This window comes from Vulpes vulpes, chromosome 12 (genome assembly GCF_048418805.1).
Source record: "Vulpes vulpes isolate BD-2025 chromosome 12, VulVul3, whole genome shotgun sequence".
Lineage (NCBI taxonomy): Eukaryota > Metazoa > Chordata > Mammalia > Carnivora > Canidae > Vulpes > Vulpes vulpes.
In genome coordinates this window covers 177,588,413-178,735,374 of record NC_132791.1, presented here as the reverse complement: position 1 = coordinate 178,735,374, position 1,146,962 = coordinate 177,588,413, and the positions used below count along the sequence as shown (strand labels likewise).

Genomic DNA, 1,146,962 nt, shown 5'->3' with positions numbered 1-1,146,962 from the left:
CTAAATGTGAATAAATTAATTATGTGAGCTGCATTATTTGAATCTTACCTGCTTTTACTAATGTATCTTACTGATGTGTTCCATAACTTATTTCTCAGTAATTGTTATAATATTCCTTAAGAATGTCTATTAACATATTTACCTGAATTTTAAAATTCAGGCAGAAATTAATGCTGATTTAGTTTATTGGTTTGAAAATGAGGATCAGAGTTGACAATTGGGTAATATGGTGAGTGTTTTTCATAAGTGAAATGAGACATACTTCCAAGACTTTTAACAAAAGTATATTTACTTATTTTTTAAGATTTTATTTATTTATTCATGGGTGACACAGAAAGAGAGGCAGAGACATAAACAGAGGGAGAAGTGGGCTCCTTGAAGGGAACCTGATGTGGGGCTTGATCCAAGTACTCCAGGATCATGCCCAGAGCCAAAGGCAGATGCTCAACCACTGAGCCACCCAGGTGCCCAACAAAAGTATATTTAAAATGTGGGATTAGGAAATTAATTTTATTGAAAAATATTGAATTAGCTATGATGCATTAGAATTAATATTTGGTTTTTCCAATATTTCTGAATATATCATATTAAACAAGATGTCTCTTACAGGAAAGAGTAATAGGCAGGGGTGCCTGTTTGGCTTAGTGATTGAGCATCTCACTCTTGTTTTTGGCTCAGGTCGTGATCTCATGGGTTATGGGGTCGAGCCCACCTCAGGCTCCACACTCAGCAAGGAGTCGGCTTGAAGATTCTCTCCCTCTACCCCTCCCCCAACCCACATGAGTACCCTCTCTCTCTGATAAATAAATAAATCTTAAAAAAAAAAGAGGTAACAGACATAACTATAGTTATATAATTCTCAATATTAATAAGTGTATAATCTGATAATTAATAATTCTTGAAGTTATTTGAGTATACGACTTTTCAGAAATTAAGAAGGTGTGGGACGCCTGGGTGGCTCAGTGGTTAAGCATCTGCTTTTGGCTCAGGGCATGATTCTGGGGTCCTCGGATTGAGTCCCACATCAGACTCCCCACAGGGAGCCTGCTTCCCCCTCTGTCTGTATCTCTGCCTCTCTGTGTCTCTCATGAATAAATAAATAAAATCTTTTTAAAAAATAAATTAATAAAGTGAATGACTAATGATTAGGGAACAGATTATTGTCTGGGGTCCCAATTATTTATGTTCATTGAAACTGAAGGAAAAATATGTAATGAAATGATGGATCTAAGTAGTGATCACTAATGGCTGCTAAACTATCAGATGAAAAGCTGATGGGGCTGGTAATGAGTGGATACAGCCTATAACACTGAACCCACTGATACAGTCTATCACAAAAAAAAGACACCTAGACTTCAGGTACCTCCAATGAAATAAAGACTACATACACACCAGCTATAAAGGAGTCTTGCTAAAGAATCATATCTGAATCTATTCAAGACTCAAGATCTAAATATCAATTTTCAGGAAATACAGAGGTCAAGGAGATATAATCAGCAAAATCCAGAACATGGAAAATATATCTACAGGACAAATGACCCAGTTTTTCAATAAATCAGTTGTAAGAGGAAAGAAAAACAAGGAAAAAATCTCTTGATTTTAAAAAAAGATTTAAGAGGTGCCTCTATAGCTCAATCAGTTAAGTGTCTGCCTTCTGCTAGGGTCCTGGTCTTGGGATCCTGGGATCAAGCCTGTGTTGGGCTCCCTGCTTGGCAGAGTCTGTTTCTCCCTCCCCCTCTCCCTCTGCCTTTCCCCCCTGCTCATGCTCTCTCTGTCTCTCTCAAATAAATAAATACAATGTTTTTAAAAATTTACAATAAAAGACTTAAGAAGAATGCCTGGGTGGTTCAGTCAGCTAAATATCTGACTTTTTTTTTAAAGATTTTATTTATTCATTCATGAGAGACAGAGACAGAGAAAGAGAGAGAGAAAGGCAGAGACACAGGAGGCAGAGGGAGAAGCAGGCTCCATGGAGGGAGCCTGATATGGGACTCCATCCTGGAACTCCGGCGAGGATCACACCCTGAGCCAAAGGCAGACCCTCAACTGCTGAGCCACCAGGTGTCCCATATTATTATTTCTTTTTAGAGAGAGGAGAGGGAGAGGGAGAGACAGAACCTCAAGCAGGCTTCATGCTCAATGCAGAACCTGACCTGGGGCTCAATCTCACAACCCAGAGATCACAAACTGAGCCAAAATCAGGAGTTGAATGCTTAACCAACTGAGTCACCCAGGTGTGCCAATTGTTTATATTGTTTATCAAAGTTTGTTATATTTATGTTGTTTTGATCAATTGTATATTAATACCAACTATAACAACTCAATCCAGAATAAATTTTTAATATTTGGAGACTTTGGAATCAGGGAAATAAAAACTTTAAAAATTACACAAAGAGGGGTGCCTGCGTGGCTCAGTTGGTTAAGCACCAACTCTTGATCTCAGTTTGGGTCATGACCTCAGGATTGTGAGATTGAGCCACATGTTGGAATCCACACTCAGTTGGGAGCCTGCTTGGGATTCCCTCTTTCTCTCTCCCTCTGCCCCTCCCCTACAAAATAAATAAATAAATCTTAAAAAAATAAAAATTACACAAAGATAAAAATCTGAGAGGAAATGTAATGGAAATATAATTTCAAGGAGAAAAAGGAATAAGATAACTGCTTTTTTTCTTCTTCTATAATTTAGAAGATGTTGTTCATTACTTTTAAAAATAGGTGATGGGGTTGGGGAGCCTGGCTGGCTCAGTCAGGAGACCCTTGATCTTGGGTCATTAATTCAAGGCCCATGCAGGTGGTAGAGGTTACTTTAAAAAAAAAAAAAAAGGCAACGGGGTATCAAATTAGAGCATTTAGATGGATATATTTAAAAGAACAATGTAACAGTTTTATTTTGAGGGATGCCGGGGTGGCTCAGTGGTTGAGCCTTCCAGGTCAGGGTGTGACCCCTGGGGTCCTGGTATCGAGCCCCACTTTGGGCTCCCTGCTCAGTGGAGAGCCTGCTTCTTCCTCTCCTCCCCACTCGTGCTCTCACTATCTCTGTCTCTCTTTCAGATAAATAAATAAAATCTTTTTTAAAAAAGTTAAATATTAACTGAAAACGTATAGGGAGACTACTTAGGTTTTTTTCTTTTATGGATTTTTTTGAGTAAAATTCACATAACATAAAATTAACCATTAACCACATTGAAGCATACAATTCGGTGGCATTTAGTATGTTTATAATATTGTGCAAACACTACCTCTATTTCAAGACATATGCATCATCTCAAAAGGAAACCCTGTACTCATTAAACAATAACTCCCATCACGCCCTGCCTGTTTCCTGGCACCCACTAATCTGTTTTCTGTCTTTATGGATTTACCTATTCTGGATGTTTCCTATAAATGAAATCATGCAATATTTGACCTTTTGTGTCTGATTTCTTTTATTTAGCATGCTGTTTTTGAGGTGTATTCAAGTGGTAGTGTGTACCAGTACTTCATTCCCTTTTATGGTTGAAAAGCATTCCATCGTCTGTGTATACCACATTGTACTTAATTGTTCATCAGCTAATGGACATTTGTCTTGTTTCTACCTTTTGGCTATTATGCATAGTGTTGCTGTGAGGATGAGTGTACAAGTATTTGTTTGAATACTCCTTTCCAATTCTTTTGGAATTCTTTCCAATTCTCTACCTAGGAGCAAAATTGCTGATAATTCTGTTTAACTTTTTGAGGAACTGCCAAACTTTTCCACAGCCACTGTACCATTGTACATTTGCAGCTACCACGGGTTCCAATTTCTCTGCTTCTTTGATAACTCTTGTTATTCCATTAAAAAAATAATTAACCTAGTAGGTATAGAGTGGTATCTCCTTTTTTTTTTTTTTTTACAAGATTTATTTATTTATTTATTTATTTGAGAAAGAGTAGGAGAAAGATATCATGAGCAGGGGGAGGGAGTAGAAAGAGAAGCAGTCCCTGCACTGCTTTTTTTCTTTTTTTTCTAGCCAATCAACACTTTATTTTTCCAGTCAACACTTGCACAGATGTTACTGTCCACGTCCTGACCCTAGTAGGGGGGGGTCCCACCACACTGGGAACATCCATGGCCCCTAGAGAGCAGTCTCTTTAAACCTTCCTAGGATAGTAAGAAAGCCCTTCATCCCAACAGGATGGAGCTGCTGCTCACTAATGCAGTGCTGGTGCACGTGCTGTGGGATTCCCGCTCTCCTCCCTTCTCAGGGAAGGTTGGGATGAAGTAGGGCAAGGGTGCAGTGGAGTTTTTGTGAGCTACAGTGACCTAAGCGCATAACCACTGGCCTGACCTACCACTCCAGGTTTAGTCTGTACCCCCAGACAAGAGCCTCCTTGAAGCTTAGCCACAGCCTGCTGGGAAGGAGGAGCTGGCAAAGAGTGCAGAGTGAGCTGCAAAGGACAGGAAATAAAGCAGAGAGGGACATGGGACAGGAGAGGAAAAGGATAAAGTGCCCAAACTAAACCACCAGTGGGACACGAGGACAGAGCAGCACAGGTCCCTGAGGATAGGAGGAAAATAGAAAGGGCCAGACCACCAGGGCTTGAGGCATAGTGGAATGAGAAGAGAGATGAGGCAGGGAGGCAAGTGCAGGGAACCTGAAGCAGGACTCAGTCCCAGGACCCTGGGATCATGACCTGAGCCAAAGGCAGATGCTTAACCGACTGAGCCACTCAGGCACCTCTCACTGTGGTTTTAATTTGCATTTCCTTAATGATGTTGAACATCTATCTATTCATATGCTTGTTGGCCATGACTATCTCACTTTTGCAAAATTATTTTAGGAGGTGTGCAAGCAAAAATGTTATGGTCTACAGCTGTAGATGTAAGCCACTGTGTTTCTGTAGATCTTGTCTAGTACCCTTCTGTTCTTCAGCAGCATCATGCTATTGCCTCAAAGCTTTCTGACAATTTGTCTGAGTGACCCTTCTCCCATCTAGAGGTGTAGTACTAAAAAAAAAAAAAAAAAAAAAAAAAAAAAAAATCCCTTCTCAGTGGGGTGGCTTTAAGGTCTGTGCAGACTGAAACTACAATTTATAGTACCAAATTTTCTTTCTCTGCTACCTGCTAAATTAGCTCTCCTGTGTTTTGAAGACTTTAACTTTGAATGCCAATGTTAGCTAGCCCCTTGCACATATTGAGCTTTTTACATCCTTATTTGTTGATTTGACATGAAGTCAGAAGGGACCTTTGGCTGTGCAAACTGAGAAGGAGTGCTCTGGGGAAGACATTTCTGTGTCAGGCTGGAGGAGAGTGAGGAAGTGAGGGCATGTCTGCACAAGGTTGTGCCTAGGCAGGGGCCTATGAAAGTAACAGGAGATTCTTGGGACCCACATGTCTGCCCCAGGACAGCAGGGACCTCCCCCAGGACGGGAGGGAACTTGAAGACTAGCAGTCTCCCCTGGATAGGTTGCTAGTTCATTGAAGACAAGAACAGCATCTTAGTCCTGTATCCATCTATGTTCCCTAACCCAGAACCTGGAGTATAGTAGGTACCCAGGATGTTTCCTGGATTGGATGCTACACTAGTGGTACTCTGTCCCCTGGTAACTATGGAGCCCTCTTGCCTCCTCAATGGGAATTAGGAAGAAGACATCCTGGTTGCTGCTCCTGATTCTCACTCATTCTGGTCCATCTCAGACTGACATCCTCCAACAGCTCCCCGTTACCCCCAACACTGTGTTCTAGGATTCCCAGTTGTAACATAAAAAATCCCCCATATCCTTGAACATTATTTCTAAAGGATTCCCTCCACTTCCTTTATATTTCAATCACATTCAAGGTACCCTTAGGCATGGGCTAGGGGCCATGTTTGGGACCTTGGAATCACATCCAATCTTCTATGGTAAAAGAAAAATTCTAGAGACTTTCAAATTTTTTGAATATGAAAATCATTTCATTAAATTTTTTTATATTATATATGTAATATAAATATACATATTATTATATACCTCTTTGGTTAAGTTTATTCCTAGGTATCTTATGCTTTTGGGTGCAATTATAAATGGGATTGGTTCCTTAATTTCTCTTTCTTCAATTTCATTGTTAGTGTATAGAAATGCCACTGATTTCTGGGCATTAATTTTGTATCCTGCCACATTGCTGAATTGCTGTATGAGTTCTAGAGATTTTGGGGTGGAGTCTTTAGGGTTCTTTATATACAGTATCACGTCATCTGCAAAGAGGGAGAGTTTGGTTTCTTCTTTGCCAATTTGAATGCCTTTTATTTCTTTTTGTTGTCTGATTGCTATGGCTAGAACTCCTAGTACTATACTGAACAACAGCAGTGAGAGTGGGCATCCCTGTCGTGTTCCTGATCTTAGGGGAAAACTCTCAGTTTTTCCCCATTGAGAATGATATTTGCCATGGGCTTTTCAGAGATGGCTTTTATGATATTGAGATGTGTTTCCTCGATCCCTACACTTTGAAGAGTTCTAATCAGGAATGGATGCTGTATTTTGTCAAATGATTTCTCTGCATCTATTGAGAGGATCATATGATTCTTGTCTTTTCTTTTCTTGATGTAATCAATCACATTGTTTTATAAATGTTGAACCACCCTTGCATTCCCAGGGATAAATCCCACTTGACCATGGTGAGTAATCCTCTTAATGTACTGTTTGATCCTATTGCCTAGTATCTTGGTGAAAATTTTTGTGTCCATGTTCATCAGGAATGTAATTGGTCTGTAATTCTCCTTTTTGGTGAAGTCTTTGTTTGGTTTTGGGATCAAGGTAATGTTAGCCTCATAGAATGAGTTTGGAAGTATTCCCTCCATTTCTATCCTTTGAAACACCTTTAGTAGAACATTTAATTTCTTCTTTAAATGTTTGATAGAGGGCAGTCTGGGTGGCTCGGCGGTTTAGCACTGCCTTCAGCTCAGGGCATGGTCCTAGCGACCCGGGATCAAGTCCCACATCGGGCTCCCTGCATGGAGCCTGCTTCTCCCTCTGCCTGTGTCTCTACCTCTCTGTCTCTCTGTTTCTCATGAGTAAATATATAAAATATTTTTAAAAAATGTTTGGTAGAATTCTCCTGGACTTTCGTTTCTGGGAAGGTTTTTAATGGCTGCTTCAATTTCCTTGCTGGTTATGGGTCTGTTCAGGTATTCTATTTCTTCCTGTTTCAGTTTTGGTAATTTGTAGGTTTTGAGGAATGCATCCATTTCTTCCAGGCTGCCTAATTTGTTGGCGTATAGTTGCTCATAATACATTTTAAAAAATTGTTTGTATTTCTTTGGTATCGGTTGTGATCACTCCTCTTTCATTCATTATTTTATTAATTTGAATATTTTCTCTTTTCTTTTTAATAAATCTGGCTAGGGGTTTATCCATCTTATTAATCCTTTCAAAGAACCAGCTCCTGGTTTTGTTGATCTGTTCTTCTGGTCTCTATTTCATTGAGTTCTGCTCTAATCTTTATTATTTCTTTTCTTCTGCTTGGTTTAGGCTTTATTTGCTGTTCTCTCTCCAGTTCCTTACATATAAGGTTAGCTTATATATTTGAGATTTTTCCAATTTTTTGAAGGAGTCTTGTATTGAGATATATTTCCTTCTTAGGAGTGTCTTTGCTGTATCCCAAAGATTTTGAACAGTTGTGCTTTCATTTTTGTTAGTTTCCATGAATCTTTTGAATTCTTCTCTAATTCCCTGGTTGACATCTTTTAGTAGGATGGTCTTTAACCTCCGATTGTTTGAGTACTTTCCAAATTTCTTCTTGTGATTGAGTTCTAGTTTCAAAGCATTGTGGTCTGAAAATATGCAGGAGATAATCACATTTTTTGGTATTGGTTGAGACCTGATTTGTGACAGTATGTGGTCTATTCTAGAGAAAGTTCCATGTGTGTTTGAGAAGAATGTGCATTCTGTTACATTAGGATGAAATGTTCTGTATATACCTGTGAAATCCATTTGGTCCAGTGTGTCATTCAAAGCCCTTGTTTCTTTGGTGATCTTTTGCTTAGAATATCTATCCTTTGCTGAGAGCACTGGGTTGAAGTCTACTATTACTGTATTATTACCTATGAGTCTCTTTACTTTGGTTATTAATTGGTTGATATAATTGGTTGCTCCCACATTAGGGGCATAAATATTCATAATTCTTAGGTCTTATAGTTGGATAGACCCTTTAAATATGATGTAGTGTCCCTCTTCATCTCTTATTACAGTCTTTGGTTTAAAATCTAATTTATCTGATATAAGGATTGCTACCCCAGCCTTCTTTTGAGGACCATTTGCATGGTAAATTCTTCCCCACTCCCTCATTTTCAGTCTGAAGGTGTCCTTAGGTCTAAAATGAGTCTCTTGTAGACAGCATATAGATGGGTCTTGCTTTTTTGCCCAGTGTGATACCTTGTGTCTTTTGGCTGCATCATTTAGCCCATTCATGTTCAGAATAACTATTAAAAGATACGAATTTAGTGTCATAGTATTACCTATACAGTCCCTGAATGCCTGTTTCCTTCCCCAGAGTAGGGAAGTTCTCAGCTGTGATTTGTTCAAACATAGTTTCTGGTCCTCTCTCTCTCTCTCCATACCCTCTGGAATTCCAATAAGATGAATATTATTCTTTCTCAAACTATCAAGTAATTCCTTTCCATCAACTTGTCTTCTTTGTCACTCTGTCTTCTGCCTCATTAACCCTAGCTGTTAGAGGATCCAGTTTAGATTTCATCTCAGTTAAAGTATTTTTAATTTAAGCCTGATTAGATCTCAATTATGCAGTAAGAGAATCTCTAAAGTCTTTTATGCTTTTTTTTTTTAAGAGCCACCAGTAATTTTATCATTGTAATCCTGAATTGTATCTCTGACATCTTACTTAAATCCATATCTATTAGATCTGTGGCAGAGAGTATTACTTCTGGTTCTTTCTTTTGTGGCGAATTCTTCTAGTCATTTTGTCCAGTGCAGAATGGCTCTATGAGTGAGCAGAGTCAAAACTATCAACCACGACCTAAGTAAAATACACTCCAGACAATTCTGAAGAGGTCAAGGACCTGAAAATAAAAGAAAAAGAAAAAAAAGATCATGGAACTGAAAAATGAATTAAAAAATAGTAAAAATTTTTAAAAGTTAGGGGAGAGGAAGTAGTAAGGGACAGAGAATATAGTCTCACAGAGTAGAACAAGATGGTGATCCTCTTGGTTCTGAGTATATTTGGCCTGTATATTAGAAGGTGATAAATTCAAAATTTATATAAACAAGCAAAACTTATAAGGAGAAACAACAGCAACAACAAAAACAAAAACAAGACGACAAAAAGTGGGGTGCAGAATGGGAAAGAAGAGAGAATATAATCTCAGTGTGGACCAACATGGTGCTCCACTTGGTTCTGATTGTATTTTAGTCTTTACGTTAGAAGGTACTAAATTCCAAAATTATAAAGCAAAACAAAACTTACATATCTACAAAAATTAAGTTGAATATGGTGAAAGGAAGCCAAAAATGAAAAATATATCTATGACATGTAATCGTAAAAATATGAAAGTCAAAAAGGAAAAAACTTAAAAATGAAGAGTTGATAAAACATGGTAGTTAAGAAAAGAGAAAGAATATTGGAAATTTTTAACCTGAAAGATAAATGAATCATAAGGAAAAAACCCTCAAGTTCTATATATTGTTTCCCCTCAGTCCTGGAGTTTTCCATTGCTGCTTGGTCAGTAAACTTGCTGTTCCCTTGTTCTTCCAGGTGTTCTTCTGGGGGAGGGGCCTGCTGTGATGATTCTCAGGTGTCTGTGCCTGGGTGAGGATGTTCCACCCCTTGCCAGGTGGCTGGGCTCCATGGAAGCTGTTTGCCCTGTGAATCCTTTGTTCCCTGGAGGCAACACCTCTCCCAGGTGAAAGGAGAAAAAAAAATGGTAGTGGCCAGATCTCCAGCCTTGGAGCCAGGAGCTCCCAGCATGTACCAAACTACAGTCTCTCAGTGCACACTGGCTCACATCCTCCTGGGGTAGGTGCGGGGGGCACTGACTGGTACAGTTTGAAAGGTGCTTGGCAGTGGGAGAGCTTTCACCCTCTTGTGGCTCACTGGCTCCATCTCTCCCAGAGAGAATAGAGGATAGCCTGCCTCTGTCCGCTGCCTGGCCCTGAGGTACAGAGCATTCACCCGCTCCAGTGTGCACCTGTTCCACCTCTCCCAGATGCCTGCAGAGGGTTGCTGCATTCTAGTCCTTTGCCAGGACCTAGGATGGCATTGGTCCCCCCACCTAACCTTGGTTTGCAGTTTATGGCACAAGTTGAACTTTCTCCCAGATACCTCTGTTCGTTCTGTGTCTCGGAAATATTGAGACTTCACTGCCCCTCCTCTAATTCTTCCCCAATAAGCACTTTTCAGTCAGGGAAGACTCTCTCAGGAGCAAATTTCTAAAGGTCTCTATTATGAGCTGAGTTGCTATCCTGCAGCCAGTTTACAAAGGCTCGCTGGGTTTGAGTTTATCTTCCCATATATCCCTTCCATTTCTCTTCTCCACACTCCTCCCTTGTAAGAAGTGATCACTTTTCTCTCTGTTGTGTTCCAGCTGTTCTTTCTTTACATCTCAGGTTGAATTCATAGATATTCAGGATGGTTTGAAAGTTATCTAGCTAAATTTGGGGGACCAGATGAAATGAGGACCTCTACTCTTCTGCCATCTTGCCTCCTCCTCCCCAACAGCGATTTCTTTTAAGATTTTATTTATTTATTCATGAGACACACACACACACACACACACACACACAGAGGCAGAGACATAGGCAGAGGGAGAAGCAGGCTCCATGCAGCGAGCCCGACGTGGGACTGGATCCCGGGACTCCAGGATCATGCCCTGTGCCAAAGGCAGACGCTAAACCACTGAGCCACCCAGGGATCCCCCCAAGAGCAATTATTAAGAAAATTAAAAGGCAAGTTACAAACTAGAAAAAAAAAAAAAACCAACAAAAACAAATTTCTTGGCCCTGTAGGAAACCTAAGAGAAAGGGAGGCACCAAGAAATCTGTTTCTTTAAATTTTAAGTAAATTGCAGAGCTAGCTAGTGTTCCAACCAACACTAGATGTCACCATCGTGCTGTGACATGTAGCTGGCACTCAGGAGTGCTATTTAATATTTAGGACAGGGTGAGGCTTTTCAAGTGTTTGAAGATTGTTCATTTTTTTGACTCCCGTTTGATGCCAGAATATGATTGCTATGGCTTTACCAAAACTCCTCGAACCTTGATTTTCTCTTGTTTATTTATGATTCATTCTACATGTCTTATACTTGGTACTTCTTGGGGCCAAGCTCTAAGGAACACCAAAGGAGGGTACCTGCCTTAGTGCTTCCTGTGAAGGGCGGCCATGTGCAGGGTTCCTGTGTGTCTCTGCCTTGAACCATGCTGGCTGCTCCCTGAGGCCTCACCAGTGCAAGCCCCATTACTGGAGTTGGAAAGAGAGCAACCCCGGGTTCAGGAGACCATGTCCTAAAGAGCTAGATGCACATGTTAACTGAGGAGACTTTCTGGCCCTGGGAAACTCAACAGCCTTCTGGGTTCTATCAACCAAAGGCTGAAGCTTTAACCAAGGCTGTTGTAGTGTCCAGTTATTTTGGAACATCCAAATCTACCAGTTTGGTACAAAAATTACATGTAACACACAGAAGTTATTGTTCCCAGTCTTAATGATTCTTGGACTTTGGCAAGAAATGTCAGGAAAGAATGTATTGTATGTGAACTATAACAGGATAACTAGTAAGAAGAGAGCTCACTTATATTTAATTTGTTGCATTAGTAATTAGGAATTTAGGAATTTCTGTTTAGGAGAGTATATTTCACGTGTACATGGGGTCTTGTCCTGAGTGAAAAGAACAAAGGTTCTCCAATTAGAAACACAAAATTTGGGCAGCCTGGGTGACTCAGTGGTTTAGTGCCGCCTTTGGCCCAGGGTGTGATCCTGGAGTCCCAGGATCGAGTCCCGTGTTGGGCTTCCTGCATGGAGCCTGCTTCTCCCTCTGCCTGTGTCTCTGCCTCTCTCTCTCTCTCTCTGTGTCTCTCATAAATAAATAAAATCTTAAAAAATATATAGAGAAAGTGTGCAAAAATCTTTGGATTTAACTCCCAACTTAGCACCAGAAAAGTCCACAGAAGAGTTTTGAATTGAATCTGTATCAATGTAAGGAATGTGGGAGAACATTAAATATGAGGCAAAACTAAATTGGCATTAAGCCACACCGTGGAGAAACCCTTCAAATATATAGCATGTGGAAAAGATTTCAAGTATAGTTCTTTCTATATTAGACATCAAAGAATCTAACTGGAGAGAAGCCTTATGCATGTAATGAATGTGGGGAAAGCTTTCAATGTCAATGCAAATCCAATTAAAGAAACCATAATAATGATAAACCTTATTTGTATATGGTATATTGGGATGGTCTCAGCTGTAATTCTATCTTCAACATCAATAGAATCCACACTGGGAAGAGTCTATGAATATAATGAAGGTGGGAGAGCCTTCGGATGTGGCTCCCGGTGTGGAAGGCATCAGCTTATTTATACTGAGAGAAGCCCTTTCAAGGTAAGGTGTGTGGAGAAGGCTTCAGCATCAGCGGAAAACTAATTCAGCATCAAAAAATCTACAGCCGAGGGCAGCCCGAGTGGCTCAGCGGTTTAGCTCCGCCTTCCGCCCAGGGCGTGATCCTGGAGACCCGGGATCGAGTCCCACATCAGGCTCCCTGCATGGAGCCTGCTTCTCCCTATGCCTGTGTCTCTGCCTCTCTCTCTCTCATTAATAAATAAATAAATAAAATCTTAAAAAAAAAATCTACAGCCAAGAGAAGCCATGACTTTATTAGGTCTGAGAAAGCTCTTAAACCTGTAACTTCAGACTTTGTTGGCATCAGAAAATCCACACTGGGGAGACATCTTATGAGTGAAGTGATTGCAAGAAAGCCTTTAGGTATGCCTCCCAAGTGAGTTAATAGGAGAATACCTACATTAGAGAAGAGATTCCCCCCACATTGTTAATGCAAAATTAATCAGGGATTCAGGTTTGCCATGGGAATAAACAACAAATGCATGTTATGTGAGAGGGGATTTAATTGTAGTTCTGAAAGTACCTCCCAATTTGATATGCATCAGAGTATCTGGAGAAAAACTCTACCAGTGTGAGTGCTATGGGAAAGTCTTCTATTTGTTAAAGCAAAATTAAATGGGCATCATGATAGGAAGAAACTCTGTATGTATAAAGTGTGAGAGAGGTTTCAGCTATGGTTCTATCGATACTATGCATTCGACGTGAGAAATTCAGTGACTGTACAGGAAGAGTTATTCCCAATTTACAGGCCCCTGGGTGGCTGGTGTTTGAGCGTCTGCCTTCAGCTCAGGTCATGATCCTCAGGTCATGATCCCGGAGTCTGGGGATTGAGTCCCACATCGGGCTCCCCTCAAGTAGCCTGCTTCTTCCTCTGCCTGTGTCTCTGCCTCTCTCTGTGTCTCTTATGAAAAAATCAATAAAATCTTAAAGAAAAAAAAAAAGAGTTACTCCGAATTTAGACAGCCTAGGATTTACCCTGTGGAAACAAGTTCTAATAATACATCTGGAAGGCTTCAGTGTTAAAACAGAACTAATATATCACCTGACAGTCCATTCCAAGGTAAAAGTCTAATAATAATGAATGTGATAAAAGCATTAGTTCTACTTTTAAATCTTTATTTTTCATGTGAAATAACTGACATAGAAAAGTAGTAAAAGTAATCAATTCTCTTGCACACCCCCCCCACCCAGGTTAAGCAAATACTGGGATTTTTTTCCAACATTTCAAAAATATTTTCATAGCTAAAGCCCCACTTCCCCTGTGTCTCCTCCTTCTTTCTCCTTCCCTTCTGCCTTCTCTTAGTGTAAGCACCTATTCTGGGGTTATTGTGTATCATGAACTATGCATGTTTTTCTTTTGAGCTTTTACTATATATGTAAGTTCTAAAAATTATCCATAAATACTATATATATTTATAATTTAAGTATTTTTAAAATGTAAAAATATTTTGCACTGTGTCCTTTTGTCACAAGATTTAAACTCAGCATGATTTTTATGAGATTTTATTTTGAAGCTTGTAGCTCCAGTTCATTTTAACTAATGAATAGGATTCTCTACAGCCTGCTTATCTACTCGTACTATTTCATGGAGTGCCATAGTGAATATCCTTGTAAAGACGCAAACTCAAAGAGGTCTATAGGGAGAAAGCCAAAGCAAAGGGGTCTCCATATTTAATAGCTGTTAAGTTCATGCTACTTATATAATAGGGGAGTTATAGAATGAGGGTAATGAATCACAGTAGAGGTAATATGCTTTTTACACATTAAGTGAATAAACTCAATTTCCTACAACAAGCATACACTTAACAAGTGTCTTTTTTTTTTCAGCAAGTAGAGCATGCCCAAACAGTTTCCCACAATACATATGTATAAAAGTTTGAAGTAATCATAATCTTGCCATTTAGAGTAGGTTCCCTAGGAGGTGAATATAAAACTTTTGTAGTCAGTGATCATACTTTCTCTTTGTTAATGGATGCAATTAAACAGAAATTCAAATTCATTATAATAAGACACAGTGTGTATTTGTCAGAGTTTAGTTTAAGTAAACCGGATTTATTACAAGATTTTTAAAAAAGATTTTTAAAAAATTCATTTATGAGAGACAGAAAGGCAGAGACATAGGCAGAAGGAGAAGCAGGCTCCCTACAGGGAGCCCAATGGGGGACTCAATCCCAGAACCCTGGGATCATGCCCTGAGCCAAAGACAGATGCTCAACTGCTGAGCCACCCAGGTGTCCGTATTACAAGATTTTAGAAACTTATAAAATCACTGGGAAGTTTGAAGAAATAGATTCTGGCTAAATTTCTGGGAATGACTCCCACAGCAACACTACAGGACTGTACAATCAAAGGGACTCTAATTCCTGCAATAGATTTGAAACTTTCTTCTATATTACAGTTGGTGGCTTCTGAACAATGCTGCCTCTGTGGTGAATCACACAAGTTAACCCTGCATGGATACATCAGTGGAGCCTACTCAGAAGCCCACTCGCAGGGAATATGGGACATTTGGTATTTAGCTTTCCATCTTGTGTACAGAAAGGTGCACCAGAGGCTCCTGGATGGCTCGGTGGTTGAATGTCTGACTTCAGCTCAGGGTGTGATCCTGGGGTCCTGGATCGAGTCCTCCATCCGGTTCCCTGCAGTGAGCCTGTTTCTCCCTCTGCCTATGTCTCTGTCTCTCTCTCTCTGTGTCTCTCATGAATAAACAAAATCTTAAAAAAAAAAAAAAAAGGTACACCAGAAGAAGGCTGGAAAACATGTTGAGTGAACCACTCCACAGCATCTACCACATAAAGTATGCATTGGTTGGACTCAAACTACACTGGTGTCCCATCTGGCTTATGCTCTTTTTAATGAATTTAGGCAACTGGTATGTATTTCAAAATACTTCTTTAAAGAAACATAGGCATTGATTTTTCAAAAGCATGTAGAAGAATATTATCGCTTTCAAGGTTTCTTCTTTTTTTGTATATTTTTTATTGGAGTTTGATTTGCCAACATATAGTATAACACCTAGTGCTCATCCCATCAAGTGTCCCCCTCAGTGCCCGTCACCCAGTCACCCCATCGCCCTGCCCACCTCCCCTTCCACTACCCCTTGTTCGTTTCCCAGAGTTAGGAGTCTCTCACGCTCTGTCACCCTCTTTGATATTTCCCACTCATTTTCTCTCTTTTCCCCTTTAATCCCTTTCACCATTTTTATATTCCGAAATGATTGAAACCATATATTGTTTGTCCTTCTCCAAATGACTTACTTCACTGAGCATAATACCCTTCAGTTCTATCCATGTTGAAGCAAAGGGTGAGTATTCATCATTTCTAATGGCTGAGTAATATTCCATTGTATATAGTGTCTGCCTGTCTTGGAAGCTCTTTATCTCTCCTTCTATTCTGAATGAGAGCCTTGCTGGATATGGTATTCTTGGCTGGATGTTCTTCTCATTTAGGACCCTGAATATATCCTGCCAGTCCTTTCTGGCCTGCCAGGTCTTTGGAGAGGTCTGCTGTTAATCTGCTGTTAATCTAATATTTCTCCCCATATAAATTAGGGATTTCTTGTTTCTTGTTGCTTTAAGGATTTTCTCTTTATGTTTGGAATTTGCAAGTTTCACTATTAAATGTCGAGCTGTTGAACAGTTTTTATTGATTTTTTTTTTTTTTGCGGGGTTGTGGGGGGGGGAACCTCTCTATCTCCTGGATCTGAATACCTGTTTCCCTCTCCAAGTTAGGGAAGTTCTCAGCTATGATTTGTTCAAATATGCTTTCTGGCCCTCTGTCCCTCTCGGTGCTCTCTGGAACCCCAATTATACGTAGGTTTTTCCTTCTGAGGCTATCATTTATTTCCCTTAACCTTTCCTCATGGTCTTTTGTTCTTCTCTTTTTTCCTCAGCTTCCTTCCTTACCATCAACTTGTCTTCTGTCACTCACTCTTTCTTCTACCTCATTAACCCTCATCATTAGGACCTCCAGTTTGGATTGCATCTCATTTAATTGATTTTGAATTTTGGCTTGATTAGATCTAAATTCTGCAGTCATGGATGTTGGGGCCAGGTGGGAAGAGAAACTCCTCAAGATGGCGGATACCCCAAAATGGCTGAGGTTCCTGTCACCACCTCCACCTGGGATGTCAATGGATCAATGACCTGCTGACAGCTTGAGGCAGACCCTTAGACCTCTCCTTTGGACTTCCCCAACCGGACCCAATGCCCTTCAAACCCCAGAGGAGGAAGTCACCTTTGACTGACCGAATTGCAATCCTTCCTTTGCATAGTGACGGTCACTCTGACTGGTTGGATTGCAATCCTTCCTTTGCATATGAGCCAACCAATAGGAAACCGTTCTGCCTTACAACGTTATGTAAACCCCCTGCCACCTTGTCTTGGTGCGACTTCCCCGACTCACTCTTTCCCTCCGTGAGTAGTGGAACCTCGCCCGAGGGTGCCTGCAATAAAATCTGTTCTTGGACCCTCGCTTGCCTTGGCGGTCTCATTTCCATTTAGTTACTAAAAAACCTAACAATGGAGTCTCTTGATTCCTTTATGCTTTTTTCCAGAGCCACCAGTAGGTTTATAATTGTGCTTCTGAATTGGCTTTCTGACATCGAATTGTAATCTAATTCTGTAACTCTGTGGCAGAGAGTACTGTTTCTGATTCTTTTGTGGTGAGTTCTTCTTTCTAGTCATTTTGCTCAGTGCAGAGTGGCTGTATGAGTGGGCTGAGTCAAGAATATCAACCACGATCCAGGGTAAATTTCACCCTAGATGATTCTGCCAAGGTCAGAGACCAGAAATTGAAAACCAAGGTCAGAATGAAATAAAACAAAAGGACCACTAAAGTGAAAAACAAATTTAAAAACAAAGTAGTGGGGATCCCTGGGTGGTTCAGCGGCTCAGTGCCTGCCTTTGGCCCAGGGTGTGATCCTGGAGACCCAGGAACAAGACCCGCTCCCTGCATGGAGCCTGCTTCTCTGTCTGCCTGTGTCTCTGCCTCTCTCTCTCCCTGTGTCTCTCATGAATAAATAAATAAAAATTAAAAAAAATTAATTTTACCATTTTCTTTTTACTTTTTTAATGTGGCTCCCAGGAAAACAAAATTAAATATATAGATTGTATTTATGACTCACATTATATTTCTTTTGAACAGCCCTGCTTTACTACAGAGCATGCCCTTGAGCCCTTTTACTTAGCCAACCATGCATAAACATCATTGGTGTGTACAGAAAACCTAGAGCACAGAGGTTATGTCAGACCAGAAGACTTGTCCCCTATGTCCTAAGGAACATAACTGCATAGGAATAGGAAATGAGAGAGCTGGCAAAACAATGTGGAGCAGGAGAGGTAGACTCCTGCCACAGTGACCTTGCCACTAGTGGCATATGACATAAGTTCATGATTGCTATGTTTTAAAAATATTAATTGGAGGCGCCTGGGTGGCTCAGTTAGTTGGGCGTCTGGCTTCAGCTCGAGTTATGATCTCAGGATCCTGGGATCGAGCCCCATATTGGGGGTCTCTCCTCAGCAGGGAGTCTGCTTCTCCCTCTGCCCCTCACCTCGCTCATGCTCTCTCTCTCTCAAATAAATGAAATCTTCAAAAAAATAAAAATAAAAATATTAACTGGATGTAGTATGTAATTTGGACTGTGGGGGAAATTAAGGCATAAAACCTTGTTACATTGTTATTATATTGCAGTTAATAACTTTGGAGACCTGCAAGGGTAGGGACAGGGTGATGCAGGGATAGAAAGGACTGTAGAGGTGTCAGGGTACCACTGATAAAAATTAGCAGTAAACATAAATAAGTCATGATATAATAATAGCTTTTATGGTGATGATGACAGTGTAATTATCTCATGAAGTTTGAGTTTCTCTGCAACACACAGTTCTATGGATATAGCAAACTCTTGAGAATGCAACTCTGTCATGTTGGGACAAGGTCAAGGCTGAATTACACAGGGTGTCAAAGTCTAGAAACCTAGGAAGACATACACAATGATGTGAAAGACATCTTCAATCTATTAAAAAATACATCTGCTTCCAGACTTTATGATCATCCTGTTTTGGGAATCCTCCAGATGAATGGTTCTCATCAGGAACCAGTCACTTTGTCCCCTAGGGGACATTTGACAATGTCTGGAGACAGTTTTGTTTGTTCAGACTGGGGAAGGGGGTGCTACTTTATCAGGAAGGGTGCTAAACATCCTCCACTGCACAGGACAACCCCACACAACAGAATTATCTGGCTGCAAATGTCAGTAGTGCTGAGATTGAGACACCTTGTTCTGTATAAAGGACTCCATGTAGCTGAAATGTCCCCTCAATAGAGAAGCGGGTGGGGAGGAGAATCTTAAAGATTTTCTAGGGTTGAAGAGAAAGGGAGGAGGAAGTAGAGATAAAGACTAGAAACATCACAAAGAGAGAAGAGTGAGATTGAAACTAAAGGAGGGAAGATTTTCAAGGAAGATGGTGGGCAATGGAGCAGAAGCCCATGGAGAAGTAACTGAGATGTGAACATGTTGAGGAAACACTTTTTGTGTGGTTTAGGAATGAAAGAAAGACTGTAAATAGTGGCTTTAAGGCCATGTTTTGCAAACATTTTTTACTGTCACCTACAGTAAGAAATACAACTTAAGTCATAACCTAGTATATAAATGCTTCTATAAGTAACTGAAACCAAAGTTTCAGATTCAGAGCTTACCTTTCTGTTTGCTCTGATGCCTGGTATTCTCTATCGTGTATTCAAATCTAGTCTGATGTCTTTCACTTTTTAAATTTTCTGTTTACAATCTGCTACATTTATTTCATGACCCACTGGTGGGTCATCAAACAGTTAAAAAGGAAAAAAACAAAAACTAGTCTAGGAAAGGTAATTACCCTCAAGTGGACCTGAATAGCTGAAGTCAGAAAAGGTGCGCAGCCCGGGTGGCTCAGCAGGTTAGTACCGCTTTCAGCCCAGGGTGTGATCCTGCATCCGGCTCCCTGCATGGAGCCTGCTTCTCCCTCTGCCTATGTCTGTGTCTCTCATGAATAAATAAATAAAATCTTAAAAAAATAATAAAAGTCAGAAAAGGTGAAAGGGGAGAAGGGAGAGGATGTATCCAATGAGCTTCGTTAGAGGAGTGGACAGAGTTGGCATCATGGTGAGGAGACAGCCAGCCCTAAAGGGAAGATGGGAGATGGGCGCCACCCTGTGGGGTTGGACAGTGTGGAGCTTGAGGTGCACCTTTGAGGCCCTCTTGGTTTTCCAAGCGAGGAAAAGGTGATACTGACAGGAGAGTTGAGTGAGAGGGCAGTTGGAGGTCTAGGGAAAGTGGTGATTGCTTGGAAGGACCGCTGTGGGGAAACTGATCAGTCCAAATGACAGGGTTCCAGGGTGTCAGGGAAAGAGGGGATTTCCATGTCATCTATTACTCTAATTTGGATTGTGTGACACAACACACCTTTCTGCCAAACAGTGAGGGAAAAGGTATGTAAGAATTGACCTCCAGGGTCCACATTATTCTGGTCACTGTATTTCAGATTGTTATTTCCCTGTGTGTTCACAGTTTCGGCTGTCTCCTTGCTCCTGTTTTCCAGCACTTCCCTTTGGAAGAAGCCCCCTCTCCAAATTCACACACATGTAGGTGTGTGCAGAGAACTGGGTAGATAACCCCTAGTTATCTACCCAACATAGAACTTATGTTATTTTTTTTTTATTTTTTTAAAATTTTTATTTATTTATGATAGTCACACACACACACACACAGAGAGAGAGAGAGAGAGAGAGAGAGAGGCAGAGACACAGGCAGAGGGAGAAGCAGGCTCCATGCACCGAGAGCCCGACGTGGGATTCAATCCCGGGTCTCCAGGATCGCGCCCTGGGCCAAAGGCAGGCGCTAAACCGCTGCGCCACCCAGGGATCCCTAGAACTTATGTTATAACATGGATCCAGTGATTTTTGAGCCATAATAGTTTTATATTATAGTACATAAATTGTATGCCTATATTTTTGTTGTTGTTGTTGAGAGAGGGCGAGCCAAGTTGGGGTTGTGGTGTAGAGAGAGGCGCAGGAAGAGAGGGAGAGAGAGAATCTTAAGCAGGCTCCATGCCCAGTGTGGAGTCTGACCCTGAAATCATGACCTGAGCCAGAATGATAAATTGGACGCTTAATTGACTGAGCCACCCAGGTGTGTCTCTATGCCTATTCATAGATAACAAATAATTACTCAATCATTTTATCACATTTATTAGTATCTGTGTACCAAGAATTGCTCAGGACACCTAGGATACAGCAGGAAGGAAAACAAAGCCCTTGCTCTTATGGAGCTTATGTTCTAGTGGTTTAAGGGCATAGGGCAGCTAGTTTGTTTAAAAAAAAAAAAAAAAGGAAAAGGAAAAAAAAAGGAAAGATAAACACATTCTGCACATCATTTTATTTGCAAAAGGCATAAAAATACTATTATCCACTTTTAGTTACAAATGTTTAACAAAAAAAACAAGTGTACAAATTCATAAAGATCAACACTTGAATATGAAATTTAACTCAAAATTTTAGAAAAAATGGGTTGGATTTCAACAAACTTAATGAAAATGTCCTTCAATCTTTGGAAATACAAATGTCACTAGAGAGCCTGTTCCTGTTGTGTTTCTCATCTACGGCTTTCCTGTTCTTTAGTATGCAAATGGAGCCTGGGCCTCACAGCTAACTGCTCTCTTCTTTCTAAGCAGTTGAGCAGACCTATTTTGAGTCCACAACAGCAGACTCAGCCATTTCTAATAGTTTGATAGCATAGGCACAAACTTGTAGCCCATCAGGTGTTGCCTCTTGCTCTTAGATTCGATGCTTCTCCCTCCATGAGCATTTTCAAGCATTTAAGTACTATGAAAACACAAATTACTGGGGACATACAGGTCTGGAGAAGCTTAATAAGCAGCCTTCTGTGTTGGAAAGTGCAGTGGACTGGGTTCAAAATCTCATTTCCTATTCCCCAGCTACTACTTTCTGCCTCTTTCATATTTGGCTCTTCCAGTTTAATAGGTTTATATTTCTGGTAGGCTACATGGGGGTTGCCATAGTAATCTCCAGAGGCCCTATAATTTCAATGCTCTAATCTTTCCAGTATAAGTCTCAGGTGTCATGTGTCTTCCATTTCTCATGTCAGATGCTGAGACCAACATTGACAGTGAGTCCACATCTACTCAAGGAATTTCTGAAGAAAGGGAGATGATGCTATCATGTGGGCTGCCGCAGAGTGTCTCTCAGGAAAGTGACTTTCCAGAAACATGTGAACTGGAGAAATACCAGGAAATCCCCACAGAGAAAAGTACTAAAAGAAAGGATGAGAGAATCCTCTGTGCCAGAAAACCTTTCAGATGTGAGGAGTGTGGGAGATGCTTCAGCTTTGTTGGATACCAGAGAATCCACACTGGGGAAAAACCTTGAGTGTAATGAGTGTGGAAAAGTTTTTGCTGTTAAGTCAACTTTAAGTCAGCATCAGAGAATACACAGTGGAGAGAAACTATATGAATGTCTCAAGTCTGAGAAAACCTTTAGGACTTCCTCCCAGCTACATCATCATGCATATGCTCACCCTCGAGAGAGGCCTGTCCTGGACCTTGGTTCCTTTGGCCTCCCAGCATTTTTTACCCCCTTTTCATGGTAATTACTGCCTTGCTTTTTTTGGAAAGCCACTCTGCCCTCACTCAACAATTGTTGTGGTATATAGGTGGGGCTCTCTTCTCCACAGCAGGGGTGGAACTTGTGGCCTAGTCTAGCCCTTCTATACTGTTCCTTCCCCTTGCCACAACGATGGGTTCAAGTGACCAGGTTCATCCAATCAGGTGCAAAACCTACCTAGAAGCAACATTTTATTCTGCTGGACTCAGATGTTAGCCTTGATCCATCATGAAGGATGAAAAGAAGGCCAGCCCTGCAGATAAGAGAGAAATGGAGAGAACCAAATCTACCTCTGGGTTTTCCAGTGACATAAATCAATAAACTTCAGTTTTTTTGCTTAAATTGTTTTGAGTTGAGTTTTCTTTCCTTGTTGATACTGAGCCATTTCAATGTCTCCTATGTTTCAAAGACCTTCAGATAATATAAACTTGTTTTGGCATCACTGAGTCCATAGTATGAGGAAACCTTTCATATTTGGGATGTATTAGAAACACAGTAGCTGTGATTCTGGTGGTTTGCACAGAGGTAAACATTCAATATGAATGTGGGAAGGCCATTAACCCTCACTTAAGCCAGGTTAACATTCAGGGATCCCATTTGGAAGGAAGTTCTAGCAATTTAAGCACTATAATGAAAATTTCAAGTTTGTAAAGGTCCTTTTCTTTGTTTGTTTTGTTTTTAATTAGGCTCTGTGCCCATCATAGGGCTCAAACTCATGACCCGAGATCAGGAGTCACATGTTCTACTGACTGAGCCAGCCAGGCATCCCTTCAAGTTACTATAAAACTAAATCTCTGTCAATGAATATTCTGTAGGGAAGATTCGTGTATTAAATGGAAAGCCTTGTTTATTTCCTACTCGGTTTCTGACAGAAGTAGATGCTGAATTTTCAGTTTTATTTTAGATCTTACTGGATGTTTCTTTTTTGACCCACCTATAGTTAATTATATTAATGTTTTCCTATTACTTAATAATATTTATGCTCTCATAATCGTAGTTGGATACACTAGTACACATTTCTTTATATCTTGCTGGGTAGTATTTGTTAATATTTAGGATATTGTCATCTATATTCACATGTGTGATTGTCCTAATAATAGGACAATTTTAATAATTTTAATAATAGGATAATTTTTTTCCATCTTTGTTGGGATTTGGGAGCTGAATTATATGAGATTGCTAGAAATAACTAGGAGGCTGTTCTTTTCCTGTACTTTGGAACAGTTTCAAAAGCCTAGCAGTTATCCGTTCCTTGGAAATTTGAAAAAAAAAAAAGTCCATCTAATAAAGCTGATTGGGCCAGTTGCTTTTGTTGGGGATAGTGTAGAGGAGAAGAGATCTTTGATTACTTTTTCAGTTCCTTCTCTGGCATTGATCCAATGACACTGTCTACTTCTTGAACCAATGTTGGTAATTTACAATTTCTTACTGACATTTACAAATCATTAGCCCTGCCTTTTATGCAGATTGTGTACCCTTTAAAAAAATATTTTATTTATTTATTCATAAGAGACACAGGCAGAGGGAGAAGCAGGTTCCCTGCAGAGGGTCTGATTTTGGACTCCATCCTAGGACCCTGGGATCATGACCTGAGCCAAAGGCAGAAGCTCAACCACCAAGCCACCCAGGTGCCCTTATGCATTGTATTTAAAAAAAATTTTTTTTTGATATATGCTCCTTGGCATTCCTAAATTTTTTGGTTGACAAAATCTGTATGAAGAGTTTTTATTACTCATATATTTGCATGCAAAATTTGACATTCGTCCTTATAATGCCTAGAATAGCATGGCTGCCATGACCTTAGATTTGGTAAGGGGAGCTGATAACCAAGGCCATTTCCTTGGCCTAAATCTAAAGCAGAATTTCTCAAACCTGACGCTGCCAACATTTGGGACCTGATAATTGTTTGTTGGTGCTGTCCTGTAGGGTGTTTAGCTTACCCACTGACTTTTACCCACTAGATACTCTTTGTAACACTCTGCCTGACCCCACTCATGAAAGTCAAAATTGTCTCCACTGATCTAGAGAATATAGAGATTCTCTTCTTTGCAGGCTTGTCAGTCTGTGCCTTGTTATGTCGTATGCCTCCTTGTACTATCATCTACTTCATGACAGTTCTCAATCCCAGACTTAACCTGATGTTTGAAATATTTCCCTGAGAAGACAGCTTTACCATCTCCTTATTTGACAGCAATCTGTTCAAATAGGAGAAGACACTGGGAGGTCATCTCTTAGTAATGGACTTAAAATTGAGGAGACACACCAAAAAGTGATTCAGGCAAAGAAATGATAGAAGTCACCTAAGTCAAGGTTTGTTTGTTCCAGTTGTTGCCTCCCCAACAGAATATTAGCCTTTTATTTGTTATAGCTGTTCTTTAATAAACACTAATAACCAGTAACATTGTGTGTGCTTTCCTATGCTAGGTAATCCCCATTAACTGGATCTTCATAGCAGCCTTTGAAGTAGATACCGTTATCTTGTTTTAGTTAGGATATTGAAGAACAGAGAGATTAAGCAGGTTGCCCAAAGATACAGCTAATAAGTGGAAGGGCAGAGACTCAAACCTGGGCAATCTGACTTCAGAGCCCATGCGCTAACCATTACACAGCATTGCCCTCCTGTCTCCACGGCTTTTTTTTTTTTTTTAGCTTTATTGTATGATTGACATACAATTGAGTCATTTGCTTGATTTTTAGAAAGGGTCTTGCTGAGATTTAGACTGGATTAATTTGAATATATAGATCAATTGGGGATAATTGACATCTTAATATTGTTTTTCAGCCAATGAACACCATATTTCTCTGTTTATTAGGTATTCTTTCATTTTTCATTATTTTGTAGTTTTCAGCATGCATATCTTGGACAAATTTTCTTAGATTTATACCTAAATATTTTGTGATTTTTTTGTTCTATTGTAAATGGTACTATTTTTGAAATTTTATTAAAATTGTATTGTATTGGGGCACCTGGATGGCTAAGCAGCTAAGCATCTGCCTTCAGCTCAGGTCATAACCCCAGAGTCTTGGGATTGAGCCTGCTTCTCCCTCTGCCTCTGCTACTGCCTCTCTCTTTCTCTCTCTCTCTGTCTCTCATGTATAAGTAAATAAAATCTTTTTTTAAAATTGTATTGTCTCACAGGAAATTTTATTATCAGAAATTTCAGTTTCTAACAATTGATTTTTTTCTTTTTTGTAACCACTAATTCTGTGACCTGTGAAATTCACTTGTTAATTCTAGGAGATTTTATAGACTCCTTGGGATTTTCTATGTAGACAGTTATGTCCTCTTGCAAATAGTAGCAGTTTTATGTCTTCCTTTCCAGTATGTATGCCCTTGATTTCTTTTTCTGGCTTTCTTGCACTTGTTAGGACTCCCAGGACAGTGTTGAATAGTAGTGGCAAGAGCAGACATACCTGTCGTGTGCCCAATCTTGGATGGAAGGCTTTCTGTCACCATTCAGTATATTTTCAGCTGCAAGGAAATAATTCACATAAAATCCTGTGTCATTATAGCCACTGCAACAAAACATTGAGTTTGTACGTTTTTGGACAGTCAAGTTTTGTGCATGAAATTTAAGTTCCACTATAACTTCAGTCTATTTTGTGGCTAGGGTTTTCAGAGAGCTGGGAGAGAAATTGATATTTTCCCCACCACTTGAAAGTCAAGAATAACAAACAGCAAATGTGCCATGATCATACGTTATATTCTGGCTTTCCTGACTTACAGTGCTCTTAGTCTAAGTTAAAGATAGATAACATAGGGGACGCCTGGGTGGCTCAGTGGTTAAGCGTCTGCCTTTGGCTTGGGGTGTGATCCTGGAGTTCTGGAATTGAGTCCCACATCAGGCTCCCTGCATGGAACCTGCTTTTCCCTCTGCCTGTCTCTGCCTCTCTCCATATCTCTCATGAGTAAATAAATAAGATCTTAAAAAAAAAAAAAAAAGATAACATAGGAGTTAGAGAGAGAGCCAGGTATTCAGGCCATAAGGTGACCACAGGAGAAGGTGGCTCCCAGTGGAATCTGAGGAGTGGCTGAGGCGTTAAGATAATTATGTTTGATGGTAGATACCACAATAGATCTGGATATGAGTATACATTTTCTTGTAGGTGGCCCAGTAGGACAGCACCAATTAGCTGTTTATTAATTCTAAAGGTGCACTGGGATACCGTGTAGATAATTGGGAGTGGAAGTTACTCACCATTTAAGCAAAAAGGATTTCAGATGGGCTAGCATTTCCCCATTCTAAAGGTCCAAAGAACATTGGATTAGAGTCTTGGTCAGGGAAACCCAAATTGCAAAATCCTACTGAATTTCTCTCTAAATATCAAGAATAGTATACACTCTGATTCATAAAATATGACTATGCAAGAAATAAGCAACACTGTTTAACTTCTAACCCTTCCCCATGAGTCACTTGTGACAGTATTGTTGACCTGCCATTCACCTGCAACAATAATCTTGTTCTATTTACTAAATGATTTGAAGGAAAAAAAAAAAAACCTTACATAAAAATAAATAAAATATCATGGAGAAACAGGGCACTTAAGTTCAAGCCTTGCTAGGAGGCATCTGCTAATGCTCATTATGGCCAGGGTTGAAAGGTGCTGCAGTATGTAGTTTGTCCAAAGGGCTTCAAAACACATCTCAAGGGTGCCTAGAGGGAAGGCGAGAGGGAGACAGACCGTGAGAGAACGAGAAGGAAGGAGAGAAGATGGCGTCCACGGATTATAGTACCTACAGCCAAGCTGCAGCCTACCAGGGCTACAGTGCATACACTGCCCAACCAACTCAAGGATATGCACAGGCCACCCAGGCATATGGGCAGCAAAGTTATGGAACCTGTGGACAGCCCACTGATATCAGCTATACCCAGGCTCAGACCACTGCGACCTATGGGCAGACCACCTAGGCAACTTCTTATGGACAGCCTCCTGCTGGTTATACTACTCCAACTGCCCCCCAAGCATACAGTCAGCCTGTCCAGGGGTACGGCACTGGTTCTAATGATACCATCACTGCGATGCTCACTAATATTCAGGCCTCCTATGCCGCTCAATCTGCATATGGCATTCAGCCTGCTTACCCAGCTTATGGGCAGCAGCCAGCAGCCACCACACCTGCAAGACCACAGCGGTAACAAACCCGCTGAGACTAGTCAACCTCAATCTAGAACAGGGGGTTACAACCAGCCCAGCCTAGGATATGGACAGAGTAACTACAGTTATCCAGTTATCCCCAGGTACCTGGGAGCTACCCCATGCAGCCAGTCACAGCACCACCATCTTATCCTCCTACCAGCTACTCCTCTACACAGCCGACTAGTTATGATCAGAGCAGTTACTCTCAGCAGTTACTCTCGGCTACCTATGGGCAGCCGAGCAGCTATGGACAGCAGAGTAGCTATGGTCAACAAAGCAGCTATGGGCAGCAGCCGCCCACTAGTTGTCCCCTCCAAACTGGATCCTACAGCTAGGCTCCAAGTCAATATAGCCAACAGAGCAGCAGCTACGGGCAGCAGAGTTCATTCCAACAGGACCATCCCAGTAGCATGAGTGTTTATGGGCAGGAGTCTGGAGGATTTTCTGGACCAGAAGAGAACCAGAGCATGAGTGGCCCTGATAACCGGGGCAGGGGAAGAGGGGGATTTGATCGGGGAGGCATGAGCAGAGGTGGGAGGGGAGGAGGACTCAGTGGAATGGGCGCTGGAGAGTGAGGTGGTTTCAGTAAGCCTGGTGGACCCATGGATGAAGGACCAGATCTTGATCTAGGCCCACCTGTAGATCCAGATGAAGATTCTGACAACAGTGCAATTTATGTGCAAGGCTTAAATGACACTGTGACTCTAGACAATCCGGCAGTCTTCTTTAAGCAGTGTGGAGTTGTTAAGATGAGCAAGAGAACCGGACAACCCATGATCCATACCTACTTGGACAAGGAAACAGGAAAACCCAAAAGTGGTGCTACAGTGTCCTATGAAGATCCACCAACTGCCAAGGCTGCTGTGGAGTTGTTTGATGGGAAAGATTTTCAAGGAAGCAAACTTAAGGTTTCTCTTGCTCGGAATAGGTCTCCAACGAACAGCATGTGGGGCGGTATGTCTCCCCGTGAGGGCAGGGGGATGCCACCGCCACTCTGTGGAGGTCCAGGTGGCCCAGGAGGTCCTGGGGGCCCCATGGGTCACATGGGAGGCCGTGGAGGAGACGAGATGGCTCTCCCCTAGGAGGACCCCAGGGTTCCCAAGGGAACCCATCTGGAGGAGGAAATGTCCAGTACCAAGCTAAGGACTGGCAGTGCCCCAATCTGGGGTGTGGAAACCAGAACTTTGCCTGGAGAACAGAATGCAACCAGTGTAAGGCTCTGAAGCCTGAAGGCTTCCTTCCACCACCCTTCCCGCCCCTGGGCGGTGACCGGGACAGAGGCGGCCCTGGTGGCATGCGGGGAGGAAGAGGTGGCCTCATGGACCGAAGGGGTCCGGGTGGGGGGTTCAGAGGTGACCTGAGACAGAGGAGGCTTCCGTGGTGGCCAGGGCATGGACCCAGGTGGCTGTGGCGGAGGAAGACAAGGTGGTCCTGGTGGGCCCCCTGGACCTGAGATGGAACAGATGGGAGGAAGAAGAGGCAGGCATGGAGGACCTGGAAAATGGATAAAGGTGAGCACCGTCAGGAGCGCAGAGACCGGCCCTACTAGATGCAGAGACCCCACAGAGCTGCCTTGACTACCAGATTTATTTTTTAAACCAGAAAATGTTTTAAATTTATAATTCCATATTTATAATATTGGCCACAACATTATGATTATTCCTTGTCTGTACTTTAGTATTTTTCACCATTTGTGAAGAAACATTAAAACAAGTTAAATGGTAGTGTGCTGAGTTTCTTTTCCTTCTTTTAAACAATGGGAATCCCGTGCGAGCGTGCTCAGTATCATTGTGTGGAGAACCAAGAGGGCCTCTAACTGTAACAATGTTCATGGTTGTGATTTTTGTTTAAATAAAATTCCAAATGTTTATATATATACAAACAAAAAAACCCACCACATCTGAAATTTCACTGCTTCTCTGCTTGGAGTGATCACTTACCAGAGATAACTGAGACATTTCTCCTCACTAGGATAGTCTTTTGTTGTTGTTGTTGTTGTTGAGGGTTTGTGCAGATTAAAAGTCTAGCAACCCCTCCCAAGCAAAAAAAATCAAGCTCTTCCCAAGTCTTGCCAGGGATCACATAGGTTTCCACTATTCCAAAGACTAATAAAATGGCCAACAATAAAGATCTTTGTTTTATGTCCAGATTTAATGGATATTATATGATGTAAGTGCCCAGAATATGCAAGTCTGTAGAGTCAGAAAGTAGATCAGTAGTTGTCTAGGAATGGAGGAGGCCTCACACAGGGATTGTATTAATTTTCTGCTGCTGCTGTAACAAATTACCACGAACAGTGACTTACAAGACAATACACGTTTATTCAATTTACTTATTAATTTATCTTATAGTTCTAGAAGTCAGAAGTCCAAAATGGGTTTCACCAGGCTAAATTCAAAGTTTAGCCAAAGTGTTGGCTAAGGAGAGACTTTATTTTCTTGCCTTTTTCAGTTTCTAGAAGCCACTTGTCGTGATTTGTGGCTCTTTCCCTCCACCTTCAAAGCCAGCAATGATGGGACAAGTTTCTCTCAATTTGTCACCTCTTTGGCTCTTCTCATGACCTCCATTACTTATAAGGACTCTTATGATTACATTGGGCCCATCTAGATAATCCAGGATAATCTTATTTTCAAATCAGCTGATAAGCAACTTAATTCTGTCTGCAACCTTCATGTTCCTTTGTCATGAAATCCAACATACGAATTCCAGACATCTTTGAGGGGAACAGTATCCGGCCTATCACAGGGAAGATGGCAAGTGAGCGCTGGTGCTGATAGTTACAGGGTTTCTTTTTGGGAATGATGAAAATATTCTAAATTGACTGTGGTGATCATTGTGCGATTCTGTGAATATACCAAAAACTAAACTAAGTTGTTTACTTTAAATGGATGAATCGTATGGGATGTGAATTACATTTTAATAAAGCAAGTGTGTGTGTGTGTGTGTGTGTGTGTGTGTGTAATTTCTAAAACCAAATTCTGTGATCTTCCTGCCTGAAACCAGCTCCTCTTCCTAAATTCCTGAATTAACTGAATCTCCGTTAGTGACACCTTCATCTATCAGGTGGCTCAAACTATAGTAGATTGCTATAGCAGATTGCTCCCTGTCTCTCATATCTGTTCTTCAGTCTTTTAAAAAATCTCCGCTGTTTTCATTTCCTAAATAGTTCTGGAATAGTATCCCTTCACAGTCCTGGTCTTTCTTAGTGTGACTGGATCTTTATCCCTCAGGAAAACAGGTTTTTTTCTTTCTTTTTAAGTATTCATTCATTCATTCATTCATTCAGAGACGGGGTTTTTTTGTTTTTTGCCTGACTGCCTCTTTGGCATTGTGAGGACATCTGTGGACCACTCTGAAACTAATTCTATTTTTTATTTATTTATTTATTTATTTATTTATTTATTTATTTATTTATTTATTTATTTTTCTTTGAAACTAATTCTATTAAAATACAATTAAGTGGTTTAAAAAATAAAATTGTGAGTGGCACCTGGGTGGCTCCGGGGCTGAGGGTCAGCCTTTGGCTCAGGCCGTGATCCCGGGGTCCTGGGATAGAGCTCCCCACAGGGAGCCTGCTCCTCCCTCTGCCTATGTCTCTGCCTCTCTCCCTGTGTCTCTCATGAATAAATAAAACCTTAAAAAACAATTTAAAAACTGTGATATGTTAATATACGTGTGTTTTTGCCACTTTGGTGAAATGAAATGACAAGATCCAAAGGTGAGCCCTCATAACAGCGATGATAATACTTTCAAGTGAGGGATGTGAATAGCGTGTGTTTTGAGAAACCTGCGTCAACTGTGGAGCGATAAATGGAACTGGGGACACCCGGGTGGCCCAGCGGGTTAGCACCACCTTCGGCCCAAGGCGTGATCCCGGGGTCCCGGGATCGAGTCCCGCGTCGGGCTCTCTGGATGGAGCCTGCTTCTCCCTCCTCCTGTGTCTCTGCCTCTCTCTCTCTCTTTCTCTCTCTCTCTCTCTCTCTGTGTCTATCATCAATCAATCAATCTTTTAAAATAATGATTAAAAAAGAAAGAAAATATCTGTGCTTTCCACTGGGGACAATCCACAGGTGCTCCTGATAGTACCGTGGCTTGTTGCCAACACTCAACTGAAGCGAAGGCTACCGGTTAGGGAGCAGCGACAACCACCGCCAACTTCCCCCGCCGGCCCAGGCCTCCCGCGCGGGGATGCAGGAGCCCCGCCGGCCTCCCCGGGGCGCGCAGCCAGGAGAGCACCGAGGCGCGCTCGGCGTCCTAGAGAGGACGTACGTGAGGCCCGGGCGGCGCTCCCGCGCGGTGACGCACTTCCGGTCCCGCCGCGCGCTGCGCCTTTCCAGAGGTGAGCGGGGGGCTCCGGCGGCGGGTGGTGTGTGCGGGGGGCGCGCGCTGCGCCCTCCCAGGAGCTGCCGCCGCGTCCCTGAAGCCGCGGTGGGGGAGGCCGCTTTGGGGCAGGGAGGCTGCGGATGGAAAGGAGATGCGCCGCGGGCCCGGGTCCGGCCGGTCGCTGCTTAGCCAGCAGCTGAGGGGCGGCCGCTGCCCTGGGCCCCCGGATGCGGCCCTAAAGGAGACGAGCGTCGGCCCCCCTCGGGGAGCTTTCAGTCCAACGGGAACGTCACCTCGTAACCAAATGTGATCGCTTCACTCCACCTGTTTGTAAGCCGGTAGCTGCGGCTGTGGGTTTTCGGCGGAAGACGAACCTGTACGTGCGCGCAGATCCCCGCATGGCTTCATCCTCTGCGGCGACGCCGCCGCCGCTTGGCGACACGCTGTCGCGGCTGTGCTCCAGCCTTGGCTTTTCACCTCCACGGCATGGTGGTTAACCTAGTCACTTCCTACCCCTAAGTCCCGTCTACGGTAATCACAGTTGTGATCTTGAAGTTACTTATGAGAATCTCCGATTCACGTGCGCCTTCCCTTTAGTCTAGACAAAGCTCCAGGCCAGAAGGTCACACCCGTTTTCCTCTCTCCACCGTATCTCACGCTTGGCCTGGAATGAATGAAGTATCTGATAAATGTTCGTTGGGTGAAGAAAGCACAGACTAATGCAGATACATCCTCTCAGACTTGGAGACGTGGTCTACAGGACAGCGAACACCGTGGGAGTGGAGGGTTTAACGGGAAACCTCTACCCGGTTTGTAGAGGATGATCTGAAGGATGACCCAGCCTCACCGAGGGGAGGAAGGGGCAGGCTGCTGGAGAGTATTGTAGGCCGACCGTATCAGTTACAGAGGTCCTGAGGTTGGAGGAGAGTAGTTCATACAGAGGCAACAGCAAGCACAAAGGCCCTGAGTTACGTAGTACCGGGAACTGAAGGGAGGCCAGAGTGGCTAAACAGGAGGGTGGCAGATGAGGCTAGCAGGAGGTTACAGAGTGCAGTGAGGTTAGGGAAGATGCTGGCCTTGGGGCAGAATGTGACTGCTTAGCAAGAAAACTGTTGTAGGGGACGATGTAATTAAAGTAACAGCCCAGCATTTGGGCGTGCTGAGGTGGCCTTTCCGGGCCCTTTGCTAATCAGTTTCGGTCATCGCTGGGTCCTAGAACAGAGTGGTGAACGACAAGATGCCTGCCTTGAGATCCAAGAAAAGGAAGACTTGCTCTGTGATTCTTTATCTGAACTTTCTTGGTGACAGCTCTCCCCATGTGAACCTCAGAATTACTTTATCAGGTTCTAAGAGATCCTTTTGGGATTATGATTGGAAGTGATCTAGTGTAGTTAACTAAAAACGTGGCCTTTGGAATCTGGCACATCTGGTTGGAATACAGGTTCATCCACCACCTTGTGACCTTGAAGAAAATTATTCTCATAGCCTTGTTTTCTCATTTGGGAGAAAGAAAATTCAGAGGATGAAAGTGGACACTGAATGAAGGGATATGTATTTTACATCCAATAATCTATATCTCTCTATATATTTATGTTTTTTTTTTTACTTTTTATGTTTCTCAGTAAAAGTTTTGTTTAATTTCATTTGTTTATTTGACAGAGCACAAGAGTACGAGCAGGGGGAGGAGCAGGGGGAAAGGGACAAGTGGACTCCACCAAGCAGGGAACCCAATGTGAAGCTGGATACCACAACACCTAGATCATGACCTGAGCTGAAGTCAAGAGTCAGATGCTTAGCCGGCTGAGCCCCCCAGGTGTTCCAAACGTTTATTTTTAAGAAAAAAGATCTAGATTTCCTCTTGTTAGGTTTTGCTTTAGTTTTGTTTAGTTTTGGTTTTAGTATTGTTTTACTCTTTGTGTATTCCCCCTGTACTTACGTCTTACCCAGGACGGGCAGGGTTGCTTGATGGTGGTAGGCTCTGGTGCCCGTGGGCAAGTTACTTATCCTTTCAAAATCTGTTTCTTCCAAATTCAAACTTGTATGGTGTGGGTTGAAAGAAGAAACATATGCCACTTATCCAGTGGGCATTGAGTAAATGATGGCTGCTATTGTTATTGCCACAGGTTTCTGGATTTAAAGGAGAGCCTTTGGCTGGGCCAGGCTCACTCATGGTTCTCTTTGCTTCTTCCCTCAGCCTCTGCCCTTCACTGAGGGAGACCAGGTGATGTCAGCCATGCCCCTGAACGCCTGGCACCAGGTGAGCTGTGACTCAGGTTAGCCTTCAGAGATCTTATTTGAAGGAAATGGGGCATGAGAGGGATAATTCTGGCAAGACTCTTGGAACTAAAGCAGCAGGAAGGCACCTCTTGATTGTCTCCAGTATGACTAGATGTTGGGGAGAAAGCTGATGGTGAGGAGCTGAGCAGCTAGAAGCCCTGAAAACATTGGCTGGAGAGAGTGTCCGAGAAATCAGAAGTACAGCCTCCTGTTCTCCATGGATCTCTGCTGAACTGGAGAGCTCCCAGGTTCAGGAGGGACTCTCATGAAGGGATCTGTGAGAATGAGGGACTCAGGCTGGTGGTAGAAGTATCCAGTGTTCACTGGGAGTGATTGAGATCACTAAGGTTGCAAGGTTCTTGGGAGGTGGGAGCAGGGAGCTAAGAGGAGGAAGACAAGAAAAGGGGGCCTCTAGCCTTTGTCCTCCTTTTTTTTTTTTTTTTTTTCTTTGTCCTCCTAAAGAAAGAAGCTTAGGCTTCATGATCAGGACAGATATATCGCCCTTGAGGTAAGTGCTGCTGGCTAAGGTGAGGCACCAGTAGGCTATGTTGAGGAAAATCTGCACCAGGACAAATATGCTCAATGACAGGACATCTGAATTTAGGGATCCCATCAGGCCTCTATGGTCTTGAGCCAATCACTTGAACTCTGTATTTGATGGACTTTATCTGTAAAGTGAACGTTAAGTACTTTGCATTTGTGGGACTGGCCAATTCATTTCTTGGGTTGTAGTTCACTTTTTGACTAGGGAGTTTCTAGGTGCTGATTACCATTTCCTCGTGCTGGGACTTATTTATCCAGTAACTTAGCACCCACGAACCATATCCCAAATCCCAATCTTGGGTTTCTGACATTTGGTAGGTCCTTCTCCCTGAATTTAATTGATGCAGTATCTTCCCTGTAGCTTCCATCCTCTTCTGATCTTCTATAAGCACGGGTGAGTTGTTGACTCCATCTCCCTTGATACCACTTCTAGAGAGGCACCAAGTCCAATTTCTGCTTGCTGTCTCTTCCGCTTGTCCCATATTTTATGTTGTCATCATTCAGGTTTCGGCATTTTTTCTCTGGGATTTTGTTGGCAGAGCATTCCAGCTAGTTTCTCTATGTATACTCTCATGCCTCCCTCTCACTACTTATCACCTGATGCAGCTCAGTTTCCTGAGCTTTGATTTTATCCTGTAGTCCAGGCTTTTCAAACTTTAGTGTGTCCAGGATCACCTGGAGGCCTCATTAAGGCAGAAATTGCTCTCAGGTGGGGCCTACAAGTTTGCTTTCCAAAAAGTTCTCAGGTGTTGCTGTTGCTGCTCCTTCTCTTCCTCCTCCTGCTTCTGCTGGGAGGGGGATACACTTTGATAACCACTATTGTAGTTAGTGTTGACTCATTAAGTCATTGAGTTTATTGGGTTATGTTGTCATTTTAAATAGATCATTGTAAGTGTTGGCAGAGGATGGATTCAGTGCAAGACAGCCTGGAATTGGAGCTGTTTAAGTGTTCCCAGCTGTTGAGCTAGTGTACTGATTGTATGATGGTGAAGAAGAGTCAGATGCCAGAAATATTTAGGCAATGAAACTGGCAGGATCTGATTACCAACTGCATATGAGAAGTGACCAGGGCCTGGGGTGAGTTAGTCTAGGTGAATCTCAAGTTCTAGTGTAGGAGTCTGGGCTGAAATTGATACTATTAATTGAGATAGGGAAACAAAATTGTCAGTGCCAATGAGTTTATATGATTTAGAAAAGTTAGTTTTGGTTGGAAGATAAGTTTGGTGTAGTTGGTGGGTCAGCCATGTTAGGTCACCAGGCAGTCTGAGGCAGTGCTGGAACTAGTGGAAGATGGGGATCTGCAGCATCAATGGAGGCGTTAGAAGGTAGGAGGATATTCATTGCATGTTCAGGTAACCAGTTTGATACCAAAGTCTGAAGAGTAGATAGATGATCTAAACGAGATGCTGGCGCTTTCTAGGAAGGTAGAGCTGGGACTGTCAGAGAAGAGAAAGGAGGGGCTGGTGAAAAATCTTGAAATTTGGTTGATAGGAACTATTATAGATTGTCTTGGAGATATACAGAAGAGCAGCTAAAAGAGCTGCCCAGTAGCAATTTGATTCCAAGAGCAAATTCTCCTAGGAAGACCCATCAGGAAGTCTCTCAGAAATGACTGTTCTGGGCAGCACTAAGCTCTCTCTGCTGATCATTCTTGAGTACAAGCAGAGGTGGGGGTTGGATGAGACTGGCTCATCAATCCAGACCACGATGCTGTTCTTGTTAAGTGGGCTGGAGGTTTGGGGCAGAATGGGCATGTGTGGATACAGATGGATTACCTGGGTGCTGAGGCAGTGAAGGGGGAATGGGTGGGTCCTGACATGCCACCTGTGAGTGGGTGTCTAAACTGATTGAAGCTCATGTCCATTTGTAGGTGTAACAACGAAAGATTAAAAGTATTTATAAAACCAAAGAATTTGCTTTAGGAAGTTTAACTAATGCAAGATTTTCCAGGGTTTTTGAAACGTTACCATGTTTTATATTAGTACATTTCGTGTCCTAATGGAAGCTCTTCCATCAGAGAAGTGTCAGACTTTTGGCTGTAAAAAGTCATTTAATGGTCTCACATCCATTTCCTTCATTTTTTCTCATTAGCCATCCCTAAAAGGACCTCTCCCTCATACTGTCCCCTGTGCTCTGCACTCTGTCCCTGAGTCAGAGAATTGGCTCTGGAACAGCAGGAACCTCTTGTTTTAGGAATTGGTGAGCTTTAAGGACGTGGCTGTCTACTTCACCCAGACAGAATGGGCTGGACTTTCTCCTGCACAGAAGGCCCTGTACAGAAGTGTGATGCTGGAGAATTATGGGAACTTGACATCCCTGGGTAAGGTTGCTGGAACTCAGCTCTGTTCTCTGCTGTTTCCTTCCTTGTTCTCTTCTAATAGACTGTGCAGTATGGGAGGGAATGGTTGTCTCTGGTATCCTCCACTCTGTGGCTCCAAGGCTGAGACCAAATGACCCACTTCAAAGATTGCTGGGTATGAAGAGATCTTGGGTCAGTTTGGTCACCATGTATGGAATTGCTATCCCCTGGTAAGAGTATGTCCCACCTCCAGGGGGCTCTGCCAAGTAAGGAATACATAGTTTGTGTTACCAGAGCTAAGACCTTAGCTTGTGTAGGGAAGGGTGTTACCCCTTCTCTGTGTTTGCATTTGTCTTATAGGATCTCACTAACTTAAATTACTCTAAAGTAGAAAGGGATCACAAATGCTCGATTCCTTCTTGATCAGATCTTGGCTTTCTCCAATCCTGAGCTGCCTTCTGTGGATCTTACTCTTAGGGAGGCTCTTGGGGTTTTCCTTCTTTTGATACAGCAGACACACAGCTGAAAGGTGCCATTTTCTCTCCCTTTTCAGGATACCCAGTTCCCAGACCTGCTCTGGTCTCCCTTCTGGAGGGAGGGAATTTGCCTTGGGGCTTGGAGGCACAGAATAACCCATCTGCAGAGAGGTCCAAAGGCATCTGTAAAGGTAAGCAAGGAAGCTTTAGAACTGGCAACTATGGAGCTGTATAGAGCAGTATGTTTTAAAATGAACCATGCTGGGAAGGATTTAAACAAAATGGATGATTTCTCTTAACAAGTAAAATATAAAACCTTTCTCATTAATTTCAACTGTCACCATGATAACAAGTACCCTTTAGTAAGTTTCATGTGATTTTTTTGAATCCATTACTCCTTTCTGAGTTTCAACATTTCCTATCTCAGTGGTTCTTGTTCTTTGGACAGGATGGATTTGTTCAAAAGCGGTTTTCAGCACTTGACACGTGCCAAGCTCTATTTAAGAAGCTCTGGAGGATACATGCTATGGAGACAGATGTAAAGAGCTTTAAAAAAAAAAAAAAAAGAGTGTGTGTTAGGTGCTGTTGTTGATATATAGGTAGTGGGCTGTGGGAGCACAGCAGGAGGAGAAATTCTCATTTAGAAGCTTAAGTTAGCTCCTTCAATGGCAGGCTATATGTTCCAAATTTGACTTATGACAATGGATCCCATGTGGAAAAAAGAAGGTAGATTATCTGGCCTAAGAAAAGGAGTAGAGGATCCAATAAATTGTTGGGAAGAATGTTACAGTTTAATGTTCAGGGGATAGTTGCCTGGGGAGCATATTTTAAAATGGATATTTCTGGAGCACCTACAAGTATTTGTCTTTTCTAGTAAGCAGTAGAAGAGCATGAAGCTTAGGACTCAAAGCCCAAGTAAGACTTCCTGGAATCTGGGGCTGGCAGAGTCTATAATACACCCTGACCCCATTTACTCAGGTGGTTTAGAAGAATATAGTTGGTGTATCTTACCCACCCAGCCTTGTGTGGAAAGTCTAGAATGCAGAGTTTGTGGTGGACCTGAAGGCTCTATCCTAAAGAACTTAGGGCGTGGGAACAGGAAATGATAGAGCTGGTAAAAGCAAACAAGGAGCAGGAACAGTGACCCCTGCCACAATGACCTTGCCCGTAGTGACATAGGCCCGTATTTAATTGTATTTGCAAAATATTATCATGGTGTGTGCTTTGGATTGGGCTGAAGGAAATTGAAAGCATAGAATCTCGTTAAACTATTACTATATGTCAGGTGTTAACTTTTGAGTGAGGGAATTGGATAGGGGACAGTGACAGTGCAAAAATGGAAGAGGAAAGACCCGATCTTACCAAAACTTATCCATCAAAGAGGAGAGTTGAGTCAGATAATACTGGGAAGTCATGACATAAAAGAAGCTTTTTAAATTCATGTGAATTCAGATCTGAGCACAGAATCTGAGGTTCGTTTAGAATATGTATAAATGGATGGCCAGAACAAGCCATGAGAAAACAGGTGTAGAGTCTGAGATTAATGTCAGATCTACAGGGGTAGATGTGAGTGTACTCTACCAGAGTTTTAATTGAAATGACACCCAGAGGGGCACCTGGGTGGCTCAGTGGTTGAGCATCTGCCTTTGGCTCAGGCAGTGATCCTGGGGTCCTGGGATCCAGTCCTGCTTGGGCTCCCTACATGGAGCCTGCTTCTCCCTTTGCCTGTGTCTCTGCCTGTCTCTTTGTCTCTCATGATTAAATAAATAAAATCTTAAAAAAAGAAAAAAAAAAAAACACCTAGAGAGAAAAGGGGGCTGAATCTTAAATATTAAGGGATATTTAATTCTAAGAGGGAAGTGAATATAGGCAGAGGAGGGTCCCCAAGAGGGAACAAGGAACTAAAGGCAAGGGTAGGAGTTTCAGGGTGGATACTTCATAGAGAAGGAGTAAATGAGATGATGAAATTGAGGCAGCATTTTAGATAAGTTTATTTTGGTAAGTTTAGAAATGAAATATAAGGGACACTTGGGTGGCTCAGTGGTTGAGTTTCTGCCTTTGGCGTGGGATGTGATCCTGGGATCAGGATTTGAGTCCCGCATCAGGCTCTCCGTAGCCTGCTTCTCCCTCTGCCTATGTCTTTGCCTCTCTCTCTCTGTCTCTCATGAATAAATAAATAATATCTTAAAAAATTAAATATAAGTGTACCAATTCTTTGTTTATTATGAGCTTCAGCAGGTATTAGATTTTGTATCACAACTCTGTATACTCGTTATGTACTTTGAGACTTGATTACCAAGAGATAAAACTTACCTTGGCATTGCAATGTATGTGAATTCTGTTCTAGGTTAGGCTAGTGTATTTCATTTGAAAAAGTGATAGTTACATACTGTGTCACTTTCACAACTAATGGGTAGGCAGTTTGAAAAACACTACTATAAAAAAAAGTTGGATGTGAAGGGATGATTGTTAAGCCCAAGATTTGAGGATCTGCAGAAAGAGGTTGGTGATGAAGAGGAGGTATGATACATCTGGTAGGGAGCAGTGTAGCAGGGGAAGGGAGGAGACGGCATCAGGGATGATTGGGAAACGTGAGACTTGAGAGGGTAGTGGATGGCTTGAGATGAGTGGGTGTGACGTTGAGGGCACTGCATCTGGGCAGCTTTTTTCTTTCAGCAGGAAGGTGGGGGTAATGGCTAGAGACCTAGGAAGGTGATTGCTTGGAAGACTTGCTGTGAGGATCCTGATCTAGATGATGGCAGAGTATGGGGCAGCAGGAAAATAGAGAAGTCATCGATTGCTCAGTCCTGGTTTTATAACTGAGCACCCTAGTAGCAAGAAGGTGGTGTGAGAGCCCATCACCGGGTCCAGTTGTCTCAATCACTGTCTTCCAAACTAGACCTTACCCTGTTGACTTAAGTCTCCAATGTCTTTTCTCCCATTGCCTTTCTCCAAGGGCTCTTAACTCATTTGACTCACACTTGAAGGATGAACTTGATTAATGAGCCAATTAACCCAGATAACCCAGATTAATGTTAAAACAAAATTAGCCCAACATTTTATTTTATTTTGTTTTATTATTTTTTTTAATAAATTAATTTTTATTGGTGTTCAGTTTACCAACATACAGAATAACACCCAGTGCTCATCCCGTCAAGTGTCCCCCTCAGCGCCCGTCACCCATTCACCCCCACCCCCCGCCCTCCTCCCCTTCCACCACCCCTAGTTCATTTCCCAGAGTTAGGAGTCTTTATGTTCTGTCTCCCTTCCTGATATTTCCCACACATTTCTTCTCCCTTCCCTTCTATTCCCTTTCACTATTATTTATATTCCACAAATGAATGAGAACATATAATGTCTGTCCTTCTCCGATTGACTTATTTCACTCAGCATAATACCCTCCAGTTCCATCCACGTCGAAGCAAATGGTGGGTATTTGTCGTTTCTAATGACTGAGTAATATTCCATTCTATACATAAACCACATCTTCTTTATCCATTCATCTTTCGATGGACACCGAGGCTCCTTCCACAGTTTGGCTATTGTGGCCATTGCTGCTAGAAACATCGGGGTGCAGGTGTCCTGGTGTTTCATTGCATCTGAATCTTTGGGGTAAATCCCCAACAGTGCAATTGCTGGGTCGTAGGGCAGGTCTATTTGTAACTCTTTGAGGAACCTCGACACCGTTTTCCAGAGTGGCTGCACCAGTTCACATTCCCACCAACAGTGTAAGAGGGTTCCCTTTTCTCCGCATCCTCTCCAACATTTGTGGTTTCCTGCCTTGTTAATTTTCCCCATTCTCACTGGTGTGAGGTGGTATCTCATTGTGGTTTTGATTTGTATTTCCCTGGTGGCAAGTGATGCAGAGCATTTTCTCATGTGCTTGTTGGCCATGTCCATGTCTTCCTCTGTGAGATTTCTCTTCATGTCTTTTGCCCATTTCATGATTGGATTGTTTGTTTCTTTGGTATTGAGTTTATTTTTTTTTTCTTTCTTTTTTTTTTTTTTTTTTAATTTTTATTTATTTATGATAGTCACAGAGAGAGAGACAGAGAGGCAGAGACACAGGCAGAGGGAGAAGTAGGCTCCATGCACCGGGAGCCCGACGTGGGATTCGATCCCGAGTCTCCAGGATCGCGCCCTGGGCCAAAGGCAGGCGCCAAACCGCTGCGCCACCCAGGGATCCCTGGTATTGAGTTTAATAAGTTCATTATAGATTTTGGAAACTAGCCCTTTATCTGATACGTCATTTGCAAATATCTTCTCCCATTCTGTAGGTTGTCTTTTAGTTTTGTTGACTGTTTCTTTTGGTTTTTTTTTTTTTATTTTTATTTATTTATTTTTATTTATGATAGTCACAGAGAGAGAGAGAGGCAGAGACACAGGCGGAGGGAGAAGCAGGCTCCATGCACCGGGAGCCCGATATGGGATTCGATCCCGGGTCTCCAGGATCGCGCCCCGGGCCAAAGGCAGGCGCCAAACCGCTGCGCCACCCAGGGATCCCTGTTTCTTTTGTTGTGCAGAAGCTTCTTATCTTGATGAAGTCCCAATAGTTCATTTTTGCTTTTGTTTCTCTTGCCTTCATGGATCTATCTTGCAAGAAGTTACTGTGGCTAAGTTCGAAAAGGGTGTTGCCTGTGTTCTCTAGGATTTTGATGGACTCTTGTCTCACATTTAGATCTCTCATCCATTTTGAGTTTATCTTTGTGTATGGTGCAAGAGAGTGGTCTAGTTTCATTCTTCTGCATGTGGATGTCCAATTTTCCCAACACCATTATTGAAGAGACTTTCTTCCAATGGATAGTCTTTCCTCCTTTATTGAATATTAGTTGACCATAAAGTTCAGGGTCCATTTCTGGGTTCTCTCTTCTGTTCCACTGATCTATGTGTCTGTGTTTGTGCCAGTACCACACTGTCTTGATGACCACAGCTTTGTAGTACAACCTGAAATCTGGCATTGTGATGCCCCCAGCTATGGTTTTCTTTTTTAAAATTCCCCTGGCTATTCGGGGTCTTTTCTGATTCCACACAAATCTTTTTTTTTTTTTTTTTGATTCCACACAAATCTTAAAATAGTTTGTTCTAACTCTCTGAAGAAAGTCCATGGTATTTTGATAGGGATTGCATTAAACGTGTAAATTGCCCTGGTTAGCATTGACATTTTCACAATATTAATTCTGCCAATCCATGAGCATGGAATATTTTTCCATCTCTTTGTGTCTTCCTCAATTTCTTTCAGAAGTGTTCTATAGTTTTTAGGGTATAGATCCTTTACCTCTTTGGTTACGTTTATTCCTAGGTATCTTATGCTTTTGGGTGCAATTATAAATGGGATTGACTCCTTAATTTCTCTTTCTTCAGTCTCATTGTTAGTGTATAGAAATGCCATTGATTTCTGGGCATTGATTTTGTATCTTGCCACGCTGCCAAATTGCTGTATGAGTTCTAACAATCTTGGGGTGGAGGCTTTTGGGTTTTCTATGTAGAGTATCATGTCATCGGCGAAGAGGGAGAGTTTGACTTCTTCTTTACCAATTTGAATGCCTTTAATGTCTTTTTGTTGTCTGATTGCTGAGGCTAGGACTTCCAGTACTATGTTGAATAGCAGTGGTGAGAGTGGACATCCCTGTCTTGTTCCTGATCTTAGGGGAAAGGCTCCCAGTGCTTCCCCATTGAGAATGATATTTGCTGTGGGTTTTTCGTAGATGGCTTTTAAGATGTCGAGGAAAGTTCCCTCTATCCCAACACTCTGAAGGGTTTTGATCAGGAATGGATGCTGTATTTTGTCAAATGCTTTCTCTGCATCTCATGAGAGGATCAAATGGTTCTTGGTTTTTCTCTTGTTGATATGATGAATCACATTGATTGTTTTACGAGTGTTGAACCAGCCTTGTGTCCCGGGGATAAATCCTACTTGGTCATGGTGAATAATTTTCTTAATGTGTTGTTGGATCCTATTGGCTAGTATCTTGTTGAGAATTTTTGCATCCATGTTCATCAGGGATATTGGTCTGTAATTCTCCTTTTTGGTGGGGTCTTTGTCTGGTTTCGGAATTAAGGTGATGCTGGCCTCATAGAACGAATTTGGAAGTACTCCATCTCTTTCTATCTTTCCAAACAGCTTTAGTAGAATAGGTATGATTTCTTCTTTAAACGTTTGATAGAATTCCCCTGGGAAGCCATCTGGCCCTGGACTCTTGTGTCTTGGGAGGTTTTTGATGACTGCTTCAATTTCCTCCCTGGTTATTGGCCTGTTCAGGTTTTCTATTTCTTCCTGCTCCAGTTTTGGTAGTTTGTGGCTTTCCAGGAATGCGTCCATTTCTTCTAGATTGCCTAATTTATTGGCGTAGAGCTGTTCATAATATGTTTTTAAAATCGTTTGTATTTCCTTGGTTAGCCCAACATTTTATATAAAATACATTGACTTTAAGCGAGGCAAAAGGGCATCCAGTCTTGGAACACAAATGCCATTTTATGGTGACTGTTTTCTTTTTGCTAAAATGAGAAGAACTACTCTACAGTTTTGGTGTATCTAAGTAAACTCTGTTCTTCCCTTTCCAAATAAAGTCTGTGCATGTTTGAGATTCAGACTTTTCTGAGTGTCTGATAACAAGACAGGAATTGCTAGCAGTTTTAACGAGTTCATTGTCTTCTGTGGACCTGAAGTTAACAACCTCTGGGGGATGTCCTACAGTTAGGAACCTCTGAGTGTAATCTTCTCTCTGTGTCTTGTCACAGCCTAGTGCCTGTAATGCTCAGTGTTTCCAGGCTTTTGGGCCATTTGCAGGGTATGAATTTTTTTAAAGAACCATCTTTGTATTCTGACTCTGTTCTGTTGTACTTTCTGACTCTGAGTCTTGCCAGCCCAGTGTCACCACTTGATCTTAGGGCCTGTGCCTTTGGTGTTTTGTCGACCTATGAATATCTTAAGGTCAAAAGATACTAGAATGTACCAGAGAGAAGTCATTCAAAAAATATGGAGTCTGGAAAAGCTTAGGAAGCAATCTGATATGTGCTGTGTATACCGATACCCTGTTTCTCCTTGACTATTCTGTGTGATGTTTGGCACTTTCATTTTAGTATCCTGGTGTTGCTAGCAGTCTGATGTCGAGGTTGCAATAGTAATCTCTAAAGGCCCTCTCATTTTTTATGCTCTTTTGTTTGTAGCATAATTCTCAGGTGGCATTTGTGTTTTCTGTTGTATTAGATACTGAGACCAACGTTGACAATGAACCCACATCAACACAGGGAATTTCTGAAGAAAGAGATGTGATGTTGTCACATGGTTTGCAGAAGAATGTTGTTCAGGGAACCAACTTTCTGGAAACCTGTGAACTACAAAAGCACCAGGAAATTCCCACAGTGAAAAATATTAAAAGAAAGGTTCCAAGAATCCACTGTGCAAGGAAAACGTTCAGATGTGAGGAGTGTGGGAAATGCTTCAGTTATTTTTCTTACTATGTTAGACACCAGAGAATCCATACTGGGGAGAAACCCTTTGAGTGTAATGAGTGTGGAAAAGCCTTTAATGGCAATTCTTCATTAATTCGGCACCAGAGAATCCACACTGGAGAGAGACCCTATCAATGTGAAGAGTGTGGGAGAGCCTTTAATGATAATGCAAATCTGATCAGGCATCAGAGAATCCACAGTGGGGACAGGCCCTATCTCTGTGGAGAGTGTGGAAACAGTTTTACCAGTAGTTCTGAGTTTGTTATACATCAGAGAATCCACACTGGGGAGAAACCTTATGAGTGTAATAAGTGTGGAAAAGCTTTTGTTGGTAATTCACCACTACTTCGACATCAGAAAATTCACACTGGAGAGAAACCCTATGAGTGTAATGAGTGTGGCAAAAGCTTTGGAAGGACTTCCCATCTAAGCCAACATCTACGTATTCACACAGGGGAAAAGCCTTATTCTTGTAAAATATGTGGGCAGGCCTTTAATTTTCATACAAAACTAACTCGGCACCAGAGAGTCCACAGTGAAGAGAAACCCTTTGACTGTATAGATTGTGGAAAAGCCTTTAGTGCTCAGGAACAATTAAAAAGGCATCTAAGGATCCATATTCAGGAGTCTTCATATTTATGTGATGAGTGTGGAAAAGTCTTCACTAGCAGAAGAAATCTTCTTCAACATCAAAGAAGCCATACTACAGAGAAACCCTATGAGTGTGTCAAGTATGAAAGACCCTTTAGGACTTCCAAGCTAGGTCATCATGAGCATGTCTACCCTGGAGAGAAACCTGTCCTGGACTTTTGTCATTTTGGCCTCCCAGAATTTTTCACCCCCTTTTACTGGTAATAGTACACTAAATTTCCTTTTGGAGTTCATCTTCCACTCAGGAGCAGGATGTGTGACACAGGCCCAGGTTAGCTGCACATTTTTTTTTCCTAAGCCATAGCTATAGGTACAAATGTCAGTAGTTTACCTAAGATGATCCAGTTATAGCTCTAGGACTTGGCAAGAGTTAATAGGAAGAAATACTCTTCTCTTTTTCCCTTAGTCTCCCCCCGCCCCCCCCCCCCCCCTAGTCTTAAAGCTGAGAGGAACTCAGATTCTTGTGGAGGCTGAGGAGGAAGTCAACACAACAAAAGACAAATCAGAGTTGAGGAGTAATCACCCTCAAAGTTTCTGTTTGAACAACTACTTTAAACCATATCTGAAGCCAGAAATACATCTGGGTTTTTAAGTTCCAGTAACCAACACATTTAACTTTGTTTTTGTCTTTTTGTTCAAGCAAGCTTAGGATAGGTTTTCTTCCCTTGCAGGAGAGCTTTATCGGTGTAACAAAAATCTTCAGGGATAACAAACCTGATGGAGAAATGTTTTATGTATATAATGTGTGGGAAAGCCGTTAGCTATAGTTCCAGCAGTCCTCGTAATTGCAACAAGAATGGAAAACCCCTTGTAATGCAAGAGCCTGGGTTGCATCAGGGTACCAGTATATAGAAGTTCTAGCTACTTAAGCTCTGCGATGGAAGTTTCATTGTTACTGCAAAACTATGTCTGCATCAATGAGTCCATTCTCAAGGTAAGTCTTAACTATGAAACCAAAAGCTACTGCTCATAAAGCTTTCATTCTTTTTACTCCTTTTTATTTGGGATGGATGCTATTCTAGGGATTACACTAGTAAATGCCAGGCTATTTTGGCATTTACAGCATGCCATTGACCAGTTTCTCTAAAATAGCATGCCCACCTTGCCCTATGATTTGTTAGTGGGCCAAGGAAACACTTTCGGTCTCTCATAAGAGAGAGTGCTGAGGTATCTCAGTAGGAAACCAAAGAGCTGGCTGGCCCTTTTCCTTAGATGATTATTGTAATCTGCACCGTCTTTTGCCTCCTGTGTTGTTTTGCTTCCAACCATTGTAGCAGTTAGCCTGCAGCATTCCAGACTCCTGGGACTCCAGGATCACACCCTGAGCCAAAGACAGATGCTTAACCACTGAGCCACCCAGGCGTCCCAGTGGACTTCTTTATTGAGTAATCAACATCCATGGTCCCTGACCCCCATTGCCACTGTCAGGAAGCCCCCCTCCAACTGAGTAGCCATCTATGATTTAGTCTGTGGTTAGTATATTAGTTTCCTGTGGCTCTGTGACAAATCACCACAAATGTAGTGGCAGAAAACAAAAGAAGTTTATTCTCAGTTCTGGAGGCCAGAAGTCTGAAACTATTCTCTTGGGCTGTAATCATGGTGTTGGGAGAGTTTTGCTCCCTGAGGTAGCTCTAGGGCAGAATCTGCCTTGTCTCTTCCAGCTTCTGGTGGGGGCCAACATTCCTTAGCTTGTAGCCACATCACTCCTCAATCTCTGCTTTTGTTTTCACATCACACCCTCACTGTATCTAATCTCCATTTGCTTCTCTCATAAGACACTTGTGGCATTTAGGACTCACCCAGATGATCCATAATACACCAGCAAAACCTGCCATTTAAAGTCACATTTACCAGGTTCCAGAAATCAGGACCTGGTGTCTTTGGTTGGCTGTTATTCAGATACACAAATGAGGTAGAAGAGGAAAGAAATTAACATTGAGCAATGCCTGAATCCCAGGCCATACTGTATGCACTTTAAGTGAAACAACATAGAGTATTTACAACAACTATGTGCTTTTACTCCATTTTTCAGATCAATGAATGGAGTTTCAGGAAAATGCAGTGATTGCCCAGTGTCTCCTAGCTAGTCCTTGAAGGAGCCAGGACTCCTCAGTAGGCTTCCTACTAGGTCACACAGTTGAAAGCTGGCTGCTAAGTGTTTTACACTTACTGACCACGTGTTAAGTTAGTGCACTTGGTAACATGTAATGAACTTACCTGTTTGTTTCTTTTTCATTTCCTGCCCACCATCTATATTGCATTTTTACATGATCTGAAGATACAAAACACATTGTGCTATTAGCAGCTTGCTGATTTAATGTGGTTTGTAAAGTGGCCAAATGAGGTCATTCAGGGAATACTACCTCCAGGAACCAGAAGTACTTGGTTTGGCTGTTGATGTAGTTTCTGCTTTTTTACCATTATCATCAATGTGATCTCTTGTTTTTTAATTGGAATATTTAACCATTTGTATTTGATATACTTCTTAGGTTTAAGTCTGTCATCTTGTTATTTGTTTTCTGTTTGCCCCATAGTTCTCCCTACTACCCCATTTCCTGCCCTTTTTTTGGATCAGTTAATTTTTTGTGATTTCATTTTATCTTCTTTTCTGGCTGTTTAGCTATAACAGTTTTTGTTTTAGGGTTTCTGTAGGATTTAGACTATATTTCTTAAACTTAGCATACTTTACATTTAAGTAATATTATACCACTTCATGTATAGCATAAAAACCTGTGTATATAGGTTTTTATATATATACATATATATAATACATAAAAACCTGTATACATATACATACAAGTTTTTATGCTAAATACGTATAAAAATGTATTTGCATTTCTCTTTTTCTGACCTTTTTAAGGCTGCTTGAAGTTGTCCCACCATTTATGAATGATCTCATTTATTATTTAGTTAGACTTCTAATTTTGTGATGACCATAGATTGACATGCAGTTATAAGAAATAATATGGAGAGTTTCCATGTATTTTTTACCCAGTTTTCTCCAAAGGTAACATCTTGCAAAACTAAAGTACAACAGTCAGGATACTGACAGGGATACAGTCAACATACTGCGTACTTCCCTATTCACAGGGATCGCTTGTGTTACCCTTCTATAGCCACCCATAACCCTCTCCTTCACTCCTGGAAGCCATTAACCTATTCTCTATTTCCTTTTTAAAAGTCATTTTAAGAGTGTTATATGAATGGTACCAGACAGTGTACAATGTTTTGGGATGGGCCTTTTCACTCAGTGTAATTCTCTGGAGATTGAGATTGTATAAATAATCTATTCTTTTTATATCTGATTTTATTCCCTAGTATAGATATTCCACAGTTTGTTTACCCACTCACCTGTTGAAGGACATCTTAGTCATTTCTAGTTTTTGGCTGTTGTGAATGGAGCTGCTATAGACATTTGTATATAGGTTGTTGTGTGAAAGTAAGTTTTCGTTTGTCCTTAATTAAATGCCCAGAAGTGCTGGGTCATGTGATAATTGCATGTTTGGTTTCCTAAGAAACTGACAGACCTTTTTCCAGTGTGACTGCACCATTTTATTTTACATTTCCACCAGTAACGTGAATGATGCAGTTGCTCTGCATCCTTGCCAGCAGTTGATGTTGTCACTATTGTTTTGTTTCAGTCATTCTGATAATTATGTTAATGATTTTGTGGTTTAATTTTATTTCCCTAATGGCTAGTAATATTGAACTTTTTTTTTTTTTTTTGTCATCTGTGTATCTTCAGTGAAGTGTTTTTTCACTTGGATTGCTTGTTTTTTTACTGTTGAGTTTTGAGAGTTCTTTATATATTCCAGAAATAAAGCAAGAAGTATGTGCTAGTACTTGTTGGATATGTGATTTGCACATATTTTATCCTACTCTATAGCTGGTCTTTTCATCCTTTTATTTTATTTTATTTTTTAAATTTTTTTTTTTTTAATTTTTTTTTTTTTTAATTTTTTTTTTTATGATAGTCACACAGAGAGAGAGAGAGGCAGAGATACAGGCAGAGGGAGAAGCAGGCTCCATGCACGTGGAGCCTGATGTGGGATTTGATCCCGGGTCTCCAGGATCGTGCCCTGGGCCAAAGGCAGGCGCCAAACCGCTGCGCCACCCAGGGATCCCTTTTCATCCTTTTAATAGGATCTTTTGTAGAGATATTTTTTAAAATTTGATGAAATCTAATGTATCTATTTTTTCTCTTAATGACTAATGCATTTTATGTTAGGTCTAAGAACTCTTTGCCTAACCCTAAGTCCTAAAAATTTTCTCTCTCACTTGTTTCTAAACTTTATTTTATGCTTACATTTTGACATTTTTACATAATTTCATTTTTATGTCTGTGATCAATTTTGGGTTTATAAATTGTGATACCTAGGTTGAATTTCATTTTTCCCTTATGGATGTCCAATTGCTCTACCACTGTTTCTTGAAAAAGCCATCTTTCCTCTATTGAATTGCTTGTGCACTTTTTAAAAGAAATAAGTTGAACATATTTGTATAGGTCTATTTCTGGGTTCTTCATTCTGTTTCATTGATCTATGTGTATATTCCTCTTCCAATAAACACAGTCTTGATTGTTGTAACTACGTAATAAGACATGAAATTGGGTAGACCTATTCCTTCCATGCTATTCTCCTTTTTCAAACTGGTTTTCTTATTATAGATCCTTTACCTTTTCATATAAATTTTTAAATAATTTTGTTTATATCTTCAAAAAATCTGCTGGAACTTGAGTATGAACTGCTTTAAACCTGTATATCAACTTGGGGAGAGCTGACCTCTTTCCTCTGCTGAATCTTCTAATCCGTGAACTTGGTATTTGTCCTCATTTGTTTAGATCTGCTTTGATTTCTTTCATCAGCATTTTGTGGGTTTCAACATGGAAGTCCTATGCATGTTTTATTAATGCTTATTTATTTTTAATTTTCTCTATGTGTTTCTTTCTGGATAGTTTTTACTGCTATGACTTCAAGTTCACTACATTTTTAAAAAAGGTATTTTAAAAAAATATCTACTCCTAATTCTGTCCAGTGACTTTTTATTGTACATTACAGTTCTCATCTCTGGAAGTTTGATTAGGTCATTTCTATATTTTCCATGTCTCTACTTAATTTTATAATCTGTGATGTGGTTATAATAACTTTTAAATGCCATTGTCTCCAAATTCTGTAGGGACAATTTCAGCAGTTTGCTAGGATTCATTTTTAATTTCTTAGATTATGAGTTACTAGTCCAGTAGGTAGTATTAATTTTAAACTCTGTGCTCAGGGGCATCTGGGTGGCTCAGTGGTTGAGTGCCTGCCTTTGGCTCAGGTCATGATCCTGGGATCCTAGGATCGAGTCCCACATCAGGCTCCCTTTGGGGAACCTGCTTCTCTCTCTGCCTGTGTCTCTGTGTCTCTCATAAATAAATAAATTAAAAATATATTTTTTTAAAAACAATAAAAAATAAGGGATTCCTGGATGGCTCAGCGGTTTAGTGCATGCCTTCGGCCCAGGGCGTTATCCTGGAGTCCCAGGATCGAGTTCCGCATCAGCTTCCCTGCATGGAGGCTGCTTCTCCCTCTGCCTGTGTCTCTGCCTCTTTCTCTCTGTCTCTCATGAATAAATAAATGAAATCTAAAAAATAAATATATAAATAATTTAAAAATAAACTGTGCTCAGTAATACAGACTATGATTATAAATTCTTTTTATGATTATAAATTCTTAGGGGACATCCCCACTATCACTCCAAAACCTAGGCAAGGACTATAACCTTTGTTATCTCTCTTTGCTAGTGGGAAGATTTTTTTTTTTCTAATTTTTACTTTCATGAGTCCAGGCATTTGGTTGGTTGTGGCGTGTGTGTATGTGTATGTGTGTGTAGCCCCAGTTCCTCCTTGCGTCATGTGGCTTCCTGAATATTATAATTCAACCTCTGCAGATATCAAGATCTTCAAATTTCTACTATTTCTAGTGTTGGCCAAAGCAGTGAGGGCAGCTAAACTCTGGTTTTAGTTTCTTGTTCAGTTTTGGTACCTGGGTATATTTTCCTGTGAGCTAAAATGATGTTTTAAATTATATCTTATCCTAAATTTCTAGATAACTAGTTTATATCATTCACTATATTGCCTTAAATGAAACACTGCCTAGGGATATTTTTGGTCTCAAAATCATTGCTATAGTAATATAGTTAATGCTATTATTCCTTTAGTTTAACACTTGTCTGGTATATCCATTCTTTAACTTTCAGTCCTTTTGCATTTTTATGTTTTGGTAGTACCTTATAAATATATAACATTTTTTCCCTAGATGGACGTTAGAATCATTTCACGAGTTCCAAAACAAATCCTGTTATTGGGATGCCTGGGTGGCTCAGTGGTTGAGCGTCTGCCTTCAGCTCAGGGCATGATCCTGGGGGTCCTGGGATCGAGTTCTGTATCGGGCTCCTTGCATGGAGCCTGCTTCTCCTATCTCTGCCTCTCTCTGCCTCTCTCTCTACCTCTCTCTCTGTCTCTCATGAAAAAATAAAATCTTTAAAACAAAACAAATCTGTTGTGGTTTTATTTGGGTACGGCAGTTCCTCCCACTTTATTCTTTTTTTTCCCCAAAATTGTTTGAAATTGGACTTAAAGATTAAATCAAGATGAATGTCCTTTCTTTGAAAAATTACCTGTGCCTTTCTATATACAACTTCTTACTGATGGTGGCAGAGGTGATGGTGGTGTAGTCCCCGAGTATTTAAGTTTTTCTTCATATATGTCTTAAACATTTATTAATAAATGTATTAACTTTTTTGGTTGCTTTGTTGTTTTTGTGAGTAAGACCTCTCCCTGCCCTATTTCTACACATAATAGAGTGATATAGTAATTCCACTCATAATGTCCATAAGTAAAGGAAACTTTTATAATATTGAAACCTATTTGAATTCTTGGAATGAACCCCAAACAGACTTGTTGTCTTCTCATAATTTTCAAGAGGAGAAGCAGGCAGAACGACCTTTACTATGTCATCTTAAAACTGGAAATACCAAAAACATATTATTTAACATGAGGAGATTTGTCATTTTCTCCTGGTGGGCAGGGAGAAAGGGTTTTAGGGAGGCTCTGGGACTGCAGGGCCAGAGGGCACTTAGAGCTGAGGAGGACACTTGGCTGCAGGCCCAGCATAGAGATGAACTTACAGAGCAGTGAAATATGAGAACCATCCTAAATTTTTAAATATGTGCATGTGATTTTTCCATCGTCCCTCATTCCTAGAGGTATTCCATAAGGCTATGATCTTGGGTATGGGTTTGAAGAATCCACATCAGTGTGGTTAAACGTGATTAATGCATATTTCTTATTTGTATATCATCTGAAGGTAGCAGTCCAGGGCTGGTACAGCAGCTCTATGGTATCTCCTAGCCGCTCTGTCATTCCCCAGGGACCACATCCTCATTCACATGGTTTAAGATACCCCCTTGTCAGCACTCCACCTAGCTGATGGGGATACTGGGCCTGGGCCTGGAAGGGCATGTTCCTTCTCGTAAAGGTATGGCATCACTTTTTCTTACAGCCCATTTGCCAGAAGCTGGTCACATAATCACACTTTGCTTTAAAGAGGGCCAGATGTATTAGACATGAAAACCATACTAGGGCTGCCTGGGTGGCTCAGTTGGTTAAGCAGGTCATGATCCCGGAGTTCTGGGTTGGAGCCCTGTGTTGGGCTCCCTGCTCAGTGGGGAGTCTGCTGCTCACTCTCTCAAATAAATCTTTTTAAAAAAAATTTAAAGAGGAGCAGGAAATGTGTTATTTTTTCTGGACTGTCTTTGGCTTGCTAGAGATTCTGTTAATATATAAGGGAAGAACAGAGATGGTCTCGGCTTCTGCAGGCCTTTTTTAACTTGGCCTGTGCGTGTCCTAAGAGTTTCATGTTATTTAGGAGGCCTTATTTTCTTACCTGTAAAATTAGTGACTGGTTTATGATCCAACATTTGGGTCCGGCATTTCTGTGACACTCTGGTCTCCTAATTCCTTCCTATTTCTTTAGACAAGCCCTCAGCCCTATCTAAAGTTCTACTAAAGGAGAAAAAACAAACACTGCCAAGTGCAACATTATCCCTAGCTATCACTGCCAAATCCTGGGACCAGTTTCCTATCTGAACAAGAGAAGCTGTGTAAAGTGCTCAATTTAGGAAATAGTGATGATCAGGATCAAGGCAAAACAGAGAAGCGCTCCTGACAGTGGTCAGTGTTGTGATTCCAGGCAGAAGATATACCCTATTTCAAGTGGCACAGACATGAAAGGTTCTACTCTCGAGTTGGGATTGGAGTCTTAGGATCATGTCAACACAAGATATTTGTTGCATGCCTCCTTTGTGCTGGGCCTTGTGCTTTAGCTGAGGATGATGGTGTTGAACAAGATAGATACAGTCCTTGCTTCCTAGAGAGAGCACAGAAGACAGACACTTAAATAAACTGTCATCATTAAATAAGCACAGATGTGCCAAGTACAGAGAAATAGAGTGCTGTGATGGCATGTACCTGGGGGGCCTGCCTTATTCTATCTAGGTGGTCAGAAAAAGCTTGTTTTCCAAGGAAAATGGGATTTGAGCCTAGACTTCAAGAAATAGTCAAGATGGAGGGTAGGGATGGGAAGGGAAAGGCATCCTAGGTTTAGAGAACAGTATGTTCAGCAAGCGGGCTGAGGTTGAGAGAGGAGGAGGAATGAGGGTGGTCCGAGGCTGGAGAGCCAGGTAAGGCGGCCCACCAACCACTTTCCAGTGCTGTAGCTTTGGAGGCATCGTAGCTAGAAGATAGGCACTATCTTGGGAGGGAACAAGGATAATCTAATCCAGGGGCTTCTAGGGGTGTTTCCCTTCTGCCTTGGCTCAATTTGAAATTTTATAGGAGTGTTTTTGTTAGTGTTTGGTGGTGTTAGATGGGAGCCAGGAGTGCCACGAATCCTAAAAGGCATTGAAGGGTTCTGCCTATTTGGAAACAGACTTTCAGGTCTTTCTGGACATTCATGTAGGTAAAAACTGTTTCTTTTTTATTTATTCATAGACATAGAGGCAGAGACACAGGCAGAGGGAGAAGCAGGCTCCATGCCGGGAGCCTGATGCAGGACTCAATCCCCAGACTCCAGGGTTGCGCCCTGGGCCAAAGGCAGGTGCTAAACCGCAGAGCCACCCAGGGATCCCCGTAAAGACTGTTTCTAAATGACCTGAATCTAGAACCTGTCTTTCAGCTAAATGAATTTTTACAGTTTTAACATAGCCGATTCTTCAGGAATGTAACTACTGTAAAACCAAAAGAAGGTTTTACTGTTTCACTTTTACTTTACCAAGAAGTGTTCACCATTTTGATTACTGTTTGTGATTTTTGAAACATCAATAAAAGACAGCATTGTGGCTGTGGCATTCAGGCACATTCCATGTGAGAAGGCAAATATCTGACGACTTCATTAGGTCCATAGCAGTCATGACCGGACGTATACATGCTGAAATGTGTATTTTTGCAAATTATTTTCCTTTGATATCTCCTCTATTAAAGCAGACTGTTAAGGTGTTTTTTTTTTTTTTAACTTTCAAGTTTTTATTTAAATTCTAGTTAACATACAGTGTAACATTAGTTTCAGGAGTAGAATTTAGCAATTCATCACTTACATACAACACCCAGTGCTCATCACAGCAAGTGCCCTCCTTAATGCCCATCCCCCATCTAGCCCATGCCCCCACCTCGCTCCATCAACCCTGTTTGTTCTCTACCCTTAAGAATTTGTTTTATGGGAAGGCCTCGGTGGCTCAGCGGTTGAGCGTCTGCCTTTGGCTCAGGGCGTGATCATCTTGGGGTCCCAGGATCCGGTGCCATATCAGGCTCCTCACGGGGAGCCTGCTTCTCCCTCTGCCTGTGTCTCTCCCTCTCTCTGTGTCTCTCATGAATAAATAAAATCTTTTTTTAAAAAAAAGTTTGTTTTATGGTTTGCCTCTCCCTCTCTCTTTTTATCCCCAATGTTCATCCGTTTTGTTTCTTAAATTCCACATGGGAGATCATATGGTTATTTGTCTTTCTCTGACTTATTTCATTTAGCATAATACCCTCTAGTACCATCCAGGTCATGGCAAATGGCAAGATTTCATTCTTTTTGACGGCTGAGTAATACTCCATTCATACCTCTACCTATCTCACAACTTCTTTACCCATTCATCAGTTTCTAAAGTGTGGATTGTTTATATTACCTATAATCTTCTAAGTCCGGCTCTATGAGTTTCATGGCAAGGGAGTAAAGCGTTCACTGGGGAATTACTTGTCACAAAAGGTTGCCTTAGGTCTGAGATCCACAAGCCCAGGCCTGAAACTCTAATTCCTGAAGGACGGACTCCCCCATCCACCCGCGGGGGTGAATCCAGCGCTCCCGCCTGACGCTACCCCAGCCCACCTCCAGGAACAACGGGCCTGCAGCCGTGACCCCCAGGAGACGGCCGGGGGGGGGCCTCAGGGGCGCAGCCAGAGCACCACCGAGCAGGAGCACCGCGGCTGCTAGAGAGGCTCCGCCGGGGCCGGTGACGCACTTCCGGCTGCGCCGCGGCGCGGCGGGCGGCGGAGGTGAGTGCGGGGCTGCCCGAGGCGGGGGCGGTGCCCTGGCGGGCGGCCGTGGCTGCGGTGGGGCTGCCGCTGGGGCTTCGGGGGCCGGGGAGGGCGGGGGCCCGCGTCTGTCCCGTGTGCCCGCCTCGGGCTTGATGACCGAATACGTTCCCTCGCGTGGGAGGCGAGGCGTGGATTGCTGTCCCGGCCGCCGAGCCCCGCGCCGCGTCTGTTCGGGGATGTGTGGGGCAGCCAGGGGTGGAATATTAGGGGTGAAGCGCATCGTGGCGCCGAGTCGTTTGACGTGTCGACGTGGTGCGGGGCTCCCACCTACAGGCGTTTCTAGTCCGGACTGTGTTTCCCGACTCCTGACAGGCTCAGTGGGAGCACAGAACAAGCAGAGCCCAGCCCAGTCACCCCGGAGCAGAAGCAGCCCGGCTTCTGGAGGGCACTGTCTGGAGCGGGCAGTTCAAAGGTAACTTGGCCCTAGGCTCGGGCCGGTGGGGTGACGATGACCCGGGGATGATTTCAACATTGTAATCGGTGGTTTGCTCGATCCTGGGATACACGTAAAATAGTTCCGGAATTGCTCGTTCAATACCATCACGAAAATTATACAACACTAAAATCATAAAATAGTAATGAAAACATGAAACATATATACATATATTATTTATTAAACATTCATATTTATATTTGCCTCTCTCTGTGTCTCTCATGAATAAATAATCTTTTAAAAAATGATAGGCCTATTTATTTATTTATGTATTTTCAATGTATTTGTAGGTTGTTTCTAGTTTTTTGCTCTTCAGAGACTGTTAATAATTTTGTACATGTTTTCTACATATGAGGGTTTCTCTAGAGCATAAGTTTTAAAATGTAAGCATGAATATTGAATTTTATTCAGATGCCTTTGGCATCTGTTGGGATGGAGAGTGTGTTTATCTTTCTTTGATTTATTCATGTGGAAAATTATACTAACCTGTATCCTAATATGAAGCATTCTTGCATTCACAGGATGATCCTTTTTAGTCATGGTATGTCACTTTAATGAACTACTGGGGTCTATTCCTTTATATGAGTAATTTTTCTGTCAGTGTTAATAAATGAGACTGGTCTGTGGTTTTTGTATCAGTGTTGTGCTGGCATCATGAAAAGGACCTGGAAACTTATTTTGCTGTTTTCTCCTACGGTTTCAGTAGTGTTAGAATTACTCATGTCTTAAACACTCGAAAAGATTTGTCCGTGATAACCTGTGGGCTCACTGTTTTGTGTGAGTCTGCTCTCTGCTGGCTCAGTTTAATTAGGTAAAAGTAGCCATGGATTACAGAGAAATATCTATGTAATAAAATTAGTAGAGTTGATTTATTAGATTCAAATAGAACTATATGTTCTTCTATCATAGAGTAAGTTTTTTTTGTAAGCATTCACACTTTAGCTAAAAAAAAAAAAAAAAAAAAAAAAAGCCCTCAAAAATCTGTAAAGCAGAGGTAAATAGATCAGGCTATTTAAACACATGCAATAAAGCCAGAAATTATGAGCAGGGAAGAAATTAGCAACAAACTATCCTAAACAATTCTGTGATCAGAGATAAAACACAGGTGCTTATAGGCTACAAAATGTAATTAATATCATTAAAACATGAAATATTTTTTAAAAACTCTAGCATGTGGCTAATAGTGTATTCAGAGGGAAAATTTATGGCCTTATAAATTTTTTTTAAGATTTATTTATTTATCTATGAGAGAGAGAGAGAGAGAGAGAGAGAGAGGCGCAGAGACACAGGAGGAGGGAGAAGCAGGCTCCATGCAGGGAGCCTGACACAGGACTCGATCCCGGGACTCCAGGATCGCGCCCCAGGCCAAAGGCAGGCACTAAACCACTGAGTCACCCAGGGATCCCGGCCTTATAAATTTTAATTGCTAGGTAGGAAAGAATGAAAATAAATGAATAAATCATGCAACCTCATGAAGGTAGAAAAAAGCCTTTTGTAGTCTAGCTTCCTCCAAAAGCAGAACATAGGACAGAGGTTTATGTGCTGGCAGTGCACTTGGGAATGTATTCCAAGGGCAGAGTGAAAGACAAGGGGAGTGAAACAGGAGGGAGAGCCAATACGAGGTTGTACTGTCAGGCTGGCCTGTCTACAGGCAAGACTAGTGCTCAGTCTTGTAGGATCTTTGAGGAGCCTTGGAATTTCATGTAGGAGACTGAAGGGGAAAATTTTTATCCCTTGACCTGTCTCCTGTTGGTCATAGGTGGCCTCACAGACATTAACTCCTCTCTGCTTTTTAGACCTAGCAAGTGTCCCACACAGGACACCAGAGAAACCCCAGGGCAGGAGCCAGCCCCATGTGGTAGATCCTTGAGGACACTTTGGTAGATTGTACCGCTGCAAAGCTGGTCAAAGCCTCTGGCACTGGACTAAGACCAGAGGATTTGGAGTGGAACAGAAGGTGTACTTCTCACAGAGGTATAGCTCTCACAGAGCTAAAGAAACAAAGCAGAACTTAATGAACCACAAGGAAATAGAAAAGAGTAGTGTTGTAAATAAATAGAAAAATTTGCACTTTAAAAATAAGAGAAAAAAACATTCAAATAGACAAACCATTGTTCAACTTAACTTTGAGTCTGCTCAGACCACCAGATCAGAATACCATAGACTGCATGCCTCAACCAACAGAAATTTATTTCTCACAGTTCTGGAGGAGCCCAAGTTTAAAGGTGCCAGACAATTTGGTTCTTGGTTCCCTGGGTTGCAGATGACTGCTTTTTCACTTTGTCTTCATGTGGTAAAAAAGAACTCTAGTGTCTCTTCCTCTCTTTTATAAGGGGGCACCAGCCTTATCAGAGTAGGGACCCACCCTTATGGCTTTGTTCACCTCATTACCTCCTCACAGGTCCTAGATCCCAAACGTAGTCATATTGGAGGATAGGATTTCAACATATGAATTGGGGGGATGGGGGGCGCATTCCATCCATAATATATTTTTTTAAGATTTTATTTATTCATGAAAGACACAGAGAGAGAGAGAGAGAGAGAGAGAGAGGCAGAGACACAGGCAGAGAGCCCAATGTGGGACTCGATCCCGGGACCCCGGGATCATGCCCCGGTCCGAAGGCAGACACTGAACAGCTGACCCACCAGGGGATCCCTCCATCCATAATATTAACAAAGGGGAAAGAGTTTAGAAAACACATATATTCAAAAGAAGTGGGAAAAGCAAAGTAGCTCCAGATTCGGAGGAATTGGAAAGAATCATGAACCAGTGTTTTTCACAACTCTGCACTCAAGTTGAAATCCTAGAAGACATAGATATTTTAGGAAAACATTTTCTTTTTTTTCTTTTTTTTTTTTTTTAAGATTTTATTTATTCATGAGAGACACACAGAGAGAGGCAGAGACATAGGCAGAGGAAGATGCAGGCTCCCTGCGAGGAGCCTGATGTGAGACTTGATCCCGGGACTCCAGGGTCACCACCTGAGCTGAAGGCAGACACTCAACTGCTTTGCCTCCCAGGCATCCCAGAAAAACACATGTTTTCAAGACTAACTTTGGGAGCAGTATAAACCCAAAAATAACCAGTCCATGTGTGTTGAATACAGTGAACAAGGGGTGCTGGGTCATGGGACCCTAGATGATCTAGTGATCCCTTCTCTCAGGGAGCTGAGGCCTGGCTTCTGTACTATCAGAGGGCTGGAGAACATGAGGAGGCAGCCTGGGACCTCAAAGGTAAGCCTGAGCTGTGTGGGAGGCTGGCTTCCCAAGGTCTCTACAGACAGAGAGGGCACTAGAGGACACTCTGCTGTGTGAGGGAGCAGGCAGGAGGTAGGGGAACGGCTCCTCCAGCTCCATGGGGCCTGACTCGGGCCTCTGTGCTGGGCTGGCTTCTGCCAGCCTGGCTTCTCTTGCAGAATAATTAAGGATGATTCTTGTTTAGAGAAAAACAAGTAAGTCCAAGATCTTGGTGATGATCTATTTCTTGAGCTGAATTGTTGCTATGTAGGTCTTTGGTTTATTATGCTTTAGGCTCTGGAAACATTTTATGTGTGTCAGAATTGTGAAATCCTAGGGTTCCGGGCAGTGAGCATCAGTGTCATGGCTGGGAGGGGTCCTGGGCACCAAGCCAGTGAACAGATCACCCCCTTCTTCCTGTGGCAGCTCCCACTGGACTCCTATCTGGACACCGGCTGCCTGTGTCTCAAATCTTCTGTGAGGGGGTGTGTTGTTCCTCCTGGGATGGGGCTTGCCTCACACTTGCCTCTCTCTTTTTCCTCAGCTCCAGCCCTTCTCTGAGAGGGAGAGCAGGTGATAGCAGCCATGCTTCTGACAGTCTGGCCCCAGGTGAGCTGTGGGTCCTTCAGCTCTTCCTCTGAACAGTTTCAAATTGAAGAAAATTGGGAAGGGAAGCTGGTGAGGCCCTCCTCACTTCTGCCTGGAACTTGTAGGAAGAGCAGTGAAGTGAAGGGATGGAAGCAGCAGGAGAGCATCCCTGAAGGCAGGAGTGAAATGTTCTGTACAACAAGGTTCTTTGCTTCTCTGGTGAACAGGGAACATGAAAGCTGCCCGTGGAGGATACTCCATGCATGGATGTGAATCTCCATTCACATGGAGGATAGCAGAAGATTAGGGTGCTCAGGGACCGGGGTGTAGGTGAAGAGGAGTAGTAGTAGGACTAGCTCATCACAAAGGGTGGCTGTGCCTCTAATTTGGTGGGGGGTGGGGAATTGAGAGTAGGATCTGGAGAGGGAAAAAGACAGGAAGTCCAATGGAACAGGATGTCTCATTTTGTCCTGGAGAGGCTTTCAGGGCTTGGAATCAGGGGCTCAAGTTTTAGGTCTCTCATAAGAGATCTGGACCCTCTCCCCACCCCAAGAAAAATAAACATGCAAACCAAATTTTCCATACAATTTCAGGGACTTCATGGACACCCTGAAGCACATCCATGGACCTCCATGGATTACAGGTTGGGAATAATCAGTCCCAGTAGCATCGTTTGAGGCTTGCTGTGCTGCAGGCACCATACAAAGCACTTGCATGGATTGTTCAGTCCAGACACCTGGCCTCTGAAATAGGTGCTGTGTTGTGCTCATTCTGCCACAAAAGACGTGAAGGCATAGGGGAGTAGAGTGCCTTGCCCAAGGTCACACAACCAGTGTTTCATTCTTAATTGCTTATCCCTGTGACGTGTGCAACCAGTGAAGTTAATGTGGTCAGAATTGCGATGGCTTTGTAGGGAATAATTTTTAGAGATGATTCAAAAGGAAGGTGACCACTCCAGAAAGAATTCCATTGGTCCAAGTGATGTGGGCTTCATCAAGGAAAGTAGTTGTTAAAAAAAAAAAAAAAAGAATCCAATTCAACTAATGCTTAACATAAAAATATTTAGGATGTAGAGTCAAAGGATTGGGGGGTAGGGTATGGGAAAAGGAGGGATCAGGAACAATCCTTAGGGTTCTGGCTGAGGTTTCCTGCACAGATGGTAGGGGGGTGTTTGAATTCAGGAGGAGGCACCAGCTTACCAGGGTAAAGGTAGTGGCAGTAGCAGTGAAGACATTTAATATTGTTCAGAGAAGTTCCTTGGTCACAGTTGGGTGACTTGCAGACTCATCCGGAAGTTGGACTGGAATTGTTGATAGGTGGAGGTCAGGAGAAGGAAGCAAGACAGAACCTGGCAGAGAGGAATGAGAGCATATCCCTGCCAGTGGGTCCCTAAGGTTGTTACAGAAGACTGAGGTGGGCAGAGAGAGAGTGACCAGAGGCTGCAGCCGCCCAAAAGGGAGGCATCAGTCCTGATGCAGAGCCTGTGTTGAGCACATGGTGTCATGATGCAAAGAGGAACAGCTGGAAGGGTGGCCGAATAGCTGGCCAATGGGAAGGCTAATCTGCCCTCTTTCCCAAACCTTCTTGAAGAAACAGTGAGTTCTTGGGTAAAGTTGGAAAGGATGAGAGACATAAATGGGAGAGGATGACAGAAAATGTTGGATTTTCAGTGAGATGCATCTGGAAGCAGAATGGGCTGCTGCCCCCTGCCCCAGCCAGTCTGGGCAGTACTGAGCTGCTGGAGGTGCTAAAGCAACCACACAGCCCTTGAAGCAGGGGCAGTGACAGGAGTCAGGTGACAGATGGGGGCTGGACAAGATGGAAGCCATAGCTGTTCTCTGGGGTGGCTAGAGATTTATAGGTGAGGGGGGCAGGATGGAAGAGCTGTCTCAAGGGGGAATGCTCGTGGCTTGGTCCTGAGCTGCATCTGCCACTGAGGATGTGGTTTTACTGAAAGAATGGAGTTACTTTGGGGGAACTTGATTATGGGAATTGTTTTTTTAGGATATCTTTTATAAATGTAAAATATGGCATGAGGTTTCCCTGCCATGAGAGAAGTCAGATACTCTCCACTGTTTACTTTCCAGGTGCTATTTCTCTAACCTTTCCCCTTGTTATTAATTTTGTACTATTGACGAGCTCCCTCCCCAAGCCCTTATACTACCCTCTGCCCCTCACTTAGGGCCTGAGCCATGGAATTGGCCCTAGGGCAGCAGGAACCTGTTGTTTCAGAAGTCGGTGACCTTCGAGGACGTGGCTGTGTACTTCACCCAGACGGAATGGGATGGCCTGTCCCCTGCACAGAGGGCCCTGTACAGGGATGTGATGCTGGAGAATTATGGGAATGTGGCCTCCTTGGGTAAGGCCTCTCTCCCCCTGGGACCCGGACTCTGCCAGTTAGGGCTTCCTGGCTTATAGCCCCCTAACAGGTTGGAGGTGGGGTCTCTGGTAATTCTTTACTGAGTGGGAACCCCAGAGGCTGAGATTCCTAATACCCCTTGTGTCAAGGGTTGCTGGGAAGGGTGAACTTCAAGCCCTTTTGGGGCCAGTATAGGACTTTGCTGGGGACTGGTGTGCACTCTTTATCCATCCTCTAGAAGTTGTGGTTTGGACACTGAGGAAAAAAGAAACTGTGCTGCACACACAGTATTATCTTCAGGTTCACCTTTACCCAACCTGCATATCTTGAGGTCTTCTGGGCCCAAGTCTGGGCCATTCCCAACTCTCACACTTCAGGCACCCTCCAAACACATATACCTTCCAAACCCCGGTCTTTCCACTTAACCCCCCACCCCCTCACTTTCCCATAGTCTTTAGGCATGGGATCCCCTGGTGCTCTTATTTTGCCTTCCCGTTGCCAAGGACAGCCTGAGGAGATGCTTAAAACTCCTCTGTGGGAGATTATTCACCTGTCTCTCCTATTTCTTTTCCCCTTAACAGGATTTTCACTTCTCAAACCTGCTGTGATCTCACAACTGGAGGGAGCAGGTGAGCTGGAAGGCCCATCTCCGCTGGCAGCTGGAACAGAAATAGGCCCCCAGGGCCTCTGGACTGGTAAGGGACACACAGGCTGTTTTTTACGGGGGAGAGTTTAACTCTTTAAGAAGTCAACTTTAGCGTATAAGCATGCCGTATTTATGAGCCAGCTGTACACAGTAAAATTTAAATAAATGTTGATGATTTATAGAGATAGGTATAGTTGAGACTTGACTATTTTTGTAGTTTGCTGTTTCTAATTCTAAGAACAGATCTTTTTTCAAATGCTTCATTCTAATTCATCCCAGTCCTAATTTTGGAATTCTACCTTTCTCAGATGAAATGAATGAATGTGGTGTTTTGGGGTCCTTGCTACTTCCTAAGCATTGTATAGTTAATGTGATAGATGGAGAATTAACAGGTTTTTTTATACCGAAAGGGAGAATAGCCTGGCAGTTAAAAGTATAGTCTTTGGAGTAGACTTCCCTGAGCTCCAGTCCCAACTACTATTCCTAGTTATATGACTTCCTAGTTGTGACTTTGAGCAGGTCAGTTATTTGAGTTCTCCAAGGTTCAGTGTTTTTATCTCTGAAAATGGAATAATAAAGTGATAGAATAGTGCTGGTCTTGTGGGTTTGAGGATTATATAATACATATTAAGTGTCTAACTTACTGTGTATGCTCAGTGAAGTATTAGTTTTTATTTTTATTTTTTATTTTTTTTTTGAGGAGACAACTGTATATAGTAAGATGTGGGAAATAAGGCAGAAGGGAGAAAGTGCTTCTCAAATGATGTGCAAATGAATCACTGGGGTGTCATGCAGATATATATATTGTCATTTAGTAAGTCTGGCATAGAGCCAAGATTCTGCAATTCTATTAATTCTCAGGTTCTGCCAATGTTTCTGGTTCCCAGACCATAGTTGAAGTAGCAAGCTTCCTGTTGGCTTAAGCAGAGTAGTTGCCAGATGATTTCCCATTTACTTCCTGCATTTGTGGTCCATAGATTGTCGTGTATCCTTTCAGTGAATCCTCCTTATTAAAAAGATAGTTTCAGTGGATTTTTGTTCCTTGTGGTCATTCAACCAGATGATCCCTGACCAAGGAGGACATGTTTGTAAATTGAAAAGTTTAAGGGAAAAGAGATGATGTTGTGGACCTCAAAGGAGTCTGGATTTAAGGGATCCCTGGGTGGCTCAGCGGTTTAGTGCCTGCCTTTGGCCCAGGGCATGAGCCAGGAGTCCCAGGATCGAGTCCCACATTAGGCCCCCTGCATGGAGCCTGCTTCTTCCTCTGCCTATGTCTCTGCTTCTCTCTCTCTCTCTCTCTCTCTCTCTCTCTCTCTGTCTCTGTCTCTGTCTCTCATGAATAAATAAATAAAATCTTTAAAAAAAAAAAAAAAGGAGTCTGGATTTCATTCCATAAGCAGCAGATAATCCTGAAGTCTTTAAAGTTTTCAAATAACCCATCATGATCTTAGCTAAGAATGAAAACATTAATTGGTGTGTGTAGGTTAACTGAAGTGAGGAATCAAATGGCTTTTAGGCAGACAGGAGGGGAAAGTAGGTAAAGGGCACAAGGCCCACATCAGCAGAGTTGACTCTTAAAAAACTGGGACGCTTGGGTGGCTCAGCAGTTAAGCATCTGTCTTCTGGCTTGGGGCGTGATCCTAGAGTCCTGGGATCAAGTCCCACATCGGGCTCCCTGCATGGAGCCTGCTTCTCCCTCTGCCTGTGTCTCTGCCATTCTCTCTCTCTGTCTCTCATGAATAAATAAATAAAATCTTAAAAAAAAAAAAAAACTTTTAGAAGGCCCACCCAATGACTTCTATTTAAATCTCATTTGCTGAAACTGTCTTATGCCCCCCCCACCACTGCAAGAGAGGGTGGAAAAATATAGTTTTTATCTGTAGTTTTTATTGCTACCTCAAAAAAATTGGAGGATATACTAGTAAGGATGAAAGGGAGATTGGATATTGGTTAAATAACTGGTAGCATCTGCCACATTGTAGGATTTGGTAAATTGAAGGTCACTAGTACAGAAAAATTGTCAAAGCATATTTTAAGTGACCCACATAAGAAGTACATATTTAATTTAATTTAATTTAATTTTAAAGATTTTATCCATTTATTCATGAGAGACACACACACACAGAGAGGCAGAGACACAGGCAGAGAGAGGTGCAGGCTCCACAGAGGGAGCCCAATATGGGACCTGATCCCGGGCACCCAGGACTATGTCCTGGGCCGAAGGCAGGCACCAAACCGCCGAGCCATCAAGGGATCCCCAGAAGTACATATTTTAATCAATATGAAAAATCTTCACCCTCAGTAAAACCAATGAAATATAAATTAAAACAGAGATGTTTCACCTAACATATTTGACATAGACAGGCTGGGTCCAAGGACCTAAAGGGGGTCCTGCAGGACCCACCATGAGGGTCCTTGGCTTTGAACAGGATAGAAATCAAATATGAGCCAGGAGGAAGTGAGAGAGGAGTTTATTGAATAGCATAAATGATAGAGTATAGCAGATGGAGTGTCTGGGAGCCTCAGAAAGGAAAAGAAAGTGAATATCTCATTTGTTCGGGGTCTTTGGTTTTTATTGAGGATTAGAGTCCGGTGTACATGTCCTCTTCAGGCACCCAGGAACTGGTCAGAATAAAGACAAGTGTTCAGGTGTCCTCTATAAAGCACTTATTCCCTGGAGTCAGGAGGTTTGGATATTAAGATGTCTAGAGTCAATGGTCTAGAAAATGTACATGATGGCCTTGCTTGGTCATTCCTTAGATGTTATCACCTGTGCTGGAAGACGCTGAAAACTCCTTAACTTCTTGGCCCTTATAAGAAAAACAGATATCATTTATACTATAAGACATACACAAGGCAGCGGTACAGGTCCTAGCAAGAATAGAAGCAGGAAAATAAGCAAAAAGCAGTTTTTCATGGAGTTCCTTCAGTTTCCCTAGTTCATACTAGAACAATAAATCAAACTGGAATAGACTTTTGGAGATGAATGTGGATCAGTAGTCTTTCTAGAAAATACTTCTCAAGGGCCTTTTAAAAGTTTGTCCTTGATAGTCTGGATATTCCTTCTTAGAGTATCCTGATAAAGTAATCAGATACAGACAAAGATGTACATGCACAAGAGTTGATCATAATTTTATATAATAAAATGTGGGAATTCAGTATACAGAGAATTGGTTAAAATAAAATACCTCTGCAGGATGGAGTGCTATTTAGCAATTTAAAAAATATTTTTACAGAATATCTAAAGATACTGGAAAATCGTCATTATTAATGTTAAGAAAGAAAAATATTTTCAATTTTGAAAACATTTTTAGGGGCACCTGGGTGGACAGTCAGTTAAGTGTCTGCCTTCGGCTCCAGTCATGATCCCAAGGGTCCTGGGGCCAAGTCCCACATTGGGTTCCCTGCTCCTTGGGGAACCTGCCTCTCCCTCTCTCTCTCTCTCTCTCTCTCTCTCTCAGATAAATAAGTAAAATCTTTCAAAATTTTTTTTTAGAAAACTGGAAGGAAAATGATTGGGGGAGGAGATACATCAGAAGATTAGATGTGGTTGTTAGATGGTTGTATTTCATGTAACTTGATTTTTCTTTGCACGTTTCTGATATTGGGTAAAGACCAACCCGTGTTTTGAAAATGCTTGCTAGGGAAATTCAGGTCATTTGGGTCTCTTGAGGCGACTTACTACATGTGGTTGAGGACAGATGGGAAAAGAAAAATAGAGGCAGCATTTTGAGGGCAATTTTGAGAAATTTGGGAACAGATACCTAATTCCCTACTGGGACTATAAGGATTCCAGAAAGAATGTTAGGGATGGGGCACCTGGGTGGCTCAGTTGGTTAAGCGTCTTCTTTGGCTTAGGTCATGATCTCAGGATCCTGAGATTGTGCTCCCTGCTCAGTGGGAAGCCTCCTTCTGCCTCTCCCTCTGCCTCTCCCCCTGCTTGTGTGCTTTCTCTCTCTGTCAAATGAATTGATTAAATCTTAAAAAAAAAAACAAAAACATTAGGGACTGATGACTTTCAGGATTGAGGGAAGAGGAAGAAGGAAAGGCAAGGAGAATGCAGCAGTGTTCTGGAGGGTTGGGAAGAGATGGATTGAAGAGATCAAGAGAGCCTAAAGTCTCCTTCTCTAAGCAGAGAAAAAAGAAGGTGAAGGAGAAATTTTGGAAAGCCAAGAGTTTAAGTTCCAAGAAAAGCAAGTTCTCTCCCTTTCACCTCCTGGTGCTGCAAACTCTTGCCATCTTCAATGTTGCTACATGTTGTTGGATCCTGTGCTTTTTCCTTCTTGAGCAGTTTCCATTTATATCAACAAGGGACTTAGGGACACAAGAATAGCTGAGACGAAACTGCTGAGTATATTAAGGTGTGGTGTGATAGGAAGAATGCTCATCTGGTGGATAAAACCTAGGATTTTCTTCCATTCCTGTCACATTTAACCATTTTGTTTTGGTTATTTGCATAGAGGTTGGTAACCTTTATAAATCATTCATGCTCAGAACTATACAGAAGGTGTATAAAGCATATTGTAGAAAAAAGTCTCCCAAATTTCCTGTACCAATTTGCTCAGTTTCTTGTGTATTCTTCCAGTTTTCTAGCCATACACATACAAATATATAAGTATATAATGGCCTATTTTATTTTTCCTTTATACAGACGAATCTACCTTACATCCATTTCTCTGCTTGCTTTTCCATTTAACAGTGTATCATGGACATCTTTTCGTGTCAGCATATATGGATTTCTTTCTTTCTTTCTCTCTTTCTTTCTTTCTTTTTCTTTTTCTTTTTCTTTTTCTTTTTCTTCTCTTCTCTTCTCTTCTCTTCTCTTCTCTTCTCTTCTTTTCTTTCTTCCTTTCCTTTCTTTCCTTTTTACCAGCTACATATTATTCCACCTTATGGATGAACCTTAGATTCTTTGGCCGAGTTTGGCAATTTTCAAGAGACCTTTGGTTAAATACGATTCTTTATTCTTTTGACCACAGTTCTTTTCTTTTTTCTAACATGGTTCTTACATGACCTTTTTCTGTTTTCTGTTTTTTTATAGTAGATATTGATATCCAGACTGACAATAATTTGACAAAGGAAATGTATGAAGAAAAACATAGTACATCATTTGAACTTCAGAGAGACTTTTCCCAGGAAACAGACTTTTCAGAACCTTGTATTCTAGAGAAACAGCAGGAAGTCCATTTAGTTGGAAGCATGAAGAAAGAAAACAGCAGTGTCATTGACGGAACAGTGAAAGACGACACCAGCTCCATAGAGTGTTTCTTTAGTCAGAGTTCAAAGTTGGATCAATGTCACACTGTCGCCCCTAGAGAACAGCCCCCTGAACGTATAGCATTGGAGAGAGCCTTCAGCTTTGACACAAAACTTCTTCAGCATGAAATAATTAATTCTGGGGAAAGACCTTTTAAATGTGAAGAATTAGTGGAAACCTTCAGGTGTAACTCTCAGCATCAAGATGGCTACACTGGGGAGAAGCCCTATCAGTGTAAGGAGTGTGGCAAAGTCTTTAGCATTAATGCAAAATTAATTTGGCATCAAAGACTTCATAGTGGGGAGAAACCTTTCAAATGTGTGGAATGTGGGAAAAGCTTCAGTTACAGTTCCCATTATATCACACATCAGACAATCCACAGTGGGGAGAAGCCCTATCAGTGTAAGGTGTGTGGGAAAGCTTTCAGTGTTAACGGGAGTCTAAGTCGGCATCAGAGAATCCATACAGGAGAGAAGCCCTATCAGTGCAAGGAATGTGGAAACGGCTTCAGCTGCAGTTCTGCATACATCACACATCAGAGAGTCCACACTGGAGAGAAGCCTTATGAATGCAGTGATTGTGGGAAAGCTTTCAATGTTAATGCAAAATTAATTCAACATCAAAGAATCCACACTGGAGAGAAACCTTATGAGTGTAATGAATGTGGGAAAGGCTTCAGGTGCAGCTCCCAGCTGCGGCAGCATCAGAGCATCCACACTGGGGAGAAGCCCTATCAGTGTAAAGAGTGCGGGAAAGCCTTTAGTAATAATGCAAAACTCATTCAGCATCAAAGAATCCACACGGGTGAGAAACCCTATGAGTGTACCGAATGTGGGAAAGCCTTTAGTGTCAAAGGGAAGTTAATCCAGCACCAGAGAATCCACACGGGTGAGAAACCTTATGAGTGTAACGAATGTGGGAAAGCTTTCAGGTGTAATTCCCAGCTACGGCAGCATTTGAGAATCCACACTGGGGAGAAGCCCTATGAGTGTAATGAGTGTGGAAAGGCCTTCAATGTTAATGCAAAATTAATGCAGCATCAGAGGATTCACACTGGGGAGAAACCTTTTGAATGTAAGGAGTGTGGGAAATGCTTTACTTCTAAAAGGAACCTACTTGATCATCACCGAATCCATACTGGAGAAAAGCCTTATCAGTGTAAGGAATGTGGGAAAGCCTTCAGTATCAATGCCAAACTAACTCGGCATCAGAGAATACATACTGGGGAGAAACCTTTCAAATGTATGGAATGTGAAAAAGCATTTAGCTGTAGTTCTGACTACATTGTACATCAGAGGATCCATACTGGAGAGAAACCCTTTCAATGTAAGGAGTGTGGAAAAGCCTTCCATGTTAATGCCCATTTAATTCGGCATCAGAGAAGCCACACTGGGGAGAAACCCTTTAGATGTGTGGAGTGTGGCAAAGGGTTTAGCTATAGTTCTGACTGCATTATACATCAGACTGTCCATACTTGGAAGAAACCCTACTTGTGTAATGTGTGTGGGAAAGCCTTCAGGTTTACCTTCCAACTTAGTCAGCATCAGAGTGTCCATAGTGAAGGCAAATCCTAATGAGAAGGATATTTCTTAGGAAACTCTCAAGATTAATGAAATGGATCAAGTTTCATCAGATTCACCCTGGTGGGAAACTCTGAGGGAAATGAATATGGCATTTTCCATCTTTAAGAATCAAGAATGATGACTGGTTAAAAAGTAACATCTAAAAATAAATAGCTTGTCTTATACCAACAACAAGTTAGAAAATATGATGAAAGATCCCATTCCCAATAGCATCAAGAAAAATGGATCTCCTAGGTATAAACTTAATTTTTACACAGGATCTATATGGAGAAAGAAATCTCCACACACTGGGAGCCACAAAAGGAAAAGTATATGGGGAAAAGAAAGAAACCTTGTTCTTGGATAGGATAATTCATGAAGATAGTCACTTTACCTAAATTTACTTCCCTTTCACTTTTGATGCCAAGCATGCATCACTTTTGTAAAGAGGATAAATAATAAAGATTTCCTTAGAAAGAAAAGATGAGTAAACTTTTTATTTTCATGGAAGGGAGATAACCTTTCTTAAGCATCATATGAAAGCTAGAAACCAACCATAAGGGAAAATACCAATACAGTGACTTTTCAAAATTACATATTTATGTTTTTAACAATCCCAAATGAAGTTAAAAATAAAGCACAAAAAGTGGAAATACCTTTGTAAGATTTATGATATATTTAATATGTAAAGATAGGTCTTACAATCAAGAGAAAGATATGTAATCTAATAGACCCCTGCCCAAATGACAGTAACAGGCAGTTTTTAAAAAAAATATCAAGATGACTAATAAAGTAAGAGATGTTCAGTCTCAGTCCTCTAAGGAGTGAAAATGAAACCTGCACACAGTCATACACAGGGAGCCTTCAGACCTCTCTTCCACAGACCATCCCATAAACACACACATAATCATACACAGACACATACAATGTACCCTATGTACACAGGCTGTATGCCCCACCCCCATAGGCCACTGACACTTGGTCCTGCATGTTCTGTAGCTTGAGCAGACATGGTTGGCTAAGGATGCTGTCTTGTGTATTTCAAAAGAACCATTCCTGTTAGAAAGCCAAAGATGTGCTGTAGGACCTCAGCAGAGCATCATCCTGGGGATGCCACTGTGTGGAAGTCCCACTGCTCTCTGCCCCCAGGATCCTGGGAGCTGAGCATGAGTAGAGGCCAGACCCTGGAGCTCCCAGAACATAGGAAGGAGCACGGGCTTTCTTCCCCCTATCTGACCCTACTCCTCTGGGCAGTTCCAGATGATACCCTAAGACCAAAGTGCCCCAGGTCATGGTGTCCAAGTCCTTAATTTACTTAAGAAACAGGCCCAAAGATGGATGGCACTACCTCTGGTCACAGAGCAGATCAGCTGCTAATGTGGTCTTTTACCCAGGTGGGAAGGGTACAGCACTCCCCAAGTCATCCTGGTTCATGAGCAGCCACTAGCTGGGTCTCCACAGTCCTGGCTCCTGGCAGGGTCTGGCAGTTTCTGTGCCATGGCAAGACCAAGGCAGGGATTCTAGGAGGGTCAAAAGCCACTAAGGACAGAACCTACTGTCTGGGATCTGCTACTGGTGTCCTGTGTGACCACAATCTCTCTGGGTCTCAGGCTCTTGTCAGTGCAGGGTGGGGGCTGGTCCCAGAACTCCAGGCCCTTCCCACCAGATGGTCCCTGAGGATTTTCTCTCTCTAGGTTTATTACTGTCCAGGACAGGTCCTCTGTTCGGATCCCGAGGACAAGAGGAAGAAGAAAGATACCTGCAGAGCCTCATGAAGTCACATGGCTCCATCATCCCAGTAGTCCTACCATCTTGTATCCTCAGTGCTCATTACTCCAGCGCAGAGCTGCCTGGGTCCAATGGAAGCCTTACCAGGGTCAAAGGAGCCATGGCACCAGAGACTTCTGTTCCCTCACAAAAGCTCTTCTATTTTTCTGAACTGGAGCTGTGGGTCTGGAAGGGCCAGGATTAAATAGTCTTTCTCCCTTAGCCCAGTTAGCACACCCTTCCGGCCCAGCCTGTCACACTGGAAGGGCCCTCAGAGAACATCTGGTCCTGTCCCACCCAGGTAAGGAGGCAACTGGCCTGTCCAGGTCAGCGGTCAATGTGGCTGCCCACAGGCACCCAGCAGGTCAGGGGACAGCCTGGGGAGAAAGGCTAAAGCAGGACGAGGCTCCAGTGTCATCTGGGGGGGACAAGAGGCCCAGCACAGCTACCCCTGGGCTGGCATCCCCCTCCTCCTGACACTAGGGCTAGGGGTTGTGAGAAGCGGCCTCTGGACCCAGTCCGCCTCTGCGGACCCCACAGTCGGCAGACCACACCCCACTGTGTGCTACCCTGTCTCTTGATAGGGACCTGAGGACACCCCCTCCCACAGGCCCAGGTCGACGGTGGCCTCCCCGCGTCCCTAGTCCTCGGGCTGAGAGCTCCCTACAGTCCCTTCCCCCAGCTCAGGCGGGGACGCCGCACAGACCACGTGGTCCCCAGCAAATCCTGCACGTCCCAGGGCTCCCGGGGCTCCAGCCCTGGGGCCGAGCCCGCTCTGCTGGGCCCGGGCTCCTGCGCCGGGCCTCGGGCTGCTCCAGCGCTCCCTGCTCCTTGCGGCGCGCGGGCCCGGTGGCTCCGGTGATCGTGCGGGGTCACCTCCAGCCGCGCCGGCTCCTGGGACCCGCGCTCGGCCGAGGCCCAGCCCCCGGCCCCGCGCTGCCCGGCCCGTTTCCTCCAGCCGCACGGTAAGGGGCAGCTGGGCCACCCGCCCTTGGCCCGCATGCTCCCGGGTGGGGACCCGAGGCTGCGGATCCGGGCGCCCGGGCCGCGGCGCCGCGTGGGGGGCAGCTGGCAGCCGTCCGCGGCCGCCTCAGTCCCCGGCGGCTGGGCGCGCGCTCTCGCCCCCGCGCCCCGTCAGCCGCGGTGCGAGGAGGGCAGGGGCGTCGGGCCTGTGCGCGCGGGGCCCGCGACCTGCCCCCGGGCGCGAGAAGCCATTAGCAGCCGCCGGCCGCCCGCCTCGGCGCCCTGCTGCCCCCGGCGGCCGCGTCCCTCCCTGCAGGGCGCGGGAAGCCCAGGCCCGCCGCCGCGGGGGCCGCCGCGGGGGTGGGGTGCACGCGGGCCGGGGACCCCTAGAACGCTGCGCCGGCGCCTTGCAGACTTTCCAGGTGGCCCTCGGTCCGACGTCCGCCCTCCCCGGCAAGTCTCAGAGGCGCCGCCTGGAAGCCCGAGGGGGCGCCCGGTTGCCCGCGGGCCCGGGGCCGGAGGGCGGGGTGTCGCCCAAAGATGCCTCGGCAGGTAAGGGGCGTCGAGGGCGGAGACGGGGCTGCGTTCCAGAACCGGAGCGTTCTGCAGCGGGGCCGCGGCTGAGGTGGCTGAGGGGAGGCACCCGGGGAGGGAGGGGCTCGCACGAGCGGCCGGCCAGCCCCGCGGCCAGGGAGCGGCGAGCAGCGGCGCGGGCACCCGGCGGGCGGGGGCGGGGCGGGGGCGGGGGCGGGGGCCTAGCCCGGGCCGTGCCCCTGCGCCCCGCCGGCCCCCCGCCTCCGCCCAGCCCCCTCGCTGCCCGGCGGGCGCCTCAGCCCCAGGCCCCCGCCGCGCCCTCCGCCAGCTGCCAGCTGCCAGCGCTCCCCGCGGCTCGTTTTACCACAGAGTCGGGGGCGGGGGGCTCCCCGGGCGAGGCGGGCCTGGCCCCTTCACTCCGGGCCAGCGGGCCCCTTACTGAATGGAGAAGCGTTTGGTGCCAGGCTTCGACCGCTTACCCACTCACGTCGACGTCGGACGTCCAGGTGAATTCCCGGGGAGGCCCTAGTGCCGAGAGAGCAGGAATTCCCGGGCTTGGGGAGCCACCGAGGAGCACAACCACCGCGCACCGCGCCGGGCCTCGGAGCGCAACCGCCTCAGCCCTGATTGCTCGCCCAGCGCCCCCCGAGGGCGCTCCGCCCCGCAGATAAAGCTCTGGAGGCGACGACCGAGGTCCGGGTCTGAGAGGTCCGGCTCCGGCCTCAGGGTTTGCCCACCGGGTGCTGCTGCGTCCGCCCGCTCCTGCCGGCCCCAGGCTGCCACTGGGGGGCCAAGGCGTCCGGGGGCAGGTAGGGCTCTTCTCCTGGGGAGCAAAGGCTAAGAACACCACCAGCTAAACTGCCCGCTGTTTGCTGGATGAAGAAGGAAAAATGCTGTGGGAACTCGCGAGGCCTCTCACTCGCGACACAATGACAGTTTTTCTTTCTTTATTGTGGTAAAATACCCATAAAATTGACCGCTTTAACTACTTCAAAGCGTATGATTCAGTTACACTAAGTACATTCACAGTGTTGCGCGCCCACCACCACCCTCTAGTTGCAGATCACTCCAAAAGGAGACCCCATTAAGGAGTCACTCCCCCACCCCGCAGCCCCTGGCAACCACCAGTCTGCTCTCTGCCTAGGGCTTTGCCGATTCTGGATATTTCGCGTCAGGGGAACTTTGCGTCTGGCTTCTTTGACTCAGTGTAATGTTTTCTAGGCTCATCCATGTTGTTGCATGACCCAGTACTTCATTCCTTTTTAGTGGCGACTAATGGTCATGGTGTGCAGAGACCACATTTCCTTTGTCCATCCGTTGACGACGCTTGGGTTGTTTGTACCTTTTGGCTATTGTGAATAATGCTTACTATGAACATTGGTGTGCAAAAATCTGTCGGAGGCTCTTTGCAGCTCTCAGGTGCATACCTAGGAGTGGCATTGCCAGGTTAGCTGGTAATTCTGTGTTTGACTTTTGAAGGAACTGCCAAGCTGTTTTCCACAGGGGCCGCGCTATTTTGCATTCCCACCAGCAGTGCCCAGGCGTCCCGGCGTCTCCACATCCTCACCAACATTTATTATTTGCTGTCATTTTTGTTGTTACATCCCTCCTAGTGTGTGTGAAGTGGAATATCACTGTGGATTTGACTTCGATTTCCCTGATGTTGAGCATCTTTTAACTGGTCTTTAGACTCCGGTCTTGCCCCCATCTATCCACTCAAGAGTAGGCTGAGTCCTTTCAAAACACGAGTCTGATCCTGTCTCCCCCAGCTCAGAACCCCTCGGGGGCTCCCCACCTACTCTCCCTAGACTAGAACACAACACACTCTCTGTGCTCCAGGCCCTAGAAGCTTCTCCCAGTTGTTAAAATACACTAATCCAAACCTTTGTACCTACTATTCTCTCTACCCAGAACATTCTCCTGTGCTCTCCTCCACCCCACTTCCCCCCAGAATGCCTTTCATCCTTCATGTTGCAGACCTCACTGACCCCTCATGACCTTTCACATCTGGTGTGTCCCCCTTCCCTGTGCTCCCCTGTCACACCCTCCCTAACTCCATCCTGTCACTTTCCATTCTGATTTGTAATTCACAGCTCAACTATCAGTGTCACCCCAAAGACTGAAATCCAAAAGGGTCAAGGCCAGATTTGTAGGCTCAGCCCTGAGTCCTCAGAGCCCAAGGCAGCAGGGGTGCAATAAACCTGTGCTCACTGGCCACTTGGAGGGAAAGATAATGGGTGAGTGGGTGGGTGCACAGTATTTGACTGAGGTCCTGGATCCAGTCTGCTAACTCCACCTGAAAGTTCCAACACCCTGGTTCACACATCTTTGGTCTTACCTGTTGGCCACCAGCCCGGGTACAGTCTAGGCTCAAGACAGGTGCTGCCATCCACAGGCACAGTTGAGAGGCAATAGAGCGAAACTGTCTTTTCTCCATCTAGGTTATAAATTCCTTTTGTGGTCATTTCCCTTTTCTATCTTAAACTAAATTCCTTCTGTGCCCTTGACCTTCCTTTGTCACTTTGGTCCCTCCACCCTCAGCCTCTTGAATGTTCCCACCTGCTTCCCTCTACCCTCTCACCAACACAATGGTCCTGTTTCCTTCTCTGCAGAACCCTCTACTTGAGTGGTTTCCAACCTTAGCTCACATTGGAACCACAGTGGGAACTCTGAAAAATCCTGACACCCAGGCCACAGTCCTACTAATAGTAATGGAGAGGGCACAGGTCCTTGAGCACCGATAAACACCCAGGTTACTTTGACTTGCCTCTAAGTTTGAGAACCACTGTTCTTGACGCTGCACCCTTCAGAGCTGCCCCGTTTCTTCTTTTGTTCATGTCTCAGTTGAGTACCCTGTTATAACCCACCCCCATAACCCCCCACTTATGTTCTTCCCAGTGTCTGACAACTCAAATCTTAGTATTCCAGTGTCTGGCCAAAGAATGCGCAGGAAGCATCCTCTCCAGGCTGTTGAAGCCAAATGGCCCCCTGTTCCTGGCATCCTCCATCTCTCTGCAGCCTGGAAGAGGGCCATGTGGGATTGTGTGGACCTGGCGTCAAATCCTAACTCCAGCCCTTTGTTGCTCTATGAGGTTACTTGAGCAAGTTACTTAAGTTCTCTGAACCTCATTTTCTTTAAACATAACTTCCCTGCTGGAGCAGCTAAAAATGGACACCGACAACCCAGAAATGCACATCTAGTGAGTGCCCTGCAATGAATGTAGCTGATTGTGATCCAGACCCTATGCACCTTCCGGCAACTCTCTTCTCCGTGGGCTGCCTCCCTGCACAAGGGTCTTCCCACTGGCCTCTCTCACCTCTTTTTCTTTCCTTTTCCTCAGACCCCTTAGAGTTGCTCACCCTTACTGAGCATTTACTTGAAACCTGGTCTTGTCAAAGCCCTATTAACCTTTGGGTCTGACTTCAGCTTTAGGAAGGAATTCATAAAAAAAAAAAAAAAAAAGGAATTTATCTTGCCCTCTCCATTTTACAGAGGAGAAAACTGAGGCACTGGCTGGCAACTTGTCAGAGCTCATGGTGCCTGGAAGTGGCAGGCCTGGGCTTCAAATCAGGACAGTTTGACAGAAGGGCTGGGCTCCTCACTGCAGGGCTGGTGGCCTCCCATTGAGAGACCTAGGCTTGTGGCCTGGATCCTCTGTGTTCCCTGCAACTCTTTCTAGATATTGCCAAGCTCCTAAACTTTATACATTTAGATGTGGAAGGTAAAATAGAGAACCTCCTAGAATAAAACAAAGGGGCATATCATCATGATACTGAGGGCAGCAAATATTTCCTAAATAAGACTCCAAAAAAAAAAAAAAAAAAGTTAACCTTAGAAGGTTAGATAAGCTGTACTGAATTAAAATTAAGAACTATGGGATGCTTGGGTGGCTCAGTAATTGAGCATCTGCCTTTGGCTCAGGGGGTGATCCTGGAGTTCCAGCATCAAGTCCCACATTGGGCTCCTGCATGGAGCCTGCTTCTCCCTCTGCCTATGTCTCTGCCTCTCTCTCTCTGTGTGTCTTTCATGAATAAATAAAAAAATCTTGAAAAAAATTAAGAACTTCTTTTCATCTAGACACCATTAAGAGAGCTAAAAGGCCAGCCACAAACTGGCAGTGCACACGTTCTGCCAAAGGATTCATAGGCAGAATATAGAAAGAACCCCTATGATTCACTACAGCTCCCTCACAAACATATTTTTAAAAATTATGTAGGCCTAGCTTTGGACCCAGCTCTTCCACCTGTTCAGTGACATCTCCATGAAGTTCTGACTCCCCAAATTAATTCTTGTATTTCCAAAGTGGGGATAAAATCCATGTTTCACTGTTGTGTTTCCTGTGAGAATCAGAAAAGGGATAATTCACCAAAAATGGATCATGGGTCAGCTGGGGAATTCTATCAATACCCTTCTGTCCCTCCCTCTCAGGTTGGAGCTCCGCAAGGACTTGGGCCAGGTCTTAACCTGATGGCTAGCAATGTGCCTGGAGTACACGGGAGTATAAATGTGATACATGGGTGGACGAGGAACAGCATTCCTGGATGAGGGAACAGCATGAGGGGAGCGAGGGTGGAAGGGTGCAGTCAAGCTCTTTGGGGGGTCAGGTTAAGGTATTATCAGGGGAAAAGTGAGACCAGGCTGGGCCCGGAAGGGGATGATGGATCTTAAATACCGAGCCAAAGATAATACCAGACATTATCTGGAAGGCCACAGGCAACCATAAAAGTTTTAGGGATGAGGGGTGCATAAATGATGGGAAAAGAGAGAAAGGGAGAGACAGAGAGCTTTGGAGATTAGAGGTCAGAGATAGTAAAAGATTTCTCTGGATGCAGTGGCCATTTGAGGACTGATGCTTCCAAAGAAGGGAGCAAGGAACCAGAGTAGAAGTGAGAGCGTGTTCAGTGGGATGGGTGGGCCAGAGGCCGGGGGTGCGTGGAGGGGAAGAGCAAGAGGGGATGCGGTTCACTGCCCCTTCACTCCTGCAGAAGGGGACCACCAGACACAGGGGTTCGCAGTGGTTCTCAAATGTGGCACCCTGGAAGTTGTTAGAAATACCATCTGGGTCCCCACCCCATTCCTACAGATTCAGTCTCTGGGGTGGGCCTTGCTCTCCAGGTTCTGATGAGTACTCAAATTTAAGAGCTGCCGGATGAGACAGCCAATGAGAAGAAAGGCCTCCGTGGCGTTCCGTTTCAGAGACTCTGATGAAAGATGAATGATCACAGAGCCAGGCTCAGTCGGGGCCCCAGAGGAGGACTAGTGCCCCCCCTCCCGTCATAACCCTAAGGGGATGCACCTGGAGATAAGCACCCGCACGGGCTCTTGGGGACAGCCTAACCAGCTCTCCGTCTCTGCGCCAACACTGGCTCTTGCGGGCGGCCTGAACCCGATCCAGAGACTTACCCCCTAAAACTTTGTTGCTCCATCTAGCCTCCTGCCAGGACTTCCCTCGGGAGACCCCTGTCCCATCCCTCTTCCAAGGATTGGGGGGCTAATTGGAAATGGGAGGTTGAGGCCATGCCCGGGAAGATACTTAATGCAGGTTCTAACCCAGAGCTTGATTATCAATTAGGCTAAGGTGTAAAAACAGCAGGCCTGGGTGGGAGTGGGGCAGTGCCTGGGTGCTGGGTGTGGGAGGGAGTGTCCCAGCACTGGCACTGGCACCGGCACCGCACGGATTAGGTCTCAGTTCTGCTTCCCCTTCTCTGGGGGTTTGACCTTCTGCCTTCAGGGTGAGTTTCCTCCTGGGGGGGGGGGGGGTCGGTGACCGGATGGACGCCCAGCACTAGCATTTTGTATTGAAACTTGCATAAGAATTCCCTGGTGAGGGGAGGGGAGTGGTCTCTGCATTCCCAGCTCTGGGGATAGAGCAGAGTGGGATTCAGTCATATGGACCCTTTCTACTGCTCTTTCTAGAAAGTCTTGTCTTACTCTTAGGGTGAAATCCTCTTCATCTGTGAAATTCTGACTAAATGGCCTCACTGCCTTTAAGCTTTACCCAAGGGCAGCTTGCTGGTCCCTCCCTGCCCATCCTCGTCACACTGGTTGGTGTGTGCTGTGAGCTTCCACCCACTTAAAAGGAACCTGATGCAAGTCAGGGTGAATTTGTTAAATTATTTAAACAAGTAACTAAGCATCACAAGGACCCCAAATTATCATTTGGCGGAAGATAAGAAAGTGGATTGGGTGGAGAAAAACATTCAAGGTCTGACAACTTTAAACTTAGGTTCAAAGAGCTACACAGGTACAAAAATTCTCCTGAGTTGGGCAGAGGCAAATCTTCCTCTAGTTCTTGTCGCTATGTCAATTTGCATTCCCAAAGGCCACTACTCTTCCTAATTTCTTATGTGCATACAAACATATGCAAAGATAGGTTCAGATTGCCATCCTTCCTTTACACCGAAGCTGCATGTTATGCACTTTGTCTGAGCCTTGGATCCACCTCTCCCCTCATGAACACACCTAGAAAACTTCCTGGTCCTTGCAGATGTGTCCTTATTATCGTTAACAGTTGTGTAGTATTCCACATTATGCACGTACCGTACTGTAACATGTCACCAGTCCCTTCCTGTGGCTGTGGGACTTGTCTATATCATCTGCTGTCACAGCACTTCAGCTGGTACATCATTTTGCCTATATTTAAGTGTTAAGTCAGAGGGCAACTGCATCTGTGCCCACAGTGAGTGTGTCTTCCCTCTTCTCACAGGGAGGTAGGGAAGGTGACTGTTCAGAGCCAGACTCGGGTTAGGGGGTGGGGGAGTAACAGGGATTTGAACCTTTTCCCTGTGCTTTTTAGTTATCTGTTCTCCTGAGCTTCAGTTCTTAAAATCTGTAAAATGCAGCTCACGCAGTCATCTGGGTGAAATGGGATCAACTACGTATAAAGTGTTTGGTTCTAGGCCATATGCAGAGTGAGACCTCAGAGTGTCCAGAGTAGCAGAGTCTGGCCATACAACAGTTCCCCAGGCCTGCTCGAGCTACCTGTCAGGCAGCCTGGAGGACGGCCTTAAATCCTCAAAGCTCTGGTCCCCAGTGCAGCCCACAGATAACTGCCCTTGCAGCCATTTGGTGAGGGTCTGTCCCTAGCCTTATGTAATTCTGAGTATCCTACACACATAATTCCATTCAGTTCTCAGGATATCCCATAGAGTAGGAGAGAAGAATATCCCCACCAGCCAACTTCTCCGTCATTGTGTGACCTTGCCCCTCCAAATGGAATGTCACATTTGCATGACACCTTGGGGTGCTTCCACTGTTGTTGCCTCAAGGCAGGAAAAAGAGCCTGTGACCTGAGTAGAGTTTCCTGTTGCCCCATGTTCACACTGGGGAGGAGTCCTCATTTGAGAGGTATATTGCCAGATGAAAGGGTGACTTTGATTTTGTAGGACTGGAAACGCCATCTGTGCGTCTAGAAGGAAAAACATAACACCTGCTGCTAACATCTCAAAACGGGTGCGTGAAACTTTCACCTTTAACACCATCACTTCCAGCATTTAGGATAAAACATGATTCAGCAGTCAACCTTTTGAATGCTCTCATCACTCTTGATCTGAGAACTGTTCTTGACCTGAGAGTGTTCTCAGACCCTTGTAAATAGATCCTAAACAGTGTGCATGTATACTGTATCTGTTCTCTCTTGCTACAGGGGCTCAGGACAAATTGGTCACCCAGGTGCTGTTTGATGGGCTCCTTTCTCAAGCCCTAGAACCCCGTGGCTCAGACACTTCACCGATCTGAGAACATGAGTAGAGAGAAGGAAGAGGCGTTATTTAGTATACTTAGTATATATGATGAGCCAGAGGAGGGAAGCAACATGCCGGAAAGCTCTGGCATTTCCCAGGATGAAGACCAAGCACAGACCCAACCTGAGGGGGTGTATGGGACACCCCAGCAGCTTCTGGGGTCCCCGACGCAGCATGACCCAGTTTATCAGCAGCAGTGGGTCCTCCAGACTCCAGACAGATCTGAGCTCCAGGCCAGTTGGCTCTCTGAGGCAGAGCCAGAAGCAGCAGCAGAGCTGAACCCCAGGTGGGTCTTGCTTGAACCCAACTGGTGATGGGAGGGGGGATCCTAGCACAGAGCTCTCCCGATCACACTGTGTCCCCCCTCCTCTCCATGTGTCATAGCTTCCCGCCAGGACCCGAATTTGGTAAGTCTCAGCTGGGTCACGTGGGCAGGGAAGGTGGCAAGGCTGGGCCTCACGGGGGGGGGGGGGGGGACAAGGCACGAGGCCTGGTGTCAGGAAAGCAACCTTCCCCTTGAATCTGTTGCTGTTGGCTGCCCTCTCTGTGAGCAGGTGGGTGTTGGTTTTTCCCTGCAGGCCAGGCTTGCCCTTCGCCTCCGCCCAGTGAAGAAGTTTGGTCATTCCTCAGGGCAATTGTAAGTGTATTATTTTTCTAAACTTGGGATCTTTACCTTCCCTACTACCTCCCAAAACAAGAAGCTAGTAAGAGAAGGTGAGGACATGCAATGTGTCCTCGTTCTCTTTCCCATAGGTGGTGGGTTTCCTGTAGCTCTCTGCCTTTTTTCTTTTTTTAAAGATTTTATTTGTTTATTCATGAGAGACATACACACACACACACACACAGAGAGAGAGAGAGAGAGAGGCAGAGACACAGGCAGAGGGAGAAGCAGGCTCCCTATAGGGAGCCTGATGTGGGACTTGATCCTTGACCCCAGGATCAGGACCTGAGCCAAAGGCAGCTGTTCAACAACCACTAAGCCACCCAGACATCCCATCCCTGCTTCTTTTGAACTAGGCTGCCCAGCTCTCACCACCAGCGTTTAGAGCCTTTGGCTCATAGTGTCACCTCTTCTAGAGCTGTGTCTGAGGGGCAGTGGGGGGGGGGAGGGGGTTCCTAGCTGGTCCTGCTCTTACTGCTGGCACACAGAATTATCTCAGAACATGGCCTGTGTATCCAGGAGGGAAGCCTGGCACCATGCAGCTAGTGCAAAAGGTTGTTGATGGTTGGGTCCCCAGATGAGGACATGGTTTCGCCCTGGGTCAGGAAGAGCTGTCAGGTGAACAGTCAGAGGATGGGGCAGGCTGTTGCGCATGGATGACAGGAGGCCTTGACTGTGCCCTTTGCTGGCCACCCACTTTCTCCTCTCCCCAGCCACCAATTCCAGATGAAGCAGTCGTCAGGCAGAGGGTCCCACGGAGGTCCTGGAAGGTTGGCAGGCTCCGCCACGGAAAGAAAGTCTATGCCGTTGCCATCAGCTCCACTTACCATGTATACACATGTGGCCACGGCTACATTAAGGTGTGGGACAAGAGCGCTCTGTACAGCTGCAACATGCCCCCGCAGGCCCAGCTGGACCTGCAGGTAAGTGGTGTTCAGGAAAGACCGTGGGAACCCAGATGTGACCTCTGTCGTGAGACTCAGAGGCCACGCCTCCAGGAGGTGATGTGAAGGTGGGAACTATTCCTACAGGACCGCCAGAACTGTGTTCTCACCTGCAAGCTCTTCCCTGACGAGCGGAGCCTCATCACTGGGGGTCTGTCCCGGAGCCTGACTCTCTGGGACCTGGCACCCACACCCCGCATCAGGGCACAGCTGGCCTCCACGGGCCCCATGTGCTATTCCCTGGCACTCTCCTCCAATGCCCAGATCTGCTTGGCTTGTTTCAAAGGATTTGTCGAGATTTGGGATTTGCGGAACCAGATCTTGATCAGGTACGATCTAGGGGAGGGCTTGATGGTAAGGTCTTTGGGAAAGCTGGTATCCCTTTCTGGGCCTCCCTCCCCGCTCTGTGCAGGAGGACTAGGTGAGTGTGTGTGGAGAATATATGCAGGGTGCTGCTGGGGGCTTCCTGGGCCCACGACTTCCGGGTGTTTAGCCAGTGCATGCACCTCTGAACTGTTTTCCCATCAGGAAGCATGAAGTCCCAGAATATGGGTCCCGATGTGTGGACATCGTGGGCAATAAGTTCTGGACGGGAGGTGAAGACACCAGACTATATTCCTGGGACCTGAGGAGCTACCAGAGGTTACAGCAGCACGATTTGCAGCATGAGGTGTCTGGGCATCTGGGCAGCCACCGCTGGGCTGAGGGCAGTCCCTGTGGCTGGGAGCCGGGGGCGCTCGCAGGGGTGGGGACAGAGTTTCAAGAGAGGGCACAGATGATGGGGGTGTGGGCAGTTCAGAGTGGTGACTCCATCCTTCTTCCACACAGATCCTCAGCATTACCCACGACCCTAGTGAGGAATGGGTGCTGGTAGGCTTGAGAACAAGTGATATCATAATCCTCCATACACATCGGAGAGAGAAGTTCAAGGCAGTCCTTCATAAATACGTCAACCACCACAACCTCAAGTTTGCCTCCTGTGGTGAGTAGAAGCCAGACGACCTCCTCTAGGGGTCCCGTCGTACCACAAGATGTCCGCTCATCTACAGAGTCTGGGCCCAGCCTGGTTTCAGGCTCTGTTCCTCCCTTTCCAGCCTCAGGCCCTGGCCAAGTGGAGACCCAGGTGTCCGTTTCCCTACCGCTCTTACCTTCGCATCCACGTCTTCCTTCCCCACCGCTGCCTCTCCCTCTGTGACCTGGTGCCCTACCTGTCTCCTGTCTCCTGTCCCTCTCCTTTCTGGCTCTCTGAGTGCCTTCATACACTGAACAGCAGCCTGGAGACTCAGGTGGGCAGAAGAGGCCTAATGCCCCGTCTGATTGTCCTTTGCTCAGTGATACTGACTATGATCCCATATGTGGCAGGAGGGCCAGATGAGGGAATGGTTTGGCTCTTGGGTCTGATTTTTATAGACCCACACACTGAGCCAGAGAAAGAGTGGCCCTTTCCCTAGTCATCTTGGGGATGGAGCTGGGACTGGAATGCAAGCTTGGTCTCTGGCCTCTCCACCTGCCTTTCCTTCACCAGGGAGCTATTTTGTGACCACACTGGACGAGTCGATCCACTGCATAGCTGCACCTTCTCTACAAAGGTTGTTTCAGGTATTGGGAGGAGGGATGCGCAAACCCAGGCAAGCAGAACTAGTAGACCCAGATCCTAGTGGGTCAGGTCCCAAGGACAGTCCCAGAAAGTACCTCTGGGCTGGCATCTGGGGCCATTTAATAGAGGAAGGGGAATGAGGACTCAAGGTTCTGTGACCTCATAGGCTCCACCTTGAGCCCTGAGAGCTGCCCCATGCTCTCCAGACTGAACCTCAGGTCCAACCTTTGCCTTGAAACAGCCCCGTGTGAGGCTTTCATCTCTAGCCCGTGCCGGCCGCTGCCTGTGGTCATTCTTTTGGCCTCTCTTTCCCTATAGGCAGAGGAGCCTACGGATATTCTGTGTTGTGATGTGTCTTCAGACAACCAGTATCTGGTCACGGGCTCCAAGAATAGTGCCACGGTTTACCAGCTCTTGTACTGAAGTTTGCATGTTGTGCTCCTGATGGTGAAGACCCAGAGGCGGCCGGCAGGCTGAGAGGATGACCATCTTCATGCCCTGATACCTCCACCTTACCCTCGATGGCCAGTCATCTGGCCATTCCCTCCTCCCAGTACACACCTAGTCTGTGCTCTCAGGTTTTTATGATATGGCTTAGGAGTTTTTCTTTGTTATTATTCTACCACTGATTTCTGCATTTCAGTGGGGGAAACTTGCCTTTATAATTAACAAAATAGAAAAGCAAAAACCAAAATGGCCTGATATGTGGTCAGTTTTTTCAAATAACAAACTCATTGGATGGATTGCATACAACCCCCTCAGCAACTTCCAGGGTGGGAAAGGAATATTAGACTAGAGTTAGTTTTGTTTGTAACTTTTTTTCGGTGGTCAGAATTCTTGGAACCTTCAGAAAGCTCAAGAAGAAAGGTACATACCTGTACAAACTTTCAGGCTCTATCAGGGAGTCAGCAGACCAACAACACTCCATTCTTGACCCAGGTTACGACTCCATGAGCTGGTTTAACCATATCCCGAGGAAGGGTGCTCTCTCCTTGTAGCTCACCTGGCTTTGCCCGAATCTTGCGAAGGCCTGATTTTCATTCTGGCGTTCTGTAGCATTTTGTCTGGCCCTTTGCAGGCATAAAAAGCTCAGCTCCTGACATCAAGCCGTAGAGGCCTGCTCTTCTATCCTTGCCCATTCTGCCTTGCTTGTTGGTATTGGCGTGGCTGAAACAGCTACAGTTGGTAGCTTAGGGTTGCCACTGGGAGGAGGTGACCAAGTATGCCACTCTTTGTACCGGGATACTGTCAGGTACCTCGTTCTTGCCGATGGATCATGAGTGAGGAAGGAGGCTTGTTCCTGGACCAGGGGCTAAAGGAGTAGTAGCGTCTACAAGCTCAAGGCAATGACGTGGAGGCCCCATGTGGATTGCAGAGCCATGGGATGGAAGCATCCCTTGTCCACAAATTGAACATGGAGAAAACTGCCTGCTTTGGGGGTATGGTATGGTAAAAGTAAACTGGTGTTTGAGCTGTTACACATTTTGGAATCTATTTGTTACCATTGCCCTGGAAACCACAAACTTTTACTTAAAGGGTTAAAGTATGAATAGTTTAGGCTCTGCCCTATGGTTTTTGCCCCAGTCACCCAACTCTGCTGTTGGTGAGAATCTGCTGTTGTAGCATGCAAGCAGCCATAGACAATTAATGCACAAATGCACGTGGCTGTGTTCCAGCAGAATTTTATTTATAAAAACAGGCAGTGGGCCATATTTGGTCTGCTGGCTGAGGTTTGCCGACCCCTGCTATAGCTAGTGTGTCTCTAAATAATAGGAGTAATTAAAATCCACTAAAAAATATGATACAGAGGGTAGAGGTCAACACTAGATCTAGCCCACTGGGCTAGACACAAATTTATAACAAGTGTCCACTGAAAGATGAATTGACAAACAAAATGTGATGTGTATGTAATATGCAGACACACAAGAAAATGTTATCATTCAGCCTTTTAAAAGGAAGGAAATTCTGACACCCGCTATAATGTGATGAACCTTGAAGATTGCGTGGGAAGTGAACTAAGCCAATCCCAAAAGGACATATACTGTGATTCTAGTCCTATGAGGTACTTAGATGATTCCTAGAGCCAGAGAGCAGAATGTGGTTACAAGGGCCTGAGAGAGAGCAAGAAATGGGAGCTTGGTGTTAGACAGGGACAGAGTTTCAGTGTTGCAAGATGAGAGGGACTCTGGGGATGGATGGTGGTGATGGTGGCACAGCCATGTGGATGTGCTCGATGCCACTGACCTGTATACCTCAAGATGGTTAAGATGGTATAAGTTCTGTTATGTGTATTTTACAGGATTAAAAAAACAACTAGGAAATTAGAGATCAAATCTAGAATAGAAGTAATCTCTGGGGAGGTAGGGAGAGAAATTGTGTCATTAAGTGACAAAAAAGGAGCTTTAACTCCAATTGCAATGTTTATTTCTTCAAAAATAAAGTTCATCAGAATAAAAAATGAGCACCTAGGGGAGACCATCAAGAACAGGGGCAGACAACCCACAGAAGGGGAGAGGACATTTGCAAATCCTGCTTCTGGTAAGGAGCTTCTATCCAAAACATATAAAGAATTCTTAGAACTCAAAAATAAGAAGACAAGGAAACCAATTTTTAAAAGGGCAAAGGATTTGAATAGACATTTCTCCAAAGAAGGTATACTGATGGCTGACCAGCAAGCAGGGGAAAGGCTGCTCACCATCATTAGGAAAATACAAATCAAACCCACAAGGAAATACCACTTCACATCTGCTAGGAGGGCTAGAATAAAACCAACAACAGCAAGTGTTGGTAAGGATGTGGAGAAACTGGAATCCCAAATGGTGCAGCTGCTTTGAACAATAATTGGTAGCTCAAAATGCTAAACATAGCATCACCATGTGACCCAGCAACCCCACTCTTAGGCATGTGTCCAAGAGAACTGAAACAAGAAAAAAGCATGTAACTTGGGAGAGTAATAACTGGAGTGATAAAGTAAAAGAATTCTAAAATTTTTTCTGGAAGGTATAAGTCCTGGGGTGCTTGCCGGCTAAGTCCATAGAGCATGCGACTCGATCTCTCAGGGTTGTGAGTTTGAGCCCCACGTTGGGCACAGAGATAACTTAAAAAAAGGTAAAAACCCCTGTTAGTAGTAGTTTTCATAAGTCAAGTAGTAGCATTGAAATTTCTAGGTTAATTACTAAAAGAATATTAAACAAGGATATAGTTTTCAAAAAAAGAGGGAAAATGCTGGCATAAACAAGTATAACATTAATATTAGTATTTACAATCAATACAATCTATTAACTCATTATTTAATTTGATATTAATCTATTAATATAAGAATAAAGCAATCCAAAAGAAAAGATATATTTTAACTAATTAGAATTTTTTTAAAAGTTTTTTTATTTATTCATGAGACAGAGAGAGAGAGAGGCAGAGACACAGGCAGAGGGAGAAGCAGGCTTGCAAGGAGCTGAATCCGGGACTCCATCCCTGGATCCGGGACTCTATCCTGGGACCCCAGGGATCATGCCTTGAGCTGAAGGCAGATGCTCAACCGCTGAGCCACCCAGACGTCTCAACTAATTAGAATTTAAATAAAAACTTGAAACAAAAATAAAAGTGCAACAGACAACAGGCAGAACAAAAAGGGAAACCTTATTAAAATGGTAGATTTGAATTCAAACATGTCAGTAATTATGTTAAATTTGAATAGAGTATATATTCCTATTAACCTGTAGGGGTTATTAGACTGGATTAAAAATATAACAAATGTAGGTGTTTATTTATTATTATTATTATTTTAAGATTTTATTTATTTATTCATGAGAGAGAGGCAGAGACAGGCAGAGGGTGAAGCAAGGTCCCTACAGGGGATGCAGGACTCAATCCCAGACTCCAGGATCACGACCTGAGCCAAAGGTAGCTGCTCCAGTGTATGTGTTTAAAGGAGACATTAAAACAAGGATACTGACCGAAAGTATGAAACTTATGGAAAAAGATGCTTTCTTGTACACACTAAATCAAAGTAAACTGATATATTACTATTAGACCACATGTAGTTTTTTTTTTTTTTTTTAAGATTTTATTTATTTATTCATAGACACACAGAGAGAGAGAGAGAGAGGCGGAGACACAGGCAGAGGGAGAAGCAGGCTCCATGCAGGGAGCCCGACTTGGGACAGATCCGGGGTCTCCAGGATCACGCCCTGGGCTGCAGGTGGCGCCAAACCGCTGCGTCACCGGGGCTGCCCACCACATGCAGTTTAAAATAAAAAGCACGGCAGCCCAGGTGGCTCAGTGGTTTAGCACTGCCTTCAGCCCAGGGTGTGATCTTGGAGACCCAGGATCGAGTCCCAGGTCGGGCACCCTGCATGGAGCCTGCTTTTCTCTCTCTGTGTCTCTCATGAGTAAATAAAATCTTAAAAAAAAGAGCAATATTTGCAGCAAAGGTGAACATTTTATAAGTGTTCAGGTTCAATTCACAACGGAGATACAAGAATTCTATGCTTTATGCATTTATTAATGCATAAATATATATTATATTTTGCATACATATAAAAATATGTAATTATAACAAATATATACAAATTGACAAAAATAGAAAAAATCTATCAATAACCAATAGTTCAAACAGAAGTCTTAAAAATAACAGAAGGTGGGGATCTCTGGGTGGCTCAGCGGTTTGGCACCTGCCTTTGGTCCAGGGTGTAATCCTGGAGTCCCGGACTTGAGTCCTGTGTCGGGCTCCCGGCATGAAGCCTGCTTCTCCCTCTGCCTGTGTCTCCGCCTCTCTCTATCATGAATAAATAAATAAATAAAATCTTAAAAAAAAAAAAAAAAACACAGAAGATTTTAAAAGAGAATACAGAAGATTAACGTGAGTAGGAAACAATACAATGCATACAACCAGTACAGAATATTTTTTCCCACATTCAGAAAAAAAGCATTTACAAAATGCAACCAAACACTGAGCTGTCAATTTCAGAGGATTTAATTCTTACAGACTATATTCTATGACCAGGGCACCTGGCTGGCTCAGTTGGTCGAGCACGTGACTCAACCTCAGGGCAGTGAGTTTAAGCCCCTCTGGGGGTTGTGGGGCTTACTTAATAATAATAATAATAATAATAATAAGGAATAAAAAAAGAATAAAAATAATATAAAATAAAAATAATTTTTAAAAGATATAAAAATATAAAATATAGAACATAAAAAGTTTAAAATATACTAAAAATATTTTGTTGTTGTGAAGAACAAAGGCAAAAGAAATGTAGATCAAATTAGATTTCCTTACAACTTGCAGCCCAGTGAAGCACTTGAGGCGGGCGGAGTAGGACATTCGTGCGAGCTCCCAGGTGTCTTACAGTGGATGCTTTGCTAGAGGGAAAAACACCCTCGGCCTGACCACAACCAGGTCTCCAGGATCCCGTAAATCTTCTTTAACATATGAAAATACTTTTGGAAACTTCCTTATCTTTCCCTCCCCCGACCGCAAAGTGCGTAAGGAATGCTGCTCAAAAATCCTAGCGCCGCTCGTTCCGCCCACGGGCCCCGCCCAGGCCCTATAGTAAAACCACCTTTTTTGCACCAAAAACCTCTCAACAATTCTTAACCGTTGGCTCGGGAGCCCCGCCTCAAACCATATCCCTGTGACCACCACGCGACCCTTTAAGACAGAAGTGAATCAAGAGAAGAAAACTAGAAATTTCTCTATCTTGGAAAAGAAGAAGAAATAGACTCGTAAAGAATGAACGGGGACGAAACCCCAGTCCTCGAGGCCCCGGTGGACGGAATCCCGAAGCTCGCGGGGCTCCGCCGGGGCACGGGGCGCGGCCTGGGTCACCTGCCGGCGCCCCCCTGGCCGTCCGGGGACCCGGGGGGGGGCGGCTGCCCAGGTGCTCCCCCGCCCCCCGCCAGGCGGGTCTGCAGCGGAGCGACGGTGCAGCCTCGGGAGAAGCCGGGACGGCGCGGGGGACGCGGCCTCCGGGCAGCAGACGAGGCGGGGCGACCGGCCCGCGGCCCGCAGCGCACTTCCTCGGATGCCGCAAAAGCAACCGCGTGCCCGGGCCACGCTCCGTCCGCCTCCCCGCGCCGCGCCGCCTCACTTACGGCTCCGTGCTCCGGGCGCGGGCGGCCCGTCCTTCCTCCCGCCTGCGCTGCGTCCCCGCTTCTCGGCCGGGCGGCGTCCTGCTCCCCGGGGGCTTCCAGCAGCCTCGCCCCGCGGCACAGCAAAACGCCGTGCCCTCTCTGAGGCTCGAACTCAGGACCTTCAGATTATGAGACTGACGCGCTGCCCACTGCGCCAAGAGGGCCGCTGCGCCGGAGGGCCCCTTTCCCGGCCAGGGAGGCGCCGACGGCCCCTTCCGCCGCCCGAGCCGCGCCCGCGCGTCGGCTTCTCCCGGTAACCCGGGGGGGGGGGGCTCCGAGGGGGACCCCGCGGGCGCGCGGGGCAGGTGCGGGGCCCTCGGGGCCGGGGTGTCGTCCTGAGGGCGGCTGCTGGCCGCGGGAGCACCTCAGGCTGGCGGAGCTCACCCGCGGGGCGGGGGCGGGCGGCAGGGGGCGCCCCTGCGCGAGGGGCGGGCGGGGACCCGGCGGGGACCGGGCGGGGGCGGGGGCGGGAGGGAAGACTCCAGAAGGCCCTTGGGGTGTGGGTTCAGTAGGACAACAGGGAAGAATCTGTGGTGACTACTCTGAGGTTTCGGATTCTCTTCTCCGTGACTTGCTCCCTTGTTACATGCGGGGGCATCTCGTCCTGAAGGGCCGACGAGCGACGCCGTTCCCCGAGCGGGCGGGCAGAGGGCTGGGTGGGCACGACGCACAGCGGTCCCCAGGACGCCCGCCCGCCCGCCTTACCCCCCCCCCCCGCCTTACCCCCCCCCCCCGCCTTACCCCCCCCCCCCCCATTCCTGCAGGGAAGTTTCTGCTGCGGATGCCCAGCGGGGGGCTCCCAGGGAATGGCCGCCTGTCCCCCCCACTCGTGCCCCGTTATTATGGGGTAAGATGACTGCAGGCCTTGTCGGCGTGTTCGCGCCCCAGCCCTCGGGGAATTCTTGCTTTGGGCAGAGTAACCACATGTTTTTGTATCTGGTAGGACTCGCCGCTTCCGGGTACTTGCGCCTTCAAGGGTTTTGGTGCTGATTGGAAACAGGTTTCAGGTGATCCTTGTACCACAGTTCACACGGATTCCCTCTTCCTTTCCTGGTTTCTCAGAGCAGTAAGTGCCGGTAGGGTATCCTGTGCTTCCAGATTGCTCTCAGTTGCCTCTTCTATTGACTGCATGATCTGTGACCCACGGACGGGATCTGAGGCACCCCTAAGTACACCACATTCAGTGGGGGGCGGTGGGGGCTCTGGGCTCCACCCCAAGCCACCCTCGGCTACCATCTCCTGCCCAGACCCGCAGCTGGCAGCTGGTGGGAGAGGCTGCACTGAGCAAACAGCCCTGCACGGGAGTCAGGGGCTTGGGTTTGTTTTTCTCTCAGCTGCTACCCGACCTTGCCTTTGTGGCTTCTCCCTTTCATCCAGGGGTGGCACAAGTTCTCCCAGAATAGGAGGTGGAAACCAACAGCAGAAGGGGTTCCCAGGCACCCCTAGAGCTGTGAAGCCTGAGCTCCCTCTACCTCTCCCACCGTGAGTCTGCAGGGCCTTCCTGCCTTTCTCCCCCCTGCCCACTCATCCTAATCTGTTTCCTGGGCTCCTCTTGCACAGCAGCCTGGAGCTAGCAGAGATCTTTCTTTCTTTCTTTCTTTCTTTCTTTCTTTCTTTCTTTCTTTCTTTCTTTCTTTTTTCTTTTCTTTTCTTTTCTTTTCTTTTCTTTTCTTTTCTTTTCTTTCTTTCAAGATTTTATTTATGTATTCATGAGAGACAGAGAGAGAGAGAGAGGCAGAGACACAGGCAGAGGAAGAAGCAGGCCCCATGCAGGGAGCCTGATGGGGAACTTGATCCGGGGACCATGGGATCACACCCAGAGCCGAAGGCAGATGCTTACCCGCTGAGCCAGCCAAGCTTCCCAAGCAGAGATATTTCTTGCTCTTGGTCACTTCTTTGAAACCTTTGCTCTTCCCCTGAGATGACTTCTCTTTCTTTGGGGCAGAGGTTGGTTTGGATTTTTCTGGGCCCTCTGCCACAGGTACAGAAGAACTAGTTTTAGCTTACTGAGAGTGGAGGGTCTGAGAGCAGAGGCAGGTGCAGCAGAAGGTACGGGCTTATTGTAAGGAGTCAATGTTGGAGATCCCTCCCGCCCCAAAACTTGGGTGGGCAGGGAACTGAGGGGAAATGCAGGCACCAGGGGATGTGAGCCGGGGGTGGGGGGGTGGCCCTGTCTTCTCTGTTTCCCTGGGACTTTCTTACTGGCTTCTTCATTTCTGAAATCAGCCCCTCCTCACACTTAGCTCAGCTACAATGCCTGCCACGAGCCCCTCCCTTGATTCTTTAGTCCTCCCCTCTGTTTCCATTCCAGCCCTCGGGTCACCAGAGATTGTATTTGAGACACCCAGCAAGTTATCACCTCTGGGGAGACGGACAGGTTTACTGTCTCAGATTCTGCACCCATCCCAGTGCCTCTTAGAGAAATGAAGAGCCATTCTCTCTAGGTGTTCCTTGAGGCCCTGATTTCAGGGACGCAGTGAGTGGGAAAACTGCTTTGTGTGTACTGGGCCCCAGATAGGGGGTCCTGAGGATTCCACAGGGGGGCACCAGTAGGGAAGGGAGAACCACCCCCACCTGGCCCCCAGGGAGGGCCAAGGTCATGAAGTCCACCAGCAAGCAAAGTGAAGCTGCCCAGGGTCTCAGGAAGGAATACCTGCAGTTTTGCTACCCTTCCTCCAGGGGGCAGCCTTGCATCACCTCTAACACCTACATGCTTTGCGGGGATGCCAGGAGCCTTGCCTTTGAGACCTGGACTCTGGTCTTTGCTTGGACTTTCACTGGCTTTGTGATCTGAAGAAAGTCTCTTCACTTTCTGGGTTTGTTTCTCCTCTGTGAAGCAACTAGGTGAATCCCTTGCAGCTTATTTTAGGATACCAGCGTCCCCTAAGTTCCCTGGACTGTGGCCATGCAACCTAGGGGCCTGGGGACGAGTCCTCTGCCTTGCACTTCTCATAATGCCCTTAGAAGACCAGGTTTTGGAGACAACCGTGTGCGGCTGCTGGAGTGAGGTGCCTCTGTTCATCTCCGGGTCTGCTGTGGTTGGTTGTTTTAACCCCTCTATTCTCATAAAATGGCGATCATACCTGTGTCTGCCTCCCTGGGCTGCTGAAGATTGAAGGGAGATACTATTCTAGAGGTGCAGCATTCGCCTAGCATGGAGAGGCAGCTGCGGTGACTGTTGCTTGTCACTGATCCTTTGAAGCAGTGTGAGCTGGAGAGCCTTCTCTGGCTTTGCTGAGCTCCCCTACTCACTACCTGGTATGGAGAGTCCAGCTGTTCTCAAGGGCACCCTGTAGGGAGTAGGAGCAGCCCCCAGAGCTGCCGCAGCCCAGCCCGGTCAGTTACATTCCCTTGGCTTCCAAACCGACTACACATCAAAGTAACTGGGGAATGGTTGCTCTTCACCCACAAAATAAGTACTGATTTACAGCGTTAAATTCATCATATATTTCTGAGTTACTTATACAGCTGGTAGGAGCTGAACTAAGATCATTCTATAGAAGGCAGTGGTCTTTGTAGCAGTCAGACAGTGTTTGAAAACCTCAAACCTGGGCAGCCTGGGTGGCTTAGCGGTTTGGTGCCTGCTTTCAGCCCAGGGTGTGATCCTGGAGACCCGGGATCAAGTCCCACATCAGGCTCCCTGTGTGGAGCCTGCTTCTCCCTCTGCCTGTGTGTCTGCCTCTCTCTCTCTCTCTCTTTCTGTGTCTCATGAATCAATAAATAAAATCTTAAAAAAAAAAAAAAGAAAGAAAACCCCAAATCTCAGATTGTTGTCTGCATGCACCCTCTTGGGCAAAAGGAAGTTCTTATTTGGGGAAAGCACAGATGGTATCTTCACAGTAGGTCTCAGGGAACTGGATGTGGAATCATGGGCTGGGGGGTGGGGTAGCACGGGAGGTGCTCCTGGGTGAGGCTGTGGTGGAGCATCCTGATGGAGCCTGCATCTTTGTTTTGGTGTGACCATGGACATCATAGAGATGACAGGTGGTCTGTGACATCCAGCTCTTTAGAGGAGAAGGATTTCTTTATCTGTGGATGGGACCCCCAGCTGGGCCCGCTAGGAAGCATACCATGCACTTGAGACTCCAGATGACTCCTAGGAACTGGTTTTTGGGCTTCCAGTCCAAGTGAAACATCTTCAGCAGGAAGAGTAAGACCCCACAGGGTCTTATTATTATTAGCTTATTATTGGTGCTGGGAGCCAGATTTTGCCTGTGTTGATAGTTGGGCCAGAGGAACTCTCTGGGCATTGAAGGTGTCTTTTAGGAAGTTTCTGGTGACTTCTTACTTCTTGGAGTTGTTTAGAGGGACGTGGTTTATTGATAGAAAGGTTCATATGAAAAGTAAGCCTGGCAGTGTATCTAGGGAAACATTGAAAAGGGGAGAAGGTCTTTTAGTGTTCGTTCACCAGACATTAAAACAAACCATAAAGTCTCTGTAATTACAACATGTGGCCGTGGCACATGAATAGACAGACCAGTGGGATAGAAAGTGCAGAAATGAACCTAAATACAGATGGAAATTTAGTGTATGATAAAGGTGGCATCTTGAATCTCAGAGGCAGTGATAGACTTCTTAATAAACGATGCTGGGAAGCTGGGCAGTCATTTCAAAAGATAAACTTAAATTCATAGCTCACATATAGAAGAATATACTCAAACGGATCATGAATTTACATGTAAAAAATGAAACCCTGTAAGTACTAGTGAGGGGAAAAGAAGCATGGGTAAGTTCCCCTTGAGCTCAGTGTAAGGAAGGGATTTCAAACTGACTCTGAATCCAGAGTTGAGTGAAGGAATCATTGGTAAGCTGGACATGGCAAAAAACACCATAAAGTCAAAAGATAACTAAAAAATTGAGGGAAAATATTCGCAGCCCCCAGTACTTGGGCTTTGCTACAAAGATGGAATGCTTAAAATCCTGACACTCTTGAGAATTGAGGGACAGAGGATAAAATCTCCAAAAGAAACATGAGAAAAGATGTAAGCAGACAATTTGCACACACGCCCAGTGACCCAATGACGATGGTCCTCAAACATGGTAATGAGTTCAGGCACACTCATCACATGGGGATATGGAAACTCAAACAGCTGAGTGCCGGATGGTACCCTGGATTGGCTCCTACAACATGTAAGGGACATTAATGAGCAACTGGTAAAACCTGGGTGCAGTCTGTGGCTGAGTTAACATCTCCATGTTCATTTCCTGGTTTTGATCCTTGTGTTAACTGTTACGTAAGTGTTAACATCTGGAGAAGCTGGGGGGAGGGTCTGTGGGAGCTTTAATTACTTGGAAAGTTTTGAACATTAAAAACGAGGTTCTGCTTCGGCGAATCTTAGAAATGGGGCTCAGGTTGTATTTTTAACACACTCTCTGGGTGTTTCTGGTATTGAGGTGCAAAATCCCTTGGATCAGGTGAACTTTGTCCTTGAAATGTTGAAGGACTCATCAACACTCAAACAGAATAAACAAATGGATCAAAAAAAACATGGCAGGTGTGATGGCTGCGTGACGAGGAGCGTAGACCTGGGCTGTGGGTGTGAGCAATTTCTCTGTCAGGAAATACATACGATATTTTTAAAATGTTAATTAAATAAAATGCTCCCTTATGAATGAGACACTTTCTGCTTTAACTAAACACCCAAATTCACTTACTCAAAAATACATTAAAGGTTTTGTGTGCCAGGCTGATCAGTCTTATAGGGATGAAAAATGGAAGAAAAGCCAGTTCCTTGTCCCCAAGGAGTTTCTGGTTCACTGGGTGAGATGGACGCTGGAAGTTCATGCTAACAGGGGCCAGGGTGTGGTCAAGACTCAAGGGGGCTTGGATTTGACCTGAGTGAACCTTCTGGGGCCTGTGGTGTACCGTTGGTCAGTTAGAATGTGGGGAAAGGGAACAATCCGAGAAGCAGTTGAGGGGCAGGTGGTTCCAAGCAGAGAGGACAGTTGGAGGAACGGGAAGGCTGCTGGAAAGGGATGGGTCGAGGGGACAGCTTCCAGTCTCGGAGGACCAGATGAAAGGTGGTTGCTGTGAACCAGAGTAGGGGAGCCGGGAGGGTCACCGGTTTGATGTAGGTCCTGCATTTACTGTGCGTGGGTCTGTGAGCCGGCCTGCCCCTTGAGGACAGGTTGCTGCCCTCCAGGCCCCCACATCAGAGGCAGGAAGATGGGCCTGGTCACGCTGAACGAGACTTCGGGGTAGAATGGACCCTGTGCCCTGGTGGAGGAGCCCTGAGGCTGAGGCTGGACGAAAGGGTCGGGTGCTTGGAGCTGGTCAGGTTTCAGGGGAAGACAGACCTCCATGTGCGTATATTCCACTGGCCTTTGGAAATGTGGGTCCGTTGATCAAAGGAAAAGATGGGAGGCTCAAAATGAAGTGAGATTGGCCCCCACAGCTGCCAGGGAGAGGTTATGGAGGGAGAAGGTGTGGCTCGAGGGTCCTGGATGGGGCCGTGGGCACGTGTGATTAGGAGCGGGGTGTCTGATCCAGTAATCCCGTTCAGTCCCCTACTGTGCACGTGGGGGCTCTGTCCTTAAGTTTTCTTGCCTTTAAATTGGGAAGGAACAGTATCTTCAAAGCACCGTGGTGGGATTAAATGACCAGCGTATGTAAAGAGCTTTCAGATATGTGCAGTACTCAGGAATGCCACTATTAGAGGGCAAGAAGAGATTGAGGGAGCGAGACCAGGGGCTGGTGCAAAGCCATGAAGCCCGGGGGAGAGCGGCTTTTAAGAAATAGAACAGTCTCATGATAGCAAGTGGTCACTGGACGCCAGGTATGGAATATGGAAGTGTCCTTAGTGTCGCCTTTGGAGGTTTTTATTTATTTATTATCATCCCCACTTTATGCTGAAACAAGCTTAAGGTACAAGAGTATAACTTCTTCTGATCTGGACCTTGAGTATTAAATGGCCCTTGGGTTAAAGGCAGGCCTCCCATGGAGATGGTCATTTGCAGGATGCCTTCAAGGGCCAAGGCTCTGCTAAATGCAGGTGACCTTAAGCTGTTCCCACCCTCCTGGGCTGCAGTGCAGGTTTATCGTAGCCTCTGCAGAGAGACTGGCCACCCTTTGTCTTGGGAATCTCTATAAGCACACTTTTTATTATGTGTCTTTCTTGCTTCCAGTTGCCTCCTGGGAAATATTCCCTGTGGCCGTCCAGGCGATTCATCCTGAGGCTTCCTGCTCCAAGTCATTGCTCCTAACTCCATTGCCTCTCCACATGCAAATCCCACCACTACCACCACCATTACCCATAGGGATCATATCTCTTCCTCCCCACTTCCTCCTGCCTTAAAATGGCCCCGAGTGAGCTTGATCCTTCCTCTGAACTTGCAGAGAAACTTCTTCCCTCAGCATGACTCTTTTATATGTTTCTTGCTTCCCTGGGATGATTTCTCTTTCTTAAAGGCAAAGGATGGTTTAGACTTTGCTGAATCCCCTGTGTAAGAAATATCTCTCACGTAATGAATTCTCAAGTGTCCAGATTGTGGACAAGCTTGTACAGGATTCAGGAAACCAAGTGTTCATCAGCAGGGCTGAGGTAAGAGGGCTGGGAGAGTCACAGGGATCCCCCCAGACATGGACCTAGCTAGACAGGCCAGTCAGGAGAGGTGGGTAGATTCTTGAGGTGACAGCCACTGTGATCCATGGTGAGTTAGGAGGGAGGGCAGGAAGGAGGAAGAGGAAGCAGTTGGGACAAGGGACAAGTGAGAAGGGGCATTGGCTGTGTCTGTTCCTGCCTCCAGAAATGGCCTTTCCATGTTCTGTCTACCTTTCTCTCCTCTTCAGAGCTCTAGATGTCTTGTCCCTACTAGAGTCCCTCTGGGTACTTGGTCCCCCATTCCACTGCACTCAACCCATCAAATCTTTGCTTCACCGTTTCTTTGGTTATCTGCCTCACTTAAGAAACTCCACAAAGACTGGAACCGTGGCTCATCATGTCTGATCCTTAAAGTACCAGACCTGATTGGCTGGGCTGTAGAAAAAACACCACACTATGTGGTGCAGCAAGGGAGAGAAAGGAAATGATGGTGGGCATGAGTTTCCCATTAACAGGGACCCCAGGAGTATTCCCGTAGGATTGTCTAGAGCGAAAGGAGGAACTCTCCAGGAGGGGTGTACCCTGAACCTTACCTTCAGCTTTCTCAGGCAGGGAATCCCAAGAAATCTGAGAGGCAGACCTGAAGTTTGGGTTGCTTAGGAGTTAGACAGCAGGAGGTGCTCTGGCCCCACCTGGATCCCTACCTCTGGTGCCCTGGTCCTCTCCCTCTTGACCAGAAATGCTGACCCAGGGGCAGGATGCCCACAAGTGAAATTGCAGCAGCTCTGAACCTAGGGCAGTTGGCTGGCTCCTCTTCTCAGGGCCGAGTCAGGGAGAGGAGACCCTCATCTTCACAGCCTATTCTCTGGGATGAAAAGAGGGTTCTGATGATGCCACCAGCTCACAAATACTCTAAAGCCTGGAGCCCTTGCAGCTCTAGTCCCTACCCTGACACTGTGATCTTGACACATTCACTTCCCTTATGGGCTGCTTTGTTCTCCATCAAATGGCAGAGTTCATACTCTCCAGCCTGTTCTAGAATGCAGAGCACCCCCCCAAATCATCCTGAGCTGTGGTGCTGCTGTGTGGACCATCATGCTTTGTGGCATCGAACATTGCCCTGAGGGAATCAGTGTCCAGAACATTTCACCTCCTCCTACTGTGGGGACTGGGCCTACACTGGGCATTCCACACCCCCCCACCCCCAATCCTCCCCAAAGCCACCCAGGCACAATTAGGAGGAGAGAGGCCAGTTAAGGAATAGAGTAGAGGCCCCTTAAAAGAGGAGCTCCAAGGGCACCTGGGTGGCTAAGCGGTTTAGCGCCTGCCTTTGGCTCAGGTCATGATCCGAGGTCCTAGGATTGAGTCCCACATTGGGCTTCCCACAGGGAGTCTGCTTCTCCCTCTGCCTGTCTCTGCTTCTCTCTGTGTCTCTCATGAATAAATATTTAAAATCTTTAAAAAAAAAAAAAAAGGAGCTCCAGTCGGGTCCAGATGCAGTACTGCACATATGGCAAATGGGTAACGCCTGCCAAACTGGGTTGGCTATTGTTTTCTGAAACAAAACATTTTCTATTTGAATACACATATTTGCAAACTGTAAGAAAAATGTGCCTGTGAAGACCGTTTGCTCCAATGCAATCTCCTGCTTGTCACAGGGGCCACGCTGGGTGGCTTTCAACAGGAAGCCGGTGGTGAGACTGAAGAGTCAATGGCAGGAAAAGAGGACAGAGGATGAGTCCTGGGGCACAGATGTCTGACCTGGGCATCGGTCTGAGCTGGAGGAGGAGTCAGCCCGGTCCCTGCACCGCAGCCCGCCAGCGCCCAGAGCCACCTCTTGCTATGGAACAAAAGCAAAGAGACTTGGGGAACCAAGGAGAGGTTTCCTGGAGGAAGACTGAGGACTCCTCAGGGATTCACCAGTACTGATTATTTTCCAGATACTGGCTGGCTGCAGGCCTCTGGGGAGCACAGAGAGGGGCCTGGCAGGATCTGGGCGGGCAGCTTGGGTGACCGCAGATGCAGGGGAGATGTGCCTTGGAGCTGACTTGCCAGCTTCGTGAATCGGCTGCCCTGGGCAGGGCAGTGGGTCGCGTTCACAGGTGAGCGCGGTGGGAGATGGGAAGGAGCTGACACAGACCGCGGCCTCCTGGCTTGCCCGGTGCCAGCGCGCCACCTGCCCGGTCCCAGCGCGCCACCTGCCCGGTCCCGCAGCTCAGGAGAGGCGGGAGAGGCGTTGCAGGGTCCCTCTCCCTGCAAGCATGGTGGCCCCAGGAGGGCGCAGCCTCCGCTCTACTCCAGTGGTCCGCGTCTACGCCAGAGCCTCGGGCGCCGCTGGCCCTGCCGAGGGTGGTGTGGCAGGGTTGGCCAGGTGTCTTTGATGACTTGTCTCCAGGTGAGCTGAAGGCAGCCCAGGAGCGCGAACCCCAGGGGAAGCCAGACTGGAGTCGGAGTGCCCTGCCTTGCCAGGATCCTGAACGTGGAGCGCTCTGGCCATGCCTGCGGCTCTGTCACTTGCTGGCTGTGTCACCTTGGAAAAGTTATCTAACCTTCTCTGTCCCCCAGTATCATTCTCTGTCACCTGGTGATTGCAACAGTCCTGACCTGATTACGGGGCTATGAGGTCTAAATGGGGTAATATGGGCCACAGGTTCTTATGATCAGGCTTTCTCTCTTTTACTTAGAAGGATGGAAAAAAAATGGAAGAGTTCTTGACCTCAGTATCTTTGGGTGCTTGATATTGCAGGGGAGGGTGTCAGGGGTTGAATGGCATCAGGGACTGGTGAACTACCCCCTCCAAGACCGCAGAGCCTTGTGTCTGTGTCTGTGCATAAGTCCCTTTTCTCCCCAAGCACAGAATTTACATCTAAGATGGGGGGGGGGTGCGAGGTGGTGGTGGGGGTCCGGACTCCAGAGTGGATATCTTGGGGGATTCAAGTGTCTTTATTCCAGACTACCATTTCCCAGCTTCAGCACTATTGACATTTGGGGCCGGATAACTCTTTGTCTTGGGGTAGGGGTGGGGGGTTGTCCTGTGTATTGTAGGATGGTTAGCATCTGTAGTTCTTGCCCATGAGATGCTAGTTATGATGATCAAAAATGTCTCCAAGTGTTGCTAAATGTCCTCAGGGAGGGGGGAGCGGGGGACAGATCGTCTGGCAGGGAGCTCCTGCTTTGTACAGTTCTCTATGCAGCGAGCCCTCCGCGAGTGGCCATTATGCGCTGTACTGAAATTTATAGCAAAAGTTAATTTTCTGAGCCTCGGCGTGTCCGCCAACTTCTGTGCACAGTCGGAGGGTCCAGTGAAAACCTGGCAAAGGATTTTTCAAAGTTGACGGGCCACAGTCTTTCCGAACCCCAGCCCCGTTTGATATAAACGACTGGTTCCTTAACCTGGCTGGGCAGCTGGATCAATTGAAACTTGGTTTTTATTGTATTTCTTTTTTCCACTCAGACTTACAGGGATTTTAGAGCAGTAAATGCAACATAATCACTCAGTCCTTTACTAGTAAGACCTGAGCTACAATTAAAATTAAATAGTTAATTCTGTGGAGAACAAGATCTTGAAGTAATCTTTTGTGGTAAATACATTTTCTGTTTGTTTGTTTGTTTTTAAACCACAGACCGCAAGTTGGTAGTTCCTCATTCAGGGGAAAAGCCAGAGAAGGGTTTTAAGGAGAAGGACCCAGTGTGGAAGAAGAATCTGAAGCATTTGAAGTCCCCACTATTTAGGAAGTGGTCTGAGAGGACCCGACACTGGGTGCCCTTGTGCTGGGGCGTCCTGGATATGATGAGGGTCTTTGACTCCCTGCCTTTTAAATGATTAATCCTCCTCCATAGATGTATAACATTCTGCTCTCCTCTGGCTTGACTCCTTGTATATATGCTCAAATATGTCCCCAGGAATTCCTGTGTCACTGCCCAGGAGTGAAGAATGTTCCTCCAGACTTTGGAAGATTTTTCTCTGCATGCTCATGGAGCTTGCTTTTGGGCAGTCCTTCCGTTGTGGGTTTGCCAACATTTTGGCTCCCCCATCTTTGGGACCGTGAGGGCTAATGGCAGGCAGCAGAAGCAAGCTTTGGAAATGCTGTGGGTGCAGCAACAAGCACCCCTGGGTGATGGATTGCCTTTAAACCAGGGGGCTGGGGTTTGCCTGGAGCTTCTCCTCCGCCTGGTGGGATCTGGGGGTCTTGTCAGTAGCTCCAGGTATAAGAATCAATGTGGTGTCCAGTGCTTGGAGGTGTGTGTCAGAAGCATTTAGTGTGGTCCTTTGAGTCCCTTTGTATTCGTTGACCTGGACTGTCGTCTGCACAGCTGGTCCTGTGGACACAATGATAAGGATTCCAACGAGCTTCTTGTGACACAACGGCTGTGCTATGACAGATGTGACCCACACCAAGACATCTAGGGTTGAGTAAGGTGTGTGCACCCCAGCAACGATGCTGGCTGCTCTAAAGGCACCGAGCTGGCTCTCTGCAGAGGGAGTGTGGTTATTATCCCTGGGTTTTTCAAGAACACTCTCAGATGCTGTACCGTATGGACCAAGTTGATGTTGCAAGTTATCATAGACTTGTGGCATTGGAGGTTCTGTTCCCCAGTTGGGCATGGCAGCCATGGGGTGGGGTATCAAGTTTGCAGTTCCTTGGAAATGGGCAAGTCTCTTCAAGTGAGGCAGACTGCATCAGGGGTAGTGGTACAAATTGCCCTAACAGCACGGAGTCCTCTCATTTGCTATGTAGACGGTGAGCTGATGCTAGAGTGTGTCCAGTCTCCACAGGTGGGCCCTGCAATCTCATCAGTCTCATTTAGAAGATCCAGGGAGGATTGTGGTGGTGGTGATGACTGGGTTGGCCCTGAATTGGCCATCTTTGTGGGCACCGTGTGAGGTCCCCTTTGATACTGTGACACAGTGGTTCTCCTGCCCTTAACCTGCAGAAGTGAGGGGTTTCAGCAGAGCATAGATACGAACGAGATCAGGAGCTGAGACCTCAGACAAGCCTGGGACAAGGTGTGGCGGCTTCTTCAGCAGACATGGACCCTAGTGGAGGCTAAGCCCCTCCAGTGAATGATGAGGATCTTATAGTTAGGCTCGTTGATGCTGAGAAGCAACAGTTTGAGCAAAACAGTTTGACCACTTTATAATAGTGGTCAGACAGTTTTTTTAAATCCACCAAACCTCAGATTGTTGTCTTCATGTACCGTCTTGGGCAAAGGGAAGTACTTATTTGGGGAAGGTAGAGATTGTGTTTTCTCAGTAGGTCTAAGGAGAACCAACCATGGGTGGAAGGACAGGAAGTCCTGGGTGAGGCGGTGATCTCCTCAGGGGGCTGGGCACCTTCCTCTTAGAAATCAAGAAAATTCTGGAAAGGACATCTAACTTTTCAGGAGAGAAGGAGTTCTTGCATCTGGGACCCTAACTGGACCCACTGGGAGGCATGCCAGGCACTTGAGGCCTCAGAGGACCCCTAGGAATTGGTGTTGGGACTTCCAGGCCAGACTGGACGGGCTCCTTTGGCAAGAAGAGAAAGACCCTGTGGGTGGGCTTATTATTGGTGCCGGGAGCCAGATCCCACCTGTGTTGGTGGCCGGGCCAGAGGAGCCCTCTGATCGCCAAGGGCCCTCTCCTGGAAGTTTCTGGTGGCTGCTTACTTCTTGGAGCTGTTTTGAAAGGACACGCTATTGAAGCTCTCTCTCTTTCTATGTGTGCTTGTCCTAAAACCAATCTCAAATTGGCACGTACCCCCGGGGGAGGGGGCAAGAGCTCTTCTAACATCCTGTACATGAATGAGAATTCATGGCTTTCCTGTTTAAAGTACAACTGTAAATTTTATAGGATCTTTCTTGTATTTTGTGTTTTTTTTTTTTTTAACTTTTTCTCCAGGGCTTGGATTTTCTGCGAGTTCATTTTCACGTCCTCAGGCAGCTTCTGCTCTTTTTCCTTCCTGATCGGCTGTCTGTGCATGGACGTGACTTGTTGCCTGTGGTCCTCATTCGGTCCTGTGTGGTGTTGCCTTCGTGTTCCAGGGGAGCGCTGCACCTGCCGCCTCCATTGCTTGGCGTCCTCTTCCAGTTCCCCCCCATGCTGGACACCTCATCGCATAGTGGGCCTCGGAAGGCCACATCTTTTTTCAAACCACTCTTTCTTCCCGACTCTGTATTGCCGAGCCATGGCCCGCTGCCAGTGGCCCTCCAAAGCCTTGTGTGATGTTCTTCTCGAGTTTTGGGTAGCGGGTGGCCGGACACCTTCCTTGTCCTTCCTGCTACGGTGCAGCGATAGCTCCCCCTCTCCTCGTGGAGGAGACAGAGGCCGACACTTTGAAGCCTTCATGGCGACGGTATTTTGTCCTGGGATCACTGTGATCAAACTCTATCACATGACCGTGGATCATCGCGCTTCACGTTTTCTTGTGCTGGGATTGAACTGCTTTCTGACTCGCGGTGCATCGGTGCTGGGGTTTGGGGTGTGAGCTGTGGGCCCCGCCCCGCCGCCGCCTCCTCGGTGGAGGGCTCCTGTGCCCCTGTTAACTCTCCAGAACTTTTGAACCCTTTTGGGGTTCGATTTTCTTCTGCCTCTGGCTCTTCAGCTCCTTACCGTTTAATCCAGCTGTGGCTTCAGCCGCTTACTCTTTGATGAAATACCCTGTCTTCTGAGGAGTGTCTCCTGACTTCAGTGGTTCTCATGACCCGGGGCGGGGGGGGGGGGGGTCGCTGAGAACAGTGACCCTGGAAAGTGACTCGTGAGCAGCAGCCCTCTCCGCAGGACTTACAGAGGCCGCCTGTGGAGGGGGACAGAGGCTCTGCTCTAAGCTGGGACTCTAGGGACAGCTGGCACCCCTTCAGCCTCTCCTTCCTGTGTGCCGACAGTCACCCCTGGGGATGCGACGCCCTGTCCCCACACCGCCCCATAGCCGAGGTGTGCTGCTTTGGCTTTTGTGATTTAGAGCATGGTTTTGTCGTGGGGAAGAAGAACTCTTTAAGACTTTACTGTGGTTTTTAAAATGACCATTCGGGACACTAGCTTTTGCTTTAAGCCTCTAAGTTCTGTTAGCAATTTCTGCTTTCGAAGATTTTAGCGATCCCTTTGAAGGGGGAGTTGGTGAGACTCTGGGTCCTGTTTGGAGCTGTTAGTAGTGAGAACCCATCCCCTGCTTGTGGAAAGACAAGCTGGCCGGGACTGGGTGTTGCAGGCCGGCCTGTCCCGTTCTGCCCTGGGCTGGTGGTTTAGCAGCTCATTTGTCTCTCCAGGTCCCAGAGGGGGCAGGTAGTGGTCAAACAATGACAGACTTCATAACTGAGCTGAGTGACAGTGGAATGTGCTGCTTTGGCAAGTGGCAAGTTCTCTCCTGGTCGGGGTCCTGGTTAAGCAGAAACCAGCCCCTCATCTGATACTGATCATTGATGTTTTTCTTGTTGGTTTAACACGATGGAGCATGTACCCTAACCCCCTCCCCCCACACCAAATGGGCACTATCGTGCTCTAACTCATGCATCTTAAAAATATCCACTTAACAGGATGACAGATGCTTCCTGCATGTGCTTCCCACCCGGCCAGCACTCCCACCCTCATCCCTGCAACTGAACAAAACCCTTTGGTCACCAATGCAGGCAGTCTGAACATAATGAAGATGCTTGCGTTGCCTCTGAGCTTCCCTATCCTGGTTGCTGCTGCTCCTCACACTATGGATGCTCCCCTGCTCCTTGCCATGCCTGGCTTTGCTGGAGAAAATCCTCCAGGTCTGGCATTCCTGGAAGGAGATGGTGCTGGGAGCCTATGAGAGGGTCTGTGTGTGGCGTCCGCTCTGTCCCAGGCAGCTGCAGCTGGGTGGGGAAGCCCCTGGGTACTTTATTCTCTTGAGTGGGGGGCGTGGGGACCCCCGTGCACAGGATGAGTGTTAAGTTCACTCTTCAGTTCCTGGCGTCATTATCAACGGTGTATGTGAGGTCCCTCTCTTGGTGTTGTAATCCCTTTCGATGAGATTTCCCATGGCCATTCCTCCTCCTCCCACAGACACAATCATTCTGGAACGCTTGATGGGTGTCTTTTTTTTTTAATGCTCTAACAAAACATCATTGCTTTCTTGTGTATAGGCACTTTTAATTCACTTACATGGTATTATACTATTTCTTAATTCTGTTTTCTTTCTCAGCACTGTGTTTTAAGATGCAGTTTTCCCCTCTACATTCCTAAGGCCTATTGAGATTACCCAAAGAGCTTTTGTTTATGTGGGTTAAAACTATCGATACTTGGCACACTACAAATCGAAACAGACATTTACCAATACTTATTGATTCATTTGCAAATAGCAGTGGTGAACATATTGCAAGTCAAGGTGAATAATATTTTAGCATTATTATGAAAATAGTTTTGACCCTGCGGACCCTCTTTCCCCTGTAGTAAAGTGTCCATTTGTTCCAGAATGCAAAAAGGGCAGTAGGAACGATATAAAGTTTGGAAAGTGAGTTTTATGTATATTGCTTTATAAAACCTGTATCTGAAGAGAAGCTATGATATATATTGTATTTTAGCAGAGTTTCCTCAGGTTTAATGGGCTTGCCTCCTTGTGGAAGGCTCTTCTAGATAGCAGAGATTCTGTGTCTTCTTACCAGAAGACTTTCTGGTGTTTTTTGTTGAATTTGTCACGTCCTAGAAGACGTGACAAATTCACCACGCAGGGAGCCTGATGCGGGACTAGATCCCGGGATCACACCCTGAGCCAAAGGCAGACACTCAACCGCTGAGCCACCCAGGTGTCCCTATTTTACTTATTTTATAATCCATGCCTGCATAGGCTTTTTTTTTTTTTTAAGAAAATGAAGATGATATTCACCTATGGGTCAATGGTTTTTAGTATATTACTAGGTTGTGCAACCATCCCTACCTCTATCCAATTCTGCCTAATTCCAGATAGAATTAATTCCTAATTTATGAATTCCTAATTGTTGAGGCCCTAATTAATCCCCAGTTCCTAATTTCAAAATGACACCCTGTGCCCATGAGTGGTCACTCCCCCTTATGTAACCCCTGCCCCCATCCCCTGGCAACCATTACCTTCAGTCTCGAAGAATTTGCCTCTCATGGCCATTCAATACATGGAGTCTCACAAAATGTGGCCTTTTTTGGTCTGGCCTCTTTTACTTAGCATCACGTTTCTGAGGTTCACCCATTTGTAGCATGTGTCAGTACTTCATTGCATTTTATAGGCGACTAATAATCCCATTGTGTGGATATACTGTGTTTTGCTTACCCATCGTTGATGGACATTAGAATTGCTTCCACTCTTCGGCTATTATGAATAATGCTGTTGTGAACACTGCGTGCAAGTGTTTATGTGGATGGATGGCTTCTGAGATTCTCAGGTCTGTTTACTTTTATTTTTTATTTTTTTTTAAAATTTATTTATGATAGTCACAGAGAGAGAGAGGCAGAGACACAGGCAGAGGGAGAAGCAGGCTCCATGCACCGGGAGCCCGACGTGGGATTCGATCCCAGGTCTCCAGGATCGCGCCCTGGGCCAAAGGCAGGCGCCAAACCGCTGCGCCACCCAGGGATCCCGGTCTGTTTACTTTTAAACGTTGGCACTTCATTATCTGAGTCACCAAGGGTGGTTTCTCAGGCACATCGATGTTAAACAAGTGTCCATGTCTCATCTGACAACCCTTGAGATTTCTGCCTTCCCAAATAATTTAATAGATAGAGGGGGAAAAAAAAAAACAAAAGGGAACTTTTTAGGATGTCTTTTATACCTACGGTGATCTTTGAAATGTCCCAGGGGAGCCCTAGAACATCACAAAGATTTGTTTTCTGCTTCTTATTACAAGAGAGCTGCTAGAAATAATTAGGTTTGATGTGTTATTGTTGTAAGATGTGCACAAGAGGAGTTGTCAGATCAGAGGACACATTCTGTCTTCCTGAAGTTAAGCTTATATGCTTGAAAGGTTAATGTAAGTATTTTAGAAAGTGTGTGTGTGTGTGTGTTGATTGGGAAGTCCCTGGAGATTTGTCAGTGCCCTCACTGCACCTATGTTTTTACAAACCTCAGGAGAAGCACTCATCTGAAGTCTTAGGAAATAGTTCTGTACTATCCCCAGATGGAGACCTTTCCTCTCCCCCATTCTGGCAATATTGGTGAGAGTCCTGGATGAACCACAGCTACTATGCAGGTTTTGTCATCTTACAGATGTTTTTGTTTAATGCTTCCCCAAAGCTCTGCTCTAAAGTTGCAGGCTGCAGTTTGTGTTTCAGTGACAAAGGACAGTGTTACAGCCTCATGAAAAACGACTGTACCAGGCACTTTGAACTATCCAGTCTTTAAAGAATATATTCTTGGGTGCAACGCTTCTGAGCAGACATCACTTGAGCAACTCTCAGACTGTCCCTGTGGGCCATGTCAGGATTTCCAGGACTCTTCATTCCAGAAGCAAGACAGCCTCATGAAAACAGAACGCTAATCCAAGATCCAGTGGAACAAGAACCAGTTACACACGACTGCATGAAATGATGTGGGGATTTTATTGTGGTGAATAGTTTATTAGTTTATTTGTGGTTTATTTGTTTAAACTACTGGCAGTGTTTTGTGGCTCTATTTTTGGTTTTATGGGGAAGCCTTTTTCTCTTCTTCGGCTCCCTGTAATCCACACAATTTAGTAGACTCTGCTTTTGGAAACGAATAAAGCATTTAAAAATGATGCTCAGTTTCTACTGGTGTGTAATGGTATCTCATTGTGGTTTTAATTTGCACTTTCCTAATGGCTAATGATGTAATCTTTTGTGTGTTTTTGTTTTTAAGTGGGCTTCATACCCAGCATGGAGCTTGAACTCATGACCCTGAGATCAAGACCTGAGCTGGGATCAAGAGCCGGACTCTTAACCGACTGAGCCACCTGGGTGCCCCCATGATGTCAGTCTTTTATGTGTGTGTTTGCCATTCATATACACTTTTCAGTGTCTTCCCTGCCTCTGCCAGGGGGTTAGTGTGTGCAGGTCATCCCCTGGGCCTCGGCAGACAAAGTTGTCCCCTTGAGGTATCTGCCAGGTTCGGAGGACTCACACCCTGGAAGGAGGAGGCAGTGGACACCTTCTCTGAAAGGTGAGTAGGACTTCCCAGATTGGGAACCCGCTGAGTCCCCGTGAGTCCTGAGGCAGCCACAGAACTCCCAGCTGGAAGTAGAGGAAGCCTTTGGCATTCTGACCCTAGCAACCACAGTAGATCAGATCCCACAGCTGTCATTTAGTGACACTCTGGTGCCAGGCAGTATGCTGAGTGTGTGTGCAACTAGAGTTAACCCGTACTCACAAAAACAGGGAGATACAATCTTACCAACATTTCATAATGGGATGGGAACACAGATACTAATGTGTAGGTGGCCTGTGTCTTTGCCTGGGTACTCGTTTCTTATTGCTGCTGTCACCAGTTATCACACACTTGTTTCCTTAGAGCAACACAGATGTATTATCTTACAGCGCTGGGGGTCTGAAGTCCAAAATGGGCTAACGTCAAGCCTTCGTGGGCTTCTGCAGGCTCTAAGGGATAATCTGTTGTCACTCTCTTCCTAGTTTCTGGATGCCTCCTGCTTCCATCCTGAAAGCCAGCAGTGCCTCTTACAGTGCCTCACTTTGACTTTTGCCTCCCTCTTTTCCATCTAAGGACCCTTGTGAATATTTCCAGCACTGGGGTGATCTTCCTAAAGTCAGCTGATTAGTGACCTTAATTCCCCTCTGCCAGTTAAGATAACATATTGGCTATGTCCTGACATCTTTGGGAGCTCATAATATTGGGGATTTTTGGGTCACTGGGTGGAGAAGCAGGAAGGAACGGTGCCCCCAGGTTTGTGGGTTGTGCAGGTGTGGGCAGGACCCGTAAAGGGCAAGTTTGGCACCCTTGGGGACATCCACTCTGGCTGGGGGAGCAGCTGGAACACATACTGGGTCACATGCTCATGGTGCCACTCGTGGTGGTGGTGGTGGTGGTGGTAGTGGAATTACTGCTGGGGAGGAGCTAAGGGGTGATAGGGTGCAGGGGGCTACAGTTTACGGGCTATAGTGAGGATGCGCCTCATAGAGGAGGTTCTTCATCTGAAAATGGAATCTATTACATAGAATGGCTGTGGCATTAAAATGACGTGATGTCAAAATGCATCCTGTAGTCAGTGAATGATAGCATTTAAAAATTCTAGGATCTCAGCTCTGTGGACCCGTGGGCCAGGCTGGCCCTCTGCCGTGGGGCATCTGGTGAGTGGTGAGGTAAATTACGTTTTGAAGAGAACAGGTCAAACTTGTGGTGGTCCAGAACTGGTGGAGGTGCCCTCTTCTTGGAGGACATCACCTGGTACCGCTGTTGTCACACCCAGTTGGTGTCCCTACTGGAGAGAGTGTGGACCCAATCTGTGGATCCCATCTGTGGGATCCGTACCTTAGTTCTGCCTCACGCTGGCCACGAGATGTGGGGCTCCTTCTTAACCTCTTCAATCTGGGGTTTCCTTGTCTGTACAGTGGAGGTGGTCACACCTCCCTGCAGGGAGTGGGAGAGACCTCTGGTCAACCGTTTAGCACAATACCTGGCCCTTAGCTTTCCGAGAGCTGATGGCTGCTGTCATAACCTCAGAGATGTGGACGGGAACACGGAAAGGGACAGGCTGATGAAGAGACAGGCGGCGGATGGCGAGCCGAAGCCCTCCGCCCCGCCTTTTGCGGTCCCCCCAGCTGGGCGGACCCAGTGCCTCCCCCACCCAGCAGGCAGGCCCTCTCCTTGTCAAGGGCTGCTGACTGCAGAGGGAAGCACCCCGCCTGGCCAGAACTGGGTGAGCTTCCACGCGGGACGTTTCCACTTTATTGTCTGTAAACTCTTTGGTAAACAAGGAGACGAGGAACCCACAGAGGAAGGAGCACGCGGAGCGAGGGCAGAGGGCCGGCGCCCTCCGGGACCGGGAACTCACGACAGCCGCGCGCTTACGAGGTGGTGGGGGCCCTGGGCGCGGGTGGGTGCGGCGGGGCGGGAGCGAGGGTCCGCTCCCGTGGGCGCAGAAGCCGAACTTACAGCGGACGGACGAGCTCATGCAGCAGCCAAGGGGGAAGCCCGCCCCGCCCCGCCCGCCCGCCCGGCCAGGGGGGGTCCCTCGGCGCAGGGGGCGCCCGCAGGCCCGGGCCGCCGCCCTCCGTCTCTCCTTTCCTGCTCCGCGGGCGGGGTGCGCAGGCTGCAGGGGCGGGGAGGGCGCTGGGGGGGGGGGGGGCCGGGGCCGGGGCAGGGCAGCAGGGGCGGGTGGGGGGGCGCGGAAGCCGCCGCGGCCCCTTTACATGGGGGGCTCGCTGCAGAGGACGATCTCCAGGTCCTTGCGGTAGAGCTTCCCGGCCTCAGCCAAGGACATGACGCTCTTTCTGTAGGTGGTGAGCTGCTGGATGTTCATTTCCTAGGAGACACAGGGAGGGCGTCGCAGCCCCTCTCGGGCCCCCCCCCCCCCCCCCCCCCCCCCCGCGGCCCATCCGCTCACTCACAAACCCACCCGCCAGAACCTTCCTCTAATCCCGTCCCCGCAAACATGGGCTTTGGAGTCCCAGAGCCCTGCGTTAAGCCTCCCTTGGTCATCCTGGCGGCACCGCTTTGGGGCAGGTATTCAACGTGCCTGAGTCTCAGCTGCCTCATCTGTGCGATGGGCACAGGCACAGCGGGCCTCGCCGAGGTGTTAGGATGACTGACATCGTCTGACATCAGCTGACAGCTGACAAGTGAGGGGAACCCGCCCAGCAGGCCCCTGACAACTACCCGCCTCCAAAATCCTGACGGCGGCCACTCAAGTCCCCGCCTCCCTGGGCCTCTGGTACTCAGCCTGGGTCCCTGCAGCCCCGCGGGCTCCCTGGTGGTGTCAGCAGGCCCCAGACCATACTTCCCAAACCCCACCCATGTCAGCAAGGAATTCTAACTCCTGCCTCCTCCAGGAGCAGAGCTCAACCTGCCTACTTCAGGGGCCACGAAGACAGGTCACCCACAGACATATGGCCGTTGTCTCATGTACAACGGGGGCCAACATTAAACAGCGTCAGGACCTGTGTCGAATGCATGCTTTACAAGAATTGATCTGGGTACAAATAAGCAACAGGTGTGAAATATAGTAAAGGCATCAACCATTTATACTTTTTCTCTCCCTTTCCTCTCTCCCTCTTCCACCCCTTCCCTCCTCTCTACCTGTCTTGAAAATGTTGGCAATTTTTTTTTAGTACCTCCCCTTTCAGGCTGATGGTCTTTTCCCCCATTCAGCTAATGAGAAAAGTGACATAAAAAGACTATGGTATTTGCTAAAGGACTAGACCAACTCTACAGCCACAAATATCCTTAGTCTCCTGAGTCCTGAAGTCTATTTATCTGGTTCACCTGTCCTCAGGCACCTCCTTTTTGGTGCTCAAGGGTCAGCCTTTTATTGTGTTGTTTGACTGCTGGTTTTGTGCCACCATCCACCCCAAAGGCACTCTACAAGCATCTCTAGCTTTGGGAAACATCTTCCCTAAAGTGAAGTCCCTGGACATAACACCTAGTCCATAATACTACCTACCATTCAAAATAGGAGCTAAGGGAGGGACCCCATATATTAACCTGCAGCTTGAAACAGCCCCTCGCCAGTGATTCAATGTGGCATCAAGAATCTTAGCAGCATGAAGGGAGAGGGCAGCTCACTTTCTACGTCTAGAAGTTCTGCTCGAAGCTGGGGAAGGAGTTAGTGGGCTGCAGTTGCCTCAGGAGTGGTGAGAAATACTGAGGTTGGATCTCACCAGCCTGTCCCTCAGAAGCCTCAAACATGAATCTGCTCAGAATCTGGATCACAGACTTGGCACCATTCAAATGGAATGTGCATCTGCCGTGTGGATTCACAAAAAAGTGGCCTCTCCCTTCCCAGCACAGGAGCTGCTGCTATGGTCCTGTGGCTCCTGATCATGTTCTCCATCCCCAGGTGCCACATGCTGAGCTCTGTACAGGTGGAAGACTCCCAGGTAAACAGCTGTAGTTCCTTCTCTAACCTTCAGAGTTGGAGTTCGTAACCCCAACACCTGTTTTTGTTTTCACATCTGGAGTGAAACTGGCCACAGGACTTGTGTTTTGTGGTAATTAAGAAAGAGCCCAGGGGCACCTGGGTGGCTCAGTCCATTAAGCATCTGCCTTCTGCTCTGGTCATGATCTCAGGGTCCTGGGACCCAGCCCCATGTCATTGGGCTCCCCGCTCAGCAGAGAGTCTGCTCGTCCCTCTTCTTTTCCCTCTGTCCCTCCTGTCCTGCTTGTGCTCTATCTCTCAATTTTTCTTTTAAAATATTTTATTTATTCATGAGAGACAGAGAGAGAGAGAGAGAGAGAGGCAGAGACACCGGCAGAGGGAGAAGCAGGCTCCATGCAGGGAGTCCGATGCAGGACTCAGTCTCGGGACTCCACGATCAGGCCGAGGCAGGCACTAAACTTTTGAGCCACCCAGGGATCCCCTCTCTCAAAGAAATAAAATCTTAAAAAAAAAAAAAAAAAAAAAAAAGCCCAGCGAGGCAATGAGCAGAAAATTCAGGTCACTCTAGATTTAATGCTTGCCTTCAGAGTTGATCAGCCTCAGGTGTAGAACAGGCCATATGGAGAATAATTATGCCTCATTAATATAATTAGAGTTAAAGATAATTTCCATTAGGATGCCCAGTATCTCTTGGACACATAAGGGTGCATAAATAATTTTCTCCTAGAATTTGGGGCCAGGAAAGAGTCTGCCGAGTTGAAATTCCTTGTGAAGATATCCTTCTTCCTAAGAAGTATGTGCTCCCTTATAATTTATTCTCTGCCTCTTTCAAAAGCCACTTGTAGGGTAGGTAACAAAATTAACGTAGGATTATAGAAATGAAGAATGATATTCAGGACAAAGAAGGAACAGTCAGAAAGCAGCTAGAAGGGGAGACAGACTCAGAGGCTGCAGTGAATTTTTCCCCCTGAAATGGAGCAGTAAATTTAGCTCTTGCCTGGCAGCCAAGGCGGTTAGGCAACACAAGGGCTCATGGAGTGTTCATCATCTAATTAAAACAGCAAACCTGTTTGCTCAGAAAAAGACATTTTCCAGGAGGTGAGGGAAGGTGGCTGCAAAGACAGTTGTCGGCTCGCGGTCCCCCTGCCACCCTCCGACCCTGGGACCCAGGATGAGCCCACTGCCACCTGCTGTCTGTCCTGGAAGCGACGCCACCAAGCAAAGTAATAGTTTAGCCCTCCGCCTTTGCTTTGAGGGGAACAAATGTTTCCGTGGCTCCTCTTAGCCTCTCGCTCACCTCTGGACTCTGCATTTAATCAACCTGGAATCCCTTCACCTCCACCCGGCCCCCTCTTTCCCATATTGCTCTTGGTGGAAAAGGTCATCTTTGATGGCAGCGTGGCCGACCCTGCCTGAACCTCGCCAGACAGGCTGCCGGTGCCTCATCAGAGATTCACTCAAGAGAGCCAACAGGTGGAAACACCCCAAGTAGCTGTTGATGGATGGACAGATAAAAAAGTGGTGAATGCAAACACTGGAATATTAGCCTTAAAAAGGAAGGAAATGCCGACACGTCTACAACATGGATGAACCCAGAGGACATTATGCTCCGGGAGGTAAGCCAGTCACAGAAGGACAAGTCTTGGATGATCCCATTTCTGTGAGGTACCCGGAGCAGTCAAATCAGAGACAAAGTCGAATGGTGGGGGCAAGGGGCTGGGGAAGGGGGGAATGGGGAGGGGTTGTTTAACGGGTGCAGAGTTCTAGTTTTGCACGGGGCAGAGAGTTCTGGATGTGGTGCTGGTGATGGCTGCACAACAATGCGGATGTATTTAGTACTGCTGAAGGATACACTTAAAAATGGTTAAGATGGTAAACTTTGGGTTACGTGTATTTTACTACAGTGAAAAGAAACATAAACCAATCACTCAAGCATCCAACCAGCAACAAAAAGTGACAGCCCCCAAGCTGCCATTGCCTAGTAATGGGTGATGAGAGGAAAGCAAAATGCAGCCCACATCCCACCCCCCCCACTCCCGCAGGAGCCTGTCTCCTGCCCAAGGACCACCTGCCCAGGCGTCTCAGCTGCTTACCTTCTTGTTTTTCTCATACAGATCCTTCAGAAGGGCATCCAGCTCATTCTCATCAATATAGCCACTGCCGTCCTGGTGGGGGCAGCAGAGGCAGCGCAGAGCTCTAGTACTCACGCCCCCCACCCTCTCCCCACCTTGCCTCCCGGTTCCCCCAGCTCATCCCAGGGAGCTTGCAGCCTGACCTCCCTTCCTGCGCAAAGGCGTTCACACCGCACCGTGTCAAAATAACACCTAACTGCTGACTTTACCAGCCAAGGCAGGAACAGGACACTTGAGGGCAAATTTACGTCCGAGGTTTTTCATTTGCATTGAAAATATAAATGGGGTTCAGGAAGCGTTTAGCTAACTCCCTAAGATGTCAGGACAGGCACAGGGGCTTATTTATAGTTTACCCCCATCCTTTAGTTATGAGGAAGACTACTGGAGCCACCCAGCTGGGGGCAAGCGAAGGAGGGGTGATGGGCGGTAAGGAGGGCCTCTCCCTCCCAACGTCCTAGCAAAGCAGTTGGCTCCAGTGCAACGTTATGACCTGGCTCGGAGGGCGCAGTACTGAGCACCTCCTGACTCTGAAGGACGAGGGACGAGGGACGAAGTGGAGCCATCTGGGCCTGGGGGCTCCCCTGCTGACATGACCCCTGCTTTTCCATCCCATGCTGTCCTCCCTCTTACCTTGTCGTAAAACGTGAAAATCGCGTTGAACTCCTCTGAGGTCAGCTTCATGCCCTGTAAGGCCCGAGGTATTAAAGAGAGAAGCAGAAGCCCAGCAAAGAGTGTGTGTGCGCGTGCACGTGCAAGTGTGTACACGAATGAGTACGAGTTTGTGCATGTGTGTGCACACGTGGCATGTGTGCACGTGTCTGCATGTGCATGTGTGCACAAGTGAGCGAGCATATGTGTCTGCACGTCTGTATGTAAATACAAATGAGCCAGCATTGTGTCTGCATGTGTGTATGTGTGTGAGCGAGCGTGTCTGGGTGTGTGCACATGTGCATGTATGTGAATGTGCATGTGTGTGCTGGAGGGCGGACAGGAGGGTGGGTGCTGTGCATGGGGATGAGGGAAGGGAGGGAAAGCAGAGTGGCTCTTTTACCTGAAATTTAAGCAGGAAGTTTTCCTGTACAGGCAAGAGTCTGGAAAGAAAGTGTTAGAGCAGAGCTTAGGAGACAGGGCAGAGGCAAGAACAACGGTACGCAGGGGTGGGGTGGGTAGGGGGTGGAAGCGGCGCCCGTAGTTCTAGAAGCAGTCTCTGGGCATTAGGAATTAGTGGCAAGTTCTACAAGGAGGGACACGGACATACTCAGGTGCCCTCACTCTAGCTTGGTCTTGAGCTTCATGACACCCGAGCTGTCACTTTCCCCACTGACTGGTCTTAGAGCCAGGGAGGGTGGCACGGAGTGGTCTGCAGAGGTCCCGGGAACAGTGACCCCAGGGGTGAGGTCGGGCACTTACCGGGACATCTCCGAGAGGCCCAGTTTGCCATCCCCGTTCAAGTCGAACATCCGCAGCTGTTGGGGACAGACAGAGGTGCTGGGTGATTGGCTCTGACCCCTCATGTGGCCCTGACCTGCCAGCCCCTCGTTGGAGAGGAGGGGAGATGGTGGGTGTGTTCCTGCCTCCTCCGAGGTCACCCGGGGGCCAGAGGCCAGCATGGTCTAAACTGCTCCCCACTCCTCTCTCCCCTTCTCGGGGCCCCAGAAGCACAGCAGGCCAGCACTCAAGGCCCACCCTCCCCAAGCCCATCCTCTCCCAGAGCTCTGGAGGTTGTCATGGAAACAGATGCTCCCAGTCTCACACTAGCTCAGCGAGGACCTCAGACAGAGGGTGTGTGGGGCCAGGGACCGGCATCTCTGCTGCCAGTTGCCACCGGGAGTCACTTCACCGGGGTCTGAAGACTCAGCCAACAAAAGACGCTGCAAACCCAGAATCCCACTGGCTTGGCAACGCCCCCCCCCCCCCCCCTACGTCCCTTCAGCCCACTCACTATGGTTTGGGTGTATTCCTGGAGTTTGGGTTCATCGTATGGCCGGTTTGCCTTCTTCAGCAGGTCAGACAGAAATCCCTAGAATACAAAAGGTCTCCTCAGCTCTCCTGACTCAGCCGGCGCCCCCTATTCCTTCTCCATCAGTCACTAGTCAGCTTGTTTTCTGAGGTCTCCCACCTGGATGGTCGACATCCCTCATAAAGTGCTAATCCCTAATGCTTGCAGAATGGCCACGAAGGCCTGGAGCTACCTCCTGGATGCAACTTCACCCCTCAGAGAACCCAGGACACAGGGCCTGGGGGTCACTAGTTGCAGAGGAATGGAGGGGTAGGGGGGCAAGCCAGGAGGCCAGCCTGCTGGAACTGCCACGAAGGTGCCTGTCCTGGACACTCATTTGCAAAGGAGTATAGTTTGGCCCAGCTCCATGGTGGCCCTACAGTTCCACGTTACCGATTCACCCGGCCGTCCTGAACACGTCCCCGTTTCCGAGCCAGGCTTAAGTATTCCCAAGCAGCCCACAGACCCTGGTTCCTCATCCAACGCCTTCCCGCTCCCCGGGTTCCTTAAACCTACCACCCCCCGGGCCTCAGTCCCATTCTCTGTGCCTTCCGGGCTGTCCCCAAGGCACATCCTACCTTGAGCTCATTGGCTTCAATGTAGCCACTTCTGTCCGTGTCGTACTTTCGCCAAGCCTGCAAGGGGAATGCCAACCTGTTTGCAAAGACCTGCCAACATGTCTGAGCTTCCTTCCTATTTCCTTTAGTGGACCAGACTGGGTCTTGATGTTCAAGAATATTACAGAGGGATTGGGACATGGAGATGGTCTAGCTCCATCCCTTCTGTGTCACATGAAGAAACGAAGGGAAGTGTCTTGGCCAAGGTCACATAGAGAAGGAAAAAACCTGCTGGGACAATGTCTCTCCACCCCAAATGGCTACAAGCCGGGGTCTCTTTTTGGGTTGTTTTGTAACTAGGGTTATGGTTTTCTTTTCTCTTCTTTTTTTGGATAGGGTTATGGTTTTCTGAGGTGCTAACCATGCAACTTCTAGCACTAGGGTCCAGTGGATCCGATTTTTGCTGTGGGCATATAGCGTGTTCTTTTACTGCTCTGGAAGCTTCTCATTCTCGGGGTGAGGGCTGGGAGCAAGGGTCAGAACCTTCTGGAAGGGGCAGAAACAGGCTTTGGTTACTCTTCACTGTATTCCCTCCTCCATCCCTCCAGTCATGGTGCACACAGCACCCACGTCTGAAGGGGAGCAGAGCTGGGAGTGTAGTCAGCTTGCTCAGACTATCTCAAGGCCAAAAGCATTCCTTTTTCCATTTTGTTTTGTTTTAAGGTACCCCCCCCCATCCGTGCTCAGTCTAGAGAACCCCACTTCCCCAAATCTTTGATCTCTGTAGGTTCCTGGTCATATTTCTTATATTTTCTTTCAAGTATTTGCCCCTTGACTTTTTGTCTCTTCTTCCCCAGCTCAAACTGCGCAGTGGACACCAGTGACACCTGGTTTACTGAGAATCAGCAGGCATTAATTATTTTACCAAATTTGGATCCCCTGCCTCCCCTCCCCTCGCCATTTCATGTCTCCCTTTTGTTGTCAGGAGTGTGAGTTTATAGAGATCCTAGAATCTTTCTTCCACATCAGCAGACAAGACTGTGTAGTTCTCCTGGTATAGTGGTGGCTCAGGAAATTTGGTAGAATTTTTTTTTAATCCTGATTCTTAAAAAAGTTTTAAGATGTGAGCGAATCCCAACGAAAGGGTAGACTTATACCACAGACAATTTGGATAGGTGGTATTTGATTAGGGGACCATCTTTTCTCTGGGGGAAAAAATGCTTTGGTTCCATCAAAATATTTCTTCCCAGGCCCAGAAAGCCTGCTCTTGAGAAAGTACTAATATGCGCCGGTTTACAGATACGACTTCACCAGCCACCTGCATATACTTAGTGCATTAGAATTTAGTTCATCTGGGACCCCAGGGTGGCTCAGTGGTTGAGTGTCTGCCTTTGGCTCAGGCTGTGATCCCGGGGTCCTGGGATCGAGTCCCACACTGAGCTCCCCCTGCAGGAGCCTGCTTCTCCCTCTGCCTATGTCTTTGCTTCTCTGTGTCTTTCATAAATAAATAAATAAAATCTTAAAAAAAAATTAGTTCATCTGAGTCCTGACAGGGAAAAAAGGCAGATACTCACTAAGTTGCCTAAAAGGAGGGCAACCCAAAGGGGCCCGAGTCACCACTCAGGGCAAAGCATCACTTTGGTTTTTGCTTTTCTTCTGGAGAGATCCTCCCAGCCGGCTGACCTCCTCCCTCCCCGCCCCACCCCCGCCCCCACACTTTCCCACTCACTTCTCTGCCCACCAGCACTTTGTGCTCGGCCTTCAGTGGGCCATTCTCTTCCCATTCAAGGAAAAGAGTTCAAGGGACCTGGGCTTTGTGAAATCTCAAAGAAATCCTGAGGCGTCACTAAAATTAGAAATTACAATGTTGTGCTCAGCAGTGGGATGGAGCTTTCTAACCGCACTAGCTTTTCAGGGCAGCAGAGGGACCAATTCATGTTTCCAGCTGATAAAAATGGAACAAATGGACAATCGGGGGGGGGGTGTGCTGTGGGATAGTGGGTCCCGGGAAACTTGGTGGGGGTGTTGGTTCAGCAGTTATACTGTGGATTAAAGGATAAAGACAGATAAAAATATAGAATCATGTCAATGACACAGAGAAACCTCTAATGACTTTGAGAGAAGGGGACAGAGACAAAGGTTTTTTTTTTTTTTTTGCTTCTCTTTAAGCAATTCTCCCCTGCAAACTACTGTTATCCCCATTTTCCAGATCAGAGGTGGAATAGTGGCCAAGTTTTCGCTGCCCCCCAGTCAGGGAGGGAGCCACCAGGCATAATGCTCCCTTTTGCACTCTGACAAGTAGTTGCAGACTTTCCCCTAGACCCGCAAGAGGAGGGCTAAGAATGTCAGAATGTCATTTACCAGCTTATGGAATCTTCCCATCTTGAAAAAACTGGAGAAAATCCTTTAAAGCGCCATAAAATTCAATCCATATCTGATGCTTAGGCAAGCTGCCACCTAAAAACTGACTTCTCTGTCCGGAGACTCGGTTATTTCTAACCAACTTGCTACCCACGTGGAGAACTCCATGCCAGTGGGTTTCTGGGCTAACTCGCCATTAGTTTTAGGCAGTAAATCACGGAGAGGGGATTACCGGTGTCTGGGAGTGGATTTAACACGGGGAACGGCAACTCAAGTCAAGCTGAAAGCCAGTCAGCATCATAGCAGGCAGCGTGCGGGGGGTATGGGTTGAGTTTCACTCCGAGGGACACGTATATTGAATGTCTAGGGTGCTGCATCCAGAAAAATACCAAGAAATAATTGGTAGTTTGCTGGGTATCAGGATTAGTCGTGTACTTGGTGGAACCATTTGGGATAACCAATCTTTGTAAATCAAAAATGGTCAAAGATCAGCAATTTCACATGGTTCAATCTAGCGGTTGAATATTCCTTAAAAAAAACCCCACATGAGTTCGGATGTTTTATTTCACATGGGGATTTTCAAAGCCTTTCTGTTGCAAAGATCTCTTTTAAAGGGGGGTACTGCAGTCCAGACCAGAGTGAAGAATCAGAACCGGAAGATACTGCAAATAGAATTCCCCCTGGGTCTTCTTCCAGCTTTGGAACAATACATAAATGCATGCTCCTTGGAAGCTTGACTTCAAGGGACACTAATGTTATTGAGAACAAAGTATGTGAAATCTTGAAGCCAAATGATGTGAAGCAGGTCTCTTCACTGCAGGATTTCTCAGAGACCCCAGGATACAAATGTCTATGACCAATTTTCAAAGGGGAGATAAGTGTGCACATGGAATTTCCCAAGTGTACTTGCCCACACTTACTTCTCACCATATTCTGCACACTTTGGCGCGCTCATGTCATTTGGGGGATCTTTTTGGAATCTAGATTCTGATTCAGTGGGTCAGGGACTCTGCATTTCTCACAAGCACTCAGTAGATGGCGATGCTGATGCCGCTGGTCCGTGGACCACACTCTGAGTAGTGGAGCTCTAAGGGGGAGGCGTTCGGGTGTGGGGGGGGGGGTGGTTAGCATCTCCCAGGGGACCATTACCAGGCATTTGGGTGGGCCTGGCTCTGAACATGGGAGAAAGGCAGCGCCTTGGCCTCACCTCCATAAACTCGGTGCTGGAGCCCACGTGCTGCCTGAAGCACAGAAGGAAGTTCTCCTCGGTCGGCAGGATCTGCGCCAGCTGTGGGGGCCAGAGAGCGACAGACGTTACAGAGGGCCTTCCCAGGGAGCAGAGGAGACTTTCCTGGAGGGAGGATGGTAAATGGCCAGCGGCAAGACAGCGGGGGATTTGCAATTTGCTTTTTCCCCCAGAATAGCCCTTCACAAGGGAGGAAGGATGTTCTGAGAAGTGCATCTGGGTCACCCCACATCTTAGGGGATGAGCAGCTGGAGGGACAGAAGGTGGTGCCACTTTAAAATACAAGTATCCAGGGGCACCGGGTGGCTCTGTTGGTTAAACATGTTACACATCTGCCTTCGGCTCAGGTCATGATCCCAGGGTCCTGGGATGAGCCCCATGTCCAGCTCCGTGCTCAGCGGGGAGCCTACTTCTCCTATCTCTCCCCCTGCCGTTTTTTTCTCTCTCATGTGTTCTCTCTCTCAAATAAATAAAATCTTAAAATAAAACGCATGTATCCAGTCTCAAAAGAATACTTAATAGTTTATTCCGTCTATATAAAATTCTAAAAAAATGCAAACTAATCTGAGATTAGTGGTTGCCTGGGATTTTTAATGGTGATAGGAGTGCTGCATCTTGATTGCAGTGGTAATTACATGGCTGTACACAACTGTCTAAACTCACAGAACTTTGCACTTCCAATCAATGCAATTTATTGCGTGTGAATTATACCTCAGCATATCTGGTTTTTAGAAAATGCAAAAAGACTCTTGTTTAGTAAATGCTGCTGGCTGTCCCCCACTTGTTTTGCTCTCAGCTTCCTTGGGTCACAGGCAAATCCTCCTGGGTCTGAGTCAACTAAATGGGTGAACCCTGCTTCCCTTGCCAGTGATTGGCTTATGAGGAGCCATGTGACCAAGACCTGGCCAATGAGATGTGAGGGGAGGTCTGCGAGAAGTCCTCCTGGGAAAGGTTCCATACTCCTAGGAGTGGGGAAAAGAGATGGATCCTTTCTGCATCTGGACATGGTTGTATCTGGATGTGATGCCGTCCAGCCATCTTGCTACCAGCCCGAGGGTGAAGCTGTTTTGGGAGCAGAGGACTGCAGAGAAGCAGGGCCGAGGACCTGGCTTCTTTCATCTGGAGCCAACCCGTCCCATGGCTTTTCTCATTGGGAGCCTCTTCTAGTTTAAGACAGGAGTAGGTAAAAAATGGCACAGGAGCCAAATCTGGCCCAATGCCTGTTTCTGTAAATGAACTTGTCTTGGAACATGGCCATGCCCATTCATTTGCATATTGTCTATGGCTGCTTTGGTGCCACAGTGGCAGAGTTGGAAGAATTGGGACAAGGACTGTATAGCCCACAGGCCCTAAAACATTTACCATAATCTGGATCTTTACAGGAAAAAGTCTGGTAACCCCTGGGCTAAGCCCATTTGAGTCAGGATTTTCTGAGACTTGCAGCATAGGCATCTATGTTCTTGGGGCCCTTCCTAGATCCCCTTTAGCTAGGCTGGTGGGCCATCCCTCATGCAGTGAAGGATGACCACTAAAGGCCACTAGCTGCCCCCTGCAGCACAGCTGCCCTCCACCAAACCACTGCTGCTCCAGCCCTCCTCCCCAACTCCCCCACCTAGAGGAGGCAGCCTGTATGCAATGACTGAAATGGGAGTGCAAAGGACCACCCCACCCCTTGCCCGAGGTCAGACCAAGTGTGGCACAGTCCACACTCCGGAGCTCCCGGTGAGATCAGGCCAAGACCAGGCTCCAGCTGAGACCACATCCTTCCTTGGCTCCTTCCTCTGCCTTTTTCTGCTGTGCTCTTTCCTGGTATTGAGAGTTCTTTCTCAATGCACCCCATCTACTTGAATCTCTGCCTCAGTCTCTGCTTCTGGGGGACTGACTGAAGGCAGCATCCCACCCAGTCACCTGGGAGGAGCTATGCCCTCATTTGTGTGCTGCTTCCATTATTCTTGACCCCTAGACCACACGGCAAGCTGATGGCCAGAGGTGTGTGGTTAGGCCGGCGCACACATGCATATGTATTGTGCATGTATGAACGTGTGTACGTGTGTATGCATAAATTGTTTAGTCAAACAAGGAAGCCATTAAACTGAGGTGGCCTTAATGCCTTAGGAGCCTATGTGAGCAAACCCGAACTGAAACAGTCAAAACAGCCAATGAGGCTTTCCCAAATAATGCAACCACTTAAGCTATCAAATAATGTCAAATAGCCAATCAAATAATTTCCTTGCTCTGCTCCCACCTCTTCTCTATAAGAGTCTTTCCCCAGCTACAGTTGGTGGAGTGTTCCTAACCATTTTTGGTTTGGTGCTGCCCCATTTGAATCAATTTTTGCTCAAATAAATTCTTTAAATTTTTAATATGCCTCAATTTGTTTTAACAATATGTATTTATTCAAATATAAATGTGTGTATATATATTACATATAAATGATACATGCTCTATATGTAAATTGTGTACCTAAAAATCAATTAATTAAGAATGTTGCCTTTGGATGCCTTTAGGTGGGGCATGAACCATCTTGTTCTCTCGTTGCTGTGCTCCTTTCTGTCTTTAGCTGGGCTCATCACACATATGCAATAGCTGTTGGCACCCTGAGAGCATTTAAGGTCTCCAGCCCTGTCTTAGGCCAATGTTTGTTGCTTCCTTCCTTGTGAGACACAGAAAAAGTCCCACCTGTTCTTGTTGGTCAGCCTAAGTGCTAGAGGTGGGGTGGGGGTTTCCAGACCACCCCCTCATTGTGTGTGGCAGAGTAGAGGTGATGGACGGCCCCTCCCATGTAGCTCTTAGCTAGGACAGTAGGACTCACCTCGGCCATCTCGATTTTGCCATCTGAGTTCTTGTCATACTTCTGCATGAACTCCTTCATCTTCTCCCCAAAGTTGTCACTCTTTGACATCTGGGGAAAGACAAAGGAGGCTGACTGTGCTGCTGGGCCCCACATGAACCATGGATCTCCCACCCACTTGGTGTGGCAGTAGTGTAATTCATTTTGCGCCCCAAATCTGATCAGGCTGGGTCAATGCTCTGAGTGGTCAGGGCTGCACTCTTCTCTTTTCCAGGGTCCCTCAAATCCAAGTGATCTCTCCTTTGAGGCTCAGTCACATGAGGATGGTTCACCTGTACCATGTAATTTGTGTAATTAAATTTGCCCCACTGCCTTTGAGATGGGATTAAACCACAGCTCTATCAGAAGGGCGAGGACTTACTCCCATCACTCAGATGTGAGAACTGAGGCCCCAGCAGTCTACCAAGGCAGCTTCTAATACAACCCACTTATTCCAGGACACCCCAGTAGGTACTAGCACTACACCAAACCAACATAAATTGCGTATTTTCTTCTCTCAGGTCTAAAGGCAATCCGTATTTTTCACTCTGATTTTATGCCAGGAGGAATGTGGGGAGACAGTCTTCCAATAGCTGAGAGGTAATTTAAATTATCCACTAGATTATTGTGACTACTACCAAGGCAGAGAACTTGCCACGCTCCTTTAGCCCATCATTGCCTACCTTAAATCTAAGGCTCTCCGAGATTGTTAAACCTTAGCCTGTTTTGGGTGCTGCTGAATCACTATATGCATGAATGAGCTCCTCCTCCTCCCTCACCAATGGCGAGTCTACTGGAGCAGCTGGTGCCTCTTCTTGGCTTCTCTGATGACTTCTGGTTGGGTTGTGCACGTCCTTGGTTGGGCCTGGGAAACTACCAATTCTTCAGATGACAGTCTTTTCTGTATCCCTTCTATTGCTTTCTACCTGGGAACTGGTTTCAATTTGCCACTATTTGTTCATCAGTATTTATTGCCTTACATTTACAAGTATGCACAGAATGTCCCTAGGCTCTTACACAAGCGAGGTCAAGCAGTTTCGCTTTAACAGCCCCAGTGACGTGAGTAGCCTGTCCATTTTACACACAAATGCAGGCTGAGGTGAAGCGTCTTCTGAGGTCACCGGCCGGCGTACCTAGAATTGCAACTTGTGGTGCCTGCTTCTAAGGCCATATTCCTTCTACCATATGACAGCTGCTCTGAACACCAGTCCTGGACGGTGTCAGTTGAGATTTTTGTTGACAGCCTTGAGAAACACCCATGGTGCCATCTGAGGAAGGGATGACTAAGATTTCAGCCTAGAAGCACTTCATAAAAACACATTCCTCCGCCTACCTCATGATCCCAGAATCAGTCTTGAAGCCTGTGTTTTCAGTGATCCAGGCTTCATTATCCTAGTAATGAGGAGTGATGAGGGAACAGTTGATAAACAAACTCATGAATCACCCCCATCGCCTAAGCCCGTGGCTGGACCTCCTCCTTGCTGGGGCAGTCGTGGAGCTCCAGGCCAGGAGTTCACTGGTGGATTTGTGACTCATCTCCCAAACTGCCCCATGAAGATTTCTTAAGAAGCAGCAGATTGACCAACAGACACGCAGCAGGGGAGAGAGGGGAGACCCCCAAAGGACCAGTGGGAGCTGGGGGGAGGTAATGAGTCTGTGTGTATCTGAGAACCAGACGTAGGAATCACAATAAACTAGCTCCGATTACCTTAGCTTTTCAGTATTTCAGACAGTCCTCTAAAGGCTTTAGTGAATTAAGAGCGCCAGGTTGGGACTACAGGCCCCACAGTGACCCTGCCATTAAGGGGCTGGGACGTGATTTGGAGTCGCTGCAGGCAGGCTAAGAAAGGCAGTTGGACACCTCCACGAATGAGGCCAGTCAGTACTATCTGGTTCAGATGCTGGTTTGGAGCAATCCTGTTCTCTAGCTCCTTGCTGAGGATTCCAGACTGTTGGTCTAGAACAGTGGTTCTCTGGTGGGGATCATTCTGTGCCCCACACCAGAGACATCTGGTAATTTCTTGAGACATTTTTCATTGTCACAACTTGGAGGGGATGCTACTGGCATCTCATGGGGAGAACCAGTGATGCTGCTAAGCATCTTACATGCCCCCCACAATGAAGAATTATCCAGCCCTGTCAATAGTCCAAGGCTAAGAAACTCTGGTCCAGAATAAAGACACTTGAAACCTCTGAGGTATCCAATCGAGTCATGATCCCCCTGAGAATCTTAGCTAGGCTCTGGACTATTCCTTAGGGGAAAAAAATCTTTCATATGCACATATACAAAGATTCGCAGTTGGTGGGGTGGGGGAGCTCAGGAACCCCTGGTATCCTTTCATGAATACCCCTCAATCCTAGACACCCAAGTTTTCTTTTAAGGGATTATTCCAATTTAAAAAATCCTTACAAATAAAAGAAAAACTTGGAAGGTCAAAGACCAGAGGTGTCAGGCTGGCTTATGCAATGCATAACTTGGGACAGACAGTGCTGACCAAAGCCATGATCAGGATGTTAGAAAAATCAAACAATGGGAAAGAGTACTGGGCTTACCATGCCAGAGCCTTTTCTTGCCTTCTCCAGCTCTTGGAAAAAGTTTTCTAGCTCTTTACCTTCAATATATCCATTTCCTGTGAAGAAAGCAAAGAAAAAAAGCAATTGACCTTGGAGCTAAATAGTAAGACTGATGGGGGGTCGGGGGATGGGGAAGTCACGGCTTCAGGGAGGACTTCTCATTGGCTAACCAGCAGGTGTCTGGGTTAGCCTCGGACTCTGTGGTGTTAGGGATGGGGGTCCTGCTCTCAGAGTGTTCTCAGCTGTGCAGTTGCAAGAACAACCATGTGTCTTTGGGGTATACATTCAGTAGCCAGAGAACACTGGGACCAGCATCTGGGCCAAGCTGGTAGAAGTGTACCAAGCTGGGAACTGTCTGTAAGTGGCTGGGCAAGCCCCAGGAGCCAGGATCCAATGGGGACAACAGGTCATCAGCATCCGGGCTTGTTGGCAAGTGGCAGGCCTGGTTACAGGGGTGAATAAGGTCCCAGGCAGAATTTGGGTCTCTGGAGTGGGAGAGTCTATGGAATTGAAAAGGGTCCCCTCTGCTCCCTGCCAAACCCATGCCCACCCAGAACCTCAGAATGGGACCTTGCTTGGAAACAGGGGAATGAGTTAAGACAAGCCATACTCGATTAGGGTAGGCCCTAGGCCAATGACTTGTGTATTATTATTATTTTTTTTTTTAGTTTTATTTATTCACGAGAAACAGAGAGAGAGAGAGAGAGACAGAGACATAGGCAGAGGGAGAAGCAGGCTCCCTGTGGGGAGCCTGAACCGGGACTTGATCCCAGGACCCCAGGATCATGACCTGAGCCAAAGGCAGCAGCTCAACCACTGAGCCACCGAGGGGCCCCGACCTGTGTCCTTTTAAGAAGGCCATGTGAAGACACAGGGAGACACACAGGGAAGGAACACTATGGAAAGACAAAGACTGGAGTGATGTAGTTCCAAGCTGAGGAACACCACGGATTGGTGGCAGCCACCAGGAACTAGGAGAGAGCCACAGAAGGATTGTCCCTGAGAGCCTCCACAAGGAAGCCAGGCCGCTGACACTTTAATTTTGGAATTCCAGTTTCCAGAACTGTAAGAGAAAAAAAATTCCGTTGTTTTAAGCCACCCAGTCTGTGGCATTTGTTACAACAGCTCTGGGACACTAACCCAGAAGGGAAGAGAAAGGGCATCTATCCTTCGGGATGGAGGCACCCGAGAGAGTCAGCCCCAGGGATTCTATGTAGGGGAGGCGATGGCTGCTGGTAATGGGGAGGGAGGCTGTGGGGTCTGTGAATGGAGTCAAAGCCTGTTCCCCATGTGACTTTGGGAACGTCATTTAACCCATGTCAGCTGCAAAATGAGTTACTATAATTAAGTGGGATTTTGTGTGTAAAGCCTATGAAGCCACCCATTATGCGTGGACTGTAAACGTTGCTATTCTAGTTCAATGACCAGAACCTGTCATTGGAAATGGATCAAATCCGAGTGAACACTGCAGTTACCAGGACCAGGGCCAGGCCCCAAGGTCAGTGCCTGACTTTTAAGATCACATAAGTGGTGAGAGGCCTTTTAGGTTGTCAAGTCTTGAACCCAGATGGCCTAGAGCCTGGGTGAGCTGAGTCCATGGCTAAGGTCACTCGTCTCTGCTGTGATTGCGAGGAGGCATCTGTGGGCGGGAAGTCAGGCCAAAGGCAGTGCTCTCCACACTCCCCCAAATTGGAATCTCCCAGGATCTTTAAAAAAACATATATGGATGTCTGGCTCCCACCCCCCAGACATGCTGATGTAATTGGTTTGGGGTGTGAAGGAAACATCATGGTCTTTTTCTATAAGCTCCCCAGGTGATTTCAACGTGCAGGAAGTTTGGAAGCCACTGGCCTCAAGTCAAGTTTCAAATCTGATGTACAACAATGGAGCAAAGTTCCTAGAGAGAATAGTCAATCGGTAGCTTTCCTCAAGGGCCAGTGGGATTACCAACAAAACAGACAAAATGAAAAAAAGGAGGGATGCCGGGTGGCTCAGCGGTTAAGCATCTGCCTTCAGCTCAGGGCGTGATCCTGGGATCTTGAGTCCCACATCGGGTTCCTTGCACAGAGCCTGCTTCTCCCTCTGTGTTTCTGCCTCTCTCTCTGTGTCTCTCATGAATAAATAAATAAAATCTTAAAGAAAATGAAAAAGGAGTATTTAACTTGGCCTTTGGGGGTGGGATGGGGTGACTGGGGGTTCTTTTCACCCTCCCCCCACCTCATCCCCTTAGAATTTAGATTCCCAATAACTAACCCTAGAGGCGCCCCCTAGTGGAGAAGCTGCCGCACTAAGCATTGCGTGGAGAGAATCCCGTTGAGATAAATGATGTATTTTTGTCTGCAGAGAAAAGATGTGATTGTATCTCGGGAGTGGGGAAAGGAGACTTGAGCTCCCTTTTTCCCCTGGCCTAGAGTGGTCATCGTTCTTGGTGAAATTTCACGAGCGTGTGTCTCCTGGCCTGTGAGGCCCGCTGGAGAGGGGGTGTCGGGAAGAGCCAAGGGCTTTCTGGGCAAAAGGCAGTCTAGTGGATGATGCCTCTGGGCTGAAGGAACAACTAATTTTTCTCCTCTCGTCACTCCCTGCAATGATCTGGGAGGATGGGTTTGAGGGAGTGCCCACTCAGCTCCGACGGGCACCCCCCCCACCAGCGTGGGTCCTGCTTGCCACTAGTCTGCTGGCTGGGCACCTGCTCTAGGGGAGGTGGGGCGGGTTGCTGACACTTCTGCAGGGCACCCGCACCCAGTTCTTCTCCTGTCTCTATTCCTCGCTGGCTCGCTTGGGGGTGTCGCCTCTCCAGATCTGTTTCCTCACCTATAAAACAGGGACAATGACGGTGCCTTCCTCATGCGGTCAGCAGCGAAGACTCCGTGGAACAATAACGCGTGGAGCGTGCTGGCCCCTACTGAGCCCCCAGGATGCCAGCGGTCATTACCACCGCGGCTCGTGTTTCTGCCAACTGCCCAGGCTGGGGGACACCTTGGCCTTGGGCTGCTGGCTGCAGGCTGGGAGGCTCTGGGGTGCAGAGGGAGGCCGGAGCAGGTGAGGCCGGCACCGAGCCACGTCCCTTTGAGCAGTGTGAACGGGAAGAAGACAAGCACAGAAGTATGGGACCCACCTCCTCCTTGGGGTTTCTCTGAAACTTACGAAGAATAAATGTATTTGTTTACTCTTGTTCTAGAAAAGTTTAAGGTGGTCTAATGACCTCCAGAACCAGACAATCAGCCAGCGTCTTGCCCAGCAGGAGCGCACGGATGGTTGTGAACGGCAGTAACGCCTCACAGATACACTTTTAATTTTCCAGAGCACATTCGCTCCTTTCTTTGCTTCAGCAGATAATGTGAGGCCTCACTCCGTGGAGGGCCCTGTGTAGGTTGCGCGGTGGGGATAGGAAAATGTAGGAGATTGAGCTCCTGTCTTCCAAGCTGCCGCAATCCTGCCACACACAGGATCACAGTATGGCAGTGTTGCATCCTCCTCTTGTGACAAAGAAATCTGAGGCACAGAGAACGTAAGCAATCTGTTCCAGAACACACAGCAAGGCAGGACCAGAACTGGAGTATCCTAATTCCTGATCTAGGTTTCATTCATTCATTCATTCATTCATTCATTCATTCAACATTTATTGAGCATCCACTTTGTGCCTGCTGTACGCTAGGCACCAGGGGTGTAAAAGTGAGCAAGACAAGGTCTGCCAGGATGGGGCTTATGATCTAATTGGGTGGGGATGGGGCAGGGGCAGACAGACAGCAAGGGAGAGGAAAAATGATGTAATAGAACAGAGAGGGACGGCCAGGGTTACTTGATGGGGTAGGTGGTGGGCAGGGAAGGCCTGAGAAGCCCCAGCTATCAGGTGGAGAAGGAGAAAGAGAGGCATATAACCAGAGCCTGGGAGGGTGCCACAATAGAAAGAAATCCCTCCCCGAATGCACTTGGCACAACTTGGCAGTAGGAGGGTCCCAGAGGCTGGCCAGCCCCTCGCACCCTGCTAGGAATCCCCCTAGCGCTTCCCCTCTGTACCCCCAACAAAGGGACGAACGGTGGCTCAAATCAACAAGCCTAGATTGTTGGAAGTAAACAACAGTTCCACTTTGTGCCCGGTGCTCAGGGAGCTCTAGACATGTTCTAGATGTGGGCTTATTCCCAGGAGCATTCAATGGTCTAGTGGGGCGAGGCTGTCAAACAAGAATTGCCAGGATCTACCAGCAGACCGCAGAGGGAGAGGAGCAGGGGTCGGTTAGGGAAGCAGGGGCTGTGCGGCCCGGGAGGGGCATCCTCCATCACTGGGGGGTAAAGGCCTTTGCTACTTGGTCCCCCTCAGAGCAGCCCCCATCCATCACCCAGGCGGCAGCTGCTCTCCCCGGTCCGGGGTGGAGGATGGGTTGACCTACATCCTCCCAAGGCCGACTTCAGCACTAGACAAACGGATTGCTTTCTCTATGACCCTCTTATCAGGGCGTGGGGTGACTGGCCACCAAGCAAACCTCATGTGGATGGGCATTGGTAAGAATGTGGTTACCATAGCAACCGCCACTCCTTACCTTCCTAACAAGCCACATCTCCTGAACATTAGGAAGAGAGGGCGGGGTGGGAGTCAGGGACCCTGCATCTTTTCTTACTGGCCTCTTGCTACCATGCCTCACCACCACCGTGCCTCAGTTTCTCCCACTTTAAACTGAGACAAGACTTCTTGGGGGGCACCTTAGTGGCTCAGTCAGTTAAGCGTCTGCCTTCGGCTCAGGGCATGATCCCGGGGTCCCGGGATCGAGCCTCTTATCCAGGCTCCATGCCCGCACGGAGTCTGCTTTTCCCTCTCCCTCTGCTCCTCCCCACCTCCACTCGTCCTACGCTTGCTCTCAGATAAGCAAATAAAATTTTAAAAAGAGACACTTCTTTACAATTAAGCTGATTACAGACACCTGGAAAGCCTTGACCAAAGAAAGGCCGCTGTGCTCCACGTTGGAAAGAGGGCTTCTCACTGAGGTTTGTGTGTACAGATTTTCTAAGAGCTGGACAGGTAGGAGTAAGAGGTGTAATTCCGCCACCAGCTCTGTGACTGTCCATGTGACGTCGAGCAAGTCAGCGTCTCTGAGCCTCAATTCCTTGATCTCTAAAACGAGTATACCTATGCATGCCCTTTCTACTTTATAGAGCTGTTGTGAGAGCCACACGAGGTAATGTTGAGAAGAGCATTCTGGAAAGTGTAAAATCTCACATGAATGGAAAGCATCGCTTTTATACTCTGCCCTCTAAACCAGTCCATGGCTGTAAACTCTTCACCTCAAAGATACACTTCTGGTTCGCAGCCCAGGCCGTACCCAGAGTCACCTGGGAAGCTTTTTTTTTTTTTTTTTTTTTTTTTTTTTTATGATAGTCACACACACAGAGAGAGAGAGAGAGAGAGGCAGAGACACAGGCAGAGGGAGAAGCAGGCTCCATGCACCGGGAGCCCGATGTGGGACTCGATCCCGCGTCCCCAGGATCGCGCCCTGGGCCAAAGGCAGGCGCCAAACCGCTGCGCCACCCAGGATCCCCAGGCCGTACCCAGAGTCACCTGGGAAGCTTTTAAAACAACATCATTGCCTGGGCCCCGCCTCTCGAGCTTCTTATTTAATTGATGGCCGAGGTGGGGACTTCTCCCGGGTATGCTTTCAAAGCTCTCTGGGTGATTCTAATGTGTAGCCAGGGTTAAGGACTGCTTTATGGTGAGTCTCAAATGTTAAGGTGAGCAGGAATTACCTGGGGATCTTATTAAAGTGGAGAGTCTAATTTAGCAGGCCTGGAGTAGAAGCGCTGGCTGTTCCAAGTGGGTCTGTGGAGCAGCAGCACTGGAATTATCCGGGAGCTTGTTAGAAACGCAGACTCCCAGACCCTACCCAAGATCTCCCGAGGCAGGAGAGGCAGGAGCACCGGGAGTGAGACCCAGGAATCTGATTTTCACAGGCCCTCCCACACGCCCAAGTTCCAGAACTACTGGCCTAGCTGCAGTAGCACTCACCAGTCTGTTTCTCTGAGACGCACAGGTTAGAGGACTCAAGGACAGGAGTTGCTAAGTTTCAGATTTCCTCCTTAAGAAAGTGTTCATGAGACCAAGCCCCTTGGTTGTCTGTCTGGAGTTCAAATTTATGGAAAGGCAAATAGCCCTCCGGCCCCACAGGCCTGAGCACCCTCTGGGACAGCCAGACACCACCCTCTGGGGCAAGAACTTGGCTTCCTCAGATTCCGCCCTGGTGTTGACACTACATTCCAGGGTATGCACTGTTTACGGGAGCGCCACTCCCCGGCCCACCTGGTCTTCAGGGCTCGGCCAGGTAAGCACACAGGTGAGGAGAGGGGGAGTTCGAGGGGGAAAGAGCTTAGTTACAGCCAATAGCCTGGTGCCCTGTTCATCCCAGGGACGACCCCTGCCCACACCTACATTTGTCGTGGCCTGTCAGTCATATGAGCACACACGCTCCTGCACACGCCTCTCCCAGTGGCTTCCAGGGGTGAACAGTGCAAACAGCTACCGGATGAATGTTCAGACACAACTCTTAATCTGTGTTCCGGGGCTGTGCAGCTTCTGGAACAGTGGTTCTGGAGCTGGGCTGGGTCCTCCGAACCTGGGGACCTCTGGTAGCCCAATGCCGGCTGATTCCCAGGCTTGAGGAGGCCAGAGGCAGGGCAGGGTGGACAGCAGAGAGCCAAGGTGGAGCTGGGGGGCCCAGCGAGGCCAGAGCCCCGATGGGCCCCGCTGGCAAACAAGGGCCTGGGCCGCCATGGGCCAGACCAGCTACCAGCACAGCTGCCAGGAGAGGTGCTGTTTTCGAAGAGCCTCAACCCTGCTCCCCAGGTGTGGCTCCCCACCACATAATTCTGGCTCCCCAGGTGTGGGAAGAGCTTTCCCGAAGGGTCTTCTTAGCCCTGGAAAGCTCCCTCGGGGCTTCGGCCGGGACAGCCACCGAGGCCCAGGGGGAAGAGGCCAGCCGAGCTGGGAGCTGGGCTGCTGGCTGCCCTGGGAGGCGGCTCGAGCCTCTTGTTTGTGAGAACTCGTCCCGGGGCTGCCTCCCGGGGGAGCCCAGCTCCTCGCAGACACCGTGGCTCCCAGGCTGGTGCAATCGGCCCCCAGGGGCAGGCTGCAGGGCCACCGCCACCGCTGGCTGCGGATGCACCCAGCAAGGGCACTGTGAGCAAAGGGTGCGGGGGTTTAGGGGTGAAGCAGGGTGGGGGACTAAATCTCAGGGCTTACCCCGGGTGGGACAGGGGGAGCTCCCAATGAAGCCCACATCCTGTCATCAGGAACCCCAAATCCATGCCCTGCTGTCCCAGATGAGACACACAGACCCCACGGGGACTCGGCGACAGCGTGAAAAGACGGCTCGATCTCCGCTCCCCGTGCCAGACCCCTCTGACTTTCTGGGGCCTGGAAGTGATCGTTTAAACGAGTCCTCTAATCATCGTAAGAACAGCACCGTCCCCCTGCGCTGGAAATGTTCTAGTGTTTGTGTAACTACTTCATCTATCCCGGAGAGTGTCACCCTGTCTGGCAAGTCCTCTTTACTCTTCCAAGAGCCTTCCCTCGGGATCCCAGGGCAAGCTGCTCAGGCCCCTCGCCACCTTGGACGGGCCCTGTGGCTTAGCTTCCTCCCAGTCTCTGGTCCCGGAGCCTCTGTGCTCACCATGGGGTGCAGGAGGACAGAGGAGGGTCTAACTTGCAAAGGTCTTGAGGTAGGGCCCAGGCTCCCTCCCTGTGTCACCAGGGCCACCCGGAGGCAGGCAAACGCCCCGAAGAGTCTGGGCAGATTCCCACACCTGGAGATGTATCACTTTTTACCTCGTTACCGTTTTGCAGATTCACACAAGAAACAGAAGCTCTTATACAATTTTCGAACACTACAGAAATCAACTTCGTAAAAGCAAATGCCTTTTAATTTTACCTCCTCCACTCTGTAGAGAGTAGAGAATTCTCCATTCCCTGCTAACATGTTTCAAGTATCTTCCAGCATATGCGTTTTGTGAATAATGAAAATGGGTTCATGCGGTAACCATGTCCTGCTACCATTAAAAAGAAATCCTAATAGTACAGCTCGGGCATTTGGGTGCATCGGTGGAAATGCTCCACCTCACTCTGCTTGGCTGCATATATTCCCCCGTAGAGAATGGCACAATTCATTTCTCTGCTCCCTGGGGAAGCACCTTTCCCTTCAAATCTCCAATATTCCAAAGAACTCGGTAGTAGACACCCCGGTTCATATAACCTTTTTGTACACATGAGAGTGTTTCTCTGTCAGGTAGATTCTGGGGATGAGTGACATCCCCTCCTTAGACCCAGGATGTCCCTGGCCTCTGGGAGTGAACCCCTCTCATCTCTGTGATCGCAGTGGCTCCTAAAGGCTTTTCCCTCTTGAGCCACACCTTGGCTCTCCATGGAAATTCCTACTGGTCATCGGTGGAACAGGAGCCTGGGAGCGCGTCTGGTCAGAACCACCTAGATAGGACAGTGTGAGCTCTGAGCTGGGCATCCCTCACTGCTTGGATCCTGCAGAGGGAGGACATTCCTGGCAAAGCGGTGACCGGGCAACACCTGGACAGAGGACTCAGACACATAGGGCCATGTAAGGGTCACTCAGAGCACGGAGGTGGTATGTAGGTCATAGTGTGGGCTTGGCTACAGTCTTCCCTACCTCTGCCTTTGAGAGATGACACCCAAATCCTCCCAAATGCACGACCTCAGTGACTGCCAAGGAAGAGTCAGCGATGGTGCAGGGTACTAGGAGATAGGATTTCTTGCCCCCCCCCACCCCACTTTGCCGTGTGATCTTCTGGAAAGAACTTTGCCTCTTTGAGTCCCAGTTTTTCTCTGTCCAAACACCCACTCCTTCCTTTCTGCACAAGAATGATGATGATTGTGAAAAGAATCTAACTCTTAAGGCAAAGTCGCCCGGATGACTCTCTGGGTGAGGAATGGGCTGAGTTAGGGTCAGGGCCCCCCTGCCCCATCTCCACTGTCTGGCATCCAGCTTCTCCTAAGGTCGCCTTGTCTTTGTTTCCTAGAGGGTCCAGGAGGATTGGGCCGGTGGTTCTGTCCCCTGGGGGCTATGCCTAACTGGGCTCCAGGGACTTGGTGGGCCGCAAGGGAAAGTCGTCCCAGAGCTCATTAAGTTTGTAAGTGGCACAGGGACTTCATACCAGGAAAAAACCCCAAGATGAAAACAGAAGCCAGAGTTAGTGAGGGGGAGGCCCAGATAGGGCAGGGAGTGCCTCAGGGGATTGGGATGGGCACCCCAGCCGCCTCTAGGAATGCAGGAGGGGTTGGGCAGGGTAGGTACAGAGCAAGGCAGTCCACAGCCTAGTTCTAGGTCCTTCAGTGGAATTCCAATTTGGCCGTATCCTCATTTTCCTGAATCGCTTCTGTGCCATCTCTGGCACTGTAAGCCCCTTTGTCTTCTTTCTCTCTGAGGTCTGTGGCTCCTCCTGGGGGCCTCCCTGAGGCAGTGACCAGAGAGGGTGACGGGGTGTGTGGAAGAGGAATCAGGGAGCAGGCATTCGGCTCCCCTTTCACATCGGAGCAGGAGGGAGCCAGAGGCACAATGGCTTTGGGGGTCTTTGGGGGGCTCTTGCATCTAGTGCTAACTTAGCTTTCCTTGCTCCAGCAAGGACCCCTTTCTGAGGTTAGGGGAAAGGCTCATCCCCTCCGAGGCTGGGAGTGGTGGAGGCTCTTCTGTGGGCAAGTGGGGGGGAACTGGTACTTATCATCATGGGAAAACCCCTCCCCCAACCTAAATGTATGACCCCAAACCTGGGGACAAACACTGGCCAGAACCAGCCTCTGAGAACTCACCCCTCGTGCCTGTTTCCTCATCTGCACAAAAGACACCACGGCCTGCCCAGCAGCCTCACCAGGACTCCAGAAGGTGTGACGGTGTTTTGAACAGTATGAGGTCTCAGATAAATGTAAGGATTTGCAGGATTATCGGGAGTGCTATTGGTTGTCCCCTCGAGGCCAGGGGTAAAGCTACGGAGTCCTCCGTTTATTAGAGCTGACTCATCTGGCAGGAGGCCGGTAGTATAACCTTGGCCACTTGGTAACTTTCCTTGAATCATGCAAGTCTCTGGTGCAGATAAACTGGCAGATGCATCCTTAGGGAATGTGCACGTCCTCTGGGTACCAAGAGGCTGCACCTTATAGCCCTTTTCATCGAGGCAGTTTTATGGCACCAGCTGGGGATTGGAAGTACACCCCTCCTTGGCCCCATTTTACAGATTTAACAATCTATCCACCTCCTTCGGTAATTCGCAGGCGGATCACGGCCCCAGCCGGGCCTAGTCCTCTGCCTGGCTCTCAAGCTCAGTTGGCTCCAAGGGAGCAAAACTTTACTCATTAACTTTACTGGACATTAACCCTTGCCTCTCCAAGCCCTCTGGGCAGAGGGCCTCTGCTTAGCCCTCCAGGTGCAGGAAGGCAGAGGGAAGGATTTAAGTGAGCCGCCACTGATCCTTCCTCTGGTTCCCACCCCCCCCACCTCTGTCAGTCCCAGGATAAACACCCAACACCACCGCCCTGCCAGTGATCTGAGATGTCATAACATTTTGGGTGCCCATCCCAGCCAGGACCTCAGAGAAGGGAATTAGATCACTTAATTTTTTTGGAGGGGTGGAGAAAACATCTTTGGTGATATCAGAAGCTCCTAAAGAGGCGGGGGGCGGGGAGGGCTCTTTATCCCTCAGTCAGACCATCATAGGCTCTTGGAATACCAGCACTGAGAGACACGTCCTAGGGTCATTCAGTCCAGCCCTTGATTTTTGGGTGAGTCAGTGTCTCAGGAGGCATTTAAGATTGCGTCCCCCCCAATCCAGAGATGGTGTCACCAAAAGCACCCAGGACTATCACCAGGAGGGAATATGTCAGATTCAGATGGTCCCCAACCCTGCCCCACCACACCCACTGCTGCTCTATATGGGACCCATTTGTCCAGGGAGGATGGGAAATGGACAAAGAAGCCCAAGGGGTGTTCAGGGCCCCCGACGTCCCCCTCCACTCCCACCCCCCCCAGTAGGACTGGCGACGCCAAGGCTTTCCCCTCAGTGTCCCCCAGCGGGCCCCAGCCTCCAGGACCGTGAAGGGGGGCTAAGCCGGCATTAAAAGGGTGACCCCAAGAAAGAAGCAAGTGGGCTTTTGAGACCTGTGGCTGCAGCAGCTGACGGCAGGCCATTCCCTCCAGAGAAAGGCGAGGAGACAGAAGGCAGGGGCAGAGCGGGGAGCCTGGCCGCCCGCCCGCCTGGGGGCTCCCCTGCCCGGAAGAGGCTGCCAGAGCCGGTGGGCTCTCCGCGTCCGAGTCGGAGGAGCGAAGTTGCTGGCAGTTGTCAGCCGAGCAGCCGGGCGTCTCCCCGCTCCCGGCCGCGACCTCGGCAGGCTCGGGCCGCAAACAGCGCCCGGGGCCAGGGACCCCCCGCCCCGCGCCCGCCCCGCGCCCGCCCCGCCGCCCCCCTCCCCGCCGCCCGGCCGGCGGGCTCAGAAGTTGGCAGGTACTGACCGTCTGCGTCAAAGTGCTTCCAGATCTCCAGGAACTGGGACGCCGTCAGCTCGGCCAGGTGCAGGTAGGGCGGCTGTGGCTGCGGGCTGGCCATGGCGAGCGGCTCGGCGACCTCGGGAGCGCGGCGTCGTCCCCGCGGCTCGGCTCCGCACTCGGCCGTCCTGCGCGCCCCGCAGCCCTTATATACGCTCCCGAGGCTGCGGCCGCGCCCGGATGCCGGCAGGGGGCGCGCGCGCTCAGGGGATCCGCCGGGGCTAGGGCTGGGGCTAGGGCTGGGGCTAGGGCTGGGGCTAGGGCTGGGGCTAGGGCTGGGGCTGGGGGGGCGGGGGCGCGCCCGTGGGCGCCGACACCGCTCGGGCGCTCCCCTGCCTCCGGGGCGCCGCCGCCGCCCGCAATCCCGCAGGAAGTGCGGGTCCTCGGCACCCGCGCCTCGCCGTGTTCGAGGCCTCGTCCGACCCTCCGCAGCGGGAAGAACGGGGACCGCCTCTCCGGTGAGGAGCCTGGAGCCTTCCAACGGCCACGTGACTCGCCCCGCCAAGGGGGCCCAGCGAGGACTTGAACCCAGCTCCTGCCCGCGGCCCCCGGGGACGGGCGCGGCGTTCTCAAGGCTCCGCTGGGGCGGCTGGGGATGGGGATACCCAGGGAGGGTCAGAGGCCTCCGTCCTCCCCGAAGCCCCCCGGGACTCGGTTGCCCGCCTGCCCTGGACGGGCTCCGGGAGGTGAGGGTCTGAGCTGCACCCACTAGGACGTCGGGGACCGGCCCCTGCTCCTGCTGACCCGGGAATGTTCCGTGCGGGTCTCCGAGCAAGCAGGGGTCGCTGCTGCGGCGACCCCGGGACCCCGGGACCCCGGGACCGGGCGCTGTCCCGCTCGGCCCAGCAGCCGCGCCCCTGCAGCCCCCCCAACCCCCCCACCCCCGGAGCGGCCCCTCCCTTCCTCCCTCTCCCGCGAGCGCCGAGCGCCGGGAGGTGAGTCGAGGCTCATTAACACGTGCTAATGAGCGTTAGCCCAGCTGCCTGCGGAAAGGAGAGCCAGAGGGAAGGAGGTGAGCGAGAGGCAAAGGAAGGTCGCGGGGCCGAGGCGGGAAGGTGGCCCCGTGGCCCCTCGGAGGGGGACGAGCCACGAGCCGGCCTCGCGGGGCGGAACAGAGGGAGGCTCCCAAGGCACCTGATTTTGCTCGAAGCAAATGTGTGTAGAGTTTCTTGCGGGAACACACGAGGGAGAGGAGTCATAAAGGACCAGCTTTTGAGGCCTGAAGGCTTCCCCCTCCCCCTTGTGCTGGGAAATCCACCAGCACTGCTGCCGGGGGCTGCCGGGGTCTCTCTTGCCCGCTCTCTGGGCGGCAGGACGGCCCAGTGGTTTAGCGGGGACACTCTGGAATCGGGGTGCTCGGGTCTGAATCCCAGAATAAGCCGGGTGACCTTGGGCAAATTGCATAACCCAGCTGCGTCTCAGATTTTCTCTTCTGCAAAATGGGAATGCGGGTATCCACCTCTTAGAATTGTTGTAGGTGTAAATGAATTGATGTTCCCGCTGCCCTTCATGGAGCCAGAGATCAGCAGTGATTAGCTTGGGGAGATCTTCCTCGGCCAGCATCCCTCTCCTGGGGTAGCGAATGGCTCCCGAAGGGGCCAGCCCCAGAGGGAGGCGGAGGGGAAGCTCTTCACCACAGTGCTGCAGAGCCGGCAGGGCCCACGCTCAGCCCCTTCCAGCTCTGACACTGTCATTTGGGCTCCTCCATCTCCCCTCCTGCTCCTCCCCTGGCTCAGATCTGTGGGGCCAGAGAGCTCATCCCTGGTTCTCTAAGGACCAAAGCCAGTACCACCTGGCAGCTTTGGTTTTCCCCGTGAGGAAGAGCGAGTGGAGCTCCTTGCTTCCTACTTTCTAGACAAGCTGAGATAGGGCTTGGGTGTCGGGGTTGGGGCAGATGTTGCCTTGATCGGGGGAGGTCTTGGGTATGACTGCAGTGTGACCACAGTGACCTCCACCTCTGCGTTGGAACAACCCTGCATCATTCATTTTAGATGCGTGATTGGAATCTTTCTGGGAGGCCCATCCCTGGGCCCATCTCTGACACAGAGGGCTGTGAAGCCCAAGCAAGTCCTTTTGTGCTTTGTCCCCAAGCCAGGTACTACAGAAGCAGTCATGTTGAGGAGTTACAAGATTTGCTCAGGGGTCAGAAAGCTGCCGGTTCAAAACCCACTTAGTAGCAGGCTCTTTAACCTCTTTGACCCTTAGGAAAAAATAGAGGTGATAAAAGTAATATTGGTCACACAAAGTCAGTGTAAGGACCAAAAATAATGTAGTCAAAAAGTTAGCTAGCAAGCATCCTGGCAGTGGTATGTATGTGTTTGATTAAAAGGTAGTTATTGGGATCCCTGGGTGGCGCAGCGGTTTGGCACCTGCCTTTGGCCCAGGGCGCGATCCTGGAGACCCGGGATCGAATCCCACGTCGGGCTCCCGGTGCATGGAGCCTGCTTCTCCCTCTGCCTGTGTCTCTGCCTCTCTCTCTCTCTCTCACTGTGTGCCTATCATGAATAAATAAAAGGTAGTTATTATATTAACATAGGATGTTAGGAAGAATTTTTGTTGTTCTGAAAAGGGCCAAGTACCCCACTTGTAAAGCTGCTCCACGGAAGCCAGACACCTCCTGTCTGAGGGACTCACTAAGCCTGTCCCCCTCACTTCCAACCAAGACCATGGGCTCTACAAAGAGAAGGCTGTGGAGTGGAGTGTGGAGGGAGCCTTAGCCTTTGGGGAGCGCAGCATTTGTGGCTGTTCTGAAACAGGTTTTGTTGGGGAGGGAGGGGGGCTCCAGAAGGCCCTTTCAGGTCACGGGCGAGTGCCTGCAGTCAGGGGACTCTGACAAGCCCAGCCAGTCCTGGAGCAGAATTCTGGAGTCTTGACCCCATGTGAAGACAGAAGCGGTGCTGTTTCTGACTTAGAGTGGTCTGAAGGCCCACACTGTCCTGTCCTGTGCCTAGAAGGGTTGTACCCCATTCCTCTTCTCTGCATCTTTGGAGGTGGCTGTGCCTCCTCAGAAAGGTGCACCGAGTTTAAGGGCCGAGCAGAAGCCGGATACCTGCTGGTCAGCCTTTGGTGTTGAAGGAAGTCAGGGTGGAGCTGAAAACTGCTCTGGGAAAACTTCTTCATTCCACTGTGCTGGACCCCCTGACTCCCCGGAGAGCAGCAGCAGCAGCAGCTCCTCCAGCCCACCGGGACCAGATAGGTGACAAGAGTTCCTCCTCCCCTCCCGCCCCGCCAGCGCCCGCGTGTGCAGAGTGCTTCTGAGATCCTGGCCATAGGGAGCCTCTCTGTGGCCAAGAGTGATGCCATGGCCACTGTTTCCAGGATGCCCATGAGTTCAGGCTGATGGCTGGCCCCCCCTTCCCCAGAAGGGGAATATTGCGTACCATCCTCCTTTTTGCTCCCCTAGCCCGCCAGCTGCACCTCGAGGGCTGCAACCCAATGCCAAGGATTGGCAAGAAGGCTTGCCCAACTTGCCCTCTGCTTCAGACCCCAGAGTCGCTTTCCGGAGGGAGGGAGGTCTGCTGACGGTGAGGTGGTGAGAGGCTGGAGAACAGATGACAACCTTGCAGCCAGCACCCACTGGGCCCAGATAATTGGCAGGGCTCCTCAGAGCACCTGGTGTTAGTTTGGAGCCCATCAAAGAGAAAACCAGAAGCCCGATCTGGTTCTTCTCTCTGCCTGGAAATATTTCTTCCAGGTATGGCTTCTTTGGTCTTTATAATGGTCAGGCCTGGCTATCCGGGTGCCAGAAAGCTGGCCTTGCTTCCCAGGAAGAAGGATAAAAGGGATGCAGGAGCCCAGCAGTTTCCATGGAAACAGATCAGGTGGAGGAGAATAGTCTAGAGGAACCCCGAGGTGGGAGCAGCACTTTTGAGTAAACTCGGTCTGAAGCCTGAGATTCTATGGCCGAAATAGTTCCTCCCGAGGAAGGGATTTGGGTCACCAGAAAGCAACTGGATGTGGAATAACAACAGATGGGGGCTGTTGGGTGACGCCCTCCCCCAGTAGGCCGGCTCGGGGGTGAGAGCTCAGCTTCCAGAATCCTACAGGTCCCTTTCAGCTTTTGCTTCTGCTGCTAATCAGCAGCTGTGCCGAGTGATGGCTGTGTGACCCTGGGCAAGGTGTCTACCCTCTCTGAGCTTTCATGTTTTCATTGGCAAAATGAGGATAATTCTAGTAGCTTACTTGAATGGCTTTTGTGAGGGTTAAACACGGCAGCCCATGGAAAGGGTGATGGAAGGCCTGGAACATGATAAGCCCTCAGATGTTATTATAGATGGGAAAACGGATGGCGGTTGATAAGTCTAATCTAATCAGTGTAGCCCATCCCCTGGCCAACGTGATTGGTTCAGGATAGGCAATGAGAGAGTGTGTCTCAGAATGTGAAGGAGCCACAGAAAGGGCTCCCTCTCCACCTGCAGATGTTCTGGTATGAAGCTGTGAGGTCTGGAATTGCTGCAGCCATCTTGACACCCTGAGTGAAGAATCTTGGGTGACCTAAGGTGGGGAAGGGCACAGAGTGGAGACTGAGGATGAGGCCCATGTTGCACAAGGTGGGGCAGAGAGACTGGAGGAATTTGAGTTGATATGATATTGGGGTCCCGGAGCAAATGGTCAAGAAAGAATTCTTGAGACATTTTTGGTGCAAAAAAGGTGGTTTTAGGGCAGCCCGGGTGGCTCAGCAGTTTAACGCTGCCTTGGGCCCGAGGAGTGATCTTGGAGTCCCAGGATCGAGTCCCGCGTCGGGCTCCCTGCATGGAGCCTGCTTCTCCCTCTGCCTGTGCCTCTGCCTCTCTGTCTCTCATGAGTAAATAGATAAATCTTAAAAAAAAAAAAAAAAGGTGGTTTTATTATAGCATGGGGACAGGACCTTGTGGGCAGAAGAGCTGTACGGGGATTGTGAGGAGTGATTGATGATATACTTTTTAGTTAGGGGATTAGGGAGAGCGTAAGTCTCTAAGGAATTTGGAAGCAAGGCTTCCAGGACCTTGAGGGGGCTAGCTGCTGTTAAGAGAAGGTTCAGGAGACCCTTCTGATGTATATCCTTGGCCATATGTTTGGAGGATGATTGCTAGCTTATATCTTGGAGTGGGGGTAGAGATAGGGGAAGTTTCCAAGTGGATTTTTATTTATTTATTTTTACTTTTAAATGTTTTTTTTAGAGAGGGGGAGAGAGAATCTCAAGCAGACCTCCTGATGAGTGCAGAGCCCAACACGGGGCTCGATTCCAGGACCCTGTGATCATGACCTGAGCTGAAATCAAGAGTTGGATGGTTAACCAACTAAGCCACCCAGGTGCCCCTTGAAAGGGATTTTTGAAGAAGACTTACAGGATCCTGGAGGTCAGGCAAATGTGAAGGTAAGTTTGCCTTTTGCATTTGGCAAAGTATTAACATTAAGCAGTTGAATTCCTGGTATGGAAGAAGGTCGCTCTGCCTGTCTCAAGTACTTGTCAGTGGGCTGCAGGTTGGAAGGAGATTTTATTTTATTTTATTTTATTTTATTTTATTTTATTTTATTTTATTTTATTTTATTTTATTTTTTTACATTTCTTTGGCCTTTGACATCATTTGAGCTGTTGGATCAAATGAGCCTGAAGTACCTTTGGACTTTGTTACGTGCATCAATAGACACCTATTAGTGTTTATGTTGGATTTTGTTTCATTTGCAACCAAAAAGTTCTAACTCCTAACTCAAGAAGAGTGCACTTGTTCTAATGGAAGCCGGACTTGGGCAACCTTTTGGAAACAAGCCTTCTCTCTTTTGTGTTTTCTTGGGATAGCTGGGTCACCCTTTCATAGACTCTGTGTCCATCTCGATCCTTCCTCCATTTTCTTCTCTCACACAGCAAGCATCCTTAAGCCTTGCCTTTTCTTTCCCACCATAGCCACTCAACGTCAATTTGTCCTGAAGTCATAGCTTCCATTTCTCCTGACAGGCTCAGCCTGTTTCCCTATTCCAAATTCCCAAGAGAAGAATGTGATTGGTCTAGTTCATCTTTTTGTTTTGGGCCATCCAAATCCTAGGGGCTGTCTCAGTCTGTGTGGCACCCACCCCTTGATCCAGTCAGCTGTGGCTGGGGTCAGGGAGGGGGATGTTCCTCTTAGAGTTGGGGGCATGGTGGCATTGGTTAACACCTCTAACACTGGGTGCTCAAGGTGGAAAACTCAAACAGGCAGTGGGACATATTTGCTGTAAACGGAGTAAAAATCTCTGACCAGTGAATCCAAATGTAAAACAGAGAGCAGGATGGGAGAGAGGGATGTCATCTAGAACAGGGATTGACAAACTTCTTTTTCTTTTTTTGGGCAATTTTTTTTTTTTTTTTTTTGTAAAGGGCCGTGTAGTAAATTTATTTGACTTTGCAGGTCACAGGGTCTCTGTCTCAGCTACTCAATTCTGCCATTTCCTGTAGCAGGAATGCAGCCACAGACAATATGCAAACAAATGAGCATCATTTGTTTCAATAAAACTTTATTTACAAAAACATGTCACGAGCTGGGTTTGGCCTAGGGGACATAATTTACCGATCCCTGATCTGGTAGAAAGGCTTCTAGACTCTCTCTAACCTCTCTACACTGCAGTTTCTTCTATGAAATAGGGAGTGTAATAGAACCCACGGAGAAGGACTGTTGTAATGTGTCAACAAAATACGTATGTAAATTGTTCAACACAGTGTTTGGCACAGAGTGATAGACATTGGCTGCTTTTATTCTCTTTATCATTGGGAGGGATCGCGGAATAACTGGATTCTAGATCCACCCATTAGCTTTGTGAGTCTAGAAATGATCCTTTGTAGGGTTGTCATCCCTCTTTTCAGAGGGTGGGATGAGATTGCTGGGGAAAGAGTTGGAGGAAGTGGAGAAAGGTAAGACTCAGGCAAGGAGGGCAAAGGGAAATGTAGCTGCAATAAATCCAAATCTGTATGGCCTCCATGTGAGGCTGGCTTGGCCTCTGCTCAGGGACCTGGCAGGGATCCCTGGGCTCCATTTGCAAACAAACCTGCTTCGCTTCCTGCCAGCTTGGGACTTCCTGGTGGCCAGGAATTTGGAACCTTTCACCAAGGCTAGGGAAGGGGTCCCTGAAGGAGCAGTGTCCCACTTCCAGGATTTCCCAGGATGCAGCAGGGATGTTGGAATGAAGTGCTGCATTCCATTCATTAGTGAATTCATTTAAAATTTAATTCATCTGTGCTGAGGTGGGACCCCTGGCCAGGGAAGCTAGTGTGCCCAACAGTATTTACCGCACCCCAGATAGGATCAGATACAACTGAGTGGTCCAGGCAGGGAGACACAAGGCCAGCCATTCTGGACCAGTGGCCAACAGGGAGGACCCAGTGTTTCTCCATGTGACCTCCAACCCCCACCACTAGTTATCTGGTAATCCCTGGCCTCTCTCACACTCAGACACTGTCCTGGAGACAGAGGCAAGAAGAAGATTAAAAGATAGCATTTATCCAAAAGAAATGAACTCCTCCAAATGTCCTCTTCTAAGTGAACCAGCATGGAGGTGCCATAAATTGGCAATTTTAAGGTGTGTTCCCCTAATCCTGTCCCTGCTTCCCAGCAGGATGGGAGCCCTGGAGGATGATTGCATCAATTATGGGAAACAAAGAAACTGTGTATTTCTTGCACATCTGTCTGAGTGACCTGCGGCCCTGCTACACTCAGTTCTTTGTCACCCTCACTGGGATAGAAGTAGGGACCTGTCTGTTTGGTTCATATTTTTTCCAGCTCTCATATGGATAATTGTTGAATGAATGAATAAATGGATGAATGAATGAATGGCAGCAGGATGGAAGAGGATGTTTCTGTGTATAAAATCAAGACCCTCTGGAAGCTCTAGAAGTGACCCCAGGCACTGATCTGGCCTGCTCAACTGGCAGTCAAGGGCTAGGCAATGGGCCCATTTGGGTTGCCCTCAGGAGGGCAGCTGCTCGCCCTGCTGGGGGTGCAGCACCGGCTGGTGGGGAGGAGGGGCCTGGCTCTCAGCCTCTACCCTCATTCACTAATCCCCAGGCCTGGCTCCTGGCTGTTGCCCTGCCCTGCCTTCCTGATCACGTCACTGGGAATCCCCTCAGAGGCAGGCCGCAGGATGGGGCTTGTGGGGACCAGGTCTAGGCTGGAAGAGACCACAGTGGGACACTTCCTAGAATCTTGAGCTCTGGCTGTGATTGCTGATGGTCTGATATAGGAGCCAGAAGCTCAGGCCAAGCCCCGTGCAGCCAGTGCTGGAGGGTGACGAAGGAGGAGATCCAGAAGGAAGAGAGGAAGAGAGGGAGAAGGGAAAGGGAAGGGAAGGGAATGTGTTTTTCTAGGAGCTGCAGAATCAGTTAGTGAGGTCACCAGGGTCACCTGCTTATAGTAGATGCCAATGGCATCCTGCCAAGGTTCTTCTAGCAACAGAACAACATTCTCCGGAGGCTGTGAGTATTGACTGCTAAGGCATCATTCTCTGGAGAATTGCCACCTTGTCCAGAGATGCTCCCTACAACCCCATGGGGGACAAACCATAGCCAGTGACTGATGGATACAGGGCATCATGGGCTGACTCTTGCCTCAAGGTGAGAGGACCCTGTGGTAGCCTTCCTGGTCCAGAACTCCCTGTGGGATCAGGCCAAGGCCATGCTTCAGTTGAACCTGTACCTTTGCTTGGAGTTTCCCTCGTCCCTGCTCCCTCCAGGTTTCTCCTGGGCCCCATCCCTCGATAACTCACCTGCACAAGAATCCCTGTCTCAGACTCTGCCTTCAGATCGGACCTAAGACATAGCCTCAGACTAAAACCTCTCTTCCACTTGCTGGGAAGCCCAGCTCTACAGCCTAGGACCCCAGTTTCTGATGGTATCTAGAGACATGTCTTCACCTGAGGGCAGGGTGGCTTCCAGCATCTCATGTCAGCAGTTCTAACACAGAGTTCTAGCATCACCGCTCATCAGCCATTTGAACTTGGACCAATACTTTAGCTTCTTAGAGTTTCTATTTCTGCATCTGAGGAATTGGGATCATAATACAATCTTGCAAGGCAGCTGTAAGATAGGGAGAGCCAGGGGAGATGGTGACAAAGAATTTGGCTTATAGTCAGACAGACCTGCCCAGCTGTGTGACCTTGAGTGTGCTGCTAATTTTTCTAGTCTCTATTTTCTCATCCATAAGATGAGGCTAATACTAGTACTGAAGTCATAGGTTCCTGAGAGCACTGAGTACACGTACAGCACTTAATACAAAGCCTGGCTCATTAGTAAACACTAACCATAGAGATTTGTACGGTGCCTGCACAGACTAAGTACTTAGTACGAAGTGAGTGTTGTTCTTGTTAATGGGTATATGTGCAAAGTTAGTTGGTAATAATAATAATAATAATAATAATAATAATGATAATACGTATCTTTGGTAATTTGGGAGAGGTGCCTAAAAGGTAGCCCAGAGTGTGGCACATGGGACCCTTGGGACCTGGTGCGTGGGATGTGGGCTGGGGAGGGGTAGGCAGATGGAACCCATCCTAGCTCACTTCTCAGCCAACCAGTACGAACTCTAAGGCCACTGTTCTGCAGCCTGCTGCCGGCAGCGTGCCGGCGTGCCAGCCCATTTGTCACCCTGTCATCTCTCCACACTTGAAAGCAAATCCCCAGGGATCATGGGCACTGCACGCAGAACAAGGAGCCACTTTTCTCTCTAGGTCTGGAGAAGGGGAAGCAAGGATGGTGAATAGCCAAGAGTGACTAAGGGCTTGTCCTTGCAGAGAGGATGGTTTGATGGGAAAGGTGCAAGTACTGCCTTTCATGAGGGGCAAGGGTCAGCAAAGTGTGCTTCTTGAGCACGTCCAGCCACCTCCTGTGTCTGCATGGCCTGCAAGCTAAGGGTGGTTTTTCCATTTGTAAGTGCTTGGAAGCAGTGAAAAAACAAGTAATATTTTTATGAAAATGATATGAAATTCACATTTCATTATCCATACTAGCTTTAGAGACCTAGCCATGCTCTGTGTGGCTGGTTTCATGCTACAGCAGCAGAAGGGAGTGATCCCCACAGAAACCCTATGGCCTGCAAAGCTGAAAACACTGGCTCTCTGGCCCTTTCCAAAACAAGTGGGCCAGGCCCTGACTTAGAGCATCAGGCTGACCAAGCGAGGTCAGAAAGTAAGAAAAGCAGAAAGCAAGATGTTTCTCCTTTGCTCATGTTTGTTTTTCCTCTGCCTCCTGTTCATCCTCTTCCAACGCTTGGTGCTTTCTTAACACCTGGCTGATGCAGAGGGAAGAGTCTGATGAATAAACTCATACTAAGGTGTTGGTTACTTAATGCACTGCTCTCTTCTTCTCCCAGGAGATTGGACTAAAGGAATACATCTTTGCGTGGTGGAATTTTAGGAAGTGTGCACACGTGTGTGTGCGTGCACGTGCATGAGAGAGATAGAGAGGGAGAAAGAGAAATTTATAATCACAGAGAGTGGCAGCTGCTGAGTTCTGGCCCAAAGGAACTGGCCAAATAGATTCTCTGTGATTGAACCACCTGGGAGTGAGCAGTATGAGCTCACCTTAGCGGCTCCTGGAACCTCGGGGGATAGGTTAGAGCAGTCCCGGCCCTTCTGATGTGAGCTCTAAACCTGTGCAAGGCTCCTTCGATGGCCGGATGAAGTGGGAGGACATGGAATTGGAGAACAAGTTGCAACAACGGGGGTATTATTTCTCCCCCAAGGCTCTGCCCAGGAATTCAAACCCTCCATGGCTTGGCCAGAGGACAGGTGATCGCTGGCTTTATGGCTTCGTTGGCCTTGACACTCGCTCTGCAGGCCGTCGCTGCCTTTGTACAGTAGCGTGCCTTTGTCTCCTCTTCCCCCTGCTGCCTGGATCTGAAGGGCAGTCCCAGCTGGTGAGCGGCCTGTCAGTCCCTCTGCTGTGGCTCCTGCTGCCCCACCGTCCCCCAGACTGCGGGCTGAGCGCCTGGCTCCAGTGGGGCTCTACTGCCCCCCCATGTGAATTCTCCAAGTTGCCCCCCCTACCAGAACCAGGGCGTGCTTTCTGAAATGCCAGATGTTATGAGATGTTATGTGCTGGATTGTGCCCCCTAGCCCCCCACCCCAGTTCTTGTGTTGAAGCCCTCCTGCCCTCCTAGCACCTCAGGTATGACTGGGTTTGGGGATACACCCTTTAAAGAGATCATTAAGTTAAAGTGAGGCTGTTGAGGGGAGCCCTAGTCCATTCTGATGTCCTGACAAGAGGAAATATGGACACACAGAGAGATCCTGGGGGTGCACACACAGAGTGAGGGGGGGGCCACCTGCAAGCCTAAAAGGGGCATCAGCATGAAACCAACCCTGCTGAGATCTTGGCCTTCCAGCCCCTGGACTGTGTGAAAAGAAAACTCTGTTGTTGAAGCGATGCAGCTTATGGCAGCCCTAGAGGACAGACACCAGCTTACTTCTCGGTCTAAAATCCTCAACTCTCTGTCACCTAAGTCTGCACTCTGCGTCGCTCTCTTCCCCCCCACCTCCCACCCCCCCCAGCCTCAGCTCCCGCCACCCCTTGCTCTCGGCCTTCATCCACCCACACCAGACAATTTCTTGCATTCTCCAGAGTGTGACCTGTTCCCCCAAGCCAAGCTTTTGCATATATGTTGTGCCCTGTGCCCTGTGGGCTCTTTCCCCTACCTGCCAATCCCTCCCTCCCTCAGGATTCCTTTCCAGTACCCCTCCTCTTCAGACCTTCCTGATGGGAATGCCAAGTAGGGCTCTGGTGGGTGTTACCCATGGGATTCGCCAATGGCCAGCCCAGCTCTCCTGGAGAACAAGACCTGTACCTCATTGATCTCTGTGGCCCCAGAACTCAGCACACGGTGAGACCTGTGATGTATGCGGCAACTCTTGGTGAGTGCTTGTTGGAGGTCAGCGCTGGGCTGAGACTTCACCTGCACGACCTCATTTACCTTATCCTACACTTTCCAGCTCCCAATTCTGCAGCGAGGAGCAAATATTAGAATGTACCTAGTGCTTGGCACAATGACACGGGCATGTGACAGCTTCTATGGGCTTTGCATCTAGCAGCTCGCACCTGCTCCCTTCTTCAGGGACCATCTGAGCCACTTCACCTCCAAGGGTCCTGGACATGCTCATAGGGGGTCAGGCAGAGACCAAGAAGTGACTTGATGTCACACCCTGGTTTGGCTTCCTTCCCCTCTGTCCTGTTCCCTCCACCCCCTTTAACTGGTTCCTCCTGGCTGCACTTCCTTCCTGATAAACCCCTTGCCCCCAAATCCTTGTCTCAAGTTCTGCTGCTTGGAGACTCCGATGTAAGATGGGGTTGGCAACTTTTCCTGCAAAGGGCCAGATAATAAAATTTCAGGCTTTGTGAGCCATCTAGTCTCTGTCATAACTACTCAGCTCTGCCATTGTAGCAGGAAAACAACCATAGACAATACGTGAATGAATATGCATGGCTGTGTTCCAATAAAACTTTATTTACAGAAAGAGGAGGGGTCCGGATTTAGTCTGGGGGCCATGGTTTGCCGACCTTTGGCTGAACACAACAGCCCTAGAAGGTTGGTGTTCTGTCCCATCTTCATCTTTTTTTTTTTCTTGAAGATTTTATTTACTTATCTCATACACACACACACACACACACACACACACACACACACAGAAAGAGAGAGAACACAAGCAGTGGGAGTGGCAGGCAGAGGGAGAAGGAAAAGCAGGCTCCCCACTGAGCAAGCAGGAAGCCTGATGCTGCTCAATCCCAGGACCCTGGGATCATGACCTGAGCCAAAGGCAGACACTTAATTGAGCCACCCCGGTGCCCTCCATCCTCATTCTTATAGGTGAGAAAATTGAGGTACAGAGAAGTAGCTGGTCCTAGGTCACCGCGGATCACATATAGGCAGGGCCTGCGGACTGATTCTGAAGCCTCTAGGCTGGACTCGTCCCTGCAACAGAGGTTTAGTTAAGTTCATGGTTCCAGGTGCCTAACAGGAGGCAAGAAAACGGGGTGGCAAGGGAGAATGTTCTGGTTGGCTTAACTCTCTTCTACCTCCAGAAGGAGGACGGGCAATGGTGTGCTTGCGGTGGGGTTGCAGGGATGCATCTCCTCTCAAGTTCTGGGCGATTGCCACTAAAATATCAATCAGCTCATTTGCCTTCCTCAAGGCGCGTGGACCGAGAAGGGCTCCTGGAATCCTTTGCGAAACCGACGTGTTGGAAAGATTTTAAAAATAGCACCAGGCCCTTTGACAAGATGAGCGCTAATTACCCCGAGGCTCTGGCACCCCAGCCGCTGTGCCGCCACAGCGTGGGCTTGGAGCCCTCCCCCCACCCCCTGCCCTGAATCGTGAAGGCTTTGTGGAGAAGTGAGGTGAGGCTGTCAGTATGCCCCGAATTTTCTGGCTCAGGCCAGGGAGCTGCTTCATTATAAGGGTCTCCAACCAGGACCATTCTAGCAGGGATGCCGCAGAACCTGCTTCCTGCATGTGTCAGGGAGTGGGGTGCGGCAGCAGGGGGAGCCCAGGCACCCCCCCCCACCCCCCGGGGGCTCAGCAACCCAGGAAGCTTTCTGGCCAGCTGTGTGTGTGTGTGTGTGTGTGTGTGTGTGTGTGTGTGTGTATGTGAACTTTTTCTTAGTAAAATAATTTATATTCATTGTAGAAAATGCTGCTAAACAAAAAGAAGAAAACTCACCCACACTCCTACTCCCTGGGTTAGCGATTTATTAACATTTTGGTTTAATTCCTTCCAGTCTTTTGCCTGTGCCTATATTTATGTATTATTTATTTATTATAAAAATGAGATCCTTCTGTGCCTATGGCTGAGTGTCAGTGGCATATTTTGACCATGCCATTGTATGCTTTTCTACAATGTCTTTTGAAATGACCATGCATGATATACGCTTTGCATGCATGTGTCATAGCTTCTTTACTTACCAATTCCCTATTATTAGGGAAAAGGCATCGATTCCAGTCATTTTACTGTTATTTTTTTAAAAAGATTTTATTCATCCATGAGAGAGAGAGAGAGAGAGAGAACACATGCATGAGTGTGTTTGGGGGGAGGGCAGACGGAGAGGGAGAAGCAGACTCCCTGTTGAGCAGGGGTGCTCTGTGCGGGGCTCCATCCTAGGACCCTGGGATCATGACCTGAGCTGAAGGCACATGCTTAGCCAGCGGAGCCACCCAGGTGCCCCTAGTCATTTTATTGTTATAAACAAAGTAGCTAAGTCTTTGTTTGAGTCCTTGATGATCCTTACTTTTTTCAGGTATGGAATGGCTGGGGCTTGGGGTAACCTTTGGGGAGGCTGAAATCTTATCGATCTGCTATAAATTATCTACAGCTTCTTGACAAGACATTCTGAGGGAGCAATTAAGGGCACATGTTCTTAAGCTTGAGCAGTTGGGTTTGAATCCCAGCTCTGCCTAAAAAAAAAAAGTTTGGGACTCTGGGCATATTACTTCACTTCAGTTTCTTTATCTGTAATGTTGGAACAACAATACTATCCAACTTTGTGCTACTGGGATAACGATCTGACTCTCTGCCACTGCTCTGGCGGCATCCTCCCCTGCTTTTGCCCTTGATTCTGCTTCCCTAGCCTCACTGAGGGAACACATGAGTGGCAGGTCCACCACAGGACCTTTGCACTTGCTGTCCTTTCAGTGCGATACATTCTTCCTCCAGATTTCCACATGGTTCACTTCCTTACTTCCCTCAGGTCTTGACTCATTTGACCTTCTTTCTGACCATTCTCTCTTTATCATTCTCTGTCACTTCACTGGGTTGTTTTTCTTTTTTCTTTCTTTCTTTCTTTTCTTTTTTTTTTTTTTTACTGGTTTGTTTTTCTTAGACCACCATGACCTCCTGATGTATAACATGTCTATTTTTTAAAGATATTTAAAAAATTTTTTATAACATTTTAAAAAAGATTTTATTTATTTATTTATTCATGAGAGACAGAGACATAGGCAGAGGGAGAAGCAGGCTCCACGCAGGGAGCCCGACCTGGGACTCGATCCTGGGTCTCCAGGATCATGCCCTGGGCTGAAGGCGGCGCTAAACTGCTGAGCCACCCGGGTTGCCCTGTCTGTTTGTTTTTGTCCCTTTCCCCCACGCTGAGGATAAAAATTCCTTGAGGGCAGGGAGTTTGTTATCTTGTTCATGACAATGTCTCTAGCATCTGAACTTACATTGCCTGTTGCATGGAAGGTGCTCAAATGGAATTTTTGGCGTGGATGAATTTTGCGTATGAAGCCAACCCCGGGCCGGTGCACAATAAATTATTATTCACCAACTAGAAGAGCTGAATGGGATAGTTGGGAGGTTGGGATGGTGTTTTCCAGCGGGTCTGAGCAGCAGTGTCATTGAAGGGACAAGAGGTGGGAGGTGGGAGGGATGTCCTATTTGACCCCTCCTGCAGCTCTTGGTTGAACAGGGATTGGCACTTGGGGTGATGGGCCCTGGGGATGTGTGGCCACAGCGCCCCCTGTCTCCCCTCTCTGCTCCCTTCTCAGGGGACAAACCCTCCTTCTTCAAACACGGCACCCTCTCTCAAAGAATCTGTCCTTGGGCTGTTTGATTTGAAGGGGAGCCAGGCAGCTGGAAGCCCGGGGAAGAACTGAGGGCCCTTCCTTGTCCTGAGCTGGCTCTCTTCTGGGGCTGCATCTCCCTTCTCATTTACTCTCCTCCTCTGCTGCAGTGGCCTGGAATTGCTTGCTGCCCTGAATGCTCTCCCCACTCCAGGGCTTTTACGCATGCTGTTCTCTCTGCAGGGAGGACCTTTCCGTCTACTTCCCAACTGCATCCCACTACCTCTCAGGGCTCAGCTCAGGGCTCGCCTGAGAAGTACCCCTGACCGCCCCGCACCCCCTCACCCCAGGCTGGTGCCTCTGCAGCCTCCACACTTGTATTCACACGGTTTTTCTAACTCTGTGTTTTCTTACTGTCCTCACCGACTAAACTGTCCAGTGAACACAGGGACCTTGCATCCCTCACTGCTTATCCTCAGTGCCTTGCCTGACACGGAGAAGGTGCTTGATATTGTTGAGTGAATGAATGAATGGTGATGAAAAGGCACCAAAAGTGTTGGGGGTCGGGGGACATCTGAGTGGACACTTGCTCATGGTTGCGTGGTGGATGGCCGCCAGGGCCTGGAGTCCCGGGGTCTGTCTCAGGTCAGGTACTCCCATGGTTTTTTGGATAAAGCATCCTTATGTGTCTGGGGGAGTGACATTCTCTGCCTGGTGGCCCAGCCCTGGCAGATTCAAATGCTCCAGCCAGTTTCTATAAATGTGAACATTTCAATTGGGCAGCAGCTGCCATGGTAACTGGCTGAATCTTAGAACTTAGGAACTGGGAACAGACCAGAGACCAGGTAACTTCCAATAAGGCTCTTTTGAATTGCGCTGGTGTGTGGAAGCTCACTAAGGAGACCTGACTTTGCCCAAGTGCTCCAGACTGCTGACAGCCAGGGCTTCCCTCTCTCTAGGAAGGGATCTTCAGGGGCTTTGCTGGCCATATTTGTAATATCTTCAGCTTATCCTCTTGGATCCCGGGTTGTTTGGGGCTCAGAGGAGGCAGACGAGATTTTTTTTTTTTTTTTTTTTTTTTTTTTTAGGACAGACGAGATTTTTCTTGGTACACTGAAGTGATAGGACTGGGGACGGGCATAGCAAAGCAGGCAGAGGAAGATCACTGTCACCTTTAATGTTCTGTTCCAGTCAAACTTGCAAGTGACAATCCATGCTTGTGAGTACCTTCTCCTCCTGGAGCTTTCTCAAGTGGTAGGACAATGTTTTTGAAACGTTAACTAATATATTCCCCGTGGCATTTTTTTCTTCCCAGTCTGTATGCTGTGTGCTCAGTGTTTGACCCCAGCTGGAGGAGGGGTCAAATAGGACAACACATACAGCTGTGCATGTGCATTCAGATGTTCAGGTTGTGCACTGTGTAAGTCCATCCAGGCTGTGTGCATGACACTCCCTGAAGTGTGCTGTATGCCAGCACTGAGAATGGAGGTAACAAAAGAAAAAGGAGATGCTTCAGGGATTTTCTATTCAAAAGCCATGTCCTTGTGGGGAATGAAATGAACTCTAAGTATAGATAAAAGAATGAGAGAATGGTGGATAACCAAGAATAAGGGTTCTTCAGCCACAGTCTAAATAAAGATTCCTTGAGGTATCAGAGGGAGAAGAGAGGTGGTAGCCCATTGAGAAGAGGACCCTGAACTCTGCAACCTGGGCTAAGTCCTGGGCAGGGTAAGGGGGTATGGCAAAAACCCCATCAGTTTGCTGAATCCAGGGGTCTCAGAAGGCTCATACCCTATTTCCCAGGTGCAACTCCAGCAAAGAAAGGGCTGCATGCTAGATCTAAGCCTCAAAGGGTGAAGAGCGGCAGGATGATTTCAGTGCTGTGGGCGCAGCATCGGAGCCAGCCAGGGAACTGCTGAAAATGAACGATCCCCTGGGCGGGGTGGGCCATGACTGAGCAGCCTTCTGTGTGGAACAGCAATCAGGGAGGATGGGGTGGTGGCTGAATCAGGAGGCCCAAGTGGACAGGGATTGTGAGAATCAGATCTTCCTCCACCCCGAGCCCTCAGTGGTCCTGGAGACCTAAGTGCGAGTGTGTGGGGAAATGAAATTGGGGGTCCTCAATTTGGCCCAGATTTAGTGTCTGTTCTCTGGTGGGATGAGAGGTGAGAACAGAGATTAAGTTGCATTAAAGACAAATAAGGTAATGTTTCTTGCAGTCAGGCCTGAGTCTTGGATGCAAGATTTATTCCCCCAACACATTGCTCTGAGATTCTCAAAAAGGAGCCTGACTGGCTGTGTTTATCCACCAGGGCTGCCAGTTAGCCCTGGGGAGCTTGTGGAAACACACACACCATGTGCTCTTAGACTTAAGAATCAGGATATCTCGGGCGGGGCTGGCCTGTGTACTCCGTTGGCTAGATCAGTACCTGAACAGTAGCCAGTGAGACGTTCTCAGCTGAATTTGCTGTGGGCTTTAGAGAAGCTTCTTCCTCCCTCCCCCCATTTCTTTATTTATGAAAACAAGTAAATCCCCTTTCTGCAAGTGACTCCCAACACTTAGAAATTCTCAGATGACAGATCTTAAAAGAAACACATAGCCCTGATGGTCATCAAAAACCATTGCATGGGACTCCTGGGTGGCTCAGCGGTTGAGCGTCTGCCTTTGGCTCAGGGTGTGATCATGATCCCGGGATCAAGTCCCACATCGGGCTCCCTGCAGGGAGCCTGCTTCTTCCTCTGCCTGTGTCTCTCATGAATAAATAAATAAAATCTTAAAAAAACAAAAACCAAACCAACAATAAAAAACAAGAAACATTCCATGATTATTGTTTAAAAAAGGAGTCTTTGGGGCACCTGGGTGTCTCAGGCTAACTCTTGATCTCACTTCATGTCTCGGTCTCAGGGTCATGAGTTAAAGCCCCACGTTGGGCTTCATGCTGGGTGTGGAGTCTACTTAAAAAAGAAATAAATAGAGTAAATAAATAAAAAAGGCAATCTTTGTCACTTAGAAATTCATTCTTTAATATTAACAGATGAAATAATAGTAGTAACAAGCTACTTACCTATAGGAAGAAAGGGAAACAGGTAGACATGACAAGGATCCAAGCTGAACTTTGCAGCATGTAACCTTTTCTGTTGACTTGATTTTGAAACAGTGTAAATGTTTTCTGTGATTACAAAAAAAAATAACTCAAAAGCAGAGATGACAGTCTTTGAACAAAGAAAAACACAAATCGTATGAACCTAATTGTGTGTCAGGTTGGAGACACACAAAAAGGAAAGATTTTTTTTTTTTTTTTTAGATTTTATTTATTTATTCGTGAGAGACACACAGAGAGAGGCAGAGACACAGGCAGAGGGAGAAGCAGGCTCCATGCAGGGAGCCCGATGCGGGACTTGATCCCGGGTCTCCAGGATCATGCTCTGGGCCGAAGGTGGTGCTAAACTGCTGAGCCACCCGAGCTGCCCAAAACGGAAAGATTTTGTCTGACCTTTAAAACGCAGTATTTTAACTATATACACTTAGTGGAATATATCCTAAGGGCAAAGTAACTGAAAAATAGATCTTAACGTGCTTTCAGCAAAAATATCATTGGAAATAATATTGATATTATTATTCAAAACCATTTCACACACATGGTAAAATAAAGCAAATAAATAACGATGTTATTGGGAAGTAAGGTTTCAACATGAGAGAAGAGATGCAAATTTAAAATTAAGAGCCTCAGGAAAAATTCTGTAATTTAAAATTTGCATTGGAAATATCAGTTTAAATGTATGATGCACTTTCTTTTTTTTTATTTTTTAATTTATTCATGATAGACATAGAGAGAGAGAGAGAGAGGCAGAGACACAGGCAGAGGGAGAAGCAGGCTCCAAGCAGGGAGCCTGATGAGGGACTCGATCCTGGGACTCCAGGACTGCGCCCCAGGCCAAAGGCAGGCGCTGAACCACTGAGCCACCAGGGATCCCCTCTTTTTTGAAATATACACACACGTTTGTATTTCCTACGTCTGTGAACTCTAGAAGCCTAGACCAATAACCACCTAACTGCATAGCAGTGAGAAGCCCAGGGCCCAGGTCATGGTCTCCCAAACCGTTCCCCACTGGAAGGGGGATATTTCAACCAAAGGCAGTGTATAGGACCTGTTTAGCTCCTGATTTGAACAGAATAACTGTAAAGAAGCATTTATGAAATGATGGGGAAGACAATTGGGAAATACCTAATGGAATGAAGGAATTATGGTCATTGTATTTTGGCTGTGTTTTTAAAAAGAGATCTTACCTTTTTAAGATATATGCTGAAGTGGGGCGCCTGCGTGGCTCAGTCGGTCAAGCATCTACCATTGGCTCAGGTCAGGATCCCAGGATCCTGGGATCGAGCCCTGCACTGGTCTCCTTGCTCAGCAGGGAGTCAGCTTCTCCCTCTCCCTCTGCTGTTCCCCCTGTTTGTGCTCTCTCTCTCCGTCAAATAAATAAACACAATCTTAAAAAAAAAAAGCGATATATACTGAAGTAGTCACAGATGACAACTCTTGGTTTTGCTTCAGAATGATCCAGTGGGAATGGGAGATTAGGTGGAGATTAGAAGAAAAAAAGTTGGGGCACATACTGATCATTGGTGATGTGAGGGTTTGTTGTACATGTAGTTCTGTGTATGTTTGAAAATTTACGTAGATTTTTTTTTTTTTTTAAGTAGGAGGAAAAGAAGCAGCAGGAGGAAGAGGAGAAGGAAGAGTAGGGGGTATTCCATAGATATTCCCAAGTTAAAGGAATCTTAGGTTGTCCTCAGAGAGAAGTCTAGGCCTCCAGGGAGCTCAGCCACTTGTCTCTGCCCCAAAGGTCACAGTGTCTCTTGGGTAAAGAGACACGTGACTGGTGACCTAGACAGAGACTCGGAAATCACAGCAGTGGATTGGATAATTCATTTAGAGGCAGCTGGCTGAGCTGGCCTGGCGGCAGGGCAGCTGGGAACAGGGCATTGGTGGAGAAAACCTGGGAACAGGGAGCTAAGTGCCCTGGGCTTGTAAAGGGAACTAATCCTACTTTTTAGGGTGCTGTAGTCCTACTTAGAAGGGATCACTAAGAAGGTACCGACTGAGTCAGTCCCTGGAGGCACTTGTATGATTCCAGATTTCAAGTATATTTAGTAATGCTAATGCTTTTTTTTCAGATTATGAAAATAATATAGTCATAATAACATGCTTTTAAATAACATGACAAAAAATCATTATGTGTGAAAGAAGCCAGATATAACAGAATACAGACTATAGTATTTCATTTATATCATACTCAGAAGGAACAGAATTCAACTACATTGTTTAGAGATACATGGTTTAGGTGGTGGTTTTAGGGGAAAAAGAAGGATGTGAATAAGACAATGAAAATGGTTATCTTTAGGGGGGAAGGCAGGAGCTAGGGTCAGAAGAGACACAAGTGGGGCTTCTGGGGTCTGATACGGGTGGTGGTTATGTGGGTGTTTTTTTATGAAGCTGCAAATTTATGTTTTATGCACTGCCCCCTAAATGTGTCATGCTTCACAGTATAAATATAGAAATGATATACTTTACCTGTGGAAAATTAGGAAGATAGGAAAAAGTACAAAATAGAAAGAGAAAAGTCACGTGCAATCGCTCTACTTAGAAGTTGACATTTTGGTGTGTATCATTTTGGAAGGAGCCGAGCTTGGTAGTTGAGGGGTACACTTTGGAGATGGACTGACCCAGCAGGGTTCAAAGCTTGGCTTTGCCATGTACTAAACGTGAGTCCTTGGACAAGTGATGGAAGTTCTCAACAGCAAAATACCTGTCTGGGAGTGTTGTCATGGGGATTGATTTAAATAATGCTCAGAGAACACCCAGACTGTGATATATCTTCAATCAGTGTTAGCTATTTTTAGTTCATTCTAATCTTTTTAAAAGCATAAGTATATGCATATCTAATTTGTATATTAGATGCGTGTATGTATAACCTGTAGGTTTTTTGAAACTATTACAGTTCTTAATAGTTCTTACTTGAGACAATTAAAAAAAAAAAAAAGCAGCCATCCCTTATGGGAGTCCCTCTAAGGGACAATTCAATACAATAAAGCCTGAATAATCTTTTTTTAAATAAAGATTTTATTTATTCATGAGAGACAGAGAGAGAGAGACAGAGACATAGGCAGAAGGAGAAGCAGGCTCCGTGTGAGGAGCCCGATGTGGGACTCGATCCTGGGACCCCAGGATCATGGCCTGAGCCAAAGGTAGATGCTCAACCACTGGGCCACCCAGGCGTTCCAAGCCTGAACAATCTGATTTAACGTCCAAAGCTGTCTGTAGCCTACACTACTCCATCACTCCCCAGAGATTATCTGCTCATGCCTTTCCTTGCACCATTACCCTTGTCTGACATCTCTTCTCCTTTTTTGCTGGTTGAAATTTGACTCGTTCTTTGGGACATAGCACAAGCACTCTCCATGAGACCCTCCTTGGTCCTACCAATCGAGGGAGAAGAGAGTAGTCCTCTACATAGGACATGCCTATGTATGGAAGTCCAGGGAGAAGCCCACACTCTCTCCTACCTCTAAGGCACAGGTGGAGTCTTAGTCAGTGTTTACCTACAAGGGGGATGAATCGCTTCTTGTTGATTTGAAAGCCATTGGAAATAAGTCATGTCAGGGCTTAGGGTGGGAATAACCTATCCAGAAACTAGCACCTTGAATAGAATTTTAAATGGCTCAAGCTAGTATGCTCCTTCCCATCATCTAAAAGCTGAAAAAGATCACAGACTCAAACATAGAAGAGACCTTTTCTTGTGTAGAAGAAATCCAGAACTGGGTGGCTGGGCCTCATAGTGGAGGCTTCACAGTGCCACGAGGCCAGCTCCCATCTCTCTGCTTTGCCATCTCCAGGGCACAGCCACCCTTATGTCCCCACAGGGTCTAAAATGATTGTTAGTGCACCAGTCATTGGATATCCAGGCCAGGCCATAGGGCCAGGTTGTAAAGGGACATAAATGGGGGCATGTTTTCCTTTTAAGAGTCTTTCTAAAAGTCCTATCTGACACTTCCATTTACATCTCATTGGCCAGGACTAAACTCAAAGGGAGTCTGGGAAGTGTCACCACCCAAATGCAACTGGCATCCTGTTATAGAGAAGGAAGGTGAAAGTGGTTTGTTGGGAGCAGCACCCAGCAGCCTCTGCCTCTGCCAGAAGGCTCTCCCAACTGGCAGTGTTACCAGCATCGCTCTCCCCTGTAAGGGGAGCTGCCACAGAACAGACAATTCTGGGGGGCTGAGGTAAGGCACATTAATGTTACAATCATATAGAAATGCCCAGGGGTCCTAGGAAGTCACCCGTCCTGCATGGCAGTGGTTCCCTCGGGCCTCCTATCTCTTCTTGCTCTGGTGTGTCCTTCCTTTGACTTCTACTTGAAGGACATCCTTCCAAACCTCAGCTCTGAGGTGTGCTGTCATGATTTCCAGAAACTTTCAGAGTTTGCGGTTTCTTTTTTGGTACTCGCCTTTCAAAGTCTTTTGCACACACAGTTCTACTTTATTTTCACTAAAGCCTCGTTTGGTAGTTAGCAGGTGGTGTCGATGGCTCTTGCCGTATGCCATAGAAATGCGGAGCACTTTTACACGCTACATTCTTACAATGACCGAGGGGCCAGAGCTGCTGGAAGCCCATTTTTCAGATGAAGAAATGGAGGCTCTGGATAATGAACTGGCTTGTCTGAGGTCACAGAGGATGTAGTTGGGGTTTGAACCCAGTTCTCTCTGATTCTGAAGCCCCTGCTCCTTAACCATAAGGCTAGGTTAGCTCTTACTCTTATTTGATAGTTGAGAAAAAGAAACCCAAAGGAGGTTATTTTTTATTTTTGAGATTTTATTTATTTATTCATGAGAGACACAGAGACATAGGCAGAGAGAGAAGCAGGATCCCTGTGGGGAGCCTGATGCGGGACTCAATCTCAGGATCCCGGGATCATGACCTGAGCCAAGGGCAGACACTCAACCACTGAGCCACCCAGGTGCCCCTCCCAAAGGAGATTAAAGTGGCTTGTAAAAGCTTATAAACCAAGTGGGTGGTGATGCCAACCTCAGGACCCAGGCTCCTAGCCTTCTCACCGCTGAGCTGCATGGTCCCCTCGCCCAGGACCTTGGAGCATCGCCCAGACCAAGCCGACTCACAGGGCTCAGAATTACACCTAGGATCCCTGCCCCCTCCTCACCATTTCCAACCCAGACAAATCAAGGCCAAAGGTAGATTTGTGGATTGTCCGGGAGAAGCTGCAGCCCTAGCAGGAGGGGAGCGATGAGCATCTTTTGAATTGTGAGCTGAACCTCTTTGATCTGAAAATCAATAGGAGTAAATTGGTTAGACCCACCAAAGCCTTTCCCTGCCATGCCCTGCATGCGGTAGCTCTTGAACTTGCTGCCATCCCCAGCCCTCCAGCACTGTGTGACTCCCTCAGGATGGCCCCTGCCGCTGCCCCTGTAGAAAAGCAGGCATCAGATGGAGCTATCCTTCTGCCAGCACCAAACAGGAGGTTTGTTTTTGTTTTGTTTTGTTTTTTTTCTGGTTGCAGCCCATTCTGTGACTTCAACATCTCTTCCCCACTGTTTGGCAGGCACTGTCCCAGATTTTAGCTGTAAGAGGAAGACCCGGATTTAAGAGACCTGTATGGAAAATGCCAACTGGACCCTAGCAAAGCTTCCTGGAGATCCCACAGGGAACACTGTGTGGCTATTTCAGAACTTCTCAGCTTCACTCAAGGGCTGAGCAGTGTGGCCAGCCAGGCATTTGCGACGCATGCGCTGCTGGTTTGTCCTGTTCATCACTCTGTGGTTTTCTGAACAGTGTCAGGAGTATCCAGGATCGGCATGCCCAAAGCTGGAAGGGCATGTTACAGTCATCTTGTCTAGTCCTGGATCTCCAGGGTGAACCAGACCTCCTGGGAATATTTTCCAGTTGAAAATAATTCAGCAGATGATCTTGTACTCTGTTTCAGTGCTTGACACATTCTAGGTACTCAGTGAATAAATATTGAATGAATGAATACAGGAATAAATTGCCTCTGTAACTAATGGCTTCTGAGCCAGGAAGTTCTGCAGGGAATGCTGAGAACTCATGTTTACTCATTAGTTGTCCAGGAGTTAAGAAAGTGTAAGGTCAAGAAACTAGCATCTCATTAAAAAGAAAGGATAATAACTATAATTATGCATTAGGATCTTACTATTTGCTGAATGCTTTATATGAATCATCTTTTTAAATACTCACAAAAACCCTTCAGGGTAAACATTATCCTCCTTTTAGAATTTAGAGAACTGAGGGCCAGGGAGGTCAAACAACTTAGCCAAGGTCATTCACCTAGTGAGTGGCAGATCCAAGATTCAAATCTGGATTCTGCTGATGCTAAAGTCCATAGTCTTAGCCAATGTACTTAAAATCTTTGGGGAGGGGCGTCAGGGTTGATTAGTCAATTGAGCATCTGACTCTTGATTTCAGCTCAGGTCATGACCTTAGGGTTGGGAGATTGAGCCTGCGTTGGACTCTGAGCTCAATGTGGAATCTGCTTGAGATTCTTCTCTCCCTCTCTCCCTCTGCCCCTTCCCTTGCTTGCTCAATCGCACTCTCTCTCTAAAAATAAATTTAAAAATGAAATATTAAAAATATCCTTGGAGAAATCTCTCTTCTCTTTCCTTCATTTGCTTCTTTTCCTCTTCTGAGAAAAAGTCTTTCAAGCAATGGGTAGAGTGTGGGCTGATAACCCTTTCCATGATTGGACAATGGAGCTACTAAATTTCTCTTGAAGAACATTAACAAGACAATAGTCTCTGATGACTTTGAGGTGCTCCACATATTTCTCTTCTCAAATGAGGCCGATGATCTTTTCATCCATCCATCCATCCATCCATCCATCCATCCAGAAATATACTGATGGTCTGAATATGTTACATGGTAGAGATACAACAGAAAATAAAGGCACACAGTGAATGCCTTCTCTCATGAAACTTGCCATCTCCTCTCTGAGTGCCTTTGAACAGAGAAGGCCAATTCTATGATGGGCAGTGAGAGTGACCTTATACTATCCTCTGGTCTCAGTAGGTAATATAAGGAGGGCAAAGTAGTTGGGTATAGTGCAATAGAGATAAGTGGGGCACTAACTAGAAAGTTCATGGCCCATCTAAGGGGGACAGCCAGCTGAATTCCAGCTGAATGTGGTCCTGACTCCCAATGTGATTAGCTATTTGTGTTTTTATCAAAAGAGGGTGGATATTTACATTTTTTATGTGAGAGCTCCTGATTTTAAGATATGGGCAATTTATTCTAGTAAATCTTCCCGTGTGTCCCCTCTGTCTGTCTCTATATGCATTCACTCCTCCCCCCATGAATCTGATCCAATTTATAAGCTGTTGGTTTGCAATTTTTGCTTTATAGTCACCGAGTAGATTACATAAGAGTGGCAGTGCATTTAATAGATACTATTTCATCTTTGCTACTCTTTTTTAAAAATTCAAGATTGGTACTTTAGCTCTACAACTATTACCCCTTAAGAATAATTTGTCTAAAATATGCCTTCTGGCTAGTAAGATGATGGAGGCGTACCTAGGGGATGCAGGGTTATGTAGGCATAAACATGCATTTAGCTATGTGGATATTATGATTTTGAAAGCTACCTTAGTTAAGATGGTTTAAGGAAGACTCTTTGGTGTTTTAGAGCCCACTTCGATGTGAATAGTAAGCAGGGGGAGAGGATGATTCAACTGAGAACCTAGAACTAGGACACAGACAGTCTTTCACGTCTAGGTCACTGAACTCCATCCAGCCCAAGGCACAACTGTCTAAAACGTGTAAGCATCAACAGCTGCCTAGTGGACCATGCGTGAGACACTCGAGATCCCAATTTGCTATGATATTTGCATTTTCTATACCACTTTGCTGCTGTGCTTAGGTGTCACCCTTCATAACAAATATGTGAACATTGCCAGCACTGTCATTCCCTGTTTAGTGGCTGTAGAGATTGAGGTGGCGGGGGATGGGCTGCTAATTTAGCGAGCCCAAGAAGCCAAGCTTCTGAATTTAGGTTATTTGCCTACCATATGTAATAATAGAGTATTTCCTAAATATCAGGTGTTCTTATGTTGCCATGATGATTCTTACCTCATCTTTGTACCACTTACCTCTGCTCTCATTAACACAGTTTAAAGCAGTTAAACCATATTTTTGCTTAAATAATTCATTCTCTAAGGGAAATTTCTGTCACCACCGTTAATCCAGAACCATTATTTCTTGCCATAAATAGAAGGGAACAGCAAGGTATGCTAAGTTACCTGGCCATTATGGTTTTATAAAGGTTTATCCACATGTTAGTTACATGTCGTGCATGCCACGTGCATGCCATTTGTGGAATGCGTTAGGTCTGTATCCCGTGCAGAAAGAAGTGTATGCCGAGCTGTGGCTTATATATAGGTGGCAGGCTAGGTATGCCATCCTCCTAGATCTCTTTCTGAGAAGCTGTTAGTTTATTAATTCACTCACTGACTTGACATTCATTAGAGCCCTACTCTGTTCCCATCCCTGTGATCCCTCTTAAGGAAGATTATTTTGTGGGTCATGAATGCCAGTTCAGAGTGGTGTGGTGCAGGACACACTGCACAGTCAGGATCCGATGCTGGTGAGGATGGACCCCACAAGGGTCAGTCTCTCTGATCATGACTAAAATCCAGATGGAGGGTCTCACTGTTGTAGACTTTGGTCAGCCAGACACAACTTGAGGGGCAGAGGGCAAAGCCCAGATTATTGTATCCCAGAGAGGGGAATTCTCAAAACGAAACAGAGGTGCTAGGTGGTCAAAAGGCAGTATGTATGAGGCTCTTCATATAAGCTCTGGTGTTGATCTCAGGGTCATGAGTTTAGGCCCCATGTGATAATAAATACGTAAATATAAAATCAATATAAATAATAAATAAATAACAATAATAGGCAACATGTATCCAATATATTGCCTTCTTAGATCTGGGGGAGAAAAATTTAGGTCCGTTGCTCATTAGTGGATTCATTGTGGGATGGAAAGAAGATGAGTTTTGCTATAAACAATAAGGTTGGAAAGCAATGGCAAAGTTTATCCTCTGATCATTTATGGGAAAGAAGTGCCTTTTTCTTTCTCAGAGATTTTATATTTCAACACTACATGATTATACTAACCAAACTTGTGTATTTAATGAGAAAATCATTGTGCCTGGAGCAAAAGGTTCTTATTTTGCTTAATATAGGTAAAGCTCTGAGCTTAATATGTGTAAAACGACAATGACAAAATCTCATAGATGTGGGATTTAATGAATACATGAATAAAGTATTTGTCTTTGAGCTCTGATTCCTTTCACTAATTTGTGAGAAGAGATCTTTGGCAAAATGCTCTCTAGGAAACTTTTCTGTGGCTTGAGGCCAAGACAAACCTCCCAGTATCTCTCCTCTGTTGATATTACCCAGATTGGTATTCTAAGGCAGATGGGTCTGTGGAGGCCTCCCTGGTTCATAAGCACTTTAAGTGCCTCATAATGAACCAACTTGTAGGTAGAACTTCCAAATTGATCAGCCTTGTGGGGAAAAGTAGTTGCTAATTATTTCGCATCAAGTAGATCAAACCCTAAATGTCTGACTGAATTTTTGAATCAATATTTTCTTTTAAAGATTTTATGTGTTTATTCACGCAAGAGACATGAAGAGAGGCAGAGATACAGGTAGAGGGAGAAGCAGGCTCCACAGGGAGCCTGATGCGTGACTCAACCCCAGGATCCTGGGATCATGACCTGAGCCAAAGGCAGACGCTCAACCGCTGAGCCACCCAGGTGCCCCAAGAGTCAATATTTTGATATTTAGGGTGCTACCTTAAGTTCCCTCTGGGGGAGTGCTCTTCTGGGTCATCCGGGCTGCTTTATTCATTGTGGCTATACCAGGAGAAATGGCATGTGTAACTTTAATCAAAGGGAAATATCAATAGTCAGTCAAGCCAGAAATAGTTTGAGAGTAGATTTTTTTTTTTAGAGATCTAATGATCAGTGGTTTTCCAACTTCTGACATGTAAATATATATTTTTTGAAAATTTCAGTATATATATACACACAGAGGCACACAGTATATGACAAAATACTTAGCCTGACTATGTGCAAGCGTACTGTGCATTTTTTATTCCATTCTTTTCTTTTCAAAATGCTGGTCAAAACCCTCTAGTATTGATTTTGCACAGTCTTAGAGTTTTGAAAAAACCACTATAAATGGTCCAAGCTCAGAGCCAACAACTTCTGCCCTATTTGCTGTTGGTAGAGCTGTCCACATTGTTGATTTTACCTACTAGATTGACTTGTTATATAGGAAAAAGCATCCTAAAACCTTTTGTGTTAGCCAACAGAAGATGCACTTTTATGCTCAGTTTCTCCTCTTTCCCACCCTGAAAAAATATTCTCTGGCCACAGGGCTGGATGTGTCAATGCAGAACTGTGTAATGAAAATAGCCCTTGCTAGCAGTCAGCCACTGTTCTGAGCACTTTGCACATATTCTCTTTCTTAATCCTTGTCATAAACCCATTCATAAGAAGTATTGATGTAATTCTTATCTCAATATTCAAATAAGTGGATTCTCAAGGAGATTTTATAACCTGCTCAAGGTCACACAGTTATATAGAAGTGGAGTTGAGATTTAAGTCCAGACCTCTCTGACTTCAAAGGTTTTCAGTCAGATTTCTCCTTAAGATGTGTAGGAACAGGAGCTGAATAATTCAGACCAATTCCACAGCATAGTATTTACTTTTTCACAGAAGGTCTAAGTAACAGCGCTTACCCTGGGGCCCAGGCTGTGGTGGATTGTCATAGCGCACAACTGCGCGTGATGTTCAGTGCGGGTGACTGGCCAACACTGATGACTAAGCCTTGCTGATGGCCAGAACCGCATTCCTCCAAGCTCCAAGCACCCTGCCATCTGGAGAAATGCTTCTTTTATGAGGAACTGCTAAACCCAGGAGGCCCTCCTGCAGCAAAACATGCCTTCCACATGCCTGTATGTTGGCTTACTGCGAGTCCAGCCAAGGGAACACGGCCAACTCAAGAGAGCAGGAAGGGAGCACACATATTCAGAGTCCATCTATTTGCAAGCCAGATAAATACACTCTGTAGCTCGAACCAGAGCGTTGAATATAGCTATGTAAATGGCCAATATTATACCAGTGCAAGCTCCCCCAAGGTCACCTGGGCATTGCAATATTTTGCAGTCCAGACATCTGACATGAACCAGATGGCTCCCTTCTTTTTTCATAATAACGTGTTTACTTCTTCTCATCCTCTGTCTGACATTTATGGAGTACCTGGTCAGATGAGCAAAGAAAAATAAGACAGGGCTCATCTGCTATTGAAGTGATGCTGTCTCTCCCCTTCCACAACTGCCTGTTACAGGGCTTTGTGCATTGCCCGAGGCATCATCTGTCTCTTTCGGTTCTTCTGTTCTGTTTTTTGCAAACTCCTCCCTCTTTTCCCCAGAGATGAACACAAGTTAATGTGTGCACTGGAGACCAGCACATGGTAACATCAGGATTTTAAGAAAACCAGTTATCCCTGTGCAGACATGATAGGCTCTGTTCCCCATGGTTCCTCAAATATCAAATAATCAAATATGCTAATTCGAACCCCACAAACAAGCAAAGACTCAGAAGAGGGTGGCTTCAAAGAGGGTAAGTGTGGAAAGCTATTCCGAACTCTGCTGATGTTGTGGGTTAATATTTCCTGTCCTTTGTTCTTCACCAATAAGTATTGTTCTGCTCTCAACCTGCATTCTCTTACCTACGGTACAAGATTCCTGAGAGTATTTTGCCATCATTTTTTAACATTTTTTATCATAGTTAACAAGTAGCACATAGATGATTTTGGTGTTTGATCAACTGATACTTCATAAGAGTAGGTATTGGTATCTTTTTTGATCTCCTTTTGACTGCAAATGGTAGGTCTGGATACCTGTTTGTTGAATTAATCAGAACCTGATATGAGGCCGTATCCATGTGATGATGGTCTTCATGCCAAGACATTGAATAAAGCCCAGGTCCATCTAGAAATCATTTTCATTGTTTCTAGTGGTATAATATGGAGCATTCTCAAGAGAAAATACTTATAAAATGAAAACTTTGGGAGTCAACAAACATCTCTGGATTAGATGCAAAGGCCATAGCAGCCAATGTCAACCACCATATTTTCTGAGAATGCCCTTTTTATTGTCATGGGATGTGATGATGGGCATATAGAAGAGATAAGAAAGTTAAACCTAGAGTGGGCCATTAGGTATTGCCGTGAGAGAAGTTTTGGGGAGACTTGCACAAAATGTCTCTTTGAATTACAAGAAAGATAATTAAAGCCTATTTCCATCGCTGGGCAAATATCAATTATTTATAACATGTCCTGGACTTCCACAAGCCAGACAGACCCCTCTCTCTCCTCTGTATTGGCTCAGGACCCCGAAATGCTCCAAGCTTCTTGGAATTTTAGAGCTGGAAAGAACTTTTGATATCACAGAATCCAAATGACCTTGTCTCATAACTGTTTCAGGCTGATTGAATCCCTTCATTTATTCATTGATTCAACCTCTGTGCCTTAAAGATCTATCAGATGCCAGGCACTGAGCTTGTGTTACTACAGGGGCACAGTAGTAAATGAATCGGGAAAGTCCTAACTACACTCTTCACTCTTGTACAGTTTATGTTCCAATGACACAGAGAGAAAAGCAGTTGAGGAAGTAAATGATGAGCAAGATTGTTTCAGATAGTTGTGGATCCTGGGAGGGAGATAAAACAAGGTGACGAGACCATGATTGGGAGAAGGGCTGGATATGAGAATTAGGGAACATGCCTCTACAATGAATATTTGAATTGAGATCTAAATGACAAGGAGTCAGTCTTGCAGAGTTCCACTTAAGAATTGCTAGCCACTTCTCTGGCAAATAGAACAAAATGAGAATAAGTCATTAGATTCAAGAACAGAAAGAAGGCCGTGTGACAGGATCACAGTGGAGGAGGGGGAGGCGAGAGATGGGCAGCGGTCATCTCATGCACGGCTTTGCAAGTCATGGCAAGTGGTTTGGATTTCACTCTTTGTGCAGTAGGAAACCATAGAGAAGCTTTAAGCAGGGAAGCAAAGTGATATATTATTTTTTTTTTTAAAGGACCACTCTGGCTGTTCAAGGAAAATAGTCTGTTGATGCTGGCACCAGAGAAGCATCATCCAAATAAGTGATACTTCCTTAATCACACAGTGACTTAATGGCAGAGCCAGGGGTAAAAAATACTAGGTTTCTTCCAACAACAAATGGATTCAGTTCAGTTGAAAAATATAAAAATAAAAGTGTTAGTTAAATTTGCTAAATGCTTAGTGTTGCCACACTCTGTGTGACATGCTTTATATACAGCATTTTATGTAATAGTTGTTTTAATTGTCTAAGGTAGGTCCCATTCTTCTATTTTATGAATGAGAAAAGTGAAGCTTCAAGAATTTAAGTTCACCTAGATAGCAAAGGACAGAGAGGCAGAGTGAGGATTAAGACCCAAACTAACTCCCAGAGCCTATATGCCACAAAGATCAGTCCCATTACTTGTAATGAGGGGCAGTATTCCCTAGTGCCTAGGCAGGTGGGTGTTGAAGAGCCAGGCAGTCCGTGTTCAAGTTCCAGCTCTCTTGCTTACTAACTCTGTGACCCTAGGCAGGTCACTTCACTGTTTGTAATGTGGTTGGAATTTTTGCTATATTGCATCCCTCTCCCTGCGGCTTCCCATGGTGGTTAGTTATAAAACTCTGGAAAGAAATATGACCTTTGTGCTTTGTAAAGAATGGAGAAGCTGGGAAGATTGGGTCCCATGTTATAGCCATGGCTTACAGAGTAGATGGTACTGGTGTTTCAGGGAAGGGAACAGATGCCCATTCTCTGGATTCCCAAGAAAAAGGAAAAGTGGATTCAGATGAGAGGATTCTGAATGAGACCTAATAATCAGCCTTGGGGCTAGGAGGGCAGAAAGTCCTCATATGTTTCTTGGTACATGCATGGTCTGGTGGTCTCTGAAACCTAAGTTCACAGTTTTCACAGTGAAAACTGTTCAGTGTCTGTGCTCTTCCACATAATGGGCAGCAGGGGGCAGTGTAGCCAATGTATTACTTGTGAGTGAGGGGTTGTCTACTGTTAGCACGGGGGTCTGGGGAAGAGCTTAGGCAGCCTGAAACTGCACCTGTCTGGGCAGGTTCTGGGCAGAGAACAACACCTTCTCCTTCTTACTCTTCCAGGATCCCATTCTTCCCTCTTTCCTCTTGTCTCCTGTTCTGTTCTACATCCTCTGCTCTGCCTTACATCCCCATGTCTCATCACCTTTTATCTTTGTCGCATGTTCATCATACCCATTGCCTTCTGGGATCTTCCCAAATATTGAGCGAGGCAGGGCCAGGTTAGATATTTATCATTTACAGATGAAGAAACAGAGGTTCAGGGAGGTGCCTGGTCCCTAGCCCCTGTTCTTCCCTCTAACATACTTATAGAACATAAAAGCCAATGGTCAAGGTTTATCTTGTTTATCGTTCTAGAGAAGGCAATTGTACCACCAGTGCCCCACACTGACCTTGGAATTAGAGCAAAAGTTGGCAAATCACCAAACTGAGAAGGGGCTCATTCAGAGTTGAGGGCCACGGAGAGCTGTTTCACGAGGGTCTCCACTGAAAGGATTGCAAGCCAAAGGGTGAAACCCTTTGAATACACACTCGGGACCAGGTGGGTATGGATAATCTTTGTGCTTTTTAGGAAAAGAAGCCCTCAGAGCCCCTGTCTCAGGGTACATTTTGTTGGACTGAGCCAGTGAAAGCTAAGACCATGTCCTTTGTTCAGAAACATTGGACTGTAAGCAAATTTCATCATCTCTTTGAACCTTGTTTCTTCTCATATAAGGGGTGATTGTAATAGAGCAGCCATGACAGAGTCTACACACACTCTGCGTTCAAGCCATATTGCTGTTGGTGTCAAACAGGGGATTCACTATTTTCAGAGCTACTCTTGTGGAAGATTGGTTACATCGATGTGCACCAGATGGCTCCAATTAATGACCCCCTGTATTCATATCCTTTGCCATGATAATTTCTAGACCCTACCCTCTCTGGCTCTAAGTGGGTCTGTGTCTTGCTCTGGCCAGTAGCATGTGGTGTCTGCTAGTTTCAAGCCTGGGTCTCCAGGGGCTTATGCTCTTTTGCAGTCTCTTGCTTGCTGTTGAAACCCTGCCTCTATGGTATGAAAAAGCCCACCTAGACTGCTGGAGGATGAGAACGATACACATAGCTCAGTTGTCCGAGCAGGAGACATCAGATCAAGACGATAGCCCATAGACCCCCAATCACGTGAGAGAGCCCATCTGAGATCAGCAGGACTGCCCACTGTACCTACAGTTGACCTCAGGTACATGAGGAAGCCCAGCTGGGACTGGAAAAACTGCTCAGCTGACCCATATATCATGTAACAAGTACTTAATGTTGCTTAATTTGGAGAGAGTTTATTATGCAGCCATAGCTAACTGCTACACTAAAAGTTTTAGGTCAGCTAACTGGTGGAGGGTAATGTGGGGTGAGACTATTTGGAAGGTTACGAACTGTGCTGCTGAATACTTAAAACGGTATGATATTTTTAGAGTCTCAAGTTCAGAGATAGTACGTGGTGGCTCAGGGTAAACACTGGAGTAAAACAGACCTGGTTCCAAATCCCTGCTCTACCACTTTCTAAATATGCACCTTTGGTCAAATTTCTCTATGACTCAGTTTCCTCTTCTGTAAGATGGGGATGATAATAGTTACTGGGAAGGTCGTGAGGAGAAACTGGGATAACTTATGTATTTAGTATGGTATGTGGCATGCAGCAAGCGCTGAATAAATGCTAACCTCTAGATGACATTGCTGCATACTGTCCCATAATTGCTGCAGGTGCAACTGGTAATCCAGGACAGGATTTTGCAGCGTGAATTCTTCTAAAGCTTTGATAAAAGAAGAATTGCAATTGCATATATATTTTTCCTCCTTTCTTTAATTATAGAAGTAACCTATATTGTCTACCTTAATCAACAGCTCTTCTAGGGCAAAATTCCTGATTCAAAGAAAATCTGTATTTTGAGTTATGACTTATAATTATGAATATTGAACCCTACTTCAGTGCATCGTGGTAGACCTTATTTTCTTAGAAAGGAAATGTGCACACCGTGCTCAGTTGTGAGACAGGGGCATAAATCTCTGTTTGTTGCAAGTTGCAACAACTTACCTTCTATTTTGTTGAACAAGGAAACAGAGCAATTATTCACAGTGTCTAAGGTGGAAAAAAATCATCTGACTATATAGGTCTCATGTAAAAGTTTAATCTGACAGGAGATCTGAAAACGTTTAATGTTCAGGGAAGACTTCCTTTGGTGATCAACTCCTCACCAGCTTTCAGATATAGTAGTTGATGTTTATTCCTCGTGGAGAAGGACAATTGTGAGGGAGATGGGGAGTCGGGGTGGAAATTCTTCCTAGACTAGAGAGGAATGCCATGTCAACTTCTTGGTTCTAAGCAGAGTTAGGCTGGGTGAGCATTCACTGATTTTGTTGACTCTCAGTTGATCAAATTTAAAAATAATAAAAAATAAACCTGACCCTTTCCCTAAACACTGGCTCTTAGCCTTTTTTGTTTTGTTTTGTCTTGGTCATGGTTTTGGGGTTTCTGATGTTGGCTCTATACTTATGAATACCCAGAACACTCTGTGTATACAGTCAAGGGGTTCACAGTCCCTCAAGTGCATCAAGGAGCTCCAAGATTCTGTTTTAAAGGGAATAACAAGTTTACCAAGTCCCATTACCCAATAATGGATCTTTCCAGCCCCTTCTCACACAGGTCAGATGGAGGCATTTCATCCCTGTATGTTCTTCCAGGGATCACAGTGGATGCACTTGACATTATCACAAAAACTCATCTGTGAGTTGTCTGGCAGAGATACTGACTCCCCAGTGGGCTATAGAGCAAGTCTGTGATCACACTGAGGTTTCTGTGCTAGTCTGTCACAAGACTCCCACTCAGGTGATCCTGAGGTTCTTGAGTCTGACCTCCTGCAAGCTTAACTCCCTGAGGATAGCGGGGTGTTTGAGGTGAGCGGGTGCTATGTTTCGGCATGGCAAACCGCTGGTGGGCACCCAACATCCAGGAATGGGCTTTACCACTGTTTATGGTGAGTTCCCTCTGGAGTGTTTGATGTTTGGGCCTCATTGGTTAGTAAGTGTTATGACTATCACCTCTGGATGCAAGTGACAGAAACCTGTAGTTTTTATTGTACCTCTCCAAATCCCGGGGAGGAAGCATAGTACCCCCCTCCCCCCCGTCACTTCATATCTGGCTCTCTCTCCTTATCTTTGAGCACAGCAGATCATTTCATTTCAAGCCTCTAGCAGAAACTAATCAGAGTCCCTGGGCTGCAATTCAGAATTCTTAGGGGGAAAGAATCTATTTGGTCAGGTTGGGTCAGGTGACCATCTTCAGCCCCCTGTGGCTAGGGGGTCCCAGTTATGTGATACGATTTAGCCTGCCCATGTGAGTGGTGAGGAGGGAGTCAGTTACCTGAGGAGGACCCTATGGTAGGCAGCTTCTGAAATGGCTCCCAACGATCACTATTTCCTGGCGTTCACACCTCTGTGTAATCCCCTCTCCTTGAGTGTGGGCTGGAGATAGCGATTCCTGATTCTACTGAGTAGACTACGCCAAAATTAGGTTATGAAAGACTGGGACTTGTGCAAACCCTTTCTCTCTGGTTCTTCTTGCGTACTTTTTCTGATAAAGCAAGCTGCCATACTGTGCCCTCCGGAGAGGTCCATGTGGTGGGGAACAGAGGGCGGTGTCTGGCCAAGCACCAGAAGGGAACTAAATCCTGCCGACAATCACGGGAGTGGGTTTGGAAGTGGATCCTTCTCCAATTGAGCCTTGAGATGACTGTGACCCTGGCTGACATTCTGAATGTAGCCTTGTGAGACACCAGAGCCAAAGGACCCAACTCAGCTATGCCAGGATTCCTGACCCACAGAAACTCTGAGGGAACACATGTGGTTTGAAGCTACTAAGATTTGCTCTACCCTTCCAGAATTTCCACCCCTAAGCTACCAAGTTTTGGGGTACTTCCTTATGTAACAATAGATAACGAATATAGGCACCTGGTGAGTGAAGAGGCTCTGAGGTCACATGACCTGTGTCTTGTCCTAACTGTACCATGTACCAGCTGTGTGGTTTTGTGCAAGTTATCCTACTGAATCCAGTCACATTCTCTTCTGTAAAATAGGGATAATAGTACTAATGTGATTGTTATGGGGACTAAATGAGTAAACCTGGTGCCTGCATGTAGTTTAGTTATGCTAATAGTAATTATTAATTAAATCAATTAATATTAGTAATATCAATGAAGTTTTGCTACCATTACTGAGCTTTCACAGCTCTGCTAACCCTATACACTGGGTTACTAGTGCCTCAGTTTCTTCTTAGGGTTCTAAAGAATTCTGTGCCCCGTATAGAATGCAGAGAGGAACATAAAATACCCAAAAATCTCTTTGAAGCAAATGGCTATTTAACTACTAAATATAAAGAACTATTTCCATTCCACTCACTTTGGTTTTTATAGTGAAGAATAATTTCATATCACAGAGAAGTCAAATAACAGAATTCATGGTCTCAGATTCAAAATATCAAAAAATATTTGAGCTGATGGAATGGAATTTGTTTTCACAGTTTCCTTTACACAAAGGCATCCAACAACTGCCTGCAGCCAATTATTTTGTGTGGAAATGCCAGGGCACTATGCAGGTGGCAATTTATCACAGAGACGAAGCCTGAAGATGAAGAGCACAGGGGTAATCATTGGTGCTTAAAAGGTTTCTGCCTTCTGAGGCCAAAGCCCTCGATGTCAAAGGTTTGATGGGATTTGCTCATTAATTCCAAGCTTGAATGCTTAGTTATCAGGTTTTCATTTCTCCTCAGGGATGCTGTTTTTCTCTCACTGGGAGCTGATAGGGCTTGGGAGGGGGTGGATGGGTGGTGGGAGGTATTGAATTTGCAGATTTCCCACCTGCTTCGCCTCCCTGTTTATACCTGCATCCCAAGGCCACTGCCCAGGCCCTGATTTCCTGCCTGTCTCTGGCCACACTGTGTGCTTGTTGCAGCAGCAGGGTCTCCACCTGCCTGCCCCGCTTCTCCACTCATTCTCAGGGCCGAGCTGCTGAGTGGGGCCTAGCTTCCTGAGCTTTCCTCACTTCCCCATCCTGAAGTTAAGCGCAAGGAAAGCCCTTTGTGTTGGAGAAAACAAGGGACAGCAGAAAGAGTAGATGGGAAGTGTGGCAGCCAGACAGACCACGAAAAATCCCAGGCTCTGCGAGTAGGGCCTGCCGCCACTGCGAAACTGGGGTGTGCTGGGGTGTGCTGGGGTCATTGCATTTCATCTTTCTTCCCCTCTCCAACCCTGTCCTTGAGGATGGTGGGGCAAAACTGCCGGTCTCCTCACAATTATGAAACAACAATGCTTTTTGGCTTCTAGAATCACCATCCCCTATCATTCAGTGAAATAAACTAGATAAAAATAATTACTACCAACAACCAAACAATGAAGAAGTCATCCTCATGCTGTAAACTGAAAAGTGCCCAACAAGAAAATAAACCAGAAGATTTTTTAAAAAGATTTTATTTATTTATTCATGAGACACACACACACACACACACACACACACACACACACAGAGGCAGAGGGAGAAGCAGGCTCCATGCAGGGAGCCCGACACAAAATTAGATTCCAGGACCCCAGGATCACGCCTTGAGCCAAAGGCAGATGCTTTAACCGCTGAGCCCCCCGGGGGGGGCCCCAAACCAGAAGATTTTGGTGTGACTTTATGCAGCTCCTGAATCATCCTTTCCCCAAGACATGATACAAGGGAAGGAAGTGACTTGCAAAACTTTGAGAATTCTACCCAATGCCCTCTGATTTGGATAGAAGATGATGAAGGTTGGGGTAGGGAGCCTAGAGAAAGTCCAAAAATCCCTTCCAAGAGCAGAGGTTCTGGTCTATGATCTCAGTATCACAGCGGAGCCGGGAAGAGCGCCCGGGGGTCATCATCTGCCAGGATTCCATGCTGAAGCAGAGGACTGAGGTGAAGCCTAAGGACACTACCCTGGCGGGGGCAGCCCCTATGGCCCAGTGGATTAGCGCCGCCTCTGTCCTGGGTGTGATACTGGAGACCCAGGATGGAGTCCCACGTCGGGCTCCCTGTATGGGGCCTGCTTCTCCCTCTGCCTATGTCTCTGCCTCTCTCTCTCTCTCTGTCTATCATGAATAAATAAAATCTTAAAAAAAAAAAAAGGATACTACCCTTGTGGGAATAAGGGGGGGGGGACCTCCATTTGGATTTTTATTTTTTAAGAGAGAAAGAGAGGCAGAGGTACAGGCAGAGGGAGAAGCAGGTTCCATGCAGGGAGCCCGATGTGGGACTTGATCCGGGACTCCAGGATCACCCCCTGGGCTGAAGGCAGGCGCTAAACTGCTGAGCCACCCCCGGATCCTCCCCTCCATTTGGATTTTGACAGAATCTCAGAAGAGAGGTAAGTCCAGTCCTATACCAAAGTTGCAGGAAATTTGCCATGTTCTTTCCACATTCCTGTCCTCAGGCTATAAGAAAGTGCATGGATTGCAATCTCCAGGCCTGAGAATGTTGCTGGCAGGGAAAAAGGTCCCAGATAAGGTTCAGAAGTTGTCAATGAGAGTCCATTTTCTATCAAAACAAAATGAAGAATGGGGGAAAGCTGTCCATTTGAAGCCGAAGCAACATGGTAACTAAGGAAGCATTTGCAGGTGAATAAAATGAAGGGAAGAGTTAAATGAGCATAGCAAGCATCAAACAGATGGGGGACTACCAGAAACAAACAAACCCGGGACGCCTGGGTGGCTCAGCGGTTGAGCGTCTGCCTTTGGCCCAGGGTGTGATCGTGGGGTCCCAGGATCAAGTCCTACATTGGGCTTCCTGCATGGAGCCTGCTTGTCTCTCTGCCTGTGTCTCTGCCTCTCTCTGTGTCTCTCATGAATAAATAAATAAAATCTTAAAAAAGAAAACCCAAATAAACAAAAACACCAAAGAACATAAGAGAAGTCCCCTGCAATTGCTTTGAGCACAGAGGAAAAATAATAAGAACATGAATTCAATAAGGCAAGAGTAAAAAACAAAAACCTCAGTTCACTAATGGAATTTAATAAACCAGGAGATGAATGGAGAGGTCAAGAAAAGAAAGACTAATGCATTGCTCATCTGTAGTAGATCATAGAGTAAATTCTACAGACTTTATCAGGGAAAGAAAGTATAAATGTCCTTTGAGGATAAAGGCCATGAGAGACATTTTAAAACTTGTTCAAACTTGGCACTTATAAGCCCTCTTGAAAAAAAGTTCTTAAAACCATGGTAAAAAAATGACACACATGAAGAAACAATGGTAAAAGGACTCCAGATGAAGCAACTTAGGTATGATGACATCAAGGAATGAGTTGCCATCTATTGACATGTGGGAAGTTGTGTGCAGAAGAGGTCTTTGGGACTGAAACTCCATGTCAGTTCAATATGAGATGCCTGTGAGGCATTCCCAGTGGAGATGTTGAGTAGGTAGTTGTATATAAGAGACTAGAGGTTGAAGGAGAGGTCTGGGAGGAAGATACACATTTGGGAATCATAGATGTAGAGATGATGCTTGAGGCTGGGGGTTGGGTGAGATCACTCGAGGAATGAATGTAGAGAAGGGGGCCAAGGAATGAGACTTGGCTTACTCCAATGTTAAGAATTAGGGAGAAAGGAAAAGCAAGCAGAGATGGAGAAGGAAGGCCAGTAAGGTAGGAGGTAAACCAGAAGAGGGTGGTATCTGGAAAGCCAAGGGAAAGATGGGTATCAATGAGAAGTATGTGACCAGCTGTGTCAAATGCTGCTTGTTGAAAGAGCAAAGTAAAATGGGACTTCAGAATTGTTGTTGCCTTTATCGTGGGTGACTTGACAAGAGCTGTTTTATTGGAGTCGTATAGTTGAGAGCCTGATTGGGGGAGGTTTTATTTATTTATTTTTTTAATATGTACGTGTTTTATTTATTTTTTTAATTTATTTTTTTATTGGTGTTCAATTTGCCAACATATAGAATAACACCCAATGCTCATCCCATCAAGTGCCCCCCTCAGTGCCTGTCACCCAGTCACCTCCCCCACCTCCCTTTCTACCACCCCTTGTTCGTTTCCCAGAGTTAGGAGTCTTTCATGTTCTGTCTCCCTTTCTGATAATTCCCACTCATTTTTTCTCCTTTCCCCTTTATTCCCTTTCACTATTTTTTATATTTGGGGGAGGTTTTAAAGATATTTGAAGAACTTTGCTGCAAATGGGGCAAATAAAGGGGATGGTAGCTGGCTAGGATGATGGGTAAATATAATATTTTTTTAAAAAATGGGACTGGATGTGATGAATAAAGGAGAAGAGGGATGATTTCTAATTCTATTAGGCAATTGACTGGTTAGCTCTAGCCTCAGTAGTGAGCTCTGGGTTGGAGATGTAAATTTGGGAATCATCAACATATTTAAGATTGTCTGAAGTTTAGATGAGATATCCTAGGGAAGTATGTAGCCTGAGACAAGTAGAGGACCTAGGTGAGAATTCTGAGGACACCAATATTTAACAATTAGACAGAGGTATTGGATTCTACAAAGAAGCCTAAGGAAGAATAACCATAGGAGGAAAACCAGGAGATTGTGTAGTGACAAAAGTCGTGAGAAGAGACTGTTTTAAGATGGAAAATCACAAGAGTAAATAGTGCCAGGCATTCAGTGAGATAAGGGCAAAAAATTCTAAGTTGAGTGTAGCAACAAAGGAGGTTATTTGTTATTTGTTTTTTTTTTTTTTAAGATTTTATTTATTTATTCATGACAGAGAGAGAGAGAGAGAGCAAGCGAGAAGCAGAGGGAGAAGCAGGCTCTGTGCAGGGAGCCGGACACAGGACTTGATCCCCGGGCTCCAGGATCATACCCCCGGGAGAAGGCGACGCTAAACCGCTGGGCCACTGGGGCTGCCCTATTTGGGGTCTTTTAATGAAAGACTTTCAGGGGGTATAATGAAGGAGAAACAAATTTTTCATGAGTTGAAAACTTACTGGGAGATGAAGTGGAAACCATGAGGACACAACTCTCTTGAGAACTCTGGCTGCAAAAGAGGTAGGAGAGAGATAGGGCAATACTTGGAGGAAGACACGTTTCAGAAACGTCCTTTCAAGATGGTGGAGACATGCGTGTCTAAATTGTTGGAAAGTTTCTCAGGGTGAGAAGAAGCTCCTCTGTGCCTTTGGGATGAAGCTGGTAGAGATATAGAAGGGAGGGTGATAAATACAGGAGAACGAGAGGGAGAGGGGGAAAGAGAGAGAGAGAGAGAAAGAGAGAGAGAATTGGTGGAATCAGATTCCCTGAGAAGGCAGAAGGACCTGGGACACAGAGAACAGAAAGGAGTAGTCTTTGACACCTATTCCATTATGACAGGAAGGATAAGAGAATGGGTAGAGATGCAGATAAATTAGTGGTGAGTGGCACAATTCTGAAGGAATTCTCTTTTGATTACTTCTATTTCCTTTGTGATGGAGGAGGTGAGGTCATCTCCTGACAGTGAGTGAGAGAATGATAGGGTAGGAAGTATGAGGAAAGTAGAAGAGTTTTAAAATAGTCTCTGGGAAAGAAAAAAAAAGACTAGTCACTTGGAAACACAGAAAAGGGCGTGGGAAGAATGTACGAGAGTTGTTTGTCCCTCTTTCTCCTTTGTCCACTGCACCCAAGAAATGGACCTCTTTTCTTGTTAAATGTTGAGTGTTCAAAATGGATGCTCAGGGAGGATGTGGATAAGTTGGGCTTGAATTCCTCCAGGTGTCTTTCTAAAGTTGCATTATATTGTGTGGTGGGGGAAGGGCAGAGAGAGACAGGGAGAGAGAGAATCTGCAGCAGGGTCCATGGTCAGTGCACAGCCCAACATGGGGCTCAGTCTCGGGATCCTGAAATCATGACCCGACCCAAAGTCAAGAGTCAGACACTTAACCGACTGAGCCACATCTCTCCTCTAGGTCTCTTAAAGGTCATTGTCAACAAATTCCTCTTGTCCATTCTGGTCTCAGCTTTGCAGAAAGTTCTTTAGTGAGCCTACCTCGGTTCCTTGGTTTGGAGACATGAGGGGATGTTGATCTAATTACAACAGGCCCTGTGGAAACACTGAAATTGGGACCCTAGAATTTGAGTTGTGGCAGAGAGGATGTTCAGTGAAGGAACTAGACGTGTGGGAATGTCTGTTATCATCTTCTACAGCAAGGTCAGAAGCTTTGGCCCATGGACCATATCCAGTTCACTGCCTTTTTCTGTAATAAAGTTTTATTGCAATACAGCCATGTCTCTGTTTGCTTTTCAGCTACCACTTCGTAACGGAGTGGTTGTGACAGAGATCTTCTGGACCACCAACTGAAGATATTGACTATCTGGTCCTCTTGCAGAAGATGTTCGTCAGTCTCTGTTCTAGAGGAAAGATGGGAAGGTTTCAGAGGAAGCATAACCTTGAGAAAGATCCCAACTCTGAGTCTCTTTCCTTTTCTGCAAAATAAGGACACCGTTCATTAAATCATTCTTTCATTTAACAAACATTTATTGATTGCTTACTATGTGCCAGAAGCTGGGAGTGCAGAGATCAATAAGATCCAGGCTTGTCCTTTCAAAGCCCATAGCAGAGATAAATGGGTAAACAAATAGTTGGAATACCTAGAGAGAAACGCTGTGTGAGTGCCATGGGGATGACGGGGAGTTATCTCACCTGGCTCAGATGGCACTGGGAAGGCTTCTGAGAAAAACAGAAGAGGAGGGGCCCATCAGCTTGTTGGGTCGCTAAGGATGACAATGAAACCAGCCAGGGATTATTGTAGTGTAAGTAAAGATACACTGAGTCTGGGTGGCTCAGTGGCTTGAACACTGGGACTTGATTTGGGCTTAGGTCATGATCTCAGGGTCCTGGGATCGAGCCCCATGTGTAGCACTGTGCTCAGTGGGGAGTCTGCTGGAGGATTTCTCTCCCTTTTCCTCTGCTTCTCCTCCCTGCTCCTGCTCTCTCGCTCACTCTCACTCTCTCCCTCTAAAATAAATAAATAAATCTTAAAAAACGATAAAGGGGAGTCTGGGAGGGGAATTCTAGGAGCACCAAGTTAGAAGAGATAAGTGATGGGAATTAGAGATGGAGCAGTGAGAGGTGCAAGGAGAGCCAGAAAAGTGTCAGGAATATTATTGGGACACAGGGAATTAGCCCTTCACTGTGCTCCTGACATAGCTCCCTGTCTGATCATAGCCCTTTCTGTGGAGCCCAGGTACATTTTTTCAACTGTCCCAGCTGAGCACTCTAGCCAGCCACCATCAATCAATTGGAGTTTGTCCCTGATATGAAATCAGTTGGAGATCTTAAAGTACACACAAGCAATTTGTTAATCACAAAACACCCCCAAAATGTAATGAGGTGTGAAAGAAATGAAAATTTAGTAATATGATAATATGTGTAGTTCAACTCCGATATCAGATTGTGAAATATATTTTGGCAATGAAAACCAGCACAAGGCATAACCCATTTTTAATGGATTCGTTATACTTTTCTCTAATTGAATCTGAGAAGCATACTCATTCCTGAAAATCATGCATACGTGTGATTTAGCTGAACAGATGGATTTCTAAAGTGCATGGGAGTTTGAATGGATTTAGAAATGAGGCCGATGGTCTTCTTTTTGTGTTTAAAATTTTCAGGAAATATTTCAAGCATTCAGAAAAGAGAATAATAGAATACCCATGTAATCCACTACCTAGATCTTAGAAGTGCCAATATTTTGCTATACCTTCAGAGCTTAATAAAAAGAATACAAACATTACAGGTAAGGTTGATGCCTCTTTTGTGCCTCTTCCCCATCTCCTCTGCCTTCTCAAAGGTTACTACTCTCTGGAAGTGTGTTTTTTTTCATCTGTGTTTATATATTTTTGCTATGTTTATATTGATAAACATTAAACCTAATTGTTTTATGTGTTTTCAAACATTACATAAACGGCAGGCAACACAAGACTGTTCTGCAACTTGCCTTTATCATTCTACATTATGATTTTGAAATGTATCCATGTTGACTCATGTGTTCATTCATTTTACAGCCAGTCTTCTTTCTGCTCTTTGAAACTTGCCCAAATTGTTGAAAACAGAAGCAGATACATCTGAAAGATTCTCAGTGGAAGATATGAAATAATTTGGTCTCAATTGTCTTCTCTTTCTGTCCTTTCTTCTCCTTCATCTCCCTTCCCTCTTTTCCTCTCTTGCTCTGTTAAGGATTTTGAATATAAGAAGAAACAGCAAAAGGAGAACCTTGTCAGGAGGGTGTGACTTTAGCACCCATCTTCCAGAAAAGAGCAGACATTTTTCAGGAGCAGCTAACAACTATCACATGCTGTCTAAGTGCAAGAACCCGTGCTAAGCATTTTACGTTTGTTTGGTGATCCTTAGTGTGACCCTTGGAGGTTTTCCTTGCCCAAGGCCCTGAGCTAGTAGGTGGAGAGTCTAACCAAGGATCCAGAGCTGTTGTGCTTAACCATTCAGAAAGAGAAGCCATGTTGATCCCAAGAAGGGACAGTGCTAGGTGAGGAGTCCCCCGGAGCTAGTGCTTTAACAACTTTTGGTATTGATTCTATTTCCAAATTAAGTATCATAATTATTGTTCGTAACAAATAATAATAAAGCAGTAAACAAAGAATGTTTAGACAAATTTTTGGTTTTCAAAAAAAGAGCTTGTTTGTTCTCATTACAAGAAAAAACCTTTTGTTAACTACCTATGGTGACAGATGTTAACTCAACTTATTAGTGATGATCTTTTTGCAATATGCACAAATATCAAATTATTTTTATGCACCTAAAACTAATATAATGTTATATGTGGATTATATCTCAATAAAAACAATAATAATAACACAACATTTACATTTCTTAAAAAATCATGTTTACTTTTAGGGGTAACAATTGGAGTGGAAGAGGAAGGTGTCTTGAGGGCAGGCAAGTTCTATTTCTTGAGATGCTTGCTACTTACAAGGGTGTATTCACCTTATGAAAATTCACCAAGCTGTCCATTTATGAGATGTGAACCTTACTTTGTGTATTTTATACTTCAGTAAAAATATTTTTTTGCAAACAAAACAAAACAAATTCACAGGTTTGAATGTTGCTGTAGTTTGCTTGCCTGAACTTCAGCCACCCATTGATTTCCAACTCCCTCCTGGATATTTCTGCTTGGCTGTTCCACCATCATCCTTAACTCTCTATGAACCAGACAATCATTTCTTTCCCTCTTGACCATTTCCTAGTGCAGCAGATTCTGGTATCTCACCTGGCTTCCCTGATCCTCTATACTCTGGCTTTTCACTACCTGCTGTAGACAGGATAGTGCCTCACAAAATTGATACATGTTGAAGTCCTAGCCCTCGGTGTGATGGTACTTGGAGATGCAACCTTTGGGAGGGCATTAGGTTCAGATGAGCTTATACGGGGGATGTCCCCAGGATAGGATTAGTGTCCTTACAAGAGGAGACCAGAGAGTTTGCTCTCTCTCAGCCACGTGAGAACACAGTAGAAAGTGATCATCTGCAAGCCAGGAGGAGAGTCCTTGTCAGGAACCAAGTCTGCCAGCAACCTTAATCTTGGACTTCCCAGGCTTCAGAGCTGTGAGACATGTTTCCATTCTTTAAGTCACTCAGCCTCTGGTATTTTCTTATAGCAGCCTGCACTGAGACAGTACCTCTGTAGCATTTCAGTCTTACTAAACTTCCATTCCTTTTCTGCATTTACCCTTCTTTTGCTATATTTTTTTTATCCATGTTCTTTTCCTGAGCTAGGCTGGTACCCTCTCTCCCCAAATAACAGAACCTTTTCTTTAAAAAAATTAAGGCTTTGGGATCTCTGGGTGGCGCAGTGGTTTACCGCCTGCCTTTGGCCCGGGGCGTGATCCTGGAGACCGGGGATCGAATCTCACGTTGGGCTCCCGGTGCATGGAGCCTGCTTCTCCCTCTGCCTGTGTCTCTGCCTCTCTCTCTCTCTCTGTGACTATCATAAATAAATAAAAATTAAAAAAAATTAAGGCTTTTTATTTATTTATTTTTAAAGATTCTATTTATTTATTCATGAGAGACAGAGAGCAAGGCAGAGACAAGGCAGGGGGAGAAGTGGGCTCCATGCAGGGAGCCCACTGTGGGACTCCATCCTGGGACCCTGGGATCACGCCCTGATCCAAAGGCAGATGCTCAACCACTGAGCCACTCCAGGTGTCCCAATAGCACCTTTTTAAGACGAAAATTAAAGTCTCTTTTCCCCATATTTTTCCTACTATCTCCCCTTCCATAGACTTCTACAACACTTAACCTGTGCCATACAATAGAGCATTTAGTTGTATCATGGTATTTATTTTTAAGCATCTTGGGTCTACAGTAAAATGATTAATGCTTCAAAGGTGGGTCATGTCTTGTGTTCTATTTCATATGCCAGTGTTTCTCAACATTTTATTTTATTTTTTTATTTTTTTTTGTTTCTCAACATTTTTAAAAAAGATTTTATTTATTTATTCAAGAGAGACACAGAGATAGAGAGAGGCAGAGACACAGGCAGAGGGAGAAGCAGGCTCCATGCAGGGAGCCCGATGTGGGACTTGATCCTGGGACTCCTGGATCATGCCCCGGGCCGAAGGCAGGCACTAAACCGCTGAGCCACCCAGGCATCCCACTTCTTTTTTTTTTTTTAAACCTGTACCCATCTCACAATAATATATGTTGTTTCTTAAACCCTTAAGAATTTTTGAAAAAGTCATTTTGGTCATTTTTTTACGTGGGATTTTAAGTAAATAAGTATCTTAGGCCAGTGTAGTATTAATAATTGTATTATGAACCTTACTTTAAAACTCATCTAAAATATAATCTTTAATGATTATAGGTAAGAACTCATTTTTTGACTTTTCCCCATTTAGTGATTCAATCTGTTAACTTTAGTTATGTAAGGAAATAAAAGAATTGTTAAAAAATAAGTTTTGGGAAAGACATTTCATACAGCATCTTAGTTCTGAATGTTAATTAAAATGCAGAATGAGGTTTAATTATGTGTTATATAGCACACGAAATAGACAAAAACTGCTTTCATAACCCAATGTTTATGCTTTTTTTGTATTTATGTCTAAAAACTTATTGATTTGTTTATAATAATTTTTGCTCAGTTGGAACTGTAAGAAAGAAGAGATTTCAGGCTCCTGCTTTCAAGCACTTTCCCACAAATACTACCATTCAGATACTCTACCGAATAGTTGAATAGACAAGTTGGTTATAATATTTACTATATTTTCCCTTTTAAACATTGTATTTTAATAGTGTAGGGTGCTATGTAAGAATTTTGATCAGAATGCCATTTAAAGATCTAGTGAAGATCATCATGAGAGAAATTTAAAAATTTATTAGAAATTAGAAAATTTATTAGAAAATTTATTAGAAATTAGAAAAATTATTATCAGTTTTATAACCTTTGCTGACATCTGGAACTCAGTGTCAGTGTTCCCTTCCTTGGTTTGCTGCCTTTAAGCAATGGTGCATTCCATGTGGCAGGAAGAGACAATGGACCATTACGTGACAAAGAATGGGAATAATTTAAGATTGTATAATGGTCAAAACCAAGCCTGAATGGTGTTCACCAAAGCAAATAAATGGGTTGAGTGGCTAGGACATAAGAACACTGCCCTGGTTGCCACCAAATCCAATGCTGTTCACTTAACACGTGTTCAGTGGCTTTATTTCCTGTGTTAATGGAAAATGCTAGATACTCATTGTATATACATATATATATAAATTTTCTTTAATAGGGAGATGCCATTCCTGCCTTTATGATGCAAATCCCTGTTTATTTCTCCTACTATTTTTTATGAAAAAATTTCAACGAAAAGCTGAATTAGTGCACAGCTATGTGTCCACCGTCTAAATTCTATAATTGTGAACATCATACTATACTTACTTCACCATTAATTCACTCCTCTATCCATTTATGAATCCATCTTATGTGTGGTGCTTTTCAAAGTAAGATGTATATCAGTATACTTCTCTCTAAACACTTCAGCATGCATATGGGTAACTAGAGTTCAATATTTGTTTATGGCTCTTTATTTTTTTTAAAGATAACATTTATGTTTAGTGAAATATTCAAATCTTAATTATACTATTTGATGAATTTTGATAGATACACTTATCTCTAAACCTAAACCCCCATCAAGCTTTAGAACATTTCCAGCATCGCAGACAACTCACTCTGAGATTTCAGAATTGTGATTTATACATTGTCACCTCACAAAATCTGTCTGAAGATGTAATTAGGGACTCAGCAAGTTGATTGGTGATAAATGACTACAGAAGCAGTTTTGTTTGTTTGCTTTGACAGAGAAATATAATCAGAGCAGAGGCTGGAGAGCTGGTTGTTTTAATTCTTGTGTATGCTACTTATAGTCTCGTTGGCATGCCAGTTGAGTATAAAGAACATTCCGGAATGGGAAAGAATAATTGTAGCTAGCTTCCACTCAGATACTAACGTGTACTAACATATTTAGATGTTGATACCAGGTGCATTCACATAACTACATTTTATCCAAATTTGCAAATACATTGGTGCAGGGCTTGGTTATTTTCTTTGAACTTAAGTTTCAGATACTAATTTCATTCATTCATAACATTTCATCTTTTCCAAAAATTTTGCAAACTCTTCGGGTCTTAGAACAAAATAAATGAAACATCATTTTCATAAAATGAATTGGCTTTATATAAACATTTCTGGACTTGAATGTGGACTATAAAGTTGCTTTTAAATTACTAGAGGCAATTTCTAGGAATTCTCTGCAGAACAGATTGGCCTGGAATGAGGCAGAAATAGGTCCAAACCCTGACTCTGATACTTACTGACTCCATAAACTTTAGCAAATCACTTAATCACTTTGACCCTGATTTCTCTGTTTATAAAGGGGGACAATATATGTATCTACTTTATGGAATTGTTGAGAGGATTAAATAAATTTTAAAAAGGGACCAGTTTTCAGTGCTTAGCACATATTATGTACTCAAAAAATGCTAGTTAATATTGTGATTACTTTAGTAAAGACTGGCTCAGTATATGCTTTGTCATTTGGAATATTCCTAATAATATCTATAAACCTCAGGGAACATTTAAGGGATCATATAGCCTTCATCTAGCATCCAGTCCCATATAAGAACAATATCCACAGCTTTTTCACTCTTAATATTTATTAAGAATCAGAGGTATAAAGCAACCAATGCCCACCAATAGCTAAGATGAAAGATTCACGACACCAAAAGTTGGTGAGGATATGAAGGAACTAGAATACTTTACTGTTGTTGTTTAGCTTTTACTTCATATTGATAAACTTAACTCTGCAATCTAACTTGACTTGGACAGGGATAAGGAAAATACAGAACCCATCAAGCTGCCCCAGGGAACACAAAGATTCTAGGGTATTTTCAGCAGATGGGGGTAAAGGGGCCCTCTCCTAGCTACAGAAGGAAAGACCTGGTGCTTAAGCTATGACACAAGTCAAATTTATCAGATTAGTCCATATCAGCAATGGTGATCTTCTTGCTGGTCTTGCCATTCCTGGATCCAAGGTGTTCCATGGATATTCCTGCCCTCTCTCACCTTGCCAGAGAATGCATGCTTGTCATCCAATCACTCAGTTTTGGCAGTGCAGACGAAAAACTGGGAACTGTTTGTGTTGGGTCCAGCCATTTTCCAAGGACAAGATGCCAGGACCCGTATGCTCCAGGATGAAATTCTCATCAAATTTCTCCCCATAGATGGACTTGCTGCTAAGGCCATTATGGTGTATAAAGTCACCACCCTGGCCCATAAATCCTAGAATCATACTATCAAAGCAGGAAACATTATAACCAAATCCCTTCTTCCCAATGCTCAGAGCATGAAAGTTTTCTGCTGTCTTTGGAATTTTGTCGCAAACAGCTCAAAGGAGACCTGGCCCAAGGCCTCACCATCCGTGGCAATGTCCAAGAACAAGGATGGGTTGACCTCGACTGGGCGCGGTGTTTGCAAGTCCCATAATTCTTAGGTATTGTGGGTAAGGATGTAAAATTGTTCAAGCACTCTGGGAAAACGGTTTGGAGGTTTCTTCAAAGTTACACATAAAAAAACAACAACAAAGTTACACATAGATTTACCTCAGTGATTCTCAAAATGACCATAATGCTGAGACTGAGAAACGTTGATCTACTCCATGACCCAGCCACTCATTCCATGCCTAGGTATTTGCCCAAGAGTAAAGAAAACTTATGCCTCCAAAAATGTCTTGTAGTACAATGTTCTTAGCAGATTTATTCACAATAGCTTCAAACTGGAAAAACTCAGATTTCCATCAACAAAAGAATAGAGAACTAAATAATGGTCTATCCATATAATGGCATACTAATTAGCATGCTAATTAGCAATAAAAGGAAGGAACTACAGATACATAAAACAACATGGGTGAATACTGAGGGTTCAGAACATGCAGCCCCAAAATATGGTGGTTGGCATATTTTAAACTAAGGGAATTTGAGAAATGGCAGGTTGCAGGAAGGATCCTCTGACCTTGCCCTGAAGCAGGTCACAAGATCCTCATGTGAGATATGCCCTCCCTATAACCAGAGGAAAGGAACATCTTTATTTCTGAAGATGAAAGGAGATTCAAGAGCAATCTGGGTGAACATGCCTTGCTAAATTTCCCCCAGCGTACTCCTTTTAGCTCATATCATTTGTCTCATTTTTCCACAATTTTCCACTCCTCATTAAACTTAGTATAAAAACACTCAGGTTTACCAGTGTCTTTAGATCTTCATTTCCTTATGGAGGCTCCCATGTAACATAGAGCATGTTAGTAAATTCACATGCTTTTCTCTTGTTAATCTACCTTTTGTTATGGAGCCCCAGCTGAGAACTTAGAAGGATAGAAGGAAAATATTTTTTTCTCCCTTACAATATAAAAAAATGATTACTGAGTGGAAATAGGCTGCAAACAAACCGTAATGACTGAATTTATATAAAATTCTAAAATAGGCAAAACTAAACTATGACGATATAAAACATCAGTGGTTGCTTCTTGGGAGTGGGAGATTGGGAAGGGGTTTATAGGAACTTTCTGGAATATTTAATAGGCATTTGGCAAAAGTAGTTGAACAGTACACATAGGATCTTAGTATTTGTATATAAATTAAAAAAATTTTTTTAAAGGACAATCAACCTGTGAATTTGGAAGACCTTGGGAGATCTTTTCCTTCCAAAGAGCTTTCCATTGATTGCACCTCATACTCTCCAAAACTTATATTTGATCTTTTCCATTTTAGCCTATTTAATGTATAATTTTAACTCATTATGGGGTTAGTTTACATTTCCCCGAAGACTAATGAAGTTGAGCATCTTTTCACATGTTTATTGGACTTTTGGATATCATCTTTTAGAAGTGTTTGTTGTGTCCCCCCCGCCCCATTTATTCCACTAGAGCATTTTTTCTTACTTATTTGTAGGAGTTATATATTTTGGATACAAATTCTTTGTCATACATATGTGTTATAAATATCTTCTCCCACTCTGTAGGTTGTCTTTTCATTCTCAATGGTGTCTTATGGTGAATAGACATTCTTAATTTTAATATGGTTCAATTTATATACTTACTCTTTATGATTAGTGCTTTTTCTGCTTTGTTGTAAACTTTTTATCTATTTCAAGGTCACAAAGATGTTTTCTGCTAAAAGAGTTGTTTGCCTTTTTAAAATATAAATTGGCAATCCAAATGAAATGTTTTTTTTTATGTGAGGTAAGAGTCCACATATAATTTTTTTCTATACGAATATCCAAATGACCCAGCACCATTTTTTGGAAAGACAATTTTTTCCCTTTGATCGATGCATATCCTGAAGGACTTGTAAAATAATGTATTTTATTTTTTTATTTATTTTTAAAGATTTGTTTATTTATTCACGAGAGACACAGAGAGGCAGAGACACAGGCAGAGGGAGAAGCAGGCTCCCCCTAGGGAGCCTGATGAGGGACTAGATCCCAGGACCCCGGGATCACGACCTGAGCCAAAGTCAGACGCTCAACCTGACCCACCCAGGTGCCCCTAAAAAATATATATATAATATATAATAATATGTAACATATAATCAATATATAAAATATATCAATATACTATTATTCATAGTAATATGTAATATATAATCAATATCTAAAATATATCAATATATTATTTACAGTATATCAATATTATATTATATATCATATTTGATATGATTTATGTGATATTATATATCATATTTGATATGATTTATGTGATATTATATATCACATTTAACCTTATGTTGTTTTTAGAGCACGAGTTTTAACTCAGCCCGTGTTAGGAACCAACTTTTGCCGGACGAGGTTAAAAGGCTTCCCCGCCCAGGGCCGGGTGGGCGGAGGAAGCGTGATCCGGACAGGTTGGCCCCGCCCCGCCCCGCCGGCCCCGCCCCCTTCTCCGCCGGGGCGGGGCCAAAGGACGCTCCGCCTCCGCGAGCGGCTTCCGTTGCCATGGGAGCCGTGGGCAAGGAGGCTGGCGTCCCCGCGACCCCGCGGAGAGGGAGAAGCGGAACCCAGCGAGCGAGGGCTTGGGCGCTACGAGAGTCGCCGGCGTGCGTGACGTTGACGCGTGACGCCAGCCCGGGCTCGAGGCGCGTGCGCAATGTGTGTGTCGGGGCCCTCGGGCCGCGGTCGGCCGGCGTTGGGCGGCGGCGCTGCCTGGAGGTGGGTTCCCGCTGCCGGGGTCGCGAGGGCGCGTCTGGGCCAGTTTCCCGGCCTTTCGGGGCGCCGCCTACCTCCGCTGCGGCCGGGGGCGCCGGCGCCGCACGCCCCGAGCAGCGGCCGTTCCGGGAAGCGGCCCCGGGAGCGGAAGCGGAGGACGGTTCCCTCGAGTGAGGAGAGGAGGGAGGCGCTACCTCTCCCCCGGGCGGGGCGGGGCGGGGCGGGGGGCGAGGTGAGGTGGGCGTGAGCGGAGGTAGTCAGGCCCGGGCTCCGAGGCCGGTCCGGAGGGGGCAGGGCGTGGGCCGGGGGTTCCTCCCGGGGTCGGGCCGCTCGCCCGAGTGGAGCTTGGGACTCCCTTCCGTCAGGTGAAGCGGGGTCTTGGGTGCCCCGGCCCGAAGTAGCGAAGGCGCTAGAGGACACTGGCTGTACTGCCAGTGCCGCTGGGAGCAGAAGTGCGCGACGGGACTTCTAAAACTCCTTAGTCGACGTTAATTGGAGAGAGCACAGCTGATGAGGTCTCGTGCGTTTTGTGTCAGGCCGACGGATTTTGCAGGTATTTCCTTCGAGGCTTCGGCTGCATGACTTCCTACTTGACTGAAATAGGAGCGCTGCTGCGGGCCGTCCTAGCAGAGCTGTGGTGCCGCAGGGCTCGAGGGCTGCTCAGGGAAAGGCGCAGAGCAATCTACGGGAAACTTTTTTCTCTATGAACCACGTGTTTTTTTTTTTTTTTTTTTTTTTTTGATTTTTGGTTATTGCATTGGTCATGCCGGAGTGAGGTTGAAGTGCATTATCATGACTCATTCAGAACCTAATCAGACGAGTGCCGTTTGTGCTAACATTTATTCGTTAAATATTCACTGTTTACTGTGTCCTAAGCACTGTTATAACCTCGGTGTGATAAATGAATCAACAAAACCAAGATCTTTGCCCTGTGGAGCTTAGATTCTATTTTTTGGGGGGAAGACAGTAATAAACATAATAGGCAAACGAACTATATGTTAGAAGGAAAAAAAGAGTGTCATGGGGGGAAAAAAAGTACAGCAAGGTCCTTCCCTTTACCATTGGTATTGCAAAATGCAGTTAGGATGTTGGGGTAGGCTTCGTAGAGAAATTGCATGTGAGTAAATACTTGAAGGAGGTGAGGGAGTGAGCTGTGCGGGTCATCTGAAGGAAGAGCGTTCCAGGCGGAGGGGTTGCCCAGTGCGCAGGCTTACAGGTTGCAGTGTACCTGGTGCTTCAGTGAACAGCAGGAAAGCTTGTGTGGCTGGAACAGAACGAATATGAGGAACAATAGACAGGTTAGAGATAGGTTGGGGCTGGAGGGCAGAAATCTTCAAGGTCCTTGGAGGTTATTGTAAGGACTGTGGCCTTTACTTTGAGTGAAATGGGGAGCCAGGGGAGACAAAGATAGAAGAGACCAGTTAGAAGGCTCTGGCAATAGCCCCGCAGAAAATTGACAGTGTCTATAGGAGGCTGGTAGGTGGAGGTGGGTGAGCGAGTGGCTTGAGCCTGGGAATTTGATAGGAAGAAAGAAAGGTGGGATTGTAGACCTGAACATTATTCAATATATACATGTTCAATATTTATAGTTTATATAAAAATACATAAGATACATAAACACATAAGATATACGTAATACATAATTTATATATAAATACATAAAATACATTTGTGGTACACAAATCAAGATTCATATGATTCAAATGATTCAAATCAATGATTTAAATCATTGAATCATTTTAGTTTTTCTCATCTAAAGATAATTATCTATTAGCTTAGGCAAGATTTCAGAGCTTACCTACAGCCATTAATTAGTATGTGAAGTTAGACTAAAATCAGACTTTTTCCAAAATAGAATATAGTTGCGATCTAAACATGGTTGTAGTTTCCAGTAAGCACAGTGTGAATTAAGACAGAATAACTTGTAATAAACTTTCATTTGATTTTATTTAGGGTTTTAATGAATGTGACAATGCCTCATTTTTGTCTTTCAGAAATCTGTCTGAATATAGCTTCTAACAGTAAAAAAAAAAAAAATATATATATATATATATATATATAATATGGACAAGGTATTGATGGGCAAGTGTGACTACTAACTAATAATTAAAAAAATTTTTTTTTAAATTTTTATTTATTTATGATAGTCACACACACACAGAGAGAGAGAGAGGCAGAGACACAGGCAGAGGGAGAAGCAGGCTCCATGCACCGGGAGCCCGACGTGGGATTCGATCCCGGGTCTCCAGGATGGCGCCCCGGGGCCAAAGGCAGGCGCCAAACCGCTGCACCACCCAGGGATCCCCTTATGTGTATTGTAAATACATTGTGGCAAACAAAAATGACTAAGAAGATACTTGTTACCTCAAGAAGCTTATAGCTTATAGGCTAGTGGAGTACACAAGGTTGTAAATACTTTAAACAAAATAGAAGAGGATGAGAAAAGTGTGCTAAAATACAGTACAAAACAAATGGTAATAGGATACAGCCTTCTATATATTATTGTATTTTTTGTGGCATTAGCTCACTTTTATTTCCCATCTTAATCGCACATTGGCTTTTTGTGGGTTGGCGGTTTTTTTGTCAATTTTTTGTGTTTGACAGTTTAGATACTTTTTGAAAAACTGGTGTAGCATTGAATATGCAGAGTAAACGTGGAGCTTTTGAACTAAAGCACCTATTAATTAACATTGAGCCAACAAGTCCTAGGTAATACTTAGAGCTCTATCTGCTGGAATTTATAACTCAGGCCAACACTGTGCCGTTAAGCCATGCTTCTTTCCATTATATCTCTTTCCCTCTCTAGTGGACAGATGTTTTTGGTTTCTTAGACGGTGTTAAAAAACAGAATGTAGGGTGACTTTATAATTTGTATATTCGGTGAGGATATTTCTTCAATTTGAAGATCCTTTATCAAAGTGTGACATGTTTTAGTGGCAAGAAGATGTAATATTTTATAGTGGAGACATGGAGCTATCGGAGCAGATGAGATAGGGATCTTGTTCAGAGACATGCCAGGTTGAATATTATAGTTCAGTTTCAGCATTGAGCTGAACAGAGGCTGACCAGTCAAGTACACAACAGGTAACAAGCAGTATGGTGATGAGAGTGTTAGTTTGTGGCCTGTAAAGGTGATTGGGTACCACCAAAGTCGTGTCTTAGCAAGAGTGAGAGATCTGGACAGAGGGCGTATTTGGCAGTCTGTGTTAGTGAATAAGTATGTGGTGGCTGAGAGGCCTGGTAGCAATACCAGTACTGGGTTCAGGTGTAGAGTCTTCTGGAAGGCGGTGAGATTTGGAGGGACCTAAAAAAAGCTAAAAGTCATTTGTTAAAGCTTGATCAAAGGTCAAGGGATGAATCTTAGCCTGGGAGTGCTTTTGGGGCCATGTGGGTAGTGTCTCAGCCATGGGTGGAGGAAAATTTTGGGGAGGAGCTAGATGGATTACTATGGTAACATGAGCTGCCATCACTGATGAATATTCATTGGTGTATGCTTTTTATATGCTAGCATGTTTATTCCTCATCCAAAAATATGATATCCTAACTTTTAAATAAGAAACAGGCTTAAAGATGTAATTTGCCCAAGGCCACGTTTTAACTGGATTTGAGCTCAAGTCTGTTGGATGTAAAAGCTTTCTCTTTCTTTATCCAAATTGCCTCATTATGTAACAGAATGTGCTGACATTAGCCTTTCCATTTTATGTGGTTTGTCATGAGTGTGATGGGATTTGCTGTGGATGAGATTTCATTCACTAATAAATTTGATTCATTTAATTATGTGTTTTCTTTTTCTAGATTTTAATTTAATTTGAAAATGAGTAAGTGCAGAAAGCCACCACTGGGTTCAAGTCCTGAGACATTCAGCCCAGATGTTCTTGCTGACATTTTTGAACTCTTTGCCAAGAACTTTTCTTATGGCAAGCCACTTAATAATGAGTGGCAGTTACCAGATCCCAGTGAGATTTTCACTTGTGACCACACGGAATTTAATACATTGCTTGATTTGAAGAACTCCCTAAATGAAGTAAAAAACCTACTGAGTGATAAGAAATTGGATGAGTGGCATGAACACACTGCTTTCACTAATAAAGCTGGAAAAATAATTTCTCATGTGAAAAAATCTGTGAACGCTGAACTTTGTACTCAAGCATGGTGTAAGTTTCATGAAATTTTGTGCAGTTTTCCACTTATTCCACAGGAAGCTTTTCAGGATGGAAAACTGAATTCTCTACACCTTTGTGAAGCTCCTGGAGCTTTTATAGCTAGTCTCAATCACTATTTAAAATCCCATCGATTCCCCTGTGATTGGAGTTGGGTAGCTAATACTTTGAATCCATACCACGAAGCAAATGACAATCTTATGATGATCATGGATGACCGACTTATTGCAAATACCTTGCATTGGTGGTACTTTGGTCCAGATAACACTGGTGATATCATGACCTTGAAATATCTGACTGGACTTCAGAATTTCATAAGCAACATGGCTACCATTCACTTGATCACCGCAGATGGGAGTTTTGATTGCCAAGGAAACCCAGGTGAACAAGAAGCTTTAGTCTCTTCTTTGCATTACTGTGAAGTTGTCACTGCTCTGATGACTCTTGGAAGTGGTGGCTCTTTTGTTCTGAAGATGTTTACTTTGTTTGAACATTGTTCCATAAACCTGATGTACCTGCTAAACTGTTCCTTTGACCAAGTCCATGTTTTTAAACCTGCTACTAGCAAGGCAGGGAACTCAGAAGTCTATGTGGTTTGTCTTCGCTATAAGGGAAAAGAGGCAATCTATCCTCTGTTATCTAAGATGGTGCTAAATTTTGGAACAGAAATGACCCAGAAAGCCCTCTTTCCCCATCATGTGATCCCTGAATCTTTTCTTAAAAGGCACGAAGAATGTTGTATGTTCTTTCATAAATACCAGCTCGAGACTATTTCTGAGAACATTCGTCTGTTTCAGTGCATGGGAAAAGGAGAACAAACAAAGCTGAATAATTTAAGGGACTGTGCTGTTCAGTATTTCATGCAAAAGTTTCAGTTGAAGCCCCTTTCCAGAAATAATTGGCTAGTGAAAAAATCTAATATTGGTTGTAGTACAAATACAAAATGGTTTGGACAGAGGAACAGATATTTTAAAACCTATAATGAAAGGAAAATGCTGGAATCCCTTTCATGGAAAGATAAGGTGGCCAAAGGATACTTTAATAGTTGGGCGGAAGAACATGCTGTGTATCATTCTGGACAAAGTTCTCTCTTAGAAGGGACAGCTTCCAATCTTGAGTGTCACTTATGGCATATTTTAGAGGGAAAGAAACTCCCAAAGGTAAAGTGTTCTCCTTTCTGTGATGGTGAAATTTTAAAGGCTCTTAATGAAGCGATTGAAAAGTCTTTAGGAGGAGCCTTGAATTTGGATTCCAAGTTCTGGCCCAAACAGCAGTATTATTGTCCTTGTCACATTTTTACGGAAGACCTGATATTTTCTGAGTTGTTTAGCCTTACCACGTGCCTTCAGGATGATCAGGTCGTAGAACCCAGCAACCAGATAAAGTGCCTGCTTGTGGGCTTTCCAACTCTCCGTGATATCAAAACGCATATACCACTGGAAGTTCAACTCCTGGAATCGGCTGAACTCATGACTTTCAGCTGTTCGTTGCTTCATGATGGAGACCCGATTTACCAGCAACTGTTTTTGGACTGTCTTCTACATTCACTGCAGCAGCTTCATACAGGAGATGTTATGATTTTGCCTGTACTTTCTTGTTTTACAAGATTTATGGCTGGTTTGATCTTTGTACTCCACAGCTGTTTTAGATTCATCACATTTTCTTGTCCTACTTCTTCTGAGCCCCTGAAGACCTGTGCAGTCCTGCTGTGTGTCGGTTATCAGGACCTTCCAAATCCAGTTTTCCAGTATCTGCAGAATGTGAATGAATTATTGAGCTCTTTGCTTAAATCTGACGCACCCCAGCAGGTTTTACAGTTTGTACCAATGGAGGTGCTCCTTAAGGGGGCCCTACTTGACTTTTTGTGGGATTTGAATGCTGCCATTGCTAAAAGGCATTTGCATGTAATTATTCAAGGAGAGAGAGAAGAAATCATTGGCAGCCTTCAGCTATGACATAGAACTTGTCTTTTCTGAGATTTGACTTTATGGCTTACAGTTTCCATTGTTATTTCAGTCCTTTGCTATTTAAAACCTTTCATGTGGGGGAAAGGCCAACTTCTGCATCATGGAAAGTCTTATTATTTCTGGAAAACCACCAGCTAGTTCTGATCTCATATATACGCCCATAGGCATAGAGTTTTCCATGTGGTGCAATCTATGCAGTGGTGATATTCAACCTCAAATATGACATGTGCATATATGTTGGGATGGACACACCAATACTTAAGCAGTTTACTTGGTCTTTTTTATCTGTTTTAAGATTCGCACCCCTGTGCCTTCATTCAGATTAGATTTTTTCCCCAACTAATTTCCTCAGTGGCTCATGCTGTTAATAAATTGAGAGAGGCTTTGATGAAAGGTGAGCCACGGATTTTAATACTGACCACGTCAGTTACGAATTTGGGGAACTCCTTTTGCCAGATGCTCAATATGTGCCATTCCTTGCCCTTAGGCCACTGACCCAATTTACTTGTGTAGTTGTTTTATGAGTATTTTAATGACCACAACCATCCAGCCAGAAAGGATATCAGGATAGCTTCAAACCAAAGAATCATGTTTAAAATAATGAAAAAAATCACTGTGTCTAATACACACCTGTATCATGAAAAACTTTCTTTTACAACAGTGTAGTAATTTTTAACTTCCAGGAGATGATCTCTGAGCTAATTTTTTTAGATTGTAAAATATTGTGTATGGACTCATATTGGGGACGTATGAATGTAATGAACATAGTGAATCCTGAAAAAAATTTTAACACTTCTGGAATGATGGTTCAGCACCTAAAATTTTTAAATCTTATTTCTTTGAAAGTGGCACTTTACCAAAAGATTGACCATGAGATAGCTATTTTATCAGTTGTGTTTGGTTTCTTGAGAGTTCGAGTATTTGACAGTGTAAATGAGCTTTTCTGGCAAACTGTATTAAGCAGATCGTCATTACTCTGCAATTCCACAAAGTGGAGAATGTTTATATTCTCACATATGTATTTTAGACATATTTGTTAGTTATATAAAAAATAGATGTATTCTCTGATGTATTTGGTTGATAAATATTAATCTGAATTTCTTTCATGTTCTTTGCTATTTTGAGTTCCATTATGGATTCATGAATAAAGTCATTAGCAGAGAGATTTTGTGTTCGTCTTTTTAAAAGAGAATCATGGAGGAAGTTAAAAATATAACTTGGAAACATTTTTTTTAAAGGAAGGTTTGAATGGGAGTTAATGTTCCTTCATTTCCTCTGATTTGTATTCATTAAAATTTAGTCCTTAATATTGTAATATTTATGGAATTTCTACTTCGGGAAAGAAACTGAATACTTAAGGGAGGGGAGGAGTAGGGGTAGATTGAGTTCTTGCCAGGGTGGGTGTGAGGGCCTGGAGGTAGATTTCCAAAGAATTGTAATTTCTAAAAAAAAAAAAAAAAAAAAGAATTGTAATTTCTTACTGGTGACTTTGTGAAAGCAGTTCTAATTGTATAGTGATAGAAGTCTGACAGAAAATTTATACAAGATTACCAGGAGAGAATTAAAAACTATTCTTGGAAAAACATTTTGCACTTAATATGCCTTGATTGGTTTGGTCTCATACAATGACACATTTTATTGTTGCTTATTTTAACTAGTTCATTTGAATGTGAAGTTTGAAAGCCTAGGTCCAGACACTGGTATTAAAACTTTAAGCACCTGAAATAAGTATTGAATGCTTTGTTGTTTTGTTTGTTTGTTTTTTAACACTAATCAGTCTCTTGTTGGAATATATAGCATCCTGGTGTATATTAGAATATATTTTGATATTTAACTTGACTTTTGGAATCAGTTGCTGTATCTGATTTTTTGGATTCAAATTTGCTCTATAGGTGAGATAGGACTTGAAGGTTTGAAATGAACTGGATGTGGATGACAGGTACCAATGACTTATAGGAACTTCTCTTTGAGAAAAAGGGGAGGAAAAATGCTGTCCAAAAATGAATGGCAAGAAGACCGTAAGGTGAGAGGTGGTTTGTGTATCAGAGTTACTTTTCTTTAAAAAAATATTTTTTGTAGATCTTGAGATTTTTAACTTAATTGTGGTGTTTTTTAAAATGGATTTTTTGGGGCAGCCCGGGTGGCTCAGCGGTTTAGCTCTGCCCTTGGTCCAGGGCGTGATCTTGGAGACCTGGGATTGAGTCCCGTGTCAGGCTCCCTGCATGGAGCCTGCTTCTCTCCCTGCCTGTGTCTCTGCCTCTCTCTCTCTCTGTGTCTCTTGTGAATAAATAAACGGAATCTTTAAAGGAAAAAATAAAAAATAAAATGGATTTTTTAATAGCCAGAAAATTTCAACTTTACAAATGTGTTTTCTAAAAAACTTTGATAAGAAGTAGGTCTTACAGGTTTACTTTCGTCAGTGTTAATTTTTGTCCTCCCTAAGAAAAGTTTTATGTTTTAGTGAGGCTTCTATATATTAGCTTAATGTTACTTAAATATTTAAATGCATCAAAGATTCTTTTCTGGAATAAATTAAAGATCGAATTGTGGTCTTCATCTTTAGAATAGTTATTTTGTTTAAAGAAATTTATGAAATTAAAAAAATATATTTTATTCATTTATTCATGAGAGAAAGAGAGACCTAGGCAGAGGGAAAAGCAGGCTCTCTGGAAGGAGCCAGGTGTGGGACTCAGTCATGGGACCCCGGGATCACGACAGAGCCAAAGGCAGACACTTAGCCACTGAGCCAGCCACAGGAGTGGAATGAAAGAAGCAAATTCAGCATATTAGGGAGAGTTGGGGAAAAAAGTTAATTGATGCTTTTGTTGTTTATTTTTGATGAGAATATAACTGGTCTTTTTTTTTTTTTTTTTTCTATAACCGGTCTTTAAAAGTATGCAAATGCAAACCTGGGCACCTGGGTGGTTTATTTGATTAAGTGTCTGCCTTTGGCTCCAGTCATGATCCCAGGGTGCTGGGATTGAGCCCTGTATCAGGCTCCCTGCTCAGTGAGGAGTCTGCTTCTCCCTCTTGCTACCCTTGCTTGTGCTTTCTCTTCCTGTCAAATAAATAAATAAAATCTTTAAAAAAAATAAAAATATGTAAACTTCATTTTTCATTTCTAGTTGAACTCATTATAATTGTACTGCTGTAGTGTGGGTATAGGAAATCAGTTAATTCCTTACATTCTCACATTTTTAGAAATGAAAATATTGATTATAAGCTCAACCAAAATCTTATTTTCCATGTTTAAATACTTTTCCATATTTAAATTGATTTGAAAAGGAAAGAACAACATTGATATTTAGTGTATTTTTGCTTTCTAAGATAAAAGAAATAGGACATTTTTAGTTTCAATATTTTAAATTATTTTAAATATTGATTATCATTTTTTGTAAAAGTATATACTTACAAAGTTTTTAAAGCATGAAGATTTTTTTGCTAATTTTTATGTTCTAAAAAATAACATTTATTAATTAAACTGGTACCATTAGGCCTTATTTAAATGTCCTTTGTTACCCATTTAACCTGAAAACTTATTATACATAGATGGTACAGATATGCAAGGCCTGAATAAAAATTTTGTTTACCATAATTACTGTTGAAAACAGATATACTCAATTATTTGATAATTGGCCTCCCCACCTTTTTTTTTTTTTTTTTTAAGACACAAGTCATTTTAGGCTGATCTTAAGAGCAGAACTAACCATTGAACAAAAATTTCAGTATTCCCTAATGATTTGTATATGGATAGTAAACATTTTTTTAGAGCTGGCCTAATGGCCAAGTATCAAGTAAACTAAAAGCATGCAACCTATAGTAACTATAGTATGTAGGTATGTTTTAGGGCATGTAATTAAAGCAATAATCCTCAAAATTTATAATGAGTTCTTGCTTATTATTTTGTTTTTTATGAATGACAATATTTAGAAGTTACCTGTCAGTCATGAGCATAGGTTAGCATTTAATTTTACTCAAGTGAAAATTTTATTTAAAAGTCTAATCTGTTTGTGGTCACATATAGGTTGCATACTCATTTACAGGTTGTACCCAGAGTAGTGTTTTCTCTTCTTGAGATCTTAACTCCTTCCCTTTCCAGAGTATCTTTATAGACCGACTAGGTGGAATTCTGTGTTTATGTGTGCCAAGTGCAGCAGCATCAGTGTTGCCTGTTAATTGGATATTTAATATTATTTATTATTTAAAATTGCAGCCACATTGTTGACTCATGGGTTAAATTTGTCATGATATAATTAAGGAAAACATTTGTAGATACATTCTGCTGAAAAGTTACTTTTATTAAAATGATTCTATAGACCTTTGTGGATAAACATTTTATTTGCATGTGTATCTGCATCTTTTTGCTATTTAAGCTTGTCATTCAACACCAAATTATTTTGCTTGGGCAAGACAGATGTGCTTTTACTGTCTCAACTTTTGAGAATTTCTGTTGTTTTCAGTGAATTTCAGGATTGAAGAATTAGTCTGCATACTAGACTGGTTGAGAAAATTCAAAAGAAGCACAAACATATTCTAGTATTTATTTTTATTGGAGTAAACATCATTCCTGTAATTGATAACTCTAGTAATATTAATCTCTTCCTGGAGCTGTTGGATTTACTGCTTGAATCATTTAATCTGAGCATTACCTTAAATTAAGCAATATTACATTGTTCTTTCTTTTTTTCTCCATCCTTTCATTTTCTTTACAGAATTATAAATTCAGGGTGCTATGGTATATACTTATTTTATATTGCATATTGTTAATATAGGTGTCTTCAGAATACTATTTGATTTTTTTATTATGGAAAACTTACAAGCACACAACATTAAAATCATGTTAACAACCCCTCATGTATCCTTGGCCAGGTTCTATAATTATCAACATTTTGCTTAACTTGCTTGCTTTATCTTCCTACACCTTTTTTTTTTTTTTTTTTTTTTTTTGAGGATTTTAAAACAAATTCGTGAAATCTGTCTTAACAGAAAAGGACTTTATCACAGCTGGCAAAATTACTATCCCTCAATACTTAGTCCATGTTCAAATTTTCCTGGTTGTCTCAAAAGTGCCTTTTTATAGTTGGATCAAGTAAGGATCCAAATAAGGTAGACACATTGTATTTGCTTAGTATGCCTCTGAAGTCTATTAAAAGTTCCGCACCCCATTCTACAGTCCTAACATTTTTTTTCTGTGCCATGCCAACTGTCCTGTACTTCTCCACATGCTGGATTTGGCTGATTATTTTATCTTTTGCTTTGTATCTTCATGCCACATTTTTCCTATAAATTGGTAGTTAGATCTAGAGGATTGATTACCTTTGGCAAGAAAACTTTTTAAGTGATATTATGTACTTTCTTTTTTGTCAGATCATGAAGCACAAAATGACTAGTTGCCCCCTCTCATTGACATTAAGGTTAATCAGATTCAAATGTCAACCTTATTTATTTAAATATTTATTCACTTGAGAGAGAGCATGAGAGAGCACAAGCAGGGATGGGGGAGAGAGGGAGAAGCAGACTCCCACTGAGCAGAGACTCCAAGGTGGAGCTCCAGCCCAGGACCCTGGGATTATGATCTGAGCAGACCCTTCACTGACTAAGCCACCCAGGCACCCCAACTTTATTTATAGGCTACTAATTTTTCTATTGATCTTCATTTAATAGTTTTAGCATTTAATGGATATTGATACTTAGCTTTATTAGAGTTTGCAAATTAGTGATTAACCACATTGCTTCAGTATTAACTGGACTTTATAATATGTACTTCAAGTCATCCACTATTTTTTTAAAAATAGTTTGTTCAGTAAAAACATGGGAAAAGTGCTTCATTTATTAAAACACTTTATCAGCTTTCAGAAAAATGAGGTGATGTTTTAGCAACCCTCAAGGATGATTAATGAAATTTTTGTGTATGTGTGTTTTAAACTATCTTTAGGAGCTCATGGATGGTTATGTATTTTAATCACAAATACTGTTCTCTGTTGATGCTCATATTATTTTATTTTGACTTGGGTGGGTGAACGAAGGGCTCCTTCAAGTTGATACCTATGTCATTTTTTATGTAATTCAATCTTTGATACCTTCTATACTTTCTGACACAACATATGCCCGTTTCATCTTGTATATATCTGCCCAGACCTGACATCCTTGGTATGTCCTTAATCCTGACCTTAATGGGAATGTCTATGATGTAGTCGTTCTCAAGCTCTTTGGTCTCAAAGCTCCCAAAGAGCTTTTGTTCATTGAAATTAAATCTATTGAGATGTTCCATGTCAGAAGCTGAAACTCATAACAATTTGAAATTTTATTATTGAGAAATGACACTGATAAAAAACTACTGTGTTAACAAATATATCTTACAAATATAACTTTGAAAACAAAAGTTAGAAGCATGGCAGTGTTTACACTTTTGCAGATTGTTTTTTGTCTTTATAATAGAAGACAAATTCTCCTGTTTTATATTCAGTCTGTTAGCAGTACTTCTTTTGGTTGAAGTTCTTAAGAAAATCTGGACTCAAATAGTAGTTGGAAAAGGAAGGAGCGTTTTAATAACTTTTTTAGGTAATTGTGGATGTTCTCTGATGCTACTCCAAAACTTGACAGGTGATAGTTTCTTAAAAGTTGATTGCAAAGAAGAATCTTAAACTATATTAATGAATTTTTTGTACTCTTAAAATCCATTGGTCTGTCTTGCACTTTGAAGGGATTGCTTACTCACATGTAGTTTTGTAACCCCACAAATTTGTCATTTGAAAAATGAGTTCATTGAATTATACAGATCTTGCAAATGTTTGATGCATTTGATATATATATGGTTCAAAAAATCATATTTTTATACATCTCTGCTGATCTCATCAGAAAATCTATGGAGAAGCTGTCAAATTCAAAGTGGTTGACAAAAATTTTCTAGTATTTTAATTTTTGTTTGAATGCTTGAATTTTCTCTTAGTGACAAATATTGTCAATTGCTTCCCTTGAAATGAGAGCTCCTCTTATTGAGGAAATACCTGTCGAATACCCAAGTCTATAACTATAAACTGTAACTATCAACTATATAATAACCATAGTTTGTCTCTCAGTTGTTCTTCCAAGTAAATGTAATGCTCCATGAAAAATATACTACTTCAGTTTGTAACTGAATTGCACAGATGCTTTTCCTGGTGACAACAACTTTCCCACTGTGGTATGCAACAGAAGTGCTTTATACATACTTCCCATTTCTTCACCTAGAATATTAATGGCATGTACTTACTTAATACATTTAATTATTTTTACTATTTCATAGAGTTGTGCAAAGGAGAAATAAATAACGTCTTGGTTTGGAACCACAGATGATAGTTTAAGAACTGGTGTCCTAGTATATTCCCATTATATCAGCTGCTGATTTTTAAAAGTTTATTATTTTTACTTATATCAATGAGATATTCCTATTTTTGAGGCTTTTAAAAAACATTAATAAATGTTCAGTTTTTCCACTGCTTAAAATCTGCGAAGATGAGTATATTTTTATCTTTAGTTCTACTAAAGTGATTCATTAATGGATTCCCAAGTACTGAACCCCTCTTACATTTCTGCAATAAACACTGCTTGATCATGATGGATTTTGGGATTCTGTTTGCTAATATTTTATTTACAATTTTTGCATTGATATTCATAAATGAGATTAGTTTATTGAGCAATGTTTGGTTTTGGAATTGATGTTAAATTTGCATTATAAAAATAATTTGGACATTTTTTCTTTCAGTGCTCTGAGTTTAAGTAGCATTTACATCATCTGATCTTTACAGGTTTGGTAGATTTATTTGTGAAACTGGCTGAGCCTAGTGTCTTTTTGGCAGAGGAGCTCTTTTATGACTTTCTATGTTTCTTTTTACGTAATTCACTTGTTTAGAATGTTTATTTCATCTAGATTTTCTTTAAAACCTTTTTTATTTCATGAAGTTGTACAAAGTAGTCTCAGGATTAAAAAAATATCCTGTTTTGACCTTGTTTCTTTTGTGTGCTTGTGTTTTCTCATCTTTTAAAAATCAGGTTAACAGTTTCTGTTTTGTTGATTCATTTTTAAAGAATCAGCTATTTTGGTTTACTTACTGTTTTTTTTCCAATTCATCGATTTCTGCAGTATTTTTAAAAATTGAGGAATGATTGATATAAAACATGATACTAGTTTCAGGTGGATAACCTAATGATTCAATATACATAGATATTGTTAAATGATCACCATAATACATTTAATTAACATTCATCACTGTACATAGTTCTAATACTTTTCTTATGATGAGAAAGATCTACTTTCTTAGCAACTTTTATATATACTTTTGAATATAACACAGTATTATTAACTATATATATAAAATCCCTGCCCCTGGCAAACACCAATCTGTTCTCTGTATTCATGCGCTCATTTAAAAAGTTTTTAAAAAATATTTTGTGTATAAATGAGATCATACGGTATTTATCTTTTTCCGTCTGACTTACCTCACTTAGCATAAAGCCTTTAAGGTCCATCATGTTGTTGCAAATGTCAGGATCTCCCTTTTTTTAAGTGACTGAATAATATTTCATCTTCTTTATTCATCCATCAGTGGACACTTAAGGCTATTTCCATGTTTTGGCTATTGTGAATAATGCAGCAGTGAACGTGGGAGTGAAGATATCTTTTTGAGTTAATATTTTCATTTCTTTCAGATAAAAACTCAAGTGGCTGGATCATATGGTATTTTATTTTTAACGTTTTGAGGAACTTCCATACTGTTTCATTGGAGTAAAACATAGAGGCTGCACTAATTTACATTCCCATAAACAGTATATGAGGGTTCCTTTCCACATCTTTGCCAACACTTATTTCTTGTCTTTTTGATAATAGCCATTCTAACAGGTGTGAGGTAATGCCTCATTGTGGTTTTGACTTGCATTTCCCCAATGATAAAAGATGTTGAGCATCTTTTCATTTTTCTGTTTGATATCTGTACATCTTCTTTGGAAAATGTCTATTCAGATTCTCTGCCTATTTTTTAATTGGGTTGTTGTTTTGCTATTGAGTTGTAGGAGTTCTAATATATTTTGGATATTAACTCTTTATCAAATATATTATTTGCGAATATTTTCTCCCAATCCATGAACATGGGATATCTTTCCATTTATTTGTGTCTTCTTTAATTCTTTCATCAGTGTCTTATGGTTTTCATTGTATAGGTCTTTTACCTCTTTGGTTAAATTTATTCCTAGGTTGGTTTTTTAATTTTTTTGGAGATAGTTGAAAACGGGGTTGTTTTCTTAATTTTTCTTGTGATAGTTTATTAATGTATAGAAATAATAGATTTTTGTATATTGATTTGGTATCCTGCAACTGAAATAAATTTTTTATTAGTTATAACAGTTTTTTTGGCAGAGTCTTAATGTTTTCTATATATATCATGTCATCTGCATATAGTGACAATTTTACTCCTTTCTTTCCAATTTGGATGACTTTTTTAAAAAAAAACATTTGAGAGAGAGAGCATGAGCAGGGGAGAGGAAGAAGTGGACTCCCCACTGAGCAGGGTGCCTGACTGATCCAGGACCCTATTATCATGACCAGAACTGAAGGCAGGGGCTTAACTGACTGAGTCACCCAGGCACCCCATGGATGACTTTTTTAAATTAAAAAAGATTGTTTTAATGGAGGACTTTTATTTCTTTTTCTTGAGGTACTCTGGGTAGGACTTCTAATACTATGTTGCATAAAAGTGGTGAGAGTGGGCATCCTTGTTTTATTCCTGATCTTAGAGAAAAGATTTCAGTTTTTCACCATTGAGTATGATATTAGCTGTGGGACTGTTATTTATGGCCATTATTATGTTGAGGTATGTTTTCTCTCTACCCAATCTATTGAGAGTTTTCATCATAAATTGGTGTTGAATTTTGTCAAATACTTTTTCTATATCTGTTGAGATGATCATATGATTTTTTACCCTTCATCTTGTTTATGTAGTGTAAAACATTAATTGATTTGCAGATGTAGAACCATCCTTGCAGCTCTGGAATAAATCCCATTCGATCATAGTATGTGATTTTTTTTCACATATTGTTGAATTTGGTATGCTAATATTTTATTGGGGATTTTTCATCTATGTTCATGACAGATATTGGCCTGTAGTTTTCTTTCTTTCTATTTTTTTAAAAGATTTTATTTATTTATTCATGAGAGACACAGAGAGAGAGAGAGAGAGAGAGAGGCAGAGACACAGGCAGAGGGAGAAGAAGGCTACATGCAGGGAGCCCGATGTGGGACCTGATCCCGGGACTCTAGGATCATATCCTATGCCAAAGGCAGGTGCTAAACTGCTGAGCCACCCAGGGATTCCCCTGGCCTGTAGTTTTCTTGTGTCATCCTTGTTTGGTTTTGGTATCAGGATAATGCTGGCCTTGTAAAATGAGTTTGGAAATGTTCCTCCCTCTTCTGTTTTTTGGAAGAGTTTGACAAGGCTTGGTATCAGTTCTTCTTTAAATATTTGTAGAATTTACCAGTGAAGATGTCTGGTCCTGGACTTTTGTTTGTTTGGTGGTTTTTATTACTGATTCAGTCTTCTTATGAGTAATCTGTTCAGCTTTCCTTTTTTTCTGATTACCTTTTGGTAGGTTGTATGTTTCTGGGATTTATTCATTTCTTCTAGGTTGTCCCATTTGTTGGTATGTTCATCATAGTCTCTTATGATCCTGTATATTTCTGTGGTATCAGCTGTAATGTCTCCTCTTCCATTTCTGATTTTATTTTCACCCTCTCTCTTTTTTTCTTGGTGAGTATAACTCAAGTTTTGTCAATTTATTTTTTAAGAATAACAACGCTTAGTTTCATTGATCTTTTTTTTGTCGTCCTTTTAGTCTACTTCATTTATTTCCACTCTGGTCTTTGTTTTTTCCTTCTTTTACTAACTTTGGGCTTCTTTTTTTTTTTTTTTTTTTTTGTTCTTGAGGCTTAAGATTAGGTTGTTTGAGATTTTTCTTGTTTCTTGGGGTAGGCATTTACTGTATGAATTTCCCTCTTAGAATTGTTTTTGCTGTATTCTACAAGTTTTTGGTACATTGTATTTCCATTTTCCTTTGTTTCAGGGTATCTTTTGATTTCTTCTTTGACCCATTGGTTGCCAGTAGCATGTTGTTTAATTGATTTCTAGTTTCATACTACTGTGGTTGGCAAGAGATACTTAATCTGACTTCAGTCTTCTTAAATTTATTAAGACTTATTTTGTGGCTTTACATATGATCTGTCCTGGAGAAAGTTCCACGTTTGCTGGAGAAGAATGTGTATTTTGTTACTTATGCTTGGAATGATCTGTATGTATCTCTTAAGTCCATGTGATTTAGTGGGTTGTTTAAGGCCAGTGTTTCCTTATTGATTTTCTGTGTGGTTTATCTATCCATTGATGAAAATAAAGTATTAAAGTCCCCTGCTGATGTTATATTGCTGTCTCTCTCTCCCTTTATGTCTGTTAATATTTGCTTTATATAATTAGGCACTCCTATGTTGGGGCCCCCCTGTGGCAGTGTAGACTAGTGACTGTAGTCAGGTCCATCTCTGAGACTACAGGCAATTCTGTGGGCCTTAACTGTCTAGACGCACCTGGGTAACTGCAGTAGTTGGCCCTGGGTACGGGCAAATCCATGGGGAGCAGCTCTGGGGCTTAGGCTGGCATCTTGCAACAGCACATAGCTGTTGAAGCTGAGGCTGGCAGTGTAGACTCTGGGCTTTGGTGGGGAGGGAGCATGGAGTGACTCAGGTAGCTGGTATCTGTGAACATGAAAGCCTGGAGGGTGAAAATCTCATTGGCAGAATCTGCAGGAGGTCTGCAGAGGCTGTGCTAGCTGTTGGATTCCTCAGCAGCAAACAATCTGCTGGGGTCTGTAATGAGATTCTCAGTGATGAAAGCCAGGGATGGGGTCTGTAGCATCTGTAAGGGCTGTTGAGGTACTTAGCCCTGAAGATTTTTGTGGTCCTCTTCAGAGCAGGCCACTGGGAATCAGTTGCTCACACTGTGAAGCCGATACTGGTAGCCCCTGCCCCTGTTCCCTGTTCCTAGCCATTTCTAGATGTCTCAGGTTTCTGGTTTCTGAGTAGGGTGAAACTGAAGTGAGTTCTTCGTGCAGTGCTCCAAAAGGCTGGGGGAGCTTATTGCTCACCCCACTATCCTTTTACCAGTAAGGGGACCTCTCTTGGGCTGGGGAGTCCCCTCTGGGGACAGAATAGTGCCAGCCTGGGGAATGGGATGATGCAGGCAAAATATAACTTCTTCCTACTCTTTTTGTGTGGTTGTTCTCAGGTCTTTTGCTCTGTTGTGATGCTGAAGAAGCAGCTTCTGCTTCTTCTTCTTCTTCTTCTTCTTCTTCTTCTTCTTCTTCTTTCTTCTTCTTTCTTCTTCTTCTTCTTCTTCTTCTTCTTCTTCTTCTTCTTCTTCTTCTTCTTCTTCTTCTTCTTCTTCTTCTTTCTTCTTCTTCTTCCTTCTCCTCCTCTTCCTCCTCCTCCTCCTTCTTCTTCTTTTTCTTCTTCCTCCTCCTCCTCCTCCTCCGCCTCCTCTTCCTTCTTCTTCTCTTCTTCTTCTTCTTCTTCTTCTTTCTTCTTCTTCTTCTTCTTCTTCTTCTTCTTCTTCTTCTTCTTCTTCTTCTTCTTCTCTCTTCCTCCTCTTCTTCCTCCTCTTCCTCCTCTTCCTCTTCCTCTTCCTCTTCTTCTTCTTCTTTTCTTCAAGATTTATTTGTTTATATGAGGGGAGAGGGGCAGAGGGAGATGAAGAGAGAGAAAGAATCACCAGCAGATTCCCTAGCAAGCAGGGAGCCTGACACAGGGCTCGATCCCAAAACCCTGTTGATCATGACCTGAGCCAAAATCAAGAGTTGAATGCTTAACCAACTGTGGCACACAGACACTCCTCTTGCTGAAGCTTAAGTGGACTTCTGAACTCTCCCAGAGCTATTTTTTGTTCATGGATTAGTATCTACTTGTTTTTTTGTGGGGGAATGGAGGCTGGAGGCTCCTACTCCTCCTTCTTGATGATGTCACTCTCTCATTCAGTCCTTTAAAAATGTCACTCTTCTGTCTACTAGCTTGTATGTTTCTAACAAAATGGCTATTAAAATTCTTATGTTTATTTCTCTTTAATAATTTCTCCCCCTTTGGCTGCCTTCAAGATTTTCTCTTTGTTTTGTGTTTTCAGAAGTTGAATATGATATATTTGTCTCTGGCTTGAATATTTATCTTGGTGGTTTGATCTGTAGTGTGATAAATGCCATTACTTTTGAAAATTCTTAGCCATTATCCCTTCAAATATTTATTCTACTCAATTCCCTGTCTTTTTTTCTTTTTGGAATTCTAATTGCATATCTGTTAGATCATTTGATATTGTCCTGTATCTCCTGGATGCTATATTTTCTTTTTATTTTTTACTCTTTTCTCTCTTTTAGTTTGGGTGTTTTCGAGTTCACTAATTCTTCCCTTAGTTCTGTTAAGTCTACTGATGAACCTGTCAGTGATGATCTGCATCTCTAACGTTGTGTTTTTTATTTCCAGCATCTTCATTTGATTTTTTCTTAGTTATCATCTCTCTGCTGAAATTGCTCATATGACAATGAGTGTTCAGTTTTTCCATTTGACATATTTTCATAGTTACTAAAAAATTTTTTTTAATTTTATTTTTTAAGTAATCTCTACACCCAATGTGGAGCTTGAACTTACAACCTGAGATCTAAAGGAGCACACTCCACTGACTGAGCCAGCCAGGCACCCCTGTAGTTATTTTAAATTAAATGTTAATAGCTCCAGCATCTGTGTTATATATGGGTTTGGTTCTGTTGATTGTTTTGTCTCTTGGCATTACAAAGTTATTTCCTCTGATTTTTTTTTTTTTTACACCACATCACCAGTGATTTTTTTGTTTTTGTTTTTATAGGGGAGTTAGAGAAGAAGAATCTGGGCTGGGCTCCATGGCCTTCTTGCAGCAGCTGCACTTTCTCACCCTTAAGCCTGTACCCTGAGAGATGCTTTCTCAAGGGCTCTTGCCATCATTTTTTTGTGATTATCTATTGGCATCTGTAGAGGAAGAAGCCTGCAAGTGGTATTAACTCCCCTTATATCTGTAGCTTTTAGGGCTCCATATTGTGCTTCCAGCCAATACTTAGCTTCCACTATTTTGTTAACAATTCTAGTGAATATTTCTTCCCAGTGTTCACCTGCTCCAAGTAAACAAGTGCTTGCATTCAGTGCCTCCCTCTAGGCATTTGTCTCAACCCAAATTTAGGACTACTTGGCATTTCCTCAACTTCAACTCTGATGGTTCCAGAAAAGTTATTCACTTGTGGTTTGTTCAACTTTTTTTCTTTTTTCTTTTAATTGTCAGGGTGGGAGGGACATTCTTTCTAGCTCTTTTCCTGCTCTCTATACCCAAGTAGAAACCAGAAACTGGATCTTCCCTTTTATTCCTGATATCACTACTGGTAGGGTGACTATTTGTCCTGGCTTATACCAGTATAATTATTAATAGCATCCCCCTTTCACTCAAGAGTTTTTCTGTTTGAATGATAAATGATCATCCTGTCCTCAAAAATATTACATAAATAAGGTTTCACCAGGAGCATTTGTTAAGTCTGGATGGATTTGTTTATCCTGGATAAAACTAAAATATTGATTATTTTGGTGATATTCAAAAGGACTTAAGCAGAAATTAATGTTAATGAAAGACACATCAACCAAATCCAATTTGTAAACTTTGGGTCTTGTTTCACTCCAAAAGGAGTTTTGTTAGGCAATCAGGGATATTAGAACATGGGCTAGATATTAGAAGTGTTAAAGACTTATTGTGACTTTGTTAAGTATTATAATGATATTATAGGTATGTTTTCAAAAAATCTTATTTTTCAGAGATAAATTCTGATGGCATTTCGAGGTGAAATGGCATGACAGTGGGAATTTCTTTTAAAACACATCGGTGGCTCAGTGGTTAAGCATCCGCCTTCAGCCCAGGACATGATCCTGGGGTCCCAGGATTGAGTCCCGCATCAGGCTCCCTATATGGAGCCCGCTTCTCTCTCTGTCTATGTCTCTGCCTCTCTCTCTCAAGAATAAATAAATGAAATCTTAAAAAAATTCTCAAAAACAAAAAAAGGTGGAGAGATATGTAATAGATAAAAACAAGAATTACAAAATGGTAATTACTGAAGTTAGGTGATATGTTTATGGGGGTGCATTATTTTATTATCTCATCTTTTTCTTATTTTTACCAATTTCCATAATAAAAAATTTAAAAAGAGACAAGGATATTATCAGGAACCTAGTTTTTTTTTTTTTTAAATTAATTAATTAATTAATTAATTTATTTATTTATGATAGTCACAGAGAGAGAGAGAGGCAGAGACACAGGCAGAGGGAGAAGCAGGCTCCATGCACTGGGAGCCCGATGTGGGATTCAATCCTGGGTCTCCAGGATCGTGCCCTGGGCCAAAGGCAGGCGCCAAACCGCTGCGCCACCCAGGGATCCCAGGAACCTAGTTTTTTGTTTTGTTTTGTTTTGTTTTTAAATTATCCTACAGTTTAAACTGGTAAAGGTGAATTTCTTCTTGTGGCCAATCAGAAGCCAGGTAGGCATGCCTCAAAGTTCTTTTGAAAACTTTCTGTGCTTCTGTAACTATTTAGCAAAACAGATAATAGGTGCTATGCTACATATAGGGAGAACGAAAAAGAGGTGAAATACCATGGTTTCCATGCAGTTCAGTCTTGCAGGTCCCACTGGACCAGGAGGAGGGTTGGAACTTTGCAGATGTCTTTTTAATGCTGATTCCATTTAGTTTCTACTTTGTGAAGATTTACATTAGAAGGGATTCAGTCTTTTTTTTTTTTTTTTTTTTTTTGGTGTAAATGTCTGTTAGATGTGCAAACTTACATTAGAAGGGGAGAGGTAACACGGCTATAAACTCCATGAGGGCAAGGAGTTCACTGCCTTTAGAAGTGAGTGGCAAACTGAGTACCATTACTGGCACATAAAAGACATTAAATAAATATTGGATGAAGAAATTAATGAATAAAAATCACATCCGCTTCTCACCACATAAAAGGAACCCAATAAATATTGTATTTGTTGAATTGAATTGTGAGTGACATGATTAAAAAGAGAATTTTAGAGTTTATATCCATTAAGTGCTGGACCTCTTCAGAGCCTTTGAAAGATGCTTAGATGAGCAGAATCAGCCAATGTGGTATCTGTGCACAGGCAAGGGAAGCCAATGAAGTGTAATTTCATTTAAAGCTAAAAGAACAATATACAGTTACATACATGTTACCTTGCTGTCAAATATATTCACGGAAATGATTAGGAGAGGACGGTGATTCTCCCCTCTAAAAGTCCTTATGCTATATAGCTCTGTGAGGAAATTGAGAGACTTTGTAATATCCTGTCCACAAAAAATTGAAATGACAGGTATCCTTAAAGATAGAGGTGTAATTAATCATGGTCTTCTTGTTTTGATGAGCATGCAAGAGTGACAAGTTAATAATAAATCTCCAGCTCATCCAAGGAAGGTGGCTAAGGAGGTGCTATGGTTTAATTTACATCTTTGGAAGCACCAAAGATTTAATAATCTCCCTGCCTCATACATCAAACTAACACCCCCGAGGCAGAAAAGCAAAACATTTTTAACTGTTAATCTGAGGAGCAATAAAATCCTGTCTAAGGTCACAAATAAATTGAGTTTCTGGTGGTTTCAATGGACCCCTAGTGTGTGTGACTTATTCAGATTCTGAAGCTACTCATGACTCCAGGGAACCTTGGCTGCAAAAGCAGCAAGCTGGGAACACCATGGGGATTGCCGGTGTAATCAGAAGGTCTCAACTGAGGGCAGTGACTGATTTTACCTTAGGTCTACCCAATTTATTTTACTTTCTATGTCAACTACACGTAGATTATGGAATACTGAATTTGAGATTCAGTTGTAAATGGTTGCTTTTAGTCGGGATTGTAACCATTTTTATACTTATGTAGTACTTGTACTTAAAAGATCAAAAGGTGTTTTGAAGTTTTTACTTTCAAAGTATAGGATTTTAACTTGGCTAGAGATGTAGAGGGGAGTAACCCTTCATAGCATGGTGAGCCATTTGCAAAATCTAAGCAATGTTCAGATATCCAGCCCTTCATTTCTTAAGCAGCTGAGCTATGAGGTGTATTGAATTTATTAATTTGGGATTGATATTTTCTTCCTTGTTTTAAGAATGGGCTGTGAGGGATCCCTGGGTGGCGCAGCGGTTTAGCGCCTGCCTTTGGCCCAGGCGCGATCCTGGAGACCCGCGATCGAATCCCACATCGGGCTCCCGGTGCATGGAGCCTGCTTCTCCCTCTGCCTATGTCTCTGCCTCTCTCTCTCTCTCTCTCTCTCTGTGACTATCATAAATAAATAAAAAATTAAAAAAAAAAAGAATGGGCTGTGAGGGTCTCAGAAAGAGGAAGATAGAGCTTGTGGATTTGCAGTATGCATGTGTGTATTCATTGCTCCTGTTTGTCAAATAATTTAAGGAATTAGATTATAAAATATGATCTCAGCTCATTTTTTTACTGATGCTGCTTATAATTTCGACTGAATCATTTTTGATATTTAAGGCACCATTATAGGAAATAGAAAAAGGAGCCTAAGTTGATCTAAAAATAGCTTCCTCCTATGTCCCTCCAGCGCTCCATCCCCCCACCCCCCCAACGGCTCTAAATCACAGCTGTAAATTACAGTTGCATTTTGTCATGTCTTCCAAGGGTACGCTTAGTGACATAGAATGAGCTTCAGATTATTACTAGTACATTCATCCATTCAGCTTAGTAATTAGGAAAACATACTACCGCAGATATACCTGGGCTGCTTCTGTCTCCTCTCTGAAGAAGGCTTGATTCTCCCTGTTAGGAGTTCAGGTGGGCCACGTGGGAGATACCCCGGGGGAAAATTTCTTCCTCCTTCAGTAATTAGCAAATATCTGTTGACTACCTTAGGTCTTGGGGATATAAAGGCCATACGAGGACAGAGGCAAAGAGCACTCTGTCAGTTTCTTATTGCTGTCATTAATAAGTGTTCATAAATTTCGTGACTTAAAACAAGAGACTTACTATCTTCCTGTTCTGAAGTTCAGAAGACTAAAATCAAGTCTAAAATTGGCGGTTTGAGTTTCTTCTTGAGGCTCTGGGGAGAATCTTTTTCCTTAACTTTTCCAGGTTCTAGAGGTTGCCTGCATTCCTTGGCTCATGGCCCCTTCCTTAAATCACTTCAGCTACTATTTATTTCTGTTGTCACATCTGCTGCTCCTCAATACGATCTCCTACTTCCCTCTTATTAGGATTCTTATGATTACATTGAGCCCATCTGGGTAATCCAAGACAATCGCCCCACTTCAAAACCCTTAATTCCATCACATTTGTAAAGTCTCATTTTCCATATACAGAAATATCCACAAATTCCAGGAATTAGGATGTGGACATCTTTGAAGGGGCCATTATTTAGCACAGAATTTGGCATTGGCCAGCTCTGCCACTCAACATGACCATTAAGTAAGTTTCTTAACCTTTCTGAATCTCAATCTTTTTATCTGGGCAGTGGAATAAACAATACCGATCTCATAGGGTCGTGTTAAGGATGAAATGCCTGAAAACAGCACCATGTCTGACACATATTAGTAGTTTAGTGAAAGAGAAGTTAATGAATTATTATTCTTACAATTCACTGATGCAAGGGCATAGTCTCACCTTTTTTTTTTTTTTAAAGATTTACTTATTTATTTATGATAGACAGAGAGAGAGAGAGAGAGAGGCAGAGACACAGGAGGAAGGAGAAGCAGGCTCCATGCCAGGAGCCCGACGTGGGACTCGATCCCGGGACCTCATGATCGCGCCCTGGGCCAAAGGCAGGCGCCAAACCGCTAAGCCACCCAGGGATCCCATAGTCTCACCTTTTGAGTCTAGTGGAAAAGATAAACAGGTAAATAATTATAACAGTGTGACGCAATGTTTTCCTTAAGCTACGTTTGTCTCAGGCTCCAAGAATCAATCCTTTGGGCATGACTTCAATCAGTCTTTTATAGACGGTCACCTAACCCTGAGTTTTGAGGTGAAGGAAAGCAAAATATAGAAGGTTGTCTGAAGCCGTTACTGACATGAAATGTCAGGTCCTGGAAGGTTGTGTGTTTTTTTGTTTTAGTCTTTTGGATGAGGTCATGTATTTTCTAAGAAAAAGTTAGTTCTTAGTATTACGATATTATGTTAACTCTCTTGGCCTTAGGGTTTATGCCTTTTAACAAGTTAGAACCTTGAGGGGCTTAAGACTGTGTCATATAGTAAAAGGAAAGACAATTGTGCAGGTCTGTAAGAGAAAGTTGAAAGTCCTTCTGTTCATTTCTCTTCTGCCCTCCTCCTCTTGTTACTGACCTTCACTCCCCCATCCCCCAGGCAAAAGAGTGCTGATCTGATTGGAAACAATCCAGGGTTCTAGTTGGCCAAGTTGGCTAGAGACTCTAGAATCCCTGTGTATGAAAATATGGGCGCTCCGGGTGGGTACCACTCATGTGTCTCTCTCATCTATGCTGCTTGAGTGGTGAGGACCAACGTCCACTCTTTTCCTTCTGTGTATGTCCTTTCTCTGTGGATCAGCTGGGCTGAACATACCTGCTCTCCCTGTCTGTTTTGTTTCTTAATTCTGTTCTCTTACTTGACCTTTCAGCAGCATGGGATGCAAACTCTTTATTTGGCTTCTGGAACACTGCTTTCTTCTGTTTTCTTCCTACTCATGTCTACTCCATCTCAGTTATCCCTGCTGGTCTTCCTCATTATCCTGACTTCATAATCTAATTTGCCAATCTCAGTCCCAACACTTCTTCTCTTTTCTACCATGGATATCCCACCCATTGTGGATTTAAATATTGTCAATATATTGATACTTGCATATATTATAGTAGTTTTCCATTACTACTATAATAAATGACCACAAATTTAGTGGCTTAAAACAACACTGATTTATTGTCTTATAGTTCCTTAGGTTAGAAGTTTTGACAGTCTTACTGGGCTAAAATAACCTGTCATCAGGGCCACATTGCTTTCTGGAGGCTGTAGTGGACGATCCATTTCTTCGCCTTTTGCAGCTTTTAGGGGCTTTCTACGTGCCTTAGTTTGTGGTTTTTTTCCCGTGTCTTCAAAGTCATCAATGTCTTATCTTTTGAACCCTCTTCTTTTGTCAGCTCTCCTTTTCACCATAGCCAAGAGAAGTTCTCTGCTTTTAAGGACCTATCTGATTCGACTGGGCTCAGTCATATAATCCAGGATAATCACTCCATCTCAAAGTGCATACCTTTAGTCACATCTGTGAAGTCTTTTCTTTTTTCTCCATGGGAGGTAATATATTCACAAGTTCTGAGCATTAGGTCATGGACATCTTTGGGAGACATTGTTCTGCTTACCACAATGCCCATATATATGTCTCTGGCCTAGACCATTCTCCCAAACTCCAGAACCAAGTATTCAACTACCTAGTTGACTTCTCCATTTGGCTGTTCATTAGACACCTAGTTTGTCCAAAACTGAGCTCCTGAGCAACTTCCTGCAAACCTGCTTCTTTTGTAGTCTTTGTCTTATCAGTTGATGGAATTACCCCTTTAGTTGCTGAGGTCAAAAGCTAAGGATGATTTTTGACTTTGCTTTCTTTCTCTCTCATACCTTATCTATGGTCCTTCAGGAAAATCCTGGTGGCTCTACTTTTAAAGCTATCCATAATGTGGCCACTTTCCCCCTCCCTTCCTGCTATCACCTTTGTCATAGCCACTAGCTTCTTCCCGGTAGGTCATTACAGTAGCTTTCTCACTGGTCTCTCTGTGTCTGTACTTACTCCCCCTTGTTCTGTACTTAACACAGCAGCCAGAGCCATCCTGTTATTAAAATGCAAGTTGAATAAAATCATTCCTCTTTCCAAAAAAAATCACCAATGGTGTCCCACATAATTTAGAATAAAAAGCCCAAGTCCTTTGAATGGCCTGCAGTGGTGCTCTGTCCCCTCTGCCCTTCACATTACTCCTTTGACCTCTTCTCCTCTTTTCACTTTGCCAGTTCCACTCCAGCCACAGCAGCTTCCTTACTATTTTCACAAATACTCAAAGCATATTTGTACCTCAGGATTTTCACACAAGCTGTTTCCTCTGTCTGAAATCTCTTGCTTCAGAAAAGCATGTGGCTTGTTCTCTCGCCTCCAGGTGTTTTCTCAGATGCCATCTTCTCAGTGGGGTCCACCCTGAAACTATTTATGTAACATGGTATCTCGATCAAGGTTTCCCGCTTTGTGTGTGTGTGTGTGTGTGTGTGTGTGTGTGTGTGTGTGTGTTCTGTAGTGCACTTATTTACCTTGTTGTAGTCTGTTTCCTCCCCCTTGGAAGTAGACTCCACCAAGGCAGGAGTATATCCCTGTAGTGTTCACTGTTGTACTGTCATTGCCAAGAATGGCATTTAGCCCATGATAAGTACTCAGTAAAATTGGTTGCATGGATGCATGAGTTCCCTCTGGCATTGGTGAGTGGTTTTTGGGTTAGCCTTCCTCACATCAGAAAAAAGATAGAATTTGAATGTTAGGAGACTAGAGTGAATAATATAACATTGGGAGCTCTAACTTTAGGATAAGATGCTTACCACTTGTAAATGTTTTTATTAGAGAAATAAACAATTTTAAATAAAACATGTTAACTTCTAGATCTCATAGTGCCCAGGATGAGAAAAGGTATCGTAAATTTAATCATCTCTCCTCCAACAACACTCAATTTGTTCACTGTCATTAAAAGTTTCTTATGGTTTGCCTCCCCCTCTCTTTTTTTTCCTTCCTTCCCCTACGTTCACCTGTTTTGTGAACATGTTCATGTGTTCCCATATATGAGTGAGATCATATGGTATTTGTCTTCTCTGACTTATTTCACTTAGCGTAATACTCTTTAGTTCCATTCATGTCATTGCAAATGACCAAGATTTCATTCTTTTTTATGGCTGAATGATATTCCATTTGTGTGTGTGTGTGTGTGTGTGTGTGTGTGTGTGTGTGTAGAGAGAGAGAGAGTAAAAAGTGAATATATATATATATATATATATCCATTCAGCAGTTGATGGACACGAAGGTGGTTCAGTATTCACAAATCAATCAATGTGACATACCACATTAGTAAAAGAAAGGATAAGGACCATATGATCTGGTCAATAGTTGCAGAAAAAGTATTTTTTAAAATTGGGTAATTTTTTTATTTTGAAGTAATCTCAAATTTACCAGAATTCCAAGGATAGCTACCTTTCTCCCAAGCCATTGAGAGGAAGTTACCAACCTGATGCCCCATCAACCCTGGATACTAATACCTGAAATATTTTGCATTTCCTATGAATAAGGACACTGTCTTAGATAACCATGACACAGTCATCAAATTTAAGAAATTAACATTGATGTCCAGTTTTACTAATAACATCCTTTGTAGCAGGAGTCCTTCCTTTTGTACCTTTGTGTCAAGGGGTATCTGATTTTGATTTGTCCCATTACTGATGATGTTCATTTCGATTAGTTAATTAAGGTGGAGTCTATCAGACTTCGTCACTGTGAAGTTACTCTTTTCCCTTTGTAATTAAAAAGTATTTTATGAGGAGGCACTTTGGAAATATTTAAATATCCTGTTCTTTGTCAAACATTTATTTTATTCACTTATTTATGTCAGCAAATTAATGGATTTTTGTTTTATTTAATGGGTTATAGTCTGTTACAGTAATTATTTTGATACTCAGATTAGAAATGAAGGAGCCCCACTGATCTGTCCCATCATTCTTTGAGTACTTCTTTTGTTCCTGGCACAAGACTTCTCAAGTGCATCTTGTACTTTCCTTACTCTAACTCTTGGGTCAGCCATTTCTCCCTGGTTCCTTTTAGTGGAGAACAGTTCTTAAGAGACCAAGATCAGATTTTGGGTGTCACTGCCCCCAGCCGCTCTCACCCTCCTAGTGGGTAAAGCTAGGGGATATGTGTGTGTGTATGTATGTGTATGTCATGCAATGCGTGGATTTTGTTTGTATTTGGATTCAGATGAACTAATTGTAGAAAGACATTTTAAGATAATTAAGGAAACTTTATAGAAACTGGGAGTTAGATGATATAAGGGACTTGTTAATTTTGTTATATGGGATAAAGACCTTGTGATTATGTTAAAAAAAAAAAAAGATCTTTAGGGGTGCCCAAGTGGCACAGTTAGTTAAATCTGACTCTTGGTTTTGGCTCAGATCATGATCTCAGGGTCGTGAAATCAAGCCCTATGTTGGGCTCTGTGCTCAGCAGGGCGTCTGCTTGGGATGCTTGCTCTCTCACTCTCTCTCTCCTTCTGCCCCCCCCCCATGCTCTTTATCTCTCAAATAAATAATCTTTTTAAAAAAAGATTAACTGACATACTTAAAAGTGAACTCTCTCTTCAAAGTGGTTAAATGAGATAATATAGGTAGAAAGGACTATGTAAATAATTTATTGTTCCATATATATGTATATACTCATGTATATATACACTGTGCATATACATATATGTACAGAGACACATATATACAATAACTTGGTGTATAAAGTGTCTGGAATCTCAGCCCCCCCTATATCCAAAGTCTAGAGCTCATGTAATCCAAAAGCTTCCTGTTAAACTAATGTTGTTTTATAAGACCCAGAAAGGTTTTGACTGTGTCTAGAAGGAGACTTGTTTCCTGACTCCTAGTTTGGTGCATTGTATACATCTTATTCCAAAGATAGAACTGATCATTTGAGACATCATAAGGTACTCATGGCTTTGGTTCAGCATTTGTGACATTAAACAGTTATTTAGGTCCAAATGCAAAACCTGTCTTTCGTCATCTTGTCTGTGAACTGTCACAGGTATGACAGGAAGGATTGACACCAGACATAAGTGCTTCTATCCTTCACTGGGTAGGGGAGCTGACCTCTAACCCCCACAGCTGGTCCCTGCTGGAAATGGTCCTAGTTCCTGTATGCTCTTTGACATCCTCAGCAGCTGTAACAGCAAGCAATTTAGTGTAAAATCATCCATCCATGAATCTCTTTATTATTGGACATTTCAGACACTTGTGTCTGACTATAAATGAGATGGGAAGTAGCATGACTCTTGATCGTCACAGGCATTTCCCATCGAGGTTGTCCTGCCTACTCAACAGCGACCACGGGAGGCTCTAGAGCCCAGAGAAGAGGAGTGACAGCGTTAGGAACACAGTCTATAGGTTATACACAACTTCCTCACTATTGGCAGCAACGCTACCCTTTATCTCTCACTCCAGGAAACATATCAAAATGAATGAGAGGGCTAACCTCCAGTCCTCTTTAACCAGGAAATTAAGTAAATTACTCAAAAATGTAAATACTTGGAACATTGCTAACAAATAGCATAAGGATATGGTTCTGAGCTACCGCTCTAAAGGAATAATTTTAGTAAAAAAAATTAGAAATGTAAAACAATGTCTACACACTAAAGCAGAATTGTCCAGAGGCCTGCCTCTTGCCAAAGCTGAAAAATCCCTTGGAAATCTTCAGCTTCACACTTAATTACCACCTCCTTTGGCTGTTTCTCTTTTACTGCTTTTTTCTCCTTTTCCTGTGATTTTCCTTCTCGCTGCCAAACACACTTTCTCTTCCAGACATCATCTGTTTTCAGAATACATTTGCATTTCCTCTTCCCTTCCCAAAGTGGCCCTATGTTAGGCCTGTATTTCCCTCTCAGTGGACTGCTTCTATGTCACCACATGGACTGGTGGGAAGGAAAGTCGTGGCTTGTAGAATTGAAATATAACCAGGAACCCAAAAGGGACATTTTTGTATGTTCCATGTCCTGGTGTACCAACCCTCTTAAGGACCTTGGGGTGCAGGTATTAGTTTAGGGTATGTCTTTAAAATATCTTTTGTTTGTTATAAAACTTCAAAGAATTTCAAAGTGTGAAAAGGAGACAGTGAAAGCCGTTCTCTCCAACACCAGTCACATTCCTCAAAGGGACATGAGCTCCTCAGGCACACACAGTGACCACTATCAACAGTTCTAGCCTTTATGCTCTGAGTGTATTGAAATGGGAACTATGAATATATGAGATTTAAAACAAATTTGATCGTGCTCTATATATTATTTGCAGTTTATTATTTTACATAAATGTCATGGGCATCTTTTCATATCAATACACATAAAATTTGTCATTACATATCACAACTGGCATTCCAAAAAGTAAGAATGTGCCATAATTTATTTACTCGGCCCATCACTAATCTATATTTTTTTCAAATTTCTCATTATTACCAGTGTCTAACATGTTTATCTTTGTGCTCATGCAGCGGTGTTTGTAGGATAGTTGGAATTGCTTCATCAGAGAGTAGGTACATTTTAAACATTGGTAGATACCGTCCTAAACTTTATATGTAAGCACCAATAGAAACATTTTCTCCCCTCAATTCTCAGATAATGATTTGTAAAGGATAAAGTATGTTACCAAGTAATATATATTGTAAACAGTACTCTACTTATTTAACAGTCACAGACATGCTAGAAGGAGGTGATGATCTCCAATTTACAGATGAAGAAATGAGAGTTCATTGAGATTAAGTGATTTGCCTTAAGTAATACCCTTGGAATTGGCTGAGCTGAAGCTAAGTACCTCTTATCTCCAAGCCTGAAATGCCTACACTTTGTCCTCTACCCCTTTGGCTTCTTGCAGAGGAGCTCTGAAACTTCCAGTGATGGACTGACTGAGCATAGGTCAGGGAGAGGGAGTGTGGTGGGATTACAGGCCAGCCAGCTCCATGCTGGTGTGTAATACCTGTGCACATACAGACATTTACTCCCTTAGGAATCTCATCTGGTCACAGCTTTAAATACTATCTGTGGTCAGTGACTCCCAAACTTCTATTTCAGTGTAGCATGCTCTCCTTAACGTACCCTTTACCCAGCTCTGGTTCTTGCTTCTTCAGCCTGGTGCAACTGCAGCCCATATCAACTCAGCTGTAACTTCTGCACCATTTCAGTTTTTCAGGCCCAGGTCCTTGATTCCTCTTTCACACCCTCATTCACAGAGACTGTGGCCAAAGGTCTTAGTGAGACTCCTGACCAGGTTTGGAATTAAAATCCAGGCATGTCTTGTTCTAAAACACACCTAGATTATACTGCTCTATTCTAATCCTATTAGCCTGAAAGGTAATTCTGATCCGACTCTTGGAATTTTCACTCTAATTTAGGAGACCATGGACTGAGTGAATGTTTGGAGATGAGATCATATTCTTTTTTTTTTTTTTTTTTTTTTAATTTTTATTTATTTATGATAGAGAGAGAGAGAGAGAGAGGCAGAGACATAGGCAGAGGGAGAAACAGGCTCCATGCACCGGGAGCCCGATGTGGGATTCGATCCCGGGTCTCCAGGATCGCGCCCTGGGCCAAAGGCAGGCGCCAAACTGCTGCGCCACCCAGGGATCCCTTTTTTTTTTTTTTTTAAAGATTTTATTTATTCATGAGAGACACACAGTGAGAGGCAGAGACACAGGCAGAGGAAGAAGCAGGCTCCATGCAGGGAGCCCAATGTGAGACTTGATCCTGGGACTCCAGGACCATGCCCTGGGCAGGCGCTAAACCGCTGAGCCACCCAGGGATCCCCAAGATCACATTTTTTTTTTCTATTTCTTCAGGTCTTCTTTTTTATTTTTATTTTTATTTTTTTTATAAATTAATTTTTTTATTGGTGTTCAATTTGCCAACATATAGAATAACACCCAGTGCTCATCCCATCAAGTGCCCCCCTCATGCCCGTCATCCAGTCACCCCCACCCCCCTCCCACCTCCCTTTCCACCACCCCTTGCTTGTTTCCCAGAGTTAGGAGTCTCTCCTGTTCAGTCTCCCTTTCTGATATTTCCCACTCATTTTTTCTCCTTTCCCCTTTATTCCCTTTCACTATTTTTTATATTCCCCAAATGAATGAGACCATATAATGTTTGTCCTTCTCTGATTGCCTTATTTCATTCAGCCTAATACCCTCCAGTTCCATCCACGTTGAAGCAAATGGTGGGTATTTGTCATTTTAATGGCTGAGTAATATTCCATTGTATACATAGACCACAGCTTCTTTATCCATTCATTTTTCGATGGACACCGAGGGTCCTTCCACGGTTTGGCTCTTGTGGACATTGCTGCTATAAACATCAGGGTGCAGGTGTCCCGGCATTTCACTGCATCTGTATCTTTGGGGTAAATCCCCAGCAGTGCAATTGCTGGGTCGTAGGGCAGGTCTATTTTTCTCTCTTTGAGGAACCTCCACACAGTTTTCCAGAGTGGCTGCACCAGTTCACATTCCCACCAGCAGTGCAAGAGGGTTCTCCTTTCTTCACATCCTCTCCAACATTTGTGGTTTCCTGCCTTGTTAATTTTCCCCATTCTCACTGGTGTGAGGTGGTATCTCATTGTGGTTTTGATTTGTATTTCCCTGATGGCAAGTGATGCAGAGCATTTTCTCATGTGCTTGTTGGCCATGGCTATGTCTTCCTCTGTGAGATTTCTCTTCATGTCTTTTGCCCATTTCATGATTGGATTGTTTGTTTCTTTGCTGTTGAGTTTAATAAGTTCTTTATAGAACTTGGATACTAGCCCTTTATCTGATATGTCATTTGCAAATATCTTCTCCCATTCTGAAGGTTGTCTTTTAGTTTTGTTGACTGTTTCTTTTGCTGTGCAGAAGCTTCTTATCTTGATGAAGTCCCAATAGTTCATTTTTGCTTTTGTTTCTCTTGCCTTCATGGATCTATCTTGCAAGAAGTTACTGTGGCTAAGTTCAAAAAGGGTGTTGCCTGTGTTCTCCTCTAGGATTTTGATGGAATCTTGTCTCACATTTAGATCTTTCATCCATTTTGAGTTTGTCTTTGTGTATGGTGCAAGAGAGTGGTCTAGTTTCATTCTTCTGCATGTGGATGTACAATTTTCCCAGCACCATTTATTGAAGAAACTGTCTTTTTCCAGTGGATAGTCTTCCCTCCTTTGTCGAATATTAGTTGACCATAAAGTTGAGGGTCCACTTCTGGGTTCTCTATTCTGTTCCATTGATCTATGTGTCTGTTTTTGTGCCGGTACCACACTGTCTTGATGACTACAGCTTTGTAGTACAACCTGAAATCTGGCATTGTGATGCCCCCAGCTCTTGTTTTCTTTTTTAATATTCCCCTGGCTATTCAGGGTCTTTTCTGATTCCACACAAATCTTAAAATAAGTTGTTCCAACTCTCTGAAGAAAGTCCATGATACTTTGATAGGGATTGCATTAAACATGTAAATTGACCTGGTTAACATTGACATTTTCACAATATTAATTCTTCCAATCCATGAGCATGGAATATTTTTCCATCTCTTTGTGTCTTCCTCAATTTCTTTCAGAAGCGTTCCGTAGTTTTTAGGTTATAGATCCTTTACCTCTTTGGTTAGGTTTATTCCTAGGTATCTTATGCTTTTGGGTGCAATTGTAAATGGGATTGACTCCTTAATTCCTCTTTCTTTAGTCTCATTGTTAGTATATAGAAATGCCACTGACTTCTGGGCATTGATTTTGTATCCTGCCACACTGCCAAATTGCTGTATGAGTTCTAGCAATCTTGGGATGGAGTCTTTTGGGTTTTCTATGTAGAGTATCATGTCATTGGCAAAGAGGGAGAGTTTGACTTCTTCTTTGCCCATTTGAATGCCTTTTTGTTGTCTGATTGCTGAGGCTAAGACTTCTAGTACTATGTTGAATAGCAGTGGTGAAAGTGGACATCTCTGTATTGTTCCTGACCAAGATCACATTCTTAATACATTTATTTCTACTGGTTTTTAAGACTACAAAAATAGAAAGTTAGAGTTAAATGTATTGAAAACATAATTTAATTTTAGCTGAGGAGCTCAGGGGCCCAGACTTTGCAAGTACACACGTCCTCCCTCAATCAGTTCTTCCATATTGTGTGCATGTCAGTGGGGGAGGGGGAAATGGAGGTGAGTGGAGTCCCAGAAGCGAGCCTCTTGCTTTTCTGCTTTTTCTCTCCCTCGAAAAAGTACAGGATCAGAATGAATATTTTCGAGTGGAAAGGCAGCTGATTTTGGCTTAAACATGAGCTGGGGAGAAGCTGTGGATCTTCCTCAATGCACAAAGGAAAGCAAGCTCTTAAGTAAACCATCGTGAAGAACTTAAATTATTGATTAGGGGGGGGATTTAACTTGTCAGGAAGCATTTTTATGAATTTTAGCACATCCTCTTGATATTTGTGTGTCTATGTCTATGTTTGCGTATTGGAAGTTGTTACACTCAGAAACCAAAGGTTGAGTAGTGTATATACTCTTCTAATTATAATTCAGTTGTCAGCTGGGACCTCCCTAGTCTTAGGAAGTTTAGGGAAACTTGATTCAAATACTCCCTTTTACAGCCTGGCTAGAGTTAGCCTGGACCAGAGGGCATCCTTGGAATGCTAGGAATGCTAACGCCAAACCACTGCACACTGGTTGCCCCAAGCTCGGCTGAGTCAGGAGCCCTCCAGCACTTCATGGATTTCCAAGAAAGATTCACCTTGCACTATGCATTTAATGAAGTATGCAGCTCTCCCAAAGACTTACGGGGTCACATAGACCCCCGAACAGCTGTCAACCATGTCTTTGGCTGCTTAGTGTCCCTCTTTCTCTTCCCTGCAACCTTGATTGCAGCCAGCAACTTTGATTTCTTTGTCTCATCCAGACTCTTTCTGCCTCTCAAGGTCAATGGTGGCAGGGGTCCTACATTTTATCCCATGAGGATATACCACGAAATTTCTTTTTTTTCTTTAAAGATTTTATTTATTTATTCATGAGACAGAGAGAGAGAGAGAGAGAGAGAAGGCACAGACACAGGCAGAGGGAGAAGCAGGCTCCGTGCAGGGAGCCTGACGTGGGACTCGATCCCGGGTCTCCAGGATCAGGCCCTGGACCCAAGGCGGCACTAAACTGCTGAGCCACCTGGGCTGCCCTACCACAAAATTTCTTAACAAAGGTGGGTCTCATCCAATAGAAAATCTTAAGCCAGCTATGTAGAGAATAAAATTGTGCCTATTACATTACATAATAAATATCTTATACAAACATGGTTGAAAATTTCTGACCTGATTTGGGAAGAATTAAGCCATCTTCTTTCTGTCTCTTTGCCCAGATCTTATAAGATAAAAGTCCACCCCCAATTACACATTTTTTGCTCTTTTCTTCTGGAGTTTATCAGGAAGGGCTAAACTAAGAAAAGAGCTTAACTCTCTTCTTGTTTTAGGGACATCATGGAATTTTACTCAGAAGTATGTGGCTTGATGCATTAGCGAACCCCTCAGGATACTGGCTTTGCAAGGGGAATTGTGTCTGCATCTTAAAAATCAAGTGATGCATTTTTCCTAATGGGAAGCATTAAAGATTCAAGTCTGATTTGTACCAGACACCATAATAATGAGAAAGTTGTCAAAGCCATTTATCAAGAAAGAGCTAGAGGGAGATCAGGTCAGATGGATGAGACTCTGGGTGACCTGGAGCCTCTGAGTAGGGATCCTGTTTCTCTTGGAATGGGCACATCTGAGCAAGGTTGGGAAACTGTTTGAGGTGGAGGCCAGAAGTCTCACCTGGCTTTCGTTTCTTCTTACTCAACATGTCTGGACTCAGAGTCCACTTGAAAAGTTGTGCTTTGGTCACTGGAGAATAATAATAATGATAATGACTAACATTTATTGCATGCTTACTATACAGCAGACACAGTGTTTAATGTATACATGAAAAGATGCTCAGCTTTATTGAGTCACCAGAAAAATACGAACTGAAACTATAGGGTGATAATGCTACACACCATTAGAATTGAATGGCCAGGGACATCTGGGTGGCTCAGCAGTTGAGCGTCTGCCTTCAGCTCAGGGCATGTGATCCTGGAGTCTGGGATAGAGTTCTACATCGGGCTCCTTGTGGGGAGTCTGCTTCTCTCTCTGCCTATGTCTCTGCCTCTCTCTCTCTCTCTCTCTCTCTCTCTCTGTGTGTGTGTGTGTGTGTGTGTGTGATGCATGAATAAATAAATAAAATCTTAAAAAAAATAGAATGGCCAAAATGAAGACATCACAAAATACCAAGTGTTGGTGAGAATGTACAGCCACTAAATCTCATATACTACTACTAATAGGAATTTAAATCGGAGCAACCACTTTGGAAAATTGGTTGGTGTCTGCTAAAGCTGATACCCTCTGACCAAGAGATTCTACTTAACCCAGAAATTGTATACATATTTTACATATATTTATGTATACATATTTTACGTATATTTATGTATTAGAAATTTCAAAGTGGTACTATTTGTAAAAGCCCCCAAATGGAAACAACTGAAACCTCCATCAAGAGTAGAATGGATAAATAAATCATAGAATATTCACTAAACATTCTACTGTGCAGCAATCGGGATGAATAAACTCCAACTACATGCAACACTGGATGAATCTCACTTACCTAGCAGTAGCTTGATGAGGTAGCTCTGATTCTTCCTCTCACTTTACAGATGAGGAAAGTGAGTGCTGAGAGGGTACATTACTGCTGGAGCCCACAAAACTTGGCAGTGAAGTAGTTGGGATTCAAACCCTGGCCTCTGAGTTCTATCCTTTAAGCAATATGTACCACTGCTCCACGCCTCTGGCCATACAAACAGCAGGCATTTAGTGTGTGTGCTGCTTTGGTGTTAACACACCCAAAGGCACAGAGTGGAGCTGGTACAGGCTGGTCCTGCAAAAGGCGTCTGTCTACCAGCTAAGTCTGATTACCACGTGCCAGGCTTCATACAAGTGCTTCACCTAGAATACAATGTTTGATCTTCACAACAGTCCTTTGCAGTGGGTACTGTTGCACCCATTTCCACAAAAGCGGAAACAGATATGGAGAGGTAAAGTAATTGTCACCTATCCAAGTGACGAGTAGTATCACTAGTATGTGATGCGGCCAGAATTCAAAGCCAAGTCTGTGCACTACAGAGTCTTTACCCTTTATTATCTCACCACATGCCTCTCCTCCATACCAACCAGGGCAGGAAAGCCAGAGGAAGTCCAGCAGGAACTACTGCTCCTGGTCATAGAACTTGAGTTCTTTGAACTTTATCAGTTGACAAAAGCAATGAGAATTTGAGACCAGCCCCCTGAGGGTTCATGAGGTCAACTGGCTTCTGAGCAAAATATCTACCATAGATTGTCTTTGCCCACTTCCAAGGGAAGAAGAAGCTTGCATCTCCGCAGGAGGAAGATCACAGTTAAGTTGTCATTTTCATCATGTCATATCAAGAGTGTAAGCAAACTTTTCAAAATGTCAGCATATAATAACTCTTCCCTCTTCTCAAATTTGTGTTCCTATCTGTATTTCGTATCTCAGTTAATGGCATCACCACACACATAGTCATGAAGGCTACAAATTGCATCTGCTCCTTCTTCTCCATCTTCCATCCAACTAGCCATACTTATCAATTACTAAGATACTAGTGTCCTGTCGCTTTGTATTTTTCCCTGTCTCTTATTCACTCTGCCTCTGGTTAACTCTGTGTTATTTTTTCCATAAACTGTTACCATAGCACCCTACCTAGTCTCTCTGATTCCATTTCCTTACTCTCCATGTCATTCCTCCTCATACTATTGGTTAACTGTTGGTCTAATATTAACTCTGCCTTCAGAAATCTCAGAATGGTTCCCCATCACATACAGAATAATGTTTATATTATTGGTGTGGAATTCAAGGATCTTCTAGTGCTAGCTCTGAATAACCTTGTTTGCCATCGTAAATATTCGTTGCCTTACTCTTACAGTTAATGTTTTTTTTTGGAATTTATTTATCTCAAAAATAAATGTTTTCTCAAATCTCCCCCCATTAGAGTAAAGGAAACGGTGTGTTGTATGTATGTGTATGGTGTGTGTACCTCACTGGCCATATGTTCCTCTCCACACCATGACTTTCTCTGGACAAAAGAGCTACCCATGACTTCAAGTCTGATATGACTAGGACAGGTCCACTTGCTGTATAGTTTGTATCAAATTAGAAAAGATGAGAGGGAAAAAGAAGGTAAGGAGGAAATACAATTTCTCAGAAGTGTATGTATGCTCAACAAAACCTCTACTTGCTTTCCTTCCTCTGGAATTAGAACTATCACCTCTATTCTCTTACACTCTCTGTGGGTCAGAAGTCCTGGCACAACTTAGCTGCTCCTCTGGCTCTGGATTTCCCACAGGGCCACAGTTTCTAAAATTTACTGGCTAAACCTTAACTACTTCAAACTTCTATAGCTCTGAGAGCTTTTGTCACACTCCGGGAATGGTGTTTAAATGAACATTAAATTCCTTCATTGTGCTTGAATGTATAATATGGTTGTCTGAAATTTTAATAAGCAAAAGAAATTGGCTTTCAAATTCTATCTGCCAATTATTCATGCAAGTCCACGATCTTCATTATTAGAGTTTAGAAGTGCACGAAGAATTGGTCAAAGTCTCCTAGGTGCTTGCTGAGGAATGCATAAGCAGTCTAGACTAGAGACCATTTTTTATGCCCAGCCCTAGTTGAAGAGAAAGGCTAACAGAGGGAGGGAAACAAGAGCAGAGAGGGTGGGAACTACGGGCCCAGGAGTGCTCACAGGCAAGATTTTGGATAAGTCATTGAATTAATTAATCAGGAAGATTAATGCTGTCTTGGCATACTTATAAATATTGAGCTCTTAGCAGCTCAGTGAATCTGTGTTATGGGAAAAGGCAGAGACTGTGCAGAAATAGTCACACTGATTCAGAAACTATTTTCATTTTCAGAGCTTCTAAATGATGAAATTATTTTCTGAGAGTGGAATAAGAGCTTTTACTCTGGGATGGGAAACATCCACGGATCCTCTAATAAAAGCAGCTACTGTGACCAAACCATTGATGTTTTCACAGCCTCTGGGAATCCCATTTATCCATGGTGTAGAATGCTTCCATCTTACATGACTTCAGATAATTCTGTGTTGCCCATGGCAGAAGGAAAGGCCATTTTTTAAGGGGTTAGGTAGTAAGGTGCAGACACTGACAGACCAAGACAGTTGGTCAGAAATAGGAAGAACACATGGGCAGAACAAATCACGTAATTCCACTATATCCGTGTGACTTAGAAACACACACACTCACCATCCACCCATGTGTATGTCAGCTGTGTTCCTCCACTAGGCTCCTAATTTTCCCTTGTTAATACTAAGAATTCTTTAAAATACTCACCTTTGGTGTATTATCCATGTTGTGACTACCTTTATTAGTGCAGATAGGCAATACTTGATTTAATAAATGGTCTGTGATATTGCTGCTACCTGATTTTATTTTTTTTAATAAATTAATTTTTATTGGTGTTCAATTTACCAACATACAGAAAAACACCCAGTGCTCATCCCATCAAGCGTCCCCCTCAGTGCACGTCACCCATTCCCCCCCACCCCCCGCCCTCCTCCCCTTCCACCACCCCTAGTTCATTTCCCAGAGTTATCCTACCTGATTTTAATTTTTATTTCTCTTCCCCCCAACACCTCCATTCCTATAAGGGGGATTATTTTTCTTAAATCCTAACATAATTTTAGATTTTACCTTGCATTTCACTGCTTAAGCAGCATGAAGTAAAAGTCATTGCCCTCAGATTTCAAAGTCATAACTGTCTCTATAGGGTCAGCAACTAGGACCAAATCATATTAGGGTCATCCTGGCTGTGGTTAATCCTTCTGATATGTCCATCTGCTTTTCTAATGAGGCCAGGGGCCTGAGGACGTTCCAGAGCCTCAGGGTTGTCTAATGGGAAGAGGAGGGCAAATGAGGTGCATTTAAATTTGTTTTCTTATTTACTTTTAACATTCAGCCTGGTCAGCTTACGAAAGACCGCTAGCTTAGTGCCTGCCTCCTTCTGGCCTCTTCCCTGGCGTGATGATAGAGGCTCTATATTTTATATTTAGTCTGGCTGGAGAATAAACAACTGAAAAATCTCCTCTCTTTATCCCTGGTATCTGACACCACTGATACAGTCTTGAATTCTAGGTATCTGAGAAATACATGTTTAAATGAATGAATATGTGAGTTCTTATATGCCTCTCCATTTCTGTAACAGGATATTATGATCTTCAGAGCAAATTTTTATATGGACTCAAACATTTCTTTCTATTTTTCAGGGGCTAGGGGTGGGCAGGCACAGAGAGAATCTCAGGTGGAGCCCGACCCGGGGCTGGGTCCCACAACCCTGGGGTCATGACCTGAGCTGAAATCAAAAGTTGGACAGTTAACTAACTGAGCCACCTAGGCGCTCCCAAACATTTCTTTCTTCTCTTCTGGATCATCTAGACATTTTGCACATCCTTCCTCATTTTGCCAGAAAGAGAATCTGACCTTTGTCTCACCTTCCCTCTTAAGTCCAGGTAGCAGCTCCCCTGCCCATTTTCTCCTCTTTATAGTTCTTGGCTTTGTCATTCTCCCATCTTTCATTCCCAAGCACCTAAGATTACATTTTATCTTCAAGATTGCCTTCTTCACCATGGCTAAGCCCTGATGAGCCATTTATAGGAATGTGGTATGCAGCCCCACATCTGGAAGCTTCACCCCTCTTTTCCCTCTGCTCCCTGGGGTTCTGTTTGTTTCCAGTGGCATCCCGAGGGCCTGGCATGGAGGCAGCTCTCATGAATAGCTGTTGGATATATTAAATAAGGTTTTGGTGACCCCCCTCCCTGCCAGTGGCTGGCATGATCTGCTTTAGAGCAAGGACTCAGTACACTATATGAAGAATCCATCAAAGCACATGAATAAGTGAGTCAAAATTTTACTGGTCCTTCAATGGCTACTTCAAGTTCAACTTCATTTGAAGCTTTCTTGAAGAATCCAGCCAACCAGTCTTTCTCTTCTTAACCACTCTTGTATTAGTGAATCTTTTAATAGATTATTACAGTGATGTTTATTTTGTGATGTATTATTATTGCACATTAATTTTTGTGTGTCTCTGTGTCCCATCTCCCCTTGATTGCAAAGCTTCATTGGGAGCTAATTTTTATGGGATTTGAAGTTTATACAATTTTGGAAGCCCTTTAGTATAAACAAACTAGAAACAAAACTGAATTTTTTTAAAAGGATGAGTTGTAACAAACTTAAAACTTAAAAAAACCCTGATAAGTACCACACACATCACAAAATAAAAAATAAGATTTTATTCATTAGCCCCCTGCTGAATTTTTGTGATTTTCTTCTGTACTCGTCTGCCTAATCTTTTTTTTTTTTTTTTTTTTTTTAAGATTTTATTTGTTTCTTCATGAGAGACACATAGAGAGAAAGGCAGAGACATAGGCAGAGGGAGGAGCAGGCTCCCAGCGAAGGTCTCCATCCCAGGACCCTGGATCACACCCTGAGCCGAAGGCAGACACACAACCACTGAGCCACCCAGGTGCCCCTTGTCTGCCCAATCTTTGACTGCCTTTTCATATAATAGTGGTTTTGTAGTATCATTTTCTAGAGAAAATAGACAGTTCAGTCTTTTCTCTAGGATGGTTGATAATAACTGGTGGTTTTTTTTTAATTTTTATTTATTTATTATAGTCACACACAAAGAGAGAGAGAGAGAGAGACAGAGACACAGGCAGAGGGAGAAGCAGGCTCCATGCACCGGGAGCCCGACGTGGGACTCGATCTTGGGTCTCCAGGATCGTGCCCTGGGCCAAAGGCAGGCGCCAAACTGCTGCGCCACCCAGGGATCCCATAACTGGTGTTTTTAATTATTGCTTAGTTTCCTATATATTTTTGTGTGCTATCTCACACATAGACATATTTACTCTTTGTAGTTCTGCGATACCTGTGGGCTCTACAAACACAGGAACTCTATTTTGTTAGAGCTTATTCAAAACAGGAAGAAAGCATAGTGCTTCTGTAATCATATACAGTGCATTATCAAGTACTTTCCTAGCAAGAGAAAATTTGGATTTTGCCTGTGTATTGATAAGAATGAAAACCTCTGCTTAAAATGATACATACCTAATGATTGGCAGATTTTTTCACAGATGAGCTCTCAGCCCAACCCTTTGAAACTATATGTCTTCTTGACCACATGTGTTTGATTCCATATGATTTTTCATATCAGTCCCTGATCCTGGGGGTTCACATCTACTACTTTTTAAATTATGACTCATGGCTGCCAGACACAACAAGTGTCTGGTGTCTCCTCATGACAGGCATTTCTCCCTGGGTCTTCTCTTGACAGTTAATCAACAGTCCTGTTGGCATGTCTTGGATTTACATTTTTAGGAAGTCTAAAACAATGAAGTCTGTTTTAAATTCCCTTTCAAACCAGACATAGTCTATATTGACTAATCCTCAGGACATGAAGCAAGATATATTTCCTCCCTACAAACAAGACAGTGGGTAATTAAACATGATGCTGACAGTTTTTATTCCTAGGCCCTGTAAGAACATTATAATTCATCTTTTAATTGTTAAGCCAAGTGTGATGTCCTAGCAGTAGTCCAGTTCCCCAAATGGAATAAATAGAAATTGCTCATAGCAAAGGGGCAGACACAGAAGATGGAGTGTCTACAGAACTAGATGAGGAAACAGGGTCACATCATCTTGGATAAGACCTTAGACTCAGGCCAGGCCGACCTAAGTCTTGCCACTTTACTGTCTGTGTAATTTGGGCAAGTCACTCGTGGTTTCGGAACCTCAGCATCTCATTTGTGAAATCAAAAGACTAACCTACTGTGGGCTTGTGAGGATTCATGTTTGCAGAGCACTTTTACAGAAGCATAGGATAAGAACTTCAGAATGTTAGGTTTCATTTCTTTTAACATTTCTTTCTCTTCTAGGTCTATCTAGCTATCTAACATCTTTGGTTATTTAAGCCTTTTCCTAGAATCCAGCCTCTCCAACTGGTTTTCAAAATCAACTTTTTTATTTTTATTTTTTATAACAGGGTTCAGGACAAAGTCATTTTCTGCAGCATTTTGCAAATAATAATCTCTCCCATTCATTTAACAATCTACTATTTATAAAGTGTTTTTCTTTGCTACTCAGGCTTCAGAATGATCCTCTCTCTAATGGTGGTGTCAACGAGCTCACCATGCTCTGCCCTTCCCCTGCCCCTGCCAGGCTGGTGCCCAGCAAGTCTGCCACACTAGTAGCTCCTCCCTTGTAGATGTCTGGCTGCCCCTGCTGGTCATCCAGATCTCACCTCTGGGGTCACCTTTTCACAGGGGTCCCTGGCTCACCTCCTTAGCTATTCTCCCTCATAGTGTCCTAGTTTACTATTTCATAGCACTTTTCACATCTGATACTTTATTTTTTATCCAAATTCTTATGGTATAACATGGACCTTGTGAAAACAGAAATGTTTTCCTCTGTTTCCTTAGGGCATGCATTCTCAATAGGTATGATATCATCCCCAAGGGACAAAAACTGGTTCTTGAGGAGGCAAAAAAATCACTTAAAAAAAAAGATTTTATTTATTCATGAGAGACACAGAGAGGCAGAGACATAGAGAGAGAAGCAGACACTCTGTGGGAAGCCTGATGCAGGACTCGATCCCAGGACCCCGGGATCATGACCTGAGCCAAAGGCAGATGTTCAGTCACTGAGCCACCCAGATGCCCCCAAATCTCACTTTTCAATGTGTAGAACACAGGTGTATATATAGTATATAGACTGATATACAGTGTATACATGTTATGAAAATTTGGGATAGAACAAAAGTGTCTAGGGAACCCTGGGTGGCACAGCGGTTTAGCGCCTGCCTTTGGCCCAGGGCGCGATCCTGGAGACCTGGGATCGAATCCCACGTCAGGTTCCCGGTGCATGGAGCCTGCTTCTCCCTCTGCCTGTGTCTCTGCCTCTCTCTCTCTCTCTTTCTGTGACTATCATAAATAAAAATTAAAAAAAAAAAAAAGAACAAAAGTGTCTAAAAAAGTTTCCTTAGGGAAACCATAGTGAATAAAAAAGGTTGGGAACACTGCTTTATAGGATAGAACACAGCATAGCTCATAAATAATATTTTTTGAATGTCTGAATTGTGCCATTTGATAGTAGCTGCAGAAACTGAGATTCGGAGAGGTGAAGTAGCTAGCCTCAGGACCAAAAGGTGATGGATAGTAGAACTGAGTCCCCGACCTACGTTTCCTGGCTCTTGTGCTTTTTATTCTAAGCCAACTAATAAATACCCAACATATGCTTTTTGAACATATTAGACATTTTTACAAGAGGAAGCAAAACAAGCTTATATTTTCTAAGTGATACAATCAATGATCTCAGACATTACATTTAGAAAAGTCCCGCTAGTCTTCTTTTATGAGTTATATGATGCGTTCTACATGACTCGTCTTTGAAATGGGACTCAATGCCATCTCCTGCTCTTGGTAAAATAAGAAAAGGTGGAAAATATTTGTAGTGTGTTACCAATTGTTTCACAGCATCTGTGGGCCAAAAGAAATAGCCGACAATTCCATTTATTAAGTAATCAGGTCCAGATAACTTAATAAGCCCATATGTCCTAACAGTGTAGTGCTTGTTGATCACTGCACACTTTCTCAAGCCTTGGAATCATCATCACACACCACCATTCTCATTTCCTGTGCCACATTAATTTTCAAGTGGTTCTTGTTTTCATCACAGCAGTTATTAGAAACCCCACTTTGACATGATTTGGTCATTGAAAACAGTATAATAATCTAGTGTTGAAACTGTGGACTATTATAAGCTAGTAGTTTTCCAACAGATACATCTGTGATTCCTGTGAAAATTTAAAATATCCAGAGACACTCCTGTGAATTCAAAGTAGTGCCCTGAGATGCCTCAGCACACACTTTGAGAAATGTGACACTAGACCAGACATGAAGCTGGCTTGAGGTAGATTAGTGGCAAGAGAATTGGAAAGAAGTGGGATAATCTGATGGTGTATGGAAGTGAAAAATTGAAGGCAGGGAAAACTTCTCTAAAAATGGCAAAGGAACAGGATGTGGGGATGGAGGAAAGAGGTTTGGAAAATGAAATTTGGGGCCTGGCTGAGAGAACTCCTATGTAGTAGAGGGCTTTGAGGACTCTCATTTTCTTAAGAATGACTACTGTCCTCCATATAGGAGTGGCCCTGGCCTCTGTACCATTCAGTGTGACTTGCCTCTGGCAGATGATTGAACTGGAGGAGTATGTTGCACTCAAGTCAGCCTAAGCCAGTTGGATTTTCCCTTCCAAGAATTTGTGATTAAAACTTACTGTGTTCATTTCCTATGATGGTGGCAAAAAATTACCACTAACTAGGTGGCTTCAAACAGCAGAAATTTATTCTTTCACAGTTCTGGAGGCTAGAAGTCTGAAATCAAGGCATAGGCCGGCCCACACTTGCTTTGGAGGCTCTGGGGAGAATCCTTTCTTGCCTCTTCCAGTTACTGGTGGCTGTTGCGGGCGCTTAGCTTCCTTGACCATACCACTCCAATCTTTGCTCTGTGCTCACGTTGCTACCTCTTCTTTATGTGTCTGTGACTTCTCTCATTCTACCTTTTACAGGGTTGATAGATTTAGGATGTACCTGGATAATTTGGGATAATCTCATATTTCAAGACCCTTAATTACATCTGCAAAGACCTTTTTTTTCCAAATAAGGTAACATTCATACAGTATGGGTAGTGGGATCTGAACATACCTTTTTCAAAGCCACCATTTAACCCACTTCCCTTGGAGACTTAGAGATACTTGGGCGCAGAGAGGATGGGTATCTATGGCATTGGGATGACTGTTTTGTAAGATTTGGGTAGGGGATGGAGACAGGTCTAAGGTGAAAAGAAAAAATGACACAGGTATCTATAGAGAAGTAGGGGCATTTGGGCACAGGGAGAGGTAGGCAGACAGAGGGACCAGCCCTGCTTTGGTTCTGTTTAATTTTCCATTTCTTGGTTCCTATACCTTAAGGATCCAGCTGCCCTCAGGTCCTATGATTTAGGTGAATTCTTCAGTTAAATCTCCTATTGGCCTAAGATAGTTGGAGTGAGTTTCTCTAATTTTCAACCAAGAGCCTTGATGAAGGCAAAATAGCAGGAGGGTGGGAGATTGGTCTCAATTTTGGCAAACCTTCAGTCTCCTTAAGCTTGTGATTTATGCTACCCAAGCATCAACAGAAAATTTTGGCAGTGGCTACTCACAAAATGAGGCTGATTAGAATGTGGTAGTTTTTTTTTGTTTGTTTTTGTTTTGTTTTGTTTTGTTTTTAAACACGAAACAGGAAAAAGTGGTTCATTTACTTCACTGTCTCAGAATGTGAGGAATTAAAATTTTTTCCTACAATAATCCCATCCTACACACTCCTCAGAGCACTTGAGAGAAATGTTTCACCTTGAGCTCCAGTGAAGGAAAACACAGGGATTTGCCCAGCATGGTCAGGATACAAAGGGACCAACTAGAACTCATGCCCTGTGAAAAACTGTTGGGAGACTCAGGTAGTTTAATCTGAAAAATGGAGGACTTAGATAGCCACAATGGATGTTTTTTAAACTGGAAAAATTGTCTCATAAAGGAGATCTAGGAGTCCTATTCTGTGTTATATCAGGAAGAAGTTTTCAAAAATTTTCACTGTTCGAATATGGAGTGTCAGTGTGTGATCTTAGGTTTGAGAAAGTGTGAGAAATAAGCAGCTTAAAGAAACAAAAGACTGAGCCCCTTGAGGGCAGGGACAGTATCGTATTTGCTGAGTACACTCAGTACCTAACATAAGCTCAGTGCTTAGTGGGTTCTCAGTCAAAGCTTGGTAAAGAGCAAGAGCTTAAGCAGAAGTCAGATGTCTTAAGCTGGTTTGGGTTGCTATGACAAAAATACAATACACTGAGTGAGTTGAACAGTTCTGGAAGCTGGGAAGTCTAAGATCAAGGTGTCAGCAGATTCAGTGTCTGCTGAGAGCCCACTTCCTGGTTTGTAGACTATCTTTTTGCTGTAACCTTACATGGTGGATGGGTTCTAGGGAGCTCTCTGCAGTCTATTTTATAAAGGCACTAACCCCGTTCATGAGGGCTTCACCCTCTTGATCGAATCACCCAACGGCCCCACTTCTTAATACCATCACATTGGGGGTTAGTGAATTTCAAATTTTGAATAATGACACAAATACTTAGTCTTTAGCACTGGTCAGCTATTTGGAGGTGATGGCAAAGAGACAGAAAACTAGACTGAAGGGTGGTGATAATACTAATAGAATGATAGTTTTCCTTTATTAAACACTTAGTTTATGTTATTGTCTCATGCTTCACCAATTGTATGCAGTAGTTGCTCCTATTTTACAGGTGTGGTAACTTAACTACAGAGAGGTTACATAGCAAACTCCACACAGGGAGTAAGTTCAGAACTGAAGTCATGTCATAATAGTAAGAAAAATTATTGCTCATGTATTATTCTAAAAATTGTATACACATTGATTTCTATGGCTCTTTGTAGTGAATTCATGCTTTCTGGGTATGTGCTCCCTACGTTCTTGACCATGGCCCTTCTCTGCGGTCCCCTGGACCAGGATTGCTGAGGTGGGCTGCGTAGGCTTGAGGCCCCAGGGTAACAGGCCAACTTAACCACTCTGAAGTCTAAGGAGGGCTAAGTCTTCACTGCTCATTGACCCAGTGATCTGCTCACACCTTGGAAAGAACAGGCCCTGGCCTCATCTCTTATCCCATACAAGTGTGAGGTTCTGTAGGGGTCTGGCAGATGCAGAATTGAGACGGTTTTCATCTTTCCTGTTGAAGGCACATAAATGGAAGTAAGCAAAGATCCCCAAATTTGATCCACTTATTAATGCCTGAAATTAGTTTTTAGCGGGATATCCATTTCTAGATGCATGGCTTTTTAAACATTTTTGCATTTGTTTTTCCCTTTGTTGCCCGCCCACCTGTCTATCTAGCACTGAGAACAAGCCAGGCTTTCATCACCATGCAGCAGCTGCAGATAGACCCTGAGGGAATAGCAGCTCTCAGAAGCCCCAGAAAGGCCTCTAGGGGTTGGGGATTAAATGCCAGTCTTAGGTCTGGCTCCGAGGTGCTATGCGACTTTAGATAATCTGTTTTTCTCCCTGTAATAATATGCACTTTAATCCTTAACTTTATACATCTTCTACTGCTCTGTACACTTCAAGAATAACACATGTTCCTGCTTGTATTTATAGCCTGTCTCATATTTCTTCTGTAACCCTTAAGTCAGACAAGCATGACTTGTGGGCTGCAGTCATAAAGCAACTTGACTTTTGTCTTGTAGTTTCTTTTTTAAAATGTCTCTGTGGGACAAATTGTTTCCCTGTCTGTGGCTGAATTCAGGTGCCAAGACCTTTACAGACCCTCCTGGGTGTCAAGATCCAGTCTCAGTACAGTTGTTAAAATGTTATGTCCAAGGTGATGGTCAAAACTTTTAAGTATGGCTTCTCTCCTGTTTTAGCTTGGGCTGCTGCAAGTAGGAATGCTACAGCTGGGGAATGAGAGTGGGGTCACCTTCTTCTTTCCTGTTGTCTTCTACTTGGGCTCATTGCCAGCCTCTGCACTTGTGCCCCAAGTTGGGCAACTGTTTTCTAGCCCCGTTGGGATTGGAGCATGAAGAGGGAGGAAAGAAATAGACAATAAGAAAATTGTTATTTGTCTGATACTGCCATGATTAAGATGATACTTCTACTTGTGGGGCACTTTCAGGAATCTTTCAGAAAGCTAACCCTCATCACCAGGCATCTGTACCCTGTAGTTCTCGTAATGGGGTCAAAGGTATCTCTTGTTTGCCTGGTCCTTGGCCCCTAGGAACCTAACAATCTTTGATGAAGTCTCTTGTTGCACCAGATTTTCCTCTCAGAATGGATCCAAAATGACCCTACCCATCTTTCTTGTGTGGCCCATACCTGCTCTATAGAAAACCCCCATGCATTTTTTTTTAACCTTGATATATCCTGGAGGCTTGGGGCAGGTTGTCCCCAACAAACCAATTCTTCCTTTGCTTTCTGCTGACTAGTTCACCCATCTCTTGCCCTTTAGAACTTCCAGGTAGGATTCAGACACAAGCCCTCTGTGCCCTCTGATATGGCAAACTCACTGGTGGTCCCTGTAAAAACCTTTCTTTAGACTAGAGATTAGGAGATGGGGTTCACAGCTGGGCTCTCTTCCCCAGTCACCTATTCCTGGACCTATTTTCTTTGGAAATTCTTGTTCTAGTTCTTCTATTTGAGGTTGCTATCTATCCTGCTTCAGTTGAAATGTCTCTTTCATTTTTAAAGTTATGTACATTTTTATTTATTTATTTAAAGTATCTCTGCACCCAATATGGGGCTCAAACTCATGATCAAGAGTTATGTGCTCCTTTGATTGAGCCAGCTAGGTGCTCCCTGAAATGTCTGTCTTAATATCTGAAATAAGATGTCACTTGTTTATTCAACTAGCATTAAGCTCCCACTAGACCAGTGCTAGCTAGTAGAAATATAATGCAAGCCACATACATAATTTAACACTTTCTAGCATGTCAACCTAATGATTAGAAACAAGAAACAAGTGAAAATAACTTTAATAATAATAATCTTGTTTAACCCAATATATCCAAAATGTTATTTCAGTATGAAATCAATATTAAAAATTATTAATGAGATATTTTACAGTCTTGTTTTACACTATGTCTTTGAAATCTGCAGTTTATACTTGCTTCACGTTCCAGTGTGGACCAGCCACATACCAAGTGCTCAATGGTCACATGTGTCTGGTGGCTACTGTAATAGACTGCATGGCGGTAGAGTGAGCTCTATAGGCAAGACTGGTGATCTTGGTCATCACTATATATCACAGTGCTTGGCATATGGTAAACACTGGATATTTGTGAAATAGAACTGAAATATAATAGAATGAAGAAATTATCCAGAGACTTGTTCAATGACTTTCCACACCATGTATAGTCTAAATCATTCAATTCTGCCTACATTAAATTAGTCCACGTGGTTTGTAATTCATTTACTCTGTAAGCATTTATGCTTCATAAAGGCAGAGATGTTTTGCTCTTATCCTCACGATTCACTGTAGTTCCTAGTTTTGTGATATGGAGGTTCATGTAGTCAACGGATATTTATTTGGCGTCCATGCCAAGCCAGTTATTTGAAGTGCTGGGGATCCTGTGTTGAGTCATATCCTCAGGGAGCTCACAGACAATACAGAGTCATGAGGGCTATGAAGGAAAGAAAGGGTGATATGATAGGGTGTGACTGGGGATGGGCAGGTAAAGGAGGAGGGAGAAGTTGCTAGTCCTTTGAAGAGCTAGGTTAAGGTCAATCTGATAGTCTTTTCTCACACTCTTGCAAACTGTCTTCTTTTCAGCTGTATTGGCCTTTCATTTTCTGCAACATTCAAGTTCATTTCTTTTTTTTTTTTTTAAGTTCATTTCTTTTAACTGCTTTTCTTTTGCCTGTGTTGCTGTCTTCCTTGCTGGTGTCTTCTCTAGCTGGTGTCTTCTCACATCTTGGCTCAAATGCCATCTCCTCAGCCTGAACCTCTCTGACCACCCTGTTTATAGGGCGTGTTACCTTAGACACTTTCTACCATATCACCACATTTTATATATTATCAGAAACTGAGATGATCTTGTTTATTCATCTGTTGTTTCCTACACCACAAGGAAAACTCTAAGAAATTAGGGATTTTGTCTTTACAATTGCTATACTCCAGTGGCTAGAAAGGTGCTTCTTTGACAAATGTATGACTCATAATTAATGATCAATAGTTATTTATTGAACGAATGAATGAATGAATGAACGAATGAAAGTCAAGAGATAGTTCGAGTCTTTGAGAGATGTCTCAAGGCAGGATTTGAATGAGGCCACAGTCTAAATGAAGTCTGGGAAGAAACACACTATTTGTGTCTGTGATCTCTGAGAAGGAAGAAGGGGTTAATGCATATGGAAACTATTCGTTCCGACTGTCTTGGGTTCTGGCTCAGGCTCCTTGAGAATCTATACTTAGAGACCACCCTACCGGTTAAATGGATATAAACTTTTACAGATAACTTAAGAAGGTTCATGCACATTTTACCTGAAGAGGTAAAACTGACTCCAGGTTAAACATTCCTGAGGAAATGCGAACCCTCACAGTGCCACGGGGAGACCCATGTTGAGTGAGATAATGCAGGAGCATCTTTCAAGAGGTAGGTCGGGTGCCTGCTGACGGGGCCTCTAAAGACAGAGGGGGCCTGAGAGTTCCTGAGAACAAGTTCAAGTCCGCCCGACAGCGCAGCCAGGCAGTTGCTATGGACGCTGCCTGCTCCAATCACGCCGCGGCTTGCTGAGCTGCGCTGTGCTCCGTGGTTGCTGTGGCAACGGCTGGCAACAGCTCCGGCCGCACCGAGGGGAGCAGGAGCTCGGAGCCGGCTGCGGGGCCCCTGGGCGGCGGCGCCTGTGAGTTGGCCGCAGGGTCTTGGTGGGGAACAGGGCGCAGAGCTGACGGGCAGTCGGGGCTGTTCCAGGGTCCGAGGTCCTGGCAGCGATCAAGGGGTCGCAGCGCGAGGGGCTTAGGGACTGGCCGGGGCATCCTCTCCTCGTGCTCCCACCCTTCGTCTCAGGGGCCCCTCAGGTTTTCCAGGCCCCGCTCCTCCTCAGCCTCCCCCGGCCCCTTCTTCTCATTCCCATGACAATAGCAGAGCCTCCCACCGGGGTGTTCGCTTTGCTTCCAACTTCTATTTAGCCCCGAGGCCTCGAAGCAATCATTTTTCAAAGATTTTGTGTTTCGTGGCCCAGGCGGGGTGCCACGCTCCCACCCCCTGGTCCTCCGCACTGCACTCTCCTTCCCAGGAGGACCCTGACGATCGATGTCTCACCAATACACCCTCAGATGTACTTCATCTATATGGTCGCATTTCATAGCCACGGTCCTGCTCTAAAATGGTTCGTTTTCAGGATTAGCTCGCCTTTACAGTGGAGCATTCTAGGCTCAGCAAGTGCCCCATGACGAGGGCGAGTGAGTGCCCGTTGCTATGACTCACCACCTATGCTGGATGCCAGGTGTATTGTCCTCTGTGTGTGCTCAACTGTTTACCTTGGATTTGTTTCTTGCTCCCTTCCTCTAGTAAGTCTTGGCCTTTTCATTTCATAATATTTCAAATACTATGTATTTTATCAAGATGATTCTTCCCTACTCTTCTTTACTCCTTAAAGCAATCAACGTCCTACTTCATATCCAGTACTAAGGTATTTTGCAGGAGAAAAAAAAATAGTGTTGCCCACAGGATCTGTGACATACTCTTGATTAGGCTATTTGGTGGAGTCACATTTTACTCTGTTAGTTTCAGAAGTCATTGCTAAGGACAAAATTGGCCTCAGTCAGAAATATCCCCGGACAGTCCCTTAAATCACTTCAAACAACCCAGTTCAGAAATTGAACCATTGAAAAGCCTTCATTCTGAGAATATTTAAGATTCCAATTTATACACTTTTCCTATATGTCACCATAAATTAGTAGAAGGATACATTTATCAGTTCCGTTATGTCTTTATTCTTCTAAATTTTGCTGCGGCCCTCATTTCATACTTTGCTTTCTTTTTTGACAATCTCAAGGAAGCTGGTACCATTTGAATGGCTACTTGGACCTTACTCTTTGCTTGTTGGGCTGGTAAATCCTTAGAATCGTTCATGTGTACCTTCCATGGTGTTCCCAGTCTGCACTGGACTGACAGGCTTTTCCAGCAGTGACAAAACCAACACTAGCATTTTCAGGACTATCTCACCTCATTCTACAACCCACTGATGAGAACAGGAAAGACAACCACCCAACATTTTATTTTAATTTAATGTACTTAATTTAGTTTATTTGTACCACCCAACTATTTTAAAGGTTATTTTCATGTCTTTTGATTTGGCTAAGTATGAATGTAGTTGAAATTCCATCATCCCATTGATGTAATTTTCTTGGGGTCTTATTTTAGGGGTTGTATTCGCTCTGCAATGGCATCACCATTTGGTATTTTCAGTGTTTGAAGAGTTTGTTTTTCTGATGAGAAAATAATGGTTATCACTTTGTTATAATTTACATTTGCCAGATTACTAGTAAGATTGAGCAGTAGATGTCTATTGACTTGTTGATAACTGATCTTCTGTGGATTGCCTGTCTTTATCTGTGCCCAATTTAAATTTGACCTTTTTGTATTGATTTTTAGGATTACTGTACATACCCTGGATATTGATACTTTGTATGCCATGTTGAAAAATAAATTAAATTAATATTTACTCCTGGTATGTTCTTAGCTATTTTTTAAAGTCAGGTTTATGATGTATAATTTATATACTATAAAATTCACCTCTTTTTTAGGTATACAGTTCCATGATTTTTGAAAAATATATGGTCATGTAACCACTTTAATATATAGAATGATTGATTCCATTGGCTCAAAAATTTCCCTTGTATCTAGTTGTCGTCAATCCCCTTTCCCTACCTCCAGCCCCTGGCAACCAATGATCTGATTTCCATTTCTGTATTTTCCAGAATATCATGTAAATGTATTCGTAAAATATACAGCACTTTTTTTTGTCTTGTTTTATTTAACATATTGATTCTAAGGTTTATACACACTGTTGCATGTAACAGTGGTTCATTCCTTATTGCTGAGTACTATTCAATTGAATGGATGTACCACCAGTCAATGGACTTCAGGTCGTCTCTCATATTTGGTGATTATGAATATATAAAGCTGCTATAAACATTCACATACAGGTCTTTGTATCAATATATTTTATTCTGGAGTGGGATTGCTAGGTTCTATGGTAAGTATATGTTTAATTTTATAAGAAACTGCCAAACTGTTTTCCAAGTGACTGTACCTTTTTGCCCTTCTGCCAGCATAGTTTTGCTTAATCTATAACCTTGCCAGCGGGTGACAATTTTGTTAATTTTAGTTATTCTTGTAGATGTGTAGTGGTATCTCATTCTATTTTTGATTTGAGTTTCTTTCATGGCTAACGGTGTTGAACAACATGTGCTTGTTACTTTATTTTGTCTTTGGTGAAGTTTCTGTTCATATCATTTGCCCCTGTCTCATTTGGTTGTCTTCTTATTGAGTTGTCTTTTAAAGTAAAAAAAAAAATTAAATTTAGAGGTAGTCCAGTTTATCACCGTTGTCTTCCATAGATTATGCTATCTAAAACTTTTTGCTTAACCCAAGTAATCATTCAATCATTTTGTTGTTTTGATATTTTGTTTTATTTTATTTGCATATGAGCAAACTTAGATTTATTTGAGGGAAATAAAGTGCCTCTGACATGTGTGTGAGAATGATTCCTATAACCACAAAGTAGAGGGGAAGTTATTATTTGTTATTAGTTCGCAGCATAGTTTTACAGACTTCAAAAGAGTTTTGAGAATGTTTCTCCACGTTAGTAAAAAAATATAGAACATGAAAATTTTCATCAAGTTTGAAAGAAACCCGTATAGCTTGTGAAATCATGTTTTAGCTAACATATTTTGGGATCTGTGTAGAGATTCTTGACATATGTGTTTACGTTTATCTTTTGGGGGACAGTGTTCATAGCTTTTATCCAATTCCTAGTGGGACTCAGACCTCAAAGATCAAGGATCACTGGTTTAGAATGAACACGTGTCAGAGCACAGGGGATAGTAATACACCTGATGAAGGTTGGTATCACTGAAGGTGAAGAAACAACCTGTGGGCAGTCTCTTTGTCTCAAATGATTCCTTCTAAGATCTATTCCCTTATGAACACCGCAGAGGCACTTAGTATTTGGCTAGTCTTCATATAAAAATGTCTTGCAGGGGAATGAGGGCTTGAAAAAAGGCAAAAATGACTGTTGGATCATGGCTGGGAGGATTTCAGGTTGGGCAGAGAAGGATAAGTGAAGAATTGACAAATCACCAGATGGCCTCCACAGAGATTTTATTTGAAAAACCATAAAGTTAGTCTTTTCATTTTTTTGAGGATTTCAAGTGCTTTAAGTTCTGATTTAAGAGTTATATTTACCCCTTGTGGTGGTAGGGAAGAAGATTCGGCTTTTAAAAAATGTTCTTTACTTAAAAAAAAAAAAAAAAAAAAAGTTCCTGGGTAAGGTAGGTAGGGGGATGGGCTACCTGGCTGATGGGCATTAAGGAGGGGAAGTGATGGGGACGCCTGAGTGGCTCAGAAAAATAAGAATGAAATGACTAAGAAATTTCTTGTAATTTCTTGGCAGTTCATAAATCTCCTGCATTTTATTTGGCATCTTCTTGCTTTAATAGGCTATCTAAAATGTCCTGAATGTAGGATTGCTCTAATAACATTATGACCTGATTGCATCTGTGTCTGTTGTTATTTAAGTCACTGTTGTAAGCCCAAGTTAAATAATGTTGCCTAATTCTATGTTCTGTACAACTATGTTGTTGATGCTTGGTTTTATTATAAATAATCCACCCAAGTTTGCAGCCGTGGCTTTGAAAAATCCCTAATTAAAATAAATTTCAAGGTTAAGCTATTTTTATTCATGCCTGAAAATAATTACCGATACTTGTGGCTTTTAAAATAATAACAGTGTTGTAAGCACATTTCAAAACCAGGAAGGCAGAAATTTGTGTTTATGAAAGCCAAAAAATTAGTCTTGCAATACTTTGGAATGTCCCTGGTAATTAATTATAGTTGATGTATATTATATGGAACCTCAAAGATTTTAGCAGGAGGTGGAAAGAGGGGGCCCTGATGTATTTCATTTTTTTCTTTTATTTATTTATTGATTTATTCATGAGAGAGAGAGAGAGAGAGTGAGGGAGAGAGGGAGGGAGAGAGAGGCAGAAACACAGGCAGAGGGAGAAGCAGGCCCCATGCAGGGAGCCTGATGTGGGACTCGATCCCAGGATCACACCCTGAGCTGAAGGCAGGCGCTAAACTGCTGAGCCACCTAGGGATCCCCTGTATTTCATTTCTGTCACATAATTCCTGTCACTCTCAGAGGGAATTAAAGTTTAATAAAAAAGAAAAACAAAGGGATATAACCTATGAAGAGTAATTAATAACTTTAGCTTTATCAGAATGAAATTCCATAATAAACGGTAAGCTGTCTTTTGCTAAATCATGAAATATTACAGAGGGAAAAAGCAACATACTCTTTCACGATATGGCTCGTTATGTTAAAACTGTTAGTGGTAGGGGAGTTTTGTACTTGTTAAGCATTTGTGTTTTTACATCGCTGTGTGTAATTATAATTAAACAGATGGTTTCTGAAAAGATAGTGTGTTCTTAGCAATTAAAACTATGGCAAGCTGCTTTTCCTTTTCCCCAACATACAATTAAACTGAATGGAATCACACACCCTGTGGGTTCTTCAAAGGAAAGGTTCTGTGTAGATTCAAGTAGATTAGTATTCTGTTCTGCAGCCCTGTCATCTTGCCCCTGCAAACTGAGAGCTTTGCAGCTGCAGAGGACTTCCAAACATGGGTTTTAGGAAGTAGTTACCGCTTCTCTGCTTTCTCCCTGAATCCTATTCTTGCTGTAGGGAGATTGATAGATTATTTTTTTTATTATTTTTAGAAAATATTTATTTATTTATTTGAGAAAGAGACACACACGTACACAGTGCGAGTGGAAAAGGCAGAGGGAGAGGGAGAGAGAATCTCAAGCAGACTCCATGCTGAGTGCAGAGCCTGATTCAGAGCTTGATCCCAGGACCTCAAGATGGTACCTGAGCCAAAACCAAGAGTCTTATGCCCAAACGACTGTGCCACTCAGGTCCCCCTGATAGATTACATTTTTAACTGGGATTGGTGGAACAGTCTCTAAAAACCATTGGATGTGTTGTATCTTACATAGCTTTCTAAATTCTGAAGAATTTCTAAATTCTTTCTAAATTCTTACAATTTCTAAATTGCTCAGCTAGCCCATGAAATTCCTTAAGGGCACAGGAAAATTAGATTTTTTTTTCCTTCTTAAGATAGCAAATATTGGTGCACCTGGGTGGCTCAGTTGGTTAAGCATCTGCATTCGGCTCAGGTTATGATTACAGGGTCCTGGGATTGAGCCCCACATTGGGCTCCCTGCTCAGTGGGAAGCCTGCTTCTCCCTGTTCTGCTGCTCCTCCCCCTGCTTGTGCTCTCTCTCTCTCTCAAAAAAAAAAAAAATTTAAAAAGAAAAAGACAACGAATATTGACATGTTTGCTTGTGAAAAGATTCTTTCATTTTGGAGTTTTTAATCAAAAGAATATAGAATTTACTTTGGAGTCCAGGAAAACCAAATTATGTTTCATTTACAATTCCTTTTACAACAAGGAAACTTTAGGAGATTTTTCAACAAGGATTCAGTGCCCTGTGAAATATTTCGCCTTTCAAAATATAGCTTTGTGGCCAGTGGCCCCTCCCTGGAACCAGACCCCAGCAGTGTTAATGGGTCTCCCCCAGAGCAGTGCAGTTTGAGCCTGTGGTGCTCTGTTCACAGATGAAACCTTGGAAGAAGTGTTTTGTTTGCACGAGCACAAATAGGACCGAATATACTTTCAATGATTTTAGGTACAGGCTTTTGTGCCCACAAGTAAGCAGTTATTTGCTGGGGTAATTAACCATCTGCACTTTATTATGGGAGTGCAGCTGGCTAATTATGCCCGGTGCCCTAGGGCAGGTTCAACTTCTCATCTGCATAAGAAGTGGGTTTGCAGCAAAGGACACTGACCTTTACAAATGAGCCCCTAAATTTAACCAGTTCAGTTGGAGGTCACCACTCATGGATCTTTGTTTTATTTTGTTTTGTTCAGAAGTGAAATTTATATATGGCTAATGATATTTCTATTTGTAAAGCAATTAATAACAGAACCATAGGACAGCCATATTATGATGAGCCAGGGACAATGAGATCCCTGCTGAGTTCAAATTGTTTTGGTTACTTATTTTGAAAAAAGTGGCACATCAATATGGATGTATGTATATTCGTGAACTTGTACAGAAACTTTACATGAGGTAAATTGGTGTATTAACCATTGCAGAGTCATTTTCAGCAACAGTTGTACATTTTTCTAGTACTCATCCAGTAGTTGTATGTTATTGTATAGATTGTTTGAAGAAACAACATAATGCTGGAGAGCAGAGTCTTACATTTCAAGGCAGTTTAAGTTCAGGAACAATGTTAAGTGTGAAGGGGATGTGCTGGGGTGAACTTCCCATATTTGTCTGTCTGAAATTGTCCTGAATTCACCCTTATTCTTGAAAGATATTTTTGCTGGTTATAGAATTTTAAAATGGCAGGTTTTTTTTCTTCTGACACATTTGAATTCATCATCCTACCATCTTCCGGCTTCCACTATATTGATAGATTAGCTTTTAATGTAACCACAGCTCTGTTGAAAATAATTTTTTATTGGCTTTTTAAACCATTTTTCTCTTTATTTTTGGTTTTCTTCACCCTAAGATTGAGTCCAGGTATGGATTTTTCCCCCCCTTCATCTACATAGCTTGGGATTTGATGGGTTTTTGGAACCTATAAATTGGTGTCTCCCAGCATTTCAGTAGACTGCCCAGCTAGTTAGTTTTTAGTTACTGCCTCTGACTCTTCTCTGGTCACTCAAGGCTCTCATGACCTCAGTCTCTGTCCTTCATGTCTCTGGACCTCCCTTGTGTGTTTTCTGTTCCTTTGTCACTCCATGTACTGACCTGCCTAATTCTTCTGATCCATTTTCTTGCTCAGTCATGTTCTCTTCAGCTATTTAAAATATGCTTTTTACTTTTCCAAATCTGTAAATTTAGTCTCTGTATCTTTTGTTGCCAGATGTTCTATTTGAATCTTTTTTGAATCTTCTATACAACTCCCCCCTACAGCATTTTGTTTTTAAAAGTGTTCACATCTAAAGAAAACTTGAAGTAATCACCGTACCTAAATGCCCTTTACTTGGGGCCATCAGTTGTTGTTCCCATTCTGCCACATTGGCTTTTGCACACACTCTCTCTCTTTCTCTTCTGAACCATTTGAAAGCAATGTAAATTAAATTTTATAAATTTTATAGTTAGGAGGTATTTGCTAAGATTAAGAACATTATTTTATGTAACCAAAGTGTTGTTATCACAGTCTACAAACTTAAAAAAGATATACTATTGTCTGATAGGCACTCCATGTTCATATTCCCCAGTTTTTAAAAAAATTTATTTATTTATTTGAGAGAGTGCCTAAGGTGAAAAGATTTCTTATTATACTTCTCATCTTGAACAGACTCTAATCATTGACTTCTGCCTCAGCAAGTTCACCAAACAAAGCCCCAGTTGTTCAGGATTAGCAAGTGCCCTGGGACAGAAGTGGCTATAGAGTTTTAGTTCTTTGCTTACTTCTCTGGTGTTTGATTGCATTTAGATATTGGCCTGGTAATTGCTCACTGTGTTGATAGCTTTTTAATACTTTTAGGGGGAATTAACATTTATTTTTCCCCTAAAGTTTTTAATTAGTGTTCACATGAATGGTTGGTTCAACCAATTGTTATCTGCCATTACTGGAAATGAAAGTCATCTTTAATTTTAGGAGAAAAATTTATTTCTGTCCTTATTAGAAATGTAGGCTGGGTATAAGTATTTTTCATACTATCATAATGAAAATCGATCTGACCAAGTTCTGCTCTCTAATACCAGTGCACGAAGAATTTCCCAGTCAGTATTTACCAATGTGATAATGAAAGAAGAAAAATGACCCTGTTATATGCCAGACAGCTCAGGTACAGTTTTATAGTATGCAACCAGTCCCTGTCATTGGTTTTCATTACTGAATTCTGTTATGACAGCCATCCAGTATGAATTAAAAAAATTACATTTGACATTTTAATAAAAGGTAGACATATAGCATTTAACAAGTAGCTGCTGGTAAGGGTGTATGAGACAGCGATCAGTGTTGAAAGCACTCCGTTTGAGCAGGGACAAGCTAACTTGTTCTTCATTTGTTCTTGGGAAATACCACATCCCTAATGGCTGGTGGAGATTGATGAAAACCCCAGTCTCTTTCTTCATTGATGGTAGTTAGAGCCCTGGAAGGGTCAATGAGTAAATCCACGTTTGCTCTACTATGTATAGCTGGCTTTCTTAAAGGGATTCTAAATATTTTCTGTGAAAGGAAATATGATTCCCAGGCATTATTTTCGTCAGAGGGATTTGGTTAACAAATAAGATCACTTTTAAATAATGTTTGCAAAAAAACTCTTGAATTTATTAGTACCTGGAGAAAATTTACTGATTTTCTGTAAAGAATTTTCTCTGTAACCCTCAATAAAGTTATATACATCTTTAAAGTATGAAAATGAAGTATTTCTAGTTATCTCTTCTGGATTCAGATGACCCAGAATTTTTTAATCCATGTGAATTTCTGCAGAAATCTTGCTATGTGCTAGTTTTAGTCACATGTGGATTTGGGAAGAGCAGAATTATTTGTGTATGAAATTTCCTGTGCTGTGTTTTTTTTTTTTATTTTTTTTACTTATTTATGATAGTCATACAGAGAGAAAGAGAGGCAGAGACACAGGCAGAGGGAGAAGCAGGCTCCATGCGCCGGGAGCCCGATGTGGGATTCGATCCCGGGTCTCCAGGATCGCGCCCTGGGCCAAAGGCAGGCGCCAAACCGCTGCGCCACCCAGGGATCCCTCCTGTGCTGTGTTAATTAATGCAGATATCTAATAACTTTTCATGATTTCCAGATTTTTAGGCACCCTGGATGGTACCCTGATGGTTCAAATGAATTAGTCTATGCATTATATATAAGTGCAAAATGTTTAAACTTATTCTCTCCTATTATAATAGAAGTAAGGCATTTTTAGCTTGCTTTGGAAATAGCAACTCACACCATTACATATTAGTTATTTGCAAGTCTTCCTAATAAACCCCAGGAGTAAATTTTAAGTAAATGTATGATTTCTAAAAATATAACAATTATCATTAGAGAGTGCTAGGTTTTAAGTAATAGAAACTTAGTTCAAACTTCAGTACAGTTTAATTAGAATAAGGAATTTATTAGTCCATTTAGCTAGGACCCTAGGATGGCTGATAAGACCAAAGATGAACCATTTGTATCAGGGCCTCAACGTTTAGAACTGCTTTCTTTCTTTCTTTCTTTCTTTCTTTCTTTCTTTCTTTCTATTTTTTAAAAAAAGATTTTATTTATTTATTCATTTATGAGATGCAGAGAGAGAGAGAGGCAGAGACATAGGCAGAGGGAGAAGCAGGTTCCTCACGGAGCCCGACACAGGACTTGATCCTGGACCACAGGATCACTGTCTGAGGCTCAACTGCTGAGCCACCCCGGCGTCCCTAGAACTGCTTCCAAAAGCAGTATAATTCACTCATATTCATCATCTTTCCTCCTGTCATCTAGTCTTCCTGCTCACATTTCTGCTTTTATCTCCTTGGCTGTTTTGTATGAAAGCCTTTTCCATGTAGTGGGGGAAATGGCTGTTAATAGCTTTAAATTCATTTTCATCCCAGCAAACCCAAGGAAAAAAATTATCTTTCTCAATGTCCAGCTATCATTAAAGGGAAGGATTCTGGGACACCTGGGTGGCCCAGCGGTTGAGCATCTGCCTTGGGCTCAGGTCGTGATCCCAGAGTCCTGGGATCAAGTCCTGCATCAGGCTCCCTGCATGGAGGCTGCTTCTCCCTCTGCCTGTGTCTCTGCCTCTCTCTCAGTGTCTCTCATGAATAAATAAATAAAATCTTAAAAAAAAAAGAAAAAGAGAAGGATTCTGACTGTCATTATTAGAGTCCCATGCTCATACCCAGAACCAATCAGAGCATAGGAGTATTGGATACTATGATTGACCACTTTCTGCTTTTCTGGACAGGACAATGAATTCTTATAGGAAGAAGGAGATTTGGGGCATGGGGGAGAATTATACTAGACAATCAGAAGAAATCCTTTATAAAGATAGATTGTCAAATCAAAAGCTGTTGAAGAGTATTCCTTATTGAGTATGCATTCTTGAATCCAAATAAGATAAATAGATTTGAGAAAATGATCTGCTAAACCCATTGTAGGCATATGAGAAGATGTTTTCTCATGTTAGAAAATTTCCTAAATAGAATAATTGGTATGGCACACTGGAGGGAAGGACAGTTGAATTAGGGATTGTTGTGTTAGGAAAATAAATTAACATACTCAATATTTTCCTTTGCTTATATTTCTTCCACAGAAGAGTCACAAAGAAATGATAGACTGCAGCTTTTTTTTTTTAATTTTTTTTAAAATTTATTTATGATAGTCACAGAGAGAGAGAGAGAGAGGCAGAGACACAGGCGGAGGGAGAAGCAGGCTCCATGCACCGGGAGCCCGATGTGGGACTCGATCCCGGGTCTCCAGGATCGCGCCCTGGGCCAAAGGCAGGCGCCAAACTGCTGCGCCACCCAGGGATCCCTAGACTGCAGCTTTTAAAAAAAAATTATTTTAGAATTTTGCTAAATTAGCAGGAGGGGGCCATTACATTTGTTGTTGATATTAAAATATGAGTAAGCCCTCATTGATTTGATAGTTAATTCCAAAATAAGGAATTTTAGTTATCAGTGAATGGTAATTTCAGTATCTCTTCTTTATTGCAGCAATTCATAAACAAATACATATGTATTTCTTTCATTCAATGAAAATAATATGAATTGCCTAGGATTCATAAGAAGCTTATAAAATACTTCACCTTGAGTGATGTATATGTATGGTGTAAATTGAAGCAAATTCTCCAAATCAACATTCATCATGTGTAATAGCTGTAGAAGTCAGAGGCATTCCGTTTGTGTTATTGCAAGCCAATTGGCCTTTATAATCTGGTAGTAACAGAATCAGTGGTATATAAAATAGAAGTTGTTATATTTTAATAAAGCAAACATGGATTTAAAATAGTTTGTTATGTTTATAATAGCATATTTGACAAAATGAACAAGACTTATCAAAAACTGCTTTTATAAATTTTGGTCTAAATGGTTCTCAAGTTATTCATGCTATGGTAACACATTACAAATAATAAATAAACTGCAATTATTTATAATGAATTCACTTTGTCAAGAGATTGTGGCCACAGAATACAGCTCAGATGACACTTGTGTCAAAGAACATAAATTGGCTCAAATAGCTCAAAAGATCCTGCCTGGATCTAAGGATTTAAATAATGTCATCAGAATTCAGGCTTATGACACTGCTTTCATGTGTGGCTTCATTCTTAAGAGCCTCTCTCCTGTCATAGGGGCAAGAAAGCTGCCTGTTGCTTCAAGCCCGTATCCCACTTTTCAGCAACCTCAGTGGAAAGAAAGTGTGCCTCTTTTTCAGCAGTTCCAATAAAGTCAGAATTATGCCTCATTGGCTCTGACTGGTTTAACTTTAGTCATTTGCCATATCTAGAACTAATCACTGTGGCCAGAGAGATGTGATATTAGGATAAGCTACTCCTGGATTGGGGTAAGGAGTGGGGTGTTGCCCTGAAGAAAAATGATATTGATCCCTGAAAAAGGATAAATAGATACAGGGTAGTAAAAACTTATACATACCTGACAAATGATTCCTTTTATTTTTTAAAATTTTTTAAAGATTTTATTTATTTATTCATAAGAGACAGAGGGAGAGGCAGAGACATGGGCAGAAGCAGACTTCCTGTGGGGAGCGTGATATGGGACTCGATCTCAGGACTCTGGGATCATGACCTGAGCCAAAGGCAGATGCTCAACCATTGAACCACCCAGGTGCCCCAAATGATTACTATTTATTTATTTATTTATTTTAAAGATTTTATTTATTTATTCATGAGAGACACATAGAGAGGCAGAGACATAGGCAGAGGGAGGAGAAGCAGGCTCCATGCAAGGAGCCCAATCCGGGATCAGGCCCTGAGCCAAAGGCAGATGCTCAACTGGTGAGCCACTCAGGTGTCCCATGATTCCTTTGTAAAATGAATATATTTTTGAGAGGCACCTGGGTGTCTCAGTTGGTGAAGTGTTCAACTCTTGATTTTGGATCTCAGGGTTGTGAGATCAAGCCCCACTTTGGGCTCAGCATGTTGAGTGTGGAGCCTGTTTAAGATTCTCTCTCTCTCTCTCTCCCATCCCTCTCTTCTTCCCCATTGCCCTCACATGCTCTCTCTCTCAAAAAATTTTTTTTCCTAGAAAAAAAAATGAAGATCTCTTTGAGAAAGAAAGCATAGATGGCTTAGTGATTCAGCTACCCATCCAATCACTCCTGAAATATTTATTGACTCCATGCTAGGCATTATGTTAGGCATATATACTAATGATGAGGATGATGGTCAAGGTCTCTGACCCATGAAGCTTGCTCTCTAGTGAAGAAGACAGACAGAGAAATCTAGTTACACAAATTATTTACTCAATATGTGAAAAGTGAAATTGCTATGAGACCTTAGAAAAGGCTTTCTAGAAGCAGTGATGTTTCAAATGACACCTGTGAGATGAATCTAAGTTAGCATGGGGAAAAGGAATGAGAGGGAGAGAGTTCCAGAGATTTTACCTCAAAATAACCTTGTAGTGTGATCAAGAGAAACAGGGCACCCTGACAACCTAGACAGAAAGGAACCAGAGTATCCTGGTACGGTTAATGGACTTGGAAGGAGAGACTGGGCATTCCAGAGACAATTATGCACTTTACCATGTCATCTGAGGGTGCCTGTAATAGTGTCTCATAGTTTGGATCCATACACAGATTAAGACTCTTTCTGAAAGATCTAGCTAAAGCTCAGAGAGTCTGAAGTTTAATATACATTTTCAAAAAATGTTATTGCTTTTATTGGTTCTTCAAGTGAGAAGGGGCTGAAGAATAAATATGTCCTTGGTTGCTTGGCAGAGAAATTTAAAATGTTTAATTCTGGCCATTAAAGTTCTGTAAATAGGTATTCATTGTTAATAAAGCAAGGTAACACTAACTATATCTCAATCTGATACCTAAAATGAATCACAATGTTAAGACATAAGCTCTATAAATCTTGGATTAGGTGGCATGAATGGATAATCCAGGTTATTATCCAGACATCTGAGCAGTGCTATAACTTCTACCAGTTCTGGGAACTATGTGTATTGTGCTTAATTTTTGGGTTTTATCTTCAAATAAAAAAAAAAGTTTCATTTTTGCATCGGAAAATTCTTCAGTCATGGAATAGGTTTTCTCACCTTATACCATCTACACTTTGGCAAATGAGGATTTCTGCTTCTGAGAAGGGTAGACGAGGTAGTACAGGTCTGTCCTCCTGCCAAGGACAACTGGAGAACTTGGGTAGGTTATCAACAGGAGCCCGCTTCAAGGCAGTAGAGAGCTAACAAGATGGTGAAGAATTATCAGGCCAGCTCTAAGTGGAACAGGGACCCAGGAAGGTGAGTTCAAAACTTAGAACCCCTGAGAGCATATGCAAATAAATTCCAAGGAAGAAGCCAAGAGAGTAAAAGACAGAGCAGTCTTTGTGGATTGGTGACCAGGGCCTGCCAAGGATAGAGGGCACCTGCTGAATTCCTCTTTGGGTTTGGACCTCAAAGGGCTGCTTCAAAGGAATAGAGATGAACTGGAAGTTGGTGCATAAAGCTGCTTGAATAAAAAAAAAAAAACAAGCCATAGAGTGGGCAAAGACATCTGCAAAAACAAGTAACTGTGCATTCAGAATATTTGAAGGACTTATACAAATCAATAAGAAAAAGACAACCCAAGGGAAAAAGTCAAGGGTCTTGAACACCTCAAGACATTTCATAAAAGGGGACATCCAAATGGACAAGCAACATATACAAAGATACTCAACCTTATTAGTAATCAGGGAAATGCAAATTAATACCACAGTGAGCTGTGATAATACACCCACAGGATAGCTAAAATTTAGGTTTCTAATAGCAAGTGTTAGCAAGTTTGGGTGGTATCCAGATCTCTCATACACTGCTGCTGAGAATATAAAATAGGTACAATGACTTTGGAAAACTGTTTAGCATTATCTACCATAGTTTAAGATATGCTTACCCTATGATCCAGCAATTCCATTCCTAGATAGATACTGTTTGGCCTTGTGCGCAGACAGACATTTATATGACTGTTCATCGCTGTCTTATTCATGGTAGCCTCAAACTGGAAACAACCCAGATGTTAACCGATAGTAGAATAGATTAATAAATAGTGGTATATTTCAAACAGTGAACTCTTAAACTTAAATGAAGAGAAACAGATTGCAGGTATATGCAATGAAATAGTTATATAAAGTAGAATAAAAGAAGCCAGACATAGTAGATTGCGCACTGTGTGAGTCCGTTGTTTCAAATATTAAAAACTGAGCAAAGCTATAGTGTTTAGGGATGCATACTTAGGTAGTAAAAGAAAATCAAGGAAGTGATTTCTACAAAAGTGAAGAGAGTAATTGCCTTTCGTGGGGAGAGATGGCTTAGTGATTGAGAAGGGATGTGTGGGTCCTTTGGTAGATGTAGTAGGTGCTGACAGTGTTTTGTTTCTTTACTGGCATGATCATTACACAGATGTTCGGTTTATAAGAAATTTGTTATCTGTACATTTTGGAGATACCTTTCTCTGTATATATAAAATCTCACAGTAAAATCTTTTAAAAGGCAGTATCATTTTAACTTTTACCCACCTCATTGTAACTAAAAGTAGAATTTATCAAGTGCTCGAATTGCAACAGTGCTTTTCCCATAAGAGATGTGACCAAGCCTGAATGTGGATGGATATGCAAAGTCAAAGTCAAAATCCAGTTAGATTTCTGGGTGCTTGTTACTGTATGCTAGAGGCCATATCACTAAGTTTCATCTTCACTCCTCAAAAACAATATGATTTTATTTATAATTAGCATAGTACGTTGCAAATAGTAGATAACTCTGTGAAATTGAAAGATAATTGAATTCCCATGTGAGAAAAGTAATCTGATTTGGAGCTGTATTACTTGTAGATTCTTGGTTTAAATCATGAAAATGATGTGAATTGGGGCTCACAAATAATAAATAAGCTCTTTCTGCAGCTGTGGCTCTCTCTTTTCTTGTTGTTACTGTTAAAAAAAGAAACAACAGACCCCAAGTGGTGTCATTTGTGCTAAACTCATGTCAGCAAACCCAGACTTTGTACCTAATCTGATTACAGTCTCAGCCTCTCCTAGGAATGTTATCATTTTTTTTAAAGATGTTATTTATTTATTCATGAGAGACAGAGAGAGAGAGAGAGAGAGAGAGGCAGAGACACAGACAGAGGGAGAAGCAGGCTCTGTGCAGGGAGCCCAATGTAGGACTCGATCCTGGGTCTCCAGGATCACGCCTTGGGCTGAAGGTGGCTAAACCGCTGGGCCACCCAAGGGATCCCTGGGAATGTTATCTTTAACCAGTCAATTTGGAATTACCTGGGCAGCACTAGTGAGGTAATCTGCTGGATATATCCCATCCATACTCCACAGAAAGGTGAGGTTGCCTGAAATAACCATTATTTTAACTTTCTTTTCATACCTCTGTCTGCCAATAAAACCCTTCCATTTTGTAGCGCTTTTTGGAGTTCCTTTCTTTTTCTTTGCTGGGATGCTGCCTAATTCATCAATAATTGAATAAAGTCAAATGATCTTCAGATTTACTCAGTTGAATTTTGTTTTTGTTTTTTTCTTTTAGAGAGAGAGAGCATGAATGAGAGAGCAAGAGGGGGAGGGGGAGAGGGAAAGGGAGAGAAAATCTCAAACAGGCTCCATCTCACTATCTCTAGGCTACAACCTGAGCGAAACCAAGAGTCCGATGCTTAACCAACTGAGCCACCCAGGCACCTCTGAATTTCGTTTTTTAACATTGCCTTATTCCTATGTGGCCCATAGTTGGCTGTCCCTGGCCTGGTTCTACAGTTTGAACAAGTTTCAAACTTTGACACTTTTCTATGAGAAGCAGTTCTTTTTGTAATTTGAGGCCTAGGAAAATTAGTTTTCACTCTGCATCTTGTGGTATTTTGACTTATAGGAAACGCATATTTGGTCTTCACTCTTTCTGGTACAGAGGTCCCAAAACTCTTGGAATTTCCTGAGTGAGGAAAACAATAAAGGGTTTTTTTTTTTTTTTTTTTTTTTTTTTTTATGATAGTCTCACACACACACACACAGAGAGGCAGAGACACAGGCAGAGGGAGAAGCAGGCGCCATGCACCGGGAGCCCGACGTGGGATTCGATCCTGGGTCTCCAGGATCGCACCCTGGGCCAAAGGCAGGCGCCAAACTGCTGCACTCCCCAGGGATCCCAAAGGGGTCTTTTATTATGGTAATGAGCTGACTTTTGGACTCCACCTAAGGGTGAGGAGCTGATTGCCAGAAGAACCAACCATGTGATTCCAGGATTACAACTTGCAGTCCCACCCCCAGCCTCTGGGACGAGGAGGCTGAAGAGGAAAGGGACAGGAGGTTGAATCAGTTTTTTTTTTTTTTTTAATCAGTTTTTAAATGGCCAAATTTAATCAATCATGCCTATGTAGTAAATCATCCATAAAAGTCCAAAAGGACAGGATTTGGAGAGCTTCCAGGTTGGCAAACGCATAGAGATTTGGGGACAGTGGTACCGTTGGAGAGGGTGTAGAGATTCTGTACTCTTTCCCACATATCTTGTCCTCGGCATCTCTTCTATCTGCTGTTCCTGAATTATATCCTTTTATAATAAACCAGTGATCTAGTAAGTAAAATGTTTCTCTGAGTTCTGAGAGTCACTCTAGCAAATTAGTCCAACCTAAGAAGAGGATCTTGGGAACCTCTGATTTATTGCTAATTGGTCTAAATTACAGGTAACACTCTGGGCTTGTGACTAGCATCTGGTGGTAATGGGAGAGATAGTCTTGTAGGACTGAACCCTTAATCTACAGAATCTGATGCTATCGCTGGGTAGATAGTTTCAGAATTGAGTTGAATTGTAGGACAGCCAACTGTAGGGAATATTCCCCTCTCCTCCCCACCCGCATTGGAATTGGTGACCAGAACAAAATACATCTTCATTTTCCTTTTCTTCGACAAGAAAAGGGTCAAACAAGAAGATTCTTTTCTGAAACTTGTCTCTTTTATCTGCATCAGATATAATAGGTCACACATTCTGCAGAGACAGATTATTTTCAGGAAGTATTTCAAGGAGAAGAGAACAGAGGCCATTGTGAAACCTATGAAATCTAAAGTATTCAATTTAAAAGAGACAAAACAGAAAACCAAGGAGCATAACAGCTTTAGAAACAGTAGAAAAACAGAAGATGAAGAAAGATTAAAAAAACTAAAATCAGTTCTTTTATTCTGAGTTCCTGGAGAACCCTTCACTGATAACATAAGTCTTACTGCATTTGAGCATTTTCCCTAATTTTTTTCTTTGATATTTTCCTGTTAAAATGGTGTTTGGGGGTAAAGAAACATTTATTAACATTCCAGAGTATAATTGCCCTGCCCTCACTCCAGCAGTAGCAGAAATTGAAGACACGAACAGATTCATTGCTTTTTTTTTTTTAACCAAACTTTCTGCTAATACTAAGAACAATTATATGCCAGATACTGTGCAAAGCACTTTACACACATTCTCTCATTTAATCCTCACACTAAACACCTGGGGTATACGTGGTAGCTGGCTTTCAAGGTGGCTCCCAGCAATCCTCCCTTCCTGTATCCATATCCTTGTGTAGCTTCTCTCACACTGAATAGGGCTGATCAGTGGGACCAATTGCATAAGTGACAGTGTGTGACTTCTGGGTCACAGAGGACATTGCAGCCTCTCCCATGGTCTGCTGACTGCTTGTTGTGAAGGTAGTCAGGCATCATGACACAGAGACTCCAGCAGCCCGGTTGAGAGACCCATGAGGAGAGGAACTGAGGTCTTCCACCGAGAGCCAGGACCACCTTGCTTAGCCATGTGAGCCATCCATCTTGGAAGTATATTTTTCCAGACTTAGTCAAGCCTTCAGATAGCTGCCACCCTCGCTGCCATCTTTGATCACAATGTAAGAGATCCTAAGCCAGAATCACCTAGACCTGTGTCTTTCAAATTTTTGAGTCACAGAAACTATGAGAAGTGAGAAATGTTTTGTGTTGTTTCTAACTACTAAGTCTGGGGGCAATTTGTTATGCTGTAATAGGTAACTACCATTATCTCAATTTTACAGTATTTTAGTTTTGTGTTTCAGCAAAGGAGGGACTTGAGGATGGAATAAGAAGGCAGGAATAAAAATGTAAGGAAATAAGTCTTTGAGACATTTAGGATGAAGGGAAAACAACAAGAGATGAATAGAGATGCGGGATGAAGTAGAGTTCAGGTCATCATGATAGATATTTATGTGACATATACATGTCCCCATAGTGTCTGGGGGCTTTCACTAATTTAATAATATATGTCAGTAAATTCTGCTTTACTAGGCAGCAGCCCATTCTACATTTGATCACTTTTAGACTCAGCTCCCTTATGAATTCCTAGAGGTAAGCAAAACTCATTTTTGTGCAGAAAATGAATTTTGTGCTTAAGAATATCTATCCTAAAATGTTTTTCCTTTTTTCTTTTTAGAATTTAGTACTGCAAAATCAGTAAGGCAGAGCTTTAACACAAACCGTCCTACAAGGTTCTTCCGCCTAAGAGTTAACTGAGAATACATTTTCTTGTCTTTTCTGAAAGAACCTAGACTCTGTTCCATAGAAACACAGAAGGAGCCCAAGGTTGACATTTAAATTAAGGAACGTGAAACAAAAGAGAGAAATTGTTCTGGGAAATATTTTAGTCTTGTGAAAATTCTCTTTTAATAAATGCAATTTAATATGAAGTTAAATTCAAATATTAACTGAGCCTTTTTTCTTTGTATTCACACATGATCCCTACAGTCAAGCTTACGTTCTAGAGGTAGAGACAGGCTTGTTAGCAAATAATTGCAATACAATGTATTACCTTCAATAATAGAGGAATATGCAAAGGACAGAGTGATTGACACTCTGTTTGCATTAGGGAAAGCCTTACTTCTGGGGACCCTTGAGATGGGTTTTGTGGGATGAATAGAAGTTTGCCGGCAGATGGGGATAGGGAAGTGAGAGGAAAGGATGAACTTATACAAGCATATTAGAGGTATGAAATAGACACATTTGGAGATTGTGGAAAGTCATTTGTGTGGATTAATTAACACATTTATGAAATAAGCATATGTACTGGGCAGTGAGAATACAGTGGTAGAAAAGACAAAGTTTCTGTCTTCAAGGAGCTTACAGTCTATTGGTAGAGGGAGATGATCATGATGGGGTGAGCATGATACAGAGAAGGGGCAGCCTTGGAAGGTCAGAGAAGGCTTTCTGAAAGAGGTGACATCTGAGCCTAGAAAGACAAATAGGAGTAAGTGGTGGGACTGGGGGTGGAAGGAAAGGTGTTCCAGGTGGTATGTATAAATCTGGAGGCGTGTGAGCACTTGAGAGATTGTGAACTGCAAATTGCACATAAAACGAAGAAGAGCAAGTTCCTGGTATGGATGTCATGCTAAGGAGCTTACAGAATATTCTGGACTAAAGGATTTTAGGCAGATAAATGACATGACCTTATTTTCCCTTGAGAAAGGTCACTGTGGCTTCAGTGCAGAGTGGCTAGAGAATGGGGTATTGTGAGGATGAGATGCTGGAGTCAGGGAGTTCACCTAGGAGGTTGTTCTGGTTAAGACATGAGGAGTATAGTAACAAAGGAGGGCCACAGGGATGAAAAGGAGGAGATGGATGTGTGAGATATCCAGGAGGTCGAGGCAGAATAACGTCATGAGTGTGGACTCTGGAGCCAGAGTGACTGGCTGTCTTTCCAGCTCTAGCCTTTACTAGTATGAGAACTGGGGCAGGTTATCTCCTCTGTGCCTCTGGGTTTTTAAAGCTGTGATTTGGGGAGAATAATAGTATCTACATCTAGTACATAATGTTTGGAACACTATTGTTTATAGGAAGTGTTCAATAAACATTTAGTTATTGTATGAATGACTGGAAGAGAGACAAGTCATAGATGAGAGGTGAATTTGGGGTGTGGGCAATTGTGTGGATGGTGATTCCATTCACAGAGGGCTACAGGAGAGAGCAGGTCTGGGGGCGCATGCTGGGCTTGAGGCAGCTGTGGGACATAGGTGGGTGGAGGCATCTTGTTTGCAGTGTGGTCAATGGAGTGGAGCTCAGAAAGGATCTGGGTAGGCTTAAATCCTCTAGAATTGCAGGAAGGCGCAGAAATCCTCCAATTGCAGGGAAGCCTTGGAATAGGCTGTGGGAAGAAAGCTGACAAGGACAACAGGGTGGTAGGTGTACAGAGCCCAGCGGGAGCCAGAGACTCTGGATTTATAGTGACAAAGTTGCACTGTTGTGCGGTTTTCTCCAGCAATCCTCACAGCCTGGGGATAGGAGAGAAGAGCAGCTGGACTGCCCCAGTATTGGGGTTTTACTGGCTGAGATGGTAAGACCTGGAATTGGGATGTTGACAGGACTGCTCAGAGACTGGGCAGGGGTTAACTGTGAGATGTAGGCTGCAGAGACAAGAGTGAAGATGTGAGAAGGGGCAAGGGAGCAGAAGGAGTTTAGGGTGATTCTTGGACTACCTGGCTGGAGAACGTGATCATGGAAACCAAGATGATGAGAAATAAAGGAGTGTGTATGTGGGTGCATATGTGCCTACATGAGTGTGCATGCAGGCTGTACAGGGGAATGGAGGGTGGAAAGAGATATAATGGCTATTTAATTAAAATAGAATTCTAGGAGTTTTTGAAGTTAATTTTAAAAAATGAAAATTTATTCTTGGTGGAAACTGAAGATTTGGTGATATGTCTAGCTGGTACTATACATGCCCTAATAAAAGTATTGTTATCTCTTTAGTTAAAAAGTTATTTGGTAAAAAAAAAAAAAAAAAAAAAAAAAAAAAAAAAGGTCTTGGGTTCATGGCCCCTTTTACCATATTTTTTGACCTGAGGGTGGTCTTTAAAAGCAGGGTGTTAAGATGACTGATGGATTACAGGAGTCAAAGCATTCCAGGGATGTTAATGCATTTGGCCTATTTGCATGGATTCAGTTTTGTGTTAGATATTGAGCAATGGGCTAGGTGATTGTCATTTTTAATAACACTCTTGATTATTGATTCTGTCTAATTTACTGGTCGATGGTTCATTAGAAATTCACAGGCATCCATTTAAATACAAGGCACTATGCATTACAGTCTCTACTCAAGGAGTCTATGGTCTATTAAGATCAGAATAAGCACCCACATAACCGTAAAGTAGAAATTTTTAGGTGTCATAAAAGAGAGAAATAAGATATTGGGAGGTCAGAGTTGTTGAACAGTCACTTCCAGCTGGTAAGATCAGAAAGAAATTGCTTCGATAAGGAAATGACATTTGAATCAGGAAGGGATCTGTGCAGAGGTAAAAAGAAAGGACACTGCAGTCAGAAGGAACATTGTGAGCAGATTTTTTGGGAAAAATATATTAACTCTTGTAGTTGAGCTACAAAGGCATGATCCAAGTACTGCAGGCTGGAATTGTAATAAGGTGTTAGTGATCAAAACTGGAAAACAGCAAAACAGGAAAATGGTCAAGAATCTTAAAGTGCTTAAGAAATCAGTTATAGAAAAAAATTAGTTTTATTTATTTTAAGAAATTAGTTTTAATAAAAAATGCCAGAATCATCAAATTTTAACAACATAACTGCTTTGTGTTTTGGTTTGATAAAGAGAGAGTCATTGTTTTTCTCATGTGTTGAAGTTGTTGTTAAGTTACAGTATAGCTTATCTTTTCATAATTGGGGTACTCTGCTATAAATAGCAAAAGATATTTATTTATACATCAAAGGATATGTACAGTTTTAAAGGATTGCCAAAAGGAAGTTACAGATTTATATGCTACCTGTAGCATGTGAATAGTACAGTGCCATTATTCTACAAAAAACCCAATAATTATTTAATATCTATTATTCATTTATTTGCATCATGATCTAAACAAGGTGCATCCTTGCACTTGGTTTGTTTAGAACTCTTTTAATTTATAACTATCCCCTGCCCACAACCCTCTGATGCTATTTATTAGTTGAATAAAGGAGGTCATTTTCCTATAATATTTCCTACCTTTTTGATTTGGCGTAATTGTATTTCTCCAGAATATGCTTGTTCCTCCATTCCCCATGTCTCCTGCAGCCTGGCTCGTAGATCTTTGTTAGTAGTTCTACATAGCTGGTGCTGTGTAGTGCATCATGTGTGGAGACACATGATATGTCTGGTTTTCAAGCATTTCAATGTTGAGATTGGTTTAGAGGGCTCAGGTGTTGTTAGCCCAACTGAGCCATTATAGAGTTCTTCAGCAACAGCTTTCCTAATTATTTTAGCATTGATGATCTTTTGTTTTATTAGGGGTTACATAATGGTCATGATTTTTCTGTTGTTTGTTCTGAGTTTATTAGCTGGAGTTCTTCTGTGAAGAATTATTTTCCTTCCTTACCTGTTTGATTAGCTTGCAGTGCAATTTGTACCAAAAAAGTGGTTGATTCTTTCCTTTTATTATTTTCAAAATAATTAGTTTGGTGCTGTAGAACTTCCATAGGTGACCAATGATTCTTTTACTGGTATCTCTTAAACTTGAATTTTTAGAGACTTATCCATTGCAGACTTAAAAAATGTTTCAAATCGTCCTATCTTTGGTGAATGGGAACTCCTATTGGATCCTTTAGACACAATCCCAGTGGCCTTTGATAATGTCCTTGTTTTATTTATTTTATTATTTTATTTTTTTAAAGATTTATTTATTTATTTATGATAGACATAGAGAGAGAGAGAGAAAAAGAGGCAGAGACACAGGAAGAGGGAGAAACAGGCTCCATGCGGAGAGCCCGACGCGGGACTCTATCCCGGGACTCCAGGATCGCACCCTGGGCCAAAGGCAGGTGCTAAACTGCTGAGCCACCCAGGGATCCCCCAATGTCCTTGTTTTATAGTAAAATAGAATGTCCCAAGTTCATCTTATACATTTTATGCATCAGACCTCAAATTACCCATTTCTCCAAGGAGATGTGGTTCCTTTTAGTGGGAAATGGTTTAGAGTCTGCAGTATGTCCTTGGACTGTTATTGCTTACTGGGCCTTCATTGTTTCTGGACTTTTTCAGTAGGCAGGTTATTTAAAAGAAGAAAATAATCCTGAGCTCACACTTGTTTCCAATTTAAATGTAAGATTATAAGATTTCTTAATATGAGAAGTTCTTTGGCTTTATTTTTTCTTAAGATGAATTGCTTGGTTCCTTTTTTTTTTTTTTTTAAAGGTTTATTTACTCATGAGAGAGAGAGAGAGAGAGACATAGGCAGAGGGAAAAGCAAGCTCTCCTCAGGAGCCTGATGTGGGACCTGATCCCAAATCCCAGGATCATAACCTGAGCCAAAGGCAACTGCCCAACTGCTGAGCCACCCAGGCATCCTGAATTGCTCAGTTCTTAACAATATTGCTTTAACTACTTGTTTTAAAAATATTATTACTGGGGCTCCTAGCTAGCTTAGTCAGTAGAAGATGCAAACTTGTGGTCTTCGGGTTGTGAGTTCAAGCCTCACGTTGGGCCTAGAGCAAAAAAATATATATATTATTACTCATATTATGACTAACAATAAGACTACATTTAATGAAGACAGTCAAAATACTATGTTTTTAGGTCAGTTGGAGTAATTGTTTTCTCTTTGTGGTTATGAAAGCAGCTTGATATACAGCAAAGTTCATTTCTTTCAGTTGTTTTTCAGCTTTTAAGAATTGATTTTTTAAGGGCTCCTGGGTGGCTCAGTCAGTCGAGCGACTGACTCTTGGTTTCAGCTCAGGCTCTGATCTCAGGGTCGTGAGATTGAGCTTGTGTTGGGCTGCATGCTCAGCGTGGAGTCTACTTGTGATTCTCTCTCACTCTGCCCCTTCCACTTGTGCATGCTCTCTCTCTCAAATAAATAAGTAAATCTTAAAAAGTTGATTTAAGTGTTTTAGAATGTATTTTTAACCACTTTATTGAGATAAAACTCACATAGCATACAATTCACCCTTAAGGTGTATATACAACTCAGAAGTTTTTAGCATATTTACAGATACATATTTGTGGTGCAATCATCACCACAGTCAATTTTAGAACATTGTCATCTTAGTAAGATATCCCATACCTTTTAGCCATACCCTCCCCCCTGCCCATCCCTTCATTACTTCCAGCCCTATACAACCACTAAATTTATTCCTTCTCTCTAGAGATTTCCCCATTCTGGACACTTCATGTGTATAGATTCATATAATATGTGGTCTTTTATAACTGGCTTACTTTACTGAGCATGATGTTTTTGAGGCTATTCCATGTCTCTGTGATCTAAGGGGGTACTTCAGCCTCACCCCTGGTTCTGGGATTTTCACAAAGGTATCTTGTCTCTGGATAGTTTCTAGTTGGTCTTTTTGTGAGAGAGACTGAAGTTGGTAATCACCTGTTCCACCATGTTGGTGACATCACATCCCATATTACCTTGTATTATAACAATTATTTGCATTACATTTGATTTATTGTTTGCCTTTCTCTGTTTAGTATGTCTTCTTTGCTTTTTCTAAAATTTCTTCTGGTATTTAGAAAGATTTACCTTTATGTTTAGTAGTTTTTTGGTGTTTAACCCTTTAAAATACCTACATTAGTAATTTATTATTGTATGATAAAGTACCCCAAAATTAGTAGCTTAAGACAGTGAATATTAGTTTTCTCACAGTTTCTATGGGTCAAGAATCTAGATGTGGCTTATTAGTTGGGTGCCTCCTCCTCAGTGTCTATTATGCATCTCCAGTCAAGCTGTATGCTGGGCCTGTAGTCATCTAAAGACTCAAGTGAGGGATCCCTGGGTGGCGCAGCAGTTTGGTGCCTGCCTTTGGCCCAGGGCGCGATCCTGGAGACCCGGGATCGAGTCCCATGTCGGGCTCCGGTTCATGGAGCCTGCTTCTCCCTCTGCCTGTGTCTCTGCCTCCCTCCCTCTCTCTGTGTGTGTGTGTGTGTGTGTGTGTGACTATCATAAATAAATAAATAATTTAAAAAATACTAAAAAAAAAAAAATAAATAAAGACTCAAATGAGGCTCGGAAATCTACCTTCGAGCTCATTCACATGGTTGTTGGCTGGCCTCAGAAGACCCATTTCTCAGATCACTCATGTCACTGCTAGCAGAATTGGTCCCTCACCACGTGGGCTTCTCTCTAAGCTTTCTGAGTGTCCTCTCAAAATGGCAGCTAATGATCTGAAAGAGAGCCAGACAGTACCCAAGATGGAACAGAGTCTCTTTATAACTAATCTCAGAAGTGGTGTCTATCACTTGTGCTGTATCATATTTGTTAGAATACCTAAGGACAGCCCACACTCAAGGGCAGGGTATTACGCAATACATGAGTGCTTGGAAACAGGTATCACTGCCATTGTAGGGGCTTTCTACCACAATTCCCATAAGCTCCTTTATTCTATCTGGTTTAATAGTTTGACTCCTACCTGTTACTTATTCAATTATTAATGATCTTATTCTACTTTTGACTTTATTTCTATTTTTTACTTTTCTTTTAAAATTGCATTCTTTCAACTTTGTCAGAAACTGTTGAAATTCTATTTTCTCCTCATGTCTTCAACTTCATTCTTAAAATTAGCCCTACAATTAAATACATGAAGTGTTCATTGTGGGTCATTTTGCTGAAATTCCCCAGTCACCTTTTGGTTGGCTGAAGCCCATCCTCTAGTAGAGTCCTCAAGAAGGGAATTTGTTTACTATTTTCCTTGAGCTTTTACATGTTCAAAACTCCTTTTCTGTAGCTTCGGTAATTGAAGGAGAGCTTGACTGTATGTAAAATCCTTGGCTCACACTTTTTAGTTTTTGGAAAATATTATCTTCTATTTTCCCATTTCATAGGTTGTTTTTTCAAGGTCCAGTGACATCTAATTCTCTTGCCCCTGTGAGTTATTTTACCTTTCTGCCTGGAGGCTGTGAGGAGTTTAAAATTTTCTCTAAATGTCTAATAGTTCTGCTAAAATATGGCTCAGAATTGACCATCTGGGTCTGTTTTCATGGGCACTTACCAATCCCTTTTCATTATGTTTTCTTTCATTTCTGGAAATTTTTATTGGATGGTAGTTTGAAATATTAGTTCCACTCCAGTACTTAATTTTTCTTCTTCATGGGCTCCAGTTATAGTGTCTTGGATCTTTTTTTTTTGACTGTCTGCGATTTCAGCCATTTGTTCTTTGTTTTTTTTTTTCTTTTTAAAAATTTCATATTCATTTCCTTGAGTATTTTACTGCTTTATTTCAGTGTACCTTATTACATTTTCATTCAGATCTATTTTTCTTTATGCACCTCTTTCCTCATTGTTTTGGTCTGGTAATGACTTACTGTCTTGTGATCTTTTTAATGACTTTTATGGTTTTTTATTTGACATTGTATCAAGCATTTTTAGTTTTTGTTTTTTGTGTGTTTTGCAGGGCACAGGGTTGGGTAAACTAGCTGGCTATTACTGAAAACAAATCTCCACTTTGTTTTTTGTTGTTGTTGTGTTTTGTTTTTTTTAAAAATCTCCTCTTTGTCATAAATAGGCCTCCATAGTTGCAAGTGTCCTACTGACAGGCATAAGGAAGGATATGTATAGGGTAGAGGTATCTCTTTGATTTGGAGATATGGAGTGGCTGTTTAATAACTTATTTATGACTATAAACCTCAAAAATTCTCCAGAAACTTCCTCTTCCTTATCTCATGCTACTTTTTTAGTCTCTGCCCAGCTGTGGAAGCCTGAAGCCTTATATTTTTTTATATTTGGATGGTGTCATGAGAGAGAATTGTCAAATAAATATAAAGTAGCAAATGATGAGCAGTGTTTGTTTATCTGAGGGGATAGAAGTTTTTATCTTTATTGAGCAGTGTTTATTTGTTTTTCTGGGGGGATAAAAATACCAAATGTAAGAACTGCTTGATTTCTGATTCTTCCCTAAGCGCAGTGCAGAATCACTTGGTTTATTTAAAAGGAATCCTAGACTTTGGAATAAGGTTAATTCTGGACTAATTACATGGCATAGACTCCTGTAGTTAAGGCATTTGTTATAAGCATTTGATGTATTTTTGAAGATTAGTCTTTTCTAAACCTTTGTAATTGAAAAAGCTTAAAAAAAAATTGTGACCTGTATTCAGGAATTAACTGTATTTATTCTAAAACCCTTTTTCCCCCCACTCCTAGGTGAACGAAGGAAATAACTAAAAATGACCAGTAGAAGACTTGAGGAGTCCATGGGGGCTGTTCAGATGGGGTTAGTCGAAATGCTGAAAGGATTCAAAAGCAAGGTTCTGCCCCCCTTGAGTCCAAGGGTGGTTACAAAAGAAGAAGTAAATCGAATGGTAATGTACCCAAGACTTTCAAGTGTAAAATACTTAATGCAGTCTCCTCAGGCGGATGACAGCTGCTACTTGGCATTCTCAGAAATCAAACAGAGAATTACTGACCAATAATATCAATTTAGATAACATGGTAGCTTGCCACAGAGCTGAGGCACCTCTTAAAGCCCGAGAAGTTTTTGAAATTACATACCTCAAGGTAGAGGCTTGAATTGCTTAAGTTAATCAGTTGAAGTAAGACCATGCAATGAAATTATCATGGTTTTCTAAATGTTAGGCTGAACCTTATGAGACTGTCTTTTGTGTAATTCAAAAACAATGAGGTATCAGAATTCCATAGGGTTTGACCTTAACAATTTATTACCTGTTGATTGGCAACAGTTATTTCTGTTGGCACATTTATAGAACAGAGAGTATCAAAATGGTGACTATATGGTATCAAGAAAAATACATTTTTTTCTCTGTCCTTTAAAATAAAACATATTTCTATTTTTTTTAAGATTTTATTTATTTATTCATGAGAGATGCACAGAGACAGAGACATAGGCAGAGGGAGAAGCAGGCTCCCTTCGGGGAGCCTGATGTGGAACGCAATCCCAAGACCCCAGGATCACACCCTGAGCCAAAGACAGACACTGAACCACTGAGCCACCCAGGCGCCCCCATATTTCTATTTTTAATGAGTTATCATAATTTGGTGAGAACCAAATTATAAACTATATGCCATAGAAAATATCAATAACAATCTATAGGATTCAAGATAGTATGCACTGAATTTTAAAAACCAGTCTTAAGTTATGTTCTGAGGAGAAAAGAAGACCTGCCATCACTCTCTTTTATGGTGGTTATCATTTCATATTTAAAGTAACTCCCGACTTTTTGCTTTTAAGGCTTCATTATTTTATTTATTTATTTATTTATTTATTTATTTATTTCATTATTTTTATTTAAACTGTGATACAGCCGATACCTCTTAACATTTTAGTATTGTAATCTGGGTTCCAATCAAAAAGAACCTGAAAACCGAGTCGGAAGCAGCATTGAAATATGCCTTCATTTAAATGGGTTCAATCACAGAAATTAATTTTGTAGGGATTTTGAAGAACATTGATTTTAACCCAAAGGTAAAATGAATCAGCTAAATTATATGCCTCCGAATGTTTTAAGAAGTCTTGGTACATAGTTAAGCATTATGTTGCTGTGAGTGATCATCATCTCTCTGCGTATAAAGTAAGCCCTGGAATATTCCAGAACAACAATATACTATTGTTTGGTAATAATAATAATGTTTGGTCCTGGGTAATTAAGTCTTGTTGAGTTATTTAGATGATTTTATTTAAATGATAGATTACATTTTTTTTTTCTCATAACATCAGAAAGTGTTAAAGCATTTTGTGTTCCTATTTGGATATGTGAATGTGAGTGGCTGCTGGATCTGACGATGGCTTTAGGGCCCTATTAATACAAGTTCTAAATGCACTTTTGTGATTTCTAAAAAGTTCGAACTCATTCATAAACCTTCCGGTCACTCTCTCTAGAAGATCCTCCCCATTTCACAAGATTCCTCTTGAAACTACTATAGCAGAATAGCTAAACACCCAAATGCTTTGCTTGTTTGTTGTAACTTCAGTTGAGAAGTAGAAGCATTTCAAATTCCTTAGCTCTGAAGACTATAAGTGATTTTGGAAGCAGATTTGTATACTCAGATGCTTCTTCTGAGCATCAATGTTAAACTCTTTGGGCATATTCCTGCAAGTTCCTGATTCTGCACTCCCCCACCCCTACCCAGTTTCTTTTGTGTGATTTCTTCAAAATCACAAGGAAATGGCAACCCGTGTCATTTCAAATTAGTGTGCAAAGAGCTCAAAAGCGCACATGTACTTCTCTTGTATTATTTAGTTAATTTAAATATTTTATAAGGGAACTTAGCAGCGTTCCAGAATTATCCCGAAAGCTGCAAACACAAATTATTCATTACCGGCACTTATGAAAACACTTTTTCAGTATAATCATCTATGAATCTTCAGCTGTTTTGTTTTAAATTCTAGCTGACACCCTCGGAGTTTCTGAAGGAAATGTCCCTCACCACAGAGCAGAGACTGGCTAATACACGTTTGATGTGCCGACCACAGATCATCGAACTTTTAGATATGGGGGAAACAACGCATCAAAAGGTAGCTGCTTTCTGTGATACGTGCTTATGAGGCAGTGTGAATAATGTGAACATTCTAAAACAACAGTCCCTAAGCAGTTATTGTTTCTGGGCTAATTTCCATATTGGGTTTTTGTGTTATATATTCTTTTTCTACCTCTGTCGATTTTGATATCTGTGATTTAATATGGAGAGAAATACAATTAATAAATACAAATAATTTTTGACTAGTCACAGTTCCTGGCTACTTCTGGACACTGTTGTTTAAAGATTAGGAGTAGTTCCAAGGATTATAGGGGCCAAATCCAATTAAGTCATTTTACCACAACAAGAAATCCCTTCTTCCCTGAAGTGTCATCACTAGAAAGGAAGAAGGTGGAATTGTTTTCTAAAGGAGGCATTTGTTGTCTGTTTTGGCTCACTCCCAGGAGCCAATGTATCCTGTCGTCTCTAAAGGATAGTTATTTGAACTTGTTTCTATATTCTAATGTGAAGCGTACATTCTAGGCTTTTAGGAGCTTATGATCATAAATAAGGTTTCAGTTCCTACTTTTAAATTTATTTCTTGATTTATGTGCTTTACTTGTTACAGACAGATTATGGTGCGAAGCTCCATCAGTCAAAGTGATGGAGATCTGTCTCCTCTCAAAGGCTTCCCGGCCTATTTCTGAGAGATTTTCAGAGATCTTTCCCACGTGATAAATGAGTCCCTCAGACTTATTTGCTCTCACTACAACACCATTGCCACTTGTGTTTAAGTTCTGCACAAAATTTGCTCTTCCTCTGAGCACTGCTAGCTTTAGCTATTTTTGCTTCTCTGTTAGCATCCTCTACTTTTGAGGGCAGGAGACATGGCTTCTCCCAATGCTAATTCATCATGATCAAGGGCTGTTTGCTCCTTTTCCATAGTATAACTGAGACCAGGCCATGCATATTTTCCTCTGTGTACTGCTTGTGTGTGTTTTAGTGTATTTTGACCCCTGCTATGAAGGATGATGAAATTAGTATAGTATATCTCATCATTGCTCCTCTTTCTTTCTCAACTCATTGGGTTGTTTTTACTTTATTTTCTGGAGTTTCATTTGTTAGTTGGGTGACAGTCATCCTCCACCAATATCTTCAAGAAGAGCTTATGGAAACTATACTTCCTTGGCATAAAGGCAATGTTTGCCTGTTGCCTTTATGCCAAACTTCAGATTTGTTAGGCCTAAAATTCTTGGGTCACACATTTTACCCATAAGAGCTGTGCATGCACTTTCCTCACTACCTTATGGCTTTAATGGTAAGCAGAAGTGTGATGCATAATGGTATGCAGAAGTGTGATGAAGCCAGCTTGATTTATACCCCTCTACAGTTATGTGAATCTTTTTGCTCTTTTGTCCAAAGACTGTTTATTTTAATTTAATGTCCAGTAATTTTATTAGGACATGACTAAACTTTCCTGAGATATTATGTATCTTTAGTTACTTCTAGAAAGTTTTTCTTGACTTATCCAGTATTTTATTCTTGCCATTTTTGGTTCTTTTCTTTAGGAATATCAATTATGAGCATGCTAGACCTTCTTTGTCTGTCCTTTTACATCTTGTATTTCCTCTTCATCCATTTTTCATTTTCTGTTCACTTCCATTTCATTGTCATTATATCTATCAGGCTATCCTCTGTGTCCCTTCCTTTGAGTTTTGTGTTTATGTGTGTTTCTTGTATAATTCATCCTTATGCTTGACCAGCTCGGCATTCTGGTTGTCTCACAGCATTTGATTCAGTGTCTCTTTTTTGTACCTTTTTATTTACTCATGGCTCAGATATCATATTCCTTTGATTTTCTTCCTATTTCACTGGTTGTTTTTTTCTTAATTTGTTTTTTGGATCTCTCCTGTTCCTGATCACTAAATGTTGGGGCTCCCCAGTGCTTGGTCCTTGAACTTGTTTCTCTTCTGAATTTATCCTTTATATAACTCCTTTAGGAGCAGGCTTTAAATTCTACTTTTTAGATGATTATTTTTACAACTATTTCTCTTGCTATGGCTAATGCTCTGAACTCTGGATCACATATTCAGCCCAATGAATGATTGGCAGCTCAGACTTAAAATATTTAAGATTTAATGTTTTTGTTACCTTCCTTCCCTAAGGATATGATCTTTTCTCTTTTGTCTCTTCCATCTAGTATATAGTACCCTCGTTTATCCATTTCTTCAGGCCAGAAAACTACCTTGGAATTATCTCTGATGCCTCTTTTTTTGTGTGTGTGTGTCTTATTTGAGATCCAATGACAAGTACTATAAATTTCTACTTTCACAACGGTATCTCTAATCAAACTGCTTCTCACCACCTGCACCACTACCCTCTCACCATTACCCTCTCAGTTTAAGTCATCACCCTTTAGACTACTGAAATAATCTGTCTGTTTCCATCTCATTGCTCCATCATCAATTCTGCACAAAGAGGAAAGAATGTATTTTTAATGTAAATTAGAAAATGTTATTCCATATATAAAGCCATCCAACAGTTGTTTCCTATTGCCCCCAGAGTTATAGGGTCCTGCATCATCTAATCCTATTTCCCTCTTAGACCTCTTTTTCTTCCAATCTTCCCTAGCTCATTGTCTTCACATTGTGCCCCCCTCTTGTTGTTCTTTAAACACTGAATGATGATCCCCACCTCAAGGCCTTTGCACTTGCTATTCCCGCTAACTGGAATGCTTTTCTATCATGTCTTGCAGGACTTGCTTAGATCTCTCCTTGGATGTCTTTTCCTCAGAGAGGCCATCTCTTCACATCTATTGAAAAGAGCATACATCCTGCATTTACTCTGTCTCCTTATCTTCCTTTATTTTTTTTATGTAGCCGTATCACTGCCTGACCTTGTATTATGCATTTCTTTATTTTTTATCCATTTCCCTAAGAAAGTCTGCTTCCCGAGGGCAAGGGCTTTGTTTGGCTTTGTTCATGACTGTGTGCTTAACACGTGGAAAATATAGGAAACTCAATTAGTATTTATTGAGTGATCACATGAATTTTTCATCATTTTGATTGATTAAGTACTCCCTACACTCTTAATTATTTGCTTTGTGCTCTCAGATTTTTTCCATTATGTCTTTTGCATTTATAGTGAAACAGCATAGCCAATGTTTTCATTGTTTCTTGTTAACTTTTCTGTTAACCGTTCTTCATTTACCATTTTCTTTATTCCTTTGTCTTCCTTGAATATTTTTGTATAAATCTTGATTTATCATTACCATTATTGTTACTACTCATTTTTGGAGGAAAGAAAGACATTTTTCCTGGACTTACAATCTGCAGGCAGTTACTGTTGAGGCAGGTTCTGGCAGTGTACCAGACCATCAGGAATCCTTCATGATTCTCAGCACAGCATTTTATGAAAGAGGAGTGTGTGTGTGTGTGTGTGTGTGTGTGTGTGTGTTTTGGAAGGGGGCTGAGAGGAAGGAAGAATGACTGAGTTGTATTAACCTTTCTTTCTCCCCAAAGTTGTGACTTGTGAGGACCTTAGGATCCAGAGTCCTGCTCTTATAGCCTGTCTCAATGACTCACTGCTTCCTATGAACATGCGAATTGATGTGTTGCCATTTGGCCCTGCCTTCTCTATTATTTCCTGGAGCCAGATGGCAACAGGGAATTTCTTGTTGCCATCCCTGGTATTCTAAACAAGGAGTTGGTGGTTATGCCTATGAGAGTGTGTCACCTGCTATGGAGATCTGTATAGTGCAAGCCTTACTCGAGATCTGAAGTCATGGACATTCTCACTGGGCATCTTCTCTTAACCTTGGTTATTTGTGGCAGGAGAGGTAGAGGAGAGAGCTCAAGCTATCAGTTAAGACCTACACTGAGTCCATCTTGGCATCAGTCATTTATGCTGAAATCCATTGTTTGCTCCTGCACTTGAGGGCTTCTGTGGTATAGCAAGTGATCCATATGCAAGGATTTGTTTCTGGACTTTTCCACACCATTGGTCAGTTTATTCAAATCCAAAACACAGTGTTTTATATATATATATATATATATATATATATATATATATATATATATTCATATTTCTCTATTCAAATCTGTAGATATGGATTATATATTTATAATAAAAACAGAGACAGAAGAGGGGCAGAGAGAATCTTAAGCAGGCTCCACACCGAGTGCAGAGCCCTTTGGGGGGCTTGATTCACAACTGTGATATCATGGCATGAGCCAAAACCAAGAGTCGGTTGCTTAACTGACTGAGCTACCCAGGCTCCCCCCCCCATACATTTTTAAGTAAAATTTTTACTGAATTTGTATATGTATTATGAACATATAGCTTGATGAATTTTAGCAAAGTAAAGATATTCGTATAACCACCACTCAGATGAAGGAATATAAGCTACAACATTACTGGCATCCTAGAAGCTTTCTTATGCCCTTCCCAGTCATTACCTGTCCCTCTTCTCCAGAAGAACTGCTAACCATAGGTGTATTTTTCCTATATCTAACCTTTATATAAGTGGAATACCACAGCATACACTCTTTAATTTCTGGCTAATTTAATTCAATATATTGTTTTGAAGATTTATGTTGCTGTGTTTAGTAGTAGTCCGTTTTTATTGCTGTATAGTATTTCATTGTATGACTTTACCACCAATTGTTTATCCATTTTACTGTTGATGAGCATTTGTTTTTTCCACATTTTGACTCCAAATAAATGATGGGTTATAAACACTCTTGTACATTTCTTTTAGTGCACATACATGCAGTATTAGGCGTACACCTAAAAGTGGAATTTCTAGGTTATAGGCATGTGTGTCTCTTTAGTAGTAATTGATAGTTTCCTGAAGTGTTTATACTATTATACTGTCATTAACTGTTTGAAAATTGCAGTTGGAATCGCTAATACTTGCTAATACTTAATATTATCAATCTCTTCAACTGAAATTGTTCTATTGGGTGTGTAGTATTGTCACACTGTGGTTTAACTTGCAGTTTCTTGATTCTAATAAGGTTTAGCAACTTTTTATGCTTATGAGCCATTTGTATATCATCTTTTAGAAATTATATGTTTATGTGTTTTGTCCATTTCTTAGCAATTTGTAAAAGTTCTTCATATATCCTGGAGGCTAGTCCTTTATCAATTATGTGTATTACAAATAATTTCTAATTCTTTGGATTTATTTTTCATTTCTTAAAGGGTATCTTTTGATGACATGTCTTAAGTTTCAATATAACAAAATTGCCAATCTTTTCATTTATGTTTTGTATTTTCTATGCCCCATTAAAGAAAATTTTGCATTCCTCAACATCATGAAGATATTCCTTTTGGTTTTCTTCTGAAAATTTTCTTGTTTTACCTTTCATATTGAGAGATTTAATTCACTTGGGTGGTGTGTGATAGGAGTTAAATTGATATTTTTCATATGGAATATCCATTTAACCCAACACTGTTCATTAAAGAGAACATATCTCTTTCCCAATGCTTGTTAGTATTACCTTTGTCATAAATCAAGTGTTCATATATTTAAAGATTTGTTTCTGGGCTTTTAAATCTGGTACATTTGTTTTTAGGATAAATCATATACTATATTTCACTATTTTAATTATTCTGATAAATAACAATATGATATGTAATAATATAATGAGTCTTGCTACTTTATAAAGCAAGTCCTCCTATCTTGTTATTTAAATGTCTCTTGCTTATTCTTGATCCTTCGCTTTTACATATAAATTTTATAATCAGCTTTTTAATTTCCAAAACAAAATTTTTACCACAATTTTTAAATTAGATTTCATTGAATTTTTAGATCAGTTAGGGGAGTACTTGACATCCTTGAAATATTGCCTTTTCATTCACGAACATGGTATATTCCTGTATTTATTTAAGTCATTTTTAATTCCTCTCAATAATATCTTATAGTTTTTCTGGATAAAGGTCTTACACAGCTTTCATTGAATTTATCCCTATGTATATTATGTTTTGGGATGCTATTTTAAATAGTATTATTTATAAATTTCATTTCCTAAATGTTCTTTGCTAGTACATAGAAATCTAATTGATTTTTGTGTGTTGACCTTGTACTTAGTAATAACTTTTTAATTCTATTAGTTTATCTATAGGTTATTTTGAATTTTCTAAATAAGCAGTTTTTTTTCTTCTGGGGCAAATGACAATTTTGTTTCTTTTTAACCAATTTCTTATATTAAAACAACTTTGAATTTCTGAGATAAACCCAATTTGGTCATGATATGTTATTCTTTTATTATTTTTATATATTGTAGGTTTCAGTTTGCTAATGTTTTGTTACTTAAAAAAAAATCTATTACATAAGTAAGATTAGCCTATATTCTGCCCCCCCACCCCGTCTTTCTAACATCATCATTGTTATGCTAACATCATCAAGTTGGGAGACTTTAATTTTTTTTCTTTCTTTTGAGAGAGTTCCTATAATATTTGTGTTGTGTCTTTAAATGTTTGCTAGAATCTGCTTGTAAAGTTATTTGGGCTGGGGTTTTCTTTGAAAAGTTTTTACTTGCAGATTCAATTTAATAGTTACAGAACTATTCATATTTTCTATGTCTCCTTGTGTTAGTTTTGATAAATTGTACTTTCTAATATAAATTTTCACATTTCTTGAATAATATCCATTTATTATCTTTTCAGTTAGTTCAGTTTCTGTTGTACTGTCCCTATTTTCGTTCTTTATATTGACTCTTTGTGCCTTTTGTCTTATTTTGTTGATCATACTCACTAGGTATTTTATCAATTCTGTAGTCTTTAAAGACTTGACTTTTGGCTTGTTGATTCTGTAGTATATTTACTTTCTATTTTATTATTTTTGTTGTTTTTGTTATGTCATTTTTTTATTTGTTTGAATTTTATTATTATTTTTTTATGTTTACTATTACTTTTCTAAATTATTGAGATGGATACTTAAAAATTCATTTTGCAAACTATACTAAGGTGCCCCAGGGTGCAACTGTGTACTCACAGGGCATCATAGGATATTCTAAAATTTTAAGGAAACATGGTAGTACTCAAAACTTGTTGGATTCTACCCAAGCTAATAACTTGAGATAATTCATAGTTTTGACATTAGATCATACTGTTTTTGTTAGCTCTTCAGTGCCTCTTAGCATATATTTGTTGATATAGTTTTTCTTATTATTTTCATAGGGAAATTGGTTCTTATTCACCATTGCTGTAATGGAAATTTAGGGTTAGTGTTCTAATTAACCTGTATTTTTAAAACTGAGGGCCAAATCTACTTTATTTTGTATTAGACAAGTCGATCACAGTAACCTTAATACTTATAACAATTATTGCTTATAGTAGTTACCCCTTTCTGAGTGTTTCCTATGTTTTTTAGAATTAATAGCCATAAACCTATGTAGTATTTTCATATCTTCCCCTGTAATTTCTGCCACTGTGTGACTACATAATGAATTTAGCCTTTCAATGCAGTTTTCAGGAATTGACCTGGATCAGGCATTATTCCAGCCCTTTCCATCAGAAATTGTGTTTCAGAACTATACTCCTTGTGAAGTCTACGAAGTTCCACTGGTTTTGAGGAATAATGACAAAGTGAGTATGTTTACTGGATGTACCTTTCATGGATATATAAGAAGGTATCAAATAAAATGGGATCCTGTAGGATCTTCGATAAATTCTTTAATTTGAGAGACCTAAAATAATAGGTAAAAACATCCCCTTTGATTATAAGCTTAATGAAGATAAGACTATGTTGGTTTATTCATATGTATTCAGGCCCAGGTCAGTGGCCACCAAATGGTCAACTCTCAACATGTGCAGTAACATTTTGTTGAGTAAAATATTAGCTAGGTAATGTTATGAAAATTTTTAAAAATATTTATTTATTTATTTTAGATAGAGAGCGAGTGGGGACAGGCAGAGAGTGAGAGAGCCTTAAGCAGACTTAACTCTGAGCATGGAGCCTAAAGTCAAGCTTGATCTCATGACCCCAAGATCATGATCTGAGCTGAAACCAAATTTGTCGCTTAACCGACTGAGCCACCCAGGCACTCCAAATGTCATGAACTTCTTATGTGTGACTGGTTCAGCTAGGCTTTCATTCAAGATAAGGTGAAGCATAGATTCATATTCACTTACTCTGCATTAGAGCCACAAATGTAGGTATAAACTCTACTCAAATTATTTATACTTCACAAATTGTATCTTTAAAAAAAACTTTAAAAAAATGGAGCCTTCTTTCCCCTTTTTCTATCTCTTCCCTTCTACCTTAGATAGCCTTCAGATTTTGTCTACAGATAGTTTTGGACAGCTTCTCCCACTGTATATTCCTTGTCCTTTTGTGGTTGCAACTGAGAGTTTCTTCTCCATCCATATGCCTTTTTTTTCCCTAGAGATAAATTATGGTTTACTTCAAGAAAAGGTATTAAGTGCCTGAAGATTTCCTTGACATCTAACAATAATGGAAGAAAAAATAATGTGGGAAGTCAGCGTGAAGCACAGTTAAGTGTGAAAAGTAGTCAGATGGGGAGGAAGGCATCTGAGAGATGCTGAACTTCAGATGTGAAGGCAGGTAGGAATACCTCAGGAGTTTAAGAACGTGGAGAGAAAAATTCCCTCTATAAGAAAAAAGGGAAGATAAATGAAGACTATGCAAGAATACTTGAAGTTATATTTGGTACAGTAGCTCATTAAAGGAATCAGTGATGCCTTTCAGAGATCAATGGGGTGATTTAGTGACAGCAGAGTCAGACTCTGGAGAAAACGGTATATTTAGTTTTTGGCTTCCGGACTATTAGCAAGACAAGCTCAAGGGATAGAAGTTAAAAGGATAGGCAGAGAGAAGAAAAAGAATCTGAGATGCTTAGGATCATGCCCCTAGACCTCAAGAAGAGATACATTACATAGACATCAGGACTCTTCTCTTTTCATATAGGGCTGCCAAACAATTCCCTTTGTCACTTCCAGTTCTCTTTTTCCCTTTCTCCTTGACTTTTTGACTCTTGCTCAGATATTTTAAGGCTGTTAAAGAGAGAGGAGCTAGCCCAAGGGATACTTTGACCACCCCTCCTTGGCCCTAAACAAGAGATGATTGACATTAGGCATATATGGGCAAGTAAAGGGCATTTTGTCTGCTAAAGGGCACTAAGTTCTCATGGGTAACCCAACACTTCTTGGTTAGATGCTGCTACAGTGTTGGACCTCACAAAAGGAGGGTCCCTATCCAGGGAAAGTCCACCTACCAAAAAAGCAGATAGATTTCTTTAGCCTAGGCAAGCTTGTTCTTGGGTAAAGTACTCTCAGAGCTAACTGGGTGGCCTGCCTCTCTACTTCCTTAGTTCATGGACTCATAAGGAACTGCTGGGATAGATGTAGGGCACCAAGAAATGCTTTCTGTGCTATTCACCAGTGTTTCCTCACTGAATGCAGAAGACAGAGCCTGTTTGGTCATTATTTCTCTATCTCTCACACGACATAAGGTGAGAGTAAGCTATGAGCACTCTATAAGCCACAATTCAATTCTACTTGGGATATAATTATTAGCACCCAGACTCTAGAGTCAGACTAATCTGGTAGATTTTCCCAGCTGTAGACTTTGGGTAAGTCACTTCGCTTCTCCGGGCCTTGATGATACTAATAGTACCCATTTCAATAGGTTGTTTGGAATATTAACTGAGGAAATGAATGTGAAGTATACAGCGCAGTGCCTATCATATAGGAAACGCTAAACCATTATTATTGTTATTATAATCAGTAGTACTAGTATTGCTGTTGTTTTTCTTTCTAGTTTTTAACCCATAATTATGCTCTTACCAAAAGTATTCCCAGCAAGCTTACATAAGCTCTGCATGTCATAAATGACACCATACATTCCCCTTACCAGCAAAGCCAGTTGGACTCCTATCAGATTTGCACACATCTCTTCCTTACCTCCCCACTCTCTAGTCTTAAGATCTCTCTGAATTCTCTCTGTATTTCTTCTTACTGTGCTCATCTGGGTTTCATTTTTGAGAGGTTGTGCAGGTTCTTTTGTACTCATTTTTCACCTAAGACTTCTCAGTCACCCTTAACTATAGTTCACTTTAAAATAAATTATTTATTCATTAGAAAGAGAAAGAGAACACAAGCATGGGAAGCAGCAGGCAAAGTGAGAGGGAGAAGCAGACTCCCCACTGAGCAGGGAGCCCATCATAGGGCTCGATCCCAGGACCCCGAGATCATGACCTGAGCTGAAGGCAGACACATAGCCACCTGAGCCACCCAGGTGCCCCTGTATTTGTTTCTTCTGCCCCCTTTGAGTCTCTTAAAAAAATTTTCCCCCTTTTCTTGTGTCCCTGGAATCTCCACCCCATTTTCCTCACAATCCTATTTGTTTTATTGCTTTGACTATCTTCAATAAACAGAGATACTCTGGGTGAGGCAAGCAGAGCAGAGGAAGCCTTGAAGCAAAGGAAACTGTTTGAAGCCACTCTGACACTGGCCTGGGGACCCTGTACTGCTTGCTCTGTTTATTCTTGCTCATTGTATTGTCTACGGAGGACAGTCCCCTAAGAGGGAAGGTGTGGATAGGCTGGGACTTGGGAAAGATGTAACCATAAGGACAAACATCTTGTTCGCACTGTAGGATGGAGGTCATAATGAAACTCACTGGTTACTGAGAGGATTGATTGGCGTCTCATGTGGATGGTCCGTAGTAGGAGTGCAGGAAGTGTGACTTCTCCCAGAGCACTTCTCAAATGTTGGGGAATCCAGCATTCCTCCCCTGTGTGGGTGGGGGTTTAGCTGGTCAAGCAGCTCCTCTTTGAAGATAGTCTCATTTAAATGATAAAACAAAGGCTTGGCAATCACAATAAAAATGAACAATAATTTTACTAAAAATTAAAGCTCAAATGCACCGAGTGAGTCATCTCCTCTCACAGTTGGGGAACTGGAAGTTAAGCCCTGACCAAGCTCATGTGTGGCTGGTAAGTAGTAGATGGAGATCTCCTGGTGGACGACAAAGCCTGTGCTTTTGCTTCTGCTTTTTGTCATGGGCAGGATGTCTACCATGGTGTGTTTTTCTTGCAGATTCCAAGAATGGTGAAAGTTGTTGAGGAAAGTTCACCTTACTTTAGAGTAGTCAGCCCCAAAGATATTGGCCACAAAGTAGCCCCGGGAGTCCCATCCATATTCCGAATCCTCTTCACTCCAGAGGAGAACAAGGTAAGAAATTGGTGGAATACTGGTCGCTAGCAGTTTGCAATTCTGAAGATTCCTGGAGGTGGTGCTGGTGTTGGTAGTACTGTCAGTGGTGTTGGTTGTGGTGGGGGCGGGTGGTTGTGTTGCTGAGGGTGTTGGTGTTGATGGTGTTAGTGGGTGATGGTGGTGAGGGAAGCAGACAGGTTGGCTGAGAGGAAGGGATAGTGCACCTCTGGAATAAGGGGAGAACTGTCAACCAGAGCCGAGGGCTTCCATGAGCTGTGAGTAGCCAGGGTATAAAGAAGGGTACATCCTTCTGGATGCACCGCACCTCCCTTCACCTACCTCAGCATATTTATATTTGACCATGAGCTCTAAGGTCACAAAAAATGGTGTGCTCCAGATGCAGTGAGTGGAGGCAAAGGATAAGGATGAAACAGGCCATTTCCCCTCAGCACCACTCCAGCTGTGGGAAAGCCAGTCCATTCTCAAGCCCTTCTCCATTGTAGAAATCCCAGTTCCTCCTGGAAAGAAGGACCAGCTAAGGGGGACTGAGGCAGGAGGCTTCCTATCCGGCCCATTTCTAGAAGTGCAAAATTGTGGGTTGAGTTTTCTTCACTATGGGCCAGAGTGGGGACTTGTGAGGAGGAAGAGCCAAGGAGTTTTAGCAGCATAACTGAAGGTGTGAGGGCAAAAAACAAGGCTCAAATAATCATAAGAAAATGTCAGGTCATATATAATGTCAGTTCTGTGTGTGCTTATATGTATTGTGCTGTTAGAGTTGGAATCAAGCATGTTAGAGACGGAAAGAACTAGCTTTGAATCCCTGCCTCTTTATAGCTAATACGTATTAGGTGTTGTTAATGCCATTACTAGAATTCCTGCTACGAATGCTACTTTTCTAGAGCAGGGATAGAGAATACAATGTGGTCTGCCAAGCCTGTATCACTCTAGTGAGTGCTTAGAAATTCTATTGTAATAATGCTGCTGTTATTATTTTGCCACTTTGTAGTGTGACTGTTTAAGGGCCTGTAATTTTGCCTGGGGTCCTATTGAAATAAAGGAAAAGATAAATAGCTCCAGAAGTGTTGCAGTTTTTTTTTTTTTTTAATGTTGCCATTATTGTTCAGTGTTATCAAGGTCCTTGGTTTTTTTTCTTTTCTTGAGGTTCTGTATCTGAATACTATCTGTGAAGAGAATGGTTATCTGGATTTAGTTTGGGTGTCAAATTCCTAACCTGTCATTTTGGTAGGAAGCTGATTACTAAAACTTTGTGCGGCTTGAAATACAAAGCTTACTGGGTTTGAGGAGTTGAATTTCCTTACTTTTTTTCCGGTGCTGCAAAAAATATGTCTTCTGTTGGATAAGTATTGTTCTCCCTGTAGGTCTGGCTGAGAAATGAACACATGGAACTTTCTGAGGAGGTGGAATGTTCTATATTTGTGACAAGTGTGTGGGTTATACGGATGAATTCATTTGTCAGAATTGTACATTTAATATGTATGCTTTCTAATATATCTAAATTTTGCCTTACAAACTAGAAAATATAATAACAACAATGGAAGCAGGTAGTGGATGTAGATATAGATGTTGCCAGAATGGCAGAGTGTTAATACTTGTTGAAGCTGGGTGGCGAGTACATAGGGTTTGTTAAACTCTTTTGTTTTCTTTGTGTATATTTTAAACTTTCCCTACTCAGAAGCTAAGAGAAAAGTGTTATTGCTGCTTATCTATACAGCAAATAAAGAATCGAAACATATGTTAGCATATTTGTATTTACCATATAAATATGAAATGCTAACATTCCTATTAAGGGTTATTACTTGGCTATATTTTGTAGTTGCTTTTCTTACTCCTCACTTTTTTATTCCCTCTTACCTTTCCATTTCACCAGCACTGCCTGTCTATTGGTAAACCCCTAATTTAAAAAAAATCAAGTTGAGGATCATTTCACTATTGCTGCTAAGTATTTAAAAGTTATCAAAGGCTACATGCCCATATGAGGAGACACAAGTGAGAATAATGGCTACTTGTGAGAAATTTAAGTAGCCAATTTTGGATACATTAACATTTTGTATTGGATTTGGACTCTCAGCTATAACATGATTTATAGAATTTGTTTTTTTAAACCATAGAGATTTTTCCTTTGGCTGGCTTGTCTAAGATGGATTGTGGGAATTTGAGGAAACTCCTACTACTTGTTTTGATCTCCCTTTTCTACAGAGATCCTGCTACACTTGCACCACCAGCGGGGCCCGGCCACTCTCATGAGTTTTTTCCAGTCGTCCTGGCATCTGCATTCACTCACACTGTTGGAAAGCCAGCAGGGCCACGTACAGAACGCCCAGCTAGTCTTTCGTGCTGCTCCAGAATGTGACAGCGGAGCCAGGTTTATTTTAGAGGAGATAGAAGCCAGTCTTTTCACTGTGTCACTTTTTCTTTAGTTGGCCAAATTGATAGCCAGTGTACATATGTATTTTTCTTCCTTATCCCCTGCTGATCTGAGCACACTCCATTCTCATTTACCCTCCTCACATCTGGAGGGCGAGATATGTAAATTGTAGCATGCCACAGCTTAATAAGCTAGTCCCCTTTCAATTGGATTTTCAGCACCCATGTATATTAGCATGTCGAAGATGATAATGTAATTTACATTTTTCCCTGTCATCTTTTAATCTGGCTTCCTGGGGATTTAACTTGTTAAGAATGCCAAGTCCCCAGATAACAGGTGCAGCAAATTCACTCTGGCTGTCCTTATCTCTTCTTGTCACACAGACTTTAAAAAAGAAATGACTGGATATGTTATTAATCTAATAATCCTAGTGTATGTCAATGCGGTGGAAGTACGATAGTCAGTGTTATCATAACACTGTAAAATATTGGACCCTGGCACTTTTCTTGACCTTTTAAATTTGTATCTTTACTATTAAAAGGAGAATGAAAAATATTAGACTTCTGTAGGAAAGCAAAACTGGATGCTTCCTTAGAATTAAGAAAGCATCTATTTACTATAGAATTGTCATATGCATATGACCGTGGTGGTTTAAAGATCAACTTTATTGCTTATTTATGTTTTAGGAAAATATATAATGTTGTCAAAATAGTTTTCCTGGTTTGCTACTATGAGATTTAAAAATTGTGGTTTGAAAAGACTAGAAAAATGTTAATGTATTTTATGTTATCTAGATGTATGATGATAATGAACTATACTGCCAGAATTTTTAATTCAAGTGTAGATAACACAAAATCTTACACAATCAACCATTTTTGTTGGCAAAAAATTCTGATAGGGATTTTGTCTTCTTCCTGCCTGAATTAGCCCTCCGTAAGTCTGTTTGGGTCACCCCGGGCACTCCAGGGCCTAGCACAGTGCCTGGCAAATAAGAAGCATGCAGTAGATATTTATTGAGTAACATAAGTAAGGAAAAGTTAATCTCAAGAAAATCTAAGGAAGTTTCTTCAACTTGAGGATGGCCTCCAGATGATAAAAGCAAAAGCATATATAAAGGGCTCAGATGTCTGTTTGTGCCATGAATATATTAGACATTAACTTTTTCTTGTTTCTCTCCATCTTATTTCATATCTTCAGTAAGTTTCTGTCACTACTTTTTAGCATTCTGGACTTGATAAATATCATTTTATAATAAGCCTAGTGAGAATGTTGGGAATTCTCTTTGTGAGGAACTCTTGAGAGTTTAATACCCAAATAAAGATATTAAAAATGAGTAATATTCTTTCCTTCACTCTGAGAACCCAGCTGAGTCTCCAGCTGAGCCACTTGGAGAGCCGGAGTGTCAGAAGATAAGACCCACAACGCCTGACCAGTCCTGGTTTCAAAATGATTAGGACTTCAGAACTGATTCTTCCCTTTTGAGAGATGAATTCTGAATTGAAAAGATACTATATAATACTTTAACTGGTTAGGGAATCTCTAACATTTTCCCAGGACACTGGATATTAAATTCACTGAGTCCTAATCAAATCTAGTTCTAATTTTACTCTGTGTGAGCCATGCTTCCATCAGGTTTAGAAGTGAAGGAAAGGCAGAGGAGGATTGTGAGGGTCTAACCCACTGGCCACACTTGCCTTTGACGGATGCCTGGAGAGCCACTGGCTGCAGGAGAGAACACCATTTTCCTTTGCCTGAGACTGTGAAGGACAGAATTATTGCGTGTATACTCTCTATCATGGAGCTAATATAAAATCAAGATTCATTCTTTTCACTTCTCGGAAAGTCAAATCTTCCCTTTTCATATTCTGCTGCTCTGGTTTTTAAAGTTTGGGGGCTAGATGTTTTGGAAGGAAAGCTAATGGACAAAAAGTAGACTGGATGTTTCGTCCGGTGAGCATTGTTATAAAGGATAACATTTTAGGATAGATAGTAATTCGTGGCTAAGTCTCTCATAGTAGAGGGGAAAGAGCCTGGAATAAATATTTTGGCTCTAAATGGTGACCTGATTGCTTTGAATCTAAATACAGTGGAAGGGATTATATAAACTAAAGTAACTGCTTAGCTTGAAGGCTGGCAGGCCTCCGCGGGCATTACATCTGAATTAATTGTAAGCCAGTAGAGCAATATATAATTGTGTATTACATAATCTAATATAGTCGTATTGAATATAGAACTTCAGAGATTAGAATACATTTTAATGCAGTCGTCTAAATAATTTCTTCATATTCTTTTATGAGTATGTGAATTGATTATGAAAAAAATAATGTAATTCAGATCAAAATTCACATCTTCCTCATATGGAAATTTGGAACTTTTTTTTTAAGATTTTATTTATTTATTCATGAGAGACACAGAGAGAGAGAGGCAGAGACACAGGCAGAGGGAGAAGCAGGCTCCACGCAGAGAGCCCGACGCGGGACTCGATCCCGGGACTCCAGGACCACGCCCTGGGCCAAAGGCGGCGCTAAACCGCTGAGCCACCCGGGCTGCCCTAAATTTGGAATGGTTTGAAAACATCTCTGTGAATATTTCCATTAGTCCCCTAAACTATTTTAAACTATCTTCAACTCTTATAGAACAAAACAGAGAATATGTAAATATAGAATAGAATAAGATAAATTACTTTGGGATCACCTCTCATTCTGGATTCAGCAGCATCTTTTGTTCTTTCTCGCAAAGCCTTTGGTAATATTAAGTTTCCACATGTGCCAGAAGCTTTCCAGTTCCAAATTCCCAACCAAATCTTTGCTTGCTGGGTTTGATCTACTAAGAAAAAATGAAAACAGTACTTATCTCTTTAGGATTCTGTTGTAATCAGACTAGACTGTTTCTTCGGTGAATGCTGTGGGGTTTTCTAGGATCAAGTATGCTTAGTGTAACTTGTACTTGCTCATGTGTGATTAGCATATTTTTTGAGCCTGGCATTACCATCTAGAAACCAGAATCAGTTGAAGAGCTAAGAGTCCAACAACTCAATTTTAACAAATTTCATGAATACTGTCCATTAATTTGTATTACTTGTTCCTACCTTAAGACCTTTACATTTACAACTCTCCTTGCCAGGAAGTACTCCATTCCTAGATCTCGCCCGACTGGTTCCTTTTGCTGGTCAGGTTTCCATCTCAAGGTCACCTCCTCAGGAAGGCCTCTTGGGTTGTTCTAACCAAAAGCAGCCCCCTCCAACATTATCACCTTACCATCTTTTATTTTCTTCAAAGCCCTGATAGCTTTCTGAAATTATCTTATATTATTATCATCATCAGGATTATCATTATTATTATCCTAACAATCAGAGTAAGCACAAGTTGAGTTTTTCCCATGTACATTACACAACATTTTAATGATGATGGCTTGCATTTATGGAGTACTCACAAGTCAGCAAATGCTAGATGAAGCATTTACCACACTAGGCCAGGTCACTGGCCTGTCTGCCTGGATGCTGCAGGGGCTTCTTGACTGGCCTACCTTTTCCCATTTTAGCTGCTTGCAGTTTGCTGCCTACAGAGCAGCTAGTGATCTTCATAAAACAGCTGTCATGAGCAGCTTTCAGCATCAGCAGGCTTTTGAACATCTTCAGGGCCTAACTGGCTTACAAGGCCCTGTGTGACCTGGCCCCTATTACCTCCTTGCCCTGTCTCTAATCTCTCCTGACTTCTGGCCACTGGCTCCAAGTCACACGTGGCTCAGAAGACTGTCCAGCCACACAGGTTCAGGTGTCACTTTGCTCAGATCTCTGCTGAAATGTTACTGCTCATGGAGGCCTTTCCCAAGCATGCCATGTGAAAAAGCAAGCGATCACTCTCCATCCACTTCTCATGCCTCATTTTTCACCACTTGCTCCTGTCCAACCTTGCGTTACTTATTTTCCTGTCCTCAGCCAATCTTTTTTTGAATGTTTACTATGTACTGGGCCCTGTTCTAGGCACTGGATATATGAAGTCAGTATTATGGGCAGAGTCCCTGTTGATCTTGGAAATATTAGAGGCAGGCAGATAGTGGACTCAATAAATAGGTAAAATATAGATTATGTTGAATGCCTCAGGAAAGGTAAAGCAGGAGGAAAGACTGGGGTGTGATAGCATAGGAGTGGGGGTTAAGTTTAAAATAGGGCGTCAGAAGAGGCTTCAGTGAGCAGCATGTCTTCCCAAGTCCTGAGGAGGTGAGGATGCAAACTAAGTGAGTGACTAAAGGAAATGTATTCTGCACAGAAAGTGTTGGAAGGCTCTGCAGGTGGAGCAGTTCCTGTTTGAGGAGCAGCAGGGACACCTCTAGTGGAGCAGAGTGAGCAGTGGGAAGAGGAGCTGTGGCCAGAGTGGTGACAGGGCACCAGGCTGTAGCATTCACAGGCCCTCCAGGTCTCAGCCTGGGAGACTGAACTGAGAAGCATCCAGAGCTGACTTACATTTTAACTGGATCCCTTGGGCCCTTGTGTGGAACATAGACTTTAAGGGAGCAAGGGTCGAAATTGCGTCCACTAAGCCCAGGAAGATTGGAGCAGCTAAGGTCAGGTTGGCAGGGTAGGGATGGTGAGAAATGATGCTGGTCTGAATATATTTTGAAGGTCGGTCCTATAGAATATAGTGAGAAATTGAGAAATAATCAAGAATGCCTCTTTCCAGGGTTGTAAATACAGGCCACTGGAATGGTGGTACCAAGACGGGAAGGAAGTGAGGGGGAACAGATGGAGGGTTGGGGGAGGGCCATGAGCAGGACCCCCAGTGGCACTGTAGAGTCTTTGTAGGCAAGAGGAAAGGACTCCCCCTCTGGGCTGATGCAGTTGGAGACAGCAGAGTGGGCTGGATTTCAGTCCCCATTCCTCCTTGACAGGACATCTGTGCACAACTGCAGGCATTGATCAGTTTACTTTTGGGATGTGCACCCAGTGAGGTGCTGACTGGGTAGCTGGGTATGAGTCTGGAGTTCAGGGAGACAGACTTTGGGTATACAAGGCACTGTCATGTGAGCATTCCTGGTGATTTTATCTTTATGTTTATTTATATATTACATTGTATATTAGATGTGCGTTATTTACCTTTTCATTATGTACATCATTATGTAAGCTTGAAGTGATCCATGCCTGTGTTTTCTGCTTCAGTGTATTCACACACCTAGCTCAGTACTTAGTATCTGAACACCTAGTAAACGTGGTTGAATGAATAAACTAAGCGAGGAGACCATTGCTTTATACTTGTCCTGTGGGTTGCATGAGATTGAGTGCATGGCCAGATTTTATGTCAATCTGTATGTCAGACATCCCCATTCCTACTGTATGCCTAAAGCTCAAAGAGGGTTTTTCTAAAAACCTCCACAATTTAATACCATTTACTACATGATAATTGAAAGGAAATTTAAGTTCCAAGTGGACTTTACATTTACCAATATTGCCTTGAAGCTAAATGAAGCCTGTTTTAGATAACAAATTCCTTTCATAGTAACTTGTGAGCTTCTGGTCTATTCTTGAGAGGACTATTAATACTTTACTTTTATGTCTAGTTTTGTTTGTTGGTGAGAGTTTTTTTTTTAACTTTGGTATATCAAGGATAAGAGTTATATTTTTCTATCTTATGAAATGACACAAATGGTGACTTGCATTTATGTTGCATTTAAACCCCAGACTGGGGAAGATACATGTCTTAGACCTCAGCATTTTTATATCGAATGGTCAGTGATGGCTTTGCTCAAGAGATGAGGTTTAAACTGGGCTATGTATCAATTAGTTATTATATATAACAGACTACCCCCAAGCCCACTGACTTCAAATAATGAACATTATTGCTCACCAGACTCTGGTTCAGCCTGTCTTGATTGGGTCCACTCATGCATTGGGTAGGCAGTTGTGCTCATGCTGGTTGGGCTCTCTCACATATCTGGGGCTGTAGGCTAGTCTGGCATGGTCCTGGCTGGGACATTTCGGCTCTCATCCTTCAGTAAGCTGGATAGTATTTATTTACATGGCAGTGGCAGGGTTCCTTGAGGTCTCAGCTTGGAACTGGCATAGCATAGTTTCTACCACATTCCGTTGGTCAAAGCATGGGATGGAGAAATAGACTCTACTCATGATGGAGACACTGCAAAATCATATTGCAAAGAGAATAGGCTTAGAGATACCATAAATTGGAGACCATAAATTTCCATTAATCTAATGGCTTGAAAGACGAATACGGTTTAGGAGGAGGATATAAAGGAACTAGTGTGAACTTCCTCTGATCTGAAGAAGAATGTGCCTTGATTGGCCCCCATCCCAGCTCTCTAGTATCTGGAAAATGAAGCGTAAGCTTCTCCATTGACCTGTATGTTTTAACACTTTAACTGTTCTCTTTCTCTCAGAAAAGAGTATCTCATTGAAAGTATATCTATAATTGTCTTGAGTTTTCATAGAATACATTAAGTTGTTAAGTTGTTTTGCAAGATAGCTGGCAAATGGCCATACTTCTTGCGCAGTTATCTTGATCATGTTGGCATCTCCACAAATAATGATTGTACCCTTCTCTTGTAGGATTATGCTCATGTGTTGACCTGTATAACTGAAAGAGAAAAGTTTATTGTGCCTATCAAAGCTAGAGGTGCACGAGCCATCCTAGATTTTCCCGATGAGCTGAATTTTTCCACTTGCCCTGTCAAATACAGCACTCAGAAGATTCTGCTGGTACGAAACATTGGCAACAAAGATGCTGTGTTTCACATCAAAACCCATAGGTATGCATTCCTTCAGTTCTTGTTTTTGATTGATTATAGCTAAATCTAGTCAGCACAAAGTAATTTGCTAGAATAGCAGTCAGAGCGGAACTGCTTTTTACAATCTTCAGTTGCAAGGCTGAGAAACCTCACTGATGTAGGGCAAACTTCCTCTTCAATCCAAGAGGAAGCTAAAATTCAAGGTTACCTTTGAGTAACCTTGGGTTTGGGTATGGGTGGTTTTCTGAAATGCTGACACAACCTTTTCTATTTAGCACAGATTGGCCCATGGAAATCTATTAATAAATATGAGTTTTGACTGAGAATTTTATAACTGGCTATATCAGTTTTCTATTGCTAATGTAACAAATGATCATAAACTTACTGGACTAGAGCAACAGAAATTTATCATCTGATATTTCAGTAGACCAGAAACTTCACTGGGCCAAAATTATTTATTTTATTTTTTTAAAGACTTTTTTTTTTTAATTTATGTATTCATAGAGATAGAGAGAGAGAGAGAGAGAGAGAGAGAGAGAGAGAGAGAGGCAGAGACACAGGCAGAGGGAGAAGCAGGCTCCATGCAGGGAGCCTGACGTGGGACTCGATCCCCGGTCTCCAGGATCATGCCCTGGACTGAAGGCGGCGCTAAACCGCTGAGCCATTGGGCCAAAATTAAAGTGTTGGTGGCTGCCCCATTGGGCCAAAATTAAAGTGCCCCATTGGGCCGAAATTAAAGTGTTGGTGGGACTGTATTATTTTCTTGAGGCTTCAGGGGGGAATCCATTTCTTTGCCATTTCCAGCTTCTAGGGCCATCCACATTCCTTGGCTCATGTGCCACATTCCTTGGCTCATGTGTCACATTCCTTGGCTGAAAAAATGGGACAAAGTGTAGTAGTCACTTCATAAGGTTGTGAGGAAGAAATGAATGAATAAATATAATCTGCTGGCACATGGGGGGCACTTGGCTGGCTTAATCGGTAGAGCACATGACCTTTGATTTCAGGGTCCTGTGTTCAAGCCCTATGCTGGTACAGATTTTACTTTAAAAATAAATAAATAAACAAACTGCTCGTACATAAAAAATGCTATATAACAAGTAGGTTTTTGTTGTTGTTGTTATTTGTTTCTTCAGAAGAGCTGCCAGTGTGGTAGGCAGAATGGCTCCCCAAGTATGTCTATGTCCTAATCCCCAGAACCTGTGAATGTGAAATGCTGCATGGCAAAGGGGGATTTGGGCTGCAGATGTAATTAAGGTTACTAATAACCTTAAAATGGGGAAGATTATCCTGGATTATCTGGGTGGGCCCAGTGTAATCACAAAGGTCCTTATGCTATGTCTAGGCACGGGTTTTGTCTTTGTTTGTTTTTTAAGGATTTTGTTTTGCTTTTGTTTAGTTTTGGTTTTCATCCTACATGAAGTTCCAAGCTTCCTAGACCTTTCGTTATTTTTGGAAAATCTCAGCAATTATCTCTTCAAATATTTCTTTCGTTTCATTGTCTCTTGCTGTTTCTTCTGCATATGGGTAAGTTCTGTCTGCCACAATTAAGACAGTCTGCACCTTTCTCTCTTCCTGGAGGGCAGAGGGATTGTCCATCTTTAGATTTCAGGCTGCTTGTTTGCTCTGCAATATCTGCTTTCTGAATGGTCCAAGAAAGGTTGTGATTTTGTGTTTGCCTGGCTTTTTTTCATTGTTAGGGTGGGCAATCTCTTTCTAGCTTTCTACATCCCAGGCAGAAGCAAGACCCCTGAACTAATTTAGCTAAATCAACCAGCAAAGGCAAAGTTCTTTTGAAGATCAATGTCTTTTGACCTTGTCCCTAAGTGCTTATATAGCCTTTGTCATCTCATGGTGCAATTCACATAGTTTGATTAAAGGAGAAGGAAGCAAGTTAACTGGCTCACCATGACTTAAGAAAAAACAAATCTTTTTTGATTTTAAAAAAGGCCTCCCACAGTCACTTTCCATAATACACATTAAAAACTTCCTGTTATACTCATGTTTTTCTTATGAAAAAGAAAATCTACCTAAGGTGGAAAAATAGGTACAGGCAGGATATCTTCCTGGACTGTGGCTGACTCTTAAAAGCTACATAGAAACGACAATTTATTATATATTACATTCATACAAAAGTGAAACAAAATCATGTCATAGGTTTAATGGTGTGAAGCTGCAGGAAAAGATCTGAAACGTTTCTCTCCATGTAACTATGAGTGTGACTCCCCTCCTAATATACAAATACTTCCAAGGTAAAACAGTGAGCCAACTCAGGACTAGCCAGGAATCATAAAGACATTAGAAACTCCAGTCCAACATTCTCATTTTGCAGATGAAGGAAATAAGGCCTGAGAAGGGAAATGACTTATCCAAGTTCCCTCAGTAAGTTAACAGCAAAACCTGGGTTAGAAGGAACATGGGCCAGTTCTGGGCTTATGTACCCTGGGATCCACTCCTTGCCCTTCCCAGGCTCTATTCAGTACCTTTGGGCAGTCAGCTTTCTTAGGAGTCTCAGTAGGCTGGATTCCAGCTGGGTTTGACCACTGGGGGGCACTAAAAGGAGATTTCAGGGTAGCAAGGAGCCAGGACGTTTCTCCTCCTCCCTCTCTAACTTCAGCAGAGTCCTCAGTGGTGGCTGCATCTCTTCTAGGGTTCAAATTCCTCTTGGCCTAGCCTGTCATGGTTCCAACTTTTGCCAGGTCCCCAGGGTCTGATAACACTTCCTCCTCGTCTTGTCTCAGCCGAGGGGTGGAGATGGATAACTGCTGTTACTAATCCCTGAGCAACCTCATCATCTTAAGTCGGGCTTCTCATCTCTCTCATCTTCTGTGTTATCAATCTCTCAACTGAATTCCCTGTTTGCAAATATTTCTGCTTTCCTGTTTAGATATCTATTCATGATATAGAGTAGTTTTATGTTCTTTCCATAAAATGCATGTTTTTCAACCATGCCATCAATTCTGTGAGCTACCCCAAATCCTTCCAATAAATCCCTTTTCTGTTTAAGTTAGCCAGAGTTGGTTTCTGTTGTCTGCAACTGAGAACCCTGCTGGCTACAATGAGAAAGGACATGATTGAACTTGTGTCAATTATGTCAATTTACACTTCTGTGTAAATTGTATTGAATCAGAACCTTGGGGGAGATGCCCTGAAAAATGTCCTTTTCTTAAAAAAAAAAAAAAAAAAAAAAGCACAGTTGATTGTGTTGCCCTCACAGAGGTGAGGACCACTCTTTCAGGTAATATGATTGCCAATAGATACAATAGAGCAATGGACACACTGTGAGATTTTGGAGTTAAAAAACCCAGGGTCTGCTCTTACTCTCATCACTTTTAGAGTTAATACACAGTTAGAAACAGCATCTCACAGGAAATTATTTAAAAAACAGATCGTATTCTTTTCACTGAAATAACGATTGAATTAATAGTTAAGTTTATAAATGATTAGGTTCATATAAATCATAAAAATTAAAATGTTCCTTATATATGTCTGTTACCCCCTTTAGAATGGGAGTTTCTAAAATGCAAGAGTTGCATCTCTTTTCGTTTCTATTTTCCCAGCATCAAATATAGTGCGTAGAAGAAACAAGTACTCAATAAATGTTTATAGGATGCCTAACCAACAGTATATCACAAAGCAAAGCTACAACTATAAACCTGTACAGTAATTTAAAATAAAAAAATGCTCCAAGTACTATAAAATAGGCATAATGTTTTTTATGCTAATAAAAGGAGTTACAGTGTGCTATAAAATATACAGAGAACATAAACCATTACTCTTCAAGTTTATTACAGATTCGACCTGAAACTCTAGTAGGTACCAGAATAATTTTGACTATTAAAGTAGGATTAATTTTAGAAGGAAGATTAAGAAGCAATCTCAAAAATCCAAAACCCCATGTCAAGAATCAGTTAATAAGAAAGACTGTCTGAAGAAAACATACTAATATTAAATTCCATATTTAATATAACAGAGCCAATATTTGGCCTTCTGCTGAAATATCAATTCATATGGATAGGAGAGTTTCAGTTCTCAAGAGCAGTTTATAGTGGATTGAACAAAAACTCAAAATCTTTCTTGTGACTCATGATTTTTCATGAGCCCAAGTCCCCTTCCTAATCAAGCATTCAATATTAATGAGGATATTATATAAAAATAAAATATTTTGGTAGACAGAGCCAGCCTTATACCCTTGAGAAACAATGCCTCTTGGTTAAGAACATTTTCTGATACTTGATATTTTCTGGCCAGTTCAGCCTGTCTGCTTGTAGTAAAATCAAATTATAGACAATGTTTAAGCAGCAGAACTTAACACACTCTATCCAATTAACTTCTGATTTATTGAGAAAGCCTAGGCAGCTGTAAGTAGCAATAGTTGTCTCAGGTGATTTTTCAACTACTGAAGAAATTTAGTGTAACATAAATCCCAATAGGGAGCACAACAGAAAAGTATCTGTTACCTCTGTATAGAATTTGGATTTCTGGAGGTCCTAGAGAAGGGTCTCTTTGTCCATAGCAAATTAGCTTATGTTCTTCTGTGTAACATTATCCAGTTCGTTTCAAAACCATTCTTTCACAACCAAGAAATGCTTGAAAAGAAAATGAAAGCACCATGTAGGAAGAAAAATATTAGGAACTAGGGAGGCAAAAATAGAAGAAAATATTAAAACTTTGTTCCCAAAGTCAGGAAACTTGGGCCCAGATCTCACTTCTTTACATTCTTACTGATGCCATGACAGAGGAAGGAATGATAAGACTGCTGATTTTGGATCACTTACCTTCATCTCAGGAAGCAGAGATTCTTGAGATACTAAAAGTCTGCTCTTTTTCCGTTCCACCAAGATGTTATAAAGATGACTTCATGATTACAGATATTTTTTATTTCCCTCTGAAAGCTGGCTGTGATTCAATCCAAAACTCCTCTGAGAGGCTTCTGTGAGTAAAGAACTGTGCATGGGGTGAGAGACACAAAGATGCATCTCACTAGGTGGCTTCCATGTTCAGGGCTGGTTTGGGCAGGCAGAAAGAACACAGGCTTCCATTCCAGCTCCACCACTACCTAGTTGGGTAACTTTGGGCAAATCACCTGCCCTTTCAGAGCATCTGTTTTCTCCTATCTTAAGTGCAAATAACAATACCTCTTTTATGCAGGTTTCTCCCAGGATTAAAAGGATTGGCATATGTAAGGTGCCCAGTGTAGTGCCCAGTATGGAATCCATGCTTGTGGCAGTTTATTTGCTTTCTCTTTCCTGTCATCTCAAGAATCTGTAGCTATTGACAGGGGCAGGCATGAAAGCTAACTATAGTCCAAGGTGAACTGAAGTGAGAAGTAAAAAGAAAGCTGTAGCCTCTGAGAGGAAGGAGACTTTATTAACAAGATAGAATCCAGGAAGATTCTAGTTGAGAGGTGGCTTTGAGTCTGGACAGTGATAAGTGACTTTGGAAGAAATACAACCTGTGGAAAGTGGTAAGTATTGTGTGGCACTAGTGTTTGGGGAATGTCTGTGTAGGGGGCACAGTGTGTTGGAAGGGAGAGTGGTGCAGTGCTAGACGAGGTTATAGTGAAGGGAACAGAGTCCTCCACCCTTTCTCTTCCCCAGCCTTACTTGGAATGTAACAGGTATGTGGACACTTGTACAGATGTATGTGTTTGTTGAGAAATGAGAACACAAAATCTAATTGGGAGAAGATGGTGTGGAACCTCAAATGCCTACAACTTTGAACTTTATTACATAGGATATGAGGACCACTGAAGGTGTCTGAACTAGAGATGGATGTGTTATGACCTGTGTATGTTTTTTTACAGTATCCTTAGAGCAGTGTGAAGGATTGAGAGGAGAATGATAAAAACTGGAACTCATCTGAACACCCAAAATCATCCTCAGGCTTGTCATCCATCTAGAAGCTGCCAGTGATGAAAAACAGAAATGATAATAAACATTAGTTTAGCACTCCCTACGTGCCAGGCATTATTCTAAGCTCTTTACCTGCATCGACTCCTGTAGTTCTCCTTACAACCTTATGGAGTAGGTGCTGTCTTTACCCTCATCTTGCAGACCAGGAGACTGAAGGTTCAATGACTTGTCCCAAAGTCATGGCAGAACTGAGTTTTGAACTTTTTCGGTTGGCTTCAGGCTAGTGATCACTACCCCATAGGCCTCTACACCAATGCCTGGGGTTCCCTGGAGGATGGGTGCTATAGGTGTGGGAAAAGGACAAAGGAATGGGAAGTGAAAGTGAAGGGAGATCCAAAGAGAGAGCCCCAGAGAAAACAAAGTTTCCCTTGGTGGGAAGCATTGGACATCCTGCAGTGATGATCTCAGGTACCACCAAGTGCTACCCTTGCCATAGTTCTGTACCCTCACAGAAGAAAGCTTAGGCTTTCTGACATTCGTTCATTAACTAAGGGACGATTTAAGAGATGAAACTAAAAAATAGTTGTGATAGAAGTAAATAATCAGAAACAGCTTAGCCTGCCAGATACATTGTACAACGCATTACTTTGAAAAACTAGCAATTAAGAAAAGTGAAATGGACCATGAAAATAATTAAATGGGCTGGGTTTTCTATTTAGAAGGAAGAACTCCATAAGTTATTTAAGATACCTCATGATCAGATCCAGCTTCTCACTTACCACTTCCTTCCAGGGAAACTAAATGAAATGATTTCCTGTTTCCAAATCTACCCTATCACTCCATCATGTCTACACGTCCAAATTCTATTTTCAAGGCACAAAACTTGTTTCCAGCTTGCCTTCCTAAATGCTCTCCACTCTTCTGCAGCTTGCTATCACTCAGGAGGCTGACCTATATGGCATAGGTCAACAGGTTCCCATGCCTTTGGCTTCTGGGTGGGTTCAGCCTATGGGAATCCCAGCAGATGATCAGACAGGAGAATATGATGTCAGGGTGCTTTTCCCCTTAGTGTCTTCCCTGTGAGGCCATTGGAGCTGACTCTCTCTCTTGACTAAAGCTCCTTGCTCCTCGTAAAGCAGCATTCTCATAGGACTCTTGTGAAGTTCAAAGCAATTCCTTCTCCTTGTCTCTTTGGGCCTAGAGGTTATAATGGCTTTGCTGTCTATAACCCTGGGGGACTGTATCATTTGTAGTTCCCCTTCCCCTTTTTTAAAGTAAAGCCTTACTCATTTTTTCTCCTTTCCCCTTTATTCCCTTTCACTATTTTTTATATTCCCCCAAAATGAGTGGGGAATATCAGAAAGGGAGACAGAACATGAGGGACTCCTAACTCTGGGAAATGAACAAGAGGTGGTGGAAAGGGAGGTGGGCGGGGGGTGGGGGTGACTGGGTGACGGGCACTGAGGGGGGCACTTGATGGGATTAGCACTGGGTGTTATGCTATATGTTGGCAAATTGAACTCCAATTTAAAAAATATGTAAAAAAAATTTAAATATTTAAGACATTATTAAAATTATTATATTTGAGCAAAAAAATAAAAAATAAAAATAAAGTAGAGCCTTAGTTAAACTGCTCTCAAATTGTCCTCATGTGATTGTGTGATATTTTGGGACTCTGATAGATTTTTCCATTATGAAAACTTTCCTTCTCTGAACTGTCACAAAACTTGATTTTTATCCCTTCCAAAGTACTTTTCTTCTGCTAATTACAGTATTTGCATACATGTTCTAAGTCTGACTACTGGAATCACTCAACGAATGTTAAAAGAATGGCTGAATGGCAAGGACACAAACAAGACTACTACCATACCATTTAAGTTTCTCTTACACTTGCTGCTCTAGAACTTCTATTTTAACATTAAAAGCAAAGTTCTTTCACTTTGGGGGGAAAAGTGCACTTTACTTCTGCATCACTGAATTGTGGTGTGGGATCTGAGCTGTCTGCAGAACTAGAACTCCTGTACCCTCTCTTTCTTCCCTGGCCACCAATGTGCTCTGATAGTGTGTCTCCCTGTGCACTGCAGGCCTTTCTCTGTAGAGCCATCTGTTGGAACTCTTAATGTGGGAGAGTCCATGCAACTGGAAGTGGAGTTTGAGCCACGGACTGTGGGCAGTCACAGCAAAAGACTTTTTGTGCATTACGACACAGGTATGCGTTATTCTTTGTTAAGAGTCCTACAAGTCAAGAAAGGGCAGATGGGGAATAGGGTGAAGCAAAAGAGGAAATGGTTGTTTTGGCTGCATTTGAGTAAGCTAAGATCCACAAGGCAAAGAACCAAAGAATGGATGTCTCCAACAGAAGTAATGTTCAGCCACGTATAAATCCCACCTGACTGGTTTCTCCACTACTTGAAAGCAGGAGCAATAACAACTCTCAGGAAGGAAACATCCCCCTGAATTCACACCAGTAGCTTAACGTTATTTATATGTAAATGGAACTTGAAGGTAACTTAATACACCATGGGTTTTCCATTTGATTTATTACTGAATTTGTCTAACATTTAAAAAATGTAAACCCCAGTTCGGAACGTTCTCATATGTGCCAACCAGTCTATGTAAGATCCAGTTGCCTTAATCCTTAGAATATGCAAATGTCTTACTTAATATCTGACTTAAATGTAGTTCTGTGTCTATTGCCACCAGCATTTTCTTGAAGGCCACAGTCTGCATAATCATGAAAATTATACATTGTTTTTGCTAATCCTTAATTTATGGTTGTGTAGGCTGCATGTACATTATGCAAGTCTCCAAAGCTGGTTTTTAAATGAATATTTTAACATTGCCATTTATTATTTCATGATTTTTCTCATTTCTCTCTCATTTCTTTTTTACTCATTCGTGTTTACTGACCCAGATTGTCTGCATCGGAAGGGCACTGTAGGCAGAAAACACAAGTACACAGCCAAGGAAAAAGCAACAAACGCCATCTCTGTCACAGTTCAGAGTTGCTGGCACTGTGGATACCAATCTGAGCAGGACAGTTCACGTCCTTGCCTAAGGACCTGTGGTTAAGTCCCAGTTCCACATTGCCTGGCGGAATGATATCCAGTTGTACCATCTATGTACCTAATCTTTTAGTGTAGGTCAGAATTTATTGGCTGCCAGCAAGACAAACTGAACCTGAACTAGCTTAAGCAAAAAAGGTTAAGTTTTGACCCATGTAACCCAAAAGAGGAAAGTAAAAAGCATAGCTTATAACACATCAGGAAGGTGAATTTTTCCAAAGTAGTTGTGCCATTTTACACTCCCACCAACAAAGCATGAGACTTCCAATTGCTTCACATCTTTGCCAATAAATGCAATGTTGTCTTTCTTTTTCTGCTACCACATAGTATTGTCTTTTCATTTTAGACATACCAGTAGTGTAAAGCTGTATCTTCTGGTGGTTTTAACTTTCATCTAATGATTAATGTTGTTGAGCACCTTTTCCTGTGCTTACAGCCATTCATATATCTTTTTTAATGAAGTGTCTGTTCAAGTCTTTTGCTCATTTTTTATTGAGTTGTTTTTTTTCTTTTATTAATTTGTAAGAGTACTTTATAACTTGATATTGTGAATACTAATCACTTGTCAGATAAATGTATTGTTAATATGCTCTTCTAGTCTGTAGTTTGCCTTCTCATATTTCTTGATCAGCAGAACCTCTAAATTTTGATAAAGCTGACATTATCAGTGTTTTCCTTTAAGATTAATGCTTTTTTGCCTTCTTGCTAGGAAATCATTACCTTCTTGAGGATCACAAACATAGTCTATGTTTACTCTTAGAAGGGTAATAGTTGTAGTTTCTTTGTTTAGATTGATGATTGATCTTTGATTTCATATTTGTATATGTGTGAGGTAGGGACTGTATTTATTTATTTATTTATTTAAGATTTTATTTATTTATTCATGACAGACACAGAGAGAGGCAGAGACACAGGCAGAGGGAAAAGCAGGCTCCATGCAGGGAGCCTGATATGGGACTCGATCCCGGGACTCCAGGATCATGCCCTGGGCCAAAGGCAGGCACTAAACCGCTGAGCCACCAGGGATCCCGGGACTGTGTTTAATTTTTTCTCCCCATATGGATTATTGGCTCTTCTTCCTTCTATTATCTTGTTTTGGAATTCCAATCAGTTACTCTGTTACTCTGTTTCATAGTCTATTATTACTCTATTATTTATTCCTTTTTAAATAATAGATTAACATTAAAAATTATTTATTTGAAAGAGAGAGCAAGAATGCAAGTGGGGGGTAGGGAGGAGCAAAGGAGGGAATCTCAAGGAGACTCCACACTAAGTGTGGAGCCCAGTGTGGACCTTGATCCCAGGACCCTGAGATCATGACCTGAGCTGAACCCAAGAGTCAGACACTTAACTGAGTATACCACCCAGGTGCCCCAATTATTTTCCTTTTAACCTCTATTTTATTTTTCCATTTCTTTGTCTTTGTCAAACTTCTCTGAATACTTTTTCTCCTCTATTCAATAATTCCCTCTTCCATGAAGTCTCACCTCTTGAGTTTTATTTTTCTATTATAGGTATTTTCATTTCTGTAATTTTATTTGCTTCTTAATTCAATCTGCTCTTAAATCTGATTGCTCTCTGCTCTTTTATTTTTCAAGTTTCCCTTTTATTTCTTAAATATATTAAACATTGTTATTTTCATTCTATTTCTGAGCATTTAGATATATATTAAATCTGCTTTTTTATTTACTTTGCTGTTTATTATTTCTGATGGTTTTCAACTACAATATCTGTAGAGGAGGAATAATATATTTTTCCTCCACTCTTCTAGGCTTTTGGTGGGGGCCACTGTAGTAAAAGACAGATTAAGAAGAGAAAAACATACAAAATGATTTATTGTAAGTTCTCCTTTGATGCAGGCAGGCCAAATCTGAAGACTCAAAGGGGTCCCGCAGGAGTAGCCAAGGGAGTCCTTGGCTTCACATAGGTTGGAAATCAAATATGAGCCTGTAGGAAGTGAGAGCAGAGTTTATTGAAGATATGGAGAGAACAGATACAGGTGGAGCTTCTGGGAGACTCAGAAGGGAAAAGAGGGAGTCTTGTCTTTGTTTGGGGCCTGGTATACATGTCCTTTCAGACACCCAGGAATTCATCTGAACAATGGCCAAGGCCCAAGTATTATTCCTTGGAGCCAGGGGCCTTGGCATTGACATGTCTAGAGCCTTGATCTGGAATGAGCATATGATGGCTTCCTCAGGTCACTGTTACCTGGTTCTTCCTTAGATGTTATGTATTCTAGAGAAATCATTAACTCCTTGTCCCTTACAAGGTGGACATTCTGAGGCATGTGTGAAGTGGGGTAAGGGTGCAGGTCCTGGCAAGAATAGAAAGCAAGATAAGGAGCAAAAGCAGATTTTTATGAAGTCCTGCCCTTTCCCTTCTGTAAGCATGGGAGCTTTCAAAAGGAAATGAAGACCTGGAGGAGTGATTAAATCTGAATTGTTTTTTGCTCAGTTTGATGAAGAGTAGAGAGTTGTGGGAAAATGTGTTAGGACCAAAAAGGGTATGAGCTAAGTGTAGTAAACTTGGGAAAACAGCAAGTCCTGTTCATTCAGATTCTTCTCAGTGTCCCTCTGTCTTTGAAGACAAGGGTGCTCCTTCCATCTAATTATAGCTGGAACTTTTTAAATGAAGGTTTTATAGTGCTTTGGTAGAAGGTAAGAAAATCCTTTCTTACTGTTTCTCAGGTTCCTTCAACTTGAAATATTCAATATGCCAAGGTGTGCCATATTTTGGGAGAGTGTGTCCTGAACCTCATCATATTTTATGCCCTTTCATGTTTTGTAAATTTTGGACTTAGCATCACCACTTTGGGCAGGCCCTAGACTTCATCTCCTGTCATTTGTATACAATTCAGTAATTAAAGCAGAAGTTCAAGTGTTAACAAAAGCCATTAGGACAAAGGACAGTCTTGGTACTATAATAATTTCTGCAATTCTTAACTTCACTTTGATATTCTTATTTTTTGATAGAGTTAGTGATGAATTTTAAAGTAGTTTAAAAATATTTTATCAGCTATTTTAGTTATTTCAATCTTCAATTTAATTTGCTGCTTAAAACTGACTCAAATTTGTATCTTTTTTCATGTCATTCAGCATTATTTAGAGTAGTTCATCCTTTCCTACTATTATAGAATCCTGGGTAGCAGAGTATAAACACAGTTTATCCCTCCATGTACTTAGGTTTTCTCTAGTTTCTCTCAGCAGTAATTGTCTGGGTAGACGTCTTGAATACTGCAGTTAGATTTATTCATTTATATTCATTATTTTTTGTTTATTAGCTATATATTTATTCTGTAACTTTTAATTATTTTTTATTGAGTTATAGATACAATGAAATGCACAGATCTTCAATGTACAGTTTGATGAGTTTTGTCAAGATCTGTGGAATGACCACTCCATGTAGGATAGAGAACATCCACAGCTTTAGAGTGTCCCCTCATGACCTTTCCAGTTAGTCCTTCCATCCCCATCCTAGACATTCTAAATTCTATCATTCTATATTAGTGCTGCTTGTTCTTGGACTTCAAATAAATGTGCTCATACAGTATACACTCTTTTGTCTCTGGTTTCTTTCACACAACATCATGTTTTGGAGATGTATTCATGTTCTGTGTGTCAAATTCCCTTTTTTACTCCTGAACAGTATTCCAGTGTATGATTATACATGGTTCATTCATTCTCCTGCTAATGTGACTTTATATTGTTTGAAGTTTGGGGCTATTATGAATAAAGCTTGAATAACCATTCTTGTACAAGTTGTGTGTATGTGTGCATATGTTTTTATTTCTCTCAGATAAATGTTTAGGAGTAAGATTCTGGGTCCTAGAGAAGGTATATGCTTAACTTTCTGAGAAACTTTGAAACAGTTTTCTGAAATAGTTGAAGCATTTTACATACCACCACCTCCTCCTCCAGCGGTGGATGATCCACATTCTCATCAACTCCAGGTCATTGTCAGTTTTCTAATTTTAGTCATCATACTGGTTGTAAAGTTATTAGCCAAATATCAACAAAAGCCTATATATTTTGTTTTTAATTGGCATTTCTCTAATGACTAATAATGTTGAGTATCTTTTCATGTGCTCTAGACCATTTTTATGTCTTCTATTCTCAAGTGTGTATTCAGATTTTTTTGCCTATTCTTTAGGGGATTGTTTGTTCTTTTGTTATTGACTCATAGTTTTTTATATATTCTCAAGACAAGTCTTTCAGAAATAATCATTACAAATATCTTCTTACACTGGATTGTCTTTCTAATTTTCTTACTAGTACCTTTTTATTAGCAAAATAATTTAATTTTGATGAAGTACAGTTTATCATTTCCTTTATAACCAGTGTGGTATTTTTCTTTTAATTTTATTTTCTAAAATTTGGGGTGTATATTAAAAAGAAGTTGAATTTGTACATAGCTTTTATATCTTCAACTTTGACAACTTAACTTTTTGACTCCTAGTTTATCTGTAAATGATTTTGGATTTTATATATATACAGTCAGGTCATCTGTAAATAATGGAAGTTTTATTCATTTTCAAACCTTAAACGTTTTATTTCTTATTGTTTCTTGCACAGCTAGGCCTTTAGGACATCATTCAATGGAAATGATGATGGCAAGTATCCTTATCTGTTTTTAGTCTCAGAGGGGAAGTTCTCAGTGTTTCACGATTTAGTATAATGTTTTTATTTTATTTTATTTATTTATTTATTTATTTTAAAGATTTTATTTTTATTTATTCATGAGAGACACACAGAGAGAGGCAGAGACATAGGCAGAGGGAGAAGCAGGCTCCCTTCAGGGAGCCTGATGTAGGACTCAGTCCCTGGACCCCAGAATCACACACTTAGCATAATGTTTTTAATGGACACTATCTATTGAATTAAGAAAATTCCCTTCTATCTCTAGGTTTCTAAGACCTTTAATTCTGAATGAGTGTTGGCTTCTATCCATTACTTCTGCATTTGTTGAGATGATCATACATTATTTCACCTATTCATGTAATGGCTTTGTCTTTCATCTGAGAAAACAAATTGGTCTCATAAAACAAGTTGGGAATTATTCTACTTTTTAATTCTCTGGAAGGGTTGTAATTTCTAATATGCATGTTATTTCTTCTTTAAGTGCTTGAAAAATTCACTTTTCAAGCTATCTGGGCCTGAGCCTTTTTGGAGGTTTTTAGTTATTCAGTTTATTTAGTATATTTAGTTCTACTGAGGTGTTTCTATTTTTTTCTTATGTAATTTTTGGTAAACTTTCAAGGAATTTTTCAATTTAATCTAAAAATTTAAATTTATTGGCATAAAATTGTTCATAATAACCCCAAACTTTGTAATGTCTGTAGCATCTATAGTGAATTTTTTCTTTCATTATTGATAATTTGTATCTTCCTTCCTTCCTTGAATTTCAACAAAAGCCTTTGTGTTGTTAGTGTTGATAGTGGATGAAAGTGAAAAATATGAATGTTAATAAATTTGGTCAATGATTTCTTCCATCTGGATCTCTATATCTTTGTGAAGTATCATTTTCATTTATGTCAGCCCCTAAAATTAAGTCTTGGAAAAAATGTGGCCTTAGAATTATATTTGGATTACTTTATCAAAAGGTGTTTTAAATCAGGAGTTTAAAAAAAATGAAACATAGTTGATCTTTTGTTGGTAAACATTAATTATTGATAAACACTCCAAAATATCTTTAAAATATTCATTTTTAGTTCATTCTTTTAAATATTTTGGGTCATATTTTTAATAGATTTGACATATGAGTAGTATATAGTATGATTTATAAATGAACAAGCACACAGGGTGATGGTATAATATTAAAAATATTATTTGTTTGGGTTTTAAGGCCAACATCTTAGAGTGCTCATAGATCAATAGAATCAAAGCTTGACAGAAGACTTAACTAATAACCAAATCTAGTCCTTAGATTTTACAGATGAAAAACTGAAGCTGTAAGAAATTAAGTGTCTTGCCCAAGGTTGCTCAAGTAGCACAAGCATAATTATAACCCAGGCTCAGACTCTAATCTCTCGTGCAGTGCTTTTTCCATCAGAGTGGATCATCTCCCTAGTCTCTCATATTATTACCTAAACATTTTTACTTCCTTAATCTGTTGATTAAGGAAGTAAATGCAGCTGCTTTCTCCCAATGGCCTTCAATCTAGATTTTAACTTTTCGCTAAGTATTTGGATTGATACCCATACTTACATTTATAGTCCTGTGCTAAAGGAAACAAATAATTGTGTATTAAAATTTAATCCCCATGGCAAAGTCGATTTCCACACTTTGAGATTCTAATGTCAACTTTGGTTCACAAAGTCATTTTCTAAAGATGCAGATAGAGGTAAACTATCTTGTAGCATTCTTCTTTACATGAAATGAACTGCTGATAAGAATATGCTTTCATCCGTATTGTGGGTTATCAATGACCGGAACCTATAACCTTTCATTAGTGAAAAACAGTAATGACTGTTTAAACACAGTTAATCATGGAGCTTTTCCAAACAGCCATGATCATTGCTTTCTCATTTCACTAAATAAGGATCTGATTGAACTTTCTGCAGCTGTTTGAAGTATGAATTGATTTGAGGAGGGAAAGTTAGCATGTTTTTTTTTTTTTTCCACACGTCCTCAAACAATGTTCCAGAAGGAGGAGCATTGATAATCCTCAGTGGGAAGTACTCAATCACAATTCTAACAGTTGTATTTATGCCCTTCAGTAGCTGGTTCTCCATTGGTTATAAATCTTTAATAAATGCAGCAAGGAGATTTTTCTTTTTCATCAACCAGGGCTTGAACCAGTGTTCTAGTAATTAAGGAAGTTGAGTGTAAATTTCACCAATATCTATTATTTTACTCATCAATGTTTATCTGAACCAGAACTCTTCCCTCCTTTCTCCTACGGATGCCTTTCTGAGGTGAAACTAAGTTTGTTTAGGGAATTGATTTTACCCCAGAAATAATTTATCTTTTTATTATAGTCCAAAACAGAAGGACTAAAGTAACTTGATTCCTTTTACAAACTAACTCCTCCAAAAAAGATTAGGAACACAATTACTCAAGACTACTTTCTTAACAACAAAATAAAACAAAAATAGAAACAAAACCAATGAGTTAAATAATTCTATCATTTCAATAAAACTGAGGTGTGAAAATATTATTTGACAATTAAAAGACAAATAAATGGTTAATTGCTTATGTTTTGCACTTTTCAACTGAGTATTGAGAAACTTTATATAATCTAAGGGTTCAAGGAGATATTAGTATTTAGAATAGACTAAGAAAAAAGACATTCTTATTAAACCTTTGGTTACTTAAATGAACCCTAGAAGTAGGAACATAGAAGTATTCTTTATTCAATGGCTGGTGAGGTTGCTGTCACCTTAGAGGTGACATTAACCACTGGCATAATCAGGAAATAGAGCTGATGCACTTACTCAGCATTTTTTAAGTATTATGTCTCTTACTGAAAAGGAGATATTTCAATTCAGGAGTCAGAAGTTGGCAAATAGGTTCTTTTCCCACAAAGGCACGATGATGAATTATTATTAAAGATACAAGTAATCATAATATTAGTATTTCACAGGACAGCTTTATAGTCATTTATATATTGTACTCTAATAAACCATAGAGAAGTTCTTTTTTTTTCTACTAAAGGCCAATAAAGGAATACCAAAATAGAACATAGTAAGTAAGTGAGTGCAATATGTTACTTTATAGTTGAAACTACTAAATAATATGTATCTGGATATACCTGTGCAGACTCATCTGCATAAGCTTTGTTTCAATTGTGTGATTGTTATAATTAATTATAAGTGTGTGCTGTTTTAATTGGAAAACCTAGCAAAACATAGTTATGGTAAAAGAGTAAATGTTTTCACGTGGTTTCAGAGGCAATGGAAACATTCCTTGACCAAATTCTCTTTTCTTCATTTCTTATTCCATAGCTTAGAGTAGGGAATAGCAGAAGCTTGGACAAACGGATGGTCAGGGATTGTTTAGGAGAGTGGAATGAGCTTTCTTTAAATTACATAGCAAGTGAAGACTCAAGTCATTAGGTGTTTGTATTTAAAGGAACATTAGAGGACATCTCCTAACTCCATGTATTTTATTTTATTTTTAGAAACTTTTGATGTATAGTTGACACACCATGTTGTATCAGTTTCAGGTATACAACATAGTGATTGGGCATTTATATACATCACAAAATGTGCACCACTGATAAGTATAGTTGCCATCTGTCACCATACAAAATCATTACAGTATCATTGACTATATTCCCTATGCTGTACTTTTCATTCCTGTGACTTATTTTAAAACTGAGTTTGTACCTCTTAATACCCTTCACTTACTTCACTCCCCCTCCCTTGCAACTACCAGATTGTTCTCTGTGTTTATGTAACTCCTCTAATTTTAGAGATAAGTAAGCTGCAGCCCAGAGGAATTGAATGACTGTACCCCTAAGTAAAGCTGGAACTTGAACCCAGGTCTTGGATGTCCTCTGAGGCCAGCATACATTCTGTAATCCTACACTGTTTTTCATGTAGAAGAAGAATACTGACTGTGACATTGCCACTCATGTGCTGGGTAAGCTCAGTTAAGTCTTGTAGGTTACTTCTTGAACCCTTCAAAGAAAGAGCACTTCTGAAGAAGTTTGATTCAGCAATTCACTTGCATGGTGAATTTGAGCCTATAGTGAATAAGAGATGAGAAATACTCTTTCCATCAATTTGCTAGTTCTTAGAGAATCTGTGGCTCCACTCATATATTTTATTTATTGCCCTCTCTTGTCTGAAAGTACTGAAACCACAGTATGAAGTGTATTGTGGCTTCATATTTTTTTGTAAACTCAGTTTTGTCCATATATACTTTTGCTTGACTGATAGTAGCAAAACTAGCAAGAGGTAATGATACTTCCACAAAAGATATTTTTACTAGGACATAATAAATGACGATGGCTAACCTCATCTACAATGATTGCAACATTCAACCCCAGAAACCAAATAGGAAGCCGAGTGAGAACAGGCACTCCAATGAGACACAAAAATACCAATGCTGGGGAACAGTAACTTAGTTCATTCTGACAGGTATAACATCCCTTCATCCTACCAGTTTTCTAAGTAGCTAGGGTTTGGGAACACTTTTTAGGGTTGTCTTCAGGAAAGTGGGTGTACAAAGCAAGTCAAGTCCCTAAAGCTATGGAGACAAGAGTTATTGCTTCCTTTACTGTGTAGATCTGATGATTTTGGGAAGATGGATTGAAAAAAAATCAATATTAGATGGTTTTTAAAAAGAGTATAATGGCTTTTTCTATATTTCTGGAACAGTTTTGCAGTGAGCAACTAAAATTGATGACATTAGTCCCTCTGACCCTGAGATTTGTATGAAATAATTAAGCCCTTGGATATCTTTTTCCTTGATTAGACTTTTAAGTGATGAAATACTTCAAATAACCACAACAACACAAATAATATAATCAACAACCGTCATATTTAACACATCTCAACATTTTACTATACACATTTCTTTCAGATGTTTTATTTTATGGATATCTAAACTGGTTACAGATTTGAAGTCATCTCATTACTTTATCCTGTTCTAATTCCCCTGGCTTGGTCCTCAGAGGAGCTGTATAGGGTACATTTTTATGCTATTTTTATATATTTATCTATCCATAAATAACATACGTTATTGCTTCAAGTAGTTTTTTTAAAGATTTTATTTATTTGAGAGAGAGAGAGAGAGAGGGTGTGATGAGAGTAGCAGAGAGGGAGGGAGTGGGACAAGTCGACTCTACACTGAGCACAGAGCCTTACATGGGATTTAATCTCATGACACTGAAATTGTGACCTGAGCCAAAACCAAGAGTTAGCTGCTTAACTGACTGAGCCACTTAGGCACTCTTCTCAAGTAGTTTTAAACTTCACATAAATGATATTACAGTATTTACTGTTTCTCAACTTGATATTTTCATTTAACATTATGTTTTAAAGATCTAAATACATAGATCCATACAGCTCTGATTCATTTTAACTAATGTAGTGCACTCCAGCATGTGAACATGCTACAATCTACCTATTCTCCTATCCAATATTAGGATGTTTTCCCTAGTTTTCTGCTATTACAAACAATGCCACAATGAGTATCTCTGTATATGTCTTGTGCAGCTGTATGAGATTTTCTTTAAGAAGTGCAACAGCAGAGTTATAGGACAAGTGTATCTTGAGCTTTATTGGAAACTAAATTGGTTAGTCAAGTGGTTGCACCAATTTGTAGCCTCATCAGCAGTATATGGAAATTCTTGTTTTTCTACATCCTTAATATAGTGCCAAAACAGTATTGCCAAACTATTTGATTTTTCTTAATCTGATGGTTATGAAATGGTATTTTATTTTATATTTCTCTCATTACTAGTGCTATCTGGCAGCTTTACATGTTTCCTGAAGACCCTATCATCCTTCCTTATATTAAAGTTTTGGATAAGTGAGGTGCCTGGGTGGCTTAGTTGGTTGAGTGTCTGCCTTCCTTCTGCTCAGGTCATGACCCCAGGGTGCTGGGATTGAGCTCCACATCAGGCTCCCTACTTAGCTGGGATTCTGCTTCTCCCATTCCCACTCTTGCTGCTTGTGCTCTCTCACTCTCTGTCAAATAAATAAATAAAATCTATAAAAAATGAATAGAAATTAAATGCACTGGTTGGAAACCCACTTAAAAATTTTTTTGGATGAGTAACATATTCATGTGTTCAAAAATTAAAGCAATATATTAAAAGTGTACATTGAGAGGTGTCATTTCTACTTTACCTCATTTACCACCCTCCCCCGGCTCTTATTTTATTCCAGTGTTTTTATGTACATAGATGCAAACATGAATGCATATTCTTATTTTCCTTCCCTATATAAAAATAGCATACTATGTGAATAGTTCTAAACCTTACTTTTTCCACTTAATCATATATCCTGGAGATCTTCCCATATCACTCTGTACTTTTATACCTGCATGGCATTCCACTTTTAGGTATAGCACAAATTATTTAACTAGCCTTCTCTTGGTAGGTATTTGGTGGCTGTTTCTACTCTGTAGTTATTAAGGACAATGCTGTAATGAATACTCTTGATCTTGTTCTAACTCATCTATAGGATAATTTCCTAGAAGTAGGCCAGAGGGTAAGCTGTTTTGTAAGCTTGATAGATATTTATTTTGTTTTATTTTTATTTTTTGATATATATTTTAATCTGTGTCACCAAATTCACTCCATTGAGTGAGGAAGAATGGTACCATTTTGTATTCCCATGGCAATGTATAAGAGTGCCTTCTCCCTACAGCCTTGACAACTGATTATATTCTCAAACTTTTGTTCTACCCAATATGTTTGGGGAAAGTGGTATATGAATATATCTTTAGTTGTGTCTCTTACTAGGAGTGAAGTTGAGCATCTTTTGATACATATGGGGGACCTGTATATTTCTTTTTTTGCAACTCTATCCCAATCTTGTACTGGATTGTCTTATTGATTTCTAAGATTTATTTACATATTTGGGGATTGAGTTGCAAATATTTTAACCACTTGTTCTTTTGTTTTTATTTAAATTTTTGCACCTCCAAGATTTCTTTTTCCTTTTATTTTACAGTAGGTTCCCCCAGTGTGGAGCCCAATGTGGGGTCTGAACTCACAACCTTGAGATCAAGACCTGAGCTGAGATCAAGAGTTTGGACATTAGCCAACTGAGCCACTCAGGCACCCCAAAATTTCTTTTTTCATTTTTATGTAATCAAAATTCTTAATACTTTTTAGAGGAATCTGGATATTGAGACATAGTTAGAAAACTTTCCCCTCAAAAGTTACAAGGAAATTTTCTTATGTGTTGTTCTACTTTTGTGTTTTAATAGTGAACATTTAAATATTTTATTCATTTGCTACTTATTTTATTGTTACTATCACCATGGCTCTGAAGTGACTTTAAGATGTTTGTCCAGATTTTAAGGTTATCTTAGCAGTAAAGTCTATTAACATAAACTACCTTATCACTGCTAGAAAAAGAAAATCACCTATGTCTCATTTTAACAGACCTATTAAGAGCTAAGGGGCTCATGTATTTATTGAACCAGACCTATTTATGGTCTCCTTAGTTTCTTTAAGAAAAGAACTACTTTTAAAGAGAAGGTGCAAGGTAAGGTTAAAAATGTAATTTTAAAAAATATAAACTTATTTTTAAAGGCCATAAGGAAAAGAATTAAAATAGACTACATAAAGACTAAGAAAAAAAAGACTTATTCAGAAAAAAGTCATAAAGAAATCCAAATATCTAACAGAGGAAAAGTATGCAACATATATGACAAAGAGCTAATTTTTCAATATCAAAAAAGTGTCACAAATCAATAAGCAAAAGATAAGCTTCTCAAAAGGAAAATGACCAATGCTATAATAAGCATCTCAGAGAAAAAAAGTCTTTAATCAGTGAAAAGATGTTCAACATCATCCCAAATTAAGACTATGCAAATTAAAACAATAATGACTTTTTCACTTATCATATTATTAAATTTAGCTCATCAGAAAGTTTAAAAGTTGGCAAGAGTGCATACCCTTATTTGGGAAGGGAACACATGAAAATATTAACAACTCATACCTTTGAAAAGCTGTCCTAGGATTGAATGAAGAGAAGAAGACATTTTATTTTCACAGTATATGCTTTTATAATTTGAAATTTTTACTTTATTCATTTTTAAAGTTTAAATTTTAGAGTGAAATGCCTACATACTGTTTCTTTACACTTTGGAGAAAGTTTTGGTGTGTTCAAAGTGATAGAGTATTAAGGATGTTTGCACTGTATAAAGTGTTATTTACTAAGTGTCTGCTTGGTTAATATAATGGTGAATGAAGCAGAAATATTAGCTAAAAAATAAGGCATAGCGCTTATGCTTTCTGGGTTCTCATTAAAATTATAGCAGCACAGATCAACAGGACATTCATGGTATTTAAGTATTTCCTTTTTCTACTCTGATATCAGAGTGAGGCACCAGCTGTGACATTGCAGAGATCAGATGGAACATAGTTTATAAGTTTGTATCTTCTTGGGAGCTAAGGGGCTCATGTGTTATGCTACTTAGAATCAAGGGAATTGGTGCATCTTGAATGAAGTCAGGAACTTAAAGTAGTATGCTGAATAAAGGTGTTCTTAACATTAAACATTTAAAAATTTAAACATAACTTTGGTCTTTCTATTTTGTTTTCTTTCTATGTAACTACTACCTAGATATAGTGTGTGTGTTTCATTGTTTTAATTGTTGTTGCTTAAGGAAGTGATTCTTTTTAAATAGTTGTTTGTTGAGGTTTTTTGTTTGTTTGTTTTACTAATGAAGTTATTAATTTTTTCTTTCTGATCCCCTTTGGTTGGACTTAGATCCCTGCATCCTGAGCAGCTCTTCTTAGATATACTTGGTACAGCTACTTTAAGAATCAAAATTCCAGCTCATGCTTGGGATAAAGATGAGACATATGGTTATAATTCTAGAACTCATGGTGCCCTCATAGTCCGGCTGTAGGATTTTAAAATACTACCATGAAGGGGCACCTGGGTGGCTCAGTCGATTAGGTATCTGACTCTTGGTTTCAGCTCAGGTCATGATCCCAGGGCCCTGAGATTGAGCCCCTTGTTGGGCTCTACACTCATGCAGAGTCTGGTTGTCTCTCTCCTTCTACTCTTCCCCATGCTTGCTCTCTCTCTTTCTCTTTCTCATAAATAAATAAAAAATTTTTTAAATTTTCAAAGAAGAAAAGGTCTTGTAACACCCACTGTAACAGTTCATATTTTATGTGTTTTTTTTTTACAGTGACCAAATAAGATAGTTTGATTCTCTATAACTGCACCAAACATACTATTTAAGTTTTCTGATCATGTCTGATCTCTGGATTGATGAGGGGGGAAGAAAAATAATAAAATGTCTAATGCTTGTGCTATAACTTCACCTTGGGGGAAAAAAGAGCTAGTAGCTCATTTTTGAATAAATCTCAAGGGGTATTTGCACTTTGTTGATTTCTAGGTGAAAAAGTCTTTTTATCTCTATATGGAGCTGCCATAGACATGAATATAAGGCTGGACCGGAATTCGTTGTTCATTGAGAAAACCTACATATCTCTGGCCAGTCAGCGTACTGTAACAATTCACAACCGCAGCAACATCATTGCCCATTTCCAGTGGAAGATATTTGCTACTCAGGAAGATGAAGACAGAGAAAAATGCAGGTTTGTAAGAAAAACTACCAATATGCTGTAATTTGGAGGAACATAAAGCTTAGTTATTATGAAAAAATCTGACATTGGTGGTAAGTTTTTAACCAACTCAAGATCAGATTTTTATAAACTTGGTTCTGGTGTATGATGCTCCTTTTTTTTCATTTAAAGAACTTGAATTGAGGAACACAATGTTGTCTATCCCTGGTTAATCTTAACCTGATTATAATTTATTAGTAGCTAAACTCCTGGATTTTAAAGACCAAATATATCCTTTTTCACTAGTCTCTCAAAATTAACCTACAGGTCTGTATTTTGTTTCATAACTCTAATCAGATTGGTCAGATTTCATAGTTTCTAAAAATAATCTCTTTTGGATTGAGATCAGTGTGGATTTTTTTTCAGTGAGGAAATTTTCCAGAAAATATGAAGAATGAGGAAAAAGAAGAGCTTAGATATAATGGCTTTTATATTCTCAGTTTTAGTAGCGTTGCTAAATCCCTGCTAACCATATAATTTAATAATGATTTCTTGTTGGTATCTTTAATCTTCTACTTTTTAAAATACTTAAGGCAGTGGAGAAAATTAATAAAGTGGCAAACCAAACCTTTTAAACTAATCTCATCATGGTTAAATTTTGAATATTTCTTTTTACTGAATCTATCCCTGCCTCTTTTAAAGTCCATTTTCATTTTTATCTCCTTCTACCCTCCCTGAATTAGCACTTTTGCTGCTTTCATTGGAATTTATTTCAGCCTTTTTTATTTGCCTCTCCATTTTCATTAAAGATTAGCCCTGGGAAGCTTCAAAGCTTTGTTTAAAACCAAGTTAGTATGTGATAAAAATAAAAATCTTAGGTCCATGGAAACCAGGCAGAAATCCCCCAGTGTGCTGTCCCTAATTGAATCAGAAGGAGCTGTGACAATGACAGGACACAGTGGACCAGAAGCTTTATCATTCAGACAATGAGCTTTAATCACTGGATTACCACTGTGCTATCTTTAAAAAGTGGGAAAAGAAAAGTCTTTCCTGCCTAAAAACTTCAGTTTGCCTCATAGTATAGAAATACCAGTGGTTCAAAAAAGGCAAGAGGAAACTGCTCATCTACTCCTTCATTTATCCTGATTCCCTCTTTCGTGAGTGTACCAACAATCAAAATGGTCCAGGCATGCTTAAAGATAAAATGGGAAAGCAGGTACAAATGAAGAAACTCTAGTAAATAGTGTTTCAATATCCTGCTTGGCCTGTGGGCATAATCTTTTAGGGAGAATGGGTATACACTATCAGTAGGAAAGCCAGCTTTACCTTCAGCTATGTGCGTTTGACTACATGTGTAAGACGTGACTGATGCCACGCCAATGTCCAAAAAGTTTAAGGAAGTCAATTTCAACAGTGAAACTCAAGAAAAACTTAAACCAATTATTATCAGAGTTCCAGGAATAGAGAATATATTTTTAACTATGCATGAATGGACATTCTTTCTTTTTTTCCTTTACTTTACTACCCTCAGTATTCATACCCCTTATCTCCTTCATATTATCCTGAGGCTTATTCTTCCTTTTCCCTTGTGTTGTCCTTCTTTTGCTATCTTTCTTGCTCTATTAGTTCCTCTAGCAAATTTTTTGTAGCAAGGGAATAATGTGGAATAGCGTTTTCATAATGGTGATTGGAAGCCTACTTTGATCATTGATGCTCCTCCATTAAACAATGAACTTGAAAAGTGGCTTCAGATGACCAAATAAGAATATGTCCATTTTCACTTTTGGTGACACATGGCAACACAACTCCTGTTTCTCCAAACTGTATTGGTTGATTTAAGTGAAGAGGTTATTGAATATGCTGTTCTTTACCTTCTCCCTGCCCCTTTCCTAGGGTCAGATGGTCAGGGCAAGAGGAGAAAGAGCTAGAGGGTAAATAGGCCATTTATGCCCAGTTTCTTGTTTGGTGAGGGTATCTTTTCCATCTTATGCCTTTCTTGTTCCTTGATATATCCCCAAGCATGCCATAACTTTCCATTTTTTAATGTATTTTTAAAATTGAAGTTCATGTTATTAGTCATGAATTTTTTTCCTGGACATAACTAACCATGGAATGCCCATTCTCTTGAAAAGCAAGACAAATACAGACAGGTTTGCTCTTTCCTGAACATTTAGTTTGGTCTTCAACTTGGAGCAGAGAGGATCTGTTCTAAATGGGCTCATGTACACTTTGAGAGAAAAAGTTTCCATTTTCAGCTCCCCAAGGACCTAAAATTTAAAACTTCAGGGTAGGGACGCTTGGGTGGCTCAGCAGTTGAGCATCTGCCTTTGGATCAGGGCATGATCCTGGGATCCGGGATTGGGTCCCACACTGGGCTCCCTGCATGGAGCCTGCTTCTCCCTCTGCCTGTGTCTCTGCCTCTCTCTTTGTGTCTCATGAACAAATAAATCTTTAAAAATTAAAAATAAAAATAAAAAACTTCAGTGTAGATTTTTAGGTGATACTCAAGAGTCTGCCCACTGCTGTCCAGTTATAATATGGCTTGAAGGTTGTCCTAAGGCATTCATCTTACAGGAGCTAAAAGTTGCTCAATGAGCATGTTGAAAATGCTAATCACTTTAATGGATACCCTCAAGACCCTATTCTAGTCATTGTGGTTTCTGGCCATCAGAATCTTATTTTTTTCTTAAAGATAGATAGATTTATTTATTTATTTATTTATTTATTTATTTATTTATTTAAAGAAAGAGAGAGAATGAGTAGGGAGGCAGAGGGAGAGGGAGAAGGGTCTCAGGCAGACTCCACGCTGAGAGCAGAGTCCGACTTGAAGCTCAATCTTAGGACCCCAAGATCATGACCTGAGCTGAAACTAAGAGTCAGACACTGAACTGACTGTGCCACCCAGTCACCTCATTCCTCCAGCCTCTTTATGATGTGACTTGGGCCAAGGCTTGGGTATCTATTCTCCCTGTGGAGGAATTCTAGCCCTAATCAAAAATAGGAAACCCTATTCCTTTCTGGCAATTATTATTTCCATTCCAAGAAGGATGACTTCCTCTTTACCTACCAAACCAAAACATGTTGGTACCAACATTAGGACATATGTTCATATTTGAGAACCTTAGGCTAATCCCAGGCTCTAGACTCTGACAATGAAGATGTTACTCCCCCTGAGAAGAAGTTTTGGGATTTGAAAACTTTTGTTTTTATTTTTTAATTTTTTAAAAACCTTCAGAATGAGATATAGGGAGCTTTAAAAAAATTATCTTTTGGGTCTTTTTCTTTGTTGACTTTTTTTCTGGGACTTGCAGAGAAATTAATCTCTTCAGAAATAGAAGCTGCATTCATCTCTCTCTACTTCCTCTCTCTTGTCCTAAGGGATTATAAAACATCCTACAAGATTCTTTCATACTCATTCTTATCACAATTTATTAGATTCAGAGACTTGGCATGGGCTCTTGAGAATTTTTGCTCCCCATTTCTCCATGAAAGTCATGGCCATCGTTTCAGTAGCATTTGGCTCTAATTCTAGATTTGTTTTATACAAGAACTCTCAGAATCCTCAATGGAACCTCCACAAGGTTGTCAGCATGGATTTATTTCACAACATTCAGGTGCAGGAAAGGACATATTTCTCTGGATAGATCAATTTCAATTGGGCTTTGAGCTTACCACCTAGCTAATAATAAATTTAATCTTACTTGTGTCTGGGGGCCTCATCTCTTCCCTAAGGTCACTGAGGAATCTGAAGACTTGAGTGGTACTTGGTAAACAGGAAGGAGGACCTAGTCTTCAGTTTATAATAGTCATTACAAAGTTGCTCAATGTCCAGGGTCACATGGTCCATTTGAAGATGGATGACTTCATCTTTTCCATGCCAAGTGTGTACATGAGAGTATTTATTTCTGGAAAGCCAAAGCTTTTAGTTTTTAATCTCCTCAGCATCCAGTTACACTCCTTGGGGGTGCTGCAAGGAACAGGGTCTCTAGCACCTCATTATGAGGGAGCATTACTGTTTCATTACTGAGACACAAGGCTTTCCCATTCATTGTAGTCCATAGGATGGACTGTATTTGTTGCCTGACCATTTATAAAGTGACTTAAATCATGGTTTTACTGAGAGAAAAGGCTAGTGTGTTGTTATGTTCTCTGATGAGAGGTTTCCTCCTCTGTAAAACAGAAGCACCTCTGAACATAGGAGACAATAGGTGTCAGGAGGACTAGATGGCCAAACAATCGACTGAGGTTTATAGAAGTCTTGCTGGACTCAGTTCAGTTCACAGTTCAGTTCAAGGTGTTTCACTTTCCCTTCTTAGACTCAACCATAGCTCCAGTTCTCTAATCAGAGGGCAAAGAGGAAGATATATAGTACATTATGACCGCTTCACATCATGTGGCTGTGAGCGACTCGTGAGTCATAGCAACGTAGGAGAAGACCTTTTGGGAATTTTTGTTTTATTCTCTTTTGTATTCTCTTATTAAGATTTGAGTAAATCACGCTCATCAGTTCATGCAGCATTATCATCCTTGGTCCATATAAGATGTATTATTTCCACACTATAACCCCCTAGAGAAATGTAATGTTTGTGATTCCTATTATGTGTTTAACCAATCCTTTGATCTCTCCTATCAAATTTACCCACATCTGTTAGTAGTATTGCTAGCGCTTTGATAAACATCTTTCTGGCTGTGTTACTGTTCATATCCATGACTGCTTCTTCAGGATATTTTCCCAAAAGTAGGTATAAAATCCACTCATAGGAGTAAGTGACTTCCTTTCTTTCTGTGGACTGATTTCTCTTTAATTTGTCCAGCTCTGCCCAGCAGTGTAGAAGGACTGCTGTTCTGGTTACCTTGGGCACTGCTTTCCAGCTAGCCATGGAAAGGAAGCACAAGGTGCTTTCTTCATGGGACCAGAACACATTGAACCCATTTCTTTGACTTCTTTGTGCTCTGTGACCAAGGGACCCTGCATACTAAAGTTATTAAAAAGAGCTGTTTGGCATTGCTGAACATACAGTCTGCTTGAAGTCGTTTAGAAAGTAGTTGGGGCTGAGACAGGAATTCAGTGACTCATGTTCTTACTGAGCACTCACTTAGCTGAATAAATTGTCTCTCACCATTGGCAATACCAGCAAAATGCTGGGAAAATGGTTCTATGTCCTGGAAAGAGATAAAATCTAGTCTTCGAAGTGCATATGAAGTAACTAACACGTACTAGGAGTAGTGTGAATACAGCTTTGTGAGGACAATGAGGAGAGGGTTGGGGGAAGGCTGCTTTTTTTGACTTATCATGATATTAAAAGCTAGAAGGAGAGAAAAAAGGAGGTGTCTTTAAGTGTGATTTGAGCATTTTATAAGTTTTACAGCTTGGTAGTTGCCTATGGTTGACCCTGGGGAGAAAATGGTGTTTATTGAGTACCTGTTCTGTCCCAGGAACTGTACCAGGTCCTTGATGATGTTTTATCCTCAACACATCTTTATGATGGAGGAGCTCCTATTACCTCTATTGTGTAGGTGAAGGCATTGAGGCTGGGAGGCATTCAGGAACCTCCAAAGTCATAGAGCTAGTAAATGGTAGCAGAAATCAATATCCAAGTCTAGTCCTTGCTGCTTTCAGAGCCTGTTCTCTAGGTAACTAACAGCTAAGCAAGTTTAAAAAGAAATAAAATAATTTTTCACATGTGAAAGGCAGGGTAGATATTAAATATATAAAAAGCAGTCTGGGAAACATAATTATCTGAAAGAAAGTATTTGACTAAATATACATAACGGCTCAGGAGTAAACAAATGGTCATTGAGTAGAACAGGAAGCCCAGGAGGGCTTGTTAGAGCAAGTGAATAATGATGAGCAAACTGATGCTCCTGAGAGGTTAAAGTCCAAGGTCACTTAGCTCAGTATGTTACCGACATAGGGCACAAAGGGACCACCTCAGGGTGAAGGGTGAGACCATTTCCAGGGAGATGGACTGGAGGGGAGCCCTTTACAATATTCATGGGAGTACCAAAATGAATCTCACATTTGCTGTATTTTCTTCAGGGTCTGTGATGATCTGAGCAAAGAGGAAAAGAATGAGACCGATGAGTTTCTTGAAGAGTGCATTATTGATCCTTCACTCCGAGAACGTCTTTCCATTCTCTCCCGCACCTTTGAGAATCAGAGGAGGCTGGTTCAGGCAGACAGCATGCTCTTCTTGAGTAACATTTTCACCATTGAGCCCCTGGTGAGCATGGAAATAAAATCTGATTATACAGTAAACATAAGTGGGGGTGCAGGGCTTATTTTGATTAAAGTACTCACTCTGGGATTGATAGTGAATTCTGAGAACATAAAGATTTCAGCTGAAAGCCTCATATCATTATGAGACAGTGAATGAAGGCTAATGGTAAGAATGCTCAACGATCTTACTTTCTCTACCCAGCAATTGCTGTGTTAAACATCTCATGTGCATTACTCAACTTATCTAATTTGTGTTTATGTTATCTTACAACAACCTTATAAGATATTATCAGTCCTGCATGCTATAGATGAGGAAATTAAGACTTAGAAAAATTCAGTAACTTGCTCCGAGCCAAGCAGGGTCCATATTTAGAAATGTATCCCTGACCAATCTGACTCTGGGGCAGGTTTTCTCAGCCTCTGCACTGTTGACCTTTGGAGCTAGATAATTCCTTGTCCTGTACCTTGTAGGATGTTTAATAGCCTCTCTGACCTTTACCCAACAGATGCTAATTGTGACAGCCCAAACTGTCTCCAGCCATCACAAATGTACCCCTGGTGGGCAAAATAACTCGAGTTGAGAGCTCCTTTGTCCTTAATTCACTCAATAAATACTTATTAACTCTATGTCCTGTAGTAGGCACTATGTGTTGTACAAGGCATGAGTGAACAAAAGAGACACAGTCCTCAACCTCACTGGTAAGGGCTGAGCCAGACTTAGAACAGGGTGGGTCTAATTTCACAGACCTAGCTCTTGACCACATTCCCTACTGCTTCAAAATGAAAGTAGCTAGAATCTTCTATATTTACTATGTGCTAGGCACTGTGCATGACCTTATACCTATCAAGCATACAGGGATATAAGAGTAAAAATAGCAGAAGTTGAGAAAGCCTTGAGGTACTTGGGGGGCTCAGTCAGTTAAGTGTCTGACTCTTGATTTTGTCTCAGATCATGATCTCATGATTGTGAGATCCAGCCCCGCATCAAGCCTTGTGTTGGGCTCTGCACTGGGCTCCACACTGGGCATAAAGCCTGTTTAAGATTCTCTTTCTCTGTCTCCTTTTGCCCCTCCCTCTCTGCTCATGCACGCTTTCTTTCTCTCTTGCTAAAAATAAAAGTTGAGAAAGCCCAAAGCTAATCAGAGCTGTTGGATTGTTACTATTCAAACCATTTGGAGAGAAGATATGGCACATGGTCACATTAGAATGCAGGATCACTAGTGGGAAATGTCACTGGCTTGTGGGTGCATTTTTTTCTTAATGTCTGCACTTCCAAATTGTTGTTTTTTAAAGATTTTATTCACTTATTCAATCTACAGATTGAGAGAGATAGAGTACAAGCAGTGGGGAGGGAGAAGGGGATCAAACAGACTCTGCACTGAGCATGGAGCCTCATCTGGGACTTGATCCCATGACCCTGAGATCATGACCTGAGCTGAAATCAAGAGTCGGGTGCCCAACTGACTGAGCCACCCATGCATCCCTTCCAAATTGTTTTTGGAGGTTGGAAGATAGAAAAGAGATTCCATAGCTAAATGAGTTTCAGAAATAGGGTATTCAGGAGCACCTGGGTAGCTCAGTGGTTGAGTGACTGCCTTTGGCTCAGGTTATGGTCCCAGGGTCCTGGAGCCTGCTCTCCCTCTGCCTATGTCTCTGCCTCTCTTTCTATGACTCTCATGAATAAATCTTAAAAAAGAAAAAGAAACAGGGGGTTCAATATTGTTTGAAAAGTTTCTTTGCTGTAAGATGTCTAAGTTTTCAATATGATAAAGTAAATCGTAATTTCCAAGAGAGAGCCTTCTCCTTGGAGACATGCTTTGGGACTATTGTTTTGCAGACCTGCTGTATGAATCTCTGGTGAAGACAGTCCATATGCTAGCTCAGAGGTTGAGGTGATTATCATAGGCCAAATTAGGGAAGGTTTCTTGGGAGCAGAGCCTTGAACTAGGTCTTACAGGACAGGACTTTGGAAAAACAAAATGGGGAATGTGTATGGCAGGGATAATTCAAGGCTCCATGAATGGATCAGTTTGTTTGAAGTAAAGGTCTCATCTGGGATGTATGGCTTGAGGCTAAATCTCCTCTCACCTCAGAAGACTGTCCAGGGCACAGCTGAGCAAAGGAATCTTCATGTATGATGGGCTAGACCAGCAAGAGGTTAAAACAAGATGAACATATAGTCTTGGAAATACAGGACAGGTCCCTGTGATAATAGGTCAAACCAGAAGATGTTAAAAAACATTAGGAAGGCATTATAAATCTAAGCAAGCAAAGGCTGAGCTGGACAGAGACAAGAAGGAGCAATCAGTCATGGTAATGTTAGACACACTGGTAAGGTCCAGAGTATCAGCAGTCCAAGATTCATCCCGGCTAGTATTGTAGATCCAGGCCGATAACTGCTGTCCTGTTTGTTATAGCCTTTTGGGAATGAATGGCTCTAGAATGGTAAACATTGGTGGCCAGGAGGAGGTGGGAGGCCCACAGGTGATTTTTGGTATGTTTTCAATTCAGGAAGTAGACTAGGGTTACCTCAGCTCTCCTTCTCTTCATGAGTTCTTCCATAACTTGAAGCTTCTTATGGAGATTGTAGTGATACATATGTGTTAAAATGGACATTTAATATGTTTGCTTTTGAATTTTAGATAGGAGCTGAACTGTGTGTTATTATCACAAGGCATATTCTCACCATTAGAAAGAAAATATTTTTAAAATAAGGATATATAGAATGGTATCTTTTAAATAATGAGACTAATTTTGTTTATATCCTGTGAAAAATCACTGGAAACAGGAAGGGGATAATATTCAGAGTATAAGTGGTATTTATGGCATCTGTAATGATTTTGTTTTTTCTGTGCACTGTTCACTTTTTTTCTCATGATAGTATTCATTAGCTGGTTCTTGACAATTTTGCAAAATGAAAATGAAGGCATTGAACTTTGCTAGTATCTTCCTAAAGTTATTCTGGTCAGAACAGCCAAACTCAGTGTCAGTAATAGTGAATTATTTATTGATGTTAAATCTCCTTTTATTCCCCCTCCTTCAAGATCCTGATAGTTTTATAGAAATGTGTTTCTTGTGAATGGAATATGATCTTACCTTATAAATTAATTTGAAGTTATTTGATAGGTAAAATTTTGCCATTTCATTAGCTTCTTGATAAAAATGTGAGCTATGCATATTTTCTACTGTTGAGATTTTGGTTTTCTAGTACAAGTAAATAAATGCTACAGTAGTTTTGGATGAGAGAACTGGGAAGGTATTTATAAAGAGGTGAGACCTGAACTGAATTTTGGAGGAAGGGTAAGTGGAAAGGAAGAAGAATACCTCCAGTTGGAGAAATTGTGAATATACAGTATTCAATAGCAATGAATGAACCAGTTTTGCTGGAGCAAGCAGTCATGGAAGGATGGGAAGGAGAAGAGAGGAAGTCTGGCCTGCATGGCCAATCTGTTGAACTCTAGCCTGTAGGCTACTGCTTCCCACATGTGTTTCTGCAAATACTGGATCTGAGGGGTGATAATGTGTGTTCTTTGGAATAAGGAAGTTCTGTGGTCAAATAAGTTTGGGAAATACTAGTTCAAGAGGAAATGATTCTCCAGGGGATAGAGTGCAAGCAGTATTTCCCCATAACCACAAACCCCTTCTCCCACACAGCATGTCCAGTATATTGGAGCCTCACTGTAGGGATTGAAGCAGGAGCATGACATGTATAGGTGTTTTAGAAATATCTTGGTAGCCATGTGTGGGTCAATTTGGAGGAGGGTGGACTGGAGGTGGGAGGGTAGTGCAGGTCAAGTAAGGGACATGTGCTAGTGCCGCGAGTACCAGGGAGACTGGATATCTCTGCAGGCAAGGTCAGGGTAATGTGTGAAGGTCATGCTAACCTAGATGGTCAGCCTGCTGGTAGTTGGAAAGCAAAGGAAATAGGGGAATGTGAGAAATGTTCAAAAGAAAGATATAAAAGTGCCTTTTGAATCATTGTTGAGGGTAAGACATGGTAAGGAATCCCGTGTCTCCTCAGATCTGAACTAGAGTGGCTAGGAGAATTATGATATTTTTGATGGAAATTAGCAAATCAGGAATCTTGGGTTTAACTCCAGGCTTTGCCAATAGCACATGTTACCTTAAACAAGACATTTGATCTCTCTTGGCTTTGGTTACCTTGTACACAAAATTAGGATGTTGAGGTAGGACACTTAGATCCTTTTTGACTCATAAATTTTGATTCTCCAATTTGGAAACAAACTCTGAGCTCCTTAAGGTCAAGGAGTGCCTTAGCCTTACCTATGCCCCAGGTCTACTGCAGTGCCAATAAATGGAGGATGGAAGGAGAGAGGAGGGAGGGAGGGAGAAAGGAAGGAAAGAAGGAAGGAAAGGGAAGAACGGAGGGAAGTCAGTTGATGATGATGAGTCTGGTTCTGAATCTGTTGAATTTGAGATGATAATAGATGTCCAGGAAGTTTTGGAATTTTACTAATAAATAATGTAGGAGAAGAATCAGAAGTGGAAGCAAGATTTGTATTATATAGAAATCTTGGGATGCCTGCATGGCTCAGTTGTGTGTCTGCCTTCAGGTCAGGGCGTAATCCCAGAGTCCCAGGATTCAGTCTCACATTGGGCTCCCTGTGGGGAGCCTGCTTCTCCCTCTGCCTCTTGTCTAAATTTGAGACTGCTGAATACTTGAGCAGAATACTGAGACTGATAAAGAAAATACATCTTTTTTCTTTATCATAAAGGGATTCATCATAGTAGTAATTGGCATTTACATACTGTATACCATGGCAGGCACTGCTCTGGACACATCACTTAAATATTAACTTATTTCATCCTCTTAAAAAGAGGAAGTGACTATTATCACCCCTATTTTACAGATGGAGAAACTGAAGGCTAGGAAGGCTAAAGCAGCTTTGCTCAAATTCACAGACCTAGTAACTGGCAGAGGTCAGATTTGGACCCAAGCAGTCTGGCTCCAGAGTCTATGATTTTAGGATTAATATCTCTTGTGTAAGAATATTCTTTTTAAGGGCACCTGGGTGGCTTAGTGTTTGAGTGTCTGCCTTCAGCTCAGGTTGTGATCCTGCATCCTGGGATCACTGGCTGCTTCTCCCTCTGCCTGTGTCTCTGCCTCTCTCTCTGTGTCTCTCGTGAATAAATAAATAAAATCTTAAACAAAAATCTTCATTGAAGGCATGCAAAGCAGATGGAAATTGTAAGAGCAGAGCAAACTAGAAAAATTGTGGACAGCCCTAGACAGCCCCCAGATGCTCACCTTTGGGGCCCCTGCAGAGAGAGGAGAGGCTATAGATTCACAGAGAAGGATGGCTAAGAGAACCAGCCAGCTGAGAGCACATCAGCGTATCTTACATGTCTTTCTATCCTATTCTGGCAGCTTTATCACCATTTTCTCCTGAAGTACTCTTCTGAATCTTACTCCTGTATTAGATCAGCTATGCCACATCATCACTATTTAATTTCTATGTATCATCGATTATTTTTTTCTATTAGGATGTGATCCCTTTTAATTAGTTCTTGATATAAGTGGAGTTCACAGTAGAATCAGGGAAGATTAAAACCAAGCAGTTGTCACCTACTGATCTAACAAGCAATCGCTAATGGTTACCCCTGTCCAAAAAAATAAATATAAAAGGTGGATGCAGGGGCTTAGAGACCACCTTGCTTTCTGATGGACTCTTCAGCCTTTGTGTCCACTAAGGAAGGACACTGTCTTCAAATGAGGTAAACTTGAAAAATACCTGTTACTTTAGAGTCTGAAAAGAAATAAGAAAGGACCGCAGCCTGGGTGGCTCAGTGGTTTAGCACTGCCTTCGGCTCCCCCGCATGATCCTGGAGACATGTGATCCTGGAGACCCGGGATTGAGTCCCACCACATCGGGCTCCCTGCATGGAGCCTGCTTCTCCCTCTGCCTGTGTCTCTACCTCTCTCTCTATTTATTCTCTCATGAATAAATAAATAAAATCTTAAAAAGAATAAGAAATGATATGCTTATTTTCTCTGACACACATCTAAATATCTTGGTTCTTCAATGCATCACCTAAAACCAAGGATAGTTTAGCCCTTACTGTGTTCCGCACATAATGAATGTTTTATGGGAATGTTGTTCCCATAATTTGAAACAAGTAGATTTAAGATCCCGATCAGTCACTGTCTCTTAAATGCCTAGAGGTAGTGATGAGTTTGAATTTAGTAAAATTTTATTAATTTGATCATGTGAGAAGTAGTTTAACTCAATGCTGACCCAAACTCTAGAACTGCAAGTTCCTAGTCTCCTCTACCACCTGTTCATCACTTGACCTCTGGGTAGTTCCATTGTCTTGCTCACTTTGTTCTCAATATGCCTGTTGTATAACATTGCCATAGAGTTTGTTATCCAAACCTTGAGTTATGCTGGAGTATGTCTTGGGTACTGATATGGCCTCAGAATGCAGAGGTGGTAATTTGTCTTTTGAGAGACCTGAAGGGTGTTCACTGGTAAAAAAAAAAAAAAAAGGGGGGGGGGTGGTAGATGAGGACCCGGAGTGACCATCAGGGCAGATACAGGGTAGAAGGCTGGAAGGATTTTTTTTAAATCTTCACTTGGTAATTTATTGATATTCTAGTGATAGCCATGATTGTCAGATTGTCATTCTAGTCATTAGTGCATGTGGTGTATACTACAATTTATATCAAGTTCCTCATGTCAATTCTTTTGATAATGTCTTAGAATATTAGCCTGAAATTTTCCACTTATGCCTTCCGTAGGGAAGGTACTTGGTTCTATAGAATACTGATTATTTCCCAGGCTATCTTCATCTGTATATTTTTTTCCACCACTTTGGGGAAAAAAATGGCAAAACTAAGTCTATTATGCATGTTTTGTGCCTTCCAGAAAAGCAAGTGGAATTGAGTACTTTCAGAAATATAATATTCTATTTTACGAGATGGACTCTGGCTATACAGAATTTTGACAGTCTCATTATGTTATATCCTCTGCTTAGGTCTCTTGGGTACCATGAGTGAGAGAGATTCAAAGACAAAAATCACAAATCTGAGAATCGCGAGGCAGAAGAACATCACAGGGCAAAAAGAGAATTAAGCTTTCAATTTCCATGGGTATCCAGGAGTCCTCTGAGAAATCACAGCACAGATGTGCTAGCCTTGTTTCTGGACTCTGGTACTACTGGCTCAGGTTGCACTTTTAAGATGCAGCAATTTTCTGAATGTTGAGCACTTGATATTTTCTCAAAAAGAAAGGCCTGGGAATGAAAAGGTATTTGCCCAAACTGATCCTGATTGCTGATATCAGGGAACAGGGAAAACATTTCTACTTCTGTTGGCAAATGTCTTTTCCATCAAAGAAAACTTCATCCATATCCCTAGGGAAGCTTTAGCTTAATTTAACTAAGCCTCAAAAAGGGAGGGAAACTTGATCATTTCTTTATTACCATGTAAGTAATCGTAAACCATGCTTTGTCGTCATCTAAGCCTACAGAAAACATGCGGTTCAGCAATTCAGGCTGAAAGCACAGCTCAAATTTAGTTTGCTTTATTTTCCCCAAATCGGCATAGCATGTAGGCTCAGCAGAACCAGGTTGGGTGGAAGCCCAGATAGCTACCAAAGAGGAAAGATCTAACTTTTTACTGCAAACCCCTCCACTTCTTGTACCATTAGTCGTGAGTCACATTGCAAACATATGGGAGCTGACTCCTCGGAAATGGACACCAGAAGGGAGAAAAGAGGACAGGAATCTGCTGAGAGCAAACTGTCCTTGACAAGTCACAGCTCTTCTGGCAGCACAGTTTACCATCCTTCAGCCACCCCCCCCCCCCTTTATTATTCTTCATCCTCTCCGATCCTTGCACTCAGGCAAACCTCTTCCAGTTGTGCTGGTACATCCACTATTGGACTGGAGGACCGTTGTAGGTGGAGGGAGGCCTGGAGGAAGTCTTAGAAACAGCAGAGCTCCTCATGGCTCATTAAATAAATTAATAAATTAATAAATTAATAAATAAAGCCTTCAGTGTTGAAAGGGACACTAATCTCTTCTCTGCAGAGAAGGATGTGAAGAACATCACCCACAAATGCCTCAGCTCCTAGAAAACCCCAGTGGAATTTGCAGTGCGTGTAAGTTGGGGTATCTCTCTGGAAACAGGACATACCTTTAGTGAAATTGCTCTGACAGATGACCAGATCTTAGATCCCTCTCTTAGAAACTTTACTGGCCATTATTTTGAGAATCAAAATTTTGCTAAAATGATTACTAAAATCACAGTGTCTTGTCCCAGGAATTACATTGGAGTAGAAAGTCTCCTGATATGTCATGTGCCAACTCAATCTCTTCTCTCAAGGATGATTACGGAAGTTTACCTTTAATATATCAACTTCCATTTCTCCCCCACTTATTTCTCTTTGAGACAACTTCAACTTGGCCTGAGTGATTATGAGGGGAGCCGTAATTTCTCTCACTGCTCTGACAGATTCTGGAAGAGCGATCTCAGGAGGTGACTCAGATGTGGTTTTTCATCAGCGCTTCTTTTTTTTAATTGATTGATAGAAATTTGATTAAGAAGATATTTTGGGGGGCATTCTGGGTGGCCTCTGCCTTCAGCTCAGGCCACAATCTCCAGGTCCTGGGATCGAGCCCTGTATTAGGCTTCCTGTTGAGAAGACAGGAAGGGAGGGTGTTGAGAAGGGAGTCTGCTTCTCTCTTTCTCTCTCTCTCTCTCTCTCTCTCTCCCCTTTTGCCTCTCCCCACTGCTCATTCTCCCTCTCTCTTTCTCCCTCTCAAAAAACAAAACAAGACAAACCACAACAGCAACCCTTAAAAAAAAGATATTTTTATTTCCTCAAGAGAAATTTTAAAAATTTTCCTTAAATGTGATAACACAGCTGAAAATATCTGTTTACGTAGTCAGGATTTTTTCCATTTTGGCGGAACATGATAGAATTCATCACACATTATACAGCTGCTTTGAAATCGTTTTTCACTGACCTTGTTCTGAGCTGACTGCACCCCGACCCAACCAGGATAGCTTTATAAAGATCTTCCAGTGCATTTCTCAAGAGCTGCAATATTGACTGTATCATCCAAAAGAACCCCCTGTGAGTCAGTCACCTTCCAAGGTACCTGAACATATGAGCATACAGTGCCTCCTGCTTTGTTCACCAGATGGGAACACCAAGTCATGCTGGCCTCATCTAAGCCTGATTATCAGTTGTAGTGTTTTTAGAGATCTTCTGCCATTTTGTTTACAACGTGAGAAAGGTGAGGCCTGGCCTTTTGTTATAATTGCAGGCGGGTTCAGGAAATTAAAAATATATTCCAAAATCCTAGCTCTGCCACTTAACAGTTGGTATGGTCTTGGGTGAGATACTTAACTTCTGTTTGCCTTGGTTGTCTCATCTTTAAAGTGGGGATAATACTTCGCAAGGTTGTAAAGTTTAAGATAGATAATGTGTATCAGCACTTAACACAGTGTTGGGACATGAGCTCTGGGTTAATGGTTGCCAATATTATGATGTAGTGTTAGATGTGATTCAGTCTTATCAGATTAGGGAATATGATTAGAACGTATAATATTTGAGTAGCAAATGTTTAGATCACTCTTCTAAATTTAAGTTAGAGATTAAAATGCAACTATTTTATGTGACCAGTGTAAGCATTGAGTCATACTGTAAACTACTTTCCAGATAAACGAAGTGATTAAACCTATATGTAACTCCGTGCTTGCATTGGGTTCTGATTTTGCAAAATTCGCAAGAAATAATCCTTCATTGGAAGGGAGGGAGGGTGCTCGCTTTGGCAGCACATATACTAAAATTGGAAGGGAGGGAGGGAGGCACCTACGGAGGGAGGTAGGAAGGAAAGGAGGGAGAGAGGGAGATGGGTGATAGGTGGGAAGGAAGATGATTTTTAAAATATTTTTCATTTAAGGATTTTCAAGGGAGATTTTTAAAAGAGTCCCTTTAGTCATCATCAATGTAAGTTTTTTTTTTTTGGAAGATAATTTTAAAAGGATACTTTTCTCATGATGGTGTCAATCACCTGTTATGAACTAGTGGCAGTGTGTTCATAGACATCTTACTGAAAGTCTCGGAACTATATCCATTAGGTCACTTGGTTGGTTGTTCTTGTTCCAGAACGAGACATGAAGTTCCATTTCCAGAGACATTTAACATTTGAGTAAAAGCTGCAACGTGAGAGTTAGCTTTAGACCTGAAAAGCTGATCCAACTTCAAAGTTCAATTTGAACTCAATTCAATTCAAAGCTGATTCCTTCTAGAAGGCCACTTGATTGATAAGTGAAATGCAGCTATGGATCTGAGGATAAAGACAAAATAATAAGACCATGAAGGAACATGATTATAGCATTACTGAAGGCCAGCTTGACAATTATTTTCAACAAACAAAACATGGTCACTTACAGATAATATCCTATAGACTCAATCTCTCATTTGGAACAGAATAGACAGTGATGGGAGAGGGGTCATACGTGGAAGACAAGCAGAACAGCAGGGTTTCTGTGTGATGAGGCTGCTTTTAGAGGACTGAGAAGAAAGGATATTGATGGTAGAGTGGGCCAGGGAAAATTCTGAATGTTTTGGTTTCCAGAAAGAGACTTTAAAACCAAGCAGTAATGAAGGGAACATTCTTTTCGGAGACTCAAGTGACATGGAAGCTAATCTCAGGAGGGTTGGAGAAGTAATATGAAATGTTTCAGAGCAATGTAAGTGAAAGTGGGGTCAGCTTAGGCTGATCACCTGTTTCTGAGGTTTATTTTCTTCGACTTGCTAGGAAGTGCTATGTTGAGTTTTTGCTCCAAAGAAATAGAAGTTATTTCACTTTTATTTTAATACCAACTGAAAAATAACTGTCCTTCTACATGTTCCTAACTCCTTCAGATGACCTAATATTGAAAACATCCCTCTGTGAGAGGAAACCGAATGACCACACTTCTGTTTTTATAGATATAGTCCTCTAAATGCACATTACCTGCGACAAACCCAGGAGAGGGTTTTAGGATAGGATTTGTCCTTGAATTTTCTTCCAGGGCTCAGTAAAAGCTACAATTTACTAACAGATGTTGCAAGCACAGTAAAACCATCACAGCCCAGGATAAGAAAGCACTGAGCCCATGGTCCCATTCACTCTGGCTGAACCCCATGGACTCAGATTCCGTCTGAAGCAGAAGGGCTTCTCGGTCTCTGGGAGCCTCTGTGTCAGATGATCCTCTTCTGTATCACATCCAATCATCAGTACTCCCTTCTCTGGGGAGATTCTGGTCACCTCTGGAGTGTTGTCTTCCTACCATTTTCCAACCTACCAGTTCTGATCATCAGATGATTATCAGATGGGGTGTCCCGGAATGCTTCTGGGATAGAACTTAAGTGTGTTGCCTTCTTGTATGCATATGGACCTTGGACTCTTTTGCTGGGATAATGCTTTTGAAAGTGGTCTGGCTCACCCCAAACTATAAGATGCTTGAATTTTTCCCCATGTACTGAGCTTGTCTGATTTCCAGTATATCCTTAGGGCCACTTCCTCCTGTCCTGGTGAGACTTTCTAGCATAGGTTTTCTTGGGATCCAAGGTAGGTCCTTTAGTCAGTTGGTTTAGATAAAACGGTTATCTGTGTCCATTCTACACCCCCAAACAAAGCGGTATCTAAACCCACCAGGGGAATGTAGATCTTTGGATGTGATTATCACTTATGCCCTACTTGGTCTACTTATAAAAACCATTGAAAAATACATACTTTTTTCTTCCCCAGTTTTTTTAGTAATTTCATCTTATTCTTTCTAGGTGGCATAAAAATAGCATCAATTATACTAAACAGTTATTTAATGAGCTCTTACTCTGTACCAAGCATGGGGCAAAGCATGTGACCTGCATGACTTTCTCAGACCTCAGGTGGGAAATCCTTTTGAGGCAGGTGCTACTAATCTTTTATAGCCCTGAAAAATTAATGGAGAGGTTCCAGGTTACATGGTTAATACAAAAATACTTTTCAAAGAATACCTCAAGGGGATTTTCATATGTGGCATGTTGTATTATAATTTCAAAACTCAGTTTCTTTACTATGACTTTTGAGTGGCTTGCATTAAAATGAGAAATATCACAAGGGATTAGAATCAATATTTGATCTGGTCATTGTTTTGCCTTGGGCCATTGCTATGTCTTCACAGAATAGAGTATTTCATGCTATCACCTCAAGAGTATGCCCATCTGGACCCTGTATGTATATAAGGTGCCGCATCTCTCACACATATTATAAAATATTTAAATACATATTTATCATCCTTTTATGATGTGCATTCCATGCAATCTCAGACCACACCTTTCTTCATCTCTGAAGCCCAGTGCTGGCCATCTGTTGGCATACAATGAATGTCCACTGAATACTCAAATATTAAAAATGTTCTAAACATCCTTTAGTAATTCTATATTCATGAACTCACTTAAAATATCTTTGAAGCTCATTTCCAAATTGTACCATCTCTTAGCAAGTAGCATAAATTTACTATCTGTTGGGTAAAATAGTGCTTTTATTTGTTGTAAAAATATTTCCTTTAAATCCTGAAGTTGTAACATAATAGCAACATTTAAAAGCAGTGCCTTCTTTTCATCACATTGGGATTTGTTGTTTTTAAAGATTTTATTTATTTATTTATTTGTTTATTTATTTATTTATAGAGTGTGTGTGCAAGCAGGGGAAGAAGCAGAGAGGGAGGGAGAGAGAGAATCTCAAGCAGACTCTGCGCTAGTGTGGAGCCCGACTTGGGGCTCAATCTTACAACCCTGAAATCATGGCCTGAGCCAAAATCAAGAGTCAGATGCTTAACTGACTGAGACACTCAGGCACTTTTTTATCACATTATTTTTTAATGATTCTTTCATGGTTTTCAGGAAGGTGATGTCTGGCCTAATTCATCAGCTGAAATTACGGTGTACTTTAATCCTTTGGAAGCCAAGCTCTACCAGCAGACAGTTTACTGTGACATTTCAGGTAAAGACTTTCCCCGTATGATAAACTCAAGTTACCAAGTGCCCAGAGCATCAAGTGGGGTGCCTGTGTGTGTATGTGTGTGTGTGGGTGTTTAGACTATAGGAAGTATGTGATATTACTAGAGGAATAATAGAGTCAAGTTGTGCACTTCTCATTTTTTTCTATAACAGATCGAACTTTGAAGTACATTACAATTGTGGTGTGGTCGAGGGGAATGGGAAACCATGGATCTGGGTTTACTCTTGATTTTTGGAGCAGTAAGAATATTACTTGACACAAATTCTCAAAAAATTACTTTTTTGTTCTTTTTATAGTATTTGGCTATTTAATTTTTCCTTTTCAAACTTTTAGTCAAAATAATGCAGGCCAAGGAGGATTCTGGCAGTGGCCAGAATCAGCATGGATGATATATAAATAGAGTAGCAATCTAATAGCTTCAGAAGACTGGATACAGATAGAAGAATTAAACAAAAAAGTAAATATATTGAGGATAACAAAAGCCAGTATTTTTCACTCTTAGAGGAGGCAGATATATATGTATCTGCCTATATATATATATATATATAGAGAGAGAGAGAGAGAGAGAGAGAGAGAAAGGCTAAGGTGAGTTTTGGTATTGGAATGGAATTGGAGTTATCACTATAAACTCATGGTTGTTGATATACTCAGATATAGGATATATGTGTAAATGTTATATGTTTACGTATATACATGTACATATTTCCTAGCTGTGACCATTGAGAGGTCCTGTCAGCTTCAAGACTCTAGTAACACTCTAGAGCACACCGCATACCCAAAGCTTGGTTTCTGAATCCCAACCTCTTCTAAGAGGGACTTTTTCCAGGTCTGAGGCAGGGAAAGAACAAGATGAGCCTGGAACATTCTATTATGTTGGAAACTAAGGAAATGCTCAAAGAATGACAGGGGCATGTCAGAATGATACAGAAGCCAGAAAAGGGACTCCCACTGACCACATTTAGTAACAAGTTAAGGATAAAAAACAGGGATCCCTGGGTGGCGCAGCGGTTTGGCGCCTGCCTTTGGCCCAGGGCGCGATCCTGGAGACCCGGGATTGAATCCCACATCAGGCTCCCGGTGCATGGAGCCTGCTTCTTCCTCTGCCTGTGTCTCTGCCTCTCTCTCTCTCTCTCTCTGTGACTATCATAAATAAATAAAAATTTAAAAAAAAGAATAAAAAACAATAATGATGCTAATAGATTATAATCCACTGAATAAATAGGAATCTATGAATCCACTGAAGAAAAATTTACTATTTGGCAATCATAGTAATGACCAATTCAGACAAAAAGCATTCTGAATATTTAGTGGGTCTCAAAATATCCTACCTCAAAATGCTTATTAATTATAAAAGGGAGAAATCCAACTTTACAGTGACGAAATCTGGGAGATGTTATTTTAGTTAATACCAGCAGTAATATGGCAGTCAACCACATGTACTACTCACTAGGACACAATCGGAACAGAGCATCTCTTCAATGATATTTGGGCCAAAATACTTAACATGGGTCTAAATGTGGGGGAACATTAGGCAAACCCAAATTGAAGAACAAAACAAAATTACCAGCCTGTAATCCTCAAAGACATCAAGCTCATGAAAAGAAAAGACTTGTCTTGAGTGAGATTGAGTGAGACTCAAGAGACATAACATCTGGGTGTAACGTGAGCCTGGACTGGATCCTTTGCTATATGGAGGTTATTGGGTAAAGGGTGTATGGAGGTTCTTTGTGCTACTCTGGAAGCTTTTTTATTTTTAAAAAATGTCTCATATTTTTTTTTAAATGCTGGTGCCAATAAATAAGTAAAACAGATAAATAGTAAGATTATAAAGCTGACTAGTAGTCTCTTTCTCCAGTGTTGCTTTCGTGCAGCACTTTTAGCTGTTTTTTGTGGTGGTAATTTTCCTTGCTAATTCTATGCTTATATCAATTGCTTTTTGTTGATTTATCAGCTTCACATATTACCTGTTAAGTTCCCCCACTAAGATGGATGAAGATTTAGTTCATATATAATCTCATTGTCCCCTTGCTGGCCTTACTGAGTTATAATTTACATGCAGTGAAGTTCACCATTTTTTGGTGTATCGTTCTGTGAACTATGACAAACCTAAACAGTCATGTAACTGGCACCAAAAAAAAAAAAAAAAGATACAGAATATTTGTATCACACCATAAAGTTCCCTCATGCTGCTTTGCAGGCATTCCCTACCTCAGCCCCTGGCAACTCAATTATTTTTATTATATTTTATTTTATGAGTTTTATTTATAGCCTTAAATAATATACTGAAAACTATATTTTTGTTCCATTAACTCTATAGTATCTCTTGACATGTAAGGGTATTGGGACCCCTGACCTGCCTACCACCGTTCCACCCTGTTTCTCCTTCCTTCTGTGAGTTGTCCTACTTTTGTATTAAAATGATTGGTAACCATATTTAAGTCCTCTATTTTGTCTACATGGATTTTATACACTGAAGGGCCAAATTTACCCTGGGATTACATTTATCTTCTGTTGGTTGAATGTACTGACCTCCGCTGGTGAATGTTAACTACTAAAAAAAATGGCCCCAAGGTCTGTGGCAAATAGTTTCTCTTTCTTAGCTGTTCATCGCTTCTCACTATTATACCTCATTTTAGCTCACTTCATCACTGAGTTGAGTCTTTTGTGCAGGTTTTGGGATGTTTCTAATTCTTCATTTCTTCATCCCTAATTGTAGAATGTATGCTCTTCTTTTCCTTGAAGTCCTTTTTCTTAGAGCCTCACAGCTTCTCATTCTAAGTCACCTTCTCCTGCACAGCCGTTACTCAGAAATTTTTTTAAGTTTCCATGTGTGTTCCATTATATCTTTTTACTCTTACTTTGCTCAAGTAGCTTCCTCAGGAAGGGCCTATGGAAGAGGAACTTTGATCCTTGAATGCCTGATAATGTCTTATTCTGCTCTCACTCTCACCTGATGGTTTAGCTGACATTACTAGGTTCAAAGTCATCTCTCAGAAATGTGTTGGCACATTGTGCCAACTTTATGGTAAAAGTCCAGCAGTCTGAAGTCACCTATTTTGCATTTCTTGATGGGTGGCCTGTTGTTTCTCTCTCAATATTTTCTAGAGTTTTCTTTTTGTACTTGAGGTCTGAAATATCATGAAGCCATGTCCAGGTGTGAGTTTTCTAGTTCATCCTCCTCAGCTTTCTGTGGACCATTTGAGTCTGATTACTCATGTATTACTTTAGTCCTTGGAAAATATATAATTTTAAAATGTACTATCCTCCATTATTCTTCATTTTCTTATTCTGAAAATCTTAACAGTCTGATGTTAGACCTACAGGGCTGATCATCTGTTCTCAAAGAACCAGATTTTAATCAAACATGAGTAATAAATGACATTAAATGCCATTCAATGCTATTAAATAAGGATGCCAGGAGAAATATTTATTTGTTAGAAAATTCCAAGGTAGCAAGTATGCAGTCATAGGGATCCTTCCAATGCCTTCTGGTCCGTGGTTGTTCTTTGTATATAAGGATAAGAAAATGGCTTTAATTTTCAGAGTGCTTAGTGCTACTTATCTCTGTTCTGTAATGTGTAGGTCTCCCTGGATTTACAGGTGTGATGGTTATTTTAATAATAAAATATTAAGTGGTGAGAGAGAGAATAGTAAGAGTGCTAGTAGCTTCAAGTGCAGAAATCCCACTATTCTGCTCTACCTAGCATGTTTTTAGTCCATATCTACATAGTCACTTTTCTCTGTGTATCAAGGGGTCAAGCAGTCTAAGAACAGTGCATAAGAATGGGCTGCTTGGGTCAAGACTGCTACCCTCTTCCTCCCCTAGGTATGTGTGTCCCTTCCTGATGATGTTTCCCTCATCTTCCGTGGAAGTAACAATCACTTTGACTTTTGTGATAGTTATTTTTATTTGTTTATTTCATGTATAAGTCTACTGCCTATGTAGTCATGTCTAAGCAAAATAGTATAGTTTGGCTGGTTTAAAAAAATCTATATATTGAAATTACACTCTATGTCTTATGCTGTGATCACACTTGGAAGATAAAGCCGTTCGTAAACATTGATTAAATGGATGAGCAACTAAATGAAAACAATGAATGGATGAGTGAACGAATCCTAGTTTGTTCTGGTCTCCCCTTTGCCTGTGAATGTAGGATTCTCAAAATGGCTCCAGAACAAATGTAGAATGGACTTGGAGTTTCAGGATTGACATAAATCTGGTTCCACACTTCCCACCGGCATCATTTGCCTGAGACTTCTTAACGGGTCTGGAGGAAATGCTGGTACAGCAGTGTTCAGACACAGGCTGGAAATGCTCCAGTGGCCGGGGTGCCACAGGTGGTAGGACCTCCCTCCCATCTATGACTCCCCTGGGATGTCGTGCTTGGCCACGTTCCAGGGGGTTGGCTGCTCTCCAGGAGGTTCCCAAACATTACATAACTAGTCGTATTCATCTATTGTTTTGTTTGCAGTTCTGAATTCTGCCACAGAATTCACATCCTGGATAAACTGAATAGTATAATTTTCCATCTGGATGACATTCTTCTTTATTTTGTTAGTGGTTTATTAAAAGACATGATTGCCAGAGAAGGGTTTTGTTTACATTGTAATTCCATATTATCTTCCTTGTAAATTCCATGTAATTCTGTGTCTTTTCAAGAGCTCTTGATGATTCCTTAGTATTATTTTCAAAGAGTTGGTAAAACCTCCTGGCTTTAGGTCACTAAAAAATACTTCTTAGGCAGTTAGAAAAAGCCCCTTCCCTTGTTTTGTTTTGCTTTGTTTGGCTATGCTTCCCCCTCATGCCTCTTTGCATAAATGATAGCATACTTTACACAGTGGTTCTGATACTGCCTTTTATTTTTATTTTTTATTTTTTGAAGGTTTTGTTTATTTATTTGAGTGAGAGAGAGAGAGAGAGAGAGAGAAGGAGCAAGGGGGAGGGACAGAGGGAGAGGGAGAAACAAACTTCCCACTGAGCAGGAAGCCCAACCTGGGATCATGACCTGAGCCGAAGGCAGACCCTCAACCAACTGAGCCACCTATGCACCCTTTAACACTGCTTTTTTTTTTTTAATTTTTATTTATTTATGATAGGAACACAGTGAGAGAGAGAGGCAGAGACACAGGCAGAGGGAGAAGCAGGCTCCATGCACCGGGAGCCCGACGTGGGATTCGATCCTGGATCTCCAGGATCGCGCCCTGGGCCAAAGGCAGGCGCCAAACCGCTGCGCCACCCAGGGATCCCTTAACACTGCTTTTTAAATATCTCTTGCAGATTATACCATTAATACTAAATAAAAAGTGTCACTCTTTTTTCGTGGTCTTATAGGAATCCTTTGTATTTACATACTGTAGTTTTAATTTTTAACCTTTTGTCACTAAGAAATAGGACATAGATCCGAAATAGGACATAGATCCACAAATGTGCATAAAATATATTGTGGTGGGCAGAGTAACAGCCTCCCAAGGATGTCCATGCCCTAATCCCCAGAACCTATGAATATGTTACTGTGAATGCGTTACATGACCTGACAAAGGTCATGAGAAAGCCCCCTATGTGTCCCTTCCCAGTCACACTCCATTCACCCCAACCTCCCCCTGAGAAAATCACCATTCTGTCCTTAGTGGTCATCTTTCATTGCTTCTATCTTTAGTTTTTACCCCAATGTGTGTGCAACATGAACAAAGGAATTTGGTACAACCTATTTTTGAAACATACATAATTGGAATCAATCTGCATGTCTCATCCATGTTTTGCTTGCAGCCTTGGTTGCATTTCACTTTCATTGTTGTATAGTGTTCCACCCTGTCAATATATGCTCAGAGACAGGAAGTAGTAGGGAAGGCCAGCATCACTGGTCTTGAAGGAGGCCTCTTGACACGCGTGCAATTTAACACATCTCCAACAATTAACTGCAGTGCTACACAGTGAATGAGTGTGAGATAGAAGAGCATACAGGGCGCACATCTCAGTCAGGGGTTTTGAGGGAAGGCTCCCCAGTGAAAGTGACCCTTTTGAAGTATTTGTTAGTCAAGTAAAAAAAAAAAAAAGATGTGGGGCTGGGAACACTTTGTGCAAGTACATGGCAAGAGGATGAAATGAAAAAGAATCGCAAATTCTTAGCATGTGGCTGCCAGAGAGACAGAGACAGAGAGACTGGGAGGGGAAAGGAGCGGGCAGGAGATGGAGCTGGACCCAGGGGAGTAGGTAGTGCGGGGAGAGCTGCCCCTGACTGCCAGACTGAGAACCCTGGACTTCCTCCTGACTGCCATGGGGAATCACGGAAGGGCCCTATGCAAGCAAGTGACCTGCTTTAATCTGAACATAGGAACTATAACATCATTCCAATCTTTTCAGTTCATCTGAAACTGAAGTTTTTTCTTCATTGAAATTTTCAGATTTTCTTAGAAGTAGTTAAATTGTATGTTAGATATTTATAAAGACTTACTGATGGTCTGCTCTGTAGCTTGAAACTGACTTTTTATCTCTCTTGACTTTCCAATTCCTAATCTAATCATGAAGATTACCTTTTTTTAAAAAAACTCAACGGGAAACCGCACACATTTGGTTTGGATCACCATATGGGAACTTCAAAGGAAGCAACACTTTCTGATTTAAACTGTGAAATATATTGCTAGATAACATCGTTAGTGGGTGCTTCAGAGTCAAATGTGAAAAAGCAGCATGGTGGAAAGGATGCCAGATGTATCTGCTTCCTTTAAGGACCCAATTAAAATGAAACTGCAGTGTCCATTTTCATTCTGTCCGTCAGAAGAAGTATCTGAATTTTTAGCACAATTTAGAGCTTTTGATCTTTATCCCAGTTGAAGTAAAGAATGGATACTTAGGAGAGAGAAAGCTAAAACTCGTCAATCATTGAAAGCATTGTTGGGTTTTTGGAGTAATAAGTGAGTAGTGCTTTACATATTTGTAGGTTTTCTTTCTCAAAACTCATCAGACTGCCACCTCATAATAATATAAGGCTTCTTAGTTCTATGAATAAGAAATTATTTTCTTGATCAACTACACTATTTACTTTAAGTTATATGTTCAATTATCAAATATTCCAAGCATAAGGAATACAGGGAATAATATATAAGTATCTATGAATGCATGCTCAGATTTCGGAAAACTTAAACAAATGGAAAGGTATGTCGATGTTTTTGGTCAGGAAGATCCACAGCATAAATAGATCAGTTCTCTTTGTAAATAAAATATGATCCCAGTGGTAATATCAAAGTTTTTTGTTTTTAGTTAGGTTGGTTCTAAAGTTCTTATGGAGGAAATAAATGAGCTAGAATTGCTTAGAAAATCCAGAAAAAAAGAATAATGTGGGAGGACTAGCCCTACCATATGTTAAAACTTATTTAAAAGCTACAATAAGTACAATTGGGTGGTTCTAGAACATGAAAAGAAAGTAGCTATTCAATCAATATTCATTCTTTTCATCCTTACTGATCAGCAGCAGCAGCAGCAGCAGCATGTCCTAAGCCCCTAAATCCTCCCCTCCCTGAAATCCTCATTTCCTAATGTCCGTGGTAGGTGAGCAAAATAAAAGCCTTAATTTATTTAAGCCATTTTGTTCCTTTTATCTTTTGCTGTATAACAAACCACCCTAAATTTAGTGGCAGCCGATTATTTTGCTCACAGATCTGTAGTTTGGTCAGGATTCTGCAAGGACAACTCCTCTTTTCTCTACCTGGAGACTGTTGAACAGGCCAGAAGGTGAAGGCTGGTATTTTATAGCTCATCCACCTACAGGTCTAGCAGTTAATCCTGGCTGTTGGCAGGGACCTCACCAGGTTCTACTTGCTAGAACCCCTCTCCATGCCCTCTCCATGAGGCGACTTGCTTCCTCATAGCATAGACAATGGAGCAGATTGTTGATGCGGGAAATCTACTGCAGTCTGATTATCATTTAAGTTACCTGTCTCCTGTATCAGACTGATATCCAGAATCACTTTATGCTTTGGTGTTCTACAGTTTCATTGTGATGGAGTTGCCTTTGTTTATCCTACGTAGGTACTTGGTCTGCTTCTTCAGTCTAAGAATCTTTTATCACTCTTGGAATTTTTCAATGATTATCTCTTTGATATTTTTTTCTCTCATAATTTCAGTTTTCTCCTGGAAATTCTTACAGATATATGTCCTTCCCATTGAATCACCATCTCTTCTAACTTCTTTACATTTTTTTACTTCTTCATTTCTTTTTGGTACATGCTGGGTATTTTTCTAAGATCTTTCTCTCAGTTGACTAATTCTTTAGCTATTTTTACTCTTTGGTATTCATTTATTCAGTTTTTAATTCCATCAACTTGGCTTTTCAGCTTTAGACGTTCTATATCATTTTAATACTTTCTTTTTTTCCTCCTTAATTATGGTTTCTATTTCTTCATTTGCCTCTTGAGAGATTTTAAGAATGCAACATTAGAGTTTCTGTTATCTCAAACTCTTAGAGTACTAATTTACGTGTTTGTAGTAAATATATTCTTCATGCTGCATTGTTTCTTCAGATGCTTTGAAATGTTAGCATTGTAAGCCCATCTTTAGCACATACTGTGGACTGAATATTCGTGTTCCCCCAAAATTCATATGTTGAAACTTAATCCTCCATGTGATGTATTTTGGAGGTGGGACTTTTGAGGGGTGATTAGGTAATGAGGGGAGAGCCCTCATGAATGGGATTAGTGTCTATATAGGAGACTCCAGAGCACTCCCTCACCCCTTCCTCCATGTGAGGGCGCTGTGAGAAGGTGGTTCTCACCAGACACTGAATCGGCTGCCACCTTTTTTTTTAACCTTGTTTTTTATTTTAATTTTTTAATTTTTTAATTTTTTTTATAAATTTATTTTTTATTGGTGTTCAATTTGTAAACTAGAATGACACCCAGTGCTCATCCCGTCAAGTGCCCACCTCAGTGCCCGTCACGGCTGCCACCTTGATCTTGGGCTCCTCCACCTGTGAAATATGTTTGTTTTTTAAGCCACCCAGTCTGTGGTATTTTTGTTACAAAAGCCCAAATACAAAAGCCAAAAAGATAGCATGGGTGTTGGATCATGGAAGTATTCCCGCAGAGCAGTTTTTCAGGATCCTACAACTTTTGTTTTCTCAGCTTCTGATTCTTTCACCTATCATATAGGGTAAATTTAGATCCATATCTGTATCTGGGATTTCGATCTCTCATAGGAACCTCTTTCCCCTATTGAGAGAACTAGGGAGACGACAATTTTCATTAATGCTTCTCTAGACCAATAGACAGAATTTTTCTTCTTGTTTCCTTTCCAAGGTCCTGGATTTATGCAAGGATCTAAGTTCAGTTCCTTATTCCCAGAAAGGAACAAAGCCAAATGTCCTGTTTTTGTGAAGGTGTTAAAACTGAAGCCACTAGACCATAAGACCTGTGTGAACTTTACAAATCTCCAAATTCCTTTTTCATTTCTGTTGCCTGGTATTTTCCTTTCTTCCTTTTGAGCTCAGATAAGTATTAAAAATACATATTTGTTATATTTTTAATAAGATTTTTTTTTTTTTTGGTATTTGAAATGGAGGATGGATTGAGTCAGCTTACTCTGCTATGTTGTTGGAAGTTAACATAGTTAACAGTGTTCATTCATGAGGTAACGTCCCTAGAGAATCTGCATAGGCTCACTCTAGCTGATCATTAAAAATGTAGATTTCTTGGGTTTCATCTATGTTTTATTGAAGCAAAACCTGTGGAGATTGTACTTGGGAATATCTGTTTTAAATGAAGGCTAAAAAGTGTGTGGCAAGGTTATAGGATACGGGATCTATATAGAGAGAACTGATTGTATTTTTATACAGTGAATAATGGGAAATTGAAATTTAAAAAAGCAATATCACTTACAATAGCACTAAGAAATCCTAAATACTTAGAGGTGTATTTGACAAGAGATGTGTGAGACCTGCATTCAGAAAACTACAAAATGTTGCTGAGAGAAACTAAAGACCTAAATAAATGGAGAATTGTACCTTGTTAAAAAGTGGGTAAATTCAGTATCATTAAGATGTTACTTCTTCCTCAAGTTTATCTATAGATTCAATGCAATCTGAATAAAAATTCTAGCTGCTTTTTGTGTAGAAATTGACAGGCTGATTCTAAAATTCATATGGAAATGCAAAGAGCCTAGAACAGCCAAAACAACTTTGGAAAAGAACAAAATTGGAAGGCCACTACTACCTGATTTCAAGACAGTTTTTAAGCTACAGTAATGAAGATAATCTAGAATGATCTCCCCACCTCAAAATTCCTAACTCAACCACATATTTTTCCATGTAAGATATTTATATATATATTTATACTTACAAGAATTAGGACACAGGCCATCCTTGGGGGGCCATTATTCAGTCTACTGCAGATCCCATGTGGATGCCCAGTTGTTCTGGCTCTGTATAACCTTGCCTATCTTCCCTTACTAACATTCAGTACCTGCTCTGTCATAAATTAAATTCATATATATGTGTACATTTATTCTCAGTTCTATAGTTTCCTTAGTCATTTTGCACCTTCTTCCCCAGTACCACATTATCTTAATTATAATAGCTTTATAATAGATCTTAATATATCAAAGGCAAATCAGTCTAATTTATTCTTTTCGAAGAATGTCTTGCTTATTATTGGCCGTTTGATTTTACATTTAAATTTTATAAATCAACCTGTCAAATTCCACCAAATTCTGCCTGCTGGCATTGTGTTTTAGCAGAGCATTGAGATTATAGATATAGATCAGTTGGAGGAAAATTGACAATTTTATGATATTGAGTCTTCCTTTTCAAGAACATTTGCTAGTTCTCCATTATTTAGATCTTTGTTACTATCTTTCAGTAAAGTTTTATGATTTTCCCCTTGAAGATCTTAAGCATACAGTGTTTGATTTATTTCTAGGTACTTTATATTGTTGCCATTATAAATAGTTTCTTGAAAATTAATTTTTCTGATTGTTGCTGTATGTAGAAATGCAGTTGACTTTTGTATCTTGATTTGGTAACCATCACTATTACTCTATCTTATTAATTTAAAAAAATTATAGATTCTTTAGGATTTTCCAGGTGGACAGTCCCAAAACATTTAAATAGTGGCAGTTTGTTCTCACTATTTGTATTTTTCCCCTTCTTTTTTCTTGTCTTACTGCATGGGAATGGAGCTCAAGTATAATACTGGACATCTAAGATAGATGGCAAGGTTTTGAAAACCCCTAGTTATATTTCTTGGAATTTAATGCAATGAGATCTCTTGCATTCAGAGACTTAAGAGCTGTGAAAGGGGGTTTATAGTGCATCTCTCTGCCTCTTGTGTGAAACTAATAAGACACTGTAATCAGAGATGGGAAACTTCCCTATTTTAAAAAACATTTAAATATTTTACTCTTCTAACAAGGAATCTGTCCTTAGAGCTTACTAGTTCCTTTAGGTTTGTCCCTCTTGCTGTCTTTTTCCAAGACAAGAAAAATCCCTGCTTTGTAAGTCTTGCAGAAAAGTAGCATTTGTAATGCAACCTTAAAATTTAGATTAACTCTTAAAAAGCAAGGCTGGTTATCACTTGTACTCCCATTCTATCCTGGCTAGCTACAAATAAGACAATCTCGCTTGAAGTAGTTAATAATTCCCAAAGAAACATTGGCTCATTGCTTTATTACAATGCATCTTTTATTATTATTGTTGTTATTAAGTAATGCAGTCAGGGTAACAGATGGGGAAAGCTTTAAGCCTGACAGTTATAAATAGTCTTGCTGTTTATTCCACAATATATCTGCAGTTCTCTTTCTTTGCCATTCTGAAAGTTGGATCCCTGTCAAAATACGTTTTTCTTGACCAAGGAATACAAATCATTGCTAATAGATTAGAACTCTAAAATAATGGAGTAAGTTGATGAGGTTCTCTGAAAATTTTACTTACATTTTAGAAGATTGTTAACACAATTTCCTCTAATACTAAATGCTAACAGAGCATCAAAGTTTTTTAATCTTCAAAATGTTACACATGGAATAAATATATTATTTTTGCTTAAAGAACTTTAAATGGTGTAAATTTAAGGATAATCTATCCAATTGTCAAAGATTCTCAAAAATGGTAATATCCCCACTGTTAGAGTGTGTGGAGAGATAGAAACCTTTAAATCTGCTTGGTGTTTGTGTGCAAATTTCTACAACCATTCTGGAGGGTAATATGGCCATAGCTATCAAAATGTCAAATGTGTATCTCTGTCCTGGCAATTTTATTTACAGTAATGGTGGGCTAGACAATTTAGATAGATATTCTCTCCCCCCACTTCCATCTCCCTCTAAAAATAACTAGAAGAGCAAGGAAAAATATTTTCAAAACCTTTTTGAAAGCAAAAGAGAACTACTAGAACAGTGAAGAGTTACAGGGCCAACACCCAAGAGACAGAGACCAAGACATTCAGACTTTGGGGGCCACTTTATCCTTAGCAATACCACCTTTTTGGTAGACACTACAGAGAAGACTAAACATTAAATGGAATTAGGGAAGATACATAGGAGTTCATGGGATGCCCAAGGAGAAAGGGCCCTAGTAGCCTTCCAGACTTTAGGATGGGACCCAGTGAAATGAGGACTGGAAATGCACCGATACTCACAATGACTGAGGCTCAGCTTTGGCTTCTTTTTCCATTATCAATTTGATTTAAACAGTTCTTCAAAAAATAAAAAATAAAAAAATAAACAGTTCTTCACTGGGATTCCAGAACATCTCTAATATTTTAAAGCATGATTGTGTATGAGGAATTGACTTCTCCTTTATACCTAGGATATTACTAGCTATATATTCTTCTTAGGAGAATTGAGAAGATAGTCACTCAAATGACTTTGGTACAAGGCTTAATTCTCTCACAGAATCTTAGCTGAGAGTGGAAAGGTTAGGGCATCCTAATGCCCTCTAGTCACCAGCCAGAAGCTAGAGGAAGATAATGTCTTCTCAGGGCCTCAAATGACCACTCTTGGCTTTATATACGCTGACTAGCACTCAGTCAGAAATAACCACACATTTGAGGAGACAACACAGTCTGATAGAACACCAAGGTAAACAATAGAACCTCCATAGAGAGCCAGAAAATAGAATTATTTGGCAGATTTTTTTAAATGTTAAACAAATTTTCAGTGTTTTTTTTTTTTTTTAAAGAAAGATTGATCAGAGGCCTGGAAACTATAAAAAATCCTAATGGGAAGTCTGTAACTGAAAAGTTATAATGACAAATTAAGAACTCAGTAGAATTAAATAGTCTGTTAGGTACAGCTAGAGATAAATTTCATAAACTGGAAATTAAATAAATCTAAAGAAAATGCCCATAATGAAGCATACAGAGACAAAGTAGAGAAAAGAGCATCAGAGTCAAATAAGATGTAGCAAAAGTTTATCTATCTGGATGGAAAGAAGTGAGAAAATGGAGCACAGGCAATATTTAAGACATAATGACTGGAAACTTTCCAAAACCTGAAGAATGGCATTCATCTACAGATTCAAGAACCATTATGAACCCCAGGAAGGATACATGCAAACCACCCCTGGGAACATCATAGTAAAACTACTGAAAACCAAAACCAAAAAGAAAATCTTAATTACCTCAAATGAGCAATAAGACAAGAAGCTGACTTCTCAATAGAAGCAGTGGAAGACAAGAAACAATAGAGAATCTTCAAAGTGCTTAAAGAAAATATAAGAAAATTGTTCATAAATGCATTCAAGGATATTAATTACATTATAATTTATTGAGTGAGAAGTTGGAAGCCCTTCTCCCTCTGCCCCTCCTCTCTGCTCACTTGCTTGCTCTCTCAAATAAATGAATAAAATATTTTAAAATGAAAGAAAAATCGGAAGCCGTTTAAATATCCAACAAGAGTCACTGGTTAAAAAGACTTACCTCAGGGTGCCTGGGTGGCTCAGTGGATTAAGCATCTGCCTTTGGATCAGGTCATGATCTCAGGGTCCTGGGATTGAGCCACACATTGGTCTCCCTGCTCAGCAGGAAACCTGCTTCTCCCTCTCATTCTGCCTCTGCCCCCTATGCTCATGCTCATGCTCTGTCTCTCTTAAATAAATAAAATCTGTAAAAAATAAAAAATAAATACCTAATCTTCAAGTGATGGTTTGTAAAAATGTTGCAAGTATATTGTTAAGTGAAAAAAAGCAGTTTACAAAATAGTATGTAGCATATGCTCTCATATTAAACTTAATATAGTATTTACTATTTTAATATGATTTCATGTAGTATTTTAGTATTTAAATATTGAGTATGAAAGGATAAACACTAAAAAACTAATAGTGATCTTTGGGTAGTGGAATTATGTGAGAGTTTCCACTTTATAATATTTTTATAATGGTCATGTATTATCAAATGAAGATATACCCATTTTTAAAAAGGAAACAAAATCAGTCAATACTATAGAGATTGTGTTCTCTCTTCACCCTGGGCCCACTGTGGATGTGCAACTACAGATATTGTTTAGTGGATCCCATTACCTCTACTGAAAGAAAGTCTACAAAGTAGGGGTAAGACTCCTAGACCCATATCCCTTAATACCCTGAACTTCCTAAATCTACTGAAAATCAGTGAGAACAATGTCCTTTGGAGCCCCATGGTGATTCTCATAAGAAGCATCAATTAGTGGTCACACGTCTCTAATTTAGAGAAATTAGTTTTTTTTTTTAACAAGAAACTTAAGAATACCACTAAGACTAGGTTAAATTTTTTAATTGTCTTTTTTTCCTGATAAAATATCTGCCTAAATTAGAAGATAACCTGCTCTCTAAAGAAACTACCAGTATTCCTGTTTCCCAAAGATAAGCTAAATCTTTTTTTTTTTTTTTTTTTTTTTTTTTTTTTTTTTTTTTTTTTAGATAAGCTAAATCTTCAGCATTGTTTAAATTGTAGTTCCCTGGGTCTTTTGCAGGGAGATGGTGCAGTACTGTTGATTGCTTACATTGGCAACACATTGTGCATAATTTGGGGTAATGAAGCATCTTTCAGGGTAATAAAGTCTAAATTGTTTTTATAGGCCGAGAGATCCGTCTGCCTCTCCGAATCAGAGGGGAAGGAATGGGACCAAAGATCCACTTCAACTTTGAACTGCTGGACATTGGAAAAGTCTTTGTTGGATCTATACATTGTTATGAGGTAAGCACTAGAATTGTTCACTGAGACTCAAATAATACTTACCTTTCTTGGTTTATTTTATTTTGTGTATGTGCTTATTGATAGAAAATGTGTGCAGTCACATCCATTTGCCATTATTCATACTCAGACTCTGGAATGATCTGGCTCTTCCTTGTCTTCCTAGCCTTGTTGAAGGTTTCTCCTCTAAATTTCCTGGAGGCAACGAAGCCATACTGTAATTGGTTTTATTTTCATCCTCTTGTATCTTGCAAAGAGGAAAATCATAATTTTCTCTCCATCTGTTTAATGCTTGTTCTCTGATAACAAATCCTATAGACCAGAGGACAGAGAAACTTTTACCTTTTCCGGAATGTCCCAATGGGGATAGCTGTATTCACACTTCAGAGTTTTCTCTGAATGCACTAGTCTCCAATCCATGACTTAAAACCAGTCATTGTACTTTCTGGAACTTTCTGATTGAATCTTCCCTGCTTTGTCTTTCCAATTAGATAGAAAATGATCCATTCACTAGATGTACTCATGGGTTCTTCAGTATCAAAGTTACTTCATTGTCACCTTGCCACTAACTTTGTATCTACTTTTTTTAATGTTATGTCAAATTGTAACCATCAAAACTTTATTTTACAAAGATTCATAAACTTTAAATGTTTGTATTTGTCTAAAGATAATAATAAAATAAGTTATTTAATGAGTGACAAATAGGGGTCAGGTTCCAGGCTTTCTTGTGTGTACATGTTTATGTATGTGTGTTTAGTTTCCGATCCTTGCAAAACTATGAAAGGTAGGTTTTATTGTACCTATTCTACAAATGAAAAATAAGTGGCAGAGAGTGGTAAATACCATCAACAACATTGCCCTTCATATATGTTGAGCACAGTACCAGTACTTTTACATTCATTTGTTTGGGCCTCTCTAAACCCTAGAAAGTAGGTGTAATGACTATTCTCGTATTATAGCCAAGGAAGCAGGGGCTTAGAGAAGTTTTACTAGTTAAGGTAATGCTAGATACTGTAACAAATACAAAGATCTATACTCTCTCAGACATGACCAGTCTATTTTGTTGCTTACATAAGGTCTATCAGCACATGGCTCTCTGCCAGCAGAGCATCAGGACCCCGGCTCCTTCCAGCTCATAGCTCTGCCAACCTAAACATGTGCCTGCAAGATTGCAGCCTCACATGTGTCACACGGGAGGAAGGGGAAAGAGCAGGGAGAGATGCCCTTGGAAGATCTCCTGTAGGAGTTGGGCCTATAGGTGGCACTCGTCCCTTTCATTCACCTCCCATCAGCTGTCCGTAGCTACAATAGTAGCTGGGAAACACATGGGAGGAAGAGGGAGTGGGTTCAGTGAAGAGCAAACCTGACTCTGCCTCGTGTGTTAAGTAACTTGGCTAGGTCATTCAGTTAGTAAATATTAGTAAGTGGTGGGTTACTAGGGCCCTGTATTCTGGGAAGAGAAGGCTTTTGCTGCCCTTTCAATCCCAGCGCTTTCATCATGAGCAAATCCAGCCTACAGCCAACTCAACCCTCAGTCCACCTAACCTTGGCATGGGAGGCAAATGGCTCGTTGCTACCCAGAGCTTTCTATTGTGTTTTTTATCCCCACATTCACTAAAGTAACTGTGGCCTAAGCAGGATGATGTGAAAAGTAAATAGAGATGTTACTGTCATAGTGAGACAGAATATACATAAGAGCATTTCTTAAATGAAGAAATCAGTCACATGACTATGATGAAGTGAACAATGGCAGCTTAGGATGCTGTATTGGCTTTTGCATTTTGAGAAAAGGGTCACCTTGGGAGGAAAAAAAATGTGCAATGCTTCTAATGAAATTGACATTCTGTCCATAATTTATCCAATGTGCATTTATTTCCCTTACATCTTACAGACTGTTCCTAGTAGATGCCACACCAAAAATAAAAAAAAAACCCTTTAGTTCTGATGCAAAATGGATAGGTTTTCCCTGAGTGTAGTAATAATTTCTTACAAATTTAACCGAAGTATATTTGAGGCCACTACTTCCCACCCTCCTAGATTTGAACAATAAAGCAAACCACAGCCAGCTAAATAAGTGTTACATGAGGTGCTGCATCAGATTGGGCAGTTCTGAGGGCTGTGCATTGGCGGAGAAGGACATGGACATGGTAAGGTGCTTCTTATGGGAATATTTTGCACTCTCTGCGTATTTAGTGCTGATGCCTCATTGCATCTCTTTTTCAATTTATTATGTTACCTACTTGAGACAAATTTGAATAACTAGTTATTGCCCGTAGTCATTGCTGAGCTTAGCAAATACGTAAAAGTAAACCACAGCCCCAAGAGTGTACACTGTTCCCCAATATAATTAAAAGGAAAACAAGGTGACGCTCTAGTATAAATTTTCTCCTCCCCAAGGAATTGGACTGCAAGGGTAAGGTAATAAAAAGGTCTCAGAATTTCATCCCAAATGACTTTCTGGATTGTGCCTTCACATGAAGGTGCCCCTTTGCCAGGGGGAGAGGAATGACATGCATGTTCTTGAACATGGAAGAGCCAGTGCCTTATACAAAATCTGGGTAAAATATTGCTCTTAACCAGAAAGTAAAAATACAACCCATGCATCTCCCTAAGGAGTAACTGGGGCATAGAGAAACAATGCAGGTCTCCCAAGGTCACACAACCAGGAAATCCATGGTAAAGCTGGGATTTGAGCCCAGGTAATTTGGCTTCTGAGTCCCTGGCCATAATCACTTTCTGCATGGTCTCTTTAAAAGGATCGAAGAATGAAGCATGAATTCTATGACCAGGGAATTTAAAACAGAGTGAGGGATATGTGAAATGGATGTAAAAAGATGAATAATATATCAAGCAGCAGTTAGTTATGTATCTCTTTTGGCGCATCATCCATCTTCCCTTGGAAGAAGTGGTGGTTTTCTCTGCAAAGGTCTCTGACTCTATTCTATATATACTCTTGATTCCTTCTTTGCTTTTCGGGAGGCAACCAGAGCCGATGGCCACCCCACATCCACCCAGACCCCATTCTCTTGGTTACCTAGCCCTCTTTTCTTACTACAACAACCATGTGGGCCAGGCACTGGGTATGTATTATCTCATTTAATATCACTATCCTGAGGATCCTCTGCCACACCTCCCACAGCTTTGCTGCCCCCACTCTCGCTCCACACCCCCTAATCTTCTCAAAACAGGAATCTCTAATAGTCAACCACTATTTCCTCCATACTCACTCACTCCCTAAACATTTGGAACATTTGGACTCTGGATTCTGCAGTCACACTCCATTAGAGTTACTTTCTTCTTCAAGGGCAGGAAGACCTTTAGTCAAAAATCAAAAATCTGGGGGAGGTGGGCGGGGGGGTTGGGGTGACTGGGTGATGGGCACTGGGGGGGGCACTTGGTGGGATGAACACTGGATGTTATGCTATATGTTGGCAAATTGAACTCCAAAAACAACAACAACAACAACAAACCCTAAGAATAAATATGCTTTGAGAAACAGTATTCACATGGCAAATAAAAGGTCCCACAAAATTAAAAAAAAATATATCAATCAATCAATCAATCTGTAACATTTTGGGCAGCCCGGGTGGCTCAGCGGTTTAGCACCACCTTCAGCCCAGGGCGTGATCCTGGAGACCCGGGAACGAGTCCCACGTCGGGCTTCCTGCATGGAGCCTGCTTCTCCCTCTGCCTGTGTCTATGCCTCTCTCTGTGTGTCTCTCGTGAATAAATAAATAAAATCTTTAAAAAAAAAATCTGTAACATTTTCCCAAAGTTTATTCCCCTTTGGTTCTGATTACATTCAATCCCTTCTGGAAATTTCTCCTCCCTTGGCTTCTGATATGTAAGAAGTAACCTCCCTAGGTGTTGACATGCCCCCACATACCTTTCTGTACATTCCTTCATGATCTCCTAGGCTCCTTTTCCTCCAGTGCCTTGAGAGTAGGTTGAGACTGTCTGTATATAGAAAAACATGCTGTTCACCTGTTCAGGTGTAAGCATTGGCAAGGAACTGTCTTAGAAGCCCAGGAACAGAGTTGCATGGTTATAGCAGAGGCAGAAGCACCTTAGGCACTGCAGGCGGTAGGAGGGATGGACTGAGCCAGGAGCGGAGAACTCTGAATGCCAGGCCTGAATTTTTTACATACACATACCTAAGGTGCAAGCAAATATGGACCTATAGCATACAGAAATAAAACTTTCCTGTGGTAAAACAGTTGCTTACATAAGCAGCCCCAAATAATAGAGTTATATCCACGCAATAGAGTTTGAGGTGAAAGTATCCCAAAAGAATGAAATCTTGTAGCACAACAAAGAGAATCCTTGTCATCTGCAATCCACAGCGGTATCTCGTTCACATTCTCCAGGCTAAACTAAAAACATTGGCTTAGGTAGCATCGCTCCTCTGTTCTGATTTCTTATTTTACGGTATGCCACTTGTTCTCCACCTTGTACCTATAAGATAAATACCTCCCTTCCCTCAGTCACCCTAGAGAGTATTAGAAAAAGGCATTTTAAGGCTCTTTTTTCAGTGGATGTAATTACAATCAGTATTTATAACATGACTATAATACACGTGACAACTTTGTTCCAAAGAGGATACTAAAAACACAGAATTATTTCTGCATTGGGATTCTTATCTTCAGACCTTCAAGGCAGAAGACTGTTCATTTCTCCCCTGGAGTTTCTCTCTGGCTTTGATTCCTGCAGCTGTCTATGTGCTGGTATTAAACAGTATAGCCACATGCTTATATGAAAACAAATCAGGGACACCCAAGTGGCTCAGTGGTTGAGCGTCTGCCTTCGGCTCAGGGCGTGACCCCGGGGTCTTGGGATCAAGTCCCACATCGGGCTCCCTGCATGGATCCTGCTTCTCCCTCTGCCTGTGTCTCTGCCTCTCTATGTCTCTCATGAATAAATAAATAAAATCTTTAAAAAAAAAAAAAGAAAACAAATCAGATGTCCATGCTCTATCTTTGCATTCTTGGCTTTTTATTGATATAGGCAATGCTATCCAACAAAGGCAGCATTGATGCCCTCTTCAACGTGATCCCTCCAACTTCGGCTTTGGGGGCCTGCTTTGTTTTCAGCCCCAAGGAAGGCATCATCGAACCAAATGGAGTCCAGGCGGTCCAGATCTCTTTCAGTTCTGCCATTTTGGGACATTTTGAGGAAGAGTTCCTGGTCAATGTCAATGGGTCCCCTGAGCCTGTGAAATTGATCATTAGGTAAGATATTATCTGTAAGTAATGTGGAAGCTAACTGAAGCTTTGATCTACTGCCTTCTTAAACTTTAAAGCCAGATCATGTCTTGGATGTCCTCAACTGTCTTTGTTGGTAGGAACATGTCAAAAATAATGGAGTATTTTAAATTTCTACCATTGTTTACCTACTGAGCACATGTAGCTTATTATTGTAACATGGATACAAATGCTATTTGGGGATCTAGTTTTTCTACAAGCTATAGCTTTATAAAATAAGGACTTAAAAAATTAAGCTAGTTCCTAGTTATACTCTCTGTTTTAGGATATTTAGGGAAAATAAATCATTACAGTAACACCTGGATAAAATCATCTTCTGGTCTAGGCTTTAGCTATTATCCCAATTTCTCAAAACTTTAATCTTTCATTTTTATTTTAAGGAAATTTAAAATGCTCTCACCTATAATACTTCCAGGTATTGTAAGAAAAAAGCCTACTTATAGCATCAGTCATCCAAGGCTAGACATTTGCAGCTTTTGTGCTAGAAGTCCTTTGATGGCCTCTCCAGCTGTTTGTGGTAATTGAAAGTCATTAATAGCAGAGTTTGTCCTCAGGTTTTAAAAAGTTCTCTATGACCAACCCATTGGGCAGATCTACAACTTTGGCACCTGGTGCTTAGAAAGATCATGTCTTCAGAACACATTGCAGATCCTATTTGGATTTTCACAGCAACAGATTGTTAATTACCATGGCAAGTCTCTCTTATTATGATTACTGCTAGCAGGACCTCCTTCCATCTACAGCTAAGGTCTCCCTTGGGGTCTGGGGGTAACATAGAAAAGAGACAGACATATGTGTCTTGAAGAATCCTAGGAAAATGTGTTGGTCTCATCAGATTCAGAATCTCAAGATAAGCTTAAAGGTTATTACCACTTCTTTCAATTCTTCTACCTAAGTGTCCCTATTATGGAGTGAATTGCGTCCTCCCAAATTTATATATTGAAATTCTAATATCCAGTGCTTAAGAATTGGACTGCACTCAGAGATAGGACTTTTAAAGAATTAAGGTAACATGAGGTCATATGAGTGGGCCTTAATCCAATGTGACTGGTGTCCTTATAAGAACAGGCACACACACACACACACACACACACACACACACAAAACCAGGCACACAGATAGGAAAACACCATGTCAAGGCATAAAATGACGATGGCCATCTACAAGCTGAGGAAGTCCCTCAGAAGAAACCAGCCCTGGTGACACATCACTAGCAATGTGTGAACAGGTTAGATTGTACTGGGGTTTTCCGCTGTGAGTATAGGATTTAGGAATCTCTCAGGGACCTACTCACATGCAAACTTGGATTCATGATACTTTAGCTCCTCGTGGAGGTTAAGTCTCTCATTTTATCCTCTGGACATTATGTTCTCCCAGGTCAGTGTCTTATTTTGGATGTTATTTCTGGTTTCTTTAAAAGGGAAGGAAAACTTGTTTGGGGAAAGAATGTGTGCATCTTAAAACAAATCACAAATTTCTAAGAGAAATATTCTTTTTTTAATTTTTAAATTTTTTGTTTGAATATGATTGACACACAGTGTTATATTAGTTTTAGGTGCACAACATAGTTTGATAAGTTTGTACATTATGCTGTGCTCACCACGAGCGTAGCTACCACCTGTTCACCATAAAACATTATTATAATACCATTGACTATATTCCCCATGCTGTTCCTTTTATTCCTGTGACATATTCATTCCACAAATGGAAGCCTGTTATCTCCTACTCCCATTCATCTATTTTGCGCATCTCTTACCTCCCCTCTCCTCTGGCAACCATCATTTTGTTCTAAAAGAAATATTCTTATCTAAATTGCATGTGTCCGGAAGGGTTCCAGCACTTTCAACCATGAACTATAATTTTGAAATCCTGGTAAATATCTGTCTAATGATAATAGGTGAAATACGTGCATAATTTATTACATGTTCCCAGCTCTACACATTAATACTGACCTCACTTATGACTTTTCCAGAAATACTTCCTTGAGCCTTGTGGCCTAAGAAATTTCTATAAAGTTAATATTGGGGATTCTGAACTTTTGTTTCTTATCGTTTTATTGTCAGGTATGCTTCTTTCCTCAATACCACATAATTTTGGCCAGCCTTCCTGAAATATCAGAACAATTATCATGCTTTTGCTGTTTCTTTTTACTCCTCAAACTGTGTGACACAGGATTTTAAGTGGTTGATAAACAGCACTGTAAAATTAATGTGATTTTTAAAATTACCCCTGAGTAGTTTTGCTGCCTCTGGTTTTTACAAATGCAATTTCATAAAATTTTAACCATAACAAGGTGTATTTTATATTCAACTTGTTTCACATAATTCAATCTTCCTATTTCTCTTAGTCCTTAAAATTACAGTTGGCCCTTGAACAACATGGATTTGAACTACACCGTCCACTTATATGTGGATATTTTTTGATAAATGCAGCATAATAAATGTATTTTCTCTTCCTTCCTTATGATTTTGTTGTTGTTGTTGTTTTAAGAGGGGAGGGAAGATGCAGAGGGAGAGAGAGAATCTTAAGCAGACTCCATGCCTAGCGCCTGACTCGGGGCTTGATCTCACAACCATGACATCATAACCTGAGCCAAAAATTAGGAGTTGGATGCTTAACTGACAGAGCCACCCAGGCACCCCCTTATGATTTTCTGAATAACATTTTCTTTTGTCTAGTTTACTTTATTGTAGAAATACACCATATCATGCACATAACATACAAAGTATGTGTTAATTGTCTATTTCTGTTATCATTAAGGCTTCTGATCAACAGTAGGCTATTTACTAATAAGTTTTGGGGAGTCAAAATATATACAGGATTTTCAACTACACAGAAGCTTGGCACCTCTAACCTCTGTGTTGTTCAATGGTCAACTGTATACTTTTAACAGACCACTGTATTGATGGAGGGTACAAACTTGGCAGAGACTGTCCAAATACTCAGAATTCCTGCTAGAATGGATGTAACCATGTCTAAGTTCCCTTAGTTATATATGCCTTTGAACAAATTTGATTTAATTTTGGTTCTTTCTACCAATTAAACAACTGCTTTGCACAATTTTGTGAGCTTCTTTCTTACTTTCTTTAGTCTTTATGCATTTCAGATGCTTCTGATCTATTTGTCACTCGGCCTCACAGAACTTCTTTTACAAGTCAAGCATGTAACCTATAGGCTTGTTTGACTTCATTCTCAACTGGATCCCAATTCCTTGCCTATTACTAGCCATTGCTTTTGAAACCACTTTGGGTCATTAGCATGAAATAGAATAGATGGTCCCAAGAAAGGCTTTTAGAACCAAGATTTGCTTTTAGAATTGAGTCTTTGCTCTGATGGCTCCTCCCAGACTTATAACAGCCTCTTAGCCCATTTTGTCAGACACATAGCAGCCAGAAGTACCACTGGGCACCAGCGTGTTCAGTGTGGTCTGACACATACTTCCCCAACACGTAGCTGGGTAAATTAGGAGGGTCATGATTAGCATGTCTTCTGGGATCTTTTAAAAGCTTGGCACATAAATGGGGAATATTTCAGTTCTTACCTTTGGGCTATGGAATTTAGGGATATGGATCATGGTGAAAATCAAGAATAAACAAATACCTTCTATTGCTGCTGTAACAAATTACCACAAACTCAGTAGCTTAAAACAATACAAACTTACTATTTTACAGTTCTATACATCTAAAGTCCAATGTAGATCTTAACGGGGCTAAAATCAAGGTGCTGGAAGGGCTGTGTTGCTTTCTGGAGGCTCCAGGAGAGAATGCATTTCCTAATCTTTTTCAGTTCCTTGAAGCTGCCCATAGTCCTTTGCTCAGGGGCCCCCTCTTCTTTCTTGAAAGCCAGCAACAACTGGTTAAGTCCTTTCCACAGTACATCACTCTGACCTCCTCTTCAGCATCCTCTTGTATTTTTAAAGACCCTGTGATTGCATTGGGCAAACCAGAATAATCTAGGATAATCACTCTATTTTAAGACTTGTTAATTAAGAACCTTAATTTCTTCTGCTACCTTAATTCCCCTTTACCATGTAATCTAACATATTCTATGGAGTAGCACACAAATATCACTGGGGAACATTATGCTTTCTACTGCACCTGAAGCCGACTGGAAGCTGTAGAATCTATTATTTATTGTAAGCTAGAGCATCATTCTAAGATCATGAGGCCCTGCACTGAGAGAAATGGACCAACATTTACAGCAAAGTGTCCTTATAGGCCATCTGTTTGAGTCTTATCTTTTATACATCAGACAAAGAAACCTATCAAGGCAAAATGACCCACCAAGATCATAGCTAGTTGGTAGTAGGAACTGGATTAAAATTATTTTATAAAAATATGGGGCAAGGAATATTAGTATCATTGATAGTCCTTAATGTTTGTTATATGACCAGCCCTATAATTTTTATTTCTTGTCTGAGAATAACTTTTCATAATATGTATCTTATCCACCTTAATATTCTCTGTCATTGGTTTGGTGCTGTGTCTGCTCTGCCTCATTCATTGGTAGGAATTTGATGATAAGTTAAGCACATCATCATTTGCTAAAACCCAGTGGTTCGAGTCTCGAAAAAGAACTCTAAGAACCACAGTGATAGACCATCATCTCGTAGTTTCTTTAAGTGCTAGATTCTATACTTGACTTAATGCTAGTTTATGGTTTTCAGGACTTAGTGTCTCCCTAGTTCCTGTTACTCTGAATTCACTGGATTCTCTATCCACTCCCCCAACCTGTATTCCTACTTCCAGGGGCTGCGTCATTGGACCTACCTTCCATTTCAATGTTCCTGCCCTGCACTTTGGTGATGTTTCCTTTGGTGAGTATTTTTCCATTTGAAGTAGGAAATGGAGTGGAATTCATTTCTCTCTACATGGAAGGAGGAAGGTTTCCAAAGAACCTCTCTTACCATCTTTTTATGGATAATAGCTAAATAGATATAGAAATGTTCTCTCCTTCCTCTGCAGCAGTATATTTTAGTGCTGTTTCCTAGTTTATATGTGGAAGTTATAGCCATATCCTGGACACTGCGGGCTGTCAGGCTGTGGTCGTCCTGGCTCTTCCAGTAATGAAACAATGGAAAGCCTTAGACTTCACACTCCTATCTAAATGTTCTGAACGTTCTATATGTCTATCTATCTATCTATCTATCTATCTATCATCTATCTATCTAATTATTTATTCGAGAGAGAGAGAGCACAAGTGGGAGGGGCAGAGGGAGAAGAAGAAAATCTCAAGCAGACTCCACGCTTAGTAGGGAAGCCAATGCCAGGCTTGATCTCACGACTCCGAGATCATGACCTGAGCTGAAAGCAAGAGTTGGACACTAAACCAATGTGCCAACCATGCACCGCTCCCCCTCCCCCGAACATTCTATTTATATGCAGATTCTGATTTGCCAGTCTGGCTACACAGCAACCTGTTCACAGAGATACTTTCAAATTTCAAGTGAATTATTGGTGGTTGGATTCAGGTGGATTCCATCATTTCAAATGGAAGGCATCTATATTTTTGTGTTATCTTCTTGCTCAGTTACTTCCCTAAGTCATTTCCTCCTGTCTCAGCATTTCCAATAATAAAAATGACGGTATTAGCAGTAAAAGTTTCCATTTATTGGTTCTTTCTTATATTCCAATCACTGCTAAGTGAATTATATGCAGTACTACATTTAAACATTTTAGCAATCCTTTGGGGAGATGCTATTTAGGATTCCCATTTTGGAGCTGGAAGAACTGAGTATTTGAACAGTTAAGTAACTTCCAATGGTCATACAGCAGTAGCAGAATGAGTATTTCAATTGAGATCTGTCTAAATTGTGCACTATGAACAAGAGTGATATTGCCCCAAAAGGGATAAAAATTGTTTGTTTGGGGTTGGAAAAAAAATGCTTGGACCTAATCAATGTTTGTGGTCCTCCAAAGTTCAGCCCTGCCCAACAGAATGTTATTCTTTAGAGTTTTTTTTCTCATTAGGGAGAAATTAATCCAATTTAAATTATATTTAGCTAGTTAATTTCATTGAAAATGAATTCATCACAGTGGTTCTTTTAGGGGGTGATAATAATTTAGAAGAGGCTGAGAAACCCTAGTCTGAATCTATAGTCCACCATCCTTTCCATTTTTCTTTGTTTCCTCCATTTTGACATTCAATTATTTTACTTCAAGCAGGCCCATCTATTTGGGAAAATTTTTTTTCTACAAAAATATCTTTTCTTTACAAAAAGCTTATTCATAATGCCTTTATCAGCTGCTTTAACTTTTGACATCTCCCAAAATATAGGAAAATCTATGTAAGTGGAGTTGAATGTCTGTTTATTACCATAGAATATGAAAATGGCTGGAGACATGTTCACAAATTTTAGGGTATGTTTGAGTAATAGAGTTTTTGCAGGGAAGTAAAAGTGACCTACAACTTGAAAATTGTCTGATGGCCAACAAAGAAAGAGGTACTCTCTCAAAGGGTAACTGTGACTAATATACAATAAGAGGTGAATTACTTACCCAAAGGCCTATGCAGTTATCCTCCAGACAGCTCAACTGAGTCTACAGAGAGGTCTGGGCAACTGATGCATAATAGCAGCATACCATTTAAATATGAACTCCAAAACAGAATATTTGGAAAATGTGCCCTATATCATATTGCTCTGGAGAGAGAAAATAGAATCTAAATAAGCACCTTGGATCAGTCACTCCAAGAAATCTCATACTGGTTCATTGTCTAGAATCTGCCCTATTATTGTTCACTGCTGAAAGTTTAATGTCAATACTATACCAATAAGCCAATTTTTGAGCCCCAAGAATATCTGAGTCCAAACATTAAAAAGCACCAATGTCCCTGATAGTACATTTCAACAAAATATGACAAACAGGAAGTGTATATATATCCCCAAGATGCCATTGATGTATTCAAAATGCTATATTTGATGTTGGCAAGCTCTAGGTAACACAGTGGGTGAATCCATTTGTGATGCTCCAAACTAGGTAGGTTTTTCCAATTAATGTCTTCCATTTGGTCTGTTCCTATTATCCTTAAGTATAGGAAAGGCCATCATTGAGTAATTAATTCATTGTTTCTTTGAGCTGTAGAGATAATAATCAACAGCTATTTCTCATGGTTGGTCAGCTAGAAGTTTTGGTAACCAAGCTTAGGTGAAAATAGAAACAGCTTATTTTTCTTTTGTTGTATAACATCTTATTGAACCATTTGGTGATAAGGCAGCTAGACAAGAGGCAGGAAAACACTGCAGACCCATGACCCAAGATTCCTCAGGTCTGAGATATGAAAACACCCCTCCTAAGCCCACCTTCAAAATTCAAGTTGCCTTTCTTTTAGTTTGGATATGAATTCATTAATCTCCTCTGTAGTGTGGCAGGAAATGTTAACAAAAAACATATCTTTTTGCTTGCCAGCAAGAAATCTAGGGCTATTTCATTTTCAAAACCAATTGCGTCAGTTAATTCAAGCTACGTTGCTGTGCTTCTGGATTCTGTACCGTAAAAGCCAAAGTCAGAGACAATTTTGTGACACAATTTCAAAGTTATTTTATGATAATATTTTTAAGTCCCAAAGTTGGAACTAGAGTTCTCTCATGAATCCTACCTAAAGTATCATTATTTATTTCTCCAGGAAGATTGGCCTCCTGTCACAAAGAAACACCATCCATGGAAGAGTTATTTATTGGAAACTTCCTAATTATTACCTCACATGTGCAATTAGGACTTTGATGAGACAGACAAAACTAAACATGTTATTGGTTCAGGGATGAAAGATCAATAAGGGCGCATATAGTTCCAGATGCAAGAGAAAGTAACTGTTAAAGGAACAAGCCAGGAATTGGAGGAATTTTCTTAGTTATTTCAGGATGACTGGCATATTGTACGGAGTTTAAAACAGGTTACAGAAGCTTGTAGCCCTGGGGAGTACATTGAGCTAAGTAAAGTTGGTAATGTTGTTCCCATATTGGCACTAAGGTCCATTCTTGAAGAGGTGTCTCATATGGGTTAGTTATTTGGCTTAGAGATAAAGATTCTAGATTTGGCATCAGGGCCTGTTGGGATTGATGGTGTTAAATTATTATAAATACACTAAAGTAGAAGAGAGGTAATAGTACTATTGATTGGCTTCTGATATGTCTAAAGTATGGCTATAAATATTTTGATGGTAGGATTGGATGTTGGATGACATATCTAACAATTAATTAGGTTGACTGAAGCTACAGTAGTGTCAGAGACTCAGATTATAGAATGTGGGTGGTGAATGTCCCTGAAGGAACATTGAAGCTTTGATAAATCCTCAGATTCCTTAAAGAGTACAATGGACCAAGTAACAACTGATATGCCAGGTGATAGACCTAAAGGGACAGGGTAAGTATGTGCACACTCACTATTTTTCAGGAGCTACAAGAATATGTTGAATGAAAATAAGGAGTTTAGAAGGCTCCAGGTACTCAGAGGACCTAACCATTGGGTAATTTGGTCAGAGAAGTTAGGGTTTGAGGGCAAAGTTGTTAGGATAAATATAGAGATCAAAAAAAGTAAGGGCACATGGGTGGCTCAGTGATTGAGGGTCTGCCTTTGGCTTGGACTGTGATTCCAGGGTCCTGGGATCAAGTCCTGCATTAAGCTCCCTGCTTCTCCCTCTGCCTGTGTCTCTGCCTCTCTCTGTGTGTCTCTCATGAATAAATAAATAAATAAAATCTTTAAAAAAAAAAAAGCAGCATGATAGTTGTCTTCCATGGCCCAGGTATGAACTGGTAGTATTTCACAAGAAGAAATATTTAAATTGACTTTAAGAGGGTGTAAATTAGAGAGCCAGGAACAATTCGTTGTAATTGTCCCTTATAATCTTAACTGCAATGATTATAGGAAGATCTTAGGTTAACATAGGAAATCATAGAAAGCATCAGGAAAGCCTAAACCCAGTAGTATTAGGATTTGGTGCAAGCAGAAGCCTAGGAGTAACACTTATGTTATTAATGACCCTGCAGTCTTTAATAAAATGATATCCTTTTCTTTAAGCTTCTAAACTAGAAATATGGGGTTTACAGGTAGTTGTACAAGGAATTGTCCTAGCTAGGAAGTTATAACTGGCTTTATTCTCAGAAAAACTTCTAGGTACAAAGAAATAGAGCAATAATTTGGAAGGACCCATCTGAATCTTTATACTAACCACTTCTGGAGCAACGTTCATTACATTGTAGGAGTGCTTATCCCATAAATGGCATATTGTATGGTCCCCATAAATGGTGGGTTGAAATAAGGGTAAGGGATCTATAGTTTCAAGAGTCTTTGCTGGGAAAGTTAAGAAAAGTTGAATGCAGCAATACATGATTGTGAAACTGACTTTCAAGCAGTTCCTCTGGGGTTTCCAAGAAAATCCTTCAGGTACACTTAATTGGGCAATTCTTTTTCCATAACGGATCTCTTCCAAGTAGATTGGCAGGTGATATCACAAAGGAGACATAAATGTGTTTCCTCCAGCAGTCCTAATGTGTACACAAAGACTCAATCATGGGAATCTTCAAGAATTAGATCAGGTCTTGCAATGATGTAGTAACTACTCCAGAAACCAATTGTGTTTTATTGCAGTAGGGTTCAAGGTAGAAAAAGTAGTGTTTGCATCTAGTAGAAATATACATATTTGTTTTCCTCTTGTTCTGAAAGTGGTGGCAGATACAGTGGGTACCTAGAGAATCCAAAATCAGGGTTCAGTTTATTGCTTGCCAGGCAAGGAGGATCCATATCTCTTAGAAAGGGATGAGGAGTCTCCCCAAACTGAATTGAATATAGGAAGGCTAAATTTAACATAACAAAGTAGCTTTGTCTAAGGGAGGCCAAAACCAACTGTTGTGTTAGTCTCTAGCTGGCTCAAAAGCAGACTATAAAGTCTCTCTCAGGAGAGGTCATTCAATCTTGTGTCATCTACCCTGAAAGCACGAGCCTCAGACAGGTCCAGGATGAGTTACATAATGCCTAGATCATACAGTGGGGAAAACCACACAGACTCCTCTCCTTTCACACACTGGCAAAAACAGCAAATATGATTCAATTTTTTAGAAAAATCTGTATTCTATGCAAAAATTAAATGCAAAATCTACTTTTGGAAGACTATTCACCAAACAGATTACAGAGGCTGCTTCTTGAGAAGGTCCTAGATGAACATCAAGGGATTGGTTTTATGTCTATTGTTGCTACATAGTAAGTGTATAAAAGTATTCATTGGATGAAAGAAAAAGAAAGAAATGCATTCACTGATTGTACAGTTGAAGACTATAATCTGGGAGAGGTGGAGTTAAGCAGGTAGCACTGAGTTGTATAGACAGTTCATTTGAGAAGTTTGACAATGTTAGTAGGAGTTGAAGTTCAAGGGAGGGGAGAATGCGGCTCTTACTTCTTACTTCCTATTTTGTTTTCCAGGATTCCCTCATACCTTGATATGTTCCCTCAATAACACCTCCTTGGTCCCCATGACTTTCAAACTACGTGTCCCTGGGGATGGCAATGGCCATAAAAGCATTTCAACTTGTGAGCAGTATTCAGACAACAAAATACCATCTTGGAACAAGGACAAAATACCCATAATGAAACCAAAAGAATTCACCATCACTCCCAGCAGTGGCACCATTCGCCCCCAAGGATTTGCTGCTATCAGGGTAAAGTACACAGCCTTCCAGCAAACATGGCCAAGGAGCCAAATAGTTAATAGGACCACAGCCAGGGTATGCTTTATATGTCCAACTGTCAGTAGGAGGGAGTGCTTCTAATTCACGTGAAAAAGTGGGCCTATAAGGCAGTGAATTATTGGGGCAAAAGAAACCAGATACAAATATATTGGGCAAAAGAACTGACACTGCTCTAGTGGATTTCCATCAATCTAGATGCATTGTCTTCACCAGAACAATGGATTCTAGAAATTCGTAATACAACCATTGCTCTATATAGATAGTACACTTAGTGGTACAAACACAGAAAGATTTAAGAACTCATTGATAATTAGGTTCTACTTTCCTTCAGAATCAAATCATTTATACCAATAAAGGTTCAGATTTGTGCCACAGATGATACTCAGTTTATTCAGATTTTTAATACAAATCTGGGCTTCATGGTGAATGTAGATGTGATATTCCTAACAGTGCTTTATATTTAGACATGGAGTGTGATACTCTGATTATGGCCACTAGCAGAATTATTTCACAGCTAACAGAGAAAGGTTTTACCGTCCTCCCTCACTTACTTTTGTTCTCCAAATAGTCAGGTTTAGCATTATTGAAGGCTGCTAAATTGAAGTGATTTTATCTTTTCTGGGAAAGACAAAATAAGATTCCCATAGCTAAGGTTGGTAATTTTCTCTTTAGTCATTATCTTTGAATATTTGATTCAGCTGCGGTTTTTATCCCCCACATTTGTTTTAAGTGTTTTATAATAGCTCACCTGAATCCACTCATCCTCAATCTTTTCTGGGAGTTTTGGCTTTTCCAAGGGCTTCTCCATGGACTTAATGAGGTTTATGTCATATTATTGTTATAACTTCTCAGAGTTGTGGTCTTAGTCCATTTGGGCTGCTATTTTTAATTGTTATAAATACTTAAGATTGGGTGGCTTATAAACAACAGAAATTTATCTCTCACAGTTTGGGGACTGGAAGTCTGAGATCAGGGTGCCAGAATGGTAGGGTTCTGGTGAGGGGCATCTTCCCGATTGCAGATTGCAGACTGCCGACCTGTGTCCTTGCATGGTGGGAGGAGCTGGGGATCTCTGCGGGGTCTTTTTTATAAGGGCACTAATCCTGCTCACGAGGGCCCCACCCTCGTGACTTAATCACCCCCCCAGTTCCCCACCTCCTAATTACCACCATACTGGGGGTTAGAATTTTGACTTATGAATTTGGTGGGAGGGAATGGAGGGCGAGGACACAACCATTCAGATTATAGCAGTTGCTAACTGTGACTTTCCCAGGAAGAAGTGCTGTTGCAAATAATTTTATTTTTTACTTTGTGCTCAACCTACACATTGCCTACCTTTCCTTTTTGCTCTTGCACGTGGCACAGGAAGATTTTAGAAGACATAGCATTCATCTAGCAGCCTTCTGCCAGAGCCACTCGTTCTCCCTTCTAACCATAGCTCAGAGATATAAACAGGGCTTCCTAACTCAGAGCATCTCTGCATGTTGGGGCAGCTACTTCTCTCCAAATCTGACAAGTTTTCTTTCCAAATCAATGGCTCCATCTTCATTCCCTCTTTATATTTGGAAAAGCTTCCTCCAAGCTTCAGTTTTTGCTCCTGAACTAAACTTCAGCCATGTCTGTGTAGACTCAAATTTGCATCCAATGTTTCCCTCTGCAACCAAGAAAAAAATTTTAATTAGTCCTTCATACATAATTTATAGATAGAAAAGCTTTCACCTGTGCCAGAAGCTGTTCTCTCTCCTTATAGGTATCTCTGCCACTACAAATCATCTTCAAGCAATTAAAAATTGTGACGAGACTTCAACAGCTTGAATATAAAATTTCACAATAATGAATAAAAAACACAGAGTAAAATATATACACTGGGCACATATTGTCCTTGAATAGACCTTTACTCAGAGCTTCCTGCTTTCTGCTCCACTAATGAGTATAGAGGGCAAGGGGAGGGGGGAGACAGATTTTGATTTTTTTTTTTTAGATAAGACTAGTTGATTCCTATGCCACTTTCTAGAACTGACATGGTTATGTTCATTTATTTTGCTGTAAGAGAAACTTACCTATTGTGTTTTTTTTCGGTTTATTGAATTTTCATAATTGATATAGCCTACAGGCATAGAGAACAATGTAAATTGAGTAATTATAGTTGTTTGATACAGCTCATCCTTCAGAGTCATTTTTTCCCCTTATGCAGGTATATGACTTCTTTTATACAGTCTTCTCAGAAATGAGCAAACCTATTGTAACTAAAGCCATTTGGTTTCTAACCTGGCCTTTGAAAAACCTCAGCACGCCCTGACCCCAAAATGTAACTTGTCCCACTAAAAATGTAAAATGCCGTACATCTCCTACTAGAGTACTTAGAAGTTGTGCTCATCAGTGTGGTCCTCCCCTGCTCCTTTCTCCCCTGTGCAGGGGGAGGGCTGGCCTTGTAGAAGAGCAGCTTTTCACCTTTTTCTTCCCAGGTGACCTTATGCTCCAACACTGTGCAGAAATATGAGCTGGCCCTGGTGGTGGACGTGGAGGGCATTGGGGAAGAAGTGCTGGCACTCCTAATTACAGCCAGGTATCATGCTCACCTACTTTCTATCTTCCTGAGTCTCCCCTGAGCTGCCAATATGGGCTGCCTCTCCAAGAGGCAGCATACCTGCATTCGGTTCCCACTGCATTTGTTCTGCTTTCCTGGGAAGCGAAGTTGGATCTGATATTCAAATGACAAAGCTTTAAAACAGCAAACTGCACCTTTGGTGGAGATAAGAGAAGGGATGTGTGTGTTTTGCAGCATTAAGAATAATGGTGCTTTTGGGGGATCCCTGGATGGCTCAGTGATTGAGCGCCTGCCTTTGGCCCAGGGCGTGATCCTGGAGTCCCGGGATCAAGTCCCACATCGGGCTTCCTGCATGGAGCGTGCTTCTCCCTCTGCCTGTGTCTCTGCCTCTCTCTCTCTCTCTCTCTCTGTCTATCACGAATAAATAAATAAATAAATCTTAAAAAAAAAAAAAAAGAATAATGGTGCTTTTGAATGGTCGGACTTTCCAACTATATAACCTAAAAAGGCTTTACCAGGAAGATGTGAACAGTTGCTGCTTTTTATTTTTATCTTTAAATATAATACTCCAGGGTTATGCCCAGAAAGAGCAGTGCTCACAGTCCTGCAGTGGAGATCCATCTAGCAAGAAATTTCTTCTTCAGGAGATTGTTACTATGACTTAATGCTGGCTACAAGTAGACCACCCAAATGGGGGCCTCTTACCACACTCCTCAGAACCATCCCCACCTTCCCTGTGTTTTAATAGAGGCAGCAGTGGCCTCTGGGGCCAAGTGAAGATCCTGGCTCTGCCATTTGTTGACTGTGTCTCCTTGACCAAGTTACTGTCTTTCCAAGGATGGAGCATGACACCACTGATGATAGTGATCCTAAGTAAATAATAAAATCATGGGCCACACTTTGGCCAAAGCAAACAGGTGTCCAGGTCTGAGACTTTAAGGGGAATGTATGAAAATGCCATTTTTGTGAAATTACTTAGTAAAAACCTGATAACATGTCCATCCCTGGAGTTTAGATCTCATGAATTTCAGAAGCTGTAAAGGATTTGAAGGTCGAGGCTTGTGCTATGGTCTACTTAGTGTTCCTTCCAAAGACCTAATTGATTATTTTGTTTGCTTAAAAACAGCAAAAACTAGGCAGCCTGGATGGCTCAGCAGTTTAGCGCCACTTTCAGCCCAGGCGTGATCCTGGAGACCGGGGATCGAGTCCCACGTCAGGCTCCCTGCATGGAGCCTGCTTCTCCCTCTGCCTGTGTCTCTGCCTCTCTCTCTCTCTCTCTCTCTCCCTCTCTCTCTCTCTCTCTCATGAATGAATAATAAAATCTTTTTTTTAAAAAAAAGCAAAAACTAAAAAAAAAACAGCAAAAACTTTCATCTAGTCCTTTCTATTCCCAGATTTACCTTTTTGTCTAGTCTTGCATTTCATTTCTTTTCTGGTTGGATTTATTCTGACACTTTCCCCCTTGGAGCCCCCTTTCCCTGCAGGTATCAGTAGGAAACTCTGAATTTTTTTTTAAAAAGTCTTAAGCAGCTATGAGTTTCCTACCATGTTTTTTCCTACCATGTTTTACTGTAAGTCCTATCAGCCACAGTATTTCAGGTAGTAAATGATTAGCTTTATGAAAGTCATCAGGTCAACTGGCAACTCCATTCTAGCTGAAAATGAACACCCATCCCATGCTAAACCTCAAACTTGGGGTTAACAAGACTCTCTTTCATGTCATCATTTTTGGTGTAATCTGTAGAAACTGCTTGAAGACCCTCAACAAAAGAATTGCTTTTAGAACTTTCAGAGAGCCAGCAGTGACAGCTTGCTGTGCCCTCTACCACAGGTTAATCATCTCTCACTGACTGAGCTCTTGCTCAGTGCTATGGGCACTGTGCTGTGCTATTCATTCTCATCACCCACCCACCCCCATATTTCCCACAATACTCTTAGAGTTCATTATGCTAATGTCAGGCCCTAGAATTACCTTCATTTTACCTCTGAGCAAAATGGGACTCAGGAAGGGAAAGCAACTTGCTCAGGCTTGTCCTTGTTAAGGTCAGCATTTGAGCCTGGCCCTGATTCAGACGCCAGTGCTCCTCACCGTGGCATTGTATTGTCACAGTGCAGCAAGGCAGGGCAGACTTTGAGATTCAGGCACAAAATAAAACCCAACCGCACACACAGGGCTTCAGCAACCTTCCTTCCCCTACCATAGCCACCTTTGCATTGAGCACCACTGTCAGTGCCAGTCCTGGGCCGAGCAGCCTACTGATCCAAGACAGCTGTTCTGCACAGGAGTTAGAATTGTTACCGTAATTTAGGTGGTACAAACTGGTAGCTAGTCCTTGCGGGACTGTGACTGGTTCAAAGTGTCACAGCTCATTAGGACCCCATGCGGGTGGTGTTGGTCCTATTTAACTTGGAAACAAATCCACTAACCTGAGGAACTTGCACTGTGGGGGCCCCTTGGCAAAAGAAGGCCAAATATGACAAACAATGGAAATGTTACCCATTACCCATGGAAGACTGCTGTATAAGGAGTCCTGCTTCTAGCCCTTTTTTTGATTAAAAAGTGGTGACTGGGGGCGAAGGAATGGGGATGACAGGAGAGAAGATTTGAAAATGATTAATGTAGTTGTTAGAGAAAAACTTTGTGACAGTGACAAATGAGTTTAACTTGGGACTCTGTGTTCTCCGTATGTAAACAAGCTCTCTGTCCTTTTGAATTCTTTAATGGGCTCCTTCCTTTGAGCAGGTGTATTGTACCTAACCTCCACATGGTTAACACAGAGGTGGACTTCGGGCGCTGCTTCCTCAAGTACCCTTATAAGAAAATGGTCCAGCTTGTCAATCATGATGACCTCCCAGGATGCTATGAGGTCCTGCCTCAGGTGAGTATATTATCCTTTTCCAGTGTTGCTTTTTCTTCGGTTGGATTTTCTCGATGAGAAAGAGAAATCCTTCCAAGGAACCATATTTCTGAACACATGACCCTCTGTAATTCTGATTTTTTTAACCCTGGGATAATCTGGGCATGGAGTCGTAAAGCCACAGCTGGATTTCCACCTCCATGATTGTGCAACTACAGGTGTAAACAGTTATTAATTTTCCAGGGAAATTGCCTTTGATAAAGAAAGGAAAGGGTCAATTAAGCCAACATGCAGAAGTTGAACCTGCAAATAATTGGCTATGAGATAATCATTCCTGGGAAATGAGGCAGAGCTAGGAGTTTCCATTTATGGCCATGGCTGTGACTTGAACAGCGTCACTAAGTTACGGTAATGCAATATTTATAAATGGACTTGTTCAACTAGAAGTCTAGAAATACTACAAAAAGAAGAAAAAGAGAACTTGTCTTCTAATTTTTTATGAAATAGATCTGTCCACATACTGCTATACCTAGCTAAGTGGGACACTAAGCAATTAAAGACATGTGGATTAAAGATTCAAAAAATCTGTACAGACCAAAGTAATGGAAGGTTACTAATGGGATGCAGTTTACAAGAATGGATTTGTATTTAAAACCCTATTACTATGTAAGGACAGTACTCTAATAAAAATTCATGAAAAAAATCAAATGGGGCTTTTATTTTTACTTATTTATTTTTTTACGGAGTTTTTATTTGACTACAGGTTCAAAATGAGTTCAACGACAAGTATGGAGGCTATGGAATCAAGGCAGGTTAGGCTGCATCAGAGAAACACAGTGGTCAGCTAAAGGCAGTGCCAAATTTTGTCTTCAGATCTTGACATCATGTTTTTTTAGTGGAAACATGAAAAAAAAAATCGTGTGTGGAGTAACCGGAATGGCAATTGACATTATCTGGAAATCCAAGTTATAGGAGAAGCACAGTGTTTAATCAGGAACAGAAAAGACTTAGCTAGGATGAAATTGCCACCTTTCACTAGTTGAAGGGCTACTACATAAAAGAGGAAATTAGAACTATTCTATGGGCTTCCCCAAGACAAAACCAGAAGCCAAGGGCTGGGTTGACAGGAGACAACTTTTCCAACTTTTAGATGATTGGCAGCATCATTGGAACAGGCTAGCCTTGAGTAGCACATGATCATCTCAAGAACCCAGCAGAGCCTGCCTCTGTGGTGATGAAGGAACTTTTTCTACACAGCTGGGTACCTGTGGGAAAATGGTGAGACACTTGCTTTGAGCACATAATTTAGTGGGGGAGCCAAAAAACTCAGTAATCAAGATGAATTGTGTTTTCTGTCACATTTTAAGAAATTAAAATGAATGCAAAATTAAATCAAAATACAAAAATATTAGATAAAGACAGAATCATTATTGCCAATTTTCCCTTTTGGTCTGTGCTCCAGTAAGGCCAGACAGAGCACTGCCATGTTGACACACTGAGATTAGGCTAGGCCAGCCCAGGTGTACAAAGACCAAGGGTGGGGCGGTGTCTCTGGACAGGTGAAATTTGTATGCTCTATATACTCTGTCTTTCCAGGAGCTGAGGTTTCCCAGAATCACCCAAACTTATTTGGCCATAGGATTTTTAAAGTTTTACTTATTGCTGTTTTTCAGAAAAGCTAGTGGAGTGCCTGGGTGGCTCAGTCGGTTAAGTGCCCAACTCTTGATTTCAGCTCAGGTCATGATCTCAGGGTCCTGGGATCAAGCCCTGTGTCAGGCTTCATGCTCAGCAAGGAGTTTGCTTGGGATTCTCTGCCCTTCCTCTGCTTGCATTCTCTCTCTCTCTCAAAAAAATAAATAAATCTTGGGGCCCCTGGGTGGCTCAGTGGTTGAGTGTCTGCCTTCAGCTAAGGTCATGATCCCGGGTTCCTGGGATCGAGTCCTGCATCAGGCTTTCCATAGGGAACCTGCCTCTCCCTCTGCCTATGTCTCTGCCTCTCTCTGTGTGTCTTTCATAAATAAATAAATAAATAAATAAAACCTCTTTAAAAATAAATAAAATAAAATAAATCTTTAAAAGAAAACTAGTAATTGCTGCAGAGCAGCATTTTGAAGAACCTACAGTGGTAAACGCTGGTTAATATTCATTCATTCATCTCCCTATTTTGCCATTTAAAAAATATGTACTGAGCATATATTTTTGGGCCAAGAAATGGGTATGTATTGAGGAGAGGCTCAGGTCATGCCCTAGGGAGTTGACAGTCCATAGAACAGATGGACACATAGATAGTACACACTGTGGAAGAGGACTGCAGGATGCCCCCTGGGGACAGAGGAAAAGCCCTGGCTCTAGACCCCTAGGGGTACCTGTGGGTATTCAGGATGGATGTGCAGGTCAATTGAAGGGAGAGGCCATTCCGGAAAGAGTAACATAGTGCAGAGTAAAAAGCAGTATCCTGAGCTCAGGAAATACCCAGAGCCTCTGTTGATAGAAACACAAAGGGACGAGGTGGTAGGGGATAAAGCTTGAAGGTGTGGAAGGCCAGACCAAGGAATTTGGCCCATGGATTAATTCACATTATCCACTAATTGTGGATAATTTCTGCATCTTGCTGGGTTTGTGCACTTTGGTTTGAGGCCTTATGCACACCCCACTTCCCCTTTGCAGAGATGAGGTTCTGATCCCCCTTTACTTGCCTGAATGGTAATACACTCTTAAAGAATCTCCATGGACTCGGGATGACACTTGTTTCCAAATAATCGAATATGCTGTTTAATCCATACCCTGCCAGGGGTTTGCTTATCCATCCGGCTTGTCTCTCCCACCAGGTGCATGAAGACTCGCCTGCTGTGTTACTCACTAGTCCTATGCCCTGTGGAGTCATCCCTCCCCGCAGCACCGCTCACATACCTCTGGCCCTGGAGACCCAGGTCACTGGGGAATATAGGTCCACAGTTTACATCTCGATCTTTGGGAGTCCAGACCCCCCTATGGTGAGAGCCAATTTTCTGAATTATAGTTAAAATTGCTGTACTCCTTGCATACTCTGTATTTGCATATTTTCTGATTTTACATTTTCACTCTGCAATAGTAGAATACTAGTGCTGTGTTACCAAAGGAATCTATCTTCAGATCCATCTAAAAGTAGTGGTGTTTTATAACATCTGTCCTTTTTAATTTAAAACATTTTTAAGGGATCCCTGGGTGGTGCAGCGGTTTAGCGCCTGCCTTTGCCCCAGGGCGCGATCCTGGAGACCCGGGATCAAATCCCACATCAGGCTCCCGGTGCATGGAGCCTGCTTCTTCCTCTGCCTGTGTCTCTGCCTCTCTCTCTCTCTCTGTGACTATCATAAATTAAAAAAAATAAAAAATAAAATAAATAAAAACACAAGGTTTTTAAAAAAAAATAAAAAATAAAACATTTTTAATTTGTAAATTTTTTACATTTAAATCTTATTTTTAAATTTTAGAAAAACTTAATTCCAGCATAGCTAACAGTGTTATGTTAATTTCCAGTGTACAAATAGTTATTCAACAAGTCTATATATTACTCAGTACTTAGCAAGATAAGTGTACTCTTGATCCCCATCACCTATTTCCTCCATCCTCCCAACCACCTTCCCTGGTAACCATCCATTTATTCTATATAGTAGAGTCTCTTCCATATATGCATGAGATCATATGGTATTTGTCTTTCTCTGACTTATTTCACTTAGTATTATACTCTCTAGATCCATCCACATTGTCGCAAATGGCAATATTTCATTCTTTTTGATGGCTGAGTAATATCCCATTGCATATATGCACCACATCTACTTTATCAATAGCATCTGTTCTTAAACTCCTATCAGGAGTTTCTCATACATGCACAGACAGAGGGGGCCAGTCCCCCTTCTAGAACCTCTGAGGGAGAGCATATCTGTGTGTGTAACATCCTCCTCAGTTGTTTGGTGCAAATCTGAGTATCACTCACTTGCTGCATATGGGCTCTGAGAGTGATTTCAGTGACTTCTCACTGGATCTTTCCCAATACTTTGACTGGAATCATAGCCCAAATTAACCTACTAAAGCTGTGAGGGGAAGTAGCCTCTCTCCAAGTGTGGGAAGAGGGAGACATGGAAAGCTATCCACTGCCTGAGCTGAATCAAAGGATGAATGTTGAATCTTGAAGGAAGTTGCCCAACAGGCTATGAGTCCCTAGACATTCAGTTTACTTGGGAGCTGAGTGATGTGGGCATGTATTTGTTTGAAGTGGTTCTGAATACTTAGTAGAATAAACCAGGGTTTTGCTTTTATCTCTTCCATGTATGGTGCCATAGATAAGCCACCTGACTTAGAAAGCAGCATCACAAAGGCAGGCCAACTCAAAAGGTGCCACCAGTCCAGGTATCTGTCCTGCACAGATGCTGCCCATGAGAAGGTCACTTGCTGAAGGGCCCCCTGCCTCAGGCAGATGCAATGCCTACATGGAGGCACAGGGCTGGGAAGCAGAACAAGGTGGATTTCAGTCCCCAAACTGCATAGTGCACAGCACCATTGTGTTCCTAGTAAAGAAACAGGGTGGGGACTCAATCCAGCCACTTCTGACTTGGAAGTGCCTGTCCTTATCCCCACACTGAGGGTTTTTGAGGCTGGAGTGCTCGGTGGCATGCAGAGGACCAGTATTCTGATTTCCTCGCAATGTACAGGCTCGGGTTGAACAGGGAAGCCAATCATCCCTTTTGGGGAGGAATTCCAGGCTGGATTCACGGGCCGTCTCTGTATCCCTCTGACCAGAGGACAGAGAGAAGGAATGACAGTTCTCATAAGCACGCTTTAATGCCCCTTCTCTTTATAAAAGGGGTGGCCAGAAGCTTGTTTCAAGCAATCTTCAAGCCCTGCCATTTTCAGCTATTCTTCTCTTCTTTCTCTTGCATGGAACACAGGTATGTCACCTAAGGAGCATTGGAGAAGGCCCAGTTATCTATGTACATCCCACTCAAGTTGATTTTGGCAATATCTATGTCCTAAAGGACTCTTCAAGGATTCTCAACCTATCTAACCAGTCCTTCATCCCTGCATTGTTTCAGGCACGCATGGTGAGTAGATGGCAGGACCATCATGTGATGAAAATACTGCTTTGCCTATACCTTATAGGCAGTGGCCCTGTTTTTACAAAATGCCTTTGAGAATGATCCCCAAAAGTAGAGATTTATATGATTTGACTGCATTAAACTATGCCATTCTCATCCCTAGTTCCCCTTTATTATAATCCTTCTGTTGACTAAGCAATACAATAAGCAAATAGTTTGGTAAACAAGCAAATATAATTTTGAGAAGATGCTTCAAAGATCTTCTTACTGAAGTATACCTAAGCCCAGCCCCCCACCTCCAGAAAATACCTTTTAAATGTCTCTGTAACTGAAAATGCCTTTTTATATTTAATTTGAACCCTTTGGGCCACAAATATGCTTATTCTAGTTTTATTCTATCATCCTTTTAGCAATATTTTAATGTAGTTTTTTAGGAGATGTATGAAATACAGCAAAATAGTATTTGCCAAAAGTAGAAATTAAACAGCAAAACAAAGATTGATACAAAAATAGATATATAATAATTCTAGAAAGGAGTCTGTCTTATGTCTATGTATTTTATAATGATATTTAGATCTGCTAGTCTTCTTTTTTTATTATAAATTTATTTTTTATTGGTTTTCAATTTGCCAACATATAGAATAACACCCAGTGCTCATCCCGTCAAGTGCCCACCTCAGTGCCCGTCACCCAGTCACCCCCACCCCCCACCCACCTCCCCTTCCACCACCCCTAGTTCATTTCCCAGAGTTAGGAGTCTTTCGTGTTCTGTCTCCCTTTCTAATATTTCCCACTCATTTTTTCTCCTTTCCCCCTTATTCCCTTTCACTATTTTTTATATTCCCCAAAAGAATGAGACCATATAATATTTGTCCTTCTCCAATTGACTTATTTCACTCTCTGCTAGTCTTCTATAAGCTAATTTTTTAGCAGAGATAATACCAATTTTTACAGAATTTAGAAATTTTACATCCCACAATTGAAAATATTTTTGATTTTAGAAAAAGGTTTCTAAGTTTAAATATAAAATTTTCAATAGTATAGTCCTCCTCCTATCCCCAGTTATTGATATTTGAACACTAACATTTGGTTTCAGCATTTGTCAGATATTTCTGAAAAATGAATTATTAATTCTCTAAAAGTCACTAATTAGAAGGAACAGGATCATGGTTTTCCACTGACCTGTGGCAGCTCCTCGGAGTCATTGGTCCCAGTTAGCTTTCATTTATCACTACTATTATTCCTTTTTATTATCATTTATTATTAGTCTTTATAAAGGCGGCCATTTCCAGTACAGTCATGGCTCTGTTTAGCATGAGGCTCAGACACTACCCCACCCTTAACCCATGTGGATCTCATGTGGAGAATAATGTTTGATAATATTTAAAGAAAAATCCTACAGAAAAGACCCCTTGGCTAGTCTTTATCCAATGAGTTAGTTGATGTGTTTGGTGGAAAGCAAGGGGGATTGCCTAGGAAGTATTGCTTCCGGTTCAGTTTTCTGTGTGCAGAGTTCACAGTGGAGGAGGCAAAGAGGCAGCCAAGTTGTTGAGGATGATGAGAGGTGGCCCTGGAGAGTCCTAGTGAATTACAGAGGAGGAGATTGGCAGAAACCACAGGAACACTTAAGTACCAAGATAGCAACCGCCAGCTGGTTCATTCTCAGATAGCTCTAGATTTCACTTTTTATGACACCTTTTTGATACATGTTAAAAACCAGAAAGCAACACCAAGGATCTATTGATTTTGACTAATATAGTTTATATATTGAGTGACCTACCTGGTTATTAAAATGGGACTTTTTCTTTTCCACAAAAGTTTCATGACACCATCTTTTGATTCTTTAGTATCATCTTAAATCTGCAAGCTCCAGTTCCAAACAGCCAAATGGGTGATATAAGCAATCCATTGTATATAGTGTTTTTTTCCCGCAAATCCTCTCTTGAAAAACTGATGTTTGTTGAGTTGATTGTCCTTCCAGCATAAAAGTAGTTTCAACTGTAATTCTCATGGGTGAAAAGTAAACTCCTTTCATATTTCAGCTGGATTTTTGATGCATATCCTGGTAAATAAATGCTATATATATTAATATTATAGGAATTGAATGACACTAACTTGGAAATTAACTACAGTGGGATGAAATAGAAATACCATTTACTAAATTTCAAATTGATGTACAGTGCTGAACCTGCCAATTCATTCTCACAGAAATTACCAGACATTAGGAAAAAGTTTCAAATGATAGTTGCTTTTTTTCCCCTAACTGAGCCTAGAGCTCAGTACCCAGGTTTGCGATGGTCACATATTTGTGGCATTTAATTTCTCACTCAGAAAGAAGCAGGGCAACGGCATGTTCTTTGCTTCTTCTATGATTACTAAGACTTCATATATGGAAGTTCTCTTTTCCTGCTGGGTGCCCTGACAGGAGGGTTCATCCTCTCTCCTCTTTTGGCTGTCCATAAATGTCAAACTTCCCAGATGCAGCGCCCATTGTCAGCCGTGTGTCACACTCAACCTTGTGCGTGGCCTGCACATCACAGCAACCACTGTGATTAGATTCTCCCTTGCTTGGCTAGAGATGTGTGTTTGTTATCAGCTGGAGGGTCAGGAGATGGGAAGCTGGAAGCCCACCTTCACCGTGCTGTTGGGAAGATACATGACACTTAGAGTGATTTTGAATTTCTCAGAAATAAATGCTGTACAAAAAAAAAAAAAAAGGTTAAAAACCCTGAATCTTAGTATAATACAGAGTGAAGAAACAGTGAAGATAATTTTTGTTTGTTTGTTTCAGCAAAGCTTAACATGTCCTGAGTGTAAAAAAAAAAAAATTTTTTTTTTTGATTAGTAAAAGCAAGGTGTTCTGTGACCTGGAGCAGTAAGTTCTTTGCTTTGGAATGCCTTAAATACCCGCCTCCCCTAAAGGTTCCCTGTGCCTGATTTATTTGGATTTAAACTGAAGGACTCAAAACACTAGAGTAAGTCACCTCCAGTTTGGAGGGTTAAAAATATCAAAATGTAAGAGCAGAGCTGAGAAAGGTCATTTTGGCAAGAGTGTGTGGGCTCTGCTTGTACACACAGCACTCCTGCCTTCTCTCTGGGTGACAGCAGAAATAAGGCAAGAATACAGTAGTCCTCTGGACCCTAGGACTTCAGCACCAGGCTGGAAGATAGATGTCTTCCCTCACTAGGCAGAGAAAGTGCTTTGCCCAGCACTTGTTTGGAAACATCTAGAATCCATTCGACCTAGGGAAACCATTAGCTTGAGAAGTTGCCTCTAGATGCAGTGACATCTTGGGATTCAGCTGGCACTAAAGCATTTTTTAAATATTTTATTTAAAGTCAATTTGCCAACATATAGTATAACACCCAGTGCTCATCCCATCAAGTGCCCTCCTTAATGCCTGTCGCCTAGTCACCCAAACCCCCACCCACCTCCCCTTCTGCAAACACTTTGTTTGTTTCCCAGAATTAGGAGTCTCTCATGGTTTGTCTTCCTCTCAAATTTTTCCCCACTCAGTTTCCCTCCTTTTCTTTATAGTCCCTTTCACTATTTCTTATATTCCACATATGATTGAAACCATATGATGATTGTCTTTCTCCAATTGACTTATTTCACTCAGCATAATACCCTCCGGTTCCATCCACGTTGAAGTAAATAGTAAATAATCATCCTATCTGTATCTTTGGGGTATATACCGAGTAGTGCCATTGCTGGGTCATAGGGTAGCTCTATTTTCAACTTCTTGAGGAACCTCCACATTGTTTTCCAGAGTGGCTGAACCAGCTTGCATTCCCACCAACAGTGCAAGAGGGTTCTTTCTTTCTTTCTTTCTTTCTTTCTTTCTTTCTTTCTTTCTTCTTTCTTTCTTTCTTTCTTTCTTTCTTTCTTTCTTTCTTCTTCTTTCTTTTTTTTTTAAGATTTTCTTTATTTATTCATGAGAGACAGAGACAGAGACATAGGCAGAGGGAGAAGCAGGATCCTCACTGGGAGCCTGATGCGGGACTCGATCCTAGTACCCCGGGATCATGCCCGGAGCCAAAGACAGACACTCAACTGCTGACTCACCCAGGAGTCCCAGGGTTCCCCTTTCTCCACATCTTCACCAACATTTGTTGTTTCCTGTCTTGTTAATTTTAGCCATTCTCTCTGGTGCAAAGTGGTATCTCATCGTGGTTTTGATTTGTATTTCCCTGATGGCAAGTGATGTGGAGCATTATTTTCATGTACTTGTTGACTATGTGTAGGTCTTCTTTGGAGAAATGTCTGTTCATGTCTTCTGCCCATTTCGTGACTGGATTGTTTGTTTCTTGGGTGATGAGTTTGACAAGTTCTTTATAGATCTTGGATATTATCGCCTTATCTGACATGTCATTTGCAAATATCTTCTCCCATTCTGTAAGGTGTCTTTTAGTTTTGTTGACTGTTTCCTTTGCTGTGCAGAAGCTTTTTATCTTGATGAAGTCCCAATAGTTTGTTTTTGCTTTTGTTTCCCTTGCCTTTATAGATGTGTCTTGCAAGAAGTTGCTGTGGCCAAGTTCAAAAAGGTTGTAGCCTGTGTTCTCCTCTAGGATTGTGATGGATTCTTGTCTCACATTTAGATCTCTCAACCATTTTGAGTTTACTATTGTGTATGGTATAAGAGAATGCTCCAGTTTCATTCTTCTGCAAGTGGCTGTCCAATTTTCCCAGCACCATTTATTGAAGAGACTGTTTTTTTGGCAGTGGATATTATTTTCTGCTTTGTTGAAGATGAGTTGACCACAAAGTTGTGGGGCTTGATCCCAAGACCCTGGAATTATGACCTTAGCCAAAGACAGGCACTTAACTGACTGAGCCACTCAGACACTCCTAACGAATCATTTTTTTTTTCGATGCATTTTCTATAAAGATTATTTAGATTTAATTTTTTCTAGAAATTTTTCATTTTATCCAAGTGCAAATGTATTGGCACAAAATCATTCCAAATATTTTCATATGATTTTAAAATATTCATATACTAATTTCTACTCTTAGTTTTATCATTTTTTCCTACATTCTTTACAATTATTTTGTTCTTTTTCAAGAAACCTTAATTGGAATGTTTAGCAATATTTTTAAGCAATATTTTTTTATTTTTTTAAGCAATATTTTACATCTTAGTTTAATCATGCATTTAAAGCTTACAAATATTCTTGTTATGCAACATTTTAGCTCCATACAGTCATTTTTTTAAAGATTTATTTATTTATTTAGACAGAGAGAGAGAGGCAGAGACACAGGAGGAGGGAGAAGCAGGCTCCACGCTGGGAGCCCCACACGGGACTTGATCCCAGGACTCCAGGATTGCGCCCTGGGCCAAAGGCAGGCGCTAAACCGCTGAGCCACCCAGGGATCCCCCCCAATAACAGTCATTTTTATTTGTAATACTTTTTAAAAATAAATATTTGGTAAACTTTACTGTGATTTCCTTTTTAATATGTGAGTTATATATGAGTATATATTTTTAATTCTTTACATTTCCCGTTTTTATAGAGTTTTAATAGATATTTTTAACTATAATGAAGTTGAAACACATGGTTTGCATGACATATAGTCTTTTAATTTGTGTTTTGGGAGACATAATTACAGGGTTTTTTTTAAGATTTTATTTATTTATTTATTTATTTATTTATTTATTTATCAGAGACACACACACACACACACACACAGAGACACAGGCAGAGGGAGAAGCAGGCTCCATGCAGGGACCCTGACGTGGGACTCAATCTTGGGTCTCCAGGATCACACCCTGGGCTGAAGGCAGCACTAAACTGCTGAGCCACCCGGGCTGCCCTACAGTTGGTTTTTATAAATATTTCACACAATCTTTTTTTTTTTTTAAAGATTTTTTTTAATTTATTTATTCTTGAGAGATAGAAGGAGAGACAGAGCCAGAGACACAGGCAGAGACACAGGCAGAGGGAGAAGCAGGCTCCATGCACCGGGAGCCCAACGTGGGATTCGATCCCGGGTCCCCAGGATCGCGCCCTGGGCCAAAGGCAGGCGCCAAACCGCTGCGCCACCCAGGGATCCCTATTTCACACAATCTTAAAACTCTCCAGTGACTGAGTGTGACAGATTATCTGTCTATGTGTTTGTGCTAGATCAAGTTTATTGATTATATATTGTTTAAATCTTTTACAGCCTTACTAATTATTTGTATAACACTTTCTGATAGAATTTTATCAAAATCATCCATTTTTGTATTTCTACCTGTAATTATGTCAATTTTTTATTCATGTATTTCAAAGCTATATTAATAGGTGCATATAAATTCATAACTTATATTTCTCCTTGGTATATTATTCCTTTTTTAATAATATACTGTGTTTTTTAATCCCTATATATGCTTTCTAATTTAAATTCTGTTTTGATAGTAATATTGCTACATCAGCTTCCTTTTAGTTATCATTTGCTTGGTATGTCTTTTCATTCCTTTATTTTCAAATTTATGTGTGTGTTAATTTGTTTTGTGTGTCAACTTAAAATCTCTTTTAAGTCGCAGGTGACTGGATTTTTAAGAATCTAATGATAGACTCTGTCTTTTAATTGTCAAGTATATTAGTTTCCTATTGCTGTTGTAACAAATGTATTATCTTATAGTTCTGGAGGACATTAGTCTAAAATGTGTCTGTAAGGCTATATAATTTTTGCAACTCTGAAGAAGAATATAATTCCTTGCTTCTTATAGCTTTTGAAGGCCACCTACATTCCTTGGCTTGTGGGCCCTTCCTCCATCTTCAAAGCCAACAGTATACCATCTTCCCTACTCCCTGACTTCTGCTTCCATCCTTATATCTCTGACTGTGACCCTCTTGCCTCTTTAATGTAAGGACTTCTGTTACTGTATTAGCACTATCCCAGTAACTCAGGATAATCTGTTCATTTCAAAATCTTTAGTCAAATCTGAAAGTCCCCTTTGACATGTCAAGCAACATGTTCACAGATGCCAGGGATTAGACTATGGACATCTTTTTTTAAAAAAGATTTTATTTTTTATTTATTCAGAGGAGAGAGAGAGAGAGGCAGAGTCACAGGCAGAGGGAGAAGCAGGCTCCATGCAGGGAGTCTGACATGGGGCTCAATCCGGGTCTCCAGGATCACACCCCAGGCTGCACGCAGCGCTAAACCACTGCGCCACCGGGGCTGCCCGACCATGGATATCTTTGAAGGCTCATTATTCAACTACCATATCAAGACCTCTTAAAATGTTTTATGATTATTGATGTAGATGAGCTCACTTCTGTCCTATCATTTTCCATATACTGTGCTGGGTTTTTTTTTTTTCATTCTCTATTTCTTTTTCTGCTTTGTATTGATTGATCAATTTTCTCCAAGTCCTACTCCAGCCGCTATTACCTCTCAGGCATTTTTTTCTATACTCATTTGAAAGCTATTGATTTTATATTATTTAGTAGCTCTATTTACATTGTTAAGACATAAATAATTTTTCTCTAACAATAATGAAAGAATCTTGGTCCTCCTCAAGAGTAAGACAAGGACTCCATCACACATTTTTTATCCCTTGGCCTTTCCCCACTTCCATAATTTTTTGATTAGTGTGTAGAATGTTGGATCTTCTCTTCTTTACCACAAAGTTGTTGATTTTTGTCAGTCAGTAATTAACTACTCATTAGTTACCAAAATCGTTTGCTGATATTTCTTAATTCTTCTTTATTTTTTTAATCTCTCTGCTTCCTTCTTGGTTTATATTTCTTCTTGCTAAATTATATACTTCTGAATTCTGTTCTAGATAGAGATCTCATAGTTTATGTATATTTGTCTATATCTTGATTTCACCTTCACTCTTGCATGATAGTTTAGCTAAGTATGAAATTCTGTTTGACAGGTTTTTTTCCTTTGAAGCTTGATCTCTGGCATCAATCATTGCTGATAAAATTCCATTGTTAGTCAGATTATTGCTCCTTTATAATTTCTTTTTCTCACAAGATGCTTTTAAGACTGTATTTTTATTCTTGATTTTTGAAGATTTCTCTTTAAATGCATCAGATGATTTGACCCTTCTAAATACTGGAAAGTTTTTGCCATTATATCCTCAAATGTTTCTTCTTTGCCAGTACTTGTATTTCTTACTTTGAGAAAAATACACACACACATGCACACACACACATTCCAGTGTTCTATATACCTCCTTTTATTTCTCATCCATATTTTTCATCTCTCTGTGCTGCCTCCTCAGTGGTATGCTCCAGTTTATAAATTCTGGCATTGATTTTGGCAAAGTTAAAGTTTATCTCATGTATTTAATTTTTTAGTTTAATTTCAGTGACTATACTTTTCAATTCCAAGATTTGTAATTGATTACTCATAGCCACTATTCTTGATTCATATCTGGTTTTGTTTCATAATTTTTGTTTTACATATATTATCCTACCCTGCCTCTTTGAGGATCTAAGAAACATTTTCTAATCAATTTCTCTTAGGTCTATAGATTGCTTGGGAATAAATTCATTAGCTGATTGTTTGTAGCTGTCCTTCTTAGCATTTGGAATTTTAAAAGATAGATTAATCTGGCATGAGGTATATTTTTTTCTCATTCTCAATAGTCTTGCTTCCCTGTTTAACATTTTCTTCATTTGCTGTCACCCTGAACAACTATCACAAGCCCAGAATCAAGTATTGAGATTTTTTTCCCATGAAGATATTGAAAAAAATCACAGACTAAGTCATTATACTTGACAGTGGTTTGATATGGACATTTCTACATGACAGTCTGTACTTCACCACCACCACTGGCACAAGTGTGTGTAGATTATTACCTTGGGAACATCACAGTGTTTTGGGACTTCTTTCAATGCCGGGAAGCTCTCTTGGCTGGGAACCCTGGCCCTTATCCCTTACTTCCTGCAGAACCTTTTTGGTTTTCATTTTTTCCCCCTCAAGTTCCCTTTACTTATTTTAAGGCCTAGAGCCCAGGATATCTGTGGCTTCAGGACCCTCTTATTGTTTCTGTTCCTCTTCTGGTCCACACAGTGTTAATCTTGTTTTTTAGTATAACTATGACTGGTTCTTCCTTGTTTCAAAATTGTATCTCTTTTTTTCTGTGTGTTAGAGTGAAGGACAAGTTTTAAAGCTTGAACTCATTGATTTATAGTCAGTCTTCTTAACTAATTTTCATATTGCTTCATATGCTATCAGTGAGTCTTTCCAAAAGGTGATGAATTGTGTCTTCAGTTGGCATGAGGGAGCAAAGTTTTTATATCTTTGCCTTAAGTATGAAAAATCTAGAAGACAAATTCACAAGAATAGGTAAATGAGAGAATAACATTCTAGTTTATCATGGTGGGCATCTTTCTTTAATACATAAATGTGTTATGTGTTAGCCATTTGTGCTTTTCCTGAGAGACATTCCAAGGGACATATTTAATGACTAGAGGTTATCAATGACAATAATATCAAGAGACTTACAGAAGAAAGGATCGTGCTTGACAGAGAGCTGTGAGTGTCTTACCCTGACTCTCATTCTTTTACTTTGGCAAAGCTAAGTGTGAAAACTCAGAAGGCAGGTTCCAGCAGTTTGTACTGATTATAAACCACACTGAAAAAAAGGAAAGCTATCAATTCAATGTTATGATGGATCAGCACCATCCCTGAATTTAGAACAACAGCTCTACTGATTTAATATGATTAGTTTGAATGTAAGCTAAAACCAAAATGAAAGGAGGTTTTGTTCCCTTGTTCTCCCTTAATAGCCATTAAAGGGCTATCTAGAAAATAAAAGAAAAATATATGAGTTTCTTACATGCTTTGTAAGATTTTCCATCTTCATTCTGCCAGTCCCAGCTTTTAATTAGCTTTAGCAAATTGTTTTTTCTAATTAATTATTATTCAGGCATATGGTTAATACTTGTCATCACAGAGGGAGATTAAGGTAAACTTCCTTTATATGGATCTGATGTAAATTTTTCCCCCAAATTCCACCTTCCCTCCTCCATAAAAATTTTTTTAAAGATTTAACTTATTTATTCATGAGAGACACAGAGAGAGAGAGAGGCAGAGACACAGGCAGAGGGAGAAGCAGGCTCTGTTCAGGGAGCCTGACATGGGACTCAATCCCAGGTCTCCAGGATCATGCCCTGGGCTGAAGGCAGTGCTAAACCACTGGGCCACTGGGACTGCCCCCTCCTCCATAAAAATATATCACCAGTATCATCATCTACTCAACTGTTATGGACTAAACATTTATGTCCCTCCAGAATTCACATGTTGAAACCATAACCCCAAATATGATGATACAAGTAGGTGAAAGGTTTGGGAAGTAATTAGGTCATGAAGATAGCGTCCTCATAAATGAGATTGGCACCCTCATAAAAGAGACCCCAGAGAGCTGTCACACTTTCCATCATGTGAGGACACATGAGAAAAAGAGCTGTCTGCAACCTGGAGGAGGGCTCTCACCAGAATCTGACCATATTGACACTCTGATCTCAGACTTCCACTCTTCAGAACCAAGAGAAATACATTTCTGTTGTTTATAAACCACCCAGTCTATGGTATTCTGTTACAACAGCCTTAACTGACTAAGATACCAATTCACATCACTTTTAAGGGTTGGCTATCATTGTCATTATCAACTAAAGGATCTATTCTGATAGTGTGCTGAGAGAAGACAATCATATTCAATAATAAGCTAGTATGAAATGAAATAAACACTTTTATATAATGAACAAAGACAGGAAGAGATGCGATCAGTAGTATGGCGTAAAGGTTTATTAATGGTATGAAATCCCCAACACACATATGTCAAGATTATATGATGTTTTTCAGGCAGAAAATCATACTCTTCCTTTTCTAAAAAATATTTATTTATTTATTTACTTATTTATTTATGAGAGACAGAGAGAGAGAGAGAGAGAGAGAGAGAGAGAGAGAGGCAGAGACACAGGCAGAGGGAGAAGCAGGCTTCCCACAGCCTGCTGTGGGACTCGATCCCAGGACTCCAGAATCACGCCCTGAGCCATAGGCAGATGCTCAACCACTGAGCCACCCAGGTGTCCTAAACATACTCTTTCTTAGTCACATTTCCTCTTCCCTATCACAAGCAAAAAGACAGAGACTAGAGGGGCATATATGACATGGTAGAGCTCTCTGTAGGATGGCACTTGTGATTTGTCTCTTTAAATTTGTCATTAAATTGTTGTATGCAGCATTCAGATTCATAATTTTGAGGAAAAAAAATCCCTCTCCGGGATGTTAGGACATTAAATTGGGATGTGTCTCAGAGGAAAGGGCAACATTATCTGAGGGAAGGCATAGTCATGTGTCATACACAGTTGCCTAACATGGTAGTCACTCAACGTAGAGTTGTTTAGTATATGAGTGTTGCAGTAGCATTTCACACTATCAAGAGTAAGGGTGTTGTAGTCAGGCAGGTCTGGAATGAAGTTCTAACTCTACATGCACTAACTCGGGGAAAGTTATTTAGCCTTTCTAAGACTGATTCCTTCCCTTTAAATGGAAGTAATAATGGCATCTAGGAGATTAACCATGAGAATATATCTAGGAAGTGCCTGGTGAAAAATAAGCATTTGGCATTCAATAAATGCTAGCTTTGATGATTAATGTTATCAGACAAAAATATCTAGGTGAAATGACTTATGGAAAGAGTTAAATCTTTATGATATATATCTTAAGACCTTTTATAATTTTTCTTAGATAAGAAAGAAAAATAAATAAGGTACAGAGAGATCCTAAAGTTTCAAACTAACTGATCCATATAGTACAGAGCTCTTCGAAATGGGAGCTCTAATGCTGCCTTTTCCCTCACTCTTCACTTGTTTCTCTAAATTTTTGACAGTGAAGCCATCCTGTAAACTAGGAAATATTTGTATAAATGAAGGCATATATGTTCTTCCACATAAAAGAAAAGAAGTTTATTGGAAAATAGGTTACTATTTAGAAATTTCAAGTTCAATAGTTTTCTGATTCTCTATCTCCTTGGAGCTTATTTATTCATTTATTTGTGTAGATGCTCCCTGGAATCTGTGTCAATAATGTCTACATGCTCAGGAGCTGTCCTCTTTCCTTTTACTAATTATCTTCAAGCTTTGTATTTGATCTGACACCTTTCACTGAGTTTTGAGAAGCCAGTAACTTTCAGAAAGAACATTACAGTCTTTGTTCAAAGATACATCCTAGTAACCTGAAAAGATTGTTGGTACATATTACTTAAGAGCAATGTAAAATTACCTGTACCTGCCTCCCTCATGCACCCAAACTCACCTGGCCTTAAAATTCTTATACAGACTTCCCCCCCACACACAAATGGGGACATTACGAGGTAGGGAAATTACTTGACCTCTAACAACTCTCGGCAGATCAGTGACCAAGCCCTTACTATTCAGTCTATTATGCCAAATTACTTTCCTCTAAGAACAAGGAGAAAATCTGGGCAAAACATGAAAAATTGTGAGTTTAAGAGCAACAAAGCCAATGACAAACAAAAAGAAAAAAAAAAGAAATATATGCTCAGCATCTGTGACTTGTTTTCCCTATGTAGTCGCAACAGAGGTTGAAAAACTGAAAAGAGCATTCAGAAAACCCACTGGCCTATGAAGATAAAAATTGAAATCAAAGGGCACCTGGCTGGCTGAGTTGGTTAAACATCTGCCTTCGGCTCAGGTCATGATCCCACGGTCCTGGGATCAAGTTCTGCATCGGGCTCCCTGCCCAGTGGGGAGTCTGCTTCTCCCTCTGCCCTTCCCCCCTGTTCATGATCTCTCTCTCTCACACACACACACACACATACACTCTCTCTCTCTCTCTCTCTCTCTCTCTCTGTCTCTGTCTCAAATAAATAAAACCTTTTAAAAATTTGAAACAGGACTGGCTAGAGAGATAAAAATTGGAGAAGATTGGACTTGGTAAAACTCTTAGACTTTTGCTTAGGACTCTGATAAAGCTATACCCTGGGAACAAAAGTAAACTAGTACAGACCCTCATTTCAAATCATTTTAATCTCTTCATGGATAAAAGACATCTCGAATTGCTAGTTCTCCCCACATCTTTCCAGAAGCAAATATATATTACTCTCACCAAAGGAAGAAACCATTATTCTAGTCTTTAAAGTATTTTCTGTATCTGCTGTTTTTATATACAAAGTCCAACAGTTAATTTAAAAACAATCAGGCATACAAGGAGATAAGATACTGAATAGAAAACTGTGATATGCTTAATATGTTCAAGGAACTAAAAGGCAAGATTTAAAATTTTGGTAGAACTATGGAAAATATAGAAAAGAACAAATGGAACTCAAGGCCTGAAAAATACATTGAAATTAGGGACTCACTAGATGGGTTTAACTGCTTATTAAATACAGATGAAGTGAGAATTGTGGAAGTGGGAGATAGGTCAGAAGAAACTACCCAAAATGAATAGGAAGAATGATGAAAGGATGAAAAATGTAGAAGAGTTGGTCAAACAGACAAATACACACAGGGAGTATAGTTATTAGAGTACCAGAGGGAGAGAAGAGAATGGAGCAGAAGAGATCATGGCTGTGATGTCAAGCCAGATTCAAAAGCATTATGAACGTAAAGTGAGAGAAATACAAAGAAAATCACATCTAGGCACATTAGAGTAAAACTTATTTAAGACCAGAGACTAGATATTAAAGTCAGCCAAAGACACAAAGACAGTTTACCTTAAAAAGAATAATAGTAAACTGGCTGCTGACTTCCCAAGCACTGCTGAGAGCAGGATACCATTATGAAATTAAGAGGAAAACCAGAGAGTCTTCATCCTGAAAGGCCCCTTCTCCCTCAGTACTCATCACATGGGTAGCAGATTGGAATATTCTCTGGGAAGTTTCACCAGCCACGAGGAAAGCAGAAATAAATTGATAGCTTGGCATCTAAAGTATCTAGTAGCCCTTGGCTGACTGCTACCTGAGCACATAATAGTTTTAGTGCTTCTTAAGTACTTAACTAAGGCATCAAGAAAACCTGTGATGTAGAAGCAATAAACCAGAAAACATAAAATTGAGAGCTTGGAGGAAACAAAGGCAATACAGTGAGAAGAAAGCTTAAAATAAAACAAAATGATCATTAGTAATCTCAAGAAAATAAAAGATGAATTTGCATCCATGAACAAGAATAGTGATATTTTTTAAAAGGAGCAATAAAAAATTTGGTCATAGAAGTTAAAAATATAATCACAGAAGATAAAATTTTGATAAAAGAATTGGAAAATAAAATTGAGAAGCTCTCAGAGAGTAGAACACCAGGAGAAAAGGCTAGAAACAAGGAGAGAAAGGTTAGAAAATTAAGTGATCCAAATAAGTGTTTCCAGAAAGAACAGATTTTAAAATGGAGGTGAGGAGATTATGCAAGAAATAATTCAAGGAATGTATTCAGAACCAACAAAGAGGAGTTTATGGAAAAGACTCATCAAATATGCTTCATAGTTGGTGAAAATAGGCCCCTATGAAAACACATCATTAAATTCCAGATGGAAAAATATTAGTGCTCAAAAACAAATCAGGAACCAGAGTGACATGAAATTTTTAGACAGCAACACTGGGGTGGAAAAAAGACTTTTTGAAAGAAAATAAATCTTAGTCTTGAATTCATCATCCAGCCACAAGATTAATCAAGTGTGGAGGTAAAATAAAGACATTTCAGACAGGCAAGAGCTCAAAACATTTACCCTCCATGAATCCTTTCTTGGGAAGGTACTGAAAAATATTCTCTACCAAAGTGAGGAAAACCTGAGATCCAGGATACAGAAGGTCAGACACAGGAGAGAAGCTCAAGGAATACACAGGATGTGCTGTGAGGCATTCTTAGGATGCCAGCTGTATTGCAGGCCCGGAGAGCAGCCAGTCCAGACAGGAGTTGCAGAACAGATGACTCTGGGAGAGATTTGTCTCTAAGAAATTGGAGCTGATAGAAAATCTGATGTTTCTGAAAGTACTGAGAGGAGATTTATCCCTTTGAGAATTTGGGGATGAGTCCCTGATAGATACATTAAACAACAAAGACAAGACAATAATTTCTGGGAAAATAAAAGCTGTACACAAAATGAAATGTAATCATAGTATGCTTTTCATAGCTCAGCTGTGAATAGTATTTGCATGTGCATAATGGTGTAGATTCTCACCAGAAAATAAGTTTTAACTATATTGGGAGGATGGGGGGAAGAAAGTGATGGAGAGAGAAAGCGGGAGAGAAGAGAGCTGTCATTTTCTTCTCCAGAAAGTAAATTGATAATGCTCAAACTGAAAAATGAAGAAGTAGCAATAGATTCCTTAGAGAGAGGAAGGCAAAAACCAAAAGAAAATGCAAAAAGAATTGACAGTGGTTACCTCCATTGATGAATGAGGATGAAGAAGGGTGGGAGAGTGGGTTTAAGGGAGTACTGGTTTTCATGGGTTTTTTTTTCCTAGAACCATTGACTTTGCAAATTATTTGTATGCATACATTTCATAAAAATAAAATTTTTAAACTTAAATCTTGCTGCAGAAAAGTATTATAGTGCTATTGCCATTTATGTAAGAAAAAGTAGTATATATGCAAATGTGCTTTTTTTTTAAGTCATAAAGAATCTCTGGAAAGATATGCAGAAAATTGCTTGGAGTGGCTGCCTCTCGGGAGGGCAGCTAGTGGCCATCAACAGACGGGTGGGGGGGAGGGGGGAGGAGACTCTTTTCCCTTATAGTCATTTGAATTTTACACTGTCTACCTGTATTATTTATTTACAAAGAAAAACTTCTAAGAAAGAAAGAAACCGGGAATGAAATGGAAGCAAGAGAGCAAACAAAGTTAAAATTACATGGGCTCAAAAGAGAATGCTCATATCCTTTTAGGATGAGTTGTTTCTTCAGTAAATATAAATGCATGTCTTCTTATTATGCAATTGACATTATCCTTATAGAACAAATGGAGGAAGAAAAAAATCACTCACAATGCCACCACACATATAACCAGTTAAATTTTCAGGTATATCTTCTGAAACGTCTGTGTGTGTGTGTGTGTGTGTGTGTGTGTGTGTGTGTATTCCTACCCCCTCCAATGGGATAATACTACTTCATTACCACCTATTTTCACTCAATAATGAAGTGTAGTCACTTTCAATATGAATTATTAAGGAATAGTCCTGTTCAGATCATTTCAGTGACTGATTTTATTGCATCACTTGGCTCCACTACAGTTGATTTAATTAGTCCCCTACTGATAGATTGTTTCCAGGTTTACACCACTGTAAACAGTGTTCCTGTCCTAATTGCTGATCACATTCCTCACTGTTTCCTTAGACTAGACTTCTAGAAATGCATTTGAGGGGTCATATGGCACAAACAAAACTAAAAGTCTTAATATATCTTAGGAAATTATCTCCCAGAAAATTTATACCAATTTATGTCCTGCCCCCCGTAGTGTTGAAGAATGTCACCCTCTCCCAGACCCTTGCCAGCATTTTGTTTGTTTTTGCCAAATCTGGCAGATAAAAAAGAGGTATTGTTAGTGTTTCTTTGGCTTACTGGTAAGATATTTATTGACCAAAAATATGTTTTGAACACCTTCCCCATACCTGGGGAAGTGAGAGGCATAAAAGTATATAGAATAGTCTCTTCCTTCAAAGTGTTTACAATCTCAAAAAAAGAAATGAATACACAACCAATACAGTATTACAGTGCACTGTGTTATGATATGTAACCACAGGGGAGGAAGTGATTAATTCTTCTATAAAACTTAAAACATTCTTACGTAAAACATTTGAGTGGAGACTTGAAGGATAAGGAGGAGGAAACCAGGGAAATGGGGTATATGATTCCAGAGCGTAGCTAAGTACAGTGATAGTACAGTCCAGTACAGTGATGATGTATAGTAAACTTGGGAAGGGTTAAGTAAGTTGATATGGCTGAAGCCAAGGGTGCATGTTGGAAATTGACAGTGCCTAGGAAGTAAACCTGGAAAAATGCATCAGGGTCCTCTTCCAAATAATTTGGAATAGATTCTCCAGACCAAAGGCTTCTGTCTGGTATACCAGTCTTGATTGCAGGCTGCCATGTTTCAAATAGAAAAAGTGACAAATATCCACCATACATCCTGGAAAGTATATATAAAGTTTGGGGTGTGTGTGTGTGTGTGTGTGTGTGTGTGTGTGTGCATTTTCTGTGGTAGGGTTCAATAGCATTCTCAAAGGTGATAAAGGATTCAATACCACTGGTCTGGACCTTGGAGGGCCCTCCAGTATCTTCAGCAGGAGACAAACAGTATCAGGCTTGTGAAGAAGAACCTGTCACTAAAGTAGATTGGGGAGGGCAGAAGCAGGAAGAACTGGAGGTGAAGTGTTGATAGATAACATTAATAATCCCCCCCATTTATTGAGCACTTACTCTATGGTAGACAAAGTGCTAGATGCTTGGCACCTAATTTATTTCATCTTCAACCAGCACATTTAACAGCTGAGGATACTGAAATAGATTTTTAAATTAATCCTGGATCACCTGGCTACAAATGGCAGAGTCTACAGTTGACCACCCAGTCATGTGACTTCAAAGCCCACTCTTTTATTAAACATTGCCCTCCACCAATAGAGGGCATCATTTCTTTCCTACTTCATTTCCTAATTCTCAGTTAATTACTTTAAGTAGCAAAGTGACTCACTTCAGGGAAGAGAATCAAATGAGTGGAGATACCATTTAGTAGAGGAAAGGGAGAACGGCCTCGGGGACTGTTCATTGTTCTTGTTCCACAAAGAATTGATCGTCTGCTGAGATGATAGTATTAATCCAAAGAAATCCCTGGCTCTGCACATTGGTTCCTGTTGTTATTTGTGTCTTCTAATTCCATGGAAGGAAATTCTTGCAGATTCCAACTGGCAAACAAGTCATTTTGAAGAAAATGCACAGCATTTCTCCATGGTCATTAGCACTATGGAAGAGGAAGTCTTGCCCGCATATATTCACTCTCATTTATTGTTGAACTGACATGTGCAAACACTAGCAATCACTTCTGTCTTTCATGGCAAATATCAAATATACCATAAGGAAAGTTATAAAAGCTCTGACTGTATTACCTTGGGAGCTCAGTGCTGCCTAAGAAGGGCGCTGATGTGCTATTATCAAATAAAAAGCAAATGTTACCTTCAGACATTGAAGCCTCAGGGTGTCACGCTTATCACCAGTGGGCATGGAATTCAGAATTGCAGCAGATCACTATCTTTCCATCTTTCACAGTCCTGCGTACACGCATGTACTAATGTTGTTCATGGGCAGCTTTAATGACTTGAGCTTTTTACCCCCAATTTACAGGAAAAAAAAAAAAAACAGAGGCAGCTGTTGCTGACATGTTGATGGAAGGATTAGGAAGGGAGACAGAACATGAAGACTCCTAACTCTGGGAAACGAACTAGGGGTGGTGGAAGGGGAGGAGGGTGGGGGGTGGGGGGGAATGGGTGACGGGCACTGAGGGGGACACTTGACGGGATGAGCACTGGGTGTTTTTCTGTATGTTGGTAAATTGAACACCAATAAAAATTAATTTATTAAAAAAATAAAATAAACTATTGATCACATAAAAAAAAGAAAGCTCATTTTTATCATTTTTGGAACAAATATGTGAAACCCTAAGGGTTCATCTGATCCACCAAGGATAGTCTCCCCACCTCTGTTTGTTTTGTTTTTTGTTTTGTTTCAGAGGTAATTTAGTGATTCATCAGTTGCATTTAACACCCAGTGCTCAGTGCATCATGTGCCCTTCCTAATGCCCATCACTCAGTTACCCTCCCCCAGCTCCTCTTCTCCAGCAACCCTCAATTTGTTTTCTAAATAGTCTCTTATGGTTTGTCTCCCTCTCTGTTTTCATCTTATTCTTCTTTCCCTTCTCCTATGTTCATTTGTTTTGTTTCTTAAATTCCACATAAGAGTGAGATCACATGATATTTGTCTTTCTCTGACTGACTTATTTCACTTAGCATTATACACATTCACATCATTGCTAATGGCAAGATTTCATTCTTTTTGATGGCTGGGTAATATTCCATTATATATATGTACCACATCTTCTTTATCCATTAATCTGTTGATGGACATCTGGGCTCTTCCCATACTTTGGCTATTGTGGACATTTTTACTATAACGTTGGGGTGCATTTCCTCAAATCACTATGTTTGTATACCTAATAGTGCAATTACTGGGTCATAGGATAGTTGTATTTTTAACTTTTTGAGGCACCTCCATACTGTCTTACTGAGTAAACCCAGTCCTTTCTAAGGGCTCATCTGATCCAGCAAGGATAATCTCCCCAGCTTAAAATCAATAGACTAGGACCTTAATTCCATCTGCAAAATTCCTTCACAGTAGCACCTAAATTCATGTTTAATTAAATAACTGGGAGAAGATACCAGCACACCAGGAGATAGACATCTTGGGAGCCACCTTATAATTCTACCTATCACAAACCCTAATAGGCTGCTTCTCTTCTGGCAAGAGTAGTGTCTCTTATATGCTTTCTTAGCATCCATCTTTATTTTCTCAGTTTTGTAATCTACTATTTTTTGCAAATATTGAGCCTATAATTATGTGTCATGTGGGGCATTTCATATTTTGGTGAAATGATGACAGTGGCCATAATTTATGAGGACTTACTATTTGTCAGACACTGCTCTGAGTTTCACATGCATCACCTCACTGAAGCATCACCATAATCCTTGCAGAAGGTACAGCAGTGTCACAAGCTCCAGATGAGAACAGGGAGCCTGGACATGGTTAAGTTACACACCCAAGATCCAAGAGTTGGAAAGCCCTGTGACTGGGACTCAAGCTCACATCCCTTTTTCTTCAGAGCCCTCCTTCCTAACCTATTTCCCTCCATTGTTGTCTTACTCTATTGTAGTTTTGAAAGGTTGTAGAGTGCCCTCCATAGCTATGATGATTATCATTCATCCATTCCTTCTTCCATCAGATCTGCTATATAGTAACAGAAAATGTCAGATGTGCCAAGTCCTTCCTAGTAGCAAAGGACATCCCTTAAAGTCAAATAGCAAAAAAGACACAAGGGTGTAAGAGCACTTTAAAACTTGACTTTAAAACTTAACGAACAATGTGCCTTGTTCGTGGATTCTGTGATATACTTTGTTGCCTGGTTTTATGCCAAACATTGATTAATAAGCTTCATCAAAAAGAAAACTCACCAATTCAGCCCTGGAGAGCAACTTTGTATCTTCTTTCCAGGGCAGCCAACCTGTGTCAGCAGGAATCAGAATAGAAATAGTACCCATCCATTGAAAACTAATGTCCCCTGGCTTGAAATAGCACTTATGCTGGTGACATCCTATCTTCATTGTGAACAGAGGATTGACCTGTGTGCTATTGGCTAGCAGAGGAAAAATAAATGGTTATAACAAAGAGATGACATTGACAGAACCCTCTTCTGAAAGGCTTTTGCTTTCTGATAAAAGAAGGACAAAAATGGCATCGGTTTATGTTTTAATTATAAGCTGAGTCTCATAAATGAGTAAAACTATGTAGAGTGCTCCAAGGCCACTAATTTGGGGCCAACAGCTTAGATGATCTGGCTTAGAACTTTATTTTCTCTTTTATCTGCCCCCATTTAGGGCAGATAGATATGAACTCCAGGCCTGCAATTCCCAAAGAAATTGAAATGCCAAGTTAGGTGCTCACTTCTGTGTTTTAATGGAGTAGATTCTTTACCTTCCAACTGAGATCCAGGGCAGTTGGGGGAAGACCCTAAGGATCTGCCAGTAGACTTAACCATCAGTGTGACTTTAGCAGCAGACAGCTAGTGATTTACCACACCCATTCATTCCCTTTTACTCTTGGACTCAGAGCCAGATGACATTTCTCAGCCTTATTTGCAGTTAAGCATGGCCATGTGACTGAGTTCTGGACAGTGGAAGTGGCAGAAATGATGTGTAACACAGCCAGGGTTGGTACATAAAGTTTCAGCATGTAGACCTCCACCCTCTTTCTTCTCTTCTTGGCCATCTGGATGTCAGTTCTAGAACGCTCTGATGCTGCAAGCTAATCATGTCACAACCAAAATATTTCAGTATCTTCTGCTTTGGAGAAGCATCTCATTCTTTAGGTTTCCTGAAGCACCTTCACCCCAGCCTCCTCTGACTCACATTTTCATTGTTTACATGTAAAGGCAAGAACATAATACATGTGTTTAAAAGTGACTTGCACACAGTGAAGAAAGAATTAGTGAACTGGAAGATAGCTCAAAACAAATCCAAAATGGGGCACCTGGGTTGGCTCAGTGGTTGAGCGTCTGCCTTTGGCTCAGGTCATGAGCCTGGGATCCTGGGATTGAGTCTTGCCTCAGGCTCCCTGCAGAGCCTCTGCCTTTGTCTCTGCCTATGTCTCTGCCTCTCTCTGTGTGTCTCTCATAAATAAATAAATAAATAAATAAATAAAATCTTTAAAAAAAAAAAAAGAAAATTGAGTTTTCCTGCATCAAAGGCAAATACATTGATTCATTTATCAAATATTTATTAAGTACCTACTATGCACCAGACATAGTTATAGGTACTGGGGGTATATATCAGTGAGCAACAACAAGAACAGAAAACATAAACATCCCTTCTATGGAGAACTTATATCCTAGCACAAGGAGACAAACAGACATGATAAAGACGGTAAGTGCTAAGGGAAAGAAAAATAGAACAGGGTAAAAGGGATCAGGACTACTGAAGGTTTACAATTTACTGCAGGTTTACAATTTAAAATGTGATAGGCAGAGTAGGCTTCATTGAGAGGTATCATTTGACCAAAGACCTAAGGGAAGGAAAAGTGAGCTGTATCATTTCTAACTCTATAATTTAGTCCTGTCATATATTTCAAAATAAATTTGGCATTTTAGCAAACAAAGTTCCATTGATTATTATGAAATAACAAATCAAGACTTCTTGTATTGTGTTTATTAATGAGAGCTGTTCATCCTCACTATAACACCACAGAAATTGTGCCCTTGAAAAACATTTGTTTTAAAAATTACAAATTCCAGGAAGGATGTTGTATCTCCTGTTGGTATCCCAGAATTTGTAGATTAGAGTAGATCATTAGTATATTCTTGTTGGAGAACTGGACTGTCATCCTGAGAAAGAGATGTAAAGAATCTTCGCAGAGCATTCAGAAGTAGAATTGTAGGTTTGCTTTTCAGAATCAGATTGCTTTTTGGAAAAAATAAAAGCCAAAAAACACCCAGCTGCTTTGATTCAAAAAAACAATGTTTGTCTCTGATGTGGAGTTCTGCAGTGCCAGCCATTTGAAGTGTAGAGGACTTTGACATGTGCAGAATGAAAAGCCAAGAATATCTTTGCTCTTAACTTGTGGTCTTGTGTTGCAGGCACACAAAAAGTCTCTGTGGATGATTGAACCCAAAGAAGGCATGGTTCCCCCGGAGACCAATGTTCAGCTGACCCTGACAGCAAAACTGAACGACATACTGACATTTAAAGACACGGTCATTTTGGATATAGAGAATAGCAACACTTACCGAATCCCTGTCCAGGCTTCAGGAATTGGCTCCACCATTGTCTCAGATAAGCCCTTTGCTCCAGAACTCAACTTGGGAGCACGTTTTAGGTAGGGAGACATCCTGGACTGATTCTTCTAGACACTACAGATGTTGCATTCACTGAGCATCACTTCTACTTTGAAAAATTATTTTTAGAAAATAGAACTTGTGTCTTCAGCATCATCTCCCTTTTCTTGTCTTCATTTTCCCTTCAAATGGGTACATCAGCCCCAAGAAGACATTTCCTAGGCACAGGGTAGTGGAGTCCCCCAAACTGTGTCCCTCCACACTAGAGAAGAAACTTATAGAAGTGCATTTTTTTCCCAAACAGGCAGTGGCTTCCTTGAAACAAATTTAGAATCTCAACCATGATTTCTCCTCTTTAATTCCAGTGTACTGCTAATTCCTCTCCATGAATGTAGAAAGTACAGATGCACCTGGGTGGTGACCTAAGTAGAGTATAACTTAGCAGGTTAAAAATGTATTGTTTATTATCAGGTATTGCAAGGTCAGTACATTTTTTGGTATTATGTCCTCTGCTTGTCTGTCTCCCCACCAAAGCTCCGACATTTGAGGTGGTTGCAATTGGCTCCACATGAAAAGCTAAAGAATCTCAATATTTAAAGAAAAGGTGGTACAGTATAGATATCTTTGAGCAGAACAGTCTAAATGAGGCTCTGAAAATGTATGAAATCTGAATGCTAAAAGTGGAGGATATATATGGGGGTTTATTCCTGGTTCCTCAGAAGAGTCACATGGCTGCCACTAGTCAACTCTCAGGGGCCAGTTGAATTTGGCTTATCTGTTGCAACACTGTGAACAGATCTCAGAGGGATGCTCCTGCCTTCTGGTGTAACAAGCCTTGACACCAAGATGGACACACTATACTTGAGAGAGAGGATGTTCCTGATAAAAATCAGTGAGAAGCCCTCCCCAAAAGCCCATCCACACCTCCTTCCCTCTGCTCCATTTACAACACATGATGTTTTCTTGAAAATACATTAACCAATAGGCTTTAAATAACAGGTGTGTCAGATAGTTGGAATCGCATGTGTTTTCAGAGAAGCATCCAATTACAGTTTTTGTAAGTCAACTAGATATGAAAATGCTCTTCTCCACCCATCTATTGGTCATAAGCTAGGGCATTTGTCATGGCATACCATGCTTCTATTTCCAAATCTCTTGTTAAGTGCACTCAAATATAATTATAGAAAACAATATACAGCAAGCCAGACTTAATTACATGTTCTCCTTAGTCTACAAATAGTGTCAAATAGCCCCAAAGGATTTTCTGACACTTGCCTAGAAATGGAGGATTCGCTAATAGTTTTCTGTGAATGTAGAAGCAAACCACAGCTTTTAGCTGCCAATTTCTCCTCTGGACAAACCCTGCAGTTTTTCTTTTTGCCATAAAATCATGATGCCAGCAATCTCCCGGAGAATCATCAAAAGCAGGGCTGGGCAAACTGCAGCCCACTGCCTCTTTCTATAAATAAAGCTTTATTGGAACACAGCCATGCCCATTCTTATGCAGACATTTTCTGTGGCTTCTTTCACACTACCATGGAGAGTTGAGTAGTTGTGACAGACTGCATGGCCCAAGAAATATGAAGTATTTATTATTCATCCTTCTACAGAAAAAGTTTGCCAACTTTTTTAACGTAAGGGCCTAAAGAAATACAGATATGCCACCTTTTCTTATTGCATGTTTTTGGGCAACTCCCTTAAATTTTCAGAGTTTCTATTTATTTATCTATAAAATGAGAGACAATAGACTTCTTGTGACTGGGTTGCTGTGATGATTGAAAGATACACCATGTACAAGTGACAGTGACATTGCCTTCCTTATAAACAGTTTATATTATTATTTCCCTAAAGCCTGTACTTAGCCATGAAGTCAAACTACTCCAGTGAGCATGCCCTGTGAATGCATATTTAGATAGAAATGGTTACATCTGCTGGTTGGTAAATACTCATTATTTATCTGAAGCTTCAACTTACTTATTAGATATGATGCTATTTCTCATGAGGAACAGCGGGGATGAAATCTCAAAGCCTGATAACATTTTAAAAATAAAAAATAGTTCTGAGATGAGTTTTCTCCCTAGAAAAAAAAATCTTAAGTAAGCTTAAAAATCAGTTAAAAAAAATCCCAGACAAAATCACATTTGAGCCACCGCCAAGATCTTAGAAATGCCAGTGTCTCACAAAGAGCCAGACAATCAAGAGGTTCTTAGTAAATATTTACGGACTAGATGAACAAATAAACAAATGAATTAATGAATGAAATAGCATTTTTAAAGCCCTACTCTGAGAAAAATGACCAATCCAGCTGATGTTCTGGCCCATGGTACAGTCCCCATGAGCTTTGGTTGGGCTTGGTGGGTATGTGTGGTTTCTCTTCAAAGTACCCTTAAAGTTGAGCTCATCATATTTTCCTCAATCAGTAGAAATTTGCTCAAAACATGTTGAAATATGTTTCCCCTCCAGTAGGTATTTTGCTTTCCTTTCAGGCTTCAGAATCATTTCTCATAAATTAGAGTGGTTTTCACATGTACTCTGTCTGTGTTCTGAGCCCCTTCCCTAGTGATGGCAACTCAGAGATCAAACCCAGGTGCCAGACTTGAGTCTGTGGACCCCATGAGGAGATATGACCTTGTCCCATTACTGTGGTGGTTCCTTGTAGCGTTTAGCCTTCCTAAATTTTTAAAAAATAATGTCTATTTCATTGCTCACTTTTTAAATACTTTCAGAGGAGTAAATCCCACATGTATAGAGCTGAACAGAACACCCCAAAGTTGAGTTCTCTCAATCCCTGCCTCCTCTTTTCCAGCCTGGACACCTATTATTACCGCTTCAAGTTGACCAACAAGGGACGTCGGGTCCAACAGTTGTTCTGGATGAATGAAGATTTCCACCCCCAGGACAAGCTGAGCAAGAAGGGCTTGGCTAAGAAGGGACTTGTTAAGAACCAGCCCCAACCCCAGGACTCCCAGGAGACCAGGGCTCCCCAGAGTCCGGTGTTTCAGCTCCACCCTGTCAGGATGGAGCTGTACCCAAGCCAGACCATCGATGTGATACTCGAAGGCTATTCTGCTACTCCCAGGGTAAGAGGACAGCACATTCAGAAGCTATTTTTTCTCCTAAATAAATCTTTGCTCTATCTATTTCTTAGGAGAGTCCTTTGACATTTATCTGAAGAAAGGGCATGGTTTCTCATGGTTTTCACACAGCACGGAGTTACCATGGCAGCACCCATTGCTTTCAGGGTTCAGCTCTGCTCAGTTTTCTGTTTGTTTCTACAGCTACCATGAACCCAACCTTAAAATACCATTTCAAGTAGGTTCTCATCCCCAGGGTCAGCAGGGACCAGCCAGCAAGTCTCTGGCAGAGGGACATCCAACGTTCAGCCAAAGCTAAGCCTCCTCTTAATAATTAGTGATATTAATTTCATATTTGTTCAAAAAGGATGTTTTTATAGACACTTTCAGATGCATCTGCTATCCAGGGATTGGGACATCCTTGGACCCTTCCCTCTCAACCTGACACAACAGCTTCCTATTTATAACTATCATCTTTTTATGTGTCAATTAAAAAAACTGAGTTATCGTTCAGCAACTCTGATATCCTGCTCATATTTATATCATCACTATTCTTCTTTAAACATTTAAGAAGTTCCAAATTATTGTCTATTTATTTCTATTCCCTCATGGAAATGGGAAACCATCAAAAAAATAAATAAATAAAAGAAACTTCCTAAATCATTCCTGAGCCTCTTCTGCCTCACAAATGCAGACTTTATGAATGAGAAATGATCATGCTTGAGCTCCCGCTGCTGTCACTGAAGTAGGAGGTGATACTGAACTTTTTCCGCATGAAATAGGAAATGATAGAAATTTGTCTCCCTGTTTTCCCAGGGAAAGCCTGTCCCCTTGCCTTAGCTCCTCTAGGGTCACTGATTGTACTTGATTTCCTTTACTTTCTTCACAGAGCATTTTTAGGCAAAACACATCCTCAGTGCAAAAGCAAAACCAAAAAGGTCATTTCTCATACGGAGTAAATAATGTGCCCTTTCTCTCTGTGATTCAGGGATTCAGCCAACTTTTACTGAGTATGTGCCATATAACAAACACTGTGCTAGGCACTGAGGATGCAGAGACAAATAGAACGCAGCCCCTTATCTCAAGACACTGGCAGCCTGTTGCAGGAGCACATTTACAATGTTGTTATCAATAGCCGATCATATCTTTAAAGGCATTAAATCTGAGCAGCTGGGATACTAAATTCAGTTTGAGATTTCTAAAAGCTTCCCTGAATGTTCTTCCCTGTTGTAGTACATAATTGAGAAGGGACTTGAATTCATTAACATCCAAAGCCTGAGTACTCTTCAATATAAGCTATTCATGGTATCACTTCACTCTAGGCCCTTTGTACTTATGAAAATCTGGGCCTCTTGGGTCCAAAGAAATATGTTTCTATAGCATGATTTTTAAATATTCAAGAATGAAAGGCAAAATTTTTCTAGCCATAGCTCCTGGCCAGCTTGATAAGAAATCACGTATCTAACCATTGAACTAGAAGCCCAGGAAGGATTTTACTTGCTCTGTCTGCCACTGTTTTGTATCTCCAGTCCCTAATAGTCCTGGTGCATCATACAGGTTGAACTGAATGTAAGTCAATTGTGTCCTCAGGAGTGGTCAGAAACAAACACAGGATCCATCCAGGACATAGTCAACCAATAAGACCCAATAATAGTGTGACAGAGAGCAATCCCTGAAATGCACTATTCAGAAAAATGTGCGGTTTTCCCTCATGTCTCCAGGTGGGTAGTGGAGAATTGACTTGCAGATGGTTGAGAATTAAGTTTTCTGAACTTTGGATGTTCCAAAAGTGCCAATGTATCTCATTTACAGGTAGTCAAAGAAAAACTGGTGTGCCATGCCATTATCGGGGCACAAAAGGGGAAGAGCTTAGTGATGACTGTGAATATCATCTGTGAGTTTATAGCGCCACTTATCCAGCTGTCCACCAAACAGCTCATATACCGACTGGAAAAGGTCAGTGGGACTTGGGGCCTTGGGGTAGGTGCTCCGAGTAGGGGTCAGCATGTTCATATTTTCAGTTTGGAAGCTAAATTAATGGGAAGCCTGTTACACCCACACCCAGCCAATGTTTTTTAAGCTTCAGAGGCTAATACACATTCAACTAAAACTTCTGAATCTAAACCTACATTCCTCTGAAATGTAAATTGCTATGGAAATTCTACTTCCATCATTCCTGATTTTAAGAACAAAGTAAGTGAAAGGGAATTCCAGTGCACTGAAAATGCGTTTTATTTATTTTTATTTTTTTAAAGATTTATTATACTATATATTATATTACATTATTTATTTATTTGAGACAGAGAGTAAGAGAGAGCACTAGAGCGGGGGTAGGGGCAGAGGGAGAGGGAGAAGCAGACTCCCCACTGAGCAGAGAGTCCAATGCAGGGCTCAATCCCAGGACGCTGGGATCATGACCTAAGCAGAAGGTAGATGCTTAATCAACTGAGCCACCCAAGTGCCCCTAAAAATGCAATTTAGTTGATCCTTTTATTCTAACTAGATTAAATAAACATCATAATATAGAAGGAGTTGGAGTAGAATTATTGATAAGTGTAATAATCAGTAAGAATAGCAACCTCTTTGACCTCAGCTGTAGCAACTTCTTACTATACACATCACAGGAGGCAAGGAGGAAAAAAGAAAAAATTAATATTGGGACTTGATCAAGATAAAAAGCTTCTGCACAACAAAGGAAACAATCAACAAAGCTAAAAGGCAGCCTACAGAATGGGAGAGGATTTTTGCAAATGGCATATCTGATATAGGGTTAGTATCCAAAATCTATAAAGAACTTATCCAAAAAAATAATAATAGTCCAGTTAAGAAATAGGCAAAAGACATGAGTAGACACTTTTCCAAAGAAGACATCCAGATGGCTAACAGACACATGAAAAGATGCTCAACATCACTCATCATCAGGGAAATTCAAATCAAAACCACAATGAGATACCACCTTACACCTGTCAGAATGCCTAAAATAACAACACAAGCAACAGCAGGTGTTGGTAAGGATGTGGAGAAAGGGGAACCCTCTTGAACTGTTGGTAGGAATGTAAACTGGTGCAGCCACTCTAGAGAACAGTATGGAGGTTCCTCAAAAAGTTAACAGCAGAACTACCCTATGATCCAGAAATTGCACTTGTGGGTATTTATCTAAAGGATACAAAAATACAGATCCAAAGGGGTACATGTACTCAAAGGGGTGAATTTGTATACACACACACACACACACACACACACACACACACAATGGAATATTACTTGGCCATCAAAAAGAATGAAATCTTGCCATTTGCAATGACATGGCTGGAGCTAGAGTATAAAATGCTAAGTGAAATTAGTCAGAGAAAGACAAATACCATATAATTTCACTCATATGTGAAATTTAAAAAACAAAACAGATGAACATATGGGAGGGAGGGGGGAAGAAAAGGAAAGAAGGAAACAAACCATAAGAGACTCTTAATTATGGAGAACAAACTGAGGGTTGATGGAGGGGCATGGGTGGGAGATGGGCTAGGTAGGGGATAGGCATTAAGGAGGGCACTTGTGATGAGCACTGGGTGCTGCATGTAGGTGATGAACCAATGACTTCTACTCCAGAAACCAATACTGTGCTCTATTTAAACTAGAATTTAAATAAAAATTTTAAAAAAGAAAAAAAAAAAAAGAGTAGCCACAACTTACTGATTGGTATATGCTGATAAGTCGTGCTCCTCACATACACTTTCCCAGTTGTTTCCTCACAATATATGCTGTAGCTTCTGTTGTCATTCCCATCACACATGTGAGGAAATGGAGATTCAAGTTAAGTTGTTATGCAAATCACCTAATACTGCCTGAGAATAATCAACTTAATACTGTTTGATTCATATTCCTTAATTTATATGGCTTTAATTTTATAACACCCATGAATTTAATTTGTAAGGCCATTAGGGACAAGCAATGAATGGAGGAGGCAGAGGACAGGGGAAAGCTAGGAAGGGCTGCTGCTCAGGGCAGGGGGTCAGGATGGTGAGGAGGTGGGGGACACATCACAAGAGAAGGTGACCTACACCTAGGTAGACTTCCATCCTAGAATTATGTACCACTCGAAACAGATATGTAGGGGGTGCCTGGGTGGCTCAATCGGTTAAGCAGCCAACTCTTGGTTTTGACTCAGGTTGTGATCTCAGGGTCCTGGGAATGAGTTCTGCATCAGGTTCTGCGTTAAGTGGGGAGTCTACTTGAGATTCTCTCTCCTCCCCCTCATGCTTGCTCACTCTCAGATAAATAAATAGGTCTTAAAAAAAAAAAAAAAAGACATGTAGGGAATGTCTCTTCCAAGTTGAGGACTGTATTGGTGCTGGAAATCTGGGGAACCAACCCAACATAGTCAAAGCTAAGAGACTGGTCAAGGTTACAGAACTGCAAACAAATTATTAAAATTGTGTTGTTTAATATTAAATTCTAAACAGTGCTATGAAGAAGTGGTAAAAGGTGCTGTGAGTACATGTCTCAGAGACATGGCTGTATTTGTACATGTGGTCATAAATGGCTTCCTTCACCAAGTGCCTCAAGTTGAGACTTGAAGGAGAGATAGAAGTTAGTTGGTGACAAGGGAGGGGAAGAAAAATGATAGGCAGAGGGAACAGCACATGCAAAGAGCCTGAGTTAGGAAAGATCTTGGTGAGTATACAGAACTGAAGGGCCACCTTAGAGAATGTTCCCAGAGTGACACGAAGTCCATCTAGAGAAGTGGGCATATGCCAGATGAGTTTGGCATGACTGAAAGGCATATTGTTGACTTTGGGTTTTGTTCCAGGTGGCCTTGGAGGGCCTTTAGGGAGGGAGCGGAGTGACATGGTCAGATATACTCATTGAAACAGTCATGCCAGCTGCTGAGTGGACTGTTTATCAGGGCCTACCATGTACCAGGCACTGTGTTGGGAGTTAGGGATATAACAGTGAGAATAGTCCCTCCCAGATGAACCTCACAGCCAACTGGAAAAACTAAGTGTTAAGTAAGCCATTGTTCTGTGCTGTGGGACATATATAATCAAAGGTAAGTCCTGACATGGTGTCATACAGATGGACCAAGTTTGGCAGTGCCTAACTGATTATGGGGCAATCATAATCAGGAGTCCTTTCATTACCTGGAGGCTTGCAGGAAAATGTTTAAGACCATTTATTCTGGTCATGGATTCCATTACATTTTGTTCATATTAAATATTTATTGAGCATCCACCATGGATAAGCTTATCATCAAGTAGGGGAGGTGAGATATACAAGTTCACTTGAAGCCAACAGATCGTCTTTGAGCACTTACATTGTATGGCAGTCAAGACAAAGCAAAAACCTGGCTTAATGGACTCATGGGGAATTAGACATTGAAGAATTAGATTATAAATTTCAGCCACAGGATGGGCAACTAACTATGCCAAGCTCCATAAGACATATAAAAGATAATGCTACACGAGTTCCTGCTACAGCTACCACATTTTCATTGCTTGGTTTTAAAATCTTCGTCTTAAAGTAATCAGGAAAGATATTTATTGGCAACAGCTGCACCAAATTCAGTGGTATTATATTTCCTCTCAATTTGGTTACTCAGAGAAAATTCAGTGAATATATGTTGAATGTTCTATGCAAGACATTACGGTGTATGTTAAATATGCAGCCTGGTTTCTTATTAGACTTTTTTTTCTAAGCCTATAAACACTCATAAAAATGTGTGCATAGTGTTCCTTTTTTTATATATATATACATATCTTTAAGCGTTGGCTTTTTAACATCTTATTTCTTGTTTAAATCTCTGAGTTTATCACTAGAATAAAAGAGCAAATATTTTGAATATGGCAGCAACTTACTGAATTAAAAATCAAATTGTCACAACTCTGTGTTCGTTTGTTTTTGCCCTTCTCTCCTTCCCCCCAAATATCATAATTGCAAAATCTGTCCAACTACTGTAGTTTTCATCGTTTATTTCCTGCTCACATGTAAGCCATATCAGAGACAACAAAGAAATGCAACTTGTTACCCACCATGCACAAGAGGCCTGCCGGTGTTGACGTTCAGATTTAATGACATAACACCCAATTATCTGTCCTGTCTCGTTTGGGGCTCGAGGCAGCGTGTCTGATTTAGTACATTAGACTATAATGATGCCAGCTCTGCCTACGGGACGATTTTTTCTCAGATTTGATCTACTTTATAACTATGGTACCATTCATAAGCCACACAGACGAAGCCACATCTCTGTGGAATTGAAAAGGTCAATTGAAAGTATCAGCCAGTTTACTTCATGAAGTCCAGCAGCAAATCCTGTCTCATGATATTTGGGGAGACAAACAACCCAGAGAGAAGGGGTCATTTTAAAATAGAATGGCTTGTGTGCATCGACTCCTTCTCATCGCTAACCTCTAAATGGCCTCTTGCCAAAACCAACCAAGTCTGGCTTCTTCGCTTCAAAGCTTCCTGCAGTGACACAATGGCCTGGAGGAAGGTCACTGGGTAGACAGCCTTTGCATGGCACAAAAGTCTGCTTCCCCCAAAACCATAGTATATCATCTGCAGGTACAAGGTGAGTTCAGTAGCTGTGTTACCATGTTCAAGGGAGGAAAACAATGCCTGGCATCTCACGGTAAGTGCCAGAATGAACCCCTGAAAGAACTCCAGGAGCGAACAGGGGACCAGCACGGTACAACTATTGCAAGGCTTAGGTGCTTAGGGCTGTGCCTCCTCTCCCCAAATTCATAAGTGAACTCCTAATCTCTAATGTGATGGTTGGAGTGGGGCCTTTGGGCAGTGATGAAGTCATGAAGACAGAGCCTTCAGCAATGGGATTAGTGCCCTGAGAAGTAGAGACAAGAGATATGATTTCCCTCTCAGTCATGCCAGGACACAGTGAGAAGACAGCCATCAGAAGCCGGACACTGGATCTGCTGGTACCTTGATTTTGGCCTTCCCAGCCTCCAGAACTATGAGGCCTAAATGTCTGCCATTTAAACCAGCCAGTTTGTGACATTTGTTTTAGCAGCCCAAACTGACAGGGACATGACAGGCACCAGTTCTCCAAGCTCCTCAGAGCCAGAGGCAGGGCCAGGAACCACAGCAGAAGGAAGACTGTTTTGAACAAAGAAGCAGAGACAGACTCTGACTAATATATAGAACTGGAAGGATTTAACTGAAATTGGAACAAGGAGAAAAAGCAAATCAAAATGATGAGGTCTGGTGAAAACCGGCTAGAGTTGTGGGAATGATTGGAGGGAGGCTCTCTTTGGAAATAGCAGATTGAGGCTGATTGCCTCCTGCTGGTATTAAAGGACCCCCTTTCCAAGGCACACAAGAAATAATGTGGACTCCAAAATTAGAATGAGAAAAATTTTCAGCTAAAGATCCATTTCTGATGCATTCTCCACTTGAAAAAGTAAATTTGATGCATCTAAGAAAGTGAAAAGATGCTTCTAAATCCCAGTGTTATCAGGAAAAAATTTACAGGAAGTAGTTATGAGCATTTGTCAATATATCAATATATTATAAATGTATAAATTTTTGCAAGTGTGATTTTTTAAGCATAGAAAAAATATTGTATAAGGAAAATAATCTTTATTATAATCAGGCACAGGTTCTTTTACAAGATATTTCTAGTTTACTAGACTTTGTTTTATGAGACTGGAAATTTCTATAGTAATAGCACTACCGAGAGGCCTGGCTTGTATAGGTGTTTTTAGCCTGGCAACAGAAGATTAAGAAATCTAATCTGTGTTTTCTGGCCTTTTCAGTAGTCCACTATAAATTCCAAATGATTTATCTAAATCTATACAAGGGTTAGGGGAAGACAGAAAAAGAGAGACAGACGACAAGGAGGAGCAGGAAATGCTAATTCTACTGTTAACAATGAATATGAGGCTGTGGTTGCTAAAAGCTTACTATGTTTACCATAACTCGGTTTCCTTTTTCCTCTTTTGCAGAAGCCTAACACCATCCTAGAACCTGATTACCAGCCCTTGGTCATGAAGAACATTTCCACCCTGCCTGTGAATGTGTTACTCTCAACCAGCGGACCCTTCTTTATCTGTGAGACTGATAAATCTCCCCTGCCATTAACTCCTGAGGTGAGTTGACAAGGGCTGTCCTAACAAGCTCCTACGAGAGTTGAGTGTGTGACCAAGGAAGAGAATAATGCTGGTATACTACCTAATTTTGGCCCAGGGAAATAGAACTCAAGAAACAAAAAAGGAAACACTACAGAAAGATGTCATAAATTCCAATGTCAATCAACTATTATTAATGGTGTAAGAACTTATGATAACCCTTCATTCCTGTCCATTGCAATTTTAGAAAATAGTGACTTCCTACTAATGGCAATAGAGATCTTTTCATTCTCTTTTCTCAAATCCCACCAAAGCTCCATACTCCATGCAATAAGGAAATAGCTAAAACCTAATCCCTAAACCAAAGATCCCATCTCCAGATACTAAGAAATCTGAACCGGGCTGAGGGAGGAGACTATGAGCTTATCAAGGCACCAGTCTGATGCAGGGTCCAGTATTCTCTAAACATCCCTACAACATCACCCCTGTGATCCTTTGCTGGGCATGAGGATGCCAGTGGGAATGGCCAGGCCATGGGGCAAGTGGTACTGAAGAGCTGAAGGGAAGGAGTGAAGGAGAAACCATATCCACACACCATTGTGTACATCCTCCCAGTCTAGGGAGGCAGCTAATGAAGAAGTGATATAAAGGAGAAAGGGAGGGTAGGCAGCAACAGTGAGATCTCAGAAGGAGCCCATGATTGAAGGAGATTTGCTGTGAGCCTTACTCAGAGAGCTGGATCTTGGGGGGAGAAGGAGGACAGAGCTGCTTAGTGAGAGGGTTTCAGACAGTACCCAACTGGTGGCTGTGCACTGCACTACCACACTCCCCTCACCCACCCCACCCACAGTCCCTTAAGGGGTTTTGTTCAAGCCTGAGCTGGGGGGGAAAACAGCTAAGGTCTTTTAACAGAGGCATAAAAGAAAGGAGAGATAAAAGAAAAACCTACTGCCAGGGAACCTACGCAAGGAAGAAGACCAAAAGTATAAATGTTGTTCTCTACAGTCTCAAAGAAATGATAGATGATATGACTTGTCTTAAAAAGAGCTTAAAGATGAGGTACAAGTGTTTAAAGTGGAGATGAAGACTAAACTCACAGAGCAGAGGAGAACAAAATGGGTGATAATCCATTTCCAAAATGCAAATTCAGGCATGAACAGCTTTCTTAGTCTGGGTGGTAGATTAGACCTACTCTCTTGTCCCTCCTGAAACCTTAAAAGTAGAAATGTCCAGAAGGAAAGAAGCCTAGAACAATAAAATAAAGGGGGAAAAGAATGGGTATAACTAGATAATGAGAGATTTAAACAAGTTCTAGAAGATAGAATGAACATGGAATGGGCTGACAAAAAAGCACAAAAGCGTGCATTCTAGAAAATTCTCCAGAGGAACTGCAACAATATGCGAGTCTTTCAACCTAAGTAGCCTGGGCTCAGAAACAACAGGTGCGAGGAGAGCACTGAAAATAAAGGGATTCCATGCCCTACATAGTTGTCCCACCTGACCCCACGCAAAAAATATGAGCAGCTGGCTTTTATCCCAAGACCTACAGATAAGTACTTTTCCCCAGATTAATTAATCAAAATGTCAGGGGAAATGTAATGTTTCTAGTGTGAGTTTCAGCCTTCCAGGATAATCCCTGGTGTCTGGGGTATGTCCACCAACTGATCATCCCCTCTTTGCCCAACAAAGCTGTTCTGTAGACCAGCCCTACTATACACATTGAGAAATGGCAGCCTCTGGATCTTTAGGATCCCAGGTTGGGTCAGGAACTATAGCTTCTTACAATAACTTTTATAGCACAATTTGACCTTCCATATTATTTGTGCATGTAACTTTAATAAAAGCATACATATAGTTAAAAAAAAATACAGAGTCCCTACAAATCAACAGGAAAAACACCAACAGCCCAATGGAAAAACAGGTAGAGGAAATGAACAGAGTTCACGGAAAGAAAAATAAAGCAGTTCTTGAATTTATGAAAATCGTGCTCAACTTTAATCACATTAGAATAAATGCAAATTAAAATGACTATGAAACTTTTTTTTTTCCTATCAGGTTGGCAAAGAGCAAAAATTGGATAGTGCTCTGTGTTGGGAGGGCATGTGGAAACAGGCGCTCCCACATTGTTGGGGAAATATACATCAGAAGGCTGTGTACATCAGATATGGCTATAGCCATCAAAAATTTTTAAATGCCCATAATCTTTGACCTAGTTATTCTACTGCTAGGAATTTACCCTTTGGCAATATAAGATAACATATAGACAAGGATATTCATTACAACATTGGTTACAACAACAAAAGATTGGAGCCAATATCCATCAAATTGGTTAAATCAATGTTGGCAGAATTTTATGATGGAATATATTTCAGCTATGAGGCAACTGCATATGCACTGAAGAGGGCTCTCCCAGTGAAAAAAGCGAATTTCAGAACAAAAGTGCACAGTATGCTATCGTGTATATAAAAAAATTTAAAAATACATATGTGAACGTGATTTTATATCCCTATAATATCTCCACAAGGACAAGCAAGACACTTGTAACCTTGGTTACTTCAGGAGAGGGGTACTAGTTGGCTCAGATAAGATGTTTAGATCTTTTAAAGTAAGGCATTTTGTCCTGGGACAAAATGTTATGGAATGTTCAACAGGGAGACATATCTTAGTGAAATTACTGGTCTTACTGATAACCAAAGAATTCTATGGCCTCTCAGCAGTAAAGAAGGGACCCATCAAGGGAAGGGCTTAGACTAACCCCAAACTTCTCCAAGATAATACTTAATGCTGGATGACAATGGACCAATGGCTACAGAGTTTTGAGAGAAAGAGCAACCCAGCTGCTGTCCTTTGAGTATAAAGACAGCAGACAGACACTCTCAGAATGCCAGGAATCAGTGAACCCAGCTTGCCTACAACTTTGTTGAAAAACCAATTTGCCAATGAAATACAACCATTGAGGAGAAGAACCGAATAAGGCATTCAGGAATGAAAAAAAAACCAATAAAGGAAAGATTGGTAAGAAGCACTGAGCCAATTCAGCTATCAAACTGAGACTACACAACTTTGGTGGCGATGACTTCGGAATAGGATTTTGAAACCTGTACTTTTAAAAAGTAACACTATAGCCAACAAAAACTGGGAGATACGTAGAACAGAAATGTGTTGATATTTTGTCCCTTTTTACAGGTGAGCATCAATAAGCTCTTGTCTAAATTTGAAACTGCTGAATACTTGACCATCGTTTTTCTTGATCATAAAGGGATTGATTATAGTAGTAATTGGCATTTACAAACTGTACACCATGTGGCAGACACTGCTCTGAACACATCACCTAAATATTAACTTATTTCATCCTCTAAAGAGGAAGTGACTATTATCACCCCTATTTTATGGATGGAGAAACTGAAGGCTAGAAAGGCTAAGCAGCTTTGCTCAAATCCACAGACCTGGTAACTGGCAGAGGTCAGATTTGGACCCAAGCAGTCTGGCTCCAGAGTCTATGATTTTAGGATTAGTATCTCTTGTGTAAGAATATTTTTTTAAGGGCACCTGGGTGGCTCAGTGGTTGAGTGTCTGCCTTCAGCTCAGGTTGTGATCCCGTGTCCTGGGATCAAGTCCTGCCTGCTTCTCCCTCTGCCTATGTCTCTGCCTCTCTCTGTGTGTCTCTCATGAATAAGTTAATTAATTAATTAATTAATTAATTAAAAATATTTTAAGGTTTCTTTTTGAGAAAAACAAATATTTTGAAAAATAAATTGGTCTAATTTCACTTTTGTAAAAATTGTATTTAGTCATCCATTATGTATGGACTAATGTTTAAAAAATGCTAACTCTGAGAAATAACATACGGTGACATTTTAGTTGAGTTTCCCCTTTGTGTTTTATATATAATGCAGACTGTTGTGGATGTGTATCATTTCTACAAAACAACCAAAGGGGGGAAACATTTAAGTCAGTCTTCAAATATATTTAAACACCAGGCATTGCAATAGTGAGCACTGCCGCACATGGTGTGTTCTGCAAGGATGGGTTCTAAATTGTACCCTGCCACCTGTACCAGTGGCCGGCCCTGCTCTCAGATGGGATTAGCTGCCCTCTCTCTGACGCCTGAGTCAGGTGATTGGCTTTATCCCCTGAAGCCATCTAATCATGTCACAGAGTCGCACAGTTAAATACCGGAACCTGAAAACTGTGGAGAGGGAAGAGCTCTGTAAAACACTCATCCCTGCGTGCACACCTCCCAACTGCCTTGGGGCACTTTCTGTAAAACCAGGAGGTTCCTTTCCTGTGGATTAACTGTGAATAAAGCAATTCCTGAAAAAGCCAACTCATAGCCAGGCTTTGTATGGTAAGGTGTTCCAGAGGCCTTGGCATCAAGGAACCCATGAGGACTTGAATCGAAGAGAGAAAAGGATAAACACAATCTACTGAACAAACTCTGTCAAGCTTCCGAGTGTCATTTTAAGTTGAATAGAAAACAGCAGAAAGTAGATAACACTGCACTTAAGAGTTAGAATTGCAGGCGTGAGAAAAGAAATTAAATTGCCTAATCCCTCCCTTTCTGGGTCACCCGCTCCAGAGCCTCTCCCCCAGGGCTTTAGAAAGCCTTTGAAAAATTTCTTAAGCAAAGGATTTTTCCCACTTGTCTAGGAAGAACATTTTACAATCGAATTTATTTTCAGTTTAGAATATTTTATAATAGTTATTCATTGCACATTTTCCCTTTTGCAACTCCTCAATCCTTATAACTTCACAACTATTACCAAAATCCCTTCCTTCAAATGATTCCTGTCCAGATTTTCCTTGCTTTCATTTTCAACTAATAAAATATATGTGCATGTGCATATATGTATATAAAATACCTATACCCGTCCAGATAGTATAGATATCTATATAGATTTATATATACTAGCTATTTAATTATGTATAAGTATAAATATATAATTATGGACCAAAGATGTGTGGATATATATATATTTTATACTAATCTCTTTGTAGGTGTGTATCTGCATGTGTTTATGTACATAAATATGCATAAATCCCTGGTTGTTCTGTTTTATAAAGCAGGTTGGAAATGCATAGGACAAAAATTGGTAAACCCCATTATCTTATTTGTAGCCTATTAAGCTGGAGGTTGATGGAGAAAAAAACTTGCTGGTCAAATTTGACCCTTCCTACAAAAGTGATTTGAACAACTGGGTAGCAGAAGAAATTCTAGAGATCAAGTACATGGAACACCCTCAAATCGACAGCCTAAACCTGCGTGGAGAAGTGCACTACCCTAACCTCAGCTTTGAGACCATGGAGCTGGATTTTGGCTGTATCCTGAATGATACTGAGGTGATCCGATACATAACAATCACCAACTGCAGCCCCCTGATGGTGAAGTTCCGCTGGTTTTTCCTGGTTGACAATGAGGAAAATCGGATAAGGTACACCTGCCCCGCAGTCCACCAGAGCTCTTCTCTGCTGTTCATTGTCCTCTCCTTTGGGCCGTGCCCTGGGTTTCCTGTATTCTGTGTACTGGGTCTTTCACACTTCAGTTCCGAAAACTAATTATTGACAGAAAGAGCAAAGGCTTCAAATCATGGTTCATGCTAGATTTTCTTTTCTTTTTTTTTAATAATAAATTTATTTTTTATTGGTGTTCAATTTGCCAACATACAGAATAACACCCAGTCCTAGATTTTCAAGCAGGAAAAGCATATAAAAGATCTTTGAAAGCCCCAATTGCCACCAAATTAGCAGAGTAATATCCATAAGCCTGCTTTAACTTTGAATTGAGTGGTTGGATCATTAGACATTTGTCACTAAAAAAATGAAGTCGTTATAGAGTTTTCTTAAGCATTTCAAACCCAAAGCACAAATCGAGTATTAAGTTATGTTGAGTACGTGCTGCACTGAGCTCCATGCTCTGCAGCTTTCAGGGGGTTTCGGTCTACCCCATATTTAGACACATATGATGCATGCAGATGTATATATGCCCAAAGCAGTGGGAGGTGGCTAGTGCTGAGCGAGGAAAGCTGTCTTCACAATATTTGGATTTAGAAGTGTCTCTCTGTTCAATTAAAAGCTAAAGCCAGACTTGATTTGGAAAACACTGCTTAAAAAAATATAAACAACCTGTTTCACTCAAGTCTTAGGAACATTTTCTTCTGAGCCCAAAACCTCTTTGGACAAATGTATTTGTCTTTGACTTATGTATTATCTCCTTCTTGGATGTTTGGACAGCTCTGTGTTCAGCATCCAAATGTCCGGTAGCCACTCTGGATAGGGAAGGCTCACGTTGTTTCCTCAGCTCATCGGCACCTCCCGTATGCACCCCTCATCTTGTACATGACAGCCAGCTTTTCCCTTCCCTTGCTTGTTACCATGGTAACCACGGCTCGCTCTGGATGTCTTCCCAAGACATCTAATGATGACCCAGCGTAGCCGGCCTGGGGTCTGAACGACAGAGCCTGCTCATTAGGTGCCAAGGACTTTAGGTTTGGAATGAAAGCAGCCAACCTACCCTAATGAGCTTTGAATATCAGATTCTGTGAAGTTATTCTGTTGAAGCAACATAGCTACATGAGTTTATTCTATGCAGGAGGAAGGGACATGCTTTGTTTATTTTTCATTTTTGAGAGGCCATTTCCATAATTAAAATAATGGCATTTTGAAAATGTACTTGGCCACTACTAGAGATGATGCGCTTAATTTTTCATTGATTTAAGCATTTTCCCCTGTCTTCAGGATCTTTCTATATCTCGATATCGAACTTCTGCTTATAATTCATTCGTTCACTTAAGTCATTCATTCATTCAGAGTCATTCAGAAAATATTATATAAGTGACTCTTATACACCAGATAGTGTGTGAGGCATCAGGGATACAAAAGTAAGACATGATTCCTGGCCTGAGGCTCCTGGGGAAGCAGAGGGAACATGTGATAACGCCAGGCTCTGAGGAAGGACAGAGCAGGGATGACAGCTCCAAAGAATCCAAGAAGGCTGCCCCGAGAAGCACAGTTCAACGTCTCCGGCAGAGCAGTGAGGAAACACTACCGAACAGGAATAGCATGTTTATATTAGTTAGGATTCATGGATTCCATTCTGTCGCAAGTGACAGGAAACCTGACCCTAAACAAAAATGAAAAGGGAAGGACATTCACTGACTCCTACGACTCAAAAGTCCAGATTCACTCTGGCTTCCGGCCCAGCTTAACTCAAAGCCTCAAACAGAGTCACCCGAGCCAGGGGCCCCATCTCTCAGCCCTGCTCTCTCTCTCAGCCCTGCTCTCTCTCTCACCCCTTCTCTCTCTCTCTCTCTCTCTCTCGCTCGCTCTTTCTAGTGTTAGCCAAGTTTTAGGTTAACTTTTCTCCTGTGGTCCCCATGTGGCTGCCAGTGCTCCTGGGGCCACATCCTTGCAGATCTGAGCTCCCAGAAAGGAACATTATTAGCCTTTGTACCAGGACTGTCTGGAGACACTCTGATCAGACCAACCCACTCACATTGCCTGTCCCTTCTACAAGTGGAGGGCAAAGCACTGATCAGTGTTGGCTGGGCTACGTGCCCCAGACCAAGGGCTGCCGTGATGACCTCAGCACCCCGTGGACTGAATGGGGTGGGGGTGGGGCAGATCTCCAGACAAAGACTGACATTTGGGAGAATGAATGCTGGAAGGGCAAGTGACACGCATCTACCAATGTCCACAGAGGGCCCGTGTGCGGCTACGATACAGACTTCACTGGCGGGGGAGAAGTCTGGGATGTAGATTGGCAGTAGTGTGTGAGAGGCCTGGTGCCTGGGACAAGGAGTTTAGACTCTTGGAAGGACTGGGGAGATTTGTAATCAAGAGGTGACAAAGTCTGCTCTTTTTTTTTTTTTCCAGAAAGATAACAGCTTCATTCATCATGGCTACCCAACTCCTCCTTCCAAAACACCTGCCTCTCTTACTTTGAATAACACTGCTCTCTCCTGCTTTCCTGCTTATCCCCTCAACCTTTCACTCCTTCTCAGCCCTGGGCTGGCAACAGGTACGTTGTGCATGGGACCCAGGACTCCCTCCTAGGCCCCTGCTCTTCTTGCAATGGCACTTAGCGCCTGCTGCAAAGGCTTCCGACCGTCTCTACCTAGACCCTCTGTTGAGTCCAAGGGCATCTCCTTCTTGACAGCTTCTCTTAGATGTTTCTTAGATGACTCATGTCCAACCTGCCCCACGCTAAACTCAGGCTCTGCCGCTGCCCCCCTCCCTGCCTCTCCTCCAGGGCCCCCTGTCTGCATGAATGACAGCATTGTCCTGAGAGTCCTTCAGATTCCTTCCTCTCCCTGACCTCACTCATCAGACCCATCACCCAATCTGCCTTCTGAAACCCCCTCGTTCCCATGTCTGTGGTGATTATCCTAGTTCAAGTCGCCATCCTCTCTTGCCTGGACCACTCTGATGCCCCCTGTTGAGCTCCATCATCCACCCAGGTAGCCAAATGATGAACACGTCATTTTCTGGTTCTTAACCTTCAAAGAGCACCCATGCTTCTTAGAATGAAGTACAAATGCTTCCTGAGTTCAGCAAGGCTTAGCTGGGCTGCCCCTGTGTTCCTCTCCAGTTTCTTCTCACTTCACTCTGCCCTCACCATGCTGGTGGCCCATTTCCTGTCCAGGGCCATTCCTGTCTAAGCCCGTGTTCTCTGCCCGAAGCAATTCCCACACCTCAACTCACCAGCCCCTGCTCCCTTGTCCCCAGTACGCTTTCCTGGGAAGCCGTCTTGAGACCATTCCCTACATAACCTCCCCTGTCATAGGCCCTGGTAGCCCATCTCCTTCATGACACATCACGCTCGTAATTATGGCTCAGTACCCAACTTTCTAGTTGGCTCTTCACCCCCTTAAGGCCAGGGAGCACTTCTGTCCTATCACCTCTGGACCCCGGAGCCCAACACAGAGGACACAGCACAGAGTAGGTCCTCAAAGGGTATCTTCAAATTTGTAACTGCTCCCTCCTGGGTATTTGTGGTGAGGGCGAATCATTTCATAACTGATTAAAGATTCTTTTCTGTCAGCTTCTTGGCACCTGTCAAATGGAAAAGTTCGAGGTATAAATGTCACCTTGAGTAGAAAAAAAAATGCCACTTGCCTTTCAGACAGGCTTTCTCCGCAGACCGTCGGAAAAAACATAAACCACTCATTGGCTAAAGGTCACTTTTATCAAGTATACCAACACTAACCTTTCTTTTCCAATTAGAATTCTCATAAGACTTACAGCTAATAAAAGAAACAGAAGCATGAAAGAGGTTTTTTCTCTTGTTAGGGCAAGATATAAGGATGCCAAGACAGACGCAGCATGTCTACCTATCACAGCACACATATCTGCCATGGGTGCACATGTGTATACGTGCATGTGTGCATGTGTGTGACTTTGTAGGCAAATCTGACCAGGCCATTTAAAGCATCTCTCTTGATTGAGCATTTTTTTTCCCAAGCTGGCCCTCATGTCACATATGAGAACAAAGAAGGAAGGAAAATGGACACACATGCCAAGAATGCACTTCCTAAGAGGAAAGCAGGTCATTGTCTTAGACACCTGCTCATCCACATGAGTTCATGTGCATGACTGGGTTTTAGACTGACTTTGGTAGCTGATGGTCCAGGCTCTGCATATATACACATGTAATGAGGAAGCCAGGATGAGAAATAAGGTGTGAGTGTGGCTGCCGACAGAGCCAGCACTGCAGGAATGTGCCCCTTCTTGGGTCTGTCTCTTTAGCATGACTGCTCAACTCGTCAAGAACATGATGCTTCACGGCATCTGCATGAAAGAGGCACACGGGGCAGCCCCCCCTCGAAGCAGCCTTTACCTCTAGGAGGCCAGAGAGAGCCAAGTGGACACTAGCTCGGCTGGTATCTCTGCCTAGGCTCAGGACCACAAAGCTGAGATGCTGCTGGAACTTAGTACATAGCCAACTGGTCCCCAAAGACAGCATGGCCTTTTTAAAAAATTTGTTATCTTTTTTTTGTTTACATCCAATTGATTAACATATAGTGTATTATTAATTTCAAGGGTAGAGTTCAGTGATTCATCATTCTTCTATAACACCCAGTGCTAATTAATCACATGCCCTCCTTAATGCCCATCACCCAGTTACCCCATTCTCCATCCCCCATCCCCTCCCCTCCAGCAACTCTCAGTTTGTTTCCTATGATTAACAGTTTCTTACAGTTTGTCTCCCTCTCTGATTTTGCCTTGTTTTATTTTTCCCTCCCTTCCCCTATGATCCTCAGTTGTGTTTCTTACATTCCGCACATGAGTGAGATCATATGGCATTTGTCTTTCTCTGATTGATTTATTTTGCTTAGCATAGTACCCTTTAGCTCCATCCACGTTGTTGCAAATGGCAAGATTTAATTCTTTTGGATGGCTGAGTAATATTCCATTGTTACATATACACGTATATATGCACATCTTCTTTATCCATTCATCTGTTGATGGACATCTGGACTCTTTCCATAGTTTGGCTATTGATGCTGCTGCTATAAACATCGGGGTGCAGGTGTGCCTTCAGATCACTACCTTTGTATGTCTGATATAAATACCTAGTAGTGCAATTGCTGGGTAGTAGGGTAGCTCTATTTTCAACTTTTTGAGAAACCGCCACACTGTTCTCCAGAGTGACTACACCAGCTTGCCTTCTCACCAGCAGTGCAAGAGGGCTCCCCTTTCTCCAGCACGGCGTTTTTGTTTCCAAGTCAGATTATAGATAAATAGAACACAGGGGCCTAAGGGCACCCAGTCCTGCAGCAAAGGAACATGTGTTGTTCTCACATTGATTTTTCTGTGATGAGTGTCAGTTGTCCAACATTGTGATTGGAAGAGGAGAGTGGAAGGACTGGAGAAGCTTCATTTCTAGATACTTCCATCTGTCTCTGCATCACTCCTCAATTTGCCTCAAAAGTGGAACTTTTGTAAGACATGATCTATTAGGGGTAGTTGAGGTCCTGGACTGTGGAGTCGGACATGGCTGGTTAGAATCTGGGCTCTGTTCTCCGACCCTATGACCCCTTACTCAGGTTTACTTCCCTGTAAAATGTGGATAATGTAGACACCAAAAGGAGCTGTCATGAGGATTGAAGGAGATGTGTCTGTGAAGTCCACGAGTCTCTGAGAAGAAAGAAAATCTGAAGCTGGTGGCTGTTTCCAAGTTCGCAAAGGGTCCCTTCCTCTCTTTCATTCCTTGATATCAAATGCTGCTAAGTAAAGCACTCCCCAGCACCCTAAAGTTCTGGAGCTCTAGGATCCTTAGACACCAAGACAGTAGGCTGACTCTTTCTGACAAAGGGTAGAAAATCTGTTTCCTGTGCCAGGCCGCATTCACCAAGGCTGAAGCCAGGTGGCCCAGTGCACCTCCCTCTCCTCCCCACCACACCTCCCCACAGCCAGGTTCTTTAGGGTTTTTTTGGAAAGAAAAACAGCTTTATTGATGGCATGGGGGCAGGTCCGGGGTATCCTTGCATCCAACAGTCCCAGGCTGCTCAGTGTGCTGGCCAAGAGCCTGGACTCTGAGGATCCTCCTGCTCGGCTGCCTGCTAGCTGTGACTTTGGACTCCCCTACCTGCAGAGCTCTTGGAACTATGCCTGGCATGTAATAAATGCTCAGTAAATGCCAGCCCCTACAAACATTCCCTTATTGAGGAAACTGAAGAGGCTACTGTTCATTAATGTTCATTAATTAAATGTTAATATCAGACTATGTTTGAGAAGCAGCATCCCAGGTGTGACTTTGAGACATTTTCTTCTGAAATCAGTCTGAAGCCTGATGTCTGAGGGCTGCAGGTGCCTCTCACTGGTCTAAGCTTCATTCCTTCCATAAATATCCCTCTGTGTCCCCCACCGGCCCTGCATGCCTCAGAATGCTTTAAGCTCCTGCACTCACATTTTTTTTTCTTTTCCACCTCCCCGAGTTAAGTTTCTTTAAGAGATAGAAGCGAGGGGCGCCTGGGCGGCTCAGTGGTTGAACGTCTGCCTTTGGCTCAGGGCATGATCTCAGGCTCCTGGGATCAAGTCCCTGCGGGGAGCCTGCTTCTCCCTCTGCCTGTGTCTCTCATGAATAAGTAAATAAAATCTTTAAAAAAAAAAGAAAGAGAGATGGAAGCGAGCATGGAGCCCTGGCACAAGAAGAAATAAGGCTCTGATGAGGGAGCAAATAGAGCCAAAGTGGGAACAGAAGCAGTGGCCACAGCTGGCATGGGCACAATGCAGAATCAAGCTCTAAGCCCCTCCAAGCCCCTTTCTTCCTTAACTGTCCCCTACATGTGTCTGAGCCACGATGACAATTTCACCACCCAAAGAATGAAGCCAATGGGAATGGAGGCTATCCTCCTTCCCCCTAGTAGTTTCTTATTACTCATCAAATCACCATAAACTAAGTGGCTTAAAACAATGTAAAATTGTCTGTTCCAGTTCTAGAGGTCAAGAGTCTGAATCCGTGTCACTAGGCCTAAGCCAAGTGTGGCCTCAGCCATGTTCTCTCTACTCCTTCCAGAGGTTCTAGAGAAAATCTAGGAAAATCCCTTATCTTACCTTTCCCAGTTTCTAAAACTGCATTCCTGGCATTCCTTGGCTCCTGGCCCCTCCCTCCTTCCTCAAAGCCCACAGCATAGTGTCTTCCCATCTCTCTCCCTCCTCTGCTAAGATCACCACATCCCCTTCTCTATTCTCTGCAGTAGTATCACTCTCTGCCTCCCTCTTGTAAGGACACCTGTGATTATATGATTGGCCTCACCCAGATCCATCTTCCCCATGTCAAGACCTTAACTTAATCACATGTGCCAAGTCCCTTTTGCCATGTAAGGAAACATTCATGGGTTATGGGAATTCAAACAGAGACATGTGGAGGATGCCCATTCTTCAACCTACCAGATACCCCAACTTTGCCAGCAACAAGGTCTCATACTCTCTTCATTCTCTGCCAGTCTGAATTGGCTTCTAAAAAAATGGATTTTGATTACTGATGACTTTAAATGTCATAAGGAACTTTATGGTTCTAATTTATAGCAAGCCAGACTCAAACTAACTTAAAAAAAAATGCACTGGCTCATGTAACAGAAAATGTCCAGGTGCAGGCTTCAGGCACAGCTTGATCCAAGGTCAGGCAATATGAGATACCTCATATCTCCCCCACCATCTCTTTGCTCTGCCCTCTGCTGTGTCAGCTCCATTCTCAGGCAGGTCCTGTATGCATAGTTGCAAGATGACTCAGAAGCTCCAGCAGCTCCAGCTCTCATGCCTGGTTCAAGTCCAGGGAAAAGAGGTAGAGGCTCTTTGTCTGAAATGAGCCCTGGCAAATGTTTTTGTTGCAACTTACTGGCTGTGGTTGGTTCTTGTGTCCATCCTCAACTAAGGCTAGGGAGCTCAGCCATGCCTCTGAGCAAGGCTGCAAGTCTAGAGACAGGCTAATCGCCAGAGCAGAACATAAGGCACCTGAGCAGAGAAAGGGAGGCTGGATCCCAGGTAGCAAAGAGCAAAGATGCCCACCCCAATGACTGATGAGACCCCATTGTGTTTCCTTTGTGAGCTCCAAGCCAAAGAAATGGGCATCCAGTTATGAAATTAAATAGCAGCTTCTTGGAAAGCTATGTGAGGGAACTTACCAGGGCCCCAGGGACATGGTAAGCTGCCAGGCCCCTCAGACATGGGAAAAGCAACTCACAATGAGGCCTTTGCGCCTATTCCCAGCTCTGCTACCCTGTCACTCTAGAGTGCAGAGCGCCAGCTTTGTAAGCACCTTCACATTTTCAGCTTCTACAGCATCGATCTTTCATATGAACGATAACATCACTATCTTTGAGACCTTATGATGAGACCACCAGTACGGTCTCAAATCTACATCTCTTCTATGAGAAAAACCTCCTTGAACAGCCTTCCAAAGCAAGATTCTTCTCCCATAGCACTTATTTCCTGTAGACAACTGTGTCAGCCAAATCTTAATTTTTTTTTTAAGATTTTATTTATTTATTCATGAGAGACACAGAGAAAGAGAGAGGCAGAGACACAGACAGAGGGAGAAGCAGACTCCATGCAGGGAACCTGATTTGGGACTTGATCCCAGGACTCCAGGATCATGCCCTGGGCCAAAGGCAGGCACTAAACCACTGAGCCACCCAGGGGTCCCCCTTGAAATCTTAATATTAAGAGCATGAGAGAAAGATTCTGTAATTTTGACCATAAAAGTAACTATAACTGTGTGCTTATCTTGTGCCAGGCACACTTCTAACCCCATTAAGTATCTTAGCTCATATCACACAACAATCTTGGTATTAATATTCTCTACTTGAAATTGAGCCCACACAATTAATCTAAGACTCTAGGTGTGCACTGACTGCAAAGCCCCTGCCTTAACCACTATCTTCTACTGACATATCAAAGAGCATTTTTCTATATATTAGTAATATCCATCTTTCATTTAAATGAGTTTTTGTGAATACTTTATCCAAACATTGTGCTAGGTGCTGTGGGGATTACAAAGATAAATGACACCCCTCCCTCTCCATATGAATTGATAAACCATTGGTGGTGGTAGCGGTGGTTTTAGTATTTTCTGATTCATTCTTGCATGTTTTCATCCTCACTCACCATCAAAGACTCTGGAAGGACATGTGTGTGAAAACACATGTACTGAGAAGTGGAGAGGCAGAGTGTGGGGCCCAGCCACCTCCCTGTACTTCAAAAGCCAGGACCCCAAACTCAGCTGGCTCTTTATTTTTGTACTTCACAGTGTGTAACCAGAGAACCACTGCAGAACCTCACTTTAAAACCTTGGGTTCTGAATTTTTTTTTTTTTTAATGTTTGAAGGACACCACGTTGGCCTCTAAGAATCAGGTTGACCTGAGCAAGAAGTAACAGCAGGGCTTGACAGCAGTCACGTTGGAGGAGCTATTGCGTTGGCTTTAGGAGACAGAATGGGAAAGAGACATTGACAAGTGAGGTCCCAAAAATGAGCTCAACATATAAGTTGTTATACTAAGGACCTCAGTAATATGAGAACTGTCATGGTCTGTAGCCAGGTGGAGGTACTTTAGAGGAGGACCAAATAGGACTTGCTAAGGGGCTGGATATGAAGGAGAAGAAAAGTGTATATATCAAGGTCCATGCCTGGATTTTTGGTTCAAGGAACTAGATAGGTGATAATGCTGATGGGTGAAGAGAGGAAGAGTCCAGATTTGGTGGCAGAAGGATAAAGAGGGTCTGGGACTGGAAAGGACGGCAATGAAGTTCCATGAATATGTACCCCCACACCCTGCCCCACCATAGAGCAAGAATCAGTGTAGAAATTGGGCTCCTTCAGGACAACCTGGTGAGTAGCCAGATGAACCTGGTGAGTAGTTCACCTGCATGACAGCAGGTGAACAATAGAAATAGTTTCCATTAAACAGGACTTCCGGGATTCTTTTTAAGTAATGGATTTGTAAGTCTCTGTCATAGGCACTTAGCTCCTCACAATGCATTGACAGATGCCCCTTGACCAGAAGTTCATTTAAGAACTTCTGGCAGGAATGGGGTGGCAAAAATGAGGATGGAAATCTGAGTTCTTCTGAAGCCAGTGACAACATACAAGGAGTTTGCAAGATGTGCAGTTTTGTCTTCCTCGATCTTCCTATGCTCACTCTGTAGATGAGGTTCTGGGGATATCAAGATGATATGCTTTCTCGTGTTAGCCTTCTGTGATTCGAGGAGGCCCAAGAAGGGGACTTTGATTGGAAGAATAGGCAAAATTAGAGGACTTGGCAAAGAAGGCTGAGAAAGAAGAAGGTGTCCGCATCAACTTAGAAAAATACATAAAAAGTAAAAATAACTACTCAAAACTTCAAAAAAAAAAGAATTTGTTTCTAAATGGCAGCAAAAACAGTTCCATTTCCAGTGATACGGTGGGCTATAATGCCAATTTGAATATATATATTTTTTTAAATTTCAAGGTATAGATGATCTAACAGGAATTCCCACAGATAAAGTCCCAAGAAACATTGAGCATTTATATTAGTGTGCTGTTTTGTTAGTTTGCTAGTTTACCTCAGACTGGAAGGCTTAAACAACATAAATGTATTTTCTCACAGTTCTGGAAACTAGAAATCTGAGATCAAAGTGGTGGCAGAGTTGGTTCCTTCTGTGGGCTGTGAGGGAAGGATCTATTCTAGGTCATCTTCTTGGCTTGGAGATGACTGTCTTCCCCTTATGCCTTCCCTCTATAACCAAATTTCCAAATTTTATAATAATAAAGTGAATCTTGTATCACCCTCATTCTAAATATGACATTCTTAGTAAATTTGAAGCCCCTCATAAAAGAGAACAGTGTGAGGTCAGCTTTCAGCTGACCTGCTTATACTGCATGGTGATGTCTCTAGAAGCTTCCCAGGTCTCCCTCATCAGGCCTCCCATGGCCCATCCGTCTAGAATTTCCTCTCCGGCTATGATGGGCCAGCTAATTTATCTGACTAGGGAGTCACATTAGCGTCTGGGACTGATGGGAAGACTCTAGCCATCTCTCAAGTCTTAGCTTCCAGAAACAAGTTCCTGCCTTTGTAGTGGGCCCACAAGAAATCAAGGCCAACCCTTTGAAGGAGACCTTTGAAGAGGGTGGACTTTTTTGCTCATTTCATATTTAACTTAAAGGTGATCACCGTTAGGGATCATGTCATCTACTTCTGTTTGCAGTTGGTTCATACAATTTCCTGAGATACCATGTTTGTTACCCCATAAAGAAATGAACTGAGGTGTTTTCATTTCACTTTTGAGTATTATGAAACTTTTCGTCCTGCTTTTATGTTGTTACAGAAGAACTCTAGTTACCTTATTACAGATTCATTCTTTTTAAGGCATCTTTCCAGTCAGTGCCTCCAACACTGGTGGAGGGTATTGGCCTCGTAGATATCCAGTGTGAGTTACGCTGGCTTCTAAAGAAATCAGTGGAAAGCATCAGTGCATATTTGAACCTGAGTTAGGGTTATGTCTGCTTGGTTCATTTAGTGATCTGATTCTTAAAAAGAGTCTATTTGATTTATCTACGTGTTCATATTAATTAAAATCCCCCAAAGCTAGCTCCATCTACTGAAGACCAGACATAAAAAGAAATCAACTTGAAAAAACCATCCTGTTTTGAAAGTATTTCTAAAGGGCTTTGAAACCTATAGCAAGGGAGATTTCACAGCCTACCTACCTGTTAGGCTGTCTTTCGAAAAGTATGTAGCAGTGGGGACACCTTCTGGAGCTTTTACAGAAGTGGCCATTTCTCACAGAAATCCCTCTGGAGAGCTTCAAGGAGATTCTGGGTACATTCCTCCACTACTCACCTTGCAGCAAAACTCTTTGTAGGAAATCACTTCAAGGCAAGGTCAACTGTGGCTTTCTTTTCCTTACCTAGATTACAATTAGGACAGAACCTTCATTGTCCAAATAAAGGTTCTAGACAATATGCTGGATGTTCTTTATGTTGTGGTTTCCACTTACTTTTAAAATGAAAAAGCCTGCAAGTCACTGCCATGGGCATGTGCAACCAAGGAGAAGCCCTTAACCATTAATGAGGTAGACCATCCAACAAAGTTAAGAGTGTGAGCTTTGGAGCTAGGCTAACTTAGCCACTTATTTGCTCTCTGAGCTTCAGTGTTATCATCTGAAGACTGAGGACCATCCTAGTACCTACCTCATGGAGCTATTGTGAAGATTTAATTAGACAGCCCTTATTAAGTGCTTAATATAGTACCCGGTAGAGAGTAAGTGACTGCAGTTATATAATTAGGGTCTGTTTTAATCTGTTTGGACTGCTATAACAAAATAGCAGACACTGGTGGCTTACAAGCAACACACATTCATCTCTCACAGTTCTGAAGGCTGCAAAGCCCAGATGATGGCACATAAGCCTTGCTGTCTGGTGACAACTGCTTTCTGGTTCACAGATGGTGTCTGAAGGGCTGAGCTAGCTCTCTCCACCAATTTGTGTGACCTTCTTGCCACCATCTTCTTAGCCCATGGTTCTCTTAGCCTTGAGTGCACATTAGAATCATGTTGGAAGCTTTTAAATTTCCTGACTCCAAGTAAATCAGAATCTCTACAGTTGGGACTTGGGCATCATTTGGTCTTAGAGTTCCAAAGGTGATTCCAGTGGACAGCTGCAGGGAGACCCACTGTTCTAGAAGCTCCAAGTGCAACTCCTTTTGAGAACCTTTAAAAAAAAAATATGAGTTCAACCCCTAAGGTCTGGGTAACTCGAGTTCCAGCTACTCAATTTTGTTCCACCACCTTCTCCCTTTGCACAGGTGACCAGTTGGAAGCATTCTGGGACACAGTAAAGTCAAAGGGCTAAGGCAGGCTGCTTTCATAATGGGTATGTGTCTGCAGTTTGCTTTCCTTTCTCCTGTGGCAGAGCTAGAACGAGCTGGTAGGGGAGGCACTGAGCCAGCCCCATCTGTCATTTGCTTCCCAATGTGGGAGGTTCAGCAACTGTAAGACCACAAAGCCAGGCAATAAATAAGGAAACATGGCTGGGACTTTGTGCCTAGAGGAGCTCAGGAATTTGCCTACTTTTAACATGACTTAAAGCAACGGATTATAATCTCTATTTAGAAAACGGGCTAATCTGGGGATCCCTGGGTGGCGCAGCGGTTTGGCGCCTGCCTTTGGCCCAGGGCGCGATCCTGGAGACCTGGGATCGAATCCCACATCAGGCTCCCAGTGCATGGAGCCTGCTTCTCCCTCTGCCTGTGTCTCTGCCTCTCTCTCTCTCTCTGTGACTATCATAAATAAATAAAAAAATTAAAAAAAAAAAAAAAGAAAAGAAAACGGGCTAATCTAATCTGGAGCAGGTTTGTGATCAGTCGAGCTAGAGGAAGGGAGGGAGGCAGGGAAGGAATTAATCTGAATTCCAACAATGAAGGTGTTCCCCAGCAGTCCCAGCACAAGAGCAGCTCACAGCATTGGACTTTCACCCTGACTCAGGCACCCTGCAGAGCTTCCCCACTTATTAAGCCTCAAACTATCAGATGAGGAGAAGTCTATCACTAACACAGTACCCACGTCGCAGAGTTACATAGTATGTGAATGGGGAAGCCAGAGTTCAAACCCAGGCTGTCTGACCCTCCTGGTCTTGAACTGACCCCCTGTGCACTCTGCACACCTTACTGTTGGAGCAATTGTGTCCTGAGTGGCACCCATTCATACGTCTCGGACTCTGGCCTCTGAGTCCTTTGAAGCAAGATTTGGCTTTCTTATCTTTGGAATCCTACAATGCTGCGGTGGTCTCCTTAGAAACAGAGGCTGAGATGGCAATTCTTGGGCAGGTGATTTATCAAGTAAGGCTCTTGGGGGAAACTGTAAGAGAATTAAAAAATGAGATAGGACAAGGGGTAACTAGGGGACCTGCCTGACGTCATGCAGAGCTCTGGAATGTAAATTGTCTCTGAGTTTGTCCCACTCAGAGCCCTCAAGCTCATCCAGCCATCCTGGCCTGCAGTTCACACCCTACTGGGAAGGAGGGCATAATCTTCCAGGCAGCTCACAGGGGAAGCAATTCCAGACAAAGGGGCAGCCAACACCCAGAGCACCCAGTGCATGGTGAAAGAGAGCTAAGCACTGTGCCAACAGTAACTGCTATAGTCAATGATTTAAATATAAATGAGTATATATATATATATATATAATCAGCATATATGAGCCAAACAAAACACACCTTTTTTCCAGCCAGTGGTGGTTTTCACCCTTTCATAGAATCCAGGTGCAATAAATCAATAACTCCTTGAATTAGAAGTCATTGTGTCTACTTCAAGGCTGCTCCCCACTCCCCCACCCTCCCGCCCCGAGACCTGGGCTGCCCGCTCAGATGTCAGCACACGGCCAGCACACACCCAGCCGTCTCCAGATTTCACCTGAACCACAGCACAAAATCTTAACTGAAATGCAGGCACACTCAGGGCTGTTAATTATGATGCAGCCCTACCACCGGTGAAGAGAAAATAACAAATAAGACTCCACCGGTGAAGAGAAAATAACAAATAAGACTGGTGGACTTTTAAAGTAGCACGAAAGAGCGTATTGATCCTAACTTACCCAAGAGTTGAAAATCAAATATGAGGAGGGAATCTGCTGGGCCCAAACCAGTGTGGTTGATGGACAGTGTGTCTGGTGTTCCCGTGATCTGTCACGGCTAAAGGGAGGGTTTCTTCCCTGGCTCCTCCCGTGACTCTCATATGGGTAGCTCTGGAATTGGAGCAATATTGATTTTCCTTGTTTGCTATGTACTCTCTTTTAAAAATAACTGAATGTAATCCTGTTGGGGTCAGCATAAGAGGAAAATAATTATCTGTTCCTGAGGGTAAAATGAAATCTGATCCCAAAAACCACCAACACTCTATTTCAATTTTTTGGAGCAGGTTTTTTATTTTAATGATAAATTAAAGCCTTCATTATGACAAAGGTTTCACTGTCTCCTGTGGCTCAGTCTGTTAGCAGTAAGGCTGCCTGCCCAGTCTCCTTTGTTTGTTTCCAGAGACCTCTCACTTCCAATTGTTCGGGTATCATTATCAATGGAAGTGTTGTTTTTCCTCAGGTCTGCAGACATGATACAGCTTTGAATTTTTCCTTTGCAGATATTCCCATATGCTTTTTCTTTTTCTTTTTTTTTTTTTCCATTCAGCACAACATCCCAGGGATGTGCAAATGTTGGATGAGAGAGTGCTATTATGTGGGGCAGCTCGGCAGACTCTCCCCAGGCGTCTCTGCTGACCTGGGGTGATTTAATGATTGCTCCGAATGGTCCTCTGCTTATATGCACTGTCCCTAGCTGGGAAGGCTGAGTGATAGCCTCATATTAATTATCAGCTCCAGTCCTTAGCCATCTTGTTGCCATTCCTACCTACCGTGGGTCCTAAATCTGGCTGTAAATTAGAATCACCTGGGAAGGCTGTTAAAAATCTAATTCCTGGGCCATGTCTGAGACCTGCCAAATCTGAATTTACCTGAGAATGGGATTCAGGAGACTTTATTTTAATGAGCTTCCCAGCACCCAGCCCAACATGGTTCCTCAGCCTAAGGAACCATTCTGGTCTGGTTTCAGCCTAAGGTAATGTCATCTCAAGACATCTGGCCTGGAATAAGCCAAAATGGAAGCTCATGGAAGCAGATGAAAAAGAGCTTTTGCACTCTTTTCCAAGGTCTTACAGAATGGGATGGGTGGGGATGGGATGGAGGTGCAGTGGAATGTAAACCCCATGGGTGGTGGAGGTTTGTTCTTTTTTTGTAATGCAAGTGTCTGATTTAAGCTTTGATTGCCAAGACATCCATTTCAAAGAGGCACCACTTCAGAGGCAGCAATCTCGAATAAACACATTGCCAGCCATATAAGGAGATAAGGAGCCAGGCCGCCTCCTCGCGCTGAGGCTCCTTCGATGTAGAGATTTGGTTGTTTTTGATAACCGATCATTTGGGCTACCTGTCTTTCTCTTCCCCAAACTGTAAATTCTCATTCTCATGTTTTAAATTCACCAGTAGGGAGTGAGCCTGAGAAACCCTAGCTCAGTCTCTCTTTTTTTTCTCTTTCTCTCTCTCTCTTTCTCTAAAATAAATAGTAAATCCTAAAAAACAAAAAATAAGAACCACAGGGCTGGTCCAACCATATCAGTTATTGATGGGATGAGACTGGACACAAAACACATCAAATAGCTGAATTATCCTATATGCTGTTTACCTGTTCCCATTCAACCATCCATCCATCCATCCATCCATCCATTTGTTTAATCAGACATATATTGAACTCATGCTCTACTTAGAAGACCCTCGGCAATGAGGGCTCTTGGATCCACCCTCTAAGTCCTCACAGTTCCATAGTGAGGTGTTAGCCCATTGTTTTCCCAAGGGAAAGCTGAACTGATCTCTCTCTCTTTTTTTTTTTTTTAAAGGATTTATTATTTATTTGAGAGAGAGTGCAACAGGGGGAGGGGCAAAGAGAGTGAATCTGAAGCAGATTCCCCACTGAGCACAGAGCCCGTGGGGTTCAATCCCAGGACCCTGAGATCGCAATCTGAGCTGAAATCAAGAGTCGGATGCTTAACTGACTGAGCTACCCAGGTGCCCCTGAGATGATCTTTCTTCTTTTTTTTTTTAATTTTAATTTTAATTTTTTAAATAAATTTATTTTTTATTGGTGTTCAATTTGTCAACATACAGAATAACGCCCAGTGCTCATCCTGTCAAGTGCCCACCTCAGTGCCCGCCACCCAATCACCCCCACCCCCCGCCCACCTCCCCTTCCACCACCCCTAGTTTGTTTCCCAGAGTTAAGAGTCTTTCATGCTCTGTCTCTTCTTAAAAAGAGCAAACAAGGCTCAGCTCAGAGCCCTCACCAAGCAAGAAAAGAACACTGATTTTCTTTCTGTCATATTGATTTTTCTAAATATGGCAGATAAAACTGGGTTTTAATTTATGGCAATGACATACAACTTTCCCTTAAAATCACCTATTAATGAACAGCATCATTGAATGATTAAAATTTAAAATTTCAAACACTGAACACCAAGTATGCATGGGGATGTGGGCCACCAGAGCCCCCCTTCCCTTCTTAGCAACTGTATTCATAGGATTAAAGGCTGGAAACAGCCAAGTTGCCCATCAACACGAAGATGGATAAACACGTTCATCATCCACACCATGGAATACTGCTTGGTGATAAAAAAAAGAAAAGAAAAGAAAAGAAAAGAACAGAGTACTTACTGCTCCTCAAAATGACATAGATGAATCTAAAAGACATTATGCTGAATGAAAGAAATTAGACACAAAAGAGTACATATTTATTATTCTACTTATTATAAAACTGTAGCCATATCTAATCCACAGTGATATAAAGCAGGTTTTTTCTGGTGCCCTAGTCCTGGTCACCTGGGTGCAGGGTCCTTGGTCATTCACCCATTCATAACCAATGCCCGAGTGCTGACCCCAGGCCAGGCACTGCACTAGCTGCCATATTACATAGAGGTCCTCAGGGAGCTCACAGTCTACCAGGGATAGAAAAAAGAAGTATGAAGAGGAAGTCCAGGGGCTGTGGCACTCAGAAAAGAGTCACTGGACCCAGACTGGCAGGGAGTGGTCAGGAAACATTTTAGGAGAAAGTGAAACCTAAGATTTAGAAAAGGTAAGTCTAAGGGATGGTACAGGGCAGGTCCTTCTAGACCTGTCTGGTGTGAGATTTATTTGGAGTGTAGCCTCAGAAATCAAGAGCCCACTGCACACTGATTTGCAAAAGCTGACATGTGCCCATGTGCCTGTGTCTCTCCTGCCTTTGTAGGTTTGGGTCATGGCCACGGAAAGCCTACAGTACCCCACTGTCCCAGGTGGAGTCCATCCCCATAACCTCAGCTTCTGTCAATTCACCAGCAGTGCCAGCAACAGAGTCCCCCGAGGTGGATCTAAATGATTTTAAGTAAGTGCAATTGCAAAGCCAGAATGGTCTTTTTTTTTTTTAATAGCATTTTTTCTTTCTCTACACTGACGTACAATCTCAAACTCATCCCTTATTTATTCATCCAGCCACTCAGTAGTCAGCAGTTTAGCGAGTGCCTTCTGTGCATGACACCCTGGACTATGCATCTGGGATAGGGTGGAAAATCATTTCTGCCCTCAGGAAGTCATCAGCTCCTGAGTCCTGGAGGACTAAGCCCTTCCCATCACATTGCCCTCTCCATCTGTCCAGGGTCTGCAGCCAGGGTCAGGTCAAGGGTAGCAAGCAGAAAAGGATATGACAATTGGCCAAACAGCATATCCTCACAATAAAATGCTGCAGTAAATAATGAAGCTTAACGTTGAGAACCAGGGACACAGCAAATTGTCTGAAGAATTGCTAGAGCTTTTCATAATGTGGCCCCGGGCGTAGTAGGCCAGGAAAGAGGGGTTGGATCTGTGGACAGTTGACGAGCCTGATGACCCAGAGTCCGTGTTTGAGGCCAGGGAGGAACACAGCACTGCCCAGCTGACCTCTGGAGAAAAGCATCATTTGAGTGAAAACCCCATTTACCCTTGGGGGTGCAGTAGAGGGAGAGAGGAAGGTAGGGCTCTGACATAGCTGAAGACTGTGTGGAGTTGGTTACCAAATAAGTGATTCAACACATTGCGTTCAACTCTCCAGGACTATCCTCATGGATGAAGATGTTGGCCCTGAAGAAAGAGAAAACAAAAAACCCGAAGTGCCCACCATGATCATCTCGGATGTACCGTTTCCTCTCCATGCGGTGGGTTGGCAAGTCGAGGGTCCTTCCTGTAAAACAAAAACAGAGGCAGGAGCAGTGGCAAGTGTAATCCTGGGGTTTGGGTGGGATGCGGCTGTGGAACCTTATCCAGGTCGTTCCCCAACCAAACACTCACAGAACCAGCACCCCATTGAGAGCCGGATACCTCAGCAGCTAGATTTTCTCTGGTTACCTCTAATCCGTGGCACTCTTCCCAGCCCCCAGATAATCTACAAAAGGAGAAAGGTTTTCCTCAGTAATTCCATAGTAAAAACAAGGGAGAGATCAAGGGATTTTAAAAATTCATACCCTTAAACTCTCCTTCTAGAAGAATGGCCTAAGGAAATCATTGGAGATATAAAGATTTAGGTACAAAGATGTTTGTCACAACACTTTAGAAATAGCAAAAAATCAGAAAAATAAATTATTGTAGGCCCATGAAAATATACAATCTTTTAAAATAGGGTTTGTCTCAGTAATGGCAGAGTAGGGATAAGCAAGCATTTTTATACTTTGTAGGTAGGATTACAAATTGGTATGGCCTCCCTGACATACAATTTGGCAAGTGTATCAAAATTTAAAATGCACAGCTCCTCTGCTAGGATACTTTACTTGAGATACACCTTTACATTCTCATAGAGGTATAATTTTCCTTGTATACTACAGCTTTGTTGGTAAAGCAAGGAAAATTGGAAACAACTTTACTCCACCAATAGGAGACTGGTGGAATGGAACTGGAGGGTATTATGCTGAGTGAAATAAGTCAATCGGAGAAGGAAAAACAGTTTATGTTCTCATTCATTTGGGGAATATGAATAATAGTGAAAGGGAATATAAAGGAAGGGAAAAGAAATGTTGGGAAATATCAGGAAGGGAGACAGAACATAAAGACTCCTAACTCGGGGAAACGAACTAGGGGTGGTGGAAGGGGAGGAGGGCGGGTGTTGGAGGGGAATGGGTGATGGGCACTGAGGTGGACACTTGACGGGATGAGCACTGGGTGTTTTTCTGTATGTTGGTAAATTGAACACCAATAAAAATTAATTAAAAAAAAAAAAAGGAGACTGGTGGAATAAACCAAATTGTATCTGCGCAAGGCAATACTATACATTTTTTTTTTTAATGAGGAAATTCCCTAATACTGATTTAGAGCAATCTCTGATAATTAAAACATGCATGTTCTACATTTTTTATTTTCTCGTATTTTAATTCTAGTATAGTTAACATACAATGTTATATTAGTTTCAGGTGTACAATATAGTGATTCAACAAGTCTATATTACACAGTGCTCCTCATGATAAGTGTACTCTTACTCCCCAACACCTATCTTCACCCGGCCTGTCACCCACCTCCCCTCTAGTAACCACCTGTTTGTTCTCTGTGGTTAAGAATCTGTTTCTTGGTTTGTCTCTTCTTTTTCTTTGTTCATTTGCTTTCTTTCTTAAATCCCACATATGAGTGAAATCATATGGTATTTGTCTTCCTCAGACTGACTTATCTCACTTAGCATTATACTCTCTAGGTCCATCCATATTGTTGCAAATGACAAAATGTGATTCTTCTTTTTTTAAGATTTTATTTATTTATTTATTCATGAGAGACACAGAGAGAGAGGCAGAGACGTAGGCAGAGGGAGAAGCAGGCTCCCAGTGGGGAGCTCAATGTGGGACTCGATCCCAGGACTCCGGGATCACAACCTGATCCAAAGTCAGACACTTAACCACCACTAAGCCACCCACGTGCCCCTGTGATTCTTTTTTATGGCTAAGTAATATATATATATATATCCCCCACCTCTTCTTTATCCATTCATCTATCAGTGAACACTTGGGCTGCTTTTGTAATTTGGCTCTTGTAAGTAATACTGCAACAACACAGGGGTTAATATATCCTTTTGAATTACTGTTTTCATATTCTTTGGGTAAGTATCCAGTAGTGGAATTACTGGGTGGCTCAGCAATTGGGCATTTGCCTTTGGCTAATGATCCCAGAGTCCTGGGATTGAGTCCCACATCGGGCCTCCAGCATAGAGCCTGCTTCTCCCTCTGTCTGTGTCTCTGCCTCTCTCTCTTTCTGTGTTTCTCATGAATAAATAAATAAAATCTTTAGAAAAAAATAAAGTGATCCCATATTGATAGGCATTTAGTTTGTTTTCAGAGTTTTGCTATTATAAATAGTGCTGCAGTAAACATCCTTGGACATATGTTTTGGACACTTGTCCAATTATCTCCATAGGGGAAAAACTGTACTATTTTTAAGGTATAAACAATATACTTTAGTTTTCTCTCACTAGGTGGGGAGGAGCATATCAATGACCTGTTGTGAATGCTTGCTAGTTTTTCCTCACACCTCTAATTTGTAGGGATTAAAACTTAGCTCTGCTGAAACAGAAAAAACAGACCCAAACCAGAGCCAGATGGAGTTTCAGGAACCCCCATGGCTCTCTGAACGGGAAGAAACGCTGTCCATCGGGATAGAAGAGGTAAGTAACACCTCAAGGGCCCTAAAGTCAGGGGGTACTAACTCTTCTTAACAGAGCTCCTGTCTCAAGTTAGAGGTTTAAGTCTTGCCAGGCCACTCTCCCCTCTGTTGCCATCATTTATGTCCAGGGTGCTGGGCTAGGTACCTTCCATGGAATCAAACAAGTCAAAGTCAGGAATTCCTCTGTAAACTGACTGAAGCTTAACCCACTCTTTGTAGGCTCATCCCCCCAATTGATGCTCTCTGACAGAACTTTTACGGATGTTTCGTGTTACAGGTGTTTGATATTCTGCCCCTGTATGGAGTGCTGCGGCCGCATAGTAGCCACCAGATATCCGTCACCTTCTATGGACACTGTGACATCATTGCACAGGCTAAAGCCCTGTGCGAAGTGGAAGGAGGGCCCACCTATGAGATACTGCTGAGGGGAGAGGCCTCCCTGGTCAACTATTCCTTTGACACCAAGGACATTAACTATGGATTACAGGTATTGCCAGTGACAGGGAGGAGATCTCGTGGCTTCACCTTAAACATCGCACACAGTCCTGTGCTCTTACCCCCCCTGGAACCCTGGATCATCGCAGTCTCACCAGCACCCCTAACCTTGATCCCCGATCCACCTCCCTAACCCTGATCATCCCACCGCCAGCTGCTGGCCAGGCATTTTCACTTGCCTCTCTCTCTCTCCTGGAATTCAGCATGTTAGATGCCTTCCCTGTCCATGCAGAAGCCCATATACCGACCTCTCTGTTTCTTTCAATAGCACTACCACCTTCTCAGTCCCTTAAGTTTACAATCTCCAAGGCATTTTCCACTGCACTCTCTCCATCACCTCCCCACATCCTTACTGGCATCCAGGCTTGCTAATTCATCAAGTAGGATCTCTCTGCCTTGGTTTGTTGTTCCTGTGGTTCCTGAGGTTCTCACAGCACAGGAGCTTATCAAGCCATGCTTGAGACATAACAGCACTTCTTCTCAAACCGTAACATGCATATGAGTCACCTGGGAATCTGATTCTAGTGCAGATTCAGATCCAATAGGTCTAGGATGGAGCCTCAGAATCTGCATTTCTATAAGCTCCCAGGTGACACTGAGGACCCCATGGAAGCAAGGAATTACACCACGTTCATAGTTTCTACCACCAACCCATGTAGACTGCATTGCCCCCATGGACTTTCCCAAAACTGCATTCTCATCCCATCAGTCTCAGAATAATTAGCCCCAGCAGCATTTGGGAAGGCAACATAGTATTGAGAAGAGAGCACGGTGTTGTAGTCAGAAGAACTGGGATGTTACTTACCCCAGTTCGACTTCCTAGTATGTCACCTTGAGCATATCACCTTACCTCTCCAAGCCACAGTACCTCTCAGTACCCCTATAAAATAGGGATGGGGTCACATTCCTAGATAGGAGAATGCCTCTCTCCCTAAGTGGTTGTGGTCACTTCAGTAAAATATCTGGTCAGTACTGCGCATGGGCCACAGAAGGCCTCCAATCCTGAGTCCCTTTCTCTGTCACCCATTGGGTCGGAGCCAAGCTCTTCCACCTGGCAGAGGGTATCCTCTATTAACTGATGCTCCTTACACACTAGGTTTCATTTCTTGTCATTTCATATTATAGCCCATTCATCCATTTGTGGTCCAACTGGTTTACCTACCAATGCTACTACTTCCCAGGCCTTTCTGCCTCAATACTTAATTTATATTATCCCTCTTCTCCACTCTGCCAACCCCAAGTCTACACACACTGTAAGACTCAGCTCAGTCTCCATACTCGAGTTTTCTTTCTCTTACTTTGCATTCTCTTGGCATGTAAGTATATTCTTTGCTGTAATGTACATTCTAATTTTCGTTTTGGAAAAATTGTTGATTCTGTGTCTGTACATCTCCTTTTCCCAATTAGATTTTATGTAATGTACTCAGAGACCCTATTTCATGCCAAATTTAATGGGAATTAACCCCCCTGCATTATATAGCTATTGCATATATAATTACTGAATTGCATGTGTGCATGTGTGTTTATAGGTTAAAGATTGTGCCTAAAAACAAATTCACCCAACACCTATTGGGACTATGTCCGTTCAGTTGACCAAATAGAATTCTCTTTCATTCCTTATCTCCAGGGTCCTCTGGGCAATTGATTCTGGCTCAGCTCAGAGTATATTCTTTGAAGCAGCCCATCCTTGCCCTAGCTTATCCTGAAGAGGCCTCAGTTTGTAGTTATCAGACCTTCTGATTAGCTGCTGAGTTATGTTAGTAAAATCTCCGCAAAAATGGCACGCCTTGCCTATTACTTCCATGTCTTTCTATATAAATAGAAAAAAAATTGAATTCTGAACATAAATTGTATCCAAAGAGTAAATAAATATTAGTCTAGGAAAGCTTACTTTTAAGATCTTCTGTTGTCAGTTCTTTGTGGGTGAAGTGGGTGAGGTGCTCAGGGTCAGACCTCCCTGCATGCAGCCCCACTCACCTGAATTAGTTGTTAACCTGGAGCCAGGTTTGCAGGATCTGCTGCTCCTCTGGCTCCAGTGGCCACCTTTTGGCGATAGTGAAATGTGGATTGCCCAGTGTCTATATCATGAAAACTGAAATCCGTGTCCATGAGACTTATTTGTCCGTTCACCTTGGTGGGGATGATGGCAGCATCCCAAAGGGTGTCCACCAGCAGTTCCTCTTCTCCTCTCAAGCTGTTCAATCACGTCACGGAGAATGAAATCACACTGAAGAATACTGGCAAAGTTGGCTTTGAGTTCAAGGTTCTGACTGACCACCTATCTTCACCAGACAACCTTCTGCCCGGAGTGCCCCTAATCCTGCCCCTCTCGGTGAGTAGCCTTCTTGCCCACAATGGCCATGTGGCAGTGATAGGAACGACCCCCAAGTTCAAACCCACAAGCTGCACCCCCATGGCACATGGGGTTATGCTAAACAATCACTGCTAGGATTATGGGTGTGATTTTTTTTTAAAGATTTTATTTAGTTTTTCATGAGAGACACAGAGTGAGAGAGAGGCAGAGACACAAGCAGAGGGAGAAGCATCTCCATGCAGGGAGCCTGATGTGGGACTCGTGGGACTCGATCCCAGACTCATGCCCTGGGCCAAAGGCAGCGCTAAACCGCTGAGCCACCCGGGCTACCTGCGATTTTTTTTTTTTAACAAAAAAATAGAGTCCTCAGAAACAATTAAAAATAAATAAATAAATTCAAGCACTTTATTCATTTATTAAACAAGTATTTATTGAGTCTTGCATTAGCCAGACACTCTTCAGGCACCAGGGATTCCCCTTATGAACAAGACAATATATAACCCCACGGGTTGGTTTGGTTTGTTTTTTCTTTTTTTTCATGATTATAAGAATGATTTGTTTCCACTCACGTCCTCACACTTCTCTTGTTAATTCCTTGAAGCCAAGGGCCTCTTCCCCTCTTGGGCTTATCATTTCCTTTTCAAAATACAGTTTTATTCCGCATGTATGTATCCTTAAACTACTTTCAATTTATTAATCTTTCAAAACTTTTAAGCACCTGCTATGACCAGGCATTTTTCTGGCACTGGGAATAGCATAGTATAGTGAACAAAACAGACAAATACCCTTAATCCCCAAACTTGGAAGTTTTGTCTTAACGGATTTTGCTCTATCTTGAGTTTTATGAAAATGGCATCAGTAATGTAATCTCGTGCCTTTTGCTTTCTTTCATCCAATATTGTGTGTCTAAGACTAGTGCACATTGTTACATGTAGGTGTAGTTCATTTGTTTTCACTATTAGATAATATCCCTTCTATAACTATGTTGAAAGCATTTTTTTTCCTGTCAAAGCATATTTGGGATTTTTTCCTCTAAAATTTTGCTATTAGAAACAGTCCTGCCACAAATATTCTCATACCTGTCTCTTGTCTATAGATAGAAGCATTTTCTTAGGGACTTTTCCTAGGAGTGAAATTTCTGGGTCATGGGCTACACATATGTTCAATTTGATAGAATTACACTAAAACATTTTTCATAGTGGTTTTTTTTTCCTCATTGGCATTCTCACCAGACACAAATAAGTTTCTTTTGATACATATTCTCACCAAAATTTGGTACATTTTGGCAATATGTAGTTTAAAAAATTCATCACAATCCTAGTTTCATTTTCCTGATTGCTTACAAGGATGAGCATCTTTCACTGCATTTATTCACCATTCGTATTTCCTCTTTTATGAAATACCCGTCCACATATGCTACCTAGTGTTCTGTGGCTCACCTGTCACTTTCTCATAGTTTCATATGAATGAATGGAGAATAACCAGCACAATAGACCTGTGGGACTGTCTTGCCCATTAAATCTCCAGAAGCAGGGTCCATTGTAAATATTAACATTCTCTCTGGTCTTTCTGCTATGTAGGGTTTTATTAGGTCAAATGAGGAGCAGGTGTTGAAGGTTTATTACTTACCTGGAGTACCTGAGATCTTTCAAAGGAGTTTCCAGATACAGATTGCCCACTTGGACCCAGAAAATATCACTCTGCATGGAGAGGGAATCTTTCCCCGAATCTGCCTTGATCTCCCCAGGAAACTCCAAGGTATTACTACTCACTCTAGTATTTTCCCACTGGGGGACAAAAGATGCATTTTGCTTGTTTATTTGAAGGCTAATTGGCACTCACTTTATTTGCTTGGCAGTCCTCACTGGTTTTATTCTGTGTGATTCCACAATTGCAGATACAACAACAGTAACAGCAACAACAACAAAACAAATCAAGTTGAAATTGACCTGATAACTTGAGCTTAATATAACAGGATTTGGTCTATGGCAGTCCTAAAATTAAGACCCCTGACCAATTTTGCCATCAGTGAATTGATCCCTCTTAGGGATCAAGAAGTTGTAATTGAAAGGCCTTTTCCTACAGCACACAAACCTTCCAGCCACAATCTCTCCCTGAATTGTCCTTATGTGGCACACTCACAGAGGCCATTGAGAGGCTAAGGCTGATTTTACTCCAAGGAGTAGAATTTGCAAAACATAACCTGTACAGAAAGGTAACCAAGGTTCTGACCCCTTCCTTATTTTGGCATTACACACTTTAGAGACTAACTTAGACTTTTATTAGTTGTCTGCCCACAGGCTTAGAGATTTCTCACAGAGGAAGACAGACATGGCCAAAAAAAACTTTCCCTCTTGACAGCAGGTGAGCCAATGACTTTAGGGCACAGGGGAAAAGGAATGGCTGATTACGAGGGCTTAGTCTGAAGCTGTCTGCGGAAAAACTTCAAGGAGCTTCAAGGAGACATGAAGAAGAGACAGGCTTGTCTTAACCCTTTATCCTGTACCCCATGCCAGGGAGAAAAAGCCACAGAGTCCATAGCTAAGAACAGCTCAGCTAAGTTTTGGGATTTGCCAAGATGGGAGTCTTCTAGTCCAGAGGAATGGCTCCACAGGCTAGATGTTCCCAGAGAAACCTTGGCTAAGCCTGTGGGCAGACAACTAATAAAAGTCTAAGTTAGTCTCTAAAGTGTGTAATGCCAAAATAAGGAAGGGGTCAGAAACAAGCACATGAGAAAATGCTCCGCATCACTTGCCATCAGGGAAATACAAATCAAAACCACAATGAGATACCACCTCACACCAGTGAGAATGGGGAAAATAGCAAGGCAGGAAACCACAAATGTTGGAGAGGATGTGGAGAAAAGGGAACCCTCTTACACTGTTGGTGGGAATGTGAACTGGTGCAGCCACTCTGGAAAACTGCGTGGAGGTTCCTCAAAGAGTTAAAAATAGACCTGCCCTACGACCCAGCAATTGCACTGCTGGGGATTTACCCCAAAGATACAGATGCAGTGAAACGCCGGGACACCTGCACCCCGATGTTTCTAGCAGCAATGTCCACAATAGCCACACTGTGGAAGGGGCCTCGGTGTCCATCGAAAGATGAATGGATAAAGAACATATGGTCTATGTATGCAATGGAATATTCCTCAGCCATTAGAAACGACAAATACCCACCATTTGCTTCGACGTGGATGGAACTGGAGGTATTATGCTGAGTGAAATAAGTCAATCGGAGAAGGACAAACATTATATGTTCTCATTCATTTGGGGAATATAAATAATAGTGAAAGGGAATAGAGGGGAAGGGAGAAGAAATGGGTGGGAAATATCAGAAAGGGAGACAGAACATAAAGACTCCTAACTCTGGGAAACGAACTAGGGGTGGTGGAAGGGGAGGAGGGGGGGTGGGGGTGACTGGGTGGCGGGCACTGGGGGGGCACTTGACGGGATGAGCACTGGGTGTTATTCTGTATGTTGGCAAATTGAACACCAATAAAAAATAAATTTATTATTTTTTTAAAAAGTGAAAGTTTTTGCCACTGGGTTGAAAACCCAGTGCCCAGCTGGCCTCATTAAGCAGTAAACATGTTTGGCCAGCAGAGGGCTTTCAAAGAATTTGAATCTGAATATGATTGTTCTGAATACTACTACTTGGGTCTCCTGTGCTCCAGTTCATTACAAGTTCAGTGCTTCCTATTGTTCCATCATAGGCACTTTACTTTCTCTGTCTACCTTGTTCCTCAAGCATTTGAATTTGCACTGACTTACTGGTGAATTTGGGTGTCTGAAAGTCTCTCCACCGATTGCCAATATCCCTGACTCGGGCTTGTAGCTTGTTTAGTTGCAGTTATAGTTGCAAATATAGTCCTTTTGTTTACTGAGATTTAATAAACATGCAAAGTGACTTAAAGGATGACTGGCAATCTGAGTGTGTCCAGCATGGAGGGGACTTCCCAAGTCTGGGGCATTCAGTGCTAGACCCCAAAAAGCACCAGGCCAGCAGAGGTCTGATTGATCACCCTATGAGGGACTTAGGATGTTACTGCCATCAAGTTGTTGAGAACCAGCTAGGAACTCGCTATAACATGATCTCATGAACTTCAGTGGGGTCTCTAATACAAACTAAACTCACTCACAAACTACATCCACTCTCTGCAGCAGAGAAAACATGGCAGACAAAGCACCAGAAAGTTAACTTCCTTTCTCACTTTATGGATCCTGAGCTGACAGTCTGCATTTTAGGCATAATTCATATGTTTCTAATCATCCTGATTTCCTTCTTCTTCCAATCTCACAGGAAATGAAAAGTATGAAGCCTTCTTGAATCAGGCCAGAAAAAACCTAGATAAAGAGAACAAATATGAAACACTCAATCACTTAGAGACAACTGAGGAAATGCCTGAGGATGAATCTTTTGAGGTAAGATTAGCTTCAGCCTGCACAGAATAAATGTGGCAGAAGAACAGTAGGTGCAAAGGCCCAGGGACAAGAAGGACATCGTATCTCTGAGGAACAGAAAGGAGAAAAAAATAGAGCTAGAGCAAAGAAGGGGAGAGGTAAGGAGACCCCTAGGGAACCTATTAAAGGTTTTGAGCTTTATTCTGAGGGTAACAGCAAGTCACTGAAGTGTTTCAAGTGGAGCCTTGGGTAATCAGATTTAGATCTTTAAAAAATCTCTCTGGCTGCCTTGTGGGGCTCTGAGAAGCTTTCAGGGGCTTGGGGGGTGGTGAGAGTAGATGTGCTGAGATGTGCTCATTTTTTAAAAAGCAGATGGAGTAACTCTAGATGAGAGGTGGTGGATGTGTAAACAAGGGTGATGACACAAGGTGGTTAGTGATCAAGGATTGGTTGGATGTGGGGGTGAGGCAGAAATGACACCCCCCCTCCCATCAGAGTCTTGCTTGGATGACAAAATAAGGAGGGGGCACTGAGATGGGAAACTAAGGAAGGGAAGCAAGTCTGGGAGGAGGGGAGGAAGGGAAATGAGCTCTGAGGGTTCATTGTTACACACAAGATTTCTGAGCATTATCCAAGTGAGGCTCGAACAGGGATGTGGACCCACTGCTATGGACCTGAGGAGAGTGATGGACTGGAGAACGTGCTCTGAGTCACCAGATGGTCATTATAATCACAGGAAATGTGAGATTCCCTGGAAAGTGTACTGAGTGAACAGGAGAGTGGAGTCAGAATAGAGCCCTCTAGTCCCCACCAGCTAAGTGGCGACTAGAAGGGGCAGCTGAAGAAGAAGTTCAGTGTGGTGTCTCCAAGGTGGGAGCCAAGCCAAGAGTTGGTAGAGACAGAGAAAGAGCGAGAGAGAGAAAGCGCGAGTGCCCCAGCTTGTAAATAAAGGCTGCCCCTTGTGGTGGGAAGTGAAAGCCAAATCCCAAAATGTCCTTCATCACCATTCCCTGAAATTCTCTTAACAGTCCATTCCTGATCATGAGGGTTGCTTTCTCCCTGTGCTCATCTTCAAAATGTAAATGTGCATGAGAATATGGTCCTGAGGAAGAATTATTATGTAGCTAGAGAGCCCTTAGGCTGGTTAAGAGCGGTGTCACTGGGGACACTGGGAGCCCCAAAGGCCACTAGCAGTGACTTGTTTTGCAGAATTTGAAAGTGTACCTTAGCTCCAAGGATGATCATAATTAATAACATGTGCTTCCATTTATTGAACTGTTTCCCAGGCCTGTGTCACACTACAGACCTGTATTATTATTATTTCATCAACCCCTCCCACAATGGGGAAAGTGGTGCCATTATTGTCCTAATTTTACAGTTTTACAGGATTTGTGGAAGTGAAATGCATGTCCCCAGGTAGGCAACAGAGCTAAGATTTGAATCCAGGGCTCTCCAACTCCTAAGACTCTGTTTTTAGCTCCTGTTCTCTCCCATTGGGCCCATCTGTCCATACAGGCAGCAGTGAGTCTCTACTGTGGTCAGCACGTTCCTAGGCACAAGTGTCTCCGGCAGCCGCTCCAGACCTGGGGTGGGCCTTCTGAGAATGTGGTGAAGGCCCAGGCAGAGTGAGCTGCTCCTCCTGCACCAGGCGGCAGTTGACCTCTCCTGGCTCAGGAGCAAACACAGGGTTGGCTGTGCTAGCACCGGGATGACTGGGTACACCTGTCAGTGAGTCATGCTATTCTCCCGCTTTGTCACCCCTGCCTGTGGTCTCATTACTGGCCACTCCACACATTAACCTTCCCTGCCTGGCCCCTGATTTAAGATTTGAGCCTTTAGGAACAGTATTTCTCAACCTTTTTTTCACTATCACCTCCCAAGACATTTTTTCCTAATACCCCATGAAATATTTTTATTATATATAAAAAAGCATAATGTCTTTGAATAGCTTGATGTTAAATATTTTTAACTGTTTATTTTGAAGTAATTAAAGATTCACAGAGGTGGCAAAAAATTTGTTTTCCTCAATGATAACATCTTAAATAACTTATAAGATGTAGTATAATATCAAAACCAGGAAGTTGTCGTTGGTACAAGCCACAGAGCTTATTCAGATTTCAATTTTTTATGCACTAATTTGTGTGTGTGGTGTGGTTCTATGTAATTTTTTTGCATGTGTAAGTTTATATAACCCCCAACACAATTAAGGTACAGAATTGTTCCATCACCACAAAGATCCCATGTGCTTGAGGAAATACAATTAAAAACAAAATCTCCTTCCAACAGAAAATCTCTCCACAGAGGTAGAAGAGAAAGAAAACAATTTCATTGTTGAATAAGCATTAAACCAGAATGTGATCCACATTTCAGGCAATTCACTACAAGATTGTAAAGAGAGAAAGAAATCTCAGCCTTTTATGTAACCAAACATACGACCCAATACATACGTATTCTTGAGGTAAACACTAACTAGTCCTCAAGTAAGAACTATAGCTAACTATAACTAGTCCTCAAGTAAGAGAACTTGACAGCACCATCCGTCACACATAGTTCATCCTAAATTCACATGGTAATCGGGGTGACCATCTGCACTGGATAATTGGCTTTATCCAGAGGGAAACCTCTCATGTGTGAATGACAGGACCCTCTGAAGTCAGGCTCCACCTCTCATAGAAACTGGGGATGGGACCTCTATCTTACTTGGTGATCGCATTTCAAAAAGAAGGTTCCTGGGGCCTTGAGGAAGACACTCTTGGGTTATAAAGCGTATGGCTTTATGTAGGCTTATGTAGACTTTAAAAAGTTTTATATGCATTTCAGAAAAACAGAGAAATAACTCATATGTTTTCTTTTTTTTTTCTTTTTTAAGATTTTATTTATTTATTCGTGAGAGACGCAGAGAGAGAGGCAGAGACACAGGCAGAGGGAGAAGCAGGACCCATGCAGGGAGCCTGGTGTGGGACTTGATCCCGGGACTCCAAGATCACACCCTGGGCCAAAGGCAGGCGCTAAACTGCTGAGCCACCCAGGGATCCCCACTCACAAGTTTTCTAAAGTAACTGTTCTAAGGGAGACAGAACATGAGAGACTCCTAACTCTGGGAAACAAACTAGAGGTGGTAGAAAGGGAGGTGGGCGGGGGGTGGGTGACTGGGTGACAGGCACTGAGTGGGACACTTAATGGGATGAGCACTGGATGTTATTCTATATGTTGGCAAATTGAACACCAATAAAAAATAAATTTATTTTTTTTGAACTGGTGAAAAAATAAATTTATATTAAAAAAAAGTAACTGTTCTAAGAAAAAGGAGGAGGGAGAAGTCTCTCCCCTTATTTTCAACAAGGAGAACTAAACCTTTGATTTTTCATTTGTATTTGGCCTTATAAGCTACTTCTTCATAGCGACCCCCAATGTACCATCCCTAACCCCTGGCAACTACTATAGCTCTCCATCTCTATACTTTAGTTATTTCAAGAATATTTTGTAAGCAGAATCATACAGCATATAACTTTTTGAGACTGGCTTGTTTCATTGAGAGTAATGCCCTTGAGATCCATTCATATCAATAGTTCTTTTTCATTGTTGAGTAGTATTCCAGGATGTAGATATACCAGTTTCTTTACCCTACCCACCCATCCACCCACTCCTGTGAAAATTTTAATACCACAAATATACTGTATATCTCTTTAAGTACTGTGGCCCTCTCTGGAAGGCCACAAATCACTGTAATATCTAAAACTTTTTCATTCCCCCTTCCATGAAGCAATTCTTTCCCTCTTTGTGGTGACTTGCCCCCATTGAGAAGGCATGTTCTAGAAGAATTTGCTCACTTGCTCTTCTCTCTTACTCCAGGTAAGTCCTCAGCTCCAGATGGAAGTAGAGCGACTTATAGTCCAAGGATATGCCATCGAACATCAGAAAACAGTTATCCCCGATTCTCCAGATGACTTCAGCTATCGGAGTTGTTGCAAACTAGCCAAGTGAGTGTCCTATGTTGGGCTTGTTTCAGAAGGCAGCAGAACAATCAGTGTCACCTGCCAAAATGCTGCTTGAGTTAATTAATGGTTGATCATCTAGAAATTAAATCCATTTGCCTCCTGTATCTGCCATCCTCTAGCATCCAGCCACCCAGGAAGATCTCTGCCTCTGAAAATCAGAAACTTCTGGCTTTACCTAAAGGAGAGGCCTGGTTTCAGGTTCATGAGGGCATATGCTGAATGTGTTTTGAGATAATGACTGAAACAGCAGTGTGGACTCCTGGGAGAGGGAGTATCTTGTTCCTAGGCTCCTCTCTGGAGGGTGGTTCTTCTCCACTCCCAAAGACAGAACTGTGACAGGATATAGAAGAGAACAGCACAGTTGCTCTTTTGGAAGAGTGACTGGTAAAGAGAGCTTGTTAACTGTTTCAGAGTCCAGCTGCCAGAGTATATCCTGGACTTTGGCTACATCATCTTTGGTGACGTCCGAACACACATCATCAAGATCACCAACACCAGTCACTTCCCAGTGTCCTTCCACGCAGAAAAGCGTGTCCTTCATGACACAGGTAATCAGGCTAGGAAGATGGTTTCCTCTTGTGCTTTGTCATTTCCAACAAGGTGCCCATCTGTACTGTTCTTCTAGAGTAGTGTTCATGCTTCTTCTGGGATCAGCTGAAAGAATTCTTGGGCCATTAATTGATACTTTGAATGGTCATCCTGCCCCAGGAGGGCTCTGTCTACAGCAGCTCTTCTTTGCCATTTCTCTTTCCCACAAAGAAATTTTGTTTATCTTGGTCCAGGCTTCAGTACTGAGTTAGATCGTGTAAAGAATCTGCCCTACTGTGAAACGGAAACATTTGAAGTGAAATTTGACCCACAAGGGGCCAGTCTTCCTGTTGGAAACAAAGAGGTCATTCTGCCCATCAAGGTAAGATGCACTACTGGGCCCAGCCAATCATCCCCAACTACCAGCTAGGCTTGCCAGTTACCCTAGGATGATCCAGTTGCCATTTCAGGGCCACGATTCTTCCCTCAACCCCCTGCCGTGTGGTAACAGCAACTTTATGCCTGTTCTAGGTGATTGGAGGGCCAACAGTTCATATCTGTCTCCAAGCCAAGGTGACCATTCCCACTATGACACTGTCTTGTGAAAAAGTGGAGTTTGCCACAATTCAGTGTGGACAATGCCTCGTGGAAACAATTCAGTTTTCTAATCCTCTCCAAGTCCCTTGTGAATGGTTTGTCCACAGCCATGAGCCAGTTAACAAGGTAAATGAGATGTGGCCCATTGGTCCCCCTTTTCCGTCTCTATTTCTATTTTGGCCAGATTTATAATTCTAGGCCTTCAATTTTTCATTATTTCAGTCTTTTGCTCAAGACTTGCAGTGACAGCCATTGCTTCCTAAATATAATCTAGGTCATTAGCCCCACATTCAAGGACTTACCAGGCTACGCTGGTGGATGTCCTGCTCATTTCTGTAGCCCTGCCGTCTACACATTCCTTGACACCTGGGAGGGACTCAGTAAATGTAGGCTGAGTGAGTGGAAGATGGAATAAATCCAATTTCCATAAAAGATTATCCAATTGTCTAATATCTATCAACCAGCTGGAGAAACATATGCCAAAGTACTTACGACGGAAACTGCATGCTGAATTAAAGCCAAAGACACGCATCTTTGAGATCCAGCCCACTTCTGGGGTCTTGGATCCTGGTGAGAGATCCAACGTCCAAGTGAAATTCATGCCTAAAGAAGAGGTGAGCTTTAAAGAAATATGATTTCATTTAGACTCTCTGGGTTTCTTTGAGCTTTACTTGATGAGGCAGGTGTCCAGGGAAATTTTGAGTGACCTTTGTCTTGCTATTGTGACAAGGATACCCAGTGCTTGTTTCATGTAGGAGCTGTGTGGCCTGCTAGTAAGAGCACCAGCTCCAGAATCATATCTATCTAGCACATTGACTTTTATCAGCAGACCTGGGTGAGTGGCCTTCTGCCTCTGTACTTAGAGACTGCATGGCTTTCAGTAAATTACTTAGCCTCTAAACCTCAGTCTGCTCATAGATACAATGAAAAATAGTAATATCACACATTAGAAATCCCTTATTGCAATTCTAAAATCCAATAAACTCCAGAAACTGGGGAGGAGGGAGGGGGGATTTCATAAGTTTCAGACTCAGATTCATTTGGTAGAAAAATCTCATCCAAACTGACATGAGACTACTTAACCTTTATTTATTTCACTTAGTTTGCACAAGCATCACAACTGCAGAAATATCAGTGTTTGATTTTCGGGGACATGTCTTAGCCCCTGCTGAGGATATATGTAGCAGAGAGTCTGTGCACTGCATTTACTTTTTTAGAAATCTCAATTTGCAAGCATCTGGCTCCTAGGGTTTCAGCTAAGACAGTATCAACCTGCCATACCTACTTCCTAGGGTCATTTTGAATATTAAATGAATTGATGTAAATAAAACGCACAGCATACTGCTCAAAATGCAGTATCTCAATAACTATTTACTGCTATCATCAGTAGTTGGGATAATAACAAGTATTTCCTGGTAGATGTACTCCATGGACCTCACAGACATTTCTTTTTTGAATACCATTAGCACAAAACACTCCTAGCAAAGCTGACACGGTAAAAATAAAATCCTAGAGCCAGAGAGGATCTCAAGAGGTTACACTGTAAAGACTTGTGCTCAGAGCCTAAGACATTAGAGAGATGCTTTCTCTCCTTTATTCTTTTAAAAGAAAAAAATCGATGTGGGTTTTATAGAATACCTACAGTTAACTCCTATTTTCCTGGTAATGGAAATGCTTTGAAGAAATGCTGAAGAGTCTGTAGTGAGAAAGAAGAAAAGCGAATGACTTCATATCTGATTCTAAAATAAAGCCCCTGTTTCATTCTCAAAATCTCCCCAACCCTTTGAAAAGAAATGATAATTAATATGTTTGTCATTCATAGGGTCTTAACACTGTTAGGGAGTTTACCGTCAGGTTGCCAAGATTTTGGATATCTTACTAAATGAGAGACATATCAGAAAATAATTTTTAAAAAAATAGATTTGTTCAGGTGGTTCCATAAATGTTGAGTTGGAGCTAGTCAAAGTTAATAAAATGTTTCTACCAACTGGGAGAGGAATTTATTGGCTATATACAAGGAACCCATACATTCTACATCTGTATCTCCTTCAGCATCAGAAGCACAAAAGAAATCACTGATGTTATAATATATGTTTAGAATACTCTGTTAGAAAACAAAAAAATAAATAAAATGTCTTAGAAACATTTTCATAAAACAATTAAAATATAGAAGCTTAGATCAGAAGGTGCTAAGTCCATCACCATATAGAAAACTCTTGTAGGCAATAATTCATTCTCTAAATGTCTCCAGTGATATTTTCTGGGTGTGTATGTATGTCCATCCATATTCTATCCAACTGATTTTCCTTCTTGAGCTAAGATACTAAGGAGCTTTTCAAATCATGAAGCCAATCACTGCCTCCAGACCCAAGCCATGAACCTAATTATATCAGAATGATTTGGGCATGTGGTTAACAATGTAGATTTCCCAGCCTTACCCAGTCACTATCAAGTCAGGATCTCTAGGGATGGGGCCTATGAATCCACATTTTTGGTAGGTTCCCCAGTAAAACCAGATTAGGATGGTTGGTATCACTATCAATTGGTATTCAGACTGTAAATATATCTGATAAACTGATGTTCTCGCTGACCATCTCTGCCCTGCTGCTTAACTGTATCTTCAAACAATAAAAATATGTTAATTCAGATTCTACAAGAAATGGACTTGGAGACAAGGATTCAAGGGCAAGCAGATTAATTGGAAAGTGTAGGGAACATTGATGGAGAAGGAGAAGGTGGTCAGGGAAAGGAAGGCAGCTAATAGGGTATGCAAGTGAGCTAGCTGCCTTGGAGACTAAAACATAATCCTACTGGGAAACTAAGGAAATAGACAAAATGCACATTTCAGAATTATTCCTTCCGAAGAGCAAGGGACCTGGGCTATTTATGTGGTATTTCCCAAGTCATTGATTGAAGATTGCTCCCAGAAGATGTTTGTCCCCAGCACTTCTCCCCTACCCTGGCCTGCCCAGAGGCAGCAGGGCCCATGAAATGAGAGCCCAGATGTGCAGATAGTGACCCATCTGACCCCACTGGAGGGTCTGAAGGATATGAATGTTGTCATCCAGAGGCCCTCTACGAGTGATGAAGCACTTGGTACAGTGCCTGGCATGCTGGAGACCTGGTACTAATACAGTAATACAAATTGGTCTCATGCAATTTTACATGAAAGGTTTTCTCTCTTAATCTCAGTAGCTTCAGTTTTGTCTCCACAGTGGTTTTCAGATTTACATGGCATGTAATAGCAACAACAAAAGTTAAGATTTTGTTTTGTTTTTACATTTTCCAGAAATTCTATAGCCAAACCCTGGTGTTCCAGATTGCCCAGAGTGCTCAGAAGCTTACGCTGCTGGCACAGGGGCAAGGTCTAGAGCCACGCTTGGAATTTAGTCCTTCAATTCTGGAGCTGGGACCACTGCTGCCTTATGCACCTGGAGATGAAGCTGAGGTGGTGGTGAAGAATCCCTGTGGCTTTCCCATTGAGTTTTACTCCTTAGAATTTGACCAGCAATATCTCATAGAAGAGAAGGTGAGCAGAGGCCAAAACCAAATTCCATTTTCCTACCTCTCCTGGGCCCTGCCATGTACCTGTGCTCTTCCCTCAGCATGGACAACTTCCTCCTGACCTTTGCCCCTTCTTCCCCTTAAACTTTTCCTTGTCAATTTAAAGATCACTTTGTAGCCTTTCTTAACCCACTTCCCTTGCACTGAGCAGAGTTCAGTGCTTCTTTGTGATCTCATTACACATTTTAATCAACTAAGTGAAAAACTAATACATGCTCCTGGTTAAAATTCAAACACTAAAGAACATATACAGCAGTCATTATATATGAAGTGAGTTTCTTGTAGAGAGCATGTAATTGGATCTCTTTTAAAAAAACATCTGGTAGTCTTTGTCTTTAATTGGTGTATTTAGACCATTTACATTTAATAAAATTATGTTAGGGATTAAATCTGCCGCCACTTTTTTTTTCCTGTTTGTTCTGGGCTACATATTTTCCAATTGTTCCTCCATGTACTTTTTTTGACTTTTTTTTTAGAGCACTCTTAGGTTCACAGCAAAATGGAGGGGAAGTTACAGAGATTTCCCAAATACCCCCTGTCCCCCGCCCCACATACGTCCCCTACTAGTGTGGTACATTTGTTACAATTGATAAATCTACACACACATAAGAATCATCAAAAATCCACAGGTTACATTAGAGTTCACTCTTGGTGGTGTACATTCTGTGGGTTTGAACAAATGTATAATGACATGTATCCATCATTATAGTATCATACAGAGTATTTTCACTTTGCTAAAAATATCTGTGTTCCACATATTCATCCCTTCCTCTTCCCAATCCCTGGCAACCATTGATCTTTTTACTATCTCTGTAGTTTGGCCTTTTCTATAATGTCATATAATTGCAATCATATAGTATATCTTTTCAGACTGGCTTCTTTCATTTAGTAATATACACTTAAGTTTCCTTCATGGCTTGTAGCTCATTTCTTTTTAGTACTAAATAACATTCCATTGTCTGGGCATAGCAGTTTATTTAGCCACTAACCTACTGAAGGACATCTCGTTTCTTTCTAAGTTTTGGCAGTTATAAATAAAGCCTCCATAAACATCCATATGCAGATTTTTGTGTGGACATAAATTTTTATCTCCTTTGGACAAGTACCAAGTACTACAATTGCTGGATCATATGGTAAGAGTATGTTTAGTTTTATAAAAAAAAAAAAAAAAAATGCCAGACTGTCTTCCAAAGTGGCTGACCATTTTTGTATTCTCATCAGCAATGAGTGAAAGTTCCTATTGATCCTTATTCTTGTCAACATTAGATGTTGTCCATGTTTTGGATTTGGCCATTCTAATAGGTCTGTAGTTGTATCTTGTTTTGATTTGCACTTGCCTGATGACATATGATGTGGAGCATCTATTCATATGCTTATTTGCCATCTGTATATATTCTTTGGTGCAGTGTCTGTTAAGGTCTTTTGCCCATTTTTTAATTGGGTGGTTTTCTCATTGTCAAGTTTTAAGTGTTCTTTACATATTTTAAATCACAGAAGTTTATCAGATATATCTTTTACATATATTTTCTCCCATTCTGTAACTTTTCTTTTCATTCTCTTGACATTGTCTTTTGCTGAACAGAGGTTTTAGTTTTAATGAAGTCCAGTTCATCAATTATTATTTTCATGGACCATGCCTCTAGTGTGTATCTAAAAAGTTGTCACTATACCCTAGGTCATCAGGATTTTCTCTTATGGCACCTTCTAGGAGTTTTATAGCTGTATGTTTTTCATTCAGGCTTATGATCCATTTTAAGCTTTGTGAAAGGTGTCAGCTCCATCTAGATTTGGGTCTCCTACATGTGAATATCCAGGTCTGGCATTGATTTTTGGAAAAACTATCTTTGCTCTTGTATTACATTTGCTCCTTTGTCAAAGTTCAGTTGACTATACTCATTTAGGTCTATTTGTGGGATCTCTGTTCATTCCACTGATCTATCTGGGTTCATTTTTATTCCCTCAACCCTGTTCTGCTACCTTGAGGCTGAGTTGTATGAACTACTCATTTATCTAAAACCCTTAATACCTTACTTTTTAGAAACTGACTCTTAGTTCTCTACTATGAGCACTTATGAAGTTAGCTGCTAATCTCTTTTTCTCTCTCCTCACCACCCTCTAATTTAAAATGATAATCTTTTCAATTAATGATTACTTGGTGATCATCTCAGGTGCACACCCTCCATATTTTACTTCTTGTATCTGTCATGTCAGAGCTTACAATATTAGGATGTCAGAACCTAATTTCTATCAGTTAGTTTTAGTTCTATATTTACATGTATTCAATGTTCAACACCAGTCCTTGTGGTGAAGCTTCTCCAGTCACCACTGTGTGGTCTGTAGAGGATTTCTCAGGAAGGGGCCATAGGCACACTATTCCCTGAGTATATGCATGTTCGTAACTCTTCATCTGTGGCTTTTATGCCTAAAGATGAGTTTGGTTGGATACAGTACCTTTTGCTTATGTTTACACTTGAATATCTTAAATGCATTGCTCCATTATTTTCTCCTGTACTATTCTTGAAGTCTGATACTTAGTTTTCTATTGCATATGAATTAGTTATCTATTGTTGCAAAACAAATTGCCCCCAAGCTTAGCAACTTAAAACAATAAACATTTGTTATCTCATGTTGTCTGTGGGTCAGGAATTTTAGGAATGGCTTAGTTAAGATGGTTCTGCTTCCTCTGGACTCTCCCCCAACTCAGCCTTTGAGTGTTCTATATTCTTTACATCTAGTGCTTATGCTCTGCCCAATTTAGATTCTAGAAGTTTTTTTCAGAATGGGAATTTTTCCCACTGGAAAGGAGCCTTTTCATTAGGTATCTATGAAATGCTCGATGGCTTATGTTGGCATTGCACCCCCTGCTGTGGGCCAGGTTCAATGGAAAGCAGAATCTAATAAGACTCCGAGATGTACCTGCAGGTTCATAGGGAACACTCTCAGGAGCAAAACCAGGAAAAAATAAGGCAAGTAGACCTGGGTGGAGAAATGCATCGTGATGGAAATACAGCCGAGACCTCATCGGACCCCAAAAGAAGCTCCGGAGCTGGGCTGGCTCTTCAGAATTGCTCCAGTTGAAGCAAGTCAGCCAGGCCTTTGTATGTCTGCATCACCCAATCTTTGGAATATTCCTTCCTTTCCCACTGACCTGCCATGCCAGCTCTGTCTGGTATCAAAGCTCAGTATATGAATGGGTCTATTCTAAGCTTTCTTTTCTATATCATATCACTGGTCAGTTAATCTATCCCAGTATCAATCCCACACTGTGTTACTCCAGTTTCAAAAGTCCTAATATCTAATAGGGCAATCCTCTCTCTTTATTCTTCTTCATTAATGTTTTAACACTCTTTTTTGTAAACATTTTATTTATTTATTTATTTATTTATTTATTTATTTATTTGAGGGAGCTGAGAGAGAGGAAGAGGCAGGCTCCTTGCTGAGCAGGGAGCCCAACTTGGGGCTCAATTCCAGAACCCTCGGATCATGACCTGAGCCAAAGGCAGACGCTTAACCAACTGAGCCTCCCAGAGACTCCAGCATTTTTTTTACCATATTTTACATTCAAGTATAATTAATATACATGATTATATTAATTTCATGTGTTTTAAATATTCTTAACCCTTTGTTATTCCATATAAACTTTAGATTGAGCTTCTTAACAATGGTTTTCACACAACTGAAAATAGTGATCCTGGAGAAAGGTTATGTAACAAAACAGATTTTTCACATATATTAGGCTGTATAGGAAGTGGCTGCTTTCTACAACTTTATTGCACCATGTTTTATAAATATATAGACACACTAGGGTTATCAAATTTAATAGTAAGAAAAACAAGTTACATAGTTAAATTTGAATTTCACATAAAAAACAGGAAATACTTTATATGGACAGTTTTACACTAAAAAAATATTCCTCTGAAATTCAGGTTAAACTGGGTATCCATATTTTATCTGACAAGCCTGAAACACATCCCCTCCCTCCCCCTCCACATCCCCCCGCCCCCACACACGTAATACCATTTTAGTTTTTCCCTGGATCCTCTATTTATGGGACAGCCACTTTCCTTGTATAACACTGCTAACCAAAGTATTTTTCAAGAATATGTCACTCAAAGTGGATAATGGAGTTCTATACTTTTGTCAATAGAAAAAAGAAAAATAGTATATATTATTTGTAAAACAAGAAGGAATCTCGTCCACATGTGACATGCCCAGGCTCAAATGGGGCAAAAATCAAGATTCTATATCCCCAAATTCAGGACCCAGCCTTATTTTTTAAAAGATCTCTCCAAAGGCCCATTGTACACTCCTCAGGCTCAGGCAGGAGCAAAGCTCTTACAAAGTGGGTAGCCCCTCTGAGGGCTGTCAGGAGGAAGCTTCCAGGACAGCCAACAGAAGTTCCCCCTTCCCCTCTTGCAGATCTTGCGAACGCTGAAGGGCTATGATTCCTACAACACCCTGCTGCTGCCTCCCCGCCTTCCCGGGGAAAAGCTGCCCCCAGAGCTGTATGACTACTTTAAGGAGGTGAAACGGTCAAAAGAGGAACAGATGAAGGCAAAGTACCTGGAGAGTCTGGTCCAGGAAAATGGTGAGAGTTCAGTGCTGGTAGCCCACCTTCCACCCCTGCCCTGGCACCCTGGAAGTATCCCTGCTGAGAAGCCAGCCAATTACTGAGCACCTGCTATGTGCCAGGCACATGCTAGGCACCTCACATATTTTATTTCTAACCCTCACAAAATGGGTTGTTATCCCCACTGTATGGATGCAGAGTCAGGGATACATTCTCCCACTAGAGTCTAGTGGGGAGTTAAGACTTAAAAACAGTTGGGTGATGGACATTAAGGAGGGCACTTGAAGTAATAGCACTGGGTGTTATATGCAACTGATGCATCACTAAATTCTACCTCTGAAACTAATAATACAGTATATGTTAAGTTAAATTGAATTTAATTAGAAATTTTTTTTAAAAAACCAGCAGACATAGGTATAGATAAACCTTTGCTAGTTACCAAGCCTTGTGCTGCCGGCTTTACATATATATACGAGAAACTAAAGCATTGAGAGTCCAGGTCCACATTTTTTAAAGATTTATTTATTCATAAGAGACAGAGAGAGAGAGAGAGAGAGAGAGAGAGAGAGGCAGGGACACAGGCAGAGGGAGAAGCAGGCTCTATGCAGGGAGCCCTATGTGGGACTCGATCCTGGGTCTCCAGGATCAGGCCCTGGACTGAAGGTGGCGCTAAACCGCTGAGCCACCCAGGCTGCCCCAGGTCCACATTTTGAAGGGTTCAAGCCCACATCACTCTGACTCCAGAGTCCATGGTGGTAATCACAATGCTCCATAGCTTCGGTGTGCCCAGGTGATGCGAGGTAACACATCGCACAGGGTACAACTTGGTGCCCTAAGAGAGGGTAGGGAGTAGAGGTTCACACAAGGGAGAGGTTGGCCCTCCATGGTCCTCGAGGCCAAAATTCAATCATAAAGCTGGATTATGCGCTTGTAACCTGCCTCTTCCAGGCCCATACCCCCATCATCCACCAATGGGCTCCCTTGTGTGCACTTGAGCATCAGAGCTCCTGAATGGCCTGTAGCACTGTGTGGCTTGTCATGATTCATGCTTCTGCTTCCTGTTTACCATGGCTTCATCCTGAAAATGTGCCCTCCCTGTTGCTACATGCTCTCTTTTTCTATGTAACAGCCATTGCATGTGTAATTGTTTTCTTCATACCTGCCTGCTCCCCAAATGAGAAGCCCCCATAAAGGCAGTGATCAAGCATTCCCCACTTATAAACCCAAAGCATGGAATAGCACCTGATACATCATGGTGCCCAATAAATACATGCCAGGAGAGTGGATGAATAAATTGAATGGAGTCCATTTGCTCCTACCCTTGGGTTTGTCTTGCCTCTCAAGGAAGCTAGTCAGAGAATGCTAGCTTCTGAAAATGAGAGAAGACTACCTCTCTCCTAAGTCTCTTGGTCAATGTCATTGAGCAGTATTAGTGAGCTAGAGCTGCCATCACAAAGACCACAGATGGGGTGGCTTAATCAACAGAAATTTATCTTCTCACAGTTTAGGAAGCTCAATGTCTAAGATCAAGGTTGTTTTCTTCTGAGCCTCCTTCCTTGGCTTGTAGATGGCCATCTTCCCCCAGTGTTCACATGGTCTTCCCTGTGGGTGTTTGTCCAAATCTCTTCTTAAAGAACACCAGTCATACTGGAATATGGGTGGAGAAGGACACTCATATGACATCATTTTAACTTTATTACTTCTTTAAAGGCTTTATCTTCAAATATAGTTATATTCTGAGGCACTGGGGAATTAGGATTTCAACCTAAGAATTTTAGGGGAACCAGTTAAGCCTACAACAAACACCAACCATGTTCCAAGAATGGAGCTGAAGTACTATAAACAGATCAATGAAACAAGGCCCTGTCTTTGAGAGCCAGAGTCAGGAAGGGAATGCAGAGTAGAGATTCTGAAACTCAAAACCACTGCCCTGTGGCCTGGAGCAGAAAACTGCAGGGGCTGCCAGGTACAACAGGCACTATGAAGTCAGAGGAGGGCCCTATCACTCTCGTCCCCAGTGGACAGTCAGGGGTCCATTTTTTCATTTGGCCCATTGAAAAGTGGCCAAGAATGGGGACCCAAGGGTCCAGAGGGAGCCAGGCAGGTGCATGCTGTACTTTTCCTCAGAGCCTCTACTCCCTCCACTCTCATGTGCAGATTGTCCTCCTTGCTTCCCGCACCATGGCCAGGGAGGAGAGTTAAGGAAGAGCACCGACCTCTTTGCTTCAAATTTAACTTCTTAATAAAGACAATGTCTTGCCCTCTCCTCCCCCCGGGGTGGAGGGGGTCATTTTGTGCAATCACAGCCCACTTGTTGGGTGAGTGAGTAACAGTAGGGAGAGTGCTGGGCAGACAAAACGGTACATGTGCTTAGCAATGACATGCACAAATGTTCATGACAAATTAAGAGGGAAGACGGGCTACAAATTGGAATATACAATATGATCCCAAGTTCAGCTTTGAAAAATGAGAAATGAACAATCAGAGAGCTTGAGGCTCTTCTATACTGGTATCATAAAATACAGCTGCAATTTCTCTGTCACCATTTCCTTTCTATGTCTCTTTCACTTATGAATTTTATAATTCTTGCTCTCCTGAATTTTCTAAATTTTCTGAAGCAACTGTATAATTTTAGTACTTTTTTAATGTTAAGATGTAGAAACACTCTGGGCAAAGAAAATTCTTAACAGCCAACTGATTGCAGTTCTTATTTCTTGGGGTTGGCTAGTCAGGGGTGATGGTAACCAGGTCAATGGTTTGTCTCCACTTTGTCTCTCTCTTTCACTTTCTGTCCCCATCTCCCTTGTCCCCCTCCCAACTTTTCCTCATGTGTTTTTGTCCTTGGCTTTCTGGCAGAGGATGAAGACATGCCTTCATCAGAGTTGGGAACCTCTGCCAGTACGAAGAGGACTTCACTTAGCCGAGGGATCTCGGTCACATCCAACTTGGAAGAGCGGCATATCCCTACAGTCGAGTCCAAGACCTATCCTGATGAAGAGGAAGATGAGGAGAGCCTGGAAAAAATAATGTTTCAAAGTAAATAAGCATTTTGTCGTTTTGGTACCAGTTCTCTCTACACAGAGATGGGAAGACTGTCCAGTGCCTTTCCACTTTTCTCCCTAAAATGCACCCTTGAGCCTTCTTGCAACACTGCATATTAATTCTGCAGTATGAATATGCCATTGATTATTCAGCCACTTCCTGTCATGTTGCAAATTCAGCTAGTTTCTAGTATTATTTTTTCAGCAGGGCAGATTCCCCCCAAACAGAGTTAACAGTCAGAGAGTATCTGTATTTTCAGTTCTAGTAGCTGTGGACAAATTATTAACAAAAAGGGCACTCTCATATGCTGCATGGGGGAGTGAGAACATTTGTAGCGGATTGTCATTGTACAATAGTGTTGGAAAAAGAAAACGTTGTTCACCTTTCCATCAGACCAGGTGAATTCCAGACCTGTCCACATGCACTCACTTGCACACATATACTCTTAATTTGCAGCTGACAAGTTACAGAGCATTGACAGCCACTCCACAGAAGTTGGAGAAGTAGAGAACAACCCAGTGAGCAGGGCAATCGCTCGCCACCTGGGCATTGATATTTCTGCAGAAGGCCGCATGACCAAGAACAGGAAAGGCATCGCCATTATCATCCATGGGACGCCATTGTCAGGTATGCCATAACTTTGAAGGGTTGCCCCATTGGGTTTTTTTTTAAGATTTTATTTTTATTTATTCATGAGAGACACAGAGCGAGAGAAAGAGAGAGAGGCAGAGACACCGGCAGAGGGAGAAGCAGACTCCATGCAGGGAGCCTGATGTGGGACTCGATCCTGGGTCCCCAGGATCACCCCCTGGGCTGAAGACGGTGCTAAACCACTGAGCCACCCAGGCTGCCCCCGATTGGGTTTATGGTGAAGGTTGCACATGTAATTTTTGAGATAATAAAAGACTCTTTTGTTTGAAATTTATATAGCACAGGACTATCCCCAAACTACTACATTGCCAACCTCAGAGATACAGAGCTAGAGAAAAGAGCAGGGACCCTTTATTTTTAATTAATACATCTCTGAATTGTTTGAGCTTATATTCTTTCAATAATTTAAAATATTAAAATATTAGAGAAAAATCCAAGACATTAAATTATTTAAAAAGGGGAGGGGAATGTGTGTAGACCCTTTGAACTGGCAATATTCCTTCTATGAATTTACCTTAGGAAAATATTTAATGATGTGGACAAAGATTAACTGCACGAATGTTCACTGCAGCATTCCTTACCATTCCATACTGAAGCTTTCAGTATGGGAGACTGGTTAATTAAGCCTTAGTACATTCACATAGTAAGTTGTTTTGCCACTAAAAACAGTGTTTCATGCATCTATGTTTATAGCAGCACTACTCACAATAGCCAAAAGATGGAAACTGCCCAACCGTCCATTGACAGATGAATGGAAAAACAAAATATGGTGCAATAGGCCCAGAAAGGAGGGGCCTGCTACAACATAGATGAACACTGTAGACGTTATACTCAGTGAAATCATTACCAAAGGGCAATTGCTGTATGATTCCACTTATAAGAAGTACTTAGGGTTGTCAAATTCATAGAAACAGAAAATAGAGTGGTGGTTTCCAGACTGGGCAAAGAGAAGGATGGGTGGGGGGTGCTTTTTGTGTACAGAGTTTCCATTTGGGAAGATGAAAAAGTGCTGGAGCTCAATGGTGGAGATGGTCACACAACAATACGAATGTGCTTTTGCAACTTAACTGTACACTTAAATGTGGTTAAAATGATAAATTTTGTATGTATATCACTACAGTTTTTTAAAGTTGCCATAGAAGTGTGTTGAATTAATGGAAAGATGTACATAATACATTATTTTAAGTGAGAAAAAAATGTCAGACTTAGGATTTACAATCTGTATTAAATTCATATTGCTTCTGTAACAGCCACACATTTAATAAGTTAAAACAATGCAAATTTACTTTCTATAGATCAGAAATCTAAAATGTGTCCATAAGGCTGCATTCCTTCTGGGAGTATATAGGAGAGGATCCATTTCCTTGTCTTTTGTAGCTTCTAGAAATGTCATCAGCATTCCTTGGCTTGGGGCCCCTTCCTCCATCTTCAAAACCAGCATCATGGGGGCATCTGGGTGGCTCCGCTGGTGAAGCATCTGACTCCCAATTGGCTCAGGTCAGGATGTCAGGATCGTGAATTTGAGCCCTTCAGTGGGCTCCCCGCTCAGCAGAGAGTCTGCTTGATATTCTCTCCTGCTCCCTCTGTCCTTCCCCCTGCTCATGACTCTCTCTCAAGTAGATAAATAAATAAGCCTCTAAAAAAAAACAAAAAACAAACAAAAATGAAACCCAGCATCATAACATCTTCCACTCTCTCTTCCTTTTTCATCATCACATCACCTATTAACTCTGACCCTCCTGCTTGTCTCCGGTAAGGCCCTTGGGATTACATTGGATAATTAAGGATAATTTCCCATATCAGGATCCTTAACTCAATTGCAACTGCAAAGCCTCTCTACCACATAAGATAACATATTCACGAGTCGCAGGCATTTGGACGTGGATGTTTTTGGTGGTGGTTGGGGGGCCAGGGGTGGGTCCATGTTCAGCCTACCACAGAACCCATTTCTTTTTCCTGAGAAATATAAATAAGTTAGTTATATATGCATACTTAGCAGCCATATACTAACTGTAATACCTCTGGATGAGCAGATTATGGATTTTTTTCTTTTCTCCTGTTTGTTATTTGAATTTTCTGTTCAAATTTGTTCAAATTTGAATTTTCTGTTCTGTTAAATTGAGCAGATATTTTGAAATGAGGAGGGGGCAAAAAAGATCAACACAAGTTATCCTTTAAGCCAAAAAATCTTCCCATTAGAATCAGAGACAGTAGAGCTACAAAATTTTTAAAGATAAATAATTTTTAAAATAAAAAATTTTTAAAGGTAGAATCACCTTTAAACTGAGGAGAAGACACAGAGAGATTGTGCGTTGCCATCACACAGGGCACAGCAGAGTGAGAACCAGAACCCATGCGGTTCAGGTCTTCCTTCTCTTTTCTCCTTCCACCTCTGGCCACACAAGAGACTTAACAGCAAAGCACTTGGAGATATCACTTCACCAGGATCTCTGTTCTAGAAGCTTCTTCCATTTAGGTCATGGGGCACCTGAGAGCCAGGAAATTCAACCTCCTGGCCTTTTTTGCAGGAAAGACAGCCACTGCAATCAGCATGGCTAGATACTACAATGCAGCCTGCTTGAACATTGACTCCATCGTGCTTGAAGCGATCACTGACGGCAACAACATCCCGGGGATCCGGGCCCGTGAGCTCTGCATCAGGGCTGCCATAGAGCAGTCCATGAAAGAGGAAGATTCTGGTAAGAGCCATTTCTCCTGGCTTTCTGTGGTCAAGTGGTTGGTACCCCTGCTGCTAATACCCATGTTCTCTGAGCTTTTCTCCCCAAGCCCGGTTGAAGGCTGACTTACAACATGCTCCCAGCCCAAGGAAGAATTCTCTTCACCAAGCATCTACAGCTCTACCTGCTGCCCAGGACAGGCATGCACTTGGCTCTCCAGGGAACAGGACAGTGAATAAGATGCAGCCTACGCCTTTGAGGGTGACCTGTGAAAGGGGAACAGATGTGGGTTTGTTCAGAGCACAGGGAAATAATGTAATAGAAGGGCAACTTTGGGATGGCTGGGTTCCAACAAGCATGATCTGGGGAAGTTTTCGTGAAAATGAGCTTTGAAGGAGCAGGAGAACATTGACAGGCAAAGGTGAAGACAAGGACCTTCCAGCCTGAGAAGGCAAGGGAACCAACAGTAAATGAGAGGTGGGAGGGCAGGCTGAGGTCCATCATAGTTGACCTTGATGCCAGGAGTAAGAATTTGGATTTTATTTTGAAGGAACAGAGGAGTCAGGTGGTTTTCACCCTCGGGAGAAATGGTCAGAGTCACAGTGGGAAGGCAGGAGCTCTTGTAATGTCTTGTAAAGGAAGCAGTGGAGATACTGAGGCTGAACAGGCTCGGGCCAGCTGCCCCAAGGGGGGAGAGGCATTCCAGATGGTCACATTGAGATTTCTAGTCATAGAAACCAGGAGAGTGATGTCTTTTAATTTACCAAGATAGGAAACATGGGAGGAGGAGAAAGTTTGCTGGAGAAGAATATTAATTAAGTTTTTGAACCCCATTGTAGTGAGGCCTAATGTGGCCTGTCTACCAGAGGTTGGGAATCCTGGCTCCATTTGATTGTCTAAGGACCTAGAAGGCAGAGGAATGGCTGCTCTGAGTTGGGAAAATATACTGAAGTAGAGTGACTACTCTGAGCGAACTATTTTTATATAAATATTCATAACAGCATAACATCATTTCTTTCTTTTTTCTGAGAGGGAGAGAAAGAGAGCAGGGGGGAAGGGCAAAGGAAGAGGGGGAGAGAGAATCTCAATTAGGCTCCATGCTCAGCATGGAGCCCAATGCAGGGCTCGATCCCACAACCGCAAGATCATAACCTGAGCCAAAATCAAGAATTGGTTGCTTAACCAACTGAGCCACCCAGATGCCCGCATAACATCATCTCTAGCAGTGCACTGCTAGTTGATTGATGAAAGTGCCTGCAGCTTTCAGGTATGTCCTCTCCCCTCAGTACTCTGCACGGGATGCTTAGGGAAATCGAGGATTCTTTGCTGGGAAGATAAGAGAAATAGCTTTCTTAGTAGAGTAAGGGAGGAAAAATAATTTTCTCTGTCTTTCTGAATTCTTGGCTTAAACTGTTGTGATGAAAGATTAACAAGAAGAAAACAAGTTTATTAACATGTATCTTTCACATGTCCATGGGAGATACTCAGGAGGAAATGAGGTACCTTACAATTCTGAATTAAATACCATCTTCACCAGGAAAGAAGAGGAAGGAGATAGTCCTCTTAGGGGAGAGCAAATGAGTTTTAAGGAAGACGAGTGGTCCCATAGAAGAATGGATGAAAGTAGAAAGTTTGTGACAAGTGTGTCTGGGTGTAGTCTCCTCTCCTGTGATGAGTCAGTGGATCCTTCCTGGTAGATGGAACTCCCAGGGCAAGGATTTGTGACCAATGAGTTCCCTTTGGATGCCTCTCCTTAGGCTGATAAGGGAAGGTCAGAGAAGACTTCTCCCTGCATTTGCTGTTGTTCAGGTGCCCACAGCTCAAAAGAGAGCAGCATATTCTGAGGGGGCATACCCTGAACTCCTATAGTCATATTTTGGGGTAACCTATTCTGCTACCTTTAGTGGGAACTCCAAGCTGCATCATAATTCTGGTTCTCTTAGATTTTTGCTTCCTTTTCTCTCAATTAAACTACATTCCAGAGGTCTTTGGAGCTGTGTTGGTGTCCCATAACCAATTCTGGATTTGGGTTTCTTATCTGAGAAGGTAATGTCAGGCTAAAGACATAATTGGGGGAGGCTTCCTCAACAAAACAAGAGGTGTAACCGCTGGAAGAGAGCAAAGTTCCAGAAGTTCCAGAAAGTTGCAGAAAGAGGAGAGGGATGGGAAGGACAGGATGGGACATTGGAGAACACTCACATTTTAGGAGGAGGAGATGGAGGAGAAGCCAAAGAGTCCGAAGAAAGCAAAGCGAGGAGGGTCAGAGGGGTGGTGGGCAGTCAGGAGAGCAGGACACAAGGAAGTCAAGGAGACTGAGCTGCGGGAGGGAATAGAGTAAGAAGGGCTTTCACACCTCTCCAGAGACCTCATGGGGCCTGGAGGGACCCTTCCTGCCTTGTTTGTCTCATAGGCCTTGTCACTGTTCACACAACACTTACTTGACTTCCTTATTCCACTATCTGTCGACTCCACTAGAATGTCAGCTGGAAGCAGGGATGCATGTTAGTTCTTCACTGATACATTCCCCACACCTAGAATGGTGCCTGGCACAGAGTAGACACAGAGGAAAGATTCCCAAAATGTACTGAATCAAACGTGAAAGTAGTCAGAGTTAGTGAAAGTACAGATAGAAGGAGCCCTTAGAGAGGGCCACTGTGGTTCACAGTTCAGAGGGCACTTTGGAGAAAACCCTTTCAACAGAGGGTTTAACCCCAAACCTGCTATTCCCTGTGGAGTCCACAGGCTGTCCTGGAGTGGAAGTGACAAATCTAATCCTGCCTGTCCCACACAGCACCCACTAGCCACCTGAAATGTGGCCAATCCAGATTGAAATGTGCAGCTAGGGGTTTTCTTTGAAGATGTAGTCTGAGTAAAAGGCTATAAAATAACAGAGTAACAATTTTTACGTATTGTTTACATGTTGAAATGATCACATTTTGCATATATTGGGTTAAAGAAAATATACCAATGAATCCATTTGGACTTTCTTAATGCAGCTATTAGGAAATTGTAAATTACATACATATTACATATCTACTGGACAGACGTGGTCCACACTACTATTTTAGAATTTGGGCAATGAGGGAAAGGGAGGAGATGAAATGATGATTTCTTTTTTTTTTTTTTAATTTTTATTTTATTTATTTATGATAGGCACACAGTGAGAGAGAGAGAGAGGCAGAGACATAGGCAGAGGGAGAAGCAGGCTCCATGCACCAGGAGCCTGACGTGGGATTCGATCCTGAGTCTCCAGGATCGCGCCCTGGGCCAAAGGCAGGCGCCAAACCGCTGCACCACCCAGGGATCCCGAAATGATGATTTCTTAAAAGAAATGCAAAGTGGAATGAAAACTCTTGTTAGTATTATACCAGGAAGAGCTGGCTTTTTAAGATACAGTGGAATGATAGTGTGGGCAGGGAAAGCTCAAAGGCCTAAGGACAGCACAGAAGAGACTGCACAGCCATCAGTGAAGGCCATGCCCAGGGAGGCACAGGACTCAAGGCAAAGTGAGTAGGTAGGGGAGGCCGGAGTGGTGGTTATGGAGGCAGAGCCTGGAGGGGCTGGGGGTGACAGGGCCTGGATGAACACAGGACCAGCCAGAAGAACGAGGGCACAACTGTTCCACTGGTGGCTCCAGGCTCTTTACCCCCCACCCCACCCCCAGCCACCTCCAGGTGCAACATGGAGTCCTTGTACCCATAATCATCTTCTGGGAGAAGGACTGAGGGAGATGCACAACAAAATAAAGCGAAGTAAGCATAGTGACAACTCTCAAGGGAGTCCTGAGGGCCTGTTTGCCGAAACGGTAAACAAGGAATAATGAGTCTTCCCAAGTCTGCTTGTGCGCTGGAGAAACATGAAGCTGCCCAGCACGCAGCCGCATCACCTCATCTTAGTGTTAGGGTCCCAGGGCGGGGCTGTGGTGTACCAGCAGTTTCAGGAGAGTTGCCCTCTGGGCTGGAAGAGAACGTGGGGCAGACTAACATAGGACCCATTGGGAAGAAGTGCAGCAGAGAAACCTGGGCTCCAGGCCCATCGTCATCCAGCCTTGGGGACTGGAGCCTTTCCTCCCAGCTTCTCCCAGCCCGCTGCAGGTAGAGATGGTTTTGTGTTCCTCGGGAGAATCGCACCGGGGGGGGGGGGGGGTAGGTTTTGTGCCATCCCCACCATTAGTTTCTTATTATCATAAGGCAACTTTTAATATAAATCCACTCTCTCTGTGTAGCCCAGGAGGCTGCTTCGGGTCAAACTGCTGTGGGACAAACACGACTGAGCAGCGATACCCTGGGCAAATTGACATCAGAATCCACCCTGGTAACCCCTGAAATGAAACCTGCGAAGACGCTGCGTGGAAGCATGTTGATCTCCAAAAGCAAGGCAGAGAGCCATGGCTCCGGGTCTCAGAAACAGCATCACCAGCACGCGTCTGAAACGCCGCAGGTACAAATCAGGGCCCCCCACAATAAGGGTGGGGGTCCTTCCCCCCAGTCCTTCCTCCTTGGCATCCTGCAGCCTCCATTGGTGTGGGTCCCTCTGCAGATTCATGATGCAGGTCCAGAGAGGTGGTCAGCAGTAGCTTTAATTTTAGGCACTGGGTTGAGTGCTACCAAGCGAAGATGAATAAAGCAAAACCAAGAGTCTGCACTCCAGCGGTACCAAGAGTCTGATGAAGGAGATAACCACATGTTCAAATACTTGCAATAGAATGAGACTGGTGACAAAAAACCAAAAGAATTGGGTTGAACCATATGAAATAGCCAACCTTCCGCTGCTGGAACAGCAACTTCATATGGCTCAGCCTAATACTAAAGGAATGCCAAGTATGAAACCATTTGTGTAAATTGGGCAGGGCAGGGGCAAGGGTTTGGGGGAGCTGCACGGGAGTCTTAGAAAGTGATGAAGTCAGAGAGTTTGAGCCTCAGCCAAGGGACTTTGAGAAACAATTTTGGTGGGATAGCAGGTGCTGCAGCAAGAGATAGTGCATGGCACCATGAAAGACAGGTGGGTGAGGAGTTGCCAGTGGGAAAGCAGAGTCAGGTGGGTGTAGGCTTCCACCATGTTTAAAAGAAAAGGAAAAAAGACTAGTTGTTAGAGGAGCAGACCTAGGGTCAAGAGAGTTCTCTCCCTGGAAGGAGGTGGAGGCACAAGCAGATCTATAAGGAAGGGAGCTGCTAGGGGGGTATAAGGTGATGATATGCCCAAGAGGGAATGAGATTCCTCGAGAAGACAGGGAACATAGGACAAAGCATAGTCAATGCAGTCAGAGGCCAGTTTCTTCCAGAGTCAGTAAAGGTGAAAACAGATGCAGCTGTGCGTTGGGGAGGCAAGGTGGAGAGCAGAGGCTGGGGAAGGTCTTGTTGAGTGGCTCTGGGAACGCATGCGGGACACAAAGTCTTTGTAGGAGGCGGTGAGGAAGATGGCAAAGCATTGAAGTGTCCACTGGGGGCAGGGGGAATAAAACCAGAAATTGGTGGTGGACAAAAGAAAGTTGCAAATGCTGATGTCCCAGCCGAGACAGGAAGCCATAACTTCACAGTTGTTAAGATTTTCCTACGCGGCAAGTGGCAACCTCCATCAGAGGTACAATTCTTATTGTAGGGGCGGGAGTGTGCTTAGAACCAGGGGTAAGGGAGGTGAGAGTGGCATCAGTATACAGGAAGTCCAGTCTCCAAAGAGAAGGAATCAAGGGGAGGGCAGCAGAATGGGAGAAACAAGAAGAGAGGAAGAGTCCATGGGTCTCGTTACCTTCTGAGAGCGCAGTGGGGGAGTGGGGAGGGGCAGGCATCTTGGAGGAGGTGGCTGAGGTAGACAGAGTAGAGGTGAAAGCCCCTGAAGGAGAGGAGGCCCGTATGTTAGATGGGCTAGGCAGGTGGAAGTTTGAATGGGGCAAGTAGACAGAGTGGAAGCCACGGTCTGCACAAGAGAGGAGGTGTGCAGGTTGGATGGGATGTCCCGGAGCTGAGTTTGTGCCAGATGATGTCTCTGATTTTCAGTTCAGTCATACCTTCTTCTCCATGAAAATTAAAACCATTGACTCACTTCCTTTTGCAGCATCATTTAACCCTCTTTCTCAAGATCTAATATGATGTTCTTTACATAGAAGTCTATGGCTTATCTAGAACTCATATTTGTATTAAACAGGGTGTTGTAAGGAATCATTTTCTTCTATTGGGTTCCATCCATCTGGACAGTGAAGTAAGGCCTTGAGAGTATATCAGAGCAGCAGAAAAGCCCATTTCTGACCCCAAATCCCTTTCAATAAACAGGTTAACTTAAAATCTGCTCAAGATTGCCCCCTCCCTCATGTGGCTGCCACAGTGTGACAGGACTCATGCTTTGGACAACTGTCACCCTGTCAGCATGCTTCACCCAGAGATGGCTGTTTGATTTTCAAAAGCTCTCCTAAAGCATGAACTCCCCAATGACTAAAAGTCTAGTCATGTTGCTAAAGTGGGAAGAAATGTGTAGGGGATCCCTGGGTGGCTGAGCGGTTTAGCGCCTGCCTTTGGCCCAGGGTGTGATCCTGGAGGCCCGGGATCGAGTCCCACATTGTGCTCCCGTCATAGAGCCTGCTTCTCCCTCTGCCTGTGTCTCTGCCTCTTTCTCTCTCTATGTCTCTCATGAATAAATAAATAAAATCTTTTTTAAAAAAGGAAGAAATGTGTAACATGTCATATAATGAAGATATGATCCCTAATATAAGGTCATTTATTTATATATCACCATGTTCTAAGAGAGCACCCACTGGCAATCCTAATTTTTGGAATGACATTTAATCTAACACTCTTACTTCTCAATTCCATGGCCTCCTCAGCTTTTCCCTCCTGTGGTCATGTTCTAGAACATATTTATCATTACCTATAAACTCCAAGACCACTGCATTTACCCATCCTACTTCCTGACAGCCATCTTCTAACTTTCCTGATGACTTACTGGTCCCGTGCAAGCCTCCAGTCCACATCTTCACTGCCTGCCACCCCCTTCACTTCCTTTCTTACCCAGTTTGGAATCCATGTCTGTCACTATAGGCACTCCCTTGCCCCTTCCCCTTCATTATACTCTGCAAGCAAAACTTCATCCCTGGTAAGCCAGATTCTCCACCTCCTCCGTGCAGGGTGGCTGAACACAGCTAGGAACAATCCTCTTCTCTCCTGAATGGTCTTCGCTTAAACTTAAGACCACAAATCTCACATAGACTCTTTGGTCTGCCCTGGGCAATTTGCCCTCCTCCTCTTCAAGATGACTATTTTATTGAGGTCATCACTCTCCAAACCTCTAAGGCCCTTTCCTGTTCCCCATTCCCAGCTAATGATCTCTCTCCTGACTACACAGAGGGAGCAGCAACACCAGAAGTCAACCACCTATTCTCTCACCACCAGATAGACGAGCTGAGCTGCTACCTAGCCCAGCACCATGCCTTCCCTGCCACAGAGCCACCGTCCCAGCTTTCACCTAAGCCCTGCACGTGTGCACTGGACCTCCCCCACTCCTCACTCGAGATCTGAATTCCTCCAGTCATCCCCTCTCTCCTATTTGCTTTTTGTCCTATGGGACCCTTCCCATCAGCATCTATGCATATTGTATTACCGCTCATCTTTAAAAATACTGCCCTAAGACCCCAGATTCCCCTCTCACTTTGACTTATTCCAGGGAGGCCTCCTTTGTCCTTACATGGTCAATCTTCTCAAGGTCGCAGGCACTCATCTTGCCAGATCCAGTTGCCTGTATTCTATCCTCATCTCATGTGACGTCATAGCAGCTGATAACTCCGCCTCCTGGAAGTACTTCCTGGCCGTCAGAATACCACACACTTCCAACTTTCCCTCTGCCTCATCAAGGACTCCCTCCTCTCCTCCAGCCTCTCTACCTCCTCCAGATCCATAGGATTTGGGACTAGGCTAGAACTGAGTCATCTACTCTTTTCTTTTTGTTATCTACCTTTTCTCTATAGGTGATCTCATATAGCTCATGGCTTAAGTACTTAAATATTTCAAGTATGCGTGTGACCCTCAAATTTCTATCTTCAACCCTAATTTCTTCCCCAGCTCAGATTCATACATCCAAGCGCACATTCACTATCTCTGTAGAATGGCTTAGAGACATCTCAAAATGTCTGTGTCCATAAAGTGATCTTTGCCTACCCCCAAAACAGAACAAGACAAAAAAAAAATTGTTCTTCCCTCAGTATTTCCTTTCTTAATAAATGACTTTATTGTTTTCCAACTTGATCAGGCCAGACTCAAGGAGTTCACTGTTGGGAGTGGAGGTGAAAGAAAGAGGGGCACCAAGTCCTAGTGGGATGGGATGTGGAAAAAAAAGTATCAGCCACTTCTCCCCGCCTCCACCATGACCATCCTCATCCCTGCCACCACCATCCTGCCTGGAGCACAGAAATATCTAACTAACTAGGCTTCCTGCTTCTACTCTTGTCACCTCAAGCAGCAGGCACAGTAGGCTTTCCAAAATAAAACCCAGATTATGTGTCTGCCTGAAACATGCCAACACCTTCCCATAACACTTGGAATAAAATCCAGATTCCTTGCTATGGTCTACAAGCCCTGCATACTCACACCTGACTATGTCTCAGACTTGCACAAAGCCCAACTATCTTGCCCATTGCTCACTCAGTCCGGTTACATTGGGCTCCCATGTGCTCCCCAGACCCCAACAAGTACACTCATGTGGAAGGAGCTTACTGTTCCCTCACGCAAAGACTTTTCTCAGACTCTTGTCTTGTTCTTTCATGTTACTGTCCAACCCTGTCACCGCTCTCTGGCCCCTTACCTCACACTTTTTCTCCCTGGCACTTGTCACTACCTGAGACTGTGCTGCTGATTTGTAGATCATGTGCTCCTTTTCTGGCTGCCCCATTTCAACACCGCCATCCTTGTTTGTTGTTGCATCCCTAGGGCTAGAGGGGTCCCTTATGCACAATAGTTGTTCAATTAATATTTGTTGAATGAATGAATAAATTCATGCTGTTCAGTACATGTACAAAGCACCTCCCACCATGTTCCCACTTGAAGCTTACAACAATTCTTTAAGGAAGATAGGAATTTGCCATTTTACAATGCAATCCCCATTTTACAGATGAGGAAATGAGACCCAGAGAGATTTCACGATGTTCATGAGGTGAGGTCATACGGCTTGTAAATGTGAGAGCTGCTGGGACACCACGCTGGGTTCTAACTCCTGATCCTTCTCCCGCCTACAGGTTTCCTCCAGCCCGCTGCCTTCAGGGCCCACACAGCGCCGGCTCAGTGTCAGCGCCAGTATCGGAGGTGAGACCGGGCTCATGAGCTGTGTGCTCCCTGAGGACCTGTTCACCCAGATCCTGGCCGAGCGCATCCAGGTGAGTCCATGCCCACCCCCACAGAGCTGCAGGGCTCACACTCCATCTCCAGAGGCCTTGGAGAGGAAAGATGGGTTTCTTCAGCCCCAACACTCATTTGCTTGTCCTCTTGACAGCCTCATCAGGCCCTGGCCCTGGTGCAGTCTGCATCCCGAAGCCACTCACCTTAAAGGACCAGTGAGCAGGTTACATATTTTAAAAGAGAGAGAGAGAGAGAGTTATTATATAGCCCTACAGTAATGTATTAAAAATCATAACATGGAGCCATGGAAAGTTAGAACTTAGAACTATATTAATTGGTATAAAAATTTGTCTTCAATATATTATTGAGGGGCACCTGGGTGGTTCAAAGGTTGAGCATGTGCCTTCGGCTCACAAAGTCCTGTGTCAGGCTCCCCACAGGGAGCCTGTTTCTCTCTCTGCCTATGTCTCTGCCTCTCTCTCTGTGTATCTCTCATGAATAAATAAATAAAATCTTTAAAAATATATATTATTGAGAAAAGCAGGTTATGAGATAGTATGTAAAACACAAACACATTTCTATAAAAATATTTCTAAGTGCATATCATACAAACAGTCAAAACTCTAGAGCACATGTAACAGTTGTTATCTTTGGTTAGCAGGATAGTGGATTTTTAGTTATCTCCATACGTTTCTGACTTATTTCACAGTGACATTACTTTTAAAGTCAAGAAACACAATAAATGTTTCCAGTTTTTAAGTTAAAGAAGACAAGATTGCAGGATTTGGGAGGGGTACCACTTGAGGTTGTTTGCTGCTTATGGTTGACAGAGAGCTTCATTGCTCACCAGGTCCTGGAGCCGTCCACTTGCCTTGTTTTTTTTTTTAATTAAGGCCACAATATTAGTTGCACATTTAAATATAACATGCAGGGCCTGAACTTCCCAGGAGGGGAAGAATGTCATCACCAGAAATGACTCATAGTAATGTTTAACTGCTACTGTGTTGGTGCTGTCACTGTTAGCTGATCTGAGCCAGGAGGGCCAATAGGTGTGCAGGTATGCCACGTACCTGGGTTAAATCATTGAGACAGCCCAAAGTGAACCTGTCGAGCCGTCCTACTCAACGTACCAATCTTTGATGAAACATGAAGCTTGCACTGCTTCCTTCCTTGGCAGTCGTGCTACAAAGAAAACAAACAAACAAACAAAAAAAAAACCAGCAGTTGATGTAAATCATGTATTTAGTGATGTAGTTGATTTACATTCTGACACAAGATTCTTGTCTCATCAAAAACTGGTAGTGATGGGGTGCCTGGATGGCGCCATGGGTTAAGCGTCTGCCTTTAGCTCAGGTCATGATCCTGAGGTCCTGGGATCGAGCCACACATTGGGCTTCCTGCTCAGCAGGGAGTCTGTTTCTCCCTCTGCCTTTCCTCTTTTCTCTCTCTCTCTCTCTCTCATAAATAAATAAAATGTTAAAAAAAAAAAAACCCGCAAAACTGGTAGTGATCAGCTCCCCGCCAGGGTGGCCAGCCTATGTACTGCCCTTTGAGTAACACTGCATTCCAGCAGAGGGTGCCGGTCAGTGATTAGTGTTATCAAGATCACCACACAGCAAGGCATTAATAACACGGAGGAAGGTACGAAGGGCCCACCTGCTACTGCTGCTGTCTGGTATGCGGTGATGGGAACATCGCGCCTTCCCGTCTGCGGTCCCTGAACCTCACAGGCCTTGCGTGACCCTCACTTTCACACCCAGTTTGCTCTCCTTATTTTCCATAGAGGCAGAATAAATCTTTCACTCTACAAATACAGATAATAAAGACCCTTCATGACTGATAAAATATGTGTCTGTTTCTCTTGTATTTCTAGCAGCACATTGAAAGTAGCAAGTGGAAGGGTGGCTTCATGGTATTTTCACTGGGGCCCCGCAGGTGTGCAGAGCCCACCGCAGCCCCCATGAAAGCCCCAATGGAAAGAACGAGCAGCGCTCTCTGTAGAGAACTTGGGGACTGTGGCCCCTGTAACTGTCTTTTTTTTTTCAATTTATTTTTTTTAATAAATTTATATTTTATTGGTGTTCAATTTGCCAACATATAGAATAACACCCAGTGTTCATCCCATCAAGTGCCCCCCTCAGTGCCCGTCACCCAGTCACCCCCAACCCCCGCCCACCTTCCCTTCCACCACCCCTAGTTCGTTTCCCAGAATTAGGAGTCTCTCATGTTCTGTCTCCCTTTCTGATATTTCCCACTTATTTTTTCTCCTTTCCCCTTTATTCCCTTTCACTATTTTTTATATTCCCCAAATGAATGAGACCATATAATGTTTGTCCTTCTCCGATTGACTTCCTTCACTCAGCATAATACCCTCCAGTTCCATCCACGTCGAAGTTGCATCTGTATCTTTGGGGTAAATCCCCAGCAGTGCAATTGCTGGGTCGTAGGGCAGATCCCTGTAACTGTCTTGGCTCTCACTGCGGTTTCAGCTGAGCGACTGCTTCCGAGGAGTGGTGTTCGACAGCGTCGAGACCCTCTTCGCTCGGAACGCAGCGACGGCTCTCCTCTGCCTGCTGAAGGCCATCGGCAACCGGGAGCACATCTACGTTATCAACATGGCCCAGGACTACACAGCCATGAAGGCCCAGGAGAAAGCCAAAAAGGAGCAGGAAGGTGAGGACCCCTACCCTTCTGGGCCGTCCCTTCAGCAGAGCCTTAAGCCTTTTGCAATGCTCCCCACCACGGCGACCCGTTAGGAGAAGACACTGTTCTATCTGCCATCGCACCAGTGCCCACCTCCACCCTGGGAGGTGCCTGGCAGATGCAGGTGACAGACACATTCCCCTTTCCCCCAACAGCACACTGTGTCCCTTTGTCTTCTCTGTGATCACCACCAACCCCAGGGGAACACATCACCAGTCCCACCCTGACTCAGGTGGCCAGTTGGCTGATTGGTTTTGTTTACGGCACCCAGGCATTTCCTGACAGTCTAGAGGTGCTGATAACCTTTACAAACCAACTTCTACATTTTAGCCTGCCACATCCCAGGCACTGCCACCAACGTTCTCTACTCTTGAAATGTTTCTAAATGGCAGTTGAGGTGATTTAATCCTCTCAATAAATCTCTGAAGATCATTGTCCCCCTATTACAAACGAGGAGAATGAGTCTCAGAGATACCAAAAGTCTAGTGTAAGATCACACAGCAGAGGGGCATCTGAGTGGCTCAGTTGGTTAAGTATCCGACTCTTGGTTTCAGCTCAGATCAGGATCTCAGGGTCGTGAGGTTGAGCCCCGTGTCAGGCTTCATGCCGGGCATGGAGTCTGCTTGAGATTATTTCTCCCTCTTCCTCTGCTTTTCCTCCCCATTCATACTCTCCCCTCTTCCTCTCTTACTCTCAAATAAATAAATAAATCTATCTTAAAAAAATAAAAAGATCAGGGATCCCTGGGTGGCGCAGCGGTTTGGCGCCTGCCTTTGGCCCAGGGCACAATCCTGGAGACCCGGGATCGAATCCCACGTGGGGCTCCGGGTGCATGGAGCCTGCTTCTCCCTCTGCCTGTGTCTCTGCTTCTCTCTCTCTCTCTCTGTGACTATCATAAATTTAAAAAAAAAAAATTAAATCTCACCTAGCTAGCCTTAACCGACCATGCCCGGGGCAGATGACCACAAAAGAGATGTGCAGGTGCCATCCAAAGCACTTTGCACAAAAGCTTGGAGCAGAGAATAGACCCAATTCGAACAGAATCCTTGCAAACTGAAATAGAAGAAGGCTAGATCAAAGGAGGGACTCGGGGAAAGATGTCTTTAAAAAAAAATAATAAATAAATAAATAAATAAATAAATAAATAAATAAATAAAAATAAAAAGATCATACAGCAAATTAGTACGGTCTGTGTAACTGTGAAACCTTTGCTTTATCTGTCATTACCAGTGGCCTGAAAAATATTTCAATGACTGAAAATAGGCGCACACACACACAGAGTAATGTTAGCTTGAGTTCCCGCTTTAGTCAGACACAGACCTAGCAAATCTTGGTCCCCAGGGAGGAGGCCATCCTGTCCTTGGGATGCAGAGTCCTGCTCTGGCCCTCAGCTCTGGTCACATCACTCACTGCCCTTCCTTATTTGGCCTGACCTCTCCCTTCTGGAAAAATCTACACAAATAATAATGCTTTTCCATTTAAGAAAATAATTAGAAACATGAGCTCTCTTAGTTCTTAAACAGAGCTCAGACTGCTTCCTTATATTCTCATCCAGAGAAAAATTAGGAAGAATGACCAGGCTTCCCCAGCAGTGGTCCAACCTCCAGCTTCCTGGCTTCCCAGAAAGTTCATTTCCCCATAATCATCAACTTAGAAGAAAACATCCCATTTCATTTTCTCAATTACCTGCAGATTGAAGTTTTTCACAGTTGCATTATAGACTCCTCTTCACAAAATCATCTGCTTTTGAAAAAGTCCTAAGGCAGCATCCAGTAACATTATTATATTAAAATCTAATTTTTTACTGAACATTTATGAATTTGCCAGGCACCAGCCCAGATGCTTTACAGGATTGTTTATTTGATCCCCATCACAGCCTGTAAAAGAAGAATCCTTATTCTTACCTGTTTCTATCCTTTGGTAAGTGTCAGAGAAAGATCTCTAGATACATTTCTCTGAACCCAAAGCTCAAACCTACAAGAATGTAAGGTGGGAAATTGTGTCAGTGGAGGGTGAAGAGAAAGCCTCTGTGCTGGGTGCAAACCACACTTCTGGATCTGGAATATGTAGGGTGTGGAAGATGGTTCCCCTTGGTCTGCAAATTGGCTGTGTCACCCCGAGGACTGTGGTGGCATATGTTCCTAATGGATTAAGTCAATGGGTGGCATATGACTTCCCTATTGCTGCAGTAGCAAATTACCACAAACTTGATGACTTCAAACAACACAGATTTACTATCTTACAGTTCTGGAAGTCAGAAGTCCTAAAAGCGGGGTGTCAGCAGGGCTACATTCCTTTGAAGACTCCCTCCATGGAGAGAATCCTTTCCCTTGCATTCTTGAGCTTCTAGAAGCCACCTGCATTCGTCAGCTCATGGTGCCTACTTCACCACCTTCTGACCTCTGCTTCCATGGTCTCATCTTCTCTGACTCTACCCCTCCTGCCTCCCTCTCACAAGGACCCTTGTGGTTATACTGGGCCCACCCAGACAATCCAGGACAGTCTCCCCAATTCAAGGTCCTTCGTGTAATCACATCTACGAAATCCCTCCTGCCATGCCAGGCCACATATTCACTGTTCTGGGGGTTAGGATGTGGTCATCTCTGGAACTACTATCCCAGATGGAGACGGGGCTTGGAACCGTGAGAGTAAAGGAAGGCCCCCCAAGACCAGGAACGCAGCTGTGGCACGAGCTCCCCCTCCCTGGCCTAGACCCTCTGCAGCCTGTGTGGGCTGGGAGCTAAGCCTCTGAGGGTCTGCGCAGCCAAGGCTGGGAACTTACCGCCCCCCCCCAACCCCCTGTCTCTGCTCCCTCCCCAGAGCACAGACACAGGGAGGCACTGGAGAAAGAGAAGGAACGTCTCCAGAACATGGACGAGGAAGAATACGATGCCATGACAGAGGAGGAGAAGGTCACGTTCAATCGAGAGGTTCAGCAGGCCCTCCGCGAGAGGAAAAAGAGGTCAGAGGCAAGCGCTAGCCAGCGCGGAGGTGGTCCCCCCACGAGTAACACACGGCCCACCCTGGAGACTGGGATCACCTTCCGGGGAGCAGCAGTGGCCGAGGGAGACCCAGGAGGATGACCTGCTGAGAGCAGGAAAGCACCCCACCCGTTGAGGGTGCTCCTTGCTGCGGCCTTTCTGGGTTTCTCCCATTCTCCACTGCTTCCTTCTCTCTGGAGGGCATCTGAGACTAGTGGGGAGGTTAGATGATGTAATGGGGGACACGTCTGGCCCCTGTGCTGTCCTGGAGCTCCCACCAGCTTCCCCTGACCACTGCCCTCCCACTCATCAGTACTTAGGTGTCTGCAGCTGCTGACCAAGGGCCACTCTGTTAACGTGAGCTTAACGGTCATTCCCCAGAACTTGGCCATTTCTCCTTCCCTGGCCACCATCTTGGCCTTTGGTGGTGTTATCTGTCCCCTGCATTCTGGCTGCCTCTCCCACTTGATGCTCAGCCTGGGAAGTTCACCAGGGACCCTAGGCAGGCTCTCGGCCATTATTGTGCCCATCATTGGGGACCACACAGGAATGATTAGATCCCCTCCATGCCACCTGGGGCCCAGGAGACACAGGCTATCTCAGCTACAGGAAGCAGGATATATGTCCTTTCTGCCCTCAGATCTTAAACATGCCAGCGGAGGAGGGTATATTGCTTACCCTCCATAGAATGCCAAACATTGGAAGGGACAGAGCCAAGATATTTGCCCTACTATTTAACCTCATTCTCTCCTCTCCCTCTACCTCTGACTACTCCCACTGACCCCAAAAGAGCTTTTATGTCCTCTCTGCCTCTATAGTATGCCCTCATTTCTTTATCTGCATGATCCATTGTAAAAATGCCTAATCCTCTAGAGGTATAAGAAGCCTAGTTTAAAAAAAAAAAAAAAAGGCAGAGCTTTGGGATTCCAAAGGAGTCTCTTTTCTTTCTCATCCAGGTCATTGCTTTCAGGAATTCATGGTAGATGTAGAAAATATGAATCTGATCCTCAAAGCTCAGCAATGATTTATTTGTGTCACACACACACACACAGTAATGAAGAGTTGGCTTCAGTGGGTAGAGAGTCACAGAAACCAGGAACAACCAGGGATTCCTAGAGATGAAAACAGATGGGTTTTGTATTTTCAGAAATGCTGTCCTCTCCAGGCTTGTTTGTACTTAATGCCCACCCTGCCATTGGCAGCAGGGCAGCTATAGCTGAATCCATAGCTGGGAGGGAGGGAAGAAGGGTGAGGGGGGAGAGACAGAGAGAGAAAGAGGAATGTGGCTTTCAGATCCAGTGCCATGGCTCCAAGCTAGCCTTTAGGGACTGCTATTTAAAACACAATTTCTTGTTGTCTGAGCATTAGACATGACAGTGTAGGAAGCTGGGCTTCATTTGAACTGATATTTATTTATTCATTTGAGAGAGAGAGAAAGAGAGAGAGAGAGAGAGCAATTGGGAGCAGGAAAAAGGGCAGATGGAGAGGGAGAGAGAGAATCTCCAGCAGACTCCCCACTGAGCTCAGAGCCCAACACGGGGCTGTAGGTAGGGCTCCATGCAGGGCTTGATTCCTTGATCCTGAGATCTAAAATTGAGTCAGACACTTAACCCACTGCACTCCTGGAAGTTACTTCTTAAAAACTGCTCACATCAAGCTTATTTTCAGCCCTTGCCTTGCTCTCCTATGAGAGAGGATTGGAATAGAAATAGATTGAGAATTCCTCTTAGTTGAGTTTGAGTTAATCAGTTTTGCTGAATGACCATTCAGAGACCCTCCTTTCTTTTCTTCTTCCTTTCCCTTGCCTCCCTCCCTCCCCACCCCCTCCCTCCCTCCCTCCCTCTCTCTCTCCCTCCCTCCCTTCCTTCCTTCCCAGATTTCTTCTGTTTGTTCTTTCTTTTTTTTTTTTTTGTTCTTTCTTTTTATGCCCAAGAAAATTCTTCCCATGTCCCTCCATTAGACACTCCCATGCAGAGGAGGGGCTCTGAACTCTGTTTTCTCTGCCTGATTTGATGAAGGGAGCTGGAAAGACTGGCAAGGGAGATGGAGGAAAAGAAGCTACAGCAGGAGCTTGAGAGACAAAGGGAAGAAGATGAGCAAAAACGGAGGATCAAAAGGCCAAAGCAAGGACCAGTGAAGGAGGAACCTATCCCAAAGAAATCTCAGACAAGCCGGCAGGTAGCAACCCTCACTTGCTCTTTAACCTGAGACAGAACAGAGGAACCAGCCCATCAATCTGGTACCCTTCCCTTCTACAAAATTGACCCAATACTATTTAGATTTTATGGCGGAGCAGAAGGTAGGAGAGAAGGGGCCAGCATTTGTTGAAAGCTGATTGTGTGCCAAGAGCTCTGCTTGTACTTTATTATGGCACCCCTTCTGCCCTGCGGGGGTTCAGAGGCCTGAGCCCCATCTGGGGTTGAGAGAGACAGTTCCAGGACCTCACCCAGTTATATCTGACCACAGACCTTGCTCTGTCCACTGTCCCTCCCAAGTCTGCTGGATGATGCCCAATAGGCTGGTATTAACAGCTTGCCTCCAGTTAGCCACAAAGTCAGTGGAGGCCCTGTGTTCTACTGAGAGCTCATCTCGACAACAGTCAGGGACAACTGACATAAGCTTGTCCTGGCAGACAAGTAGCGATAGTTTATCAGCCTGCCAAGCTTAGAAGTCACCTGTCTGCTGCCATGACCTGGGAAAGGCGGAAGAGCCAAGGCAGCGCCCAGGGTGGCGCTCACAGCCCAGAAGGGTAGCTAGCTAGCAGGTGTTCACAGTGGCTATCTCAACACCAGAGGCTCTGTGGGTGAAGCTAACGCCAGACTCCCAGACAAGGTGCAGACTGGTCCCAGTAAGTGAGCAAGAGACAGTGACCACACCGGGGTAGACAAAGGAGCAGAGGAATTAGTGTCCAGGGTTCACAAGCATATAGAGCTCAAGAAGCAAAAACAAGCACAGGAAGCAAGCAGGCCTGAAGTTATATAGGCTGTTACTGGCCACTGGCTGCTCTGTGCTGGGCTCCCAAAATCTTCCAAGTGTAAGCCCTCCCTGTCCCTCTGTGGCCCCTCCTTCCACACAAAGTCCTCTGCCTGAAATCTGATATCTGAACAGAACTCTCCATGTCTTGGCAGTGGCTCTCCTGGCAAAGGAGAAAGATACAGTGGTAGCCAAGCCCTTCCCGTCCCGGCTCACCGAGACAGCCCTGCCAGCACCGACCTGTCCACACTGTCCAGGCTGTGTAGAGGTGCAGACATATGTGGAGGAGGAGTGGTATAGTGAGGCAAGGGGAAAGCCAACCCTGGCCAGGCCTGCCCTCCAGGCCCCACCTTATGGAGTACTGTCACCAGGGAAGGGGCTTTGGGCTGTACTGAGGGCAATCATCATCAGAATCAACTGGACTATAGGTCACCAAAGAATGACCAAAAATCTATGGAGCCTCCCCAAGGATTTCACCCAAGGGAGAAGAAAATCAGAGCCCACAGCAAGTTTAAAAAACCAAGTTGGTTTCTCCATGAGATTAATTAAATAAATACATATTTATTTTTCAAAAGCCTGAGGGCATAGCCAAATTCTAAACTCCTATCTGTTCCCAACAAAGGACTATGGAAAGGATATTTTAAACTAAGACCCCCGCGGTGATTCTCAGACACAGCCCCAGCCCTGGTGTGCATGGAAGAAGTGCCTGGAATCCTGGGAGGCCTTCTTTCAAAACACGACGTCACCTTGCTCTTCCTATGCAGTTTGTTCTCCCTTAAAGAACTGTCTTAAGCATGCTTTCTGTGTTTTACCTTCTAGATTCTGACTTTTTCCAAACTAGAGGTCAAGATGGATGCACTAGAAAGGAAAGCATCTGTCAGGGAACATATCAGCGAGAAGGAGGATCCAAACAGGAGAAGAAAGAACCAGCTGGCAGATATCCATATGCTTGGGTTTCCCCTGGCCCAGGAGCAAGAGGACAGCGAAGGGGACCTCCTGAAGGATGCCGACAGGCACTTGGCCCAGAAGTTTAAGGCCTATGAGCTGACTCTAAAGGATATTCAGAACATCCTCATGAACTGGGACCGGAAGCAGGGCGTCCTGCTGCACCACACCGCCGAGGACATGCCCCACGAGCCCGATGACCAGCGCCAGGTTCCTTCAGGGGGGCGCCGAGGCCGCAAGGACCGCGAGAGGGAGCGTGCAGAGAAGGAGAGAGCCGAGAAGGAGCGCCAGGAGCGGGAGAAGGCCGAGAGGGAGCGCCTGGAGAAGCTCAGGGCGCTGGAAGAGCGGAGCGACGCAGGGGAGGGAGAGGGGGAGGAGGACCACCACGAGGGGAAGAAGGATCTGGGGGTGCCGTTCATGAACATCCAGACGCCTGACTTCGAAGGCTTGAGCTGGAAGCAGGCCTTGGAGAATGACAGGCTTCCCAAAGGGGACCAGGTACAGATGGAGATGTGATGACTCGGGTAGCAGGTTCTGTGCTCCTCGCTATTAAAGTGTTCCTTTCCGTATCCCCTTAATTCCACTCATCTCTGAGGCTCCTTTGGATGTGAGACAACAGTGGCTAACAGGACTTTTTTCTAGTTGGTGAAAATCCATAGAAAGTTCCACAGGTCTAAATTATTCCATCTAACCTCTTTTAAAAAATTGCCTATAAAGTTGTTTTTTTTTTTTTTTTTTTTTAGTTTTAAGTTCTAGTTAGTTAACACACAGTGTAATATTGGTTTCAGGAGTATAATTTACTGATTCATCATTTACATGTGATACCCAATGCCCATGATAAGTGGGCTCCTTAATAACCATCACCCATCTAGCCCAACCCTGACCCACCTCCCCTCTAGCGGCCCTCAGTTTGTTCTCTCTCATGAAGAGTCTCATGGTTGGCTTCCCTCTCTCTTTTTTTCCTTCCCCTATGTTCATCTGTTTTGTTTCTTAAATTCTACATATGAGTGGAATCATATGGTATTTGTCTTTCTCTGACTGACTTACTTTTTAAGTAAGCTCAACGTCCAACATGGGGCTCAAACTCATAACCCTGAGATGAAGAGTCGCACGCTCTACCAACCACGCCAGCCAGATGCCCCTCTCTGACCCACTTATTTCACTTAGCATAATACCTTCTCTCCATATCACTGAAAATGGCAAGATTTCGTTCCTTTTGGTGGCTATATACACCACCTCTTCTTTCTCCACCCCTATCAGTTGATGGACATCTGGGCTCTCTCCGTAGTTTGGCTACTGTTGATGCTGCGGTAAACATTGGGCTGCATGTACCCCTTTCAATCTGTATTTTTGTAGCCTTTGGGTAAATACCTAGCAGTGCAATTGCTGGATCAAAATTCTATTGTTAACTTTTTGAAGAATCTCCACACTGTTGCCCAGAGTAGCTATACCAATTTACATTCCCACCAAGAGTGCAAGAGGGCTCCCCTTTCTCTACATCCTCACCAACACCTGCTGTTTCTTGTGTTGTTAGTTTTAGCCATTCTGATAGGTGTGAGGTGGTATGTTATCATGGTTTTGATTTGTATTTCCCTGATGAGGAGTGATGTTGAGCATCTTCTCATGTGTTTGTTAGCCATCTAAATGTCTTCTTTGGAAAAATGTCTATTCATGCCTTCTGCTCATTTTTTAACTGTATTATCTGGCTTTGGGGAGTGTTGAGTTTATTAAGTTCATCACAGATTTTTAGGGAAGATTTTTAATATTGACAGTACTGGTGTTACAGGTTGGCAAGATAGATATATTGTGGAGTGAAGCAAGAGTCTCAATTACTTGAAAATCTTGTTCCTACAAGCTTCCTAGAGTAACAGAAATCACAGCTTTTTGATCCTAGAAAATATGGCATACCCAAAAGCCCCTTAGGTGGTGGTTTGAAGGAGATGGTCACTCTAGCCTTTTGTCCATGGATGAACTTTTTCTGTAAAACACCAGAAAGCAAATATTTTAGGCTGCAGATCCTACAACCTCTGTCACAACCAGCAACAATATATAAACCAGTGTACATGATTCTATCCCTATACAACTTTATTTACAAAAGCAGCTAACAGGCCAGAGTTGGCCAGGGGGCCAGAGTTTGCTGATCTCTGGTTTAGTTTAGCGGAAACTAGACAGCCTTAACAAGGAGGGAACAGAGCCTGGGAGCAACATGATGGGAAGACACAGGCAGTTCCTCATGTGTGGTGTGGCCTCACAATGAGAGTCTCACAGCAGTGGTCCCGGTGGGCCAGAGGCGCGGAGACAGTTGGGGAACATGTGACACCAATACCACTCCGTTTACTGTTCTGCCTCCACTCAGCCTGCAGTGAGGAATCATGGCCACTTTTCTCTCCAGAAATAGGGTTTTTTAAAAAGAACCTCTTCTTATCTTGTTTTATGTGCCATTACTATAGCCAAGGTTATCTTCTGGCCTTTTCTCATTCTCTCCACACTCCAAGTCACAGGTTAGACTATTGGTTACAGTTCTTTACCCCTGCCTCCATTTAATAATTGGCACAAATATTCATTCCTTTCCCTCACAGACATTCAAGCCCTAGGAGTTCATGCTGGCTATGCATTAGTCAGGAAATGTCTTTAGCTACCTGACCTGGGTTAGAAACCCAGAATTCCATGAAGACAGGTGTCTGTTCAGCCTAATTGCCCATTTGGTCCACAGAATGGATGCTTTGATGATATGTCACATGTACCCTCGTGACGACAACTTACGTAGAGATAGCATGCTTATTCTGAGGGGTTTCTGTGCTGAGAAGGGAGTTGCTGCTAAATTTCCAAGCAGCCTGCTCTGGAGGATGCTCACTCAGTATATATCAGAGAAGAAGAGGGGAATGAATTTTCTCTCCAGTTTCTTTTTGGCTTCTCTCCTTATTCCCATCCTTCACCCAATTCCCAAAACTTTGGCTTATTTTCTTTGCTGTACCGGACCTGCTCCAACCCTAAGTTACTTTCAGCATCAGAAAGAGAGAACATTTAAAGGTAAATGAAAGGTTAACATGGACTCTGAAAGCAGAAGGAACAACTCTGTACTATAGACACCAGAATCTTAAGAGCTGGCCTCTAAACCATATCCTTTGAGTGCCTACTGTGTGCTAGGCTCTGTGCTATATCACCCTGGCTCCTGTCCCAGTAGAGTTTATCATCCAATTGCTGAGACAGACACGATAAGGTGACTAAGACCATGATAAGAGAAGTATAGTGAGCGCCCACGGCAAGAGCCCCAGCCTGGTCTGGGAGCACAGGGGTCTAGAAAGACCTGCAGAGCTATGTCACAGGCCCTTCACACCCCTTCCCCAACACATGCCCATGGTAGTGGCATTTCCCACTACCATGAAAGTTGAAGAAAAGGCAGGAGGGTCTAAACCACTCTGTGCTCACTCAGGGAGGCAGCTGGGTGCAGCCCGCTCTCTGCATAGGAAACTAACCATGAGCTTTTCCTTTAGATCCTGGACATCTTGGGTCTGGGTTCCTCTGGACCACCCATCCCATCTCCCACCTTGTTCTCCATCATCTCCTACCCCATGAAGCGGCTGCCATTAGCCACAACAGAAATCCTGAAGCACTTCCTGTTTGTGATTCCACCATCAGATGAGCTCTCCCTGCTGGAGGAGAAAAGGGAAGCAGAAGCAGAAGCAGAGCTTTCAACCACCATGGGCTCCGGGAAGGTAAAGGGCGAGCCAGTCATGTTTTCTTCTGACTTTGGCAGGACTTCAGATGGGCAGACAGGAAAGGTCACCCTCTACAAGGCCAAAAATGAAGTATGGTATTGGTTGTCATGCTTGCTGATGCCTTTGCCCTTGACTCGTTCCAGATACTGGCTGAGGACCCCACATAAGCCTCTCTCGAAATGGCTGATTCCCATCTTCCACCCTTTCCGGTCCCTGTGGGATGGTCTAGGGAACTTGTTGAATTGAATTGCTCTGATGCTTATAAGCAATAATAATAATAATATAATAAGTAAAGGCAGCTCTTTTTAAAAAGATATTAGAATGTTTTGGGAAGCTAAGGTAGTTCACACAGTGTAAGAAAATACAAGAATCACCAGACACAGTGCTAGAAAAAGGACAGATGATCATAGAATTTATGAGGGGAAGATTGGGCATTTTGGTAAACTCACTTTTTATCTCTTTGCCTGATACAATATAGTAAAGTTAGTTGCAGCTGAGTTAAAAATATGATAAAATATTTTAATCCAAATATTAAATAAATTTGGATAAAAATATTTTAATCCAAATAAAATCCTACACGATTAGAAGAAAGCTGATATGCAATTAATCAAATAAATCACAAAAGAAAAATAGATTTGACCAATAATATGCAGAAGGTATACATATTAAAAACTAAAGAGGAGTTATTTATTCCCAGAAGAATATGGTAGCCCCAAATTTGAATCTCTCCACACAGCCTCCTACAAACCAAGCACATCCCATCAGCAAAGAATAACAAAATCAGTAGGAAATAAAATCACCTGCAGGCCTCACCTAATGCTGAACTAGGTGAAGAGGATGCCTCAAACTTCTACTTACAAATAAGTAAAGAATTATCATCTGAGATGAGCGGCATGTGTGGGCAGACCTTTACTAGAACAGAGTCCAGATTAAAAAAAAAAAAAAAAAAAAGATTTAAAAATTGCCAACATCAGAAGTGATTATAACACCAAGCTCTTTCCTTAAAATTAACCATTAACAGGAAAGGGTTAAGCATTCTTTAACTTACCATTTTAGGAGGAACTCTAGTTCATCCCCAGTTGACAAAGGAAAGCTCTTCATTCTAGAAGAATGGCAGCTAAGACTAGTAGAAAAAGAAAAACACTATTCTGTTATCCCCAGGGAAGTAATTAATTAATTAAGGAGCGCCAACTAATATAAAAAGCAGTACTTTGTTGGGGAACAAGACACTCTCTGCAAGCCAGAGCATTGTCCCACAGGTGACTAGCCAGCTGAAAAGGGGAAAGCCTGCGTTATGGAGGCCAAGTCTGGCAGGTGCCACACCAGCCACGTGAACACAGTGCATCTGTCATCATGGGTTGAGGTGGCTTTTTTGTTGTTGTTGCCCCTTATTGTGATGGAGTGTGATGTATACAGCACCTTCTATGAATCTAATCAAACTTTTAAGCCTAATTTCCAGTGTACAGAAAAAAAATGAAAAATGAAGGAATGAATGAAAGGATGCTCTAAGAATAGTCAGAAAATTTCAGTGTAGAATATTCTATAAGGGGGATCCCTGGGTGGTTCAGCGGTCTGGCGCCTACCTTTGGCCCAGGGCGCGATCCTGGAGTCCCAGGATCAAGTCCCACGTCGGGCTCCCAGCATGGAGCCTGCTTCTCCCTCTGCCTGTGTCTCTGCCTCTCTCTCTCTCTCTCTCTCTCTCTGTGTGTGTGTGTGTGTGTGTGTGTCTATCATGAATAAATAAATAAATAAATCTTTAAAAAAAAAAAGAATATTCTATAAGAATACCCATCTGGGGCAGCCCAAGTGGCTCCTAGAGACCCAGGATCAAGTCCCACGTCAGGCTCCCTGCATGGAGCCTGCTTCTCCCTCTGCTTGTGTCTCTGCCTCTGTGTGTGTGTGTGTGTGTCTCTCATGAATAAATAAAATCTTAAAAAAAAAAAGAAAAAATAATATTGATCTGGTCTGCCTAGGAGTCAATGTGATTGAGAAGGGGCAAGGGGTCTAAGAGTAAAAGGTACAAAAAACCACACCACAACAAAATGCAGTATAAGAACACACTCCCTGCAGATTGAAGCTTTCTCTAGGCTTTGGCCTCCTTCTCAAGGAATAGGGTGCCAAGGAAAGCACTAGACTTCTCTGTACTCCTCTTCTGCTCTAGTGCTGTAGCTGGGCCCTTCTCTGCCCCCAGCAGCCACCAGCTTCCTAGACCCTAACACATGTGCTAGGTATCTGTGTCTCCTGTTCATGTACATGTAAGTGAATATTTAAGACTTGTGCTTGTGTTTAAGACCCAGGAGGAGCAGGCCACCTCCTCTAAGGGGAGCAGACAGAAACCAAAAGAAAAAGCAGATCAGGCCCGAGACACTCAGAAGGACAAACGTCGCATGGCCATCAACAAGAAGGCGCTTTCTGGGGGAACGACAGGAGCCGTTGCCCCCCTGTCAGATATGGACCAGAACAGCTTCTCTGGGCAGTTCTCCCAAGAGAAATTCATCAGGTGGGCCTCGGAAGCACCCAGGGAAGGGAATGCTGAAGCCTCAAGTAGAGGGTGTGGCTGTCACAGCACGAGAGAGCAGGGCTGTCCTGCCAGCAGGCCCCTCTGGATTGCTCTGCTTGACCCCAGCAGGCCAGGACTTCTCCCAGGCACCAGTCCTCTCGGCTCTTGGCCCGAAGGAAGCCTTCTCTCTTTAAAAGCCCTGTGGTCATTGCAGGCTGAATCACTTCCGGTGGATCGTGCCAGCCAATGGTGAGGTGACGTTGCGGATTCATTTCTCTTCTAATGACCTCGGGAACTTTGACCAGACGTTTAACTTTGAGGTCCTTGGAACTCACCGCCAGTACCAGCTTTATTGCCGAGGGGTCTGCAGTTACCCTTACATTTGCCAAGACCCAAAGTAAGTGTATCTTACTTTATAACAGAGTTGATAAAATTGGAAGGATACAGAGAAGCGTGGCCCTTGCACAGGATGACACGCAAATTCGTGAAGGGTCCCATGTTTTTGTACACCAGCGGGCTGCTGTGGCTGTACTGTGGGTAGATCCAAGAAGAAATAAATCCGTAGGCCTTGTCTGTTAATAAACAATTTATACATCTTTTTTAAAAGGGAGAGAGGGTTGAGAAAATAATAAATTAAATAAATAGATGATAGATAGATAGATAGATAGATAATAAACGAGTTGACAAACATTTTTGTTTGGCCCCATGCCACTTTGAGCAAGGTAGCTCTTACTACTAATGTGGAACTGGGACAGCACCCCGGCCCTCTGGTCTTATTGGCCTTCAGTGTCTTGGGCACTGACTAAGCCACAGGAAGAGCATGAGCCATCAAAGTGAGCTACAGAGAACGTTCTGGGTGTGATGGCAGAGGAAACATCATCCTCACATTTCAGCAGGTTTTATATGTGCTGCCAGACTTTTTATCCTATAATATGATTAAGTGTGTGAATCTCCTTGGGCAGACCTTTTTCTGAGCTACCGAACACCACTCTGCCCTTTATGCACAACAGAAAGTCACCGGGCTGAGCAAGCTAGTGGGACAAGCCCTCTAGGGGACATGCCTTTTATAGCTTCTCCACCAAGAAGAGCTTTTTTGTGGTTCTTACCAGGGGGCCATTTTGGACAAGGAACTCAGAAACTAGTTACTATCCACCAGAACTAGTTTTCCAGAGAGATTGTCAGGAGTTTTTCTGGCTGGCGCACTAGAACAGGAAATCTAACTCAGCTCTATCACTAGCCCCTCATTGACACCCCCGGGAATCTTTTTTCTCAAGTTCAAGCCAAACTACCATCCCTGGGGGTCGCGGGTGGGAGGGAACAGGAATAAAGCCTTAACTGAGGTCCTCAAATTAAGAATCATTCTGTCTCCAGATACCTGGACCCTTGGCATAACAGGGAGCATTGGGTTCAGGTCAACAGCATGTGGAGGCATGGAACTTCCACTCAGACAGCCTCTCCTCTTTTCTCCCTCCCCTGTGTTCAGAGTGGTATTTCCTCAGCGGAAGTTGAACATGAAGCTAAATGAGGTCATCTTTAAGAAGTATATTATCAACACCAGGACGTTTTACTTCGGGCCACTCCTTTGTGGGAAATCAAGAGATAAGTAAGTGCTCCATTATTTCAATGCCAATTTCAGACTCTCACTTGGACTCAGGAATAGTACAGACAGGGTTGCTACATGGACACAAGTTTACCAGTGCTGCCTCAGTCAGCCTGGAACCACAGGACAGCTGGGTTCTGGTGCTCCAAGTTTCTGCTAAGCACCCAGATGAATGCAGGTGCCATCTTCCCAGCTGGAAAAACCTGGGGAAGGACCAGGTTTTTGTGGGGAAAGGGTAGGATCAAGAATTCACTTTGGGATATGTTGTTTGGATGCTTATTAGGAGGTGTAGCTGGTAGTCACACAAAGGAAGAAGATCTGTGGCTTTGGTTCATAGAGGACATCTATGGGCTTCAACAACATGGAGGTCAGGTCCCAGGGGCCCTAGGGGCCTTTTGGGGATCTCTAAGGATGAAGCCCAAGCAGAGTGAGTTGAGGAGTCAGAGGGAGGTGAGAGAATAGAGACAAGGTATAGAGGTAGTTCTTTGGAAAACTTGGTTATGAAGAGAGACAGAGGTAGTCAAGGATGGGAAGAGACGTGGAGTCCAGGGAGCACTGCTCACACACTGTTGTTCTTAGGCTGTTCGGAGGCTAAGGGGACACAGGGAGGCAGAGGTTGGAGTTTCAAGAGGATGTAAGTGCCATTGGTGGTACAGCTGCCCTGAGACAACACAATGGGATATAAAGATGCTGTTTCTGCCAGGAAGAGGAGCCACTGCCTCCCACTAGGAGAGAGGAAGGTGGATGGCCTCAGGTGCTGATTCGGTTGGACCTGTGAGAAAGTTCCAATGGTACCATCTCTTTTCTCCATGACGCATGTTGCAAGGTCATCCCCAAGAGAGAAAGAAGTAGAGGGAAGATAAAAATGTTGAGAAAATGTGCCACAGTTTTCGTGGCAAGTTGAAGGAGGGAGAATATTAGAGAAACAGGTTAAGGTTGTCAGACAGAACTGGGGGCCCTGAGGGAGGTCGACGGTCATTCGGTTTTAGTGATAACCAGTTTTTTCGGATGTGTACACACTTCTTACTGTGCCGGCAGGGAGGCGAGACCAAAGCTGGGCCCCGCTCTCAGCACATCTCAGGTCAGTCTAGCATTTATTGTGAGAAGTAGAGTATTTGTGCTCATGCTGACTTGCTGGAACTAGGAATGCTCTTTGTCCTCCAGTGCCTTCATCCCTGGAGTTTATTCCCTGAGAGGCTGGGCCAGAAAACCAAGATGAAGAGGGTTGGCTGATGATGCAGTGAATCTTCAAGGCCCAGTTGAAGGGCTTTAGAGAGAAGGAGGGGGGTCCAGTTGATGGACATGATAGATACAGCAGCCCAGGGTCAGGAGCCAGGGAAATTCAGAAAGGCGTGTGTTCTGAAAGCACTGGAACCCCAGAACCTGGGACCAGACAGCCCTGGTCCAGGAGGAGAGGGACTACAGCAGCCCCAAAACAAGCCCCGGTACAACCCGGTATTATTTATTTATTTTCTTCAATCTTGCTGAGCCTCAGTGTTCTCATCTACAAAATGGGAAAATAATGACACCCACCCACGGATTTGGGAAGCTGCACTAGATAATGACTTCTTAGCACATGAGACTTAGCACAGTACTGGCTGGTGGTGAAGACCAGCACTCTGTCTCCCTGACCCCGATTTGTTCTCTGCCATTTGCCCTCCTTCCTTCCTCCATCACCACCTATCCAAAAAGCTTTCAGACTGTTCCCAGGCACCCATGGGTGCTGTGGTGCCTTTGCTCTGGTCTCTGATGATGTGCATCTTCACTGGCATTCCTGTGCCTTCTGTGGTTCCTCTTCTGTTCATTACCACTCACTGAGCAGCTTCTCATGCCAACAATGCTCAATGCTATGGATCTTTTCCTAAGTCATGAAGGAACAGAAACAGCCTTGTAAAAGGGAACCACGCCACATGGATCCATGTCAGAACAGTAACGGTCTTGTACCGGTCTAAGAGAAGGAGGGAAATGTGATAATCTCTAAGGCAGATGTGACATAACAAGTCACTCTCACAGGATCATGTCTTGTGGGAATATAAGCCCTGGGAATGATAGAGCCACACATTTCTCAGTTAGAATTCTCTGCAATAGGGGATCCCTGGGTGGCGCAGCGGTTTGGCACCTGCCTTTGGCCCAGGGCGCGGTCCTGGAGACCTGGGATCAAATCCCACGTCGGGCTCCCGGTGCATGGAGCCTGCTTCTCCCTCTGCCTGTGTCTCTGCCTCTCTCTCTCTCTCTCTCTGTGTGTGTGTGTGTGTGTGTGTGACTATCATAAATAAATTTTTTAAAAAATTAAAAAAAAAAGAATTCTCTGCAATAATGAGGCACCTCATTGGCTCAGTCAATACAGCATGCAACTCTTGATTTCAGGGTCGTGAGTTCGAGCCCCACATTGGGTGTAGAGATTACTTAAATAAATGAATAAACAAACTTTAAAAGAAGAATTCTTTGTAATAATAGCTCACATTTATTGGGCATTTGATATCTGTAGCTTTCCTGAAGAGCATTAGGTGCACCATTACATTTAATACTCGTAGAAATCCTAAGAAGTGATGGGAAGAATCCCATCCTAGAGATAAGGAGATCAAGGCAGGCAGGGAGGGAAGTCAAGCCCAGCTGCAAGTCTTCGCAGCTGCAAAGCTTGTGTTCTTAGCTGCCACGCCAGTGCCTCCGTGTACCACACTACCCTCTGGCATTGCCATATTCTTCACAGTCTCCTTTGCCACCTGAACTCCCAGTCAATCCTTACATCTGCATCCCTAATTTTTGTTCACTTCCAGGTACAAGTCCTCCTTGTTCCCAGGTAACATGGAGGCACTGACAATCCTGAACAATTCCCCAATGGTCGCGGAGGTGTTCTTCTGTTTTCAGAATGATGTCAAAGCAAGCACCTACTTCCTGGAGCCCATCAACATGATTCTGAAACCCAATGAGAAGCAGGTATAGTCTCATAGTAACAAGTCCACCAGGGCAAGTCTTTCTTTGGAAATTTGAGGTCTTGGCATTCTCTGCATAAATGAACTGCTTTAATGCTTCCCTTAGACACTGAACGTGTGGGCCTACCCTACTGCAGTTGGTGTCTTTGAAGACTGCATTATCTGCTGCATCAAGGAGAACCCAGAGCCAGCTGTCTTCAAATTAGTCTGCCAAGGGGTCCGTCCAGAACTAGAGCTGGAACCCAGACAATTGCATTTTGACCGGCTCTTGTTGCACAGGTCAGAGCTCTGGATGATCCGAGGATTGCGATGGGATTTAAAGAACATTTAGTTCTAGGGTGGCCAACTCATCCTGATTTTTCTCAGGACTCTCCTCATTCTAGCACTGAAAGTCCTGCATCTGGGAATACTTCTGGTCCTATACAAACCAAGATGATTAGTAACATGTCCAGGACCAAACCCACTCACCCCCTGCCAAATCAACTGCCAAAGTGTGTGCATATCTGCATTTTTCTCAGGACTCTTTTTTTTTTTTCCAGATTCTCTAAGAAATCCATTACCTTCAAAGGCTAAGAATGTTTGGTTTAGAAATTAGAGCACAGAGAACACTAGACTCAAACTGGAACTTAACATTTCATTCACTGGCATTATATTATTCTAAATAGAAAATGTTTATTTGGGGGGCTACTGGCTGAGAATATTATGAGATGTATCCTACATTCCTTGACATTACCACCAGGCCCCATTCCCTGATAAACACTGGTTATTGAGCTAAGCAATGATTGAAATAACCAGAGGTGGTTTTTCTGACCTGCCATAAGAAATCAGAATCATTCAAAACTGATGGGATGCCTGGGTGGCTCAGTGGTTGAGCCTCTGCCTTTAACTCAGAACATGATCCTGGAGTCCTGGGATCGAGTCCCACATCAGGCATCCCATAGAGAGCCTGCTTCTCCCGCTGCCTATGTCTCTGCCCCCCTCTCTCTGTGTGTCTCTAATGAATAAATAAATAAATAAAATCTTTAAAAAAAAAAGGGATCATTCGAAACTCATGAAATTTCCTTTGGTCTTTACAGAAAAGAATCCAAGGTAATTCTTCTGCGCAACATCACACCCCTGCCTGTGGCATGGAGGATCACCAGCCTGGAGCACCTGGGTGATGACTTCACCGTGTCCACCATGCAGGGGATCATCCTCCCCAAGGCTGAGTACAGCCTGCAAGTGCACTTCCAGCCCTCCAAACCTGTCTACATCAAGAAGATGATCCGGCTAGAGGTGAGGCTTCACACATTTCCAGACCTGATCATCAAAATGTGTACATATTGGTCTCTGACACACTACCAACACACACAGAGAGCCAGGGCTCCCTGTTACACTCTCCTAATTGATCCCTGTTTAACAACCATGGACCCACAGTATCTTGCTCTGCACATCACTATAAGCTCCATAAATGCAGTCTCGTTAGTGGCTGATTTCCTGAAGCCACAAACAGAACACTCACTGAGTGCAGAGTGATGAGTGAGGCAGTGAATGATGTTACCATCTCAAAGCAGCCTGATCTTCCTTTGAACAGGCCTGACTATTAATAATTCTTCCTTGGGTTGAGTTCAGATTTCCAACTGTTATTTATATAAATTAATCCTGTTTCTACTTTTTGGCCCATTCAATGGACCCAATTTCTCTTATCACCCACCTATGACAGTTCTTAAGATAGCTGAACACAGATACTGATAGATTCATTTAATCAACAATTGTGTGTGAATATCAGAGGGTGATAGTCAACATTTTAAACATCAGTCTCCATCCAGACACCAGTCTCTGCACAATGAACCCAGGCCACATGGCTGGTGTTAGGGACCCAGCTGTGTCAGCTTCATCCTTCTGGTGCTGGATCATGGAGACTCTAGAGGTTCCCATGGTGGGAGTGGTGGGGGAGGCAGATAAGAGGAGATACTTGGAGGTCAAGTGACAGCTATTTACCAACTGATATGGAAACTTTTTAAATTTTAGGTATGATATGGCATCCCTATGTGTTCCAGTCGGAGCAGACACAGTGGGTTTCCCCTCAAGCCCCTTCACAGTGGTCTAAGGCTTCTCTTCCCTAGATTATATTCCTTCAACATCTACATGAGGAAATGCCTTGCTTTCTGGTCCATTTGAAAAGTGTTCTAGTGAACTTATTTTATTTGTGCACTTCTTAAATTGTTCATCCTATTTTCCCCAATTATAAATTTAATCTCCACCATCACCCCCCCCACACACACACACACACACACTCCAATAAGAAAGCAAAGGAAATAGAACGCTCTGGGTGCATGGCATCTATCAGGAGAAAGATACATTGTAAATTCTGGAGCTGATAATACAAATTCTTTGTCCCATTTTTCCCTCCTGCTGCCAGTCCTTCTTGTCATCTCTGTCAAAGAGTAAACAGCAAAAGAAGGTAAAACTGAAGTCGGTTCAATTTGCTCTGAGAAACATTGACAAAATGTGTGATGAAAAAAAGATGGAAACTGAATTAAAACTTGAGTTTGGTGACAGCTATAAATTTCCCCCTCAACACCAAAGCACAAGTAATGGGGAGCTGGTGACTTCATTTCTCAACTTGAGACTTCAGTAGAGAGGCAGGGAGTCTTCAGGAGAGCTACCCTCACTGCCAACAGCTCTTCCCCTTGGTGAATGGACCCTTTATCACCCCCTGCCCCTTGTTTGTCTCAAGAGTTAAAAGTTGAGTCCAGATGACAGCCAACACCAGTTCAGGTGTTCCTCAGGACAGAAGGGAAGGAGAGGACAGTGAGCAGCTGGGAGGGGGCAGGCTTGGTTTTTGTCTGTTTTTTGTTTTTTACATTTCCAACTGGAATAGTACAAATGTTCATTTAAATAAAACATCTGAAATTTCCTGAAGAGAAACAGTAAAACACTTATTTTATATGAAACTCTAGCACTTTTTCCATTGATTGAAGCAGAAACAAAGAACAGAAGAATTCAGATTTATAAAATTAGTAAAGCAAGGATGATTTACAAGGTGTAGGTTTTCCATTTCAACTGTCAGAAAAATGCACTTCAGGTTTATTTTATAAGTTCCAAGGAACACTTTTCCGCAGTGCATACTCACAGCCCCAACTTCAATAACGTAGTGGCAATCATGCAAAAAATTTAAACCCCATAAATGGACAAGATGAAAAATGCAGTCCCTTTTCCCCATTCTCATATTAATTGTCTACATTGGCATTTCCCAAAGGATGTTATGAGGGTACATTAATGGTACCAAATGCTCAGTGAAGACAAAAACTAAATACGTTTTTAAAATATTCTCCATCATGTCTCTTTCCTCATCATTCCCACTGCATGGTACATAGTTCAAGCTCCAAGTCCCTGTGGATCTTGCTTTTACTGAAGAATCCCTTTTATCCTAACAGGTTTTAGATGCAGACAATCTTGTTGGTGTTGTTCAGATTGAAAACATCTTGGTCTTTGCAGAGTCTTATGACGTCGCCTTAGACATCACCTTCCCCAAAGGTCTGTTGGCCCCTTCAAGGATAGGGTATTTAGAAGTCACATCTTTTAATGCAATAGATTTCTTATGTAGAAGAAGACTAGTGGTTGTTGGGGAGGGTGTGGAATTTCAGCAAATAGTAATGCAAGTCCCAGAGTAATGTTGGCAACATGACTACGAATCTCAATTTCTCCAATGGGAGATGACAAGGGATGGCCATAATAAAGTTGGCAGAACTCTTTTCTGAACAGCCATCCAAGAGTAAGTACTTATCTTCCTACCTGCATTAGCCTTTTATCACTGCTGTAATAGGTTATCACAAACTGTGTGGCTCCAAACAACACAAATTTATCATCTTACCGTTCTGTAGGTCAGAAGTCCAAAATTGAGCTAACTGGGCTAACATCAAGGTGTCAATGGAGCCACATTCCTTTCTGAAAGCTCTGGGAGAGAATCCATTTCCTTGCCTTTTCTATCTTCTAGAAGCTACCTGCATCCTTGGCTCACGGTTCCTTTTCCTCCATCTTCTAAGCCAACAATCCTGGGTCAGGTCCTTCTCATGCCACCATTTCTCCCACTTCAGTCTCCCTCTTCTATTTTATTGCGATTCTGTTGTGTCCACCCAGAGAATCCAAGATCTTTCTATTCTAAACTCAGATGAGAAAGAAGGAAGGAAAGAAGGAAGGAAGGAAGGAAGGAAGGAAGGAAGGAAGGAAGGAAGGAAGACAGATGATTAGCAACCTTCATTCCATCCATCATTCCTCTTTGCCATGTAACCAAACATATTCACAGGTCCCAGGGATTAGGATGTGAACACCTTTTGGGAGCACAGGGCATTATTCTGCCCACCACACTGCCCTCATGCCAGATTAGGCCCCTCCATTTTAGCATGCAGTTCTCGTTTATTCTTCCTTCTTCTTCCTTTCTTCCTTCTTCCTTCTTCTCTTTTATTCTTGCCCTCCTTCTCAGCAAGATTCATAGGACATGAGAGCTACATGTTTGCCTAGATGTCATTGGTCTTATGTACAAGGATATTTATTGCACCATTATTTGTAATAATAGAACATCGAAATAACCTATCTATTGAAGATGGAACATTATTACTATAGAAATAATATTGTAAACTATGGAATAGCATATCACAGTATATTATATGACCATTAAGATCACATTTATAAGAAACTTTTAATTATATGGGGAAATGCTTATGATGCAGTACTAAGTTAAAACAATACAAATTTAAATGTAATATTCTAATTATATTTCTTAGACACTTGATGCAAAAAATTTTTCAAATACCAAAAACTTTAGCTATTAGAAAGCATGACAGGAAAGACAGTGGTCCTAAGATGGAAGCTAGAGCTACTCAAGTTGAATTCAATGTAAGAGCAGCGTCTATTGTTTGTTTGTTTGCTAAGACTCAATTATAGGAGGGCTTTTTAGCCACAGTGTTTTCAGAAAACAAATTCTCTGAACTTGTCACCATGGATTTTCCATGTGACTTCAAAAAGAAGGAGAAGAGGTGTGTGGGAAATGTCAGGAAGGGTGACAGAACATGGGGACTCCTAACTCTGGGAAACGGACTAGGGGTGGTGGAGGGGGAGGAGGGCGGGGGGTGGGGGGGAATGGGTGACGGGCACTGAGGGGGACACTTGACGGGATGAGCACTGGGTGTTATTCTGTATGTTGGTAAATTGAACACCAATAAAAATTAATTTATTAAAAAAAAAACCACAATGAGATACCACCTCACACCAGTGAGAATGGGGAAAATTAACAAGGCAGGAAACAACAAATGTTGGAGAGGATGCGGAGAAAAGGGAACCCTCTTACAAAAAAAAAAAAAAAAAGAGTGGGAAGCTGTGCTCATCGACTTGAGGGTGTAATGTCTGCAGAAATTGATTAAAATTCTTCTACATGGGAAAAAAACAAAAAAAAAAAAACAAAAAGAAGTTCCCCCACTTCTCACTCCCTCGCCATCCTCTCACTCTCCCCACCCCCCATCCTGGCCCCTGGACTCTGCAGGAGCTGAAGGAGGCCTCGACTTCGGGATTGTGAGGGTCATGGAAGAGGTGAAACAGCCCCTGCAGCTGAAGAACCGTGGGAAATATGAGATCATGTTCAGGTAACCTGAAAACCATCAGGCACATAGTCATCCACATCCACTCATGGGGAGAAAAATGTTATCTGAGAGATAAAAAACAGAAACTTGATTGAGGAAATCATAAGAACCATCTCTGCTTTTAGCCCCTCTCAGGCTTCAAGTGAATGGAACTCCAACTGTTAAGAGCAGAGACTTCCACACTTCTCTCAACTCTGTGGCTTTACAGGGACCTTAAGGTCCCTCTCGAAGCACCCAGAGCCACAGAGATCTGGGGGTGGGAGAGAGACTCACAGGGAGAGGTTGGGAGGAAGATGTACTAGGTGAGGGAAGGTCCTGAGGGTGGAGGGAGAGACTAGAGATGAGGACCTGGCTGGCCTTCAGCTGTCCTTCCCTCCTTTCGGCTCATATCTGTTTCATACGTTGGCATTCCACATAAGATTCCATGTGGGGAAGAAAAGGGATTTTTGCAATTTTCTTTTTTTTAATTTTAAGAACCACTGTGTTGTAGAACCCAAATGATGGCCTGGTGGAAAGGAGTGCCAGCTTGTGCTCATCTCCTGAGATAAAATATGAAACACTAAATAAAGGAGATTTCTCAGAGAGGAAAGGGTGCCAGTGGGTGGGGGAGGGAGGAGGTCACTCAGGCAGGGCCACACAACCCTTGCAGGCAGTGCCAACACCCATGGCCAGTCTCTTCTGGGGAAGATTGTCCTTCCCCTGGAAGAATAGACGGTTGATAAAGGGACTTGCCCTCATAGACTTAGAAGAAATTCCATGCATTCATGATAGTTTCATTTCAGCTAAAAAAAAAAAAAAAAAAAAAAAAAGGCTGAAATGAGAGAGGTCCTACCTCAGGGCTACCATAACTAGACCCATACATTGAAATACATAAATATAAATATAAACTTAACAAACCTAGAAGAAAGCCATTGTCACCTTAGAATTAGCACTGAATGGGTCTTGGCCGCTTGTGAGCTTTGTTGTAGGTTATCATGGAGCATTAGTTCTGTTCTTCTAGGTTACATGGACTAGTCACCCTCAGGTTGGAGCAGATGATCAAAATTAATTGAAAGGACTTGCAGTGGGTGCCTAGGTGGCTCAGTCCATTAAGCATCTGCCTTCAGCTGAGGTCACCATCCCAGAGTCCTGGGATTGAGCCCCATATTAGGGTCCCTGCCCAGTGGAGAGTCTACTTCTTCCTCCTCTGCCTCTGCCCTTCATCCTACTCATTATCTCTCTTTCTCTCTCTCCCCCCCTCCCTCCCTCCCTCTTGCTCTCTCTCTCAAATAAATAAATAAAATTTTTTTAAAAAGGAAGGAAGGAAGGACTTGCAGAGAATGGAGGAAGCTCAGGTAGCGAGCATGTAGCAGTGGAGTGGCCAGGTCTCCTAGAGTGTGGGAACACCATTTAGGTCCCCACAGCAACTCCAAATGTCCCACCTCAGCTTATATTCCTTGCTCCTGCTCCAGTCCCTCTGTCATTCTCATGAGTCTGCTGCTCTCTATGGCTTTTCACCTTGTCCCCATTGGGCCATGGCCTCCCTGTACAGTACCTCTGTTAAATGGCTTCTCCCTCTACTTTCTCTCCCTCTTTAGATCCTCTGACTTCTGCATCACTGTTCCCTGTGTGTGGGCTGTGTTCAGTCTCAGAGAGGGGAGGAGGAAAGGAAGGGAGACAGAGACAGACAGACAAATGGGTGAATTAATTTAGTTGGTCCTTATCCAGCCTCAAGTGGCCCTGTCAGAGATCTCCCACAAGATCTCTCTAGTGGTACTTCTAGATGCAGTGCTTAAGCAGGACCAGAGGCAAAGCGACACTCAACAGTCCGGAGTCTCCTCTCTAGTATCTTGGGTTCCCCATAATGACTGCAGCTGACCTTTCATTCCTCTCTTTCAGCTTTTCTGTGGATTCCTTAGGGATTTTGTCAACCAATGTAAATTCTATGATCTCAGTCCAACCCAAGAAAGGCTCATTAATTGCAACCGAAAAGCCTACAAATGTCCAGGTGTCATTTCGTGCCAAAAAGGAAGTGAAGATTGAGCACCAGCCAGTTCTGCGCTGTCAGGTACAACAGCTCGCAGGGAGGATTCACTCAGTGGCAGGATTGTTGGACTCATTTCAAAAGGAAGAGTACATGGTCTAGCCCATGTTCCAGGGTTTGTGTTTTTGGTCCCTAGCTAGCAGGCAGAAGTAGGTCAGGTGGGGGTGGGAGTGCAAAGTCACCAGGAATCGAGAGTGCCAGACAGGCAATATAGCCTGTTCAGTCAAGTACAAGAGCAGAGTGGGGAAGTGAAAGAGGAGGTCAAGTCAGTCCACGTTGATCCATGGCTGGTACACAGTAAGTTTAATATCAGTGTTTGCTAATATTGTTGATGCAATAATATAAAGAAAATGAAATTGACTTCATTTTAGTGATGAAAACAGAGAATGAAATAGACAGTCCTGGGAACCCTGGGGCACTGTGGCTGACATCTTCCCACTTCTTCCTCCCTTTCTAGATTATCGAGCCCAATATCACAGAAGGAGGTGAAATCATTGCCAGCATCCCGATTAAGTTTTCTGTGAACGCAGTGTACTCCAAATACAACATCAGCCCCTCCTCCATCATCAACTTTGGAGCTTTGATCTGCGGCAGTCGGAAAAGCATCACCTTCACCATAGAAAATCAAGGTGTTACGGACTTCAAGTACGCCCTCTACAGGCTGACAGGGGAGAGCCCCATTCATCAAAAGAAAGGGTAAGACAAGTATTTACTTAACTCAGGCCATTCCCTGGTTAATTAGCGCATTCTCTTTTACAAAGAGCTTTCATTTATTTTATCTAAATTCACCCAATCCCCTTCTGTGGGATGAGGTCAATAGGGTTTTAAAATGGCTCATCCAAGATTGGGCAAGAAATCACCGGTAGATCTCAGTTCTGAACCCACATCTCTGACCACAGATTTCATATGCTTTCTTACTGCTGTCAGATATATGATAAATTTAATTGAACAGATGTAAAGGCTTCCTCATGGGGTTGTGTCTATTGCCCTGGTGCTTCTAGAATGCTACAAGACTCACAGGAAGTTGTTGTCCTGGTTATTGTTCTGTAGGATGCTGGGGGACTATTTTATAACCACAAGCTAAGTCAAAAGAAATCATAACTGTGCTTCATGTGGGGGCGTGCAGAAGGTACCCGGGAAACGTAGACTAGAGAAGCGTGCTACACCTTCTATCCACCAGGACTGCTTTGCTTTTACCTTCTCTGCATGAAGATGCTGTATCACAACAGCTTAGTTGTTCCAACAGCAAAACTCTGCATCCTTCAAAAAGCAGCTCTTAATCAATGCACTGAAACAATTTACCTTTTTGAGTGCTTTTAGTTGTCATGTTCTTTTTATGGCAAATTTAGGATAGTTTTACCCATTCCTAAGGCGCTTTGTCCTGACTAATTGGCTCTCTAATTAATTAATTAATTTGAAATGGACTTTCCAATTAATTGTTTTAAATCCGACACACCTTGTTTGTAATCGTTTTGCACTTTTGTAGATATCCTCTTCCACTGTGGCTAAGTTTGGACCTATTAAGAAATTTTGAGTTAAGCTATATAAAGACTCTTTCAAAAGAGAAAAAAAAAAAAGTCCTACCCTTCTTCTCAGTGGCTTTTATAATACAACTTGGTGAACGATTCTTGCTTATTAATACTGATATTTGCTTCACACACACAAAAAAATAATGTCTCTTTCTTCCAAACTTAATTTCAACTTAATTTTTAGCATTTATTTTATAATAATTTAATACTGTTTACAGATGTATTTGTATTTTGCTTTAAATTGCTTTTAATTTTAGTTTGGTTTTCATTTTAGTATGTACAAATTCATGCAAAATGTGCAAAGGGGGGTTGAACTTAGTTGTTATGGTCATTAAGCAAGTGAATGCTCAACTGTATAAAACTCTCAAAAGTTTAAGATTGCACCTCAAATGCATTTGACAACCTGAGAGTGTACCCTTGCTTCCTTAATCAGAGTCAGCCATATTAGACATGCAAGATCCCGGGAAAGCGATAGCTTCTACAAGACTAGCCCTTCCAAAGCAGCCAAGTTCTCTGATGCTGTTCAAAAAGAAGTAAACATCCCAAACCAGGTGAGCACCCTTTCCTTGTCACAGGAACTCTGGAAGGCCACCTCCCCACTAGCTCCCTCCTGAATAAGTCTTGCAACAGATACCTCCCTAGCTAGTAGGATCTGAACCTACTGTGGCAGCAATACTAGTTCTATTGAAACACCACTTCATTTTCAGACAAGCCATTGATATTTATTTTTTTAAGCCATTGGCTTTTAATTTAGATATCCTCTTTTGTTTTAAAACCTTCATTGGCTCCTCATCACCTTAAAATTAAGTTTCAGCCTTCATATATATTATAACCAAGAATCATTTGTTTATAAGAAAGAAAGCCCATTTGGACTGGCTTAAATAAAAACAGATTTTAAAACTTCTGTTCTTGTACAATGAAGTAGATATACCTTTCTTTATTCTGTCCAACTAAATACAACTAAAAACTCTGCACATTGTGTGCAAAACAAACATTAGAAGACTAAAAGGTAGAGAGAAAAAAATCAGACCCAGACCATTGGGACCCAATGAACATCACAATGGTGAGTTCCCTGAGTTTTCTTTTTGCTTCATGTATCTAAAACTGGGTGCTAAAGGAGCCAGCAACCCAGAAACATCAATAGACACAGACCCAAAAAAAACCCAACCAAAGCCTGCTCCCACTAGCCAAAGGACCAGGAAAAAGAGCAACCTAGCAGGATAGAAACTTTCAGATAAGGACTATTCTATTACAGTCAAACACAACAGGAAAATCTGTGGCCCTACCTAATCTCTGCTAGCAAAGGACATTGGGGAGTCTAGATTTATACCCTATCCAGGTTCTCATGAGGTACCCCAAAACCCTGACAAAGTTGTGTTTGAGAATACCCAGTAGGGAGCTAGGGTTTTCACTATCCCCTACCATTGTCAGTGAAGCCACCCCATGGGAAGCCTTGATTTCCACCCCAACCCAATGGTAATGAAACGTTCCTCCCTCCACTACAATGGACTTCCCTACCCTAAGGCATCAGCAGAAGAGCAACAAGTCACTCTACCCTTCCCGACCAGGTAGGTATCTGTCTAGGACTAGTGGGGAACAGGAACTATCCGTGCCTAGCAGTTCTGAGTGAAGAATCTGGACCACCACCCCACCTAGTGGTAATGAGGCAGTGCCCCCATGTCCTTTGCCAGAGTGGTGTCAGAGAAGGTCAGCCCAAATAGATTTAAATAAGATCCAGAGTCTCATAATTGCCAAAATTCCCAGGTTTCAACTCAAAAAATTACACACCATACCAAAAAGTAGGAAGATCTCAAACTGAAAATAGACAGGTAATAAGTGCCAGCATTGATATAACTGTTAGAATTATCTGACAAAGATTGTAAAGCAGCGACATAAAAATGTTAAAGAGCAATTACAAATATGCTTGGGATAAATGAAAACATAGTCAGTTCTCAGCAAAGAAAAAGAAGATATAATGAACCAAATGGAAATTTTGAAAGTGAAAACATAATCAGTGAACTTGAAGACAGAACAATAGAAATTCCTATCTTTCTTTCCTATTGCTCCCATAACAAATTACCTCAAGTGTAGTGGTTTAAGACAATACAAACTTTTTAGCTTATATTTCTGTAGGTCAGAAGCTTGACATAGGTCTCACTGGGCTGATGTCAAGGTATTGGCAAAGCTGTATTCTTTCCTGGAGACTTTGGGAGAGAATTCGTTTCCTTGCCTTTTCCAGCTTCTAGAAGACTTTTGTCTTTCTTGGTTCATGATTTCCTCCCTACATCCTCAAAACAAGCCATGGTGGATCAAGTTCTTTTCACATCACATGACTCCAGCCTCCTCCATAATGACGTACCTTAGGCCTGCTTTTTCCACATATAAGGACCCTTGTGATTACACTGGTCCCAGGATAATACAGGATAATACCCCATCTCAAGGTTCTTAATCCTATCAACAAAGGTTTTTTCCATATAAGATAACATATTCACAGGTTCCAGGGATTAGGATGTCTACATCTTTGGGAAGCCATTATTCTGCCCAATCCAAACCAGAGAGAAAATAGACTCTGTTTTGAGTTCTGTTGAAAATCTATTTGAGGGATACCCAGATGGCTCAGTGGTTAAGCGTCTGCCTTTGGCTCAGGGCGTGATCCTGGAGTCCCAGGATCAAGTCCCCCACTGGGCTCCCTCCATGGAGACTGCTTCTCCCTCTGCCTGTGTCTCTGCCTCTCTCTCAGTGTCTCTCATGAATAAATAAATAAAATCTTAAAGAAAAGAAAAGAAAATCTATTTGAGTCTAATGAATAAAAAAATTAACAGACCCTGAGGGACCTGTGGAAAAACTCTAACATCCCTGTCATCAAAGTTCTAGAAAGAGTTAAGAAATAGAGTTGGGCTGGGGCTACCCTGGATGGCTCAGTTGGTAGAACATGTTACTCTTTATCTCATGGTCATGAGTTTGAGCCCCACTTTGGGGGAAGAGATTATAAATAAATAAACCTTAAAAAAAAGAAATAGGGTTGGGCTGAAAATGTACTCAATGAAATGATGATTGAAAGCTTTCCAAATTTAGCAGAAGATATAAACCTATAGATTCAAGAATCAGGGCAAATCCCAAATAGGACAAACCTAAATAAATCCACACCCACATACATCTTAGTCACACTTCTAAACACCAAAGACAAGAAATCAGGGCACCTGGGTGGCTGAGTGGTTGAGCATCTGCCTTTGGCTCAAGTCATGATCCTGGGATTCTAGGATTGAGTCCTGCATCAGGCTTCCCACAGGGAGCCTATGTCTACCTATGTCTCTGTCTCTCTCACTGTCTCTCATGAGTAAATAAATACAATCTTTTAAAAAATAAATAAAGACAAAAAAATCTTAAAAGCAGTGAAAGAAGACACCTTCCGTATAGGGGGACAACTATTTGAATGATAGCAGATTTCTTATCAAAAGCCACAGGGGCCAAAGGAAAGTCGATCAACATTTTGCAAGTGCAGGAAACAGGTAACTGAAGCCTGAATCTTATATCCAGCAAAAATATACCCCAGAAACAAATGGAAAATTAAAACGTTCTCAAATGAAGGAAAACTAATTTGTTACCAGCAGGTCTCTCAGAAGACTGGCTTAAGGAAGTTCTCTGAACATAAAGTAAATAATAAAAGAAAGAATTACGGGGACAGCTAGCTGGCTCAGTCAATAGAGCACGTATGACTCCTGACCTCAGAGTCATGAGTTTAAGTCCATGCTGGGGGTAGAGATTTCTTGAAAAAAATTGGGGGGCACTTGTGGGGGCTTAGTTGGTTAAACGTCCAACTCTTGATTTCATTTCAGGTCATGATCCCAGGGTTGTGAGATTGAGCCCAACTTTGAACTCTATACTCAGTGGGGGATCTGCTTGAGATTCTGGCTCTCCTCTCTCTGCCTCACTCTCTCCCCCACCCCCATCAAAGAAATAAATCTTTTTAAAAAATCCTTTTTAAAAAAGAAGGAATTAGGAAACATCAAGAAGGAAGTCAAAACATGGCAGGCAATTATGTGTGTAAATTCAATAGACTTCCCTTCTCCTCTTGAATTTTCTAAATAATGTTTATCAATTAAAGCAAAAAATTTAATTGTCTGATATGGTTCTAAGTGGATGTAGAGGAAATATTTTAGACACTTATAAAAGGCAGAGAGTGAATAAGCAATTGATCAACAACATGGCAAATACTATACCTGAGATGTGTGTGGAGGAAGAAGCTCCAGAAAAGTGAAGGAATGAAGTCTTACTGTTCCTGGTAGCTGTTAAAAGTCATCGAAGGCTTCACAGAGGAGGAAAATTTACTTGTATATTAGGATTGTGATTAGCTACAAGTAACAGAAAATCCAACATTAGTGATCTAAATAGATAGGATATGGGGGGGGGTTCTTTCCTTCTTTTTTTATTAGCTTAAGGGTAGAATTTAGTGATTCATCAGTCACATATAACACCTAGTGCTCATCACATCAAGTGCCCTCCTTAATCCCCATCACCCAGTTACCCCATCCTCCCACGCATCTCCCCTCCAGCAACCCTCAGTCTGTTTTCTAGAGTTAAGAGTCTCTTATGGTTTGCCTCGCTTATGTTTAAATAAGGTAGGCAGTTGCTTGTGTTGGCTTAGAGACTCATTGATGTTTGTGATTCTCCTGACTTTTCCTCATGGCCCCAACATGGTTGTAGCAGCTCCAGCCACCAAATATGCACTGAAGGCAAAAATAAAGAGAAAGTAGGTACTCTGCACTCTCTAGACACCAGTAATTATTGATTGCATTTGGATTGAATTTTCTACATGTTGGTTTCTATGTCTTCTCAAATATTTTCTTCTTTAACAGAATAAAATTTATTTAACATACATAATTTTCTACATATGTTTCTATAACTCTCATCCCTTCTAATATATGTTATGTTTGGGGTTGGGGTTTTTTTGTTGTTCATTTTTGCTTGTTTGTTTTACCTTCTTTGCCCTCAGTGAAGCAGCCTCTCTATAATACCCTAACTTTCAGTTCCAATGGCCTTGTCTGCTTTCCCACCTTGGCAGTTCACTTACAAGGTCACACCCTGGATCTCACATCAAAGGAAACTGAGGTGCCTCTGGACTCTTGATTTCTAAGATTCCTTTCTCTGACCATCATTCCTTTATCCCCACTTACTGCTTCAAGTCCACGCATCTCAGCTGTTCTTTGTCCTCAGTGTGACCTAGCTCTTTTGAGACAACACTCAACCGTATTCTTATTTCCCAAACCTTCTCCTTCTTACAAATTTATATTCCCCCCAGCAGTGCACAATGATATTTTTGATACTATCCATTCAAACAGGTGTGAGGTGATATCTCATAATTTTGATTTGCATTTCCCAGATGATAGGTGATCAACTTTGCTGGTATGGTTATATTAAGAACCTCGAGATTGGGGAGATTATCTTGGATTATCCTCAGCCCGACGTAATCATGAGGATCTGGGAGTGGTAGGAGGAATGGGGAGATGTTGGTCAAAGGGTATAAACTTCCAGTTATAAGATGAATAAGTTCTGGGGCTCTAATATTTGCATGGTGAATCTAGTTAACAGTACTGTATTATATATTTGAAAGTTGCTAAAAGTAGATCTTAAATGTTCTCATCACAAAAAAAAAATGGTAATTATGTAAGCTGATGGACATGTTAACTAACTTTATTGTGGTAATGATTTTGTGGTATATACCAGTATCAAATTAGCACATTGTAGCTCTAAACTAATACAATGTGATATGTCAATTATATATCAGTGAAGCTAGTTGTGGGGGGAAGAAGAGGAAGGAAGCTCCTAGGAACCAGAAGAGTGTATGATAATATCCCATTTTTTGAGTACTAATTCTTGCTAGATGCTATGTTAATGCCTTACACACATTTTTTCTTTTTCATTGAAGCCTCCAGGAACTCAAGGTAGGGGCATAAGCCCCATTTCATGGATAAACTGAGACCCAGGAAAGTCACTTATCAAAGATCAAATAGTTAAACAATATCAGGGATAGGATTCAAACTCATGAGTATCTACCTCAAAAATCTACAACCTTAACAGTGTTCTGTGCCCCTTTGCCAGCAGATTCCTATCTGGGTTAAGAGTTGTGCAGACATGGAATATGTCTGTTTCCTTAAGCTCCCATCCAGTCACAGTTGGTCAGAAGGAATGTGCATAGAAAGAAACACAGAGGGAGCCTGTCCCTAAAGATTCCTCATTCCCTCCCTTCCTCCAGGAGAAACCTGGGGTTCAGAGAGAGCCTGGGGGAGAGGCCCCACCAGTCCCCTCTTAACGCCATCTCAAAACTCTGGTGTAAGGGCTTAGACTCTCACTCACTCTACCTCCACCCCTCCCAACCCCTCCACCTTTCCTGCAGGCTCGCTTTACCCATGGCATGTTCACTGTGTACCCCGGGTTCGGCTCCATCCCTTCCGGAGGAATTCAAGTGATCACTGTCGACTGCGTGGCTGACCCGGTGGGAAGGTGTGAGGAATTCATAGCCATCGATATATCTGACCGAGACCCAAGAGACCAGCCAGCTGGCATTCCTTACAGCTTGCTGGCCGAAGCCTGTCTACCAGGTACTGAGCACTCAGATTGGACAGCACCCTCTTAAAAGACCCTCCCCTTCCCACCATGCAAATGTTTAGCCGAAATGGCTGCACTGCTTCCTATGGGTCCTTAGAACTCCCTCTAGTGTCTTTAGCCATATTTTTCCTTAAAAGACTTACAAGGCATATACACCTAAAAGATTTGCAGCTTTAGACTTCTAGTCTTCTAGAGTTTGGTCCAGGAATTCTCAGACAAATAGTGCTATCTGGGAGTCATGGTGTAATGGGATATGGCACAAGACCCAGGACCACTGAATCCTGCTCACGGCCCAGCTATTCCCTATAGGCAACATATGTACAGAGAGCAGTGGTCAATGACTGTGCATACTCTAGCTTTCACTAGGCAAGATTCAGGTAAAGTGCAGAGAGAACTCCTCTTGCTTTGACCATCAGAACCCTGTTGCTTTGCATCAACATGGGCCAAATGCCCACTTCCTTCCTGAGCCCACCCCAGATCCCAGATCTAACCTCTCCTTATCACTGGGAGAAACATATTGGTTGGGGTCTGACAACCAATAAGAGCAGTACAAAAAAGGAAGAGAAGATGGAATTTGTGCCATCACTCCCACCCCCTTGTGTGAATTCCTCTACAGCTCCTCTATGACTGTCCTCCATCAGAATCCACATCTTGACATTAGCAATTACAGAAAACAGAAACTGGGCTATCAGGCCTTGTCTCTCATTCTCTCCAGCCTTTGTGACTGACAACAATGCCTTGATATTTGAGGAGCACCAGATTTGTAGCAGTGCCAACCTGCTCAACATCCTACAGACAATAGAGAGTGGAGGGCTGTTCGTGGAGGATGAGAACAAGTTCATCTTCTGCAACGTCCTGGTGGGTCATCAGGCCAAGGCTCGGTTCAAGATTAGCAATGTGGGAAAGATCGCTTGCGATGTGAACATCGTAGTTAAGCCTGTATCCAACAAGGTAAGCAGCCCCAAATGGCCCTGGCCCACTGTAGTTGGCATGAAGCCTTGGAATGAACTCTTAGAAACCCTGATCTAGAGCCACTAGACCTGAGTGGGGATTATCTGGCTCTCAACCCCTGCTGGAAGTCATGTGAGGTAACTGGGCGGTCTCCCCTTAGGCCAAGAGCTATACATTTGTCCCAGTGGGTGCCTCCTCTGGGTTTGAGAGTGGTACACACTGATGAGCAACTCACTCATCCAGCAAACACCCAGCTCTGTCTGTAATAGATGAAGCATTGTGGGGAGAGCCAAAGATGAGTGCCAGCTCAGGCAGGCTGCCTCATGTTGTGCATTTGTCCGGTAAGAATTTGGGGGATGTCAGGTTATAAGGGCAAGGAGAAAGGATGAGCATCTATTGACCCCTGCCGAATACTAGGCACTGTGTTAAATTATTTACATTTATTGCCTCAGTTCACCCTCACAGAAAGTTTGTATTATCAGACTTTTTATTACTCTCCTCATTTTAATTAGGAAAATGAAGCCTAGGGATATAGGCTAGGTTTAAAGCCAAGCTTCACCCATACAGAAGGTAAATAATAAATGTCCCTCTCAGGGCCTGTAGATTCAGAGTTCCCTTCCTCTCCAAGTGAGACCATACTGAGATCCTTTGTCCTCACAGTGGAACAGAAAATTTAGGATGCCAAGAGAGAGGGCTCAGTCAATAACAATCAATCAGATGTGCTACAAATACTGCCTAATCTCACCTTGGCCACTTTGTTCTCTGCCCAAAAGTGGACTCTTAGCCCAGGTGGTCCTCGTGCCCCCAGAGCTGGCATCGTTCACATGGCTGATAGCGGTGGGGAGATCACTGCAGGGTCGGCCTAGTCTAGAACTGCAGAGAGGGTGTGCATTCCCAAGGGACTGTCACTACAGAGGGGTAGGGTTTGAAAGACTATCTCATCCCTTGTATGACTTGTCTCAGGCCCTGGTGACATCCAGTCATTACCCTCTGACCTTTTTTTTGGACAGGGGAAGCTTTCTTCCTATTCTACACTAAAAACAAAGAGTGAGAGAGCCTGATTTCTAAAAGATTTTTAATAGGGAATTTGTAGACATATAGTCTCCTCCTCCCTAATCTGCAGACTATCCCTTGAAAAGAGCAAAGAAATCTTAGTGCCTTCAGCTTAAAAACAAGAGCGAATCGTCAGTCTTGAATCCCATTTGTCACTCTTAAGAATAAAAAAAATCATTTTGAGGCCTTGCCAGGGTCCCTATTGTCCCTACGGTCTTCCAAAAATCTGCCACAAGATGGGAACAGAAAAAATGCTATGGGAAGTTGTTCCAGCTAAAGCTCTTGGAGTTGCTTGGAGTTGCAGATACCAGTTCAGGATAGTCCAAACAAGAAAGTTTTGCTTCAATAAATCAGAGACCTCAGACAAAGGTCAGAACATACCCTGTAGCCAGAGCTGTATGGGACTGGAACTGTCACCTGTAATGCAACTTTCAGAAAACCAGCAGAAGCTCAAAGGCCACATGCCACTCACTCATGGTATCTCCGTTGTTCTATTCTCTAGTCTGGCTTCAGTTCAGCTCTCCATCAGCAACTGCCAATGATCTCTGGGCATCTTAATTTGTTTGAGAGAGAGTGGAGAGGGAGGGAGGGAGAGAGAGAGAGAGCGAGGTGGTATCTGAGACTTGGGTTAATTCATCTCTTTGAGTCAAATACCATAGGTGTAGCCAAGTCCCGCTAGTTATTGCTCAGGGGTGAGTCCCAGAGTGTGTAGGCTGCCCTTTTAGGGGTACGACTATGTAGGAAATGGACCTTGTCAACCACAGAGTTGAGGTGCGGAAGATTTCACAGCAAGGGCAGTCGAGACAAGAAGGAAGCCCTATGTAGATGCAAAGTAGCTAACACACTGATCCCTGCTCCCCCTCCTCAGCTCGTTGCCCGAATTGTTGACATTTTTGAAGTGGAGCCTAACAAGATGTGTGTTGCCAGCCGCTCACATGCCTTTGCCACGGTGACCTTCACCCCGCAGACCATGCAGACCTACCAGTGTATCTTCGAGGCTACCTTGGATGGCTTGCCTAGGTACCAGCACCCCCAGCTCCCTCTCCTGGGGCAGGGCTACGGGCCACACCCTCTATGGAACATCATTCCTGGCATGCCAGGCTGACAGGCTCTGTCTTCCTGTTCCCTGCAGCAGCCTGACCAAGAACCGAAGCCTTGTGTTTGATATCGTCGGGGAAGGGAACCTCCCTCGGGTGACCGTAGTGCGGCCAGTCCTCTGCAACCAATATGGAAACCCTTTGCTCCTCTTTAAGAGGCTTCTGCTTGGTCACTCAGAGAAGCTGCCTCTCATCCTCAAAAATAATGGCACCATCCCTGCCCAGGTACTGCTGGAGGCAAAGTGTGGGATGGAAAGGGAGAAGAATGATTCAGAAGTAAGACTTCTAACATAGAGGTCTCCACCATACCTGATCTTCGAGGACTTCTTTGATTTTCCTCCTACATTAACCTGTGTGAGACATGGGGCATGCAGAGCCGCATCAGCCATAGCATCCACACTCAAGGAGCGTAAGGAAGCAGATTACATAGCGCACTGATAGTTACTATGAGAAGCCAGTGTGCAGTGATATACCCTGAGCAGAGTGAGGAGGACTTTGGGTGTCCTTGGTGTCTTCTTTGTCCTTCACTTCTTTCTGTAATGAGAACTGCATTTTTAATAAGGAAGAAACAAAAGAAACCTCCATAGGGGTGAGAGATGCCACATCTGAAGGGACTTTTAGTTCAGCGATTAAATTGTGCTTTCATTTAACCACGCACAAAAAAAGGTCATACATTGTGTAAGGGTTCTACAAAAATTGTAGGACATTTGAAAGTGATCTATTCCCATCTAGGGGAATCAAGGAAAATTTCACTATAAAGTGACATGGAAGCTGGGCATGGCAGGATAGGTGGGTTTCAGGAAAGGAGCATGACAGTAAGTGCATCCCAGCTGGAGGAAGAAAACTATTCAAAGGCAAAAAAGCAAAAAATGTGTCCAGTACAAACGGGAATGAGTAAGCACCCAGCTTCGTGAGAGCACAGGGACTAGAAGAGCAGTGGGAGATAAACATAGAAGGGTGGAATAAGGACAACTCGCGGGAGGCTTTGGATTCTCTCTATATTTTAAACCCTACAAGATGTTCTTACTATCATTGTTGGGTTTTGCTGTTTATACAGTCAAGGCTCATTTAGACTTACCCACATAGTCACCATTTATATTGCTCTTCGCTCCTGCATAGCCATCCTCCCATCTGAGATCCTTTGCCTACCTCCTGAAGAATAATAGCCTGTACTATTCCCTTCATGCAGGTCTGCTGGTAGTGAATTCTCTCAGCTTGTATTTGGAAATCTCCATTTCTTCTTCATTTTTAGTGTAATTTTTACTGACTATAGAACTTTCACTCGGCAGTTGTTTTCTTTCAGCAAATGAGAGCTATCATTCCAGCTGTGTCTAAAATGTTCTGTTAAGGCGATCTTCTTCTTCTGGCTTTGTTTAGCATTTTCACTTTATGTTAGTCATCTGCAGTTTCACTATGATGTGTCTAGGTACGGATTTCTTTTCATTTCTCCTTCTTGGAATTCACCAGGCTTCTTGATTCTGCAGTTGATGTCTTAAGTCAGTTTTGGAAAATTCTAAACATGTCTTGAAATATTGTTCCTGTTCCATACTGTCTCATCTCTCCTTCTGGGGGGGGGGGGGGCAATTCACTGCGTGGAAGACCTTCCCTTTGTGTCCTATATGTCTCACCACCTCACTACATTGTCCATCCATTTTTCTCCATAATTTCTTGGGACTTATCTTCAGCTCATTAACTTTCCCTTTAGCTGTATCTAATTTGCTATTAAACCTTCCATTGAGCTCTTAAGTTATTATATTTTTCAGTTCTAGAATTTCTATTAGGCTGCTTTTCAAATACACATAATCAGTTTTTAGGATTTCCTGTTTTATGCTGAAATTTTCAGACTTGGCTTTATTTCTTGAACATAGTAATCACAACCATTGTGCCATCTATTCCTGGTAATTCCAAAATCTGGAATCCCTGTGGAACTGTTTCTGATATCTGCTATTTCTGCTCATTTTTACCCATGTTGTCCTTTCTCCTCATGTGCCTGGTTATCTTCAATCATGTGTTGAGTATTATACTTGAAACATTACTTAGAAATAACAAGACTAAGGGTGATGTTATTTTTCTTCAGAGACCATTTTCATTTGCCTCTGCCAAGTACCTGGGGACATTAGAAACTCAGGATCACAAAAACTAGTTTTTGGCTTGAGATTTTCTGGATTATATATATGACTCAGAGCAGCATTGCTACCCTTGGGGCAGCTGGTTTATATCCAAACTATCTTTGGTCCTGTTGGCAGGTCCTTTGGGGTCCCAGTCTACAGGAAAGAAAATATCCACCTTTCACAAGATTTTTGCCCTCTTAGCACCAAGAAGCCATCAAAAGCACAACTGAGCTTCCCACCTACCTCTTCTAGACTGGCAAACACTCAAAGTCAAAAACACCCTCAGAAATTTAGGCTGGGGGATCCCTGGGTGGCGCAGCGGTTTGGCGCCTGCCTTTGGCCCAGGGCGCGATCCTGGAGACCCGGGATCGAGTCCCACGTCGGGCTCCCGGTGCATGGAGCCTGCTTCTCCCTCTGCCTGTGTCTCTGCCTCTTTCTCTCTCTCTCTGTGACTATCATAAATAAATTTTAAAAAATTAAAAAAAAAAAAGAAATTTAGGCTGGCCTCTCTGGATTACCATGCTCTCCTAGACCTTGGTCTGGCTACTCTTCATTATGTTCTTAGCTCTGTGATGCTTTAAAAATGTGTTTCTCTTGCTCTCATCTTACTTTGTTTGTTTTGAATCCATATTACCTACTGTACCATTACCCCGAATTATTTCCATTGAAGTGGAACCTAATAAGCTGTGTGTCGTCAGCTGCTCACATGCCTTTGCCATGGTGACCGTCACCCCATAGACCATGATTGTAGTTTTATAAAATGTTCTAGCATCTAGTTCAGTAAACTACTGCTTACCCATTCCCCATTTTTCTAATTTTTAAGCAATTTCTGCATATCTAGTTTCTCAGATGAACTTTAGACATCATTTTATAAAGTTTCTCAGAAAATCCAACTGGAAATCCTAGAAATTATTTGGGAAGAATTTCTACCTTTAGAGTATTTAGGCTCTCAAGAGCAAGATTTAGAGTTCCCATCCATTTACCAAGATCTTTTTATGTCAATTTTTTTCATATAAATCCTCCATGTAGTTTCTTACTAAGATTGTTTATAAACATATATTTTTTTCTCAGAAGCTTCCTTTGAAGTGTCACTCTTTCTTCTTTTTGCCTCACTTCTTATACTGTTCAATCATATTTGTGATGGTACCAGCATTACTATCTTCTAAAACTGTCTGCTGAGTTGCCATACCTAAAATCAGACTTTAGTTTTTTAATCAGCTATGGTGGTCCAGAAAGCATCCCTTTTCTCCATCTAGGCCAGGAGCCCACTTTGGTTTTCTTCTTAACTCATCAGGCTGCTCAATATGACACTATCAGGCAACTAATGCGTTAGCACCTAGGAGATACTGGTTTTTAGGAACTCATATTCATGTAAGCCTTTATAGAATGATGATTATTAATTTCCATTTTATTAGTCTAGTGTATATGTTACAGCCAGCTCTGTCAACAGCAGAGGTCTTGGCAAGCCCGTTTTGATACTATTTAACTGGGTGGTCTGGAAAGTCACTTATACTCTCTGGACCCCCAGTTCCTTACTTGGATAGTAAGGGCTAAACTAAACTTTCATTTTCCTCCCCTAGTCTGATATTTATTTTATCTCCCTTTTAATCAAAAATTCAAAAAAGTGAACACTGGGCACAATGACTTTTTGGGTACTTCCCAAACAGTGCTGTGTTTCAATCCAGACTCAAAACCCATGAGCAGCCTGTAAGCTTAACACTCAACCTTGCTTTCCTTCTGCCAGCTACATGTTGATCTGAGGGACCAACAAGGTGTCTTCTCCCTGAAACGGAGCCCCACCACCTCCTACATCTACATCACAGAGGAAAACAAACCACATGCAAAAGGTAAATAGGGGAAGTATAGCTTCTAGAGGGCAACGGGTCCCAGGAGCTGTTTTGTTAGGGAACTAATGAGGACCCAGCCAGAGTAAGATGCTCCATCTCATCACCAGTGGCCTCTGTAGGTAAGTCTCATTCCCACACATTCCCTCCCTTGAGTCAGGATCTTTTTTGTTACATCTTCCTTTAAACTGCTTCTCACTCTCTATGGTCTCTCTCTTCTTTTTGCAGCAAAGAAAGCTCACACAGCCTCCCTGGTTGTTCCTCCTGGAAACACAGCTGGATTTGAGGTTGTTTTCCAATCCCAGAAGGTTGGGAGAATGACAGGCATCATCCACTTGTCAGTGATCAACAACCAGTATGAGGAGACTATCATCCACATGGTAGGAGAGGGTTATGAGGATGACATCACCTTGGACAACATCCATGGGCTGGTGGTTTCCAGTAGCCCCGAGACCCCAGAGATCTCTGAGATCATCGAGGAAAATACTATGGAAGACTTGGTAACAGGTGAGAGAAAGAGCAGTAAGGTATTGACAACTGTTGGCTCAGGTCATTTTAAATAAGAGTACAATTTAAATAACAGATCATCCAGCTTCCTGGGAATTTAGGAAAGCATCTCCTCTTCATTACTCTATGTTCCATCATTCCTGGTTCAGACAATGACTTCAATCACATGTTCCCTTAAGGACTATTTATTGAGCATCAGCATGTAAGTACCAGGCACCATGCTGAGCCCTGGAGCTCCTAAGAGCAAGAAGAGAGTCTCTGCCTTGGGGAGCTTATAGTTTTAGCTAATTTCAGTTTAGCTAAAACATGAAATTCAAAATTCATATTCTAGATTAGCTAAGGGAGCACATATCTGTCTAGTTTTCTCTGTTTCTTTCAGCTGGCTTGTATTGACATTGTCTGTTCCATAGGAACCATGTATTCTAGACATTCCAAGAGAAACCGTGGGCTTCCTTAATTAAAGAAGGTGTAGGTTTGTGCTGTCTCTAGAACATCTTTCTCTATAGCCTCACCACTCACTGCACTGTCTGAGGACCTACAGCTGCAGCAGCACCCAGGAGCTTGTTAGAAATGAGAATGGCAGAGCCACACCTGCACCTCAGGCCTACTGAAGCAGAGTCTACATTTTATTTAGCAAGATCCTGGGGTGACTTGTGCATATATTAAAGCTTGAGACTTGCTCCTCTGCGGTCTTATCAAGTACTGCAGCTTCATTTGGTTGAGTATATTCTTTGGGGTAGGAGAAAATTTATTTCATCATTATTATCAAAAAGCACCCTAATTGTGTAGCTAATTAGTATGAAATGAGTTATAAACACATTCTCATAGTTTTTTCTAGGAGCTTTATTATAGTGCTAGAATGTAGCATTAGACAGTCTATATGATATGGCTTAAAATCAACACTCCTCATATGTATGGCGTTTCACCCCTTTGCAGCTACAAGGTGACATCTCTCTTGTCAGGGGTCAAGCAGGAGCCAGCAGTGAACCCTAGTTCAGAAAGCAGATGTGATACTTAAAATAGGGTTACCAGGTTTAGAAAATCAGAATAGAGGAGTCCCTGTTATATTTGAATTTCAGATTTTAAAAAAGAAGAGCTTTTTATTATTTGTGTGTCCCAAAGTATTATATGAGACATACTGATACTAAAAATTACTCATCATTTATCTATGATTCAAGTATAACAAAGACTTTTTATCTTCTGTATTTTATCTTCTTTTATTTTTTATTTTTACTTTATTTTTATTATTTTTTATTTTTACTTTATTTTTATTATTTATTTTCTTTTACTTTTTATCTTCTGTATTTTATCTTCTTTTATTTTTTTAATAATAAATTTATTTTTTATTGGTGTTCAATTTGCCAACATACAGAATAACACCCAGTGCTCATCCCGTCAAGTGCCCACCTCAGTGCCCACCACCCAGTCACCTCCACCCCTTGCCCTCCTACCCTTCCACTACCCCTAGTTCATTTCCCAGAGTTAGGAGTCTTCCAAGTTCTGTCTCCCTTTCTGATATTTCCCACTTATTTTTTCTCCTTTCCCCTTTATTCCCTTTCACTATTATTTATATTCCCCAAATGAATGAGACCATATAATGTTTGCCCTTCTCTGATTGACTTATTTCACTCAGCATAATACCCTCCAGTTCCAACCACGTCGAAGCAAATGGCGGGTATTTGTCGTTTCTAATGGCTGAGGAATATTCCATTGTATACATAAACCACATCTTTATCCTATTTTATCTTCTTTTAGCTGTTAGTAGTATTGTTTCAGCAAACAAACAGAGTTGGGGACCTATATTTTTCTCTTGGAGGTTAGGGCCAAGGTGGATGGATGGACGGACGGATGGATAGATAGATTTCCCAAGGAGGGAAAGCTTAAGCTAAGGGACTCTAAATTTTTCCAAAATAATCATCAAAGGAGGGAGGGATGCAGGAGGGTGAGGCCCCATGTCTTTCAGGTGCTGCCTCCTAGGGAAGTGAGCCCTAGGAGGAGAGGTGAGGGAGGACTCACCTTCTGTTTCCATCCATAGCTGCTCTGGTGGACCACATCCAGTTTGGAGACTGCCACATTGGAAACAGCTATAACGTGAGCTTCACAATCACTAATCACAGCCAAGTGAACGTCATACGGTTTGAATGGCCCCTTTTAGCTACAGTTTCCTTTTCCCCACAGGTAAGTGAAAGCCACTCACTGTTTTCTGGACTTCCTTATGCATATGCCAACTCTTATTTGATTGTCAGTCTGTTCCCATGAATACATGGGGTGGGATGGATGGTTCTCAAGCTGAGAAACAGCCCAGTAACCATCCCTTTAATCAGACCAGGTACCAGAGGACACTGTTTGTGTCTCCTCTTCTCAGAACAGAGAATGAGCTCTGCCACAATGGCTGGTAGGCCGATGTTGAGGAATTCCATAGAAGCCTGTGTGGATGAAAACAGGTCCCAGCCTTCCTATCCCAGAGTGTAGACCTATATCCCCCAAGGTGTATGTTCTTTAGAGCATTAGTCCTGCCAAAGTGGTTCACTCAAAGCTAAAATGGGGGTACTGGGTTCTGTGGACAGCTGAGATTTAGCAAATCTGCAAATTACATCTTTGTCTTAAAGGTGCCCAGGGCCAGTCAGCATACTAAAACCTGGTTAACTTGTTTTACCTGGAATTTCCTGACCCCTTCTTTTAGCATCTCACAGCACACGTTTTATAAATTGCTGACCAAAGTTTGACATCATACAAGGCTTGAGACAACACAGTAGCAGATCTAGCCTCTGCTACTTGTTGTTTTTCATAGACAGTTCACTGCTGAGTTCCCAGGACAATGGATATACCCAGATGTATCTGCTGCCTCCTGCTCTGTTTCAGTCACCAAGTCTGTTCAATAAACCTATAGAATTCTAGGGTGGATAGGGCAAGGAGAGTTGGGGACCCTATTTTGTCACTTTTTTTAGTGTTTTAAGTAGGCTCCATGCCCAGTGTGGAGCCCAACACAGGTCTTGAGCTCATGACACTGAGATCAAGACCTGAGCTGAGATCAAGAGTTGGACACTTAACTGACTGAGCCACCAGGAGCCCCCTTTGTTGCTTTTAAATCTTTGAGGGCTATCAGGAAGCTTTGCTTCCTGGAGGGATATAAGGTGTCATTCAAAACAGGTAGAGATAAGCTTCAGATAGTCCATTTATTTAGTGTACTCATGTGCACACACTCATGCGTATACCCCACACACACATACACACATTCGTGGCCTTGGAAAATACTAAGCTTTCTTCTTCCTTCATCTTCCAGCAGAGGGAGAGTTTCTATATCTGTCAGAAATATGATAGGACTATTGTTTATACACACACACACACACACACACACACGTGTGTGTGTGTTTATACATGCTAAACCATAAATGATTTTATGCTATAGACCAAATTAGATTTCCCATTTATCTGGTATACTTCAGTGAAATGCAGCCTTTCTGGCCTAAGGACTCTTTTGCCCTTTTAAACATTATTGAAGAACCCCAAATAGCTTTTGCTTATGTGGGTTATGTCTATTGATATTTACCATATTATAAATTAAAACTGAGAATATCTAAAAACATGTATTTATTCATTTTTAAATAATAAACCCATTAATGTTAATATAAATACCATTTTTTAATGAACATGGCTGTTTTCCAAAATAAAAATTTAGCGAGAAGAGTGGCACTATTTCACAGTTTTACAAATCTCTTTAATATCTGGCTTAATAGAAGTAGCTAGATTCTCCTATTTGCTTCTCTGTTGGATCTATGGCAATATTGTATGTCATGTAACCTGTAAAAAGCTCCATTGTATACTCATGAGAAAATGAAAGTGAAAAAGTCAACTAACATTGTAGTATTATGATGAAAGTAGTTTTGACCCTCATGAGCTCCTGAAAAGGTCTTAGGGATCCCAAGGGTCACCTGATCACACTCTGAGAACTGCTAATGTACTGTGTGCATCTGTCCATAATTCATACAGTTGACACTGATGAAGAAGCACAGGTTAACAGTGTGGTTCCTGGAGCCATACTGTCTGGGGCTTAATCCAGACCTTCCAGTATTCATGGGAGGACCATGAGCAAGTTACAAGTTTCCTTGCCTATAGAATAGAGGTAATAGCTATACATCTCATAGGGTTGTTGTGGGAATCAGCAAAATTGTATAAAGGCTTAGAATAGTGCCCATGGCAAGTAATGGTTTGTTTTTAGGATTGTATTTCTATATAAGAACCTCTTGTACATATTTAAGACAATTCACAGATGCAGGTTTGAATGATGTATTTTTGTGAAGACTTTTGGCTCTACCCCTTCTCTAGAATGTCACTATCAGGTATCAAAAGTCCTCAAGCTCGGATTTCCAAAAATACTAATACCAGGCTTTTCCCCAGATTGGCCACCTCCACCCCGGATGTGCCAAGGATATAGCAGTGACCATGAAGTCAGATGTGCCCATCAATCTGAAGAAGATGGGGGTCAAGTGCAAGCTCTCCAGGATCACATTTCAGTTCCCTGCAGACCAGGTCCCTGATTGGGATGACCGCATGCGCACGGTTAAATGGGTGGATGTTCACAGAAACACACCTGGGACTTTTGCTACAAAACGAAAGGTAAGTGAGGACATCAGGCACAAACCTGACGAGGCCTGCCGTATAGTTGAGTGCCTGCTGCTCCCCGCTGCAGTGTCTCATCATTTCCTTCCTTCACAGACAAAACACATACACACACACACACACACACACACACACAAAAACAGACAAAGCAAAACAAAACAAAAAAAAGTTTTCCATTTCACTTGACCTTGATTTCAGAAGTGACAAACTGAACTTGCAAGCATGTCACCTGCCAGCCTCACGACATGCACATCCTGATCCATACAGCTTTAGTTTCAGTCTGGATGCCTCATGAAGCAAGTCCTTCCACCTTCTTCAACATCGTGGTTAGCCTTTTAGTTATCTCTTCTTTCTCTCGGGTGTCCAGAATTAGATCAGTTATAATCTTTGGTTCATGATGGAATCTCATCTGTGGTCCAAGCATGCCCCTCTTTTAATTAGTCCTTGGTTGGTTTCTTTTTAATGGTAGAATAAATAGAGATGAACTCACACTCAACATAAGAAGTAAAACATGGATTAGCTGTGTGCTTCTCAGCCATTTCATCCCCATGCCTCCCTCTTAGAGGTAATCACGATCCTGAATCTTGTTTACTTACTCCCTTGATTTTTGTTTTTTCTTTCTTTTTTAACCTATGCACTCTTTCTTTTTTTTTAATTAATTTTTATTGGTGTTCAATTTACCAACATACAGAGAAACACCCAGTGCTCATCCCGTCAAGTGTCCGCCTCAGTGCCCGTCACCCATTCCCCTCCACCCCCCGCCCTCCTCCCCTTCCACCACCCCTAGTTCATTTCCCAGAGTTAGGAGTCTTTATGTTCTGTTTCCCTTCCTGATATTTCCCAACATTTCTTTTCCCTTCCTTTATATTCCCTTTCACTATTTTTTATATTCCCCAAATGAATGAGAACATACACTGTTTGTCCTTCTCCGATTGACTTACTTCACTCAGCATAATACCCTCCAGTTCCATCCACGTTGAAGCAAATGGTGGGTATTTGTCGTTTCTAATTGCTGAGTAATATTCCATTGTATACATAAACCACATCTTCTTTATCCATTCATCTTTCTTTTTTTTTTTTTAATTTGGGAAAGAGGGAGCATAAGCAAGCAAATGAAAGAGAGAGAGAGAGAGAACACGAGCACCAGCAGAGGGAGATGAAGAAACAGACTCCCTGCTTCAAAGGATCATGGCCTGAGCCAAAGGCAGACGTTTAACCAATTGAGCCACCCAGGCGCCCCTACCTATGCATACTGTTTAGTTGTAGTCTTTAACTTTAGTTTTTTAAAAAAGGTTATAATGCATGTGATCCATATCATTGCATGTGGCTATAGTATACCCATTTCATTGCTATATGAAATTCCACTGTTATTTGTCATTCTCTCTTCTTTTGAAAACTATTTGCGGTTTTTTTTTTTTATCATGCACAGTATTTCTGTGAACATTATTGATCATGTCAAATGGTGTTCATTTGCAAACGTTTATATTCCTGGAAGTGGAATTGCCAAGCCATAGGATATATGAAATTCAGCTTTCCAAAGTAATGCCCAAATGTCCAAAATGGCTATACCAATGTACACTCCTACTGGCAAAGGGATCTTACTGATCCATATTCTCTCCACAACTTGGCATTGCCAGACCTCTTGATTTTTATCATTTAAATGAATGGGAAATGGTCTCTCTGGGGGCTATTTTGCATTTCCCTAACCACTGATAAAGTTGAATATGTCTTCATATGATTATTGGTCATTTCAATTATGATGCTTATCCTTTGTATGAGTTATTTTATTTTTGATAAACTCTACTATTCTTTCCTATTACTTGTCTGCAAATGTATTCACCAAATTTATAGCTTATCTTTTAACTGTCTTTGATATATCTTTTGATGGATAAAAAAATTCTTAATATAGTCACATTTATTAATCTCATCTATATATATTATTATTTGTGTCTTGTTTTTAAAACCCCTCCCTATCAGGGAAGAAAAAATATGCATTTTTTTAAGGTTTAAGAACTTTGCTGTTTCTATTTAAGCCCTTGGCCCACCTGGATTTTAAGTATGATGGTATGAGGCAAGGATCCAATTTCATAGTTTTCCATCTAGATAACTAACCTAGCCAACTCCCTTTTTTGTTTATCCCTTCTGTTTCCTAGTGACCTGCCATGACTCCCTTGTCATCTAAATTTCATATATACCTAGGGTGTTTTTTGTCTCAATATTCTATTTCATTGTCAATTTTTCTATCCCTATGCCAATTTTACCCTACCTTAATTTCTATAGCTTCATAATCAGGGATGCCTGGGTGGCTCAGTTGGTTAAGCATCTGCCTTTGGCTCAGGTCATGATCCCAGGGTCCTGGGATTGAGCCCCACATCAGGCTCCCTGCTTAGCAGGGAGCCTTCTTCTCCCTCTTCCTCTGCCTGCCTCTCCCCCTGCCTGTGCGCTCTCTCTCTCTCTCTCTCTCTCTCTCTCTCTCTCAAATAAATAAAGAAAAAATCTGGAGATCCCTGGGTGGTTGAGGGGATCCCTGGGTGACTCAGCGGTTCGGCACCTGCCTTCAGCCCAGGGCGTGATCCTGGAGTCCAGGGATCGAGTCCCACATTGGGTGGGACTGCTTTTCCTGCACGGAGCCTGCTTTTCCCTCTGCCTGTGTCTCTGCCTCTCTCTCTCTCTCTCTCTCTCTCTCTCTCTCTCGGTCTGTGTCTCTCATGAATAAATAAATAAAATCTTTTTTAAAAATCTTTTTTAAAAAAGCTTCATAATCAGCCACGATATCTGAAGCACGTCTCTTTTCCATACTGTTTTATTCTGAAGTGCTTTAGTTATTCTTAGTCCTTTATTTTTCTAATTTTGGAACCCACTAACCAAGTACTATGGAAACCCTAATGGAAGCTTGATTGGAATTGGATTGCATCTATAAGTGAGTTTAAGAAGAATTAACAATTTTATAATATTAATTTATCTATTAACAAATTTTAGTTCTTTATTTAGGTCTTCTTTGATTTTTTTACTACTATTCAGTTTCTTTAATAGTATTATAACTCTTCAGGCTTTTTATTTGTTCTTGAGTTAATTTTATTAAATTATTTTCCTAGAAATTTGCCCTTGGACTAAGTTTTCATATGTATTTTCATAAAATTATTTATAATATTTTCTTATCCTCTGTTTGAATCTGTAGGATTGGTGGTAATGTCCTCCTTTTTATTTTTGATATTGGTTATTTGTATTTACTCTTTTTTTTTTCTTGACCAATCTCATCGAAGACTTTTTAAGTCATTCCAAATAAGTAGCTTTTAGCTTTGTTGATCCTCTCTGTTTTTTATTTATTTTCTGTTTCATGAATGCCTATCCCTATCTTTATGATTTCCTTTCTTCTACCTTCTTCTGAGTCCATCTAACCAAAAAACTCTTATCTCTGCAATCCTACTGCTCTCAGTAATTTGTTGTTAGGTTTGCTTTAATCATTTACTCTAGAACTTGAGTTTATGCATTAGTGCTCATTTGCACAGGTGAAATATTATACTGTGTCTCCCCCCAAACCCCCATCCCAGCCCTTTATTCCTGTCAGTCAGCTGACTCTACCTTTGTTACAGGTGATAGAGACAGACCCTGAGCCTGCCCACTCCATAGTAGAAGAGAACTATCGAGAACTGCATCTTCAGATTAGTGCCAATGTGAATTTTGCTTCCTATCGATGCCATACAAGCAACGTGCACTTTAAAGAAACGCTGGTTTACCAGACCCGAGTGTTTGAGTGAGTCTTCAAAAGCCCCCCACCATCACAGAGAAGCTCTTCCATTTCATCATTTGTCCATTCCTTCACCACACATTTATTCAGTGTCTATGATAGCACATGCCAGGCATCATCAGAGCCATGTGGCATGCACCAGAGTAACTCTGTGGATGCAGGGAAATATTCAGGCCCACAAAGCTGTTGAAGCTCACACCCAAAATCAAAATATAGGTCAGGAAACACAGTCCACCAGGAGGGCAGCAGCTGGCCATCAGCCTCAGTGGGGACTGTCCCTACAGCAGTCCACACTACTCCCCAGGAACTGTTCTTTTCTCCCTGATCCAGGTGACAGCTCGGACAATATCCACACAAAAGGCAATGGGTCCATCTTAGCTTAGAAGCTCCACAACCTACAAAAGGCAATAATCCTCATAAGCATCCTACAGCTTCCAAGATGCTTATAGGGGACATGCCCAGTTTTGAGTCGTTATTCTCAGAGAACCCCAAGCTATGGCTTCCCTCCAGGGAATCATAATTCCTCCAGACTAGATGCGATTTACCAATCAGGGGTCATTTTCACTATAAACAACATTCCCTGATAATACAGTGGTGCCCCAACTGAATGTTAGAGGATAAGAGGTACCCAGGTGAAGAAGTGAAAAAAAGACTTCTAGGCAGAGAGAGCAATATATACAAAGACAGTGAAAGACTATTCTTTGAGAATTACAAGCACAAAAATGTAAACCACTGACATTTCAACTTTATGAGAATTCGTAATTAACTTGTTCAACTCATTTTGCCTTTGTTACACTTTAAGTGTTCTCTCAAATTATTATAGAACCAAAAGAGATGAGGCAGGAAGTGAGACCTTCCTTCTGTTGATACCTTTTTCACCTAAAGCAGGGTTTGTCAAACTGTGGCCCACACACCAAATCCAGCCAGCTGCCTATGTTGTACATGAAGTTTCTTTTAGCCCACAGCCATGTCTATCTGCTTATGTGTGGTCTGTGGCTGCTTTTACACTAAAACAGCAGAGTGAGTAGTTGCTACAAAGACCCATGGTACACAGAGCCAAAAAAAAGTGCTCTCTTGCCCTTTGCAAAAAACGTTTGTCAACCCCAATCTAAACCCAGAACTTCTTTATCAAAAGTATTCTGTACCACCAAGATTGCTCCACTTTATAAAAATTTTCTCTAAGATAATGGCCAGTACTCATAGTTTTACACAATAAATGCAAGCCCTTGAAGTCAAAGCACTTGACTTTGGGCATACCTACATGGTCTACCTGGATTAGATCATGGAAGCCTAATCCTTACACCCTACCTTAGACCTACAGCCCCCAAACCCTCAATTCCTGCTCTTCCCTAAAACTAGGAAGAGCACTTGTGTTTCTTTCTCTCACACAATCATTTTTCTGGTGCCAAGGCCTCATCCTTCTCCTGTGATTGTGATCAAGTTCAAAAGCGATTCTAGAAAAAGCTTCTATTTTCTGTTCTTATCTTAGATGCAGAGAAACTTAAAGTGAGAAAGGCTCCACTAATTCAGAATTTGAGACAAATCTCAGCCAGTGAATTAATCTCAGGCAGAGGTCAAACAGCCTCTGACCACAGGGACATGGTTTCCAGTGAGACATGAATCAGGAAGGGAGGGACTGTGGCATTTGCACCTAAGGAAGGTACCATTGTCAGAAACATATTTTGATTCCTCTCTCATGGAATTTTTTCAGGATTACAGCGATGCATGCTGAGAGCTCACTGCATAGGGTGCTGGTTGTGTGCCAGATGATTTTAAGTGCTAAACATTTGGATTTTTTACTTTTAATAGCCATGTATATATCTTAACGTGCTTTAGAAGAAAATATAGCATAGCAAATGCATGGCGTCAGATAAAATGCTTAAAAGCTGCCTTTTGAAAAAAATGTTTAAGAAACACAGTGATTACTTAAAAAGTTAAATAACAGTTTAGATGATGTGCAGACAGAAAAAAAAATCATCGACAGCACATTTCTCAAATCCATTCTCTGATCTATCTGCAGGCTTGAGCTGATTAACTCAGGAAATGTGCAGCTGGAATTCAACTGGGTCTCAGAGGATACTGCAAAAGCTGTCAGTTTTGCAAAGCCAGATAACCAAGGTAAATATGATGGCAGGCAAAACCCAGGGCTTGAACTAAGTTCCCAGTTAGTAGAAGAGCCTTGTTCATGGAGCAATGAACACTTCTCCAATGGCCCCCTCAGTAGCCAACAAGAAGCAGAGCAAATGTCTCATGGTGTCTACAGAGCCAAACATGCCTAAGAAACTCAATACCTGACCTCAGTCCTCCTGGAGTGGAGAACTTGGACCCTGGCCATCCACTAGGCCAGCATGGTCACAGACCCTGGGAATCTTGTCTTTTTAGGCCTTATTCTTGTGGGAGATTACAGGCCCTTGCAGAAACTGATGAAAGCTATGAGGGGTCTCCCTAAAAATATATACACCCAGACCCAAGTTGATACATATAAAGCACTTGAAAAAGGCCTCAGTACTTAGTAGACAAATAACCCATTACTCTTGTTGCAGTTTTGGAGATTCCCAGACCTTTTAAATGGGCCCTTATCCATAGGCTGCTAGTTTGTGAATCCCTACTTTAAAACAAGGATTCTCCAAAAATTATGTTCACAGTCCATTTTTCTTGAGGCAGAAGACCCAGAGACATCTCCTCGACCCACCTCCTCAAGCCAAAAGGAAACAACTTTGAAAACTTGATAGAATTAATAGAATTATTTTCATGAGTCTCCTACAGGAGATATGAGCCAATCTCTTACCCCTTGTGCCCAAAGTTAAGTGTACCTGCTAGAAGAGGTGAGCCCTTAGACCCCACAGAGGGTCCCTAAGGACTTGCGCTCCCACTGCAAATGCAGAATATCACTGGCTGTCTGTTTGCCCCTAGGTTCCTCTCAAAAAGACCAACTTAGCCAGGGCACGCTGCACACGGTCAGCACTCTGGACAGTGCCACAGACCACTGGAATGATGTTTCCCTGCCACCCTTCTCTGTGGACCCTTCCTCAGGCATTGTGCCAGCAGGGAAGACTCAGAAGCTCAAAGTGAAATTTTCCCCACTGGAGACTGGAGACTTCGAGAGCAATCTTTTCTGCCAGTAAGGAGACTTGGTCCCCAGAACAAAGTTCCACATCTCCTATCCTCTCTTCCACCCCACCACTACCACCACCATTCTTTTGAGCCTTGGGGCCCCTCTACAGCCCCCAAATTGCCAGTTCCCTTTGGGAAGATTCTTTTTTAATATTTTATTTATTTATTCATGAGAAACACAGAGAGAGGGGCAGAGACATAGGCAGAGGCTCCCCTGCAGGGGGCCTCATGCAGGACAATTCCAGGATCATGACCTGAGCCAAAGGCAGATGTTCAACCACTGAACCACCCAGGTGCCCCCCTTTGGGGAGATTCTCTGTATCTTCCAGAATTTGGAAGATACAGAGAATTGGGTCTTTTGTGTTACTCACCAACTCTCTAGACTCTTCCCCCTCCTCCTTCCCCCTTCCCAGCCACAAACAGGATTCCACTGAACAACAGAATGGCTGACAGACAGATGGGTTCCAGGCCTTGGGCATGTATGAACTTAGGAAAACTTTCTAGTACCCCTTCTGAGACTTGATTTCCTCATGTAGAAAGCAAATAACAACACCTACCTTGTACGGTCATCATGAACATTAAATGAGTTAATTCAAGTGAAGACTTAGAACAGTACCTGGCACACAATAAGCACAGTAAACACACATGGCAGGAATGGAGGTAGTGGGGCTGATTTATAGATGAGGAATAGAGGGGGCTCAGACCCAATTCAGGAAAAGTCAATCCAATAACTCCTAGCAATGAAAGCCCCTGATGTGCTAACCACTCCCAGGAAAGCTCTGTGCAGAACACCCACTTGACAAAGGAATTGTGTGAACCATGGCATGGGGGTAGTGAGATGTATATGAGACATAAGAGCCTCATGGAGCCCCCACAATCTGGGCCACCTAAACTTGGTGCTCACATCCACCTTACCTTCTCCAAGGATCTCACGATACTCTTTTAGGATTTCGCTGTCAATTTTCATACTTCACTAGATGCCTATAAGAGCGCCCAGGAGGTAAGCTTATTTTATAGCATGGAGATTTTGTCACCAGCTAGAGGAAATAACTTGGGGCCACTCTTATTTACAGAAAAGGAGCCAGAATTCAGCCTTCTCCTACTCAGCCCATTCATGTATTCATCCACTCAACAGTTAATGAATGAACACCAACCATGTATCTAGCACACACTGTTCAAGGACTGAGATTATGTTGTTGACCAGGACAGACCCAGTCTCTACTTTCATGGAGCTCACACTCTGGTGATATAACTCATTTCCATCCAACTAAGAAAGCAACAATTGATTCAAAAATAAGTAATAATAACCTTATCTTCTCAGGATTCCCAACCTGCCACCTGGAGAGCAAGGCCCAGTCCTATTAGTAAAAGGGCGGAGCTTCTTGCCCCTCTGCCATTTTGACCTGAAACACTCTGACTACATCAGTGGTCATCGGCGTAATCCAGATCTCCGAGGGCCTAGTGGTGCGGCTCTGGACTCAAACACCCGGGTGATTGAGTTCACCAGTGTGGGCATAGGAGGGAAGAGTCTCCGGTGAGTTGTCTAGGTTTACATCAGTTGATTTCAAATGAATCCTTCTAAAGAACATAGAGGAAGAATTCAGGGAAGTGAGTGAGGCTAATTCCTAGAAGCAAGCTTGAACTACTGGGGTTGGACTTTAGAGAACTAAATCCTCCATAAGGAAGCTGGATTTATCTCCTTGGTTTCAATACAGGGGAGATTTTAGAATACATAAAAATAGAATCCCTGACCACCATCTTAGCCACAGAGGATCACTGGGACAAAAGTGCCCTAGGCATCATTATTACTCCAGAGTCCAGAACTCTAGTCATAGTCTGGACCCCCAAATGAGATGCAGTTTTCATTTCCAAGGTAATGAAGTACCCAGACAAGTTCTGATTCCCAGATAGGGAAACTGTGCTAGGGAAGGTCCTAAGAAAGTTTCTCTTATTTCTCAGCCCACATTTCACTCTCTGTAATAAATTATTTCCCCCTCTGCCAGGACTTTCACAATCCTGAACCCCACTAATAGCACCTACTCCTTCTGCTGGACCTCTGAAGAAACTGAAAGTCTCCAGAACCCTCCAGCCTTCACATGCCTTACAGAGAAGGGCCTCATCCACCCTGAAAAGAAAGCTGAGGTGTGTGTATGAATGAAGACCACCCAACAGAGGACTTTAATCATTCTCTCTCTTTCTCTCTCTCTCTCTTTCTCTGCATAGCAAGTGTGCTGTAGACCACAGGTAGAGTGAGGGGGACAGCCCAAGGGCACATCAATTAATACGTATTTCTTGAGTGGCATAGACATTAGGCAGTCCTTATGAACATGACACAGCTGTGCTCTCTTGGTTGGTCATGGAGAGAGGGAGAGCTCTAGTATTTGCTGTTTTAAAAACTGAAATTATTAAAGCAGGGAAGGAGAGCTGGACACTAATGCCTGGGGACTCAAGGACTCATGGAGTAACATGAAGACTTATTTTTTTCCCAAGGATTGACAGCAGTAAAAGGATACAGATGTATCCTTTTTACTCAGTCAGGCCAAAGGGCAAAAGAGAGAAGTGAGTCATGTCCCACAGTTTAGTCCTCATGTTTACCTAGGGGTCTGGGGTATGGGTCAGACTTAAAGAAACATGAATTCATTGGCCAAAATAGATCTATGGTCTTTGTATCCTGTAAGTTATGCAGAGAATGTCAGAGGCAGAAACAAATCCACGAAACAGAAATTATGATTTCACATGCCTTGAGGGAGATCACACAAATAAATGCATGGAGCAGGCCAAGGGTACAATGATAGGGAATGCTGAGCACAGCACTGGCTGGCTGCAGTGCTTCTCTGCCAGATGATCACCACACAGACAAGTAGGCCTGGTGTTGCTAATTTTCCCAAACTTTTTGGGAAAAGCCAAAATTCCATATTTTTATCAGACTCTCTCTATTTTTCACATGCCAAACAAAGACATGGTGTGAAATACGGCAGCCCAGCCATCAGAGGCTATGGGTAGGGTAGAGGCCCTCAGAAGGACCTGTGAGCAGGGCAAACAGATATTGATATTGCTGGAACAGCCACACTTATAGCCTTCACAGAGATGGTAGAAAGGTAGGGGTGATCTGGTGATATCAGCCAGTGTAACTCCAGCACTAGTCAGCTTCCAGGGGCATGTGGAGCAAACTTAAATGCTTTTTACCACTCTGTTCCAAATTGTCTCCTTAGATTGTCTTCCAGTTCACACCTTTCCATCTGGACATCACAGAAGCATTCTGGGCTTTCTTAATCTCTGAACACAACATCACCATCCCTTTCCTACTGGTAGGCAAAGCCACCGATCCTCTCATCAATCTAGACAAGTCACACATCAATTTCAGTTGTCTCCTTATTGGTAAGGCTGTCCCATTGGTTTATGTTTGAGTTGGTGTGACCTGTGAGGGAGGGGAGTGGGACTGACCCAGCAATGAACTCCAGGAACAGACTTGGGTGGGAAACTTTTCTGGTGCCTTCCAGAAGCATGTCAGAGGTGCTCTATCACTGTTCACAAAGCCACAAAGTATTTATCTCTCAATCTAATTTCCATCAGGTATCTTCTAAACCCACACACTATAACCTAAGAAAGTTTAGGAGCCTTGCTACAGATCCTACTCATAAGATTCCTTGAAGTTCTGGACTATGTTCATTTCTAGAGCCTCACGTTATCCCCATCTTACTTGTATGTGCCTCCAGAATATGGGCTGTATTTGCCTCTCAGTCTGTGCCACAGGGGGTCAGATTTTCCTGCCATCCTTTTAGGCACTTATTCAGCTCAACAAATATTACCAAGCCCTTGTATGACCCAGGCACTCTTCTGTGACCTAGAAATGCTGTGAATAAAGCCAAAGTCCCCACCCTCATGGTGCTTACATTCTATTAATAGAAAGCAGACTATGAAAAAAGAAAATATATAGCATGTCAGATGTTAATAAGTAGTCTAGAGAAGAATAGAGCAGGGTAGGGGGAATAAAGGATGCTAGTATGCAGTGGGAAAGTGACATTTGATCAGAGACCTAAAGGAAATAAAGGAGGTGATTGCCAAATCCCTTATCATATGGATGTGGGGAGTGTGTGTATGTGTGTGTGTGTGTGTGTGTGTGTGTGTGTGTGTGTGTAAAATATAACTAAAGCCAGAGGATGTTTTAGTAACTCATTAGATTTTTATATTTAGAAAAGTAATATTCTTTATAATCAGACAATCAATCTGTATAAAATTTTAATCTCTTTCCATCCATCCTTTCCATCAAGGAAACAAAATGTTGACAGTTTGTTATGTAATATTTCCATACATTTCTTATACTGATACATATAAGTAGGTGGGAAGAGATTATAGTGTTTCAGAAGTTTCTGAACAAATAAATGGGCAGTATAGTATAAGAATAATAACAGCGCTCTTGTATAGAAAACAAACAGATGGTTACCAGAGGAAGAGGGGGTTGGAGAGATGGTGATAAAACAGGTGATGAGAATTAAGGAATGCACTTGTAATGATGTGCACCAGGTGATGTATCAAAGTGTTGAATCACCATACTGTACACCTGAAACTAATATAACACTGTATGTTAACTAACTGGAATTAAAATTAAATAACTAAAAACAGCAAAAGTGAGACAAACAGAATTTAATCTGGGAATGCAAGGGTGGTGCATTTCAATATAATGATTATATCAACAGATTAAAGAACAACCATGTGATCATATACTAAAAATCATTGCTAAAATTAAGCAGAAATTCTCAACAAAAAATTCTAATAGTAAGATAGGAATAGAGGGAAAAACTTAAAGAAGACGAACCAGGAGTACCTGGGTGGTTCCATCAGTTAAGCATCCAACTCTTGATTTCCACTGATGTCATGATCTCAGGGTCATGAGATCAAGCCCAAGTCAGGCTTTGTGCTGAGTGTGGAGCTTGCTTGGGATTCTTCTCTCCCTCTGCCCCACTCCTCCTCACACATATGCTCAGGAGCTAGCTCTCTCTCTCTCTCTCTCTCTCTCTCTTAAAAAAAAAGACTAACCAAAAACAAAAGGCAAATATTATCCTATAAATAAGCCACTAAACCTTTTTCACTTCAGTTAAAATCAAGAATTAGGCAAGGATGCTCATTATCACCATTATTATTGAATACTTTCTTAATAATTTTAGCAGATACAATAAAACAAGAAAATTCAATAACTGGCATAAACATTAGGGAACAAGAAACAAAACTGTCTTATTTGCTGTTGCTGGTGACTTCATACACAGAAAACCTCAAGAGGCTCTAGAGAAAAGCAAAACAAACCACTAGAATCAATAGGATAATTTATTAAGTGGCTGGATGCAAGACAATTATGTAAAAATCAATAGTTTCTCTTTCTTTTAGTGATAAGCACCTAGAAACAGAAACAAAAAAAATCCATTCAATATTGATAAAACCTATATAATATCGAACGATAAATTTAACAAGAAAAGCGTAGGACCTATATGAAGAAAACTATGGAATCTTATTAAAATGCCCCCAAACAAGATGTGAACATTTACTAGTTCTCTCAAAATTAAATGCAAATTTAATCAAGTTTCAATCAGAATCCCAACCGGTGTTGCCAGATAAAATACAGGATACATAGTCAAATTTGAATTTCAGATAACAATGAGTAATTTTTTAGTATAAGTATGTCAATATAAGTATGTCCCATGCAATGGTTGGGACATACTTATACTAAAATAATATCCTCTAAATCTGGCAACCTTAATCCCAAAAGGATTAGGGGTGGAGGGAAAATTGGATAAAATGATTCTAAAGTATATGCAAAAAAAAAAAATGCTCTACAGTAATCAAGGAAAGTAAGAAAAAGCAAAATCATGACAGAAGCTGTATTAGGGCCCTGTCAGGACACTCATGACATACCCAAGCTCTGATTCAAAAGAGTTTAATGCACACTATTTACAAAGATATGGGCAGAGTTAAGGGGCCTACTGGGGAGAGCGAAACCCTCACTAACAAAAGCAGGAAAGGCATTGGGTCCGAGGAAACAGGGAGAGAAAATATAGTCATCAGAGTCACCTAGGATGCCATGAGCAAGACAGAGGACCCACGTAGCAGGAGCGGGCAACCGATGGAATAAAGTTCTAGAAGTAAGAGGTAGAATCTCCCCCAAGGGAAGAGGGTCACTTATAGAGGAGAATCAAAGAAGAGAGGTAGTCAAGAACTGAAGAGCTTGGGAGGAGAGAGAAAAGAAGTTGAAGAATTTGTTCTAAGAGGAGCAATGTCTCCTGAGATACTTTGGGAGCAGGCATGAGGCTTTCTTCCACTGAGGGCTGGTGTTTCCGCCTTAGGCAGAGAAGCCAGGGAGACCGTTCAGATCATCAACAAGGAGGAGCAGGGGTTCCATTTTGCATTCCAGGACAACTCCCGATATTCTGAAGGTTTCAACAATAGCCTGGTGATATGTCCCATGGAAGGCTGGATCCCACCACTGTCCAGGTACAGCAAAAGTCTCCCATGACTGTACCCTCCCAATATAGCAGGGGTTCTAAGCCTGCTAGTCAGGAGAATCTTTTTCCCTCAGAGTGCTCTACATCATGTCTCTTCCAACTCTAAAATTTAGATGAACAGTCCCATCTCTGTCTACTTATTTCCCATTGTTCATTTTCCTGATAAATTGTAGAGCACTGAGAACTCTCAGCTTCTCTTCTCAATATTTTCTCTCATTTCTATATTTTTTTCCTTGCCATCTACTGTATTTGTGAATTCATAAAGCAATGTCCCGCCATGTCTGGCAAATCTTCAAAACTCATCGTAAGTTGGAACGATGATGCCTTTTCCTCATAATGGGTATGCTAATCCATCGGGCTCATATTCTTCAGCAGGTTATAGCAGGTTGGCCTTGTCAGCTAATCTGCTGTCTTCTTCCCCGACCAGATTCCCAATTGATATTTTCTTCACACCAAAGCAAGAAGGAGATGTGAACTTTAATTTGATCTGCAATGTGAAAAAGAAAGCGCAGCCTCTGACCTTAAATGTCAAGGCTGAGGGATACACAATGAATGCAGAGGTCAAGTGCAAGGACAGAACTGGCTTAATCACTCTCCTGAGTCCCAAAGAGACTAACATTATCAACTTCTATGAGGTAAGAGTGTGAGAGAGCCTTGATTCATTCTTTCACCCCCTTCTCTCTCTCTCTCTCTCTCTCTCTCTCGATTCATTCTCTCACCCCCTTCTCTCTCTCTCTCTCTCTCTCTCTCTCTCTCCCTCTCTCTCTCTCTCTTCACACTGGCTTGAAAAAGCTGTACAAGTGAGTGTTACTGAATCTGTTTCAAATTCCAGGGAGCCTAGGAGAACAGAAACATGCCAGAAGCTTCTCCATCCTCAGAATCCATATAGTTTAATGTGAAAACTTATTTTTCAGGGGGTGGATAGATGGTAGGGAAGGTAAGAACACTTGTGTTAAACATAGAGGAAGGATGTTTGGCTACCAAGGGAGGTCTAAGAATTAAATTGCCATCTCACTCTTCAGGTACGAGGGTCCCCCAGCACTTAGTAGCTCTTGCTGGTACATCTGACTACATTAAGTCCATGATACTCACCTCACTAATATCATCTGTCATCCCTATTTCCCAAAGGGTATTTTCCCCAACATATTACATATCCTAACCCCAGAGAAGGGAACCATGACTTGCATTCCATCAACATACTGCTCTGTTCCCTGTCCCTCAGGTAGAGTTGAACGAATGTGTTCAGTGCGAGCTCAGCTTTATCAACACTGGAAAGTTCAACTTCAGCTTCCAGGCAGAGCTCTCCGGCCCCAAAGCCCTGCTACAGTACTTGGAATTTTCACCCACTGATGGCAGTGTGGATGTGGGGCAGAGTGCCCACGCCTCCCTGTCTTTCCAGCCATTTAAGAAGTGTGTCTTGAAAGGCCTGGAACTCAGAATCAAGGTGAGACCATTTAACATCGTCTGACACTGAAAGCACTCACAGCACTCTGTCCTGAGAGATTAATTCTCCTGGATGTCCCTTGTCTTCTCTACCCTGCCAGAAGCTCCTAGACAGTGGTTGTGTTGGAGACAGTCTCACAATCTCTAGTATAAAGGCCTCACCTACAGTTGAGGCAGCTGGTGAATAAGTGTCCATTGAAAAGCAGTTGAGCATCCATGCCCTGGAATCCTGTGCAGCTATTAAAATTAATAAGGGAGTGACCCCTGGGCGGCTCAATGCTTGAGCATCTGCCCTTAGCTCAGGTCATGATCCCAGGATCCTGGGATCAAGTCCTGCATCAGGCTCCCCACAGGGAGCCTGCTTCTCTCTGTGTGTGTGTCTCTCATGAATAAATAAATAAAATATTTAAAATAGATAAATTAAAAAGGGAGATGAATGGGAAGTAAAGAGGAAGCAAGAGAGACAAAATATATGTAACATTTTCTAAAATAAGTTATTGAATGAAAACCCAAGGAATTACGATGTCCTCAGGAATGGCAGAAAAGGACCCTTGAAGAGCTGCTCTTCCACAGTGATGAGAACACTGGCAAAAACCAGCAAAATCAACTTTTTCAGAACTCTTAAAAGGTTTGCAACATTCCTAGGATCATTTATTCAAGAAAAATGACTGTATTGTGTGTAGATGCCTCAATTTCTTTATCTCTTAATCTGTCAATTAACATTTAGGTTGTTTCCACATCTTGACTACTATGAATAGTGCTACACTGAACATGAGAGTGTTAATACCTCTTCAAGATCCTCATTTCAATTCTTTTGGATTCCAAAGCCAAACAAAACACCACAAGAAAACTATAGGCCAGTATCACTGATGAATATAGGTACAAAAATCCTCAACAGAATACCAATAAACCGAATCCAACAATACATTGAAAAGATCATACACTACAACCAAGTAGGACTTATCACTCAGATGCCAGGATGGTTCAACATACAAAAATCAATTAATGTGATATCTGACATTAACAAAATAAAGGACAAAAATCAGATGATTATCTCAGTAGAAGTGGCAAAAAAGCATTTGACAAAATTCATCAAAGACTCTGAACAAACTAGGATTAGAAGGAAAGTACTCCAACATAATAAAGATCATATATGAAAAGCTCAGAGCTAACATCATACTCATCAGTGAAAAGCTAAAAGCTTTTCCTTTAAAATCAGGAACAAAGCAAGAATGCCCACTCTTCTGGAAGTCCTCAGCAGAGCAATTAGACAAGAAAAAGAGAAAAGGTATCCAAATCAGAAAAGAAGTGAAATTGTCCCTGTGTGCAGACAACATGATCTTATTTACAGAAAACCCAAAAGATTCCATTTTAAAAAATCTGTTAGAATTGGGGCGTCTGGGTGGCTCAGTCAGTGAAGTATCTGCCTTCGGCTCAGATCATGATCTCAGGGTCCTGGGACTGAGTCCCACATCAAGCTCACCTCTCAAAGGGGAGCCTGCTTGTCCTTCTCCCTCTGCCCCTCCCTCTGTTCATGTACTCTATCAAACAAATAAAATCTTTAAATAAAAAAATATGTTATAATTAATAAAATAATTCAGTAGAGTTGCAGGACATAAAGTCAACAAACAAAAATCAGTTGCTTTTCTATACACTAACAAGAAACTATCTGGAAAAAAAATTAGGAAAACAATCTCATTTACAATATCACAGAAAAGGATTAAATTGTCAGAAATAAACTATAGTGGTAAAAGACTTGTAAATTGAAAACTACAAAACATCAATGAAAGAAATTAAAGACATAAACAAATGGAAAGACATCCTTTGTTTGGGGATGGGAAGCCTCAATATTGTAAAAATGTCCGTACTACACAAAGCCATCTATAGTTTGAGTGCAATCCCTATCAAAATACCAATGTCACTTGTTTTACAAATACAGAAAAATAATTCTATAATTCATATGAAGCCACAAAAGACCACAAATAGCTGAATCAATCCTGAGGGAAAAGAACAAGGCTAGAGACATTACACTTGCTGATTTCTAAATACATTACAAAGCTACCATAATCATAATCAAAATAGTAAAATACCAAATTTGAGACAGACTCATTGACTCTCAATGGAACAGAACAGAGACCCCAGAAATAAATGTGCACATATACAGCCAACTGACCTTGGACAAGGGTGCCAAGTCTGCACAATGGGAAAAGGATAGTCTCTTCCACAAATGGTGCTGGCAAAACTGGATATCCATATGCAAAAGAATGAAACTGAGCCTTTTACACCATGTCCAAAAGTCAGCTGCAAATGTATTAAAGACTAAAACATAAGGGACGCCTGGGTGGCTCGGTGGTGGAGCATCTGCCTTTGGCTCAGGGCGTGATCCCTGAGGTCCTGAGATCAAGTCTCACATCAGGTCCCCCACTGCTTCTCCCTCTGCCTGGGTCTCTGCCTCTGTGTGTGTGTCTCTCATGAATAAATAAAAATTTTACAAGAAAAGAAAGACTTAAACATAAGACCTAAAACTATAAAGCTCCTAGAAGACAACATCAGGGGACAGTTTCATGACATTGGTTTGGATATGATACTAAATGCACAGGCAACAAAAATAAAGAAGCAGGACTACCTCAAACTCAAAAGTTTTTGCACAGCAAAAGCAACAATCAACAGAGCAAGGAGACATTGTCTTTATTCATATCCTCAAGGAGAAGGCAACTGATAGGGAACCTGGGTTACAACAATTGGAACCCAAGGTCAGTTGCTGGCCAGTCCATAACTTAGACATGAGTCATAACACGGTCCAAAAAAATTTTTTTTCAATTAGAAAAAATAAAACTGTAAAACTCCTGGCCTGGAACTCAAGGGCAATGTTACAGCCATCTTCTCTGCTAAGTGCCAGGCATGCCACCTCAGAAAGGGCCCATCCCTGTTGAGAACCATCTTTTTCAGAACTTTTGTGCCTTACAGCAAAAAGAAATATCACACATGTCAGAGGACCTTCCTGCTCTAATTGGCAGAAAAGCCAAAGGTGGTCCATTTTAATCATTTTCAGGGAATCAGCCACAAAATGTAAAGAGTTTAAAAGCCTTAAGTAAAGATGGAACTGGAGGTATCCTGCAGAGTGAAATAAGTCAATCAGAGAAAGACAGTTATCATATGGCTTCCCTTGTATGTGGAATATAAGAAACAGCAAAGGGGATCCAAGGGGAAGGGAGGGAAAACTGAACGGGAAGGCATCAGAGAGGGAGACAAACCATGAGAGACTCTTAACTCTGGGAAACACACTGAGGGTCACTGGAGGGGCGGGGGCGGGGAGATGGGGTAACTGCGTGGGGCATTAAGGAGGGCACATATGTGATTAGCACTGGGTGTTATATGCAACTGATACAGTATTGAACACTGCATCTGAAACTGATGATGCACTATATGTTGGCTAATTGAATTCAATTTTCTTTTTAATTTTTAAAGCCTTAAGTAAGAAACTGTTTTCAACTGTAAAGTCATTAATGAAAACTTGTAGCAGTGACCGTTATGTTTATTCTAATGATGTTTAGGATGAATAGTGGGTATATTGTTTTAAATCAATTATCAACTTACAAAAATTCATTTTATAAAAATTTCTGAAGAGCAAATTAAGTTCAAGTCCCAACAGGCACATGTGTCATCTTGCTGAGAATCCAGGTATGACCCATTGCTCTTTATATCTTGTACTCTTTCACCCTTGACACTGGGGCCTTGGACCTCATTCTTGTCCTTTCCTGGTCACAAGATGGCCATTCCCTGGCAGCCCTGTGTCTGCATTCAAAGTGGAAATAAGAGGGAAGAGCCTGAAGGCAAAACAAACCAAAAAAAACAACAACCAACCAACTGAACTTTCCCAGCAAGACTGCCTCTGTATTCAAAATAGGATACCGGTCTTGTCCTCTTGTGTTTATATCCTGATGACCAGAACTATGTCTGATGACATAGTGTCAAGGAAGGATAGGAACTCAAGTATTTTCACCCAATCACATTGGCAACTAACCCAAGCCCTATGAGTAAGGAACCCTTGGGAAGCAGATGTGGGGCAGGAACTAGCAGTGTCTTTCACCCCCTGCCTGCCACCTGAGTCATCACTGCGGATCTGATCTCAGAGCACCCAATTTGCTTTCCTCACATAAACAAACTTTTTTTTTTAGTGTTTTTTTTATTGGAGTTCACTTTGCCAACATATAGCATAACACCCAGTGCTCATCCCTCCAAGTGCCACCCTCAGTGCCTGTCACCCAGTCACCCCAACCCCCTGCCCACCTCCCCTTCCACTACCCCTTGTTCATTTCCCAGAGTTAGGTGTCTCTCATGTTTTGTCACCCTCACTGATATTTTCACTCATTTTCTCTCCTTTCCCTTTATTCCTTTTCACTAATTTTTATAGTCCCCAAATGAATGAGACCATATAATGTTTGTCCTTTTCCGATTGACTTATTTCACTCAGCATAATACCCTCTAGGTCCCTCCACATCGAAGCAAATGGTGGGTATCTGTCGTTTCTGATGGCTGAGTATATTCCATTGTACACATAGACCACATCTTCTCTATCCATTCATCTTTCAATGGACACTGAGGCTCCTTCCACAGTTTAGCTATTGTGGACATTGCTGCTATAAACATCCTTCTAACCTGTGAGTCAGAATCTCTGCCGATGAAGTCCACGGACCTGTTTGGGGTTTTTTTGTTTTGTTTTGGGCGGGGGTGTGGGGGGAAGCACCAACTGCTTTCCTCTTTCACCTGAGGACTTGAGGAGCCTTTGTTCACATTTCTAATCACTGTCTGCCTGCCATTCTCTCCCCACAGATCAGCCATGGCCCGATGTTTATGTGCAGCATCTCAGGCTGCGCCGTGAGCCCAGCTGTTCATTTCTCCTTCACCAGTTACAACTTTGGGACCTGCTTCATCTACCAAGCTGGGATGCCCCCATACAAACAAATCCTGGTTGTCACCAACAAGGAAGAAACGTCTATGAGGTAAGCAGACTTCCCAGAGCTTCCAGATGATTCTGTAGCTCCTTATGGGTCCTAAAGGTGAAGTCTTGCCAAAACAGAAAAAGAAAGATTATGGGAAAGAGTCAAACACAGTTGGGCCAGAATCTGAAGTTTCTTTTCTCCACAACTAATGCTTGGGTAGCCATGATTCAGATTTCTGCTAAAAATCTTCTTTAAGTGAGGAGGGCAATGCCAGATGACCCGACGAGAGGCTCAGTGGCTTGCATTTATTTTCTTCACATAACAGATGTGGAAGCCAAGATCTGAAGAGTTAAAAAGTGAATTTCTCAGCCCATTACTTTCCAGTTAATAACAGATCTATACCAAGCCTAAGTCTTCTTTTTTTTTTTTTTTAATTTATGATAGTCATACAGAGAGAGAGAGAGGCAGAGACATAGGCAGAAGGAGAAGCAGGCTCCATGCACCGGGAGCCTGACGTGGGATTCAATCCCAGGTCTCCAGGATCGCGCCCTGGGCCAAAGGCAGGTGCCAAACCGCTGCGCCACCCAGGGATCCCCTTAGCCTAAGTCTTCTGATTAAAATCCAGCCTCTCTATACCATCCCTGTGTAGTATATTCCAGTCCAGGTTTCTGGGCCTTATTCCAGACCTACTGAAACAGGATTCCCAGAGGCTCACCCAGAGACCTGTTTCCTCAAAGCTCTCTAGGTTAGTACTATGCAATAGAACTTTCCTGGACACTGGAAGTGTTACATATCTGTGCTGTCCGATATGGCAGCCTGTGACTACACGTGGCTGCAGAGCACATAAAATGTGCCTGATGCAACTGAGGGACTGGATTTTTAATTTTTTAAATTTTAACTCATTTTAATTTGGATTTAAATTTGAATAGCCACATGTGTCCAGTAGCTACTGTACCAGATAGCATAGGCCTAAGTTCTAAGCCTAAGTTTTTTTTAAGATTTTTTATTTATTTATTCATGAAAGACACAGAGAGAGAGAGAGAGGCAGAGACACAGGCAGAGGGAGAAGCAGGCTCCATGCAGGGAGCCCAACACAGGACTCGATCCCAGATCCCCAGGATCATGTCCTGGGCTTAAGGCAGGCGCTAAACCGCTGAGCCACCCAGGGATTCCCTAAGCCTAAGTTCTAAGGTTAAACTCTCCTCCTCTGAGATGGCGGATAATAATAGCATCTCACCCATGGGCCTATTAGGAGGATTAAATTAGTTCCTCTAGAGAGAGTACTGAGAACAGTGCCTGGAACATAGGAAATGCTCAGTTATCCGCTGCTGCTGCTGCTGCTGCTACTGCTGCTGCTGCTGTAATAATGATGGTTAGCATCCTGAAGGGTAAGTTATAAGAGTGTCATGTGATTTGAAATGCTAATTAAAAACCTTATCTACCTGCACTCTTTCCTGCATGATTTAATTCAATAGGAGTCCTACACAAAGGCATTAAGTGCGGTTTATTGATCTAGCTGGACTCCTCTAACTACCTGGAAGACAGACAAGGAAGTGTTGTAATGGAGAGGTCCAGGGGCCAGAGGTCATGGCCATGGTCTTCAGAGTGGATGTGGTCTTCGAAGATGCTGTGTAGTTGAGCACTTAGTGATAATGAGAACATTTGTGGAACATTTCCTCTGTGCCCGGCTTAGCAACTGACTTGGTCACTGTATTCCATTTAATGCTCACGACAACTATGAGGTAGCTGTCACTGTCTCAGCTTTACTGACAAGGCAACAGAGACCCAAATGGGCCAAGTAACTTTTCTCAGATCTCATAGCTCGTTAGTGATACAGTCCGGATCCAAACTCCTGTCTGTGTGACTTCAGAACACATACTCCTCTGCGCTTTGCCACCCAGTTACTTAGCAAGTGCTTTCTCCTTCTCCTCCCCTCCTCCTCCTCCTCCCTCTTTTATTCTTCTTTTCTTCTTCTTCTCTTCTTTTTTTTTCAGAGAGAGAAAGAGCAAGCGGGGGCGGGGAGTAGCAGGTTGAGGAGAAAGAATCTTAAGCAGGCTCCACACCCAGCATGGAGCCTGATACAGGGCTCTATCTCACAACCCTGAGATCATGAACTGAAATCAAGAGTCAGACATTTAACCTACTGAGCCACGCAGGCACCCCAGGAAACGTCCTTCTTATGAGAGGATACAAAGCCATGAGCTGCATTTTCCAGAAAGAGAGGACAAATTCAGTGCAAAGAGCATTGAGCAAAGGGCTGTGGCACTTTTGAGTTTGAGGGTTAGTTCTACCAGGATTTCAGGGTGTGATTTGGGGTAAGTAACTTTATGCCCAGGGCAGTGTGGGCTGGATCACTGCTGAGTCACAGCCCTTAAATGCTGTGACTCTAGGGCAGCATGTCAGGAAACCATCAGTACCCAGCTCAGAGGACAAAGGGGACAAAATCAGTCTTTCTGGTCTTTGACCTCCAAGAGCACAGGCCGGTGCTGCCAATGCTCTTCCTTTGTAGACAAAACAAGAAGTATGTGGACCCTCTAATTTACACACCTTCCTTCTGATTTTCTGTAGCTTAGACTGTCTGTACACCAATACCGCACACCTTGAGGTGAACTTCCATGTTGATGTGATCAAGCCGGGAAAGACACTGGAGATTCCAATCACCTTCTATCCTCGAGAAAGTATCAGTTATCGAGAACTCATCCCCTTTGAAATCAATGGGCTCTCACAACAAGTAATTGAAATCAAAGGGAAAGGCACTGAGATGAAGGTAAGAGACAGTTGGGGAGATCCTCAGGCTTGGCATCCTCCTTTTTGCCCTCCCGGCCACCTATCCCCCTGCCACCGAGGCCACTCTTCCTCTCCTCTCCCCATATCCAGCCCCCAAGCTGCTCTGTCAGAGGCCAGCCAGTCCCTTCCAAAAGATGAACTGTCAAATCTGACTCAAGTGAATCATAGACCTTATTCAATACCAAACTTTCGTGTCTCATAGGTTACAACTAATCACAGGCACCGGAGAAACATTTTCTTGGAGAAGTTTGTTTTGGGACTGTCAGATGTGTAATCCTGACCACATCCTTCTTTTCTTACATCAGGCCATGTTTTGTTTTCAGGTTTAATAGGCAAGATTTGAAAAAAAAAAAATAGGCAAGATTTGTTTTGGATAGCAGTTTGTTGATATGTATGCAGACATACGTTTCAATTGTGAAACATCTCTCCTTAAAGCCACACTGATTAATATTCCTGAGCCAGGTACAAATTCCAGGATTATATTTGTTTGAGGGCATCTCTTCCAAGTAGGAGCTCCTAATGAAAATCCTGCTGCTAATCCCTTTCTCCCCAGTGTCTCGTAAACATTTAAGGAATCTGTTTGCTGGGTATATCTGCATTTTTAATAGAAGGTTTTGGAAGACTGTGGCCTTCCAAGATGTTCAGGTAGTGCATAGGACATTGCAGCCACTGAGAGAGAGATGTGGGAGGGATGGGGGGGATGTGTCCCCTGGATGCCTTCCCACCAAGCTAGAGGAACTACAGGACATTGCCACCTGGTGTGTCTGCACCCAAGCCAGAGGAGTGGAGGTCTCTTCCAATATCACTTATTCATTCTATCACTCACTCATTCTGCACCCACCATGTGCTAGGTACTTTGGAGGAAATCCAGAGATGACTTAAGCATGTTCTCTGCCCTCCAATAGCACAGGCTGTTGCTAGAGACTCTCAGCTTTTTAGAGAGAATGGAAACATGTGGGCTGGATATAAATGAAGCTGAGGAGCAGGGGCGTGTGCAGTTTAGTGAGTGATCAAATGACAGTGACCAGTGGGTGCTGCTCAGTGTGAGTCAGTGCTGTCCTGTGGGCGAGTCCCAGCCTGATTTTGATCCATCCAGGCCAGCATTGCAATCAATGCCTTATAAGGACTTGGAAGCGTGTCTGCTAGTCCATCTGTGCTGCCACCATTCTAGTCTGAATGGTCAGCTACCGTCACTCCTCAAGGTTTTCTCTCCTGCCATCTTCCAGCCTGTCTTCACAGAGTGACAAGCCAGACCATTCACAAAATACACGTTTGATCGGGTCATTCCATGCTTCCCTGGCTTCCCACGTCTCCCAGCATGAACCCTGGCTACCTCCAAGCCTGTCTTCTCAGTGTGCCCCTCCTTCCTGGCCACAGGCCTTGACTTAGCCACTCCTCCAACTCAGGGCTTTGCCACAGGGTGTCCCCTGGCTCCGGATGCCCTCCAATCTCACAGACACCCTGACTCAAACTGACTAGATCCTACCCTGCCTTTAGCTCTCCATGCAGTGTAGACATGCCTTCCTCAGGGAGGCCTCCCCAGGACCCCCAGCCAGTTCAGCATCTGTATGAGCTCTCAAGGTACCCTGAGCTTTTCCTTCATGACTCTTGACCCCATTATAATTATGTATTTGTTGGGGTACTGGGTGGCTCAGTCAGTTAGTATCTGCCTTTGGCTCAAGTCATGAGCCCAGGGTCCTGGGACATAGCCCTGAGTCAGGCTCCCCGCTCAGCAGGGCGTCTGCTTCTCCCTCTGCCCCTCCCCACAGCTTGTGCATGCTCGCTCGCTCTCTCTGTCTCTCTCTCTAATAAATAAATAAAATCTTTTTTTAAAGTATTTAGTTGTTTAATGAGCTGCTTGGGGAGTAGTTTTTGCACATGAATGTTTACTGGGTGCATGAATGCCCACCTGTATGAAGAAGGCAGGACACTGAAAGAGAGGAACTGCATTCGCCTCACCAGAGTAGATTATCATGATCATTATTTTTCTGGATAATTGATAAAACCCTCCTCTCCAATCTCTTTCTGCAGATTTCGATCCTAGATCCAGCCAATAGGATTGTGAAGTTAGGAGCTGTCCTGCCAGGACAGGTTGTGAAAAAAACGGTTTCCATCATGAACAACAGCCACACCCAGCTCACCTTTAGCCAGTCGGTCCTGTTCTCAATTCCAGAACTCCAAGAACCCAAGGTTGGTGCTCAGGGCTCCCGGTGGGCTCTTTGTGTTTCACAATGATACAGATGACTGTGCTAGCAACACTAAGAGCTCACACTTCTTGTGCACCTACTGTGAGCCAGACCATTCTAAGAGCTTCCCATGTGCTACCTCTGAATATCTTCAGAAAAACAGTGGAGGGCTAGTACTTTTATTATTCTCATTTTGCATATAAGGATATCAAGGCTTAGCGAGACTGCATACTTCAAAAGGCAGCAGAGTGAAAGAAAAAGGGATGGATTCAATAGATATGAATTCTTATGAGTGTATATATCCTGTAGAAAATTTGAAAAATATGGAAGCTCATAAAGAAAAACATTTTGGGGGTGCCTGGGTGGCTCAGTGGTATAGTGTCTGCCTTTAGCTCAGGTCATGATCCCCGGGATCCTGGGATGGAGTCCTGCATCACGTTCCCCATAGAAAGCCTGCTTCTCCCTCTGCCTATGTCTCTGCCTCCCTCTCTGTGTCTCTCATGAATAAATAAATAAAATCTTTTTAAAAAAAGAAAAACATTTTCCCCATAATCCCACACCCTAAACAATCACTTGCAGACTACCACCGTCTTGCCATATGCCCACACAGCAGAGAGACAGTGAAATCAAGCTCTCTGGCATCTCTTCTTGTAAGGGCTCTAGTCCCATTACGAGGATCCCACTTTCATTACCTCATATAAACCTAATTACACCCTAACGCTGAGCACTACTCACATATGAATTTGGGGGGCACAATTTAGTCCATAGAAAGATGAACACGACAGAGTGGTCTGATGGAGTTTGCAGTCTCCAGGGATCACTGACACAGAAATAACGCCAGAACAGCCTAGAAACTGCAGAGGCAGGGTGTGACTTGGGAGAGGGCCATTTAGAGCATGGCCACGGGCTGTTGGAAGGCCTACTGGTGGAGGGAGGCCTGTACCAAGCTTAGGGTGAAGAGATGTCTTACAGACAGACAGGTTGGGGAGAAGTATGCTCGCAGGTAAAGGAACATATGCTCCAAAGGGTCTGTGGTTGTGGAAATCGAGGTGTGATTCAGCATAGCACAAGTGCTGCAAACCATCTGGGGCTTGCCAGATATGGGAAAATGGGCTGAGAGAGCTAGCCAGAGCAAGAGAGCTGGTGGGCATCCCTCATGCCAGGGCCCAGGCTGCCATCCAGAGGGAGGGCAGACTCATTGCTTCCACTTCCTCATTTGTCCAAGGCAGAGTCCTCAGTGCGGCTGGGCCAGGCCCCTGACCATCGGCCGAGCCACTTTTGCCTCTTCAGGTGATGAGTGACCTGTTACTCACACCATCACCGGTCCACTGCTGGCAACTGCACAGCACCCTGTACCCCAGATAGCGCAAGCACGGAAGGGGCTTCAGCTTCCTTAAAGCTGATTTCGATTGATTCCTACCAGGACAAAGGGGGATGGGAAAGTCAGATGAATTTAAACAGCAGTTCTCAAACTCCAGAACACACGGGTAAGGGCACTTTTGAAGATGCGAGTTCCAGATTCTCCCAAAATTCAGTGGGCCCAGGGTAGAACCTGGGAATGTGCATTTTAAACAGCACACCAGGGAGCATGCTGCAGGGAGCCCAGGGAGCGCTCTGGAAAGACACCAGAAAGCTGAGTGTTTTTTATTTCCTCTTACCTTACTATTTCCTCCACCAGAGAGCACGGGTCACTGGCTGCAAGGGGCTGGAGAGAATTAACATTTATTGAAGGCCTATTGTGTGCCACACATTTATTCAGATGATCCAAATCTTCACTGTAGAGGAAGTCACAGAAAGCTTAAGTTACTTACCAAAGGTGACCCCGCCCGTAGGAGGGAGCAGAAAGGGATATGACCCCTGGGCTGTTGCCACCCTGACAGCAAGACCCAGGAATGGAAGCTTCAGACACCCCCTGCCCTCAGTGGCTGAGTCTCGTTGTTTTGTCCAGGTCATCACCTTGATACCATTCTCCAACATCTCCCTGAAGCCCAAAGAGGTCTGTAAGCTGGAAGTCATCTTTGCCCCAAAGAAGCGCATCCCTCCCTTCTCTGAGGAGGTGTTCATGGAATGTATGGGGCTCCTGCGTCCCCTCTTCCTCCTCAGCGGCTGCTGCCAGGCCCTGGAGATCTCCCTGGACCAGGAGCATCTCCCCTTTGGGCCAGTCGTGTATCAGACACAAGCCACGCGTCGCATCCTTATGTTGAACACGGGTGACGTGGGTGCGAGGTAGGAGAGTGGGGTGCCCACCCCAAGGCTGAGCACAGCCCTCTGACATTGAATTTGCCCTGGACTTGAACTGGACGTTTGTTTTGCAAGTGTGGCCAAATTTTTATTCCCTTTCCCTCCCCTCACTCAAGATGTGACAACAGTGGCCCTGCTAGGGTGATTGCTGCTGCTGGGATTACTAAAATTAATGTCATAAGTAACATTTGCTTGGTGCCTGTTACAGGCCCTTTACATGGTTCCTCTCTGTTAATCCCAGACAGTTCTATGGCTGATCTCATTTTACAGATGGGACAACTGAGATTACTTTACCAAAGTCATACATTTAGCAATTACTTACACTGTGCAGGTACAGTGCTGAGCATTCTTGCAAATCAGCTCCCATTTAATTATCCCAGGCCCCTGTAAGATATGATATTGTCCTCATTTCACAGATTAAGGTGAGGCTCAAGAAGATCAGGTGATTTACCTGAGGTCCCATAGCCCAAAAGTGAGAAAGACAGGACTGGAACCCAAATATATCTGTGACTGCTCTCCTTTCCAGACTCTTCCCTCTGGCCAGCAGGTGCCCACCCCAGTCATTACTCAGGCATGCCACCATGGCTATGTGGGTGGGCACTGCACACCTGCAGTGGGCACCCTCGCTCAGGCCTCAGGGTGAACAGCACCCTGAGCATGCAGTGTGGCAGCCCTACTGCTGGAAGCACAGGTCTGCACCACCACCCTCTGTCTCCTGTCTGGCCCACAGAGGGATGGCTACACGGGGCTCTCACAAAAAGCAGGTACAACTCTCACATGAGGGCATCCCCTCTGCCCTCCTGGATCTGACCTGAGAGGAAGCACAGGGGGTGCTTATAGCCGTGGTCTCAGGAGAGTTCCAGTCCTAGCACAATCACTTCCTAGCTGTGTGATCTTGAACACGCATGTGTTAGCATGTTCATGCACCTGTTCCCCAATGAGTCACTTGTGGACAATAAGATAAGATGCAGCCACTTCCCACCCTGCTCAGGTCTGAGAGGCAGCCGAGCCATCTTACCCAGCGGTGACCTAGCTCTTGTCCCTACTGGCCTCTGCTGCACCCAGTGAAGATCTTTTCCCCAGGTCCCAGGGAGTGTTCAAGGGAGTATACCTCTCAGCTAAAAGCCTAGGCAAAGTCTGTTGATACCAGCAGCATTGAGGAGACTGCCCAGGATACTAGTAAACTATCTTTCTTGTCTCCTTTGTCTTGGAAAGGTTTAAGTGGGATGTCAGAAAATTTGAGCCTCATTTCTCCATCCGCCCAGAAGAAGGCTACATCACCGCAGGCATGGAGGTTTCCTTCGAAGTGACCTACCATCCCACTGAGGTGGGCAAGGAAAGTCTCTATAAAAACTTGCTCTGCTTCATCCAGGGAGGCAGTCCTCTGAGCCTAACCCTATCTGGAATCTGCGTGGGACCACCTGCAGTAAAAGAGGTCAGTAGATGCTTCCCACAGATGGGCCAGTGGTCAGAGTGGGCCCAGCAAGCTCCACGAGTGAATTCAGCTAGGCCTTCTAGAAACAAGTGACTCTGTTCAAACAGTGCTCGGTGCCAACATCAAACATTCAGACCTGCTCCCCCGCCCCTGCCATAGGACTTTTGCATATTCTATTCCCACTACTGTGATATTCATTTTCCTTCTTTATTTAGTTAATTCCTATTCATTCTTCAGCTCTCAACTCAAGCATCACATTCTCAAGGAAGCTTGCACTGACTTCTCTGGCTAGATCAAATTCTGTTACAAGCTCTGTAAGTAAAGGGTAAACACCCTTCTCTCCTCTCATTAAAAAAAAGAGGGGGCCTTGGATTAACCCTCTGCTGACCATGTCCATAGAAACCTGAGAGTGGACTCTGTTCCACTTTTGGTAAAAACTGCTGATGGTAAAAATGACACCTAATCTCCATCTCTATATTTCCATTATTTCAAGAGTGTTATGTAAATGGAATCAGTCAGTATGCTATGGAAATGTATGCACAAGTCTTGGCAAGAACATACACTTTCATTGTTTTGGGTAAATATCTAGGAGTGGGATGGCTGGGTCATAGAGCAAGTATATATTTACTTTTTTAAAGAACGTACTAAACTGTTTTCCAAAGTAGTTGTGTCATATTACATCTCTACCAGCAATGTCTGACATTTCCACTTATATCACTTCTAGCCAATACTTGGTACAGTCAGTTGTTTTAATTTTAGCCATTCTAATAGATATGCAGTGGCGTCTCCTTGTGTTTTTTTAATTTGTAGTTCACTAATGACTAACGATGTTGAGCATCTTTTCAGGTATTTATTTGCCATCCATATATGATCTACGTTGAAGTATCTGTTCAAATTTTCTGTCTATCTTTAACTGAGTTGTTTGTTTTCTTACTATTGAGTTTTGAGAGTTCTTCATATATTCAGGACACAAATTTTATATTTAGATCTCCAATCTGTTTAGAGTTCATTTTTGTACATAGTACAAGATAAGGGTCAAAATTCTTTTCATTTTATTTTTTTGTATATGGATATCCAATTGTTCCAGTACCATTTGTTGAAAAGATTATCCTTCCTCCATTGAGATACCTTTGCACCTTGGTCAGAATCCACTTGACCACAGGTGCGGGTCTATTGGTCTTATCTCCTAACGTATTTGACTCTCTTTACCGCCAATGCCACACTGTCCACATTACTAAATTTGGTCAGTTCTCAACTGTTGACCTGTTGATAGCATGTGAAACCTTGAACAAGTCCCTTGAAGGAGGATCCTTCTAACACTTTCTCCACATGGCTCCTAGGATATCACCCCTTCCTGAGTTTCCACCTACCTTATCAGATGCTCCCTCTCATCTCCCCTTCTGATTTTTTTTAACATTGGAGTGTGCCAATAAAGAATTAAATTTCTTCTTTTTCCTAAAAACACTTAACTTCTTGACAATCTCATCCAGTTTCTTGGCCTTAAAAAAAAAAATCACCATGCCCTGAAATTCCCAAATATGTAACTCCAGCCTGCACCTTCCCTCGAACTCCTCACTTGTAAATTCCACTGCCTACTTTAAGTGCCTGCTCTCTTCCAGGTAGTGAATTTCACCTGCCAGGTCCGCTCCAAGCACACGCAGACCATCATGCTTTCAAACCGCACCAACCAGACCTGGAATCTGCACCCCATCTTTGAGGGCGAGCACTGGGAGGGGCCTGAGTTCATCACCCTGGAGCCCCATCAGCAAAACAAGCCCTATGAGATTACCTACAGACCTCGTACCATGAACTTGGAAAACCGCAAACATCAGGTAGACTGAGGCCCCCCTGACCCATGGTGGTTCCTCTGTGTGGTTGGAGGGGAGAGTCGTGCAAAAGAGGTGAGGAGACAGAGTCTGGGAGCTCGGAGAATATTAAAAGGAGAGGGGTCCCCAAGAATCATGTTGGAACAGTAGGGAATAATGAAGATTATTGAGTCCAAAGCTTCCCTTGGTACTCACATGTTTTCATGTATAGGGGATTCTGTTGGAACAAGGGTCACGGTTTTGAACAGAGTCCTGGACTAAGATCAAGCAATTAATATTTTGATTAATTGCACAAATACCGTCATTGTGGCTGTAATACAAATAGAAAAGGAAAGAAGCCACAATCTTCCACCCTAAAAAAAGGGAACTATTTTCTTCTATCTTCACTACCGACCCTCATTCAGATATAACCATAGCTGCCATCATAGCATACCCAATTTTGCATTCTGCATTTTTGCATTCATATTTTCACTTTACATCATAAGCATTTTTCTGTTTAACTAAATAGTCTTTGTGATAATCATGTTTAATGATTACCTAATATTTCTTTAAATGAGAGTTCCATAATTTACTTAACATCCCCCAGTTGTTGAATATAAATATTAAAGTTATTACCAAATTTTCATCAATATTATAAATGGTTTTAAAATGTGTGTGTGTGTGTGTGTGTGTGTGTGTGCACCTTTTTCCTCTGAAGGAATTTTTAAATTCCCTAGAGTAAGGCCACTGGCTGGCTCAATTGGTAGAGGATGAGACTCTTAAATTCCTTGGGGCCGGGTTCCTGGTTCAAATACATATGAACATTTTTATGACTCTTAAAATCTACTACCAAGCTGCTTTCTAAGAGTTATGCTTATGTGAGGGGCTCTGTTAACCCTATCCCTATGTCACTACTATGCCTGAGAGGTAGATAATAAGGGACCTTCTGTGCCATTCTGACCATGTTTCTTCTCCTTAGGGCACCCTCTTCTTCCCCCTCCCAGATGGGACTGGCTGGCTATACATGCTGCATGGGGTTTCTGAGCTCCCCAAAGCTGTGGCAAATATCTACCGTGAAGTACCCTGTAAGACACCCTACATGGAACTCCTGCCAATCAACAATTGGCTTAACAAGCCCCAGAGGTGAGGGACTGGGGCAAAGTGTCAGAGTGGAGAAGATGGAGAGAGGTCTTCCACTGTCTAGCCTGACCCTTCCCCTGGGAGCACCTTTAGAGGACACTGAGGGGCTGAAAGTATCAGAGACAAAGTTCCCTGATGTGGCCAGGCATTGCCTGAACTCTAAGCTTCCAGGCAGTCAGTGCTATCTGTGAATAGTTGATTACCTGAGTCTCCTGGGCCAGTGCCTGGCACAAAATAAGTGCTCAGTAAATGTTAGCTGTTATTATTATTACCAAAATGAGAATCATGGTGGTTATTATTGATTTCTCTACTTTATCGCCTAAGCCACTGGCCAGAGAAGGACATCCCTTGGATCTTTACTGGCAGTGGAAGTAGAATAGAAGAGGAGGGTTAGAAAAGCTTGAGGACAAGCATGTTTGTCCCCTTCTTTTCAGGGAAGGAGCTAAAGACTAGAAGAAGAGACTTACTTACTGAAAGCTGCCAGGTAGCATAGTAGATGAAGGCCCAGACATTATATATATATATATATATATATATATATATGTGTGTGTGTGTGTGTGTGTGTGTGTGTGTGTGTGTGTGTGTGTTTGAATCCTGGTTCTACCAATAGCTAGTCATGTTTATCTAAGTGTGTTTCCTCTTCTTGGCCTCTATTTCCTCATTAGGAGGTGATAATTATATGTACCTCCTACAGACACTGTGAGGATTAAATGCCTGTGATGCATGAAGAGCACTGAATCAGCTCTAACTTCACATAACAGGGCACATAACAGGTGTCAATAAATGGCAGTTATTGGTACTGTCAGAGACAGAGTGAAGACCAGAATCCTGGACCCACATGCTTTTCATTAAATCAAGAGTAAAGATATAGCACCTTTCCTTCTTTCCTTTGGGCAGACAGTCTCACTTTCTCTGTCCTCTCTTCATGTGCTACTGTGTTCCCCCAGATTCCGAGTCATTGTGGAAATGGTGAAACCAGAGAGGCCAGACCTAAGCGTCACCCTAAAAGGCCTTGATTACATTGATGTACTGTCTGGCTCCAAGAAAGACTACAAGCTGAACTTCTTTTCCCACAAGGAGGGACTATACAGTGCAAAGGTATCCACACGTTAAAGGCATTTCCCTGGGACCCTGGAGGTTTGCCCCTGAGGATGATGATCCTGGTATTAGGGAGTGAAGATGTCCTCTCACTGTCAGCCTATCCTTCTCCTGTTGGGCTCACCATTTAGTAACCTGGCAAAAAGGCTTTCACAATTCCCAGCCTCCTTAAGATGGAGCCAAATGCAGGGCCCTCCATCCATAATGTAGACACACGCCAAACATTCAAGGCAGCAGAATCATGAAAATCCTTAAGCAGAATATAACACTAGGTCAGCAAACACCAGACCACAATAATGAGAAAGATCCCTTTTTCTGAATGCTTATAGTGGCCAACATCGTACTGAACACCCAGTATACATAGCTAGTAATGTCAGAGCCAGGACTCAACTCAGAGCTCAGCTCCAACATACCATGGGGTCTTTCATGCATGAACTGTTTCTCCTAATTCATTCATTAGTTCAACAAACATCTGTGAGCACATATGCCACGTACTATACTAAATGCGGGCAACACAGCAATGATCAAAAATTGGCACAGTCTCTGTTTTCATGGAATGCACAGTCCAATAAAGGAAGAAGGGCATTAACCAAACAATGGTACTGTGAATGTATAATTACAAAATGAAATACATGCTTTGAAGAAAAGGAGCATATATAGGTCAGTAGCTCACAGGAGAGGTTAAGGCTTAAGATAATATGTGGAAACTACTCATTTATAGATAATACATAGAAATTACTCATTTATAGATAGTTTTAGAAGCTATCATGAAGATGAAAAAAGCTGAGGAAAGATTTTAAAGTGAAAAAACAAAGAACCTAGGATCCTCCCTCCAGAAGAGATACTAGCAAAACCTATGCAGTAGGATGTCATCTCCTCTCCTACAATCACTGAGGTAGGCTGCTCCACTCAGATCACATTCACAGGCTAACATAGAACCTTAAAATCAACATATCATGAAACATCTGAAGAAAAAAAAAGCCACCATAAATAGAAATACCAGCTCAACAAAGAGGAAACCCCTAAGATAAAGGAGTTATTAAAGCAAACAGAAGATTTTTTAAAAGATTTATTTATGATAGACATAGAAAGAGAAATAGAGAGAGGCAGAGACACAGTCAGAGGGAGAAGCAGGCTCCATGCTGGGAGCCCGACATGGGACTCGATCCCAGGTCTCCAGGATCGCGCCCTGGGCCAAAGGCAGGCGCTAAACCGCTGAGCCACCCAGGGATCCCAGCAAACAGAAGATTTTTAATGAATATTATTAATATCCTCAAAGGAATAAACGCAGATAATCCTATCCATTATAGAACAAGCTACTGTGGGAAACAATGAATTAAAGACCCGGGAAATGTAAAAACAAATTGAATGTTTATAATAGAAAACCATAGAGGAAGACTGAGTAGTATAATGAACTCTGAAGAGATTTCTAGGAAGTTACAAGATAGAGCTGGGTAATAGCACAGACTTTAACACATGATCACAGAAAAATGGCAAGAATGGAAGGAAATAATAAGTGCTGGAGAAGGTGTAGAGACATTGGGTCCCTCCTGCATTGCTGGCAGGAGTGTAAATGGTGCAGCTGCTGTAGAAAGCAGTCTGGCATTCCTTAAATGATTAAACACAGAGTTGCCATGTGACTCAGCAGTTTCACTCTGAGGTATATACCCAGGAGAAATGAAAACATATAATCCACACAAGAACCTGTACATAACTGTTCATAGCAGCATTATTCATAAGAATCAAAAAATGGAAACTAACCAAATGTGCATCAATCCAAATGGATAAATACAGTGAATATCATTTGGCACTAAAAAGAAATGGAAATGAAGTGCTAATACATGCAACACATGGGTAACCTTGAAAACATGCTAGCTAGGAATAAACCTAACCAAAGAGGTAAAGGATTCTTCCTAAAAACTACAGAACACTTCTGAAAGAAATTAAGGAAGATGGAAAGAGATGGAAAAACATTCCATGCTCATGGATTGGAAGAATAAATATTGTGAAAATGTCTATGCTACCCAGGGCAATTTACATGTTCAATGAAATCCATATCAAAATGCCATGGACTTCCTTCACAGAGTTGGAACAAATAATCTTAAGATTTGTATGGAATCAGAAAAGATCCTGAATAGCCAGAGGAATATTGAAAAAGAAAACCAATGCCAGGGCATCACAATGCCTGACTTCAAGCTTTATTACAAAGCTGTGATCATCAAGACAGTTCAGCACTGGCCAAAAACAGACACATAGATCAATGGAACAGAATAAAGAACCCAGAAATGGGCACTCAACTCTATGGTCAACTAATATTCGGCAAAGCAGGAAAGAATATCCACTGGAAAAAGGACAGTCTCTTCAATAAATGGTGTTGGGCAAATTGGACAGCCACATGCACAAGAATGAAAATGGACCATTCTCTTATACCAAACACAAAAATAAACTCAAAATGGTTGAAAGATCTAAATGTGAGACAAGAATCCATCAAAATCCTAGAGGGAAAAAAAAGGAAAAAAAAAGGGGAAAAAAAAATCCTGGAGGGGAACACAGGCAACAACCTTTCTGAACTTGGCCACAGTAACTTCTTGCAAGATACATCTATGAAGGCAAAGGAAACAAAAGCAAAAATGAACTATTGATATTTAATCAAGATAAAAAGCTTCTGCACAGCAAAAGAAACTGCCAACAAAATTAAAAGACAACCTACAGAATGGGAGAAGATATTTGCAAATGATATATCAGATAAAGGGATAGTATTCAAGATCTATAAAGAACTTATCAAAAAAAAAAAAGAACTTATCAAACTCAACAACCAAGAAACAAACAATCCAGTCATGAAACGGGCAGAAGACATGAACAGAAATTTCTCCAAAGAATACATACACGTGGCCAACAAGCACATGAAAAAATGCTCCACATCACTTGCCATCAGGGAAATACAAATCAAAAGCACAATGAGATACCACCTCACACCAGTGAGAATGGCAAAAATTAACAAGACAGGAAACAAATGTTGGAGAGGATGTGGGAAAAAGGAGAATTCTCTTGCACTGTTGGTGGGAATGCAAACTGGTACAGCCACTCCGGAAAACAGTGTGAAGGTTCCTCAAGAAGTTAAAAATAGAGCTACCCTATGACTCAGAAATTGTGTTACTAGGTATTTACCCCAAAGATACTGATGTAGTGAAATGCCAGGACACCTGCACCCCAATGTTCACAGCAGCAATGTCCACAATGTGGAAGGAACCACAATGTCCTTGACAGATGAATGGATAAAGAAGATGCAATATGTGTGTGTGTGTGTACATACACACACACACACAATGGAATATTACTCAGCCATCAGAAAAGATGAATACCCACCATTTGCTTCAACATGGATGGAACTGGAGGGTGTAATGCTGAGTGAAATAAGTCAACTGCAGGACAGTCATCATGTGGTTTCACCCATATAAGGAATATAAGAAATAGTGAAAGGGATTATAAGGGAAGGAGGGGAACTGAGTGGGAAAAATTAGAAAGGAAGACAAACCATGAGAGACTCCTAACTCTGGAAAACAAAGGGTTGCTGGAGGAGAGATGGGTGGGTGGATGAGGTAACAGAGTGACGGGCACTGAGGAGGGCACTTGGTAGGATGAGCATTGGGTGTTATACTATATGTTGGCAAATTGAATTTAAATGTAAAAATGTAAAAAATAAAAATAAAAAAATCTTTAAAAAAACATGGTAGCTGAACAGAGCCAGTCACAAATGCCCATGTTGTATGATTTCTCTTATATGAAATGTCCAAATTCATTAGGCAGCTCTATAGAAAGAAAAAGTACATTAGTGGTGCCTAGGGCTAGAGTGAATGGGTTAGGATGAAATGGGGAGTGATTGGTAATGGACAGAGTTTCTTTTCAGAGTGATGAAAATGGCCTAAAATTGATTGTGGTGATATTTGTACCACTTTGTGACTATACTAAAAATCACTAAATTGTATACTTTAAATGAGTGGATTATATGCTATGTGAATTGCATCTCAATAAAGATGTTTCAAAAGAAGAATGAAAGGAAATGTGAGACATAAAATATAAATCAAAAAGTTCTAATATCCACCTACTAAGAAACTCAACACCCAAAAAACAAATAATCCAGTTTAAAAATGGGAAGAAGAGGAGACTTCTTTTCCAAAGAAGACATCCAGATCGCTTACGGACACATGAAAAGATGTTCAACATCACTCATCATCAGGGAAATACAAGTCAAACAATGATGAGATACTACCTCACAACTGTCAGAATGGCTAAAATTGACAGCACAAGAAACAGGTGTTGGTGAGGATGTGGAGAAAGGGAAACCCTCTTGCACTGTTGCTGGGAATGCAAGCTGGTGCAGTCACTCTGAAGAACAGTATAGAGGTTCCTCGAAAAGTTAACAAAAGAACTACCCTATGATCCAGCAATTGCATTACTAGGTATGTTCCCAAAGGATACAGAAATACAGATTCAAAGGGGTACATGCACCCCAATGTTGATGGCAGATCATCAACAATAGCCAAAGTATGGAGAGAACCCAAATGTCTATTAACTGATGAATGTATAAAGAGGAGATGGGTAAAGAAAAGGTAATATAAACAATGGAATATTACCCGGCCATCAAAAAGAATGAAATCTTGCCATTTGCAACGAAGTGGATGGAGCTAGAGAGTATTATACTAAGTGAAATAAGTCAGTCAGAGAAACACAAATACCATATGATCTCACTTATATGTGGAATTTAAGAAAGAAAACAGATGAACATATGGGGAGAGGGAAAAGCAAAAAAGAAGAGAGGGAAACAAGCCATAAGAGACTCTTAATGATAGAGAACAAACTAAGGATTGATGGAGGGACATGGATGGGGGATAGGCTAGAAGAGTGATGGGTATCAAAGAGGGCACTTGTGATGAGCACTGAATGTTTTATGTAAGTGATGAAATTACGTACTAAATTCTAAATTACTTACTAAATTCTACTCCAGAAACCAATATTATACTATATATTAACTAACTAAAATTTAAATTTAAAAAAAGAGCTCCTGAAACAGGAAAAACAAGATAATAGAAGGAAGAAAATACTCTTCAATATGATTGAGGAAAAATTTCCAGGGCTATTTGAGAAAGACTGAGTCTTCTAATTAAAGGGACCCACCAACTTACCAAATAGGGTGAATGAAAAAAAGACTCACATCTAAATACATAAGAACAAAATTGTAGAAAACTGGGATAAAAAAGAAATTCCTAAATGTTTCTAGAGAAAGTAAAAGGAAATAATCACAGTAACATCAGATTTCTCATGGCAATGCTGAATGCAAGAAATAGTGGAAGGGCTCCTGGGTGGCTCAGCAGGATAAGGGTCTGACTCTTAATTTTGGCTCAAGTCATGATCTCAGGATAATGAGCTTGGGCCCTGCATTGGGCTCTACACTGAGCGTGGAGCCTCAAGCCTGCTTAAGATTCTCTCTCTCCTTCTCCCTCTGCACCCCCTCACATGTGTACACATACATGCTCACTCACTCTATAAAAAAAGAAAGAAGTGAACTAAGCTATTCACATAATTCAAAGTAATTTTCAATCTAGAACTTTTTCCAAACAAAACTATTACAAGGGCAAATAAAGACATTTTTAAACATGCAAGGACTCAAAGTAACCTACCTATACATAGAATACCTTTTTTAAAAAGTACTGTAAAAAAATAAATAAATAAATAAAAAGTACTGTAAAATTAAAAGTTTTTTAATTAGAAAAAATTTTTAAATAAGTAAGTGAATTCAAAAGGAAAACATAAGGATACACTAAACAAAGAATCAAAATTCATTTGACAGGTAATTTCAAATAAATTTTGAAAAGCAATCTGAAATGATTATTTCAAATGACCTCAATATAGGAAATAGCAAGGGGAGGAATAAAATAAGGCAATGAAAATTTTTTTCTCTTTCAGTAGGAAGCAAATGGGGCAATGAAAGGTGTTTTTTCATTCACCAGAAGGGTAAGGAAAGAACAGAGTCATAAACTGTAGATGTGAACAGAAAAATATGAGTAAATATATGTTTTAAAGTGTTAAGTAAAAATGATGGTGAACCCAGATCAGAGTCTCTTTAAAATAATATGCATTAAAATAAACAACACAAAAGTTTTTTTAATCAAAAGCACTTCTGATTATGATGGGGTAACTACTCTTCCCACCATAAATGTCTATAAAACTGGACAAAATATCTGAGGCAAGTCTTCTCAGGCATTAACAACATGCAGCACAAGACTACATCAAAGAGAAGAAAAACTAATGAGATGAATCTCCATAATTGTCCTGGGTCTCTGCCAAGGGACAGTTTCCTGACTACAGCGCAGTGAGTTAGCAAAGCAAAGCACAGCTGCCCCAGTGAACTGACAGTGCAGAAATCAGAGTTTGGTGCAACTGAAATAGCTGGTCTCTACAGAGTGTGAGAGTAGCAGAGGGAGCAGTGCATGGAGTGGCAGGGTGCTGGGGGGAAAAGAGACAAAAGTCTGTATGGGAGTTTCCTTCAAAGTCTTTGGCTGAAAGTTGTCCTGCACATGCACAAGAGGACTACATGAGATTTATCAGAGAGCAGCTTCCAAAAGAGGTTGATAAAGGGACAAAGCTACATTAATCAATGCTGGGGAACACTGGAAATTTGGCCCAGCCAGAGTGAAGAGATTGCATTAATATCGCATTAACATCCTAGGAACCTAGATGAAATACCAGCAAGGCCAGAAGAATGGACCATGCCCTTAGGATAAGTCCTTTTGGGACTTAAAAAGCCTAAAACTAAGTATCTACAAGATATGCAGGAAGGACAAAATTTAGATATTGAATCCCACCAAGTTGGAAAGTCTTGAGAAACACCTTGAGCTTTCTACAGATCTGCTCTAATAAAGCATTTAACCAAACCCACGCAAGTTTAAGGTGATAAGTTAATAAATCAATGATTGAACTGCCTCCTACAATAAAAATCAACACTCTTACAAGGAAGATAACAGAATCCAGAATCTCTACAATGATCATCAGCAATGTCCAGTGCACCAGCAGAAATTACTAGACTTATGATGAAGCGGGGAAATGTGACCCATAGTCAAGAAAAATACATTCAGTGAAAATGGACTCCAAGATGAGCTAAATATTGGATCTAGCAGACAAAGACCTCAAAGCACTATTATAAACATGTTCAGAACTAAAAGACAGTATTTCAAATAAATATGGACAGATAAGGAATCTGAGCAGAGAAATGGAAACTATAAAATATAAAAAATAGTGAAAGGGAATATAAAGGAAGGGAAAAGAAATGTTGGGAAATATCAGGAAGGGATACAGAACATAAAGACTCCTAACTCTGGGAAACAAACTAGGGGTGGTGGATGGGGAGGAGGGCGGGGGATGGAGGGGAATGGGTGACGGGCACTGAGGCGGACACTTGACGGGATGAGCACTGGGTGTTTTTCTGTATGTTGGTAAATTGAACACCAATAAAAATTAATTTTAAAAAAAAGAGAATAGAAGAATAAACAATTTTTAAAAGTTCTCTAAAAAGGAAAGAAGAGGATGGACTGGAGAGAATGGGAAAGCTAGACTTCTTTAAATATACTTATTTTCTAAGATTTGACTTTGAAACCATGCAAATATTTTACATAATTATAAAACTAAATTAAATGTAAAAAAAAAAGAACCAAATGGATATTCTAGAATTGAAAACTACAATAGGCTTAAATTAAAATGTCACTGGATGTGCTAACAGCAGATTGAATAAAAAGAACCAGAGCATCAAGAACCTGTGAAAAAATATAAAATTTTCTAATACATAAGTAATATGAGTCCCAGAAGAGAAGAAAGTTAGAATGGGACAGAAAACTATTCGGGAAAAAAAAAATCTGAAACTTCCCTGATTTGATTTGTAGAATATATATATTTAAGATCCAAGAAACATGGCAAACCTCAAGCAGGAGAAACATAAGGAAAACCACGATATACAAAAAAAAAAAAAATCATTTCTGTGCCCATCGGAGTAAAACTGCTAAGAACCAAAGAGAAAAGCTTGAAACAATCAGATATAAATAAATCTGTTATACAGGGGACAATAATGAAAATAACCCCTGACTTCTCTTATATAGTGGAAGCCATCTGCAAAATGCTGAATTCTATCAGCCCAGAATTCTTCACTTATTGAAAATATCCTTTAAAACAGAAATAATTTCAGATAAAAGAACATGAGAGAATTCACTGCAACAGACTTGCATCACTGGACAACATACTACTACATATTCTTCAGATTGTGGGAAAATAATACCAGACAGAAATTTAGGTCTATTGGAAGGAAAGGGAGCACTCAAAATGATTAATAAGCAAGTATATACTATATAAATAATATGTATATATAATATATATGCTGCTGCTTCTTAGAACTTTCTTAAAATGACAACATTTGATCACAAATATAATAACATTGTAAGGTGAGTGTTCTTATGTATGTAGAAGTAAAAGATATGACAACAAAAGTACAAAAGATGGAGTGGTTAGGTCAATGAGATTATACTATAGTAAGGTCAATACATTTGCCAGGTTGGAAGTGTGAATAGAAAGCATAAGGATCAGTTATAAAGTGGGAAGTGATAAAATACTGACTTTAAATAAATTTGACAAGTTAAAACTTCATATTGTCAGCTCTAGAACAACCACTAAAAAAATCTATTATTAAAAAATATAGGGGTGCCTGGCTGGCTTGGTCAGTGGAGCATGCAACTCTTGATCTCAGGGTTGAGCGTTCAGGCTCCACATCGGGTATAAAAATTACTTAAAATATAAGATCTTAAAAAAATAATAAATAAAATAAAATAAAATCTTTAGAGGCACCTGGGTGGCTCAGTTAATTAAGCATCTAACTCTTGATTTCGGCTCAGGTCATGATCTCAGGGTCATGAGATCGAGCCCTGCCTTGGGCTCCCTGCTGGACATGAAGCCCACTTAAGATTCTCTCTCTCTCTCTACCTACACCCCACCCCCCATGCTCACACATATGCTTGTGCTCACACTCTCTCTCTAGCTCTCTCTCTCTCTCTTAAAAAAAAAAATCTCTAAAAAAAGTATATAGCTAAGAAGCCAGTAGAAGAAATATAATATATTCCAAAGACTGTATATAAATCCAAAAGAAGATAGGAAAGGAACAACAGAAACAAATAAGTAAATAATCAAGCAAACAAATAAATAAGGCAAATGGAAACAACTAGCAAGTAGGCAGACTTCACCCCAAACAAAGAAAGAATTATTTTAAATGTAAAAGAATAAACACTCCAAGTAAAAGACACAGGTGCCAGAAGCACTCTAAAGCTAAATACAGGAAGAGGTTGAAAGGCAAAAGTGACATATGGAAGGAACTATTCCCATGTAATAATAGATACACAACTCAAAGTATTAAAAGGGGCATAGGAGTTTAAGATAGATGCTCCTTCACAGAAGTAACATGTGAATGACCAATAAGCACATGAGAAGACACCCCACATCATCAATCACCCAGGGAAAAGGACAGAAAAAAGTGAGCGGCTTAGTGTGTCAGTCACAGGGGTGAGGGGACGATGTAATGCAGACACAAGCATGGGCTCTGGAGTAATTCAACCTTGTTCACATCCTGGCTCTGACACTTCTCTCTGCACATGACCTTGGCAAGATATTTAACTCTGTTCAATTTCAGTTTCCTTGACTTGAAACAAAAACAAAAATAAAAATAAACCAAAACAGGGATCCCTGGTGGCGCAGTGGTTTAGCGCCTGCCTTTGGCCCAGGGCGCGATCCTGGGGACCCGGGATCGAATCCCACGTCGGGCTCCAGGTGCATGGAGCCTGCTTCTCTCTCTGCCTGTGTCTCTGCCTCTCTGTCTCTGTGTGACTATCATAAATAAATAAAAATTTTAAAAAATAAACCAAAACAAAACAACAACAAAAATAAGACCACGAAAGAAAGGAAATAGCAAGGGGAAAAATAATGTTGCCTGCCAACTGTATACATTAAGCAAGTACTCCTAGTGCCTGGCACTCAGTAATCATTCATTAAATGTTAGATGCTGTCATTATCATCACTGGTATCACCGTTTATTCCAGCAGCAGCTGGCACAGGAGTGAAGCCCACTACAGCATGGACCTCTGGAGGTCCCTTCTTCTCCAGGGCCAGCTAGCTGTGTTCCCCCCCCCCCCCACCGCCAGGTCACCTTCACCTTCGGTACCAGACAGCGCTGCCCTAGCCTCTTCTGAGCAAACCCCGGGCTGTCTCCTCATCTCTGGCCTGGGAGGAACCAGAGCAGAACACCCAAGGAGAAAGGCTGGTGGATGGGGGTGCAGACCGGGCAGGAGAGCCGGTGTCAGCCAGGCACCCGTGTGTCACAAACCTGGGCGATGCTAAGAGAGAGAAAGCACCTATGAGACAGCAGAGCCCCTCCACTAACCTCTCTCCTCTGCCCCTTTTGCTCCCCCTCTACCTGTGAACCCAGGTGATCTTCCGAAATGAAGTGACCAATGAGTTCTTATACTACATGGTGAGTTTCAGGGTCATCCCTTCTGGTGTCATCAGAACCATCGAGATGGTGAGCCCTGTGCGGCAGAGCACGTCAGCCTCCATCAAGGTGGAGAACCCTCTGCCCTATTCGGTGACCTTCTCCACGGATTGCCGGGTGCCTGACATCAGCCTGCCTTCCCAGTTCGTGGTGCCTGCCAACTCTGAGGTAAGCCCTGGCTCCCCCAAGGGTCCCCTGCTATCTGTGACAGAGGCTCTGCCCACAGGGCCTCCGGATCTGTGGCCTTCTGCATCCTTGAGGTTGACGGTGGTTGGGGAAGTGGGGGACAATCCCTCAGTGACACTCCTGATCTTCCTCTTCCCCTCATGCCTGAGTCATCATACGCCCACGGGCACACGAGAGCTCTGGCTCAGATGTGTCAAAGGGACTTTTTAATTAGGAACCCTTGCCTCTGTCATATGCTTGCTTGCTTTGTTCAAATTGAAAATATTTTTGTTTTTTGCTAATTATAAAGGCAACATGGAATATGCAGGGCAAAAAGGAAAGCAAAGAACGTAGTAGCAGCATGTCGAGTGAACAACACGTGTGCAGTCTCGTACATATGCTTACCTATGCCCAGACCCCTTCAGGAATATGGCACAAAAATCCTATGACTGGTGGGGGAAACACGGCCTGGAATTCTGAGCTGATGTGGAGATGAACTTTCTATTGACTCTTTTTGATGTATGGCTGCAAACTCTTGCTGTCCAGATTCCATCAAAATCCCTTCTGTTTCTCCAACTTGAGCCTACCTGCTTCTTCCCAGGGCTCACTAGAGCTCTTCCTTCCCCTTCAGAACCCAAAATCCATTTTGTTCTTCAGAGAGTCTCCATGCCCTTTATTTTGTCTTTATATTCTTCATCATGAATTATACAACCTACACATAAAAGTACATATTTCACATATATAATGAATTGTACATATATATATACAAAATACTAAAACATGTTTACTTAAACAACTACGAAAGTAATATCTGTATAACCAACACCCAGGCCAGGACATTAAAAACTGCCACCACCACCCCAGAAACCTCTCTCCACTCACAGTACGATCCCTCACCCCTAAAAATTTCTAGTGTCCTCATTTTGTCATAATTTCTTGCTTTTAAGCCAAATGGTTTAGATTTGCCTGTTTTTGAACTTGATACAAAAGAAATCGTACTATATGCATTCTTTAATTTTTCTCAACATCATGTGTTATGATGGTCATCCTATCGATACACGTAGCTGAGGTTCATTCATCCCCCATCGCTGCAGAATATTCCATCATACGACTATACTACCATTTGGATATCCAAATGCAGCCGGACCTCTGTGTGGTTTCAGCGTTTGGCTGTCATTAAAAATGCTGCCGTGAACTTCACTGCACAAGTGCCTTCCTGATGTACACTGCATGGTTTTCACCCAGGAGGAGAATTACTGGGTCACGGGGTGTGTGTGCCTTTAACTGCCAATCATAACCTCCAGTCAGTAATGAGAGGTCACCAACTTTTGCCATTGTCAGATTTGTAAAGGTTTCCCAGTCTGAGAAAACTCAGGATAAACTAGCAGTTCCTTGTGATCTTCATTTACCTTTTTACAAACAGATTGACTTCAGTTGGGTAGTAGTCTGTGTAGCAGAGCTGCCTCTGTGCTCATGAGTGGGAATGGACCAGTTTTCCTTACTTGTATGTAGTCTTTGTCCAATTGGAGTGTCAGTTCTGCTAGCGAAAAAGAAAAAGATTATTTCTCTGCTTTCTCTATTCCGTGAAAGAGTTTGTATAAAAGATTGAAATTTTGTCTTCCTTGAACTCACAGATGAAACCACTGAGCCCTGGTGTTTTCTTTCAGGGAAGATTGCTACTGATTTGATTCTTTTTGTGAGTTATTCAACTATTTAGATTTTCTGTTTCTTCCTGAATCAGTAACAAGAGCATGCCTGTTACCTCCATATATTAAAAATACTGGCATAACATTGCTAATATCCTCTTACTACCTCTTCTATGTGATATCCTTTTTTCATTTCTAATATTGGTTATTGTGCCTTCTATGTCTTGATCAGTCTTGTTAGAGGTTTCTCAGTGTTATATTCAAAAAGGCATCTTATGGTTTTGTTGGTACTCTTTATTGTACGTTTGTTTTCTAGTTGCTTGATTTCTGCTTTTAATTATTTTCTTCTTTCTGCTTACTCTGGGTTACTAGTGTTTTATCTAATTTCTAAGATGAATGCTAAGTGCATTTACTTCTAGTCATCTTTATTTTCTATATTTTCTATATTTTATTTTATTATCTTTTATTTTGTTATCTTTATTATCTTTATTTTAGGATTACAAGTGCTGCTTTAGCCACAGTATGCAAATTTTTATATTATATGTAGCATTTTTTTAGCAATAAGTTCAAAAATGTTCTGACCTTCATTTTTATTTGACTCGTGGGTTATTATAAGTGTTTCTTAATTTCCAAACATGGATTTTTCTACGTGTTGTTTTTTAAATTATTTTGTGGTCAGGGAAGATATTCCATATTATTTCAGTCCTCTAGAATTTGTTTAGACTTGCTTGATGGCCCAATACATGATCTTTTTTTTAACCCTCCATTTATTTTTTAAAAGCACGTGTTTGACATCAGTGTTAATTCTCCGATATTTTGGTCTACTTGTTTGGTCAGATTTAAGAGAGTATTTAAAGTCACCATTGTAATAGGAGATTTGTCTGTTTATCCTGTGGTTCTGTCATATTTTTGCTCTAAATACTTTGAAGCTATATTACTAGTTAAACTAAAATTATAATTCCTTCTGGTGACATTATATTAAGACTTGATAATCTCTTACATTCTTGTTCTTCAAGAGTATTTTAGCTATTCTTGGCTCTTTGCATTTCCATATAAATCAGCTTATCATGTTCCTCCAAAAAAATAAATTAAACTGTTAGGATTTTGATTGTATTATTTTAAGAATGCATTAGTTACCTGTTGATTCAAAATTATTTGAAAAATTAGCAACTTAAAACCACAAGCATTTATTATCTACACAGTTTCTGAGAATCAAGAATCCAAGCGTTAAATTAATTAATTAATTAATTAATTAAAAAAGGATCCAAGAGCAGCAGCTTAGCTGGGTAGTTTGGGCACAGGCTCTTTCATGAGGATGCAGTTAGTTGTCTGCAGGACTCCCAGTCACCTCAAAGGCTTGATTGGGGCTGGATAACCTGCTTCCAAACTCATTCGTGTGGTTTTTGGAAAGGTCTTCGTTCTTTGCTGGCTGTTGGCTGAAAGCTTCAGGTCCTCATTATATATACTTCTCCCTAAAGCAGCTTTCTACACGATAGCTTGCTTCCCCTAGAACAAGTGATCCGAGAGAAAATGAGACAGGCACAACATGGGAGAGGAAGACACAAGAGCGTGAATGGCAAGATGTGGGAACCACTGGGGGCATATCTGTCACAGACATAATTCCAACCTTTACACTATTGAGATCTTCAATCCATGAGCAGATCTCCATTTATTGAAGTCTTATTTAATTTTTCTCAATAATATTTTTTTAAATTTTCTATGTAGAGGCCTTATTCTTTGTTAGATTTATTTCTAGGTTTTATATATGTTGATACTATTGTAAATGGTATCTTTTCAAAATTTTGTTTTCTATTTGTTGCAAGATTGTAATAATATTAGAGACTTTTGTATATTGACTTGGCCTTTAGTTTTTGGCTTTTTAAGTTTTTGTTTTAATTCCAGTTAGTTAGCATACAGTGTTATATTAGTTTCAGGTGTACAATATAGTGATTTAGAAATCCCATGCATCACTTGGTGCTTATCACAAGTGTACTCCTTAATCCCTATCACCTGTTTCACCCATCACCCTACCCACCTCCCCTCTGGTAACTTTCAGTTTGTTCTCTATAATTAAGTGTCTGTTTCTTGATCTGTCTTTCTTTTCCTTTGCTCATTTGTTTCTTAAATTCCACATATGCATGAAATCATGTGGTATTTGTCTTTCTCTAATTGGCTTATGTTGCTTAGCATTATACTCTCTAGATCCATCCCATGTCATTGGAAATGGCAAGGCTTCATTCTTTTTCATGGCTGAGCAATATTCCATTGACTATATATACCACGTCTTTATCCATTCATCAATTGGGCTGTTTCCATATCTTGCCTATTGTAAATAATATTGCAATAAACATTAGGGTGCATGTATTGTATTCTTTGGGTAAATCCCTGTAGTGTGATTGCAGGATCATAGGGTCATTCAATTTTTAACTTTTTAAATATTGACTTTGTACCCAACCACTTTAAATAATTCATTTATCAATAATTTCAATTATAGATTTTTTAATTCTCTACATGTACAATCATATCACCTGTACATACATACAATTTTGTTTCTTCCATTATAAACTTCTTCCTTTAAATTCCTTTTCATGCCTTATAGGGCTATCTAGGATGTGAGAAACAATGTTGACTAGAAAGGTAATAGAAAGCATCCTTCTCTTGCTCCTAATCTTGAAGGGAAAGCTTTCCAAGTTTCACCATTTATTATGTTTATTTTAGGTTTCTTATAGATACCCTTTATCAAATTAAGGATGTCCCTTTATTCTTAGTTTGCTAAGAGCTTTAAAAAAAAAAAAACTCCTTGAGTGAATGTAGAGTTTTATCAAATGCCTTTACTGCATCTATTGAGATGTCCAAATCATTGTTCTACTTTTAATTTGTCAATGTGGCAACTGATTGGTTGTTCTAATGTTAAACTTTTCATTCATGGAATAAACCCAACTTCATCATAGAGCATTTTCTTCTTTATATATTGCTATATTCAGTTGGATTAACATTTGCATTTTTTTAAGATTTTATTTATTTAAAAAAAAAGATTTTATTTATTCATGAGAGACACAAGGAGAGAGAGAGGCAGAGACACAGGCAGAAGAAGAAGCCAGTTCCATGCAGGGGGCCGGAAATCGATCCCGTAGATCCCAGGTCTCCAGGATCACGCCCTGGGCGTGAAGGCGGCGCTAAATGGCTGAGCCACCCAGGCTGCCAGGATTAACATTTGTATTGGGCACTTTGTATGTATGCTCAGAAAAACTGGCATCCAATTTTATTTTCTCCTATTAGCCTTGTTGGATTTTGGTATCAAAATCATGTTCTTTTTCTCTTCTTTGGGAAAATGTGTGGAATTCTTAGATTGTCTAATAGAACTTACAAGTAAATCTTTATGATCCTGGAATTTTGTTAAAGGAAAACTTTTTTACTATTGGTTTAATGTCTTAAATGGTTACAAAACTACCTAGGTTTTCTTTATCTATTGAGTCTGGTTTTGTAAGTTTTATCTTTTATACATTTGTCCATCTTCATCTAATTCTTTTAATTGTAAAATCATCTAAATTTGTATACTATATTCTTCTCTGTTAAACATCTACAACTTTAATGATATCCTCTTTTTATGCTATTTTTCAATGAGAAAAACTAATTCTTTTTAAAAAGAAATGATACCTACTCATGGTAAAAACAAGATTTTAACTATATAAAAGTATATGGAATAGAAAATGAAAGTCCTCAAATCCCATTTCCCTCAGCCTAAGATAACTACTGTTAACAATTTGATATACATCCTTACTCTTTTCTATACTTGCATAGACATATTCTTCTCCATAGATATGGGCACACGCTTCATATACATTTATGGAACATCCTTCCTTTCACTTACAATATCATCAACACCTTTCATGGCAATGGTTATAGCTCTGCCTCTTCCTTTTTAATGGCTATATATACTATTCCACCAAAGTAGATAAATTATTATTTATTTAGCCAAGTTCCTTTTTTTAAGATTTTATTTATTTATTCATGAGAGACACAGAGAGAGACAGAGACAGAGACATAGGCAGAGGGAGAAGCAGGCTCCCTGCTCCCTCCCTGCAGGGAGCCTGATGCAGGACTCAATCCCAGGACCCCAGGGATCATGCCCTGAGCTGAAGGCAGACGCTCAATCACTGAGCCACCCAGGTGCCCCTATTTAGCAAAGTTCATAAGCCACACTCTTTGGTTCTTGTTTTGTTTTGCCATGGGCAATAATAGAGGAAGGAGAAAAATCTTTCCAAATGAAAGTAGAACCCAGGAAGCTGTTTTGAGATTGGCTATGAGCAAAGAAGGAGCTGCTGACTTCAGCCCTCCTGCTGGCAACACTCACCCCCATCTCCACAAGCAAGCTTCTCAAGAGAAGATCTAATACCTCATAGATTCAAAGAGATTCCAGAAACATAAATAACTCTAGGGTATTTCTAGGGAAAACTAGAAAGGGTACAGGGAAGCAAAAGTTTTTTGCTTACAAAAGTTGGACAGAGATTCCCTGGGCTCAAGATCAGTGTGAGCATTTGCTATAAATATAAAGCACCATTTCTGCCACCAACCTACTCTGAGGTCACTGGGTAGCAATGGGTTGGACTCTCGGCATCACAGGAGCCTCTGTCTTCTCTTGCAGGGAATATTCTCATTTGAATTCCAGCCCCTGAGAGCTGGAGAAACCTTTGGGAGACTAACACTGCACAACAGTGATTTGGGTTACTACCTGTATGAGCTCAATTTGAAGGCCACGCCAGCACTGCCTGAAAAACCCATCCACTTCCAGACCACTCTTGGCAGTGGTCAGAGCATCTTTGCCAAGTTCACCAATTACACCCGGCAGAAGACCGAATACTACTGCAGGGTGAGCAGCTGCTGTCCCCTGCTCTGCCCTTCCCTTGCCAGAAGTCGGAGCTTAAAAATAATAGGAGGATACAGGGGGTGCAGAAATGTGAAACTCTGAGGGAGTCAGGTGCTTCATCCAGCCGGGAAACTCCCAGCTAGAAATAAACAGAATCAGGCCTGGGTTCTTCCTTACAGACTCTATCTTAACAAGCTGGGGTGGGGACAGTTTTGCTTCCCACAGCACGTGCAGTGGACACCAGAGGAGACAGTAGTGCTTGGTGGTCATGTATAGGCCGTGAAATCCAGCAGACTTGGATTTGAACCCTGGCTTCTCCACTTAATCTTTGTATGAATGATTTGCTAAAGCTCTCTAACCTTTTCCAGAAATGGCAATAATACCCCAACCTCACAAGATTGCTCTGAGGCTTTTAAGAGATGCATATAAAACTGTTTCCATAGAACCTGGCTCATAGTAAATACTTCATATATGTTCCAATTATATAAACTGGAATCCAGGTTTAACTACTGAAACAGAAACCCAAAATAACAACAAAGTAAAATAACAGTGTGAACATAAGCAGTTTGGACTGGAATGGTAGCTCCATGACATCAGGCATGCAGACTCCTTTTGCTCCAATGCTCTTCCCTCTGTAAAGAGCTGCTTTGGTCCACAGTGGCCGAGATGACTTACCATGATGTCTGCATTCCAGCCAGCTACAGGGGAGTGGCAGGGAGCTATATATATCCCTTCCACTCACATTCCCTTGAACAACACTACGTAAGACCACACCTAGCAACAAGTGGAGCCAGGAGATGCGGCCTTCACACAGGGTGGCCCTCAGCAATTCCATGGCTACAGTCAAGAGGCATAGGCTCTTGATCAGTCATACCAGCCAGGAGAAGCTAAGTTATGCTGTAGTAACAAATAGTCAAAATCTCAGTGGCTTAAAAAACAAAGGTTTGTCCCTAATTTGGGCTCTCTATCCAGTGAAACTCTGCAGGGGACTCTGCTCATCACAGCCATTCAGGGATCCAAGCTGAAGGGCACCCACCAGCTCAGATGTTTCAGGTCACAGTGCAGAGGGGTGAAAAGATCCCAAGGGGACTTGCACTGGCAACTGGACGCCCTGGTGTAGAAGTGACACCTTTCACTTCTGCTTGCAACTAACTGTCAAGAACTAGTCCCCCTGCCTCCATCCATGAGGAACCAGACTGTGCAGTCTTTTGTGCATGTGAGAGAAAAGGAGAGCCAGAGAGGGGGGAGTAGTGCCAGTGAATGCTGCACTGACTTAATCCAGCTTTGTATCTCTGGGCAATTTATTTAACATCTCTTAGCCTTGATTTCCTTGTAGTAGAATGGGTATAATAACTAGTATTACCTACTCTTCAAGGGAGTTGTAAGGGCATGACTTTTTATGACCTGCTCAGCCTCACACAAATGTAGGCTGCTTCCGGTCTGAGAGTGGACGGGCCAGGGATGGGCCCGAGCTGCCAGTGTGCCCTTTAGGATCCTGTGTGAATGTGAACCAAGTGCATTTGTTTCTCTTTCAGACTGACTGTCAAGACTTCCACATGGAAAAAGTCATTACCGCAGCCCCAGGAGCTCAAGGAGGCACCGAAGTCAGTGTGGAAGTCTACTTTGAGCCCAGCCACCTGGGTGAGACCAAGGGCATCCTGATGCTGTCTTCGATTACTGGTGGGGAATATACCATCCCCCTCTTTGGAGTGGCTCTACCCCCGAAGCCCCAAGGTCCCTTCCTGATCCGGGCAGGGTACAACATAGTCATACCCTTCAAGAACATTTTCTATCAGACAGTCAACTTCTCCTTCATGGTGGAGAACCCAGCCTTCTCTGTTCGTGCTGTAGACTCTGTGCGGCCCAAGAAGATCAACAATATCACAGTCTACTTCGAAGGAAACCCATCAGGCAGCAAAACACCCATCACCAGCAAGCTGATTGTGTCTTGTCCTCCCAGTGAAGGCAACGAAACAGGCATTAAGTGGGTTTATTATCTGAAGGGGATCACCCCTTAGTGGTACCTAAGGCCAGCTGTGTTAATGTAAAGGCATCTCCTCAACCTTAAAATCTATGTATTATTCTACCCTGGTGAAGAACAGAGAAAACAGAATTCTACTGCTACTGTTTTATCTCCTCATTCAATTATAGGGACACTTATTTCCATATTGTATGCATTTCAAATATATATATATGAAATATATAATCATATTACACATGATAACTACAAAAAAATGGAGCTATATTGTACTTTGCCAGGGCGAGTCTCTGAATTTAGCTTCTAACCATATCCTGAGAGCTCAAGTAATAATCCCTATCTTTAATAAGATGACACAGATACCACACTCATGACCCCCTATCAGCTAGCACTTAGCAGTGCATAACACTGGGGCACCACAGTGCCTTTTAAAAATCCATAATGGCTTAAAGAGCCCTTAGGCATGCCTCTATTTTGATACGATATTATATCCTGCTTTCACATAAAAGCCAAATAAGACACTATTTTCAAAATGATAACACACATAACACTTGTGCCATTATTGCAGGGCCAGGGGCTGGGGATGCTCCCTCTACCTCTGAACCCCATATCTGTTCCCCACAGAAAGCTCTCACTGAGGGTCACGTCCCCCACTCCCACTCCCAGCCCTGTGCATAGCTGGCAGCCTGTAGCACAATGATTCTCTACCCATCTGCACGTCAGAATCAGCCTGGTGCAGACCCTTCCACCCCAAATTCTGATTTAATTGGTCTGGTGAGGGATGTGGGCATCATTTTCTCTTCCAAACCTGTACATTGAGAACCAGTGCTACAGATCATACACCCACCTGGCCATGAACACTGCAACTGAGTCAGAAATCGACTTCTAGAGGAGGACCACATCCCAATATGATATGATTAAACAGCAACCATTCTGTATGTACAGAAAGGGTGAGGTCTAAGTCAATGCCTATCTTAAGAGGGAAAGCACTAGGGAAGCTCCACATCCAAGCAGGAGTGGGACATCTGCCTTGGTCCAGGCTCTGGCCATGGGTCCTGCAATGTGTGTTAATAGGACCACTTAATGATAATAATAATAATAATAACAACAACAACAATAGGACCACTTATCTGTTGGCGCCACCTGATGAAATAAAGATGATTGCAGACTGGCCCTGGAGTAGATTTGCTTCTACAGGCATGCCTGAGGGTCCTCTGCCCTTCGCATCTGCTATAGCCCACCTGCGAGAGAGGGAGAAAGCATGAAAGGAGATAACGAATGCTCCAAACAAGTGGTTCTGAAAAATGATCTTTAGAACAGCAGCAGCAGCTAGAATTTATTAAAAATGCAAATTCTCACAGCACACCCAGACCTGCGGAGTCAGAAACTCCAAGGGTGTGGCCCAACAACCTGTGTTTTAATAAGCCCTTAGTGCTTTTATAGATGTGTTTTTGTAATGGAAGGAGACTCTTCTAATCCTCAGCCCAGTATATCCTACACTCAGCTAAAGTATTTGCAGACCTACATGTAATAGTTCATTTGCGCAACCACTAAAGATGCTGCTAACGGGCATAAAGACAAAAACTAGATGACAGATTTTCCAGATGGTTAAATGAGCAAAGAATGCACTACACAGCCATCTGAGAGGATACCAAGATCAATGAGCACGTGCTACGACTAGCAAACACCCAGAATCTGATGAAACCGGTGCTTTTCAAATTTTATTTTCTCTCAAAATCACCCAGAGGGCTCGCTAACCCACAGGCTGTCAGGCCCCATCCTCAGAGGGTCTGATTTAGTAGATTTCGTGGGCTCGAGAATTTGCATTTCCACCGGGTTCCCAGTGGGGCCGTTGCTACGGTCCAAGGAGCACACTGCCCAGCACAGCTGTGAAGCCTCAGTGGCCTTTCACCAACACCACCTGGGAACGAGCTAGGCAGAGCTGGACATGCAGGATCTTGAGCTGCCCCAGACCTACTGGATCAGAATTCGCATTATAAGCCCTCTCTAGGGGATGATGGGCACTCTGCAGCTGAGAGTGGCTGTCTTAAAGGCAACTACAGAAGTTGGGCCTTTGTGGAATCCACAGCTCTGGTGCTCTCCATTAGGACCCTGGAAACAACTCTCACCAACTCTGCTTTTGACCTTGCCCAAGAAACTGGCCTTTCCCAGTATATCCCTCCTCCCTCCTCCCACCAGAGGCATAGCTGGGGGTGGGGGAACAATTGGCCTACCACCACCTTCTTCAAAAGGGGCATCCTCTCAACAGTTTGAAACCTGGTATGGCAGATGGTTTGAGATGGAAGAGAAGATACAAGAAGCTGTGTGAAAGTCAGCCACAACAGGGCAGAGCACTATGACACTCGCCCTGGGAACCACCACCACCACCCACTCACCCCATGAGGGTCAGTGCTTTAAGTGTATTCTGTTGAGCCAGAAGGTTCCCAGCCACCGCCCCAGACACTGGCTGCTATGGAAACTGGCCACTTCCCAAGTTACCACCAGCAAAATGCTGCCTGGTGGCCAGGGACAATTGCTCCTACCTCAGCCCTGCCTCAGCTCTCCCCAAGCCACTGAGTCTAGAGCCCATAGTCTCATAGGCCTCAAGTGAGGAGGCTGGCCTTCTCCCTAGGACCAGAGTCTGCTCAGACCCTCCCCAGCAGGAACCCCTTTTCCAGGTGACTTGAGATGTGGTGCATGTCTTCCCTTGAGGTCGTTCTCCTACTTCCTCTGCCTCAAAAAGACAGTTACAAAAATTGTTTCATTTTGGGAAATTTGAAATGACAAAGTAGCTCAACAGTGGGCTGGGGAAGAAGCTCAGTGAAAATTAACATTCTGACACAAGCTAGGGGAAATTACCTCTGAAAGGATACATTCTCAGCAAAGCAGACCAGGAGGCATCTCACTGGGGGTGTTCAGAGACATCAGGGCTGCAGTTTGACACAGGTCCAGGGAACAGATGCACAGAACATCATGTGAATGGGGGCTCCTGACATCGTTCAGCTCAGAGGCCCTGGTGAGTATGGCCTGCTGTTTGACCATGTCTTTAGGGAAGACTGGCCCCAGGTCAGGAGTGACAATATTGTGATGTTATGAGACACTGCCAGATACCAAGTGTGGGATTCCCCTTCAACATGTTACCCTGAAACTCCAGCAAAATTACATTGCTATTGGAGAAACTGCTTTGCATGGTTCCAAGATTTGGGCACAATTTCTCGCAGTGGTCACCAGGATCCACTTGCTACCATTTCCATAGCGTAGGTACTAACAATCAGGTGTCACATGGCTGCAGATGAGTTACAGCTGCGAATTATGATGGCTAGTGTGCAACCAGGCATATCAATTCCCTGCTAGTCTAGAAGTGTCTGAGTCAGAGTGGCCACCAGGGTTAGAGGCGTGAGCACATGGAGAAGGCAATGGTGGCCTTGGGCTTTCTTCTCAATGCCACAGCTCAATGCCACAGCCAACTCCAGGATGCATAAATAACCTTAATTAGTTGGTACTTTCCAAGATATCAGAGAAAGGAAACCACTTTTTTTCCCCAGGAATTTCTGAACAAAAGGCAGGACAAAGCATGGGTTTAGGCCTTGAGTAAACTGGTTTCTTAGCAACCATATCCAGGATGTGATTTTAGGAGAAAAGAGTTCCTTCTGGTCAAAACATTGCTGTTTTAATAATTAAAAACTGTATCTCATTATGACCCTTGGGAAATTTGGTTCACCTTTAAGAAAAAGCCAAACCAAACAGCAAAAGAAACAGATGAAACACTATATTAGATATGGGTCCAGTGGAAATGAGTACATACTAGGGAAATAGATCCAAATCATTCCTGTTGATTTAATTGTTTTTCATTGTTTTGCATCAACCATCATCAAAATTCTAAAGACAAAAACTTTGCAAAGATATTTGGAAATGTACTTATCAGTGCCACTTGGTACCAAGGTAAGAGAAGGAAACTATTAAGCAAAACATTTTCACTGGAGACAAATCTAAATTTGGGGCAGTTTCGGATTGGTGGTGCACCCACCTTCATTCATTGCATTGTGTTGTCAAAGGTTTTAAAAGCTGTGAAAACCCTACCAGTAAAGGAAGGGTTTTCACAGATTTTTCCAGACACAATTCCTCCATGACTTACTGAATTTTGGGTTAGCTTTTGTCTTTGTTTTCTATGGCTGCATAACAAATTCCCACAAATCTAGCAGCTTAACATGAGTTTCTTATCTCACAGTGTCCATGGGTCAGAAGTCCAGAATGGACTAAGCTGGGTTCTTGGCTCAAGGTCTCACAGGCTGAAATCAAAATGCCACCCAGCTGCATCTTTATTTGGAGGCTCAGCTGGGAAAAGAGCCACTTCCAAGTTCCTCTGATGTGTTGACAAAATTCATTTCCTTGCAGCCTATGATTGAAGTCCCCATTTTCTTGGCAACTGACAACCCTCAGGAGATCCCTCTAGGCAACTAGAGGCTATTCTAATGTCTTTACCATGTGGTACAACATAGACCATTCACTTTTGCTACTGTTTACTCTTCAAGGCCAGCAGAAGAATCTCTCTCCTGCTTCAAATGCCTTCTGTCTACTTTTAAGGCCTCATCTGATTAGGTTGGACCCACCCAGGATAATCTCCCTTTTTATTAGCTCAAAGTCAACTGATTAGGGACTTTAATTACATCTACAAATTTCCTTCTGCTATATAACATAATTGTTAGAGTGACGGGCCACTGTATTTACAAGTCTTGTTCACACACAAGGGGAGGGGATTATACAGGGTACCACCTACCCAAAGGGGTGGGAATCTGGGGCCATATCAAAATTCTGTTTAGCATACCCTCCTCACCTGGGTCCCAAAGACTCTGATCTACGGATTGAGGATAAGACTCTTCTCAACTTTGCTATCAGAATCACATGCACACTATTGAGTGAGTACTTTTCACTCAATAGAAAAAAAGTGCTATCATGTATCATGCTCGTATTTAATACTCTTTGTGCTCCACTGAGGTGTAGCCCTTGTCCTAAAATCCTTGTCCACTATGGAAGCTTACAATAAAGAACTCTGATGCATCTCCCTGTTAGCCACAATATGTCATAAAGTGCTTTTTAAAATTTTGCCACAGAGCTTCAATTTCTATTCCACCATTTAGCGTGGCACTCAAAGCTTTTGGAAAGGCTGCTTTACAGTGGATGCATCTGGAGACCTGCACCCAGCACATCTGGGGCTTCTGCTGCCTGTAATCCAGCCCTCTAAGATACCCAAGCACGGTAAACAGACTCCCCTGAGTCCCAAGTGGTGGGGTGACAGCCACTGTTGACACTTGAGATTTTAGATGGCAGACAGGTAGCACTGTTTTTAATTGAGAATTTAATGTTTTAGAAACATGTAACTATTCACAGCCATGATTTCAGCACATAAGCAAGACTAAAGAATGTAAGATTTCCGAAAATAAGTTGATTTGAGAAAAATATATATATATATTTTTATATAACAGTACAAGTGGCTAGACTATGGCAAAAATCGCGACGGTATTACTCTAATTTGGGAAACACTCCCACATGCGAAACTGTTGACTAGGTAGTAAATGAACTAGTGGATTCAGTATTTAGAAAGTTATGCTTAGTTCAGGCTCCATGAACCCCGTCGTGCTCCCAGAGGTGCACAGAAGCCCACCACGTGCGGGCACCCGCGTGCATGGGACACGAGCCTCAGAAACCCCACCTTGGAGGGTATTACTCTGGGAAACAAGGGGTAGTGGAAGGGGGGAGGGATGGGGTGACTGGGTGACGGGCACTGAGGGGGCACTTGACGGGATGAGCACGGAGTGTTATGCTCTATGTTGGCAAATCAAATTCCAGTAAAAAAAAAATATATATATATATATATATATATATATATATATGGGCAGCCCGGGTGGCTCAGCGGTTTAGCCCTGCCTTCAGCCCAGGGTGTGACCCGGGGGACCGGGATCGAGTCCCGCGTCGGGCTCCCTGCATGGAGCCTGCTTCTCCCTCGGCCCGTGTCTCTGCCTCTCTCCCTCTCTGTCTCATGAATAAGTAAATAAATCTTTTTTAAAAACACCCACACAAAGAAGATCTCGGACCACCACCAGCAGGCGGGAGGAGAAGGGGCGCCTGGGGGGGCGGGGACAACCCACCTGCAGCCTGCGTGCGGGGGCGTGGCGGGCAGGGGGCGGGGCCTGGGGCGGAAGGCGGAAGCGGCCGCAGAGTCACATGATCTGAGTAACATGGCCGCTGCCCCTTGAGCACTGCCGGTGCCTGGCGGGAGCGGGTCGCGTGAGCCGTTGGCTGCGGGGAGCAGGTGTGCGGGGGCGGGGTCCAGGCCGGGTTCCGAGGCGGCGCGCGGCGGCGGAGCAAGGCCGGCAGGTCCAAGGCTGCGTGGTCCATGAGCCGGCGCCCGAGGCAGCGCGGAGCCGCTGACTCCCCCGGCCCCGGCGCCGCCCGGGCAGCCGCGGGCTGAGGAGTCGCGGGGCTCCGGGGAGCGCCTGGAGCTGCCACCATGAACCCGGAGAAGGACTTCGCGCCGCTCACGCCCAACATCGTGCGCGCCCTCAATGACAAGCTCTACGAAAAGCGGAAGGTGGCAGCGCTGGAGATTGAGAAGTAAGAGCCGCGGGCCCCCAGGTTTGGGCGTGGGGAGCGGAGCCAGGACCCCGCCCTGGTGATGAGGGGCCCCTGCAGCGCCGTGCAGGGGATCAGGAGTCCCAGCTTTGCTTCAGATGGGCCGGATGACTTGGGCCGAGTTCTCTAACCGCCTGGTGCCCCCAAAGGACTGCCGTGCAATTAAAGCGACAAAGCGAATGTGCAGTGTAGGGCTTAGCACGGTGCCTGGCACACGGCGCGTCTTGTGGACTCCACCAAAACCAGCAAATCAGAGAGGGGCCTCTGTGATGGGAGGGAAGTGGGAAGCATGAGAATCTGCTAATCATGTTGACCTGCCTCATTTCTTACCCAAGCTTCTGACAAGTGAGACCATTGGGTGACCAAGGGGAGAAATCAGGTCCCAAATCTCAAGACTTAGAGGGCTGTTTATTTTATCTCTGCCTATCACCCTTCCCTGCAGGTGGAAGTAGGAATAATTTGACCTTTATTACTTCTACGGTCTTATAACACGTATGTGTAACCATGACCTGACATTTTGCTCTATTTCCCAAGATGTTCAACTAGGAATGTTATATTAAGATTTTCTGCTATTATTTTATATTTGTATTTTTTTTTCCAGTCAGATCTTTGTGATAAAGTCAGGTGCTGGATGACTTGAGAAGAGCAGAAAGAATCAGGCTGTGAAACTTGGAAGAATGCCAGGCTGGGAGTCAGGACACATGGACTGTAGTCCTGCCCTCTCCAGTAGGGTAGCCACTGGCCATGCATAGCTATTTATACATACATCATTAAAGATAAAAGAAATCTAGTTACTTAGTCAGACTACCCATATTTCGGATGTCCAGTTACCACATGTGGCTGTTGACTACCATAATGGGCAGTACAGGTCTTAGAACATTTCCATCACTGCAGAACATTGGACAGCTCCAGTCTAATCCATGCAGTGAAGCCCATTCTTTGACCTTGGGAAGATTGCTTCTCTGGGAACCTCTTAACCTCAGCATGATAGACATTTTGGGACAGATAAGTCTTGGTTGTGGTGTGCTGTCCTATGCATTGTGGGATTTTTAGCAGCATCCCTGATCTCTATCCAGTAGCCACCAGAAGTATTTCAAATGTCTCCAGACAGTGTCTCCAAATGTCTCCTGGGAGTCCAAAATCACCCCAGGTGAGAAGCACTGCCTTAACTGCTTTGGATTTTCCCTTCTTCCTCACGTAAAGGGTTTGGGCTGTGTTAAGAGGACCTTCCCATTCAGCGCTAACATTCAGTATGTCCAAAACCACCTAGTTTCTTCTCTCATCAGGCACCACTTTCTTGACTGCTTTGTTTCCATACTGCTACTTGTTTATGCCCTGGCTCTTACTAATGCTAGCAAGTCTTAAAGTTGGGTATCAATGCACTAAGGAGGAGACTCAGAGCTGATGTATAGACGTGGCTCCATGTCCATGGGTTTTATTGGCTTTGAAGCTACATTGCTACCCGAGTTTGGCCGTCACCCAGTCTGCTTCTTGGGAATGTCTGATTTTCATCATAGCTTGAATCATCTGTTGAGTCCGTGAATAGAGGTATTTATTTCAGCATTACTGTTGCCTCCAGCGCATATAAATGCTCTCACTCTGCAGACTGTAAGGGTTCTGTCTTTAATGGGGTTCTGTTTGCATTCAACATTGCCCTTGATTTGTGGAATTCAGAGAAACCTCCTAGGGCCTTAACTAGACTATGGATTCCTTTAGAGTGGAGACCCTATTTTATTTATCTTCAGCACTTGGCACAGCATCTGACAGTTGGTGTCTTAATGAGTGAATGACCGTACATTTTTGGTGGGGAAATAACATTATGGTCTAAGGACTTTGCTACCCCAAAGTGTATCCCATAGACCAGCAGCATCAGGATCACCTGGGAGCTTGTCAGGAAGAGATTCTCCAGCCTCACCCCAGACCTCTGGATCAGAATCTGCATTTGATAAGATCCCTAGGCGATCTGTGTACACATTAAGGTCTGAGAAGCACTGCCGTAGAGGGCCTTAATCTGTTTCTAGCCTTCTTCAGCCGTGTTTGAAATAAGGCGTGCCCAATTTGATATTTTCCTAAATATATGTATCACAAATTGCTTAGGAATAAGGACTTACTTATCTGTGCTTCACCAAAGAGCTTCCTGGTGTCTCTGCTTATGAGGACACTAATCCTATTGGATCAGGACCATTCCATCATGTCCTCATTTAACCTTAATTGCTTCTTTATAGACCATATCTCCAAATACAGTCATAGTGGGGTTTAGGGCTTCAACATATAAATTTGATGGGGACATAATTCAGTCTGTAATAGTAATCTTTTTTTTTTTTTTTTTTAAGTGATTACATGTAGGGACACCTGGGTGACTCAGTGGTTGAGTATCTGCCTTTGGCTCAGTTGGTGATCCCAGAGTCCTGGGATCAAGTCCCACTTCAGGCTCCCCAGATGGAGCCTACTTCTCCCTCTGCCTATGTCTGCCTCTGTCTTTCTGTCTCTCATGAATAAATACATAAAATATTTTTTAAGTGATTACATGTAAAGCACTGTCTGCCCAATTTGGGGAGAGGAGGATAGAGAGAAGCCTTTGTTTGATCACCGCACACCCCTCATCTCTTTACTTTGCATGGCTGCAAACATGAGCTAGGTAGTTGCATTTCACAGATGAGGAAACAGAAGCTCCTTGAGATTAGGTACTTTTCCCAAGGTTTCACAGCTAGAACCTGGATAGGAAACCCGGGCTTATCTGTCTCGAAAAGCTTCTCTACTACAATGAATAGTTTTCTCTGCCAAGAAGAGCACATATATTTGATAAAGCATGTTTCATACTCGAGCATTTACATAGTGGTTTTAACTGCCACTTTTGGTTTTCCAGAATCATCTGCTCAGTTGGACAGAGCCCATGCTGCATATGGTTTTCCAATAAGCGATTAAAATTCATAATAAGAGGAGGGTGTTTCTTCTTGATGACAGGCCTCACAGACATTGAAATGCAGAGACATGAATGCTTGGCTCAGTTGAAGAACCTTGAACTCTAGAATCTCAAGAGCAGGCCGGGTCAAGTGACCCAAGATCTGATCACTACATGTGTCAACCTGCTGTGCGCAGTCCTGGAGAGCTTTTTCCTGCATAGCCTCCCCCCAGTGTGCCCAGTTTGCTAAAGGATAAGGCACTTAGGTTAAGATTTTAGGATGGCTGTTTCAGGTTTGGTGGGCTCTCGATTTCAGGGGATATCGTCATTGCTCAGTCCTGATGCAAAGGTTGGTAAGACCCCAGGCTCAGCTCTCCAGGAGAGCGTGGTGTTAGGGAGAAATGCCAGGAGGCACTAGGATAACTGCAATCGATGCTCACTCTGCCAGGGGTGCCATGCCCCATGCTCTGGTGGCAGGGCCCCCTGACTGCAGGCTGAGAGAGGCAGTGCCCTTCATGGTAAGCAAAGATGGGCCCAGTGCCCAGGCTCTAGTGTTCCTGAACTTTGAGTTCCAAAAGCCAGCAAATGTAAGTAGGTGCCCAGGCCATGCCCCTGAGAATACCAAATACCAAGAGGGGGGTGGGGGCTGGGGGATAATGCACCCTTTGCCTACCAGGGAGGAACTGAGGATCCCTGGCACTATGAGCAGATAAAGGGTAACTGTTGAATTTGACCTGGCTCTGGAGCCTACCACTGCTGCGAGGAGACACTTTATCACCAGTGCCTTAAGGCAGGTATGGGTCAGAACTCCACCCAGCCCTGCCCTCCACAAATTGCCCCATCCAGAGGTTACAGACCAGTAGCTAGGGACTCTGTCCTGCTGGTAGACCTGTTTGGGTTGACCTGAATTGCAAGGTATTTTAAATTGAGGAATTTCACAGTGAAGCTCAGGTTTTTGGCTTCTCTTGAGGAATGGAAAGTGTGTCTCTGTGGGGCACACAGTTCACCATAGCAGGTACCGGCAACCTAGGAGCTTCCCTTTGGGCCAGGACATGGGCTCCCTAGTTTGCTTCCTGTATTGGTGCGTCCACCACAGCCTGTCCTCCCTTGTGTCTCCTGCCTGGCCCCTGCAAGCATGTGAGTTTGTGAACTCTGGTTTCATTCCTCTGTGCCTCAGTTTCCTCATCTTAAACACAAATGCACCTTGAAAACATTAGGCTAAGTGAAAAGAGCCAGTCACGAAGGGCCCTGTGTTTCATTTATATGAAAATTTCACTTCTATGCATTATCTAGAATAGGCAAATTCAGAGAGAGAGAAAGTAGAGTAGTGGTTGGCTAGGGCTAAAGGGACAGGATTTGCAGAATACGGGGAGTGACTGCTAATAAGTACATGAAAAACCACTGAACTGCACACAGTAAGAGTGAGTTTACGATATGTGAATTACAGCACTTTAAAAAAATAAGAGTAGTGTTTCATTATAATGTGAAGGAATCACTTGTTAAGTGGTCACAGTTATTGTCATCTGAGATTCAAACAGCTGCTCTCTCAGACTCATTTCCCCTTTTTATGATCTTCCCACCGATTCCATCCAGTGGAAGCTCAGGGTATTTTGTCAGTTAACTCGGAGGCCTTTTCAGATGGTCTTTGGTCCTTACCCAGAGGCAAACGTTCCACTTCCCCTGTTCATTTAGTGGAGACTAGTGAGCAAGTGGAAACCAAATTACTTAAATATTCAGCAGAGCAGATGGAGATATTTCCCCAGATTATCCCTGGGCAGTTGCTACCTGGATATGCCTCCTGAACACAGCACATGATGTAGAAAATAGAAAACCTTGAGGGATAAGTGGACTCAACCAGGACAAGAAAAGGCAGCAGCCCCGAGGCTACACTGAAAGCTTTACAACACAAGAATAAACACAACTTTGGATTTCTCTTCCTCTCCTTTGTTGGAGCCAGGAGTATGACAGGTTCTTGGTCAACTTTTACTGAATGAGTGTGATCTTGAGTGGTTTGTCAGATCACAGTTTGTCTCTCTGATTCTGAGTTTGCACTGGCACCACTATGTGAGCATGTGCAACACAGAGCAGATTATATGCCTTATTTTATTCTCTAAAAACAGTGTAAGGTCACTGAAATTAATAGCCCCACCTTATAACCAAGGACATCTCCTCTGAAGACATAGGAACATGAGTGCAGTGGCTAAAACCCCTGCCACCTGCTGACTAGGACATTTGGATATCACCAGATGAAAAGGCGTTCAGATTCAATAAAATTAGAAATATAAAGTGCTTGGTGCCCAGTAGGCACCCAACAGGTGGTAGCTGTGATATTTGAGGAGGGGGATAGTGCAACATAGTGGAAATGACTTTAAACCATGGAGTCAGAAAAACCTAGGTTTCATTTCCATACCTGTCTCAAAGTTGTGTGACCGTGTGAGTTTCTTAATGGCTCTGAGCCTCAGTTTCTCCCATCTGTAGAATGGGTGATATAGTACTTAACCCAGTGGTTTAATTTTAAGTTTAAATTAGGTAACGTATGTAAAGCATCTAGCACTTATTATCTAGCAGCTAGTAAGAGCTCAGCAAGTGGTTACTTATTACCTGCCTTCACAGTAGAAACCTGGCTGTAGAGCATTTCAAAACATCTTAAGTGTGCACGTCATCCATACTCCGTGTGTGTGGTAGGGGAATGCTTCGAGGATGTCTGAACACTGAAGAGGATGGGAAAATCTGTGGAGAAAGCTGCATTTCACTTAGGGCCTCAGCTCTCCACAAGGAAAGTTCGCTGTATAACCGGGTGTGTTCACTTTGCAGCTGATGCGGTTTAAGAAGATGGGCAAGAAGAACTGGTGTACAGTTGAAAGGGCTCAGGCTTTGAGGTGTGTCATGGGTTCAGATCTGCCGTGACCCTGGAAGGGGATTTGGTTTCCCTGAGACTGTTTCACCTCGAGGATGAGAGGGTAATCAGTGCAGAAGGAGTTTGTTATTCAAGGGGGTAACAGAAATCCTCAGTGTAGAGTGTGTGCCCGGGAAGGGGTCCATCACCAGTCCTTGTGTGACCTGTGATTGTCATTGCCTGGTTGCAGAGACCAAAGGGGTCCACCGAGGGGCTGTGTTTGCATTGCTGAGACGCCCTGGGTTTCTTCTGATGACAGTTCCAAATATGTCCTCCCCTGTCTGGGGTTCCTTCTGTCAGGGGGGGAGTCGGTGGGGCGCTTTGCACTGTTGAGGGCCGTGTCACAAGCTTGGAGCTGCCAAGTTGAGTTTGTGCCTTGTGGGAAGTAGGTGTTCGTGCCTCCGACCATGAGAATGGAGGTTCCGGACAGCCTCTAAGGACACCTCATCAGCCTGGGTTTTCCACACCTTTTAGAAGGAAGCAGGCAGAAGCAGACCCCCTTCTCTGGCACATAGAACAGTAATACTTGTGACCTTTACGTCAGGGAGGGTCCCAGGGATTTGTGATCCTGAGAGTTTCCGGACCAGATATTCACTTCAAAACTAGTGCAGCTTCAGATCCCTGCCTGTGGCTTGCAGCCTGTGGATGAAAGAGGAAACAATGTGGTCTTTTGAAGAGAGACTAGGCTTGCAACCCCGAGTGCTGGAGTTTAAACTCCACTCACTCTGCCTCCCTTTGTAGTGCATCTCTGTCTGCACACTCCTGTGAAGCAGAGAGGCGAGTCTGGTTGGTGGGCCTATTTTGGAGTACTAGAGAGGGGTACAGCACCCCTTGGCCCCTTGGCCCCTTGGCCCCTTGGCAGGTGGCTTTCAGAACATATCATAGCTTCTGCATCTTTCCCCAGCCACAGCTCTGGTGACCTGGGCCCTTGACCATGCGCCTTTGGGGATCCCAGTAGAGTGCCCTTTGCTCCTCCTAACACTCAGGGCTTAGGACCCCCCAGATACGGTAGTGGTTAGGCCACCAGGTTAGGTTTAGAATACTAGGCCACCCTGTGTCACCCATATGGCAGTGTGGGGCTCTGGCCGTGTTCGCCCGGCAACCTGTGCCATCTTTTGGTGCCGCCAGCCTCCCAGCCCAGTCCCCAGCCTTTGCTGGCTGTCCCCCACACTGAGCATGACACCAGACTCCCAGAGGGCAGGCATGGGAGACGCAGGCAGTCATGACCCCAGGCTGTCCTCAAGGACTTCATTCAAGGAACTGTGGAGATAGAAATGTACACATGAAAATGAGCCCTGACATTTGCCAGTGCGTTGCTGAGAAGAGAATGAGAGGGTCACTCAGTCCTTCAGAATTTAGACGAGGAGTGACCCCTTCCTGGGATGGTCCAGAAGAATAGCAGCTTGGATCTGAGCCAGGCTTTGAAGGCTGGGTAGGATGTGAAGCAGAGCTTTCCCAGAGAGTAGGGCACTAGGGACAGAGTGAGTAGGGTCCGGGTTTCCAGGATGTAGGTGGGTCTGGCTGGAGTACACTGTTGCCCTGAGTGCCAGGTAAAGAGCATAGCCTTGGCTTGTGAGACCGCTGTTCCTGCTTGACCCGCAGAGCCAGCCCCATGTTCTCCAAGCTGATAGCATTGGTGAGAGCATGTTCTTGTGGCTTCCCTTCCAGAGGAACCATTGTCTTGGTTTCCTGGACATACCCCCAAGTGTGCAGGGTTCTGGGGCCTCCAGACTCAAATGGGTTACTGTTGTTTTTTTTTTTTTTTAAAGATTTTACTTATTTGAGAAAGAATGAGCAAGAGAGAGAGAGTGCAAGTGCACAAGCAGGGGGCGGGGATACGGAGGGAGAGGGAGAAGCTGACTCCCCACTGAGCAGGAAGGCCAGTGCAGGGCTCAGTCCCAAGACCCTGGGATCATGACCTGAGCCAAAGGCATACACTTAACCGACTGAGCCACCCAGGTGCCCCAAACGGGCCACTATTTTTGCAGTGGCCTGGGATGCCCTGTGTTGAGCCCTGAAAGGATTCAGGGTGGTGAGGCCATCCAGCTGGTACTGAGCAAATGAGAAAGGTAGTCTTGGGCCTGCAGAGTCAGGTAGTGCTAAATCTGAACCTCCTGCTTGCCCATCCCCTGCCTTCGGGAGATCCTTATGCTCATGCAGGCTGTTACCCCAACATGAGAGCCCTGTTCCTCACACTCTCTTACCGTGCAGTCCCTGTAAGCCTTTGGATTTTTCCAAGCTCCATAACACCATCCAGACCCTTAACAACCCATCACTGAGGATTACTCTTAGCTTCCGTGGCTCCTTACTACCACCAGTAAATGCCAGTTCCTTTACCACACACAAGACTGGAAGCAGCTTCCCCGGCCCTGTCACCCGCCTCTCCTCTACCTGTGTTCTTTGCCAAGCCAAATGCCTCTCTCCTTCCTCTGAGCCATTGTTCACGCTCTTCCCTCTGTCTGGGCTGCTTGATCCTAAACAGTTCCAGAACGAACGCTCATCCTTCAGAGTGCGTCTCAAACGCTGACCATCTCGAAACCGTGCCTAATCCCTCCCCACCAGGTGGCGGGCCTGCTCCCTCTCGCCTGCGCTTCTCGCCTCACAAGCTTCTCAGCAGATCGTATTGTCTCCGCTTTGCATGCGAGTCCTGTGTGCTGTCTAGCTTCCTCCCTGACGTTCACCGCAGCAGAGAGCCCCTCATGGCGGGGAATGCATCTCTATGCTGGCTCCAAAAGAGGAGAGGGTGCCCTTTCCAGGTGCTCAGGGACCATTTGCGACCTGAAATAAGCAGACAGGTGAGGCCGTGGTTCCAGGATGGACTGTGCTGCTGGCACAGCTGGATATGCCACAGATGCCCTGTGGAAGCTTATTCCCACCCTGGGTGCTGCTCTAACTTGTCCTGAGCAGAAACACAGCCTGGCTTCCTCAGGAATACTCTCAGCAGCCAGCTCTCTGGATGGGCTGTCCGGGCAGGAGCCGGGCAAGGAGCGGGGACAGGAGCGGGAGGCACGGCCACTTCCAGTGGCTTTGGTGATCCCCGTATCCTGGACTCCTCGAGAACAGAGACACAGGTTCTAGATGTTTGTGGAATTCAAGGCACTGAGTACTTTTCGTCCAGGATATTTAAACCTGCAGCTAGAGACAAGTCATTCTCACTTCTCAGATTGTACCCACGTACTCTTTAGGCAGTGTGAAATCCCAAATCCAGTCTGCTGGGCTTAGAAAAAAATTTGCTGTTTGCATTGGCCGGGAATCGAACCCGGGCCTCCCGCGTGGCAGGCGAGAATTCTACCACTGAACCACCAATGCTCCAGCTGTGAGCGGCTGCGTGAGCGCCTCCCTTTAACCCCTGTCCGGAGCCTCCTTGTGGGTGCGCGATTCTCAGGATGCCAGGCCAGCCTGTGATGCTGCCACGTCAGCACAGCTGCAAGAGCGGGGGGGGGGGGGGGGGGGGGGGGGGATTGCTTTGCCTCAGACCTCAGGATAGAAACGAGAGTTGCTCGAGCCCCTTAGGGTGTGTGTGGGTGCGTGTGCGTGTGCGTGTGTGTGTGTGTGAGAGAGAGAGAGAGGGAGGGAGATTGCTTTGCCTCAGACCTCAGGATAGAAACGAGAGTTGCTCGAGCCCCTTAGGGTGTGTGCGTGTGTGTGTGTGTGTGTGTGTGTGTGTGTGTGAGAGAGAGAGAGAGAGAGGGAGGGAGAGAGAGGGAGGGAGATTGCTTTGCCTCAGACCTCAGGATAGAAACGAGAGTTGCTCGAGCCCCAGACAGCGCTCGGAGCTGAATGCCTCCCTGGCCCTCGGAGCGTGGGGAGCGTGGGTCCCCGTTCCTGCGGTTCTCGGGTTTCACCCCAGCTCCCCGCCAGACCCGGGCCTGGGCCGAGCCCCTCGCTGGCAGAGGGCGTGAAGGCCCCCACAGCCCGGCTGCCTCCAGAGCAGGGAAGCGAGGCCAGACTCCCCGGCCCAGCTGCCGGAGGCGGCACGGTGAGGAGATTGGCTCCTCCAGCAGGATCTCTGATGGGAAGCCTGCCAGGAAAAGGCAAAAGAGCAGCCGTGCATTGGCCGGGAATCGAACCCGGGCCTCCCGCGTGGCAGGCGAGAATTCTACCACTGAACCACCAATGCTGTGCTGCTCCCTGCCGCAGCGGCAGGGCTTTTCTCAAGGGGCCGTGTCTCTGGACAGTCGCACAGGAGCTCTGGCGGTCCCTGCCTCGCCTGGCTAGTCGGTCCCGTTTGGGAAGCCAGACAGGTTTCCAGAGAACCGTCCTTGTCCTTGCTGGGCCTGCTCCGGGAGGGGAGGGGCGGGGGGGGATTTGGCCTATGGAACTGGCATTGAACGTGCACCTCGGTTGGTCCGCTCATAGCTCCTAGCCCCCTGGGGCCGGTTTGGTGGAATTTCACCTTGTAAAGATCAGAGAGACCTCGCAGGCCACTCGTGCACCACCTTTCTGAAACAGCCATCCCTGCTCCCACACCCGCCAGCATGGGAACCAGGCCTGTTTTGGTCCCACCTGCGCTCAAGGTGTTTGGCACAGAATAGGTGCCGTATGACTTGCTGCCTTAAATCCCCCTCTAATGGTGTCAACCCCTCACTGAGCAGCTGTTTTGTAGGAGGGCTCCTTGCCTCATAGGGCAGCACGTGTGTTTTTGAACAGCTCTAATTACTGGCAGGTTCCTGACATGGCACAGGAACCACGTAGACTAATTGATATGCATTGGACTTAATTGTCCTTAAAATTCTTCGAAACAACTTGAGACCCATGTGGGCAGTGGTCCTGCCACGATGGACACAAACCAATTAGACAGTGAGTCCAGGCAGCTGCTTTGAGGAGTCCGTATTCTGTAGACGGCCCCTTGGCTGCTACGCTGGTAGCAGTCCCTCACCCTCGGATGATGGGACGGGTTCCGTCCGTCTCACAGCTTCCTAAGACGCTCTTCCACCATGTTCTTCAAAAACCATAAGAAGCTTCCCTGTCACCCGTGCTGTGAGATCCATTCTCCCTAATCTGACATGGCTGGAATGGCCAGAGCCAGTGGTGTTCCATGCGGATTTTTCCATCTCCTGTCAAGCCAGCCCATGCAGTGCAGCCTCTCCGGGCTGCTACCAGAGATACCTAATAAAAACGTAGATCTAAGTGTGTCATCCTGTTGCTGGAAAACTGTTACTAGGTTGTCTTCCTTGAACTGTCTAGCTGCTCCTTCCACAGGCCGAACTCCTTGTCCTTCTCTGATTACACCACACCTCTTTCCTGTGCCTGAGATGCCTTGCCCTCTACCTGGAAAGTGCCCGTGGGTGTTTTCCAGACCTGACCCAAATGGCACCTCCGATTCAGCCCAAGGAGATCAGCGCATGACATTTTTCTGGCCTCTCTGGTATCACTTGCACCACATGATGACAGTTACTTGTGTGTATGTGAATATTGCCCACTGATTGAGTGCCATCCCTGGAAATGACGACACAGACTCAGAGAACCTCTCAGGTGTGGGAATGGGGGGTTGAGCCAGTGTCAACTAAAGGTGGTTGACCAGCTGGTCACATTGCAGTTTTTGGTTCCCAAAAAGACATTCTCTTGTATTTTCTCTGATTCCCAGAAGTGAGGCAGCCCTGCTGTTCCACATTATGTCATGCACACAGGGAAACCATGACCCAGAATAGGGAAATGAACCGAGACCCAGCCCGCACCTTCCAGTTGACGGCAGAACTGGGAGAGGCCCACCCTGAGATGCAGGACTCCTGATTCCTCTTTCTGAATAGGTCATCTCCCTGCCGCATCCCTGACCCTGGAGCCAGCAGCCAGCATGGGGGGGTAAGCTTGACTCCACTGGCCTGCAGCCCCTCTCTCCTCTCTCTCTAGGCTGGTCCGGGAGTTCGTGGCCCAGAACAACACCGTGCAAATCAAGCATGTGATCCAGACCCTGTCTCAGGAGTTCGCCCTGTCCCAGCACCCCCACAGCCGGAAGGGGGGCCTCATCGGCCTGGCCGCCTGCTCTATTGCACTGGGCAAGGTGGGCCTTTCTCCCGAAGGGACAGACACTGCAACAGTGGCCTTCTCTCACCGCCCAGACCCAGCAGGCAGCCGTAGACTGCTGCATTCCTCCCGCTCTCAGCTGTGAGGCTAGTGCCCTGGAAGGCTGGCTTTGCGGCACTGCAAGTCTCTTCCCGTGACGTGGCACCTGGCCCTGGCCCAGGGGCCTACCTGGCTCAGGGCCAGCCCCACGCAGGGGAGCCGGGATGTCCCCAGGGGCCGGGGACCTGGCCCACAGTGAGCTGTGTCTCCTCCTGCCCCCTTGCAGGACTCCGGGCTGTACCTGAAGGAGCTCATTGAGCCGGTGCTGACCTGCTTCAATGATGCAGACAGCAGGCTGCGCTACTACGCATGCGAGGCACTCTACAACATCGTCAAGGTGGCCCGTGGTGCCGTGCTGCCTCATTTCAACGTGCTCTTCGACGGGCTCAGCAAGGTGACCACCCCTCCTGCGGCAGGGCCCCCGGGTCCCCACACCCTGTCTCCCAGATACAGGCATCACAGATACATACACTGGTCTGTTCAGTCTCACTGCCATTTTCTTTCATGGCCTTGTATTGACTTTTGATGGGGTTTTTCTATTTCTCTATTGATTTTTATCGCATTTGATGAAAGCATTAGTCCACCACAGAGTGGAGGGGAAAAACAGCTTGAAAAGCCTTAACTCCTCTTATAGAAGGTGAGGATGGTGAATCCATAGTACAGACTGTATTTCCCCTGTGAGGGGAGCACCAGCCTGTAAGCTCTAGAAAAAGCTGCACTTACAAAGGCTGCAGAGCCCCTACCACACCCTCCTTAGCACCTCAATCAGCCCCACAAAGTGCACGCCGAGGCACAGAATAGCCTGGAAGCTCTGCTGCCCACCACAGTCATTTCCAGGGCACTAGCCTCACAGCTGCCTCGGTCCCACCTCCAGGTGTGGAGAGAGGACCTAGCATTTTAGGATTGGAAACCCTTGAGGAAGGCTTGTGAGAACAAGCACCTGACCTGGAGGCAGCAGGTTCCAGAACAGAAGGAGAAGTCCACTGCATTTCGGTTCCTTAGCCAGGTTCCATTTTGCCTGTCCCTACCTCCCCTCCCTTGCTTCAGTTTATTCCCTAAAAGAGATGTCAATTTATATTCCCGACTGTGCCAGGGACCTGGGCTATGGATTTTTTGTAGATTTCTTGTCCTATATATTGACTGTAACCGTCTGTTTCTGTATCTCTCATAGCTGGCGGCGGACCCAGACCCTAATGTAAAAAGTGGATCTGAGCTCCTAGACCGCCTTTTAAAGGTAGTACTTGGTCTTTGCTTTTGTTTTGGAATGTGTTTCTTCCATCTGTCTGTATAGCTTATAAACTGTATCCGTGGGGCTGCTCTTCCTAATTGTTAAAAATGTTTTCATTTACATATAGTAAAATTGACTTTGGTGTACAGTTCTTTTTTTTTTTCTTTTTTTTGAGAGTGAACAAGAGAAAGAGTACAAGCAGAGGGAGGTTCAGTGGGAGAAGCAGATTCCTCACTGAGCAGGGAACTGAATGTAGGGCCCAATCCCAGGACCTCAGGATCATGACCTGAGCAAAGGCAGTAGCTTACCCAACTTAGCCACCCAGGCATCCCTGGTATACAGTTCTATGACAAGTGTACAGAGCTATGTCACCAACACAATCAAAATACAGAGACATTCTATCACCCTAAACATCTCTTTGTGCTAGCCCCACTCAGGGCAAAGGAGACTGCCCACCACCTACCATCATCCCCCCCACCCCATGACTGGGGGTGCTTATGCTGAGCTCCCTGGGGCATTTGATCCAGATGATCAGTCCTCTTGACTTTGATTCCTGTTTTCACTCCAGCATTTTTGCTTGTCCTTTGGTCTGTGAGAGGGTGGTTCCTCCGGGACCTCTGCTACCTAGCATGGGCTCTGCCATTTTGTTCTGTGACCACCTAACCCCCTAGAGCTTTAGCCCTGGGGTCAGTCAGGTCAGCCTGCCCTTGGCTTCTGACTCTCAGCCGGTCAAATGCCTTTGATCCACAGGACATTGTGACAGAGAGCAACAAGTTTGATCTGGTGGGCTTCATCCCTTTGTTGCGGGAGAGGATTTACTCCAACAACCAGTACGCCCGGCAGTTCATCATCTCCTGGGTAAGGGCCGGCCCCACGACAGTTTCTCCAGCTGTAATGAGCCTCTAGTTTAGTAAAATCCGCCCTCTGGCACACCCTGGGCAGTTCTTGCGGCTGAGAGAAACCTCGTTATTATCCCTCTGATAGCCAACAACCTCAGGTAGTCCGAAACATGTTTATTCCAGCCTGCCCCAGAGCCTGTCATGTTTGCTTCAAGGAGGATACAGTTCTTCCTTGCCCCAGGAAACACCTCCATTTCTCTTTGAAGCCAGTGGTGCTGTCCTTTCCCGGGCCTTCGCTTTTCCCTGTGGCATCAGAATTTCCTTGGAGCTAAGTCACCATTCTCCTGCACACTTAGCAAGAGCCCTCTCCGCCAGGGGGCACCTGTGGTGCCATGCACCACTACCTCAGCGGGGCTGCCTTCGCCCTGCCCAGTCCCAGAGCACCGGAGGAGGAGATGAAGGTTCACAAGCTGGTCTAATTTTCCCTCCTCGTTTCCTACCCTGGCTCAGATCCTGGTTCTGGAGTCCGTGCCAGACATTAACCTGCTGGATTATTTGCCGGAGATCCTGGATGGACTCTTCCAGATCCTGGGCGACAACGGCAAAGAGATTCGGAAAATGTGAGTGAAGGGAGGGGGCGGGCAGCCACTCTATGTGCACATGCACCCCCACACCCGACAGACGGGGGTACCTCCAGACCCACAGGAGAATAAGTTCCCTCTCTGCCTCCTGGCTCATGTGCTTCCTGCCTCGAGGAGCAAAAAAGTTCATCAGCCCCCAGCCTCCGGGAAGATAGTCATCTGGCAACTATGAGGTGTAGTCCCCCTCTCGGTAGCCTACGCAGAGTGGAAGCGGGCACCAGCAGAGGCTCCTCCAGCCCTGGCTGGCATGTGCTATTTTCCTTCTCTCCTTGGTAGGTGTGAGGTAGTCCTTGGGGAATTCTTGAAAGAAATCAAGAAGAACCCCTCCAGTGTTAAGTTTGCTGAAATGGCCAACATCCTGGTGATCCACTGCCAGACCACAGGTGAGTGTGAAGGCTGCAGGGCCATTGCCACCTCCTCAGAAGCAGAGAGAGCCCTGGTAGGAGTATAAACCAGCACAACACTGGACCCAGGGTGGTGGGGTGCTGGGTCCTTATGAGAAAGAGATTCGGGTCCTCCATCAATGTGGAGGCCCTTTGCTTGTTCTGACCCTGGAATAAGATCCAGAGACCCTCTTGCTGGGAAGCTTGGCATTTCACTATAAATTGAAATGCTTGGAGGTTGGGACTCTGAACCTGTGACCTTCCATTGAGCATCAAACCACCAAAAAATGTGATTACCTAATATAGCAGCCACTTATTCTTAGTCATGAGTCCATAGGTCAGCTGAGTGGTTCTGTTCACTTGAGCTAGGCTTGACTGCTCTTGATTATGCACCTACAGTCATCTGAAGGGTCGTCTGAGGCTGCGTGGTCTGGGGTGACCTCACTCATGTCTGGCAGTTAACTGGCTGTCACCTGGGGAGCCGGGACAGTTGGTCCATATGTCTCATCATCTAGCCTGCTAACCCAGATACATATATATGACATCAGTGAGGTCGCAAGACATATGGTAGAGGTGAGCAAGGCCTCTGGAGGCCTAGGTTTAAATCAGCCACACCTTCGCTTCCAACATCTTCTGGTGGCAATAGTAGGAAGGCCAATCCAGAATCAAGCAGGGGAAGTGAACTCACCCCTTGACAAAAGGAGCTGTGGAGCCCTTTTCTGGGTGTGGAAGGTAGAGAATCAAGGCTACTCTTACATTGGCTACGAGATTTTTGTTCCCTCCCATCCTGGTACCTGTGTGTACCTTTGGAAGGCAAGAGAGTATCAGTGAGGCTAGAAGCAAGGCAAGCTCTCAGGTCCCCTCCCGTCCCATCCTCCAGGCATGGTCACTGGGAGGGAGCACTCGAGCTGCTCGTGGTAACCCTCCTGGAACCCATTTCCTCTTCCAGATGACCTGATCCAGCTGACAGCCATGTGCTGGATGCGAGAGTTCATCCAGCTGGCTGGCCGAGTGATGCTGCCCTACTCATCTGGAATCCTGACCGCTGTCTTGCCCTGCCTGGCCTACGATGACCGCAAGAAAAGTATCCTTCACCCTGGAGAGAGGAAACCAGAGTAGCCCCAAAGGAGAATATGAAGTTGAGGATCCTGGCGTGGGGGATGGGGGTTCCTTTAGGATCCATCGCCTCCAGATAGCCCCTGGCACCTAGGGAGCAAGCAGCAGAGCAGGGCATGGACTGGGAGCACCAGGGCAGTGCTGGGGGCACGGCACTCCTGCCACTGGCCCTAAACCTCACCTGGTTACGTATGGGAACTGGAGCAGCTCTCCCAGTTCCCACAGTTCCAAGCCCCTGAGCTCATACGGCCCTGTCTTGAGTGGGGGATATCCTGTTGGTAGGAAGGGTCCAACAAGAAGACAGGAGCATTTCACGGGGACTCGGTACAGACTGCCCACTGATCCACCTCGAGGGAGGACCAGGTCCCTGGCCAATGCCAGTGACCTCAGGTTGAGGGAACACCCCCTGGGTGGGGCTACTCCTTACATCAGTGGACTCAGGCATCAAGGAGGTGGCCAACGTGTGTAACCAAAGCCTGATGAAGCTGGTCACCCCTGAGGATGATGAGCCTGACGAGCCGAAGCCAGTGGTACAGAGGCAGGCAGAGCCCAATCCCGATGACTCCGTGGCCAAGCAGGAAGGGACAGCCACTGGTGAGTAGGCTCCGCCTCCTGCCCCTAGCCTCCCTGGGTGACTTGACTTGGGGCCTCGCCTAACCAACCAGAGCTGATTCCCATACGCGACTTGATTTAATTCTGGAAACAATCCAATAAGGTAGAAGTTGCTGTTCTTCCCTATTGCCCAGATGGACACAGGGAAGACAGGTAACAGGACCAGGGTCTGGCCGCCACAGGGTAACAGAACCAGGATGTGAGCCCTGGCAGTCTGCCTCCAAAACCCGTGCTCTCAACTCTTACTGCCTCAAAAAGCATTAAGCCTTTTTAAAATCTTTTCTGTGTTGTTTTCAATGTGGGAGGGTTCAGAGTCTGGCAGGAGTGCAGGTTGCAGGGCTCATGTGAGTCTTGGCCACCCAGAAGCCAGCTGCCTCTGCTCTGCCGGCTGCTCCCAGGCAGAAGGCTAAGAAAGCCACAGATGCAGCTTATTCAGCCCTGGGGTTCTACCAATGTTGGTGTCTTTGCAAAATGAAATGGCTCTGCGGCCTCTCCCAACATTACTGTCTTATTTGTCCATCACATGAAGGAAGCCACTCCTATGTCAATTAAAGTCTGAAATTTGACTCTATCAACATTATCTAGAACTCTGACTTTGGGGGGCAGGGGGCCTATCCTCACTAAGAGGGCTCTGATCAGCTTGCAGGTAATGTTCTCCTTGTGGAGTCAGCCAGAGAGTAAACTGATGCAGAGCTTACTCAGTATTTTTAAGGCTAATGGACTCAGTCTGGAACCTGTAAGTCCAGGAGCCAAAAGAGTTTCTCAAGCATTTTCTCCCATTGCCCTTCCCAGCCGTCTCTTGCACATGTGAGCAGTGTGCGGGCATGTGAGCCCCCTGGGCCTCCTGTGCTCTCAGCTGGCTGAACCGGCAGCATTCCACACTGCCGCGTTCCAGGTGTCGGGTTACAGCTGTGCATGGCCTTTGTGAGCTGTAAGGGCAAAACAGCTGGAAGCAGGACCGCACTCCAGCGCAGCATTGGTGGTTCAGTGGTAGAATTCTCGCCTGCCACGCGGGAGGCCCGGGTTCGATTCCCGGCCAATGCAGATGCAAGGAACTTTTTGGCAAATCCTTGGAAAAGATAAAGTTAGTGTGGTTCTCCAAGGCAGAGCTTTCTTACTGGGAGAACCTAGAAGAATCACAGGGATAGACATGTTTTGTAAATTTTCACTGATGTATGAGTATTTTTTTTGATGTATGAGTGTTTTATTATCTTTTGATTTTTTGATTCTCATTTTAGAAAATTTAGACAGTAGAGAAAAATATAAAAAAGCAAGACTGTCCCCACCAAGAGGCAATTAGTGTGATCTCAGAATATTTTTTCCATTATGTACACGTAACATGTAACAACATGTTTTCCATATTCATATATTCTTTTCCACTATATATGGAAACCATATGAAATCATATGGTTTACATAATTCCACATCCTGCTTTGTTTGTGTGGTGGCTGCTTTTGGTTTTTGTTTTGTTTTTGGCTTGACAAGTTGCAACTTACAGAAGTTTTGAATATTTTATACTGACTCTAAAAGTCAGTGCCTCTTAATGCATTGAGTCAGAAAGTAGAATAATGGTTGCCAAGCTGGAGGGAAAGAGGGAACTGGATAACTGGTTTCTTTAGGGAATGGTGGAAGTGTTCTAGAATGAAATAGTGGTGATGCTTAAATAACTTTGCGGATTTACCAAAAATCACCCAGTTGTATGCTTTAAAATGGTGAACTTTATGTTATGAAACTTCATGTATGTGAAATGTGTCTCAATTTTTTAAATAATGTTGTTGCCTCTTCCCCCAAAGTGGAACCCAGCAGCCCTTAACCCACCTTTTCTGCTTACGTGACAACAAGTCAGGCCCTCTGGGAAGGAACCCCTGTATTCCGCAGGTTGTGGCAGCTGCTAAAAACCTGCCACCTGGGGCATTGGTGGGTCACCAGTAGTATCCTCACCTGCCAGGGTGCCGTTGTCAGCCAAGGCAGCTTATTTTATTCCCTTAGTTTTCCTAAGCACTCTTGAAACAGCTCTCTGCTTAGGATACTCTCAGCAAGACCAGGATACATTCAAGCAGCTTGGCCCTGGATTTTACTGCCTCATAAACAGCATTTCAGCAGATGCAAAGCTTAGTTTATGGTAGTTCCTAGAGATGATCACAGCTAATCTGGGGGCTCCATATCCACTCCAGACCTGCTTGGCTCATAACTGCCATTTTATCAAAGTGCCAGGAAAAGGTCCCAGCAAGCCAGGAGACAGCAGTGATTCAGCTGGTCTAGCTGATAGGTTCATCCCAGCCTTTGCCTCTTTTTCCTATTACTATTTTGTTCCAGCCCTGGTCACCTGGCTGAGGGCAGAAACCTCCTGCCTCGTTCCGTCTGTGGAAGGGCAAGACCTATGATGAGGCTGTCAGCCAAGCCTTCTGTGCATGAGCCTCACATCTGAGCACGGGGCCTGCGTTGAGTCACACTGTTTCCCAGCCCCTCTCCGCTTGCTCTGGCTGCCCCTGGGCCCTGTGACTTCAGGGGTACATAATGCAGTGTCCTTTCTCTGAGTTTCCGCAGCTCTCCCTTTCCTCTCCATGATGCTGCGGGATTGTCTCAGGTGTCCTAGCCCAGATTCTGGGATCAGAAGGGCCTGCTGGTGAGTCCTGGCTCTGTGACAGGACTTCCTTTTTGTTGCCTTTGGACAAGCCACTTCGCCTTTTTAAGCCTCAGGTTCTTTATTTGTTAAACAAGTATAACAGTAATATCAGACTTACAGTGTGATGGTGAGCTTTAAATAAGATTTTTGCTTATAAAGCTCTTAGTATGTGGCAAAGGCCAGACACTCTCAGCAACAGGTGCTTTCATGTCAAACTGTTTTAATACATGTGTATCACATACCCATTTCACTTAGCAAAGTTCTCAGGGCAGGGCTTTTGTATCCTTGTTTTTTACCACCAGTATTTCCCAGAGGGTAATGAGCCCCTGGTAGGTCCTAAATTAGGGACCATAGAGGGTTAGGGATAGAAGTTCATGTGGCAGGTGAGGGGCAGAGCTGTAAATAGAGTTTCCAGCAGACGGTTTGCAACCATTGTTGGTGGAGATGTAAGGGAATCCATCTGTTTGTAAGGCTTTGATGGGACTGGATATATCAGCAGCTCCTACAGACCCTGCAGATGCAGGTGAATCAGACCCAGGTCCTGCCTGTAGGGAGGGAGCTCAGGGACAGACCCACAGTTCATTAATGATGTGGCCCTGTACGTGGTCACAGAGGACTGGGGCCATGGAGGTCATTTGAACTGAATCTTTTCCTTTTCATTAGCTTCCACTCTGCCCCCACCCCACCCCCATATTATACATGTCCCTTGTAGAGATATAGGGAGAAGAAGCTTTCCTAGCGGGGGAAGCACAGAGTAAACGAGTGAAATATGTTGTCTGGTAGATGCACTTGGCAGCATGTGTCAGAAGCCATAAACTTTTAAGAATTTGTCCTTAAGAAATAAATAGAGATACAGGTAAGGTTTTTCACTTTAAGCACCTAACAAAGGTTAGCTCACCTATCATCAAAACAAGCCTATGCGGTAAGCCCTGGTGACCCCATTATACAGGTGAGGGGTTGGAGGTGAAGTCGGGTCAGCTGCCCATGGTCACACAGTAAAGAGGTCCTCTAGTAAAGAGGAGAGTCCAGGCTTAGACTTAGGCCCAAGGGCTCTGAGACTATGCTGTTGGTGCTGTTGATAATGCAGTTCTCTGAGGAGGGAGTTAATACCAACAGGGAAGCCACAGATTTACAGCTGACTGGGAATGGGAGCATTGCAGAGTAAAACAATATACCATTTTTACTCATCAACTTGGCAAAAATGTGAAAGATCACTAATATCCCTGTGTGAGGCGTGGTGGGGATTGACTGCTCCTCCGTTCCTGAAGTGCATTTATTATTGGTAGAACTTTCCTAAGGAGCAGCTTATCAATATGGAATAAAATATAAAATGCCTGACCCTTTCCCCAACAGTACTACCCACACGGGATCCTGGAGAAATGTGCTCACACAGGAAGAAACATGGGGGAGACATAAGAGTAAAAGTAGGGAACAGTTGAAATTAATTTCAAGCCAATGTCTGACATTGCATCATTTCATCTGCAAACGTGCGTGGCTCTAGAAGTCAAAAGGAAGGAGGCTGCCAAGGGCATGGAGTCCAGGCCACCAGTCCAGGCCAGCCCACCCAGGCCTCCCTGCAAGTCCTCCTCCCCTTTGGGCCCAGATCTGTCCCATCACGCCCAGCCCATGCCTGTCCCCACTAAGCTAGGCCCCAGCCCCTCAAGGGCCTTTGGGGCTAGAGGAGACAGGCAACTTGGAGCCTTTCTGTTCAACATGGAAGTCAAGGCCCTCTTTACCATGATCCAAAAAATAACACTGCTTTAGGACATAGTACAAAGTGTTAAAAAAAAAAAAAATCGCAGAAAATGTACTCTGATTCCATTTACGTTACAGAACAAAAAGAAAGCAAAAGATGAGGAGAGATACTTGCTAACCAGTAAAGTAGTTGCCTGCACATAGAGTGAAGTAAGATTGAAGGTTAGGGAGAGATGGGGCATGCTTTGTTTTGCTTGAAATTTTCAGAATGAGAACGTTTCACTTGTATAGTTTAAAACTTTTAAGAGGCCAAGGGTGGTACCATCTGTATATATTTATATACAATATATAAATAACAGTTCTAATTTTTTAATTCACAGAATAAAATATATATATATATATATATATAGGCCCATAATGAGATGGATGGATGGGGAGGGACAGCTTTTCCTGATAGAAAGATTCCAATTAATAAGTATAGAAGGACAGAGAAAAACAGAAAATCAGCATTAGGGGAACTCAACAGCAATCATCATTATAGATCTACCAATGGATGCCAAAATCAGCAGGGGAATGTTTGAGGAAAAAAAACGAATGTTTGCCTAGTCTCAATTACCTTCCCCAAGTTATTTATTGATTATAAAAAAGGAGACTGACAACTTACAGGAGAGAAACCAGCAGACACTGCCACAGTCAGTGATCAGGTTAGCATCAACCGTAACAAGACATACATCACATACCCCCAACATGATCCACGGAGAAAGCATAGCACTTTGGTGGCATTCTTCCAAAAACGTGTAACCTCAACCTCATCAGGAGAAAACACAAGACCAACCCAAATGACAACACATTCTACAAAGTAACTGACAGGGCTTCAGTGATCCTGAGGTCATGAAAGATAAGGAAAGCTTGCGGAATGGTCACAGATTTGAGAGGACTAAGGAGACAGGACAACTTAATGCAGTATGTGCTCCCAGATTCTATGCTAGAACAAAAGGTATGAGTGGAAAAACCGGTAACATTTTAATTAGGTCTGTAGTTTTGTTATTAATAGTCTTGTATCATTGCTACTTTACTGGTTTGATAATGTATCTTGTTAACATTAGGAGCAACAGGGTGAGGAGCACTTGGGTGGCTCAGTGGTTGAGCATCCGCCTTTGGCTCAGGTCACAATCCTGGGGTCCTGGGATTGAGTCCCTCATTGGGCTCCCTTCAAGGAGCTTGCTTCTCCCTCTGCCTATGTCTCTGCCTCTTTCTCTGTGTTTCTCATTAGTAAATAAAATTTTTTTTAAAAAAGCAGTGAGGTAAAGGGTAAACAGAATTCTGTACTATTCTTGCAACTTTTCATAAATCTAAAATTATTTAAGAATATAAAGTTTTTTGTTTTATTAACTTAAGAGAATGGAGATCACAGCCTAATACCCCCTAGCCCTCAGCAGTTTCTATGTTCTGTCTTCATAGATCTGCCAGTTCTGGACATTTCATACAAATAGAATCATATGATATGTGGGCTTTTGCGAACTAGGTTCTTTTACTTGGCATGTTTCCAGTGTTCATCCATGTTGTATTACATGCCAGTACATCATGCCTTTCTATTGCTCTACAGTAGTCCATTGTGTGACTCTAACACATTTTATTTATCCATTCATCAGTTGATAGACATTCAGATTGCTATGAACGTGGTGCTTGGTTCCGGCATGGACAGAAGTGTCCTTTTTCTGGGGTATATATCTGGGAGTGGAACTGCTGAGTCGTAGGGCAACTGCATTGAGCCCTTAAGGAATTGCCAGGCTGTTTGCCAGAGCAACCACACAATTTTACATTCCCACCAGCAGGATCCGAGGGTTTTCATTTCTCCACTTTCTCACACCACTTAATATGTTTGTTTCAGCCATCCTAGTGGGTGTGAAATGGTACCTCCTTGCAGCTTTGACTTACATTTCCCTGATGGCTAATGATGTAGACTATACCAGGAGTCGTTTTTAACATCCACTGCCCTCGGGCCAGCAGTCCTTTCTGAGATTTCCCAGATGTGTTAGCACTGGTGTCCTCCTTTTGAGATCACTGTGCCTAAAAACATACAAGCATGAATACTATGCAGAAAGCTGTGGGGAATGATTGGCATTGTGTCCTCAGGGCTTGAGCTACAGTCTTTTTTCAAGAGCCAGAGTCAAGGTGCGGGGAACCTGAAGAGTCTGTGCCCTTATATCTGGGATCGTGTTCATTCAGAAGACCCCAGCAGCCCTTTAGCATGACACCTTGTTCCTCTCACTGTCTCTAGGAGGCCCAGATGGTTCTTGTGACTCAAGCTTCAGTAGCAGCATCAGCGTCTTCACGCCAGCCAGGTAAGTGGTTCGTGCCAGCCAAAGGTGTTTGTAGAAAGCAAATGGTCTAGATCTTTCCTGAGTGCGGGAAATGGCAGTGAAGACTCAGGGAAAACTCTCCATGTGGGGCACTGAGGTACCTGATGAGGGAATCTGAAGGATACTGAGCAAACCCAGTCTACCCAGTTCTGTTGGGGAGGGATTAGAAGGTGTTGGAGGTCAGTAAGTACAAGTTGTAAAAGTATAAGCAATGCATGGTGGCTGCAGGGAGACCCTTGCAGACGCCCCTGCCTGGAATTTTTGCTTGTCAGGGTAATGAGACTGACAAGGGGAAGGCCATTCTGGGGTCTGAGACTGCATAGACTGGGCAGCAAGAGCTTCCTCCCCCAAGCGCCAGGTCGGCTGTAATAGCACAGCCTTCCACGTGGGGGCGGTGCAGGCCAAACAGCAAGATCACTCCCTTCCTCGAAGTTCCCTGTACTGCATGCAGGGTGATTGATGACCTTCCCCTGGAAGGAGATCTCACCATTCTGCCTCTGTCTGAGTCCGCTGGACTTGCCCTTTGTCAATTTTTCTTTGGGCAGAATTAGCACCTGTGGGGCCGCAATGGATGGTATTCTCCTGCAGGGGGTTTCTTCCCCCTAAACTCAACACTGAACCTAAGCCCTGGGGAACCATATGGTCTCTCAAGAAGAGAGAATCTGCACTCCGCAGACCTTTAGGATCTTTCCTCCTCTTGTATCATTTTTTTCATTTATCCTTCTCTCTAAGGACCCAGTGGAGATTATCAAAGTGTGTGGGTACTGACTATAAATGTGGCTTGCTCCTAATCGTTTGAGCAAGTCAATAACCGTTAATTCATTGACTTGTCCTGTTATGTTGTCACATACCCCAGCATACCTGCATGTGTTCAGCCCTGCGGGTTCCTAGGTAGAAATGTGATCTCTGAATGTGGCCCCCAATCTTAAGGTTCTCTGATGGGGAGGCAGACACCAGGCAGTGATTTCTGTGGTGGGGGACTCAGGGTATTGGGGGTGAGCCATGGTGCCTGAGCTGAGGCTCACTGGAATAGTGGCTGACAAGCATGATCACTTGGTGAGTGCCTCGTAGGCCCACTGTGCCAAGTACTTTGTGTCACGTCATTGGATTTTGCTGATGTTTAAATCCCAGGGGGTCATTAGTAGTATTTCCATTTTTGGGCTGAGGAGGGACAGGAGATCTGGACTGCTGTGTAGAGAAGGGATTTAGGAGGGGCCAAGTGAATGCAGACCAGTTAGGGGCCACTGCTGCCACCCCGTAAGAGGGGAAAGAGGCTCAGCCCAAAGAGGTGGCCTTACATGGAGAAAGTTGGATTTTTTTTTTTTTTTTATCTGTTTTGAAGGATGAAGTGACAGGGTTTGCAGATGCATGTGTTGGAGTAAGAGGAGAGACATGAGGGAAAGAATAACTTCTAGATTCGGGGCTTGAGCCAACTCAGGATATCCTGGCATTTCCCAAGCTGAGGTGGAAGGAGGAACAGGTGTGTGAGTGGGCCACTCAAGGGCTCTGTGCCATGTGGCTTTGAGTACCCCCGGGGGTGGTTAAGGAGGCAGGTTTGGATCTCGGATTCCGGAGCTGGGGGAGAGATCTGAATGGAGGTGCGGGGAGATGGTGCCCTGCAGAGGGGTCAGCTGTTGTTCTGAAGGCCATGGGAGCCTGATGATAAATGGCATTGCCAGGTGCAGACCTGTGATTTGGCACGTCCTCTGGCAGCCCAAAGGAGGGTAAATGAGGGAGAGGCAAAAGTAAGAGCACAGGAGCCTGTAGCTGACTCGTCACTGTTGTCTAGGCTACAGGAAATTGTCTGGCTCCACCGAAGTGGCATTGGGAGGTGAAGGGAGGTCTAGGAAGAGGCAGAGATCAGACATCACTGCCCGACCATGCAGGCGAGCACGACCCACCCCTGCCTTGCTGGGGAGGCGGGGGTGCCATTTGCTGGGGCAAGTCTAAAGGCTGAGGTTAGGAACTACCTAATTGGAACCAGGCTTTGGTTTATACCTGTCATTCAGGAGCCAAATCCTCCCCCTTCTAAAATTAAAAAACCAAGAGCAAATCATCTCATGTTTTCTGTCTCCCACAAATGGCGATACCCTCGTGGCAACTGCCAATCTGAGTCAGTAGCTGTGCCAGATGGAGGGTGCCCTTCAGAGTCATGAAACTTAAGCCATGGTGTCTGGGCACCCCGCTCCTTGGAGTTGGCAGCTAAGGACAGTAGGGTTGGTGCATGCTTCCTCCAGTAGGTGCTGCCAGAGGAGGACTGAGCTTGGGCAAGAAGGCACCTTCCAGGATCACCAAGAAACAAAACCCACCCTGTGACTATCCAGACCTGCTGCCTGCCCTCAGCTCCCATGAATCCTCTGCAAAGTGGAGTCCAACCACCTGGGCACACATCTTGACTCTGTGACCCTGGGCAAGCCGTTTAACTGCTTCCTGCCTCAGCTTCCTCATTTGTAAACTGGGTGCAATGATAGTACCTACATCCCAGGGGTTTGGAGCTCATGTGAGTTGAATAGGTAAAGAAAATAGAATGGTGCCCAGCCCTCAGAAAGCACTTTACAGGTTTTAGCTACAGATATTATTACAAGAACCTCATTATTATCCCCATTTTACAAAAGAGGAAACAAGCCCAGAGAGGTTAACTTCTTGCCCAAAGTCACTCAGCTACTTAGTGGCCAAGTTGGAATTCAAGCTCGACTGGTCTGACCCCCACTTCCACTGGTGTGACCTTTATTGGTTGCACTGGGTAAGTTACAGAAGCTTTGCATGTCAGCCTCCCCCACTCACCTGACATGGGAGCACAGAACAGGTGTTGCCACGCACACAGGCTTCCACTCCAATGCCCTGGGCCTCACCAAGGGCCATGGTGTCATCAGTGACATTCAGGATAGGTCTCCTGATATAGATGGCTGCATAAAGGCAAGCAGAAAGATCTAGAATTCAGTGCTTCCCAAGCTTTAGCATCAACTGATGAAAGGAAGTTGTAAAGATACTTTATAAAAAAAAAAAAAAAAAAGTTGAATTCAGAAGCCATTCTTTATTTATTAACCTTTGTCCTAATTTGATTAGAGATGAAACATGAGTACCAAAAGAAGTTAGATGAAGTACTGCCTCCCCGAGAGAACCACTGGAATTTATCATTATTTGTTGGTAGTTTCAGAAGTCTTATTTTAAAAATCAGTATTTTAATAGCCACAGTAGTGCCATGCATTTGGAAAATGTAGTACATATATGTATATGTAAGACATTAGTTATGAGATGCTTTATGAGAAAAATGCTCACTGGAAATGGAGTTCTGCAGACACCTTGAAATAACTCAGAAGCCCCCAGGAGTGACTAGTCTAGACTTTTTGGAACTGACGCAGAAACATATTTTAAGCTATGAGTGAGCTCCCTTCTGCTCTCTGGGTAAGGGAAGCCCAGGTGGAGGCTGCCCCATCCCAGACTCCAGGCCTGCAGCAGGTCAAGAGCCCGTACACCATGCAGCCTGCCCTCCGGAGGAAGAAGGGCTCAGGTTCTCGCAGAGTTCCTGAGTGCCGGCTCCCCACAGAGCAGGTGGGGAGTCGCACTCACAGCAGCCAGCCCCACCCAGTGGAGCCACTGAGAGCTGCCTCCTCTACAGCCTCCTCTACAGTGAGTGAGATCTTTGGGCCACGTAGATCAGTCTGGGGCGTGCCTGCTTCCCTTGAGACTCCCCTCCAGCCAGCCAGGGGCAGCGAGCCCCAGGGAGAGTGTCGAGCTCTAAGGGAATGGGATTTCATTGCCTGGCCACATGGCCTTGGACAGATCCTGTGCTGTCACATCTGTGCACTGAAGGATCAGGTTACTTGAACTGTGAGGTCCCTTCTAGCTCCGGTGTTCTTGGCTGGTTGAAGCTGACACCTGCCTCACTAGCAACCTGAAGGTGCCCACGTCCGGGGAATTCTGCTGTAGGGAAGGGCAGAGGACGGTAGTGCACAAAATGCTGCCAGTTCTCACACACTGGGCCCATGAAATCCTTCATTGTTTGGCCTTGACACATTACTACCTGAGGGAGATGCCACCATGGGCTGGCACTTGCTTTGTCCCTCAGTGGAGATGCTGAGCTGGCCCGAAGCATGTTGGGACCACAGTGAAGCAAGGAGCCCAGCTGGCCCAGGGACCATCTAGGGTCTTGGACCTCTTTTTGGGCTGCTTGGATCTGGAGTGCCCCCACCCCCCGCCCCACAGATCAGCCCCAGGCCTTTCCAGTATCCTCTCTCACCCCACATAGAGACTTTGTCTACCGTACTGACAAAAAAAATATATTGAAAGGTATATGTGACAGCCCCTTTCTCCCTCCAGTACACAGGGCGCTGCCAGGTCTGACCTGGTCAGGGAGTGGCCAGCCCACTGACTGTTCTGCTGCCCCTGCCAGGGGATAGTTGGAAATAGACTCTCCTGAGCCTGACCCGTTAGCAGGCAGGGCTGCGTGGTGGGTAAGACTGCTTTAGACTCAGACTGCTCACACTCAAAATTGCTGGCTTCACCACTTCCTGGGCCCAATTGGCAGGGTGGAGTTGGGGGAGCTGCTGGGCTTGGCACTGCCTTCCTCCCCACCAGAGCTTAGGACACAGCTGTTGCTTGCCAGTGCAGTTCTGACTCCCCCAGGGCAGTGAAAACAAGGCCTTGCCCCCAAGGGGGCCGTTTCAGCTAAGAAAGTAGTGGTGGCCTGCCACGCACAGGGTCCTTCTGGCACCCTGGTGCCCACGTCCGGGGAATTCTGCTGTAGGGAAGGGCAGAGTACGGTAGTGCACAAAATGCAGCTCCCCATATGGCAGCTGAGTGTCCTGCAGCTCCTGCTAGGGAAAGGGACTCACTATGGGCTGGGCGCTCACCAGGGTAGGAGAGAGGAGGCAAGGATGGGATGGCTTCCACTCATTCCTCACAGTCTCCTGAGCTCCTACTTTGTTAAGACCGTGGGCTGCGGTTAGGTTTCTAGAGTTTCTCCAGCTTCTCAAGGAGAGAGCTATAATAGCATGCTGGAAGGAGCCAGGTAGGCCAGCAGGATGGGAAAATGAAGCACTTAGAGATAAGACAGTAAGTCCTGGTCACTGGCAGGAAGACACTGGGAATGTCTAGGAAGTTGTCAGAAGGAGGGAAGATGCTCTGGAAGCCGTAGGGTAGATCACTAGCCTGACACTGCCGCACTGTGTTGTCTATGGTGGTAGCCGCTGTCATGGGGCTGCTGGGCATGTACAGTGTGGTTGGTCCGAACAGAGATGTGCTGTCAGGGTGAGGGGGCGAGGTGCATGCTGGATTTCAAAGACTTGGGACACAGAAAAGAACACGAAGTATCCCATGAGTGATGTGTATATTGATTTTTATATTGTTTATGTGTTGAAATGATACCCTTTGAGTATGTTAAACTCATTAAAAGATATATCATTAAAATTTTACTTGTTACTCGTTAGTACAAAACTTAAAAATGTAAAATTTCACACGTGGCTCACATTATAGTTCTATTAGACAGTGAGCATAAGAGAGGAATCGATGAAGAGATTGGCTGGGAGCTTGTGTTTGCCACCCTGGACTTGTCTGTCTGTGCCTTGGTTTCCCTATCTGTCTTAGACTCCCAAAGAATCTAGATGTTTGGGTATTCTCAGAAGATCCCAGAATGCCCAGCCACATGACTCCTGGGGAAATCTCAGTGACAGCCCCAGCCAGAGGCTCAGGGCCATGGGTCCCGTCACTTGCACACTCAGTCCCCCTACCCCACCCCCACCCACTACTAGAGGACAGAAGTGACATTCTCACCCCTGAAATGAGCACCATGGGGAATCATCACACCATAGTAAATAGCGGTTCCATTGAGCAGTTACAGAGCTGAGAATGGAGCCCTTTAGGAATTCACATCAGATGAGCTTCAGAGAGGCTGCAGGCGAATTAGGGAAGCACAGGCATCGAGTTCCTGCTGCAAATGAATAATTGAGCAGCCTAGAAATACCACACAAGACCGTTTTGTACAGGCAGGCGGCTGAACTACCTGGCCTGGGTCCTCAGGAAAGGCAGCCCCTGAGCTGCACCTGTCAGGACACCTTTAGGCAAAATACGGTATGACTCGTCGCAGTAAGGGAGCCACTCCCTGACATCCTTAGGTTCTCTGCCCGTGCTGTCCCCATCCCTAAAAACTCCAGCCTTTTCATGGGAACCATGCTTTGGGCAGAAGGCTGTGTCACTGTCCCAGCAGCCCCTGACCCTCTGAGGGCTCCTTGGCAGGACTTCTCTCTGCCCAGGGATCACCGAGGCTTTGGGCCAGGGAACCTGAGCCCCACTGGAGCAAAGCACAGTCTCAACAAGCTGTTTCCCAGAGGCAGAGGCTGTGTTGCCTCTTCCCGGCTCAGACAAAACTGTTACAACTTCACAAGCAACTCTCAAGGCTTCTCAACCAAGCCAAACCCTGGTCCAAGTGGCCTGGAGTATGGCAAGATCTAAAGCCATGACCTCTGTTCTTACTCGAAAAAAAGTTCTTCATCTGCCTGGTAAAAAACCTGTTGGCTCTCAAGGGCTGTTTTTAGGACTTTCCCCTGGACTCATTGGATGTGGTGGTTTTGTTTTATCAACGAAGGGTCTGGACTTAATGCTCTGAGAATGCTAAACAGCCTTTGAGGCTTGAGGTCTGCTGGGCCCCAGCTTGGTGACATCAGAGAGGTTTTTTCCTGTCCAAGCCGGGCTAGTGCTGGGGAAGTGGGGTAGGCACACAGCAGACTGGCTCTCTCACCTCACCTGTGGTTGTCACAGCTCCAAGCCTTGGAAAGGGAGGAGGGAAATCAAGGAGTAAAACCAGCCCTCCGTGAGCCATGCCAAGGGTGTATGCCACCTGCCCTTCCCAACCACTGCACCCACAACAGCGAAGCAGAGTGTGGTTCTGAGCACAGAGCCGGGGTGGTGCTGCAGCCTAGGGGGAGGGGTTCCAGTGCCTTCAACTCCTGTCTCCTCCCTGATCTTGCCCACAGCACTGAAAGGGCCCCAGTGACCCTCCACCTCGATGGGATTGTGCAGGTCCTGAACTGCCACCTCAGTGACATGGCCATCGGGATGATGACCAGGATTGCTGTCCTGAAGTGGCTCTACCATCTGTATATCAAGACTCCCCGGAAGGTGAGTCCCTGGGCCCATCTCACTCATACCCTCTTCCAAGCGAGGAGCTGCCTTGGGGTTCACTTTGGCTTTCAGGGGCTCCTTGGGGTTGGTAGGATTCTGGTCAGTGCAATTCTGGAAAGCTCTGGGGAAGCAGAGTGACAGACGCTGGAGAAGCCCTGGGAGGGCGTGGGGTGGTCCGTGCAGTGCTGTTACAACCCCAAGCGTCCGTGCGCTAAATCCAGTGGCGGAACATGGGGAGCTCATGGGTGCCCCGGCTTCTCTGCCCTGCAGATGTTCCGGCACACGGACAGCCTCTTCCCCATCCTACTGCAGACGTTATCGGACGAATCTGATGAGGTAGGCCATGTGTGCCCCTGTCCTTCCATGCATGGCTGCCCAGCCTCCCTTTCTGAGTGGCTGAGGGGGTCTGGTAGATGAGAGGAGCTCATTTTACTGTTCTAAATCAGCACCCAGAAAATTGCTCTCATTCTACCTGGTAAGGTACGTCACTGACAGGGACAGCTGTGTTGTCATGCTCTGAGCTTTGGGAACAAGGACTTACTCTTCCAGCCCTTCTGAAGAGCGGTGGGTCAGCACGTGAGTGAGGACACCAGGCTCAGGGGGCATCAGGCTCATCTGTAGAAGGCAAGGAGCGTAGTGGTGGGCCGCTCGGCTGTGAGTGGGCACCCAAAAGCAAGGTCTGTCCCCACTTAACTGCCTGACCGTGAGTAAGTTGCTTCACAACCTTGCATGCTGGTTCCTTCTCTGCTCAGTAGCAGGAGCAGTAGCAGCACATGCACTGTGGGGATGAACAGACCCTCGGAAAATGCTGAGTGCCAGGCCACATGGTGCTGGCCTCTCCGGAGCTCTCATTCTGTTCATTTCCCCCAGACTCCATTCTGACCTCTGGTTTGAAATTGTCCCTTTAAGCTTGCTTTGTTGGGGTCACCAAAGGCAACAGAGAGAGGCTAACCCAGAGAAAGGGAAGGAGAGCTGGGCCCTGCATTCTTCAGCCCTCTGGGGGAGGCCCCACCGGTCCCCACCCGTTCTCTGCAGCGTTCCGTTCCATGCAATTAGGCTAAGGTAGTTCTTTTCAGGACTCCCTGGCCTCCCAGCCAAGGGACAAGATTTGTGGCTGGGTGTTGCCGTCGGCCACTGTAGCATCCCTTCTCTCCACCCATACCAGCTCCAGGCTGCCTTTTGGATGCTGGTGGGCTGTGCCTCTACTGATCCCTCTCCTTCCCTCTTCTGGGCTCTGGGCAGCTGTGGGCTCCAGGCAGAGTGGTGTGTGCCCCGTGAAGCAGTAGGCACATGAATGCATAGATTCCCCCACATGGCCCATTGGGAACATGGGAGTGGACAGGAGCTGGCCTGGGGGCGGGGGAGAACGGGACAAGAGAGGGATACTGGTTCCCAACTTCCTGTGCATGAGGCATATGAGGCACCTGAGGCTGGTACCAAACTATGTGAGGCCCAGGGTAGTCTTCCTGCAGCCTGAGTTTGCATTCTGGAACCTGAGCTGAAAAGAGATTGTAGATGGGTAGGTGTCTACCTCTCCATCCTCTGAAGTACCCTGCATTTCCAGAAAAATCTAAAACAGATGGTCTGGGCATCTGCCCTTGACCTCTCCTGCCTGCCCCACTCGCATGCATGCGCACGCGCGTGTACATACAGCCTCCCTTCCCTTCCCCTCAGCACCTCACTGCAGTATGGGGCCCAGGAGGACACGGCCCGGTTCTGCCTGAGTTAGGGGTGACTCACTGCGTAGTCACAGCCCTCATTTCAGTACAGAAAGGAAAAGCAGAACTTCGCTGATTGGTTCCTTCCCTAGGACTTCACTGGAAGCAGCTGAGTTTTCAATCCTTTAAATTGAGTTGTTTAATCCCATCCAGCTCTCTTTGCTTGTGATGGGTTTCTGTGTGCGTGTGCATTTACAGGGAGCAGAAGGAGATGCAGTCCATTAAACAGCTCTGTTCAGGTTGGGGCTGTGGAAACTCGATTTGCTGAAGTGCCAAATGTTGTCGGAGCTTTGGGCACATCTTGCAGGTCCCTGCTGGGAAGGGATTGCAGCTGCTATTGGAGACAGTCTCAGGGCTGGAGGGGGGTTGTTGCCCAACAGGAGCAGAGTCCCTGCTTTCCCTTCTCCAGGGGAGGGAGTTGGGGACCATGATAATCGTGGTGAGTCCTGATTCTGCTGCATTCTGGTCCTTCACCAGATCACATTCCTAAGTGTCCCCTGCCCAGTCTCTTTGGCAACCTTGAGGGCATAACTGTGTACTTGGCAGTGGAAATACAGCCATGAACAACACAAAGTCCCCCTTCTCCTGGAGCTTCCTTTCTAGACTATCTAGAAACCACTCTTTGGTGGGTTTTCCCAGTATTTCCACACACAGCCCTGATCTCAATCAGAGCTCTGCAAGATTAAGACCCTGAAAGCCCATTCAGTCAAATCAGACCACAGCCAGACTGGTGGGGAGAGGCCCCTTCCTCTTGACAGCTTATGGAACCTCCTTCACTAACAGAATTTAGCACAATGTTATATCCAGCCGAGGGGCCTTGAGGCTTAGGTTATCCCATTGCCTTGAATGATTCTTAGTAATGACTTGTGTGAAGTCATTCCTATGCCACGAACTATGCTAGACCTTTGATTGGTGGTATCTGGGGAACCCTTGACTGTTCTTGGGGAAGTACTGTTACTATTTCCATTTTACAGTTCCGAAGACTCAGACTGAGGGAGGTAAAGTACCACACAACAGCTAGGATGTGGTAAGGCTTAACTCAAAACCAGATCTGTTTGACTGCAAAGCCCATCCTCTTACTTGCTTAACAATCGTGCCTGTGTTCCACCCAATGTTGGTCCCATCAGAACCAGATGGGAGGTAGGGAGCTTGTGTTTAGTTGTATCATCATCCCCATTTCTGGCTGCCTTCTCCTATTCCACAGGTTCTTAACAGTTGTCAATGTGATGTGAAGAGCAGTGTATATTCTGGTAAAATTTCAGCCCCTAGACCCTTTGTCCATCTTCTTATTGATTTGTTGAAGCTCTTTGTATATTGGGGACATTTCAGTTTGTCATCTATGTTGCAGTTTTTTCCCCCAGGATAATTGTGATAAACTCATATGCTCCTTACCCTTGGTGAGGGCTCTTGGCCTCAGGAAACGGAGTGTACCCAGGTGTTAATGATGCAAGAGCTGGGCACAGGGAAGGGCAGAGCCTCAGAGACACTACCATGTTCCGTAGTCCCACTGGCACTTGGCCTTGCTGGGGCGTCTTGCCTGCCATTGTTGCTCAGTTCTATTCTAGTGGTGTGTGGTAGTCCACACCCTCTGGCATCCTCAGTTGTTTCTGCTTTTCCATCATTCAGGATAAGTGGCTGTTTCCTCAGTTTTGCCTCCTCCTCGCACACTTTATATGAAAATCCCTTTTGTCAGAAAGAATCTGCAGGTGTCAAATTAAAATTCTTGGCACCAGAGAAGAAATCCTCCCATTAGCCAGAGATCCAATTACATGTTTTTAAGTGAAAATGCAATCCTGATTTCAATAGTGTGGAATGTAGGGTGCTTGCTCAGAGCTTCCTGTTGGACCCTGGTAGGGCGGTAGGCCTGCTTCTTCCCCTGCCCGGAAGATGCCAGTTGTCGGCTGCCTCTTAAGCCCGCAGCTGCCTGAGTGAGCTCCGCCCATGAGCACCAGGGGATGGCTCCTCTCAGTGTCCCTGAAAGTGTGGTTCCTGATTCCCCGATTCCCCACCTGATTACCCACCCCAAGCACCACTGCCTCCCAGCCTGCATTCAGAATCCACGGGGTATAAAAGTGTCCAAACCATAGAACATACAGCACCGGGAGTGAGCCCTCAAATAAACTGTGGACTCTGGGGGACAATGATGTATCAGAGAAGGTTCACTGATTATAACACCACTGTGGTGGGGAATGTTATGGAGAAAACCATGCGGGGGTGAGGGCAGGGGTATGTGGGAAATCTCTGTACCTTCTGCTCAATCCTACTGTGGACCTAAAATTTCTCTAAAAAATAAAGTCCACTTAAAACGGGGACACCTGGGTGGCTCAGTGGTTGGGCGGCTGCCTTCTGGTCAGGTCGTGATCCTGGAATGTGGGATCAAGTCCTATATCGGGCTCCTGTGAAGAGCCTGCCTTGCCTTCTGCCTATGTCTCAGCCTCTCTCTCTCTCTCTCTCTCTCTCTCTCTGATGAATAAATATTTAAAAACAAAACAAAAATGCAAAACTTTAAAAAAGAAATCTGTCTTAGAAGAGAGCTAGAAGGATGTCTGGTGGCCCTGAGAGAACGTAGCACCCCAGACAATTGGCCGCTAGAAACCGCTCTTGACTTCCGGCTCTCACCCTCTTCACCAGAGACCTTGGGCAAGGAGTCTAACCTCATTGGCCTGTGAAATGGGGCTGGTGATGCCCATACTTGCCTCATAGGCCCTTGTTAGAGGAGACCAAGCTCCTGACCAGATCCTTGCCCATCATAACGCCCTGTCATTATAAGTGCTTCAGTGGGAAATTGGCATCTTGCTGCCTTAAACTCTTCCCCCCAGACACAGAGTTTGTCCGTTTCTGTAAGTCATTTTGTAAAGCTTTCAGGTCTTTTTTGTAGGTCTTACTCATTATAAAGTTTATTTGCGGTATTTTAAATTTTGTTGTGATACCGAGTGGCATCCCTTTGCGGCAGTATTTTCTCCCCAGATGGCAGTGCAGCTTGATGGTTTAAGAGCATGGGCTTTGGAATCAGGCAGTCCAAGACTCTGGTCCTGGCTGCCCACGTAATAGTTACCAAACCTTGAGCTTGAGCCAGTCGGTGAGTTGGTCTCTCGAGCCCCAGTTTGCTTATTCGAAAATCAAGAATAGTGGTAGAAGCACCCTCTCAGGTCTGGATTCCCAGGTGAGGATTAAAAAAGGTCAGGGATATAGAATATACGATGCATGTAAACATGCAGTAATTTCTAGCTTCTCTGATGCTGGTACTCCTTTCTGTCAAAATGGCAAGGATGCACATGGAAACCAGGAAGACAGGCTCTGTGTTTTTCCCCACATCCTTCCTGCCCCAGCTGTTGCAGCAGAAGCTGGTCTCTGCCCTCTGTGTCCCTGCCTGTCGTAGGACCTGCAGGCCCCGTGCAGGTGGCTAGCTGGACAGACCTCTTTTGAGGGGCTCATTGTCCATCTCCAGGCCATAGAAAAACCAAGGAGAAGGCAATGGGCCGCAGGCCCAGCACCGGTCACTGAACCTCCTCCGCGCCCACGCCCCAAGTCAGTGGGCTGTGCTCCCAGCATTACAGGGGGAAGGGAGGAGCTGGTGGCCCTGGTTCCAGGGAAGAGGAGGAACAGCAGAGGGCCTGCTCAGGCGAAAGCAGACCTCGGGGTCCGTGGAGATCCAGAAGGCACACCCACTGGGGCCTCTGGAGGCCTGCCCCGGGGTCTTCTCACCTCTTGGAGCCGAGGTGTCCTTGACACTTGAGAGCAGACGTTCTCACCGCGGGAGAGAGGCCCGCTTCCCCTTCGCTAGCCTCACGGTAGCCGCGAAGAGACATTGCTGAGCGGACTTCATGGCTCATGTGGCTGACGTCCAAGCAGGAAAAGAGAACGAGAACCGCCGTCTGTCCGAAGCGCGGCGGCGGGACTGAGGGGCCGTCGCTGGCAGCAGGGGCAGTTTCCAGCACGGGGGGCCATGCGGGGCTAGCAGACTGGCTGCGAGGGGGGGCCCTCGGAGGGACTTCCAGGACCCCGCAAGGTCCCCGTCCTCGGCCCCACCACGCGGCTCGGGAGTGGCCAGACCCCGCGACTGGCTTTGGGGAGGCGGGAGAGGATTTCGTGTTTCCATGATCCGAGTCCCAAGGGAAATGGGGCGGTTCTCCAGGCTGCACAGGGAGAGCTCACCGGGACCGAGCCGCACGCCTGACAGGAGACCGGTCACGGCTGGCGGAAGAGTTGAACCATTGAAGCACCAGGCTGTTGGCGCTGCCGCCCCTGACTGGCAGGCAGAGGCTGCCCTTGGCTTCCTCGATCCTGGGAGCAGCAGCCCCGTTGTCCCATCCTGTCCCTTCTTCCCACGCCATACCTGTGAGTGTTCCCTCTGCCTTGCTTTTCCCAAGGACTCTTGTCACTTTGGTCTGGTGAGTCGGCCAACTGGGCCCAGGAGCTCATCTCCACTGTAAAAAGGCTGTTAGTGATGATAGGGCCTCCAGCGTGGGGGTCTCAACCAGAGGTGAGCATCCCCATGGGTTCTTCTTCTTATGGTCCTGGGTGACCGGGGCTGCACGCTCTGGTCCCCAGGGACAGGATGGGGGGGTAGCAGCTGGTGAAATCTGTCATCGCTCCGTGTCTGCCTCAGAAATGAGGCTTCCACTTCATTAGAGCCCCTTCATTTGAGGGCAGCTCAAGGAGCCGACTGCCCATCCAGCACCCCTGCCGCTGGCTACCGTTGGAATTCACAGCAGGTGCTGGGCTCAGACCCCTGCATCTGTGGGAGGAGGCTGGGAGCAGGAAAGGGCAGAAGGCAAAGTTTATGGGGGCAGACCCCCTATTCAGAGTGTATTGTTTCTATTCTGACCACGCCGCCTGGCACTTTTGGACTAGTTTTCATTATCCCCGGTTTGACTTAAAAGGGCATCCAAGTGTGAGGAGGATAACTTGCCCAAACTCATACCACCAGGAGCCAGAAGATGGATCTCTCTGATTCTAGAACATCTAAAAGCACACAAGAGCTGATCTCACTGCAGAGCAGGAGTCCAGGCAGGGTGGAGGCACAGCTTCCTTCAGGCCAGCCCCAACTCCCCTCTTCAGTTCTGAGCATTGAACCTTGACCTGCCCTGTTGGGCTCCTCACCCTCCCAGGGTGCATGTGGAAGGAGTGGTGCTGGCAGCTGGGTGGGTGAGGAGCGGTGTGGGAAGTGGCCTGGAGAGGATCAGCAAGGGCAGGCCTCTGCCCTGCACTGCCCCCGCTCTCCATGGGACTCAGCAAGTCCCCGGCATCTCCACGCCTCCATCAAGTGCAGTTGGCCTGGTCTGTGTTCGTCCCGTCCAGCTCTGACTTTGTGTGGTCCTGACCCCGCTCCCTGGAATACTAATGTGGCCTGCTCAGAGTGGACCGTCTCCATAAGAATGGGTTTTGCTCCTCCTGAGATCCCTGCTTCAGTTTTTCTTTCACTCCAGTTTTCATTCCATCCACTCTCCAAAACAAACAAAAACAACTCCTCCACCCCCGCCTCGGTCCCCGAGATTGCTTTACAATCAGGTCACGCCATCGGGTCAGATACCAGCCAGAAAAACCAAAGGGCAGGATACTGAGAGCCGAGAACTTGGGTCCTCTTGCCAAGAGTCCCCCCAGCCTTGGGGCATGAGTGGGGTCCCAGCATGGACAGCCCAAACAGGAAAGGTGTGGGCCCTTCCTTGCCTACCGTAGCTGTCCCCCCTCGCCACAGCCATGCAAAAGACACAGGGCACTCTTCCACATGGCTCTCCCTGTGGCTGACACTGCGACTTCCTTTGAGGGCTTGAAAGAGTGAGAGGAGGGAGGAACTGACGGGGAGAAGGCCAGCGGGGGTTCGGCTCACAGTCCCCAGGGACAGCCAACCAGGACCCACAGCCCAGCGGTGGCACCAGCAGTCACTCCTAGGGGTCTTAGAAAGACTTGGTCTTTGGAAAGGAGTCCTGGTAACAGATAATTACTAGGGAGGAGAGAGGACTGCCTTGGTGTCGGCTCCAGAATTGCACCTGGTAAGAAGGCTGCAGGTAAAAGGGGACCCAAGTAACCACAGCTGGCCCGGCAGCATTCGGCTCTGGGGAAGGCAGGTCTATGTGCCCAGAGGGTCTCTAGCTTTTCTTTCTGTGTAGACTTCCCCTGATGTGCAGGTGAGAACCCAAAGCTGGCACAGTAACTGGTGGACATGGAGGAGGGCAGGCAGGGGGGCCTACTGCGTGGTGCCCCCGGGCTCCCAAGGAAGGCAGAGATGGGCTGGGAAGGGAAGAATAAGGGGGCAAGCTGGCTTCCCTGATGGAGGGCCCAGCATCGCAGGAAGGATTCCACAAAGAGAAGCCAAGTTGGGGACTGCCTTCCCCCGGGGACAGGGCAGGATGCTCTTGCAAAGCCAAGCTGCAGGGCTGAGTGGCCTGCAGGGATGAGCACGCTACCTGGCCCTGGGCCTGACTGCCTGCCACCAGCCCATCTCCCCTTGAGCTTAGGAAGTGATAGATAATCTTACCTAGAAAGGCCCAAGTCCAGTAACCCAGACATCAGCCCCACAGTGGAGCCATCCAAACAAGAGCTGCTATCAGAATCCTCTGGAGCTTTTTAAAACCCAGCTGCTTAGGCCTCAGCCCAGACCTCCTGAATTGTTCTCTGAGGTCGGGCGTCGTTGCCTGGGTTCTGGTATTTTCCATTTGCTTGCTGCCTGCCAGACCCTGTGCTGGACATCGAGTGTGCATGACCTTAGCACATCTCCACAGCAACCCTTCCAGAGTAGCTTCTGTTGTGTCCCCTACTTCACTGAAGCAGAAACCAAGACTCAGAGAAGTGAAGTAATTTGGTCAAGACCTCCGTTTAGATGCCCCGTGAAACCTTGTCTGTCACACGCTGCCCCCTCCTCCTGCATATCAGAGAGGTCCCCATCTGTGTATCACAGCATCCTGTGCACTCAGACCCTCCATAGCCCTTGTCACACTTTGGGAAGACAGAGGTTGTGTACGGCATGTAGTATGTGCTCAGAAACATTTTCGGAGAAAGTGAATAGGAGGGGCGGTGGATGGTGAGCCAAACCCCCCTGGCCTCCCCTACCCTGCTGGGCCCTGGCCCTGCCAGAGCAGACCTGCCTCCTCAGGGCAGGGTGCGTGTAGCTGGCAAGTTCTCTGGCATGAAGCAGAGGCCTGGAGGAGGGCAGGAGACAAGGAGCCCTGCGCTGCTCCCCCGGTTGCCATGGACCGGTGCCCGGAGACAGCTGGCCCCTCGGCTCATCACCTGGTAACCGAGCACTAACGGTGTGTGTGTGCTGCTGCCGTGCTGCCTGGAGCACAGTGGGCCCTTCCCCAGCCTCTGGCTCACTCCCGAGGAGAATGTGTAACACTGAGAGATGCACATACCACCACCCACACCAGACGGGCCTGGCAGGAAGCAAGTGAGCAATGGCTGGCCTCACCAGGAGGGAGACCCAGGGGCGAGGGGGTGCACTGGGGGGACTTGAGAACTGGCCTCCAACTTGTCTTACCCAGGCTGGCCTTTCTCCTCTCTTCTACCTTTCGAGGAATGGAGTCAGAGGGGTATAGGCAGCCAGTACTTACACTACGCAGTCACTGTTAGTGGGACTTAACAGTAGGCACCAAGTGCTGGCGTTTTGCATATAGGCTCTGAGAGAAGAATTTCAGAGTATATAAAATGAAAGGAAGGAAAGAAGAAAAGAAAGTAGTCTTGATTCCTATGAGCATGTGTTCAAAGTTAGGCAAAAAAAAAAAAAAAAAAAACGATAATCCTCCTTTTTTTAAAGTTGCTTTTGCTTTACTAAGACCTAAAAGGTGTTTCATCAGAGTGGTTTTGTCAATGGGAAATCAAATAGATCCAAGCCTAAGCACTCCTCTCCTGCCCCCAAATCTAAATTTTTGGCAGTGATTTCCTGGATTTCGCTGAAGGCAGGGCTGAGGGAACCACCCCCAGGAGGTACTGGGTGTGGCCTGCTCTGACCCCGTTGTAGCCCAAAGCTTTTCTGGAAGACCACCCATTTCTTGGGCCTGGCCAGGGCCCGATTGCTGCCTTCTGTGGCTCAGGTTCACTCTGTGTCGAGGACGGGAGCCTCCAGCCCTGGCACTGGCTGCTGCTGGTGGGTGTCTTCTTCCAGAGTTCCATCGGTTGACTGCTCTGGGGCCATGGGAGGTCTTGTGACCTTCCTTGGCACCCCCAAGGGGATTCTTCCTGGGGATGGCAACCAGGCGTCCTAGGATCAGTTCCCTGGCTGACTCCACAAGCCACAGGAGCCATTCTGTATGTGGTCAGGTCTTAAGAGGCCTGACCTACTGGGCCTGTACCCCTTGTGAAGGAAATGGACAGGCTTCTGTGTGGCAGCTGGAAGCAAAGGGCCCCAAGACTTGTGGATGCCCATCCTCCATGCCTCCACACTTAATTTCAGCTCCACTTCCCAAGAACAAGGAGCAGCCCGACCTGACCCAGATCTCACACGCAGCCCTGTGGCCCCATTGCTCTGGGCAGAGGCCTCAGATAGCCTTGGCAGTGGTCAGGCCAGACCTTAGCCCCCAGGGCCTTTAGCCTGAGTTCACCTCTCCTGCCAACACCTAGCTGTGTCCCTTGGAAACACTCTTGGGGCTTCCTCCTGGCTGGGACTAGAGGGGGCCCGGTTTGGGGATTTCCTCCCCTCCTTGCAGGGCTGGAAGACTGAGCCAGTTGACATCTGGGGCCTAATCAGCTGACCAGGGGCAGAGCCAAATTTGTGACAAAAGTTTCTTAGAGATAAGTGGGTAGAGTGAAGTCAGAGGCCTCTCCATCCATCCCCTTGGCAGAAGCTATTCAGACCCATCCACAGTTTCCATTTCCTGCCTGGCGCTGCCGGTCAGCAAGTATTCATTCAGCATCTGCTCAGTGCTTCGTCCTGGGACTTCAGAGTCAGGAGCCTCAGCAGGAGGCCGGGACAGACCTCCGGCCCAGGGAATGGGCTTCCAGCCGGTCCCAGTGTGGGGAAAGAGCAGCCAGGGAGAGAGAAGGAAGGGAGCTTCCCACGATGAGCAGTTTTCCAGGGCTGCTCTGTGGACAAGGTGTTAGGAGGGCCTGGCCAGCCTAGTAAAAGAAGAAACTGGCACCGTCCTAGAGATCCAGTCCTCGGCCTGCTAGAGTACAGTGAGTAGGGTGACAGCCTGCAGGTGGGGACTGCCCTCCCACGCTCAGATAGGCCCTTTGCTGGTGTCAGGTCACCTGGAAGGAAGGGCTTTCTCAGGACTCCTTTGGCCTCCTTGACCTTGCTCGGCCTGCCACAGGGGGTGTGCCGGCCCCACCCTCCCCCCAGGCCTTCCTCTCAGAGTTGCTTTGTCAGATGTTTTCTGCACCCAGTTGTCACCGACCCACCTATAGCCAGCTCCAGCTCACCCCACCCCAGGGCCAGGGACCAGCTGATATGCCTTCCCCATCATCACTTCTCTCCTGCCGCTCCCCCCCACCGCCAGCCTGTTGCCATGGCAACTGCAGGCACTCCTGCCCCTGCAGAATATTGCTTTCTTGTAACCTTCTTCCTCCCTCCTCCCCTCTCTTTCTCTCACACAAAAAGAAAGCACAAGTGTTTTATATTCATTTTGCAAAAAGCTGTGTAGCGCATACTAATTGATGCAGCTTCCTCCTGCTTTCTTTGAGCCTTGCCTCATTCTCAGAGCCAGGATTACAGGCCAGTGTAGGTTTGGGCCAGCCCGCTCCTTGGAAGGGGACTAACTGTGTTTCTAGAAGCCGAGCAGGGGGCCTTTCGTCCAAGCCTGGAGCAGGTGCCCTACAAGCAAGGCTGCTCAGGTTGCTGTGTCCTTGTCCCAAGCTTCTTGTCCACAGACCCCAGGAGTCTCCAGGAAGGGCACAGCACCAGACCCCTGGCCTGGCACAGAGATGCAAAGCCAGGTTCAGCAGGGGGGTGGAGCACAGCTCCCCTGTGTTGCCCTGTCCCAGACCCACTCCCACCTTAACATCGCCTCCTTGGTCCCTGGGCCACTCCTCACTCCCTGGGCAGAGGCCAAGTCCTGGCCTGGGCCTGTGTCAGGAGCGTTGCTCCATGGCCTCAAGTCCAGCCTCTGGGCTCAGCGGGATTTGCTGTCAGCGAAGAGAGAACCAGCATCTGGATTGAATGGGCACAGGAGCCCTGGAACGGCTCCCCACAAATTCCTCACTCTCTTTTCAAGCCACTCCTTGCTCTCCATTTTGGCAGCCCCTTCCTCTCCTCACATCTCAGAGGCTGAAGGAGATGGCGCTACTATTCTCAGACTCCCATTTCAAAGAACCAGGAGGGTGCCCGCCCTGCGTGTGTGTGTGTGTGTGTGTGTGCGCGCTCGCACACGCGTGTGCATGCACAGGCCCACAAGTACCCGTGGTGTTGCCCCAGGCAGGGCTGTCTGTCAGATTTTTTTTTACCAGTCCCCAGGGACCAGAAACAAATCTTTTGATACGTAAGCACGAGAGGAGTGGCTGGAATTATTGAAGGAACCTGTAGACAACATTTCCAGCTTTAATTGTGCAATTGAAGTATAATTTGCATTCATTTGCCATTTGGTGTTAAACTTTCCAAAATAAGGAAATTCAAAACATAAAATATGCAGTTTTGCTGGCTGCTGCTCTCCAGTGGGGCGGGAGGAGGAGGTGGTACCAAGATGTCCATGCAGATTCTCTATGGTAGGGAAATGAAATCTGAAGCCCTCTGCGTATGCATTGGTGTTGCTGCCCAGTCCCTGAGCCAGGGCTACTGACCAGACTCCGCTGTGGTGCCAACAATCTCGTAACCGAAGGGGAACGTAGGGATATCCTCTGTAATTTTCAGGACAGCCTTCCAAGGGTGAATCTCTGTTGGCAGATGTGAGGAAACAGACTCCCCATCATTTGTAAAGCTTTTTTTTTTAAGATTTTATTTATTGATAGAGAGAGAGGGGGGCTCCCTGCAGGGAGCCCGATGTGGGACTCGATCCTGGATCCGGGCCCGGGATCATGCCCTGGGCCGAAGGTGGCACTCAACCACTGAGCCACCCAGGCATCCCCCCATCATCTGTAAAACCAAGTTTAAACCTCTTTGTCTGGGTCCTGCCCCTGCCTCTGGCTTCTGCCTGGTTTCTGGCCATGGCCCCTTGGTAAATAACAAAACTTCAACGGAGTAAATTTAAATATCAAATTGGCTTTATTCCACAATTCTTGAAACAGGCAGCATCCCCATGTAGCCTAGGAAGAAGCTGTAGGAGAGGAAAGGTTTTTAAAGGCAGGAAGGGAGCAGAGAGAGAAAAGTATTAGCAAATAATGCATTGTTCTGGGCAAAGTCACCTTCCTAAGAGAACGGGAAGCGGTCTGCCAGGAGGATTATCTCACCAGAGCTGACCAGGTAATTCCATGTTGACTGGCCAAAGGCTATGTTCCTGTAAAAGTTAAAGGTTGAAACTGCAGTTAAGTTAGGTATTAAGTCTTGGTTTGTTGTCATGGGATGTAGCACAAGTGACTCCATTTATAGCCTGCTATCTCCTGTTTAACGCCCAACCCAGTCCTGTGCCCCACTCCAGAGCTAGACTGAAGCTTAGGTTCCTGGAATGTGTCACGTGATTCTGCCTCTGTGTCCATGAAAGGTTTATGCTAGGTAAGAGAATGCAAGCCTTCCTCTACCCCTGGGCCCCTGGCAAGCTGCTGCTCAGGTACTTCTGAAGCCTCCGGATCCCCACAGGCCAAGTTGCTGGCTCCAGTTGCAGATGCACTGCATCCTGAGTGTTTGTTTACCGCCTGTCTCCCCAAGGTCACTGTCAGGAGAGGCAGGGCCATCCTGTCTGGCTTAACATCTCCAGTCAACACAGGTGCTGGCCCACAGTGGGTAGGTACTCAGTACATGCTGAGGGAGGGGCTGGAGGGGCAAAGTTAACTGACTGGACGTCAGGATTGTCTGACCACGAAGCCCAGTGTCACAGGGCTCTGGTTTGGGGGCCAGAGCTGAGTTTGAAGTGGACTCCTTGATCCTTTGAGCAGGTCACTCTGCAGTGGGGAGAGTGACAGCAGATGAGGGCATTAATTCTAGCGGGGAGTGAGGAGAGCTTCCTCCTTGGCTCTCCCTGTCCCTTGCAGCCTGGCCTCGGGGCTACTCTGAGGGTTGGAGCATCTCACAGGCCAGGCCTCAGGTGCTGGTAGTTCTTTCGGAGCATCTTTTCTGTTAGGGAAGGAACTACCCGCCAAAAGCCTGGTGTGGGCCACGTTGGCCTTTGTGGGGTTGGGATGTGGCAGAATGCTAGGCTGGCCCCAGCCATTCTGCACTTTTCTCTTCAGTCACATTTGACCTCCAGGATTTGCTGCCTAGAAGACATGTGCCTCCGCCCACCTGCACAGCCAGCCTTGGGAGAGTAGCCTGCACCTCAGGGCTGCAGCAGGGTGCAGATGCCAGGAGATGTAGGGACACAAGTGGCCTCCCTGAGTCTCTCAGCCCTCCTGTGAGTCAGAACCAGGCCCGAGATCGTAGGGAGGCAGCGAGGCCCATGCCACCTTGCCCATGGGCACAGCAAGGGCAGACTGCTCTAGAGGTACCACCGGACTATTTACGGTGCCAGTTGGAGGTTTTGATTTGATTCTCTGCTTTTTTTATTTTAAAAAAATTTTTCCTTTTTTTTTCTCTTCTTTTTTTAGATACAATTCACCAACCATAAAATTCACCCTTTTAAAATACACAGTTTAGTTTTTAAATTCACAGTTTAGGGGCTGGCTCAGTTGGCAGAACGAGCAACTCTTGATCTTGGGGTCATGAGCTTAAGCCCCACGTTGGGGGTAGAGATTACTTTAAAAAAATAAAATATTTTTTAAAAATAAAGTATACAACTTAGTGGGTTTTAGTATTTTGTCAAGGTTGTGCAAACATCAGTGCTAGCTAATTCTGGAACATTTTTATCACCCTAAAGAGAAACCCCGTACCAATTAGCAGTCGCTCCCCATGACTCCCTCCCACAGCCCCTGGCAGCCTCAAGCTACTCTGTCTCTCTGGATTTGTCTGGTCTGAACATTTCACATAAGTGGAATCAACATACAATATGTGGCCTTTTGCATCTGGCTTCTCTTAGCAAATGTTTTTTTAAGGTTCATCCATTTTATAGCCTATATCAGAATTTCATTCCTTTTATTGCCAAAGAATAGTTCCTGGCACAGATATGCCATGTTCTGTTTATCCATTTATCAGTTGATACACATTTGGGTTTGTGATATTGTGATACAGAGTAAGAAAGACATATTTGGACTTCATCCCTGGTTCTGGCACACAGAGCTCCTAAAACCCTTGGAATTTCCTAAGTGTTGAAAATAATACAGGTGACTTTTGTTAGGTTAGTGAAGTGACTGGGATGCCCAGAGGATGGGGGCCTGGGTGCCAGGAGAACCAACCATGTGATGAGAGGGTTGAACTTTCAACCCAGCCTTCAAGGAGGAAAGAGTAGCTGGAGGTTACATCAACTGCCAACAGCCAGTGATTTCATTAGCTCTACCTATGTAATGAAGCCTCCTTAAAAACCCAAAAGGATGGGTTTTAGAGAGCTTCCAGGTTGGTGACCATATGGAGAGTTGGGGAAAGTGACACCCCGGAGAGCATGGAAGCTCTGTGCCCCTTCGCATATCTTTTATCTGGCTGTTCCTGAGTTACGTTTTTTTATAATAAACCAGTGATCTAGTCAGTACAGTGTTTCTAGTATCACAAACCACTCTAACAAATTAGTGAAACCCAAGGAGGGGGTCTTGGAACCTTTGCTCTTGTAGCTGGTCATCAGAAGCACAGATGACAGCCTGGACTTGGAATTGGCATCAGAAGCAGGGGTGGGTGGCAGCGGAAAGGGGCAGGCTTGTAGGACTGGGCCCTCAGCCTGTGGGACCTGGCGCTACCTCCAGAATTGAGTTGAACTGTAAGATGGTCAGCCGGTATCAGAAGAAAACACGTCAGAATTGGTATCAGAACCTTGGTGGTGGTTTCCCTTTTCTAGCCATGATGATCGCTGAGGCTGTGAACATTTCTATGTAACGTGTCCTGTGTGAACACATTTTTGGCCTTGGGTAAACGCTAGGGGTGGAAGTGTACCTGTGGTGACTCTGTTTACCTTCTTGGGGCACAGTTGCCTTGCTTCTTGCCTCACTATTTAATTTGAGTGAGCCATTCCCCCACTGGACTCCCAGGTCTCCCTTCACCTCCCTGCCCTTTAGACAGTGACTTGCTTGGACACTTGAGTATCTTGAGTGTGTGGCCCAGTGCTCAGACAGAGTGTGTGACAGAGTGCTCAGGCCGCTCTGTCAAGTAGCACGGCACTGTTGCCTGTCTAGCTATCTTTTCCCCCATCCCACCCTGTCCTTGTGTCCTCTTCTTGCCACTGTTGAAGTAGAGAGCTTCCTGGGGAGCAGATGGCCTGGGCCTCTCTGCTTCTGGGCCTAGACCTGTTCCGGCCCTCAGCTCTTGGCCTCGGCACGGCAGTGCTCATTCCTGCCATCTGTCTAGGGCTGCTTAGCAGCCACGATCTTCAGCCAGCATGGATACATCCCCTGCAGGCCTAGCAGTCAGAATGTTCCAAAATTTTACGTATCTGTGCTTGTAAGGGCAGGCGAGTATGGGTCTCCCTGCCAGGCCGTGGGCAGAGGCATGTTGGACTCACCTGCAGCCCAGCACCCACACAGTGGCTGGCACAGTGGAGGCTCAGGCAGTGCTGAGAGCCAAAAAGGAATGAAGGAAAGGACAGTTAGGTGGGAGGTGTGTGTGTGTGTGTGTGTGTGTGTGTGTGTGCGCGCGCGCAGTATGTCCAGCCTGGGGGAGGCTGGAGTGTGGCAGGACAGGAAGCAAAACAAAACCACCAGCTTGTGGGACAGTTGAGTGCTGAGCACACTGTGTTGCTGGGAGAGGTCTGGAGAGCCAGGGCTGGCAGAGAGGATACCAGAAGTGACAACTGGGGCTGGGCAGGAGGATGCACTGGTGTGTCACTTGCACTGAGACAGGAACCACTTTGAAGCTTTGAGGAGTAGCTTTATCCTTTTTTTTTTTTTTTTTTTGAGATAAAATTTGCCCTTTTAAAATATATGGTTCAGTGGTTTTCTAGTATATTTATGAGGTGGTGTGGCCATCACTATTATCTAACTCCAGAACATTTTCACCATCTCATAGAAAGCCCTGGAATAGCCTTATCTTGACTATTGTCACCATATTCCAGCTAGCTGGTTTGTCATGGCGCGCACAGCCCACTCCCCGTGGGGATGCTCTGTGTCACTGCCACAAGTCCAGAACCAAAGCCCACGATTGCCATAGTAATTCTCAGCCTGGGTTCAGAGACAGTCACCCATCCATGCCCACAGGTATCTGCTGAGTGCTGTGGACAGTCCTGCTGGCACAGCTGTGCCAGGACAGGCACAGAGCAGAGACGAATGTGGGGGAGGGGCAGGCAGCCCTACCTGCAGTGTGGCGGGAGCCTTGCTGATAGAGCTGGGACAGGTGTGCTATGCAGGCACGCACGCGCGCACACACACACACCCTGCCCTGCTGAGGCAGCGCCCTGCTGGCTATGAATGTCAGATGAAGGGCAAGAGGAGATGCCTGTGCAGGGCGGACAGGGTATGGAGGGTACGGAGGCAGCTCTGGGGAACATTCTGACACACAGCACTGATTGGGGCTAACACTCAGCTGTTCCTCATGCTCAATTCCATGTCTTCCTTGGAAGAACTTAGTGGGCAGGGATCAGGCCTACATATGAACATCAAGGAGGCGGTGGAGAATTGAACAGTGTGTCCAGAAGTTAGGAAGTCCCCCATCTTGGAGCCTAGAATCATGTTCTGAATGTAAGAGTAGCCTGGTGTCACCTCTAGAAGAATCTTTTATGGGGATCCCTGGGTGGCTCAGCGGTTTGGCGCCTGCCTTTGGCTCAGGCCGTGATCCTGGAGACCGGGGATTGAGTCCCACGTCGGGCCTCCGGCATGGAGCCTGCTTCTCCCTCTGCCTGTGTCTCTGCCTCTCTCTCTGTCTTTCATGAATAAATAAATAAAATCTTTAAAAAAAAAAAAAAGAATCTGTTACATGGCCCGGTGGTGAGCTGAACTGTGGCCAGCAAACCAGCCTAGAGGGCACTATTGGTCCCTCGCACAGGTTAACCTCAGGGCATGGGCAGCCCAGGAATCCTGGGACACACACCTCACAGACCACACCCTGATGCCTGAGTCTCACATCTTCTGGAGACCTCTCTAGTCCCTGCTTAGGGGCCCAGAGAGGAGTGACCATACGAAAGCTTACTCTCATGCCTCAGACTCCAGCTTCTTTCCTCCACTTGCCCCCATCTTCTGCCTGTCTGTGTTCTTTTCAATCGTGTCTTTTACAGAACTTTCTGAGTACTGTTACAGCCATAGTCTTGGTAGCTCTTACCAGCCTGTCACCCTCTGCGGACCTCTCCCCACCCTCCCCCTGGAGGCAGCTGTCTGTCTCTGACCACAGCTCTCCAGAGGTTCCTGTCCTTCATCCTCTGCTTTTCTCCCCCAGGTTATTCTGAAGGATCTAGAGGTATTGGCAGAAATTGCCTCCTCCCCTGCAGGCCAGACGGATGACCCAGGCCCCCTTGATGGCCCTGACTTCCGGGTCAGCCACTCAGAGCTTCAGGTGCCCACCCCTGGCAGAGCCAACCTACTGAATACTCCTGGTAAGTAGTCCCCTTCTGGTTACAGCCTCAGGGACCCGGGGAATGCTAGTGCTCAGTCTTGTCCTAGACCGAGCACTCCTTTGAGCTGCCCCGCTTGAGCGCCAGAGCTCTGCTAGGATATGGGCAGTTAGAAATTTCTTCTGCTCTCTGAGAGGCAGACAGACCTCGCCCTCCTGCTGCCTCCCCACCCCCTTGTACCTCCCTCACATCCTCTTTTCCTCATCTTCCTGCACCCTTCATACTTTTGAGCCACTGGCTAAATATAAAACCATCTGAGTCAGCTGATTGTCTCTTTTGCTGGGGCAGCGTCTCCCCAGTCAGGAATCTGGGGGCTTTGGAGCCTTGGGTCGCACAGGTGGAAGACCAGGCAGCCATTTCCTTCCTCATAGGGGGAGCTAAAAATAGCAAACAACATGGCAGGCAGCCCAGGCAAGAGAGGGGATAATTCAAACAGGATGTTTCCGGGCAGTCCTTGGACATAAAGGTGGCCATGGTGTTCCTGGGGCTCGCCCCTCAGAGTCCTTCCAAACAGCAGGTGGCTCTTCTCCCTGGGCCAGTGCAACTCCCAGCTCCTCCTTCCCAGGCAAACGCCAGTTCTCTCCAGTGACGTGATCCCAGGAAATGCCAAGGATGCAAGTTTATAGGAAAGTCCCCAGTTAATCTTGGGTGTTTGCCTGGAGGTATCTCTTTGTCCCCTGAGTGGTTCTTGACATCCAGTTACAAGGTCCTAGATGGCTCCTCCTTGGATGTAGAAGCCAAATGTCAAATAGATTGAGGACCTTGCAGCTTCCCTCCTGCCACTCTAGCAGGCTGCACCCCCAGAGGCACTCTGGTACCTGGCCCTGAGAACGCCTGCTCCCTGGAGCCACCAGAGCCCTGCAGGCCTGGCTGCACCCCAAGGCTGCCAGGCTAAGTCACAGAAGGCCCTTGTCTTGGAGACGTGTCCCTGGTGACATGTGAAGTCAAGGGCTCCCCCAGCTCCTACAGTGGGGTACCACATAGGACCCCAGGCTTCAGGTCACCACTCCTGCATATTCTCTGCCTGTGACTGGTCCCAAGTGTCCGTCTATTTCTACCCAAAGCAAGGAAAGAGTGAGGGGCTCTGGTGGCAGCTTAGTTTCCTTCTCTTGTTTCCCCAGGATGTAGTAGCTTCCTTGCCCATGAGCCCAGTTTCCTCTGGGCAGTCAGAGGCCATGGTTGGGAGGCTCCCACATCCTGACCCTGGACCCTTGGGGAGGTCCCCACCCTCTGTCCCATAGCCCAGGATTCCATTTTCCATCCTGTGTTCCACGTCAGCACTTGGGGGGTCAACCTGAAGCCCCTGGGGCGGATGGCAAGAACGCCAGAGGTTGAGTGTGGGCACCAGGCCACACAGGGCGCCAGGGGTGGGGTCTCACTGAGGCAGGGAGGTGCAGGGACTGGGGGGTGGGGGTGAGAAGTGACTGCAAGAGGGGTAGAGCCAGGGGAAGGCATCCTGTGGGTTGGAGCCAGCCTTCAGACTCCCTCCCCAGGAAACACTTGTCTGGAATCTTCTCTCCTCCTCAGAGTAGGAGAAGCCAAACCTGAGGCAGTGCAGCCTCAAGCAGGGAAAGGAGACCTCTGTCTCTAGGACTCTCCAGGATCTGTTCTTCTGTCTCTAACATGTTTTTTCTCTTTCTCTGGGCATCAGGAAGTTGATGACTGAAATGCTTATTCATTAGTGGACGGATGGACCTGATAAATGGCTTGGTGCCCAGGGCTGCTGGAGAGGGCAGGGTGTGTGCCCTGGGAAGGCCCAGACAGGAAGCTCCATGAGGGGCACTCTCAGCCCCTGGGGAGCAAGAGCTGAGGGGAGTCTCAGATGACACAGTGCTCTGAACCCTGGCTCCTTGCCCTGCCAAGGTGAGTGAGCCACTAGCGAGGCTGAGATGGTGAAGATTTGCCCCAACTCACCAGGGCTGTCAGAGTGGCTCATACCAGCCAGGGACTCACCCTGAATTCATAGAAAAACAACGAAATATGCCAGATGAGAAAAAATTCCATCCTGGACAGAACACTGAGGAAGTGCCTACAGTTAATAACATTTCTTTCTTCAAGGATACGCAGCACCATGGGCCACGTGCCCTGAGCCTGAGACTCACATGTTTGCTGCAGAGTGTGTGGGAACCACACGTGCATGTGTGTCCACAGCTGGCACCAAATTTTTCAGATGGGTCCATGATGTTTAAAAGGTCAAGTTCAAACCAGTAAGAGAAGAGCACAGAAAACCAGAGCTGGGCCCTGTCCCCTCTCTTGCTTCAGCTGCCTTGGGGAGGGCACTGGCCCGGCACCAAGGATGTTGGGGGTGGCTATTTAGGTCAGAAAGCATGCAGGAAGTGTCATTCATCTGTGGGCTGCTTTTTCTCCCAGTGCTTCTCAGGCATGTAAGAGGGTCATTCTGTCTTTTACCATCTGGCCATGCACGTGGACAGAGGCTGCAAGGCCAGACCCTCTTCCTGTTTGGATTTTACTTCCCTCTGACTTTCCAGGGCACAGCTCTGAGAACTCGCAGGGTGCGGTACTGTCCCTTTAGGATAGAGCACCACCCCACCCCCCACCCCCCCACAGGAAAGGGTCTTTCTGGAAAGCCAAGGAAGCAGGGAATCTAGCAAAGACAAAATCAGCACATTTGTCAGGAACCAAATGGTCCTGCCTGCTCACTGGATCTATAAACTCAAATGGTGCAGATTTAATGCGAGGATTGGGAAGCTGCCCGTGTGGGCCTAAATACACCATAGCCATAGGCCCAGGGCCCACAGGCAAGTTACTACCCACGCGGGATGTTCCTCCCACCTGGTCTAGTGCGAACATCTCTCTCCAGCGTGGAGCGTGTGGGCAGAGGCGATGGTCTTGCTTTTTCCACCCCCCCACTTTGTTGTTGATCTTCACAGAGTTGCGGGCCAGGAAGAGGGCCATTTCTGGGGCATCCCAGAGGGGAGCTGCCTGAGTGGGCAGCCCTGAGGGAAGCCAGTGGAGGGATCCAACATTTTGCAGTCTCCCAATTGTGATTTGGAGAAATGAAACGAAAACAACCACTCGGGTCGCCTTTAACTGGGTGGCTTTCGTGTATTCTCTTCCTATCTCCACTTGGGGATGCTGGCTGAGGCCTCCTAGGATCTGGGAAGAACAGATGATGAGCCCCCTTCGAGCAGATCTGAGGGGCCTGACCCTGAGCCCAACAGAAGGCTCAGCAGAAGCAGGAGGCCTCTGGGATCAGTCCCTCAGTTGAGACATGCCTGGCCCTCCTGGGGCCTGGATGTTCCTACCGCAGGAGAGGGAACAGCCTTGGCCAGAAACTGCAGCACTGTGGCATCTGGGGTCAGAGGTCACTGCAGGACTGATGTTTGCCCCCAAAACCCAGTCTTCCCTTTCTTTCCCTTCTAGCCAAGGGGGTGCATTCTTGGTGGGAGGACTACTCATGTCCGAGTGCCCTGCGGGGTTCTCTGGTCCAAGGTGGAGTTAGATCCCAGCTCTAAAAGCAGGGGCAGAAATTAAATGTTCTGATTCCATTCCGTTCCTTATCGCCCAGGCTGGTGTGGCCATATTCACAAACAAGTTCTAGAAGAAACCCAGGAAGCCCTCCCTGGGCATTTTTCCCAGTAGTACCAGCAACTATAATACATTGAGCTTGTTAAGACAGGAGGCTGTTCTGAGTACTTCCCATGTGTCGGCCTGCTGAACCTCACTGTGGGGTAACCCCTCGACTCCTCACAACAACTGTGAAAGGAAGCGCTATTGTCATTCTTACCTGACACAGGAGTGCGGTAGGTGCTGGTGCTGACCCAGGAGCCCAGCCTGAAAGTCTGCTCTCTTTACCCCATGCTTAGAGGACAAAAGCACTTGCCCAGGACTGGAAGCTTCTACCACCCAAGGAGGGGGAGGCGAGCAGTGGTGGCCAGGCCAGCAGTCCAGGCTTCTCCTTTGGGGTGGTGGGCCACAGCCCCAGCCTGGCATACCCTTGAAGATCTCCCTTCTCTGCATAGTGACATCAGGGACCCTATTTTGGCCTTGTCCACCTCAGCAACTCATGCCTTCTGGTGCCTCCACTTCTTCCAGCCACACCAGACCTACTTCCTAGCCCCAAAAGCCTTCTCCATTGCTCTTGGAATTTTAAAAGGCCTTCTTCCTACATACTCTTTCAGACAGCATGGGTGCCAGAGTCAGAAGGATCTAGGCTGTATTCATCCCTGGATGCCCAGAGTCAGGCGTCCAGTCGGGATAATTTCAGAGTCATTACAACGATGGAAAGAAGGGGCGCCAGAGCTGGCCACCCCATCATCAGTGCTGTGTCAGCACCACCACCCAGGTCTTTGCTTGTCCCCAAGTGGAGAGCCAGTAGCCCTCTGCATCCCAGGCCCGGTCTCAGCGATGGCCCTGAGGCTTCTGCCTCCTGTGTCTCTCCAGTGCTGCTCTTGGCCCGGCCGCTCTCAGCATCAGTCTTCCCTGACACAGCCCCTCTCTACTGCCCTGTCAGCTGGAAGCTCCTTCTGGGCCCTGCTGTGGCCCATTAGCTTATCTCTTTCTCTGAGGCAGGCAGCTGGAAAGCCTCCTGGATTTGGGTCACTGCCCAGGGTGGAGGGCTCCCCAGCCTCAGCTGGGCCGGCTCACAGCAAAGAAAATGACTGCCTCTTGGATCAAGTCCCATGGGTGCCGTTGCTACATCTTCACCACTCTTTTTTCCCTGCGGCTGTGAGGTCTGGGCTCTCCGATTCAGCAGACTCCATGCCTCCTGAGACCCTGCTGCACCAGAGTCCTTGGCCTCCCTCTGGCCCCTTGATTCGGTAGGGGAAGTTGCCGCTTCCCTACCTGTGTCCCTGGGTTCTGTGCTAGCCTCCCAGTCACACAGCCCCTCCTCGGTGCAATCCCTGTACCAGGCACTGTGCTAGGCTCTGTTTCTCTGTGAGCTTCACACACAGGAACCAGCCCCAGAGAAGGTGTCACTTCCTCAACCCTGCCTTGCCAGTCAGCCAGGGGCCTGGATCTGCCCCTGGGTTCTGTGCTAGCCTCCCAGTCACACAGCCCCTCCTCGGTGCAATCCCTGTACCAGGCACTGTGCTAGGCTCTGTTTCTCTGTGAGCTTCACACAGAGGAACCAGCCCCAGAGAAGGTGTCACTTCCTCAACCCTGCCTTACCAGTCAGCCAGGGGCCTGGATCTGCCCCAGTCCCCCAGCCTTTTCCTCCACATTCTCTGGGTGGCAGAGCCAGATGCCCATCCGAGGGGCTGGCTGAGCACATGGGCCCCAACCCACGGGAGAGACAGGAGCAAGAGGGTGGGGAGCTGAGCAGGGACCACGCCGGGTCTGAGCTGGGCCACGGAGGCCTTCACATCTGGTTTTGTTGAACTGTAGCTTGCTTTGCCTATTGAGGCCAGAGCTATTTTTATCCTGACATGTGAGGCTCCTTCACGTCATAGCCACAAAACTCAATCTAAAACATCCCAGGGAAGGTTGTTTGTGAGACGTTCTGCAGATTCTCATGTCGCCACATCAGGTTTCACTTAGCAACATCTGCACGGCTGGCTCCCTGGCCGCCCACCCCACCAGCCTGCTTTTGTACACAGAGCGCTCCCGACAGCATCTGTCTGCCCCTGGGCTAGCCAGCAGTCACGTGAACTTCCTGCCAGAGCCCACTTCTCCAAACTTCTCCAAATCAGAAATGCAAAGCAGGCGGCATTCAGCCGAGGGGCTGGTCTTAGGCAGAATCGGGGAATGGAAACCCCACTCTCCTGTCCCCTTGAAGAGTATGACTCTATTGAGACCCAAGGCCAGGTGGTTCCCAACTACCCCACTTCCTGGGCCCCAGCCAGAACAGCTCAGACCTCTCTTTGGTGGGCCTGGAAGGCTGTTGGCAGTGCCACCCAAGCAAAAGCCTCCTGGCCCTGGCATCCCAGCACCTCCTCAGGACACAGTATTGGATGGCCTGCCGGGAACTGGGTGCTGGGCTTCTGGCCAGGCTCTGCCCCCTTCCTAAAGGGCCAGCAGCACCTAGCCCAGGGCCCCACAGGCAGAGCTGGCTCTTAGCAGAGCTATTGAGAAAAGAGGCCAATTCCCTGCCCCGCTGTCGAGGGTGAGGTGAGCAAGAGCCAAAGGCAGGCAGCAGTAGCCAATGAGGCGCTGTGTACCCTCCACGGGGAAGAGTGGGCTGCGGTTGGGCAGAAATTAGTTCAGCTGAGAGAGGCCTGTCATTCCATGTAGTAACACTTCCTGGCGTGAGTTTACTTGTCTCTCCACCTCATCTCCCTTCTGTGCCTGCAGCCCTGCCCAAGAGCATCTCTCAGGTTCTGTCTCAAGCCAGCTGGGCCTGCGGGGGCTGATCAGTCAGAAAAGTGGCTGAGGAACCAGTGGGAACAGGAGGCTGGGAGAGACCAGGGAGGCCCTCACCTTGTGCATGGTGAGCACCAAGCTGGCCCTGTCCTCGACCAGCCCACCTGGGAAGGGTTGCCTGTCCTGCCCAGACCTGTCATCTCTATACAGTCGGGCTGGCCTTGCAGTGAGCTTTCCAAGCTCCCAGGCCAGTCCTGCAGAGGCTCCTCCTCAAAGAGAGCCCATTCTGGTGGGTGGGAGCCTGAGGGACAAAAGTCTCTGCCCAACAGCTGCAGGCCCCAGCAACTCCCTGACACTCCCATAAGCCGGCTCTGGCTCTCCGGCAGGGGCCCGGCCCCCACTCTGTACCCAGCCTCCTGCTCTTTGTAGTCTTTAAACAGGAGCGCTGGGAGGGCTGAGCTATAAAAGCTTTCCCAGCAACCACTGCACTGTGAGAATGTGAGTCATTTGCCATGGCTTCTCCCAGATGTCATTCTGCCCTCCCCCTCCCTCCCACTAGGGGCCTCAGCTCCAGGGGTTGCCATGGGGGCCCGGACATTGAGACTTAATCCTGTGGCCCAGAGGGGGCTATGGCTAAGAAGACCAGGCTGTCTTCAGAACAGCCCCAAGCCTTCTCTTCCACCATCTTGGGCCAGCTGTCAGCTGAGAGGTGGGCACAGCTCCCTCCCCAAATGCTGGCCTGGCACTCAGGGGAGTTACGGGTGATTCAGTCTTCCCCTTGCAGCCTCCCTGCCTCCCAGCAAGGCACTGACTGTAAAGTTGTCCCAGGTCTGAAATCTCTTCACTCAGACTTTCCAGACTGTCCCCCAGCCCTCAGTCATGTATTCCAACACTGAGAAATGGGAAAAGTCTGCCCCTTGCAGTGCTCAGAGTTCCGACATGTTTGCTAACAGCAGCATCTCACCCCCAATTCACTGAAATGGACTGTGTGGCAGGCCTCAGGCCCAGGGCATTACATTTTTTGTTTCATTTAAAGGGACTCTTTTTGGGGGTGCCTAGCTGGCTCAGTCTGTGGAGCACAGGACTCTTGATCTCGTGAGTTTGAGCCCCACCTTGGGCATAAAGATTACTTAGTGAAAAAAAAATTTTTTTTTAATGAAAGAATAGAGGCTCTAATTGGCCCTACCTTACAGGGAAAGAAATTGAGGCTTAGGGCTCTGGAATGGCAAACAGTCTCTGCTCCCTGGCCCAAAGAGAGAGCCAACTTTGAGACTTGCCCAAAGTTGCACAGCCAATAATAGGTAAATATCTGATCTGAACCAGATATGATGGACTCCCCAGCTTTGCTCTTAAACACTGTGCTCAGTGTTTCCACCTGCCCGAGATAACCCAGCCCCCAGAGAATGGAGACTGTGGCCCCATATCGTGGAAGATTTCTTTATGGTCACTCCCTGTTTGGGTTCCTTTGTCCTTTGGAATACTTTGGAACCTAAATGGCCCTCAGCCTGGAAATGATGTAGGTTGGCAAGAAGGGGACAGGGACTCAGGAGCCATCACAGATGAGTGTCCCAGAGAAGGTTCCAGTCCACACCACCACCAGTGATGGTGGTGTGCAGCCAGGCCACCACAGGGGCAGTATGGGGACAGGGAGGAGGGGCTTTAGCAGCTGTATCTGCAGCCACCTCTTCAGAGATCAGCCCCAGCTGGGCCCGGGGTAACTCGATCTGTAAGAATGTGACACTTGATTCTGCAAACAGCCCCTCTGGGCCAGGGAGCAGAGACTGTTTGCCATTCCAGAGCCACTCAGGACCTCCCAGGCCAGGCTGTTCTGGGCAGGGACCCAGAAAAACGCACTGCAAACATCAAGAAGTTCAGTTCACAGGGGCTGTCCAGGAGGTTCTCAGGAGAAAGTAATTTGAAGGTATGGCTCCTGGTAAGGAATCCTCATAGAATAATGCACAGCTGGGAAAAACAAAGCAGAAAGGCACCTTTTCCCATTCCCAGCCACACCCCCGTAAGGACCTTGCAAGGACATCAGAGAAGTCTGAGCTAAGCAGAAAAGCTCCTGAAAGGAGGGTTTTACTGCTGCTTTTGGCCACTGGCATCTAACGGAGACAGCTAGTGGGGTTCCTCTATAGGCCTTGCTTCTAGTACCATGGATGGTTCTGAACATTCGTGTTGTGTGCTTGGACCTGATGCTTCTGGGAGCGAATAGCCCCTCCCACAGCCGAGTTTAGTTCTCTGGTTTGGTTTAGTTTGGTTTTTAAGATTTTATTTATTTGAGAGAGAGAAAGAAAGCTAGTATGTGCACAGAGTGAGAGAAGCAGACTCCCCGCTGAGCAGCAAGCCTGATGCAGGGCTTGATCCCAGGACCGTGGCACTGTGACCTGAGCTAAAGGCAGACAGACGTTCAACCGACCCAGGCACCCCTTGGTTCCCTGTTTTATGCAGGTGTGTGACCACCCCTTCCCTGGTCTGGGGCAGAAGTTGGGGCTTTAGGGCCAGAGAGAGAGGCCAGCCTGGAAAGCAATGTATGTGTGGGCCGCTGTGCTTTCCCCAGTGTCCGCCCTGTGTTCCCAGAGGGCTGCAGCCAAGTACTTCCCCCACAGTGTCTGATAGTGTCACTATCTGTCCTCAGTCTTGGCAAGGCCTTAATTTCAGTCTTCTGCCTCTTGTTTAGGAACATACCACCTGCTAACCTGCTAACCCCAAACTTCCCCAAGCACCAGTGCCCGGGTAATGGGCAGCATGCTGGAGCTGCTGAGAATGTGGACTCTGAGACCAGCTGCATGGACTCAGACACCACCACTCATCAGCTCTGTGACTTTGGATAATCCACAGCTTTTCCATGCATATGATGAGAATAGTAATAGCACATATTTTCAAGGATTATTTTGAGGATTAAATTAGATACTATGCATGAAGGTTTTAGACATACATAGCACATAGTTCAGTCCCTGGTAAGTTGTAGCTCTTGGTTGCCTATTAAGATACCATGTTGGGGAGATGCTGGTCAGAGGGTACAAACTTCCAGTTAGAGTTTGATAAGTTCTGGGCATCTAACATACAGGACGGTGATTACAGTTAATGATACTATAGTATATACTTGGAAGTTGCTGAGAGAGTAGATCATAAATGTTCTCACCATAGAAAAACAAATGGTAATTATGTGAGGTGACGGAGGTATTGGCTGACTCCACAGCACTGTGGTAATCATTCTGCAATATGTCCATGTATGAAATCAACACATTGTATACCTTAAAGTTACATAATGTTATATGTCAATGTTATCTCAGCAAAGCTAGAAAAAAATACACTGTAGAAAATAAAGCATCAAGACACCTGGCTGGCTCTTGACTTCAGGGTCATGAATTTGAGCCCCACATTGGGGATAGAGATTACTTAAATAAATAAATAATTTTTAAAAAACTTCTTGTAAAAGTAATAAAAAACAAAGCATCTATAAAGTGAAAAGAAAGCAGATATCATGTTATGGTGGGACAATTAGATATCTATCCACATGCAAAAGAATTTAGACTCCTTCCTTATACCATAAACAAAAATTAAAATAGATCAAAGACCTAAATATAAGAGCTAAATTTAAAGAAAAAGAAAAAAAAACAGCTCTTAGAAGGAAGTGTATCAGGAAGTCTTTATGACCTAGGTAATAGTTTCTTAGATAAGGCACCAAAAGCACAAGCAACCAAAAACATGTGGATAAATTGGACTTTATGAGAATTTAAAATTCTGTGCTTCAAAGGAAGACACCATCAGGAAAGTAAAAACAACCCAAAGAATGGGGGGAAATATCTGCAAATCATATATTTGATAAGAGACTTGTATCTAGGAAGACTCTTAAAACTTAGCAATAAAAAGGCAAATGACCCAATCTTAAAATGGGCAAAGGACTTGAATAGTCGTTTATCCAAAGATGTCATTAGTCATCAGGAAAATGGAAATCAAACCCACAATGAGATACCACTTCCCATTCACAAGAATGGCTCTAATCAAAAGACAAGTAATAACAAGTGTTGGCAAGAACATGCAAAAATCGGAATCTCATACACTGCTGATGGGAATGTAAAATGGCGTAACCATCATGTAAAACAATCTGGCAGTTGCTCAAAAGTTGCACATAGAATAACCATCTGATTCAGAAATTGCACTTCTGGGTATATAGCCAAAAGAAATGAAAACATGTTCACACAAAAACTTACATATGAATGTTCATAGCAGCATTATTCTTTTTTTTTTCTTTTAATTAAGTAAGCTCTACACCCAGCATGGAGCTCAGACTCACCACCCCAAGATTAAAAGTCACGTGCTCTACTGACTGAGCCAGCCAGGCACCCTGCAGCATTATTCTTAATAGCCAAAAAAGTGGAAACACCAAACATCCAGCGACTGATACGTAGATAAAATATGGTATATCCATACAGTGGAGTATTATTCAACCACAAAAATGCATACAGAATGGATACACACTGCAACATAGATGAAATAAATGAACCTTGAAAATATGCTAGGTGAAAGAAGCCACGTTAACACAAAACTTCCAGAATACCCAAATCCACAGACAGAAAATAGATTGATGATTGACAGGAGCCGGTGGAGGAAAGAATGGGGAGTGGCAGCTAATGCGTACAATGTTTCTTACTGGGTCTGTTCTGGAATTAGTGGTGATCAATGAACAATTTTTAAAAGATTTTTATTTATTTTTTCATGAGAGGCAGGCTCCCTACAGGGAGCCTGACGCAGGACTCGATCCCAGGACCCTGGGATCATGACCAGAGCCAAAGGTAGGTGCTCAAACACTGAGCCATCCAGGTCCCCCAATGCACAATTTTATGAATATACTAGAAGCCACTGAATTGTACAGTTTAAAAGGGTGAACTTTATATGTGAATTATATTTTAAGCTGGTGTGTGTGTGTGTGTGTTAATGCCCTATTAGTGCCTTAGGCAGAGGGAGTAAGGATTCCTCTTTCCAGCAGTGCTATTGAGGTCAGCTTGTGTGACGAGGAAAAGACTAGGAGATCGCACGGGGATCAACCAAGCATTCTGACAGCCTGCTCTTGTCACCTCCGTAGCCGGTACCTTGTGGAGGGGAGCATGTGCTGGGGTGAGCTTAGGAGGGAGACTGTATCTGGCCCTCAGGGTATTTTCAGCTGGGTGCATATCAGGGGACACCCTGAAAGTGCTTCTGGTTCTAAAGCCAACTCTGGGCTTTCAAAGTCTTTAGAGTACTAGTCTAAAAGAGCACCTTTGGGATGCCTGGGTGGCTCAGTGGTCCTGTCCTAGGGTGTGATCCTGGGGTCCTGGATTGAGTCCTCTATCAGGCTCCCTGCAGGGAGCCTGCTTCTCCCTCTGCCTCTGTCTCTGCCTCTATGTCTCTCATGAATAAATAAATAAATAAATAAATAAAAGCTTAAAAAATAATAAAAGAGCACCCTTGCGTAAAGAAGAATGTCTGATTTTAAAACATTGAGTGAAGCTTAAAGCCCTTGGTACCATTTCGTCAGTGTGAGCTGTCTTTAATCTAGCAGGTGTGTGCACAGTTGCCCTGTCCTTGAGCACCGCTGGGAAAAGAGTGTGTGTTGTTGACTGTCAAGGTGGTGTTCACCCCTCACTTCTCTTTGACTTGTCATCTGTTCTTAACCAGCCAAAATGAAGCCCAAGTGTATTTTATTTACTGGGATACTAGGTCCAGGTTTGTTTTATAAAAAATTCATAGCACATAGCAGCGGGTCTCACAGATAGGAGGCGTTCACTAAGTAATAGGGGGATGGCTGGAGAGTTGGATGGGTTCGTGGGTATTTGTGCAGTAAGCAGTTGTATTTGCTTGTACGTACTTGTATAGTCTGGCTTTTTTTTGCCATTGACCTGAGGCCCGGAATTGAAGATTTTTCCCTCACCTTGTTATACACAGACCCGCCGCCACCACCTTTCTGGCATTTATAATTGTGTATGTTCTTTGGGGTCCCAACACCCTGTGACCATGGACTAAGTCTCAGCTCTGTTCCTTTCTCTGCAGGTACCAAAGGCTTAGAATGTTCTCCTTCCACCCCCACCATGAACTCCTACTTTTATAAGTTCATGATCAACCTTCTCAAGAGGTTCAGCAGTGAACGCAAGCTCCTGGAGGCCAGAGGCGCTTTCATCATCAGGTCAGGCGCGGCGCACCTTCTCTTCCTCACACAGCCACGCTTTTTCACTTTACACCGTGCAAGGGGTCCAAGCAACCATTTTCTCTTCCACTTCTCTCCCCTCTTTTTCCTTTGCATTTATTCTTAAAGAAACAGAACCCCCCTTCACACTAGGTTGCTGGTGCTGCCAACACCAGAGAGGTCAATGTCTCCGTTTCTCAAACGAATGAGTTAATTTTTTGTTTGTCGAGACACTGTTTTCCCTTGAGGTTAAATGTCCTCTCAGCACGCCCTTGTTGGAGTCTTTGGGGAAGAAAGTAGGTGAGCCAGATGGAACACGAAACGGCGCTGTGCTCAGGTGCCCAGCCAGCACGGGGTTTGGCCAGAGTTGGTGGTAACAGTTGCTCTGGCAGAGCTGGGATCTTGAGTCATGTGAGCCTGGCCCGGACAGTCAGTCCCAGGGCCCCATCCCCTATTGGCCTCTAGAATTCCCATCACCAGCAGTATGGCCAGGTCTGGCCCTTTGCCTCCTCCTTAGCTCCGTGGAGCTGGGGTCACTGAAGAGTGCCCCTCAGGTCACCAAAATCTAGATGGAGCACAGATTTCTTCAGGCTCCCCAGTAAAGCCAGGCAGAAGAGTTTTAGCAAATAGTCTGAGTGGCCTCTAATGCTCTATGGCAGTAGTTCTCAGCCCTGGCTGCCCGTTAGTCACTGAGGGTGACTATTAGTTAGTGACTGTTAGTCACTGCCCGATGTGTGAAATAAGCACTTCTAATGTGTTGGGGTACCAAAGCTGGCCGGGGTGCTTGGGGAGCTGACTAGACCAGTGTGGCCCATGGAGTTGGGAGGATTCCCAAGGCTATCTGCGGGCTCTAGGGGTTGAAGGAGGATTGCTGGCAGAGGGTCCAGCCTGTACAGTTAGCAAAGAACATGGAGAGTTCATCTTGCTGTGATTCAGAGGGTAAAGGGGAAAGAGACCCACCTTTGCTGGCCACACCAAGGGTGGAGGCCTCACCCAGAGGCCGGGGGGAGCCACTGAAAGGGCTTGGATGGGGGGGACAGTGAGACAAGATTTTTAAAGATTACTGTGCTGCTGAGAAGAAGGGGTGGATGGAAAGAGCAAAGTGGATGTGTGGGAGACCAGTTGGGAGGCTGTTGTCCAAGTGGGAGGTGGTGGCTGCTTGGTAGGGGGATGGGAAGAAGCAGCAGTATTGGGTAATTTGTAAGAAGTATCATTGATTAATGATCGATTACCTGAGGGCCTGAGAAGACAAACTGTTGGAATGACACCCAGGACTCTGGTGTGAGCACGGGGTGGATGGTGGTGGCAGTCCCTGCGAAGGGAGCTCTAGAGGAGGAGGGAGGGCGGAGTTTTGAGTTTCAGTTTCAGTTTGCTCTGGTGACATCAAAGGAGAGATGAAGAAGCAGGTTGCTATCCTGGACCCTCAAAAGAGGGACCTATGCCCTAGTTATAAATGTGGAAAAGGATAGCATAGTTCTTCCTTCATTTATGTCTCATTCATTCAGCAGATAGTATTACTGAGTACTGACTCTGCCAAGAACAGCTCTTGATGGCTCTGTCCTTGTGGAGCTTTCATTCTTAGGGAATAAGAATGGTCAGTGGTAATAGGGGCAGAGGCGGAAGAGGAGGGGCCTGAAGCAGAGCCCTAGGGAGCTCCAGTGTGTAAAAGAAGAGGAAACCAAGAACAGAGGCTGAGAAAAAGGGCCCAGAGGTGGGAAGAAGCAAAAGGGAGTGGCAGGAGACAGTGACGGGAGATGAGGCCCACAGGGGTCTGCCAGGAGCCATGCCAGGAACCTGCCCAGCCATAAAGGTGAACTGAAGGAAGGAAATGGAGTGAGCAGCCCCTGGCCCCTTCATCTACCACTGCCTGCCAGGGCTCTAGCTCCAGAGCTGAGGGTGGAGTTGAGGGCATAGACCAAAGGACTGAGTTGTAGGAGGAGACAGATCTGCCTGGCCAGAAGGACAAATAGGACCACCGAGTTTTTGCCCCTTGGGAGGAATGGGCTTCTAATGGTCCAGACCACCACAAGGGGTCCCTGTGATGGTAGGAGGCTGTCACGGCCCTCTTGCATTTCTGGGGTCACATAGAGCAGTTCTCAAGCTCAACACTGTTGGCATTGGGGCTGGGTAGTCCTTGGTGGGTGGGACCATCGCATGTGCCCGTCCCGGGGGAACAGCACCCCTGGCCCCCACCCACTGATGTCAGGAGCACCCCTGCCCTCCCCGCTGGGACTGTCAGAAATGTTTTCCAGCATTGCCAGATGCCCCCTGGGGAGCAAAATCATCCCAGGTGAGAACTGCAGTTACACAGGGACAGAAATGGATTCTTAACCCTGATTGGCCAGACGAGGAAGATTTCTAGTTTTACTTCCCACTAAGTTGGACAGTCATTGGGACTAGAGTGGGGATTAGAAGTGGTATAGGAGACCCCCCACCACCACCAGGAGAGCAGTGGTCTGTCCCCACATGAGTGGCAGTTTATATGGTTTTCCAAATTGCAGACATGTCACTTCTCTTGATGAGCCCTCCTTGCCTGGAAGCCTTTTGGGATCCAGTGGAGAGAGAGGCCTTTGAAGAAGGCATTTACAACTAGTTCCCCTCTGGAGAACTGGACCATAATGGGTTTTTCCATCCTCCAGCAGTGTCACATGCCCCATCAGGGACCTGGGGAGAGAGAGCTCAGAGCAGTCAACAGCATCCCCAGTCTGCGTCAAGCAGAAGTGTGGGCATCAGGGGCATGCGTGGGTGTTCTCTGCACCCCCTCAGGGACCCAAGGGCTCCGTGAAGCCAGTGGCCCAGTGGCCACTGCTGTGTTCCCATTACAGCCTCCAGAGTAGTGAGACTTTACTTGCTTTGTCTCATGTCTTCTCGGTGTCCTGCGCTGACCAGATTCCTCATTTTGTAGAAGGGAAATGAGACGAAGCCACATGCCTGCCAGGTGTGCTGGGAGCTGAGCGCAGACCACTCAGACCCACTGCTAATTCCTCACCCACTGCTTTATCCTTTCTGTGAGATTGCAGAGGCCAGATGCCTTGAGGGGCCCTGCACAGCATGTGGCCCAGGACCACCTGGAGCCCAGCTCTTCAGAGAGTCCGAGGGTCCTCTGGGCCTGTGGGGTCTTCCCTCATCCTTCTGGGGATTTAGATTCTGGCGATCGCTCCCTATTCTGGGGCTCACATCCCTCAGGGACCACAGTGGGACCTCAGGCAGCAAACCTGACCTCCAGGCTGTGCCTCACTGCTACACCACACGCCAGCGGTCTCCTGGCCTTTGGCACTGGCACAGGAACCCAGTGGGCTGGGATGGAATGAACCTTGTGGCTGGGCCCCTCACACTTGTCCCTCCCAGTCATCTGCATCATTTGTCCAGCCTGCCATCCACCTGGAAGCAGCAGCAGCACCTGCTTCCTCTGGGCAGCACTGGCTCTGCGGGCTGGCTGCCTGTTAAGCCAGCGTGCCAGGCCACTGCTGACCAGCCTGGTTGCGGTCCCAGCCCACCAGCCTAGGCTCCTGGGGCACACAACACACAGTGACAGACATGGAGGAGGCCTTGAAGATGTGCTCTCCTCCTCCTTCCTGTGATCAGACGGGGGGTGAGGCCCCTCAGCGAAGTTTGCTGGGAACCAGCCGTCGGGAGTATCAGCCCGCCTGTCTGCTTCTCGTTTCATTTCCTTATTTTTTGCTGATGGCTTTAAAGAGAAGCATAATAATGGTCCGTGCAGACTGCTGATCAGAAACACAGAGCGATTTAACCCTCCCCTTCAGGTGTTCCGCAGAGAGAGAAAGAGATTCCTCTGGCGACGAGTGAAAAGCCACTGTTTCTCCAGTAGTGCGTTTAGCTCAGGGAGCAGGAGTGGTTGCCGTCCAGAGGACAAAAGCGGCCAGAGTTAAAGACAAACATCTGGTGGGCGTCTTGGCGTTGAGGAAGATGCATGATTTCCCTCAGGACCCTGGAGTGTTTCCTCTCCCCCACGCAGCTTTCCCAGGCTGCACCTCCATGGGGGGGTGGGAATAGGGCCCCCGAACTCCCATCAGGCAGGCCCCTGGGCGGGTCGGACCTCCTCTGTGTCTGTGTGGCCTTGTTATCTAGTGGACACAACAGTTTAGTCGCATGTGTATTTTGGGGAGTGGGTAGCTCCAAAGCCTCATCTCATCTAGCCTTGCTGAGATGTACTCTGGCCCAGGCCCTCTCTTAGCTGCAGTTGAGGCTGTGCCCACATGGGGAGGAAGGGGTCGTGGGGTAGAGGCACCAGAGGGGCTCGGACACCCCCCCAGCCCTGCCCACTCTTCTCCCCCTTTCCTGGACTCCATGGAAATGGGGCAGATGGGCCTGCCGCAGGTCTGCAGGATCCAGATTAAGATTGGAACTTCTAGAGTCAAAAAGACTTGGGTTCGAATCCCAATTCCTCCAGTTTTGGCCGTTTGGCTGGCTGTTTCTATAGTCGTGCCTGCCTCGTCGTCGTTTTGCAGAGAGGGTTACGTAAGACCGTGTACACCGTCGCGCTCGGCACAGCTTGACAAAGGAGAGTTCTTGTTCCACCTCATGACACGGCCTCTGCCTCCCATGGTGGTCTGTGAGGACGGGAAACCAGACTCCAGAGAGGATGAAATAATTAAACCTTCCGTGCTGAGAGCTGGCCTGGGCGCACCCGGCCTACAGCCCCGGCACCACGGGCTCCTACCAGCGGCCCGGCCCCAGCCCCATTAAAACAACTCTGTCCCAAGTAGGTGTTGGTGTACATTTCCCTCCTCCGGCCTCTTCCCACCCTCCATGCCAATGCAGCAGAACAAGCGCAGGGCTTGTTTTCCCATGAACCAGGCCACTTATACTCAGTAGAAAGGGAGAGGAGGGAGAAAACGCAGCCTGTTTGATAAACTGATATGAACTGCAGCGTGATCCAACAGCTGTGATCCTTACAAGGCCTGCTTCTGTGCTGGGAAGTGAGTGAGTCTCAGGACGCTCCACTCTGCCCGCCAAGATGGCCCTCTGGCCAGCCGTCCTTTGGCTTAACCAACTGTGCTTCCCCCCCTCCTCTTCCTCCCTGCTGCCTCGCAGAGAGGACTTGCCAGAGAGAGAATGCTTTCTTTTTAACAAGTGCCTGCTGTGAACTCGAAGGCTCCAACCCCAACCAGCCCAGCTGATGGCGGATGAGGCCCTGAGCACCCATCCCGAGGACATGGGTGCCCCTAAGCTGAGAGTGTTTGAAGAGGGTGGGCTGGGAGCCCAAGTGGGAGAGCAGGGGCCAGGCGTGGGTCTTCTTCCATGAGACCCAAGCCCAGAGAAGCCCTGAGATAAGGTTTCTGGTTCATCCTGGTGCCCCCTCGCCTCTAATACACAAGGGCATGGCAGCCTTTCCAATTCAGCAGATGCTCACAGTCCCTAAAGTGTACCCCTAATCCTCCTGCCCTTGCCCTACTCACCCCCCACTGCATCCCTCCCCCCTCCCCAGGTTTGCATAAAAGCCCTGTGTTTGGTGGGGGAGGAAGGAGGAGTTCGATAGGTGGTGGGGCAGGGGAGCTAGGGCCTAGGAAGCCACTAGAAACTGGAGTTGTATTTAATTGCATCAGGGCGAGGGCCTCAAGAGAAGAAACTCTATTTCATGCCATAATGGGGAAATTCCACTTTGCTGTCCTCATGTGGTCCACCTGTGAGACAGGCCGTCGGCTGGGGCCTGCCGTGTCACCACTGTGGCTAGGGCAGCCCACTCTGGCTGACCCTCCCGCACTCAGCTCCCCTTCTCACTGTGCATCCTCCCAGACCTTTCCAGCCTCTGGAGCTCATTGGCATCGTGTACCCCTCTTACATTGTTCATATGTGCCACTTGACATGCCAGGAGGGCATTAGCCGGGCCCCCCAAAGTCCACTATGCTGATGCTAATGCAAGATGAATCCAAGTTAAGTGGCAAGACCCAGATCCCTGATTCAAATGGCATTTTAGAAAACTACACTTCGCCTCTGGCCCCCAACCCTCAGGAGAGAACTTCTAAGAGGCCCTACTCGCTTTCTTTCATGTTCCCCTTTAATGGGATGTGTTCTTTGGCTCCAAATACAAATAAATTTCCTTGACGAACATGCGCCAAACAAAGTCTGTATGTATGCTGGAAGGGACCCTGATGCACCTACCCAGAATACAGGTGGGTTTGGATCTTTTATTAGTTTGAAGCCATATTGATTGGGTCCCCAGCTGAGGGGAAAGAGAAGGGACTTTGAACAGGGTTGGAGGAATTCTTCCAAGGAATTTCTAACCTCTCAGAAGCTTCTCTTCTTGCTGACTTTAAGTCTGCCCAGGTCCTGTATGAATCTTCTGAAGGTTTCCACAGTCCTCCTTTCCCCAGAGACCACGGGGCTGGGGTGCTTTTGTGGAGATGCAGGACAGCAAAGGGAGTGTGTGGCAGGAGCTGTTTTGCACAACCAGCTCTTGGCTTTGATCTAACTGGAAACAATGCTGAGAAAACGTGACTGGCAGGGATGATCTGACAGGCCAGGCAAGAGTGAGAGAAGAGTCTGCCCTCGAAGGTAAAATACAAAGATGTCCTTGGGAAGGGCAAAATTCTGGCAGCCCAGAGAGCCCAACCTGACCTGTTTCTGTAGTCTCCTAGCCCATGGAGAGGTGCCACATCCCAGCACCTCACAAGACCATCTGTGACCCAGAAGTGCCCGGGAGGACTGAAGACCTGGAGGCGGGCCAGTGGCTTTGCTCTGCATCCTCCGGGCAGTCTCCACGCTGTCCCTGTAGGGCCCACTGTCACACACACACTGGCGCTCCCTGTAAGAAGGGCGTATTTCCTTCTGGAAAATGGGAACCACATGTGGTGGGCCTTGTTAGGCAAGGCTGGGATTAATTAGGTCCTACTGGGGGAGGGAGGAGGAGAGGAAGTGCTGGCCAGAGGGAGCCCGCTTCAGTAGGCGCTGAGGTCTGAGGAGCTTCAGAAGAAAGCATCTCCGTGTTTCAAGGCTCCTCATGGATCCCCGTGACAGAGGCCTGGAAGAAGGCCAAGGGTCCGCTCGCTTTAGCAGAGTTTGTGGGAGGTTAGAGGTCACAGATGAACTTGTTGGGGGGTGGTGTTAGGGGTGACCCAAGCAGCCCTCCTGCCACGGAGCCAGCCGTCCCCCATGCACCTCGAGGCTCCTGTGGAGGGGATGAGCACTCAGGGATGGACCAGCAGGAAAGCTCATCTGTGCCCATCACACGCCATCCCTTGGACTCCCCGTCGTGCAGGTGCTGGCAGCTGCAGAGTTCTTTCCAGCTGCAGATTAAAGGCACTTTCTTGTAGTCTCCACACCTAAGAAGCATCAGCTCCCCAGCCCGTAGCTCAGGCAGCCTGCGGGGCGGGGGTGACTGTCAGGAACTGTTGCCAGTGGCTGAGAACTTGATAATGAATTTCCTTCTGAAGTTTGAGAGGTTTTCCAGATGGAATGGACAGTACTCTCTGAATCTGTTTATACTTTACCTAAGGATGCCAAGAAACTAGCAAAGTTTTGACCTTGGTAAGTCAGACAGCTTAGTTAATTAGCAAGTAGCTGATGAGTATCATAATGTAGTATCTCAACAAAACAGTGGCAGGAATTGGCCCCTAGAAACCGCTTCCATCCTCCTGCCTCCTTGGGGTAGGGCTGCATCTGTGCCAGGACAGACAAAAGGTGTCCTTGGTTTTAAAGGTGCTTCTGAACTCCTAGAACAGCAGTTCTAGAGTGTGTCCCGTTCACCCATCATAGAGTGCTTCTTAGGAAGTTCTTTCTTTTATCATGGTGTCATTTTAGCTCAGGTTTTCTGGGGTGCCCCTGTGTGGGTTTTTCCCTCTCTCCCCACAGCATTTTCCTTTAGCAGGTAACCATGAAGAACACACACACACACCATGCCCCTGTCTTCCGAAAAATATAGAGGAGGTCTCTATCATGTGCAGTTTCTGAAAGGCCATTCAGACCAGCCTCTCCTTCCACATAGAAGGAGGGTTCCTGTCTCAGCATATATGATGAGGACCCTCACCTGGGAGAGCCCTCACCTGGGAGAACCTTTGTGCAGAATTCTTCTGGAATTCATCTCTTCCATTTGTTCTCCAGCCTCAGGAGGCAAGCACAAACCCATGTGAAGTCCCTACGATCCACAGGGAAAGGCACTTTGTAACCCAGGCTGTGATGGCCCACCGAAGAGGCTCTTGGGATCCAAAGTGGATAATGGAACTTCCTTTAAAAAGTTTGCAGTTTCACCTTCCAGGAATGCCCTCACCCCAAGTCCTGGGACATGTTCCATGCTCCCTACTCCATGGGGCTGCTGTACAGTGGTCCAGAGACCCCAGAGCTGAGTGTCTTGGCTATCTTATAGATTGGGTGGTGGAGGCCATTTGGGAAAACTGCCCAGTTTTCACTCTGGACTCTGCTTTTCCTCAGCCCTCATGAAAATTAAGCTGTGCTCTCTTGTGGTGTCTCCCTTTCGCCCAGGGTCGTTAACCCACAGAAAATCCCCACCAAGACCCATCCTGATGTGGCCGCAGCCGCTGTCTCTATGAGGGCGCTCATCCTGCTAGCTACCGCCTCCCATACAGAAGTGAAACGCTGAGTCTAGGTGTCCTTTCCTGTCTTCCTTCTGGGCCTCGGCCTCCTGCCGTCCATTATCGTGGCCTACTTCCGGTCTATATTTAGATGACATAATCTCATTGGAACTGCCTGGCACTTGGACAATGAGTATCTTTCTTGGTCTAAATCTCCGTTTTGACTTGCTCAAGAGGACTTGTCTCACCCCCTCCTTATCCCAGATTATTTGTGCTGCCTCTGCCTCATCGCAGTTGCTTGAACCTTCTGTGTCGGCCTCTCTCTGAAGCTGAGCTGAGATGGATTTCAGGTGCCTCCAGAGTCTTCCCTCATTTCTTTCCCGTCCCCTGCCGCCAAGCATCCCATGCTGTTTATTTTGAGCCTTGTCTCTCTTTCCTCTCGGAGGCTGCTTTCCCATGTGCTTGGTGTTCTGTGGGAAAATGCTCTCCATTTCCTCAGAGGAGGCTCCAGCTCTCACATAGGACGGGTTTCCTGAATGTGGGGACATCTCAGCCTCCTTATTGTGCACCCCCAGATTGCTGCTGCCTTAGTACATAATGACGCTCCCACTTGCACTTCACCCTCAGCCTTGTGGTCAGTAGACACATGCCGTGGGGTGGACCCCTGTGCCCTAGACTGCCGTCTGCATTTCCCTCCCCGTGAGGGAAGAATCGCCTTCATGTGGCTTCAAAGAAGACCGTGCCTAGGAGTTCTGACTTGTTTACTGCTTGTTCTGGCATCTCTCTGGCACAACCCTCTTCCTTTCTCAAGCATGTACCACTCTGCATCAGTGCCCCAGATCTGTCTCCTTCCCTTCTCCTGACCAGGGCAGTGCAGCAGCCCTCCCTCCCTCCCACGCAGCCTGGGTGCCTGTGATGCCTTTGTCAATGTAGATTTTTCACTGAAGAACAACATACTATCTAAACATGCACAAATCATAGGGGTACTACCGCTCACTTATTTTTCACTAATTGTCTACTCCCACATAACGAGCACTCTATCAAGAAGTAGAGCATTTCCGGCACCCAGAGGTCCCTTTTGTGTCTCCTTCCTTCCAGTTATGACCCCTCTCCTCCTCCTCAGAGAAGCTGCTACCCTGACCTCTATCGCTATAGGGTTTGTTTTACCTGGTTTTGAACTTTATATAAATAGAATCATGCAGTTCAGACATTTCTGAGGTGGCTGCATCAGTGTCCACGCCCCCAGCCATGTATGAGAGCTCCAGTGGCTCACATCCTCACCAGCGCCTGGTGTCATTATTCTTTGCTTTTAACCATTCTGGCAGGTGTGTGGTGGTGGTATCACCGTGTGGCTTTAATTTGTGTTTCGCTGAAGCCTAAGGAGAACTCCTCTTTGCTTACTGGCCTTTTGGATACTCTCTTTTGTGATGAGCCTCTTCAGGTTATTTCTGCATTGGGTTTTTGATGTTTATTGATTTGTGAAAGTTTTTTATATATTCTAGATCCAAGTCTTTCTCGGATGTGTATACTACAGTTGTCTTTTCCTACACTGTGGCATGCTTCATCATTCTCTTAATAGTATCTCTTGTTAAATAGAAGTTACTAATTTTTAATGTCGTTCAGGTGATCCATTTTTCTTCGGCGTTTTTTACCTTTTGTAGTGCTTTTTCAGAGGATTAGGAGCCCATGAAAACTAACCATAAAGCTGCCTATTTCTGGTTGATGTTTCTTAAGCATTCTCAGTGAGCTGGAAAATAATCCACCTAATACCCAAAGGTATCATTTCTTAGCTCTGGACAGGGTCTTGGAGGCCACCCAGTCCAGCCTGCTTGTACTTTGTCAAAGCAAAAAGTCGTAGTCCCCCTCCATCCTCCCACCCGGCCGAATCCCAGGGGCTTCTGGTGCAGCCAGGCCAGCAGTGGGCTGCAGCCTGGAGTTGAGAACCACTAATCTAGCGGTATTGATCGGCACTCAGAGTGATAGGGGGCAGAAACCCAGGTCACAGGTACCAAAATGAGCAAGGGAGTTTGACTAGCCAGCATGACCAGACAGAGGTGGAAAGCAGCAAAATCCGGGAACTCGGCGTTTCCCTATGGTGCCATCTCCCTTCTTGGCCCTTGTTTGAGATCGGCCGTGTTGTCTTGGTTTCTTCAAGTAGCAGAGATGTGGTCACCACGTCCCTACAGGGTAGGCTGAGGGGAAGGTCTCATTGGCTTATGCAGGGTCACGTGCCCACCTTGGTGGGGCAGCAGTGGTCGGGTGCTACAAGTGACAGCCCCAACAGAACCCGCATGGAATAGGAAGCGACAGCTCTCCAGAGGAAAGGAGCCACTGTGCCCATGAGAAAGGGAAGGATTTGCTGACCAGCCACAGCCACGGGGGGCCCACGCATCTGCTTTCCTGAGTAGTTCTCTAATGTGGAAAAGGAAGATGCAGAGCATCGTTATCTCCTACTAATCCTCCGGAGGATTTGATGACGTAACAAAGTGTTTAGAAGTGTGTCTGGCACCTGACAACTGTGCAGTAAGTACCAGCAGCAACTGTGACAGTAATTGTGATGAGTCGCATCTACCCTTTCTCTGTGCAGGCAGGAGCCTGGAGACCTGGGGCGTGGGTGGTCGCTGGCCGCTGAGCCAGGCCTGACACCCACCCGCCCCCTTTTCAGCCGCTCATTCACTCCAATGCGGCACACACGTCTCCCTCCGTGTTCTGGGCTTGACTGCTACTGTTTCTTGTTTTCTAAGGAAGAGTAAGGGAGCAAGCCATTGAACAACCCAACACATGATCCCGCCATTCTCTCTTCCTCTGCCCTTGCCCTGACCCTGCCCTGTGCAGTGCTGCCCAGTCATGACTCTGGACTGCACGTGACAGAAAACTGGCTCTCTGTTGAAAAACAGAAAGGTGGTGTGCAGTCAGGGACAAGGATTGGTTCATGTGTACCAAGAGCCATCCTCGTGTTCTCAGGACTTGGTCTTGCCTTCTCCCCTCCACAGCTGGCTCCTCTTCCTCCTCTGTCAGCCAATCCCGTGGCAGGATGGCCACCCACGGCTCTTGGCTATCTCCTGCCCCTTCACGCCCCAGCCTTCAGCAGCAGTGCTGGGCTTGGCTCTCCTGGGCCTGTCACTGTGGCCAGAGAATGCCTGTGCCCTGATTGTCCAGGACAGGACCTTGTGCCCACCTGCAGATGCAGGAGGAAAAGCAGTTCTTCACAGGAACCAGAACCCGAGGCTGCTGGTAGGGGAGGGAGACTCAACCAGTGTCCATGCTGTGGTCTAGGTCCAAATGTGGACTGAAGGAGGATGTGAAGCAGGGCCTACTGGGGGACAGCAGAAAGAGGACATATCCCCTCCACTCTCCCAGCAGCCAAATCCTCCATCTGTCCAGGGGTGGAGCTGTGTAGTGACCAGCAACTTGTGACCTTCCCAGAGACCACCACAAGGGCAGGCAGAGAATGGAATTCAGCCTCCAGCTGATCCTGTCTCTCTGGCTTCCTTCCTTTTGAACCCTGCACCCCACCAGACTATAGATTGTGTGCTGTGTGGCTGGATGTGGCCTTGTTGTTTAGACACAGGCCCACCACCTGCCAGCAGGGCCACGTGGTGCGTGCTCCCAGAATGGTGGCTCCAGGCCCTGATTAAAGAGAGACCAGGAGAGTCTCCATCTAGATTCTAGGCTCAGTTCAGCGTGGCCAGAAGAGACCTTAAGAGTCAACTGAATTCTTTCATACATGAGGGACTCAGGCTCTGGTTTTTCCAGTAACTGTTTCCTCGTGCTGCCATCGTGCCATAGCCTGGGCTTGGTAGGCCCAAGCGCAGCCCACACACTGACAGGGCCTCAGATGGATCTGGGCCACCATTAGAGGGACGAGCTCAAGCTAGCCCAGCTGGGCATAAGGGTCAAAGATTCACTCCCCACGAAGTCCTTTCCATGAGTGTTCCTAGAGCGCCTGCACCGTGCCAGGCCCCCCCTCCAGCCTTGCACACGTGCGAGACAGAGAGCGTATTCCTCCCTTCATCAAGGGGACAGTGTAGTGGACATAGGCAGACAGGTGACAAGTGACCAAGAAATGTGTGCCCTGGTGTTGTGATTTGAGCTCTGGAGGAAATGGCGGGGTGGGGGGGGGGCGGGTCCTCAGGTTTGGGCTTGTGTTAGGGAGTTACCCCATAGCTTCACCAGACCCAGGAACCTGTGACCTGGATCTGATATTTTCTCGGAGCATAAAAGTGCCCTAGTTTTTCCTCTCCTCAGGCTCAGCTGAAGCTATGCCAAGAACTGGCTTTTAAAGGCTGCCTGAAATGTGGTTTGGAGCCAAAAATCTATAGAGCCAGTGCATTTGTGACCTTGTTGAAAGTGCTTACTGAGGGAAATCAAGGGGGTAGGATTTGGGACTTTTTTTTCCTTTTTAAAATTCTTTTTTAAAAATCAATTTGGCCCTCCTCACCCCATCCCTTTCCTTCTTGGCTCTTTCCCTCCCCAGAATGCCTGAGTCCTCCAGCCCCACTGAGCTCATCTCTTCCATTTGTCCACACCTCCCCCATTCCTGAATACCTCTCCAACCCCCCCACCTCCTCCCCCCCCCCCCCATGCTTCAGGAATGAAAAATACCAAGTGGGTTAAAATAAGGAGCCTGGGTATAGCCCTGGAAATTAGGCCACAGCTGTCAGGCCAGGCAAGAGTCCTCTCTGTGAGAATGGAAATGCCTAGAGCAAGCGCTCAGCCCCTCCCTGGTGAGGAGAGATAAGAGCCTCTTCCCCAGCGCTGCCCCCACCTCCCCAGGGGGCGGCCAGGAAATGCCATTTGTCACTGAGCAGACCTGTCTTAGTGCCCACTGGCAGGGACACCACAGTGGACAGAGCTAATACCTGCCCTCCCAGGGACAGGGGAAGTGCCCAGCCCTGATGGAGGGGTCCAGGAAAGCTTCTAAAAAGAGATGCGGTCTAACTGAGCCCTGAAAGATAGAGCCTGGGTGGGGGTGGGGGATGACAAGGGGTTTCTGACGTAGCCAGCAGTCTGCCTAGAAGCCCAGAGGCACTAGCCTCTGGGAGGGCAGGTATTAGGGTTGCCTATGGCATGGCAGGGAGCTGGGAGTATGGCTACGACCAGGCTCCTGGCTGCCTCAAGAGCAGCCCTGAGGCACCCAGTGACCTACCAAAGGGACTGAGCAGGTTCAGAAAACTCTCCACCTGCTGTGAGTGTCCCCAAGAACTGAGAGGAGAAACCACTGATCTGTGGCCACCCCTAGAGTCTTCAGGATGGCACTGAGTGAGCCCCCATCTCCCCCAGCCAAGGAAGGATTGTGGGTCTACATGAGGCCACGCTGAGGTGGCTGGCCCCCGAGAGCCCAGTGGCCTGCCCTGCTTCCAGAACATCCTTTGAGTGGAAGGGAAGTGTGGCCCGGGGCTGGGGGAGGGGGGGACATACTCAGGGGTATGTTACAATTCTGACCTTAAGGTCTCTCCCTCATTACCCCGCCCCCCAGAACACCAAAGACTAGTTAGGAGTGGCTCGGGAAGCTTGCTTGACCAGGGATCTGGCTGCTACATCTTTCTAGAAGATTCAGTGTCACTGGGACCAGCACTTTGAGCAGCGAATCTGGACTAAATTTAAAACTTTCTCAGCACCCCAGACATCCCTGCCCCAACTTGTTTGACTCTCCAGAAGACACTGCCTTCAGCCAGTTAATTCCAGGTGCCTGTGAATTCAGCCAACTTGCCTCGTCTAGTCATTTCTCCAGAGAAGAGTCAGCTTTTTTCTTCCTCCCACGTGAGCTGAGCCCCTTTCCTGAAGGAGCCTCCCTGCCCACCTATGTCAGTAGCCTCTGGCCCAGACAGTTGGCTGGTTCCTAGAATGACCTCACTTCCTTCCTGCCCTTGAAGCCTGAGCAGCTGCCCCGGTCCCATCCCTTCTGCTTCCCCCCAGCCCCCCAGCCCCCCAGCAGTGTGGTAATTGGTTTCTTAGAGCTTCAGCCGTGCGCCCTGTCTGTATTTCCCGGTCCCCTGACCCTCCGCAGGAAGACCTGTGATCTTCCTGCCATGAGGACCCCGAGGGGAGGGGGCTGTGGAGAACCGGCTGCTCCCTCTTGTGCCAATAGTGCCCAAAATAGCAGCACCGCCACTTCTGCCCCCAGCCGCCCCCCTGCCCTACCCCACCCCCTCCACCCCACCCCCGGCCTGCAGCCCAAGGTCACACTCTCCCCAGGATGGGGCTCAGGGACTGGTGTGACCAAGCAGCTGCCCGGGCGCTATCTGCCCCTAGCTCGGCTCCCCGGATGAGAATCTGTCATTCTGGTTCTCAGAAGGTCACAGCTTTCATTGAATTTTGTGGTGTTTGAAGAAAAGCCCCTCTCCACATGTGCAATCTTCCCCAAGCCAACAGGATGGCAGGGCGGAAGTAGGGGAGGCCAGAGAAAGGAGGGCAGGATGGACAGCCCCCGACAGGCATGAGTGCCCGAGGGGCATGGGGGGGGCACAGCAGGCTCCCCCACAGCTGTGCTGCGTCTCAAGGGCCAGGAGCCCTGGCACAGCCTCCAGGGAGGACAGCTCCCTGTGGTTTCATCCCCTGAGCCCTCCTGCCGTGACTGCCCCCCCCCCCAACCCTCTCCATCAGCCTTGGCTTGGCTCTGCCCTACCCCTCAGAAGGGGCATCTCGAAAAGCAGCCCCGAAATCCTCTGTACTTCTCCTGGAAGAAGGTGGTTGCATGGGGCCCTAGTGACACTAGCAGCAGCAGCCCAGGCGGTGGCCCTGCCGCGCCCAGCTGCGGTCGCATGTGGATGCACCTCTCACCCTGTGTGCTGCTTGCACCCACGATCCTCGGCCTGCCTGGGCCATCGGTGTGGGGCGGCTCTCCTCATTGAAGGCAGGGGCTTCGTCTCCATTGAGACTTTCTCCTCGTGATTCTATTTCAGGAGAAAGCCTCCCCTGTAGTAGGCACTCCTGCCTCCGAGTGGAGCCAGGCCTTTTCTCCTGCTCGCTCGTATTATGCTAATCACTCCTTGCAAACAGGCAGACTTTGTAGGAGGTTTGCCTGGTTTTAGATGAAACCTACGCCTTTGAAGCAAAGAGCCACAGCAGCTAAAAATACCATCTCCCGGCTGTTGATCCTCTCATTTGTAAAATGCATGTTTCCATTGTTAAATCTGCAAATCTGCAGCAGCCCCCACCAGGGAGAGAGAAGCTCCGCCATCTCGGCTGGAGCCGGAGCTTGGACACCCTCTGAGGAGGCACCGCCTTCTCTGCACCCTATCCCTGCTCCTCCCCTGAGAAGCTCCAGGACAGTCCAGACGATCCCCGGAAGTATAGCATTCTAACTTCCTTCTTATCTATTGTTTAAAAATATATAAATCATGTAAGATAAAAATCAAAACAATGCAGCAGATGCACCGTAAAACATAGACGACCTTTCACCACCACCTCCTCCCCCAGAGTAGCCTCCGCTTTAGTATCATGTATTTCCTTCCAAAACTTGGTCTTGCGCTTACAAATGTACAGCTTGGCCGATTCGCGTCTAGCTGTGGCTGTGGTTTGCCAGCAGCGGGTCCGGGCCTCAGATGGCCCCGCAGCCCGCCTTGCTTTCCCTCCCGCACGCGCCTTCGGCGGAGCGCGCCCCCCGCATGATGCCGAGCTGCTTGGGCACTGCCCTCTGAGCTCCAAGCACACTGGCTCGGGGTCACCCTCCCTTACCAAGGCCACCACCTCGCCCTATTCAACTACATCGCTTGTCTCTGGATGTGGCCGCCTGGCCTCTGCTCCATGGCAGTGGCGGGTGCCGGGGGAGGGCAGGACGGCCGATCCCCAGCAGGCCACTGGCCTGGCCCACCTCTGCCGCCAGGACCTGGTCTGTAATTGCGACCTGGGACTCCAGAAGCCTGCCGACACTTTCCCCAAAGGGACTTCCACGGACGCTTCCCGCCTGGGGCCCTTGCTCGCTCTATTCATTTAATCCTGTGCGGATTTCCTGGGCTGGAAAGGAACATTCAGATGAAAAGCCCATTTCATGCGTCTTAAAACTCCCTGAAAATGAGTGATCACGAAAGGAATTTTTTCAGCTTCCTGGCAGGAGGTGAAGGAAGGTACAAATAAGAGAACCCTCCCCTTCTCCCCACTACTTCAGTCTGCCACCAAGGACTGAGGGAATCTCGTCCTTGCTGTCTTTGTCCTGTCACCTCTGCTGTGGCCCTTTTTTCTGCGCAGCCCTTTCTCTCTGATCTTCTTACCATTTTCCAAGAGACTCAGCAGTGAGACTGCTGTGAGACTTGCTCTGTGACCAGCTGTGGGTATTACTGTTGCACTTGCCATTCTGTTTCTGACATTTATCTCCATGCCCTGGAAGCAGGTACTTGTAAAGAGCCACAGACAGCAATCTCAGTTTATAAAATTTCACAAAACCCTCAAGATTAACAATATGAAGGCCAGAAAGGCAGGAGTGGCATGTGCCCAGCGCAGTGGCTGGTGAACTGAGCTTCCTCCCCGGGGGTTATCCGAGGTTGGGGGACACCCCAGCGCATAACTGCCAGAGAAACCACAGCCTGAGGCTAGGGTGCAGCACCGGTCTGGCCTGACTTGCCCTCCTTTCCTTCTGTTCAAACAGAGCAAGTCGGGGTTGTGCACAATGGGCTGGGGACCTATCCGGTGGACCAGCAGAGAAATAGCAAAATCCCGGGTAGAAACTTAGGAAAACCAGACCTGGGCTCTGGGGAGGTGAGGTTACGTCATGACATCATGACGACAGCATCCACGGCCTTACCCAAAGCTCCAAGGCTGCGCATCCTTTGGGATGCTAATAAAATCTCCCCATTTCTAACAGAGAGTGGTATCACTGAGCTTGTGGCTGTAGCTCTGGGAAGGCAGTTTGGGGGTAGTGGTTCTCAGTCTTGTCTATAAAGCCTGTTAACACAGATCACCACTTCCTGGAGTGGGCCTGAGGGTGGGCTTGGTGTCCCATAAGGCCTTCAGGTGACCAGGTTTAGGGGTCTCTTGGTAAGGTGCTGTTCCTGGCTTGGAGGGCCTTCCTGCTTCTGAAAGGTAATTGTGTGACCTTGTGGGTAGGTGAGGGCACTGATGGGCCGTGGGGGTGATGGCTCCCTACTGAGAAGTGGGGGGCCAGTGCCCTAGAGCAGAGGACTGAGGCTGCCACCAGAAAGCAAAATGGCAGCCCCTGATTGGAACCATTCAGGGCAGGTTACATCCCTTAAAGAAAAGTCACCAGGGGAATGTGAGATAGAGGTTCGTCGCTGTGATGACTGAGGACCCAAAACCATGAGGACAGCCAGCCCATTTGAATGAGGAGTTTGCTGGAGGAGGCATTCTGGCCTCAGTGCAGTGACTACTGCGGGCTGCTGGACACAGGTGGGGCGCGTGGCTTTAAGATTAGAGAGGCAGAGCTGCAAGGAGGCCTCGGGGTCTGGGCTCAGTGCCCAGCACGCGGAAGGGAGATGCTCACCGTCTGTAAAAGTTTGTGGTCATAAAAGCAGCAGTGGGGAGTAATCCCTTGGCCTGGAACAAAGGACTCATTTGGGAATAATGGGATGAAGTAATAGAAAATCTGAACAGAACAACTCGGTAACAGAAAGACATTTGGGGTAAGGCCATCCCCAGGTACAATGGAGCAGCCTTGGGTGGGCTCCTCTGGCTCCTGGCACTTATTTTATTTGCTTGCCTTATTTCTCAGAAGGTCATCCCCATATCTGAAGTGGAAATGGCAGAAATGGGGCAAGGCGGGGGGTACTTGCCCTTACCCATCCTAAGACACACTGTAAGATATCTCTATTTATCTACTTCTCCCTGGGAATGCGTCACAAGCCATGGGATAAAGGGGTGTCTCTGCACTGGATATTTGAGTTGCAAGGATTGGAGCTCTCAGTCTGGTGGAAAGAAGGGCTGCTCTGGGGTCTGTGTCCTGCAGGTGACACACAGTGTGAGACTGTCTGGCAGAATGGAACGTGAACTCGGGGTCAGGAACTCTGCTCTCCTGCGGGCATGGCAGTGTGGCCTTGGACTAGTGCTTGGCTTCACTTTGGCCCTCCGCCCATGAGCACCTGATCCCTGAGGACCCCCATGCGTGTGGCTGGAAGCTGGCAGGGGTGTGGATGGGCGGGCACATCTGGGGCCTGAAAACAGTTTGCCCAGCTGTTTGTTAACATCAGGGCAGCATGCAGCCACTTCGGGAGCTGGAGGCTGAGCACTTCCTCGGGAGGAAATCCTGCTTGGAAGGGTAGGAGCTCAGAGGGCTTCAAAGGAAGAGAAAGTCTCCATCTGAAATTCTCTAATGGCTAACCCGGGAACTCCCAGACACGTGGGGCTCAGACGTACTGGTTCCCCGGCTGCGTTCAGGGCCCCGGTAGTCTCCCCTTCCCTTCAGACCTCAAGCAGCAGCCGGCCTGGGACGTGCACTCAGGAGCCAGGGCTCCTAGCAGAGGTGTCTGGGAAGCTGTTGATGGAGTCACCCCTACGAGGTCGTTCCCCTGCCTCCACCTCAGCCATATCTGAGTCTGGGTTCTGGCTAGCAGAGCTGTGGGTGCATTTCCCTGATTCTGCCTCCCATGGACCCCTGGAGAAAAGCCATCGGAACTACGTGTAAAGTACAGGGCAGCACTGTCCTGGCCAGGTGTGGCCTGTGCGGTCATTGCCTGCCACCCACAGCGGCAGCCCCAGGTTGAGGGTCAGGCCGCAGTAGCTGGTTTGCAGGTAAATTTCCCCAGAGCCACATGAACATTCTGGAGAAACTGAGACTTCAGTCCATCAGAGGGCCCAGTGATACCTACAGCCAAAGTACCCCCAAATCATGTCTTCCAAAAAGACCATGTCTGAGCCCCTGTGCCAGCTGGGCCGTGAGACCCACAGGCTGGGTGTGTGGCCTGGCAGCAACTAAGAGCATAGGGGGACGGGCCTGGGCCACCAGACAGGGCCTTGGCAGGGCTCTCATTTGTGCTTCGCTTTCATTCGCTGCTAAGAGGGGCAGCTGAAATTACACCTGTCCCACGTTAATGGGATTCAAGGTACGTGACATGCCTAATGTAGAAGCACTGCCGTGTGTGGTCGTTATGGGGCAGGAGCCTCTGTGACAGGAGAAGGTGGGAGCCACCTGTTCTCGAGGGCTTTCCATGTGTCGGTGTTTCTCAGAATCGATCGTCGTGGAAACAACAGGATTTCTGTTAGTGACCCTTCCCTTTGCTTTCATTTGCTGACTATTCAAAAGATGAAATGCTCAGGAGCTGCTTCAATGTGGGTGGAACCGGAGGGTATTATGCTGAGTGAAGTAAGTCAATCGGAGAAGTACAAACATTATATGGTTTCACTCATACGGGGAATATAGAAACTAGCAAAAGGGATTATAGGAGAAAGGAGAGAAAATGAGTGGGAAATATCAGAGAGGGTGACCAAACATGAGGGACTCCTAACTCTCGGAAACGAACAAGGGGTGGTGGAAGGGGAGGTGGGGGGGGATGGGGTGACTGGGTGATGGGCACTGAGGGGGGCACTTGATGGGATGAGCACTGGGTGTTACGCTATATGTTGGCAAATCAAACTTCAATAAAAAATATACAAAAAGAAAGAAAGAAAGAAAGAAATGCTCAGGAGCTGTGGGCTTCCCGGGGGTTGGGGGCGGGGGGAGCCTCCAGCTCCTCCCACCTCTCCCACCCCCCAGCAGTGCCTTTTCCTCCAGTGCAGGCACAGCTCAGCCAAGCCCCCAGGGTCTTCCCTCCATGCCCTTTGGGTATTCCAAGCACCTCCAGCATGGGGATCCTGCCCCTGCCATCGCACCTGCATCCAGCTGCATTCTGGGGTATCTCCACCATGTGGGATGGAAGGTAGAGCATCTTTTCTGGGACACAAACCTGGACCTCGTCTGTAAGTCAGACACCTGCTGAGTCCCCTCAGAGGCCTCTCCTGGCAAATTTTGTAAGTGCTTCAGCCAGAACTAGATGCTGCACAACCCTACCGCCCACCCCAACCCCCCCCCCCCCCCCCCCGCAGGGTTCAAACCCCCCTGACCCCCTGGCTCCTGAGCATGCAGTTCCTCACGCAAGCCAAGTTCCAGAGCTGTCATCCAAGCCACCTTGCTCCTCCTGGCAGTTCATCTCCTGTTCCATAAGTATCCATCCCTGGGCCAGGCCTCATGTGGTTCCAGACACATTCTGCCTTGGGAAGCAGAGGTTAAGAAAGGAGACACACAAGCAAATATTGGGAGGTGAAGCTCAGAGGGACTGTGCAGATCTTGAGGAAGGAGATTGTGGGCAACTAGCCAAGGTGAGGCAGGAGAGGGGTCAAAGGCTTGAAGGGGACTGGAGAGGTCTCTAAGGATGGACACTGGGAAGCAGGCTTGGCCAGGTTGACAGAGCACAGGGCAGATAGGGCCTAGGCTGTCAGCTGGGCCATGTGCAGGAGACAGCTTCTCTCTTAAGTGAGTGGAACCCCTCACATGGTAGAAAGGGCCACCTGACCCCCCTGGCAGTGTATGAGCCGGGAGTCACCTCTCCTGGCTCAGAGCCACACTCATCTTGGCCCCTGGAAAGGGGTTGGCTCACCACAAGGCAGCAGAGACCGTTTGGTTTTCTTAGCTGCTCCCATCCAGATGAGGCCTTCCCTGGAGGTCTCCAGATGAGCCCAGCCCGGGTGTCTGTGGCCCCCAGGAGCCTGGCCATGCTCCTCTGTAATAGAGCAACAGAGAACTAACTAGATAAAAGACCCCTTTCTTCCTCTTCCCCGTCATGCTGTGCCCCTCCCTCCATCCCTTTCCATCAGCTCTCAGCAAGACCCAGAAAAACAAGTCATCGTGCCTCCTCCCACCACCACCACCACCACCCCCCACCCCGCAAAGAAACTTTTAAACGTATCAGACACATCGACTGCATTAAACACGATGAATTTTTAAGGCATGAGTTGGCAGGGTTACCATGGCTGCCTCTGCCCTGAGGGGCACACTGCTGAGGATTGATTGAAATAAATAAAACAGATTTACAATTTTCATACTTGGGAAGCTGGGAGCTAGAAGAGAAGAGGAGTGTGGGGCGGGGTGGGATGAGGAGAAGTGGGGGCAGTGTGGCTCTGGAGCTTTCTGAACTTCAGATGGGAGGCTACTCCTACTTCCCGTTCTAATGTTACTCTGACCTGAAGGCCGCTTTCTCTTTAAATTCCTAAAGGATCCCAGCTGTTGGGCAGGGGCAGGGGCAGGGCCAAGGCCAAGGCTGGAGGACCTTTGCAGCAGGAATGGTGGCAGTGGCTCTGGGCTCCTGTGTTTTCTATACTTGACATCAGGCTGCACTTTGGAGTTATGGTTGTGAGACTCCCGGCGTCTCCTGGGACAGCCCATGTCCCCTTGGCCTTAGACTACTGAGGGCATATGGACCACAGCCAGAGGAGAGAAGTGAGGGCCCATACCTCCGTGTATCCTGCAGTCAGGACACAGATGCTGGGGATGGAGACAAAGGAAGGAGGCCCACCTAGAGGGACGGGGGAGGGTTCTGAGCAGAAATGACTTGGCCCATGGAACGCCTGGGTGGCTCAGCAGTTGAGCACCTGCCTTTAGCCCAGGGCGTGATCCCAGAGTCCCGGGATTGAGTTGCACATCAGGCTCCCTGCATGGAGCCTGCTTCTCCCTCTGCCTATGTCTCTGCCTCTCTCTGTGTGTCTCTCATGAATAAATAAATAAAATCTTAGAAAGAGAGAGAGAGAGAGAGAAAGAAAGGAGAAAGAAAGAAAGAAAGAAAGAAAGAAAGAAAGAAAGAAAGAAAGAGAGAGAGAGAAAGAAAGAAAGAAAGAGAAAGAAAGTAAATATGTAAATAAAGGAAAGAAAGAAAAAAAGAAAGAAAGTAAGTAAGTAAAAGAAAGAAAGAAAGAAAAGAAAGAAATGACTTGGCCCTACTGCCAAGGACACCTGCACAAGAGGTACCTGAAACTTGTTCTTCGCCCTCATGGGCCTGGCACTGAAGCCACCTTGCAGAGGCCCAAGGGGGCCCACCCCATCCTGTGCTTTCCCCAGAGGCAGCAGCCAGTTTTAGCCTCAGCAAGGGACCTAGAACCAGGCCTGCCTGTCCAGTCACCCTGGAGACCCCAGCCAGACGGTGTTCTCCACCCCAGAACTAACCATCCCCTCCCCAGACCACCTGCCAGAGAGCTGAGCCGCAAGCCATGTCCAGTGTGGCCCAGTGTGGCTGGAGGCCTGGCCTGCCTGGGCAGGACTCCTGATGCTAGAGCACAGAGGTGGAGGTGGGGCCAGGCAGCATCGGGCAGGTGGTTTAGGGGCCACAAACAGACCTCCCTGTTTCTATCTGGGAAGCCGTTTACTGGGCTCAGCCCAGCCGGAGGTGCCGGATGGATCAGCCATGTCGCCCACCTCCCATGTGACACTAATGGCTCGGTTTCCTGGGTCTGGGCGGCCCAGAGGGTTCATTCCCTTGATCACACAGGAGACGGGGGTGTTAACGAGCCGGGGCCCACTCTCTGAAGGCTAATTCCGACTTCTGTGTTCATCACAGAGCAGTTGGCACCAAGAGGCAGGAGGGTTGAAGCAAGAAGAGGGCATGAATAGCAACGGGGGGAGTTTGGGGGTGGGAGGTGGATCTGCAGCTTCTGTCTCAGCATTGGCATCTCTTTCCACTCAAGTATGCCACTGTCCAGAGTCTCTCCCCATCAGGCGAGCTGTTCATGTCCTGTGCTGGTGGCCTTCTCATTAGCTGAGGACAGCCAAGAATAGGAAAGGCCTCACCTTAAAGTTCACTTGAATCTCTCTGGTGCCCTTCCCACATCCCTGTCCAGTAGCCTTGGGCTGAGTCGCCATGGGGTGGGCTGTGCCCACTGCTGTTGGACCCTCTGGGCTGAACGTTCACCCTAGGGACTCCCTCCGAGGGTCAGACACACCATCTGCTTATGCTTCCATCTCTATTTAAAAAGCCAGGCTTGTGGAAGGAGAGGGCAGGGGAGTGGAGGGCAACAGCCCCCAGTGAGTGTAGCTTAGCTCACTTCACTTCCCCAGCCAGCCCTCCACTCTGGGCTGTGTCAGAACAGTGAGGTGGGGGGGGGGGGGGCATCAGCCTGCCCTTACTTGGGGATGGGAGTGGAGGAGAGCCACAGGAGGGAACCAGCATGAGTGTCTTACAAATGGCCCAGGGACCTAGGAAGGATCGGCTGACAGCGAAGCAGGGGGAGGACAGTTTCTGACCTTGGTAACTTTGCTGGTCATTTCCAGAGGGCACAGGGAAGTGGGGCCATGGGAAGAAGCACTACATCTTCCCCCAAGCCACATGGCAGGGTTCAGATTCCCCAGAGCACAGCATGGCAAGGAGCCAGAGCACTTCCTCCCCAAGAAAGGTATCCATGCTGAGGACTCTGCGCTCCAGGGCCCACACCCTCCTATGGAGCCTCTGCCCCTGCAGGTGGGCCTGGCCCTGGGAAGGAGTCCACTTAACGGCTGCCCCCCTCCTCTGGGCTCACCATGGCCTTCCCCAGGCCCTGGGGGTCAGCTGTCCTGAAAGGAACTGCTCACTCTCCTCTTTTTACCACTCCCACTACCAAAATAGTCTTCCTCTTTGCTGAACTCTACCCCTCCTGCCCTGCCCAGGCCCTGAGGCGGTGGGGGACAGGGCTGGCTAATTGGAGAGAGGCATCTGGAGGCAGAAGCAGCCCCTACCTCACACCCTCAGACAGTGGCAATGGCCTCTTCTTTCCTGCTCTGCACACAGCCCTGACGGGGACAGGGGCACACAGCCACTGGGTGGGTTTCTTCCTCCAACCCAAGTCTTGGCCTTGTCTGAGTTGGTGACCTGTCCAGGTCCCTGGAGGAAAAGCAGCATGTGGCCCCTTTCTCACTGCCAGGAGAGGGTAAAGGACAGTGCCAGGCTCCCGGTTGGCCTAGCAGGAGCCAGCCTGTGCCCATGCCTGTCTCCCATGCAGCGGGCAGCAGCTGCTGCCTCATAGGCGGGATCCTCCTGGCCAGCCTGGGCGCATAGCCTCGGAGTGTGACCAGCCAGTCTCGAGCCACCTGTAAGGCTAATTGGTACCTTCCTCCTCCTACCTGCTCTGGCCCACATATCACCTGAAACAGTGGCTCAGGAGAGCATCTTCCACTGTGGGACAACACTGAGGCTGGTGGCCATTCAGAGTCAGAGCCTGGGGCACGAGGATGCTTGGCCAGTGTTAGTGGTTGACGGGACAGTGACACAAAGCTCACACCAGCCTGGCAGGTGTGGTGCAGCCCTTTCCAGGCAGGCCCTGCTCCAGAGTGCCTTCCTCTGGCTCTGCTATAGACCTTGGCCTTTTGAAGTGACCCCCAAAGAAGCCATCTCCCTGGGCAAGGCAGTGTCATCTCAATCCACTAGGGAAAGTGGAGTCCCTCTCTTGGGTCAGGCTGGAGGCTGGTTGCTCCCCAGCGTGATCCCAGGCCCAGAGGCCAGGGAGCAGCTGTGCAGGAGGCTGGAGGAAGGAGAGGCGGAGTCCACCCCCGGGCCTCCTGCCTGAGGTGAGTGGCTGAGTGCCAGAGGCCCCACCCCAGGGCGCAAGTGTGTGGACCCCTGCCCTCCAGCCCCGAGCCGGGTCTGTGGGTCCTGCCCTCCCAGGACCCACGTAGGCTTCCTCCTGCCTCACCTCTCTACGCGTCCCCAGTTCTCCAAGCTGCTGTCTCGTGATGAATAGTACTTTAATACGGGTATTAAAAAATACAGGCAAATGTTTAACGCTTGCAAGCTGTGTTCCATTATTGATGCTGTGCTTGAGAGCCAGGCAGGCAGCCCAGGAGGGCCGGGGCTCAGCAGAAGTGATGACGCAGCAGCCCTGCGAGGCAGCCATCTGCCAGGCCCCCATTGGGCACGGACGGGCACCGGGGAGGCAGAGTAGGAACAGGAACTCAGGTCTGGAAGTGGCCTCTCTGGGTCAGGGCCTCCCTCCTCCCCCGATCAGCTAGGTCTTCTCCGTGTGGAGTGAGTCATACCCCCTACCCCGCAGCGTGTGAGGACTCAGCGAGGTGCCACAGGAGGACCCTGGGTCTGGGCCTCTGGAGACTTGGAGGCCACCTGTGCAGGCCATTTCATGGGCTCAGGGTTGAAGTGAAAAGTTGGGTGCCTCCCTCTCCCCCTAGCCCCCCCCTTCTTACTGGGAAAGCGGAATCAGTGTCCCATTCAGGAATTCAGAACCCCCCCCCAGGGTACGACCGAGGTGGCCTACCGAGATTGCCCCCTAAAATGCCCAGGACCCAGTGAGCCCACAAAGACATGAGCTAGGCTCATCGCCCCTTGCCCATCCCCCCAGGGGCACACGTAACACCCCCAGCGCAGTGCCTGGCATGTGGTAAGAGCTCCCGGTGCACTAGCTAATACTTCACTGTTCTTGCCTTCTGGAGGCTTCGTGACCCAGCATCTGGGTATTGTTTTCCTTTTCCCCAAACCTCAGGTGACCTTGGGACAGGATGACAAAAGCTGGATAAGAGGAGATGAGGTGCAGCCCCTGCCTCTGAGAACCTCCCTGTCCCCTGGCCCAGCCACAGGGGTGGGGAGCAGGACAGCCCTGCTGAAGCAAACGTCCTGAGCACAGTGGGGCTTTGAGGCTAGAGGGTATGCCCCCCACTACCCCCTGCTTCTCTGGGGGCGGGGGGGTGCCCTTCCTGGCTCCTCTGCCTTCTCCTACAGGGATTTCATGAGTAGAGCTTGGGGGAGGCTCCTTGGTGCAACGTGTTGTGGCTGTGTCCTGACAGCGCCGGTTCAGGGGTCTTCTGAGCTGAGCCGGCCTCCCACATGCCCTGGACAGGCCCCCAGCTGGGCCATGGGTGATAAGGGTGGAAATGTGACATCTGGGAAGCTACTGTCTGCGGACAAGCTGTACACAGCAGGCAGGGGCCTGCCCAGGATGAGCAAAGGTGGTGCACCGGAGCAGGGCGCAGGAATATCTCTGGGCCTTTGCACTGCTCCTCCATGCGGTAACGTTCAGCAGTGGTTACTGAGCAGCTCCTCAGTGCCAGGCCCTCCTCATGAGGGTCACAGGCAGGGCCCTGCCTTCTGCAGCTCTCGTTCTAGAGGGAGAGACAGCCAGGACCCAGTGAACAAGTCTGCCTCCCAGATGATGCAGGTAGTGAGAAATGCTCAGAAAGACGTGGGACTTTCCTTAGAAAGGGCTGGTGGTGGCAAGAGAGGTGCACTGGCAGGGCCCTCCCCAGGGCCTGGGGTTGGAGCTGACACCTCCATGGCCAGAGCAGGCTGGCCACGTGCTGTTGCCTCAGCAGAGCTTTCCAGGCCACAGCAGAGGTCAGGAACAGAAGAAAAGCCTAAGGGGCCAGCCTGTTGTGAGTGCAAGAGAAGTGGTAAGACCTGAAGTTGGAGAGAAGTGACCAGAGTATAGGAGATCCTAGAGGCATGGTGAGGAGCTGGGGTTTGCTTCGATCCAGTGGGAAAGCACCAGGGAGTAGTGTGCTCTGATGAGCACTTCCAGGGCTTGCCCCGGTGGGCAGTACACTGGGAGGGTGGATTGTAGGGGTGGGAGAAGCAGCAGGGAGACAGTGAGGAGATGGCTTGGAATTGACCAGGAGAGGTGGCCAACACTTGTCGGCCTGGCGGGTGCCCTGGAGAGAGAAGCCAGGGCATCAAGGCCGATTGCTTCCTTGGTTTGGGCAGAGCAACTGGGTGGCCTCAGCAGTGACGCTGCTCACTGAGATGGGAAGGTGGGGAGCCAGAGAGTTGTGCTGGGGCCCTGATCCAGATCTAGAGATGGCCTTGAAAACATGACCAGGCATGGCCACCAAGAGACACAGAAGAGAGTGAGAGACAGCACGTGCACTCCGGAGCAGAGCCAGGTCGGTGTGCTCTCACTGGTGGTCAGAGAGGAGCATTTCTAGAAAACTCTATCCCTGATCTTCTGTAGCACCATCAGTGTTCCCAGGTTTGAGGAACACCAGGAGGCCTTGGCGCCTGCCTGTGCTCACCACCACCCCCTTTGCTTTCCCCTCCACACCTCCCCAGCTGTCCTCACGTAAGAGCGCCACCCCCACTCCCCGGCTACCACAGGTCCCTGTGCCCCCTGGTCCCTGGAGAGCGCTGCCCGGCAGAGCCTCAGCTGTCCCCCTCTGTCATGGAGACGGCAGCAGCTGCAGGCGACGGGCAGTTGTGACCATTTGTCAGAATGCTCCCCTTCCTCTCTGGCCTGCCCTTCTGGAACATTTCTATCCCACGGCCCTGGAGACAGGGCTCATCCAGGAGTGGGAGGCCCAGGAGGGAAAAGAGTACTGTCTGTGCTCCACAGAAAGGCCAGGCTTCTTCCTAGGAGCTGGCTGTCCCCCTGTCCCCCCGACCCATGGTACCACTAGGGTACTGAATGGGGATCCCATTAGCCACATATTGTACACCCCCACATGAGCCGCTCTCCTCTGAGTCGCCCCCTTCGTGCAGGTGGGGATTACCCCCAACTAGGAGGTGAAGAAATTGTGGCACAGACACAAGGGGTCACCCAGCTGGGCGGACATAGGCTCTGGGTACACAGAGGTGAGCAGGGGCGCCCCTCAGGCGATGGCAAAGCCCAGCCCACACCGTCCAGCTCCATCCCCCCAACAGCCTTGTTCCTCTTCTCTGCTGCGTTCTTGCCCAAGGCTGCTGGTTCCAGCTGGGCCTGGGCTGGAGACGGCCTGCCCAGTGTTTGCACTTCGTGGTTTGGCCTCTCTGTTACCAAATGCTCTGGGATTTTTCTGGAGCCGGGGTGGGAAGAATCTTCTGCTGTCTGGCCCCAAGGCATGGCTGGTATTCAGAGGGAAGCAGGAAACCAGACCCTGAAATGCAGAGTTTAGTGTGAGTTCAGTGACCCAGGATGGCTATGCGTCCAGCATCTTGGCTCCAAATGTGGTTCATGTTGTTCAGCACACTAGACCTTGAGGCCCCAGACCCTTGTCCCCACAAGCCTGAGTCCAAGTCTATGCTTCCCAGGAGAAGGGACTAGAAGTGAGGCCAGCAGATGCGGACCCCAAAGGGGAGACAGGGCAGGGATGCTGAGCTGGTGCCGTCAGGAGCTCGGTGGCCACACACCCTCCTCCAGGCCTACCTGCCAGATCCTTGACTGGTCCTTCTCAGTCTGCAGGAGTCGTGGGATCCCTGGACTCCCAACAGGAAGACCTGTTGTTCCTTGGGGGACCGGTTGTTCCCCCAAGGCTGAGCCTCTGTGAGCACCATAGCAAAGAAGGGAAGTCAGCAGGCTTCCTCAGAACTTGTCCTTGAGACCTGTCTCTCACTTGTCTTGGCCCAGGGACCCTGAAAAATCTGCTTTTCTCCATTCTCTGGATTTCCTGTTTTCCTTTTCATAGAATGGAGACTCCTTTCCACACAGCCTGAGCCTTATCCCTGCAGGACTTCCTAGAGAGATGGTGGGAAGGAGAAGTGGCCCTAACTCATCCCATGACCTTGGTCAAGTCACTTTGCCTCCTTGCACCAGAGTTTCGTTTTCTGAACAGCAAAGATAAAACTCAGGGTTGTCATAGCAGGCACCATGCACTCCAGGTGGGGGGCTGGCAGCTGTGAACAAAACAAGTTCCTGACCCCAGGATGGCGGGCAGGGGGACAGTACCTAGATGACCGGTGCAGTGTTACTTGTCCCATGAAAATGATCTCTAAAAAAGTAAAGGCGGGAAGGGGTAGGGAGTCCTCGGCCTGTGGGGGGCATTGCTGTGGCCTGTGGAAGATCAGAAAGGTAACCCGGGGCTTCTGTGGCAACAGTGGTAGGCAGAGGGAGGCCCACCTTTGCTCACAGAGTTCCATTTTGGGGCTGGAGGTAGGGGAGAGAAGTCAGTCCAGCCAGTGGGCTCCAGGGTTGCTGGGCCCGGGTGAGCAGTGTTGGAAGGCATGGAGCCAGGCCCAGTGTGAGCAGCACCCCACCGTCCCCCACGGGCCCGAGAGCTGGGGTCCCAGGCCAAGCCCAGGAAAGGGCAGGTTCTATCAGGATGCTGCAGGACCGGGGAGAGACCTCCTAGGTTAAGCCCAGAGGCTTCTGACCTCCACTCGGCCTCTCTTCCAGGCAGCTCTGCCTCCTGCTGAATGCAGAGAACATCTTTCACTCGATGGCAGACATCCTGCTCCGAGAGGAGGACCTCAAGTTCGCCTCAACCATGGTCCACACGCTCAACACCATCCTGCTCACCTCCACAGAGCTCTTCCAACTGAGGAACCAGCTCAAGGACCTGAAGACTCTGGTACTCCACGTCCACAGGCTCGGGCCCCGGGTGCGATCCTGTGTACCCACGGCACAGAGCCACAGTAGCACACCCCTCACCCCAGGAGGCTCCCAGGGGGAAGGGGGGAGATGGGATGAAATCTGAGATTGCCTGGGTTGCCTACTGAATGCCAACCATGGCAGTAAGTCAGAGCCAGTTTACTTGGGGCCACCCGCTGCAGGGGTCTCTGCCCAGGGAAGGCTCTGGACTCTAGGGTCCACATGCCCTCCCTGACCCGCCAGAGACCATACATTTTCCACTTGTTGCCACCCCACCCCCCACTCCAGCACTGCCCCCTCACACACTGAGCAGACTGGCTCCTGGGAGCCAGTGGCTTGTGCCCTCGAGGCCACACCACCCTGTCTGAGCCAGGCTTCTGGGCTATAACCGTTGCTGGACATCAGGGATTATTGCTCTCCCCACCCTCCGCCTTGGCTCTGGCCTTTCTCTCAACGGTTGAACACATCTGTCTCACAAGGCCCCCTATCCTAAGCCAGGTTGTCACAGTGCTGCCTGGCCCGGGCTTGGGATAAGGACCCACCGGGGCTGCTCAGAGAGAGCAGGGAGGTGCTCACCCTTCTGCTATCCTGCCCTGGAGACACCGGGCAAGGGCAGGAGGCTGAGCTTCCAGGGGCCTCTGGAAATGGCTGCTATTCTGGATGTGCTGGTGGCTCTAGGGTGGCTGGTGGCTCTTCATTTCCCAATGTGGGCTGTGGTCTCTGCACCCCACCCCCTCCTTCCCAGCTCAGACCCTGCCTCTACTCCCACTCAGAGAGTCTCAAGGACATCCAAGCCTACTTTAGGGCATCTGGGGCCAGGCAGCTCAGAATAATCCAGGCCACACCTCTGCCTTCTTCCTGTGGTTCTTTCCAGACGTTTGCAGAGGATTTAATAATTTTCCTCAGTGCAGGGGTTCCCTGGGTGTGGGCTTCACTCCTGGGCTGGTTCCTGAGTGCCAGGTGGGCCACGGGGGAGGGAGGAAATGGCATCTGAGGATGAGACGGGAGGTTGCTGGAGAGCCTCAGCCCTGAGGAAGCTTCCTCCCTCCCCGCGGCCGAGCCCTCCCAGCCCCATAGGCTCCAGGACCACAGAGATCTGGAGAGGACAATGCTGCTCTTTGCCGAGGGCAGAAATGCCAGCGCAGAGGACAGGCTCACGCCTGACCAGGCCTTCACAGCCACCACCACGTGGCTCTGCGGGACCGGGAGTAATGACAGGGTCTGAGGAGGAGCTGTCAGCGTTTCCTTTGTGACAGCTTGTTCCCAGCTGGGCTGCCAAACACAGCCCTGGGTGCTGAGCTGGCTCCCCGGCACAGCGCAAGGGCCCCTGGATCCCAGGCCCCACGTGGACCCCGGCTGGGCAGGAGTGGGGGCTCTGTGAGCTGCTCACACCTCTTCCCCCTCAGGAGAGCCAGAACCTGTTCTGCTGCCTGTACCGCTCCTGGTGCCACAACCCAGTCACAACGGTATCCCTGTGCTTCCTCACCCAGAACTACCGGCACGCCTACGACCTCATCCAGAAGTTGTATCCTTCGCTCTCGCCATCCTTCCTATCCAGCCACTGGGGGACAGGCGGGAGCCAAGTGCTACCCTTCTGCCCAGGTGGCAGGCCCCACTGGCACGCTTCTGCCCCATCCCCCTGTCCTTCTGCTCTGCCTCCAGGCCTTGTGACATCAGGACCTTCGAGGGCGCAGAGAGGGGTGGATTGGAGAGTGCTGTTGGCAACAGACAGGGTCATCTGGGTCTTGTGGCTAGGGCTGCCCACCTTGTAAGCCAGGGATCCAGCATGAGGGGTGCCCCAGGGCGGGGGCTGGGAGAGACCACAGGAATGGGGAAGGCAGGTGGACTGCAGTGGGTGCAGCTAGGTGAGGCCTGCGGGCTTGAGCTCTGGTGTCTCAGCATTTCTGGGGAGGAGCTCAGGGACCTTCTAGGGCCACAGAACCAGAGAGAACCCAGGTTGGCAGTGACGCAGAGGGGAGAAGCAGGCTGGGTGAGAGGCCTCAGCCAGAGTGAACACCCCCGGCATGCCTCAGGGCCTGTGAAAGGCATCCATGGGCAGATTGGTCACAGTTCTTAAAACACTGAAGCAAACCAGCCTCTCTCTGAATGCCTGGCGTGTGACCCGGGATCGAGGAGCTACTTAGAATGCACAATGGGCCTCCTTTGCTCGTGGGACCAGGAGTTAGGGGTAAGGAGAAAGGGGCCCTCAGGTTCCTCCACTGAGGGTCGGTGTGGCCTTCCTCGCTCCCTGAGGGCTCCTGCTCTCCTTCCATGCCCTAGCTTTGCTTTTCTCAGCCATTGGCCTGGCCCAGGACTGCAGGCCACACACGTGCCGCAGCCCTGACCTTGGCCCTGCTGACAGGCGTCCACTCAGGGAGGAAAGAGGACCTTTCCTGCTCAGCCGCCCCCCGCCCCCAGGCTACAGGGCTGAGATAAGAGCCTTTCAGAGCTGGGAGGGCACAGAGGAGAGAGCCACGGGGCAGAACCCGAGTGCCCGTGTGGGGGGGCAGAGACAGCCATGACCTTTTTCATTTAGAGGGACAGAGGTCAAAGCGCCAAATAGACTGGTGTCCTGTGTGTACCTTCGTGCTGAGGCAGAGCCACGGCTCAGGTGGGAAGAACATGGCCCTGGGGCCCAGCTCTCCGGTTGCCCCCACCCCAACAGGGCCCGTCCCCGCCCAGTGGTCAGCCTTTCCTTGACCCACCGGCTAGCGGGGACCTGGAGGTCACGGTGGATTTCCTCACTGAGGTGGACAAGCTGGTGCAGCTGATCGAGTGCCCCATCTTCACATGTGAGAGCCCTGCTCCCCGTGCAGCAGGAGGGGGGCCGCCTCTGCAGGGGGGCGGGGCTCACCCCAGGGATGATTCCTAGAATGTCAAGAATGTAAGTCAGGGCCAAGGAGCCCCGTCCGTGCGGCATCTCCGTGCGGCATCAGGCCGAGCATCTTCAGGTGGGTCTTGTGGACCCAGGCGAGCGCACGGCAAAACCCACCCTGAGGCCGAGAATGTCTCCGCGGCGGGGGCTGGGGTCACAGCTGTCCCGGAGCTGTTCCCAGGCACGGCGCCCTCCGCCATGGCTCTCCGAGGCCGGGGACAGGGCCCACCTGCAGGAGCTTCTCCATGCCCAGCAGCCACCCGCTCCTCTCACTGCAAGGCAGCGTCGGTGTTTGCCGGGGGCCCAGGCACGACTGTGTGACTGTAACATCCAGGCTGAACGTGCCGGAGTGGCAGCTGGCTAGGGCGAGCGCAGCTCCTGGCGCCTCGGCACGTGCAGTGCTTGCCCTCCAAAGCCGGCAGCCCGCTGAATCAAACTCCTGTGTTCACGGGACGGTGGGGAGGCTGGGAGGCAGCCCGCCCGGCAGCCTCCTTCCTGCCCAGCTGGTTGCCCCGGCCCCCGGCGCTCTGGCAGCACCTCTCACCCGCCCAAGCTACTCCACACAACCTCCACCACTGGTGGATGCGCAGGAGACCCGAGAACAGGAGGGAGACCCTGTTCCCAGCAGTGTGCATCAAAGCCTGTCCCAAGTGGTCCCCTGGTCTGACATCTCACTTCCCCCAGGGCCTCCAGGTCCAGCGTGACCCCGAAGGAGCTGCAAACACCTCCTCACCAGGCCCAGGGCTCCGTGGGGGGGACCACACAGACACACCCTGGGCCTGCTCGGCACCCATCCCGCTCCTGGCTTGCCTGGCCCCGCCTTGGGGACTGGCTTGGCCGCACAGCCCCAGCTTTCCCAGAGATGACTACTCAGGTCTCCACTGGTGGCTCCTGCTCCCTGTGCCAAGAGGAGGGCTGGGGGTGGGGCAGCAAAACCTGACTGCTCTGGCTCCAGCATCAACCCAGACCTCCCCCCCACACACACACAGCTGCTGCTGGGGTGACATGGCCTTTCCAGAAGTTTGTGGCTCATCGTCCACAAAGGTTGTCTGGGACTGGGCCTTAGAGATACAAGAAGGCAGGAGCCAAGGATTCTCCCAGAAAGGCTCAAGAGGAGGGCAGCGTGGGCCTGTTTAATTGGGACAGGTACTGGGCAGGCCCAGGGGCACCTCTCCTATCTGGTGGGGTACGCCCAGGGCTAGTATCTGAGGTGGCTTTCCAGAAGCACCTACCAGACACTTCTGAGCTTGGCGTGTGTTTAGCCACACACACAAGCGTTTTTGCATCCTGCCCTCCCTTAAAGCTGTCCTAATCCGGTCTTTCTCTCCTGCTCACTCTATTTATAGCTCTCTTGTGCTGGCACGTGCAGAGCAGACCGGGGAATCTGTTACACTACAGGCCCCGGGTCCCCTCATTACTAGGCTGCAGTGAGTGTAGGGGCTCAGGGACAAGGCCCAGCAGCAGCCTGGGGGGCACCAGGCTGAGGTGACTCTCAGGACAGATGACCAGGTGGAGGTAGGGGTGGGCAGGAAGAAAGAATGAGGACATCCCGGGACAGCAGAGGCACTGCTGGAAGAGAGGGTGGGCAGGTCTGGCCAAGGAGGAGCCCCTCCGTCGCTCTAAGCCGCTACCACCTGCCCAGCCCTCCCCAGGGTAGACCCCTCTCCCAGGCAGGCCGAGGCGCAGCCCAGGGTGGTGCCTGACCCCCGATCTCTACCCTCCGTCCTGCCGCAGACCTGCGCCTGCAGCTGCTCGACGTGAAGAACAACCCGTACCTGATCAAGGCCCTCTACGGCCTGCTCATGCTGCTGCCCCAGAGCGGAGCCTTCCAGCTGCTCTCCCACCGGCTGCAGTGTGTGCCCAACCCCGAGCTGCTACAGACCGAGTGAGTGCCGGGCTGGGGACTGCCACCCTCTGCCTCTGTTGTGGCTTTTGTCACCGAGAGAGGTCAGACCTGGAAGGGTCTCCCTTGCCTCAGAATCACATCCGTCTGGCACTGTGGACACTGGCCACCCCACCGCCACTTGACCTGAGGCCTCAGAGCACCAGGTCGGGGGTCCTGGGCGTATTTATAAGGTGGCAGAGGGTAAGCAGTCAGGGTTGAGTTAATCTAGAAAATGAGAGCATGCCAGTCACCCAAACCGATGCCCTTGTAGAGAAACTGCAGGAGAAGGTGGAGGAGGAGTTTATGTCCTAGGTCAGAGATGATGTCTGGTCCCATGGCAGATAGGAGAGCCAGGTTTCAGGTGGCCCTCCCCTCCCCACATCTTTGGCAGTCTCCAACCTGGGCCTCAGGGAGACCCCAGTGTCCCTGTGACCTTCCCAACCCCATCCTGGGTGGGGTGGGAGGCAGGATGCCCCCGTGACTACCCTGCTAGAGTCCTGCCCATGGGAAGAACAGGTCCTGGGCATGCCTCCACCACCAGCCCAGCATGGCAGCCTCCAGGCAGGAGCTGTAGCCCCCTGAGTTGGGGGGGCGGGTGGAGGTCCAGCCCGGCTCCCACCCCAAACCCACTGCTGGCCCGGCCTCCAGAGCCTGTTGGGCTGTGTCTATATTTGGTAACCCTTGGAGGCTTTGCCTCATCCACAGGCATTTGGCATCCGAGATGGAAAATTTCACTTGTCAGGTCACCATGGAAACAAGCAGAGCCACTGAGAAGATTTACGCTGAATGGAGCGCACCCAGCTTGCATCAGATGCCCTATGTGTCTAGAATTCCCTCCCAGGCTGTTAGAGCCACTTGGCAGGCCTGGCACCTCACTCTCCAGAAGGGCCTCGGGTTTGGGCCCTTGGGACTGATGCAGGCGGCCTCGAAATGGGCCTGGCCTGCCTGATGCTTGAGGCCCCGGACCCAAGCCCCTGTGCCCTCCAGAGCCCTGGGCTTAGGCTCCCACCACCCTCCCATCCAGCTCAGCCTCTCTGGAGCCTGGGTGTGGGCCACCTGACAAGTTGTCTACCCTGGGCCGGTGGGAGGGCCTTGAGTCCTCAGCAGGTGTGGCCCCCTCACCACCCCTCTTCCCAGACAGCAGAGCTCTGGGGCGGCAGGGCTAGGCACCCTCGAAGCTGTTCATAGTGACACCCATGTACTCTCCCAGGGGAGCAGGGAGTTGGGTTTGCCCTTAGATTCCCTTGTTCAGAAAACCTCTAACCCCTGGGACTCCAGAGGTCCTGAAGCCACAGTGTGCCTCACTGGCCTGGCCTCTGCAGCAGTGTCTCCAGTGTCAGGGGGGGCGTTAGGGTCACCCTGGCAGGCACTCAGAAGGAGAGGTGCGGCTGGAGGGGAGGAGGCGGCGGCGGCGGGAGGGCTGGTTCTGGTCCCCACCCCCACCCAGCCTGCCCACAGACCCTGTGCTGCTCAGGGCCATTCCCCTGTTGGAGCTCTATACACAGCATCTCCTTTTTGGGGTGGGGGTGTAAAGCTTGCGTTGTTAGTAGGACTCTCCCTGCACGCTCCAGGCCCTGGTACAACACATCTGCAGGCGGAAGCTGGGGAAAGAGGGTTCTCTCCCAGCCTCCTGTGGTCAGAGTCAGAGGAGTCTCGGGCCAAGGGGTTGAGGCCTCTGGGTTCTCTGGTCAGTGGGCTGGTCATAGGCCTGGACTAGGATGGGCAGGGAGAAATCGAGCAGGGAGGGGGCCTTGCGAACAGCTGGGGGAGAGGTCAGATTGCAGGGTTGGGCATAGAGGGACAGCCACCCCCTCGAGAGGGGGACTGGGACAGTTTCAGCCTGGGAGGGGCAGGCAGCTGGAAGCCGGCTTTGACTTGCCCGACAGGCTTGCAAGCCTGGAACAGCTGGGGGGTTCTGCACCCGCCACCCATCCCTCATCCCATGTGCTCAAGGCGCCAGGAGGCCTCGGAGATCCCGGCCCCTCTGAGGCTTCCAGGCCACTCCCCAGAGACCATCTCAGTGAGGCAGGGGGGATCCCCTGAAGAAAAAGTTGGGGCTGCTCACCGGCATTAGCCTGGTGACAGGTGGGTGGGTGGGGCGGCAGGTAAGAGGGCCAGGTTTGGGTACCGGAATCCCATCTCCGCTCCTGGCAGAGTGTGTTGCCCACCCTGCCCCCGCCCTCCGGGACCCACTCCCTGCTCATAAGCCTCAGGCCAGGAGGAGCCCAGGGAGGCCAAGTCACTGAGGGCAGCGCTACTTGCCACTGTGAGGGCCCAGAGGGTGCAAGGTATGGCCCACTCCCCTGGCCACATCTGTGCCTGTCACCCAGGTTTGCTGTCCACTGTTGGCATCTCCATGGAAACCCCTCACCTCAGCACTACCTCGGGACCTAACGCCTGAGCTTGTCGTTCGTGTTGAGGGGAGCGGTGTACAGACCCGTGGACACCCAGCGTCCGACGACACTCGCCAGTGTCCTGTCTGGGCTCGTGTTTCCCAGCCCACGGATCTCTCCCGCATGTCAGCCTACTGGGTTGAGGAAGCACCTGGCCAGTGCCCGGCTAGAGCTCTAAGCTGCAGGGTGTCACACGTGGCCTCAGAAGCCCAGGTTACTCTCTCAGGGCAGTGACACCTGGACCAGAGAGTTACTGTGACAGGGCGGCCCCTTCCCCATTCCTAGGGTTGCTGAATACAGCAGCCAGAGTTCAGAATGTGCTCACAGTCTGCCCCCGCTAGGGCCAGCCCCACCTGGCTTCTCTTGCTCTTTGTTGGACTAACGTTGCCTGAGGCCAGGGAGAGCAACGGCCAAGCCACCATCCAAGTGTCTTCGGTGGAGCATCTTCAACAGGAAGGGAACACAGTGGGTAGGGGTGTGGGGGCCATCCCCAAGCTCCACATGGCATCCTGACCGCGGGAAAGGTTCCCGCTGCCCCTGGTCCTGCCCTCACAGCCAAGTCAGAGATGCCGATCAGGGCCCGAGCTCATTGGTGTGGGTTTCCTTTGGGTGAACCATCGTTTCCCCCAAAGTGGACTAAGCCGCTGATGAACAGCAGGCCTGGGGCTGCTGGGCCCTTTCTGACCTCCCCTCAGGGGCAGAGCTGTAGCCCCACTGGCTGCCCCGTGGGCACCTAGGCTGGGGCTGGACACCAGGCTAAGCTCTGGCATGCTGAATCTGAAGGAATCCTCACCACCACCCACCCCATGGTGGCTCCTGTGGCAGTTCCCCTTTACAGATGAGGAAACAGAGTCCCGGGTCCAAGGTCAAATGGCTGGGAAGTGCTCGTGTTACAGCCGGATCCAGGCTTACTGAGCTCGTGTGCTCAGATGCTGTGTGTGCCCCAATATTGGGGTCTCTCCATGAACTCAGAGGGTTCTCGTGAATAGCCCATGGCCCTCGTGAGACCCTGTTACCAGGGCCACCAGGCCTCAGCAGCTAGAAGCAAATACTTTTCCAGCCCACACAGATCTGTTTCCTAAGCCAGTGAGGCTACATTGCGAGAGGAGCAGACTTTCCTGAGATTCCACTGGAGGGGTGGTTAGGAACAGGGCCCAAGGGGATCTAGTCCCTGGGGCAAGCTGAACAGGGTTACTACACTGCACGACCCCGGGAGGGCATCCCGTACATTTGTAGCTGTGTACAACCTGTGCAGCTGTACAGAACAACCAGGGAGGGTGGTAGCAACAGGAGTTGTAGAGATTGTCAGCATGCCCGGTGGTGGAAGCAGCTCTCCTTCCCCAGGAACAGGGAATGACCACAGGCCTCTGGACCCCAACACTCAAAAATCTATGTCCTGCCAAGCCAGAGGAAGGCCCAGTAGAGACTCTTGAGCAGTAGACAGTCCCTGTTGTCTACAGGCCTAGTCCTGCCCCAGAGAAAGAGCCAGGCTGCCTCCTCCCCCTTCTCCCTGGACCCTGTTCCAGGCCCCAGCTGGCTTCCTGGCTGGCTGCTAGCCCTGGCTTTCACCCCAAAGAGAGCCAGTCGTAAACAGGAAATGCTTCCCGATGAGATGCTGCTCCAGAGACTGAAGACCCTATCCAAGCGGCAGTGTTGACTGGTCCCAGCAACCGAGGGGGAGGGGATGTTGCCGGGCTCCCCTACTTTGGGGCTGCCCCCTGCCCCCCAGCTCCCTCCTGTGTGTGCTGAGACTGATGCTGAGTCCTTCTCCCCCCAGAGACAGTCCGCAGGCCACCCCCAAGTCACAGAAAGCAGATTCCCCCAGCATCGACTACGCAGAGCTGTTGCGGCACTTTGAGAAGGTCCAGAAGAAGCACCTGGAAGTGAGACACCAGCGGAGTGGGCGCGGGGACCACCTGGACCGAAGGGTTGTCCTCTGACGGGCCTGGCATGGAGAAGGGCCGGAGGAGCGGCCCCACGGAGCATTCAGGGTCTTCAGGCCCCTTCCCCAGGAGCTCGGAGACCTGCCTGGGGGGCGGGGCGGGGCCTGGGCCCCAGCGCGGGCGGGGGGCGGAGTTTGTCCACGCAAGCTCCCTTCCTAGCCCAGCCCCTGGGGCCGCCAGGGCAGGCAGCTGCACCCCGGCCTTCTCACCGAGCCGGCGTCCCACCAGGGTGGGGCCGAAGCCTCAGGTGCCGCCCCATTCTCTGGAACTGGTCTCTTTCTAATATCCTCTTGCAAAAGAGCTCGACCTCTCCAGCCTCTCCAGAGCCCACAGCTCTGGCCCGTGCTGACTCGCGCACCTGCTAGTATGCGCACCTGTCTGCACCGAGGGACCAGCACAGAAGTCCATGTGATGGCACACCCCCTGCCCTAATAAAGAAATGACAGAAAACCCTCCACCGCACCTGCTTGCTCCTTCCCCTGGCACCTGCTCCCCGCCTGATTGATGCCCGCAGTTGCTCCAGGACCCCGTTGCCTGTCCCGGGGCGCTGGTGCCAGGGATTACCCCAGGGAGTGCTGGCTGCACCTGAGAGGCTGCTCACCGCCCAGCCCCTGATGGGGTGTTCCAGGTGCCAGTTCTCGCCTTTAGGACCCACCGCGTCCTGGAGACCGCCCAGCACTGGTCTGGCCTGAAACCCTGAACCCTGCCTTCCCAGGCACCTCCTCCGACCTTCCCACCGGATTCCCCCGTGGGAACGGGCCACATACCCAATGAACAGATGAACCAAAGCTGGAGTTTCTGAATGAAAGGGCTGCAGGCCGCGGCCCCTGGAGGTGAAGGCCCGGGCCCAGCGGCACAGGGCCGGAGCAGGTGCCCACCTTGGCGGCTCAGGCTCAGAGCCTCGTTACCCGCCGTGGGCCGGAGTCCACCTGATCCCAGCCTCGGTCTAATGAGCTCCCAGGTGGCCCCTGGGGCTGGGGAGACCGAGCTCGGGGGGGCCTTTCCCCGGGGCCGGCTCTGCGCAGGGAGGGCGGGAGGGATGTGCCGGGAGTCTCCAGGGCCGCGCGCGGGCGTCCCCACACGTGCGCCCGGAGGCTGCAGCCACCTGTGCTCGGTCGGGCCGGCCCCGCCGCTGAGCAAGCAGCGACCCGACTGGGTCGCGACCCCCGCCCCCCGCCCCCCGCCCCGACCCCCGACGCGGTGGCTGCGGCCCGCGTGGGAAAGCAGCCAAGGAGCTCCCGGGGGGCCGTCCGGGCCCGTCGTGCCGGGGACGAAGCGTCCGAGGCGGGCGCCCCCCGCGCCCCCGCCGCGCCCGCCGGACGCCCCCGGGGGAGCCCAGCCTGCCGCCGGCCGCTAAAAGCGCGGGAAGACCGCGGCCCGAGCCCCGGGCGGGGGGAGGGCGCCGGGCAGGCCCCCGGGCTAGGCCCCCCCGCGGCCCCCGCCCGCCCCCGGCCCGTCTGGCCGCGCCGGGCTCGGGTTTCAGGGCCGCGCTCGGGCGCTGACCGCCCCGCGCCCCGCGCCCCGCCGGCCGTTCCCACAGCGCGCCCCGCCCCCCGCCCCCCGCCGCCGCGCCCACGTGACGCCCGAGCCGCCGCGGCTCCGATTACCGCCGCCGCCAGTGCCCGCGCCGAGGCCGCGCCGCCAGCCGCCGCCGCCGCCGCCGCCCCCCGCGCCATGGCCCGCGCCGCCCCGCCGCGGCCCGCCGCCCCCGAGCGCCCCGGGCCCCGCCGCTGAGCGCCGCCGGGAGGCGCAGGCCCCGCCTCGGAGCGAGCGCCCCTGCCCTGCCCTGCCCGGCCCGGCCCGGCCCGGCCCGCCGCGAGCATGGAGACGGCGGAGAAGGAGTGCGGCGCCCTGGGCGGGCTCTTCCAGGCCATCGTCAACGACATGAAGGTAACCGCGCGGCCGTGCGTGCCCTCGTCCGGCCGGGTCGGGGCCGGGGCCGGGGCCGGGGTCGGGGTCGGGGTCGGGGCCGGGCGGGGCGGGCGGGGCGGGCGGGGCGGGGGTCCCGGCGCGGGGTCCCGGCGAGGCTGCTCCCGCGCCCCCGCCCCGCCCCGGCGCCCCCGCCCCGCACCCTCCCGCGCCCTCCCGCACCCTCCCGCACCCTCCCGCACCCTCCGCGCCCTCCCGCACCCTCCGCGCACCCTCCGCACCCTCCGCGCCCTCCCGCCCGCCGCCTCCCCGCGGCCCTGGGCCCGGACAATGCTGTCACCGCCGAAAGCCGGAAGAATAATAAAGCAGAGCCGTTGCCTCCTTCCCCGCCGGCGGCCCCGCGCTCGAGCCCCCGCGGTGGGGCACTGCGGTCCCGGTCCCCGCCGGCCGCCCCCGTGTCCCAGGCCTCTGGCCTCACCTTGCGGGGAGGGAGACGTTGGGGTTCCCGGAGCCCCTCGGGACGGCCCGGCCGCCCGGCCTTCGGCACCACCCTCCCCGCATCCACCCCACCACCTCGGTCCAGGTCCGGGCAGGAGCAGGCCGCCAACTCTTGGCCCACCACTGGCTCGCTAGGAGGGGAAACTGAGGCCTGGGAATGGCTCAAGGTCACCAAGGAGATGGGCCGGGCTGGCCCTGACCTCAGCCGCCTCGCTGATCCGCCGAGCGAGATGCTCTCTGGGGAGAGGCCGGGGCTTGGCAGGGCTGGCCCAGGCTGACCAGGCAGGGAGGGCTTCCCGCTCCAGTGATGGGACCGGCGGGAACGTTGCTGCTGCCCTTCCTGAGGGGAGGATTCTGGGGGCAGGGGAAAGAAGTGGGCCCTCGGCGTGAACTCCTGAGCGCCCCCCACCCCGGCACACTCTCCCAAGTACCCAACACAGTCCCACGGGCACATCACAGGCCCAGGAGGAGGCCCCGCGGTGCCCAGGCAGGCCCTTCCCGAGGCCCCCAGCGCTGCCAGGGGACAGCCCCGGGGGCAGCAGCCAGACCCCTGCCCCTGGAAGGGGCCCGAGGCCATGCCCACCCAGGACTTCAGGATTAGCGGCACATGGGCATCCTCCGCCCCCATATAGGGTGCTCCCCTGAGACCTCCGTCCCTTGCCACGTCTGTGCCCCTCGGGCAGCCGTCAGGAGTCCTGGCCCCTCCACCCTCAGCAGCCCCTCCCGTGCTGTGGACATCACAGCCCTGGTCGCAGGACTCCTTCCCAGGACCAGGCAGCCTCAAGCACCCTCCCCCAGCTACTCCCGGGGCTGGGACCTTCCTGCACCCTCCTCCCGCTGGCAGCCTCTCTGCTCACACTACGGGGAGCAGCAGCTTCTCTGTGTGGAGGATGGGGACAGGACTGTCCCCCCTCTCCAGGCAATTTGCAGGGAACTTTGAGAGCAGACAGAAGGAAGAGGGAGACATAGCGGGAGATTGAGGCAGGATTTTCTGACAACGTGGGGGTTTCACCCGGGGTGATGCCAAGGACCTATGACATACGCCTGTGTTCAGGACAGGGACAGAGCAGGGGACTGGGCCTGGAGGGTGATCACCTGGATTTGAGGGGCAGCTTCTGGCTGCAGTGATCTGAGCCACAGAAGCAGCAGGGCTTCCCCAGACGGAGGGGGCTGAGCTGAGGAGTCTGAGCTTGCCCGTGAGGCCCGTGCACAGCACGTCCACTCGAGCAGGAGGGAGGCCTCCCTCAGCTACACCTGGAGGCCGGACAGGTGGGGGGAGGGCACCGGCCCAAGGTCGGGACTCCCTGCCTCTGTGCCTTGTTGAACTCAGCCCAGATGCCCACCGGGGGCCAGGCCACCTGCTGAAGCCCAGAGAGGGCAAGGGCTTGCCCGAGATGGCGGGACCAGGCCAAGTGCCTTCAACGGAGTGAAGGAGGCCTCCCACTCAGCCCTGGCCCATCCAGAAAAGGGGGCTGTAAACTGTGCCTTCCTCCTGAAAGTGGGGAGGTGGCCCAGACATAGGCCCTGCTGCAGGGCAGGGGCGGGGGGCTTCTAGCGGAGAGGCAGGGATCGTGGGGTTAGCCAGCGTTAACTGAGCACTTACTGTGCACTGGGCACAGTGCTAAGTGCTTCCCACGCAGTGTCTCCTTCAGTCTCCCCTAGGACCCAGTGACGTGGGTACAGCCCCCAGCCTGATGTGACAGGTGAGGAAACAGGCCCAGAAGGGGGCCTGGTCCAGGATTCCCCAGAAAGCCCTGTCCCTGGGATCCCATTGTGGGGTTGGTTGCTCACCCCCACAGCCCATGCCGGGACGACAACCACCGCCAGGTCAGAGACAGTCTCCGAGGGCCTCCCCCTGGGTCCTGTGCCATCCACCTGAGCAACTCTGGTAACAGGCCCGGGGGATAGGGTGGGTGTTTCTCCCATCTCTGTGCTCCTATCCCCTCCCCACTTGCTGCCCAGATGCTCATCTCTCTGTACCCCTGGAAGTAGGTGTGGTGAGCAGTCAGACATGGGATCAGATCTTGCCCCTGCCACTTGGTGGCCTTGAGCAAGTCAGTTAATCTCCCTGAGCCTCAGTCTCCTGACCTATAGAATGAGGGTGACGGGCATATTTATTTTATGGGGCTGTGCTAAAGACCCAACGTACTCACACAGAGAGACGGGCTTCGCACAGTGCCTGGCTACCACAGCCCCTTGGCCGGCAGCAGTCACTGCCACCAGTGGTGGTAAGCCAGTCTGAGAGCCTGCCAGCCAGCGCATGGCCAGGATGAGGGTAGGGGCCCAGGGGAACACAGGGACCTCCCCCCACCCCTGGACCCTGGCTGCTCCATCCCCTCCACCTCTCCATCTCCAGGGTCCTGAATATGTGACCTACTGGTGGGGGTGGGCTCCCGGGCTTAGAGACTGGGGAGGAGGAAGACCTGGGCCTGGCCTCCCCCAGCCCTGTCTCGTCCCCTCCCTACCGGGAGCTGAGAGTATGAAGGTCTGGGATGCAGTGAGCCTAGAGGCTGGGGAAATGGACCTCAGCCTGAGGACTTTAATGGAGTAGGAACTTGTCTGTCCCCAGCTTCTCCTGGTCCCTTGTGCTCCGAGACTGCACAGAGGCTGCTCAGGGGCTGGGAAGGTGCTCTGGGTCAGGACACCTGCCCCCAGATACCTGCATCTTCAGCATTGTCTTCCCCGGAGGTCTTAGCAAGGCTTCGGGGCTGAGATGTTGCAGTGATGTCAGGGTGCCACCTTTCAGAAGACTCTTTGGGGTGCCGAGATGAGGGTCAGCTCCTTGGGATTGCCAGGGACAACCCACCAGGCCCCTTTACCCTGAACTGCGCGCACATGGAGACAGCCCACCCACCACCTCTCCCATCCCGCTCCAGCCTGTGTGAACTCAAATATTTGCTTTCCCTGAGCGCTGGCTGGGCTGGGAGGGGAGGAAGTTTCTAAGGCTATCAGAAGCTGTCCTGTCTCCTTTCCACCCCTACAGGCTGTCCTCCGCTGGAGAGGCCATCTCAAACCTGCCCCTGGGTTCCAGTCTGGCAGAGCCTGCTTCTGGAGCCTCGAGGGCTGGGGTCTCTGCATTCCCTGTTTCCCCAGCAGCCCACACCACAGCCTGCATAGAAGGGAGGGTTAGAAGCCCTTTGGGGCTGGGACTTTACTGCCCTCTGGCTCCCCTTCAAGCTTCAAGGCCTCCACAGGGCACTCAGGCGAGGGCTGAGGTTTCTCCAGGACCCAGCCACCATGGAAGGACGCATTAGCCAGAAAAGCCCCTTGATCAGACTGGACAACTTGGTCGCCAAGAGCCCAGTCTCCCTACTAGGAAACCCCCTCCCAACTCAGAGCTTTGGGCCAGGCTGGGATAAAGGCCACACTGTGTCCCCAAGAGGGGAGGGGAGCCGGGGGTGGAGAAAGGTGGCTCTGTTGGCCGCACAAGGCCCCATTCAGCCTGGGGCCTGGCTCTCCCAGGCGGGCTGGCTGGGCCCTGCAGCAGTCACAGCCTCCCCGGGCCTGGGAGCCACTGCGGCTGGCCTGGGATGGATGGGTGGCCAGGCTGGCCGCAGCTTCCGGACCACAGGGTGGGGGCCCGCAGAGGCCCCGCTTGAGACCTGGCATGCCTGAGCCCTGCTGGTGGCACACCATGTCTCTGCCCTCGTGCCATGTGGACTACACCTATGTCAGGAGGGACACGGTTCCCCTCATGCGGCTCAGCCCAGAATCCCTGCTGGAACCCAAGGGAGCCCCCAGGAGACAGGACCTGCCATATACTGCTTCCACCTCCCCCAAGAGAGGGTGTGAACCAAAACAGTGGCCGCTATGGACAGTAGGCCAGGCTTCCTGACTGTCAGGGAGGGAGGGCTGAGCAAAGGCACCTGTTCCCAGGGCCCATGGCTCTGTCCTTGGGCCTCTGCAGCCCCAGAAGGCCCAGGAGCCTCTCTCCTGGGGGCAGGGCTGAGACCTCAGAAACTGCCCAGAATCTGGATACAGGCATGTGGGGAGCCCAGCCCAGGTGAAGCCTTACAGTCTCCATAATCTCATTACCTCTCCCATCTCCTCGGCAGAGCTCCTACCCCATCTGGGAGGACTTCAACTCCAAGGCCACGAAGCTGCATTCCCAGCTGAGGTGAGGCTGCTGAGGGCGCCCCCGTTGGGGAGGGGACGGGCAGAGGAGAGGACACCTCACCCACAGACCATCCCACTGTCCATCTCCCCAGGACCACTGTGCTGGCTGCTGTGGCCTTCTTGGATGCCTTCCAGAAAGTGGCAGACATGGCCACCAACACCCGAGGTGGGGAGGGGGCGTGGCTGGAGGTTGGGTATGCCCCAGCTTGGGCGTGGAGGCTGCAAAGGCTGAGCCGAGTAGGAGCCACAGACAGGACACAGGGCCCAGAGTCGGGGCCTTGAATTCTGTTCCCTAGTGGAATCGGCTGGTCGTGGAGGGAGTGAGCCTCTAGCACGAGTGGCATGCAAGCAGGAGTGTGAGAAGGGACCGGGAGGTTAGTGGGGGATTCCGCTCTGGCTCCGCGGCCCGCTGCGCGCCCAGCCACAGGTCAGCGTCAGGGCAGGGCGTCCGCGCGGCTCCTCCGCACCACCTCTCCGAGCCCCTGTTGGCTTCGAGTTCGAGTAGCAAGGTCGGGGCCCAGCTCCTCCGGGAGGTGAGAACCGGGCGGCGGGCGCTTCGCGCTCTCACGCCTGCCCCTGGGCCCCCGCGGGTTCCCCGCACGGAGGCGCTGGGCCGGCCCCGGAACACCCGCCGCTGCACAGGCGGCCCGGCCCGCATAGGCAGGGCCTTGCCCCAGCGCAGAGGAGCCTCGCAAGTACTGAGAACCCATCCGATCCCCGATCCCCGATCCCCATCCCCGATCCCCGCGCGGACGGCGAGGACGGAGGAGGGAGGACGAGGATCGCGGCCGCGCCGAGCGCCCGGAGCTGGGGGCGGGGCGCGGGCTGCGGCTGCGAGGGCGGCCTTCGCGGGCCGGCGCGCCCCCTCGTGGCCGACGCCGGGACTGCGGATGCCCCGGCGGGCCCCTTCCCACGCTGCGCGCTTGCCTCGCCAGGGGCCACGCGGGACATTGGCTCGGCGCTCACGCGCATGTGCATGCGTCACCGCAGCATCGAGACCAAGCTGCGGCAGTTCACCAAGTGAGTGGGCGCGGCGGGCGGCAGGGGGTGGGCGCGGGGGCCGGGGACACCCGGTTGGTGGCCCTGACCCTCCCGTCCCGTCCCACCGCAGCGCGCTGCTGGAGAGCCTCATCAACCCGCTGCAAGAGCGCATCGAGGACTGGAAGAAGTCGGCCAACCAGCTGGACAAGGACCACGCGAAAGGTGGGCCCTGGGCTCGGGCGGCCTTACTGTCCCCGTCGTGCAGAACCCCCCATCATAGCGCTCCTCTTTCACCCCGTGCACAGAGTATAAACGAGCCCGGCATGAGATCAAGAAAAAGTCTTCAGACACGCTGAAGCTGCAGAAGAAAGCACGCAAAGGTAGAGCCCACAGTGGCCCATGGAAGCGTAGCCCCACAAGGCCCTGCTCCACATACCCCACACCCCATGGGGCATCCCAGGGCGTCATCCTGGCTGGAGGGGCCCTCTCCTGGACCCAGGACCCTCCAACCCACTGGGTGGGACAGAGGGAGCCTCCCTGCACCCCAGACCTGGCCCAGGCCCTCCCCTCTCAGGGAGGCAGCAGGAGGCCCAATAGGCCCAGGCACCCACACCCCTGCCCCAGGAGTGGCTCTTTCCATCCGGCTGTCTTTCACACATTCTTTCTTTCTCTGTCTCTCCTCCTCTCCTCCTCCCACATCCTTCCTGTAGAGCTACTTGGTAAGTCAAATGTCCATCCCTCCAGCTGCTCCTCCCGTCCTTGTCCCATTTGTCTGTCTCCCCCAGCTCAGGGCCATTGGAAGGAGCCTCTCCAAGCCAAGGAGGAGCGAGGAAGGCGGTCGGTCCAGCGAGGGAGGGGCCTGGGGCACAGTCCCCCTGGGGCCCTGGGGGCCCCTGGCCAGGGAAGAGTCCCAGGCCACTGCTGGGTCAGTCTGCCAGGCCAAGAGGGCTTGGACGGGGCGGGGGGGTTTGGGGGGGCATAGGCCCTGGCTGCCCCGCTCCCACCAGGCCTGCCCAATCACCTGTCGCCTTCTTACTTCCTGTCTCACCATCTCTACATCATCCTCTTGCTTCTCTCTGTCTCTCTCGCTGCTTCTCTGTGTCGCCGTTGCTGTCCTTATGCATCACTCCCTGAGCTGAGTGGGAGCCCCCACCGAGACAGCCCTTTCCCCCCCCTGGGGGCCCAGCCCCTAGCTCTCCTGACCCCCATGCCCCTCAGTGGCCTGGCCCACAGCTGAGCCCCAGGCTCTACTTTGTCCAGCCCTCACCCTCTCCCTGTACCCTGTCAGGTGAGGGGTTGCTGGTCCATGGGCAGTGAGGGTATCCTGAGGGTGGAAGGCTCAGCTGAGGAGGCCCCTACTGGACTCACCTGAGCACACCTGCTCCCAGGTCCCAGGTGGCTTTGCAGCTTTGGTGTCTTTCCTGTGTGTGTGTGTGTCTGTCTATCCTCTCTGCCTGCTCTGGGACCAGCCCCTGCACAAGCCCCAGAGTCCTGGCCACTCTCCCCGGTCCCCAGCCCCACGGCCAGGGACAGCACCTCAGGCCCGGAGCCAGGCTGGCATCCCCAGCGCGGCCTCTCCTCCCAACCCTTCCAGGGAAAGGAGACCTGCAGCCACAGCTGGACAGCGCCCTGCAGGACGTCAACGACATGTACCTGCTGCTGGAGGAAACAGAGAAGCAGGCGGTGCGCCGGGCCCTGATCGAGGAGCGCGGGCGCTTCTGCACCTTCATCACTTTCCTGCAGCCTGTGGTGGTGGGTCCCTCAAAGTCAGGTGTTCTGAGCAGCCCCACGGTTGTGCTAGTGGGAGGGTCTCCAAGAATCTCAGGAAATCCCAAGAATCAGAATTTGGGGACCACTGGTGGGGGTTCTGGGTGACTCAGAGGCCCCAGCCACTTGACCGTGGGCTGGGCTGACCACTTGAGCTCCGAGAAAGGCCACTTCTCAGTGATAGGTAGCTGGGTCCACGTGCTCATAGCCCACAGACAGGTCTCGTAGCCCATGATGCACTCATTTGGTCTGGACAGATGGTCACACTAGCCCCAGAGTGTCCAGTTCCAACCTCTGCCAGACCCAAGCAGTGGTGGGTGAGAGAGGAGAGGCTAGGGGAGGCCCATTCCTCCGGGGGCAGGGGGACAGGGGCCGGGCCGGTGGGCCTCACCTGCTGCTTCCTCAGAACGGCGAGCTGACCATGCTGGGAGAGATCACCCACCTGCAGGGCATCATCGATGACCTAGTGGTGCTGACCGCGGAACCACACAAGCTGCCCCCCGCCAGCGAGCAGGTATCGTCCTGGAGCTAGGGCCGTGGAGGGGGCAGCTTGCCATTGGCTGGGGACAGTGGAGGAAAAAAGAGGACAGAGGACCAGACATGTCCCCAGACATGCTGTGGGACACCCAGGAGCACCTGCCCAGGTGAGGGTGGGGGCCTCAATCTGAGAGCACATGGGCAGAGGTCCCATGGGGCTTTACCCCACCTCTGCCCCCAGGCTCCACCCCAGTGAGCCCCAGACCTGGTGATGCCTGCCAGTCATCCACACCCAGAACCTGTCCCCTCCCCTAGACTCAGGCACACAGGCCACCCTGCTCGGCTCAGCACTGTGCGCCCATTGCACTAGGGTCAGTTCCACCCAACAGGTCCGGGGCGTCGCCCTCGCTAGGCCCTTCCCATGTGCCCAGCCCTCTGCTGAGCACTTTCCGCGGCCATCCCAGTGAACCACCCCGTGGCCTACAAGACAGGAGGACTCGCTGTACTTCACGGGAGAAAGCAGGTTCAGTGCGGTTCCAGGAACTTGCCCAAGGGGCTCAACAGTGCCAGGATTTGACTCTCATGATCACTGTCTTGGCTCCCCTGCCAGTGAGTCCCCAGGGACACTGGTTCTCCCATATCCCCTGCCTGGCCCAGGAGGGGACAGCATCCTTGAGAAGCCGAGAGGGAGGAGTCTCTCCTGATGCTCCACCCTCACCCCCACCTTCAGACTCCCCTGCAAGGTATCCTGGGGCTTGGCTCTCATTAGGGAAGAGAGTGGGGGGCCTCTGGCCCTACCAGTCCTCTGTGGGGTCCCCCAGAAAACGATAAGGCACTCTGCAGAGCAGGGCCGCCTCTCATGACCCCCACCCTCGTCCCTCTCCAGGTGATCAAAGACCTGAAGGGCTCAGACTATAGCTGGTCCTACCAGACCCCCCCGTCGTCGCCCAGCGGCTCTGGCTCACGGAAGTCCAGCATGTGCAGGTCAGTGCAGGGTTGACGGAGGCGGAGGAGGCAGGGGGACCCTAGGGGGGATGGGGAAGCTCCCAGCCAAGCTGCATTGAGAATTGCTTCAGGGCCCCAGGATTCACACAACTACGTCACGGAGGAATTTGCCAGTGTAGAGGACACGTACCCCCATCTCCAGGCTGCTGCCAGCACAGGCATGTGGTAGCAGGAAGCGGGCAGGAGCAGCTTCATTTAGGGAGCAGTCACTGTGTGCCAGTTGCCACACTAAATGCTTTATGCCTTTTCTTCATTGAATCCTCACCCCACCATGGTCTCCGTTTCACTGAAGGGGAAATTGAGGCACGGGGTCCCAGCATTTCACTCTCCGGCTCTGCCCAATCCAGCAAAGTCAGTACGGGTGGAGGACAGTAAGGACTTAAGACACAGGAGGGAGGGGCACAGACACTTCTGGGAACATGTGCTGAGGCCACAAGGAAAGGGACACTCCAGCCTGGCTGGTTTCCAGCCGATGCCTCAGGCTGAACCCTGGCCCCGGAGTCTCATTCAGTCACCGCCCAGCCCCAGGATCAGGGAGGCCTCCAGGGCTGGCATCAGGGCAGGATTTGGAGGAGACATTTAAGATTCAAGGTTCCTTGGGCAAGAGGGCAGTGAGCACAGGGCGAGTTCCCCCCCTATTGGGGGAGGCTCCTCTGTCCCAGGCTCCCTTTCCCCAGAACCACCTCTGGCTGAGCATCTGGGCACGAGAGGTAAGCCAGGCACGGCCATCAGCAGCTCCTGTAGAGGAAGGAGGGCTAGGGTTTGTTGGACGACCGGGTAGGTGTCCATCACAGCAGGGAGGGTTGCAGAGGACACCTGTGACCAAGGGTGGTGGCTGAGTAGCTTCAGGATCATGTTCAAAAAGAAGGCAGCCTTCGTTGCCCGAGAGTGAAGTGGTTGCACAGAGGACGTGAGCTACGGAGGACTTGACACACTGAAGGGGGGCGGAGGGGGTGAGGACAGTGGTGGGTCCAGGACCCACACAAACCATCACCACATCCTAGGTATCCAGTTAGGGTTTGACGGCAAAGATCAGACTTTGCGGAGGCAGTCCAGAAACAGTCAGACCTGTGTTAGGTTCTAGCCCAACTGGGACAAGCTTTGACACTTAGGGACTCAGTTTCCCCATCACCAACATAAGGCCTGCTGTTCTTAATGGCAAAGTAGGAAGCAAAGTGACTGCTCGGCCCTGAGAATGCCCTGGAATTCTGGGGTGCTCCGAGGGCAGGTACTGGGCCAGCTCTTGGGGGCTGTTCCCTGCCTGGGCCCCACCCCCATCCCACAACCCAACTCTTCTGTGGCACCTAAATCTCAGGACTTGTAGTCTGACTTTATCTTTTCCTTCCTTTGCCCCTCACCTCTTTCTTCCACCCTTGTCTGTCACCCTCCCCTCCATACACACCCTTGTGTCTCCCTGTACCCCTGTATCTGGCTGCTGTACCCCCTCCCTCGCTCCCCCCAGTGCCCCCAGCAGCGGTAGCAGTGCCAAGGGTGGCGGAGCCCCGTGGCCCGGGGGTGCCCAAACATACTCACCCAGTTCCACCTGTCGCTACCGCAGCCTGGCACAGCCAGCCACCGCCGCCGCCCGCCTCTCCAGCGTCTCCTCCCACGACTCTGGCTTCGTCTCCCAGGATGCCACCTACTCCAAGCCCCCCTCACCAATGCCTTCAGACATCACCAGCCAGGTGAGGAGGCATCTGCAGGGCCTGGAGGTCCCCAGGACCACCTCACTGGGGACCACCCTGGCTGAGGAGAGGTGAAGGTTTTAGAGTGGCCAGCATCTGCCTCAGCAGTGTCAGCAGGGGGCTTCTGTGGCTCCCCTTCCTCACCATTCCCTGGTTCCTTACCTACTGCCTTCTCCCAGTGGGGGGGGGGGGAGCCCCGAGGGGACAGCTTAGTAGCTCTGATCCTTTGTGACTCTCCTCCCACAAAGGCTTACTGTGATGGGGTGGCTGGCCATGGGAGGCATCCCCGGGAGCCCCAGGACATCCTCCTGCTTCTGTACACTTGGGCCAGCTCATGCTGAGCCCAGAGACTGGCCCGTGAACCTCCTCAGATGCAGGCGCGGATCCTCCAGCCTCAGTGAAATGGGCAAACAGAGGGAGCCCAGTAGAAGGCAAAGGGAAGTCGAGCCACCTGCCCAGGAGGCTATCCTGAGGGTGTCAGGAGCGACTGCATTAGGATCCAGCCTGCTACTCCTCCCCACCAGGGCTAGTACCCCATTTGGGCTGGGTATTTTATCTTCTCCTGGTTTTTTTGCTCAAGGATGTCCCCATTACACTTCTAGTCTCTCTCCCTGTGCTGGCTCATTCCCATCAGTATACACACAAGCTCTAGTATCATGGATCTTACTTTTGTTTTTAAGATTTTATTTATTCATGAGAGGCACAGAGAGAGAGGCAAAAACACAGACAACGGGAGAAGCAGGCTCCCTGCATGGAGCCGGATGTGGGACTGATCCCCAGCCCCAGATCACACCCTGAGCCAAAGGCAGAGACGCTCAACCGCTGAGCCACCCAGGTGTCCTGTATCATGCATCTTAAAAGCCCTCCCTTCTGACTATAAGAGAAAGGAGGGAAACTGAGTGGGGAAAAATTAGAGAGGAAGACAAACCACGAGAGACTCCTAACTCTGGGAAACAAAGGGTTGCCGAAGGGGAGGGTGCCGAGGGTGGAGGGGGTGACTGGGTGTGGGCACTAAGGAGGGCACTTGATGGGATGAGCACTGGGATGATACTTTATGTTGGCAAGTTGAATTTAAATTTTTAAAAAGGAAAAAAAAAAAAAAGCCCTCCCTTCCTCCCAGGTTATCCTCCAGCCACCTAGTATCCTTCACAACAGAACTTCTTAAAAGATTTTTCCACACTAAACATCTCCGCCTCATTTCCCATTGACTCCTATCTGCTTCACCTATCTTATGACTGAAAATTTTTAGATTTGTTCATTTCTCCCATATAGTTCTATCCATGCTTGCTGTATATATTTTGAGACTGTTTTATTAAATGCATACAAGTTTAAAATGTCAGCTTTTCATAGTGGATTGAATCTTCTAACATGATGTAGTTGATCCTCTGTTCCTTATAATGCTTTCTATCTTAAAGTCTGTTTTATGTTACTACAGCTATTTCAGCTGTGTTCTGTTCAAGATTTATATTACCATTTCCCACTTCTTTGCTCTTAAACTCACTATATTTGTATGTTTTAGATGAGTCTCTTATAAACAACAGATGTCCAGATTTTCTCTTATCCAGTCTGACAATCTCTATCTTTTAATCCGTATTCTTAGTCCACTTATATTTATTACGATTACGGACTTATTTGGACTTCTTCTGTCTTTTTATTCATTCTGCTTTTTCTGTGCCTCTTTTGTCTCTTCCCTTGCCATTCGATTGTTTTCTTCTTCCCGTTCATTCCTCCCTACTAGATTATAAATTGTATTCTATTTCTTTTCTTTTACAGGGTACTTTGAAATTTTACCATGCATCCTTACACAGGCTCACCTTCTGAATAATTCAAAAACATTAATAAATATTTTAACTTAGTCACTCACTTCCTCCCAACTTATAAGCTATTATACGTTATCTCTACTTTTTTGGTAACACTCACAAATGACACTTTTCTTCTTAATTTCACTATCATTTCCTACACATAGCATTTGTCTAGATTTATCCATATGTTTACACATTTTTTTTGTTCATCATTTTTTCTTGCACCTCAAATCTTCCTTCTTTCTGAAATATATCCTTTAGAAATTCTTTTTTTTTTTAACTTTATTTTTTTTAAGATTTTTTAAATTTATTTATTCGTAGAGACACAGAGAGAGAGAGAAGAGAGAGGCAGAGACACAGGCAGAGGGAGAAGCAGGCTCCACGCAGGGAGCCCGACGTGGGTCTCGATCCCGGGCCTCCAGGATCACACCCCGGGCTGCAGGCGGCACTAAACCGCTGCGCCACAGGGGCTGCCCTGGAAGGTCTATTAGAATAGATCTGTAGGGCAGCCCCGGGTGGCTCAGTGGTTTAGCGCTGCCTTCAGCCCAGGGCCTGATCCTGGAGACCTGGGATCGATTCCCACATCCAGCCCCCTGCATGGAGCCTGCTTCTCCCTCTGCCTGTGTCTCTGCCTCTCTCTCTCTCTCTCTCTCTCTCTCTCATGAATAAATAAATCTTAAAAAAAAAAAAAAAACAGATCTGTAGTAGTAGTAAATTCTTGGTTTTTGTTTATCTGTAAACATGTTTCATTTTGTTATCTTTCTTGAAAGTTTGGCCAAGGACACAATTCTGAGATGACAGTCATTCCCTCTCCAGACTTTGAAGGTATTTTTCCACTGTGTTCTCACTTCCGTTGTCGGTTGAGAGGTCTGCCGTCCGCCAGATTTTGTTGCCCTTCATGAGTGAGCTTACTTTGCTCCCTGATCACTTTTAAGATCTTGGCTCTTCAGTTTGTGTCTAGTTGCAGATTTGTTTTTAGCCTCATTTGATATGTTTATATTCCTATATCTGTGTATTCATGTCTTTCACATGTTCTGGAAATTTTCAGGCATTATTTCTGTATTCCTACATTCGTCCTTTCTATTCTTTCCCTCTGAGATTCCAATTCCGTGTGTTATCAGACCTCCTCATCTATCCTTCTGTGTCTTCTCTTAATTCTCACAGTTTCCATCCCCTCACTTCTCTGTACAATGTTCTGGATCATTTATTCAGGTCTGTCTTCCAGTTTCCTTTTCTGTCTGTTAACAGCAATTTAACCTCTCCATTGAGGCTCGTTTCTAACTTGTTATTTTAAAGTAATTTCGGAAAAAAAAATAAAATAAAATAAAGTAATTTCGGACTTGTAGACAAGTTGCAAAAAGTACAGAATTCCCACTGGCTGCTCCCAAACCTCCCCTAATGTTAACCCCTTATGTAGCTACCAAACCAGGAACAAACACCGGCATGTGTGGATAGTCTTTTTTCAAATTTTGCCAGTTTTCTCATAACTTCCCTCTTCTGATCCAGGAGTGCAGGATCCAGGGCTGGACCCCAGGTCACCTTTAGTTGTTATATCTCTTTCAGCTTCTCCAATCTGTAGTGATTCTTCAGTCCTTCTTTCATGACTTTGATGCTCTTGAAGACTACCAATCAGGTATCTTGTAGAACATTTCGCAGTTTGGGTATGTCTAGTGTCTTCCCATAATTAGATTGAGGTCATGGATTTCTGACAAGAATACCACAACGACATCATATTGTTCCTCATCCTCACCAACCCCGGGTATTTTGCATCTTTTTCATTTTAGCCATTCTAGAGGGTGGATAGTGGTAGTGCCCTGTATTTTTTTAATTTGCACTTCCCTAACGAGGAATGAGGTCGAACATCTGTTCATACTTCTGAAGGCCACTGGGCTGTCCTCTTTTATGAAGGACCTATTCAAATTTCTGCCCATTTTCTACTGGGTTGTTTGCTTCCTGATTCTGAGAACTTCTTATATTTTATGGATACAACTACTTCATCTGAGATCTTCTCTGTTTCTGTGGGTTCCCTTTTTACTCTCTTAATGGATTTCTTAATGATCTAAAATTCTTAATTTTAGTGGACATCGTTTGTCCAGTTTATTCATTTTTTTTAATCGTGCTCTTTTTGGCCTGAGATATATTTGTCTACTCCAAGGTCACAAAGATATTTTCCTCAAAAAGCCTTTTTACCTTTTTCATTTAGATGTGCAGCTCATCAGGAACTGATTGTGTGCGCGCGCATGTGTACACGTGCACATGTGTGATTTGAAGTAGGGGTTGTTATTCCACACAGATATCTAATTGGTGATTTATTGAAAAGACCATCTTTCCCCTCTTGCACTACAGTGTTGCCTCAGTTATAAATCAGGTGTTATCTACATGCCTGTAGCTATTTTTGGAGTTTGTATTCTGTTCTGCTGGTTAACTTGTGTTCTCATACCAATACTATACCGCCTTAATATGTAACTATACAAAATTTTGATATGTGGTAACTAAAGTTTTCCATCTTTGTTATTCTTCAGTATCACCTTGTCTACTTTTGGCCCTTAGAAATTCCTTGAGTTTTAATGTCTGCTTGTCAGTTTCCATTAAAAAAAAAAAAACAAAAAAAAAAAAACAGTAACAGCAACTCCTGGGGTTTTGACTAGGGATTGCTCACATCTCTCCATTTATTTCGGCTTTTCCTTCTCTTGGTAATGTTTTGTAGTTTGCATGTAAAGATCTTGCACATCTATCATTGGTATTTTTTTCCTGAGTATTTGATGTTTATTGGTGGTTTTATTTATTTATTTATTTATTTATTTATTTATTTATTTATTTGAAAAAGAGGGAGTGACCGGGGGAGGCACAGAGAGAGAGGGAAAAGTAGACTCAATGCTGAGCTTGGAGCCCAACGTGGGGCTTGACCCACAACTCTGAGATCTTAACCTGAGCTGAAATCAAGAGTCAGATGTCCAACCAACTGAGCCAACCAGGCACCTCTATTGATGCTATTTTAAATTCTATTGGCTTTTGAGGAGGTATTTTGTTTCTTGGCTGCTGGAAATTTGATTTTTTTTCTTTGGTATATTGACCTTACACTCACATTTATTAAAACCACTTATTTCTAATACTTGTAGATTCTTTTGAGTATTCTATATATGTGACAGTCCTATCTTTTATAAGTAATGACCACTTTTTTCTTCCTTTCCAATCCTTTTGCTTTCTGCTACTTTTTCTCACCTTACCGCCCTGCTAGGATTTTCAGTACTGAGCAGAAATGGTGATCATGGGCATCCTTATCTTTTTCCCCACTCTCAGAGGGAAATACATTGATATTTTTGTAGATATTCCTTATTATCAGACTAAGGAAGCTCTTTTCTATCCCTAGTTTGTTTGTTCATGAACTAACTTTGAATTTTTCCACTGAGTGTTCCAAATGCTTTTCCCTTGTTTTTTGTTGGCTTTAACAATTATATTGGTAAAAATCCAAATTTTCATATTTCATCTGAATCCTCGCCTATGGTACTTTGTTTCCTTTTATTTTGGTGATCTTGGTTCATCATAAACTGTAAAAAAAAAATCTGGGGGTCTAAATTAAGGAGAATATGGAGAATTTGGCAGGGCAGACGTGCTACTAATAATGGATCCTTTCCAGGTACCCTGGCTTAGTCCGGGCCATCACAGGGCAAGCCCCCCACGTTGCCCCTTGCCCGGTCTCCCAACCACTGTCCCGCACTCATTGTGTGCCCTAGGAAGCCTTCATGGCCCTGTGTCTACCCTGGCTGCTTTTGTCTTCATTCCTCTGTCTTCTTTTGAGTTGGGGGCTTCCCAGGCCACCTACTACCCGGAGCAGGAGTCTCCCCTGCACACTTGGTAGACTCAAAAATGATCTTCTCCCCCCACCATTCTGTGAAACGGTTCTCGAGGTCTCCAGGGATGCCTCTTTGCCCTCATCTGAAGGATCCCCCATAACATCAGCACCACTAACTAACTGTCCCTCCTCCACATGGTAGGTCCTTCCAAGTTCTGTGACATCATCTGCTTGTGGTTTTCTTCCCACTTCTCTGGCAGCTACTTGTTCCTCTCCTTTGCTGGACCTTCCTTTTCTTCTCAGCCGCTGAGCATGGGCATGCCTGAGGTCCTTGAACCTTCTAACTGCCCTTGTTGCTGAAGTGACCTTACTCTGTCGCATGGCTGTTAATCGGTGGCTCCAACCTTGTCTTCTCCCTAAACTCCAGACATGTAAATGCGGTTACCTAATCACAATCTGTGTGTAGATACCTAACAGGGAGCTCAGGATGGAACTCTGGGCTCTTTCCTTCCTGCAAGCCGGCCCTTCTGACATGACAGGGACACTGTCAACCCCGCTGCCCTCCCTAGTGTCTTTCCCTTGCCCACCACATCCAGGCCGTCAGCTGCGAGTCCTGCCATTCAGCCTCACAACCTGTGGCTCCTGGGCCAGGCCACGGGGTTGGTCGGTGCCCGTGGCGTGCGCTCGGGGTGCTGAGGTCTGCTGCAGATGCTCGCAGGGTGGCGGGTGGGGCACCAAAGCGGAACGCCGTGCTGCATGCCGGTGCTGTGACCAGCTCTGTTCTCTCCTCTCCTCGTGGCCTCCCCGCCCGCCCCCGCATGGCAGAAGTCCTCCAGCTCCGCGTCCTCAGAGGCCTCGGAAACGTGCCAGTCCGTTAGCGAGTGCAGCTCCCCCACTTCGGTCAGTGCTCCTGCCTGTGTGGGATGCAGGGAGGGCCCAGGGTCTACCCCGGGGGGTGCACACAGTGCCTGCTCCCCCAGGAGGAGCTGCCTGGGCACACCTGCAGCCATTCCCAACACCATCTTTCCCTCCCAGACGTGCCTTCCTACCCCGGGCCTGGAGGGACTGAGAGGTCATGGCGTCCTCCATTCTCTGCCCTTGGCCACGATCATGAGCCTGAGGCCCCGTGTGGGTCTGAAAACCCTGAACCTCAACTGTAATGAGGGGATCCTTCACCGAGGACGCAGGGCCAAGGGCCCCCTGACCTGTCTGCCACACCTTGCAGGACTGGGCCAAGGCGGGCCCCCACGAACAGCCCTCAGGCACCAGCCTGCAGCGGAGGAAGGACCGGGCCGAGCACCCCCGAGACACAGAGCCAGGCCTGGCCAGCGGGGGCACCCTGGGCCCCAGTGGGGAGGAGGCCCCACGACCCCGCATGTCCCCTGCCACGATCGCAGCCAAGGTAGGTGCCCGCTCCCCTGGTGGCCCAGCCCGGGGCCCCACCTTCACTCCCAGGGAAGTGGTCTCCGGCCGGCCCCTGTCCACCCGGCAGGAGCCCCCGGAATCTGGGCTGAGGGGGGCCAGCCGGGAGCCGGCTTCAGCCTGCAGTCTTCCCACCCCCAGCACGGTGAGGAGGTGTCCCCGGCAGCCAGCGACCTGGCCATGGTGCTGACCCGCGGCCTGAGCCTGGAGCACCAGAAGAGCAGCCGGGACTCGCTGCAGTATTCCAGCGGCTACAGCACGCAGACCACCACGCCGTCGTGCTCTGAGGACACCATCCCCTCCCAAGGTAGGCCCTGGGGCCGGGGCCGGGCCGGGTCACCGGGCCTTCGCGGCCCCGGCCCTGGCCCACCGCCTCCCGTGCCCTCAGGCTCCGACTATGACTGCTACTCCGTGAACGGAGACGCGGACGGCGAGGGCCCGGCCGAGTTCGACAAGTCCTCCACCATCCCCCGCAATAGCAACATCGCCCAGAACTACCGCCGCCTGATCCAGACCAAGCGGCCGGCCTCCACGGCGGGGCTGCCCAGCGCCTCGGGCGCACCCCCCGGCGTGGCCACCATCCGCCGCACGCCGTCCACCAAGCCCGCCGTGCGCCGCGCGCTCTCCAGCGCCGGCCCCATCCCCATCCGGCCGCCCATCGTGCCCGTGAAGACGCCCACGGTGCCCGACTCCCCCGGCTACTCGGGGCCCACGCGGGCGGGCAGCGAGGAGTGCGTCTTCTACAGCGACGAGGCCGCCTCGCCCCTGGCGCCGGACCTGGCCAAGGCCTCGCCCAAGAGGCTGAGCCTGCCCAACACGGCCTGGGCCAGCCCGGCCCCCGAGGCGGCCGGCTACGCGGGGCTGGCGGGGGACGACGACGAGCAGCAGCAGCAGCTGGCCGCCAACCGGCACAGCCTGGTGGAGAAGCTCGGGGAGCTGGTGGCGGGCGCCCACGCCCTGGGCGAGGGCCAGTTCCCCTTCCCCTCCGCCCTGGCCGCCCCCGCCGAGGAGACGCCCAGCCCGCCCCCCGCCGCCGCCGGTGACCCCCCCGCCGAAGACATGCTGGTGGCCATCCGCCGCGGGGTGCGGCTCCGCAGGACCGTCACCAACGACAGGTCGGCGCCGCGCATCTTGTGATGGCGCCACCCTCCGCCCTCTGGCCCCTGGAGAGGCCGGTGGCCTGGCTGGTGAACAGCAGAGGCTCAGAGCGAAGGCACAGCGTGGAGAGCAGACCCAGGCAAGCTTTCGGTTTTTTGTTTTTTAAGTCACATGAGGCAAAGCCACTGGATGGAAAGACACGTGTCTTGGATTTCAGTACTTAAACGGGAAGTGACTTCTTTAACACAGCTCGCCAGCTCTGAGCCTACAGGCCTTGAACTGGATTTGGAGCCTGTTTTTTACGTCTCTTGCCTGCTCTGCCCTCCTCTTCCTCTTCCAAGGCCCTGCCTCTCCCTGTCTCAGTGCGCCCCGGTCTGGGCCCTAGGGCCGCAGCTTAGGCGACCAGGCCCAGCTTCTCCTGAATGCCAGCCGCCCCCCCCCCGCCCCCCGCCCCTGGCCGGGCTCCTCTCTCCTCCCTTCTCTCCTCTCCCAGGCTCCCCTCAGTCAGGGAGGCAGGCTGTCTGTGGAGGGGCCAGGCGCCCAGTCGGGCCAAGGTGTCAGATTTGACTGAAGCTACACAAAATGGCTTTTGGGTGGGGAGCACAGATTGAGGTGGGAAGGTCCACCCTGCTGTGGGGGGAATGCGGCCCACAGGCCCAGGGCCCCAAGTTAAATCCTGGGGAACTGTGTGGAGGAGGCCATGGACGCTGAAGTGCGTGGCTGAGGTTGAGAGCAGGGCAGTGGGGAGGGATCCAGAGGCCTGACAGTCATCTGGCCAGCCCTCCGGGAGCTGCTTTCAGATGAGACTGTAACTCTGGTGGCACTTTGGTCACGGTTTCGGCCACCTTTGGGGCTAGGGGCTGGAGCTGTAGAGGGTATGGGGGGTTATTTTATGAATATAATAATAAAATAGAGCTGACTGGACAAGGACTATGTGTGGGGACAGGGTGGACAGTACAGGGTGTCCGAGAGTGCCTGAGGGAGAAGGGGTCCTCACAGTGGCCCGGTGGGCCCATGGCCGGAGGAGGAGGGCCAAATTGGCTTCCCCAAAGCCAGGGGGTAGTTGTTTTTTCCTCCAGTTTCTGGAGCAAAGCCAAAATAAGGTTGGGGAGGGCCAAGGTGCGGCCTCCAGCACGACCGCTTGGATGGGGGTGAGGTGTGATCCGGGGAGATTGGCTTTGACTCTCTGTTGCCAGAGGAGATGCCATCCCGGCGCAGTCCCCCCGGCCTCCAGTCCTGTGCTGGCGGTGGGTGCAGGGTGGGGGTGCCCTCCCCTCCATTTACCGAGTCCCACCAACTCTAAGCAGCAGGTAGAAGCAGGTGAGTCTAGGGCGAGTGTAGGGCTTCCTGTTGTCCTGCAGGCCAGCAGAGAGGGTGGCCGGGCTCGGAGGGCAGCAGGACCACAGGCCCCCCGGGGTCAGGAGAGCAGGCTTTTCCTGGTCTGGATGGGGTGGGGTTGGGTCTGAGTCAGCGCCAGGCTGGAGCTCCTGGTAGTTCTGCAGGGAACTGGGATCCAAGCAAGGCGGCCAGGCAGGTCTGGGGAACCAAGGATGCTCCTGAGTGGATGGAGCCCCCCGGGCTCCCCAAGCACAGATGGAGAATGGTTTCTGTAAGTTGCTAGGTCTGAGAACAGCCTTGCTGAATGCTCAGACCAACCTGAGAGCCCGGGTTAGGGCACCTGGAGAGAGGGCCCAGGTGCGGGAAGGCCTGGAGCGCCGGGAGAGCAGGTGGCCGGTGTAAGGAGCCGCGGGGGTGTGGGGGGTTTGCACTGCCCCTCCCCGAAGGGCTGTGCTGGTCTTTACCCCGGTGGGCTGAGGGAGGAAGATGCAGGATGTGTGATGTGAGCAGGGTAAGGAGTGGTGGGGGGTAGGGTGGGGGGGTGGCTTGGGAGGCCCGAGGAGGGGCCCCCAGGCTCATGCCTCCTCCCCTCCAAGCCATCCCAGGGTGTACATAACTCCTCCATCCCCCTGACCACCTATCTCCCAGTTAGTGACCACCTCTTAGGCCCACCCCCTTGGGATCCGAGCCAACCATCCCACATCACAAACTTTGGTTTGGGGGACTTCTTTACGTTTTTTTTTTTTTTTTTCATTTTTGTACAGAGAAATATTCTTTTCAAAAGCGTCTTTTGACTGAAGTAACTTTTCTGGTGCTGTTAACTTGTTCCTTTTTTTAATTTATTTCCCCACCCGAGTCTCCCCTCTTGGCTCCTACTCACCCTTTCTTCCCTCCACCCCTCCTCACCCAGCCCCATCCCATCTGACCCATTTTGTTTCTTTTCTTTCTGTCCGTTTTTTGGATAAATGATCCTCTCCTCCCTGCCCCTCCACCCCGCCCTCCCCTCGATTTAAATAGTCACTGCTACAAGTAACAAATGCACTGTGAAGATTCCAGTATTAATAAAGTTGTACTGTAATTAACACCCTTGCCTCCGCCTGGCTTCCTCCAGGGCTGCTCCCCAGCCCCCTGCGGCAGCCCCGGCGCCCCGGCCTGGGGCAGGGGCACCCTGGGAGCCCGGGCTCCGTGGGCCAGGGGCAGGGGCGGCCAGGTCTCGCGCCGGGACCTATGCCTTTGAATTCCTCTGTCCCTGCCCAGGAGGCTGTCTTGGGGTAGCCAGGCGGAGCCAGGGGGGCGGCCAGGAGGCACTGAGGAGGGCAGGTCTGGGAGCAAGTCCCTCAAACACCATTTCTAGGCCCCCAGGCTAAGGCTTCACCCATTCCAAATCCAACTCTTCAGACCCGGGCCCCAGGTCTCCTGGATCCTACCATCGGGCCAGCCGGAGCCGACTGGAGCAAGGAGGCCGTGGAGGGGCTCTCGGCCCTCTGCGGTTCACCTTCGCGGATGCAAACCAAACCAAACCAAAACAAGCAAGTGTTTAATAGAAAATAGAAACTGGAAGAGCATCCACTGTGGCAAGATGTGGTGTGTGGCGCTGCCCTCTCCCGTCTCGCCCCCGCCCACCCGGCACAGGTCTTGCCTCTGCGGCCACCGGAGACACGCAGCTCAGCACCACCTCCGGGCGGCGCAGGAAGGCGTAGAGAGCTCTGCGCACCTTCAGGTGGCCCAGACCCCTGCTGCTCCAGGTGAGACCACATGAGGTACCGAATGGGAGACTGGGCCCTTCTTAGGCACCGAATACCCCTCAAAGGAAAAACACTCTCCTGAGGGTTCCTCCCCCAAGAGAGGGCTCCCCACCACCGCCCAGACAAGTCTCCGGCTCAACCTAACCGCGGGAGCACCTCGAGTTGCCCCACACAGATCGCCCCACTGGCCGCCCGGGGCAACAGGCCTCTGCCTGCACCCTCAGCACCTTCACGGAGCTGGGGCTCCAGGCTTGGATCCTGGGGAGCGGGGCAGGGAGATAGGCGGCGACTGGGACAGGGGGTACAGCTGGGCAGCCACGCACTGCGATGAGGGCTCTGGGCTGTGGTGCTGAGGGCTCGGCACCTCACAGTCCTGCCAGTTTAGGACAGAACTCTGTTTACCTGCAGGGGACAGGAGAGAAAAAAAACAAAAAACAAAAGGCTGCAGGAGTGGTCAGCAGCCCCCCTCGTCCTCAGACCAAGCCATGTTGTTCGTGCTCCTGTACCCAGGGCCCATCTTGGCTTTCAGAAATGCCCTAGAGCCCTGGGGAGCTGAGTGCCCAGGAGGGTCCTGGCTCTGCTCAGTGATCCAGGCTCAGAAGGCCGGTGTCCTGCCCCAGCCCCATCCGCTCGCTCCTTACAGCAAGAACAGTACAGCAGTTCCATGACCCGGAAGCAGTTGTCCAGGAGGGCTTTGGGTCGCACCAGCTTCAGGCTCAGCCTCGGGGCACTCAGGAGTGACACTACCGCTTCCACCTTGGGGCCGACCTCCACATCCTGGAAGGGAGGAGACCATCAGGACCTGGGGCATCACCACCACCCCTGCCCCTCAATACCAGTGAAGAGATAGGGCCACATCCCAGGAGAACCCTGGAGGCTGCCCTGCTTGGAGCTGCGCAAACCAGGGAGGAAGGGGACTTCCTGTGACCAGGAGGGTAATTTGTCTCCTGCCTGCAGGCGCCAACCTTCCTGAGAGGGTCCCCCCTTGATGCCCCTTACCCAAGCCCAACACAGAGGCTCCTCTATTTCCATCTTAGGAAAAATGATTGCAGGGAGCAGGCGAGGACATAGGGAAGTAGGGGGCATCTTTGCTGTTCTAGCCCAGGCCCTGCCACCAGCACCACACAGGGAGTCCTGGCCTGGGGAGACTGTCCTTCAGGATTCAAAGGTCTCCACTGCCTGCAAGGAGCAAGACCCAAGGACCCTCCTGAGGGTCGTATCGTGAGGCACGTAGGTGCAAGGCACACGGGCCAGGCCAGTCTCAGGCACCAAGCTCAAGGTGCGTCTCTCCGTGGTACTTACAGGGAGCACCGCAGGGGAGCAGGCAGGCACAGTGGGGGACCGAGCAGGGGGCCAGAGCTGTTGCAAGAGATACGGCATAGGAAGGAAATGTGGGGCCTGAGCCAGGACAAGACCTTCCCTAAGGTAATGTACTGGGTTGAATTGTGTGACCCTGATCCCCCTTCAAAAAAGCTGTGTCCAACCCTGGTACCTGTGAATAGGACCCCATTAGGAAACATATTTGCAGATGTCCTTACGCATCTCCAGATGAGATCAATTTGAATTTAGGGTTGGGCCCTACTCCAATGACTGGTGTCCTTGTAAGAGGACACAAGAGGGAAAGGCCGTGTGAGGGTGGAAGCAGAGGCTGGAGTGACGTGGCCACAAGCCAACAACAGTAGAGCCAGCAGAAGCTGGAAGAGGCAGGATGGGCCTTTCCTCCCTAGAGCCTTCCAAGAGAGCATGGCCTTGCTGATATCCTGAGTGCGGGTGTCTGTCCTCCAGGCCTGGGGCAGAAGAATTTCAATTGTTTCATGCCACCAGTTACTGGCAATTTGTCACAGCAACCCTGAAAAGCCAGTCTACAAAGGCTTGGAAAGAGAAGCGAGTGTGGTGGAAGGAAGAAGGGGTCTGTCCCCATGGCCCACTCCCCAGCAGACACTGGGTGTATTTGGAGCCCAAATGGAGTCACAGGCCATTAACTCCATGAGAAAGAAGACAGACTTAACGCTGGTTAAATCTGAACAGCCTGGGGCGGCATGGTGGGGGGCAGGCCTCAGCCCACTCACAACCTCGTGGACAGCTCTTAAGAACTCAGGGTCAGGCTCTCTCGAGGAAAACCAAGGATACAAACCTGTCTGTCGAGGTCAGATCCAGCTTACACGGCCCTCGGGCACAAGAGCCATGAAGGAGACCAGTGGGCCTCTAAGCCTTTGCCCAAACCAAAGCGTCCCCAGAACTCCCAGCAGCGGTGAGCTCCTAAACCCTGGTCCCCTCCACAGCTCACAGCTCCCCGGGGCAGGCTCCTGAGGATGGCTAGCATCGGGGAGTAGGGCAAAACCGGGGTGTGGGGGGGTGTCCTGCAGAACGCACGTGGCCTGCACGGGCTCACACTGATCTTGTGACCTGACTCTGCAGGCTTTTCAAAGGACACATCCCTGAGGCCTCAGATCAACCCTGCTGGGCAGGCAAACTTCAGGAACCTTATTATCATTATTGTTATTATTTGAAGTCCATAGTTTACATTAGGGCTCACTCTTGGTGGTGTACGTGCTATGGACTTCGACAAAGGAGGCGTTTACGGTGTCTACAGAAAAGCTTCATTACCCTAAAAACCTCCTGTTTTCATCACTCCACCTATTCATGCCTCCTCCCCTCTCCCCCGAAAGGAACTTTTAGAGTTCCTTTGGCTGGCTTCAGTGACTTGCCCAGGATCACAGAGCAAGAGACAGAGCCTGGAACATCCTGAGGCTCCTGAAGGGCAGGAGTCCTCCAGCCCAGGCCGCCCACTAGGCACTGGCCATCTCTTCCTCTCATTTCTCTCTCCCTTCGGGACATGCTGAAACTTTCTGTGTGTTTTCCTCTTCCCTCAACAATCCTCAGCCACCACACAAACACGCAAACACAACCTGCCCACCTGCACCTCTGCACAGCTCACCGTCAGGCTCTGCTGCACATCCAGCAGCAGCGTATGTACGTCCTCCAGGTACTTCCAGGATGGGTGGCCCTCAAGCAGTACTTCCTGCACCGACTCAGTAGCACTGAGGCTCACCCAGACCCACAGATAGCGCAGCTCCTGCTGGCTGACTCGGGCCCTCTGCTGTGGGGACAGGAGAAATCATTAAAGCCCACAGACACGGGGCTCTGGGCCCTTCCTGCCATCACCCTGACCACCCCCACCCAACTTGTCCCCACAACAAGAGCAGACCACAGGCGTCCACTGTGGGCACGGAGCACCCCTGGGCCGACACCAAGGGCAGGCTTGCTTGCAGAGCTGGGAAAGGCCCCTGGCAACAGGACTGGCGAGGCCAGTGTGCCTTGGGCTGGGTCCGTGGGGTGTCCCAGGAGGCAGAGGTCCCCAGCCCAGGACGGGTTCTCACCAGCCTGGTGATGTTGGCCATTCTGAGCACCCCCTCATAAGGCACGCTGACCCTGTAGTTGATGGGGAAGTAGTGTTTCTGGGGAAGTACAAGAACAAACCATGAGGTCAGAGTCAGCAATGGCTCAGACAGGTCCCCCCAACTCCCAGACAACTTGATGTAGGAGGAGAAGACCAAGGACCAGCCCTTTGATGGCAGAGGTGGCCTTCCATAGAGAATATGCACTCGGCTCCCCGCCAGGACAATGACAGCTCTCTTTCCCCTGGGACCCAGGCTGAGACAAAACATGGAGTTCCTATGATGGCGGAAACTTCAGGCCGAGAAGTGTTCGAGGGACCTACTACCCCAAAAGAAGTATATTCGTTGGAGGTGAGGAAGACTATTTTAAGTAAGATTACTCTGAACCTATTACAGTGCTGGTTGCAGAGCTCTGCCAATATCCTAAAAACCACTGAGCTATACACATAAACAGGTGAATAGTATGGTATATGAATTACATCTCAGTAAAGCTGAGAGGAAGGAAGGAAGGAAGAAGGAAGGAAGAAGGAAGGAAAGGAAAGGAAAGGAAAGGAAAGGAAAGGAAAAAGAAATAAAGAAGAAAGAAAAGAAAGGAAAGAAAAAGAAAAGAAAGAAAAGAAAAGAAAAGAAAAGAAAAGAAAAGAAAAGAAAAGAAAAGAAAAGAAAAAAAGAAAAGAAAGAAGACCGGCAGGCTGCCAGAGCCTCAGGGCCCAGGCTCCTCTACCCTACACAGAGGTGCGCGGTCCAATTTCTAGGTCCTTATCTGCTCTGCTAATAAGCTCCTGGAGTTCCCCCAAGGCTTCCCGGAACCCATTCACGCAATGCGGGGTGAGTGCCCTGTGGAGGTGGGGTCAAAGGTCAGACCGAGCAGCAGGGGTGGAGGCCTCCGGGTTGGCTGGCAGGAGAGGGGACAGTGTGTGGGGGCCAGGTACAGGGGCGTGCGGTGGGAAAGGAGGAGAAAGGCGCCAGGGGGCTCAGGACTGAGGCGACAGAGGAGGGGCGCCCAAGGCCTGCGCCCTGAGAGCCCAGAGCCTGGGAAGGGGGACAGGGCGCTGCCTGCACAGTTACCATGTACTGAAGGCGGTTCCTGTACTGCAGCTTGTCGCGCAGGAAGCCGGTGACGGCACACTCCTCGTTCTGGGTCAAGGGCCACATCTCCAAACCCTGGTTCCCCAAGGCCATGCCAAGGAGGAGCCCGAGATCTGCGGACCGTGCGCAAGAGGAACGCATGAGCACCCCGCCACCTCCCGTGCCCCGCGTGTGCAAAGCTGTGCGTGTGCCCTCCCTTTCCCCGCGAGCCCTCCCAGAGCCCCGCGGAGGCCTTGCCACCACCTCCAGTGCTTGCCCTGGCTCCAGGCTCAGACCCAGCAAGGCCAGGTGAGCAGGAGCCGTCCTGCCCGCGCCCCTGGCCCCGGCCGGCCCAGCACCCCGGCAGTCACACCCCGAGGTTAGCGTCCGGTCTCCCCCTCCCCACACTCCCACCCGAGGGGGAGGCACAGCCCCCTGCCCGGGGCAGCCTCAGCCCCCTCCCCATCTGGGGCGGGAGCGTCCTCAAAGCCTGGCTCTGCGTTTTCATCTGGGGGTTCAGAAGATAGGGATGCTCGTTCCAGCTCTACAGGTGACTGTTGGGAACCATTATCCTCCCTGCTCTAACGGATCTTGGCATCCCTCTCAGACGCGCGAATCACCACAGCCTTGACGAAGTGCTCGTCCTGGGAATCTGGGCCCTGCCCGCCTGCCCGCCCGCCTGCCCGCCTGCCTGCCCGCCTGCCTGCCAACGAGCTCCGCCTCCCAGGCATTACCAGCCTTCACCGCTGGGGGGCGCTGGGACTTTAAACACAGCTTTTGTGATTGCCCGGAACCCAACACACTTAGAAGAATTCTGAACAACAGTCCAACTGATCGGAGCAGAAAGAGAACATAGATGGGCAGGAAACGTATCCAAAAAAATCAAACTCACCAATAGAGGTAAAGAAATAATATTAAAACAATCAGATGAAAAAAAAATTAAAAATAAATAAACAATCAGATGCCATGTTTCACGTATCAAAATGGAAAGTTGTGGGGGGAGGGGGGATTCTTTTTCTTTTTCCTAACACTTGGTTCTGGCAAAGGAGTGAGGCAGGTGCTCTTATCCTGGAAAGCAATCTGGCAATTTTTATTATTAGTGAACTTAATGTCCAAACCTTTTGACCCATTAAGCCTTAAAAATTCTCATCCTTTGACCCATCTGGCTAGTGCAGGGGGTTAAGCATCTGACTCTTGGCTTCAGTTCAGGTCCTGACCTCAGGGTTGGGAGAGCGAGCCCAGCATTGGGCTCCACTCTCATCAGGGAGTCTGGTTGGGACTTTCCCTCTGTCCCTCTCTGCCTCACTCTCTCAGACTTTTTTAAAAAAAATTTAAAAACTTCGCATCTTTTGACCCATTAAATTCATTTCAAGGGCAAACCTGAAGGAAAACAAGAGAGTCATCACCAAAAGATTTGTGTGGACAAAGAGTGCCGTGGCAGTATTATTCTCTTTAATAATAGTGAAAATATGTAAATGGCCCCGATGTTCATTAATGACTGAAGCCAATACAAACCACATTGTCAAAGAATGTTTATGATATGCTTATGTGACAGGAAAAGTACTCACGACATGCCTAGTAAAGTCTTTTTTTTTTTTTTTTAAGATTTTACTTATTTATTCATGAGAGACACACAGAGAGGGAGGCAGAGACACAGGCAGAGGGAGAAGCAGGCTCCATGCAGGGAGCCCGACATGGGACTCGATCCCTAAACCGCTGAGCCACCCGGGCTGCCCATGCCTCGTAAAGTCTTAAAAAAGCATGACTCAGGGATCCCTGGGTGGTGCAGTGGTTTGGCGCCTGCCTTTGGCCCAGGGCGTGATCCTGGAGACCCCGGATCAAGTCCCACATCGGGTTCCCTGCATGGAGCCTGCTTCTCCTTCTGCCTGTGTCTCTGCCTCTGTGTCTCTATGAATAAATAAAAATATTTTTTTAAAAAAAGCATGACTCAACATCCCTCCTCTGGGTGTACAGCACGACGTGGATTACATATGTCTGTGTGTGCGTGAGAAATGCAGTGCAAGTGTGCTAGAGGGAAATGTACCAAATCTCTATGGGAGATGTTTATGTTCTTTATATTTTGTAGGACTTTTTTTTTTTTAAGATTTTATTTGAGAGAGAGAGCACGAGTGAGGGGAGGGGCAGAGAGAGGAACCTGCTCCCCACCGAGCAGGGAGCCTGACATGGGGCTCCATCCGAGGACCTCAGGATCATGACCTGAGTTGAAGGCAGACGCCCAACCCACTGAGCCACCCAGGTGCCCCATTAGGACATACTTTATATTCTACAATCAATATAATCAATATCTATATTATTGCTATAGTCAAAAGCAATCATTTGTTTTCTTTTCTTTTTTCCTTTTTTTTCCTCCCCAAAATAGCCAGGCAAGCTGTCGTCCTTGTCCCCTACCTGGTCATGAGTAGGAATTACTGTACTTTCTCCATTTACCTCCCTGGAAATTAGGGAGACTTTTGTTCTTAATCCCTCACTGCCCAGGGCCTGCTCCTTGCCGCCTCTCCACCTGCAGCCCTGCTGCCAGGCCTGTGCTCTGGCTGGGTCCTCACCAGGAGCTCCCTAGGTGGACACAAGCCCTGTGCCCAAGACGGCCGCAGCCTACCAGCCCTTCTTCTCACAGAAGTCCGCCAACCATATATTTTCAAGGTTGCAAATTTGCAACTCATCTTGCGCTTCCTCTGTCTCCTCCCAAGCGCTTGTCCTGGTATTTGGACAAAAGAACAGATAAACACAAACCGTCCCAGTGTTTTCTGCCGGCTTTCTATCTTGTCTGTAAATCACTGAGGCCCTCAGCTTGGCACCCCTGCAGGTCAAGATCACTCCCGGTTCGAGGTTTTTGCTCACATTTTGCCCCCCTCCCCGGGTTTCCTCTCAAATGGCAGACCTCTTTCAAGGTCTCACCAAGACTCCTTACCACCCCCCAGCAGGCGCTCCCCTGCCTGAACCAGTCCCCAATCTCTGTCTCTAGCCATCTGTTCAACTTGCTCCTTGACCAGACAACTTGGCCCCTGTTACGTGAATCCGTAATGCAGTTAACCACAACATGGTCTTGTGTACTGAGCATTTTGGGGGTTCATCTTGAACAAGGAATCAGGAACATGCATCTGAATCTTCTGGAAAGCTGGTTAAGGCCCAGACTGATTCAATAAGTCTGGGGTGGGCCCAGAGAATTTGTATTTTTACCAAGTTCCCAGGTGCTGCTGCCGCCTGTCTGGAGACCTTCCTTTGATACCCACAGAGCCCTTGATGTCCAGAGACAGTTGCAAACTGTGGGCCACAGCTGGTTCAGAGATTTCACATAAAAATCTAACTTTGCATCTTGTCTTTAAAAATCAGTAACTCTGGGATGCCTGGGTGACTCAGTGTTTAAGCGTCTGCCTTCAGCTCAGGGTGTGGTCCCAGGGTCCTGGGATCAAGTTCCATATCAGGCTCCCCACAGGGAGCCTGCTTCTCCCTCTGCCTATGTCTCTGCCTCTCTCTGTGTCTCTCATGAATAAATAAAATCTTTTGTAAAAACTAAATAAAATAAAAAATAAAAATCAGTATTTCTGTCTGCACTTGGCCCTCCTTCCTATGGGGCAGTCACCATGGCTGCCCAGTTAAGCCCTGAAATCTAACCCTCACTGCCATTACCCAGATCCCAACAACTGTGGGCCCCTAGCAGGGAACAAGTCATAGAAAGCCACCACGTGCCAGCCTGGCATGCATGGGCTGTGCCAGAAACTTTGTCCGTGGACGCTTTGCCTTCCCCCAGACCCAGACTTCCTTTAGATCTGCAAAATGACCACCATCTCCAAATTTAAGCCCCTCTTCTGCTGCCTCCACCCCGAGAAACAAGTCAGCAAACCGATAACTACCCAGGGCCAGCATGGCCATAGCCTCACAGCTGCTCTGCACCCCAGAGGGCCCCATAGCCAGCACAACCCCCGACTCTGGAAGGGGGCCAGTCTTGCCCCCTCGTCATCCAGAAGGAAGACACACCCAAGACAGAAGAGGAGGCTGAAGAAAGAGCAAGTGAGAAAGGAGATCCCTTCCAGAGTCTCTGGATGGAAGGGGGAGGGGCTGTGCTCTCCGAGGGACAGCCCCTTGTGCAGGGACAAATGGGACTTGTCTATCAACCCCACCTGCAGCGACAAAATCTGAACCTGAGGAGAGGGTTGAACAGCATCCCCCCACCCCCGCCCAGAACTCCTTGCTCATCCAGATCTTCAGATATGACCTTATTTAGAAATGGGGTCTTTGCAGGTAAAATTAAGGCCACTCTGAATCCAGTGACCAGTGTCCTCATAAGAAGAGGGGAGGACACAGAGAGGGAAAGGCCAGGAGGAGATGGACACAGACTGGAGCGACGCCACCACAAACCATGGAATGCCAGGTGCCACTAGAAGCAGAAAGAGGCAGAAAGGAGCCTCCCCTAGAGCTTCAGAGGAGACTGGCCCTGCCCACACCTTAGTTTTAGACCTCTGGCCTCCAGACCTGGGACAGAATAAATTTCCACTGTTTTAAGTAACCGAGCTGTGGCAAGTTGTTACGGCAGCCCATCCCTTTCCGCACCCAGCCCATCCACACGCCCCTCATCTACACCCCTCCCTGCCTCCCACCCCACAGCCGATCCTTGCCAAGGCCTGCAATCAGCCTCCACCATGCCTTCCATTCCCACGTCCATCTCCGGAACAGACCTTCATCTCTTCCTGCCCAGAAGGTTGCGACAGCAGGGCCAGCAAATACCACGGACTGATTTCCTAAAGCAGAGTAACTCCCAGGCAAAAAGCCCACCCCCGGATCTTGAACCTTCCAGGGCTCCCTGCTGTCTCATGAATTGACATTCAAGGCCTCCACCATCGGAGCCCAAACCAGCTACAGTGTGGCCTCTCACGGTCTCACTGCTGAACCTTTGCTCATGCTGTTCCCTCTACCTGGGACACACCCTCACCTTCCCACATCTACCTGTGTGAACACTGCCCACCTCTGAAACCATTTCAAGTGGCACCTCATCCATGCTGCTCCTCTGGCTCCTGGTGACTGGAAGCTTCCAGAACACTGGGTCTTGGTCCTTCTGTGTGTTCTGAATGCCCTGACCCTTTGCAGTATCCCTCTTCAAGGGCCAGGCTGGATCCCTTGCAGGATCCAACCGTGGACCTTGTCCATTAGGCACACAGGTCCTAGCACCTAACTCCATGCCAGGCATCACAGAGAGGGGCGTGAGCTAGCCCAGGTCCTTGTTGCCATGGCAGTAACTCTCCAGTGGGCATGTGGGAGGCACCAGAAAAATGTGTTGAATTTGAGTCAATTCAATTGAATCTTGGAGTCTGAAGGGATCTTGGTCTGGCCTCCCACCAGCAGGCTTGAGAGGCTTCTAGACGCTTTCTGTCCTCATTTCAACTTATTTTTCTTTTTACCAACAACACTGTTCTCTTTCTTTTAATTTTGTTCTATTATGGAGGGAGGGGCAGCGGGAACAGGCTGCCTTCTCCAGCACCTGGCGGCACTTGCCCCACGTGTCACGAGGCCCACTTTCACAAGCTCCCGCCCCCAGCTGACCACACCCAGGGAGGCCAGAAATCCTCTCTGCACCTCCGCTCCCCACCCAGTACACCCCAGCAGCAAGGGGTCTGAGAGGGTGGTGCTACCACTTGCCCCCAGTGCCTGCCCCATCCCCCTGACCTTCACCCAGCCTAGACCTCGTATCCAGCACGCCGGTCTGAGCTGGGGTCGCCCAGAGGCAGGGCAGAGGGCGGCCATGGGAGTCCCCAGGCTATTAGGCTGGGAAGCATCTCAACTTGTCACCAGCAAGAATGGCCTGGTTGCCATGGTTACAGCCGAGCCCAGCTCTGGGCCAAGGCCTCCCCCTGGCCGTCTCCACAGACACCCCCAGTACTCACAGTGCAGCCAGGCGATTCCCCGGGGCATGGTGGTGCGCTGTGTCCCCAGAGAGCAGAGGCAGTGTCCCCAGCCGTGTGTGTCTATCCACAAAGACCCAGGCAGGGCCTACATGGCCTCAGGTCAGCAAAGGTGGCCCAAAGCTGGGGAAAGGCTGGCTACAGAAGAGCAGCCCGGCAGGGGGCAGCAGGTGCTCCTGGGGCAGTGCCCGCCCTTATCTGCCTGGCAGTGTGGAGGGCAGCCGGGGGGCAGCAGCTGCGAGTCCCATGGCAGCCAGGACCTGGCCTGAGACTCGCCTCGGGATCTTCCCTCTTGAGCAAGAGGAGAGTCCCCAGCCGTCCCCTCGGAATCTGGGGCTGGGTTGTGCTTTCTCTGATTTCTCCGTCTGCAGCTGCTCAATGTGAAATCTGGCTCTGGAAAGAGAAAGGAGGAGAGAAACTGGTTATGTAAGAGCCGTGCTGCCACTCAGCCATCAGCCGCAGGCACCGGGAGTCTGTGTGCGCTGCGCCCACTGCCTGCCAGGGACCCCCGGGAAGGCCGCAGGCGCGCAGCCCTGCCGCGGAGGCTGGCTACTGGGGGAACAGGCCCGTACACAAGAAATGCCTTCAGAACATCCCCAGGGCAGTTCTGGCCCAGGCGTGAGTTACGATGACACCAGTTGGCAGCCGTGGGTCTGAACAAAAAGCAGGACTAAGGGGATCCCTGGGTGGCGCAGCGGTTTAGCGCCTGCCTTTGGCCCAGGGCGCGATCCTGGAGACCCGGGATCGAATCCCACGTCGGGCTCCCGGTGCATGGAGCCTGCTTCTCCCTCTGCCTGTGTCTCTGCCTCTCTCTCTGTGACTATCATAAATAAATAAATAAATAAATTATTAAAAAAAAAAAAAAAAAAGCAGGACTAAGGAATGAATGGCTGAACGGGTTAAATCAAGGACGCTTCCTGAAGGAGGTGAGGTTGCATGCAGGTCAAGTACCTACATGGCTCAGGCTGCCAGGAGGTTAAAACAGCACAGCATTCATCTCTCTACTCACCTTCGGGCTTAGTCCCAATCTCCTATTCCCCAAATCCCTGTCCCCCTTAACAGGGGGACAGACGAAACACCAGGTGCCCAGTTAAATTTGAACTTCAGACCAACAATACATATTTTTTTGTATAATTATGTCAATAATTGTGTATAGTACTTTTTAGTATATTCCAAATATTGCACGGGACATACACGAAAAAAATTGTGATTTAATGATTCCATGTTATTTAATTAAATAATTATTTAATTCTAAATTAAGCACAAGTCCTGTATTTTTATTTGCTAAATTTAGCAAGCCTATGATAATAATGAGATTGCCTTTCCTGAGTACTCACTATGGGTGAGGCCCAGGGCTCAGGCCTTCATATTCATTGAATCCTCACCATTGAATCTTGCTGGGCCATAAAAATCTCATTTTTTCGGGACACTGAGTGGCTCAGTGGTTGAGCATCTGCCTTCAGCTCGGGTCATGATCCCGGAGTCCTGGGATCAAGTCCTACATCATCAGGCTCCCTGCATGGAGCCTGCCACTCCCTCTGCTCTGCCTGTGTCCCTGCCTGTGTCTCTGTGTCTCTCATGAATAAATAAAATCTTTTTTAAAAAATAAAAGTTTATTGAAGTATAATTTACATACAGTAAAATTCACTTTTTTAGTGTACAATTTTAGGACTTTTGAAAAACTCAAGAGTTGTATAACTGTTACGATAATCAAGATATAAAACATTTCCATCCGTGCGGAACATTCTCCCCGCCACTTTGTGGTCGGCCCCTCCTCCTACCCCCACCCCCATGCAATAACTCATCTGTGTCCTGTCCCACCATTTTGCCTTTTCCAGAAAGACAGACACACACAACATGAGTGCCCTTGTGTGCGGGCCCCTTTCACTTGGCAAACTGCATCTGGGATTCAGCGAGGCAGTTGTGGTAGTGGGTCGCTCACTTCGCTTCCCGAGTACTATTCCATCCTACAGCCACCAGCTGAGGGGTATCTGAGTTGTTTCCAGTTTTTGATGATTAAAAATAAACCCACTACTGGCTCTGCATCCCGGTTTTGATGTGGAAGAAGCTTCTATCTCCTGGGCCAGCCCGCAGGCATTTTGCTGCCCAGAGGGCTTCTGCTGCTGGCCTGCTCCCACCCCTGGGGCTCCCCTCCACCGAGAACTCCAGCTCCCTTGCGCAGGGCAGAATCAGGTTCTGCCCCCCACCTGTGACCCCCTAATGTCTCTGGGCAGCCTCCTCACTCAGAAATCTCCCAGAAGGGCCTTCAGTACCGAACTCCACCATACATCCTGGACCCCTAGACCCCCATGGAGAAGCCACAAAAGTAAGACACCGGTCACAGTCACCTTTCCACACACCACACAGTCCTGAACCTGGGTGTCTTTTGTGGTTCTAGCCCTTGAACTCCTCCAAAGGGGAGGAAATATGTGAAAGCTAAGGAGGTCACCAGTGGGAGTCACCTGATGACACAGGAGCTAGAGCCTTTGGGGTAGCACAATCCAGCTGCTCACAGGGCCCCGGAATCAGGGCCTCTCCCCGGCAAATGAGGCCAGACCAGTGGCCTGACAGCAGTCTGCCTGAGATAGTGGCCTTCCCCACACCTGCGATAGCCCAAGGCACCCTTCTCTCTCTCTCTCTCTCTCTCTCTCTCTCTCTCTCTCTCTCTCTCTCCCCCCCTTTCCTTCTTTCATGGGGGAAGGTGATGAGTTTGAGAATGTGCCTCTCCCACACCACCCCAGTCTACCCCATGGCTTACAGCAGGCATTAGGAAGCTCACACAGGAACGGGTGTGCAAGAAAGTAGATGCTGGAATATTCTGCACAGTTCAGCTGTGAGGACTGCATTTTAAAAAATACAATCACGGGGATCCCTGGGTGGTGCAACGGTTTGGCGCCTGCCTTTGGCCCAGGGCGTGATCCTGGAGACCCGGGATCGAATCCCACATCAGGCTCCCGGTGCATGGAGCCTGCTTCTCCCTCTGCCTATGTCTCTGCCTCTCTCTCTCTCTCTGTGACTATCATAAATAAATAAAAAATAAAAAATAAATAAAAAATACAATCACATTGCTATTATTGCACATTCCCAAATTAATCATTCCTTATATCATCTAATATAGAACCCATGTTCAATTTTCCCTGGTTGTTTTTAAAATGTCTTTAAATTGCTTTGCTTGAATTTAGAGCCTAACAAGGTCCATTGACTGATGTGTCTCTGCGGTTTTTTTCCTTTTTAAAAAAATATTAAGATGTAATTCACGTCATAAAATTTGCCATTTTATAGTGTATAACTCAGTGGGATTCTTTTTTTAGTAGATTCACAAAGTTGTGCAACAATAACCCACAATCTAACTCCAGAACATTTTCATCATCCCCAAAATAAACTGTATTCATTTGCAGTCTCTGTTTATTTCCTCCCCCTACTCAGCCCCTGTTAAGTAACTACTAATTTGCTTTCTATCTCTATGGATTTGCTTTTTCTGGACATTTCTTATCAATGGAGTAATATGGCATATGGTCTGTTCACTTAGCATAATGCTTTCAATGTTCATTCATCACATACCATGTGCCCCCCTAAAATCATATACTGAAGCCCTAGCCCCTAATGTGATGGTATTTGAGATGGGATTTTTTGGAGGTAGTTGAGGTCACAAGGATGGGGCTCCCATGATGGGATTTGTGCCTTCCTAAGGAGCCACCAGAGAGCTTGCTTGCTCTCTCTGCGTGCTCCCACAGAGAAGAGGTTGTGTGAGCACACGAGAAGGCAACCATCTGCAACCCAGGGGGACAGTCCACACCAGAAACCAATCATGCTGGCACCCTGATCTCAGACATCCAGCCTCCAGAACTGTGAGCAAGTAAATTTCTGTTCTTTAAGCTACCCAATCTACGGCATTTTATTATGGCAGCCCAAACAGGCTAAGACAGGGCATCTATCAATACGTCATTCCTGGGATGCCTGGGTGGCCTTTGGCTCAGGGCATGATCCTGGGGCCCCGGGATCCAGTCCCTGATCGGGCTCCCTGCATGGAGCCTGCTTCTCCCTCTGCCTATGTCTCTGCATCTCTCTGTGTGTCTCTCATGAATAAATAATATCTTTAAAAAAAAAACCTCATTCCGTTTTAATGTTGTTTTTAATTTTTTTTAAAGATTTAATTTTTAAATAATCTCCATACCCAATGTGGGGCTTAAACTCACAACCCTGAAATCAGAAGTCACATGCTCCTCCAACTGAACCGGGCAGGCGCCCCTCTCTTTTATTTTTTTAAGGGTTGAACATTTTATTCTCAATTTTTTTTTTTGTCTTTTTAAAAGAGGATTTTGGGGACACCCGGGTAGCTCAGTGATTGAGCGCTTGCCTTCCGCCCAGGGTGTGATCCTGGAGACCTGGGATCGAGTCCCACATTGGGCTTTCTGCATGGAGCCTGCTTCTCCCTCTGCCTGTGTGTGTGTGTGTGTGTGTGTGTGTGTGTGTGTGTGATGAATAAATAAAATCTTCAAAAAAACAAAAATAGATTAAAAAAAATAAGAGAGGATTTTATTGGGGTGCTTGGGTGGCTCAGCGGGTTAAGCATTTGACTCTTGATTTCAGCTCAGGTCATGATCTCAGAGCAGTGAGATCAAGCCCAGAAGCGGGCTCCACGCTGAGCACAGAGTAGAGTCTACTTGTCCCTCTCTTTCTGCTCCTCCTCCCTCCCTGCTCTCATAAATAAATAAATAAATAAATAAATAAATAAATAAATAAATAAATAAATAAATAAATCTTTAAAAGAAAAAAGAGGATTTTATTATTATTTTAAGTAGGCTCCGCAACCACCGTGGGGCTTGAACTTAAGACCTGAGGTCAAGAGCCAGCCAGGTGCCCCACCCCTTTTCCAGCCTTTTTAAATAAAATAAAACAGTAAAGCAAAATGCACAAAGCCCTTCCCTTGCAGCCAGCCCCCTTTCCTTCACACGCTCACCCGGCCCAGGGTTTCCAACTGAGAGAGCGAAACTGCCCCAAGAACGGGAAGATGCGAGAAGAGAGGAGGGGAGCGGTGTCCACCTTCCAGGTCACGCTGAGCCAGTCCACACCGCCTGGTGCCGGATGGTTTTCTCTCATTACCCAAATGGAAAAAGGAAAGTCCCCCGACGAGCCGCTTCAAAGCTGAAGCCCGCGCCGCCAAGCAATGCCAAGAAAACGCGGTTTGGGTCCGAGTCAGCCCTCCCGCGCCCGGCTCCCCCGGGCCTGCTCCGCGCGAGGCCTCCTCTTGGGTCAGTGAGGAGAGGAACCGCTCCTCTGACCTCCTTGGACCGGTTCTCCTCCTCCTAGAGGTCAGCATCGGCTCCCCTGGGCCTGTCTCCATGGAGCTTCAAGGCTCATTTTTTTTAAGATTTTATTTATTCATGAGAGACAGAGAGAGAGAGAGAGAGAGGCAGAGACACAGGCAGAGGGAGAAGCAGGCTCCACGCAGGGAGCCCGACGTGGGACTCGATCCCGGGACCCCAGGATCGCGCCCTGGGCCGAAGGCCAGCGCTCAGCCGCTGAGCCACCCAGGCGTCCCTCAAGGCTCACTTCTGCTAAATTTTCTCCACCTCGTCCTCAGAGGCATCCACGTACACTCCCAGAATCTTGCACTCCTCTTTACTTACCTTTCTTCAGCTCCAGCTGTACATTTTTTTTTAAGATGCTGTTATGTTCTGTTTTCTCCACCTGATACGCTTTTCCGCAGTCCTGTGCTGCTGCTTCAAATTGTTCTGTGTCCATGTAACACTGACCTCTTCTCAAGGAGCCTTTTAATTAAGTGGCATCAAGCCTCACTGCATTTGTGCAATCTTCTATTGCACCACCTAGTCTCCTAAGCTTGGAATGATCTATCCCCCAATTACAGTAGACTTCGGCACTTGTTTTTATATTATTGGGGTCTGTCCCCAGGGCTTCTGTGTACAGTTCATAGGCCAGCTTCGAATTTCCTTCTTTAAATGCTTTATTCCCATCTTCTTTCTCTGCTTTAAGTGCTTCGGCATTTCTGCAAGCAAGGCAGGCATTTTTGTGGTCAGGAGCCATCCTGAGAGCCTTTGCAAAAAACTGAACTGCCTTTTCCATACGGTCTTCTTAACAAAGGCAGAGGCCTTGTACATACAGAACGTGGATTTGGTGGAATGTTGCTGGCTGCAGACTGCTCCTGGATACTGATCCAGCATTGCTAAATATTCTGCTTTGGTGATTTTGAAGCAATGGCAAGCAGGGCAAATTCTAGGGCATAGTCTGTGCAGAAAACTATTTTCCAAAAATCCTGCTTCTCAAAATCTGTTTCCGTCTTTTCTCATGTTCATATATATTCTGTTGTGCCTGAACATTTCTGTGATCCAGTTCTAGGACACTCTGGAAATTATGACATGCTGCCATGGCATTCCCCAAGATGGGGGCATTTGCCTTTCCATAGATGTCACCAGACAAAACTGTCATTCAGCCTCACTGCCAATGCATCTCCCAGAGCTTCCTGGAACCTTCTGAGCATCATCAAGTCTGCTCGAGCATCTGCTCGAGTCTCACTTTAGCTAACAATTTTAAGACACATATCTATGTCTTTTGTATAATAGTTATAAGCTTCATTGTAATCTTTCTTGGCATAGTTTGCATTTTCTTTTTCCTTGATAGATTTTGCTTCCCTCTTCACTTCATCTTGGAGCAGCTCTGGCTCTGTTGCCACCATTACCACATGGTGCTCTGCAGCAACCACCATCTGACCACTGAGACTACCACTTCATTCTTTTTTATTCTCAAATAATATTCCACTGTATGGATATACCACATTTTCTCTAACTATTCATCAGGTGATGGACATCTGGGTTGTTTTCACTGGGAGGCTGAATAACAATGAATAATATTGAATGAATAATATTGCTATGAATACCCCTGTACAAGTTGTTGTGTGAATATATGTCTTCTCTTGGGTATATTCCCAGGAATAGAGTTGCCGGGTCATATTGGTTACTCTATGTTCAACTTTCTGAGGAAGTGCCAGTTGTTTTCCAAAAGCAGCTACACCGGGCAGCCCGGGTGGCTCAGTGGTTTAGTGCCCCTTTCAGCCCAGGGCGTGATCCTGGGGTCCCGGGATCAAGTCCCACGTCAGGCTCCCTGCATGGAGCCTGCTTCTCCCTCTGCCTGTGTCCCTGCCTCTCTCTCTCTCTTTCTCATGAATAAATAAATTAAAATCTTAAAAAAAAGCAACTATACCATTTTATATTCATATATCCCATCAGCAGAGAATGGGGGCTCTGATTTCTCCACATTCTTGTCAACATTTGTTATCTTTATTATTATTATTATTATTATACCCGTCAGTTGGTGTGAAATGATATCTTATGCGGTTTCTACTTGCATTTTCTTTATGACTAAAGATGTTGAGCATCTTTTCATGTGCTTATTGGCCATTTGTATATCTTCTTTGGAGAAATGTCGATTCAAGTTCTTTACCCATCTTTAGTTTATCTTTTTATTCTTTTTGAGATTTTTTTTATTTTTTTTATTTTTAAATTGATTTTTTAAATTTATATATATATATTTTTAAAAGATTTGAGAGAGAGAGCATGAGCTGGGGGAGGGACAGAAAGAGAAGCAGAGGGAGAAGCAGACTCCCCACTGAGCAGGGAGCCTGATGCAAGGCTCAATCCCAGGACCCCAAGATCATGACTTGAGCTGAAGGCAGGCACTTAACCAACTGAGCCATTCAGGCACCCCTAAAAACTTTTTATTTTAAAATAAAACACAGATAGGGGCACCTAGCAGGCTCAGTCAGTAGAGCATATGATTCCTGATCTCGGGGTTGTGAGTTTGAGCCCCATATTGGGTGTAGAGAATACTTAATAATAATAATATAAAATACTTAAAATAAAACATAGTTATAGATAATATAAAACAAATGTACAATTTAACCAATTATTATAAGACAATCATGCCTTGGAACTACCACCAAATCAAGAATATAAATGTTGGCCAGGAACCCCAGAAGCCCCTCCATGAGACCTATCCCAATCACAGCTCCCCACTAAGAGTAACCACCATCCTATGACAGCACTCACCTTGTTGGTTTCTTTATGGCTTCACCCAGCACACTTTATCAAGTGTGCATCCCTCAACACTATAGTTTTTGAACTTTGTCTTTTTAAAAATTTCATATATCTTTCAAGTCTCTTTTAATCTATGGGATTTCCCTTCCATCCCATTCTTCCCCTTACAATTCATTTGTTGAACAACCCAGGATATTTGCTCTGTAGAATGTCTCCAGTCCAGATTTTGCTGATTGCACACTCATCATATAATTCAATATGGTCCTTGTCCTTTGTTTCTGCACATTGGCAGTTGGATCAGGCTTAAACTCAAACTCCTCCCTACCACCATAAGTGGGTTGGGTTGAAATAATTGGGTTATTTCAACAGGAGGTATGTAATATCTGATAATCATTCTTTTCTGATGTTGACAGCCGCTGATGCTTAATGCCTAGACCCATTAATTCATTAAGCGTTGCTAACTGTAATATTCCCACTTACTTTACTATCCTTCCGATCAAGACTTTCCCACAAGGCAAGCAGATTAGCAGTTTTGCCAAGATGTCTGATATGAATGAAATATTGTGCTTTCCTCCCACATCTGACCTCTCTATGAAATCAAAAAGGCTCCAGGCCTGTGTGATCTGTTTTCAAATGCCTGTTTCCCAGACAAAACTGGATGGGATCCAGACATGCACTGCCTTCACACTTATCCAAAGTTACCTGGAAGATTTTATCAAGACTCACTCCTGGGTTCGCAGACCAAATGCTTGCAGCAAGCAGTGCACTTCTGGCAGGTGCCACAGGTATGTAATGATTAATAGCTGCATCTGGGAGGCTTGGCACCCATGCCAGATCTCTAGGGGAACTTCTAAGCTTCCGGGTATATTGTCTTAGATGAAATAGAACATGAACACCTGCCCAGTACTACAGCTGATCGAAGTGCTGAGACAGGAAGATGTGTTACCTAGCCTCTCCCCTAGAGTTGGGTACCCAGCACAACACTATTTGGACCATATTTACATAGAGTGAGACATATTTCTCTATATTCACTCAAATTAACTTGTCAAGAAAACTTTATAACACTTTCATTAGGAGAAAAACAGTTGCCAGTTGCAAAAATGAAAAGGTGATATTGGGACGCCTGGGTGGCTCAGCGGCTGAGCACCTGCCTTTGGCTCATGGCGTGATCCTGGAGACCCAGGATCGAGTCCCACATCAGGCTCCCTGCATGGAGCCTGCTTCTCCCTCTGCCTGTGTCTCTGCTTCTGTCTCTCTCGGGAATAAATAAATAAAATCTTACAGAAAAGAAAAGGCGATATCAAGGAAAGCAAAAATAAATGTAATTAAACTCTAGTGAGAAAACTGCCTGCTGAAGGCTCTGAGCTATGGATCTGCTCTATCTTTTTGGAAAAGGGAGATTAGCAAGGGTTAGAGAATTATAAGAAACAAGCTGAGGGTTGCTGGAAGGGAATGGGTAGGGGGACGGGGTAACTGGGGGATGGGCATTAAGGAGGGCATGTGATGTAATGAGCACTGGGTGTTACATACAACTGATGAATCATGAAATTCTACCCCTGAAATTTCTAATACACCATATGTTAACTAACTGGGTACTTAGAAGATTTAAATAAAATCTTGTAAAAAAGAAAAAAAATATTTTAGCACAGACTGAGTCTTTTCCCTGAAGCAGTAGTTCTCAACCAGGAGCTAGATTCTGTCTCCCAGGTTACGTTTGGCAATGTCAGGAGATATTTTTGGTTGTCACAACTGGGGGTGGAGGTGCTACTGGCACCTAGTGTATACAGGCCAGAGATACTATAAACATCCTACAATGCACAAGGCAGCTCCCCACAACAAAGAATTGTCTGGCCCCAAATATCAATAGCACTGAGGCTGAGAAACCCTTCCTAGATAAGTAAGAAGGGCTTGGGGGAAAAAAAAAAACAGAAAAGTAATTTCCTCCCTCTGGGATCCAACGTTATTTAATGCATTAGCCAGGTACCCTGTAACACCATCTAACATTAACCAGGGCTGCAATACCCTCACCTAGAAGAAGCTGGAAATGCTGAGATGCCATGGAAGCAGCGGTAACACCAGCCACTGGTGCTCAAAGCACACTGTTGTCAGAAGGCTCACTTCAGAGGGGTCCACATGGCCAGCAGCAGTACTAGGGCACCGTTCGTACAGTCAGTGCTGTACTAAGCCTCCTGTGCTGGGATCTAGTAAGTTGTGGTTCTGGTAAGAGGCACACAGGGTGGTGGCGGAGGCAAGAGGGAAATAAATGAGTACGAACAGCATCACTGGAAAGTGTGTATGGCCGAAGAGGAGAAACCACCAACCAGGGGATCACCAGGGGTGAATGGAGGTCCAGAGGCAGGAAAGTTTTCTCAGGAAAGACAATGATTGCAATCCTTAACCCTCCCAAGAAGCTCTCTTTGGTTGGAAGCAGGACTAATGCCAAAGAAATGCACAGCTTCCATCAGAGGGCAAGGATCCAAACACTTTTAACACTAGCTTGTAGTACTGATAAAGATCCCTAAGGGGCAAGCTGTGTGCCTGGAATATCCACTGCATTGCTATTTACATTTGAAGAAAGAACACTGGAAGTAGCTTACTTCCAAACCACAGGAAAGTAGTTAGCATAATCTAAGAACTAATTGCTATTGAGCGCTGACCACGTGCCAATGGGTGTACAAAATGATTATACCTTTTTCTCCTTGTGGCAACTCTGTGAATTAACCCTCCTGTTAACTGAGAAAAACCAGATTGAGAAAATAGGAGAAGGAAGTCTTTTCAACCAATACTGCAGAAACTCCTGGACATCCTTAGACGAAAAAAGAAAATTAAGCATAACCCTTGCCTCATGCCATGCATAAAAATAATCTGAAACCTAGGAGAAAATCTTTGTGGCTTTGAGATGGACAAAATTTTCTTAAATATGAAACCCAAAGCACAAACCATGGGAAAAAATGGGGGGTGATGGAGGACCAAGAGGAACTTAAAATTATGTTATCGGAGCATTCATTTTTGTGGTTATCTATTTACAGCAGGTAAATGGATCTCCCATTTAAATAAATGTGGCTAGATTTCTGAAATGTGAATGACTCTAAGGAAGAAAATGTGCAGGTAGGATACAGACTCTAAACTTTAACAAGTTCAGACTCTGAACTTTAGTTCAAATTCTGGCTCTGCCTTGCGGTGGGAGAGGTGAGGATTCTCTTCCTGCCTCAGGCTCCTCATCTGTAAAATGGGCTTGATAGGAACTTTCACCCTCAAAGAGTTATATGAGGATTTACGAAGTTTCTTTTTATGGAAAGCTCAGACCATGAGCTGGTGTAGAGCGCAGAGTTGCTCAGTATTTATCATTGTTAGTATTCACTATTATAAGCAGCAGTAAAAATGAGTTTTGGAAAACTTATGCCTCCTCTTTTATTTTTGAATGATTCCCTTTATTGCTGTTGCTTTTGCACCATCAATAGAGATCTGTGAGGAAAACACTTACTTGATTGTGAAAGAAGAAAGAAACCCAGTGTGGAACTAGTCATGTGGGACCCCTGAATGCTCTAAATAGCCCCTACTTTAAGAAAGCTGCTGCTGACCCTCTGACAGACTCTGACCTAAAATGTTAACCTCCAGCCTCTGACCTCCAACAAGCAAGGAGACTCCAGAGTGGAAGAAGAGAGTATGGAGGCTCCACACAGTGCTGTTCTCGGAAGAAAGGGATAGTGGACAGATCTCAACACCTGTAAACTTCCTTGGAGTAACAAGGATAAAAGAAAACAAAGCAAAGCAAAAAGGAGTGAGGTAGAAGTCAGTAGCTGGAGGGTCTTGATCCTGACAGCACCAGGGATGGTAACCTCTGCAGAGGGTTATCCTCTCTGTGCATCAAAGAAAATAATTAGCACCAAGGAAATAGCTGAGATCATGAGGACACAGAACAGCTGGAATTTTCACACGTCACTCTTGGGAGTGTAAACCAGTACAATCATTTTGGAAGCCTGGCAATTCGAATGAGGTTCGAATTGCCCTGTGATGTAGTAATTCCACTCCTCATACTTAACCCATAGAAATCAAAACATAGGGCAGCCCCAGTGGCGCAGCGGTTTAGCGCCGCCTGTAGCCTGGGGTGTGATCCTGGAGACCCGGGATCGAGTCCCGCGCTGGGCTCCATGCATGGAGCCCGCTTCTCCCTCTGCCTGTGTCTTTGCCTCTCTCTCTCTCTCTCTGTCTCTCTGAATTAAATAAATCTTTAAAAAAAAGAGAGAAAGAAATCAAAACATATGTCAACAAGAAAATGAACAAGAACATGCATTGCCACTACATTCATATTTGGAATCATATAGAGTTCCAAAAACTGAAAACAATCGAAATGTCTATCAACAAAAGAAAGGATATAAAAACTGTGGTATAATCACACAACAGAACACCACCCAGCAAGAAAAAAGACCTACTGATCCATGAGAAAAACAAAAGGCCATATCTTAAACACATTATGAGCAAAAGAACAGACACAAAAGAGCACAAGCTACATAATTCCATTTATGTGAATGCAAGAACAGGCAAAAAAAAATTAACCTATGGTGACAGAAATCAGAATGGTGGTTGTCTGGGGTGGATGGTGGTGGTAAGAATTCACTGGAAGGGGGCATGATGGAAATGTTCCAGTTCTTGATTGGGGTGGTGATCATGGGTATACACAACTGTTAAAAACATCTGTACAGGACTGAATAGTGTCAATTCCAAAATTCACATCCACTCGGAAACTCAGAATGTGACCTTATCTGAAATTAGGATCTTTGCAGATGTAATTAGTTAAGTCAGAGTAAGGTCATACCAGGTTAGGGTAGGTCTTAATCCAATGACTTAGTGTTCTTATATGAAGAGTGAGAGAATACTATGTGATGATGAAGATAGAGATTGAAATGGTATATCTACAAGCCAAGAAATGCCAGGAACAGCATGCAGCCCCCAGAAGCCAGGAATAGGCAATGGAAGATCCTCCTCCTTCCTTCACAGATATCATGGCCCTGCTGACACCTTGATTTTGGCTCCAGACCTGTGAGAGAGCACATTTCTGTTCTTTTAAACCACTAGGTTTGTGGTACTTTGCTTGTAGCCCTAGGAAAACAATATACCATCAAATGGAACATTTAAAGCCTGAGCATTTTAAGTAAATTATACTTCAATTTAAAAAGTTTTAAATAGGGCAGCCCTGGTGGCGCAGCAGTTTGGCACTGCCTGCAGCCTGGGGTGTGATCCTGGGGACCTGGGATCGAGTCCCATGTCGGGCTCCCTGCATGGAGCCTGCTTCTCCCTCTGCCTGTGTCTCTGCCTCTCAGTCTCTCTCTGAATAAAATAAACAAATCTTTTTTAAAAAATTTTTTAAAAATAAAAATTAAAAAAATAAAAATTTTTAAATAGTTCATTGGAAACAGCAGGCTAGGGATGCCTGGGTGGCTCAGTAGTTGAGCATCATCTGCCTTTGGCTCAGGGTGTAACCCCACGGTCCCAGGGTCGAGTCGCACATCGAGCCCCCTGCATGGAGCCTGCTTCTCCCTCTGCCTCTGCCTTTGTCTCTCTGTTTCTCATGAATGAATGAATGAATAAAATATTTTTTAAAAAAGGAAACAGTAGGCTAGTGTTGAAGGCTCCAACCTGGCTCCTGCTTCACACCTTATGGAGAGCCAGCCCAATGCTGCTCAGTGGGAGAACCCAGACATTACCCAGCTGGACCCTCCTCACTTCCTTCACACTCATCCACCATGAGAAGCTGTCCCCTTTGCCCACAGCAAAAATGTCCCCTACACCCTCTCAAAAACAGATACTATAGTTGTGTATGGGCAGCGCTACCCAAGAGAGCCACCTTGCAGACTGCATTCAAAAGCGAAGTAGCCCACACTTGAGGGAGCTCTAAGTCTTGGAAGTAAAGGCTGCAGAAAAACCTGATCAGGAGCCAAGAGTGTTAGGCCAGCTCTTCTTCCTTAGCCCACGTATGTATTAGCTGAAATGTCAACTTTAAGGAATCTTTCGTTCCTCTGCCTTCTGTAGCCCAGACACTGACAGAAAGATTATTTTTCTTCATATTTTGTTTCATCTTAAAAGCCCCTGACCTTGAGAACTTGCTGGTCACTTGTCTAAGCACACTCTGCAGATATCTGCATGAGGACTGAGGTCAGTGAGGGTCAGAAAGGTCACTGAATGCAGGGACCACCTGGCTCGATCCGCACTGGATGTTTTAATCCCTACTCAGTCTCCTCCACATTTACTGCAAAGAGCTTGCCATGTATTAAACTCACTGACTTCTTACAATGAGGCTAGAAGTAGGAACTGTTCTCATCCTCACTTTCCAATGAGGAAACCAAGGACCGGAGGGATGAAGTAACTTGTCTGAGATCACACAGGTAGTAAACCAAAGAATAGGGACTAGAAGCTCAGTCTTAACCACTAGGCTGCATTGCCAAGTGGATACCTCTTCTATGGCTTGGGGACTCCATCCCTCCAGTGACCAAGTACCCAAAGATTTTTCTTTGTTACAGACCCAGACTCTTTTAACTTTTTCCCCCCTTCCTGAGAAAACTTAGGGCAGTGAGTCCCAAGTTTATAATAGCCCAGAGTTTCTGAAAGCATATTGCAACATCCTCTAAAGTATTACATAAACAAAACTGACTATAATAGAATAAAGATTGCTTAGCTACATTTTTTGTGGGGTTTTGATATGTTTTGTTTTGTTTTGAAATTAATCAAAACAACAATGGAGCTAAACATAAAAAGTCTAAGAATCATGCAGTTTTTCCTAAAATTGTGGAAAACCCCAGTTTCTTTCCTTTTCTTTCTTTCTTTTTTTTTAAAGTAAGCTCTACACCCAATTTGGGGCTTGAACTCATGACCCCAAGATCAAGAGCTACATGTTCTATTAACTGAGACAGCCAGGTGCTCCAACTCCAGTTTCTGTTGCCCATTACACCAAGAAAGAGTTTGGAGCTGGGTTTCCTGGAAGAGAAACTAATGATTCCTTACTTCAGTAAAGGCCACTTCAGCCCACATGGACTGATTCTATAAGGAGTTCACAGTGGCAATTGGCTTAGTCAACAAAGCTTCTCCAGCAAAGTGGCATAGCACCATTAAAAGACCATGGGGAACTTATTCCAGGAGTGCAAGAATGGTTCAATACTAGGAAACCTCTTAATACAACCTAATAATAGGTCCTAGGAGAGCCATAAATGTAATAAATATTTGACAAAACTCAATACCATTTTCTGATTTTAAAAATCCTCATTGGGCAGCCTGGGTGGCTCAGTGGTCTAGCGCCGCCTTCAGCCTAGGGCCTGATCTTGGAGACCCGGGATCGAGTCCCAAATCGGGCTCCCTGCATAAGAGCCTGTTTGTGTCTCTGCCTCTCTCTCTTTCCCTCTCTCTCTCTCTCTCTCTCTCTGTGTGTGTGTCTCTCATGAATAAATAAAATCTTTTTAAAAAATAATATAAAATAAAAATCCTCATTAAAGTAGGATGTGGGATCCCTGGGTGGCGCAGCAGTTTGGCGCCTGCCTTTGGCCCAGGGCGCGATCCTGGAGACCGGGATCGAATCCCACGTCGGGCTCCCAGTGCATGGAGCCTGCTTCTCCCTCTGCCTGTGTCTCTGCCTCTCTCTCTCTCACTGTGTGCCTATCATAATAAATAAATAAATAATTTTTTTAATAAAATAAAATAAAAATAAAGTAGGATGTGATGAATAATTCCGTAACATGATAAGGCATATAAAATTCAGATAAAAGCCAGCACTGTGCTTAACTGGAAGACCCCGGAAGCATTCCCACTAAAGTCAGGGCACATCCACATGTGCCCACTATCATTATACAGAAGGTACTAATCAGTGCAATTAAATAACCTAAATAAATTAGAGATATAGGAATTGGATAGAGGTAAAATTGTTTCCATTTATATACGGTATGAATTCCATACAAGAGAATTGACTGAGAAACTACTACAAGCAATAGAGAAGACTCCACAAAAAAAGATAAATTGTCTAGAAATAAACTTATCAAAAATATACAAGCTATTTACTAAAAAATTATAAACAATACTGAAGGACATAGAAGATTTTTTTATGGAAAGATATACCATATTCTGGGATAGGAAGATTCAATGTCCCTTCTATGAAGTTAATGTGCAAATTTAAAGCAATTTCAATACACTTCACAAAAGAGGATATTTAAATGGCCAACACATGTATTTTTAAAGTGCTCAAATTCATTGGTCATTAGAGAAGTGAAAATTAAAACCACAATTAATTACCACAACATACACCAGAATGAATACTATTTAAGAGACCAACAAAATCAAGTTTCACAAGGATGTAGAATAATGGGAATTTTCAGACACCACTGGAAGGAGGGCAAATAGTTACATATCTATTTGAAAACAGTTTGGCAATGTTTTCTCAGGTTGAATACATGCATATCCCATGGCCCAGACATTCCTAAGTAAATATCCAACAGAAATGTGTATATATGGGCACCAAAAGCCCTCTGTTACATCAAAAGCTGTTTGTGGCAGCATTACTCATGACAGCCAAAAGCTGCAAACAGGGATGCCTGGGTGGCTCAGTTAGTTAAGTGGCTGACTCTTGACTTCAGCTCAGGGTCCTGGGATAGTAGCTCCATGCTCCGCAGGGAATCTGCTTAAGTTTCTCTCTCTCTTCCTTTGCCCCTCCCCCCACTCACATACACACACACTCTCTCTCAAATAAATAAGTAAATCTTTTTTAAAAAAACCCTGGAGGTGGGGATCCTGGAGACCCGGGATCGAGTCCCACGTCAGGCTCCCTGCATGGAGCCTGCTTCTCCCTCTGCCTTTCTCTCTGTGTGTCTCTAATGAATAAATAAATAAAATCTTAAAAAAAAAAAAAACCTGGAAACAATGTAAATGTCTACCTGGAGAACAGATAAATAAACCTCACAAGTATAATGTTATAATGTTGAGCAAAATAGTACATGTATATAAAGCCTTTTTTTTTTTATTTTTTTTTAATTTTTTATTTATTTATGATAGTCACAGAGAGAGAGAGAGAGGCAGAGACACAGGCGGAGGGAGAAGCAGGCTCCATGCACCGGGAGCCTGATGTGGGATTCGATCCTGGGTCTCCAGGATCGCGCCCTGGGCCAAAGGCAGGCGCCAAACCACTGCGCCACCCAGGGATCCCTATAAAGCCTTTTTTAAAAACCAATCTATGGCATAAGAAATGAGGATTATGGGGTGCCTGGGTGGCTCAGTCAGTTAAGAATCTGCCTTTGGCTCAGGTCATGATCCCAAGATCCTGGAATTGAGTCCTGCATCAGGCTCCCTACTAAGCAGGGAGCCCGTTTCTCCCTCTCCTGTTCACCCTGCTTGTACTCTCTCTGTCAAATAAATAAAATAAAATTAAAAAAGAAATAAGGATGATTATTACTTTTCATAAGAGGTTAGGGGGCTTCTGCACACTGGTTATGCTCCAGATCTGGGTAACAGTTTACTATGTTTGCTTTGTGATAATTTATCATGATGTATACTTAAATTCATTCATTTTCTTGTATGTGTGTTATACTTCAATTTTTACTAAAGAAATTTCAATAAAAACACCAACTATGTGTGTGTAATTTGATATTAGATTTAAAGTTCAGGGATGCCTGGGTGGCTCAGCGGGTGGGCGCCTGCCTTCTGCTCAGGTCGTGATCCTGGGATCCGGGATCGAGTCCCACATCAGGCTTCCTGCGAGGAACCTGCTTCTCCCTCTGCCTATGTCTCTGCCTCTCTTTGAGTCTGTGTCTCTCACAAATAAATAAGTAAATCTTAATAAAAAGATCTTAAAGTTCAAATAGAAAAACAAATCAGCAAGAATAGCCCAAAATGTAACTAAAAATATGGGGAACAGCCCTTCCATATACTAAATATTTTTTAAAATATTATAAACCTTACCAAGCAAAACTGTGGAAAAATTAATGAATATGAATCAACAGAAACCAATGGAAAAGACTAGCTAATTCTGAAAGAGACTCACAGACCATGAGAAAGGAGCTTAGCTTCTCATTTTAGCAGGGAAGAGATAGGCAATGGGAAGAGGGGTGATTTGGATTTGTACCTCATAGCATGCATCAGAATAAATTCCAAAAGCATCAATATTTGAATGTTAAAATAATAGAGGAAAATAAAGGACGTGTCCTGTTATCTTGAAGTGGGAAAGACTTTTGTACCCATAAGTCAACATTCAGAAGCTGTAAAAGACTGATAGATTTGACTACATGAAAATAAAAATTCAGGCATACAAAACAAATAAACAATCCACAAAATAAAAGAAATGCTAAACTGGACACAATTTGTATCAAAGGCAAAAGACTAACTTCCCTAATAGATAATCACTTCCTAAAAAGAAAAAAGAAAAAGGCAACCATCCAATTTTAAAAATAAGACTGAACAAAGAAAAAAAAGAGACCAAAACAAAACAAAACAAAACAAAAGGCTCTTAACTATAAAGAACTGGTGGTTACCACAGTTGGAGAATGGGGGAAATAGGTGAAGGGGATTAAGAATATACTTATTGTGGATGAGCACTGAGTAATGTATAGAACTACTGAATTTATATATTAATATATTGTATACCTGAGACTAATATAACACTGCATGTTAACTATACTGGAATTTAAATTTTTATTTATTTTTTTAAAGATTTTATTTATTTATTCATGAGAGACAGACAGAGAGAGAGAAAGAAGCAGAGACACAGGCAAAGGGAGAAGCAGGTTCCATGCAGGAGCCTGACATGGAACTCGATCCTGGGTCTCCAGGATCAGGCCCTGGGCTGAAGGCGGCAGCGGTAAACCGCTGAGCCACCCAGGCTGGCCCAGAATTTAAATTTTTAAAACAAATGAAAAATAAATAAATTTATTATGGTAATTGTTTCACAGCATATGTAAGTCAAACCATTATGCTGTATACCTTAAATTTTATAATTATGTATGTTAATTATATCTCAATAAAACAAAAAATTTAATTAATTTTTCTTAAGATTTTATTTATTTATGAGAGACACACAGAGAGGCAGAGACATAAGCAGAGGGAGAAGCAGGCCCCATGCAGGGAGCCTGACGTGGGACTTGAACCTGGGTCTCCAGGAACAGGCCCTGGGCTGAAGGCAGTGCTAAACCACTGAGCTACCCGGGCTGCCCTAATTTTAAAAACAAAGAAAAGAATATGAGTAAGTCAACTATAGAAAAAGAAATGGTCCTTAAACATATCATGAGTTTAAAACTTTTCTTAACAGGGGCACCTGGGAGGCTCAGTCAGTTAAGCATTTGACTTTAGCTCAGGTCATGATCTCAGGGTCCTGGGATTGAGCCCCCGCATCAGGCTCTGCACTCAGCTGCTTCTCTCTGCCCCTACCCCTGCTCATTCTCATATTCTCTCTCTCTCTCTCTCCCTCTCTCTCTCTCTCTTTCTCAAATAAATAAATATAATCTTTAAAAAAAACTTTTCATAACAAATTTAAATTAAGCCTCCGCTGAGTCACTTTCTCACCTATCAGATTGGTAAAAATCCAGTGATGTGACAATTTAATGCATTGGCAAAGATGTGGGAAAACTGTAACTTTTCATCCAAAGCAGGTGGAGATGCACGTGAGCACTAATCTTATGAAGGGCAAGTTGGCAATAGCTCCCTAAATTACAAATGCAGATACATAGAATCCCATTTCTCGGCATCTATCCTGCATATAAAATATGCACCTGCAAAGTGCCACATGTACAAGCAATATCTACGATAGACTGGATACAGCCTGAGAGTTCACCACACAAAGGAATAGCATGATATTCAGGGAAACAAGCAACACACATAAGTGTGTATTTTATTCTGTAAATTGTGTTCAGCAGAGGTAGCAAAGCATTGTGTGTGTGTGTGTGTGTGTATACACACATATAAACATATATATACACATACATATATGTATAAAACAGTTTATTCATGCAAATACAATCATATACAAGTATATATAAACATACTATATAAAATATGTACACTTGTGCGTACTTGTATCTGCATAAAGAAACTCTATATTAGAAAAATTCACACTGAAGTATGAATGATTGGCAGTTCAGAACCTCCCAGAAATACTGCATCCTTTAAAGAGGATGCTTAAGAAACAAATACATTCACCTGTCATTTGGAGGACTTTTTGTCAGAGTGATAAAATGAATTGGAAAAATGTGCATAGGGCAAATCCAGAGATTTGGGGAGTCATGAGGGCAGCCGTATATAAGGAGATTCCTTAGCTATCCCAAGGATCAGCCTTAATTAGATTAGACTCAATAAACTAAAAACAGTTGCCTAGGAGAGAAGGGTCCTGGGTGGTTATGGAAAAGAAAAACTTTCAGTATAGTCCTTTTAAAGGTGTTAAAACTATATGAATGTATTATCTAATGAAAACAGTGAACAGTAAAAGAGAAGAGGTTCTTGATCAAAACCCCCAAGAGCTACCCCAGCACCTGTTCCAAAAGCCTCTGTCATGTATAATCAGGTAATGTTAAATATTTACGAAGAGTTTTATTACCCTGTAGCAGTTCACTGAGTTTGCCAGAAACATCAATATTCCAAGGCACGGTGTGAAAGGAAGCTCTTGAGCAACCCGCTTCACTTCTCTTAAACTTCCCTTTAAGTTTCTTTTCAACTCAGCAAAGATGAGGAGAAAATAACATCACAAAATTGCTGTGAAGTGCTGGTGTGTGAGTGCAGGAAAGCAGCGCAGAATAAGCTCTTGCATGTAACAGCTGCTCCACGGCCAAGCCTCAGCTAGAACCATCTTAGACATGAGCGTCAGCCCTTCTCAAAGGTCAGTGTGAGAATCACCGGGAGAGGTTATGAAAGCACAGGCTCCCAGTCCCCACCCTCAGAGATACAATTCACTAGGTCTGGGGCCCATGAACTCCTATCTCTAATGAACTTCTATTTCAAGGCGATGTTTATGTGGCTGGTTTATGGACACATTTGAGTAATCTGGTCCAGAGCAAGGCACTTCAACCTGTGACGTGTGGATAAATCACCTGGGAATTCTGTTACAATACAGATTCTGATTCGAGAGGTCTGGAATGGGGACTGGGACTCTGCATTTCTAAACAAGCTCCCAGGTGTTGCAGGTAATCCTGATCTTCACACACTGAATACCAAGGTTCATGGAATAGCCAATTCCATTCATTTAACAGAAAACTGTGTGTGGGGAAAGGTAAATGATTTGCCCAAGGTTCCCTGGATGGTCATGGTAGAGACCAGATGAGGGCCAGTCCAGGGTGGCCACCACTTCTACCCTACAAAGCTGCATGAACCAACAGTGATGCCGACACTTTAGTAGATGGTGTGGAAATTTACTGAAGCAGGGGCACCTGGGTAGTTCAGTCGGTTGGGTGTCTGACTCTTGACTTCAGCTTGGGTCATGATCTCAGGGTCATGACTTCGAGCCCTGCACTGAATCCCACTTCAGACTCCACACTCAGGGAGTGTCTGCTTAAGATTCTCTCCTTCTGGGGATCCCTGGGTGGTGCAGCGGTTTGGCGCCTGCCTTTGGCCCAGGGCATGATCCTGGAGACCCAGGATCGAGTCCCACGTCGGGCTCCCGGTGCATGGAGCCTGCTTCTCCCTCTGCCTGTGTCTCTGCCTGTGTGTGTGTGTGTGTGTGTGTGTGTGTGTGTGACTATCATAAATTAAAAAAAAAAAATTCTCTCCTTCTGCCCCTCTAAAATAAATGAATCTTTTTTTTTTTTTAATTTTTATTTATTTATGATAGTCACACAGAGAGAGAGAGAGAGGCAGAGACACAGGCAGAGGGAGAAGCAGGCTCCATGCACCGGGAGCCCGACGTGGGATTCGATCCCGGGTCTCCAGGATCGCGCCCTGGGCCAAAGGCAGGCGCTAAACCGCTGCGCCACCCAGGGATCCCAAATAAATAAATCTTTTTAAAAATTTATTAAAGCATAGAAAGTCCTCCAATCCTCTGAGAAATAAGCCACATACCAGAGAGCTTACTTTGCTCAAATCATCAGTCCATTCTTTTTTAAAATGCACTTTTGGCAAAATTTATTTCTTCAGCTTTTAGTACCTTCTCCTCCAGTGACTCACACCTTTGACAGGCCCTCCTGCAGGAACCTGAGAAGACACTCAGCATTTCTTTCTTTCTTTTTTTTTTTTTTTTTTTTTTTTTTTTTGACACTCAGCATTTCTTAACATGTGTGGCCGGATTCTGGGGAAAGAGGGGTGGGAAGAAGTAGATCCCTGGGAAAGCCAAACAATCTCCTGATATATGGCTCCCTCATGACCTCAAAACCTATACACCTGTGCTGTATGCATTTTTCCAGCTCACTTTATTACCCTGAAGAGTCCATCAAACTACAGATTTACTTGGATTAACAAGCATCTTCTTTTCAGGATGCATGGTCTCTGAGCTGCCAATCTCTCTTGTTTTAGAGCGAATTATGCTAAAACAGAGGGAGAGGGCTAGAATTCAGGACACTAAGGTCTCTGGACTAATGAAGGCAGAGGGAGACTTACCTGAGATGGAGCTTGATCTGGGAGTACAGCTGCTGGTAAACCACAGCAGCTGCCTTGGCCTCTGCACCACATTTACCAGCAGGCTCCACCCTACCCTGGTGCCTCATGGCTCTAAATGGCTTGTGGGAGGGCTTTGCCACTAACCTGCTGTGTGACTGAGTAAATCACAGTTTTAGAGACTTTCAGAGCTGCAAGGAACAACCCTTAGGGGTCCTCTGGTCCTCTGATCCTAGAACCCCAATTTCTTTTTTTTTTTTTTTAAGATTTATTTATTCATGAGAGACAGAGAGAGAGAGAGAGAGAGAGAGAGAGAGGCAGAGACACAGGCAGAGGGAGGAGCAGGCTCCATGCAGGGAGCCCGATGTGGGACTCGATCCCGGGACTCCAGGATCACGCCCTGGGCCGAAGGCAGGAGCTAAACCTGAACCAGCCAGGTATCCCATCTGAAGTATTTTTAAATAACACCCGAGAGTCCTCCCAACTGAAGTAGGGAGGCTGGGCCCTGACTCAGTCAGTGGCCCCCTGGGTTGGGGAGGAGTATAATCTCCCCAAGTATCTCTGGCAAGGTGACTTGGAGGAGAACATAGGTCTGCTGTGGTTGCAATTCTTTCCACCCCTCAGCTGCTGGGAAATCTGTACAACAGTGGGTGAAAGGGATCTGGTGGATGCCAACACTTGCCTCCTGTTCTGAGAGTACCTCAGATGTGTTTCTAAACAAGAAGCCCCAAAAATCACAAAAGAGAGAAAGAAGATAAGGAAAGAATACAAGCTTTTTTTTTTTTTTTTTTCATTTCCAAAAGAATCTTGGAATCTGCACTTAGAATATCCTAACTGCTGCCCTGACTTCCCGGCAGCCTACAAGGTGGCTCCTCCCCCAGCTCCACCCACTGTCCCCAGCACTGATGGCCCAGCCACACATCAGACTGACTCCTCCCTAAGGACTTTGCCTGTTTCCTCTGCCTAAATGTTCCAGCCCAGACTTTTTGCCCAACTGGCTCCTTCTTGTCAACTCAAATATCACTGACATAGAAAGGCCTGCTCTGATCATCCCAGGTCATTCCCTGTCCCACCTCCTGTGGCACGTCAGCACAGCACTGACCACTCTGACATTATCTCAACTATGTTCACTTGTATGTTATCTGGTCTTTCCTTTACAAGGAGCCTTGTCCCCAGAGCCTGATACCGGCTTTGCACACTAGAGACCACAACACCTGGTGAATAACATCCAAATGAATGAATTGCACATTTAAGCCAGAGGCTGAAATGCTAAAGGAGAAGTACATTAGCTAAACACTCTGCACCCCCAAGAAGTAGGAGGAAAACCAGGCAGGATGAAGGAGAGAATCTACCAAGAGTTTCCTTGCATACTTGATTCTTTTCTCCTCCCCCCCGCTCCCTCTCTCAGCATCTACCCCTCAATTTGGAGCCAGAGTTAACATCGACCCTGGGGAGATCCTTCCCTTTCAGACCTCTTGAAATGACTAGGGGCATCTGGGTTCCACTACTAGCTCTAGCTCTGAACTGCTTTCCCCACAGGTACCCAAGTGGGCCACAGTGATCGTGCCAGTCTGGAGGGGTTGCTGAGAGTGTCAGCCTTGGAGGCACACAGCACCAACTTAAGCTAGCAGAGGGCAAATTCCTGTCCCTTTGCAAGGCCCCATTCCCTCCCTTAGCCCTCTCTGTAGCTCCTCAAGCTCCAGGACAGTCTCCACTGCACCTGCAAGGGCCCTGGTCACCTATGAGATTATGCAGCATTTTCCACATGCCAGGCACCACACCAGCTGCTTGATGCACACTTGCTCACTCACCTGCATGATGCTGAATTATGGTGGGTACTCCACATCTCACAGTATCATCATATCTGTTTTCCAAATGAGGAAACTAAAACTGAGAGATTCAGCCACTGGCCGAAGGACATACAGCTAGTGAGTGGGGGCATCTGGATTCAAATCCCAGCTGTGGATGCTTTAGTTTCATTAAGTGGTTTGTCACTATACAGCTTTTATCTTACCAAAAAAGTAAGATCATTACCTTCATTTCACGTAGAAGGGAACTAGTCACAAGGCCCGGGCCTGGTGCGCCACTGTCCACTACACCAGGCACCCCTTCATGAGGTGCACAGACTGGCCAAAACCCATGGCCAGCTACCACCATCTTGGTTTGGCAAGAGGTATAGTGTATAGAACCGGGGGCTCCAGGTTGCTCAAGAGCAGCACACTATGCCTAGGGCGAGACCCTGGTTTCTCCCCTAGGTCTCCCCTTCACATACTGTGGGGAGCAGCCTCCTGTACCTTCAATTAGCTGGAGGCTCCCTGGGGCTGTTCACCTGGAGCCACTCACCTGGGCAAGCCAAGACTGCAGTGTCTGGCAGCGCTCTCTCCCCCACTGTGGGGATGACTGTGCCCAAAGCTGAGACTCACTGGGGGACAAGAGATAGGATCCCCATGTTCTAACCTCCTAGTCTCATGTAGTACCAGGAATGAAGAGTTGATTGAACATTCAAAAACCGGTCATTGTAAATTCCTCCCATTAGCAAGCTAAAAGAGAAAAACCAGATGATCATCTTCAGTAGATGGCAGCAGATTTTGGCCCCTTTGACAAAGTCCAATATCCACTCCCAATAGAAATTCTCAGCAAATTATGAATGAATAGAAGGCAATTTTCTCAACCTGAAAAGGGGCATGTATGAGAAACTTCCAGCTAAATGGTGAAAGCCCAATGTTTTTCCCCTAAAATTGGGAACAAGATGACCAAGAAACAAATTCAGCAAACCCTCAGGACAAAAGATCAACATACAAAAACCAATTGTATTTCTATTTAATAACACTAGAAGTTGAAAACAACCTAAATATATACCAGTGAGTGAATGAATAAAAAATATGAGAGACCAATACAATGGAAGAATGAACGACCAATGCACACAACATGAGTGAAGCTCAAAATAGTTACACTGAGTGAAAGGAACCAGACATCCCCCAAAGAAAGATTACTACTTTGTAATTCCATTTATTTAAAACTCTGGAAAAATCCAAACTAATCGATAGGGACAGAAAGCTAACTAGTGGCTGTGTGGGGAGGGGGGGAGGGGAGGAATTTCAAAGTGTGAAAAAAAACTCCTAGCAGTGCTTGATATAGTCATTATCTGGGTTCTGGTATAAATATTCAAAATCAGCAAATTGTCCACTTTTGTGTAATTTATTGTACATCAATTTCCCCTCAATATGCTATTTTTAAAAGATTTTTATTTATCTGTTCATGAGAGATACAGAGAGAAAGGCAGAGACACAGGCAGAGGGAGAAGCAGACTCCCTGTGGGGAGCCTGACGTGGGACTCCATCCCAGGACTCTGGGATTATGACCTGAGCCAAAGGCAGATACTCAACCACTTAGCCACCCAGGAGCTCCAGTATGCTATTCTTTAAGCGTTGCATATAAATTGAGGTCCCCACAACAGGCAAATTCAAAGAGACAAGTAGAATGGTGGTTGCCAGGGGCTGGGGAATGTGGAGAAGAGAGTTACTGTTTAATGAGCATAGTTTCTGTTTGGGATGATGATAAAGTTCTGGAAATAGATTTACTGGTGATGGTTAGACAACACGGTGAATGTACTTAATGTTACTGAGTTGTATACTCTTTAAAAATGCTTACACTGGTAATTTTTATATTATGTGTATTTTACCACAATTTTTAAGAAGTAAAAATAAAAAAGGAATCCCTGGGTGGCTCACTGGTTTAGCGCCTGCCTTCGGCCCAGGGCGTGACCCTGGAGACCCGGGATCGAGTCCCATGTCGGGCTTCCTGCATGGGGCCTGCTTCTCCCTCTGCCTGTGTCTCTGCCTCTCTCTGTGTGTCTTTCATGAATAAATAAATAAAATCTTAAAAAAAAAAAACCCTCAAAAATGTTGCATATAAGTAGACACTTGCATTTGAGGGGAAAGACGAGGGCTCTCTGCTATTCTCAAACTATCAAGGGGTGTCTATCCTCAGAGGTTTCAAACAGTCCTCCTCCCATAGGACAGACTTCCTTCTGACAGTACAAGGCCCTCATGATACTTGGCTCCATGGACCCAGGATTGCCAGGGGACAGTCAGGCCCCCACCTCTGCAGCAGGCACCCCTCCATGATGCCTGACTGGCCTTATTCCCTTTGGATTTGCTGTTCCTGAGCAGAATACCCTTCCCTCTTCACATGCCAACCCTCCCACCTTCTCCCTCCTCCATGCCCACACCTCCAACCCAGGTTCTCACATGCCACCCTTGACCTACAAAAGGCTGCCAGCCTTCTGCTTGTTCCAGATGTCCCTCTTTCCAAGGGGAAGGGGGGCTGTCCCTCTGTGCCCCCAGACCCCTGGTGCCCCTTGTCCTTTGGCCTAACCACAGTGTCCTGTGCATCTGGTCTGCTCATCTTTGAGCTGGGAGCCCCTTAAAGTCTAAGACTTTGTCTAACTCCCTTTATCTCCAACTTTCAGATTACAGTTTAGACCCTGCACAGCCTATCAACTGCCAAGATGTGGGCTGAACCAGTCCCTTTTTTACCAATTCAGGAATGTCCCTAGTGGAGAACAATGTGGGAAAATGGAATTCTTGGTGAACAGAGCAGCTTTGTTTCTAAGTTTTTGGCTCATGGAGGGCAGACTCTGGGGACTTGGGCAGACCCATGCAGAATGCCAGGAAACCTAGCCATGGCTTCTCCTTACTGACTCCCCCTTCCTGACTTGGACTCAGAGAGCAAATCATTTCTTTTCCCTAGACTTCACTTTCCTCATCTGAAAATGGAGCTTGGGGAACTCCTCTTCGAGGTGAGTGTGGAAGGAGGAGTGGTAGGGGAGGGCACATGGGGGTGTTTGCACAGGTCCCCACTGTGGGGAGCACCTTGATCACTCAAGGTCCATTTTCCTGCAGAGCTTTGCCTCAGACTTATTGAGTTTGGGTTCAAGCCTCACTCTTCCAAGGATGCTGGTGGGGGTGCCCCTGGCCTTGGCGCACAGATGGCCTGTTCTGGCTCATGGTCAAATTTGTTTTAAGATTTTTTATTTATTCATGAGAGACACAGAGACACAGGCAGAGGGAGAAGCAGGCTCCATGCAGGGAGGCTGACATGGGCCTCGATCCCAGGTCTCCAGGATCAGGCCCAGGGCTGAAGGCAGCACTAAACCGCTGAGCCACCTGGGCTTCCCCCAAATTTGTTTTGCTACACCTTCCACGAGCAATGCGGGCCTGTGCTTGTAACAATTAGTGCACCTGTGATTAAATCACTAACTGAAACTTCACCTCTCTCTGCCCTGCAGGAACACAAGCCCCCCTGAATTCCTAGCTCTGCCTATCATGAGACACATGGAGGCATGTAGCAAAGGGCTGGGTATCTTTTCTGCTAACATGCATCAATGTCATAGCTAAGGAAGAATGAAACATAGAGCCTCTGTCCCTGCATCACTTGGAATAGGAAGGTCTGGGGCCAGGGGAGAGCTGCCAGCCTCCTCACCAGACCACAACCCCCTCTCCCCACTCACACATGCCCAGTCTGACTCAAGACTGGCCTGGCTCTCCCATAAGCCCCACTCATGTCCATACTTCTTTGTATAAGAACATGAAACTTTGGGGGACACCTGAGTGGCTCAGCGGTTGAGCATCTGCCTTCGGCTCAGGTCATGATCCCGGGGTCCTGGATGGAGTTCCGTATCGGGCTCCCCACAGGAAGCCTGCCTCTCCCTCTGCCTATGTGTCTGCCTCTCTGTGTGTGTGTCTCTCACGAATAAATAAATTAAAATCTTTTTAAAAATAACACAAAACTTTTTAAACAGGTCATGAAGTCTCCACTTCAGGGTTAAATTCTGTTCTATACACAGCATTTGTAATGGGAGCCTCTCAAGTGCCCAGGGCTTCGCACACAAAGATGAAAAGCTGCAAGCCCCAGCCTCAAATGGCTGACACTGAGAGGGAGGCCTGATCATAGAGCAGGCTGGTAAAAGTTGGGGAGATAGGTGCCTCAGCAAGCAGTACAGAAAGGACAGGAGACCAGGGAGGGGCTGGCAGGCTTCTTGGAGTAGGAACCGCAAGGGGCCTTTACCACCTTCCAGCAAATGAGGAGAAACAGCTCCATATACCTCATGAAGGGACCCAGCCTAGGCAAGGAGGGTTGTTCCAGAACTTTCAGAAATATCTGTTACCAGAGTCAGGGGCCCAGAGGCTGGCAGTCAGGCCCATCTATCCTCAACAAAGAGATACAGGGAATGAGCAACTTTGGGTTGTACCAACCACCCAGCTTCCTCCTCCTCACCCAATCCCCCAGACTTTCCCACAGTGGGCCTCAAAGCCAAAGGAACTCCAACTGAAATCCTCTTCCCTCCCTTCCCTCTCACGGTCCTACTTCTGGACCTCACTTGCTTTTTCTTCCAGAGACATCCCTTAGGTGCACTTTCCACAGCCTCTGCTTCCTCCTCCCATTCCAGAGCATCCGACATAAACAAGCATCTCTATCTCTCCCTCTTACTTTTTAATCCAAACGTAGACTGCCACGGTGCTTAAACAGTGTGTTGAATAGCAGCCCCGAGTTCCCATCCACCTGGAACCTCAGAATGTGACCTGTCACACAAGAAGGCCAGAGGAAGACAGAGGCATAATCACAGGGATGCAGCTGCAAGCCAAAAAATACCAAAGACTTCAGGAACCAGAAGAATCTAGGAAGAGGCCAGGAAGGACACCCCCCCCCCCACTTCCCAAGCATTCAGAGGGAGCATGGCCCTTGATCTCACTTCCAGTCTCCCAACTGTGAGATGAAACACATCTGTTGTTTTAAGCCACCCACTGCAGCCCTAGGAAATGAACACAAACCTGTTCTGCTCTTGTGACTCAACCTGTCTAGAAGACAGTGACATTATCTCACTTCTTTTTTTCCTATTAGCTGTTAAGTATTCCACAAGTGATTTCATCTGTCTCCTCTTGATGAACATCTAGGCCTTTTCCAGGCTTTCACTTCCACAGCTAATGCTGCGATGGTTGTCCTGGTACAGACAGGAGAGTGCCCCTGGAGAAATGCACGGGTAGAGGCAGAAGTGCTGGGTTGAGGAACAGGTACAAAATTTACACTTTTGAAAGCTATTGCAAAAGGACCCTCCAAGGAGAGCAGACACCTGACATTCTTAAAAGCAGTGGAGGTATGTTTTTCATCAGTTCACGCATTTGTTTTTAGTTGTCCTTATTTGGTGTTTTTTGTGTTCCAAATCAATGTAAGTTTGTTGTCACCAATAACACAATACAGTACAGAGACATCTGTATTTGTGTCTCTCTTCTTAGGAGGACCCAAGATCTGATGTCTCCCTCTTGTCCTTTGTTCCTCTCTCTCTCTCTCCTTTGCAGTATTACTGGTGCCAACACCTGTACTTCCCCATCTTTCTCCTCGCTCACACTAATACATGTGGACATATGTACACATATAGAGGAAGTTTGCTTGTTTGTATTAATAAAACCAAATAACAAAAAAAGTAAAAAATAAAAAAAAATAAAACCAAATAACCAGATCCACAGAACTTGTCCTCTCTCCCCTGCCCCACTTCACAGTAGGCAAATCAGCAAGTCAGTATTATAATTTTGTTAATCCTTTAGAACACACACGTTCAGATATCACCCTCCATAAATGGGATTATAGCAGATATTTTGAGGGCCAACCGTTGTAGATATTTTCAGTGCAATCTTATAACCTTTTTTCCCCTCCTCCTTCAGCCCCACACAAACAATCCTAATGGGATTATAGCAGATATTTTGAGGGCCAACCGTTGTAGATATTTTCAGTGCAATCTTATAACCTTTTTTCCCCTCCTCCTTCAGCCCCACACAAACAATCCTAATGGGATTATAGCAGATATTTTGAGGGCCAAGTGTTGTAGATATTTTCAGTGCAATCTTATAACCTTTTTTCCCCTCCTCCTTCAGCCCCACACAAACAATCCTAATGGGATTATAGCAGATATTTTGAGGGCCAAGTGTTGTAGATATTTTCAGTGCAATCTTATAACCTTTTCTTCCCCTGCTCCTTCAGCCCCACACAAACAATCCTAATGGGCAGTCTTTGCTCCCTTTTTCATACAGATCTGTTTAGAAATATACGAATATATGCTTGTGTGGGATGTGGGGTCAAGATTTGCTTTCTGTGGGGTTGCTTTGCAAAAATGGGATCATATTAGCATTCATCTCAGAGCACCTGGCTGGCTCAGTGGTTAAGCATCTGCCTTTGGCTCAGGGCATAATCCTGGGGTCCTGGGATTGAGTCCCACATTGGTTGGTCTCCCTGCAGGAAGCCTGCTTCTCCCTCTGCTTATGGCTCTGCCTCTCTATGTCTCTTATGAATAAGTAAATAAAATCTTTTTAAAAAACATATTAGCACCCATCTTCATTCCTTATTTTTCTCACTCAGTAATAAAATCCCTCAGGGAAATCCTTCTGAATCTTTTAATAGCTATATAATGTTTCCTGGCTGCCAGACTTTTGCTTTATTTCCAGCTGTTTGTGGTGATGGGGGGTTTTGTTTTGGGGTTTTTTTGTTTTTGACATTCTGGTTAATTCCACAGTAAACCTCTGGTGACATTTATCCTCTAGCTTTCTTTTTCATTCTGCTACTGCCTCCCTCGTGGTTGCTGGTTTCCTAATGTATTTTGTAATTTGGGCTTTTTGCTCAAGTTTGACAAGCATCCTACAGGCAGCCTGAGCAGGCGGGGTTGAAAGTGTATCCCTCCGAAGAGGTTCTGCTTCGGCTTCTGTGAGGTGTCCCAGAAAGACACTAGTCAGAAATAGCTTTCTTTTTTTTTAACTATAGCAAAATACACACAATATGAAACATACCATCTTAACCATTTTTAAGCATACAGTTCTGTAGCATTAAGTACTTTCATACTGTTGTGTAACCCATCTCCAGAACTGTTCATCTTGTGAAACAGAAACTCTATGCCCTTTAAACAACTCCCGATCTCCCCTTTCCCTTGTCCCCTGGCAACCAACATCCTACTTTCTGTCTCTATGAATTTTCCAGCCAGGAATAGCTTTTACATTCATTTCCTGGCTCAAGATGCTCTGGGTTCACAGGAATTGTATAAATCGGATCCCAAATTCAAAACAGGGCAGGAGTGCTGTTATAAATTTCTCAGAAGAGGCCTTCCCCAAACCAAGCCAGATTAGAAGAGTTTCCTTCTCTTCTGCCTTTGAAGCTGAGTATTTTTCCTGGCCCTTTTTTTTTTTTAAAGATTTTATTTATTTATTTATTCATGAGAGACACAGAGAGAGAGAGAGAGAGGCAGAGGGGGAAGCAGGCTTCACGCAGGGAGCCCAACATGGGACGTGGGACTCGATCCCGGGGCCTCAGGATCACGACCTGAGCAGAAGGCAGACGCTCAACCACTGAGCCACCCTAGCATCCCTGGCCTAACTTCCACTGGAAGTTTAAACCCTTGAGGATCCCCGCTGTATGTGAGCATCAGAGCTCTCCCTCTCCCTCACACATGATCAAAACATTGTCCCCACCCCTGTGTCTATTTAAACCCAAGTCCCTGCATTTCCAGACCAGCAAAGGGCCCTCCGGGCAGGCAGAGCAGCCTCACTTCTCTTTTGTCTCTTCCCCAAGGGCTATCCTATTTCCATGCAGCTCAGCTATGCATAAAATGTGTGCTTTCTGTCCTACATTTCTAGATATTTTACAGTTTTCCCCCACAGATGATCAAATCTTCCATCTTGCTGGATAGGAATCTCCTGTTTATTTTAGCCTTAACTTTTCATGGCTCCTGCCTCATTTCTTCAATAGAACCAGAGGTCTGGACATTCACCAGGCATAGTTCCCAGTGTACATCCAGGAAATGCTCAGTGAAAACCAGTAGAATGAGGGGAAAACAGCCAGAACGTTCTGTCAGGGTCAGGGGATGGACGCGGAGACCGTGCTACCTCTGCTTCAGGGATGTTTGGGGCCCATAAAACCTGTGTTGATAATGTTGGTGAGGTCCTAGGATGGAGCTAGGACCACCTTTGACGAGACAGTGATGATAATAATAATAGTGGCTAATGTTGGGATGCCTGAGTGGCTCAGTGGTTGAGCATCTGCCTTCTCTGCTCAGGGTGTGATTCCAGTTTAGGGATCGAGTCCCACATCAGGATCCCTGGGAGGAGCCTGCTTCTCCCTCTGCCTGTGTCTCTGCCTCTCTATGCTTCTCATGAATAAATAAATAAAATCTTTTTTAAAAAATAGGGGCTAATGTTAGTCACTTTGTCACTTAATCACACACACACACACACACACACACACACACACACACACCCCAACAAGAGAATCACCCTCACATTAAAGACGAGGAAACCAAACTGGTGGCTGGGAGAAGGTGGGGGTACAGGGCAAACAGGCCACGGTGGCTAAGAGAACACTTTGGTGATGAGCATGGAGTAATATATGGAATTACTGAATCACTATGTTTTACACCTGAGACTGATAGAACACTTTATGTTAACTCTACTGGATTAAAAACAAAAAGGAGGGGATTGCTGGGTGGCTTAGCGGTTTAGCGCCTGCCTTCGCCCCAGGGCGTGATCCTGGGGCCCCAAAATCGAGTCTGAGTCCCTCATCGGGCTCCCTGCATGCTTGTGTCTCTGCCTCTCTCTCTCTCTCTCTCTCTCTCTCTGTCTCTCATGAATAAATAAATAAAATCTTAAAAAAAAAATTCACAAGTGGGGAAAAAAAAAGACAAGCTTTCGTATGTTAATTCCCTTTGCTATTATTAAAATCACCACCTACTAACCAGAAGAAGAAAGTTCAGCAAGTTGCCCAAGGTCACACAGGAGCAGGTGGGAGAGCAAGCATCAAATCTAAGTATGTTTGACCCCAGAGACCTTGCTGGTAACTGCATTAGAGGATGGCCTGCAGGTAAAGGGAAAAGGATGGCCACCTACCCCACTCAGCAGTTCGTGCAGTTACAGGAACCTGCCTATGCCCAAGAGAGGCCTGGCTCAGTGGATAGAGCCCATAAACACCTGGAGCTGGAGGTAAGATGGGAGCTGGTCGAGGCAGGACACTTGTCCAGAGCTCCAGCCATTGGGCCCAGAGAGGAGCTGTTCCTCTTCACCATGGATGGGCGGCATTCCTTGCTTCCTCAGAGGCTAGGCTGTCTGTGGCCTCCGAGCCGCAGAGGCTCCCCTAGTCCCTTGCTGTCTGGGCTGGGAGCTGGGAGGTCAGCTTTCTTGTCTTCCTAGCTGGGCAGCTGGCTGGTCAGAGGCGTCCATGGATCTAAGGCCATGGGAAGGCTCCTCACAGGCAAAGGAAGACAGCCTCTCTACCCACTCACACCCCACCCGGGCTGGTGATGTTGAAATTCCAATTAACAAGGAATCAGTCTCTAAAGCAGCATAGACACAGGGGAGACAGGAGAATGGAAGAGAGGAAGAGCTGAATCAATTCAGAGTGATTCAGGAAGCTTCTGGACCCCTCCCCTTCCTTCTCAGCACACCCCCACTTCTCCCAGCATCCCCTCATCTCCCAGTGTCTCTTCATTTCCCAACATCATCTCACTTCTCCCAAATACATTCTCCAAGATACAATCCAGAAACCACTATTGACAGATTCTCACATCAACCAGTAAGAGCATCTCCATCAAGTAATGTGCTTTTTCATCAAGTCTACTGATGAGATAGTATATAACTGACTATAAAAGGCACCAATAAAAAAAAGGCAACAATATTTTATATTCCACTAAGAAACAGAGAGGGAGAAACTGTCAATTAAATCATGATACACCATTTATCCTGATTTCAGAGGAGAGATCAAAATGCGAGGAGTGGGAGAAAGGTGTATTATCTGTGGAATATGGTAACACTAAGAGCCCTGCTGTTGTCTTGCCTAAGGGTTGCAGAATATTTCCATGTGCATTGTTTCACTGTTAATGGTGAGTGTGCAGGCACTATATGCCCAGAACCACCCTACACCTTGTGGGATTCAGTTCTCTACCCTTATTGAAATCACAGTCAGGTTGGTGATCTTGGAGGCAGGCCCAAAGAACATCTATAGGACGTTTAAGGGCTAGTCTCTATGGTGTGAACAATAAATATCACAGGTGTTTGGAGAAGGGATGGACTGGAGTTGGCCAGCTGGTCAAAGGAGACTTCATGCAAGGAAAAGGGGTAGACAGGCTACAGGACGAAGGATAGAGAATGAGGATGAGAAAAGACACTGAGAAGGGAGAAGAGGGGCTCAAGTGAACAAGGCATGGGGATGAAGCCCATGTGGCAGATACTCTAGACAGCAAAGAGAAGGCTGTTTATCTGGAACAAAGAAGCTCTGTTGGAGTGTCATGGGAATTTATATTGAATAGGCAAGACAAGGCCAGACTATAGATGGTCCTGAAAGCCAGGCAATTCTTGCTGTGACAGGCAGCAGGGAATCAATACAAATTCTTGAGCTGGGGAGTGAACTGATGAGCACATTAATTTAGGGAGCATTGATGTATAAGACGACTTGGAGGCAAAAGCTGGAGGTGAGAATACCAACCATCCCTCCAGGCCCCATGATGAAGGAAGACAGCCTAAGAGGTGTCTAATGGAGGCTCATGTGCTTGGAGGGGCTGAGGGGCAGTTTTCCCAGGCACTTTGGGCCATGCATGCCCAGATGGAGTCCCAGGCCCTCTTAAGAACTGTCCCTTCAAAGTGTTGGCCACCCAGACATTTGTCTAGTCTATTCCAGGCCATATAAAGAACCATCTCTGGGGGCACTTGGATGGATGGCTCAGTTGGTAAAGTGTCTGTCTTCCGCTCAGGCCATGATTTCAGGGTCCTGGGATTGAGCCCCATGTCAGGCTCCCTGCTCAGCAGGGAGTCTGCTTCTCTCTCTGCCTCTCCCCACCACTCATGCTCTCTCTCTCTCTCTCAAATACATAAATAAAATCTTTAAAAAAAAAATAAAAGAACCATCTTCTATTTACTAATATTGGTACCACTCATGGTCAGCCTGGGTGGCTCAGCAGTTTAGCACCACCTTCAGCCCAAGGTATGATCCTGGAGACCCAGGATCAAGTCCCTCATCAGGCTCCTTGCAGGGAGCCTGCTTCTCCCTCTGCCTGTGTCTCTGCCTCTGTGTGTGTGTGTGTGTGTGTGTGTGTGTGTGTGTGTGTGTTTTCCATGAATAAATAAATAAAATCTTTTAAAAAAAATAAAATAAAATTGCTACCATTCAGTAGAAGCACAGGATGCAGGACATAGGGCTCACATTTACACAGAATGTAACTATCATGCTAAGTGAGTCCTTTCTGCCTCCAGGAATTAAAGACATGTATTTGGTAAGAGGTACATATGCCTGATACATGTTCATTGATACAATAATGCAATCTTTCTGAGTTGGCCCTACTTGACAATTTGTATTAAGAACCATAAAATTGATTGAACCCTGTGAAGGAGTAACTCCTTTTTACAAGGTGGGCCCTGAAAATATAATCAAGTCATAAATGGCCCAAAGCAGGACCACTTGGAAAGGTGAGAGTCAGGGGCAGCCCTGGTGGTGCAGCGGTTTAGCACCGCCTGCAGCCCAGGGCGTGATCCTGGAGACCCTGGATCAAGTCCCACGTCAGGCTCTCTGCATGGAGCCTGCTTCTCCCTCTGCCTGTGTCTCTGCCTCTCTCTCTCTCTCTCTCTGTGTGTGTGTGTGTGTGTGTGTGTCTCTATAAATAAATAAAATCTTTAAGAAAAAAAAAAGAAGAAAGAAAAGAAAGAAAAAAAGAAAAGAAAAGAAAGAAAAGAAAAGAAAAGAAAAGAAAAGAAAAGAAAAGAAAAGATGAGAGCCAGAGAACTACCCCAGACTCAAACTAGGGGGAAGGGTCTCAGCTCACCCAGATAGTCAGCATCTGAGCTGTTTAAGTGAGGCACTTACAAATGTATCAAGTTGGGGAGAAGGACTCCTATTGTGTGTGCCACTATTCTGGGTGCTAGGACGCTCTAGAGGCAATACAGTGTTACAGCACAAGCACAAGTTTTGCTTCAGAGCCCATTTCCTCACCTGTAAAATGGGAATGAAATTTCAGTCACTGGCCCTTGTCCTGGACAGCAATGAGCTTTTTTACTATTACATGTATGACAAACACAGACAATAATCAAGGCAAATATTCTTAGCAGGGTTGAGGAATGGGTGGAGGGCAACATACATGGAGTTGTAGGGCGTCCACTGGTTCCAATGTCTGAGGCAGAGATGGGAAATGGGATGCCAGAGAGCCTAGTGCCACGTCTAGGAAAGTAACCTCCAATCTGGCAGATGCCCAGGTAAGGACGCCAACTTGGCCCAGACTCAGACGCTCAGTCCTCAGAAGCCCACTGCCTCTCTTTGGCTCTTCATCACAGCAGTCCTGAGCAGGGCCCCTTCCTGAGGATGCCCTGGCCACTTCCCTTGCAGTGTTTGTTTCAGTATGGATAAATCTCTTTTCTCCTAAGGTCAGCCAAACAACGTTAGGCTGGTCCCTAGAAGAATGGGTCTAAGAAATTAGAGAGGAAACAATATTACAGAATTAAAATGCAGTCATCTTAGCAACAGGATTTCTTAGTCCTTATTCTGAGATGAATCTGGCCCCAAACTGGGTTAGCAGCCTCCTCACTGGTACCTATTTGCCTTGGCAAGAAGTCCTCCCTTCTAGAACCTGCTTCCTCTGGTCTTGAGCAGCAACAGCCCTGCCTCTAGCTCTTGGCAGGAGCAGCCTCACTGCTTAAGCTCTTGAAGAATTCAACTGGCCCAAGAGAGTCTTCCTTTGGCCCTCAGCTCTCCCACAGGGATAATACCTGCCAGGCAGAGTCCTCGTGAGAACTGGAGATAAAGTTGGTGGTGCCAACTAAAATGAATGTCAGCTCCACGAGAGCAGGACTTCCTCTTGTTCTCTGCCCCATCTCCTATGCCTGACCCATAGCAAATGCTCATGGATGTTTGTTGAACTAATCATAAATATTAATAGGAGCTTGAGTATACAATCTCTAGAAGGACCCACAAGAACCTAGCATCAGTGAATGTCTTTGGATAGTTGAAAATAGAGGCCCAAGGAATAGGATATATAGAGGAAGCTATTTTTCACTGTAAACCAGTCTGTATCTCTTGATTTTTTTTTCTTTCTTTTTTTTTTTTTTTGCTGTGCACATGTATTACCTATTTGAAATTAAAAACACAATACTCTACCTTAGGACCAAGACAATGAAATACTTTGGTAAAAATCTATCAAGATATGTAGAAGATAAAACTATAAAACTCTGATGAAAACCAAAGAACACCTAAATAAATGAAGAGAAATGCCATGTCAGGGACAGAAAGACACAATTTTTAAAGATGTTTGTTCTCCCCAACTTGAGCTCAATGCCATCTCAATCAAAATCTCACAAAGTTATTTTTGTAGATATCCACAAACTGATTGTAAAGTTCCTGTGGAGAAGCAAAAGGCTAATACTGAAGAACAGGCCTGGAGGGCTGATAGTACCCAATTTCAAGACTTAGTAGAAAGATATGATAAACAAGACAGTGGGGTATTGGCAAAAGAATAAACAAATAGATTGATGGAACAGAATACTGAGCCCAGAAACAGACCTACATAACTATAAGCAGCTGATGTTTGACAAAGTCTTTTCAATAAATTGTGCTGAAACAATTGGACATCCACATGGGAAAAAAAAGAATACAAACACAGACCTTATACCTTTCAAAAAATTCATTTAAAACAGATCTCAGACCTATATGCAAAATGCAAAACAATAAAACTTCTAGAACATAACATAGGAGAAAATCTTGGTGGCCTTGGGTTTGAAGAGTTTTTGAATACAAGACTCACAAGAAAAAAAAAAACTCAATTAAAAATTGGACAACAGGGGCACCTAGGTGGCTCAGTTAAGTGTCTGCCTTTGGCATAGGTCATAATCTCAGGGTCCTGGGATCAAGCCCCACATTGGGTCCCTTGCTCAGCGGGGAGTCTGCTTCTTCCTCTGCCTCTGCCCCTGCTTGTACTCTGTCTCTCTCTCTCTCCCTCTCAAATAAACAAATAAGATCTTTAAAAAAAAATAAAAATAAAAAAGGGACAACAAATCTGAACAGACACCTTACGAAAGATGGATGAATGGCAAATAAGCACGTAAGATGTTCAGTCATTAGGGAATTGCAAATTATTATTTTTTTTAAGATTCTATTTACTTATTCATGAGAGACACAGAGAGAAAGAGGTAGAGACATAAGCAGAGAGAGAGGCAGGCTCCATCCAGGGAGCCTGATGTGGGACTCGATCCTGGGACTCCAGGATCACCCCCTGAACCAAAGGCAGGTGCTCAACCGCTGAGCCACCCAGGCATCCCGGGAATTGCAAATTAAAACAATGAGATAGAATGATGCATCTATTACAATTTTACTAAAATTTTAAAAACTAACAATACTAAATGCTAGAGAGAATGCAGAGCAATAGGAGCTCTCATTGATTGCTTGTGGGAATGCAAAAACGGTAAAGCCACCTTGGAAGGCAATTTCTTACGAGCTAAACATAGTCTTACATTACAATTCAGCAACCATGCTCTTTGATATTTACCTAACTGAACTGAAAATTTATGTCCACATAAAAACCTGCACCAACACGTTTATAGCAGCTTTATTCACAATAATGGAAAGCTGGAAGCAACCAAGATATTCCTCAATAAGTAAATGGATAAACAAACTATAGTACATCCATACAATGGGACATTTTCCAGTGCTTAAAAGAAATGAGCTATCAAGCCATGAAAGGCTATGAAGGAACTGTTGGTCCTTTTTTTTTTTTTTTTTTTTTTTTGCTGGCTCTATGCCCAATGTGGAGCTGAACTTACAACCCTGAGATCAAGAGTTGTATGCTCTACCAACCCAGCCAGCCAGGTACCCCCATAACAGCATATTTTTAAGTGAAAGAAACCAATCTAGAAAGGCTACATACTATATGATTCCAACTATACAACATTTGGGAAAAGGCAAAACTACAAATATGGCAAAAAAAATCAATGGTTGTCTGGGGTTGTGGGGAGAAGGGGACGAATAGGTGGAACAGAGAGGAATTAAAAGACAGTGAAACTGGGCAGCCCGGGTGGCTCAGCAGTTTAGTGCCGCCTCCAGCCCAGGGTGTGATCCTGGAGACTGGGGATCAAGTCCCACGTCAGGTTCCCTGCATGGAACCTGCTTCTCCCTCTGCCTGTGTCTCTGCCTCTCCTTCTCTGTATGTCTCTCATGAATAAATAAATAAAATCTTTTTTTTTTTAAAAAGGACAGTGAAACTATTCTGTAAGATACTGTAATTGTGAATATCACAACTGTCACAGTGTTATTATACATTTGTCAAAACCCATAAAATAGGGAACCTGGGTGGCTCAGGCAGTTGGGCATCTGCCTTCAGCTCAGGTCATGATCTCAGAGTTCTGGAATCAAGTCCTGCATCAGGCTCCTTGCTCAGCAGGAAGTCAGCTTCTCCTCTGCCCTTCCCCCTGCTTCTGATCTCTTTCTCAAATAAATAAAATCTTAAAAAAAAACAACCATAGAATGTACAACATCAAAAGTGACCCCTAATATAAACTATGGACCTTAATAATAATGTATCAGTATCAATTTATCAATTGTAACAATTGTACCACACTAATAATACATATTAATAACAAGAGATACTGTGTGTCTAGGGTATGATGCCTATATGGAACTCTATGCCCTGCTTAATTTTTCTATAAATCTAAAACTATCCTTAAAAGCCTCAATAGTTTTTTATTTATTTATTTTTTAATTTTTAATTTTTTTTTATTTATTTATTCATGATAGTCACAGAGAGAGAGAGAGAGAGAGAGAGAGAGAGGTACAGACACAGGCAGAGGGAGAAGCAGGCTCCATGCAGGGAGCCTGACGTGAGACTTGATCCCAGGTCTCCAGGATCATGACCTGGGCCACAGGTGGCACGAAACCACTGAGCCACCTGGGCTGCCCCTCCATAGTTTTTTAAAAGAAAGCTTAAAAAGCTTAAAATAAAAATTATTCAGGCAGTGTTATGTGCTTTGCTGGCCCAGGGTTTAAGTCCCAGATCCTGAACCAGCCTCAGTTTCCTCCCCTGGGTTTAAGAGTCGTGCTTTATAGGGTTGGGTTAAGGGTTCCAGAACTCTTGTTGTTGCAGTATGACAGCCAAAAATTATGTTGCCTATGTAATTTCCAGGGAAAAGGAGAGGAGTGGCCTCATGGCCAGGAGATGAACAGGGCAAAGAGGACCAAGAGGCACCCTCTGCAGAGATGTCACTCAACGGTTTCCCAACTGTGAATAGACACTGGAAAGTACCTGGCCCCAGCCCAGCCTTCACCAGGCCAGCTAGTCTGCCAGCCTCTATGAATCACAGCTTCACGGGGCCTGGGGCAGCTCCTCCAAGGAGGCAAGCAGGAGGGCTAGCTATATAAACCACAATCCAGGGCAGTGGAGGTGGGAAGGTACCTACAGAGCAAAGAGGGCCAAAAGGACTACCACCTTGCCCTGGTGTGTCCCTTTTGTAGGAAGGGGAAAGCCCCTAATCACTGTCTTCATCCATAAAGTAGCTCTACCAAGGCCAACTCCCAGGGTGGCAGTAGGAGAGAAAGCTTAAATGTCATTATTCTACCAAGCAGTGAGTGGAATTACTGCTGCCATACCAGCAACTGATACAGAGTCTCACGGCAGCTGCAAAAAGAGGGAAAAATCTGGGTTTCTGAACACATGGTTTAACTTCCCCAATCCCCAGTCTCCTCATCGCTAATATGGGAATAACACAGTCCTTAATCTCCCAGTTTCTGTCAATTCAGTAAGGGAGTACCTGCACAGGGCTTAACAACCTGCCGGGCACAGAGGTATCCTTAAGGGAGAGCTCCCTGTGCCTTTTTATAAGGTATGAATGACACCCCAGCCAACTAGGTCATTCTAGATAAATCACCATCCCTGCCAGGGTTCCTTGTTCAGCTCTGAGGACAGAGGAAGCCAATGCATTGCCACCATTAGGAAAGGAATTTATTGCCTTGTGGGTACTAGACTGGGAACTTGGACAAACTGAATCATGTGGACAAGGTCTTGGCACCCAGAGAGCTAGGTTAGGGAAAAAACACTGTTGCAAAAAAGCAAAATGTACTCAACAGCTGTGGGAAAGACTTCTAAGCCCTGGAAGAGAGTTGTTAAAGAGGGTCCCATTTAATGGAAGAAGGGGGCCATTGAGCAACAGAGAGTCTGGCTCCCCATCAAAGCCAGTGTTGTCTGCAGTTTTATCCTTGGGCTCTGGGGACCCAAGTAGACTGGGTCTGACTCCACAGAGAAAGCGGCCAGAGGGAGAGGGACAGTCCTGACTCACCTGGCAAGGGGAGGTGGCAGCAGCTGAATCCATACCTGTGAGAGTGTCAGAGCCTGAGAACTGTTGGCCAGGCACAGCGGGGTAGAAAGCAGCCAACTTGTAGCAGGTGGATTTTGGAGATTTCCACCCAGCACAGAGGACTGGAGACAGAGTATAGGTTCAAATTGCAGCTCCATCACCTACTGGCAAACTTGAGCAAGTGACGTAAACCCTGGGCCTCAGTTGCCATCTATAAAATGGAGATATAGAAGCACCCACTGCACAGCATAGTAGTGAGGATTTGATATCAAGCCTGTTCAGCATTTAAACATGGTGCTTACCCAGAGCAAATGGCAGCAGCTGTTATTACTGTCCTTTAGGGGAGGGCTGCCCCCTCCCTCCCTCTAACTTGGGTCCCACCTTCACATCGGCCTGTTAATGTGTAACTATCTGGACTGAATCACATTAGAGAGGTGCAGAGCCTGGAAGAGCCTCTGCCTCCACCACTGCCTCATGCATGAGTCTCCTCCACAGCTGGCCAAGTCTCTCCTTCCATGCTTCCACTAATGGGGGGTGTTCCACATTTGGAAGGCTTTGACCACAAGTCCTCTAGGTGGAGCTGCCAACTGCCCTTCGGTGGAAGTGATTTTTCTGCCAGGGACTTTCCAGTGTCTGGAATCCACCCATCCCACAAATGCTAGGATCACCCTGAGGAGGGCCCCACGCAGTCCTCCAGGAAGTCTTCCTGAGCCCCACACAGAGCACCTCATGCAGAATGGCAGTCCCTTTAAGGACACCTCCGTCCCCCAACACCTGGGTCCATGAGGCAGAAAGTCTTGGGTGTTCCCAGACCTGACACTAATAATAGTTCATATGCACTGCCTCACAAAACCCCTGTGAGAGATGTATTATTTTTACCCCAATTTTTAAAATTGTGGTAAAATACATAGTACATAAAACCTTAACCATTTCTAAGTGTACGGTGCAGTGGTATTCAGTACATTCACATTCTTGTGCAGTCATTACTAACCACCTCCAGAACTCTCTTCATCTTGCAAAACTCAAATCCTACAAGCATGAAATAACAACTCCTCCAGTTCCTGGCAACCACCACTCTACTTTCTGTTTCCATAATTTAGACAACACTAAGTACCTCATATAAGTGGAATCATACAGTATTTGTCTTTCTTTGCCTGGTGCATTTCACTGAGCAGAACATCCTCCAGGTTCAGCCATGTCAGAACGTCCTTCCATTTTAAGGCTGAGTAATATTCCACTGCATGTGTATACTACATTTAGTTTATCCATTTATTTGACGGACACTTGAGTTTCTTCTGCAAACAATACTGCTATAAATATGGGTATCCTATTATTTCAAAATCCCGCTTTCAATTCTTTGGGGAATATATCCAGGAGTGGGACTGCTGCATCATATGATAGTATGATTCATATTAATTTGGGGGGGAACTGCCAAACTGTTTTTCAGAGCATCTGTACCATCTTGCAATCCCATCAACAGCACACAACCATTCCAATTTTTCTGCATCCCTGCCCACACTTATTATTTTTTGTTTTGTTTTTTAATAGTAGCCATCCTAAAGCATATGCAACCTATAGGGAGAGTCTATTTTTATCCCTCCTTCACAGCAAAGTGGGACTGGAGAAGCACTGACTTGCCCAAGGTCCCACAGGCAGCACAGTTCAGAGCTAGGATAGAGGCTGTCTGCGACTGTCTAGTGCTCTCAATAACCCCCATCTCAGCAAATGCTTGTTGTCCACCTGGTCAGTGGCCCCACCCTGGGGCTCCCGAAGTCCTCAGAGCTCCATTCAGGGCCTGGCTAGGGAGGAGGAAGTGATATAGAAGAGGACCTCCCCACCCCCACAACAACCCCAGGCCCTGGATCTCCCAGACCCAGTCGACCCTGAAATTAGCATCCAACAAAGGACTTACCCTGCACAGCCACAGAGCCTTTTACCTGGAGGCCTCTTTAGGGGGCCTCCTTCTTGGGCTGGTCTGGCTGAAACAGAGTGGGGTTCAAGGCTGGCTCCACAGCATCTAGAAGGGAGTACAGGAGGGGAGGCAGGGAGGGTCTGGGGGTACCCATGCAGCTTATAAATTCCGTTTTTTCCCAGCGCAATGGAGCCAGGACCAGAGTGGCTGGAAGGAGGGGTAGGGCTACAGGGAAGGACATGTGAGGTTACTCAAGCAACTAGCATTCAGATGCAGAGTTGGCACATCCCTGGCACTACCACGTCCCACCTACATGACCGTGAGCAAGCTAGTATGCCCTACACCTCAGTTTCTTCTGAAAAACCAGGAAACTAAGTTACAGCTTGCAGGGAGCTGTGGGTACTAGAGATCCACAATGCCAGGCTGCAGACTGGACGCCCGTTGTGCTGGCCTGCTGCCTCCTCCCATACCCTGCCTGCCCCACCTCTATCCCACGCTGCTCTGCTCTCAACAAATGGGGGACAGGCAGAGCCTGGAGATAAAGGGTCGGGTCTTCCAAGTGACTTTCAGGAGTAACACATCTGAATGTATTAGCTCTGGTCTGTTTCTTAGAAAAACAAATAAATAGGCAACACCTGGTTGGCTCAATCCAAGGAGTATGTAACTCTTGATTTCACGGGGTTGTGAGTTTAGGCCCCAAGTTGGGTGTAGAGATTACTTAAACGCATAAAACTTTTTTAAAAAACAGTAAGTTGGGATCCCTGGGTGGCGCAGTGGTTTGGCGCCTGCCTTTGGCCCAGGGCACGATCCTGGAGACCCGGGATCGAATCCCACATCGGGCTCCCGGTGCATGGAGCCTGCTTCTCCCTCTGCCTGTGTCTCTGCCTCTCGCTCTCTATCATAAATAAATAAAAATTTAAAAACAGTAAGTCCTCCAGATAAACAAAGACATGGTCACGAAGATGTTTGCTACTGTATTATTTATAACAGTGATAATTTGGTAGCACACTGAATTTCACCCAAAGGGATTGATTGAATTAGCATCCTACCGTGGAATGGGATAGTATATGGCATTTCCATGGCAATAAATGTTGAGTGTGTGTGTGTGTGTGTGTAAAACACAGATTACAAGTCATGTATAGATGATCCCATATGACAGAAAAAAAGAAGAAATATAGATTATACTGGGCCTACCTCAGGCCTCTGGAATCAGAATTTAACAAAATCCTCAGGTGATTCACATGTAGATTACAGTTTGAGAAGTGATAAAGTAACGCACTGTCTGGAGAGTTGCCCAGTAAAATATTACTAGGGGATGGTTACCTCTAGGGGAGTGGGATTAGGATTTTCTTTCCTTCCTCTGCTTTTCTGAATTGTTACTATTTTTTTCTAATAAACATGTCATAAAACCAATAAGGCCATTAATATGCTTTCAAAGATATAAGATCCAGGTGCCTGGGTGACTCAGTTGGTTAAAGCAGACAATAATAAGTGTTGGTGAAGATGTGGAAAAATTGTAAGTTCTCCAGGTGTGGCCACTGGTTCTTCCTGGCTGGGACGCACAGACAGAACTTTCCTGGTAGCCCCTGGGAAGTTCAGGAGACTGGTTCCCAGGCTAAATGCAGCTCAGTTCCCAGGGGACACAAACCCCTACTGGTGGGCATGGCTGTCATGCATAAGTGTGTAAGATAGCCATAGCCACCTTTAACCGAGGAACCTTGGAACTGGAGGCCAAGTTCTCAGACCTTCCAGGGAGTCTCTGGGGTTAAAAGGCCACATTGTCCACTTCAGACAAAATGCCTCTACCTAGACTGAGTCAGGGACTGCTACCGGACAGTATTGCCTGGGAGGTCGCGGTAGGGAGGGCTTCAATTTCCAAAGACATTCTGCACACCCCCAGAGGGAAAGAGCTATAGGAAGCCTAATTGCCCTGAACCATTAACTGAGGCAGAAGAGAGAGACCCACCCATGCTGGTGGTATGGATGCATGAAAGACCGATTTAAGGGTTGTTCACACCATTCCCTGCTGTGTTGATTCCAGCTTCCTGTGTGTTTGTCAAAGCTTTTTTTCCATGGTATTCTCAAATCAGCCAAGCAGCGGGGCCGGGAGAGCTGTGTGCTCCCGGCCGGGGTCTGCACAGAGCCCCTGCCCACTGCATCCACCGCACTCACCGTCAGTATTAAGGCCCAGCAGCCTGTCGATAAGCTAGCTCGTCAGCTGAGGGCACTGTGCAGAGTCGGGGCTCTCGCTTTGCTGCGTGTGGGCGCCAGGGGGGCAGCACAGACAACTCACTGGCCTGCGGGAGGAGCTGGAGGAGCAGGTGGGGAGGCGTGGCTTATAACCTCCACTCACCACCTTTGGTTTGGGAGAACAGTGTTTTGTACTTGTCCCACTAATTCAGCTTAGAGCCACAGCCCAGATAATCGTGGGGAACCTTTCACAACCTGGAAAATGTTGAAAGCAGCCATTCCTATTTTTGTTTGTTTTTTATTAAATCTTGCACCAAAAAAAAAAAAAAAAAAAAAAGAAGAAGAAGAAGAAGAAGAACCCCAGACCCTAACACCTCAACTTCTAGGCCAGGCTCCTGAACCTATTCACTCCACTGAACCTATCCTTAGAATCCCACTCTGTGCACCTATTTATTTGGGGTGCCTTTAAAGCCCCTGGGATGGGATAGAAGGATGGGTACTTTTCAGGCCTCCAACACCATCCCTCAGAGCTGCCAGAACAAGCAACCCCAAATTGGCTTAAATCACATCCTTAAGATGAAGTCCAAATTCTCACTTGACTTTTGAGCGTCCTTCAAATTTGACCCCCCCGGACTCCTCTCACTTCATACCCTACTCTTCCAGCCCTGCAGCCCTCTGAACTTCCCGCCCTTCCCCCAAAGTCTGCTTTCTCCCACTTCTACTGAACGGCTTATTCTTCCTTCTTAAGCAGGGGGCTGTTCCAGAGCACCCAGGCTGCTCAGTCACCATCTCCTCTGTTCCATGAAGGACTATGTCTATATCAAGAACATGGGGTTTCCAGCACCTGGCTAGCCAGCCCAGTAAACCAAGAGAATGAACATGTCAGTTTTCTGCTTGTCTTTTATGGCTAATTCTGGTATCTTCCTAAAGCCTCTGGAGCATGACCTTGACCTTCCACAGTAATGGGCCCCTATGTGCCAAATGTTTTACCTATGTTATCGCATGTAATTCCCTGGCACAGACATTAACATTTCCATTTCACAGATGAAGAAACTGATGCTCAGAGAAATCTAATGACCACCTATAGGACTGGAACCCAGTCTGACCAGCCTGTGCTTATTCCACTGTGCCTCATAGATGGCCTCCCAGTAACCTACTAGAGTGGGAAGCAGGGAGTACCACTAGACCACTGGTGAATTCTCCACTCTGTCCAGGGCTCCTTTAAACCTGTGCTTTGACACAAGTGACTGAGAGATGGAAGGGTGATCTCTAGATCAGATGGCCAAAGGCCGAGAAACCTTCAGAAAGAAAGATGTAGACATGAACTGCTGTCCTCCAACACCCAGCTCTCCAGCCATTACCCAGATAGGGTTCTAAGGCAGAAAAAATCCTCTATCGGGGTGAAGCCTTTCACTCATTATAATGGGGCAGGGTTAAAAAGAGTCAGGGAGTCAAGAAGATGCTCTTGAGATGACCTCCCCTATTCTGTCCAACTAGTAAAATGGAAGAGAAGCCACAGGCTTGAAGAACCTTCCAGGGGTGCTTAATGAGTGCCAGACATTGTGCCAAGTGCTTTTACAAATCCTGTATCACTAATAAATTTTATAATCTCTATTCTACATGTGAACTAATTGAGGCACAATTATTCGGTGAGAGTTCAAAGTCAGGCAGTTATGTATACAAACCCAGGCTTGCCTGTCTTCAAAGGTCAAGTCTTAAGCACTATGGAGACTACCTCCTTTCTATTTTAGTAGAAGTGCTGCCAAAGTGAGCACCAGACTACCTCCTTCCTGAAAATCCTCAGAGAAAACAAGTTCCTTACCCACCCCCTTATACCATCATGGTCCTGGAAATTAGGAATTAGTCACATAATTAAGTGAGCTCACCCCATGTGCAACATGAGCTGAGCTACAAAAATGTTCTTGCCCTTTGGCCCAAGTGTTCATTCATTCTGGATGGAGAATAAACTCCAAGGAGAGGGGGGAAAAATCTAAAATAACAGGAAAAGTTATTTTCATAGTGTTGCCTGTAAAGGCCGAATTACTAATTGCAAAACACCTGGAAGCAACCCAGCCTCACAACCGAGGGACGAAGAATGCATGTGCCAAGATGGGTTAATGAAGTGGATACTGCACAAACCATTAAGTATTACCTACAGTAGTTGGTTTGGTACATTTAAAATAAATGCAAAAAAAAAAAATGTAAAAGTAGAACTCATTTTAATTTCAGAATATCATCTGAATAAGACTCACCTATGCCTTTTTCTTCTCCCCCGCCCTTTTTTTTTAAAGAACTTTAAATCAATTAATTTTGGACTAGGGAATTCATGCATGTGGTAACTCACACCATAGTACCTAAAGACCTAAGGCAGTATGCAGTAGAGCAGCCCCCAGTAACCCACAACAATCATTTTAAAATGTAGGTTTGTTGGTATACAAAACTCACAAGAGGACATGGAAAAAGTAACTTGCTTTATGGTTATTTGGATCTGCTTTTTTTCCTGCAAGGCTGAAGAAACACGCAGAGAATTCACACCATTTCTGAGACAGTTCAGAGCTTCTGGGCGGGGGCTGTATTTTCAAGGCTTGCTCTAATCCCTCTTGTTGTGATCTGTGAAAGCAGCAGCTAAATTGAGGTGAAATCAGGAAAAGGAAACCACGTGAGAAAAAAAATGAATGCCTTCTTACCTGTTCACCCATGAGGATGAGGTCTTCTAGGGCCTTGCTGAAGATTTTGAGGGGCTCCACAGCTGGAGCAGGTGCCCAAGAACTGGGCGCAGTGGATGCCAGGTGGGAAAGGCTGCGGCTTCCCCTAACCCACAATCCCGGCTTCCCGACTGATGAGAAGGGCGGGGAAAGCAGGCCACAGCAGCTGCCGATTCAGAAACTGAAGCCAGCAAGGGCGGGGCAAGGCCACGTGTCCCCAGCCTGCCTTGGGAGTGCGGGTAGGAGGGGGTCACAAACCCAGAGGATCAGCCAGGAACTCTTTCCTGACTGAGGGCGTCTGGCAAGTTAATGGCAGGATCAAATTTTGGCTCCCAGGCAGGTTGGGCCATTTTAAGGGGCTACCCCAGCTCCTCTCCAGAACACATTTACCCTGGCAAAAAAATACTCTCCCTGCAAAACTTAATAAAACTGGATGACATGATAATAACTGGAGTGCATGTGTACATAGAGGGACAGATGGAGAAAAGGCCTTTGATAATCATCACTGTTGAGGACCAAATTACCCAGCATACAGATGGAGCCACAAGCCCAGAGATGAAGTATCTAACCAAAGATCACACAGTCAGGGCTTCCTGACAGGACTGTTTTGGTGTAATTTGTGGTAGGACACACAGCACAGGGAGTTTCTGAGGGCATAGAAGGGAGGCCCTTTGCTCAGCCCCATCTCCAATTAGGGCACTTCCACTTTGCCTGGATCAGATCAAATGCAGAGAATAGCTCTGCCCAGCAGAGTTCTGTGGGCACCATGGGGCAGCTCCATCACCTTGTTTTCACAGCAAGATCCCTGTATTTGGAGTTAGGGGTGGGCCAACCCTTCAAAGGATCCTTTAGCTCCTCCACCAGTGGACATTACAAACAGAGATCAGGGAGCAGGGGAAGGGTTCTGTTTAAAAGAGTAAACTATCTAAGACAATAATTTGTACTTTCTTTGAATGGGAGCACAGAATTCTTAGTAAGAGGCCTCTTATTAACATCTGGATTCCATAGCACCTAGCTTGAAAGATGCTAGCATATATGTTAGCATGTCTTATTCAGAATGTCAATGCCTGGCAAAATAGTTCAAGAAATGATTTCTGAATTGGGTCGACAAAACTGGATTCCCGGTTTGGCCCTGAACTTCCAGCAGGACAAGGCCCACACTAGAAATGTACTTGGCTAATTCCCCACACTCATCCCCAAGGCTGTGGCTATCCTGGCCACACCCTCCACGAGGCCTTGGCAAAGCTCTGCCAAATTGATTCATACTGTCGTGGCCTGCTGGGACGGCAGGAGAGAGTGGAGATGATGAGGGCACAGCCACAGGATCTCACTAGAGCCTCACAGAAGTCTGAATAAACTCCACCGCGCTCTCTAAGGCCTCTTGGCTTGAAATGTCCCTTCTTTTCAAAGTATCGTACATCTTGCAGTTCAAGATGGGGGATGGCTCTAGACATCCCAGGGTTCCAGACCCAACTTTAGTGGCCATGCCTCCTCAAATGCTCTGGAAGCTCAGCAAAACCACTTTGCTGTTACCATGACCCCCTGAAGGCTGGTTTTATTCTCCTTTACAGACAGGAAACTGAGACCATGCTCAGAGAGACCAGTGAACCCAGGTCATTGGTCTCGGTGTCCAAGGTTCTTTCTACGGCCTTCACTCCCCTCAGCATTTGGCAGATAGGATTTTAATTCTGACAGCTTTCCGTGGTTAAGTGGCCTTTATCCAGCTGCAGCAACAGCTCCATAAAGGGAAAATGTTGCCCAGACTGCCTTAACACTAAATCCTAATAACTCACAGTAAATGTTGATGCTTCTTTTGACCATCATGTCACTAGCCTATACACATCTATTCATGGCCCCAAATTATTAAATGTGTGAAAACTCTTTCCAAATGAACTAATTCAAAGTCAACACTCATTCCGAGACTTTTGTTTTTTGTCAGACAAGGCAACAAGTTCTGCTGGGTGGTCCTGTGAATTGAAAATGTGAAGGCTCTAGAAGGTACAGGTAGGGAACTGAGATGGGTTTGCCTCTGGGATTTCAACAAAACCCACTGGGTATTGGTTTCTGGATTTGAGGGGTAAAGGTGGGCTTGGATGGTATGGACAGGCTTTGAGCTATCTGAATCTCCCAACCTTTTGTCCCCAAACTGGAATTTACAACTGTGGTCTATTTATTTATTTGGCTACATTTTGAGTAAGAAACACTGCTCCCTCATTCCCCACCTAACTTAACGATTTCCAAGTCTGATGACCACTAGACTGTGAAATATACAGATGCTCAGACACCAGCAGAAATTTAAGAGTAACCTAGGGACAAAATCCAGCAATCTGACAAATGATCCTAATATCTAGCTGGAGCTAAAAACCACTGCACAGGTTTCCTTGCATTTCTGTACTGAAAACCTTTGGCTGCCCACCCTCCACCTCCCCATTTTTTCGACTTGGGATCTTCTGACTTTTCCCAGAAGTTGCAAGGCTGTGGCTGTTTTATCTGAGACCGCCAGAGACATGAGACAGGCTCTTCAGAAACTTGCCAGGCTCTCTTAGCAGACTTACCAAAACTACTAGGTTATAAAATATTAACTCTCCTTCAACTTCTGGGTACAGAGCAGACCTGCAAGGATGTGGTACGTAGTAGGTGCTGGTAAATACTGGAGGAATAAACAAATTTAGCAGCATATTCTAGTGGATTGGTCATGTCTTCTGACATTGGCTTTCAAGCTTCTTTACAAGCAATTGGCTATGCTGGTGCAGACTGGTGAAGGGGACTCTTCAGATTCCTGTGTAGTTTGTCTCTGCTGATTTCACTTAGCTCATCTTCACAAAGCCCCACACATTGGGCTATCAGATCCTCAGATATACATCAGTCACTGACCACAGGTGTTCACTGAAGCCCTACCACGTACCCAAGAGTAAGCTATCTGGCCCCCACACTGTTATTTTTTTTGGACAATTTGATTGATTTCAGTAGCAGAGACGGTTCTTCTGAGGTCTTGATTTAGCCCTTCAATGTATTTTAAAGGTATGATAAACAAAATATTCAAATACAATATTCCATATGCAAGTGAGCAAGTAGATAACTTAGACAAACACATGTCATTTCTATTTTGAATAGAAATAGAATTTACAATTTTTTTAAAAAAACTGGAAGTCAGAAAATAAAAAACTGGAAGCCAGGTTGATCTTATCTGAAGAATGTTCCCAACATTCCTGGCTTCCCACTAATGAGAAACTCAAAAGAGGCTACATCACAGGAGCAGCACACATTCTGAAGACCAATACTCTCCCCGTGAGAGAAGTGAACTCCAAGAGCCTTTCCCAGCCACAGCAGTCTTGCTAGCAACACGTTAAAAAAAAAACCTAACATTCCATCCATAGTCCAACTTGAGCCCCCTCCCCCCAAGGAATGCTATTCTTGGCAAGAGATCTTCCAAAGGAAATGACATCCGCAGAACCTCTAACCATGAGGTCAGGGAAAGATGAGGCAGCTGAAAACTTTTCAGTCCTTTCTTAGACCCAAGTTACAGAAACTTAACAGAGCAATAAGATGGGAGCAATCTTAGTAATAACTAAGGGCAAATGACTCAGGCATTATCCCTCCTGAGTTCCATGGTAGGTAGGCTCTGATGTGTTTTATAAGGCTACACAGAGTTCCCATTCACCTGGCTGCTCAGTTAAACCAAAGGAATTGATTAGTCCCCCTTAACACCTATATAGATGGGTTTAATAACTTATCCTCATCCTATCATCAAGTTTTTTTTTGGGGGGGGGTGCTGGGTACAGTATACTTTATTGATGGTACATGACAAGGTAGGGCTCCCCAAGCCCCTCATCAAGTTTTATTAAACACATTTTGCATGTTCTGGGGCAACAGCTATGAACTAGACAAAATTCCTGAGCTCTACATATTCAAGCCTAATTCCTTGTGCCTGTGTTCCAGAAATTCTACTTGCAGACAAGAAGCAAATTTATGGACAGAAAAGTGAAGGAAGCGGGTCCCTGGGTGGCTCAGCGGTTTGGCGCCTGGGCCCAAGGTGTGATCCTGGAGCCCCGGGATCGAGTCCCACATCAGGCTCCCTGCATGGAGCCTGCTTCTCCCTCCACCTGTGTCTCTGCTTCTCTCCCTCTCTCTGTGTGTGTGTCTCTCTTGAGTAAATAAATATTAAAAAAAAAAAAAAAAAAAAAAGTGAAGGAAGCTCAATGGTGACAATCCCTGTATACGACATCTAAAGCACAAACAACAAAATGAAAAACAAGTGAGACTGTATCAAGCTAAAAAGCTGCACAAAAAGAAAAATCAACAAAGTGAGAAGACAACCAACAGGATGGGAAAAATTATTTGCAAACCAAGTACCTAGATAAGGAGTTAACATCCAAAATATATAAAGCATCCAAAATATATAAAGACCTCCTACTACTCAATAGTAAATAATCTCATAAAAAAAAATGGGAAAAAGGGAACACTAACGAAAAAAGATACATGCACTCCTAGGTTTACCGCAGTTATCATTTATAGTAACCAAGATATAGAAGCAGCCCATGTATCCATCAATAGATGAATGGATAAAGATGTGGTATATATGTACTATGAAATATTATTCTATCAATCATACACAAGAATGAAATCTTGCCATTTGCAACAACATGGATGGACCTGGAGAGTATAATGCTAAGTAAAATAAGTCAAAGAAAGACAAATACCATATGATTTCACTCATATGTAGAATTTAAGAAACGAATGAACAAAGGAAAAAAGAGACAAAAAGACTCTTAAATACAGAGAACAAACTGGTGGTTGCCAGGAAGGAGGGGGTGGAGGGAAGGGTGAAATAAAGAGGATCAAGGGGATCCCTGGGTGGCTCAGTGGTTTCGCGCCTGCCTTTGGCCCAGGGCGCGATCCTGGAGTCCCGGGATTGAGTCTCGCGTCGGGCTCCCAGCATGGAGCCTGTTTCTCCCTCTGCCTGTGTGTCTCTGCCTCCCTCTCTCTATCATAAACAAATAAAAATAAATCTTTAAAAAAAAATAAATAAAGAGGATCAAGAAAACTTTTTTTTTTTTTTAAGATTTTATTTATTTGAGACAAAAAGAACATGTGCATGGGCAGAGGGGGAGAGTGAGAGAATCTCAAGCCCATGGCACTTGATCTCACAACCCCTGGGATCATGACCTGAGCCAAAACCAAGAGTTGGCTGCTTATTCAACTGAGCCACCCAGGCACCTCTAGATTATACTTATCTTGATGAGCACTGAGTAATGTATACAATTTCTGAGTCATTATGTTGCATACCTGACACTAGTAACACTGTATGTTAATTATACTTCAATAAAAAAATGGGCAAAGGAAGTTAATAGACATTTTTCCAATATAGATATATTGCAAATAGATGGCCAAGAAACACATGAAAAGATGCTCAGCATCATCAGTCATTAGGAAATGCACATCAAAACCACCATGAGATGTCATCTCAAGCCTGTTAGAATGGCCATTAAAAACACAAGATAAGAAATGCTGGAGAGGATGTGGGGAAAAGGGAACCCTTGTGTACTGTTGGTGGGAATGTAAATAGGTACAACCACTACAGAAAACAGTATGCAGAATCCTCAAAAAATTAAAAACAGATCTATCCTATGACCTAACCAATACCACTTCTGGGAATATATCCAAAAGAAATGAAAAAGGTATGTGCATCCCCATGTTCACAGCGGCATTATTAATAATAGCCAAGACATGGAAACAACAACCACAGACAAATGAATAAAGAACTTGTGGTATCTCAACAAACAGTGCTGGGAAAACCGGAAAGCTACATGCAAAAGAATGAAACTAAGACCATTTTTTTTTTTGCACCATATACAAAAATAAACTCAAAATGAATTAAAGACCTAAATGTGAGACCTGAAACTATAACAATCCTGAGAGAGAGCACAGGCAGTTATGTCTCTGACATTGGCCATGCCAACGTTTTTCTAGATATGTCTCCTGAGGCAAGGGAAATTAAAGCAAAAATAAACTACTGGGACTACATCAAAATAAAATGCTTCTGCACAAAAAAGGAAACAATCAACATAACTAAAAGGCAGCCTACTGAATGGGAGAAGATATTTGCAAATACCATATTAGATAAAAGATCAGCATCCAAGATAACCCATACAACTCAACACCCAAAACAACAAATAATCCAACTTAAAAATGAGAAGGCAAAAACAGACATTTCTCCAAAGATGGCCAACAGACACATGAAAAGATGATTAACATCACTTATTAACAGAGAAATGCAAATCAAACCACAATGAGGTATCACCTCACACCTGTCAGAACGGCTAAAATCAAAAGCAAGAAACAAGTGCTGGTGAGGATCTGGAGAAAAAGGAACCCTCCTACAGCTAGTGAGAATACAAACTGGTACCGCCACTGTGGAAACAATATGAAGTTTCCTCAAAAAGTTAAAAATATAACTACCCTACTATCCAGTAATCACTACCAGGTTTTCACCCCAAAAATACAAAAACACTAATTCAAAGGGATACATGCACTTCTGTTTATAGCAACATTATTTGCAATAGCCAAATTATGAAGCAACCAAGATGCCCATCGATAGATGAGTAAAGATGTGTGTGTATGTGTGTGTGTATGTGTGTGTGTACCCTCACAAAGAAATAATCAGCCATAAAAAAGAATGCAATTTTGCCATTTCCAATGATAGGGATGCTGCTAGAGAGTATAATGCTAAGTGAAATTCAGTGAGATAAAAACAAATACCATATGATCTCACTTATATATGGAATTTAAGAAACAAAATGAGGAAAGAGAAAAAAGGAGAGACAAACCAAGAAACAGACCCTAACTACAGAAACAAAGACAGTTACCAGAGGAGAGGTGGGTGAAGGGAATAGGGGAAAAAGGTGATAGGAATTATAAGTACACTTAGTATGATGAGCACTGAGTAATGTACAGAACTGTGGAATCACTATATAATTGTACACCTCAAACACTGAAACACGATATAACACTGATGTTAACTAAACTGGAAAAAAAAAATTGGGGACACCTGGGTGGCTCGGTGGTTGAGCGTATGCCTTTAGCTCAGGGCATGATTCTGGTATCATGTTGGATATTACCATTCAGATATTTTCAGGATCCAGTCCCACATCGGGTTCCCTGCATGGAGCCTGTTTCTCCCTCTGCCTGTGTCTCTGCCTCTCTTTGTGTCTCTCATGAATAAATAAAATCTTTTAAAAAAATTAATAAAAAGAAATTTTGGTATATGCATACATATATGCATACATGCAATGGAGTATTATTTGGTCATTTAAAAAAATCACAAGGAAATCTTGCCTTTTGTGACACTGATGGACCCTAAGAGCATTATGCTAAGTGAAATAAGTCAAACAGAAGAACACTGTATGACCTCACTTATATGTACAATCTAAAAAAACATCAAACTCCTAAAAAGAGATGAAATCGACAGTTGGGAATGGAGGGTGCAGCGATGCTAGAGTAATGTGGTCGGTCAGAAGGTATAAATTCCCAGTCATTAAAAAAAAATTTTTTTTTCAGTCATAAATATTCGAGGGGTAACATATGATTATAGTTAGCACGGCTATGTGATATATATGAAAGTTAAGAGTAGATCTTAAGTGCTCAAAAGAAGAAAAAAACTAATATCCTTTTATCGGAGATAGTGAATATAATCACTTGAAAATATATGTAAGTCAAACCATTATGCTGTGTACCCTTTAAACTTATAGGTCTCTGCACTTGAAAATATATGTAAGTCAAACCATTATGCTGTGTACCCTTTAAACTTATAGGTCTCTGCCTCTCTCTCTCTGTGTGCCTCTCATGATTAAATAAATAAAATCTTAAAAAAAAAAAGTAATCTTATACAGAGATGTATGTCAATTATATTTCAAAGCTGAGGGGATAAAAAAGAAAAGAAAATCTTTCCATGTGTTAAGATCCTGGTAGAGAACTCAAATCTAGCGAAGGCCCCTCAGTTATGGAGTTGAAATGTTATCTGTGTATCCCTCAAAACTCTTCTCATCCAGCACCCATTTGGCTACACCAAAAGAGAATGTGAGAAAGTCAATATACATCAAAAGCAAACCATCTAAGGGAGAAAGAAAACACTGTAACGTGTACAAGGTGTGGAGGGAAGGAGACTCAGTCTATGGTTCTTCAGTGACTTCTAAAGGAAAATCCAAGACTTCACTGGCTTCCTGACCTAAGTCCCAAGTATATTAAGAGCTCAGGTTTGGCTTAATAAGCACTTACAATGTGCTAGGCATTTTGGATAAATGCTCTCATTTTAAACTCACAATTCTGTTTTATCTCCATGTTATAGGTGAGATGCCAACCTGCGGGGACAATGTCACACATCTACTCATAGAGGCAAGGCAAAGACTTGACTGAGCTCAGGCTTGTGAGTTCATGTCTAGCCTTGTTTATAGGTTCCCATTCCAGACTTAGTGTTTCAGAATCTTTAGGGGAAAATGCCCAGGAATCTATATTGAGTGGCTTAAGGGATGATTTTCATGATTAGGGAAACTTAAGAAAAAAATAAAACATACAAACAGAAGATACAGGGTCACTCTTTTTTGATAAATATTGGGACTCTTTAGGAACCAAGCAACACATTAAGGGACTTGCTTGCAGCTTATATGACATCTCTCCCTTTACTAAACTTACAAACCTGGGAACCAAGGCCCATAAATTTTAAATGGTTTGTCCAAATTAACTCAGCTACTTTCTGGCCAAACCAGATGTTGCCTGATCCTAGCTTTCTACTATAAACACATTTTGACTATTTCACATGTGAAAGCCTTTTCTCCTTACTAGGCTATCAAGTTCAACTGAGCAGGCCCTGTGAATTTCTTACTTGCTTTTTATTAGTATAATACTCAGAATATTATTAGCTCATGATCTGCTGTCACCTACCAGTTAACCTTTTACAATACCCAACCCACATTTCAGTGACAATTCCACTGAGTTTGTCATCATTTTCCCTGGGCTTTGGATAATAGAGGAATGGGAAAGAGAATCTCATAATATTGAAGCCTTTGCCCTGGCCTACCTGTAGCTCTCCAGTGGGGCAATAATCAGGTAACAAAACATTTCCCAGCTGTGGTAAAAGATCTAAAATTAAGATTTAATATTAAATGCTGTAAAACCAAAAAGGCTTCAAATGGCCTAATTGCAAGCTTCCCTCCCAACTCTGCTCTTATGAGTAAGGTTCTCGGGGGGGATCCCTGGGTGGCTTAGCGGTTTGACGCCTGCCTTTGGCCCAGGGTGTGATCCTGGAGTACCAGAATTGAGTCCCACATCGGGCTCCCTGCACAGAGCCTGCTTCTCTCTCTGCCCGTGTCTCTGCCTCTCTAGGTCTCTCATGAATAAGTAAATAAAATATTTAAAAAAAAAAAAAAATGAATAAGGTTCCCTAAGCTAAACAACCCTCATTATCAAAGGACTAGACAGTTCCTGCTCCCCTCTAGGCAGCAGGTTTCAGTGCATGCTGGTCTATGGATTTATTTAAACATGACAATCACAATCCTATCTTCCCCCCCGAAAGGAGGCACCCCACCTTCTTGGTATTATAAAACCTGTCTCCCTCTCAAGGCCCCCAGCTATTTACTGAGTTAAGTACAATCCCTACATCACCTTGCATGGCATGCAGTGTCCTCTTTCCCTTGGCTGTGATTTTGTTAATAAACTTGTTTATACCATCCAAAAAAAGACAATTCCTAATTCTATACAGAGACCAAGTTTTCCTTTCTTACATTAACCCCCAATGACAACAGGAAGAAGTACTTCAGGAAAAAACTGGGACTAAGGGACTGCTACTCAAACATCAACACCAAGTCTCCCAGACTACTACATGTTAACATCATACAATCTAACAGACTAAACGAAATGGGTTTAGGTAGGGGCCACAGAAAAAAATGAGACCCCTGAAATTAGGCCATGAAAACAATTCAAAAGTGTTATCTGCTAAATGAACCAGTGAGATAACTGAGAACGAATGTTACCTAGGGATTCAACTCCTGGCAAAATCTGGATTTCTACTGCCGGCTCTAAAACCTAATCAAGATTAAAGACATCCACAGCTTCAGGGGCAGCATCAGTGACCCTCTCAACCCTGGAGTATAGGCTGCCCAGGGCCAAACACTGTTGTCTAATCATCTCCATTCCTGATTCCAAACCAGTACTAGCCACAGAGAATCTGTTTGTGGAAGTGGCTGAGCCTACGCACAGGAATATTTTACTTTGTGAAAGACTGAGCTCACAGCAGTGAGCTAAGGTCTCTCCAGGTTCAAAGAAGCTGGGGGACTGCCTGGAAGATTAAGGCTGCCTTTTCAGGTGTGGGCCAGAACATCTGACATCAGGACACTTGCAGCTGACAGGTTAATAGTGCTACCTCGTCAGACTCCAAGGCCCTCCAGAGCTTGTCTAAGATGTCCACTGCAGACAGAACTCCCCTTCTCCCACCCCCAATGGTTGGTTACCCATGAGCCTTTAAACAGGGACCACATATACTGACTGTTCCCAAGGGCAGGTTAGTATCTGGGTTCTTCTGTACTTACTGGTCTTTCCTAGGAGTCATATGGCAAACGATCATTTCAGGAGCTGTAGAAGTAAAGGGAGCATCTGTTAAGAGACCACCTAGCTGGAATGCATACCAAGACCTCAAAGTAGAAGGAAGCTAAAACAGGGGAGAAGAAATCAGCCACCACCCTCAATATCCAATGCGAAGAGGCATGGCTCACACCACATGGTTATTACAGAGCCCATGTTGCATATGCATAGCAAAAAGAACTAGAGGAAGCCAAACCAGCACCACAGAGCTGGGAGTGGGAGGCCACAGGGTGCCAGAAGTACAAGCAAGTAGCTGGAAAAAAGAATACTCCATTCTTTCTGCTCCAACTCAGGCTCAAATCTCCCACCTAAATTCTCGCCCCCAGAAAAGACACATGGACACAAACCACCTTAAAAACTAGATTTGTATTTCGGGTTAGAGTGCAGAGTGGCAGAACTCAGGAGTTACACTATATTCCACCTGGTCCCCACCTCAGCTTAACTCCCTCCCACCCTCCCTCCCACAAAGATAACATTGTACAAAACTATATTTACAGAAAAGCCAGTTAAAAACTAAGGGTGTATACAAAAGTAGACAAGAGAGCCAGAACTATCAATGCAGGGAAGGCTTTGGGGCTGAGGGAACATCTTATTACACACCAAAACCTGGGAGAATTGTACTATGCACTAGGCAGAAAGAAGCAGCGCAAATTTCAGTGCCAGTTTTAGGGGGAACCAATCACTCCAGGGAAAGAGTGGATAGGAAAGACTAACTAGCGTTAATATTACAAAGTCTTAATTATCCAGCCACCCTTCCTCTGCCATTGGTTCAGAGCCAGATGGTGAGGGAAACAAAACAAAGTCTCTGACACAAGCCCCACAGGAAAAGGAAGGGCTCAGAAGGCATAGCGGGTCCGGATGTCCTCAAGCTTCTTGGACACTTCAGGTGGAGTTCGGTCCAGTTCTTCAGAGACGTTCTTCTGTTTGTTGGGCTCCATGGAGTTGAACTGCTCACAGAGGTCTCCATCTATCACATTCTAAGACATAGAAAAGTGAAGAAGAAAGAGGTCAGATTCTCAAAGAAAATGGCACATGCTAAAGCACCTGTAAAGAAAGCTTTTATTCTCTCAGATTTGTGAACCACGGTCTTAAAACCAGGAACACTAAGTTCATCCTTAGTATCCTGTGTTCGGAATAGCAAAACTGCGTGAAGGCTTTTCTCTGGCTTGTGGTCTGCCCTGGGGGAAGAGGTCCCTAAATATCATTAGCCATTCCACTCCCACATTACTGCCTCCATCAATCCACTCCTTTGATGCTCCTTTGTTCAGGACTGTTTCTGATTTTTTTTTTTTTTAAGATTTTTTTATTTATTTATTCACAAGAGACACAGGCAGAGGGAGAAGCAGGCTCCACACAGGGAGCCTGATGTGGGACTCAATCCCGGGTCTCCAGGATCACACCCTGGGCTGAAGGCGGCGCTAAACCGCTGAGCCACGGGGGCTGCCCCAACTGTTTCTGATTTTTAAGGGAGGGAGGTACACAGAAAAGACTAATTATCTGGACCAAGGGTCTCCCTTTTCAGCCCAGATTTCCAACAAAGACTTACCTTAACAGGGAAGTAATAGGAACGAAAGCTGAGGTGGTCTCGCCCACAGAGAGGGGGATGCTCAGACCGTAGGTGCATTTCCACATGCTGGAAGAAGTCATGGTCCTGGTGGAAAAAATAATGAATCTGTCACTAAAAGAAGAAAGTGACTAGTAGTCTATGGTTTTCAGAAGCACAACAAACAAACAAACCATTCTTTTTTTTAAAATAACCATCCAAACAGATGTTAACTATCAAATTGCTCCTCTGACAACTACAGGTTTTCCTCCTACAAGATACCTAAAGCCTGAAAGAAACCCCACCTATATTTGAAGAACACAAGAGAACACTATACATATAGACTGATTTGTGAAGTCAGATTCCTGATCCCAGCTTCCTAAGCTGAAATGACAGAAACCTAATTTAGTCAGTCAGTCCTAGAGTCAATTCAAGGAGGCAGTAAATACAGTCTACATCACCCATCATTTCTAATCTGTAGGGGTGACAAAACCTGTACCATAACAGAACTAAACCAAACCCAGGGTGCCTCGGTGGCTCAGTCTGTCAAGCATCCAACTCTTGACCTTCGGCTCAGGTCATGATCTCAGGGTCCTAGGATTGAGCCCCACATAGGCGGGCTCCATGCTCAGTGGAGACTCAGCTTGAGGATTCTCTCTCCCTCTCTTGCTCTGCACCTCCCCTTCCTCCCACTCGCTCCCTCTCTAAAAATAAATAAATCTTTAAAAAAGAACTGAACCAAACCCGGGTACAGTATAAAAACAAATGGCTTTCCAGCAGGGGGAATCAGGATTCTTATCTTGTAGGCACTTCTGTCACCTTATAAAATTTCCAGAACATGACTAGTTGCAGGTAGGGACAAAAGATTTGCCCTCTTAAGCTGATTTAGCACCAAGAATCAACCTTGTAAAAAGGCAAAGATCAAAGAGTATGGGAGATTTCACCTCATGGGATGTGAACGGGACAAGGATGCCAATTCCTCCTGACAAGGTGGTATAGACAAGTGATTCAGAGCCTCCGGGGATCAGTGTGGTCTTCTGTAATGACAGCACTGTCTCACCCACATGGTAGTTCATGATCACCTCTGCCTGTAAGTAAAAAACAGACTAGTAAACACCCATTCTAGATTTCCAAGAGCAAGCAGTGCCTCAAATCCAAACATTACTAACATTTAAAAATACTTTACAGCGGGACACCTGGAGGCTCAGCAGTTGAGTGTCTGCCTTTGGCCCAGGGCATGATCCTGGGGTCCCAGGATTGAGTCCCACATCGGGCTTCCTGCATGGAGCCTGCTTCTCTCTCTGCCTCTCTCTCTCTCTCTCATGAATAAATAAGTAAAATCTTTTTAAAAAAAATTACCTTTATAAAAAAATAAAAATATTTTAGAATGTTCTTAACATCTGAGATTAATGTCCTCACATAGCTAAAGTTAGATCATTTCTGATGAACAATTACAATGGAAAAAATTTTGTTAAATTACCAAGTTTACAAAAAAAAAAAATCCACAGATAATGATTAAAAAGCAGCAATCATTATTAGACTTGCTCTCTAAAATGGACCAGTTTTTAAAAATCCAGAGATGCTCTAGAAGCATATGCCTACCGGAGAAAAGAGCCCAGAACAACCCCTGAGAGAAGAACTGGCTAATATCAGAATGACCCTGTGCAAAATTTTTTCCAAGGAACTCACTATGCTCTAGTCACTACTAAGATGTCTGGAAAAATTCTATTTCTGCAGTCACAAAAATCGAATGGTGACTTGGTCATTTTACATCAAGCCCAGCAAATATGCGTCACAGGATTGATGACTGAAAGGATTTCCACACAGAGGAGAGTACCCAGTGCACTACAGGCAGCTAAAAAATGTTCCCTCAATGTGGGTCATGGGAAATATACCCTGCAGGCTGGTACCTCTCCTTCAGGATCCTTCTGCAATCTTACCTTCTGAGAGGCCCCATTGAGCAAGCCCCGGTCCCACAGGGCTTTGTTTCCTGTGGGATCCTCATCCACTTCGTCATTGGTGTTAGGTGGGAGCCTCACCTACAAGGAAATGACACAAGTCACAGGACTGGGTCCTGCACCTACACACCTAGATCACCAAGTAACATATTTGCCCCATATCCTTGAAAGCAAGCCTGGAACATCATCACCTTTGGCAGAGGCCTGAGCCTATCTCCTGCAACCTGGTGTCTGAGTGACAAATCAAGAAAATCAACCCATGAGCAAGAACAAAACAAAGACTATAGAACATATAAATAAGGTTAAGTCAAACTGGGCTCAGAAAGAGAAGCCAAAATGTTGGCCAAGTAAAAATAAATATTACTCATTAGCTCAAACGAAACATCTTACTATTAAATTATATTCCATAAGGCAGAGGAAGATGGACCAATAGGTGGTGGAGGGATGGGGGACAGGGAGTTCTAAAAGATTGGTTAAGAATGGGCGCCAGGTTGGCTCAGTCAGTAGAGAATACGACTCTTAATCTCAGGATTGTGAGTTCGAGCCCCACGCTGGGTGTAGATTACTGTAAGAAAAATATAAATAAATAAAACCTTTAAAAAATAAAAATAAATAAAATATTGATAAGGCTTCAAGAACACAGTTTTCTTTTTAGAGCTAGTCTTCATAGAATTAAATATACCTATTTTTTACTTTCCATATTAGAGATCATAGCCCTGGGTCCTTGGCTTTACCACTGAAAGAGACCTTTCTTAGACATCAATGTAACCCATGTAAACATCAACTCACCACACAAATGTTGCCAAACTTGTCTGCCCCAGCCACAGTGTCATAGTCCAGGAGGCTAGCTGTAGTGACCCACCGTGGGTAAGTATCATCGGCAAAAATGATGAGCTGGTTCTCATTACGCTTATATCGAACCCAGATGAAACTTTCTTGGACATCAGACACAATTACCCTGTGCCCAATAGTCTGGATCCCAGAGATGTAATTGGCAATATGCTGGGAAAAACAAGGACAGCAATGGGTGTAACCTTGAGATTCACAGAACCCACAGAAAGTCCAGCTTCCCCCGACTGCAATATATACATAGGGCCTACAGAATGGCAGTCAGCAATAAACTCTTAAAAGATAGAAAAAGAACTGGTTTTACTATAGTGGAAGGATATGTTCAATTCTCAAATACCCTATAGAAGCAAGCAGGACAAAAATCCGGTTCTTAGTATGAAGAAATCAAGAAATCCACCTAACTTCTATCCTTCTCAAGTCTAAAAGGCCTAATAAGGCTGGAATTGGGAAAATACAAGATCCTACTAAGGACACATGATTTTAAGTTACTGTCCACAGTTCTGTCAATGTTTCCTCCTGTCTCCCTAGCTAGATCTGAAGTCCTGTAACCAGCATATTTACCTTGTTCTCACATTTTCGGAGTAATTTCTTCTTCCCCAGGTCATAAACTCGCAGAAGCTTCCCCACACCAATCAATACTCTCCCTTGGAATGGGGCAATGGCAGCAGGGACCTCTTCCACTGGAGTCTGTGAGAAAAAAAAAGCAGGTAATGTAGCTATTAGGACACCAGCCATAGGCTAGCCCCACCCTCTCAACCAAAAATGTTTTTACAAGAGACAGTGAATGATCACCTTTGGCTCATCAGAGAAATAAACCACACATACAACAGTCTCCAGGAAATGGGGTGGTTGCATAAACAGGTCCCACACACCGCAAATCACTCAGCAAATGATCAATGCCACAAGTCAAAGGAGCCTAATGAATGTGGTCTTAGAGCCTGTGTTAATTCAACTGGTGCCACTAACAGTGAAGCCTCAATATCAAAAAAGTGACTGCTGGTTGTGGAGGGATGGGAAAGGAGTGACAAGTGAGTTCTTAGTTTTAAGGGAAATACAATGAGTTTAACGCAAAAAAAGTCCACAAGTAGTTATTTTCTAGGGGACACTCCCCTGTGCTTCAAAGGGCTAGAGGAACTACATGCATTTGTTGTCCATGTGGAAGAACAGGAAATTTTTTCCCTTATTTTTAAAACTGTGATAAAATACACATAAAATTTTCCATTTTCCAATTTTAAGTATACAATTCAATAACATCAAACATTTTCAGTGTTGTGCAAACACCACCATCATCCCCAGAACTTTATTTTTCCAAAGGGAAACTATCCATTAAAGCCACTTCTCCAGAGATTATTAATTATTTAGATCTACTAGATTTTGGTCACAAATTGCTGTCTGCTTAGTAAAAGCAATAAACAAGGGGCCAATTCGGTGTGTATCTAAGTCATGATTGTGGATGGTTAGAACACAGGCTTCCTGTGGAACCCCAGGCAGTGGAGCTTCACTGGAGCATGAAAGCCAGAGCGTTTCCTGTGTCCCACCAAGAGACGGAACATAATCAATGAGCTGGCTCCCAAAATGGTCACCAAAAGACCTGACCCACAACTTAAGCAAAAGAGGGAGAGTTCAGTTGGACCAGAGACACAGGAGTACCACTGGCTGGTTCCTACCTTGTGCAAAAACTCCAGTTTTTCCCCATTGTTCACGAGCTTGTAGGTATAGACAAAGCCCCCTGCCACAGACCTGGGGTTGAGGATCAGGTCTTTGGCCACGCCCACCAAGACATACCAATCATCACCAGTGTTAGAGAACCTACACACAGCCACACTGCAAAAAGAGAAAGAAGCAGGAGTCAGGCATTAGTTATAATATAAAGTATTCTCATTCCAGCTCCCAAAACCTTGGACATCCTGTGCTCCTTACCTAAAAGCAGCCTCATTCTGTTCTAGCTGGACAAGGTCCAGAGTGTTCCCTTGAATAGGATTCATCACTCGGATCACAGAAGCCCACTGCCCATTGCCAGCCTTAGGAGCTCCAAAAATGGACTCAGGGAGGTTTTCATTGAGGAATGCTGCTGCCATTTCAGCAGCAAGCTCCCGCTCATCTTCTCCTGCTGCTTCTACCATTTCCTAAAATCAATCAATCAACCAATCAATCACAAAAACACAAAACAAACACACAAAACAGGGAAGATGGGACACTTGGGTGGCTCAGCGGCTGAGGGTCTGCCTTGGGCTCAGGATGTGATCCCAGGGTCCAAGATTCAAGTCCTGCATCAGGCTCCCTGAGAGGAGCCTGCATCTCCCTCTGCCTTTATCTCTGCCTCTCTCTCTGTATCTCTCACGAATAAATAAATAAAACCTTAAAAAAAAAAAAAAAAAAAAAAAAACAAGGAAGAGTCGGTATATTCAGAGGTAGGTAGTGGGTGAGAAGTGGACAAGTATACAACACCTCCAGGGGGAATTCATATCATGTAAGTAGCCAAGTCTGTAGGCCAAAAACAAACCTCCTATAAAGTAAAGATTAAAGGGAGAGGTATACAGATAAGGGGAAGAGGGAAAACCACGAAAGGGGAAACCAGGTACTTCATTTTTTAATGCCCAAAAAAACCCTAACATCAACTACGGCAAATACCTGAAAAGTGGTCTGAGATACATAAAATGAAAACACCACTTTTCTACCTATTCCATCTGATTTCCCTTGCTACAAATCCTTGTCTCATCTCTTCCAGGCCAGACACAGCTTTACATGGTTGGAGCTATTTGTTTTTTTGCTAGGAGATGATTTCTGGAAAGAACTAGTGTTACGGAGAAAATGAAATCTGTCTCCTTTGGGCCTGAATCCAGGAAACACATACATAAACTGTTTGGGAAGCTCAAGGACTGAAGAACTCTGTTTCAAAAGGAAAGCTGAATACTGAATAAACCAGGTCAGTGTATTAGTCCTGAGTCACAACATAATCTCTAAAAACAAGGATTCAGGCAAAGGGGTGTGCTTAAAGGACCTGACAAAAGCCTGGGTCTTTTTTTTTTTTTTAACATTTTATTTATTCATGAGAGAGAGAGAGAGAGAGAGAGAGAGAGAGAGGAGGCAGAGACAGAAACAGGTTCCTCACAGGGAGCCTGATGTGGGACTCGATCACCAGACCCCGAGATCACACTCTGAGCATAGGCAAAACGCTCAACCTCTGAGTCACCCAGGCATCCCAGCCTGGGTCTTTTTTAATCTAACAGAGAATATAATCAACAATTACACGAGTTTAAACTTTTCAACAAAATTTCACATGAATGCTTTTTAGCTGAACCTTGAAGGTCAGTCTCATTACATTACCTCTGCCATCTGCTGCTTCCTCTGAGCCTTTGTCGCTTCAGTATAGGCATTGTGGTCTGTCTCAATTATGATAAGGTTGTTGCTCTCAGGGTGAATGACAAATTTCCTGGGTGTGTACTGCAGTGGAAAGGCTACTTGATTGAAGACAGCACCTAGCTTCTCCAACGCTAAAATCCTATTGTGCAAAAGGCAGGGAATTAATAGATCACTCAGGGTCTAGAAACTCAGGTAAAAGTATAAAACCAGTCACACAAATGCATCAATCTCTAAAGCTCTCATGTTAGCATAAATTAACATCAAATACCAGCCTTCTAACCTAGAAGATTCTGCACAGGAAACAAGGAAATCCTAGAAGGGCCTTCTACTTCAGCAACAGCAATTCTGGTTTTCTTTTCCTTTTCCTTTTTTTTTTTTTTCAATTCTGGTTTTCACTAGTGAAATTTTTTTTGTCACTCCAGTGATAACACGACAGTAAAGAGTTAAAATTTCCTCTTATTACTGACAAACTCTGAAAAAAAGAACATCAATTCCAAATTCATTCTAAATTACTGAAACTGCCTCAACATGTAGTATTTGTGCTGTGTTTCCTAAAATAAAGTGGGTGCTCTCCTGAACAAAAATCACCTAAAACAGGAAAACGGCAACCATACAAAAAGAGATGGTGAGTAGGGGACCTACAACCTTTGTCCAATGAGACCAAGAGATGTGCCTAAGCCAAACTATGTCCAAAATAAGCAGAACCTAAGTACTCTTAAAAATATAGTCACTTGGGGCACCTGGGTGGCTCAGTCTATCGAGCATCCAACTCTTAATTCTGGCTCTGGTCATGATCTCGGGTTCCTGGGATGAAGCCCTGCAATGGGCTCTGTACACTCCATGCTCAGCAGGACGTCTGCTTGGGGATTTCTCTCCCTCTCCCTCTGCTAGCGCATGAATGTGCGTTCTCTCTCCCTCTCTAGAAAGAATAAATCTTTTTTTTTTTTTTCAAAAAAATATTTTATTTATTTATTCATGAGAGACACACACAGAGAGAAGCAGACTCCACACAAGGAGCCAGATATGAGACTTGATCCCCGGACTGGGATCATGCCCTGAGCCAAAGGCAGATGCTCAACTGCTGAGCCACCCAGGAGTCCCAGAATGAATAAATCTTTACACACACACACAGTCACTTGATCTCTAACAAGGGATTTTTATTTCTAGTTTAATATTATCTCCAGATTGCATACAATCTGACAGTGACTTTAAAAAAAACAATGGAAGGCAGAAGAAAACCATTTCAAAGTGCTCAAAGAAAAAACAGCCAATTTAGAATCATAACAAAGAGTATAATATTAAAAACACTATTTCCTGATACACTATGGTTAATAGTATTCTGACTTCCAGGGATATCCAAAATATTCTCCAAGTAATTAGCATATTCCTCTATTTGGAGAAAAACAATAAATTAAGTATTTTACAAACATCTGAATAATGATACTAAGTGTTTAGGCATCAAAAGTTGTCATTCTGCAAGAAAAAAATAAGTATCACATAAAACCAAAATCAAAACCACTGATGCTTCAGTTTTGATTCTTCTTGGTCTAACCCACACACTAATCTGTTTTATAAAGGCACCCTACCACCACAACAGGCAAATTCTAAGCATAGAGAACACCTGCTCTCAGGAAGACACACAACACAAGAGGGAGCACAGATACTCCCATGTTGTATTACTCCTGAGAAAATATGAGACTAGCCAGTGTTTGTCCAAGCAGAACTTATGCCGCAGGTGATACCCAACAGGACTTCAGGCAGTTTTCAGATGGACTTTAAAAAAATATAATTCTTTAGGGGAACCTGCATAGCTCACTTGGTTATGCATCTGCCTTCAGCTCAGGTCACAATCTATAAAGGTCCTGAGATCAATCAAGTGTGCGTTAAGACTTCCTGCTCAGTGAGGAGTCTGCTTCTCTCCTCTCTCCTCCTGCTCATTCTCTCTCTCTCATATAAATAAAAATCTTTAAAAAAAAATTTTCAGGGGATCCCTGGGTGGCTCAGCGGTTTGGCACCTGCCTTTGGTCTAGGGCGCGATCCTGGAGTCCCGAGATCGAGTCCTGCATCGGGAGCCCGGCATGCAGCCTGCTTCTCCCTCTGCCTGTGTCTCTGCCTCTCTCTTTCTCTATCATGAATAAATAAATCTTTAAAAAAAATTTTTTTCAATATAATTCTTTAAAAAATATTTCGCCTTTATGTGTTAAAGGACATCATCAAGAAAGTGAAAAGATGGGATGCCTGGGTGGCTCAGCAGTTTAGCGCCTGACTTTGGCACAGGGCGCAATCCTGGATTCCCGGGATTGAGCCTCACATCGGGCTCCCTGCATGGAGCCTGCTTCTCCCTCTGCCTGTGTCTCTGCATCTCTCTCTTTGTGTCTCTCAGGAATAAAATCTTAAAAAAAAAAAAAAAAAAGTTGGGATCCCTGGGTGGCGCAGCGGTTTGGCGCCTGCCTTTGGCCCAGGGCGCGATCCTGGAGACCCGGGATCGAATCCCACGTCAGGCTCCCGGTGCATGGAGCCTGCTTCTCCCTCTGCCTGTGTCTCTGCCTCTCTCTCTCTCTCTCTCTCTCTCTCTCTGTGACTATCATAAATAAATAAAAATTAAAAAAAAAAAAAAAGTGAAAAGACAATCTACAAAATGGAAGAAAATATCTGCAAATCTTTTCTGATAATGGAGTTACAGCTAGAATAAAGAACTCTTACAATTCAGTAACAAAACAAAAAATAATCCAGTTTAAAAAAGGGGCAAAGGACCTCAACAGACATTACTCCAAAGAAAAATACCAAGTAAGTACATGAAAAAGAAGCTCATCATTAAGCATCAAAGAAATGCTAATCTACACTACAAGGAGATACCACTTCACACTTACTGGGATGGTTGGAATAAAAATTAAAAAAAAAAAAATCAAATAAATTCATGTAGATGAGGATGTGAAAAAACTAAAACTCTCATACCTTGCTGGTGGGAAAGCAAAACAGTGCAGCCCTTTTGGAAAGCAGTCTGGCAATTCCACAAAAGGTTAAATACAGAGTTACAACATGACCCCACCATTCTACTCTTTCAGGTACATAACCAAATAAAAACAAAAATATATGCCCCCACAAAAATTTATGCATGAATATCCACAGCAGCACTATTCATAAATAGTCAAAAATAGAAGTGACTAGTTCTGACAACAAGCACTCTAAATGCTGGTGTTCCTAAGAGTTCTGCTGTTAGACCTTCCCTGAAGATTCTTGTTCTAGGGAGGAAATGATCTACTGCTACAAAAGTCTGAAAAATCTATGGGAGGGCAGCCCTGGTGGCCCAGCAGTTTAGCGCCGCCTTTGACCCAGAGCACGGTCCTGGAGACCCAGGATCGAGTCCCACGTCGGACTCCTTGGATGAAGCCTGCTTCTCTCTCTGCCTGTGTCTCTGCCTCTCTCTCTCTCTCCCTCTCTCTGTGACTCTCATGAATAAATAAATAAAATCTTAAAAAAAAATCTGTGGGAGTGTCCACATTTATAGGAATTGAGAAGAGAAGGAGTACCCAGTTAATAAGACAATGAAAATGTCGATGAATGAGGCTAGGCCTTGACCTGCAGAGATGTGTGTGGGAAGCATGCTAGGGACAGGTACAGAGATAAAAAAAACAAGAGGGGAGAGTGATTCTGCTGGAGTAGAAGGTACATAAAGGTGTGAAGGTGAGAGGGTGGAAGGGTGAGAGAGAGAGAAAACAATTACTGAAAAGATCCTGAAAGTTGCTGCAAAGAAAACTGGGAGTTCACTTAGTAATTTATCCATATATCAAGAGGTTCTAGTTCCTTTTGATAGAGTTCCTCTTATGAAGAGCCAACAGTTACAACCAAGACATGAACATAAGTAGCATTAAAATGTTAAAAAAGGGACGCCTGAGTGGCTAAGCGGTTGAGCATCTGCCTCCAGTTCAGGACATGATCCCGGAGTTCCGGGATCGAGTTCTGCATCAGGCTCCCTGCGAGGAGGCTGCTTCTCCCTCTATCTGCCTCTACCTCTCTGTGTCTCTCGTGAATAAATAAAATCGTAAAAAAAAAAAAAAAAAAAAAAGATTAAAAAACAAAACTCAAAACTTGACAGTCACACTACACAGCTTATTTTTCAAAATGAATAGACATCTCGCAATATGATAATGCTCACTCCAACATAATCAGCATAAAAGTCTGTCAACTTGTAAAAGGCCTAAATAATTCATATTGAGGTTAAAATTTGAAGCCGTAACAATGCAAATGACAAGACTGAAAGAGAAAAAGTTATCAGTGATCTAATGCCTGCCTACTCTAAAACTAATCCAATGGCAATGCCCTGGAAAACAAGATGCTTAAATCTCAAGCAAACTCAACTGCACTACTGAGTATATTAAAACTTGGCCCTGAAAATTTAAACAGAAGCTAAAACCCCAAACACCGAAACTTGGCTAGCAGGTACTTAATATCCTGAGCCAAAAGAAGGTTTCAGTTGCAACATCTTAGTCCCATGGTAAAGAGTTGGCTCTCTGCCATCACTTCATAACTTCTTCCAATACTCTGGCAGAACCACAATCCTAACCACTAGGTTAGGCAGAAAGGCTTCCCACTAGCCTTGAACCGTGGGACTCTCACCTCAGGGTATTGGTGGAGATAGCCACAATCCCCTCAGGACACTGTTCAGAAGCGAAGCCAGATGCAAACTCGAGAGTCTCATAAGACAAGGGGGTGAGATGGAAACGAGACTGGTAGGAATAGCTCAACCATGAGCGGCTTGACATGGCCAACACCTGAGGAAAGAAAAATACTCCAATAAGCTTGGGAAAGCACAAACATGGAAATTAAGCAAACAGCCTATCTGCAAATTTCCATCTGCAGAATAACCCAATGTATTTCCGAAACCTAAAAGGCTATCTTAAGAAAAAAGCAGAAAAGAAAGAGAGAGAGGAAAAAAAAAGAGGACTGGAGAAAAGGCAGTATGGCTTAGTATTTGCTAAGCATGGGCTAGTAGCTGTATGACCTAATCACTCAAACTCTCTAAACCTCAATTTCCATGTGTAAAATGGGAATAGTATCACAAGGCTGGATAGTTGTAAGAATTACATGCAGTAACAAGTAAGGATCCAGCAAAGCCCCAAGCAACAATAACATTTTTAGCTACAAAGGACACAATGCTTCCCAATTTCTTTCACATTACATAGTGAACCCTGATATAAGGTATTGATATAAGTAAGGTTGCTCACGGGTGATGGGCTTCTCAGTCAGCTCCATCTGCCCAGCCTGAAAAGTGAACAGATTGCTAACCTATCCCACCCATAACCAAAGCATAGCTCAGTACCATGGAAAGCTCTGGATTAAGGGTCCCAAGACTTCCCACAGGAAAGCTAAAAGAGAGCTAATATCAAACTAACTATATATGGGTGCATTAATGAAGCAAAGCTTATGCCAAAAGAACTTTTCTCAGTTGATGCCACTAATGTCAAAACATGCTGCCCAGCCTCTTTCATTACTTACTGCCTCTTGGCCTTGCATCCGGACGCGAAAGAGTTTCACAGGACGAGACCCCAGGTACCTAGTGCGGGTGTCAGAGAGGTCCCCAGTGACAGGGTCCAGGACAGTTCTCAGCAGCACACCATTCTAATAAAAAGAAAAGGAGTAGGTGAAGCCTATCCCTAACGGAAGCTCCTTTGGCTACTTCACAGAATACATAAGTTCAGAACGGGTGGAAGAAAATGACTTGGTAGTTTAAAGAATATCCTAATAATCAGCAAGCCACTCATTCACTCTCTCACTAAACCACTCAGTCACTTAAGTAGTTAGTGAGCGTTTACTAAGTAAAAAGGACTTATTTTTCACTATACGTCCTTTATTTTTTAATTTTTTATTTTTTTATTTTCATTTTTTTTAAAGATTTTATTTATTCATGAGAGACGCAGAGAGAGAGAGAGAGAGAGAGAAGCAGAGACATAGGCAGAGGGAGAAGCAGGATCCATGCAAGAAGCCTGACATGGGACTCAATCCCGGGTCTCCAGGATCATACCCTGGGCTATAGGAGATGCTAAACTGCTCTGCCACTGGGGCTGCCCTATTTTTTATTTTTAAAAGATTTCATTTATTTATTTATGAGAGAGACAGAGAAAAAGACAGAGAAGAAGCAGACTCCATGCAGGGAACCTGTTGTGGGACCTGATACCAGGATCATTCCAGGATCATGTCCTGAGCCGAAGGCAGACACTCAACCACTGAGCCATCCAGGCATTCCCACTATACATCCTTTAAAATTCTTTCTACCATGTATGTTACTCCTCTTTATAATTTTATTTTTAAAATATTTTATTTATTCATGAAAAACACACAGAGGCAGAGGCAGAGGGATAAGCAAGTTCCACGCAGGGAGGCCGAGTGGGACTCAATCCCAGAACCTGGGGATCATGTCCTAAGGCAGAGGCAGGCACTCAACCAATGAGCCACCCAGGCGTCCCTCTTCTTTATATAATTTTAAATTTTAAGATACATGCATAGTAAAGGAGTGCCTGGGTGGTTCGGCAGTTAAACATCCAACTCTTAGTTCTGGTTCAGGTCATGATCTCATGGGTCGTGGGATTGAGCCCCACCATCAGGCTCTGTGCTCAGTGGGGAGCCTCATTAAGATTCTTTCCCTCTGCCCCTCCCCTCACTTGTGTGTACGCACTAAAATAAATACATAAGTCTTTAAAAAAAAGGATACATGCATACTTAAAATAACGAGGCCTATTGTGATCTCTACATGCCATTTCTCAAAAGGCTTTTTTTTTTTTTTTAAGATTTTATTTATTTATGAAAGACAGAGAGAGAGAGAGGCAGAGACACAGGCACAGGGAGAAGCAGGCTCCATGTAGGAAGCCTGATGTGGAACTCGATCTCGGGACTCCGGGATCACGCCCTGAGCCAAAGACAGACAGACCCTCAACCACTGAGCCACCCACGTGTCCCTCTCTTAAGACTCTTAAGAGAAACAGCTAATTCAGTTCTAGGGCAAGAATATTCCAGATATACACAGGGGCACTCTACCGTACCATAAGGAGGGAAGCACCCAAAGATAATGGCATCATGTTAAAAGGACAAAAAAGCTAACTTCAAAAGGGAACTCCAACTCCCACCCATCTAAAATGAGGCAATTTAGCATCCAAAAATGAGAAAAGACCATAATAGTTTAAAGCATAAATATATAAAAATCTGCAATTTTATGTTATTAAAAAAGAGAGAGAGAGAGAGAGAGAGAGAAATAGATTTCTTGAGCCCCCACTGGAGATTGCTACGGCACCAACTCTTTACTGTGAAAATAAGATGAACAAGGGGAAAAACAAAGTATTTATCCTTTCCCTATATGAACTATACTTTGGGATAAGCAAATTTTGTCTTCAGAGACAAGTTCCAGCTAAAGAAATGAAGATGAAACAGAAAATCAGGGCAGCCGGGTGGCTCAGTGGTTTAGCACTGCCTTCAGCCCAAGGCCTGATCCTGAAGACCGGGGATCAAGTCCCGAGTCAGGCTCCCTGGATGGAGCCTGCGTCTCTGCCTCTGCCTCTGCCTCTGCCTCTCTCTCTCTCTCTCTCTCTCGCTCGCTCATAAATAAAAGCTTAAAAAAAAAAAAAAAAAAAAAAAAGAAACAGAAAATCGTCATTTCCCAATCCCTAATGACATAATGAATCTAGGCAATGGGCATCGACAGCTGCTGTTAGGTAAAAGGTTGACAGGGAGCAAATAATTTAAATACATACAAACATCCTAACACCATTACAAGTAGGATAGCCAGACATTACATGCCTCCTGATATAATAGAAAGTAAAGAGTGCCACTTATAAAACATTGGGCCCCCCAAAAAATACTAAATCTGGGGCAGCCTGGGTGGCTCAGCGGTTAAATGCCACCTTCAGCCCAGGGTGTGATCCTGGGGGCCCGGGATCGAGTCCCACGTCAGACTCCCTGCATGGAGCCTGCTTCTCCCTCTGCCTGTCTCTGTCTCTGCCTCTCTCTCTCTCTCTCATGAATAAATACAAAATATTTTTTAAAAAAGACTTTGTTCAAAAAGAGAGAACATGAAGTATGTTAATTTTTATAGTGATTACAAATTGAAATGACATTTAAAATATACTGGGTTAAAGAAAACATTAAGATTAACCTCATCTGTTCCCTTTTTGTGGCTACTTGAGTATTTAAATTACACGTGTGACTTGCATTATATTTTTAATGAATAGCATGGTCTAGACTCACCCAATAGTTTACAAGAAATAGAGGATAGATAAACATCAAACACACAAGGAAGGACTCTGCCAAAGCCAGCAGGTAGAAATTCAAGAAAATGATCTAGTTTCTTTTAAAAAAAATAAATAATGGAGTAGAATTTATTAAAAGAAACATAAAGGGATAGATCACACAGATGCAAACTACAGATAGCTTTATGCAGATCCTAAGTAGAACTAAAGACAAAAACATTTCTGGAAAAACAAAAACGAAACAAGAAAAACCAGAACACAAACAGGTATCAGATATTAAAGAACTGTTAAGTTGTATTAGGCATGATAATAAAATTGAAGCCTAAAAAGAAAACCCATAAATCTGGTAGAGCTACATTCTCAAGATTTATCGATGAAATGATAAATCACCTTGGATTTGCTTTAACATATCCCAGAAGAAAGAAAAAACAAAGAATAGATAAAACAAGAACAGTAGAATGTTGGTTAATTATTAAAACGAGTGATGGGAGGGCAGCCTGCGTGGCTCGGCGGTTTGGCGCTGCCTTCGGCCCGGTGCCTGATCCTAGAGACCCAGGATCGAGTCCCACATCGGGCTCCCTGCAGGGAGCCTGCTTCTCCCTCCGCCTGTGTCTCCGCTTTCTCTGTGGGTCTCTCATAAATAAGAAATAAAATCCTTAAAAAATAAAAATATAATAAAAAAATAAAACAAGTGATGGGTACATGTTACATTAGTCTAACTCCTGTGCATGTTTGAGAAATTTCTCAATTAGGAAGTAATTGAGAAATAGCAAGACATAGCAGGGCTAGATTATTTACCCAGGGAGCTGAACAAATAATCATTAAGGAAAATGAAAAGTGTATCATCAAAAACACTGACACTCTGCTATCCTTAGGTTGCTGCTTTTCATGCTCTGAAAAGCCCCAATGCTTTGACAACAGTAAACACCTAGGGGTCCTTTATTACTAATGGAGTCCGTTATAAAACAAAAGGTATTAGTTTCCAAAAGCTGCATATTGTGAAAACTGCAGATGACACTTCAGACTCCCTCTAGTTCTGACCCAAAGCAGTGATCACATTTATATCAAAGACTCTTTCTGAAAGTATCTTTTCCTAGGCCTGACCTTTCTGATTAGTACTGAGAGAAAAGGAACACACAGCAGCACCATTCATTTTTCATAAGGTGGTAAACTGAACAGGCTCAGCAAATGCCCATATTGAACAAGGACTGCATAAAAGCTAAAGAAGACCTGACATCAACAATGCTCATCTGCCTTCAGCTCAGGTTGTGATCCCAGCGTCCTGAGATCGAGTCTCCCATCGGGCTCCCAGGAAGGAGCCTGCTTCTCCCTCAGCCTATGTCTCTGCCTCTCTCTGTGTATCTCTCATGAATGAAGAAGTAAAAAAAAATTTTAAATAAAAATAAAAAACAAAACAAAACAACAATGTGAGCCTTGGATCTCTTACCTGCAACCCAATATTCAGGTATAGGAAGCCAATAGAGCCCCTCTCACCCAGTTCATCTTGCTTCTCAGTCCCACCCATTTCCACAATACACAAGGACTCAGGCTGGGCTGGGAGAGCCTGCATGCTCAGGGGCTGCAAACAGTCCTAAGGAGGAAAAAGAAAAGAATAAAACATGGGAAATGACCAATTTTGGAAAAATCTAATTTGAGGACTGAAGAAACAACTTTCTTGTGGATAGGGAAATCTTATAGAGTGAGTTCTAAATGGGTTACTACTAGTTAAACCAAACGTTAGAATAAGCTCTAGAAAGAACCATGCTTTCCTTTCCATAAAAGTGGATAATGGTAAATGTAAATAAGCAAAGGACACTTATTCTTATCTAAAGTCCAAAGCCAGTCTGATTCCTTTTCTGCAAAGTCTTTGGGTTTTGTTTAACTATAAAAGGGAGTCAAGGCTTAAGGTAAGGAAGCACTTAGTAGTCTGGGATCAGGATCTTTAAAGTACTGCAGAAGACTCCTGAGGTGTGCTGCTATGATAATCACAAGTGGCAGATGCTGATTTCAGGGGCTAACCTAGCTGATCCCAGAAATGCCCATCAGGAATGGGCCAGCAGCTCAGATTCCAGTGAGAAGATCCTTGAAGTCCAGGGTAACACTCACTGAGGGGTCCAGAGAGATGATTCTGACAGTATTGTCCACCAGCCCCACAGCCAGGAAGCGAGACCGTTGTTCTCCAGGAGGCACATTGGCCAGACTCATGCACACCACGTCTGCTGACATCTCCTTCCGCTCTGTGTACTCATTCAGCTGTCCTGACTACATAAATGAAACAAAGAGAGGTGACAAACCACTCCAACTTGCCCCTAAACCCTGGGCCTAGAAAAGGAAGAGGTACTGTTAAATTCCTTTTTGCTTCCTCTCACTCCTCTTATTATAATCAATGACCAAGCATTTCTCTACTTAAGATCCCAAGACTGAACTCTACAGGCTAACAGCAAGCAAAATTACTGACAAGACACTCAAGGGACAACACAGTATCTTTGTCTTTGACAAATATAATATGCTTGCTACAAATTTCCTAAAACAAATAGAAATAGAGAAAACTGCTTATCTGTTCATGAGAATACTTTTTGGTGAAAGAGAATTCAAATATGGAACTTAAAAGACAAAGAAATCTCAATCAGAGGTACAGTTAGACTACCAGGTTAGCCACAGCCAGAAACTTCCCGAGACTGATAATTAAATATATCCGGCATCCTTCCATACAGAAAAGCAAAAGCAAAAGCAAATATCTGAAATGGCTTCAGATTACAAAAACTGAATAAAACCCATGGCCAATATTTGGTGGAAAAGTAGAGTGTGAAGGGCAAAAAAAACAAGTACTTCACTACTAAGATGGGATTTCGTAACTCCAGTTAGAATTACGACAGGAAAAAAAAAAAAAAGAAAAAAGAATTACGACAGGAACTTACCCTTCCCATCCCATATCCACCCCCAAATAGCTGGACTGCCTTACGTATACTTTCCCTCCTCAATTCTTTTTGTGAATATCATCTAAATACCAAACTACAACTCTCATGTTTACCTCTGAACCCGAACACTAAGTCTCACAATGAATGATAAAATAACATACAGGATCCATCTCAAAATAGACCAGCTCTCCTCCTGTCAGGGCGATCACCACTTGTCGCTGGTTCACTGCACATTTTACAATCGTTTTCTTTCCAGGAGTCTTCCACTCATTGACTCGCTTATCTGCTCGTATATGTCGAATGCCATCAGGATATACCTAGTAAGTGACGAGAAGGAAACTGGACTTTACCAATGTGACTCATTGCTCAGCATGACCCCCTCACCTCTCAGACTGGTCACTCTTGTCAGAGTGGAGCCAGTGCATTTGAGTTGCCCCCTGTGAGTCAATGACAAAGAAGAGTTATCAGGACCCAGACAGGTCAACTTAGAACAAGTTCACATTTGCAATGTCCACTTCAAGAGTTTGAAGCTCATTAATGTGAGCACAGGAGCCAACACCAAAATGAAAGGACAAAGAAAGGTGATTAAGTAACTTTCTGGGAATCCTCACCTGCACCAAGGCATCATCTCCTAGCAATGAGCAGGACAAGGTTGGGGTGGTGCCCAAGAACCCAGAGTCAGTCACTTCTTCCACAGTCTCTCCGATTGACAACACAAGTGTGGCATTCACGAAAGACACAATGATGTAGGCATCAAACTCATCTGCAAAAGGAAAAAGAAGAGTTGGTCAGCCAAAAACTCATTAGTAACAAAGCCAAGTGAGACACACTACGTTTTCTCTTCAGAAACCTTCCAAGGTACTTCTTCTATGTGTAGCCATTAGACACTCATGTGGCAAACGGCACAGAATGATCCAAAAGATAACTGATAATTGTAACAGTCTACAGATATACTTTGCTTCCTTAAATACCTAAAAATAGTGAGTAGATATACCCACCCAGCCCAGTAACTGAAAACTAATTTTTCTTTACACATTTGCTGAATAAATGCAAGAGGACAAAGCAGGGTAACTAGGCAGGAAGAAATTCTGAATACTACAATATTTATATATATATGAAAGCTAGAGCTTGTTTATTTGTACCAGATGCAAATCACAATTCATTCTTAAAGATAATCCTTACACCCAGAAAAGGTTCCCAGCCTTTTGCAAAAGCAGCTTATGTGGGAACACAAAATCTTTTTTTTTGGGGGGGGGGGGGGGGGGGGCACAAAATCTAATGAATAAAACAGAGATTACTTAAGCCTCAATGAGACTATCATTCTCAGGTTCATAACTGAGAATCCCCGAATGTCCCAACAGGAATGAGATAAGAGCATTAACAAGAAGTGGGGAGGCAGAGGACTGTTTAAGACTGTTAGTCATTGACCCCTCTACTCTCATTATTTAAAAATCCAACTATTTGGTGGTCATGAGCAACCCTACTAGGATTTGCTTTTTATTTAACAAAACATAGTTATGGATAAACAAACACTAATGAGTTTCTCAAAGTCAGTGAATCTGAATACAGGCAATCCCAGAAGTTTCTTATACAGATTCCAGAGTTAAAGGCTACCTATTTCCATTTTTCCATCCCACACATAAAAGTTTCTTTTTTTCTCCCACATCCAACACAATGTTTGGCATTAACAGGTTGATAAATGCTGAATAAAGAAAGGCATATTTTTTCATGAAGAATTAAAATTTCCCTATTTTCCATTTGAATTTTCAGTATCGATTCCCCTTTCCATCCCTGCTCCCTTATAAGAAATCAGGTGAACAAGGGACAGAACGACAAGTAGACAAACTACTAACTTCTTTTTTTTTTTTTAATTTTTTAATTTTTGACAAGGTACTATATTAAAGTGGCTATCTCACTTGCAGAAGTAGCTATAGGACCCTGCAATGCCTAAGCCCTTGTCAGAGCTCAGTACCATAGGGCTAATCCATCTCACCCATATCAAGCACAGTTTGGACTGACTGTTCTAAAGGTGGTTCAGCCGAACCAAGATTACTCAATTAGTTCAGCACAGTGTTCTTTATAGGAAAGGCCAAGTGAAGACGTATCACTGGTGTAGCCCAGAGTAGTATCCTGCATATGAGCAGGACATACTCAACCTGATGGGCTGTAATACCATTTTAAACAGAAATCTATAGAAATAAATAAAATTTATGAAATTGCTTTACTCATGAAATCACTCACACAGTAAGGGTGAGTACTGTTTTCCAAACTTTTACTTAATAATACATGTGTGTACTGACTAGGGGCTGAAAGGCAAGGATCAAAGATCTTTCCCAATGGGTATAATCCAATGGCTAAACTAGGAATGGAGAATAAGGATTCAAGTCCCAAATCATAAGGAGTAAACACTGGAGAAGTGGATGGCTGGTTTCAGAGTATTTGTTACAACTGTCAAGAGGTATCACATGCTTTAAAGACACCTTATAAAATGGCTTTGTAAGACAACACTGGTCACCATCATGTGAGTAAGGACATAGTTGGCCCTGAAATGGATGTCTTAATAGTTTACAACAAAACCAAAATGAACCTCCACACAACACCAAACATGGAAGCTTTACTCCAGCTGTTTTTGAACTGAAAATTTGTAGTGTGTAAAAATAACAGGAATTGCTTAATTTTAACACTATATGAATATCAGTCCTTTCCCACTATCTCATTACTGAAACCTAATATCCTTAAAGTAGTGCCAGAGCAAATTAAAGCCAAACAAAGGACTTTTAACTGGTCCAGATTTCTGGTCTCTTCCTTTAGTCAAGGGGAAAAGGAGGAACTTCCAACAAAGAGACCATGCAAATTTTAACAAACATGCAAGAGAAGGAAGAGAGGGAGGAAGCTGGGCTGCCCGGTGTTTGTCTTCCCTTTGACCCAAGGCCCCAGACTGCTCAGATATAAAAATAAAGAGATGCGCAGTGAACTTAAATAGGGTCCCACATTCACTGAGCAATTCAACAAGTAGTAGAGCTACTTCTACATCACACATTTCCTCACAACATCCATTACCCTGTAAACACTAAGCATACTGTAACTTCTCCCCTTTTCCATTCTCCAGCCAGGAGGACCTATAGTAGGCTAGTTGCTCATGTCCTAGGGTAGTCATAGGTTTAAAGTTGGAGTTCAGAATGAAATCAAGGTAAATGACCATTAATATCCACCTTGCCTTTTTCCATAAGTTAAAAGTTTCATATAAAAGAATATTAGTTCATACCTCAGTGAAGAATCTATTATGGTATGAGAATGCATCTTTGTTTCATTTAAATAGGACTCCTATCTGAGCACTGCTGAAGCAGCCCAGGGGAGGGAATGCTTTATTCTTCTTTCCTGTGCCTTAGTATCTGTAGCTCAACAAACAGCTCATGCCAAAAGGTAAAGTGAGTGATGATATGGATGACTTAGCTTCCAGTATCTCATTCTCACTTTATACTCAGACTACTTGGTGCCTGTCTTGCTTCAGCAGTCCTGATTATACCCCCAAAAAGGTGGCTTTCTCCAGGGCTTGAGTCAGAACAACTGGAACATACAAAACTCCAGAGGAGAATATGGAGTTAAGGTTTTCCTAGTTATAGGTTCTTTCAGCTTAGTGAAAGACAAATTAGTCATATTTTCCACTAAGGGAAAAAATAAGGGAAGCTGATTCCTGCTTCAGACCACGTAATATACAAGCAGCTATAATGCAGGACAGCCAACTGCAAAATTACCCTCTGAGAGATGCCATCAGGGCAGTCTTAATACTTTGTGCGGATCCCTCTCCCTGGGTAAACTAAACTATAAGACCCCATGGTAGACCCTAGCAGTACGTACACACCTGTGGTGATCAGCACCTTCACCAGCCACCTGTGGAAGAGAAAAAAAGGCTTGGTATTGGTAGTGTGCATCACCACGTACCAGCCAAAGTTAGTAGTTGCCTGCAAGACTACAGCATGTGTGGACATGTGGGCTATTCACTCAACAGAAACTTGGGAGTATCTGGAAAGAGAATGAACAGAGAGAATCTAATCTGTTTCTGTGGGTGATCACCCAAATTATAGTTTTTAAAGAACTAAAATTTATTAGGATGTAGTCTTTTCCTAGATTTTGTTATTTAGAGAAGAAAACTTTTCAGCTTCAAGTTCCATCATGCAACATACTGCTTATCACTAACTTATCAAGCACTGTCCAAAAAAACTTTTCTGATTCTCCAACATATGCCCATTCCCTGTCCTCTAATCCGCCCCAGCAACATGCCTGTGTGCCTTCATTACATCAGAACACATAGTAGTTTTGTATACTTGTCTTCTTTTTTGGATGGCAAGTGCCCTAAGAGTAAAGATCCTATCTTAATTACTCAAGTACAAGGTAGACACTTGAAAGACTACAGGATAAGAGTATAGAACCATCAAGACCCACTGCAGGGTTAGTCAAAAGAACACTGGATTGGAAGTTCAGAGACTGGGCTTTCAGCCTCTATTATCTTGATGTGCTATCTTGGAAAAGACAACATGTGTGATTTTTCTGCCTTTACCATAAAAATGAGGGAAACTTTCCTGTAAATCTAAACTTATGTTGTAGTAAATTTTAAAAAGTAGAAAATGAAACAAAATCATAAGAAGGAGGAATACTAGGTTTTATTACAAAGGCTCAAAAAACTCAAAGTCTAGGCAATGTTTTCATCAAGAACTGTAATATCAACCAGCCACAAAGCTAAAGGTGAACGTCAATACTGAGCAATTTCTATATGAAGATATTACACAAAGTGGGGAAATCTTTCAAAAATCAATCATCTAACACTTATCTTCTCAGCAAAACTGATCCTACTAATTTCCTATTTGCTTTTTTTTTCTTTCTACTCAACTCAGGTTCAAATGCCCACATGAAAACAAAATCTACCACAATGTGCATTCTACTAAAAGGAAGAGATTTCCCCTCCTACACATTTCCCAGCTCCCAGAATATCAAACATCAGAACATCAAAATATCAGGACATCAAAATATTAGGAAGATTTCCAGCTGTCTTCTTGAAACAGTTTTGTATGCTGGCCAGAGTGATCTTACTCACCAGGCCCACATTCCTGAGGGAACAAGAGGAAGATGAAGTCTAGGAATAGAAATGACCTACACCCCCAAAGAATCCAAGGGAAAATGAGAATTAAGTTTCATTTCTCATTCAATTGACTCAAGACTTTCCTGCACTATCATGGATTTTCACATACATTTCAAAATTTTAGGATAAAGTTAACCATTTTTATCCAGGAGCTCAGACTATTTACTCCATCCCTTCCTTTCTACCCGCTCTAAAATTCTGATTTCATTCAATCTTAATCTAAACATTCTTAAAGCACACTATATCCACTGAGCAGGACTAATTAATAAATTAAGTAAAATCTCTTAATACCTAAAATAACACCTTTAACTTCACTGTGGTTTCAACACAAAAGGAGAAAAACACTGAAGAAATATGAAGCAAGAACTTTCCCTCATACCACATCTCTTCCACAGATGGAACCAGAATCCTAAAGATTATAGTCCCCTTACTCATGCATACAAAGGTGAAGGTACCCTGATTCAGAAAGACTGATAAACATGGTGTCAGGCCAGAAAATGTTTCTAGTATATTGCTAGATGAAGCAATATAGAAATATTATGAATGCATCCTTCTAAGCCTTCTACTGTCAATGTCACCCAGACCCGCACTTGGACCACTGGGAAAGGGATGCTTACCTTCGATGTGCCGACGCACTGTCCAGACAGCATTGGGGTTACCGGGTAACTCAGACACAGCCATTTCTGATACCTGACAGGAGAGGAGACAACCACAGATCCAACTTAGCTCCTTGCTTACAACCCACTAGATAATAGGATTCTAATACGGCAATGCTCACACTGCATGCTGGATTAAAAGAATGGGCACTGGGCTGGCTCAGTCAATAGAACATGTGACTCTTGATCTCGAGGCTTAAGTTTGAGCCCCATGTTGGGCTGTAGAGATTACATAAATTTTTTTTTATTTTTTTTTTAATATTTTATTTATTTATTCATGAGAGAGAGAGGCAGGGACACAGGCAGAGGGAGAAGCAGGCTCCATGCAGGGAGCCTGATGTGAGACTCGATCCCAGGACCCCAGGATCACACCCTGGGCTGAAGGCAGGCGTTTAACCGCTGAGCCACCCAGGGATCCCCTAAAAATTTTTAAAAAATTTTTTTAACAGAATCATTTTCTCAAAAAACCACAAAAAATTAAAATTTAAATCTTAAAAGAAGAACGTAAGAACCGAAAAGGCTTGGATATATTGGCAACCCCCATAACAAACTTTTGCAAAAGGTGACAGAATATTTAAGAGGATAGTTGTTGCAGCAAAAACCATATGCTTTCTTTTGGTGTGGCATGACTGCATTCTCCTCAAAAAGAGAGCACATGGAAGGAATTAGGCCATTTATATTAGCATCCCATTTCTTCCCTAGCTCCCTTAAGGCCAAATCCCATCTCTCTTCAAGGACCAATTAAAATGTCATACCCTTTAGGAAAAATCTTCTCTTAACCTCTTATAAGGCAGTCCATTCCCCCTCCTATAAGTTCTCACAGAAATACCAATTACCCCTCTTAAGATATTCATCTAAAAAGTGATTCCAGGAATTATTCTGTCCTCCTACTAGATTTTATGATCCTTAAGGTTAGAGTCAAGAATCCTCTGAATATCTTATGGGTTCTCAAACATGAGAGAAAATGAAATATTTAAGATGAACTAAAAATGATCTAGAGGGGAAAACTAGATGTAGGTTACACATTTACTCTGTACTATCCCATATTTTTCTGTAAATATAAAGCCATTCAAATATAAAAATGTTACTATGTTTAAACCAAAAACAATTTGCTTGATATACTATATGCCATTAACCACATTTTATAGACAGAAGTCATGTATATTCATTAAAGATATTACTTTTTTTTTTTTACTTTACTGATAAAATAATAGGAATAATTGATTATGGTACAGGAAAATTGTGGAAAATTTCATCACCAATATAATATAAGCGTTTAAGAATGCTATACTCTACACCAAATGTACTATGTGACAGTAACCCTGCTCAAAGGAGACCATAATCTAGCTAAACAACAAGGTTCAACAACTAGATATACAGGAACAAAGTAATGTTTAACAGTTTAAAAATATTTTTCTGTATAACAGATCTTTTGTAGAGCTGGAAAAAGTGGGAGGGGGGTCTCAAAAACAATCATTCTTAATTGGGTCTTTTATCTCTTACACAGTACACAAAATTTTCTGTTAATGCATGTATGCACTTTTGGTAGTGAATATTAGCTTTTGTCAAATGCTGAATGGGATCCAATGAGCAGTAACTAATTGGGAACTATTTATCTAAATTGGGTTCAAGTCATTAAAAATTCAGTGGCTTAAAAAAAAAAAATTCAGTGGCTTGATGAGTGTTTTGGCAGAACCAAATAACTTTCAAATTTCCTAAAACGGCAGTATTAATAGCTAGCATAAACTGAACAGATACTGTATGTCAGACCTTGATCTAAATGATTCATTTGCATTATCTCATTTAATTCACAACAATGTCAGGCTCCCCATGGGGAGCTTGTTTCTCCCTCTACCTATGTCTCTGCCTCTTGCCTCTCATGAATAAATTAAAATCTTTAAAAAAAAAAAATCACACAACAATCTTTTCTTTATTTTAAAGATTTTATTTACTTATTCATGAGAAACACAGAGAAGCAGAGACACAGGCAGAGGGAGAAGCAGGCTCCCCATGAGAAGCCCAATGCAGGACCAGATCCTGGAACTCTGGGATCACGACCCAAACGCAGACACTCAACCACTGAACCACCCAGGCGTCCCCACACAACAATCTTTAAAGCAGGTACCATTATTAAGCTCACTTTATAGAACAGGAGAAACAAAAGCTTACTAATAGCTATTTAGTGGTAGAGCCAGAATTCAAAACTAAGGTCAGTCATGTTGGCTGTGTTCCAATAAAGATTTACAAAGACAGTGGGCCAATGAGAGCTTATACAGCCTGGTAACCTCCAACTCTAGAGCAAACTGCCATAGGAAGCTTTAATTTGTTCTTAAAATCAACTCCAGGGAACTTGCTAAAAAGCATCAACCCTCTCAGAACCAAGTGAGAAGAGGATATGGCACTCAGTGTCCATATCACCTAAAAGATCCCACAATATAGGATATATTAAATAAATTATGATCCATCCACTATAATGGAATATTGCAGAAACATTAAAAATAATGTTAACTTTGGCGCCTTGGTGGCTCAGTCAGTTAAGCGTCTGCCTCCAGGTCAAGTCACGGTCCTAGGGTCCTGGGATCAACCCCAAGTCCAGCTCCCTGCTCCGGGGTGGGGAAGTCTACTTCTCTTTCTCCCTCTGTCCCTCCCCTTGCTGAAACTCACTTGCTCTCTCAAATGAATAAGAAACTCTTAAAAAAAATACAACTTAAGAGAACACATAAGGAATAAACTTAATAAGATACAAAAATACATAGTATTAATACAGTCAACACATAAATACTTAAAAACTTTGAATACAGACCAAGACTAGAAGAAAATGGAATAAAATGCTCCATGCAGATTTCCTCCAAGTTGGCTGGTGAGCCCAGAGCCAGCCAGTAGGGATTATTTTCCCTTTTAACCACATTTGTCTATTTTTTAAAATGTGCCTATTGTATTATTAAAGGACAAGAAATTTAAACTCTGTTATGGAAATAGAAGGAAAAAAACACTTTTTTCCTTTCATAGAAACATTAAATACATCATTGATCTCATCGGAAGAGTCATAAGCTTCTCTCCAAACCATGCAGATGATCTAAAAATGCCCAGCTTTACCTCAAGTCCATGCCTTAGGACTCTCAGAGATGATCGGGGTCCTCTACCACAGGCCACATAGAGCTGTGGTGTGTCTTCATTGGCCAGATCAGCTATCTGCACAGACAAAAATGCAAAAAAATGTCTACTTGTACCAAGTTTTCCCACTCAACCCTGATTATTCTCAGGAGACAAAGTACTTTTTAGTTTATTAAGCTTATATATTGGCTACCAACCCTGGTAGCAAGGGAAAGAACCCTCATGTTCCAAAAGGCAAACCAGTTTGAAGCAACAAGTTCTACTAACAAAAATGGTTTATATCAGTTCTTCAGTGAGCAGAGTACTTTTTTTACGTTAGTAAAATGAGTATTATATAACCTCAAACTAAAATTTAGTATTTCCTTTCAACTAAAAACAAATACGCTAATATTACCAGTATCAGGAACTGTCACAAATAAAAATCATATTTATTCATATTACATACCTCTAATTATTCCTCTCATCACTGCTTCAAAATTACCTTCATTAGATCTGTTAGACTACACATTATCAAAGTTGCCCTATCTACATATTCCTATGATGTAGCTGACCAACTACTGGGTAACTGCACCTGATTGTTCAGCCACCAGATGGGGAAGCCATGCACTTTCTTGTTGGTATTCCAGACATCTAGCTGCTTTCCATTTCCAGTACATTTGTTGGTCAATATATAACGAGACCAATCATCCATACTGCAGTTTTGTCACACAGGTCAGTTCAAGTGAAAATTCTTGATGATCTATTAAGGCTATACAGTTCACTGTAATATGGACAAATGTGTTGAGTGCATACTGCCTTCACGCTGATCTCTTCTTTAAAAAAATTAACTCATCTATTTCAAATGCATCATCTTGTTATTTAAAGCCTTGATAAACAAATACATTACTTTTTCACAACTTACAAATATTTTGCTATCTTGACTAGCTTACGTTTATTACTACATGCACTTAAAAATATTCAGAAGCACCAACCAGGGAGGCTCAGTTGGTTAAGCATCTGACTCCTGATTTCAGTTCAGGTCATGATCTCAGGTTATGAGACTGAGCCCCCTGTCTGGCTCTGCACCATGCAGAGAGTCTGCTTAAGATTCTCCCTCCCTCTCCAGGCCCTCTCTCTGTTCACATGCGCATTCACACATGCTTTATACATAAATAAATAAATTTAATAAATAAGTAAAAATATTACTCAGAAAAGAAATACAGTTGCCCCACCAAGCTGGTAACAGCATACATGGCACAAAAAAAAATGCTTAGACCTGCTATAGATACCTAAACTTTATAATAATTTTATTCTCTATCTACAAACTATTTACACAATTATTTCTTCAAATTTCAATGAAGGGAGGGAATCACTAAAAATCTACTTAGGAATTACTTAGTATTTTCTATTACCATGGGGTTAATCTTTTCTCAAAAAGAAAGCAAACAAAAAAGGCAAAAAAATAAATAAAAAATAAAAAAAGAAAGCAAGCAGATAATTTCAGAATAGTTGATTTTACCATGAATAGTACCTGAATGCTGACTTGTTCCTCAGAACACAGTAAACAAACCTCTCTCAATTAGAAGTGTGGTCAACTAGACAGGGTATGGGGGCACCTAATGGTCATTTAAACTCCAGTAATCCAGGATACAAAGGCATGGCAAAATTTCTGCTACAATTGAGCACCAGCAATAGTGGACACACAGTCCCTCTTCCTGGCCACCTTTAGTTCCTCCCTGAGGATGTATTTTAAAAAGTTCTATTACTGACTGATCCCAATGTCTCTGGAATATTTTAAGAAATTCAGTATTAAAATAAGATAGACATAGGTATTCAACTATTAATATTCTTAAACTATTAGGTGCTAAAAGGTCAATTTCAGAACACTGAGAAGTATATGAGCCTATTTACATTAAAAAGAAAGGGGCAGAGGATCCCTGGGTGGCTCAGTGGTTTAGCACCCTGCATCGCACTGCATCTGCACCCTGCATCTGCCTTCGGCCCAGGGCGTGATCCTGGAGTCCCAAGATAGAATCCCACATCGGGTTCCCTGCATGGAGCCTGCTTCTCCCTCTGTCTGTGACTCTGCCTCTCTCTCTGTGTCTCTCATGAATAAATAAAATCTTAAAAGAAAGAGAAAAAGAGAAAGAGAAGGAGAGAGAGAGAGAGAGAGAGAGAGAGAGAAAGAAAGAAAGAAAGGAGAAAAGAAAAAAGAAAAGAAAAGAAAAGAAAGAAAAGAAAAGAAAAGAAAAGAAAAGAAAAGAAAAGAAAAGAAAAGAAAAGAAAAGAAAAGAAAAGAAAAGAAAAGAAAAGAAAAGAGGCAGAGCACCTGGCTGGTAGCTTAATCAGTAGATTAAGTTCAGACTCTTTACTTCAGCTCAGGCTTAGGTTATGATCTCAGGATCCTGAGATCAAGCACTGCACTGGGCCTGGAGTCAGCTTGAGATTCTCTCTCTTCCCACCCCCTCCTTCCCTTTATTATTATTAAAAAAATAATAAAAAGAAATATATAACACAAACACACACACATGTGCACTGATGGATGCAGGGAAAATACCTAGAAGCAATCATAAATTGTTAATAACAGCATCCTCAGTGGATAGGAAGTTGAAAATAAGATGAGGCAGGAATTTTACCAGTCACCTTTTACACAGTTTAGAACTTTTATATTGAACACAAGTTATAGAATTAACAAAAAAAAAAAAAAAAAAAAAAACTAAGGATTGATGTAATGGTTTTTAGTTACCCAACTTCCACCTTTAATTGCTTCACCTTTACACTCTGTTGATTCTACAGATATGCTAACGAACCTCTCAGATTGTATCTTAACTGTAACTGGAATTACAGCTTTAAACTCCTTCAGATTTAAAAACATTTGGCAGACACTGCTCATTGTGGAAGTAACTGGAAAGACCCACACCTGACAAAATAAAATGGGAGAGAGGCTGTCCAATTCATCAACTAGCACAAGGTTTTTGAGTGGTCGTGGCTGGAAGAAAAATGTGTCTCCTTCTTCCAGAGGCATGGCAGACGAAAATTCGGGTTCTTCGTCATCATCTCCAAGATGTGCTATTTGATACAAGTAACTGGGAAAAAGCAGAGAAGAATTTAATTACACACCTTCTGTCTATAGATAATGCATGCTACAGACATAGTGCTCATAGAGCACTTTACAAATATCTAATCAAAATTCTAACATGTAGGATGCCTGGGTGGCTCAGCGGTTGAGCTCACAGCATGATCCTGGAGTCCCAGGATAGAGTCCCACATCGAACTCCCTGCATGGAGCCTGCTTCTGCCTCTGCCTAGGTCTCTGCCTCTTTCTCTGTCATGAATAAATAAATAAAATCATAAAAAACAAACAAAAAACAGATTTTTAACTCTAGAAAAGAATGGGATGAAGAAATTAAGACTATTGAATCGGGGAGCACCTGACTTGGTCAGTCAGTAGAGAATGTGACTCTTGATATGGGATTTTGAGTTCAAGCCCCACGTTGGGTACAGACCTTATTCAAAAAAGACTACTAAATTCACATTGGTACAAAAGAAGAACATTAGCATCACAGTGGTTAAAAGCACCTGGCTTCCACTAGAGTGCCCAGGTTTGAATCCCAGCTCTGCACCCTTAACTAGCTGCATATTATTAACCCCTTTGCCTCACTGAGCCTCAATTTATAAAAATGAATAGTACTTTCCCATAGAATTCAATGAATACTTAGAACAGGGCATGGAACAGTACTTATCAAATAAAATGAAATATACATAAACGAAATCCAAAGAAAACCTACTACCATTTCCTATTCTAGCCAATAACAAGGCTAAATCTAACAGAAAACAACTGGTGGTCACTTTATAATAGCATGCAGAGATTACAGCATCATTCCCCAAAAGGAAACATATTAGAGGTAATAAGCAGCAAAATCATCTTATAAAGCAACTTTAAGAGTAGATAATCTAGGGACATCTGGGTGGCTCAGCAGTTAAGCATCTGTCTTTGGCTCAGGGCATGATCCTGGGGTTCTGGGATTGAGTCCCTCATCAGGCTCCCCGCAGGGGGAAGGAATGCTTCTCCCTCTGCCTGTGTCTCTGCCTCTCTGTCTCTCATGAATAAATAAATAAAATCTTTAAAAAAAAAAAAAAAAAGAGTAGATAACCTGTAACAATATACCATCACAAGCTAAGTAGGCACGGAGCTTTTGGGAAGAAGCTCAATTTAAAAAAGAAACACCAAAAAAAAAAAAAAAATTTAAAAATTTAAAAATTTAAAAAAATAAAAATAAAAAAGAAACACCAAATCACTGGTTATGTTTACCCTATAAGTAATATTCCAAGACCTTTAATACATAGCACTTTTAACAACATTAAGTGTAGCTTTCTAAAAACAGGTTAAAATGACTAAGTCAGCATCTGAAATACATAAGCTATTCAAGAAATGTTTCCCAAATAAACCTTAGCATTTAACACTTTTAGTAAACAAATAAGACTCTATGCTAAATTACATAAAAAGTAAACAGATTATCCTTGAACAATGTACAAAAGCATGGAGAATAGAAGATACACATATAAAAAGTTAATTAGTATAAATCCCTTACTCAGGCAAGAGGTGTATACACATATGATGAAGCTCACTTGTTAAAGATACTTTCAGCATCTACCTACTGCCAGATAACCAAAAGGATGCTGGACTCATCACAACCTCTATCACAGGAAAGGTTGCTCTGGCCAATCTGGATTAAACAGTTTCTATAAATATGGTACAGTGCTTCAGAACAGGAACTTTAGAACCAGAGGGTCTGGGACTTAGGTGTGTGATCAAATTTTTCATAAATTCACAATTTCTCTGTGACCCAGTTTTCTTTCTTTTTTTTTTTTGTGACCCAGCTTTATAAACTGTAAATGGGGATAAGGGCATTGTTTCACTGGGAATACTATATATGAATTCGTGTTATGTGCAGTGCTTAAAACAATGCTTGGGACTGTAAATGCTAACTGATAAACAGGTTGCTTTATAATTGAGTTAATACCCTTAGCACAGGTTTGGAACAGTGCTTGGAACAGTAAATGCTAAGTGACAAACAGGTTGCTTTATAATTGAGTTAATACCCTTAGCACAGGTTTCTGATGCCCCAAATCAGCACCTTTTAAAAGTGTTCCAGGAGCGCCAGGGTGGCTCTGAGCATCTGCCTTCAGCCTAGGGCCTGATCCTGGAAACCCTGGATTGAGTCCCACGTCGAGCTCCCTCCATGGAGCCTGCTTCTCCCTCTGCCTATGTCTCTACCTCTCTCTCTCTGTGTCTCATGAATAAATAAAATCTTTAAAAATAAATAAATAAATAAAAAATAAAAGTGTTCCAGACTTCAACTCTAGCAGCAATGGATAATTTCTCACAAGCTCAAACCCACCCCACGCTGACAATTATCCACCTGTATACTACAAACTTTCTATTCTCTGCCCCAAGAGGTGATTCTCAAACCAAGAGAGAAGAGGTATTGTTAACCTTCAGGTGGGCAATTCTCAGAGGCATTCTGCTAGTCTGCTGTTGGGAGCAGGTCTTGATGGAAGTAAGTTCCTATTGCCGACAGCAGGAATCTCCATGTCACGCCCTTATGTTGGTTTCTCCTCTTTCCCTATTCCTTTCTACTGCTCCCTAACTCCTGCTTCTTGCAATTCCTCCCCAATAATCTACCTGCATCCAAGTCCTTGTCTCAAGCTCTGCTTGCAGGAGAACTCAAACCAAGACAATATAAGAAAAACATTTAGAAAAGTGCCTGATACATACAGACAAGTGCTGGATAAATTTTCACTATCATTCTCCAAAACAGAAGGAATGAATGTATTATTCCTAAATCATTTTAAAAGATTTTATTTATTCATGAGAGACACACACACACACACACACAGAGAGAGAGAGAGGCAGAGACACAGGCAGAGGGAGAAGCAGGCTCCCTGCAGGAGCCCGCTGGGGGACTCGATCCTGGACCCCAGGATCAGGCCCCAAGTCAAAGGCAGATGCTCAACTGCTGAGCCACCAGGCATCCCTATTCCTAAATCATTTTATAAGACTTAATATAAAATTAATGTATAATCTTATCAAACATACTATGTGCATAAGGTAACGAGCAAGAAAGATACCTTTTGTATGCAATTACTGCTTCCACCCACAGTCTTACCAAGACAATTATCTAAGTTTTAATATCTGCCAATCTGCTAGGCGAAAAAAGACACATAGTGTGACTGGCATTCCTTTGATTATAAGTTTGAAATACTTCTACATATTATACTTTTAGACCACTCATTTCTTTTACTGTAAAGGCATATTCAAATTCTGTCCCTGTTTTTCTTGAACTACTAGTCTTTTTCTCGGTGGTTTTTAAGAGCTTATTAACTCTGTCAAGTACCAAGAAGAAAAAGGTCTCTCATATACTATTGGTGGGAATGTAAACTGATGTCACGTTTTCAGAGGACAATATAGCATTCCTTATCAAAATTTCATCCTGCATTTATGAATTTAAATGATGGTTGCATTCAGCTAACACAAAAGATACACCTACAATATTCACTACAGCACTATTTGTGACAGCAAAAGTACAACCCTAAATATCCATCAATATGAGGCATGGCCATAAAATATGCAGCTACTAAAAATGTTTTCTATGTACCAAATGCAACGTAGGAGTCTTGCTAGATCCTGATCTAAACAAATCAACTTTAAAAATATTGAGATAGGGCACCTAGGTGGCACAATTAAGCATCTGACTCAGGTAATGATCTCAGGCTGGTGAGATTGAGCCCTGTACCAGACTCCCCACTCAGCAGAGTCTGCTTAAGACTCTCTCCCACTGGGATCCCTGAGTGGCGCAGCGGTTTGGCGCCTGCCTTTGGCCCAGGGCGCGATCCTGGAGACCCAGGATCGAATCCCACATCGGGCTCCCGGTGCATGGAGCCTGCTTCTCCCTCCGCCTGTGTCTCTGCCTCTCTCTCTCTCTCTCTGTGACTATCATAAATAAATAAAAATTAAAAAATTAAAAATAAATAAATAAATAAGACTCTCTCCCACTGGGCAGCCCTGGTGGCTCAGCGGTTTAGCGCCACCCTCAGCCTGGGGTATGATCCTGGAGAGCCAGGATCGAGTCCCACGTCGGGCTCCCTGCATGAAGTCTACTTCTCTCTCTGCCTGTGTCTCTGCCTTTATCTCTGCGTCTCTCGTGAATAAATAAAACCTTTAAAAAAAAAAAAAACTCTCCCACTTCCTATACCCCTTCCCTTGCATGCATGCAGACTCTCTCAAATAAATAAATCCTTAATAAAAAATTGAGACAAAGAAATTTGAATACTATTTAATTATATCAAGAAATTAGTATTAGAAATCAGTTTTTTGTTGTTGTTAATTTATTTATTTTTGAGAGAGACAGACAGAGAGAGGCAGAGACACAGGCAGAGGGAGAAGCAAGCTCCAAGCCAGGAGCCTGATGTAGAACTCATCCCAACCTGAGCTGAAGACAGGTAACTTAACTGCTGAGCCACACAGGCATCCCAGAAATTAGTATTCTCGATTATATTTTGGAGCAGTGGGGCATAAATAAAGCAAGACTGACCATGGTTAGCCTTTGTTGAAGCTGAATGATGTGCACATATGGATTCATTAATTACACTATTCTCTCTCCTATACCTATTAAAAACTTTCCGTAATAAAAATTTTAAGTGAAAAATATTTATGATAGAAAAAAAATTTTAAGATACACTGCTTATTTGAAAAAATAGTAGTAATTTTTTATAGAATGATGCAGTTCTTACAATAAAATTACATAAATAAACTAAAAGTAAAACTACTGGAAGTAGATACAACAAATGTTAGTATGACTATTCTGAAATACTCCTAGGATTACAGGTGATTTTTTATTATTTGCTCTTTTACTCATTTTCCAAGACCTTCTACATTGCCAGAGTAAAACAGCAAGAATGGTGGCAACCAATATTCACTAAATGCTTACACCACAAAGTAATTATTAGTGCCACCCATCTGTATTCTTATTAAATACCCACAAAATCCACTGAAGTACATACATCATTACTATCTCCCTTGGAAAATGAGAAAACTGGGACATAATGCTAGAGAACATAAAGCCAAGATAATAACCCAACCAGGCAGGGTGACTCCAGAGTTTACACTAAGTTATAGCACCTCCCCCAAAATACCCCTGATCATTACTAAAGAATACCATAGAAAATAAGCGGATGTGACTAAGCAATTAACAGAGGATATACTCGTAGGCAAATAAGTGCAAAGTCCAAACTCTTTAGTTAATAAATTTTTAATCCCCTAAATTAGCAAACCTTAAAACATGCACATACCTAGAGCTGACACGTAGCAAATCATAGGATACATACTGCTGCAAGAGTATAAATCCTCACAAACTTTCAGTAGGAACAATTCAAAGTTTTGAAAATGTATATATTCTTTAATCCAGTAACTATATCATCATGGATGTCTAACACACAGCATAATCAATGATGTTGTAATAGCATCGTATGGTGACAGAGCGTAACTACACTTGTGGCAAAAATAACATAATGTACGAACTTGTGAAATAGCTATGCTGTACACTTGAAATTAACAAAATACTGTGCATCAATTATACTTCAATTTTTTAAAAAAAGCAAAGTCTATCCAAAAACAAATAAAAGCTTATTTAAACAAACTAACTCAGGCCCATATAACAGAATATTGTATGGTCGCTAAAAATGGTACTACATTCCACAAATGCTGTTTGAGACAACTGGATTTTCACAAGAATGAAAAATGAACACGAACTCCTACCTCACACCATATAAAAAATTAACTCAAAAAAATAGAACCTAAACATTAACTAAAATCATAAAACACTTAGAAGAAAACACAGACGTAAATTTTCATCACCTTGGATTTGGCAATGGATACTTAGCTATAAATACCAAAAGCACAAGTAACAAAACAAAAATGGATAAACTGAACTTCATCAAAATTGAAGACTTTAAAACTTTAAAACATCAAGGACAGTATCAAAAAAATGAAAACACAAGCTATACAATGGGAGAAGTTATTTGTAAACAATGTATCTGTAAGGGATTAATATCCAGAATATATAAAAAACAAGTCTTACAAATAAAAAAATAAAGAGATACCATTTCACACCTACTGTCTATAACAAGAGAAAAGTAACAACTGGTACATATTGGAACCTTCATGCATTGCTGCTAATAATGTAAAATGATGTAGCTGCTACTAAATTTGGTGGTTCCTCAAAAAATTAAACAGAATTATGTGACCCAGCAATTCCACTCTTAGGTATATACCCAAAACAATTAAAACAGAGACTCAGAAAGATACTTCTATACCAATGCTCAATGCAATATTATTCACAATAACCAAAAGGTGTTAAACAACCCAAGTGTCTATCAACAGGTAAACAAAATGTGGTATATACATACAAAAGATATTATTCAGGGACAGAAAGAAGTGCTGACACCCAGTATAGAGGAACCCTGAAAATACTATGCTATGTAAAATAAGCAAAACGGAAAAAGGCAAATACTGTATGACTTCACTTAGGTTACCAGGAGCTAGAAGAGAGGGAAATGGGAGTCCTTGCTTGATGGGTATAAAGTTTCTGTTTGGGATGATGAAAAAATCTGTAAAGATACCAACACATCACTATAAAGGTAATTAATGCCACTGAACTGAATATTAAAAAATGGTTTAAAATGGCAAATTTTATGTGTCTTAACCACAAAAAAGTGGAGGAAAAAAGATTAGCTGCTAAAGAAGTTTGAGTTATAGGTCTACATTTATTAATATAGATATTTATGATGTATTGCTGTGTGAATAAAGCAAGCTACAGTAAATTTATCACACATCATGGCATTTCTGTAAAAACATTTAAATAGGGCAGCCTGGGTGGCTCAGCGGTTTAGCGCCACCTTCAGCCCAGGGTGAGTCTCCCGGCATGGAGCTGCTTCTCCCTCTGCCTGTGTCTCTGCCTCTCTGTGTGTGTTTGTCTCGTGAATAAATAAGTTTATCTTAAAAAACAAACAAAAAAACGTTTAAATATATACACACACAGGAAGGCTACACAAAAATACTATATTCAGGTAGAAGGACTGCAGGTGACATTTTTGCTTGCATTGCACTTTCTAACTTTTCTACAATGAAAATTCCTTGTTAAGAAAAAACTGGAAAATTGGAAATGGACTAAAATACAAAAAACAGACTAAGCATGAAAAGCATGACAAAAGAGGTATAAATATGGAAAATGAATAATAAACAGCTAGAATAAAGTCAGTGAGGATGAGTACCAGGCATGTCTAAGAAATGATGAATAGTTTGAGAAAAGGCAGAAATCGCAGATTCCTAGAATACTTCATTTTAATTATGAGGAAACAGCAATAGTTAAGTGGTCTGTGCAGACTTTAGCAGATATTGGCAAATCCTGAACTAAAAAAAGCAAGACCTAAACTAAAAAGGCAACACCCAGTCTCCAGTAATTTGGCAACTTAGATACTGGTCTTAAATCCAAGGCTAGAGTTTAGACTTTATGCAAACAGGGTTAAGGGAAAGGATTTCATCAAGGTTAGGTCTTGGCTGCTGAATGAGATGACTATAATAGGTTAAGTTGTTTTTTGGGTTTTTGGGGTTTTTTTTTAAGATTTTATTTATTTATTCACAGAGAGAGAGGAAGAGACGTAGGCAGAGGGAAAAGCAGGCTCCATGTAGGGAGTCTGATGTGGGACTCGATCCCGGGACTCCAGGAACATGCCCTGGGCTGAAGGCAGGTGCTAAACCGCTGAGCCACTCAGGCGTCCCTAAAAAAGGTTAAGTTTTACAGGAAAAGCAATTAAATGTAGTATGAAAATAAGTGAACTAATCTAGATTAGCACCACAGAAAAAGGGATACAGAAGTAAAAAGACTTTAGCACTCAAATGAAACTGTTTTTTTGTCCATAAAAACTGAGATGTTACACTCAAGTTGTTAGAACTGGCCCCTTAGCCATTAACAGAAATACTGAGGTTGCAGCTACCTGAAGGTACTGATCGAAGCTACTGATGTAAGGTAAATAACCAATAAAATGTAAAGGGTCAAGGAGGGCAAAACTTTTGAAAAAACTGTAACATTCTTGTGGAAAGTTCTATGGCCTTACAGCCACGTCTCCTCCTGTCAACTTTTAGAGGAATCAGGGTGAACTAGGGTAATAAAAGGATTACTCACTGGTTTCCAAATTCTGATGCTACAAAAAGGAAGCCTGTTTTAAGCACACACATGGCAGCAGCAACAGGCACAGTATCAAAGTACTTGAGCCGGATCTCAGTAACCTGGAAGGGGGGGAAAAATATTGTAGCATGTAGGTCAAGTGAAGCTAGGTCACAGAAGGTAGCCAGTATTTTAAGATAGACAGCATAAACAGAATAGCAAATAAAATATCATCCTTAGTATCTAAACCCAGGGTTAGCAAACTAAGACCCAAGATCAGCCATGCCTAATGTTTACATACTTCCTACAGCTACTTCAGTGCCACAACTGCAAAGCTGTATAGTTGAGTCAGAGATTATATGGCCCATAAAAGCTAAAAATGTTTACTATTAGGCCTTCACAAAAAAAATTCTGCCAACTCCTGAGCTAAACAGATATCTAAAAAATTACTCAGTTGTTCAGAGTTCCTCCATAGGATAAAAACAGTAACAGTGTCATTACCAGTGTTCATTAGACAAGCAGAGTCTTCTCTTGTTACTCACTAGAAGAGGCACTACTCGGTCTCATTCATGAGACTACTAGACCAGAAATCTGTTAACCAAATGAGAAAATCTACATTCGATATACCAGTTCCAAATTTTATTTTATTTTATTTTTTTAGTTCCAAATTTTAAAAGCTCTAAACACCTTAGACAACCACTCTTTAAGGCACTGTTTCCATTTTATTAACTTGTGAAGTATTAATTGTCCTATCTCAGAGTAGTTTCAATGAACAAATGGTTTATAAAACCACTTTGTGAACCTTAAATGTACACTTAAGTTTTTGAAATAAGGCTACTTAAATATATCAAAATTAGAATACCATAGGACATTTTATCAAATCAGACTAAACCTAATAAAAGTGTGTTTTCATGTTTTCCTTCTCTATCCATAGTCTGCTTACCATATCTTCATCTGTCTCCAAAGTGATCTTGAAGATATCTCCCTGCTCAGTTTGGGCCAAAAAGAAGAACATTGATTTGGTCTTATGGGTGGCAGAGCAAACAAAAATCATTCCTCTTTCAGGGTCATCCAGGTCATTCTAGAAGTCAAACACAGAACCCACAACTTAGAAAGGAGTTCTTATTTAGGGAATGTAGTACGTTACCAATATGGATATACATGTTGCCCAAGGCCTAGAAGTACCTGCAACCTTTTTTTTTTTTTTTTCCTGCCACCTCTCTATACAAGCTTTGACCCAGAGCAGCCGGTTAGCCAAAAATAAAACACAATGGCCAAAAATGCTTGTCTACTGTAAATGTGACAAAGCCTATGTACAAAAAACAGCCACAATTTCACTGTACATTCTCATCAAATGAGTAAGACAAAAAACTTTCTCCAGAGAAAAATGTCAAAGACATGAAATTGAAAGTTATCGTTTCAGACTATGAAAAAAACTCTTCCACGTCCATCCAAACTATCCTTCATTAGCCCTTTTCCATATCAACTTCCTTGATTCCTCCAAGGGAGCTTCTTGACTATGATGTTAGGTTTTTGTTTTATGTTTCCAACATTTTGTATTTCTCTCACTGACTCAGCTCTTCAAGGGCAAAACATGTTTTATACATTTCTGTAGTCCCAAAGCCACCTACAGTGCCTGGCAGTTAGGCGCTCAATAAATGTCTGATCAACCAAATCGAATTACTTCCCACATACCTTACCAAGAATTTACTTAATAGATTCCTTCTCAAATTTTCTAAAATTTATGGAATCTTACCCAGGTTATCATATTAGTTAAACTAAGTAAGACCTAAAAGATTTAACCCCAGGACCTATAAATGAATATTAAAAAGATAGAAAACCAGGGGTGAAAGGAGAGACTGAAGGAGCAGAGATGAAATGAGATTAGCTGAAGCTGGATACTCAGCTCATTACATTCTACTTTTGCATATGCTTAATAATCTCTACAGTAAACTGTTAAGATTAATATCAATAAAATAAAAAAAATCAATAAAATACCATTTTCAACCACCAATGTAGTAACTGAACTGAGGAAAAGCACTATGTGAAAAGATGTTAGGATAAAGATTATTTACCGTCTCAAAATTCACCATCTCCTTCCACACCAATTATAAAAAGGAAAAGGTACCTTCATGATTAAGCAGCACCGGCAGGCACTACCTTTTAACATAGGTGATTAATTTAACATCACCAACAAGTCAACCCAACATTGTGTGCTCCTAATGTGATAAAGTGGGAAATATATCACCACTTATGTAATGATTCTATCAAAAATATTAACATGGATATAATCATAAGGAAAAACATGAAGGGACAAATTTCATGACAATTAGCCTAGACTCTTAAAAAAAAGTCAATAAAAGACCAAAAGCAGGGCAGCCCCGGTGGCTCAGTGGTTTAGCGCCGCCTGCAGCCCAGGGCGTGATCCTGGAGACCCAGGATCGAGTTCCACGTCGGGCTCCCTGCATGAAGCCTGATTCTCCCTCTGCCTGTGTCTCTGCCTCTCTCTCTCTCTCTCTGTCTCTCATGAATAAATAAATCTTAAAAAATCTTTAAAAAAAAAAAAAAAGACCAAAAGCAAACAAAGGTGAGACAAAATATTCTAAAGAACAAAAAAGAACAGTAAAACCGTGAAAGAACAGTTAAAGTGTCATGATGACTAACTTATTTTCAAACGGTTTGTCTAAAAAAGCATATAGCTATGTCATAAGAAAAAAAAGCCAAATGCAGTAAAACATTAAATTGGTCAATCTTTTTTTTTTTTTTAATTCATGAGAGAGAGAGAGAGAGAGAGAGAGAGAGAGAGGCAGAGACACAGGAGGAGGGAGAAGCAGGCTCCATGCCAGGAACCTGACGCGGAACTCGATCCCGGGACTCCAGGATCGCACCCTGGGCCAAAGGCAGGCGCTAAACTGGTGAGCCACCCATCAATTTTTTTTCTGAATGTAAAACGCAAACAGGAATTCACTGTTCTGTTCTTTAAAATTTCCTGTATGTTGGAATGGGGTGAAAAAGACAAACAATGGAAAATAACTCCAATAAATATGTCTGGTTTTTCAAACTAGGAACTTACAGGAATTTCAAACTGATCATCCAGAGATTCTTCTAAAATGGAAACTGTTTTTAATTTCCTTTCTCAAAGAATTTATTTTGCTTTTACTAAAATACCAGCTTTATTAAAAAGAAGATTTACAAAGAAACTAAAACCTTACAACAAATAAACTAAGACACTATATCGTAATTACAAAAAAAAAAAAACTTCACAAACACCGTATCTTTCCTTATGGCAAAGATTTTTACCCGTCTCCTGGGAATTGGACAGCGGATATCCGGTTGGTCACCAAAGTTCTTGTAGGTGATATAGTTTTCAGAGCAGATTAGCACTCCACTTGGACCATCTGACCCTCCAGGAACTATCAGAAAAAAACAGAATTTAGCAATGATTTAACATAACCATGATTTACAATTAACCTTTCAATTCCTTCTCCTTTTCAGCACAATTTGAATGAAGGTTTAAGTGCCCGAGACTGAGAAACATTCAAAGTATTTCTTTTCAATGATACTAGCGTAACACAAGGATGAGCACAGTCCGGGTGCTCTTAGCCTGTCCAGATGTCTGAGAATGCATCTAAAATAAAATGTTTAGCTCCGAGCCCAAAACTCAGTTCTCATCTTTAGCCCTATAACCCAACTGCATATTGGAAACTCTTACAATGATATTCCACAGCAGCTTAAAAATACATTGTACTCATAAATTCAAGTTCCTTCCCAAATCTGTTCTACCTCCTGGATCCTCCATCTCAAAGAACACAACTATCAACCAACAGACTAAACCAGAAACCTGGGTGTCACTCCTCAAGTCTCTCCCGCTTCACAGCTCTATTGATTTTAACTCCTTTGCAGTGCTCATGCTGCCAATCTCTTGGGTTAGTGAAACAGCTTCCTAATCTGGCTTATAGTCTTATCCTCTATTCAATTAAACAAAATGTAAGCAAGTAATGTTTCTAAAATGTTCATCTTTAGCAAGTTATTATTCCGCTGCTTAAAATCCTTCAGTAACAAAAAGAGTAACAACAAAATCTTTCAGTAGTTACCTCCCCACCACAACCTCTACCCAGCCTGTTAGGTCTATCAATCCAATCACAATCAGCTTCCAGTTCTTTGAATGAACCACATTCTTTCTTTGCACACAACAAAATGTTGAACAAATGAAGCCCTTGTCAATGAAATATAGGTAATATTACAGCAAGTAATGTAATGTGTAATGTTTAATATAGGGCTGCTTTCTAAGATTTAATACTCAAAGACAAGTGCTATCTTATTCTCCAAAATCCTCCCTCCTAAAGACAGATTTCACTTTAGACATCAATTGAAGTACAAATGACTCCACATAAAAAGGATCACTGTCTTCCCCATGCCTGCTGAAACCTAGAGTACAAGTAGTCATTTCCTTTAGTCTTTTTATATAATGAATAAAATTGATACGGATTTTTTTTTTAAGATTCCATTTTTAAGGGCAGCCTGGGTAGGCTCAGCGGTTTAGCGCTGCCTTCAGCCCAGGGCCTGATCCTAAAGACCTGGGATCGAGTCCCACGTCAGTCTCCCTGCATGGAGCCTGCTTCTCCCTTCTGCCTGTGTCTCTGCCTCTCTCTGTCTCTCATGAATAAATAAAATCTTAAAAAAATAATTTAAAAATTTTTTTAACTTCCATTTTTAAGTAATCTCTACACTCAATGTGGAACTGGAACTTACAACCCGAGATCCAGGGCTGCCTGGGTGGCTCGGAGGTTTATCGCCTGCCTTCACGCCCAGGTCGTGATCCCGGGGTCATTGGATGAGTCCCACATCTGGCTCCCTGCATGGAGCCTGCTCCTCCCTCTGCCTGTGTCTCTGCCTCTCTCTCTCTCTCCCCGCCCCCCGCCCCATGTCTCTCATGGATAAATAAATAAAATCTTTAAAAAAAAAAAACAAAAAAAACCCGAGATCCAAGAGTCGCACACTCCAATGACTGAGCCAAGCAGGAGTCCCGGATACTGATTTTCTAACTGAACAACTCTGAACTCCTACAAAAATCTTACTTAGCTATGATCATTTAAAGTTGATTTCAATTTCCTAAGATTTTAGGTTTTGTTATTTATAACCATAAACTAGCATACAGAATTTCTTTTGTTACTAATCTTCCTCAGTTTTGATACTTAAGTTATATTAGGCTCATAAAGTGGTATGATAGCTTTAATTTTTTCCTAATCTCTAACGAAATTTAAGGTCCCTGAAAATTCTGGACCTTAAATCTTTTGGGAAAGATTTTTGACTACTTCTCCAATTTCTTTAATGGATGCTGGTCTATTCAGGTTCTTCATTTCTTAGAGTCAATTTGGGAACAATTTTCAAAAATATTCCTATTTCACCTAAGTTTTCAAATTCAGACATAATACAGTTTTATCTTGTTGATTTGTCCATTTCATTTGTCTTTTTAAAGATTTGTTTTAATTTTCTTAATGACAGTGACTATCTATAATAAAAATATCAGAGCACTCAGTAGTAGTCAATATTCCAAGCTGAGCACTCTCCCCATCTTTTCTTCCTTTGCCTCTATCAGAAGTAAAAGTCAACCATTCCATGAACTTCTAACTTCACCAGACACAAGATATTTATTAGACTTACTAGAAATAGATTATAGTTTCCAAACCCCATTAAGTAAACTCTCATAGGTTTGCATATAAAATGAGCCAAGTAAAAAGATACAAAACAGCTCTGAGAAAAAAAGTACCTGTAATAAGAAAGTTGCCATGTTCCTCCAAAGGTTCACTGTACTTTCGGACCACATGATTTAAACCAAGGTCTAACTCATAGAAGGTAAGCGTCTGCTGGGTATTAGCTGCTGCTTCCCCTGTTGGATCATTGTCTGCTTCCTATAGAGAAGTACATTAGCAAAAAAAGGCATCAGGATTCCTCCATTTTACAAATGGGGAAGCAAAGGTCCTCAACAGTTTACCAAAGCTCATACTACTAGACAATGGCAGAACTCGAACAAGAAACTGGGTCCCCTATTTTGGGGACTAGGGTTCCCTCTACTCAAGGCTACTGCAAAGAATGGTATGCCTCCCTTTCACTATCTCCCTGCAAAAAAAACCCCACATACAGTTTCACTTCCTTTTTCAAACTGCTGTTTCCCATAAATACCGTTTTTTAGGATGACTGTTCAAATCAGGGTAAGGTGCTATTATATCGTTAGGTTAGCTGTGAAACATCCCAAAAAATCTTATTAGTAAGACATTTGGAAAACAAAAGCTGTAAGACATCAATAATGAAGAAAACAATCATTAAAGCACTGAGATGAATGGAAGAAACCTAAAGGGGGTGTAGGGGGAGAGAGAGAGTGAGAGAGAGGAGGGAGTCAATGAGTCCCCATTACCTCATAATCCATTTCCAGACAAGCAAACATTGGATTTTCAAATCCCACATCTACTCCGACCACATGATATACTAAAGTGTTCGCTTTGTGGGCCTCTAGAGGGGATGAAATGGTAAGCCGGGCTGCAGCATCTCTGTTCAAGATATATACCAATTTCTGTTTTTCAATGGCACCTATACATAAAAGAGACAAAACAAATAAAATTTCCAGAAGATAAAAGGACTTACAGAACAGCCAGAGTCACACCACAATTATTTCTTTAAAATCATTAACATCCAGCACTAACTCTACAAGTGTATTAACTTAGAGGATCTTGAAATTAGTAAAATAAACAACAGAATTTACACCCCCCTTCCTAATAGGGATCTCAATATCTCACTAACTCTTCATAATTTTTCAGCGTCCCCTATATTTAATGATACTGGAAACAATAATTTGTAAAATTGACAGCTTTATTCTCTGAACTTCGATCTAATGATTTTGTCACTTGCCAGAGAGTTGCCTTCCAGAGGCCTGATCAGATACACAGAATTTCCTTCAAGAGATTTATCAGAGAAGAGACATGAATGTGAATCATCACTTCAGGCTAATGAAAGCAACCATATTCACTGCCTAGTTATATAAAATCATTTCACTGTAGGCTTTCTGCTACACATATAGAAACGAAAAAAACACCTAATCCAACCAGACAGTAAATAGAAAAGGTGTGTTAAGACGACTCTCCCCATTGTTTTAAAAGGAAAAGTAACTTTAAACCATGGCATTAATCCAAATATTGTCCAAACTTTACCCAGGTAAGGAATTTATTGGCACAATGCGAAGACCACAGCACTGTTACCCTAAACTGAGCATCTGTAAGTCAGAAGTACACTCAATAGAGCAAGTCACTCACTAATCATAACAGCTCGCCCTTTGGGATCCACAGCTAAGAACTGTCCAGGAACAATGCGGCGGCATCCGCTCTTGCCAAAGGTTTCTTGGTGAATTTTCTCAAACATATTCTTGGATGGCTGGTATTCCAGGATAACTATCCGACCTGAGTCACTGCCAACCACAATGTAGTCTTTGGTGCCACCCGTTAGCCTAAAGGCCATGAGTGATCTGATAACACCAAATACTTCCACAGTTAGCAGAGTATGTACTTTGCCAGTGTTGGGGTCAGGGCGAAGCAGCTCCAGTATCTTCCCACGGGAAACAACAATTTCCTGTTGTTTGGTTCCTAGATTACCAAAACAATAAAGATCACAATCAGAACTAGTCAAAAATAACCTGGATGGATCAAAATTCCCCTCAAAATAAATGTAAGTAAGTTGGGGGCTCAGTATTTTAAATTTTTTTATTCTATTTCATTCCCACAATTGATAGGATTTAACAAAAGTGGTATCAAAAAACTTTTAAAAATGGTCAACATAGTTCTTTAAAAAACATTTAGTTTTTCTAAAATGTCATTAATCCGCATAATTAAGAGTTGTATACAAATGGTATTAACGTATAATGTTTAGCTTCATAAAATTAAGTATTTCCAAAGGCTCTTTCTAGCTCATCTTGAAGGCTATTGTTCTAGAAAATCATTTTAACTTTTTGTGGAATTTGATGGATTATTTCAAACAACTTTTAAAGCTGTTATGTAAAATATATAATTTACTTCTAAAGTCAGTCCTAAGAAAGTTCACTTGCCTTCATAACCATTATTGATACTTCTAAATGCTTAATAGCCAATTTTCCCCCATCTCTCCCTGTTTGCTACATAATTCCACTTGGATATGTTGTCATCATCGACTTCTTCCCAAACTCCCTCTCTAGTCCCAACTAACCTGCTATCAATGTTACTATCATTTTCTCTGCCGCCCAGGCTGGAAATTCATATTCTTCTCGATCTGTCCCCACTTTCCTAGTACAGGTCTTTACTACTTAATGTCTAAATGCCTTCCTAGCCTATCAGATATCCCAGTCTTATCCATCCCAATCCATTCTCACTTGCTCAAGGCCACTACTTATCAGGTCACCTTCCCAATGGTCCCCTCAGAATCAAATAAGATCAAGTACTTCAAATGGCTTTGGAGACTGTAAAAAGCATTATATAAATGATGTTGTCTGGTGAATTAAGATACTTTCTCTATAATTTATTTCAGGAAAAAAGTTTGAATTTAGAAATGGAATCTGAAGCATGAAACTATTTAATCTTGAACATGTTTAATTCAGAAAGACAGTAACTAGAAATCTTACCAGAAAAGTTGCCATGAATGGCAAAGCTGATGCCTGTGGCTCGCTGCAAGGTCAAGTTGTATAGAAACATGATGGGAGCAGCACCAAGGTACTCACAACTCCACAATCAGGCCTCAGTTATACTGAGTCAAAATAAACTAAGAGGACCTAAAAGCAGAAAATTATCAGCTGAGAAACTTACTTTAACAATTATTTTTTTAAGATTTATTTACTTATTCATTCATTCATTCATAAGAGACACAGAGAGAGGCAGAAACAGGCAAAGGGAGAGGCAGGCTCCCCACGAGGAGCCCGTTGAGGGACCCGATCCCAGAACTCCAGGATCACAACCCAAGCCAAAGGCAGACACTCAACCACTGAGCAACCCAGGCGTCCAACAGATGTTTCTATATAGGAACTTCAGGGTGAAGGCAGAACCCAGAGTAAGGCTTACTAACAGATTTATAACTAGAAAGTATTCTATACACCAGGGACTATGCTGTATACTTTGCCTCTATTTCCTCAAGGAACCTATAAATAACTCATTATTATACTAATTATATAGATGAACAGATTAAGAAATTAAATCACCTGTCAAATTAATAACAAGCGGTAAAATCTTAGGATTTGTACCAGTATTCATTCTTTACGATTTACTTAACAGAGGGCAGCCCCGGTAGCCCAGAGGTTTAGCCCCGCCTTCAGTCTGGGGCGAGATCCTGGAGACCTGGGATCGAGTCCCACATCGGGCTCCCTGCATGGAGCCTGCTTCTCCCTCTGCCTGTGTCTCCGCCTCTCTCTCTCTCTCTCTCTCTGTCATGAATAAATAAATAAAATCTTAAAAAAAAAAAAAGATTTACTTGACAGAGAGCGTACACATGCATGCACGCACACACATGCCCATGAACACAGGCAGAGGAAAGAGGGAAAAGCAGGTTCCCCACTGAGCTGATCCTGGGATTGAGCCCAACACCCTGGATCACAACCTGAGCAGTAGGCAAACTTAACCAATTGAATGCCCCCAGGCGCTGTACCATTAATAGAACTCTATTTACCTTTACTGTCATAGAAACTAAGGAGCTCTACATGTACCTATGATTGCATAGGCTTTACACACATGGTTAAGAATTCTTTAAAAACACAGCAAAAAGCTCCTTCTATCCATTCCCTAGCCATTCAGTTCTCCTCCCCAAGAAAATCAATTTTATTTAGTTATATGTCCTTCCAGATATTTTCACAAAAACATGTTAACACTAATCCTTTTTAACTAGTGGTTGAATACTACATATTATAGGCTCCCTCATATTATCCTGCAACTTACTTTTTATTACTTTAGTTTGAAGATAGCAACAAAGAGCTTTCTCATTTTCATTTTCCAGCCATGGAGTACTTCACTGAATTTAGCCAATACCCTACTGATAATCATTTAGGTTCCCAATCTCACTATTAAGAATACTGCTGCAAAGAAAACCCCTCAATTGGGGCACCTGGCTGGCTCAGTTGGAGGAGTGTGCAACTCTTGATCTCAGGGTGGGGAGTTTGATCACAGACGAGGTGTAGAGATTAAGTAAGAAAAAAAATTGTAATTTTTTTGGTAAGATTTTATTTATTCATGAGAGACACAGAGAGGCAGAGACATAGGCAGAGGGAAAAGAAGCAGGCTCCTCGCAGGAAGCCCAATGCAAGACTCGATCCCCCGACCCAGGATGACATCCCGAGCCGAAGGCAGATGCCCAACCGCTGAGCCACCCGGGTGTCCCTTTAATTTTTTTAAGTAGGTTCCATGCCCAGCATGGAGCCCAACACAGGGCTTGAACTCATGACCCTGAGATCAAGATCTAAGCTGAGATCAAGAATTGGACACTTAACGACTGAGCCATCCAAGTGCCCCAATAAAAACTTAAAAAAAAGAGAGAGAAATAAAACCCCTCCTATATAGATCATTTATACATGTATGACTATATCTTTTTTTTTTTTTTAGGATTTTATTTACTTATACATGAGAGTCACAGAGAGGTACAGACACAGGCAGAGGGAGAAGCAGACTCCCTGTGGGGAGCCTGATGCCAGGACTCGATCCCAGGACCCCGGGACCACGACCTGAACCAAAGGCAGACCATTGAACCACCTAGGGTGTCCCTGTATGACTATATCTTTAAGATTAATCCCTAGAAGTGAAATTGCTGGATTGATGGACTCATACATTCGAAATATTGACAAATATTACCAAATTACCTTACAAAGAAATTCTAACAATCTATATCCCCAGAAATGCATGAGCCTCTATTTCTGCACAACTAGGGTTTTGCTAATCTAACAGATAAAACTGTTAAGTGTAGTTTCCTTTTGCATCTCTTATCTAGCACAGTATTTGACAATTAGAATTTAAAATTTGCATCTACTCACCATAAAAAAAAAAAACTGAAACAAAACTCAATTCCTGCTATTTCAGGAGGCCTCTCTATACAATCACATAAAAGGATTCTTTTCATTAAACAAGACTGTTAAGATTGCAAACTAATGTACCTTTACCATAAAATTACCCAGAACTACAACTATACAATTACTGCCATGAAAGTTATTTTTCAATTAGAGGTCTTGAAAAATCCAAAGTAATCACTGTGTAACTAACACAAAAAATTTGTTTTAAATGAGAAAAGAGAATTATGAGTGAACAGCTTCATAAATGATAGTCACCTGGGCGCCTGGATGGCTAAGCGGCTGAGTGTCTGCCTTTGGCTCAGGTCATGATTCCAGGGTCCTGGGATCGAGTCCAACATTGGAGCAGGGAGCCTGCTTCTTCCTTTGCCTCTACCTCTCTCTCTCTCATAAATAAATAAAATATTTAAATAATAAAAATAATAATAGTAATAGTCATCCAGCTTTTGCCCAGCCCAGAAATGGTTAGAAGAGGAAAAGACTGGAGCACCTGGGTGGCTCGCTCAGCAGGTGAAGAGTCTGCCTTTGTCTCAGGTCAAGATCCCAAGGTCCTGGGATCAGGTCTTGCATTGGGCTCCCTGCTCAGAGGGGAGTCTGCTTGAGGTTCTCTCTCCCTCTACCCCTCCCCCTCTGCCTGTGCTCTCTCAAATAATAAATAAAATCTTCAAAAATAAAATAAAATAGGGACACTTGGTGGCTCAGCAGTTGAGCATTTGCTCAGGGCGTGATCCTGGAGTCCTGGGATTGAGTCCCATATCGGCTCCCTGCATGGCTCCTGCTTCTCCCTCTGCCTGTGTCTCTCGTGAATAAAGGTAAATAAATAAAATAAAATAGGAAAAGATCAAACCCTCCACTTTGGAAACAGGTACTGAGAGGTATAAATTTTCCTTCTTCAAATTTTAATTTTTTTTTTTTTTTTATGATAGTCACAGAGAGAGAGAGAGAGAGAGAGAGGCAGAGACACAGGCAGAGGGAGAAGCAGGCTCCATGCACCGGGAGCCTGACGTGGGATTCCATCCCGGGTCTCCAGGATCGCGCCCTGGGCCAAAGGCAGGCGCCAAACCGCTGCGCCACCCAGGGATCCCTCCTTCTTGAAATTAAGAAACATCTTTAACTTTATTCTAGAATGGTAGAGATAAAAGAAAAACTGAGATGATAAAAGGAGAGCATTTGGAGAAATGACCTACAAAAAGAAAAATTAAGAAAACGCACTGACAGAGACACAGACATACTCGCATCCCCAGCAGTTATACACTCTATAGAAGTTCCAGGGAAAGTTGTTCTCAGCTTAAAATTGAAGAAAAAGAGGCAAAGAATATGTTGCAAGGGCTCTGATTTGCAAAGCAATTATGTGATCAACTATACTTCAATTAAAAAAAAAAAAAAAGGAGGGAATGTGATTCTCAAAGCTAAATTTATTCTATCACAACCTGCTGCGGTTATAAAATTTCAAACATAATTTCAAAACTGCAATTATCAACAAGAAAACGTAATAAATCCCTATCATGTCAACATGATCCATGTGGCACGACTGACTAAACTAAAAAAAAGAAATCGCGGGATCCCTGGGTGGCGCCACGGGTTCGGCGCCTGCCTTTGGCCCAGGGCGTGATCCTGGAGACCCGGGATCGAATCCCACATCGGGCTCCCGGTGCATGGAGCCTGCTTCTCCCTCTGCCTGTGTCTCTGCCTCTCTCTCTCTCTCTGGCTATCATAAATAAATAAAAATTAAAAAAAAAAAAAAAAAAAAAAAAGAAATCGCTATTTAAAAAAAGAAAAAGGGTGGCTCAGCGGTTTGGCGCCTTAGGCCCAGGGTGTAATCCTGGAGTCCCGGGATCGAGTCCCACGTCGGGCTCCCTGCATGGAGCCTGCTTCTCCCTCCGCCTGTGTCTCTGCCTCTGCCTCTCTGCCTCTCTCTCCGTGTGTCTATCATGAATAAATAAATAAAATCTTTAAAAAGATAAAGAAAAAGAAAGAGGAAACCACAGGCCACTTCTGAAGCCCGTAAAAGTTTCCAGCCTACTACTCTTCATTCTCTGTAACTCCTGAAGAACTCCATCTACTTTCCAGTTCCTTTTAGAACTGCCGGCATCCATTACAGCCTGCAGAATTCAAACCTACTTGGATTCAGGTTCCTCAGCTATTCTTTTTTTTTTTTTTTTCCTCTCTCTCTCTCTTTTATCAGGTAATGGGAGGAGTTGCCTTTTGGAGGAAGATCAGCACAAAATCACAAGAGCTATATACCAGGAACCCCTAACGGCCAAAACTTGGTAAATATGATTTCCCGGCAATCCTACCTCCTGTCTGTGATCGCCACGAACTGCGCCTCTAATTGCTGCCTCCGTCCCCTTTTCCTTGTGCCAAAGGAACGGCATCGCATTCAAACCTCGCGAAGTCTTCAAAACAGATACTACTGTCCCCCACTTTGCAAATGAGAAAGCTGAAAATCACTGAAACAGCTGCCCGAATACCAAAGCACGAATTCAAAAGAGGGTCGGTCTTGGCACCAAAAACGGTTTCCGTTATTTACGCTTTCAACACACTAGATCCTTCCACCTTACAGTTGGTGTCGTGTACGTCCATCCCGCCCCTTCCCTCGCCTCCCGCAAAGCCTAGGAGCTGGGCAATTTCCAGGAGTCTTATTTTGATCCAAGCTTCGCTCCCACCTTTGAAACGGAAGTGGGAGAGGACTCCTGGAAACCGTTTTCGACCCAAGCGTTCCCCTTCACCTCACCGCTTTGCCGGCACCTTACCGGCCTACCCTGCTTCAAAGACCCGACCAAAGGCTCCGCCAACCCTCCTGCTTGACCGCTCTCTGCCTCCTCAGGCCCGGGGAAGTTTGGAAGCTGCTTCTTTACCCTGCAGCAGGAAGGATGGCGTCGATATCCGACAGATGCTGAACTCCTTCAAGGCCTAAGCCACCGCCACCTTCAACCAGCCGGCGTCCGCCATTAGCTCTTAAGGCAGGGACCTTCCGGCTGGCGTGCGACGTAGAAAAAGTCCCCAACCAGCGCCTGAAGAATATATATATATATATATATATATATATATAAATAATTTTTTTTAATGTTTGTTTCTTCGACTCTACATTGAAAACTAAACATACCTTATGGCTTTCACTTTTCCCAGGAGAACAGAAACCAAATACACCCTTTAAAGTGGCCTTAAAGGAAAAAAACTCCACAGAAATCCATCGGGCATTTTCTTGGGCAGCCGCAAAGACCTGGCGCTCAAACGAGGCTGGAGGGGGCCTCGCGGGGCCGGAAGCGCGAAATGGGAACCAAGATGGCGGATGTGGAATCCCCTCAGAAGCTGTCAGGGGTTTCTCTGCCTGAGGGGATGGGAGGAGGCCGCTGCTCGGAAATCTCCACCGAGCTCATTCGCTCCCTAACCGAGCTGCAGGAGCTGGAGGCTGTATACGAACGGCTCTGCGGCGAGGAGGTGTGGGGCTGAGCCCGGGGCAGTGGGTAGGAGCCGTCAGTCGTGGGAAATCCGGGCTGTGGGAAGTTCTTTCTCTGCCTTTGCTGAGGGAAACAAAAAAAAAAAAAAAAAGCATATATTGAAAAAGGAGTGTAGTTGAGCGTATTAGGGAGGACGTGACATCTCTGTTCCCTTGGTCTGATGTCCCTAAGTTTGTTTTCCCTGTTACCTGGCGATCTGCTTCGCTCCCCTTGATTGCCCAGGCCCTTGGTGGAAATTTCTTGGCCAGAGCAGTTAAACTGACAGCGTATGTCAACTCGCTTGTTTCTCGAAATAAGAATAAGTAAATAAGTCTTCCGTTGACTTAGCAATATAAAAATTATGAAACGCAAAAAGAAAAAATTATGAAACGCTTTCACCGTGTTACCTCAGTTAAGCAGGAAGTCATCGCAAATAAACTTGAAGCGTTTTGAGACTTTTGGAAATGCAATTTAGGTAGCTAGCGTTTAGGTAAATGCACAGGTTTGTAGAAGCTTGAGGTCTTAAGACAGGCACAACTGTCTAATCTTGGACTAGTCCCTTTCACCTCTTGCACCTCTGCATTGTGTCAGATAAGGAACATGGCTTGCAACCTCCATTTTCCGTGGCAACCTGATGCTATCAATATATTTTTTAAAAGCATTTGGGTTCTTTGCCTCTCAGAAGAGAGAGATCCAAGCTCTGATCTAAAAGCCTGGTAGCTGTTCCCGAAACCAGACTTTTAATTAAGATTTAATTGAGTACAAAAGGCAGCAGGAGGGAGAGGGGATTATTGATATCTAAGAATATTTTCAAATATTAACGTGCACCAACTCGAGCAGTTTGATAACATTTTTCTCAGCAAGTTGTGCTTTATAAAGTTCAGTACTCCAACAGTACTACGCGTGCATTCATTGAGTCCATGTTTAAGGTGAAATTAAGACCATCTTATGGAATAATAATAGTTCTGTATTTGTATTTGATGAATGTCAAAGGGGAAGTTTCCCTCTGAATCCTATTGAATTATTTTAATAGAAATGTATAACTGATATTGATGGCTATTAATGAACAATATTTCACATACTATGTTAAGCACTTTATGTTCGTTGCCTTGTTTGGCTCATACAGCAGTCCTATAGGATATGTATTACATTCTACAGATGAAGAAAGTCAAGCATTTAAGGTTAATGTCAGTTGCAGTAATGCAGCATATAACTTGGCTGAGAGGATTATGTATTTATCCCTTCTGGGTACTAACTGTACACTATGAAGAGACTTTTTGTAACTACCACTTCGAAAGTTTCATTTGTTTAGGCATTATATATATTTTTTAAAGATTTTATTTATTTATTCATAGAGTCAGAGAGAGAGAGAGGCAGAGACACAAGCAGAGGGAGAAACAGTCATCATACAGAGTGCCCAATGTGGGACTCGATCCAGGGTCCCCAGGATCACGCCCTGGGCTGCAGGCGGCACTAAACCTCTGCGCCATCGGGGCTGCCCTATATATATATTTTTAAAGATTTTATTTATTTATTCATGAGAGACACAGAGAGAGACCGAGGCAGAGGGAGAAGCAGGCTCCATGCAGGGAGCCTGACCTGGGACTCGATCCCGAGGATCACCCCCTGGACTGAAGGCAGTGCTAAACCGCTGACCCACCCAGCTGCCCTAGGCATTATATTTTAGATGCCTTCCTGTGTTAGATACTATGCTAACTATATTGAATAAGAGTTTATTTCCTTCCTTTGTGGTATTCATCTGCTAGATGAGAATAAAATATACAGAAGGTATCAATCATTAGGCAATGTGATAGATACAAAAATGAAGTATTGTTTGCTTAAGTTGTAAGAGAATTAAGTGAAGGACATTTGAAATGGGATTCACCCTTCAGCTAAGTGGTTGAGTTAGATAACTCTTAAGGTTCCTTCTGATTAAGACGCCTGAGTGGCTGGCTCAGTGGTTGAGCATCTGGCTTCGGCTCAGGTCATGATCCCAGGGTCCAGAGATTGAGCCCCACATCAGGCTCGCCAAAAGGAGACTGCTGCTTTTCCCTCTGCCTATGTCTCTCCCTCTCTCTCTCCCTCTCTCTCTCTCTCTCTCTGACTCTCATGAATAAATAGAATCTTAAAAAAAAAAAAAAAAGGTTTCTTCTGACCATTCTGATGACAAAATGCTTGATTGTGTTTCAGAAAGTGGTGGAGAGAGAACTGGATGCTCTTTTGGAACAGCAAAACACCATTGAAAGTAAAATGGTTACTCTCCACCGAATGGGGTGAGTCTCCATCTCAGCAAGACCTATTGTAATTCCAACAAGTTCTGCTGGATAAATTCCTGTTTTTCCTAACTTTCTATTATAAAATGCCATCTAATTTTGAAATTTGAGGATTATTTCAAGGTTAATTAAATACTTAAGGTATGCATAGTCACATGGTTCTAAAAGTGTTTTCGGACCAGTAAGTACCAGAATCTTTGGGAAATTTGTTGGAAATGCAAATTATGAGGCCCCACTCAAAACTTACTGAACCAGAAAGAAACTCTGGGGATAGAACCTGGGAATCTGACAAGCTTTTCACAAGCACACCAAGTGATCCTGATGTGTGGTTCAAATTTTGAGAACCACTGTTTTTACAAACTTTGTGTATTTGCTAGTCATAAAAATTGCTCTTTTAACCTCATCACCCTCTTTGATTGTTGGTTAGTGCATTTTATACTCCACAGTGGGGAGTATTTGTTCTCTAGTTCTTTAGCAGTACCTATTTAGGGGAGTCTTTAGTATATAAAAGTAATTTTTTTTATTTAGTATAGGCCTGAGTTTCAGTAAAATACTCTTTAGAAAAAGCTGTGAGTAGAGTGAACTGAGCTAAAAGTTGTGAGAAGGTACAAAGACAGTAGAAATCATAGTCACCATCTGTAAAAAAAATTTTCTATCTCTTACTCTGACCTTCTGCCCCTATGGATATGTGTGTGCTGACATGTGTCTCCAGTCCCAACCTGCAGTTGATTGAAGGAGATGCAAAGCAGCTAGCTGGGATGATCACCTTTACCTGCAACCTAGCCGAGAATGTGTCCAGCAAAGTCCGTCAGCTTGACTTGGCCAAGGTAATCTCATTGAACTTCTGATGTTTGAAGTTAGCAGAGCGCAGTACAAAAGCCGCCACATTAGAAATTAGAGCAGCACCATTCAATATAAATCTAATGCAAAATACCAAAACCCGACAAAGATACCACAAGAAAACGTCAGACCAATACCTCTTATGAATAAAGACATAAAAACCCTCAACAATACCAGCAAAGCAAATCTAGCAACATATAAAAAGGATTGTACTATGATCAAGTAGAATCTATCCCAGGATCGCAGGCTTGTGTTAACATCTGAAACCCAAATAATATAATCCACTGTATCAAAAGAATAAAGGACAACAACCACATAATCATCTCATAAGCTCAGAAAAAGCATAAACTCAAAAGACTTGTAGTAAAAGGGAACTTCCTCAACCTGATAAAGGCCATCTATGGGGACACTTGGGTGGCTCAGCGGTTGAGCATCTGCCTTCAGCTCAGGGCGTGATCCCAGGGATCAAGTCCCATGTTGGGCTCCCTGCAGGGAGCCTGCTTCTCCCTCTGCCTGTGTCTCTGCCTCTCTCTCTGTGTCTCTCATGAATAAATAAAATCTTTTATAAATAAATACATACATACGTACATACATAACTATAAACCGGTATTGACATTTTGCCACCTTTATTTCTATACCAAGTCTTTGAAATCCAGTGTGTGATTTACACATCCTAATTTGGACTGGCCACATCTCAATTACTCAGTGGCCACAGATCATTAATGACTACTGTAGCGAATAGCACAAGATCTGGGCTCTTGAATAAGTCAGTCCCAGCCTCATTTTACCCCCTGTGAAATAGCATAACTTGCTGATCTATTTGTTGAGATTCTGCAAAAGTAATTTAACGATACATTATAGCCACACAGCCACCAAGTCACATGTTAAGGTTTCTTTAAAATATTCTTGCTTATTCTAGAGGCACCTGGCTGGCTCAGTGGGAAGAGTGTGTAACTCTTGATCTCAGGGTTGTGAGTTCTAGCCCCACATTGGGTATAGAAATTACTTAAATAAATAAAACTTTATTTTTTATTTTTTTTAAGATTTTATTTATTTATTCATGAGAAACACAGGGGGAGGGGAGGCAGAGACACAGGCAGAGACACAGAGATGGGACTCGATCACAGGACTCTAGGATCACACCCTGGGCCTAAGGCAGACGCTCAACCGCTGAGCCACCCAGGCGTCCCTAAATAAAACTTTAAAAAAAAATCTTGCTTATTCTAAGGGAAGAATACTTTCTACACGTTTCACCTATTTTATTACTTGGTTTATAATGTCCTCTTCTCAAATATTAAGTACACTCTGATTCCATTATTAATTTAACAACATAAGTCAAATATAAATATGCCTTGTCCCTGTTCCTGCTTCCATTAAAATGAATGATGTGGTCACATAAATAAAATTGTATGATACTTATTAGTGTTATTGATCATCATCGATAACAGTTTTGTGAGTGGTAGTGGTTTTGGTTCAGGGCCTCTGGTTAACCGGATTCTGCCCCAGAATCTCTGTACCTTCTGAACAGATGTTTTGCAAGAATAGGACATTTTTTCTAAGCATCAAGTCTTTTTGCAGAATCGCCTCTATCAAGCCATTCAGAGAGCTGACGATATCTTGGACCTGAAATTCTGCATGGATGGAGTTCAGACTGCTTTGAGGAATGAAGATTATGAGCAGGCTGCAGCCCACATTCATCGCTATTTGTGCCTGGACAAGTCCGTCATTGAGCTCAGCCGACAGGGCAAAGAAGGTGAGCATCCATCCCAAACTGTTGATTTCTACGGTCATTACAAGCATTTGTAATGTGTGTTGGTAAGCACCTATAATTTCTGGTCTAGTTACAAGCAGCTATAATCAGAACAAGACAATCTCAACCAAGAAAAGGGGAACTTAGGCAATTTCCTTGTCTAATACTCAACCCTATATAGGTCATAGACCACCCTAGGGCAGGTGCTGTTATTCCCATTTTATAGAAAAGGAAACTGAATCCAGATCCGCTGTTCCTCTGGCCAGTGGGTTCTTTCCACTTGACCATATCACTTACTTATAAAATTAAATTCTTAGCCTTGCTTCTTAGGCCTTCTGTGATTTCAACCCACCCTGTCTTTCTCATCTTGTTTCATGCTATTCATTCATACATCCTTTCACTGTGCATATATAGAGTCCTTTTTATGCCAGAGTATTACTTGTAATACTTTAAAAAATACTTTTTTCATCTTTTTGTTTCTATTCCTTTGTTTCATTCCCTTTGCCTGGAATGTATGTTCCTTCTATTCAGGTATCAAAACCCTACCCATCTTTAAAAGATGGGATATCATTTCTAGGAAGACCTTTATAATTACTTCAACCAAAAACTTGACTCGTGGACACTATTCTTATACACTTACCGTACACTTAGTTTGTTACATCTATTTGTGCATGGATCTTATTTCTTTTGCTTGATTGTAATTTCTATGTATATATCGAATGAATAGTGGTACACAAAGTGGCATAGAACTAACATAGTACCATTCTTTACATTCATGCCCATTTCTCCCCATTGTGCAGGCAGCATGATTGATGCCAACCTGAAATTGCTACAGGAAGCTGAGCAGCGTCTCAAAGCCATCGTAACAGAGAAGTTTGCAATTGCTACTAAAGAAGGGGATCTGCCCCAGGTGGAACGCTTCTTCAAGATCTTCCCACTGCTGGGTCTGCATGAGGAGGGATTAAGCAAGTTCTCAGAATACCTTTGCAAGCAGGTATGGCCCCTGACTGCTTGGTAGGATAGTGGTATGGTTCTCTGACTATAGATTGGGGCACTGTATAGATCTAGTTTCTGTGGATATGTTCTCTCTTCTGGATTTAACTCCCCCTTTCTTGCTCTCACTGTAGCCTAGCAGGACTGGATGTACACATTCATTCAGCACTTATCTAGGCATGACCTAGACATCTACTGATATACATTCATTTCCAACAGACCAAGTGAAACCATAGGAAAATTAAAATGTAAATTCTGTGATAAGTTGAATCACCCTTTTTAAGCTATCAGCCAGGGCCTGGCTTCTTTTAAGAACATTCAGAGTTGTTTGTTAGTCATTTTAAGACTTCATAACCAGGCTTGAGTATCAAAATCAGCCACATTGAAATGAAGGAGGTGAGGTCACTTAAGGTTAAATCTTGAAAAAGAACAAGTTTCAGTTAAAGCCTCAGCATCTTCCCTTTGATCTTAGATGGAAAGAAGCAAAGCTCAGCAGGCATGGGTGCAGAGGTTATTGTTTGTAACTATATATCAGAATGCATCCGGCCACTTCCCCCCAAAATTCTCTATAATGGAACACTACTCTTCATTAAGAAAAATGAGTTCCATATGTGCTGACATATTTCAGTCTCTGACATATAGTTAAGTTAAACAACTATATGCAGCATTTCTGCTTAAAATGATAGGTGTCGGGATCCCTGGGTGGCGCAGCAGTTCGGCGCCTGCCTTTGGCCCAGGGCGCGATCCTGGAGACCCGGGATCGAGCCCCACGTCGGGCTCCCGGTGCATGGAGCCTGCTTCTCCCTCTGCCTGTGTCTCTGCCTCTCTCTCTCTCTCTGTGACTATCATAAATAAATAATAATAAAAAAAAAAAAAATGATAGGTGTCAATAAAAATGTTTGCATAAGTATAGGGCATTTTTCAAAGGGTTAACAACAGTTATCTCTTGAGAGGAGACTTAGAAAACTGAGAAACCTAGGGAAGAACTGCTTTTCACTGAACACTCCTTTATTCCTTTGGAATGTTTTAAGTGTGTGTCTTACCCATTCTAAAAAAAATTAATTAAAAGGGCACCTGGGTGGTTCAGTCAGTTAAGTGCCTGCCTTTGGCTTAAGTCATGATCTCAGGGTCCTAGGATTGAGCCCCGCCTTGAGCTCCCTGCTCAGTGGGGAGTCTGCATCTCCCTCTGGCCCTCCCCCTGCTCATGCTCCCTCTCTCTCTCTCTCTCTCAAAATGAATAAATAAAATCTTTTAAAATAATTAATTAAAAATTAAATATTATAAATAAATAAATAAATAAATAAATAAATAAATAAATAAAAACATAAGGGGGGGTGGGGGACTGGCACTTTTTTTTTTTTACCAGTACTTTGCCACCTGGGACCTAGAAATGGCTTCTGCTTTTAATCCTTTAAAAATCCCTCTGCAGTACCCAGATTTGTTGTCCTGCTCAATTGAAGCACCATTAATGATAACTTTGAGTTAAACTTTGAGGTGATTATTGGAAGTGGGGATTCTTTTCTTTGGCTAATGGCAATATATATCTTCAAAGTAAAGGAAAGCATTATTTATATCTCTGAGTTGAAGAAGAGTTACTGCTGTGCTCAAGTTCTTTGTCTTGCCTGAGGCCCAGACAACTCAAAGCTCAAGAGAGGTTCCTCTGTGCTGCCTAGGCTTTCAAGCATCAAAGCAAACATGGGAAAAAGAAAGTCAGTGGGAGGTCTTTTTGGAAAACTGAGGCTAGCCTTTGATTTGAGAACTGTCTATGGATTTTCCACTTTTTTCAGGTGGCCAGTAAAGCTGAGGAGAATCTGCTGTTGGTGCTGGGGACGGACATGAGTGATCGGAGAGCCGCAGTCATCTTTGCAGATACACTCACTCTTCTTTTTGAAGGCAAGCCTCTTTCTCCACTTGAAGAAGACTGAAGATGTTTCTGCCTAACACCCACATCCTAGCTTTTCTTCTCTCCCCACTAGCCTGATGCCTTTAGTTTAATCCTGTAGCTTGCTATGTATTGATACATTGGAGAATTAACTTTCTTTTTTCTTTTAAAGATTTTATTTATTTGAGAGAGAGAATGTGCACAAGCAGGGAGAAGGAGAAAGAGAGAGAGAAGCAGATTCCCTACTGAGCAAGGAGCCCAATGTGGAGATTGATCCCAAGACCCTAAGATCATGACCTGAGCCAAAGGCAGATACTTAACCAGCTGAAGGCATAGCCACCCAAGAGCCTCTGTAGAATTATCCTTCTTTCTTTCTTTCTTTCCTTTTTTCTTTCTTTCTTAGAGATAAAGAGAGGCAAAAACATAAGCAGAGGGAGAAGCAGGCTCCCTGCGAGGAGCCCGATGCAGGACTCCATCCCAGGACTCCAGGGTCATGACCTGAGCCAAAGCTAGACGCTCAACCATGAGCCACCCAGGTGCCCTTAGAATTAATTAACTTCCTAATTAAGTATCTAAATAGGAAAAATTAGAGTCTCTCAAGTGTTTTGCTCCTCCCCAGCCCTCAAAACCCAAATGCTAAGAGTAAATTTAACCCTAAAGTAAATTATTGGGAGGACAGTGATGCTGATTTCCAAAAATACTCCTATTAAACTATCAGTATAGAGGCACCTGGGTGGCTCAGTCAGTTGAACATCTGCCTTTGGCTCAGGTCATGATCTTTGGGACCTGGGATCAAGCCCGGCCTCCCTGCTCAGCAGGGAGCCTGCTTCTTCCTCTTCCTCTGCCTGCAGCTCCCCCTGCTTGTGCTCTTGCTCTCTCTCACTCTCTCAAATAAATAAATAAAATCTTAAAAAAAAAAAAAACTATCAGTATAATGTAAATGCCTTCTGGTTTACCAAGCACTGCACATTTTAAACAGCAACTCCCAGCACTGGCAAGAACCACTTGTAATTTATTTTAGGAGTTAAATTACCTTAAAGCATTGAACTAGACCCCGGATCAGTCCTAGATAGAGGAAAGGAGTTTATCTTATGGGAAGAATATTTAGAATCCAGTCTTCTCATTTTCTCCATTGTAGGTATTGCCCGCATTGTAGAGACCCACCAACCAATAGTGGAGACCTATTATGGACCAGGGAGACTTTACACCCTGATAAAATACCTGCAGGTGGAATGTGACAGACAGGTGGAAAAGGTGGTGGACAAGTTCATCAAACAAAGGGACTACCACCAGCAGGTAAGCAGGGGAAGCTGCAGGTGGGTTTGGAAACAATGTGAGCGATTGATACTGAATACAATAAATTGGAGGTGGGGTGGGGAAGGGATGAAAAAAGAGGTAGATAGAAAAATAAGTGCTGAATGCAAACTGCATCTTGCCTGTCACCAGCTTACTTTGGATTTGAGGTATTCTCAAGATGATATAGTGCAAAATTGAGAAAGAAGTAGAAAGGGCTTCCTGGAAGAAACAAATAGAAACATTAGAGCACCTCTCTATCTCAGAATGTGCAACAGTGCCTTCTGCTGATATAAGGAGAATTTTACTTAAGTTCCTGTTAAGTGTTAAGTAATTTGTCTGAGATTTCTCCTTAGTTCCTTTTTTATCTTCTTAGTTCCTTAAGTGCTCACAATAACACTTGCTTTTACATGAACTTTTTTTCTCCTTTGAGCAGAGGAAGTAAGAGCAGGATTTAGAAATACGAGTAACCCATACAGTTTTACTTGTAGAACTCTAGGCAGCTAGGCAGTAGTTCATTAGAACATCATTAACATCACTTTTAAGTGCAATAATAGAGATGAGCATTAGCATCTAAAGCAAAAGTAAATCTTTGGCCTATCTCCCTAATAGCCTACTGTTAAGCAAACTAAACTCAAACATTCTTGTATGCCCAAAGTTTGGAGGGACCAGCAAGAGGAAGATAGAAGGAGGGTGGGGAAGAGCATTTTCATTTCTTTGGTATATTGCAGTTCCGGCATGTCCAGAACAGCTTGATGAGAAATTCTACAACAGAAAAAATAGAACCAAGGTAATAATCCTCTTTTCTTCAGCCCATGGGAATTTGGATTGGTAATTGTGCACCATTCCAAGACTACTTTATTACAATGTGGTCTGTGTTTTAAAAATATTTTATCTATGACTCAAGCTTTTACTTTTGCCTAATAAAAGTAATATGCTTGTTAAAAGAAAATTCCAACATAAAATTGTATTCATTCAATTGGTAAATTTTTACTGAGTACACATTATGGGTCAAACACTAGTCTTTGGTACTGGGATGTGACAGCAAGCAAAGTAAGCAAACCAGACAGTCATTCTTTCCTTGTGGCATTTGTAGTCTATAAAACAGATAATAATAGCTAACATATATATAGTGTTTTCTATATGGCATACATTGTTCTAAGCACTTAAATAATCCAGTCATTTATTCCAGCCTCTGTACTGTTGTCATTTTGGCTGGATAACTCTTTGTTATGGAGGACTGTGCTGTGCATTGTAAGATGTTTGGTAGCATTCTTGGCCTCCACCCTCTCACGAGATGCTGGTAGCCTGATGTTTCCAGACACTGCCAAATGTCTTGGGGGCAAAATTACCTTCAGTTGAGGATCACTGATTTAATCCAGTAGCATTTTTTACAGAGGAGACTAAAGCCTGAAGAGGTTAAGTGATTGGCCCAAGGTCATACAGCTAGAAGACTACAGACCAGAAATAGAATCCAAGTAGTCAGACTCTAGAATTCATGTTGTTAATCATTTAGATATACTAAGTGTAGGGTACAGAAGAAGAGCATATAATAAAGGGATATTACTTAAGCTGATAAAGTTCAAGGAAAAATCTCTGAGGAAATGACCTTAGATCTGAGGCCTTAAGAGTAACTAGACATAAGAGATAAAGAGTTGGGGCGCCTGGGTAGCTCGGGAGTTGAGCGTCTGCCTTCGGCTCAGGGTGTGATCCCAGGGCCCTGGGATCAAGTTCCGCATTGGGCTCCCCATTGGGAGCCTGCTTCTCCCTCTGCCTGTGTCTCTACGTCTCTCTCTCATTAATAAATAAAATATTAAAAAAAAAAAAAAGAGGTAGAGTTTTCCAGGTAGAGCAGGGAAAGAATGGACAAAGTCACTGTGTATTTGAAAACTAAAAGGACAGTGTAGCTGAAGTACAGAATTGGAGAGAGCCTCATGTGAGGTGAATCCAAAGAAGTCATTAGAGTCAGGCCAATCAGGGTCCTATATTATAAGCCCTATAGAAATCATGTGATTACAGTACGACCAGATCTATGTTTTAAAAGGATCTCCTGGATCCCTGGGTGGCGCAGCGGTTTAGCGCCTGCCTTTGGCCCAGGGCGTGATCCTGGAGACCTGGGATCAAATCCCACGTCGGGCTCCTGGTGCATGGAGCCTGCTTCTCCCTCTGCCTGTGTCTCTGCCCCTCTCTCTCTCTCTCTCTCTCTCTCTGTGTGTGTGACTATCATAAATAAATAAAAAATTTTAAAAAAATTTAAAAAATAAATAAATAAATAAAAGGATCTCCTGAGGGATCCCTGGGTGGCACAGCGGTTTGGCGCCTGCCTTTGGCCCAGGGCGCGATCCTGGAGACCTGGGATCAAATCCCACGTCGGGCTCCTGGTGCATGGAGCCTGCTTCTCCCTCTGCCTGTGTCTCTGCCCCTCTCTCTCTCTCTCTCTCTCTGTGTGTGTGTGACTATCATAAATAAATAAAAAATTTTAAAAAAATTTAAAAAATAAATAAATAAATAAAAGGATCTCCTGAGGGATCCCTGGGTGGCACAGCGGTTTGGCGCCTGCCTTTGGCCCAGGGCGCGATCCTGGAGACCCAGGATCGAATCCCACGTCGGGCTCCCGGTGCATGGAGCCTGCTTCTCCCTCTGCCTATGTCTCTGCCTCTCTCTCTCTCTCTCTCTCTCTCTCTCTGTCTGTGTGTGTGTGTGTGTGACTATTATAAATAAAATTAAAAAAAAAAAAAAAAAGATCTCCTGAAAATAAAAATAAAATAAAAATAAAAAGATCCCCTGGAGTTCAGTGTGGAAAATGAGCTGATTTGTGTATATAATGTAAGGGAGGGGTTCAACTTCATTCTTTTTTTTTTTTTTTTTTTTTTAATTTTTTTTTTATTTATTTATGATAGTCACACAGAGAGAGAGAGAGAAGCAGAGACACAGGCAGAGGGAGAAGCAGGCTCCATGCACTGGGAGCCCGATGTGGGATTCGATCCCGGGTCTCCAGGATCGCGCCCTGGGCCAAAGGCAGGCGCCAAACCGCTGCGCCACCCAGGGATCCCAACTTCATTCTTTTTATTATGGATATCCGTCATTATCCCAGCACAATTTGTTGAAAAAACTATTCTTATTCAATTGTCTGACCACTCTTACTGGAAATCAATTAATTGTAAATGTGAAGATTTCTAGACTCTCAGCTAATCTATATGCCTGTCCTTTTGCCAGTACCACACGGTCTTCACTGTTGTAGCCTTATAGTAAGTTTTTAAATCTTACAACTTTGTTGTTTTTTTTCAAGTTTGTTTTGGCTCTTCCTCTGGGTAGATGAATGGGTGTGGGACACAGTTTAATAGTGTATTCTAAAATCTCATCACTAAATAAGAGGTTGGGGAGATGTGTTTCCTTTCATGTGATGCATAAATAATTTTTACTCAAATCACTAACAAAAATACACCTCCCAGTGTCTTATTCAGCCCCTGACAGTATTTTAACGGGTGATGGTTCAGGTAAAACAGGTAAGTGGAATATGTGGTTGACAGCTGTCTGAGTTCAGTCGGGCCAGCAGAGCCAGGATGATCATCTGGCAGAGCTGACTCTTCTGGGCCCAGTGGGAGAGGGAGTTTGAGACTATGTTTGCCCTATAGCTCTTATATCTAAGAAATTCAGTGTCCTCCTGCTTATTCCTTCTGTTCCATGTATCTCAGGGAACTGGACCCTATCCTGACTGAGGTCACCCTCATGAATGCCCGCAGTGAGCTATACTTACGCTTCCTCAGGAAGAGGATCAGCTCTGACTTTGAGGTGGGGGACTCCATGGTCTCAGAAGAAGTAAAGCAAGGTAAAAGGCATTTCCTGGGAGGAAATATTTTCTGGGAGGGCTAGGACAGAGTTGGCACTGTTTTCTAATGGTTAAACCACAGATCTCTTAACAAAATAACTAGAGCTTCTAGCCTCTGTGGTCTGTGGGCAAACTGACTCCCAAAAGGAAAGCTAGAATTACTGAATATTAGAATTGGACTGTATCTTTGAGCCTATTTAGTCATCTTACAGGTGAGGAAAGCTAATACTCAGAATGGTTAATTTTCCTCTGATTTTTTTCTCGATACCATGTTTCCTCACCAGCTCTGAGTTAGGTTTAGCATTTAAATAGGTGAAACAGGGCACCTGGCTGGCTCAGTCAATGGAGCATATGCCTCTTGATGTTAGGATTATAGGTTTGAGGGATCCCTGGGTGGCGCAGCGGTTTGGCGCCTGCCTTTGGCCCAGGGCGCGATCCTGGAGACCCGGGATCGAATCCCACATCGGGCTCCCGGTGCATGGAGCCTGCTTCTCCCTCCGCCTGTGTCTCTGCCTCTCTCTCTCTCTCTGTGACTATCATAAATTTAAAAAAAAAAAAAAAAAAGGATTATAGGTTTGAGCCCCACATTGGGTATAGAGATTACTTAAAAGTAAAATCTTTAAAAAATAATAATAATGAATAAACTTAGTAAGTGATTTGCACACATGATATATAGGTAGAGCAAAAAGATATACTTAATTCCATAAGGGAACTTTTGGAAGTTATAGGAATATTCTAAAACTGGATTGTGGGGATTCCTGGGTGGCGCAGCGGTTTGGCGCCTGCCTTTGGCCCAGGGCGCGATCCTGGAGACCTGGGATCGAATCCCACATCAGGCTCCCGGTGCATGGAGCCTGCTTCTCCCTCCGCCTGTGTCTCTGCCTCTCTCTCTCTCTCTCTCTCTCTGTGACTATCATAAATAAATAAATAAAAAATTAAAAAAATAAAAAATAAAAAAATAAAACTGGATTGTGACTACTGTTACAAAACTTTATAAAGTTACTGCTAAGAAAACATTGAAATGTACACATACAAGGTATGAATTTTATGGTATATAAATAATACTTCAGGGGCACCTGGGTGGCTCAGTTGGTTAAGTGACCTTTGGCTCGGGTCATGATCCCTGCTCCTAGGATCAAGCCCCGTTTTAGGCTCCCTGCTCAGTGGGGAGTCTGCTTGTTCCGCTCCCTTTGGCCCTCACCCCACTCATGCTCATGCATGTACACACTATCTCAAATAAATAAAATTTTTAAAAAAACTTCAATATTTAGTCATAATATAGAGGAAAGAATATATAGTATAAAGAGTATATGAAAAGAGTATATAGTGTAAAGAAAGCCTTTCACTCCCTCCCTCAGTCTTCCAGTTCCTCCAGTCAAAAGTTTTGAACAGGGCAGCCTGGGTGGCTCAGTGGTTTAGCACCGCCTTCAGCCCAGGGCCTGATCCTGGAGACCTGGGATCAAGTCCCACATTGGGCTTCCTGCATGGAGCCTGCTTCTCCCTCTGCCTGTGTCTCTGCCTCTTCGTGTGTGTGTGTCTCTCATGAATAAATAAATAAAATCTTAAAAAATAAATAAATAAATAAATAAATAAATAAATAAATAAATAAAATCTTTAAAAATAGGGGGCAGCCTGGGTGGCTCAGCAGTTTAGTGCTGCCTTCAGCCCAGGGCGTGATCCTAGAGATCCAGGATCAAGTCCCACATCAGGCTCCCTGCATGGAGCCTGCTTCTCCCTCTGCCTGTGTCTCTGCCTCTCTCTCTCTCTCTCTCTCTCTCTCTCTCTCTGTATCTCTCATGAATAATAAATAAAATTTAAAAAAAATCTTTAAAAATAAAAAGTCAAAAAAAATTTTTTTTAAGTTTTGAACGGATAAAGTACATTGAAAAAATATGCGCCACAGTCTTGTTTTATTTACAAATTGATTCTCCAGGTATTTAAGAAGACTATTTAATTCCTGCTAGTGAAGTACATGCAGGATTCTCTGAACTAGAGACTTGAAACTAACACAGCATCTGTGGCATTCTACACAACTTGTGTCAATAATACATGGCAAGGGAATTTTTATATGACCCAGAATGGTATTACTTTGATTTGGTGTTTAAGGGAGGTTATATGCTCATTTGGAGTTTGGTGCTCATTGTTATTCATAATGACTGTCCAATACAGTAGCCACCAGCCCCATGTGACTGTTTAAATTTACATTTAACTAAAATTAGGAATTCAGTTTCTCAGTCACATTAGCCACATTTCAGGTGCTTAATAGCGGCTACCATATTAGACAACACAAAACACTGTAATCATAGAAAATTCTGTTGGACCAACACTGGTTTAGAGAATGAAATATACTGTACCCAATATATTTCATTCTTTGCCCTGGAAACTTAAGTATTTTAAGTCTTCCTAATTAATTCTAGTGGAAAAGAAGTAAAAAGTTCTTTGTATAAAAGCATTCACTAACGGGGTGTATGGCTGGCTCAGTCAATGAGTGTGTGACTTTTGTCTTTTTTTTTTTTAATTTTTATTTATTTATGATAGTCACAGAGAGAGAGAGAGAGGCAGAGACACAGGCAGAGGGAGAAGCAGGCTCCATGCACTGGGAGCCCGATGTGGGATTCGATCCCGGGTCTCCAGGATCGCGCCCTGGGCCAAAGACAGGCGCCAAACCGCTGCGCCACCCAGGGATCCCGAGTGTGTGACTTTTGATCTCAGGGTTGTGAGTTCAAGCCCTATGTTGAGTACAGGGATTACTTAAAAATAAAATATTTTTTAAAAATTACCATAATCTCCAATAACTGTGGTTTCCAATTATCTCGAATAAGGACAAAACATTTAGAAATAACCCAGGTGTCTAAAAATAGAGTTTAAAAAATTTTGGACCATCTGCTTGATAAAGTATCACACAGGCATTAAAAATAAGTAAGCTTTAAAAAAAAGAAGGTGAAAAAAAAATAAAAAATAAATAAAATAAAATAAAATAAAATAAAAAAAAGAAGGTGGGCACCCCAGGTGGCTCAGCGGTTTAGCACCGCCTTCAGCCCAGGGCATGATCCTGGAGACCCGGGATTGAGTCCCACATCCATCCCTGCATGAAGCCTGCTTCTCCCTCTACCTGTCTCTCTCTCTCTATGTCTCTCTGCTTCTCCCTCTACCTGTCTCTCTCTCTATATGACTCTCTGCTTCTCCCTCTGCCTGTCTCTCTCTCCCTATGTCTCTCATGAATAAATAAATAAAATCTTTTTTTTTTTTTAAGATTTATTTATTTATTCATTCAGAGAGAGCGAGAGAGAGGCAGAGACACAGGCAGAGGGAGAAGCAGGCCCCATGCAGGAAGCCCGAGGCAGGACTCAATCCCGGGTCTCCAGGATCACACCCCAGGCTGCAGGAGGCACTAAACCGCTGTGCCACCGGGGCTGCCCAATAAATAAAATCTTAAAAAAAAAAAGCAGCTACGAACATTGAAAATATATCTTTTTTTTTAATTTTTGTATTTGACTATAGTTGACACACAATGTTACAGTAGTTTCAGATATATATAATATAATTTTTTAAAATATTTATTTATGTTAGAGAGGGAGGGAGAGAAAGGAGTGTGTATGTTCAAGCACAGGAGTAGGAGGAGGGGCAGAGGGAGAGGGAAGGAGACAATCCTCAAGCAGACTCCTTGCTGAGCATGGAGTCCTATGCTCACCTTGATCGGAGCCCTATGCCAACCTTGATCTCAGCCCTAAGATCATAACCTGAGCCAAAACCAAGAGTCAGATGCTCAACTGACTGAGCTACCCAGGCTCCCCAAAGAGTATAGGATACAATGTTTTAAAGCAGAGTACAAAATTGTGTCTGTACTGTGATTATAACCATGTAAATTATGCATAGATTGGGAACAAAGACTAGAAAGGAACCCGGGAAAATGAAAACTGTTGAACCTTCTCCCTTGGGGAAGAAAGGTGAGTGTCCCTTTCTTGACTGTTCCCTAGAGCACCAGAAGTCTCTGGACAAACTCCTTAATAACTGCCTATTGAGCTGCACCATGCAGGAGCTAATTGGCTTCTATATTACCATGGAGGAGTACTTCATGAGGGAGACTGTCAATAAGGTAGGACAGAGGACACATCCCTTGGAAATGCGGCTTCCTGTCTAAGAAGGAAACGGCTAAAGCATGTCACATTTCTTGGTCCTGCTTTGAGAATATCCTTGCATGCGGACGGAGCAGTACCACTTTGTATGGTTAGAGAGCATTTTTGGAGTTGTCATGTCCTCCAAAGACCCAGCTAGGTTGTCTTTCCCAAGGATCACAAAAGAACACCTCAGCTCCTCAAGGAACCTATCTGTGCCCTGCCTCCCTGAAGGTATGTGGGTGAGGAACCTTGGGGAAGAAGGGCCTCTCCTGATGTCTTACATTCTATGTAACAAATGTCCCAGGGGAAAGGCCCTGAAAATTTAATGTCCTAACATAGTAGAAAAATGAACTGTTTTGACAAGAAGGATCCACACCAAGTTGAGACCAGAGTAAGCCATGTTGGGAGAAACAAGGACAAGCTCAAAAGGGAGCAGAACCATCTAGAACAGTGGCAGAACTGGAGCCCTTATGGCTGCTTTGCCTTTCGGTTAGGCTGTGGCTCTGGACACCTATGAGAAAGGCCAGTTGACATCCAGCATGGTGGATGATGTCTTCTACATTGTTAAGAAGTGCATTGGACGGGCTCTGTCTAGCTCCAGCATCGACTGTCTGTGTGCCATGATCAACCTTGCTACTACAGAGCTGGAGTCTGACTTCAGGTAGGTTTGACTCCCTTTCTACTTTCTAGGAAGCAAAAAGGTCCTAGTTGTGATTGACTCCTGAGGCCCATGTTGCTTCCTTTTCTTCCATATGATTCTAGTTCAGTGCTATCTAGAATATAAGCTCCTATTCATGGTACAGCATCCTTGGCTCCAGGCAGCTTTACAGCAGCCACATATCTTACAAGCCAAATCTGTGATCCCTGCACTGGATTAGAAGGGTTATTAGCCCTCAGACCTAGGAAAGAGAACAGGCAGCTCAGTTGAAGGCAGTAGTTGTAATATAGCAGTTATAGTTACCATTGCTACAGGCCACGCACTATGCCAATTTCCTGCTCTTCTTCAGTCCTGATAACAACCCTGTGAGGCAGGAACCATTATAGATGAGGAAACTAGGGCTCAGGGAGCTCATACACCTCATAAATGGTGGAATATGTAATAGATCCCAGAACTAACTCCCAAAACCTATTCTATTCTCTCACCACTTACATGGTATTGCCTTTCACTAAGCTGTTTACTAAGCCTTCTCTTGAGCTTGTTGGAGCTCAGTGGTGATAACTGAAATCCTCATAGAGAGAAAAGAATTGGCCAGTGTCCTCTATATGTTCTCATCATATAGGTGGTTTTGAAAAGGTATTGGTCTCTTTCATACCCTGGATGCTCAAGTTCTCCTACAGTGATCTCAAGGATTGGTTATTCCCCCCAAAGAGCAGTTCATGCTACTGGGTTAGGATCTTGGGCTCCTGGTCCTGCTGTCCTGGAAGCCAATTGAATGCTGTCAATCTCCATGTGCCATTCTTCCCCCCCACCCCCACCCCACCAGGGATGTTCTGTGTAACAAGCTGAGGATGGGCTTCCCAGCCACCACCTTACAGGACATCCAGCGCGGGGTGACGAGTGCCGTGAACATCATGCACAGCAGCCTCCAGCAAGGCAAATTTGACACAAAAGGCATTGAGAGCACTGACGAGGCCAAGCTATCCTTCCTGGTAGGTAGTCCCATAAGTTGAGAGCTGGTCCATTTATTTCAAGAAGTTAAATTATGACCTCTAAGCCACAGTATAATTAGCTTTCAACCAGAGCCTTTTCATCTAGTGTCTCTATAGAAGGAAAACTCCTTTAAGGAAAGCTCCTCCTAGAAGGTTCTGAAATCACTTCTTATCTAGGGACCTATTTCTGAGCTGCCCAATCCAGGATATCACTGTTCCCTGCCTGGAACAGGCTGGGCACCTCAGCCCTCCTGAGTGCTCATTCCCAAGAGCACTATGAAGCTGTTCAGAGTATCAAGCTTGGTTTGTATCTGCCACAGAACCAACTGTAATATCTGTGCCAAGCCTCCAGACCACTTTTCTGAGGGCAGTCCCCAACATGGGTGGATACTGATCATTTAGGCCTACCAGGGCTGTTTACCTAGTACACTTCTTAGGCTTTCAATTTCCTCAGAAATATTACCTTTTTTTTTTTTTTTTAAGATTTTATTTACTTATTCATGAGAGACAGAGAGGCAGAGACATAGAGGAAGAAGCAGGCTCCACACAGGAAGCCCAATGTAGGACTCGATCCCAGGACCCAGGATCATGCCCTGAGCCAAAGGCAGATGCTCAACCACTGAGCCACCCAGGCATCCCGAAAGATGACCTTTTTAAAGCCTTCAGCCAGAGTGACAGATAAGATGAAGCAGTGAGTCTTACCAGTTGTATGACAGCTGGGAAGGGAGAAACATAGAAGGATAAAAGGATTTATACAAGGTTAACAGCCAGTTTGTGATGAACCAAAAGAATACAGAAGAGTCCTGAGCCTGTAATCAGCTCTTTCTGGCAGGTGTTGTCTTGGCATGAGTGGTAACAGTGCTGTCAGAGGTCATTCTGCTCTACCCCCACATTGGCCAGACTCTGAGTCTCCTTGGCTCCTGGGGTTCAGAGCCTGAAGGAAACATCCAAAAGCAGAGCTCTCAGTAGTCTATAGATGGGTGTCTCTGAACACCCTGGGGTTGGATGCCAAACATGTCCTTTTTTTTTCTTTATCTGAAAGCAGCATCCTTAGCTTTTATCAGCTTCTTAAAGTGTCTATGACCCCAAAGGAATTAAGAGCTGTTATTTTCAGAGATAGAAGCATAAACATACTGTTATCTACCCACCTGTGCAAGGGAACCCACAGTAACTCATCCTCAGACAAATTCATTCTGGAGCCTATTTAGGCAGCCCCACTCTCTTCCTTTTTTTTTTTTAAAAAGATTTTATTTATTCATGAGAGACAGACAGAGAGAGAGAGAGAGAGAGAGAGAGAGAGAGGCAGAGACACAGGAGGAGGGAGAAGCAGGCTCCATGCCAGGAGCCTGACGCGGGACTCGATCCTGGGACTCTAGGATCACACCCTGGGCCAAAGGCAGGCGATAAACCGCTGAGCCACCCAGGGATCCCCCAACTCTCTTCCTGTCACTGAAAATATTTTCCCTGAGCATGGGTGATTGGGGATGTCCTGGTTGTTCCAAGAAAGAGGATCATCTCCAAGAAGCTTCTGAAATCCGACACCATTGGACAACTTTGCCAAAATGTCTGGCAGCCAGCTTCATATGATCATGAACCAACTTAAATTTTTCATTTTGTTTGCATTCATTATTTCATTTTCTATAGAACTTACTTTTATTTTTTCATTTCTCTGCTCAAAAATGGTTCCTATTACCGACCACCTCAAAGCTTTTTTGGTGGTTTGTTGACAGCCTCCTGAGTCCTTCCCATCCTGTCACTCTAGTGCCATTGTCCTCTACTTGTCCCACAAGTCCCCATTACACTGGCTGCCACTCAGACAGCTTCATTGTTTGAGGGCCCAGAAGATAAGGCCAACAAGAAAGGTGATGCTAAATGCTTGGTGACAGGTTTCTAGTTTTCCCGATGCCAAGTACTTAAAATGTCATCACTCCCACTGTAGCGCCGATTTCTTATGTCACCTTGATTCATTTGGCTGTCAAGATGAATTCCCCAATGGTGCTGACATATCAGTCGTCATGAGCCAGGGATAAGCCTAGTGAATCCATGCTTACAAGGACTGTCAGTAAAAGGAAACTCTGAAATCAATACCTTTTGAACTCAAATCCATTTTCCCCTTATGGTAGATTTTTCTTATACCCTTAAATGCCTTGGAAACATTTAAGTTGTGGCCTTCATCCTTGAGCTGTCATGACAGTCATGACAGTGCACTTATTTCTCTGGAAGCTTGTGATTTTAGCAGCCTTGTGTGTGGCATGCTAACAAAAGGCTTGCAGTCTTATCCATCCCCCATGGAAGCGACCTTAGCAGCACTGTCAACAACATGATCTTTCAGTATTGGCTGCAGGACAGTGATAAGGGAAGCACTCTTGGGAACCCAAGAAGGCCATCCTAATCTCAATCCCTGGGGTTCTGGGATTCTTTTTACCCCCAAATCCTGACGCTTCGGACTCCTCTCTTGAAAACTGGCTCCCGGGAGATACCTGGGTGGCTCAGTTTAGCACCTGCCTTTGGCCCAGGGCGTGATCCGGGAGTCCCGGAATCGAGTCACACATCGGGCTCCCTACATGAAGCCTACTTTTCCCTCTGCCTGTGTCTCTGTGTGTCTCTCTCTCTGTCTCTCATGAATAAATAAATAAAATCTAAAAAAAAAAAAAAATTGGCTCCCCGCTACCTCACCCTTGCCTTCATGGTCATGCCACCAGCATACCACTTCAGAGACAATATGATTCTCTCAGATTCTAGTTCCATCCCCACAGCCTCTAGATTAATATTCCCAAGCCACAGCTGTGCTCATGCAGCATTCACCTGGGAGGTAGTAATCCTCAGTGCCACTCCATTGGCCACAGAAGAGCATAGCTACCAAGTCCCAGTCTGACTTAGCTCATATCTACAGCTTTACCTCTTGCCATTTCCTGCAGATATCTGTGCAATGACTCTGCTGATCCCCAAATATGTTTTAGGGTTTCCTGCCACTCTGCAACTGTGTTTATGCTATCCCTTCTGCAGAACATGTTCATTTATTCATTCATTTAACAAATACTGAGATGCTTCTATGTATCAGGCATCATTCTAAGATCTAGAGCTGGACTGCCCAGTGTAATTAATAGCCAGGAGGCAGAGGTGGCTATTTAAATTTAAATTTAAACCAAAAATCCACTTCCTGAGTTAACTAGCCACATTTCAAATGCTCACTAGCCTAATGTACAGATGGCTAAGGACTACTGTACCAGACAGTTTTAGAATATTTCCATCATCAAGAAAGTTCTGTTAGGTAGTGTTCTACTGGAGATAGAGCTCTAAAGAAAACAATAGATCCCTGCCTTCATGAAGCTTTCATTCTAGTGGGAAAGGCAAACAAGAAACAAACAAAATAATTCTGGATAATTCTAAATACCGTTAAGAAAATATCAAAGGGGATAGATAGTGCCTTAGAAAAACATTGTTACGAGCCGAAAGATCTACTCCCCCTCATCTGTCAGAATTACTCCAGCCTTTTCAAGCTGAATTAAGTTCATCTCAGTTACCAGCTCTGCCATGGAGCTTTCCTTGAATGCCTTGGACCAAAATGTTTCTTCTAAATGGCATAGCAGTTTGTGTCTTAATAATCACTTTCGTTACATGCTGTTTTTTATGACTGGTATTTCTGCTATCATTTCTTTTTTTTTTTAAGATTTTATTTATTTATTCATAGAGACAGAGAGAGAGAAAGAGGCAGAGACACAGGCAGAGGGAGAAGCAGGCTCCATGCTGAGAGCCTGACGTGGGACTCAATCCAGGGTCTCCAGGATCATGCCCTGGGCGGCAGGTGGAGCTAAACTGCTGCGCCACCGGGGCTGCCCTCTGCTATCATTTCTTATGATAGAGTTATGAAAGAAGGAGCTCTGGGCTGAGAGTAGACAGACCTGATTTCTATTCCTGGCTCTATCCCTGTGGCCTATTACAAACTTTGTGTCCTCTCACCCTCCTTTATTTTTCTGCATGGTGTTTATCATTACCTGATATTTCTTATCCATGCTCACTTTGGCAGCACATATACTGATATTTCTTATCTGATTTGCCTTCTGGAATGTGAACTCTATGCCAGGGTGGATTTCAGGAAACATTTCTTAAATGAATGTCAGCCTTTGCCTCACAGACCTGGGCTTGGAGCCCAGGACTTCTCCTAGTCCTGTGTGCCTAAACATGGAACAAAAAGACCTGAAACCTTGGGTCACTACCCTGGGGGTCAGATGGCTTTGCTACCTTAGTGTCAGGCACAGAAGGAAGGGCAAACCTAGTTCACCATTCTGCCCAGTCTGAGAACTGAGCACCCTTCCGGATGACATGGCTATGGGTGTTCCTTAGACCTCCTCTGAGCATCAGGAGTACAGCTGTAGCCAGTCTGGCACTGAAGTGGGTACAGACACTGGTAAACAGGAAGTCACATTCTTCTGTCCTCAACTCCCAGGTGACCCTGAACAACGTGGAAGTGTGCAGTGAAAACATCTCCACGCTGAAGAAGACACTGGAGGTATGGAGAAAATTGCCTATCAGTTTGCAGCAGCTGCAGCCTCTCTGGGCCTGCTTATGGAGGGGGGTACTGTGCATTCCCTGGCATCAAGCCAGTCTTCCTTCAGCCGACTTGAGGGGCTTCACTTACAATCAACCCACAAGTTAGAAGATCAGAATTCAAATTAGCACTTCCAGCACTAGTTGACCTGTGATGTCAGGCAAGTCCCTTAACTCCCTGAGCCTCAGCACACTCATCTACAAAACAGATCTCCTTCCTGCCCTGATTTGGGTTTATTGAGGGGCATAATTTAAAAGGGATTGAAAGCACTTTAAAAAATGGTAAAGTAAAAAAAAATGATAAAGTCCTCTAAAACTGTTAGGAAATTAAGATGAAATAGAGTTATCCAAACCCTATACAAAGCTGTTACTGTTACCAGTTTTTAAAGGAAGGCTACATAATGTGGTGGAAATTACTTGGGCTTGGAAGTCAGATATCCCGGAGTTCATATCTTCACTTGACCGCTGACCAGTTGTGTGGCATAAGGCAAGTTCTCTAACCTCCCAGAGCCTTAGCATCCTCATGTATAAATAGGGAGAATGATCTCTGCCTGGCAGAGTTGTGAGAATTAAATATGATAATATAGAATACCTGGTATGTAAGAGGCTGCAGGGGTAGTTAATCATCATACTAATAATTACAGGTAATAGCACAGAGCACTCAATTTGTTAACTGTTATAAAATGAGGGGCCCAGCTCTCCCCCACTCCAAAACTCTGGGAGAGGAAAGAAGCCAGGCTCCTGCTACCACAATGGACACTACTCCAAGGAGGATATGTTGTTGCAGAGGCACAGGGCTCAGCGCGCACAGGCTGATGACAAGAGTTGGCTTCAGGATTGGACAGACAGGCAGCCAGGAGCCAGCAAAGGTGGGAGGGCCTTGTAACTGATGGGATTCCTGAAGGAGGCTCAGAGAGAGTGGCCAGGTGGGAGTTTCAGATTAGGAATTTACCCCCAAAAGGTCTTAAAATTGAATAAAATTAAGAATGATACTTACAAAGTACCAAAAACATAGTGGGTCTCTCACACGGTATGTGTTCAACAAGGCAGCTGTCATCATTGTTGAGTCACAGCACCTTAGATTGTATTCCTGACTTTGTCCTTAACGTTGGAATATTGGATTTGGAAGTAATATTTTGGGAAATGCTAGACATTCAGAACTGAGCCAGTAGAATTAGCCAAGTGAAAGAACAGAAGTTTAGCAGAGCTGAAAAAAACCATTCCCATAAATCCCACCCACCTTAGATTTGCATTTCATGTGTATTCTTTCTGAAGCCCACCAGCAACCCTTTGACATAGGTCAGGTGGTGTGATGAGGTTAAAAGACTAGGTAAAGATAGTGCATATTGGAACTGCTGTGGAACTGCTGTGGAATTAAAGCTTGTGCCTGCTGGATCCGTCCCTTTGCAGCTCTTCCACACTGTGGCTCCTGTGGTAGCCAAACAGCACAGACTTCTAAGGAGCTCCTGGCAAACCAAAACATAATGAGTTTCAAACAGTTCCCCTTGTGGTATTCTCTATGCCTAGGTGTAATGTGGGGGTTAGGAACAGGTAGTCTGGAGCCAGAATCCCAGCTTGAATCCCAGCTCCACAACTTAACTGTTGGGAGGTGTGAGACAAATTAACTTCTCTGTGCTTCAGTTTCCTCATCTATACAAAGGGATAGTAACAGTACCTACTTCATAAAATAGGTACTTTAGTTAGTAGAAGTTATATGGCATACAGTAAGCACTTAAATTTTAACTGTGATCATGATGATCTCCGTTGGGCAGCCAGACCAAATTATTTTTTAATTTTTTTTATAAAGAATTATTTATTGGGGTGCCTTGGTGTCAAGAGTCAGATGCTTAACCGATTGAGCCACCCAGGGGCTCCCAGGACCAAAATTATTTAAAAAGTAGAAACTATAACAACGAAAGCTAGTGTCTCCTTAGTGTCTACTACTTGCCAGGAACTGCACTAGGCACTTTGTGCATCATCTCCTCCACCTCTCCAAACCACCATGGGGACAGAAATTTGTGTTCCCATTTTATAAACAGGGAAAATAAAGCTCAGAAGCTTTAAATCACTTGACCAAGGTCACTTAACCAATATGTAGCTAAGCCAGGATTTGAAGCTAGGAATGTCTGGCTCTAAAGATATGAAAAAACTTCTGGCTTTTATGTTTCTTATTCATACTCCCTGACACAATACTCTCATCTTATAAGGAGTTAAAAGGAAACCAAATGGCTAGTCACTGGGATAGAATCTATGTTTTCTGAAACCTAGCAAGAACTCTTGCCTAGGGGACGCCTGGGTGGCTCAGTGGTTGAGCATCTGCCTTCGGCTCAGGGCCTGATCCCAGGGTCCTAGGATCAAGTCCTGCACCAGGCTCCCTGCCTATGTCTCTGCCTCTCTCTGTGTGTCTCTCGTGGATAAATAAATAAAATCTTTAAAAAAAAAAAAAAAAAAGAACTCTTGCCTAGGATCGACTATAGCTGCTGCCAAAGAAAGCTGGAGTTGAGAAATGGCTGGTTATACGTGGGCATCCTCTCCACCTTCCCCACACCCTGCACGGCCCAGCCATGCTTGGAAGCCTTATAACTGGGTGCTCTCCCCTAGAGTGACTGCACCAAGCTGTTCAGCCAGGGCATTGGAGGGGAGCAGGCCCAGGCCAAGTTTGACAGCTGCCTTTCTGACCTGGCTGCCGTGTCCAACAAATTTCGAGACCTCTTGCAGGTAAGCCACAGGATCAGATGCTGACTGAATCCTGTGCCTGTATGTTGCTCTGAGAATATTGTTAATGTTTTATTACTGGCTCCATATACATAAGGAAACAAGGAAGACTGAGGGAATAGCAGTAAGACACTGAACTCATGTGAGTCCCTTGAAGATTAAAGGTTTTTCAGCAGTTGTCATGCTGACAAGCCAGCATTCTGGTCTCCTTGAGTCTCCACTTGGCCCCCACAGTGCCAAGAGCCCAGAAAGGTGCTCAGAGGAATTGGAACCACGTGGTTACTCAGACCTGCTGCTTGCCCTTAGCCAAAGGTCCCACCTAGTACCAGGCATTCAGAAATCTCTTGCGTTTGCCAAACCAGCCCCCGTGGCCTGGACCTGACTTGGCACAGATCTGGAAAGGAACAGGTTGTTTCTCTTTGATTAGCATGATCTCTGGTAGACTTTGGACAGGCCCACAGGAAAGCCTGAGAACTGGAAGAAAGCCCTGGCAGCCATGGGGTGAATGGAGCAGAAGGGAAGGGAGAGGTATATATGTCTTTTATGTCTGATGCGTTTCTACCTTGTCCTTCCGCAGGAAGGGCTGACAGAGCTAAACAGCACAGCCATCAAGCCGCAAGTGCAGCCTTGGATCAACACCTTCTTATCTGTTTCCCACAACATTGAGGAGGTCAGCCTGACCATAGGCAGCCATCAGGCCCAGGATGACTCCTCATTCTCCCAACCCCCTGGCTGGAGGGCAGTGGAGCTGTCTGAACACACCAGCCCTTGCCTACTTCTCTGGCCCACTTCCCTCACCCTGGAAACTAGGTTGTTCCCAAGAAACAGGTTGTCCCTGCAGACAGAGGCTCTAAAAAACATGTGTAGGGGGTTTGCCGTGACCTGACACATCCTCTTTTATTGAGGCTTTTTGCCCTACCTATCAGACTTAGGAGCTTTTTTTTTTTTTTTCCCCGAGCCTAATGATGTCATTCCTGTAGAACATAAGATGCAAAAGGAAATAAAATGCCAGGAGCTTTACCATATTGTGTGGGCCACAGCTGCAGCCCAGGGCCATTTCCTGATCGGAAGTATGATATAAAAGCAGCAGCAACATATGCCAGCATGAATGTCCAAGCTGCTTTTAAGCTGGATGAGTGAGGAAAGCCCTGTTTTCGTGGGTGAAAGTAGGGGTAGGGTGAATGGTACCGTCTAGAGAGGCCCCCAGTAGTGACCCAGCTTGTTTCCTGAATAGGAAGAATTCAACGACTATGAGGCCAATGACCCTTGGGTACAACAGTTCATCCTTAACCTAGAGCAACAAATGGCAGAGTTCAAGGTGAGCAGGGGCTCTAGAGACCAGGGTATGGAATTACCTACCTCTGCCCAAATCAGCAGCCTTTGGCTTCTCATCTCATTCTGTTGGGAACCCCGAAAACCCTTCCAGGTCCCAGCCTATAGACATACCCGATGGCCTCTTGTAACTGTGCTCACCCCCAGAAGACTCCTATTGGAGGCACAGGGACTTAGGTAGGACTCCTGCTAATGTCTATCCTCTGTGTGCAGGCCAGCCTGTCCCCAGTCATCTATGACAGCCTGACCGGCCTCATGACCAGCCTTGTTGCAGTCGAGTTGGAGAGAGTGGTGCTGAAATCCACCTTTAACCGGGTAAGGTTCAGGGAGTACAGGTCCCTAGCTCTTTTGCTTTTCCTCTGAGGAAGACAAGTTCTGCCATCCGAGGACTAGCAGGCCCTCTGTCTGCTACCTGCAGCCCCTGCATATGTAACCCCAGTCCTGCCCTGGCATCTGAGGCCTTGAAGCTGACTGAGATACCACATGAGGGCAAGGCCTTGAACAGTGACTGAGCTTGTACTCCCTTGCAGCTGGGCGGTCTGCAGTTTGATAAGGAGCTGAGGTCACTAATTGCCTATCTTACCACGGTGACCACCTGGACCATCCGAGACAAGTTTGCCCGGCTCTCTCAGATGGCCACAATCCTCAATCTGGAACGGGTATGTGTGGTTCCCTTGACCTGGAGAGGGAAAGGTGATTGGGAAGACAGGCAGAGACAAAATTTGGAACCTTGCTTCTCCCTCAATACCAAGTGTCCATGAGTAGCCCAGCCCTACAGAGCACCTTCATTCTGGGCACCACCCCTGCTCTGCCTCTGATGGAGTTCAAGGCCTCCTCTCAGGAAGGCCTCTTGTTGCTGACTTGCCGCTCTTCCCCACAGGTCACGGAGATCCTAGATTACTGGGGCGCCAACTCTGGCCCATTGACGTGGCGCCTCACCCCTGCCGAAGTACGCCAGGTGCTGGCTCTGCGCATAGACTTCCGCAGCGAGGACATCAAGAGGCTGCGCCTATAGCCGCCAGGGGGAGCCCATCTGGCCCATCATACTTCAGGTCCATTCCCTAAGTGGCCACAGCCAAGTAGCTGAGCAAGGCTGTCTGGCTTGGGGAGCTTTGCCAGTGCAGAGTGTTCCATCCATTGAGACAGCAGGAAATAAGGCTCAGCTCAGTCTGCTGTCTGCACTCAGACCTGTCTGAGTGGTGCTTTGCAGGCAGCCTCTCCTCACCAAGAGTGGTGAGTCCCCCTGGGCTCCTCTAATTATGTGGGAAAGCCAAGGCAGGCCAGCTTTCTGCATGGGTGGTCGTTCTCTTCTCCTTAGATACTACAGCAAACCAGCTGCCTCCCTGCCAGTCCTAAAGGACTTGAGTATATCTGGGGACCAGGGGAATTAGGTTTACTCTGAGGAGAGTCTGTGATGTTTATGATCACCCTGAATAAAGACACTCCTTGGATGGATGCCAGCGTGCTGTTTCCAGGGAGGGCTGGATGCTGTAGGACAGGACAAGTCCACCAGTTGTGCTGAGATATGAAGGCAAAAGCCTAAAGTCTCAGCCTCCTCCAGCACCCAGAGCAGTATACAGCCACCATCAGGACCCACATGAAAGGTACCTCAACCTCATCTAATCCTGGATCCTCATCCCCTTCTTGGGCCCTTAGCACGAGAAGCTGGATCATCAGGGGGAGTTTCCCACAGTGCCAAGGCAAGTGGGAATGACTCCTGGTAGGAACAAAAAAAAAAGCTTTATGAAAACAACCTGGAAGGGCAGAGCAAATTTATTCCAAGAAAGTTGCAATCCTGAGAACCAACTACCCATAGGCACTGGGTCATGTGGCATAGTCTGTAGTTTTAATGGTTAAGGCCTCTATTAGCAGTGACTTGCTGTAAGACCGCATTGGCTCATGGCCACAAACAAGGAGTATGAGCCCCTACCCCTGTTCCCACTCCCCCATCAAGTCATCCTAGGACTGAGTGTTGAACAGGATAACTCTTCTCAAACAGAAGCCTGACCTCTAAGGAAGGCCACAGGAAATGCCTCAATGAGCTTCTTCAGGGTTGCCCTTATCAAGGGACCCCAGCCATCTGCTAAAGCAGGTTGCCACTCCTTCTTCGGGCCCTTATGGAGAATGAGGAGGCCAAAGCCCAAGGTGGGCCATGGATTTGTAAAGGCTACATGGGACACTGAGCTTAGGACTTTCCTATGTTCAGATGGAGCAGAGGCCTCACCTAGGCCATGGTCAACCAGGAGATCACAGTCCTATTCCCAGGCACCATCTGTTTCACCAAGCTCCAGAAAAGGTTGTGACCAAACTCACGTTGGCTGGCTTCTTTTGGGAGCAGATTCACAAAAGGGTAGGTAAAGAGTAGAAGGCTGACACTCCCTTGGGGGAAGAAAAGGTGGGGCCACTGTAGCTCCAGGTTTTCTCCTCTTACAGAGGGATAAGCTTTCTGGGAAGGAACATCAGGTTGAGGTCTCATCCCCCAGCAGCTTCAGGCTCAGGCCCTGAGTGTCCACTTCCACCAGGTGTACACTGTAGTTCCCAAGGCCCTGGGACCAAAAGACAAGGTGTTTAGAGGACAGGAGGCTCCAGGCAAGAATCAGGCCACAAACCACATGCTGCAATGTGGTGAGGGGGACTTGCCCTGTAGTCCCTGGTTAGTGGTGGGCTACAGTGAGGGCTCCTGTCCTCTACCACACCCCCAACACCATCAGGTACCTCAGTCTTGGCCAGGACAGCCTCCAGAGTCTCCTTTTGCCGTGGCTCCTTGGTCAACAGATAGAGAAAACCCCCGCCACCTGCCCCTGCCAGGCTCTGGCCATGCACATGGGGAGCCAGGACATCCATCATACGCCGTACAGCCAAGGGCTCACAACCTGGAGCCATGAGCTTCTTTTGCTCCCAGTATGTGGTCAGGCACTGGCCCAGCAGAGGCAGGCTCCCTGAGAAGGGGGCAGAAAGGGGAGCGGCATGCATGAGGCAGGATATTCATTCAACACCCATTTGTAGACTGAATGAGGTGCCAATAGGCACTATGTAACCAGTTTCATGATTAAAAACCTAGACCCAGTACTGGCTGAAAACAGGGTTGTTCGAGGACTAAAGTGCATAGAGCAGCCGGCATGGTGCCCTGTACAGTATCGAGTCAACTGTAGCCACACACATGGAACCCTGATCAGCTGACTGGAGCTCAACAATGGGGATGAGCCTCCTCCCCAGGCTGCTGCCTGGTAGTTGGGGCTGGAGGCCTTCCTCCTGATACATATGTTATCCTAAGATATGGCCCCTACATAAGTGTAAGACCCTGCAGAGGACAAGACAGTAGGCTTCTGCCCCCAGGGGCCTCATACATGAAGCCTATGCAAAGCCTGCATAGGCTGCAAAGCCTCAGGCCCACACACCACAAGGTACTCCTAGTGCCCTGAGACCCAGGCAAAAAGCACCTCACCTTGGCGGAAGGCTTCAGCACATTCCTCCGTGTGCCGTACTAGGCTGTGGGCATTCTGCACGACGGCAGGCAGCCGGGCATACCAGCTCCTCAGCACATCCTGCAGATGGGGCAGGAGGGATGCAGTAGGGATCTGGGCCCACCTGAGCCAGCTGCCTGCCTCCTTCCCCCTAGGGCCAGGGCTCACCTGCAGCAGATTCCGTGCCAGCCGGGTCTTGCCAGTGTACACCAGGAGCAGGTGGTCATTGAGCTTCTGGACAAAGCCCTCAGGCACAGTGATCTCTTCCACCTCCACCTTCAGTGGCAGCTGAGCCCGAGAGTGCCCCACCTTGATGCCAGGCATTAGACCACCCACTTGGTCCTGCCAGCCACCTCCTGCAAGCCCAAGGTCCCATCACTTTTGGAGACTATCTGGCTCATCTTCTGGCTCCCAGCCTTGCACCCCTGGCAGGGACCAGCATAGGAAGACAGCTAACCCCACTCAGGCTGGGCCAGGTGAGCTATGCAGCTTCTGCCCCCAGACCAGGGAACGGGACCAGCCCAGCACAGGGACAAGGTTTCACTCTCAAGCCAAGTGGAATTCACAAGACCTGAGTCTTGTTGCAGACCCAGTGTGTAATTGGAATTGGGTAACCCACATCAAAGGATGAGACCTAACAGTAAACTTCTCCCCTCAAGGAGAGATGACATAGGACTTTCCCTGGAGCCTAACAGGCCTCTGCACCCTGTCTTTTCTAATAAAGGGTACTGATGTTAGAAATCAGCCTTTCAGCACCTCTTGTTAAACTTGAAAGAGCTTGTTCACATCTTGCTTTAGCAATGAAAGGTTTGGATCTCTTTTCCTCTTGCAGCTATATAAAAGTGACACTACCTGAGATAATTCTGGGATAGGCCTTTCATATCTGGGGAAGGGCCTGCAAGTACAAAATGCCAATGGCAGGAGGCATCTGGAACTTTACAGCCAAAACCTGGTGGTTGGTGTCGGGCCCCAAATGTCAAGAACTCCTTACCAGCACCCTTCTCCTTCAGAGCACTTAGCACAGCTTGTAATTATACATTCATTTGAGTGGTTATTGATTAAGATCTGTCTCCAATAGACTATAGACTTCTGAGAGCAAGGACCCTGTTGTTGCTCATTTTATCCTCAGGGCCCAACACTGAGTGGATACTTAATAAATTGTTGTCAATTGACCAAATTGAAGGATTTGAATAGTATGCCTCAGAAGGAAAGTGAAAAGGCTGCCCCTTTTGCTAATGACTACGCATTCTGGGGTGTGAATCATGGCAACGAAAGGAGGAGGCTGGGCTACAGAGTGCCTGGAGGAGATACCAAAGTCAGGTGTCTATTGGTCTTTTGCAGCAGCTTCCCTCTTGGCATCATGCAGGTGAGGCCCTGCATCCTGAAGTGACCAGAGTGCCATATGATCTGGAGTCAGACAAACCTCCAGCTGCTCTCCCTCGTGCATGGATTCCAAGGGGGCATGGTGGCGTGGAGGAGGAAGGTGTTAGTAATGTTCCATTATGATCCCAGCCATGTACTGGCTCTCTTTTCCCTGCTCCATATGGTAGTGGAGGGCACAAATGACCACAGCCCATGGGACGGGCAAGTTGCCAGAAGGCAAGCTTAAAGTTCTGTCCCCTATCCCAAACCCACCTTTGCCCAGCCCTATAATGAGGGACAGTCCTAGGTGGGGAAATAATGAGGAACAGCACCTGGCATAATGGGTACCTAATAAGACACATGAAAGGTGCAGCACAGAGTCTAGCACTTAATAGGTGCTCCTAAAGCATCAAGCCCTTGTAGGTAGAAACATTTCAAATTGAAAACCACCAGAAGGGATCAGATTGGTAAGGAAGACGTTCTAACCAATTTAAGGAGTAGTACACTTACGTGGCTGTCTGCAAGTCCAGGGAGCCCCTGGAGGGCCCTAGGAAAATACCCATGACCTCCCTCCTGCCCCAGGGCAATCTTGTACCTGTGGTGAGCACCTGTTCCAGGTGGAGCACTGCATGGATCAGGGCCTCTGTGCCCACGAGCCGGCCCGCGGCCCTCTGCAAGGCAGCCAGGGCTGTGCCTGCCAGGATGCTGCTTGTGCCTGCAGGATGCAGAGGAAGGTGCCAGCCATGAACCAGCTCTGCCTAACCCAGTCCTGCCCTACCCACTCCCTCTGCTGGGCAGAGGCCAGGGAGGGATGCACTTTGGACAGCGGGGAGACAGGGCCTGCTCACCAAGACCAGAGCCATGGGGCAGCTCAGACCAGGTGTGCAGCTCGAAGCCACCCCCGAAGGTATGCAGCAGCTGCTCTCTCAGTGAAAGCTTGGAGCCGACATGCACAATCCCCGCACAGATGAAGGCTGCCTTCAGCAGAGCCCCTGCAGAAGGACCAGCAAGGAATTTGGTCTCCAAGGGCAGAAGCAGATACCCTAAGCTACCTCCACTATTGCCCGCCCAACATGGGGCTCACTAGGGGACAAAAGCCCAGCAGTATTGTAGGCCCCATCTCTAGGCCATAAAAGGGCCTCTGGTCTCCCAGCAGAGGCAGATGTGCCCAGCCCTACCTCCTGGGCCAGTATGCACCTAGGCAGGATGACTTCAGGGCTCCTCCACCAGACTGGCTCACCCTCAGGCCAAGCCTCTGTGGCCTGCAGGGCCTTCAAGGTTCTGCCCCCATCCCTCAGCTGGCTATGAGTGCCATCCCCACAAGTGCCCTGACCTGGGGCATGAGGCTGGCAGTAATCCTGCAGGTCATCTAGGCTCCAGCACACGATCTTCATGGCCATCTTGTCCTGCCGAGGCCCCACTGCCAGCCACAGCTCAGGCTCCGGGATGCGGCGTGCCCTGGCCCCGATGGGCCTGCGGCCATCCACTCGTACAGCCAAACCCAGTACTGCCCCACCAAGCTCATAGGCGAGGGGTGGCGTGTCACTCCAGCCACCTTTGGCAATTCGACAAGACCAAGTTGGTCACAAGAGCTGCCAGCCCAGCTCTGGGGTGGCTGTCCTCACCCCCAGCCCCCACAAGGGGCTCACCAGAGAAATCCACACGAGCCGGGCACTCAGCCACCACCCATTGCCCAGGTGCTGGCAGCTCTACTGGCTCCGTGGAAACAAAGTGCTGGGCTGACATCACAGCCTGGCGGATCAGAATCTGCCCAGCTCCCTCGTAGTGGCGGGCAGCTCGCACAAGCAGGGCTGGCCTGCCAAGAGGGAAGGGAGAGATGGTGACTGGAGCCCCAAGCTGGGGGTGGACGGCCTGGGTCTGGGGACCTGACTGCCCTGGGTAACCCTGGGTAGGACACCCTACCTCTGTGGGTTTCTACCTCCAGAGATGGCCAGGGACTTCTCCAAAGGTTTCAAGATCATTAGCACCCACCTGCTCAGCCACTTGTCCCGCTCCTGGGCAAGCGCCTGCACACCCCCAGCCAGGTCCCCACACTCCAGGTATGAGAAGGGCCGCATCCACTCAGGGTTGGCAGCTGGCCCACTCCGTAAGCCCCCTTGGCCCTCTGCCATGCAGCCCAGTACATCCGCCACACAGGCCAGAGCCCGGGCTGCCACACCAGGGTCTCCTGCAGCAGCTGCAACTGAGACACCAGGTGTCACCTGGTGGGGGAAGGAGCTTGCCCCCAGAGTCCTCTGCCCCCAGAAGACTACTCAGCAATCCCTAAACACTCCAGGTCCCTCACACCTCTTCACCTTTGCCCAAAATGTATCCTTTGCCTATGAGTGTTCCTCACTTCTGTGTGCGGAAACTGTCTTCTCATCAGCCCCATCCCAGATGTGTCTCTTCACCCCTCACCCAGATGTCCATAGTTGTCACGAGCTGAGGCTCCAGGGTCAAACCACATGGGTTTAGTCTCAGTCCCACCACCCACCAACTTAAGTGGCTTAGCCATGAGGCTAAGGCTGAGCCCCCCCGCCAGTGTGCCTGGACCCCCAGATCCAGCCAGCCACATCCCAGCCCACTGCAAAACACGCAGGGTTTGCTGATGCTCATAGGACCCCAAGGCTCAGCCCCAGGCCTCAGCCTCTCATCAAACCCCCCACTGACAGGGATGAAACTTCCCAGAAAGTTACGAGTACGCTCCACTGTATCTCTCCCCTGCTTTAAAGTCTCATGGCTCCCTAGTACCCTCAGATTAATGACCCAGATGGCAAGTAGGGCAGGTGACACTGGGACTGGCTTTCCAGCACACTCACCCTGGTCCAGTGTGGCCAGCAGGGGCCTGGGACAGCCCTCTCGGACAGCAGCCCGGATCAGCGGGCGCAGGCTGAGATCCTGCCGGGCCTCCAGCACATGCCTCGCCTTAAGCAGGGCCTGGCGGAAGAACAGGTCCCGGCGGAAGGCCAGTGTGGCAGCCCGGTCCAGGCATGGCTGCAGCTGCTCCCACGACAGACGCCAACAGGCTCGCCAGGCCCGCAGGGCCTTGCCCCCATCCTCCTGGGGATCCAGCATCCACAGCATGTCCTGGGGTCCCAGGGTCCTCGAGGGGTGGAGCACAGGAAAGAGGCGGGCACCAAGAAGGCAACGCTCTACAGGGGGCGTGTCTGGATCCCACAGATCCCAGGTTCTGATGTGGGGAAAAGGCACATTAGGGCAGAAGCAAGGGCAAGCTCTGGTCACCAAGCTCTGACCGCCTATCAGCTGGGAGTTGACTCATTCATGGGGACAGGACAGATTCCTCTAAGGCAGCCCAAGTGGACAATTCAGAGATGGAGGCCCAGCTGCCTTGCCTCCTTTCCCAGACCAGTGAACAAAATCCCCAATCCTGGGTGGGAATTTGGAGTTGCCCAGGAAGGTGCTGGGGCAAATGAGGCTGCCCAAAACAACCCCAGGCCCAGGGATGGTTGGGTGGCCGGGTGCTGTTCTGGGGCAGGAACAAGGGCAGGGATGAGCCTCAGGGAAGCAGCCACCCTGGCTGCCTCAGCCCATGGAGGCCCGGCGGGACCATCCACCTTACCGAACACCTGTCTTCTGGAAGAATTCACTCCAGGACATGTTGAGATACGTGCCTGTCCCCCGTCTCTGGGGGAAGAGGAGGAGGCAGTCAGGGTTCCCGGGGCCACAGAAGGGGGTTATGGACATGAAGGCCAGAGGGGACAGGAAGGGAGAGGGGAACATACACGAGCAAGTTCTGAAACACCGCATCAAGCCCTGGAGGCTCACTGCGCCTGCCCAGTTCAGGAACCCGGAGCGGTATCCTGCCTCTAGGCCCAATCCCCCATACCTGGCTCTGCAGTCCAAGGCGGTCACCACCCTCTCTGAACCTGTGTCTGGCCTGCAACATGGGCATAAAAATCCCCACCCAGCCCGCCACACAGAGCAAACAAGGAGGGAGGTCAGGTGGACACCTACCTCCCAGCTGTCCAGACGGCCAAAGACCGTGAAGACTCGGCTGGGAGCGCCATGCAGCCGCACATGATGTCCCTGCAAGACGAGGTCGTGCAGCTCCAAGCCATGCAGTGCCTCACACTGGGCCGCATCGAGGCCACTCACCAAGCAGCCGGTACCAATGTGAAGAGGGCCCTGGGAGAAGAAAAGTCAGGCATCCTAGCATGGCTCTTAGTACCCCCGCCAACACACACAGGCCCCGGCCCCTGTAGCCTGCCCTCCCTCTGGCCCTGCTCTCGGGCCTCACCTGAAGGTGGCAGTGCTGCAGGACACTCCCAGGACCCAGCTGGACAGGGCCCTCCAGCAGGCAGCTGACCACAGAGCTCTCAGCCCCCAGGAGCTGCGGCTCCTGTGAAGCCAGGGAGGAGGTCGTGAGGGGCCAGGGCCCAGGGCTGCCCAACCCCTCCGCATCCAAGGAAGGCCCCAGCCCGAATTTCTGCAGCTCCCCGAGTCTGATGACCAGCCAGATCTCTCTGCCCTGGCCCGACCTCACGCCAACTCCCATCCCACCTTGTTCATGCTGCTCCCCCACCGGCACGCTCTGCCCGCGTTCTCCTCCAGAGAGAGTCTGCGCTCAGTTAACGGAGGTCCCAGCAGCTGACGGCTCTCCCAGAAATCCTCCCCAACCCATCCAACCACCCCCATCCCTGCCACCCCGAGGGCCACCTACGAACTCACCCCGCCCCCCTCCTCAGCCCATCACCCCACATGTGCTGTCTCCCCAGGCAGACCCTGCAGAAAGCGTGGAGGGCGTCTTCTCTAGTTTCTCAGTCAGGCAGACCTGGAGGTAGAGTTCTGACTTGGCCACCTATCGGCTGACTTCAGGCAAGCCACCTCACCTCTCGCTGAGGCTCCTGAGCCTCCCTCATGTGAACAAGAATAACGATGCCTACACTCCTAGGTGGTCTGTTCCAAGCATGGGCTTTTCTTTCCCTTTCCTGAAGCCCCTGCCCCACCTGTCTGCAGGCACCCGGCAGGTGCACCTCCCTCCCGGCAGGTCTTACCTCCACCTGGGAGTGCACTACCTGCGCACTGGGAGCCCCTGGGAACGTGAGGCTATACAGGAACTCACTGGCTGAGCTGGTCATGTAGCTGTAGCTGCCATCAGGGACGTAAGCTGTAAAGATACAAGAACTGACCCCAACCCCATGCTTGCTGCAGCTCTGCCGCCAGGCCACCTCCCACCAGAACACATTCTTTTTTTTTTTTTTTTTTTTAGAACACATTCTTAATCAGGCCCTGGGAAGGCAGGAATGCCAAAGAGCCCATTGTGCCAGTGGGAAAGTTGAGATCCAGAGGCTCAGCCACTGTCCAAGTCACATGGCATGAAAGTAGAAAGACTGGAACTGGAGCCCAGGAATGAGGCAAAGGAAGAAGAGAAGAGAGTTATCGGCTCTGGTTTGGGAGAGGGGAATTGTCTGGCATGCACTAGGCCTGCCTGTTCCTAGGGTCCTCACTCCTGTTGCCCCACCCCAGAGAGCCAACGGGCAGTACCCACCCATGGTGAGGGGCTGATCGCGAAGCTCCCTCCACAGCTCAGCCCGGGCAGCCTGCAGATAACCTGCGATGTCTGAGTCACCTTGCCCCATCTCCGGGGGATGTCCTGACAGGAAGTCCTCCCTGTTCACATTCCGAGCCATGCAGAGCAGGATGTCGAAAAAGAGAGACAGCTGGGGCAAGGGTAGGAAGCACAGCTATTGGAAAGGTTCCTAGGCGGAGCTGGGGCAGTCCCAGAAACGCTAATCCAGAGAGGGAAAGGGACTAGCCGAAGGCCACACGACTAGGCTGTCAGCGTCAGGGCCTCTGTCTAAGGCCAGGGGACCTCTGCCCACACCCCCAGTCACCTGGACAGGCCGGGCTCCAGAGTCCAAGCCCATGTAGGTGCAGGCATCCAAGGGTGGGCTCACATGGGTGGCCAGGAGGTGCTCAGCAGTCTCCACAGAGAAGAAGGCAACCCCGGAGACCTGAAGAGGTCAGGGTCAGCTGGGGGGACACTGGGGCCAGGCTTCGGCCTGAGCTGGGAAGGGCACATGCAGACGAGCTAGGCAAGGTTGGCTGCCATACCAGGCAGAGCGCTCTGTCTCTGGGCCACTCCAGCACCCAGGCTCCAGGTGTACTGGGAGTGGCTCCCACTCAGGGATCACTCGACAGGCACGTTCTGGGACCCCCCTCAATTTTCAGGCCTTCCTGAACTAGAGATAGAGAACGAGAAATAGTTCCCTATCTTCCCCAAGTCCAGTCCCAAACCCTGACCCAATAGTCTTATCCTTGTCTTTCAGTCTAGAAGGATCCCCCAAGTCAGATTCTAGACTTCCTCCCAACTGCATTCCAGAAACTACTCACATTCCGGTTCTAGCCTTTCTGGTTCAAGACAAGACCCTGAATTCCAAGGCCACACCTTCCTCAGATTCTAGCTCTACTTGCTCCCCCGAATGCCAGTTCTAGACCTTACTCAGATTCTGGTTCTAGCCTGCCCCCAGAATCTTCTGGAAGGAGCAGAGCTCTGCCCTGAGCAGGAAGGCAAATATTCCCTTCCTCTTCCCATAAGGTCTCCAAAGCCCCCGGCGTGGGTCTGGCAGCTGTACCAGTGGCACTCGCCCATCCGGCCTGGCACACAGTTGTATCTCTGCCTCCGTGCCCTGGTAGTAAATATCCAAAACAAAGCCCTATGTGGGAGGGAGAAAACAGAGTTAGGGAAAGGAGCAAAAGAGGATCAGCAAGGAGGGCATGGTAAGGTGTGCTCCAAATGAAAACGTAGGACAGAAATCTGACAGGTATTAGCGTGCTCCCAGGGACACGAGTGCCAGGGACCCCCACCCCCCGATGGTAGAGGGCAGGCTTTGAATGTCTTCACGGATCCAAGAACAGAACCATTCACATGGCCAGTGGACAATTCTTGTTTAGCAAAATACTGAGTGAGCCCAAGGGCTGTTTGGAGGGGAACTCCTCCAAATCCAGACCATGCCAGGAAGTCCAGGAGGACAGGCTCCCCCAAGCATAGGACTAGGAGGCCAACCCTGATGGTCCAGCTGCCCACAGCGCTGCCCCAGGGACACTACCTGGGAGTCGGTGAGGTAAACACCATGGTTCTGGGCATAGGCCATGCTCCCTGGAAGGGCAATCACTCTGGCTCCCCGGAAGTTGTCCCAGCTGATCCCTGTGATTGAGGCAGTGAGGAGGTTCCCTGAGGGCTCCAACCCAAGGCAAGGGGGTTGAGCTCAGGGCAAGTGGCATCCAGACACCTCTAAAGGGAATATGGTTTACAAAGCCAAATGGAGATTCGTTTGGGAGAAGGACAATACCTCCCCTCCCAAAATTCTTCCACAGAGCCCGGCAGGGCCGAAGGGGGAGGGCTAGGGGTCTCCATTTGATAGCCAGGCAGACAGAACCCAGTTGCGGAAGGGAAGCCCTGCCTCCGGGTCTGGGCTTCAGGCTCCACACCCTACAGCTTCCCTTCTGAGCAGGGCAGCAGGCCAGGCCCGGAGACCAAGGAAGACAGGTGTCTGCCTGGGGCTGGGGGAGGCAGTCCCAAGCCTTCTCAGGCTCACCTGGGTCCAGAGGAACAGACAGCAGCATGTCGGTGCTGCAAACCCATACACCTGGCGGGGAGCCCGGGCCCAGCTGTGGAGGAGAGAGAGAATGCCACTGGTGGCCTGGCCCAGCCCTCCCTCTGCTCCCACACAACCCCGTCTTGACTTGTGTGCGCTCCAGTGGCCATCCTGTCCAGGACTCTGGCTGCTGAGGTAATGGGGCCTCTCCTGCCCTGTGGTGCCAAGGCTGGTCCTTCCCTCTACTCTGAGGACCATGCCTTCCCACCGGCATGGCCAAGATGAACTTCCTGAAGCTCTAACTCCAGGTACCTCCAAAGCCGTTCTTCCTGGTGCCTCCTGTCTGCACCAACACAGACTACATAGCTGGTGATGCAGTAGGAAAGGTGTGGTTCTCTCTGCCATGAGGCCCCATGGTCACCGCCAGCCTTACCCGATGACTCATGATGTCCAGCAAGCAGTCCAGATTGCAGACGACAGCCTCCACCGGAGCCTGGGGGTTCTCCACAGGGAGGCAGGTGAAGGCCCTGCCACAGTCATCCAAAGGGAAATCTCGGCCCTAGGGAGGGAGCAGGGACAGGAGAAAGAACCCTTGGGTTAGAGAGCCTGGGGACAGCTGTGCAAAGGCAGGAAACCATCAAGCTAGACTTGTGTTTTCTTGGAGTGCCTGGCTGGCTCAGTCAGTGGAGCATTCAACTCGATCTTGGGATTTTGTGTGTGTGTGGAGTTCAAGCCCCACTTTGGGTATAGAGATTACTTAAAATCTTTTTTTTTTTTTAATTTTTTATTTATTTATGATAGTCACAGAGAGAGAGAGAGAGAGGCAGACACACAGGCAGAGGGAGAAGCAGGCTCCATGCACCGGGAGCCTGATGTGGGATTCGATCCCGGGTCTCCAGGATCGCGCCCTGGGCCAAAGGCAGGCGCCAAACCGCTGCGCCACCCAGGGATCCCAGATTACTTAAAATCTTAAAATAAAATAAAATGTGTTTTCTCTTATAATGTTTTCGACTATGTGATTACGGTGAAAAATTAGAAAATGCAGATCTGCAAGAAGAAAACAATTCCTCAGGGATAAAAGCCATTGCCTTCATTTTGAGCTATATCCTTGCAGGTTTTCCTTTAATTTTTTAATGAGATTATGAGAAGATGGAGACAAAAGAACTTAATACATACACACACACACACACACACACACACACACACACTCACACAAGTAAAACTAGGGGAAAAGATTGGGAATTAAATCAATTTCAATATCCTAGCTGTGGTTATACTATAGTTCTCAAAAATATCATCACTGGGGGAATCTGGGCAAAGTTTGCAAAGGCTTCTTTCCATATTATTTCTTCCATATCATGGATCTATCCTCATCTTAACCAAAATTCCAATGAAAAGGGCATCTGGTTGGCTCAGTTGGTAGAGCATGGGACTCTTGATCTCGAGGTTGTAAGTTACAGCCCCCTGTTGGGTATAGAGATTACTTTTTTTTTTTTTTTAATCTAAACAAGGGGCACCTGAGTAGCTCAGCTGGTTAAGTGGTTCAGTGACTGACTCTTGATTTTGGCTCAGGTCATGATCTCAGGATCATGAGATCAAGCCCCCATCAGGCTCCACGCTTAGCAGGGAATCTGCTTAAAATTCTCTCCCTCTGCCCTTTCCCTAGATCATGTGTGTGTGTGTAGAGTGTATGTGCATTCTCTTTCTCTCTAAAATAAATTAATAAATCTTAGAGACACCTGGGTGGCTCAGTGCTCAATATCCCACTGCTCCCTTGGGGTATATTCAGTAAATTTCTATCTCCTTTGTTCTACCTCAAGTGAATTCTTTCACCGTCTGCACCTCCAGCTTCCACTCGATCAGGTCCCCCCACATTTGGGGGGCCCCAGTCAGATCAGGAGACACCATAATATGTAGTCCTAGTTATGGACTTCCTGTTCTGAATCACTGATCTTAAAGGGACAGACAGTATTTTGGGCTAGGGGGCCATATATAGTCTCTGTTATACTCAACTTGGTAATTATAGGTCAAAAACAGCCTTAGGGAATATGTAAAATAACAGGTTTTGCCTTGTTCCAATATAAGTTTCTTTATAAAACATACAGCCGGGGCACCTGGGTGTCTCAGTGGTTGAGCATCTGCCTGTGGCTCAGATTGTGACTCCAAGGTCCTGGGATTGAGTCCCGCATCAAACTCCCCATAGAGAGCCTGCTTCTCCCTCTGCCTATGTCTCTGCCTCTTTGTGTGTCTCTCAGGAACAAATAAATAAAATCTTTAAATAAATAAGAAATAGATAGATAGATAGATAGATAGATAGACAGACAGACGCCTGGGTGGCTCAGTGGTTGAGCATCTGCCTTTCACCTAGGGCATGATCCTGGGGTCCTGGAATCGAGTCTTGCATCTGGTTCCCTGCATGGAGCCTGCTTCTCCCTCTGCCTGTGTCTCTGCATCTCTCTGTGTCTCTCATGAATAAATAAATGGAATCTTTAAAAAAATAAAATAAAAATAAAAATCTAAACAAACAAAAAGAATGGCTGAAGAAAGTTTAGCAAAAAGTTTCCAATTAAAAAGCTGAGATCAATGTATATAAACTTGTGTGGCTGACTTTTCCCACTAAACAGTGAAAACATTCCCTGAATGTTCAGAGTGAGCCAGGCCAGGCCCCGTTTAAGCATTTACCGTGGATCGTCTCAGCACTTCCCCATGAAGTAGAAACTGTTGCCAACCTCATTTTACAGATGATGAAACTAATACCTAGAAAGAAAGGATCAAGTGACTTGTCCAATGTCACAGAGCTGTTAAGTCTCTTTCCAGGTCAATGCATAGAGTTAGTTGGACTTTTTTTTTTTAGGATTTTATTTATTTATTCATGATAGACAAAGAGAGAGAGAGAGAGAGAGAGAGAGAGAGAGAGAGAGAGGCAGAGACACAGGCAGAGGGAGAAGCAGGCTCCATGGAGGGACTCAATCCCGGGGCTCCAGGATTACGCCCTGGGCCAAAGGCAGGCACCAAACCGCTGAGCCACCCAGGGATCCGAGTTAGCTGGACTTTTAAATCACTGTCTACACTCCGCCAGGGGGATACGCTGCATATATACAGCCTGCTCCCTATTTCTAGACCTTTGGATCGATTCTGATTCTGATTCTTTTGGAGTTGCACAATGAGCATCTTGCACAAACACGAAGATAGAAGACCTATCTAACCCCAAGGATCAATGGTTTCAGTCTTCTGCATGGCCCCTGAAGACATACATGGCCCTCTACTAACCATGTGCAGGATAAGGATCCGGGCGGAGTGCAGGACATCAGATGTCACCACCTGTCAAAAGTGAAGAGCCCTGTTGACAGAATCCTGGGCAGATGGCACCCAAGGACATTGTCCTCTTCTCCAGGGAGAGACCCCAACACAAATCCACTCAGTACCAAAGGAAGAAAAGACAAGGTCAGGACCAATGGCCACAGGCAGGCAAGGGGCAGCCCTGCCCCCTCCTCAATAAAAGAGCCTACTGGCCCTCCACCTGGGACACTCCTCTGTCCCTGTTTTTTAGGGGAAGCTATAGGCAAGAATGTGAGGCTAGCTGGGTGACTCACGGTAAGTCAGCTCCATGGCAACCACACAGTGCTGTCCTTCCCTGCCAGTGCCACATCCATCACCAGAGCATGTCCATTCCTGTGACCACCCAGGGTGCCATGAGGACAAGGTGACTGAGCGAAGGGGCTGTGTGTTGGGGGGACCTGGCACACTGGGAACACTGACCCCTGTGCCCACACAAAGGAGAAGTTATATCCTAGTTCCAGCAAACAGTTGCCATGGGGGAAGGAGAGGCCAGGATAGTAAGACGGAAGTTTTCAAGAGAAGCCGGAAAGCCTAATTCTGAGGTACTGGCTCTGATGTTCTAAAAGCACTAGAAAGTCCAGTCCTGACTTCTACCCCACCTGATGAGTCTGTCCAATCTATGGGTACAGAAATTGGTACCAAATGCTGAACTGGATAGGTGATGGAGCCCAAAGAGCTGGTGACCCTGGAAACAATCTGTCTTGAGCCCCCATCCCTGTTTGGACCAGGACCTGTGGCAGAGGATAACACGTCATGAGCACTCACGGTGAAGCCTGCCCGGGCACTCAGGTGTTCAGCAGCCACCAGCAGGGCATTGAGGGTGGCTCCTCCGCTGCCCACACGCGTCTCAGGGTCCTCCACAGCCAGTAACAGTGTCCTGGCCGGGATCTGCTCCCGCTTCTGTCGCACTTCCAGCTCTGTGGTCAGAACACAAGCTGGGACTGGCCCCCAACCTCCCCACCTTGTTCCAAAGCATCTAGAGCAAATCTACTGATAGTCATTACTTTCTCTTCTTTGACTTAGGAGCTTCTTTTTAATTGAGGTATAATTGGCATGTAACATTATATTAGTTTCCACTACACAACATGATGATTCAGTATTTGTGAAAAAATATAGAATGCTTCACAAACGTGCATGTCATCCTTGCAGAGAAGCCATGGTAACTTCTCCGTGTGGTTCCAATTTCAGCATATGTGCTGCCAAAGTAAACACTTAGTTAGCTTTTCATGGAGTAGCTCATTAGATCTTCACCCAACTCTATGAGGTAAGTACAACCAGTCCCATTTAACAGATGAAAAAACTGAGTCTTAATGAAATGACATGATGTTTATTGAGGTCACATGGCTAGAAAGAAGCAGAATCTGGGCTTGAACCTAGGTCTTCCTGGCTCATGGGCTGTAAGGGTACAGATCAGTATTTGATGGGGATTCTACATCAGAGGCAAAGTGGGAAGGGAGGGTCCCCTACCTCTCTGGAAGACGTGGACACTATCCTTGTACTGGCATGTCAGGATGATGACCGTCCAATCGACCCCCTTCGGCTGCTCCATTCTGTTCAAAGTAGAGAGGCTCCCTGAGGCAGAGATATAGGTGTGCGTGAACTTTTGAAAACAATTACCTTACCCTAAAATTGATTCTTTCTGGTACATAGTTCTGTGAATTTAACACAAGTATAGGGGCACCTGGGTGGCTCAGTCAGTTAAGCATCCAACTCTTGATTTCAGCTCAGGTCATGATCTTTCTCTCTCTTTCCCTCTGCCTCTCTCCCTCCCCCTCTTAAAAAAAAAAAAAACCAACCCCCTCACATGTATAGATTCTTGTGGGCACCACTACTTTCTTTTTTTTTTTTTTTTTTAAGATTTTATGTATTTATTCATGAGAGACAGAGAGAGAAAGGCAGAGACATAGGCAGAGAGAGAATCAGGCTCCCTGTGGGGAGCCTGATGCGGGACTTGATCCCAGAACCTTGGGATCATGACCTGAACCAAAGGCAGACACTCAACCACTGAGCCACCCTGGTTTCCTGGACACCACTACTTTCCACACCAAAAAAACAAAACAAAACAAAACAAAAACAAAAACAAAAAAACAAAACAAAAAACAACAACAAAAAACCTCCTGCATGCTATTCCTTTGGCACACCCCCCTCCATCCCTCACCTCTGACAACCACCCTGCTCTCCATAGCTCCGACTGGACGATAATTTTTTAAGACTGGCTTTTTCACTCAGCATAATGCCTTTGAGATTCACCCAAGTTGACTGTACACATTAGTAGTACTTTCTCTTTATTGGCCAAGCAGCATCCTACTGCGTGGACTGGTATCCATGGCCTGTGTGTCCATCCAGCCATCAAAGGACATCTGGGCTCTTTCCAGGTTTGGGGAATCATGAATAGAGCTGCTTCGAACAACTGTGTGCAGGTTTAGTACGAACATAAGCCTTCACATCTGCCGGTGTATATCCAGGGTGTCCCTCATCCTTCAGTTATTGCCTGTGAGCTAGGGGGGAGGAGAGGGACGGAGGTTCTAACCTCCCAGGCTCCTGAGGCCAAGGGCAATTCCTTGGAGAAGGGAGCAGCTGGTGGAGGGGTGTCAACAGCGCCCACTACAGGGACCTCAGAAGGGATCTCCCCTCCCAAAAGCTCCAAGCCAGAAGGGGGCTGCAACCCACCGGACAGACATCTTCTTCCAGGGCACTCTGAGCAAGTGAGGGGAAAGTGGGCCTAAGCTATGGCTTTCCCCTCTTCCATCCCCTTCAACATTTCTCTCTACCAGATGAGAAATCAACGTGACTCCAGAGCACCCCTAAGACCATCTGCGGACAAGTCCTCAAAGGTACGCTGGCATCCACCTCTGGCAGGGGTCCAGCTGCTGTCCCCCAAAGCAGCCCAACCCCACCTCTTCTCTCTGACTTCCAAAGCTCAGCATGGGGAGTGAGGATGGGGTGCTCAGAGTGTGTGTCCAGTAGTCAACCCACGCTCCCACTAGGAGCTAACAGAAGCAACGTCCTTTTATACCACACTCTGCTGCCATTAAGCCTATGGTTAGAGCTGACAGATACAACCATTTAGCAACACCCACACTCCCACCAGCTTTCAGGGAGAGCCTCTACCACTAACAAAAATTGCTCTGCTTCCTGCTAAGCCCAGGAGGGAAATCCAGAGGGAAAATTCTGAGCTGGAGACCTTGGCCAGCCACCTGAGGAAAATGGCATTCCCTAGGATGTCCATCGGGCCTTTCCAGTAAAGGGGCTTCAAGGAATTCCAGCTTGGCCACAAACTCACTGTGTGATCTCCAGCACCCCTAACCTTCTCAGGCCTCCCATGGCAGAGTATAACTGACAAATGCCCCCAGCCTGTTCACATGGAGGCCACACTTCCCACCAACTGTTCCCAACCAATCAATGACTCCATGCATTAGGGACATGAACACAGAGCCATTCTTGCAAGATGGGGATCCTCTGACAGGCAACCTTGACTCCTGGGGTCCCCACCAACCCAAAAGAAATGTCTCAGAACTGCAAGGCAGTCAGAGATCTTCCTACCCTACCTCCTTCCTTCACTCCTTCCCTCCCTCCCTTCCTTTCTTCTGGTGCTCCTTCAGAGGCAGCAGCCTGACAGCTCTCCCTGTCTCCTCTAGCTCCCTCCCCTTTTTCCCCTTTCCCCAATAAATCTCTTGCAAGTCTAGTCCTATCTTGGTCTCTGCCTCTCCAAGGACCTGAAACAAAGTGCGGAGTATAATATCAGATTGTCTCTTGCCACCTTCAAAGGAAAAAAATCATTGTAAGAACCTCTAACTTCATTTCAGCAAAGTACTACCTTTATCCTCAAAGGTTAAGAAACCGAGGCACAGAGAGATTAAGTAACTTGCCCAAGGTCTCACAGCCAGCAGGTAGCACAGCCAAATTTGAACCAGACATTTTTTCTCCAGAGTCCATTCTCTTAACCACTATCTACATTGTGGGCACAAGGAAACAGTAAAAGGAGTAAATACATGTAAAGTGCTCAGTGTGTATTAGCTATTATGATAAAAGCCTAAACAAATACAAGGTGATAATTAAATGAAGACAATGTTAATGATAAAAGCCACTGGGACTGAGCTCACCACTCTGTCCATAGTTAAAACACTATGATTTTTCATCCTCACAACACCCCTGCAGGATAAGTATTATTGTCTCCACTTTACAGAGGCTAATGGATGCTGCAGCCAGGAGACTGGGACCTGGGTCACTCCAATTTTTATACAGGTAACGGTGGTAATGATATTTGGTCCCAAGCAAAGATGCTGAAAGAGAGTAAGGAAGAAATGCTGCAAGGAGGGTCCCATGACCCTGAAAATCTAAGCCTCATCTTAGTCTCAGCATAGTGACTGGGAGACATGGACAGGTGACAGATCTTGGCCAGAGGGAAGAGGGCAGGCCAATCTGGACTTGCACCCTCCTCGAGACTTAGGGCAGAAGAGCAGTGGGCTGAGATCAGCCCTCGGGGCTCTGTTCCCATAACTGACTCTCCCTGTGTGATTCTGAGCAGGTTACCTCACCCCTGCAAGCCAAAGATACCAACCTCCTAGACTGCTGCTGGTATTAAATAAAACGTAAAAGATGTGGATCACAGTGGGGGCTCAATGAGTGGTAGCTCTCTCCAGCAGGGAAAGGGAACAGGAGAGTTCAACTTGACCTTGAAGTTGATTGGAGTGAAGGTTTTGAACATTCTTCAGGCCAAAAATGCCCCTGAAGATGAAAAAGTCAGGGAAGGTCTAGGGAAATCAAGCCAGGACCAAGGAGCATGCCTTGCTAGATCAACCAAAAGGGTATTTTATGACAACACAGAAAGTGGAAGGACACTGGTGGCTGAAGCTCAGGAAGCGCTTTTGACAGGGACCAATGCCAAAGACACCACAGAATCAGCTCACAGGACTCCTCCAATAGCCCTAGGAATTGGATCTTATCACACTCATGAATGACACAGATAAGGTAAGAAACTGAAGGAGATCAGTCTGCTCAAAGTCATATACAGCTGGTACAGGCGGGCCAAATGTGTTCAACACCAAGGTTCACGTTCTTCACCGTCCTCTTGGAACAAGACACCTCTCCTTCAGTCTATGCCCTCTGTCACACCTGACGTTCACGGAAAACTTTGAAAAGAATACAGACCTCGGGATCTCCCGGTGGCTCAGCAGTTTAGCACCTGCCTTCAGTCCAGGGCGTGATCCTGGAGTCCGGGATTGAGTCCCACATCGGGCTCCCTGCATGGGGCCTGCTTCTTCCTCTGCCTGTGTCTCTGCCTCTGTGTGTGTGTGTGTGTGTGTGTGTGTGTGTGTGTGTGTGTCATGAATAAATAAGATTTAAAAAGAGAGAGAGAGAGAGAATACAGACCTCTATTCCAATATCCTGTCCACTTTCAAGAACGCTTCATCTACGGAGGCCAAGTTTAACAGGCTGGGCCAAGGTTCCCTACTAGAAAACTGGATAGGGAAGGGGTGCCAGGGGCAGAATAAAATAATAAAACCTCTTCATAAATGCTTTTTGAAGAAAGGTAGGGCGGGGATTTTGCATTTTAGAGCTTTAAAGGAAAAAACAAACAAACAAAAAAGAACAGGCTCATGAAGGGATCTGATCTGCCTTCCGGAAAATAGACAGACGTTGACTCGGAGTAAAATCACTTAGTGACTTATACAGAAGTCCTATAATCGAGATTCGTGCGTAACTGATGAGCCCAGATGGGGTAAACTGAGGCAAGAGACGTGGCCTCAAAGCAAAGTCAGCAGCGCCGGGGTGAGGGGCCCCCGGGGCTCGTACCCTCCGGCCCAGGCGCCCCCGGGGGCCCCCCCGCGCTGGCCGGTCCCGGACCACCCACCGAGGCAGGACCTCCCGACGCGCCTACAGCCAGGAGACCCCGGGGGCGCCGGCGGAGTTCACCAACACTCTTCCCGAAGCGGGAACCTGGAGGCCACTGGACCAGCTCGGTCCTGCGGGCCTGAGAGCAAAGGCCGAAAAACAGTGGGGGGCGCTGGGGGGCGCGGAGCGGGGGCCGGCCGGGACACACTTACCAGCCGCCGCCGGGCGTTGCGCGCAGCGGGCTCTTTAACGCGGGGCTGCTCGTCCCTTCGCGGCGCACCCTGGGAAATGTAGTTTCACCCCTCCGCCCGTCCCGGCTTGTTCTCCCCCAAAACACTGACTCCGAGCTCTTTATTGCCCTTTATTGCCGGGGTACCCAGATCTGGTGAGGGCCGCGCTTTCCTAAAGGGCGTGCGCGTTCAGATCGAGAAGGGAGGTGAGGCGAGAAGGGGGCTCCGTTGCTCCGCAAAACTACAATTCCCAGAGGAACGAATGCGTCTTAAAGACACAGCCTCGGTTTCAGGCGCTTGAGGTTCCACGGTGAAGGGTCTGTTTGGTCCCCCAGCCCGGACCAGGGGCAGCTGCTTTTCTGGGAAGAAAATAAAATCCTTTGAGGGGTAAAATAAATAAGAACAGCTGTTGCCGGATCCTAAGCGGCTCCTATCGGATTGGCGTTTGGCTGGTGCTTTTCGCGGGTTTTATCACTCGGGTGCTTCCGGAAGAAACTTTGCAGCTCTGCAGTGGGAAGGGCATCTGCGGAGCTTTTGGAAAAGTTGTGCCTTGTCTGTAGCCGGAAAGTTGGAAACACCTTTTCTCTAGGGGACATCCATGCCGTGGAATACTATGCAGCAATTAGAAAGAAGGAAGTAAAGCTGTGTTACAGTAGGGAGCAGCGTTCCTGATACTTTGTTAAGGGGGGAAAGCAAGTTGTAGAGGAAGCCGGTCCTGTCAAAAATAATGTGTATAGACACAGTTTCCGTGACAGGAGGGAGATTGCTAGGGATGGGCCAGGAGAACTTGAGTTTCATCGCTGTTTGGATTTTTCTTGCAACAGCATGCCTTCCAAATCTACCGTCCCGTCTCGGTAGGGAGCCTGAGGCCTTGGCATCAATCTCAAAGGAGATGAGGGACCCTGCTCCAACTCTGTGTAACCTTAGCCAGTCACTTGGCTACTCTGTCTCCTTGTCACCGTCTGTAACACAGGTTAATAATAGTATCAAATGCCTGAGATGGTTGTGAGGATAAGATACATTTTGGGGGGATCCCTGGGTGGCGCAGCGGTTTGGCGCCTGCCTTTGGCCCAGGGCGCGATCCTGGAGACCCGGGATCGAATCCCACATCGGGCTCCGGGTGCATGGAGCCTGCTTCTCCCTCTGCCTGTGTCTCTGCCTCTCTCTCTCTCTCTCTCTCTCTGTGACTATAATACATAAATAATAATAAATAAAAATTTTAAAAAAAGGAAAAAAAAAGATACATTTTGGACTCCGTAATAAATGCTCAAAAGAGGGGATCCCTGGGTGGCGCAGCGGTTTGGTGCCTGCCTTTGGCCTAGGGCCTGATTCCAGGGACCCCAGATCGAGTCCCGTGTTGGGCTCCCGGTGCATGGAGCCTGCTTCTCTCTCTCTCACTGTGTGCCTATCATGAATAAATAAAATTAAAAAAAAATTTTTTTTAATGCTCAAAAGATATTAACCATTAATAGGATTATTTTTATTCTTCTTCTTGCATTGCTTCATTAAAGCAGGGTCTTGCCCATGATTGTATCCTCAGTCCCCAAAACAGTGCCTAGAACATTGTAGGTGGTTAAAACAATTTGTCAAATGAATGCATAACCAACGATTCCCTACTCAGTCCCCACTACCCTGCCTCCTCCCCTAAATCTCTCTCCTTCCCTTGGTCTTCTCCCCCTGACGTTGTTCCGCCCTCTTCACTTGGCCCCACTTCAGTGCCTGTTCTTCCTTCTGTGAACCTAGGAAGCCTCCAGGGAAGTGATAAGCTGTCTCCCACTGCTGCTGTTCTCAGCAATGCAGATCCCCGCTCTGCAGTGGAGTGGAAGGCAGGGATGCCTACAACTACGGCTTTGGCAGGGGCTCAAGGACAACAGTGTGCACCAAGGAGCTCAGAGAGAGACAAAGGAGTCACCCCACTTCCTAGGGCAGGCATGCTGAGGGGGGAGCTCCAAAGTCACTCTAGAATTCCCTGGTCTGAGTACCAAAGATACTCAAGGAATATGTTTAATAAGATGAAGCCCTCGGTGCAATCTGTCAGCAACAGTCATAACAACATGTAGATCCCACTGTCTGGGGTAGACTCATAAAAATAAAAGTTCCAGGGGTGGCCCAGGTGGCTCAGCAGTTTAGCGCCACCTTCAGCCCAGGGCCTGATCCTGGAGACCTGGGATGGAGTCCCACATTGGGCTCCCTGGATGGAGCCTGCTCCTCCCTCTGCCTGTCTCTGCCTCTCTCTCTCTCTCTCTCATTAATAAATAAAATTTTAAAAAAATAAAAAATAAAAGTTCTGAAGCTATAATCTAAGAGTATAGTGGGTAAACACAAGGGTGTGAAATCAGACAAATGCTACCTAGTTTCTACTATACTGTGTGAGCAAGATACTCAACCTCTCTGAGCCTCAGTTTCTTCATATAAGAAGAAAATAGTATTTGCCTAATCAGTTTGTTGGGAGGATTATGTGCTAATGCACACAAAAGGGTTAGCACGGTGTCTGGCCAGAGGAGGCATCCAATTGCCTCATTAAATGCTGCCAGAGTGTGAGGGCCTAGGTCCAGGAGGGCTTCTTTGAGGAGGTACAATCTGCAGGGCCCTAGATGAGATGTATCCCAGCTGCTGGTAGCAGAAATACCTCTGGGAACCAGGACTACCCACAGGGATAGCTGAGGTTAGGTTCCCTAGATGCAGAGTCTGAGACAGTGACTCTTGTGCAAGTGACTTATTAGCAGTGACGGAAGCAGGATAGGGCAGGGGAAGAAGCCAAACAAAGATGTCTAGCCTCAATATTATCCTACAGTGAGCTCTAAAGCATAAAAATGCAACACAAGATTTATTCCTCTCAGAAGCAAGGGAGCTGGACTTCGTACCCCACTTCAGTCATTCACAGGCTGTGGACCCCTTGGAGGCTGGGACAACAGGAGCATAATTTCCCAGGTGCATCTGGATGAAGCAGCTTAGGTGGACTGAGGAAAATTCTCTGGAGAAGGGTGAAACTGTGAGTCATTAGCTGCCAACACAATAACTAAGAAAAGTAGAGAATGGGTGCACCATTGCTATAAAGGGGTGTAACCCACAGCATTTACTAAAGGAAGAGTAACAAGAAGATGGGAACTAGTTGAAGAAAATAGAGTTTATTAAACTCTTCTACTGGGTCTTCCAAGGAAAAAAATAAAGCCATTGGTATGGTTTTTAAAAATTATTTTTTTAGGGGCTCCTGGGTGGCTTAGTCAGTTTATGGTTTGCCTTGGGCTCAGGTCATGATTTCTAGATCCTGAAATCAAGCCCCACATTGGGCTCCCTGTTCAGTGGGGAGTCTGCTTCTCCCTCTCCCTCTGCCCCTCCTCTCTGCTGATCCACTCTCTCTCAAACAAACAAACAAATAAAATTGTTTTTTAAAGATTTATTTATTTGTTTGAGAGAGAGCGTGCCTGTGTGTACATGAGCAGGGGAAGGGGCAGAGGCAAAGGGAGAGAATCTCAAGCAGATTCCCCACTGAGCCAGGCAGAGAGGCTCAATCTCACAATCCTGAGATTATAACCTGAGCCAAAATCAAGAGTCCGACATTTAACCAACTATGCCACCCAGATATCCCATGTGTTTTAATTTTTAAAAGTTTTTTTTTAAAAAAGGAAAAAATAAGTAAAAATTAAAACACAGACTTGATATAATAAACAATGAACCCTTTCTGGAGAGCTTTTAAGTGTACTTCATCATTAAGTGGACCCTCTTCCCCAAAACCTGACCACTGCCATTCATAAATATCTTGTGCAGTCCTTTCCAAAAAATGCTTCTGTAAGATATTAGCCAGCATTGCTGCAGAGGGGGTGTAGATCCATTAAAAAAAAAGTGGACAAAAAAAAAGTGGACAGGCTTATTTTTTTCTCACAATTTTAAGAAACCAATATGTTGGATAAACAAAAAGTAGTATTTCAGGATGCCTGGGTGGCTCAGTTGGTTAAGAGTCTGCCTTCAACTGAGGTCATGATCCTGGGTACCTAGATGGAGCCTTGTGTTGGACATCCTGCTTAGTGGGGAGTCTGCTTCTCCCTCTACCCTCTGTTCCTCCTGCCTCCAGATTGCACTCTCACTCTCTATTTCTTTTCTTTTTCTTTTAAGATTTATTTACTTATTTATGATAGACATAGAGAGAGAGAGAGTGAGAGAGGCAGAGGCACAGGAGGAGGGAGAAGCAGGCTCCATGCAGGGAGCCTGACGTGGGACTCGATCCTGGGACTCCAGGATTGCACCCTGGGCCAAAGGCAGGCGCTAAACCACTGAGCCACCCAGGGATCCCCTCACTCTCTCTTTCAAATAAATAAATCTTTTTTTTTTAATGTAGCATATCTATGCAATGAAGTAGTATTCAGTCATAAGAAGAATGAAATATGGACACGTTATAACGTGAATGAGCCTTGAAAATATTATGCTAAGTGAAAGAAGCCAGACATGAATGACCCTATTTTGTAGGATTCCATTTATATGAAATATTTAGGATAGTGAATCCATAGAGACAAAAAATAACGGTTGCCAGGGGCTAGGAGGAGGGAGCATGAGGCATAGTTGCTTAATGGGTGCAGGATTTTCTTTTGGGATAATGAAAATGTTTTGAAACTAGATAGAGTATTGGTTATAAAGCATTATGAATGTACTAAATACACTGAATTGTGTGCTATAAAATGGTTAATTTCTGGGTGCCCCCTCCAAGAAAATTAAATTAAAATTAAGATACCAAAATAGTTAATTCTATGTTATGTGATTCTCACCTCAATTTAAAAAAAAAAAAAAAAAAAAAAACAATAACAGGGACGCCCAGGTGACTCAGGGGTTAAGTGGCTGCCTTTGGCTCAGGGCTTGATCCTGGAGTCCTGGGATCGAGTCCCACATTGGGCTCCCTGCATGGAGCCTGCTTCTCCCTCTGCCTGTGTCTCTGCCTCTCTCTGTGTCTCTTATAAATCAATTAATAAAATATTTTTAAAAAATAAAAATAAATTAAAAAACAATAACAGGGATCCGTGGGTGGCGCAGCGGTTTGGCGCCTGCCTTTGGCCCAGGGTGTGATCCTGGAGACCCGAGATCGAATCCCACATCGGGCTCCCGGTGCATGGAGCCTGCTTCTCCCTCTGCCTGTGTCTCTCTGCCTCTCTCTCTCTCTCTCTGTGACTATCATAAATAAATAAAAATTTAAAAAAAATTAAAAAAAAATAAAATAAAAATAAAAAACAATAACAACAAGCTCTGTGCATTTGTTGCTAATGAGGCGTTACTGCTGCCAGGCCTTCTCACTGAACAAAGGTAGAGGAAAAAATACCTATATGGATGGGGAACCTTGAACCTTATCTAATGCATAAAGCATTTCATATGCAGGTTGGGGAATCCTCCTCCTATAGGGGAGCATCTCACAGGACCTGAACACCTTTGAGAAGCCTGTTCCAGTGTATGGAATATTGATGGCAAATGGTTCCCTTGAAATCCCTAGGGCACTATGGATGGGGTATTAATGGAAGGATGACTTCTATTTTAGTCAGTATCTTTCTTCTCCTTTTTCTTTTTTTCTTTTTTTTTTTTTTAAATTTATGATAGTCACAGAGAGAGAGAGAGGCAGAGACACAGGCGGAGGAAGAAGCAGGCTCCATGCACCGGGAGCCTGATGTGGGATTCGATCCGGGGTCTCCAGGATCGCGCCCTGGGCCAAAAGGCAGGCGCCAAACCGCTGCGCCACCCAGGGATCCCTCTCCTCCTTTTTCATACGGCTTTTAAGCAACTACTTCTCTGATCTATGCCTCAGTTCACTCACCAAAACAATGGTCTCCATCGATATAATTGAAAGAACCATAAAAAAAAAAAAAAAAAAAAAAAAAAAAAAAAAAAAAAACACTTTAGATTTTGGAGGCACCTGGCTGGCTCAGTTGGTAGAATGAGTATTCTTGGTCTGGGGATTGTGAGTTTGAGCCCCATGTTGGATGTGGAGATTAAAATAAAATATTTTTTTAAAACTTGATATTTTTATTATTTTAAAAATATTTTATTTATTTATTTATGAGAGACACAGAGAGAGGCAGAGACACAGGCAGATGGAGAAGCAGGCAAGGAGCCTGATGCAGGACTCAATCCCTGGACTCTGGGATCATGACCTGAGCCAAAGGCAGACACTCAACCACTGAGCTATGCAGGTGCCCCCAAAAACCTTGATATTTTTTACGGTGTCGGCCAGAGTGCTTTACTAGATCTCAAGCTCCTAGAAGGGAGGGTCCAATTTTTCAATTTCAGAGTGCCTCCCACTGTGTTTTATTTTTTTTTTATTTTTTTTTCCCACTGTGTTTTATACATAAGGACTAGGTAGTGCATATTATATATGAATGACCTTGGATGAGTCACTTAACCTCCTCGAGCTGCCTGCCAACTCAGTTCTGCCAGAGACCAAGAAATAATTTCATTAATTTAATCAATATTTCTTGAAGGTCTGTTTGGACCTACAAAAGCCAGTCCCCTGCTAATAGTTTGTTATCTATTGAGATAATGATAACAAAAGACACCATCAGTTGGAATGTCTTCAATATATTTATTTAATCTTTAATTTGGATCATTAACATTTATTTATGTATTTATTTGAGGGAGAGTGTGAGCAGGGGGAGAGGTCACAGCGGGAGAGGGGGAGAGAGAATCCCAGACTCCCCACTGAGTGGAGCCCAATAAGCTCTATCTCAGGACCCTAAGATTATGACCTGAGCCAAAACCAAGAGTCAGATGCTTCACAGACTGAGCCACCCAAGCACCACAATGTATAGGTCACTTTCAATCTTTGCTCTTTCAATGTAACAAATAGCCATCTCTGTATGTAACTAAGAAAATGTATAAATAGGATACTTTCTTACAAATTGCTGTGTCAGGGTCCTCCTGAGTGGCTCAGTGGTTGAGTCTGCCTTTGGCTCAGGGGGTGATTCTGGAGACCTGGGATCGAGTCCCATGTCGGGCTCCCTGCATGGAGCCTGCTTCTCCCTCTGCCTGTGTCTCTGCCTTTCTCTCTCTCTCTCTTTCTGTGTGTGTGTGTGTGTGTGTGTGTTTCATGAATAAATAAATAAAATCTTTTTTTAAAAAATTGCTGTGTCAAATGGTGTGTATGTGTAATGTGAAGATATTACCAAGTTACTCTTCTTAGAGGTTGTACCAATTTCCAGTCACACTGGCAGCAGCTACGAATCCTGTGCCGCACACTCATGCCAAGATAGTTATCAAGCTTTTAGGTCTTTGCCAATCTGATAGGTGAAAAATGATATTTCAGTGCGGTTCTAATTTGCATTTATTCTATGAAGAGTGAAGCTCAGAAGATAATGGTTGATGAGGATGTGGAAAATGGAAAACCTTGTCACTGTTGTGGGAATATAAAATGGTACAGCCATTACGGAAAATATTATGATGGTTCCTAAAAAATTTCAAAACCTAATTGTCATATGATACAGCAGTTCCACTGCTGGCATATATATAAAAGAATTGAAAGCAAAGACTTAAAGAGAGAGTTGTATACTCATGTTCATAGTGGCTTTATTACAATAGCCAACAGAAGGAAGTGACCCAAGTGTCAATTGACAAATAAATGGATAAAATGGGGAATATACAGACAATAGAATATTATTCTGCCTAAAAAAGGAAGGAAGTCCTGACACATGCTACAATGTGGATGAACATTGAGGACATTATGCTAAGTGAAAAGAGCCAGACACAAAAAGACAAACACTGTCCTCATGCTGATATGACTTCATAGTCAAATTTATAGAGATGGAAAGTAAAATGGTGGTTGTCAGGAGCTGGGGGGAGGGGGAAATGTGAGGAGTCATTGTTTAATGGGTACAGAACTTTTCAGTTTTGCAAGATGAAAAGAGCTCTGTGGATAGATGGCAGTGATGGTTGCACAATGTGAATGTTACTTAATACCACTGAACTGTAAAAAAAAAAACAAAAAACACTGAACTGTATACTTAAAAATGGTTAAGGTGGTAAAGTTCATGTTACGTATATTTTACCACAATTTTTTTAAAAACTGAAGATCTGCATCTTTTCATATCAGAGTCATTGTGGGGTTTTGTTTTTTTTTGGTGAATTGTTTATATAATTTTTACATTTCCTATGGGTTTCTTGGTATTTTTACTGATTTCAAAAGCATTATTAGTTCTTCACTTTTTAATATAAATTGCAAAAATGTCTCCCTTTTTTAAAAATTTTATTTATTTTTTCATGAGAGATTGAGAGTCAGAGACATAGGCAGAGAGAGAGGCAGGCTTCCGGCAGGGAGCCCAATGCGGGAGTTGATCCAGGACCCTGGGATCAGGCCCTGAGCTGAAAGCTGATGCTCAACCACTGAGGCACCCAGGCGTCCCCCCCTTTTTTTCTTTTTTATTATTTTTAAAATATTTTATTTATTTATTCATGAGAGACACACACACAGAGAGAGAGGAAGAGACACAGGCAGAGAGAGAAGCGCAGGCCCCATGCAGGGAGCCCAATGCAGGACTCAATCTCAGGTCTCCAGGATCACCCCCACCCCAACAAGGCGCCAGGCCACCTTTCTTTTGTTGTTGTTTAAAAGGGGCTGCCCTTTTTTTCCTTTCCCCTTTTTTTTTTTTTTTTAAGATTTTATTTATTTATTTGACAGAGAGAGAGAAAGAGAGAGACAGCACAAGCAGGGGGAGTGGCAGGCAGAGGGAAGAGGGAGAAACAGGCTCTGCAGAGACTTGATTCTAGGACCTTTGGATCATGGCCTGAGCCATAGGCAACCTGAATCACCCAGGTACACTCCCTCTCATTTTCTATTAACTCGGTTTTTGTTGTTGGTGGTTGGTTTTAGCTAAGTATGGGGTAGAGATCTTACTAAAAGATGTTTAAACCATTTTATTATGGAAAACTTCAAACACATACAAAAGTAGAAAAAAAATGTTATAATGAACCCCAAATAACCATCATCCCCTTGCTCCAACAATGATCAATTCAGTCAACCTTGTGTCTATACCTCCACCCAGCCCTGGATTTTTTGAAGCAAACTCCAGACATCTTATCATCCCATAAATATGATTTCCGTGTATATTATTAAATGAGGTCTCTTAAACAAACAAACAAAAACTAACCACAGCATCATTAGTACACCTGAAATTAATAACAATTGCTTAATATCCAATGGTCAGTGTTCAAATTTTCCCTATTTTAAAACTTTTTTTTTCAGTTTGTTTGAATAAAGTCCATACATTGTAATTGGTTGATAGGGCTTTTAAAATTTATAGATTCTCGGGGGATCCCTGGGTGGCGCAGGGGTTTGGCGCCTGCCTTTGGCCCAGGGCGTGATCCTGGAGACCCGGGATTGAATCCCATGTTGGGCTCCCGGTGCATGGAGCCTGCTTCTCCCTCTGCCTGTGTCTCTGCCTCTCTCTCTCTCTCTTTCTCTCTCTCTGTGACTATCATTAAAAAATAATAATAATAAAATAAAAATGATAGATTCTCTTCTCTCTCTCTCTCTCCCTCCCTCCCTCTTTTTAATTTTCAAGGTATTCAGAGAACAAGCTGAGTCATTTGTCCTGCATGGTTCTTCACTGCATTTTGTTGATTACATCTTCCATGATTTCAAGTAACTTGTTCCTCTAATACCAGCGTATCTGTACATTGGTGTTGTCAGCTTTGAGATAATTTCTCTCTTCAGCACTGCTTTAAGAGTATTATACTTCCATACTTCTTCAAATGAAGCTCTTCGTTTTTGTTTTTCATGACACTGAAAGCTATTGGTGATTTTTACCTTGATCCATTCAGTGTTGACATAATTTTTTAGCAAATGGTTCCCCAATTGTCCCTGCACCCTTATATAGTAATTCACCTTTTCTCCCACTTAGAGAATATCTCTCTCCTATATGCCAGTTTTCCTTAAGTATCTAAGCTTTTTTTTTCTATGCGTATTTGAGTAATTTCTAGACCAGCAGGTCTGTGTCATTGACTTATCATACTATTTTAAGAGTAGGCTTTATAATATGTTTAATATCTGAGAGGGCCAACACTCTTTACTACTGTTAGTTTTTTTTTTTTAAGATTTTATTTATTTATTCATGAGAGACACAGAGAGAGAGAGGCAGAGACACAGGCAGAGGGAGAAGCAGGCTGCATGCAAAACTCAATCCCAGGAATCTGGGATCACGCCCTGAGCCAAAGACAGGCGCTCAACCGCTGAGCCACCCAGGTGTCCCTATTGTTAATTTTTTAAAAATTTTATCTTGCTTGTTATTTTTTCAAATAATTTTTTTTCAAATAATTTTTTAAAGATTGTATTTATTTATTCATGAAAGACACAGAGAGAGGGGCAGAGATATAGGCAGAGGGAGAAGCAGGCTCCCTGTGGGATTTGATCCCAGGACCCCAGGATCATGATCTGAGCCAAAGACAGATGCTCAACCACAGAGCCACCCAGGTGCCCCTCCGAATAATTTTTAAAAATCGATTTATCTACTTAGTGATCCCATCTCCCAAAATAATGAACAACAACAACAAAAAAAAACCAAACAAACAAAAAACCTGCTGGTACTTGTACTGGAATCACATTAAACTTATATATTAACTTGATTTATTTTGGATAGACTTCCTACCTAAGATCGTTTTTTTTCCAATCTTTACAACAACTCTAAACAATGAAGTCTTCTTTTATTATTATTATTATTCTCATTTTATAGTTGAAGGAATTGTGTAACTTGCTCTGGGTCACACACAGCATAAAAGGGGTGGGAATTGCCAGATTGGTCTGACTTTAAGCTTCTGTTCCCCAAACAAACTCAGGGAGGGAGGGAGCCAGCTCCTCTTTGTGCCTTGCTACTTAGTAGCTGTCTGCCTCCAAAGCCCTGTGCTGTCATCTGCCATGTTCCAACTCCCAAATTCCTGTTCCACTGTCTCTCTTGCACTGGACAGTTCACAGGCAAAACTAGGCTTTTCAATGAATGATTCAAATCCAAATGCTCTACTGAGGCAGATGGGGAGAACCTTCTCGAAGAAGGAAAACTCAAAGTTTTCAGACAGACAGAATTTGGACTGGGGGAGGGGATGGGAAAGCAGAACCACAATTGAACACCAATAAAAAATTAATTTATTAAAAAAAATAAATATATTATGACTCTCAAAAAAAAAAAAAAAAGAAAGAAAGAAAGCAGAACCACAAGGGGAAAATGGGTGAACCAATTTGACATCTAATTGGGAGGTGGTAAGGGCGATGGTGAGGGTTTCTGTTGGAGTTGAGGTAGAGACAGGGTCTCTCTGTCCTGCCCATGAAAAGGCATCTTAGGGGATCCCTAGGTGGCTCAGCGGTTTGGCCCCTGCCTTCAGCCCAGGGCGTGATCCTGGAGTCCTAGGATCGAGTCCCACATCGGGCTCCTGCATGGAGCCTGCTTCTCCCTCTGCCTGTGTCTCTGCACCTCTCTCTCTCTCTCTCTCTCTCTCTCTCTCTCTCTCTGTGTGTCTCTCATGAATAAATAAATAAAATGTTTAAAAAGAAGAAAGAAGGGATCCCTGGGTGGCGCAGCGATTTGGCGCCTGCCTTTGGCCCAGGGCACGATCCTGGAGACCCGGGATCGAATCCCACGTCGGGCTCCCGGTGCATGGAGCCTGCTTCTCCCTCTGCCTATGTCTCTGCCTCTCTCTCTCTCTCTGTGTGACTATCATAAATAAATAAAAAAAAAATTAAAAAAAAAAAAGAAGAAAGAAAGAAAAGGCATCATAGTTCTCCCTGAATCATCTGCCAAAAGAGATTTGGGAGCTAGATATAAACTCAAAAAAATTTCATATACCTTCTGCAGGTGAGGGAATGTTGTCATTGCCCATGACTCAGACGCTGAGACTTATCTGCTTTAGGAAGGCCCTGGCAGCTGGTTGTATGGGCAGAGCATGAGGTTGCATGAGGATTACTTATGCTCCACTGGCCTGTGATAGAGACACAAATCTAAAAGAAACAGAGAGGCATTCCAGAGTTCATTTTAGTCAAGGTCCAACGCCTCTGGTGGCCACTTTTCGACTTGCCCAGGGACCTAGGAATAACTTGCTTTTTGGCCCTCAGTAGATGGGTGGAAGGCTAGATAACCTGGGCCCTGGGAACTCAGTGTACCTACCCCCTTTGTCAAAAATAAACAAAGCCTGACATTAAGGTGGTAAGGACAGATTTTAACCAGGAATATACTACTGCAATAAGGAAGAGGGTCAGATGTAAACTGAACTCATTTTCTATTTGTACAGGTGACTGGGCATCTTATTTTTATTTTTATTTTTTAGATTTTATTTATTTATTCATGAGAGACACACACAGAGAGGCACAGATACAGGCAGAGGGAGAAGCAGGCTCCCTGAGGGAAGCCCAATGTGGGACTTGATTCCGGGACTCTGGCATCACGCCCTGAGCCAAAGCCAGACGCTCAACCACTGAGGCACCCAGGTGCTCTGGTGCCTGGGCATTTTAAAGAGAGAATGAGGGAGACTGGAGGGATGAGGGAGATTGAAGCAGGGACTCAGTAGAGTCAGGGAAGTGAGAAATGACAAAGGATTGGTCAGTGTAAATGCTTAGGCCAGCTGTGTCTGTTAGCTGGCAATTATGGAAGTTAGGATTCTATCTTCCCATGGATACTGGGAGACAGAGGCCCTATTCTTCCTGATGATTACATTTCAAAGGAATGGGTTTCAGGTCCTTAGGAAAAGCAGACCAGAGCTGTAGGAGATACATATACATCTCAAAGGGACAGAAGGAGTCACAGTTGCAAAACCTTTGTAGTAAATGCTTAAGTTGGAGTAGTCTCTTATCTTTAGGTGTTGGCTAAAGCAAACAGTAAATTCTTTCCCAGCAGGCCTGAGCTTTATCTGGCCTGCACTTTAGTAGAGCTAGGGTCATCCTAAGTAAGTGGCTTTGAGTTGTTAGAAACTATATTATGGTGTTTAAGTCTTTAATGTGCGGGAAGGAGGATGGATGAAATCATTTGTGGTGAGGAGTGTAGTTTTTATAGGCCAAGGTTGAGGCCTACTGGAGAACAGAACTCAAGAGGAACCTGGCTTGGGTTTGGTCAAGCAGTGAATCTTTGTCACCTGACAACTGGGAGATTCTAGGATTGTGCCTGTGGTGTGATGGTCACCAAACTTTGTCTTCAGGGGTTTACAGTTCCCCCAGAACATCAGGACAGCAGGTGGGAAGGAGAAGCTCACCTAAGAGGTCAGGAAGCCACCTCCCCACCTCTCACTACCCTAGCCTGTTTTGTTTTTATTATTTATTTTTAAAAGATCTTATTTATTTATTTGGACGAGAGAGAAAACAGGATTGGGAGGAGAGGGACAAGCAGACTCCCACTGAGCAGGGGGCCCAGTGTGGGGCTTGATCCCAGGACCCTGAGATCCCAACTGGAGCTGAAGTCAGATGCTTAACGGACTGAGCCACCCAGGTGCCTCCCCAGCCTGTTTTAGGTCCTAGCCGCCCAGAGGTAATGGATTCTACTAAACCCACAATACTCCCAGTTGAGATCACACCCCTTGGCTTACATCTACGGGGGGAGGGGAGAGCGTGGAGGGTGGAGTCAGCGCGAGGTGTACCTCAGCTGCAGCCCTTGGCAACAGAAAACCTTCCCAGCTTTAAAACAAACAAACAAACAAACAAACAACAACAACAACAAAAAACGTCAAGGGCTAAAGTCCGAAACACCTTTCCGTCAGATGGTCCACGTCGTATTTTTCTTTACAGGATGAACTGATTTGTTTATTGATCACAATTACAAAGAGCACTTCTGTGCTAAACTAGCTAGGACCCTGCCTTTCATGGCCTGGCTCTTCAGAGGCTAATATTCCGCAGCAGGCCTAACCGTGAAGGACGAAGCCAGAAGTCCAGCAAACAAAGAGCAGCAGCAGTAGCAGTTCTCAAAGTGGTTCCCCAGGCCATCAGTCTCACCTGGGATGTTGTCAGAAATGCAAATTCCCAGGCACACCCTAGAGTCCATGAAACAGAAACTGCGAGTGGGGGCCAGCTAGACTTGAGCAAGCTCTCCAGGAGACTCTGATCCACGCCAAAGTTTGAGACCCACTGGCCTACAGGCTCCCGCTCTGCCAGAGACGAAGCTTGGAGGGTGAAAGTGCGGTCGACCCGGGGCTTCATCAAGGGTTTGAGTTCGGCTTGGAAGTTGCAGAAAGGACTTGATAACAGAAGACATGGAAACAATACTTAAAACGTGTGCGCCTTACCCTAAGCAGTAGGGGAGCTAAGAGCATCTGACCAAAAAAAAAAAAAAAAAAAAAAAAGAGGAGAGAGAGAGAGAGAGAGAGAGTGCGACTGGAAAGAGGTGCTCCGGGAGACCCACAGTCCCTCGGCTCCCTTTCCCCGGGTGGGGAAGACCCCACGCCCACGCCGCTCCGGCAGCTCCTTCTCCTCCCGCCCGAGCGCAGAGGCCCCATCGCGGCTCCTCCGGCTTGCGGAGCCCGGCACAAAGCCAAGCGGGTCTCAGGTGGTGGCTCTCCGGGAGCGCGAGTGGGAACTGCACCCGGGGCGCCGTTCGGGGGCCCGGAGGCTTCGCCTTCAGCCGGGCTCGGCCGCAGCTGGCCACAGCCACGTCTCAGAGGCATCCAGGGCTCATCCGCACCTCCCTGGGGACTCCAGGTGTTCAACCCGAACCGGGGGCGCCGCAGACCCCACATCCTCTGCTTCAGACGCCGGGAACCCAGCCTTCGGGGAACGGAGATTTCCCATCCCCCCCTCTGCCGACCCCACCTCCTGCACGGTAGACGCCCCCCCGGCCCCGGCCGAACTACAAGGCCCACAATCCCTAGGGCGCGCGCGCTGTCTTCCGGGAGCTGTAGTCCTAGATGCGAGACGCCCCTAGCGGCCCAGGGCCGCCCGCACTCCATATCCCAGCAGGCCCGCGCGCGTGCGGGTGGAGGAGGGAGGGGAGAGACGGAGAGGATGTGAATGGGGAGGGGGCAGCCGCCCCCTTCCCCCACCCTTCCCTTCAAGCCGGGCTGGGGTGGGGGGAGGGGCCGGGCTGAGGCGGCGGCGGCGGCTCGCTCCGGGAGGGCAGAGCCGGCAAGGGCGGGACTGGCCTGCTGCGGGCGGACGGGGGAGCCGCGGAGCTAACGGGTCCGGACGTCGCCGGCGGCGGAGCTTTCTGCACGGGCGGAGGCGGCGGCGGCGGCGGCGGCAGGAGCGGCAAGCATGGCCCGCGCGGCGCCCGGCGCTGACTGAGGTGCGCGGGCGGGACGAGGGCGGGCGGGATGCGGGGCGCCCCGGGCCGCTGGCTGCCCGAACCCCTTACGCGCGGGCAGCCGGCTCGGCCCAGCGGCCCAGACCGGCCCGGTCCACCCCGGCAACTTCCCCGGGGTCGGAGCTCTGGGTGCCCCCGGGGAAGCGGGGTCCGCCTGTCTTGGCCTCAGCCCCATCCCCGCCTTCTGCTTCTGCACCTCAAGCCGTTCCTCTCCTTGATGGCAGCGCCCAGCCCCAGCCCTGGGAAGCGTCCCCTGCCCAGTCCGACTCACTGCCCCCGGCTGGTTCGTCCCCCCAAGCCCCGCGCGCTCCTGGCCTCTGAGCCCCCCGGGGACCCCTGCCTCGCTCCTCTTGGCCACAGGCTGTCTGCACCATCAGCACCTCGCTCCCCTTTCCCCTACTTGGCACTGCCCCCTAGCCACCCCCAGTGGCCCAGTTCTCTCTGATAAATCTAACAGCTTGACCTCCTTTCCACTTTGGAGAAACTGAGGCATGACAGTAAACCAGGAACTTGGTCAAGGCCATGCCCCAGTCCTTTGGGGGCCGGCCGGAGTCGTGCTTTGGAATGGAAGTCATTTTTCTTTCCTCCAGCCATTCCACTGTAGCTGGACCAAACTTCCCAAGCCCCCGGCTACATCTCTGGGCTGAGCTCACTTTAGGTTCTCCTCTGGCTTTCCACCACTTCTGCTAACCCCCTCCTCCTTCCCATAGCCCACCTCTGACCCTCTCTGCCTGTAGAGAGTCCCCCACCCATTGCTTTCTTGCTCAAGGTAGCCTTTCGATTTCTATTTCTTGTCAACTGCATCCATCTCCCATCTTGTCTCTTGCTTTACAGCTGCGTACAACACCAAATAAGACTCTAAGGTATTGGGAGAATGGGGGAAGAGAAGTGCTGGCGGCAGGAGGGGAGTGGCAGCCTCTTGTAGCCAAAGCTGCTGAGGGGCTTCAGGGCACTCCGAGGCCCCTGGGAAATAGTCATTCCTAGCCAGTAACTCACACTGTCATCTTGTCTTTGGGACAATTGTCTAGACGCCAGTGGGTCATTCTTTCCTCTTACTATGCCTGGTGGGCCCTGAAGTCCTTCTGAGATGGAGAGAACTTCCTACCTTAGTGGAGATGGTGACATAAAAGGAGTCTGGGAGACCACACCCCTAAAACTTATCTGGATTCTGCTGCTAACTTTGGAGGGGGTTGCCAGTTCAAGGAAGGATGCCTGCTAGGTGCCCTGAGCACTTTGTGGAGGAAGGTACAGTGTCTGTAGGCGGTGATCTCGAGTTGAGTCGTGGTGTTCAGGATCTGAAGGGAAGAGAACCAGAGCTCTGAATGGTGACATAGAGTTGCCTGATTCAGGTTTTTGTTTTCTAGTCTTCCTTTGGCTAATTTGCCTTTGGCTCGCCCCTTTCCAGCCCAGTCCTCAGTTTCCCTGTGGGAATTTGGGGGAGGGAGGGAGGGAGGAAGGGAGGGAGGGAAATCTCTGAGCCATCAGGAAGGCTCGAGGAGGCTCTGGGAGTTTGCTGGGGTCCTGAATGCGCAATCTTGATCTGAACCAGATGGCTCACTGCTTCAGCACCCCCTTTTTTGATCCCTCCCCCTTAGCTGTGAATAGCACGCCTTTAACCTTGTAACTTGAGATTAGAGGAAGGGAAGCCAGGGGGCCAACTGTCTGTGTGTTTATGTCTCCATCTGCACACTCGTGTGCAAGCTTGCCAGGGGCCTCTGGGAGTGACCCTGCCCAGGAATGCATTGTTGTGATGTGCTGTGGCATGTTCATGGCCCTCTAGGAACTTTGTGAGCCCAAACCTATGATAGGGCTGATTTCGAAGTCCCTCAGAAGCACTGTGTGTGGTGGCCTCCTTGGGAGCATTTCCCCACATGTCAAGCTTCTGGACCTGAGACATCTCTCTTCTTGAGAAAGCTACCTGCGGTTGAGAAGTCCGAAATAGCAGCACTGGGGGTGGATTTCCACAGCTGGTGTTTTTTTCCCTAGTTATGACAAGAGCAGGTCTGAGGAGTAGGGGTCTGGATAGAGGAGTGGAAAGTGATTCTTTTGACTTCTTTTATGCCACATCCTGCCTTGTGTATTTGTGTACTTGATTTGGGCCCCCGTTGGACTGTGGAAGTTCTTCAGATGTGTCCTTACTTCTGGAATACCATCACCTGGCTTGGTCCTTGGCACATAGTGTTTGGCAAATGTTTGAGTTAAAGCAGCGGGTCATGCCATTAAAGGTTTAGGGCAAGGTTCCTCATACTTGAGCAGGCATCAGAGTCCCCTCAAGAGCTGTTTTAGGCACAGATTGCTGGGCCCCACTCCCAGAGTTTTCTGATTCAGTCAGTCTGGGTGGGGCCTTGAATTTGCATTTCTGCCCAGCTCCACAGAGAGAACACTTTGAGAACTAGTGTCTGTGCTCTAACAGTTGCTTGGGAGATTAATTCAGGCAGATGTAAGTCTTAACAGGGACTTCCTTCTACCTTGCTTCCCAACCTAGGCTTGTGGCACCTGCTCTGTATTGGCCTTTGCCTTTCATTCTCATGCTGCCCAGTGTTGACTAGGTTAATGGTAGGGGTGATTGTGGTGCATGAGCTCGCAGTCCCATGTAGTAGACACTACCCCATGGTTATTTGAAGGAAGGCCCCACAAAAGCAGAACATTTAGGAACTAAGACTTTGGAAAAGGGAAGGCTGTGTGAATATGGGGAAGCAGACACTGAACCACACCATCATTTGCCCTGACTCTGTCTCTCAGACTGAGCAGGTTGGAGTATTTGCAAGGTGAAGGTCTGCCATGGCTGCGCACTGGACAGGACGCCTGGGAGTTTCTGAAACTTAGAAAAATGGGAGGAATCACTTCCATTGTGCTTTTACTTTGTGAAGCATTTTTTACCTGTTGTTTTTCAGAAGGCTTATAAAGGCAGATACAGATACAGGTGGGGTTACACAGCAAGCCCTAGGACTCCTGATTCCAGCCCTCCAATAGAGCATCTGCTAAACCAGTTTCTAATAGCTGGAATAATGGCTGGTGTTATCTGTGTGCTTACTATTAGCCAGGCACCATGCTAGATACCCTCACATGTCAGCTCATCAAATCCTCACAGGAACATTGCAAGTTTGGCATTATTGTCACTACCTCATAGAGGAAGAACTGAGACTTACAGTACTTATGAGACTTGCCCAAACTCAGACAGCTAGTAAATGGAGGATCTGCAATTCAAACTCCAGTCCTTCTCATGGAACACCCCACATTCTTCATTACTCGCTTTCTGTTTTGCCCAGTAACTCTGTAATTGTCCTTTGGGTTGTCTGTCCCCAGAGTCTGTGAATTTTACTGAACCTGAAACTATGCTGGGTTGCTGGTGTTGTGGAGGGGAGAATGACCAGTCACTGTCCTCTAGGAGGAGGCTAAGACCCCAGTGTCTACAGTGGAAGGAGGCAGGGGCAGCTAGTGGCTTATTGGTTTAAAGGAAGCAGAAGCCATCCCCATAAAGGGTTCAAAAAAGGTCTTTGGCAGGAAGAGCTTCAGCAGTGCCTGTAGGCTGGAGAGGTATACAGGCCAATGGGTGCTGAGAAAGGCCATCATGGCACTTATTGGGCCTTTTCCCTTTTGGCTGGAACATAGGAAATGTATGTCAACAAGTACTAAGAAAATCTTTTTTTTTTTTTTTGAAGATTTTATTTATTTATTCATGAGAGACACGCAGAGAGAGGCAGAGACACAGGCAGAGGGAGAAGCAGGCTCCCCTGTGAGAAGCCTGATGCAGGACCCCAGGATCACTCCCTGAGCTGAAGGCAGATGCTCAACCACTGAGCCACCCAGGCATCCCAGAAAATCCTCTTTGTTTTTTTGTTTTTGTTTTTAAGATTTATTTATTTATTTATTCGTGATAGACACACACTCAGAGAGAGAGAGAGGCAGAGACACAGGCAGAGGGAGAAGCAGGCTCCATGCCGGGAGCCTGACGCGGGACTCGATCTCGGGACCCAGGATCGCACCCTGGCCAAAGGCAGGCGCCAAACCACTGAGCAACCCAGGGATCCCAGAAAATCCTCATGTTTACAAGCAACAGCTTTGCTGACTTTGGCAGGAAAGGACTTCCTTAGAAGATTGTGGGGACTCCCAGAATCAGAGAATGACTCAACACCCAATCCCCTGTAGGGTCTCAGAGTAGGTACAGCAGGAACCAAAGGCCAGCTGACTTCAAGGTACCACTGTCGCCAGGATAAATCTCCTCTAGCCATGCTCAGTAATTTTATCCCCACAGCTTGGGATGGGCATCCCAGGGAGGAAATGTCCTGTTGGCTCAGCCTAGCAGGGAGGCCTGGTGGCATGGTAGGCAGTCCCTCCCAGACTTTATCTAAAAGTTAAAGTCCCCAGAAGAAGAAGAAATGGTCGCTACAAGAGATCAGTCCAGAAAGCCACCAGAAGAAGACTTGAATTGGCAGGTGGCAAATGGAGCACTTCTAACAAGTTACTGAGCAGGCAAGGAACAGACTGGCAGCAGGATATGGCTGTCATAAGGGGATAAGAAAAGAAGGGAGGGAAGAAATGGAAAACTAGGTAGTTACGGTCCAGATGAGATGTAGTGAAACGGAATTTGGCAGTAGAAATGGAAAAGAAGAGACTGATTCTAGAGAGATTGCGAAAGTAGCTATCATCTTATGGAACAGATACTTGATTGGCTGGGGTGTAACATTTCAGTGCCTGGGTGATGAGGTTGGTTTCTTGAGCTAACATGGTGGAGTCAGGAGGAGGAAGTGTTTGCAAGAGAAAGTGATGCGCCCTTGCCTCGGAGGGGCTGTACACAGGATGCTGACAGCACATCCGGAACCCTGATGAGGTCATTTCTTCTGACTCCACTCTGCCTGAGGTTTGGGGCCTTACTCCTGAGGAGGTGTGTCCCAAAGCCACAGGAGCCCTGCACATCCGGAAAGCAGCTGGGGCTTTGTGGCCCAGGTTGAGCAGGCCTGCATGTCTTCTCTCTCTACCCATGAGCCTGAGATGAGCTTCTCTTTCCTTCCCCTTCCCTACTCTCAGTTCCCATGCCTCAGCTTCCCTACCACATGTTCTCCAAACCTGAGCCCTTATCAAACCAAAGGGCCTGGCCCACCTCTCTGGGGACTAGTTTTTAGATTGTCTTCCCTTTCTGCTCAGAATGCTTGTTAACAATAAGTCCTTGCTAACTATTAGGGCAGATATCTCCAAGTGACATTTTGGAAGGAGAAGGTCTCAACTTGCTATCTGGGGAAAGCAGGCTTTTCCTCTAGTTATGCTGTGCTCACCAGGGATGCCTGCATGGGTCCCTAACCAGTCATTCTAGAGTACTTCTTGGTGCTGATTTATAAATCATTATTGTAATTACAGCATATTGTCAGTGGAGACTTCATGTTGCCATTACAGATCTTCTGTAAGACTCCAGGGCATAGGCTGGGCTTTGGGCCACCCCAACTTGCTAGCTGAGAACTGGGGAAATTTTTTCTTACAGGAATGGAAGGCAGGGATCAGGGTCTTCTCTGGGGCAGGGCAGAAGGTGCTGTGCCAGAGGGTACTTTATCCCCACAGGTTCTCAGAGAGAAGGTCATCTTCCTGGGAAGAGGATTCCTTCCTTCAGTTCCAGCTATTGGCATTCAAATATATGTGATCTTTTACCATCTGTAAGTGAAGTGCATAGTACCATATGTAATAAGGTGAACCAAGGGAGGACAAGGGAAATTTAGAGAAAAATGTCATTTTAATTTTGATATCAATGCTAAATTTTTTGTGTGTGCATAGTAAAACAAAACAAATAGTTTTGATATTGGACATTAAAAACATACTCAATCCAGCTTCTTCCTTCAGGGGGACAAGACTCTACAAGTGAGGAAGCCCAGGGAGGGTAAGCCATTTACTGGCTGCTGAGGTGGGAAGGGAGCCAGAGCCAGTGAGTCTGCTGCCCTGAGGGGCTTTGCTTTGTTCTCTGTCCTGTGGTCCTGTTTTTAATCTCTTCCTGGGTTATCATGTTCGCCCATTAGGGTGTCTTTTCTCCTCTTCTCTTCCTCTATCGGATCAGAGTAAGCAACATACCAGAGGGACACTGAAAGTAGTTCCACTTCTGTGTGGTTAAGGGGCAAGGCCCTTCCTGCTCCCAAAAGAGCAGCATTGCAGGGCTTGAGAGAGAGCAGGGGACCCTGAACTGTTGTGACATGATCTAGGGACCCTGGAGAGCAGTCCTGATCCTGCTCTGCCCTTTCTGGAATCCTATAGCCGCAAAGTCCTAGCACAGCCAGCAGGCAACAGCCTTCCAGCTTGAGCAGATCAGCAGCCTTCTGAGGAAGAAAATCAGCAACAAATGCAAATAGCTAATTGGTCTAGGGGGAGCTGCTCTGGTGAAGAAAAATCAACAAGTTATTTGTATGGCTAAAGGGATTTGGAGGGGTAGTGAAGAGGGGAAGATGAGAGGTGGATTGTAGGAAGAGGCACAGATAGGGGGGCAAGAGGTTGGAGATGCCCCCCTTCTCACCCCTATCACCCCCACAGCTCCACTCCCACACTCTTCTTCCTTCTTTGTAGGCTTTCTTTGGATTGAAAAGGACATTAGTAGAACTTTCAATCCCTCCTGACCAGTGAGTGGAGTTCCCTCCAACACATATTCCCACCCAAGTTCAGTTAAAGACAAAACACCAATCTTTTGATGCTGATGGTGATCTAGAACTGAATCAGGAGGAAATGAAAGTCTGTGAGCCTGTGCTGAGTCCTTTGGCTGTGCAGGTAAAATAGCAGCTAAAGGATTGAATGAAGCTGTTTGGGCAAGGCAAGGGAAGGGAGAGAGCCCCTGAACCCCTACTGGTTCCTCTCTTGAGTTTTCTACAGAGCCATGCAAGTCTGAGGTTGCCAGGCTGTGAGGGATTTTCCAGGGGTTGACCTTCTTCTGTCCCATCCCAGAGGGCTTGGTGTTTGCCTGGACCCACAGCTGCCTTTTCAGCCTCTGACTTCCTGGGGTCTTTGGCATTGCTTAGGAGGAGACCTTAGGTACCACAGGAGAGAACAAAGGTGAGGAGAGGGATGGGAACCCTCTTCAGGCTCTTCCGGTGGAGTGGAGTCCACATGTTCCTTAGACAGGAAGATGCTGTGAAATGAGAAGTAAACAATTTAGATCAAGAAGGTTCAGCCAAGGGGGGATCCCTGGGTGGCGCAGCGGTTTAGTGCCTGCCTTTGGCCCAGGGCGCGATCCTGGAAACCCGGGATCGAATCCCACGTCAGGCTCCCGGTGCATGGAGCCTGCTTCTCTCTCTGCCTCTCTCTCTCTCTCTTTCTCTCTCTGTGACTATCATAAATAAATTAATTAATTAAAAAAGAAGGTTCAGCCAAAGGCCAAAGTGGCAGCTCTTTGATGAAAGAGTTTCTTCAGTGCGAAGAGTAACTGTTTGACCCTAAAGCAACAGTGGGTAAACTTGTAGGATCAATGGGAGTTTTAATCTCTCTCTCTCTCTCTCTCTTTTAAAGATTTTATTTATTTATTCATGAGAGACACAGAGAGAGGCAGAGACACAGGCGAAGGGAGAAGAAGGCTCCATGTAGGGAGCCGGATGTGGAACTTGATTCTGGGACTCCAGGATCACACGCTGAGCCAAAGGTAGATGCTTAACCACTGAGCCACCCAGGTATCCCGAGTTTTAATCTCTCAATTGACATTTCCTGTGTATAACAAGAAGCTACCTCACCTCCCTTCATATGGGTGAGGTATTTTTTTTTTAAGATTTATTTATTTATTTATGAGACAGATAGAGAGAGAGAGGCAGAGACACAGGAGGAGGGAGAAGCAGGCTCCATGCCGGGAGCCGGACCTGGGACTCAATCCCGGGACTCCGGGATCGCGCCCTGGGGCAAAGGCAGGCGCTAAACCGCTGAGCCACCCAGGGATCCCAAGCCACCTATCCTAGTAATTCTTACCCATCTGGGATATGTGGGTCTACCCTGCTCTTTATGTTGTGCAAAACAGGGAACAGCCAGCAGGCTATGATGCCTATGAGGCCAAGGCTGAGGACCTCAGAGCCTCAGTTCAAGGGTATTTGGCTTTTCTAGAGGGGAAGCAGCTTATTTGGTGAGGGGGCCTCGTCCATGATTTTCGCAGCCCAGAGCCCATTCTAGCTGTGTGCATACAGGACCCTTGCTGCCTTTGCTACCACAGTGGCTTGATGCTATGTGACCCAGGGCAAGTCCCTGCCTCTCTCTAGGCCTTGGAGTTTTCATCTAGGAGTACAGAGTTTGAAGGCCTGCTCAGGGACTTGCTCTCAAGCCATCTGGTAGACCCAACAGAAGAACACCATGTCCTGAATGAGGCAGCAGTGCTGGGGGCCTAGGATGCCACTATGTGGTCTGGACAGTTAATGGGAATCAGTTTGACCTTTCTTCTAACCTGCTTGAATGCGTTAAACAGCAGCCAGCCTGCTCTGGTGTCTCTGGAGAATTTGGGCTCTTGTCGCTGGGAAATCTGTCCCCAGGCCTCCCATTGTCCTCCTCCTTATATTCTAATCTTTGCTCTGATTCTTTCCTGAGTTTAGGCAGAAAAACCATCTTGATCTTTCATCACATTCCTCCCTTACTTCATTGGCCACCGGTTAGGCCTCAGGCCTCAGAGTGGCTGTTTATAGGGTTCCTGTTTCTTTCTTCTTCCAGTTCCCCTCACCCGCTTATGCCCTGGGCTCTGCTCTAGCCAGGATTTTTTACCCCAAAGCCAGGGTGGGAGGTGAGATCACAGGGTGATGGATCACAGGAGGGGACACATCAGTGACATGGATCTAGGGCAAATCTGCCAGGAGTTGAGAAGACACTTGGAAGGGGGTAGGAGAGGACTTCATAGTAGAGGAGAGAAGGAGGGTAGTGAGGAAAAGGCCACTAAAGGCCTGAGATGAAAGGGCAGGACATCACTCAGGACGTTGAGGAGACTAGTTTGGATCAAGCATAACACATATCGGATAATTGCCCGAGAAGGGGGGCCAGGATGGAGGGGTCTGGCAGAGAACCAGGCCCCAAGACCCACTGTGGTGAAGGAAGGCACAGGCTTTCTTGCAGGACTGCGCTGGTCACAGGATTGTGCTAGATGGAAGTGTGGGAGGGGTTGTTAATGACTGTTTGCTGTCAATAGGCAGTGAGGCTGCCAAGGGTCAGTCTGATAAGAGGAAAGAGACTCCTTGAGTTTTATACTCCCAACCGCTGCCTTCTCTCAGCTGGCCCCATAGATACTGACAGCCTAGTGTGGCACTGTTCTTGGTCTGTCTCCTCTCCTTCCTGAAATACACAGTTCCTGGCTTCAGCCCAGCTGGGTTTCCCCTGCCTGGCTGGCAGTTCCCGTTCCCAGCTGTGGTAGATGAGGCCTGCACTTGAGGGGGGAGGGGTCAGAACTGGCAAGACCAAGCCAATGCTGAGCCTGACCCTAGGGTGGGAAGCCACCTCAGGTTGGGGTCAGGGCTCTGGTGACTCCCAGACCTGCTTGGTCTATTTTGGTCTTAGGATTACCTTGCCAACCACCCAGCCAGGTCTGGGGCCAAGAGGCATTTGGAGAATCCTTCCTTTGCCCCAAAGTAAAATGGGAGTTCTGGCTATTTTGCTGGGAAGATTCAGAGGTCAGGTCTGATGGGATCTGATGGAATTTGCATTTGTGAAGATCACTTTGGCCTCCCTGTGGAGAATGCATTGGAAAGGTCTCTAGTAGGTCTGATGCTTTAGCAGTCAATGGGCTCTCTCTGTAGATAAAGGATGGTGAGGTGGATAGACAGAGAAAAGTAGAAAGATGAGAGATCTAGGTGGTAAAAATCAGGTAAAAATCAGATCAGACTTGGTACTAGGTTGGCTAAGGGAGGTTGGAGGAAGGAGGGGGCCATAGATGGCCTTCAGGTGTTAGGGTTGGATGGATGATGTCCCTTTCCCAGAAAATAGGAACACAGAAAAAGGATCAAGTTTGGAGGCTTGGAGCATGCATGAGTTTGGTTTGAGGCAGGTTGAGTTTTGAGGTATTTTGGGGTACTTCTAAGGTATGTCATCAAGGGGAAGTAGCATCTAGAAATGAATGGAATAGATGGGTCTGGAATTCAGGGGAATGTCTGACATCATTTGAGACACTAGATATGACTCTTAACAAGTTGAGAAACAGGTTTGGAAGGGGATCCCCCAAAATCTATTGCCAGGTAAGGAAGGGAATCTAGAGTCCTCACTTCCTATTGTATCCCATGGTCAGGGTCATATTCTATTTCCCTGACTGATTGAGTTGATTCAGTCAGGGCCTGGCCAGGCAGTAAAAGGCACAATACCCTTCCCTGCTAAGTCTTCTCTGGGGTTGAGGGACTCTGGCAGTGGACAGTGCTGACCCTAGACCACCCAGGAAAGCTATGCATATTAGAGCTTCTCTCACCATCTGCATATCTGGGCAGTGTCCCTGACTGGAGAAGGACTTGGGTCCTGGCCAGAACTGAGCCACTTCTGGGAATCCTAGGACCACTTCTGTTTGTGTGGCCTCTGAGCTGAGTTGACCTATCAAGGATAGGATTTTAAAGGGACAAGTTCAGAGCAGTTCGACGTCAGATGGCAAGTTATACAGTAAGTGACTTAAAAAAAAATTTTTTTTTTTGCTTAAATTCAATTTAGTTAACATACTGTATTATTAATTTCAGGGGTAGAATTTAGCAATTCATCAGTTGCATATAACACCCAGTGCTCATTGCATTAAGTATCCTCCTTAATGTCCATCATTCAGTTCCCCAATTCCCCCCACCCCCACCCTCTCCAGCAACCCTCAGTTTGTTGTGGCTTTTAAAATTTTTTTCTTTTTTCTTTTTTTTAAGATTTTATTTATTTATTAATGAGAGACACAGAGAGAGAGAGGCAGAGACACAGGCAGAGGGAGAAGCTGGCTCTGCAGGGAGCCCGATGTGGGACTCAATCCCAAGTCTCCAGGATCAGGCCCTGGGCTGAAGATGGCGCTAAACCTCTGAACCACCCGGGCTGCCCAGAAATTTCTTTTAAATGAAATGGAAGCTGGCCATATATGTGCACAAGATAGTATCCATTGGACTTACTAAATTACAAAGACTAAAAGTGCATCTTGAAATGCCCATTGATAAATGGGAATCTGTTGACTTATATCTGAGTATATGTCTGGCTGCATGCAGGGGAAACGCGGGGCTCAAACAACATCCATCTCCCTCTGCCCTTCTCTCTGGTGATGCCATTCTTGGTAGTCCCCACTGACTACCTGGCAGGACCCAGCCCTGAACCCAGTACTGTGACTGAGGGCGTTTGATGCTCTGGTAGGCCAGGCCTGGGTGACATGGCACAGAAATGGAAATTTGAAGAGAGGTGGCTCCTCAAGGGAAAATAGGCAGCAAGCAGTGCAAGGTGTGTACTTGGACTCAGGAAGATCTTGCAGGAGTTCTGTGGCCTGAGTCACATATCAGAAACACCATCGTAGACAAACTAAGGATTCATTGCCATTTATTAATTTACCTTGTTATAAGCTAAATACTGAAACGTAGAATGGAACTTAGAGTCGTTGAGTCATTCCATTTACAGATCTGAAGTTGAGACATTTGCCCACTGTCATCAGATCAGAAGGTAGAAGCACTGAGACCAAAACCCAGATCATCTGACATAGGGTGGGAACTCTTTCCAGTGTGAAGTGGGTTTTTTTTCTTTTTTTGGTGTTTTCTAGCACCTTTAGCTGCCCATCCACAAGGAGTGATTTATCCCTTGGACTGCAGGTCAAAGAACTGACACAGGAGGATTATGGCATAGGGTCCATTCTTTGTGGTGGGCCAGGGTCGTCTGCATGGTGCATAGTGTTATGCAGGGGTCTGTCTGAGATGGGGGAGACACTCACTCTGGTTTCAGACTGGTCCCAGTAAACAGAAGAAGCATCAGCCCATCTATGGAGGGCTTCTACCCTAGTGCTGCCTTCATTTGTCCTCTTGGCTTTCCCAACTTTCACCCTCCTCCATATTGTTTTCTGGTGCAGCCTAGATAGGGATGTAGCTCTGGATGGATGGATTAGTTTCAGGGGTAGAATTTAGTGATTCATCAGTTGCATATAACACCCAGAGCTCATTGCATCAAGCACTTTCCAGATTATGTTGGGAAATTCCCCGTTGGGGAGAGTTGTGCCCCTCTGTTTTCTCCCTTGGAAGAGGATACCCAGGACAGCAGTGCTAGTTTCGGGTACAGATAGACAAATAGCACAATTTTTACTTCATTTCCCATCACCTCCAGTTTGTGAAGGAACAGGTATTAGAATCAGCTTGGCAGAGCCAGGAATGAGGTATTATAGAAAGAGCTCAGGGCTTCGAGCTTCCAACTTAGAAAGAGGAAGCTTTAATCAAGTTCAGGTGGACACAGGCTTCTTGCCTTGGGTGGCCTCTGATCCAGAAAGGGAAGGCTGTCCCCATGAGGAGCTTTAGGGTATTTGAAAGCATGAATGATAATTTAACAAAATGCTTGAAGTTCTAGGAGCTTGAGGGCAATTCTTACCAAGTCCTCAGTGCTAAGAGAGTGCAGTGGAGCTTTTCTGAGTTTGGGACAGAATTCCTCTTTTATTTTGACCATTTTTTCACACCTCTTCCCTCCTGCCCTTCGATATTTGCTGACAGCCAGTTAGTTCTTCTCTCCCAATCTGTCTGCCGGCCCATACTGACTAGTGTGCTCTGTCTGCCCCTCATGCTCACCTTCCAGAGGCCCCTAGTCTGCCTTTTTCTGTCCAGGGCTATGTTCCAAGTGTTCACCCAGCCTGGCTCAGACCTCCGTGTTCCTCTGGCTGAGCCCCAGTGTCCACTCTTGTTCCTGCCTCTCTGTTCTCTGTGAGGGTGAAACTCCCTGCTGCCTCGGGTCCATAGTGCAGCTTACCGTCCTTGCTTATTTCATCTTGGCAGGGGCTGTGTGAGGCAGTGGGGCAGGCATTATCATGCTCATTTTACAGTAGGAGGACCTGGGGTCTAGAGAGCTATGATCTACCCAAAGATGCAACTTTTGAATAGTGGAGCCACTTCTGGAATTGAGATACTCTGGATTTAGTCCAGAGCTCACTGTAAAATGTTAACTCATAGGCACACTTTGGGGTAGGGATGCCCCAATCTCACCAGGGAAACCAAAAGGCTTGAAAGCAGGCCCTGGGATCCCCAGATTGCCTCTGCATAGCCCCAGTCCCAAACAAGCACATCTCTATGTGACCACAAAATACATAATAAACCAGACAACAGAGACTGTTCCCTGGGGACCATTGTAATGGACACTGGTCTATGTTGTTGTTGTTTTTTTTTTTTTTTTTGGACACTGGTCTATGTATTCCTCCCTTCCGCATCCCCCCAAAGTTGACAACAGTAATGCGTGTCATGATGGATATCATCTCAGCCAAATCCAGGGGGATGAGTCACTTCTTGAGAATAGGACTGTGGAGGGCTCCTTGCTTCCATACCCCGGACTCCCCTCCCTTGGGAGGGAGGGGCAGAGGCAGTGCAAGGGGAAGGCTCCCTTTGCCCCTTCTCATAGCAGCTGATATTGCCACTTTGCAGAGGTGGTGAAGAGCATTACCTAACAACCTGGAGGATAGTCCTTATCTCAGGGGCCTTGTCTGACATATTATCAACTTGTCAATAAAAAGGAAGATTGCTCAGCCAGAGCAAGGGAGAAATGAAAACAAGTGTTGGGTATGGCGCAGCCCAGAGCTGGAGTCTCCAATTTACTGGCCACTTGCTCTTTGCCTTCTGAAGTAACACAGAGAAAACCAGGGGGACAGGATAGGGGTGCTTCCCAAAGCCACCTTCGGGGTTGGTACTGGAAGTTACTGAAGGGACCAGGCTGAGCACAGACTCAGGGCCTCTAACTGGAACTTCCAAGGTGTCTGTTGGAAAGGCAACATCAAGAGGACACAGTGACCAAACAAGGGGCCCAATTCTGGCTCCTCCATTATTTTACTCTGCTTTTCTCTACCTCCGCTTCCAGGAAGAGAGGGAACATCATTTCCCTTTAATCTCTCATCCAAGCGTGGCGGCAAACACTTTCTTTGGGTTTCCATTAGCATAGCTGGATTGGCTGACCTTTCTAAACGACATTACTAAGTATAAAGGAAGAACAAAACAAAGCTAGATAGGGAATAAAAGCAGCCTGGCTCATAAAGTGTAGTCGACAGGTTTGTTTTCAGGGTTTTCAGAGTACTCCACTGCTAGAGATACCGACCTCCAGGCCGGCATACCTCTGCATGCCCTTCGGCCACAGTCTCTGGCCTGCTAGTGCTGACCTGTCTCCCTGTCTAAGGCAACCCCTAGGACCCATACTACCATGAATCCTCCCCAAGCTGGACTGCTTCCTGATCAAGTGCTTGGCCTACTCTCCTCTCTACCCAGGGCTCACTGGCTCTGTCCCTAGGTCCCAGGGGGCTGGGGGATTGGCACCTACATAACATACCTTATAGGAGTTCTGTCTTATTCTAAGTAAGCCTTGTAATAGGACCCATCTCTTGACACAGTACTTATGCCCCAGCTCAGCCCACGGCTGCCATTGAAAGGCTGGTGGTTCTCCAACATCACATCTTGTCAGGAACTGCATAAGTCTCCCCACCTGGTTCCTTCCTCCCCCTGGCCTACAAAAATAGAAGCTGATAAGAAGTGGGCCTGGTCGATGGGAGTTTTTTGGGTGGATTGAGGAAAAGACTGTCTGTGTTTAAAAACAAAAAACAACCCAAGTCATCTAGTCTTGAGGAAGTAGATAAGAGCCTGGCCACAAAGCTGTTTCCAGCCTGCAGCACTGCCTCTGTGTCCTGCCTGGCACATGAATGGTGCCCAGGAGCCAGGTCTCCACACTCCAAACTGCTGCCTGCCAGCATGCACAATGCTCCCATTTCATACCAAATGTTCAGATAAAGACAAAAAATCAAAAGAACCACCACCTCACAAGGAAATGTGGGGGCAGGATGGATAGAAAAAGAGAGGTTGTCATCAGTTACAGCCTCCTGTCCCCACTCTGCTACAGTTGTAGCCCTTTAGAGAAATTTGCCCTGTGCAGAGTAGGCCTCCATGCCTACAGTCCAGGCTGTTACCTTCATGATATTATCTGGTCCCAGAGGTTTTGGCAGACATTCCACCTGGGTGGCTCAGCTAGGCCACAAGAACTGAAAAGCTAAACCGAAGGTCATACTAGCCCAGTGGGGGAGGTATGACATGTTACTGGAGCTGATGACAGAGAGAGTTGCTCTCACCTGTACCTTCATGCATAGTACTAGCCCTCTTTTAGTGAGTGTGCTACTCCTGACTTCCAGCCCCTGGACTGGGAGAGAGAATCCCAGAACTAGAGCTGATGCACTCAGAGAGCATCACTTCTGGACCTGTATATCCCAGAAGCTCTGTCATCATTCTTGAGGTCATAGCTTGTCCTAAGCATTAGAGCTTTAGGCTAAGCATATCCTATTATGCCGTCCAGGAGGAACTGGTATCTTCCCTCTGGTTTGCCAAGGACCTGGAATCCTTTTGGGTCGTGTCTTCTGCAATGACTGCATAGACCTATCCTACAGACTTTCTTACCAGTGAAGCAGTAGGGCACCCTGCTTCCTGGACCTCTTTCTTACAGGTTCATAGCCCTGGCAGTTGGCTTATGACCTCTTCCCTGGCATTCTCTCCCCTATCCTCTCGCAGAAGATGAGGGAATAGATGCTAGAGTTTTTTTGTTTTTTAAAGATTATATTTATTCATGATAGACATAGAGAGAAAGAGAGAGGCGGAGACACAGGCAGAGGGAGAAGCAGGCTCCATGCTGGGAGCCCGACGCGGGACTCGATCCCGAGACTCCAGGATCGCACCCTGGGCCAAAGGCAGGTGCCAAACCGCTGAGCCACCCAGGGATCCCCGATGCTAGAGTTTTGAGTGAAGCTAACTTGGCCTGGGCGAAGGCCTAGCTGGAGTTTTGAACCACAGTGACTGTGGCCTGGAAGCTTTTAGAATAGCTTCTCCCTTCCCTAGTGTACATTGGCAAGACTAGTATGTGCCCTAGCTCATCCCTTCTCCATCATTCCCGGCTGGGGTCTTGAAGGCTTAAGCCTTCTTGTAGGTGACCAACCTTCCTGTGCTTACAGGTGGAGGGAAGGGAGAACCCTATCAGAGTCCCTTGAGATGGTCCAGACTTCGAAAGGGGCAAGAAAGAACAATGACAGAAAGCAGAAAAACCAGTCTTGTTCTTTTCCCCAAAGTGAGGGCAAAAGTGACTAGAAAGTGGTCAAGAATTCTGGTTTTGGGGAAAAAAAAAATTCTGGTTTTGCTCTCTGAGGGCTGGGAGAAAGAGTGCTGATTGGGAGTTAGGGAGGGAATGCCCTGTCCCTCTCCACCATTTTGTATGACTTACACTCTTTTAGGACAGCATTTGCCCTTTGCCCCCAGCCACTGGAACTTCCTTCTCAGTTGGCTGTCTCCCACCTAGAAATGTTCCAGGAAGCCATCTAGGTTATGGTGGGCCATGTTTTCACTGGCTGATTCCCTGTCATGTGGGTGTGGGTGTAGGGCTCGAGGAGAAGAGGGTTGAAAGTTACCTATAGAAACCATTTACTTCTCTTCCCTTTCACTCCCCTTGGTAAGGGGGATGGAGTACAAGAAGACACTTTTCTAAACCTTCTCTTAGACCCACTACTCCCCCCACCCCCCTGCCTCTGCAGGGTAGCAGGAGTATGTGTTTGCAGGGAGTCAGTGTTGAGGATAATTGGATTAAACCATATTTCTGAGAAGAGCAAGGAGGGCTCCCTTTGGTTAGAGTGAGTTTGATGAAGAGCATGGTCCTTTTCCATAAGGAAGGCCACAAGTTGAAGATTGTCTCATCTCTTCCTTCTTGGAGCCCTCAGCTCTGCCCTCAACCAGTGCTCTGGCTGGTGGGTATTGCTCTGATATGCCTGTCTAAAGGCTTCTGGAATAGGCTGTGGAAACACAACACTAGGTCCCACCTCTTTAGAGGGCAAGACCTACAGTTGGGACTTAGAATGCCAGTCTCTGAGGTTATCTGCCCCATGGCATACCCTTGGTAGGGCAGCCCTCCTAGGGGAAGCCTCGGTGGCAGAACAAAGGAGCCCTGGGTGGTAGGCAGGCTGGAGGGGCTGAGAAAGTCCTCAAAACAGATGAACTCCATTCTCTGCTCTTTGACAGAGCAAGAGCCACAAAGCTGTAGAGAGAGGGGTTTTGCTAAGGGGCAGTGGAGGTAGGGAGAGGACTGAAGTCCTTTCCATGTCCTTTCCATGCTGTCTGCCACTTCTTGGTGGTGATAAATATTTGTTGAATGAACACATCTTCTGCTTTTCTCTTGAGATTCAAAGCATACCCCAGACATCCAGACAAGTGTAGAAGGAAAAGGAAGCCCTAGCAGCTTTTCTTCAGCTCTTTGGTTATATATCTGTGGCATGACTGAGATCTAAACCATAAACAGTGATGAATAGCCAAGCCACCTGGTACTTTGAACATTATCTGTAAAAAGTCAGAGTGGACTATAGGCATCCTAGTCCCCTGTCCCTGGGAGGTGGTACGTCAAGTTTAATTGTCCCAGGGAGGCAGAGTTTGGCAGTAAGATCTAAGCTCCCAGCTTTCCAGACTCCTCTCTGGCTTGCCCTGGGCCACCATTCATTCATCCCACTCCTACTTCCTCCAAAAGTCCCCAGAGAAACTTAGATTTATTTTTTAATCTCCTACCTTCAGGGCCTTCTACCTGTCTCCTGCCTCTCAGTGTCTGAGGTTTTCAGCCCTACAGAGAAACTCCTTATTAACTGTGTCTTTTCCTGAATCTTGCTTCAGACTGTGGCTAGAGAGCTCATAGACAACTATGGTTGGGACTTGAGGAACTGTTTAGAACCAGCTCAGGGCAGGCCTGTGTTCTGTATGGTCTAATGAAGTAGCAGTCAGGGAAGATGTAGCAGGCTCTGTGACTCACAAGCTCTACCACAGGATAGACATAGCATTCCTTTCTGCGCAGCCTGGGGTAAGGATCAGCCAGGGTGGAGCTGACTATGAGACACATCACCCCATCTCCCTGGAGATGCTGCTGCCTGCCAAAGTAGGGAGAAGGGGCAGTACCTATGGTTAGCCAGGAGAGGAAGCTCTAAAGCTTTATGGTGCTGGCCCAGGAGAGGCTGGAGTAGGAGTGGGGGTGCTGAGAAATCTGAGCCAGGGCTGTGCAGTGGGGGCTATCCTCATGATGCCTACCCAGGGTTATGGGGCTCTAGCCCAGAAGAGTTGCCCAAACTGGGGCTGACTGGTAGCCCTAAACCTACCAACCCAGGTGCACAGGCATTGAGCTAGAAACTTTATGCCTTTCATCCTTATAGGAACACTTACAGAGACAATATTCTCATTTTACAGAGAAGGACACAGATCAGAGAGGTTAAATGGTTACTAGCTGACAAGTAGTGATGCCATATGTGAGCCTAAGATTTTCCCAGTGCTTTCTTTTTCTGGGAGGCTTGACTGGAAAGGGGCTTTGAGCTGGGGTGAACAGATGAGAGATCTCCCAAGACCTGGCTAGCAAGGACTACGACCAGTAGCCTGCAGTGCCTAGGGGAGTGACTGGAGAGAGTTTCATTTCAGCAGCCCTGGTGAGTCTCTGCTGACAGAAATTTAGGAGTGGGGCACTTAGACCATTTACATACACACCTTTCCCTTTGCCTCTGACTTGTTAAATCTGGTTTGTACTTGAGGCCGCATGTTTCTTGGTGGTCCACAAGAAAATGGAGAAAGTTTTCATTTCTAGAATGTCAGGACTGGAAGAGTGGAGGCAGAATAAAATTATCACTTCCATCTGTGTCCTTATATAATGATTTGTAAAATGATTTGATTTGATTATTTTTTAACATTTTATTTATTTATTCATAAGAGACACAGAGAGAGAGAGAGGGCAGAGACACAGGCAGAGGGAGAAGCTGGCTCCATGCAGGGGAGCCCAACGTGGGACTCGATCCCGGTTCCCCAGGATCATGCCCTGAGCCACCCAGGCGTCCCTGTAAAATGATTTTATTTATTTATTTATTTATTTATTTAACCAGAACGTTTATTTTGACTAATCATTGAAATAAAAAGTATGGAATGCTTCACGAATTTGCATGTCATCCTTGTGCAGGGGCTATGCTAATCTTCTCTGTATTGTTCCAATTTTAGTTTATGTGCTGCCGAATCGAGCACTGTAAAATGATTTTAAAGCATATCTTCATTGCTATGACTTCCTCTGATTCTTATAATGCTGAGATATTATATATGGAGATGATACTCAGCTGGACAATTTTTTTTAAAGATTTTATTTATTCATGAGAGACACAGAGAGAGAGGCAAAGACATAGGCAGAGGGAGAAGCAGGCTCTGTGCAGGGAGCCTGACATGGGACTCGATCCTGGGACTCCAGGATCACACCCTGAGTCAAAGACAGATGCTCAACCACTGAGCCACCCAGCTGTCCCAGGGACAAGTATTTTTTAATGCCTGTTACATGTAGGCCAGTGCTAGGTCCCAGAGTGATAAAGAAATGATTAATTAAATAATATGGTCTATGCACAGTTTATATTTTGAGTAAAGGAGATGGATATGTATGTATGCGTCTTTTTAGGCTCTGTATAAGATCTTAATAAATATGGGCCAGATTTGGTCTGTGCTCCAAACTAGTTCATAACCCCTAAGAGGATAGGATACAGTGAGAGATGATGCTTAGGAGGGTGGCCTGGTTTGAGGGTCTCTGAATGCTATGCTAAAGAACTTGACCTTGGCCCTTGTGAGCACCCCATCTCATAGGCTTTTGGATGTAGGAGCCTGATGAGTTTGTTAAATCTGAAGTGCCATATAGACATGCTGAAGAGGCTGTTGAGAATGTAGGTCTAAAACCCAGAGTAGGGACTCCTGGGTAACTCAGTGGTTGAACGTCTGCCTTCAGCTCAGGACATGATCCCTGGTCCAGGGATCGAGTCCCACATTGGGCTTCCTGCAGGTAGCCTCCTTCTCCCTCTGGCAGTGTCTCTGCCTCTCTCTCTGTCTCTCATGAATAAATAAATAAAATCTAAAAAAAATAATAAAACCCAGAGTATACGGGCTAGCAACAGATTTGGAAGAGAATGGGGCAAAGAAGCCAAAAGGGCTGAGGGCAGAACCTTTGGGATGCATTACAAGCTGGAAGAAACAAGGAAGTGTCTAAGTCAAGAAAGTAGATTGCAGTGACTTAGAAGTCAAAGTGGTGGTCAGCAGGAACAAACAGGAGATAGTGAAAAAGAGGGTGGGAGTAGGATTGCTTTCTTCTGATTGTTTAGGAATCTTGGCCTGAAAAGAAAAAGTGGCTTGCTGCCTGCTGACAGCCTAGACTAGAATTTTACTCCTGAATCCACCGCTCTCCTCTTCCAACATTTGTTTATTTGTTTGTTTATTTAAGTAATCTCTACACCCAAATTGGGGCTCAAACTCATGACCCTGAGATCAAGAGTTGCATGCTCTTCCGACTGAGCTGGCCAGGCACCCCAATCCACTGCTCCTCCGATGTAATTGAAATTGAAGCCTGAGCCTGCCATAGGCAGGCTAGGGACTCCCAGAGTCAGATGGGCCTTTCATCAAGGGTGTCCTTATAGCCAATATGCATTTCCCCCTGGCCAGATAAAAGACTGCAAAGTGGTCAAGTGGTATGGAAGAGGAGCTGACAACTTGGGTGGCCTTCCCCTGTGAAGCCCTGGTCAGACCACATCTGAAAGATCTTGTTTGCATGTGTGCCTACCCCTGTCTCTACCCCCAAGGTGGACTGGAATGAAAATGGGGTGGGGATGGGAGAACAGTTTTATTTTGTTTTTAAAGATTTTATTTTATTTTTTTAATTCATGAGAGACACAGAGAGAGGCAGAGACAGAGGCAGAGAGAGAAGCAGGCTTCCCGCAGGGAGCCCAATGTAGGACTCAATCCCAGGACCTCGCCCTGAGCCAAAGGCAGGTGCTCTACCACAGACCCACCCAGGTGCCCTGGGAGAACAGTTTTAATTGGGGCTCTTGATCAGCTTACGCCCGGCTATCTCATTCTGCTTCCTTCAGAGTGCTGGCTGGAGTTCTGTGAATCTCGTTAGAGATGGTTTGATATGCCTTCCCAGGAGACTGGTATTGGCAGGGATCCCCAGTTCCTTGGTACAGATGGTTTAATCCAACTCATCCAGTCAAGATGGCACTATAAATTTATATCTAAACACATAGCAGTAATACACAAAAAGATAAAATTCTAAAAACATAGTCATACACTCCCCCTCCTTCCCCTCACATGAAAAGACAAACATCCCTGTAATGAGAAATGGAGCAGGAACACAAAGAGGAGAGCAGGGCTGAAGCTGAAGGCGTGCTGGTCTCTGAGTCTAGAAGCAGGAACAATCAGTTGGAAATCTGGGGTAACAGAGCTGTAAAGTCCTCCACATAAACCATGGAATTAGAGGTTGTACACTGCTTGAGCCCAGGGGCTGGGAAAGTAGGCTGAAAAAGGTTGCCTGCAACCCTGCCCTGGGGCTATGAGTTTTATAAAGATGCTTACCTAGGGGGAAGAACCTCAGATCCTGGACCTAAGCTGAGTAGCTGCTATAAGATTTGATTCTAGCCTAGGAGAGCCAGAGGACATAAGGTGTTGGGAGAGAAAGGTGAAAACCCCTAGACGGGAAGGCAAAAGTAAAATATGAGAGGAGATGAATTTATGCACTAAAGTTTAGAAACATGTGAGGAGGGATCCCTGGGTGGCTCAGCGGTTGGGCGTCTGCCTTTGGCCCAGGGTGTGACCCTGGAGTCCCAGGATCCAGTCCCGCATGGGGCTCCCTGCAGGGAGCCTGCTTCTGTCTCTGCTTGTGTCTCTGCCTCTCTCTCTGTCTGTCTCTCATGAATAAATAAATAAAATCTTAAAAAAAAGGAAAATTAGTGAGAAAAAAGAACCAATAAAAATCAAAGAAAAATTTACCTTAGAAAAAATTAAAATTATTTTTAATAATTTAATTATTACTGTTTAATTAATAACAGTTATTAGAAAATGTCTTTTTAATATAATAGATTGAGGATCCTCAAAGAGATAAAGAAACATGAAATCCATTAAAGAAAAGAAAACGAGGTTATGAGACACACCTGGCTGGCTCAGTCAGTGGAGTATGTGACTCTTGATCTTGGGGTTGTGAGTTCAACCTCATGTTGGGTGTGGAGCCTACTTAAAAAAAAAAAAAGTAAAGTAAAGTTATGAAAAGAAACAGAAAAATGTCAGTATGAAAAGTACTAAAAATTCTAGCAGTGAAAAATAGTGTCATTCGAATTTGAAACAATAGATAGAACTATAGCCTAGACACACAGAATCCCACGAATTGGAAGCTGACATTGAGGATTCCATCCAGAAGGCAGCACAGACATGGAGAACAGATTGACAGGCTTTAGCATGCATCTAATAGGAATCCCAGATATGAGTCAAGAAAATGGCAAAGAATTAATATTTGAAGAGAGAATGGTTGAGAATTCCAGAATTGAAGAAACAGCGTGAATACTGAACAATAAATAGATATCTAGGCACTATGAAGTGAAGTGGCAGGCAAGAATAAAAAGAAAATATTAAAAACTACCAGAGAAAACCAAGAATTCAAAGGAATGACCATTAGACTGACATACATCTCATCAATGCAGATGCCAGAAGATGATAGGGGTATCTTAGGGAAGCTAGAACTCTCCACCCACTATCATTCAAGAATGAGGTGAAATAAAGACATACTAAGGCAATTTTATCACCTTTAGACCTTTGCTAAAAGATATACTAAAGGTATGCTTTATTACGAAGAAAAGTAAACCCAGGGAAAGGAGCTTATTGCTAGCACCATCCTGAGCACAGAAATTGACACATAATGTTGATAAATTTAATTAACTGTAGGACAATGTATCAGGATACTTTCTGCTATAAGTAACAGAATAACCCACAGTGACTTAAACTGTGTGTGTGTGTGTGTATGTATATATATATATATATATTTCTTTTATAATGAAAAATATGGAGGTAGGGAATTCCAGGGTTGAGACAGTGGTCCAGCATTGACAGGAAGGACCCTGGATCATTCATTCCATCTTCCTCCTCTGCCATCTTCAGAGTGTAAGATCTCTCTCCTCATGGTGTTGAGATGACTGCTGCAGCTCCAGGTGTCATATCATTTCCCATAACATCCCAGGCAGGAAGACAAAGAGATGCTAGCTGAAAGGAAGCTTTTGAATGTGCCTCTCATTCAGGAAGGATAATCTTTCCAAGAAAGCCCCTGCAGACATCTCCTTATGTCTCATTGGCCCGAGCTGGTCCATCCTCAGACTAATTCCAGATGAAAGAGAGTAGGCTTACTATGTTTGGCTTTGACCAGCCTCACCTCCTCTCCTGGGACTGGCTCCATTGTTGTCTGAGCAAAATCAGGATTCTGTTGACAAGAAAATAAAAGGGGGAGTAGCTGCTGATAGGCAATCAACAGTGTATGCCACAGATGGCAAAACACACACAGATCCAGTGTCTGATTTGCTTTTCAATTAAAGAAAAAAAGGAAAACAAATTGTTGACCACACTGCCAGGGAAGAATAATAAGGTACAATGAAGTAGGGAAATTCATTGTTAAATCACACCAAGTTGCTGCCTTGTTCAAGGGAATAGTGCTGCTGAAAACTTGGAGATTTCATTAAAAAAAAAAAAAAAACATGTATAGGGACGCCTGGGTGGCTCAGCAGTTGAGTGTCTGCCTTTGACTCAGGGCGTGATCCTGGGGTTCTGGGATCGAGTCCCACATCAGGCTCCCTACGGGGAGCTTACTTTTCCCTCTGCCTTTTCTCTGCCTCTCTCTGTGTCTCTCATGAATAAATAAATAAAATCTTTTTTTTAAAAAAAAACATGTATATGCTAGTAATTTAAGATAACCACTAAAAAAAAAAAAGAGAAAATTTCCAAGCCAGGAAGAAAAAGAATGGTGGGATCAGGGATAGCATAGCGTGTCAGTCCAACAGAAGAACTAAAGGGAAAGAAAAAAACGACTTAAAGGAATAGTAAAGAGAAAACAAAATAAGGTAATAGTAGAAGTCCAAATGCATAAGTGTAATGGATTACATGCATGTTAAAAAAAAAAAAAAAAAAACTATCTCATTGGCTAAAAAAGCCAGTAAGTAATCTGGAGTGTGGAGAGACCTGTCAGACTTGGGGACTTATCAGGCCTTTGTCACCAAGTGGTTCTGTTCTTTAAATAACTTCCTGTTCTTTGCCTCATATTTCCTCTTCTCTTCCCAAATGTTTTTCTCTGACTATATCTGCCTCCTTCTTTGGATAACATTGTTTTTCTAGATTTTGCTTCCTACCTTAGTATGAATGTGTATAGCAGATTCCTGGACTTTTCCCCTATGAGAATAAACTACACTTGGACCCCTTGAGTGTGGAGCAGAGCTTGGCCAGAGTGAAGCAGGGAGTTGACTAAGGAATACCACATCCCAGTGCACCCCCTCCGCCCCCACACCATCCCCCAGAGCCCGGCATTCTTGCCCTGAGAGCCTGCCTTGTAAGGTGCAACACTGATCCTGTCATAGCAAAGACTGACAGGTTATTTTTCTAGGACTTAATTGGAAGTTAGCCAGAGTGATGACCATGGGCTTTGTTTGCTCTTTCCCAACTGCTAATCCTGAGCAGCAGCAGCTACAGCAGAAGTACCAGAGCTGAGAGCTCAGAGTGGATGTGAAGTCAAGGAAGGGAGGCACTCGAGAGGCAGCGGCTGCCTGAGGGTGTATTACTAGGGCGCCAGGAGGGCCTGAGTCACTAGGAGAACTGTGATGGGTCTGTGCCAGGAGCTGGTGCCAGGATGTTGCAATGAGATGACTTCACTTAGCCTATCGTGCCGAGGAAAGCAACCAGTTCTCAGGCACATCAAGAGGATGCCTCACTTGGTTTGAGATGTGTGTGAGGGAGGGACTGTCTCTTCCTCAGGTCTCTTCCTCATGGTGGTGACTGGCCCTCCAGGACACCTTCTGCCAGGATAATCTGTTGCTACACCCAGGACACAGGGAGTTTGCTGGGTCGCTAGGTTGGCAGGGATCTGGGAGCATAAAGAACCCTTCAGTTGTTGTACCCCAGTGAATAGGAAGAGCCACTCTAGTAGCTAGGGGGTGCTTGTGACAAGAGCACTGGCCATCAGGCCTGGAGTGACATTAAAGCTCTGTCACTTACCGCCTGGCTGACCTTGTTCAGTTAGTCTTGGGACCCAAATGCTCAGAAATGCATACAACATCATGCAATGTGAGTAATCTGTGGTTTGATGCCTTTACGTTGAGGCTCTGGGACGTATCCTCAGGCTGTGTGTCAGTGGGTGGAAAGAGGGCACTTTGTCAGCATCTTGCTTTTTTTTTTTTCCTTTCTCCCCACCCCTTCCAGATTCAAGCCTCCCCTTCCCCCCATCCTCCGAGCCTTATTTTGACATTTCTTTTCTCTGCCTGCCAAGAAGATTGTGTTCAGCTGTGCTGGTCTGAGGCTGTGCTATCCTGTGCTTCAGTAGGTTAATTCGGTGGCTTGTCTCCTGGGAACTGACCAAAGAAAGGCTCTAAAACCACCCTACCCTCCAAAAGCCAGTCCCTCCGTTCTCCTTTTGGGCCAGCCTTTGCTGCTTGATCCCATAGGACTATTTTTCCTCTTCTCTATCTATCGGTGAGCTAAAGGCCCCCTTTAGTTTCCATTGGTTGCTCAAGCATGCATCCTTTGATTGGTAGAAAGCACTAGGGGAGAGAAACCCATCCATTGTTCAAGGCCCTTGCTGCCCCTGACCTTCTGAATTCTGATCACCAGTTCCTCTGCTCAGCTCAGCATTTCAAGCTCAGCCAGCCCTACAGGGGACATGTATTGTTGAATGGTCTCACCAAATTTGCTAAATTTGTGACCACAAACCAGTCAGAGGACCACGACATTGCTCTGCTACCTACCAAATTTCCCATGTGACTTCCCTGGTCTCTTAGAGGACTGTTTCACATCTGGTCTCTGTCAATATCCAACCCCAGCAATAAAGAGACCCTCTTCATTTCCTATTACCATATCACTCCCTCTCTCTGTGCCTCATGCTCTGCTTTGCCTCCTGTTTCTCAGGTAGACCTTTTCCATGTAGGCACCAGCTTCCATCCCTTCTTACTACTCAAGAGTTTTTCTGTGTTTTTTTTTTTTTTAAGATTTTATTTATTTATTCATGAGAGATAGAGAGAAAGGCAGAGACATAGGCAGAGGGAGAAGCAGGCTCCTCACAGGAAGCCTGATGTGGGACTCGATCCCAGGACCAGGATCACATCCTGAGCCAAAGGCAGACACTCAACCACTGAGCCACCCAGGCATCCCAAGGATTTTGCTTTATGACTGTCCTGTCTTTTTCCTGCAGCATTAACTTTTCCTTCTACCAGCACACAAACATTCTGCAATATCTCCCAACTTAACATTCCACTTTATCCCATTCCTTTTTTGGGTAACATTTATTGAGTTATAATTCACATACCATACAGTTCACCCATTTCAAGTGTACAATTCAGTGGGTTTTAGTCTATTCACATGATTATGCAACCATACCACAAACAATTTTAGAACATTTCATCACCTAGAAGGCAACACCAAACCCAATAGCAGCACTCCCCATCTCCCCACAACTCCCTGCCCTAGGCAACCATTATCTGCCTTATGGATTTGCCTAGTAGGAAATTTTATATCATATACATATTCTTTAAAGAATGAAAATAAAAAGTACTGTTTCCACAACCTAGATTAAGGAGTAATGCATTACCTAGCACTTCTGAAGCCTCTATAGGCCCCTCCTTGATCTATCTTATCTACCATCCTGTCCCTCCAGAGGAATTTCTTGAATTTTACATCACTTCTTTGATCTTATGTACTGTTTTATCTTCTATATGTGGAGGTATACATTTAGCGTTACAAGCTTTCTAACTTTTGAGTGAACTCCTACTATTGATGTTTATCCTTGACTTACTTTTTTTGCTCAATATAATAGGTTTTTTTTGGTTACATTCATCCCTATTGATGTCTGAAACTAGAGTTCATTCATTTTTTTCTGTCTGCAGTTTTCAGCTCTTATCCATTGAACATCCTTGTATGTCTCTTGGTGTACATATCCATATGTACCTGGTAGTAGAAATACTAGAGTTGATTATATACCTATTAGGAAGGCCTAAGCTTTTAAAAAATAGAAAATTTCACAGACATGGAACAAATGGAACAACATGTTGTACATTACTGGTGGAAATGTAAGATATTAAAATCACTTTGGAAAACTATTTGGTAATTTCTAGTAAAATTTAGCATATACCTACCCAGTATTTCCACTCCCAGGTATTTACCCAAGGGAAATAAGAGTAGTGTCCACAAAAAGACTTATACAAGAAGTTTAGGGCAATTTTATTCATAACAACTCCAAGTTGGAAGCAACTCAAATGTCCAAACGTGGAAAAGAACAGACTATAGACAGATACAATATAGACGAGTCTCCAAAACACTGCACTGAACAAAAGAAGCCAGACACACAAGAGTGTACATAATAAGTGTTTATATGAATTTCAAGAGCAAGTGATTGTAATGTATGGTGACAAAACTCAAAAGTGGTGGATTGCTGGATATTGACTAGCAAGGAGTACAAGGGAACTGACTCTGCAGTGATCGGGATGCTCTGTGTTTTCTGATGGGTGGTTCTATGGATGTGCACATAGGTAAAAATTCATCAAGTTTACATTGAAAGATCTCTGCATTATATTACATGTGAATTAAATTCCAGTGGAAAAAAAACTGTCCCAAGTGGGGGTGAGATTTTAGGGGAAAAAATGAAACCCTATACTTAACCTGTTGTCATAGTTCACCTTAAGCTTTAAATCTGCTTAAAATTACAAGCAGACTGAACTCACTGGATTTGTTAATGATTCTAAGTATTCAGCCTTTCAGTGAGAAAGCCATTCATTCCCACACCCAAATCTGAGGAGGATTAATCTCTGAGGATGTCCACACAAAGGAAGTCATAAAATAAATTAGCCCGGACAGCAAGGGAAACTTTCTACTCTCACATTCTATTCCCAACTATACCTTTTGTGAGAAAGATGGTTTTTAATTTCTCTTTTAAAAAGCATAAGACACCACTGGGATATACTTATATCTGTCTTTATTAAGTAATGCCAAATTATTTTCCAAAGCATTGTACCAATTTATTGTCCCAACAGTGGTGTGTAAGTGTTCTTAATACTCCATATCTTCTCCCAACTCTGGGTACTGTTATTTTTTTTTTTATTATTTTCCCATAAAAGTCCTAGAAGAGAGCACAGGCAGTAAGTAATATCTGTGACATTGGCCATAGCAACATTTTTCTATATATGTCTCCTGAGGGAAGGGAAATAAAAGCAAAAATAAACTACTGGGACACAGGCAGCCTGGGTGGCTCAGGGGTTTAGCGCCGCCTTCAGCCCAAGGTGTGATCCTGGAGACCCCGGATTGAGTCCCATGTCGGGTTTCCGGCACGGAGCCTGCTTGTGTCTCTGCCTCTGCCTCTCTCTCTCTCTCTATTTCTCTCATGAATAAATAAATAAAATCTTTAAAAGAAAACTATTGAGACAATATCAAAATAAAAGCTTCTGCACAATGAAGGAAACAATCAGCAAAACTAAAAGGCAGCCTGTGGAATAGGAAAAGGTATTTGTAAATAACATATCCAATAAAGGGGTTAGTACCAAAATATATAAAGAGTTTATATAAATCAAAACCCAAAAAACAAATAATTCAATTAAAAAATGGGCAGAAGACATGAACAGACATTCCTCTAAAGAAAGCATCCAGATGGCCAACAGATACATGAAAAGATGATCAGCATCACTCATCATCAGGGAAATGCTAATCAAAACCACAATGAGCTATCCCCTCACACCTGTCAGAATGGCTGCAACCAAAAACACAAGAAATGACAAGTGTTGGCGAAGATGTAGAGAAAAAGGAACCCTCATGCACTTGGTAGAAATGCAAACTGGTGCAGCCACTGTGGAAAACAGTATGAAGATTCCTCAAAAGATTAAAAATAGAACTACCCTATGATCCAGCAATCACACTACTAGGTATTTACCCAAAGAATATAAAATAGTGTTTTTATTCAAAGGGATACAAACATTCCTATGTTTATCACAGCATTATTTAAAATAGGCAAATTATGGAAGCAGCCCAAGCATCCATTGATGAATGTATACAAAAGATGTGATATATATATATATGAATATTATTCACCCAAAAGGAATATTATTCACCCATAAAAAAGCATACAGTCTTGCCATTTGCAACAATGTGGATACAGCTAGAGAGTATAATGCTAAGTGAAATAAGTCAGAGAAAGACAAATACCACATGATCTCACTCATATGTGGAATTTAAAAAGCAAAATAAATGAGCAAAGAAAAAAGACAAACTAAGAAACAGACTCTTAGCTGTAGAGAACAAACAGATGGTTACCAGAGGGGAGGTGGGTGGAGGGATGTGTGAAACAGGTGATGGGGATTAAGGAAGGCACTTGCCCTGATGACCACGGGGTGATGTATAGAAGTGTTGACTCACTATTTTGTATACCCAAAACTAGTATAACACTGTATATTAACTATACTGGAATTAAAACAAAAATTCCTCCATTTTAAGATGTAAATCAGGTCATGACACAGCCCTCTTCAAAACCCTGCCATCAAACAAAACAAAACAAAACAAAAACCCTGCCATCAGCTTCATAATAAATCCTAATCCCTTCAAAGCTCTCTGTGGCTGGCTTTGCTTTCCTCTCCGCCACCCTCGCCACCATCTCCTGCTTCATGGGTCTTCTTGTTCTCTGTTTTAACAGGTCAGGCTTGCTTCCTTCTTATTCTTTTTGCACTCTTTGTTTTCTCTCAGGGGTCTTTATAATTTCCCTTTGTATTTGCACCTAGACAGAAGCTCTGTGAGGACAGGATGGGTGTGTCCTGTCCCACACTGTCCCTGTGGCCCACCGCTGGTCTATTAAGTATCTGTGGAATGAACAAACAACTTCCCAGCAGCCAGGTAGCACCAGAAGCCTGATCTGATTCCCTTTGTGGTACCAGAGTGCGTGTCCTCCCTTCAATTTTTTTATATTGATGTGTGTATGCATGGGCTTAATGTGAATGATCAGGGCAGCTGTGAGGGGAGAAATCAGAATTAGGCAGTGGGCAATTGGAGGGCACAGGAATTCCACTGGAGGAAACAAGGTGCACGAAAGCACTTCACAGGGTCAGCACTGGGTGACTTCTGGGGTTTGAGGTGCATATCTAAGGGTCTCTGATGTTTCTTGGTCTCGGCAACAGTTCTTCCTTGTGTCTTTGTCCCCAACTCATGTTGAGCCACTCAGGCTCCTGGCCATGGAGTTCACAAAGCAAGGGTTTTCCTGGTTACTCCACTTCTCTGCTCTTCCCAAACACCTTGTTGAAGCTAGAGCTTTTCCTCTCCCCCACAAAGCAGCCTGTTACCTCAGGTCCTTCCTTTATTGAGTTAGAATCCCAAAGAGTTAACTTCCCCATTGGGGGAGACCTCTCCTACTGGCTTCTGCCCAGCCCCTGCTTTCAGTGGCCACAGTGGGCTGTCCATCAGAAACCAGGTCTTTGTGGAGAGGCCCCTTGGAAAGTCATGTCTCCCTGGGCCACTCCCCTCAAGGTTGGTGCTCCCAGGCCCCAGGATGTTGGGAGCAACACCTGTAAAACCTCAAATCCTTTCACTTAAATGTTGGGTGTGGAAAGGGGTAAAGGGAGAATGGGAAGGGACAATGACCTGGCTTCCTATTTACAGATAATCAGCAAAAGGCCATGCCTTGGAGTCTGGCCTTCCAAATGGGTGCAATAAAACATCAGAAGTAAAGTACATTGGAGCCAGTGTTGCTGGAGCCCCTGGGAATTAGAGCCAGATGTCCTGGGTGAGAGGGAAGCTTTACTCGTGACCTTGGGAACCAGCTTCCGTGTCTCCTTGTCACTTGTCCCAGAGCCCTTTGGTAGTTGGAAGAATTCACAGGCCTTTTTCTGTGCCCTGGCCAGTCACAGCCTTTGGAACCAGATAGACCTGGACACAGATCTCACCTCTACTCACAAGATTGTGACCTTAGGCAAGTTTCTTTACTTCTGCGAACATTATTTCCCCACCCAGTTAATGTTTTCCTTATTGGAACATGCTAGTTCCATTCCCTGATGGCTTTGTGGTTTGGCTTGGCTCCAGAAATTTGAGCTGCCATGTGTGGAGGGGGCAGCTGAGGTTCTTGAACACAAAGTCTCAGAGGAGCAGCAGCCAGAGGACTCTGGAAAGGCTGGCTGGAGCTTTAGCTGTCAGCAAGGGGCCTTGAGGCCCCAGGACTGGTCAGAACCAGGGCTAGCAGGATTTGAAGAAGAGCTGGTGGGGACAGGCAGGTGGCCAGATTTAAGTGATCCCCGTGGCATGGAGCCAAGGCCCAGGGCCTCCACTCTCAGCCTTGTGCCTGACTCTTACCCAGGCTCCCTTGCACAGGGCATGGATTCAGACTCCTTTTCTCAGGGCCCATCCCCAAACTGCTAGCTTTTCTCCCTGTTCTTGCCCACCAGAGCAGCACAAGGCCTCAGATTGTCCGTGCCCCAGGGGCTCTGGCATTCATTTCATCTGTAACATATAGATGAAGGCAGCTGTCCATATGGCTGTGTGGTGGGGGCACTGAGCCCAGCACTTCTGTGTCCTGACAGGTTATCTCCCTGATACTAGAGTTGGAAGGATTGTTAATGGTTCACTGAAGTAACCCAGAAATGCCTCATCTAGAGCCCATACTCAAGAGAGGAGAAGGCAAATCCCAGGTCAGAGGCCCAGTCCTCCCCCAATGACCTCTTGCTCAGAAGAGCTTGTCACAGGTACTCAGAGGGTAGAGAACATCAGGGTGGGGAGCCATATCTTCAGTCTCCTCTGATCTTTCTTCTGTACCATTTTCTCTTCAGTTTCACCTGAAATTAACCTTACATAGTTACACTAGGAACTTTCTAAACCTGGTTCTGCCAGTGACTTGCCATGGACTCCAAGGAAGTCATTTTATGTCCTTGTTTACTTTCTGGCTAATAAGTGAGAAAGCAGGCTAATCTTTTCCTCTGCAGCCCCTGAGAGCTATCTATGGGTGGGTAAAGGGGAGAGCCCTTTCTTTCGTCCACCCTTTGGTTAAATAGGCGTCTCCTCTGCTGCTGGCTTTGTCCTCTCTGGGACGTGGGGGCAGGGCTGGGGGAGAGCATGTGTGTGTGTGTGTGTGTGCAATTTATCTGCACATTACTTTTTCTCTCTGCAATTTCAGGGTCATGCTGCGGCAGCCTGGCGCCTGACGAGTGAGGGGGAACCTGCCAGGGGATTACTGCTAGCACGAGCTAACAGCAGGACAGCAGGCCTCAGGGGAGTGGGGATGGGCAGAGCAGCCTGCCTGCAAGGCTGGGCCAGTGGCACCAAGGAGGCCCAGGCCCTGGCAGGGAGCTCGGCACACGCTCAGCTGACCCAGACAGCATTCAAAGCAGGTCCCTGCTGAGCAGCAGCTGTTCCCAGGCCCTGGAGGACCGCAAACGCCTCAGCAACCACATTTGGGGCTGTGACCATCAGGAGAAGGGACCGATACCTCGAATGGGAAGCAGAAGGGCAGAACCTGCTGCCAGGAGGATCTTGGTCTCTGCAGCAGAGTCTTCCGACACCGGTGGAGCTTCTTGGGTTTCTCCTCTCAGGACTGGGGCCTTGTTTCCTCCTCTGGTGGAGGGGGTAGGCCAGGAGGGCCAGCTGAGGTGGGGACGACTCTCGGATGGAATCCAGGCCACTTGAAGCCCATGGGCTCTCTGCTGTGATTGGGGTTCGAGGGCTTCCCCACTGCAGGGGACGAGGGGCCGCCTCCGTGTCTGCTCATGAACCACAAGGACCCCGAATGCTCCAGACTGGACCATTTCGAGCCACCAAAGAGGGGGGCCCCCAGAGCTGGCAGCCAGCAGCTCCAAGGGACTAGAGAGCTGGGATGGACTGACCTCCCCCTCACCAGGGCATTAGGAGAGTCAGAGCCTCTGTGGCCCAGCTAGTGACAGAGAGACCCGATGAAGCCGTAGCTGGCACCCGAGTGACTCAGGGACAGGAGAGCCACTCCTGCCTACTGTGCTTTCTCCTTACGTTGAGGGAGGGTGTGGTAAGGGACCCCTGCCTCTGTTCCCTCCTCAGCACGTGCCCCTATGCCCTTTGCACGTGGTGCCAGGAGACACAGGCTACACTGTGGCTGGCCCGTCAGTGGGCTGGGAAGGGAGTGGCCACGGTGACACCCACCCGCCCACCAGGCTGGTGGTCTAGCCCCCCGGGGCGCCAAACCATGAAGTGCTCCCTGCGGGTGTGGTTCCTCTCTGTGGCCTTCCTGCTGGTGTTCATCATGTCACTGCTCTTTACCTACTCCCACCACAGCATGGCCACCTTGCCCTACCTGGACTCAGGGGCCCTGGGCGGTACCCACCGGGTGAAGCTGGTGCCTGGCTATGCTGGTCTGCAGCGCCTCAGCAAGGAGGGGCTCACTGGTAAGAGCTGTGCCTGCCGCCGCTGCATGGGTGACACTGGCGCCTCTGACTGGTTTGACAGCCACTTCAACAGCAACATTTCCCCTGTGTGGACCCGAGAGAATATGGATCTGCCTCCAGATGTCCAGAGGTGGTGGATGGTGAGAGCTGCAGCCCCTCCTGCCTCCCCTTTGCTGGCCCCTGTTTGGGAGTCACTCTTCAAGCCCCTACTGGGATTTGGACCCCCAGAGCCTTGACAAAATATAATGTTCATTTGACCAGAGCCACCTACTAGGGTCACAGATTCTGAAAGGCAGGATGAGCTTTGGCCTGGAAGGAGAGAACTGTTTTCTAGTGTCTGTAGGGTCAAGGAGACCAGAAATACCTAGTAGCCAGGGAGGTAACTAGGAGAAATAGGCCCCAAGGAGGAAGATGGTGAAAGGTAAGGACTATGACAGGGAAAAGGTCGGTCTGCCCTTCATAAAGAAGGGAGCCACTCAGCTGCAGCAACTGGTGGTCTTTCAGGGATGTGACCTATCATTGCTGGGTCTTCTGACCCTTTAAGAGAAACTAGAAGTCCACAGTTTTTTGTGTACTATCCTAATTTGTAAACGTTGGCTCACAATAACTTTAAACACCATGAGGGCCACTTATTTGACTTTTTACAATTGCTGGGAAAGACTTTCTTCTGGGTCAGGATAAGAAAACATTGTCAATTCCTATGGGTGATAAGGGAAATGAAGGGGAGGGGATGACGGGACAGGCGTGTTCAAGGCCCCCTGCCCTTTTGGATCCTGTCCCCTTTCAGCTGCTTTTAACTGGCCTTCCATCCCTGTCATCTCTGGAGTATCACACCCCAGGCTCTGCCAAGGCCATCTGGTTTCCAGTTGTGTCAGGTAGAACAACATTGGTACTTAGCCCAGGGGCCCAGAGGCTACCTACATTCCCCACTGGCAGCCTTGGGAAGCAGCTCATGGCTCCTGGTTTCCCCAGCTGGCATATGGGGAGGATGATGACTCCCCTGTTTCTCACATTCAGAGAAGCAATAAGGATGAGCTCCTGTGATCAGGCTTATCAGAATAATTTACAGATCCCACTTCCTGACCCAGACTGAGTCCCTAAGAATGGGGAGATCTACAGAGCAAGGATCATCAGGAGCCCCACAGGCCAATCCTGTAACAGCCTGGAGCTTTTGAAGGGTTCTGCTTGTTAATCATAGTCACAGCCTTCATTTTGTGGGGAAAATCATGGTTCAGATTGTGCACAGGGCTTGCCCAAGGTTATGGGTCTCTGTAGTGGTCATCAAGAGCAGAACAGGACTCTAGGCAGACGTAGACCTATGGATAGGCCAAGCCTCCTTCTTCCCGTAGGAATGGAACTCAGGGCAGTTTAAGCACCAAGCATGTTCCTTGGCCAAGACACAGCAGAAACCACTGCTCTCACTCCTCACAGCCACCCTCTTTTGCTATGAACTTAGAAATTCCTGTGTCAGAGCTAAGCTTCCCTTCCACACTCAGTTTGTGTTCTTGTTCTTAGGGGCCTTTCCTGTGTGCAGAAGAGAGGCAGAGAAGCAGGCCTATGTGGTCTCCGTCATTTATGGTATCCCCTGATCAGCTCCTGCTTAGTTATAATCCTTGTGTTATGGCTCAGAATACAGAGCTTTTTATGCCTTTTTTTTTTTTTTTTTTTTTAAGAGAGGAAGCGGGGAGGGGCAGAGGGGAAAAGAGAACCCTCAAGCTGACTCCATGCCCATTGCAGGCCCAACATAGGGCTCAGCCTCACAACTCTGAGATCACAACCTGAGCAGAAATCAAGAGTCAGATGCTTAACTGAGCCACCCAGACACCCCTCATTTTAACACCCTAGTTTCTACCTTACTGATCTGTGGCTTGTGAATCAAGTCCAGTCTGTTCAATTTTTTTAAATTAAAAAAAAATTTTTTTAAGATTTTATTTATTTATTCATGGCGGGGGGTAGGCAGAGACACAGGCAGAGGGAGAAACAGGCTTCATGCAGGGAGCCTGACATGGGACTCGATCCCGGGTCCCCAGTATCAGGCACCAGGCTGAAGGTGGCGCTAAACCGCTGAGCCACCAGGCTGCCCCCCAAAAAAATTTTTTAAAAGATTTTATTTATTTAGAGAGAAAGAACACTCAAACAGGGGTGGGGTAGAGGGAGAGAAGAGAGAGAATCTGGAGTAGATTCTGTGCTAAGCACAGAGCCCAATGTGGGGCCTGATCCCAGGACCCTGAGATTACAACCTTAGCCGAAATCAAGAGTTGGCTGCTCAACTACCTGAGCCACCCAGGCGCCCTTGTAAATATTTTAAAAATATTTGCAATAGTTAACAACACTTAGAAATCAGGATATTTCACATGAAATCTATATTTTCAGCTTCTCAAAAAACTGGAAAATTTGGTCCTTTTGGGCTCACAATACCACATGGCAACATTGGCTGATGTCACTTGTTTTTGAGGAGGCCTCCTGTTTGCCATAAGCCCCATCTGCCTCTTTACTCCTGAGCTTTGCTTGCCTGGCACGTAGGCATTTGAGGGCAGCCCCAGCTTCCTGTCACAGTCTTTTGCGGTCACTGGTGGTGGGAAGAGCAGGGAACCAGTTTGATTCCAGCCATTCTGACTTTGAAAGAATTCCTCTATTTCACTGCCTTCCCTCCTCCTGTCCTCCAGGGCTCAGGGGGTGTCTCCAGTTATCCCTGGATATTGCCTCAGATGAGGCTTTTGTAACTCTGGGCCCTCAGGCTGAGTCCCAGGGGCGCCCTCTGTAGGCTGGTTAGGAATGAGCCCCTGAACTTCACAGGGTTTTCTCTGCTAACTGCACCTCAAAATGACTCATAGCTCCCCTGAGAGTACAGCAGAGCAGGGGCCTCTGGAGGCTTGACAAGCCCAGAAGTTTCTTTGCTTTGCAGAGCCACTTGACCCCTGAGCCCCTCCAGTGCATTAGAGTACTCCTGATGAGCAGGGCACCAGTCTTGAAGGGGACGTTGTACCATTGTTGAAAAGGGGAACATCCTCAACTGTTCAGAGAGAATTGCTCTCTCTGACTGAGACTGGACGGTGAGGGCAGCAGGCAGGAATTCCTCCTTGTTTGCATAATCCCCCCTCCTTCCTTCTCCCCTCACGTCCACAGATGCTGCAGCCCCAGTTCAAGTCACACAACACCAACGAGGTACTGGAGAAGCTGTTCCAGATAGTACCAGGCGAGAACCCCTACCGTTTCCGGGACCCCCACCAGTGCCGGCGCTGTGCGGTAGTGGGGAACTCAGGCAACCTGCGGGGCTCTGGCTACGGCCCAGATGTGGATGGGCATAACTTCATCATGAGGTGAGCCCTGGGGAGCCGCAGGGAGGGGCCTAGGATAGGCCTCCAGAGGGAGGGACTGGCCTCCTTAGTCTTGTCTGGCAGTGGAGGAGTTGCCGCTGCTGTCTCGGATACCAGAACCTTCGATAAAGGCCCTAGTTTCAGGCTTATTTGTTGGGTAGATGGGGAGCCAGAATTTGTACTCCATTCTTGCTTGAGGCCAGCACTCAGTTTCTAGCTCTGAACTCCTCCTAAAAGGGCTGGGAGTAGACTCCTGGTGTTTTCTGGTGAAAAGTCCCAGCAGCGGTCCTTTCACCTGCCGTGTCCCCTCAGTGCTGGGCCGGGAGTGAGAGCCCCACACTAGTGTCTTGCTTAATAACCACAGATGTTTCCTTCTGGCAGACTCAGAGAAGGCAGAGGTCCTGGGCAGAGCTTGCTCTGGGCTGCTGTCTCCTACCTTTATTTCATAAGGCTTAGATTGTGTGGGGGCAAATTCATTTAATGGACATCTGTACCCAGCCTGAGGGAAGCAGAGGAGTTAGGAGGGCATTCATTTCAGACAAAGACAGAGCTATGAGCCTGGAGGTGAGCGGGGACTAGATTTCTGTTTTAAGATTTTATTTATTTATGAGAGACACACAGAGAGACAGACAGAGACAGAGGCAGAGGAAGAAGCAGGCTCCACGCAGGGAGCCTGACGTGGGACTCAATCCCGGGACTCCAGGATCACGCCCTGGACCAAAGGCAGCCGCTAAACCGTTGAGCCACCCAGGGATCCCTGGAGACTAGATGTTAGACTTGGTTTTTGTTTTGTTTTCTAAATAGGCACCACACCTAGCATGGAGTCCAATACAGGGCTTGAATTCACCACTCTGAGATTAAGACCTGAGCAGAGATCAAGAGTGGGATGCTTAACTAACTGAGCTATCCAGGCATCCCTAGGTGGTAGACTTGTAACTTGAACATGAGCTGCACATTCTGCTCCTGAACCTGTGTTTTCTGACTTCCTCCCTAGACTTGGGGACAGGAAATGCCAAAGTGGGGATCCTTCCATACCACTCCTTGGTGGAAGAAGAGCCTTAAGAGTAAAGATGCTGAAAACGCCCAGTTTTCACTAACCGTCTCTTAGGATGAGCATTGCAGAAAGACCAGGTTCCCCAGGAGGCAGGAGGAAGGGCTTTGTCTTAGAAACTGTTGCTGTTTCCATGGCAACACCAAGGCAGCCGTATGTCTCTGAGGCTTTTCACCCGTTCCTTGCAAAACCCTTTTTCATGTTGAGAATGGTAAGGGTGGGGGAGAGGAGGGATGCTAGGCCCCATCCAGGAACCCAGAGCCACCTGAGAGGTTCCCCCCCCCCCCCACGCCCAGTTGCTGGCTTTCAGAATGTGAGGGGGGCAAGCTGGTTGCTGGAGAAGGAGCTCTCTCCATCCAGACACAGTGGCCAAGAAAGTGGGGAATGAGACGTTCATCACTTCTGTGCAGCCCTGGGACATTCCAGAAGCCTAGGGAAATGCTCTTGAGTGCCTGAAGCTCCTGCCATCCATGCCCTGCCACCTGTACCAAGTAGATGCTTTCATTATGCATGTAGGTGATGGTTGAGAAGCTCCAGGGTGGAAGCAGACAAAAAAAGCTTGGCTACTATGACATCTGTATAGTACCTGATTTATGTTTTGTGGAAGGGCTAACCCAGATTGAATTGTTTTTTTTTTTGCTGATCTGTACAAAGAGCTAGATGGTACTGGAGGTGATTCTTTGCTTATAGACATGTCTTGGTTTGGAACCAGTGGGGAGACCTCCCTGCTCCCTGGAAGCAGGACCAACATAAAACCCCACTGAGCTGAGTTACAGTGAGATGATAGCTGTACCCATATTTGCCTACACTACTCCCCAACTGCCTCCTCCTCCTCTATGTCTTCTGAGCCCTGCTAGCAACTCCAAATGAAGTTGCGCTGGTCCTGCCTCAGCCAGCCAGCAGATAGATCCACAACTCCTAAAACAAGTGCCTGGCAGATTGTAGGCTCACCATAAATATGTGAATGAATCAAAGAGACTAGGTGACCAGATATCAAACCCTAAGCATGAATCCACATCCAACCTTCCTGTGCCTTTGCTCTCAGGTGCTTTGGTGGGTGGAGGCAACCAGGAACAGATAGAATCCTAGGATGTTTTTCTCCTGAGTCATGGAGATATAGTTCATCCTCCATCCTGCTCTGGCTCCTTTCTAAGGCTTGACTTCTCCAGAATGAATCAGAGCCTTAATGCAAAATCCTGTCCTCAAAAGCATGCCCTGTTCCTACCCTCTACCTTGGAGGCTCTGAAACATCTTTTTGGATTTGGACTTCTTTCTCCATTCATCCCTAGACTTTTGAAATCTGGTTCCTGCCCAACAAGTGGGAGGGACCCAAGGAAGGTGGAAGGTCTAAGAAGGGACTTTGTCACAACTGTGGCTGCAGATGCAGTGGAAAAGGCAGATGAGGGAGGTGGATTTTTTTCAGAGGCCAACCTGGGGTACTTGTAGCCCTTTGATCTGTGGGACCAGTTTGGCCTCTCCATGTCAGGTGAAATGAGGTTTGTTTCTTAGGTACTCACCAGTGTGAACCTTGACCCCAGCTCCCGCCCAGTCCAGACCCCAGCCTACTTGGAGTATCACCAACACCAACTCAGGTGTTCCAACTCCTGCTATCCCCTTATATACACCAGGTAGCTGAGAAACACCATCCCTTTTAAGGCTTTCTCTCCAAACTGCTCTGTTTCTCACAGACCCCAGGGCTGATGTGGCAGAAAGCAGATCCAGACTCTGGCTGTGGTGACATAGGACACTAGTGCTGTATGTAGAGCCATAGTAGCCCCAGCAAACTGTCATTAATGCATGGGGAAAGCTACTTCTAGACTATTTTAAGAGACAAAATCTCTGAACTCTAAAGACCAGGAGAACAGAGGGGCACCCAGACAGGAGGCAGAGGACAGTTCAGTTAACCTAATGAAATAGAGTATAGTTGGTCCTACAGAGAAGATTCGAGGCGTCTGCTTGAACCAGACTAGAATTGAAATGGCCAAGAACAAAGACTCACTATGTGGTTCCAAAGCAGGCCACTCTCAGTTATGGCTTCCCAGCCCCAACACTCTCCAGTCCCTGAAGGGAAGGGAGCCAGAGAGGTAGGAGGTACAGCAATATGACCAGCAGTGGTGGAGTACCCTGGACATGCTTTTACTATGTCGTGCTACCAATGGGAGAGGAGCAGGAGGAAGGCATTGTGGGAGCCCCAGTGACAGGTCTTCATTCAGCCCAGCTAAGTGGTGCCAGCCATTTTAAGGACAGGTAATGTTCATACCAGTTTTACATAATAGGCATAAAAAGCAGGGAAGGCACATGGAGACTTTGTTTCCTCTCTCCCGGGCCCCTTTTTCCCCACTGGAAGGCAAGGTTATGGTCACCTCCCTGGGTATTCATGATTCTGCAAAGTGGTTCACACAAGACAGGAATGTTCTCATAAACAGTCACAGCAGAAAAGACCAACATGTTTGTGTTCAAAGCTGGATCACCTGTTTTGAAGATGCTCGCCAAAAGAGGGAGCTTTGATTTTATTGATCCTGTGTTTTGCACTGGTAGAAAGGAAGTAAAAGCCTTCTTGGCTTATTATATCCAGGAGGGTGGCAAGCCTGCTCTGGGTTTCTGAGTTCCTCCATGGCAGTGTGGGAGAAACAGATCCACACTGCACATCACCAGGGGACAGCCAAAGTGGGTACTGCCAGAATTCGGAGCATCCCTCTTGGCCTTGGATGGAAAGGCAGCTAGAAGCTGAAATACAGGGGCGGAGGGGCTGGTGCTGTTGGCATAGAGGCTGCCATCTGGCCCAGGAACACTTCAGCTTCTTATGCACTTCTACTGTCTTCTAGGAAAGAAAACAGAACAGCCAGGTAAGGTTGAAGCTGTAGAAGATTTTCTTTAAAAAAAAAAAAAAAAAGTTTAATATGTGCCTGTTCTTGGGGGGGGGGAAAGTCCAGAAATGTATACACTAAAAGATGAATTACTCCTCCCCATCCCATTTCCCAAGAGTAACCTTTTTTTTTTTTAACCAATTTTAGTACTCTTCCAGGTTTTGTTATATTCATATATAAAAGTATGTTTTTCTTTCCTCCTCCTTTCTCTCTTTCTGCCTCTTTTTCTATTTTTACACAAAATGGTTTCACACTATCTAGTTTTAAGTTTTCCTTTTGTGTGTTGTTAACTCCCTCTGCAGCACATAGTAGTATTCAAAAGATATGTATGAAAAGGAAAGAAGGGGATGGATACCTCACACTACTTGTTTTTTTTCACTGGACTTATTTCTTATTAGCACATATAAATCTGGTTCATTCATTCTCATGGATACATGGTATTCCATATGTGAGTGTGCCAAAATGCACTGACCAGTTCTTTATTGTTAAGTTGATTCTCTTTTTCACTACTGTAAAAAATAATGCACTGAATATCTCTGTATATGTCTTTGCAGATTTATGCAACCATTTTTGTAGGATATCTATAAATAGAATTACTGGGTCAAAGTGTACACCCATTCATATTTTTTTAAAAAGATTTTTATTTATTTATTCATGAGAGACACAGAGAGAGAGAGAGAGGCAGAGACACAGGCAGAGGTAGAAAGAGGCTCCATGTAGGGAGCCCAATGCAGGACTCAATCCTGGGACTCCAGGATTACGCCCTGGGCCGAAGGCAGGTGCTAAACCGCTGAGCCACCCAGGGATCCCCCACCCATTCATTCACATTTTTGATGGCTAGCACCAAATTGTCCTCTAAAAATCTTGTACCAGTTTTCATGGCTAGACTTTTTCTCATGTCACCCCCTTGTCCCTGCAGGATGAATCAGGCGCCAACCGTGGGCTTTGAGCAGGATGTTGGCAGCCGAACTACCCACCATTTCATGTACCCCGAGAGTGCCAAGAACCTGCCTGCCAACGTCAGCTTTGTGTTGGTGCCCTTCAAAGCTCTGGACCTACTATGGATTGCCAGCGCTTTGTCCACAGGGCAAATCAGATTGTAAGTCACTCTGCCCCCTGGGAATGGAATATGGGTGACAGGAGCATTTTGAGAAAAGTCTTCCCAGGGATTGGCTCTTAGACTTCCTTTACCTGAATATTTTGAGCAAGAGGGGCTGGTGAGGAGGGAGGCATTCAGAGGGAGGACTCAAAATTGTGGGTTAGATGAGGCCACCCCTTGTTCACTGTCACTTCCTGCATAGTGACAGCCAGCTGGTGGTAAAAAGGGGAGGGAAAATTTTGGTCTCCTTCCCAGGAGGTGGCTTCTGACTGTGGGAGCTCTGCCTTCTAAGAGTTTTCTTTAGAGGCAGTTGCCCAATCACAGGTAAAAGCCTCGGGAAATTCAATTCACCAAGTTTTTTTTTTTTTTTTTAACTGAAGTCTAGTTGATGCATGTTCTATTAGTTTCATCACCGAGTATTTTTAACAGCTTTATTGAGATCTAATTCAAATGCCATTCAAGTCACGCATTTAAAGTATACAAGTCAATGGCTTTTATTAAATATAGTGTTATATAACCATCACAATTTATTTTAGAATTATTTCATCTTCTTAAAGATGAAGATTAAAGATCTAAAGATACCTCTGCACCCCTTAGCATCACCCTCACTCCCTCCATCCCCTGCCCCGCAGCCCTAGGCAACAACCACTAACCTACTGTCTCATCCTGTGTGTGTGTGTGTGTGTGTGTGTGTGTGTGTATTTGTGTGTGTGTATGTGAGTAAATGTATATAACATATGGGGCACTTGGCTGGCTTTGTCAGTGGAGCATGTGATTCGCGGGGTCGTGAGTTCAAGCCCCATCTTGGGTGTAGAGATTATTTAAAAACTAAAAATAAGTAAAAATTACCTTTTTCAGGTCACTGCCCACATTCTCCATCAAAAATATAAATAAGGGCAGCCCCGGTGGCACAGCAGTTTAGTGCCGCCTTCTGCCCAGGGTGTGATCCTGGAGACCCGGGATCGAGTCCCACATCAGGCTCCTTGCATGGAGCCTGCTTCTCCCTCTGCCTGTGTCTCTGCCTCTCTCTCTCTCTCTCTCTCTCTCTCTCTCATTCTGTCTCTCATGAATAAATAAAAATTTAAAAATACATTTAAAAAATATATAAATAAGCCAAAAAACTGTATGTAACTATATATATATATATATTTTTTTTACTATATATATATATATATATATATATATATATATATATATATATATATTTTAAGACTTTATTTATTCATGAGAGAGAGAGAGAGAGAGAGAGAGGCAGAGACACGGGCAGAGGGAGAAGCAGGCTTCATGCAGGGAGCCTGATGCGGGACTCCAGGATCACGCCCTGGGCCAAAGGCAGGCACTAAACCACTGAGCCACCCAGGGATCCCCCATAAAATATATTTTAACCATATGGTTCAGTAGCATTAAATAATTTATTTTATTGTGCAAACATCACTCTATCCATCTCCAGAACTTTTTCATAATTTCAGATGGAAATTGTACCCATTAAACAGGAAGTCTCCATATCCCCCACTACCTAGCCCCTGCTAACCACTAGTCTTTTTTCTTCATGATTTGACTGTTGTAGATACTTCATGTAAGTGGAATTATAGTGTTTGTTCTTTTGTGTCTGGCTTATTTCACTTAGCATAATGTTTTCAGGATTTATCCATGTTTTAGCATATACAAGATTTCATTCCATGTAGAACCTGGATAGTATTCCATTATGTGGATATACCATATTTTATTTATCTATTCATCCATCAGTGGACAATTAGGCTGTTTCCATTTTTTGCCTGCTGTCACCATATTTTTTTAATAAAGCTTTTTTTAAAGATTTTTTTTTTTTTTAAAAGCAAGAGAGAGCACAAGTGGGAGAGGCAGAGGGAGAAGGAGAAAAGCCAAAACCAAGAGTCGGACACTTAACCAGCTGTATCACCCAGGCGCCCTTGTCACATTTTTTTAAATTTATGTTTTTTTTAAAGATTTTATTTATTTATTCATGAGAGGCACACAGAGAGAGAGGCAGAAACACAAGCAGAGGGAGAAGCAGGCTCCATGCAGGGAGCCCGATGTGGGACTCAATCCCAGGACTCCAGGATCACACCCTGGGCCAAAGGCAGGCACTAAACCACTGAACCACCCAGGGATCCCTAAATTTCTTTTTTTTTTTTTTTATTTATTTAGGATAGTCACAGAGAGAGAGAGAGGCAGAGACACAGGCAGAGGGAGAAACAGGCTCCATGCACCGGGAGCCCGATGTGGGATTCGATCCCAGGTCTCCAGGATCGCGCCCTGGGGCAAAGGCAGGCGCCAAACCGCTGCGCCACCCAGGGATCCCCCTAAATTTCTATTTTATTTATTTATTCATGAGAGATAGAGAGGCAGAGACATAGGCAGAAGCAGCTCCCTGTGGTAAACCTGATGTAGAACTCAGGTTCTCCAGGATCACAACCTGAGCCAAAGGCAGATACTCAACTAGTAAGCCACCCAGGTATCTCTCACATTTTTTTTTTTAAGATTTTACTTATTTGAGGGGTGCCTGGGTGGCTCAGTCAGTTAAGTATCTGCCTTCAGCTCAGGTCATGATTCTGGAGTCCTGGGATCAAGCCCTGCATGGGCTCCCTGCACAACGGAAGTCTGCTTCCCCTTCTGCTCCTCCCCCTATTCATGCTTACTCTCTTTCTCCCTAGAATAAATAACTAAAAAATCTTAAAAAAAAAAAAATTTGAGACAGAGAAAACATGATGGGGAAGGGGAGAGGGAGGAGAGACAAGCAGACTCCCCATTGAGCACAGAACCTGATGTGGGGCTGGATTCCAGGACCCTGGGATCATGACCGGAGCCCAGGCCGGTTGATCAACCAGCTGAGCCATCCAGGCGTCCTGCCACGTATTTTTTTAAACACAAAGTTATAGTTTTCTGACTTTATCTTATATTTGGGAGACATAAGGGCTAATTAATAGGAAGTAGGGATTTTGTGCCAAATGTGAGGATAGTAGTGAGAGGGTCATTGTGGGCAGAACTAAGAGATAGACATGGTAGGTATGAGATGATTGGCTAAATCAAGAGGAGAGTTCACAGCTGAGTATTGTGGAAAGCAAAGTTGAGGTTGGATAATAGAAGGCCCCAGTGTTTGTCTAAAACATTCTATTTTATCCTGAAGGACATGGGTAGCCTCTGAAGGTTTCTGAGCAAGGTACTGCAGTGATGTGTTATGGGGAAGCAGTCTGGAAGCAAGGCATCTGTATTAAGGCTGTCATCACTCAGACCTGAGAGGGAAGAAAGGCATCTCCCAAGAGCCATCTAAATCTTATTTATCTTTCTGCTTACAGCACCTATGCGCCAGTGAAGTCCTTTCTTCGAGTGGACAAAGAAAAGGTAAGCTCCCTCCTCCTTTCCCTTCTTCATCCCCATTTCATTGGAGGAAACTGTGCAGACTTGACTTATGGTGTGTCTGGTCCAGTGGCTCAGGTGTCCCCCAGTGCCCTTCCAGACCCCTGAGTCCCCCACATCTGCTGGCATGCCTGACCCCCTCAGAGGCCACAGGAACCAGGGAACATGGAAGAACAGGTCTGCTGGCAAGCATGGAGGAACAAGCAGAAGCTGCTGACACCTGACCTGAGTCTCCAGGGCCCCAAAGCTCCTCAATGGGTCTGTTACCTTTTCTCCTGCCAGGTTCAGATCTACAACCCGGCATTCTTCAAGTACATCCACGACCGGTGGACAGAGCATCACGGGCGGTACCCTTCCACAGGGATGCTGGTGCTCTTCTTTGCCCTGCATGTTTGTGATGAGGTGGGTCGCCCAGTGTTAGGGGTACAAAAGGGACCCACAGATCAGAGGGAGTCAGTCCTTCTTAGGGCTTAGCAGAGCAAGAGGAATGTGGCTTTGTAGACAGAAATCAAGTGGCTCTGATTTCCCCCATTTCTAGGTTGTCAAGTATACATCTTCATTTCCCAAACTCATGACTTTGGTGATTTTACCAAATCTTAAATCACTTCAGTGAAAAGTTAAATTTACTTAAAAAGGAAATAGACGACTACCACCATAATGGGTTATTACATGTCATAAAGAAAAAAAAAATAACCAAAAGTATAAATAGAAAGCAAGCAGTGTAGTTCAGTTCCAGGGGATGGTCCTCTCCCACAGCTGTGGGCCCCGGGCCGGCTGTGGGTGTAGCGCTGGAGGCCAGTGGTTCAGGAGCCGCATGTCACTAGCCAGCCGGGCTGCTGTGCACGCTCGGCAGTGCTCACGCCCAGCACACCCACTTCAGTGTGGTCCTGGGTACTTGACCAGCTTTCCTGTCAAAGTACTGCATTGCAAACGACAGCAACAAGACAAAAACCGAAAGGGATGTTAGCAAGGGTTGGGGAGCTGTCCTAGCCGGACTGAGGCGTCTGGGCTGCGGGGAGGCGGGCGGGCGAAACCACAGGCAGCAGCGGCCTTCCCCGGGCAGCGTGCGCAGCTCCAGGCCTGGGCGTCCCGCCTCCCCGGTGCCTCTGCGAACCGGCTGCCGTCGGGTCGCCGCGGCCGCCGTGTCCCAGCCTGCCAACGACCCGAGGCTCTTCCGCGCCCCGGCCCCCGGCCCCCGACGCGGGGTGACCTGCGCCGCCCTCCCCTGCAGGTGAACGTGTACGGGTTCGGGGCCGACAGCCGGGGCAACTGGCACCACTACTGGGAGAATAACCGGTATGCGGGCGAGTTCCGGAAGACGGGAGTGCACGACGCCGACTTCGAGGCCCACATCATCGACATGCTGGCCAAGGCCAGCAAGATCGAGGTCTACCGAGGCAACTGAGCCCGGCCTCGCCGCGACCCTTCCGGCCCAGCCGCGAGGCTGCGACGCTCGCTCCGCAGCCGGGACTCCCGGCCAGCCCGAGGGCGGCGGCCTTGGCGAGGGCGCGGCGCCCGGTTGGGCGTCTCCAGCCCTTGGGAGCGACGCCAAGTCGCGGTCTGGACCAATCATGCTGCAAGTCCAGCGAGCGCCGGCTGTCCCCCGCCAATCAGGAGACTTTGGGGGCTGGCCCAGGCCTGGCACCCAATCAGCGCTGCAGTGGGAGCGGAGGCTCTTTCTCCCAGCCAATCATGCGACTCAAGGAGAACTTCCGGCGCTGGGCCCGGTCTCCTCCAATCAATGGCCTTCGGAGGCGGGCCGGCCGCCGCTGAACCCCCACTCCCCTATGCTTTGGGTAGGATTTTATTTTATGCTTTTTAAGGAGTAGTGGTTGGTTCCGGCCTCAGTGGAGTACTTTCCTCAGGCTCTGCGGGAGGAGTGTCGGTGTCCTGTCGGCGGTACTCGGCCAGGGGCACCGAGGAGGAAGCGGGGGGGAAGGTGCGGGGCCGCAGCGGCTGGGCCTCCCTTCGCCGGGGGCCCCTCGCGACCTCGGGGCGGGCGGCGGGGGGGGTGGGGGGCGTTGGCCTCCCGCTTCTGGAGGTCCGGGGGGAATCGGGTGGCTTCCGGGGAGCGCGCTTTCATCCCCGGGAAGAGCTAGATCCCTCTCAAACCTTTTCAGGCCTCAGAGCAGTCTAGACCGCGTATTTCCTTTATCTGTCGGGCCCAGATGGGTGAGTGTAAACCCACCAAAGAAAGGCAGTGGAGCGTGGGTCCCCTCGTCCTCCCTTGTCCCCATCCCCACCTTTGGCCACCCTATGGAATGGCCTTCCTGACCAGGGCATTGAGCATCCCACCTGGAAACTAGAACTGTATTCACCCGTTGCTAGGGCTCGGAGTTCGCCGAGGGCCTGACTCCAGCGCAGGGGTAAGGAACAGGGCAGGGGACCCGGAAGCCCCGTCACTTCAGATGTAAGGTGCTTCTCACTCTCGTGTACTCTCGCGGCCCCTTACTGTTCGCCCACAACTTTTTTAGTGTCCCTTCTTAAGCCCTGGGCGTCCTCACCAGCCTGCTCGTCCTGGGATTGGGGGTGGGGGGTGGGGCACTGCTGGCTTCTCCAACCCCCTACCCCTCCTCGCTCGTCTTTAGCCGGCTCTAGGGAGAGGAAGGCAGGCTGGAGATGGGGAGCCCAGCTGCCTGGTGCATGCACCTTCTTCCTCCGCCCATCACCCCAAAGAGGAGTAGGAAACCTCTTGCTTGGGGGTGGAATTTGCTTTGGTCTCCTAATTTAGTTAACTTGAGGTTACCAGGGATGGCTGACCAACAAAGATTCTTTTAAAATTCCAGGCTGGCCATGCAAATTGCTGGGATCCTAGCTGGGGAGGAGTCGACTGACTTGCCCGCCTTGCATGTCTCCTCTCCTGCCCCTGCGTCCCCTCCCTCTGCCACGCTCACTTCCTGCCTCATCTCTCCAACCCACTTTCCATTTTCAGCTCTAGAAGGGCAGGGATGCTTACAAACGGAGTTACACTTGGAAGTTACTTCCAAGACTGAACCCAGCTTAAGTCCCTAGAGGAAGCTGCTGATGATATTCTCACCCTTCAAGGTTGGGGAAGTTTCGGAGGGGGAAAGCGCTTCTGTGAAGCTTCCAAACCACTAATAGGATCCCCCTTCCCGACAATGAGGAACACAAACACCACCCTTTATCTTAGTTGATACCACCAAGCAGCCTCCTGGCCATTGGGGTAATTCCTGCAGCTGGCTGAGGGAACAGTAACCAGCAGGGGAGTATATTAGAGGAGGATTGGGGCAGGGCAGTGGGCACCCCTAAAGTTAATATATTGAGAACTTAGCTTAAGTCTAAGTCTTAGTTCCTTCCCAATTCCAAAAGTAGGAGGAGCAACGAGTGGGGGTGGATTTGGGGGGGCCTATCCTGGAATGCCTCTCTCAGGGCTTCCCCCACCGTTTTAGAGAGTCAAGGCACCAGCCATTCTTGCCAGTCTCCTCTCAGTGCTTCCTGAAGAGGCTGTTTGGAGTGTTCAGAAAATGAAAAAAACAATGCAATTATGCCAAACAGTATTGAGCAGAATAATTTATTTCTTTTTTGTTCCTTTTTCTTCTTTTGTTTTGTTTAAAACATTAATAAATCCCCTTTCTGGAAGAGGTAGGTCCCAGCATCCAGCCCAGATCTCCTTTTCTGCAATAGTTATTTAAACAAATGTTTTTTTTTTTTTTAATTTTCTTCCCTTTCTCTTTCTGAATTAAAAAAAAAAAAAACAAACCCTCCTATATAGTCATTTGTCTATTCTGAAATGGGTACGATCATGGAAAGAAGACATCTGTCACTGAAGAGCTGTGACTAAATAACTAAGGACATCAGGTGGAATGTGTGAAGGAGGAAGAGAATGACTTCCCGACACCTGCCGCTTATACATGAGGCCTCCCAACCTGAGATGCTCTCTGAAATGGTGGTTCTTCATCACTGTCTTTGGGGGGGCACCAGAGTGGATCAGCAGGGCAGAGGCTCCATAGCATCCAGCAGACACTAGGATGGGGCTTTTCCCCTTACGCTTCCAGGTTCTGTGGATGCTGTAGGTGTGGGTTGACAGGAAGCCAACAGAATGATAGGAGAGGTGCCACAGACATCGGGGACACCTCATACCATTTCCTTTAAATACCTGGACCCCTTTAGTCTACTGCTATTATGCGGTGGAATGCCACTGAACATCCAATTTTATAGTTCATTGGGTCAAACAATATGGATCTCACAACAGATAGAGTCTAAAGTCACTTGGTGTCCTGCAACTTAGTTTGTGCCAATGCCCAGGAGCAAGCTAGGAGTTGCTTTTCAGATGGAGAATACTTTGGTCTTTTTCTAAAACCCTAGAACTTGGGGCTATAATTCTCGTACTTGGAGTTCTCAGAGACTCCATTTCTGTGTACCACAGACACTCTAATAGCATTTTGTTGGCTAAATCCTAAGGCCTGGTGACAGGACAGTGCACACATAGCCTAGGCTGCTGAGAAACATTTCTTGTCTGGGTCTCACTCAAACTGCCTTAGAGGTCACCTACATGGAGCAGCACTTCCAAATACTGTACCTATTGCCTTCAAGATGAAGAGTCCCACCAAATTGTGTATCTTTACGTGTTGGTCAAGGACTGTGTTGCTTTGATCCCACAAAGATACCACATCTGAAACCACAGGTTGGCATTACCATTTGATTGCATTTGCAATAAACAACTATTAATTTCTAAGATTCAAGATGGTGAGTAAATGGAATGAAGAAATCGCTCACCCCTGGTATAACTCAAGTTTGATGGCAGGACCAATCTATAGATCCTGCCGGAGTATGGTATTGATTTTTTTCTTTTTCTTTTGAGCTTCTATCTTGGAGATAGTTCCAGGGACTTTTGTTTGGCCCATCCTTCATAATCACCCTCATTCCATGGGTCAGGTTGCCAATACGGGAATTTTGCCAGGTAATAAATGTTTTCTCTTTCCTTTTGGGACTGAAGAAATTACAAGCATGACCGATATTAATTGCACTTTGCAAATTGTGAGGTCTTTGTTTTTGCTTTTTTGTGGAGTTTTTTTGTTTTTAATATTTATCCGTTCATGAGAGACCCACAGAGAGAGGCAGAGACACAGGTAGAGGGAGGAGTAGGCTCACTGCAGGAAGCCCGATGGGGACTCAATTCCTAGACCCCTGAGGCTTCCTCCACCCTTTATATATATATATATATACACACACACACACACACACACACACAAATTGAAGGCTTGTGGCCAGCCTGTGGCAAGTAAGTCTGTCAGCGCCATTTTTCCAACAGTGTTTGCTCACTTTGTGTCTCTGTGTCACATTTTGGCAATTCTCACAATATTTTGAACTTTGTCGTTATTATATTTGGTACAGTAATCAGTGATCAATAATTACAACTTGCTGAAAACTCAGAAGACAGCATTTTTTAACAAAATATTTTCAATTAAGGTATATATATTTTTATATATAATACTATTATACACCTAATAGACTATACTATAGTGTAAACATATGTACAAGGAAACCAAAAAATTCTTTAAATTTGCTTTATTATGCTATTTGTTTTATTGCTGTGTTCTGGAACTCAACCTGCAATATCTCAGAGGTATTCTTATACCCATTTTTTTTTTAAGGTAGGCTCTACACCCAGTGTGGAACCCAGTGTGGCTTGAACTCATGACCAAGAGATCAAGACCTGAGCTGAGATGAAGGGTCAGATGCTTACCAACTGAGCCCCAAGTACCCTAAGTATGCTTATACCTTAAAATGGATCTGTGGTCTCATTGGACCCACCATTAAATGGACTTAGATCCGAGCTCCATCTGTCATTTGCCATAATAAGCCCTGACTCTTAACTGGTGGACAACTTTGGTATTCAGATGTCAGAGCTAATATCTGATAACTCTTGAAGCTCTGTGGGTATTTCCCTTTCACTAGTACACTGTTTCTTTTCTTTTTTTTTTTTTTAGTACACTGTTTCTTTGGAAAATGGGTCTCACAGGAAAGGCTTGCAGAAGATTTATGCTACATACCTGAGTTTTGTCAGAGTCACTCCTCAGAGGACCCTGGGATCCCCTTGAATAAGAGATTCCATGTGTGACTTGAATTAGGTCTGGGAACTGGGTGAGAAGCTGTGAATCTTTGCCCACTGTGACTCCATTTCCTCAGTCCTCGAATTTGTCCTCAAATGCACATTAATAAACAGAACCTTAGTAGGCTGCTTAGTATCTATGTCATTTCTAGAGATTCTAATAGTCCATTAACTTGTCCCAAATTCTTGTAGGTCAAAACTCCAATTAACATACTGTGGTTTGTTGTGGTAAATGTGCTTACAGTCTCAAGCAGTTACACACTAGTTGGCCATATCTTTTTGGCCTTTATGATAGTGAGGTCACATTATTCTCTATTCTTACACAGGACAGCCACCACAGAGTTCCTCAAAGATATTGGTGTACCAATCACTAATGCATTTTTTTAAAAGATTTTATTTATTTATTCATAACAGAGAGAGAGAGAGGCAGAGACAGGCAGAGGGAGAAGCAGGCTCCATGCAGGGAGCCCGACGTGGGACTCGATCCCAGGCCTCCAGGATCAGGCCCTGGGCTGAAAGCGGCGCTAAACCTCTGAGCCACCGGGGCTGCCCCTAATGCATTTTTTAAATTAAGTTTCTAAACTATTTTTGTCATGGGATATACTACATATGCAGAAAAGAACATACAGATAAATGTACAAAAATAGATAATTTCACCAATTGTTATTTTTTAAAAGCTCCATAATGTAAGTTTATTTGGCAAAGCAAAGATAGGATAATATTATATATAATAAATACAGATAGATTTCTTTGGTAAAGGAAAAACAATTTCCACTGCATTTGGTTATTGAAATGGACTAAAGAAAAGGAGAAACAAGGTAGTCAAACATGTTACATGGAAGAAGTAGAAAAAATAGAATGTTGTTTATTTTCCCAGCTTCTTTGAGATATAACCAACATGTAACATTGTATAAGTATATAAGGTATACAACATAGTGCTTTTTTTATATGTGTATATATTTCAAAGTGACTACCACAGTAAGGTGAGTTAACCATCATCTTAATATAGTTAAAAATTTTTATGTGTGATGAGAACTTTTAAAACCTACTCTCAGGGGATCCCTGGGTGGCGCAGTGGTTTGGCGTTGCCTTTGGCCCAGGGCGCGATCCTGGAGACCCGGGATCGAATCGCACATCAGGCTCCCGGTGCATGGAGCGTGTTTCTCCCTCTGCCTATGTCTCTGCCTCTCTCTCTGTGACTATCATAAATAAATAAAAGTTAAAAAAAATTAAAAAAAAAGACTGGGCTGTGCATTAAATGTGCTCCTGCTCCATTTAAAAAAAAAAAAAAACTACTCTCATAGCAACTTTCAAACATACAAACTGCATGCTATACATTACATCCCCACAACTTATTTATCTTATAACTCGAAGTTTGAAGCTTTTGGTCACCGTCACCCCACCCCCACTTCCAGCAACCACCAATCTGCTGTTTCTATGAGTTTTTTTTTTTTTTAAAGACTACCTATTAAATCCCACCCAAAGTGAGAGCATACAGTATTTGTCTTATTACACTTAGCAAAATGTCCTCAGGGTCCATCCATATTACAAGTGGCAAGATTCCTTTTTTTTTTTTTTTAATGACTAAATGATACTCTTGTATATATCCACACACCACATTACATTTTCATCTATTTATCCATTGATGGACACTTAGATTGTTTCTATGTATTGGGTATTACTATAGTGCCCCATTAAACATGAAGGTGAGATTTCTCTTTGAGACAGAGATTTTGTTTCCTTCAAATACATACCCAGAAGTGGAATTGTTGGCTTATAAAATAATTTTTTATCCATATGCAAAAGAATGAAACTCGATCTCTGTCTTCTATCACTCACAAAAATTGACTCCAAATAGATTAGGGTTTAAATGTAAGACTTGAGCGGCTCCTGGGTGGCTCAGTGGTTGAGCGTCTGCCTTCGGCTCAGGTCATGATCCCAGAGTCCTGGGATTGAGTCCTGCATCGGGCTCCCTGCATGGAGCCTGCTTCTCCCTCTGCCTATGTCTCTGCCTGTGTGTCTCATGAATAAATAAATAAAATCTTTTAAAAAATGTAAGACTTGAAACCATAAAACTAGAAGAAAACATAGGGGAAAAGCTCCCTGACATAGATCTTGGCAATGATTTTATGGATATGATACTGAAAGCACAAGCAACAAAAACAAAGTAAACAAGTGCGACCAACCTACAAAGCTTCTGCACAGCAAAGAAAACAAAACAACATTCAACAAGATGAAAAGGCAACCTCCAGAATGGGAGAAAATATTTGCAAACCACATATCTGATAAGGGGCAATATCCAAAACATATAAGGAATGGCTACAATTGGAGAGCAGATAGACGATAGGCCGTTTAAAAAGTTGGCAGAGGATCTGAGTAGACATTTTTCCAAAGAAGATACTCTGACGACTATAACAGGTACATAAAAAGGTGTTCAACACCACTAATTGTCAGGGAAGTACAAATCAAAACTGCAATGAGTTATCATATCACACCTGTTAGAATGGCTGTTATCAAAAAGATGAGAGAGGGGTGCCTGGGTGGCTCAGTTGGTTAAGCACCCAACTCTTGGTTTCAGCTCAGGTCGTGATCTCATGAGTAATGAGACTGAGCTCAGTAGCAGGCTCCCCTGCTCAGCAAGGAGTCTGAAGATTCTTTCCCTCTGCCCCTCCCTCCTAAAATAAATCTTAAAAAAAAAAAAAAAGAGAAGTGCTGATGAGGATGAGGAGAAAAGGGAGGGGGATCCCTGGATGGCTCAGTGGTTGAGCATCTGCCTTTGGCCCAGGGCGTGGTCCTGGAGTCCCGGGATTGAGTCCCTGGACCGAGTCCCACATCAGGCTCCCTGCATGGAGCCTGCTTCTCCCTCTGCCTGTGTTTCTGCCTCTCTCTCTGTGTGTGTCTCTCATGAATAAATAAATAAAATCTTAAAAAAAAAAAAAAAAAAAGGAGAAAAGGGAGCCCTCCTGGTGGGAATGTAAATGGGTGCAGCCAGTATAGAAAACAGTGTGGAGGCTCCTTAACCAAGTTATTTTCAGATGAACACTCATAGCTGCCACCCAGGCTGTGGGAGTAGTCCAGAGGCCTCCCCACTCCATCTTCCTTGCCAAGCACAAAACCCTTCCTTCCTTTGAGGGTGACCACTACTTTGATGTTCCTATAGTCACTTGAGTGTATTTCTGGATACTCTATTCTGTTTCATTAGCCTAGTTGCCTAGACCTGAGTCCATATGGAAATGATCATAAAGATGGCCTCTCAAATCACTTAGGAAAAGAGGGAGATTTAAATAAATTTTATTGGGACAACTAGATAACCATTTGAAAAAGATAAGAATTACATCCATACTTGAAACCATTCACCAAAATGCCAAGTGAATCAGAATTAAATGTAAAAAATAAACCCCTAAAAGTGATAGCTCCTTGGTAAGTTCAAACAGATTGTATACATATTTCAGCTTTGTAATTAGTATTTGGGTTGGGATTTTTTTCATGCTCTATATAGTCCCCTGAATTGCTAAAAATGGGAGCTTTTTCATCGTGTTTGTGTGTGTGTGTGTGTGTGTGTGTATGTATGTGTGTGTTCCAAACATTTTGTTAAATTATTTTTCTACTGATGTAATTGCCATTTGATTTGTCCATGGGAGTTTATTCCTTTTTCAATTCTTGTAGGTTACAAGGGTTGTGGGAAGGAAAGTTTGGTATGTGTGATGTTTTTTCATGTACTTAGTAGACACTTTTTCTTTCCTTGGTTTCCCTCTGTCTCCACAGAGTAGATTTTTTGTAATTGCTTATTGAACGCCTCTCTGTCATAATGGAAGCTTTTTAAGTAATTGGGAATTGAAGATTGTTTTCTCCTCTGAAATAGTGGATCAAGAAACTGCTTGGGAACTTTGTGTACCTGGATGGGGCTTACCTACCCTCCGGGTTGGCATTGGGTGGCTGGACAGGGAACCAGCCATTCCTTGGGGGTGGAGGGGTAAGGATGAGCTAGATCACGTTGCAGTAACAAACACCTCTGAAACTCCCAGTGGCTCAAAAGAGCAAGGTTTATTTCTCACTTAAGCCACATTTCCATCCCGGGGTTCTCTGCTTATCATGGTCACTCAAGACCCAGACAGGTAGTGGTACCATCTGTGATGGATCTTGAGTCTCAGGAGCAGGAAAAAGAGAATCTGGTGAACCACATACTAGCTCTTAAGGCTTCTGTCAAGAAGTTCATATCTCCTTGATGCCAAAGAAGTTCCATGGCCTGCCTGAGTTTTGGCCCCTGAGCAGAGATGTGTAACTCTCCTCTGGGTGAAGCACCATATTTGGATGAGCAGTAACACGGTCTGTGACACAGAGGGCTCTTTAAAGAGAAGTGCTTGGATTTATGGTCTGGGCAGGGATGGATGGATGTTGGGGAAGGGAAGGAAGGGGTTAAGGATTTTACCCATCGCGGGAACAGCTGCAGACTGCCATTCAGCAGGCTGGGAGCTACTTCCTATGACAAGTTTGGCAAGGTTAGGAAACCTCTTTCCTTGCTAAGTTAGGGAAAAGATGAGATCCTAAACTTGGATTTTTAAAAATTAAAATATTATTTTCTGAGTTTAAGAATCGGTGCCCCTTCTCACTACCCTTCCAGAAAAATCACAGTTTCTGCAGCAAGTCTACGCCTGGATGACAACTAACCCACATAATTGCAAGAAGGTGCCCCCTCCCCCCACGCTTGCTGAACCATGGGTATCAGGACCAGCTTGTTCCTCTGAGAATATAGAATTAACACCTTTCATCTAACAACTGTTTCTGTTCTGGAAAATAATACAGGCTCTTTCTGGCAGCATGGCTTCTCTCCAAGAAGGCTTGGGAGGTAGAGCAAACATATGGTGTCTGCATTCAGAGGGTTCTGAGTTTAATCCTCTCTTTGCTCTACTCTGCTACCTTTGTCTTTTATTTTACATTAAAAAATAATAATCATTACAAAAATAATTGAAACAACTCATAAATATATAAGGTAAAACATAGAAGGCTTGTGCAATATTTCATTTGTATTTATGACTTGTCATAAAATGGGTAAAGGGTTCCATAGAAGGAAAGAGAACCCTACCCACTCTGGACCACTTTTCCAGTCTCCCAGGCTTTGTCTGCACAGCTCTTCCTGTGAAACTGTTTCCGTGAACCACCACACTAAAGACCATTCAAGGGAAGGGTCTGGAATCTCAGCTTTCTTTGCTATGAAGGATAACTAAACTTTAAGATGCGAGTATACTTAAAAAAATTTTTTTTAAGATTTTATTTATTCATGGGAGACACAGAGAGAGACAGAGACATAGGCAGAGGGAGAAGTAGGCTCCATGCAGGGAGCCCGATGTGGGACTCGATCCCACGATCCCTGATCATGACCTGAGCCAAAGGCAGATGTTCAACCACTGAGCCACCCAGGTACCCCCATTTTTTTTTAAATATCAAACTCACCCATGTGAGACAAATCTCCCACATAGAATAACTCCAAATAATTTACGTAACTACTCTGCCCTCAAAGAGGGGGAGCCACCCAGGTACCCCCATTTTTTTTTAAATATCAAACTCACCCATGTGAGACAAATCTCCCACATAGAATAATTCCAAATAATTTATGTAACTACTCTGCCCTCAAAGAGGGGGAGCATGGCTCCCCATTCCATAGATGTATGTAGTGACTTCCTTTCAAAGAGAAAGGTATGGAAAGGGAGAAGAACATAATTTTGCACTGGAAAAACCTAACAAACATTACCTCTGCCAGGTCACAACTGATGTCATGTTGATTATATGTGCCTTTGGTATGATGTGATGAAAATGAAAATTTACCTCTGTGATCTTCCTTCCTTCCTATTTAGATTTATTTATTTGAAAGTGGGAGGGGCACCGGAAGAGAGAGGAAAATCCTCAAGCCCACTCCCTGCAGAGCCTGGAGTCTGATGGGATGTGGGGCTAGACGAAGAGCTCCATCCCAAGACCCTAAGATCATGACCCAAGTCAAAATCAGGAGTTGGACATCCTACTGACTGACCAACCCAAGTTCTCCTATTTATTTTTGAAAGATTTTATTTTTAAGTAATCTCTACACCCAACATAGGGCTCAAACTCAGAATCCTGATATTAAAAGTAACCATGCTTCACCAAGCCAGCCAGGTGCCCCTATGGTTCCTTTGGACTTCCCAAAGGAAGACTTTATTTTTTTATTATATTTTCTATTATAATTTTTAAAAGATTTATTTGTTTATTTATTTATTTATTCATTCATGAGAGACACACGGAGAGAGACATAGGAAGAGAGAGAAGCAGGGTCCATGCAGGGAGCCTGATGCAGGACTCGATCCTGGGTCTCCAGGATCATGCCCTGGGCCGAAGCAGACACCAAACCACTGAGATACCCAGGCATCCCCCATGTTAGATATTAAAACAAGAAATAGTTCTTTGTTGTTTTTTTAAGTAAACTCCATGCTCAGTGTGGAGCCCAACACGGGGCTTGAACTCACAACTGTGAGATCAAGACCTGAACTGAGATCAAAAGTTGGATGCTTAACTGAGCCACCCAGGCCCCCTAAGAAATAATTTTATTACGTGAATCTACTGAAATTTGGATTTTTATTGTCTTTAAAATGAGAAAATAATTAGGTTTTGATTTTAAGATTTTATATTTAAGTAATCTCTACACCCAATGTGGGGCCAAATTCATGATCCTGAGACCAAGAGTTGTATGTTCCACTGACTGAGCCAGCCAGGTGCCTCCAAGGGTATAATTGGGACTTTTACTATTTTTTCTTAAAATTTTTATTTCAGAGAGAGAGAGAGAGAGAGAAGCACGAGCAGGGGGAGGGGTGAGTGAAAGGGAGAAGCAGACTCCAAACTGAGCACGGAGCCTGATGTGGGGCTTGATCCCAGGACCCCAGGATCATGACCAGAGCTGAAGGTAGACACTTAACCCACTGAGCCACCCAGGCACCCCTAATTAGGATTTTATTTTTTATTTTTTTAAATTTTTATTTATTTATGATAGTCAGAGAGAGAGAGAGAGAGAGAGAGAGAGAGAGAGAGAGAGAGGCAGAGACATAGGCAGAGGGAGAAGCAGGCTCCATGCACCGGGAGTCTGATGTGGGATTCGATCCCGGGTCTCCAGGATCGCGCCCTGGGCCAAAGGCAGGTGCCAAACTGCTGCGCCACCCAGGGATCCCTAATTAGGATTTTAAATCTAGGATTCCCATTTATTGACTTTATCTCAATGACTACCTTCCTCTTTTCTAAAATTTCTAATATTGTTTTCTTTTCAGTGGTATGCTGGTGAATTGTCTAAAACCAAATAAAACCCTGATTTGTAGTGTTTCCTGACTTTGTTGGTAAATACTCCCAGTGCAGCCAGTTACCAATGACTTAACAGCCAGCTTGTGTTGAGTTTCGGCACACCACTGCTTTTATCTAAATTTACTTAACAATTGCATGCTCTTTTTTTAGTGAAATGTATTCTTTCCCTTTAAGCATTCAAATATACTTAAAGCCTTTTTTTTCAGACCATTCCTAACAGTTTTATCAGCGGTGGATTTGATCTTGTTTGCAGTCTGCATAGATTTCTTCCCCACGACAATCCACAGGTGGTTAGCAGTTGGCTCCATCCAGCTCCTGCCCTTTTGGCTTTTATTCTAGAACCAGGTCTGCTGACATTCAGTTACCTGGGGATATCACACAGCAGGCAGTCAACAGGATTGTGTCACTTGCCTGTTCTAAGAGGGGGTGGGTGGTCCAAGTCCTCCCATGCCTTCATGGGCCTGGGCCTTTAATGGTCTCACATCCAGCCAGCGTGCAGGCCAAGTTCCAGGCCAGCTCCCTCTCAGCAGTGAGCCTGGCTTTGGCTCCAGGCTTATATGCAATGCTTCCGGTGCCCTCTACTCCGCAGGACCTAATAGCCAGTAGCTACTGTTTCTGGATTGGAGCCGAGCAAGCTTTTGGCTTCAGCCCTGCCTCACTGCTTTGCATTTTTACCCCATTGCTGGTCCACAGAAATATTCATCTTGTTTTTGGGTCAGGCAGAGTGTTTTCTGGTTTTTACTTTTTTTTTTTTTTTTTTTTTTTTTAAGATTTTCTTTATTTACTAGAGACACACAGAGACATAGGCAGAAGTGAACTCTCTGCAAGGAGCTAGATGCAGGACTCGATCCCAGGACCATAGCCTGAGCCAAAGGCAGATGCTCAACCATTGAGCCTCCCAGGTTCCCTTCTGGTTTTTACCTTTTCACTCTTTTGGGGTCAAAGTAGGTATCACCTAACTGGAACACTGGTGCCCCACCGGGCCTCCTCCATCTCCCCTCCCCTCCCTTCTTCCCTTGCCATCTCTCTTGAGTACCTCTTTCCCCCTCCTCTTGTCCCATCTCTCTGGAATCTGGCTCCCCTTCCCGCCCACCTTTCTTCTCCAAACCCCTTTGCCACCTCCCGCATGCATCCACCCCTCACACACTTGCAGGCACTCTTTCCCCTGGTGACACCTGCATGGACATCCGGCCTTTCATTCACTCACATCTGTTCCCGATGGACCCTTTGTATGCTCACCCCCTTAGTGGCAGGGAATCCAGCTCACACCCACAGCTCTGCCACCCACTTGTTCTTGAGACAGCCATAATAATCACTTGCAGCAAATAAGTCCGGAAAAACATTTAAAGACCTACAAGAACTTAGAAAATCTACTCTTCAAGAATTGCCACTATAGGAAGCATGAGTAAATAATTTATAATACTGGGATGAGTACAGGATAAACTGGGGTTTATGATACTGGGATGAGAAACTTTCCTAGCCATGACATAAATCCAGATTTCTTTAAAATGAAAACTGAGTAACATTAAACTTTTTTTTTTAACATTAAACTTTTGAATAATATTATGAAAAATGAGTTTGTAGAGACAAACTAGGAGAACATCTACCATTCAAGATAAAGTCTAATTTCTTTAAAATTGCAGAGGATTAAAATCATTAAGGACTGACAACCCAATAGTAAAATGAGGAGGCAAGAATGGGCAGCACCCAAAAGACAAAAATGCAAATATCCAATAAACTGAAAATTTGCCAAACCTCACTAAATATAATGCAACAATTTCATTTTTCAACTTGCAAATTTGTAAAAATTGGTAATAGAGAAGATTGGCAAGCAAGTAAGAAAATTTTGGGGGGGGGGGTGCCTGGGTGGCTAAGTTGGTTAAATATCTGCCTTTGGCTCAGGTCATGATCTTGGGGTTCTGGGATGGAGCCCCAAGTCAGGCTCCCTGCTCAGCAAGGAGTCTGCTTCTTCCTCTTCTGCCCTTCCCCCTACTCATGTTCTTGCTCTCTCAAAATTAATAAGTAAAAAAATCTTTAAAAAAGAGAAAGAAGGTATTTTTGTATCACTACAATAATGTAAATTGATAAAAAAAAATTTGGCAAGGTAAGTTGGGAATGGATTAAAAACGTAAATGTTAAAAACAACAAAAAAACCCATAAATGTTTCCACTCTCCACCCCAGCACCTGTACTTCCAGGAATAGGCCTACAGCTACTTTCCTAGGGCAGAGGTGAGTGAGGCTGCATGCTGCGGCACTGTGGCCATCTCCCATGCTTGTACTAGAGAGGCCACGAACTAAATACTGGGGCAGCTAATGCTAGAATGATGCCATTGTCATGAGTGATGTGTGTCTGTGTGCTGGACACATTACACGTCCAAGATATGCCACGTGAAAAGGCAGGTCGCACAAGAGTATGAACAGAATGTTCACATTTTTGTAAAAAAGTGGATATGTAAACAAATCTATTGTATGTTCACCAAAATGCTAGCAATGGTGATCTCAGAGAGGTGGGGATTGAGAGCACTTGCACCTTATGTATGTGTATACAAACACACACACACACTTTTTTAATGAGCATATATTAGTCTAATAAGCAGAAAAATACAAATAAAAATGAATCATGATTAGTAAAGCCTTTCATAATCACTTTAAAATTTCTGAACATAATGAATGATGGGTATAGCTCGAATTTATCTGTCCTTATTTGTATAGATGAATGAAATAACCAATAGGTTCCACTATCACAGATAAAGAGCATTATCAGTGTTTTCACTTGGTCATAACTTCCCTTCCAAACTCTGCTGCTTGCCTCTAGGCACAGTGTGACACCCCATGGATAAGATCCAACTCACGTGGCCAGGTGAGTATCAGAAACTCACCTGGTGTCACATGGCTGCCATGACCACCAGTGCCTGAGCAGACACAGCAACTACAGGAAAAGGAAGGCCCAGATTCTCAAAGGACTCATCTACCCTTGCCAGACCAATCCCTCTGAAGATTCACTGACCACCAGGTTTCTCTCCAAACTGAAGGTTTATAGAAGTAGCTAAGATGCTCACCCAGAGAGAAACAGGGAAATCCTCTGGCACAGAGAATGGAGGTAAAGGGGATCAGAACATCTCTGGATTTAGGAGGAGGATGGCCCCAAGGACAGGAGACACTGGTGGCAGCTCTCTGGTTAGGGACAGAGAAGGGGAAGAGCTCATGCGTCTCTGTTGCCCACACTCCAACCGTACAGTGGGGCTCACAAGCCTGTACTGTTGAGCCTCTCCTGTTCTTTCTCTACATCTACCATTTCTTCAGGAACTGGAGAACGGTCCTATCACCCCAGCAACAAAACAAGCAGGGAATCCTGGGCTCAGCAATTACCCATAGCAACAAGATTATTATAAAGATAGGGAAAACTATGGCTTAAAAGGGTGGGGGCGGGGGTGGGACCACTAAATTTTCCGAAATGCAAAATTTTTTTCTACCTTCCCCCATCATTTGCACAATTTTTGTCTAGTCCAAACGTAATTTAAAATGAGGTAGGTAGTTTCTCTCTCCTCCGCCTCCTCTTTGTGGTAACTGTCAAGGCCTGTGCCATGAAAGCACTAGTCTTCCGTGCAGGTGGAGTGAGTGCCAGGCATGGGCACTGGTGACTGGTGGAGCTTCTCAGTTGGCTATCTTCTCAATCTCGTCCAAATCATCTGTGTCCAATCTTTCTATTTTCTTATCTGGAGAGGAAGATGAGAATTCAAAGAGAAATCAACATGGGGCTACCACAGAGACCCACCCCTAGGGATGTGGAGCACGGCACAGGGAGAGGAAACAGGGTTCCGCCCTGCCTAGGGATGGGCCATGCCTCTGGCCACAGCGACCTTTCACTTAAGCCCAAGGACTCCCAGTGCCCGAGCAAGGGACAGAGCTCCAGGCCCCTGAGGCTGGCCAAGGGGGAACTGTGATTTGCGTCCCTGACCCTGAAAACTCGCCAGGTGTGCTCTTGGAGGACTTCCCTATTGTAGGGAAGGAGGGGACTGTGTTGGGGACAAAGGCCTTTCTTGGGGCCACAGGAGAATCTACCCTTCGCCCCCTCCCTTGGACTCGCCCCTGTAAGGAGAGGGCACCAGCAGAGACACTCCCAGGCACTCACTAAAATGCTCCTGGATTCTGTTGAGGATGTTCATGCTGTGCTTGCTGTCAACCATGTTCACTGCCAGGCCCCTCTTGCCAAAGCGGCCCGTGCGCCCGATCCTGTGCAGGTAGGTCTCGTTGTCCGGGTTCCCATCCTTGTCCACGGGAAGGTCAAAGTTGATGACGACAGAAACCTGCTCGACATCAATACCTGCATGAAAGAGGTGGAGAGGTCAGGAAGGGAGACAAAAATCACCAGCAGCCAAGCAAGGCCGACATATACCAGCTTCACATGGAAGAAGAGTCTGGGGCAGGTTGGCTCTGGGATTTGGGGCCAAGGGGCACCTAGCAGAATCCGGAGGGAAAAACAACTTTGGCAGGGTGCCAACAGAATTAGGACATCAGTAATGCAGCCAGAACCTCACTGGGGGCCCCAAAGAGAAGGTGCCTTTCTGGACCAGTGAGGTGCCTGTCCCTGTCCTTCCACCACATCAGGGCCCCTGGCTTCTGTGACAGTTCTCATCTGCTGGGGGAATCCAGTCTCTCCCAGGAAAGAATGCCAGCACCAAGCCCATGTGGACTCGCCCCGAACCGGCAGAGCGCCCCATACAGGAGGACTTCCCTTGCTACCCAGGGCCTGGCGGACAGATTCTCTGCTCACCGCGGGCACACACGTTGGTGGTCACCAGCACCTTCTCCTTGCCCTCTCGGAAGCGCTCAATCACCGCAGCCCTCTGCTCCACCATCATTTCGCCACTCAGCAGGGCCACCTGGTGGCCTTCTTTTGAGAGCTCTGCTGCCAGCCAGCTAGCTGTTTTGCGGGTCTGCAAAGAAGGAAACATTTGAGAAATGAAGGTATCTGAAAGAATATTTTTGATCTAGAAGACTCTACCTGAAACTTACCAGCTGAGGGTTAAACTTCCTAAAATGATGGGGCGCCTGGGTGGTTCACTCAGTGGAGTGTCTACCTTTCGTTCGTGATCTCAGGGTCCTGGGATCGAGCCCTATGTCGGGCTTCCTGCATACTCCCCCTTCTGTCTCCCCCCACTCCACTCAGGCTCCTTCTCTCTCTTTCTCAAACAAACAAAAAAACAAAACTTCCTAAAACTGTTAACATGACATGCTGTGACAGGAAGTAACAATGTTACTTGGATATTTATCTCACAGAAATATTTAACCTGAATATAATCATGAGGGGGGAGAAATGAAAGAAATTCTTAACACTACTTACTAGTTTGGACTCTTCAATATGTTTGAGTCACAGAAGGTGGGGAAATTGTTCCAGGTTAAAGGAGTCTTGAGAGACAGGACAACTAAGTGCAATGATTTCTGACTGGCTCTTATATTTAACACCACCAACCAAAAACAATAAAGAAGGTTTTTGGTACAAGTGAGGAAAATGGGATATGGATGGACTAGACAGGGGATAATATTATTATGTCATTGTTAAAGGTAGACAATGGTATTGGACTTAGGTAGCAGCATGTCTCATTCTTGGGAAGTACTTAGGTGTAAACTCTCATGATCTATACAACTAACTTTAAAATACTTCACTAAGGGCCACCTGGGTGGCTCAGTTGGTTAAGCGTCTGCCTTCAGCTCAGGTCATGATCCCAGAGTCCTAGGATGAAGCCCTGTATCGGGTTCTATGCAGGGAGTCTGCTTCCCCCTCTTCCTCTATGCTCACGCACATGTGCACTCTCTCTCAGATAAATAAAATCTTTCCAAAAAATTAAAAATAATAACTTCACCAAAACCAAAAAGCATGGATGTGTCACACATGTGAGCACATGGATAAAAAGCATAGTGGCTAAATGTTAACAATAGGTGAAAGGCATAAAAGTGCTCAGTTTCTTTTTTTTTTTCTTGTCTGGAGATTTGCAATTTTCAATCCGAAGGTAACAGTCTAAAAAAGCTTTTTCAGGGGCAGCCCGGGTGGCTCAGCAGTTTAGCGCCACCTTCGGCCCAGGGCCTGATCCTGGAGACCCGGGATCAAGTCCCACATCGGGCTCCCTGCATGGAGCCTGCTTCTCCCTCGGCCTAGGTCTCTGCCTGTCTTTCTCTGTATGTCCCCCATGAATAAATAAATAAAATCTTAAAAAAAAAACAAACTACTTTTTCAATGACAAGTCCTCTAGTAACAGAGTAAGATTTGTCTCATTCTAATATCCCTTAACAGCATTTTTGTTTTCTTTTTCCTTAACAACATTTTTGAAGTGTTCAAGTATCTTGAATATTTATTCTTGACTTTTTTCCCTATTAATAGGATCCAGCCTTTTTTTTTTTTTGGACACAAGGACAATGTTTTATTTTTAAGTTTCTATGTTACTGTATGCAGAGCAAAAAGTATAGTGACTGATCTATTTGTGCATTCCTGTTTTACACATCCTTGAATTATAAATGAGTGAACAAATGATCAGTTATTAGCCTTCTATTTTTTAAGTATTTGCTGTTTGAGGGCAGCCCAGGTGGTTCAGCGGTTTAGCGCCACTTTCAGCGCAGGGCGTGATCCTGGAGATCCGGGATCCAGTCCCACATCAGGCTCCCTGAAGGGAGCCTGCTTCTCCCTCTGCCTGTGTCTCTGCATCTGCCTGTCTCCCCTCTCTCTCTCTCTCTCTGTCTCTCATTAATAAATAAAATCTTAAAAAAAATTTGCTGTTTGAGACTAGAAAACAACTTATATTAATTTTGTAACCAGCTACTATATTTAGTCTCTTATTTTTCCTGCAATTATCAGGTGATTCTCTTGTGTTGTCTAGTAACATATCACCTACAAATAGAGACTCTATTTTTTTTTTTAAGTAAGCTCTAGGTCAAACAAGGGGCCTAAAATTATCCCCAAGATCAAGAGGTGCATGCTCCATCGCCTGAGCCAGCCAGTCCCTTAGGAACTCTTTTTTTTTTTTTTAGGAACTCTATTTTTAAGCCATGTATACCTTAGGATACTAAGACAGCACTATCCTACATCTTTATAAACCATTCCTTTCTGGCCACACAGGGCCCCTGGTCCTCCTCAGCACGGAGTTGGAGCTGGCTGCAAGGAGGGGCAAGCACCTCCTCCAGGGTAACTCCTCCCCCAGCAGGCCTGCTGCTGCCACTGCTACTCACATGGCAGAAGATCATGGCCTGAGCAATGGTGATGGCCCCGTAGAGGTTACACAGGGCCTGGAACTTCTCATCTCTGTTATTGCACAGGACGTAATACTGCTTGATGGTGTCCAGTGTCTCCTCTTCACGCTTGAGTTTGATAATGTTTGGATCTGGGACCACTTTCTGGGCAAATTTCCATACAGAGTCTTCGAAGGTGGCAGAGAAAAGCAGCATCTGGCAGTTTTTGGGAAGCATCCTGCAAGGGAAGACCCAGGTATATGGCATGATCCCAAGTCTTTCCCTGGAAGGAACAGAAGACAGCTGCCCCGGGCTTGGGTGATCCACATGCCCAGGAGAGTGGCAGAAGGGGGAGGAGAACAGCAGGCAGGAGGCGAGAGCAGCCATGGGGCAGGGATGGGGCTGGTGTTAAGATTCCCTAAATCTCCTTCCTCAACCCACGGTCAGTGCTGACGAGGATATTGCCCATCAAACAAATGCTTCTGAAGGTTCTAAAAGCAAATAACCCAGCTGGAGAAAGAAGAGGGGTTAGATATAGCAGGAGGAGATACAGTGAACAAGATTTTTACTTGCAGATCAAGAGGCTGAGAAGTTCCTCTTGGCTCAAGAGTTCCTACCTCTGGATGCGGATGCTCTGATCTTGGTGGCCCTGAGTAGCTATCATCACGTCAGCCTCATCCAGAACAAACACCTTGATCTTCTTGGGGTCAATGAACTTGAGCTTGGAGCACCAGTCTAGAACAGTCCCAGGGGTGCCAATGACAATGTGCTCACTGATCTTCTGACCTCTTTCCACTGTGGAGACAAGACATTTTCCGTGGGTATTTCCATGGCAAACCAGTTTTGGAAATCAAAGCCTTGCCCATCCTTCCAGAGTGAGTAAAACAAGTTAATTCCAGATGTCAAAACACAAGAGTGTTATCCATAAGTCTTGGATTCTTCTATTGTTAAGTCGTACAATGGCACCTATGTCCCAGCATAGTGGTAAGGATTCAATCCTATGCAGTGAATTCTCAGTAAGTGCCATGTCTCTCTTCTGTTTCCTCCTGTAATTCAGCATTATCCCACTCATTCTCCTTGGCGTTACTCTTACTCACTTTGCATCATACATTCACTCACGGTTCACAGATTTTCTCTTCAACTGGTAGTTTTGAGTCCCAGGATCCTGGCCTAGTGAGCTTTAGTTAGACATTCTAATATAGACAGTCTTCCTAAGTACATGTGCTAAAAAACACATTACTCTCAAATTATAGCTGCTGGAGTTGACACTGGTACAACCACCTATTAAAATTACTAATGTGCATAGTCTGTGACCAATACTCCATGATTAGGAATGAACCCTGTATGTATGTTAACATGTGTAAAATAACAAATACGCAAGGCTATGCCGGCATTGAACGGTAACTAATTAAGCAAAGTATGGTACACACAATGGATGATGCCAAGAAAAGTAAAAAACTACTTAGGAACTGATAAGGAAAAACCTCCAAAATACATTATCAAATGTGAAAAAAAAGTTGCAAAGCAGTTTGTATACCAAGAGGCAAAAAACGAATACATGTAATACATACACATGTATGAAGTGTACACATTTACATACACACACACACACACACACACACACACACACACACACACACGATGTGCCTGCAGCCACACAATATCTCTGGTGCACCACATGAGAAACTGGTTAGTACTGAGTGCCTACAGAATGGAGAACTAGGTGGTTGGGGATATGGGAGAAAAAAGTTTCTACCACATAATACATTCGCAAGTTGAAAGGTAACTATTTTAAAAACAAAATTTAATTTAAGGAGAAGGGCCTTTCATTAGAAATTCATCAGTTATCCATTGGAAAAATTTTGAATTAACTCAAATGTAGTTCTCAATGTCCACTGCCTCTAAGTCAAAACTGAACCTTTAAAAATAATACATTAAATATAGTTAATCTATTAATCCTTCATACACAGTGAAGTCCCATCTTATTACAAAATCTTAAGAAGTTATATGTTGTTACAAGATTCTGGTATCTACACTTAGATGTATGCACCACTGTGAGACATCAAATAAACACACAAATTACATAATCAACCTAAAAACTTTTGGATAAAGTAGTTTTGCTGCATGCTGAAGCATGATGGTTTTCTCCAGGAAAAGCTCTTCTGTGACTGTGTGATGAGCTGAACTTAGTTATTTCTCTCAGTTGACTGATAAACTATAGAAAATGAAGTTGGGAATCTGATACCCACTTTCTTGAAAATGAACAGGCTGTGTCTTCAATGAAAACAATCTACTGTATTTGCTGCCACAGTAACATTTAAACTTTCAAGAGAAAATTAGAATGAGAGTTTTAGTAGACTTGTGAGTGCCATTAAGTTTGAGTTTCTTGATATATATAAACTCTGATGAGTTTGGTGGTAATATTTGTGCAGACAATTTAAAAAGTTTGTATAATGAGATGTCTCAACATCTGGAAGATCAGTGTAACTCAGTAAGACAGAATTTTCCAAAAGACCAAGGTATTTTATTTTATTTTATTTTATTTATTATTATTTTTTTAAGACCAAGGTATTTTAATTTAACAGTATGAAAAGTTCAGTAACAGGATTTCAGATTCCATACTGGAACTAATTCTTAAGTAATTACCACTTGTTATGTTTTGGTGTAGCACCTAAAAAAGGTACCTAAAATTATCAGAAAGGCCAAATTTTCTTCATATTCTTTAGAAGTATAATTTCTCAATTTTAGCTTCCAAAATGGCAAATATCAACAGATAAAACCTGTATAAACAAAAATGCTGTGGGGTCCTCATAATGTTTAAGAGTGTAAGAAACCAAAAAGTTCAAGAATCGTTGCTCCAGGCAATTACAAACTGCTGGGTCAAAGGGAGGTCTCTTTTTAGTTTTTCTAAGCAATGACAAACTGCTTCCAGAAAGTACTAGTGTATACGCCCCACCAGGAGTACACGGGCATTCCAGTTCTTGTAGGTCTCCATCAACACTTAGTATTGTTGTCAGACTTCTTCATTTTTACCCACCTGAGAGGCATATAGTGGTTTTAATTTACATTTCCCTGATGACAAATGAGGTATATTGATCACCTTTTCATATTTACTGGCCCTCTGAATCCCTTGTTTTGTGACGTGTCTGTTCAATTGGGCTTCTTTCCTATTGAGACTGCTTGCTTTTTTCTTAATGACTTGAGGTTTTATATACCCTGATAGCTTTCTAATGATCGGTTTTCTACCTGCCCCTCATCTCCATCTTAGTCCTTGTTTTTTACATTACATTCTGTAGAACACATGGGAGAAAAAATTGGTAGAAGGATTTCTATTTTCAATAGGACCAAGTTATCTGTATATACTCCTAGTTTACTCTTACTAAAGCTGTGCTTGTTTTTAAACAAAGGAATATGATCCCAACCTACCATCCTCAGACCTACTAATCCCTTGTTAGTAAGTAGTTTCCAGAATTCTGGATGCTGAATTCAAAATCCTATTTTCTCAGTGAAGAACACCAGACTTTAACTAAACTCTGTGACGCATACAAAGATTTTCCTAACAACTCAAAATCCTCTTTTAAGAGCAGAAAGGACTATTAAATAGCAAGTTTAAAACAGATTTGCTGAAAGCAATGCAGTGGGTCCTAAGGTCAAGTGAACCAGAAAGTTTAACATCGTCATCACATCTTCAATATTCAAATACCCAACTACCCTATCCTGCTCACTGCTTAGGTCTCACCCCTTTATACTCACATTTATTGCCTCGAACAGCATAAGCAAGCTTTAGTTCTGGATGAAATTTGCCCATCTGCTCAATCACTTTTCCCGTTTGAAGCGCCAGCTCATATGTTGGGGAGAGGCACAGACACTGACAGGGAGATCATAAAGGTTGAGTTTAGGAGAGCCTTTTAGTAATAGACAACAGGCCCAAAAGGAACAATATGCTGGTCTTATTACCACTCAAAAGTGCAGCGAACCACATCCTCTCCAACCAGGCCCACTCTTCAGCTATAGACCCAAGCCTTCAGCAGAGAGCCCTGGCTGGGTTAATGCCTTCAGAGCCACTGTTTGAGGCTGCTGCTTCTGAATAAATTCTCCCCAGGTTGTGGCCTAGTGCATGAATTGGCTCTGCCTGAGCCACAGTCTGAGGCACAGGAAACGTTCAGAGACGCCTTTAGGGGCACCCTCATTAACTACCCACCAGATGGCACTGCCTTTCCTAGGGCAGGTAAGCCAGGGCCCTGGGGATCCTCCAGCCCTTACCTGAGGGTATCTCTCTGCTGGTTCCACTCGGCTGAGCATGGCCAGGACAAAGGCAGCTGTTTTACCAGTACCTGACTGAGATTGGGCAATCAGGTTCTGTGGGCTGGATCAAGGAAGGACAGAAATGAAAACTCATTAAACACAGTACAGTGTCAAAATGCTCTTTCTGGATGGTAGGAATATGGAATCTTTTTAATTCACGTTTTCTGCGTTAAGGACAATGATAAATTTTTTTATGTGTTGTTAAAAAACTGCTTAAATATTAAGGGACATAATGATTTAGATGGGTTCATACCGGGAAATCTTCACTCTAGACTCCAGCACAGCTAAAGTGCCCTAGTTTTATACCCTAAGGGCCCCATGGAAATTAACATGGCAGAGAAAAATCTGTGCCAAGGCAAATCCCCAAAGACATTTTCTGCTGAGCTATAATGTATCTCCAGGGCTTGGATCCCTGTGTGTTCCCTTTCCCTTCTTTATGAAAATGCAAGACACCAAGTCGAACATCCTTTAGAGAGAATGTTCACATTTTACTTCATGTAAACCAGTCATGGAAATACATAGAATTTTTGTTATTGAACAAACAAAAAAATAGATTTGAATAGAAAAGGTTATTACATATAATATGATGCCAATTATCTACAGTCTAAAAATATGTAAACAACTCTTTAAATTCTAAGGAACATGATAGATATGTAGTAGAAGTGTAAAGAAATGTGAGAGAATGATGACCCGCTTCAGGATGATGCTTATTTGGGTTGAGGAAGGGAATGTGAACAGAGGGGTATATGGGGGCTTCAACTGCCAATGAGGTTGCTCATGTTTTATTTCTTGGCAGGTAGGGTTAAGGTGTTCTTAGTATTGCTCTTGACATTTTTTTGTAAGTTTAAAAATGTTCAAAGTTTTAAAAACCTGATTTTTAAGAGGTGCCTGAGTGGCTCAGTTGGTTAAATGTCTGGCCTCAGCTTGGGTCATGAGATCAAGCCCCACATCAGGTTCCAAGCTCAGCGAGTATTCTGCTAAAGTTTCTCTCTCCTTCTGCCCCTCCCTGTGCTTGCTGACACGTGTGCCCTCGCTAATAAAGAAATGAATCTTTTATTTTTTTAAATATTTTATTTATTTATGTACTCATGAGAGAGAGAGACAGAGAGAGAGAGAGAGGCAGAGGGAGAAGCAGGTGCCATGCAGGGACCCCAATGTGGGACTTGATCCTGGGACTCCAGGACCACGCTCTGAGCCGAAGGCAGATGCTTAATAACTAAGCCACCCAGGCGTCCCAAGAAATGAATCTTCAAAAAAAAAAAACCTCTGATTTTTAAATTGCATAGAATACCTTTAGCTTTCTCTTTCAGTTTTGTTTTAAAGATTTTTATTTTTATTTTTTTAAGTAATCTCTACACCCAATATGGAACTCGAATCCACAATCCTGAGATCAAGAGTTGCATGTTCTACCAACTGAGCCAGCTAGGTGCTTCCTTCTCTATCAAGAGCCCTACATGGAGCTTAATCTTACAACCCTGAGACCATGACTGAACTGAAACCAAGAGTCAGAAGCTCACCGACTGAGCCACCCAGGAACCCCTATCAGTTTTTTTTTTTTTTTTTAAGATTTTATTTATTCGTCATAGACACACACAGAGAGAGAGGCAGAGACACAGGCAGAGGGAGAAGCAGGCTCCATGCCGGAAGCCCGACGTGGGACTCGATCCCGGGTCTCCAGGATCGTGCCCTGGGCCAAAGGCAGGCGCTAAACCACTGAGCCACCCAGGGATTCCCCCCCCCACCATCAGTTTTTACTGTTAAGTGGGAAAGGCAGAAAGAAACTGTACCAAATTCCAACTGACTCTCTCTACTTGCTCAAGTTTCCCTGAAGAAACATGCTGTCCCAAACATGCCATCTTGTTCTCAAGAATAATTACAGTTTATTAGTGTAGGACATTAAATCAAATCCTGAAGAAGTACATTTGAGGTCTGCATACTCACGGCTCAGCAAGCATCATGGGTAATGCATTCTCTTGTATCTTGGATGGTCGATTGAAGCCCATGGCATAGACTCCCTGGAGAAGCTGTGGTTTCCTAGGAAGCCAGGGAGAGAAAGGATAGATTCCTAGTTGTTCAAATTGTTTAAAGGCTTAGAATTTTATCTTTCCCTAAATCTAACAAAGAGTAACACTTCCTATCTTTGTCAGACATATTTTTCCAATGCCTTAAAAAATACCTAAAATGAAACCAAGCCACCATCTTTCTCTACTAAATTTTAATCTGCAACTCTTAATTCAGAGAATACAAACTTTTGTTCTTGGAGATATTCATGCTTTCAGCAGATCCACAAATATGACTGGCCTTGGATGACAAATGTTCCCTGGATATTGCAAGAGTGGTATGTATTAATTCATATAAATTTTATAATTTGCATAAAATGAATAATAAAAAACACATCTAAAAATATACTGCTTACTATACCACTAAGATATAGATGTCCTTTTTTTTTTTTTTTTTTTAAGATTTTATTTATTTATTCATGAGAGAGACAAAGAGGCAGAGACACAGGCAGGGGGAGAAGCAGTCTCCCTGCAGGGAGCCCGATATGGGACTCAATCCTGGGACTCCTGGATCATGCTCTGGGCCAAAGGCAGGCGCTCAACTGCTGAGCCACCCAGGTATCCCTAGATGTCCCTTTAAGGAACGAGAGTCAGTTTTAATTTCTTGGAGCAGATGTTAATTGATCCACAGTCATTTTGTAATCTATGGTCCTTCCAAAGCCAGCTATGTAAATACCCAGGACAATCAAGAAGTAAGAAAATTGATTCAGCTAGTTTCTAGTAAGCTGATCTAAAGTAAAAAGGTAGAAGTGTTCAATTACCATACTGAACTTTACAAACGCTCATATTTAATTATTATGTCTAGTCAAAAATCAAGAATAGGAAAGCACCAGCTCATGTAAGTAGCTGTACAACAAATATCAATTAAAGTTGCTCTTTCATCACATTTATGATAAGCTCTCTGCTACCTCCACACTGACAAGGTATTCAACAAAAAATCCCACCAGATTGTAAAGAAGAGTCAAACCAAGTTAAGACTTCTGTTCTCTGAGCCTTCCTTGGAGTTAACAGGCTCTCTAAAGGGCAAATTCTTCCAGCATATGTTGGTTCTCAGATACAAAGACCTCTGAAAGCATAACTTTTGGTGTCTTCTGAAGAAAAGGCTATGAAGCTCAGCAGATTTTGATTTGGTTGCTAAGGAAACAAAGTCACAACTGAATGAAGATCTGAATGATCCAAGAGCTTCCAGGGGTTCATTATTTTTCTCTTATTTTGCAGATTAATTAAAAAATTTTAAGTACAAAACAAATCAAGGCAACTTAGGTTTCATTCTTTGTTTCCTCTAGCCTAGCCAACAATGACTAAATCAGAGAGAACTAGACTTTTCAGAGAGGACAGTTCCTCACTGGTTGGATTGAAGTCCTTTAAATGAAAAGGGGTTTAAAAAGCATCAATACTTGGAAAAGCAAACTGTCCTTTCAGGAAACAAAAAAGCGTATCTCACTGCCCTGATATAGTTTATAAACAGAAGCAGAGACGACAGACTTGCTGAATGAAGCCCCTGATGGAGGAAATACATGAAGAAAAATACAATTTCCTGAAAACATAAAAAAAAAAAAAAGCTACACTTTAAAAAACTTCTTAGCTATCAGTTCATTTCTGACTTGATTTGGTTTTAGTTAGCTCTCATGTTTTAAATGTCTCAGTCTGAAGCAGTGGTAATAAGCTGACAAAATGTGGCCTCTATTTGCCCACAATGGACATACGATAGATTCTGCTGATAAAGGCAAAGAATCTATTAATTCTACAACATTCTCATTCACCAGCTATTTTCCGTCTATGATTCTGATCCTGGCAGGCAGCAAGAACAGTAGTTATGTCTTGTGTTACTCATGACACCCAGCATAATAGCCTGTACACAAACCAAGGATTCACAAACACTTCTTTACTAATATGCTGAGGGAAACAAAAAACTTGGTATGACTTTCCATAAATTTGCCTTCAAAATAAAAAGAAGTTAGAAGTGATTCTTAGTACAGTGCTGTAAATATGCTCCCTTGTGGCTTAATTCCGGGTTCTGAACTTTTTTTTTTTAATTCTGGAATATTCAAGGCTACTTTCCACTATAGGTACTGGGAATCCTGCACAGGCTCTTTTGATTATGTAAAAGCAGATAAAATGTTCTTAAGACCGTAAACCCTGTAGTCTAACAAAAGGGCTTACCTAATAAGAAATGTTCCTGACATCCAGAAATCACCTGTCAGCCAATATTTTATTGAAAGTTCTAAGAGCATAAAAGAAAAAAGACTTTCAGCTATGATGAATAAATCGCTGTCATTTAAAAATCCCTCCCAAGAGGAGGAGAACTGGGTAGCCAAGAGACAAGGGTGGGAGGGAAACCATCACCGTAAACTTTTTCATACTTTCTCACTTTCAAATCACGTGAATTATTAACTAGTCAAAGAAGCAAATACATTAAGATTCTTAAAAATAAAAAGTAAAATTCCCAAAAGATCTCTGAGATGCTAAGTTTTAGAAAGGAGGGACCGACAAGGAACAGCTGTTCCAGGGAACAGACACTCACAGCCGAAGCTCCTCAAAAGACTTCACTGAGTAGAGTGGGGAGTTTGGATCTCGCTGCAGGACTTCCACCTGGTTTGTGTTATCCACAAGGTTGCTTCTGATCAGCTTGTTGAGTAAGGACTGGGCAGCTCTGTCCTCTGTCAGGAAGAAACCAGTAGGTTGTCTTCATACTCATTTGGCAAACCCACCCTCATGAAATCTTTCTCCTTGTCTCTGCACCAGCACCTGGGCAACTGAGCTTGGCTGGATAAAAACAACCACACTGACAGATCTCACTAAATTCTTGACCACTAGGGAATTCCTGGGCGGCTCAGCGGTTTAGTGCCTGCCTTCAGCCCAGGGCGTGATCCTGGAATCCCAGGATCGAATCCCATGTCAGGCTCCTGCTTCTCCCTCTGCCTGTGTCTCTACCTCTGTCTCTCTGTGTGTCTCTTATAAATAAAATCTTAAAAAAAAAAAAAAATTCTTGACCACTAGACTCAAATGGGCTGACCTGCCCTGTAAGTCTGCATGTTTCTATTCTCCACTCACTCTTCTTAGATCTCCACTTTTACCTTCCTCTCTTCTCATTCCTCTACATTCTCATTCATCTGATGAGCCCGTGTCTTCCTTCACAAAGAAGTACAAGTGATCAGAAGTGCCTCCACACACTGCAGTAACACACCCACCCACATCTGGGTGCATATCTCTATGTTCCTTCTGGAACCCTGAGATGAACAGTCTGTGCTCAAGGCTAACCCTTGCACTGATACAACAGGTCCCACCCCTCTTGCCTACAAGGATATTTCTCCCAACATTGACTCCATCTTGCATTATCAGTTTCCTCCTTCACTGGAACATTCTCCCTCGCATGTGCACACATTTTAACATCTCATTATAAACCTGCTTCCTCTTTTATCCTCCCATCCCTATTTCTTTGCTGCCCCATTTCTTTGCTCCCCTTTATGGGACATTTCAGGGAATGGGACATTCCCTGAAAAGGCTGTCTATACTCACTGTCCCCACTTGCTGTCCCCCCCTTCTGCTGAATGTACACTGAATAGGCTTTTGTATTTAACCTCTGCACTTGACCTCAAAGGCCCTTCTTGAGTACACCAATGGCTTCTATACTGCTAAATCAAGTGAACAGCCCATTTTGATAACTTCTTAATCAACTTATTACCTATATTTGACTACCTACTTTTGAAACACTTCCTTCTCCTGGTTTCTGGATATTCCTCTCTTTTGGTTCTCCTTCTATCTCACTGACTGCTTCTTCTCAATCTCCTTTGTGATTCTTTTTCATCTCCTCAATCTAGTGCCTCTAACTCCAGAAAGGCAAACCTTGGGTCATATGCTGCTTCTTGCCACAGAGTTTTAAAAAGTAATTACCTTTTTCCTCTTCTTCTGCTTTCTCTGCAGTAGCACTGGTTTTAATAACACCTACACAAGAAAACAGGTGTCATAATAAGAAAGGCAAATATCAAACCTACCCAAAAGGTGACAACATAAATACTGTATCTTACATACGTGATCAAAATCTAAGTATTTGGCATTTCTTTATATTTAATGGGTTTTTGTTCAGGAAGAAATTTTTATTTAGGAAGAAAATTTCTTTTTTTTAGTAAGAAATTTAAAAAATTTCAACTTTCTAGATATGTTGGCTAACTTCAGAGTGATTAGAATATATTGCTTCTAAAAAAAAAAAGAATATATTGCTTCTGACTTGCTTATCCTATTTTAAAATATACTATTATTTTAGGAAACACAGACATGAGAAAGAAAATAAAGATATTAAAAATTAAGAGGTAAAACAATCACTTTTTGTGGATTAAGGATTGTAAGCCTATGAAACTAATTATCAATTTAAAAATGACTACAAAATAACATATCTTAGTAAAAGATAAAAAAGCTAGGTACAAAGTAAATAAATAGAAATCAGTAGCTTTGATAAATGCAGAAATATAACTGAAAAGATCTTATCATAGTAACTAAAAAGATGAAATCCTGCACCTAAAAATAAACAAAAAATATGCAAGACTTATATGAAGAAATCTATAAAACACTCATAATATAATGCAAAGAGTATAGCTAAAATATCAACAGATAAATTAAAATTGAATTCTAAGATATTCAATTAACTCAAAGCCAAGAAAAGAGGTAGAAAAACTATGAGACAAATCAAATAGTAAAACTGATTAACCAAACCCTCCATATCAATAATTATATAAAATGTACATGGATACAAGAAATAAAAGGCATCCAACTTGAAAAGGAAAAAGTAAAACTGTCAAAATTTGCAGATGACACGATAGTATATTTAAAAAATCTAAAATGGCATCAAAATACCGTTAGAATTAATAAATGAATTTAGTAAAGTTGCAGGACACAAAAATTGATAAACAAAAATCTGGTGTTCCTGTATAATAATAATGACTATCAAAAAGAGAAAAAAAATCCCATTTATAATTCCATTAAAAATAATTAAATACATAGGATAAATTTAAGGAGGTGAAAGACCTATACACTAAACACTGTAAGACATTAATGAATGAAAGAATTGAAGACACAAATAGGAAGATTTTCCTTCTTCACGGATTGGAAGAATAAATGTCCATATACCAAAAGTAATACACAGAACCGATGCAATCCCAATCGAAATTCCAATGGCATTCTTTTTCTCTTTCTTTCTTTCTTTCTTTCTTTCTTTCTTTCTTTCTTTCTTTCTTTCTTTCCTTTTTTCTTTTCTTTTCTTTTTTTTATTCATGATAGGCACACAGTGAGAGAGAGAGAGGCAGAGACATAGGCAGAGGGAGAAGCAGGCTCCATGCACCGGGAGCCCGATGTGGGATTTGATCCCGGGTCTCCAGGATCGCGCCCTGGGCCAAAGGCAGGCGCTAAACCACTGCACCACCCAGGGATCCTCCAATGGCATTCTTGATAGAAATAGAAGAATTTTATTTTTTTTTATTTTTAAAGATTTTATTTATTCATGAGAAAGAGAGGCAGAGACATAGGCAGAGGGAAAAGCAGGCTTCCCTGTGGGGAGCCTGATGGGGGACTCAATCCCAGGACCAGGACCCGAGCCAAAGGCAGATACTCAACCACTGAGCTACCCAGGTGCCCCAAAATATAAGAATTTTAAAAGTTGTATGGAACCACAAAAAATCCTAAAGAACTAAAGCAATTTTTCCCCCCAAAGCAATCTTGAGAAAGAAAAACAAAGCTGGAGGCATCATATTCCCTGATTTCAAACTATATTACAAAGCTATATAATTAAAACACAACCCCCCCCCCCCCCCCCAAAAAAAAAACCCACTATGGTACTCAAATAACAGACACATTAATCAGTGGAACAGAACAGAGAGCCAAGAAATAAACCCCCACACATATGGTCAACTGATTTATGAAAAAGGAGTCAAGAATCCACAAGAGGGATGCCTGGGTGACTCATGGGTTGAGTGTTTTGCCTTCAGCTCAGGTTGTGATCCCGGGATCCACACAGGGCTCCCTGTGGCAAGCCTGCTTCTCCCTCTGCCTGTGTCTCTGCCTCTCTATCTCTGTGTCTCTCATGAATGAATGAATGAATGAATAAATAAATAAATAAATCTTTAAAAAAAAATCTACATGAGGGGAAGGACAGTCTCTTCAATAAATGGTGGGAAAAATGGACAACTGCATGTAAAAGAATAGAACTGGATCACTATCTTACTCACACACAAAAAATAAGTCAAAATGGATTGAAGACCTGAATGTAAGTTCTGAAACCTTCAGAAGGAACCAACCCCACTGACACCTTGATCTCACTTATGGCCTCAAGAACTATGAGATAATACATCGATTGTTTAAACAACTCAGTTTGTGACACTTGGCATGGGCAGCCCTTGCAAACTATTAGAGAGTAAGAATTGGGTAAATGACAGTCTGGAAGAAAAAGGAAGCCTTTCATCTGTTTAGACTTTTAAGTTTTGAGCCCAGATTAACTTTTAAAAAAAATTAAATAAAAAACTTAAAGAGGGATCCCTGGGTGGCGCAGCGGTTTGGCGCCTGCCTTTGACCCAGGGCCCGATCCTGGAGACCCAGGATCGAATCCCACGTCAGGCTCCCGGTGCATGGAGCCTGTTTCTCCCTCTGCCTGTGTCTCTGCCTCTCTCTCTCTCTCTCTGTGACTATCATAAATAAATAAAAATTTAAAAAAAAAAAAAAAACTTAAAGAAATACTATCAAACGAACACTTGTAGGAGTCTGAGACTAGATAAAATCTGGAGGGGATCCCTGGGTGGCTCAGTGGTTTAGCGCTTGCCTTTGGCCCGGGATATGGTCCTGGAGTCCTGGGATCGAGTCCCACATCAGGCTCCCTGTGTGGAGCCTGCTTCTCCCTCTGCCTGTGTCTCTGCCTCTCTCTGTGTGTCTCTCATGAATAAATGAATAAAATCTTAAAAAAAAAAAAAAGATAAAATCTGGAAAACTAATGTGTTCTCTTTGGTAATGCAACTTAATTTACTGGATCTCAAATACAGTGCTGTCATTTGCCAAATATTACGCTAAATGAAAGCGCCTTTTCACACTGCAGCTACTACTGCAAAGCAGAGCATGTGTAGCTTGTATCCAGGTAGTTACAAGTGACTCACCATTGGTATCTGGTTTGACTTTTTCTTCCTTGATTTGCAAATTACTCATCTGAATAGGAATAAAAGCAAACACAGTTAGGCAGATGACCCAATCAAAGGAAGTCTCTTGAGCAAAGAGAAGTTCCCTAGTGAAAGTGTAGCAGGACTAGTTCAGCACCTATATTCAGGGAGTTGTCCTGCTCAAGCAGAATTCCTACAACTTTGGCGAAGACCTCATTTCACATCTTCAAGAACCTTAAAAAGGAGGGGGCAAGGGTGGACTAAACAGAGCAAATGGGAAGAAAGTTTGACAGCAGTCTCAAACCTCTAGTTTTCCAACTTACGCTTTCTAGAACATCCACCTTCATTACATACCTATGACAGCCTTTCAATGACACATGCATTCACAGTTCCCTTCTACATACAGTAAAGAACAATGCTATGTAAGTATCTCAGCTTTCTTTTTAGTCCTGAAACCCATGCTGTATTAATGCAACACTTAGCAAATAAATTTTTTTACCATTATTTTCTTAACATATTTTATTTATTTTTGTATTTAGCAAATAAATTATAGCCTGCTTTCTTGCTTTATCAACCACCTCCACTAGGAGTTAGGTAAAACAAGTAATTATGATGAAAGAATCAACAAATTCATGTTTCTGCTTTAGAATATTTCAGAAACTGGAACCAAAGGATTTTTTTTTTTTTAATTTATTTTGATCACCAGTCCTGGTCAATGCAAACCTGCTTATTAAGCTGCAAATGAAATGCAAGCCAAGCAATAATTTATACATTCATAATGAAGTCTCCAATCTCATGAGAACTATTTTTCCATGTTCAAGGTATTCTTAAGAGTAAGGGTATTGATATAGAAAGAGTATTATAAAGGTATGTTGTCAGGTTCAGAGAAGTACCCCAAACCAAGCCCTGCCCCCAACATGATCCCTTAACTGATGTAATCCTTCATTATCCTTATGATGACCACCAGTGATTCCTGAGGGCATTGACAAATATTTCCTCCTCCATTCCCCCTCCCCTCAACTGACTGTTCTTGGTCTTTGGGAAAAGGAAGTCTATCCTCACACAGTGGGGATATTCATCTGATCTCTTCAGAAACCAGGTCTTCCAGAGAAAAATCAGATCAACCCACTACTGGAGATGGACACCCTTTCCCTGAAGGCCAATAGGAAGGTTGGCCTGTAACAGAGAAGGTATTTTATACCAGAACTTATCCACTGATTAACCCACATTTTTAGGCTAATACACAGGAATCTGCAGAAGCCAACTAATCTTGGGATGGGCTGACAACGCAAACATGACAGTCTGGAATCCCCAATCCACAGTTGGATTCCTACAGTGCCAGAGCCTTATCCTTTGTGATACTCTGATTTCTTTATGGAGGGCAGCCCCGGTGGCGCAGCAGTTTAGCACCGCCTGCAGCCCAGGGTGTGATCCTGGAGACCCGGGATCGAGTCCCATGTCAGGCTTCCTGCATGGGGCCTGCTTCTCCCTCTGCCTGTGTCTCTGCCTCTCTCTCTCTGAATTAAAAGAAAAGAAAAGAACAATTTCTTTATGGAAAACAGCCAGTTTCATTAGTGGTCCTGATTCCTCTCTTGAACTCTAACGCCACATTTTCAAATGCTGCATAGTTGCTATGCAGAAAACCAACACAGCTAACAGTTTCCTATCCTTAGAAGAGTCAGCTTGCAAGGTTGGCCCCTGTCTGGCATATGGGGACATGGACTTCAGAAGGGTTCCCACTTTCCTAGAACTGACGAGCGGTTCGTTATGCCTAAACTGTTTGTAAAAACATGTAATTTATGTTAAACATTTGCTTTCCTTCTGGAAGTCTGGAATTTTGGTACACGCTAGGCAGAAGGTGGCTTTGTGACAGCCCCCCCAATAAGGACCCTGAGAACTGAGTCTATAATGAGCTTCCCTGACAATACTTCACATGTGTTGTTACAATAAGCTGCTGCAGGACTTAAACTCTAATTAAGCTGAATGTGTAAATCCACTAGGAGAGGGCTCTTGGAAGATGGTGCCTGGTTTTCTCTGGACTTTGCTAGATGTGCCTTTTCTTTTTGCTAATTTTTTTGTATCTTTTCATTGTAATAAATCATAGCTGCGAATACAATTATATGCTGAGTCCTGTGAATTCTCCCAGGAAATCACTGAACCTGGACTATTCTTGGAGGCTCCCAACACAGGTAGGTACTTACCAAGATGTCCTCAACTTCAGAATAGCCAAACCTGAACTCACCATCCTCCACAGCATATCTGCCCATCCTCCCACTTCCCTAGTTCTGTTATTAGCATTTTACTAATACCGCCTGGTGGGCTCCTGACTATAAACAGTAACTTCATCCTCCTAGATCCTACTTTTTATACTGCCACAATTCTCTCTTGAATCCGTCCCTTCATTGTCACTTCCACCACACAACAACATATGCCCTTCTCTAGGCTAGAGTAACTTCCATACTGATTGCCTTTCCTTAGGAATGACTCCTAATTTTCTCCGAGTTCAATAAATCTTGCCAGTTCTCAGATCTAATCTTGTCAATATCCTCCTGAAAAATCACCAAATCAAACAAGTCAAGTCTCTCTTCTTTAAGTTCTCAGTTAAGGTTGCAAAGTACACTCTACAGTATTTTCTGTACAGCTTCTACCACTTACTGGTAAACTTAGGCTGCGGCAAAAAAATGAGTTCCAATTCTTGCTCTCTAGACAAGTCCAGCACTTTTGTGCATTTTCTCCTAAAATGTCATTCACTTCTATCTTAAATGATTCATTCTCTAATATCCATTTGAAATGTAAGCTTCTTCACAAGGAATTTCCCCATTTCCTACTTATAAACGTCCTCTCCCCACTCAGAGATCATTTATCACGATATTCTTACTATTTTCACAGCACTTCCCACATGCTCACCTTCCGCCCTAGACTGTAAAGATTCTTCCTATACTCTGCTGGATTTAACCCATAATATTTGTTCACAAACTGACAATCCTCCCAATGCAATCAAGGATGACTGCCTAAGAAATGCAACTTATCCATTAAAAAGTTACATAAGACTTCAGACTACCGAACACAAACTATTAAAATCATTAGTGCATCATCACTAAACAAACTTAAACTGAGATAAAAGAACAGAAAGCCAGTTTACACTCTAATTACCTTCCAGCTGAATGGATCTTCATTAATGAAAGAGCCAATATATGAAATTAAATGTCACTTCAAACATCAATGAAACAATTTGTAGGGCCTCCCACCGACTTGTGCAGTAGATTGAAACACTAAACCTGAACCTGTTATTCTGCCAAGAGCTACAAACTGTCAACCATGTTAAGCACAAAGCTTAAAAAAATGTTTAGCACAGAATCACTCAGAAAACAGATAAACAAGAGAATCAGCGTCTAAATTTCCCTACAATCTCCCCGGGAACGAGGTGCAACAGAAGAAAGAAAACATATAAAGTGGGAACAATTTTGCTACAGGGGAAAAAAGTCTTTAACTGGCCTAGATGAACAAAACAAGCCTGACTTTGGTCTCTTCCGCCCCAGGCGCAAAACGAGGATAGGGATTCCTGGCGGCAAACTCTAGGGAAGTGTGGGCCACAAGCCTGCCCAGCCCAGGGAGCTCCCGGGGATCGCCTCAGGGGCCGCTCGGGCCCCTGCTACGTTCGCCCCGCGGGAGCTGAAGACACTGACCGACTTGACAGCCGCTTCCTGCTCGTCCACTGCCAGGGCCCACGAGTCGGTGGCCATGATCCGGCGGGAAGGGAGGCCGACTCGCTGAAGAAGCCACCGCAAGCGCGCCAACACCTGCCCTGAATCCGCTGGCTGCGCGAGAACCTCCCCCACGCGGACCGGAAGCGGCCGTGCCGAAAGTGACGTCAGTTCCACCCCCGGCGCAATGCGTCACTAGTCCGCGCCGCTCCGGGCCGGCGGTCGTGCGCCACCGTGCGTCGCCCTCAGACTTTCCCGGGAGCAACCTAGTCGTGCTTTGAAGTCCCTGGGCTTTGCGAGGTCAAATTCTTAGTCCTTATTTTATTTATTGCCGTACTTCACACTGAAGTAACCCGTGTTTTAGCCTAAGCCTGTCACGTGTCTCTGAATTCTAAAGCCTTAGACGAAGGTAAGTCCTATGAGAATGTCGTAGACGCCGGTTTCTGCCGTTAAGAACGCGCGGTAGCCTGTAAGACAACAACAATCAAAACGAAACCCAGAGCCCTCAGGGCCCCGTAAGTCCACCACTCCTGAAATACACCCAGCAGCGTTTTATTTTCTCCTGGGTCTTCCCAGTTTTCGCCCATATGCATCAAAGTATGGGTGTTTTACGTAGACCTAATCAAAGTGCACATACAGTTTTAAATCTCACCGTTTTATTCTATGACTAAGTATATTTTCATGTTGTGATTATTGGTTCCATGGCATTATAATAGTCCATCAAACTCATATCACATAAGTTACCTACCTTCCCTCCTCCTATCACCTTGGGGATGGATAGAAGTTGTTTCCAACATTTTATTGATACTCAGCATCTCCATACCATCAAAAATCCTGTTGTTTGCTTTTTGTCTTTTTGCCTCCCACTCCAGATTATGAACTCTTCTGAACAAGAGCAAAAATCTTATCTGTCTTGATCACCGCTAATTTGTGAATCTAGAAAAATTCATGACTCATAGTAGCCTCTTGATAAATATTTTTTTAATGTGTGGTTGAGTAAATTAATAGAGGTTTTTTAGTTCAAAATGTATTACTTTAGGACACTTTTTATTGTAACCTTTATGTTAGAATGTTTTTTAATTTTTTTTTTTTAATGTCAGAATGTTTGAATGACTTGAACCCTTTGCAAAAGAGGACACCATTGTGGTCAGTAAGCACATAAAAAATAGCTGGAAATCACTGGTTGTTAAGAAAATGCAAATCAAAGTCACAGTGAGATACTACTGCGCAAAGCTAGAATGGCTAAAATTAAATATTGACCTGCCATGTGTTGATAAGAACGTGGACTGTTAAAAAAAAATAGTGACATGGTAGAGATGGCGAGGCACTCGGGATAGATATGGGGACCACTGCAATGGTATTTTCCAGTGATGGTGAGATAGAACATGAGTGAGAGGGGATTTATAGCTGAGCAGTGTGGTGGTGGTGGAGAGTGGTCAGTGGAAGGAAGATTACTAAGAGGAAACATCAAGGTGTAGGGGAATTCTAGTTAAGCTAATCTAACAGAATTCTTGCTGATGAAAGGTAAGACATCAGACATCACCTGAGGGATGGTGCAACGATGAAGACCCTGTCAGATACTGAGGGTGACCAGATACCAAGTGTGGGGGGTTCTTGCTAAAATTGGATTTTACAAAGAATTGCACAGACAGGTTTAGGAGAAGGTTCAAGAACCTAACTGGAGTTTGGTCAATCAAAGAAATTTTGTCAGCCTCTGGAACTCTCATCAGCTTCTGCAGAGAATGTAAAATGGCACAGTGGTTTTGTATGTTTGGCAGTTTCTCAAAAAGTTAAACCTACATCTGTTCTGTGACCCAGCAAATCTACTCCTAGTTACTATCCAAGAGAAATGAAACATACGTCCACAGAAAGACTTGTACAAATGTTTATAGGAAACTTCGTCAAAATAGCCCCAAACGGGAATCCCAAATGTCCATCAACAGGAGAATGGGTAAACAAATTATGGTATATTTATTCAGTGAATTACTACTTAGCAATAAAAACGAATAAACTACACATAATGAAGTAAAGTCAGTCTTAGAGACATTGTGTTGAAGGAAAGATGTCAGACATAAGAGATGCAATACTGCATGTATATGCAAGTAAAAAATAGGAAAAGGGAAATCTGTAGTGAGAACAATCATCTGTGGGTGATGCATCCGTAGGAGGGAAAGTCAGGACACAAGGGACCTTCTTGGGTAATAGAAATATTCTATATATATATATATTTTTTTTTTTTTAAGATTTTATTTTTATTTATTTTATTTTTTATTTTTTTTTAAAGAGAGAGAGTGTGCAAGAGAGAGCACAAGTGGAGAGGGAGAAACAGGCTGCCCATCCTCAGGGAGCCCGATGTGGGGCTTGATCCCAGGACCCTGGGATCATGGCCTGAGCCAAAGGCAGCCGCCCAGCAGACCGAGCCACCCAGGCGCCCCAAGATTTTATTTATTTTAAAAATATTTTATTTACTTATTTGAGAGAGAGAATGCATGAGTAGGGGCAGAGACGGAGAAGCAGACTCCCCTGCTGAGCAGGGAGCCCAATGCAGGGCTCGATCCCAGGACTCCTGGATCATGACCTGAGCTGAAGGCAGATCCTTAACTGAGCCACCCAGGAGCCCGAATATTTTATTTTTAAGTAATCTCTACACCCAATGTGGGGTGTTTACTGAAATTTCTTTCTGGTTCCCCACTTGTACTTACAGGAAGGCTGGTGGGCATTTGCTTTGTCCAGGTGAGTGCTCTCAGGGAGGTCTAGGCTGAAGGTCCAGCTGGGATAATGAAACCAGCCAGCTGTTTTAGGGCAGCTCTGGGTGATAGGAATTTCTGTCGAGGCTGTCACTTCCCTCTCAGTTAGCATTTATATTCCAAAAAGAAGGCATCCAGCCAGAAGCCACTGAGAATCCCACTCTTCTCCAGACCAGAGACTGAGAAGGACACATTCTCCTGAAACTGCAGACTAGACACTTTCCTCCCCTAAGTTAGATTCACCTAGACTGGGCAATGAGAACCTCATGCATTAACATTTTTTAATGCATTCTGCACAATTTACTTGTATCACCTAAGTTGATTCTTAAAACATTACTACCGTTATTTCCTTTTTTAAAAATTTTTTTATTATATATATATATATATATATATATATATATATATATATATAGAGAGAGAGAGAGAGAGAGAGAGAGAGAGAGAGGCAGAGACATAGGCAGAGGGAGAAGCAGGCTCCATGCACCGGGAACCTGACGTGGGATTCGATCCCTGGTCTCTAGGATCGCGCCCTGGGCCAAAGGCGGGCGCTAAACCGCTGTGCCACCCAGGGATCCCGCTACCGTTATTTCCATTTTACAAATAAGGAAATCAAGGTTCAGAGAAGTAAACTTTTCCAAGGTATCATATGACCTAATGAGTGGCAAATCTAGGATCTGAATTCAGGGCAACCCAGTTTCAGAAAGCACTGGGCAAGAAAACCAAAAACTAAGGGCAGAGTGAAGGGCCAGTGTTCCTGGGACCCCTTCCTGGGGCACTTTCTAACTAGACCTTTGGGCCTAGGTGAGCTTAAACTGCATCTTCCATGGAATTACCTGATCACATGATTATTTCAGCTTCATCATTCAACGGGGAATCCTGTGGGGATCCTACCTGTTCTGTTCACATTTGGTTCCCCAGCATCTCACCCAGAGCAGGGATACCTTAAACAGTTGTTGAATTAGCTAGTGAATGAAATCCATGAATGAACTAGTGATCAACAAATTGATCATCTCTCATGGACACACCTGTCCTTGGCGTCATTTCTTCTGGTGAATGGGTACAGGGATTTATACTGCTTGTGCCAGTGGTAGGAGTAGGCCTGATAGGATGGTGGCTCTGCTGTAGGAACTCCTTTTCCTTCATGTTGCCTCTATGTGCAGGAAGCAACAGGAGGGGAATGGGAAGAGGGATGCTGTAAGGATTCAGATAATAAGAATAATGGCAGGAGCCAGACTAAGTTTGTATTTGGCCCACAAAGGTCTAAAGAGTAGTTTATAATGAGTACAAAAAATTTGTATGAAAAAGTGATTGGGGATAATATGTGTAAAACATATTCCATGTTTTCATTCGTTAACACATTAGCAAGTTTCTCTGTAAAACACATCCTGAAAGTGCCACTTTTATAGGTCAACAGCTGTCCGACAGTCCCATTTCATTTGGTTCAACCTGATAGAAGGTGGTGCCACAGATATTTCAAGCGATCCCATCAGAAGCTATTTATTTCCCCACTATCTCTGCGCTGGCCTAGTGATTTGCTTTGACTAAAAGAATGTGACAGAAGTGCACTGGGGAGTTCTAAGCCAAGGCTTCAAGAGAACTTAGAACTTCTGCTTTCCTTTTTTAAAACCCAGAGACCATCTACCATATTATGAAGATGGAAGACCATGTGGAGGAACCCAGCTGTTTCAGCTGAGCCCAGACAACAGCCAGGGGAATACAGCTGCAGAAGTGAGCCTAGGAGAGACCAGGAGAGCCACCAGACTAAGTTGTTTTGAGCTGTTGTTTTGGGGTGATGTGTTACATAGCATTGGATGATACAAAAGGACTTGGTGATTATTGGTTGGGGAGCAGGAAGTTCCTGATGAATCCAGATTTCTGCCTCAAGCCACAGACAATTATAATGCCATTTCATGAGATAAAGGAAAAGCCAAGAGCAGAACATGAGTTTTTTTGAGTGGTGATGTTTGGTGGTAGTACAAGATGATAGGTTCAATTTTGGATATACTGAGTACATGGTTCCTTGAAGACATCCCAAGTGCAAGTGCCATGTGGGCAGTTGTTTCTACAACCCTGGAGCTCAAAAACTGGGTCTTGGTATAGATTTTGGAATTGTCAGCAGAAAGAAAGCCAGAGGAATGAACAAGATTCCCCACAGTAGAGAAAGAAGAAATGACCCAAAACAGAGCTATGAGGAACACTCACAATGGCCAGAGTAAAGGAAGACCAATGAGTGTGTGTCACTTCAGTCATCAGAAGAGTGGTTAGAGGAAGGGACTGTTTATATTGTTAAATGCTGTTGACAGGTCAAATATAATGTGTTTTTTTGGGGCCCCTGAGTGGTGCAGTTGATTGAGCATCTGACTCTTGGTTTTGGCTCAGGTCATGAGATCAAGCCCTACGTTGGGCTCTGAGCCAAGTGGGGAGTCCACCTCTCCACCACCCCATCCTTACCCCTCTCCTTAGGTATATTTCAGTTTTGCAAGATCCAAGAGATGGATGGTGGTGGGTGGTGGTTGTACATTATGAATGTATTTAATATACTGTACACCTAAAAATGGTTAAGATGGTAAACTTGTATTTTATTTTTCGTTATGTGTATTATACTACTACACACACACGAGGGAAAATTGATGGGAACCCGCTAGTGGGGTGGGAGAGGTTGAAAATATGAGATGGAAAAAAAAAAAAAAAAGAAAATATGAGATGGAGTAGATGGAGCAAGTCCTTAAAGAGCCACAGGAGGGTGCATTTGTAGAGAAATTTAGATAGTAGGGACTTCTCCCGTTGTAACAGGAGGGAAAGGGAAGGATAGGTGTGCTTGGGGGAGTGTCCTTGTGTTGATTGTTGCCTCCAAGTATGGAGATAATGGGGTTGGAAGTTTGAGGTGAGTGAAAGTCTTAAAATGGTCACTGGTCAGAGTGGAAGAGTTAACCAGAAAAGAATAATGAGGGGCACCTGCATGGCTTAGTTAGTTAAGTGTCTGACTTTTGGTGTCAGATTTTGATCTCAGGGTTGTTAGTTCAAGCCCTACATTGGGCTCCATGCTGTGGGTTAGGATAGGACTAATGAACTATGAGGCTCAAGGTACTGCAGCTGTTTCTGAAGTTGTCCCCTCCATGGGCATTAAGTATGAAATCAGATGAATAGAACATTATTTGTCCCTCTAGCATAACCTTATTTGTTTTAGAAATTAAAGCAGTGCCAAAACACTGGACCTATTCTGTTGTTAAACTTGTACTCAATTGGCATTGGTTTATCAGGACATTTCTTGTACAAATTAGAAGCTTTGGTGTCTGAGGAACACAGACCAGAGGACAACCCTCCTAGGACACCTGACCATACACTTGACCAGGGCTGACTCATGGTCTTTCAAATCTAAGCATATGGTTGTGTGTTCTCAGGGATAAGCTACCTAAGGGTACTTGGCTTTTCTCCTATTAGGAGAATTCCAAGGATGGTGGAAACATGGGTAAAGATAGAACAGTATAGTTGTAAAGATTCACAAAATATGTACTGGTACTTCCATCCCTGCCCCATCCCCTAGCTGCTTAGATTTAAGGCTATGCAGTTGGCAGGAAGAAGGGAATGTAAGTCAGCCTGCAGCCTGTAAGGAGTCTATACTCCTTTAATTCCTGCCTTTGTTTTAGTTATTTCAGGGTTGGTCCACAGCCCAGCAGGGGGTGGGAGACAGAATTTCTTCTCTTGGGTCAGAGTTGGCCAGAATCAGAAAAGACTACGAATGGCCACTGGGGAAATGTGGCAGGAGTGGCAGTTTTTGGTCTCTCTGTATCTAATGTCAGATTAAGGAAACCACTTGGAGGCTGGCATGGACCCCTTCCCTGCCTAGGAAACCAGTCTGGCCCTAAAACATGGAAATGCTTATAAGGATAGTCTGGGATTAGAATGACATAAAATCCCTCTTTCGGGCCTGGGCCTAGACAAAGTACCCGTTCTGTATCAAGGTCAAAGAGGTAGAGAAGACTTCATGTTGCTGGGGTTTCATCTCATCTTTGCTCTGTAACTCTGTGGATACCATCAGCCTTAGCCAGGTAAGAGGAAGCGTTCATTACTAACATTTGTTCTGACTATTCTGCACAAAGATGCCCAGTAAGGAGGGAGCCAAGTCCTTGGCATTGACTCCCGCTTTGTGCAGGTGAATGGCCATAGTCCTAGTTCCTTATTGCACTGTGTATTCCAAGAAATGTGAACACGTATTCAAAATCACTTTACAACCAAGACATCAAATACCTGAAATCATACCCCAGCTCTGACAAATGTTGCCTTCTGGGATCTGGAGACAAAGCAAGTATTTTTGACTACTGCTGATTCACTTCTGGAGTTGCCTTCAGGCTGTCTGTGAATGACTTGAAGCCACAGTTTTCACTGAGGATCCAAACCTTAGATCACCTTTTATTTGATTGAGGCTAAGGGGCAAAGGTGACATTAGGGATTATAAAGAAGATGCTGCAAGTGCCTGTGAGCCCAGGTTGTATGGTAAGTGAGGGCTACCACTTAACTCTCCATGAAGACTTCTCCACAGGCTTTAAGCACAGGCAAGGGATCCACTGATAATCAGATGTGCACTATACACACATTGCCCTGCTGATGAAAACCAGGTCATGGTCCTGCAACACAAACCTGCAAGCACCAAAAGTCCCAGGGTGGCAATTTGGCTCATGGTTAGCAAATCCCTTCCTACTGTGGAGCTGACAACACTCAGATGCGCTGCCCCACCCCAAATCCAAAACACCAGCTCACAGGCCTCATCCCATACCCCAAACGTGATGGCTGGCTTACACACCTATCCCAGTTAGGGCTTCTGTCTGTCATCAACTCTCTTCTGTCTGGAGGCTATTCTGAACACTTGTGGCCCTCTGGCTGGGCGGTGGCAAGGGCTGCCACAAGCATCTTGAGCAAGTGATTAATTAGCTACAGCTTAAAGGTGGGGAAAATGGCCAAAATGAAGACGGAATTTCCAAAAGGTAAATTTCTGTGTATTCACGCCTAATCTTCAAAAGTTGTATAAACAATTTTTTTCTACCTCCCCCCATCATTTGCACAATTTTTGTCTAGTCCAAACGTAATTTAAAATGAGGTAGGTAGTTTCTCTCTCCTCTGCCTCCTCTTTGTGGTAACTGTCAAGGCCTGTGTCGTGAAAGCACTAGTCTTCCGTGCAGGTGGAGTGAGTGCCAGGGGTGGGCACTGGTGACTGGTGGAGCTTCTCAGTTGGCTATCTTCTCAATCTCGTCCAAATCATCCGTGTCCAATCTTTCTATTTTCTTATCTGGGGAGGAAGATGAGAATTCAAAGAGAAATCAACATGGGGCTACCACAGAGACCCACCCCTAGGAAAGGGACAGCACAGCACAGGAAGAGGAAACAGGGTTCTGCCCTGCCTAGGGATGGGCCATGCCTCTGTCCACAGCGACCTTTCACTTAAGCCCAAAGACTCCCAGTGCCCAGCAAGGGACAGAGCTCCAGGCCCCTGAGGCTGGCCAAGGGAGAACTGTGATTTGCATCCTGACCCTGAAAACTTGCCAGGTGTGCTCTTGGAGGACTTCCCTATTGTAGGGAAGGAGGGGACTGTGTTGGGGACAAAGGCCTTTCTTGGGGCCACAGGAGAATCTACCCTTCGCCCCCTCCCTTGGACTCGCCCCTGTAAGGAGAGGGCACCAGCAGAGACACTCCCAGGCACTCACTAAAATGCTCCTGGATTCTGTTGAGGATGTTCATGCTGTGCTTGCTGTCAACCATGTTCACTGCCAGGCCCCTCTTGCCAAAGCGGCCCGTGCGCCCGATCCTGTGCAGGTAGGTCTCGTTGTCTGGATTCCCATCCTTGTCCACGGGAAGGTCAAAGTTGATGACGACAGAAACCTGCTCGACATCAATACCTGCATGAAAGAGGTGGAGAGGTCAGGAAGGGAGACAAAAATCACCAGCAGCCAAGCAAGGCCAACATACACCAGCTTCACTTGGAAGAAGAGTCGGGCAGGTTGGCTCTGGGATTTGGGGCCAAGGGGCACCTAGCAGAATCCAGAGGGGAAAAACAACTTTGGCAGGGTGCCAACAGAATTAGGACATCAATAATGCAGCCAGAACCTCACTGGGGGCCCCAAAGAGAAGGTGCCCTTCTGGACCAGTGAGGTGCCTGTCCCTGTCCTTCCACCACATCAGGGCCCCTGGCTTCTGTGACAGTTCTCATCTGCTGGGGGAATCCAGTCTCTCCCAGGAAAGAATGCCAGCACCAAACCCATGTGGACTCGCCCCGAACCGGCAGAGTGCCCCATACAGGAGGACTTCCCTTGCTACCCAGGGCCTGGCGGACAGATTCTCTGCTCACCGCGGGCACACACGTTGGTGGTCACCAGCACCTTCTCCTTGCCCTCTCGGAAGCGCTCAATCACCGCAGCCCTCTGCTCCACCATCATTTCGCCACTCAGCAGGGCCACCTGGTGGCCTTCTTTTGAGAGCTCTGCTGCCAGCCAGCTAGCTGTTTTGCGGGTCTGGAGTGAACAGAATGGTTTTAAATGAAGATACCTGTTAAAAAACAAAAAAGATAACCTGCAAAAAAGTGGCTTGTTGCCATTAAAATACATGAAGACCTGCTGAGTTCAGTCAACAGGATAGGCTTACCAATTTCACAAATAATTTTAGCCAAGTGAAAAATTTTTTTGGATGAATTACTTAAATCATCTTAGCATTCAGCAAAGAAGAGTGGTGTGATCCAAAGATCTTCATTCCCAAACAGTCTATATTCTTAATGTTTTATTTCATTGGATGTTATTAAGAGTTTTTTCCAAGTAATCTCTAAGAACCACAGAAGACCAACCAAAGAAGGTATAGTTCTTCACAATCTTTCCCTAACTTATTACAGTCTGAGGAGAATATTCCCTGGGGCAGGTGGAGGTGATTCATTTCCTTTCTGGCCACACCGGGCCCCTGGTCCTCCTCAGCACCCAGTTGGAGTTAGCTGTGAGGAGGGGCAGGCACCTCCTCCAGGGCAGCTCCTCCCCCAGCAGGCCTGCTGCTGCCACTGCTACTCACATGGCAGAAGATCATGGCCTGAGCGATGGTGATGGCCCCGTAGAGGTTACACAGGGCTTGGAACTTCTCATCTCTGTTATTGCACAGGACGTAATACTGCTTGATGGTGTCCAGTGTCTCCTCTTCACGCTTGAGTTTGATAATGTTTGGATCTGGGACCACTTTCTGGGCAAATTTCCATACAGAGTCTTCGAAGGTGGCAGAGAAAAGCAGCATCTGGCAGTCCTTGGGCAGCATCCTGCAAGGGAAGACCCAGGTATGTGGCATGATCCCGAGTCTTTCCCTGGAAGGAACAGAAGACAGCTGCCCCGGGCTTGGGTGATCCACATGCCCAGGAGAGTGGCAGAAGGGGGAGGAGAACAGCAGGGAGGAGGCGAGAGCAGCCATGGGGCAGGGATGGGGCTGGTGTTAAGATTCCCTAAATCTCCTTCCTCAACCCACAGTCCGTGCTGACGAGGATATGGCCCATCAAACAAACGCTTCTGGAAGTACAAAAGTAAAGAACCTAAAGAGGTGTTTGAAGTAAAAGGAGAAGATGCTGCAGATCAGGAAGCTGAGAAGTTCCTCTTGGCCCTAGAGTTCCTACCTCTGAATGCGGATGCTCTGATCTTGGTGGCCCTGAGTAGCTATCATCACGTCAGCCTCATCCAGAACAAACACCTTGATCTTCTTGGGGTCAATGAACTTGAGCTTGGAGCACCAGTCCAGAACAGTCCCAGGGGTGCCAATGACAATGTGCTCACTGATCTTCTGACCTCTTTCCACTGTGGAGACAAGATGTTTTCTGTGGGTATTTCCATGGTAAGTTCAGCTTTCCTCTCTGAGAAAACCTAAAGGCATAATGTATTTTAATGCAATTGTTTGATGTTTGCATTAATATCTTAAGGAAAGGTTATATCACTATAGTATTTAATAATGCTGAAAAGATAAAATAAGGATAAAAACAGTGACAAGATGAAAGTCTCTTCAGTAGCGTTCTTGTCCATTCTCTGTAGTCCTCCCCTTTATTTCTTCTCTGGCAACAGCATTCCCCCAGCCCAGGATTGCACTTCCTCACAAGCAGACTTCCACTGCTCTTTCTGGTGCACTCTGCCCCTCAGCTACCCTAGTATCTACATCAAACTAGTCGGTTGCCTTGATGTACTCCCTGCCCAGGTCAGAAAATAGGATTCATCATGAATGGCTTTGCTTTCTCCAAGAAACACCTACTGCCTCTCCTAGATGAAGTGCTTCCCTAGACAAGGCCTGGCGAGCTATGGCACATTCTTGACCATGTACAGTCTGAAGCTGAGATTTGGCTTTTCATTTTTAATTAGATGGCACTTATACATTGAATTTAAGTCCTTTAATTACAACCTTGACCTGACATACACAAGCTCCCTGTAATCACTGCCAAAAGTTTGCCCAAATATAAATGTTGACTCAGTTCAAAGCCAATAAATGCTGCTGCTTCTGTTAATCCAAATACTGCCTTCCACAAAAGTTGCATTCTAACTTCAACCCAAACTGCAAAATTTTAAATGTCTTATGATCATCTTCCACTAAGTTTTATAATCTTACTTTTTAGAAGCAACTTCAAGTTGGTATTAGGACATTATATGCTGAGTGGATTTCTGAGAGTCATAGTTACAGGTTTGTGTTAAAACATTCATAGCCAAACTCTCAACAACACTTTTTAAATATTGTTAATTTGTTGCAAAACAGAAGTAGGAAAGGTGAATAAAGAAAAAAGAATAATACAAATAAGCTTAGTGAAAAAAAAAACCAGGCAAAATATTTTTTTTCTTTTAAATTTTTATTTATTTATGATAGTCACACACAGAGAGAGGCAGAGACATAGGCAGAGGGAGAAGCAGACTCCATGCACCGGGAGCCCGATGTGGGATTCGATCCCGGGTCTCCAGGATCGCGCCCTGGGCCAAAGGCAGGCGCTAAACCCCTGCACCACCCAGGGATCCCTAGGCGAAATCTTAAATACAAAGAACAAACATGTCTGCCAGAGGGGAGGTAGGTTGGGTGGGGTGAAATAAAGGGGATTATTCTTTACATTTATTACACTTACTTTGATGAGAAAAATATAGAACTGCTGAATCACTGTATAGCTAAAATTAATAAAACACTGTATGTTAATTATAATTTTAAAAAATTAGATGCCAGAGTTATGAATATTCTAGAACATTTTTGTTCTAATTAACATTAAAAAGAAATCAGGCAATTAAATTCAGAATGTGTAGCATTTTATAAGCAACTGATTTGGCCTGTTTAAATCTTTTTTTTTTTTTAAGATTTTTAATTTATTCATGAGACACACAGAAAGAGGCAGAGATACAGGCAGAGGGAGAAGCAGGCTCCATCCAGCGAGCCCGATGTGGACTCAATCCCAGGTCTCCAGGGTCACGCCCAGGGCTGAAGGCGGCACTAAACCACTGAGCCACCCAGGCTGCCCTGATTTGGCCTGTTTAAAGTCAAATGTACTAGGGAGAAGAGAAGGTGAAGGAACTATTCTAATTTTTTTTTTTTAAGATTTTATTTATTTATTCATGAGAGAGAGAGAGAGAGGCAGAGACACAGGCAGAGGGAGAAGCAGGCTCCACGCAGGGAGCCTGACATGGGACTCAATCCTGGACTCCTGGATTACGCCCTGGGTCGAAGGCAGGCGCTAAACTGCTGAACCACCCAGGGATCCCCGGAACTATTCTAAATTTAAAGACAATACCAAATGCATTGCATACACACCAATTTGTTGTTGGTTCAAAAATAGCCATAAAGAGTATGGGACTTTTGGGACTATGGGGGAAAAATAAAAATGGATACTAGTTATTAGAGAATCTGTTAATTTTCTTGGCTGTGATAAGGATTTTGTGGGTTATGTTGAAGGATGTCCTTACAAGATGCATGCTAAAGTATTTATTAAAAAAAAGTTTGGGGCGGGGGGCAGCCTGGGTGGCTCAGCAGTTTGGTGCTGCCTTTGGTCCAAGGCCTGATCCTGGAGACCTGGGATTGAGTCCCACATCGGGCTCCCTGCAGGGGGCCTGCTTCTCCCTCTGCCTGTGTTTCTGCCTCTTTCTTTCTTTCTTTCTTTCTCTATCTTTCATGAATAGGTAAAATCTTAAAAAAAAAATTTTTTTTTTAATTGTTTAAGTAGGCTCCATGCCCATTGTGGAGACCAATGCAGGGCTTGAACTCAAGGCCCTGAGATGAAGACCTGAGCTGAGGGCAGCCCCGGTGGCCCAGCGGTTTGGCGCTGCCTTCGGCCTGGGGTGTGATCCTGGAGACCCGGGATCGAGTCCCGCGTCGGGCTCCCTGCATGGAGCCTGCTTCTCTACCTGTGTCTCTGCCTCTCTCTCTCTCTCTGTCATGAATAAATAAATAAAATCTTAAAAAAAAAAAAAAAAAGACCTGAGCTGAAATCAAGGGTCGTCAGATGCTTAACTGACTGAGCCATGGTAAAGTATTTAGGAGTAAAGATCCACAGTGTCTGCAATTTACTTCCAAATGGTTCCCTCAAGACACATACACACTTCTACAGATAGAGCAAATCTGGCAAAATGTTAAATTTTCAAATCTAGGTGAAGGGCACATGTTCTTTTTTTTTTTTTTTTTTTAATTTCAACTACTGTGGAGGTTTTGAAATTTTTAAAATACAAGTTGTTAGCTTAATGAATTCAGATCACATATTCATACTCACGTTTATTGCCTCGGACAGCATAAGCTAGCTTCAGTTCAGGGTAAAATTTGCCCATCTGCTCAATCACTTTTCCCGTTTGAAGTGCGAGCTCATAAGTTGGGGAGAGGCACAGACACTGGCAGGGAAAGAGTGCAGAGTGAGATCTCAAGGTGGGTGGGAATTACTATCAGGACTTGTATGTAAATTAAAGTGCATGCCATTTGATTCTTTATGCTGCAAATTGTAAGTTAGAATTCTTAAGGGTTAAAACTCTGGCTGGGTAAAGACACTTGTAAATAGCTGTTGGCCACAAGAGTACAAAAACCCACATGTGAGGAAGGATCTGAAATTCTAGGTGGAGGTTAGCTTCCTTTTCACTTAGAAAGTTCTCAGCATTATCTCAGAACTGGCAAACCATGGAAAGGGAACAGGATGTATGTTGCTACTAGAGGGTCAACCATATTGTTTGGGCTCAACAAGGGGTCTAGCTTATGTAAAAAGTAATATGCATCTTGGCTTTTAATCCAGAAAATGTAATTTCTAGCTACACGTTAGCAGAAAATCCAAATTTACCAAGCCCTTACCTGGGGATATCTGTTTGCAGGTTCTACTTGGCTGAGCATGGCCAACACAAAGGCAGCTGTTTTACCAGTGCCAGACTGAGACTGGGCAATTAAGTTCTGTGGACTGCACAAGAAAAAAAATGGTTTAGGAGCTTAAATCTCAAGTATCCTTTTAGTTAATAATAGTGAAGAATAAAGCTTAGTTTATGTAAGGAAGCTTTGATTTCTACAGTAAAGTTACAAAGGGTAGCCCCACAAACACAGAGCACCAGAAAGAGGACTGTGGTGGGATTTAAAGCACTCCCTATCTTTTATTCTTGACTCAGCAGCCAGTGATTCTTTTTAAAATGTAAGTCAGCTCATGTCACTCCTCTGCTCAAAAGCCTTCCAGTCACTCCCCATTTCATTCAGATTAAAAGTGAAAATCCTTCTGCTGTACAAAGTCCTACCTGACCTGGCTCCCTCGTAGTACTCTGTTCTGACCTCCTACTAGCTACTCGCTTAACCACCCCACCACAAAGGCCTTGGTGCAGCCCCAAAGGCATGCCAGCCATGCCCCTGTCCTAGGGTTTCTGCACTTGGCTTGTACTCTGCTGGGATAACTGTCCGCAAATGATATGTCAACTAACTCCTCTCCTCCAAGGCTTTGCTCACACATCACCTTTGAAATGCCTTAAGAAATGATGTATTGGTGGATTGATATGTGATAAAGTATAGAATAGTGTTATTGATACCATTTAGATGGTGGGCATATGGATGTTCACTATAAGATCCTTTCAACTTTGGGGTGCCTGGGTGGGTTAGTTAGTGAAGCAAAATCTGACTCTTGATTTCAGCTCAGGTTATGATCTCAGGGTTGTGACATTGAGTCCTTGGTGGGGCTCTGTGCTGGGTGTGGAGCCTGCTTAATATTCTCTCTCTCTCCCTCTCTCCCCCTCCCCAAGTTCTGTCTCAAAAAAAAAATAAATAAATAAATCCTGGGATGCCTGGGTGGTTCAGTGGTTAAGCCTCTGCCTTCGGCTCAGTGTGTGATCTTGGAGTCCCAGGATCAAGTCCCGCATTGGGCTCCCTGCATGGAGCCTGCTTCTCCCTCTGCCTGTGTCTCCGCCTCTTTCTCTGTGTGTCTCTCATGAATAAATAAAATTCTTAAAAAAAAAAAAAAAATCCTTTCAACTTCGTTGTTTGACAAATTTCATTATATAATGTTGGGGGAAAATTGCAGTCAGTTCCCTTGGTATTCCTGATCTCCCGTATTCTGCTGTTTTCTCATTAGCATTTATCACCTTTTTAATTAAAAAAATTTTTTTATCACCTTTTTTAAAAACAGCTTTTTTAAGTGTACATTTCAGTGGCATTAATTACATTTGCAACTTAATATCTTTTAACACTATATACTATTGCTGATATATCCAAGTGCCTAGAATAGGATCTCTTATATACCTGCACGCAATATATATTTATTAATGGAGAAAGGTACTAGATAATTCAGATCTCTTCTAATATTGATGATTTAAAAACTGAGCACCTATGAAAGCATTAAGATCTATAAATACAAATGACCAACATGAAACAAATTTTCCATTATGCATCCCTAAGTATGTTTAAAGTGTCAAGCTAAAAAGAGACATTATTTATCATGAAAATAGTCACTATTATGACACAGAACAAAGAAAATATCTATTTTTAGGCTATATGAAAAGAGTTTCAGGATTTAGAATTATATGCAGTACAGTTCTATATAATCCTATATAACAGAGGGACCAGTTTTTTTTTTTTTTAAGATTTTATTCATTCATGAGAGACACGGGGGGGGGGGGGGGGGGGGTGTAGGGACACAGGCAGAGGAAGAAGCAGGCTCCATGCAGGAAGCCTGATATGGGACTCGATCTCAGGACTCCAGGATCACACCCTGAGCTGAAGGCAGATGCAGCTAAACCGCTGAGCCACCCAGGCATTCCCAGAGGGACCAATTTTTATAAAAAGTTCCGTATACTCTTGGATCTTGTTGCTCAAAATGTGGTCTGAAACTAGCAGCATGAGCATCACTTAGAAGCTTCTCAGAGGACAGCCCGGGTGGCTCAGCGGTTTAGTGCCACCTTCAACCCAGGGCATGATCCTGGAGACCCAGGATCGAGTCCCACCCACATCAGGTTCCCTGCAGGGAGCCTGCTTCTCCCTCTGCCTGTGTCTTTGCCTCTCTCTCTGTGTGTCTCCCATGAATAAACAAAATCTTTTTTTAAAAAAGATTTTATATGGTTCTATTTTTTAGAAAAGGTATAAATATGTGAGTTTATGTAAAAAAAAAGTCTAGAAGTCTCTAAATGTTAATATAGTGCATGGGGGAAGATTACAATTTTTCTTATTTTTATTTTCTTTTTATTTATTTATTTATTTATTTATTTATTTATTTATTTATTTATTTATTTTTAAAGATTTATTTATTTATTCATTCAGAGAGAGCGAGAGAGAGGCAGAGACACAGGCAGAGGGAGAAGCAGGCCCCATGCAGGAAGCCCGATGCGGGACTCGATCCCGGGTCTCCAGGATCACACGCCAGGCTGCAGGTGGCACTAAACCGCTGCACCACCGGGGCTGCCCTATTTTCTAACTTTTTATAAATAAGTATGTATTACTAGTATAGTTTTTTTTTTTAAATAATAGAAGTTTTAAAAAATGGAAAATTAAAAAGGACAGAGTTGTATCAGGACACATACGGCTCAGCAAGCATCAAAGGCAGTGCGTTCTCTTGTATCTTGGATGGACGGTTGAAGCCCATGGCATAGACTCCCTGGAGAAGCTGTGGTTTCCTAGAAAAAAGTTAAAGATGAAAGTTGCCGTCTCTTTGGTTGAGGAAGGATGCCAAAGTCTAAAGGATTTTTTCTTTGTTACTGTTGTTACACACAGTTTATTTACAACTAATGCTTGAATTGCACGTTTAGCACAATTCATATTACCTGGAAATTTTATGTTATAGCCCCCAGCACCTAAATTCTTTGATTAAAATTGTGTTAGCTAAAAAAGTTCTGCTGTAATGAAAAAAATAGGCCTAGGGGTCTCTAACACAAAGGGAAGAATCAGAAAGTAAACACTCACAGCCGAAGCTCCTCAAAGGACTTCACGGAGTAGAGTGGGGAGTTTGGATCCCGCTGCAGGACTTCCACCTGGTTTGTGTTATCCACAAGGTTGCTTCTGATCAGCTTGTTAAGTAAGGACTGGGCAGCTCTGTCCTCTGTCATGAAGAAGAAAGCAAAGAATTTTAAAAGGCCATGAAATCCACCATGAACTCATCTGAATTCGCTTGTTCATTGGCACTTTAGCATTAACATATATTTATATTAGGACTTCTAATTCAAGATATATCATAGTTTTGATTCATAAATTATTTTTAAGATTTTATTTAGTTATTCATGAGAGACACAGACATAGGCAGAGGGAGAAGAGGCTCCATACAGGGAGCCCAATGTGGGACTCGATCCCAGGACTGCAGGATCACGCCCTGAGCCAAAGGCAGACGCTCAACCGCTGAGCCACCCAGGTGTCCCTTGATTTATAAATAGAATTAAAATTGCTTTATTAAAGAGGAAGCTTTTGATACTGATACCATACATTTGGGCCTTATATTCCTCTATAGGACTGTTCCAATCAACCATCCTTCCAGAGATTATCTACTCTTCCTATGTAAGCCCGAGTATTTACTCCCCAATTTGTGCTCAATGGAAAATTAAAAATTATTAGCTTGGCTAACACATCATAATGATGAAAAAAAAAAACAGAAATTAACAAAGTTCTTATCTTAATATCATATAAGCAGTCTATATATTGTTATGTGTTTAATGTGTACAAATAGCATTAACTTTATTAGACAATGGAGATGCAACTTAAAATTTCTTTTATAGTGTCCTGTACAAGATCATTCAGGGCATATTTTATGCTGCTACTGAAGTTCGTAAGTTCAAAATAAAATTTCTCTAAAATGTAAACAATGCGAATTCCACCACCAACTATGTTGAGCATTTATTAGCACTATGACTCCCTTTAAAGCCAAGCCAGGTTAGGTATAAAAACGAAGCCTTGTAATAATCTATTAAGACTGTAGAACCTCGTGGGTATGGCTCTAGGCTATTACCTTTCTCTTCTTCATCTGCCTTCTCTGTATTAGCATTGGTCTTGACAACAGCACCTTTATCAGACAAAAAGCGGCCGCTGTTATTCAATATCACATCCCATACCCAACAGCTGAGACAATTCAAATTCTATGAGACACTAGAAATGTAAAGGCTGGGGAACAGAAAAATAAATGAGGAAACCAAGCCACAGATAAAGCATTTTATTGTTCTTAAATAAACAAAAGTGTGAAACAATGTTGCTTATATTTTAGTTCTTTCCTATTCTGAGTCTCTCATACATTCCCTCATAGCATCAATATTTCTGAAATGTTACAGAAAGATGATTACAGCAGGCAATGCTCACAAACCACCTTGATGCTCAACAGAGGAATATCTATGCAAACCACATATCAGTATATTACACTATAAAGTCATTAAGATTCTAGGAGTATAAATTGTTAAAAGAAATGTACAAACAACTTGTAGGTAAGAAAAAATTATAGAAAAAGACTGTAAATGAATTTGGAATGAGGTAAATTTTACTATTCTCCCCACCACCAATAATATTAAGTGTATCAACAAAAATTTAATGGAAATCTTGGATTTGGGGTAGATACGACTTCAGAATAATAGGTTAACTCTCAGGTTGCTCATACTTTGTCTATTGTATATTTTCATGGTCAGCAATAAATTTGGTAACTTATAAGTCAGATAGGCATCCTCATGCTTATTTTTAAGCACAACACAAAGCAAAACAATCCAGTTTAGTTCCCAAATCAAATGACTGCCAGTATCTGCCAGCCCCTTGCATGGTACATGTATAATTTTTTTTCCAGTTACTATGTCAAAGAAGAAATACTAAAATCACATTTGTTTCCAAACTAGCTTTTACTCACCATTGGCATCTGGTTTGATTTTCTCTTCCTTAAGATGCAAGTTGCTCAACTAAATGGAGAATATGGGGGGAGGAGGGGAAAGTGTCAGGAAATCACTTAAAATATTTTGAATCACAGAGCCTCCCCAGTGAAGCTGGGGAGAAATGAGCCACTCTCAAGACCTACTCATTAAATTGTTCTGCTGGGCTCTTTTTGTTGACTAAATGTTTTCAGTGAGAATAAACAAAAATTTCCCATAAACATAGCAGTAGAAAAAATTGGTTACACAATGGCTCAAAATTCATACTTCCTAAGTACAGTCCCTAGAGAAAATTACAATTTATGTGTTTGCTTAATGCCCTGATTACAAAGACTCTCTCAGTTGAATACCATTTGTCATTCTCTCATATTCCAACAACAGGAAATTTTACAAGATACTGGAAAACGCCAGACAGAACATCGAGGTGGGAGGGCTGCAACGAAAAGCATCTGCGGGTAGGAATCAGTTATGCTGCACAATATATTTGAGCCACAGGACCACAACATGACATGCACACTCACACACTGCCTTGTTTTGATAGAAGTCTAATATTTTTAACTGAGAACAGCCTGGAGCATGTGGCACACTGTAATCAAAATACCCAGCAATCTGAAGTAGGAATACAAAGGAAGGGACAGAGCAAAGAGACATTTCAAAGAAAGAATTATTAGGACTTTGATCAAACACTGTTAGACATATCCTGGTGGGACTTATCTCCTGTATTAGAATAAAAATACCCTTTTATTTGTCAATTATACCTCATTAAAGCTGGGGGGGGGATTATACCTTAAAGATAGGAATTTTTAAATTTTTGGGTCTAGCACAAAGGTACTCTAATCACAAAATATTAAGTGGAGCTTAGGACATCATCTGGTGAAGGGTAAGAATGAAAATGGCTATTTCTTAAAGCACATCCACACTGGTTCTTTATGTTTTGAGGTTCATTCTCTCTTTCCTCTTAAGTCCAAGAAAGGGAAAAGGCAACATTTGAAACAAATGTTTTAATGGGTGGTTAGTTGGGATGGAGGAACTGCATTTCTATTGCTGGAAACAAAAGGGAGTTTCTGGTATCTCTGCTTTGATGTTAGGAGGGAGAAGTAGGGCTTAACATACTGGAGAGACTGGCAAGAAAGGAAATTGGCAAAAAAGGAAATCCTCTTAATGCAGCAAAAATCCTTCATTAATTCACAGGAGAGCAAACACACTAACAGACAATGAATATGAAGTGACGAGCGCAGTGCATGACATACAGCAGGTGTTCAGTGTATTTTAGTCTTCTCTAAAGCACTTGTCCGCATCCTACCAACAAACCTTGTTTAAATGTAGTATCCAGGTCTATTGAGAGGGAGAGGAGGAGAGACTGCGAGGTGGGGGAAGAGAGACAGAGAGGGAGATAGACAAACATATAGAAAGACTGCCTGACTTACTTGCAATATTTACAACAGTAAGGTTAATAGTATTCATTCCTAGGGTGGTAACTGCTAGCTAAAACAAATGATAGGGCTGAGGCATAAATGAGTTACAAACACCTATTAATTTAAAGCATTTTAATAATCAATGATTAAAAGGGCAAACCATTCTTTTGTCGATATATTGTTCAAATTGAAGTTATCAGAGTAAAGTAATAACTAAAATAACTAAAATGCAATATGTAGTAAAAAGCTGGTAGCAACAATGTAAGTGAAACCAATAGATGTTTTGATTACAATGTATCAGGATTCTGGAGAGGTTCCAGCAGAATCTAAAAATAAACTCAGCCCTCTCTTGGCTATAAGGATCTCAAAGCCTATAAAGCAAAGACAGTGAAGTTTGTATTACCGAGTACAGTGTCAGTGAACTGAACGCTGAAACTTCGACTGAAAGTACAGTTAGGTTAGATAACCTTTATTTGCTTGGGTGAAAAAGGAGAAACCAATTTTTCTTGCAGCTTCATTGGAAACCATTTTGAAATTAACCAAAGGGCAAAAAAGCAAAAACATCCACTTTGTAATATCCACATTCTTTCAATGCCTTTTAATATTTTAGCTTTTAAGATATATTAAAGATAAAATAATTGAAAGCTCTACAGTTACACACTGCATTTTGCTCAAAAGCTACTTGAGAAAGGATTCTTGAGACATAAAAGCTTTAATGGTAAGTGAACTATATGGAATAGGGGTTCTTAGGCAAAATGGAGAAGTAGACTTTGGAAAAGTCTAAATTAAAAAATCACCAACAGTGCTTCTCCCTCTGCCTGTGTCTCTGCCTCTCTCTCTCTCTTTCTCCCTCTCTCTCTGTCTTTAATGAATAAATAAATAAAATCTTAAAAAAAAAAAGGGGGGGCGGGCAGCCAGGGTGGCTCGGGCAGCCCCGGTGGCTCAGCGGTTTAGCGCTGCCTTCAGCCCAGGGCGTGATCCTGGAGACCAGGGATCGAGTCCCAAGTCCGGCTCCCTGCATGGAGCCTGCTTCTCTCCCTGCCTGTGTCTCTGCCTCTCTCTCTCTCTCTCTCTCTCTTTCATGAATAAATAAATAAAATCTTAAAAACAAAATCACCAACAGAACAGAGGGCAACAAAGAGAGGAGCACTGGAGAACGAGGAAATAAATATAAATGAAATCTAGTATTTTCTTAAATGAATAAGGAATGAAGCTTAATAAATATTTAAAATGCAGTAAATTTGCACCACACACATTACTGTCACCTATGTCACACAATCTCTGTGGGTATCCTCAGTGAGAGTTACATAAAGCAGAGGCTAATAGAGGCATCTTTACCCAATTTGCTCAGTTTTGGAATACTGTGATCTAATTTACATGTGCATGTGTTAAGTATATGCACAAATCTTATCCAGGTTCAACTATCTAATCCGTAAAACATGGACAATTTAAAATATTTCTGCAAAGAAACTGTGGATTACAGATAACTATTACTTATGTAGCACTTATAACAATTATGTCCATAACTCAATGAGGTAAGTATTATGATTATCTCCATTTTACAGATAAGGAAACCGAGGCATAGAAAGGTCAAGCAATGTGCCAAAAGTTATATAACTAGTAAGTGATGGACCTAGAATACAAATCCTAGACCATCTGGCTATAAAGGTTAAGGTTTTAACCTCTACATGATGGTGCTTGTCATAGATAATACTAATCTCATAGAACATAGTAATTTTAAGGATGATATAATGGTGCAACCACTTTGGAAAAGTCTGACAATTCCTCAAAGTTAAACATAGAGTTATTATATAATCCTGCAATGCCACTTCTAGGTGTATACCAAAGAGAACTGAAAATTTATGGGCAGCCCGGGTGGCTCAGCAGTTTAGCGCCACCTTTGGCCCAGGGCGTGATCCTGGAGACCCCGGATCGAGTCCCGCATCAGGCTCCCCACATGGAGCCTGCTTCTCCCTCGGCCTGTGTCTCTGCCTCTCTCTCTCTCTCTTTGTCATGAATAAATAGAAATATTTTTAAAATAAAAAAAAAAGAAAATATATGTCCACACAAAAACCTGTACATGAATAATCACAGCACTATTATTCATAATAATGAAAAAGTAGAAAACAATCCAAATGTTCATCAGTGGACACTGATGGATAAATAAAATGTGATATATCTAGACAAAGGAATATTACTTCGCAATATCAAGGAATCAAGTACTGATACCTACTGCAACATAGATGAACATTGAAAACATTATGCTAAGTGAAAGCAACCAGACACAACAGACCACATACTGTATGATTCTACTTATATAAAATGTTCAGAATAGGCAAATCTAAAGAGAAAACAAGCCAGCGGTTGCCAGAAAAGGAAGGGAGAAGGGAGTGACTGAAAGTTTGAGGGAACTTTTTTTTTTTTTAAAGATTTTATTTATTTATTCATATGAAAGACACACAGAGAGAGGCAGAGGGAGAAGCAGGCTCCATGCAGGGAGCCCAATGTGGGACTCAATCCCCAGTCTCCAGGATCATGGCCTGAGCCAAAGGCAGGCGCCAAACCGCTGAGCCACCCAGGGATCCCTGAGGGAACTTTTTGAAGGTGGTGGAAAAGTTCTGTATCTTTTTTGTTGTTGTTGTTGTTCTGTATCTTGATTGTGGTGGTGGTTACACAACTGGATGCCTTAGTCAAAATTCACAGAACAAGGATGAGTTTTACACTGTGTAAATTATACCTCAATAAACTTGACTTAAAAATTTTAGAGGGCCAGGCCAAGCGGTCCAACAGTCAAGTAGTAAGAATTCTTGAAAGAAGGCAAAGAGAAAACAGAGGAGGAGAAATCAACAATGAAATTTTTCAAGAAAATTTCTCATAACTTAAGGACAAGAATTTTCCAGATTGAAAGGACCCACCCAGGAATGCCTGGCTGGCTCAGTCAGAAGAGTATGCAACTCTTGATCTCAGGGTTGTGGATTTGAGCTCCACATTGGTTGTAGAGATTACTTAAAAATAAAATTGAAAGAAAAGAAAGGACCTATCCAGTGCCCAAAGTGGATGAAAACAGACCCATACCAGGACTCATTATCATGAGTTTTCTGTATACTGGAAACAAATAGAAGATTCTTATGGATTACAAATGAGAAAACAGGTCACATCAGGAATCAGAATGGTCTCAGACATCTCAATAACCAATAAAGAAGTCTAAAAGGCAATGAGACAATGCCTTTAAAATTTGGTAGGAAATTAATTCCCAACCTGCAGCTCTAGACTGAGCCATACCACTATCCAAGTGATAGAGCAAAATAATTATTTCCAGAAATGCAATATTATCTTAAAAAAAACTTATATACTCCAGAAAGCTGGATGGATGGTTGCACAAAATCAAGAAAGATGAAGAGAGGATACAGAAAGGAGGGGATCCAGTACAAGAGAAGAGGAGTGAATCTTCAGAATGAAGGTGAAGGGAAATCTGTCTTGTTCCTCTCTAGTCCTTGAAATGAGTTCTGCTCTAAACCTAGGGAGAACTAGTCCAGTATGAAGTAGGCCAGAAGACCTGGGGGAAATAGAATTAATAGACTTTTTTTTAAAATTTAAGATTCTAAAAATAAATAAATAAATAAATTCTTAGGCAGCCGAGGTGGCTCAGCGGTTTAGTACTGCCTTCAGCCCAGGGCATGATCCTGGAGACCCAGGATCGGGTCCCCATGTCAGGCTCTCTGCATGGAGCCTGCTTCTCCCTCTGCTTGTGTCTCTGCACCGACCCTCCCTCCCCCGTCTCTCATGAATAAACAAATAAAATCTTTAAAAAATAATAAAAATTAAAGATTCTAGGGACGCCTGGGTGGCTCAGTAGTTGAGCATGATCCCAGGGTGCTGGGATCGGGTCCTGCATTGGGCTCCTGTGGGGAGACTGCTTCTCCCTCTCCCTATGTCTCTGCCTCTCTCCCTGTATCTCTCATGAATAAGAAATAAAATCTTTAAAAATAATAATTTTTTTGTTTATTTATGAAACAGTGGGAAGGGCCAGAGAGAGAATCTTAAGCAAACTACACACTGAGCACAGACCCCCACATGGGGCTGGATCTTACCACCTCAAGATTGTGACCTGAACTGAAATCAAGAGTCAGTTGGTTAATTGACTGAGCCACCGAGGCCCCCTGAATTAATAGAATACTTAATTTGTCTGAACATCCTGAGATAAACTAAACAATTAGCAAAGTGCTTGAGGTTGAACTGGTGATAAGTACAAAAAAACCCAAAAAAACAAAAAACCATGAAGCGTGTTTTTTATAAATTCCAAGGAAAAACAAAACTTTATAGGAAAGTAAAAGTATCATAAGTTACTAATAAGATAAACATGAAATGCTGATCTAACTAAAATTACAATATAATGAAAAGGTAAGGAATGGGAAGGTGTGCGTGTGTGGTGGAGAAAGGATCGAGGAAAGAATTAAAATCAGCAAATACCTAAAATTGAAAATTCAAGAACTAGCAAAACCCTGTGATTTAGAGAACAAGGAGGTCAACGATGTATATCCGTTTCAAGAGAACTATTAGTTTTTCTCTGGGAAGGAAAAATTGGTGGTGGTGGAAGCAGTTTTCAAAACTATTTGACTCTTTGAATTACGTGCATATAATTTATTATCAGTTGTATAAAAATAAGACAAAGAGTCCTTATTCTCAAGAAATTCACAGAAGTACTAACAGAAGTAGGTTCAAAGCACTATCAGAACTTAAGAGTGTTTAGGTGGAAGGAATTAATTCTACATAGTCATGTTTAAGTCATATCTTGCTTACTGTGTACAAAGCCCAGAACAAAATTAAGGTGATCAGAGAAGAGGATTTACTGACTACCGGGCCGACGGAGTCGTTCATTCATCATCAGTAAGCAAGTAAGGAAGCACACAAAGATGAGTAAGCCACAGTCCCAGAGCTCAGGAAGCTCACAATCCAGAGGTAGGGAATGACACAGGGAGATTATAATCCAAGTGGGGAGAGCGCAATCTCGATCAGTCTTGATTCCAGAAGACAGGCGGCTGGGCGCTAGATCCATGGGAGCACTCACCTGCTCTTATGTAACCCAGGAGGCGGATGGATAAACAAAGCCAGCTCAAGGTTCAGGCTCCAGCCTCACACGCATCCTATACCTGGCCAAAGCAGCGAGTGTCCTACACAAGGGTGCTCCCCGGCCAAAACTGACCCCCTGACCCATTTACGCCTGAAGCCAACTCACCGACTCAGCCGCCGCCTCCTGTTCGTCCACAGCCAGGGCCCACGAGTCGGTGGCCATGGTCCCAGGCGCCGGCGGGACGCTGGTGCTGGCAGACTCGCTGGCTGGGGCGGCGCGATCGTGGGCTCCCTGGGGTCGCAGCAAGCCCAGCTCCCGCCCCACCGAGGGAGCAGTCATTCGCTCGGGAGCTGGGGACCGGAAGCGGCGCGCCGCAGTGACGTCGGATCTGCGCCCGCCCAGCCGCCCCTCGCCCCCCGGGAGCTGCAGCTTCCGTCGCTTTCGGACCCCCGGCGCTGACCCTTGCTTAGCTCTGTCTATCCGGTGACCAGAGACGCAGACTGCCAACTGGACCTCCAGGCCACGAGCAAGACCGCATTGCGGCCCAGCGCGCTGGCACAGAAGCTCTTGGAGAGCCAATCCATCAAAACACAGAACCTTTACTAATACAGGCGTCACCAAAATGCATATTGAGACGACCTTTTTCTCTTCAGGACAGTCATTTCAATGCCCAGGGCTTGGCAATCAGCCATGTCAAGCACCGTTTGGTTAAAAATTTGTCCTGCAGACTATGTCGGCAACACGACTTGCAGGAATTTCACTTTCAAAAATACTCAAGGAAGGTGCTAGGGAAATGTGTTCCAGGTAGAGGAGAGAAAAGGCCAGGAGGCTTGTGTCTGAAGGACACAGTTCCTGCGGGGATTGACAAGAACCAGAGATGAAGAGATTGGAGGTAGAGGCAATGGGCCATGCAAAGCAGCTTAATGAGCAAATGAATTCATTCCAGGGAACATCTTCTCCAATCCGACAGGACTTTTGGAGTTAGCTGTGCCTGGAATGGAATCCCTAGTGCTTCCATGTAAGAGTTGCGTGATTGGGAGAATTTTTTTAAAAGGAAAAAAATACCTTGGATTTTTAGAAGAGGTAAAATAATAATGTCTGACACCCGCTATCCCCTAACTGAAAACAAACAAGGTTCTCTCCCCTTGTTACTTCACTGATAAGAAGCTGGGCATTTTCCTGCAAGGTGAGAAGATGAATCCTCACTTCTCTTTGCCACTTTTCTTCAGCAAATTAATTTCAAGCAGTAGTGGGCTCTATGTGGGATTTTACTTCAGAATATGAGTAAGAATGTTCAGGAAAGGTAAAACAGTTCCAGGCAATACTCTATTTGCCATGGCTCTTTTTCTCCTGTACTCTTGAGGGAGTTAATTTGGTGAAGATTTTTTTTATTTTTTAATTTTTTGGAACCTACAGGAAGGATATGCAAAAAGAAAAAGGCAAACACACAGTGAGGGAAGCCGTGACCTACATCTCATATCAGAAGCAGCCCTGGGAATATCTTGCCAGCAAAGTTATATTGATCACAGGGCTAATGAAGGCTAAAGGCTTTTTTTTTTTTTTTTTGAAGTTTAATGAGGTTAAAAAGGAAATCATCCAAAGTGCAATACTGTATATAGTAAGATCCGCTTGTGAGGAGATAAAAAAAAAAAAAAAAAAAAAAAAAACAACCCTCATGTGTTTGTAGGTACTATAGAAAATGTATGAGATACACACAAAACTGCTAACAGCTGCTCCTAGTGAGGGGCTCTAGAAATCTGGGGTGGGAGAGACTTCCTTTTTGATGTGTACACTTCATCCTCTGAAATTTTCCATGTGCATGTTTTCCTTTTAAAATTGTATTTCAGGGATCCCTGGGTGGCGCAGCGGTTTGGCGCCTGCCTTTGGCCCAGGGCGCGATCCTGGAGACCCGGGATCGAATCCCACGTCAGGCTCCCTGCATGGAGCCTGCTTCTCCCTCTGCCTGTGTCTCTGCCTCTCTCTCTCTCTCTCTCTCTCTCTGAGTGTGTCTCTTGTGGATAAATAAATAAAATCTTTAAAAAAAATTGTATTTCAGACAAACAAGAAAGGGAATGAATACAATAGACATCCATAGGTTCCCACCTTAGGGTTTAAGAAAGAAAACAAGATTTGATGGAAGCTTCCTGTATGACCATCCCAAGAGACAGCAGCTCTCCTGAATTTCGTGTTTATCTTTCCCACAAACGCTTTTAGCACATGTTGCTTTCTCTATTAAAAACCCAAAACTTAATAAGCATCAGGATTCTAGGGTCTTCTATCCCCACTCAGGCACCCAGCACAATATGAGCCACCTGCTAAGAAGCGCTCTAGTTTACAAAGTGGAGCGTGGAGAGGATTCAAGGTCCTAAGAGCCCCCGGATTTGAAGGTAGCCCTCTGGATTTCCTCCCACACGACCTCGGCAGCCTCTATCTTCTCTGAAGTCATTGTTAAGTGGGTTAAGTACCCACTGCACCGCTCAGTGATTCAACAGTCACACGGTTCTGTGATATAGCAACTGGCCAATGGCAAAGGTTTGATAAATATTAGCTGTTACCACTATTCCTGCCTCTCCCCTCCAGGGATGGGGGTGAGGAAGACGCTAAAATGTGGAAAAAGGGGTCTCGTTTCTAACCTCAGAGATACTCACGTCGCCCACGGGCAGGGAAAGCGGAAAGCGCCCCAGGGCACGGCCTCGGAGGCGGCCCGCAGCCCCGGCCATCGCCCCTCAACAGCGCGGTTGCCTCCACCAACCGCCACTCACTGCCCCCGCCTCATTGGCTGGGGCCTGAAGCCGGTCCGGCCAATCAGCGGAGGGGACGACCCAGCCTCCGGCAAGTGGGCCTAGAAGCTAAAGGCTGAGTCTAGGTCAGCAAGGGGCCCTTTGCATATTGAATTTTGTCATATTTTGCGGAATATCCAGCTCTTTGCTAGACTGGAAGCTTCATGAGGGCAGGGCATTGTCTGCTTTCCTTAATATTGATCTTCAGAGACGAATGCATAATGGATACCCATTTGGTGAATGACTAGATGAGGAATGGACATCCCCCAAACATGTCAAACTTTTAAATCTATATCCTTGAACATAGGTGAAGAATTTCATTCCTAGTTTATGCCCTTTGCTACTCCAGGTGTGATGTTCCAGCAGCTGCAGCAGCAGCATAGATATCAGTACCTATGGGAGCCTATCAGAATGCAGTCTCAGGCCTCATTCCTATACCTACTAAATCAGGATCTGTATTTTAGGATACCAGGTGATTCCTTAAAAACTTATGGTCTGAAAACTATTCAATCACTCTCATTTGACCTGATAGCAAATAAATGAAAGATCTAAGTCCATTTTATAGATGATAAAAATATTTTAGGTGCCATGGGAGAATTAGGATCTAGGACTACATATTTCCAAAACTAAGTATTTAAGTTGTACTATCTTGAGCTCTGTTATCTTCCTTATGTCCCAAGAGGTTCAACCAGTGTTCTACTTCAGAGTAAGCCATGTGTATAGCACTTACTCTTACCAGCAGGCTTATAGGCTTAGCCCAGAATAAATAACTTTCCTGAAATATACAGTTTGCATGTTGTATTAAAATAGCTTTCCTTTTATTATATAGTCAACCTTATCTACAAGAGAAACATATCATAGAGAACTGGGTAATTATCAATTATTCAAATAGAATGTTTAGAAGGATGTGACATTTGGGCCTCAACAATTTCTCTTCATGTGTATTGACCCAGTCATTGGGTGAATGAAAAAAAAAAGGTAAATATGTCTCTAATTCTTTCATTAGTGAAGGTGCTATGCTAATGGTGACAACTCTGGCAACATAAAGTTATTGAGACTACAACCAGCATTACTTTATTTTGAAAATACAATTTGTACAATTTTGGCTTTTTATTTTAGTTGTGGCACAGGAGTCTGACCATTTCTTGTTTAGGCTAAATGTGCTAGTTGGGGCCAATTTGCATCAGAACAAACACTGGTCTTTCTTTGCTTCATCCTTTGCTGACTTAACCTGAGTGCCTCAGTTTTCTTAGACGTTAAAAGCAGGTAATATTAGGAACTCATTATGGGATTGTTGTGAAGATCAGATCAAAAGCTTAGATCAGTGCAGTCTGCATACTAAGTATTCAACAAATGTTAGGTGGGATGATGATTAATGAGTTGGGATGAACTGAGAAGTTAGTTCAAGTGATCTTTCTTTCTTTTTTTTTACCGGCTTTTGAGCTTGATCTTTATATGTAGGATGCTCTTGTACATATAAAAGTAAAATATTTCTGCAGTATCTTTAACTCAGTTAAGACTAGCAGCACAATTTTATAGCCATATGTTTGGATATATGAATTCATGGAGATAATAGTGTAGAGGTTTGAGTATGGATTTTAGAGGCCCCTGGCTGGCTCAGCGGACAGAGCATGTGACTCTTGATCTCAAGGTAGCTGAGTTCTACATTGGGGTAGAGTTTATTTAAAAAAAAAAAAAAAAAAGTATGGCTTTGGAGTTAAAAAGGCATGAGGTTGGATCACAGCTCTGCAACGTACTCTTCCACGTGAGCTTGGGCAAGGCAATTACCTCATCGGTAAAAAGAGATGCCAAGGCGCCTGGGTGGCTCAGTGGTTGAACATCTGCCTTTGGCTCAGGTTGTTGGTTTTTTTTTTAATAATAAATTTATTTTTTATTGGTGTTCAATTTGCCACCATACAGAATAACACCCAGTGCTCATCCCGTCAAGTGCCCCCCTCAGTGCCCGTCACCCCTTTGGCTCAGGTTGTGATCCCAGGGTCCTGGGACTGAGTCCCACATAGGCTCCTCGCAGGGAGCCTGCTTCTCCCTCTGCCTCTCTCATGAATAAATAAATAAAATCTTAAAAAAAAAAAAAAAAAAAAAAAAAAAAAAAAAAAAAAGATGCCAGTTGACCTGCCTCATATGCAGTTTAAAAATTAAATGAAATAAGCCATGTGAAATGCAATGCCTCGCATATAAATACTTACTACTATTTCTCAAAGGCAAATCGAGGACCAGATGCCAACCCAATTGTCCCTCTTCGAGTAAGTCATTTCTTCCACTTGACCAAATCCAAGAAGGTCTGACAAAGACAAGGGTAACCATGGGCACAACAAATCAATCTCTGAAGTCCGCGAACCATCCTGCAACTAAAACGAACAGAACCGCATATACCAAGAGCTGTGACCTCTACCAAACACACGTCGCCGGTTACACTTATTAGCCAGGTCAACTATTAACCACTTTGCAAACCAAAATGTCTACCTCCAGAAGACCGCAACCTCGCCGGTCACGTGACATATCCCGACCCTCGTTTTCCCGGCCATTGCGTCAGCCGGCTTAGGGCCGCCTTCCTGGAAACCGACTCGTAAGCTGATTCGTTCCCGTAGTTGATTGGCAGATGGGTTGATCAATAAAGTTCTCGGGACTGAAAGGCTGGGCGGGGCTCTTTCCATCCGCGCGCGTCATTGGGCGGGGCTGTGCGGGTTGCTGTCTGTCGTGGCTCCGGGCCGGTGCCGCGGAGTGTCTGTGGGTGCAGGTAAGCCGGGCTCCCGGCGGTGGGCTGTGAGGGAGGAGTCAGGGACCGCGACCCTCGGGAGAAGCAGAAGGGCCTCCGAGAGTTTTGCGACGCCGCTGGAGCGGCCGGGTCGGGCCTGAAGGCGGGGCCGCCGCAGCGGGCTCCGGGGGCCCGGCCCCACGAGGCCTCTGGAGCCGGGAGCGCCGGGGACGGAGTGGCCTCGGGTGGCCTTGCCGAGGACCTAGACTTCGCGAGGATCACGATTGCCATTGACTACGCGCCCAAAGCTGTGGTTTTCTCTCCCCCGGTTTTAATCCTCCAGGAACGGACGAGGAGGTGGGGTGGGGTGGGATGGGGCGGGGTGGGTGGTCCAAGGTGGTCTAGATGGGTGGAATTCCCTCTGAGCCATTTCCTAAATTCTTAAAACTAGTGAAGTAGCCGACGCTGGTTCAGGTTCATCTGAAAACACTTTCTGTGCCCCATCAAGTTCAGCTGTTACTTCCAAAAGAGCCTGCATTTTCCCGTGTGCTTTAAATTCACTTAACTATTCGCTGTTAAAGGATCATACCTAATCCTGAAATACTTATTTAGCAGTGGTTGTACTAGATGTTGAGGATGTACCCCTGATGGGAAGATGGACTTTGAACAAGCAGTCCAATGCGTGTGGAAGGTATGAAGGAAGACGCCTGGAGCTACGAGAATAAAAATAGGATCTCGTCAAGAAGGAGAGAGAAAGCTTCCTTAAATAGGTCTCTTTGGAATTGATCTGTCACAATTGAGGAATTCTAGGGAATGGGAAAAGTGGAGTAGGGTAGACAGCTTACTTGGCAAATGAAGAGCGCGTTGAAAGATCTGTGGCTGGAGCCTTAAACCCAAAGGCCAGTGTGATTAAAGGTACCCAAGACCTTTATAGCCTCTGCTGGGAAGTGGACTCTGAGGACCATCCTTTATCCCAACCTTCCAGTGCATATACAATATAGACAGCCTTCCAGTATATATTGAATAAATGAACTTGTGATGGTGACATGGCTTTTAAGAGTCCTTGCCTCTGTAGGGCTTATTGTCAATATATTGGATCCTTTTGTCATACATTTCGCAGTTCTTTCTGTATGACTGTCACTCTGTTGAGGGCATAGCCTCATTCATATCGGTTCCCAGCACAGTGTGCATTTATATATGTTGAATGAATAAACGAAATGGGACATTTATGTGTCTTTTGGAATACAGCTGATTTACCTCAGCCCGTTTAGAGGAGGAGCAATGAAAATTTTGAAACTGCTGTGATGCTACTCAGTCAGAATTGGCACTGTATATTTATTTTTGCCACCGTTAAGACTCATTGAGTGCCACGATGAGAAGGGACCAGGAGGAATGTGGTGTGGCAAAGTTTCTAAAAATCCTAGCCTTGGCTCCTTATGGATATGAGAGTCCTTATCTGTGGGAGTTTTAGTCCTCTCTTTGTCTCTTTCAGCCAGTTTCACCATCTTTTTGCCCGAAGGGCTTTATTGGAGTAATGAGTTGATTGAATTGTGGAATAAATTGTTTGAAATTGTGGTTAAGGATAAATCTGAATCAGAGTCCCTTGTTCACTATGTATGTCTTTATCTTCCTTAGAAGAAGGGGGGAAAAACTTGGCACTAAGTGACCTAAAGTAATAGCATCCATCCATGTTCCTTTAGGGCTTTCCACTTTACAGATTGCTTCCAAATATTGGATAGAAAAAAAAAAACAAAAAACAAATATTGGATAGATTTTGAGTCTCACAACACCTGGGCAGAGTAGATACTACTTTTTTACCAAAAGAAACATATTGGGGATAAAGTCACTTATTTAAGGTTAGAGTTGGGTCTAGAATTCTAGAGACTAATGTCAGCCAGATGGTTCCCATTTTTCCAGATGCCGAGTGCTGCATGCCATGACAGCTCCATGCCAGTGATTGGGATCCTCCACCAAGGGCTGTTACTTTTCCACAACCTGCCTCTCAGGAAAATCATAATAGATGAGAAAGAGCTTTGAAATTGTCAAGTTGTTTTCTAATTTCTCTCTCTTCCGATTCCCTTTCTCTTTTACTGACCCTGAGCTCTACCTCCTTAGTGTGGCTGCAACATCCTCGCCCCCTAGGAATCTAACTGGCAGTCTGCCAATTGTTCTAGGGGTGCTTAGGCTAGGTGGAGGCAGGTATAGTCCTGCTTGCAGGCAGTTCCTTGTATAGCGAGGCCCCAGGTTCTCTGCTGTTGACAGCAGCCTCCCAAAGACAGGCCAAACCTAGAGACCCTGGCTTTAGGGATAATGGGACTTTGCATGATCTAGGCATGTAGATGAGCACGGAGCTGAAAGGGGCTTTAGAGTTCATCTCATAAGGACCCCTCCATTTGTTGGTGAAGTGAAGTAACTCCATTAAGCTTTTATAGCTAGGACTGGAACCCAGGTCTCCTGAACATCCCCCCATGCCTAGTAGGCTTCTCTGCTGGACTGTAAACCATGAGATTTTTATTCCCATTTCTTAATTCCTGGCCTAGGCCATGGCACAGAGGATGCATTACACATCTTCATATTTGGAATAAGTGAATACAGGAAGAAAATTCTCCTGCTCTACTTGATGTCTTGGTGTATTGAAACTATTGAGGTTGGCATGGGAAAGAAGAACATGTGGGGCTGTTAGCTGCTGTGTGCAGCAAATTTTGCTTCGATGATGATTTTAGCCTCAGATGTTACAACATAGAGGTTTTAGGATCAAACAGATTACCAGTGCCCTGCTTTGACTTGGCCTGTGGAGCCAGGAGTCTTGTGTAATACCTACTTATCTCTTAGTCACAGTTCCTCTAATTTCCTTCATTTTTCTCTGATTAGTTCCGTAGGGCTACTTTCAAGATGGACTCGACCCTAACAGCAAGTGAAATCCGGCAGCGATTTATAGATTTCTTCAAGAGAAATGAGCACACCTATGTTCACTCATCTGCCACCATCCCATTGGATGATCCCACTTTGCTTTTTGCCAATGCGGGCATGAACCAGGTAAGGGTTTTTACCTTTTTCTTAAATTTTTTTTAATATATATATTTTTTTAAGTAAGCTCTCTGCCCAAGGTGGAGTTTGAACTCAAGACCCCAAGATCAAGAGTCACATTCCCTACCTAGTGAGCCAGCCAGGTGCCCCTAGTTTGCGTTTTCTTCTAAGTAAAGAACTGTTTTATTAGTCATTGGCTAGGTTAATCTTGCTGAGCCATGAAGAGACCTATTAATTCCACTTTCGTGATTCTCCTTCAACTCTTAATTATCCTTGTTTTTTTTTTTTTCTTTTTTCTCTTTCTTCCTTTTTTTTTTTTTTTTTGTTAAAGATTTATTTATTTATTTGAGAGAGAGTGCACAGCAGAGGGGGCAAGCAGGAGAAGGAGAAGCAGGGGTCCCAGGACCCTGGGATCATGACCTTAGCCAAAGGCAGGTGCTTAATGGACTGAACCAGCAAGGCATGCCTCCCTCCCCTTGTTTTTTCCTTTATAAAATTAGTGAGTTCTTCAAGATTCTTTCAAAGCTCTGCTTTTTTTTTTTTTTTTTTTAAGATTTATTTATTCATAGACACAGAGAGAGGGGGGGCAGGGACACAGACAGAGGGAGAAGCAGGCTCCACGCAGGGAGCCCAATGTGGGACTCGATCCCGGGTCTCCAGGATCACACCCCAGGCTGCAGGTGGTGCCAAACCGCTCTGCCTCCGGGGCTGCCCAGAGCTCTGCTTTCATTTCCATTCTGAGCCATGCAGCTTTATTGACTTTAAAAATTTGTTTTTATTTTTTTTAAGATTTATTTATTTAGAAAGAGCATGCACATGTAGGGTTGTGGGGGTGGAGGGGAGGGGCAGAGGGAAAGGAGGGAAAAATTCAGGCTGACTCTTCCATTCAGCTCAAAGCCCCATGTGGGGCTCAATCCCATGACCCTGAGACCATGACGAGCCAAAATCAAGAGTCAGACGCCTAACAGACTCAGCCACCCAGGTGCCTCTATTGATTTTTTTTTTTTTTTAACTCTTAAAGCTACTGTCCCCAATACCAATTTGGATCTACTGCTGTAGAAACTTTATTAGTAGGATTTATGTTTGGGGCAGTTGAACTATAACAGATAACTTGAAAGTTTTGTTGTGATATTGAAAACTGTTTGTCAGGCTGACTGTGGACTGGAAGTGGATTCAGGTTACATAGTCCCCTCAGGGTTTTCCTTTCGTGGTTCTCTTGGAGCCCGGCTTAGCCTAGTGAACCCACTGGCTCTTAGAATGTGGCTCACTTTGCACTGTGATAAGTTGACATTTTCTTTTCTTTCCTGGCATAGAAAATTAAAAGCAGTGGGGGGAACATTTTCCATCTTTTATAATAACAGTAACTGTGAAATCATACATATGTTTTCAGTGATATGTGTAAGTCCTTTGTATAAACCTAGAATAGGGGGCACTAATTTTATGTGGACTTGGAAGGTGATGGGTTTTCTGGAACACTGGAAAAGTTCTATTCTAGTGAGGCATTCCTAGGCATGGGTTTTGTCTTCTCCCACATGCTCCGACTAGGTAGGAGAACCGTGGAAGTCCAGTGTTCTAATGTACTCTGAATAATAGTAATTATTAGACTGTTGTATGTAGCACTTACTATGATGTGCTAGGCACTCTTCTATGTCCTATACGTATGCTGACTCATTTCATCCTCACTCTGTACTGAAGCACTAACAGCTCAAGTAAACTGCCCAACCTGACATAGCTGGTGAATGCTGGAGTGTGGTTTTGAACCCCAGGTAGTCATTTGCTTAACTTTTGTGCTATACTGCCTCTTAATCAGAAATACCTTGATGGGGTTTTGCCCCCCCCCCCCTTTTTAAAAACATTTTAAAAATAGTATTTATTAGGCATCTGCCCTTTTTTAGGTACTATGCCAGGTGCTAGATACACAAAGATAAGTAGTAGAGTTTTTGCTTTTAAGGAGTTCATGGTCTAGTTCATAACTGTCCAATAGAGGGCACCCCAGGTGGCTCAGCGGCTTAGTGCCGCCTTCAGCCCAGGCCTGATCATGGAGACCTGGGATGAGTCCCAAGTCTGGCTCCCTGCATGGAGCCTGCTTCTCCCTCTGCCTGTGTCTCTGCCTCTCTCTTGCTCTCTCTCTCTCTTTCTTTCTGTTTCTCATGAATAAATAAAATCTTTAAAAAAAAAAAGAAAGAATTGTCCAGTGGAACTTTCTGCAGTGATAGTAATGTTCTATAGCTGGGTTGCCCAATATGGCAGCTACCAGCCATGTATGTTTTTTTTTTTCCTTTTTTAGATTTTAAAAATTAATTAATTTTTTAAAGTAAGCTCTACACTTGGTGTGGGACTCGAACTTACAACCCCCAGATCAGAGTTGCATGCTCCACCAATTGAGCCAGCTAGGCACACCCCAACCCCATGCATGATTATTGAGCTGGTGTGACTGAGGAACTGAATTTTTTGTTTTTAAATATTTTTAATTAATTACTAACAATTTCATTTTAATTAATTTTACAAGTCACAAGTGACTAGTGGTTACCAAATTGGACAGGTCTAGTGGGAAAATAAAGCAAAGTTACATAACAATGATACATCAAAGTCTAAGTTGATAAATCCTGAGAGCAAAATAATACCTTCTTTCTACAAGTCATTTGCCAAGTTGTGCTGATTTTACTCCCTTAATAGGTCTCAGTTTCTTTTCTTCCTTATCACCTTTACCATGAAGCCACTACATCAGTTTAAAAAAAAATTTTTTTTAAGATTTTATTTATTTATGAGAGACACAGAGAGAGGAGAGAGAGGGGCAGAGACACAGGCAGAGGGAGAAACAGGCTCCATGCAGGGAGCCCGACGGCGGGACCTGATCCCGGGACTCCAGGATCATGCCCTGGGCCGAAGGCAGGCGCTGAACCGCTGAGCCACCTGGGGATCCCCCTAAAAATTATTTTATTTATTTTCTTTTTAAGTCAACTCTAAGCTCAACTGGGGCTTGAATTCATGACCACAAGATCAAGAGTCACTTGTTCTACCGACTGAGCCAGCCAGGCGCCCCAACATATCACTTTTATTAATTAATTTATTTTTATTATTATTTTTTTAAGATTTTATTTGTTCATTCATGAGAGACAGGGCGGGGGGCCAGAGACACAGGCAGAAGGAGAAGCGGGTTCCATGCAGGGAGCCTGATGCAGGACTTGATCCTGGGACTCCAGGATCACGCCCTGGGCCGTAGGCAGGCACTAAATCGCTGAGCCACCCAGGGATCTCCCACATATCACTTTTATGTATTTTATTTTATTTTTAAAAATTTATTTATTTATTTATTTATTTTAAATTTTTTTTATTTATGATAGTTACACAGAGAGAGAGAGAGAGAGAGAGAGAGAGGCAGAGACACAGGCAGAGGGAGAAGCAGGCTCCATGCACCGGGAGCCCGATGTGGGATTCGATCCCGGGCCTCCAGGATCGCGCCCTGGGCCAAAGGCAGGCACTAAACTGCTGTGCCACCCAGGGATCCCTATCACTTTTAGAATAAGTTCTTCCAGAAAGGTGTTCTAAGCCCCGACCACCGGAGACTTATGAGGAAGCGTGAGTTTCACTACATCAACCTCTGGCTGTTAGCACAGATCCAGCAGGCCTTCTCCTTGTATAGGTGGTGTTACTGGCAGTGGTGGGGACTGTGAGAGAACTAGGACCAGGGAAAAGCTGCTCCAAGATAGGATGCCTCTGCTGTGGCTCCATCAGGCCGCCTACCTCCCAAGTTTCTGTATTCCCGGCTAATTAAACCACAAACTGAACAGTTTATGTGTGGTCTCTTCTTGCCAGCATGTGACCACCTGATAGATCTGCATCTTCTTAAAAGTTGAAATGTTCCCTTTCTTTTTTAGTTCAAACCCATCTTTCTGAACACTATTGACCCATCTCACCCTATGGCAAAGCTGAGCAGAGCTGCCAATACCCAGAAATGCATCCGGGCTGGGGGCAAACACAATGATCTAGATGACGTTGGCAAGGATGTCTATCATCACACCTTCTTTGAGATGTTGGGCTCCTGGTCTTTTGGAGATTACTTCAAGGTAAGCTCAAAGAGAAGATTCCTTTGGGGTTTTGAGCAAAATGATCCTCTCCACTGAAGGAAATGGATTCCAATTTTGATTGTTATAAAATAGGAAGTATCATCTAGGAGATTCAGGAAAGAAGGATATTTATTAATACTAAGACTTCCTGAAAGTAGTACCTTTCACTTGATGTTTTCAGGTTACATTTTGGAGGTCTTGTATAAATTGATCCTGAATTTATTTGGCTGGGTTGATAGTGAAGATGTTGCAGTTTTATATTTGTGTTCCTAGGATCTGGGCATTTTCTACTCATACTAAATAGATTTTGGCTTGGCCACATTCCATGTCCTTTCTTTTTTTGTCTTTTTATAGGAATTGGCATGTAAGATGGCTCTGGAGCTTCTCACCCAAGAGTTTGGTATTCCAGTTGAGAGACTTTATGTTACTTACTTTGGTGGGGATGAAGCAGCTGGTTTAGAACCAGACCTAGAGTGCAAACAGATCTGGCAAAACTTAGGGTAAGAATGTATCTCACATGTTGAGTGTGGAGGAATAAAGGGATTTCTAACTTGGTGCCATAGTGGGGTATTAGAGTTTGGAGTGCATTGCCATTTCTTGTTTTGGGCTATACATTTTGAGATGGAGGTGGAAGTGACTGGGTGCAATATCCTTTAGTGCATTCCTTGCCTTTTTTATTTTATTTTTTAAAGATCCATTTATTTGAGAAAGAGACAGAGTGTGAGTAAGGGGAGAGGCAGAGGGAGAGGGAGAAAGAGAATCCCAAGCAGACTCCATGATGAGCAAGGAGCAGGAAGGGGGCATGACCCTGAGATCATGACCTGAGCCAAAGGCAGACGCTTAACTGACTGAGCCGCCTAGGTGCCCTACTCATTTTCTTATTCTTTTCACTCTTAGAAAAGCATAGCTTTTTACCACACTTAGCACAGTTTCTCAGTTTCATTCATTCATGTATTAATTAATTACTTTTACTCCAGGAATATTATTCCAGTCCAGCTTCCCCTGGTACCTGGTCTGAAACACCTACTTGGTTAGATTCTGTGGTCTACATGTACTTGGACATTTTGGGCAGTAATGCATGTGAACCTTAAATAGTACTCTTGGCTTAGGAATCCTGTTTTGCTTGGCTTGTGTATATCTCGACTCTGTTTATCCAGTATGCTCAATCTCTTTTGAGTGTTGTATTACCTAGCAGTTCTTAGCAGAGTCCAATATTTTTAAAATAATTTTAATCTTATTAAATTCCTTTTGGTATCATTTTAAGGTGAAACACTGGACTAAATTGGGACATAGAGAAGTGACTTGAAATACTCAGTAGGGGTTTTAATGCTTATACTGTTTCCATTTTTTTTAAATGTTTTATTTATTTTTTTTAAAGATTATATTTATTTATTCATGAGAGACACAGAAAGAGAGAGAGGCAGAGACACAGGCAGAGGGAGAAGCAGGCTCCACTCAGGGAGCCTGACGTGGAACTCAATCCCGGGTCCCCAGGATCACACCCTGGGCTGTAGGCAGCACTAAACCACTGCACCACCGGGGCTGCCCTGTTTCCATTTTTAAAATGAAAGAACATTTGCAAAGAAAGTGTTTGCTTAAATTCTGGTCCTGTTGAGCATAGGTGTTTTCATTTTTATGTGTTTCCTAGGCTCAATCCCTATCTTTGCCCATTTTTATTTAGTTTAAGAATGTAGCCCCTTATGTATATTTTGTATTCTATTATAGTCATCGCTTAGTCATTTTTTAACTTTATCTTTTTAAAAGCTGGAAATGCATAAGAATTTCCTTTTGTGGTGGATGCAAGTCTGGGCAAGAATCTTGTCAATAGCTATAACTGGGCTTGTCTTCCCTACCCTGTGCAGGCTGGATGACACCAAAATCCTCCCTGGCAACATGAAGGATAACTTCTGGGAGATGGGTGACACGGGCCCGTGTGGTCCCTGCAGTGAGATCCACTATGACCGGATTGGTGGCCGGGATGCTGCACACCTCGTCAACCAGGATGACCCCAATGTGCTGGAGATTTGGAACCTTGTGTTTATCCAGTATAACAGGTGGCCGTGGGGTCCTGAACTGTTCATGCTAATAGCAGCACCTTAAGCCAAGTAGAGAAAGAGGAACGCAACACAAGGCTGTCTTCTCATCCTCATCTTTGGGGACAGTGGAGTGGAGCTATAGAAGGCACTAAAGGCATCAGGGGATCTTGTGGACAATATTTAGATTTTATTTCTCAGGTTTTCCCTCTGATCTCTGGGACATGGTTGGATTTAATCTTTTGTTTTTTTATTATTATTTTTATTTTTGGATTTAATCTTTTGTAAATTACTTTTATTCCACATAGTACTCACTTCAAGACTATTCCTAATGTCATTTTTGCGGTAATTTGGACTGTGATTTGATTCGATTTTTTTTTTTTTTTTAAAGATTTTATTTATTTGACAGAGACAGAGTAGGTAGGAGAGAGAGGGAGAGAGAATCTGAAGCAGACTCTGGACTGAGCGCAGAGCATGATGTGGGGCTCGATCCCACAACATGAGATAGTGACCTGAGTCCAAACCAAGTTTTGGACGCTTAACCAGTGTATCCCCCCAGGCATCCCTATGGACTACAATTTTAAAGTTCATTAGCTTGAGGCTTGCCTCACTTTTTATTTTGAGATTTTATTTATTTGAGGAAGAGAGAAAGTGAGAGGGAGACCACACAAGTCGTGGGCAGGGGCAGAGGGAGAGGGAGAAGCAGACTCCCAACTGATCAGGGAACCTGATGCAGGACTCTGCCCCAGGACCCTGAGACCATGACCTGGGCTGAAGGCAGATACTTAACCAGTGGAGCCACCCAGGCACCCCTTGCCTCACTCTGTAATAGGCCCCAGAGTACTACTTCCTTTTTCCCCTCCACTCCCCTCCCTCCCACCAAACCAGACAGGCAAATGGCAAATAGAGCCTGCAATCTGTGCTATATAAGTGAGTTTTAACCAGTGGGGAGAGGTAGCACCCAGAGTAATTTCAATTTCCTCTTTCTCTGGATCTTGCAGGGAAAGCGATGGCATTTTGAAGCCTCTTCCTAAGAAAAGCATTGACACAGGGATGGGCCTGGAGCGACTGGTGTCTGTACTGCAAAATAAGATGTCCAACTATGACACTGACCTCTTTGTTCCTTACTTTGAAGCCATTCAGAAGGTACTGGTCCTATTGTAAACATTGCAGACTTCTGTGGAGGTGTCTAGGTGGGACTCTTAGCAGTACTGTCAGAGATAACATAATATCTTTGCCAGCTAAGAGTACCTGTGACCATCTGTCACTTTAATTGTTAATAACCTCAGAGGTTCTAGCACAAGTCGCTGTAGTTTGTTGAGTGCAGGGGCATGGCTAGAGGCTCTTTACCCCTGCTGTCACCTTTCTTGGTGTTAAAAGATCTGGCAAGAGGGTCATCCTTTTCTTCTATGTTCACTCAGTCCTCTTGGAACCTCCAGAGCAAGGCCATGCCAGAAGGGCTACTTCATAAAGAGCTTCCTCCTGGTTTTTATCTGTAGGGCACAGGTGCCCGGCCATACACTGGGAAAGTTGGTGCCGATGATGCTGATGGGATCGATATGGCCTATCGGGTACTGGCTGACCATGCCCGGACCATCACCGTGGCACTGGCCGATGGTGGCCGACCTGACAACACAGGACGGGGGTAAGTATGTTTGTTGTACATGGCATGGTGTTAGGATTGCCACTGAGTTTGTTGAGTCTCCATGGAACTTAAAGCCATTCTTTATTCTTTTATTTGTCTTAGGTAGTTGGAGGAATCCCTTTATTTATATTTTAAGGGATTAAGAGAGTTTTAGGTCGTGTTACAGAGTTGCCACTATATTAAATCTTTGCTGCTAAGTACAAGATAGGATACAGATTGTATTTTAGGTTGTCCAGTAGGATATTGGCAAGGAGGGAAGGGGTAGATACTGATAAGCCCCAGGCAATTTTATTACTGACGGGCAGTACCTGGGATTTGGGGCATCAGCCATCTGGGCTATACCTGCCTCCATCTCTGGATCAGCAGAATGTGGTAGAAAAACAAAGCAAAGTTATCTTTGATGCATATTTGTGGGTATATCCCTGAGTTTTCTGCGGGAATTAATGACCTCAGGGACACACGAAAAGCAGTCTTAGGGTCAAAGAAAGTCTCTGAAAGAAAAAACTAGTCAGGGCATCCCTGGTGGCGCAGCAGTTTAGCGCCGCCTGCAGCCCGGGGCGTGATCCTCGATCCCTGGATCGAGTCCCACGTCAGGCTCTCTGCATGGAGCCTGCTTCTCCCTCTGCCTGTGTCTCTGCCTCTCTCTCTCTCTGTGACTATAATAAATAATTAAAAATTAAAAAAAAAAATAAAACACACTGATTTAAAGAGTCATAACTAAAAAATAAATAAAAAAATAGTCATAGCTATAAATACTACTTATGAGTTTAGCCCTCTCTTACCTATACCATCTTTAAAAAAAAAAAAAAAAGAAAAAGAAAAAGAAAAAACTAGTCATGTTGCTTTGGGTAGAATTCTAAAAGCCCCGAATTAGAATTACCAAATGCTTACCTTGGAAAGTTGCCTACAGCAGATGGTTTTCTGCATTTTTCAGGTATGTGTTGAGACGGATTCTCCGCCGGGCTGTTCGATATTCCCATGAGAAACTCAATGCCAGCAGAGGGTTCTTTGCCACATTAGTAGATGTTGTCGTCCAGTCTTTGGTAGGTGTACCTCCCTGCTTAACTGTGTTCTGCTAATGCACAGAGCTTAGAGGGATGAGGTGGGAGTTAGCATACTGTTAATGAGAGTTTTGAGGGGGGTCACGGAATGTTCCCTGTCCTTATTGAGCCCACATCTCTGTTTCTCCTTTGCCAGGGAGATGCATTTCCTGAGCTGAAGAAAGACCCAGATATGGTAAAGGACATCATTAATGAAGAAGAAGTGCAATTTCTCAAGACTCTCAGCAGAGGGCGCCGCATCTTGGATAGGAAAATTCAGAGCCTGGGAGACTGTAATACCATTCCTGGTAAGGACCCATTTTATTCCAGGCTGGTTCTTCTGTCCAGAAGAGGCAAGCCCATTTTCAAAAATGACTGGAGTCCCGTGTCTCCAAGGGCTAAGGATAGCTTGGTTATATGGCTTTTACTATAAAATTGGGTTTATCATAAAACTATAAAAGTAATATGTTATTGTGGCAAAGTGTTTAAATAACACAGAAGTAAAAAATGAAAATTCTCTTTCCTAAACTCATTTTTCAGAGGTAACAGTTCTTACCTGTTGTTGTATAACTATTCAGGGCTTTTCTCTATTTGCATACACATGTATGTAGGGGCATATGTGTGTGTTTTCCAGCAAAAGGGGAACATATATACTATTTTGCAACTTGTCTTTCTTTTTTTTTTTTTTTTTTCTTCTTTTTTTACTAGACTGGAAAACTCCAAAAAAATTTTTTTTTTTTTACTTTTTATTGCAGCATAAGGTACAAGGGGAAAGCATGATGAATTTCCACAAACTGAGTACACTCATGTTCAGATTAAGAAACAACTTTACCAGGAGACCTCCTGTACTTCCTCCAGGTCAATTCTGAAGGATTTGATAGATTTTCTGACAAGTGAACAGAATCAATACTAACTTGCTTTGTCTCCAGTTCCTTCTGTCACTGCCAGCTTCCTTTGGAAAGGGTGGGGACTGTCGTGTCAATCTTACACAGTTCCCTTTGTGCTCCAGGGGACACTGCTTGGCTCCTCTATGACACCTATGGGTTTCCAGTGGATCTCACTGGACTGATTGCTGAAGAGAAAGGCATGGTGGTAGATATGGATGGATTTGAAGAGGAGAGGAAACTGGCCCAGGTAAAGAATTTGGGGAGTGAGCAGGAAACCCAGCACCAAACAAGGCAGGACTTGGCTACAAAGAACAAGAGTTTCCTTCCATTAAAGTCTTTGAAATTCTATTTTCCCCAAGACCAGTGAGTGTCAAACGAGAGCACTTTCGCCTCGGGGGATATTTGTCAATAATGTGTGAGGACACTTTGTGGTTTCTACAGCTGAGGGTAGGATGCTACTAGCATCAAGTGGTTAGAAGTCCAGGAGGCTGCTCAGTAACCTACAGTGGACAGCCACCCAGAACAAAGAATTACCTGGCCCTAAATGTCAGTAGTGCTAAGATTGAAAAACTGTTCTAGAGCTTTATATTGGGCATAGTTTAGCAATTTGAATTAGAATCTCAGAATCCTTTTTCCCACATTAGGGTAACTTCTGTTTATTTTCTCTTACTGGCAGCTGAAATCACAGGGCAAAGGAGCTGGTGGGGAAGACCTCATTATGCTGGACATCTATGCTATTGAAGAGCTCCGGGAGAAGGGTCTGGAAGCAACAGAGGATTCCCCAAAGTATAATTACCATTCGGACTCCAGTGGGAGTTATAGTACGTCCCTGTATTACTGTGTATACCTCTGTTGAGTCTTAAGATTAAGAACTTAGGGTATTTATCAGAGCCTCTCCTGCCTCTCCTGTAGTACTAGAGTCATGCTCTGCAATTTCATACTCCCAGAGACCCATGACAATTAATTTTTTAACTCTTTATTTGGGAATAATTATAGATTCATAGGACAGTCCTCATACTCTTTACCTAGTTTCCCCTAACTATAACACCTTTCAGGAAACCAGGAAATGGGCAATGATACAATCATCAGTGGCTGTTGAATTTTGCATCAAGGATAGCTGCATTCTAGGGGTGCCTGGCTGGTTCAGTTGGTAGATCATGTGACTTTTAATCTTAGGGTCTTGAGTTAAAGCCCTGCAGAAATTAATTAAATGAATAAATGAACGAATGGAATAGAATAGTGGCATTCTAAAGTTAAGCCTCAAAAGAAAGAAACAGGCAATGTAGTTTTTACTTTTGTTCTGTCAGAGATCCCTAAATCTATCCAAGCAAGCCCATAAAATGAATAAATTCTTTGTGAATTGACCTTGGGAGTAGGGAATTTATTACTGCTTCTAAATACTTAACCAGATTTGCTGGGTTCCTGTTCAGTAGCTCAGAGATAGAGTGACTGGAACTGCCCCAGTGATGTGAAAGTTTCACCTGGAAAAACCCCGAGTCCCAAGCAAGCTATGACAGTTGGGTCACTCTACTGAGTGTTACATTCCCTGGTACTAAGCCCTTTTGTTGAGTCTAATGGTCTTGCTTGTAAAATAAAATTAGACAGAACCTAAGGACCAAAGGAGAATCCAGCAAAAGACAAGAATGTGTGATGAAGTCATTGACTCTGTTTTTCCCCTTCTCTGCAGCATTTGAGAACGTAGTGGCCACAGTGGTGGCTCTGCGCAGGGATAAGATGTTCGTGGAAGAAGTGTCCACAGGCCAGGAGTGTGGAGTGGTGCTGGATAAGACCTGTTTCTATGCTGAACAAGGAGGGCAGATCTATGATGAAGGCTACCTGGTGAAGGTTGAGGACAACAGTGAAGATGTGAGCCAACTGTTCATCCTTGCTGGCCAGGGATGGGGCATCCAGCTGAGGGCTGGGGCTGGACTGGGGTAGCTTTTCTGGCTCCTCACACTCCTGGCCTTGGGGAGCAGACATAACTGATCTTTTGGTGTGGTTCATTATTAGTGTTTCTGAGGCCAAGTGAGTTGCCTCTTGTACTACTGATTCAGTTGCCATTAAGTCCCTCTTAGCAGGATCCTTGCAGTCAGGTTGCATCAGTTGATCCTGGGTTCCTCCAGGCTTTCCTCATGAAGAAGAAAAGGTAGCTCTCTGGAGAGCAGACTTCTCTGAAGTCTGCAGAAGCCCCAGCCTCTAGCTCTGCCACTGTTGACTCTGTGATCTTAGATGAGTTACCTCATCTCATGGGCATCAGGTTCCTCCTGGTGGCTTTAAATTCTCTAAGATGCTCCTTAGCATCTGTGTTTATATACACATATATTTGTGCACATATAAAGTGGTCTATATATTTAATGGTAAATAAGGTATGGTTAAACCTTAAAAATGAATATGTTATTTTACCAGGAAGAGTGAGTTTATTGGGAAATAGCAGAGAATTGCAGTGTGGGACATGTAAGCTATGGCAAAACCATAGGCAAGTCCAACAAAGGAAGGAGAAGAACTGATATTTTATGGAGGAGGAGGAGGAAATTGGGAGGGTTGTTTTAAAGGAAAGTCCATTGGAGAAAATCACAAGTTTGGGGTGATGATGGTTTCTTGTTGGCAGAGTTGGAGGAGTAATTGATTTCTCCTAGGAGATCCATCTGCATCTTTTCTTGTTAGGGCCTGTACTTGATGCTTTGGTTCTGTAATTGACAGTTCTTTCTGAAATGAACTACTGTTCCTGTTCCAGCCTCTGCTTCTAGCCACCGGGCTTCACTTTAGTGTGGTTGCTTTTTATTAGTTTTCAGTGGATAATGGTGTCTGTGTGCATATATACAATACATATAATGGTATTAATAATATAAAGTATGTATAATGGCATATACCCACATTAGTAAGGAAGGGCTTAGAAAATATGTAACATATATAAAGATATATATGTATGTGTGTGTGTATATATATGTTGGATTTATTTACATGTTGTTCTCCTGGACTGCTCTTAGAAAATGGAATTCACAGTGAAGAACGCTCAGGTGCGAGGAGGGTATGTTTTGCACATAGGCACCATCTACGGCAGTCTGAGAGTGGGGGACCAGGTCCGGCTGTTTATTGACGAGGTGAGTTGCAATATGCTGGTTGGCATTGGACCTGGTTAATAATCATCTCCCTTTTTTAAAAAAAAATTTAAATTTCAGCTTTATTGAGGTATAGTTGACATAAAATTCCAAAGTATTTCAAGTGTACGTCATGGTGACTTGATACACGTTATGTAAAGGACTCATCTTCTTTGGCTTTAAATTGGTCTAGTCCTTGTTGATCACTCCTCAGAGAAAAGATTATTACAAATCTGATGCAGGAGCACATTTTATGAGCGGTGCAGCTGTGAATTCTTAAATGTGTATGTTCTCAAATCATATGACTGTGATTGTATTTTATTTTTATTTTTTTTATTTATTTTAAGTAATCTCTGCACCCAGTATGGGGCTCAAATCCGAGATCAAGAGTCGACTGCTCCTCCAGCTCAGCTAGCCAGGCATCCCAAATGACAGTGATTTTAGTTGAGACTTATAGACTCATTTCATGGATTGCCCTTCTCCAGATTAACCACAAATACTCCTTCAGGAGCCCAGAATCCTGTATTAAAAAATAGATCCTGTTTGTGTGACCGAGCTCCAAAATAACAGGAGCTTATTAAAACAAGGTAGAAATGTGTTTCTCATCTTGGAGTCCAAGCTGATACAGAGGCTCTGCCCCACAAAGGCATAGGGCCCAGTTTTTCCTTGCTTTTTTTTCTACCCTCATTGTTGCCCTTGATTTCATAGTCTAAGAAGGTAGCCACCAGATCCATTGGTAGGCCAGGCATTGGCAAACTTTTTGTAAAGTTTCAGATAGTTGATATTTTTGGTTTTGTGAGCCATATAATCTCAGTCACAACTGTACACCTCTGATGATGTGGCATAAAAGTGCCATAGATAATATATAAACACGTGGGTGTAGCTGTCTTCAATAAACCTATTGATGAAAAAAGACAAAAAGCTAGATTTTGGCCCACAGGCCATAATCTGCCAACTCTTACTTCTTAGTCTAGGTAGTAGGAAAGAGGAAGGGGAGGGCAGGTTTCTTCCCGGTAATGGTATGCATCACATCTGCTCACCACCCATTGACCAGAATTTAGTCATATGGCCACAGTTAGTTGCAAGGGAAGCTGGGAAACGTAGCCCTTATTCCAGGCAGCTATGTATCCAACTAAAAATTCTAGTAGTGGGAAAGGAGAGAGCAGATACTAGGGGATGACGGCAGACCTTTCCACCAGCTGCCCCTGCCCTTCACAGCCCCGACGGAGGCCCATCATGAGCAACCACACAGCCACGCACATTCTGAACTTCGCCCTTCGCTCTGTGCTCGGAGAAGCTGACCAGAAAGGGTCCCTGGTTGCTCCTGACCGCCTTCGGTTTGACTTCACTGCCAAAGGAGCCATGTCCACCCAGCAGATCAAGAAGGCTGAAGAGATTGCTAATGGGATGATTGAGGCAGCCAAGGTAGGATTGTGCATCAGCTCTTGGGTCATGGGCCTTGCTTCTTCCCGCACCGGTGCTTTTCTTTGTGGAGCCTTCTCTGAAGTCCAGATGTTCTTCCTCTATTGGACCATACCCTGCTAAACACACAGATTTGTTTGAAGCAGTAATTCTCAACTGCACTGAGTGTAGGGGCAGTGGTGGTATCCTGTGGAGGGGTCTTAGGGCCTCTGGGGAAGGGAGCAGAGGGAGGTCTGTGCTCTACCCTCTCCAGAGCTTTTCTGGTTTTATTTCACACAACTATAGTGCATCCATATGAGATTTGGTTCACAGTTTAGCAAAATAATTGGAAATTCCTATTTTGATCCCTTTGACTTTACTCATGGTGCCTTATTTCAGGAGGCTCAGGGCACATGATGGGCAGAGCTGGGATTAGAAACCAGAGTCCTGCCTACAAGACCATGCTTTCCCTGCCACTTCCTACTGCCCCTCCAGAGATCTTTTCCTACCTTTTTTTCTGTCTTCTTTCCATGGCAGCCGGTCTACACCCAGGATTGTCCCCTGGCAGCAGCTAAAGCCATCCAGGGCCTACGGGCTGTGTTTGATGAAACCTATCCTGACCCTGTGCGAGTCGTCTCCATTGGGGTCCCAGTGTCCGAGCTTTTGGAAGACCCCTCTGGCCCTGCTGGCTCACTCACTTCTGTTGAGTTCTGTGGGGGAACGTGAGTAGAAGGGGAGCAGTGGATGGGACTGGCTTTTTGTTAATCTGGTGCTATCCTTGGAGGAAGTGAGTAATAGGCTAGACCCACGCTTGCTTTTATAGGGTTGAAATGAAGTTCTCAGAAATACACTTGCCAGATCGCATTCCCAAGAACTTTAGGATCCCGTGCTCCTGTCAGACCCCTTGGCACTGTCAGACCCCTTGGCATCCGGCATTGACATTTGCTGGCTTTGTGATGAAATGTTCTTCCTAGGATGGAAAAAAGCATTGTCTTAACATTTAGCTCACAGTTGCTTGCTCTTGTGTCCTGGGCTGATTCTTTTTTTTTTTTTTTTTTTAATTTTTATTTATTTTTTATTTTATGATAGTCACAGAGAGAGAGAGAGAGGCAGAGACATAGGCAGAGGGAGAAGCAGGCTCCATGCACCAGGAGCCCGACGTGGGATTCGATCCCGGGTCTCCAGGATCGCGCCCTGGGCCAAAGGCAGGCACCAAACCGCTGCGCCACTCCTGGGCTGATTCTGATAAGAAGGCCTGTGAATTCAGGCTTCAGGAAGGCCATGGAGTGCTCACCAAGCTCCTGAGCTGTTCCTAGCTCTTCTCCATTCTGGGGTCTTCACTTAGCTTCTTTTGCCAGCTTGAGCAGCATCTGGGGATTCACTCCATTGACTCAGGGCCCCTGAGTCAGGCCCCACCGCACACCCAGCTCAGGTTGGGTTGCAAGAACCACTTGTTTCCAGCTGGAGTCCTCTGTAGCCCTTGGGGTCATTTTGGGATGGTATGGTGGCCTGGGAAGTTCTTGCTTGCAAAGGAATCTCGTTGAGAAGAACATCCTTCAGGCCATGGTAGAGCCCATCCAGGGCCTCCTGTGAGCTGCAGGCAGGGAACAGGTGCATGTGTGAGGATGGCTAGGAACCTGGGGCACCTCATTCCTGTGCCCAGCTGAATTGGGCCTTCACCTGACCCCCACTCAGCCTTAATGCCTCTTCACTCTTTAGAGCACGGGAAGCTACCTACAAAGCCTTTAATGCCACTGAAAGAATGACTGAAATTTAATGAGCATTTGAAATTCTCTGAGCAACTGGGGAATAAAACCTGTTTCTAGGATTATGAGATTTTAAAGGTAATCCTCGGATAGTGTCAGTAGTGGCAGGAACAGAAGAATATAGTTTCTGTTGCAAAGAGGACCAGAACTAGGAATGAATGTAGAGCCCACCAGCAGGAACATTGTGTTGGGTGTTAGGCACTTTGTTTGATCTCATCTGATTTTCACAGTAGTCCTGTGAGGGAGAATTAACTGCATTTTATACGTAAGAACACTGAAGCTCAGAAAGGTAGTGTCTCAGTGTCAGAGTGTTCTCAGTTCCAGCTAGGCTTTCTCTGACTCCTGGCCTGAGCCATACCCTGAAATCAAGTGAAGGGCTTCTTCCCGCTGTGCCCTTGTCGGGGCTTTCCTGGAACCTCAGAGACCTCAGGCTCTCATTATGGTCTCCCGGGTGTGGCAAGGACCAGGGTGCGTGGGCTTTCTTGTCACCGTGGACTTTGTCCTCTGCCAATCAGGCACCTGCAGAATTCCAGTCATGCGGGAGCTTTTGTGATCGTGAGTGAAGAAGCTATTGCCAAGGGTATCCGGAGGATCGTTGCTGTCACAGGGGCCGAAGCCCAGAAGGTGAGCGCTGCAGGCTGGTCTGTAGGTTATTTGAACAAGGCAGGGGGAGCACAGTCTGTGAATCTGTAGTGTAGACGATTAAGTAGCTGCTACACACAGAATTGGAAGTAGGATGCTACCCCCAAACTGTCTGCCAGTGATCCCTACCTGGCAGAAAAGAACCACCACCTACATGACTTTTTTTAAGATTTTATTTAATTATTCATGAAAGAGAGAGAGGCAGAGGCATACCCAGAGGGAGAAGCAGGCTCCCTGTGGGGACCCCGATGTGAGACTTGATCCCAGCACCCTGGGATCACACCCTGAGCCAAAGGCAGACACTCAACCGGTAAGCCACCCAGGCGTCCTCGTATAGGACTACTTAGCTATACTGTGTTTAATCTTAAAAAAAAAAAAATTCTGCCATTTATTCCATAATGTATCTGCTTCTAGGAGGGTAAGCCGTAATTCTGCTGTGGCTTCCAGTGCCCCCAGCACTGACTCACATCTCCCTGGGTGTACATGCCTAGTTTGAGACGCATAGTGTACAGGGCTAGTTGCTCCGGGTTGGGGACTGCAGCTGGGGCCTGATAGGTGCTGAAGCTTGAGGACTGGTCATTTTGTTGGAGTGAGAAGGGCTCCTGACTCGGGAGTTGTTGGTTCTCCCCTGAGCCTGAGGCAGTGCAGCCTTCCTGCTGGTCAGGCTTGTGAGGAGGGCTAGGGCATGAGGCCATCAACGCTGGCTTCTTCTTTAAGAAGAATGAGAAACTTCTAGTATCCTGGGAGTTCCGTAGCCTGCCATTAGTGCTTGCCCCAGTTTACAGCAGGAGTGAAGATGAAAGTTACCTGACTGGGAGCTTACAACTCTGCCCCTCTCTAGGCCCTCAGGAAAGCAGAGAGCTTGAAGAACTCTCTCTCTGTCATGGAGGCTAAAGTGAAGGCCCAGACTGCGCCAAACAAGGACGTGCAGAAGGAGATCGCTGACCTTGGGGAGGTAGGGGCGGCCTTCCCCCTCAGGCCCTGCTCGGGGCCAGATGAGTCAGACACTCCCTGAACTCTCAGGTCCTGGTTCTCAGGGCAGTGGACCTTTGATCTCTTGTCTGGCAGCCTTGCAAAGGGGTCTCCGTGGATCCCAGCCTGTGAACTCCTGGAATCTGCTTGCTGCCCCCACTGCCAGTGGCAGGGCCCGTTCAAAGCACCAGTGGGCATCAGTGTTGAGGGACTTGGGGGAATGGGTGCCCACTGTTGCCAGGCCTCCTCATCTCTGTTAATATGTGGAGGCTTCTTGTGAGCCCATCACAGGCTGTGTCCACTGCCTGGTAGGGACCAACTCTTAAAGGGGCCTCAGCTCTCTTTGCCCCTTTCTCTCTCGCCCTACTTGGTACAACTCATATAGTTGCTTATAGGGTGACTGGTCTCTAGGCCAGTGGATACCTTTTTGTTTTATGTTTTCTCTTTCCTTCTGGATACTAGCCAGGGAAGACTTTGGTGTTCAAAGCCAGAAAGGTGGGGTGGACTTATGTCTCACATCCTAGCTCCTTGTGGTCCAGATTCCAGTGGTATTCTGGTTCTGGTTCCAGGCCCTGGCCACTGCAGTCATCCCCCAGTGGCAGAAGGATGAATTCCGGGAGAATCTCAAATCTTTGAAGAAGATCATGGATGACTTAGACCGGGCTAGCAAAGCTGATGTCCAGAAGCGAGTGAGTCTTGCTGTACTGGTGGCTGGAAGGGAACAAGGAGGATTCGCCCAGCAGAGACTGTGTGGACAGCTGTCTGGGCCTTTGACCTGAAGCCTCTCTTGTGGATTTCCTTGCAGGTGTTGGAGAAAACAAAGCAACTCATTGACAGCAACCCCAACCAGCCCCTTGTCATCTTGGAGATGGAAAGCGGTGCCTCGGCCAAGGCAACGTGGGGGCTGGGACTCCCTGTGTTGCTTTTACCTGTCTACTACTTGTCTCCTTTCTGGGTCTCAGCCCTGTGTTGGCTGAAGTGTGAGCTTTGTGGCTCTGAGTAGAGTGGATGCCTGAGGGTCTGCTCTCTGGTTTGAGGTTAGGCTGAGCCATGGAGGGGGCTGGTGGCCTGAGTGCTACAGCTCCTGGAGATGTAAGGCACACCTCAGAACCAGAGTGTGGGCGCGTCCTCCTCCACACAGACTCTTGGAACCAGTACCTGCTCTTAGAAGGGGGTGGGCCGCAGGGGTGCTCTGAGAACTGAGCTTTGCAGACTCGCACCATGCAGAGCATGGCACCCCTTCCCCAGGCTGTGGCCTGACATCAGCTTTCCCCATAGGCCCTGAATGAAGCCTTGAAGCTCTTCAAGACGCATTCCCCTGAGACATCTGCCATGCTCTTCACAGTGGATAATGAAGCTGGCAGGATCACGTGTTTGTGTCAAGTCCCCCAGGTCAGAACACCTTGCAGCCCTGTACTAGTGGGAAGTGGTATTTATAGCTTTTCTGAGGAAGCTTGGTTCTTACAGTTGTTTGCCCAAGACCCTTGTTTGCGTGTGCAGCCAGTTAGAAACAGCCATTCTTCTGGCCCCCTGTTTGTCACCTCCTCCAGCACCCCTACCCTCAGGCCCTCTCCTTGGGGGGGATGTGTTTAATCATGCTGAAGCCTGGCTTGCTGGTGCCTGCCCCGGGCTGTAGTACCAGCTGGAGGATCTGTCTCAACCCTGGTGGCAGCACCCAGGAGGGCAGGAGTGGGCCTTTAAGCTCCTCCATACTTTTCCTTTTCCACCCCTCTCCATGTCTTCCTCAGTCTTGTCTTCTGTCCTGACTCCCATGTCCCCTTTCTTTCTTCCAGAATGCAGCCAACCGGGGCCTGAAAGCCAGTGAGTGGGTGCAGCAGGTGTCAGGGCTGATGGACGGCAAAGGTGGTGGCAAAGATGTGTCTGCTCAGGCCACAGGCAAGAATGTGGGCTGCCTGCAGGAGGCACTGCAGCTGGCCACCTCCTTTGCCCAGCTCCACCTGGGAGATGTGAAGAACTGAAGGGTAGGGGCAGCTTCTACTGGGAAGCATCCTTCACTTACCCAATGCATCCGTCCAGCCAGCTCTCCACCTGCCATGAGGACATTTGGATCTTGGGACCTTTAAACAGCCCTGTCTGTCCTAACCCAGCAGTAACTGGAACTCACGCACCTGGGAGCTAGCCTGTGACTCATTTCTCACATTACATTTCTGCCCTGAGCCCTCCCGACATACCAGCGCCATCTCTAAAACCACTACCCCAGGATTGCTATTTATCATTGTCATGCTCGTGTCTGTAGATAAGAGTTCTTTTAGGCCTCTCTGCTGCAGAGAATAAAAGGACTATGTGCAATATTCGATGATGCTATGTGATCTCTTAACCCCCCACCTCTCATAGGAGCCCCCTGTGTAATAGCCTATGGCCCCAACTGGCTTCTGGTTGTGGTCCTCATCGAGTCCAGCTCAACTCCTGAACTTTGGGAATGGCCTCTCGGATTACCTGAAGACACTGGTGAAGGTGGCCCATAGGATGGGGAGTTGAGTGGGTGAGATGGAGAGACATTAGTCATTCAATAGAAGATGGGCCATGGGGTTACTGGAAGCACTTTATAGGAGAAGCTCTCCCATTCTTAGGCCTGTGTCCCTCTTCCTCTCCTTTTTGATGTTGAGCAGTCAGGTGTGAGATCAGAGGTGTTCTTAGGGTGCATTAGGTGACTACCCCTTTCCCTTTGACCCATCATTCCTGGTTCCCTGACCCAAAGATGGATAGCATCGATCGGGACCTGCCCTGGTCCTGAATCCCTTCACTCAAGTCTGAAGACAGCTGGGTTTGGAAACCGTTCGCTGGGGAGGTTAAAGGTTCTGCTTGTTTGTGCTAGCTCTGGCTGATTTCGTGTTCCCTGGGTACAACAGTTGGCAGTGGGGCCCAGGTTAACTAGTCCCGCTGACAAGGAAGGAGGAGAGCAGCAGCAGAGGCTAGCTGTCACCAGCCTGGGGGCGAGGGCAGCAGCAGGGGGAGGGTGCTGAGGACATGGTTCAGCAAGACGTGCCAGGTGAGGGCTCCTAGGGGTACGGGTACGGAGTGTACACAATCCAGTGCAGGAGAGAGAATGTTCCATTCAGCAAGCGTTATGCCTGCCAGGGCACTGAGGATGGCAGGAATGACAATGTCCTGGGCAAGACGGGAACATGTAGGAGATGGTCACACGTGTAAGTGCAAAATAATTTCAACCTTTACAAGTGAAAGGACGCAGACGTACGCCCTGGGGTTGCGCTGGCCCGAGAGGCTAGCAGCGTTCAGGCAGGCCGGCCCGGTCCCCCCGTCGGCCCACCCCCTCAGCCAGGGGCCTCGCGGCGGCCCCGCGGCGGCCCCGCGGCTCGGCTGTTGTTCCTCCGGGACGGCAGGGGGCGGGGCGGCGCCGGCCGCCGCCATCCCGACAGCCCTCGCGCGGGCGCGCGGCTTTAAGCGGGCGGAAGCGCCGGCGCCGGGGCCGAGGGGACGGGCGGAAGCGGCTCGCACGCCAGGCGCAGCCATGCCCGGGGACCACCGCCGAATCCGCGGGCCCGAGGAGTCGCAGCCGCCGCAGCTGTACGCGGCCGACGAGGACGAGGCGCCCGCGGCCCGCGACCCGACGCGGCTGCGGCCCGTGTACGCGCGCGCCGGGCTCCTGAGCCAAGCCAAGGGCTCGGCCTACCTGGAGGCGGGCGGCACCAAGGTGCTGTGCGCCGTGTCCGGCCCGCGCCAGGCTGAGGGCAGCGAGCGCGGCGGCGGCCCGGCCGGAGCGGGCGGCGAGGCCCCGGCCGCGCTGCGCGGCCGCCTGCTCTGCGACTTCCGCCGCGCGCCCTTCGCCGGCCGCCGGCGCCGCGCGCCCCCGGGCGGCGGGGAGGAGCGCGAGCTGGCGCTGGCCCTGCAGGAGGCGCTCGAGCCGGCGGTGCGTCTGGGCCGCTACCCGCGCGCGCAGCTCGAGGTGTCGGCGCTGCTGCTCGAGGACGGCGGCTCGGCGCTGGCCGCCGCGCTCACGGCCGCCGCGCTCGCCCTGGCCGACGCGGGGGTCGAGATGTACGACCTGGTGGTGGGCTGCGGCCTGAGCCGCACGCCGGAACCCGCGCCCACCTGGCTGCTGGACCCCACGCGCCTCGAGGAGGAGCGCGCCGCCGCCGGCCTCACCGTGGCGCTCATGCCGGTGCTCAACCAGGTGGCCGGGCTGCTGGGCAGCGGGGAGGGCGGCCCGCCCGAGAGCTGGGCCGAGGCGGTGCGTCTGGGCCTGGAGGGCTGCCAGCGCCTCTACCCCGTGCTGCAGCAGTGCTTGGTGCGGGCTGCCCGTCGGAGGGGCGCCGCCGCGCCGTCCTGAGCCGGAGCCCGAGCGACCACGGACGCCGAGGACCGAGCTGCCCCCGTCCCCCGAAGGACCCTTGCCGTCAGCTGCCAGACTGCGCGGCGCTGAGAACTCCGGGCGGGAGAGGATCCGACGGGGCGTGCACAGCGCTGGACGGCTGTGTTGGGGCGGCTCTTTAGAGACTAATGTCAAAGAAACGTTTCTACTTGAGCAGGTGCTTCCCAGCTACGACCCAGGTGAAGAAACTTGCGAATGCAGCTTGACTCCCAGGTTGGGAAGGACTTCAGCTGGACTCATCTGGAGGACGGGACTTGGAACTGTTGTAAGGGATGGACCTTGTGCAGGCCAGCTAGTGACTCCCTTCTATAGACTTGGGCTGCTTTTGAGAGAATGGACAAGGGGGCTGTGCCTTCTCATTTATATCTGAGCTAAAACAAACTCCTTTATATCTGGAAAAGTCTATTGTGGTTCATCTCGGTAGTGAATTTAAAAGAGCAAGGCTCTTTTGTGCCCTGTAGTCGACTCCTGGTGTCAAGGGGTTGGGGACAGCATTTTCTTAAATGTGTCCTGTTCCTTAGACCAACATAAGCAGAAAAGACTGGCTGAAACTAAAGGAGGTGCAGGAGTTGGTGTGGGGGGATGTGCTCTGAAGGAGGGGAAGGTGCCCCTAGAGTAGCGGAGTTGGCCATTGCCAAGGTGACAACAGTAGGGAAGGTTGTGTGGCAGGAGCACTCTGGGTGTACTCTGTGGCCTCTGGTTTGGTGCTGGGCAAGACCACAGCTCAGGTTTGGGTAGCTGGAAGGGGTTTGGCTCTGGGTGGAAGCTAGAGGCCTCCCCCACTGCTGCTAAGAAGTGGGGGTCCAGGCTGCCTTTTTTTTTTTTTTTTATTTATTAATTTAGAGGCATGCAAGGGGGTTGACAGTGGGGAAGAAGAGAGAAAATCCCACACAGACTCCATGCTGAGCGCAGAGCCTGATGCTGGGCTTGATCTCATGATCTGAGATAATGACCTGAGCCAAAATCAGAATCTGATGCCTAACGGACTGAGCCCAGGTGCCCCACCAGGTTGGCTTTATTATTTGGTGCCCCTGGTCCAGTCTTGTCTCCTGGGAAAGGGCAGATGAACTTCCAGGAGTAAGAGCTGCTGGTTGTTGGGAAGTCGGATGTGGCCTGGCCATCATTCCATATGGAGAACTGGCCTGAGTGACCACAAGAGCAGGATCTTCCCGGCGTGACTCATAAGCTCTGTGGGTTTGTGCTCAGGTCTGAATTGTAAGAAGGCAGGGCAGCCTGGTCCCCTCTTCTGTGCCCTGGCTTAGTAGGAGCTGCTGAACTTCTGTGATGCAGGGGCCTGCTCAGCTTCTCCAGGAAGGCCTGGCCTGAGGCAGCCCAAGGACCAGAATGAGGCTTGATGACCCTACCAAGAACCCCTGACCCCCAAAAGGGGGGAAAGTGTTGTGCATTTTCCCCCTTTTGATACAGTACTATTTCCAGAGCAGATCTGAAACACATAGTATCACGCTAGCAAGAGACTAGACAGGAGCAGAACATAAAAATGATGTCCCTATTCTGAAGGATGGCTTTACAGGGTGGATGGGGAGTCTGGAACCAAAGGGGATTATGTGGGGCACACTGAGGAGCTGAAAGCCCAGGTGCAGACTGGAAGGGGGACCGTAGGAACATGAGGGTTTCCGGTGTGCCACTGTGGCTGGAGGGAGCTGTGCTGGCTGCCTACTCAGAACTGGCAGGGCCTTCGGAGTGGGGAGCAGCCACCACGGTACCTGCAGTCACTGGGGGCTGATGTGTACCCAGGGGGACCTGGGGCCCCTTGCAAGACGGCCTCAGCTTCATGAGGATGGGAGGCTTATGCTAGGCAGCTGCAGGCCACCCTCAGCCCGTATCATCTGAAAACATGACCTCCAAAAGCCACCATTACGGAGAAGCTTCATGGCTAGTTTGGCTGAGCCAGGCCCCCGCTTCCACTGCACTCCTTCCAGAAGGGTGGCTTTGGGCTGCACAGGCACCTCCAGGAGGCCTTCAAAAACCCACACGAAGCAAGGAAGGGAGCCATCCAGGAAGGAGCCAGAGGGGTTCCACCATTCTACTGGCTTCCCTCCTGGTCCGATGCAGGATTCTTCACCTGCAGGAAACAGAGAAACAGGACTCTGGCCAGGAGGGCCGAGAGGCATGGCATGGCTAGGAAAGGGAAGCCTGTCTGTCAACATCTCCTCTCAACCCCGTGTCTCTCGGCAGGTTTGCCCACTCAGTGCTACTCTAGATTCTTCCTGAGGCCTGAGAACCCAGAACCACCAAAGCAGTCCCTTCATCCAGCCCAATATTTTCCCAGATGTGACTCAGGCCTGGACAGCAGTAAGGACTTTGCGGAGCCCAGCAGTCCAGGGGGCAGAGCCAGACAGGTGGAGGAAGGGAAGCTTGTTCCAGCCCCTCAGCATCCTGGACCTTGCAGAGGTGGCCCAAACACATGGGGCTTGGCCCACCTCAGGGATTATCAAGAAGGGAGGAGAATGTGGTAGGGCAGGGAACACTGGGGCCCTTGAATGCTACCCAAAGGGCTATCATCAGACCATCACATCCTGGTTTGGATGTACTCCGTCCAGGAAGGTCTGTGAGCCCCAGCCTCCCTGGGGAGCATGGTACACCACAAGGTGTGGGAGCAGGGCCAGGAAAAAGGCCAGTTTTAACCAATTCTGGGGCCTCTGGCAAGGGGTCTGGGACCATGAGGCAAACCTGTGACCTTCTGCAGTGCTCAAAGCCCGCCACCCAGCTTCCAGGACATGATTGTATTTCAGCCCAGAACTAGCCCCTAGTCCAGCTGAGCCGTCAAGCCCGAGATGAGAGGGGATAAAAAGCAGTGCAGGGCCATCTTCTGGGAGTTGCATGTGGCAGAAGTCCTGTGTCCCCTCAGCCACCACTGTGGGCTCCTGCACAAACCTGAGGCTCTCCCTTGTTCACAGGAAGCCACAAGGACCCAAACGCAAGGAGGGTGAGGATGGGGGAGGTGCCAGGCCACTCACTGCCTCCTCTGGGTCTGTGCTGTCCTCAGAGCTGTCTGCTTCTGGATGGGCCCTCTGGCCCCGGGGCTCCTGCTGGAGTTCCGTGATTCTGCATGAGGAGCCCTTACTCTCTGGGCCTCTGTTTTCTTCACTGTCCTCTGACCCTGTGCGGGGAGAGTCATAGTTAAAGGCCAGGTTTGGAGGCCCCAGCTGATCTGAGAGAGGCCACTTGGTGCCCAGCACTGATCAACGGTGCCTAGGGCTTAAGAGGACAAGATGGGCATGCGCTGGGACACAGCTCTGCCTCTAGGTAGCTGCTGAGTGGGTGGGCTCATAGAACAATCCAGAAGCCATGGGGTCTTCAAGCCATGGGAACAAGCAGAGGGAGTGGGAGAGAGTACACCCTGGGAGGGCAGGAAGGAGCCCTGCAGACAGCCCAGGGCAGGACCCCAGGTGCCACCCCCTGGCACCCTCTGCAGTGGGAAAAGCTGGAACTTACTGGGAATGTGTCCCAGGCCCCCAGTTGGAAGCTGGTCCCTCTGCTGGCCCATGTGCTCCAGATTCTCCAATAGACGGTCCACCTGGGCTTTGATCTGGCTCAGCTCCCCCCTGATGGAGTGCAGCTCCTCAGTCGGGACTGTTTGGAGAGGGGCCAGAGCTGGTGTCCCACCAGGCGCAGACGGCGCTGCTGCCAGGGCTCCCAGGCCAGCCCTCACCGCTAAGGTCTGCCCAGCTCTTCCCCAGCCCTGCTGAGGGCTGTGCCCCCTCACTCACGCTTTATTTGCTCCCGGGGCAGGTGGCTCTTCCTGGGGCCCGTGTGAAGACGGAAGCTGCTTTTGACCCCCATGCCCACCTGGGTCCTCCGGATCTTGACAGGCACGCGGTTGATGAGTGGAGGGATCCTTTGGTATTCATACACCCTACTGGGACAGGACAGAGAGGGAGTCAGGCTTACCAGCTCCACCTGTTTCCCCGGAGGACCGAGGGGACAAGAACCACCTACCTGTAGGGGACATCTTCCCTGTACAGCTTATGGTCCAGGTCATAATCACTCGTGCTGCAATAGAGCCAAATAGGGGAGGGGTCATTCTCCGCCAGAGGCCCTGCCTAGACCCCAGTTTAACCTGAAGAACTGAGGTATACAACTTTTCCTTAGAACCCCAGGACTCTCCACCAGAAGCGCCCTTAGGGACTTAACCAAGGCCACTTTGGGAGACCACAGCTTCCCCATGTCTGGCCTCTGACAGGGGCATCTTCCAGGTGGCTCCAGGTGACAGGAGGGGGACAATTGTCTGCAGCCTTTGGGGCCCTCCAAAGTTTCCTCTGCCCGACCCAGGAACAGCTGGCCTTCTGGATCTTAGTCTGGCAAAGGATGAAAGGGAAGAGTTAAGTCAGGGCCCAAAGCCACAGTGGGGGTGTGAGAGCCTTTAATCCCTGTATTGGGATCTCCAGGATGCCACCCAGCACTGGCAGGGCTGGCCAGGCAGGGTTGGGGCTGTGGCCAGGCCACCTTCGTCTTTGCTCGAGGCTTTGGGAGAGGAGAGGAGTTTGGAAGGAAGGTCCCAGACCCTCCTGCAAGGCCTCTGCCCCTTCTTTCAAGTGCCATGAATCTCCAGGGAGGGAACCGATGCCTAGGAGGGCTGGGGAGATGGGTGCAAAGGGACAGCTGGGACCTGACCTGGGCAGGGAGGCTCTGGGCAGGACAGAGCTGCAGGAGCTTCATTCAGGTGCCGCCTGCGCCTGGGGCTGGAAGGGTGATCAGGGGGGGCAGAGGGGATGCGGGCCGGACAGTACAGTTTCTGGAACAACTTTCCGGTGCTGCGCTCCCCCGCGCCGGGCTCAGGCCCAGTCCGCGAGGGGGAGGCCTGGAGGGCCACTGGTCTGAGTGCCGACCTTCGGGCCCCTTCCCCGGCATCCTGCACCCCCCAGGCCCGGCCTGCGGGGGCGGTTCCGGCCGCCCCCGCCCCCGCCCCGCTCTCTGGCTCCAGGAGGTCCGGAGGGGCGGCCTGGAAGCAGCAGGGATGCCGGTTCCGGGGGTGGGAGGGAGGCCTTCCTGGGGGGAGGAGCGCGTGAGAGCCGGGCGCGGGGCGGCGGGGCGGGGCGGGGGTGCAGGACGCAGGCAGCCTCCCGGGAGCCGGGGAGCAGCGGGCGCGCGCTCGGGAGCGAGGACACAGGCGACGCTGGCGCCACCGCGCGGAGGAGACGCTCCCGGCCCTGGGACCGCGGGCGGGGCGGGGCGGGAGCGGGCGCGGGGCGGGGCCTGGGCGGGCGCGGGCGCGGGCGGCGGCGGAGCTCCTGAGCCTCCGGAGCGGGGCTGCTGCCGGCGCAGCATTGGTGGTTCAGTGGTAGAATTCTCGCCTGCCACGCGGGAGGCCCGGGTTCGATTCCCGGCCAATGCAGCTGTGAAGTTTTTCCTTTTCCCCCTCTCCCTTCCATTCCACCCGCATCCCCCACCCCACCTCGCCCCAGAATGATTTTTTAAAGTAGCCAGGAATGAATGGTACAGGAATGGTACTTCCCTGACCGCTTAGCACAGATGGGAGAGCTGCGCGGGTTGAGAGCAGGATGGCCCTGGGACTTAGGTGTTGGGTGGCGTGCACCCCCCAGCGGTGCTTGCTGCACGCAGAGGGTCCCTCCGGGCCTGAGGAAGGGGGGCTCTGCTCTGCCTGCCCCCCACACCCTGACCCCCCCACACCCCCTCACCCCCTCCCCACCCCTCAGTCATCAGCCTGTGGTTTTGCCTCTTTCCCCGTAGGGGGCAGCTGCATCTGGTCCCTGGTCTGCGCTAACTGTTACAGTCTGCGAGCCTGGGCTCCCCACAAAAAGAGAACTAGAAGGCAGCCATAGGATGTGCTGTGGGCCGAGGTCAAGTTTAGAAAACCATGGGCTCCCCAGGAGCAGACACCTACTCATCAGCCCCAAGCAGAAGCAGTGGAGAAGCCACCCACGTGGGTAGCTGGCAGGCGGCGGTGACACACGCCCTCGGCCGGCTGCTGGCAGGGAGCAACTTGGCCTCACCTGTCTCAAGGTCAAGGAGGCGCAGAGACTTCTCGGAGCAGCCCCTAGCCCAGCCCTACCAACTCCCTTCCAGGAAGAGGAAGCAAGGTGGAACCCCAAAGAAACTGGGAGCCTCGGTACCAGGGCATTTGTACGGTGCAGTTCTTGGCAGCGAACCCTGCGTCCCTGCCTCCTCCGCCGGGAGGGAGAAGTCACCCGCATGCCCGCCGCAGGAGCTGAGCGAGGCCCCCACGGATGCCCAGCGCAGGGGGCGCACTGCCCTTACGCCTGCGAAAATGGCACAGTGGCCGGTAGAGTCTGGCGAACTCCTTTCTGAAAATGTTTAAAGATTTCTGAACATTTTCTTTAAGTTTCCCAAGTTAAGGGCCAGGAGTTCATCCAGGAAAGTCCCCATTTGCTTCCCAAACATCTATACCTGGACACCGCCCCCACGCATCCCACGGTGCAGGTGCAGGTCCCCTGGGAGGGACCCAGGCGCCCTGGCTCTGTCAGCAGGATGGTGCTGGCGGACACGGTGACCAGGGGCCTTGGAACGAACTGGGTCATCTCCCTCATCTGCAGTCAAAAGCTGCCGCCAGAGAGGGGCCCTCCAGGTGCCCTGGTGGGTGGCCCGAGCTGGCCTCCTGGGGGCCTCGCTCCCTGGCAGGGGAGCCCAGAGCCTCGGACAAGGACAAGCCAGCAGCCAGCCTCCCGCCCCTGCACGCTGCGGCCACGGCCACGGCAGACTCACCAGGGGCTGGCTGTGCCCTGAGGCCGCTTGAGGCCCGGGTGCGCAGGGCCCGGCCCGGGCTCTCCAGCCATGTCGAAGTCCGAAGAGAGTCGGGGAGCAGGGCAGAGCTCGAGGGGATGAGGGCGGGCGGGGCTGCGCCTCACGGCGGGGGCAGCCGGCCTGGCTCCTGGTGCCCCAAGCCCACTGTGGGAATTGGCCCCACTGCCCGGCCGGGAGGGGGGCGGGACCGCCCGAAGGCGGGGAAGATGCCTGATCCTGAGTCCTGTGGCAGCGTCCCTCAGTCCCGCGTGGCCTGCTCCTGCCCTCTGCCTGCCCCCCCGCTGCCTCCTGCTGGCCGCCCCCCCGCCCCCCGCGGGCGAACCCTGGGCTGGCCGCGTCCGCGTGGCCAGGGTGGCTCTAAGCGGGAAACCGAGCCAGCAGCTGGCCTGGGGAACGCACAGCCCACTGGCCTCTCGGGGGCGGGCGCGGGGCAGCCAGAGTCCGCTGGACCCACGCTGGGGAGGGCTGAGGCGGCCAGTCAGGCAGCATCCGAGCACCTGTCACGGCAGATCTAGCTTCTGGGCTCTTCTGCTTTGGTGTTCGCTCCAGAGAGCAGCTCTACGCCCCTGGCAGAGGGAGCCGACCCCACACTCAGTGCTCAGGGCCTGGCACTCAGCAGGTGCCTGTTGTCTGCGGAATATGCGAATGGAAGTCCATTAAGTCAATTCCGTTTTTTTGTTGGGGTTTGGATCAGACCCCAGAATTTTGCTTGTGACTTCGAGGCCCCTCCCTGACCCCAACCCCTTTCTTCCTAACTCTGTGATCATCATCTGTGGTCCACTGTGGCTGCCAAGATGGTAACAAACGTGAGCCCCCTCCTTTTCCTCAAGACTTCATGCCACACAGACGCCAAAAGCAGTTACTCAGCACGTGCTGTCTTGCAGGGAGGAACAGGAGACTGGCCACAGTGTCCCCAAGGCCCTGATGATCCAGACCGAGTGTTTAATGGGGAGGAAGTTGGCAATTTATCACCTTGGCCTTTCTCTTCTATTCATGGTCCAGATTCATCTACTCGAGGGCACGTCACCCAAATGCCCGTGCTCCACGGTAAATGCCTGCACTTCACTTCGTCTTCTTTTCTGTGTCTTTTCTCCTGGCTTATCTTTATACTTGTGGTCACTTTCACATTTGCAATATCCAAAGGGGACAAAAGTCACACACCATGCAGAGCACAGGCACTTAGAAATGCTTGCTGTGTCCAAGATAGAAGGCACAGCATTGAAACAAGCTTGTCATTCTCTCTGTGCTAACCATCATCACTATCCCCTAAAAATAAGAATACTGAGTGAGATGTGATTGCCCAGACAGGAGAGAATGCAGAAACTTAAATCATTCTCCCAGGGCCTTGATCACAGGACAAATGGGAAAAACGATTCAATGGCCACCCAATTGCCAACCATGGACTAATTATCACAAGCAGACTAGTGGAGTATCTGGGAAGTTCACCATCAATGGCAAACCATGTCCACGTGTGTAATGGGTATCTTCCTGGGCACCTGCCACCTGTAGCCCAGAGTAGACAAGCCTGGGGTCATGGCTGAGCCCCAGCCCCATTCAGGGAATGTATTAGTCAGGATTCTCTAGAGAAATGGAACCAAAGGAGTTACATGCAGAAAGAGATTTATTGGGGCACCTGCATGACTCAGTCAGTTGATCCCAAGGTCCTGGGATCAAGCCCTGTGTGGGGCTCCCTGCTCAGAGGGGAGCTGGCTTCTCCCTCTCCTTTTTTTTTTTTTAAGATTTTATTTATTTATTCATGAGATACGTAGAGAGAGAGAGAGAGAGAGGCAGAGGGAGAAGCAGGCTTCATACAGGGAGCCTGACGTGGGACTCGATTCCGGGTTTCCAGGATCACACCCTGGACTAAAGGCGGCACTAAGTCACTGAGCCACCGGGGCTGCCCCCCTCTCCTCCTTTCTTGTGCCTCTCTTGCTATCTCTGTCTTTCTCTCTCATTTAAAAAAAAAAAGTAATGTTAAGAAAAAAAGAGATTTATTTTTTAAAAATTAAAAAAAAGATTTTATTTATTTATTTGAGAGAAAGAGAGCGTGAGTAAAGGGCACAGGGAGAGGAAGAAGCAGGCTCCCCGCTGAGCAGGGAGCCCAATGTGGGACTCGATTCCAGGACCCCAGGATCATGACCTGAGCCCAAGGCAGACTCTCAACCAACTCAGCCAGCCAGACAGCCCAAGAAAGAGATTATTTTTTTAAGATTTTTAAATTTATGAGACATAGAGAGGCCGAGGGAGAAGCAGGCTCCATGCCAGGAGCCCAACGCGGGACTCGATCCTGGGACTCTAGTATCACGCCCTGGGCTAAAGGCAGGCGCTAAACTGCTGAGCCACCCAGGGATCCCAAGAAAGAGATTTTATTATCAAGAATTGGCTCACACAATTATGGAGGCTGACAAATCTCAAGATCTGCAGTCAGCAAACTAGAGATGGCATAGTTCCAGTCCAAAGACCAGCAGGCCTGAGACCAAGGAAGAACCAAAGTTTCAGTTCAAGTCTGGAAGCAGGGAAAAAAACAGACGTCCAAGCTCCATGGCAGTCAGGCAGGAAGAGTTTCCTCTTACTCTTGGGAAGGTGAACCTTTCCGTTCTATTCAAGCCTTCAGCTGATTAGATGAGGCCCACCCACACTGGGGAGGGCAATGTGGTTTACTTAGTCAAACCCTTCAAATGTTGATCTCGTCCAAAAACACTCTCACAGACTCACCCAAAATAATGTTTGGCCAAATCTCTGGCCACCCCATGGCCCAAATTGAAACATAAAATTAGCTATCACAGGGGTCAAGCACCTGAAGCAGAGTGGAAGTCTTTGCTCCATATTCATCTCTTGTAGAGGGACACGCCGTCTTGCATTCCCAGGCGGTGAGTGCCTGATTGTGAAACACAGGCGGGATCGTTAATGAACAGGAGTCATGATAGTGACAGCAGATGACACAAGGACAGGAGACGTCAGCGGTCAGGTGGGAAGAAAGCAGAAGATGGAAACAGACCAAGTGGAAGGAAGGACTAGAATAAGGAAAGAGGAGAGAAGCAGAAGGGGGTGGACGTATGGGACAGCTGGTCTCCAGCGTTCCCCGAGCTGACTCCCAGATGTGTCCATCCTGAATTCATCAAATGGACGCAGGGTAGTTCGCTTATTTTTGTAGAGCTCCCAGGAAGAAAGGAGGAGTCACTGTTTCATCCTCAATATTGAAATACTGCAACCAGGAGCCAGAAATGATTGAATCCCAACCATCTGTCACACGTTGTGCTACAAACTTCACATCCGTCATCTCAGTGCTCACAGAAGCCTTGCAGAGTAGATGCTCTTAGTAGCCCCATCTGGCAGTAAGGCGACGGTGCCCGGGGACGGGTGGAGAGCAAGCTGAGAGGAGCGGTGGGATCCCAGTCCCCTGCCTTGCAACCACTACAGTGTTCCAAGAAGTCAGAGGACAGGGATGCCTGGGTGGCTCCATGTTTGAGCATCAGCCTTCAGCTCAGGGTATGATTCTGGGGTCCCGGGATCAAGTCCTGCATCGGGCTCCCCACAGGGAGCCTGCTTCTCCTTCTGCCTGTGTCTCTGCCTCTCTCTCTGTGTGTCTCTCATGAATGAATGAATGAATAAACAAACAAACAAACAAATAAATAAATAAATAAATAAAATCTTTAAAAAAGGAAGTCAGAGGGCATACTTGAAAGGACCCAGTGGTATCAGCTGGAAGCAGAGTCTAGTTCCGTCAGTGCCTCCAGGCTGCACCATCAGGTTGCTCTGTTGCCTGCTCTGCCCCGCACAGAATCCAAAGAGGGGGTGAGAACCCGGGTGTCAGCATGAGCGGACAAGGAGAGCGCAGTAGGCCCTGGTCCTGGGAGGACCAGGTGGCTCCTTGCAGGGGACACCAGTCATTCTTCTGGCCACTCGGCATCTGAGCCCCCTTCCTGTAGTTACAGGTATCTCCTAGCTTTGAGACAGAAACTGCGTCCTAGGAAAGAAGCCGAAAATGCCCCTTTCTGGCTCCCTTTCCAATCTTCCTTGCTCCTGGGCCTGAACGTGGCCCCTCCCATCAGACCCCAGTGCCTGACTTTGAATTCGAGCTGTCAGCAATAGGTGGTGGCAGCAGCAAGCTGTGTCCCGCATTCAAAGGTGGTGGCACTTCTGTCCCACGTTGGTGACACTGACTGTGGTGTCTGTGCCCGGCAGAGGAGGTGGGGTGTCTTCCAGACCTGATCCTCTGACCTTACCAAGAGCTCCTGTATTTTTGGCAAATTCCTTCTCTGCTTGGAGTCACCAGAATCAGTTTCTGTTGCTTAGAACAAGAACCTTGATTGATGCAAAATAGGACCGGGCATGGAAGGAGCAGGAAGCCCAGAGGGAAATGGGAGTGATCTAAGGTTGGCAAGTGGCCAGGGCACGGTGACAATCCAGCCAGTGTATTAAGGGACAGGATACCGGCAGCCCAGGGCATGCCATGGTGAGACAGTTAATCCTGCCGTCCCCCAGAACAAAGTGCCCCTCAAAGGCAAGGCTTTGGGGATTGGCAGCTCCTGACATAGAAGAACGTAAAGATTACTCCCAAGTCAAGGGCTGCTGGTCAGAGGGTTGTGCTAATGGCGCCACACAGCTTAAAGGACAGAAAGACAAGCTCAGAACCCAAATGGTCTGCTCAGGGCATGGTTAGAAAACTGGGGGATTTTTATACATCACAGCTACAAGGACGAGAGAAAAGGAAAACCAATCTTAAAACTTGATCAATGGCTATAAAATGACACCATCAGGGGGGTGCCTGGATGGCTCAGGTGGTTGGGCAGCTGAATTTTTTTTTTTACACCATTTTACTTTATTTTATTATCATTTTGTTGCTTACACTATTTTATTTTTCCTTTTTTAAAATATTTTATTTAAATTCAACTTGCCAACACATAGCATAACACCCAGTGCTCATCCTATCATGAGATGGGCATTTGACTCTTGACTTCAGCTTGTGTCCTCTCAGGGTGCTGGGGTCGAGCCCCACATCAGGCTCCCGGCTCATCAGGGAGTCTGCTTGGGATTTGCTCTCTCCCTCTGGCCTCTCCTGCTCCACTCCTCTCTCTCTGTCTCTCTCAAATAAATAAATAAATCTTAAAAAAAAAAATGACACCATCAGCTGGCCTCACACCCTTGGTAGGTCTCTAATTGGAAAAGACCAGAGAGGGGAGGGCACAGGCCATCAGAACAGGACTCCTTGGGCAGGGTAGGCACCTGAGTGGTTCAGTTGGTTAAGTGTCTGACTTCTTCTGCTTTTGGCTCATGATCCCAGGGTCCTGGGACTGAGTGAGTCCTGCATCAGTCTCCCTGCTCCTCGGGGAGCCTGCTTCTCCCTCTCCCTCTGCCTACTGCTCCCCCTCCTTGTGCTCCCTCTCTCTCAAAGAAATAAAATCTTTAAAAAAAAAAAAGGACAGGGGGATCCTGGGGTGGCTCAGCAGTTGAGCTCCTGCCTTCAGCCCAGGGCATGATCCTGGAGTCCCGGAATCAAGTCCCACATCAGGCTCCCTGCTTGGAGCCTGCTTCTCCCTCTGCCTGTGTCTCTGCCTCTCTCTTTCTCTCTCTCTCTCTCTCTCATTATCTGTGTTCTCATGAATAAATGAATAAAATCTTAAAAAATAAAGGGACAGGGCTCTTTGGGAAGGTGGGAGACTTAGGTACAGCCCCCCCTCCACCACCACACACACCTACCCCGATGGAGCCTCCCTTCCTGGCAGAAACCACCTCTTGGGCGTCCTGAACATCCTGGAGGCAGAAACTTGCCAGCTACTTGCCAAACCCAAACCCCTCTCCTGGGTGCATGTCTAGGGCACCCTTCCTCCCCTCCCTCACCGTTAGGGTGCTACGTGGCTGAGGGGGGGGCCAGTGCGCACGTGCAACTGTGGCCGCACCTTGAATTTCCTTAAACAACACCCCCCCATGACCTTGCCTTGAAGGAGACCCCTTGTGTCCCCTACCCCGTCACCTCTCCTTTTCCCCAGAGTGAAATAACCAGTCAGACCCCTGTAGGCCCCAGGGGTCAAGGGCTTCAAATCCAGAAGGAGGATATTGAATCACCACAAGCACCAAGAGAACTCACTAATTTATATTGGCTGGTTTAACTGGCAAAGTGATCAGAGAATGGATTCTGAGGCTGGAGGAGAGGGAGACAGTGAGGCGAGGCTAACGGGCTGACGCCTAGAACTCCGTGGGGCCGTCTGAGTAGCTGGGGTGCTTCGAATGGTTCGCTCTGATGGTTGTGATACGGGAGAGCTGGGTTCTTGTCCCACGGAGTCGAAGAATGTATGTCGGGGACAACAACGGAGAGTGAGCAAAGCGAGAGCAGCTTATTAAGCAGAGACACAGAGAGAGCTCTCAAAAGCGAGAGGGGTCCCAACAGGGTTGCCACTGAGGGCTTTATGGTCTTTTATAGGAACCTGCCCGGGGAAGTTGGTAAATTTCTTGTCAATATCAGGGTGAATATTTAGAACAAACATGGTGGACTTATAACTATCATAATAACAAACAAGATGTCTCTAAATATTATGAGCCCACACAAGGTGTTCCCTTCTCTCTGGTTGGTATCTCCTCCATATTTCTCGACATCTGGGATTTCTGTGAGCTTAGTCAGGTAGCCCAAGGCCTTGAGAGTCTTGGTTTGAGTAGGGACTATTTTTTTTTTTTTAAGATTTTATTTATTTATCCGAGACACACAGAGAGAGAGAGCGGCAGAGGGAGAAGCAGGCCCCAGGCAGGGAGCCCGACGTGGGACTCGATCCCGGGTGTCCAGGATCACGCCCTGGGCTGAAGGCGGCGCTAAACTGCTGAGCCACTGGGGCTGCCCAGCAGGGACTATTGATAACACCTCAATGACATATTTCTGGGATTACCTAGTAGCCCTCACAGGGGATACTCCCTAACATTTTGGAGCTAGGGAGCCAGGTGTATTTTTTTCTGTTTTTGCTGGCTTATCTCTGTTTTCTTGGAATGGGCAGGAGCCTGACTCTGAGGCCTTTCCCGTATCTTTCCCTGCCTGGCCCCATCTGCCCCTAACTGGTTCCTACATCAGTTGCTCGAAACCTAGACTTCACTGTGGCCAATTAATCTTGGCTAATAGCGAAGAAGAAGGAAAATGAGCCTAAGACCGACTGGCATTGACTAGCCACCAGGCCCAGTTTTAAGCACTTTACTTATTTCACAAATTTACTTAGTTAACAGGTGAGGTTTATTTTTTTTTTTAATTTTTTATTTATTTATGATAGTCACACACAGAGAGAGAGAGAGAGACAGGCAGAGACACAGGCAGAGGGAGAAGCAGGCTCCATGCACCGGGAGCCCGACGTGGGATTCGATCCCGGGTCTCCAGGATCACGCCCTGGGCCAAAGGCAGGTGCTAAACCGCTGCGCCACCCAGGGATCCCCAACAGGTGAGGTTTAGATGGTGTTCTGTTGATGAAGGAATCAAAAAAATTTGGGCATGAGCTGACGTTCATCGGTGTTTACTGCAGTCTCAGGCTCTGGTCCAGACACTTCTGTGTACCAACTCAGTTTATTATCATCTTACAGGAGAAGCACAGGGGGCAGAGAGGTTTGCCTGGGACTGGGGGAGCGGGGGGGGGGGTGTCCCAGCATGGGGGGCGTGGAGTGGGAGTGCTAAGACCCAGACAGGCCCAGGCCCCGGGCTCTGGTCTCGCGCAAGGGGATGCGGTAAGCGGCAGAGCCTGTGCAGAGGCAGGCGGCCTGCCGTAGGGCTCGCGCTCTTGGCTGCTGCCAGGCGCTCCCCACCAGAGCCTGCGTCTGAAGTAGCTGGAGAACTTGTTAAACAAGCGGGGGCACCTGGGTGGCTCAGTGGTGGAGCGTCTGCCTTTGGCTCAGGTGGTGATCCCGGGGTCCTGGGATCGAGTCCCGCATGAGGGACCGCTTGGAGCCTGCTTCCCCCTCTGCCTGGGTCTCTGCCCCTCTCTCTCTCTGCGTATCTCTCATGAATAAATAAATAAAATTTTGCCTAAAAGCAAAAAACCCTGAAACAACCCAATTGATGGGGCCTCACCCTCACCAGTCACCAGTTGCTTTTCTACCTCCTTCCCCAGTGACGCCAGTGCTTCGGGCCACTCTCGCCTTCCTCCGCTGGGATGGACTTTTCAGGTAAGATCCGTCCTGTCACCTCCGCTCACAAACCCCGCGAGGGCGCCTTTGCCAGCACGGAGAAGCGCATGGGCGGGCAATGGCTCATTGCGGGAAGGGGGGCCTGCTCTGGAGGGGAAGCTGGGGTCGGGATGGGGCGGCAGCAGGTGTCGGGGCACAGGTGGGGCTGCCCCGGGATGCCCCGCAGTGCCCGGCAGCGGTGGCGGGAGTGTCTACCTGGCCTGACTTTGCAGCAGAATCTGGGGCACTATTTCTGACTGCATAGACCCTCAGCCTGGCCCTCTGACTCTCCCTGTGGATCCTGTGATCAGGGCTTGTGGGTTTTGTTTTGTTTTGTTTTGTTTTTTTGTTTTGTTTTGTTTTGTTTTGGATTGAGGTGAAATTTGCATAAGAAAAAGGTAACCCATTTGCTGGCACTGGGTACATTCATAGTGTTGTGGGAGCACCACCTCTAAGTTCCAAAACGTTACTTATTCCAAAATATAACCCAGACCCATTGAGCAGTTACTCTCCATTCTCCTGCGGCCTCTGGCAATCCCCAATAATATGTGCTCAGTTTCTCTGGATTTCCCTATTTTGAGTATTCCATATGGATGGAATCAGACAATATGTGACCTTTTGTGACAAGCTTCTTTCACTTAACGTTTTCAAGGTTCAGCCAACATGTAGCATGTATCAGTTCTTCAATTTTTTAAAAAGATTTTTATTTATTTATTCATGAGAGACACAGAGAGAGGAGCAGAGACAGGCAGAGGGAGAAGCAGGCTCCCTGCGGGGAGTCCCATGTGGGACTCGATCCCAGGACCCCAGGGATCATGACCTGAGCCAAAGACAGATGCTCAACCACTGAGCCACCCAGGTACCTCTCTTCATTTTTTTTAATGGCTGAGTAATATTCTACAGAGTGTTCACACCATGATTTGTTCGTCTTCTCATCCACTGGTGGGTGTTTGGGTGGTTTCCACCTTTTTGCTGTTGGGAATAACTCTGCTGGGATCTTTGTGTATAAGGATTTGAGTACTTGTTTTCAGTTCTCTTGGGTACATACCTAGGAGTGGAACTGCTGGGTCAGATGGTAGCTGTGCTGAACTTTTTGAGGACTCACCCAACTGTTCACACCAGCAATGTATGAGGGTTCCAGCTGGTCCAAGTCTCATCAACATTGTTATGGTTTGGGTTTGTTACTGTTTTTTTTAAAGATTTTATTTATTTATTTGGCAGAGAGACAGAGAGAGCACAAGCAGGGAGAGGGGCAGAGGGAGAGCGAGAAGGAGACTCCCTGCTGAGCAGGGAGCCCAATGTGGGGCTCAATCCCAGGACCCTGGGATCATGACTTGAGCCGAAGACAGACGCTTAACTGACTGAGCCACCCAGGTGCCTCTATTGTCTGTTTTTTTTGTTTTTTTTTTTTTATAACAGCCGTCCTCATGGGTGTGAAGTGGTGTCTCATTGTGGTTTTGATGTGGATTTCCTAATGACGAGTGATGTCATGCTTTTTGGCCATTTGCATAGCTTCTTTAGAGAATTATCTACTTATATCTTTTGCTCATTTTTATTTTTTTGTTTTTTTTAAATTTTATTTATTTATTCATAGAGACACAGAGAGAGACGGGGGCAGAGGAACAGGCAGAGGGAGAAGCAGGCTCCATGCAGGTAGCCCGATGCGGGACTCGATCCAGGGTCCCCAGGATCACACCCCAGGCTGCAGGTGGCGCTAAACCGCTGCGCCACCAGGGCTGCCCCTTTTGCTCATTTTTAAATCACTGTCTTTTTGATAGCTTCCTTTTCTGCCATGATGAGTCAGAGCTGTTTCTATGTTTCTATTGGTTGCAACCATAATAAAATTGGTGACTGCTATGATTGGCCCTGTCCCATGGTCCCGGGCCACACTCCCACCTCCAGCCAGCAAAGCAACTCCACGTTCACACATCACAGTGTACAAATGGGTTGGGGGTGCTTTCTGGGCCCTAATGAGGGCAACTCCCAGTCTTCACCTGCCCACACAGGTGGGCAATCCCCACTGTAGGGAGAGGTGGGAGACGGAGTCATGACATACCCCTGTTCAGATAACCACAAAGGAAGCAGGAACGTGTAGGAGCAGGCATAGTACAGGGAGAGGGTGCAAATGGAAGCACAAAGCTGACAGAGGCAGTGGTGAGAAGAGCTGGAGCAGGAAGTTAGGGATGCAAATAAAGCTTCTAAATCTGTGTGTCATTCAGGGGCTCAGGCCAGAAAACTTCCAGAGGGTGGCCCGGGTCATGTGGGTGAGCAGGGATGGGACTGGGGTGCATAGCGAGCCTCAGGCACCCTCTGGTCTTCCCAGGATTGTCCTGGATCAGCTGAGTTCCCCTTCAAAACAAGTGGCCACAAATCCAGCTGATTGATAATTTAATCCTTTGTGGGGTGCACTCTGGGCAGTGAGAAATCTCCATCTGCCCTAGAGGGTCGGCACACACAGAAGAGAGTGGTCTCTTCTGACTGCTGGCCCTGGCTCCTGTCTGGGTGCCTGACACCCATCTTCCCAATCAGGAGCTGCCTGAGGGGCCCCAGCTGCCCTCCCCCTATAGCAGACACCCTCTGGGCCTGGCTGGTACCCCGGCCTCACTTCCTGTGGGGGCTGAGACCTCTGTGCACATTGGGCTTGCAGTCCTGGCCTGGCCCCTGGTCCAGACAGGTGGGCAGATGGGCAAGCAGGACTGCATATCCAGGTGCTGGCAGGGGAGAGGCACAGCCGGGTCTCAGGGCCCCGGGTCCCACCGGGAAAGGTGCTCCTCAGCTGGAAAGGAAGCCGAACAGAGAGAGGGTCAGTGGCGGCTCAGGTGATCCTAGGATAGGGACCTTTCTGCAGTTGGTCCTGATGGTTATGTTCCTACGTGGAGCTCCAGACCTTTCCAGCAGAGGCTGCTGGGGGCCAGTTCTGTTCACCTCTGTTCCCGGCCATAGTTCACTGGGCTCTAGGGAATCAGGGAACACGGTGAACCCAACAGGTCCCTAAGTAGTAGCGTTAGTGACAGGAGGAAAGGGACCTTGGAGAAATCCCCAGCCTGGCTGTATTCCAGCCCTGCCGCCACGTGGACACGCTATGTGAAGCTGGGCTTGGGTCTCCTCCCTGGGCCTCAGGGGCCCCCAGGCACAACAGAGCCCTGAGCAGGACTCCCCCGCGGCCCTGCATGCTCAGACACGTTCCAGGTCTGGGAGCTGGATGCCTAGGACCTGGAGCAGGCCAGCAGGACCTCAGGGGACAGTGGCCAGAAGCGGGGAGCTGTGAGAGGGCCCTCACCAAACTGGCAGATGTAACGGTTTCGGGTTTTACAGCGCTGGTCATTCCAGTTGAAGGCGGCTGATGCCTGTAGCTCCACGCAGTTGCCAAACCTGCCAGGCCGAGATGTTGGGTGCTCAGCGTGGAGGAATGAACTTAGGAGTCTGGGAGAGGCTTCCATCTTCCCCTCCGGTTGGCCGTCTGTGTCTAAGAGCCCCACCCCACATTCGAGGCTGCTGGGATCCAGACCCACGCCCAGGCTCCCATGCTTGGTCCTCAGGCCTCTGCAGCTCTTCTCAGGAAAGCTGGGGGCGGGGGGCTCTCAGCACACCCCCCTTCTGGGCAGCACTCCCCCTACCCGGTGCCGGCACTCAGCCATGACAGCGGGGGTGGGGTGGGGCTGTAGTTGGAGCAGACAGGCCCATGCCCTTCCTCCAAGCAGAGGAAGGTGCACCTGGGAGCCGGGGGATGGGGTGGGGGTGCTGAGGTCCTCTAACTGCTAGGGCAGGGGCCTGGCTGCCAGCGACCAACTTGAGGGATTGTGGGCCAGATTTCTGGAGCCCTTGGTGGCCACACAGCCTGACTTCCTCCACCCCTGCCCCTCCTGCCCTGGGCCTTCCTGGTCTTTGAAGACCAGGGTATAGGGCCACATAACCAGAAGGCTGGTGGGAGGGTGGATTGCTAAAGACCGCCAGGATCGGTGTGCTGACATAGGCAGAGAGCATGGTGAGTGAAGGGGTGGATGGATACCAGAGGGATGGAGGGACAGCTGAGGGGACAATGGATGAAGCCTCTGGAGCTCCCTCCCAGCTGGCACCTGGGCACCAGGGAAGGCCAGGCTCTCAGGGGACTCAGCCAGGCGACAGGCTGGGCGGAGGTTCTTCAGTGGTATCTGAAGCCTCCACAAATGGGCCCAGGTGAGAGTGAGCCCAGGTAGGGAGGGCCCCCAGACTCACCCCTGGTTGTCAGGCTGCCCAAAGGCAAAACTGGTGAAGGACTGGTGCTCCCCGGTGGTCCAGCGGAATGAGTCCTTGGTGGTCTTGTAGGTGAGCCCTGGGCCACAGCAGCTGAGTTGGCCCCCCAGCCCAGGGGCCCCACACGGAGCCCAGGCTCCTGACAGGAGCACCCTTGCCTTGGAGCCCGCTGCCTAATGCCCTTTCTGCTGCCCGCCCTTAACCCCCTTCCCTGCTCTTCTGGCCCCCAGTGCTTGCCTCTCTCTCTCCCTTCAGTGTTCTCCCCGGGGAAGGAGGCTGCCAGCCCCATTCTGGGCCCCCAGCCCTCACCACCCCCTGACTGCGGTGGGTTTTCAGAACCCAGATTCCTGCCCCCCCAACCAGCCAGGCACTCACCGATCCAGAAGTTTCTGGTCTCAAAGTCGTTGTCTGTCACCTCGTTGGTGGTCTCCAGGCGGCCGAGGTAGAAGGCAAGGATGTCCTGCACCTTCTGGCTCTCGATCTGGGCTAGCACCCCACCCTTTGCCTGTAACCCCCACTCCAGGTTGCACTGGCAGCGCCCCAGAGCTCAGGCCAGCCCTTCCTGCCCATCCCACCACCCTGCCGTGGCCCGGAGCATCTTCTCCCCATCCCACAGCCTCCTGCTTCTTAGATTAGGGGCCCCCTCCCTCTTCCCCGCCTGCATCTCCTCTCTCTGGGCACAGGGGCCCACACCGGCAGGGCCCTGCCCTTGGGAGGCTTTTGCTGCATCTGTTCGGTGTCCTAAATACATTTGAATTGGTTGCCAACATTAACACTCGGGTGATGCCACTGAAAATCTGAATTTCTGATTTTCTTGAAAAATCCCAAGTTCTGGCCTCCCTGAACTGGGACACTTGCATGGTAGCTAGAGCTGAATCAGGACGGCTCCTTAGTTGGGAGTCGAGCAGTGCCTCACCCCTGGGTCCCTTGGCTTATTAAGTGACCTCCTGGCTTCCACAGGCCTCTGATCCTGCTTTATGCTAACCACCAGAGTCAGGTCAGGAGAAATCGAAGGCCCTCCATTAAGACCCTCACTTGAGCCCCTGGGGATCCCTGGGAAGGCAGGGGTCAACCGTCACCTGGCATTTCATCTTGGCTCCATAGTAGGTGTCTGCCTCCGAAGACACCATGAAGCAGTCTCCATCGATCCTCAGGTCACAAGTGTGGAAGGGAAAGTGCACCTTGGCTGGGAACAGGGGAGCCTGACTGTGTGTGGGGGGACCTCAGACTCCTTACGCCTTCATCCTGCCCGTGAGCTGTGCTCTGGAAGCCCCTTCCTCTGACCACCCTCCCCCAGCTCGAGAGTCATGTGTCGGGGAAAGTGTAACAACTAACAACCAGCTTGCTCTCTCTTGGGAAAAAAAGAAAACGTTCCTAGCATTTCCAGTTTCTGTGATGTAAGTACCCCGCCACCGTCAACTTCAGGCTCCCAGGGTGACGTCACTGACCAGGGAGTGGGGGACAGAAGCCCAGAGTGGGTTCCTGCGAGCTGGTCTGAGCCGGACCCGGCGCCCTGCTGGGAGACTGGGTTCCCAGGGGTGGCCTGGTTCATGGGGGGACCTTGGGGCAGGACTCACTGGCACACCGGGCTCCCCCATAGCCGACAGCGCAGACGCAGGAACACTCCTCCTCCCGGAACCGGCCGTGCACGCACTGCCCGCTGCACCGCACTGCCGGGCGGGTGGGGGACGGAGCTCAGCCCGCAGCCCGGGCCGTGCTGCCCCTCGGACGCCTCGGGGTGTGGGGAAAGGCCAGCGGGACCAGAACACCCCTCAGGGACCGAACCCCTCAGGGACGGAAGCCCTCAGGGCTCCCGGCTGCTGCCACACTGAGTGTCTGGTTCAGTCTCCATTGTAGAGAGAAGCAGGCTGGGCCTTGGGGGGTCACCCGCCATGGTCACAGAGCTGGGAGGGGGCAGTGGGACCAGAGCCCACTCCTAGACCCTGATGACGTCCTCCTCCCGCCGGCCCAGGGCCTACGGGCCAGCTCTGGGTCCGCTTTGCCTCCCCCACAGCTCAGGGTCCGCAGGCCGCGGCGCTCTCCCCTGCACATGCCCGGTCAGTGCCACACGCTCCCCCAGGACTCTCCAAACACTCCGGGCGAGCGCAGCACGACCCCTGGACACGTCACGCAAGAGCGTGGCCCTCCTCGCCCCCTGAGGCCGCCTGCCTGGGCCCGGGCCCAGACTCCACTCACTGGGTGCCCCCACCCCGCCCCGGGGCAGCAGTGACCTGGAGCTCCAGGTGCCCCTCACCTTGGCAGTATCTGCCTGTGTAGCCGGGGGGACAGTGGCAGTGGCAGGTGCTGATGTTGAGATGTCCGTGGTTCCGGCAGCTCATGCGACATGGGTTCCTGGGGACCTCTGGTCAGACGGGGGTGGACGCTGAGAGGGGGCCTCCCTCAGGCGGGCCAGGCCGATGCCCCCCCAGGTGCCCAGGCCCTCCACGAGGATCAGCACATGGGGGCCCAGCAGGAGGCGGGCGGGGGGCGCTTACCACACAGCCCTCCTGCGTGGTCCCAGGCTTTGAAGCAGCCGGACGCGCGGGCCGTGCAGAGCGAACACCAGGAGCCCTTCCTATAGGGGACGATGGGCTTCCCGTTTGCCTCCCAGTTGCCTCTGTGAGAGCAAGCACCAGAGGGCTGCTAGGGCCCGGCCTTCGGCTCCTTCTGGCCCATGCAGGGAGTTAGGGAGCTGGGGGACAGAGAGGGACATCCTAGGAAAGGACAGGTCACCTCCAAATAATACTGAGACTCGGTTCTTCCACTGGGCAAAGCAGAATGGTGCTGCCAAGGAAGGGCGTTGGAGGAGAAGCCACATTCTGCTTGGCCGGAATCTGGGGGGCTCCCCCTTCCTCACCCTCTCCCTTTCCTCCTTCCCTCTCCCCATGACGGTATGGACCAAGGGGTAAAGGCCTTTGAGTGGGTGGCTGAGTGTTCCCCTGGGTGGAGGCACCCCCACCCTCCAGCCCAGCGGTGGGTGGCAGGGTAGCTGCCATGGTGGGGGCTTACCCGGGAGAGTAGGCGCAGACAAAGGCTTCCATCTCTGCCTGGGCCCCAGAGCACCGATGGCGCCCGCAGCCCAGCTGGCTCGAGGTGGCCCACACAAGCTGCGGGAGACGCAGTGGCTCAGAAACCCTGTCACGGGCCACCCCCACTCCCAGTCTGGGAGCCAACAACACTGATGATGCTTGCCTGGGGAGGAGAGACACAGCTTCTGCCCCAAATTAAGCAGACAGACCTCCCTGGGGGCCTCAGGACAGCTGTGCTGGGCAGAGCTATGAGGACAGGTGGGACTAACCTAGGAAGGTTTTCTGGGTGGGGACAGTGGAGAGGTTTGGATCAGCAGATACCCGAAGAAAGGAGAGAATTGTGGGTGGTTGGAGGGTGACAAAGAAAGTCCTGGACCTCAAAGGCCTTGCGACAGATGGCACACATGGCTACAACCCTTCCCCCTCCCTACAGCCCACTCTTAAATGTGCCTTTGCAGTTCATTGCATCAAGAGGAGGACTGTCTTTTCCAGGCTTGAATCTGGCTGGCCCTGTGGCTCGCATTGGCCAACAGAATGCAGCAGAAGTGATATCAAGCTGGGGGTGCCTGGGTGGTTCAGTTGGTTAAGCGTCTGATTCTTGCTTTTGGCTCCCATCTTGATCTCAGGGTTGTGAGATCGAACCCTGGGTCAGGCTCCAAGCTCAGCGTGGAGTCTGCTTCGGATTCTCAGTCTCTCCCTCTCCCTCTGTCCCCCCACCCCCGCTCTCTCTCTCTCTTTCAAATAAATAAGTAAGATAAAGTCTTTTTTTAAAAAAAGGGCTATTGAGCTGGTTTTGAATCTAGGTCTCAGGAGATCCTGCAGGCAGGGATGAATTAGCTGAGGCCACTCCAGACAGCCAGCTCTCAGCCAACACAGCAGCTGACTGCACTTGCTCGTGGGCCTGCAAAGACCAGAAGAACCTCCTCACCGTGCCCAACCCAGTTGCCAACCTACAGAAGCATAGGATGCTAAGCTTTGGGGTAGTGTGTCATGCAACAAAAGCTATCAGGTACAGGTCTCTGATAGTACTCAAAACTTAGTTTAAAATCTTAAAATCAGTTACAGCTTGGAAACAGCACCAATAGTCGATACATGGGAGTAGTTAAGAAAACTCCCTGTAGCACTCAAAATGACAACTATGAAGTAGGGATACATGGACACATGTACCCAATAATTAGAGAACATACATTCTTTTTAAGAATGCATGAAACTTTTACAAACATTGACCCTTTACTAAACCACAAAGCAAGATTCAACAAAGACCAAAGGAACAATAGCCCATGGGCTGCATTCTATAAATTCAATGCAATAAAATTTCAAATAACTTAGAAGTAAGGAAAGGTTGGGGCACCTGGGTGGCTCAGTTGGGTAAGTGTCTGACTCTTTTTCTTAAAGATTTTATTTATTTCTCTGAGAGAGGCAGAGACACAGGCAGACAGAAAAGCAGGTTCCCTGCAGAGAGCCCAATGCAGGACTTAATCCCGGGACCCCGGGATCACGCCCTGAGCCAAAGACAGACGCTCAACCACTGAGCTACCCAGGCATCCCTGGTGTCTGACTCTTGATTTTGGCTCAGGTTGTGATCTTGGCATTGTGAGATTAAGCCCCATATTGGCACACGCACACACACACACTCTCTCCCTCTCAAATAAATACATTTTTTTAAAAGAAAAGAATAATAGGAGAGGAGAGGAAAAGGATATTGATGAAACAAGATGAGCCATGAGACCATGAGTTGATAGTTAGAGATGGATGATGGGTGATATTATTCTGCCTGCTTTGTATATGTTTGAAATTTTCTATAATAAAATATTTAAAATTTGTGACCAGCAAGATCTAGTCTCTTTGTAGCAGCTTTGTCTATACATCCAAAAATTATTAATGTATTGCATCACTTTAATAGTTAAGGAAAAAACCATATGATTATTTCAATAGATGTAGAAAAAACATTTGATAAACTACAAGACCTGTTCATGCTTTTAAAAATTCTTAACAAGGGATCCCTGGGTGGCGCAGCGGTTTGGCGCCTGCCTTTGGCCCAGGGCGCGATCCTGGAGACCCGGGATCGAATCCCACATCGGGCTCCCGGTGCATGGAGCCTGCTTCTTCCTCTGCCTGTGTCTCTGCCTCTCTCTCTCTGTGACTATCATAAATAAATAAAAAATTAAAAAAAAATTCTTAACAAAAAAAATAATAAATAAAAATTCTTAACAAGGGCACTTAGCTGGCTCAGTCATAGAGTGTAAGTCTCTTGCTCTTGGAGTCATGAGTTTGAGCCTCAAGTTGGGTGTAGAGATTACTTAAAAACAAAACCTAAATAAATAAATAAATAAATAACCCCTAACAAACTTAGACTAGAAAGAAATGTCTGTAAGCTGATAAAGGCAATATTTTTAAAAGTTCCTATGAGAGAATTGGGAGCCAAGCATAGGCTACACAGTTTTGAACAATAATAATAGTATGGAGAATTTTTGTTTCAAGACTTTTTTTTTAATAAAGCCATAATAATTAAAACATGATTTAAGCAAGGATAAACAAAAAAGGCAACAGAATAGAATTAAAGAACTCAGCAATAGTCCAACGGGCAGATGTAGCTTGGTGTATAACTGAGGTGGCATGATGAGTCAGTTCAGGGAAGGATTTAATAATTAACAAAAGGTGCCCATTTGTGCATGTATGTGTATATGTGTGTGTTTAAGATTTCATTCATTTATTTGAGAGAGAGAGAGCACAAGCAGGGGAAGCATCAGAAGGAGAGGGAGAAGAAGGCTCCCTGCTTGGTCCCAGGACCCTGGGATCATGACCTGAGCTAAAGGCAGACACTTAACCAACTGAGCCACCCAGTCAGTGCCCATCTGGAAAGAGATCAAATTAAATTCCTATATCACACCTTGCATGAAAAATTCTAGGTGGCTTAATGATGCCAATAAAAAAGCAATTTAAATTTGGAAGAAAATTTCTTCCAAATTTAAATTTGGAAGAAAATCTATTTCTGATGTCAGAGTAGAAAAGGATTCTTACTTTCTTCTTTTTAGGTGGGGGGGGGGGAGAGAGAGAGAGAGAGAGAGAGAGAGATTGAAAGAATCCTAAGCAGGAGTGGGGCTGGATCTCACAACCTTGAGATCATGACTTGAGCTGAAATCAAGAGTCAGACACTTAACCAAATATGCTACCCAAGGGCTCCTAGAAAATTCTTTTTTTTTTCTTTTTTTTTTTTTAAGATTTTATTTGTTTATTCATGAGAGACACAGAGAGAGAGTGGCAGAGACATAGGCAGAGGGAGAATCAGGTTCTCTGAAGGGAGCCTAATGCGGAACTCCATCCTAGGAGGATCGTGATCTGAGCCAAAGGCAGACGGCTCAAACACTGAGCCACCCAGGTGCCCCAAAAATGATTTCTTAAACATAATACTACAAACAAATGGACTATACATTTAAAAAATTGAGAAAATGGTTTAATTAATATTAAGATCTTCTAAAAGATTTATCTTTTAAAAATATAACATAAACAAGGAAAAATTACAAGCTATATGCTAGGAAAATATTTGTATCAATATGACCAAAAAAAAGTAGAAAGAATATAGAAAGGATGCTTAAAAATTAGTAAGAAAAGGATGTACCGTGTTATAAAAATGGGCAGGGGGTATGAACAGATAATTAACAGATTAGGAAATATGCTCAATTTCAAGTTAAGTGCAAATTAAAAATCAAGTAAGGAGGCATTCCACAGCCTGGAGTAGGCCAAAATCCAGAAGCCTGGCAATACTGAGGAGGTGAGAACTGACCCATGGGTGGGTATACAGTTGGAACAGTTACTTTGGCAATAGTTTGTGAACTCCTAGCTGCCTGCTATGACCCAGCCGTTTGCCTTCCAAGTGCATCCTAGAGAAACACTGGACACATATGCACAAGAGGACCTGAGCAAGTAGAAATAACTCAGCTGCCTCTACTTTGCAGTTTATTCATAGTGAATCACCCCTGTGTATCTGAATCCAGGGAAGTAAATCTTAGAGACATGGTCTGGGTGGTACATGAGACACACCAAGAGAGCAATCATATAGGATTTAATAACATACGACCCACTTGCAAAAAGAGTAAAGGTATCAAAACACTTAGACATGTAGTAAAGGTAGTAAAACATGCTTTGGCTTCTGTCTGTGTTTTTCAGCGCTGTGCCCTAGCACCTCAACAATGGTAGGTATATAGAATAAACCAGAGGAAATGTCCTTGGGAGGGATCCACCTGGACTTCAGAAAGGTCATCTCTGGGGAGGGACAGAGGAGAGGGCAGGAGTAGGGCTTTCGTTTTGTCCAGTTGTTTTTCTTAGAGGATGAGAAACAAATATAGTTAAACATTTACTAAATCTAGGGAGTGGGTAAAGAGAGTCCATTATTTGATTTATGTTTGAAATAGTTCATATTTAGGGGCACCTGGGTGCTCAGTCGGTTAAGCATCTGCCTTTGGCTCAGGTCATGATCCTGGGGTTTGGGGATGGAGCCCACATTGGACTCCCTGCTCAGTAGGGAGCCTGCTTCTCCTTCTGCCCCTCCCCCTGCTTCTGCTCTCTCTCTCTCTCTCTCACTTGCTCTGACAAATAAATAAAATCTTTTTTTTAAGGATTTTATTTATTTATTCATGAAAGACAGAGAGAGAGACAGAGGGAGAAGCAGGCTCCATGCAGGGAACCCGATGTGGGACTTGATCTCAGGTCTCCAGGATCACGCCCTGGGCCAAAGGCAGGCGACAAACTGCTGAGCCACCAAGGGATCCCCTAAAATCTTTTTTTTAAAGATTTTATTTATTCATGAGGGACAGAGAGAGAGAGAGGCAGAGACAAAGGCAGAGGGAGAAGCAGGCTCCATGCAGGGAGCCCAACGTGGGACTCGATTCCGGGTCTCCAGGATCAGGCCCTGGGCTGAAGGTGGCGCTAAACCGCTGAGCCAACCGGGCTGCCTCTAAAATCTTTTTTTAAAAGAAATAGTTCATATTTAAAGCTGAAAAAAGAAAAACTATACAAATCAGAGGGAAAACAACCACCAAATTTTAAGACAAATTGTAGCCCTTCTGAGCTGACCCCAGTGGCCCAGGGCCTTGGAGCCAGTGCCACAGCCTCACCTGAGTGTAGTGGGTACAGGTGGCATTGTGGGCACACTCGGCTGCTGAGTGGCTGTACCACTGCCCCTCTGCGAACCACAGGCCCACCACGTGGATGAAAGACGCCGAACCCATGGGCAGCAGCTGCACATTCCAGCCTACTTGCTGGGTGGCTCGAGGTGCTGATGCAGGGCTTTGGGTTGGGGCACCACAGAGGGCTGCCCTGGCCTGAGCCCATTGGGCCAGGCTCTCGCTCCAGTCCTGGGGGCAGGACAAAACAGAGATGTCAGCAGAGACCTTTGGGCCAGGTCTTAGGGATCCAACTCCCCCCTCACCAAGGTGTGGGTTCATGCAGAGAGCACTGGACGGGGAGTCTTGTTTCCTCCACTTCTCCAGGGGCCAGGGAAGGTCAGACTGGACCTGCAAGGGGCTCTCCAAGAGGTGTTGGTAAAAGCACCAGAGATATCTGGACACCTTGGCTTGGCTGCCAGCAGAGCTTGGCTCTACCTGGGACTGAGAGCTTTGTCCTCCTGACCCCTGTGTGGGTGCCCTTTGGCCCTGCTTAGGCTCCAGCCCAAGAGGGGTGGGCGTACCTGAGGGAGCAGTCCAGCCCGGGTGAGGGGACGGGCTTCTGTGGTAGTGTTTCCTGTCTGTAATGTGAGCCCTGGGCAGGGCCCAAGCCTTTCAGACTGGTTTTATGTTTGCCGTTAGGTAGGTACGACTGCCCTAGCCACTGTCAGAAAGGCTTGCTGGCTCCCATTGGCTTGTCTTTGATGCAGAAGGCCTCAGCAGCCATGCTGCTTTTGTCCTGTTCCCTCCCCCGGCCTTGGAGTGTGTAGGGATGCCAACAGGGAAGCAGGACCAGAGAGGCTCCTGGCCTCAGGGCTTTGGTCCCAGCAAGCATGGTTCCCTGGATCGGCCCTAATCTTCCCTTCCCACCCACATACCAACAGATTTCCCCTTGAACCCCCACTGCCATCCAACAGTCCCCCCTCCTCTTAAATGAGGGGCTCAGCCATCAAGAAGACTGGGGTCACCCCATCACCACATCCTGGGCCAGCCAAGCCACCTCATCCCAGCTGTGTGTCCCCTAATCTCCATGAGACTCAACATCCTCAGCTGTAAACCGGGGACTGTGAGATAAGGGTAACATTGTCCTGGGGAGTAAAAGGGTGGACAGTGCTGTGCTCAGGGCCGGACCCACAGTGGGCTGGCAGGGGGCTGTTGTGATTTTGTCTCTGAGGAGGAGTGGAGCCAGAGCAGTGGGGAGCACCTGGGTGGCCCCTGCACCATCCTTAGAGCCCTAGCCTCCTTGGGGTAAAAACCCTAGAGGCCCGGAGAGGTGAGGGAGGCTGAGTGGTAGGGCTCCATTCTTATCTTTTATGAAATACTGTTTGTTTCTTTTTAAGATTCTATTTATTTATTCATGAGAGACACAGAGAGAGAGGCAGAGACACAGGCAGAGGAAGGAGCAGGCTCTATGCAGGGAGCCCGATGCGGGACTTGATCCCGGATCCCGGGATCACACCCTGGGCCGAAGGCAGACGCCCAACTGCTGAGCCCCCCAGGCGTCCCAGAAATACTGTTTTCTAAGACTTTGGCCAAAGGGGCATGACAAGCATAGGAACTGCGGCCCGGATGGCTGGGAGCACCTCCAGGTTAGGCTGGAGCTGGGAGCAGGGGCATGGGCGGTGGCAGCCAGGACCTGGGCCTGACCAGAGGCAGAGAGGGAAAGGGGGAGAAGTGACCCCTCCCGCCCGCGCGCCCCACCCCCACCTCCTGGGAACCTGACCCGGGAGCTCTCAAGGTCACCAGCCGGAGGAGTGTATGGGAGGCAGCCATGGGGAACCCTGTCCACCCCCACACCATCCTGCCCTCCCTCCTGGGACCCGGGATGACACTGCCAACCCTGCAGGCCATTCAGGGTGGTGGGAAACCCTGCATGTCCTCCCCCGGCCCCAGGGAGTGAGCGGGGAGCCTGGAGGGCCCCTCCTAGCCAGGCAGACAGAGCACGGGGAAGCGCTGGGTCCCGATCACACGCCCCTGGGCGGGATGCTTCTCCCTCGGCCTCCTGGCCCCCATCCTGCTGGGACCCCTTTGTGGAGTGCCTCTTTCCTGCGGGCTCCCTCCCTGTCTTCTGGTCTCCAGGGCAACGGGATGGGATGTGAGGAAAGGCCGAAGGACTGCCCTTCTGGGAAGCAGGCTGCGGAGCCCTAGCAACCAGGCCGGGTCCCCCCAGTGGGACCTCGGCGGGAGGGCGCCTGGCCCTGGCAAGGCCTCCGGGGCCTGCTTCGGGGTTGCCCCGGGCGCACCCACCGCCTTGGGGTACTCACCATTCTCTGCATGTTGGCTGCGGGGGGGTGCACCCGGCTGCGCAGGCGGTTGTGCAGGGAGAGGAGCAGGAACGTCTCCTTGCTGCTCAGGGCTGGGGTGGGAGACAAGGTCAGGCCTCCTGCACGGCAGGACACCCCCTGCCCCACCCCTGTCCCTGGTGACCCTGGGCCGGGGATTCGCCACCGCAACTTAGAGGGCAGCCTTGCCCTTAGGAAACAAGAGCTGAAGTGGCCTGGGGGGATGGTGGGCCTCCTGGAGGGCTTGAGCAGAGGCCCCGCAAACAGAGCTGCAGGGGGGCGTGGAAGGCAGGTGTACAGGGGCCCATGAGCTGAGGCTGGGGTGACAGGTGCATGGAGGGTCAGCCCTGGGGCCCCCAGCTACAGACTCTGGGCTGGTATTCCTTCTTGACCCCCAAGCCTGGGCCCATTCCCATTCATTCTCCACACCCCCACCCCCAAACCCCCCTGTGTCCCAGCCTCCCTCAACCATCTTGGGTCCCTGGATGACCTGAGGGGGGCCCTTTAAACCACACCAGCCTGCCCAGAGCTCAAGCCTGGGAACTGGCTTCTAGCAGCCCCCTAGCACCTTCTGCAGAGCTCACAGCCGCTCCTCACTCAGGGGCCCCTTACCTCCAGGTGTCGGAGCCTGTCCCTCCTGTAGTGGGAGGAGTTGCACCTCCATCCAGGCCATGCCGAGGAGAGCCAGGAGCAAGGGCAGCCTGGCGGAGGGCTCTGGCCGCAGCATGGGCCTGTCGGGCGCTCCGGGTGTGGCCCGGCTCAGCCGTCCAGCCTGCTTCCCAGGCTAGATAGGGCTATTCACAATCTCAAGGAGTCAGGCTGGACCGGCAGACAAAAGGGGGAGGCTGGTGAGTAATTGGTTTATCCAAAAAGCCTCCTGTCAAACTGGCATGAAGAGACAGCCAGCTCCAATCCCAGGGCTCCCTCCCTCCTCCAACCGAGGGCCTGGCCGGCAGCCCTGCCCACGACAACCAACCGAGCAGTGTGCACTGACCCTGTGGCCCCTGCTAATCATTGCAGGATTATTAGAGCCCTCGGGGAGCCCTGGGAGACCCCGCTGATTGGCCCGCAGACATTCCAGGGCTGTGGATTAGCAAATGATGGCCGTGCCCTGCCTGGGACGGTGTCCTTCGGGCCGTTGGTAGCTCCAGTCCCAGGCCCAGGCCCAGGGCAGGCAGGCAGAAACTGGGCAAGACCCCAAGGGAGTTCTTCTCTTTCTTGGAAAGCTCGTCCCAACCCCCGGCCATGAATTAAACATAGGCGGATGGTAACCACATACCAGGCAGGTACCACTGATGGGTGGGGGCACTGGGGTGTTGGGTTTGTAGAGGAACGGGCTAGGGCTGCACCTGTGGGAGGAAGAGTGCCTTAGGACTCTGGGCAGTGTCTATCTGGGCAGTGTGGGAGTGCTGAGCCCTAGCCCCGGAGTACCCCTCAACCCCACATGTCTGCAGGTCAGGAGAGGGCAAGGCTAGCAGAGTAGAGCACGTGATGCCGTGATGCGTTGGCTGACTGGAGTCCTGCTGGGAAGAAGTCAGGCTCTAGACTAACAGGCAGTGTAGCAGGAGGGCAGCAAATGGCCACAATGCTTGGGGACCTGGCTGAGGCCTACACAATCCCACAAGAATAAATTGGAACAGATCTGCACCGTGGCCCACGTTTCTTAGAAAAGACAAGGCTGTCCTGCAGGCCAGAGCCAAATGCCCCCACCCTCCTCCAGGCAGATGAAAGCTTATTCACTCACCGCAAAGGAGAGCCTTGGAAGCCAACTACTTCCTCCTTCTGGAGGTTGTGTGAGCCCTGACCTGCAGGCCAGCACCCTCTCAGAGCCAGGTGTCAACTTCCAGGAAACTCTGCTGAGATGCAAGTGGGCTTGGCTTCTTGGGGAGAAACACTGATGGAAAGTGAGTATCATTATGGGGGTGGGGAGTGGGGGTGGGGGTGGGGGCAGGCAAGGGACCCCTAAGCCACCCTGGGGTTGTATGTCCCCCTACATGATACCCAGGGCCTCAGGAGTTTCATCTCCCTCAAACGGACAGCCAGACAACATCAGATTCATCCTGCCTGGGTCCTAGCAATGCTTAGTGATAGTGACATTTCTCTACAGAGCTCACAAAACACAACCATACACATGACTTCACTGAACTGTCGCAACAACACTAGGCATAGCAGATGCCGTGCCATTTAGTAGCTGAGGAAGCTGGCCCTGCGTCTAAGGGACCTGGCCTCAGGTCATCTGGTGAACACGGGGGTGCCCCAGCTGATCTGGGATTTCTGTCTTCATACTCCTAGACTCTGGTACAGATCTGCTTTAATTTACATCGTTGCCCTTTGAGCTCAAATCCCATGGCCCTGCTCTATGTGTGGGAACAAAACCCAGTTCTTGCTCCTGGGCTTCAAAGAAAAATGTGGCAGTTCTCCTGTGTGGCACGAGGCCAGGTACAAGGGACAGGTAGGAAAATATATTTTGAGGCCGGGGGGGGGGGGATGACTTTTGAGGGGCCCTAGCTCGCTGCAAATGGAGGCCTAGGTGAGCCAGGTTGAGGAACTGGAAGAGGAGGACCTGAGGGGATAAAACACCAGACCACCGAAGACCTGGTTCTAACTGAGACTCTCTGTGTGACCCTGATTGTCACTTCCACGTCTGGGCCTCCTGGAGTGAAGCAGGACTCCACTAGCCAGGGCACTGTACTTTGCTTCCCATGACATTGCATCCCGGGCCTAGGCTTTTTATGGGAGCCTGCTGAGTGTTTGGGGTGGGTGTGGAGAAGGGGCACCTCCCTTCCTGCAGGGCACATTTGCCCAGGAAGCAACTTCTCTTCGGTTTCTATCACTGTCAATTGGTTTTATCATTCTGAATTTCGTATAAACCATCTCCTAGGATATGTACTCTTTAAGGCCTAGATTCCTTTACCCTCCATGTCTGTGAGGTTCATCTATGTTGTGGTCTGTTTCAGTAGGTTGTTTTTGTCATTTGTTTCCTTGTTTTTTAAATTTGTTTATGAGGGAGAGCGTGTGTGCACATGCACATGAGGCAGGGACAGGCAGAGGGAGAGGGAGAGAGAAACTTCAGCAGACACTGAGCTCACAGCGGAGCCCGATGCAGGGACTGGATCTCCCAACCCTATTATCACTACCTGAGCCGAAACCAAGAGTTGGATGCTTAACTGATTGAGCCACCTAGGTGCCCCTGTTTGTTTGTTTTTGGTTGCTGGTAGTAGTTAATTATATTTTCATTCTCCTGTTGAGGGACATTTGAGTTGTTTTAAGCTTTTGTTTATTATGAATAAAGCTGCTTATCGACATGATTGTACAATTAAAACATTTCTTTTAATAAACAACTACAGGGGATCCCTGGACAGCTCAGCGGTTTAGTGCCTGCCTTTGGCCCAGGGTGTGATCCCGTGGTACCGGGATCGAGTCCCACACTGGGCTCCCTGCACAGAGCCTGCTTCTCCCTCTGCCTATGTCTCTGCCTCTCTCTCTCTCTGTGTCTCTCATGAATAAATAAATAAAATCTTAAAAAAAAAAAAAAGATATCACACCAAAAAGGACAACCCATAAAACAAAAAATTGTGAAAGCAGATTTAGTAAAAATTAAAAAGTTTTGGTTCTCAAAGCCATCACATGAAGATGAAAAGAGAGGCCTCACACTGGGAGAAAATATTTTTAAATACTATTTCTGGTAAAGGACTTACATGCAGTACTCAAAGACTTATAACGAAACAATGAGAAGATAAAGGACCATTTTAAAAAATGGGCTGAAGATTTTAATAGCTATTTCACACAAAAAGATGTATGAATGGAGAAAAACACATGAAAAGATGCTAAACATCGTTAGTCACTAAAAATATGAAAATTAAAGCCACAATGAGATACAATTACATATCCAGGAAAATGAGAATAGTCTAAGAGATAGGCACTCCCAAGTTTTAGCGAGATGTAGTGAGATCAGAAATTGCATATATCGCCGGTGGCAATGTAAAAAAAAATGTACACTTTGGAAGAGCTCGGCAATCTCTTAAAAGTTAAATATATGGTTATTGTGAATCCCAGAAATTTTGCTTCTAGTTAACTGCCCAGGAGAGACAGACACACACGTCCATACTTGGCCCCAAGTGAGCGCCGCAGCATTCCTAACAGCCCAAAGCTGGAAACAACCCACGGGTCCCTTGAATGTTGAACTGATAAACTGTGTGTGGCCATAATATAGAACCAGTCAGCATTAAAAGGGACCTAGTGGGGAGCCCGGGTGGCTCAGCGGTTTAGCGCCGCCTTCAGCCCTGGGCCTGATCCTGGAGACCCGAGATGGAGTCGGCTCCCTGCATGGAGCCTGCTTCTCTCTCTGCCTGTGTCTTTGCCTCTCGCTTTCATTGTGTCTCTCATGAAAAAATAAATTCTTAAAAAAAAATAAAAGGGACCTAGCTTCCCCCCCCCCCCCCCGAGCATTATTGAGCTATAATTGACAGTAATGGAACAAGTTTTTGATTCGTGCTGCAACACGGATGAACTGTAAATGCCTTCAAGAAAAACGAGTAAACTCACACAAAAGGTGGTATATTGTGTGATTTCATTTATAAGAAATGTCTACAAAAGTAAATTTCTAGAGGCAGAAAACAGATCAGAGGTGGTCTGGGGAGAGAGTGGGGCCAGACTAACTATAAAAATTCATGAGAGGGTGGCCTGGATGGCTCAGTGGTTGAGCATCTGCCTTTGGCTCAGGCGTGATGATGGTGTCCTGGGATTGAGTCCCCCAACGGGCTCCCCACAGGGAGCTTACTTGTCCCTCTGCCTGTGTCTCTGCCTCTCTCTCTCTGTCTCAAATAAATAAATAAATAAATAAATCTTTAAAAAAATTCATGAGTGAACTTCTTGGAGTGATAAAAAGTTCTGAACCTGAATTATGAGGGATTCATCCTGCCTGGGTCCTAGCAGTTGCACAATGTATAAATAGGTTGGGAATCATTCCACTTTGCATATATGATGGATGAAATTCTTGGCATGTAAAATATATCCCCATAGAACTGTTTAAAAAAATCAGGGGCTCGTTGATTAGGCATGATTGGCCTAATGGCCAATCTGATTGGCTCAGTTGGTTAGGCCTCAGACTCTTGATTTCAGTTCAGGTCATGATCTCAGGGTTGTGAGATGAGGTCTGCCTCAGGCTCTCCACTGAGATTGGAGATTGCTTAGGATTCTCTCTCTCCATCTCCCTCAGTCCTCCCTGCTGCTACTGCTCTCAGTCTCTCTCTAAAATAAATAAATACGTACATACATACACCAACCAACTAACCAACCAACAAGAAACAGTGGGAAACACCAACTTGTTATTTTTTATTTTATTTTATTATTTTTTAAAGATTTTATTTATTCATGAGACACAGAGAGAGAGAGAGAGAGAGAGAGAGAGAGATGCAGAGACACAGGCAGAGGGAGAAGCAGGCTCCATGCAGGGAGCCTGACGTGGGACTCGATCCCAGGTCTCCAAGATCACGCCCTGGGCCAAAGGCAGGCGCCAAACCACTGAGCCATCCAGGGATCCCCAAAACCAACTTCTTTTATGAGTCCACCATTATATGGATACCAAAACCAGACAGAGATATCACAAGAAAAATATTTAGGGTGAAGAGTACCTATGTCTACCACTTACTTTGAAATGTATCAACAGCAAGATAGATAAATGAACGGGCGTAGGGATGACCAGATGAGCAAAGATGCTTAGTAAAATGGTAGAGTCTAGCTTTAGGTAATTGGGTGTTTACTGCAATTTTTAAAAAAGATTTTATTTATTCACTAGAGACACACACACACAGAGAGAGAGAGAGAGAGAGAGAGAGAGAGGCAGAGACACAGGCAGAGGGAGAAGCAGGCTCCATGCAGGGAGCCCGACATGGGACTCAATCCCAGGTCTCTAGGATCAGGCCCTGGGCTGAAGGTGGTGCTAAACCGCTGAGCCACCCCAGCTGCCCTGTTCACTGTAATTTTCTTTCAACTTTGAAAATCTTTGAAATCTTGAATAATAAAATGGAGAAGGGGAATGAAATCATGGCACATGGCATGGCTCAGCTGCAAATATTTTTTATGAAGTCAAACAATGTAAATAATATTGACTTAGTCCAAAAGGGAAAAGAAAAACAAAGTTTAAACAGTAGATGGCAGGGCGCCTGGGTGGCTCAGTCTGTGGGGCACCCGCTTGATTTTGGCTCAGGTCATGGTCTGGGGTCATGAGATCAAGTCCTGCGTTGGGCTCCATGCTCAGCATGGAGTTGGCTGGAGATTCTCTCTCCCCCTGTCCCTCCACTCCTCCCACCCCCCCCACCTCACTAAAAATAAATTTAAAAATCATTTGAAAAATATAGGTGGGGCAGCCTGGGTGGCTCAGTGGTTTAGCGCTGCCTTCGGCCCAGGGCATGATCCTGGAGACCCAGGATCGAGTCCCGCGACGGGCTCCTTGCGTGAAGCCTGCTTCTCCCTCTGCCTGTCTCTGCCTCTCTCTCTCTCTATGTCTATCGTGAATAAATAAATAAAATCTTTAAAAAGATAAAATAAAAATATAGGTGGCAAGAGGGGGAAGGAGTATGTGTGTGGTGTGAGAGCTACATCATGGTCTAAGTCAGGGGAGGATTTCTGAACTTAGAGTCTGAGAAACAGCAGTAAAAGGGTGGGTGAGGAGATGGACTTAGCACCAGAAGAAAGAGCTGCGAGAGTTGGCCAAGAATCCCAAGGGTGGGCTTGGTCGGGGAACTGCTGTTTACCATCATCAGCCTTGTAGTTTTGCTTGACTTAAAAACTAGTATCCGCGGGGATCCCTGGGTGGTGCAGCGGTTTGGCGCCTGCCTTTGGCCCAGGGCGCGATCCTGGAGACCCGGGATCGAATCCCACGTCAGGCTCCTGGTGCATGGAGCCTGCTTCTCCCTCTGCCTGTGTCTCTACCTCTCTCTCTCTCTCTCTCTCTCTCTCACTATCATAAATAAATAATAATAAAAAATTTAAAAAAAAAAAAAAAAACTAGTATCCGCATTATTCTGATAAAAAATAAACATAAAATTAAAAAATTCAGTCACCAAAAGCATATACTTAAGCTCTTAGAAAAAGAGTAAGACCCAAGGCCTTTGCGTGGTTGGGGGGGCAGGAGACCAGCGTTGCCCAAGGCCGGCTCCCATAGGCCAGGGCTGCTTTTCTGGGGAGGGCTCCTGGGTGCCAGAGGGGTCCCTCACCCTCCAGAGACCCCCAGATCCTGCCTCTGCCTCGGCTGGTGCGGTGGGGCCTGCAGTGGGCAGGAGCCTGAGGCTGCATCCCCCTCTCTTGTTCCTCTTGGTTCCTGGCTGGCTGAGTAGCCGCAGTCTGACACCTGGCACCCCGCCTGGGGGAGGCAAGCAGGTCCCAGCCAGGCAAAGGGAATTTTACATTTGGGACGAGGTGTGGCACCAGGTCATAAGGAGAGTCTGTGCCTCACGCCTGCTGAGGAGAGTATAGGGACCTCACGTTTACAAAGCATTTTGAGAGAAAAAGGTGGAGCCTAGAACAGGCAGGTGTGTCGTCAGGCCCAGACCTCTGCACTAAGGAGGTTTGGAAAGGAGAATGGGCACTTGCTTTTGTTTGTTTGTTTTGGGTTTTCTTTTGAGGTTATTGGAGAGAGAGAGGAGGGAGGGAGGGAGAGCAAGCATGAGCAGGGGAGCGGGGCACAGGGAGAGGGTGAAGCAGATTCCCTGCTGAGCAGGGATGACAATGGAGGGCTCCATCCCAGGACTAAGACAGATGCTCAACCACTGAGCCACCCAGGTGCCCCGGGGTCGTGCTTTCCCATGCTCCATACTTGTTGCCACTGGGATGTCCCTCCCATGATGCTGCCGAATTTCCATTTGAGAAGCTGCAGGAGCAAGAGAGCCTGTCACAAGTGGGGCGTCTCTGTCACAAGTGGGGCATCTCTGCTGTGGTGAGACTCTGGCCAGGAGCCCCCGTGTTGACACTCCCCTCTGTGGCCAGGGGTCCCAGCTGCCTTTGTTCCTCAAGACTGGAGGGAATCGGTCCCTCGCGGTCATGGGCTGGAGAGACTAGACGCAGAGCTTCCCTGGGAGGCTGCTGTGAGGTTCCAAGCCGGAGCCTGTAGGAGCGGAGCTGGGCATCCAAGGACGAAGGTCTCCAGAGGGGAAGCAATGCTGCCCCGAGACTACCCTTGCACTGGAGATCTCGGCATCAACTACTCCTTGGGGCCCCCACCCCGCCTGCCTGCCTGCCTGCAGGTTTCAGACCTGCCAGCCCCCACGGTCGGGTGAGCCAAATCTTTAGATAAATCTCTCTATATATACACATCCTAAAGAACCCGGTCTCTTTCCCGATAGTCTCTATCGGTGATGGGTGACTACTACACACGTGGCTCAGGCAAGGTACCGTCCCAGGGTCATACACCAAGGGTGAGGCGGTGCGGGCATTCGGACCCAGGCCAGGTCTGCTCCAAAGTCATGTTCTTAACCAAACAGGACAATGGCCCTTTCACCTTGGACGTTGAGGGTCCGAGTCAGATGACGCCCCAGATCCAAGTGTCTGAGGGTCCCTAACTCCACGGAGCCTCCCCAGGGGAGCACAGCGGGAGGACTGGGCATGTCCCTCTTTTCAAGGCTGCACGAAGGAGCCTCTCCGCTGCGTCCTGCCCGCCCCCGCCCAAGGGACAGGGGCCGCATGGGTTAGCACCTCTCAGGGGGAGGTTTGATTAGTCTGATTTGGGTTTCTAGCTCATCCAGACCACCTGCACTCCAGATGTAGGCCCCAGAGGCCCCAGGAAACGTGAATTCGTGGGTCACAGCGCCACCTACTGGTCACACAGAGGGCCAAGGGCAGAAACCAAATGCCCGCTGTTCTCTGAGGCCAGGATATTATCCCCATTTTACAGATTGGCAAATAGAACTTTTGCTCGCACCCTCCCCCATTCGTTCCATCATCTGTTAGATGCCAGGCACGATACTAGGTGTTGGGGGCTCAGAGAAGCCAGTTCCTCGGAGGGACTGTTAGAACGAGTCGGGGAGAAAGGCAAAGACAGAGGTGGAAGGAGTAGAGCGGGCACCCCCGAGGGATCCAGGTGTCCTGGGAAGGAAAGGCTCCACCGACGACAGGCTGGTGATGGTGTGCCGAGGTTCAGAAATTCTGGAGGGGTGCCAAGCTGAGTGGAAGGGCCGTGAGGGTCCATTTGATTCTAAATTCAGAATTCTTTCCCAAACACAGAAGGGCAGGTGCCAGGGAGGGCAGCTTAGCGAGCAAATGAGGGGTTTGGCTGAGTGTGGCTTGAAAGCAAGATACGAGACAAGGTGAGCTGCGCACAGGGGCTAAATGGGGCAGGATTCGGGCCGGAGGGTCACTCGCAGTTGGGCCCCAGGGCCACCAAGAACCCTGCTCTGCACACCAAAGAGTGTGAACGGTCTCCCCAACAACTGGGAGTCAGGTGTATGTGCTAAGTCAGCCAGCGAGTAAGATGATTGGACGTAGTTGGAAAGATAATCCTGCAGAGCGAGGATGGGGTGACACGAGAAGCAGGGACATCTTCTCAGAGATGGTCACCAAAGCAAGGGATGCTGGCAAAGCAGAGGCCAGAAGAGACGAGAGATACGGGGACACAGACTTGGTTGTGTGGCCGATGAGCTAGAGGTTCAGGGAGCAGTGAGTGGAGCCACCAGATGGCTCCCTGGTTTTTAGCTCGGTCCACCGTTTGTGGAAGCGAAATAAGAGTAGATGTGCGAGACAAGACGATGAGGGTGTTTAGACGTGTCAGCCTACGGGATCCCCGCATGGAGCTGCTGGAACGTCGGTGAGGTGAGCCGGATAAAGACCAGTGAGTCCAAGCTGCAGCGAGTGGAGAATTCCTCAAGGGGCTGGGGACCGGTGGCATCAATCCGACACGCCTACACTGGCGAAGACCCTCCATTTGCTGCAAGAGGCGGCCCACAAAGCAGCCCAAGACCTGCTGCCTTGCACAAGCATTTCGTCTCATGCTTACGGGCCCGCAGGGGACTGCAGTTAGGCCGGGCAACTGCTTCACGCTGTGGGTCAGTGCACTCGGCTTCGGGTCGAGGTCAGGTCTGTTTCCCGCGTCTCTCATCCTGCGTGACCCTCCACGACACGGTGGCTACACAGGGCGCACCGTCTTCTGATGAAGAGCAGCCCCCAGCAGGGCTAATGGGCATGCACAGTTCGCTTAAGGCCTCGCTGCAGACCCGCACACCATGGCTGCTGCCTGTCTTTCAAAGAAAGGTCTCAGCGTGGCTGAAGCCAACCAAGCTCACAGGACGAGAGCTAGACTCCAGCACGTCCATGCACTGCCGGGTCACCTGGCAGAGGAACGAGGAGCCGCGGATGCCCACGGCCCACAGCCAGTGGAGCTCCTCGCTGGTACGGGCCGTGCTCTGTTCTGTCTCTCTGTCTGCAGCATTGGAGACCCAGCCACCCAGCCCCAAGTCCTCCTGGCCACATGCCTTATGCTACACTGCAAAGACCTTTGGGTTCAGATAGACAACCTCGGCTTCGTTTCCTAGACCGTCACACAAGCCCTGCGATCTTGGAAAAGTCAGCTAACCTCTGAGTCTACATCATCTGCTAAAACCTCACCTCCTAAGACTGTCGTAAAGACCACATGGGATGATGTGTAAGAAAAACCTTGTCCTGCTTAGGAACCAGCAAAAATCCTTTCTAACCCACACACCTCTCAACAACTACCATTTGTCCTCCAGATTCTTTTTCATAAATATTTTATAGATTTTATTTATTTATTCACAAGAGACACAAAGACATAAACAGAGAGGCAGAGACACAGGCAGAGGGAGAAGCAGGCTCCATGCAGGGAGCCCGACGTGGGACTCGATCCCGGGACTTCAGGGTCACACCCTGGGTGGAAGGCAGCGCTAAACCGCTGAGCCCCCGGGGCTCCCCTCCAGATCCTTACACAGTTGTCATGCAGTGGTATCTAGACACAAGAGAAGTTCCTGGAAATCCCCTGGGAAGTAGTGATCAGACTTCCAGCCTTGCTGATTCCAGTTCGCTCAGAGGAGATTGCTTTAGGTGTCCCCGGGTGATTCTAAGGCACCACCGCTGGCATCTACCACACGCTGAGCGCTTAACTGGACTAGTTCGCTGTTTTGTGGGTTAAAGGTTTAGGTGTGTGTCCTCATGGCCTTCAGAAGGAGGAAGGGAGGCTTTCTGTCTCCAGCCAAGCCACCACTGATGGAGGGTGATACGATGCCTGTGTGTGCTGTACCTCGGTGTCCAAATTCCGTTTCACGTTCTGGTAACAGATGCAAATGGTCTTACGTACGATGTTTATCCTTGTGATGGCAAATACATACATAAATGACTAGAGATGAAGAACCTTTCCCAAGTGGACACGGCCAGAGTGATTAAAATGTGTGTTTATTCATTTACAAACCTAGTAGCAGGAAAAGAACATCTTAATTAAAATCGGCTTGATCGAAACAGGGCACGATGTTCCCACTGCGTTCTGGAGTCAGAAACGCTGGTCATTCTGGGTGCCTAAAGTCACAGGGCTGCTGAGAAAGACCCACGCAGGAAAGTGCCTTAGATGTCCTCGGGACCTCGCGCCGACCCTACAGGGGGGTAGAAAGGGGCTGAGGCAACTGCACATTTACTAATGTAAATAAGGAGTTACAGCCCTGTACCCTAATCACGATGGCATTTCCCGTATCCTAAGAGTAGACCGGAGAACAAAGCGTTCACTGTGCTGCTAGAAACCCCTTGATTGAAACAAGCTGCAGAAAGGCCTTTGATCTGGGGACTGGAAGCTATGGGGTGAGGATGGGAACCCTCAGAATGAGTGAAGTTCCTTTGTTTTTGGCCTTCCTGTCTACACCCCCCCAGGGGACTTTCCGGGGCCCTAAGGCCTAAGGCCTGAGACCTCGGCTCCAGGTCTTGGTGTGCAAAGGAAATCCTGGCACAGACCTTTTGAAACAGATGCTAAAAATACCCCCTCCCCACCCCTTGCAATCTCTGTCCCCGAGGGACAGAGAAGCAAGGCAGAGGGTTGCAAAGCTGAGTCCAAGTATGAGGAGAAGGTCCTATGAAGACATGTGTGACGGTCATGGGTTGAGGGAAGAGGGAAAGCTGTGCCGGCCGCTACCCGGGCCCGTCGCCAGCAGGAATCCACGCGTCGACTATCACCGCGTCACCTCGTCACCTCCGCTCCGTGCGGCCCGCGGGCTCCTCCCAGCCCTCAGCCCACAAGCCGCACGGTCACGCCGCCCGGCCGGGGGCCGCCAGGTTTTCTCCCCACACTGCCGCGTCTGGCCATCGGGCCGGACTCCCCAGGAATACACCTCGGATGGGTTCGTCTACTCGCTCTTCTTCGGGCCGGTCGGCGGCCCCAAGCTCTCAGCCCTTAGCTAGAACGCGGAGTCGTTTCTCCAGCACCGAGTCCAGCACGTCCTCTGCGCTCACGGAGCCTCCGGGCTCAGCAGCCAGAACTCGGCGCCGCGGGGTGCGAGTGAAGCGGCGGCTCCGCGGGGAGCCACGTCTGCAGCTCGCGGGCGGCCCGGAGCCCCGCGGCCCGCGCTGGCCCGGCCCTCCCTGGCGCGGGCGCCTCGGCCGAAGGGGGCCACAGGGACGCCAGGGGCCCGCGCGGGGCCGGGGCTCGGATCCCACGGGCGGGAAAGGAGGACGAGGCGCAGCCGGCACGGGCCGCCGTAGCCTGAGCTCGCTGCCCACTCGGGGGCGGGCTGCACGCCGCGCCGGGCCGGGCTCCGAGCGCCGGGGGGGAGCCCGCCCGGCCCACGACTGCGGGGCTGCGGAGGGAGGGCCGGGCCTGCAACCGGCGGGAACGGCCGCGCCCCGCCAGAGCCTCGCCCAGGAGGCGCCGAGCGCCCGCGGGTCCCGCGCGCCCTTCTGCGGGGCGGAAGCGGCAGCGCGCCCGAGGGCAGGGCGAGGCCCCGCGCTCCCCGCTCCCCGGTAGGGCGAGCGGCCCACGGCGGACGTCCCGGCCCCGCCCGTCGGGGTCAAGCGGGCCCGCGGCCCGAGCCCCAGCCCCCGCCCCCGCCGCCACACCCAGCGCCGGACCCGCGCGGCGGCCCAGGGCGGCCCGGAGCCCCGGGGCGGGGCCTCGCGAGACCCAAACAAGCCCCACGTGGCAGGGGCGGGGCCGCCTCGGGGACGTCACGGCGCGCGCGTGCGCGGCAGCGACGGCCAGGCGCCGGCGTACCCTTGCTGGGGGCCGTAAAGCGCGGAAGGTCGCGGTCCCGGGCTTCCCCGGAACTTTTTACTCCCTCCGCCCCGCCCCCTTCGCTACCTCCTCAGCCCCGGTTCTGGCGCCGGGACCGCTCCCGGCAACTGCTGTGGCTGCTGCCCCGCTGCCGCCGGGGCTTGTGGTGCGGCCCGCGGAGCCCGCCGGGGCCCGTGAGGTGAGGACACGGCGGCGGGGCCGCTCCGGCCTCCGCTCCGCGCGCGTCTCAGCGGCCCCCTTTCCGCTCCGGGCTCCCGGGGGGGGGGGGGTGTCCCGGCCGCCCCGGGTCGCGTCGCTTGCGCCAGCTCGCCTCGGCCTCGGGCGTCCGGGCCGACAGGGGTCCGCCCCGTTTCTCCCGTCCGGCCGCGGCGTCCCGGGCCTGGGGAACCCGTGCCCGGCTGCCCGGGCCTGCGCAGCGGCTCCTCCGGGCGTCCGCGGCGACCTCGCCGGGGCCCCCGGCCTCGGGTTGCGCGGCCCCTCGCGCGGACGAGGCGGGTCTCGCCGGGGCTGTGTCCCCTGCGGGTGCAGTCGCTTCCCGCCTGGAGACGCGCGCCCCGCCGGTGCTTCCCGGATCGGCGGACGGCTGCGGAGAGCGGCGGCCGCGTTCCCGGGAGAAGCGTAGGCCGGGCAGGGAGCCGTGTTCGCGACGCGTGACCACTCGGGGCCGGCGTGAAGGACACAGGTCAGCGCCGGGACCTTCGAGTGCGTTTGCCGGGGCGTGGAAGCCCGACGTCCGGGGGAGGGGAGCCGGGCCACGGGGCACACTTGGCCGGCGCTGGGCATTTGCGTGAAGTTCCTCAACTTGCCCGATCACCTGGGGGCACTTGTTGGGGATTACACACCAGGACCAGTAGGGTCAGGCTCTCCAGAGACGCAGCCTGGGCTAGAGACGTGCCAGGTGGCTCTTAGGCTGAGGCAGGTGGGGGGAATGTTGATCGACCCCCACTCACCGGGCCCCCTGGTCCCCAGCGGCCCGTTCGCACACACGCGGTGACCATGCAGAGGAACAAGTCCGAGGGCCTTGGAGCTGTGCTCTGGCCCTTGTTGTGCGCGGATGTGAGCGTACCTAGTCCCCATACGGAGGTTGCTGGGCAGGTGTTTTTCTTCTTAGTAGAAAGCGTTGTGGGGTCATCTTAGTTTTAAAAAGGTGTAGTGTGTTTTAGGGGTGCCTGGCTTGTTCAGTCGGAAGAGCACGTGACTCTTGCTCGTTAGTTGGAGTGGTGTAGAGGTTACTTAAATAGAACCTAAGGTAGGTGCGCGCCGCACACAAGCGTCCCTAGAAGGTGCTGTAAAGCCGGTAGCATCTTTTATTTCTCTGTCTTTGCCATTTTCAATTTCTTCTCTACTGGCTTTTTCCCGCCTCTGCTTGCAAGCTTTGCTTTGGTTTTGCTGCCAAACCTACAGGGATACTCTGGTGCCTTCCTTCTTTGTTTATCCACTTAAAATTCTCTTTTGTTCTTGTTTGCCCTCACCACTTCGGTGACTCTCTGAAGGTCACGATGCACACGAGGTCAGGAATCCTCTCCTCGGTTCTTATCACCAGAGGCTTTTTAACATAGTTTCTTCCATCTGGAACCTCATCTGTCATCATGCTGCTTCTGGGACTTTTGCAGTTCCTTTTATCCTGCCAGGGGGTGTGCCTGGTGGTTCTGTCCTCACAACCACCTTTTCTTTATTCATCTGATCTTATTTGAAGGGTAGCAGGGAGGAACGTTCTAGGGTAGATTCGGTGGTGCTGGCCTGGCAAGGTTTGACTGCCGGCTCTGCCACTCACTGGCCTTCGAGAATCATGGATGCAGTACTTCTCTGTGTCTCAGCTTCTGGGAGTGTAGAAAGGAAGTTCTGATATCTGCCTCCTAGGATTGTGAGGCTTGAGTCAGCTGTACACACGAAGCAGCATCTAGCAAGCCGATGGTAACTGCCTGTGAAAATAGTACCATTTTCTTTTTAAAAATGCTTTCACGTGATTTAGATATCCCGTCAAATCTGAGGGCCTGGCCTTGAGACCGCCGAGTCCTCATTGAGCTTTTTCCCCTGTCGTGCATTCTGTCCATTCATCTACGTGTATTTCCTGGGTGCCTACCCTGAATGCTGGGAAAATCATGCTATAGTTGGTCTGGGCTCCCAGAGAGCTCCATTACAATAGGAGCTAGAAAGTACCACTGACTGGGTGCTTCTTAGGTGCCAGGCGCCGTGTTGTTCCTTATTGTCAGATGGAGTGTCTGCAGCAGGTGTGCGAGGTAGGTAGTCCTAGCTCACTTTCTGGATGAGGAGCCCAAAGGCCAGAAACGGTCTGACTTGCTGAAAGTCCTAGAGCCAATGAGAGGTGGGGGAGGTTTTCAGACCCACAGCTGTCTGCCTCAGGAGCCTGCGTGGTCAGCTGGGTTGTTGCGCTGCTTCCCTGAGTGGCGAACAGACCACGAGAGAGCCCGGGAAGCTCTGTGCTGGGAGAGGTGCGGGTGATAGGGGAGAATGTGGAGGCGTCACCCGCCTCAGCACTGGGGGAGAGGAGGTCTGATCCGGTGTCAAACAGGCTGAGAGCTGAGGGGGTGACCTTCGTTTGAGGGTCGGGGGGAGTGGCAGGAACTAGACTACTTGGTTAGAGGAACAGTGTGCCCAGAATCCTGTGCCGTTTGAGGAATTGATTACAAGTAGTTCAGTCTGGAGAGAGAGAGAGACCGAGACCGACCGACCAGAGACGACAAGTGAGCCAGATGGTGAAGCATCCTGCACTTCCTGTTAAGGAGATGGCCTTTTCCTGAGGACATCAGAGGGTCATTGAAGAGTTTGAAGCAAGGGCGTGAAGCAAGATTTTCACTTGAGTGAAGCAAGATTTTCACTTGAAAAGACCGGCTCAGAGTCCTGTCAGGATTGTGGGGGGTGGGGAGGAGAACGGTGGGCAGAAGCCCCGTCAGGAAGCTTCTGCAGTAATCTGAGCAGGGGCGGCGGCCTGCACTCTAGCTGCGATGGGGATGAGAGAAGTGTAGCGTGTGGAAGCGTTGCTCCTTGCTGGCGGGCTGCGTGGAGGAGATGAGAACCCTTGGTATTACCCAGGGTTCCCGTATATGGTGTCGCTGGGGACGCAGGAGTGGAGCAGGTTTGGAGATTGAGGAGGATGGGTGTCCCTGTTGGATGTGCTCAGTTTGACCTCCGGGAACCCAAGTGGGCACGCCGGCCGGGGTTCAACTAGAGGCGGGGCCAAGCGTCACGGTAGGCAGTGAAGTCACCCTGGAGAGTAGCGGACCGAGGGGAGAGGCTACTCCCGGAGCACCCCGAGGGACATGGAGTCGGAAGGTCGGGCCGGGGAGAGAGGCCGGCGAAGACGTGACCAGGGGGCAGCAGGAGTCCAAATAAAACGGGGCAAGAGGGTGTGAGTAGCAGGAGCAATAGGCGCTATGCAGTGCTGCGGACAGGATGCGAGGTGAGGCCCGTGGCCCCGCAAGTTGGCAGCATGAGCAATCTTGGGGAGAGCCGTGTTCCTGGCTGGGCGGGACAGAAGCCCCAGCCGCTTTGGGTTCAGGACAGACTGGAAAGGGGGAAAGTGACAATAATACATGAAGCCCTTTCCTTAATGTATTTGTCAAGTGGATTATCACCTGATCTCACTCATTTGTGGAGTGTAGGAAAAAAACAGAGAATCATAGGGAAAGAGAGGAAAAAATAAAGATGAAATCAGAGAGGGAGACAAACCATAAGAGAGGCTGAATCGTGGGAAACGAACTGAGGGTCGCTAGAGGGGAGAGAGGTGGGGGGACGGGGCCCCTGGGTGATGGGCATTAAGGAGGACATGTGATGAGCACTGGGTGTTCTATAAGACTGATGAGAATCGCTGGCTTCTATCTCTGAAACCAATAAGCAGTACATGTTAACTCATTGAATTTGAATTAAAAAAACAGAAACAATATTTGTCGAGTGAAAAGACGGGTTGTGAGATCACATTAAGAGTCAGTTCTGGCATGATCTCCGGCCACTGCAGTCACTAAGGAGTAAGGAAAGGTCACAAGACAGGTGGAGACACTTAGGTGGACATCTGGATAGCTCATTGGGACTGGTCGTTTTCTATGAAGGGAAAGCGCTTTTTTTTTTTTTTTTTTTTTTTTAAGATTTTCTTTATTTATTTGACAGAGAGAGAGCGAGCACACAAGCAGGGGCAAGCAGCACAGGGAGAGGGAGCAGTGGGATCCCCACCGAGCAGGGAGCCTGATGTGGCGTTCAGTCCCAGGACCCCGGGATCATGACCTGAGCCAAAGGCAGATGCTTAACCGACTGAGCCACTCATGTGCCCCTTAAGATTTTATTTATTTATTTGAGGGACAGAGTGCACGGCTGTGAGCAGAAGGGGCAGAGGGAGAGAGAGAATCCCGCCGTGGGGCTCGATTCCACGACACCCAGACCATGACCTGGGCCAAAACCCAGAGTTGGACGCTCAACTGACTGAGCCACCCAGGTGCCCTGACGGGAAATCATAATCTCCTATGTTTGTGTGTGTGTGTGTGTGTGTGTGTGTGTGTGTGTGTTTTCTCTCTCTCTCTCTCTCTTTTTTTTTTTTTTTTTTTTGCCAAGACCATAATTTTTATAATTCAGAATTTTTAAAATTAAAAATCATTCTTCGAAGACCGTTACGGAGCTTTTGTTCCATTTCTGAAATTGGTTGGGAGGACTCAAGCATATGAAAATGCTGAGGGTCAGAGGGGAACCCCGAAGGTACGTGAAAGAGGAGCTGGCTTGACAAAGCTGGGCTCAGGGGAAGGAGGGAGAGGTTTCTGGGCTACTTGTGCGGGCGTGAACTTTTGACCCTCTGAGGGAAGGAGAGATGGTTAGATGGTTAGAGATGCAAGTGGGATGATGGGTAGAGTTTCGGGGGGGAGATGAGATGGGTTATGTGCATGGGAGGAAGGAGGAAAGGAGGCCGGGTCTGAGGTTGGGAGAGGAACAGCGTGGTGGGTTCAGATCTGCCTGTGGCCGAACCCTTGGTGGCCCGAGGCTAGGTAGGGGTGCCTGCTGGCCAGAGCCAGGAAGGAGCAGGGTCCTGTGAGGGGAGGAGAAGGAGGATGCCCGCCTTCCCTCCTGATGGTGAGTGCGGTGGGCCGGGGCTGGCCCTGTGGCGGCTTCTGTTTGAGACAGCTGGACAGGGACGGGGGTGGGGGTGGGGGTGGGGGTGGCGTGAGGCCTGGTGACTGCCTCAGGTAGCCCAGTAGTCAGCCCTGGTTGGATGGGGTTTGTCTCGGGACCCGAGTGGGCCTGCTTGGTCTCCTTCTGAGATCCTGTGTGGTGGACGGGCACCCGGGCCTTGGCCTTGGGCTAGTTGGGCTGTTCGGGGCCCACCGTGGGTGCCGGCCTGGGAGTGGCATGCTGCTGGGCGCCCTGCGTGCCAGGGCTCTGCTCTGGAGTCTCTCTTTTCCCAAGCTCGGTGACCCTGCCATCTCCAGGCAGGTCTGACTACAGTTTCTGGAACTTTGGACAGGCCTCCGTTTTGCCGGGAGAACAGTTCTCCCCGGTGGCCCGATCCTGTACCCTCTCCTTTCTCTGCCTTACAGTGTTGATTGTCTCATAGACACGTGGGCAGGGTCCCAGCCTGTGACACCCGAGGGTGCGTGAGAAGCCCACCTCGCCTGACCCTCCCCTGCTTCTGGGAAGAGGCCTGATGGACCTTGAGTCCCCAGCCCGGGGCCTGTGCAGACCCGGGGCCCACCGTCCCTCACGGTGGCTTTGGGTCCTTTCTCTCTCTTTTCTCTTCCAGGACCTCATTCTTTGTCCCCACCTCTCCTTCCTCCTCACCCCTGCCCTTCCCACCAGTAGTGAAACAATGTCCAGGGCCTGAGCCTTTATCAGCAAAGAGTCTTGCTCTGCTCCCATTCTTTCCTGCTCTGGCTGGTTTTTCTGCTCCCTTCAGAGCAGGATGTGAAGGAGCAGTCTGCGCTCCCTCACCTCCTCACCCTGGAGCTTGCCCTGTCCGCATTTCATCCGGAACACTCTCCTGCAAAGGTTGTTCTTTTTGAGGACATCAAGGGCCTCTGTTGTCAAGTCCCAGTGGAACTAGGCCATCTTGCTGCACCCCTGGGCACCCCCAGTAGTGAACCGCTTCCTGAAACCCTTTTCTCTCTTGGCTTCCGTGACCCTCTGCCCAGTTCTCTTTCTGCTTCGCAGCGGCTCCTTCTCCGTCTCTTGAACCCCTTGTGTTTGTCTGGACGCTCTGTGAGTCTGCCCGGTACTTTGCTTCTCTTTCCAAGCTGTGTCTGCTGGGGAGCCTCAGGGTTCTTCTTGTTGCCCGGCATGAACGGGTCTCCACATACCCCATGTGGTCCCCAAGCTTCAGGCCTGCATGTCTAGCTGCTGCTTGGCCTTTCCCCGCAGAAGCCCGCGAGGCGACCTGCCTTGACACCTCAGAGGGGGACGTTTGCTTGTCTGCGCATGCGTACCTGTGCCCTCCTCGGCCTCCCTCCCCAACCCTGGTCCTTCACACTGTAGTCCCTGGCACCAGTTACTTAACCCAGAAACCCCGCCGCCGTCCTTGTTTCTCCCCTCGCCCCATTTTATCATCCCGTTTGTCGAGTCCTGTTGTTTCACCTCGAAAATAATCCAGTCGTGGCTCTGACTTCACCGCCACCGTCCTGCTGGGAGCCCCCGGGCCCTCCCCCTAGGACTGCGCTGTAGCTTCCTAGCCCTGCTTTCCCTCCGGTCGTGGGGTCCGCTCCCGCCCTGGAGCCTGACTGATCTTGGACAGGCATACCCGGTCATGCCATTCTCTGCTTTAGTATCTTCCTCTGCACTCGGAGCAAAACCCCCGCTCGTCACGATGGCGTCCAAGCGCCGTGTGTCGTTGCTTTCTGCCTGCCTCTCCAGCCTCGGCTTGGGTCATGTCCGCCTCGCTCATGGTGCTGTGGGCCCACCGGCCTCCCTTCTGTGCCCGGACTCCTCGGGGTCGGCCTCACCTCAGGGCCTTGGCACGTGCGTGGGCCTCTGTCTGGGAGACCATACAGCTGGTTCTTGTTCACCGTCAGGTGGCTTTTCCAAGGTCACCTTCTCCCGAGCATCCTGTCTTACAGGTGCCTTCAGTTATTCCAGCACATTGGCCTCGGTCCTCGGTTTATGTGTGCAGGGGCCGCCCCCGCCGTCGGCACCCTCTCCCACACTCACCCCCCGCCCCCACGCCTCTGTGTCTCTGACGAAAGTCGCATAGAGGCGAGGACCTCCTCCCTGTTGTCCACTGCTGGGTGTACAGCTAGTGAAGCGTCTGGAAGTGCGCAGATGCCTCAGACACGCGCCGAAAGCACGATTGTCTTCCTTTGTTGCTTCTTTCCGTTTCCCCATTAATCCCGTGCGTCGAGTACAGCGGGATAAGATCTGGTTGCTCTCTCCATCTAGTGTGAATGCCGGGGATCTCCCTAGGCAGGTGAGAGCACGTCTCCCAGCCGCCGACGGACGTGATGTTCCACCGGTTGCTGTCGGTGGTCCGAAGACAAAGGACCGGCCGAGGATGGCAGAACTGGTCGTCGGGGAGAAGCGGCGCGTCTGCTGCCGAGGCGCATTCTGTCGCCCTGCCTGCCCAGGCGCATGTCGTCATCTGCGGCGGGGGAATCATGGGCACATCCGTGGCCTATCACCTCTCCAAGATGGGGTGGAAGGATATTGTCCTTTTGGAGCAGGGCAGGTAAGGACCTGAGGGCACGCGGCTCGGGGCTCCCCTCATCCCCCCCACCCCCCACGTTGTCCTGCCAGTAGCTAACCTGACTGATGATTGGCGCTAAGTAGCCTGAGAAGAACCACAGAGAGCGAGATCTCCTGTCCGCGGTTTCGGAGTATGTGATACCCCCATTTTCTGGCTTTGGGAGAGGTGGCAGGTTCCGACCTGCCAAGTATCCAGAAAGGGTGTGTTTCATTTCAGGGTCACGGCACGCCATACCCTCTTGTCCTCTTTGCTGTTGTCACACAGCAACAGAAACCCTCAAGAGCCTCCTCTGTGAGCCCAAATGAAATCGGCTACGTCCCGCCTGATTTCTGTTCCCTTTTGTCCTTGAATCCGCTTCTTTTAGAGCCACGGTAGATTTACAGGACAAATGGGAAGGCGGTGCGGCGCTCCCGTATGCCTCAGCCCCGTGCGCACCTCGGTGAACATCTGAGGCTGGGATCGCCGTTAAATATAACGAGTCAGTGTGGATGCCTTTTTATTAACTGAAGTTCATACTTTGTCCCAAGTTGTTTCACTCTTCCCCTAATGCCCCTCTTCTGTTCTATTGCCTACCAGAAATTGGATGACCTTTAACCCGTCTGTTGTATTTATTTCTGAATAGGCAATACATTTACACGATTCAGATTGAAAAGTGTAAAAGAGTGTACAGGGAAAAGTCTGCCTCCCATCCCTGACTTCTAGCTGGAAGTTCCCCTCGCTGGAGGCAAGTTAAGTTCCTTGTGTATCGTTCCAGATAGTCCCCATGTACATGAGCAGATCTGTATGGGTCAGTTTGTATATGTGTGCCTGGGTATTTGTTTTATTATTTTTTTCTCTTTTTTTATACGAGTTAGTAGCATACCTCAAACAGTGTCGCCCCGCCCTTGCTTTTTCATTAGGATTGTTCCATAGTGTTGCATAAAAGCTTCCTCTCGTTCCTTTTTTTATGGCTGTGTAGAGCGTCCCAGGGTAGAGGGGAACTCCAGACTGTTCGATCCCGCTCATGTCAGTGGATATGTAGGTTGCTTCCATCTTTCGATATTACAGACAATGCCGTAATGAGGATCTTTGAACTAGTTGTGCTCATAGGTGTGGGAGTCTACCTAATAGTGTCCTGGATGCCTCCTGCAGGCTGGCTGCTGGCTCTACGAGGTTCTGTGCTGGCATCCTGAGCACCGCCAGGCACTTGTCCATCGAGCAGAAGATGGCAGACTATTCCAACAAACTCTACCAGCAGTTAGAGCAAGAAACGGGCATCCAGACAGGTAAGCAGGTAGTCCCCCGCTTACCGGTCTGCCTGTGCCCAGAGTCTGGCACTCAGTACTTGACGTGGCCCGACACCACGTTTGCCTGGAGATTCGGTGGTTAAGGCCTGTGCGTGAGCCTGGGCTGTGCCGCTCACTGTGGTCTTACCTTGGGCAAGTCTGTTAGCGTGTTGAGCTGTCTCCAGCACCCCTGCCCATCAGTCGAGGGCATTCTGTCCTCGTCCCAGATACTGCCCAGAGCCTGTAGTTCTTAGGATCTTGAGGGTTTCCTGGCCCATTTCCTATTCTTTCACTCCCTGGAGCACATACAGTAAGTGGCCACGTTTGGCTCCTGAACGAAGAAGCCGAGGAAATACTTCCGTTTCGGTGCTTGATGGTGAAATCGTGGTGTTTTCACCAGTTGCTCTTAAGGCTGCTTCTGACTAAGAAGCTTAAACGTAGGTTACTCCTTTATGTGTGTCATTAAGGGAAAGGAAACCCAGGGAATCGTGAGCTAAGTAGGACTGGAGCAAGTAGAATGGGAAGGCCCAGCCACGGGATGGTCCCGCACGATCTCAAGTTAGGAGCCTGTCTGTCAGCGTGTGTCAGGGGATGGATTGGCCGGAAGCCCAGGGTCGAGCCGAGCATCGTGGCTGATGAGAAACTGTTTGGTGGCCACGGGAATTGTCCTGAGGGAGTAGCAGGGCCTAGTGATGAAATTCAGGATGCTCGTCTACGTCAGCATTGCTCTTTTGAAGACCTGCATGATTCAGATCACAGATAAGTCTAGACCCCATCCTGACAAGGAACAGTAAAGCGGCTCTGCCATGTGACCCCAGTGTAAGCACAGTTTGCGGTTTCCTTTGCTGGCCGACTTAGAAATTATGTGACCCGTGATAGAGTTTTCATTGGGAAGGTGAGATTTGAATTATTATAAAGTTTGATGACGGACTAAGGCTTTGTGGCATTTCCCTTTCGTATGATTCGTACTCTGGTGAAGTGTAACGTTGTCCGTAGATCCTAGATTAAGACCCGATGTCTAGGGACTGGCATCGGGTAGGTGTGTTAGTGGGGAGAGGAGCTAGAGGTGGGGAGGGAAGAGGCCCTACGCCGTTGAGCACATAAGCGGAGCTCCCAGGCTGGCCCTGAGAGTGGGCGCCTCACTTGCCTCGCCCTGGTCCCCGCCCGGTGGATGGGCCTGACTTGGCCAGGCTTCCTTTTGAGAGGCAAGGCCTCTGGGTGCAGATAGTAAAAGTAGTTCCTGCTGCCTCACCACCTCTGGCTTTTGTTAGGGTTGCTGCCTGCTACACGCAGGACAGGTGGGAGGGAGTCCCTTTGGGTTGGATTTAATTTGATGGCAACAGCTACTCGCGTCGGGTATGAAGCAGAGTTTGAGTCAGAAGGGGGTCCACATAAGGGGCCCTGAGCTGGAACTGCTGACTTCGGGTGCCCTGGTTCGGTCCCTGGTGCTTTGCCAAGCCTTGCATTGTTTACCAAGCCCAGCCTGCGTGCTAGAGGGACAGGGGTCCTAGGCCTCTCTTCCAAAGGTAAGTTAGTCTCACTTCAGGTCTGGGTCACCGTCAGGAGCCCCGTATTGAGGCTGGTGTCTCTTTGATGCTGGTGGGCAGTGAGAGAGGTGGGGGCGATGGCGGGCTCTCGGGATCATCCTCCATCTGTCACCCCCATTGCAGTTCAGCAGTGGTGCGGTGAAAGGGGACGTGGGGTCCCCCGCTGGAGAATTGTGTTACCTGGCAGGATGCGCAGGTTGCGCTGCATGGATTGCTGCCAGCCAGTGGACTGCTTTTGAGACATTGTGAAGTCAAGTGACCTATGTACAGCCTGGATTTCCCGATACTACATGCTAATCCTCAGAGGATGGTGCATTGAAGTGACATGTGTGATTGGTACCTAAATATCCTGACACACAGTCCTTCATCCAGATCTGGTTGCCCACACGGATCTTGTCTCTCCAAAGTTACGTGTCGTTTTGTTGACGCTGTTTATTTAACTGTGTATCAAACGGTCTTTGTACTACCTTTTGTATTGGGGATTGTCTTTCTGCTATATGTGTTTATTTCTTGTTTCCTCAAATACAGAAACTTTCTTAGTAATTGTTAAATGAAATCGTGTTATGATGGCTTTCCAGATCAGCTCATAATTAAGTCTGTTTATAACTACAGAGAAAGGGTCCATATGTGTGATGGTTTATTTATGCAGGTCCCACTACCTGCAAATATAAACCTGATATTTATAGGTCCCCCCCCCCTTTTTTTTGTTATAATGATGCAGCACAGACCCTTGTCAGTATATGTTTGTTTTCTCTTGCTATTTCCAAAGGGTAGATGTAGACAGTTGATAATTTGAGCGAAAGGTGTCTGTGTTTTAAACTGATAGGTATTGCCAGATCATCCTCCAAAAGAGGTATCCCCTCTCACCAGTCATGTGTGTGAGTGCTTATTTCTTTATCGTCTTCTCAACATTGGGTATTGTTTTATTTTTTCATTCTATTTTTTATTTAGTAATCTCTACGCCCAACATGGGGCTCAAACTCACAACCCCAAGATCAAGAGTCTTGTACTCTATTGACTGAGCCAGCCAACTACCCCAACGGTATTGTTTTAATTTTTGGTAATCTGAGAGATGAAAAAAGTAATCAGATTCCAAATTGCATCTTTTTCAGTTAAACATTATATTGTAGTCTTTTTTTTTTTAATTAAATATTTTATCCACTTATTCATGAGAGACACAGAGAGAGAGAGAAAAGTAGAGACAGAGGCAGAGGGAGAAGCAGGCTCTGTGCAGGGAGCCTGGTGTGGGACTCAATCCCGGTACCATGGGATTACACCCTGAGCCAAAGGCAGGCACTCAACCACTGAACCACCTGGTGTCCCTGTATTGTAGTCTTATTGGCCATTCATATTTCTTCTGTGACTTGTCTTTTAATATCAGATGTCTGTCTTCTTACTGAACGTAAGAGTTCTGTTTTACAGCTTCAAACCTGTGATAAAGCAAATTTTATGTCAGAAAGGTCTAGACCAAACTTTTAGAGTCCTCTGTGGGAATACAGTAGGCTATTAATCTTGTGAACCAGTGATATGCTGTTAGGGCAGCTGGTTCTGTTTGGAAGAGTGCGATTTGACATCATGTGTGTACCATGATGTGTTAGCTTTGTGCATAGTGGCACTGTCCTCCCATGAAGAGTGTTTGGTAGTGACTGGGAGTGACTGCTGAAGCCTTTGTCTGCAGGTGAGGCTCAGAGTGTGATTAGCTTCCAAGTCAGTGACCATGATCACTGCACTGGTCTGGTCTATCTACAGTTTTTAAAAATCAGTCTCTAAAATGTCAGTTCTCCTACTGAGACATTCTTGTAATGTCAGGGAAGGGCATATTTCCCTGAAGATTTCCAACTAGATAAAAAAATATTTAGGTGATCCTCCTGTGCTGCCTTTTAAAAAGATACCCTGATTGATTCAGCTTTTTCATCATCAGAACTGAGAGTCTGTATGTTACGGAGATTGTCACTCACCCAAGCGTGATCATGGTTGTGTCAGGAATGTTGATTGCAACGAACAAGAATTGACTCTGACCAACTTGGGCAAAAAGGAGTTGGTTGGAAGGCTGTTGGAGCCAGTCAGTTTGGCAGGAGGCTGCCAGCTGGGGGAGGCAGTGTGGAGGCTGGGCCATGGGGACCCCACAGCAGGCAGCCCCTCAGCTGAAACAGGGCCCACTTGGCAGGACGCTGCTGCTTCAGAGAGGACTGGCCTCCACAGCCATTCTCTCACTTGCTCCAGACACAGTATCCCAGGAGGACCTGATTGGCTGAGCTTCAGCCACATTCCCACTGGCCCTGTCCCAGCCCCTGGGTGCTGATGTTGTGAGTGGCCTACATCACGGGTCACTCTCCCACCAAAACCAGGAGGAGAAAGCCTAAAAAGACTGAAGAAAGAGATGGGTTCTGAGCTACATTCTTTTCCAAAAGGCTTTGTAAAAACAGTACTTCTTATTTTTATTTTAAGAGTGATTATTTAAGATGTACATGAAAATCCCACTTGATCTTCCAAAATCTTAGCTGAGGATGTCTGGATGGTGGTAGTGCCAGGACTCCTCACTGGTCTAGCTCGTAGTCTAGTGGGCTCGCCCCCCTCCTGGCCCCTACAGGTGGCCTGATCTGCTTAGTCTGGGCTGGTTTTCCTTACAGGTTACATAAGGACAGGCTCGATCTTTCTGGCCCAAACTCAGGACCGGCTGATCTCCCTGAAGCGCATCAACTCGAGGCTGAAGTACGTATGAGGCTAGAAGCCTGTCCCGACGCTCCTGTCAGACTGACCTCTGCCAGAGGGCCATGCATGTCATTGTCCCCTTGTGTTCTGCGGCAGTGTCATAGGCATCCCTTCTGAGATCATCTCCCCCAAGAAAGTCGCCGAACTTCACCCTCTCCTCAACGTGCACGACCTGGTGGGGGCCATGCATGTTCCGGAGGATGCAGTGGTGTCCTCTGCTGATGTGGCTCTCGCCCTGGCAAGTGCTGCCTCCCAAAATGGTAAGGAGGTGTCTGGGTGAGGAAGGAAGAGTTTATATAGGAAGGTATCTTACCATCAGCATTGATACCAGCTCGCCTTCTGTGTTTTTTTTGTTTCTTTTTTTTTTTTTTTTTTTTTTTTGCCTTCTGGTTTTGAACACTGGCTCTCACAATATTTGTTTGAATGTACTGTTAATATTTTTCCTTAGGGCCACATTTTTCTTATTAAAGTTGTAAGAACTGCTTTTATACTAAGCAGTGTGCACTTCAGGCTCCTAGAAATCCCCCCTACACACACACACAGAATCTGAGAGGCTCCGAGGTCAAGAAGCCACAGTGAGGACTGGATCCACAGCTGACTATGTCCTGGGTTTGGAATGAATGAGGGGAGCACTAATCAGTGTCCAAGGTGTTCTGCACTTCAGATGAACTGATCCGAGGTGTGGGTGAATTAGGATTTAAAATGCTGTATTTGAATTTTTTCTCCTATGCCTTTTGTGACTCTGGGAGTTGAGCTGTGTATTACAGTCACCTGCTGTTCTGTCTTGGAAGAGGCACACTGATGTAGTCTCAGGATGTGGTTCCCAGGAGTTTTGTTTTTTAAAATAAAGCACTGATCTGGCATTTTCAGCATTTCTTGGGGGTTGAGAATCTGGTGCAGAGGCCTTAATTCTGCGCCATCAGAGGTTGGATGCACCTAACTCTTTCTTTACCTTGCAACAGGTGTTCAGATCTATGACCGGACAAGCGTTCTTCATGTAATGGTCAAGAAAGGTCAGGTTACTGGTGTGGAGACAGATAAAGGACAGATCGAGTGCCAGTATTTTGTCAACTGTGCTGGTCAGGTAGGTTACCAGCTGTACTGTGTCACTGACTTTCTCACTTAACTGTTACCTCTGGGATTTTAGGTCTAGAAACATAGGGTCAGTACTGTGTTGGGCTAAGCACACGTCAGGGACCACATGTTCCTTGTTTGGACTAGAAACCTCAGAATCCTTTACTCTAAATCAGAAGACCTCCAGCTAGTCCTCAGAGAGGAGCACCGGGGTGACCTCTTCCTTCCTCCACCCTGGGTTAATCGGTGCTCTCCTGGCCAGGAAGTCTGTGAAACAGTTGGGCATTGACAGAAATCCTTGGCGTTGGGTCTTCTATGATATTTCCTTTCATCCTGCAACCTGGCAAATAAAATGTGAGGCAATTTTTTTAAGCGTTTGTTTATTTATTCATGAGAGACAGAGAGAGAGGCAGAGACACAGGCAGAGGGAAAAGCAGTCTCCATGTAGGTAGCCCAATGAAGGACTCAATCCCAGGACCCCAGGATCCTGGCCCGGGCTGAAGGCAAACAAACGCTCAACCGCTGAGCCACCCAGGCATCCCATGAGGCTGTTTTTTTGTGTTGGGAGCATGGATTCAGTTTAGAATACTAAGCTGCTTCTACTTTTAAGGCAGATTGGTCCCTTGCTTTCCACTCTAGTCTTTAGGTGACCTAGGGGTACTTTTTACCTTGTGAATGAAGGCCGAGTGGGATGGTGTCTGGGGTTTGTAGTTGAGGCGAGGCTTTTTGTTAAAAGGGCCTCACTTGCCCCCCATGAGCTCCTTTTACTAGCTATTAAATCTCTCATTCTTTGGTCAAGAATAATTGTTACGGTGTAAGAAGTATAAAGTTGCTCCCCATCCGCATAACTGTATAGCAGGCTACAGCTTGTCTCCCTGCCCCTGACACTGGGGCCAGAGTGCACACAGGCCAATTGAAATCAAACTCTTTGCAAGCGGCTAAACTTGTTCATTTGTCTTTCTCTTCCTCTTCCCACCCACAAATCAATCTGTCCGTTTGTAGTGGGCATACGAGCTGGGTCTGTCCAACGAGGAGCCAGTTAGTATCCCGTTACATGCCTGCGAACACTTCTACCTTCTGACTCGCCCCTTGGAGACCCCTCTGCAGAGCAACACACCAAGTGAGGACTTCTGCTTTGTTTTTAATATTGTTTCCTTGCCACTGTCCTGTCCTCTGAAAAGGAAGACTTTCTGCCCAGGACAGACTGTGCTCGAAAGAGCCTTATCTTTTCTGGAGCATGTTATAAGGAGGCGGACCCAGTTCTACCTTTTCTCTAAGAGCTCTTTATGAAAGGATGGACAAAAACAGGCATTCCACTGAAGCAGTTTTTTGGTTGGTTTGTTTTATAAGCTAATTGCAATCCCAAACAGAGGTCCAAATTGAGAATATTTGGAATGCAACCTGGAGTTTTTGACGTGAATGACATATATTGTAGAGAGGTTATTAGGTAAGCTACAGAATCACATGGCCCCATGGCCCCAAGCGCCACAGGGCAGGGCTTGACATCACCTGAAAGGTCTCAACCCCTAAAATGGGCTTGAGGTCCCCCCTTTCTGCTAGGCTTTTACATGGCATTGTGGTAGTTCTGTAGTTTGGTTGTGAGGACCAATTAAGCTTCTAGGTTAACTGCTGAGGTTAGGGACGACCAGGGAAATAGTCTCCACTGTAAATCTGAGAGGGAAGATCCTTCCCGATGATCTCAGAAGATCTGTGTTTACTGAATGCTCTTTCGCTAATAAAGCCAGTAATGGTGTTTTTGTTCTGCTTTTTCTGTCCATTAGAAAGTTGGCCTACCTCTAAACCTTGTTTTTCTCTTCTGTCCCCCACTCCCTTGTTGTTTCCCTTCCTCAGCTGTTGTGGATGCTGATGGAAGAATTTATATCCGGAACTGGCAGGGTGGCATCTTGTCTGGGGGCTTTGAGAAGAACCCGAAGCCAATCTTCACTGAGGGCAAGAACCAGCTGGAGATTCAGAATCTGCAGGAAGACTGGGATCACTTTGGTGTGTGAACTAGAGGATGACTATAATGTCTTGTGTTTGTCTAAGATGCTATCTTTTGAAAGCATTTTCAAGAAGAGTTCCTTCTTTGATCTTTGTCACCACCCCACGGGGTGCTCCCAGGGGGCAGTCTACAGAGTTCACCTGGTCTAAGGGGAACTGGGTAGCAGATTCAGGGGACGAAGATCTTGGTCAAGGGACCTCTGGCTAATTACTTACCTAAAACCATTGCTGAAATTCTAGGCTAGAAGGAGACTTTTTTGTAGGATGGCATGTAAAATTGAAGAAGAAATTTTTAGAAAGCAGAATCTTTTTTGTTAATATGGTCTTCTATTCAGGTTTTTTTTTTTTATATTGAAGAAGAATTGAGCTATGATACTGTATTAGTTTCACGTGTACATCATAGTGATCTGGTATTTATATCCAACTTGATTTTGTAATAATTTTATTTTTGTTTCCTAAATAGTTAATACAGTCCTATAATCCAGGTTCAAAAGATAAAAGGGTCTATAATGAAGAGTTTTCCCTCCTATCCTTAATGGACTTCTTTTAAAAAATAAACTTTTTATTGTGGGAGATTTCATACTTTTAAAAGTGGAGAGAATAGTATATGGATTCTCCTGCCAGCTCCAGTCTGGTTTCATCCGTTGCCACTGTCCTAGTGGAATAATTCCCAGATGGTGGGCTCACTGGCACACAGGCCAAGGACCTGTCTTTTGCAACTGGTCCAGTTTAGGAAATCCTTGCTTTGATTGCATGTCCCCTTGGGTGCTATGGAAGAGATTGTCCCCAAGTACTGCTCCCCTGGAGATCTTGCCTAGACGCTCATGTATTGTGTGCCCTCCTACAGCTTCTGGTCATTCTGAAGAGTGTCTTTTTTTCTCAGTCTGTATGCCATGCACTTTGTGGGGTTGCCCCTTAATTCCACCATGGTTTCTGCTTTCTGGTCAGGGCCCATTTGGCTCTTCTGAGAAAGCCTCTTTCCGGAAATTTTCTCTGCAAGGAGAGGGAGGGAGTAGGGAAGCCCGTGGATTGGGAAGTTTCTGAATTCCCTAAAGCTGAGGACCGTGTTTGGGTTTGTGTTTCGGGTTCAGAGCCCCTGCTGAGTTCCCTCCTGCGGCGCATGCCTGAACTGGACACTCTGGAGATCATGAAGTTGGTGAACTGCCCTGAGACCTTCACCCCAGACATGAGGTGCATCCTGGGCGAGTCTCCTTTGGTGCAGGGCTACTTTGTCCTGGCAGGAATGAACTCTGCTGGCATCTCCTTTGGTGGAGGGGCTGGGAGGTAAGTGTTCCTGCTGACACCCTGCTGGTGGGGCTGCTTCCTTCCTAGAGTTACTTATTCCTGATGTGTGTAATGTCCAGGTGTAACCTGGTATGTTAATGAGGAAGAGGTACACCTAGTTTGAGAGTTGTCCATTTCAAAGTAATGACTGTGGATGTTCCAGAAGTGTCATCGTGCAAAGTATTTTGGGAACTCCTCTTCTGGAATTGTTCTTGGAGCCTGTGGGCTGTACTTTTCAGTTCTTGCAGCGGTTACAAATCCTGGGACAAATGGGTGGCTCAGCAGTTTAGTGCCTGTCTCTGTCTCTCTGTGTCTCGCATGAATAAATAAATAAAAATCTTTTTAAAAAAATGTTGATCCTTTGAAGGCATTTGAATTTGGAAACCGTTAAGTACTGTGAGTAAGACAGATGATCATGCTGAGTAAGGTGGGTCTTTTTTTTTTTAAGATTTTATTTATTTATTCATGAGAGACCCAGAGCGAGAGAGCGAGAGAGAGAGAGGCAGAGACATAGGCAGAGGGAGAAGCAGGCTTCATGCAGGGAGCCCGACGTGGGACTTGATCCCGGGTCCCCAGGATCAGGCCCTGGGCTGAAGGCGGCGCTAAACCGCTGAGCCACCTGGGTTGCCTAAGGTGGGTCTTTTTAAAAAAATTATGTACCAGTTAAAATAAGCCAGTCAGAAAGGACAAATATTGTGTGGCTGCACTTTTGTGAGTTACTTCAGAGTGTAGGGGCGATGGCCAGGGTTGGGGTCAGGGGAGGGAGTTTCAGTTTGGGAAGATGATGAATGAAATCTAGTGGTGGATGGTGGGGACTGTCACACAGCCGTTCAGAGTACCTAATGCCTCTGAACCTTACACATGAAAATGATGAAGATGGTAAATTTTATGTTCTGTTTTATGTTCTGTCATGTTCTGTGTATTTTATTGCAATTAAATTTTTAAATTCTTTATTAATGAGGCCATTTTTTTCTTTAGTGGCTTGTAGAATGGTTCTGAAAACAGTTATGGAAGAGGAGTTACCAAAAGTGTTTGGAACAGAAATGTGGTCAGATAGTTGTATAAACCTGAGGGTTTTCCAGAAAAAAACCATTGGATGTATAAATTAGAGTACATTTGTAATTTTATTTTAGTCTTTTTTTAATAGATGTGGCTTATTTTTAGAACACTTCTAGGGAATCTTATTAGAACTAAAATCATCGTAGTGATTTTGAGAGTAGTAGATGGATCCGTATTTGTTTAGAAAAGTTAAGGAAATTGCCCCAAATTTTCAACCAATCTGTGACCAGACAGGATGTTTCTTTTGGTTCTTGATTCCGTGTACAGTTGGGAGAGCGTCCCATCTGAGGCCCAGCAACTTCCCCCACATCTAAACAGGTACCTCGCCGAATGGATGGTGCACGGTTATCCCTCAGAAAACATCTGGGAACTGGACCTGAAGCGTTTTGGAGCACTCCAGAGCAGCCGCACCTTTTTGCGCCACCGGGTCATGGAAGTCATGCGTGAGTGGAGCTCTGGCCCAGCTGCACCTCGCTGAAGGGATCTTCCCTCGAGCCTGTGTGATCATTCTGAGTGGGGGCAGGTTTTTCCTTCAGTTGTGTAATAATTGCTGTGAGTCAGGCTTCTGATGTTTGGTTGGGGGACGAGGCCCCATGTGACATTTGTGGGACAGTCTCTTTAGTATATTGTTTTCTACTTAACCTCGGGGAACAGGAACGCAGACTAGGACTTTCAGGTGCTGGTTGCTGTCCAGTCCCCGCAGCAGCTTCTTGTAGATTCCTAGTGTTTGCCATCTGCTTTCCACTTTGCCTAGAATGCCAGGCAATGCTCTTGCTGCTTTTGTCTGTGATCATGGTGTGCTTTCCATGGCAGAGAATTTGCCAGGTTATTCTCAAAGCTTCAGGCTTCTCTGAGTGATCTTTGCCATTAACTGTAACATGCTAGCAAGGTAGGAAACCACTTCTTGGGTAAATACAGAATGTACATTTCTGTTCTCCTTGTTCTCACTTCCCTCCAACTTTGAAAGGCTCTTTATTTTCACTTGTTACCTTGTCTCTGATTTATTTTCTAGCAAGCTCTTAGAGCCAGCTTTTGTATCAGGAATTGAACCAAATCAGACTGTTGTGTCATTGTCCTATACTGAGGAACTGTTCTGAGACTGCCAAAATGTACCTTAATATTTGGGGCATATTTCTGCTCACAGCTAAATTTCTACACTGGTTGCGACCACCATTCTTGGTTAACAGTGAATTGTTGGTTTAGTAGCCGGGGTTCCATTGATGACGAGGCTTTAGATAACTGTTAGCACCTGCATGCTCCTCTAGCCTGTGGCAGAGAACTGTCTGTGGGAGTCACGGGGTCTGGCAGCAGTGTGGGTGGCCACTAAGGTTTTTCAATTTTAATAAATATTTTAGTTAAAATGTTGACCTGCCAGAAGTCCTGACTTCCCCAGGCATAGTTCGTTTAGAATCTGTGCAAATCATAATGGACCTTAAGTTTGTCCTTGAGAACATGATGGCTGTCTCTGGTTCTCACATGATAGAAACTGGGGAAAGTGTAAATTGGACCTTCAGAGTGAGAGGAGATTGAAAAATCGTCACAAGGTAGAGCAGCCAGTGTGGCTCCTTCTCTTGGACCTCTCAGCCTCCCCTCCCTGTTGTCCCTCTTATGTGGAATGCTGTAAGGTCAGGTCTTCCCTGTGCAAGGGACTAGAGATCACACTCTTTCTGGCTATTTTTACAAACTGCTGTTGCTGATTAGGCACAGGAGAAATGAATTCTGACCCTGGCTTTGTTATGTGATGTCACTGGGACAGGACTATGTAACCTGTCCGATTTCAGAGCCACAAAATCAAGGCTGTGGGCCCCTTCACTTCAGAAATGGGTTAGGTGTTAGGAAATGTCTGTACCAGTTGTGAGGTCTCAGTGACAAAGGCACTATGTAAAGAAGCATGTGCCACGTTTGCACACTGCAGCCCTGGCATGCTTGTGCTGCAGCCGCCTTCTGCCGAGAAGTCTGACCTCCTGCTTGTGGTTTCTGCCTATGGATTTGAAATGGTAGTTGTGAGCAGAGACCTGGAGCTGTGTGGCTCACAGCTGCGTACCCACGGAGGGATGACAGCGGCTCTTGCAGCATTATTCTTTCTTTTGGAGCCGGCCTGTTACACCGGGTACTGTTTGCACATTAGGTCCATTAGCCTGGAGAGTGTGCTTTTGTGACTAGGAGCAGCTCCTGGTTCTGGTGGATGTTGTGTTCCCGGCCCGGCGGTTTGGGCTTGCAGAGACTGTTCTATTCTGTTCCAGCTCTGCTGTATGACCTGAAGGTTCCCCGTTGGGACTTCCAGACCGGGAGGCAGTTGCGCACCTCTCCTCTCTATGACCGGCTGGATGCACAAGGAGCCAGGTGGATGGAGAAACATGGATTTGAGAGACCAAAGTACTTTGTGCCACCGGACAAGGGTAAGAGGGCCCGTTCTCATTTTTGTTCTTTTTTGCTCTAAGAACCAATAAAACCCATTTAAAATGTATTACAGCTAGAATGTGTTCCTAGAAGAATAAAGAAGAAAAATCTTCAAACTATACCAACGTGTATATAGAGAGTCCCCGATAGAAATCTCTTTTCTCATTTCATTGTGTCCGCAGACCTCCTAGCACTGGAGCAGAGCAAGACTTTCTATAAGCCAGACTGGTTCGACATCGTGGAATCTGAAGTCAAGTGCTGTAAGGAGGCCGTGTGTGTCATCGACATGTCTTCTTTCACAAAGTTTGAAATAACAGTAAGTGCTTGGGAACAAAAGAATAGAGGAGGACCCTGTGCATATACATGAATGCACCTTCTTTGCTGTCACTTTAAAACTGCTTCTATAAGAACTCTGGTATATTTTCATTTTTTATCTGTATTATACCAGTTTTCTGAATTTTTAGCTCTTTTAGTCTGCTTGCAGAGGCCCACTTTTCCTTCGACTCCAGAGCTAGCTTTCTCTGGGGCTTCTAAGTGGAGTAAATCCATAGACCTTGCTCACAGGGACCAGAGGAGTTTCCTCAGCAAGTCACTCTGCATGGTGGACTGTGTCACCTGGCCACATGTGCTTGTGCTCATGCGCTCTGCTTTGCTCCCTCACCCTGCAGTCCACCGGGGACCAGGCACTGGAAGTTCTACAGTACCTCTTCTCTAATGACCTGGATGTGCCCGTGGGCCACATCGTGCACACCGGCATGCTCAACGAGGGCGGGGGCTACGAGAATGACTGCAGTATAGCGCGCCTGAGCAAGCGCAGGTGAGGCCCCCCTGCCCCCCCACCCGCCCTCTGAGGATGAGATGCAGTAGAGCAGAGCCCCCAGCTCACTCACCTGGGAGGGAGTATATACTGAGGAAAAAGAGGTTTCAGCAGCTCCTGCCTCGTCTGTTGGCAGTGCAGTACAAACACAAATCACAAGGGAAGGAGAGAACACCCCAGATTCTGTAGAACTCGATGTGGACAGATCAGTCACCTTCGAGGGCAGATGTGTTCACTTATGGTAGTAGCTATCTTGGCACTAACAGGAAGCCAGAGTCTTCTGTTTGGTCCTTGGGTGGTAGATCCAGGAATTAGGTGCTACTTGCCCTCTCTGAAAGCTCAGACCATTTGCCAGTCTTGTGCTCATTGGTCGCTTTGAAATGAATTAACTTGCCTGCTTCCTGACCCCTTGTCTGCTGCCTGGCTCTCTCATTACTCTCTGCCTCCCTTTCAGCTTCTTCATGATTTCCCCAACCGACCAGCAGGTCCACTGTTGGGCCTGGCTTAAGAAACACATGCCGGAAGATAGCAACCTGCTCCTGGAGGACGTCACCTGGAAATACACTGGTGAGCTGGGCCCAGGCCATCAGCTGCGTGGGAAACCACCAGTCCGTCCACATATCTTCTTCGTTTGTCTTCTATTTGATGTTCAGAAGTGGGGGTCAGAGTGAGAGGCATATAAGAGCCTCTCTGGTTGTATGTCGATCTCTAATACCCACATTCTGTCAGTGAGGTGTGGAGTGAGTTGTGCTTCACTTTCGGTTTGTTTTGTGCACTGCTCTATCCCCTATAGCCAATGTGGAGGAGCGCAGGTATTGGTCAGATATTGAATGGGTCAGTCATTTGAATGGTATTTTTTCTTTTTATATTTACTTACCTATTTGATGGGGTGCTTGGGTGGCATAGTCCGTTGGGCTCCCACTGTTGATTTTGTCTCACGTCATGATCTCAGGGATCATGAGATCAAGCCCTCTGTCAGGCTCTGTGCTCAGCCTGGAGTCTGCTTGAGATTCTCTCTCTTCCTCCCCCTATCTTCCCTCTTATGTGCATGTGCTCTCTCTAAAATAAATGAGTCTTTTTTTTTTTTTTAAACATTTTTTTTAAAGGTAGTTTTTTTTTTTCTTTTTCTTTTTATTTATTTATTTATTTATGATAGAGAGAGAGAGAGAGAGGCAGAGACACAGGCAGAGGGAGAAGCAGGCTCCATGCACCAGGAGCCCGACGTGGGACTTGATCCCGGGTCTCCAGGATCGCGCCCTGGGCCAAAGGCAGGCGCCAAACCGCTGTGCCACCCAGGGATCCCCTAAATGAGTCTTTTTTAAAAAAAGATTTGTCAGCAGACTCCATGCTGAGTGCGAAGCCCAACTCAGGGCTTGATCTCACAACCCTGAGATCATGACCTGAGAAGAAATCAATAGTCGGATGCCCAAATGACTGTGCCACCCAGAAGCCCCCAAAAGCATTTTTAAATTTATTACTTAAGTATTATTTTCTTCAGAATTTCTCCTTATTTTTTTAAGTGAGTGAATAAGTTTTAAGGATGACTTAATTTCCTGATGATCTCCTCCTCCGCAGTCCTGTTGGGACTTCTATTTCCCCTTCTATCTCCCCATTCCAGGTTTAAGACCTGCCCACCCCCCACTTAACAAATTCCTGCCCCTTGTCCCAGCAGGCCCTCACCGCCAGTTCATCATAGCAGCAACTCCATTTAACTTCTTGCTACCTGATTGGGAAACTATAGAACCACAGTTGTTTTCCAGCCTGTGAGGTTGCTGTGTAATTACCACAACCTGCTGTCATGTGATGAGATCCAAGGTGGTTGGGCAGCTCTCCTCAGGGCTCTCCTCCACGTGCAGATTTGGGATTGGGCTGTGCCTGTCACATAGCAATGCTGGGGAGGAGACACAGTGCGAACTGAAAGTGGGCTCCTAGCCTGTTGGCCGGAACAGATCACAACCCGATCTAACTGCATTTGAGGCTATGGGATATTGTCTCCCTGTGTACCCGGGAAGAGGAAGCACGCTCTCTCTTGCCAGCATTCGGCAGCTGCATTTAGAGGTGTGGTCCTCAAAATTGGGGTGCTCTGTGTCCACCCTTGGATCACCTAACCAAAAGGTTGGTTTTACGGTTTCAACACCCAGGCCGGGGGGTGCCCAAAACAGACTTTTCTCTTTGGCTCAGCTGTTACCTGGATGAGCATCTCTTGTTCTTTTCGTTTAGCCCTCAATCTGATTGGTCCTCGGGCTGTGGATGTGTTGTCTGAGCTGTCCTATGCTCCTATGACTCCAGACCACTTCCCAAGTCTGTTTTGCAAGGTAAGTGCTAATAAAGTTTTAGCTTTTTTTTTTTTTTTTTAAGATTTTATTCATGAGAGACAGAGAGGCAGATACACAGGCAGAGGGAGAAGCAGGCTCCTCTCAGGGAGCCCGATGTGGGACTCAATCCATAGACCCCGGGATCACGCCCTGAGCTGAAGGCAGACACTCCAGGTGTCCCAAAGTTTTAGTTTTAAATGGGCAGGGAATATTTCTTTTATGGGGATGGCAATTACATGTTCTTATTGTAGCATTAATGCCCACAAAGGGTATTCTGGCTTTTATTAAGTAAACAAATGACTGAGTAAATTCTTTTTTTTTTTAAATTTTTACCCTTCCAGTTCTCCTTATTCAGTAAGCATTAGGATATCTTTGAAATGGATTTAACTTCTCAGAATATCAGTCCTATATATTTAGTGTTTTGTGTTTGTGTAGCAGTGGATTAAATATTGTAAGTTTTAAAGGATTATGATGCTGATGCCAAAAAATGGTAGTTAGGTCAGGTCCCTCTCCTGGCAGCACTTCCCCCTTTCCCTTCAGAGAGTAACTTCTGTGTATGTGGCATCTCCATGTGAGAAGCAGTTTAGGCCAATCTCTAAACGGTTTATGTTTCTTAAATTTGGCAACAGTAGCAATTTGTAATTATGTAAAGAAACCTGAACTAAATACTGATGAGAGTCCCAAACAGACTAGTGGGTTTGGTAACCTGTAACAAACAGCTGCCAGTTACTGATGGATGCTCTCTGAAGTTCAAACCCAAGCTGGATCCACCTACTGGCAGTATAGTTTTCCTTTTTCTCCATGGTGGAGTGAGAGCAACAGAAAACTCTTGCATTAGCCATCAGCCGGAGAGGGTCCCTGTACCATTTGCTTCCTGAGCGAGTGATCTGCATGCATGAGCCTACAGAGGAGCATGTCATGTTGGGCTCCTCATGGGAATAGTTTGCTTTAGTGGCATCTGGGACCTACCACTTTCCATTATAGGAACAGTGATTGTGTCAGAGGCCCATGAGGTAACTGAGCTGCTATGAACACGTTTTGAGTGTGAGAAGCCTGGTCTCTGACCCCAGAGTAGCAGGTGCATCATGTTCTGTGGTCATCAGGCATCCTGTTTTGTAGGGCAGGTGCCCAGGACTTGACCACCAGAGCACAACCAACCCCCCACTGCCCGCCCCCACCCCCCCTCCCCCCGGACCCCAGGAAGACATTTACCTTGATGCTCCTGATGCTGATGAAAACAAATCTTTAGTAGGACTTTGCAAAAAGAAAGATTTCATGCCTATAAAGACTGGTTCAACTTCCCACCAGCAGCTTGGCTAGCGTTCTGGAGAAGAGAGACTGTAGAGACTGTACTCCTTTCCTGGTGACCCCAGTACTTGGAAACAGACCACTTTGAGGATGAATTTCTTTCATTCATGTGTATCCCCTTTAGGGTCAGACAGAGGGTGCAGAGCTCAGGAGGGGTTCACCTCAGGTGTTCATCACTTTAGCAGATATGGAGCCCTCACTTCTCTGAAGAGCCTCTGTGCTGCCCTTCTCCCTTTGCTTCCACAGGAGATGAGCGTGGGCTACGCGAATGGGATCCGGGTGATGAGCATGACTCACACAGGAGAGCCGGGATTCATGCTTTATATCCCCATTGAGGTGAGCCTCACAGAGGAAGGTGGCTTGCTGGGCACTGGCGGGGCTAGAGAGCCCTGTCTAACTGGGACAGCCCTGTCTAACTAGCCTTGGGAACTGAGAAAGGCTGCAATAGAGGGACTTGAACATTCTGAACTAAGTTACATACTGTTTTTGAAGAAGAAATACATTTACATGGTTTAAACATAAAAACTTGTAGGAAGGATTTAGTGCCATCCGACCAGTTCCTACCACCCACGACTAATGAAGCAAGTATTGGTTTTTGTAGGTCATGTCAGCAGTTTCTGTGCATATGCAAGCAAATTCAGAGACATTCACAAGCCCCTTTTCAGAAACAGATGAAAGCATCCTGCTGTTGTTCATCTTGATCTCTTAACAATTTCTCGTAGAGATTCTTCCCGGTCAGTACCTAAAGAGAAGAGCTTCCTCTTTCTGTTTTAACAGTGGTTAGTATTCCATCAAATCATCGAATCATAATGTATTTTATTAGTCTGGTACCAATAGACATTAATGGTTGTAGCCCTCTGCTGTCCTTTGCTGTTTGAGGTTCTGCGTACGAGTGTCTCCGCTTGGCGTGTGTGTGCACGCACCAAGACAGCTTTTTCACGCTTTGGCTGATAGGTACAGAACCATCATTGAGCTTTTAATTGTCTTCATGTGTGAAGCAACTTTTCAGAATCCATTTCCAAGTAAAAGCTTATCTGTAGGACCCACGTACTCCTGCCTGCCCATCCTCCATGCTGTTCTTTGGACCTCACCCTATCTCGAGCTTTGCACTTGCTGTTCCCCTTCCTTGGCATGTCCTTCTCCCACATAGAAGTCCTCACAGCCACACCTGCTTCAGATCTTGTTCACATGGCATCTTCTGGATGAGGCCTTAATGGGCGCAGCTACCCCTCTACCCCCTGGTTCTCCCTCTCTGCTTTCCCTGTTTTGTTTTGCTCCATAGTGCTTACCATTGTCTGATAAAATGTATTTTATTTTCTTTTTTTTTTTTAAATGCATTTTCTTTATTTAGTTCATCAGATTACCCTTGTTTTAAAGGTAAGTTCTCTCAAGGCAGGGTTGTCTGTTTTAACTTTTATATGCCCAGCACCTAGAGAAGTTATTTGGCACTTAGTAAATGCTTAATAAATGTTCTGGTCATACCCTTTGTACATTTTTCTATTGAATGATTGTCTTTTTACCAGTTTCTAGGCACTAAATCAATCCTTGCTGCTGAGTTGTAATTTTTTTTCCCAGTTTGTCATTTGTCATTTTTTTTAAAGATTTTTTTCAGGAGTCTGCATGAGTAGGGGGAGGAGTAGAGAAGGAGAGGGTCACAGGCAGACTCCGCACTGAGCCCAATGTGGGACTCCATCTCACCACTCTGAGATTGTGACCTGAGCTGAAACCAAGAGTCAGAGTCTTAACCAACTGAGTACCCAGGTGCTCCTCAGTTTGTCATTTTTCTTTCCATTTGTTTTTTGCCAAGTAGGCTTTTAAAAAAAAAAAAAAATTATGAGGATAAAAAAAGAAAAAATTATGAGAAATGTTGCACATTACATAAATTTTTTTATTTTTATGTAATTGAGTTATTAATCTTTTGTGCCTTCTAGAGTTTGATACCTAGAAGGGACTTCTGCACTCCAGGACTGTAAAAGTTTTCCAGTTTTCTTCTAGAGCTTTTATAGTTGTATTGTTCTGTTGTATAGGGTTGTGGTTTTTAAAAAATATTTCAGTGCTCCATCATTTTGCATTGTCTCTTGCTGTACTTCATGAGATACCAATCAAACTTTTTTTCCATGTGAATAGCCAACTGATTTGACATTCTACCCTTACCAGATACTAAATTCCTGTATGTATTTGGGCTTATTTCTAGATTTTTATTCTGTTCCCTTGGTCTATCCATGATCAGGATCACACTGTTTGAATTATTGAGTCTTTATTAGGTATCTTAATATTTGGTAGTGCTTATCCTCCAGTGCTTGGGAAATCTGGGGAAAAAACCTTCGTGTTCCTTATTTCCCCCTTGGAAACTTTATAATTATCTGGTAAAAAACACCATTGGGGGGGCTTTTTTTTTTTGGATTATGTTCCATTTATACATTAGGAAGAACTGACATGTTGAATCTTACAAAGAATGCCTTTTAGTTTTTATTCAAGTTTTTTGTGTGTGTGACTTTCAGGGGTTTTTGAAGTTTTCTTGTTACAGGCATAAAAATCTTTTGGTGGTGGTGGTGGTGTGAATGAGAAAGGGTAGCATTGTTCCGTTATCTTCTAAGTGATTATGATTTTTTAAAAAAGATTGTTATTTGAGAGAGCACAAGTGGTGGGGAGGGGCAAAAGTAGAGGGAGAAGCAGACTCCCCACTGAGCACAGAGCCTGATGGGGGACTTGATCCCAAGACCCTGAGACCATGACCTGGGCTGAAGGCAGACACTTAACTGACTGAGCCACCCAGGCGCCCCTAAGTGATTATGATTTTTGAAAGCTATTTTTTCTATTGTGTTATTTCCTTACTAAGTTATCTTATAGTTATTTTTCATTTGAGTCTCTGGAATTTTCAGGGTCCAGTCTTACCATATACCAACAGTAATAGGAATTCTTAACAACTTTTGTTCCTACAATTTCTCTTGTCCAGCTGTGACAAGGAATAGGGATCCTAGGCATCTTTGTCTTGTTCTCGATGTTAGTCACATTACTTACAGCGGTAGGCTTTTTTTTAGTTATTAGCTGAAGCATGGATTTACTAGCCCATGAAATGTTATGTGCTTGTCCAGACAAATATAAGAAGATTAAGATGAAGGGATTATTCACTATTTTGGAAGAGCTCATACAGAGGTAGTTGACTTGTGCCTATATAGGTAGGGATTGATTCTGAAGTGCCACAGGGTCAGTCGGGTTTGCCACTTGAGTGCCTATCATTAATTGGAAAAACCCAGTCAGGCAGGGAAGGCTCTGTGGTTCTAACAGCTTTATTACTTGAGGCCTTGGTTTCTACTTCTGATTTTCCTGGGCTGGTCCCATTTTTATGATTTTTCCATGAGGCCAGGAAGTGATTTGTGTCCTGCGTGGGTTCTTTTCAAGCTGACTTTCATTCTCAGTAAGGTTATATGGTTGACCCTTGAGTCATGTTGGGGGGTCAGAAGCACCTTCCCCCCTACTCAGTCTAAAGCTCTGTGTAAAACTTCAGACTCCTCACAGACCTGCACTAATAGCCCACTGTTAACCGGAAGCCCTACTGATACATAAAGAGTTGATGAATGCATGCTTTGTGTGCTATGTATACTGTGTACCGTAGTCTTACAATCCAGAAGGCTAGAGAAAAGAAAATGTTAATAAAATTCTAAGGAAAATACATTTACAGTCTGGTACTGTATTGAAAAATCCATGGGCACGTGAGATCCACGCAGTTGAAACCCATGTTAACTGTACTTGTCAACTATACATGTCTCTTTGAGGGAATGTCTTCCAGAACTTGGCAGCAAGTGGCAGATTGTTTTGTTCACACTAAATCCCCAGCACTTAGAAAATGAGTATGTGCTGGGGACCTACTTTAAATCTTTCTTCTCTGGCCTTCCTCTTAAGTACTCCGCTTGAGGCAGCAAAGGGCAAATGTACCTACCAGGGAAGCCGGCTTATTCTCATTTCCCTATCAGCCCCGCCCCCTGCCCCATTCAAACGCCATAGCAGCTTGCGTGTGGATTCATTGTGGTGTGGATTCCATAGCAGGAAGGCTCTTGCCAAAGTTCACAGCATCCTGAATGCCGTGGCCCATTCGGTAGGCGCCTACTCGGTTGTAGACGTGCCACCAGCAGGGCAGCGGACCCCACCAGGGGAAAGAACTGCAACACCAATGAAAGCTGGGGTTCTGCATCTTCCACTTTTATTGAGCTGTCATGGGAACACACCGCTGGACATATCTGAGGTGCACAGCATGGCGGGCTGAGGTGCCCTGTGAAAGAACTACTGTGCTGAGTTTCATGAGTGTCTTTCATCTCTCATAAATATAAAAAACACAAAGGTGTTTTCCAGGTGAAAACACTTAGGATTCACTCCCTTAACAACTTCAGCCTTGGTCACATAGCAGGGGCGTGCAGTTCTCAGGGTGTCTGCTCCCTTCCTAGTTCCATTTGTCTCCTACCTGGAAGTCCTGTCCTCTGCCCTCTCTTCCTCCACTTCCCCCCCGCCCCCGCCTTGCACTCCCCACCTCTGTGAACCACAACTCTGATCTGTGGGTTTGCATTTTTGTTTTAGATTCTACATGTAAATGTGATTGTACAGCATTTCTCTGCTTGTCCTTTTTTCTGTTTTACAGGTTTTTTTTTCTTTTTTATTTATTTATTTATTTATGATAGAGAGAGAGAGAGGCAGAGACACAGGCGGAGGGAGAAGCAGGCTCCATGCACCGGGAGCCTGATGTGGGATTCGATCCCGAGTCTCCAGGATCGCGCCCTGGGCCAAAGGCAGGCGCCAAACCGCTGCGCCACCCAGGGATCCCTGTTTTACAGTTTTTAAAGCAAATAATGTAGTCTGTTCTGGGCTTTAGATTCCACAGAGTATGTTTAGGCAGGGATTGAACATTGGCTTTCTGTTTGGCAAACTTTGTTTATTTAAGGTATCTGATACTTACAGCTTCTGGAACCAAGAAAAGAATGCCATGAGGCTGGCTGTTGTGGGACACAGGTGGGGGGACACTGCCTTCCTGGCTCCTCTGTGACTCGATCTGGGTCTCTCAGATGTGCTGTCACCTGTGAAAAGTCAGACATTGTACATAGAGTTCCGTGTGACACATTCCCAGCATGGCAGTGCCTAAGGGGTTGTGGTGGGGTGGGGGGAGGGGGGAAGAAAACAAAGCCAGGGGCAGATGAGCAGGCTGTTTGAGAGGTAGTTAGGGGCCTGGCCACTGACTGGATGGTAAAAGTACACCTGGTAGTGTTACTTGAGGATTGTTTCCTGTCCTAGGCACTAGAGAGAAGGGGAAGATATGGGTACTGCTTTCATGGAGCTTATGTCGGGGTCAGGGGTAACCCTGGCTCATTACTCCTCAGCAGTAGTGCTTTGGTTTGTCAAAGATGAGACATCCTGAGAATTTCATATGACCTTCTCCCTTGTCAAGGTCAATGTTATCTGCTATCAGCACTGCCAGACACCCCCATGTTGAATTCTAAAGGTGTGCGGGTTACTGACGTCTCGTCTCCCCCCTCTAGTATGCCCTGCATGTGTACAACGAAGTGATGAGTGTTGGGCAGAAATACGGAATCCGGAATGCTGGGTACTATGCTCTTCGTAGTCTTCGAATTGAGAAGTTTTTTGCCTTCTGGGGTCAGGATCTAAATACCCTCACCACCCCCCTGGAATGTGGACGAGAGTCTCGGGTAAAACTGGAGAAGGTACTGTATCTGCACAGCCCACTGTGTCCCCCACCGCCACCACAGGAGCAGAATCCTCCACAGGAAAGGAAGGGCTGACGTGGAAGGCCCAGGGATGGCCTTGGGTGGACGAGGCCAGTGAGGATGCCCTTAGAATGAAAAACATGTCTGTCCTGATATGAAAACTGGCTATGAACACTTGGCGCTTCCCACACCTCCCTCGTACAACCCCGAGACCGAGTGTCACGTGCTTCACTGTCTGAGCCATCCAGGAGCCCCACTTGGCTCTCCTTTAGACGGAGTGCTTTCAGGGAAGTTTTTCCATTAACATGCATGGGTATTTGTACAAATTACTAATCTTATATTCACTTGCCTCATAAAGTAAATACACCATTAAAAAAGTCATAGGTCAAGAGGATAGGAATGACAGGTCTCTTTCCCACCTCTGAACCCCACTGAGAGCTTCCACAGAAGCACCAGCATAGCATGTCTCTTTGAGCGCTCCGGGCAGTGCAAACACACAGCATGCACTCCCCTCAGCCTAGCTGGAGGATTCCACATGCTTGCTTCATCACACCTTGTTTTTTTAAACTTAATATCTTAGCAATCCTTGCCTATCGTACAGTAGATCTACAGTCTTTTTCTGATAAAAGTAATCTATACGAATTTTGGAAGATAGGGAAAAGTATCAAGAAAATTAAAAATCACTATTTGATCATGATCACTCAGTTTCTGTCCTGCTCAGGTTTCCTGTACATGCAAATATATATAGTGACATTGATACCCATGCATGGGCTTTTTGTTTAGATTATGTGTGTGTGTGTGTGTGTGTGTGTGTGTGTACGTATATATAAACATTTTTCTAAGATCGGACAAGTATTTTTGATTTTTCTTCCTTTTTTTTTTTCCTATGTGGTCTTGTGGTTGAAATCGGTTTATAAAATGTGTGCCTGTGTTACAGAAGTCCTCTGAGGAGATCTTTTACATGGCAAATGCAGTTCTTCACGTGGGAAGCCTGGGAGCAGGGCTTGGCGCTGTGACGCCGGGGGCCCCTGCCCCTGCCTGCTCTCCGGCCACGCGGCTTGTCCGTCCCGTCTCAGCCTTGCCCTTCTCTCCTAGGGGATGGATTTCATGGGCCGAGATGCCCTGCTGCAGCAGAAGCAGAACGGAGTGTACAAACGCCTCACCATGTTCATCCTGGACGATCACGACACAGACCTGGACCTCTGGCCCTGGTGGGGAGAGCCCATTTACCGCAACGGGCAGTACGCGGGCAAGACTACCAGCAGCGCCTACAGCTACACCCTGGAGCGCCACGTCTGCCTGGGCTTTGTGCACAACTTTTCCGAGGACACTGGAGAAGAACAGGTGGTGACAGCAGATTTCATCAACCGGGGAGAATATGAGATTGACATCGCAGGACATCGGTTCCAGGCCAAGGCCAAGCTCTACCCAGTCACCTCACTCTTCACCCACAAGCGCCGAAAGGATGAAGTGGAGCTGAGTGACTTGCACGGGAAGTAATGGCCGCCAGTCTTGCTTGCCCGCCTGCCCCCTACTGCAGGGCCCCTCCTCCTCCTGGTCCCGCTCTCAGCTCCTTGATGGGATCTTTAACCTCACCGGCTTTTAAACCTTTTGCTTTGCAACCTCTCTCCTTCTTCCCCCTTCCCTTCTCCCTTTTGCAGCCTCCATCTGATGCCACTCTGGGCTCTTCTTCCCCCTCCCCCCAAGCCCCGTGGTGACACGAAGCCTGACAGGCAGGACAGGCGCAAACTCCACTTTGGAAATAGGTGACCATGGCGGTCTGATTTCTCCTGCTGTGTTTCAAAGCCAGGGAGGCTGGTGGTGTGCAGGCCTCAGGGCAAGAGTCCAGCTCCGTGAGGCCACCTTGCCTCGGAGTAACCTGTTTGTTTTGGAGGGTTGCTGTGGGTTTCAGTCGGCCCTGGGCAAAAGCCTGTGCCGTTGAGCCGGGCAGATCATTCTCTTCCATCGTGCCGTGGGTTGACACCCTGATACCTCTAGCAAGAGGATGACCATCTACCTCACTCACGAGAGGCGCCACGTGGACGTTACCTGGTCTGTAGTCAATGGTTAATCTGGCACCATCCTGGCCTCCCTACCGACCCAGTTACTAGACTGTCAGGCCAGGGCCCCCTGCCTAAAATTTTCATGTCTCACTCATTTCTCAGAGGGTTGGAGGCCTCTGTAAATAAGCCAGTGTTTAAAAGGGAAAACCATGTTGCCTTTTGTGTTGCTTTTCCCAGCTGAATGGGTCTGATCTCAGAAGGTGGCCCTGAGGTGGTTTTCTGCTGCTAGAATGCTGCTGCTGCTCTATGCTGTCGTCCCAGCCTGACCCCCCCCCCTCCCCCAAACACATGGGACTTGGTCTGTCCTCCCTCGTCTGGCCCATTGTAGCCAGCTGGCTCGCTCAGCAACTGGTACTGGGGAGGAACCAAACCTTGCTGGCTGTGCTGAGTTCAGGAGAGCTGCTGGCCTCCCAAGTTTTGTTTCCTCTGGTCCAGAACAGACATGTCCATGCAGAGGTGGCCCACCTGAGTGTGCAGAGGATCTTTTTTTTTTTTTTTTTTTTTTTTTTTTTGTGCAGAGGATTCTGAGTGTGGAGGGTGTATATTCTGAGTGGGGTGGCCATCTAGCCCACAGTCTGGGTCTCTAATGGGAAGGGTGGGGGTAGGGGTACGAGAAGACCCTCCACACTTTTAGACGGGGTCTGTTTCCTAAGGGGTGAGAGACTACCCAGCCTTTGCTGTTACTGATTTTAAACTGTTGTCTTGGTATCTTAGAAGCATTAGCTCTGAGAGATCTTTAAGTATCCTAAACAAGGGCCTTTTGTTTTTAGAGCAGCTTACAGTTCTCAGGTGTGTCTGTCTGCTGTGGCATGTCTTGGGATCAGTTTACCCACTTCATCAGACAGATTCCTTCTACACTCCCCAGCCAGACAATCCCTACTTGATCATTGACAGCCGTGTCCGCTTTTTAAAGAAAGGCTTTAGTTGATTTATTAAGGGAGTAGGTAGGTAGAGGTCTGTTTGCTAAGCAATGCTCCTTGAGGTAGGGAGTAGCAAAGGGGAGAGGTGCGGCCCCACTGGAGAGCAGAGGGCAGCGGTTGTGATGAGCAGGAACCAGGCACCGGGCTGAGCAGCAGGGCCTCACTGACCAAGGAAGATGGAAACAGGCAATGAGGCACTGAAGGTATCCCATGTTCCGCACCACACTCCTCCTCGTAAATATTTGGGGTTGAATCTAAAAGACCATTCTAGACTTATGTGTAAGTTACATCTTGTCCATAAATAGGGGTCACACTTTTAAGACTCTGGCGAGATGTTAATTTTCTGAGGCATCACTTTAGTGCCCTGACATACACACTTTGCTTTTAGCTCCTTAAAACTCACTCTTGAAATCTCTTTCGGTTAATTCAGGTATTGACAATATGAATCTGGTAGTTTCTCTCTTTGGTCCTAACACTGAAGAGGGTGACTCTCCTATCTCCAGCAGAGCTGACGGTCAGAACATTGTCATTCCTGGGGCAGCAGGGCCACGTGTGCTGGGCCTTCTGTGACACACACATTTACCTTGTGTGACCGCTCATCTCTTCCTAGAGATTTGTGGGATTTGAATTCCTGAGAATTGTCCGCAGGACTCTGGTTTCAGGTTGCTGGTCCTTTTTCTCTCTGAAATGATCCATGGTCCCCTCTTGTGCTCTCTTCAGGCAAGGGTTCTGCTCTTTTCCTTTTGAACCTAGAAACACAAAGCGTAGGCAGGACCTGCGACAGTAGAGAGAACCAAACAATTCCCACTACATTTCTAGTGCTCTGCCGTGGTGGGGGCTGTACCCCCTAATACAAGAGCTGCCATTCAAGCCAGGGACCCAGAGACCATGAAGCTCGGGGATTAATCTCAGTTGTCCCATTTCTGCAGGAGGGGAGCCTGGTCACTTGGCTTCTCACCAGAAGTCCTGTTGTACCGGGATTTTACCTTCTTGTACAGACCAGTAGTTGGACCTCTTTCTCCATTACCTTGCCTCTGAGTGCACCTGAGACATTACCCCTACCACCAGCACGGATGTGGCAGGAATGACAGCAGCTTTTGGAAGGTGGTTTTGCTTCACTGAAGAGCTCACCTACCACCCTGCTCTGTTCATCCTCTGCCTGAGGGACACACATGCTGGCATCTGAGTGAGTCTTCCCCCTCCTCTGAGAACCTAAGGGAGATAAAAGGGAATCTTGCATAACCTGTAGTCTTGGTTCTGCCCCTGGAAGGCTGTGTCCTGGTAGAACTGCACTGGCACACTTTCAGGGTGCGCTAGCAGGTTGAATTTTCTTTGTAGCTGCTTGGCCAGTATAACTAGTAAGGATCTCCTTACATCCAAGATGGAGGCTTGGTCACTAGTGCTTAATACTGAAGAACTTTCTACTGTTTTCATTTCTTTTTGTGCACCCCCTCTGCACCTGCCTCCCTCCCCAACTTGATTGAAGCAGCTTTGATCAGCATGATAAAGGGAAGATTTTCAGGAGTCAAGAACTGTCCTCTGCAGGCACAAGGACTCGGGAGCACACAGCAGAGGGGTGGGAACCGTGGAGGACACGTGAGGGTGGAAGACACAGGAGTGCTATGCGCTAGCCATGCGCTGCTGGGGCTGGGAGCGGGCTCTGGGCCTGCCGGCAGCGCCTCTCCAGCAACCCCCACCTCAGCCTCATTAACTTTAAGGTGCTGAGTTGTGAGGCTCCCTGTCACCTGTATGGGGCTTGCATTTGCAGTCCCTCATCACTACAAATGCACTATTTTTCAAGAGAATTAAATATTTTTCTATGTGTTTGCCTTCTCTTTGTCCACTAAACATCAGTTACTCATTGTATAATATTCTTGACTTCTCTGAGTAAAGAATCTACGTCCCTTAGAGAACGCATTTCTTCATAGGCTTGCTTTCTCATTTAGATGTACCTATTTTGCCCTTCACAACCCTTTTCTGCCTTCTTGGTGTCCTGTCTCAAGGACAGAAATTAGAAGAGGGTAGGGAGGGTATTTTTAATATCCGTTTCAAAAGATCTGTGCCAGATTTCCGTGCACACCAAGAACTGGAGATCGGAGCACCTCTCTCCTAGCCCGGTTCTCGTGCCTTACCCTGGAATGTCCCATGGTTGGGGGTAGACAGGAAGGTCGAAAAGAAACTCCAATCTGAGGGCTCCCATTCACTGCACCATAACCTCCCTTCCCTAGACCAACAGGTGTGGGGTAGAAAGTTTCTGAGGCTTCTTTCATTCAAGGGGTTTCTAGCAGCACAGTTACCACTTTACTCTCTGGTCTACTCTAGGGATATAAGAAATGCCATTATAATTATTGTACAGGGCTGTACCTCCTTTATGTTTGTAAATGTGCGGTCCGCTCAGCCCCTCTCTACACATGTAGTGTCAGCTTGTGGTGCTGAAGATATGTGAGGCACTTTAGGGGATGGGATTTTTCTCAAGAGCTCTGGTGACTTTAGGTATCTGGGGTGACTGAGCATTTCTGCCTCCACGAATGCGGTATTAACATTGTGCACTGTGTTTCTATCAAGCCAGATTCCAATTCAGATTTCCATGTCACTAAGTTTGTAAACAAATAAATAGACATTTTAATTACTCTGGCTGTGTCCACATGTGAAATCTTTTTTCTTTTTTTTTTTTTTTAAGATTTTATTTGTTTATTCATGAGAGACACTGAAAGAGAAAGAGGCAGAGACACAGGCAGAGGGAAAAGCAGGCTCCATGCAGGGAGCCCAACGTGGGACTCGATCCCAGGTCTCCAGGATCACACCCCGAGGTGCAGGTGGCGCTAAACTGCTGTGCCACTGGGGCTGCCCGGTGAAATGTTCCTCATCTCTAATACCTCAATTACCTGTATTTGCCATCACAAGGGGTAAACACTTTCCATAAATCCATTTATCCTGTTAAAGACTAAGAAAACCATGTGGAAACCAAGGGAATATAGGGGCATTAAGTAACCTCCACGCAGGGGTAGCAGACCAGACAGAGCCTCTGATGATCATCCTGAGGCTACTATCGCTGTTGCTGGATCTGACCACCCCTCCTGCCTGACAGCTTATTTCATAGTAAGAAGCTGGACTGCACATATCACCCCTTATATAAGAGCCCACAGTGGGGTGCAAAACAGACTCTCCATATTCTTGTTCACACAGCAGGGAGAGAAGAAAAGGGAGAGAAGCACCAGTGATCTTTCACTATATGGATCTAACAAATTCAGTCACTGGACTTTATTTACTCAGCTATTTTTTTGAGAAACTACATCCATGAATCAGTAGATAGAATAATGTGTCTATAACAACCTCATCAATTTGTCTTTCAAATCTTACATCTTAAATAACCAGATGACTGAATGGCCAACATTGAGTACAAAAGTATATCCCATAGTCTCTGAGACCAATTTCAAAAGAGGAATTCCCAAACACTTTGCACAATGACATTTCTGGAACATCCACAGTGACTACTTTGAAACGGACAACTCTCAAATTAGGTGTACCTCCTCATTAACATACCAGGTTACGCCTGGACATTACACACAACATCAGGAACAAGTAACTCTAGGAAGGAAGCAGCCCCACCAGCAGGGTGTCAGCAGGAACACTTACCTCCCAGCCCCTCCACCAAAGGAGATGCCAGCAGAGTTCATTCCTGCCAAGACAAAGTAGCCCTGCACCAAAGGAGACTCGCCCAGGATGCACCTCATGTCTGGGGTGAAGATCTCGGGGCAGTTCACCAACTTCATGATCTCCAGAGTGTCCAGTTCAGGCATGCGCCGCAGGAGGGAACTCAGCAGGGGCTCTAAACCAGAAACAAACCCAAACATGTCCTCACTTTGGTGAATTCAGAAACTTTCCACTCCTTAGACTTTGCTGCTCTCTTTCCAAGAGAAAAATCACCTGAAAAAGGCTTTTCTCAGAAGACCCAAATAGGCTTTGACCAGAAAGCACATAGGTCACTTAATGAACCATCCTCTGAGGATTTCTGTATTTGAGGAAACAAGAAATAAACACATATAGCAGAAAGACAATCCCCAATACAAAAGGTAGTACAAAGACCGTTTGATACACAGTTAAATAAACAGCGTCAACAAAACGACACGTAACTTTGGAGAGACAAGATCCGTGTGGGCAACCAGATCTGGATGAAGGACTGTGTGTCAGGATATTTAGGTACCAATCACACATGTCACTTCAATGCACCATCCTCTGAGGATTAGCATGTAGTATCGGGAAATCCAGGCTGTACATAGGTCACTTGACTTCACAATGTCTCAAAAGCAGTCCACTGGCTGGCAGCAATCCATGCAGCGCAACCTGCGCATCCTGCCAGGTAACACAATTCTCCAGCGGGGGACCCCACGTCCCCTTTCACCGCACCACTGCTGAACTGCAATGGGGGTGACAGATGGAGGATGATCCCGAGAGCCCGCCATCGCCCCCACCTCTCTCACTGCCCACCAGCATCAAAGAGACACCAGCCTCAATACGGGGCTCCTGACGGTGACCCAGACCTGAAGTGAGACTAACTTACCTTTGGAAGAGAGGCCTAGGACCCCTGTCCCTCTAGCACGCAGGCTGGGCTTGGTAAACAATGCAAGGCTTGGCAAAGCACCAGGGACCGAACCAGGGCACCCGAAGTCAGCAGTTCCAGCTCAGGGCCCCTTATGTGGACCCCCTTCTGACTCAAACTCTGCTTCATACCCGACGCGAGTAGCTGTTGCCATCAAATTAAATCCAACCCAAAGGGACTCCCTCCCACCTGTCCTGCGTGTAGCAGGCAGCAACCCTAACAAAAGCCAGAGGTGGTGAGGCAGCAGGAACTACTTTTACTATCTGCACCCAGAGGCCTTGCCTCTCAAAAGGAAGCCTGGCCAAGTCAGGCCCATCCACCGGGCGGGGACCAGGGCGAGGCAAGTGAGGCGCCCACTCTCAGGGCCAGCCTGGGAGCTCCGCTTATGTGCTCAACGGCGTAGGGCCTCTTCCCTCCCCACCTCTAGCTCCTCTCCCCACTAACACACCTACCCGATGCCAGTCCCTAGACATCGGGTCTTAATCTAGGATCTACGGACAACGTTACACTTCACCAGAGTACGAATCATACGAAAGGGAAATGCCACAAAGCCTTAGTCCGTCATCAAACTTTATAATAATTCAAATCTCACCTTCCCAATGAAAACTCTATCACGGGTCACATAATTTCTAAGTCGGCCAGCAAAGGAAACCGCAAACTGTGCTTACACTGGGGTCACATGGCAGAGCCGCTTTACTGTTCCTTGTCAGGATGGGGTCTAGACTTATCTGTGATCTGAATCATGCAGGTCTTCAAAAGAGCAATGCTGACGTAGACGAGCATCCTGAATTTCATCACTAGGCCCTGCTACTCCCTCAGGACAATTCCCGTGGCCACCAAACAGTTTCTCATCAGCCACGATGCTCGGCTCGACCCTGGGCTTCCGGCCAATCCATCCCCTGACACACGCTGACAGACAGGCTCCTAACTTGAGATCGTGCGGGACCATCCCGTGGCTGGGCCTTCCCATTCTACTTGCTCCAGTCCTACTTAGCTCACGATTCCCTGGGTTTCCTTTCCCTTAATGACACACATAAAGGAGTAACCTACGTTTAAGCTTCTTAGTCAGAAGCAGCCTTAAGAGCAACTGGTGAAAACACCACGATTTCACCATCAAGCACCGAAACGGAAGTATTTCCTCGGCTTCTTCGTTCAGGAGCCAAACGTGGCCACTTACTGTATGTGCTCCAGGGAGTGAAAGAATAGGAAATGGGCCAGGAAACCCTCAAGATCCTAAGAACTACAGGCTCTGGGCAGTATCTGGGACGAGGACAGAATGCCCTCGACTGATGGGCAGGGGTGCTGGAGACAGCTCAACACGCTAACAGACTTGCCCAAGGTAAGACCACAGTGAGCGGCACAGCCCAGGCTCACGCACAGGCCTTAACCACCGAATCTCCAGGCAAACGTGGTGTCGGGCCACGTCAAGTACTGAGTGCCAGACTCTGGGCACAGGCAGACCGGTAAGCGGGGGACTACCTGCTTACCTGTCTGGATGCCCGTTTCTTGCTCTAACTGCTGGTAGAGTTTGTTGGAATAGTCTGCCATCTTCTGCTCGATGGACAAGTGCCTGGCGGTGCTCAGGATGCCAGCACAGAACCTCGTAGAGCCAGCAGCCAGCCTGCAGGAGGCATCCAGGACACTATTAGGTAGACTCCCACACCTATGAGCACAACTAGTTCAAAGATCCTCATTACGGCATTGTCTGTAATATCGAAAGATGGAAGCAACCTACATATCCACTGACATGAGCGGGATCGAACAGTCTGGAGTTCCCCTCTACCCTGGGACGCTCTACACAGCCATAAAAAAAGGAACGAGAGGAAGCTTTTATGCAACACTATGGAACAATCCTAATGAAAAAGCAAGGGCGGGGCGACACTGTTTGAGGTATGCTACTAACTCGTATAAAAAAAGAGAAAAAAATAATAAAACAAATACCCAGGCACACATATACAAACTGACCCATACAGATCTGCTCATGTACATGGGGACTATCTGGAACGATACACAAGGAACTTAACTTGCCTCCAGCGAGGGGAACTTCCAGCTAGAAGTCAGGGATGGGAGGCAGACTTTTCCCTGTACACTCTTTTACACTTTTCAATCTGAATCGTGTAAATGTATTGCCTATTCAGAAATAAATACAACAGACGGGTTAAAGGTCATCCAATTTCTGGTAGGCAATAGAACAGAAGAGGGGCATTAGGGGAAGAGTGAAACAACTTGGGACAAAGTATGAACTTCAGTTAATAAAAAGGCATCCACACTGACTCGTTATATTTAACGGCGATCCCAGCCTCAGATGTTCACCGAGGTGCGCACGGGGCTGAGGCATACGGGAGCGCCGCACCGCCTTCCCATTTGTCCTGTAAATCTACCGTGGCTCTAAAAGAAGCGGATTCAAGGACAAAAGGGAACAGAAATCAGGCGGGACGTAGCCGATTTCATTTGGGCTCACAGAGGAGGCTCTTGAGGGTTTCTGTTGCTGTGTGACAACAGCAAAGAGGACAAGAGGGTATGGCGTGCCGTGACCCTGAAATGAAACACACCCTTTCTGGATACTTGGCAGGTCGGAACCTGCCACCTCTCCCAAAGCCAGAAAATGGGGGTATCACATACTCCGAAACCGCGGACAGGAGATCTCGCTCTCTGTGGTTCTTCTCAGGCTACTTAGCGCCAATCATCAGTCAGGTTAGCTACTGGCAGGACAACGTGGGGGGTGGGGGGGATGAGGGGAGCCCCGAGCCGCGTGCCCTCAGGTCCTTACCTGCCCTGCTCCAAAAGGACAATATCCTTCCACCCCATCTTGGAGAGGTGATAGGCCACGGATGTGCCCATGATTCCCCCGCCGCAGATGACGACATGCGCCTGGGCAGGCAGGGCGACAGAATGCGCCTCGGCAGCAGACGCGCCGCTTCTCCCCGACGACCAGTTCTGCCATCCTCGGCCGGTCCTTTGTCTTCGGACCACCGACAGCAACCGGTGGAACATCACGTCCGTCGGCGGCTGGGAGACGTGCTCTCACCCGCCTAGGGAGATCCCCGGCATTCACACTAGATGGAGAGAGCAACCAGATCTTATCCCGCTGTACTCGACGCACGGGATTAATGGGGAAACGGAAAGAAGCAACAAAGGAAGACAATCGTGCTTTCGGCGCGTGTCTGAGGCATCTGCGCACTTCCAGACGCTTCACTAGCTGTACACCCAGCAGTGGACAACAGGGAGGAGGTCCTCGCCTCTATGCGACTTTCGTCAGAGACACAGAGGCGTGGGGGCGGGGGGTGAGTGTGGGAGAGGGTGCCGACGGCGGGGGCGGCCCCTGCACACATAAACCGAGGACCGAGGCCAATGTGCTGGAATAACTGAAGGCACCTGTAAGACAGGATGCTCGGGAGAAGGTGACCTTGGAAAAGCCACCTGACGGTGAACAAGAACCAGCTGTATGGTCTCCCAGACAGAGGCCCACGCACGTGCCAAGGCCCTGAGGTGAGGCCGACCCCGAGGAGTCCGGGCACAGAAGGGAGGCCGGTGGGCCCACAGCACCATGAGCGAGGCGGACATGACCCAAGCCGAGGCTGGAGAGGCAGGCAGAAAGCAACGACACACGGCGCTTGGACGCCATCGTGACGAGCGGGGGTTTTGCTCCGAGTGCAGAGGAAGATACTAAAGCAGAGAATGGCATGACCGGGTATGCCTGTCCAAGATCAGTCAGGCTCCAGGGCGGGAGCGGACCCCACGACCGGAGGGAAAGCAGGGCTAGGAAGCTACAGCGCAGTCCTAGGGGGAGGGCCCGGGGGCTCCCAGCAGGACGGTGGCGGTGAAGTCAGAGCCACGACTGGATTATTTTCGAGGTGAAACAACAGGACTCGACAAACGGGATGATAAAATGGGGCGAGGGGAGAAACAAGGACGGCGGCGGGGTTTCTGGGTTAAGTAACTGGTGCCAGGGACTACAGTGTGAAGGACCAGGGTTGGGGAGGGAGGCCGAGGAGGGCACAGGTACGCATGCGCAGACAAGCAAACGTCCCCCTCTGAGGTGTCAAGGCAGGTCGCCTCGCGGGCTTCTGCGGGGAAAGGCCAAGCAGCAGCTAGACATGCAGGCCTGAAGCTTGGGGACCACATGGGGTATGTGGAGACCCGTTCATGCCGGGCAACAAGAAGAACCCTGAGGCTCCCCAGCAGACACAGCTTGGAAAGAGAAGCAAAGTACCGGGCAGACTCACAGAGCGTCCAGACAAACACAAGGGGTTCAAGAGACGGAGAAGGAGCCGCTGCGAAGCAGAAAGAGAACTGGGCAGAGGGTCACGGAAGCCAAGAGAGAAAAGGGTTTCAGGAAGCGGTTCACTACTGGGGGTGCCCAGGGGTGCAGCAAGATGGCCTAGTTCCACTGGGACTTGACAACAGAGGCCCTTGATGTCCTCAAAAAGAACAACCTTTGCAGGAGAGTGTTCCGGATGAAATGCGGACAGGGCAAGCTCCAGGGTGAGGAGGTGAGGGAGCGCAGACTGCTCCTTCACATCCTGCTCTGAAGGGAGCAGAAAAACCAGCCAGAGCAGGAAAGAATGGGAGCAGAGCAAGACTCTTTGCTGATAAAGGCTCAGGCCCTGGACATTGTTTCACTACTGGTGGGAAGGGCAGGGGTGAGGAGGAAGGAGAGGTGGGGACAAAGAATGAGGTCCTGGAAGAGAAAAGAGAGAGAAAGGACCCAAAGCCACCGTGAGGGACGGTGGGCCCCGGGTCTGCACAGGCCCCGGGCTGGGGACTCAAGGTCCATCAGGCCTCTTCCCAGAAGCAGGGGAGGGTCAGGCGAGGTGGGCTTCTCACGCACCCTCGGGTGTCACAGGCTGGGACCCTGCCCACGTGTCTATGAGACAATCAACACTGTAAGGCAGAGAAAGGAGAGGGTACAGGATCGGGCCACCGGGGAGAACTGTTCTCCCGGCAAAACGGAGGCCTGTCCAAAGTTCCAGAAACTGTAGTCAGACCTGCCTGGAGATGGCAGGGTCACCGAGCTTGGGAAAAGAGAGACTCCAGAGCAGAGCCCTGGCACGCAGGGCGCCCAGCAGCATGCCACTCCCAGGCCGGCACCCACGGTGGGCCCCGAACAGCCCAACTAGCCCAAGGCCAAGGCCCGGGTGCCCGTCCACCACACAGGATCTCAGAAGGAGACCAAGCAGGCCCACTCGGGTCCCGAGACAAACCCCATCCAACCAGGGCTGACTACTGGGCTACCTGAGGCAGTCACCAGGCCTCACGCCACCCCCACCCCCACCCCCACCCCCGTCCCTGTCCAGCTGTCTCAAACAGAAGCCGCCACAGGGCCAGCCCCGGCCCACCGCACTCACCATCAGGAGGGAAGGCGGGCATCCTCCTTCTCCTCCCCTCACAGGACCCTGCTCCTTCCTGGCTCTGGCCAGCAGGCACCCCTACCTAGCCTCGGGCCACCAAGGGTTCGGCCACAGGCAGATCTGAACCCACCACGCTGTTCCTCTCCCAACCTCAGACCCGGCCTCCTTTCCTCCTTCCTCCCATGCACATAACCCATCTCATCTCCCCCCCGAAACTCTACCCATCATCCCACTTGCATCTCTAACCATCTAACCATCTCTCCTTCCCTCAGAGGGTCAAAAGTTCACGCCCGCACAAGTAGCCCAGAAACCTCTCCCTCCTTCCCCTGAGCCCAGCTTTGTCAAGCCAGCTCCTCTTTCACGTACCTTCGGGGTTCCCCTCTGACCCTCAGCATTTTCATATGCTTGAGTCCTCCCAACCAATTTCAGAAATGGAACAAAAGCTCCGTAACGGTCTTCGAAGAATGATTTTTAATTTTAAAAATTCTGAATTATAAAAATTATGGTCTTGGCAAAAAAAAAAAAAAAAAAAGAGAGAGAGAGAGAGAGAAAACACACACACACACACACACACACACACACACACACAAACATAGGAGATTATGATTTCCCGTCAGGGCACCTGGGTGGCTCAGTCAGTTGAGCGTCCAACTCTGGGTTTTGGCCCAGGTCATGGTCTGGGTGTCGTGGAATCGAGCCCCACGGCGGGATTCTCTCTCTCCCTCTGCCCCTTCTGCTCACAGCCGTGCACTCTGTCCCTCAAATAAATAAATAAAATCTTAAGGGGCACATGAGTGGCTCAGTCGGTTAAGCATCTGCCTTTGGCTCAGGTCATGATCCCGGGGTCCTGGGACTGAACGCCACATCAGGCTCCCTGCTCGGTGGGGATCCCACTGCTCCCTCTCCCTGTGCTGCTTGCCCCTGCTTGTGTGCTCGCTCTCTCTCTGTCAAATAAATAAAGAAAATCTTAAAAAAAAAAAAAAAAAAAAAAAAGCGCTTTCCCTTCATAGAAAACGACCAGTCCCAATGAGCTATCCAGATGTCCACCTAAGTGTCTCCACCTGTCTTGTGACCTTTCCTTACTCCTTAGTGACTGCAGTGGCCGGAGATCATGCCAGAACTGACTCTTAATGTGATCTCACAACCCGTCTTTTCACTCGACAAATATTGTTTCTGTTTTTTTAATTCAAATTCAATGAGTTAACATGTACTGCTTATTGGTTTCAGAGATAGAAGCCAGCGATTCTCATCAGTCTTATAGAACACCCAGTGCTCATCACATGTCCTCCTTAATGCCCATCACCCAGGGGCCCCGTCCCCCCACCTCTCTCCCCTCTAGCGACCCTCAGTTCGTTTCCCACGATTCAGCCTCTCTTATGGTTTGTCTCCCTCTCTGATTTCATCTTTATTTTTTCCTCTCTTTCCCTATGATTCTCTGTTTTTTTCCTACACTCCACAAATGAGTGAGATCAGGTGATAATCCACTTGACAAATACATTAAGGAAAGGGCTTCATGTATTATTGTCACTTTCCCCCTTTCCAGTCTGTCCTGAACCCAAAGCGGCTGGGGCTTCTGTCCCGCCCAGCCAGGAACACGGCTCTCCCCAAGATTGCTCATGCTGCCAACTTGCGGGGCCACGGGCCTCACCTCGCATCCTGTCCGCAGCACTGCATAGCGCCTATTGCTCCTGCTACTCACACCCTCTTGCCCCGTTTTATTTGGACTCCTGCTGCCCCCTGGTCACGTCTTCGCCGGCCTCTCTCCCCGGCCCGACCTTCCGACTCCATGTCCCTCGGGGTGCTCCGGGAGTAGCCTCTCCCCTCGGTCCGCTACTCTCCAGGGTGACTTCACTGCCTACCGTGACGCTTGGCCCCGCCTCTAGTTGAACCCCGGCCGGCGTGCCCACTTGGGTTCCCGGAGGTCAAACTGAGCACATCCAACAGGGACACCCATCCTCCTCAATCTCCAAACCTGCTCCACTCCTGCGTCCCCAGCGACACCATATACGGGAACCCTGGGTAATACCAAGGGTTCTCATCTCCTCCACGCAGCCCGCCAGCAAGGAGCAACGCTTCCACACGCTACACTTCTCTCATCCCCATCGCAGCTAGAGTGCAGGCCGCCGCCCCTGCTCAGATTACTGCAGAAGCTTCCTGACGGGGCTTCTGCCCACCGTTCTCCTCCCCACCCCCCACAATCCTGACAGGACTCTGAGCCGGTCTTTTCAAGTGAAAATCTTGCTTCACTCAAGTGAAAATCTTGCTTCACGCCCTTGCTTCAAACTCTTCAATGACCCTCTGATGTCCTCAGGAAAAGGCCATCTCCTTAACAGGAAGTGCAGGATGCTTCACCATCTGGCTCACTTGTCGTCTCTGGTCGGTCGGTCTCGGTCTCTCTCTCTCTCCAGACTGAACTACTTGTAATCAATTCCTCAAACGGCACAGGATTCTGGGCACACTGTTCCTCTAACCAAGTAGTCTAGTTCCTGCCACTCCCCCCGACCCTCAAACGAAGGTCACCCCCTCAGCTCTCAGCCTGTTTGACACCGGATCAGACCTCCTCTCCCCCAGTGCTGAGGCGGGTGACGCCTCCACATTCTCCCCTATCACCCGCACCTCTCCCAGCACAGAGCTTCCCGGGCTCTCTCGTGGTCTGTTCGCCACTCAGGGAAGCAGCGCAACAACCCAGCTGACCACGCAGGCTCCTGAGGCAGACAGCTGTGGGTCTGAAAACCTCCCCCACCTCTCATTGGCTCTAGGACTTTCAGCAAGTCAGACCGTTTCTGGCCTTTGGGCTCCTCATCCAGAAAGTGAGCTAGGACTACCTACCTCGCACACCTGCTGCAGACACTCCATCTGACAATAAGGAACAACACGGCGCCTGGCACCTAAGAAGCACCCAGTCAGTGGTACTTTCTAGCTCCTATTGTAATGGAGCTCTCTGGGAGCCCAGACCAACTATAGCATGATTTTCCCAGCATTCAGGGTAGGCACCCAGGAAATACACGTAGATGAATGGACAGAATGCACGACAGGGGAAAAAGCTCAATGAGGACTCGGCGGTCTCAAGGCCAGGCCCTCAGATTTGACGGGATATCTAAATCACGTGAAAGCATTTTTAAAAAGAAAATGGTACTATTTTCACAGGCAGTTACCATCGGCTTGCTAGATGCTGCTTCGTGTGTACAGCTGACTCAAGCCTCACAATCCTAGGAGGCAGATATCAGAACTTCCTTTCTACACTCCCAGAAGCTGAGACACAGAGAAGTACTGCATCCATGATTCTCGAAGGCCAGTGAGTGGCAGAGCCGGCAGTCAAACCTTGCCAGGCCAGCACCACCGAATCTACCCTAGAACGTTCCTCCCTGCTACCCTTCAAATAAGATCAGATGAATAAAGAAAAGGTGGTTGTGAGGACAGAACCACCAGGCACACCCCCTGGCAGGATAAAAGGAACTGCAAAAGTCCCAGAAGCAGCATGATGACAGATGAGGTTCCAGATGGAAGAAACTATGTTAAAAAGCCTCTGGTGATAAGAACCGAGGAGAGGATTCCTGACCTCGTGTGCATCGTGACCTTCAGAGAGTCACCGAAGTGGTGAGGGCAAACAAGAACAAAAGAGAATTTTAAGTGGATAAACAAAGAAGGAAGGCACCAGAGTATCCCTGTAGGTTTGGCAGCAAAACCAAAGCAAAGCTTGCAAGCAGAGGCGGGAAAAAGCCAGTAGAGAAGAAATTGAAAATGGCAAAGACAGAGAAATAAAAGATGCTACCGGCTTTACAGCACCTTCTAGGGACGCTTGTGTGCGGCGCGCACCTACCTTAGGTTCTATTTAAGTAACCTCTACACCACTCCAACTAACGAGCAAGAGTCACGTGCTCTTCCGACTGAACAAGCCAGGCACCCCTAAAACACACTACACCTTTTTAAAACTAAGATGACCCCACAACGCTTTCTACTAAGAAGAAAAACACCTGCCCAGCAACCTCCGTATGGGGACTAGGTACGCTCACATCCGCGCACACCAACAAGGGCCAGAGCACAGCTCCAAGGCCCTCGGACTTGTTCCTCTGCATGGTCACCGCGTGTGTGCGAACGGGCCGCTGGGGACCAGGGGGCCCGGTGAGTGGGGGTCGATCAACATTCCCCCCACCTGCCTCAGCCTAAGAGCCACCTGGCACGTCTCTAGCCCAGGCTGCGTCTCTGGAGAGCCTGACCCTACTGGTCCTGGTGTGTAATCCCCAACAAGTGCCCCCAGGTGATCGGGCAAGTTGAGGAACTTCACGCAAATGCCCAGCGCCGGCCAAGTGTGCCCCGTGGCCCGGCTCCCCTCCCCCGGACGTCGGGCTTCCACGCCCCGGCAAACGCACTCGAAGGTCCCGGCGCTGACCTGTGTCCTTCACGCCGGCCCCGAGTGGTCACGCGTCGCGAACACGGCTCCCTGCCCGGCCTACGCTTCTCCCGGGAACGCGGCCGCCGCTCTCCGCAGCCGTCCGCCGATCCGGGAAGCACCGGCGGGGCGCGCGTCTCCAGGCGGGAAGCGACTGCACCCGCAGGGGACACAGCCCCGGCGAGACCCGCCTCGTCCGCGCGAGGGGCCGCGCAACCCGAGGCCGGGGGCCCCGGCGAGGTCGCCGCGGACGCCCGGAGGAGCCGCTGCGCAGGCCCGGGCAGCCGGGCACGGGTTCCCCAGGCCCGGGACGCCGCGGCCGGACGGGAGAAACGGGGCGGACCCCTGTCGGCCCGGACGCCCGAGGCCGAGGCGAGCTGGCGCAAGCGACGCGACCCGGGGCGGCCGGGACACCCCCCCCCCCCCGGGAGCCCGGAGCGGAAAGGGGGCCGCTGAGACGCGCGCGGAGCGGAGGCCGGAGCGGCCCCGCCGCCGTGTCCTCACCTCACGGGCCCCGGCGGGCTCCGCGGGCCGCACCACAAGCCCCGGCGGCAGCGGGGCAGCAGCCACAGCAGTTGCCGGGAGCGGTCCCGGCGCCAGAACCGGGGCTGAGGAGGTAGCGAAGGGGGCGGGGCGGAGGGAGTAAAAAGTTCCGGGGAAGCCCGGGACCGCGACCTTCCGCGCTTTACGGCCCCCAGCAAGGGTACGCCGGCGCCTGGCCGTCGCTGCCGCGCACGCGCGCGCCGTGACGTCCCCGAGGCGGCCCCGCCCCTGCCACGTGGGGCTTGTTTGGGTCTCGCGAGGCCCCGCCCCGGGGCTCCGGGCCGCCCTGGGCCGCCGCGCGGGTCCGGCGCTGGGTGTGGCGGCGGGGGCGGGGGCTGGGGCTCGGGCCGCGGGCCCGCTTGACCCCGACGGGCGGGGCCGGGACGTCCGCCGTGGGCCGCTCGCCCTACCGGGGAGCGGGGAGCGCGGGGCCTCGCCCTGCCCTCGGGCGCGCTGCCGCTTCCGCCCCGCAGAAGGGCGCGCGGGACCCGCGGGCGCTCGGCGCCTCCTGGGCGAGGCTCTGGCGGGGCGCGGCCGTTCCCGCCGGTTGCAGGCCCGGCCCTCCCTCCGCAGCCCCGCAGTCGTGGGCCGGGCGGGCTCCCCCCCGGCGCTCGGAGCCCGGCCCGGCGCGGCGTGCAGCCCGCCCCCGAGTGGGCAGCGAGCTCAGGCTACGGCGGCCCGTGCCGGCTGCGCCTCGTCCTCCTTTCCCGCCCGTGGGATCCGAGCCCCGGCCCCGCGCGGGCCCCTGGCGTCCCTGTGGCCCCCTTCGGCCGAGGCGCCCGCGCCAGGGAGGGCCGGGCCAGCGCGGGCCGCGGGGCTCCGGGCCGCCCGCGAGCTGCAGACGTGGCTCCCCGCGGAGCCGCCGCTTCACTCGCACCCCGCGGCGCCGAGTTCTGGCTGCTGAGCCCGGAGGCTCCGTGAGCGCAGAGGACGTGCTGGACTCGGTGCTGGAGAAACGACTCCGCGTTCTAGCTAAGGGCTGAGAGCTTGGGGCCGCCGACCGGCCCGAAGAAGAGCAGCTAGACGAACCCATCCGAGGTGTATTCCTGGGGAGTCCGGCCCGATGGCCAGACGCGGCAGTGTGGGGAGAAAACCTGGCGGCCCCCGGCCGGGCGGCGTGACCGTGCGGCTTGTGGGCTGAGGGCTGGGAGGAGCCCGCGGGCCGCACGGAGCGGAGGTGACGAGGTGACGCGGTGATAGTCGACGCGTGGATTCCTGCTGGCGACGGGCCCGGGTAGCGGCCGGCACAGCTTTCCCTCTTCCCTCAACCCATGACCGTCACACATGTCTTCATAGGACCTTCTCCTCATACTTGGACTCAGCTTTGCAACCCTCTGCCTTGCTTCTCTGTCCCTCGGGGACAGAGATTGCAAGGGGTGGGGAGGGGGTATTTTTAGCATCTGTTTCAAAAGGTCTGTGCCAGGATTTCCTTTGCACACCAAGACCTGGAGCCGAGGTCTCAGGCCTTAGGCCTTAGGGCCCCGGAAAGTCCCCTGGGGGGGTGTAGACAGGAAGGCCAAAAACAAAGGAACTTCACTCATTCTGAGGGTTCCCATCCTCACCCCATAGCTTCCAGTCCCCAGATCAAAGGCCTTTCTGCAGCTTGTTTCAATCAAGGGGTTTCTAGCAGCACAGTGAACGCTTTGTTCTCCGGTCTACTCTTAGGATACGGGAAATGCCATCGTGATTAGGGTACAGGGCTGTAACTCCTTATTTACATTAGTAAATGTGCAGTTGCCTCAGCCCCTTTCTACCCCCCTGTAGGGTCGGCGCGAGGTCCCGAGGACATCTAAGGCACTTTCCTGCGTGGGTCTTTCTCAGCAGCCCTGTGACTTTAGGCACCCAGAATGACCAGCGTTTCTGACTCCAGAACGCAGTGGGAACATCGTGCCCTGTTTCGATCAAGCCGATTTTAATTAAGATGTTCTTTTCCTGCTACTAGGTTTGTAAATGAATAAACACACATTTTAATCACTCTGGCCGTGTCCACTTGGGAAAGGTTCTTCATCTCTAGTCATTTATGTATGTATTTGCCATCACAAGGATAAACATCGTACGTAAGACCATTTGCATCTGTTACCAGAACGTGAAACGGAATTTGGACACCGAGGTACAGCACACACAGGCATCGTATCACCCTCCATCAGTGGTGGCTTGGCTGGAGACAGAAAGCCTCCCTTCCTCCTTCTGAAGGCCATGAGGACACACACCTAAACCTTTAACCCACAAAACAGCGAACTAGTCCAGTTAAGCGCTCAGCGTGTGGTAGATGCCAGCGGTGGTGCCTTAGAATCACCCGGGGACACCTAAAGCAATCTCCTCTGAGCGAACTGGAATCAGCAAGGCTGGAAGTCTGATCACTACTTCCCAGGGGATTTCCAGGAACTTCTCTTGTGTCTAGATACCACTGCATGACAACTGTGTAAGGATCTGGAGGGGAGCCCCGGGGGCTCAGCGGTTTAGCGCTGCCTTCCACCCAGGGTGTGACCCTGAAGTCCCGGGATCGAGTCCCACGTCGGGCTCCCTGCATGGAGCCTGCTTCTCCCTCTGCCTGTGTCTCTGCCTCTCTGTTTATGTCTTTGTGTCTCTTGTGAATAAATAAATAAGATCTATAAAATATTTATGAAAAAGAATCTGGAGGACAAATGGTAGTTGTTGAGAGGTGTGTGGGTTAGAAAGGATTTTTGCTGGTTCCTAAGCAGGACAAGGTTTTTCTTACACATCATCCCATGTGGTCTTTACGACAGTCTTAGGAGGTGAGGTTTTAGCAGATGATGTAGACTCAGAGGTTAGCTGACTTTTCCAAGATCGCAGGGCTTGTGTGACGGTCTAGGAAACGAAGCCGAGGTTGTCTATCTGAACCCAAAGGTCTTTGCAGTGTAGCATAAGGCATGTGGCCAGGAGGACTTGGGGCTGGGTGGCTGGGTCTCCAATGCTGCAGACAGAGAGACAGAACAGAGCACGGCCCGTACCAGCGAGGAGCTCCACTGGCTGTGGGCCGTGGGCATCCGCGGCTCCTCGTTCCTCTGCCAGGTGACCCGGCAGTGCATGGACGTGCTGGAGTCTAGCTCTCGTCCTGTGAGCTTGGTTGGCTTCAGCCACGCTGAGACCTTTCTTTGAAAGACAGGCAGCAGCCATGGTGTGCGGGTCTGCAGCGAGGCCTTAAGCGAACTGTGCATGCCCATTAGCCCTGCTGGGGGCTGCTCTTCATCAGAAGACGGTGCGCCCTGTGTAGCCACCGTGTCGTGGAGGGTCACGCAGGATGAGAGACGCGGGAAACAGACCTGACCTCGACCCGAAGCCGAGTGCACTGACCCACAGCGTGAAGCAGTTGCCCGGCCTAACTGCAGTCCCCTGCGGGCCCGTAAGCATGAGACGAAATGCTTGTGCAAGGCAGCAGGTCTTGGGCTGCTTTGTGGGCCGCCTCTTGCAGCAAATGGAGGGTCTTCGCCAGTGTAGGCGTGTCGGATTGATGCCACCGGTCCCCAGCCCCTTGAGGAATTCTCCACTCGCTGCAGCTTGGACTCACTGGTCTTTATCCGGCTCACCTCACCGACGTTCCAGCAGCTCCATGCGGGGATCCCGTAGGCTGACACGTCTAAACACCCTCATCGTCTTGTCTCGCACATCTACTCTTATTTCGCTTCCACAAACGGTGGACCGAGCTAAAAACCAGGGAGCCATCTGGTGGCTCCACTCACTGCTCCCTGAACCTCTAGCTCATCGGCCACACAACCAAGTCTGTGTCCCCGTATCTCTCGTCTCTTCTGGCCTCTGCTTTGCCAGCATCCCTTGCTTTGGTGACCATCTCTGAGAAGATGTCCCTGCTTCTCGTGTCACCCCATCCTCGCTCTGCAGGATTATCTTTCCAACTACGTCCAATCATCTTACTCGCTGGCTGACTTAGCACATACACCTGACTCCCAGTTGTTGGGGAGACCGTTCACACTCTTTGGTGTGCAGAGCAGGGTTCTTGGTGGCCCTGGGGCCCAACTGCGAGTGACCCTCCGGCCCGAATCCTGCCCCATTTAGCCCCTGTGCGCAGCTCACCTTGTCTCGTATCTTGCTTTCAAGCCACACTCAGCCAAACCCCTCATTTGCTCGCTAAGCTGCCCTCCCTGGCACCTGCCCTTCTGTGTTTGGGAAAGAATTCTGAATTTAGAATCAAATGGACCCTCACGGCCCTTCCACTCAGCTTGGCACCCCTCCAGAATTTCTGAACCTCGGCACACCATCACCAGCCTGTCGTCGGTGGAGCCTTTCCTTCCCAGGACACCTGGATCCCTCGGGGGTGCCCGCTCTACTCCTTCCACCTCTGTCTTTGCCTTTCTCCCCGACTCGTTCTAACAGTCCCTCCGAGGAACTGGCTTCTCTGAGCCCCCAACACCTAGTATCGTGCCTGGCATCTAACAGATGATGGAACGAATGGGGGAGGGTGCGAGCAAAAGTTCTATTTGCCAATCTGTAAAATGGGGATAATATCCTGGCCTCAGAGAACAGCGGGCATTTGGTTTCTGCCCTTGGCCCTCTGTGTGACCAGTAGGTGGCGCTGTGACCCACGAATTCACGTTTCCTGGGGCCTCTGGGGCCTACATCTGGAGTGCAGGTGGTCTGGATGAGCTAGAAACCCAAATCAGACTAATCAAACCTCCCCCTGAGAGGTGCTAACCCATGTGGCCCCTGTCCCTTGGGCGGGGGCGGGCAGGACGCAGCGGAGAGGCTCCTTCGTGCAGCCTTGAAAAGAGGGACATGCCCAGTCCTCCCGCTGTGCTCCCCTGGGGAGGCTCCGTGGAGTTAGGGACCCTCAGACACTTGGATCTGGGGCGTCATCTGACTCGGACCCTCAACGTCCAAGGTGAAAGGGCCATTGTCCTGTTTGGTTAAGAACATGACTTTGGAGCAGACCTGGCCTGGGTCCGAATGCCCGCACCGCCTCACCCTTGGTGTATGACCCTGGGACGGTACCTTGCCTGAGCCACGTGTGTAGTAGTCACCCATCACCGATAGAGACTATCGGGAAAGAGACCGGGTTCTTTAGGATGTGTATATATAGAGAGATTTATCTAAAGATTTGGCTCACCCGACCGTGGGGGCTGGCAGGTCTGAAACCTGCAGGCAGGCAGGCAGGCGGGGTGGGGGCCCCAAGGAGTAGTTGATGCCGAGATCTCCAGTGCAAGGGTAGTCTCGGGGCAGCATTGCTTCCCCTCTGGAGACCTTCGTCCTTGGATGCCCAGCTCCGCTCCTACAGGCTCCGGCTTGGAACCTCACAGCAGCCTCCCAGGGAAGCTCTGCGTCTAGTCTCTCCAGCCCATGACCGCGAGGGACCGATTCCCTCCAGTCTTGAGGAACAAAGGCAGCTGGGACCCCTGGCCACAGAGGGGAGTGTCAACACGGGGGCTCCTGGCCAGAGTCTCACCACAGCAGAGACGCCCCACTTGTGACAGGCTCTCCTGCTCCTGCAGCTTCTCAAATGGAAATTCGGCAGCATCATGGGAGGGACATCCCAGTGGCAACAAGCATGGAGCATGGGAAAGCACGACCCCGGGGCACCTGGGTGGCTCAGTGGTTGAGCATCTGTCTTAGTCCTGGGATGGAGCCCTCCATTGTCATCCCTGCTCAGCAGGGAATCTGCTTCACCCTCTCCCTGTGCCCCGCTCCCCTGCTCATGCTTGCTCTCCCTCCCTCCCTCCTCTCTCTCTCCAATAACCTCAAAAGAAAACCCAAAACAAACAAACAAAAGCAAGTGCCCATTCTCCTTTCCAAACCTCCTTAGTGCAGAGGTCTGGGCCTGACGACACACCTGCCTGTTCTAGGCTCCACCTTTTTCTCTCAAAATGCTTTGTAAACGTGAGGTCCCTATACTCTCCTCAGCAGGCGTGAGGCACAGACTCTCCTTATGACCTGGTGCCACACCTCGTCCCAAATGTAAAATTCCCTTTGCCTGGCTGGGACCTGCTTGCCTCCCCCAGGCGGGGTGCCAGGTGTCAGACTGCGGCTACTCAGCCAGCCAGGAACCAAGAGGAACAAGAGAGGGGGATGCAGCCTCAGGCTCCTGCCCACTGCAGGCCCCACCGCACCAGCCGAGGCAGAGGCAGGATCTGGGGGTCTCTGGAGGGTGAGGGACCCCTCTGGCACCCAGGAGCCCTCCCCAGAGAAGCAGCCCTGGCCTATGGGAGCCGGCCGTGGGCAACGCTGGTCTCCTGCCCCCCAACCACGCAAAGGCCTTGGGTCTTACTCTTTTTCTAAGAGCTTAAGTATATGCTTTTGGTGACTGAATTTTTTAATTTTATGTTTATTTTTTATCAGAATAATGCGGATACTAGTTTTTAAGTCAAGCAAAACTACAAGGCTGATGATGGTAAACAGCCGTTCCCCGACCAAGCCCACCCTTGGGATTCTCGGCCAACTCTCACAGCTCTTTCTTCTGGTGCTAAGTCCATCTCCTCACCCACCCTTATACTGCTGTTCCTCAGACTCTAAGTTCAGAAATCCTCCCCTGACTTAGACCATGATGTAGCTCTCACACCACACACATACTCCTTCCCCCTCTTGCCACCTATATTTTTATTTTATCTTTTTAGAGATTTTATTTATTTATTCACGAAGGACATAGAGAGAGAGAGAGGCAGAGATAGGCAGACGGAGAAGCAGGCTTCACGCAGGGAGCCCGTCGCGGGACTCGATCCTGGGTCTCCAGGATCACACCCTGGGCCCAAGGCAGCGCTAAACCACTGAGCCACCCAGGCTGCCCCACCTACATTTTTTAAATGATTTTTAAATTTATTTTGAGTGAGGGGGTGGTGGGTGGGAGGAGTGGAGGGACAGGGGGAAAGAGAATCTCCAGCCGACTCCATGCTGAGCATGGAGCCCAACGCAGGACTTGATCTCATGACCCCAGACCATGACCTGAGCCAAAATCAAGCGGGTGCCCCACAGACTGAGCCACCCAGGCGCCCTGCCATCTGTTTAAACTTTTTCTTTTCCCTTTTGGACTAAGTCAATATTATTTACATTGTTTGACTTCATAAAAAATATTTGCAGCTGAGCCATGCCATGTGCCATGATTGAATTCTTTCCCCCTTCTCCATTTTATTATTCAAGATTTCAAAGGTTTGCAAAGTTGAAAGAAAATTACAGTGAACTCCCAATTCACTGATTCTCCTAAAGCTAGACTCTACCATTTCACTAAGCATCCTTCATCACATCTTTGCTCATCTGGTCATCCCTACGCCCGTTCATTTATCTATCTTGCTTTTGGTACATTTCAAAGTAAATGGTAGACATAGGTACTCTTCACCTAAATATTTTTCTTGTGATCTCTCTGGTTTTGGTATTGGTATAATGCTGGACTCATAAAATAAGTTGGTGTTTCTCACTGTTTGTTTTTTAAACAGCTCAATGAGGCTATATTTTATATGCCAGGAATTCCATCCGTAATGTATGCACAGCGGAATGAATTTTAGTGAATTTATATATTCATCCAACTCTCACCACAATCCTATTTCATAACAGGTTTATCACCCAAAGAAGTTCTCTCATGAATTTTTAAATTTTTAAATTTATTTATTAGAGAGAGATAGGAAGAGCGAGCACAGCAGGGGTGGCGGGGCAGGTGGGACAGGCGGAGGGAGAGGGAGAAGCAGGGTCCCCACTGACAAGGATCCTGATGCAGGACTCAATCCCAGGACCCGGGGATCACGCCTGAGCTGAAGGCAGATGCTCAGCCACTGAGCCACCCAAGCAGCCCTCTCATGAATTTTTTTTTCTCTCATGAATTTTTTTTTCCTCTCATGAATTTTTATGGTTAGTCTGGCTCCACTCTCTCCCCAGACAACCCCTGATCTGCTTTCTGCCTCTAGAAATTTACCTTTGCAGACATTTCCTAAGAATGAAATCACACAATATACCACCTTTTGTGTGACTTCACTCGTTTTGCTGAAGGCATTTGCAGTTCATCTGTGTTGAAGCACGAATTAAAAACTTGTTCCATTACTGTCAATTATAGCTCAATAAAGCTGCGGAGGGGCGGGGAAGCTAGGTCCCTTTTAATGCTGACTGGTTCTATATTATGGCCACACACAGTTTATCAGTTCAACATTCAAGGGACCTGTGGGTTGTTTCCAGCTTTGGGCTGTTAGGAATGCTGCGGCGCTCACTTGGGGCCAAGTATGGACGTGTGTGTCTGTCTCTTCTGGGCAGTTAACTAGAAGCAAAATTTCTGGGATTCATGACAGTATATATACATTTTTAAAGATTTTATTTATTCATGAGAGACACACAGAGAGAGGCAGAGACACAGGCAGAGGGAGAAGCAGGCTCCACGCAGGGAGCCCGATGCGGGACTTGACCCTGGGACCTCGGATCAGGCCCTGAGTGCAAGGCAGATGCTCAACTGCTGAACCACCGAGGCATCCCTATATTTAACTTAAGATACTGCTAAAGTCTTTTACAAAGTGTACTTTTTTGTTTTGTTTTGTTTTTTTACATTGCCACCAACAATATATGCAGGTTCTGATCTCATTGCATCTCACTAAAACTTGGGAGTGCCTGTGTCTTGGCTCCTGGGACTTCAGGAGCTGGCAAGTCTGAAATCACTTGCACTCCCTCTCTGCCTGTTTCTAGGGTCAGCCAGAGATTTGGGTGAGTTTTCACTGGAAGTAGGTACTTCCTTCTCTGATGAGTCCTTTCTCAGGCTCTTTCTTACTCTCTAGCAGCCCGGGTTATTCTGAAGTACCACACCTCGGTGGGTTTTACTAACTGGAGGTTAGCATAGGATGCTTCAGGCTGCTGCTCCAAGTTTTTGCTCCCCTCTAAAAACTGCATACTTTTGTTCAATCTCCAGAGCTCTCAGGTCATTGTGTTCTATATTTTGTCCAAAGTTGGGGTGCTTGGGTGGCTCAGTTGGTTAAGCACCTGCCTTTAGCTCAGATCATGATTCCAGGGACCTGGGCTCGAGTCCACATCAGAATCCTTGCTCAGTGGGGAGTCTGCTTCTCCCGTTCCCCCTGCTTGTGCTCTCTCTCTTTCTCTGTGTCATATAAATGAATAAAATCTTTAAAAAACAAACATCAAAGTGTATAATTGTTATTCATTGGAAGATCTGTTTATGAGGAGCTTTCTCTTCCATTATAGAAGCCGATAGGCCACCCTCCAAAACACTTCAGCTTTCATATCATCAACTGTTTATTTAAAGTTTTTTTTTGGGGGGGGATAGATAGAGGGTAAAATTTATGTGCAATGAGAAACCTATGTGTACCATTTCCTTTTATATACAATTTTTGGGGTCATAGTGCGTGTGTGCTTTATTTGTTAATTATTTATTTGTTAATGCAATATTTAAAAATTTGTCTACTTAGAAAATGAAAAATCTTGCTTCTCTCCCTCGTCTTCCTTGCGGAGTCTGGGTTGAAGCTCTAAGGGCCACCTGCAATCAGGGTGTTTACGTGAAGCCACCAGTTTTATCTGCAGATGGATCAGTTAGAACAGATCTGCTGGGCTGAGGGCTTCCTGTTTCACACTTAACACCAGTCCTGTGTCAGAATCTTCTTTTCCCTTTAAAGGTAATTGTATCTGTTTCACTGCTGCTCCTGTGAGCCCTGTGAGACATTCTGACAGTTATGTCCATGGTGTATAATTGAGCAAAAGCTGTTTTGTCTTCCCTTTGAGGACACCTGCTCTCACCAGACAACCAGATGCCCCACATCAAGAAGCTCCTACATCAGGGTTAGGGCAACTCTTTATTTTTTTATATGTATTTTTTTTATTGGAGTTCAATTTGTCAACATATAGCATAACACCCAGTGCTCATCCCATCAAGTGTCCCCCTCAGTGCCCGTCACCCAGTCACCCCCACCTCCCACCCACCTCCCTTTCCATCACCCCTTGTTCGTTTCCCAGAGTTAGGAGTCTCTCATGTTCTGTCTCCCTCTCTGATATTTCCCACTCATTTTCTCTCCTTTCCCTTTCACTGTTTTTTATATTCCCCGTATGGATGAAACCCTATAATGTTTGTCCTTCTCTGATTGACTTACTTCACTCAGCACAACACCCTCCAGTTCCATCCATGTTGAAGCAAATGGTGGGTATTTGTCGTTTCTAATGGCTGAGGAATATTCCATTGTATACATAGACCACAGCTTCTTTCTCCATTCAACTTTCGATGGACACTGAGGCTCCTTCCACAGTGTGGCTATTGTGGACATTGCTGCTAGAAACATTGGGCCGCAAGAAACAAACAATCCAATCATGAAATGGGCAAAAGACATGAACAGAAATTTCACCAGGGAGACATAGACACGGCCAACAAGCACATGAGAAAATGCTCTGCATCACTTGCCATCAGGGAAATACAAATCAAAACCACAATGAGATCCCACCTCACACCTGTGAGAATGGGGAAAATTAACAGGACAGGAAACGACAAATGCTGGAGAGGATGCGGAGAAAAGGGAACCCTCCTGCACTGCTGGTGGGAATGTGAACTGGTGCAGCCACTGGAAAACTGTGTGGAGGTTCCTCAAAGAGTTAAAAATAGACCTGCCCTACGACCCAGCAACTGCACCGCTGGGGATTTACCCCAAAGGCAACTCTTTGTTTCCTGAGTCTCTTACCAGGCACAGATAAGTGACTAGACCTAACCTTTCCAGAAAGACTAAAAAATATGCCCATAATATCCTCCCTGGCCTCATTCTCCCCGCTGACATATGCACAGCAGAGTCTGGAGCTGGCTCTTTGTCCTCCCCGGAGTCCCATGGGGCTCTGCTTGTTGGCTTCCTCTGTGAGCTTGAGGACTTTCTTGTGGAATAACCATTGGTTTTCCTCATTTTTGACATGAATCTAGTGCTCTCCCCCTCGCTCCTTCTTTTCCCCTCAGGCAGGGACATTCATAAGCCCTGGAGACAATGTGTTATATTGTTGTTTGTTCTCTGGTGTCTGGCAAGGGTGGGGTCTTCAGGGAGAAGAGCATTAGTGGGTGACTAGGAGTCAGGAGAGCCTGTGCCACTGCTGACCTGAGGCGTGTCTTTGCCCGTCCCCATCCAGGTTCCCAGAGAGCAAAATGTTGGGGCCCAGCCCCGGGACAGAGGCCGACCCCTGCCCCACAGCTATGTAATTTTTTTTTAGAGTGTAGTTGTTTCTGGAATACTTGGGCTGAATTCCTATAAGGCCAACAGGAGGAAGGCTGTGGCGTAGCCATGGTCAGGAAACTGAGCTCTGACCAGAGGCCACTGGTCACATGTGGGATGTCTGCCAGAAAAGAATGAAGAGTGTCAGGAAGTAGGGATTCGAGGACTTTCCCTGATGCTGCTTCATTATTTCAAGGGGAGGGAGTTGATGGAGATTATGGGGGTTCTAAAGCCCTCCCTAACTCCCTCAACTCCATGGGTGCCTCCACTTGGGTTCTGGGGATAGGACTGCCGCTTGTGGGAGACCATGAGTCATGGAACCTGGGAGAGGGGTGGCAAGCAGTTGTGGGCACCTCTGAAACATCCCTCCATCCTAGACATGGCCGCCGTCCAAGGGACGGGGACTCCAAGGAGCAACCGTGGGAAGGCAAGGAGGCCAGGATTCCCAGCTGGAAGATTTCTAGAGGAGATGCCTCATCTTCAGAGGTCTAAGGAGGATCAGGCATGGGCCAGCTTCTCCCTAGGAAGCTACTCCCATCCATTACGCTGCCTGAGCACCAAAGTGCTACTTACCCAGAATCGAGACAGTAAGTGCGAGGAAAGGCCAAGGGTTCTAGAATCAGGCAGATGTGGGTTCTAATCCTGTTCTGGCTTTGGTATATGTGCTGCCGAAGCAAGCACATGGCTTTGGCTGGCTGCTTGAACCTGGGTAAGTTATTTGTTACTCAGTTTCTTCACCTATAAATTGGGATAAAAATATTTATGTGGTACACAGGATAGCACACTTACATTTTTATTAATAATGTGAACTTATTAGTTTTTTAAATTTATTAAAATTGATATTTAATTTTAAAACAATATAGATAATGCAGAAATTTAAAAAATGCCCCCAAAATAGACATTTAAAAGTCATCCCTTAACTTGTTTTCCTTCCATAGTAATTAATTTGTTACCTGCTGTGTCACAGGATGTTACTAGTATTAATAGCTATAATGTATTAGGGACTCACTTCCGGTCAGGATGGTGCCTTATAATATCCCTACTTTCACCCTGTTTGAGAGACAGTGTTACCCCAGCTTGGAGGGTAGGAAGCAGGCTCGGAGGGGCAGAGCATTTTGCCTGGCAATACATGACCTATAAGGAAAGAATTCAGATTTTAAAAATCCAAATGATTTCATGTTTGTAAATCGCCTAGAACAATCGATATTAACTCCTCCTACCCACATACCTGATGCCTTTCCCCTGGGAGCTGGGCAGACAAGCTCCCTAGGAGGCAATGAGGAAGGGCAGGGTTTTTTGTTTGTTTGTTTGTTTGTTTTTATTCATGAGAGACACAGAGAAAGGCAGAGACATAAGCAGGCTCCATGCAGGGAGCCCAATGTGGGACTCCATCCCAGAACCCCAGGATCACACCCTGAGCTGGAAGGTGGATGCTCAACTGCTGAGCCACCCAGGCGTCCCAAGGGAGGACGCTTCTATATCCAGAGAGTCATCAGAAAACAGCAGTAAGGGATCCTTGGGTGGCTCAGCGGTTTGGCGCCTGCCTTCAGCCCAGGACATGATCCTGGAGTCCCTGGATCAAGTCCCACGTTGGGCTCCCTGCATGGAGTTTGCTTCTTCCTCTGCCTGTGTCTCTGTCTCTCTCTGTGTCTCTCGTGAATAAATAAAATCTTAAAAAAAAGAAAAGAAAAGAAAACAGCAGTAAAACAACAGTAGCAGGCACCAGGCTGACTTGGCTAAGTTCTTTACATGGATCATTTTAGATTCAACTACCCTCGGAGGTAGGTGCTGCTGTTCCCATTTTGTAGAAGATAAATTCGGGCTCAGAGAGGTTAAAGAATTTGGTTAAGTTCTTACAGCTTAGAAAAGAAATAGCCGAGACAGGATCCAAATGCAGGCAGCCCAACAGAAGAGCCTAAGCTCTGCTACAGCTCTGCCCAGGTCCCCTGGGAGGTGGCTAAGAGAAGGTGAGGGGTGGAAGGAGAAGACCTCAAGGGATAAGAAATGAAAGTCAGGAGCAAGGTTCTGGGGCTGGGATCCCAGAAACGAAGAGTTGCTGTCTGTCTTTCAGGGGCTGCGGGTTTATCGAGAAGACGAATATAAACCACAGGTGGATGAGGAGGACCAGGTCTCTAGTACTCACAGCATCACAGCCACCAGGCTCACTGTTCTGGTCACCTACCCCGGTCCCCCCCTCCCCAACAGTGATTTAAAACCCGGACCGTCTGTTTTGGGCAGATACAAATGAATGACAAATGAATCTGTCATTTGGGCAGGGCTTGATGGGGTCAGGGCTCTACGTGGCACGGGTGGGGCTGGCCTGAAGACGGGGGGCTGGCATCCCCTGGGGCTCCTTTACCTGTCCAGCAGTGGAGGCTGGTCGTCTGCTGAACCCCTACCCGTGGGCTCTGCCCGCTGCTGCCTGGCTTCCTCCCAGCACGGCGGTGCAGCCCTTCATCGGCCATGAGACGTGCAAATTAAAACCACAGTGAGATAGCGCTACGCCCTCCTAGGATGTCTAAACAAAAAGACTGACCGTACCCAGTGTTGTCAAGGATGCTCTCCTCTAACTGTTTTGGAAACGGGCTGGGCAGTTTCTCCAGAAGTGAAACATCCGCTTGCCATATGACCCAGCCATGCAACTCCGAGGTAAGCATCCCAGAGAAAGGGATGTTCATAGCTCTATCTGCCCTAGCCAGAAATGTCCATCAACAGGTGAACAGATAAGTAATTTATGGTACACAGTGAAACACAATTCAGCAATAAAAATTAACTGTTGATACATGCAACAATGTGGGCAGCTCTCCAAGCTCTCAGGCTGAGTGAAAGAAGCCAGACAAAAAAGGTGACCTACAGGGCACCCGAGTGGCTCAGTCGGTTAAGCATCCGCCTTCGGCTCAGATTGTGATCCCAGAGTCCTGGGATTGAGCACCATGTCAGGCTCTCTGCTCAGTGGGGAGTCTGCTTCTCCCTCTCCCTCTGCTCCTCCTCCTACTTGTGTTTTTTCTCTCTCTCTCTCAAATAAATAGGTAAAATCTTGTGGTTTTTTTTTTTCAAGTGCATGTACAGTATAAAAGCCTAGAAAATGCAAACTTAACCTGTGATGACAGAAAGCACATCAAAGGTTGCCTGGAGATGCTAGGCATGGGGTGGAGGGAGGGATGACAGAGAAACAGGAGCAAACTTGTAGCTTGATGGATACAATATCTTGATAGTGGTGCTGGTTTCACAGGCGTATACAAGTCAAAATTTGCCAAGTTGTACACTTTAGATGGGTGGTGTTTACTGGGTGTCAATCATATCTCAACTTACAAAATGAATACTAAGGTGGAAAAAGGAAGGGTGCTTGGGGTGAGAGGAATCATGGCGGTCATCTTGGGAAACACAACCCACCTCATTCACCAGGTGTTTCCAACGTGTCAGGCACTGTGTGTGCTAAGTGCTTAACAACACTGGTACTAAGTCCACCCAACAACCCAACCCAAAGGGAAGATGAGGAGGTGGCCAACTATTTATTGTTATTATTATCTTGATGTTATCAGAGAGCCATGGGGTCTTGGTCTCTGGGAGAGAAGGGTGTCTCAGGGCTCTGATGAGCAGGACATCAGGGTTTTTCTCCCTGAGCTGCAGGAGAAGGTGCTTTCCACTTCTTGGGACAGGTCAGGAAGCAGAGGCGCCCTTTAGACAGCAGTGAAGTGGAAGCTTGGTGGGCAGGTGTCGGGACGTGGCTGCCCAACTGAGAAGCAGGAAGGGACCTGCGGAGGGGCCTCTCTCAGGCAAGAGTGGTCCCTTCCTTCTTGTGTTACTTGGGTCCCTTTGGACAGGGAGATGCCTGCCCAGGAGTCCCTGGTAATTGTATCCAGCTCTCCCCTGGGAACCACCATGTTATGACTTGAAGTCCTCAAAGATCAGCTGAAATTGCCACCATCCCCTTCGCCCCGCTTGCAGAGGGTCTGGCCAGCCCACTGATCACCAGGGATTAGCTTGGGCAAACCCAGGAGCCAGGCTAGGTCAACCAACAAGAGCCTTGGACCTGTGCTCTAAGCAGCAGGAAGGAGACTTTTCCTTTTGCTGGGGTGGCTATGCTGGCCGACGGGAGCCTTGGGGGACATCTCTCCACCACATGGGGAAAGCCTGCCTGAGAACCAACCCAAAAGATGGTTGCAGAACAGGGGGAAGGAAAGGGATGTGTTTCTGACATCCAGTTCAGGCCTGCAGAGCCAGCCGTACCTAAAGCTGGGCCCTCTCCAGGACTTGTTTTAGGGGCTGATAATCCACCTCCCTTCCTTAAACTAGTTGCACTTGGGTTTCTGTTTCTTGCAAACCAAGTAGTCCTCTGTGCTTTGTCCCAGCACTCAGACGCCCCACCCCCTCCCCTCCAGGGGCTTTCCGAGAGACCCGAGACCCGGATATTGGGGTTGGCTGGCAATTGCGCTGCGCCTGTGTCTGCCCCCACCCTCCACACCTGGGGAGGAAGCAGACACCAAGCCCCCAGTTCTGGGGCCCCAAGGAGGGCTCGGCTTGAGAAGCGCTGCATGCTCTGTTCAGTCCCAGGGCTGTAACGGAGATGGCAACCCAACCCAACCCAACCCAACCCAACCCGGGGAGCCAGGGCATCCTGGCGTGGCTGGGCCCTGTGTGTCTGGCCACTGCTGTCTGTCTCAGGTGACAGGGTGAGGTCATCCCTTCTCCCTGTTCCAGATCCTAATTAGGCCTCTCTCTCCTTTTTAATGGGGGCAGAGGGCTGCCCAACAGACAGATTCTGGTTTAGGAGCCTAGAAGGGGTAGGCTGTGAGCTGGAGAGCGGCTGGTGCACAGTCCCGTGGACCCTTCACCCCCACACCCGTGGTGAATCTAGGCCTGGGTGACAACAGGGTGCCCAGAGCAGGGATGAAGGGTCTGGGCCTGGAGGACGGAGGGCCTTGGAAGAGCAGATGGGGGATAGAACGGGTGTGCCTGTGCCTGGGGAAGAGGGGGAGCAGATCACTTGTGCCATGCTGTCCCATGGAGCTGAGCAGCAATAATAGCAGTTGTGACATTGATTGAGCAGTTGCTCTATGCTGAACTTTCTATCATTGAATCCTTATGACCATTTGTGAGGTGGGTTCTACAGCCCTCACTTTACAGTCACGCTGAGGCTTTCATAAGGTGTCCACAGTCACGCAGCTAGCAGAAGGGGAGCCGGCCAGGGGGCCTCCATGGGTCTGGAGGAAGCGGTGGAGGGGAGGGGGAGGACAGATGTGGGAGGCAGGCAGAAGGAGGCATCAGCGGAGCAGAGGGAGGCTGGGGGCCGTCCAGGAGGAAGAGGTGACTGGACTTGAGAGGCTTTGTTGGAAGGGAGGATGGCTGGGTGACAGGATCAGCAGGGCCTGGGGAGGGAGACTTATGTACAGGCTGGTGAAGCTCCTGGGATGGGGAACGGAGAGGGCGGGGAATCTCCCTCACTCTGTGTGGAAATGAGAACAGGGAGAAACTGAGGAGTCCTCAGGGAAGAGCTTCTCCAGGAGGGCTTGCACAGGATACGGGGAGAGGGCGAGGGGGAGACAGCAGGGACTAAGGTGGAGGCACTGGAAGGGCTGATGGGGCAGGAGGCAGGGGAAGGGGGGGGCAGCCGGGGGTAGTGGGGGCAGACCAGGCTTTGACACAGGAGTGGCCAAGGCTGGGGCTGCAGAAAGGTCAGGAGAGATGAAGACCAGGAGATACTACTATGTGCTGGGTCGTGGTGTTTGACTGTGGTGGGAGAGAGAGGCTTGTTCTTTTCTGAATGTGAAACCTTATTTCTGATTGTAATAGTAAAGCATGAAAAATACAATTAAACAGGGGTAGGAATAGTAAAAGGTGTAAGACTTCCCATGATCCCAAACCCACACACTACTACTATACTAGTCTTTTTTTTTTAATTTTTTTTAAAATTTTTATTTATTTATGATAGTCACAGAGAGAGAGAGAGAGGCAGAGACACAGGCAGAGGGAGAAGCAGGCGCCATGCCCCGGGAGCCCGACGTGGGATTCGATCCTGGGTCTCCAGGATCGCCCCCTGGGCCAAAGGCAGGCGCTAAACTGCTGCGCCACCCAGGGATCCCTACTATTACTAGTCTTAAAGTTTCCTTCAGATTTTTGGAATACGAACCAAAACACACATACCTATGTAAGAGGATTCCCATTGCTCCCCATCTTTGCCAAAACTAAATATTACCTGTCTTTTGCATTTTAGCCATTCAGGTGTGTGTGCACCTGCTCTCATTGTAGTCTTAATTTCTGTTTCCTTGATGCAAAATGGGATTGAGCGTGTTTCCACGTGTATTGACCTTTAAGATATCCTGTTCTGTGAAGGGCCAGTTCAGATTTTTGTTTGTTTTTCTATTGGTTTGTTTGACTTCTTGTTAATGATTTGTAGGTGGTCTTTATATGATCCGAATAGAACCCCTCTCTTGGTTATAAGTATTGTGAGTATCTTCCACTCCATGGATCTTTTCACTGTTGTTAATGGTATCTTCTGATAAACAGAGGCTGCCAATTTGAATGTTATTCAAATAAAGTTTTTCCATTATAACTGACTTTTTTTTTTGGTGTTGTATTTAAGAAATCTTTGCCCACTAAGATTTCTTTTTAAGATTTTTGCTGATAAAAAAAAGATTTTTGCTGATAGTCTTCTATGTTTTCTTCTAAGCTTAATTGTTTTACATCCCAGATTCTACTACTAAGAATAGAGGTTAGAGGGACGCCTGGGTGGCTCAGCAGTTAAGCGTCTGCCTTCAGCCCTGGCATGATCCTGTAGTCCCGGGATCCAGTCCCATGTCGGGCTTCCTGCATGGAGCCTGCTTCTCCCTCTGCCTATGTCTCTGCCTCTCTCTCTCTCTCTCTCTGTATGTGTGTTTCTCATGAATAAATAAATAAAATCTTTAAAAAAAAAGAATAGAGGTTAGAATTCACTTCTTGTGCCTCTCCAGTTGACGTAGCACCATTGATGGAAAGGACTGTCCTTTCTTTGTAGCCTTGTAGTATCCTTTTGTCATAAAACTGTATACATGTTTTGGATTCTGTCCCGTGTTCCACTGACCCCTTGTCTATTCTTGCACCAATACCACACTGTTCACATTGCATCAGTCTTTTAATGTTTGGGTTCCTGGTAGTATAAGTCCTCCAGCTTTGCTGTTCTTTAAGACTGCCCCAGATATTCTAGGAACTTTATATTTCCATAAAAATTTTAGAATCAGCTTATCCATCTTCCACAAAAAGACATGCTGAGGCTTGATTGGAACTGTTTTGACACTCTGTACCAGCTTGGGAAGAACCAACACCTCTATAACACTGAATGATCCAATGCATGCACATATCCCCCCACTTAACATTTTCACAATTTCTTTCATTAACGTTGTATAGATTTCAGAGGACTTGCTTATTTTCATTAGATTTATTTCTAGGTATCTTATATTTTTGATGTTATCATAGATATTATTTTGTTAATTTCATTGTCTATTTGTAGCTAATGTAGAAATATGATTTTTCTATATTTACCTTATATCAGGTGACCTTGCTGACTCATTTATTAATTCTAGTAGTTTCTACACTTAAAAATTTATTATATGTACCATTAGGTTTCTGCAAATATAAAAATAAAAATTTATTTCTTCCTTTCCAGTCCTTATGTGTTTTTAGAAACAACTTCTGTGAAGTATACATGTCATACAGTTCATGCATTTTAAGCGTACCATCGAGTTTTAGAGCATTTTTATCACCTGAATAAGATCACCATGTCTGTTTCCAGTTATTGTATCAGCAGTACTCCACACATTTTTTATTTTTTATTTATTTATTTATTTTTATTTTTTTTTTAATTTTATTTATTTATTTATTTATGATAGTCACAGAGAGAGAGAGAGAGAGAGAGAGAGAGAGGCAGAGACACAGGCAGAGGGAGAAACAGGCTCCATGCACCGGGAGCCTGACGTGGGATTCGATCCCGGGTCCCCAGGATCACGCCCTGGGCCAAAGGCAGGCGCCAAACCGCTGCGCCACCCAGGGATCCCCTCCACACATTTTTTATATGTTACATTGTTATTTTCATTCACTTTAAAATACTTGATTTACTTCCAGATTTATTCTTTGACTCATGGCTTATTTAGAAGTATGCTACTTTCCAAACATCTGGGAACTTTTCAAGTATCTTTCTGTTACTGATTTCTAATTTAATTCCATTGTGGTCAAATAATATTATTTGTGTGGCTTGAATCCTTTTAAATGTATTAAGACATCTTATGGCTCAGAATGTAATCTATGTTGATAAAAGTTCCATCGGCATTTGAAACATAAATGTATTTGGTAGTTGTTGGGTGGATTGTTCTATAAATAGCGTTTAGTAAATTGGTTGATGGTAAAAGAAAATTCATGGTATTATTCAAGTCATCTTTATCCTGTGATTTTCTGTGTACCTGTTCTATCAAATATTAAAAGATGGGTGATGAAATCTCTGGCTGTAATTGTGGATTTGTCTCTCTTTCTGTGCAGTTCTATTACTTTTGCTTCTTTCATTTTGAAACTCCATTATGTGCATAAATGTTTAAGACCATTAAATTCTCTTAATGAATTAAGCTCTTTAACATTATGAAAGAAAACTTTTTACCATCCGTAATATTCTTTGCCCCGAAATCAACTTTATGATTTTGATAATGCCCCTTCAGCTTTATTTTTATTCATTTATTTTAAAGGTTTCATTTATTTATTCATGAGAGACGTAAAGAGGGAGAGAGGCAGAGACACAGGCAGAGGGAGAAGCAGGCTCCATGCAGGGAGCGGGATGTGGGACTCCATCCCGGGTCCCAATCCCCTGGATCATGCCCTGGGCTAAACCACTGAGCCACCTGGGCTGCCCCAGCTTTTGTATTTAAACCATAGTAGCAGGGATCCCTGGGTGGTGTAGCGGTTTGGCGCCTTTGGCCCAGGGCGCGATCCTGGAGATCTGGGATCGAATCCCATGTCGGGCTCCCGATGCATGGAGCCTGCTTCTCCCTCTGCCTGTGTCTCTGCCTCTCTCTCTCTGTGTAACTATCATAAATTAAAAAAAAAAAAATAAATCATAGTAGCATAGTATCACATTTCCATCCTTTTTCTTTTAAACTATTTTGTCTTTAAGTGGGTTTCTTGTGGATAGAATATAGTTGGGCTTATTTTCTTATTTAATCACTTATATTTGATTATTGATACGCCTGGGTTTCTGTCTTTCTGGTAGAATGACCCTTTTACATCATTAAGTGTACATCTTTATCTCTTGTACTGTTTCTTGCTTTAAAGTCTACTTGCTGGGGATCCCTGGGTGGCGCAGCGGTTTGGCGCCTGTCTTTGGCCCAGGGCGCGATCCTGGAGACCCGGGATCGAATCCCACGTCAGGCTCCCGGTGCATGGAGCCTGCTTCTCCCTCTGCCTATGTCTCTGCTTCTCTCTCTCTCACTGTGTGCCTATCATAAATAAATAAAAATTAAAAAAAAAAATCTTTAAAGTCTACTTGCTCTGGGCAGCCCCGGTGGCGCAGTGGTTTAGCACCACCTGCAGCCCGGGGTGTGATCCTGGAGACCCAGGATCGAGTTCCACATCGGGCTTCCTGCAGGGAGCTTGCTTCTCCCTCTGCCTGTGTCTCTGCCTCTCTCTTTGCTCTCTCTGAATGAATAAATAAATAAATCTTAAAAAAAAATAAAGTCTACTTGCTCTGATGTTAGTGTAGTTATAAAAGTTGTATTAATATTTTTACTTTCAAAGTTTTGATGTCCTAATATTTAGTGTGTGTCTTTTGTTAGCAGGTTATAGTTGTTAGATTCTGATCCATTCTTAGTCTTTTAATCATAAAAATTAGTCCACTTATATTAAGTGTAATTGCTAATCTATTTGGGTTTATATCTATCCTACTACTTGTTTCTACTTCCTTTTTCTATTTGTTCTCTTCTTTTGGATTCTTTTAAAAAATATCATTCCCTCATCTAAAAACATTTAAATATTCTTTTAGTGGCTGCTCCTAAAGAATAAAATTTGCATTTCTGACTTGATCGTCTAATATATTACTTTGATCACTTCTCTAATAGGGCTAGGATGTTAGAGTACTTTAACTTCACTTGCCTCTTCCCAACTTTTGTGTTGTTCTTATAAGACATTTTAAGTCCATATATATTTTAATTGCTTTCAATTGCTTCATGCAGACAAAATTTATTTATATTTAGTTTCATATTTACCCTTTATAGTGCTCTTCATTACTTCATGCATTTCCCTATTTCCATCTAAGATCACTTTTCTTTTGCTGGAAGATTTCCCTTTAGAATACATTTTGTGAAAGTTCCATGGTGACAAATTCTCTCAGCTTTTACCTGAGAACATCCTTTTTTTAAAGACTGTTTTTATTAGGTAAAAAAATAAAAACAAAAACGCCTATGTTGGCTTTTTTTTTTTCAACTCACAACTTTATGCTTTTTCTTTGTCTTCTGGCTTCCATCCTATCTGATGAGAAGTCAGCCATCAGTCTTAGTATAACAAAGTACCATGATCAAAATCAAGAAGCCAACATTAATATGATTTAACCTACAAATCTTACTCAAATTTCACCAGTTCTCTCTCTAATATCTTTAGAGAAAAAAAAATATGGTCCAGGATCCAATCTAGGATCACACTGTATTTAGTCATCACATCTCTTTAGTCTCCTTTAATCTGGAACAGTTCCTTTCATGATAGATGAGCAGAGGCCAGTTATTCTGTAGAATGTACTTCAACTTGGGTTTGTCTGATGTTTCCTCATGATTAGACTCAGGCTATGCATTTTTGACAGGAATATCACAGAAAGGAGATTGTGTTCTCAATGCATTAAATCAGGAGGCACATGATGTCTACTTGCCCCTTTCCTGCTGATATTAATTCTACAGGGTTTCTCCTCTATAAATTATGATTTTTTTTTCTCTCTGTAGTTAACAAGGAATTTGGGGGAGGAACTTTGAGAATCTATTGAGCTACTACAAACAACAACAACAAAACAAAACACATAAAGTCCAAAACTTTTCATCATCTGTTGATGCTTCTTGCCTGAGCAATTATTACTATGGTGGTTGTCAAATTGCGGCTTTCTAATTCCAGAATTCCTTCTACAATTGGTTGGAAGTCTATGGAATGCAGTTTTAACAGTTCTATCTACTTCTTACTTGCCTTGTTCCTAGGGCCTACCCCTTTAGGATTTTCAACTGAAATCCTGGGTCTTTCCTTTTGAGAGAAGTTGAACTCTGATCTTTTATCTTTGTACTGTGACTCTGCAAAATTCTGCTCTGGTTTACAGAGGTCTGGGCTTAGCTTTTAAGGTTCTCATCTTATAAAATTTCCAACTTCACTAAATGATATGAAACCTGAGCTTTGAGGCTTCTCAAGCCTTCAGTTTTGTTACTCCAGCTCATGAGACTACAAAAACCTCTGCTAATTTCTCGCCTCACCTGCAGCCTTCTGCCCAGGGAAAACCTGGGTCCTTAGCCTCTTGCCAGAGTCAGCAAATCCAAGTGGCTGAAAATTGTCACTTTGCACCTCCATGGTTCTCCCCTCTCCACAAATTAACTCTTCTGGCTGCTGTTGCTTCTGTAACTCTCTAAACTTGAAATATTGCCTGTTTCTCTGGCTTTTCTAGTTATTTTCATTGGGAGTATTATTTGGCTGCCAACTACTCCATCCTACCCAGAAGCGAGATTTCTATGTTTTCCTTTTGGGGGATTGCCTATAGTATTGCATCATATGGGTGTCTTATTTAAAAATTTAACCTTTCCTCTAATAATATTTATTTTCTCATTATTATAATAGGCACTGTAATAATCACCTTTGTAAATATGCCAATATACATGAGTTCAGTTATTTTCATAAATTTATGGATATAAAATCACCAGATCACAGAGTATGATGGTTTGCAGTTTTGACAGACATTGTCAGATAGCCCTCTAGTAAGACCATATGCTAAGCTGAGCTGACAGTGTCTAATAAGTGACTATCAAGTTGTTTTGAGAGGGTCACTATCTTCTCTGCCTGTTTAGATGCCTCAGAGGTCTCTCAACCCTCTCTGTTCCAGCCTCAGTCTTCTGTGGTGAGTGGACAAAATAATCCACAGATCTGGTGTGTGGTGCAGGGCAGCCCTGTCAGGGCTCATGTCTTGTCTTGGTACCAGCAGGTGATGGGGAGTGGTCCCACCTCCCTTTTGAGTCCGCGAGAAGGGACTCTCCCAACCTATGGTTTGGGTGTGAATCCTCGCTTTCTGGCAGAGATGGACCCCGTCAAGAATGCTGCACTCCTTACTGTGGGCAACGCCAGCCCTGATGATGAGGACACCTACTACTGTGCCATGTGGTTTTCAG

At 45.3% G+C, this 1,146,962-nt stretch overlaps 21 protein-coding genes, 1 long non-coding RNA gene, 9 other non-coding genes and 4 pseudogenes across 85 annotated transcripts; 17 read left to right on the top strand and 18 right to left on the bottom strand.

The window, feature by feature from the left end:
• The first annotated feature begins 26,922 nt into the window (after window positions 1-26,922).
• On the top strand, window positions 26,923-28,898 carry LOC112929540 (RNA-binding protein EWS pseudogene; annotated as a pseudogene).
• A 4,451-nt stretch (window positions 28,899-33,349) lies between these two features.
• ZNF19 (zinc finger protein 19) lies at window positions 33,350-49,212 on the top strand. Of its 2 annotated transcripts, XR_011996127.1 has the most exons (6): window positions 33,350-33,485; window positions 33,867-33,929; window positions 36,686-36,812; window positions 37,345-37,458; window positions 44,475-45,641; window positions 46,042-47,609. XR_011996127.1 is itself a non-coding variant. In XM_072731576.1 (5 exons), the coding sequence occupies exons 2-5, from the start codon at window positions 33,897-33,899 to the stop codon at window positions 45,572-45,574; spliced, it is 1,374 nt and encodes a 457-aa protein (XP_072587677.1). In that variant the 5' UTR covers window positions 33,350-33,485; window positions 33,867-33,896; the 3' UTR covers window positions 45,575-49,212. The 2 variants fall into 2 exon arrangements, 1 of the variants encoding a protein (XP_072587677.1); XM_072731576.1 differs by having other exon boundaries at window positions 44,475-49,212.
• Window positions 49,213-55,781: 6,569 nt separating this feature from the next.
• On the top strand, window positions 55,782-70,549 carry ZNF23 (zinc finger protein 23). Of its 3 annotated transcripts, XM_072731573.1 has the most exons (7): window positions 55,782-55,943; window positions 56,259-56,397; window positions 59,583-59,652; window positions 60,200-60,264; window positions 62,476-62,602; window positions 63,184-63,297; window positions 68,290-70,549. In XM_072731573.1, the coding sequence occupies exons 4-7, from the start codon at window positions 60,241-60,243 to the stop codon at window positions 70,077-70,079; spliced, it is 2,055 nt and encodes a 684-aa protein (XP_072587674.1). In that variant the 5' UTR covers window positions 55,782-55,943; window positions 56,259-56,397; window positions 59,583-59,652; window positions 60,200-60,240; the 3' UTR covers window positions 70,080-70,549. The 3 variants fall into 3 exon arrangements, with proteins under 3 accessions (XP_072587674.1, XP_072587675.1, XP_072587676.1); XM_072731574.1 differs by lacking the exon at window positions 55,782-55,943 and having other exon boundaries at window positions 55,954-56,397; window positions 68,293-70,549; XM_072731575.1 differs by lacking the exon at window positions 55,782-55,943 and having other exon boundaries at window positions 55,954-56,397; window positions 62,426-62,602.
• Window positions 70,550-81,145: 10,596 nt separating this feature from the next.
• TLE7 (TLE family member 7) lies at window positions 81,146-84,699 on the top strand. Its single transcript, XM_072731970.1, has 9 exons — window positions 81,146-81,360; window positions 81,459-81,481; window positions 81,653-81,711; window positions 82,449-82,658; window positions 82,767-83,008; window positions 83,208-83,349; window positions 83,508-83,661; window positions 84,205-84,278; window positions 84,595-84,699. The coding sequence occupies exons 1-9, from the start codon at window positions 81,146-81,148 to the stop codon at window positions 84,697-84,699; spliced, it is 1,224 nt and encodes a 407-aa protein (XP_072588071.1).
• Window positions 84,700-90,496: 5,797 nt separating this feature from the next.
• On the bottom strand, window positions 90,497-90,569 carry TRNAM-CAU (transfer RNA methionine (anticodon CAU)). Its single transcript has one exon. It is a non-coding gene; the product is annotated as a tRNA-Met (tRNA).
• Window positions 90,570-110,745: 20,176 nt separating this feature from the next.
• Window positions 110,746-138,305, bottom strand: CALB2 (calbindin 2). The gene is made up of 11 exons (XM_072731572.1): window positions 138,132-138,305; window positions 126,601-126,677; window positions 124,030-124,119; window positions 121,179-121,259; window positions 117,632-117,688; window positions 116,997-117,074; window positions 116,465-116,520; window positions 116,106-116,145; window positions 115,685-115,738; window positions 115,016-115,087; window positions 110,746-111,350 (listed from the first exon to the last, which is right to left on the bottom strand). Exons 1-11 carry the CDS (start codon window positions 138,223-138,225, stop codon window positions 111,234-111,236), a joined length of 816 nt encoding a protein of 271 aa, XP_072587673.1. The 5' UTR covers window positions 138,226-138,305; the 3' UTR covers window positions 110,746-111,233.
• A 148-nt stretch (window positions 138,306-138,453) lies between these two features.
• LOC140594798 (uncharacterized) lies at window positions 138,454-183,387 on the top strand. Its single transcript, XR_011996126.1, has 3 exons — window positions 138,454-138,622; window positions 143,324-143,520; window positions 181,150-183,387. It is a non-coding gene; the product is annotated as an uncharacterized lncRNA (long non-coding RNA).
• A 4,991-nt stretch (window positions 183,388-188,378) lies between these two features.
• Window positions 188,379-191,387, bottom strand: LOC112929533 (peptidyl-prolyl cis-trans isomerase A pseudogene; annotated as a pseudogene).
• On the top strand, window positions 191,338-198,885 carry CMTR2 (cap methyltransferase 2). Of its 2 annotated transcripts, none has more exons than XM_026011637.2 (2): window positions 191,338-191,598; window positions 195,391-198,885. In XM_026011637.2, exon 2 carries the CDS (start codon window positions 195,410-195,412, stop codon window positions 197,708-197,710), a length of 2,301 nt encoding a protein of 766 aa, XP_025867422.1. In that variant the 5' UTR covers window positions 191,338-191,598; window positions 195,391-195,409; the 3' UTR covers window positions 197,711-198,885. The 2 variants fall into 2 exon arrangements, with proteins under 2 accessions (XP_025867422.1, XP_025867423.1); XM_026011638.2 differs by lacking the exon at window positions 191,338-191,598 and adding an exon at window positions 191,825-192,148.
• A 45,172-nt stretch (window positions 198,886-244,057) lies between these two features.
• HYDIN (HYDIN axonemal central pair apparatus protein) lies at window positions 244,058-576,089 on the top strand. The gene is made up of 86 exons (XM_072731571.1): window positions 244,058-244,151; window positions 271,857-272,014; window positions 274,060-274,185; window positions 281,601-281,720; window positions 285,195-285,329; window positions 294,254-294,453; window positions 302,372-302,496; window positions 317,389-317,590; window positions 323,598-323,781; window positions 336,683-336,782; window positions 351,835-351,953; window positions 356,955-357,178; window positions 361,960-362,027; window positions 367,624-367,859; window positions 370,355-370,455; window positions 373,181-373,316; window positions 376,124-376,288; window positions 378,221-378,373; window positions 400,718-400,956; window positions 403,722-403,995; window positions 405,802-405,945; window positions 411,945-412,088; window positions 417,186-417,499; window positions 435,365-435,499; window positions 436,202-436,304; window positions 438,665-438,784; window positions 439,061-439,270; window positions 441,473-441,610; window positions 443,173-443,350; window positions 445,895-446,016; window positions 449,848-449,975; window positions 450,405-450,541; window positions 450,776-450,903; window positions 451,053-451,244; window positions 451,583-451,732; window positions 454,408-454,647; window positions 459,102-459,270; window positions 462,109-462,288; window positions 462,751-462,921; window positions 465,474-465,644; window positions 469,849-470,063; window positions 474,838-474,975; window positions 477,427-477,610; window positions 480,461-480,602; window positions 482,640-482,799; window positions 484,414-485,037; window positions 488,034-488,255; window positions 490,550-490,758; window positions 490,973-491,155; window positions 492,242-492,361; window positions 495,136-495,295; window positions 495,398-495,570; window positions 496,368-496,566; window positions 498,711-498,810; window positions 500,813-500,912; window positions 502,788-502,956; window positions 503,390-503,628; window positions 504,895-505,012; window positions 510,856-511,060; window positions 511,783-512,018; window positions 513,940-514,091; window positions 514,204-514,393; window positions 518,024-518,126; window positions 518,352-518,630; window positions 520,666-520,808; window positions 523,029-523,247; window positions 526,844-527,004; window positions 529,019-529,116; window positions 529,912-530,119; window positions 531,434-531,646; window positions 532,116-532,254; window positions 533,325-533,490; window positions 536,448-536,595; window positions 537,034-537,241; window positions 537,829-538,050; window positions 542,883-543,052; window positions 545,561-545,759; window positions 547,811-547,969; window positions 549,914-550,191; window positions 551,422-551,641; window positions 553,261-553,473; window positions 554,426-554,589; window positions 555,534-555,684; window positions 566,198-566,428; window positions 572,717-572,941; window positions 574,474-576,089. The coding sequence occupies exons 2-86, from the start codon at window positions 271,880-271,882 to the stop codon at window positions 574,954-574,956; spliced, it is 15,354 nt and encodes a 5,117-aa protein (XP_072587672.1). The 5' UTR covers window positions 244,058-244,151; window positions 271,857-271,879; the 3' UTR covers window positions 574,957-576,089.
• On the top strand, window positions 491,167-491,262 carry LOC112929555 (U6 spliceosomal RNA; annotated as a pseudogene).
• A 5,030-nt stretch (window positions 576,090-581,119) lies between the features above and the next one.
• Window positions 581,120-682,022, top strand: VAC14 (VAC14 component of PIKFYVE complex). 2 transcript variants are annotated; one of them, XM_026011639.2, is made up of 19 exons: window positions 581,120-581,528; window positions 593,195-593,345; window positions 593,634-593,801; window positions 594,579-594,641; window positions 595,386-595,493; window positions 595,985-596,094; window positions 596,392-596,498; window positions 597,448-597,582; window positions 598,056-598,208; window positions 604,829-604,892; window positions 611,882-612,026; window positions 612,300-612,365; window positions 630,210-630,366; window positions 642,682-642,814; window positions 672,277-672,451; window positions 673,878-673,996; window positions 675,184-675,263; window positions 677,081-677,231; window positions 681,402-682,022. In XM_026011639.2, exons 1-19 carry the CDS (start codon window positions 581,425-581,427, stop codon window positions 681,562-681,564), a joined length of 2,352 nt encoding a protein of 783 aa, XP_025867424.1. In that variant the 5' UTR covers window positions 581,120-581,424; the 3' UTR covers window positions 681,565-682,022. The 2 variants fall into 2 exon arrangements, with proteins under 2 accessions (XP_025867424.1, XP_025867425.1); XM_026011640.2 differs by lacking the exon at window positions 675,184-675,263 and having other exon boundaries at window positions 673,878-674,043.
• Window positions 590,583-590,653, bottom strand: TRNAG-GCC (transfer RNA glycine (anticodon GCC)). Its single transcript has one exon. It is a non-coding gene; the product is annotated as a tRNA-Gly (tRNA).
• Window positions 591,394-591,464, bottom strand: TRNAG-GCC (transfer RNA glycine (anticodon GCC)). The gene has a single exon. It is a non-coding gene; the product is annotated as a tRNA-Gly (tRNA).
• On the top strand, window positions 599,200-599,270 carry TRNAG-GCC (transfer RNA glycine (anticodon GCC)). Its single transcript has one exon. It is a non-coding gene; the product is annotated as a tRNA-Gly (tRNA).
• Window positions 682,023-683,266: 1,244 nt separating the features above from the next.
• On the top strand, window positions 683,267-704,502 carry MTSS2 (MTSS I-BAR domain containing 2). Of its 3 annotated transcripts, none has more exons than XM_072731558.1 (14): window positions 683,268-683,457; window positions 687,990-688,051; window positions 688,143-688,216; window positions 688,986-689,070; window positions 689,162-689,253; window positions 689,337-689,411; window positions 690,626-690,783; window positions 691,205-691,312; window positions 692,162-692,259; window positions 693,839-693,965; window positions 700,386-700,460; window positions 700,786-700,962; window positions 701,124-701,289; window positions 701,371-704,502. In XM_072731558.1, exons 1-14 carry the CDS (start codon window positions 683,389-683,391, stop codon window positions 702,117-702,119), a joined length of 2,115 nt encoding a protein of 704 aa, XP_072587659.1. In that variant the 5' UTR covers window positions 683,268-683,388; the 3' UTR covers window positions 702,120-704,502. The 3 variants fall into 3 exon arrangements, with proteins under 3 accessions (XP_072587658.1, XP_072587659.1, XP_072587657.1); XM_072731556.1 differs by having other exon boundaries at window positions 693,743-693,965; XM_072731557.1 differs by lacking the exon at window positions 700,386-700,460 and having other exon boundaries at window positions 683,267-683,457; window positions 693,743-693,965.
• A 440-nt stretch (window positions 704,503-704,942) lies between these two features.
• IL34 (interleukin 34) lies at window positions 704,943-764,529 on the bottom strand. 11 transcript variants are annotated; one of them, XM_072731564.1, is made up of 8 exons: window positions 764,275-764,495; window positions 715,527-715,937; window positions 709,630-709,763; window positions 708,544-708,621; window positions 708,102-708,263; window positions 706,466-706,522; window positions 705,805-705,940; window positions 704,943-705,565 (listed from the first exon to the last, which is right to left on the bottom strand). In XM_072731564.1, exons 2-8 carry the CDS (start codon window positions 715,552-715,554, stop codon window positions 705,393-705,395), a joined length of 768 nt encoding a protein of 255 aa, XP_072587665.1. In that variant the 5' UTR covers window positions 715,555-715,937; window positions 764,275-764,495; the 3' UTR covers window positions 704,943-705,392. The 11 variants fall into 11 exon arrangements, with proteins under 11 accessions (XP_072587665.1, XP_072587667.1, XP_072587666.1 ...); XM_072731566.1 differs by having other exon boundaries at window positions 708,102-708,260; window positions 764,275-764,475; XM_072731565.1 differs by lacking the exon at window positions 764,275-764,495 and adding an exon at window positions 738,140-738,220.
• Window positions 720,493-722,184, bottom strand: LOC112929537 (dnaJ homolog subfamily C member 7 pseudogene; annotated as a pseudogene).
• Window positions 764,530-775,271: 10,742 nt separating the features above from the next.
• SF3B3 (splicing factor 3b subunit 3) lies at window positions 775,272-828,204 on the bottom strand. 4 transcript variants are annotated; one of them, XM_026011648.2, is made up of 27 exons: window positions 828,069-828,204; window positions 827,716-827,976; window positions 822,545-822,691; window positions 821,211-821,537; window positions 820,319-820,491; window positions 819,674-819,815; window positions 817,204-817,316; window positions 814,847-814,984; window positions 813,922-814,025; window positions 805,599-805,764; window positions 802,682-802,777; window positions 799,547-799,619; window positions 794,404-794,555; window positions 793,954-794,109; window positions 792,981-793,136; window positions 792,322-792,465; window positions 788,134-788,256; window positions 787,255-787,409; window positions 782,602-782,776; window positions 781,195-781,400; window positions 780,942-781,098; window positions 779,836-779,961; window positions 779,215-779,427; window positions 778,408-778,506; window positions 777,412-777,555; window positions 776,471-776,575; window positions 775,272-775,901 (listed from the first exon to the last, which is right to left on the bottom strand). In XM_026011648.2, exons 3-27 carry the CDS (start codon window positions 822,612-822,614, stop codon window positions 775,761-775,763), a joined length of 3,654 nt encoding a protein of 1,217 aa, XP_025867433.2. In that variant the 5' UTR covers window positions 822,615-822,691; window positions 827,716-827,976; window positions 828,069-828,204; the 3' UTR covers window positions 775,272-775,760. The 4 variants fall into 4 exon arrangements, with proteins under 4 accessions (XP_025867433.2, XP_025867432.2, XP_072587643.1 ...); XM_026011647.2 differs by having other exon boundaries at window positions 827,821-827,976; XM_072731542.1 differs by lacking the exon at window positions 828,069-828,204 and having other exon boundaries at window positions 827,260-827,942.
• Window positions 815,246-815,330, bottom strand: LOC112929550 (small nucleolar RNA SNORD111). The gene has a single exon (XR_003236946.1). It is a non-coding gene; the product is annotated as a small nucleolar RNA SNORD111 (small nucleolar RNA).
• Window positions 820,828-820,907, bottom strand: LOC112929549 (small nucleolar RNA SNORD111). Its single transcript, XR_003236945.1, has one exon. It is a non-coding gene; the product is annotated as a small nucleolar RNA SNORD111 (small nucleolar RNA).
• COG4 (component of oligomeric golgi complex 4) lies at window positions 828,201-857,080 on the top strand. 2 transcript variants are annotated; one of them, XM_026011651.2, is made up of 19 exons: window positions 828,201-828,403; window positions 830,593-830,675; window positions 831,388-831,502; window positions 833,094-833,268; window positions 834,066-834,259; window positions 836,046-836,151; window positions 837,279-837,436; window positions 838,165-838,223; window positions 841,129-841,262; window positions 845,240-845,358; window positions 845,875-846,041; window positions 846,865-847,030; window positions 851,478-851,540; window positions 854,180-854,296; window positions 854,871-854,963; window positions 855,528-855,611; window positions 855,839-855,940; window positions 856,156-856,284; window positions 856,506-857,080. In XM_026011651.2, the coding sequence occupies exons 1-19, from the start codon at window positions 828,236-828,238 to the stop codon at window positions 856,638-856,640; spliced, it is 2,367 nt and encodes a 788-aa protein (XP_025867436.2). In that variant the 5' UTR covers window positions 828,201-828,235; the 3' UTR covers window positions 856,641-857,080. The 2 variants fall into 2 exon arrangements, with proteins under 2 accessions (XP_025867436.2, XP_025867437.1); XM_026011652.2 differs by having other exon boundaries at window positions 828,209-828,429.
• Window positions 857,081-857,380: 300 nt separating this feature from the next.
• Window positions 857,381-877,646, bottom strand: FCSK (fucose kinase). 14 transcript variants are annotated; one of them, XR_011996125.1, is made up of 24 exons: window positions 877,397-877,605; window positions 872,817-872,921; window positions 872,115-872,266; window positions 871,281-871,331; window positions 868,444-868,569; window positions 868,011-868,083; window positions 867,522-867,619; window positions 867,048-867,128; window positions 866,307-866,426; window positions 865,961-866,132; window positions 865,467-865,579; window positions 864,710-864,811; window positions 864,427-864,597; window positions 864,032-864,096; window positions 863,271-863,641; window positions 862,444-862,654; window positions 862,101-862,267; window positions 861,785-862,006; window positions 861,300-861,443; window positions 861,047-861,166; window positions 859,258-859,377; window positions 859,071-859,170; window positions 858,341-858,564; window positions 857,381-858,171 (listed from the first exon to the last, which is right to left on the bottom strand). XR_011996125.1 is itself a non-coding variant. In XM_026011649.2 (24 exons), exons 2-24 carry the CDS (start codon window positions 872,896-872,898, stop codon window positions 858,085-858,087), a joined length of 3,240 nt encoding a protein of 1,079 aa, XP_025867434.2. In that variant the 5' UTR covers window positions 872,899-872,921; window positions 877,397-877,646; the 3' UTR covers window positions 857,381-858,084. The 14 variants fall into 14 exon arrangements, 13 of the variants coding, with proteins under 13 accessions (XP_025867434.2, XP_025867435.2, XP_072587648.1 ...); XM_026011649.2 differs by having other exon boundaries at window positions 859,258-859,445; window positions 877,397-877,646; XM_026011650.2 differs by having other exon boundaries at window positions 859,258-859,445; window positions 862,444-862,648.
• On the bottom strand, window positions 872,456-872,561 carry LOC112929553 (U6 spliceosomal RNA). The gene has a single exon (XR_003236948.2). It is a non-coding gene; the product is annotated as a U6 spliceosomal RNA (small nuclear RNA).
• A 14,713-nt stretch (window positions 877,647-892,359) lies between the features above and the next one.
• Window positions 892,360-939,716, top strand: ST3GAL2 (ST3 beta-galactoside alpha-2,3-sialyltransferase 2). Its single transcript, XM_026011653.2, has 7 exons — window positions 892,360-892,626; window positions 924,943-926,319; window positions 929,306-929,499; window positions 934,334-934,513; window positions 937,828-937,873; window positions 938,171-938,290; window positions 939,120-939,716. The coding sequence occupies exons 2-7, from the start codon at window positions 925,981-925,983 to the stop codon at window positions 939,291-939,293; spliced, it is 1,053 nt and encodes a 350-aa protein (XP_025867438.1). The 5' UTR covers window positions 892,360-892,626; window positions 924,943-925,980; the 3' UTR covers window positions 939,294-939,716.
• Window positions 911,686-911,792, bottom strand: LOC112929552 (U6 spliceosomal RNA). The gene has a single exon (XR_003236947.1). It is a non-coding gene; the product is annotated as a U6 spliceosomal RNA (small nuclear RNA).
• Window positions 939,717-952,674: 12,958 nt separating the features above from the next.
• DDX19A (DEAD-box helicase 19A) lies at window positions 952,675-975,865 on the bottom strand. 2 transcript variants are annotated; one of them, XM_026011656.2, is made up of 12 exons: window positions 975,685-975,865; window positions 971,999-972,047; window positions 968,760-968,810; window positions 967,390-967,525; window positions 964,747-964,839; window positions 962,764-962,866; window positions 962,254-962,368; window positions 959,118-959,295; window positions 958,501-958,738; window positions 956,054-956,216; window positions 955,412-955,603; window positions 952,675-954,995 (listed from the first exon to the last, which is right to left on the bottom strand). In XM_026011656.2, exons 1-12 carry the CDS (start codon window positions 975,739-975,741, stop codon window positions 954,934-954,936), a joined length of 1,437 nt encoding a protein of 478 aa, XP_025867441.1. In that variant the 5' UTR covers window positions 975,742-975,865; the 3' UTR covers window positions 952,675-954,933. The 2 variants fall into 2 exon arrangements, with proteins under 2 accessions (XP_025867441.1, XP_025867442.2); XM_026011657.2 differs by lacking the exons at window positions 968,760-968,810; window positions 971,999-972,047; window positions 975,685-975,865 and adding an exon at window positions 967,029-967,089 and having other exon boundaries at window positions 967,390-967,524.
• Window positions 975,866-975,899: 34 nt separating this feature from the next.
• AARS1 (alanyl-tRNA synthetase 1) lies at window positions 975,900-1,029,616 on the top strand. 3 transcript variants are annotated; one of them, XM_072731538.1, is made up of 21 exons: window positions 975,900-976,111; window positions 1,009,598-1,009,762; window positions 1,013,632-1,013,820; window positions 1,014,175-1,014,320; window positions 1,015,683-1,015,874; window positions 1,016,855-1,016,999; window positions 1,017,353-1,017,498; window positions 1,018,433-1,018,541; window positions 1,018,696-1,018,846; window positions 1,019,548-1,019,672; window positions 1,020,102-1,020,246; window positions 1,021,113-1,021,291; window positions 1,022,413-1,022,526; window positions 1,023,742-1,023,948; window positions 1,024,462-1,024,646; window positions 1,026,206-1,026,314; window positions 1,027,174-1,027,287; window positions 1,027,874-1,027,993; window positions 1,028,110-1,028,196; window positions 1,028,583-1,028,696; window positions 1,029,098-1,029,616. In XM_072731538.1, the coding sequence occupies exons 2-21, from the start codon at window positions 1,009,619-1,009,621 to the stop codon at window positions 1,029,281-1,029,283; spliced, it is 2,907 nt and encodes a 968-aa protein (XP_072587639.1). In that variant the 5' UTR covers window positions 975,900-976,111; window positions 1,009,598-1,009,618; the 3' UTR covers window positions 1,029,284-1,029,616. The 3 variants fall into 3 exon arrangements, with proteins under 3 accessions (XP_072587639.1, XP_025867447.1, XP_025867448.1); XM_026011662.2 differs by lacking the exon at window positions 975,900-976,111 and adding an exon at window positions 1,006,648-1,006,768; XM_026011663.2 differs by lacking the exon at window positions 975,900-976,111 and adding an exon at window positions 1,006,750-1,007,083.
• DDX19B (DEAD-box helicase 19B) lies at window positions 982,827-1,006,419 on the bottom strand. 6 transcript variants are annotated; one of them, XM_072731541.1, is made up of 12 exons: window positions 1,003,879-1,003,977; window positions 994,726-994,774; window positions 993,850-993,903; window positions 992,817-992,952; window positions 992,438-992,530; window positions 989,745-989,847; window positions 989,182-989,296; window positions 986,080-986,257; window positions 985,494-985,731; window positions 984,790-984,952; window positions 984,149-984,340; window positions 982,827-983,733 (listed from the first exon to the last, which is right to left on the bottom strand). In XM_072731541.1, exons 1-12 carry the CDS (start codon window positions 1,003,948-1,003,950, stop codon window positions 983,672-983,674), a joined length of 1,455 nt encoding a protein of 484 aa, XP_072587642.1. In that variant the 5' UTR covers window positions 1,003,951-1,003,977; the 3' UTR covers window positions 982,827-983,671. The 6 variants fall into 6 exon arrangements, with proteins under 6 accessions (XP_072587642.1, XP_025867443.1, XP_072587640.1 ...); XM_026011658.2 differs by lacking the exon at window positions 1,003,879-1,003,977 and adding an exon at window positions 1,001,396-1,001,814; XM_072731539.1 differs by lacking the exons at window positions 994,726-994,774; window positions 1,003,879-1,003,977 and adding an exon at window positions 1,006,218-1,006,419.
• Window positions 1,029,617-1,030,749: 1,133 nt separating the features above from the next.
• Window positions 1,030,750-1,032,055, top strand: EXOSC6 (exosome component 6). Its single transcript, XM_072731537.1, has one exon. It carries the CDS (start codon window positions 1,030,795-1,030,797, stop codon window positions 1,031,611-1,031,613), a length of 819 nt encoding a protein of 272 aa, XP_072587638.1. The 5' UTR covers window positions 1,030,750-1,030,794; the 3' UTR covers window positions 1,031,614-1,032,055.
• Window positions 1,032,056-1,033,148: 1,093 nt separating this feature from the next.
• Window positions 1,033,149-1,038,468, bottom strand: LOC112929541 (RNA-binding Raly-like protein). Of its 2 annotated transcripts, none has more exons than XM_072731535.1 (6): window positions 1,038,361-1,038,468; window positions 1,035,616-1,035,669; window positions 1,035,387-1,035,535; window positions 1,035,112-1,035,249; window positions 1,034,634-1,034,776; window positions 1,033,149-1,033,738 (listed from the first exon to the last, which is right to left on the bottom strand). In XM_072731535.1, exons 1-6 carry the CDS (start codon window positions 1,038,429-1,038,431, stop codon window positions 1,033,700-1,033,702), a joined length of 594 nt encoding a protein of 197 aa, XP_072587636.1. In that variant the 5' UTR covers window positions 1,038,432-1,038,468; the 3' UTR covers window positions 1,033,149-1,033,699. The 2 variants fall into 2 exon arrangements, with proteins under 2 accessions (XP_072587636.1, XP_072587637.1); XM_072731536.1 differs by having other exon boundaries at window positions 1,035,387-1,035,532.
• TRNAG-GCC (transfer RNA glycine (anticodon GCC)) lies at window positions 1,036,941-1,037,011 on the top strand. Its single transcript has one exon. It is a non-coding gene; the product is annotated as a tRNA-Gly (tRNA).
• A 9,604-nt stretch (window positions 1,038,469-1,048,072) lies between the features above and the next one.
• On the bottom strand, window positions 1,048,073-1,062,429 carry LOC112929508 (C-type lectin domain family 18 member A-like). Of its 3 annotated transcripts, XM_072731494.1 has the most exons (13): window positions 1,062,233-1,062,429; window positions 1,061,851-1,062,057; window positions 1,061,221-1,061,312; window positions 1,058,909-1,059,148; window positions 1,053,775-1,053,872; window positions 1,053,261-1,053,382; window positions 1,053,020-1,053,127; window positions 1,052,343-1,052,435; window positions 1,051,845-1,051,951; window positions 1,051,141-1,051,270; window positions 1,050,748-1,050,844; window positions 1,049,813-1,049,904; window positions 1,048,073-1,049,308 (listed from the first exon to the last, which is right to left on the bottom strand). In XM_072731494.1, exons 2-13 carry the CDS (start codon window positions 1,061,963-1,061,965, stop codon window positions 1,049,271-1,049,273), a joined length of 1,332 nt encoding a protein of 443 aa, XP_072587595.1. In that variant the 5' UTR covers window positions 1,061,966-1,062,057; window positions 1,062,233-1,062,429; the 3' UTR covers window positions 1,048,073-1,049,270. The 3 variants fall into 3 exon arrangements, with proteins under 3 accessions (XP_072587595.1, XP_025867449.1, XP_072587596.1); XM_026011664.2 differs by having other exon boundaries at window positions 1,061,851-1,062,363; XM_072731495.1 differs by lacking the exon at window positions 1,052,343-1,052,435 and having other exon boundaries at window positions 1,061,851-1,062,243.
• Window positions 1,062,430-1,074,386: 11,957 nt separating this feature from the next.
• PDPR (pyruvate dehydrogenase phosphatase regulatory subunit) lies at window positions 1,074,387-1,111,226 on the top strand. 4 transcript variants are annotated; one of them, XM_072731487.1, is made up of 19 exons: window positions 1,074,407-1,074,629; window positions 1,081,817-1,082,102; window positions 1,082,743-1,082,844; window positions 1,083,252-1,083,385; window positions 1,087,563-1,087,644; window positions 1,087,741-1,087,904; window positions 1,088,607-1,088,728; window positions 1,089,721-1,089,838; window positions 1,090,570-1,090,719; window positions 1,091,811-1,092,003; window positions 1,093,381-1,093,505; window positions 1,095,306-1,095,461; window positions 1,095,645-1,095,778; window positions 1,096,131-1,096,279; window positions 1,096,734-1,096,846; window positions 1,098,500-1,098,594; window positions 1,100,149-1,100,238; window positions 1,105,428-1,105,610; window positions 1,106,709-1,111,226. In XM_072731487.1, exons 4-19 carry the CDS (start codon window positions 1,083,325-1,083,327, stop codon window positions 1,107,111-1,107,113), a joined length of 2,340 nt encoding a protein of 779 aa, XP_072587588.1. In that variant the 5' UTR covers window positions 1,074,407-1,074,629; window positions 1,081,817-1,082,102; window positions 1,082,743-1,082,844; window positions 1,083,252-1,083,324; the 3' UTR covers window positions 1,107,114-1,111,226. The 4 variants fall into 4 exon arrangements, with proteins under 4 accessions (XP_072587589.1, XP_072587586.1, XP_072587588.1 ...); XM_072731485.1 differs by lacking the exon at window positions 1,082,743-1,082,844 and having other exon boundaries at window positions 1,074,405-1,074,629; XM_072731486.1 differs by lacking the exons at window positions 1,074,407-1,074,629; window positions 1,082,743-1,082,844 and adding an exon at window positions 1,074,700-1,075,133.
• Window positions 1,104,806-1,123,661, bottom strand: LOC112915663 (pyruvate dehydrogenase phosphatase regulatory subunit, mitochondrial-like). Of its 7 annotated transcripts, none has more exons than XR_003234140.2 (6): window positions 1,123,442-1,123,607; window positions 1,115,967-1,116,252; window positions 1,114,684-1,114,817; window positions 1,112,233-1,112,425; window positions 1,109,180-1,109,345; window positions 1,104,806-1,104,968 (listed from the first exon to the last, which is right to left on the bottom strand). XR_003234140.2 is itself a non-coding variant. In XM_072731489.1 (6 exons), the coding sequence occupies exons 2-5, from the start codon at window positions 1,116,188-1,116,190 to the stop codon at window positions 1,109,203-1,109,205; spliced, it is 720 nt and encodes a 239-aa protein (XP_072587590.1). In that variant the 5' UTR covers window positions 1,116,191-1,116,252; window positions 1,123,442-1,123,636; the 3' UTR covers window positions 1,104,806-1,104,968; window positions 1,109,180-1,109,202. The 7 variants fall into 7 exon arrangements, 5 of the variants coding, with proteins under 5 accessions (XP_072587590.1, XP_072587591.1, XP_072587594.1 ...); XM_072731489.1 differs by having other exon boundaries at window positions 1,109,180-1,109,371; window positions 1,123,442-1,123,636; XM_072731490.1 differs by lacking the exon at window positions 1,123,442-1,123,607 and adding an exon at window positions 1,122,938-1,123,075 and having other exon boundaries at window positions 1,109,180-1,109,371.
• Window positions 1,123,662-1,146,962: the final 23,301 nt, after the last annotated feature.

Coding starts and splice junctions, on each gene's coding strand:
- EXOSC6 (XM_072731537.1), top strand. CDS start 1,030,795: ATGCCCGGGGACCACCGCCGAATCCGCGGGCCCGAGGAGTCGCAGCCG.
- VAC14 (XM_026011639.2), top strand. CDS start 581,425: ATGAACCCGGAGAAGGACTTCGCGCCGCTCACGCCCAACATCGTGCGC. Junction 604,893..611,881: donor AGCGTCTTCACGCCAGCCAG/GTAAGTGGTTCG, acceptor TCTTGCCCACAG/CACTGAAAGGGCCCCAGTGA. Junction 677,232..681,401: donor CCCGAGCTGCTACAGACCGA/GTGAGTGCCGGG, acceptor TTCTCCCCCCAG/AGACAGTCCGCAGGCCACCC.
- ST3GAL2 (XM_026011653.2), top strand. CDS start 925,981: ATGAAGTGCTCCCTGCGGGTGTGGTTCCTCTCTGTGGCCTTCCTGCTG. Junction 929,500..934,333: donor GGGCATAACTTCATCATGAG/GTGAGCCCTGGG, acceptor TTGTCCCTGCAG/GATGAATCAGGCGCCAACCG. Junction 938,291..939,119: donor CCCTGCATGTTTGTGATGAG/GTGGGTCGCCCA, acceptor CCTCCCCTGCAG/GTGAACGTGTACGGGTTCGG.
- CALB2 (XM_072731572.1), bottom strand. CDS start 138,225: ATGGCCAGCCCGCAGCCACAGCCGCCCTACCTGCACCTGGCCGAGCTG. Junction 117,075..117,631: donor TTGAAGCCAATGAGCTCAAG/GTAGGATGTGCC, acceptor TTTGTATTCTAG/GGATTTCTGTCTGACCTGCT. Junction 115,088..115,684: donor TTTTCACGTTTTACGACAAG/GTAAGAGGGAGG, acceptor TGCCCCCACCAG/GACGGCAGTGGCTATATTGA.
- IL34 (XM_072731559.1), bottom strand. CDS start 710,137: ATGAAAACGCAGAGCCAGGCTTTGAGGACGCTCCCGCCCCAGATGGGG. Junction 709,764..710,043: donor GGGCTGTGCCTCCCCCTCGG/GTGGGAGTGTGG, acceptor CACGGTCCGCAG/ATCTCGGGCTCCTCCTTGGC. Junction 705,941..706,465: donor GCTCCCCTGCGGTGCTCCCT/GTAAGTACCACG, acceptor CCTCCCTTCCAG/GATGTGGAGGTCGGCCCCAA.
- TLE7 (XM_072731970.1), top strand. CDS start 81,146: ATGCCGGAAAGCTCTGGCATTTCCCAGGATGAAGACCAAGCACAGACC. Junction 83,350..83,507: donor AGCACGATTTGCAGCATGAG/GTGTCTGGGCAT, acceptor TCTTCCACACAG/ATCCTCAGCATTACCCACGA. Junction 83,662..84,204: donor CCTCAAGTTTGCCTCCTGTG/GTGAGTAGAAGC, acceptor TTCCTTCACCAG/GGAGCTATTTTGTGACCACA.
- MTSS2 (XM_072731556.1), top strand. CDS start 683,389: ATGGAGACGGCGGAGAAGGAGTGCGGCGCCCTGGGCGGGCTCTTCCAG. Junction 689,254..689,336: donor GGACAAGGACCACGCGAAAG/GTGGGCCCTGGG, acceptor CCCCGTGCACAG/AGTATAAACGAGCCCGGCAT. Junction 691,313..692,161: donor TGCCCCCCGCCAGCGAGCAG/GTATCGTCCTGG, acceptor GTCCCTCTCCAG/GTGATCAAAGACCTGAAGGG.
- LOC112915663 (XM_072731491.1), bottom strand. CDS start 1,116,190: ATGTTCCACCGGTTGCTGTCGGTGGTCCGAAGACAAAGGACCGGCCGA. Junction 1,114,818..1,115,966: donor GTCCTTTTGGAGCAGGGCAG/GTAAGGACCTGA, acceptor TGCCTCCTGCAG/GCTGGCTGCTGGCTCTACGA. Junction 1,112,426..1,114,683: donor AGAAACGGGCATCCAGACAG/GTAAGCAGGTAG, acceptor TTTCTGGTTTAG/AGCCCCTGCTGAGTTCCCTC.
- DDX19B (XM_026011658.2), bottom strand. CDS start 1,001,569: ATGACTGCTCCCTCGGTGGGGCGGGAGCTGGGCTTGCTGCGACCCCAG. Junction 992,953..993,849: donor GGCAGATGAAGAAGAGAAAG/GTAATAGCCTAG, acceptor TCTTCATGACAG/AGGACAGAGCTGCCCAGTCC. Junction 989,848..992,437: donor CCTTTGATGCTTGCTGAGCC/GTATGTGTCCTG, acceptor TTTCTTGTGCAG/TCCACAGAACTTAATTGCCC.
- LOC112929508 (XM_072731494.1), bottom strand. CDS start 1,061,965: ATGCTGCGGCCAGAGCCCTCCGCCAGGCTGCCCTTGCTCCTGGCTCTC. Junction 1,051,952..1,052,342: donor TGGGGGAGCCCGGTGTGCCA/GTGAGTCCTGCC, acceptor CCCTGTTCCCAG/CCAAGGTGCACTTTCCCTTC. Junction 1,050,845..1,051,140: donor GACCAGAAACTTCTGGATCG/GTGAGTGCCTGG, acceptor GCTGTGGCCCAG/GGCTCACCTACAAGACCACC.
- HYDIN (XM_072731571.1), top strand. CDS start 271,880: ATGACCAGTAGAAGACTTGAGGAGTCCATGGGGGCTGTTCAGATGGGG. Junction 274,186..281,600: donor GGGAAACAACGCATCAAAAG/GTAGCTGCTTTC, acceptor CTTTCAATGCAG/TTTTCAGGAATTGACCTGGA. Junction 373,317..376,123: donor GCTATGAGGTCCTGCCTCAG/GTGAGTATATTA, acceptor CTCTCCCACCAG/GTGCATGAAGACTCGCCTGC.
- CMTR2 (XM_026011637.2), top strand. CDS start 195,410: ATGAGTAAGTGCAGAAAGCCACCACTGGGTTCAAGTCCTGAGACATTC.
- DDX19A (XM_026011656.2), bottom strand. CDS start 975,741: ATGGCCACCGACTCGTGGGCCCTGGCAGTGGACGAGCAGGAAGCGGCT. Junction 972,048..975,684: donor AGGAAGCGGCTGTCAAGTCG/GTCAGTGTCTTC, acceptor ATTCCTATTCAG/ATGAGTAATTTGCAAATCAA. Junction 955,604..956,053: donor CACCAACGTGTGTGCCCGCG/GTGAGCAGAGAA, acceptor TCTTTCATGCAG/GTATTGATGTCGAGCAGGTT.
- FCSK (XM_026011649.2), bottom strand. CDS start 872,898: ATGGAGCAGCCGAAGGGGGTCGATTGGACGGTCATCATCCTGACATGC. Junction 867,620..868,010: donor GTCTGTTCCTCTGGACCCAG/GTGAGCCTGAGA, acceptor CCTCAATCACAG/GGATCAGCTGGGACAACTTC. Junction 863,642..864,031: donor TTCCAGAAGACAGGTGTTCG/GTAAGGTGGATG, acceptor TCCCCACATCAG/AACCTGGGATCTGTGGGATC.
- COG4 (XM_026011651.2), top strand. CDS start 828,236: ATGGGAACCAAGATGGCGGATGTGGAATCCCCTCAGAAGCTGTCAGGG. Junction 831,503..833,093: donor GTCAGCTTGACTTGGCCAAG/GTAATCTCATTG, acceptor GTCTTTTTGCAG/AATCGCCTCTATCAAGCCAT. Junction 847,031..851,477: donor AGGCCAAGCTATCCTTCCTG/GTAGGTAGTCCC, acceptor CTCAACTCCCAG/GTGACCCTGAACAACGTGGA.
- ZNF19 (XM_072731576.1), top strand. CDS start 33,897: ATGTCAGCCATGCCCCTGAACGCCTGGCACCAG. Junction 36,813..37,344: donor TGGGAACTTGACATCCCTGG/GTAAGGTTGCTG, acceptor CTCCCTTTTCAG/GATACCCAGTTCCCAGACCT. Junction 37,459..44,474: donor GTCCAAAGGCATCTGTAAAG/GTAAGCAAGGAA, acceptor CTGTTGTATTAG/ATACTGAGACCAACGTTGAC.
- AARS1 (XM_072731538.1), top strand. CDS start 1,009,619: ATGGACTCGACCCTAACAGCAAGTGAAATCCGGCAGCGATTTATAGAT. Junction 1,027,288..1,027,873: donor AGATCGCTGACCTTGGGGAG/GTAGGGGCGGCC, acceptor TTCTGGTTCCAG/GCCCTGGCCACTGCAGTCAT. Junction 1,027,994..1,028,109: donor AAGCTGATGTCCAGAAGCGA/GTGAGTCTTGCT, acceptor ATTTCCTTGCAG/GTGTTGGAGAAAACAAAGCA.
- ZNF23 (XM_072731573.1), top strand. CDS start 60,241: ATGCTTCTGACAGTCTGGCCCCAG. Junction 62,603..63,183: donor TGGGAATGTGGCCTCCTTGG/GTAAGGCCTCTC, acceptor TCCCCTTAACAG/GATTTTCACTTCTCAAACCT. Junction 63,298..68,289: donor CCCCCAGGGCCTCTGGACTG/GTAAGGGACACA, acceptor GTTTTTTTATAG/TAGATATTGATATCCAGACT.
- SF3B3 (XM_026011648.2), bottom strand. CDS start 822,614: ATGTTTCTATACAACTTGACCTTGCAGCGAGCCACAGGCATCAGCTTT. Junction 814,985..817,203: donor GTCCAATTCCCAGGAGACGG/GTAAAAATCTTT, acceptor TTTGACTTCTAG/AATGACCTGGATGACCCTGA. Junction 775,902..776,470: donor CCTATTACTTCCCTGTTAAG/GTAAGTCTTTGT, acceptor TCTATGTCTTAG/AATGTGATAGATGGAGACCT.
- LOC112929541 (XM_072731535.1), bottom strand. CDS start 1,038,431: ATGGCTGGAGAGCCCGGGCCGGGCCCTGCGCACCCGGGCCTCAAGCGG. Junction 1,035,670..1,038,360: donor CAGGGCACAGCCAGCCCCTG/GTGAGTCTGCCG, acceptor GCTCTATTGCAG/CACGAGTGATTATGACCTGG. Junction 1,034,777..1,035,111: donor GGGCCTGGGACACATTCCCA/GTAAGTTCCAGC, acceptor CTCCCCGCACAG/GGTCAGAGGACAGTGAAGAA.
- PDPR (XM_072731485.1), top strand. CDS start 1,081,879: ATGTTCCACCGGTTGCTGTCGGTGGTCCGAAGACAAAGGACCGGCCGA. Junction 1,087,905..1,088,606: donor AAGTGCTGCCTCCCAAAATG/GTAAGGAGGTGT, acceptor ACCTTGCAACAG/GTGTTCAGATCTATGACCGG. Junction 1,092,004..1,093,380: donor TTTGGTGGAGGGGCTGGGAG/GTAAGTGTTCCT, acceptor ACATCTAAACAG/GTACCTCGCCGAATGGATGG.